General features: G+C 41.3%; 9 protein-coding genes, 2 long non-coding RNA genes, 1 other non-coding gene and 2 pseudogenes across 47 annotated transcripts in view; 5 read left to right on the forward strand and 9 right to left on the reverse strand.

Annotated features, from left to right (window-relative positions):
• Nucleotides 1-35,307: 35,307 nt before the first annotated feature.
• On the reverse strand, nt 35,308-70,711 carry LOC106144715 (uncharacterized). Of its 13 annotated transcripts, none has more exons than XR_013426650.1 (6): nt 70,578-70,711; nt 43,876-44,885; nt 38,958-39,013; nt 38,104-38,301; nt 36,253-36,340; nt 35,308-35,820 (listed from the first exon to the last, which is right to left on the reverse strand). XR_013426650.1 is itself a non-coding variant. In XM_078023122.1 (4 exons), the coding sequence occupies exons 2-3, from the start codon at nt 44,879-44,881 to the stop codon at nt 38,997-38,999; spliced, it is 1,023 nt and encodes a 340-aa protein (XP_077879248.1). In that variant the 5' UTR covers nt 44,882-44,885; nt 70,578-70,711; the 3' UTR covers nt 35,308-35,820; nt 38,958-38,996. The 13 variants fall into 13 exon arrangements, 3 of the variants coding, with proteins under 3 accessions (XP_077879248.1, XP_077879247.1, XP_077879249.1); XR_013426648.1 differs by having other exon boundaries at nt 38,958-39,051; XR_013426647.1 differs by having other exon boundaries at nt 38,958-41,535.
• Zmynd11 (zinc finger MYND-type containing 11) lies at nt 70,579-136,873 on the forward strand. Of its 7 annotated transcripts, none has more exons than XM_078023119.1 (15): nt 70,579-70,716; nt 92,391-92,550; nt 99,843-99,887; nt 102,470-102,631; nt 119,282-119,359; nt 119,880-119,972; nt 122,018-122,105; nt 122,623-122,714; nt 123,702-123,779; nt 124,530-124,648; nt 129,473-129,680; nt 130,059-130,127; nt 131,014-131,286; nt 131,525-131,710; nt 134,586-136,873. In XM_078023119.1, exons 2-15 carry the CDS (start codon nt 92,395-92,397, stop codon nt 134,706-134,708), a joined length of 1,770 nt encoding a protein of 589 aa, XP_077879245.1. In that variant the 5' UTR covers nt 70,579-70,716; nt 92,391-92,394; the 3' UTR covers nt 134,709-136,873. The 7 variants fall into 7 exon arrangements, with proteins under 7 accessions (XP_077879245.1, XP_077879241.1, XP_077879242.1 ...); XM_078023115.1 differs by having other exon boundaries at nt 70,584-70,712; XM_078023116.1 differs by having other exon boundaries at nt 70,584-70,712; nt 122,659-122,714.
• On the reverse strand, nt 86,542-87,125 carry LOC120887548 (large ribosomal subunit protein eL15 pseudogene; annotated as a pseudogene).
• A 21,272-nt stretch (nt 136,874-158,145) lies between the features above and the next one.
• Nucleotides 158,146-520,078, reverse strand: Dip2c (disco interacting protein 2 homolog C). 7 transcript variants are annotated; one of them, XM_078023125.1, is made up of 39 exons: nt 519,652-520,078; nt 325,651-325,722; nt 323,990-324,154; nt 314,931-315,041; nt 296,136-296,261; nt 290,857-291,066; nt 282,279-282,413; nt 280,259-280,378; nt 278,972-279,169; nt 273,235-273,326; nt 266,415-266,525; nt 260,251-260,374; nt 259,826-259,935; nt 259,549-259,651; nt 257,455-257,519; nt 254,882-254,975; nt 254,628-254,747; nt 253,348-253,462; nt 233,160-233,299; nt 230,399-230,535; nt 229,004-229,212; nt 227,719-227,833; nt 227,047-227,248; nt 224,310-224,419; nt 223,315-223,395; nt 216,153-216,276; nt 215,529-215,650; nt 214,374-214,485; nt 214,176-214,285; nt 209,614-209,744; nt 201,120-201,288; nt 198,748-198,918; nt 186,766-186,795; nt 185,268-185,329; nt 170,993-171,050; nt 169,313-169,387; nt 166,518-166,692; nt 164,656-164,779; nt 158,146-161,483 (listed from the first exon to the last, which is right to left on the reverse strand). In XM_078023125.1, the coding sequence occupies exons 1-39, from the start codon at nt 519,734-519,736 to the stop codon at nt 161,231-161,233; spliced, it is 4,866 nt and encodes a 1,621-aa protein (XP_077879251.1). In that variant the 5' UTR covers nt 519,737-520,078; the 3' UTR covers nt 158,146-161,230. The 7 variants fall into 7 exon arrangements, with proteins under 7 accessions (XP_077879251.1, XP_077879250.1, XP_077879253.1 ...); XM_078023124.1 differs by having other exon boundaries at nt 323,990-324,157; nt 519,652-519,997; XM_078023127.1 differs by lacking the exon at nt 519,652-520,078 and adding an exon at nt 519,213-519,240 and having other exon boundaries at nt 323,990-324,157.
• Nucleotides 299,443-300,759, reverse strand: LOC106144716 (platelet-derived growth factor C pseudogene; annotated as a pseudogene).
• Nucleotides 520,079-602,574: 82,496 nt separating the features above from the next.
• On the reverse strand, nt 602,575-703,891 carry Larp4b (La ribonucleoprotein 4B). Of its 3 annotated transcripts, XM_078023131.1 has the most exons (18): nt 703,752-703,891; nt 675,591-675,710; nt 673,721-673,780; nt 660,831-660,975; nt 660,445-660,585; nt 648,976-649,054; nt 647,267-647,403; nt 640,171-640,274; nt 635,994-636,104; nt 634,715-634,768; nt 634,418-634,627; nt 630,105-630,211; nt 629,367-629,618; nt 621,903-621,948; nt 618,994-619,158; nt 616,536-616,660; nt 616,331-616,439; nt 602,575-615,063 (listed from the first exon to the last, which is right to left on the reverse strand). In XM_078023131.1, exons 2-18 carry the CDS (start codon nt 675,669-675,671, stop codon nt 614,776-614,778), a joined length of 2,214 nt encoding a protein of 737 aa, XP_077879257.1. In that variant the 5' UTR covers nt 675,672-675,710; nt 703,752-703,891; the 3' UTR covers nt 602,575-614,775. The 3 variants fall into 3 exon arrangements, with proteins under 3 accessions (XP_077879257.1, XP_077879258.1, XP_077879259.1); XM_078023132.1 differs by lacking the exon at nt 673,721-673,780; XM_078023133.1 differs by lacking the exons at nt 660,445-660,585; nt 660,831-660,975; nt 673,721-673,780; nt 675,591-675,710; nt 703,752-703,891 and adding an exon at nt 650,031-650,061.
• Nucleotides 703,892-740,322: 36,431 nt separating this feature from the next.
• LOC110597684 (uncharacterized) lies at nt 740,323-783,360 on the forward strand. 4 transcript variants are annotated; one of them, XR_013426653.1, is made up of 5 exons: nt 740,323-740,917; nt 756,378-756,499; nt 758,548-758,622; nt 778,815-778,886; nt 781,000-783,360. It is a non-coding gene; the product is annotated as an uncharacterized LOC110597684 (long non-coding RNA). The 4 variants fall into 4 exon arrangements; XR_013426652.1 differs by having other exon boundaries at nt 740,325-740,917; nt 756,370-756,499; XR_002483434.3 differs by lacking the exons at nt 778,815-778,886; nt 781,000-783,360 and adding exons at nt 764,724-764,831; nt 766,133-766,615 and having other exon boundaries at nt 740,328-740,917; nt 756,370-756,499.
• Nucleotides 755,718-759,097, reverse strand: LOC144367317 (uncharacterized). Its single transcript, XR_013426655.1, has 2 exons — nt 758,917-759,097; nt 755,718-756,512 (listed from the first exon to the last, which is right to left on the reverse strand). It is a non-coding gene; the product is annotated as an uncharacterized LOC144367317 (long non-coding RNA).
• A 3,382-nt stretch (nt 783,361-786,742) lies between the features above and the next one.
• Gtpbp4 (GTP binding protein 4) lies at nt 786,743-812,674 on the forward strand. Its single transcript, XM_005320336.5, has 17 exons — nt 786,743-786,880; nt 789,239-789,409; nt 792,709-792,812; nt 792,896-793,032; nt 794,288-794,388; nt 795,667-795,759; nt 796,671-796,862; nt 797,293-797,358; nt 799,670-799,759; nt 800,902-801,012; nt 802,740-802,817; nt 803,204-803,255; nt 803,862-803,962; nt 805,429-805,626; nt 808,156-808,221; nt 810,663-810,806; nt 811,846-812,674. Exons 1-17 carry the CDS (start codon nt 786,743-786,745, stop codon nt 811,996-811,998), a joined length of 1,995 nt encoding a protein of 664 aa, XP_005320393.2. The 3' UTR covers nt 811,999-812,674.
• Nucleotides 812,675-821,627: 8,953 nt separating this feature from the next.
• On the reverse strand, nt 821,628-826,073 carry Idi2 (isopentenyl-diphosphate delta isomerase 2). The gene is given in 5 exon segments (XM_005320403.5): nt 821,628-822,097; nt 823,454-823,600; nt 825,029-825,067; nt 825,070-825,120; nt 825,932-826,073. Coding segments are annotated over 5 exon segments (687 nt in total). The 3' UTR covers nt 821,628-821,789.
• Nucleotides 826,074-830,700: 4,627 nt separating this feature from the next.
• Nucleotides 830,701-830,803, forward strand: LOC120887782 (U6 spliceosomal RNA). The gene has a single exon (XR_005731107.2). It is a non-coding gene; the product is annotated as a U6 spliceosomal RNA (small nuclear RNA).
• A 39,841-nt stretch (nt 830,804-870,644) lies between these two features.
• Idi1 (isopentenyl-diphosphate delta isomerase 1) lies at nt 870,645-877,959 on the reverse strand. Its single transcript, XM_013356366.4, has 5 exons — nt 877,473-877,959; nt 875,526-875,698; nt 874,590-874,682; nt 873,905-874,035; nt 870,645-871,835 (listed from the first exon to the last, which is right to left on the reverse strand). The coding sequence occupies exons 1-5, from the start codon at nt 877,601-877,603 to the stop codon at nt 871,518-871,520; spliced, it is 846 nt and encodes a 281-aa protein (XP_013211820.2). The 5' UTR covers nt 877,604-877,959; the 3' UTR covers nt 870,645-871,517.
• Nucleotides 877,960-913,223: 35,264 nt separating this feature from the next.
• On the forward strand, nt 913,224-983,298 carry Wdr37 (WD repeat domain 37). 4 transcript variants are annotated; one of them, XM_021723064.3, is made up of 15 exons: nt 913,224-913,373; nt 913,463-913,525; nt 928,528-928,705; nt 933,573-933,669; nt 936,605-936,700; nt 937,017-937,081; nt 940,565-940,700; nt 942,908-942,979; nt 945,168-945,212; nt 947,388-947,464; nt 957,610-957,850; nt 958,972-959,113; nt 976,609-976,743; nt 977,278-977,392; nt 980,372-983,298. In XM_021723064.3, the coding sequence occupies exons 3-15, from the start codon at nt 928,568-928,570 to the stop codon at nt 980,501-980,503; spliced, it is 1,491 nt and encodes a 496-aa protein (XP_021578739.1). In that variant the 5' UTR covers nt 913,224-913,373; nt 913,463-913,525; nt 928,528-928,567; the 3' UTR covers nt 980,504-983,298. The 4 variants fall into 4 exon arrangements, with proteins under 4 accessions (XP_021578739.1, XP_040132581.1, XP_005320391.1 ...); XM_040276647.2 differs by having other exon boundaries at nt 913,259-913,346; XM_005320334.4 differs by lacking the exons at nt 913,224-913,373; nt 913,463-913,525 and adding an exon at nt 913,955-914,095.
• Nucleotides 983,299-1,055,478: 72,180 nt separating this feature from the next.
• Nucleotides 1,055,479-1,153,433, reverse strand: part of Adarb2 (adenosine deaminase RNA specific B2 (inactive)) — a 479,503-nt gene continuing 381,548 nt past the window's right edge. For 2 of the 4 annotated variants that reach the window (XM_078023135.1, XM_005320333.4), the window contains 7 exons: nt 1,128,204-1,128,318; nt 1,104,303-1,104,471; nt 1,100,999-1,101,150; nt 1,091,930-1,092,098; nt 1,077,534-1,077,715; nt 1,063,057-1,063,235; nt 1,055,479-1,061,038 (listed from right to left, as the gene is read on the reverse strand). In XM_078023135.1, coding sequence (XP_077879261.1) covers nt 1,060,862-1,061,038; nt 1,063,057-1,063,235; nt 1,077,534-1,077,715; nt 1,091,930-1,092,098; nt 1,100,999-1,101,150; nt 1,104,303-1,104,471; nt 1,128,204-1,128,318 — 1,143 coding nt within the window. In that variant the 3' untranslated portion in view covers nt 1,055,479-1,060,861. Of the gene's footprint in view, nt 1,061,039-1,063,056; nt 1,063,236-1,074,904; nt 1,075,822-1,077,533; nt 1,077,716-1,091,929; nt 1,092,099-1,100,998; nt 1,101,151-1,104,302; nt 1,104,472-1,128,203; nt 1,128,319-1,153,433 lie in introns of those variants that run through there. The other 2 variants (XM_040278723.2, XM_040278724.2) reach the window with 2 other exon arrangements.

Genomic DNA, 1,153,433 nt, shown 5'->3' on the forward strand with positions numbered 1-1,153,433 from the left:
CTCTCCAAGAGTCACAGAAGGATTGCAGGGTGTGTTGCTGGTAACCAGCAGTCTCTGTAGTGTTACACCAGCATTGCATCACGAAATCCCATCTCCAGGAGTGGGGCGCCGGGCAGGGGGGGGGGGGTAGGGCACTAACTCCTCACCAGACATCTGCCTCAGAAAGACCATTCCACAGAGGCAACATCTGAAGCAAAGCACTAATGAGCTCAGTCTGCGGAGCATCCCACCCTTGAGACCTCCAAGTTTTCCCTAAGAAAGGTGGAAGGTCACCACCAGCCCCATCCTGTGACTCTCTCAACATAAAGGAGGTTGGTCTGGGTGGTAATAAGAACTCTTCCCAGCTCTGCACATTCCACCCAGCATTTTCTAAAAGCCCGTCTCAACAGAGCCTCTCTGACATTAGTCAGACTTACACAGTGAATTCCTGAAAGTAAATCTTACAGCATCACGACAAAAGCTATTAAGATTTAGGGTTAGACTCTTATCCCTTAGTTGATGGTTTCCTAAGTCAGAGATATTAATTTTTAAGTAGTTTTCAGGGAAATGCATGATTCAGGGGTTGGGGGTGTAGCTCAGTATGAGAGTGCTCCCCCACCATGTGTGAGGTCCTGGGTTCCATCCCTAACCCCCCACCACACACACACACACACACACACACACACACACACACACACAAAGCACGATTCCAAAAAAAATGATCATATTGTATTACAAAATAGAAGGCCCAAGACAAAAGCCCAGTGAATTTATTTTTAGTCTAACCACAAGAGAGAATCTTCTGGAAAATTAATATTACCAACTCTCTTTAATATGCTTGTTAGTCATCGTTAAATCATTTATAAGCAAAATAGGTTTATGCGGTGTAATTTTTCAAAGACAGCACAGGAAAAATGTTGGACCAAGAGCCAGCAGGCCTGGGTGAGCCTTCCATTTCTTCTGCGAGCTGAGAATTGAACAAGACATCTTTTATGGGAAACTCTGAAGAGTTAGGACGGGGGGGGGGGGGGGGGGGGGGGGGGGAGGCCCAGACTGTGAGGACCTGCCTTCCCACCAGGTATGCGATCTCAGAGGACCTGAAACTCACCACCAGGATATCGGTGCCATCATTAATATCCCCTCGCCCAAACTGCTGCTGTTATTTTTGGATCATGGACTCTGGGAAATTCTGCCAACTACATTCCCCAGACTTTCTCATGTGGATCTAATCCAAAATAATTTCATATGTCTGAAGAAAATAAAACGCTCTTTTGAGCAGGGAGACGCGAAGCTCAAGGCCAACACTTTCAACACCCATTGCACTCGGTCACACTCATTAGCCACTCCATTGAGCCCTGCTTAATTTTCTCGGCATCAAAGAAATGACTTCAGTGTATAAATCGTACCTAAAATAGTATTTTCACTCTTTTATATTAATGATCTGTCGTGCATTTGTAAGTTGTGACAGGTTAATGTATATTATTCCTAAGTGGATAAGAACAATGTTATACGAAATCCTTAGTTTTTGTATAAACACCTTTTGAGCAATGTATAAACTTAGCACTGCTAATGCAATGTTCTATGCTAAATGTTTTGTAATTATTAGTTATGCCACTAAATTATAGCTTACAATGCACTGAGAGACTATGGAGACTTTAATTTCCATATTTTCTAGCATTTTCACTAAATTTTTTATTATAATGTGAAAAATGTGAACAAAGTTTTGGAATTGAAGCAAATAATTTGATCAATTATTATTAGTTGGTTTTTAGGCTAGGAAAAAAAATAGTGTCACTGGAAGAAAAAAAAACTTCTATTTATGTAAAAAATGACTGCAGAATCTGTTTGGTTCCCAAGTTATGTGACCCTACCAGGAAGGCAAAATAAGATATTATAAGATCTAAATGTTTCCTCGAGTCCATGCTTCTGCATATCAACAGAAACAGCTTAGCCAATTTATCTAAAGACTCTTACTTTTTAAAAATAATTCATCACACACCAAAATTCCCCAAATTTTATTTGAAGCCTCTGAATTATGTCTAAGTTGTCCCAAATTTCTATCCATATGTCCAGGCCCATGGCATCAGGATGATTGTACTTTTTGTTGTTTTGGTTTTGTAGGATGTGAAAGTTCATTGTTATTTGCAATTAAAGCAAAAGAAAGATGAGAAAATATGGACCACTTGGACCAGGGAAGTGTTCCTGCTCAACCCTATGTACACATGCTTTAACACAAACCTCATCCAGAATGAGGACAGATTTCTTCATCCATTTTCAAATAGCTTCTTCAAAAACATGAGCCAGAGTTTCATTAACCAAATTCAACAATGTTCCCTTTATCAAAGCACAAAGGCATGTCTGTAGATACTTAATGGTCTGTTGCAGATGAACTTGAGAAAGCAAGCTTCTATGTGCAAATGTCATTCATTAAGTGTGTAATAAAGCAGCAATGTTTGTTAAAATAGAAGGACTCTGATGGTCGTTGTACCTAGCTTGGACTCAGCCTCTTTTCTCTGAAACATCCTGATCATCTCTAGTCCTAAAAGATGATGAAATTTCAACAGGAAAACCCACATTTCTAAATGTCAGGGACATTTAAAAGTCGGCCACAGTTCCAGCATGGTGGTGCGTGCCTGTAATCCCAGCAGCTCAGGAGGCTGAGACAGGAGGATCATGAGTTCAAAACTAGCCTCAGCAATAAGCGAGGCACTAAGCAGCTCAGTGAGATCCTGTCTCTAAATAAAATGCAAAATCAGGCTGGGAATGTGGCTCAGTGGTTGAGTACCCCTGAGTTCAATTCCTGGTACCCCCCACCCCCAAAAAAAGTTGGCCAGAGGCAAGGACTGAGCTCCCTAATAATGACCGTATCCAGTATGTCCTGAGTTCAGGATCACCAGGCTTCCACAGTGTTCCATGCAATAAGGGGAGCAGGTGCAGGCCTGGCTATCTAACAGCACTTTAGGATTCTGACCTCTATTGTGAGCTACTGACTCTTCCCATACCTGCTTTGGCTCTTCCTAGACTCACCTGAGAGGGTTTCCCTTGGCATCTTCCATAGCTCATTGGACAGATTTTAGTGGCTTTCGTGATGCAAGACAGAAGCAAGATCCAACAAGCCAATTTTCAGTTCCCCACTTTCCAGGAAGCCCTCAGGTGTAGTAAGTTAGTTTCCTCCTCCTTCCATACATTTCAATGTCTGTAGCTTCTTCCAAAGAGTTGAGATAAATCATAGGAACTTTCCAAAGTCCCTCTGAGGCTCTTTCCCCACAATTTAATAAGTCCAGCTTGTGGTGAACGTGTCCTGCTCTGGAATTCCAAGTCATTTTGTTGTTGTTGTTGTTGTTTAAATAAATGCTTCCCCGTGCCAGGACCACATATTTGTCTTTAATATTTCATTTCTAAACTAGATCGTAGCCCCCCCAAAGACACAAATCACATATTGTGTCTTTTAAAATGGCATCTAACACCATTGATCCATGAAGTCCATTCACACGTAAGAAATAGAGCCAGAAAAAAAATTAAAACGATAGCTGGGGTGTGCTGTTTGGGTTGTAGGGTTTCCAGCTGGCCACGTGTGCACTGTAAACAGAGGTTTCATGCCGCTGCGCTTTATCAGCCACTGTGGTCCCTTGCCCAGGCATTTCATACCGATAGCAAAGTAACCAGCCTGTCCTCAGACTCGAACTGTGTAGACTAACTTCCAGCGAAGTGGATTTCAAGGATTACTTTTAGTTACCTGGAGGGGGAGGACTTCTCAGGAGACATTGCCCAGGCTGTTCCCACCAGAAGAGGGTCTGAAACTCCCTCTTTTTCATCCAGAGGACCTACCCTGCCGAGGCCACATCCTCTATGTACAAGATAGACATTTGGAGAAGAACCCAGGATGCACAGGAATAAACACCCTCTTAGGAAAGAGACACAGCAGGTGATGGAGGCTCTATGCAGTGCTGGCCACAGAGTCACAAGGCCATGATGAACAATCTATGCACTGAAGGGAACCTCCACCCCTGCAAGGGACAGTTCAGAGGCAGGGACTGCATAGTCTGATCTACACAGAAAAAGGAGTCTTAATATTCAGTCTCAATCTACCTCCTCACACTGCTCTTCTAGATTCACACCTTCAACATGATGCACAAATGATTTTTTTTTTCCTGAACAGTTTCACTGAAAATCTCCTTTGAATTTCTGCTTTCATAATTCGCAGCTTCTTTTTTTTTTTTTTTAAGAGAGAGTGAGACTAGAGAGGAGAGAGAGAGAGAGAGAGAGAGAGAGAGAGAATTTCCAACATTTATTTTTTTTTTTAGTTCTCGGCGGACACAACATCTTTGTTGGTATGTGGTGCTGAGGATCGAACCCGGGCCGCACGCATGCCAGGCGAGCGCGCTACCGCTTGAGCCACATCCCCAGCCCAATTCGCAGCTTCTTAATCTTAAAATGACAGCAGGGCATCCCCGATGAATTACTACGACATAGACATACCGATGATGTGTCATTTTACATTAAAATACAAAGTAGGAACATATTTTTACATGGTAAGTAACTTTTAAAAATTATAATATGCCCATGTAAATATAAATAAATTGTTTGCAAGCAGGTCCAGGGAATTGAAAAAAAATTAAAATGAGAAAGTGTTGTTCCATTTTTTCAATATTCTAGAAAAACATTTTCAAAGCAACTTAACTTACAGAGTTATTCAAACTATCTAGTTCTCCAAGTTTCCATATCATTGCTACTTTTTAAAAGGCTGTTTTGAGGTTAACGCTCATGTTTTTAGATCACACACTGTTTCTAGACAACCTTGGCAATGCTCTGGTGTCTTATTTCTTTTCTCCAGAACTGTCTTCCAGACACATGGGACACACATGAAATCTCATCCCTGGCACTCAGCCTTTTTCCTGTAACTTGACACTAATGTGCCCACTGCAACCATTCTCTCCAGAAAGCTTCACCCAATAGGAAACAAATTTATTGTTGCATCAGTAAAAATATTTTCCTTTCTGTGCTTTGAAAAAAAAATAAATCTTAGCAATTAATCTCTGGACCACATCTTTTGGAAAAGGAAGCTCTTTTAAACTAAGAGCTATGTGAAGATATAAATAGCTACAATGCTTTTACTTTAGGTGACAGATACCTCAAAATGATTATTCTATCTGCAATACACAAAGTGGTCCTTTTATACTACTGCTCTTTCAATCCTGTGCATTTAATACTTAGAGTATCAATGCCTGACATACAATAGGTACGGAATATACCTATTACCCTCAAATTTTAGTCTCAAAAATTTACAAAGATCATCACTCTTTTATGGCTTAGTGTCTTTCTCAGAATAAGTTTGCTGTGTCTAAGTGCTCTAAATAAGTGACTTTGTGTGCACAAATTATATACAAAACACTCATCTCTTCATTCATTTACTCACCGAGACAGGAATTTTCCATTCACCAGGCACATCCAAAGATGAATAAGGTACAGGCTATGCCCTCGAGGGTATTACGGACTCAACATAGAGAAAGACATATAAACAAATTAGTTTTAACTTGTTAATTGAGGTTGTGTTGCGAGCACTAAGTACCTACCAGGATGCATCAGTTCATTTTGTACAACTTCTATGTGTCTGTTGTCTTCCTGGATGCTCAGAAGTCTAGATCAATGAGATTGTATTACAAATAGAATCAATTAATTTGCAAATTAATTTATCAGAAACATTGGAAGCCATCTTATGAGGAATCCCTTAGTTTAGGGTATTTCATGTAATATATTGATTTTAGTCACTGGAAACTTCTAAGAGCAAATGTTGTACAACACCCTCTAAGACCAGCCAACTGGACCCACTGGCACCATTTTATCTCTTCCAGATGTCCTACAGCCAAGAAAACAAGAGCCAGTATTTGAGTTCTCAATGTTACTCTGTCACAGTAAAAACACAACAATTCATCTGGTTACACTGGCAACAATGTGTCCCTCTCCTTTCAGGGAAGAAAACTGGCAACAGGAGGGGGGATGTAACTTCAAAATGCCATAATTTTTTAAAGTTGGATTTGGACACAATATTTTTATTTTATTTACTTATTTTTACGTGGTGCTGAGGACTGAACCCAGTTCCTCACACATGCTAGGCAAGCACTCTACCACTGAGCTACAACTACAGCCCCAAATGCCTTGATTTTTTGAAGAATCATTAACACTGGTTTATAAAACAGGCATAGTATCAACAGGACCTGCTGCACTTGTCGGAATCTGAGATAATTTAGAAGACAGAAAGCATGTAGGCTAGCAGCCATTCATCAATTTAACAGGTATTTATTGGGTATCAACTCTGTACCTAGCACTGTGGCAGGTGCTAGAGATACAGCCAAGGAAGGAAGGAAGCTTGGTCTCTAGCTGGACGGCAGCCTCCCACCACAGCATTCTGCACAGGAGTCCTGATAGCAGGGGACAGATGGAGATCTTGCAGAGAAATAACCACAAGCTCAAAGGAAGTGTTGGGTATGTGGCAAATGTGAAAGAAAGTTTTAGATAGCACAGTTTAATACGGCTAAAGTTCATGAGTCTTTAATATATATTCAGATATGATGCTTATATATCTGCTCTTAAGTTTAAAGTAATCTGCATTGCGCCACTCAAGCCATTAATTAATTCATTACAGTAGATACACTCACCGGTCACCTATGGCCAGTGGACACCTTAATACATTTTTAATATCCTCAGACTATTTTGAACACTTGAAAGAATAAGAAAATGAGAACCTGGAGAAGTAGAATCTGACTCTCTCCCAGCTAAAGATTGTTACTTCAACGTAACAAAAGAAAGAGGGCAGAGGAATAGAATTGACTGTTAGCAAATATAAAGTCATTAGTTTTAAGCTTCAAGGAACTTGAAAAATGTACTATTTATAGTCACATTTCCTATATTGGCCAAACTGGCTTAACCAGTTTTCCCCCTATTCACATAGGCCCAAATCAGAAATGTTCTGTTGCTGACACCAATAAGAGTACTTGAGTGCTATCCAAAAGTTCACCACCACCAAGTACATAAATGAGGCCTGAGAAGGCAGAAGAAGGCAAAAGAGACTCTGTCGTTTTGCAGTAATGAAGAAGGGTGGGGATGTGGCCCTGGTTTAGCACTTGTCTAGCATGCATAAGGAAAACAAAAGGGCAGGGGGAGAAGAAAAGAAAAATCTCCAGTACACACACACACAAAAAAAAAAAAAAAAATCAAGAAATATGGCCAGTGTTATACATAAAAAAATAGGGTAAAATGCTAAAACAATAGGAAATAGAGTATTTTTAGGAAATGCAAGGGAAAAAAAAAACAAGCCAACTAAAGTAAAAACAAAAATGTAGCAAGACTGACCATGTGTTAGTAATTGTTCGGGCTCGATAATGAAAACAGAGCAGTGATCACTCCACCCCTTTCTTTGAATTTTATGTTTGAAATTTTCCATATTGAAAAAAGTAGAGAAAAATAAATCAGAAAAAAAATTCAAACTACTTTTCTTGAAGACTGTCTTTAAACGACTAAACAAAAAATATATAATAAAGTGGTTAGAATGCATTAAAACAGATGTAGGATGGTGTAATGTTCCTGAGAAAAATTAATACAATACAAAATACTGAATTAATGTTGGAGTGGGGGAAAGACCACCGATTAACCATGAAAAAGGTTGTGACTTAATGAAATGGAGAAGTTCAGTGATTTTTCTTTCTTAAAAGTTGTAAACAAAATAAATAAGAAACTTTATTGGGGAAAGGTAGTATATTGATTTAAACACACACACACACACACACACACACACACACACACACACTCCATTCTCCAAAAGCAGAAAGGGGCTTCATTTAGATTGTTAATGAGAAAAGTATTCAGTGATACTTGTTAAAGTATAGTAAGGAAAATTTTCTCAGGGACACTGTGCCAGGGGATCTTGCTGAGAAGGAGAGATTGAACTCCATATGTAGATCAGGCAAGGGGAAATTGTTAGCAGAAATGTAGAACAGAGGTCAATGATGGAAAATTAGGAGGAAACAGCAGGGGTGAGGGGCATTCTGGCTAAACCACCCTAATAGGTCTCTTGCTGAAGACAGTCCAGGGTGATGGGACATCACCTGGGGGTGGTAGGGAATAAGGAGCCTGAGCAGGTATGGAGGGGGCTATTTGCTTCTTGACAATATGACTTGGCAGGGCTCTTGGCCAAACCTGGATCTTACAAGGAAGTGTGCAGATAATCCTCTAGAAGATTCAGGAGCCAACCCAAACTCCAGACAAGGAAAGCATCTTTGTGAAGGTTAAGGATTTGCTGGGTGCAGTGGTATATGCCTAGAATTCCAGCATCTTGGAAGGCTAAGGCAGAAGGTTCTTGAGTTCAAAGCCAGCCTCAGTAAAAGCTAGGCACTAAGCAACTCCGAGAGACCCTGTATCTAAGTAAAATACAAAAATAAGGCTGGGGATGTGGCTCAGTGGTCGAGGGCCCCTGAGTTCAATACCCAGTACCACCCCCCCACACACACCAAAAATAGATTAAAGACTTGAGGAAGTCTATTTATGTACCAACACCAATCTAGTTTTGCTGCTTTTTTTGGTGGTGCTGGGGATGAAACCCAGGGGCCTCATGTGAATGACCATTGAGCTATAGCCCAGCCCCAGTTATCTTTTAAATTACTGGGTGCTAGAAAAAAATAAAGGCTTCTAAAAAGCAAGTATATAGCAGTACAGTGAGAAAAGGGAGAGTTTTATTAAAACAATGCTATATTGAGTACAATTTAAAGACCTTAGTAAAATTATGTGTAGTAGAAATCTTCAGGAAATTGAATTAAACTAAAAACAAAGGTGACCTTTTAAAGAATAAACCAGGCCTAATACTTATATTTTCTTTGGTAGAATCACAATATCAGTGGAGTAAGGAAAACCTAGGACATGTTATTCACTATTTAGTTTAAACTAAAGTACTATAGACACTAGGTCAGGAAATTGGGTTCGAATGTTGAATCTCTGGGGATATAAACTCTGCTGCTCAGTGAAAGACCCTGAACTGAATGAGAGTGAATTGTTAAAGAAAAATAAAATCAAAGATTTGTGCCATTAAGAAAGAAAAAATCCCAAAACTACCTCTTTTACTCTCAGAAGCTCCCCTCTGAAGGTAAAAGCACAACAGCCCACCCATACTCCTTTCCCTGGACAAGGGCTGTTGGGGCTACTGTGCCTCTGTTCCTGACCACTCCCGCTTGACTCTACCTCTGACCTGATATCCGGTTCTCTAACCAGAATCTTCTATGCCTAGAACTAATCGTTTCAAGGCCCTAAAGCTATGTTTGCATAGAACAGAAGATTTACTCAAATCCTCTGACAAACTTCTTTGAACATCCTTCATTTAAAGGAAAGAAAAAAAGCAGGGTGTGGTGGCACCTACCTGTAATCCCAGGAAGGCAGGAGTATGACAAGTTTGAGGCCAGCCTGGGCAACTTAGTGAGACCTTGTCTCAAAATTTTAAAAAGAACTGGGGATGTAAAGTGTTCCTGGATTCAATCCCCAGTACCAGAAGAAGAAAAAACTTTAATAAAAAAGGAAGAAAAGCAATTTAGTGATCGTCACAAGGAGATCTGAAGGAAAACATAATTTACAAGTGCTCCCAAGCCTTATGAATGCTACTAACAGTATGCACCAAGTGTCTGCATGTGTGTGTGTGTGTGTGTGTGTGTGTGTGTGTGTGTGCCTATAATCCCAGCCACTCAGGAAGCTGAGGCAGGAGGATCGCAAGTTCAAGGGCAGATCCAGCAACTTAGCAAGACCCTGTCTCAATATAAAAAATGATAATAATAAAAAGGGCTGGGGGGTGTAGTTCAGTGGTAAAATATCCCTGATGCCAGAGAGAGAGAGAGAGAGAGAGAGAGAGAGAGGAAAGAAGAGGTTTATTTAGCTCAGTTTTGCTGCTGAAAGTCCAACATCAGGTGGCCCCCGTGGACTGGCCTCTGGTGACAACATTATGGTAGATGGCATCAAATGGTAGGAATGTGAGCAAATGAAACCACATGGTGAGACAGGAAGCCAGGCAGAGCTAAGGGCCAGACTTGTTCTTTCTTAATAGCCCATTCTTGAGGGAGCTCACCCAGGAGAGCCCCACTGACCCCTCTGAGGGCAGTGCCCCCTTCCTCCCACCCGGCCCCACCCCTTAAAGGCTCCACTGCTGCTCAACATCGTCACACTGGGGGCCTTGCTTCCAGCACATGAGCCCTTGGGAGACATGCTAAAGCCATCCAGACCAGGAGGGACAAATGCCTTTGAAAGAAGAGGAATTTGTTACTACAACCCCCAGGAAAGGGGGCTTTCCAGGCCAACCAGGACCACATGGGACACACCAGGGGTCAGAGGAGAAAAAAAGCACCCTCAGGATAGGTCAGAGGGTTTGTGATATGATTATTTTTGTACCTTAGCAAAAGCTGGATTACAGGGAGATGTAAATGACTTTGACCATTTGGCTTTGTGAGTAATAGATGCCAAATAGACAGATACAACAGAATCTTAAAAAAAGAAAAAGAAAGAAAAGAAAACTCTCTCTTTTGCACACGTCCATGTGTGTGTGTGTGCGTGCGCACACACACACACACACACACACACACACACACACAGTCTCAGTCTATTTCATGATGCTATAACAGAAAACCTGAGACTGGGTAAGTTATAAAGAATAGATTGTAACCCTCACCCCTAAAATCCATATGTTGAAAACCTATCTCCCCACGTGACTGTATCAGAGGTATGACCTTTGTAAGGGTGGGCTCTGATACAATAGGATCAGAGACACCCAGAGCCGTCCCCAACCCCATAAGGTGAGGATGCAGCAAGAAGACAGCTATCTGTAATCTAGTAAGAGGCCTTAGGAACCAAGCTGGCCAGCACCAGACCTTGGGCCTCTTGGCCTCTGGCCCTGTGAGAAAATAAATATCTGTCATTTGAGCTACTTAGTCTCTGAAGTTTTGTTGTGGCAGCCTGAGTAGATTAATAACAATAGGCAAGTTATTACAAAATAACTAAATTCTACAAAATAACTAAATTTTACTCATGTTTTATAGTTTTCCTCAAGCTAGTCTTTGATCAATACTGGCATCAATCAATTGAACTTTCCACACTTTCTGGTTGAAAAAGCCACATTCGTAGCAGAAGAGGAAAAAGAAGCAGCAAGAAGGGGAAATAACTGCCTGTCGGCAAGTTGCCTCCCTAAATGCTAACTTTGTTGTTTTTAATAATTTTTTAATTGTCGATGGACACAATACCTTTGTTTTATTTGTTCATTTTTATGTGGTGCTGAGGGTGGAACCCAGTGCCTCACGCATGCCAGGTGAGCGCTCTACCACTGAGCCACAACCCCAGCCCAAAATGCTAACTTTGTGTTATTCAGAGATCTTAGATATATTAGGAAAACAATTCATGTTTTACTAAGATTAAGGTGAATCTGGATGAAAAAGGCATCTTTGACTTAGCCCTCTACTGTTCTCCCAAGATATAGGGCTGCAGAGATAAACTTTCCTGGGGAACACACGCCTTGGATTCAGAGACACTTTGTGTGTGATCTTGTAAAACCCACTTACACATTCTGAACTTTACTTCTTCTGTGTAAAACAAGGGAAACCATGTCTAACCCACAATTCAGCCAAAAAAACAACAAAAAAAAAAATGGCTGGGTCATCTTCACAGAAAGGATTTAATTCAGAGGAGCTATGATGTTTAAACTATTTAGCAATAAAAGTTGGCTGCAGAGCAAGGCCTTATTGCCTCGAGCACTACATGCCTAAACCCTGCCCTCCACACAAAAATCCAGCATCTGCTGCCTGTTTAATTCAAAAAGAGGCTCTCATTGGAACTGACCTCTTAGTCCAGCTTGTTCTCAAATAGGCAGGGTTTCCAGACACTTTTATGGAATGGGTGACATCTGAATCTAGCTCTTCAAATTTTATTTACAGAGATTACATTTTGAATCTTTTCATTTTTAAAGTCTTTCTCCCAATTAATCTCATTTTCATGAATATGGTAAAATTTTATTTCTGTGGCCAAAAATAAGTCAGCATTGGTAGGAAAGAAAAACCGATCCCAGCTTCACACCTAAGTTTGCGGATATGAAGGTGCTAAGAAGTTATTGCTTTCTAAATTGTAAAGGAAAAAAGAAATCAGGGGCTGGGGTTGTGGCTCAGTGGTACAGCACTTGCCTTGCACATGTGAGGTACTGGGTTTGATCCTCAGCACTGCATAAAAATAAATAAATAGTGGGCTAGGGTTGTGGCTCAGCGGTAGAGTGCTCATCTAGCATGTGCAAGGCCCTGGATTCGATCCTCAGCACCACATAAATAAATAGAATAAAGCTATTGTGTCCAACTGCAACTAAAAAATAAATATTAAAAATAAATAATTAAAGATATTGTACCAACTACAACTAAAAAAAAAATCATAGAATCTTGTCTTGTATTGACTGAAATGTGTTAGGAGACCAACAATCCCATAATTATGCAAAGGAGTTCCTAAGCATAGTCAAATATATATTGTATCTCTCCTACACTACTGCAGAGCTCATCTGCTACTGTCACAATGCAACCCAAAATGTCAAGGCCATAGATTAACTCACCAATGAGGAGTAATTTAATACCTACCAAAGCCAATTAAATCTTGAAATAAAATATCTTGTTAAAAAAATTAAGATGCGCTCTTTTTCAGATTTTGACAAACCTTGTATAGAATAATACGGAAGACTTCTGATATTCACTTACAAAGTTTTAGAATGAAATGCTACACACATTAATATGGAAGGGATGATTACTGACCTTAAATACTCAGGGTCAGAAAAGAAATGGATCTTTATATTGGAAGATATTTCTCCTTCACTATCATTGAATTTCAAAGACAAGTATATACAGTACTAGGTGAATAAATCCATAATGCTAGTTAAATGAGTTCACGCTAACTTCCCATAAGTAGCCCTTCATGTGGCTTCTTAAATTGACTTTAGTTTGTGTACATAAAACTTGTATCCGCTGCTGTTATGTCAACAAAGCTCGCTAAGAAGTCTCTTTTAACCAATTAAGTATTTAATGGGGAAATTAAAGAATGCCAAGTAACCACACAGGAGCCCTGAAGATAAAATTGTCAATTTTTTCAATTAAAGACAAAAAAAAAAAAAACAGTAATGGACAATAGAACCCATCCACCCACAAAGGAGATTTGACAAGACAGAACCCACAGAAGCGGCAGGATACACAGAGATGGCATGCACCTGGCAGAGGGGCGCTTCTGCTCAATCCCTTCCTGCTCAGGGAAAAGCCTTCAAAGCGCAGCTGGGATTATTATTTCAGTGGACAGAGCATTGACAGGCTAAATCCTTTGTGAGCCGGTGGCCCCACGTGGGGCTGTTCTAGCATACCAGCCCTCATTCGTTGCCAGGGGACTGCACTGTGGGTTTCACTGCAGAGTTCCTGGAGAAAGTCCCCCCGGGGCAGGAGTTTCCTTCTGGGAGGAGCAATCACAACAAGAAGTCCATTTTGCCTTTGCCACTTTCCCTCCCAGAGGGTTTCCTCTGACCATTTTAAGCCCCTCCCCACAATGCCTGCATCTAGAGCTGGCAGCTGAATGGCTTTGGTGAGAGAAAAGGTTACTTGACATTGTTTGGAACACACATAAGCCTTGGAGATAACAAATCCTAAATATTATCATTATTATTATTATTACTATTATTATTATTATTTTGGTACAGAGGACTGAACTCAGGGGTAGTTGACCACTGAGCCACATCCCCAGCCCTATTTTGTATTTTATTTAGAGACAGGGTCTCACTGAGTTGCTTAGCACATCGCTTTTGCTGAGGCTGGCTTTGAGCTTGCAATCCTGCCTCAGCCTCCTGAGCTGCTGGGATTACAGGTGTGTGCCACCATGCCCTACTCAAAATCTCAATCTTGACAAGGCAAGGTCTTCTTTGGAGCGCAGCAAGCCTACCGCCAGTGCTGTTCCCTCATCACTGTATTTAGAATATGGAAAATGACAGAATGCTAAGGCTTATGTCTTCTTGCAATGTTTTAATAAGCTATCTTTTAATAGGGAAGAAACTCAGAATATGATACCGCCAGTTACTGGTAACCTGCTTCCTCACAGGTTGAAGTTTGAACATTAGAGAAGCACGTGGAGACAAACATATAAAGCAGGGTTTATTTTAAAAAGGGTGACATAGACTTCTCTGGGAAGGAGAAGTGGCCACAACTGGTATCCTGGTATCCCAAGAAGTAAGGGCATTCTGGCTTTTTATAGGCTTCCTTTGTTCTCTTGCACCCCCCCTCCCTAGCCCCGGAGGTGGGATGGCCAACAGGTAGAAACAGGTGGGCTGGAGGGGCTAGGGTGAATTTATTAGCAATTCCCCATCTGGTCAGGAGTTGCTTCATTAACGAGTCTTTAGGATGGTCAGTATAGGTTGGGTTTGGGGGACATTAACCTTTCAGTCTCCTACAGGCACAGTTCCCAACTTTTGGACCCAAACCAGTTTGTTCTGTTTTATTCAATTTGGCCCAATTAATCTATCTCTGCTGACTACTGGTTTTATAATTCTGGCTTCAATAAGACAAAGACTGAATTTCATTGGTGACATTGACAATGCCTAGCAACATGTTAGGTCTTCAAAAAAGATAAAAAGAGAAGGCCATGCTACAGCAAAGAGAAACAGTAGGGGGAATCTGTAACTCACGAAGAATTGATTCTAAGATTCATGAATAAATAAAGGGAGATTTGCTAAACAAAATATTTTTATTTATAATAAATATCAGTGATGTCATGATATATCAATCCTATTTCGATATACAATGATGATCATTACAGCACTTTTAACTCAAAAATAGATAATATTTTTGTCTTACAGAATATATATTCCCTTTGTAACCGAAAACTCCATCCAATGTCAATCAATGCCAATTTTATAATGAGGACATGGTTTTGAGAAAAAGGAAGATTTATTGCTTTACTAGCAAAGGAGAAATACAGGGGACTCCTGTCCTAAAGGCTGTGACTCTCCAGATCTGGAGGGACAGGGGGGTTGTAAAGGAATTCTTCAAGATTTATATTCCAGGTGTGCTCAGGTAGGGGGTCCCAGGGAGTCCTGTTGGCATGTTAAGATTCACTTGTTAATTTAGGAGATATTCACTTCCCAGATCCTCAACAGGGGCAATTAACTAGGGGAAGAAAAGATGACACTGTCTCCCTAATCTTGTTAGGAAGGAGGAGAAGGGAGGAGAGAGAGACAGAGAGAGAGAGAGAGAGAGAGAGAGAGAGAGAGAGAGAGAGAGAGAGAGAGAGAGAACGATATTTTTTTTAAAGAGCAATGAGGGCTATATTCTGAAAGTGAAGGGACCACTGTTACACCTTGAATAAAACTTTTTTTTTTAAGTACTGGGGATTGAACCCAGGGGCAATTTACTATTGAGCTACATCTCCAGCCCTTTTTTTTTTTTTTTTTTTTTGAAACAGGGTCTGGCTAAATTGCTGAGGCTGGCCTCAAACTTGCAATCCTCCTGCCTCACCTCCAGAGTTGCTGGGGTTACAGGCATGACCACCATTTTCACCATGCCCAGCTTACATTTTAAATTAAATTACTCCATCAATTGCAATGGCCACATGAAAGTACTCAAGAGCCACATGTGACTAGTGCAGACACAACATATCCATCATCTCAGAGGGTTTTCTTTGGCACTGTTTCTTTCGGGAGACACCAGCAGAAACAGAGGAAATAGGTAGATGAGGCGTGGAGCTGGGGGTGGAGGCATGGAGGGGAACCCAGTGATTCTCTTCTACAGTGTGCAGCTGAGCTTTATTTTTATCAATTCCATCTCATAATTTGGGAAGAGGGAGATGAATCAATTAATTTTTTTCAGAATTTGAAAGCAGTGCTGCCTGTCCTCTGCTCAAACTCAGTTGAAGGACTGAATCATGCTGTTCAGCGTTCACTGCTAGATACACTACAAAGACTCCAACAGGCTTGACATTCAGTTGTGGCAATTAATTCTAAAGGATGAAGCCAGAGCAAACCTAGCTTCACTAAATTGGGGGAAGTTTAATTTTACAATTTTGTGGGCTCTTAAATATCTGTGGACTCACTTCTCAAAAGGCATCAACATGGGTTGGGGATATAGCTCAGTTCGTAGAGTGCTTGCGTCGCATGCACAAGGCCCTGGGTTTAATCCCCAGCACCACACACACACACACACACACACACACACACACACACAACACACAAAAGTTACCAATAAACTTCATAACTTTCAAAGATATCTTTATGAAAGATAAAGGTGTTTTTTTTAAACTGCTACTATACATGTTCAAATAGGCAAACATTTTTGAAAAGGAAGAGGAAACAAAAGATGTGTTAATTGAAACCTTTAGGACTTGAAGAGAAGACCAAGAAACATGTGTGCACGAAAACATCTAGAACAGAGAAAGGGGGGCCAGCATTATAAAGAAATTGATTGGAAAATTTCTTTTTAGAGCAAAATAGGAGAATTTACTTTTGAAACAGGAAGTGGAGCTCCCACAAGAGAGGGGTCCTGAGTGGGTTGCCCTTGTAACCGACAGCTCGGTCCTTGTCCCCAATGCCAATCAATGCCAATTTAATAATGAGGACACAGTTTTGAGAAAAAAGGAAAAGGAAGTTTTATTGCTTTGCCAGCAAAGGAGAAGCACGGGGGACTCCTGTCTCAAAGGCTGTGACTCAGGAGGGACAGCAGGGGTTTTAAAGGAACTCTTCAAGGGTTACATCCCTTGACCTCCTATTAGGATTCACTGGTTAATTTGGGAGACATTCACTTCCCTGATCCTCAGCAGGCATCTCCTTCCTGTCTGTAGTGGGTATATTCAGGGGCAGTCTACTAGGGGAAGAAAAGATGACACTGTCTCCCCAACCTTGTTAGGGATGGGGAGAGGGGAGAAGAGAGAAAAAGAAGATAAAAAAATCTTCAAGCAATGAGGGCTACATTCAGAAAGTGAAGGGACCACTCTTACATTTTCCCTCCGTCAACTTCTACCTTCCGTTTCTATGGAAAAGTGGGCGACGACATCTCCAAGCTACTTTGAGCTAAGAGAGGGCGAAGTTCGGGGAAAGTGACCCAAAGTCCTTGTTTTCTGTCCAGTGGGGCATGGACAGTGAAGGGAATTCAGCATCACAGCAGTCCAGAGCTCCATGGTGGCAGCTGGCAGGTGACTGGACAAGTATCCATACGCAAGGTTTATGCGAGGACAACAATAAACAAGACAGCAAAGTATTACTTTTTTTTGGTAAATAAATAATATGAAAACAATCAGTATTTCAACCAGTCTCTGGAATGCAGGTCAGCCTTGTGTCTCTGGAGTCCCCTGCGATGTTAAATCTTAGGCACTGTCCTAAGTACCCTTCCTTTACAGCCTCCAGCTTTACTTACTTTTGGTCGGGCTGACACAAGTGTACATCTTAAGCTACATTTAAAAAAAAAAAAAACATTATTTTTCCTTTTAAATGTCCCTGTAGAATTGTGCTCAGGCTAGACTCTCCTGCCAGGTGTTCAAGACCAACTTGGTCAAAACTGACCTTGTTCCTATCTATTCTTAAGAGTCAGCTGAGATTCGTCAGAGATCACTCTTGGGGACATGTGTGAAGCCTTCTGGCTCCTTTAGGTTTCCTCTGTCAGTGGTGTCATGTGCCAGGATGGTCAGTTCGGGGTCTTGATGACCACACCTGTGGCTTCTCTTGGAAGCTTCAGGCATTTCGCATTCCAGTAACCCTCCTTTTTACAGAATATGCACCACTGGTTGGCTTTCTGTTCTCTAGGGTCCTCCTGATCTCCCTTATTGGCAGATCAGGTGATTCACTGGGTTTCAGAGCCCTTAGAGGGGTCCCATCATTCTCTGGGTGCTGGCTGATCTTAGAGGGCAAGAGTCAAATATTGGCTGATTTTTCCTTTGCCTTTTACTTCCTTGACTTTGGTCTCCAAATTTTGGTTGTGAACACCAGTAAGTCAGTTTCACCAGTCTTAGAGAGGAAGTAACAGGTTATAGCTTTAATATCTGTAATATTACAGTTCCCCCCTTTCTTTTAATTGGGTTAGTATTAGTACTGCAAGTCAGCATCATATGCTATTTGTCCTATAGGTGATGACTTATTCTCCCCAATTAATCTGAGTTGATTTTTTTTTTCTTTTTCTATTAGAAGCAGAACACTCTGCAAAACACAAACAGGCAACACTTATGAAGTTTACAAGGAAAATATTGAACCTTTACTTAGTTACACATTATATCCCCTGTTTGAGATCACAGTAATCTTTACCAAAAAAAAAAAAAAAATCAATCTTTTGAACACAATTTTAAATGAGCTGACGTCTAGCCTCTTTTTGAGCCATTCTAACATGGAAAAAGGTGGGAGACAGAGCCTTATCTCAGATAAGATGAGGTTCTTCACAAATAACATAATACATTTTTACACCTCAAATATGTATCAAAGAAAAGATTAGAGAGCTTTTAAGTCTTTTTGTGGGACAGTGGTAAAATGTTTTCATGTTTTACAATATCTACTTTTAAACCGATCAGGCACTCATTATCTTCTAAAAATACATTTAAATTTCTACCCCAGTGTAAAAAGTAATGTAAAATTTTATATACATCTTATTGATAACAGGCCCTGTTACAGAACATTAAATGACATTAATAAACCTCCAATTAAATTTGTTATTTCTTTAAGTTTAAAATTACCATTTAGGATAATTTTAATTTGGAGGATATTAGCTTGGTAAACTGCTTTTCCTAGCTTTATATTTTAAAACTTGTATATTAGAAGAACATGAGTATACTTAATATGCAAAGAACTAGCAGTCACCATCACCATAAATTTTTCATGGTAAAATTTAGAATTTATTGATCATTATAGGTTTGCAGAGTTTAGCAGTACTGGCAAAAATCAAAGAATAGCTTTAAATCTCTTATACATTTAGGGAACAGTGTTAATGATCAGAACTAGACTTAGTTAAAGAAGACAGATTTATATCAGTTTCTCAAATGGCAGTGTGGCCCTTTTATGCCAGATGCAATATGTTAAAGACAGCACTTATTGGTTAAGCCTATATGAACTTTCATTTTATAAACTTTTGCAGAACATTTAGATAAGACTCAAACAAACATATTTAGTTTCAGATGTGTACATATCTCTAGTCGCATATATTCAGGTTATTCATGAAAAAAATCAGGCCTGGCCAAAATTGTAAGTTATCTGTTTCTCTAACAAAGAAAAATCCTAAAAGTAAAGGACTTTAATATTTTATAGCACTCAAGCCTTGCACCAATTGTTACTCATCAGTGTGAGGTTGTTGTTGTTGTTGTTGTTGTTGTTGTTTTATAACAGGCAGGATAGACAGAGTAGGAGATCTGGAAAAGCTGACTCAGTTCACATTTTCAACAACTGTCCAGAAGAGAATGAAGCCCAAGAGTACCTATTAATGTCTCTCTTAAGGGGTTATCCCCTCCTCTCTGGGGGCAAGTTATTTCCTTCTAAAATAAAATCTTGGTTAAGAAAACATTGATCTTGAGGCTGGAGATATAGCTCAGTTGGCAAAGTGCTTGCCTCACATGCACAAGGCCCTGGGTTTAATCCCCAGCACCACAAAAAGAAAAAAAGAAAACATTGACCACTTTTTTCAGGGTCCCTCTGGCTTGAAAGGCCTTATTCATTTCTAGGAGACCTCCAGCAGAGCAGCTTCTGCTTTCTTTTCCTGGAAGGCACTTGCAAAGGAAGTTGTAACTTTGGGCATGAGCTTGTTATCTGTACATTTAATTCATATAACCAATTTTATCCCAAGAGAGGTATCAGACAGTCTGGCATATTAAAAAAAAAAAAAGAAAGAAAGAAAGAAAGAAAAAAACTGCCTCTTAAATCTTTTTCCCTTCCAGTTTGTGCTCAAGAGGTTGGAACACAAGTTACTGTTGTTTGACCAGTCTCCCTTATCATCATCATAATGCCATTAACTTTAAGTGAATTCCCACTGTCAATTGTACCCAGAGATTCTGTCTTTATATATATATCTAGGGCATTCTGTCCAATGAAGCTCACATGGACCACACAATATCTAGGGACTTCTCTCTGCAGAAATCAGCAGGGCCAAGACGTGGGTGCTTAAATTCATTGAGACTCAAGGAGGCCCTTGTATTTTAGCTTTTGGGGCAACAGGTAGGGCTGCATCCAGAAGTGTCCTCTGGCCAGATATGACACCCTGTCAGATCATAAAAACAGGAGATTATTTTTCCCCATGTTATTATTTTATTTAATAATACTAGAACCCCTTGCCCCATCCCTTGTGATTAGCAGATTTGTTTTTGTTTTGTTTTACCCTCCATTAAGGTAGGCTAGTTAATCATCAGACAATAAGTGTAATGGGCTCCAGATAAGATTTTTTTTTTTTTCCAAATGTAAAGACAACCCTGTGAGGTTAAGAATTCCAGGACATTTCTTTGTCCCCACAGTGGCCAGGAAAATGGAAGTGGGGGTGGAGCAAAATGGAGGTTGCAAAAAATTCACAGTATAGGACTAAAAGCATACAGCCAAATAGAAAGTCATGGGCCGAGCCAATAGCTTTCGCACCTTTCGCAACATCGGTAAGCGTAGATTCCAACAATTAGTTCCTATGCTTTTAATATCTGTCCAGCATGGACTCTGATCAGTGCCTTTATCCCAAAGCCTTAAGTCCCCAGAATATTATACTCAAGTGGAAAAGCTTTCCACCAGTTTCCCCCTCACATGATGGGGAGTTTTATTTTTCTTTTCACTCAAAACTAATTTTAAGTTTTTAAAAATTTTTATCCTCTGCCATCATCCATGGATTTCATTCTTTGAACTCATGAGACAAGAACCCAGAAAGAAAATCAGTGAGATCTACAGCCTGCATTTTATTTGTCTGCAGAAGTAGCAAACAGAGCCCTCTTCTCAAACTCCAATGTTATTCCCAAGGGCAAAGAGTGGCTAAAAAGCAGAGTAGAGGCCAGGTTCTTTTCTCTATAGACCAGACCCATTTCTCTATAGACCAGGCAGCTTTTTTGAGGTTTTGCAGTTGCCTGAGGCCAGACTGAGAAGTGGTGCTCAGACTGTCAGCACAGGGTTGAAAGGGAAAAAAAATTATTTTTTCAATTGTCCTTTAGTGTCCTGCTATGCTCACGCATTTGAGGCAGTGCCTTTTACATCCAACTCCGTTTTTTACTATTAAGACTCCTTATTATGTAATGGCCTACATGCCTGTACTACAAAAAGCTTATTTTATCACTGACCAACTCCCAACTGCAAGATTGTACAGTAATTCAAAAAACCATTCAAAGACCAGAGTATTACAGTAAACTGTCATCTTTTTCTTAGACATGTTTACATCCATAGGTGGGTGACCTATTGTTTCTTTCCCAAGAAACAACCTATAGGATCAACACACTATTGCCCATGTCTTAAAGGGCCAGAAACGGATACAAACAAGAAAACATAATGACAAACAGAGGATCCCCAAACCATGGCCAACAGATGGGAACATTCAAAACAGACTAGGGGGAAAATCTCCCTAATTTCCCAACTCCCACTTAACCCTGACTTCTACAGCAGTGGTGCCACAGATACCCCCACGGGGTGGGGTGGAGGGACCAGATGCTCCCACTGAAAAGAAAGTGAGGAACCAGGAGACGGGCAACTGAGAAATGAAAGATAGAGACCAGGCAGAGGTACACACAAGATGTGCCATTATTTGTCAGAGCTGACAAATAAAGGCACATCTCTCCAGTCTCAGGGTCCAGATTAGTATATTGTAATAAAGCCTTGGTCGGGCAATTTAAAAGTGCTGAAGGGTTTTCATTTTTATCTTGGATGACTTCCTGGAGCTTTTTAAATTGAGAGCCTTATGGGATTGCCTTTCTGAGTCCTGTCATGAGGCAAGTAATGAATTAATTTTTACTAGTTACTCCTCCAGGTGAATTATAATCCCAATTGAGGTCCCGACCATGGACCGCTTTAGTGCCATTTGGATGAACAGGGGAGGTTTGATGTACCTCAACAGCATAATTTCTATCTTACTCCCAAACTCACCTGCACTTCTCTGGCAGGAGGGTGTTAGACAAGATCATATGGACATCATGGAAGATCAAATCATATGACTGGGTCAGATATTGAAACTCTTTGATATATGTGGTGGGATTGAAGTATAGGACCCAAGCAGCTTTTCTATCTGTGAAAGATCTGACAAAGAGAAAGGCATATGAACCTGAATTACACCATCTACCCCAGCCACCTGGCGTAGAGGACACAGAGATGCGGGTTGGACAGTGTCAGCCTGTGAGCTTATGGTGGGAGGAGGTAAGAGCAGAGAGGATGAGGGGACAGTTACTGTGGCAGCTTCATCAGAAAGAGAATTGTGGTATGGCAGGGGCTCATCTGCTGGATTGAAGGAGGAGGAATCCTGGGTAGGATCTTCTGTCCCTTTGGAAGCAGGCATGGGGGAGGTGAGAGCTAAGAGGAGTTGTGCAGGACAGCAAGAGTTGCAGAGAGAGAGAGGGTTTAGAAAGTAGAGAGGAGAAGGCCTGAATGTATGATATCTCTTTCCATTTTCCCAAACGCTCAAAATACTTGAAAGACCCCTGATAATATTGAGATCTAGAGTGCTATGCCGTTAAGTGGCATTTAGAGTCCAAAGGGTATTAGGCCAGATCTGATTGCACAAATGGATAAGTTGGGGGGGTGGGGCCGGTAGGTTCAGGGTGAGAGAGAGACCCTCGGTTAGCAGGAGGCAGCCTAGGGGACTATGGAAGGGAATGGATGAGGAGCCCATGGTGAGACGTAAGAGGTGAGTTTAGAGGTGGAGAGTCCTCCAGTCTCTAGTATTACCCAGTAGAGAGGACAGTTACACTCAGGGGGTTGTCACCATTGCTGGGTAAGCATTGAGGGCAGGCTCCTTAGAGGCACTTGGGCCCCTGGCCAGGACTACATAAGGGTAGAAGCCGTAGAGATTAACCCAAGGACAAGAGGTCTCACCAGGAACAACTCCCAGTCACTCTCAGTGGTTTTTCTTAAACCCCAGGATCCAAATAAAAGACCACCTATAGACCCAGTCAACAGTAGGGATCAGCTGTAGCTGTGAAAGCTGTGGCTGGGGGCATCCCCAACCACATGGTAACTTTGGGAGTGCCTGAGGATTAACAGTCACTTCCTGGGACCCCATAGGTCATTTAGCTCTACTGGAGACAGGAGTCTTAACTGAAATGTCTGGTGATGGGTGCAGAGAAGGCCTTTGGCAGAATGGAGGGCCTGGTCCCTCGATGGAATTTGGATCGGGGTCTGAAGATGCTCAGTGACCCTCAAAGAGGATAGCGGGCACACCAGGGAACCCCATCTCGGGTTTTGGCACCAATAAAAGGAAAGCTAGGAACCAAGAGATGGGAAACTGAAAAATGAAAGATAGAGACCAGGCAGAGATACACAGGACAGTTTATTTGTCAGAGCTGACAAATAGAGGCCATCTCTCCATAGACGGAGAGAGACAATACAGGCTTGGGTTCTGTGACTTTTCTAGGGCAGGCTCAGGGATTAGAGCTGGGCAGATCCTAATGCCAAGGTTAAGGGTGGGGTTGGTATGACAGAGTGGTGAGCCTTTCTCAGAAAGGCCGTTGGGCAGAAAAGCAAAACATTTTCTTAAGTTGGAGGCTGTCACTTAAGATGGCCATCCAGATGCTAAGGAAGGAACTTACACCCATAAAGGGGAACCAGAAGTGTAGAATCAAGGGTCTCGGTGCGCACACCAGGAGAGCTTACCAGATGGCCAAGAGGTCGTGACCTGACTGCATTCAGTTTCCTTTTTCTCAAAGTAGACCAAGATGGAGCAATCTTTACAGTGCAGGGAAGGAAGGCAGGAGTTCTTTGAAGCAAAGGGTCTTCAGCACGTACTGGGAGTCCCTCAGTCCCTCCCTTTACATACAGGAATAGCCCCTCTGGTTTGGTTCTACCCGAGGCCCACTTGCTCGTCTCCTGGCTTTCCAGTAACTTTCCCCAGGACACCCCGGTAGCGTGTTAGGATTCACTGGTTAATTTGGGAGACATTCACTTCCCAGATCCTCAGCAGGCATCTCAGTCCTCTAGTTGGTGTGTTCAGGGGCAGTTAACAGGAGGAAGAAAAGATAACCTTTTTAGGGAGAGGAGAGGGGAGAAAAGAGGGGAAAAAACATTAAAAAAATAAACCTTAGAGCAATGAGGGCTACATTCAGAGATGAAGGGGTTACTGTTACACCCTGATACAGAGTCTTTAATGATTTTATGAAGAATGATTTAGATATGAGTCACAGAGTGCATTTATTATCCTATTGCTAGATAAGCTAGGGGGGATGTATTTTCATTATAAAAGTAGTCCTTGGATTTTAGAAAAGTACTCAAATCTTTTTGAATAGAAAATATCCCTGAAAGTTTCTGTGTGGATGCAGTGTCTACAAATATATCACATATGTGAATGAAAGTGAGGTCAAAGTCCAGCTAGAATGGATTTCTGCACTTACTGATACAGGTCCTTGACACCTGTGCAGCTTCATCCCTAGAAAAGTGTCAAGGGCAAAGAAAGGAATCAACCACAGTTGCTGGCTGGCTTTAGGAAGTCAGAGACCAAAATAACCAAGTGAATAGGTAGATAGCACCCATGGAGACCTGGAGGAAAATGAATAATATTACAAGAAAGAAATGAAAGAAAAAAACATTTTCTTGGAGAAAAAGAAAAAAAAAGAAGTAAAGTTGAAATTGGATTTCTGCCTTCTTCTCCTTTAATAAAAATAGAAAAGATCTGACACATTTAATTCCCTCTGGGAATTAACCATTTCTTACATGTAAATATATTGCTGATTTCCTTGGTTTAAATGGTATAATCGGTACAATACATATTAAATAAGCATGCATACACACACACACACACACACACACACACACACACACTGCTCTTTGTTTAAGAAAACCACAACCCTCCCCCATCTCTGGCAATCAACACCTGGCAACAGGAGAAGCGTTTTAGAGTAATTCTTTACTAGAATTGGTACTTTGAATTTTTTAACTATACCAGCTATTCATTTTCCCCAATAATCTCTCTTCCTATGTGATTCAACATTATTTTCTTCTCCTGGGACAGGGCGACAGGTCTCTAGACAAGGAAGTGCAACTCCCCTTGCACAGAACTGGGGATTCACTGGCCACACCTGGTGGAGCCGGCTCCTTCCTGATGGGCTCAGGACCTGGGACCCTGGCAGCTCTCCCTCCAGGAGCTGGAGGACACCCACCTTTCCCTGCCCGTGAATGTAAACAAGAAATGGCCGCACCTTCGTCCAAGCAATAGAGAGAGAATCAGAGAGTGCAGCTGCTGGGCAAAGGCTACAGGCAAATATTTTGCTCTTGAATAAAACATGGAGAGCAAAATTCAGGGACGGCTGATTTCCCTGAACTTTCTGTGATGGATAATTTGTGTAAACCAGTTGGTCTGATATTTCTGGAGATGTGAGAGGAGCAGGGCAACATTGACGTGTCCTTATGTGATTCTCTTGTTCCAAAAGAGAGGAAGAAGGAAGGACTGGTAGAGAGGGGATAAGAAGCAAAACAAGAAACACAGGTTCAAGGATTCTATGCCCATGTGGGAGTGTGTCTGGAGAGGGAGCGCTGAGCCCCGCAGGTGGATGGGGCAGATGAAGGGCAGTTCTGTAACGGGGTGATCTTGCCACCTAAGAAACTCCTTTGGCCACATGGCCTGCCAGGAGGTATATTCATTCAAAATCAAAACAGGCATAGCTAATCCACTCTCCAGCTACCGCACAGCCGGCTGCAATGGCTCTGTGGCTATTATCCCCTCCAGCCAGGCATAAAAACACAGGCAGAGTACACACGGAGTTTTGTTTAATGGTTACAATTGGAGCCCATGTAACCAAGACCCACAGGGAATCAAAAGAGAGAATTCTTTACGGTATGCAGAGCTAGTGCCTTCTGGCAGAGAGGACTCCTAATGTGCCATCATTGTATACATACTGTATTCCGTTGCCTTTGGTGAGTCCATTACTGAATCTATTCCCAGGGTTAAGCAGATCCTGCTGACCTGGCCCTGATTAGTGATTTCTTTCCCATCAAGGACTACAACTTTACCCAAATATAGTAATATACACGACGAGCACATTTGTTGTCTCCTTCTAAAAGACAAGTTTTGATGAGAATGTGTCTTAGCAGAGAAAAGCTTTCCGGTTCTCCTTCTGCAGAGGTATTGTACCTTTGCAGGAAATGACTGCCACGTTTGAGGTGACAGGTGACTTCTGCACCTGCAATCAGGACCCCCGTTGGAAAGGGAGCCCTCACTAGCTACATGGGATCTAAGCTGTTCGCTCTCATGAAAAGATCACCAGCTATCAAAATCTCACAAAAGAGAAAAGAGAAGCTTCTGATGAGGACGAGGAAGTATTAGGCAATTAACAATCAATCACAGCTATCTTTTAAAGGAGAGCAACTTCTTTCATCTCTTCTCACGAAGGCATAGAGAATTTCTTTCTCCCAATAGTCAGTTTAAATGTGGGAATTTGTTTCTTCTGCATATCACTATGTTGTCGATCATTTAGAAAACGTTTCTGGGGAAAAAAAAAAAGATAGTTCTATATTCCATAACCTCTGGCACTTAGCAACGGTATCTTTCTCTATAGAAATGGTGTAAGGGAAATGTGCTTCTCAACTGAAACAGGGTTTTGTGTGCATTTACAGGGAAAGTGTTCTATACCTTTCTGAAATAGTAAAATGTACTGCATAAACCATATATTTGGACACCTCCTCAGGCATGTTATTCCAACCTGGTTCTAACTATTCTAAGTTATTAGAATTCTTACTTCACCAAAAAATATTTCTTATTTTATACCCTATATAGGATTATGAATCTTTGTACATTGAAATTTAAATTTTTATATTCCTTTATGCTAATACTACTTTTACAAGGCTGCTAAGACCAATTACTATTCTTTTTCCAATAAAAATCATTGAAATTATACATTCTCTGGGGAAAGAAGCAAGTAATAAAATATTTCACTGATTTTACTGATTACATTAAAAAAGAGATTTTTAAAGTACTCTTTCAATGCTTCCTGTGAAACAATTATATTGATTTTTAAACTTTAGCACTTATTTTTTTAAAAATGACTAATAACTTTCCTTGGTAAAAATGAATAGAGTTGGCTGGTTGGAGTGGTACATGACTGTAATCCCAGTAGCTGGGGAGGCTAAAACTGGAGGATCTTGAATTCAAAGCCAGCCTCAACAAAAGTGAGGCACTAAGCAACTCAGTGAGACCCTGTCTCTAAATAAAATACAAAATAGGGCTGGGGATGTGGCTCAGTGGTCAAGTGCCCCTGAGTTCAGTCCCTGGTACCAGAAGAAGAAGAAGGAGGAGGAGGAGGAGGAGGAAGAGGAGGAAGAGGAGGAGGAGGAGAAAAGGAGGAGGAGAAAGAAGAGGAGGAGGAGGAAGAAGAGGAGGAAGAGGAGGAAGGGAGGATGGGGGAGGAGAAGAAGAGGAGGAAAAGGAGGAGGAGGAGGAGGAGATTTCTTCTCTGATGTGGATTTTATTTTGTGAGATGATCTCTTCCAAAGAGGACAAGGTGCTGATGCCCTTGAGAATGACCTCTTTGCCAAGAGCCAGGAGAGGCTGTGTTGGAGGTCTTTCTCACTCATGCTGGGAATCGAGGGTGGAGGGAAGGCTGTAGGCAGAAGGCCAGAGGACACCACGGCTATGGAATGGGATACTTGCCATGCTCTTGGTTGGGTCCCCTCAGGTTTGGGCATTATGAGGCTTTTAACAAAGTGCAACATCTTATAACAAGAAAAAGATAAGCAGGAAGAGAGTCTGAAGGAAAGTATTCTTCTCCTCTCTCTGGTTTATAGGAAGGTGCATCCTGGAATTCTTGTCCATGTAAATGTGATGATGTCCTTACTTTAGTGTTAATGGGAAACCTGGCAAATGAGCAGGGCATCTGTGCAGGCCTCCTGGGGGAGTATCCAGAGGCGGGCTCTGGTCCCCTGCCACACTGGGCACAGCAAGGGTCACATCCATACTAGCTTTGGCCCTCTCACACCCTCCACTGTGGTTGGGATATGATCTGAGTGTGTTCCCCCCGAGGATTCATGTGCTAGAAGCTTGGTCCCCAGGGTGGCAATGTGGAGAGACGGTGGCATCTTTAAGGGGTGGGGTATGGTGGGAGGTAATTAGGTTACTGAGGACATCACTCTTGGAAGAGACCAGTGTAAAACTCCATGGGCTATCATAGAGTGAGCAATCCTGACTCTCGGGCTGTCTTGCTGAATGTTCTCTTCTGTCAGCACTTCTATCACGGTGACGCCATTTACCATGTGATCCTTACCAGAGGCCAAACAGATGGGGCCATCTGATCTTGTGCTTAAAGTCTTCAAACTGTGTGAGCTAGGTAAACCTATTTTGTTTATATAAATTACCCAGCACCAGGTAATTCATTATAGCAACCGAAAATGAACTAACATTTTCTCTTCCATATTTCCTGCCCACCCACCTGAACAAGCCTCTCACAAACTGCTCCTCCTTGGTGTCCCACATGTTGTACTAAAAGAAAACCACTAGGGAGAGAATGAAAGAGCTAAAAAAAAAAAAAAAAAAGAATCACCTATTAAATTTCAGTCTTGTTTTTATAAAATTACAAACTAATACACACATTCTAAATAATTTATACAATTTATCTTTAAAAACTTTTAATACTCTTGAATTTTCTAGAATCTAATTATAGAAAGGTTTCCTTCTTTCCTATTAGTCTTTCTCCAAACTAATAACTTACTTTGTAGGTTGACACATGAAAGGGTAGAAATTGTTGTTAACTAACATCATAAACAATATGCAGGTGTGTATTTAAAGGGCAGGGTGGGGTACAAAAATTTCTTTCCCATATATTATGCCAAGCACTTTTACTTGTGGAAAACCTGCTTACTATGAAATTGTAGCAACTGAAAGTCTTATCAAGTGTCCACCTCAAATCACTCTTCTAGCTCCCTCCAAGTGTCTCTCCAGCTGTTCAATAACTGAATTGTTCCAAGATGTTGCCACTTGTATCCAAAACATCATGAGTAGAAAAATGTTCAGTAAAAATTTCAACAAATAGAAAAAAAAAACAGAAATCCAATAGGATTTCAGAATCTGCTTCAAACACTGGTAAAAATAATAAATTAAAGTGAATAAACTAAGAATACATATTGTGTTTTTTTTCCCTATCTGCAGTGATGTGTTGAGACAAAGAAACTGCATGACATCAGTCTTTGAAACACAAGGCCATTACTTCTTTAGAATGTCACTGCAAAGAAGTGAAAGAATAATTTTGTAAGAAAGTAAACCTTGCAAGTTGAGAGAAAATTCATTTCTAACTTAATTGACTCTAATGATGAAATGCAACCTTACTAAATTGATTTTGTTGTATTTCATTGTGCTTAAATACAACATTAGGTTCCAAAGTCTCTGACATAGGAATAACAGGATGCTAGAAAAATCCTTCATGCCCTGTAGCTACCAATTGGCTAAAACATGAGCATGCTTCCAGTCTTTCTGTGGGCGCAGTGTGAAGATGATGTAAATGACCAGCATTCCCCCCTATTCACCAACATGTCGCTTGAAGGCCACCATTGTCCTTTTGAGGGCTATTAACACACTGAAAAGAACCTGTGATTGCTGGGGCTTCACCACAGGATCTGAATTAATGAACCACCGGGGTTTGGAGTTGCTAAAGTGGTCAGTACATATTCCTGTGCACTTATGTTACTCGTTATGCTTACTTTATTTATATTTCAATGTTCATTGAGACATAAGAGGAATTTACCACATGTATTGAGAATCTGAGTAAGAAATCTAGAAGGGAGAGTACCAGGATTAAGAGAGCTCGAGGACCATCTCCCACCCAAGCCAGACACATCTTTAACGTAGCAGAAATGTGGCTCTGGTGTCTTGCAAAGACCTCCCGGGGCTTTCACACAGGATGGCCAAAGCCCTGGGGAGAACCAAGAAATACTGGATACTCCTGCCCCCTATTCTCTCACCCTCAAGAGGTCAAAGAAACTAGTCATCCCTGCTGGGTGTCATTTTGTACAGGAGTAAAGCAGGATTTGGGGGGAAAGTCACTTACCATGTGCTTTTTTTTCTACATTTTTAAATTGAACTCATGTGCTTTTAATTAATTTAAATAGTGCAAAAATTGCACTTGGTGCTCATGTGGTTGTGTCTGGGGTCTGGGCCTTTAAAACATCAAGTGTCAAGTAAGCTGATGTTTAACCTTTGGCTTAGCTTTGTGAGTGTTGCCTTTGTTTTAATGACATGGAGACATGGAAATTAATGCAAAGGAGTCCCCTTTTCTCTCCATTTTCCCTATGCCCCATTAAGGTGGGTCTTACCAAAGCAATCCCTAACTAGTTTAGTGGGAAATGAAATCTATGGGTATTAATAAAATGTCACTTTGTCTATCATCTTTTCAAATAAGGAAGTTTTTATTAAGTACTGACTAGGTACCCAGGAACTCTAAGATCTACTGTTCATTTGGCACCTCGTGTGCGCCAGGTACGTGACACAGCTACATATCACAGAAAAGGCATGTTCTTACCCCAGTACACACGACAGAGTGACAGGCTAGGCCCTGACCTACACTTGAATTATAATCACCCAGGTGGGTGAGCAAATTCAAACTCAGATGTTACGTTCTTTGTTTGTTTGTTTTTTGGATTGAATCCAGGGGCACTAACCCCTGAGCCACATCCCCAGCCCTATTCTGTATTTAATTTAGAGATAGGGTCTCACTGAGTTGCTTAGGGCCTCGATAAGTTGCTGAAGCTGGCCTTGAACTCGTGATCCTTCTGTCTCAGCCTCCTAAGCCACTGTAATTACAGGTGTGCGCAGATGTTACATGCCTGAGGTCTGTCTGTACACACTGGTGTTCTCAGCACCTTTGGGTCCTCTCTGTGCTTCATGACATTCAAGACTAAAGCCCAGTTTTTGCCTCTAAAGATATTTATTATAAATTTGCAAACATATAAAAATGCACATTATATCAGTGCTGATATTTAAATGTTATACTACATACACATTGCATATTATTCAACAAATAGACGTTGTCATTGCTGCCTTAATTGTGAACAGAAAGAGAAGCTATTTTCCATCACGCAAAGTAATGGAGGAGAACAGACACATAAATACCAAAAAATTAGATTTTAGAAGTAACGGTGAAATAAATCGAATGTTACTTTATCAGACTATGGTTTATCTGCACAATAAAAAAAAATTGTGACTTAAAAGAATTGGGAATAGCATCCTGAGTCTCCTTTACTGAAACCTTCCCCTATGACCTCATCTCCCTGTCGACAAAGACCATTCTCAAATAAATGAAAGTTTTTAATCCTAAATCTCTCTTCTGAAGTAAGGAAAGAAGTTAGTAATCTACCCACAGTCTGGCCTCACCTCACTCCAGTAGAGAAACTATTCAAGGGAAGGTCACCAGTAAGCCCACAGTTCCCGGCTGCTTTCACCTACTTGACCTCTCAGCAATTGGCAGCATAAGAGGTCCTGCTGCCCACGAAGACATTTTCCTGCTTCACAAGCCAACTTCTTGTTCTCCTTGCATGACTCTTTTCTGTCTCTAGATCTAACAGAGAACTGTCGTGTCGGCCCCCTATCTGTATGTGGAAACTACTGCTTTCCCTCCAGCTTCAGCTTTGGTCCTGCTGCATGGGTGGATATTTCCAGACCTGATGATGTTATAAAAGGCCCACTTTCCTTCCATCCTTCCATGAGTCAGAAAGCTGAGTTCTAGACCAACAAATGCCTGGAGACCTTTTTCACCTCTGTTAAGCATGACATTTTGGCTCTTAGCATCTTGGACATCTGCAGTGATCTAGCTAGCAAAGTTTAAAGTGTGTATGAACATAGAGAGAAGAAGAAAAATATTCTTATGAGCTAAAGGAAAGAGAGATAGGGAGAGAGAAGGTAACAATAAACCTACAGTTCCAAAATACTTCATAAAATCCAAGTATCAAACAAAGGCACGCATCACTATTATCTGTGAGATTAGAAACAGAACCCTTACATCGACTTTTAAGAATAAATTTTAATTATGTAAAATTGTGGATGTATAACCGACGTGATTCTGCAATCTGCATTTGGGGTAAAATTGGGAGTTCATAACCCACTTCAATCTAATGTATGAAATATGATATGTCAAGAGCTTTGTAATGTTGTGAACAACCAGTAAAAAAAAATAAAAAATTTAAAAAAAAAGAATAAATTTTAAAAACTGAGTTTAATAGGTATAGGAATGACTTTAATGCACTCCTTCAGCTTGATTATGAATGATGTGTGTATACTAAATTGTTTCTGACTTTACCTTTCATTTTAGAATTAGTTTTTTTGCTGCCTTTTCCTCTCAAATTTGACGAGTCTCTATATGTATGACATCATGAAAGCACTTAACTCTATAGACCCAAATCTGAACCAAACTCTCCAGCATGAATATGGGGTATGTCACACAGTCCCACACAAAGATGATAGCGCTTTTATGAAACTAGTACTACCAAAAGCATGTCAGTTCAAATTGCAACTTAAAAACTTGTCATTCAGGCTAAATTATTGATGCAAGTACTTTGATAAAAGAACTGTCATTAAAAGAACATCGTAGTTGTAAGTCTCCCAGCTGAACATACTTTGGAATTCTCTATCATCAACTGAATCTCATGGAGGTAGAATCTGAGCAATCAGATCTCTTCAAGGAAAAATAAGTGAAAAGAACCAAGATGGACACAATTTTGAACTCTCTGGTCCAAATCAAAAGATGATAAAAGGGAAGGGATTTTTTCACTCTGAGTGACTCTAAATACTATTTTAGGGTTTGTGTGTGTGTGTATGTGTGTATGTTGTTTTGTTTTTTGCTTGTGTGGGTTTTTTCTTAAGTATTTATTTTTTTAGTTTTAAGTGGACTCAATAACTTTATTTTACATTTATGTGGTGCTGAGGATCAAACTCAGTGCCTCAAGCATGCTCGGCAAGCACTCTTTTTTTTTTTTATTGGTTGTTCAAAACATTACAAAGCTCATGACATATCATCTTTCATACATTTGATTCAAGTGGGTTATGAACTCCCATTTTTACCCCAAATACAAGTTGCAGAATCACATCGGTTACACATCCACATTTTTACATAATGCCATATTAGTGACTGTTGTATTCTGCCACCTTTCCTATCCCCTACTATCCCACCTCCCCTCCCCTCCCATCTTCCCTGTCTACCCCATCTGCTGTTATTCAATCCTCTCCCTTGTTTTTCCCCCCTTTCCCCTCACAAAATCTTATATGTAATTTTGTGTAACAATGAGGGTCTCCTTCCATTTCCATAAAGTTTCCCTTCTCTCTCCCTTTCTCTCCCCCCACTCATTTCTGTTTAATGTTAATCTTTTCCTCATGCTCTTTCTCCCTGTTCTGTTCTTAGTTGCTCTCTTTATATCAAAGAAGGCATTTGGCATTTGTTTTTTAAGGATTGGCTAGCTTCACTTAGCATAATCTGCTCTAATGCCATCCATTTCCCTGCAAATTCCATGATTTTGTCGTTTTTTAGTGCTGCATAATACTCCATTGTGTATAAATGCCACTTTTTTTTATCCATTCATCTATTGAAGAGCATCTAGGTTGATTCCAGAGTCTAGCCATTGTGAATTGTGCTGCTATGATCATTGATGTGGCAGTATCCCTATAGTATGCTCTTTTAAGATTCTCAGGGAATAGACCAAGAAGGGCGATAGCTGGGTCAAATGGTGGTTCCATTCCCAGCGTTCCCAGGAATCTCCATACTGCTTTCCATATTGGCCGCACCAATTTGCAGTCCCACCAGCAATGTACAAGTGTACCCTTTTCCCCACATCCTCACCAGCACTTATTGTTGTTTGACTTCATAATGGCTGCCAATCTCACTGGAGTGAGATGGTATATTAGGGTGGTTTTGATTTGCATTTCTCTGACTGCTAGAGATGGTGAGCATTTTTTCATGTTCTTATTGATTGATTGTATGTCCTCCTCTGAGAAGTGTCTGTTCAGGTCCTTGGCCCATTTGTTGATAGGGTTATTTGTTATCTTATTGTTTATTTTTTTTAGTTCTTTGTATATTCTGGATTAGGGCTCTATCTGAAGTGTGAGGAGTAAAAATTTGTTCCCAGGATGTAGGTTCCCTATTTACCTCTCTTATTGTTTCTCTTGCTGAGAAAAAACTTTTTAGTTTAAGTAAGTCCCATTTGTTTATTCTTGTATTTAACTCTTGGGCTATGGGTGTCCTATTAAGGAATTTGGAGCCCGACCCCACAATATGTAGATCGGAGCCAACTTTTTCTTCTATCAGGTGCAGAGTCTCTGATTTGATATCAAGCTCTTTGATCCATTTTGAATTAACTTTTGTGCATGGCGAGAGAAAGGGGTTCAGCTTCATTTTGTTGCATATGGATTTCCAGTTTTCCCAGCACCATTTGTTGAAGATGCTATCCTTCCTCCATTGCATGCTTTTAGCCCCTTTATCAAATATAAGAAAGTTGTAATTTTGTGGATTGGTCTCTGTGTCCTCTATTCTGTACCATCGGCAAGCACTCTTAACAGAGCCACAACCCCAGCCCTGCTTCTGTGGTTTAGGGTTTTTCGCGTATCTAAAAGCCTTTTTACTGATGTGCATCTTTTTGGAAAAATTCTAAATTTTCATTTTGATGGATAGACATTTTAATATGAGGCAAGGAGGTTTGAGTGTGTGTATGGTATTAAAAAGTTTATTCTTTAAAATAAATGAGGAATAGATGTATTCTAAGATGATAGACTTAACTAGAAAGTAGTAACAAAAAGCTGTCTTCAGATCTTGTCAGTAGATAATCCTGGGTTCATGTCTAAGCGAGGCTACTTGCCAGCTCGAGTCCAGGCAAGACGTTGTATCTCTTAGCATCTCCATTTTCCCTTGAGTGTAATGTGAGCAATAGAGTTTTGCAGTCTTCGGGGCTAGGTGAGCTGGTGCAGTGTAGGGCAATCGCTCATTAGTCCTAGCGCTCCGAAGACTGGAGTTTTATGAATACGGCCCTTACTATGTGCGGGGTTTAACTGTTAAGGGTAAATGTACAGAAGAAATGAACTTTGTAACTACAGATCCTCACCACCGTAAAAGAGTTTCTTGCCTTGCTGAGCCGTCTGAGTTCAGCATCACTACAATTTTCAACATAGAATATTGAACTGACTTCTAAAAGTTGAGTTTGAGGGGAAATTGTCAATCAAACCCTGAAGCTGTAAAAGCACTTTATTTAGCATCTCTGGAATAGCATGTGCATATATCGCTCTGAATGAGTGTAAGGAAGGAGGCTGGGAGCGGGAGCAGGATCCACCTGCCGGGCAGATGTGCTAGGAATTCCTGTGTAGGAAGACATCAAGGACAGGGGCTGTGCTACCTATGGGAAATAGAAAGAAGAACACACATAAACAGTAGAGTGCGTCCAGGAAACAAGGGTGGATGACCTCCTGATGCACACCAGGGGGCTCTGGACACAGCCTCATGATCCCGTCACTGCAGATGCCAGCAGCCCAGGGGTACAGTGAGAGAGGTCTCCTTCTCAGGCAGCATCACCACATGGGCATGACTCCTGTGCCCTTGGTGCTGCCCTGACTCCATTTTGGCAAGTTCTTTTGATGTTGCTGTGTAGTGATGGTCTCTGGAGTTTCACAGGACTTTTAGGAAGTGCACAGCAAACATTCTCTTTTCCTGGACTCCCACTTATTCCACTGGATCACCATTTTCCTGAAAAACAATTTATGTCTGGCTTCACTTTTACTTTTATTTTTCAAAAATCCCACTCAGGAAATCCCAACACTAACGCTGTTAAGTAGAACCATGTAAAAATGCCAATATTTAATTTCTTTGATGTATAGAAATGGCTCCAATTTGGTATTACTCTGAACAGTGGAGTTGTTCCTCACTTGACAGACTAAATGTATTCACAGAAATTTTAATTGGAAATAAGTTTTCTGTTAACTGCATTACGCAGTGTTTTTGAGGACACTGAACTGAATGAATACAAACTTAAAGTTATAGAGCAATCTCCTAAAAATCAATATCTCACTTTAATAACAACCATTTTATAGAAGTATAAGATGATTCAGCCTTGTAAGAAGATAACCTTGTAAGAAGATAAAATTATAAAACAGAGAAAGTAAATCACACATAGCTTACCAGAGATTAATCTATTCAGCATTTTATGTTTTCTCTGATCTTTTTCTGGTAAACACGCATGTTCATTTTTATATGGTGTGATCATTTTCTGTAATATATATCATAATTTTTCACTTAACACAGGGAAATAACCTTTGTAAGCAACTTCTGTAAATGGTTACATAAATCCTAGCCTATGGATAAATCATAATTTATTTAGCCATGCTTCTATTGTGTATGAGGGCATAAAACACCTTGATCACATAATATGCTACTTACATAGAGGATTTTAAGATGTGATAAACACATAATAACAAAACACCTCTAAAAGGAACTCTCAGTTAAGTATTAAACAGAAATAAACACATTTGCATTTAAAACAGCAATTAGCACAAAACCAGTTTTACAATCAGCATTCAGAACATTGGTAAATGTGTAAGAAATGACATAATTATCCTTCTGCCTTGTAATCTATATTCAGTTACCTCTATCATCAGCTGTCCTGTTAAAAAATACAATTACTAATTTTAAAAAAATGTGCTGAGTTTCACTTTTTCTTTCACCTTCTTTGTTCATATTCTAGATACATGTTCAAAATAAATATCAGAAGGGAAATGAATACAAATAAGAAACACAAATCAACCCTGACTAGCACCGTGTGACCGTTTAACAAGGGCTGTCCCAGAGGGAAGGAGGGTGGAAGTGGACCATGGAAGGATACCATGCAGAGGCAGAAAGACACGCATCAGGTTTTACCTTGAGGACACAGGACTTCCTGTGCTTTAAATTCTTAGAGCAGTCGAATTGAAAGAAAAAAAAGGAAGTAGAGCTCTCAAAGCTTTCTCTGACTTCATCTAAGAAATGTACACAAGCAAAAGGAACCAAAGTGTAAATGAAGAGAGGATGATCAAGTGATTTAGGGAATGTTTTTGGACTGTAATAGTTTTGTAAGTAGCATAGTTTACTTCTGAATTTAGTTTTCATTTAATTTTACCTCTAGTTGTGGTTGTTGTTGTTTTGTTTGTTTTTGTTTTTAATTTGGTACCAGAGATTGAACCCATGGGCACTTAACCATTGAGCCACATCTCTGGTGCTTTATTTATATTTTATTTTGAGACAGGGCCTCCCTAAGTTGCCTAGGGCCTTGCTAAATTGCTGAGGCTGGCTTTGACCTTTTGCGAGAGTCTCCTGCCTCAGCCTCCGGAGCCACCAGGATTGCAGGCACGCACTGCCACACCTAGTTTTACCCCTAGATTTTTATATCCCCACATCTCATCTGGGAGATCTAAAAGGTTTTATTTATTTTCCTTCAGATCTTTAAGGAATTTGTCACCTGGCAATTTAGGGAGATAATATCCTTCAAATAATAGAAGGTAGAAACACAAATGCATATTTTACATGTTATTCTTTCTTGAAGACAATTTTGGAAAAAAAAAAAACTATGGATTTGGAATTAGCATACATGTTCCTGTTCCCTTGGGTTTTAAAAAAAGGTCTCTTCCAGCTCCACTGCTCCACATGGGATTCATCAGTGGTAATAGTGCAGCGTCTGCTTAAGTTTTGACCTCCTAAAAAGTGACAAAATGTTATAAAGGCATCCATGACATGAGGTTTAAGATGTAGGAAAAGAAGTCACAAAGTTTACTACATGCCTAAAGCATGGGAATATTAGACTCAGGGAGGGGCAAGAAGCCTGTAGGAGCCTGGGGGCGGGGGTAGGTGTGAACCAGGGTTGTCTTGCTATGTTGTGGTCATCTCTGCCTGGGCCAGGTGTCAGCCTCTGATCTTTTCTTCCTGTGGAAAGACCCCTCTGAGCTGTGAGGCCCTTAACTCCTCCCAACATTCATCCCCAAGAATCATCCAAACGTGAACCTCTGATCCAGAGCACAGGTGGTGGGCTGCTTTCTGAGTGCAGACCTCCAAGGGCAAGGACTGGTTGGACACACTGCCGGCTGACTTCAGGAGAATCTAAGAGTCTTCCATGACACTCTGGGAAGCCAAATGGAAGGCATCTGTTGCTTTCTCTATCTCTGGAGGAGTCTTAAGTCTGCTTTCCTCTGCCTTAAGTGTCTAAATGAAGAAGAGAAGAACTTTTTAGGATGCAGCCGAGATTGTCTACATGCCTCTGCATGTTGTAAATCCAAGAATGAGACTCTCAAAGGGCACTGGCTTCCACACTGGTGGCAGGCTTAGGCACAGGGGATCACCAGTCTTACTGCTTATGGCCTCTGGGCGATGAGAGTTTTAAACTCAACCAACCAGAAACCAAGAAAGAAAGAAGAAAAGGCATCCAGAGGTAGAGAGCACAGAACCAGAAAGAATATTCAATAGAAGAGCTTCTACAGAGGACCTGAGAAGAGGCTGGGTGGGAACAGAGCAAGGAAACAACAGGAGTTTGGGAGCACTGTGTAACGTTTTCGTGCTAATGGGAAACTTAAAGGCAATTAGTAACCCTTCTAAGTTTCCAGAAGAGGGGACTGATGCCAGAGAAGTTGCTACTTGCCAAAAGTTATGTAACTGGCCAGAGGCAATGCTTGTGAAGCAGCTGCTGAAACAGCAGCTTTGACTAAGGAGTCGATGCAGGCTGAAATCGTTCAAGGTTTTTCTGTTCCAGACCATGGCAACTAGCCTGGAGCTAGGGGATGAGGAACCTGGCAGTAATCCCCAGGATCCCCTTCTGGGCCCCCTATCAGACAGGAGGGATCAGAGAGGAGGTGGAAAAGTACCTGTGATTAGCCACCATCATCCTGTGTCTTCAGGTGTCCTCAGCTTGTTGTCCTGTCTTCTCAAATGCAGGAGGGGGTAAAAAGGGAGCCCCTTCTATCAGGCAGTTGACAATCATTAGCTCATTTATTATCTCTGGCTAACATTTTACTGATTAAGCAGTTACTATGATCATGCTGTATCATAAGAATCATGCCTGCATTTTTTCTCATTTCAGTCCTATGAAATAGGATAATGGTAATATTCCCATTTTACAGATGAGGAAAATATCTGGGGAAGTACCTAACCATTGGTGATAACACACTTCGTATTTCTCCTTCTCTTTCTAGTACCGTGTTGAACCCAGGGGCACTTACTTAATCACTAAGCCATATCCCTGGCTCTTTATTTATATTTTATTTTGAGACAGAGACTCACTAAGTTGCATAGGGCCTTACTAAATTGGGAGTTCATAACCCACTTGAATCAAATGTATGAAATATGATATGTCAAGAGCTTTGTAATGTTTTGAACAACTAATAATCTTAAAAAAAGAAAAAATAAAATAAATTGCTGAGGCTGGCTTAGAACTTCTAATCCTCCTGCCTCAGCCTCCCAATCCAACTAGGACTATAGATGTGCACCACCTTGCCTGGCACATAGTACTTCTTTCCTCCATTTTCCATCTTGGGTTGTAAAATTCAGTGTTGTACTAGGCCAGACCTACTTCTAAATATGTTGAAAATGGCTGGGCACACGTGAAATCCCAGAAACACCGGTGGCAGGGGGATTGCAAGCTTAAGGCAAGCCTGGACAATTTAGTGAGACCCTGTCTCAAAATAAAACACAAAAAGGGCTGAGGATGTGGTTCTGTGGTAAAACACTTGCCTAACACAAATGAGGCCCTGGGGTCAATCCCCAGTGCTGAAAAAAAGTTAAAAACAGAGAGAAAGTAACCAAGCATTACTTGCAACCACACTGTCTTGCACAGTCTTTTCTGGAGTGTTGAAAGATGAACATTAACTTTCCCTTGGTACTTTGTCATGCCCTCCATGCCACCAATGCTTTATGCTGCCTAGAGACATCACATATATGTTCATATGATTGAAATAAAAACATCACCCAGTTGTACATATTTCTTCTGGCTATGGGCAGAGAGGACATTCCACGGCTCCTCTCAGGGCTGGGGACACCTGCCTTACAAGATCCTTTACTCTATAGCCCTAAGCTATTAACCTAAGTATAACGTGATCCAATTAAAATGTAGCTTTAATTAAGATGCATTAAGAAAAACTGCAATACCTGAGTGACAGAGTCTTTGGTATTATATTATTTAACAACAAAATGCTTAAAAATCTTTACAGTGCTTTGATTTCACAAGAAACCACCAATTTTATCTGCAGCACTTTTTTGCCTAACAATGTGTATATCAGGTACCTGGGTGTATCATGGAGCACAAATTCCCCCAGTCTATAAATGCACACATAAATATGATATTACAAATTATCTTGTGCTTTAGAAAAAAATACAGGGAGGATCTAATTTATATTAGGGCTCATGAAGTCTCTTTGTTAAAGTGACATTTGGATGCCCAAAGGTCGAGTAGGAAAAAGTGGGGAGGATTTTTCAGGAGGGAACAACCCTTGAGATGTCCTAGGATAGAACAAAGGTCAGTAGGGCAGGGATGATGTTAAAGTCAGGAGGCTGAAGGACGATGTTAAAGTCAGATGGCATTGTGACTTGGGGAATAGGGTTTAGATTTTATTCTAAATGCAGCAGAAAATTGTTGAAAGACTTTTAAGTCGAGTGGCAAATTGAACACTCTTGTCTATAAGTTTTTGGTGGTCTTTCCAGTGATACCATTAAGGTAGATTTTTAAACTTGGACTTTCTTGCATCAAAGATATGAATATTCTTAAGTCTCTGGGTATTTCATGGGAGTTCAATACTGCATAAGTGTGTTTGTTTCTCTGGCCCTCACTGGCTCCCCCATTGAAAAAGAATCCTGTGATTTGAAGCAGTCCGTGTTATTTGGTCATTTTATTACTAGTGAAAGTGAATGTTAGAGCTGGGGATATGGCTCAGTTGGCAGACTGCTTGCCTAGCATGCACAAGGCTTGATCCCTGGCACCACACACACACGCAAAAGTGAATGTCAGTGTTGATTAATCATCTTGTTCTCTTTGGTAGATTATGCATGGTGTTTGTCTTTCAGGGGAAGGGGAGTTATTGGTGTTTATCTTCTTGATGTGACATGACTTTTTGAAGACCAGCATTATAGTTTTTTAAATCTTGCATAAATTGTCTTCTGCTTTGTCTTTTACTTGTAGAATTTTCCTCAGCTCTAAAGGACCATTTGTTGCTAAGCAAAACATTCCTGTTAGTTGAAGATGCAGTTACTATTACTTTAAATGAGGAACAATGCTGTTTCTGATCCCATAAATGTTTAACAAGTCTCCGGAAATGGACCTGTTTGCTTCCCTAGTTTGCCTTTGTGATCACAGCGCACTGCAGCGCGTTCTGCTCCTCATTTCTCTGCAATGTGCTCTTCCTCTGCATCCCTGGAGCTTTTCATAGCTGTGCTCCATGGTACTCTTACATTCTCGAACAAAACACACATGTTAATTCAGCCTTTAATGCAAAACCAAAACATAAAACTAAACATAGTAGTAAAGACAAAATAAATAAAAACAATTCATTTCAAGGGCGGCAGTGCAGGTTTATTACTGCCACATACGTGCGATTATCAGACCAGGAACACTCTGAGGAGTCAACAAGACTCCAAGGGAGTCCCAAGAAACATTAACTGAGCCTTATGTGAAGAGAGTAGGAGGGAGAGTATTAGAAAGAACTTCCAGGTAGATTTTAGAATAGGACTACACTTGTTTTTTACATGTAGGATTTATAATATTTTATAGTCAAATTTATCAGTTGTGTGTGTGTGTGTGTGTGTGTGTGTGTGTGTGTGTGTGATTTCCCCCAAACCTGGTTACTCTAAGGTTTTGGATATTCTTCTCTGCTTGCAATCTTGCAAAAATTCAGGTATATTTTCTTCTAATTTTTGAAAAAAATTTCAGTTTTTGTATTATTTGGTTCATTTGGACTTTGTAAAAAAAAAAGTGCAGTTGGATAAGGTTATATTTGTTTTTTAAAGAGATAAATCCTCCACTCCAATTTTTTGAACAGTAGTGCATGCCTTCTCTAGTTACATGACATTTCTGAAGCAGAATGTGGAGGGGAGTGATCTTCTCAGGTACTAAGCACAGCGCGTGGCAAAGGCCAGGAAGACTCTGGGATGCCCTTTCTCAGCAGGTGCTGTCCCTGCACCATTCTTCCTTTTTCCTCAACACCTTAGAGCCCTTTGACCCCTCTTCACAATCTGGTGGATAAATTCATGGTCTGTCTTATGTTGCATGGAAATAACCACTTGAGTGGCCAGGAGTCCTCAAATCTCCAGCCATTGGCCCCCAGACCCACACACATATATTCACTCAACTGAGGGATAGCAGAGGAAAAAGTAACTGTTGGGAAAGGGGCAAAAGAGCCCAGAGTTAAATTGAACACAACACTGATAGGAAATCCAGGGACAAGTTATCTAACTTATATTACGTAAAATGAGATGGTATCTGTGTATAAAATCTGATGCCTACAAAATATAACTGGAGAGGAAAATGTGGAATTACACAGTCATCTCTTTACTAAAAGGTAAGCTTCCTTTTACACATAAGTGTCATATTTGGGTTGCAACAGTTGTCTCTTCACCTTCTGACTATAGCCCTCATTGCTCTAAGGTTTATTTAAAAAAAAAAAAAAGCTTTTTTCTCTCTCTTCCCTCTCCCCCTATCTAACAAGATTAGGGAGACAGTGTTCTTTTCTTCCCCTAGTTAATTGCCCTTGAACATACCCACTACAGGAAGGAGATGCCTGCTGAGGATCTCCCAAACTAACAAGTGAATCTTAACATGCCAGCAAGGTGCCCTGGGACCCCCTTATCAGAGCACACCTGGGATGTAACCCTTTAAGAATTCCTTTAAAACTCCCTATCCCTCCTGATCAGGAGAGTCACAACCTTTGGGACAGGAGTCCCCTGTGTTTCTCCTTTGCTGGCAAAGCAATAAGCCTTCCTTTATCTTTTCCTCAAAACTGTGTCCTCATTATTAAATAGTCATTGATTGGCATTGGTGACAGGGACGGAGCTGTTGGTTATAGGGTGGTCTCTGAGAAACAGAGAACCACGAAGAACTTTATCTTATAGATAAAGTAACAGACTTTACTTTTAAAAGGTGATTCACTATACAAGGTGATCATTAAAATTCTTTGTTTAGGAAACAGGTATGACTAGAATTTTTTTTTTTCTGGCAGTCAATCTCTCGATTGAAATTTTAATGGCAAACATTTATACTTTAAATGAATTTAAATTATTTTGGGAAGTTCTTTCAAATAGCAAAACAACAGTCAGAGATGTATGTATCGGAACCAGGGCTAAGAGTTTGAAAGAGTGCCTATTTGACAGGTATACATTAGAGATCTATTCAACACCACCCATTTCTAAGTTCTTCAAGACCAGCTATGAAAGCAGATTGATAAACTGGGTAAGAAACCCCAAATTTCTAGGACAGTCTCTCTCCAGTGATTTCAGGTACTTATGTTCAGAGAGAATAAGAATAAATTTTCCCTCCTCAACTCTTAGCGGAGAAAGGTCATTAGGGACATAGATGAAATCTATATATGCACTTATCTGAGGCTGTTTTGCAACAAGCCACCCATAACTTAAGGTCTCTTCCCTGGTTAGGTCACTACAGTAAGTGAGTCGTCTTCTCACAAATTTGTGGTGCTCTTGCCAAATCGATAACGGGTGGTCCCGTTTCTTTTGGAAATCCTATTTCTGTGTATGGAAAGAGGAACTTGGACATCCTCGCGATAGACATTGGAGCTGCCTTACCAGTTCTGCCAACACGGGAGTTGGTGCTTCTCCAGCCTTTGCAATCCGCCCCCGCAGACCGCGGAGCAGGTCCGTGCCACTCACACGCGGCGCTGGCCGGGAGCGGCCCAGCCGAACAATGCTGCCCTCGTGTCTGAGCGCTCGGTGCGCACCGCTCAGGGCTCGAGCGCGCCTGCACGTACGTAGCTTTCACGTGTGTATTGATATGGAGTTCGTGTGTGGATACATGAGAATATGCTGAAACTAATTTTGGATAGAGGCGCCGAAGACAGGACGAGGGAAGGTAGGAGCGGGCGTGCACCGGCCCCGGCCTTGGGCGGGAGGCGGACGCGAGCCGGGCCGGCCGCGCGCAAGTCCAGCGCCCGCCACTAGAGCCCCCCGCGCGCGGCCGGCCCAGCCCAGGCCCTCTCGCCCGGCCCGGCCGCCGGAGACTCCGCCAGACACAATAAACTCGGAGCGGGAGCGGGAGCGGGGCCGCGGGCGGGCGGGCCTGGGCCCCGCAGCGACGAGTGGCCGCCGGCTCCGCTGCGCCATGTGAGCGGCGGCCGCGCAGGGACGCCAACTTTCCCGGGCGCCCGCCCGGCCCCGCGCCGCCCGCAGGCCCCGCGCCGCTCGGCCCGGCCCCGCCGCGGCCCCCCGGGCCCCGCAGGCCTGCGGCTCGGCGAGGAGACGCAGTAAGTGCGCGCGCGGACCTCGCCCTCGGCCCTCCCGCGCTCTCGCCGGCCGCGGCGCCTTCCCGGCCCCGCGCGCCCGGGCGCCGGCTGGGCAGGGCCGTCAACATGGCGCCCCTCGAGCCCCGAGCCCTCCGCGCCGACCCGGCGGCGGGGCCGGGCGGGGGGAGCCGGGAGGAGGGCGGAGGCCGGCGGGGAGGAGGAGGCGGCGGCCTGCGCGTCCCCCCCGCCCCCCGCGCCCGTCGCCGGCTCAGGCCCGAGAGGCGCCGGGCGGCGGGAAGAAGGCGGCACCGAGGGGAGGGCCGGGCGCGGCGGCGGCGGCGGAGCCGGAGCATAATGGTGGGGAAGCGCGGCGGCGGCGGCGGGGTGGTGGGGTGGTGGGGTGGCGGGGCGACGGGCGGGCGGAGGCGGCCGTGGCGCGGCGGCCGGCGCGGGAGCCTGCAGGGCCGCGGCCTCTGGGCGCTGGCGGACGCTCGCCCGGGGTGGGCCCGCCGGCCGGGGACTCTGCGGCTCGGGGCCTGCGGGGCCGGCGCGTCCCGCCCGCCGGAGGCGCACTGGCCGAGGCGGCGGCGGAGGCCCGGGAGGAGCGCGCGGGGCCTGCGCGGGCCGGGAAGCCGCGGCGTCGCGTGAGCGCCGCCCCCGGGGCCCCGCGCCGCTCTCCCGGCCAGGCCTCCCGGGCCCTGCGCAATGGCCGTCGGTGGGGAACGCGAGCGGGGCCGGAGGAAAGCGGCGCGTCGTGTGCGAGCCGGGCGGCAGCGAGGCAGGGCCGTGCCGAGGCCCGCGCAGGCTCCGCCAGCCCTCGGCGGCCGCGGCGACCCGGGAGGGAGGCCGCAAGCGCCTCAACAGGTCCTCCCGGGCCTCGGGCACTGTGCTTGGGCTTCGCCGCCCTCCTCGCGCCCAGAGCCCTGGAGGGAATCTGCGATGGACTCGGCTAGGATGGGGAGGCCACCGGGGACGCGGGACCCGAACTTTCACTTGCACAGCTCCCTCACCCTCTTTCTGGGCCGAGCCCAGGGGTGCCTGCCGTGTGCCCGCGGTACCCAGCGTCGTTGGCGGTATGCCTGTGGGACCCGGTGTCGCTCCAAGGGTGTCTGCAGTACCGGGTGTCTTTTAATGTGTGCTCATAGTACTCATCGCCCTGAGCAGTGCCCTGTGCGGTGTGCACACGCTATCCGGTGTCGTGTGAGATAGATGCCCTAGTGCCTGGTATCATATACTGTGTGGACACAGTATGTTTGCACGCAGTGTCCAGTGTCATAGACAGTGTGCACAGTATCCGGTGTGTTCCACAGGGTATGCACATTAAGTGGCTTCCTATAGAGTGTGCACAGTATCTATCCCGGGTCGTGTGTAGCTTACACAGTATCCTTGTCATTACAGTGTGCAGTATAGTAACCCATGTCCGTGTGTACGCAGTACCTGGTGACATGCTTCTGTACATAGGACATGGTGTACTGCAGGAGTACCCAGGTAGCCCATTCAGGAAAGGCACCCCTAGGCAATAGGGAGGACAGAGGTTTATGTTTTTTAGGGACTACCTCACTCCCAAGGGCTTAGGTCTCAGGTCCTCTCTGCTCATCTGGAAGTTCTGCTTCCTGCAGTAAGCTGTGTTGCTCGGAGGCAGTAGTAGTAAAAATAATTTAATTGGTTGAAAGTCAGAAAGTAAATATTTACTTTGTTTAAAATTGAGAAATGGCTTAGTAATTATGGATGCTTACCCTTTTGAGATTTGGAGGTCATTGATTCTAATTAATGATGGGAAGTTATCAGAAAGATAGTATTTGGTTGTATTTGAGTTTAAAAGTTTGTTTTCTGGTAGGCAAGATCACCTCTTGTAATTTTTCAAGTAGGAGATAAAACATGGATTTCTGCACAGGCTATTACTTTCCTTGTCTTTGACTAACCGATGGTTGGTTACATTGTATCAGTATTTTGTTTGACTTTTCTAATCTTCAGGCTAGAGAATGGAAGATCATGGGTATAATTGTCATAGAATGCCAGTATTTTTCTTGCTTAACTGTGATTAGAAGGATTTCCATATTTTACATGTTACCTTTTTCTGTATTGTTCATGTGAAAACTGAACCCCCTTTTTACATTTTCTAAGTTGAGCAATTTATTTTTGCCTTTAACATTTAGAAGGTGTTTAAACAAACATACATAAGTATGTGCTTCCAACTTTACAAAGAAAAATCAATTAAGGTGTAAAACTGGAGCTCTTTAGTTCATGCTGAATCTTCCTAGAGTATCATTATGTTGGACCTCAGAGAGGATGTCATTTTGCATGTTTCAGCAAGTGACATATGTTTATTTGAACTCTTACCCTTTTGTAACCCTTCCTCCTTTTTTCTTTAGGGTGGTTCATATGGTGTATAATAGAGGCATTTATATTCTCCAGGCTTACTTTAATGGAGAAATTATTGGAGCTAAGAATTTAAAATTTTTAACAAAAGTATAATATGCTTCTCTAACAGTGCTTACTTAAAGCCCCAACCCTCTGGCATCAGATTTTCATTACTTTAGTTGGCCCTCAATTGAATTCTACATGGAGAACATTTAAGCAAAGAGGATGTATCTTGAAAAAAACTTAAGGAGAAAATGGACAGTGATAATTAATCTTACAATGGCTAAATACTTTTCACTGTTTAAAAACCTTCACTTGGATTAAACATTGAATTTTTTCCTGGGGTGATTAATTTGGGGGCTTTGTTTTGCTTTGGCTTGGTAATTAGAGAAGTAGCATATAGCAAAATGTATGAGAGCACAGACTGTGAGGCCCAGTAGCTTGTGTTTGAATCTCACCTCTGTCATTCTCTAGGAAAGTGATCTTAGGCAAATTACAACTTGCTAGATTTACCTGTATGGAAAGGAGAGATGACAGAAATTGCACTAACCTCACAGGGTTGTGGAGGGGTTTTGATGAGTTCTTACAACTCTTGAAACAATGAGTGGCTCTTAATAAGAATGACAAGGATAGGTTAACACTAGTTGAGTCCCTTATTATTATGCATTATTTTCGTGTTGATTTAAGAAATACAGGTCCTCACCAATAGTTTTCAGTTCCTGAGCTAGACTGTCTTGTGTTCCTAGTGAAATTCTAAGCTTGAGTGATCTAGGTTGGACAAAACTTGGTATCTTCTGTCTTCTTGAGCTCTTTTTAAAAGTATTTACTGTTTTCTTTCTTTTACTTATTTTTTAGTTGTAGATAGACAGAATACCTTATTTTACTTTTTTTTTATCTTTTTCTTTTTTTGCAGTGCTGAGGATTGAACCCAGTGCCTCATCCATGCTAGGCAAGTGTTCTACCACTGAGCCACAATCCCAGCCCTACTCTGTTTTCTTTATTCTGGTACAAGTAAGACTATGTAGATTGCATACCCCATCTGTAGTTTTAAAAAGCTTTCAGTATGTAAGTTGTCCCCTGGAACTGGTAGTTTTGGCATTCAGATCAAGTACCATGTACTTTTGAATATGAGAACTCAGGTGCCCACAGTACTGGTTTCAGTGAAATTCACAGATACTCTGAAACCTCATTTGTCAGGGAATTTAATTTTTGTTTCCACAATAGAAGTTATATGCAGAGTTTTCTATGTTTTAGTTTTTTATTTTGTTGCTGCTTTTCTTCTCTTAGTGTGGCTTTCTCTGTCTTTCATTCAAGTCATACAGAGATCAGAGGAAGAATAAAACAGTCTGCCATATACAGAAGAAGTGCTCACAGTGGCTTTTAAGTCAGTTTTCATTCAAGGCAATAGTAGTTAAGTTAGTGTGGAAAGAATGCTTGGCAGTGTGGTGTGCTCACCTACACCTCTCTGTTCAACTATTGTAGCCTGGGAGCTCTGCTTTTTTCCCCTTCTTTTGGGGCCGTGGGGAAGGTACTGGGGATTGAACTCAGGGGCGCTCAACCACTGAGCCACATTCCCCAGCCCTAATTTGTATTTTTTTTTTTTTTTTTTTTAGGGACAGATCTCACCAAGTTGCTTAGCACCTCACTTTTTGCTGAGGCTGGCTTTGAACTCATGATCCTCCTGCCTCAGTCTCCTGAGCTGCTGGGATTATAGGCATGCGCCACCATGCCTAGCCTGCTTCCCCCCGCCCCCTTTAGGTAGAAAGTTGGAGAATAAATGTTTATTATACTCATCAGAACTTGTTTATCTGAAACAAGTTTAACCATTTTTCTTGTATCATTACTTCTTATTCTTTCTTAAGTAATAAAAATAACTAATTACACCAAGTCAGAGTTCTTATTTTAACTGTTGATTTTAAAATTAATATTTTTATTTTTTCATGTCTGTCATCTGTCCCAAGCTGCTTCAAGTTATTTCTTTTATATTTGCTTGAAGCAGATAAGATGAATAGAAAAATCTACTTGCCACCTCTTCATTTGCTTATTTGGGGAACTAATTCCTCACCTATATTTTCTCCTAGGAATTTGGAGCTTTATTTCTACCATCATTTTTCACATAGTAACTTTCAGTTGTCTTCTTGTGGTGCCAGCTGTCAGATTTCAGAACCTGTATAGCTCTGTTTTGGTGCAGTGACTCTGTGTGGGTGTGAGGGACCTGGAGGGTTCCTCAGCTTGCCAGTCTTCTGCCTTCCTTGGTCTTGATTTTCCAGATGTGTTGGTGTCCACCATTTTGTAGTGTAATGAGAACCATGATGCTAGAGTGTGTCTGCCATGTCTCAGCCTGTGTGCAGCTATCCACCTGCACCTGCGTGTGCACACTAAAGAAAAGTGGACAGATTAGGTGTTTTGAGAGAGAATGTGATCTATATAGGAAAGATTTGATAAGAGGTAAATGAGTGGAAAGAAGATAATGGGAGAGAGATAAGAATCTAAACCTAAATAGCCCAATAGAACAGTGTTTTTGGATAATCATAGCTTTGCCATAGTTTCAAAACATGGAGAAATGAGTTACAGCTTTAAGGAGGAATGGGGGGAGGGAGGGAGAGATAGACATGTTACTGGTTTTTCCACTTAGAAAATTCTTTTAAAGTTTCTCTTACAAAATGCTATACAAGATTTAATACCAAAAGTACATAAAAATGCAAAAAATAGTCTATAAAATACAATATTTGTTTGAAAAATTGAAAAAAAAATTGTTTAGTCCGTTATATATTTGAGTAGGGATATTATATAAATATTAGAAACTTAAATTAATTCAACAGATAATTTAGACATTTAATCTTTCATTTTATTTGTTTATTTATTCTGATACTGGGAACACTTTAGCTAAGTTGTTGAGGGTCTCCTGAAGTTAACTGAGACTGGCCTTGAACTTGTGATCCTCATCCTCCCTAGTTGTGATTACAGGTATGTGCCACCGTGCTTGACTTAGGTTTCTTTAAAGGAAATTTAGCATATAGGAAAATATTTTCATAATAAAAGGCAGGATAAGATCTTTTAGCATGTGTTCAGTACATTAGTAGTAGAAATATCTTACGTGAATGAGTGATTTATAAGTAACACTATCAAGTCATTGTAAAGTTGTAGTTGTTTTGGGTGTGTGGAGCTCATAAGTGTCACAGTGTTTGCTTTCTAACTGGCTAAAATTTGACTGACTTTATATAAGGCATTAAAAACTGGAAATACCAAAGGTAATGAAGTACTGTTTATCAGAATTTCTAAGGGACCACATAGACTCTTTTATCTATTTGATCTTCAGAAATGAGAGGGACAAGTGGACAGATCAGATTATTTTGCGTGTGAGTTGCTGGAGACTTGCACATTGTTTTATTTTTTTTATTAACAGGATAATATTTTATTAAATTAGTTTTGTTTTAGATAAATACTTTGCAGTTCAAATTACTCCATTGTTAATCTGTTTCATAAGATCATGCTAACATATTGTATTTTGTTGCAAGTAGAATATGTGCAATTTTAGTATTTTTACTTCACTTATTAATACATTGCTATTTATTGAAACTTTGCCAGATGCTTGCTAGGTGCTGAGGAGAAAAAGAGAAGAGGGTTCTGTCTTTGTAGAGTTTAGTTTTGAGTGACAGTTCCCTGAAGCCCGTGCAGGAAAGTACAGCAGTGAAGGCAGCCCGGTGCTGCAGAACTCTGTACAAGTTAATATACATAGTATTTACAATTACTTGTGAAGTCTTACTGCTGAGGATTTCAAATTTGCTTTAATTTGTTGCTTTGCAATTGACTGTATTAACCATCTGTAGTTTTTAAAAGCAACTCTGTTCTGATGAGTGCTTTTTTACACTACTCTGCTGAAAGTAGATCTGTAATAAATGTCAAGCCTGTTATGTTCTCCAGATAGGTGAAAGGTAGACCCATTTAAAAGTTTTAGTGTATATTGTTTTTACTTGGGTCTACTTGTATATTAAGTAAAATTGAAGTATAATTTAAAAAATGAAATATCTTTCCTAATTTAAGCATTACCTATGTGACCAGATTTATAAAAATATAATAAATATTTTATAAGTATTTATTAAATGTGTGTTATATATAATTATTAATAGTGGGTGCTGAGGATAGAATCAGGGTCTTGTACATGCTAAGCAAACACTTTACCACTGAGCTACATCTGAGGCGTTTATGCAGATATTTTTAAATGGATTTCTATTGAGAGCTTGTCACATAGTATTAACTCTCATATCTGGGATTAAAAATCCTACTTAAAAAACCAGGAAGATACTGTAATCTACTGCAGGAGAATTGGACTTGCATTTTAATCTGCTGTGTGTTCTAGGGTGCTCTGCAGGTCTACTCTGTAAGCAACTTGAGGAAATTGAGTTGCCTTGGCTGCCCCGACTTGTCCAGCATTTTTTGTGCTAAGGCAGTTCAAATATTCCATTCAGTCCCCACAAAAGCATCATTATGGAAGCATTATCATAATAATTTCATAGTAAGAAAACAGACTTCAGAGAGTTAAGTTGCTGCTGCCAGAGTCACATGACATAATCAAATTGGCTGAAATTCAAGTGTATGAGTACCAAACCTATCGTCAATTATTCCACTGTCTCCCTAAAAGCCATAAACTTCTTGAATCTTTGAACTGATATGCCTGTATCTTCCCAATGTACTTTATAAATCTACAAAACTATGTAAGATTAACAAAATGTAAAGCTGTGATCACTTTACTTGCAAAAGCAGGAAGTGGAAAGAAATATTAGAAAGCTGACACTCAGAACATTTCATAAATTTCTGATTAATTCCAGTTTCACAGTTAAAGACAGTTTGTAATCTTTCTGTTGCTATGGCAGTTCACATTATGAAGATAACTTGGCTCAGGCTTAGGGGCAGCAAGTCAGGAGTACTTATAATCTCCATTTCGATGTGAATGTAAGAAAATGTTTAGAAGAAACTCCAACACTGCAGAATTCTTGCTGTCTTGGAAAGGCAGAGTCATTGTCTGGAGAAATCTATTAACAGTCCTTCTGCTGGGTGAGTTCAATTTGGATTGAAATAGCTAGTTTCTGGAAAGCTGGACTAAGTGGTAAGGCTTTAGATTTCTACAAGGTATGTACTGTCATTCAAAATAGAATAGCAGAGTTTCATGTGAAGCCTCTGTGCAGAGGAGGAGGGGCTCAGTTAAGGTGTAGTTTCCACAGATGCAGGTCATCTGAGCAATCATGGGTGGTGATGTTGCAGTGGCGTATTAAACATGGTCTTCTCATTTATTAGCTAGGGTAAGGGCTTTTCAAAGAATCTCTGAGTGAAGGCTAGTCATGGGAAAGCTTTTTAAACTTGAAAGTTATTATGAATCGTTTAGTATTTATTTATTTATTTATTTATTTTTTAATCTCAAAGCAGCCATCTGAGAAATGCTATTTAGGAGAGCAAGTCCTTAATTTTCTATTGAATTTTGACATGGAGGATTCCCCAATTAATATAAAATATATCTATTTTAACTGCCCAGTTTTTACAGCAGAAAAAATGAGAATAAATTTTTTGGGGAACGTAGTATTAATCATTAGAGATATCTTTTTAAAAAATGTATAGAGCTAGAAAGTCTAAAGTAATTTTTAATTGTTTTAATTAATCCTAAATTAATTTAAAAATTTAGCACTTTTCTTATGTGTTTAGAAACATCAAATTTATCTGGGTATGGTGGTGCATGCCTGTAATCTCAATGACTTAGGAGGCTGAGTCAGGAGAATTGCAAGTTCAAAGCCAGCCTCAGAAGTTTAGCGAGGCCCTAAGAAACTTAGGGAGACCTTGTCTTCAAATTAATTAATTAAATAAAGAGCTGGGGCTTTAGCTCAGTGGTTCAGTGCCCCTGAGTTCAACCCTTGGTATATTAAAAAAAAAAAAAAAAAAAAAACGGAAAGGAAAGGAAAAGTATCCATCAAATTTAATATCATATACGATAAAAATAACTGGTGTTTTGAAATTCCTATACATTTTACCAGTCTGCACATATGTATACAAATACAAATGCACAGATATACATACAAATATAATCTTAAAAAGTCTCTCACTTCTGATCAATATTCAGATGAGAAACTGCCATGTAAATCATTTGAAAGTTAAATTTTATTTTCTTAGTTTTGCTCAGTGCAACTGGTTTTAGGCTGAGTTATTTCCAGGTAAATTGAAAGTTAATCAGCTGTCCAATATAGACTTTCTCTTGGCTTATTTGTATATTTTTTCCTTGGCTCACTTGTTGATGAAAATGTACGCCTTGTTTATGGTAGTATTAGAACTATACTAGTATGTATTATACTTCCATTTGTTCTTTTAATAAACTCTTTGAGATTTTAGATGACAGTGCTATAAAACTCACATTACGAATCAAGAATGATTTAGCATACTTGTTCTCTGTCGTGGTTGAACATCTGAAGTCAGCCTGTCTGTATATTAACACATGTACAGAAACTTTAAATCAGAATCTCTTAATTTCCACATTTTTAAAAAACATTTCAAGTTAAAAATTTTTATTAAGTAGAGAATGGTATATGTAACTTTAAAAACTTTTATTTTGGAAAAACTTACAGAAAATCATATCATGGGTCCTTTAGTTTTAAACATCAGAAATTTTCTCTGAAGAGCCCAACCTCCTAGGGCTGTAGCTCAGTGGTGGAGAGTGTTTAGCATGTAGGAGGCCCTGGGTGCAGTCCCAGTGGTGGTAATAGTCAGATCCATGATGTTTCCTAAAGGAAGAGAATAATCAGAATGAACTAAAAAATAAATACATCCCTTAAAAAAGCCTAAAGTCATTTCAGGTTTCTGCTGCATGCTATTATATTGCTACTGTACTGGATCTAGGAAAGTGTTATCAAAGGTTTGATGTTCCCAATGATCTTGGAAACAGCTGGAGCTACAGGTTCCTGCACGTGGTGAGGTAGATGCAGGCAGGAGGTCAGCTGCCATCCAGTTGGAGTGTTCCAATGATTTGACTAGCATTGGTGTTCCTCATAATCTTGATAGGGTGCAGAAAAACAAGATGTCCCTAGACAATGGGGCAAACCCTCTCGGGGTCACCTCTGCCATTGACAATGAGACCACAGGAAAAAGCTTCTCAGCTCCCGCTGGCTCTCTGGCTGGCACCGTCCGCATCCTGGGTCTTTGTGTGGATGGACTTCAGGTGATTTAGTGCCATTTCTGCGTCTGAATGGCTGCAGGAGGACTTTAAGGCTCTGAGCCCAGTGCCACAGGAGCATGGTGTACCTTTTGCTGTAGGAAAAGGTTCATCCCTGAGCCCAGAGCCAGCTGCTCCAGCCACGCCTTAGGGGGCTGCTTTCCTTCCCCAGGGATTACATTTTTCACACAGGCATTTGGGGGCTTCCCAGGGTTTCCCAGGACCCAGGCAAGGCCTAGTAATTTACACAGATTTTTCAGATTCATAATCTCCTGACAGTTCTACAAATGGCAAGGTACATGGCAGATGACTTTTAAAGGAGGAGGGATGTGGAGTTTTCAGGAGTGACCGGCACTGCTGATGCTGTGGTCAGCGGGGTCTGAGCCAGCTGGTTCGCTCTTCACTCTTTGGGGACTGGGGACTGTATGCAGCCTGGTGGCTGGGTCCCTGCTGGCATAAGTGTTCCTGCTGCCCCAGCTACACCTTGAATATCCATAATTTTCAATTTTAGATTGTCAGATACATTCAACAATTATCTTCTTAATTGCTGCTGTTAGACTTGGATTTTAAAGAGATGATTATTTAAAAATTGGAACTTGAACGGTGGAAAGTTCTAGATGGGTAATACTGTTGGAGTTAGTGTTTGTTCTTAAGCAGAAGCAGCATTTCCTAGAATGGTCCTGCATGTCATAAATAATGGGAAGGGAAGACAATCTGAAGTCTGAGTCACAGAATGTAATTAATTTGGAAAAATTGGAATTCTACTTAAAAAAAGGCTAACTGACAACTGGCCACTCCAATCTCTGATCTCTGTCTCATCAGTTCAGTGAGATCACAGGCTCCTTTTGGATTCTCTGTCTTGCCCCATGGCCTGGAACGTGCTACCAGGCAGTAGCCAGAGATGAATGGAAGGCTCTGCACATTGGTTTTCCTTCCCTCAGGGATTATGGTTCTTTCAGAACATTTTAGAATCCATTCTGGTCTCACTTTCTAGTTATCTCCCACTAGTCCCTGAATTTAGCTTATTTCATCCGATCATCTTGTTTATTCTTAAGCTATTTTTTGAATGCACAATTAACACTGGTATATTAAATAATTGCTTAGTATTCAATATAAAGTTTGTGGGCACTTGAGGTTCCCGTCAAGATTCATCTTCTCCATTTTATTGCCATCATCCCACAGATTTGATCTTTCAGTTTAATTTGTACATCGTTTAAATTTTGCCTCAACTAGTTCTTACTCTGTTATTGCCTCTATTATAATTTAAGTTTTACCTTTGTAATTATCTTTCCATCTCCTTGATCTGACTTTAAAATACCTAGGAAAGTGCTACAGGTCAAATAGTTGGGTCACATTAAATGTAGAGTGAGCCAAAAGAATTAGCTCCTTGTCTTTGCAGTGCCTATACAGTGAGGGCAAAATGCGGGGTCTTGTTGAATTTAACCTCAGCAGTATCCTTGTTCACAGCTTGGTAGAAAAATAACTGTGGAGCCAGTCAGTACCACCACAGGTCCTGGAAACCAGCATGTGTGGTCAGCTGGTCCAGGCATGCTCTCTTAGGTCCCTCTTCTGCTTCTACAATGGCTTCCTTCACACCTTTCTCTCCATCTTTCATTTTTGGGGCCAGCTCCAGTCACTTTTCAGGAGGAGAGAAGCTGTCATGGGGCAGCAGCATACCTTACCCCTGACTGCATGCACACCTGTACCCCATCCCCTACACCTGTTATTCTTGTCACCTGTATTCCAGAGCATTCCCCCGGGCTCTCTGCTGTTTGACTCTTGTCCTCTTCTCTGCCCATTTCTCGAGTTTTCTTTTCTCCCCTCAGACTCTTTCCTCTCTAAACACTCATCAAAAGAATGATCTTTGACTATTTTCTGTACTTCACTCATTTCTCAATGCCTACCACCATGAGGTTGTTGAAACTGCTCTGGGTAGTTACCTGGGAGCTCCACCCCTCTCCCTTCTCATTGACCCTTCCCTGAAACACTCCTTTTGAGTTCATTCCTGTAGTTCTGCTCTACTTTGCTTTGTAACCTTTTGGCTGCTTCTGTGTTTGCATAGAAGAATCCTATTCTGTACCTGGAATTAAATGTCGAGGGCCTCCGTGGTCTGCCCTGGCACTCTGTTCTTTATTCCTTGTGCCTTCAGAATCTCGTTCTGTTATGAGTTTCAGCTACCACCAACATGATAATTATTATAGCAGCTAAGAAGTGAAACCTTCACTCAGATGGGCAATGAGCATGACACACACTTCATATCTCATGTTACTGGAAGTCCAGAGATAGGATGGAATCCAGGTAATACTGTCACAGCTCAGAGGTCCACACATTCATTCTGCCACACTCAGCATCAGCTTTAGTCTAAGGCTAGTTCCCTCAGGGTTGCATGTGGCCACATCTGTTTTGGGCATCACATCTAGAGCCAGTGACATTCAGAGGAGAAGGATCATTTTTAGAAGATAGGAAACCCATCCAAAAAGTATCCCTAGTACTCCCTCCTTGAATTCTGTGGCAGTTGCTGGATCAGGAAAAAGAGACAATGGGATTCTCAGGATTGGTACAGGCTAAATTTGTGAACTCAGTAGCTATTGAGGTCTTATCACTTTCCTCTTCAGTAACTTCTGTGTTGTCTTTAAAGTCTCACATCCTTTACAGTGGCTTATGAAATTCCAGTAATCTGGTCCCCGTGCAGCTTGTCAACTTTGGGGCTGCAGTCTTTATTGCTGGCCTATGTTGTGTGCCAGAGGCCTCTGATTCACTGTCAGTTCTTCAGGGAAGCCTGTATTAATCCCTCAAGTAAGATAACAGAGCCTAAGCTGTTCCCTAGCATCATTAGCTCCTGTAGCCTCTACTGAAAACAAACAGAATTGATATTTAATACAAATAAATGTTGGCCAATTGAGTAAGTAGACTGGGTATTCTATCATAGAATAATTAAGAGAACTGATGGTACGGAGCTCCAAAAATGGCCTTATGAGTTAATTATGGATAAAACAAGTATTATATATGCTCAAATGGCATATGTATTATTTCAGTAGGTTAGTATTTTTATAAAATGTTGGTATTTATAGAGTTTACATTTGGAAGAACAGCATAGTAAAATATAAGTATATGTATTCAGTTAGCTCACTATTTTTCATATTTGTATATTCTGGGTATGTCTTAGTATATATGAAAATTAATTTTATACTTTTTAAGTCTAATCTATGCTTTAACATTAGATTACTTGGGCAGTTATTCTATTGTGAGAGGAGAAAGTTTGCAACAGTCTAATGAGTTATTTTTACTTTGCTTTCTCTTCTTCTCCTGGGATATCTTGGCTCTCCTTATTACCTTGCTATTCTTTATCAAAAATAATGAAGGAGAGAGTTTGAGAAGTGAAGTCCAGACTGTAGGAACTTGTTGCCAGGATTTATCTCCAGTTAGCCAAAAAGTGTGACAGATATGAGCTAGCCCAGTACCATCCTGGCAGGTTTTAGAGATTCTTCATGTTTTGGGCAGTGGCCATTTTTAATGCTGATGAGATGGGATTATTTTAGAAAATAAATTTCCTTCATAAATCATGATTAATAATTTTATATTCTAGTTTCCTGGAAACTGATTCTTTCTCCTCATCCCCAGCCCCTTGCGTTCTCTCCAGGACCTCAGAACCCTCTCAACAGAGCACCCTGGGCAGTCATACAAAATGAACTAGAAATGTGACATGAGACCAGTCCTATTTGACATTACTTTTCAAAATTATAGGAAACATATCTCAATCAAAGTAAAACTCAGAGTACTGCAGGAGCATTTATTGCAGTAACAGTAGCTTTTGGTGATTTAGCTATAGAAAGTGTGAGATTTGTTGGCACATTTTGGCAACGTCTGTTGTTCCCTATGTCCACTGTTGCTAACACATCAGAATCTGTGTGGTAATTGTAAGATTTCAAATTGTATTTCATATTCAGTAAAATATTTTTAACATTTCCAAAAAGCTTTGAGATTTACATTAATTAAAAAATGCCAAAACTCCGGCTGGGGTTGTGGCTCAGTGGTAGAGTGCTTGCATTGCAGGTGCGAGGCACTGGGTTTGATTCAAGTGCCTCAGACATGCTAGGCAAGCACCACATACATACATACATACATAAATAAATAAAGGTCCAGCAACAACTAAAATATATAAATATATATGTGTATATATATATATATATATATATATATTTTTTTTTTTTTTTAAATGCCAAATCTAAACTGGGATGAGACTGGGCATTCTCGAAGTTGAACTTCAGCCTAAACAGGCCATGGTCTGGACATACTTGCAGTGGGTGCAGCAGCCTGGAGCTCTTGCTGCTGGTTCTCACCCCCTATATGTTTCTGCTCTGCTTGATTTAGAAATGGTATAATTTCCTAGTTCTTTGTTGTTGTTGTTGTTGTTACTCATTCATTATATATAGCAAAATGTAACATTGTTCTTCATTATAGTCTTATCTTTTATGTGGAGTGGTAAATAATTGGTTTTAAAAAGTATGGTAATCATGGTATCAAATCTAAATGATGATAAAGTTCAATTGCAAACTTTTTCTTTGCTCTGACTTCATAAATTAAATAAAAAAGATTTAAAAGTAAATATATTAGAAAAAAAGAGTACATGTTGATGACTCGGAGGTTTGTAATAGTATATTATTAATTTTAGTTGAATTATCTTTCTGCCTTTCAAATTCATCTGAACATTTATCAAACAAGATATATGATATGTAGTAGTGTAAGCTCTTTGCATCCGAACAGATTGACTTCCTGTTGTCTCTTTGCCTTTGAATTCACATAGCATGATGCTAGTACCTTCGCCAAGGAGTGCATGTTCCACCATTTTGGAAGTATGGGATTGTTACTTGGCATTTTCTTTAGACTTCAGATTTACTGTTATGTAATGTATAAGTCATGACAGCCTCTTATTGAAAAAAATATTTCAGGAAAAATAAAGCACTCTAGTTAATTTAGCATAGACTAGTGTAGCTACATGATGAATGGCCAATTAAATTTCAATAAAATAATTATATACTATCTTTTAGATTTTTAAATTTATAGAAGATAGTGGTCATGTCGTTTTTAACTAACTCACTAGGAAATAGTATTATGAGCAGATTACAGGATCACCGTGATCCTTCTTCTGCTACGTGGGTAGTTATCTAGAGTTGTCTATGTCTCACTGGAAGAATCACAAAAACTTTTCATTTTCTTCATTTATTCTTTAGAATGGTTGTCAGAATATTTATTTTATAATGTTATGAATATGAATATTTAATGCATTAAAAAGTAAGATTGTTACTTTATTATGATTACGAATCTTATTATTCACATAGTTATATTCTACAAAGTTACCATAAACACTTACTGGGTGTAGAGGTCAGGGATGCTGCTCATCATCCTGTTTCTCACAGGAGGGCTCCCAAGCCAAGAACCATCAGCCTCGGAAAGCTCCAGGGTAGAGAGAGAGCCCTGTGTAAGAACAAATAGGCTGAACTCTTGCATGTGGGGACTCTGGGGTGTTAATTATGGTCACTGCCTACTGCCTACGATTAAGCAGATATGGGCATTTCCAACGTATGTTATATTCCCAACCACATGATTTTAAGAAATGTTTATTTAATGCTTAAAGAAAGCACTTATTTGGAAAGTTTATTTTTTGACAGCATACTTTTAAATCAGGATGTCAGGAATTATTGTATTTTAGTGCTTTATTTACATAACTGTATAGGTTATTGATGGCAAGTCTTTTTCCTCTGTTCATGTGATTAATTTCTTAGTATAAATATACTTTCTTAGCATAAACATGCTTTAACTTAAATATCTAATCATAGTATACCATATACTTTAGCTTAAAAGCTACTAATTGAGTACAAACAAGGCAAAACAACTATATTCCTAATCTTCAGATAATATGAAACCCAAAGTTTTGGAAGTAGATTAGTGAATTATATTCTTCTAAGAGGTAACATGTATGTGGAGTAGAGAATTTCCAGTTGTTTGATCTGAGTTTCTGTAAACATCCAGATCATGAGTCAGAATACTTATTTAATAAAAGCAAAAAAAAAAAAAAAAAGTTTGAGGAGCCAACTTGAAAATACAAACAGACTCCCTCCTGCTGATCTAGCTGGGCACAGGCCTCCTCACAAGCCTTGAAAGCCAGCCAAGGTCTGCTCTGATTTCTCTGATATTTCTGATGGCAGCAGAATGAGTTTTGGAAAGAGTCAAGTTTATTTTTAAACTGAATTTTGTAATTTACAGTTGTGCATTGTTATTTTTTGTTCTTAAATCACTATGAACATTTGATACCTAGATCTTGGGAATTTACAGAATATAATTTAGATTTTCAATATATAGCAAAATGTTAATCTGATTACAACAGAAGATTCATATAATTCTACTTTTGTATGTTTGAAAATTTTCTGTGCAGTTATTTTTAAAAGTTAGTAATAGTGGTATCAGTAGTGAAAACAGACAGCAGCTCCTTTCCTAGAGGTGGCAGAAAGTGTCACAGAAGGGAATAGGAAACACGCTTAAAAATCAGCAGCAATCACTTGAAACTACTTTATAAGTAGATAATTTTAACAGGAGCTATAAAATAATCCTTTGCTGACTCCTTACTTGAGCAGGGTGACATGTAAATTGGCTCTGGTGACTTCCCTGTGTGACATTCAGTGGTTTCTAGTATGTTCACAAGGTGTCACAATCATTTCTTTCTTTTTTTAAAAAAAAATATATTTTTTAGTTGTCAATGGAACTTTATTTTATTTATATGTGGTACTTAGAATCCAACTCAGTGCTTCACACATTCGAGGCAAGCACTCTACCACTGAGCTACAACCCCAGCCCTGTTGCAATCATTTCTGTCATCTAAGTTCAAGAACATTCCACTGCCTCCCAAAGAAAACCCCAGATCCAGTAACATCCCCTCTTTGTTCCTTCTCATCCTAGCCCCTGGCAGCTACCAGTCTGCTTCCTGTCTCTCTGGATTTGCTTGTTCTGGACATTTTGTTTAAGTGGAATCATACAGTATGTGGCCTTTGGTGTTAGTCTGCTTTGACTTAGCATAATGTTGAAAGACTCATCCATGTTGCAGCATGTGTGAATCCTCACTTCTGTTGGTCACTGAATAACATTCCACTGTAGGAATATTATTCCAGTGGATATGCACATTTTGTTTATCCATGGTGGGTTAATGAATATATTTGGGTTATTCCTACTTTTGGCCATTAGGAATATTACTGCTGCAAATATGTATCTTGCATGTTTTTGTGGGATGTATCTTTTAGTTCTGGGAATATGCATAAGAGTGGAATTTCTGGACATATGAGTCCATGTTTTCTTTCCAAGGAATTCACAAGCTGTTTTTGAAAGCAGTTGTACCATTTTCCAATCTCATCAGCAGTGAATGATGATACCAGTTTCTTTTTGTCTTTGTCAATATTTGTCAGTGTCTTTTTATTTTATTTTTTAAAGTAGCTATCCTAGTGGTTGTCAAGTGGTATCTCATGGTTTTATTTGTATTTCCCTACTGACTAAGGATTTTGAGAATCTTTTTAACTCTTATTGGCCATTTGTATATCACTTTTGGAAAAAAATCTGTTCAAATACTTTATTTTAATTGAGTTGTCTTTTTTATTGAGTTGTAAGAATTTTATATATTTCACATAGAAGTCCTCTTTGAGATATGTGATTTGCAAGTATTTTTGATTATTCTCTGTCCTTTCACTCTCTTGATGGTGTCCTTTGAAGAATAAAAAGCTTTTAACTTTAATGAAGTCCAGCTTATTTTTCTTTGGTTGCATGTTGATGTGACCTCTTATTTGCGTTTTATAGCTGGTTCATACTCCATTGTGTGGAGGCCCTGCACTATATTCAAGCAGTTCCTCATTTATTTACTATTACAAATAGTACTACAAAAAATAACTTTGTATACATGTTTACCAGTGAGATTGTTGGGTCAGAGTAAATGCATATGTAATCTTGGTGGTCATTGCCATTCCACTCCAACAATGGTGACATTTTCGGTTCCCACCAGTACCATATGTGAGGAATGCCTGTTTCTCGAAGCCTAGTGACAGCATTGCTAGGCTTCTGGAGTTTTCCTAGACAGAAGCATACAAATGGTGTATTAGGGGCTGGGGTTGGGGCTGGGGCTCAGTATCTACTATGCAGAATGCTTGCCTCACATATGTGGGGCACTGGGTTTGATCCTCAGCACTGCAGAAAAAAAATAAATAAGCAAAGTTTTTAAAAAAGAATTTTATTAAATAAAAAGGAAAAAATGCTGTATTAATTGTAGTTTAAAGATTGCCCTTCTCTAATTATCAGAGAAATTAAGCATCTTTGCTTAAGTTTATAGGTCTTTTGTAGTACTTTTTTACCCCCTCATATGTTTTGCTCATTTTTTTCTCTACTGAGTTTTGGGCTTTTTCTGAAAACTTAGAGGTTCTTTATATATATTAGGGATATTAGCCTTTAACTTGTTATTTAAACTGCAAAATTTCTTATGTGTTTACCTACTTGTCACTTACATTTTTACCTTGTTTATAATATATTTTAGACATGCAAAGGTTTTAATCTTGCATGCTTATTTATTTTTGTGTTTTTGTTAGACTTTCCCCTTTTACTTTGCTTCTGGGTATTGAGTCAGAAAAAATATTTTCCCTGCTCCCTGACTTTAAAGGCATTTCCCTATGCCTGCTTCTTCATAATTTAACTTTCCTGACTCTGGATTGTATTTTTCATTCATTCTTTTAAATTTTCTGGATACATAATCATATTGCCTATGTCATTTGCAAGAGAGGTAGTTTTATCTCCCCCCACCCCAATTCTTAATTATCTCCCTTCTCTTATTGTAGTACTTCTAGGGCAGTATTTAGAATGAACATAGTGAGGATTCTTAGTCTTTTCCTTATATTGGTAAATTTTTCTACATTTCCTTAGTAAGTTATCTGATAATCTTAAGGCTGTATATAAAAGCTGTACCCCTCCGTTCTTACTTATTAGTTTTTACATGCATATGTTGAATTTTTAGGTACTTCTTCAGCATTTTCAGAGGTGATCATGCTTTTATTAGTTCTTCATTAATTACGTTAATATTCTTCCTAACATTGAACTGTGATTGCTTTCCTGGAATAAAGCATCTTTAAAATTTTTAATGTGCTGTTTGTATTTGCCAAAATCTAATTTAAGATTTTTACATGGACATTAGCAGTTTGTTATGTGTAAGTTTGTGCGTTTCTGGCATAGCAATGTTTTTGTTGAATTTAATATCTCTGCCATGCAGTATTTGCTTCCTGGAGACCCCCTTCTGATGCTTATCATTCTCTGTTCTCTGGGCTTTTCTTGAGGTCTGCTAGAATGCTTTTGTCTGGGAATTCCCTTTGCCTCCTTCCTGTGTTGGGTCCTGAGTCCTGGACGACAGGTCTTTTTTTTGGAGTATCTGCATGAGCATATCTTTAGTGAGCCTGCACTGATTGATCATTTGGATGGATTAGAAATTTAGGTGAAACAGTTTTTCCTCCAAGTTCAGGAGATGTCCATCATTCTGTGGCTTCTACAATGCTGCTAGGATGCGGGTTACTATTTCACCCACGTCCTTGGTACCATGGATGCCACCATGGAAGCTTGGAAGCTTTTTTTTTTAACCCAGTCTTGGCCTTCTGGCTTCTGTGCTCTAGCTTTCCTTCTGCATGTGCTGGCCTCTGATGGGCCCTTTCCACTCGCACGTGCTTGTTGTTCAGTCTCATTACTTTTCTTGAGTCATTTCTGAATGACAGTCTCCTTTCCATTTTCTTTTTGAAACTCTTCTATTCACAGAGTGAACTGCGCTCCTTCCCCTGTCTCTTGTGTCTCTGGTCTTGTTCTACTTCATGGGAGATTGCCTCAACTTTATATTCAAGCCTTTAGCTGAATGCTTTATTTGTCATATTTAAATTTTTCCTGAATACTCATGTTTATATTATGTACTTTATGGTTTATAGATATAATTCCGTGTCTTAACTCTTGCATGATATTCATCTGGAAATTTTTATTGTTCCTGTATTTTCTGATTTGAATTCCTGCCTACCCCTTTTTCTGTTTGCTTGATAAGGCCTCTTTCTCTCTTGTTTATTTATTTATTATTATTTTTTTTAGTTGTTGATAGATCTTTATTTATTTATATGTAGTGCTGAGAATCAAACCCAGTGCCTCACTCATGCCAGGCACGTGTGCTATTGTTGAGCCCCAGCCCCAGCCCATCTTTCTCTTTTATTAAGTAGCATTTTCTGAATGTCTAGTGGTCCTTGGCTATCTGTTCTATTTAAAGGTGAGACACTAGGAAGCCAATTAGAAGTCCTCTGTGTGGGCCACACTGCCAAGATGTCAGGTGGCCAGTTGGCTTTTCTGCCACGTTCCTTCAGACATCAGCATCTGAACATCTGAAGGTCCTTTCTCTAGAATCCGTAAATTTTCCAGAAAGCTGTCATTTAGATTGTTAGGCCTCTTGTGTGTGCCTGGGATCAGGCATCTGGTATTCACCTATTTTATCTACCTAAGTCCGGGTTACCTCTCCCAACCCATTGCAGTCTACAAGCCCTCAATTGGTGTCTGTGAAATTATGCTGAAATCCAAGGTGCTCACTGTGAGCTGCAAGGTTTGATCTCAGCCCTGTTCTCCTCGTTTTACTGTAGTTCTCCCCATTCACTATATTCCAGCCACTGTTCTTTCTGCACCTCAGGCACCTTCCTGGTCATGGCCTACACATGCTCTCCCCATTCTGCGGCTAGCTCTTTCTCATCAATGAGCACTACCTCAAACAACATCTGTTGTTCAGGGTGCTCTAAAATCTGAAACTCATGGGCACCAGGGTGACACCACAGGTGGACGATTCCATACTAACTTCCTGGGAGGAGTTGCAGTCAAGACACGGCTGCACAGGACCAGACAGCAAGGTCAGTGGCTGCTGGAGGGCTGAGCACCCAGGCTTTATAAGATGGTGCCACAAAGATGCCCGCCTGTCACCGCAGAAGTGTCAAAGCCCACAGATGTTCACCACCAAGAGTGAATCTTTTTTTTTTTTTTTTGGTACTCAGAATTGAACTCGGGTGCTTAACCCCTGAACCACATCTCCAGCCCTTTTTAATATTTAGAGTATTTTATTTAGATCTCACTGAGTTGCAAGTGCCTTGCTAAGTTGCTGAAGCTGACTTTGAACTCAGGATCCTCCTATCTCATCCTCTTGAGTTGCTGGAGTTACAGGCATACACCACCACACTCGGCTCCAAGAGTGAATCTTAAAGTAAACTGTGGATCTCAAAGTAAACTTAAGTAAACTCGGGGGCAAGGCGAGTCCAGAGTGGGTCCATGGATTTTAACTAGGTAACCATGATGTGGGAATGTCGATTGTGGCAAGGATTGTGCCTCTGTGGGGACAAGGAATATGTGGAAAATTCATCTCTTCTGCTTGATCTTGCTGTGAATCTAAAACTACCCTAAAAAAGGTGTGTTCGTAATAATAATTTCTAAAACGCAATTTGAGGTAAGTTAAAAATAAATTATAAAAAAAGAGGAAAATACAACTGATTATTTCTCTGATTCGAGTGTGAAGGACTTGTAATCAGAGAAGCAATTGTGATTATTTGGATTTCAGCATCATTTAATATACATTAAAACCCAAGATATTTTAAGAAAATAACCTTAATATACCGAGAATACATAATGGTAAAATGGTATGAGTATACAGTCAAATAATAATTTAAAGTCACAAGCTTTTGAGGAAAGTTTTGTTGCTGAGCCATCGTGAAATATTAAAACAGTAGGATTTATTTTTAGATTTTATGTAACATTTGCACCCAGTGCCACAAGACATCCGAATATGTTTGGTGTAGGAGAAAGACTATTCCAGCCTCTTCCCTGCTGTGTCAGCTCTCTCTTTTCCCAGATATAGCATTTATTGTCCCCTCACATTCCAAGAGTGTTGTGCACATACCTGCCGAGCAGAGCATTGATTTTGCTTATTTTCAGGTTTCCCCTGCTTGCTCTCTTCTCTCCTGCTGGAGGAAGTGGGGTGGTGTGAGTGAGGACTGCAATGCACCTGGGCTGTGGGGCCAATGGACCCCAGTGGCCCCAGGACTTCTTAGGTTCACTTGAAGTCTTGTTTAGTTTCTTGTTTTTTTCTCAACAATCCTTTTGAGACTCACCTCCTCAGGAGTGACTTCTCCTGAAAGATGTGTGGGGCAGAGCCAAGGTCGGGAGTCGTATTAATGATTTCTACGAGTCTTCTGATCTTTCTTTTTGATGTCTCAATCTTTGATAAAACATAAATGAAGGCTCACTCTGGGGTCTTGTTATTTACATAAATATACATGGAAAACTTGAATTTAATAACTTCATATTGAAAGTTTACATATTTAAAACTGTACTATGCACCTTGAAAAATAGTAGGTGTAAAAATAAATGAGACATGTCTTTTTTTAGTTAAATTAAAGAATTCTTTTGAGGAAATTATAATTATTTGTACAAGCAAAAAATATGTAAGAGACATATAAACAAATTACTATTAGCATACAAAAGACAGTTGAGTTTGATTCCAGAAGGAAAGATTGGTCAGGGTAGACTGCATTTGAACCCTAAAGCAGCAGAGAAATAATAAAGAGGCAGGGGAGAACATTTCAGGCAGAGAGAGAATTGCTTGACCAAAGGCTTAGAAGGGTGAAGTTTGGGGCATTTTGGGAATTGTGAACCATGCAGCTCCTTAGTAATGTAACAATTGTTCAGGTACAAACAGATTGAAAAGTCTCCTTTGCTGTATCAGCAAGACCCTTAAATGACTAGTTCTCTGTATTTAGGATCTAAGAGACTCATTTCTTAAGATTTTTTTTTTCTCATTATTGATGAACACCAAATTGTATCCAGCCATATCATTACTCTTGAAAGAATTTTGTTGGATTGCTTTGCTGTGTCCCCAGGGAGTAGAAGAGGGCCTGGTAGGAACAGGTAGGCTTGAGGTGTATGCTAAGTGAATGAGCACGTTTGGATTTCCCAGAAGACTCTGATTGGTCCTCCTGTAGAGACCTGTCTCAGTGGCCACTTAGCTCTACCACTCTTGTGGTCTGCCACTCGCCTTGTTGCATTCGCTTTCTTGAGTTTTCCGTGTTCTACTTGAATCCTTGTAACTAGTGATTGTCCCCTTAGGGTGTACCTTGAATCCAGGGTCTGTCTGCTGTCTACCACTTGGTTCATCTCCGGAATCTTCTACTTTAACCTTATGTCTGTTTTCCTGAGGTGTAGCATTATTTCATCCTTTAATCTTGACTTTAATGATTTCTAGAAATGTGACATCACCTTTATAGTTTCTGCTACTTAGTCCCCACTACTTTCTTTTTTTGGTTCTGGGGATTGATCCAAGGGTTGCTTAACCACTGAGCCACATCCCTAGCCCTTTTTATATTTTGAGCCTCACTAAGTTGCTGAGGCTGGCTTTGAACTTGCCATCCTACTGGCTCAACCTCCCTAGCTGCTGCCATTATAGGTGTGCACCACCACGTCCAACTTCCCACTGTGTTCTTATGATTGTTACAAATATAAATTTATAAGTAAATACTTATTATTATTTAAAAATGTTTGTTTTGCTGTTATGTTTTCTATAGCTCTGAGTGAACTATTCTTTATTTTATTTTGGTATTTTAAAATTCATTCATGTATCTTGAAAGAATAATTTGTAAGTTAAATATAAAATTACCTATACCTGTATATAATATTGTTTAGTGTTTGTTCTACATATTATAGTATGCTTCCTTAATTTACCATAATTACACTTGAATAAATATGATACTATTTCACACCAAATACAAGAAATTTATAGTATGATTTTCTTTAGTCCCTCTCCTCTGTTTGTGCTATGGTTGTTATATGTTTTACTTCTACATATGTTATAAACTTAAAGACACCTATCAATTACTTTTCTTTATTTTAAACAATCATCTTTTAAAGAAACTGAGAAAATAAATAAATTAAGACATTAAGTTAAGAAAATAAATTGACTTTCATATTTTCTCACGTATTTACCATTTTCAGAGTTTTTTATTTAAATTTCTGCTCAAATTTTGCAGAGAAATAATTAATAAAGTAATTAGAGGTAAAAAAAAAAAAAGATTATTTTAAAGCTGGAAGTAGTGTGTTCCTTGTCTGAGCACATGCTGGACCGATCATTTGTATGTCAAGAGTTAAAAATTTCACGTACATGTCAAAATTTTTCTGCCAGTTTTAAGTTATTTTTGGCAAGGATCAATATTTATACATTAAATTTTTTTTAAAGTTGTAGATTGACACAATACCTCTATCTCTATCTCTCTATCTATCTATTCTATCTATCATGAATGCTCCAAATATATTCACTGATGGGTCAAATAATGGTACAGCAGCAATAGTTACACCTGATCAAACTTTTACATTTTTAGTACCCAAACAATCAGCTCAAAAGGTAGAGCTTAATGCAGTATTACAAACTTTTGTGATGTTTAAAGATTCTGTATTTAATTTATTTTCTGATAGTATATAGTTAATGCTATAATATCCCTTGAAGATGCTGGGGGAGAGGCTTGTGGAAGCCGGTGGTGGCAGTTGGGCTCTGAGGGTTTTTTTCCTGAGGAGCTGTTTTGTTTGGCGTTTGTAGTTCTAAAAATAAAATTAGTTTCTTTTGACAAGTGGCTCCTGAATTGTGCCCAGCCAGACTTCGGCAATCTATTTATTTTAATGTGGTGCTAGGGATTGAACCCAGGGCCTCACATGTGCTAGGCAAGTGTTCTACCACATAGCCACAACCCAGCCCTTACATTTTAAAATACTTCATTATGCCTTGCACAGTGCATTACACAAAGTGGGCACTTATTAAGTTTATAAGAATAATTGAAATTTTGTTATTTTTATCTGAACAGTGTGAAATTTTATTTGTGCAGTCTGTCAGAGCTGTTATATTACTATAGTTTACCATTGGATGTCACTTTCTAATTTATACGAATAAGTTAGAATTATTTATTATTCCTTGCCATTATGCTTTTCCAGCTCTGGAAGTTGGCTCTCCTGTATAAGCACACTTAATCTGAAACATTCCTATATATTTTAAGTCCCTAAAACAGACATTCGTAAATTGTAATTTTTATTATCATTTATTATATGTGTGAGTTCATACAGAACCAACTGATTTGTCCTTAGTTTTCTTTAAAACTTGCACACGGGCATTATTTTTTAATTAATCTCTCTGTGGAGCAAAGTTAGGAACTATCAGAAGTCAAGGTGGGAAGAAACAGGGCATGCAGAGACACCTTTGGGTGTGTTAAGTGTGAGCAGGCCTCCTTCTGGGAGCTGCACGATTCCACACTCACCAGAAGTGAGTCTTGTCAAGATAAGCTTCTGTGCAGCCGCAGGTTTTATTCAGGTTTGTCAGAGAAAGAGTGGGACATATGGCTGTGAGTAGAAATGTCGAGGGAGGGAAAAAGGTGATACCCATGACTCTGAGCCAGTTGTGGGGCAGAAGAGAGTGCCAAGAACAAGTTCACACCCTCATCCTCTTCCTTTAGAGAATAGGCCAGGTCAGGTCAAGGTGGTGGCCTCCAGTCCCAGCTGTGATATTCACCTTGGGCCTGTAGACTGTAAATAGCGTCATCACCGTGTAACTTAGAGGCTTATGTCTCGGTGGGTATCCAATGTAGGGCTCACCCTGGTGCAGAAGGAAGCGGCTGCAGCACCGTGGCAGACCCTGGCTCAGGGCTGAGGTCACCTTTGTAGTGGTGCCCATCGGGTATGCAGGCGGTGATCCCAGCCTTCCCAGAGACAGCTGGAGAGTTATCTGGAGGTGTGGTCACTCTTTTCTTCAATTTACCCAGAATATTAAAAGTTGAATAAAGTAGCAATGTTGTTTCCTAATGAATGCAACAAATACCATCCAACTAACATCTAATCCTAGGAATTTGTTCATTTCTAACAATTTAGAATTATCTAGTATGTTATCCCCCAGCCTGTCAAATCCCACCCCAAAGTAACTTATCTTTTATTTTCTGTTGTGTTTTTTTTAAAATGTTGTTCTCATATACATAAATTTGGCATTTTTAAAGCCACAACTATAATAAACTAAAGTACCATTTAGGACATCTAAATCCCATTTTATATTAGTCAAATTTCACATCGTGTAGTATTTAAAAATGAAATCTTATCAGATAATGTCTGTTTTAGAATAAAACTTAAGGTTTCTTTGTTTATTTTTGATAAGCTGGTACAAGGTGGCCACTTGTCCTTGGAAAGAGTATCTTTTAGCGTTTTTGATTTTAGAATGTCATTCTTCACGAAGTAGTGAAGTAATACACAGTGATGTGGATAGTAGAAAATAAACAGTCGGTCATGCTACAGCTTACATTATTATCATCAATAGTCAGCATCTCCTGACTATTGTGTTGGTGGTAATTCAATTTGTAATCCATGTTTTTTGCCTTATGTTTTGTATATTACTACAGCTAAAGAAGTAAACAGGTCATGGCACGTTTAACAAAAAGACGACAGGCGGATACAAAAGCCATCCAGCATCTTTGGGCAGCTATTGAGATTATAAGGAACCAGAAGCAAATTGCCAACATTGACCGAATTACTAAGTAAGTAAGTTTAAACAAAAATATCCCTGTAAAATTTCATATAAGACTTTGGGGGAAATGTCTAAAAATTCCTGATCTAGTCTGCTAGTCAACACATATTGCAAAGGATTGAAGTCACTTTTTGCCTTGTAGAAATCTACAGTTACAGAAACATGTACAAGAACTTGTATTTAGAAGTTTTGTTAAATATTAGACAAGTAAAATACCAATAAGTTCTATTTTCAAGTTTTTATTTATAAACTATTTTAATTGTTAGAAACTAAGTCTTGTTTAAAAGGCTTTTTAGTCAGTCACTTGCTTTATACATGAAGCTAACAGTATCCTGCCGTTCATTAGTCATTTCAATATAGGATGAGCATGGTATGTGTGGTAAAAGGCAACTTTTAGTTCGTAACCTACTAACAGAATCTGTAACAATGCCATTCTGTATTTTAGAAGATATATTGAATAAATGTCCCATTTAAAAAAAATACATTCTTTTTTTCCCCTTCGTTTCTAATGCCATTTATCTTGGTAGCCAAAGATTCAGGATTTAAAAAAAAAAAAAATCCAAACTACTTGATGAATACTGTTTACCTATTCTATACTAATTATAGGGAGTCTTCAATTTGGAACTTGATTTTGCTTTCTTACATTTGTTTCTCTGGACACTTTTTGAAAGAATAATGCCAAATTTATATATTTTTTAAACATTTGGATGAGTTTTTTGCTAATTGGTAGAATTTCTTAATATTTTTCCCTCCCACATTTGTTAAATACTGTCTATGAAAATGGAAAACAGCTAACTTATAAAGCTAACTTCCATAAATGCTTTATTTGTTTTTACCTTTATTAATAAGTAACAAAAATTGAGTTCCATGTATATTTGTTCCTTCCTGGTGTTCTGCGAAGATTATAGGCTGTGCAGGAGGGAGGGAGGCTGGGGAATGGGTGGAGTGGGGAGGCTGGGAGCTGCTCTCATTGTGTACCTTCGGGGGAGTGTCTTAGGTTGGCCATCAACTCCTGGCTCCTGTCCTGCAGTAGAGGAGAGAATAGGAAACACTGTGGAAAATGAGAACAACACAAGTAATACTTACTTTAATTATTAAGTTTTTAAAGAAGCAAATAATATGAGGCATGGGAACTAATACAGAACAGATTACAGGAAGGTGATGTTAGTATAAAACAGTTTTTTTAAAGATCTTGAGCTGTGGATGTAGCCAGGTAGTTGAGTACTTGCCTAACATGCTTAAGACGCCCCATTACTGCCAAAGAAAACAGTATTTTCTTCTAGGTGAGATATTTTAAAAACCATAGTTTATGTATATCAAAATTGCTTACAGAAGAATTTTGAGATATATTATTCTTTGGATTACATTTGACCTTAAAATCATGTAAGCTTGGCAGAGCTATTTTGGTTTCTCAGACCGCCACTTCTCTCTCTTCTGCATCTCTATCTTAGAAGCACTCCGAGTCCCCAGCATGAGTGTCCCTGGTCTAGAATTGTCTGCTGAGTGGGTGTGAGAGAACTGGCCCCTCAGTAGTGGGAGTTAGTGTTACATAGCATAAGCCCAGTGTCAAACTGTAGTAAAGGATTGATAAATAAGATCACACTCATTTTGCATTATGGATTGTTGATAAAGCAACCGTTTTTCTCCATTAATTTAGGCCCAAATGGCTTTGAATCACATTTTTCTTCATGTCTTAAGGTTTATATTTCGTAAAGCAAATATGAATAAATGTATTTACCTACCAAATGGCCATGATTTTGTTGGTTCATCTGAAGATAGAAAGAAAAGAAGGAAGGGAGGGAGGGAGGCAGAGAGGGACAGCTTACATATGTGAGTGGGTCTGATGCCATATTTCTTTTTATTATGGCAGCTCACTGTAGAGCATCCTGTGCTTCTTGCATAACATCAGTCTTGTTTGCAATTATATCCTTGCTGTTCAGTCAGCTCCCATGAGGAGCTGCCCAGGGAGTCACCTCACCTAGTGCCCTTGCTTCTCGGCCAGTGTTCATTCCCCTTGCCTGCACTAGCTCAGAAAGCAGTATTGGACTGTGCCAGGAAATAGATCTTTGGCTCTAAAGCCTAATGTTACTATTCTGCACTCTTTTTTCCCCCCCATATTTTTTTTTTAGTTGTGGATGGACACAATACCTTTATTTATTTATCTTTATGTGGTGGTGAGGATGGAACCCAGGGCCTCACCTGTCCTACGCAAGTGCTCTACCACTGAGCCACAGCCCAGCCCCCATATTATGCACTCTTAAAGGTAACACTTTTCAAGCCTTAGTTTTATTTTAAATTAAATTGCACTGCTTAATACAGTCAAGGCTGAACTCAGCAGTGTCTTTTAAACTTTAAAAATATCTTAAGCCACCACAGGCTGTAAAGAGTCCTGTAGTGGTTAGATCTCCTCCACTGTTTGACTGATGAGTGACTCCATCATAGAACAAAGGTCTTCTAGGCGACTGGCCCTTGGGGCAGGCACATCCTCCTTGTGGCTTACTTGGATGTGCTGGTTGGAGTCTTCTTGTCTTTGTTCTTTTAATCTGTAAATTTCTCCTTCATCTTTTTGTGGATATTTTCCTTTTGGCATTTACTTATGAAGGAACAGGGTTGTTTGTCCTGGTTTCTCAGGGTCTAGTGTTGCTGATGTCCTTGCTGTGGTCTAACTGAGTTATTGCTCAGTCTGTATTTGGAATATACTGAGTTGCCTTCAGGCTTGAAGGTGGGGTCTGACAGCTCCAGTGTGATGGTGGGTCCTATTAGAAGGCACGCAATGAGGTACAGCACTCACCTAGCACGTGTGAGGCACTGGGCTTGATCCTCAGCACCCTGTAAACATAAATAAATAAAATAAAGGTATTGTGTCTGACTACAACTAAAAAAAAAAAAATTAATAAATAAAGAAGGACATGATGTTGACTGCTTCTCATTTCCTGATTGTCGCCATTGCTGTTAGATCTGATAATCACTAAAGCTTAAAAATTTGTAATAGTCTTTCTTTTTTAAACTGGAATATGCTTCTGTAAAGAGTACAAGCTTCCCATCATCTGCTCTTTGGTTTCCCTGTGGCATAGTTTATATAGGAAAAGTAGTGTTCGAAATAGCACCCTCTACTGGAAATAATTAATTTTTAAAGTAGCATATGGAATTCATGCATTTAAATAAATTGAATATATTTCAATCCAAATTTTACATCACCCTTATTTTACACACACACACACACACACACATACACACACACACACACACACACCTCATTGCTTAGTTTTTATTGTTTGGGGCTTCTCTTAGCATGTTAGATTTTTGTTTCCCTGTTCATTGTATTTCTAATTTTCTCTTGAATTACTTTCATCTTTTTAATTTGAGATTTTTAGAGTTTCCCTTCTTGTGTCTGCTGTTTATCTGTGGTGTTATCTGCTGTGTGTTCACTTATGCATGCCTCCTAGTTTGTACCTCATTTCTGAAGTGATTTTCTTCAGATGTTTAACTCATTTCGAGACTTTGCAGTGTCTCTATAGCTTTCAGATCTTGTTCTGTTTTCCACGTCTTTTCTGGAGCAGCAGATCATGGTTTCTTGGGTCTTTTTTAAAATACTTTTTCTATTTATTTATTTTGGTACTGGGAATTGAACTCAGGGGCACTCGACCACTGAGCCACATGCCCAGCCGTATTTTGTATTTTAGTTAGAGACAGGGTTTCACTGAGTTGCTTAGCACTTTGCTTTTGCTGAGGCTGCCTTTGAACTCACAATCCTCCTGTTTCAGCCTCCCAAACTGCTGAGATTACAGGTATGCTCACTTCTGTCAGCATCTTTGCTGTGTGCTTTGCTTGTACAGATGTGATTCTGCTCTGACAGCCAGTATTTTCCCTTGGTTGTTTTGATGTAAAATCAGTTTTCTTAAACTTGCAACAGGGAAGGTGGTTCTAAGTACTTTCCCTAGGCTTATGTCTCTAAAGCTCCATTTTATGCCATTTTTATAAATTGCCAAAAATGTGTACTCTTACTTCCTGAAGTTTCCTGGGGTTTTCTCTATTTTTTAATTCCTATTTTTTTCCCCCTGGAACTATGTTTTCTTATGTTGAAGTTCACAAGAGTCTTGTGATTTTTCTTCAAAAGAAAAAAAAAAAACACCGTTTTCTTTCAAAAAAAGAGCTATGGCAATAAAACAAAACAAAATACCTTCCAGTAGAGGCAAATCTAAGGAACATTTTTAATATCTGTAATTCTAGATACATTGGAATCCACAGTAATATATTCCTCTCTTCTAACATAGTAAGTTGTGTCGCAGTTTTAGAAAGGAATTCTGTAAGTAGAATTTATGGCATTTTAAAGCATTTGAGCTCCAGATACTCACCACAAACAAACAAAAACAAACTGAAGGATGTTTGGGGATATTTCATCATCATGAATGTGAAATGAATGAGTCATTTTATCATAAAGCAAAAATATAGTAGTCTGGTCAGGGTTGTCTGAAGATAAGCAAATGAATATCTTCTTTTTAATTCACATATCTATAAATGTTAAATTTTAGATGGCACATGGATTCATTAATTTTTTTTTTTAATTTTTTTTTTATTGGTTGTTCACAACATTACAAAGCTCTTGACATATCATATTTCATACATTAGATTGAAGTGGGTTATGAACTCCCGATTTTACCCCAAATGCAGATTGCAGAATCACGTTGGTAGGATTCATTAATTTTATATAATTTGGATAGTTATAATAAAGCTTTGAATTACTTCCTTACTTAATATGCATGTTAAATATTTATGAAGTATTTGTATGTTTCGATGACATTAGCCCTTGTTTTACAGCTCTTAGCTCAGGAAGCAAGGATGAAGAACCATGTGACAGCAAAGCCAGTGGCATGAGTGACGCTTGAGATTTTAGTCGCATGTGATGCAGCCCATTGTCAGGTTATTCCTTTAAACACCAGTAATGTTTTTATAGTCCAGTAAAAATAAGTTGTAGGCACCACCTCCTTTTCCCCTGTAATGCAGTTTATGCGCATCTACTTTGAATAATTATAATATGGTCTTCAAGGTTCGTAATTATTCTAAGTAGTTGCTATAAGACAGTTTAAAGACTTGCTTGTGAAAGAAGTTTGGATCTTGTGCTAGTTTCTACAGGTGTTATTGAGTAGGTAGTATGTTTGGAGGAGATAAATTTGTTTTTAATTGACTACTGGAATTAGCAATTGAAGCAGTGGCTCTGTCGGTTTCCTTCCTGTCTTGAGTGAATTCAATTCTGTTTCTAGGAGTGGTACTTTGTGACTGGTATCATCGGACTAACATTGGATTGCAAGACTAGTCCCATTACTAGTTCAAATTAGGGCATCCGTTATTTACATGTCTTGAGTAAAACCAATACAGTTAGGGTCAAACCCCAGTTAGAAAGTGGGACCGCTGATCTTTGGGGGCATGCTTGGCATTGCTGTTTCTGAGTTCTAGAGGCCTCCTGTCGTTACAGACAGGTCTGTATAGACCCAGACTGGAAGTCCTCGTGGGCAGGCTGCCCTGGAGACCAGGTACACAATTTCATTACATGCTAGAGTTTAGTGTTAGGAAGCCCAATTCCCAGGAATTGTTTACTCAAGTTAAATTTTTCTGTGTCTCTGTAAATTTCTGTTCACTTTTTAAAATTGCTGGAGAGGAGGAGAAAAGCCATTATATCAAGACCTTTTTTAGAAACAGAAGTTAGTTAAAAAAACTACTGAGTAGTACAGTTACGCCTTTGTGTACCCCTGAGGACCCTCACAGGACCCATCCTGCACTCCCTCTTCAGTTTGTATTGATTTGTTCTCCCATTTTGTGGAAGTAGACGGGCAGGTGTTATTATGCCATTCACATGCTAAGAGCCTTAAAGAGAAGCAACTGATTCTACAGAACTATACCCCAGTGATTTTTTCAAGTATGCAGATTCTTTGGCATTGGTCTTGCCTTGGATTTTCAGGGTTGTTTGACATTTCTTTGCAGTTCCGTGAAGTAGACGTAGAGGAAGCACATAGGATTGTAAATAACCATTAAGTAAATGATGCAGTACCAGAGTTTTTTGTTCTTGTTGTTTGGGAGGGGAACTGGGGATTGAACTCAGGGGCACTCGACCACTGAGCCACATCCCTAGCCCTATTTCGTATTTTATTTAGAGACAGGGTTGCTTAGCGCCTCGTTTTTGCTCAGGCTGGCTTTGAACTCATGATCCTCCTGCCTCAGCTTTCTGAGCCGCTGGGATTACAGGCATGTACCACCATGCCCAGTGGTACCAGATTTTGAGAGTTACTGTGTGCTAGAGCATCTTAATCTGTTCTGTTACAGACCTTCTTGAGAGAGTCACAAAGAGTCCAGAATCCTTTGGGCAGGCAGAGTAGAGTCTCAGTTTAGACTGTTTGGATCAAGGGAAGAGCCTGTAGGATTTGAAGGGAAAGTGGTTGGAAAGAGAGTACGGCTACACTAGGAGGACCTTTAATGCTAGCACTTAGATTTTTAACTGGTAGCTGGAGGGGAAAAGCAGATGCTTTCTAAAATAAAGAAATGGTTAAAGTAAAACCCACCCATGTTTTTCCCTTTCCAGCTAGTCCGGTCCTCTTCAGTGTCTCTCGAGTCTGCTCTTCTCTGCCTCGTTGTTTCCCAGTGCTTCTGCCCACCCTACCTTGCTTTCCGTCTGCCCGTCATTGTTGTCAGGGTTTTCCAAGACGTTGTTGCATCAGGTTGCTTCATTCTTGCAAACCTTTTTCTTTGCTCCTGTGTCCCCTTGCAGAGCATCTCTGGTCAGTGGGCTCTGTTGTTGCAGAACATTTTCCCCTGCCCATGTCACTGTGTCTGCCTGCCTCTCTGCATCATCTGCTGCTCTCCAGAGCACTGGGCACTTGGTAGGTCCACTCTTTCCCTCCTCTGCCTGCAATGCCCTTTCCAGACTTCCTTTTTGATTGTCATCTCATAAATCTCACAGTTTATCAGTGTTCTAAATTTTAGGTATAATTGTTCTTCTTAAAATCCTCTTGGTTTTTCCCATTGTACATGGAGTCTAATACCCAAGCAGGGCATGTGTACAAAGCTCTTCACAATTACAGTCGTTAAGACTTCTTTCTCCTTTTCACACCCAGCCTCTCCCAACTCAGTGGCCCGTCTGGTGAGGCCTTTCCCAATCACCTGAGCAGGCTATGGATTTTTCATTATGTGATTTTTCTTTACTTATGGACAAAGTCACACCCATTCTTTCAAGATTCATCTCAAATCTCCTTTCAGATTTTGATACAGTCCTCTGTATCATTAACCCCATTCCCTTTTCTATTTGCTATCATAGTAATATGTTTAAAATTCAATTTTATTATTTTTAAAAAGTATCTTATGATTTCTGAAAAACATTTCTGCTTATTTTCTGATTATAAGCACCTTAGGGATAGAGAATGTATCTTTCCTGTGTTATCTTCATGTGTCAGTGTGAAAAATAGTAGCTGGGACATAAATAATAATATTCAGACTGGGGATGAAGATCAGTAATAGAAGGTTTGCCTAGAATTATCCAGGCCCTTTGTTTTTCCCCCAGAGAGAGAGAGGGAGAGAAAATCATAATCATGATCATAATAAATATTTAACTGTAAAAGTTGTTTCAAGGAGGGTTATAATAATTTATAATATTAAATGAGCCCTATTTCCTCATTTTGTGACAGAGACAATATTTTATATGATTTCTCATTTAATTTTCACTGCAGTACTATAGTGTATGTTACCATTATGTTCTCTACATTTTCTTTTTATGACAGTCTCACTGTGTTGCCACGTTGGCTTTGAACTCAGGATCCTCCTGCTCCGACCTCCTGAGTAGCTGGCGTAGCAGGTGTGCACTACTGTGCCCTCCTTCCCACATTTTCTTTTACTAACTTTATTGTTTTGCTTTTTGCAGTTAACTCTTTAATCCATTTTTGGCTCTCGTTATGTGGTAAAGATCTAACTTTATTTTTCTCTCTGTAGTGAATCTACTTCTTTAGAGTCTAAACTCGAGAGTCAAAAACTCTTGTAGGAGATATTTTAGGAGACCTTGTAGCCTGTGATATCACTGAATGATTTATGAGCAGTACCATGTTTTGCCCGCCCTCTGCCTGGCAACCCCTCCCACCATGACATGGTCTTTATGAAAAGGATCTCTTGTGTTTGGGTTTATCCCCAGCACTGAGCGCCAGTGACTGGCACGTGCTACTCACTAACAGTCTTCAGCAGTATATTGGGTGAGTGCAGTCTCTTCCTGTGGCCAGTTTGTCTTTCCAACAGAAAACTTAAAATCTTTAAGGAACTACACTAGTTCTCGTATCAGCTCTGCTGTTGACTAGCTTTGCTTTCTTGAGGAAGTTGTTTTTTCTTCCTTCCTCTGTAATTAATGCCTTGTGTAATTACCACCTCAGTCAAGACACAGGAAGTTTTCATGACTCACAAATGTTCCCTGCCCTCTTTCATGGTTAGTTCATCCTGTCCCTAGCTCTAGGCAATCACGAATTTGCTTTCTATGACAGTAGAGGTTGAGCATCCCCAATCCAAAAACTGAAAATCAAAAATGTGCTGAAAATCTCAAGCTCCACATCTTCTTGCTAATTTCCCCGATTACTAGAGATGTAGAGCCTGTTCTCATATTCTCACTGACCCTTTATGTCTCCTTTTATGAAGTATCTCTTCAATCCTTTGCCCACTTTTACTACATGCCACAGCATTACTACTGAAGTATTGTGGAGTGTGTCGTACATTCTGAATACCAGTCACTGACAGACCCTGTACGCACAGTTCCAGAGTGAGATGACAGAGGGAAAGAGAGAGTTGGCATTGATGGAAATACTGGCTAAGGTTTTTCTCTAATTGTTGAAAAATGCTAACATTCAGATCCAGGAAGCTCACAGTAGAACAAATTAAGAAGATATCCACATTTAGCCATTTGGTAGTGAAAACTATAGAACTCACCAGAGGGAAAGTGAAGACAGTAAGTATAGCCAGAGATTTTTTTAAGACGCCATCAGGGAACCCTGAAGTACTAGACTTTCCGCCACTTTCTCAAGCAGCTCTGGAATCCAAGCCAGAGCTGGGGATAATGGCCTCAAGGGGTTCAGAAGAAGCTAACTCTTGGCCTGGAAGGACTTGCCTTTCTACAAGCTTGAGATAATTTAGACAAATGAAATGAGTAGGGAGCAAAGGTGAATAAATGTGGGCAAAATGAAAGCATTAGCTATGCAAAGCAAAACTGATGTTTGATTTATGGAAAAAATGAGACCAGAGCAACCGAAACACCACCTGCAGAGTCTAGAAGCAGTACCAGTAATCATCAGCCACAGATGGGTGGTCATGTTCCTAGACAGCCACTGTCTGCAGTAAAAACAAAGCCTCTCACATCACTCTGATAATTGAAGCAATAATATTAAAGGGATCAAATACAAAGAGTACATTAGTGTGACTCTTTCTGTAAAGAAAAGCAGGCAGCACGAACAGCATGTTCTTACAGATGTGTGCACAGAGGATGCCCATGGGGAAGACGGGAGCTTCTGTTCCTTTAGCTGCTGTCCCCATCTTCCCCGGGAGTCTTACCTGTGCCAGGATGTGGAGCTGAAGGTGGCATCCTGAGTGCCTGGGAATAATGGCACTCGTAGTTGTCCTGCTATAGCAGTGCCAGTGCACTCTGCTAGGTGGCGTTTGTGGCCAGAAAACTAGTGTTACCAGGGGGACTTTTATATAGAATTGAAAAAGAAGGCCTAGTTACTTTGCTTTTCATTATTTTTTTCCAGTAAAATGTGGTAACCTTTTTATAATTGAGATTAAAAAATAGACGTTTTAAAAATGTATATGATTTGAAAGCTGGGGACATAGCTCATTTGGTAGAGTGCTTGCCTCACATGCACAAGGCTCTGGGTTCAGAGCTCTGAGGGCTGGGGAGCACCACCAAAAAAAAAAAATGTATATAGTTTGAAGACATTATATTCTGATTTTTAATTACATGATTTTGAAAGAAAGTCTACACAACAATATTAGTAGGTTATACATCAAAATGTTTGCTAATCATTGAGATTTTGTCCCAGAGTTCTATTGAAATAGTGTAGTAATAATACTAACCCTAATAATACACTAAGCACTGTAGAAAGTAAAGTTAGATTTGGTTTAAGGCTAATAGTTGTATATCAAAAGATAAAGTTTATAATGTTTTAAGTAATCAATTTTAATGTAAAAATTTGAAATATCCTATTTCATTATAAGACCTCGATTGATTCATGTTTCCAACTGCAGGGAAATAGAGGAAAAGGAGGAAAGAGAATGTCTGTAGCTGGCTGAGGACGAAGGGCACTGTTAGCAGTTCCGCCCACAGAACATAGACCAGGCTGCGTAGCACAGGGTCTCCCTTTGGTGAAGAAGAAGCAGAAGGTGCACAGCTTTTAGTTTGCATGTGTGTGTGCATTATATTCATGTATGTGTATCAAACAAATGTGTATTTTATTAGAGCTTCATTTGTCCCCCAAAATGTGGGGAACAATTGCAAAAAGGATATAGACTAGAGTTAGACATTATGAGAAGGATGAGAAAAAGTGAAATGAGGTATAGAGCTAATAGAGGCAAGTTCCTAGGGAGTCTTAGAACTTGTTAAGGATCAGTACAAATTTGGCTTTCATTTGTCTTGGAGTTGATACAAAGGTTAAGCTGGGACGTTAATAATGTCCTCAAAGTAAATTAGTTCCTGAAGTAAGCTATGGTTATTTCTGGTAATACTAAAACCAGAAAGAAATTTATCCCTGGGATTTTCAGAGTTAAGCACTTTCTAATTGCTGAAAAGCTCTTGTCAGAGGGCAGAGTATATTTCTGTCTTGAGTGGTTAGTTGAGATTTCAGAGGCAATTTCAATTGGATTGTTACTGTAGTAGAAAGTATGAAGAGTATCCCCACACAGGACTCTGTATTGCTTGTGCTTTTTCCAACTGCACAGGAAATTGACCATAAAACTTACAATATATTTCAATTTCAGATATGAATCAACTACATTTTTTTTGAACCTATGGTGATTTTTGTATCATTACACAGATAAATCATTTTCATTAGTTGTATCATTATTTTAGAATTGTAAGTTTTTAAAAAGTTGGTTAAATTTTGGGATGAGCCTAATTTAATAATGTAAAAAGATTTGAGCAAGCTGTAAAGTGTATGGTTCATCCTTATGAAGTTGAGACTTTGAATTGAAAACATTCCCTTTTTATAACAAAGGAGTCTATGTGTATCAAGGAAAATAAATGAAAAAGTCCTGTTATGTAAGTACTATCTTTAAATATATATACACACACACACACACACATATGCATGCTGTCAATGGACCTTTATTTTATTTATTTATATGAGGTGCTGAGAATCGAACCCAGTGTCTCACACATGCTAAGCAAGCACTGTACTACTGAGCCACACCCCTAGCCCATGGAAGTATTATCTCAGTCTTTATCTAGTCTTAAAATAACTAAATATTTTACTTAACCAATATTTTAATTAAGTCACTGCATAAATGATATCAAAATATAATTTTTTATAGTGAGACATTTGGAGTAATCAGAAAGTTAAGAAAAAGTGTTTGTAACACCTTTATTATTAGTGAAAACTATGGAAAAGAAGGGTTTCTGTTAATCCCCATAAAATTGATACATTGTATCTGTATTCAGTGAACACTGGAAATTATTTTTAGTTACTTCCAAAATGAGGGAAATTGACTCAGCTGTTATGATGAAGCAGAAATTATAAGGCAGGTACTAGAAAATCTACTAAAAATTTCACCTGTCTTTGTTTTTTTTTTCCCTAATGAGTCACTATGAAGATGTGCAATGAGTCAGCAGTTACAGGCATAGTAGAGAGTGGGACAGAGTTTGGAAGAAGGCTGGGAGCACTCTAGAACCTTCAACACAAGATGGCTTATCTAGTGCGTGCCCTTAGGTCTCTCATGTGCCTGTCCACTACGATTATCCATTGGCAATACAATTAAAGGCAGGTAGACTCCAGGGTAGTTTCTGATGTACCATCAGTTTATGCTCACTATTCAGGCATGATTTAAAACTGTGCTTTCAGTACCTGTGTGGACCTCTCTCTTTCTAGATTAGCCCTGAGTATATAGCACTTTGGAATATCCCAGAGGCCTTGGGATTTTACCAAGGCTCTCTTTCTTGATTCACTTGAATGACAGATTTTATCTTTCACCCTATAAGGTTATGAAAACTTTGCTTGGCTTTGAAGCGTTTCAGTTGATTCTTCCAGAATTGCTTCAAATGAAATGAATAATTTTTAATATTTTGTTTAGTTTTTCTAATTTTAAAGGAAGGATTAATCTTATAAACCTAATCAACTATATCTGTTAGCAGTACACACTTTCTCTCCCCCACCCTATGCTTGTATAATATGGATATGCATAAGTATATATATAGAATTTTAAATACCTTTTAATATTATACCATGAGCATTTTCTCACACCATTATGTGGTTTTTCAAAAAAAAAAAATTTTAGTTGTAGTTAGACACAATACCTTTATTTTATTTATTTATTTTTATGTGGTGCTGAGGATTCCCAACCCAGCCCCAACCATTATGTGTTTTGAAATATTAATTTTATAAGCTGCATAGTATTCTATTAGGAGGGCATAAGGTAACTTATGATTGTGAATCCTTTGACTCTATAAAATTTCATGATGTAAGAAATATTTTTCTCTATGTTCCTGTGCCTCATCTCAAATTTTTCCTTAGAAGTGGAATTACTATTGAAGGGTAGGATTATTTGTAAAGTTCTTGATACCTAATGCCAAAATGCTTCCTGAAAATACTTAAGCAGTGATTAATTGAGGGTGGCCATCTCGATGTGCCTTTACTAGCACTGAGATTAATGATTTTTAAGCATCTTGCTGTTGTAACAGGGGAAATCATTTTCTAATTGTTTTAGTTTTGTATTTTAGGGCTGTAAGCTTGTTGTTATATTTGTCATAAATGTTTTTCCATTTTATTATTTGCTTTTAATTTGCAGAATGGAAGTTAGTGATAATTGCTACAGAGGCTAGAAGAAAGTGGGTTTCTGATGTGTATTTCATGAAGAAATCCCACATTTCTTACTAGTCATGTTTTGTATCTTCTCATAATTTCCATAGCTTTTATATGTAGAACATCTTTTAACATCAAAAGATTTTAATCAGTGTTTGCTTAAATTTCCATCTTGAATGTTACAAATTTTTGATCATCTGTTTTCAGCCCCAGCCAGTCAGCCACTGGGGCCAATTGGGCACCATGAGGCACTGAAATATGGGGCAGTGCCTAGCAGTGCAGAAGAGAGTGGAAATGAACTTGCTGCATTACCATCAAAATCGTCAAATCCTCTTACACCTGTCAACTCTATGAATAGCGCAAAGCTGTTTGTAAGGGACTTGAGGACATTCTAGGCATTTCTTACGTGTTTTAATTAACAGAACATACCACTGTTTTGTGGCAGTTCGGTCCACAGGATGCAGCCATGTTTGTTCTTTTATTAGTGTGCTCATTTCCCAATGCATTCATTTCAAATGAGATGCCAGAAGTTTCTGGGATTGAATTGTTACCAGAAGGTTGAAAGATAATTACTTTCAGGAAATTATGACTCAAGAGAGCTCATACTTTTGCAAAAATGTTAAGTAAGCAGGGCTGTTACCATTAATTCTATATATATGTTGTCTTGGAACATGTAGAATTACCTCAGGGAGATGAAGCAACTTGGAGTTTTATAGCCTGTTGCATGGATGCACCTTGGTGCTTGGCAACAATTGGAAGTCATATCTCAAGATCAAGAGGAGCACTTTGGGGCTCCAGAGAACAGGAGGAATATCACAGGAATGGAAATGGGTAGGATGAAGAAAAAGAAGAAAGTTTATTGAAAAAGTTCAGAAAAATTGAATCTAATTCTGAAATATTAGACATGCACTCACCATTTTGTAACTTTGCTATTAAATAAAATTAAAATGGAAAACTAGAAAGCCTCTGTGAATATATCTTGAACCCAGACTACTACTTTTGCTTCTTTATTGGAAGAAGGCAAGGCCCTGGGATGGATTAAGCAATTCTGAAGAAAGTGAGAGATTTTAAGAACAGAGTGCCTTTCACCTGGACTGTTAACCACAGTACCTTCCCCTGGAACAAACCTAAGTACTTGGTGAACTGAGAAAATTAATGGTGGATTGGGACACTGTGCTATCTGAAGGACCATTCTCTACCTTCACAGTTTGTTTATAATGAATTTTCCAGCCTTAAATCTTGTCAAATATACTTGGACTGTAATGCTCCAAAGAATTACATCACTCCTCTATTTACTTAATAGTTATAGTGTTCTTGCTCAATCTACGCTTTTTATCTACTTTTAAAGAAAAATAGGTGAGAATTGAACTTATCTTTAAAAGAACATAATCAGTTTTTAAAAACTGATAGGAGAATGATCAAGAAAAAAAGCGAGCAATTCACCAAGTTTGGGCACTACTTTAGATTCGGATAGGCTCCAGGGTGGTGTCTGATGTACTACTAGTTTTCAGATCATCTTGATCTGATCCTACATTGGCATGATCTGAAGCTGGGCTTTCAGTGCCTGTGTGGACCTACTCTTCTCCAGATGAGCCCAGAGCTAATGTCAATGTATTTCTTGACATTTACCTCTATTATAAATAGTGAACACATGGTCCTTAGCTTTCAGATGACACTTCCAACACATACTAGATTGCTTATACTTATTGTGAAATCAGACTTCTTTAATATTAAACTTCAGTACAGAAAAATTAGAGAATCCATGAATGACAGCTTGTCTATTTATGCTGATATGCCTAAACCCAGCTTTCCATTCAGAAAACAGAACCGGTGACCAACAGCTGTTACAGTCATTGTGAGGAAGATGCACTCTTCTTGGCACCGTTGCTGCTATTGTGTTTTAGGGCAGAACTGATCTTCAGCTGTACACTCTCTTGATCCTGATCCCTGTGAAAGGGGCTCCCTAATTTTAGCCTGTTGTCATTGTGGACATCTTTTGTAATCCTTGTAAAGCCAAAGATAGGGCCAGATGTCCAGAATACATTGCTTTAACCAACTTCAGTTGTTTTTGAACTAAGAAAGTTGAGCCCAGTGTGCCATTACTGAGAAAAAGTAAAACTTCCTCATTGTGTTGGGTCCAGGCCCTAAAGCTGTTTGAGCATGTCACGGCATAGAAAAACCAGTCTGCTGCACAACTCCATGGATGGAAATGTATTGAGGAATAATGAAAGACAATAGCATTCTTTCTAACTTAGCAAACTAGGAACCGAGAGAAGTGTCCTCAATAAAAGATGTTCCCAAATCCCACAGCAAGCAACATATTAGTGCTTACATTTAGCAACTTATGCTAATAGATTATATTCACCAATAGCCATCTTCAGATACTACTACTTACTACCTACCTATGGTGTGTATGTTCCTAAATGACTCAATAAGAAAAGTTCAATAGATTTTGCAAACATAACTAATGAGCATTTAACAGAGTTGCTCAACATATACTACCAATCAAAAATTCTTATGTAACGTAAAATTCCTTTCTTCCTCTTTTAAAGAATTTCTTTGACATTATACCACAGAGCATATACTGACATATAACTGCCTAATAAGATAAAGTAAGATGAAGTTAATCTTATTTGAAACAAGATAAACCATCATATTGTCTTCAAACATTATTGCACTTTAACTTCCATAGTTTGAAAAAGCATTTATGAAATAATCTGCATACTAGTTTTAACAGACAAATAACACCTTTAAGCAGACACGAATGTCCTAAATTGTTCATTAGGTATGAACTTTACAAACATCATACTTACATTAGCGGTAATGGTGTAGCTGGAGAGTATTGCATCTTCTCCAAGCTGCACCCGCGAGAACCACCAATAGGAAGGAACTTGTGGCCTGCACATGTTAGGCTGTGCTTCTCCCTGTGCTTGTGGACTAGTTTGGTGATTCACTGAGTGTCGGGATTTGTTCTAATAGCTTTGTGGAATGGATCAATGAGGATAACCTTGAAGAATTTCTATGTGGAATCTTCACCAACCCAGTAAGAATTCAGGACTCTCAGAGACCCACAGTAGTGTCCAGCTCAATCCTCAGCAACAGACTGAAGACTTCGGGCAAACTTTAGCTAGTTAACGCCATGATGGACAGGCTTGCTATAGGTGGCACCCTTAGGAAGTGGGCGTTTGCGGCCACCACGGTACAGACGATCCTGTATATGACATAAACTTGCTTAGCCCTGTATCCCAGTCTGCGCACTTTATCCAGCCGAGTGGGGTGGGGAGCCTTGTGGAGCACAGCAAGCTGGCAGTACTGCTGGCAGTGGACCCTCAGAAGAAAGTGTATATATCCAGCTGCTTATTCCTTCATAGCTCCTGGGTGTACTTGTATGCGCCCATCTTGGCTTACCTAATGGCTGCTGCTGGACCCAAAATTCCTGTTTCAAAGATAAATTGGAGTTTTCAATGCCAACATGATGGCACAAGTGGAAAAATTCCTTACCTGACCTCCTGTGATTAGTTGTAGTCCAAACACAGGTGTGCTATAAATATGGTCTCAAACTTCAGGTGAACATGAAACATAAAGGAATTTCTTGTTTATACTTTGGTCCCATTTTTGTGATATCTCATACGTATGCAGATATTTCCAAATCTGAAAAAAAAAAATCTCAAATTTAGCACCCTTTGGCCCCAAGAATTTCAGATAGGGATAATGCATCCGTGTAAGTTCTTTATATATCAGGAATATATAGGACTTAAGATAGGTCTTTTATGATATTATTATAAATATATTTCTTAGCTTGTTATTTGTATTTTAACTTTGGTTATTGTGTTTTTTCCTAATGGCTGATTTTGTGTGAACTTTTTACTCTTGTTATATCATTTCTCTTTTCTATTTCATACTTATAAGGTTTTTCTCATACCACTGTGAGAAAACAGTCTCCACTGTTTTCCTTCTAATATTTGGTTTTGTTTTTGATATTTAAATCTGATCTATCCAGAATGTATGTATGGGTACAGACTGAGGTAGGGCTCCATCTTTCATGCCCCAAGTTGGGTAGCCTGTTGTCCCAATACCATGCATTGTAAACTTTCTGCCACCTTTATTATAATAAAATTCCCACTTATTCCTTTTCTTTTCTTCTTTTTTAAAATATTCATTTCTTAGTTATAGGTTGACACAATATCTTTATTTTATTTTTATGTGGTGCTGAGGATCAAACCAAGTACCTCATGCATGGTAGGAGAGAACTCTACCTCTGTGCCACAACCCCAGCCCTTCTTTTTCTTTTTATCAGTGATATTTCAGAATTTCATTCATACAGATTTTTGTCACTTCTTCTATTTACTACTAATAATTTTGTTTTTCTTATTGCTGTTTTAAGTAATTAAAATCCAGTGGTTTTTTTGTTTTGGTACCGAGAATTGAACTCAGGGGGCACTTGACAACTGAGCCATATCCCCATCCCTATTTTCTATTTTATTTAGAGACAAGGTCTCACTGAGTTGCTCAGCACCTCACTTTTGGTGACACTGGCTTTGAACTTACAATCCTCCTGCCTCAGCCTCCACAGCCACTGGGATTATAGGCATGTGCCACTGAGCCCGGCAAAGTCTGGTAGTCTTTTCAGTCTTTTACCTTAAGACTGGGTGAAGCTCAGTGCTTAGCATACATGAGGACTGGGTTCAATCCATAGCACCAAAATAAATAGATAAATCTCTTCGCTAGTCTTGATATACAAATACTTTTAATTTTACTATCTTAATTTGTACCCAAAAAGAATGACTTTAAAAATAGCATATGAACTTTTTCTAAGGTTTTCTAAATATATGATTTACCTATTTCAGCTATGTTGGTTATTACTATTGCAAAGTGTTGAAATGATAGCAATAGATATATTTGAATATTCCTGATAATAAAGGAAAGATTTACTCCTGTTTTTAGAGGCTGGGTGTTGAATTTTATTAAATCACTTTTTAAAAATTTTTAATATTTATTTATTTTTTAGTTCTCGGTGGACACAACATCTTTGTTGGTATGTGGTGCTGAGGATCGAACCCGGGCCGCACGCATGCCAGGCGAGCGCGCTACCGCTTGAGCCACATCCCCAGCCCGAAATCACTTTTTAATATGTATCAATTTTTATGATTTTTCATTTTTGATCTATTAATGAGGTGAATTATATCATTAGATTTCTTATTATTAAATCATCCCTGAATTCCTAGAATTTCACACTTGGCTATGGTATATTCTTTTGATATTTTAATATATTAATATTTATTAATATATTTGACATTAGACTGAGTATTTGAATATTTGACCTGGGAATTTTTACATCAGTGTTCCTGTGGGACACTGGGTTTGTTAACACCCTATGCTGGAGTCCTTGCTTTCCTTCGTTGTCGCGCACTGGGAGAGTTGGAGTCACATTGGCGTTATCCCTGGAAGTTTGACAGAGGTACCTCATGAATGAACACTGGTGTGCCAATCTTTCGTTTATTTCTTTGGAAATTGGCCTTTTTAAAGGCTGTTGGTTAAGTTTTAGTCACTTAAATCTTCTTAGAAAAACCATAGTTTCATCTTCTATTTTTGCATAGAACCACACAGAGTCATCACTTAGGCCTGTGTCCCTGCAGCCACTTCTTGGTGTAGGTGTTTGCACTGTGGACCTTCACTGCTGATGGGATTAGTTGGTGATGCTCTTTTATGTTTCCCAAAGAAGGAATTCCCAGCTTTATGTTTGTTACTTCTGCGACTTTTATTCTTTATCTAGCTCTACTTTAGCCTTTTAGTCATTTTTTTTCAGTCTTTTGCAATTTTTAGGTAATTGTTTTTGGCTCAATGGTTGTTTATGAGAATTCCACAATTTTGGTATTAATATCTGTTTTCATTTCACCGTAATATAGGCCTGTATCATTTTTGGAGTCTGTAAGGTCATCTTTGTGGTCAGTTTTTATGTGGTTCCTTGTACCTATTGAAGGTATTTTATTTTTGTTTTTTTTTTTTTGTTTTTTGTTTTTTTGCTTTTAGAATAAATCAGCTGGGTCTGTTTTAGTTAGGTGTTCTATATCCATGTGTAATTTTTGCCTGAGCGTGTGTGTGAGAATGAACTGAGAGAAGTGAATTAAAGTCTCATAATTCTCTATTTCTGTCAGTTATTTTCTTTACTACTTACAGTTTTTGCATTATAACTATCTACACCCTGTTTATCTTTTTTAAAAAGGTGAAATGAGAGTAGGAAAGACAGTGGAATGTGATGGTCCTCATTACCCTAAGAACATGTATGAAGACACGAAGACCAGGGAAATGAAAAATTGTGCTCTATATGTATAATATGAATTGTAATGTATTTTGCTGTCACATACAACAAGTTAGAATATTAAAAAAAAAGAAAGAAAAAAAAAGATTTCTTGCCCTAGATTTCAGATCCCACATATTGCAGCCTGGATCCCTGCTTCATTTGGATCACGTTGTTATTATCTGCCTTTGCTCATTTGTTTTCAGTGTGAGTTATTCTTCATTCTTTTAAATCATGGCTTATAGACGCTTTATTTTATTGAAAAGGCAAAAGTAGTTTGGGGCACCCCTCACATTTAACAGTGCTTTCTGTTTTATTGTTCTTTTGTTGCTTTCCTGTTTCTCAACATGATGTATTTTGTATGAGTTTCTTCAGATAATGTAGAAGTATTTGTGTTCCAAGGGTTACTTTTACTAATCTAAATAGTGTGCTTCAGGGGCTAGGGATGTAGCTCAGTGGCAGAGTGCTTGCTCCTCAGGCATAAGGCACTAGGTTCAATCCTTAGCACTGCATAAAAGTAAATAATAAAGGCATGCTGTCCATCTACAACTACCCCCAAAAAATCAAAATAAATTCATAAATAAATAATATACTTTGTTCCTAAAATATTTTTTAAATCTGAAGACTGTTGGTTAGGAAAGGTGAGATATGCATAAGCCCACACACCTTCCTTGTGGTCTCCTGTGCTGTCACCACCTGAGAGCCTCCACCATCAAGCTCAGTGTTCAGTGTTCTCTTCTGCTCTCTAACCGCAATCCCCATGTTTCTTTTACTCTTAGTTCTTCATTTAACTGGATTGACAGAAAATATAGGCAGTTTTAAAAAGTGAGCTGTCTCCTAAACAGAAAAGAGTTATCTTCCATGTTCTAAAAATCAAATACTCTTTGTTAATTCTTTTGCTGGGATTTTCTGGTTTGGTTTTTTTGTTTGCTGTTGTTAAAATTCATCCTCTGAATTTAGAAGGTACTTCAATGCATCTTCAAAATGCATTATCATTGCTTTGATACTTGAATGACAGGCTAATTAGATCTAAACTCTCGTGTCCTATCTTATTTCCTTGAGGACCTGGGAGGCCTTACTCCCCTCTGTTCTAGCCTGGAATACTTCCCTAGAGAAGTCCAAGGCCAGTGTGATTTGTCTCATAATATGTGTTTTTATCTGGATATACAAAGGGTTCTTTGAAGTCCAGTCATTTATTGTAAAAAAAGACGGTTAAGTTTGTTTGTGGAGGAATAGAAAATGGCAAAAATTCAAGTGTATATAGAACACTTTGTAACTTTAAGAAACAAGATAAAAAACTTAAAAAAAAAACTAAATAAATAAGGTTGGGGATTTACTCAGTGGTAGAGTGCTTGCCTAGCATGTACAAGACCCTGTATTTGATTGCCATTCCCACACCAAAAAATCAAATCAAAACAAACAAAAATACCCTATATAGTTAGGTATAAATACTGTTCTGGTATAAAGCAGATAAGACAAATGTTAGCAAAAGTTAAGTGGTGGTGAATATAGGGAAACCTGTACTATTTTATGTGGTCCAGGGTATGTTTGAAATTCTATTTTAAAAATTACATAAATCTGTAAATCAGGGAATGCCTGTGTGCTTCAGTGACTCAGTCCAATATGTATTTATTTGGTTCAGAAGCTTTTTTTTTTTTTTTGGTACTGGGATTGAACTCGGGCACTTGACCACTGAGCTGTATCCTCAGGTCTGTTTTAGACACAAGGTCTCATTGAGTTGCTTAGCACTTTGCTTTTGCTGAAGCTGGCTTTGAACTCGAAACCTTCCTGTTTCAGCCTCCTGAGCTGCTGGGATTACAGGCTTGAGCCACAGTGCCCAGCTGAGAAGCACATATATCCACAACCACTTATGTAATTCCTCACTTTCTCTATTGTTATTTTCTGAGTTTTTAGCAAAAGTATTTATAGAATGCTTTTATAATTCTAGCCTTATGTAATTCTAGCTTTAGAACATGCAGAGTAGGGGTCAGTAGTAGTTGCTGCAGAGGCTAGAGCTAAATGGGCCATTTTCCTGAAGTCTAGTCAGTGATTTATAGTTGCTAGTTTAGGACTGTTGACGAAATATTTCTCTAAACAAACAGAAAGGAATTTAGGTTTAAAATACCATAATAATTGATAGCATTATGTATTTGGGTCTCTGTTTTTCTCCTTCTTTCCTTCCTTCCTTCCTTCCTTCTTTCTTTCTTTCTTTCTTTCTTTCTTTTTTTCTTTCTTTCTTTCTTTCTTTTGGACTCTAATAAATACAAGTCAGAAGAGAAACAGATTACCCTTATTTCCTTATTTTTACTCATTTTTAGTTTTGAGTATTAAGGGATTGCTCAATTTGCTTTTCCTCTGTGTTCAGGTATATGTCTCGAGTTCACGGTATGCATCCAAAAGAGACCACCCGCCAGCTGAGCTTAGCTGTGAAAGATGGTCTTATTGTGGAGACTCTCACAGTGGGCTGCAAAGGTTCAAAAGCTGGCATTGAACAAGAAGGATATTGGTTACCAGGAGATGAGATTGTAAGTATATTTTATTTGATAAATTTAGAGTTGCAGACTTTTAGTTTTTGAACATTAGTTAGATATGATCTATAGAAATTCATTTTCAGAAATTCAACAGTTTTCATTTTAACACTTTTTTCAACATTAAGGCATCTATGTTAATAGAAGAGATACTTATTCTCTAGGAGAATGCACTTTTACAAACAGCCTGCTTTTTCTGTCTATATTACTCTAATCTGAAGAGAAGTACAGCCCTTTTAATATACACCCAATTAATGGCACCCTGATGTGTTTTCTTTGGTAAATATCAGTAAAAATGTTTTAATGCAGGATAATATTGATGCTGTCTAGACAGAGTGAACGTGACCAGTTGTCTTCTTAGGGAAGCACTTTCCCTTCAGTTTGGATGGCATCAGGCCCTGCAGCCACACGTCAGTAGGAGTTTTGTTGTAAAATACAAAGGTTTCCAAAGGTTAGAGTCGCCTGGCCGCCACTGACTTCATTAACTGACTACTGCAGGATTTGTGCATTGGAATAGAAGTCAAGCAGGAAAGACTGAAAGTTAATTCTCTTTATACTTTTGGCTAGTTTTAATTTTGACTCCCTTTTAAGCAATGGCATTTTACTATTTCTTTTCAGTCTGCAACTTTATACTGAGAGGCACAGATAGGTACAGAGATATATTTTTTCTCATGTGAAGATTGGTTTCATGTGCAATATTTTGTGTTCTACTGAAAGACATTTCTAATCAATTAATAATTTTTATGAAGGAATATCATTTAAATGATAGGTTTCAAATATCACAGATGTAAATTTTATTAGTTTTTGAGAATAGATTGAATGTTTTATCATGAATTCTCTAAAAATCACAAAAATGACATAAAATCTTAAACATCGGTTCATTGTGGAAACATTCTCTAGAAACTTTGAATTTCTTTCCTTTCCTGGCTCTACAGAGAAGAGGGGCCAACAGACACATTAATCTGCCGAGTCTGAGAATTGGGAAGCTGCTTCCAGAAGCCACTGATATATCATGGGCTTAGGAAAGGCTCCAGACTTAACACGGGTTTCATCAACTTAATTAGTGCTTCAAAGCCTCAGGAAAGAAAGCTCATGTTTTTCTCAAAAAGAAAACATAGAAGACAAAAGCCTTTGCTTGTACTGGTGTCATTTGGTTTGTGTCCTGGAAGTTTCTTGAAAAGTAGAGTAAATTTATATGAGAGCAAATTTTCTGTTGCATTTCCCTACAGAAAAAATATAGCTGTGCTGCTAATCAAGAAACTTTGGGTGCCAAGTGATAACAAAAACAACAACTGGCAGCTCATCACCTACTCTAAATATCCAGATAACGGAGAATATCTTGTCCTGAAGTACTCAGAAATTTACTGATCCAGGAATGCAACCTGTTGATTCCTTAGAGTCGTACAGTAATAAGTCCAGCTTCATTTGTAGGATTTTGGCTTGAGGGTTTATGTAGATTTTTTTTTTCATAGATGCGAGTTTATTTTTCTTTACTGTTTCATAAGATTTGTGCTGTTCCATATACTTTTTTTGTCCTCAACTTGAAGTTTCTTTGTTCAGTTTAATTCAACAAGCACATAATTAGCCTATTATATGTTCACAGCATGCAGTTCTATATTCTGTTCATTTTTACATGTTCTTGTTGCATTTATTTACCTCATCCTTTCTTTTTCTTTTTTCTAGATGAAATTTTACTTGTATATCAAACTACTAGTGTAGAGCTTTAATTCCAATTAGTTCTTACAAACATTTTATACTAACTATGCAAGTATGATATAAGTACAACTGAGTATATCAAAATTGTCTTTAGATCACAAAATAGGTAAATATTTACAGTTTAGGGATAATGTAATGTGTTTGTACACACACACACACACACACACACATACACATAGGAAGAGATAAGGTCATACATAGTAAAATAAACAGGTGTCTCAATTCTATCTTAAGTACTTAATTATGTGATCTTGAAGAACTTTCCAAATCTCATTGATTCTTCAGCTATAATATGGGCATATTGATCTCTATTTCATTTGATTAAGGATTAAACAAAATTATCTACCTAAACCATAGATAGATTAAATATGCAAAGCAGGTTTTTGATGAGTAAATAAACATTCTTAGGTATAGTAGATTAGCAAGGTGACTATAGTTAATAATATTGTATATTTTGAAATAGCTAGAAGATAAACCTTTAAATGCTTTCACCACAAAGAACTAAGTATTTGAAGTAATAGATATGTTAGTTAACCTGATTTGATTATTCTATAATGTATATGTTTCAAAACATCACATTATACCCTGTAAATGTCTAGTTATTATCAATTAAAAGCAAAATAAAAATTTAAAATGCTTAAAACAAGAAAATACCTATTTATAGTATAGGAAAAGCACACATATTTCTTAGAGACTTTCCTTCACAAAGCCCCTGATCTTCATTTAAGCACCTATAACTATAAAATATTGAGACTCATTACAAGTGTGTTCCATTATCTTGGCCAGTGTGCCACATGCCCACCTTGGGGCTGTCTGCAAGCTGCAGTTGTCATGCCCTAATGACACTCTAGCAGGATACACACTTATTAACTGCATCACCTGGGCACAGTAGGAGCATCTCACACTGGCCAGCTTTGTGTATCTGTGTCAACTGTGAGGCCTGCGTGTGCAGAATGGACCTGTGAGCCGCACTCCCCAGGACTCACCTTTCATATCATGGATGCAATAAATTTGGATATTTGACAGAGCTCTAGCAAAACATTAGAATGTATTATTCTAATAAAAATGAGTATACAACAAGAACATCTTGTGGAAAGGTCACCTTTTGTCATTTGCACAAAGATATTCTGTGGCCAGGGACTATTCTGCATGCCAGCATTTGAATATGGGCCCCCTTCCTTTGTAATTTCGCCACCTGGAGTGGACTATGAATCACTTTGATTCCTTGAACAGTGTGAGTTTCTAAGTTGAAATATGCATGTTATTGTTCATCTTGTCGTTCTGACTCAGAATTAAGAAAAGAAGTAGTCAAGTAGATATCTGTGGCCTTGAAGGGAGGGTATATGGTGTTGCTTGTTTTTGAACACTTTTTTTTTAATAGTCTTTTCTCTGCATTTCTGTCATTTTAAAAATAGGTAATAATGTCCCTCTTCTTTTTCTTCTATTTCCTCTAAAAACAGTATTTGTGGAATCAGAGGTGGGGCAGAAGGTTGTTTCTCTTGGTGGGTCCCCCAAGTGACATTTCCTGAGAGGCATGTCAGCAGAGATGGCGCTGCTTGTCATTACTCTTCCCTTCATGCTGAGAAGGTGAAGGTAGACCAGAGAATTGTCTCCTCTCCACCACTGGCTATAGTTGATAGAGCTTGAAACTTAAGAGCTTGTTGGTATCACATTTTTATTCCCCCATTACCACCTTTTTCTTTTTTTAATGCTTATTTTTACAAACTTGAAGCAATCAAAAAACATGCATTTCTTGAACATTGTTATTTTCATTTTTTAAGTCCTGCAAGCATAAAATAAAAGCTTAACCTAATATATGGGGCTATAGTTATAAATAATCTGTCTTTGAGGAAACCTGTCAGGCAGATGCCCCCATGTTACTGAAATTCCTTCTACCAGACTGAAACAATTGTTTAAACATTTTGTGATTCTGATCTCAATCACTGTAGCTCCCTATGTCAGAGGAATTCATTTGAAGAAACTGTGGCAAAATTAGGCAAGAAATAGTGTCCTCATGATGATATTTTTTATATGTCCAGATTATAGAGTGAAAAGTATTAAAAATGAGGCTTCTTTCAACTTTAAATGGTTTACTTAAACATTAACCTTAAAAAGCAAAAGTATGTGCATGACCTAGTTTTTTAAATGCCAAATTAACTGAACCTGAGAAATACTCCTATAAAATTTTTATGGTCATCTCAAACTTTTGATGTGTCATTAACATTTACTCTGAGGGTCCAGATAATTCATTTAAAGATGGCTTTCATAGCTTTTGAAATTATATTAGTAAAAGGCCATTAGTCCAGAGCATGAAAGGAACTTTGTGTTGTCTGACCATTCAACATTTTGTTATATGGAGACTTTTTTCCTTTTATTAATTTCAAAGAAATGCTCCATGTCTTCATAGGCTCATAGATTGCTTCATTGTCTGCCCGCTCTAAAGAAATACACCTGGATGGCTGCATTTGAGCTATATTTCTTCATCGTATTTTATCCCCTTTATTCTTACAACTTTAGAAGTTTATTTCTTGGGTGGAATTTTACCATGTTCTGGGCTGAGTTAAGTTTGGTGTTTACTAGCTTTTTGTAATAAATATAAATTAGTCTCTTCTGAGTTGATCTCAATCTATAAGGTGCTCACCAAACACGAGAAGGTCTTACCAAAGTATTTAATATAGGAAAGCAATTAACCTTGAGCTGTGGATCATTTGCAGGTCAAGCATGTCAAATATGCATTGTGAAACTGAGGCAGTTAACATTATTTGGTGACTTCCAACTTTGCTCAAGGTCCCTGGCATGAAGTTACACAATTATTTGGCAGGTGATTTTAATGTGACATTAAATAACTTGGTCACCCATGTTAAGGATGAATTGAAAATGTTATTTTAAAAATCTGTTATATAAAACGACTTCTCCCTCTATGTACCTACCACTCGGGGTCTCATTTCCTTCATAGTTCATGTCAATCATGTTCATTTAGGAACCACAGCTTTTGTTTTAGTAAAGTCCTTCTCCCTGTCCACCTTGCTGCCATGATCGCAGCATGCTCCCAGGCTCGGACCTGTGTCTGTCCACTCTTCTTGGCGAGTGTGAGATGTTAGTGCTGCCCAGAGCAGCATCACGCCCCTCTGTTGGGCAGGTCTCAGGGGTGGGTTTTGAAATGAAGAGGTGCCATTTTGTATTTTTTGTCTTTTCTCATTTACTGAAGTTTTTTTTGATACTTTTAAGAAAGTGTAATTAGTGAAAACACATATTGGTTTAAAAAGAAACAAACATGCTCTCTTGTTCTTGACTCCTAGTGGAGGAGCAGGTACATGCTCACTTCCTGTCATTTGCTTCTGCCAACTCAAACCATCAATCTAAAAGAAGTCTTGGTGTATGTTTCTCTTGAAATTTAGAGAAGCTCTCATCTTTTAGATAAGAGATATGATGGAATTTATGGCCTTATACTTCAGAAATAGCAGTTATGAAACCATAACAAGCAATAGCTCCTTGATTTGTTCTTGAAAATATCAAGGCAGACCTACCATCAAACCGGTCTTCACTCTCTAGACCCTCCTTAAAAATAAATGTGAGGTGAGAATTTCATAAGTGGGCAAGTAAGAATTTTTAAAAAGCTGATTAGATTTTTGCTTTTTTCTTTTTTCAGTGATCTTTGTCATCAATTAATGAGTCTTATGGGTATTTTTTTTTTTTGGGGGGGAGGTACTGGGGATTGAACTCAGGGCCTCACATATGATAGGCAAGCACTTTACCACTTAGCTACATTTTTATTTTTATTTCTGTGCCTTTTTATTTTTTATTTCTGAGACAGAATCTGGCTAAGTTGCTGAGGCTGGCTTGAACTTTCCATTCTCCTGCCTTAGCCTCCTAGTAGCTGGGATCACAGGTGTGAGTCACCACACCTGGCTCAATCATATATTTTAAATTACTTAAGTATAAAATGTGATGCCTTTGGATACTACTTTTTAAAATGTGAAATATATATTATTCTCTTTTTATTATATTCTATGCTATACATTCTTTCCAAGTGTCCATTCCCAATATCAGATATAAAAATACAATTATTTACTAATTATTAAGTAAAGCACTGGTGATTATTAATTAATTAAAAACAAATTATATACTAAAGGTCTATGTGAAATTAAACTATAATATACTCAGAAATTATTCTTGCTTTGGTAAAGAATTTCTATTTTACTCAGAAGAACATTTTGGGGTCATGCTATCCTGTGTCTTCTTTCCTACTTGTATGGATTGTGTGCATGTGTGTGAGTTCTTTCTCTTTTTATTTTCTTCTTTTGTCTGAATTCTATTTCACTAAGGAATGTTATAAGATTTTTATTTTAAAGATAAATCATATTTAAACTACTAGAAATATTTAACCATTCAATTCTGCTCTTCAAATGAGTACTTCATTGGCTAATAGAATTTAACTAAATGTAGAATTGCAGAGAATAAATTTTACATCATATCTACATTAAATACATCTTGGTACTGAAATGTTCATCTGCTCATTGGGTGGATCTAGGAAGCCACCTGGAGAGGTGAGCAGCCTCAGGATGCTGAAGTGCTGGATGGGAGCTCAGAGACTCACTCAACCCTTCCCCACATCCCCCCTTGCTACGTGAGGGAACAACTGTCTTTCCAGGCTTCAGTTTTATCTCTAAACTAGAGTTAATAATATTTCTTGTTCTACTTAACTTAGAGAAATGTTGTGAAGATCAGATGTGATGGTGCATGTTAAAGTGCTGGGGAAAGGAGTGCACCCACATGTGGTCATGAGCATGGTTCATGTTTGGCTGGTCAGTTCCTGTTTTGTGCACTAAATAGGCTGTAGCACTGGTCACAGTTCCTGAGCCTCCTGTCATGCCAGGCACTCTTCTACAAATATATTCACAGGAACTCATTTGATCTGTATGAGAACCCTATAAACTAGGTACTACATGATACACAGAGAAGCTAAGCATTCTGCCCAAGATTACACAGCCATGAATGGCGGGGCAACTAGTCTGACTCCAGAGTCTTAACCCAAATGCTGTATGGATGACTGAGACTTTGAGAGCAGTAGGTGCTGCTGGATGGTGGCCATTTCCCTGCTAGGTTCTGAGGGTGGCATGTCACAGGGTGGTGAGGCGCTAGGTGCACCACTCACTGTCATCACTCCAGTTTCCAAAACATCCAGTGTGAACTGGTTTCAGATGAGACATATTCATGATATTGTGCAAATGTGTGACAACTCTGAATTGAATTTATTTGTTAATAATTTTTTAATATCATAGGTTTCAGGGCACATGAATTCCTAAAGAGTGATTTTCTCTGTCCATTTGTGACTCTCATGTTAGTGTGGGAAGTTTCTTCTGTTGACTCCTCAGTGTGCATGCTGCTGTCTTTTCTCAAGTAATTACACGTCGGTAGAGTTATCAGTCAATGTCATCTGAAAAACAGTATAAACCATAAGCAAATAATAAACAGTTTGACTATGTGTGAAATCCCTTTATCCCTGTATATTACCTGATATTGAGCAAAATTGTAGTAGAGAGACCAAGATTATTTTGTTTTTATTTTGAAAGGCCTACAGTATGCAGCCTTTCTCCAGGACAGCAACCTCATACAAGGTGAACTAAATTTTGCACTATGTTGTTTTATTTTGATTCTGCCTTTTTTTTTTTTTTTTTTGGTAATACATTTCTATCTTACTTCAGGCTTGCTTAGTTAACTCTTGATAGACTTGTTAAAATTGTACTATCTTTACACTGCTTCTAGCTTTGAATTTTGTGCTAGTAGGTTTGCTTTGTGAAAGCTTTCTTGTTCTGAAGTAGCATTTCACATATGCTATTAAAGCAGGCTTTCTAGAGTAGCTGGTGACATCTGGTGGAATCCATTAAAAATGCAAACTAAGACTGTTGGCACATGTGAGCAAGAGTTAGTCAAAAGCACTACGTAAATGGTTTACCTTTATCAAAAGGCCAACTGCAGGCAACTTGGCTTGCAGTAAATGTGCCCTTAGCATTTATATCTTGAACCTGGATTCAGAATCTAATAACTTTTGAAGTCAGTTTTGCATGATTATTCTGAACAGTTATTGCCATGATTTAAAGAGTGACTAGCACTGCCTTCCCCCACCCATAATTTCTTTTGTATCAGATAACAGAATTAGTTATGTGCCATTATATAAATATATATATATATATATATATATATATATATATATATCTAAATGGCTCTGCTCTTCATGCAAATTATACTTTCATTTCTATAATTGTTATGAAACACTAAGACTAGTGTTAAGTACCCCATCAAAACAGATCCATTTTCATTTTCTTTCCTAGGTGATGGGGGGGAAGAGTAGGGTGGGAAGAAGCAGGAGGGGATATGGAGAGGTTAGAGCTGAGCCTTCCTTCCCTTAGTTCTCCTAGTAACTATCATCTTGACCATCACATAAAGATGAATTGGTGTAAAAAATTCAAATGATGGACGAGGGCAGTTTCCAAAATCCTTTAAGATGTTTGTAAACAGTTATGATGAAAATATTCTGAAATACTTTGTTCTAAATGTAGGAAGAGTTCTGGTAATTAAAAATATAACAAGGTATTTTATCTCTACTAAAACCTAATTTATTTTAGAAGATTTTGAAACAAAATTTGAAGAAGCTAAAATGGAAGGTACTTATGAGCTATCGGAAACAGATGCACCAGTGAGTGTTCATTGCCAAGCACCACATACATATGTCGTGCCTGCATGGTGCCACTGGATCAAACTTTGTGGGGTAATTTTTTTCTACCATACACAATCAGAATTTTATATAAAAATCAAAATTTTATGATTATAGTCCAACTGAATTACTCCTCAAAGTGAGTGTGCAAAGTATAAATATCTGCAGCAAGTAGCTAGAGTGAAGACCTCCAATTTCTTAATGGAAAGCAAACCAAAGCTTATATTCCTGCAGGATTTACTACTGTGGCTCTGGATGTGGACTAGAATACATAAGTTTTGGAACATTAGTGATTCTCCATCCTTTTGAAGGAATAGTGACTGGCACTCAGATACGGTCAAGCAGTATATTTGGACCTAGTTGCTTAAGAAGTCACTGTTTCCTGAGTGCAACATAGAAGCCCATTTATTGGGGGAATATTGACATCGGAGGAGATGAAAAAGCTGCACCACTTTGGAAATAGTGTAGATAATGATTTATGAAACGAAAAATGATGGCAGAGACCACACGTGGAGTGAGGGTCCCCACTGGAAGTGGCCGTGGGTGTGCCGTGGGCTTCTCTCTAACACATTTGGTGATTATGTCTATAAAAGAAGGTTGAGGATTAGGTCCATCACTCTTAATTATAGTAGAAACTAAGAGTGGTGTTTATAAAGCATGGACCCTAATGCAGGAGAACCTCTCACAGTTGTCTTGCTACACTGCCGTGGTCCTGGCTGTGTGAGGAGCCGCAGTTGAGGAGCACTTTGTGCTGCAGCCCTGTTCTCTTACAGCCAGGAGGCTGCAGCAGGAAATTAGCCTGCTTCCTTTTTTTTTTTTTTTTTTTTTTTTTTTTTTTTTTTTTTTTTTTTTTTTTACTGTGGTAATCTTATGGACAATGTGATTAAACCTTTAGTTTCACATTTTCATTCTATTTTTCCAAATTCAACAGACCCTGACAATTTGGCAACCTATCAGAACGTGGATATTCTGATTAATGGTTATTTTCAGTAAAATATCCAAAACCATGGATGAGAAGATAAGAATAGTGAGCATCACCATTTGTTACTCTTCTCTCTGTTCATAGAGTGTACCAGGAACTTATTATACAATTTTTAAATAGCAGAACTGAACAAGGTTTGTTTGTTTGAAATACTAAGCTACAAGTTGGATGGGGGTACTCAGCTTACTAAAGAAATTATTTCTTAGATTATATTTAAGACTGAAAGATACTGTTAGATCTGGGATTGGCTTTGGACTTACTTCATTTTGGATTGGTTTATTATCAGATCACCTTAAGGTATTTCTGAATATTAATACTGTTTAGGAAAGAATTTAAATTTTAAAGAAGTAAGTTTCTAGGTATTTTCCCTCTTGTTTTAACATAGTAAATGTCTAAAATTGTTTAAAATGCCTAACTTCTGATGGACTTCAGTTTCAATTTTGTTCTTAGTCATTGCAGATATTGACAAAATGTCATACGAAATTATTTTGTATTTTTTGTAGGACTGGGAAACAGAAAATCATGACTGGTATTGTTTTGAATGCCATTTGCCTGGAGAGGTGTTGATATGTGACCTGTGTTTTCGTGTGTATCATTCCAAGTGTTTGTCTGATGAGTTCAGGCTTAGAGACAGCAGTAGTCACTGGCAGTGCCCAGTTTGCAGGGTGAGTACCTATGAGCTTTCATGTGCTGGTCAGAGGGTTGAAATTCATTAATAATAGCTTCACAAAGATGCCCCAGGTGGTCTTGCCAGGTGAATGGTGAAGTACTGGGGGGTGGGGGTTATTTGCTGAAATGATGGTAAATGAACACGAGCACTCATAATGACATCACAGAACACATACCATTCAGGGTGTGGGTTATAGAAAGTTGTAATCACAAAATTGTACTTTCTTCCCTTTCTTTACACCTTCCTCTAGATTATGTGACTACTTTAATGGATTGCCTTTCAAAATAAGAAATAGCATACTGAGATCTGTTTAATACCTACTTTATAATATACTGTACAATTTATGTTATTTATAGAACACATGAGCAAAAGGCACACTGTTGGAAGCATTCTTTATCTCCTTTCCATTTGATATTCATGTAATACTGCCTTTATTTTTGTCATCATGAGTTAGCTTATTTTTTGCTTATTTTATTTGGAGGGTGGAGGGATGAAACAGTTGTATATAAAGAATTCTTACTACTTAAAGCAAAGTGAATTGCCCGGTAGGTAAAATAGGTGCTTTGCACAATTATATTAATTTATTTTCCTCACTGAAGAATATACATGCCGTGACTGTTGGTTGCAGAATGTAGTATGTCTGTATTTGAGTGATGCATAAGAACTAAACATAGCATTACATATGGCACTGAGTAATGAGTACAGTTATTTGATTGCAACTTCTATTGTTTTGTATTTTTTTAATGAAAATACCTATTTGTAACTGTGCAAATTTCCCAGATTACCCATGCGCTCAGTTTGCAAATGTGTCTTATAATACTTGAGTAACTTAAATGTTCATTTAATCTTCCAAAGACTTGTTTGCACTATTTCCCCTGCCTTGACATCAGTTAAAAACTTCCTATCAGCATAGTGAGCAAAATACAGAGTCCAGTCTGGTTTTGTCTTCCCTCAATGTGGCTTTGTATTCCCAGTGTCTCTTTAATCTAACCAATACTCTACATATTTGATAGGCAGACAAAAAAGACAGTTGGAATAGCATTAAAAAAACATTTAAACTGGCATGGTGGTGCATGTCTGTAATCCCAGAAGTTTGGGAGGCTGAGACAGGAGGATCAATGGTGAGGCCCTGAGCAACTCACTGAGACCCTGTCTCTAAGTAAAATACAAAATAGGGCTGGCTGTGTGCTCAGTGGTTGAGTGCCCCTGAGTTCAATCCCTAATACCGCCCCCCAAAAAACACACACATATAAACATTAAATACCAGATAAGTGATAATGACAAATCTCTAAATGATAAAGTGATGGCAAGTCTCTAAGTCTGAATATATCAGTATCAGTTTTCAAGTTTTAAACCTTTTCCTTGAGGTCTACAAAAACATGATGACTTCAGGAAATCAGTGTGAGCAGTGGTCTAAGTAGTCTAGATTCTGAGCAGAGGAGCCGCACTAGAACTCATGTCTTCTCATGGATTTGGGTCATGTGTTTTAAAGGCAAACATGTCTCCTGTTTTCAGATAAACATTTACACTAGGAAGGTAAAAAAAAAAATTAATGGGACCTTAAGAATAAGAGCACCAAAGGACTGAAAATATAAGAGAGAATAAAAAGGGGGCAATGTCCTTGGTCAGTTTGGAGGTCATACTATGGATGTGGGGATTAGGAAATACAGGTATAGATAAATCTGCATCTTTAAGGTGGGAGCCTTTTCTTATTAGTTACTATTTTCTTACTTATTTCTTAATAGTTACTATTGTCATAGTAAAGAATTTAAATAAAAATTCGGGGAAATTTGAGAAGAGGTTACCTTTCATTGTAGATATTTTACATTTCTTATATTAAGCATGGAAATTGAACAATTATGCCTTTAAAGAAAATTTATAACATTTTCATCAGAATTCACTATTGAAGTTGTCTGATTCCATTTTCTTTCTTTCTTTCTGTTTTTCACACTGGGGATTGAATCCCCAGTGTAAAAAATCCAGATGCTTTTTATTTTTTGAGACAGGATCTTACTAAGTTGCTTAGGCTGGCCTTCAACTTGGATCCTCCTACCTCTGCCTCCTAAGTTGCTGGATCACAGGTGTGCACTACCACACCTGCCTGATTCCATTTTCTATACATACATATATATATATATATATATATATATTTTTTTTTCCTCTCTTTTCTGATTAGATAACATTCCCCCCACCCTCACCCCAATGTTAGTGGTTCACACAGAAAAGTGATCACTGTATCCTCCTTGGCTTTCCTTTGCCTTTGTCAGTCAAGCTGTCTTCACAATATAAGGATGTAATTATGGTTAATGAAATGATGCTATAATTCAATACAGAATCTGAATTTTGCTTTCATTTTAGTCTGTGAGCTACTCTTTGTAAGATTCAGCGTCTCCTTTGACATTGTGCTTTATAACTTCCAAAGAAGTGGTTATTTCTATGTTGTTTCTTGCGTTAGATTCACTTTATTGTTTTAATAGTTATGTTTAGGAAAATCATAAGTGCTAAGAATTTGTTTCCTGGGAGAAATAATGAAATTTTAATGCAACTTAAAAGTCTTTAATGTGAAGTTTTGGCTTGATTTGATTTTTAAAACAAAATGCCAAGACTTCAATTAAGCCATCTTTACTAATCTAACACAAGAATGAGTAACCATATTAAATTCTCTTGGACCAAGAGAACTTGGAATACAGACTAAAACTTAAGATCTGTAAATCCAAATTAGAATGACTTTCTACTTGTTTTTTTTTTTTTCTTAAGTAGTGTTTGGAAAGAATATAGATTAATTAGACTAATAAAAAATTTTGAAGATAAGATGCTAGAACCAAATTTCAACACAGGTAAAAATAGTAAATGAAGCCATTCATTACCACCAAAAAAATTAAAGTTAAAATAAGCACTTTGTTAATATTTCTGTGGTGATTAGAAGACCACTTTTCTCATGGAACCTCTGGTCCCTTGCAGTGTTGGAATCGTCACTGAGAATAGGTTCTGCCCCAACTACCAGATGTGTGGCCAGACTTAGCCCAGGCAGCTTTATCTTATATATCTTATTATTTTAATTGAGAAAATACCTATTATTCCTCTCTAAAAATTTCAGAAATTTTTTTATCAGTTTTCATAATAAATCTCAAGAATTTCACAACTCTGAGGGTATTTCTTTGAAATATCTGCCTTTCTAAAAATTACACTTTAATTTGCAGACATAGCCAATTGTTATTGAAAAGCAGCCCATGACTATCTTTTCTAGTTTGGCTTTGAGAAAAGTTTGTGAAATGTCCAGTTTTATATTCTTGTTACTGAGAATTCATTAATAAGAAAAAAATTATTTTCAAAATATTTGCTGTTAAAACATTCGAGTAATGCTTAGGAGGGAAATACGAAAACTGTAATTCCCAGAGACCCACTGGGTGGGAGGTGCATGTCCCTGGGGTGGCCCTGCATGGCACATCCCACGTCCCCCTTTCGTGTGGCTGCACATGCAGCGCTGGCTGTGGCTTGTTCTCTATAGCCTCCCACACGTCTTGTAAATTTACAAGGCATATACTAATTTATTTTACCAGTTTTTCACTAATGCACTGTGTCATTTCCATCCTTCTGAAGGAGAAGTCTTTTGTCATAGGTGACATTTATGTTGCTATGTCAAAAAAGAATCATGCCCCATTTCCGACTTCTGAAAAGGAAACTCTTCTATGTTACTTATTGCTGTATAAAATTGAGGTTTATATTTTGTATTATTTTGAATTTAATTTTCCTGACCTGGCCATGAATTTTCCGGGAAGAACTCAGAAAACTACATCCTTTAGTTTAAACTGCTCTGAAGATTCTATTTATAGAAAGAAAATACCTCTTACACACAGTGTACTCCATTGCATTTTTTTTTTAAAAGTCAACTTACAAATTTTATTGGCTAATAGATAACTGCCACACATTCTTCTTACCACCATCCTACTATTCCTGAATTTAATTTGCAAAGGGAAGCAGAGACCAAAGAGGATTTCTTAGGTACTCAACAAAATTTAAAGAAGTGGGAAAAATATACTTATAGTTACTGAAAATAAAACTTGCCTCAGTTAAGAGAAGATTTTTCTTTGTACATATTTTAAAATAGCTTTATTTTCCATTTAGGAACTGTGGAAAATACCTATTTATATTGTTTGGAAGGGTACCCCATTTTGTAATAGGTAGTCTTCCAGATTATTTTCAAATGGTCTTCTCATTTCCTGTGAATCGACGCTATCTGGCAGAGCCTTCTATTCAGCTTTCTGACATTGAGAATTTGTAGATTGCCCGATTAGTTTCCACAATGCAGCCATTTAACACCATCTCGTCCAAAATGATGTGTACTTTATCCAAATTAAACATTATCACTTGGCTGAAGTACTTGCCTAAAACTTCGTCTAAAAAATTATGGATGAATTCATAAATAGCCATCTCATTCTCAGTGTCATTAACTCCAACCACAATGAAGAGAGCTGCATATTGCCGATATATCAGCTTAAAATCCTTATATTCAATATGAAAGAGCACTGTTCATTGGATCGAGAGAGACAGCTCTTTATGACTTCTGTTTCCAGAAGTGTACGCTTATTAATCTCCACATGCTCAGAGTACTTAGAAAGTCGGGTCTGGCCTTGTTTATTCACCATAAGGAAAAATTTTATCATTTTTTTTTTCCTGGCCAGTGTTTTTCCAAATACAGTTTAAAAGTTATAGTAAAAGATGGCTGTTATTGGAACCTGTGCGGCTTGGGGGATGATGGTCCTGCGACAGGTCTTCCTAGAGTCCCCCTCCCCCTCTCCCACTGAAGCTTGTTCCCCAACCCTCACTAGCTACCTGGTATGGGCTTCCTCGGGGCAGCCATTTCGGCTTTTTCCTCCATTGCATTTTATAAAAAGAAAATTTACATACATCTATATATTTGATAACTTTTGGGAAGATAAGTTCATTGAAGTAGGAGTCTTAAATTTAAAGGATATAGGGCTAGGGATATAGCACAGTTGGTTAGAGTGCTTGACTCACATGCACAAGGCCCTGGGTTCAATCCCCAGCACCACAAAAACAAAAACAAATTTAAAGGATACGCACGTTTAGATTTTTGACAAAAATCACCAATTAGACCTTCTGAAGATTTTGCTCATGTACACCATAGCACATGAAAATATTTTTCTACTTTTTGTTGCCAGTTTTAGGGGTAAAGGGGATGTCTCATTTTAATTTTGCTTCATTTTCACAAACAGTTTTCCAATCACAAAGTCAATCTGTTCCTTGAGGCCCTTGGAGGCAGCCTGTGTGCGTGTGTCTGTGGGTGCGCAGTGTGCTCTGCAGGCTGGCTGACCCCGAGGCCTGCAAGTGGCATGTGCGGCCTATCTGGTGACTGCTGGACATGTGAATGCACAGGAAGGGGTCTGTCAGAAGCAGCCCACAGCACCTGCTGGGTGGCACCACATTGCCTTTTAGAGCTGTGCGGTCCAGGTCGTCTATGGTGGTGGAATGGTCTCTGCTGTTCACCACGCGCCACTGACCACACAGGTCTGTTGAGCCCCTGGATGAGACTGAGAACTGAATTTGTCATGAGGTTTGTGACTTCTGTAGAGACAGTAGTCTTAGAACATTCATATTCTAAATGCCTCAGCTTTCCAGAAGAAGCATCTTTTGGTATAACCATTGCCTTATGATAGCGATTGGCGTTTGTCATCCCTCGAGCCATAGTCATTACTTGGAAGAACTCTGCAAGAACTGCTCCTTGCTGCCCTCCCCTCCCAGTGTGCGCAGCCGATTCTGCAGTAGGCTCTGTCTGCACAGATCAAGGGCTCTGATAGCTGAGGAGCGGGGCACTTGCCCCAGGTGTAATACCTCAGAAAAGTCAGAAGATTAACTTAAAGGGGAAGAAACCATAAACCAAATAAGTGTAGATTTTTCAGACATCACAATTGGTACTGTCCCCGTGAGCAATGGAGATGGTCTGAAAGCTAGCCTCCCTTCCCCTCACTTCTAAAAAAAAGTAGAAAATATTTTTCTACTTTTTGTTGCCAGTTTTAGGGGTAAAAGAGACATCTCATTTTAATTTTGCTTCAAAATTAAACAGTTTTCCCATCACAAAGTCACTGCAGCAGGCTCTATGTTATGTTCCTTATATACATACGTGTTGTTTTCATAACTTAGGGAATTAAAAATTTATGTTACTGCCTCTGTTTAAAGTCAGGTGATTTTTATATGTGTACAAATTTGTCTTTAGAAAGTAGAATTTAGGGCACTAATTTGGGGGCTATGTGCTTTCAGCCCCTAAATCCCACAGGGATTGAATGTATAACATTTTTATATTTACACTCTTTTTTCTGTTTTTTTCTTCATATTCTTTTTTATCACCTAACAAATTCCAGACCAATGTACATCCCATTTATGACATACGTTAGTGTGACTTTTAAATGAAAGAATTAATTCAAGTCACAAAAGATAAAGTAACTTATTTAAGATAATGGATAGGAACATTCCAGTATGTTTTTAAAACTTGAAATACTCATCCCTTCATAAATGTTTCAGATGGCATTTTTCTCTGTTTAAGGACCACAAATTTAAAATATATGTTAATGTATAGATTGTTTAGTGGATTAACTTAACCTACTAATACAGAAGCATAAGAAAATATAGATGAGGAAGAATGAATGTGGAAGAATTTTATTTGTAAATTGAATATATATGTATATAATATGTATTATATTTTTCCCCCCTTTTTTTTTTAACACATCTAATAGATCCTAAAAACTCTCCTAAATTTGCAGCACTGACTCTGACTCCTGCTCCTGCCTGCTGGTGTCTGCTGAGGCCCAAGGGGAGCTGCCTGCTGGTGCTTCCCCATCAGCGGTAGTGCCTGAAACTCCCCACCCCCACAGCCTTTTTTTTTTTTTTTGGAAACATTTAAAATGAAAATGCAGATTTTGTAGGAACTTTATACTTTAAAAATAGAAATACAGAAAGAAATATTTAGAAAACATTTAAAAATAACTTTTTTGTTATTGCAGGACTAGGGAATTGAACCCAGGAATTTGTACATACTAGGCAAGTGCTCTGCCAAGGAGCTCCATCCCCAGCCCTAACGAATTGCACCCTAAATCTCCTGTGCCTTTTGTCTTGTACCTGGGGCATAGTATGTCCCTAGGGCAGATAAAGCGCTCACTCTGGGGGTCAGAGGAGTTCCACAGGTGGACAGCTGGAGCTGACTGTGAGCACTAGCCTGGCTCAGAGCAAGCTGGAGAGGCCTTTGCACAGCTACCCTTTGCCGTTGAGGAAGCTGAAGGAGAATCATGAGGAGAGTTATCTCTGGAAACTAGAGATAGGAATTCACTTCTGCATTTGAGTCTATAAGCAGTACAGGTTTTTCTAATTCCAAATATAATGTCCATATAATCATCAGAATGAAATGGGACCAAATGCTAAATGAAAATATTCCAAGCATAAATTTCTTGCATATCTACTCTGAAACTAGTGAGTCTTTCTTCCTGAATGTGGAAAATTAATAATCTCACCCCAGAAGAAAGCACATTTACTTTTAAGACACATAAACATATCTTAAAATGTAAGAAAGTGATTCAATTTTTAAGTAAAATAGGAAGATTTTTTTAATGTAGATAATCATTGAAAATAATGAATATTAATTGTTTTTATACCTTTTAAAGACAACTGTGTCATATTGTCTTTGTACAAACAAAAGAAGAAAATTAATTTTAACAAGGTCATGTGTGAACCAGGTGCTTTCACAAGCAGGTTTGCTGTTCATCACAGGTATAGCCAGAGAAAAGAGCAGTGGGAACTAAAGGCAGGTGATTTTAAAAAATTGGACCCAAGACATAATATAATCCACAGGCTTGTACAGTTTTGTCTACTTGAATCTACCTGGACCCACCCAGACAGGAAGAAGAGTTCATACACATTGTCTATTATGCTTCCGTGACAAACCAAACAGTGTTCTGGTCAGAGAGACTGGGGACGGGTGTAGAATGCTGGGAAATGGTGTGCTTGGTCCTCATGGGTGTCTTCTCGTGGCCTGGTGTCAAGTGGGAGTCAGTTGCATTGTAGCAGCTTCTGTGACCCTGTGGGCATAACAGATTTAGAAATACCATGGACTTTGTGACCTGTAGAATGAATTAGCTTGAGACGTGTTTTGATAGTTGTTAAATCACTCCAGATGGGATGCTTCAGAGCTTCAGAATCGTACTCAACTCTTACCTTGAAGGACTGGGAGAGAGTGCTGGAGCTGCTTCCTGTAGGAAGGCATTTCTGGCTCAGGGCAGATGGATAGGAAGCCCCTTCAGTGTTCGCAGTGCAGTGCTTTCAAGGGATGAAAAGATGGTCGGTACCTGTGGCTTGCCGCGGGGCACAGGGTGTGCAGGGTGGGAGGGAAGGACTCGACTGCAGTGGGTCCTTAGAGGCTCGTCAGCCGCCACGGCAAAGAATACGCGGTACTTGTGCCTTGATAAATCAGACATTTGAAATATTTTCAGAAAACAGTGGAAAGCTCACTGAGGAATATATTCTGTCTTTCTTTTTCAATCTTGTTCTTTCTTTGAAGACTAGTGTCATGTAAAGTGGGAAAGAATGAGTATTTACAAATTCTCTGCTCCGTAAAATTTTGACGTTCTTTTCATATACCTGGCCCTACAGCAAGCCACCATGGGGCTTGCAGTTACCCTAAAAGGATATTGCTATTGAATGATAAAATTCTCTCTACGTGTGAATGCCCCTCTCTGTAGTAGTCAATTAGCAACTTCTGTGGCTCTGTGGGTGTAGTTGATCTAGAAAATCCATGGATTTTGTGACCTGGAGAATGAATTAGCTTTGAGATGTTTTAGTAGTTGTCAAATCACTCCAGATGGGATGCTTCAAAGCTTCTGACCTCTTGATGGCAGTTGAAGCTTACTGACTTCCATTAGAGAGCCAAGAGCTGACTTGTAGAAATTGATATAGATGCAGCTACAGTAGCACTAGGTGCTATCTTTGTCCACTTGGGCCAACAGGTCTTGGGATACTCTGCATTAATAATTCTGCAGGACCAGCTTCTTAACCTGGAAGTGGCTCTTTGTGATCTGGGTGGAGTCTTTATTTGCCAATATACTCCACGAACCCATCTGCAGATATTCTTAGTAGTTTGAATTATCTTCCCGGTTCCAGCTTTTACCCTTAAGAAGGCATATTTGTAATAATTTTGAGGAAGTTTTTAAACTTAAATTCTTTTATATCAAATTTTAAAAACCTACAAATTGTTGTCAGAAATTCAAGTGCAAATAAGTATTGCTGGATGAGCTACAGGAGATTGAGGCCAGAGCACTGGAACCCACTGCAGTTCAACCAGAGGCACCTATAAACCGAGGTGTTAGGTCAGACTTTCTGTTAATTCTGTAGCAGGCCCAAAGCCCAGCTGTCCTCATCTTGTAGATGAGACTTGACTTCAGTGTGTCAGTATTGAGGGAGAAAAAGATTGAACGTAGGTATATTTTTAGGAAATAGTTGTGAAAAATGATTTTCATGATTGGCTACTGTGTCCCTGTGGCGTGGGGAGAGGGCAGGCATGGGCCATTCATCACCACTAGTCCAGCTTTACTTTCAAAATCTAGATTATTGGGTTTTACTAATTCTTTGTGATTTCTTTGTTGCTAGTGGGTATAGAGAATACTTGAGAGCTTCTTGATATCCATAGCAACATAGACAATTTATGTGCAGATCAAATTCATTTTGATTCTTTTGTGTTCGGTGGTTACAGTTATAGAGGACATCTGGGGAGCTTTTTAATTTCTAAAACAGTATAAGCAATTTATATGCAGATTGGTGTTTATCAAAGTAAGATCCAGAGGCCACCTGTACCACCAGATCAATGTGTTTAAAACGTGGCCTCCAGAGGCCTAACCCAATCTCGGGGGAGGAGGCTCAGGAAGGAATCTCCTTTCCCAGTGAGGACCACTGGTGGGTGTAGCCCACTTACACCGAAGTGAACTGTTGAATTTAACAAGGAGGGCTGAGGGTATAGCTCAGTAGTAGAGACCCTGAGCTTGGTCCACAATACCACAAAAAGACCAAAAAGGAGAAAATAAATAAGGCAGCCATGGATTATTTAAATGTTTTCTGGCAATGAAGTGGCTCACACATTAGAAGTAAACACAGTTATTCATGCTAGTCAGGATATACTAACGTACTAACAGGTTTAACTGTAACCTTTGCATTTTGGGAGCATCTTCCCTGTGTGTGTGTGTGGTGTTGGGGATGGAAACTAAGTGTGTGCTGGCATGTTCTGTCACCTGAGCCATGTGCTTAGCCCATCTTCCTATTCTCTCTCTTTTTTAATTAGTTGTAGATGATCACAGTACCTTAATTTATTTATTTTTATGTAGTGCTGAGGATCGAGCCCAGTGCCTCGCATATGGTAGGCAAGTGCCGGACCACTGAGCCCCAAGCCAGCCCTCTTGCCCCAGTTCAACCACATGGAGTAGCTTTTCTTGGAAGGAGTGAATCTGGTTACTAATGACTTCTGACAGTTCAACTGCTCATAATGTGTACTGTGAGCCAGAAGCCATACCAGGCCACCACAGAACACTGAAGTTGAAGTTGACCATTATCGACTCTGTTCTCACAAAGCAATCTAGTCCAGGGCCAGCCTGTGTTTTTGTGTAGTCCATGAGCCAAGAATGGGTTTTACATTTTTTAATTGTTGAAGAAGATAATTTTGTGATGTGAAAATAATAATAAAAAAATCAAATTTCAGTATTCAAAAGTTTTGTTAGAACACAGCCATACTTGGGTACAGACACGTCACTTGAAACTACTTTTCACTAAAACAGCAGAGTGAAATAATAGAGACCTAGACTAACTGGAGGCTGCAAGGACTACAGTATTTGTCATGTGTCCCTTTACTTCAAGTGTGCTGGTCTTTGGTCAGTTTGTATGGACATGACATTCTGGATATTGAGTATCCCTCACAAAGTTCAAAACCCTGTGTTGTTTAATCACAGACATGGGGACTTGGGCATAGTGAACTCCAGTAATACTAACATATTACCTAACAAAGACATCTGGAGTTCTCATTTTTCACTTTTGGATACTCAGTGTACTAAAATTACAAATATTTCTACAAGTCAGGTCTCTGCCAAAATATGTTTCTATGACTGGAAAGCTGGGTCTTCAGGAAGAGTTGAAAATTTCAGCCCAATGAAATCATTTAGTCTTGAATATTCCTCCAAATAATGATCTTTGAGCATCTTGACCAGTAGTCAGCTATGGATCAGTCTTGACAGGATTAGTGGTTGCTCATAGTGTCTTTTTAGTGCAGAACTCCCTAGGCATCAAGGGTGGCAAGTGACTCGGTGCATGCTTGCCTGTCATTTCTCCCCAGGACCATCTGATTGGACATAGCCCGGCAATAATTTGTCACTGAATTAAGAAGTCCTTGCTCAAGAAGCTGTCCAAGATTTCCTATTGTTTTTTCCCCTAAAAGTAAAGGAGGGTTCCCCCCTCTCCCTAAGCCGCCTGTAACTCATTTTCTCATTTTAGTGGAGTTGTAGGCACACAGGTCAGCTTCAGTTGTTGATTATTGTCATTTTAAAATAGTCAAACAACTTTGCCACATCATAGACGGCTTGTTTCTTACTTGTGGATCTTGTCCAGAATCACTCCGGAGGACTACCAGGTGATCAGAGCAGGTACCGGTTCCTGGTGTGCTGTTATGGTGGAGTCTGACCGGCCACTCTACAGGAGGCCTTCCATGAGGAATCCCAAGGCCCACAGAGAAGCACAGTGCTTCACAACCTGAGGAAGAGCTGGGCCCAAGGCAGTCTGCACCTGTTGGGGGGCACTGTGTTTTGTCTTTCTGTCCCTGCTGTCAGCTTAGTTAGATGACAAAGTAGCATTTACCTGCAGAGCTACTCCTGTGGTCTCCATTGCTGTAGTCACTTTCTCTCAAGGCATTCTGGGTGCCTGGATTGGCTGATAGGCACCAACTGTAGGGCAGTGCTACCATGGCCTCCCAAGAAATCCCCAGAATTTTACCCTACAGCCGTGAGATGGAGGGTGAAATGTTCTCGGATTTCTTTTGTGCAGTACTGAATCTCTCAGTTATATAACTCAAGCATCAGAAAGAAACCCCATGTTTATCCAATGTGAAAGCATCTTACAGCAAGCCTTTTGTTCCTACAAATTATTGGTAGTGATTTTGTGTCTGTTTGAGTCCTTGCTTTCGTTTGCTTCAGTCCATCAAAGAAACTCTTCAGCCTGATTCTGGGAAGGGATCCTGCCAGCTTCTGGCCAATCACCGGGCGCTGTGATCAGGGCCACTGAGCACCCGCCATCTGAAGTGTATATGTGTGTTTAGGTTCTTGAGAATGCCTGGAACAGAATCCCTTATTTATCTCCAGAAAAGATGTCTTGGGCCACAAGTAAAAAAAAAAAAAAAAAATTTAAAAGCAAAGAATATGGAAGTTTCTAACAAAATAATCTTCTTTTAATATTTATTTTTAATATTTATTTTTTAGTTGTAGTTGGACACAGTACCTTTATTTTATGTATTTTTATGTGGTGCTGAGGATCAAACCCAGGGCCTCGCATGTGCTAGGCGAGGGCTGTACTACTGAGCCCCAGCCCCAGCCCTGGTCACTCCTATACAGCCAAAATCATTGAAGTTTCAACCATAACTGAGAAGAACTAATAAATCCTTCAAGCATAGCTACCCTAGAATTCTGACATGTGATGGCAATACAGAAGTAGACTGAGGACATTCTAACCTGGCAAGTGAGGACTTAAGAGCAAACTTCAGATAACCGTTCCAAGGTCACTTTAAAAGAGAGCTTTTGAAGACATACCCCCCTGTACTACTCAGTGTAGCATCTGTGGTTAGAATCTCAACTCCTGTCTTGCGTGTGTCTGTACTCAAGCAGTCTCAAGTCTTGGAGAGCTAGGGTGCTGGTTCTCAGTGACAACTGCATGTCAGAAACACCTGAGGGGCTTTTGGAACTGAATATCTGGGCCCCACTCCTCAGCTAATTGTACCAGAACTGCTGGGAGTGGCACCTGGGCGTTGCTGGGATTTTTCCTTTGAGGAAGTTTTCATTGTATTGACACGCATCCTCGGGTCCTACTTGATGGTAGACCAGGGCACATACCAGTGCCACCCAAATCCCACCAAGCTCATCCCCACTTCCCAGCAGCTATTGTGTGATTATTTTCCATCGTAGGTGTGTTTTGCCTGTTCTAGGATTTTATATAAAAGGAAATTGGGTTTTTTTAGAGACTTCCCGGTTGGTTATAATGTGATCAACTGAAGTAGGATATCTCAATCTGAGGAGCACTTTGTTCAATGAGGAATAAGAGATTCTTGGAATAGTCTATAAGGGCAGTATTTTGAAAGTATCGTAGACAGTTTTCATCAGATAACGCTAAGAAGGAGGGGGTGGCTTCTGTCCATTTGGCCTTGTTTTGTTTCACACTTTGCTGAAATATTCATTTTTTCCAGGCTCAGATCCACCCTCTTAATTCCACCAAAAAAAATTATTCTAGCAGCCTGGCTCTAAGTAAATTTAAACACAATTCAAAATTGGATTTTTATCCTCTATTATACTATGTAGTTTTGTGAAATTAGGTCCTTAGCATGAACTCTGTGCATTCATAGTCTTCCCCAAAACAAAGAAATGTTGCTGCACATGGTTACACTAAATTAACAATTCATTTAAAAATGTTTAAACAAACAAAATAAAGTTTGTGAGATCATGCAACCTCCACAATTTTGCAAAATCTTTCTCAGGACAGCAGGAACTGTAGATCTGCATTTAAACTGAGTAACCACAGGAGCAAGTTGGTGCACAAGTGACCCAAACCTAACCAAAGTATGGTTTCCCACTCCCTTGCAGCGTGTTTCAATAGTATAAGTGTTTCAAAGAAAGAACAGTTTTTTAGGTCCTTGCAGCTATAGTGGTACTGATTCCAATTCTAGCAATGCATGATTTTTGCCCATAGAGAAACCCTGCATTGCTTTGTTTTATGAGGCTTTAAAACCACAGTGCTCAGATACCAGCTCTAGGGTAAATCGTGTCACAGGCTTCTGCTTAGAACACAGAAAGAAAAACATGTTTCTGTGCACATAGCAGCCTTGAGACAGAAGCTGGGGTTTTGAGCTGGCCAGGTTGAGGCCATTCAGTAGTGCACAGGCACCCTTTCCACGGCCACTTCTTCCATGAGACAGCTCGGAGCCAGGCCTGGAATTGCTCCAGTTTAGCTGGAGTTATAGGAAGGTCCAAAGAAGAGGGTGTTTCTGACCTGCTTAATTGACAGAAGAGTGGGCACAGTATTTAGTGAACATTAAAACTATTTCAGCAGTGTTGATTATATATATTTCTTGTGAATAATATATTACCAGTTAATAGAACTGTAACCCCAGTGATACTATTTATTACAAGACTCATAAAATCGTAACTTAGTGACAAGGTAGATATCTGAATTTCAGTAGTGCACCCAAAATGTTTTAGAGTTGACATAGCAGGAAGGATTTGTTTGTATTCCTCCTTATTTGTAAAGGAATATAGACTTTTCTAATTGCTTGTAAAAAGCAGCCATGTCTGATCATCTTACCTTTTCTCTTCCCCATATCTGACAACATATCAAACAGCTTGCTTAGTCTAGAGAGGATGTGTGGAAGGACATTTGCCCAAAGGTGTTTGCCCAAAAGCACTAATGAAAAGGCTTCTGTGCCCCCAGGAATGCCTCCTGCACTCCCCTGAGGTACAAGAAGCAGCTCCTGGGAGGCGCCACTGATAGTCTACAAATGCTTGTGTGAATGAGAAACAGGGAATCCTACTGAAAGCCAGAGCATCTTCCACGTCCTGACCCCCCCCCCCACACACACACACAAAATCATAAGTACATAAGTATGTGAGGGTAATATGTGTAATTATTAGCTCTGTTTAACCATTCCAAAGTGCATACATATTTCAAATCAGGTTGTACACAGAAAGTCTAAACAATTTTTTTTTTTAAACTAAGGGAAAAAAAGAATTGTGGGTTGGGGATGTAGCTCAGTGGTAGAGAGTTTGCCCAGTATATGTGAGGCCCTGGGTTCAATTTCTGGTTCCAAACAAACACTAATGCAGGCCACCGCAAAAACAAAACTATCTAGAGTTTGATGTTTGTTTTCAAGCTCTATATGTCTGTAAGCGGTACATATGGCCAGATACCAAATTCTGTGTTCATAAATTGAGTTCATCCTTTCTTTCCCCTTAGTATGGCTAGTTTACTCACTTGAAATTCAGTTTAGTTCATTTATCCTTTTTTTAGGTCGGGGGGCGGGAGGGAAGACTGAGAGAATTCCCAAGCTGCATCAACCATTTTCCCCCAAAGACTGTAAACCTGGGGTCCAGGAAATTTCATTGCTTTTTGAACTCCATAGCTATGCCATTGGTATTCTGTCTGGACCACACATCAGAGCCATATGAGGAAATGGCAAACAGAAACAGGTCACAAGTCCCAACTCCAGCAATTCCAGCCCAGGTGCCCAGGAGTGATGTCCAGCTGTATTTAAAAAAAAAAAAAAAAAGCATTGTGTCTGCCCTACACATTCCTGCAGAATCCAAATGAGAAGCTCGAGTGGAAGGAAGCTAGCACCTGTACCACAAAACACCTGACATCATGTTTCTTGAAAATAAGATTGTTTTCCACCTTATTCAGATATTTTAATGTTATGTATATGTATAATCAGTTGAATTAAGCTTTAGCTGGAAGCCCTGTTACATGAGAAATATTTGTTCTTTCCTCTGCTGTATTTAGCAAATTAAAATGACTTCCTGTGTACAAAGTTCTTTCAGCAGGAATTGTATCACTAGACAGAGAATCATAATCTAGTAGCCTGAGAAAGTTACAGCATCCACAGAAACACGGCCAGACCAACTAGGTTCCTTGGCAGTGGGATCTATTTACCTTCAGAGGTTCAGCATTTCTTCTTTGCCTTCAATTTGTCATGTCCAGACCTTGACTCTGTACATAGAAACACTTGTCTTGTCTCCCAACTAAGTATGACACGAAAGGCAGATTCCTATTTGTTTTGTTTTCAAATTTTCTGAGAGTGGAAGAACCTAATTAGCTTGTGGGCCAGACTAATAGGAGCAAGAGTTGCTCCTGAACAGACCTGTAACATTTTAAATAGATACGTTAGCGCACAGTTACACTATGTATGATTCATGTGACACAGATTTTAAAAATAACCCTTTTAACAAAGAATAATGTTGTATTGAAATTTTTTATTCAGTATTGCTAATTTAAGATGTTCCCATAAAGGACTTTAGTCTCATTTTTTTGGTTAAAAAAAAAAAGATCCTCCATTATATCTGTTATTTCTTTTTATCTGAAAATTAGAGTTTCAAAATAACAAGAAAAGAAAATATTTATCATTTCTCAGATATTATGCCAAGCCCAACATAGTATTTTTCAAACACACAAATTTTTCAAAAACATCAAATGCTATTTCTGCTATGCATATATTAGACATTGCTCTTTATCAAATATTGGAAGTAATTCATTTTTTAATAAAATCTTTGCATACTCTAATCCTTTATATATTTTTATACAGATATGGGCATATGAACCATTAGACCTTATATTTGGCATCTTCTTTCTTTAACAGAGCATTAAGAAGAAGAATACAAACAAGCAGGAGATGGGCACGTACCTGAGGTTCATTGTGTCCCGAATGAAGGAGAGGGTGAGTTCTTTCAGGGAGTCTTTCATGATCCCCACCAGATATACTTTGCTCTGGTTCATTCTTTCAGAGTTAATGGCTGGGAAATAACTAATGTGAATATAGCAATATGAAGTGTGAAAACCAATGCTATCACATTTCTTCTCTGCAGTAAACAGTTCTGCATTAGGCTGGTTAGGCTTTTTTCTTTTTTCTTTGTTTTTTAACACAAGCATCTTATTAGCAACATGAGATCAATTTTAAATTTTCATTTTCCACAATTCACATTTTCATTGACAACTACTGTTTAAAATGGAATTTTTTTTTTTTTTTTTTGTGTGTGTGTGTGTGTGTGTGTGTGTGTGTGTGGTGTACTGGGGATGGAACCCAGGACCTTGTGCATGCTAGGCAGTGCTCTACTAAGCTGCACACAACCCACAATTTCTCTTTAAAGGCAGAAAAAATATATTGAGTTTTAGGAATTGAAGTTTTGCCTGTCTCTCTTTAACCACATTTAAAATTAATGTATCTAACAACCTTTTAGGCTATAGATCTTAATAAGAAGGGGAAAGACAATAAACACCCGATGTACAGAAGGCTGGTGCACTCAGCTGTCGATGTTCCCACCATACAGGAGGTAAACTGGTTCCTTTTACTTGTGCTTTGATACATTTTCTTTTCTTTTCCTTTTTTTTTAAATTTTATTTTTCATACTTATAGATGAACAGAATGCCTTTATTTTATTTACTTTTTATGTGGTGCTAAGGATCGAACCCAGTGCCTCACACATGCTAGGCAAGCACTGAGCTACAGCCCCAGCCCACAATATATTTCCTTAACTGTCACATTAAAGAACAACTTAGCAGTGAAACCAGGATTCTGGTTGCTTCCTTTCCACTTCTCACCAGAGCAAGAAAAGGTGTAACCACCAGATAAAGCATGATTACCCGTCAGTTTCTTGTAACTTACCCTAATGTACACTGTCATCTTTTAAAAGGACAGATCCTAAATGACTTATGGCTTTTTGGTACTTGTTGATTGAAGTAAATGTATTTTCATCTGGACAATTTAATATTTCATCTGTGAAGTATTCATTGCTGGACATGGTTTTCTAGGGTTACCCTGTGCTATGGGGTTTCTTTCAGGCAGGACTTAGAACATAGCACTGATCTAGAATCCTTGGGAAATAATAAAATAAACAAAATAAAAATTATGCTTAGAAAACTGAAGATACTCTTAAAGTACTTAATTTTACCTACTATAGCTGAGGGCTTTTAATGAGTTTATTAATATTCAATTTTAAATTACAGTAGAGTCCCAATAGAACTATAGTCAGTTTCTAGTCAGGATTGCTGAATTACTAACTTTGTACTTTGTACTTCCTGTGTCAGGTTGGAAAATCTAAAATCTTATCATTGTCCATAATAGCTAATACCCTAGAGAGATCAGAGGAATAACTTAAAATCATCTCACATTTTGTGATCCTCTTAGTAGCTGAGAACAACTGTGGCTATGTTAGGTCAACATAAGATTAAAGTTGCCTCTTCATATTACAAAAAAAGTAATTTAAATTTCACCTCTGGCTTCCAGGAGACAGCCTGAAAGCTGTGGAGACAGCCACAGGCATAGCCCACCTCCTGCACACCTTCCCGCTCCTGCCTCTGCTCCTGCAGCTTCCCTTCAGCTAACACCCTAAGATCCAGTTCAGTTGCCACCTCCTCTGTGAGGGTTTCTCACCTTGTCCCAGTTGGTTCAGCTAGACCCAGTTTAAGGCTGGCTGGACCAGTGTGTCTTGCCCTTGTGCTGACTATGAGTGGCAGTATTGTCAGGAAAATCATTAAGATGAGTTTTTCATGATTTAATCAGTTTACAATCCAGACCAAATTATGATCATGATTAAGAACAAAACTCAAAACAAGGTGCTTTGGGAGGGCTTTGGGAAAGTTGTTCCCAGCCACAGTGTGTATTGGATCATCTGGGTGGGCTCCTGGACAATACCAATCCCTGAGTTTACGCTAGCCCACTGCAATCAGAAATTCAGGGTGGAACGCAAACATTAATATTTGCAAATGATCCATGAGGCATAGATGTAGATAGGTGGTGGACACTCCTAAGTAGAAGAAGCCGGGGAGCCCTCATGGAGGGGCCCACAGGGAACAGGGTCTTTGCACAGGGAGGAAGCTGCATTGCAAAGCCAGGGTGGAAAAGGAGCCTGGGTCTTAAGACCTTCAGAGGCCATGGCATTCCAAGCCATCTTCATGCCCATTTTCCTAGTGTCGGATGAGAATGTGCTACCTAGTTCTAGGTGATTGGGCCATATCCCTCTTCAAAAGTATGGCCCTCAGATTTCCTCTGAAATTCCTCTCTGAAAGAGCATTTGGTGTACTTATAAAGCTTAGCAGCAGTTTGTATCATTATTATAAAATGAGAGATTCAAATTATAAATTCACTTTGGCAAATTAATGTAGAGGACATGGTGACTGCAGGGGTCTCTGATCAGCCACACTCCTCATTCTGTAACAGTGAGAGTCCACAGTCTCCATTTCCTTTACACATCTTTCCTTTAATACAGCAGTGGTCCTGACACCAGCCTGAAGAGTTCTGCTGTGTCCCATTCTCTAATCTTATCACTGTGATCCAGACAATGTTTCCTCTAGTAATGTCTTGTCTTGCTCTCTACAGAAGGTGAATGAAGGGAAATACCGAAGTTATGAGGAATTCAAAGCTGATGCTCAGTTGCTTCTCCACAACACAGTGATTTTCTATGGAGGTTGAATATCTTTTTTTCTTTTGTGTGCATTTAATTAAAAAAAAATGTCATTTACATTCCCTAATGAGAAATGTCTTTTATAAAATGTTACATTCAAAAAGTATTTTTATGATGTATACATAGGAAATGGTAGAATTTAAATTTATGAATATATGGTGATGTAGCTTATAGAATTGGCTCGCCAAAGCCAAACTATAGCACACTAAATGATAAAAATCTATTGTTCTTTATAATTTTTTATGTGTTTGTTTGTCTTAGCTGAGAGGTTTTTTTGCAAGCACTTTGAGTAAATCTGTTGTTTCCCTATTAATATCCCATTTTTGAAAGGTAAGAGTTCACTCTATGCCTAGAAAATTTGTAGTTGTGTTGAATATAAAATAAAAGCTGCCTATTGAATTTTATTTTGCTGCGTCAATCTTACTTAAAATACATATTTTGGCTTGAAATGGCATATGTCCACTTCTGAGAAGTTCAAAGGACTTGGTGACTATCCTAATCTTGCCAGTTGTGTTTCTAGATGATGATCGTAGGTCATGCGTGTCTTTAATTACAGCAGACAGTGAGCAAGCGGACATCGCGAGGATGCTCTACAAAGACACATGTCACGAGGTATTCTTTATGCCTGATCATGGGGCTTGCTGCAATCTAAGCACATTTCAGGGTTCCACTGTTCTTATTCACATTTCCTTACCCATTTCCCTTACATGTAAACTTATTTTCTTCTTTGGCATACATGGGAAATAATGCAAATAGGAAAAAAAAAATTCTGGCAAAACTGTTCAAATAGAAATTCTGGGAGTTAGATTTGACCACTAAGTAACTTTCAGATACCCTTAAGCTGTTGTGAATATTAGTGAGATAACGCAGGTAAATGTGTTCTATTAGGCCAGCTACAAATGTTACCTCTTTGAATTAAGAGTTCATATTTACATCCCTACTGTACATCAAATGATATGCATATTTAAGGAAGTATTTTTGAGTGTGTGGCCTTTCTTATTTGAAACACTTACCTCTAACCATATTACCTCTGCAAAAGTTCATCAATTCATATAAGAAGTTTTATTTCTTGATTTCAAATTTGATGTTTGTTTTTTATTCATTCAAACAATGTTTATTGACTGCCTTCTGTGTGCCAGGCAATATGGTAGGAGGAATAAAATGGTGACTAGGGCTAAGGCTTCCTACTCAGGGAGCAGCTATCTTCTAAAGACAGAGACTGGAACAAGAAACTGAGAAAACACATTCGGTCACAAGTTGTAAAAGAAAGGCTACAAAAGCAGCCAGGGACCAACAGGAGGGGCATCCTGGGAAGACCCCTCTGAGGAAATGCCCTTGATGAGAGTTGGGCACAACTCTGGGTCAGACCCCGCCTGCCTCTCAGGGTCTTTCTTTCCCCTTTATGTGCCTGCCATCTAAGACCACGGGGCTGGTTCTAGCAGGAAAGTGACAGGGTCTTCTACTATTACCTACTGCAGATTTAAAAACCTGATCAATGATTACATAAAGAACAAAGTTGATGTCTGTTTATGTATATAAATGGGAATGTTTGTGGGAGTACATTTTATGTAAACTGAAATAGCTGCTCTTCTTTTTCAGCTGGATGAACTACAACTTTGCAAGAACTGCTTCTATTTATCCAATGCTCGTCCCGACAATTGGTTCTGCTACCCTTGCGTATGTGAAATTTTGTCATTTTACTTAAGTGTGTAACATGATTCTCTAAGGAAGTGTATTTCTGGTTTGCTTAAAGAATATAATCCTTTATGAATATTTTTGTTTCATACTACATATGGCTTTCATGAGTGTGAACTGAAATATGGGGTAAATAATGGATCATTCTTTATTTTTCAATTTAAAATGAGGTACTTAGTAAGACTAGACATCCTGTTCCTCAGCAGATGGTAAAGTGGAGGATGCGAGGTCGGCTTGGGATTGTGTAAATCCAGCAAGCATTTGCCCAAGAGCCTCAAGCGTTCAGGGTCAGCTCCCCAGTGACACTGGCTTCTGAGGCTGCCTTAGCAGCCACTCTTCTAAGACACTACTGTGCAAACCTGTCACTGTGCAGCTTATGAAAATGGAGATTTCTGGTTTGGTAGATCTGCACAGGGCCTGAAATCCTCCCATTTCTAATAAATTCCCAGGTGATGCTGATGCTGCCGACCCCAGGCTACTCTCTTTGAAGCAGAGTTAGGGCATTCTGTTTGCCGCTCTTGTTCCCATCGTCCTTGGCTGTTCCTGCTCTTTCTGAGAAATAAGGTTTATATCGCCACTCTTATGCAATCCAAATTTTGGGTTTTTCTTAAAGGTAAAAAAGATATACTTTAAAAATAATGGATCATACTAAGTAGTTAAATATTAATATGTACTTACATTTAAGCCTAAAATGTTTTACCTTAGTAATATTTTTTTTTCCTCAATTTTCAGATACCTAATCATGAGTTGGTTTGGGCTAAAATGAAAGGTTTTGGGTTTTGGCCAGCCAAAGTCATGCAAAAAGAGGACAATCAAGTTGACGTTCGCTTCTTTGGCCACCACCACCAGAGGTAATATGGGAACCATGTGCCCTGATTAAGCTGTGCTTCTGAGGCTGGTGGCTTCTCTGTGAGGGATAGTGTGAAGCTTTTCCTTAAATGGAATAAATAAAATCAGTACTTGACTGTGCAGCTAGTAATAAGTTCTCTAAATTATATTTGCAGATAATTTTCAGATGCTCTTTGCTAAATAGGGCATTCTCAATAGTTGATGCCATTGATCTTTAGAAGCATATTAGCAATAAGATTAATAGTGCAGTAGGGTGGAAGAGTCCTTAGATTTTCTAATTCACAATTTTGTGAAGATATTACTATTTCAGCTATCTTCAAGACCCTGTTAAACCTCAGACAACAGTAGTCAGTTTGGGATTAGAGCTTGTGGATCTTACACCTTGGGAACGTGTATAAATGTGTTAAGTGTGCCTGTGGGTGGTGTGTATATATCTGCACAATATTCCTTCTGGGAGATGAGTATGGCAAAACTTAAATTTATATATTTATAATGTAAACGCACATAGACCCCAAGAGTAGAAATCATCTTATTAGCATAAAATTATTTTGCCTAGTCAAAGTATCATATACAAAGTATGCTGAACTATTGTCCGATGAAATTACAATACCTCCTTCTTTGTGAACTAGGGCATTAGTACTATTGAACATTGACACTTAGGAAGTCTAAAATATTGACATATTAATGTTGTCATTAGTAGTGACTCACATTTTAGAGTGTCTCTGGTGACTATCCCAGGACTCAAGAGATTGATGAGTCCTAATGAAGCCACAAAAAGATTCAAGAATTCACATCAAGCTGGGCATGGTGGTGCACACCTGTAATCTTAGAGGCTGAGGCAGGAGGATTGTGAGTTCAAAGCCAGCCTTAGCAAAAGTGAGGCCCTAAGCAACTCAGTCAGACTCTGTCTCTAGATAAAATACAAAATAGGAAGGGGATGTGGCTCAGTGATTGAGTGCCCCTGAATTCAATCCCTAGCATCCTCCCCCCACCAGAAGAATTCACATCAAGTTTTTTGGTTCATAAAACTCAAATATATTAAAATAAGGGGGAAAGTGAAAAAAAGCAGCTACATTATCTAAAAGAATTTAAATCAATAGCCCCTTAGTGTGTCCTGTCATGCCAGGTGAGTGAGGTTTCTGTGTACTGGTCATTGTTGTCAGAGAATCTACAAAATGAAAGGCCTTATTCTCCCCATCATGAGTTTTTACTTACTTTTCCTTTAATTTAAATAGAAGTTAGGTGACAAAAACTTGCAATACTTTAAATTTCTTTGTTCTTTCATAGATAGATACACACTCAGCTGACACTGCGACAATAAAACAATACAATACACATGGACATTTTGGTCTTTGATGAGTAGATAGTAGTTTTACCATGTTAATACAGCCTGTTGGTTGATTTCGAGTTCTCACCAACACAGGGAAGCAGCGCATGCTCACAAGTGGCTGGGCAGTGCCCCCTGGGTTTGTGTCCTGGCTTCACCAACCTCTACCCTCCCAGGACATACCCATCGGCTCTGAGGATTGGTAACATGCAGACCTCTACAGCACCCACCTCAGAAGAGTTTCTGTAAGGGTAGAAGAAAGTGTAATATGTAAGGACATGGGCATAGCATCTGGCATGGAATGAATACCCCCCAAGGGCAGCTCTTACGACACAAATACATGAGGGAGAGGGGTGACTTGCTTTAGTTTTTTAAAAAATTCATTCAGTACGACACAGATGACTTATAAAAATTAAAACTTCACAGTTAATTGTTAAAGCTATATTACTAGGTAAGAACGATATGATAATCAGAATTTTTTTACCTATATATTTTTCTTTTCTTTATTTTTATTTTTTACCAATTTACAAGTAGCTTTATAATATCTTTCAATATAAATGACATTTTCTTAATAACCTGAGTTAATTTACATGTACTATCCAGAGAATATCTCAAAAGAACATCTGAGCTAGTGTACTCAGACCTTTTGTATAAGGTTGTCAGCTGAAGAGAGAATTAAAGCACTGAAATGCATTGCCATTGGCTTTTTCCCCTAAGCTTCTTATTTCCTGCAAAATTTTGCCTAAACAGTTCTGCATTGATGAGACTCTAAAGTTTTTACTTTTAGAAAATAAAAATTCTACAATTTCACTGTATAAACAGTTTCCTTGCTTTTCCTGGATACAATATGACCAATAAAGTATTTGAAGTCAGTGATTGGTAAGGTCATATATTAAAAATTCTATCAGAATGTTTGATTTATTGAAAACAAACGTGAAATTGTAATCATGAATTTTTACTTGCTTAAGTAATACCACGCACCAAAAAGATAGGAGTCAGAAAGAGCCACCTGTTGTAAGTTCTGATGCTGCTACTTCCTGGAGTGGGCATGTCGTTAAGCCTCCAACATGAAAGTTGCCTGCCATTGCACTCACACACAAGTTGCTTTGGTGGGATTTTTGTCGAATTTGCATATTTTTGTCTGCCAGAGAGAAAAAAGCACCTGGTAAGATCTCACTGCCTAAAGAAACCTGAGTCCTTTGCCACAAGTAGCTGAAGGCTGGGAAGGCCGGGGCCAGGAAGTAAGGAACAGGCAAGGAAGTAGAACATTTCAGGTTCTTTTAACTTCAGATCATTGGACCATTTCATTCTGCATATAGGTTCAGAGCATTCAGGATTGACACATACATAGACAGCACCATTACACCTCTTTTTTGTGATACTTAAAAACCATTATTCTTTGTAAAACTGAAGTCTGTCGATAGTAATGGGATTGAATGAAAGAGAGTAGAAGTGTATTATGAACTGCGCTGAGACTTAAGAGCAGATGTGAATCAGTTTTATTATATTCAACAGATGGTTTAATTTAAGAGGAAAAAATACCCTCATAAGTTACAAGTTCATTCCAGGGGGAGCACCACTTATTAACAGAATTCTGTCTCAAAAGCAACCCATGGCCAGGCATGTTGGTGCATCCCTGTAATCTCAGCGACTCAGGAGGCTGAGGCAGGAGAATAGCAAGTTCAAGGTCAACCTCAGAAACTTAGTTAGGCCCCAAGGACTTAGCACAACTCTGTCTCAAAAATATAACATAAAAAAGGGCTGGGGATGTGGCTCAGTGGTTAAGAAACCCTGAGTTCAATCCCTAGTACCAAAAAAAAAAAAAAAAAAAAAAGTGCACCTTAAAAAAGTGAACAAAAACACTTTTGCTAATTGCCTATTATATAATAGGAGCTAAAAAAAAATATTCATTAAATAAAAGTGAATTTAATACTAATTCAAAATCCAATGGCAAGGAGCTCTTCCACAAACATAATTGTGTTCTGCATTAAAGGTTAGAGTTTTTCAAAATGTAGTATGCTTTAAAGTTTTTAACAAACCACACAACAGATGAAGCACTGTTGATATAGTATTTATAAAGTATTATAAATATAAAGTTTATAGTATTTATAAAGAACATTGTGGAAATGCAACAATTTTAACTATTGCTAGTGTCTAACAGTATAGCTTATTACTATTTTTAAAGTGCTCTTAAATTACAAAGCACATAGCTTAGCTTGTATGCACACATTAGAAGTCTTTATTTATGGCCAAGGCACCTGTGGCCATCACTCTCCAAGAGATTCCTGCAGAATGGCCTTTATTTCTGGAACTCCATCATTAGAGGCCTAGGATGAAACTCGTGACACCCTTTACATTTCTGGAAGGAGAACACTGAGAAGAGCAAGGCTCTGTGTGTTTGCAGGGCCAAGTCCCAGCTTGTATCTGCCTAGGAAATACCTGGTGGGCAACAAGGTGTCCACAGGCTTCCTGTCTCCTGTGCCATGTCTGGGACCTCTCCCTCATCGTGCAAGGTGGAGCTCAAGTCAGAGGTTTTGATTTTTCACAAGCAGGTGGCAACCTCTTCCCCTCCTTTACCTTGTGCTGCATTGTATCATTTCTTGCTCTCTCTGGCTAGATTGTAGCCTCCTTAAGGACAGAGACAGTATATGAAGTGTCATTGCAGTCATCAGGAGACCCCAGACCTCACTGGACTCCTGCCACTAGTTAATGGTTAATCTCTGGCTGTCCATACCAACATTGTCAAGCTGTTTTACTCCTGGGGCCTGCCCCTGGTGCACAGTGTACCTCTTGAATTGATACCACATTCTACATGGGTAGTAATTCAAGTCCAGGCAAGAGATTAATAGCCAGGTACTTTTTCTTGAGTTTGAGCATTCTTCCCAAAAGAATCAAATATAGTTTTCCATTCTTTAGTTTACCATCTATATTACACATCATTCAGAGGCACTTCAAATTGTGTTCATGACTAAGTACATTGTTGGTAAGCAATATACACATTTCTCCATTTTTTAATTGATTAACAGCATAAATAACTGAGTAATAATTTTTAGATACCCTCATCTTATATGGAATCACATGTATATCTCATGAAAATTTCTGTGCATTTTCAGATGATTCTGTAGTGCTAATTTGAAAACAGCTGCTTGGGTCCTACTAGCTTACAGTATTAAAAACAGAAAGAGGCAACTTTTTAAGAGGATTTGTGAAGAAGGTACATGTAAACCATGACAAGCTAAGCTGATCATGGTTTACATGTACGGGGCCAACGGAGTGGTTTGTGAACCACTCCAATTCTGATGACTTTGAATGTGTAAAAAAAGAATGCCACCTCCCTCCTTCCTGCGTGGTAAGGGCCTGTCAAGCCCCGACCCACAGCCTCAGCAGCCGGTGCTTTATAGCGGGCAGGACACCCCCACCCCACACCATCCCTGCCTCCTCACATGGCCCCACATTGTGGGCGTTCCTAACCATACCTGCCTTCAAATGCTATTTGAAGGGCCTGGATTCCTTCTGAAAACATCCAAGACATCACGGTCAACGTGCATCGGCTGCATGTTAAGCGCAGCATGGGCTGGAAAAAGGCCTGTGATGAGCTGGAGCTGCACCAGCGTTTCCTTCGTGAAGGAAGGTTCTGGAAGTCTAAGAACGAGGACCGGGGTGAGGAAGAGGCAGAATCCAGCATCTCCTCTACCAGTAATGAGCAGGTGGGTCTGGCCTGGGTGAGCGCTGTGTGTTTGTTCTTCTATGTAGGGGCGGGTCTGTGCTTGCTTCACTATAGTAAACGGATTTTGACATTTTTCTTTCCTTTTCACATGAACATTTATAAAGTGCTGTACACGAGAGAACAGAAACCAGTTCAAATAAACAAGTAGATGTAAACATGGTGACCTTGAGCTGATCGAGGAGCAAAGGTAGAGGCTCGTTCTCGAGGGCACCTTGGCCCTCTGCAGCCTTCAGCAGGTGGAAGAGCAGAGGCAGAAAGGGGGGTGTGCTGTTGCCCTGTAGGGGTCCTCTACAGGCTTCTGCAGCAGAGGTATTTTGATGTCTTGATTAATGTGCTGTTACTTTTATACTGCCCACAGCTGAAGGTCACTCAAGAACCAAGAGCAAAGAAAGGGCGCCGTAATCAAAGTGTGGAGCCCAAAAAGGAAGTAAGTGGCCAGCCTTGCAATTGTCCAGGCAATTGAAAGGGAGATTTCCAAAGTGTGGTGGTCAGGACAGTCACTTCTAGTGGCTGGTCGTAAACTCCATGGTCACCAAATAATATCCATCAAGCTCAAGCCCACGCTTCTGACTCCCTCCCTGTCTTCTGCCACTGTCCTGGCACACTCCAGCTCAGAGCCCGGTTCTCCTAGAGCAGCCTGGGTGGGTTTGCTAAGTGGGAAGGGCACATTGGTGCCTGTCCTGGGAACCTGGCGGGTTTTCAGAACACTATTGAAGACAAAGCACTTACCCAGGAAGTCACTTATGGCAACAGTTAAAAATTGAACTATAACAAAGCTATTCATATTTTAAAGCTATGTAAGTCTGGGTACATTCCACCCATATATTCAGTGAGAAGTGGTTTAGGATTTTAAGAAATTTATTAATCTTGTCCAAAGAAGTGATTGTAAGTTGGTGATGATTTTATATCCTATCTAACAAAATTTTTTGTTTATTTTAAAAGCAAAATGCACAGGGGTGGGGATGTGGCTCAGTCGGTAGAGTGCTTTCCTTGAATGCACAAGATCCTTGGTTCAATCCCCAGCACCGCAAAAAAATAAAATAAAAGCAAAATGCACAGTGTTAACATATAATACAATTTTAAATGATATTTATTTTAGAATTATTATAGCTATTAACTGCATTTTTTTCATTAATTGGTTGGTTTGGGGGGATTTATTTTAAACTGGAAAAATACACTCAACAGGAGCTCCTCTTATTACATGTTTTTAATAGCAGCTTATTAGCTATGAATTTTTATCTTCCTAGAGTTGTTCTTGAACTAGTGAATTATATTGCCCTATTTTGCCTCTGAACACTTTTTTCACCCTTTAGGAACCAGAGCCTGAGACAGAAGCAGTAAGTTCTAGCCAAGAAATTCCCACGATGCCTCAGCCAATTGAGAGAGTATCGGTGTCAACTCAGACCAAGAAGTTAAGTGCCTCTTCCCCAAGGATGCTGCATCGAAGTACCCAGACCACCAGTGATGGCATCTGCCAGAGCATGTGCCATGACAAATACACCAAAATTTTCAATGACTTTAAAGACCGGATGAAGTCGGACCACAAGCGAGAGACCGAGAGAGTTGTCCGAGAAGCTCTGGAAAAGGTAAAGCTGTTTGTTGTCAGGCTGAGACCAGGCGTTTCCCACAGAGGCTGTTAAAACTGGTAGCAAACCAGCATTCTTTACAGTATTTTAATTAATAATAGTAACTTTCTCACCAAAATCATTTACACACCTTAGTGAAATCAAGGGAAAAGGCACGTATTTCAGTGGAAACTGCGGGTTGAGTTATTGAGTGTGTAAGATTGAGGTAAAGCAGCAGGGGTTGACTCTTTTCTTTCAGCTGCGTTCTGAAATGGAAGAAGAAAAAAGACAAGCTGTAAATAAAGCTGTAGCCAACATGCAGGGTGAGATGGACAGAAAATGTAAGCAAGTAAAGGAAAAGTGTAAAGAAGAATTTGTAGAAGAAATCAAGAAACTAGCAACACAGCACAAACAACTAATTTCTCAGACCAAGAAGAAGCAGTGGGTAAATATCACTTTTTTTTTTTTTTAAAGAACCTTCTCTCTGAAAATGTGCTGCCCATTTGACAAACACACTCAGAAATGATATGTGGCATATGCAAATACGTGGTGCATATTACTGAAAGAATATCAACTATGAAATTGTTGACTTTAACATTTTTATTAAAAGTCCTATAATCTCATCTACAGACCCCTGCTCAGGGTCATTTTGTGAAACATGTTAGTATGTAACATGTTGAGTATAATTAATTTATGTATCTTCTGGCATCTATGCAAGTATTTTGTTTGGGCAAATGGCCTGGCCCTGACTTTTTTTACCTGGTGACTTCTAAGACACAGTATCCAAATTGTGAATATAAGTATCACAGCAATAGAGATTTTCGGATTCCCCTGTCCCTGCCATTTATGCATTAGAGTTTTTTAAAGAAATTACTTTCTTTTTATAGTAAAGCATTTCACTGGTCTCTAACTACACTCCCTTAAACCTGACTGGAGGTGTCAGTCTTGTCCTTGCTGCAGTGGAAGCTCCGGAAGGCACCAGGACCATGTGCTCTTCCTATACCTCCACAACACTGAGTGGGGAGAAGTGCTCTTAGTGTGTTTTCAATTTTAATGACTTCATGTGTGGTGTTTTATGACAGTTTACTTTTAATTCTTCATCTTATCCAGCCTGCATTATTCTTTATAAATAAACTTTCCATTAAAGAATTAAACATTTTAAAAGTTGTGACAAGGATTTGGCAAGAGGAAATGGCATATAATTTAGATGAATATGCAGAGATAACTTATTAGGAAAGACTGGTGAACAATGGAGTAAATATCACCAGATGGAGAATTAAGGTGTGCCCAAGGTAATAACAGAACAAGGCCCAGAGACCAGGTCTGTGATAGTATGTCTTCATGCAGGCAGAAAGCAGGAAAGCAGTCTCTAGATGCCCATGAAAAGAAATCCCCATGAGTCCACAGAAGACCAGAGGAATGGGAAGAGGAGGCTGTAGTAAGGAATTATGATACTACCATTATTATTATTATTTTAAGCATTTTGCCATTTGTAAAACAGCTGACATTGATATTTTTTTAACATCTTTATTTTTATTTTTTTTAATGTGGTGCTGAGGTTTGAACCCAGTGTCCTGCATATGCCAGGCAAGCGCGCTACTGCTTGAGCCACATCCCCAGCCCCTGACGTTGATATTAATACTTTTTTTTCTTACCATGAGGCATCAAGGCTTAGGACAGCACAGTGATTTTAAAACTAAGTAGAGCTGGAGCTCATCTTCGTGAGCTGGAACTCCAAATCCCAATCTTTCCTGCTCATCAAATTGTATTTTACATTATTGTGCAAGTAGAACAGGATCACAGGACAGAAAGTGTATGGAGTGCCAGATACACAGCACGGGTGCTGAGATGAGTGCATGAGTCATGGTGGTGTCTGAGGGCATCCACAGAGAAGCAGAAATGCACAAGCACATGAGTTACTAGGACACCTGGGAGACAGGAGAAGGGATGGTGCTGTTTAAAGGGTTATGTGAAGGCAAGCTAACCAAATACAGACTGACGTCACATGGCCAGTTATTGGCACAGGCCCATATTCTAATCCCAAACCATGTGATTCATCCCAGCGGTTTCTGAAATTAAGTGTGCTCTACCTTTCTAACAGCATCTTGATGAAATTGCAGCTGCTGACATAACAAGGTCACAAAGTGTCTCAAAATATTAGCCAGGTGACTCGGGAGGCTGAGGCAGGAGGATCTCAAGTTTGAGTTTAACCTCAGCAGTGTAGCAGGACCCTGTCTTAAAGTAAAAAAAGGGTGGGGAGATAGCTCTGTGGTAAAGTGCTTCTAGGTTCAATCCCCAGTATTGAAAAAAATAAATGTACACTCAAGAACAAAGTTAGAGGGTGGAAATTTTACAACCAAATGTGAGCTCTTCTCCCAGAACCCCCAAGCCTGCTTCTTACGGTGTGTGTACCTGTATGAATCTCTCCGAAGTCTTTGCATGTCTCCGCTGACCCACCAGCAAGGTTTGCATCCAAAGCTGGCCTCTCATCTTCCAGGTCATTCCTGTTCCTTCTCAACAGGGTGACTATCTGTGATATTACTCCAGCCTGAAACCTGAGCTTTTACTCTCACATGGTTTCTTCCACAGTCCAGCCTCAGTGCTGTGAGCGTGTGGGTGTGCTCCGCTGTTGGGGAACAGGGCTGTGCACTGTAGGATGTCAAGCAGCATCTGGGCCTCTCGATCCAGATGCCTCTCCCCTGGAGCTATGACAGCTGATAGGGTCTCCAGGGCTAGGGATGAGCCTGGGGTCAGCTCTTGCCTGGCATGCTGGAGGCCCTGGGTTTGATCAGACATGACACCAAAAAGAAAAGAAAACAATACTCCAGACACTGTCAAGTAGGAATTGTCAAGTAAGATGAAGACTGAGACTTGACCACGAGATTCAAGGTCAGTGTGATCTTGATGATAGTAAACTGAATGGCCTGGAAGGTTGCAAGACAGCATTGGAAATAAAGGGAAACCGGAAGTCAGGCAATTGTTTCACAGAGTTTGGGAGGAGCAAAATAATAGGTTGTAGCTAGAAAGGTATGCGAAGGCAGAAGCTTTTAAAGGAAAAGATAATAGCCCCTGTGTGCTGGCGGAAGGGCCCTGTAGACAGGAACAAAAGCTGATGCTTTGCAGGTGAGCAGGAGTTTGCATCATCCCCTAGGTTTCCTTCCCCTGGTTGGTGAAAAGGACACATTCCAGTTCCAGCATCCTGGTAATGCTGTTTAAGTTTGAGCCAGAAAGAGCTTTAAACCAGCTGTAAAGGCCTGCATTCTGGGCCCATTTCTTACCCGGCCACGAATCTCACGCATCGCCTTGCTTCCCGTCTGCAGTGCTACAACTGTGAAGAGGAGGCCATGTACCACTGTTGCTGGAACACGTCCTACTGCTCCATCAAGTGTCAGCAGGAACACTGGCACGCAGAACACAAGCGCACCTGTCGCCGGAAAAGATGAAGCCGGCCCTTCCCAGAGCGCCCCGACGGCCACTCCTCAGACACAGCGGTTTTTGTTTCCAAGAAGCCAAAATTGTTTAGAATTTGCTTCCCATTTTGCACCAGCCTTTAAACACTTTTCGTGAAGAAATTTTGCACAGTAGTTTAAATTTTTTGTTAATGCTCCTCCGGAGTTTTTCAGGGGGTTAAAGTAACATCAGTGGAGGGTATTATTTTAACTGAATTTTAATTGAGAATATGTTGCATTTTCAGCAAATTTTAAAACATTTTTAGGTTTTACAGAGATTTTAACCTTTAAACAACAGATCTTTAAAAAACAACAGGTGAATACAAGTGAGTTTAACAAAGAAACATTTAGAATAGATCTGAATGTAAGAACTACAGAACTGTTTCAGAAATAAAACATACTACCTTGATGTGACGTTTATTTCTTAACCTTGTTGAGCTGGTTTTGTTCAGCTTGATTTACTGTTCAAAGGCATTATCTGTTGGTTATGCCAGTGGGTATGTGATTAAATTTAGGGAACAGGGTTGACACAGCAGGGCTAGTCCTGCGTATTTTTTCTTAAATATTTCCCAATTGTGTTTTTCATTATTTCTTTTCAATATATAACTTTTATAACAAATTATTAGCTTTGATCTTGTAGTTTAAAATTGCAGGGAACTGGGGTAATCTTTTACTGAGCTGGATCTTAGAGAAAATGAATATTTAAATTTTAAAGTTTGCACATTTCATCTTTGTCCTAACATGAGTGCTTGTAACAAACAAAAATAAAAAGCCAAAAACTACCTTTATCCATATGTGAAATTATAGACGAGGCATACAAATTCCTTCCTACTTCCCTCCCCTCCCCAGTGCCGTCCTAACTGCCTATTATCTGGTGTCACCTCGTGTCTGTAAGTTAACAAGGGAGAGAAAGCACTTAGTTTCACAGAAGCCTAAGTCATGTTTGTGGTAGTGGGTCTCTGCCTACTAATGAACTCATCACTGTATACAGAATGAAGAATAATGCATGTTAATTTTCTTGTATTAAAGATGCCGTGATTTGTAAAAAGTCTGTATTTTGCGGAATGTCTGGATTAAGAAGCATTACCAATAGGAATGGATCGATAGTTGAATAATGATTTTTTTTATACATAGATATATAAAATACAGCCAGGAAATCTTAAATTACTTTTCTTTAAAAAAAAAACTCACAATTTATGTTCTTTTCCAAGACTGATTTTAGACCAAGTCAAATTCCCGTTTATCATTTAGCTATTTTTTGAGGTTAGAGAAATAATTTGTAAATATTTATTTAGACCTTTGATATTTATTAAAGCAATTACTCACAATGGAAGTGGAAGAATCTGGAGAAAAGCCTTTGAAAAAGTTTCCTCCAGGTTTGTCAGGGTCACTCTAAAGATGGAAACGTCAGCGGGCCTTCTGTGAAACAGCCATCCAGTCTCCATGCCGTTGCGGATGGTGGTGACACAAGGTAATCAACGAACTACTGCCACATGGTGCACAGGATTCGTACAGACCACTCAGTAGCCCCACTGCGCGCGATGGACTTACATTACGCAGTAACTCGGCGTCCTGGTTCCCTCCCCGTTGCTGTGTAATTGGTCGGTGTTGCCACGGCGCGGACAGAGATGGCATAACCAAGCACGCTTACCCTTCTTTGGTTGGTTTTCAAGTTTTGAGACTTCGATCCACCCCTATGAGAGCAAGTTATTGTGGAAATATTTTTGGTGTAAGATCATTCCAGAGTATGTAATATTTAACTGATAGCTGCATGAACGTGAGATTCGTGTTACTTTGGCTTTTTTGTCTCTGTTGACACGGTTGCACATTTTCCAGTTACTACAGTGTGAAAACTGTGTGTTTAAAAAAAAAAAAACAAAAAACAAAAAAATTAAAAAAAGATTGTGGCCTGGTTTTGTAAAAGTTTTAGGTAAAATTACAATTGATTGTTTTAGGAATCATTATTAAAAATTTTCTGCAAATCATAAAGCTATATCAAGGTGTTGAGCTTAGCCACTATGCACATTGTAATTATCCATTGTGGCTGTCCAGTTCTATGATGCATTCTGGCATTTTGTAAGCTGCTCTGACTAGCAATATATAGATTCATTTAATGTGTTAACATTGGTTAATAAATGTATTTAAAAAAAAACACACAACTGGCTTAATAAGTTGATTTAGTCCAGACCCCAAGACTAAACACAGCTCACTTTCTGTGAGTGGTCGTGGCTGACTGTATAACTCTGTATTAAGTTGACTGTTGGACACTTGATTGGATTTTCCCTGACCAGTTCTCACAAGGGCAGGAGAGGCTGATCAGTGTGTGTTGGTGACAGCGGTGCCTGCGTGTCAGCCAAGCCTCTCTCTGCCCTCTCTGTTCCCTGGTGTGGTCAGCAGGCATGAATTTGCAGTAGGAGTCCTCCGTTCAGGTATCAGTGGATGTCCTTTTTGTGTACCACAGCTGGGCTCAGCTGGCTCAGGCCTGAATATTGCAGTCCCATTTGCAGCAGGATCTGAATGTTTCCAACAGTGATACTAGGATATTCTTGTCACCCTCATTTTGCTGTCTTTTTTTTCTTCTCCTCAATCCATGGTCCTCATTTGGAAATCTCTGTGTGATACCAACTCTGATTCTGGGCCTTAGCATAATAATTGTGTTCAAAACAGCTTTTCCAGGAAAAAAAGACTCCAACAAGCAATGGCCCATATCTGCATGGGAATCACTAAACAGTGTTTGACCCCAGGCTGGGGGAAGAGGGCTCCAGGAAGACGTGGACTGGTGGGAGTGGAGAGGGGCAGACCAGACTGGACAGGTGAGGCTGGTGGCTAGAGACGAGAGAGTGGCCAGCCACTTTCCCATATTTAGTATGAAAAACAACTGGAAATAGGATTCTTGTATGAAGCAGTCTTGTAATAAGAAAGAAAATCTTGCAACTAGTACAGCAAAGCAGTGACCTCTCAACAGGACTGGGCAGCAGGTAAATCGCCACTGTTTAATGACTGGCCAGACCTGCTGGATTGGTAAGTGACAGAGCTGTCTCCAACTCAGGCTAGTCTCACTGCAAACTCATTATTTTCTTAAAATCCTTGATGTTAGATTATTTGAAACATTTGCAATTTGCCAATGTCATTGAGTTCAACATTTCTAGAGTTAATTTTACCATCTTTCCCTCACGTCACCTCTGCAGCCAGTTTGAATGATGCCAGCTTCATTGCGGGGCACATCACATTCTGGTCACCTGACTAGACCACTGTGCTGTGAGTTGCTCCAGACTCTAATTCAGGGTTCACCAACTTGACATCAGGACCACAGTGCGAGGGGTGGGGAGGCTAAAGCATCGCCAGGTCCACCCCCATCATTTGCATTGCAAACAGGTTCCAAAGTGCTGCCATCCTAGAGGGAAAAAAGCAAAGGACACTTTCCTGAAAAGAGGTACGTGTGTATATGTGCACAAGAAAATTGCACAATGCTGTAGGTTCCTGAGGCCCAGAATGATCTCGACCCTCAGGTTAAGAATCCTTGGTCAGTGGAATTGGTGAAGCAAAAATATGGGTAGGAAAAAGAGTCACCATAATCTACATCAGTCCGCTCAAGCGTCCTGCACACAGATTCCCCCATCTCCACCCAACCCCCAGCAGACCTTGCTAGAATGCAGCATCTGAATCTGTGGCGTCACCCACAGGCTTCCAGGTGATATTGATTGTGCTGACCAGAGACCACAAGTGAGAGGCAAGGCCCTAAAGGGGTGTAAGTTTACAGAAGTACTAAATCACCGAGTTATACACCCCTTGAAGCAATGCTGTTAAATGAGAATATACAGTGTGAGGCATGTATATTCTCATATGTATGTAATTTTCTAATTTCCATATTAAAAAAGTGAAAAGAAACGGGGTATTATCTTAACCTTATATATCTGAAAATCATTCCCACACGTAATTAAAGCTATTAACGGCAACTTACATTGTTTTATACTAAATTTTCCAAATTTAGCACATCTCTATTCAGAGTAGCCTCGCTCCCTCCCCTGTGGCCAGTGGCAACCCACGAACAGCATCCTAAGAAGCCATGTCCCAGGCAAGTCCCTGCCCTGTCAGCGGCTTAGCTGTGACAGGTGCTTACACTGCAAACACTTGTTAGAACAGCTCCGTGTCATCTAGAAGCTGAAGAGAAACATTCCATCCAGCTCTTGCCTGAACATGAGCCCAGGAAGGCTGTCTTCTCTGTCTCGCACTTGAAGTCATACAGTCAACACATCCTGGACCCATTTTAATTAGGCAGCCCTGGAGAAGGGTCCGAGGTGTCCTCACGAGTCTACGGGACAGTTTGAAGACTCTTGTGTAGTCTTGAGTCCTTAACCTCATACAGGGGAGAAAAGAGAGTCTGTGGGAAGTTCTGTGCTGTGGCAGCCTGGATGAACCCAAAGGGCGCAGACAGGCAGAGCCTCTTCTCCCTGTGCTGGCCTGAGAGGCCAGAAGGCTGAGAGGAGCCAGGAGAAGCAGCCCCATTCAGGGCAAGCTGAAATGCTTTTATGCTAGTTGATCAGAGGCTGTCTTTTGTGGTAGAGTTTTTTTTTTTAATATTTTTTTTAGCCATTGATGGGCCTTTATTTTATTTATTATATGTGGTGCTGAGAATCGAACCAGGGCCTCACACATGCTAGGCAAGCACTCTGCCACTGAGCCACGACCCCAGCCCCCATGGTAGAGTTTTGCTTTTCTGTTTTCAGGAGGAGAAGGGTGATTAGAACACCCTTCTTGCATTTGCTGTTTTTCAAGTACCTTTAGCTCAAAATGATGCTCATGCAAAAGCAGCACATCATGGGGCAGCATATTCCACACTTCAAGGACACTATGCTGAGTGAAGTAAGCCCGTCAGAGAAGGCCACCTGCTGTATGAGTCCGCTTCTTGGGGTCTAACAGCCAAACTCTGGAGTCTGTGGGATCCGTGTGGGCATGAGCTCCAGGAAGGGGAAGAGGAGAGTTGCTGGGGGGCATGGGGTCTCAACGGGCAAGACAAGAGAGTCCCAGGGGCTGACTGTACAGCGTCCCACAGTTGACTGCACATTGCTGCCCACTTCAGAGTGCAGATCGCATACTGAATGTCCTCACCACAATAAAATAGAAATTTCAATCAAAGGCAGAGAAGCTATAGGGAGGGAATGCAAACGCTCTAAAATTATTAAACGCACAATAGGAGCTGCTTCACACCCCCGGGAATGCTGAGCAGTTGGCAGTTTATCTGCAGGGTCTGCATCCCATCACCCCCAGGGATGCCTGCAACCACCAAGGGTCCTGAACCCTGCATATATTTTCTCCTAGACATTCACCTCAATGATAAGGGTTAATTTACATATTAGGCACCTGTAAGAGATTAATCATAACTAATAAAATAGAACGTTCATGATAACATACCGTAAAAAGATTATATGAATGTGGTCTCTAAAAATATGTTACTGAGGGGTTCTCCCCCTTCTTGTGATGATATGCTGCCCACGAGGCGGGATGCATGTCAGGTGGAGCATCCAGCCATGAGGGAGCCAGTCCACTGCAGCGGTTGAACCTGTGGAAGTGACGCTGATAAGCACTGACAAGATATGGAGAAACTAGGATCTTCACATACTCCTGGAAAGAAGGTCAAATGGCGTGGCCACTTGGGAAGACAATTTGAAGTTCATCAGTTAAATAGTGTCCCCATGCCATCCCACCAGTCCACTTCTAGATATGCCCCTCAGAGAAATCAGGATGTGTCTCCACATTGACCTGCATTCACACTCGTACCAGCACTACTCCTCAGAGTCACAGAGAGAAACATCCAGAAGCCCACCATGGATGACGGCATAAATAAAATGTGGCACATACATAATAGACAAGGGAATACTGTGTAGACTTTTAAAGGAAGGAAAGTTGATGCATAAGTCATGGAGGATAATCTGAGAAAGCATTCTGCTAAGGGAAAGAAGCCCATCATAGAAGACCACGTGTGAGTCTGACTCCACTACAAGAAATTTCCAGAGTAAGTGACTCTGGCAAACTGAAGCGGATCAGCGGTTGCCTGGGGCTGGGCACTGAGGCAGGGTGCAGGTGGTATGGGGAGTGACTGCTAGTGAACGCAGGGTTTCTGTGTGAAGAATGTTCTAGAAGAGCTGGATTGTAGTCATGGGTGCATACCTGTCAATACACTAAAAACCATCTCATTGTATAATTTAAACGGGTATTTTTTTTGTTTGTGTGAGTCACATTTCCGTAAAGATGAATAAGATTGGATAGGTAATGGACCCCAATTAAGGCTTTTTTAAAATTAATGTAAAAGCCATTCCATGAGGTTAATCCGTAAAAACATTCAAGCTCCTTTGTCCATGGCAGCAAGAATAGGGAGGCAGGAGAGATCTGAGCAAAGGCTACAGACTCAAGGGCTCACCAATAGCCTTGACACTTTTCCAAGACCTGATTAGCATAGATATTGATCAGGGCCCCTACCCAGCAGCAATGTCAACCCCTTGATCAGGCGACCTAAGCAGCAAACCTATGGGGTCCCTCTCACCTCACAGGAGCTCTCTTCTCACGTGAATCAATCCTACACTTTCAAGCTCACTCTTCCTTATTGTGGATCTCATTCTCTGAATTGCCAGGCAAGAACCTGGCAGGCAGGCAGTGGAAGTGGCTGGTGTCTGCAGCAGAGGCTGAAATCCAGATTCAAATATATTTATAAGCAAAAAAGCATTATTAATCATGAGTATTAAACCATTTTCAGCCTTTTTGCAAGATACTTGTGCTGTGGGACTCAATGAAAACAGAAAGTAAATTCAGGCTAACCCAGTTCCAGTCACGGCCCCACGGTCACATCATAGTGGACATTGGATGGATGCTTAGTATTATGAACAGAACTTGGTGAATTTATTGATCTGATTCATTCCACTTAATATCCTGCAAATATCCAATTGCTTTTTGTTTAAAAATAATGAAGATAAGTGACAACCAATGTCAGAACTTTGTCATGGTCTTTGAATAAAACATTTAGACTGAGTGAAACTGGAAACAGAAGGGGGAAGAGGAGGGAAGAAGAGAGACAGGAAAGGGGGGGAGGAAGAGGAAGGAGGGGAGGAAGAGGAGGAGGGGGAGGAAGGGAAGAGGGGAGGAGGAGAAGGACAGACTTGCAGTAGACTTGGCAGAAGCATTCTTATTTAAACTACTGCATGTGGGGAAAAATTCAGTTTGAACCCAAGGATGAAGGCACACATCTGAATATGGTGCCGGCTGCCTTGAGCTGGAGCTGAGCCTCCGGAGCACCCAGGAAGCTACTGGAAGGTGGAAGAGCTAGGGAGGCTCCAGGGCAGTGGTATGTTTGGAGGCCAGCTCTCCTGGAGCTGCCTGTGCACTGTTCATCCCAGACTCTTAAAACAGTCCACACTGAAGCCAGCTGATCTGAAGCCCCAGGCGCCGTTCGGGGAAGCACACACAGCCCAACCCTGAACCTGTCCAAACTGCTGCTTCTTTGTGGGGGGGGGGGTCAGTTACTAGGGATTGAACTCAGGGACACTCAATCACTGAGCCACATCCCAGCTCATTATTGCTGAGGCTGGCTTTGAACTCAAGATCCTCCTGCCTCAGCCTCCTGAGCCCCTGGGATTACAGGTGTGCGCCACTATGCCCCACCCAAACTACTGCTTCTTGAGCACCAGCCTCGGTTCCACAGTAAGCTTTCCTCTACAACCGAGTCTCCCCTCTGCCCATAGAGTCATTATGACCTGTTCTTACTTGGCATCCACGGCAGGCTGTCACCATACACGAGTCTCCTTGGTCTCCCAGAAAGAGACCAGTCCCAGTCATGTGTTACAGGCCTTTGAATTTTACATCATACAGGGGCAAAAACAGGAGTGAACCAAACTCCATCTCTAACAAAAGGAATCTACAACCTTATCACCTTCAGCACCCCTCTTTCCTCTCAAAAGAACTGTTAGAGGAGAGGCTGAGAGGTGAGACTTTTTTCAAAGTAAACAAGTTTAATCAGAATCGGAGTCTTTCCTGGTCTTGTAGATGAAGTGGTACCACCTGAGGATAGTGCCTGCCGGGTGGCAGAGAACTACCTGCCTGACAGGCTGCCACTCTTAAAGACCCAGAAAGTCTCAATGCAGGAGTGAAAAAACAACAAGTGAAAAGGAATAAGTAAAAACTGAGCTGGAGAAATAATGTAGGCTAAAAACAGCAAGGGCTCGAACATGACTCAAACTCCAAAAGTCATGAAAGACTCGTCAGTTCAACCACAGAAAAAAAAAGAAACTTCACCACAGCAAAACAGCAAACTTTAAAGATGGAACAAAGTGTGAAAACACATTGTCAACATATCACAAAGGACTCATCTCCCTAATCAACAGAGCTTCCAACCACCAAGAAGGAAAGGCCTCTCAAGGGACAATTTCAGAAGGAGCACATAACGGCTTTCATACAAATGTAAAACAAATCTATATCAAAGATTTAATGTGCCATTTGACCCAGCTATTCCACTCCTCATTTATACCCAAAGGACTTAAAAACAGCATACTACAGGGACACAGCCACATCAATGTTTATAGCAGCACAATTCACAATAGCTAAAATGTGGAGTCAACCTAGATGTCCTTCAATAGATGAATGGATAAAAAAAAAATGTGGCATATATACAGCTGAAAGATCGAACAAGGCTTGTCGTCAGAGAAAATGCCCGTTTATTGAGGAACAGTTCTGCATATTTATAGAGCTGGGGGCGTTTGACAGTTATGACAATTTAACGGTTTAACAGTTTGACAGTTGGCACAGGGCGCTTTCTGATTGGTGGGTAAGGATCATGTGAGTCAGCAGGGCTCACCATTGGGTGGCTCTTCTGGTGGGGAGGATGGGGAAGTTAGTCTTTGGAGCCAGGGCGATTCCCAATATTCCCCCCTCTTTGTTATTCAATGAGAGTGGGCGTCGTGGACTCGTTCTGGCTGCCTCCTGCTGAGATGGGGCAGCATGGGAGAAAGAGAGGGGGGAAGTAAGGAGTCCCCACAGGAGGGCAGAGAGGTCCAGTATAACTCCAGGAACCAGATCAATGAAAGTTCCTTGCCACCACAGATCCATGATGATGTCAGTCCATTTGGCATAAGTCTCGACTGGAGGTATCATCAGTAGCCAGGGGTTGGTAATTCCTGAGGAGAAGCTGGTTAAAAGCTTGATTAGAAATTTTAATAAAGAACCAGACAGGGCTGGGGATGTGGCTCAAGCGGTAACACGCTTGCTTGGCATGTGCGCGGCACTGGGTTCGATCCTCAGCACCACATACAAATAAAGATGTTGTATCTGCCGAAAACTAAAATAAATAAATAAATATTTAAAAATTCTCTCTCTCTCTTAAAAAAAAAACAGACAGAGGGTTTGAGAAGCCAGGTCATCCTGCAGCCAACTTTGTTTGGCATGCCCTGCAGACAACTTATTCATCCTGTCCTGCACCTAACACCCCAATTCTACTCTTCATTCCTAGTCCACTCTAGCTCCCTCCCCTCTCTATTAAGGCTGCTCTTCAAACTCTCTCCTACCTGGGTGTCTCTGAAACCAGCTTGCTTCTCTCTTTACCTTTCTCAAAATATCCCAGCTTTCCAAACCAACTTGCTTCTTTCACTTCTATCACTGTTCCCAGCTTTCCCTAGTCGTGTCTCTCTTCACACCAAGAAAGCATGAGCTTTGTAATAAAGAAGGCAGCTTCTCCCATGCTCTGAACAAAAGCGGCCAAGGGAGGACAGTGGCCCATTGTTAACCAGATTTCCCTTTGAGAGCAGTCTCTCCAGGTCTTATGTGAAACACCTCAACTTTAAATACTGATTCTTGAAATTCTTACAAAACTGGGAAGGCAAACAAAACACACATGTTCCTCCTTAGGCCCAGAAGGCAATGGTAAAGTGCTCTCTTATGATAAAGGTAGTTCACACTTATTCAGGGGTCCCCATGCTCTGGACACCTAAGTGGTTTGTCAGAAGGACAACACACAATGGTCCCACTACCGGCCAGATCCAAGCAAGTTGGGGCGGGGGGTCTGTAAGGAGGAGAAGGGGTTCTGGCTGGAGGGTCCCTTAGGGTCATTTGCCTTGAATGTAGGACAAAGAGAGGACCCAAGAGGGGCCAGAAATGAGGGGGAACATTGACAAGAGTACTTAATGACAGGTGATGATCGTTGGCTCTTCTGATGAAGGTGTAGGAGTGCGGGGCTTAAGCCTGGAAATGTGAATCCACGGGGTAAGTTAGTTTTTAGACAGCTTGAGTTTGGCCGCCAAGGGAGTGCACATAATCACCTGAGCAGGACCCTCCCATTTTGGTTTTAGAGGGGGCTTTTTCCCCAGTGGGCAATAGTAAACAAGGTGACCAGGTGTTAAGGAGGTAGAGTTTTGAGAGAGACTAGGGTCAGGAAGGAGTCAGTCTTGATAGCACCAGAGTTCAGAGCATAGATGGAAGAGGAGGGGCAGGGCATAGGTTTTGGAGATGGGTAGGGGTTCTGAAGGCAATCCTGGAGGAACGAAGGGAAGCCATACATGACTTCGAAAGGTGAGAGAATAGAAGGCTTCTTTGGCAAGGCCCTAATAAGCAACAAAGCCAAGGGGAGCACCTTTACCCAGTCCAGGTTTAATCCATGGTGAGCTTGGTGAGGGTCTCTTTAAGGGACCAATTGGTCCTTTCAACCTTTCCAGAAGTCTGGCGGAGGTAAGGGCAATGGAAATGCCAAGGGAGTGATAATGAGTTATCTGCAAGGTGAATTCTGGGCCATTGTCTGATTGGATAGAAATGGGCATCCCAAAACGAGGGATTATGTGAGTAAGCAACAGATCAACTACTGTAGAGGCCCGCTTGTTAGAAATGGGAAAGGCTTCAACCCATCCCGAAAAATTATCTACCAATACAAGAAGATATTTTATGTTTTTTACTCAAGACATGTTGTTGAAATCAATCTGCCAGTCTGCAGCTGGGGTATGACTGTGGGCCTGATGAGAGGGGAAAGGTTTAGGTTTTAATGGAGTATTGGTATTGGTTCTCTGGCAGATCTGACAAGCAGAAGTGATCTGTTGTGGGAGGGTCTTATCGAGTGGTTCTTTGAAAAAGGAGTGAAAGAAAGTAGTGAGACTCTGTGGACTAGAATGGAATAGAGAGTGAAGAAACTGGAAGAGTTGTTGGGGATCTTTGGGCCGATCCCCGGTGGTAAAGAGGAGTAGCAGAGAGGAGGTAACGCTCTGTAGGGCGGCTGATGGAGCCGAGTTCCCCATAGTAGTAAGGGAGGAGTCAGTTTGGTGGGCCTTGCAATGGATTATTCCTGTTGAGAAGGCAGCCTGGAGGCTTGTAGTAGGCCAGAAATAAGTGTGGAGTTAATGACTGCCGTCCCTCTGGTGGTAGCCCCCTTTCTTTCCAAATGGCTGCGTGGGAGATCAGGATATGGAAGATGTATTTGGAATCTGTATATAGTGAGAGGGTTTTTCCCTCCGCGAGCTCACATGCCCTTGTGGCAGCTACGAGTTCAGCTTGTTGGTTGGTGGTATTGGGTGGGAGAGGTTTTTGCCTCTATGATGGATGAGAGGGAAAGGACAGCATCCCCCGCCACTTTAACCCCTTTGTGTATAAAGGAGCTACCATCTGAGAACCAGACGAGGCCCAAAGAGGGCAGGGGTCCCTCAGAAATGGTGGTAGGGCAGGGTAAAATTGTCTCTAATACCTCCAGGCATTTGTGGACAGGATCTTGTGAGGGAGAAGATGGGAGGAGGGAGGCAGGGTTAATGGAGAGCAGAGCTGAAAAGAGAGGGAGGGATTTTCAAGGAATGAGACAAGGAGGGACAGAACCCTGGAAGGAGAAAGTGACTGTAGCCCCTTGTAAGTGAGGAAATCCTTTAGATGGTGAGGAGATGAGATGGTTAGTGGGGAGCCAAAGGTAAGCTTGTGTGCTTCTTTCTGGAGGTGATGGGCTGCTGCTAGGGCTCTGAGGCATGGGGGCCAGCCCCTGATGGTGGGGTCGAACTGCTTGGATAGGTAGGCCACTGGTGCAAACGTGGGGCTATATTCCTGACCCAGACGCCCAGACTTTGTCCCTGTTTTTCATATACATAGAGGGTGAAGTGTTGGGAGAGGTCGGAGAGATGCAGGGTGGGTGCCAGGAGAAGGGCCTTTTTAAGGATTGAAAAGGGCTTCCCTTCTGCTGAGGGTAGGGGTTCATCTTGGGGGCCCTTGACCAGATTATAACAGCCTGGTGAGGAGGGAGAAATTAGGAATCCAGGCCCTGAAGTACCCAGCCACACCCAAGAAGGAGAGTATGTCATCTTTGGTCTTTGGGGTAGGTATAGACACAATAAGCTGTTTCCTGTATACTGTAATGGCCTTTTCCCCTTGAGATATAGAGAACCCTAGATATGTGACCTCTTTACATGCTATTTGGGCCTTTTGTGGAGAGGCCCAATATCCCTTTAAGGCCAAGAAATTAAGTAGGAGAACTGTGTCATCTGTTGAGCGCCCTTTGGACGGGCTAGAAGAATTTGTAGAGGTTTGCAAGAGGTGCACAGAGCAGGATTGGATCGGAGCAAGAAGAAAGCTTGGACATAAGCAATCTCTACCTATTTTTTGAACGCTCACAGTAATTGTAGAGATCCCTTAGAATGGAGGGATCCAGGGACCCAAAAAGGGGCCATCTGCTTTGGTTGTCTAAGGGATAAGTGGGCCAGGCCTGGGTGCTATTTTTGATCCAAGAGGTATTGTAGGGGAGAGTCGACCGGGAGAGAGGACACATTACCCATTAAGGAGGAGGGAAGAGGGCCCAGAGAAGGAGGAAACTGATTTATTGGCAAAAGGGGTGTCCCGGTAGATCCAAAAATCAGGAGTGCCTAAGTGGCAGGTTTGAGCTACAGAGATTGGTCATCACCGAATCCTGACAGTCGAGGCTCTCGTCCTGGACAGAGCCGGAGCCGTGGGAGACCTTGGCCAGGACTTTTCAGGACCCCTCCTGGAGAGGCCAGATACTCCCAGGGCCAGAAAGAGGGGAGAGAGAGAGGCAGGACAAGAGAGAGGAAGGGGAAGGTAAGCGTCTCTCTAGCGGCTGAGTGTTAAAGGTGAGAGGACTAGGACTTTCAAATCTGCCCAAGGAAGTAGTTCCTGAGGGCCACCGTAGCCTTAAAGGCTATGGTGGGGTGCTTTCCTCCCTGCAGGTGGGCAAAGAGATTTGCCAGATGATAATCAATATATTGCAAGAGGGTGGACTTGGGGCACAGCGGGTGAAAAGATTGGAGGTCGGAGGCCAAGATTTGTCCAAAGAGGAAGATTTGTCCAAAATCCCTGAGGAAGGAGAGTCCAGGTTAGTTGTCAAGAATGTCTGGTGATGGGATCTGTCCAGGTAAAGGCAAAAATATCTTGTGATTCGGGGGCAAGGGGAATGGAGAAGAGAGTATCCTTTAAATCTATGACCGAGAAGTGGGTGGCAGTGTGAGGGATCTGAGACAGCAGAGTGTATGGGTTGGGAACCAAAGGATGTATGGGCCTAACAGAGGTGTTGATGAGTCGTAGGTCCTGAACTAAGCGATAGGACTCGTTGGGCATTTTTACTGCTAGTATGGGAATATTGTAAGGGGAATAAGCAGGACGGAGGTACCCCTTGCTAAGAAGGTCCTGGGTTGTAGGCCCAGAAGAGCTTTTGTGAACAGGGGGTATTGAGCCTGATTGGAGAAGGTGTTGGGATCTTTAACTGGTGGGCAGGAAACGGTGGAGGGGGTGTAGGTATCCCATACAATCGAGTCGACCAGTTTCGTAGGTAAGAGGTCCTTTTTAGTATGATGTTTCATGTCAGCCTCACAAGTGGAGCAGAATGGCCAGTCTTCTGCCAAAAGGGCGAGAAAAGATGAACGGGCCGATGCTGGGGTCTGACTGATGCCAGGAGCCCGGACTGATTGTTGTATTGAATTTAGAGAGAATATCTCAGCCGAGCAAAGGAACTGGACATTGGGGCATAATTAGGAACGTCTGAGAGAATGGGAAGTTGTCTGTGGAACAGAGTAATAGGGGAGTCTTTCTTGGATAGATGGTCTTTCCTCCTACCCGACAATAGGAGAGGTGGATGTCACTGTTTGCCCCCAGAATTCTGAGAAGGTAGCCCCGGAGTCAAGGAGAAAATCAACCTTGCACCTATTCACCTGAATCTGCACCCTGGGTTCCTGTCTATTGATCGTTATGGCCGAGGACAAGGACCCAGGGCTCCGTCAATCTTCAATTGCCATGCCCAGAAGGTCGGAGGGTTCCCTGGCCATAGGCCTCCTACGGGATCCAGGACAGTCAGAGCCCCAATGACCTTGTTGTTGACATTTAGGGCATGGGGTACGTGGAGTGCATGGTGTGGGACATACCCTGGCCCAATGTCCCTCTTTGCCACACTTGAAGCAGGCGCCCGAGGGGGTTTTCGGTGATGGGCAGCAACCCGAGGAAGCACCCCGCAGGGCCTGGGTGAGCATCTGAAATTTATTGTGTTTGGCCTTGTGCTTGCAGCGGTAGATTTCCTCATCCCGGTTGTGAAAAACCTTAAAGGCTACCACCTCACTTAGTCTGGGGGTGGCAGGGCCTTGTTCAAGCTTTCTTAGTTTGGCCTGGATGTCGGGGGTGTCATAAGGACATGAAGGCCTTCTGGGGTTTCGGGATCTAGGTTAGTATACTGCTGAAGGGCTTTCCTAAGCCGATCCAGAATTTCCGATGGGATCTCCTCTCGCTTTTGAATAATCTCTTGTAATTTTTGGAAATTGACAGCCTTACATGCGGCTTTTTTGAGCCCAGCAATAATACATGCGGAGAATCGGTCCCTACTCTGTATGCCAGCTTGTGTATTATAACCCCAGTCGGGAGTTTGATCTGGGGCAGCAAGTGGCCTCGGGGATGATTGGGATTAACTCAGTGAGTTTCATCCACATGGGCTCTGGCAAGTTCCCAGACTCTGGTACGTTCCTCAGGAAGGAGAGTGTTAGCCAATAACATATATATATATATATATATATATATATATATATATATCATGGTGAGTGAGGCTGGACGGAGCCAACGGGGGAGGTCGGTAGGGAAGGGGTTCATCTGCCGGATAGGACGGGGTGAGAACGAAGAAGAGAAAAAGCCTCAACATAGGGGATCTCCTTCCACTATTTTGATCGCTCGCAGAAGTTAAACAGATCTCTGAGAATTGTGACCGGGTTCCAGAAAGTCCACCGTGACCGTGAAGGTCATGGTGGGGTGCATTCTCTCCTCCAGATTGGGAGTCAGAGGTTTGCCAGACTGTTGAGAGCCACAGCCCAGTTAGAATGATGCATGGCATTTTCCAGAGGGAATGTTTGAAAGGTGATGGCCAGCGAACCATTGAGATGATGATTTGAGTTGAGCTATATATAGTTGCTGTGATGCTGGATTGATTGTATTGTATATTTGACCTTTACTGGCAATAGGGAGGCTCTTGCTGCCTCGGCGCCCGCTACTTTAGAGTTCCCATGAGTTCTCACTCGAGGGTTTGGAGAGATTGGACAGAGCCGGTGGAGGGAGTGTGGTCCCGTGTGGAGTGTGCAATGCTGGTGACAGTTGGGGAATAAAGAGTTGCTGTTTGAATCTACAAGGCTTTGTGGCGGCTCGGTTATTTGTGCCCAGCCAGACTGCGGCGGCACCAGAGGATCACCATCAAAGCCCTGCATAGCCATCTAAAGGTGGATACCTGATAGGGGAACTCACCTACTGAAGAGCCCGTGTTGTGAGAGTAGCAGCGCTCGAAAGAGTGGACGAGGACGGCAAGCCTTGAGAGAGGGGCATTCCCTCTCCCGGGTTTCGACACCAATGAAAGAACGAACAAGGCTTGTTGTCGGAGAAAATGTCTGTTTATTGAGGAACAGCTCTGCATATTTATAGATCCTGGTCGGTTTGACAGTTTAACGGTTTAACAGTTTGACATTTGGCACTAGGCGCTTTCTGATTGGTGGGTAAGGATCATGTGAGTCAGCAGGGCTCACCAATGGGCAGCTCTTCTGGGGGGGGGAATGGGGAAGTTAGTCTTTGAAGCTGGGCTGACTCCCAACATACACAATAGAATATTACTCAGCATTAAAAGAGAGTAAAATCATGGCATTTGCAGGTAAATGGATAGAGTTGGAGAATATAATGCTAAGTGAAGTTAACCAATCCCAAAAAACCAAAGGCCAAATGTTTTCTTTGATATGAGGATGCTGATTTATAATGGCGATGGGTGGGGGGAGCATGGGAGGAATGGAGGAACTCTAGATAGGGCAAAGAGGAGGGAGGGAAAGGAAGGGGGCAAGGGGCTAGGAATGATGGTGGAATGAGTTAGATATCATTACCCTAAGTTCATGTATGAAGACACGAATGGTGTGAAAATATTTTGTGTACAATCAGTGTCTTGAAAAATTGTGCTCCATATGTGTAATATGAAATGAACTGCATTCTGCCATCATGTATCACAAATTAGAATAAATAATTTAATTTAAAAAAGATTTTATGTAGCTTAGTAAAGAGGAGGCCAGTAAGATGTACTAACAGGCAAAGGAGAATCCAGAATACCATATACATAGAGAATGAAGAATTCTAAAATGAGCCAGGTGTGCTGTTACGCACCTGTAATCTACTGGGGAAACTGAGGCAGGAGGATTGAGGGCAGCCTCAGCCACTTAGGGAGACCCTGTTTTAAAATAAAATTGAGAAATTGGGCAAAGGTGTAGTTAGCGTGTGCAAGGCCCTGAGTTTAATTCCTACTGCCATTAAAGAAAGAAAAATTCTGAAATGAATTAACAAATTGATTTGTTTCAACAGGCCTCTTCACAGGGTGGCCATCATACTTATTCACAGGATGTGATTTGCCATTCTATGGATAGGATAATTTGTATTATTATTAGTTTTCTATAATTTATAGAGCTTTGAGGGAGCTCAGAGACAACAAGAAGCAGAGATGAGCTGGCGATGAGCTACACTGAGCAGCCAGTCACCTTTATTTGCCCATTTAAAAATTATTCAGGGGCTGGGGAGACGGCTGAGGGGTTGGCACCAGCCTAGCATGCAGGAGGCCCTGGGTTTAATCCACAGCAGTCAAAAGAAAAGAAAACTCACAATATTTCCTGACAAGTTTAACAACCCCACAGTTCAAGAGATACAGACAAGGCACAGAAAAAGAAATACAAATGACTTTAAAAATATTTTTTAAATGATTAACCTTACTTACATTAAGAGAAATGCAAAAATATCAAAGTTCACTTCCTGCTGGTGAAGCATTGCAGGTCCAGGTGAACAATGAAGCCGCTCTGGGGTATTTTCTGAAAATATCTGTCAACATGGTAGATGTGCCCCTTCTTTGTTTTCTTTTTGGACTAGGGATTGAACCCAGGGGTGACTAACTACGGAGCCACATGCCCAGAACTTTGTGTTTTTTATTTTGAGACAGGGTCTTGCTTAGTTTCTGAGGTTGGCTTTGAACCTGCAATCCTCCTGCTCAGCCTCCCAAGCACTGGGATTAGAGGTGTGTGCCACAGTGCCTGGCTGGTCACTCTGTGATTGCCATTTCTGGAAATACACCTATCAGATCTGCTTGCCCACTTGTGAAATGATCCATGCATTGTCACGACAAAAGCAGATGGTTGACAAGACTGTGCCATTAATGGGGACTGTGTCACCCAGACAATATTATACTGTGTTCATTTGTTTTTGTAATAAAAGATATCTAAGGTAAATCTTAAAGAAACCCAGGTGCAGAATGGAGTGCACTGTATGCTGCCTTTTGGGCTAGAAGGAAGGAGTACATATTCCTAATTGGCTTGTAGTCACATAAGCCCTGCCGGCTGTACCAGGAAGCAGTACCATCGGCTACTACAGGCTTATGGAGGGTGGAGACAAGGTTTGAAGTATAACTTCACAGTGGAGACTCTATATGGTTCCCATAGCTGGACCATGTGATTGGATGACCTATTCAAAACATTGTATTTTATAAACAGTGATGATTGATCTCTCCTATTAGACCTGGCAGTAAATGCTAAGATGCTGACAACCAGGAGACAATGGGATTTCTCTGTTTTCTGCTGTCTTAAAGGTATCCTTCCTAACCAAGAGGCCTCGGCACCTTGCCACAGATCACGGCTGTCCATTTCCTGTGGATACGCCCTTTATTTCTATACCTGGATTATCTTTGGGTGACTCTGTGCTTCATTGAACCCCACTCTCATTTCCAGTCAGGAGCTTTGAACATAGTGTGAATTCCCCACGCACCTTCACACTGACTTCTTGTCCCGATTCTTTGAACACCAAGAAGCCACTGAAGCCCAGGGAGGAGTTGAGGATTTGTAGAATAGACAGCTGAAGAATAGCCTAGAAAAACAGGCACCTCCAGAGCGGGACAAGGGCAGTGATGGGGATGATCCTTCTGTAAAAATGTTTCCCACGAGTGGCCCTTTTTACATAAACAAAATATGTAACATACTAACGAAGGAGCACTTGATGTGACCTTTAAAGAGATCAAATGGAGAGTTTAAGGAGCCACATCACAGAGGATGATGGGTCTTTTAAATTGCTTCTTGCCAAGCTTTTATTTACTTTTCTTTAAATACTGATGGAGTTAGAAAGTAGCAGCATATCTATCTGCCTTTGCCGATAGAACCCTAATTTGAAGCTCAGAACAATTCTGCACCATCGTGTTAAAACAGAGTCCTAACATTGGGGGGATTGCTCCTTGTCCTGTATAATGGAGTCTGTGTGCTCCCAGGTGAAGACACAGGCTGCTCACTGAGGGAGGGGACCAGCTGGTAGGCAGCGGCCCAGATCCCCACCAGCCCGACAGGGACTCCACCCGCTCACCTTCACCAAACCATCCAGAGCAGTTCTTCGATTATTCTCTGATTTACTCTGAGAAACAAGCCTTTCCTTCCTCGCTGCACAGTCCTCGTTCCCCAGGGCTGCCTACCTCCAGGGTCAGAGTCCTCCACAGTGGTGACCTGATGCTCTTCAACCCAAACTCTCAAGATTGAGGGATCCTTGAAATAAAAGAGCTAATTGAACTCAATGGAAGGAAAGGACCAGTTCCTGGGACAAGTTCCTTCCACTCCCAGCAGCAGGGCCAGAAAGCAATTGGAAATACATCCATGGGCCTAGAGGTAGGAGTGTTTTATAATGAAAATGTGGGCAAGACAGCTAGAGGTCGGAGGGGACCCTGTGCAGTGCTTCTACACTGGCTCCAGTGTGTGTGGTGGGAGGGAACAGGAAGTGGGGAAAGCTTTGGGGCAGAAGGGTAGACCACAGGGACAAGTGCTCCCCCTTCCCACCCATTGGAGCTTATCAGGAGGAGCAGGCCCGGAAGGCTACCTGGGTTGATGTAGAGGTTCTAACACTCAGGAACGGTGGTGGGTGTTGGTTTGGCCCAGGGCTGTGGCAGATCAACCTTCCTATCTCCCCTCCCCACATCCTCCAGCTCTTTTAATTACATTTAGGACATCCTACATTTTTCTTTTACCAACATAAAATATATTTAAATGGGTGTTGGCAGCCTGACAATCACATTTGGTTAATGAGTTAAAGAAGAGTATGTTGGGTAGGGGGAGATCATCACCATCTGCTCTCTCCCCATCATCTTAAAGGCAGAAAAGAATCCTGCCGTGTGGCCGAACCAAGGCCAGAGTCTGAGGAAGGAGCTTGGGTCCTGGGTTCTGCTAGACTCGAGGACCCTTGGGATCCTTGACCACTTTATCCCCAGCAACCACCAGTGGTTGAGGTTCAAATATTTGCCTGAGTAAATTAATGAGACAGACTGGAGAAATTAAATTCTTTTTTCTTTTTCCTTTTTTAGGGATGCTACCAAAAAAAATCTAGCTGCTATCTAGTTTTCCAGGTCTGTGAGCTAAGAATAGCTTTTCTGCTTTAAAATGGTTTCAAAAACCAATAGAGGGCTAGGGCTGTAGCTCATGTCCACTTACGGCATCAGAATCAAGTAGCTGCAAGAGAAACCATGTGGCCCACAGAGTCCAAAATATTTTCTAGTTGGTCCTGTGCAGAAAATTTCTCTTCCCTGTCTTCTAGGGTTAGCAATGAGTTGGCTGATGTCATCTGGCAGTAGTCCCTGCTCCTTTCCTTGTGGGAACTGCCCAGTAATGGCCAATGGTTTAACCTTAACCCAAAGAAAACCCATTAATCAACCACCTCCTTCACGTCGCTATTCCCACCTCTCAGACACAGGGCTGAAGACTTACAATATGGACATAGACTGCCACCTGTCTTAGGTTGGTGAAGCCTTCAAAGCAGACTGCAGTTCTGGGAACCACCTGCAACTTACCTGTCAGCAGGTGGCAACAAGTGTGCAAGAGCAGGCACTTTATGTGGGGGAATTCATGTTGTGCACTCGTCAGAGGTCACTTATGCCTTGGGGTTCTCAGTCTTCTGAAGTCACCTGCCCCTTGCAGGGAAACCTGCGTCCTCGGTGAAAAGCTTGTCTGACAACCATCAGAGCAGGCTGAATCTGAAGAGCAGATCCCTGAAGATACTTGACTGTAAACCTGATCAGAGAGGCACAGTCACGGGCCAGGACTTGCCAAGGGCCACAAGACAAGAATGAATAGAAATTATTATTAGAAATAATTTCTAAAAAACTTTAGTCACTTAACTCGGATCTGGCCTCTATTCACCATAATTAAATGATGCTCTAATTATTATTCAAGGAAATTTAATTATAATAAAAAATGTCCTGGTGAGATCATGGGTGATGTGGTTCTTGCTTGGCTAGAGTTTGCAATCAAAATGATGAGGTGAGAGTGAAAGTTGTACCCAAGGAAAAGCATTTGATGTTTCTCAGATGTACACCTAATTTCCAAAGTTCATTGTCATTGAATTTTACAATTTAGGACCGCTCTCCAGTGAGCCCATCTCTTGAAGTGGCCGCCATGTTGAGAAGAATGAAGTTCAGTGGCCCAAGGGTACAGTGGTGTCATTGGCCAGAGCTTTTATAAACTTCTTGGGGAGGTGGCTAAGGTGCAGGTCACAGATGGCACTGGGTAGGGGGAATTCACTTTTGCTTTGTCTATAAGTCACTGAATCAAACTGTCCTGTGGCCACATCAGGCCATTCTGACAAGCTGTTGCCAGAAAATAAAGGAGCCACAGGTTGATTGTCGAGGCACGTCTTTTCCCTCCAAAATCTTGAGAAGATCCTACATCAGCCAGATCAAGTAAACGTCCACATCTTATTTTCTACATGAATGAGAAAATGTCCCTTTGCTTGGCTTTGAGGTGAACCACTGGCAAGTACTACAGTGGCTCTTGAGGGTTGGGTCCCTGCAATCAGGCAGGTGCTGGGTTCTGGTGCAGAAGCAAGCTTAGCTTCATACGGAGGGCACATCACTTTCACCTCCGGGATTCTGTTTTCAAATTCTTGAAGAATCAGGAAACTGTGTGAATCCAGATTGTCCCCTTAGCCTTTGGGCTGATAGGCTAAGAAGGTTTCTCCCTTGCCAACTCTGTCCTACCCCACAACATGCAACAGATGGGACTGGCCCCAGTCACCTTCAAGTCCACTAGAACCGGCTCTTTTCTGAATCTTTCCATACTCTTGCTCTTACTTTATACTTTCAACTTATATTATTTTTATCATTTTATGGATCCTTCTAACATGCAATTGTCTTGTGCACAGATTATCTGTTCCCTAGCCACATCATTTATTTCCAATCCCTTCCCCCTTTGTCTTTTATCCCTTTTCTGATATTTCCAATTATGTCCTAACCCTCAGGGACACACCAGACCCAACACTGGGTTGTTATAATGAATATCTTTGGCAACCAGGCCAAAGGTTTCACTGGCATCTTTCAGATCATGAAAATAGCGTCCATCCTGTGTGCAATTGGCCCACTCCCTGCCCCGCCCCGGCACAACCGATGGGTGGCCTCTGGCCCCCTACCCCCAGCCCCTTGAGCAGGGGCAGTTCCTCTGGCTGAGGGCCTTCGCACCAGGCCCGAGGAAGCCCCTGCAGAAACAGATTCCTTCATTCAGCAGCTGTTTCTGTCAAGCCAGGCACTGTGTGGCTCCGGACCCAAGCCTGTCCCTTCCTTGCCCCAAGGGCAGCCAGGCAGCTGGAGTCAGCACCACGCCAGAAAACAGCCTGGCAAGGAGGAGTGAGAGGCCAAACTGGCTCCTCCCCAGCGGTGCGAGCGGCTGGGGAAGGAGCGAGGACAGTGTGTGGGTGGGGGGTGCAGAACTGAAACGGCACTAGATTCCTCAAGCACACCCCGTGAGCTGGCACACTGCTGACCACCCAGACGGGCAACATTGTCAGAAATGACAGGCCACCCTGGCCTTGGGGCAGGTCCAAACATCAACTTAGACACTGAAAACCACCACCAGGCAACAGAGCATCCATCTGCCCAGCCAGATGAGCCTGGGACACCCTTGACCCCAGGGAAATGACGATGATGTCAGAAGTCCCCACGGCAGGAAGAGAACCCAGGGATCAGAGGAAGAGTCACGCCGGATACAGCCATGACTTTCTGGAATCTGATAGAAATAAACGTGTACTATGTTAGCAGGAAGAGGGAACCATGAGCTCTACTTAAAAACGCCATCTGTCAGAACCGAGTGCCACAGCGATGCAGCCAGGAAATACTTCCTCTTGCCTGGGAACTAGGCAGCCCCGCTGCGTCTGTTCAGGGGGACTGACTGCCCAATCTCAGCACACAAGAGGCCCCAGGGGATTGCTAGGACAGAGTGATAATCACCCAGCCAACCAAACTGCTAGTGGGTCCCAAGAACAGAGCCTTGTGCTAGAGGCTGTGAAGGATGCATAGCATGATATCACATAGAAAATGTCACTGTCACACACGGGCACGTGCATGTACACGGACACACAGTCTAACATGGGCTCCGTGGGTACCATTCTCTTGGTTGGTTGTATTTGGTCACTGTCAGGATTCCCATGGAGACACGGCAGTGAGAGAGCACCCCTCCTTGCAATCCCCTGTTGAACACCAAGCAGCCAGGCAGGTCTCACACCATCTGCCATCATACACTCAAGAGCACTGCCACCCGGTCAGCATGGCACTGTCCTGCAGGAAACTGGGAGGTGTCAAGTGAGTTCTAACACTAACGCAGGTACTTAGACTAAACCTGGTGTAGACATGAGCTCTGATTTTCAGGTAGATAAACATTTACCTTTTTACAACCAGGAGACTAAGGGCGAACCAGCCACTGCCTTCTAAAAGATAAAGTGGTCAGGAATTCTCAAATCCTGGTCAAGAGATACAACAGTTGGTTGTCGAGTGAAGACCATTTGGGTTGCAGTAGTCAACTAGTGCTGTCTCCCGACACACACGGGGCCCCCTGTGACACAGCTGATAGAAGGTATTTGCACACAGGACTCATGTTTACCATCTGTCCCAAAAAAGTTACCAATAATCTGTACACTTGCAGCAAAATGTGAACAAATATATTCAGATATATTTAAAAGAATTAAAAAAACATTTCACAAAACATTTGTTGCCATAGGAATTATTTTTAGCAATAAATACCCACATCAAAATTTAAACATTGTTCCAAGTATGATTATCTGTACTAAGTTATGCAACAAATTATGTAAACAGAGTCGGATACATTTCCCTGTAGGAGTCACCTTCTTCCTGGGTTTGGAGCTGAGACATTTTTTCCAGGGTACCAATTAAGAAACTGCTATTTTTCAGAGCAACAAAAATAAAAGCTTTTATTTGTTCATTTGAATATAAAACAGGCGTTATCACAGATGTACAAAGCGTACTGGTGGTTGAACATACAAGAAGGTTGCTGTCCTTTGCACATAAAAATTTTGTTTGAAACTGTGATTGGTCGAGTACATGAATTTCTCTAACCAGTCACCACACTCTGAAATAACGCTGCTAACATTCAACTGATGAAAGGGACCATTTCCCTTGGGTAAAGTGTCAAGCAGGATTAAATATATATAATAAACAAGCACCATGAGGAATCTGCTCCTGTTTGATTCGGTCTGTGTTTAAACGTTCACTGTGTACCCTCTTTTTGTGCAAGTTGATTACACGGTTTTGGCTGACTTCAAAAGCACAAGGTCACAAGACAAACATTTTTTTTTTTTTACATTCTCATGAATGATTTATCTACAGTACAATTTCTAATACAGAACGATCCTTCTTTATTGCTGAAACTGGTGGTACTTAAGTGTCTCCTTTCCTTTCTCTTGCACAAACTTCGATTCCAGTCCACCAACTCTTTGAACCTAAGCCTAACATCAGAGATGACAGGATGCAGAAAAGACCTGCTATTAACTGCTTTGCAACTGCACTGCAGTGTTTGCCCTCCTTGGATGGAAAGTTGATATGGTGAAAGTTAAAATGATCTTGGAAGTGACATCTAAATTTGCTTTGCTTCCTGACATCAGCTTGCAAGTTTTCCTGCACACTACAATTGTGTTTCGTAACCAGCATCCTGACTGAAACCTTAAACCCATTCCCCTTAACATCTTTGTGTAAGCAAATGTCTGTTTCTGTATGTGGCGGGTGTTTCCCCCCAGGAAGCAGAAGGCTAGGAATGTGCATCTGAAGCATGTGGAGAGACTCGTATGGCAATGAACAAACGGTATTTTAAAATCCAAATGATTGGTGTAGATGGAAGGGTGCTCCATATATGCAGGCAAAACATTTTTTAAAAAAGTGCCACTTACTTAGAACCTTTTTAAGCAATCAGCCTTGGATCTCAGAAGTCAAACAAAACTCTCTTTTAGCAAAGGGCTTACTGCTGGCTGCAGATAATGATGGCAAAGACAATGCCTACGATTAAAAAAAATCTAAATTTGCCCAGCAACAATCTTAGTCATGCATATCTAGTACCGAAAGCCACTGCAGCATCATATTGGGGCAATTATAAAATAAATCCATCTTGAATTGCTGATGCGTCCTTCTTGGATACAGACAGGCCAATTCAACTTAGAATGCACGGAGGAGCTCTGCAGACAGGCGTGTGAGGCAGCAACAGCAGAGACAGAAACCAGGGATGTTCTCCTCCACGGTGGCACAGGGATGATTTCTTGCTTCAGCCAGAGCTCTGTTATGAGTCCCCAGGGGGCTTGCTCAGGGCCGAGCTAGGAAACTCAAAGAGACCACAGACTTGGCTGGGTCTTCAGATAAGGGGACATCACCTATGTGTCTCTCCCCTTAAGCCATTCTGGACATTCTCACACAGTGGCCATCTAGGGGTGGGGGTGAGGGGGTCAATGCAACCCAGGACAAATGACCACAGGATAGCATTTCTTTCCATACCAACGACCAAAAAAGGTGACACTAACGAAAAGGCTGAAAAACATTGTGCAACGGATTCTGGCAGCTAAGAGAACAGTGCAACTGGCCAGCTAGAGCCCCTGTGGTTGGCACACGCTGGCCAAAATGCACTCACTGTCGTCCCCACAGCAAAGGAAAAAAGTAGTACACGTTTAGCGTGAGAGTCCTTCACCGTCTCGGAGATGGCAACGGTCCCGCTCGCTGGTCCTGATCTTAGGAGGAACCGAGACAGGGCTGCTGGCCATCTGTGACTGCTTGCGACAGCGGTGGACGTGGACACAGCGGAGGGCGCTCCATGCAAGCTGACGAGTTCTGCATTTAAACTTTAAAATCTCCTTTTTTCATTAGTGAATTTATATTTCATATATATATATTTGTTGTGATACTATCCACGCAAGATAATACAACACTTTTTTATATTAGCAAACATTACAAGACTTTAATATTCTTGAATGTTTTTCTCTTTTATACTTCTAAAGAGATCAAAATAAATTAAACATTTTGTACATAATTACATATTGAGGAAGTTAACTTATTTTTATCTTTTTAGTTTAGTACAAAGATATTTGCAAGATAATTGCCGAAATACACCTTATTTATAATTTCTTCTCATTCTATGCTAACTTCAAAGGCCATAAGTTGGCCTTTGTTTCTTCAGCACATTTCTGACAAAGAAAGCTGCTAAAATCTAATTGGAAGGTGCTATCTGGAAGGTTTTCTCGTACCTCAATGAACGTTCCAGAAGGGTGAGATCTAGCAATGGCTTAACTTAGTAACAGATCCATGTCAGTAAGATTCCATGACACATTAAAAAACAGAGAAAACAATTCTTTGTCACACTACATAAATTGTTTAAAAGAACCCATCTGGAGGGCAGGATATTTTTTTAATTGCTATTTCGGCTTAACAAAATACCACATTTACGAAGAAAGCACTTATTATCCAATAATTAAAAAAAAAAAGAAAGTAAAAGTTTTTGAAATGAGCTTTTCCAACAAACTGAAGGCAAATCCAAAGTCCTTCTGAGCAAAATTCAGCGATAAATTCACATTTCATCTCCATGCCAGGGTGACTGCTGCAACAAGTCCTCCTCCCCCTCCCGTCCCGCCACGCCAGGCTGCATTCTGGCGCATGTGGCCCTCGTGTCTGCACGCTTCAGTGGACACCGAGAAAAATGTTCACACCCCCTAGGACAGTCCGTGGAAGCAGAGCGGCGAGGCTACATGTTGTAGGCCACGTAGATGGGGTCCAGCTGGTCTGCTAAGAACCCGTCCCGCAGGTGCATGCGCTGCTTCTCCCCGCGGGAGTTGATGGGGATGACCCCGATGTCCACCACGACCACCACGCCCACGATCAGGTAGTGCTCCTCCAGGACTACGTTGGTCACCAGCGGAACCAGGTCCAGGGCCTCCTGCTCTGACCCGTCCAGCTCGACCACCACCACCAGCAAGTTCGTCCAGGTGAACACGGCACTGGAAGACAAAGGGAAGCAGCGTCATTGGTGATATCTTTGTCTAATGGCCAGGCATTCTTTTCCAGAAGTTCCATCTGGTTTTGCTCAGGTCTGCCTGAGCCCTTGGACTGAGACATCTCCTCCGGCTGGCTCGTCCCTCCAGGTCTATCCTCCTGTTGCTCATTAGACATTTCACCCTCCCCACCCCCGCAACAAAGCATCCATACTTTCCACTAGCCATCTCCCCTGGTGGCTTTGGAGAGAGTTCCCTGGTCATTGTGCACCTACCTCTATGGCACAGGGGTCACCTCCACCTCCTCAGAGGAGCCTGTCTTCCAGTTCTGCCTCCCCCTGGTGACAGTAGGACCAGACCCCATCACGGAGTGCACTAGGCCACTTGGATCTGCCCTCAGGGCAAATCTGCATCTTGGTTCCCGGCCCGGGCGCTGCTGCTGAGTTCTGCCCACCAGCTGTTCCCTGACTCTGACACATGCGCCCAGGCGGGGCTCCTGTGCAATCTGGTCCATGTGTGAGAGCCACCAGCAGAGGCTCAGGGAGGACTGGGGTATTGGGATTTGTCCTGACAGCCTGTGGCTACTGTTGGGACAGGGATGTGCCTGAGCTGGCCCCAGAGCACAAGGACACATGGAGAAGAGCGACTGGCCCCAAGTTCACATGACACTTTCCAGATGACCTGGCTGACCCCTGCAGACACAGGCGATCTGTCTGGAGAATGAGTGAGATGACAGCAATGCAGCAATAGCTAAAGCACTGAGCGGGGTAGCTAGTCACCTTTCTGTGGCATGGAGCCGTTCCAGCTGGTGGGAGCATAAACCCTTACATTTTAAGCCACATTAACCTGGTGAAGTTGGCTTTTAGAACTGGTTGTTTAAGGGTCTGATGTTCACGGGCCTATGTATAAGTTCTGCTTGGCGGTGGAGGTGGAGGGTCCTGGGCAGTGGGAGCAACATGGAGAAAAGGACCAAGCCCCAGGTTTCCTGGGGTATGGGGGGGGGGCAGGAAGGACTGGACCAGGCTCCAAAAGGTTCTTGGATAGAGGGCTTCTTGGAGAAGGCTCCCTTCTGTTCCATACATCTCACCCAGCTTGGGGCAGGATGTATCTTGAGAAACTCACTGTTGTTTAAGCGTAAGAGTCAGTGTGCTAGAAAACAGCACATTTTGTTGAGTGTGGCCAATGCAGATGCCCACATGAAAGGGACAATCAGTGAGCTCAACCTGTCTCACTGTGGCTACTGTATCCCTAGGAGGACAATCAGGCTGAGAACCTTTTCCAAGAAGGACCAGAATCTAATTCTCTTAATTTGGCTGTGATATTAAAATATTGTTCCACATAGGCCTGCATTGTGAACGTGACACCAAAAATTATATCCACCTCTCAGGCACTTTGGGTTTCATTTTGTGATATTTGAAGTTGATGGCATGGTCTTGATGTCCCAGCAATAGGCCCAGCTTTGCACATTTGGTGGAGTAGGTCAAGAGTGAACAATGCGTTGCTGTCCCTGGGTGTTTGCCAGGAAGCCATGGGGGGGAGCGAGAAGACCTGCTTCCGTGGGAGCTTTCCTGGGAGGTGCTCTTTTCACACTGGTGAGGAATGAGCTCGCCGGGTTGGCTTAAACTCGGCAACATGGAAACGGACCTGCTCTATGACATGGGTTTCTCGCTGTGAGGCAACCAGTGGGTGAGCTGGGAGGAGAAGCACTGGAAAGGCCTGGGGGACAGGGAGGACTGGGGGCAGAAGGGACGGGGAAGTTTATGCCTGAAGAGTTTCCAACACGTTCAAAGTCCATCCAAATGAAACCACTCATTTCTTTTTCTTTTGTCCTGACCCTCTGTGTGCACAGAGGAGTAGGAGGTCCTGTCTTGACCAGGTGAGTAACAATCGTAGGTCAGTGGCCCCACAGCAAGGAAGAGGGATGCTTAGAATAACATCCGAAGTCCTGGGCCAGAAACCCACAGGAGCACCACGGAGGCCCCTGGACATGCCTTTAAGCTGGAACCAACCCAGAAATGCTTAAGGGAGATGATAAAAGCCAATTAAAACTATTTTCTTAGAACTGTAGAAATAGAGAGCTGGAACTGGTATTTCAGTTACTAAGGTAGACAATGAAGTACGGCCTGGGCTGGTATCTGGGCTGAAGTCCTTTTAGGTTTCTAGTATTTCCTTGGTCTATGTCCTCTCCCCACACTGGGTAAAGAGGCAACCCTGAACTCTTGAGGAGTTTCTTGGGACCGAGTAGGGACAAAGCCAATGTGGACCATAGGTCAGTTTCCAGGAATGCAAACCCCACTGTGAGCATGTGCCAAGTACTCAATATGCCAACTCAGCCTGCTCCTGCAGATCAATTAGCTCACAGAGGAACCAACAACCTCAGAAGCAACAGGGAGACATGTGGGAATTCTAGCCTGTGCTCCCCTTGCTGGGTCTCATCAGGCAATTTGCCAGGTGAGGACATGGTGCCTTGAGTTAGCACCTCATGGATAACTGAGTCACTTCTTGTTCATGAATTGATACCACTGGCTTAACGCACAGGCCTCTCCCAAACACTGCCGCAGCATGAGCACGTGGCTGTAAACCGCCTGCTGTTTCTACAAAGCACCCTGAACACACACAGCACTTTACCCAGGACGTGCCAATGAGGAGGAGGTGGCACTTCCGGGAGGATGAGAACTCAGATCCTCGCTGGGCCCCACTGCACGGGAGCAAGGTGGGGGACTCCTGTCTTCAGCGTTGGTTTAATTTAAGCCACTTTCCCTTTGTCAACAGCTCTAGTGCAGCGTGGTCACAGGTCCCTCTTAAGTTTTCCATGGAGCACGCTGCTGCTCAGGGTTCCCAAGTCAACAGCACAGAGCCTTTCCTGAACGTGTGTGTGTGCACTTTAAGTTTTTCCTGTACCTTTCTTTCATAAATTAAAAAAAAAAAAAAAAACAAGTAACCACTTGGCTTTCTGAAGAACATCAAGAGGCTTTTGTGACATGAACATCTCTCATTTTCAAGTAACACAGGTTGTCCATCTCTGTGGGACAAGCACTGTGCTGCTGACCCCAAGGACAAAGGCTCATCATGACCTTGGTGTGGGTGGCCCCTGCTGGTCTCCTGGAAGCTGCCACCTTCCACTGCTCCACAGATGTGGCCCTGGGGTGCATACGAACGCTGGGTCCCCCCCACTTACCATTCTGTGACACTTTTATGGGCTCTGATGACGGAGGTCTCGATGTCGATGGGGTGGTACCGCATTCCCCGCAGCTCCATGGCTTCGTCCAGGGCTCCCACCACGTACAGGGCGTCGTGGCGCTCTGGAAAGGAAATGGCGGGTGAGCCTCGGCACAAATTTCCTTTTAAAGCTAAGAACTTTCCTCGAAGTGCGACAGATGCAAAAAAAGGGGGACACTTATCTAGAGATGACCAGCTCTGCTCTACCAGAAAGCTCTGCAGAGATGGCTGCTGTAGGCCGAGGTGCCCTTGGGAAGTCCCTCTCCCCCAAGGCTACGCACAGCCACTGGGGTCCTCTGTTGCCCACCCTGACCTGAGTCTACCCAAGGGGAGAAGCTGGCCTCCTCCTGGATCAGTTTCCATACAGGATCAAGTATACAGCTGCATCCTCATTCTAAAGGACCAAGGTCAGCACTAGTCACCACTTGACCTGCTGAGCTGGACCCACGTGCCGAGTATGCAAGGGGTTCACCTGCCCAGGACACACGGGGGATGGCACAGCCACTGTCCACCAGGTTCCCTTCGACTCTGAGAGTTCACTGTGCTAACATGCTAAGTGGGGAAAGAAAGTGTGGCTCTGGGTGATGGTCATAAAGGAAGACTTGCTTAGCTCAGGTGGCCACAAACTTTAGTTCCCTCCTCTACACAAACCCTAAGAGTGAGGGCAATGAAAACACGGCCTCCTCTTCCCTCACAAACAGAAACACCTTTCATTTTAGGCTGGGTGGTAAGCCTACCAGGGCAAACTAGAAAGAAATGATTGACATAAAACATACACAACAGCACCAGAACGGACCTTCTCTAATCTAAGCCAGAGAAGCAAAGAGGGGGCAGTCTCCTGCTCAGGGTGGAGCTCCATCTCCCCTGCTGAGGTGAGGTGTCGCATCACTTCTAGAGATCAAGGAGGTGAGAACAGCAGCATGTCCTACTGTCCCTGGGGGTCAGCAGGACGGAGCCTCCTTGGGAGTATAAATTGCTGACACCTTGGACCTCTGAATTCAGCTCTTGGCAATATCCCCACATGATGCACTCAAATAAACTAGCCTGCGAGTGCCCACGATGTGAATGTCAGGCCAGAACATTCTGATGCAGCCCCCGGGGGCCAGGGCAGGACAGGTTTGTCAGGAGACTTGGGAGGCTGCACTGATGTCATCTGCCTGGGATTTTGGTAAGGTAGCATCTCACCAAGAATCTGGCTACTATCCTTGTCCAAGTCTCTAACTCCTGCCTCTATTTTTAGCAGAACTAAGAAGGCGAGATCGGTCTCTAGACTCAGCAAAGAACGGAAGAAGCAAACACTTTCTGTTGTGGCTTCCGTGCTAGGGAGGAACCCAGGCCCTCACACAGGCTGGCAGGGGCTCTCCTCTGGGCTCCACCCACTCCTGAGAGCTTACAGTGTGGCCTGACACAACACCCCCGTTTCCAGCCCTGTGCTCTGTAGTGCAGGAAGCCTCAGGGCAGAGCCCAGGCAGGGCACCTGTTGGGTCCCAGTTTGCTTCAGGGGAGCCCTACGGAGTGGGCAGCCCTTAGAACTGACAAGAGGCAGAAGCTGCAGCTGGGACTTTGGGGCACTTTGATGGCCCAAGCCTAGCACCTGGCTCTTCTCTGGCTTTAAATCTGCTCTTGGTTCTCAGGGCACAGGGTGGGGCCCAGTTCAGCTTGCTGGACTCCTCTGCACTTGACCTCCCTCCCTCCCTCCCGGCTCTTCCAGGCTGGCTGCAGCCAGTCACCCACCCTCCTGGCTCTGGCTGTCCCAAACCTCAGACCTGTTTCTGTGTGGGGGAACCCGGCCCCCACCCAACTCAAGGGGCCCAGGCTGACCTCCATTTGCATCCGTGAGCTCAGTCCTCCGCAGGAACCCCAGGTAGCCTGTTCGTGCCCAGATGGTCTGGGTGTCTCCAAAGCTCAGCCGAGAGTTGAAGTGATCAGACTGGAGGGATTCATCTCCATAGATGGTGAAATAACCGCTGGCGTTGTGGGCGCTGTGCACCCAGATCTGCGAACAGAGTGACAGGGCCACTGTGCGTGAGCCACCTTGAAACTGTGCGGGAGGAGGGGCCGAAACTACTTTATGGTTTTGTAAGTTATATTTAGCAATACTAAAGTTTCCTCGGGCTGAAAAAATCAGATGTTCATCTCACCTAGATTTCTGGGGAGACACAGATGCCCACAGAGATGCAATGGAGACCCTGGTTGTACCAAGTTTATGGCCAGCTAGCAACCAACCAGTCCATCAGAAATTCCATTAAAGGTTAACTGATAATTTTGAAAATAGCATTTAAAGATGATGTATCAAATGAACAATGCTGCACTAGTTTCCCTGTACTTTTCTAAATGTAATGGTTGTTTTTATAAAGAGTGATGAGGAACACCTCTGAGCGTTTGGCTCCTTTCACCTGATGGGCATACTTTTAGAAACACATTGTAATAAAACAATGCAATACCACGCTCCAGGGGGGAAAGGTAGGAAAGGGCAAAAGACCGCACACAGCTGGGTGCAGGGGAACATGCCCATAATCCCAGCAGCTCAGGAGGCTGAGGCAGAAGGATCTCGAGTTCAAAGCCATCCTGAGCAGCTTAGCAAAGCCCTGTCAACCCTGGGGACCCTCTCTAGGAGAGCCTGTCTTTAAATAAGATACAAAATGGTGCTGGGGATGTGGCTCAGTGGTTGAGTGAGTGCCCCTGAGTTCAATCTCTGATACCCAAACCAAAAACAAACAGGAAACAAAAGCACTTCTGCTGGCTCCAGAGACGGCCAGCAAAGGCTCCAAGGGATGATAGCTCTGACGGTGCAGAGACAGAAGCAGCAGCAGTGTGCCAGCAAACTGCAAAGGCCTCCCATGACACAGCGTCAGGGTCCCTCACACCATGCAGGGCTTGAGGCAGACATTCTGGGATTGGCTGCTTCATTATTTTATTTACTCTGAAAAATAGAGAAGCTCTTCAGAGTCAAAAACTTTGTCTGATTCACCACTGCATCCCTAGTGTCCATTACAGTGCTGGTCATAGCAGATAATAAGAACCTTCTGGAAAATGAAAAGTAAAACAAAAAGAAGGAACACCATCTGATGAAGCCAGGGGTAAACATGTGCTGTTCCCTAGTACCACACAAAATTCCCCCATGGAATACTATACATCCTTAAAAAGGGAATCCTGCCGTTTGTAACACAGATGAATGTGGAGGACACCAAGCTAAGTGGAGTTAAGTCAGAGAAGAAATACAACATGTGATCTCACTTATATATAGCACCTGAAAAGGTGATCTCATAGGTGCAGAGTAAAGGGCAGTTGCTGGGGGCTGCAGGTGTGTGGGGAAATGTAAACTGCTTTGACTGTGATAGTCACTTTACAGTATAGTATAGAACATCAAAGTTCACAAATCACACACTGCATGCCTGACAGCCTGTGGATTATACCTTGGTGGGGCTGGAAAACAGGAGATACTCTCCTGCAGATTTCACTAGCCCTGGTCACAGTCCTGCCTTGGCCATAGCACAGGGCACTCAGGCCGCCCCAGAGGCTGGTAGGGAGGGCAGCACCCTGGGGACCCTCTCCAGGAGGCCTGAGAAGGCACAATCTCCTTTCTAGATCCCCCTCTAGGAACATGTTTAAAGGAAACTCCTAGTAAGAGCTGCCCGGAACACCACCATCTCAGTTCTCAGTGATTGAAAGACTCTGATGACCCCAGATGAAAGATGAAAAGGAAGGTGGGCCGAGAACTGGTCAGGACCTGTTCACCAGTCATGTCTACCCATGGCAGGGCAGGGGGGGGAGAGTGTTCCTAGGTATGCCACTCCATCCTAGGGCTGGGGACACAGCTGGGGCAGGGAGGGGGGCTGGTGGGACTGCAGCAGAGACGTCCCTGGCTGGCAACAGGGCACTGGCAGGTTTGGCCCTAGGCAGGACTGCAGGTGTGGAGGGGACGCGCTGGTCCGGGCATGGAGGCTGGGACATGGTCCTCTTTCCCTCTCCCTCCTCAGTGGAGAGAGAGGACCAATGTGGGACACCTGGCGCCCCGCATCCCTAGGGACTACTTGAGACCAGGGGTCAAGAATCCAGCTGGAGACTGGCAGCACAGGGAGGGGCTGCTTTCTAGCCACATCCAGCCAGCACAGTGGGGACAAAGCCGCAGAGGGCTGAGGGCCACTCAGGGAGGGATTCCTTCTGGACACAGTGACTGAGCTCTCTGATCTGGAGTGACATGTGACTGCCATTCCTCTGCTCCCTGGGTGCCACCTCTCACTGCTGTGATTCTGAGACTCCTCGGGGCTGTTCCCTGTCATTGGAGGGTCCTCAGCAATGCATGCCACTGCCCCCACCCCGGGGAAAACAAATTCAAGAACCAAGAAGGGAGGAGACACCGCGGCATCCCGTAAGCTCTTTGCAGAGACTCAGTGGCTATTCCTAAGGGAATCCCGGTTTCCAACTCGGTCCTTTCTGGAGTCCCCTAGGCAATACCACTATCTAGCACCACTCCCCGGCCAGTCCTTGTGCAGATAGAGCACGTGCTGTGGTCCAGGGCCAGCGGGGCAGGTCCTCTGAGGCAGAAAGAGCAGACCCATGACAACACAGGCTTGTCTTGGGGACAGGCCTGTGGAGGCAGCTCCGGAACTCACCTCCCCAAGGTGTGAGTCCCCCAGCGGTCCTTTAGTCTCCGGGTTGGCAATTATGATCCGAACCCCAGGAAGAATCTGTTTGGGAGAGGAGGAAAACTGTTGACAATAGCTAGAGAGGCAGAGGGACAGACGAGCCCGCTGCCTCTTGAAGGCTCATTCAGAAAGCACCAGGGCATTATGTGAAGGGCATGTGCCACGATATTACGCTTTCAGTGTCACGGTGCTACCACCACGTGTCTGTCAAGGGACCTTAGAAAGGAGTCTTGATCGTCAGTGAAGCTGAAATGAACCAAATCTGCTGAAAATCATGCAAAGAATTTTGAACCAAAACATGGTGAGGGATGTACACCCTTCAGGGCGGCCTGACACAGAGGGCTTTTCTGTTCTCTGGGGATTTCTTTATATTGACTTTAACATCAGAGCACACAGGCAATGCCTGTGGTCGGCCCTAACCTTGGGTGGGGGCACAGCATGAGGTTGTCGGGATGAGTGTGACGTGGCTCTTGCCAGCAGCACAGGAGCAGGCTGCTTCTCGGGTAGCTGGAAGTCAAAAGCTCTGGACCCTCCTGGAGAGCCTGGGGTTCTGACCAGAAAGTCGGTGCTGACACCATCTCTTCCCACTGCCCCCCAACTCGGGCCGCAGGGAGCCCCTGCGGACCACCTTCTATCACAGGGAAGGCTGGCGTCAAGCCTCTCTGCTCAGGGGACGCAGGGCTCAGCAGAGCTCCGAGCTCTCCGAGAGCAGTCTGCAGAACCTAAGGTCCACTCTTGCAATCTCAAGTGCAGCCTGCCTCCTCCAGCAACTCTCAGGTCACATCGTGGAGGCAGGGCAAGCCACCTCGGTGAAAACATGGGACCCTGCAAGCCATCAGGCTGCACACAAAGTTTGACAGCCCTGTCTCTGAAGCTGTGTCTGCCACTGGGCAAGGACAGTGCGGAGCCCCCGCCATCGTTAGGACTGGCTTCGCAAGGTCTACCTTGAGTCACATAGACACAGATTCTGAAAGGTCCAGAGCAACACAAGATGCTTTCAGAATTATGCCAGTGAAGAAGGGTTCTGTCCATTGGGGCCAAAGAGAAAGCAGGTCTTCACTTAGGTAGAAATGTATACCGTGCTCTTTGGGTCTCTGAACGATCTGACTCCTGTGGCAGAACCTTCACAGCTGTCCCTGATACCCATTCTCCACCTCCTCCCACAGTTGTAGATACTTTGATTTACCCTGATTGAATTCAGATTTCAACACCATAGTTTACAACCTTCCTTTGAGCTAGGTCTGATCATGTGACTAAATTCTTGTCAATAGTGTGTAAGCCTAACACAGCTGCGGAACCTTTCTTGTGGACTGTACCATTCTGTTTACGTATTCTGTTTTTCCTCCTGCTATCTGGAACACAGGAACGATGACTGGAGCTGGAGCAGCCATTTCAGATACACTTTTGGGAACAGAGGTCATGCCTAGACAGAAGGCACAGGCCTCCTGGTCACTTCACAGAGCAATAGATGCCTATTTCCCAAATTTTACAAGGGGTGGGTGGGGAACTTGTTTAATACATTATAATCTTGATGCTCTATACTCATGGCTGTAAGTCCTGGTACATTGTTTTTAAGAAAATTTTTGGAAAAGAAATATTCTGGAAAGCACACTCACAGAGGTGTGGCCTTCCTCTCTCAGTACTCACTTTTCCGGATTCCATCAAGGGCAAGCTGTGAGGAGATCCTCTTTCCACTAGCCGGACTCTGCAAAGGGAAACAGACAACATTACTCAGTCAGTGGGATTTCTGTACCACTGGCACCTTCTGCCGCCCAGGTTAAAGGGCGTTGATTCTGAGCATTAACCAACAGCAACGGCAGGACTCCTGACAGGACAGACGGCCCCACAGCAGAGACCTGTGCTGTCAGGAATGTGGTGAGGACATCAGCAAAAGCCTCAGAAAGAGACCAGGGCACAGTTCCGGATGTGGGAAGTCTGCACTTAACCCAGGTTCAACGTGGCATACGCACTGAGAGGGGAAGAGTCAGGGTTAAGTGGCATTCTTAAAGAGCTGCCAATCACAAAGGGCAGCGACACCTGGTCCTGGAGCACTCACGCTCTGCCCAGATGCGGGCCACACACGCTGGCCAGGTGGGACCCATGGGCCACAGCAGCCCGAGGCACCTCCTTACCCAAGTCTGCCTTGGCCAATTGGGCAGAGAGCAAAACTCTTTAAATTAAAACATATTGAGGCTGGTTTGTGGCTTAGTGGTGGAGTGCTCGCCTAGAACGGTGAGGCACTGGGTTCCATCCTCATGAGTGGGCACTGAGCCGATGCAGGGTGGGCACCCTCGAAGCCCACCGCCAGCATGCTCCCAGGAGGCTACCGTGAACAACCAGCTCTGACAGAAGTCGGCCATGCCAGGGCACGAGATCAGAAGCTGGCACTTTCCAAAAGAAGTAATCAGCGGTGCACTCCAACGGAGGTGGCTCTGCCCTGCTCATCTGGAGGTCTGTGCTGCTGCCCTGCATTGTGCGGTCATTCAAGTGACCGAGCCAGGGTCCCATGGCTAGCTGGCTAACTGTGGATTCAGACCCTGGCGACTTGGTGGAGATAGCAATTGAGAATGGGGGCCAAACCAGCTGGGGAAAATTGGCAGCCGGCAGGGGGTGAGGGTGAGCAGAGACAGCCAGAGGGAAGGATGAGAGCGTGAGGCCACCTCACCTCAGCATCTGGGGCTGCTGCTGTCCAAGGTGGGCGGCAGGACATACAGACCATGCAAAGGCCACATGACGAGATCAGGGAGTGGCCCTGAGCTTAAAATGTTTGAGGGCTGTTTTGGACGTGCCGTCTGTTTCTGTCACCCACTCTGCAGCACTGTATTCAGGTCCGCAGAACCCCTGCTAGGCCTGGGGTCAGAGGCACCCAGCAGCTCTGACAGCTGTGTCATTCCTGGGATGACTTCAGTCAGGGCACCACAGTCTCACCTAGGAAGCCCGGCTATTTGAGATAAGAACATGACAAGAGAATAGTCCTGGACTCTGTCAATGTCCAGGACTACAGGCCTTGGCCTCCTGGCTCTCTGCCCATCTCGGGGAGGGCAGGCAGGGAGCAAGGCGAAGGCTCTCCCTGCAGGCACACGGGCCAGGCCTGCCCTCTGCCCCTTTCGGATTTCTCTCTCCTGCCCTTCCCCTGGGTGACCCTCAGCCTCCCAGGAGACAGAGATGGAATCCCAGCTGAGCCTTCGTCTGAAACGTGGGCTACACGGAGGGTCCCTGGTGCATAACTTCCTCTCTGTTCAGAACTGGAAGGTGCTTGCTTCTCTTCTATCACAGCAGGGGCAGGGCAGAGCGCTGGGATCTCTCAGGCTGCCCTGAGTGAAAAGCCCGAGGTCTCATCAGGCAAGGCCCCCCAAGGATCCCTCTAACGACACAAGCAACAAAAACACCCACAACCCAAGCATTTGCTGCCTCCCAAGTGAAGGAAAAGACACCTCTGAGAGCTGGAGCTGGGGCTGCAGCCCACACAGCCAAGGGCTGGTTTCCTCAAGGCCTACAGAACCCGCAGGGAGAAAGATGGCCAGGGAAGCACCATGGACACAAGTGCTCTGCAGGGCGAAAGTGTGAGCCCCAGGAAGACCCAGGTCACCCTGCTTGACACAACCTCCTCGGCCCGGGATACAGCTCCTAGGCGGTCAGCTGTTGCGCAAGCTGAATAAGCTGGGTACCCCGGATGACCAGGGGGCTGCACCCACAGTGTGAGAGCTACAAATGACACAAGGTGGTGGTGGCTCACATCTGCTCAGTTAGGACCAGTCCACCAGATGACACCAAGTCAGCCAGCTGACCCTGCAGAGCAGGCTGGCCGGAGTGAGGCTGGGAGGGAGAGAGGCATCTTGTCCTCACGGAGAGACCACACTGAGACAGAACTCTAGTGGAGGCCATCTCCCGTGGAGTGGCACACGCCTCCCTGGTAAAGCTGCCCAGTCTGTTTCGGACAGTCTAGGAGCCCATTCAACAGGTGTGGGAGCTGGACTTTGCTCCCACTTCTCTTGCTGCCTCCCATGTCCATGTCTGTAGCTGGACAGGCCCCAGGAGGTGAGCGCAACCCGTCGTGGCTGGGCGTCCTCTGAAGAGTACACTGGCTGAGCCGAGTGCTTTTCACATGGAGACTGCAAAGCAACTCAGCTGGTGTCTGCATCAAGTCCGAAGCCTGGACCTGTGCCCCATCATCCTTCATTGAGTCAAGTATAATCCTGGGCTGGGAAATGTGTTCCCTGTCCTCAGCTGTTAAGCAGACTTGAAGTTTAACCTTTCATTACAGAAGGAGAGCACTGAGGGAGGTTGGCCATCAATTATGGGCTCTCATGCTCTCTCCTGGAACTGGAAATGAGCTGACCCCAGGTCACCATGCTGTATTCCACTGAAAGGGACACCTTGGAGCCCAGAGCCAGCGGCTGGTGGCACAGCCTTGGGTGTGACAGGACACGAGGGCTCTGAGAGAACTTTTGGTACCCTTCACCCTTGTCATCACTGCCTTTGCCTGAGCAAAGCCACAGGGTTATATCCCCTCCAGTCCTACCCAGTCATGTGAAGAAACACTCTTCCTCTAGGATTTTCACCAAAGGGGCAAGGAGCCATGTCGGAGCCCACGCAGAGGGATGCACACAGCCACCCTCCCCTGGGACCCTGCGCTCGCCGATCCCCACATGACTAGTTGTGTCCATCAAAACACTGGTTCTGAAGACATCTTAGTAACAATGACAAAGCAAAGCCACATGATGTGCCCAGCAAAGGAGGGTAGAGACAGGACACGGTTTCTCCTGCCGGAGATGCAACCACTTCAGAATTACCAAAGGTGGGGCCGCTCAATGCTGCGTGGCACGAACGTGGTGTGGGGAGCACCCTGATGCAGACGGTCAGGAGAGTCAGGGGAGCCACCCTCCACGCTGCCAGCACCGCCACCCCTGTCCTCTGAAGTAGAAGATGAACATCCTCTGCACCCTCTACCTCGAAAACCAGCACGACTCGAGCAGCCACAGGGGAGGGGGCAGGACAGACCCAGACCAGCTAGTCGTGTAAAATGGAGCTGCTGTCTCACCACTGCTGGCATTTAAGGACAGGCTGCTGGAAAAACCAACCAAAACTTTTCATCAAAATTTTAAATCATATATTCCAAAAATAATGTGGAGCAGCTAAAATACTGAATATAATAAGATTGTTTGAACAAGTTTTTTAAAAAATTCCCCTGAATGAAAAGGGAAATCCAACACTCAAAAACTCTTGGTTAATTAATATCAGTGCTATGACTAAACTTCATCCTCAGCTTCCTGGAAGCTGAAGCAGTACAAGAGGAGCAGAATCAGGCAAGTTTTAGTGTCAAAGTTTGGATCATAACATATTATTTTCTTTGCAACAAGCAATGCACATAAGAAAGGATCATTGAAATCACAAAGAAAAAAAATCTGCAAATTTAGCACTAAGACATTGCATTCACACTCCCCCAAAACCACTCACAAGATAACAAAATACACCCAAAGCACTATTATTTCTACAGGAAGGTTCTCCCAGGAATCAGGACAACCTACACATTCCAGCATCGGATGACCTACAGTGGACATTGCTAGACCAACAGGGAGCGGTTTCTAGCATGAAAGTCCAGGTGCCAACCACCTGCAAGTGAAGGAGACGAACAGTTCATCAGAGAGAAGCACCTATGTAGACTCTGCCCGCCTTCTACACCGCCTCCTCTCTAAATCCAGACTCTTCTGTCAGACTACTCCCCCACCAATTTTTTTTAAAGACTCAATATGCTTTATTTTTCAGGGCAAGTTCATATTTAAGAAAAACTAAATGGAGAGTAGGAGTTCCCATGTTCCCCTACTATAAACCCCAATCTTAAAACACATTTTTTTTTTTTTTTTGGTACTAGAGACTGAACCCAGGGGGCACTTAACTACCAAGCCACATCCCTAGCCCTTTTAAATATTTGATTTAGAGAAAGGGTCTCATTAAGTTGCTTAGGGTCTTGCTAAGTTGCTGAGGCTGGCTTTGAACTCTCAATCCTCCTGTTTCAGCCTCCTGAGCCACGAGGATGACAGGCATGCTCCACTGTACCCAGCACACCTGACTTTAGATGTAGTTAACGAACCAACATTGAGATATCATTAACTTGCCATTTATTTCCACTCCCTTAGTCCTCCCTAATGTCTCTTTCTTGCAACAGGACCTCTTCAGGATCCCCGAGACATTCTTCTCCTTGGGCTGTGCAGGCCTCTCAGAATTACCCTGTTCTGACCAGGACAGTCTAGAGGATGTGTGAGAAGCTTCTCAGGATGCCCTTCATTTTGGATTTGTCTGATATTTTTCTGGTGATTAAATATGTTACAAGGTATTTTGGAGAATGCTCAGAGGTAAGTGCCCTTCACATCAAAGGTCTTCTCACTGATGGTGATGTTGACCTTGTTCCCTTGACTGAGGTCATCTTTGCAAGCTTCACCAAGTGCACTCCCCACTGGCCTCTTCAGAAGGCATCACAGTGTACAGGGTGACTCACCCTGACTTTTGAGATGAGAGACAAGGAACCTCATGAAAGGAATATCTTCTGCCCCTTGGGACCAAGCCCATGTCTGCAGGGAAGGTAAGTGGGCTCATGTCCCACAGGGCCATAGGATTCACCCAAGTGGTATAAATGCACAGAAGCCAATCAATTCACAGAGAAGTCTGCACACAGCACCGCAGAGAGGAGCAGGGGCAAGCGTGGAGAGCCTGGGAGGGTCTTCTGGATTTTGCTTCTAGGCCCCTCCTGGCACTGGTACACCCCAGGCTCCAGGCTCCAGGTTCCAGGTTCCAGGCTCCAGCTCCATCTCCGCCATCAATCACTGGTAGCTACAAGTCCTACCCTTCTTCTTGTTACTTCTCACCCAGGAGGTCTTAACTAACATGAGCCAAGTTTTCCTTTTTTAGTAGGAATAAAAATACTTAAAAAATAATTCTGGATTTTATACATGTATGAGCATTGTTTCCAGAAAATTCTGCTTAAAATTCCAATTATAGAAAATAAGCAGTAATGAAAATAGTAAAAAGACCACTTGTAATATCTCCTCCCCAGATTCCTCTATCACTCCTGTTCCACTCCCTTTGCTTTATCCTTTGTACTAGTTCTTTCTCTCCCCATCATTCTCTCCCTTCCTCCCCTCCCCGCCTCATACACACTTCTTTTCCATCTGAGGACAAGTCAAAATCGTCATGACCGCTTTACTCTTAAGCATCCAGTGTGTGTCTCCTCCTAGGGATCTTCTCTAACATCATCACAGAGCAGGTGTTGGCTACAGGTACTAACACTGATCTGCTGTGTGACCCACAGTCTCGGTGCCAGTTCCAACAGCATTCCTTACAGTTCCCCCTGTAGTGTGGGGCTCATCCTGCGTCACTGCACTTAGCTATCCTTTGTCCTTTTAGTACTGGGGATTGAAACCAGAGGCACTTAATCACTAAGCCACATTCCCGGCCCTTTTTATTTTTTACTTTGAGATGGGGATTTAAGTTGTTTTAGTTGACTTACTAAGTTGCTGAGGCTGGTTTTGAATTTGCTATCCTCCTGCCTCAGCTTCCCAAGACATTGGGATTACAGGCGTGCGCAACCGGATTGTTTCTTAAACTTGCATTAATCAGGGGTATTTCCCAAGTTATTTTTGTCCTGGATTACACTGACATTCTACAGGAATACTGTCCCTTCCTTTAAATAATATAATTCAAAATTATTTAACCCAAAGAGGATCAATGATCTAAATGCAACAGTTAAAACTATAAACTACTAAGAGAAAACATTGGGGGTAGGTGGGGATCATGGCTCAGTGGTAGAGCGTTTGCTTCACATGTGGGTTCAATTCTCAGCACTGCATATAAATAAATGAATAAAATAAAGGTCTATCAAGAGAAAACATTGAGGATATGTTTCCTGACACTGGATTTGCCCATTATTTCTTGGATGAGATACCAAAAGCATAGATGGCAAAAAGAAAAAAAAGGGTAAACTGTGCTACATCAAAACTTAAAAAGCTCTGTGCATCAAGGGACACCATTGGATCAATCAGATGCAAAAGAGAGCCATGAAACACATGGAAAGATTTGCAAATCATTCATATGATAAGGGGCTAATTCATAGCTAGAATATCAAGGAATTGCTACAACTCAACAACAACAAACAGTTAAAAACTGGGCAAAGGACTTAAATAGTCACTTCTCGAAAGAAAGTATATGAATGCTTAATAGCAAGAGAAGATGCTCAAAATCATAATCACTAATGAAAAGCAAATAAAAACCACAAGGCCCAACCACACCCCCATGAAGATGGCCACTATCATTAAGCCAGGAAATAAATGTGACACGTACAAGACACTGGCACACTGTGCACCGCAGATAGGAACACACAGGGCCAGAGCTACTGTGGAAAGCAGGACAGGGACCCCTCAAGTGGTAAGGATGGGACATCCACATAACCCCTCCATCTCCAAATGGAAAGAAATTCTACCTCTGTCACAACACGAGTGGACCCTGAGGGCATTACACTACACAAAACACAAAGACTCCTCATCCAAGGCAGAGTGATCAAATACATAGGGACAGAAAGGAGGATGTTTGGGGAGGACCAGGAATGAGGGGGATTAATGTTTAATGGGGACACTTTTGATTTGGGATGGGAAGAGTTCTGGACATGGACCAGGGTGATGGCTGCACAATGATGCAAATGCACTTAATGCCACCGAACTGTGCACTTGAAAACAGTCAAGACAGCACTTTTATCTGCATTTTACCACAATTGAAACATTGAAAAACATTTCAAAAATCATTTGAATATCCTTTTGGGGCAGAAACACAAATGGCCAACAAATATATGAAGAAAATGTTCCACACCATTAGCCTTTAGGGAAACACCAATCAAAACTGAGATTTCATCTCACTCCAGTTAGAATGGCCACCATCAAGAACATGAATAATGATTAATGCTGGAGAAGATGAGGAGAAAAAGGTGCACTTTCCCACTGCTGGTGGGACTGTAAATTAGTACAACCACTTTGGAAGTCGGCGAGGAGGTTCCTCAAGACGAGGCATAGAGCCCGGTACGACACAGATCCACCACTGCTCAGTATTTATCCTAAAGAATAAAAGTCAGCCTACCGTAGTTGACATATACGCACACCCACATTGACAACAGCAGAGTTTAAACAGACCAACTCTGGAACCAGCTGAAGTGTCCATCAATAGGTGAATGAATAAAGAAAATGGGCATATGTACACACTAGAGTTTTATTCATTCACAGAATAGAATGAAATATGTCATTGGTAGGAAAATGGACATAACTTTAGATCATTATGTTAAGCTAAATAAGCCAAACTCAGGAATTCAAGGGTCATATGTTTTCTCTCCTATGTGGAAGCTAAAGAGGAAAAGGGAAAAGAAAGGTTGATGATCTCATGGAAATAGAAGGGAAATAGGTAGAGGAAAGGGACTGGGGGAGGGTGGCGGGAACACTGAGAAATGATATTGGCCAAGCTGTACTGTTGTATTGTGTGCATGTACGAACACGTGACAACAGATCCCACCACCATGGACCACTATAATGCTCCAATAAAGAATATGGGGGAAAAATGAAATAAAATATCTTCTGGGGTTCCTCATGGTTTGGGTTCTTAGTGAGAAAGCTACGGGGGACCGTCCCCTCACGGGGACCTCCCAGGAGCCTGATGAGGTCCATCATATCCCTCTGAATTTTGTTTCTAAGCGTGTTGATCCTTTTTTAGCAGAAAATATCAGCATACAATTTTGAAAGCACATGCCCCTCCACAGAGGCTGGCTTGCTTTCTCCTTTGGCTTACAGATCTGCAGAATGGCAGGCAGGAAGGGGCTGAAGTGAGGGACAAGCAACCTGCAGAAATGAATAAAGCAGGTGAGGGCTGAGGCAAAGCACCATTCATGATGTCTGTCACTCTATCACCACCTGCTGACACAGGAAGGGCACAGAAGAGACACAGCCCTGAGCAGTGTTCGTGCTCACCTCTGAGCAGAAAAGCAGCTTCTCCACCAAAAGGGCATAAAAGGAGCGTCTGCTTATTTAAACAAAAGAGGAGCCATCGTGCTGTCCCTAAAGCCAAAGAACATCATCAAGTGATCCCAGGAGGTGCTTGTTGTTACTGGGAGAGAGATGGTACTGCTGCCACCAAGAAGGGCCAGGGGGTTTGGCCTCTCATATTTTAATAACCTCTACCATGTCATGTTTGCAGATGGACAAGGGGGAACACCAGGGCGTGGGAGGAGGGGCCCCCTCAGCCTGGTGGAGGGTGGGGGAGGCGGAGGGTGGGGACAAGCTGCAGCCTCAGGGGCTCCCAGAAGGGGCAGGGACTGGACATCCACTTCTGCAATCCCCTCACTCAAAAGCCAAAGAAACACTTAAGAAAGACTTAAGGTCACAGAACAAGACAGAAGAAGAAATTCGAATGAGATTTAAAGACTAAAAGTAGTCAAGATTTTAGGGTGTGACTTTGGATGGGAATTTTTAAAAAGCAAAGATTAAAGAATTACAGCAAAACGCTGGCCTCTGCTGGCTCCTGGCCAAGATTCTGGGGCAGGCCTAGGAGGCTGCCTCTGGGCCCAGGCTGGTGTCCCGGGAGGAGGGCATGGATGCACTCTCACATGATCTGGTGCTGCATGGTGCCTACAGCTGCCCTCTTTCTCATGTACCCAGGAGACTTTGAGGACTGTGATTTTAATCAGGCCCAGGGGAGAACGGAAGCAACCCCACAAAGACTGACTCTCCTCAGAGGAAATTCACATCCAACAACCACAGCAGACACTGCACACAATGGACGCTGTTCTTTCACTTTTCAGTTGTCTCTGTTAAAAGGTCACCTGACTTTCAAGAATACTTCACAAGTACTGTTCTATCAATCACAAGAACCACGCCACACTCACGATTCTGTGGTATTGTGCTGGGCCCAAACAACCAATTAGAAAGCTGCTTTCGTGCTGGATGACAGCCAAAGCCGAAATCAAGGAGGAAAATGTGTGTGGATAATAAAGATGAAAGGCAAATGCAGCAGGCCCTGCATGTCAGCAGGTCTACATCAGTGGACATAGGCAATCGCAGACTGAAAATGGTTTTGGAAACTGCATGGGATATTCTCTCATTATTCCTTAGACAATATAGCACAACAATGACTTAAACAGGATGTGCACTGTGTTAGGTATTATAAGTAATCTAGAGATGCTATACAGTATTTGGGGGATGTGCAAATGTGCCACCATGTTATAGAAGGGACTGGAGTATATGCAGGGGACCCTGGAATCTAATGCTCTCAGAGACTAAGACACAAGTACAAACGAGTGAGTCCACATGATTCATATGAGCATGGGAGTACATGACCATGTAAGACATCACGTATGAGGCTCACTTGTCAGGCACTGTCCCAAGCACTGGAGTATGTTAAATTTGAATCCTCACAACAATTCTAAGAGTACGTACCACTACCACCATTTTACAGTTAGAAAGTGGTAGAACTGGGCCCAGAAGTCAGGGCTTTAGCCTGACCTAACCTCACTGCACCCATCATGTCAGATTTAGCACAGCCAGAGACTAGGTGAGGCTCAGCTCTGGTCCATGAAGGACTGTGGCAGCAGGTTGAGGCCGGCACAAACGAACAGCAGCAGGACTCCCATGCCCACTGTTCATCCCAGGACAGTGCGATGCAGTCAGAGGCTGGAGACGGGAGTATTCAGCAGTGAATTGTGAGCTCCATGTAAGGACCCATTCCCATCTGCTAGGGCCAGAGGCCACAACGAACTAAGTGATGGGCCAGCTGCTGACCCTGGCACGATCCCAGGGAATCCTCATATACACTCACATGCCCTCCACCATGCAGACCTGTGCAATTTTACACACCTGCACACACACAACTACACACAACACTCAATCACAGACACTCATGCATGGGTTCACTCACATTTGAAAACCCTCAATGTGAAAACCCTCATGCATTTTCAAAACATTAACTTACATGTCAACACATGTATACACATGCCTGAAACACACAAACACACCTGCAGCACATCACCTGCTCACATTTGTGACACACAACACCCTTGCAAACTCACATGCACATTTGCCCACATACTGTACTTACAACATACTTATGCACAAACATAACACGAGGCGCACACACTAGCACACACATTCATAACACACTCCAACTCACAGGCAACACATTCATGCTCGTACGCTTGCATATGTATCACATACGTGTATACACAACACACACACATGCATATATGCCACCCCTACACACCAGGACTGACCTAGCAGAGGGCCCCTGATTTGCCCTTCTGTCTCAATCTGTCCTTGCTCCTCCCATGCTGCTGCTGATGAAATCAGGTCCATAGATCTACATTTATTCTCTGCCTGCTTTCTTCAGGATCAGGATCTTGATCCACAGGTAACCACTGGCTGGGAATTAACATAGTATCTGTTTATAGATACTACGTTAATTATGGCTTTGGGTTTCAAGTACTGAGGAAGCTAAGGAAGTTTTCATTGTAGGTCTTTATACTAACATTGCTTTCGTAAGATTAGACAAACTGTTAAAACTATTTCTTTAAATATGTGAAAAAAGGGGTTGGGGATTTAGCCCCGTGGCAGAGCGCTTGCCTAGCATGCGCAAGGCCCTGGGTTCGGTCCTCAGCCCTGTAAAAAACAATTACTAAAAAAGTATAAAAAAATACAAAAAAGGATTAAATATGTGAAAAAAATAGTTTTCTTTCCTTTCTAAAGCTTAAGAGCTAATGAGTGATTGACTGTGAATTCACTTTATATATATGTATAAAATATTTTTAAAACTAACAAGACTAGCATTTGCTTTCAGATTGCTTCAAAACATTTCATTATGGGCTGGGGATGTGGCTCAAGCGGTAGCGCGCTCGCCTGGCATGCGTGCGGCCCAGGTTTGATTCTCAGCACCACATACAAAGAAAGATGTTGTGTCCGCCAATAACTAAAAAATAAATATTAAAATTCTAAAAAAAAAACCAAAACAAACAAAAAAACATTTAATTATTTTCCCCCTTGTATGTGTGGGGAATACCTTTATTCAAGATACAGGGATTGTCTCCATGGAAACCTATAACAAATGCAGATTGCCCAGTGCCCACCTTAGGGGCTCCAAGAATAAAATGGGTATTAAAGGGGCTAGGGATGTGGCTCAAGTGGTAGCATGCTTGCCTGGCATGCATGAGGCACTGGGTTCGATCCTTAGCACCACATTAAAAAAAATGAGTATTAAAAATAAAGGTGTAAAATCAAGTAGAAATGGCTAACACACCTATGTGATCACTTGCTTCCACCAGGCAGACCTCCTTGTGACTCTCCCCAGCCTTCAGGGAGCCGCCCCACAAGGGCTGATAAGTTAACCTGCCCCAGGTCAATTACATGGTAACTGGGCGGGTGCCTAGGACTCCCATGTGAATGTACCATTAAAGCAATAGGAAAAGTAATTAATCCTTGAGACAGAGCCTAATACAGCTGAAGTGAGAAAGCCACCACTCCATTCTCACAGGAATAGTCACAGGAAAGAAACAGTCTCCTTACAGCCCTCCTGGTTCATGTCTTCCAGCTGCTGGTCTTGCTACAGGCAAGTGTGTTACCCTGAGGGCAGCACCTGGAACACTGGCGATGGAGAGGTGAGGCCTCTGTGGGGAAAAATGCCACCTGGCCACCCAACCACCACCCTCCATCTGACAGCTTCCCAAGCTCCCCTGACAGACAAGTGTGTGGAGGCTCCAAGTCTAGGAAACCCCACTGTGATCACACCAAAGAACAGAGATGGACCCAGGCTGAAGGTTGCTAAGGACAGGCCGAGCAGACACATGGGTCTGTGTACACCACCTTGTGAGGAGCAGGCTACGGGGCCACTCTGGGGGAGTAAACAGCCTTGTCCACTATCACAGGTAGTGTGCTGCCCACCTGGGGTGTGATATGCTCACCGGCTGAGCTCTGAGCTCCAGTCTCAGAGCACTCTGTTTCAATATGCCTACAGATTACTTCACAAATTAGGGCAAAACTTCACTTGGAAGGATCATTGACCTGGCCAGGATTAAAGAAGGAAGGAAGCCCATCCGAGGACGAGACTGCCTGCTCTTTCTAGCACAGCAAACTGATCTGAGGCTCAGTGTTTCTTCTTTATCATCATAACTGCACTGGCTCTCACTTCCCTTTCCTGAGTCATACCCCTTCTCAACGGATTGGCTGCACTGAAGAGAGTCAAAAAGTAGCTTCAAAAAAACCACTGGTCAAAGAAGCTCCCGGGATGCTGTGACCTTTTACAAAAGGGAAAAATCTTTAACTCCAGCCTCCGACCTTCTCTGATTTCCAAGGTACTCTTAACACAAAGTTTAGCAGTTTTTTTTGCATAGTGCATTATAATTTGTTCTCTATGAATTTTGAGGGCCAGGCCAGACAGAAACGCATGACATGACTGAAGCGAGTCTCTGATGGAACAGTCTTCACTTTTTGAGGAAGTTATACAAATATAAAATTACTTTCAAATACTTTTTATAGGAGGTACAATAGGTTTGTTGTAAAGCCCAGAAGTCATCACTTGGAAAACTACACTCCCGGAACAACGTTTTCATTGTCCTAAGTCTCTGAATTTTGAAAATGTTCTGGACTGAGCATTGCTGAGATGCAGCCAAGGGTTCGGGGGCAGCCTCTTCCTTTGGGCCTTGGTCTCCAGTGCCTTCTGAGGGGCTGCAAGCACAGGGCCCCTCACCTGCTGATTCCCTAACTGCACAGCACATAGGTTTTTTGAACAGGCGGTTCACGCAGATCCACTGGGGCCAGGTGGGCAACTCTAAGTGACACAGGTAAACATATGGTGCTTCTCACTTGGGGCACGATTGACAATGTCACTTGTCCTGTGCACTGTAGGAGGTTTGGCAGCACCCCTGGCCTCCACCCACTAGATGGCAGTGGTACTGTCCACGGAATCACCCAATCAAAGATGACATCAGGTGTGTCCAGACATCCACTGGGGGCATGAGAGCCCTGCTGAGAATTGCTGATGAGCCCAGGCAGCGTTCCCTGCCCAGGGGCCAACGGGGGTCTGCAGGGCCCTCCTGGCCCAAAGAGTTCTGAGGCCTATGGGCCTGCCCTGCCCATCCCAACACATTCACAAACATGGGAACTGGAAGCTCCCAACACCAAAGAGCACTGCCCAGTCCCCACCTCCTGACCAGATGTCAACATTTACTGTGGCAAGCGACACAGTAGGTATTGGATGGGTGTTGATGGGTGAGCAAATGAGAAATGCAGGGTGAGCAGCTCAGTGTCTGGCACATGGCAACGAAGTCACTGAGAGCTGGCCACACACTATGAAAGACAATGATGTGTGTCAAAGTCTGCCCATCACATAATGCCTGGACACCTGCAGAATCATCAAACCAAATTATCCACTTCAGTGCGTTTTAACAGGTCCCCTCTCTTGGGGCATCTCTAATGGTCTTCTCTTCTTGCTTCACCCCTCATCCCCAGGCTTCCTATCTACACAATATCACCTTTCAGGCTTGCTTAGGCGGTCGCTCAACAAGCTGCACAGAAAAGGCAACTTGACTTCCACTGGAACTTTCCATGGACACTCCTTCACAAGTGCGCAGAATGCTGATATGTTTGAGGTACAAAATGCAGCCTGAAATGGTCAAGGACAGAACACACTGCCTGCCTCCTGGTGAGCTGGCAGTGGCAGTGACTGTGGCTGCTCTGCCAGTACCTCCAAGTGCTACCTGCAGTGCTTGAGCCAACTTGCCCAAGTCTCTCACTTTATCCATAAGATAATCACACCGAGAATGAGGTGAACCATGCGGCTGCTCCTCCTAGGTGGGCACCTGTGAGCCAGGCAGCCAACTAGAAAAAAAGAAAAACCCACCAGGGTACCATACCTGTCATGTCTCAGGGCTCTCATGTCAACATAGACAGTGGTTGGGTCAGGTCCTGAGGTCCCCTGCAAGCAATGACACAGTGTGGTTAACTCAAGGTTGTGTGGAAGAAAATTGGGTCTATGGCTCTCCTAGCTGGTAAGCATTTCTTGGGTAAAACCTTAAACTGAGGACAAAAACTAATGGTGCTAAACACACCTCTCCAACACAACTGTTAACTTTTAGTTTGATAACCTCAATTATTAAAGCAATATCTTATTTGGATAAAACTGGACTTTCACATCATTCGACTATCAATCATTCTTTTATATATATATATATAAAGACATGGACCGCATATTTTGCCCACTGAAAGAAATCTGAAAATGCTAAGAAAATGGCTGGCCAGCAAGAGCAGCCTGTCAAGGATATGAAGCTTCGTCTTCTGGGAAGATTTAATACACGCATCCAGAAAGGGGTATTTTTAGTGTTTGAGATACTGCAGCAGACGTGTGACGTGAATTGACAGATTGAGGAGAAGGACATGAGAGATAATTATTTTGTTCCTGTTAGTTCCACCTGTGCCTTAGTTCTCCAGACTTGGGAGGCTATTTTTGTCTGTGTCATAAATCAGGAAGGTGGCATGTTCATCCCTGTCAGCTGGGCAGGACCTTACGGTCAGAGCCGACTGTGTATAACAAGGCAGCCCAGGACTCTTCTTGCACCGGAAATCCCTTCAAAAGATACGCTGGGTTGACTTCTGGCCAGCAATCGTGCTACTGGGTGGCAGTATTAAGGCTACAAGTGGAACCAATCATTTCTTGGGGGAGGCAATGCAATACCTCAGTTGACAAAAAAAAAAAAAAAAAAAAGAACCCACAGCTAATTTGTCCAAAAAAGGGGATCCTTAAGAATTTATTTGAAGAATTAACACTAAAATTCTTCAGGTGAGAACCTTGACTTTTGTACCAAAGACATGTTTAAATATAAGAATAAAAACCAGACGACAACGTTAAAATGTGCTATGCTACTTGATAATGCTGGGATCTTACTACCAAGGTAGGAAAAAGAACAGCACATGCACATTAGCCCAGAGATGCCCCTGCAGGGATGGTGCAATGCAGAAGAGGGCATTCTTGCTGACCTAGGACCGCTCAGTGACTCTGGGTTACAGACTAGCATTGAGTGAAGGACTGATCTGATATTCTATAGTGCCAACACGTGACCATAGATGGCCAATCAAACAAACAGCAAATCAAAAAATGGGTCACTAAGAAAATGATGGAAAATGGAGATGAATCCAAACTGGCAAAGAAACCACTGATTATGCACAATGGAAGAACAGCACGTGCCACACAGAGGAAGAGACCTGTGCAGCGACATCACCCTGGGGGGCACGGGGTCTAGAGACCCTCAGTCAATCTCACTCAACTTCCAGTCTGTCTCACGGCTGGAAGCGGGCAAGGCAGGAGGTGTGTGGGTGGGTGGTAGGCGCTGCATGGTGAACAGAAAAGTCCCCTACCTGCTCGGCCAGGGTCCACAGCCTGTGGGGCTACAGCAGCAGGAGGGGGAAACAGGAAGAGAGGAGAGGACACCAGACCAACAGAAACCAAAACAATCAACACAGACACACAAACAACACAACCCAACAATAAAAATGGGATGAAAAAGAGGGTTGGGAGGGGAGATGCAGAAAGCAGAGAACAAAGTAAAAAGAAGATCAAAAACAATGTCAAATATGGAAATCACTGAAATTAATCACTGTATCATTAAAGGCTAAAAAAAAAATTTAAAGATGTCAACATATCCACAGAGCAGCAGAGTACTAGATGATTACTTGGACACATGGACGAGAGTCATTTTTGGTAAATGAGGAAGATGCGTCATTACAGGGCAGTTTGATTTTCTGGTGTTTTCTGAGATTTCTCTGAGGGATGTGGAGTATGCATTTTAAAGCTGTTGACTTTCTTCATGGAAACATTATCAAACTTCTGATTATGATAATTAAGTCTATAAATTTTTATATCTAAAATTGTGGAAGCTATCCCTACTCATCTATAAAATTTGGTAAAAGGAAAGTAGCCATGCTGGGCGCAGTGGCGCATCCCATAATCCCAGGGGCTCAAGAGGCTGGAGCAGGAGGATCAACAGTTCAAAGCCAGTCTCAGTGAAAGTGAGGTGCTAAGCAACTCAGTGAGACCCTGTCTCTAATAGGACAGTGGATGTGGCTCAGTGTTCCTGAGTTCAATCCCCGGGTCCGAAAAAAAAAACAAAAAACAGTAACAACACATTTGAATTGGGAAGGGCCAAACTGCTGGGCTCTCACACAGTCCAGCTCAGCAGCCCCGAGGAATCATCTCAAGTGTCCGACACCACAGTGCTGCTCCCTGGAGATGCACTCACTCCTCTTTTCCTCTCATCTCCATGGTTTGGGCACCTGCTTGCTGCTACATCCTCTCCACATCATGGTGGGAAGATTCCAGACAGCAGCTCAGGCCTGCTACTGGGATGCAACATGACCTTCCCTGGGCCACTTGGGTATCTTCTAACATTCCCAGGAAAGCAGAGAAGGCAGGTTTTCACAGTCACCTGCAGGAACACCCATGGTCCTTGGGTTCGATCACCCAGCTGCCCGCACACCCTACAACTACCAGGCAGACACCAGATCCTGGCAATCTTGTCTTGGGTTGTGGTTTGTTAATAATACCAGCTAAAAATTTACCTCTCAGAGCAGAGCGGAGTCTGTAAAAACAAGACTTAAAAAAAAAAATTCTTATTCCATTTTTCTGCCACTAGTTCCTTTGTGGTAGTTATAGCTCCTGCTCTCGGCATCATTAAAAAAACAGGCAGGACGTGAAGAAAATAATTGGGTTAACTGTGTACACAGTCTGAAGGTGCAGGGGACTTTCACTGGGTATATTCAAGCCAAATGCAATGATTTAAATTTCCTTCATGACTCCTTGAAACCTAGATATTAATTGGGGGAAAAAAAACAGTGTTCCACTCTAAATTATTCTAATTCACAAATTTTTATAAAATGGCTTAAGGAAACACTTCATAAAAAAGCCTGTGTTACTGGGCCCTCATTTTGCTTCTTATATACAGGTAGAAAACAATGACTACAGCCCTCGAGGTCTGAGTTAACAAAGAGGTTAAAGTACGGATGTTTCTCAGTTTCAAAAACCCAACAATTCAAAGTCCAGTTCCTAGACTTTCTAATTCCTAGACACATTAAGGAGTACAAACTCAATGAGATCTTCACATTGCTACAGAACTCAGGCCATTACTTCCTTAAGTGAGGAGATTCTTACTAATAAATATAATTGTCCCTGAATATTTAAAAATCATCAAATAGTTGCAAAAAAAAAAAAGCTATCCATTCCAACTAAAGTTTATTCCAAAGCAAAGAAAGCATTTTTGAAATCACAAGTTATGTTAATTAGAAGAGGATGAACCTTAAAATTCAACTGTATGATAAAAATGTTATACATACTAAAGTTATTTTCTCACCGATATAAAAGTGTCATATCCATTAAGTATTGTTTATGAATAAACAAACCTTACCTTTCTTGCAGTTCTAGGGATCAAATCTAGGGCCTTGCATGTCTAAGCAAGCATTCTACCACAGGGCTACACACCCAAGCCCTTAAATGAACTGTATGTAAATCTCAGCTGAACGTATATAGACTCATATCCCAAATATCAGCAAAGAAAACCCTCGACATGGGTGCTTATTGGAACACTTCAGCTGATCGGTGATTTTATTATTCAGTAATTCAGTCATTAGTACAATTAAATACAAACACCAGGAATGAAACAAGTGGAAACTCATGGGGCAAACAGTCCCAAGGCTGGTACGGTGCTCGCCTGCCACCTTATGTCTGAGGAGACAAAAAAAAAAAAAAGCCTCTATCATGTCCCCCAGGACCAGCAGCACTCTCCAGATTGAGATGGAAAATGCTACAAAATCTGGCCACTGCTCTATACTCCAATTTCCAAGAGCACTTCTCTATCCACACGAAAAGATGACAGGCTTGGAGGAGCTTCCGAGGTGTGCTGAGGGACCATTCCTAGGACAGCCATAGCAAGTCCCTGCCAAGCCCCCTGAAGAGGACCAGGACAAGAAGCCTTGGCACAGTCCCGTCACCCCTCCCTTGCCGCACAACTCCAGCACTACCTGCCTTTCCTGCGACAGGGAAGGTGCACAGCACGAGATCCTGACCATCTTCCTGTCTCGGCAGCTGGCAGAGGGGCACTCCAGGGGTGCTCATAAAGTAGGCAAGAGCGCAATCACACACCAGCTTGCTGATTCTCTTGGTTTGATATTGGGGCGTCCATGTGGCTGTGTTCTGGTGAGGGTCTTCTGGGACCTGCACACGTCTTCCCCGAGCATGTGCACAGACAGAGGCTTGCTTCCTCCTGTTCCTCCTATGAGGACGCTAGCCCTACAAGATGAGAGCCTCACTTACTGCTACTGCCCAATAAGCCATCTCCAAACATGGTCACACCAGAGGCGAGGGGCTTCAACATACAACATACTAACTTGGGGGGTGTGAGAAGGTTCAGTCCAACCCAGGGCAGTTGGGAACAGTGTTCTTGAAATATCAGATCAACTTGGTTAGCATTTTCCGAATCTTTTATATGTTTATCACATTTTCCTGCTGTATTTTATCAATTGCAGAGCAAGGGATGTTAAAATTTCCGATGATTCAATTTGTCACCTTCCTCTTTGGTCACTTTGGCTTTGTGTATGCTGGGACTGAGTTTTGAGCTGCACATGCTTTAGGGTTTTGCCTTATTAATAAATCAGCCCTCTGACCCATGTCAAGTGCACACTTTCTTAGGCGAGGCTTTGGGTCTGGCACATCTATTCAGGGAGACAGTGAGGTCTTCTTATCCCAGCTTTGCCTTCACTGGCAACCTAGCAACTTAGATGTGACGGTCAAGCATGTTCCTTATAACACCATGTGGGCAAGGCAAGTCATTTTTATTCAGTCTGAAAATCTCTGCCTTTTACCTGGAGTTTAGTTCATTTACACAATTTCCTCCCATTTTATAGGGGTGTGACACACAGGTTTCCACCTTGACTGTTTTCAAGTGTACAGTCCAGGGGCACTCAATACATTCAAAATATCATGGCCAGTCTTTTCAGGCTGCCTTAAAAATACAACTTACAAATGACAAACACCAACTGCTCACAGTTGGAGGCTGAGAAGCCCAGGGTCAAGGTGCCCACAGCCTCTGAGGCGATGACTCACTTTGTTTCCAAATGTACCTTCTAGCTGTGTCCTCAGGCAGTGGAAGGGTTGACAAGCTCCCTCAGGCCTCTCATATAAGGGTAATAATCCCATCGACATGGCTCCACCCTCATGATCTAACCAGGGACTAAAGTTCAACATGAATTTGGTGTGTGGGGGGACACACACAAAACTTCCAGACCACAGCAATCACTATCATCTAGTTCATTTACTTTTATCATAGTTGATACAAAGGGCTGTTTTTATTGTTCCTTTCCTTCTTTCTGCTTTTATTCATGACCAGAAATTTTTGGAATAGCATTCTCTCTTCTAATGACCTTCTTTGTGCTAGTTTTTTAGTCATTGATGTAGAAATTTGTACCACTTCCTGTATCCGCCTTCACAGTGCACTCCACCAACAGTAAGACTCTTACAACAGTTGTCCATTTACCTCCCGTCTTGCCCCTTGAAGCCTTATTACTCCTACATAGATCAATGGCTCCATTTTTACTTTTTGCTTTGAATGGTTAATCATTTTCAAGGAATGTTAAGAAAATTTGTATATTCACATATGGATAGATCTTTAAAAATGCCAGGTTTTTTAATTGATTCATTATAGTTGTATGTAATGCTGGAATTTGTTGTTATATATTTGTATGTGCACACAATGTACTAGTATAAAAGTTTCTTTTATATTGATCTCCTCTTTTATTTTTAATTCCCCTTACATATTTGGGCTTTGTTTCACTGTCTTTTTAGTCCTAAGAAAAATTTTTTTTTTTTTAGATTTTTTTTAAAGAGACAGTGAGAGAGAGAGAGAATTTTTTATTATTTTTTAGTTTTCGGCAGACACAACATCTTTGTATGTGGTGCTGAGGATCGAACCCAGGCCGCACGCATGCCAGGCGAGCACACTACTGCTTGAGCCACATCCCCAGCCCCCTAAGGAATTTCTTAGCATTTCTTGTGATGCATATTTACTGATAAATTCCCTCAGATTTGCTGCCAACAAAAATGTATTTTTAGCTTCCATTCTGAAGGACATTTTACTGCATAATCACTCTTTTTAGCACCTTGAATATATCATTCCACTGGCATCTACAACTTCTGGTGAAAGCATGGTGTCATTTTTTTGTCACTTCCTTCTGGGGACAGTGTCTATTTTTGCAGGTGCTTTAGGCTGCTCCTCTCTCTGCATCTTCACAGTGATATGGCTAAGTTGGGCCTTCCTTTTTATTTTTTTCTGCTTGGAGTTCTTCAGTCTGTGGACTGACCTCTCACAGTCTTAGCCATTGTCTTCAAATCATGCTTCTAACCCCTTTTCTCTCACCTCCTCCTTCGGGACTCCTATTGCACGTGTGATAGACTACTTGATGTTTTCTCACCGATCTCAGCCATTCTGTTCCATTTCATCTATTTCTTTTATTGTTTCAGTTCAGAAAATTCCTACTGATGGGACTCCAAGGACACTAAATGACTCTTTCCTCTGCTGTATCCACATGAACCACGGAGAATTTATTTCTAATGTTACAATGGTGTTCCTAGGATTTTCATTCAGTTCTTTCTTTTAAAAAAACAAATTTCCATCTTTGCAGTATCTCCTATTGCTTTTTGCCTGTCATATCCCTTTTCAACTAGCTTCTTTTTTTAAGTATAGTTTGATCAACTTCATTTACAATGATAATGACATCCATTTCTTTTAACAGTGACATAGGGTTACTTTCTATATTCTTCCTTTTTGTTTTTTAGTTATACATGACAGTAGAAAGTATTTTGGCAGAATATACACAAAGTATAACTTATTCTGTGGGGGTCCCACTCTTGTGGTTGTACACGGTGTGTAGTTACCTGGTTGTGTATACAAATACAAGGCTAGGAAAGTTATGACCCATTAATTCTACTATCTTTCCTATTCCCCTTCCCTCTCCCTTCCCTTTGTCTAGTCCAATCTATTTCTATTATCCTCCTCCCCATGTCCCTTCTTTTGGGTTAGCATCTACAAATCAGAGAATATTTAGCCTTTGGTTTTTTGGGATTGGCTTATTTCACTTCACATAACATCCTCCAGTTCCATTCATTTACCAAATGCCATAATTTCATTCTTATTTACAGCTGAGTAATAGTCCATTGTGTAATATACTACATTTAATTTTTTGTTTTAATTAGTTATACATGACAATAGAATGCATTTATGCACTTTAATAAATTAAATATAAAATACATCTAAATACATAGATGGGATATAATTTCTCATTTTTCTGACATTTTTAAATCGGTTGCTCAAAATATTACAATGATCTTGACATATCATATATCATACATTTGATTCAAATGGAGTATGAATTCTTATTTTTCCCATGTGTACAGACTGCAGGATCACATTGGTTATACATCCACGTTTATACATATTGCCATACTAGTGTCTGTTGTATTCTTCTGCCTTTCCTATCTCCCCCCCTCCCATCATCTCTCTCTACCCCATCTACTGTAACTCCTTTCTCTTTTTCCCCCCTTTCCCCTCACATCCTCTTATATGTAATTCTGTATAACAATGAGGGTCTCCTTCCACCTTCCGTGCAATTCCCCTTCTCTCCCCCATTCCCTCCCACCTCTTGTCCCTGCTTAATGGTAATCTTCTTCTCATGCACTTCCTCCCTGCTCTGTTTTGAGTCACCCTCTTTATATCAAAGACATTCGGCATTTGTTTTTTAGGGATTGGCTAACTTCACTTAGCATAATCTGCTCTAATGCCATCCATTTCCCTGCAAATGCCATGATTTTGTTATTTTTTTTAGTGCTGAGTAAAAATGTCACTTTTTTTTTTTTATCCATTCATCTATTGACGGGCTTTTAGGTTGGTTCCACAATCTAGCTATTGTGAATTGTGCTGCTATGAACATTGATGTACCTGTATCCCTGTAGTATGCTCTTTTTAGGTCTTTGGGGAATAGTCTGAGAAGGGGAATAGCTGGGTCGAATGGTGGTTCCATTCCCAGCTTTCCAAGGAATCTCCATACTGCTTTCCAAACTGGTCGCCCCAATTTGCAGTCCCACCAGCAATGTACAAGTGTACCCTTTTTTCCCCACATCCTCACCAGCACTTGTTTGACTTTATAATGACTGCCATTCTTACTGGAGTGAGATGGTATCTTAGAGGGTTTTAATTTGCATTTCTTTGATTGCTAGAGATGGTGAGCATTTTTTCATGTATTTGTTGATTGACTGTATATTCTTCTCTGAGAAGTGTCTGTTCAGATCCTTGGCCCATTTGTTGATTGGGTTATTTGTTTTCTTATTAATTTTTTTAGTTCTTTGTTTGGATATTAGGGCTCTATCTGAAGCGTGAGGGGTCAGGGAAATGCTGGGTCTAAACCGATTTCTCTGGTAGGACCTGAAGGCAGGGAAAATCCTGCTCACTGTGGATCTGGCAGCCCAAGGCATCCACTGGCGCGATGGCCACTGAACCCACCCGCAGGGATCGGTGCATGGGCTGGCCTGCTCTGCAGCATTTGGCTGGGGCACAGTCGTGCCTGCTTTCCACACACCGTCTGTTCTACTTTGAGCTCAGCAGCTGTGAAAAGGCCACATGGACGGCAGGACCAGATCCTTACTCTCTGACCCTTCAGTAAAGGGGACCCAGTGAGGGCTCCTGCTTATTTGACGCATGAGCCACAGAACACTAGGAAAGCGCTCAGACTGTGACGCCAAGGAGCCATTTCTGTTGGTGCCGCTGAACTCAATGAATGTCCAGCTTGGTTGTGGTTTCTTGACTCAAGGCACAGACTACACCCAGGAATTTCTATGATTGTGATAAGCAACCATCTACTCCTGTGACACAAAACCAAAGTGTTGAAGCTTGTGATGTTACCTCAGATATTTCGTCATTGTGTCCTGGGACCTTAAACTGTTCCCATGGTTATTCCCACATTCCTAAAGGTACCATTGGAAGAGGCCATTGAGCACCTGGTACATCCAACACTAACTGTCCAGTGCGGTGACCTCCAGCTCCTTACTCACACCAGACATCCACAAGAGTTGATGGATGAACATTCAATACCCTTCTCTCCCTTTCAGAGAGTCTGTTCATGGAAGGGAACTGGAGGAGGAGTCAACATCACCTAGAAAACCCTCAATTGGAAACCTCAGCTTGTTTCCATCTTGGACAGTGAGTGTGTTCATGCAAGTAAAAGTGAGGCTGCATTACGGTGGCTTTTTTGAGGGGAAGGGTGGGAGATGTGTCAGAATGGGAATGTGGGTTGACGCTGGGCAGCTGAAGGTGCCGTCTGTCATTCCTTTTTTTGTCAACAGGCATCTCAATTCTTGCTATATTGGGAACTCCCCCACTTTTTGAGGCCTGCTGAACACAGAGCCCCTCAACAGAACTCAAGGTCCCAGAGGCTGGGGCTCTCTTCCCAGCTGTCCTGGAAGCTGAGGTGGGGAGATAAGAGAACCCTGCCATGGCCAGAAGAAACCACTAGCCTCTGGCTCCCGGCATCGAAGGGGTCTTAACAGATGGAAGTGCAGGGGAGGCTGGGCCAGGATAGGGTGCAAGAGCTGGCTTAGGGCACAGCTGCCCTTCAAAGGCCACTGTGACATGCACAAGCCACTCTTGCTGCCCAGCCCCAACACTGGCCCTCCAGCCCCCTTGTGAATGGAGAGCTGCCTAGTGATGTTCTAGTACATTCCTTGAAACTTAAATTGCTGGAGGTGGTTTCTGTTGCTTATAAATTAGAATGCCGGCTGATACACTGAGTAATTGAGAATACAGTTTCCATGATCTCAAATATTAGTTTCCATTATCTGGGACAACATGTATCAGTAGGAGAGGATGTAAAAATGTCAGCCGAATGTGACTAATTCCCTAGAGCACACAAACCCCTGACAATATCTTATTTATTTTTACTTTCCTTATCTAAGAGCGATGGGGTGGGAGGAAATAAGTGAGCTGAAAATTCACATTAATGAAAGTCTTAGAACTATTTGAGAATTGCTTAAGATTTATTCATTTTAACAATGACAACTTCTATCACCCGAGTATTTGTATTTTCCTTTGTGCAAGTTTTGAGACTGATGATTGACTAGAACTACTATTATTGATTTAATCACATGAAGCCATTTTAATGAAATGTCCATCTCAAATAACCATTGTTTTTCTATGCAATAAGTATCAAAGCTCCTATATAAGTTTTTTACTTAATAAAGAAACAACTGCTGAGTGCAGTGGTGCAGTCCTGTAATCCCATTAACTGGGGAGGCTGAGGTGGAAGGACCCCAAGTTTGAGGTTAACCTCAGCAACCTTGAAAAGACCCTCAAGTTGGCAAGACCCTGTCTCAAAATAAAAAGCATAAAGAACTGGAGATGTGGCTCAGCAGTAGAGTGTCCCTGGTTTAATCCTCAGTACCAAAAAAAAAAAAAAGGAAGAAAAAAGAAACAGGTCTCTTTTAGAAAATAGAAAACCTCCCTTCCCTTCCTCTGCTGGAAGGAGAATGGAAATTTTTCTGTCACGTATCTAACGCAATCAAAGACCTTCCAGCTTTTATTTTTAAAGAGGAATTGTGGCTGTGAGAAATGTCTTTTCAAACAGAGGTTAATAAACATGTGACACGATTTCAGAGTACTATGAAAATTTTCTGTTGAAGCCAATTAAACACAGCTCCAACATCCAATTTCATCATAAATTCAACAAATGAAATGAAGTCATTTTTACAGCTCAACATGCTGGGGAATGAATGACATTCCTAAGGAATGCAAATGGCACCAACTTCTCCATTTCTTTCCGTTTTTACTTCACAGCTTTGTTGGGAAAGTTCACTCAAGGGCCTTCATTATTCTTGTGTTAAAATGAAATGACTCAACTTTCCCCCGATGGATGTTGGAAGCTCTAATAAGATTCTCTCTGACTTAAAGAGTCCAATGCATTTGTTAGAGACTGCACTGCAGGGTTTTTTGTGTGAACGTCTTTTTGTTTAAGGAGCAGGACTTCCTCTTTGAGCTGAAAATGCTCAGGAAGCTTGAAGAACAGCAAATCCTTGGTTTTCACTTGCAAAGAAGAGTTACATACGATGCTGTGGCTTTTATGTGGTGGCAGTTCACACCATGAGCTCATTTTGCAGAAAATTCAGTAGTGCCATGTGCTTGTCACTCAGGAGACTGGGCTCTAATCAAATAAGTACTCATTTAATGTGTGATGTGACTCATGTTCAAATGCACAGGACTGATGGCTAAAACAATCAACTTTCAATATCTTTATGAGACTTACATCAAGAAGTAACTACATGACGTGAGAGTACCCTCAGTGGAACTGGGTTCTCCAGGACAGAAGACACCCATGTTGGAAGTTCTAAGACATGGCAGAGGTGAAGCCAGTGGAAGGGATGCTGGGATTCAGAAGAGGGAAACCCTTGCAGCCAGAGGAATCTGGAAAGATTTGGAGGGGACCCGAAGGAGAAGTGGCTCTCTCCATCTGAGGACAGCGCAAAGTCCATTTCAGGCAGAGGACAGCATGAATCTGGGTGTTAGGAAGCAAAGGCACCAACAACTGTGGTAGAGAAAGGAGTTGGGCCTCAGTTGTACAACTGGGAGACACTGGGGGCTGGGCAGTGCAAGAACCAGAGAGCCGCTGGAGAGGACTGTGTTTACCAACCCCTCACTCATCCCTGAAGAGCTGGAAGATGTCATCAATCAGGTGGGTTCTGAAAAGTGCTTATCAGTGTCTGATCAGCATTGGCAAAATTGATCCCCACCCCCACCCCCAGGTGTAAATGTTACACATTAAATGCTTATTAAGGCCTTTAAGTTCTGAAAAAACAAAAACCAACAAACAAAAAAACCCATGAGCTGTGTACCAGCCTTCCCCAGAGACCAAGAAATCCTTCTCAAACTGATACCAACAGAACACCGACCCCAAAAGACATACTTTGTAAGCCCTTGAATGTGTGGACGGGCTCCATTTGTCTGCACCATTGCTTAGCTAACTACCTACCCCAGAGGTAATATCTCCTCCCTAGTTCTAACCAGGGGCTCTACTGAAAGCTTCATCACATGTAAGCTCTATTGGGGAGCATAGTGAATGTTGCAGAAAAGGCTGTGCTGTCACAAACAGCGGATCAACTGCAAACAAACATTCCCCTGCACTCAGCTCGCACACACTGGCAATTCTGTGCAAGGGGAAAACTAAATTTTTCAATGTCCTTAAATTAGGCATAAGCTGGAATTTTAGAGAGCATCCTGGCTTTTTGTGTTTCTAAGTTTACACGTTAAGTGATTCCTGTAATTATCTCCGGGTACTTGGATTATATGAATGTTATTCATTAGCTAATTTGTATTTTTGGATTTTGTTTTCTAAAATAAATACTCCCAAGAAAAGAAACTCAATTTATATAAAACTCAAACATTTCTGGTTATTTTCCCTACTGCACATTTACTATGGTCAGGTTCTACAGTAACAGCTACAGGAGCAAGAGAAGGTAAGGTACTTCTACTCTCCGGACCTTGGGTTATGTCTCCTTTGCCTTTTTGACAGTATCATGTTTTTAAATTCTGCAACAATTAAAAGAAAACAAACGTTTCCAGGACCAGTCTTGCCTCAAGGCTTTTGGACTTCCTGCAATTCCATCCCTCTGCAGTGTCCGAGAGCTTCCTGCACTACCCCTCCAATGTGACTCCCTGTGTTCAAGTCACTTTTCATCCCTTTACCTTCTCACTGCACAATAACCTCTGTAGACTGAGGTATCTCATAGGAAGAGCTCAAAAAGGAAGGAAATAGCCAAGATGGTCAAGAAATGGACCAATAAAGAAAGAAAATTGGAGGGCTCACCACAATGACTACAAAGCCACCTGCTAGGAGCTGCCTCCCTATGACCTATGTCACAGGAAAGCAGCTTTGCTATTCCTTATTCTGCAATGTTGCCATAGCAGCAAGATCCTCAACGTGCTGAGCACCACGAAACTCTCCCTGAAGAAATTCCTGTCTGTATGCCTGAGACTAAGTCAATGACAGCAGAGGTCTGAGTGAAGTGTTACCCTACCACAAAAGGTAAAGTGCTGCAGGACAGAGTAAGTGTTTTGAATGCTGGTTATGAACAATGGATACAAATGCAACTCCAATTAGAAAAGAAAAAAACAAGTGTGTACTGAGCACAGGCACTTGACTGAAAGCTCCTGTGTAGGTTAAGTATCAGCTGAGGACTGTACATGGAGGCTGAGCTGCCCATTATTCAAAGCTACTCTCTCAACTCAGGCACTTGTTGGTGTCAATGACACTCACCTGCAAACAAATCGCCAGGTTCACTCTACATCCAAACGAGGTGCTGACAGCCCGCGGGTGGAGGCCCAGGTCCTTGAACAGCTTAGAGAAGGACTGCGTGAGGGCGATCCGAGGCCGTTCTTCTGCCACCACCACACAGGTCCTCACTCGGGACAAGTCCAGTCCTCGTGCCTACAAATAAGGACAGTGACGCTAATGTGGCCTTTGACTTAGCTGCTTGTACGTTGGTGTCCCTAGGTGTCTCTACTCAAAGCCTCAGGAGCAAGGGGTGAATCAACTCAGCTCCACATTGCCAGGGCTGTCCGAACCCATGCTGTTGATTAAACTGGTCCAGGATGCCCTTGTAAAAAAAATCGACACAGATTTTCTAATTCTCAAAGACGCTACCGCCATATTATAAATGTTAGGAAGAGGCAAAGCAAGAATCGTGGTGAGGAAAAGCAGCTTCCTTGGTGAGGTGGCTGGGGAGTGAGCAACAGCAGGCCTCTGCTCTCTGTGAGCTGGGATTCACAAGGACACTGCAGAGAAGTGAGGACCCCCATCTTCAAAACAGCAACACAAAACCGGAAGGTTCAGACAACGTCCCCACCAGGTGAACAAGGTCACTGATCAGCGCTCCCGAGTGGCTCGTTCTCATGCACATAGTTCAGCTCACTCAATTTCTGCAGCAAATTCACACAGCTGAGTAAGACACCCAGCTCATGGGAGGGATGTTAGTGATGGATTTGCATCTGAAAGTGGTGCATGTTGGCAACTTGGAGAGGACGCCAGGGGTGTCAGAGGGGGACTACCAAACCCAGCGGCTCCATCCTGCCATACTCCTCAAGGTGCTCTCATCCTGGCACAGAGGTAACCAGCAAGGGTCCCCATACAGGAGGAAACATTTCTAGACAACTGTGTATGTGCACGCACGTGCGCGCGCTTGAGTGCCTGCATGTGCAGGGCTGGAATCGAGCCAGGTTCTTGTGCATGCTAGGCACATGCTTCACCACCCAGCTACATGGCCAGCACTTAAGTTTGACAGTGAAGTAGGATATATGATCATGTACCTAGTTACACAGGAAAATTGAAATCTGGGCGATACCAGTCACATGTTTGTACACGTAAAGGTCAGAGGCAGTGCACCACCAGGTTTGTGACAGTCTGGAGCTAGAGATTAGGAATTTGGCTCCAAGCTTATGAAGGATAGGAATGTGGGAAGGTGCTCAACTTCCCTGAACCAGAGTTTCTCATCTTTAAAATGGAGACAACAATGGTTCCTTACTTAGTATCATTCAATTATAATATTTGATTTCAATAACTTATAGATATACCCAACAAGGTCAGTCTGTGAAAACGTACTCAATCATTTCACAATGCAACACAGGTGGATATGAGAAATAATGTCTTACAACTTTTCCCTGTGTGTATAACCTCAAATAGACATTCATATAGCTTAATATCAAAGCTGTTTTAGATTTTGTTTTCCTGCTGAAACTAATTGATGCCTGAATAAGAAAACAATGCAGGAGATACAGATGCACTGCTTTGTTGTTTGTATGTACTCTGTGTATGTGTGTGTATATGTGTGTGTGTGAGAATACCAATATTATCCAAGGACCTACACATGGTGGGTTGGCTTATAATCAAAACAGGTCATCTCAGTACCCCCCCTCAGTTATCTGGAACTATTTAATTTTCCACAAAAATGTCTATTAAAATATTTTTCACTAAGACAGGGAAATATTACTATTCTTACATAATGTTAGTAATAAAAAAAATCTCAACTCTATTCATGCAACTGTAAAATGTATTTTGAGTAGGGACCAGTCCTTCAAAACAGTCTTCCAAGGCAAACAAAAGTGAGTAGCAGCCAGGTGCAGTGGCATACGCCTGTAATCCCAGGGCTCGGGAGTTTGAGGTAGGAAGATCAGAAGGACCGTGAGTTCAAAGCCAGCTTCAGCAACAGCAAGGTGCCAAGCAACTCAGTGAGACCCTGTCTCTAAATAAAATATCAAATATGTCTGTGGATGTGGCTTAGTGGTCAAGTGCCCCTGAGTTCAGTTCCCAGGAAACCAGCCCCCTCCCCCAGTGAATTCAAGCCTTTCTAGTTAAACACCAGTATCAGATAACAACCTTAACTCACACAACAACAACAAAAAAACAAATTTAGGATATTTCAAGTAGACATGGAAATTAAAACATCAACATTTTACACTCTTGCTTATAATTTATGACAGTGGGAAACTATTCATGGCAACCAGTAAGCCTGAGTTGGCAAATTACACCTTGGCTCTTTGAAGGACTGTCCTAACCCATCTGCCAGAGTCCCCTCTGGGGACAAGCGGGCTCTTGTGCACTCTTGAGCTCAGGCGGGGCATGCAACAGCTTACCTTGAGGGATTCTGTCTGGGAGCCCAGCCCCTTGGTGCAAAGCTCCATCACCGAGTATGAGCAGAATGTGTCCCGCACCTTGTACTGACTCACAGCTAGCAGCCACAGTGCAGGATTGGTCTCCAGCTCTGAGGGTGGGATCAGAATGGACTGGTGCCCAGAGTACACACTGTAGAGACAGGACAGGCCATCAGGATAGTGCTCAGCAAGGTGGGAAAGTTAGGGCAACATTCACCTCAGAAAAGGGAGGACTTTGAACAAGCCCCTTGTGTCATTTGGAGGACAGGGACAGTAAAACCAACTCCATAAAAGGAAATCATGGTTTTGAAGACATTCCAGGAAGCACGGAAGGCCCACAGGAATTATAATGCAGGTATTACCACTGGGAACGCTATTCAAAACATCTAAAAAGCTGAAAGACTGTTGGGTTTCTCTCAATGTTGCTGAATTAACAAAGTGGACCTCTTCTATAGGGGACAAAGGCACCATGTTCTGGTAGAAATTTTGGAAAGTTCAAAGCAGGAGCTCTTGAACCACAGATGTGGCTTGTATTTTGTTAATACAGCTCGTTGGGGAACAAGGCTGCAGCCTGTTATGTCTAAATATTGGCTCCAGCAGCTTTAGGCTGACTGGTTGGAGTAGAGAACACAGGAGCTAAAATTTTGATAAATGCCCATTTAAGAAAACCTATGCCTTCCCCAGTTTAGAATACTGAGAATTCCAGAGTCAAAGAGAATTAAGACAATTCAAGGAAGATAGTTGCTGAAACTTTTAGGTATAGATTTTTACTTTTAAATGATTCAAACAAATCATACAACAGAAAAACTAAGGAAAATACAACGATTCTTTAATTTTATCTCCATATTAGAGGAATGAGGAAAATAATGGATGTCACACAAAATAAAATATTCTAAATAAACCAACTTTTAAAATTTAAATAAAAGAATTTCTGGCTATATAAAATTCATATGTGAAATAGCACATTAGGCCACATTCCCTGCTATAATACTAAAGCTATTTCTTCTTTAGTGCAGCCAATCTCATTTTATGATTTCCAAAATTGTTAGCAGGAATCCACTCTGTTCAAGGATGTAAGGAAGATGGCCCACACAATCTCCTTCAAGGAGGACCCTGCATATGGAAAGCTATTCTTCAGGGAATGTGACAAAGGACATCCTGGGGCAAGTTTCCATGTCTTTCTTTATTTCTCTACTCCCAAGTTTCATTTATTTTTGTCAAAAGGGAATATTGCAAACTGACCCTTTTGTGTGGCCTTCCAAAGGGCATTGATCATCTGAGAGCCAGGAGGTTAGGCATGTACGGGAAGGAACACCAAACCTCAAGTTATCTCTCAGCTGTAAATAGGCTATTTTGTCCTAATTTTCAGTATTGTGGTTAAAAAAAAAATCCCAAACATAAATTTACCATTTTAGCTATTTCTAAGTGTGCACTTCAGTGGTGGGTGTGCATGTGGACACACAATAACTTCCCACCATAAAACAGCGGATCTGGCACACGCTGCAATGTGAATAAACCTTGGAAACATGATGCAGAGTGAAATAAGCTGGATAGAAGACCCAAATATTGCACAGTTCCACTCCTATGAAGTATCTAGAACACGCCAACTCAGAAAGTTGACTGAAGAATGCTGGGAGGAGGGAGGAAGAGGGACAGATTCAATTTGGAGTAAAGAAAGCAAATTGAAAACACTGGTTATGGTTGCATATCATTGTGAACCTAATTGACACACTAAAGTGTGTACCTTTCATTGGCACCAGCAACACACCTAAGGGATGAGTGCCATCTCTCCCCCCAGACCTGGGCCCTGTTGTGAGACGGAGGTCCTGAGACCCTGGCAAAGTAGCTTCATCTTAGTGTCTGCCTGGAGCTGGGCAGCACAGAGGAGGACTTCCCACCTGCACTGGGTTCACTGGAATTGATGTCCCACCTCTTGGAGGCCTCCATCTTTGTCTTGTTCACTGTTGCTTTGGGGCACAGTACTCCAGAATTAGCCTACAAACTATGTATGACTTTGAGAAATGACTTCTCTCTTAATTTTGACTATCATTTCAATGTTGTTCCCAAATTTTACTTTATACATGTCATTATAAGGAGACCCAAAAGGAAGATGATGAAACACAAATGACTTCCTTCTTTCTGGAGAACATGTCTCAGGATTAACGATTTGCTTAATCAGGACTGTTGGTACACAAGAGGCTGAACACTCAGAGTGAATTCCAGGCTGGATAATTTCAGGCATATTTGCAAAAATCCAATACAGTTTCATTTGCCTCTTCACCCTCATAAAAGGGAAGTCAAAGTACGGAAAAATTGATAAATACTGACAAAGCAAAACCTGACTCATGAGCTTTTCACTTGGCCTGTACCTTGCCCAATCCAACTAATGCTGATTGTTGCACTTATTAGCCAGTATTGATTTTTTTGGCACTGGTGATAAATATCCCTATGGACAAGACTAACATGTTTAATAGCAGGTTGCTTATTCTGATAACATTATTTTCTAAGAGTTTCTGGAAACTCAGCTAGTTTAATTTAGATCTTAATTCCAGAATAAATAAAACACTTAAACTTTCTGGTATGTAACAAAAACTTACAGAGAAGCAAATCAATGATTCCAGATTATTCAATTAACTCAGATGAAAACAGCCACGCTTCTCTCCAGCGGGCTCATGGGCTGGGCCTCCTGAAGGCAGGCTTGCTGCTGGAAGGCCCCTGGATCTCGCATGCTTTTCAATTATTCCACTGTCACACCTTTCCATTTTAAAACCACCAGCTTCATTTAGGCATACTTCCCATTCCATAGAACTCACCACATTAAGAGTAGAATAATAATCTTTAACAAATTTGCAGTTATAAAATTATCACCAGTGCTGGTGTAAATCATTCTCATCATTCTAAAGGTAGTCCCTGTGTGTTTGCCATCAATACAGCCAAACCTAGCCCTGGTCTCTGTAAATTTGCCTTTTCTGATTTCATATAATCAAAGAGCATTGAGTCTGACTTCATTCACTTAGCATCATGCTTTTAAGCCCCCTTCCCCCCAATACTCTGCATTAGTATTCCACCGTACAGATGACGAATCTTGTTGGTCCATTTTTCTGCTTGCGGACACATGTACCCAGCCCCTTCCAACTTCCTGGTTTGGACCAAGGCTTTGGGGAACAGTTGTGTATCAAGTCTTTCTGCAGACACACAATTTCCTATCTCAAAGAGAAGCCTAGACTAGGTCTGCGGGGTCATATGGTAAACTCACATGTAACTTTTAACTCAAACTGTGATTTCCCTATTCTTATCAACAATGTGTGACAATTCCCGTTTTTCCACACACATGGTTATGACTGCTTTGTGGCATGAGTTTGCAGTTAGAAATGCTCAACTTTTGATTATACCTGTTCTAGTGCATGTGAAGTACCTCACATGGTTTCACCTTTTATTGCCTTAATGCTAGACATCTACTCATGAGCTTGTTGGCCATTCATATGTGGGTTTTTAGTGTTTTTTTTTTTCTTCTTCTTTTGAGAGTGAAGGAGTACTGGGGATTGAATCCAGGAGCACTTAGCCACATCCCCAGTCCAATTTTCGTGTTTTAACTAGAGACAGGGTCTTGTTGAGGTGCTTAGGGCCTTGCTAAATTGCTGAGGCTGGCCTTGAGCTTGCGATCCTCCTGAGCTGCTGGGATTGTAGGTGTGTACCCAGCTTATATGTATCCTTTTGGTGAAATACCTATTGAAACATCTTGCCCATGTTTAAATCGTTGCTTTTATTCTTGAATTTTACAGTGCTGGTTAAAGAACTTTACCAGATGATTTGCAAATACTTTTTCCATGGCTTGCCTTTTAATTTTCTTCATGTCTTTTGATATTGCTAAAGTTTTTGAGTCTAATTTATCAATATTTTCTATGTATTAAGCCTTTGCTGTCACATGTAAGATATTTCTGCCAATCTCAAATTAGTAAGATTTAATCCTGTGTTTCCTTCTAAAATTTTTGCTTACACCTCATTGGAGTTAATTTATGTGTATGATGTATGATAAAGATTTAAATTATCTACCTATGTCCAATATTCCTAGCATCATTTGTTAAAAAGATTATCTTTTCTGCCAGGTGCAGTGGTGCATGCCTGTAATCCTAGCAGCTCAGGACGCTGCTGCAGGAGGATCAAAACTTCCAAGCCAGCCTCAGCAACTAAGCAAAGCCCTAAGCAACTCCTTGAGTCCCTGTCTCTAAATAAAATATAAAAAGGACTGGGGATATGGCTCAGTGGTTAAGGTACCAGGGTTTGAACCCAGGGGCCCTTATCTCTTCCCTAGTGAATCACTTTGGTACCTTTAAAGGGGGGGGGGACTTATAAGGGTTTATTTTTAGACTCTCAATTTTGTTTCAATGACATGTATCCATCCATCCAAGTCTATTTGATGCTAGTACCAAATTGTCTTGGTGACTGTAGCTTCCCAGTAATTTTTGAAATCAGGAAATGGTATTCTGGTAGTCCGAGTTCTCCAATTTTGTTATTCTGTTTCAAAATTATTCCAACAATTCTACAGAAGGGGTCCTTTTATCCCTTTTAGGATCATCTTGTCTATTTCTATAAAAAAGCATGCTGAGGTTTTGATAGGGATTATTCTGAACCTATGAATGCATCTGGGAAGAATTGCCCTTTTAGTATTGAACCTTCCAGGGCATGAATATGAACTCTCTGATGTGCTTTACAACACACATCTGATCTTAGAAAACATTTTGCAATAACTCATTATATAAACAATCTTCTATTTTGTGATTAAAGATGGTTTTAGGATGGAAATAGTTTTACTTTCATATACCCACAAAATTACAGAAAATTTCCTAGTCAAAATAACTTTAAATTTCTGAATCATTCAATGGTGAATCAAAAAATCAATGTCCATTCCACCAAAAAATGCTTCTGGGGGCATTTCCAACCAATATGTATATTTTCCTCCATAAACCAAACCATCAAAATTTGAACACTGATATGCTTCTCTTATCCAAGTTCAAACCCTGTTCAAGCTTCTCCAGTTGTCCCAATTACAGCTCTTACAGTGAAAGGGTCCATTTCAGGCTCTCACATACTTAAGCTGTCGTCTTTCAGATTCTTTTCCCCATATGATTTTTCAGGGTTTCCTCTGCTCTGGGACACCAAGGTTTGTGACGATTTCAGGCACTCCTGTTGAGTGTCCCCCAACTGTGTGTGATATTTCCATGTCACTAGATACGAATGAGCAAGAGTGACGCCTTGTCCTCTCCTGGCCTGTGGAGTGGCTCAGACACTTCCTCACCACTACCAGTGGCTTTGGCTCTGGTCACTAGTGCATAGCTTCTCCAACCTCAAGTTTCTTACCCCTTTATTTTGTGCATCGCTACCACAGACATTCTTGCTCCTTATCATGCATTCAATTTCCTCATCTCTTTAAATAGTTAATTTCCTATTTTATTCAAAATATTCTAAATTGTTGTGATCTTTATTTTGATGCAAAAGTTGTTCCCAATTTGCCCAGTGGGAACTTTCAAACTAACATTCTATCCTTGTGACATAGCCCCATCATTCTTTGAGCCTTTCCTTGCTTTCTAGCTTAAAATGACATTTCAAGGTCATTTTGTACATACTCTTTCTGAAGTTTGAAATCAGCCACTTCTTGAAGAAGCCCTAGTCTACTTTAGAAGAAAACAGTATTTAATAGTTAAGATACTTGATGTGTTCATTGCTCCTGGGGAATGGCTGCTTCCAGGTCTTGTCATGGACAGGGCCGTGGAACACACGCACATATATTCATATATACAGAGCACTGCTGCATTTCTAACCTTAGCAGTATCTGCTGAAAAGCATGTGTTTACATCAGGCCTAACTGAAAGCCAGCTTCAGAGACGACTGTATTTTCTGTTCTGAATTTATAACCCCCTTTGCCAACATGGAGGAATCTGGCTTTCATTATCCTTATCACTTATTTTTAATCCCCTTGCATGAAGCCAGTCTGCCCCCATGCTGCTGCTGACCTCCATTATTCCTCTCCTGCCTGGCTCCCCACCCCATGCCAGCTGCCTCTCGGTGTGCATGCTCTCTTCCTCCTCCTCCTGGGTGCTGTCACCCTCCCTTCCCTGCCTGCTGTGGACCTTCATGGCCTGCAGAATGAGGCCTCCCCAAATTCATACCTCAGTGTTTTAGTGATCATCCATCTGAAACCCAAGGCTTTTCTTTTTTAAAAGAAGGTCCTTTAGGATTTCAGAAAACATAGAAACCTATAGCAGTTACACACTTATTTTCATTGTTGCAGGGCCAATCAGAACACTGCTTCTGGGACTTTTGAATGAATTTACTGGAAAGACGATTATTCAACCAAGATTCAGTGCAACCTGCACAACCCCTTAAAGACTCTCAGTTCTTATGTCTCACAGGAAGAGCTTTCCTTCATACAAGGAGACTGGCTTCATACAAGGGGATTAAAAATAAGTATACATGATAAGGATAATGAAAGCCAGATTCCTCCATGTTGGCAAAGGGGGTTATAAATTCAGAACAAAAAATACAGTCGTCTCTGAAGCTGGCCTACAGTTAGGCCTGATGTAAACACCTGCTTTTCAGCAGATACTGCTAAGGTAGAAATGCAGCAGTGCTCTGTATGTATGAATATATGTGCATGTGTTCCACAGCCCTATCCATGACAAGACCTAGAAGCAGCCATTCCCCAGGAGCAATGAATACATCAAGCAAGTATCTTAACTATTAAATACCATTTTCTTCTAAAATCAACTAGGGCTTCTTCAAGAAGCAGTTGATATCAAACTTCAGAAAGCATATACAAGCACCTTCTCAAAAAGTTTAATTGTACTAATCAGAATGCCACTGTTTTCCAAAATTATAGGATTAGATTTTAATCCAATACTATTAAATATGAATGCATTAAAAATAATGTCTTAGGAGAGTGTTTAAAGGTAGGTGTGGTGATGCTTGACTAGAATCCCAACTATGATGGGGGCTGAGGCAGGACTACAATGATGAGCCAGCATAGACATCTTGGCAAGACCCTCTCACTAATCCCTGAGTTCACACATAAAGCCTTGGTTTCAATCCCCAGCACCACAAAAAAAAGATTATTAAAAAAATGTCCACTATACACCATTATGAAAAGAAAATCATACTATATATAGCATCTCAATTTTATAAATATGCTAATTGTAAGCATAGCATATTTGTAAAATTAAAGATTTATGGGTGAAACTTTACATAGTTTGCGTTTGCTTTAAAATACCCCATTAAGGGGCTGGCGTTGTGGCTCAGTGGTAGAATGCTCGCCTAGCATGCATGAGGCACTGGATTCAATCCTCAGCACCACATAAAAACAAGATAATGTGTCCATCTAAAACTAAACATATAAATATTTTAAATAAAAATACCCCATTAAAATCAGGCGTATTGGTGCACGCCTATAATCCTGGAGGCTTGGGAGGCCGAAACAGGAGGATCAGGAGCTCAAAGCCAGCCTCAGCAATGACAGTGCTAAACAACTCAGTGAGGTCCTGTCTCTAAATAAAATACAAAATAGGGTTGGGATAGTCACACCCCAGCATCAAGGCCACAGGGAAGACTTCTCCTTGGGTTCTACACCCCCTAAGAAAAATGCCTATTAAAAAAGAAAAAGTAGATATGAAAAAAATCTGATACAATGTAGAAACGTGAAGCTGGATCATGGGTGCTGGTGGATCATTCTAGTACACTTTATACGTTCATATATATTTGAAAACATGAACTTGCTAAGTGTACTACATTAGAAAACAAGCTACAGAAGGCTACATGCAAAAATGTATTTACAGTTACCACTGTTATTAGGTGGTATGATTGTAGATAGCTGTGTATATAATTTCTAAAATTTCTACAATAAACACACATGTATAATCAGGGAAAAAAATCCCGATACTTAGCCGTTTGTATACCCACCAGGAGCTCATTCTATACATGTTTATGAGATCTTGCTCTAAGCCAGGGCTGATTTGGCAGCAGCCCCAGATGTGGACTCAGCCCTCGGGCATGTCCCACCCCAAGCCCTCCTCTAAGGAAAAGCCAGGAGGAGGAGGAGGAGAAAGGAGGTGAGAGCCTGTAATGTCCCCTGCTTCAACAAGAACTTGAGCAGGCGCAACTGCCAACTGGAGGGTGTAAGAACCAAGCCCTGAGAGTCCCCCTGGGAAGCGTGTAAAGGTCTGTGACGGCCATCTTCTCAAAGGCCTTGCTGGCCGCTGTCTCTGGGCTTCTTCAGAACTCGACTGGCCTCCTGGAGGAAGTGGAAAGCCACTCGGTGCTACTCTGTCCCTGAGGTGATGGTGGGCTTTTCAAGGACAGGCAGTGGGCCTCGGCAGTCTCCGGAGGTGCAGTGCTCAGGGCTGCCTGCAGGGCCAGAGACCTAGAAGGAAAGGTACATGGCTTCTTCTTAAAAATTTACCTTGAAGATATTAAAGAGGAATCTCACCTGCAGAGGCACCAAAGGACAAATCCAAGTCCACAGTAGGGGTCCAAGCAGATGGCCACTTCTCTAGAAGGGTAAAGCTCACACTGCAGCTTAATAGAACGGCAGAAGGCACTGGTGGCTGCGTGAGACATCTGTAAGACAGGGAGGAGTGGTCAACACGGGGCCCAGGACCCCAGCGCCCAGAACACAGGGCAGCACAGCCGCACTGAACACGTGCTACCTAATACTAGATGCCCCAGAGACCGCAGGACAGGGACAGCTGCTTGCACAGACTGGCTGCTGCTGCACACTCAACCTTCTTCCTATTTTCAGCAAATAAACCACACTCCAAACTCCCTCACTGGGTGTAGTGGTGCGCTCCTGTAATCCCAGTGGCTTGGGAGGCTGAAGCAGGAGAATCATGAACTTTCAAAGCCAGCCTTAGCGACTGCAAAGCGCTAAGGCTGGCTTTGAAGTTGAGTTGAGTCCCATTTACCAAAATTCCCCAGGTACTCAGGCACTAAGCAATTCAGTGAGACCCTGTCTCAAAGTACAAAATAGGGCTGGGGATACGGCTCAGTGGTTGAGTGCCCCAAGTTCAATACCTGGTACGGCGGTGGTGGGTAGGAACTCCCTGATTCTCCAGGATCCAATAACTAAACTGAAATAACGTTGTTTTGCATTTAAGCAGAGGGTTTACACTCAGGGATTCTTGTGATGCCTGAAAGTGGACAGTGAAGGCATCACGTTCACACCCACCTTTACAGGCATGACTGTACCTCATTCCTGTGACACTCCACTCATTCCTGCAATGTACAGGTGGCCTATGGTGTATCTTTGATGGACCCCCATCTTCATGTCTAGGAAACAGGGGCTCAGAGAAGTGAAAGAGTTTACTAAGTTCACATCCTTGAGAGCTAGAACTAGATCCCTGGTGTTCTCACAGTGACCTTTCCGCTGCATGACCATCCTACAGTCAGCAGCCAAGCCCAGTCACACCCCAGCATCAAGGCCACAGGGAAGACTTCTCCTTGGGTTCCTAGGAATGGACCCACTATGGTAAGTAATGTGAATTATTTTGAAACACTGCAAAATGTACCAAATAAAGTCAATATTCCCACAGGGGCTTTCCAGCCAAACCAACCCGAGAGGAGAGGGAAAGAAATGCAGCACAGAAAACTGCTCTAAGTGCAAGGTTTTAAGATGTGTCACCTGGAGTTAACCTACAAAGGGGACCAGTGCAGAGCCCTGTGATAATTAGGGAGTCCAGCCCCATGCCTGCGTCCCATCCATTCACCAAGCCAGGAGGAGACAAGAGGAAGCAGGGTGGGACTGCTGCCACTACTAAGTGTCAGATCACCACCAGAAATTCTGACAAGAACAGGGGTCCGTTAGGGACATTTCACTGAATTCACACAGGGTAAGGCAGAATTACTCTGGCTTGTAAAACTTCAGTTCTTCGAAGTTTGCACTTAGAGCCCAATATTTGTTTAAAAGAGAAATGAGGTTGGATTTTCAAAATGAGCCTCTAACCTCCTGCTCACCCAGATGAAGAGGGAGTTGAGTCCCATTTACCAAAATTCCCCAGGTACTCAAGATTAGCCACTGAAGAAACTCTATGAAACTGCTGCTGAAATCGAGTTCTTTGGTTTGGCTGGGCAAACACTGACACTGAATGCTCCTTCTCCATCAGGCATGGGTTAGGAGCTGGGGAACAAGGCAGCACCTACCCTCAGAGGATCAGGATGCAATGGGAAACTCCAACGCAGGGCTAACTCCAAGATCAGTGTCTGGGCAAATGTCTACAGCATAGGGACAGTTGGAGAAAGGTGCTCACATGGCCCCAGCTGGGAGCTCTCCAGCCTGCTGAGTCTCAAGGACAACCCCCCCCCCACACACACAGTAACAAGAATGGCACGGGTTAAGACAAGGGCCACAAACAATTGACTGCTCTACCTCCAAATTCATGCCAATGCTGGACCCTACCCACACGATCAACCAAGGAACATGACTCGGGAAGCTTTTCTAGAACCTAAATGAAGAAAACTGCCAGTTCCTATTAAGACTCACACTTGGATACAGCATTAGTTTTCCAAAATTCCAAATCAACAAACGTAGATGATCTAAGGTGGATGTGAAAGTAGAAAGTGTTTCACTGACCAGATTTTATGCCATTTTTTCTTTTTTTTTTGCAAACAAGTAGAGTGTAACCATATGTGAAGCTTCTTTTTTTTTTTAACTATTAAAGTCATTTATTGCTAATCTGTCTTTGGTGGGAGATTAGGACACAGGACACTTGTGAAAGTGCACTAACGTGGAGGTCACACTTTTGCAGTGGAATATGGTGCTGATGGGTAGGAATGAGGTCAACTCAACCCTGATTTACTTGGGACGTGCTGTGTGATGTTTCTTGGGCAGAGTTGCCTTTCAGTGCAGTTTTGATTTGGCTGAGGTTAAAATGAGTGTCTGGAAATAGGTGTTTAAGCCACTGAAAAGATGATGAGTCCTTGGGCAGTCATCGACCAGGAGCTCTGGAAAGCCGTTTTGTGGAAGTGGAGGACCACAGAGAGTCCCAATATTCTTTTGGGAAACCCATGAGCCATCTATTTGAGGTCTCCTGTAGGTTCTCTATACTACCTTCTTACTGATCTCGAGCAAGTGTACATCTAGGTCTATTAAGAGCCTTCAGAGCACAAAGCCAATTACTAAACTTATAATCTTCAATGTACAAACCTACTCCTAGGTTTCATTCAAAATTCAATATTCTCCAACACTCATCAGAGAGTATCAAACACCCGACTTAACGGATATACTTGTCATTTTTATTTGTGGGACTGGGGACTACATCACTGAGCTACATCCCAGCCCCCTTTTTTTAATATTTATTTTTTAGTTTTCGGTGGACACAACATCTTTATTTTATTTTATGTGGTGCTGAGGCTCGAACCCAGCCCCCCCCCCCCGACCCCAGCATGCCAGGCCAGTGCGCTACCGCTTGGTAAAAAATTTCATTTTGAGACAAGGGCTAAGTTTGCCTAGGCTGGCCTCAAACTCACAATACTGGGCTGGGGCTCAGTGGTAGAGCGCTTGAGTACCACGTGTGAGGCTGGGGCTCAGTGGTAGAGCGCTTGAGTACCACGTGTGAGGCCCTGGGTTCAAGCCTCAGCAACACAAAAAAAAATAAATAAATAAAATGAAGGTATTGTATTTATCTAAAAATATAAAAACAAAAAAAGCAAACAAAAAATACCTCTCAATCCTCCTGCCTCAGCTTTCATAGAAGCTAAGATTCACAGGTGTGAGCCACTGTGCCCACTGTCTTTTATGATATGTATCAATGCCCAATAACACTTTTTGTCCCAAAACTGAAATTAAGAAAAAGTTCTTTCTAGGAACAATGGTCACTTGTGTAATCCACAAGACCACGAGGTACGAGGGACTCCGTCTGGAGCAGGCCATGTGCTGCACATTCCAACTCAATTCTGTGCCCCTCAGTACCCATAGGTCTCTCTTATTGACATCACAGTACATTTCACTTCAGGTCTCATCAAATTAAATGGTTGAAAGTTTAGAAAAAGCTCTTGTAGGTTTCAGAGGAAGTCTCACTAGAAAATCTCTGGATTTTCTAGAGTGTATAACTTTAAGTGGAATCACCAGGAATAGAATCACCAGGAAGTAAAACAGATCACATTATCTGTTTCATGCTGATAATAAAAAAAAAAAAAATCAAGATTTAATATTATAACTACTGCTCTGTACATCACAAAAACAGTCAAAAGTATTTTTTAAAAATATGTCTTTAGTTGTTGATGAACCTTTTAATCATTTATTGATATGTGGTGCTGAGAATCAAACCCAGTGCCTCACACTTGCTAGGTAAGTGCTCCACCACTGAGCCACAGCCCCAGTCCCCAAAGTAACCAATTTATCTTGGTTTGAAAAATATTTCTTTGAAAAAACCTTTTGCAAATTTTATTCAACACTGTAGTTAATTTAGCATACCACCTCAAATGTATACTGACTTAGCTAGGTCGAGCCTGAGAACAAAGTGCAGTCAATAAAGCAAACTCACCAGTCTGACCAGAGGCAGATACTACAGAACAGGCTTCCCGAGCCACAGGGAACCTAATGGTGCAATTTTGCATAGTACCTTGGCATCCTCTGAGCCATGAGGGTCCTAATTCTGAATGACATAATGGAAGTCACATTCTTGGATGACAAAAGGATCAATGTAGCTTCACTGAGCAGGAATCTGACAGGTTATAATGGAGTGCAAGTTTAAAAAGCAAGAAACAGCAGCGTGCAGAGATGAAAACCAGGAGGGTGGACAACCAGCAAAATGTGCAGTATTCTATCATGGGCAAGTGAGACAGTGATAATATAAAAATTCACTGAACACTTGGGAAGAACTGGTCAGCCTTGAGGACTGTTGAAGGGGTCAGACACATTACAACTTAAACAGAAGCATATTGGCGCACCTGTTTCTGCAGAGTGCTTGCACTCACAAGAACACAAGCTGACCGTGAACACAGGCCCGTTAGCTGCACACCACCAGCTCAGGTGGAGCAGATTCCACTTCTCACCTTTACGCCAGCTAGCATCCCGGTCGTGGACACACTGAAGTCAAGGTAGGCCAGCGTGTCAGGGTTGGAGGGTTTGTAGATCTGAGCAGGCCGCTTCTTTGGCAAATCATCTAGAGAACAAACAAAGCCATCAGGATATTTGTCCTAATGAGAGGCCATGTAAGCAAATACACTCATCCTGCTGGCTCAGGTACTGACCCGTGTCCAGTATGAGGGGCCATGTCCTGACATCTACAGCTGCCGCTGCCTCCCTGGACCGTAGCAGCTTACAGATCAGTTGTGTTGTCATCAGACAGGCAGAGCGACTCACCTGAGGACCAGAGTGTGGAGAGGGAGTGAGTGAACGCCCACGGCTTGCTCTGCTTGTTAAAGCCACGCAGCTGAAGGGGTAGTGAGTGCCCAGGAGCACCACTTCCCCCTGGAGAGCTGGCTGAGATGCAGGAGAGCGGAACCTGACCATGCACACATGCAGGCAGGGCAGGGGGCTCAGGTCCCCACACCTGCTGCCCCTAGAGCTGAAATACTCTGGTCACAAAGAGGCAGATATGTCAACACCCTCTAACAGGAAGAATGGCCAGTGCAAGTACTCTACCACAACTACAAAGAATGTTCACGCAGGACCCAGGTCACTGGCATCCTCTGTGCCCAAACTAATTTTGCTCCTCATAGCTCCTCCTCCAGTAGGGAGAAAAACATATCCTAAGTTTTTTATTTCCTTTTTTCTTTGGTAGTATCAGAGATGGAACCCAGGCCCTCATTCTTCTTAGGTAAGGACTCTACCACTAGGCTACATCCCTAGCCCTTTTTTAAAATTCTGAGACAGGGTCTTGCTAAGTTGCCCAGGCTGAGCTCAAATTTGCAATTTTCCCATTTTAGCCTCCTGAGCAGCAGGGATTTGGGGTGTTCACCACCATTCCCGGCTCCTAAATGTCCCCAGATATAAAAATCAATCAATCAATCAATGTCCTCAGAAAGGAATAGAAAAATTCTAAATTTTGAGGAAAGAGCAAAAACAATCCACTGCAATTTCATTTGGCTAGTTTGCTCAGTGGCTTCGGTGGGGACTCCCCCACTGATGGTAGAGGAGCCCTCTCCAGGAGCTACCTTCTTCAGGGCATCTTTAACTCTGATGCACTGGGGTAGCTGCTGCCTGGTAGTCTCACTTCCATGCCTCGTTTAAATCTTGCTTCTAGAACTAGGTCACAGCCTTCTGGAAGGCGGAGTGTATCCTGGCTTGATACACTCTCACACCCACAGCCGTCATGCCCTAGAAGACTCTAGGGTCTGGGACCCTCAAGTGCCACACTCAGGTCTGGCAGGTGAAGCGCCCAAAAGCTTCCATGTGTAGGTTACCTCCACAATCATCTTGACAGTCGGCAGGGTCGTGGCGATGTTCTGCGGGTGCGGAGGTCGGACAGTTATCGGCACACAGCCCGCGTACAGGCAACCGTAAAATGCTGCAATGAGGTCTATGCCTACACGGGGAGGAAAATGAACTTGAAGCAAAACACGCTGTTCAACCACCTCCATCCCTGCCAGCACAAGCTCTGGTCTCAAGACAGTTAAGAGAACAAAACCTTGAACTTGTCCTTGTGGGTGGGGTGGTCACTTCCTTTGGCCTGTTCTTTTAGACAGGAAATAAAAGAGCAGGCTTGCAGTTTAATTTCTGCTATTTTTCCACAGAAATACTCAACCATATGAAATTTAAGAAAGGCTTCACTATGGGTTAAGTGAACTTCAGTTGTCTAATAAAACAAATTTAGATAAAAAATTAGCATCTCCTTATTGAGCCTCTAACCACAGGGTAACAGGTAGCCTCATCCCTGAGCAAATAGGGAGAACTAGGCACAAAGGGGGCGGCTGAAATCCCACTGCAGTACCGACAACTTCAGCAACAATCCCACAGCTCTACTTGGCTGCCAACAGGGTGGCCAAGTGGTCTCATATGGGGCTGCCGCCCTTGCCCTGCCCCCTCACCTGGTGGGTAGACCAAAGCCACGTGGTCCCCATCCTGCAGGTGCCCCCGTTCCATCAGCATCACGGCTATCTTCTCAGCACGCTTATGAAGCTGGACACAGGTCAACGAGTTTGCTATGGTACCCTGCATAGCGCAAGAGCAGGCGGTTAAGCCACGGCGCTGTGACAGCTTTCCCGAGGGCTTGCAATCGCACATTTAGAATTGTGAATTTGGTGGTTTGCAGTGTATTCAGAGTTGAATGAGCATCATCATAAGTCAATCCCCTTCTCTTCCAATGAGGTACAGAAGCAAAGAGCCACCTGCATATATTTTACCACCTTAGTATCTGAGTTAAAAAAGACCCAAGTTTAAAAAAACTCCAGTAATTTTGTGAATTAACCATAATTGTTACTGGCAATAAGAATGACCAGTAAAAAAACGCAGGATTCTTATGTCGAGAAAACAATTTATAATGTTTAAGACAGACCACATTAAAAAAATCAAGGAAGTCTGAAAGAAAAAAAAATGCTTAAAAACACCTGAAGGGAAAAAAAAAAGCAAATGTATTTTCATGAAGAGAAGTACCAATAAATATTGAGGTCTGTGATATTCATTGTTTATACTGCAAAGAAAGTGTGAGTGCACTGCAGATTATGAACACTGTACCGAAGATTTCCTGAGGCTACATTTCACAATTACAGTCCAGTTGCTTCATTCTTGAGGTGAAGAGATCACTGTCCACAGCTGCTTTATGGTCAAATGCTGTCTTTACATGATTAATAGGATAAAGGGCTTTCCCTTCAGCAGCGGGCGATTCTGGCCTGCAGTCCAGGGACAAGATAGACTCTGGAAGCCAGAAAATATCCATGGACAATCTCTGCTAAACACTTATGTAAGTCGGTGGCTTGAAGGAGGAGTGCAGGGGCCAGCAGAGGTGACAGGAAAGCAGGGAAGACTTCAGAGGCTCTTGGGGACTGAACCTGAACAATTCAAAGACTACATGTGGAGGTCCAAAGCAAGCTGGTGGACCTGTGACCAGTGCTTTTAGGCCTCTGAAGGTTCAGGGTCAGGAAAACATAGCACAGACCCCATCCCAGATACCTATGCTAGGGACACAGACAGGTGGAGGGTGGGCAGGGCCTGAGGAAGCAAGCAAGGGATTATTTTATGACATATTAAAAATACACATGCAGAACCTGATACAGTCATCAGCATAAGCTCTGGGCAGCCAAGGGATCACCTCTGATGACCTCTGCACAGAGTCACATCATCAGTCTGAGGACCTCTGCAACAACCCACCAAAACACCTCAAACTTTTATACGTAAAGAACGTAAGCTGGGTGCAGTGGTGCACACCTGTAATCCCAGGGGCTCAGAAGGCTGAGGGATGGGTTTCTTTACTGGAGAGGGTCAGCTCAGGCCTCTCTGACCTGAACCTTATTATACACTCATTTTTTGATTATTTTCTATCAGAGGAAGGTTAAAAAAAATAGATAGGTAAAGTAGAAGAGTCAGAAAGCACAATGCAGCAGATAGGCCAAAAGCCAAATGACGGAGGAGGCTACGAGTCCAGGAAATCTAGCCAATGGGACAGAACCTGGAGCCATTGAGATCAGATGTTCAGGTTTTCCTGTGGACACACGGACACCATAGCTGTCTACATGAACCAACACATGTCCCTCGACTTGAACGTCCAGCAAACTCTGGATGTTTCATAGCTTTCAAAGGAACTATGGCACAGATGCATAGCACAGCTGATGGTGAGGGACCCCACCCAAGTCCACCCTAGACACTAAAGAGTGGTGGTCTCACAAGGAAAGTCAGTGACCACCCAGAATCGTTGAAAAGGGATGATCCTTGGTGGGTGGCAGTGTGTCTTAGCAGAGCGCTGGCGGTACTGGCTCCCCTTTACCACTAAGGGGACCTTCCTGCTGTCAGGACTTTCTCCCCATCCCAGCGCCCACGTTGTGGCCCATCCACACTTCTGGTTTGCACAACGTCTGTACCTAATCCCATGCCCACCTTCGGGGGAATGACAGGAGATCCCTGGTTTGGCTAGGACGCACATGCTTCATGTACTAAAATCTAACCCCACTGTCAAGCAGCCAGATGGTGGAAGCTGAGTGTTGAATGGCAGTTTTTGATTAGTGTTTAGGATCAGATAAGGTTATTAGCATGGGGCTCCTGTGATTGAATCCTGGTGGCTTTATTATGAGACAAAGTGAGGAGACACATGCGCGCACAATGTGTGCTTCCTCTCATGCCACACGAAGCTCTGCACTGCTTCAGGACTTGGTCAGCACAAAGGTTATTAGGAGTAGCTCTTCAAGCTTGCACCTCCATAACTGTTCATCAACACCAAGCACCTGTCTCGGGGATTTCATTATAGAACTGAAAATTGGAAGAGTACAATCCCCATCAATAACTACCTTTTTGGTCAAACGACAAAGCCCATGATTTACCCAATTTCTTGGGTCCTGAGATTTAAGAAACTTAGAAGACTCACAACAAGCAGCCAGAGAAGTGTATTTCAAAATGTGTTCTGATTCTAGTTCATGAAAATTCCTATCCATGGATACTCATAAAATGTGAAATTCAATTTGAATGCTATCTGTGATTTTTGACAATCTCCCCAAACACAATTTTTTTTCAACGCTATTTGTCATTTTATGCTGTTCATACAAAATGAATGGTAAAGCTTCCAGGTACTCTGATGATGGTACAGGGAAGCAACATCCTTTGTGGGAAATAGGATCTGAAATCGGCAGGTGAGGTGATTTGAAATTAAAATTATCTTCAATCTTCTCAAGGAGGTGCTAGCCTGGAAAGAGCCACCCTGCCCCATGGTAAGTCTCATATAATCAGTTTTCTTCCACAGCTAGGGCTGGGCTGTCACCAAATGACCACTGGACAGGTGCCTCTGCTGCATACAAAGGACGTGCTGAATGAGTGGCATCCCCAAAATACTGGGGTCACTCTGCAGGTGAGTAATCACATTGGTGATGTGCAAGGAGAGGCAGATTGCCCTGCATCCTTCCTCTAGCATGACAGGAGGGACTCACAAAAAAGGGTGGCAGCCTGGACGGCAATAATGAAGTAGTTGTGCTAGCGCACACTGGTAATCCCAGAGGCTTGAGGGGCTGAGGCAGGAGGATCACAAGTTCAAAGCCAGCCTCAGCAACTCAGTGAGACCCTGTCTCTAAATAAAATATAAAAGGGCTGGGGATGTGGCTCAGTGGTTGTGTCCCTAGATTAAATTCTTGGTACCAAAAGAAAAAAGAGAAACAAAAACAAAGTGGTTCTGACGTTCTCTTTTCTCCTCCTCTTCAGTTTGCAAGGCTGATATGATACAATTTCACCACATTGGAGACCACACTGTGGTACACTCACACCTGGACACTGCTTAGGCTCTCTGACATCCTAATAAGGACATTTCAGCTCAGGAGACATGCCACTGGATTAAGAGATACATTTCATTCTCCCAATTGTTTGATTTAAGAATAACAAAAATTGTCCTATATGGGTGGCCCCACAGAGCAACAGACATTCAACTTCAGGAAACGGCCACCATTTCCTGGTGTCTTCATCAACATTCATGGGAAAACCTGGGGTTTCCATATTGAAATCCAATGCCTGAGATTTCTAGGTGAGATCATATATGAATACACACCAATGTAACTTCACATCATGTACAACCACAAGAATAGGAAGTTATACTCTATGTATGTAAAAATACACTGTCAAGTATAATTAAAAAGAATTTAAAAAATATTTACCATTAAAAAAGATCAAATGAGAAGTGGTCAAAACCAGTTAACAGAAATACCATCCAGGACTGAGGCACTCGCCACACTGGATTCATACTCTGGAGAAGTAACTCATTATGGAATCACTTGCACCTGTCTACTCTTATGCTTTGATAGTGTTTTAGAAAACAATTATGCATGTGGCTTGTGTTTTATTTAGACATTATACATTGTTAGACATTGTTGAACTTGAACATTGATTTGAGCAGAAATTACAACCACCATCACATGCTGGGCTATGGTCCAGGTTGAGACCTATTGAGAATGCTCATGGGGTGGCAGGCAATGGTAAACTAACACAGATGCTTGGATCTGACCCTCTCACGAAATGAAGATGATGCTGTGACCCTTCAGAAAAGCCCAGGACAGAACATGAACGAAGCCTTAGCAAACAGGAGATTTCCGCTAACAGGAGGAGGCATTCTTGGACCACGGTTTCCGCATGCTTAGCTAAAGCAAATTTAATTCCGGCTTTGGTATCTATAACTTACTCCATCTGATTTTCTGTTGTTTTTACTGAAACCCTTTTAAAGCACAGGAGTCATTTCCAGTAAACAATTTTCCAAGAGATCCAGTGTCTGGCTATGGCAAATGACTGTAATAATAGAGTCCAGGGCACGGGCATCCACAATGCCAGATGGCCTGGACGTCAAGCCTGTGCTCTGGAATTGATCACTCAGGTGAGCAGACTGAGGGATCTTCTCCCACAGTTGACAAGGCAAGACCAGCCCTGTGTTCCTCACACTTCCATCAGCATGCCTTCCTCAGTATTGCATCTGTGTACACAGGGTCCACCTCTTCTTGAGCTACTGTGTACAGTTCAGCTGTTTAGATACAGGCATTTACCCATCTGACACATGGGAGCAAAGTATTGGGCAATTCTGGGAAAGAGTTTGAAAAGGGAGTCAGAGCTGACCCAGTCATACAGCCTAGGGAGCACACAGGCACCAGGGCAATGCTGAGGGAACTCAGGGAAGGGAGGCGGTACTTGCAGGCAGCCACTGGAGAAGGTGACTAGTGTAGGGCACAGGAGGCCAGCCTGAGTTAACATTGTAGATTTTAGTCTACAGGTGATACTGGGAGTCCCCGGAGAGATGCTCAGATTACAGAAAAAGAAAAGCAATCAAGAGCAACTCACAGGAGAAACAGCAGATGCAGGGCAGAGGAAGTAATTCAAGGGAAATGAGGACAGTGTCACAAATGCCCAAGAAGGCTAGCAAACAGCTTTGTACAGAAAGGGGAGTCTTGTCTCTACTTATAGGCTGAGGATGGTTCTAGTGTGCAAATAGATGCAAAGTGGCAAGAGGGCATTTCAGATATGTGGATTCATGGTACTGGGCAGGAGGAGCTCATGGGCTATCAGCACAGGGAGCTCCTTAGAGAGGAGGGGAAGACGGGCATCCCCATTGCCAATGACTCTTCCTGGAAAAAGTCTTGAGCAGATACAGAGTGATTCAGCCCCATGTGGCAATTCAATATGATAAGCACCACTCTGAGTTGAGGGCAAGGGGCCTTCAGATGAGATAAATCACATAATCAGAATGGTCTGATAACTGGAAACCAAAGCAGAGATTCAGGGAACAATCAGCTATGTTGTCAGCATTTCCCTTCATGTGCCATTAATCTACTGCTCCAAATGGCAGGAGGAGCCTTTGTGTGTACTCAGATTCTGATAATCAGCAACTCTGAAGAACCGTAGCTTTGTAAAGAGCTGTCAGTGCCTATGTCTGCCCAGAAGACCTACATTTTGTATCTATTTTTCAAACTATTTTCACAGCAACAAGAAAAAGTAACAAATGTATCAAGACTTTTGCATTAAACTTTTACTGTTAATATTTGCTTGCATATTTCAGGCATTACTCCTAAGTACTACTATGGGATGATACTTAATAAATTTGAGTTTCTAATGAGAAATAGAAACTTTATATTTAAAAAGTAGAAATGACTTTATTTCTAGGATTCTGTAATTAATACCTCTAAAAAATAGCTTGGTAATTAAAATTAAAACTCCCCTAGGTCTGCAATTGTTCTCAGTAGATATTATCAATCACTTGTTTTCAGGTAGGAAATATTGCAAAAAGGGCTGCTAAAATATCTACATAGAATGTATAGGTAAAATCATATTAAAAGCATCCTTAAATGGAGAGCATCAGACAAACAAAAGGAATTCCCAAAAGATTCAGGTAAAGAATTAAGTTGGGAATATTATAAAGCAGCAAGAGGTTTCTTAATAATACCCCTAAAGCTCAAAGGGAAAAAAAAGAATCTCAGTCCAATTAGAAGGGCAATCATTAAGAATACAAGCAACAGCCAGGGACAGTGGCACACATCTGTAATCCCAGAGACTTGGGATTACACTAAGTTCAAGGCCACTCTGGCAACATGGTAAGACCCTATTTCAAAATAAAAAATAAAAAGGACTGGAGATATAGTTCAGTGGTAGAGTGCTCCTGGGTTTAATCCCAGTACTGGGGCAGGCAGGGTAAGAAAGGAAAGAATACTAATAAATCGTAATTACTGGTGAGGATGTAGGGAGAAAGACATCCATACACTGTTGGTGGACTGCAAATTAGCACATCCACTCTGGAAAGCAATTTGGAGATTCCTCAAAAGACTAGGTATGGAACCACCCTATGGCCCAACCATCCAACTCCTTGGTATTCATCCCAAATAACCAAACTCAACATATTATAGAGATACAGATATAACCATGTTTATAGCAGCACAATTCACAATAGCTCAGTTTTGTTATCAGCCTAGGAGCCCATTAACGGACAAACAGATAAAGAAAATGTGGTGTATGAAGACAATGGAGTTTCACTTAGCCACAAAGCAACATCATGGCCTGTGCTGGTAAATGGGTGAAACTGCAAAACATCTGCTAAATGAAATAAGTCAAACTCAGAAAGTCAAAGGTTAAATTTCTCTTCTATGTGGAAGCCAGGCAAAAGTAAGGAATACAAGGTGGGATTTCATGGAGGTAGAAAGGAGAAGAGGGGAATAGAGGAAGGGGCTGGTAGAAGGTAAAACAAACTGCAGAATGAAATTGACCAAGTCATGTTCCATGCACATGTGAATACATCACAATGAATTCCACTTTTATGTACACCTATGATACACTGATTAAAAAAAAAAATAGAAGGAAGACCAGTAGAGGGAGGGGAGAAGGGGAGATACTGGGGGTTGAACTGCAGCAAATTATGTCATGTGCATTCATGAATGTGTCAAAATGAGCCCACTATTGTGTATAATGGTAACACACTAATAATAAATAAAAAAACACACACACAGAAGCAAGAGTGCTTCCCAGGCCCGGGGAACCAGTTTAGATCCAACAAGAACAGCCATCAGGAAACGCGAGTTCGGTGTGCCTCACCCGACAGTTGAGCAGCGTGTACAGCACGTGGTCTGGGGTGGTCTGGGCTCTCCACTGCAAGACCTCCGAGAGGAACAGGAACTGCAACAGGAAACGCATTGGTGCCGGGTCAGGCCACTGAGATCTGCGCTGGGCAATCTCCAAATTAAGTTTAAGTAAATGTGCGAATGCTTTCTAGTGCCTTCAAATAGTGCGTTTCCCCATGGAGACTGTAAGGAAAATTTGACGTACGACCAAAGGACAAGCAAGTGCTTACTATGCTTTCCGGCAGTGATTTAGAATTCGCCGCTCCTGACTTGGACTGACAGCTCAAGGGCTGGGGTGGTGTCCTTGGTTGGGGAAGCTCTTGGGGGAGTCTGTGCAAGGATGGGAACTTTCAGTGGCACTGGCAGCGGTAGAGCAAGGCCTTTCTCCTGGGGCTGCCAGAGGGTGCAGTGCTGATTTCTATGGGTTACGATGAGAAAAATCAGACCTATCCTATTAAAAAGGGTGGGTGGGTCTATGGTGTGTTCAGAATGGCAGTTCCCTAGTGTCATGAAACTGCACTGCAAACTCAAACTATATGCTCCAGACTACTAAGTCTGCAGTAAAAAGGGTGGCCCAATTTCAGGCTGGGATAACTCTAATCCCTTTTAATAATAGAAACATACCTTGTGGATGGGGCATGATGATCAAGTGTTTCATTCCTCCTCCCCCCAAAAAAAAACGTTGAGGATGGACCTCTTTTTATTCATGTGGTGCTGAGAATTGAACCCAGTGCCTTACACATGCCAGGCAAGTGTTCCACCACTGAGCCACAACCTCAGCCCAATCAAACGCCATTAGCCAATTTTTAAAAATGCCATATCCCCCAGTGAATAGATTTTTCCTTATAAAAGTTCATGGGCATGTCTTGCCAAGGGAGTAGACATGGACCTGGCACGGGGCAGCTGCAGGGACAGTTGCCTCTCACTCTGTGGAAGGAACACAAGAGAGGTGTGGGCCTCGGCTCTTACCTTCCGGGCCTGGTCGTTGTCTTCTATCTGACCCAGGTCTCTGCCACTGGCTTGGGCGATCCTCTTCCCAGACACGAGGTTTCCCACCATCACAGAGGCGGGGCCAATTTCTGGAAAGAGACAGAGCCTTGAGACAAAGATCAAATTTCCCTAAAACAGGACTTCCCCTTTTGGTAAAGAATTTACTCTAGGAGAAGCCTTCCAAAGGCCTGACTGTTGAATACATCTTAGGACAGGTTTAAAAGAGATCAGTACAATGACAATGATGGGAAATGCAAACAAGCTTTGATTAGGGATGGCACAGAAATGACATATGTTGACAGTGGCAATTGCAAAAATTGATATATAGAGTGGGGCTGTGGCTCAGTGGAGTGTTTGCCTGGCATGCTGAGACCCTAGGTTTGATGCCCAGACTATGCCAAAATACATACCCACACACAAATAGCAGAGAATCACAGTTTTTAAATTCCATAAGTAGTTAAAGACTTCCAGATCATGTCTACACTTATTTTCTGGTGTCACTACACATCATGAGGGTTGACCAGAAGCAAAATATTATGTTCTAAATAAATACTTTGTGAATTTGAGAGTAATCCTGTTGAGGAGGTGGGATACGGAAGCTCGTATCTGTATATTCTATTGGGGGTAAGGTTTCAGGGTCTCTCTTAGTCCTTTCATGAGCTATGAATGAAGAGACTGCTGTTGGTGACTGCATTACTGGTGCCCTCTTCCTGATTTACGAGAAGTTTGCAGGAGCCTGGATGACGGATGCTGCCTCATCGAGAACTGTCCTTAACTACTTACGGAATTTAAAAACTGTGATTCTCTGCTATCCGTGTGTGGGCATAATTCAGAGAATTCATCTCTGAATTCTGCCATGTGGTACTTGTGGGCAGACTACATGTCTTTTCTTAGTTCTTATTAAAGTAACTGTGAAAAATGAGTAGTCTTCATGTTTAACCAAACAAAAAGTCTGGTACAGTGCTGCTCGCTGGAATGGGGCGGAGCTACCACTGGGCCACAAGCCCAGGAGCCAAAGGCTCCTGCAGGTGATCCAGCACCCTGGAGCCTGCAGCCCTCAGCCTCTCACTCTCCATCGTTAGTACAGCCCTTACTCTTGACAACCAAGGGCTGAGCAAGATGATTCCTCTAAGAAGCCAGCTTGCAAATGGGCTAAATTGGTTTAAAGTCTTCTCCTTATATATGTATACTTTAAGAATTCAAACTAGAAAGAGAAACCCGTTTTGAGGGACCTAGGGCTTTCATGGCGCCTCACTCTGTGCTTCTCTGTTACTGAGTGAAGCACACTCACCAAGGTTTACTTCTGCTTGTACTCTCTGAGGGTGAAGTCTGGGACCTTAGGGATCTCTTTTCCCCCAGACTTAGGAATTCCTTTCTCCAATTACTGCTGCATCTGATTTAGAAAATCTTTTTTAGCAAGAATAGATGAATTCTCCCCAGGTAAGTGAGGGGGTAATACATGGAACACTCCTACAGTGACTAAGCCACACCAGTTGAAAACACAAAGTTGAGATGCTACTCCCCACAACGTGTGCATGGAAGGTCCAAGTTGATTCCTGCCCTATTCAGAGTTTCAGAATCCACCTTTAGTCTCTAGTGTTGAATTCCTACCATACAACCCCTGACAAATTCATGCAGGGGCCAAGGCAGACGTTTCATCTTGAAGCAACAAGACACAGGGTCCTGAACAGAGTCCAAGCCTTTGGTGATGGGAACTCTGGGCACCTGCTCAGACAGTGTCCTCTAGCTATATCTGGAAGGACCTCCCCAGGGAATGCAGCTGAAGAACTGTCCGATTCTGATGTCTTATGACACGGTTGCTGGCTCAGGATGGATTAAAGGTTTCTAAAGCTTTTTGCTCAGTTTCATAATTACAAACACTATTCTTACCTGAGTAAGAATTCATCCAGTAGAAAAGGCAACTGGGTGGTCTACAAACCTAAGTTTTAGGAGCTTCATTCCAAGAATCAACAGACCCCTTACACAGTTGTTTCAAATGTTTACTCCAGAGAGCCTCAGAAATCATCTAGCCCAACTCTCTCCCTTGCATGTAATGGAGATGAAGACCTTGGGATAATGTGAGAATCAAGTCAGACGATAGATAATGTGTTCCCAAACTGCAGAGCACTAGGCAGATTTTTTTTTTTAATTTGACCAATCATTTTTCTCTTTCAGCTTTTTTTTTTTTTTTAAGAGAGAGAGGAGAGAGAATTTTTAATATTTATTTTTTAGTTCTCAGCGGACACAACATCTTTGTTGGTATGTGGTGCTGAGGATCGAACCTGGGCTGCACGCATGCCAGGCGAGCGCGCTACCGCGCTACCGCTTGAGCCACATCCCCAGCCCCACTAGGCAGATTTGTATGTGACAACATCACAAGGAACAGTGCACATGTTTCAGATTGTTTCCCCAGGTGTTATATGCTTGGATCCCTCAGTCACAGAAACACATAAGGCTATATTATTCTTATTCTACCAATAAGGAGATTTTACCAGCAGAATCCTAAGGGGGTCTGTGCCTCGCCAGAGGCCACCCTGCTGGTGGTGCTGCAAAACCTCATTTGCATCAAGTGCTGATGTCCCCTGCAAAGGCCAAGGCACCTCTTCCCCTCACACTCTGACCACAGGTCCCAAAGGTGGTTATGCCCCAGGAGTGTGTAGCCATGTGAAGGGCAGGAAGGCAGGGGCTCTTCTGAGCTTGATGCTGCAAGGCATACCTGGTTGCTTCTGTCGAGGTTTAGGCAAATTTGTGACACAAGTGTGGGGGCACATAAGGACGTTGCAGGGGTGAAGGGAGCCCTCCAGGAAGAGCTGCTTCGTTTCTGACAAATGGATTCCACCCAGTGGGGTTTTGGGAAGGGTATTTGCTGGCACCAAAGCTAGGCAGTAAACTCCAACTTGATGTATACTGTCGATTGCCTAGAAAATTTAAGAAGTAATCATATTATAATAGTAAATAGAAACAAACATTTTGTAACTGGCGTTACTTATTTAGTAAACAATTATGCACCTGAAATACTGTAACATGCAAAAGTATGTACAGTGGGAACCCTGTTCTATGGGTGTACAATCGCCAGCACAGGAGACACTGCTGAACTCCCTGAGCTGGAATGATTTTACACAGGACCACAAATAAGAAAGAAGGAATCTGGAGAAAAGGATATCCTCAACAAAAAATCCCAACCCAAGACGGACACATGACCTCCCAACATGAACGGTTGGAAACAGCCTTAGAAAACCTGACCCTGCCCCTTGAGCAGGGCTTTTTGATCAAGGGGACATGCTGTGGGGCCTAGCCCTGATTCGCAAGGGGCAGCCCTAACCCTAACAGCGAGTCAGGGAAGCTGAAACTTGGACAGAGTAGAGAGCTTCAAGGCAAGGCACACGACCTGGAGCACCCTGCTCATCCACTGGAAGCTGTCCTCCTCCGTGGAGTCCGGCCTCTGCTCCGCTACAATCACTATCCTTTCATCGTGAAGGACGGTAACAGAGAACACAGCTATCCTGTGGGGACAGAGGAGCACACGTGATGAGCACAGGCAGCAACACTCCCAAGACCTCCTGCTGTAGTAAGGCATGTACAACTGCAGCTAATCAAGCAGCCCGACAGCTCCTGGGGCCCCACCAGAGGCAAACCAAGTCCGGCTCCCTCACGGGCACCAACCAATGCAAGTCCAGCTGTGGAGGCTGAGAGCCTGGGGGCCCTGCAGGTGAATCACCCACAATGCCCCTGGAGGCCCCTTGCTATGGCTGCAGGTGTTGGGGACAAGGCTGTTCTTTCCGTGTGGACAAGAGGAGTCAGTGCAGGATTGCTGCAATTGCTGCAGAGACCTGTACCATGCCTGCCTTGAGTTTGCACCTAAGTTTTCTGTTTGGAACTGACTGCTTCCTGATAAATCCGTCTGCCTCACAGGGTCAGCACAGAATTGTGACCACTCCAAATCTCTAGGAAACCGCTCTCACAAATAGGTTCTAGTTTTAAAGATAATCCCAAGGTGGTGAGGCTGGGCCAAGTATCTCCTTTCTCCTAGTCCTATCAGCTTGCCAAAATGAAGTAAGATTCCAAGGAATTTCTGAGTTCCCTCAAATTAGCAAACAAACAAACAAACAAACAAAAACCCCAAACCAAAAAACCCTAGGGAGCTACAGAATTTACTAAGCCTCTTGGACGTGTCCAGCAAGGGAGGGAGGGAAGTAGGAGACCTGAGTAGCTCATGAGTGTCCACTTTTTTTTTAATATACTTTGTTTTTATGTGGTGCTGAGGATTGAACCCATGGCCTCACATGTGCAAGGCAAGTGCTCTACCACTGAGCCACAGCCCCAGCACAGAGTGTCCACTCTTCCATGATAAGGATGACCGTGATCTTTAGGTCTCTGGGGCCTGCTCTAGGATGAACTTTGAGCCCTGCATTTTGTGCAGTTATCTATTAAAAGTCTTCCCAATGGATACTTTTACTTAGTTTAGAGGTTAACAAAAATATACTCACAGGGCTCAGGAAACTTATACAAAATCGTGGACATCCAAAATTAGGGGAAATCTCAGCACCAAGTCCAGCTGTGATTTTACAGAAGAGGAAATGGGATTCAAAATAAGGGATGTATGTGACTTACAAACCCTTCACAACTGTGTGCAAAGTGCGGTCTACAGAAATAAGCAGATGAGGGCAACCGACCTTCCTCTGTAGACAAACTTCATGGGCTCCACGGCCAAGGCTGTCGCCACGATGTCATCGGCATTGTGCCTGCGCCCACTGACCACCATCAGGCCATCCATCTTCCCCACCACAAAGACGAGCCCTCCAGGACCAACGAAGCCCAGCAGGCCCGTCCGTATGAACGGGTACTCACTGATGGGCGCGCCCGAGCTCATCATGGGGAACACCTGGGGAAACACAGGCTCCAATCAGCCCACCTCTCCTTGAAGTGACAACCTGCTGTCCATCTCCAACCCGCAACCTGCGCAGAGGTCAGAGTAGCAGATGTCAGCAGTCTTCAAACACGCACACACACTTCTCTCATCCTCTGGGCCACGTGCAGGGCCTCAGGCCAGCTCCACTCACAGGCTCCAAGTCTCAGAAGAGGTCACAGCCAGAAATTACACAACGCTAACAGATGCCAGCTAGTTCTTGTTTAGACCACTATAGCGCAATAGTGGTAAGTGGGAATCAAGGTGCAACCCAAGTTAGTGAGAAAGTGACGGATCTTGTTCATTAAGATATTAGTTTTCCTTGTTGAGAACCACGCTGAGAATATAAATAAAGCAAAAAAATGAGCTTAACTCTACATCTCTTTTCCTTCCACCCTATAGATAAGCCACATATGAAAGGAGAGGGAGTTTTTATTTGGACTCTACCTAGCTCCAGTTATGTCCAAAGTTCTAGATGTTTAAGAATGTATTCCCACCCAAGTGGTTTCTGCTTTCCTGCACATAACTTCACATCTTGCACTACTCCTACCACGGGGCATCTGCCCTCTAACGTCTGCAAACACGCGCAAATCCCCGCCATGGTACACAGGTCTATACCCCCCTCCCATGGTGCACATGTCCACACCCCACATTCTCCCACCACACAGTGCACATGTCCATACATACTCCTCCAACACAGTGTACATGTCCACACACCCCCCCACCACAGTGCACGTGTCCATACAACCCATTTGCTCAAGTTCACAAATTCACACCATCCAAGAGGAGCAGAGGCTGAGAGGCTGTGTGAGATGGTCAGCTGGCCATCTCAGGTGAGGCCACTCATGCCCAAGCTCTTCCATCATCCACTCGTCAGTGGGCATGTTTGTATTTTAGGTGTGGGTGAAAATAGTGACAAAGGGTCATTTTTAAGAGATGGTACTTATTCTTTTTTGAAAAATGACTGAGATCAAAATAATACTGATAAGCCAAATTCATCGAAAATAATAAAATGGTTAAAAGACAATGCAACTATGTTTAGTACCTTTTTTCAGAAGTTTACTGTCTCACATTTCTTTTCTGTTTCTATGCCCCTGACAATAGCTATCTGAAGAGGGACCCACAAACAGGTGTCATGACAGAGGACTTTCCATCAGCCTACCTCAAAGGTGTTCTTGGTCATGCCGGAGAGGCCATAATACGAAGTGCCTGTTGCCACTGCGCACACGCACAGCTCCCCGATTTCATCTGTTCTGCACAGCTGAGGAATCCCATCTGGCTTCACTGAACACATGATGGCTGAGAGCAAACGGAAAACATGGAGGGTCAGAGCCAGGGGAAGGGGAGGGCAGATGGATGAATGCAGGAGTCCAGACAAGGACACAAAAAAACAGAGAATGAAACACCAGGTACTCATCTTCCGCAAAGAATCATGATGTTTCAGGTCACTGTGGTGACATCAATCATTGCAATTGCTTTAATTGTAACGTGTGAATTGTGTTCAGTTTAGATGTGTGGGTGGAGCTCAAGATGAGCGCTGGGGAACTCGGCTATACACACCAGCAGTGAAATGGGTGCCACTTGCAAAACACAACTCGGACTCTGCAACCTACTTGCAGATGCTCAAGGCATCTGTAAGTGCAAAGTAGAATTTAAGCCTCTAACCTCCTGTGGAAATTGTAACCTTGATTTCACATTCCCTGTCCAGGTGAATCCTCTGGAGACCCTCACCGGAGGGCCCCAGCTGTTTTTAATGATGCTTTCCTCACTCTCCTGTAGCACACACATTCTGACCTGAGCCCATCAGCACCTGCCCCACCACTGCCACGGATCACAAGTCTGACCAGGGCGCCAAGAATCTGGCCTTTCAGAAAAGGTGTGTGTAGCAAGAGACAGTGGGCTGCTTAGAGGCTGGACTCCCAGGAAGCCCCAAGTTGGGGTTACGGCATCAGATCCAGGGGAACCATGGAAAGTTAAACTCACAGGAAGGGAAATTCTCATTAAAGCTACGTCAAGGGCTGTGGCTCAGAGAGAGAGCTCTTGCCTAGTGTGTGTGAGGCACTGGGTTCAATCCTCAGCACCACACAAAAAGATAAAGGCACACTATCCACCTACAATTAAAAAAAAAAAAAGGCTACATTGAAGTCTTCTTCACTCATCAGCTTGGTAAAGATGAAGTGAGGGTACACTGGGAAAGGGAGTAGAGAAGAGGTCCTGATACTTTCCACTGACAGCATGACAAGCCCTCAGTCTTTCTGAAGGACAAATAATAGTATTAAATTACGGGGCAGGCTCTTTGAAAAAACCTCACTTCCAGAAAGTCTCCTTTAACTGCTCCCCATACCCCCACAAGTGGAAGCTCAGATGGGGTGTGAAACTCCCCCAAAGTGGGGGCCATAAATTGATTATTGTGTTTTTAGACAATTTAACACCATGCTGCCTGAAAAAGGACAAGCTCTTTGAACTTCAAGGCACAGAACATGAAGATGTGTACAAGACATCATCATTATACACGGAAAGCCACAGCCCTGAGACAGACCACACGCAAATGTATGTCCGTCCGTTCATTTCTGTAGTCCTGGAGTCTTTCTGAAAGGAAATCTGGATGCTTGTGGATGCCTCTGGTGGACAGAGAGGTGGTTTTCAATTTTGAAACCCAATCTTTTGATGCTTCCACACTGGAAATCTATTTCTCTTTTTAAAAAAATCTAGTTTTTAATAAAGGAAGAAATGGAGCCAGGGAGGCCTGGCTAATGCTGAGAAGCATGAATGGGCCAGGGACATGCACAGTTTGGAGGAATGAGAAGGAATAAGAAGTTGCCATGACGCTTGGGAGTCTTCAGGGGTGAAAAAGGCAACAGAAAGGGGTTTATAGTAACCTTTGGGCTATCGGACACTGAGGACTGGCAATGCCAGGGCTGGCTTTCCTTCTCTTAGCTCCACACATGGCAAGTAAGATGGAAAGAGGAATTGTGGAGAAAGCCCAGCCCAGCCCAGGGGAGGGAGCCTGAGGAGCTCCCCCCGGGGACCCTCCCTGCAGGCTGCACAGCTTCTGCCCAGCAGATGCTGCCTGAGACCTAGATCCAGCCAAGACCCTGTGAAAACAGTGTGCAACACGTGCAGACATGATGTGACGTCCCACTATGTGGAGGTGCATGCAGAGGGAACACATCCAAACTCTGGGTAGGGACTCCTACCGAGGACTGAGGAGGCTACATGATGATACATGTGGTCCTTGGAGACACAACCAGATAAGAGCTTTCTGCAAATCAGGAGGAGGACTGGGGTCCTGCGTGAGGCTCCGTGGAGGTGCCCAAGCACACCACATGGGAGTGAGATGCAGGCGAGGTACGACAAGGCAGGGACCCTAAGCCAAGTGGCCATCTATGTGGTTGTAGAAATGGTTTCTCTGGCTTCATGAAAGGGCTTTACTGCTAAAAACAGGCTTCAGGGATTACAGACTCATGTTCCTCACTTCTAAACATCTACTCAAAGTCTTTGGAAAAATGATCTTGGTGTTCGGCTTTGGTTAAAACGTTAAGATGGTGGATTGGAAGCTGCTTTCTGGGGTAGAGAAGGGGATGCTGTCCTGGCACCAGTCTGAGCTATAGAGCTGCTCTGTGATGCCTTCCCAGGGAAGATGATCCCAGGGTCTCAGTGTGCAGAGATGCCCTTCATTCCACAGCTTCTCAGATATTTTGGGTTTTCTATCCTCAGGAGAGGGAACATTGCTTCAAGTGTTTGAGGCTCAATGAAGACTTTCAAAAGCTGCAAGCTCAGTGTTCATCCTGAGAGCTTTGCACAGAGGGCCATGATGTGGTATGGGAAGAGGAAGACGATGTGCGTCAGTAAATACATGCTAACTGACCAGCCTCAAGGCCAAGGCTGGGGCTGCTGACATCACAACCCATGCCCACACTCACCTCCAGGCATGACAAGCCCAACGTCCTGCACTGTAAGCACAGACAGCTTCTCCTCCGAGTCCACCCGGATGACACCGTAGGTCAGCCCATGCATGGAGAGCACACCCCGGCCTGGAGGCTGGTTGCTGTCATCTGTGGGCCTGAAAGCACAGGTGCATCTCAGTGTGCGTCAGCAGATCCATCCTTCTGTTTAGAGACATGCATGTCCTGGTGCACACACAGATGGGCAGCCGCCTGTGGACGGGAAGCCCTCCTGGAGGTAGAGCTGACTACTGGAGATGCCTCTGACCAGGAGCGCCTGCCTGCTGCTGTGCACCGTGATTCTACCTCTCACTTCCTTGGTGTTTTACCACTGCCTCAGAAACACAAAGACGGCTCCTGATTTCCTGCCCTGACCTGGGCACAAACACCACAGTGGACAGAGCCATTTCCACTTCTAGGCCAGGCCTGCTCTCCAGTCTTACCAATGGCTAAAGGAGCGAGCACCACTCCCAGGAAGCACATCAGCGAACCACACGGGAGTGATCCTGACTCTCCCGCCTCAGGGCGGGTGCAGACTGTCCAGGCATCTGCTCAACTTTACACAGAAGAAGCTAAAGTGAGATAATGCCATGCCATCCTGGCTGCCAAGTTCTAAGGAAGACTGTCTAAATGACAAACATGTTATACAATACCTCGTGGGGCAAGGTCTGGGGCTGAGAGTTCTGAAAAGATGAGCACATTCTCCATCGCCTCCCCTGGGCCCACCGGCTGCTGTGCAGTAGCTGTCCCCCACTGTCCCCACCCCCGGGTTTTTGCCCAGAATCCTGCCTCCACCCAGGGATACTCTTCCCACCAACATCCACAGGACCCTGTTCCCAGAGGTTGGAGTTACTTCTCAATTACCCCATAAAAATATCTAGTCCTCCTGTTTTGCACAGCAGGGGCCATCTGTGTGAGTAGCCTCCTCCCTCAGAACCTGACCCTCCTGAGACAGTAGGCACTCTTGGGTGTTCAGGCTGTATCCCATCCCTGAAATAGTACCTAGCAATTAACTGTCTGCTGACTAAACTAGTGAACAAACACATTATGAATTTTTACTTCTAATAAAAGATTCAATGTATAGCTAAGTGAGGCCACAATTTGGGTAAACAGCACAATTGTTTCCATAATTTTTCCACACACAAGTCTTTAATGTTTAAGGTTTCAAAGTGGACTATAAATGCGAGTTTATATTTTAACATTAAAATAGTGCAAAGATTTAAAATGAACCTACACACAAAAATTGGGCAACATTAGAGTTGAGATTTGAAAAAGGAATCTCATTTGAATCAAGTGGTGTATCTGAAAACATAATTATTCTACCCTAAGAATTAAAGTAGAACCATATATAAACTCTGCCTAAATTATAAAAAACCACATGAAACAAAACAAATAGCTCAAAACATGGGAAAGTATATCATCCTCCGGGCCCCTTTAAAGAGTCCAGCAGATTAAAATCTTGGAATGAACAACAGAGGAGTTCTCACAGATCTACCACCATCTCCTCCCTCCACTATGGTCCACTACAAAGATTAAATGTCAAAGCCAGAAATTACAAGCCCCCAGGCCTGCTGGGGGCTCAACTACTTCTCCACAAAAGAGAGCCCCTGGCACCTATGACGTGATCTTGTTCAGAAACGGTCTGTTCAGATGCAGGCAAGTCAAGGTGAGGCCCCACTGGCTTACAGTGGACCAGATCCAGGGCTTGGCATCCTGAGAAGAGAGGCAGACTCGGAGAGAGGAGGGAAAGGCCTCTAGGTAGAGAAACGCCCAGGGATGCTGGCAGCCTTCAGCAGCTGGAGGAAGGCCAGGAGCAGATTCCCACTTAGCCTCTAAAGGAGGAGTCCTGCGGACACCTCAAGTTTGAACTTCAGTCTCTAAGACAAAGGAGTAAGTTTCCATTGTTTAAAGCCAGCCACTGTGTGGATCTTTGTTATGACGGCCCTAGGAAACTAATGTGCTCTACTAATAACTGATAAAGACATACTTAAGAGCCACACAAAAAAGATCCTGAACGAGCCATGACCATCTCAAGGACAGGAAGATTCAAAACATGGGTACGTGGGGGACAGGAAGGTCCCAAACCAGAAGCCAGGAGGACAACATTCTTCTAAGATTTAATAATGTGTCATTTGTTGTCTTGGTTACAAGATCCTCTTTCTACATTTTGTAATAGTCGAGAAGCAAGACCTGTAATTAAATATCTTAAGATTATAAACTATTTACTATAGGAAATTTTCTATTACATTTACAAAATGGTAGTTATGAGAATAAAGTCACACATGATGTAAATGAATGACACTAACCTTGCATTAATTTAATCTACCAACTTACATTTGTATTTAGGAGTTTTTTGCTAGTTAGAGAAAACTCAAACCCTAGGGTTCTTTTCCTTGTAGATTTGCAAAATACATGAAAGAGGGGCACAGCGATCCCTGGACGTGGTAAACAGCCTCATTACCTCCTCAGGCCACCCCAAAGTTGTCTGAATTCCTGGAGCTGCCTAAGAGACCTGGCTTTGGCTATAGGACTCCTCCTCCCCAATGACAAAGCTTGGGATTCACCTGCCACAACTGTTCTGACCTTTTACATGTGTGGACTTATTTAAATCTAACCAAACAAGAGATAAGATTTCAGATTAAAAACTTGAAGCACAGAACACAGAGATATCATTTTAGTTGCCCAAATAACTGTTGGGGCTCGGTGGGACCCAATCCCAGAGCAGAGCCCATGCCTAGACCTGAACACTTCCTGTCTCCTTCCTGGACATTTTCCCTGCCCACAACCCAGCACACCGGCCACACTGGTCCACTACAGTTTCTTAATGAAAAATTAAGAGCATACTGTTATGATGAACAAGGCTAACATTACAGCAAAAAAGGAAAAGTCCCTGTTCATGCTCCACCTGCCTGCCCTCCAAGGCTGCACCCTGCCCCATCACCCATCGACACCTTTACTACAAAGGAACAGACTAACACAGTTACAGGGAAATGATGTCCACTATACATACATTTCCAAAGAAAGACAGGATCAAAACACGTTTATTCTTCTACAACGTGCTGTTTGCAAATACACCTGCAGTTTTTTTCATGTTTGTGCACATATATGCACACGTAGGGCATGTGCACCTTCCAATGAGTTAATCTTACAGTATTCAGTAATATGAATATTATGACCATTTGTTTCATTTTGTCTAATTTTTATATAGTAGGAAATATTTCTGGAAGACACATCTAGAAAAATAGAAGAATCAGAGTTACACATTTTAAGAAAACCTAAAGGGCTTCCAAAAATAATATGCCACTTTGCCTTCCCACCAACGGAATACAACTATGTCTTTCGTTTATTAGATGTGTACACAGCACTGGCTGTATGCTGCTTTAAGTACTTAGAGATCTTCATGGCAACGCCCCACAGAGATAAGGACAGGTTCTGTGCTATCCGAGGCCATAGCTCTGAGACAGAAGCAGGTCAACCCCAGGTGGGTAAAGAACCTGCTTCTAACATGGCACCCAGCTGCCCCTCAGAAATACCAGCTTCTGTACTCTTGCCGAAGCTGATAAACTGAAATTTACCCCAATCTGGTGAGTAAAAGGTCATTTCTCCTTGTTGTTCCTGTCTGTGTACTCTCAATTATGAATAGACTCAAGACTGTCTTGTTGTAGTTTTCCTAAGAAATAACTCCAGGATAAACTAGGCAGAATGAAAAAAATCCCAATGAGCAGAATCCACAGGGACTCAAGAACAGTGACAATAATAATCAACAGGATCAAATTAATTAACAATAGTCAATAACAGTAAATACCGATCAATAACAATAATTAAATAATGGATAATAAAGATAGATTCGTGAACATCCAGATGAGGTGCCAAGATGAAGCGCAGCACTCGTGAGCATGCAGCACTGTCTCTCTCACAAAGAATACAAATTAAAAGAATCATCAACACAGTAAATTCCAGGAACAAAAGGAGACAGTTTCCACACTTAAAGATACAAAGGAGGGAAAACAGATTTCTATACAATGCTGCCTTGATATGAAAAATAGAGATGAAAAGAAACTGAAATCAGCTAAGTAGCAGCGACCCAACAGTGTGCACCAGTTCAAACACCCAACAACAAAACCTTACTACCACATAACATGGCCAACCTCGATAAAACATGAGAAGCATTTAGCTAATCTTGCTGTGTTCACACCTGAAGAGCAAGCTACTGTAAATTTCAAGGAATACACCTGCAATTTGCTATTCCTGACAGCAAGTGGAGCCCAGCTGGGCTTTAACACAAAATAGACGGAGTCAAGTCATGAGCAAGCAGTTGTCCCGAATCCCACCACCGGAGTTAAACAGCACTGCAACCGCACTGGTGAGGCCTCCCCAGGTTGGTCATTCATGGAATCCTTTTCCAAGTGGAAAACAAAGGTCTTTCATTTCTCCCGTCTTGTGTAGGTGATCTCTAATTCGGTCATTCTCAGCTTAGAAACAATGGTACATTTGGAGAGCAAGATGGGTAACTAACTGCACATAAACTAGGCTATTGTAAAATATCCACACAGTAATGCTGGCAGTAGCAACAGCAGCTAGCATTTGAAATCTTACTAAGCACCCAACCTACTTCCAAGCCCCTGATGTGGAGGAGTCCACGCAATGCTCACACAGGCCTGGGACAGGGCAAGGCTTTGATCCTCATTTCACAGGTACAGAATCCAAATCCTGAAGGCCGCACAGAGCATGTGCCAAAAGCCAGCATGCAAAGAGCCAGACGGAAACCCAGGCCAACAGCTTCCAACATGATCCAGGCTGATCAGGAGACAATGGCAGCAGGGATGGCCCCCTCCCTGGAACTGAGGGTCTTCCCACAGATATGTTCCACATGCTGGCATCAAAGTAGCTCACTGAACACTGCTTCCCTGGGAAGACACCTGGACTCCACAAGAACATATCACTGGAGACCCACAGGGCAGTTGATTGGCAGGCAGGGTCTTCCATTCTTAGCCTGAGGCCAGAGCCTTGAAGGAGGCTTTTTCTCTTTGTGGTACTAAGATTAAACCCAGGGGTGCTTTATCACAGAGCCACATCCCAAACTCTTTTACTTTTTGGGGACAGGGGCCTCACAAAGTTACTGAAGCCCCTTGCCCCAGCCTCCTGAGTTGCTGGTGTTACAGGCATGTGACACCATGCCCAGCTGCTGTATTCTGTGTTACCATCTATGACTGAAGACTTTTCTTTCAGAGGAAGGCAAATTAGCTCTGGCTACTGTGCCTGCCTGGCCTAACATGCAGAGACAACACACGGAGCAGAATACCAATGGACTTCCTCCTTCCCTGGGCAGGTCTTTTCAAACTCAGTAAAATACCCCTAATAAATTAACAGTGCCAGAAAAAAAAATCCCTAAACTCAATAAAAATGCAAATATACCCTTCTTCAATGTTCAGTTTAATATGGACTTTAAAAAATACAAGATAACTAAAGACATGAGTATTGATAAAAATATAAGATAAAACAGCATATCTTAATATTCTAAGTTGTGAGCTCTAACAATTTTCTTTTTAATTTTTTTCTGTTATACATAGACACAATATCTTTATTTTTATGAGGTACTCTGAGGTTCGAATCCAGGGCCTCACATATGTGAGGCAAGAGCTCTACCACAGAGCCACAACCCCAGCCCCCCCTTCTCTTTGATAAGAGATACATGCCATTTACAGAAACTATTTTAAGGACTATATAAAATGAGAAGTGTTTCTTCAATGTAACTCATCTACCCAGTTTAAATTTCTGTGGTCAAAAACATTGATCACATCATACCAAATGTTTTCATACTGTTTTCTTCATTTGCCTCATCTACCTTTCCAATGTCTTCACAATAAGCTATGGGCTCAAACCAGAAGGAACAACTTCAGCCCATGAAGATGTATATGAGGCATCCTTCAGCCACCTCCTGAATCTGCCAAAACAAACCTAAGAGAAATTTAATCAAATACGATGCAAAATAGAATACACTCTTAATTGCAAGTGGTCAAGACAACTTGAACAGGATAATACAGCCACTCTGCTCTTCAATGTTACTTAAGACATGTTCTCATTTAGATGACTTAAATCTCTATCTTGTTAGAAGTTTCTAAACTATCTAAATTTGTAGACAGAATTACACACAAAAAAATGTTTTCCAATTTATCTTGCTGTGTTAAAAAAATGAGATCTCACATTTCTAAGTACGACTTTTTGAGCCATCAAAAACGTCTTTGGAAGCCTCATTCATGGACTGGTGTTAACTGTTCATTTCCCCGCCAGGTCATTGGTTCTGCCCCAGAAAGAGGCACACAATTCCAGTATGAGATGTGCACTGGACAGCAGAGTACCTTATTTTGGATGAATTTGATCTTGGTTTTTTTCCCAGCTGTATGACTTCTGTTAAGAATCTTTCACGAAATAGAAAACAAACGTGGAGACAAGGGGGTCTGTCACCGTGACCTTGAATGGTTTTGATTACCATTTTGTATGCCCACTGCTTTTTACTGCTATAGCAGTAAGATCCTTTAATGGCTCCTGCAGTCAAAAAGGTCAAAAGTAACACATGCTGTACATATACACATACGTGTGTATTTAGTTCAATAAATGATTGGTGTAGCTTTGAGAAATCTCTGTCATCAGCACTCTAGATGCAGAAGTGATCTCTTGCTTTCCATTTGTCAACTTGCTCTTCGTGAACTTGGGCATCATGAACATACATTTTGCCAATATTTTTCTATTCTATAAATAGTCTTACGAATAGGAACAAGAAGTATTACAGGATGGTGACAGCACTGTAGAGAAGAAATCATCTTACACACCCAAGTGTCTGTTTTCTGTTGCTGAACTCAACACCACAGACGGAGTACTTTATAGGAAAGGAAGAGTGTTCAGCTTCAGTCCTGAGGTGACAAGCCCAAGTGAAGGCCTCCCTGCGGCATCATAATGTGGTGGAAGGTGTCACTGGTGAGAGCACAGCACTGGCCACTAATGCCACCACGGGGGCCCATCCTCATGACCTTGTGCAACCCTAACTACCTCCCAAAGGCCCACCTCCAAATACGGTTTGTAGATGACTTGGAGGATGAAGTGCCCAGCTCATCCTGACTGCCAGGGACACACCCAAGCAGGAAGCCAGAGTGGTCTGTACCAGATCTGAGGGTTTCCTGCCACTTCCTGGCTGACGTGTGAAGGTGGGCATGCCAGCAAGAAGACACGAGAAGTCAGGCCCACTCCCCGCTCTTGCTCCTTCCTGTTCCCCAAACTCATGTTCTTAAGAAGGCGAAGCCATAAGACCATCAGTTCTTCTGTATGGAGACTGATGCCTGAGGGCAAGGCCGGCAGGGTTAGGCCCAATAGCCATCAGCTCCTGGCAGTCTTGGAGCACAGCTGGAGGGTACAGAGCCCGGAAGCCCCCTGCCTGCCTGGTCCCCCACCTTGGCTTACCAGGGTCCTGCTTCCCTCTCTTAGAAGCACCTCTGCCTCCTGCTCATTCACCAAGGGGGCTACTAGAGGTGCCACTGATTCCATGAGCCTCAGAACCTTCCAACACACTCTTTGTGTGAGAGGCCATTCCGTGTTGCATATGAGAGAAATGATATTAAGATACTTAACACCTCATTAAGCCTGAAATTCTTAAAGGGTCTGGCCCTACACAGTCCAGGAAGGTCACCTCTGGGCATAGTCCTGCTGACATCTAGAGCCCAACCCTTACCTGACCAAGCAGCTTTCCTGCAACTACCCCGGGTTGCTGAGCAAACATTTATAGAGGAGAACCACAAAGCGATACAGGTTCCAAAAGGGCCCAAAGTCCAAAAATAATGAGCAAATGCATTACAATTTTACCATCACTGATATCCATAGATAATCATTAAGTAACTCTTTAATTAAATGGTCTAAAAACCAGAAAAGAAATCAATGGTGTGGCACTGTTAATGCAAGTTCGAGTTTTCCTTTATTGCCAGGGCACAGTGAACTGTCCTGGGAGGGTTAGGAAGCACAGGACACAATCCACGCTGCTCGGATGGCGACAGAGGAAATGCCAATCCTTGGACCCCCTAAAATGGATGATGTGTCCTCCCAGGCCTTTATCTATAGGACAGCAACTCAACATAACACCCAAACACTTGTTTTCCCTTTGAAAACGATAAGACTAACTAAAAGGTAAAGGTTGTAACAGCTCCCACACTAGACTTTATAATGACATTAAACATCCTTTGATCAGCATGCCCAAATCTACAAGGACTGTCCTAGAATCCCAATGAAAACGGCTTTATAAAATGAAACACAGCTTGTTTAACTTAATAATCTGGCTTCTGACCTCTGATGTGTGAAAAACTCATTTCTAGGGAAGTAAGCCATCAAGACAGAATACAATGCAAGTTTATGGCCACTGGCTCTTTCCAAAAAACGAGAATCTGTACTGCCCTTTCTGTGGTAGACAATAACACGTGAAATACCATATGGGATCTTTCCTATCTAGACAACCCAGAGGGAAGACTGTGCACAAAGACACGGGTGTTGAGCAGCACATTCATTGAACATATGAAAAAATGAGTTTGATGTGAGAAAGAACCCACAGAGCAGCACTCATTCTCCCTGGAAGACATGTGACACAAAGATAGCGTCGTTGTCACCTATATTCACCTCCTGGCAAAAGATTGTCCAAGCACAGCAGCTAATTATAAAGATCACGGATTCATATGATCCTAGCACTAAACAGCTTGAAGATGCATCAGAAAAAACAATCAGTAAACAGACAGCAACCTCCCCCAACACCAGGAACACAATCCAGGCACCAAGAGCGCAACCGACAGGGAGATCCAATTGTCAGTGATACTCAAATCGTAACTTTTTATCCTCTTCTGTCCCCTCAATTTGTTCTCAAATCTGAAGGATGATGCCACTCAGGAGACTGGCACATCTGAGAAGTATATCAACCACCAACACCAGAGGGGTGCTCTGGGTGTGGCCACCACGCCAGCAGTGAGCCCCTCCTGACACCTCTCATCCTGAGACCTCTGGGCCGCAGGTCATGGGGGATACTGATGCAAATGCCTGTGGGCACTGAGCCAGGTGAGATGCTAGAGACAGAAAGGCCCTGCTCCCTGTCAATTCCTGCCCTTCCCCAGCTTCACATGCTTTGCCTACCCTGTTCTGGGATGTCTGGGAGAAGGCCTATCTCTACACCAGCTCCCCACTCCAGAGCATCCATGGGGACATAGCTCAGGCCGCTGCCTAAGGCCTCCACTGCCAACTCCCTCTCTTGCCACACTTGTGCTGCATGAGCCTTGGGTAGGTGGTTGACAGTTACTCATAGGGCACAGAGCCGTTGTGCTGGAGCCCCTTCTTGGTAGACTGGTTTATATGAGCATACCAGCAGCGCCCATGTCATCAGCCCAAATAAAAAGAAGCACCACAAAAAAACAAAGAGCTGGAATTATGTGTGGCTTCACATATATGAACTGCAAGCTATGCAGCCATCAAATGTGCTGAAAAAGGTTCCGCCCCCCCTCCAACAGTCTCCATTGCCAATGAGCAATGTAGTATTGTCAGAGATAAGGGTATGGGAGGGTATGTTGAACTGACATTTTTAAATTTTACTTATTCAAAAACATCAGGAGCCGAATATTTACTAGGTAGAAGCAGACAATAAATGATGAACAATTATACTAAGAAATTCCACAGTGCGTGAAAAGTTGGCAATGCTGTTGGAAAAGCAGGCAGAGGAAGAACCAAACAGGAAGATCGCTCTGCATTTTACATGGTGTGGTAGGCAGTTCCAGGCACGAGAAACCAAGGCTGCGTGAGCCAGGAAGAGGGGACGGAGGAAAGGGCCCGGGACAGTAGGGCAGATCACACAGGGCCTCATCCTCAGACCTCATAGCTCAAGAAAGGAGCCAGAGAGAACTCTGGCCAGACTGGAGGGCAGGGAGGAGGTAGGAGATTCGTCAGGAGTTGTGGGAACCCAGGGAAGAGGCTGAGGCAGCCATGGGGAGAGGGCAGATGGTGGGTTTAGATGCGCCCTGAAGACTGGGGTGGGGAGGCAGGGCATGCCAAGGCAGGAGGAATAGGAAAGTGTCTACGTTCCCAGCCTGGCCAACAAGGACAGAGTAACCACCTTGCTCTCAAGGCTGGGGAAGGGGGGATGCAGAATTTTAAAATTTCTGTTAGTAAAAGTGCCTTCACACATTGCTTCTGTTGAAAGTGTTAAAATAAGAGCAAATAACGGTGACTGATACTTAAATTAGAAATCAGATCCTGTGAGCCGCCTACTCTCATTACCCAAGTGAAAGGCAAACTGAATTGTCAACATGAGCTCCAAGATGTGACAAAGATTTGGAGTCTGACCCTCACTTTCCTTGGACCCCGAAAGGCTACGAAGCTAAAGAAGAGTGGTTGTGGAGGGGAAGGGGTGTCACATACATAGCCTGCTGACTCAGATGCCAGGCTGCACCTCCCGACCAGGACTCCAAACAGCCTGTGGCCTAGGTGGCACTGGTAACAGTGGGCACGGCTATTAGGATCCTCATTTGTAGTTGCAGAAATCAGGTGTTGGGGTACCTGGGATGACAAGTTCAAATGGACACAAAGCCCAACAGGTCTCCATCTGCCTTTTCTATTGAATCGGGCATCTGAACATCAAAATGAAGACTCAACTTTTAAACCTATGAAGTAGTGGACAAACTCTAAGGAAGTAACCACAGAACAGTCGCCTGTTGGTCAACAGTTGCCAAGAAGTACCACATTATAGCTGAATTCTGTCCAGTGATCCTTTCCTCAAAAGATGCTGGGAGGATACAGGATGATCTCAACTCATATCAGACGTCACATGGAAAAACCACCTTGAGTTCTGGCATAGCACAGCAGTGCTAGCCACCATGCAGGCTGTTAGCACTGTGGGATCCTGGATGTCTCAGGGCCAGGCCTCAGGGACTCACTCTCTGCTTTCACTCATTTCAACCAAGCACAGGTGCTCTTCTTCCCAAGCCCCTGGGCAGACGTGTTCCTCTGCAAATCACAGGTCAGCTCTGGGACAGGAGCCCATGCGTTTGGTGGCGGAGGAGCTGAGAAATAAATGGTTCCAGGAGCAAAAAAGTAATGTCTAATATTCCTGATAGTTTGCTTCATTTCAGGGGATTTTAGTCTAAATTTAAGAAATGTTTCAATTGGTTTATAGCAATTTATGGTTTTAATATCCAAACCGTAGGTAAATTGAGTGGCCCTTGTGAATGTTTTAGGCAAATAAAGCAACACTTAAGAACCTGTGCTTTCACATACATTACAGGCTGAGCACGGTAATGCGTAAAACACTTGGGACCTGAAGCATTATGTTTTGTTTTTTTTTGCCTTCAGATTTTGGAATATTTATAAATACATAGATATATTTTGAAGAGGGAACCCCAGTCTAACTACCAAATTAAATTTACAGTTCATATACGTTGTACAAATATAACCTGAGGGTAATCTTATACAATATTTTAATGATTTTGTCCTTAAAACTTAAGTACAAGAATCATTATAAAGGGCTGGGGATGTGGCTCAAGCGGTAGCACGCTCGCCTGGCATTCATGCGACCCGGGTTCGATCCTCAGCACCACATACCAACAAAGATGTTGTGTCCGCTGAGAACTAAAAAAAATAAATATTAAAAATTTCTCTCTCTCTCTCTCTGCCCCCCCCACTCTCTCTTAAAAAAAAAAAAAAAAAAAAAAAGAATCATTATAAATCAAAGCCACCACCGGCTCAATCACAGACATGCCCGGGCTGGTTCACATCAACATTGTTCCCTATTGAATGTATGTGCCACCAATAATCCACCAGTCTTATGTTTATTCTCATATGAGTACTTAATAGTGGGAAATAGAGCGTACAATTGTAACAGTGAAAAAGCAACATGCTCATCATCCTTAGAGTCCTCGAACACCTGGCACCACCTGCCAGCAGCAGTGAACTGTGGCAGCCTCCGCTCTCCGACCTTGACATCGAGTTTTGATCAAGATGTTACTATCACTGTATTTTAAGGGAGAAGAAACATCAGACACAGTAGGACCAGGAAGCAGGCCTTCTAGAGGGGAGGGGATTCGACTGGAGGCTTCTTAAAATATTTCCTCCACAGCCATCTTCCTGGTTCACAGGTTGTCTTGGAGTTCGATTTTATAAATTGACACAATTTCTTTTTCTATTATGAATGCACGCTCCTTCGAGACTGTTTCTGCAGTGTTAAAGTCATCGTCATTGGTGCCATATCACAATCACCTGGATTCACAACCATATAGACTGTGTTAGTCAACAAATGAGCAACTGAAGTCTCATTATTTATGAGGGGCCTCTGATAGCCACTTCCAACTCAGACTCTGAAGGTCTGTATATAGTGTATGTGGGGAAATCAGACACCAGTCTTTCCTAGTTGACACGAATTCTTCAATGTCACCACCTTGTTTACCATCACTGCATAGAGCCACAAGTCAGAGACTGTGCCAGGTGCAGACAATGACTATATGCCCCGCCACCAGGCCCCATGGGCTCAACTCCCTTTGGCCACCTTCCCCATTCATGCCTTTACTCATTCTGTGGCTCCAGAGTGATTTTATCATCTTCATCTGAGGACACCTTGGTCACATGGCTCGACTAACGAAGTCACATTTGAGAAGCATGTGGCAAGGATGTTTTTCTTTGATGAGAATTTCAGCTGGAGGATGAGCAGAATGACTATCAAGGAAGAGCAAGGTCTGTGTAGCCGTCCGCTGGCCTAGTTTCTCTGTAATGTGCACAAAGCAGCTGGTACCAAATGTTTATGAAACCAAGAATGATGTCCCTGATGATCTGTGCCCTTTGGTGAGCTTTCTAGTGACCTGGGAAGAAACTCCCATATAGCAGCCGTGGTGCCAGCTTTCACCCATCGCAGCAAGCTCACCCTTAGGTGTGCCTCGGTGTATCTCTGCAGTTCTGTCCCTGGCATCCCCCACCTGTGGTGGCTGTCATCAGCTGGAGTGTCTTTCGGGGGAAAATGCCCAAATAGCAATGCTTCGTCAGCATATTATAGACTTGTCCTAGCTTTAGATTTTCACTTGCCACAGCTTTGGCAAACTGGTTAATGGACTCCCAACTATGTCACGAGCAGCAGACTCGTCACCAGAAACCATGAGAAGTTAAACGTCATTGCTTCTTGTGACAGTGTGTCCCAGGCTGGCCTCAAGTGTCCCTCCTACGTAGGCCTCCTGGGCAGCTGGGACCACCAGTGCACCAGCCACCAAGCCTAGCTTTGCCAGTCTTTTCTATTTCTGCCTTCAGCCTGTTGAATATTCTCGGCTTCCTTCCGTTTTCCGTTTGTTATGAAAGATCCTAGTTGCTTCTTCCCAGATCAGCATGGCATCAAGAAGCATGCATACACCGCGAGGCTGACGGGCCTGCTTTTGCTTCATGAATAAGATCTTCGTTTTCCACACCCGTTTTCTACTTTTAACTATCACTTTCAGCATAAAGCTCCAAAGCTTCTTCAGCTCATGCATGGTGACCACTCCACCTCCCTCTCCCTAAGGCCTCTTGCACTTCCAAAAGCTTATTCTGCTGGGGCTATACATAAACACACAGGCTCTTTTTTTTTTTTTCCTTATTACTACCTGTAGGAACAACTGTGGGTTTATTTTTTTTTAAACTATGTACTTTCTACAGTCTTTTCACCATAACAGAGATAAGCAACAACACACAGGGCATGATGAACATAGGGCTTGGCCTCCTGTGGAGAACCTGCCATTGTCAGGCCTGGCCTGCACTCATGCCATCTGCGAGCGTGCTTGGGTGGTGGGACCCAGGAGTGCACAGAAGAGAGACACGGAAGCTCAAAGAGGCTGGGTCTCCTTTCCTGTGGGTGCTGAGTAAGCCGCATGTATGCACCAGTGTTTGACCGTCACCTGCCACGGAAGATCAGACATGGAATTTTCCACCTGCAAATGTCAGTGTTCAGAAGTTTTCAAATTCCAGAACATCTTGAATTTCATGTTTTTGGACTAGGGATGCTCAACTAGTGTAAGAATATTGCCCCCAAATTGCCATATTGTAGTTAAACTCATGAAGTCAAATAAGGAAGCAATAACCTTAGCTTAGCATTAAAATTGGTGTCTTCTGTATATTTTCAGGGCCTTCCTTATTTATATGAGTTAAATCAGAAGGGACACTATCACTGTTTCTCCAGTGTGTCCATGAGACACACAGGGCCAAGCTAGTGAATGTGGACACAGAAGCCTACGATCATGAGCTATGTGAGAAGTGGATACAGCACTCTCCACAGCAAATGGTTCAAGCAATGTTATGCTACACCCCGGTGATGTGTTCTAGACTGTGTGAACATCTGTCACTTTCCTTTTGATGTGCAAGACTATGAAGAGCCATGAGGGTAGAATACCAAGGAGAAAGAATATAGCAGAGTATGCATTTGATTTCCCTGTGAGGAAAAGTATCTTGATTAAAAAGAAAAGGTTCAGATCAATCACTGAAGGAGGATCATCAAATCAAAGTTTGAAAACCAGAGTAGATAACAAGGATGATAGGACAGGTCTGGAAAAAGATTCTTCATGTTACTGCCTCACCTTTTTAAGTTGTAGATGGACTTGATACCTTTATTTTTTTGTGGTGCTCAGGATCAAACCCAGTGCCTCACACATGCCAGGCAAGCTCTCTATACCTCAGAGCCCCAGCCCCTCACCTTTTGACTGCGAGTTTCATTCTTCACTGAAGGAGTTACCTACCATCAAAACGTTTTCCCTACCAATTGATGGTGTTTGAGGAAAGAAGCACGCCCTTCCCAGCTCACCCAGGATGTGAAGGGTGCTAGACGAGGCCTGTTGGGGTCAGGTAGCTCCCTTAACCTCCAGCAGGAGCTCCCACTCAGGACTCTGGCCCAGCTTTCTAACTGGGCTGCTGTAGGCAATCTGTAGACAAAAGTGGCTGTGTCCTCAGGAAACCTCTCAAAAACAGGCACACGCAGTTTGTCAACTGACTTAAGGAAGCACACTCTCCCTTCCTATCCAGTGAGGTTCACAGGGTAGGTTCTACTACTACCTAGAATGATCTTTTCATTCACCTGGTGGAGTGCCGAAGTGGTCGTCCCTCCCTGGGTCCCACACAAGCTTCCTGGCTTTCTTGTTCCATCCCCTCTGCCTGGCAGATAACTGTTTCTGTGAAGGTTTAAAAAAAAAAAAAAAAAAAACCCTAGCAGAGCCAGAAAGAGGATAGCTAAGGGCAGCAGGGCCTGAGGCCCCCAGAGGACAGAGACGGCCTGCTGTGGTAAGCAGCACTAAGTGGGCCTAGAAAGAGAGGTGGTCCTCCCCGGAGTGAAAAGACTCTTGATACCCTGTGAGTTCTCACTTTAGGATTTCTTAACCCTGAAATAGGACAAGCTTCCTTCTTTATTAAACACCATTGAAAACAGGATTTGCCTAAGAAAATGTGCCTCTTGTTGCTCTGTGTTGTGGGCGGTTATGGAAAGACTGCAGGGGGCACAGGGTGGGGGCACGGGGCAGCATCCCAGTCACCTGTCAGATTCCCAAACCTCCCAGGAAAACAGAGGGACACTGATCAGATGTCCTTCAGGGAAAGGCTCCAGGACTTTGGGGTGGCCCTGCCTAGGGATGTGGTCCTTGCAAGTAGTAAAAGGGGCCAAGACCAGGACAGAAAGGCCCTCAGGCAGACAGCACAGAACATCTGTGTAGGGGGAAACCTTGGCCATGAGGCAGAGGCAGGGAGAGGGGGAGGTGCGAGAAGTCCCCATGGAGAACACAGGAGTGTCCTCCATGCGAGGCCATTTCTCTATTCCCACTCTACTGTAGTCACTGGATGAAGTGCCATTTCGCCGAGAAAAATGTAAGGCAAAATCCTTTATAAAGATTTTCTCACTTGGATTTTCAATGGAGGCGAATGAGTTCCAGTATATAGGCAGAGATTGATTTTTCAAAAACATTTATCAGTTGGGACAGATATATGTTCTAAAACAGTTGGACCTGTTATTCCATAATCACTTCACATAGCCTGAACACAAGGATTCTATCTGCTCTTCTATTTCCAGATATGATGGGGTGATGTGGCTGTGGGAGCAGATGATCACCTGTTTCCTGGCAGGAAGACACCTGCTATAGCATCCACTCTTGGTCTTATTATATTTCTGTATCACTTTCACATTATTTTCTCTTTTCCATGGGTATTTAGAGTCCACAGAAATGATAACAACTGTTTCCTGTAGCTCCCTGTGGTGATGGGCACCAAGCGCCCAGGAAGCACCAGCTGGCACCAGACATCTGCAGCCTGGCATGTTGAGAAGACCAGCAGTAACCACAGCTATGAGTGTGAGTGACAGCCCAAGAAGAGACCCAGCTCTTGGAGCCATCCAACACAGCAAGGGCAGAAGGCTTATTCAGAACCAGCAGAGGAAAAAAACACAAGTTGTGAAGCTTATGAAAGGTTTGTGCTAAAACCAGCTCAAGATCAAAAACCGATAGTTTGATTCTCCCAGTCACAAGCCTTTTCTGTTTTAATCCATTATCTTTGAAGATAGTTGAACTTCAGAAAAAAAAAAAAGGTGAATTTGTAGAAAGTAGGTGAGCATTTTGCCAACAAGGTAACCAGGCAAAAACTCAGCCAAGGTGATATCATCATGTATTTCATTTTCTTCCTGGTTGGCATTACTTAAAACACAAGATCTAAATTAGAGCAAATCCTATTTCATGTTTCTGTAGTTATGTGAAAAATGCATCCTAATGTTATATATAACTAGAAAGAGAAGCTTGTAGATGCACATAATAGATTGATAATTACCAGAGACTAGGGTGGGAGGACTCGGCAGATGTTGGTCAATGTATATTAAATTTGAGTTAAGTAGGAAGAAAATGTTCAGGAGATCCACTGAACAACACTGACTACATTTACGAGAGATGAGTTTATACTTGAAATTGGCTAAGAGAATAGATTGTAAATGTTCTACCAGAAAAAAAAAAGTATATCACATAGTATAAATATATTCATTAACTCAATTTACTGGTTCCATAATGTATTAAACATGTTTTACACCTTAAATATATGTAATTTTCATTGATATTTAAAATATAAAAATGTTTTCCAAGTATTTTAAATTATATTTAAAGGAAGAATAACTAGATTGAAATGAGTTTCAATTGGGAATATTTGAAATTCAAGATATTTGATTTTATATAAATTTTCTTTGGAAAGTTTGATGATTTCTGCAATTTTGTGATTTTTAATTAAATATTTTTAGCTGTAGATGAACACAATATATTTTTTACATGGTGCCAAGAATCGAACCCAGTGCCTCACACATGCCAAGCAAGTGCTCTACCACTAAACCACAACCCCAGCCCCAATTTTGTGAGTTTTTGACATCTAACAGTTCACTTCTCATAGATCACAATTCACCCAGCTTATGATGGAAGTGTATAATTGAATGTTCTTTGGAAGAATCTCACCAAGGAGGTCGACAGCAGTTTAAGATACAACAAATACCACACAAAAAATAAATAAAACACATGGTAGTGAAAACAAATGGTGTCCTTTAGAGACTGATGAATCTGGATTTTTTTGGTGACTGTGGGAGCTGTCCTGGATGCAGATGCCTTTAAGTCCTGATGCACCGGGTTCTGAACAATTACTGCGCCCCACAATAACTTGGGCTTTAACTCCACTCTGATAACGAGGTGTGACACCAGGAGTAGGCGTTACCCAGTGGGCTTGAGTTACAGCACCTGTTCCTTTGCCCTTTTGGGGATACAGTGTTCCACGGAACCTCCCCTTGTGTTTCCCCTATATAAGAATTCCAGTGGTGCTTTCTCTTTCCACGGACCCTTAAGGTTGGAGAGCCATCACAGATTTTTAAAGGTACTTCTGTGTTTGCGTGCTTTCTTAAGTTACTGGAATAGTCAGATTTTGTGAACCCAGCATTAGGTCACCAGCTAGGATAGATGGCGATAGGTGACGATCTTTTATAACATTTAGCACCCATACGAGCTCACTTCCCTGACCACTGTTCATGAAGAGCAACTCTACCACTGCCAGCTGTGACTGGAGGCCACAGGGCTTGGTTGTGTCTGCCCAACCTGCTCTGCTTCTGGGCTTTTCTACCATCATGTGGGAACAACTGGCAAGAGCTCCGGGACACAAGAGTGAGCACCAGACAGTGGTCAGTGTGCAGGAAGCCAGAGGATGAGCAGATGCACGCCCGGGGTCTGCCAAGAGAAGCTATGCTGTTCAAAAGCACCGGCTAAAGGACCATCTGTGAAGGTCACCTGTTCACACTTCCGTCGCTCATAGACACAGCTAGTCACCACACTTAGAGTAGGTTCAACTCTATAAGAAACGGTCTGGAAGTTGTTCAATCCACGCTGCTTATTCCTGAAGGAGCCTCACGCTTTACGAAATCACAAAACTATAATTCCCAGCCCACTTATGATTTTATGGACCCAAATTACACAAGCAGATTCTCTTTGATACTCATCATTTTGTCCATTGGCTTTATGCTCAAGTGCCACTAACTGTGGGGAAAAGTCTCTCAGGCTATACAAGCTACACTTAGAAAACACCCGTGGCTTAATTTGTATACTACTGGTCCTAAATTTCTAATCTCGTTCAAGAAATATTTTGAGACTTTTAAGGACAAGATTAAAAATTCTTTGCTCATCCCTTTTTTCCTTTGCCAAGCAACTCTTACCAGCACTGAGAGTACATTTTTAGAAAAAGCAAATCATTTAGTCATAACTCTGTGTTGTTGCCGTTTAGCAGAACTGGGGGATCTTAAACACTTAGACATGAAGAAAATTTAGAGATTAACAAATTCAATTCACTCATTTTACAGAAGAAACTGAGGCCTCGGACGCAGGGCTTCCTCTGGGGTTGTGTGGCCAACCACCAACCAGACTGGGTTCAAATCCTGAGCCTTGGCCCCCCTCAAATGTGTTGAAGCTCCTCCTTTATCTGTGCTGAAGTCACATTTTAAAGATAATCTTGGGAGAACATAATCATGATAGTAAATCTGCTTCACTGTATAACCCTAATCATTTTTTATACTCAAAGGTCAAATACAAGCTGCAGGAAGTTTTTCACAGAGTACCTACAGTACGATCCTCCTAAAAAGTGAAGATTGGATTCTGGCTAATGGTACTGTGTTGCATTACGTACTTAAATGATGTGAAAGATTAAATTTCTGATTCAACCAAAATTAAAATCAGTTTTCAAATTTTCAGTGACACAATCTAGTTAATATTTCACTAACACCCAAAAGCATTAGAAGTTTTCTTATTTAAGGACACGCTTCCTGTGAATACTTTTGGAAAGTCCAAACTTTCAGTCACACAGAACTCACATATTTTATATGTTGAATTTTTGGGTTATCCAGTCATAATAGAGAGCACATTTGTGCTACATTACATAGAACCTAACTGGAGATGAAACTCAAACACTGAAAACTCATGTTACAATTTTCAAATATCTATGAGATGCAGGCCTTTCTTAGATAACTAAGTGCTAAAGGGATGATTATCAGTCAACTCCAATTAATGAGGATGATCAAATAGCCTGACCAATACCCATTTTTGGGACTATTTACTGTGTTGAACACTTCTCACCTCATTCTGAAAGAATACATTTTATATCCCCGTTAACCACTTCCCTCCCACCACCACACTGCTCTAAAGCTTGGCTGACCAGCGTTCTTTGAAGTGCAGCATCCCAGAGGGCAGACAGGGAAGACAACGTTAGAAATCGGCAGGTGAAGGGCTACATGCGGCTGCAAGCATTTCACCTCAGCCCATGCACACGCCATCCCATCTCCCAATTAAGCCTGAGACTCTCACATGCCAACAAAAATCTGAGTGACCTGCAAGGACAAGATAGTACCGCTCCACATACTCAAAGAGCTCTACTTAACTCAGGAATTACAACAAAACTGGAGACAGTGAGAAATGTTTTTCTAACTCGAGAATCTAGAGGACTCACAAAAATCCATGCCAGCATGAGAGAGAGATGAACCCATCCTGAAGAGGGTAGATCTAGTTTTTATTCTCACACTGAGCACTGACTCATGATTCCCAGGTCTCTATGGGCTGCTTAATTAAGATGGCTCTCTACACTGCCCATGGTAACTGAGGTGACCCAGTACCTCCGGATGGCCACGGTGAGGGCCTCTGGTGAGCTGGCACACGGACAGATGACCTCCTGACGAAGGCCTTTACTCTGGAAGACATTGAGAAACGCATCACAAGAAGAAATAGACCCTGGAGGGGGGAAAAGGGACAAGGGTCAGACAGCTGCAGCACTGGGGCCAAATTTAAAACATTCTAGAATATAAAACAGTTTTGAAGTGATTTTGTGCACATGGATTTGGATCATGGAGAAACAGTTCAAGTTATTCCTTATGTTATAAGGAAAATATTCTCAAAATTCGAAATCCAGATTTTTAAAAAAAGCAACTTCTATGCTTAAGACATTTTTGCTTATTTTAGCAACTTTTCTGAAACTGATTCCTCCATGGTCAGTACAAAAGTTTTGAAAAATGCATGAATCTAAAGTAAATGATGCAAACTCTCTATATTAACTTGGATATGACTCAAGTATAATTAATATATCAACTGAACTATTTTCAAATTCAGAATTTCTTTGCTTTATATAAGATGTATTTTCTGAGCATTATAGATTAAGATCAATTACTTATTCAATAAGCTCATGTTTACTGAATTATTTCATAAATGAAAGGCAAAACAAAGTTGCCCGTTTATAAGCCCAGGCTGGTATATCAGGCTTTAAGAAAGCATAGGCTGCTGTAACTTACAAATACTTAAAGGTGCACAGCTCAGTTCACCTCCATTCTTTCAACTGGCTGCTGGCTTTAGGTACTGTTTTCACAAAAGAAGCTAACAAGGTTTAGTTTCTTGAGTAAAGTATTTCTCTAAGTATATTAGTATTATTCTATGACAGTGCTAATTTATTTCATCTGGGAATTTGTTACAGGATTTGATAATAAAGTTTTATTAAAAATGACAAATTTACCAATCAATGTAACTACTATCCACCATAAAATAAGCAGTATTTCTTTAGCCCTTATGACATGCCAAGGGACTATTCTTAGGTATTACTTCATTTAATTCTCATGAAACTTTATGATTTAGGTAAAATTTTATAGCTGAATTAAAAAAGGAAGTTTCGCTATGAAAGCAGGATGTGCCATGAACCTCAGGACTGTGCTCCTGCAAACACCTTGCCCTTGCCCATTTACTGGACCGCTCTTAACAGCATGGAGTAACACTGGCTCGTTGTTTTAAGACAATTTCTTAGACACACTAAAGATTAAAAAAAGGAATCAATGTGCCAAGGAGGACACCTAGGAAACAAGGATCTTGACCACATGCCCATCTTTCAAGACACAATGGACTCTTCACTTACAGGGATTTGCTCCGTCGGCCACTATGAGCATGCGGAGAGAGGAAAGGTTGACATCTCTTTGATCTCTGTGGGCCACCAGTGCCCAGTGCATGTCCCTCGACTTCACACATGCCACTTTTGCTACAAAGAAAGGCAGAGGTTATGGCGTGTCACTATCAGGCCATTTGATATTCAAAAAGAGGTAATGGAGAGATATGGGGATGGTGAATCATCTCAGTCACCAAGACCCCCAAAGAGGCACAGGGGAGACCAACCTTTGTACTGGCAGACCTTCTGGATCCAGGAGAGGGGGTTTACCTTCATCAGCGAGTATGGGATGCTGATCACGTGCATCATGTTCATGACGCTCTGAAATCAAGAACAGACGCACCCAAGGGGTCAGTGAGGAGGGGTTACCAGAGGCAAAGGCTGCTTCTCTGCAGGAGGTAGCACCTCTACTAAATCAAGGCAGCAGCCAAAGGGACAGACTCAGGAGCTTCACCTGAGGCACTTGAGGTGACAAGCACAAGAGAGCTTTGGTTGGGCATGGTGGGAGCCAGCTGACACTGGCTTGACACTACTGGGCAAGGTTTGACACTACTGGGCATGTGCTCTCCCAAAGCTTAGCTCAGTCTTCCCACTACTGCTCTTCTTAAATTACTCCTGAAAGTCAAAGAATTTAAGGGCAAACCTGTAAGAAAATATTTTGCTAAAACAACACAAAAACACATTTCTCCAAAGATGATACATCAATGGCTGATAAAGTTACACATATTCTGCCACTATTGCTGGCAATGTATGTTGGTAGGGCCACTGTGGGAAATGGTGTAAAAATTTCTCCAGGAGGTAAAGACAGAACTAGCACGTTGCACGGCATCCACCATGACTGGGTACACGTCCAAAGGAAATGAAGTCAGCGTGTTGCCGAGATGCCTGCCCTTATGTGTGCACGGCAATGCTACTTGTAATAGCCAGGATATAGAGCTGACCTAGGTGTCCATCGACTTATGAACAGATGAAGAAAATGTGGTGCATGTTTGCAAGGGAAAATTATTCATCTCTAAGAATGAAATCCTGTCATTTGATGGCAACATGGATGTAAATATGTTAAGTGAAATAAGTTAGGCACAAGAAATTCTGCATGTTCTCAATCATGTGTGGAAGCCAATATCCTATCTCAAAGCAGAGACCAGAACAGCAATTTCCAGAGGCTGGGGAAGATATAGGGGAAGGAGGGGGATAGAGGTGATTACTAGGTACAGGGTGCAGCTGGCTTAGAGGAGTAACTTCTCACTCTGTAGCACAGGAGGATAACCAGCAACAACCGAATACTTGAAAATAACATACAGAGAAGTTTAATGTTGCCCATAGAAAGAAATGACATACGTCTGAGTGACAGATATGCCAATTACCCTGAGATGACCTTTACACATGGAATTACATGTACTGAAGGGCCACATACTCACAGGGACCGCACACACAAGGCTAGTCCTTTCTGGCTGACTGGCGTGTTGGGGGCAGAGGACCTGGTCAGAAAACTGCCTGGCTGTGGACCTGCTGACTGTCAACTACCGCAGGCAGGAATCCGGGACAGCAATAGCAAGCAGGGACACACAATCAACCAGGGAGCCACTTGAGTAGAGGAGGTGACACTATTACAGAGAGATGGAAAGCAGGACCATCCAGGGAAACCATAACCAGAAACGTGTGACCCATTGCCTCAGCAGCATCCTCTAAGCTTTACCTACATCCATGGGCTGTTGTACTGACTCCTTCAGCAAACTTTTGTTGCCCAGGGGCACGTGACACTTGCCCAAGTCACAGCTACAGAAGGGAGGGCTGTGCCCCCAGCCAGGATCTGATGCTGAAGCCCATGCTCTTCCCTCTACACAAACCGCACCCAGTGTGGCAGCATTCACAACTGTGTTTCTGCATCTCAGCACCTAAGGATATGCAGATGCTAGAAATGAACTGTTCTACAGCAGAGGCCAGGGGGCTGGCCTGGAGTTGCAAACAGTTGGCCTATGAGGGACCTACATGTTCTTTGTCAATTCTGGCTTATGAAGAAATAACAAACTTTTTTCTGTATTCAAATGTCCATTGTTCATGTAAAAATGACTAGATTTTCTACTTTAGGAAAGATGGAACCTTTCAGCATAAGAAACTCTTTTAAGAAAAACAAGTGAAAGTTACCAGAGGAAATAGACATGGAGAGATTCTAAGCAGGGACATACCATATATTTTAAGTGCCAAGAACACTTTATATAAAGCTACTTCTCTTATAAGAGGTGCCCTCACTAGTGCTGCCATCAGTCACCAAGTGGCACTAACAATGAAACAAACATCCTTGCAACTTGTGCTGGGTTTTCCTCTTCAAGGGGAGGTTGTGAAAGCCGTCCCCCTGTAAAATAATGGATCAGCAGATCCCTAAACATCCATAAACACCAAGTAGAGAAAGAACACACACGGAGAACATGCTGGGTGGATAAAGTGCGTGGAAAAGCCTCCTAAACATGAATAGGACATTGATAACATTACTGTGGAACCTCAAAAGCCCCAAGTAAGGGAAAAGAGATGGTGAACTCCAGATGGGCCCTCAAAGGCCACCCTGGAGTGGTAACCTCAAGGTGGGTCCAGGACTCGAGCATGTAGCTGCTGAGCCCGGCCGGATTTCTTGTGCTGTTGTGAGCAACCTCAGGGGAGAAAAAGACTCTTAATGACGATAATTTTCTTCTTCATAGTGGGGAAAGAAAGGACCCTTCAAACTCTGCCCATAACAAACCAGCCTGAGCTCTGACATGGGGCACACCGACAGGACAGGCAGCGAGGACAGGGGGTTTCCACTTACCGTCAGGATGCCGTGCCAGAGCCCCACGTCCTTCTTAAAATCTAGCACGTTCACAATGGTTTCAGCTGTACAAAAAAAAAAAAAAAAAGAAGTCACAAGGGTTATGACAGAGCTACACCAACAGAGCTGCTAAGAAAACCCAATATCAACTTAGGGGGAGATAAAGGACCTTACAAGATTCAGTTTAGTACAGCTCTGAAGAAATTCTGCAGCTCTCATCCAGACCACGGAGAACACTGGCTGGGCCTGGAGCGTTTCCAGGGCAATATTCTGATACACAAGTGAGCAGCAATCCACACTGTCACTGGATGACTCTCCACTTATGCATTTCTGCCCTCCCTGTTTTCTTTTTGAAAGATTTCTTCCCCCTTCTCTCATGTGCGCTTCCCCAGGAAGACAAGCATGCCCCCAGTCACGTGCTCTGTTTTGGAAGAGGGAGTTTTGGGCAATGGACAGGCCTACTCTGCTCTACCAGAGTCTTCCCAGGTCAGGGTGGGATGGTGAAGGAGGTGAGATCAGCAAAGACAGGGATGGAGAAGGAGTCAAGGATTATTGGTGGGGGGTGCTTAAAAAAAAAAGCAGAAAAAACAGTGCTAAGAACACACAGGGGCAAACAGTTACCACCATGGAATCCAGCTGCAAAGCTACAGCAAGCCATGCATGACTTGGAGCTTTTTTTCTTTTTCTTTTTTTTTCCTCCTCACTTTCCTTTTCTCCTCCAAATCACACTCATCAACCCAGGTGAACAAGAGCTGCCTGCAGATGTCCTGGGCCACCTCTCACTGCCCTGGGTGTTCAACAACACCTCTATTACTCCTCCTTGTACGCTCACCAAGTGTGCAAGGTCACCTCTCCCGCTTCCCTTTCAGAGGCTGAAATAAGAAGACCAGGCAGAGGGGCTTCCAAAATAAACATGCTCAAAGGGACATCCTAGATTCCTTTTCATAAGAAAACTTCTGTAGAGAAATGTATACATATTATGATATTACACATAAATACTCCATATTTTATTATATACTATGGAAATATTACATATATCCCTGGCTCCCCAAATGCCCAAGGGTGAAGCCCTGGACCTTGAAGACATCAGGCCCAGGGCACAGCTCATGAGATGGTGAAGTGGGCAGTGGCAACCAGTCCTGCAGACCAAACAAGCAGGACCTCCCCATGAGACAAATGAATTGTTTTAAAAAGAGTAATTATCAGAAGGAAGTGGAGACAAAGCCAATGGTAGAAAAAAGAGAAGCATTTTAGTCTAATGAAAGAGGTTTCACAAGGGCATCTTCAATGTCAGCGTGTGGACATCCGTGGAAGCCACACCCTGTATGGGAACCCAGGTGGTAAGCCAGATGGCTTGAGGGACCTGCTTGAATGCTTCCTTCTATGTCCCACCTGGAGTTGTTACCAAGGTTGCTCCTACTCACTGCGGCCTCTCATGATGATGCCACTCAGAGCAAGGAAAATACACTACAGACCAACCACTCCCACTGCTGAATTCCACACCTGAGCAGCTCAAAAACCACCCTCAGAGGTGCTTGTGCCAAAACACGGGCACTTAAAACACACTCCACTTCTAAGAACACATGAGCAGCCAGAGATGGAATCCATGGTGTTAACTGATATAGGCTGCAGCACGTCCCCCAAATCCACAGGGGAAAGCCCACCTATGTGACTATGTTTGGAGCTGAAGTCTGTAATCAATGCTAAGTGAGGTCACAGGGTGGGCTCCGATTGACAGTCTCATAGGAAAAGCATGAGAATCCCTCTTCAGAGATGCACACAGAGAAAAGGCCATGTGGAGACACGTGGAGAGGGTTTCAAGTACAAACCTGGGAGATGCCCCTCTAGGAATCAACCCTGCCAGCACTGACCTTGGACTTTCAGCCTTAGAGCCACTCTTTCTACTGTGTAAGCTGGACATGCACAGCCCTTTGTTATGGCAGTGAAGCTAACCCACTAACAATTCATTAAGTCAGGCCAGGCATAAGCAACGCTACTCTCTTAGTAGGAGCAACATGGGCTGGCTCCTCTCAGACATCCCTGGTCAATAGGGCATCCCACAGAAGAGCCAAGGTCCCGGAGCCTCATCCACACCTTCTGTGTAGCCGCATGCCTGTGTGAGCGCCTGGCAGTGTGTCAGCAGCGCGATCCTCGTCACCGTCACGCCTAGCACACTTCCATCCTTACACGTCTTGTACTGGAATGAGACAGAAAATGCATGGACACGAGGTGCCAAGAGGCAAAGTCCTGATCTGCATGCATCAGCTTCCCCAGGTATCAGGGGTGTAGGGTGTCTGCTGCTGGCGCTGGAAGTGCACATCTGTTCCCAAAGCACAAACCCAGGCCCGCCAGGGGACAGTGTTCCACTTACCTCAATGTAAGCGGTGTCGTTATTTGCGTCTTTAATGTGTGGGAACCAATCTCGAGGAGGTTTAGAGAGGTGTTTTGACTCTGTGACAAACCACAGCAGCTTTGGCCAACCTTGCAAATAAATGACAAATTCTTTTTAAGTAAGAAGTACCCAGGAAATCGGTCTGGAGACTCTCTCCCCACTCATGTGGCATACTTTCAAACACCACTCCAGGCTAGATGGAATCTCTGACATTTTGGTATGTCATCAAATCTCGGACATCAACAAAAGAGAACCCAGGCCACCGCCAGTCAGATGGCATCATCCACGGGCCAATGAGCTCTTGTGTGCCTGGATCCCGTGGGGCTTTTTTCCTCAAGTGAAGAGCCCATCGCGACATGAAGGACTCAGGGGAAGAAGGGACTCTCAAAGCCTCCTCAGCGTACCTTTAAACTGGGGGATCTCTCCCGTAGGGCTTTTTGGCAGTCCTTTGTGACAGGCATCACTCGTCAAGGCTACAGTAACTCCACAGCTTCCAAGCAAGAAGCCTATCTGCTGGCTGCCTGCATCCTGAGAGGGTGACAGAGAACAGAATCTAAAACACAGCTCTAGTCCCAGTAAAAGCACAGTCTGACCCTACATTTAGGGGAAGGTGAACTGACTTCCCCAAGTTGCTTCTTCCTTCCTGAACAATTAGCTAGTAATTTAGATGGGCTTGGGAGTCCAGAAAGTGGGTCCAATCCCAGCCCCAACACTTGCAAAGCAAATTAGCTTAGTTGGACTGTTTTCTCATCTGTAAAATGGGGATAAACAAGCAAACTCATATAGGTTTGCCTCTGGGGGCAAATGAGAGGAAATGTGCAGTGCTCAGTACATGGGTGGCCCCTGGTGGGTCTCTTTGAGAGACTGTCACAATTGACCCCTCTAATTTCTAAGACTGATTGGCAACACTTGATCATTATGGAAGAGAGAAAGGGCCCTGATTATTACACTAATGCCAAGTACCTAATTTTTAAATACTTAAAAACAGAAGATGCAGATGATACATCTGGTGGGGGTACACTTGTCAGAGTCACCTTCAGCAGAGGAATGAAGAGCTGGGTCACCTTTCCCACCCCAAGAAGTAACCAACAAACTAAAATGGCACAGTGCCAGGGCTTCAACTCTGCCGACAGGAAGGCCCAGGAAGGCCTAGGAAGCCGCCGCGTTGCCAGCACTGACTCTGGAACGTCACATCTGAGCACACACTGCAGATGGGACCCTCCCCAGCTCCAGCCACCGCAGGAACCGCCACCCTGTGTGAGTTTTATTGCCCATTACTTCCAGCTGCCCCACAGAAAGATAAATGTGCAGCCGAGTCACTTCAATTCAATTTTCTTACTCCCACCAGTCACACTGGCTGTTGCTTTGCAATTGTTTGATTCAGAAAATAAAACCCAAGCTCCAAAGGAACCAGCATTTCCCAGCAATAAAAATGTCCTAGTGCAGTGAATGAATCATGGCTGCATCGCCCAGATGGCTCCGTGTGGGCCCCCAGCAGGAGCCTAAGCACAGCCTGCTGGCCATGGGTGCAGCAGAGGGCCTGGCTCCAATTGCACCCATGCTTCCCCCCACCAACAAGAAACCTGGGGACAAAGCGCTGTGTTTTCACCTGGGTAAATAAAGCAGCATTACAATTTCAAAGCTGTAGTTTGTCAGAAGTTTAATCAATACTATTTAAAAAAAATTTTTTTTCTTTAATTATAGATGGAAATAATCTCTTTATTTTTATATGGTGCTAAGAATTGAACCCAGTGCCTCATGCATGCGAGGCAAGTGCTCTACCACTGAGCCGCAACCCCAGCCCTGATCAATACTATTCTTATTGTTGATTTAAATCTGCAGAGAGCTCACGTCTCTTTAGGGTATCTTCAAGGAGCAAAGACCAACAAACACAATGTGTGCACTCTAAACCCTGGAAGGGAAGGGAATTCTGGGCCTTAGTAGAGGGGAACAGTCCCCATCTTGGGGACATTCCCAGGGCACTCTTCCCTTTGGCAATGCTTTTTCAAGGGGACCCATAATCGGGCATGGCAATGTGAAGGGGAGTGGCTGGGTCAGTCATCCACAGTGGCATGCAGTGACCAATTAGACACTGGCAGGCGGCCGTAACACTCAGGCCTCCTCGCCAAGAGTCCTCCTCCCTGGCACTCTGTCCTCTTAATATCCACACATGATTTAATCCCGTAAGTGATAAAGCCATGTACAAAAAGGGACCTAAGACTAAGTGAGGGAGCCCAGGTGGGATGGGAGGAGGCTGCTGCAGTCAGTGTGGAGTACAAACCTCACGCCTGCTCCTCTTCAAACTCCTTCCAGAAAACCCTCTCCGGGCCCGTCAGACAGGCCTTCAGAAGACCTCTGCACCCAGCTCCCAGCACTCCTCTCAGGTAGCACTTACCAGGCCTGTCCCCACCCCAGACATACACCTGGAGCCAGCCCCTCTACACACCCACAGCATGTGCCAGGGGACCCTGAGCACACTGGCATCAGAAAAAGGGCCTGGCTGTCTCAGCACAGACCCTGAGGACAAGCCACCCAGCTGCCCTCCAGCCAGCAGCCACAGATTCTCACAATGCATCAGGTCCCCATGCTGTCTCTGGAAGGGTGCTACCTGCCCTCCTGACAGATCCAAGGCTACCCAGGGAAACAGCGAGACATCCTTGGAATAATGTGAATGAAACGAATCCCCCTAGGGATGCGCACCAGGGCTCCGACATCACATCCCACATATTTCTCCCCAGCACACCTGTTTTCCACAGGCAGTTTCTTTCTGGCATACAGGCTGATGCACTGCCACACTCAGAGGGGAGGAGGGTGGGCGCTGGTGCTACCACTATCTCCCTAATGTTGCCAGCAGAGGCAGGTGATCAGCCTCTACCACAAAATCTCCTTGATGACTTGTTTTCTCTGAAGAAAAGCTACAAACCCAAGTTCACTATTCTTGTTTTCCGTGCTTTGCCAAATGTAAAGGGTTGACTGATGCTACTTTCTAGAAAGTTCTTCCTTGCACATGATTGGCCTGGCAACAATTCCTTAAGCAATCACATTAGGCTGGTTTGGATATGTCACTGGATCCAACCCAAGCCTCATTCAGAAAGCACCAATCACCCACAAAAGGGTCTCTGACCAACACAGGCAACACAAGCTCATGAAGTCACCCCACATGAGTTCATTTTGGATGTGTAGCACTCAAACTGGTAGTGTTCATCTAGTCTTCTCCTTTGCCTACTCAAATTGCCAACTTCACAGTTTGTCAGCTCTGAGGAGACGGCATAAGATAATGGTAAGATCAATGGAGAAATGAGCCTTAAGTGATTTTACAGGGTCAATACAAAACACTAAAATTTATGATTATGGTAATATAACCAAGTGGAGTAAATAAACTGGTAAGAGAAGTTTTCTTACAATACTATGATACATTCATCAATTAATTTTTTTGAGGGAGATGCTAGGGGTTGAACCCAGGGTCACTTTACCATGGAGATATATCCTGGAATTTTTTTGAGACAGGGTCTTCCCAAGTTGCCTAGGCTGGCCTTGAACTTGCAATTCTGCTTCAGCCTTCTGAGTCACTGGGATCATGGGTGCCACCTCACTTGGTGATTAATGTATTTTGGCCACTCATTTAAAACTGCACTTATGGAAATTTAGAACAGACGAAATTCCATGTGCTCAGAATCAACAGTTACCAAAGTTTAGCTAATCTGTTTTCACCAATTATCCCCAGTAAACACACATGCACCCATACACATATGGTTGCACAAATCTCCACACACACAAGTAGACACATGCAGATGAGTACACTCATCCATTTATATTTGCACTCACATCTGTGCCTACACAAAAGACAAACATGCACACACACATAGGCCAAATATATACTTGCTGGCTCACATGAACATCCATCCACACACCCCCAGGAGTATGTGAACATAAACCCCACATGCCAGCAGTCCTGCTCACCACACTTAGCTGGGGAGGGGGTGTCTCCCTGGAGCGCTCTCCCCACCCAGAGGAGGCCTTTACCCCATTCCCACAGCTTCTCAGCCCCAGTCTCTTGCCCCCAACATCCTAGAGCTCTCTACCCATTTCCTCTATCAAAACACCATCTGGACCGCTCACAGAAAATTGTCAACACACACAAGATGTGGCCTCCTGTCAGTGGATCCACTTTGACATGACATTTAGAAACTTTAACCACCGCAAGTGATGAGCAATGCGCAGGAGCACAGGGAGCAACACCTGCAGGTGCCGGACAGGGACAGACACCCTCGGAAGACAGAACAGCTCAGTAGGAGTGACCGATTCCCTATGCTAGTCAGACCCTGGCAATCGCCACCACTCTGGCCCAGAAGACCTTTCCTGCCCTGTTGTCCTTAGTATGTGCACAGTTCAATCCCTCCATCTATGTTAGTCTGGTCCTAAGATCAAGGCCACGAAGTGGGGCCTGTCACTCTGCATCCCAGGAAATGAGTGAGCTACAGGGCAGGTGGCACTTCCCTGGCTTCCCATCCAGTGAGAGATCCCAGCACCTGCTGTACCCCTACCCCCACTGCCCTCTGACCACAGAGTGCCTTCAGATGTCTCACGGCCCCAGGCCAATCCCACCCCGAGCACAGTAAGACCAATGACCTCTCCTTCAGTGCACAGGGCTGTCCCAGTTAAGTGGACTGGCAGGTCTCCCTGTGACAGAAGAAAGCTGTCCCCTTCTCTCACTTATCACTGCTCCATAGCCACACACCTGGGCATTGGTATACCCTTAGAGAGTTGTATGCATTTCTACCAAATTGGACTCATAAGATACTTCGTATTTCCTAGTATTTTAAAATGTGCTATAGGAAAAAGTTCATGGCCGCCCCCTGGGATTCTGTGCACCACTGCTGCAGAGGCCTTTTGAATTCTGCCTTGTTTCCAGATCACAGTGCGTCACCCCTGCCATTGAGGGGCAGCACACTTACTCCTCAGGAAGTCGTCTACCCCCTGTCCTCAGAGGTTTGGCCCCTGAGAACCCAACCTGGTCTAGAAAACACCAAGCTACACACTTAAAAAGACAAATCTAATGAATGATAGTGGTTAACTGTTGGGCATCTAGTTACTGAGCCTCAGACCCAGTCCCATTAGCCCACGAGTTCCTCCACATTATACTCTAGTATTGCTTAGAAACGCAAAGAATTTTGAGCCTTGAGCACTAACCCTGCGCAGGCTCCTTGACTTCCAGAGAGCCTCTGCTTACTGGAATACACACCAACTGAACCCCAGCATCTTGGATTCCAGGATTACGGTAGTGATGGGGCTGCAAGAGTCACTAGGAGCTCATGGTCATCCCACTCAGTAAAGCCCCAATTCTAACTCTTCTGCTCACAGGCTGTGAACATCCTCGGACTGGGAAGATGAGGAAGCACTTGTGGAGTGTCTAGTGCACATCTGGGGTCCTGGTGTTAATTATGCAGGAATAAGGCTCTCCTTAAGGTGGCAATGGCAACCTCGACACCCCTGCTGGAGGGGGCACTGAGGTCAGGGTAGTGGGTCCTCCCCTGCAGCCCTGCCTCACAATGGCATGTACTTGGTGAACTCTTAGCCTTGTAATAGGAAATTAAAATGGCAATCTCCTCCTTGTCCGTTTTCATGAGGAGCCCCATGCTCTCCCTCTTCCCATTCAAGGAGCAGTGTGACACACAACCACAGAACCTGCACAGGACCTGGAGAGTTACCCATGATGTGTTCCAAGAGCAGCAGAATGTTTTCTTATATCCTAAATCAACAAATTTCAAAGTTAGAGGAGTCACAAAGACAGGCAGGGGTTTCTTTGGAAACAGCCTGGGCTACAAGTGCTCTGCCTTTGGGATCTGAAAGCATCACCCCAGTTTGTTCATGACAGATGCGTAAATGAAGCCTAAGTAACTGAGGGCAGCCTCCAAGGGCACGGCTTCCCACTTTGGGAATCTTCCCTTCACTCCTTTTGTAGTTGCTGCAGTCGTGCTCTGCTGAACAACACACCACCACACCACCCTACAGACTGAGAGACTAAGATTGGCCAGTAGTATACGAATAGTAGTTCACACTGGACAAAGCACTGAAGATACCAAATAAGCCCGTTTTAATTATAGAACAAGATCCTATAAATCACAGGTAAACCTGAGGCTTGATCATGTCAAGAAGTCTGAACAAAACCCTCTGCCATCTACAACAAAATGGAATTAAGAAGCTATAATTTACCTGGCTCCCTGGTGCACAGGACACCTATCCACCTGCCAAGTGTGCATGATACTGAGGAATGGCACTCCCTTTCTGTGGACTGACATTCCTCAGGTCAGCTGAGCGCTCTGGGAAGCAGCATGCCCTGTTAGCCCAGTGTGGGAGAGCATAACTGCTCCCTCTCAGAGATAACTGATGAAGACCTGTTCAGAGCCTCAGGAAACAGAACATGTCAGCGCATCTTGATCCACACCCAGTGGAGCTGAAAGGCCATCTTAGAAACTATGGCCTACATGTTCTCACCCAACAGAACACCTGACTGTAACAGAGCCTGTCACTTCCCCGAGTGCACTGTGATCAATGATGAGTTCCTTACCTTTCTCGTGAGTGGCACTTCGATGGGCACAGGAACAACTTCTGCCAACAGGCAGCCATAGAAGGCCACCATGAATGCAGCTGGGTCATTGTTTGGGAACACCAGTGCCACCTATGGGGATGGGTCAGGAAGGAATTACAACATTAGCGGAGTCTCTTGCTTTCTGACACCACCACAGGATTTACCCCGCCCAGGCAGCAGGATTTAAATCCTAAATAAGACTGTCTGCTGGAATAAAAACTAAGTGGTGTATATAAAGAAGCATCTTAGTGAAGCCATGTAACATGTTAAAAAAAAAACCTGTTTAAGTAAAGGACAAGCATCAGCAACGGTCATCTATAATATAATCAATCACCAGGAATTTGCTCGTTTTCTATATCCACATAATTCTTCACACAGAAGGAATGACACTGTCACACTATTTTACTATTTCCACTGAGCTTTTTAAGTAGTTCCTTGAATTTTGATGCAACCCTCCCTATTGTAACTCAATGGTTGTATTACTCTTTAGTAAGCTGCTGAGCAGACACTCTGGGAGCCAAGCCCAGAGAAGACTCAATTCAGATCCCATATTGCATTAGCTCAGGAAACTTATGCATAATTTTGGCCCAGGTTTTAGTTCTTATCTGAAAAAAGAAAACTACAAAAAATGTGTCCTCACGTCATAGTAAAAGTCAAATGAGCAAAAACTACATGGAGCGATGACTGTGACACCTGGCATACCCTGTGCACGCTAATGTCCCTTATCTTTTTATCAGTGTTTCAATATGTTCCCTAAAATTTGAATGAATAGACAGTAGTAACTTTTTCTCTTCCATTTTTTTTTTTACTGGTGCATTATACTTATACATACTGATGTGATTTCTTGTTATATATTCATACATGCACACAATATAACAGTAGAATGTGTCCAATATCACTCCCCAGCATGTCTTCACTCTCCCCCTACCACCCACCCCTCGGTCCTTTTTCTCTACTGATCTCCCTTTGATGGATCCCGATTACAATAAGTTATACTCCACATATATATAATATGCTAAAACACATTCTACTGTCCTGTGTATCTAAAAAAGGAAGAAAAAAATAAATGCAGAGGATGTGGAGAAAAAGGAACACTTTTACACTGTTGGTGGGACTAATAAATTAGTACAACCACTATGGAAATCAGTGTGTAGACTCCTCAAGATCAGGTATGGAACCACCACATGACCCAGGTATCCCACTTCTTGGTATTTACCCTGAAGACATAAAATCACTACGGTGATATATGCATACCTCTGTTTATAGTAACACAATTCACACCAAACAATGAAATCAGTAGGGGATCATCAATGAATGAATGAATAGAGAAAATGTGGTATATATATACACAATGGAGTTTTATTCAGCCATGAAAAATGAAATATGGAATTTGTAGTAAAATGGATGGAAGCAGAGACCATCCTTAAGCAAAGTTAAGTCAACCTCAGAGGTTAAGGGTCCTATGCATTCTCTGGTATACTGAAGCTAGAGAGGAAAAAGGGTAGTTAATACATTTATATTTGATGCAAAGACTTATTTTTATTGATGCAGACATTTAATGTTTTGTTCGAACTTTTCCTTTATATGATCGTCTTTTATTCAATAAATATTTCCTCCAATTTTGACAACTCTTAAGTTAATCTAGACTTCATTTTAGTACAGAATTCTGAAAGATGCATCCTTAGGTATTATTGTGATAGTGAAAGAGCATAGAATGTACTTGCAAATTCACTAGTCAATAACACGGGACCACCACTGCATAAGCAGACCGCCATGGATCCAAACACTGTTACCTGGCACATGCCTTATTTACAGTTCAGCTAATTCAAGTAAGCCTCAACTTGCTCTCTTATTACCCCAATAATTTATTTTAAGTAATCCTTCCTATTCTCAGATCTTAGAAAACTTCCTATCTATGATAGGTTTCTGAACAATCCTATTTCCAAACCCACTAGATTCTGAAATACTCTGCTTCTATTTAAACGTGCTTCCCACCTGCTGCTGTAGCATTAGCATTACTTTTCTTTATGGACAGTCAAGTTGGGCACATGTGTTAACATAAGTACACGAATCCTGTGGTTGGACATACATGCATCAGTTTTGCAATATCTCATTCTGAAATTCCAAAGTTCTCCTTAAAGCACCTTATTAATTTTAGTATTAACAGTTAGACATGACACGCTAATTTGTCTCAATATCTAAGGAAGCAGGATGGCATAAATGGACTGATGGCAGATGAGAAGGGAGCAGGCTGGGCCTTCAAGGTGGACACGCTAGCAAGTTGGCAATACAGAATCGTTGGTAGAAGCAAAAGTTTAGGATTACATGATGATTCTGTATGGCCTTCTTACAGTTTAGTAAAGTCAGCTAGACAAGAAATTCAGAAAAGGAATGGAAGAATTTATTTGTATGTTTTCGCACATGAAGCACAAGCAACAATTTTTATAACCAGTGTGAGGTTGCATTAGCCACAAGGGCTCTCCTTCATTTAATGAGCTGAGTGTTGACAGCATGTTTTCCAGATCATAGTCTGACAAGGATGCAACATGTAATCAGAAGTCTGCAGGATTTCCAGGTCGCTGCTGCTGCACAACTTGTTCCTGTGAAGCAGACGTAATGGCTAGAGGAAGCCAACCACACCGTGGCATAGCCTGGCCTGGCCAGTTCCACTCAGGACAGCTCGTTTGCAAAGAACTAGTTAAATACGGGCTGGTTATTCTTCCCAGAATATCACCTCTGAAGGTGAAAGTCTTCAAGGGCAGATGATGGGGGGAAAAAAACCCCACAGAGGTAGGCAACATTCCCAGAGCCAGAGTGTGGATCACTCCTTTCCAAGGAGAACTCCAGGACTGGCTCTGGTCCCAGTCACCAGCGCATGGGCTCAGATTAAGACTCACTGCATCAAGGATTTCAACTTGCCACTGGGTCATTGCTGAAGTTCATGCTGATAGTGGTGCACTGCAGAATTTTGCAGAACTGTACTCAAATGTGATGAAAGGTTGTAAAGCAAATAAAAGTAAAATATAAAGTTGTACATTATTGCATGGTCTCAAAGAAAATGAGTACAGAAAGATCAAATACCTGAAAGGCTCTTTTTTTAAAAAAGCAATTTGTCTTGAGGAGTAGAGCTTCATGTGCGAGGACATACAAATAAATTCTTCCATTCCTTTTCTGACTTTCTCATCTAGCTGACTTTACTTTTCAGAATAATATTGCAAAACTCATGTGTGTATGTTGAAAAGTTTCCATTAAGTTTTCCTTTAGTACATCAATCAGTCACAAGTCAAGTTGTACTGGTAACTCCATAGCCATCCCAGTGTAAGACTGCACAAGTAGATGCATAATTTTATCAACAGTTCACTTTGTTAATTCTCAGTGCATTCCTCTGATGTGTGTCTACAGGCAATCATCCATGGCACAACAGGCAGCAAGCCATCAGGAGCCAAGAGCTCACACTACTGGCTGTGCCAAGGCCTTTCATGGTGCACCCCCACAATACTGTCTGAATGCAAGGTGTTCTTCACCTGCACACCAGACCTTCCCTCCTGGCTCCTCCTTATGCTGTTTACAGTACCTCAACGAAGGTAAAGGCTTACTTTTTCTCCCAGAGAAGTATTTTCAGATTCCATTCATTTCCCTAAGTAAAAACAATCTCTCTTCCTCAAAGAATTTGGCTCTTACTACCTTTCTGGGGAACCCTCATTGCTTTTTTTTTTTTTTCTTTTTTTTTTTTTTGGAGTAGGGGAGGCAGGGTCTCACCATGCTGCTCAGGCTGGCCTTGAACTTCTAATCCTCCCATGTGAGCCTCCAGAGTAGCTAGGAATATAAGTGCAAGCCACAGTGCCTGGCTACTTTCCCATGTACGTAAAAGCTAATTATCAATGTGTAACTACGGCATAAGAGTGCAAGCTTCTTGATGTCAGACCTTACCTGTGATGCATCTTTAGATTTTCAGCATTTCTCACATTATCCTCAAACATTTAGTTTGCACATTATAAATGCCTTTTACTGAAGTCCAAGAAGGTATTCTCCACACTGCATTAGAATAGTCATCCACAGGAAAAGTGGGTAATTTTTATAGTAAAGACTGAATGCTCTTTACTCTGCAATATTTTATTGAAAACCGATTTTTGAAGCAGATAAACTATCCTATTGATTAGAACAGAAAGTTATCATCAATTATCTAACATATACACTTAATAGTATTACACACAGATGAATATTTAGACACTGGTTACATGTACCAGTGGTTGAACTCAGGGGCACTTAGTCACTGAGCCTCGTGTCCAGCCCTTTTTAATCATTTTTTAGAGACAGGGTCTCACTGAGTTGCTTAGTGCTTAAGTTGCTGAGATTGACTTTGAACTTGCAATCCTCCTGCTTCAGCCTCCTGAGCCACTGAGATTAAAGACATGCACTACTGTGCCCAGCTGGACAGTCTAAGTAGCTCCCTCAAGCTAATCCAACTTGGCTACCCCTGAAAAAACAAATTGTTTACACATTTCATCAAAACTGCACCCATTTATCCATAACATCTCACCTGAACACAGGTACTTATTAATATATACTTTCCATATAGAAACTTCAAGAATCTGGAGGCCAGACTACAAAAGATTTTCTTAAAAAAATGACTCAGACCATGAACCAAATTAGAGATAAAGGAGCCATCACAAGTGACTTTTCTTCATTGTGAAAAAACATACACAGTAGAAAATTTCACTTCAGCCACACTCATAGTTCAGTGGCACCGAGTATAATCTCACCATCAAAGGACCCTCAATGTGTTCCAAGCTGAACCTCTCCCCTGGTTGAACAGTAACTTCCTTCATCCTCCTCTGGCCCTGGGCAATCACCATAGTGCACTCTGACTCTATCCACATATCAAGCTCACATCAGTGAAATTCCCAGTATCTGTCCTTTGGTGTCCAGCTTGTTTTACTTGGTGTCCTTTCACACAGCACATGGAAAGGAACTTTCTTCCTTTCAAAACTTAATAAGTAACATTCCATGGAACGCACCTGCCACATGGTGCTTGGCCACTCCTCAGTCTATAGCACATGTGCTGCCCTGCCTCTTGGGCTTTGTGATAATGCTATGAACATAGGTATACAAATACCTGTTGAACTTTTCATCATATACACAGAGGTGAAATTGCCGGGTCAAATGGCAATTTGATGTAACTTTTTGAGAGACTATAGGTGGATCGTCTGTCACAGGGGCTTCCCCATCCACAATTTCTCCTAGCAATGCGTCAGGGTCCTAATTTCTCCATGTCCTTGTGAACATTTATCTTCTGTATTTTGATAAGACTCACTTTCTTGATACAAAGTGATGTTTCACTGTGGTTTTGATTTACAATTCCCTGATGATTAGTGATGTTGAGCATCTTTTCATGTGTTTGTAAATAGACCATTTTAAAGTCTTAAGAGAAATGCCCATTCAAGTCCTTTATTTATGTTTCAATTGTGATAGTTTTTTCTTTTACTGTCATTGAGTTATAGGGATTCTTTATATTCCAAATATGAATCTGCTATTAAACACATGATTTACATTTTCTTCCTTTTGTAAATTGCCTTTTAATTCCTTCGAGTGCCTATGTTTTTATTTTGATGAAGACCAATTTTTTTCTTTTGATGATCTGCTTTTGATGTCAGAGCCAAGAAATCACTGCCAACATCATGAACCTCCCCCCAACCCCAAGAGTTGTGTAGTTTTAGCTCTGATTTTAGGAGGAGTTTGGTCTACTTTCAGGATTATTTTTTCCTCTTTGACATGGTGTTAGTAAGGGTCCAATTCCATTCTCTTGAAGGTGGATATCTGGTTTTCCCAGTCCTGTTTGTTGGGAGGACTGTCCCTTTCCTACCAAGTATGCTAGCACGCTGTTGAAATCTCTGGACCACATACATGAGGGTTGATTTCCAATTTCTCTGTTCCATTCCTTTGGTACATATGTCTGTCAGTATGCCAGTGAACACTGCTGAAATTATTCCAGCCTTGTAAATTTTATAATGGAGAAGTTTAACATCTAAAATTTATTTTTAAAAGCTAGGGGCTAAATTTGTTCCATAAAAACACTAGGAAGAACCACAGTCCACAGTAGTCTGCTTCAACCATGGTTCAAAAACCCCATGAAGGCCAGGTCTACATCTCCTACTGGGTTTTGTGCTCTAGATGATGATTTACATATTGTTCTTTTGGTGACCTTTGGGTAAGGTATGCATCTAGGCACTGAAGGCACATGGCAGAATATGGAAAAAAGGCTGTATATTTGAGGACAAGGAAACTGGGTTTTTCTACATCCAATTTGAGATGTAAGGCTTAGGTAAGATTATCAACTGCTCAGGCTCAACATTAAAATGGAAATACTAAAACCCATCCTCATCAATTTACCTGGCTGATGTAAGAATAAAATAAAAATTTGCTCTCTGATGGAAGGGCAACAGCCTATTTTAAGAAATTTAAAACTGGGAAAAGAACCCTAGTGTTGGTTTACTTCCAAGACTGCCTGTCACACTCACAGTAAAACATATCTTTTTAAGGTAAGAGCACTGGCTCTGCCGCTTAGGAGCTAGATGCATTCATGATTTACTCTAAGCCCAATGTTCTTGATGCATAAAAATAAGAGAAAATCTACGACCTCGCTGAGTTGTGGAGATTAGTGGCACGCTGAACATAATTGGTCTGAGTTCACAGGGAATCTGAGAAAGCCTCCCACAACAGGACCGGGAGCAGAGGCTGCACAACAGGGTTCTAAGACAGAGGTGTCTTTCCCAAGGGGACACTTTGCAGCTGCACTTACCCTATCTCCAGGCCGCACCATGGGCTCTTGCTTTGTACCTAGTTTATGCAGAATGTTGTAAGCGACCTTCATACTTCTTGTCCACAGTTTGCCTATGAACACAAAGCAAGAGAGACACAGTAACTGTACTATCACATACACACACTTTCAGTTATGTACAAATGGGCATGAGGATCCAAGGAGCATCCTCCAAGGAAAGGCTGGTACACGAATCCCTTTGGCTTCCCATCTCCACACACAACAACAAGGGAGAACGGGTGGGCAAGGCTAGAATCTCAGAGGCTTTGGTACACAAAGCTCAGGGGAAAGGGGAAAAACATCCAAGAACTCGACCTGAGCCCATCTCTGCCGTGTTTTTGAAGAGGGAAGTGCTGCTTGGGTGTGCTGTCACCAGGCTTTCCTAGGGAGCACCAGGCGCCTGGGGAAGGGGCCAGCTTGCTGGTGCAGCCTAGATGAAGGCTGCCCAATGCCGTTTTCATGTTAAGGCTCCAATGTATTTTCCATTTTGATTCCAGGAATGAGGAGTAAGTTCCCAACATCTCTGACTCATTCAATCACTGAAGCCTGAACACTGGGATGTTGTCCCAAGACCAAGTTCCTTCATCTGTAACGCGTGTAGCAAGACCACAGAAAAACAGTCACCAAAGAAGTTGTGAAGAAGGGTTCCAGGGAGTGGAGGGCAGCAGGGCCACCGCAATGGCACCACTGCCACTGTCTAAAGTTGTGCATGAGGACATATTCTTCCCTTGGTGCGGGAGGTTAGACTCGAAGCCTTGAGCATGTGAGCACACGCTGGGCCACTGGTGACACTCCCCCAGACATGGATCTTATTAACGGCCTCTGTCATGTGATCATAATCAACATAAAGAGCACAAAAACAGCCCCGAGGGTCAAAATCTGATCCCTTCTCCTACAGAGTCCTAAATTTCTGAATTTCGAATCTTCTTAACCTCAGGGTTTTAGGGTGTGGGAATTTGAGGCAGATGAATCCACAAGTATAAATAAAAGTAACACTAAATAGTTTTAAGTTATTTAAAATATTTTGGAAGGGAGTACTAGGGATTAAACTCAGGGCTACTCAACCACTGAGCCACATCCCTGGCCCTATTTTGTATTTTATTTAGAGACAGGGTCTCACTGAGTTGCTAATGCCTTTGCTGAGGCTGGCTTTGAACTTGCAATCCTCCTGCCTCAGCCTCCCAAGCTTACAGGGGTGTGCCACTGCATCTGGCTATTTAAAACTTTTAAAATCAAGAAAAAAAGAATCACTAAGTAGAATTAAATATATACAATTAAAAAAAAAAAACAACCTTTTTGACCGGTTTTTTAAACTTTAAATCCTTTAGGGAAAAAAAAAAAAAACCAAAAACAGGAAGACATTTCAAATTCCTGCCTCATCTCTCCATGAGACATCTTCTTGATATTATCCTGTGATGGTGAATAGTCCAAGATGAGAAAAAAATGACTTACGATCTAAAAGGAATTGAATACCTAAAGGCCTTTTACAATCTGGCCCCATAGATTCTTCTGCTCAAGGCTTTTTAGGAGCAGTCAAGGTGTTAGATGTTCCGTTCATGTAATATGGTAATAAGCAAATTACTTGGTTTCAATGCAGTCACTGTTTTAATCCTTCTCCTACTGCAATGTATAAACTAAATCAAAAAGCTTTTTGGTTTACAACACATTTTATATTTTAAAAAATCCTGAACTTGTTTTATTTCATATTTCATGTTGAACTGCAGTGACCCAAATTAATGTTCCTACTATTTTCTGATCACAGGTTTCACCAACTTGCCTCCCCCTTAGCAACTAGAGAGCAAAGACTGTTTCCTCTTTTCTTCAATTCATAGGGCAGTTCCTGGATCACGGTATGTACTCAACAAACGTTTCTTAATTTTATTAGTGCCATAAGAACACTTTAATAAAGCTCAAAGTTAGAGTACTTATCTTAGTAAAAATCTAGAGATTTTAGTAAAAATTTAGAGCACTTAATTAATGGATATAAAATTTATTCAGGTCCTCCTCATCTCAACACTGTAGTTCGAGACTGGTTGCTTTAAAATCATTTGGTGTTTTATTGGGAAATTTTCTTCTCCCTATCAATACCTCTCAGCCCCCCAGAAGTAACTTACGGAGTACAGTTTTCCCCTAAATACTTCAATGTGAACATCACTATAGTTTAACAGAATCTGCCATAAACAAAAAAGGAGTTGTGAATCCACTATAATCAGTAGCACCATTACAGTTCACTCACTTTTCAGCTTCATTCTCGATTGATAAATCTTAAGGTTGATATCATAAATTCATATAAAATCAAGTTTTTAGGAAAGAGTTACTAAAGGGCAAAAAAAATCCAAAACTTTTGGCAAAATTCTTAAAATATACCTCAATAGTTACACTTTGTGTTTCTCACAGAAAAGGGAGAATAAGTTGCTGATGTAAACTAGAGATGCCGCAGCTCTTGGCAAGGAGCTGCACAAGTACTCAAGTGCTCTTTATTACATATTAATTTTAACTTCACTCACACGTGGAAGAGGAACAGGCAACTGCCCAGAGACTGACTACTGAGGAGGGAGGTGGCACAGTAAGCACACCCCATAGCTACCCGGAGCATAGCGGCCCTAGAACTTGAGACATGCACTATTAACAATTCCAAACACGGACAAGGTTGCAGAAAGACTGCACTGTGCTTTTCTAGCTCAGGCATCTAAATTCCGGGAAACACCTAATAAACTCATAAAGCAAGAAAGAGACGAACATGAGCATTTACTTTGTATATAAGCAAAATTAATTTACAGATATTAAACTAAAACCATCATGGGGATAGAAGGGGATACTAGAATGTTCTCTGCCAGGTCAGACCAACAGGGGAAGAAAGTGTATGGAGGAGTACTTTATTGTTTGAATTTTCTATTAAACAACCCTGGTTTCCTATGATAAGCAAGAAGCTAAATTTGGGGGCTGAAGGGACCACAAGACTTTAAATAGTTCTTCAATTATACAAAACGTGACTTTTTCTGAATCTTTTTAGCAATATGCAATCATAACATCTGTCTGTTCCAGAGTTTCTACACAGATAACACTTTTCAATACTCACAACATTAGCCAACCCTTCCAAGCCTGATAAATTACAATCTTACATTTGGAAATTCTTTACTTTCCTCTATTAAACAAGAAAGAATTGAACTTGACCCACAGTATATGACCAACAGCAGGTTAAAACACAACAGACTAATTTAAAAGAGTTCAAATGTTTTGGTTATGATGCTTGGACAAATTTCAGATGTAACATTAAATCTCTCTCATCTCTCTAATTCATCTTAACCTTACACTCCTAATCTAGATTCTGAGCCTCTGGAGAACTGGTATTCACCTTTGGCCTCCCAAGCCTGAGGACCTTGCCATGCATGGTAGGTGCTGGTGTCAGTGAGGACACATGATTCTTACAGGACCACATCGGCCCCAGGATTTCCCAGAGGCCATAAGCCTCAGTGTGCTCAGCTATTATGAAGCAGGGAGTGCAAACACAACTAGCTCAAGACCAAATTTGGCTGGACAAGAGACTCACAGAAAATTCTATGTTTTTGACTAATAAACTTATCTCCAAGAGCATGATTTTAAAAAAAGGATAAGTCAAGATTATACTCAACCATGGGTGATATCTATCCATTTAAAACTGCCCAACAAAGTCATGAGAACAAAGAGGCTATGAAGCACATGCTCCCAAATCAAAATCTACTTAGGTCCATGAAATGCACAGGTCCACAGCTCACACCTCCAGGACCCCACTCTCAAAAAGCTGGACTCTACTTAGATTTTGTAACATCTGGCCTTGATGACTGGTGTAAAAATCTTTTTTTCTAACAATCAAAAGTATTGTGTTAAAAAAACAGAACCAAAAGCTAAAAACAGGTCATCTAATCTCACACACACAGCCACACTATGAACTGTCTGGTCTACTAGTTATTGAATTTGCTTTTTGGCAAACAAGCAGCTAGTATAACATGCCTGACAATCTTCTTTCTCCATGGTGCCTTAGCTGTGGAACTAAGAGAAGGACATCTCTCTGGAACAGCTAACAACTTGCAAGAAGTTTACAGACTGCATGTATCCTACTGAAGAATTATGGGAAGCTTGTTTCTCTGGCATTCTGAGAAAGTAATATGGATACAGACTTTCCTTCTTCAGAGAGATTTATGTCAAAGCAGTGCCAATCATAATTCCACCAGATTAATACTGAATGTTAAAAATTTGGAAAGTCCCAAAATCCTTAAAGTCTGAAATCTCCAAAAAGTCAAAATCCTGAAAGACTAAAATCTGAAAATGATGAAATTCTGAAAGCCTTAATCTGGAAACCACTACTCTCAGTGCGGCAGGGGGAGGAGGCCAATCTGGTAAAAGGCAAATTCTGTGGAGAGGAACAGAGGGAAAGTGAATTGTTCTCAGATCTGGGATACTTTCTCCTCTGTTGCCTTGGAGGTCAGAACTGCAGGACAGGCTTCGGGTGTAGTTCAGTCACACGGCACTTGCCCCACATGTGCAAGGCCCTGGAATTGCTCCCAGGACTGCCAAATGAAACATGACAACACACAGAACCCCACGCTCGCCAGACTTTTTGACTGAAGAACTCAAGACAAGCAGCCCCCTCAGGCTCCTCAAGAGCTTTCAGCATTCCCACTGTTTAAAATGGTCAGTATTTTTACATTTTTCTATCCTATGCACTGCAACACTTCCAATAGTAGAGGGAAAAATTACATTAAGACTTGGAGAAAGTCCTAACTTATGTGTTTACCACATTATCAGTGAAAGTGCATTATCATAGCACTGGCTTTCTGTGTAAACACCATGTACATAAAAATGCTGAAGTTTTCTCAAAGAGACAGATGTCCTTTCTGTACGTTTCCATCTGTGAAAGATTAAATTTCTCCAGCTCTCAGCTCCCTGGGTAATTCTCAGTGCAGTAGCCACCCATGGAGGTTTCTGACTATTCTTCTGACTTAGTGGCCCAACCCAGTATTTCAGATAATCACTGTTATAAAGCTGGGTGCACACAATGACCTACCATGGTGACATGTATTTGTATGTTGTGCTTTGTGACCTATTTCTTTGTGAATACGGTTCATCCTCTTCTGTGTTGCGAGTAAACCTGGATGTTTTTGCTTGCAAAAAGATGTATATTGTCCATCTTCTTATGTAAAGTAGCCTATGAAATATTCCATCAGTGTTTTAATGTTTCTCAAATTATTCCTTTTTTTTAAAAAAATGTAAACAAATGTCTTTTAGAAACAACTTTAAAACTTTTTTCCAGAATCCTGTGTTTGAGATTTTGCTCTTTTCACGTTTTAGATGTCAAAGATTTTGATCTTTTAATGTGGGATTATGGCATTCAGGATTGTATCTTTTAGAGTTATGACCCAAACCCATATCAAAGAAGGTACATATTCTCCATCTATCCTTGTGAAAAGTATTCATGAAAATCATGTGTATATCCGAGAAGTAAAATCTAACAATTTATTAGCATTATGATCACTGCTTTATGCACATGGATTTTAACTAAAAAAACAAAAATGCAAATGATCTGCCTACAAGTTCTAGTAGGTTCCATCTATTTCCACACCAGAGCCACGTAAGGCAGCACAGACACTCAGTAGCCATCCTAACCACGGATCCCTCCACTGCACTCAGGAGCAGTCCTGTACAGGGGAACTATGCAAGAGACAGGTGCACCCAGGATTACCGTAAGTGAGGATGTACAAGGGCTTTCCATTCGTGTCCATGGTGGTCAGGCAGGGAGCCTTTGGTGAGATGGTCCCCCATCGCTGCAAAGCAGCTTCCAGGGAAGGCGGCCAGTTCGTGACGACCCCTAGCTGCTCCCCTCGCATCGCCAGCATCTGGGCTCCCTCAGGCTTTGGTTGGTTTGGATCAGGTTGTTGAACTAAATATATTTCAACAGAAAGGGTTTTCAAGAACAATGCATCTGTGTTAGTATGACTGCTTTTTACTCTTTAAAAAGCCAAGTAGTTAATATTTAAGGTGTAAATTTGTTAGAAACGTACTTATCTAGATTCAGGGTCATGATCTACATACTACCCTCATGAAGTTATCAAATATTTAATTCTTATAATTTCCAAGGCAAACAGATGGGTGGAGAACTTGGGCAGACCCAAGCACATCTAGAAACTGACAAAAGGCAAAACACTATATTGTTCCAGCCCAAAGTTCATGATTAAAACCTCTCTGCTTAAAATTTAAATTTTCAGCACACAGTGATTTCGGACTCCCAACAGTTCCAATCTTGGAAAGTTATATTTTACCCTTAAACACTCAGGTGTAAATATGAATTTTCTTCGACTACTTTGATTATCAAGAACATGGAGCAAGTATTTTCTTGAGTAAAACTAAACAAACACATCACAACTAGAACATGGTCTTCCCCATGGTCCAGACATGGGAGGACCAAATGACTTCCCAGCTTCTGGTCAAGGTTTCTCCCTCCTCTTGTATGATTGACCACTACCACCTGCTGGCCAAAAAAATCAGCCACATATTTCCAATTTAACAAGAAAACAAGGAGTTCAGGTTTGATTCAACAAGATCTTCTGTTAGGCTGTCTGTGAGGAGGCTCAAAACATTCTGTGGCCAGGACACCAGCCCCCAAGGACAGAGAAGCAGGAGAGGAGGAAGCAGAGCCTGCTGCCTGGCGTCCTCCACAAGCCTCGCACAAGCTCACGGAGAGCTGCTCTGCTGAGATCTAAAGGTTCTGGGAAGTTAGTTCTGCATTTCTATCATCTCAGAGTCCTTAAATAGAGGCCTGGCTCATTCTATGAGCCAATATTCTGCTGAGGGTGTCAACCCAACTCAGCGCACCTGCTGATACAGAACCTACACTCTCTCCTAGATCATTTGGTGATTGCCAAGATTATCACTCATTAAAAAATAAAACAGCTTTGTTGAAAAAAAAATCATTGTTTATGGAACCAGAGGAACACTTGGAAGGAACCAAAAGGGAAAGGGTTTTTCGTACCTTCTAACAACTCTTCAAAGTCATCAACAAAGAATTCTCGCAAAGGCGGTCGCTTAGGCCGTTTGAGGGTATTGACAAGCTGCTGAATTTTTGCTGATACCCGGCTACTTACTGGTACTCCTGAAAAACAGGAATCACGGGGTAGATGATCCGAGCATCACAGATGTAACAAGCAAATTTGGGAATAACAGGGGCTGGGGATGTGCCTCAAGCGGTAGTGTGCTTGCCTGGCATACCCAGGGCAGTGGATTCGATCCTCAGCACCACATAAAAATAAAATAAAGATGTTGTGTCCACCAAAAACTAAAAAATAAATAAATAAATATTAAAAAATTTTTAAAAATTGGGAATAACAGGATGGAACCTGAGTAAAGTTGTCTATCAAATAAAATATTAGGAAGTAGTCTTAAAACACTGCATGGCACTTTAAGAATTGGGACATTAAGGGCTGGGGCTGTAGCTCAGTGGTAGAGCGCCGACCTTGCACATATGAGGCACTGGGTTCAATCCTCAGCACCATATAAAAATAAATATATTGTGTCCAACTACAACTAAATTAAAAAAGAATTGGGACATTAAATACTTCAGTTTTAAAGATACGGGACAACGTACAATCCACAATTCTTAACGTGAAAATAACATTTTTTCCCATTAAATAGTTCCACTTAATTAATGGTTCTGATGAATCAAAGGTCATTTCAAAAGGCCAGTGGATCCCAAGCATAGTTTAGAACACATACGGAAAAACTGTTCCTGGAGCACCCAGAGCTTCTGATTCATTAGGTTGTGGCATGGCCAGAACCTAATGAATCATTTGTTCTAACAAATGAGGAGGGTGGTGTCACAGCACAAGAAACCAGGGACTACCCAATGTATGCTTCAGGACTTACCTGGGTGAACAAAAGCAAAGGTGACAGGATTATTAAAATGATGCCAAGATCAACAATGACCTATTTAATAAAAGTTTTGATCGGAGAACTAAAGCAAACTGAAAAGCATTCAAGGAGAGATGGGGTTGTGACTCAGTGGTAGAGCTCTTGCCTAGCATGTGTGAGGCACTGGGCTCAATCCTCAGTACCACATAAAAAAGGTATTGTGTCCATCTGTAACTAAAAAAAAGCATTCAATGAAAACTAGCCATAATGGAAACTGAAGTGATTTCCACTGTATGAACTGGACAGCTCAACTAGTGGCTTTCTGGCTTTCACTATGCAGAGGAGGGCACACCACGGGGGCCTTGGCCGTTCTATGTAATTATGAATCACACTCGTATCACAAGGTCATGAACAGAGTGAGAGTATGGCTCATCAATACTAGGCTGATCATCTTTAAAAAACAAAGAATAATAATTTTACTGCCATATTCTAACTTTTATGACCAGGGCATCACTGAGACTTAAGAGGAGGATCATAGCAAAAATGCCATGTCCATAGTAAAGGTATTGTGTCCAAGTGTCCATAATAAAGGTGTTGTGTCCAAGTCCTACTTTGGGTTGGATAATAGTCACTTTCACTAGAACATACAAGATTACAAATACAAGGGGTCAAGGTGAACCCTCTGTATTTTATTCAATCATTCATAATCTTTGTCCAGATTGGAGAAAAAGAGCTTCTTTCAAGATCTAAAGCACCATTCTACCAACAGCTGTCAAATCTTTAAACATTTAATTTCATCTTTCCCTTCTAAGTAACTGTTCACGGTCTTAGCACTTGAACTTTGATTTCTTAATTGCTGAAACAACAATGGTTTTTCATTAGCAATAATATCAGCATCTCATAAAATTTCTTTTTCTTCTCATGACAAGCTTCTGTAACATTTCTCCTGGACAATGTGGGGATGATCTGTATTTCCTATGGCCCCATAATGAAGGAAGCTCTATGGCAGGTTCATAAAGAATGATGATTAGAGTCAATGAACTGACTATAAATCTAGACACAGCATATCCAGTCCTGGGCACAGAAAGGCAAAGCATGGCCCAGCAGGAGCTAGCGAAGGAAAGAAAGAAGTCTTAAAGACCTACCGTCCCCAGTCTCCATGAGCTCGGCGTTGCCGTACTTTGGTGCTGTTCGGGATGTGGTGGAGCCCTGCGGCCTCTCCACCTGTATGGAGTGTTCTGAGGTGTATGTGGTTACGTCAGGAGGTGCAGAATGATTTTCTGTAAAGAAGCACATTGTGAGATGATCTTGACAGTTGTTGGAAAGGCTACGCAACAGGGCTTCAAAAATGCTACATCCTAGAAAAGTCTGGATGAGGTGTGTTTCTTTGCACATCACCATACAGAAGGGTGACTCTGAACGGTAGCCACAAACCCCTGCACCAAGACCGTCTTTAAGGTAGTTTATACTGTTCCAAAGGCAACAAAAAGTTAGGGCAACCTTTAGGCGATTTCACAAGGAGCCACGTTATTAATGAGTCTCTGAAACATTTTAAGATATTGGACAAGACAGTATGAAAAAGGTGTTTGTTGAGTGGTTTTTGTGACAACAGAGGCAGTAATGAGATCAAACTTTGGTACCAGAGGTTCTGTCATTCAAATGCCAGCTTCGCAAATTCCTAGAGATCTTGCTAAGCAGCTTAACCTGTCTCAGTTTCCTTATCCATCACATGGGAACAATAATGGCCACAACTTTGGCGGACAGTGGAGTATATTCAACAAGTTCACGCATGAAGAGCTCTTAGGATGTTCCTTGGTAAAGGCATCAAGAAACAACCAGTAATTTATTATTTTAGTATGGATAATACTGAGTTGTCATACAAAAAAATGTTTATGATCTAATGTGTATTAAGTGGTGTGTTATACTCAATGAAATGAGCAGAAGCTTTTCCTTTTCAGCATTCATTGATGGTAAAGAAGTTAAGGGCTGAATGACAGAACAATGTTCACATTTACTAAATAAAGCATCAAGGAGGGCATGCCTAATAGAGACTATCAATGCATTTCATAATCTTGTTTTAGTAAAGAGTATTACATTACTAATTTTGATTCACTAATCCTTATTAGAAACTTCTGGAGATCTCCTTTGTAACATTCAGAATGTCAGGAGCACATTATCTTTTGTGGCTGAAAGTGGCACTCCTCTGGAACAGGCTCCCTTTCCTGCCCACTCCAGTCATACACTTGGAGACTGTTTTATATAGTTAAACCACAAAAGCCCAAAACTGTGAAGCAGAAAACCATGGCACTAAACAGACCGTAACAAGGACGCTCACAGTCTGAGAACTGAGCCCAGAGGCTGGGGTTGTTTTGCTGAACCTCTGCTGGGAACTTGTGCATCATACAACTTTTTGAGGCTCCGTGCGTGCCTATGAAGGCCAAATATTGTTTTGGGCATCACAAATTTCAGCAAGTAGGCAAATATGCAAATACAGAATCTGTGAATAACGAAGACAGACTGTAGAAGTCAGCTTGCATATACTGAATGACAGCTGGGAAAAATTCGTCTGTGCTCCTGGGGTGGTTTCAAACCTTACAACCCAAGGCGATCAGCTCATCTCCACTTGCATATAAATCCCCCAGTAGCTCTTGGGGACATGAGCCCAAAGGCTGAGGTATCTGGCACCAGGTATGTAACCGAGTTCCCAGGCTAAGGTGTCTATTTTCTGTTCTTTGATAGGCAGATGACACCTACTAACACAGCAAGAATTAATAAGTATGCACAAGCATCCAAACTTGGTCATCAGGCATGCAGACATGTGCTGGGCACAGATGCCCTGTGCCATACAAAGCCCTGAGCGCAGCCCGTAACTTGCAGCTTTCACACGGTCTGGATCCTGGAATGTCTGAGGGTGTGATAGGTGTCATCAGCCTCTGAAACAGACCCTTCACCACATCAATTACTGCCAGTTAGGGGTGGAACTATGTCCCCAGATCCACAGGTTGAAGCCCCGCCTCTCAGCGGGGCTCAGAATATGTGTATTTGGAGACAGGAACGTTAAACCGGTCAGTCCCCTGTTAAGCAAAATAAGGCTGTGAGGGTAGACCCCAACCTATTGTGACTGGGGTCCTTATAAAGATCAGGACACATAGAGGATGTGTGAGGACATGGGGATGGCAGTCACCAACCAGCCAAGAGGTAGCCTTGGAGAAACTAATCCTGCCTGTGCTTAAGTGTCAGAACTATGAATGCACACATGCCCACTATTTAAGCCACCAGAGTGTAGGCTCTGCTACAACAGGTACATGTGGGGGAGATTAACAGGAGTGGACCTGTGAGTGCCAAACAGGGAGGTGTGGAAGGGCAGGGCGCCCCACCTGGAGGCCATGAGGATGGGGGAAGGAAAGGCTCATTCAGATTGCTCAAGCTGCCTCAACACTCAGGACCACCTTTATCCTCTTCACCATTCCCCATCTGAACGCCTACCAAACAGGCTTCAGTTCACGCTTCAAGATGAACTAGTCTCCAGAACTCCATCTCCTCACAGCCAAGCAGTATTCTCACTTCAAGTGAGAACACACAGATGCTACTGTAGGATGAATAAAAATTGAAACCAGGCTCCTAACATGAGAGTGGCTAGAGTACGAGCTCACTGCACCTCCAGCTGATTCCAGGGACTCTGCACGTCAGCAGGCTGCACCGTCAGGGACTTGGTCAGGCTCTGCACCAGGCACTGTGCCCACTTTGAAGGTGGGGAAAATGATTCCTGTACATCTGGTGACTTAAAAAATAGCAACAGGGACAGCTGGGAGACTCAAAGTGCTTTCCAAATTAATTTATGTGTCATCTCGTGTCTCTTTCCCTTCAAACTCCTCCCATAAGTCCTCACCGCGGGATGACAAACCCGGCAGCTGGCCAGGAAGCTGCCACTGTGGTGCCACTCTGTGCCTGCTGTGCCAGAGGGCAACACTCCTGCACCAAGTGGAGAACCGCCTTCCGAGGACTACCTAAAAGAATGTTGCACACAGAGAGGCTCTAGCAGTGCTTGCTGAGAAGAAACAGTGGGCTCAGGCTGGAAGGGTAGGTTCAAGGTCTCAAGAGCTCATCAGCTCCAGCACAAGGCCAAGGAAATCCGCACGCATTTTGAATTAAGGACTCTCATGAGGAGTTCATTTCTTCTGAGAAAAACTGCCCACTGTTCTTCAGATCTGTTTCATGGGCTTTTAAAACTAAGAGGAAAAACGGCAGCCATTCTTCAAGCCCCACATCAGCTGTCACCTTCACTGTGAATCCACCCCTACAACCATTTCAAAAACCTTTACCTCCACTTCCCCCTAATAGCCTGCAGACTTTCCCACTGAGAGGATCGGCCTCAGTTACTCTAACTTATTACTCTGAGCAGCTGACGTGGGTTCCTTCACAATCTAGAACGTAAGATATAAGCAACATGAAGGTTAGAGGATCTATCATTCAACCATTTAATCACAGTATCTGCAAGTTACTTTGACCATGAGTACCAGGATCGCTCCCTGCCCCTTAGGGGTCCTCAGTCTATTACTCACACCAAAACAGTCTACTACTGTCTGCCCAGCTGTTTCCTGGCCATGACCCATTTCTGAGTGTTGGCTGGTCCTGCCTGAACTTGCCTGGGTGATTCTTTGACTTCCCCAACTTGACTCCTTCCTAACCATGTGCTCCTGTAGGTCTCTGCTCACTCCAGCTCCCTAGTGGGTACAGTTAGAGAAGGTGTTTCTCAGGTGCTGAAGCTACAGAACACCCTGCCCATATCTGGCAAGCTCAATAAGTGTTGGAGGAAGAGTTCAATGAATGAAGCATGAATGAATCAATTCACAAACACTGACAAGCAGTGGTAAAGTGCTACACTTCTAACACAGGCTAAAAACAAACATCAATTCTAACTATGACAGAGTCCCAAGTGGCCAAGGGTGACAGATCCCACTTGTAGGCCATGTTAATTAATTTTTGGTCTCCAAATGACTTTTAAAAGATGAAAAGTTGAAAATCCTGTTTTAACGTGTAGAAAGCAATGTGCCCGTGTTCCACTAATTGACAAGGGATAATGAATAAAGCTCTCAAAGGAACCTAACTTTGCATAAAGAACATCCGATCCCTAGGTGGATTAAAGCCACCACCAGTGTTCAGTGAGAGCCAGAATAAATATGCTCCCATTTCCTGACAGGTGGCAGACTGCTTCTACTTGGGGATACAGAACCAGGCAGCTAGGTAAGCATGTGCAGGTGAGAGATGCAAGGAGACAGGATTTGTCTGTTCCTCCTCGTAGGCTGCTCAACTGTCCCAACTCCAAGGCTGCCCCATGGGAGGCTACAAAACCACAGAGGGATGCAGGCCCAAGCTGTTCAAGAGACTTGCTGGAGCACAGAGGAGCTGAGTCTAGTTTCTCAAGTGTAAATCCCTTCTCTGCCAAACAACTTCCTCAGACATAATCTAGACAAAAGACAGTTCATGCTAGGAGGAATTTGGAACAGTACAGAAAGGAGGGCGCCATGCCATGTAGTGTCAGAGCACCCAACTCTGTCCTCCTTTGGCCACTGGACACCCGGACGCTCACTGCATCAACGCTGTCTTCCATTTCCAAATAATCAGAAGGTGAGACTTCCTCCTTAGTCTCTCTAGAGTCAGAACTTCTGATGGTTCTAAGGGAATGCTGGTGTAACTGGCCTCAACCTGATGACACGCGACAATACACATAAGGATCAATCCAAGCATGTAAGCTAGGACTCAAAACACCTATCACACCCGAGGAAACATCTCGCTGCTTTTAATAATCATCCAAAGACAGGACAACCCTGGTTTTCCCTCATGTTCTCATATTCATTTTCCCACTATGTGTTGAACTGGTAATGGTGACTCAACAGCTGCCCTTCAGATGTGCATACAAGTCCTCTATAGATTATGACAAGAGACAGAAAAGGCTTTTGTGGTTCTATATGCAAACATTTCTCAGTCATGGTTCTGAGTCCAGGTTGACTTTCACAGAATCACATTTTTCCTCAGATTTTGACTGGTTTTTCTTCAAGTTTACATCGTGAAGACCCCATAAAGCCGAGATCTGCAACGGAAGCTTCTATGATGCACTTGGCGTCGTGGCCAAGGAAAGGAACACCACAGTATCCTGAGCTCCCACATCATGTGGTAATTACTGCAAGACCTCCCTTCACGCAGTAAGGCGGAGGGTTCCTCTGGGCCTTTCTGCCCTTCGTGTGGGTCTTTTTCTCTTAAGAGCTCTAAGAAAGAATCTGTGAAACTCATGAACACAAAGGTGCAAATGACTTGTTTCTACCTTGAGTTAAATGCATTTAAATATTGAGGGAAAAAAAACAGATATAAACCAATGTGTTCCTATTATGTACATTCACATGTAAGTGAGCAGATCAAGGAGGTATTCCTGCAAAAGGGAGCACCAATCTCCTGCAGAATGGATTGTGAAGTGGATAAAGGACTAGGATACTTTGGGGCCCTCAAATTTTTATTTGGATTTTTATAGATTCCAATGAAATAAAATCAATTTTGAAAGATGAGAATCAAAATCATTTTGGGGGAAGACAGGCCCATACCTGTTTTAACTACACTGTTGGGGCAACAAGGTATGAACAGCTCGAAAGGGATAGCAACACGGGGCTAAAAAGGACAGAAGGAAGCCTGCGAGACCCATGCTGTGACCAGATCCACAGACATAAGACATGCAACTGAGGAGCAGTGGCTCAGAATCAAAGGCAGGCATGGTTCTAAACTTCACAGTTGGAAGAGTCTCCATTCTGTCTGGTGCTAAGCTCATTCAAGATCGACTTCTCTCCCTCAACCTTTTTTTTTTTTTTTAATAGAGGGATTAAAAACACTAAAATAAGGGTTGGCAAACTACAGAGAGTGGTTTGCCTGCCACGTGTTTGTATAAATAAAGTTTTATTAGCACACAGCCATGCTTGTTTGCATCTTGTCTACAACTGTGTGCTCAACAACAGAGCTGCAGAGTTGCCACAGGTCCATGTGGACCACAGAACCTAAAATAGTCACTCTTCAGCCCTTTATAGGCAAAACTTGCTAACCTGCTCTAAAGTTACAAAGTTCTAGCTTCAAGTTCCCCAGCTAAGAGGGGTGGGCACAGCAGGGAGGTCCCAGGCCTAGGCAGACAGGTTGGGCCAACATCGTCAACCTAAAGGTGCAGGTGATCATTTAGGACATGTTTGAAAAGTATCAAAAACACTTAGGAGGATTATGCATAACAAATGAGGGCAATTTATCCCAACAGTGGCTATTCTAGCAGAATCTAGAATTAAAATGCACAACTGCAAGGTCCTGATAATTATGTACCCAAGAAGCAAGCAAATCTCCAGAGTGAACATGATTGCCTGTTGATTTCCTATCTTCTTAGCAAGAATCGATGCAAGAAATCTGTTGAAAATGTAGTGGTTACTACAAACAGCAAATACCAAAAGTAACACTGATGTCTACTCAACTCCAAAGCACTCTGGAAATGGCAGTTACTTTATGAATATCTGGCTAATGAAAATATATCCCTACAACATGCTGTGACAATGTCAGCAGATGAGCACATCAAAGGATTAGAGGCTAATAATATGTTTGGAGCTGAAAAATGAGAAGAGCCATATAAGTCCAATATCCTAAATATAAATTTATTCTAAATAGGTAACATGCATCTCCTTTTGTTCTGTTGCTTCTAGAAATGTACTATGTGTCTCTTCAATTCCTCCATCTCTATTTTGCTAAATAATTCCTATAATCTGACCATATTTTAACAAATGTGTTAAAAATGAACATATTTTTACAAATATACCTCTTTAAGTTTAAAACATTCCACTAAATCTACTGCTTACTGTACGCTATGCTCCACTGTTGATATTGGTAAGATATTTTAGAACGTGAGACCCTTCATTTCTAATCATATTAAAGTTTTTGATAAATACATTCTGGGAACATGAAGAGTCATCCAGGTTCTCACAATAGAGCTGGCCTGCAATGCAGAGACGTGCACAGGGAAGGTGTGACCTTCCTGCACTGCCCTTGTTCAGTTTCAGACCTCAGCATCCTCAGGTGGAGCTGGGCTTGTCGAGGTTCTGCAGTAAGAGTAACAGGCACACCTTGCAAGATGCACAGCAAGCAAAGCAGGAGAAAAAGAGAAAAAGCAACCTGTAATAGGATTTTTGTATCCTTGCCTGAATCAGCTTGGCTATGTCATGGGAGATGTCCCTGTGTAATTGTTGGCATAATGAAATTTGTGGAATTATCTACAAAAGAAATTCTTCTACAACAACAAAGTAGAAGAATGGCCTACTGTGGAGGGAAACCACATGGTTTTCAACCCCTTAGCCTTTCTACTACTTGGAGGAAAGAAGTCTCTGCAGTATCTAGCTTAAGTTCTTCACCTGGGGATCAGCAAACATGCCTGGGGTCAGTTCTGCCCTGAGTTCTTCCAAACACCCCCACACTCACTCAAGCTATTGTCTCGAGCATAGGCTTTTGATGATCTCAACCAAAGGTCAAATCCTGCCACTCCTGACTTCCCTTTTGTTTTGTGACAGGAATAAAGTATTCTAAGTCTCATTAGGTTTATTTTGTCATTGCTTTCTTTCCAAAAATACTTCATACTTACAGAACATTCCCAGATATTCTAGGAACTTTAGCTTTGTGCCAAATGAGAAATTACTGAAATGTCACACACTGAGGAGTTATATTTAGGTTACACTGAGCCTTGATGAACATGAGTAATGCAACCTTTTATAGTCTGGATAAATTTAATTCTCCATGCTATAATTTCCTTCAGAATTCCAAGTGTAAACTCACACAAGGAAAGCCAAATGCAGTGATTACGTTGTTCAGAAACATGTGTTTCTTCTGGTAAGATACTGAGCACCTCCTTGAAAAGTGAACAAAATTGGAAAATATGAATCCTTTCATGTACAGAGATCATGTGGACCTTCCTGCCCAGATGTCAGGTCAAGCTGACAAAGTCTCCACCACCACCCTGGGTCCCAACATGCACGAGAAATTGTATTATCTAAAAAAAATTAAGGGGGACACAATTCTATTAAATGTTTAACTTACTGTGATTTAAAACGGGTTTTAGTGCACATAAACCAGTGTCTGTTGCCAGAAATGTGTTAAAACTGAAATAATATCACTTTGCTTTCAGGTAATACTTAGAAACTTGTGAAAATGTCCTCATTTTTTCTCTTTTTACTCGTAACTCTTCTGTGATACACAAGAAATAAATTATTTTTTCCAGTTCTCCCGCCCCACCTTCCCCCGCCACCCAATGCACTAAAAATCTAAAGCAGGGAAAAGTGACATTAAGACCACAGTGGTGTCCCCAGGAGAATTGGGAGCAGACCCCACTTCTCAGCATTTGACAAATTGTCTCATTATGGATGTGAAAAGGCCAAGGCTTTTAAACTTCAACTTTCCCTCATGACCAAGAAGGCATTCCTTTATAGATGGCTCTTGAAATTCCAGCTGTGGGAGAGACTGGTGTGGTGAAGTTCCAGACAGCAGTACAAACCAAAGCTCTCCAAGCGTCAGAGGGGCTCCATGCTATTTCCACCAAATGGATTCTGCACCCAGGATACATACAAAAGAGAACAAGGGACTCTGCTACTTAGTGCCTGCTCAGGTAATAGAGCAAACCAGTACTAGGAAAGGCGGCGAGCCAGCCAGGAGGGCACTCACCTATGTGCGTCTGTGCCATGACGTCCGCCAACCTGTGGGCGGCCCCGCTGCCCCCACTCTGTGTGGAGGAGGAAGAGGTGGTGGACGTGGTGGAGCCATGGATGGCTTGGCTGATCCAGTGCTCCATGTTGATGCTGCCCTGGCTGGAGGTGGGGGTCCCCTGGGAATCACCCTGCACCGAGCCTTCGTCTTCCGAGCCAGAAGAGGTATCTACATGGAACAGGAGATGTGGTTGCTATATGCAGGAGCACAGAAGCCCCTCACTCTCAACCCCCTCCCAACACTGCCAGCTCCACCTCACCTCACCTCACTCAACTGTTCAACAATATTTTGCTTCAAACACCCTGAAGAACTGATTCCACCTTGCAGATAACATCTTTCCCCCCTTAGAATTTTTCATGCCAAATAAGTTGAGATTGCTTTAAAACATTTATTTTGATGTTATAGTATTAGATGAAAGATACTCACCAATTTTCCCCACACAACCCTTTTGGAAAGAAATCAATTTCTTTGCACGCATCCGCCAAGTGCCAAAGATGGAGTCACACTTTCTTAAGAACTTCTGGAGCCTGTGCTACTTTCGTGTGTTTCAGAGTGTAATGGTTTTAGCCCTTGGTAATCTTGAAATGCTCTAAGTTACATGTTTTAAGGCTCAGCATGAACTTAAGACACTCATGTGCCTCCTCCAAGATTGGGGTAATAATGAAGAAATGGTGTTGAAAGAAGAATGCCCCTTACATAGTTGGCCCCACCTCACCTTCACCAACCTGCATGCTCCTGAGGTTCTGCCCCTTCCTCTGGTGCATGCCATAAACTTTCATCACCTTACAATTTTATACACAAACTAAATCTATTTACTTATACAGTATTCATTTCTCATGAAATCTCATTAGTTGCTTATTTTACTGTGAAAAACTGGGTAACAGGGGTTGAGATCAAATACAATGTTTTTCATTGAAATTAATGGCAAATTTTCCATTTAATAACTTCCCATTTAGCAAGTACAAGCAAGAATGAATCATATGCAATATGTGTTACTTAAGCTTCACTGTAGGATTCACACTCAGGATCCTTCCTACCCACTCGCGACTTAGATGCCAGGAAGCAAGAAGCCACATGAACACTTCCACAATATTCAGCAGGAATAATAGCAATGACAACTAATGCCACGACATGGTGTTTAAACACACGACTCTTCACACATGACCCATGAGTCACATGACCTATTCTATCTAGAAATTTTAAAAAATTGTTAGAAATTTGTTAGGAAAGTGACAATAAGAAGAAAACCCTCTCCTATTCACATATAACTTAGTTTATATAAAAATATAATCTATATAAAATTCATATATTTTACATATTCATACTCAGCTTTTAAGAAATGCACATATTGGGGTTGTGGCTCAGTGGTAGAGTGCTTGCTTAGCATGTATGAGGCACTGGATTCGATTCTCAGCATCTCATAAAGGCCCACTGACAACTAAAAAATGTAAAAAAAGAAAAAGAAAAAAGAAATGTATCCTTATCCCCATGCGGAAAATGGCCATTTTCTCAGGAAGCCTTTCAGGCCCCTTTCCAGCCAATCTTTCACTTCTCAATATCCCCAAACTTTTCACTAAGAAACTGGATAACATTTTCCATGCTATGTACACAAAAATTCTCCACAAAGTATTAGCAAACAAACAAAAAGCAACACATAAGACGGAAAAAACATGACTAAGTGGTTACTAGAACCAAACATTAGCAACAGGAATTAAGGTGGACTTAACATTCAAAAATGATTGTTACACAGCACATAAACACGGAAAAACCATATCTGAAGACAGAAAAGGTGTCTGATAAAATCTATCACCAACTGAAGATTAAGTTTCTCCACCAACTAAATTTCCTCAATGTATCACATGACATTTATGAAGAATCCACAGCTAACACTGTAATTAAAGGTAGAAGATGAAATGCACTTTCCCAGAGACCAAGAACAAGCCAAGGACAGCCTTCTTATCACTTCTGTTCAACATTATCTGGAAGATTCTAGCTAATGAAATAACAAATAATAAGGACATCCAAATTGGGAAGGAAGAACTATCTTTTTCACAGATGACCTGATCCTGTATGTAGAAAATGACAAGAAATCCAGCAAAATTTTCCCAAACGGAAAGTGAGTTTATCAGGGCTGGAGTTGTGGCCCAGTGGATGAGAGCTTGTCTAGCAAGTGTGAGGCACTGGGTTTGATCCTCAGCACCACATAAAAATAAAGGTATTATATCCACCTACAACTAAAAAAAAAAAAAAAGAATTTAAAGTGAGTTTATCAGGATCATAGGATATAAGAGATTAAAATACACAAATACTAACTGAATAATTGTAAAATTTCATTTGTAACAACATTAGAAAACAAAATACTGAGCAAACATCTAGCAAAAATGTATAAGACTTATAGACCAGACACTATGAAATATCACCAAGAGAAATAAGACCCAAATAAATGGAAATTTAGGGCTGGGATTGTAGCTCAGTGGCAGAGTGCTTGCTTAGCTCATGTGAGGCACTGGGTTTGATCCTTAGTACCACACAAAAATAAACAATTAATTAAATGGAAATTTAATATGCAGATACTCATGTCATGGACTGGAAAACAATCATGTCCAGGAAGCAATTCTCCAATTGATCCACAAGTCCAAGGAAATCCTTAATAAAGTCCCAGAAGGCTTTTTTGTTTAGTTTGGTAGAAACTGAGTGCTTATTCTAAAGTTTATTTAGAAACATGAAGACCTAAAATAGCTAACATAATTTTGAAAAAGGAAAATTAAAAATGATGGACTTCACAACCTGATTTTAAAACTTAAAAAATTGCATTAAGTAAGACAGTGGTATTGATTGCTCAAGGATAGGCATATGTCTATTATCAGGGGAACAAAACTGAATTCAGAAATAAAGTCTCACGTTTGTGGCCAATTTTTGATAAAGGTCCTGAAACAATAAGAAATAGTCTCTTCAAATGCTGCAGGGTCAACTGTACATTCACTAAGACCAAAATGTCCACCTGAAAGACAACATCAACAACCAAAAAAGAAACGCAGATCCTTACATCATAGTACACAAAAATTAACTCAAAACAAATCGCAGACCTATATGAAAGGCCTGAAACTAAAACTTCGAGAGTTTCCAAAAACACAATCCACGAAATAAAAATTGATGAATTAGACTTCATAAAAATAAACTCTCGCTTTTCAAAATACTATCCTTTTCCATGGCTAACACAACAAGTCGCCACTAACACACACTGACTTATAAAACACATTTATTATATTACAGTTCGGCAAGTCAAAGCCTAAAAATCAAGGTTTTGGCAGAAGTGTGTTCTTTCTGGAGGCTTCAGGGGAAAATCTAAGCATTCCATCTCAACATGTTTAAATTCAACATCTAGAAAATCCCTTTTGTGGTGTCAGGTAACAAACCCAGGGACTAGGATAAAAAGTCTTTGGTGGAGAAGGCACACTATGCTGTCTACCACCAGACACCATTAAGAAATGAAGAGAAACCACAGTTTGCAAGTTGTACACATGTAAAAACGAATTATATTGTTTATATGAAGAACTAAAACCCTAGCAACCTGATAAGCCCATCATATTTAATTTTAATGGGCAAAAATCTGAACAGATAGTTCAATGAATGTTTACAAATAATTACTAAGCACATTAGAAGAGACTTACTCTCCTTAGTTGTCAATGAAATGAAAATTAAAACCACAAAGACATACTCTTTCCACTACATCCTCTAGAATGGCTGTTGTAAAAATAGAGACAAAGTCAACCACTGGTGATGGCATGGAGCACCTGGAATGCTCATGTGCTGGTGGGAATGCACAATTGTACAGCCACTTTGTAATCAATGGGGCATCTCTCTCAAAAACTAATCAAAAATATTTAATAAAACAGTAATTCCACTCCAGGAATACACTCAAAATGCAATTATGTAGACTGTGTAGCCCATAACACCGTATCATTAACAACAGAAAGCAGAAAGCAGACGAACAGAGACGTGAAAAGCATTGGGATCAAAATCACAGAAACAGATCAGAAAGTAGGTTCAATCCTTTCTTTTTCTGATAGACACCAGGATGATTTGTTTGATTTTGGTGTTTGAAGATCGTGAGATACCGTTTCTAATTATTTGGGGTAGAGTAAAACAGAGAACTTGGGTAGTTACATAGAATATGGGATAAAATAAAAGCAGTATTGTAAAACCATTATAGTTTGCAAAAGTTTCAAGTTTGTCCTCTAAAGGTTAACGTGTTGGAAGACAGCACTCAGTTTGTCAGGAAGTGGTGGAACCTTGAAATTGGTCCTAGTGCAAGATTCTTAGGTTGTGTGTTATGTCCCCCAGAGGAACCAATGGAGCTCAGAGGATCCTTAGTTCCTGGGACAGTAAGTAGTTATAAAAAGAGCAAGGCTGGCCCTGATTCCCTCTGGCTTCCCGTCTCTATGTGGTCTTTTCCTCTTGAACCTGCCATGATGCCATCTTTGCTGCAAAAAACATCTATACTGCAACAAAGCCAAAGGCCCAAACTAGAGCCAAGCACATGTAGGGACCATGCTCTTGAACATCCAGAACTGTGAGCTAAAGTACCCAGCCTCAGGTATTTTACAGCAACAGAAACCAAACTAATCAAGTAGCAGAAACAAGTTATTACCTACAGCCATTTCAATTAGGGGTTATCAGGCTCCTGGATCGGATCTGGCCCACTGCCTTTGTAAATAAAGTTTTGATTGATATACCACATCAAACAACTGACATTCCGTTAATGGATGCTTTCACACTACCATGGCAACTTTCACAGAAACCTTTTGGCCTACAGATGCTAAGACACTATGTGGCACTTCACAAAGTTTGATGACACTCGATTCAGGTACCTACCTATAGTTATCCAATGTTCTTCATTTCTTCAACAATACAACAGAGTATATTTAGAACACCTTATGTATGTACCAATCTAAGCTGAAGAAAAATCTGAGTTCTATTAGAACTCTACAGGTACCAATTCTTTTCTTTTCCATATGAAGAATTAAATGGATACAATTTAAGTACATATTAAAGAGTCTATGAAAAGTGCAGAAGACTTTTCTAAAGTAACTCAAACTGCTTTTGGACTTCTGGTTCATAAACTCCTGAATTATAGTATCATTTATTGGAAGCCAAAAAGGCAGGCTGAGGGAAAAGCAGTTAATTTTGAGATATACTTAATACTTTTAAGCAGCAGAGAGAAACTAGTTGCTCACCTGGAGGCGTGTAGGCATCCATCGAGGTCTGTACAACCAGGGACCTGCGTTTGGAAGGCATAGGCACCGCCATCTTCCTTTCTTTGTGTTTAGCAAGAGCTGCCTGAACAGCTTCTGTGTGAACGTCTGAAACCAAGAGAAAGCCAATCACTGCACTGTCAGCCCAGGATCCCGAAGGCCAGTGCCTTCCTCCTTCCCAAGGCATAGTCTCATCTTACTGAAGTTCACCCATAGGAAGGGAAGGAAAGCAGTTAGACCTACCAGCCTGAAAGCCTCAATAAAAGTTTTTAAAATTCATTCAGACTTTAATTGTACATTTTATTATCATAGAATTGGCATAAATGATTAAACATTGGCTATAAAGTGTTCTCTGATTTTTTTCTTAAGGTGAGCAGACCTGGATCTTTGGATATTTCTCAAGGTCATGTATTGGAGCCTTATAATTCATACCAATGTATTGTTCAGGGACATACATAAGGTTGCAGCTTGTTAGTAATAAAGCCTACACTTACTGAGTATGCATTCAGTGATGGGCCAGGCACTGTACTAGGCTTTTAATGGATATTAACCTATTTTCTCAATTCACCATGTATTTATTGAATGCCTATTCTGAGGTAGAGTCCCAAAGGGTTAGGAATCCAGTAGTGATGTGACAGATGTCGGCAATATATCTCATGTAGCACCGTGACAAAAATAACAATTAGGATAGAGAATTAATATATGTAACAAATGTGCCAAGTGGCTACTTTTCTCTGAAGAGTGGGGCCAGAGGAGAGCTCCCTCCAGAAGAACACCCCCCCACCCCGGTGTATGAAATTGGACTGAAAATGAATAGCCATTAGCCGTCAACATGAATGTCTTTCCCAAGGCACTGGGGAAAACTACCGAAGAGGAGTTGACTGAGGTCGGGCTTGAGGAAGATGTCTGAAAGGAGCTGTGTTGTCTGAGGGTCCTCGATGTCATTGGAAAGGTTGGAGCATAACGGTGTTTAAACTGAGCATGAGTGTGGCGCTGGCTGGGGTTGAGGGAAGGAGGATGCAGGCATTATGGCCCATGGCCATGGCCAAAATCTGGAGTTATTCAAGTAAGGTAGGGAAAGCATAGGAGGCAGGCATGAATCTACTTCCATTTTGATGGAACCATTCCCGTGGCTGTGGAGGAGACTGAAGGAGATGCTCGAAGACCAGTTGGAAGTCACTGTCCACATAACGAAGACAACCCTCAGAGTATTCTAAGCAGTTCTGAGGAGGTGGTACCCTGATTACTCCCATTTCATAAACAAGCAATCAGAGGTGTTCTGAGTCAGAAATCTCCCTATTATGAAACTGGTGAGTGGCAGGGCTAGGAATCCACTCCAGGTGTGAATACCTCCAGGGCCTCTAATACCATTATGCTCTAACCCTTCCAGTGACATCTCTGGGACCTACAGACCAACCTCAATCAACCCAGTTCTCTACCAGAGGACTATTTCCATTTTTGTGTGGCTGGGCCAGGGAAGCCTAAGAGTCACGTTCAGCCTCTAGCTCTTTCTGTAAAGAGTGGCTCAGGGGGCACAGCAACACTGCTCGTCCCTGTACAGTCCACAGGTGCTTTCATACCGTGGAAGCAGAGACCACAATTACCCACAGAGCTGAAAGCATTTGCTATCTGGTCCCTCACAGGAAACACATGGCTCCCTGGGTTTGAAAGCACTCTGCGTGCCCTACACAACCAAACCATCACGTTGTCTTATCCCCTTTAGCTTGTGTGTGCTCTAGTCTTTTCACTTCAAGGAGATTCACAGTACTTTAAGACAGGTTTTTTTGATCACTGCTTTCCTAGGTTTCTGATCAAAGACTAGTAACTGAATGACATGGATCTGTGGGCTCAAAACTGAAGAGCTGATCTATTGTGAGAAAATATTAGTTTTCCATGAATCAAACACTGTCAATTTTACATGTTCTTTTTAAACTAATATTTTTTTTGATGAATCAATACATTTTTAATTCAAATAGTCACCACATAACCTAGGCATAATATTAAGCATTTTACAAGCAGAGTGTTTTACTGATTTTCTTTTCAATTGCAAAAGGGTACAATAAGTGAATTGGTTAAAGGATATACTTCTGTACATAAAAATATCCATGTATTTATACAAGCGTATGGAACAGAGTTTAAAGGTATTGAAATCATAGCATCACAATAAATAGGATGTGTTCCTACTCCACAGCCCACTTTATCAAGAAGCTGTCAGTCTCTTTTATCAAGGTGCTTTCTGTTCTTCTGAGCTGGGTTCGTATTTACTCCCAAACAGGTTAAATTAGTAAGAACTGGAGTTGAATGTCTACTTTTCATATGTTATTTTTTTTTTGCATATCCAATAAACAGGGTGGAAGATATGGTAATTTATTTCCAAAATGTCATTGTGACTTCCCAATCCTATTGGTTTCATACTTCTGTATTTTTAAATGCAGATCAATCTAAGCTCTAGCACCATTCAAGAAGGAAATACATGTATTTTTTTTTGTCAGAGCAACAATATTTTATATCATCCTTATTCCTCTGGCTATAACAATTCTGTTTAGAAAAAATTTACCAAGCTAAAAATAGTTGATCTAGGTTGTCATAAAAAAGAATATTAAATAACTTTGGTAAAAATAGATATATTTAACAAGATTAGAAAAGGCAACAGTTATAATGTCAAAAAGAGAATATAAAAATGTACACAATAAAACAAATAAACCAACTTAAAGTGAAGATAAGGCCACTCTTCTGTTCAGGTTTGCCTCTTTCAAACCATGAATGTAGTTCTCTTCTTCTAAATGGCGGAGATTTTAATAAGAAACATGAAAAATCCAGTCTTTTCTATCAGCATGACACCAGTTTAATTCATAGCAACATAGTTCCTCTTTAAAACCCAAGTTTATAGAACATGAAACGTTCTGGTTTATATATGCAAGTATAAGGGGAAAACATTCCGGATTTTCTGTGATATTGGGCCCAGAACATGGAGCTTTAGAGTTAAGCAGAGCAACAGAATCAGGTGCTCACTTGCAGTTTTTTCTTGTCCTGACATTAACCTAAGCCATATCATGACATAGGGAATACAGACTGCAGCAAGTGGAAAAAGAACGTGGTAACTAGCTAGTGATCTACAATATTTAATTTTTTTTCCCATGATTGAAGACCTTTTCTCCTGTCCTTTGGGCTCCTCTCAAAAGCAATGTTGCACAACTCATAATTCCATTTGGTCTCCTCTTTAGAACCCACTGTAAATCCTGCAGATGGAAGATCCTTGAAGCTAACAACTGGGATTAAGGATGCAGGTAATGCATTAGTTCTCTCACGGAATCAGCCGCTGGCTGTACCTGACAGCTCTGTGAAAGGGCAGCTGGTGGTGATGTGGTTATCCTCCTGTGTTCCCTCTGCACACACAGTCACACTCCTCGTGATGCTCCAGGGCCACGTCAGTGAGTGATTTATGCAATCCCCTGACACCAATCTTTGGTCTCAATTGAAGGACCTCGTGATATTTTTTAGTGACTTTGCTTGGGACACAGTGACATTCATTGCAGTTGTGGAGACAACAGGCACAGTTTCTACCACAGCGTTTAACCAGGAGACAACCTCCTCTTTTAGAAGGTTCAGATCCACCACTCTAGATTTTCTTCCAAAAACAAAAGCTTTGCCAAGAAGTTGCCATGTTGGCCTGTATAGATCTTCTAAGTCCAGCTGCCATCTATCTGGTTCAAGATAGTGAATAAGATCCTCCAAAGTACTAAAGGCGGTTACAGCATTATTAAGCAGGTCCAGTGGCAAAGCTGAAGGGGGTAACACTGAAGGACTCACAGCTTCTGTGAGTTGTGGCATAACAATGTTGTAGTGGATGCAGAATCCGGGTTCAGAAGAAAAATACTCAGATACAAATCTTATTCTGATTTGATTTCCTTTGGAAATCTGTTTTCCTGGTACAGGACCAGAATCACACCAGCACCATAATACAGTTCCATCACTGGGTTCCTCAACTTCTACAAAATCATACTTGCAAATGTCATCTTCTGGGTCTTCCGGCCCAAATCTTTCATCAAATTTAAGTTGTATCCACACATTTTCCTCTGCTACCAATCTCCATACCAAGACCATATTTCTTGGGTAAGTATGAGGAAACCTTGGGCTGTGAATACTCCCATTTGTAGACACAGTAATAATTCTCTCATGATGGGGATTTTGTACTCCGTTCTGTTCCTTGTTGCTGGAGAACTGGAATTTACTACTCAGGTTGGACTCAGCCTGAGTCCCGTGAATCTGGCCGGCCAGGGCAGATGTCAGCAGGAGAAGCCTGAAGAGGAGCATTTGGCTGAGTAGGGCGAGAGCTCACTCATGGTGGGCACTTGGGAAACGGCGACTTCGGAGTCTTTCAGCACCTCCAGGGGAAGGCTGCTCTGGGGTGGAAGCACGGAGCCTGCTCTGGCAGCAGAGAATCGCAGGGTAGTTTCCACATAATCCCATCCAAAACTTTTTCCTAGAGCCCTCTTCTGTGTCTCCAGTTTTTGAAAAGGATCAAAGCAAAACCTGGACCTGAACCAGTTTCCCAAGGTTTAAACAAATCCTGAGCTGTGCCGAAGTGGTGGGGGTGGGGGTGAAGGCAAGGGAGGAAAGAGGGGGTGGGGACGCGGGGGAGGGGGTGGGGACGCGGGGGAGGGCCCCCCCCCCCCCCCCCCCGGCAAGAAGTCATCAGCAAGTTGCTGGGAGCACCTGTCAGTTGGGGGGCCTGGACAGAGGCAAAAACTCAAGGGTCGCGCCAAGTCAGTCTGGAAGCCAGTTCCCCGCAGCCAGCAGTTTCTGATCAATAACCAATATTTTCAAACTTAGAGAAAAATCTACAAGAATAAAGAATTCCCTTTTAAGCTTACACCCAGCTTCACCCAGTGTCCACATGTCACCCCACTGCTTTCTCCGGCCCCCTCCACCCTCTCCAGGCGTTGTTCTCTGAACCACTGCTACTAAGCCATGCAGTTCCTAAAAACAAAGAAATCCCCTTACGTTACAAAAACTTTCCTCAAAATCTGGAAATTTAACAATCTCCTTCTATTATCTAATCCAAAACCCACATTCAATTAATGTCAATTACCCCAGTAATTTCCTTGATGGTTACTTGGTCTTCCTAGTTTGTGATCTAACCCAGGATGAGATGGATTGCATTTGTCACATTATCCCTCCTTAATCCTAAGTTTCTCAAATTTTCTAGAAATTGGAAGTTTTGAATAGTACAGGTCAGTTGTTTTGTAGCCCATCCTTCAATATGGTATTTGGTTTCTTTCCAATGTCCTTGTAATCAGATTTGGATGAGGCATCTCATCAGGGACATGGCAGACAACTGTCCTCTACAGGTGACAAACTTTGATCACTGGTAAAGGTGGTGTCTACCAAGTTCTTCCAGGGTAAAGATGCTACTTTTCCACTGTAATTAAGAAGTAATTTGGAAGGAGATACTTGGACACCATGAAATTTTTAAATAATCTTTGGTTTAACTTCTCTACCTCTCTGGACAAAGGCAAGAGGATACATAAGCAAAATAAAACGGACCGCAACTTGGAAGAAATGTTTATATGCTTCTTGCTGCAAAAATTTGTCTTTAGGCACTCCTACTTTCAGGGCTTCCTCAAAAGGCTTGGTGTGTACTTATATATCATAAATAATGTTATTAACAAACTATGATACTTTTCTACTCCAAATCTTTCAAGATCCATGAGAGGTGAAAGCTGAGCAATGCATAAACTAATGCAGTAATTAGACAAAATCTTTTAAAACAGGCAAGTGTATATTCTATTTTTACCATAAAACAGTACCACAATATACATTGAAATCATCTATAAATAGCATCTTAAAGATTCTATCAGATTCTATATTGAATAATAACGTAAAGGAAAATGACAGAATAACCCATCCACAAATGGCATTCTAGGGTCTGATTCCTGCAGACCCTCAGGCAGCAAAACAGCCAATTAAGACGAGGTGAAGACGTGGGTAACAACTGCCCCAAAGCTGAAGATCAGCCTCTTGGCTCCAACCTTCATCGACAGAACTGTGTCTAATTCAGCATTTACTTCCATGTGCTAAGCTGATGTAGGGCTTAACAATCCCAGTTCAACCCAAAATATCCATGCCAAATAAGAACGTTAGCCTACCAACGCTTTAAAAGTGATTAGATGACAGAATAATCTCTGTGAAAAGATGTTTTGAAACATGATCACTGGCGGGGGAAGGAGCCCAACCCCGGCATCTGGTGACACTTCTGATCCTTCCAAGCTTTGCTCCTTCCTCCTTTTGCTCTCCTTAAATCTGGGTGCACTTCCAGCTCCCAAATTGCAAGAAAACAGAATTGTTACTGGTGAAGCTTCAACAAAGTCCAGCTTATAAGATGCAGGTCTAATAGCCAGAGGGCCAATCCTGCAGAGGGGTCCAGGGCAGAGGAAGACGTGCTACAGTGTAAAGGGACACCATGAGGTCTATTTTCTGCAGGCACTAACACCAGTGGATGACGGGAAGGCACCAGCCAGTTGGAGTACCCAGGACGCAGGAAAGGGGCAGTATGGGACAAGCAACAAATGAGATTGGATATTAAAGAAAAAGTTTATGGTTCGTTGTTCCAAAACCAGATGAATCCTAAAAGAGCTCCTAAGATCAAGAACTTTACAGAAAGCACAGCAAAATGAGTAAATAGGTTGCTATAAATCTTCCCTTTGTTTTCATAAAATGAGTCTATGAATGAAATTCAGCAGCTGTGATGCATCAGAAACCCATTAAAGGACTTAATTAGTGTCCCACAAAATCTTAATTATAAATGTTCTGTACAGGTTTTTCCCATCCAAGTCAATTACAACCAGATGAGGGGCCGAGGAAGGAGAAGGGAGGAACAGAACTCAGTTTTGAGCAGCAGCCTAGCCAGATGATGGGAGCTGACTGCAGGGTCCTCTGTGTCCATGAGGCGTTTGCAAGATTTGTGGGCACACTAGATGTAAGTGTTGTGTACTCCTGTGCCTGTCTGAAACACAAACCTAAAGAGAACTTGCCTCAGGGAAATAATCTGGCTCCAGAGCTGTACATTTAGTCTTCTAAACAGACTTATTTTCTAGCATTTCTAAGCATCAACACAGGGGAATAGTAGTGGACAAAGATGTTTCAGCCTGTGAACAGGCTAGGATCAGGAGCTTACACTCCCCACAGAAATGGAAAATGATTTTCATTCAGGATCCCAGGGTGGTGTTAATATATTACCAAAGCACAGAAAAACAGCAAACATGCACCCCAGGAAACAGGACAGGAAAAAGGGAAGTGGGCAGAACGGCTGGACCACGGACTGTTAGGAGACCTTAGCAAGGGTGAAGGCCTGAGGGCCCGGAGATGAAGCCTTTGGCAATGTGGTAATATAGTGCTCTGGGATGATGTGCTGCCCTCCGGGGGCAAGGAGGGAGTCTCTGGGGAGCATCCTGCAAAGCTGTGCGGGTACCTGCTGGCTGCCATATGGTATAGGGCCTAGACAAGCTGGGCACACAGCAGGCCCAAGTGAAGCTGCAGCTCCTGAAACACTTCCATCAACAGCTGAACACAACATGTAAAGGGCTCAGATCCACAGCTTCCAGAGAAGGCAGTGAAGGATGATGAACTTGGAGCTGAGAGGCGATCAATTTGAGGTAGCTCACTTGGTGATACGAGGTGAATTCTCCTTGTCTGTCCGTCTTTGCTCTACCAATTTATGGTTTACTCATGTTGGGCCTTTAATTCTAATAAACCAAAAGCATTATTCTATGAAGAGAAATGATTTAAGATGAGCTTCATGCAGCACTAAATAAGCAGATCACTATCATCTTTGAATAATTTGTTGAGAATTTCTTATGTTTATGGAATAATTTGTTGAGAACTTATGTTTATAACATTAGATAAATTGTGCTAATAGGTATTTTCTGAGAATTTTTAAAAAATCCTAAAAATGGCAATAAACCACTTAGCATGTCATACAGTGCTGGAGAAAAAAAAATGACTTTTTCTTCAAAGAGAATATAAAAGCTTAATTCCACAGCCCAAGCATTAAGCAGCCACTCCTTAAATGTCTTCATTTTCTGCAAACACCTGTTCCTAAAATAATCACTGCAGGCATCTAGTTTAGAAATTCAGTCTTCCCTCCGCCATCTAGGTTCAAAAAGAAATCTTACCCCATTCTTTGACTTTGGAAAATTTTACCACCTACTGCCCCTCGAAGTCCCTTTATTTACAAGGACTGAGATTCTGCATTACTGATAGGAAACTAAGATTTAGCACTCGATGTGTCCATCTTTCTAGGAAGCAATGGGCTGCTGGACTGTCTTGCTGTGGAAACAGAATCCTGGCTCTGCCAACCCACATCAACACTAAATTTTTAGTTCTTCTAAGTCACACTTTCCTAGTTTGTAAAACAGGAGCATTTAGATTTGCTGTAATAATTACATGAGATAAAGGGCACTGGCAACCTGCTGGGTACCTGTCACACAGCAGGCGCTCAATACTGGTAGTTGCTCTCATTAATATTTTGAGGCAATGGCTTCTAATGAGTGTGCAAAACTGAAGAATCCCAAAGGGGTTATACTGTTGACTGATTCCATGTTTTTCTCACGCACTCACTGTGAATTCTTAGAACGGCACTATCCTGGAGCAACATAACCTGCGGTCACCCAGGTAAATTAACACAGGTTTTCCTGAAGAGCCACAGACAACAGACCATAAGGAGAACTAGGAAGAGGGTGGGCAATGACATGGGACCCTTGGCGTATGCCACATAGGAGCTAGCCAATAAGACCCGGTCATGGCAGCCTCTGCTGTAGTGCCCTGAAGGCACCACCCATCCACCTCCCAGTGTTCTTCCCTCTTCAGGTTTCAACTCATCAGAAACCTAAATGAGGGTCAATGAAGTTGTTAGAAAATCCACTTTTCCTTTTGCACCTCTACTTTTAAAACAGAATGCAGCTTGTTTCACTCTGCAAGAAACTAGTATTCCAAAGTATGAGTAATGGAGTATTTGAGACAAAAACAATTTAGAAGATCTTTGACCTTGGAGAAAAAGGTGTGGTCTAAACCATTGCCTCTTACACTGGCTGCCACTATTGCTATTATAAATAGTCTAGAATAATACACATATCTGAGTCAAAAGTTGATACCTCTCTCTCCGTAAGTTATAGTCACAATCCATTTCCAGGAGCTGTTGAGTTCACGACTCTATACAGATAATTAGAATATATATCTAAACAGAACAGGTGGCAAACTTCAGTCAATTAACAGAAGAGATTGTTTCTCCAATGAAGGAACTTAGCTTCCTTATAGTAAAGCATTTAAACCACCAAGTTCTAGAGCCGGAGCACATGGGTTCAAATTCCAGATCCTCTATGCGACCTTGGGCAAGTTACTTAATCTCTCTGAGCCTCAGTTCTCTCAGGTGTAAGTTAGGAAATAAAAGTACTTTACCTAGGGGAAGCTATGAGGATTAAATGAGTTAATACATTGACGAGTTTAAAGGAAGATCCTGGCAGGTGGTAATTTAAATACTGCACTGGTTAGACTTGAATGTGCTAATTAATGTAACTCAAGTCCAAGAGAATGTTAAAAAAAAAAAAAAAAGACGCCTTCATCTGCAGTTTCCCATAGTGTTAAACATTTTGCATTACTATAATGCATTTGTTGCAGTAAAGTGATATCGATGTTATTAAATAATGTCCATAGAATACACTGGAGTCATGTTTGGAGTTTTTCTCTCAATAGGTTTCAATAAACATATAAGGGCTTGCGCCCTCACCATACCACCACATGGACTCGCCTCCCTGCCCCAAACACACTGTGCTCTGCCCACTCATCCTCCCCTCCCCTGAGGCCAGTCATTCACCGATTTTTTTCCCTGTTTCCATGACCCTGCCTTTCTAGAATGTTGTACACCAGGAAACACCCTGTATGGACCTTCTCAGGTCTGCTTCCTTCTGTCACTAATATGACCTTGGGTCTCCTCTGGACCCTCTTACTGGGTAATAGCTCAGTTCTTGTTACCACTATTGTTCAACTGCTGGAATAAACCACTTTATCCATTTACCTATTAAAGGACATCTTGGTTGCCACCAATTTCAAAAAATTAATGTGCCCATGTTTTCAATTCCTTTGAGTAGCAAGGAGCAAGATTGCTGGTTTGGTTTTATAAGGAACTGACCACCTGTCCTCCCCTAAGCACCCATTCCATTTTGAACTCCCCTACCAGAAAACTGAGGGTCCCAGTTGCTGCTACTCTTCGCCAGCATTTGTGTCAGCTTCTGTCATGTTAATGGCATCTTATAATGTTAATCTGCATTTCCCTGAGGAGAGCAGAGCATCTTTTCCTGTGTTTACTTGCCATCTCTACTTTTGTAAGAAGGAATTTGCTCACAACTTTTGTCCACTTTTTGATTTCTGATTTTTTTTGTTTTGGTGTTTGGTACTAAAGGAATTTGGAATCGAAAACAATACCATTTACATTAGTTCCTTGATAACACAAAAGCAAAATTTTTTTTTCTTCTAATAAATGCAGAATAATTTTTTATCCTGTCTTTTCTTGATTCTTTTATTTTCTACATAGACAATCCTGTCATCTGTGAACTGAATTTATCTTTTTGTTCTTACTATATTAGCTAGAACACCCTAAAGGATAGAGCGGTAACCACCTTTCTTTGCTCCTAATCTTAGAGGGAAACCATGTAGCTTCTCAACACTATGGTGCTAGCTGTGGGATTTTTGTAAATGTTCAAGTTGAGGAAGTTCATTTCTACTCCTAGTTTGCTGAGGGTGTTCCTATAAATGGGTCTTAGCTGTAGAGAAAGGATTTAACAAAATCTATTGACATGATCATATAATTTTTCTGGCCTGTTGATATGAATTCCATTGATTTACAAATACTAAACCAGTCTTGCATTTGTGAAATAAATCCCACTTAGTGGTGTGTAGATATTTCTATACACTGTTGTGTTCATTCTTCCAATACATAGAGGGTGTCTGACATTACGATATGTGTTGGTCTGTTGTTTTCTGTCCAGTTTTGACGTTAGGACAATGGTGGACTTGCAGAATTAGCTTGAAGCTATTCCTTTTCTTCTGTCTTCTGAAGGGGATCACAGAACAGTGGCAAGAGCCTGCTGCAAGCCCATCTGAGTATGTGCTTTCCGTCTGGGAAGGCTGTTAACTCAGTTTAATAAAGTCCTTTCATACAATCTAGTTTTCCCCATTATGAGCTTTGGCAAATTGTCTCTCTTAAAGAACGGGTCCTTTTCACCTGGGCTTGTCATATTTGTGGGCAGAGTTGTACTGTTTATTGCATTTTTAGGGTATGCGGAATCAGTAGCAATGTCCAATATTTCACTGGTGGGATTAATTTTTATCTTTTTCCCCTCTGAGTTAACTAGAAGCTTATCAATACTACTGAGCTTTCAAAATAAAAACTTAAAAAGAAGCCAAGATTTTGTTATTTTTGATCTAACTATTGCTGTAATTTGTATTATATCTTTACTTCTGGATACTTTAGATACGATTTGCTCTTCCTTGTTCCCCTCAGGCCAAAGCTTAGATCATCATCAATTTGGGTTTTTCTTTTCTAATGACAGTATTCAATGCTATACACTCTTAAGACTGTTTTAGCTCCATTTCACAATTTTTGACCATTTGCATTTTCACTTTTAGTTCAAAATGTTTTTCAACTTTTAAAAGACTTCTTTGATCTCTGTATTACTTCAAAGTGTATTGTTGGATCCAATTCTGTTGCAGCTTTCCATTTGCGTTTCTATTACTAATTTCAAGATTAATTCCTTGGTGGTCTGAGAATATACTGTGTGACTTTTTATGACAGAATGTTGTCTTCATGAACGTTCTGTGAGAGCTTAAGAATGCACATTCTGCTGTTGATGAAGGACTCTGTATGCCAATTACAGCTAGTTGATTGATGGTGCTGTTGTTCCAGTCATCTATGTCCCGATTTCTCCTGCTGGATTTGACCATTTCTGATACAGGGATGTGGAAATCGCCCGTGCTAACGGGCCTGTGATATGTTTTATGGGTTGCCTTATGTACTTTGTGCTTTGTTGGTGGGTGCACACACATCAAGGATTATTACACCTTCTTAGAAAAATGACCCCTTTATTATGATTTGCTCTTTATCTGAGAACTTTTCCTTGTTCTCAAAGTCAGTTAGCTACTTTGATCAGTGTGACCATGATAACTTTATCGCTGTGCTTCCATCCGTGACTAAATACTAAGAGATTTCTTTAGGTAACATAGTTCAGTATTTTTTTAATTCAGTCTTTTTAATCCACTTAAAATCTTAACTGAAGTGTTTAGAACATTGAATTTTAAGCCTACTGGCCTTTGAACCAATGTTTTTATAACTTTACTGTTTATCATTTTTTCCTTAGATTTTTTTGCCTTCTCCTCCATCTCTTTTTAGTTTTAATTGAGCACTTTATATGGTCCCATTTTTCTCCTCTTACCACATAATTCACTTTAAACATTAAGTGGGGGCTTGTGAATTGGCAATGTTGTTTGTAAATAATCCAAGTCCACTTCCAAATTATACAATACCAGCTCATAACTGGCGTGAGCACTTGACAAGGCCACTCCCAATTCTTCATCCTGTCCCTTGTAACACTGCTACCCTCTGTTACCCCACCATGCTACAGTCACACAATATATTACTTTTACTCTAGTCCAAACAATGTTAGGACAATTATGAATAAAAATGAGCAGAGATTTCCTCCGCATTTACCCTTCTCTAATGCTCCTCCCACAGATCTGCATTTCCAGCCTACCCACGCCATGTCTACTAAAGGTCCACAGGTGTTTGTTCTGACACGGCGTTTCCTTCCTAGATCTTGCTTCATTCTGGTTACATTATCCATCTGCAATTTTGAGGCAATAATTTGCCCTATGGCCTTATTTCTTTGGTCGATCAGGGACTCTTATCGTGGGGCTAGTAAAGGAGAACAGAATTTTACATTTCATTTTAACCGATTTAGATTTAACAGGTTCCACGTGGGTTCTAGCAACACGAGGAGACAGCTAGTCCCACTGGTGGGGCCTCACACCAGCATTGGGGATATTAAACTGACTGTATATCTAATTTAGCTCCACTGTGTGCATTCTCCTCTTCCAGCCCATCGTATTTAATGTAAATAGCGATTTCTATCACAATCAAAAATGTCCTCAGGAGTCTCATAGTAAATGAAAGTTGAGGACAAAGTTAAACCTTCAGATGTACTATAGGACAGCAAGGACAGGGTTTTCTGAATTTGCGTCTCACCTACATTCAGTGCATAGAACGCTAGATTGTATTAAAATTACTAATATATTTGTTGAGTGAATGATTACAAGTACACTAGCCTATTCCCAGCAAGTAAATCAAACCTTATCACTTAAAAAAAAAAAAAAAAAATCAACCTAAGGCATGGGTGGGTTCAGATGCAGAAGTTTATACTTCACATTCTCTCAACTTTAAAGACAAAAAAAAAAAAAAAAATCTCATGACAATGATTCTCAAACTCCTTGACCCAAAGAACATGTTGAACTTCTAAACATTGTGATAAACCTTCAAAACTTTTGCTAATGTGATTAACAGTATGTGCGTTTGGGGGGGCAGGGGGCGGGAGAGAAAACCAAGTAGCTTTTTAAAACAAAACTATCAACGCAGAATCTCTGCCTGTTAGAACAGGAACAGCACCATGTCCTGTAGCCTCTGCCCAAGTCCTTCACACACTCATGAAAGAGTAAGAATAAAAACTACTTGATCCTATGGACACCCTGAAAGGCCTCAAGAACCCCCAACCCAAGACCCCTGGTACTTTGTTCAAGGCTCCCCGCTGCCTCAAAACTCGAGGGTCCCTCATGTGCCACTGCCAAGGAGAGTGACATGGAGACCACAGCGCCTAACCATTACAGAGGCAGCTGCTATCTATGTATGGGTATGAAACTAAACATTTTAAAATCTATATCTGAAGTCATCAAAACACAAGATTCTAGCCATATCAGGAAACAGTATATGTTGCCTTTTAGTTTTAATATTCTTCCTGTTCACAGCTGGTCGTTGCAATGGATGCAAACGTACCTAAAGGTTTAAGTTTTGCGATTACCAGGGGTAAGTATTAGATGTTGCTAACAATTAAGCTTTAGACTTTGTATAAAGTATTTTAGTGTCTAATATAAAGTGATATTTCTAGATGCCTGGTAAATGCCTATTGATTCATTAGCTTTCCAAATCAGATTCAAGCTCTGCCCAAAAAATTAACTTAAAAAGGAGAGAGGATCTATTATAAGAACTCTAGTAAGAGTATATGGCAATGTAAGGTCATGGTTTAGAAATGAAATGGAATGATTATCTGGAGAGACTAAATTGAGGACTACGTGGATGACTATAGTGACTGCTCATTAAATCAGATATCTAATAGATAACAGAACTGCTCCTTGGCTAACAATTTGATCAAGGCACCTGAAGTAGCTCTACTGCAAGGTAAGTGGCCAAAGCCTTCTGGAGAAGCTAAGTCTCCTGAAGAACCACAAACCTTTTCCTGGAGAATGACTTAAATGTCCCACAATGGCTTGAAAGAAAATAAACCAGAAATTTGTGAAATGCAATAGATTAAAATAAACTCCTTTATCACAACTTATTTTTAAGATCTACTTATGAGCCTATACTCCATGAGAGTAGATTAAGGTATGTCAGTAAATTAAGAAAACTCAACTATATTTAGGGCAGATTCCATGAGAGGGGCAGAGACTTGGTGGTGGTGGAGAACCGGAGCCCCAAGAGTCATAAGCCCCTGGAAAGCTTGCATAGATGCAGCCATTCCGCATGAAAGTCTGTCATCATCAAAAAGTGAAGAGAATTATTCTTAAAAACTGGATTAAAATATGGTATAAAGCATTTTCCACTGTCTCAGAACACTTCAAGGAATGTCTATGTGATTTTTCACAGACTCCTCGACGTAAGTGACTAGCCGAGGCAAAGTCCATCATCTTTCAATGACCAATAAGAGTTAACTTCTAAAGAGATACATGGGTTCTGAACAGACCACAATCTGGGCAGGAGTTTGAGACATCTACACATTATCCTTGATTGCCGCCCTCACGCTCCAACAGGTTAAAACTCAGCTTTCAGGTCCCACTGCTCCTGGGTTATCCCTTACCCAAGATACTTGGACCAGAAGTATTCCCAATTTAAATTTTTCTAGATTTGGGGTATGTGCATACATGAGATACCTTGAGAACAGACTCCAAATTCTAAATAAAATCATTTATTTCTTATGTACTTTATATTTATAGCTGGAAAGTAATTTTATATAATATTTTTAATGTATTTATGTTTTGATTAATATATGAGGTCAGGTGTGAAGTTTTTCCATTTGCGACATCACGTTGGAACCCAAGTAGTTTCAGATTTGAAGTGTTTCACAATTTTTGATTAGGGATACTCAACCTGCCTCTTCTAAATACCTCAAATCTCTCTGGTTCTGACCTTTCTCCTAAACTTGTATCAAGCCCACGCATTCAGGGTGTCTTCTGCCTCTAATCCATGCTCCACAATGTTATTGAAGTAATTTTCAAACTAAATTTGCTCCCATTGTACCTTTACCTCAAATCTCCAACTGGTATTCCATTATCTTCTACATCAAGTCCAAATTCCCAAAGCACAAGACACAAAATACTGTGTAATCCAGCTCCTCCTAATTTCTTGCTCTTTCCAAATGGGTTACATTTTCTCATTAACCTTCCTTCCAAAAATAGAAGCCAGGCTCTGTTACAGGTGCTTGGTATATATGAATTAAAAAAATAAAGAACACTGCCTTTGCAGATCTTACATCCTTATTGGAGAAGTAGATGATAAATGGATGACTGACAGTTGATAGATGAATGATAAATAAGGAGATGGATGACCAATAGGTTATAGGTGGGTAGATGATATAGACAGAAATAGTAATCTACTTGTCATTCATCCATCTAATAGATTCAGAGAACGTTACACAGATTATTGAAATGGAGACAATCAGGACAGGAAAGGGATAGGGACTGTGTAAGAGGTGGCATGTTTTGTAACTGTTGGATAAAGAATGCCTCATTCAAAACAGCAACATTTGAGAAAAGACCTGATGAAGGCCAGGACACACCATCTTGTCTTATGAGGGAAGAACTTTCCAGGGAGGGGGAACTGCCAGTGTAAAGGGCCTATGGCAGATAGGTGCTCCCTGGAGGTCCACCAGGAAACCAGTGTGGCAGCAGAGAACAAGTCAGAAAAGATGATTATCTCCTGGGGGCACAGTGATGCCAGGCCACATCCACCAGGTCTTCATGTAGATTTTGGCTCCCAGGAGCTGCTTGATCACACAATCAACACCTTTTGATACAACACTGTTTTAAAAATCCAGGCTGCTGCTGGGTTGAGAGAAGACTGCAGGGGCCAAGGCTGGACACTTCGCCTTGCCCATCATGCTGCTAGTAACAATTGTTACACTGCACCTGCAACTAGTCATCCTTAGGCTCCTTGGTCTGTGCACTTTGGGGACTGTGTGTTAGCTTTCTCTGCAGCTCTCAATCTCCTAGCACTATACCTGGCACAGAGCAGACCCCTGGATCAAGAGTGTCTCCTCAAGACCCTCCTGGGACAACCAGGCTCCTTGGAGTTCCAGGTACCTGTCCTGGCCACTAGAGGGGTCTAAGCTCATCTTTGAACTTAGTCCTGGAGCCAAAGGAGGGCCAATAGCAGCACCTGAGGATAAGGCTGGGCATTCAAGACCAACAAATCCACCCAGTGTGCAGGGCTGATCAATGACCATACAGAGAGAATAGAAATAAAAGTGTTGGGACAAAGTTTGGAATCCTGGGTTAGCTGACATCTGGAGTGACATCCGCCTCATTAGATGCCTCACCCTCAAAAGGGGAGACGCTTGAAGCTCTCATGCCTCAGGCTGTGTTTCTAATTGGAAAAAGACTAACACTAATTGCAGCATTTGTTCAAGGCTATTTCCCCACCTCACAATGCTGCTAATGAAAAATTAACAGTGATTTTATCATAGGACACTAGGGGGGCTGGACCAGATGGGTGGCTTCCTTTCTGAAGGGCTGTGCCCACAGCATCCTTCTGAGCTGATGAAGTCAGCTCTTCAAGCTGTCTCCATCTCCTAAGCCACTGCCCTCTGCTGTGTGCACCCCTTCCTCCATCCTCCTGCCCTCCCAAGTAGGATCATGTGCATGGCTGGCAGGAAATGCACTGGAGGCTGAGGTATCACTTCTCATAGCCTAACTAGGAGAATTTCTAAGACCAGACGCATCAAAAGGCCACAAGAACATCAGGGCTTATCACCCCCCATCATCTCCAGCATCATGCAGAAAGATCCATAATGCAGCAAACAGACCGCTCTAATTATATTTCTATCCATTTTTTTTTTTTTTTTACAAAGACACTTAACAAAGTTAGAGATTAGAAACTAATGTCATTTTCCATGGGGTGAGAAGTTGTATGAGAGGCCAAAGGAAACCAGATTTGCATCCTCAATCATTGTTGCCTCTCTGAACTTGGTTTTCTCCTCTATGAATCGAGGCAAAAGTGGTTTCTAGACACCTGTCCACATGCATGTCTGTGTGTATGCAGATAAAACAACAGCAAGGTGAGTAGTCGGGGTAGTTCACGGAAGCCCTTTACATAAAGCCTGCCTCTTCCTATTACTTGAATGGGACCTGACACACCTAAATGGATAAGATCTCAGTGTCAATACACATGGGGTGTAAAATAGCCTTAAAATAAGAGGTTAAGTTTCGGCATAAAATCCCCCCTTCATTCTAGCCCCACACATGGTCCCTGACATTAAAGGCTTGAGAACTCCCGAAAGGTCAGGAAGAACAGTTCGAGGCAGGGAGTAGCACGTCCTGCAGCTTCAGAAGCCCATTCTTATTTGCACAGGTGCTCCCTGCAGGTTCCATAAGGCCTGCTTTCCCTTCTGCCCTTCCTGTGGAAACCAGAGCCAGCAAACCAGGCAGAGAGCACTGAGGCAACCTGCCTTGTAAGCCTCATTGAGCACCACCCTGGAGCTGCACAGGACCCACCCAACCACTGTGTGGACTGAGTCACTTCACCATTCTCGGCGGCAATGTCCACCTGTGCCACATGAAACAGTAACTTCATCACCGGCTTGTTATGAGACTGCCTGCGAAAAGCTCTTTGAAAAATTTAAAGTGATATGTAAATGTCTTAGGTCTGGTCACCACCAGTCAATTACAAGGATTTGCAACCCATGTTGTAGAACAATGACAAAACTTCCAAGTAATTCCCTTATAAAAGTTATAGTTAGGCGAACAGAAAAAAACAATTTTAATTTGCATATTAGGTGAAAATCTCTCTCAAAAGTAAACGTATCAGGGCTGGGGCTCAGCAGTAGAGTGCTCACCTAGCACATGCTAGGCCATGGGTTTGATCTTCAGCATCATATAAAAATAAGGGTACTGTGTTCAACTACAACTAAAAATTAATTTTTTTCAAAAAAGTTAATATTTATCACAGTCTAAGTTTCTTCTTGTTCAACTAATGAAAAAATTAAATCTAGCGCTGCCCAGATGTGGCCTGCAGTAGGAATGAATTACAAGACAGCATTCAGACAAGATGATACTATAGAACAGACAAAAAACAGGGCAGGTCCATATTCCTTGAACCTGTGCCTCACAGATAATGAGTGTGCACCTGCTCATCCACAGTGACAGATCAAAGTACCATTAGTCTCCTGCCCCCATGCAATGCCTTACCTGACCGATAGCGCTCATCTCGTGACCCTGAGGACCTTCGGCGGTGGTATCTAGAGGCAGAAGAAGGAGTGACAGGAGCCCGGCGCTCTTGAGGCAAAGCTTGGTCCACCCCTAGATTTAAGGGAAAACAGCAAAGTGAGGGTAGGGCTGTGCTCAGCAGCTGCAGGCAGCAAACACCATGGAGCCAATCCCTTGGTGGAATAAACCTAGGCTTCGCCATGCACACAGCGCAGCTGGAGCGGCCCATGGACCAGTTGGGGGTGGGTGTTCATCACAGCGTATGAGCAGGAGGTAAGCATTCTGGGCTGTGGCAGGGGAAAGTGCTCCAAAACGCAGAAGGCGAGCCCTGCCCAGAGGCCCAGCATTGAAGAATGCCAGCCAGTGCCCCTTCAGTCACCACCACCCCAACTACATCATGGGAAGAACAATGAAGCCCAAGACAGAAAAGGTATGATTTTTTTTTGGGGGGGGGTATAGTATACAAGTCATAAATCCCTGAAAAAAGTCCAAAGTCACATTTTATCATTAATGTTCACCTTTAAATAAATCTTTCAAGGGGCTGGAGATGTAGCTGAGCAGCAGAGCAATTGTCAGAGACCCTGGGAGCAACTGTTAGTATCAAAAAAGAATTTTACAGGATTTCTTTAAACAATGCTATTCAGGTCACTAGAAGGTACCTATAGGTAGCAAACAGCTTTGTTCACTCCAAAGTAATCACTCTCTGGAAACTTCACACTCTGGAAACTTCATTTGATACTAGGGGTTTTAACAAGGTATATTCGAGTACAGTTGTGATGAATTACCAAGAATATCACCTTCATCAGATAACGACAATTCAAAAGATACTGGTCAAAAAGCTGACCCAAATCTGCCAATCACAGTTCTACTGTGATAACCTAACAGGGGCAGGAATAATCCAGATAAAAAAAGTTGTGTGAGAAGAATTTAATCATTACAGTTCAGGAATAAGACTTCCTACACTGAGCATTTGTTACCAACTGTTGCTTCTTCAGAGATAGACCAATAACACTTAAGAACTCCAGCACTGAATTGTTGAAAAAAAAAAAAAAAGTTTAGACCCTGATTTCCAGTGACAGGCTCCCACGAAAGTTAAATGTTGATTCTGTGGATTAACATTTCTCTCACTCTGGTGATTTCCATGCCAGTTTTTCTTGCATGTTTTTAGGTCCCCCGTGATAGGACAACTATGTCAGAATCAAAAAAACAGCAGTTCCCACTCTAACACCACTTTGTTAGGCTCTATAAAACTTTAACTAGCAAGCACATCAAGTCATTAACATTCTGCAGTAAATGAACATTTCAGTTATTGTCTACAAATGATCTTTTCAGACATTTAAAACTTTTTTTTTTAAAATAAAATAGGTAAAGTTTATGAAATCAGAGTCCTGTCTAAAGACACGTTGCTAGGTATTTACACTGATTCATACACATATAGATTATAATTCTCAAGATTATATACAGACTGAAAACCACAAGGTTGAGTGTTAGGAATATTTTATGTGGTTATAGTATTTGTACCTTTTTGTTGTCTCGTCCTCCAACACATCCTATCTACTGCTGATCCTTTAAAAGCACTCCCCACACCCCGGCCCTATCTGATGCTTACAACCTGGCGATGGCTTTTCAGCTAGGTGTTCCCGGGAGAGCCCTCCTAGAGCCCCTCCCGCTCTACCCTTGGTCATGCAGGTGTGCCTTCATCCTGGACTTGTGTTATTGTGTTGGTCATTCGTTCCTTACGTGTCTTCTCACCTCTCCCTCATATTTTAAAGGGGCACCTCAAGTAGCTTCTGCAGAAGGGATGAAGGACACATGGAGGCCCTACATGTGCCCAGTGTGCATCTCTTTACCTTCACGTGATCGGGTCGGTTGCTCAGATGTGGAATTCTAGGCAAGAGTTACTTTAGTTCATTGCCTTTTGTTGCCATCAGTGTTGAAAAACCAAAATGCCACCCCTGTGCTCTAATCCTCACCTGGACCTCTTTGTCGACTTCTCTAATTTCCCCTCTCCTCCCACTGAAGGGGCTGCATGACAGCCCTTCTTCCTCATGGCTGGGCACCACCAGATCTTCCACTGGGTTGTTTTGTTTGCCTGAAGAGACTCACTGCCTGGCTAGTGAGTGAACTCAGGCACATGCACCACCCCAGACATCCCTAAACTGAGGACCTTGCTGGTTTCAATGCCCAAGCCGTTGTGGCTCCCATTCTCCTGTCCTGTGGACTTAGACTTCATCTGTTTGCTGACAGGTATCTCAGTGCAGCTTGGGAGGAAGCAGAGGCAAGTGCAACACTCCAACCACTGGGTTTGAGATGCACCAGTCAACAGTTTTTTGGTGTTTTCTTTTTAATGTGTAACTTTCAGTCTCAGTAACTCAAACATACCTTCTGGAATTACTCTCACCTCCCCAGCTTACCAGAACGTGCAGTATAGAGTTGTGGGCCACTATTGGGCTCATTCATGAACCTTATGAAGCTGTCCTCAAACATACTTTTGTATGTAAGTGTTAGGAATACTAAGCTTCATAGGCTGAAATGTAGCATTTACAACAGTTTTGTTTTTAAAAGGGTGGATAAAACTAAATGTAACAGTTATAACAGGTTGACAGCAACGACAGTGAAACAAACTAGAATATTAGTTCTATTAACTTTAATCTGGGCTTATTCCCAGCGAGATTTGAGGTGGCTTAGAAGTATGGTCTGAGGGCTGGGGATATAGCTCAGCTGGCAGAGTGCTTACCTCACATGCACAAGGCCCTGGATTCAATCCCCAGCACCATAAAAAATAAAAAAATAAAAAGTATGCTCTGACAAGAGGAGGCCACCAGCTACAATGTGCTCACCATAAGAGTCCAACTTGTGACCACAGTAGGGCCCACGGTCACTGCAAGGTTGTTCTCCTTGTCTGTCTACTAATGGGAACTGAGCAACACTACTGCTGGAACAGATGTCTCCATACAGTATAAATAATTCATAGAACAGCCCAGTGTGCACCCAGCATGGGTCTGGCACTCCCAGCTATGTCCATCTTGAACCAGGTTCACACACTGCCCAGGAGAGCCACAGGAAAAAAGCCTCAATAGCCAGTGTGATCAAGGGCATAAGAGGCCGATTTGGTCCCTGGGAAGGAAGTCGTCCTGAGGACCTCGGGGTTACTGTCCCAAGAGATCCAGATAGGAGGACAAAAATGTTATTTCTGCTTAGGGAAAAGCACCACAGGGGTCAACAGAGGTATCAGGGTATCTCCCACAACTATCAGGCATTCACATGTCGGTGTGTCCGACACCAAGTCACCTCCACATCCTAAGAGTGTCAGGGAGAGACTCTGAGCTCTGGATCTGTCAGGCTCCTGTCCCTGTGACCTCAGCAAGTTCCTCCTCCTTTCCAAGGCTCGGTCCCCCATCTTTAGACAGAAATAGTAGTAATGGATAACACTGGTAGCACCGGTTTAAGACTTAATCCCTTAGGTTCTTAGCATAAAAGCCATGAGTCAGGGACCATTAGTTGCCATTTTACTGAGAAGAGAAAAAAAAAACACAAAACAGGCACAGAAGCAAGGTGTGAACTCTGGCAGTATACACCAGCCTGTCAGTCACGATTGCCTTTCCTTTGTGACTGGAGTATCGCCTGGGTGCTCCCAGATGCCGCTGTCTGGATGCCCTGGAGTTGTGCAGCACTGGGTGCTGGGCTCCAGGTACCACCCCCAGCACCAGAGTGGGTGTTCACGCTCCTCCAGCCATACCTTAAAACCCTGGGGAGGCACATATGAGTATTTCCTTAACACTGTGGTGAAAGAACACGATGATCCTGTTGGCCCTAATGTTAGGGGACAAGTGGGACAGCCATCAGTCTAAAACGATGCTTGAGATCAGAAGTCAACAGGGCAGTACTGGTGACCCTCGATTATGCTGGATGTAAACGTATTGCAGGGATGGGGGATTAGAAATTCTAAATTTGGACAGTAAGAAAGACTAAAATCTTGGTTTTTAATGTGTATTTAAGTGAAGTCATGAAAGTTGCACGGAGAAACCCTTTAAAAATCAACACGGGATTTAGCATAAGACAATCTGGATCTAAATTCTGATCTTACTCTAGTTGCCTAAGCTTGGGCAAGTCTCTGTGCCTCTAAGCCATACATTCCGTGCATGCTGAAGGGAGGGTGCAGACATCATCTGGGAGGGACAGTCAGCTCCTGAGGCCCCCCAGGGATTCCCGTCTCTTCCCCAGCATTGAGAGCAAGCTTGGGTTCAGGGGGCGGGGGGAAATCCTCTGAGCTCCATAGAAACACATCACAGGCTGCTGTGCACATGAAACCCCCTTTAGATAATTTTCAAAATTGCTGCAGATTTTTCTATAGCTCATATCTGCCCAGAAACAGTTTCTGAATAGAGTCCCTTCTCTTCTAGCACCTAGCTATACTTCCTGGTTTACATCACAGCACTTATTTCTACAATAAGTTCAGTCAAGGAATTTACCAGAAAGTAGTAATTGCCATACATGTGGGTAATAAATTTACTACTTCTGCATTGACGTGGATGAGAACACCATAAACAAGAGTGGAATCTCATCCTAAGCAGTGTCTACACAAACCACAGAAACCCAGTTCTTACACTGTCACTGTTACTTTTGTCTTTTACAAACATAGGTCTTCGCCATAAAACTAAGTCTAATTAATAATCATTTTCCTAATATTTTAACTTGATTAGGAACTCATGGGAAAGATTTAAAACTTTTAGTGGTTTGACATTGTGTCCAACTCCACCACCCTGGCCTTTGATCTATGCTCAGATAAGCTCAGCTCATCACCAGGATTCTGCATAGGCCTCAGTTGTTTTTTTTTTTCCCCCTTCCCCCAAACCCCTATCAGACAGTTCTGAGGTTGGCACCATCCTCATGGTTAGGTGGACAAACCCAATGGGGCTCCAACTCCAGAAACATGGCATAACAGTGGGCTTGGCTGTGGTTCCTCTTAACTATTCAGACCTGTGACAAGGAACCCGATTCATTCAATGCAACACCAGAAATTTCACCTGATCAGACCACCAGCTGTGAGAGACAGGACAGGTCTTAGACAATGTACAGTGGCAAACTGCAAGACTGATCCTAAGGACAGCTGGCCCAGAACACGGGTGACATACCCTCGGCTGATGCGAGTTCATCTCCTCTACCCTTCAAGCTGGAAGGACCCATGCTAAGCCGGAGGGGCAACACCAACTTGACTCACAATCCCCTGTGTGGGATTATCCTTGTACCTCCATCATCCCCATCTACCATGGGCCCAGGCACAGCTGGACCCTTCAGGGGAGGAATTTGACTGGCACAGGTTTGGGCATCTCTCGGCCCAGCTTAGGAGGAAGTCAGCTGGCTCAACAGACATGGATTCCGTGCCTGGGGAAAAGATGCATCTCAGACACACCATGGAATTCTTCAGGGAGGATGAAAACACCAATCCAATTGCTTGACACCCAGTACCTGCTACTGGGCAAGCACAGTAGCCATCTAGAGGGAAAGCAAAACAGGCCAATGACAGGACCAGCCCAGGCAGCTCTGTTTTCTAGGGAGAATAAACAGCACTTTACTGAGGATTACATCCTCAAATGCATTTCTTTTTTAACTTTTTATGTGACCAAAGCACAAAATTCACAAGTGCTAAACACTGCTAACTGGGGAACTTCCTCTCTCACTATCCAGAGAGGCGACAACTGCATTTCAAACAGCTTCCTCATAATGTCCTAGGAGAAGAGGCCAAGGTGAGTTACTGCAGCCACAGAACTCCCAAAAAACAGCTTATCACAAGGGTTCTCAAGTCAGTTTGAAAAAAATCGGCAAAATACAATTCATCTACTTAGAATGTGCTGAGGTCCAAAATCATACTATCCTTTGACAGTCCTGTTGCTGTCAATGTTAATGTTTTCATTTAAATTTCTCTGTATCCGAAATAAAACTACAACTGTCATCACAGATGATATCTGAAGCAGGGGGTTTAAGGTGCAACACATCTGAGTGCTGAACCCTGGGGCACTGACCTCAGCTGGACCAATCTCTGAATGTCTTCTTGTCAAGTGCAAGGAAAATACTGCCAGGCTTGCCGTCTGTGTCCTACATGACATGGATGCAATGGGCAGAACTGCTACCTGAAGAGTCTGGAGAAACCAGCTGCTGACCCACTGTCCTCCAACCACATGCAAATTACATGACTGGCCGGCAGGCACCTGCCAACTGGCAAGGGAAGTAGACGGCATCTCCGGCCATCTCATTCACCTAATACTTGCTGAACATTGACTGTGGAGGTAAGTAGGGGCCCTTGAGTAGTTTATATCCTATTGTGGTAGGGGTGGGGGCAAATATGACACATTTCAGTAAGAATCATTCAACTACAATTTGGGGGAGTATTTCAAAAGTAGGATGCTGAGAAGACTAGGATTTGCGATCGACCTGACAGGAGGGACCAGGGGAACAATCCTCGAGAAAGTGACATCTGAGTTGAGCAGGGTGCAGGCAAAGGGCACAAGCATGTTCAGAATTCCTAACATGGGATGCAGTGTGTTCATCTGGGGAAGATGCTGCAGAAGCTGAGAAAATGCAGGGTGGCAGGATGCACAATACAGAGACCAATACAGTGCAACCCAAGTTCCAAGGAGGGCTATCTGGGGTCTCCAGGATAAACACATAGGAACTCAGACTAATAACACACAGCACCTGCTGAGGGAGGCTGAAAGGAAAACAGCAAGACAATGACTGACTGGCTCATAGTAGCCAAATTCACCAAGACCTCAAGCTCCCTTTTTCTATACCTAAGCAAGAAGCCACCTGTTGAAGAGTCATCAGGCTGCACTTGGTGAAATACCTTGGATACAGAAAAATGGATCCATGCTGAGACGCATTTCACGGACAGCCATGCAATGAATGCCACCAAGCTGATACACTGAGAGAAAGGAGGACTGCGTTTGGGCAAGGAAAGCTTACTATTATCATGGTAACACTGAAATCTTACTTCTTTCCATCACCATGATGGGTGCCCTTAAAAGTAGTGAGGACTCATTATACACATCTACACTATGTTACTAAGACATCCTGAAGGCTGCTAGATGGTGGATTCCATTTTCTACCTTTATAAGTTTAATTGCATTTAGAGACTGATAAAAGATAAGATTTTGAAGACACTGCAGTGACAAACTCCAACAGGGCAAGCACCAAATGGGCAAATTTCCCTAAGTAGTATCTTAGAAATGTTAGAAATGATTTCCAAACTCTTCTTTCCAACCCTCTTTTCCTTGATAACACAATTCAATTTCTTTATGGCTTCCAGCACACAGTGACATCTAGGTCTGCACTCAGTCTTTCACTCACCCAGGACAGTCTTTTCCAGCACCTGTGTCACCACCAGATCTCCAATAGCACTTAAGCCCACACCCTGAACAGCAGCAGGAAACACAGAAGACAATGCTGCATCTGGAACTGTCTCCCTGGAAGAAGACCATGCTTGGCAGTGCCTTGCTCCAGCCCTCCATTTTGGGGGAATGCTGTTATAGTTCATAATTGTGTGTCCCAAAGGACATCTTAAGAAATATTCCTGAAATGCTTTTTTAAATAAATCGTAATATTTTCTTTGGTAAGTAGAAATGGGAGGGGGCTGGGGTTGTAGTTCAGTGGTAGAGTGTTTGCCTAGCACATGTGAGGCACATAAAGGTATAAGAAGGGGTGTTAAAACAGAGGTTCTTATAGGAGGTATACAGATGCTTAGGAGTAACTGAAACAAGGTAATTTTCATACAGATCCTATACAGAAACAATTATTTCCCCAATAGGGCCAAAGAATTCTCTGCTTCAGAAACATCGGTTTTACTGCTCCCAGGGAACAAAGTCCTGGAGGAGGAATAATTGCTCACCCAAGGGCAACCTTCTCAAAAGCAGCAGTAAATACTCCAGAGTAGCTGGGATCCAAGCCTCTGTCCTGAGACAGGACATCTGAGCTGAACTGGGCAGGGCTGGACAGAAGGCTTCTCTTTGTGAATGGGAGTGAAAGGCCAGAGCTCAACACCAAGTTCTATTTTTACCACATTTTAATCAGACATTTTGAAATAGACCTCACAGAACATCCAGGGTACCCTACTCATCAATCCTGCATCTGTCCCCCAGGAGAACTGAAGGGTCAGCAAGGTCACTGGGAGGTCAAGCCAAAGCCAAGACAGTTGGGATGTCCTCATTTGACATTATAAGAAGGGGTGTTAAAACAGAGGTTCTAATAGGAGTTATACAGATGCTTAGGAGTAATTGAAACAAGGTATTTTTCATACAGATAATGGAGGCCCACCTATGATAGTGATGTCAGTCTCCTTACTATCTGTACATGTTCAAGCAATCCACTGAAGTATAACCCAGAACCTCAATCTAAAACTTCAACCTACCAACACTTTATCCTATTAAAAGGGCTGGGGCTCAGCAGTACAGTGCTCGCCTAGCTGGGTTAGATCCTCAGCATCACATAACAAAGTTATTGTGTCCAACTACAAATAAAAAAGAATGTTTTCTTTTTAAGTGCATTTACGTCAACTTAGGCCTCAAGAATTTCTTATAGGCAATACCAAAATTATTGACATTTTGGGGGATCCTTATCTCCAAGAACACTCAGATTTACTGGTTTTTCTATTTAAAAAACCTATGATTTTGTTCTTTAGAGATAGGAATATGGTAGTTACAGAGCCCAAAGTCGCTGCCTTGGAGCATCTCTTGGAGCCCAAGGTTTCCTCATTCTTCCCTGGATTTTGGGCTAAGAGACAAAAGCTAGAAAGCCAACATTTTCAAGCATTTCCTAATTTTTCATGCATCCTCCCTGAGTGCTGCGTACAGGGTGCGGTGCTCCACTAAGGCCCAGGGCTGCAGACAGGGGGCACTCTCCTTGAGCAGAAAATGCAAAGGGCCTCCAGAGGCGCTCAGGGAAGGAGCGCCCTGGGCCTGTCCTACACCAGGGCGCAGGCGTGGGGCCCTGGACCCTTCCACGCGCCCCTGCGCTGGGGTTTCTGCCCTCAGCATCGCAGCGCTCACCGAAACGAAAGTAAAACAGAGGCCGGTTCCCCGCGGCGCTGGCCGCCCGCTCCCGGGCCGCGGCTTCTCGGACGTCGCACACACCGATGTGCGCGGGGCGGAACGTTCTCCTCGTGGCGCCTTCACTGTGCTGCAGTCTACACCGAACCACGGCAGCTCCATTCGCTGCTGTAACAAGTTGAAAAAAAACTAATTAATTCAGACTTTAGTTTTTTTTAAATTTGTTACAGCGCTGAGCAGAGCTGCCGACCCCATGCAGAACAGCACACAGACCACCAAGGGACCGCCAGGTGCGGGCGCCCCAGCACCTGCCAGGCTCCAGAACTGTCCTCTGGCAAAGCGAGGAACTGCTTCTGTTTCACTTTTGTTTGGAAGGACAAAGCAGCAAAATCCAGCTGTGTCCAAAGCCCACAGTAGGCCCACCAGCCTTCCTCCAGGATGGGTAACATACCCATAGAAAGACATCGGCAAGTGGCGTGGTCTTTAAGACAGCCATCAGCAAGGAGTCCTAAGGAGGAAAGGGAAAAAAAACTCCAGGACACCAACACTCCCTCCAAGCTCTGGCCCAGGGGCCTCAGCCATCTACAGGCTTCTCCCAGATTAAAATAATAATAATACTCCTTTACTTCCTGAACCAGACCACAGAAAACCCAGTCCTTCAGCTAATGCCACAGAACCAGGCTGCTTCTCCATCCACTTCCTCAAAAATCAGAGAGGAAACACACAGTTTCAAAACAAAACTCTAAGCACAGCAGAAACTCAACACACAAGTTACTTTAAACATAAGGCTTCTGGAACTCTCCTTACCATGCTAACTCCACCACTCCAGGTAGAGCCAGCAGAGAACAGCCCTGAGGTCCATGCAAGTGTGGACATGGGTATTCTTAGACCTCTTAAAATTGTTTCCATGGTATAAACTGAATAGTTGTTTTCACCTTTAAAACGCATGCTCTCATCCTTTTTCCTTGAGGGAAAAGAATTGCTTGCATTAGCTCTCAGTCATTTCCTAAAGCCCAGTGAATATCCAGGGATCTCACAATGAACTGAACTTACACAGAACTGAGGTGTTCACACTCCAGCCTAACACTGTTTCCTTCTACCTCCAACTTCCACAAGCCAGCTCAAATGCAAAGAGGTTCTCAGATCCACACACTTAAAAATGCCAGAAGGCAACAGACTTGGAAGTCTTCAAGAAGCAGTAACAGTTTACAATCTATCTCAAAATACAAGCAACCTTAATTTCATAATTCTAGGCAGGATATCATTTCCTAGATTCCTCACCTAATGATATCCACAAAAATCCTGTATTAATTCAAACAATCAATAAGAATAATTAACTCATAAACCAAAAATTTCGGTTAAAACACTACTGCTCTTACATTTTCACGATTACAGTATTTCAAAATAATGTATTATTGATCTCCATCTACAGAGGAAAGACCTATTAAATTTATTAGGCACGCTTATAGAAAAACCCTACGTGCCTTCTATATCCATATGAGTAATTACACAAGGAGTTGGATGTGGCCAGTGCTCATATCAAATGAACGACCTTCATGCAGATTTGGAACTAAGGATGGATTTACTTTTCATCTTGCATGTTGCAGCTAACTTTAAATACTAAATAATGTATTTATGCTACTTAATGAAGGGTTACGTACTCGGAGGCTGAGGAAGGTAGGCGCCAATTAATTTTGACCTCTTCTTTTCATATCCCTTTTGTGTGATGTCACCTGAAAGAGAAGGAAAAAGAACAGTTTCAATGAATACAGTTGTTCATTTGTGAAGTCTAATATTCCCAGTTATAACTCTCATTTGCCTTACAATTAGAATTTAAAAAAGGAAACTCTGATGTCATTCACCTTGACTTCTCCCCCCTGCCCTTAAAAAAAAAAAAAAAAAAAAAAAAAAACCACACACAGCTCTCCTGTTACATAAAACTCATTGGCTCAACATACACTTGCCACGGCTCCTCCTGGCTTGATTTCAGCTCCGAGAGTCCAGAATTAAATCTGCAATCTCATGAGCAAGTGCAGAAGTCCACCCTATTTGCACAAACCCTCATGAACTCAATCAACAGTGGACAGCAATGGTCTGGGCTGGTAATAGCCAGCCAACACCATTGCTAATCATCATCTCCCTCCACTAATAAGATTTATTTCCAATCAGGCGTGTCAGTCACAAGGACTTTAACTGCCACGGTATTTTTGAAAAATAAATAGTATGAAAGGAAGCTTTAGATTAAAAAAAGAACATGGGGCCTAACAAAATTCAGAATATACGAGAAAGGTGCAGATTGTTCAAATAATGCCACACGTTAAAGCTGAAGATTTGCATAAAGAAGACAGCGAGGTCAATACTGTGTTAAAATTTTCCCAGCTGATAAGCCACTGAGTATATGGAACAAAAACCACCTTTGTAAACATGTGATGCTTTTTTCTAATTATAATCCCCAGTGCACACTGAACACTGATTTTTGCCCTTCATTTTGGAATCTATTACATTTTTTCTAATATTCTGATCAAACCATTCTTTAAAGAGTAAAAATTTTAGGTTTCAATAAAAACATGGCAAATAAATAGTTACTACAATGCCATGCACAGATGTAACTTTGCTCATTCTGGCAATGTACACCAACTACAGGACATGGCCCTGTACACCGGAGGACTAACTCATAGCTCACTGTACGTGTTCACTACATCCCCAGCAAAACACAGGGCCAGTACTTAAACCTGAAACCGGAAAGAAACGGAAATATGAGCAATATGCAATCCTTTGTTAAGCATTTACAATGTTGAATGTTATCTAGACATTATGAAGGGATTTGTTCAAAAATTAATCAAGCCAGCTGTCATGTTTGTGGTGCACTTTACACTGCAGTCATTTCATCACCAAGACTGTCGTTTGGGTTTGGAAGTGCCCCATTGAATCTTTAAAAACGATGTCCCACTCTCACCATCGCCTCATATGTATTTATATGCTCTGGAATATTTCTGAGTTATGAGTAAAACAAGGGACGGGAATTAGCTGTGTTAGAGTAGTGGCGGTGGCAAGGTTTACTTTCCCACTTTACCCTGTTTCTCTCTGCAGGTGACTACACCTGTAACACCACAGGAAGTACAGGGACTGGGCTTTAAGAAATATGACAAAAACAGTCTGTAGAAGAAATAAAGCCCCTGAAAACCACAGGTTCCATCAAGTCTCCATGGGAGTCCAGGCCCATCAATCAGAAGGACCTGGTCCATTGGTGGCCAGCCCCACCTCTGGCTGCTCCAGTTCAACACCTTGGAATGTAGAATGAAGGAATCTGACTTTCGGGGAATTGATTATGGCAGGTTCTGGGTGCCACCCGACTCAGCTGTGGCCCTCAACAAGAGGCTACCCACTCCTGCTCATAAGGCTGCTTTACCTTTAGATGGCAAAACAGTACTCAGCCCCCTTGGGAAACCCTGAGAAAGCAACAGCCCTGAGCCTCTGCAGAAGCTGAACACTCACTGCCCTTCTTTCCCCTAATCACTCTCTGAAAATAGAGCCACCAGTGGTTAGTTTTCATGTTACTTGTGATGCTGGTTAATCCATTTTGTCTCCTGCCCAGGATTTAGAAACAACCAAGACCATGGGTTGATTCCTCAGGTACAGGGAACACCCATATAAAAATGAAGGACCGGAATAGGTAAGGAAACAAGGACCCCGGGGCTTCATCTCCTAGCTGCTTTGAGCAATTCCACAGTCGAGTCCAAGCCCTGGTAAGTCACAGTCTCACACCACATTTTGATGTGCACCCAAGCTTCAGCTCAAATTTCATTAATTTCTCAGTTGAACATTCAAGTAGAAGGGATCTTCCTAAATTTTAGTACAGGCCAACTTCAAAGGAAACTAACTTCGAACTTGGGATTAGGTCTTACTTTGGAAAGCCCGATTACTAAGAATTTAAGCCTAAGGAAAAGTAAGCACATTTCCCCTGCAGCCCAGGACTCCCCAGGAGATGCTCAAGTGGGGCTAACCTGTGTCCTCGGGTTCCCCTCCTCAGACTCAGGTAGAAATCCCAGATTGAGAAAGGGCTAAACAAAAAGATGATTGACAAGTATTTTATGTGGTTTGATCAATACTTTGTGCCCACTGAGGGATCAGCATATAGAAGATTTCTAGACATTACAGAATCCCGGGAATCTTCCTCTCTCCACTTAGGAGCAGGTTAGGAGAGAAACTTCAGAATGACTTCCATATGCCATGCACTTTACCCAAATCAGTCTGCAAACTAAGTCACACAGGCCAAGTCCAGGTTCTGGCCTGTCCCCTTGTGCTATGGCAGCAGAGTGCAATACCTGCAAATGGGCCGGTGTCAGCTACAAAGCCCAAACTCCCTCTAGTTTGGTGCTTTACAGAAAAGCCCCTGCCCAAAATGTCCTAAATAATGTTTTATCCCTTAAAACAAATTTTGCAGGTAGGACACAAAGGCACAGTAGTACTTCTCTCCTGCCCAGGAATGCAGATGTTAGGCAAAAAATATGTAACTTCAAAACTCTTTTCCATTAAAACCTAGAATGTTCCACTCTAGCCAAAGCCAGTATATTTGGTGCTGCTCCTGCATGCTTGCCCTGGACACCCTGCCCAGTTCTGTTGAAGGCTGGGTGTTCTATGTAGGGGAAAGGGCAGAGGAGAAAACTCATTCTTTTATTGAAAAGTGACAGACAATGGTGGAACCCTTGGATCTCCCCTGGATTCAACCCACAGTACTACAAAAAAAAAATAGATGACAGGTATCTAGCCAGATGACAGTACATAACAGATGACAAATACATGGCAATAGATAATGCATAATAGGTATACATGATAAAGAATGGGTTGATAATAGATGATTGACAGATAGGAAAGACAGGACGAATAGATGACTTCCTCAAAAGCTAGCTGGTCGACTTTACATAGATATCTGCCTTTCAGACAGTTCCTTGGTTTCTGACCAGGGCTTGTGCAAGGCAACCAATGCCCTGTATACACTATAGAGACACAGTGAGCTTTGCAAGCACCTGGGCTCCTCTTAATTCTCCATCAGCTCAGGCTGAACTACCAGGGCTTCTCTTTCTCTCTGCACAGCTGATCTGTACCAAGTGCAGTCTTCAGGATGAATCCACATAAACTAAAGGCACAAAAGCAACCAGAGGGGAGTTCACCTCAAGCTTTTCTGCAATGCTGTGTTTCACATCTGTTATTCCACACAGCAAACCTTGAGGTTTAAGGGTCAATTGATGTTCTTTTCACAGTGAAGCCCAAGGAACATCACTCAAGGATATTTTCAATGTCAATTCCAATCAATAGAAAAAGACTTTTCAGTTCTGAAAAAATTAGCTAAATCTAAATTTGTATTTCAAGACTTTTGCTCCTTCAAAAGCAGTTGCTAATGTCAAAGACTTGAACCACAGAATCATTTGCTTGAATATTTTCCACAGCAAGTTCCAAATAGCATATTTTCCATGCTTCAATACTGAAGATACCCTTTTATTTAACTCCTTTCTCATAGTAGGAATAAGAAGGTACAACAGAAAAGTCAGTGCAGAAGTTTCAACTTCAGGGATGGAAAAATAGAAGCGATCTTATGAAGCACTTACTACTTCCCCAAACATTCTACTTATATTATTCTCTAAGAAGTTCCAGAAGGCCCCAAGTTCCAGCACAGACATTGAGATTTATATTCGTAACAAAAAAGAGATTTATAGACAGGTCATAAACTGAAAATGAGTAAAGCAAAATCTTCAGGATAAGGTTGAGCCACACTTGGGAAACTCATCCTCCCCCTGGTCCCCTAAAAAAGGAAGAATCCCTTTTACTTATTCCATCGTTCAGTGTCAGGAAAGTGAAGTGAAAGCTGGCCCAGCAAATGCACACGACAAGAGGCCCTCTCAGCTTCAGTTCTCCAACCCAACCTCAGGCCCGAGGTGTCAGACTTGGACTCGACTGTAATTTGTGCAAGGCCAACCAACCCATGCATGTCCGGCTCACAGTGTGGAACCCTGGAGAGCCACATGGTCCTCAAGGGAGAAGACCTGTGTGCCACACAGCTACTGCCTCGGCTGGGATTCGTTCTGAGTAAACAGACCAGTCTGACTGCGATCATTTCCATTCCTGGTGTCAGGAGTTAGTTTCATTATTTAAGGCTGTAACGAATGCTTTATATAACAAAGCCGTCACTTCCATGTTTGGAATTTCATGGCTGGAAGGAACCTTCCTAATGCTGCTCTCCCCAGTCAACTGCTTTATAAGGCTTAGGGAACACCTTTGAGGTATTCTCCCACTCCTGCAGATGCAGGAGCCTGGGATTTTAGCCCTATGATAAGTTTTCTTTTCTCTAAAAACAAAGTATGGTGCCCCTGGCAGCTTTTGCATGCACCATGCACCTGCCAGGGAGAGGAGAGTGAGACAGACCTAGAGTCTCCTCTAACAGGGGTCCTGGACTGGTCAAGTAACCCATCTGTCTCATATTTCCTCATTGATAAAGTACAGGTAACACCACCCATTCATCTCCTATAGTTGAAAAAAGCAAACAACAGAATGTAAAAAAATCTCAGTAAAGCACAGAATAAAAAAAAAAAAATGTTTTGAAAAACCCAAGTACTTCTCCAGTACCTGTTAAGATGTTCAAACTCATGACTTTCCCACTGGATAAGAGGTATGAAAATAGAACTATGAGGTACAGTAGCAGGTACTTGGTGAGCATCACACCACTAGAAGGGACTATAGGAGAGGCTCCTTCAGGGCTGGCAAGACCAAAGAAAAGAAAAGCATTAGAGATCTTGATCAAAATCAGAATCTTGATCCCTTCAGAACACTTTGTAGGACAGGGTGCTCTCAGTGGTAGATCTCCTGCCCAGCATGATCAAGGACCTGGTTCAATCCCTAGCACTGCAAAGGAAAGAATGCATTTATTTTTCTTAGATACCTCTTTTACCACCAGTTCCCTGCCCCGCACAACAGCTACAGGGCATGACGATGACCACTGTACTTTCCTACTGCCAGCCCAATCACTTGCAAAACAGGCACATGGCCATGTAGGTGTGGCCATTTAAGACACATCCAGTGCTTCTCACTGCTTTTAGGATCAACACACTCCTCCCAGGCCACAAACCCTGCAGCCTCAGAGCAATTCACACTTCACCATGTTGTCTTTATTATCCATACCCCTGTGATTATCACCCAGGCTCATGCCTCACTCTAAAGGTAAAATGTACAAATTCACATTCCATAGAGGGATTTTAAAAAGGCAATCAGGACACACTCAACACCTACACTGAGATTACAAAAATCATCAAAGCTTATTCAAATACTTGGCAGGAAGTAGAAAAATTAAACTACAGAACAACATAATCAGGGATTTTTAAGTGTACATTAATGGTCATAAGATTCCTTGAAACCTTTAGTTAATGGTATAGACAGAATGGAAATATGTATTTTAAGTGTGCTACTCTGAAAATCTTCAGCCAGTCAGGTCCCAGACCATTTGCAGTTTTATTGTTCTGCTCTTCTGTATTTTTATACAACCCCCATAGTTTCTCTCTTCAGGATGTCAAGAACTCCAATGGTAAGAGGGAGCAAAGAAAATAGCCTGCTTGGTTTCTATTCTAAAACAAAAGAATAAGAACAAGAGAAAAACACCCGCAGAAGTTCACGAGTGTGCAGCAGACTCGAAAATAACCTTCTGCTGTTCAAGGCAATTAAATCTTAGTACCGAAAGTCCCTCAAGAGCTTAAAGATAGAAATTCCAGCACCACCACTCAAAGTTTCAAAGTCTTGTTACAATGCATCATAAATGCTGTCCCATGCACTGGGGTTGAGGTGATTTCCTACCCTACTGCATCAACACCAACCATGTAGGTCCTTGATGAGATTAGTACGAGAGGGTCCACATAAGACCCCTGTGTGACACCCCAGTGGCCCTCCTAGTCAGTCCAGATTTTAAAATGCTGGTTTCAAGAAAAATTGCTGTAACAACTTGCTAATATTTTTGTAAATGAGCAGCTGCCTCAGTACTTTCAGGAATTTAAGTATCTTCCCTTTAATCAAAAAGAAAAAAAATTTCCGCTCTGTAGGAAGATAGATGTTAAGACCAAGTATAAAATAAAGCTACTTCCATTGCTCAAGATGTAGGTTTCCAGTATGAAGACCTCCCATCTCACCAGTGACTTAGTTTTATTGCATATTGGGCTGTTTTGGAGCGGGAAGGCAGGGGTGATGAAAAGCATCCTTCAGTATTTCTAGCTAGACATTCAGAAACCCATGTGGAGAACAGGACAGGTCAGCCCAGCCCTTCCTCATTGGCATCTCTTGCGGCTCTGTGTCTATGACTTTGATATTCTTCTGATGCCTGAAGATGCCAAACTATCAGTTATTCTCCATCTGCATATCCTTTTTCATGAAATATCTGGACATATTTGTTGCCCGTTTTCTAGTTGGGTTCTTAGTAACTTTTCTGTTTTCAGAGTGTTTTGCAGACAAGTGAGTGAATGCCAGGCCTTGCACAAGCTAGACAAGTACTCCACTACTGAGCCACATCTCCAGCCCCAGTGTTCTTGGTATTTTGCAGATACAAATGTTTTGTCAATTTTATGGGCTGCAAATATCTTTTTCCAGTCTTCAGTTCCTTTTTCATCTTCTTTCAGTGAGCAAAAGTTAATTTTGATGAAGTCCAATTTGTGAACTTTTTTTTTTTGAACCATGCTTTTGGTTTCAAATGTAGGAACTTTGCACCTGTTCCAAGTCTTCGGAATTTTCTCCCAACTTGAGTCAGGTCCCAGGGTGACCACGTACTAAGCCTTTTGGTCTGGTCAGATCACAGCCTTCCTGGCTCTCAGTTTCCCCATCTGCACAATGAGAGGGCCACACCCAGGTCTGTGGTCTCCCTATGCCCTGCACTGAAAGCAGGTGGGCAGAGGGGACCAGACAGGGAAAGCTGGCCCAGGGCTACCAGAAGGTGAGGTGTGGAGAGGCACAGAGGGGTCAGGGAGGGAGGGAGAACAGCCCAGTCCAGAGGCCACTGCTAAGACGGGCTAGGAGCAGCATGAGGAGGGAAACGGCCACAGACTGCAAGAGGCCAAATGAAACTGTTTACAGCGGGGATTCCCTCAGGTTCCTCAGAGAATGGGGAAGAAAATAGAAGACAACAGCTGCAGGAAATGGGAAAATTTTAATATAGCCTAAATAAGCAGAAAATATAACAAGTTTTCTGAGTGTGGAGTTTTGAATGTCCACAGTGAGCTGGGGACTCTCGGGTCCACAAAGTGGGGCCTTGCTAACTTTCCAGCACTCAAGATTACAGACTCCTGTCCCCTGGGCCCAGGCAGCCAGAGCTTCCCATGTGCTCCTCAGTCACAGACCTGCTCATCATGAACCAGGCCCTGTCTGTGGGGATAGAACATTCCCCCTGCCGGCCTGAGTGGTGAAGGTGGCCTGTCCAGCTTGAGCCCTGGGAGCCCCAGAGCAGGGCACCAGGAGGTGACGCCAGTGTGGATGGGCAGGCGGTGGCGGTCAAAATGAGGCTGCCCGCTCAGCATCCTGCCTGTGGGACCTCCCCTGCCCAGCCTCCCTCCCACATCAGGGCACAGAGCTCACAAGCAGATGAGCATCTGGGGGACATGGTTGTATCTTATCCTGGTGAAGACCTGGGAAGGATCCACTCAACAGAGTGAATTCTGATCTTTACAAACTCAATTCTCAACTCCCTCTGAGGCAGAGGACGGGCAGAAGTCATTTCTCTGGAGCACCAACAAGGTGCTTGACTGAGATTTGAAAGTACTTTTACATTGCAAGTCGGTTTTTCACATGAATACATAGGTTCATTTTTCTTACATTTAGACCATATCACTAGTTGGATCAACCAGATTGTGAGAAAATATTTACATACATATTTTTTCATTATTAAAAAAAAAAGACCTTTCTAGTACAATGAATGTAAGGGCAGAACTGGAGGAGTAGAAAGCAGGAGCCCTTCTCTCCCCCACTAAAAACTATTTTTAACTACTGGTCTGTTTTTTGGTGGTGGTGGGGAGCCTCCCATGCCCCCAAATAAATTAATCTTCCACTAAGGGGAAAGATCTGCCGTCCCACTGTGGCAGCTGCTCCTCTTCTGACTTCAGGATACAGATCATGGGCATCAGGGAAAGCCCCCTGCACAGGGAGGCAGGGGACCCACTCCTGCTGCAGCAAAGGGCTCGACCGTCTCTCCCAAATGTTTATCCTCACTGAGCATCACCTAGCAGGTAGAACCCTCCTGCACTGTCACTTACCTGCATCCAGGTAAGCCCAATTTGTGGCCCAGCAGGCATTCACTGTTCCTCTCATGTTTCACACTTAGAATCCCAAGAAGCTGCCTAGGGGGACACACTTGAGCAGTCCAGACACGAAGCACCGATGAGATTTTTTTTTTTTCCCCTTTTGCTTGGGATGGCGACAGGTACTGGGGATTGAACTCAGGGACACTCGACCACTGAGCCACATCCCCAGCCCTATTTTGTGTTTTATTTAGAGACAGGGTCTCACCAAGTTTTTTGGTGCCTTGCTTTTGCCGAGGCTGGCTTTGAAACTCACGATCCTTCTGCCTCAGCCTGCCGAGCCAGTGGGGTTCCAGGCATTCGCCACTGCGCCCAACTACGGACAGGATTTCTTGAGGCAATGTTACATGCGAAGGTGGAAAGTAAAACCACCTCACTTCTCCCTCCCAGCCCCCATCAACTCCCTCACCAGGACAGTACAACCAGGCCTGGACTGTGTGTCTACTGCAGGATGTAGGCCACCCACTGTCCTCTCATTTCTACCTGTTCCCAGGACGCCATCCCCAGCAGGCTTGTCAGAAATGCACTTCCTATCCACGGATGACTGCTGACTTGCACTTTATTTGAAACTCAATTTCTGACTATTTTGTATCAACTAAATAAAATTCCCTGGTGACAAAAATCAATACATCTCAAGATTTACAGATCTCACCCCTCCCCATCTCTACCCTGAGCATTTCTTCTTCCCTCAGCTTCTACTGGGTTCAGGATATGCCAAGGCCTCAGTCTTCCCTCAGTGGCAGCCTAACCCCAAGATTTCTGCTGTGCAACCAAGCTAAGCAATCTATAATCCTATCAGCTGATGGCTTGTTATGGTTTAGAATGTTGTGTCCCCGAAGTTCCCGTGATCATGTAGGAATACTCAGACAACATGATTGGACTGAACTGTGACCTCAACATTCCATCCTGGTTTGAAAGAACTCTCTACCCAGCGGTCACAGAGCCGGTAGAGTGTGGGTAGAATAGATGGACCCCTGGGACTTGCTCTGAAAAGTGCACCTCCCACACCCCTCCTCAGCTTCCTGAACCTGCCACAGCTGAGCAGCTTTCCTGCTTGAATGGGTTGCCTCAGCTTCAACCCAGGGTGATGGAGTAGCCATCGATGGACTGAGACCTCTGAAACAGTGAGCCCCAGATAAACTTTTCCCAAATTGTTTCTGTGAAGTATTGTGGTTACAGGGACAGAAAAGCTCTCTAAAATAGTTCAAAAACAAAACTGGAGAACTGTCTGAAAGCTGGCCTCTCTCTCTACTGTGTTCCTCATTTGCACGCTTTTCTTAATGTTTATGCCACAAAGAACCACTGACTATTGAAAGCGATGTCCTCTGCCCTGGGATTATTCTGTATTACGTTTTCCCATACGACACCAATTTTGAAAACTTTAATCATTGTTTCCTCTAGGCAGTTTCTACTCGACTTTGGTTTCTTTTAACTGCACTCACTGAAAATAGACAGCTCCTCGGAACTGCTGCAGCCGATCCTACTGAGGCTGCTCCTGATGCTCACACACAGAGGCTGTAGGCACCAATCCCGCCCCCTCAGGGCATTCACACATCTGCCTTCCTCTGTGAATCACTGAGCTTTACATGACATTTCTGCAGGACATTTGGAAGGTCCAGGTACCATTCTTCAACTGCTGAAGTTATCTGAAAGCACTGACATGGTGACTTCTCAAGCTGACATAGGAGGTGTACTTCAAGGAGCCCCACCTGTCATGATTGGAAGGAATGGAGGGGGCCCTAGCCTCCTAGGGCAAACAGGGCCATGAGATCAAGTTTAGGCCCAGGGAATGAAACTGAACAACTGCTGACCACATACAGATCTATATTAAGCTGGGCTTGCTTCTCTACATGCTGGTGACACCATGGGTCACATGCACTAATGTCCCCTCACAAACCACTTCCCATGTATCAGGTTCCTGGGTAAGAGTAGGACCTCCGAGGTAGCCAAGGAAACAGCAGAGCAAGGAGACACAGGACAAGCCGTCACTCATTTCTTCCCCTTGAAGCACACAGCCATCATGGCACTCTTCTTCACAGATCAGATGTTAGCAGAAGATCACTCCTCTCTCTGGCCTTCAGGAAATCCAAGTATGCCAAGGAAATAAGACTTCTACTACCAAAGCAAAAATAAAACTATCAATTGGTCCTTTTTTGAGAAACGTCCCTGTGTTCACACTTGACAATTTCCAAATGCCATGGAAACGATTCTGAACTTTTCTATTAATGCATTTGAATATTAATACTTTTGATGTGCCAGGCAATTGATAGAGTAACAATACTCTGAACATAACATACATAATTCCTATTACTAAATGTTTGCTGAAGAGATTCAATAGCAATTCTACCTTCTGAAGCATTTTAAAGTAGAAATAAGTAATGTTGAAGTTAATGATTCCAATGATTTTCTTAAATTACCTCATATAGGCAAGTGACAAGAAATTTAAATGGAGACAAAGATCCTATTAGAAAGATAAGACTGACTGCATATTATCTCCCTCTCACAGGTTCTAAGATAAAAAAGAATGTTAAGATTTTTAACCATCCTTCAAATTGTGTTTCTGAAAATTCTGCTTTTGCTCAGTCCTGAAAGAGCTTGTAGTTAATTTAAGAAGCTTGGAAAGGGACAGCAGTAGCACACCAGAAGAGGTATATAATAAACTTATTATAGATAATTTCATATAATTGCTACTATTTTTGTGAGACCAGTGAGCTGCAGGAATTCCTCCAGCAAATACTGAGGTTTCCTGTACACAAAGGCACTGGCAAGGCCCAAAATAACTAAGCGTTGGGAATAAAACAGATGGACAGTTCCTGGTATAAAACACACTTGATAGAAATCTTGATGAATTCACTACCTAATTGAATAATAACCATGACAGTATCAACTTCAACTTGTGGAAACATCTTTTCCAAAAATTCTCCCAGTCTATCAGGTGGCAGTGATTAACAGGCTGCATTCAGAAGGCAAATATTATGACAATGTATACATTATGATGCTTACTGGTGTATCATTGAAGTAGGAGTCTCAAGCATGAATCTCTGCCTCACTGTTGAGCCTTAATATAATCAACAATCTCTGCTATCCATGAGCACTAGTGTGCTTAAAGGTAACATTCACATGTTGGCTCAGTAGGATGTATCTGACCATGTAGGCCAGCTGTAGAGGGAAGACGAGATCACAATTAGAAAATTAAATGAAAATTAGTAGTCAAAGCCTAAACAACAGTGTAAAAAAGCTAAAGATGTGCTCATGTTGCAAAGCTACTTGCATAACAAACCAGTTCACGTAAGTAAAGGGTCCATTAGAAAGAAGCGCAAGCTAAATTATATTTAATTCAATACCTGAGCACGGCACCCTATAATACACAGTATTCATTCACTCGAGAACTTTTATTAAATGCCCACTGCACTTCAGGCACTGAAGCTGGTACTCATCTGTATTAAAATACAAAATACAAAACCTCCACATCCTCAAGGCCTCTGGTATTCAAATTCCCAAATCAGATATCCATATTAATTTGAAATTGATAATTTGACAATAATTTAACACCAATAATTTGATATCATGGGGCTGGGATTGTGGCTCAGTGGTATAGCACTCGCCTAGCACGGGCAGGACCCGGGTTCAATCCTCAGCACCACATAAAAATAAAAGCATTGTGTTGTGTCCGTCTACACCTAAAAAATAAATATTAAAAAATAATTTGACATTATTAATAATTTGACAACATTAAGACTTTGACACATCAACCATGCTCCTAATAAGCTCTATTATTGATTGGTCAAGGCATAGAAGAATATTTTGAAGCAAATGCAGGAAACAAACATGAATGTTAGTCTTAATTATTAGCCAAAATGAGATTTAACTATAGAAAACCACCATAAACTCTCAAAGTAAAAAATATTGTCAGGAGAAGAAAAATATCAAAGTTTGGAAGCCACCAAATTGGACAAGTATACAGCATGAAAGGTTTTTATCTGCATGGTAAAAAAGATCACGAATTCATGAATACTGACTCAAATGATAAAATACATCAAAGGCAAATAAAAGGAGATGAGTTTTAAAAAAAAAAGTTAAAATGGGGAGAATAAGTCACACCTAGTGGGTGTGGTGGCACGTGCCTGTAATCCCAGCAGCTCTTAAGGCTAAGGCAGGAGGACTCAGAGTTCAAAGTCAGCCTTGGCAACTTAGCAAGACACCATTTCTAAATAAAAAAAAGGGCGGGGGTGGGGGGCTGGGGATGTAGCTAAATACCCCTCGATTCAATCCCCAGTATCAAAAAGAAGAAAGTCATACCTTCACACCTAAACCTTACATAAAGGGTCCCAAGGAATCTACAAAAATCTTGGGATCCAATAAATGAGTTTATCTAGGTTGCAGCATATGAAGTCAAATCACATTTCTGCAGACCAGCAATGATTATTTAGAATCAAATTTTAAGGACTGTCATTTAAAATAGCTAGACAAAAATTTTTTCAGTACAAATCTAATATGCAAATGATCTATATGGTAGCAAATATAAAATGCTTATGAAAGATGTGAGACACACTGTGCACAGGAATAGAAAGACAATTCAACATAGATGTAAAGTTTTCCAAATTCATTTACAGATTTAAACAACTGCAATAAAACTTCCAGCAGGATTTTTTTGTCAATAGAGACAAGCTATTTCTTAAACATAAATGAAAAGGCAAAGGAACTAGAAGAGCCCCAAACTGCTTGATACAGGGGCTGGGGTTGTGGCTCCATGGTGGAGCACTTGCCTGGCACACAGGAGGCCCTGGGTTCAATTCTCAGTACCACATAATTAAAGGTCCATTGACAAATATATATAAATTCATTGACAACTACAGTAGGACAGAGGAAGACTACAGTAGGAGCAATCACACAACCCAACTTGAACTGTACTAAAAAGCTACAGTAACCCAAACAATGCAGTATCAGTGAAGCAACAGATGATGAAACAGGACAGAGCAAGACAGGCCCAAACAAACAGCAGATTTTTGACTAAGGAACACCGTGAATTAAACAGAGAAAGGAGTCTATCAACATGAGTATCAGTAAGAGAAAGAAATCCTCACATCTTCATATTCTAGAAAGGAGAAGAAACTACTCACAGCCCTAAAAGTGATAGGTATTCATGGCTTATACACAGACCAGAGAGAAGACAGCCTTCAGAATACAAGTACTGGGCTAGGGATGTGGTTCAGTGGTACAGCATCTGCCTGGCATGTTTGAGGCCCCAAGTTCAACCCCCAGCACCACAAATTTAAAAAAACTGAATATATTTTCTGACTCTTAACTAATTTTTATTGTAACTATAGGTTAGCATTTGATCAAACTCCACAAAGAAAATAAGATCTATGTCTTTAACCTACTTTTTAATTATTCCAAGAATGAGTCTTGTATTTCTGAATCTTACCCTTACTGTATTTGCCATGCCTATCTCTAGTAAACTGCATAGCCCATATCAGACTTTTTGTCTATACTAGTTACTGAGACTTTTCCTAATCTTCCAACCAATTCCAATCAAAAGGCACATTCCCATAGCATGGCTTCATTCAAGAATTAAGTTTCCACTTTCTCATCACAGTTAACTACAAGTCAATCATTTTCAACTTTCAGATAGATAAAATTTATTCAATTTTGTGAGTCAAGACGGTTATGTAAAAGTACCCTCATCTTCATCTCATGGATACATGCAGACTGCTCCCCCCATCACCTTCAACCCAACTGCCCGCCTGTCCAGAGCAAGACAGGGCAACAGGGAATATTGCCCCCAAGATCCCCTTGGGCTAAAGGCTAGTAATGTGTAAGTCACTATCTAATCGCTGTTGAGCAACATCTTGGAACATGGAATGAATCAAGACTGCACTAGAAGAGACGAAGGAAAGCAGTTATCCCAGAGGGACATCCTGCAGACATTGGCCCTGTGCACTACAGGAGGATCCCTCTCAGGCCAGCATAATACCTCCTACCTCCAACCAGGAGAGCAAACATAGCCCTCCCCAGGCATTCCACCCCCTTGTTACAACTTCAGATTTCCTCTGAAGTTCTGGGAAGGGACAGACAGCACATGATTGCTGCACTGCCAACTACATCACTAGCATCTCTAAGTAAGTAGGGGGCAATTGGAAATAAAATCCTCAAGTCCAGGAGACCCAGCCAAGGTAGAGTACACCCTGAAAACTAATTCAATTGTGAGCAATGAGATTCCCCCCCCCCCCCGTATTTGTGTGGTTGTCACTTTGCCACTAAGTGCGTAACCAAAAGTGACAGCTAGCCTGCCTCTCACATTGGTATAAAAACAGGCAAATTAATTCCTGAATCAGCATGTCTTATATTTTATACTGCACCTCTCATTGTACAGCAAGACCCTGTTGTCCCCAATAGCACCTGCTCCAAGTAGTACTGGGAAAGAACAGGTGAGCCCCTCAAATTTCCATTTCCAAAAATTTTAAGACACTCAAGTTTTTTTGGTAACCTCATGTGAATGCTGGATGCTAGACTTCATAATCATCCATTCATGCATCCAGCAATCATGCAGTGAGCCCAATTTGTGAGGCCCCATGGGATTATTCCCGTCCTCCTGGGGATCATGTCCCATTTTCATCCTAGAATGGCACCAAGGGTGAAAAAACCACAACACAACAGAACTAATGACATTTAGTCATGTTTTAAGGAGCAATTCCAAACTTAAAGTAGTTAGTGTCAAGATATGGAATTAACAGTGCTTCATAAATTCCTCAAGTCCCTTTCAAAGCACAGTCAACAAGCATGTGCCATCTCAGGGACCCAAGACACTGTGAAGTAAAATGGGGAGAAAGGAAGGTGTCCCTGCTATCATAGCAGCCTGGGTCCAGGAGTTCACCGAGGTTCTCAGCTTTCTCAACCCTTGAACTCCTGACCCCAGGCTCTTCCTAAGCTGACAGCAAATCCCCCAAAGGGAAGAGAACGCAAAACCCAGGGTGGCTGAGCTCCAGGTGGAGCACAGTAACAACCTTGACATGTGCCAAGGGCTGCTCTGCCTCCTCTTCCCCAACTGTGAGAAGCTCTTTTAGAGAATCACAAGGACTGGTGGGCTTTGAAAGTAATGGAGCTAAGAAATCCAGAGCAGCAGGTGACAGTGAGCACACTAGCAAAAGAAGTTAGGAACACAGGGGATGTGCCCAAGAGGATGGGACACCTGAGTCACGCCACCCTGGCAGGAGCCACTTTCTCAGATGTCCTTACATGGTGAAGGACACCACATATTTCATCGCACTCCCCACGTGGTACCTTGGAAGGACACTTCCATAAATTCCTGCTCACTACAACATGGCTGAAGACAACCCCACACGACACTAGCCTGCAGTGAAACCTCCTGTGTCCCAAGCCTAGGGTGTGGACATTGAGCTCATGTGACCCACTGTCAGATTGGCAAAAAGCACCCGGACTCAGCAAAACCTCCAGAGGAGCGTGAGACTACAACAAACGATTTCCTGCTCCATGAAAGGGCATAGCAGAGTTTTAGAAAGCTTGTGACTAAAATTAGAAGGAGCTTTCTAAAAACCTGGGGAGAAGCCAAGCATGGATACATGTGGTGTGTGCATGTATATGTGAACCCTCAAGTCTGATCCAGGGAATCATTTCTTATCAACCTCTTGCTAATTTACATGAAATCACTTATGAAATGATTACCAAGGTTAAAGATCTTGCAAGAAACACTCATTACAAATATACTATCCCACGGGAAAATACCAGGCTGACACTTCAGCAGTCGGGCTACGGCGCCCAGGAGCCAATAACATCATAAAGGGAAAAAAGTGACAAGCTTATTCACACTTTAGACCTTAAAGCTACTTCATTAGCCCAGCCCTGTAATCACTGTGTGAAGCACAGAACATGGGAAATCGTTATGTTTTAAGAGATGAACAGGAAAAGCAATCGCTGAGCCTGGCTGGCTATTCAGCACCCTCTCACTAACTGTGCTGGCTTGGGGCAGGCTGGGAGGGAACCCAGTGACCAGATTCAGCTCAATCCCTGGGACAGGCAAATTCACGTACATTTAAAAATTCCGTTGAGACACACACACACACTTTTGAAGATATCTTATCAGAAGTGACTTAGGAAGAAGTCTAAGACAACCATGGTGACATTAAATGCTGGACTGACTTGCAAGCAAAGATCAGCATTTGTTTGCTGAGGATTTTCTTATTCTGACTCCGGAGTCTAAATCCAGTTCCAGCAGGTTGTGGCAGTGAGGACAACATTGACGTGAAGACACCCATGTTTAAATTGTGAGAACTGGGGGAAGGAGAAAATAGAGAAAGTACTTATGAAGAATCATCTGTGAAAGATGCTAAATGTGCCAGCAGTGAGCTGTGCGATGGAGGCAAAGACAAGAGGACAGGGCAGGGTTATGAATGAGGACTATAGTTGTGAACTCTGGTTCTACTCCCTGGATGGCCGAGGAAAACCCTTCCTTGAGCCTGGATTCTCTTCCTGGGAACAGACAGCAGCACTAAGGGACGCACTAGGAGGCAACTATAACTGTCCATTCTAAAAGGGAATCTGTCTTACCAAAACAGACTTGGTGGCCAAAGCTAAGAGTTTAGGACTCTACTGTCCTGGACAGCCCCACCCACCTGCTTTCTGACTGCAGAGGCCTGGGACACACTGCCCACCATCCAGAAACTCCAGTGAGAAACTCTAATTTAACACCACTAAAACACATGAGCCAGCCTGGATGTAGTTCAACGGCAGACCACGTGCTTAGCATGCAAGAGGCCCTCAATTTGATCCCCAACACATGCACAAAAGAAACCATCAAGATTTTTTGCTTGATTTATTCTATTTATTCTAAGGCAAATACTTTTAAGGCACTCTTATTCTGAGATTATGTTGAACCTCTTGGAACCTGAGCTCAAAACACACTAATGGCAAAGGCCTTATATTGTTGGGTGCTGTATAGAATTTTCCCAGAAGCTCAAGGTCTTCTGCTTGAAGAGACCTACACTTCAAGTAGCACAAACTGCCAGTCAGAGCCATCTATGGTATTTTCTTTGATCGTCCCAACCATTCTATATGGAACGTGCTAGTACCCATTATATAGAAGAGGGAGGATTGCAACTTGTCACAGGAAGTGGGAGGGCTCAAATGCATATTAACTTGACCTCAACCCAGGGTTCTCAGCCGTTGTAATCAGACTTCCCAGAAGAACCAGATTTATACCAAGTTTTTCAGTTTTAATCATTTGCAAAAAGGTAAAGGAACACCACCTCAAGCAAATACATTCACTTTAACTCGGGGGTGGGGGGGGTGGGGTTAGGGGAAGATGCTTGACTATTGTCTTTTTTTTGGGGGGGGGGCGGTGTGTAACACTAAAGGCTAAAGAAAAAGTCACCAGGCACCCATTATGTGCCCTCCAGGGAGCACTTCAGATATGTTAGCCTCTTCTTTCCAGCAGTGCCACCCAGGGGGTACTTACCGCTATTCCCATCTTGTAGAAAAGGAAACCAAGACCCAAAGACATTGAGGACAAATCTTACTGCTTAGTAATACCCAAAAGCTAAGAATGTGCGTGAATACTGAATGCCAGCGATTACCTCAATAATACTTCACTTAAACACCTTCACATTGACACCAGCACCCACCTACTGAAGGTCAGCATCTTCCGTGTGACAACTCTGCCAGGTCAGTATTAACCTTCCTCACAAGAAACTAAGGCTCAGAGCATGTGGTGTGTGGCCGACTTACAGGCCAGTGGTGTCAGGTTTGACCTGAGGTGGTTCCGGCCCCCAGTTCTTCCTAGATTGGGCAGACTCCACAAGCTCAGCTCTTTGGTGGTACGGAGGATGGTGGACAGTTACTTAAGCATCCTTGAAGAGATGCTCAGCAAGAAATGGTTCTTTAAGACAGCAACATACTTGAAATTGACTACATCCCTGGGTAGCCTTGGTTAGTACCTATTAATACCTCTGTTATTCAATCCGCAAACACGTAATGAAGACTGCACTGGGGCTCCATGGAATACGCCACCCATCCACACACCTCCAACTCTGCTTCCACATCCCAGCCTGGCCCATCAGTCCTCACACCTGACGTAGGCAAATCCCCACCTGGAATATTCTTCTGTCCTTTAACTTATTGCTTAAATGAATGTGGACAAAAATTATGAGTAACAGGATTAACTACTGGGCAATGGGGAGATAGTGTAACAGGCACTGGGGTCAGGACCCCTCTTCCAAGGTTCAGTGTTTCAAGTGTTGACCTTGACCTTGAAACACTGAACCTGGTCCCTCTCTGCTCCTATCTCTTCTGGTAGAATCCATACTCAAGTGACCTCACCTCAGACCCTGGGGCTGATGTCCTTCAGACCTCCATACTCTAACCACCACATCTAAGTCCTCAAGATCTGCCATGGCAGGTGTCTGTACAGTTGGTAGATGGCCCTGTTTTGCCAGGTGAACTGTAACCCCAGAGAGACCTTCATGAGTCCTACATTCCTGTCCATAGAACAAAGTACATTTCTTCCCATTGGCTCTGCATATCAGTGCCCTGTTCACTGAGATATGTATCTGGAAACCCAGCACTGTCTCAGGAAGCTCTAGACCCCACTGCACAGCCTGGGTCTGTGGCCTGCCTGAGCCTGTGGGCACAGCGGCCACAGGAATTTTTTCTCTAAGGCCAGTAGAACCTTGGAGTTGAGATTACCCCCTAAACTCCACGCTGAAGCCCATCCACCCAACTGACACAGGCTGAGCTGAAGCACAGATAAGGAATCAGACAGCCATGGCAGTCAAGAAGGGAAGGTCTGCAGAAATCAGCTCACTGTTCCAAAAATAATTTTAGCCATTAGAATATCTGACAAAGACAGGAATGAGACCAAGAGGACAATGTGTCAGTCCTACAGTGCCAGGAGCCACAGCAAAAGTATTATGATACATGGCACCTTTGTTTTAGGTGACTGCCAGCTAGCCATTGAGATGATATGATTATGTTAAGATTTACATTCATATGGAAATTGGACTCCTGCTGTTCACCTCGGCCTGTTACGGGACTCATGTTACGGGACTCCCGGAGAGTTCCCATTGGTTGGGGAAGGATAGTAGGAGGGTATTTCCGGGGGAGGTGGGGGGGGCCGGTTCCGGTAGACACACAGACGCGGGACGCGCACAGGTCACTGGCGGCCTTTGTAAAATAAAACTTTGTTTCTGCTCCAGCGGCTTGTGATTCTGTGCCCAGCCGGGTTGCGGCACTACAGGATTAAGAGGGACAAGTTTCTGGGAGTAGGGTTGAAAGGGTAAAGTTTCTAAGCTGGAAAGCTTGAATTAAAATGTAAAAGATTAGGTATTATTAAGTTCCTCTGTTACACCCAGATTCCTGAGATAGTTAAGACAACGCCTTACTGGCCATTTAGCCTAGGGCCCTGTGCAGTTTGTCACAGGGCCCGAACCAATCAATTTGAATGTGTATCCCGCTTAGGAGTGACCAATCACCCCCGCCCAACCTGTTCCCACCAATGAATGTGCCAATCACGTCTCAGAGTTGTTGTTCAATTTTCCCCGCGCCTCATGATGATTTGTTCTGATGTATGCAAAGCCCACCGCCCTCTCCAGAAAGTGTACTTAAGCTCTGCTTGACCTCTGCTCTGGGCTCCGGGCTGCTCTCCCTTCTTGAGTGAGCACGGGGGCCCCAACGCGCTGGAATGGATCCCCAATAAATCCCCTTTTGTCAATTGCATGGAGCCAGTCTCTTGTGTGGTCTCTTTCTCTGACGCTCAGCCGGACCCTTACAGGGTAATTAAGGATCGTACTGAGTTTACAAGGAACTTCTAGTCCAGAAGTCATATCATATACACAGCCTCCATTAACTTGTATCACCCTTGGTAACTTGGCTCCAGTCTCTAATCCACCACTTTCATCATACACCACAGGGCCAAGGCCCAGAATACTTAGAAGTCAAAGCGAAGGCTATTGCAAGAAACAGAAAAGGACTGATTGATGTATAGTCCATAGCTTCATTTTCTCCAGAATATCATGTGGTACAAGCTGAATTCTCAGAATTCATTGAGAAATAGCCACATGTTGGTATGGTTAGAACACTTATTCCTCTTGCTGCTGCAGAGTTTTGTGTAGCAAACACAATAGTTTATCATTTATTAATATCATGGCCAGTTTGGGTTGTTCGTAAATAAAGCTGCTAAAGACATTTGTATGTAAGTTTTTGTAGACATGAGTTTGCAAGTTGATCGTTAAGTATCTAGGAGCAGGACTGCTGGATCTGATGGTGAGAACAGTTTACCTTTGTAAGGAAGAATGCAGGATTCAAGGGGAAGCACAACTTAGGTGGCAAAGCCCAGCAAAGGGAACTGCAAGCATGTGGTCAAGGTCAGCACCAACCATGATGCTGGTGGTGTGTAGCCCGATGAGGGCACTTTACCTCCAGTCTTGCTCCCCAAACCCACAATGGAGCCAAATCATGAGTGAAATAGCAGCTGATTTAAACGGAGTCGTTCGAGGAAATGTCTGACCTGTACCCCAAACAGGTCACCAAAACAAATTGAGAAACTATCACAGCCCAGAGCAGCCTAAAAAAACACGATGACTCAGTGTCATGTAGGATTCTCAGACACAAAAGGCACGTTAGGAAAAAAACTAGAATCAGAACTAAGTAATTTGTAGTGAATAACATAAATTTTGATTCATTGGTTGACAAATCTTACTAACAGTATGTTAACAATAGGGGGCAGTGGGTGTAAAGGGTCTGAAACCTGCAGTGTCTTCACAACCTTTCTGAAAACCTGAAACTTTTCTAAGATTTTTAAAATACAGAAGTGTATATTTAAAAAAACAACAAAAAAACTGTTTTTGACCTAAAAATATTCTTAGATTCAGTTGTAAGAAGATAACAGAAAGCAGTATAAACATAGTTTACAATGTCTATTGTTATATAGAAACAGGCCCAGAAACAAGAACCTTTAAAAGTTAGAGGAACCATAATCACAGCTTTGTGTGGGTCACAGGACTTCCTGGAAAGCTCAAGTAAGTCTAGAGAAATTCCACATGTTGATCCCAGAAGCAGGGCCAACTTAGGGCCAGGTAGCATGTTCCTGGAGGTTCCTGGTGCCACCCTCGCACACAGTCCTGCAGACTTAACATCATCATGGCCAGGGAAGATTAAAGATCTGAGTGACAGACATGTCATGTCACTGGGATGCCAGTCCAAATCTAGCAATACCGGAGGGCTACATCATAGCCTGAACCGTCCCAGCTGGGCCAAGGCCTCCCTAAACTGATAAACTTCCCATGCAGAGCATTAAGGCTGCACCTACACTCACTTGACTCCACGGCCTCCTGCTATCTTTCCCAGAGCTGTATGGCAGGCTAGCCTGGTCTCTGCCTGTGTGTCCTCCTGGATTTAAGGTCCAGGACTTATAGTGACCTGGCCTGGCCACCCCTCTCCCCGGCCCCTGGGATCTGGCAGCCTCCACTGTTCACATGGCTCAAGTCCAGCTTGTGGTCATGATCCAGAGCGCAGCTGCTCCTATCTGTTGGACCTGCCAGTCACTCAGAGACACAACTGGCCACTGCCAAGTGGGCTTGCCATGCATGTTTTCTTAAATTTAAAGGGAAATTCAATCATGTTCTGATGGACCTTAAGGGAGTCTGATGGACCTAGAATTTGCATGCAAAAGGCACCAATTGAGTGCCATTTACACTATCAATTCCCCCTCAGGGCTGAAGACCTTACAGACAGGCCTTAGGGAGTCCACCAAGCATGCAGGCCTCCCTCCAGAAGCACTCAGCCTTTGCCTTTTGAGGAGTCTCCAAGCCTCATTTGACTTGGGGACACTGGCCTACTGAAAAAGATTTCAATCCAGCTCCCCAAGAAAAGCAGAAAGAAGGCTGCGGATGCAGAGCTTAACAAAGGGGATGGGGTAGTCTGTTCCCTGGAGAGTTGAAGGACACTTTCACCTGGCACTTCAGGGCAAACCACAGTTCTTGGGAGAGGCTACACTTGCTTGTGACATTTCACCTGTGGCTGCCTAGCCGTGTGCAAAGTGCTCTCGTAGGAGCACATAATACTGACCACAGCTTGGAGTTGCAGAAGCTGAGCCTGTAAGCTGTGTGCACTTCCCAGTGACCCTAGCCCCGCACAAACCGGGTCATGCTTCATCAGGAGTTAACATGGCTAGGAGACTGCACCACCTGCTAGGACAGCAAACGTTCTCAGTATCACTCTTGCCTCCCCATATATGCACACAAAGTTGTATAAACACATTCCTTTTAGTACCAAGAACCACAGAGTTACAAGTAGACTGCCTTGGCCCAGCCCCACCTCCTGTTCTATAAGAGAATCCTCAGAAAATACATCCCCCAGCCTGAAGCCACCAGGAGTCCACAGCAGACCTGGGCTTGAGACCTCAAACACAGCCTTTTGTTCTTATATAGAAGATAATTTACATTGAATTCTAGCCAAGTGCCTTGCCTCCATAAGTCCCTTTAGTGCAAACTTAACTACCACCAACTTTTATAGCCACTACTTTAAGATATCAGGAGTGGTGATGCACACCCTTAGCAACTTGGGAGGCTAAGGCAAGAGGATCACAAGTTCAAGGCCAGCCTCAGCAACTCAGTCACACCCTCTCTCAAATACAAAGGGCTGGATGTAGCTCAATGATAAAGCGTACCTGGATTAAATCCCTGGTACCAAAAAAAAAAAAAAAAAAATCAGACTGACTCATCTTTGTGTCAATTGTGTCAATCAAAATAGATGCTCCAGGTTTTACTGATTCCAACATCACACAAAGGCAGCCATGGACCTGCAGTCCATTCAGAATCAGCTCTGCAGAGTGTCCACCGCTGCAGCCACCAATTCTCTCCTCAACACTTTCAACAAGCCTGCTGCGCTACTGCTAATAGTCAGTGAAGTCTACAGTTTTCTATGAAAACATTACAACCTTTTTGCCATCACCTCTCCAGGGTGGGTATTTAAAAATTAGCATTTCTTTTTTACGGCCCTGCCATTCCCAAAGAGCAATGAAGCTTCTCCTTGGGCCTAATACAAATGACACCTATCCTTGCAAAGGACTCACATGTACTTTGCCCACAAGTATTCACGAGAACTCAGTTGACCCACAGCTCCGGGTTTCTGAGGTCATCTTGATTTGGTGCCTGGGCCATCTTTTGAGACATAATGAGAGGGAACTTTCCAAGCAAGGTATGTCTGAGGGTGGACGTCACTTGTCCCACCAACCGCAGCGCGTCTACAGCCAGGATTCGGGGGGTCTCCCATGCATAGCCTTGCTCCCCTCTCCTCCACTTCCCACAGCCTGAGCCGACTCCACTCAGCACAGCTCTGGCAGCCAGCCTTCCACTCAGTTCGCTGCCACACAGTACCCCCGTTCCTTGTCCCCTCCATGGCAACTCTTCCCAGCCAGCCCTGCTCCCTCAAGACCTGGATCCAGTTACTCTGCACCAACTGAGATCGTTCCTGAGAATGTCCACATCTTCAACACCATGCTCCACCTTCTTCCCAAGTCACCTGAACCACGGCAGATCAGTCTCCACTGCCTCTACAGCAAAGCCCTGCTGTATTCTCCTGTCACTCACCCACAACAGCAACACATGGACTGGGAACTGGGGCCCTAGGGTTAGAGCTCCTGGCCCCAGGCACACCCCTTCCACCCTTAACACATGGATCATCTTGTGCCTTTCTCCTCTTCTTACCAAGTTAATGCCCCCAAGCCTGAACTTCCTAATGAGGACAATCCTAGCAGTACTTACTCAAGAGGGGACTACTTAGCACAGCATCTGGCACGAAATAAGCTCTCAGTAAGTGAGCATGATTACCATGCTGTTACTGCTATGGCGTGTTTATTCTCAATTCCTTGTGAGCTGTTAAGCTCTTTGTAGAGGAAGCCAGGCGCAGGGGTTAGTGGAGGGCTTCGTAGACGGCCCATCTTTCATCCACCTGGTGGGCAAATGAAGGAATGATTGTCAGTTACAGGTTATGCCTAACAAGATTGTGCTTAAAATTAATTCCATTTGTTTAGCCAACACAGGAAGGAACATCTCTGATGTTTTTTCTGCTGCCATTCCAATTTCTAGGTGTCTGGAAGGGCCACTCACACATATCCTACATAACTTCATACTACTCTACAAGTTCTACCAGTGCACAGGGCAGAGGTATGCCAAATACGCACACGCTCAGGTTTTGCTCATTTGTGATGCTCTAAGTTAATCTGGTGCCACCGTTTGTGCTGCAATTGCCATCTAAGAGAAAAAGGAAAAGGCTAGTAGAAGGAGGAGACTGAACACCACCACCAAGGCTGCATTGACTTAGAGTAGAATTACATGTCTGAGTAACACGTTCTCTAACATTCATGCTGGACAGGCACTCAGACTCAAATGTCCCACCCTCAGGTTAACTGCCTGGTGCCTATAGCCATGCAGGAACAGGTCACAAAGGAGCACTGTACCTCTGAAATATCTCATCCCAAGCTGGCCTGGGCACCCTTTTACTTCAACTTCCCTAGCCAGAAACCCCAATACCCAACTGCCCACCTGATCCAGTTCCTTCCAGAGATCACCGAAAACCCAAGTCTGACAAGCCAAGGATAATTCATGGTATTTCACATCAAGGACACTCAAAACGCTTGACCATAAAACCAGGTGTCAAGGAATGTTCTCTGACCACGTAGGTTTACTAACAGCAGCCACAGACACTCATTACCAAGAGCCGGTCAAGGTGACTGAAGGAAAACTTGTACTCAGCACTTTGCACAAGCTAGGTGACTCCATGCACATTAATGCCTTCAGAGTCAAGTGGTGTCTTCCAAGTGTGAAGATGTCTTTCAGTGAAACCAAGTTTGTTCAAGATCTGCAGCCAGGACATGAGGTACCTGGGATTCAACCAGGTCCTTCGCTGAACTTTGTCAAGCTCATGCCCACATGCTATGGCTCCTCTCACAGCATAGCACCGTGTACCCACCATGCGCCAATACAAATTATAAGTAGCCAGTTCAACCTCAACACAGCCTGTTCCCCTACTTGCTGTGTGATCCCATGCATTTAAGTTTGCAGACATGGCCTCACTGTGCATGTGTCTGGGCCACAGGAAAGCATGACCTCTGTCCTATACAGATGAGGGGCACTGAACAGGCAGAGGGAATGCCCAGACCTGCCCACTCTCTATCAAAGCCCTGCTGGGGCTTTGTGAGACAACTGCAGGCCCCATCTCCAAGCCTGTAGTGAGTACTTGCCAATGGCCACCCTACCTCACCATCTTTCCACTCCTTCCCTGGGCTGCACTAGTGGTAGGGCTCCACTACTTGGGGAGAGACTTTATTCACTAGCCACATGAACAGATAAATGACATTCTTCAAGATCATGTAGGTCCAGCAGGGCCTGGGCAAGCAGCCTTATGTGCCTGGTCAACCCAATTCCAATCTCATTCATTACACATGCTCTGGATGCACTCACTGGTAGGATCTGAGAAATCCTCCCGTGGCTCAGGGTTAAAGGTTCTCCTACCTGGGACTCTGGACAGACTTCCTGCATCAGATTCATTTCCTGACTGACATGCTGCATGGAACAAGTAAAAATCAAGTAATCCACCAAGAGATGAGCCTATTTATTAGTGGCATTCAGCCCTAACAGATCAGGCTAATTAATAGTCTGCCTGCATTATTTCAGAGCCTCCAGGGGTCAAAGGTAGTAGGATGAGGCAGACATTTTGAGAGGAGGAAGCTGAGAGGCAGTATGTAGACCAGCTAGGGTGGGGTTTGGGGCTCCAGCAGGAGCCTCTAATTGTGGCAGACTGATGTGACATTATACACCTGGGAGAAGAGGTGACGAACTCCACCACTCCATCCTCATCTTAGAGAACCACCGAGTGTGGAGGGAGCCTCAGCACACTAGGCCACTTGCTCCCCAAGACAGGTCTACTGGGGCACCTTCTCCTCTCACCTTGAACAGCTGGAGTGGAATGCTTGGTTTCGAAGTACTAGAAGAAGGCAACCAGCAGGGCCTTTGTCCACCACTAAGAAGGGACCCACAATGTCCCAGACACCATGTCTCAAGGCCACGTCATCACTTCAACATTCAGGAACATCTTACAGACTGATCTGCATCAGTCCCTTTCTCGGGGGGATCTTTGAAACATGGACTGATGGTAATCGCCAAATCCTCTCTTGGGTTCCAGTTGCGACACTCACCACTTTATGTGCAGGGGCTTTGTCCAACAGCAGCATGATTCTTTCAGGGACCTCATTGTGATTATCCCAGCTCAGAAGAGTAAAAGGGGAAGCTAGGTCAAATTTAGACCCACACCTGGTAACTCCCAAGACCTCTGGCCCTGTGTTCTGGGTCTCACAAGGACTGGTTTAGTTCTACTTTTTGAAAAGTTCCCATTTTCTTTCTTCCCAAGTGTCCTATGAAACCCAAGCACACATGTACTTAACTTCAGGTGCCCTACCATGTGGGGAAACAGCGCCACACCTTTCAGGTTCCAGGGAGGCTGGGACACAGCCCAGCTAAAACACCACAGCAAAGCTGGCGGGTGCCTGGTATTGTCGACAGTAAAGCTTGGTGACCTGCAAAGGCCTGGGAGAAGTGGGAGAAGGCACCAGAAGGAAGCAAACGTATCTCCAGAGCCTACCCAGAGCCTGAGGGATTGAACCCAGGGGCGCTCTAACCTGCCTGTGGCTCCTGGATTCACATCAAGCATTACTGCCTACCTGCTCTCACACTGTCCAGTGAAACCCTTTGTGAATATACATCTAACTCAACCCACTGGCTGCAATAGGGTGAGAAACTGATATGACTCCATTTTTTAAAATAGCTTCTACCTCAAGGCCTATCCAGAGGGTGGGGGCATGACCCTTGTCCTTGGAAAAATCCAGAGCACTCCTAGGCACATACCCACCCTGCTAAGTTGTTTATCTACAAATAACAGGAGAGATCTGAGGAGCCAAGTGTCCCTGACAGGATAGATGAGGACCCATAGCAACCACCAGTCAGTAAGAGACAGGGAAAATACCTGGAATGCCAGATGACCCTCCCAATAGTTTACGTGGTTGATAACATATTGGGAAACCATGTAGTTTAGCACGTACACCCTTCGTGGCTTAAACCAATCAATTCAAACGAATCCCCCTCTTGTACTAACCAATCACCCTTACCCAACTTGTTCCCGCCAGTGAATGTGTTAATCATGTTTTAGAGTTGTTTTATGATTTTCCGGAGGTGTTAAATTATTTGCTGTGTGATGTTGTGACACAGTATCCCCCAAAACCTATAAAATCTCACTGAACAAAGGAGTGGGACTCACTCATCAGGACCGCTGCGTCGGGAATGGTTGTGAGTCCAGACTCTAGCTTGCAATAAAGACTCTTGTGTGATTGCATCGGATTCGGCTCCTGGAGGTCTATTGGAGTCCCACAAATCTGGGATTACACAGGTAATCCTGAGCCGAGGCAGTGACCAGGATGGTCTCCAGCCATGCAGAACATTTCTTCCTGCTTTCTTTATCTCCATCAAAACATAAGTTTTTTTTTTCTTGAATACTAACTAAACCTCGTTAAATCCATTAGCCTTTCCGACAACTTAACCTGCTCAATTAATTTGAGACTCACTGAAATCCTTACTACTACTTGGAACACACTTTCTCAAATCCAGTGTTTGCAGACCTAAGCGCCTATGCTCCTGTCCACATTCTCAGAGCAAGCTGCTCATTGGCCACCAGGGGCAGTAAAGAGCAACAGGCGCCTTATTTCATCAGTGACTCAATCACAGGCTGCCCTGCTTCCATATGCTGCTTTGTGCCCACAGAACACTCTCCTGGATGGAACTGTGTGATCCCCCTCATCAGCATCTCAGCTGTAATCTCTAGCCGCTGCTTGGACAATTTTAAGTGGTGTAGCCAATGAGGGACTGGCAGATTTATTGGAAAAGTTATAACATATCCTCATTTTTAAAAGAAAAATTGTTATTCACTTAACATTGAATTCAACATTAATATGATATCAATAAAATGTAGAGCAATAATACGTTAATGATGCTTTATCTAGCGGAACTATTTAAACAGAAAAGTAAAAACAATTTAAAAAAAAAACCCACCTCTCTCAGACTCCTAATGTGTATTTCATGAAGACTTCAAACTATGGATTCTTTAGAGAACTGCAGGCAGTAGAAAGCTGAATTATCCTGCCCAGTCTCTTATGAGCTAAGTTACCTTCTCTCTGGTCTTTATTAATTCAAAAAAATTATAAAGATACTTTTTTAATAAAATGCAATACAAGTTTTTTAAGACTGTAAGAATGGCTGTTAAATCTACGACTGGCTGGGTGCAATGGTGCACACCTATAATTGTTAAGACTAACAAACAATCTGGTTTTAATCTCTGTGCCACAACATTTTTAGCAAAGTTTTTAAGACTGTTTTGGTGGCATGTTTCTGCTGTTGCCCTTGAGAACAGAAGTCTCCATTTATGCTGAATTCAGGAGGGACAGACACCTTGCAGGGTCTTCATTGTAGGTCACACGGTGAAGCAAGATCAGTCTTCACCGTAGCCTGGAGCAGGCTGTGCGCTAGCCTACACTATGCCTTTCACCTGGCCTGAAAGAAGGTTACTAAATCTAACTGAGGAGGAAAGGAAAGGCACATGAACAGCCTTCACACCTTCAATGCTCACCATTCATGCAAATATTTACACTGTCACAGAAAGAAAAAAAATCTGTTAACTTATTTTAACTGGTAGATTCATTTGCACAATAATTTTACAAGTCAATTGAAGATCCTAATGATCCCCACACAAATGCATCGGGGATTGAACTCAGGGGTGCTCTACCCTGAGCATTATATCTCCAGGCCTTCTTTTAGAGACAGGGTCTCACCAACCTTCCCAGGCTGGCCTCAAACTTCCTTGGTCCCCCAGGTCTCTGGGGCTACAGTTGTGCACTAATGCACGCAGCTCAAAACTTTCAAGAAAAAATTTTATTAAAATTTGCAGACATTGATAGTAAAGACAAGACTCCTCTCATCTATCCAGCCTACCCTGGTCACTGCAGCCAACAATGCTGTGTGGTTCCCAACCATAGAAACAAGGATTTGAAAGCGTACAAACTCAAAATACACAAATTCAGACACTGGACATTCAGAAAGCCTAACTTTCAACACTATTGCAAAAAAAGGAAAATGAACCAGTTCCCCGATGATGCCTATTCTCTACAGCAGGGACAAGGATACTATATGTAACAGAGCTGGCAGGAGGTTCTGTGAGCCTTAGCCCCCACTACAGACACTTGCCAATACTGATGAGCTACACAGTTCCCTCAAGTTTTACCCCAAACATCTTCTCTGGAAGTATTTATAGGAAGTTGGTGGCAACGCCTGCAGCCTCCTCTGAGTGCTTCCCGATTTCCATTGCACATGTGAACTGCAAGGTATGGTTGGTACCCAGCCCCAAGTCCAACTTTAAAAACTGAATGTGGTCATGCCGATTTGATGGCATTTCATGACACAGCATGGAGCAAGTACTGCATTGTGGCCTATCAGGAACAGTTTTTAGTCTCCTTCCCATCTTAATTCGGTCCATCTTCACAGCAGCCCCGCAGGGCTGTCATTGAACACCTACCAGAGTGCCCTCAAGTTCAGAAGCAGCCAAGTTCACATGTCCATGCAGGGCCTCACCACCTGGCCAAGCCCCTCCAGACTACTGCTGCCTTAGCAACTCTGGGAGGCAGGAAGAGCTTGAGCCTTTCATTTCTGCTTTCATTGGCAGGGCTCGTGACCAGTACTTCCTGATGTTAGCACTTCCTTATCTTCTTTGCTCCCACCATGGAGGTGTTCTTGCTGCACTTGGCCCTGGGCCCTGCTCCCAAGAGCCTGCATCAGGGTTGGGAGGACCCCCCACACACAGCTAAACACTGCCAGGCGTGATCATTTATCCCATGCTCCTGACACATGGGAGTCAACTCAAGATTTTAAACCCATGTTGCTGAGGATATTTCTAGACAAGATCCCAAGTGCTCATGATGACCTCATTTTTGTAGCTAAGCAACCTCAGCAATTGCAAAGAGCAAATGGCTTTTCATACCATCTTTCTATACAAACTAAATACTATTTTTTCACATCCATGTTTTTACCAGTTCCCACCTAATGAGCATGCAAATAAGATAACAGATTGTTCCTTAGTTTTAACATTTAGTATTATCACTCTTAATTATTCTAAAAGATACGTGTGCTTGTGGGTCAATGGGTGGCTGGGAGAGATGAGTGGTTTTCAACCAGAGGTCCAAGGAGGATAATCCAAGGAGGATAACCAAGAAGTGGGGCTCCCTTGGAGGGGCACATGTCTGCAGAGGCATCTCAAAGAGTCCAAGAGGCAGGGCAAGCTGGGCTCTAGACCTTCCAGTGCCATAGATTTAGGTTTTATTTATTTATGTTTACGCATCATTCTAGTTTAATTTGAAAGGAAACAGGAGAATCTTAAATCTATTTTTTTTTTTTTTGGGGCACAGGACTCTATCATGTCAAAGCACCAGGCATTACTCAATACTTGTCCCTTATTCCTAGTTAAATCAGCTTCTCATTCCCAAGTTTATTATTCATCATGCTCCAAAACAGTATTTCAGCTTCAAGGATGTCAAAATACCAGTTTGTGAGCAGTGCTGTACCCGATACTACAGGCACACAGAACAGGAGAAAATGGACATCACTGAGCCACATAATCACATTCCTCCTCTGGACTCATGTTGTGACAATTTTATAGGACATCCCTAGCCTTCTGCTTAAGTAAGACAAGTTCAATGTACTTCAAAAGAATTAAGAAAACTCAGAATTTATAGTTTCTAGATTATATTCATTTAACGTCTCAATAGACAAGAAAGGAAAAAGTTCTATTGTGTACAAACACCTGAGAAGGACAATTTCTTCAACAGGGCAATGAATATGGCTCTTTAATGTATTAAATATGGCTTCCTTCCATGGGCAGGGGCCATTGAAGATGTCCTTAGAGCACTGCTTGGCCTTATTTCCAGGAGTCTGTCTCTGGGGCCAATGGATTTTATTTTCATTTGGCGGAAAATAATTGGGTGACCGTGGGGATATTAAGAGAAGGCCACACAAGTTCAGTGGGATAGTCAGATACTGTGGATGACGGATCCACGGAATCACTCTAATGCTGGGCTGTCTGTGCTACCTCCCTCGTCCTGTTCTCCACCCCTGTCTCACAAGTGCCCACCATACCAAGCTCAGCCCCTTTTCCCCGGGACACTTTTCTTCATTTGCAGGACACATCAAATCAAATACCGCCCTCTGAGAAAAACCTATCAGGACCATCACCAACACCAGTAGAGCAATGATATCTCTGTGATGACAAAACATGTCCTCATCTCAGAAGTGCTAAAGTGGAAAAAAGAGCAAGGGAGGGCAGGGAAGCCTGGGAATCCAAGGATTCTTCCCCTTCTCAGGTGCTTCCTTCCCACAACTCTCCACGGCCCGCCCGTGATCCACACCTGCACTGTCCCTGGTGTTTAAAAGCTCCACCGGACAGGGGTCATCTCTTCCATTTCCACTGGGCCTCAGAATAGGTGTGGGAAACAGTTACGAAAATAATTCCTCATAAAACCCAGCCTGGAAGAAAAAGCAGAATGTGGATGCCTTCTAAGTGAATCCGTGAGCAGTTACACTAAATATCATTAGAGTCCAGACAATCGGGGTTTCAGGAGCACAGCAACGCTCCTCTTTGATGCACAGCTCACCAACACACCTTCACCGCACTGGACTTGGCCTAGTATAGAAGGTCAACAAGCCAGAATGTTCTATTTCACTTAACCAGCATTGGATAGAAAGCCAAAGCCATGATCTGGGCAGAAGCAGGCTGCTCCAACATGTACCCAGGAGGATACCTGGAATGAAGCAGGCAGACACGGCTAGCTCCCACTGGCACGTGTTGGTGGTGGGCAAGGGGCTGAAGGACTGCTACGTATAAACCAACACAAGCGTTCACCATGCCAACTTCAAACACCATTGGGCTCACCAACCAGGCTCAAGCACTGTCATTATGGATATGCTGGGTGGCAGGCCACAGAGGGCTGAATGCCCCTTGTTGGCTCTGCTGTCAAGTTTGGTCTCTGTCACCTATCATGTCAGTTTCTACTAGTGTCCCTTACTCCTGCCCCTCCCTGACTAATGAATTCTTCACAATGAGCAGAGGTTGACTCTCTAGCAGGAATGACTCCACACTGAAACTTGACTCATGGTGCTCTACCCTCAGTCCTCAAGGTGTTTGCAGCACTGATGTGACCTGGTGACAGCATCATTTAACTCAGTTTGTTGGATGCATGCGTTAAATAAGTGAGGTAGGAACATATAGGCAGGATATTCTTATGGACTCAATATTTGTGCCCTGGCCCCCAACCTGGTTTGTTGAAATCCCAACCTACTGCATGACGGTATCAGACAGTGAAACATCTGGGAGGTGAATGGGTCATGAGGGTACAGTCTCCATGAATAGGCTCAGTGCCCTTACAGGAAGCAGGCCAGGGAGTTCTGTGGCTTCCTTCAGACTTCTAGCTTCCAGAACCGAGTAACAAATTACTGCCATTTACAGCCTAGCAATTGATGGTACTTGTTACAGCAGCCTGAGACAATGACTTTGCCTGTCCCATGAAAGGCTGTGCTTCACCATTTCAGAAATATACATCCAAGAGAACTATTTTGGTTTAAAATCTCCATATGTTGCAGTGATAAAAGGTCCACTCAGCTCCAACAACCTGTTCTTCCTCTCCCTATCAAGCAAGCAGCTACCAGTATTAAACAGGGATTCATTTTACACCAACCCACTAAGTTTTTGAAAATACTTTCATTACTTTGCCTACATCAACCATGATTTTATTGGAATACCTGAACTATATACGAAGGCCCAGGTTCTACACGTGGAACTAGTTATGAACTTCCCAAGCCGCCCATCCAGTAGCTATTTCCATACTGCTTTGCTAATATGCTAATGTTCCTTTAATATTTATTCTCTTCCTGGAGTCAAAAAACTTCCTCAGTCATTCAGGAGCCACTCCCCTTGCCATAGCAACAGGTTCAGGAAGTCAGAACTTGATAGTCTCCTGGTCACGTGGTCTGGCCCAATACACTGGCTGGCACCAAGCCCAACCCCTGGGTCCTTGGAGAAGACCTAGAGGACTGCCTGCAGCTGGGCTTGTGACCACATGCTGTCCTCCTTGGACAAGGTGAACACTGGAAGGAGAAACTACAAAGAGCCCCAGGGGCCAGGTGTAGCATTGAGCCTGCATCGACACTGAACTTGAAGCAGTGTTACTGACTCAATCACTAGTTCATCCAGTGTTTCCTGAGGCTGTAGCCATGAATGCAGAGGTGTTGGAAATTCAAGGTCTTCCACACGCTGCTGCTTCATGCCTCCACAGAGGCCAGTAAGAGAAGGTGGTCGGCCACACAATGGCTCAGAGCAACAAGGTACCTTCTAATGTTTAAGTCTTCCCCCAAACCCTGCTCCAATGTTTCCATGTGTAGCACAGAAAACTCAAGAATTCTGAGTGATGCTTCTTCCCAGAATCCAAATGTGCCAAAAACATGAGGGTACACCAGCTGGCCTCCCAGTCAGGTTCTGAATTAATGCACAACAATAAAATGAAAAGATCATGCAATCAAACTTGAGAAGCCATGGGAAGTTTCAGCAGACCAACGATTTTCAGCAGATTACTAGATCGAATAACGTAAGCACGGCATTCACATGGGACCTTCAAGTAGCAAAGCTCAACACATCACATCACGCTGGGTATTTGGGCTGACCATGCTGGAAATCCCACTGAGAAATTTAAAATGGACACATCAGCAGTATTTTCCAGAGTAAAATACCAAAAGTGATTTTTTTTAAGCTAGAGTTTTAAAAACCTGTAAGCATTATGTTTTTCTAAAAGGTATGCATATTTGCAGAAAAACTAGGGATTTAAGAAAAATATCAAAATACATCTAAGTGATTTCTACATTCCTAAATGTTTCCATAACCACAAGAACTATCAGGTTAAGATGTGCATCCCAACTTAAATAGTTTGTACTCTACACAAAGTGGTAGGTCCTTTCCAGGAAATGTCACTCTTTCAGACTAACAAATGTGCACCTAAGAGGTGCTTCTGTTATCTCACGCCCTCCACCATCTGTACTCTGCCACCAGACAAGCTCCTCCTCTGGCACCTTCTCCCTGTCATCTTTGACTTGTGATGTCTCTCCACTGCTATCAGCAATTAGCTTCTCAATCTTCTCTTATGGTGCAAATAAGTTGAAAACCAGCAATCAGAAAGTCTTGAGCTATTTAAGGTTTTGCCTTTTTGTAGAACATAGAATATTAATTCTATTCCTATGGCTTGTTAATACATCCCCATTAAAATGTGTGACGTTTAATCAGCATTTACTCACAGGGTGTATTAGCTTCTCACTGCTGATAATATACCTGACAAACTTGTAGGAGGAGGAAAGATAATGATCTTGCTCATGAGTTCAGAGGTTTTGGTTCATAGTCAATAGCTGCATTGCTTTTGACCCGAGATGAAGGAGAACATTAGGGAGGAAGAGCATGGGGGAGAAAAGCTGCCCAGCTTAAGGCAGCTGGGAAGAGGATGGGGAGGTCCCAGCAAAAAGAGCTATCCTTTCAAAGAACCTACTATGTCCAACCCTCTCTCACTGCCTACATATTTCACCACCTCCCAAGAGGGCACTCAGCCCTCAAAGAATTCATTCGTTCATAAGGTCAGAGCCCTCAAGATCCAATCACTTCCCCCAAAGGCCCACCTCGGAACATCAATTTGTGGGGGATGAGTCTTCAACATGTGAGCCTTTGGGGGACCACTTCAGATCCAAATCCCCACATGGTACACACTTTTCACATTGTGCACCAAAATTCACCATCACAAATTTTTAAGTCCCCTTATCTCTTAGTGGTATGACAATATTAACTCTGAATGGATATTACAAGATCCAGGAATGTGTTTAATAATCAAGCTAAGTATTTCTGCAAAGTGTAGATTTGAATGTGAATGTTGGAACTTCAGCATTTTCACAAAGCTATTTGGGGAACAAGTAAATAAATAGCCACATGTTTTCCAGTTAACAAAATATCAGCACTTAAAGCCAATGACTGTTTCTAGGCACTGCAGTGCCAGGTTTAATCACATACATACTGATGGGGCCCATGCACCCACTGATGGGAGCAACTGGGGGGCTACTGTCACTTAAGGAAATGCTTGTTGCACATGAAGACTTTACAAATGATGGCCTTTGTTCCTAAGGTGCCCTGAAAATGGGCGCCTCCTGACTCCTCAAGTTATGACTGACCCCACACAGCATTCCTTCCTGTGGTATGAGTTCCTGAGGCCGCAGCACTTAAGAACTCTTTGAAGGAAATCGGGTTAAAAAACTCCCTGCTGCCCTGAGCAAAGGGGTGCGAGATCTGCCTCATCCCTGCCACACCGGACCTCATTCTTGATCTCAGCTCTGTTTGCTCGCCTTGTGATCCTGGAAGTCACCTCACTTGTAAGATAAGAAGCAGGATAACATGATCTTGGCAGTGCTGCCAACTCTCCAGCTGATACTGTGATTAACTTCTCAGTGAGTTGGTTAATGTTCAGGTGGGAAATTTGAGTCATCTAGATATATACTTAACCAGGAAATACTAGATGCGGTCCCCTCAACACTATGGCCATTTAGATATATACTTAACCAGGAAATACTAGTGTGGTCCCCTCAACACTATGGCCAGCACTATGATTTTCCCCCTCTTTTTTAAGCACAGCTTTACGTTCAGAAAAATTTAAAGCATAAAGCTTGTCTTTATACCCCCCTCGGCTCTACAATGCACAACTCCCCTCTATCAACATCTCATGCCAGAATGGTACGTTTGTTGCAGGGGATGAATCTGCACCTCACATCACCACCATCCAAAGTCTGCAGTGGACACCATGGTTCACTGCTGCACACTCTGCAGGTGTGGACAAACGTGATGACATGTATCCAGGATACTATCAACAAGAATGGTTTCACTGCCCTCAAAATGCTCTGCTCCACCTATTGGACCCTCTACCCTCCAGTAATCACCGTCTCCGTGCATTTACCTTCTTCAGAATGTCAAAGAGCCATACACCACAGGAGCACAGTTTGGTCAATGACGGACTGCGTGCATAACAGCCCTATATGATTTTGTCACCAGTGACATCGCAGCTATCTTAGTTTCTGTGAGTGCGGTCCCCTCAACATATTTATGGGCTGTGTCCCCACTGCTAAGTGACACAACTAGTTGGAATCATGCAGCACACATCCTTCTCGGATTGGCTTCTTGGTAATATGCTAATCTCCTCCACGTCCTCTCATGTCTTGACAGCTCCTTTCTCTTTAGAGCTGAATAATATTTCATTTTCTGCTTATACCAGTCTGTTTACACAATCATTTTCTAAAAGTTATCTCAATTGCTTCCAAGTTTTGGCAATCGTGAATAAAGCCACTATAAAGATTCCTGTGCAGGTTTCTGTATGGACAGAAGTTTTTATGCATTTGGGTAAATACTAAGGAGCACCTTCGCTGGATCACATGGTGCAAGTGTGTCTAGTTTTGTGAGAAACCAAACTGTCTTCCATGTTGTTTTACATTCCCATCAGCTATGGACAGAGGTTCCTGCTGCTGCAGATCCTCACCTGCATTTGGTGTTGTCTGGGGTTTCTGCCCTTCTCACAGGTGTGCAGTGACTGTTACCAGGGTGCATTTGCCCAAGAACAGCAGTGGGGCATCTTCTCACATGCTTGTTTGCCCTGGGTACCTTCCTGGGTGAGGTGTCTGCCCAAGTTTTCCATTCTTTTAAAAAAAATCAGATTAGTCGTTTTCTTGTTCTCAAAGAGTTTTTAGTATGGGTGCTGCTGAAGTTGAGCAAGAGTTAAGAGTTCTGGGTATAATTCAGGTAATGGCCTTTTATCAGGTAAGTTCTGAGCCAATCTTTTCTCCCCATCTATGGTTTGCCCTCTCATTCTGAGGCAGTGTCTTAGTTTTTATTAACATCGTTATATATAATATGGGTTCTCCAGCTCAGTTTTCCAGTCTTTGCTCTTATCTACACTTTTCCCAATTCAATTCTCACCTTTCATGGTTTTCCCGCCCCTCAAGTCTGTAACAAATTTTTAATGAAGTAATTCAAAGCAGGAGGTTTACAACCCTGAAGAAACTTGTTGAGGCAGGAGGCAGAATTAGCATGTTGGTGGCACCATTGTATTAGAACAGGAGACCTCTTAGTGCCCAGGAGGTTACACCTCACATGAGGGCCTATCTTGGCCTTGGGCAATGCCCAGCCTGTATTTCACCAGGACTTTCTATTGTATCTGGCAGAATGTTTACAGGCAAGTCTCAGTAACAAATCCACTAAGTGGAGTTTTCATTAAGCCTTTGATTAAGCCAAAGGGCAACCTCTAGAATGAAAAAGGGAGCCACTTTAAACTATTTGCATGGTTGTTTTTATCTTATAGAAAGGACCCTGCTGGCTTAAGGAACTTTTAGCCTAGACTTCAAGATTCTCCATTCAATAAACCTTAATAATCTTTGGAACATAAAGAGTAGGACCTGGGGTATTTTCATACCACTTAGGAGCTGCTGCTTCCAGTGGGGGATCAATGTCTTCAACTAAAAGGGCTTGAGGCCTCCCCATCAGACTCCAGGATGGCTGTCCCTGAGGCTCATCCCCTCTCCTATCCAGTCCTCAAATCAAGCTGGAGTTCTCTCAACTGCAGCCTACTTCTCTGGCCCAGGTCCTAAATCCCACGCTAAGTACTTGGTAAGGTAGGATTGTAGACAGCCCCAAGACCTGGTGCCAGCAGAGCAAGGCTCCCTGCAGGGGCTGCAGACACTAGGGTACACTGTGAAACCCAGCATGAGGGAGCGGGCAGTTCAGGACAGTCCTTGCTAGGTCTTGAAAGGGCTGAAAGTGTGAGAACAAACTACTTCAGTCATCAAGAGAAACCACAACAATTCAGACATATGTCTGGAAGCAGAAGTTACAGACAAGCATGTAACAGAAGATATACCAAAACCATAAACAAAGATTTCAAATCTGAGTCACTAGTGGAAGATCTCTGCAACACACTATCCTCAAATTCTTCATGGAGAGTCAAACATTTAAATTCTTGCAAACAAACTTAAGTACTCTGAAGTGCCATTTTTAGAACTCTGAAGAGTTCTGAAAATGATGTTTTATACTCTTTCATATCCATTTGTATTTTAAATAATCACCTTTGTTTAGAAACTTGATAATTTGAACGTGTCCAACAATGGTTAATTAGAATTCAAGCATTTGTCAATTCATTTTTTAAACATTAACTAGGCAAAATTTAAGGTCCTTCAGTATTTTCAAAGCATAATATTGTTTGTATTTATTCCAGGGAATAAGCACCAATCTGTTTAAGTCATCTCAAACAGTCTAGACAAAGTTTAAGACAGACCTGTCTCAAGGAATATTATCAGCATTTTATAAAAATTTCCATCAAAACCTACAAGTAACTTTGAACACACAAAACTCTTAGAATTTGACTGACTCAACTATTTCAGAAGGAGGACACACTTATGAAGGGCAACAGGAAAGCCTTATGGTGTACACACCAATTATGAAACAGAACATGAGTTTGCATTGCTTCTTACAGTGAGTGCAAACGCTGAGGAAAAGCTCAACTCTAAGTGACAGAGAGGGAACATTCTGCAGACAACCTTGGCCATATCACAGAATAGAAATTTGCCCGCCTGAAAATGAAGATCCACATCTTGCTTGCCTATGGCTGAATGTGACACTGCAAGTTTTTGTACACATTGAAAGAGGAAAATTTACTAATGCCAAGCACCTGTCAGTATACCTAAACAACTGCACATTGAACCCCCACTATGACCAGCCACCAGGTATTTTAGACAAGGGACACAGCCTTAAGCTTTACTTGTCCAGATTTGTGATTTTCCACAGTGACAGAAGCCTGGAGGATGGTAAACCCAGCACCCCAGCCCACTTTGTATTCTGACCCATCAACTCTGTACCCAGGAACCTGCCTGAGAAGACCCTAGTGAACTGCTGTCCAGAGCCTGAGGAGGGGTGGTCACAAGAGCAGTCACAATCCCCTTTCCCATGCCCTCCATTTCATTCCCTGGGATCTCAATTATCCTTCAGTGCCTATACTAAGTGGGGCTCCTACTTTCAAGCCTGTATCCTGTGTACACGGAACTTACAGGCATGATGAACAGAGAAGGGAACACATAGCTATACCACCAAGTTTACCTGAATCAACTAAGACTTTACTGTCAAATACTGAGAAAACCTGTTGGAGAGTAAGGGAGCTGTTGTAAAGCTGTTTTTATGCTAAGTATTTTGTAAGTTTGCATTTTTAACTTTTATTATAGTGCTTGAACCCAGGACTTCACACATGCTAGGCAAGCACTCTTCCACTGAGCCACATCCAGGGCCCCACTATGTTTACACACAATGCAAAAAGCTTGCCATTTCCCTTTAACACAATGTCAACCACCCACCAACGGCCCCAAACCAACATTCAACAGCTGTACTGTCAGTCATTTTTCCATCACATACCCAGTTCTACCCACTTAAAACACACACACACACACACACACACACACACACACACAGAGCCATGAAATTAGCTAGTACAAATTAAGAAAAACTAGGTTTACAACATTTTTTAGAGATAACATTGTGTTCTTTGAAAAGACTGCTCCACACAATGGCTTTCAAGTACAAGTGCATTCTCTCATCTCAGGAACCCTTATACTTGCACAGCTTTGCCTTGTTCTACATCAAAAGCTTCCCCAAAACCTTATATTTATGTGTTTCATCAAAACCTAACCTCAAAATGAAACCCATGTTCACTCTTAACATTTCCTCCCTCCTCATTCCTCAAGCTGCAGGGGCACCATCTATTCCCAGGGGTGAGTACCATGCTCTGAGATATGGATTCATCCCACCAGTCCATCACTCCGGGACACTGAAATGACAGGAAAGCTGGTCTCAGAGTCAGAGTCCTGGCTCCATCCTGGGCCAGCTGAGAGCTTGCTCTTGGTGTGGAGAAGTAACTCATTTGACCTGTCCCCCAAAATATATTTAAGATACCTTCATACCTCAGAATTTATTAGTAGGTAGCACATGGGAGACTGACTTGGGTACATGTCTCTTTGACAATCAGGGTGACTGATGGACAGGAGCTGTGAACCACCATGCAGCTCAGTGGTACTGCTGCTTGGTTGCTCCCAATTTCCATTTCCTTTGTGCACCTTCAGCCATGCCAGTGCAGGCTGGATGCTCTTACGCATTTGTGGCCTTCACATGATTCACAACTTGGCTCATAACATGGCTGTACCATGGCAGGAGCTTCAGAACCACCTGTGGCCATCTAAATTCTAACAATCTGTCCATTCCCCCTAACAAAGTCACCTCTGGAAGAGCCAGCCCTGACCTTGTAACTTGTCTTCTTTCAGGGTTCCTGGTTACTGCCTTGCTGTACATGTATTGCTGATTGTCTAGCATCACCCAAAAATCTCAACCTTATTTCTTACCATTGCTTTCTGTAAAATGGCTTTCTGTAGTTCTGTTATGAGTTTTGAGAGCCAAGAACTAACAGAATGAAAGCAAAAGGATTGGTTTCACTTGTTTTCCTGTTCATATCCCTAAAAACTCCAAAAGCATTATTAAGTATTTGTTGGAAGTAACATCTACAAAGTTAGAATTTGATTATAAGTATTCTATAGACTAAACTAGGTGCAGTGGTGCCCACCTGTAATCCCAGCAGCTCGGGAGAGTCAGGCAGGAGGATCACCAAGTTCAAAGCCAGCCTCAGCCACTTAGTGAGGCCCTGAGCAACTTTTACAGGACCCTGTCTCAAAAGTAAAAAAAAAGAACAGAACTGAGGATGTAACTTGGTGGTAGAGTGCCCCTGTGTTAAGTCTTTGATGTAAAAAATATATAGACATATATTCTATGAACTATGGAATGACTTTAGACAAACATATCTACAAAAAGCAATGGTTAAACCATACTGAGAACTGCATACTACCCAACACTTCCAAAATTGGTGTGTTGGTGAACAGACAAAACGGTACCAGATGAATCAACATGACCAGCCTGGAACCACAGTACTCAATCAACTACTCAATCTTGTGTTCACTGTGCGACCTGCATGGGATGCTGCTAGTTATTAACCAAAATCTATTGTCCTTATCTTCCAAAACACATTGCTACACTCTACAGATCTGAAGCTCTCTGGTGCAAGGAAGATCAACTCTACAAACTGACCCTCTCTGTGGTAGTTTACTATGCCCATCCTGCAGATAAGATGCATGAGACATGGGAGCAGAGAGAGGGAACGCACACCTGACCCAGTGCCTTTGTTCCTTCTCTCAATGTGCACACTGAGCAAGGACTGAGTAGGTGCTTCTATAGTGCTGCCCAGTTAAAGCTCTTGACGTCTTTTAATCCCAACTTACAGATTTTGAGTTTTTACATCTTAGGAAGTAGAGATTTCAGTTTGGCAGAAGGGAGAAGAAAGCATTACTAGTACTCTGAATCTGTCCATTCTCCGTGGAAAGCCACTAGTACACTGCTTATGTGTTTGCTGGTTTCCTTTGTCCTTCTGACACAAGTTATTCATCAAAATAGACAGTCTGTCTTATTAATTCCTAGATATAAAAGAGCTGAAAGCACACACCAGAAGATAGCAATGATAAATGTGTACTAGGACAGGAGGGTACTGAACAGCACTTGGAATATAGCCTGAGACAACTCGATTAATTGTTAAAGTCTTCATGGTAATTACTTTAAGTTTTCCCATATTTTCCTATTAAGGAAGAAAGAGCTTAGCCACATTTCTTTACCTACAAATACCCTAATTGAGCACTGTGCAGCTGGTGGGTGTTCTCTTGATGCCTTCTCCAACCACACAACCTTACTAACCATGTGACTACCTTTCAGGCCTTCCGATTCATACAGCCATTGCCAGCTGAGTCTGGGTACCTTTGCTCAGCCGAGTGACACCCAGAACACTTGACTTGCTATGATTTCTTATTCCACAGTGTAACTCTGCTTCCCATGAGATATGACATGTGACAACAAACTAAAAGGTGTTAGAAACTAATGCGCTTCTCAGAAATCAAGCAGAATCTGAGGACAGCTTTGCTCATTGCTTGTTTGCTATGGGCTTGGTTCAAAATAGCTTTTCAGGCTCCTGAGGACAAAATTCAGCTGGTTAAGAGTCTGGCTTTATTTACAGATGAATCACCAAGTACCCATTTCACAACTGCTGTTCTAATCGGAACTAGAGGCCTAATAGGGAAAATGACAGAGAGGGCAGGGAGTGACCCCCAAGCTTGGAGGAGGCTGACCACTGTGCTCAAGGGCATGGGAGAAACAGAGCATCAGTTTTAGTAACAGCCATGCTTTCACAAACTATTTAAATAAATAGCCGTAAGCACAAACACAAAGAAAGCTGCCATCACACGTGAACAAGTAACAGCCTTCATCTTCTGGAGACCCTCAGTCCACAGAAGCTGCCATTTCCACAGAGCCCACTCCAGCAGAATGAGGCAAAGCAGCTTGGGAAAGCCAGAGGACAGCAGAAAGGCTGCTCATACTAGGTAAGTCTAGACCAAAGGGACCTTGATGGCTAGGTCTACAAGTCTTGGTCTGTGGTTGGGTGGGGTGGGGGGTGGCGGGGGAATCAGGATGCAACCAGATACTATACCCTCTGCATAACTTTAGAAGTGCTTGGACTGACAAGCTCCAAAGGTCTCAAAGGGAGCTGTGTATCCATGAACAGGCAAGTATTGCAAAGAGGCCAACATGCTACAATTCCTGGTAACTCAAGAAAAGAAGGCAAGGTCTAAGCATATGGGTTCCTTGCCAGAATCCCTCTGTAATGCCATGTTGTATTTAAAAATGTAGGAAGTTCCATAGTTTATTTCACAGTGAACACAGACTCCCAAATGTTTCACCAAGGACTCACAGTCCCGAACACAAATGCACCTGCTGTAGTGACCATGGGTCATTCTTAGTAGCATAAGGATTCCTTATGTTGGTGACAGCCTTTCTTAAACCAGGAGCCTTGAAGCCACTTGGTGTATCTTTCATCCTGAAAAGGAGTCTCCTTCCAAATACTAGTCCAAGGGCCATTCCACTGTCCCTGGCAGGAAGTGCCTGCGTCAGGAACCCGATGATCACTGTCAGATGGATGTAAGTCTAAGTTGCAAGCATTCCCCAACAGCCCTCCTTACCTACCCTGACTAACCCTCTGGAGGGTTCCTCCAGCTCCAGCATCCTCAGTGATATTCAGCCCTTTCTCAAGAGGATTGCCTTCTAATTTCCCTCCCCCCTCTCATAGCAGGAAGCTCAAAATAACCCCTCGAGGTAGTCCCCGCAGAGATATACATAAACCGGAAACTTCAATTCTACTGGAGGAACCTGCCACTGTGCTTTCTTATTGGCAAATGAGTAAAAAATCATCTTCTATGTGTGGCAATGAAAATGGGTTGTTCTTCAAGTTGAAAGACCTGTCTGTCCTCTCTGAATTGATATTTTTAAACTCAAGACAGTTTTGGGGGAAAACTATACACATTTTACACACAAAAAGAGAAAAACCAAGTTTAATCATGTGAACTTCACTAGGTCCATCTTAGTCCACTTAGATTTTTCTGAACCTCAATTACTGTCGATTGAATGCCAGTACGAAAGGAGGACTCAGAACTGACTCCTTCACTAAAGTGTTATGGAAATGCAGCACAGTCTCCTGGCTGTAAAAGAAAGGGAGGAATTAAAATGGGTGGTAAAATTAAACATGTGTTCAATTCTAATGTTAAAGTCATCACCAAAATTTTCAGAGGCAATTTACTTTCCTAAGCATCCAGCTGCCAGATTAACTGCAAATAGGAAGTTTCCAGATTCCACAGGCCAAGCCTTTTGGAACAAGCAGATGTTCACAGGGGCTTAGATTTCAAGGCCTCCAAACCCATCAACTCTGATGGGCTGTACACAACAGCCTGTTTAAGGCAAATTAAAGGAAGGTGTCTCGCTCCCAAGGGCTGATGTGTTCAAATCCTTCAAAATATTTCCTTTAAATGGCTTAGCCTCCTAAAATAGTGCATTTGGTACTAATTTAACATGGATCCCCTTCTACATGGGTACATAATAGAATCATGGAATCACAAAATGCTATGTTACTAAAATCCAAAGAATGTTTGATAAACATTAAAACCTCTAGTCTTTAACCCTTCTATTGATAGGTCACTGGAAAAGCAGCAACCACCCACTGGCTACATGAAAAGATAGGACAGTCCAGAGACCAGGGCCCAAGCAGGGTGTGGAGGCTTGCTGCTACACTGAGCCTCCTCCCCTGAGCAGCTGAACAGAGGAGAAACAGAACCAATCACTAGACAGGAGCTGGCAATACTATAAATGCTAGAGTCAGTCATCAAGACTGCGTGCTCCTGCCAAATCCAAATTCTAATAGGTTATAGGACCTCCATTCCTTGGGGGCATTTAACTCATTGAAACCAATATGCAGGACTCCTCGAAACAGACACCTCACAAGGAGCACTTGGTTCTGACACTTCATAGAGACAGGGTGTCTGCTTTCATGCATGCCTGTTTCCTTATATGTTCTACCTCGACAGTCGCTGTTCACACCCATCCGCATGAGACATCTGCACACAGGTGATGTGATTCAGCCAGCTCCCACCTTGCTAGCTCATCTCCAGCAGATCCCTTTACCTCTGCCCATTTACTTTACCATTTTTAACTAGAAAATGAAACATCACAGCCTGATGAGGTGGTGCCCCACAACCCTGCCCAGTCCCACTCACATTCTGCACTCCCTGGAGGATATTTGAAGGGCACAGGTTTGTGCAAGCACTTGCTGCATTAACTCAAGAGGCGGCATCCTGCACCACACTGGCTATGGGGACCCACTTCGAGTCAAGGTGTAAGGACATAGAAATACACGGTGCCTTAAGGTCACCATCTCTCTTCCACTCAGGTGAATATCCATGCTAAGGCAAAGCACATTTTCAGCAGGATGCTCTTAGTTTCCCAGGGCTGGCTTAACAAATTCCACAGACCAAGAGGATCTCACTCAAGAAAAGCATCCCCTCCAGTTCTGGAGCCCAAAGAACAACATCATAATGTGGGCAGCTCCTTCTGGAGGCTCCAGGGGCTTCTTCTCGTCTCCTTCCAGTTTCTGGCAGCATCACTCCAGCCTCCGCCTCAAAATTCCCTGTCCTCTTACAAGGAGGGTAACCTGTTGAGAGCCACAGCCAAAGGGGCCCCAGCAAACTTCCAGCTGCCAGCAAGCTTCAGACTGCCCCAGCAACATCTAGCTGATTGGCTCCTCTGCGGTGATGTTCATTGGGCTGTTTCCCTGCCCTTCAGACTGCCAGCTGATGATTGGCTCACAGCGGCCCCATTGGCTCCTCCACGGAGCTGCTCATTGGGTGACTTCTTTGGCTCTGCCCACGCAACCCAGCCAATCAGCCTCAGGAGCAGGAGGATTGTGGGAGGTGGGGAGGCTGGTGTGGGGGAGAGAGGCTTGTGGAAGCCGGTGGTGGCAGTTGGGCTCTGAGGGTTTTTCCCTGGAGCTGTTTTGTTTGGCGTTTGTAGTTCTAAAAATAAAGTTAGTTTCTTTTTGACAAGTGGCTCCTGATTTGTGCCAAGCCAGACTTCGGCATTTGGTGGCTCGCACGGGGAGCAACTGAGGGTAAGTAAACTGCTCGCCCCTGAGGGCAGGGCGAGAGGATGGGGAGCCATTCTAAGATTCCTCTTTTGTTTTGCTTCATTTTTGTTTTAACTTGCCTGTCCCTGGAGATGAGTGAGAGGGAAGAAAAACCACTCACATCTGGGGAAAAACTATTTGCGTTTGAGGAACAGATAGGGAGAAAGGACGGATACATATGTCAGGAGGATAGAAAGGCTGTTATAATGATTTTGTGTGGTTCCCTTTTTATTGGATTCTGTCTCGGTTTTGTTTGGCGTCATCTTGTTGGGTTGTATTATAGTAGAAATACGGGATCAGCAATTAGTAAAAAACAAACCGAAAGAGTGTTAAGTAAATTGTTAGAGGAAGGAAGCTTCCCAGTAAAACCAAGAGCAATCAGGGCATACGTTGATGTAATACAAGAATATAGCCCATGGCTTTTTAAGGAGGAGTTGTTAGATATATCACAATGGAACCATCATGGTGAAGATTTAAAAAGAATAGAAAAGAACAACCCAGGGACTCTGCCAGTTGGCACATTGTCATTGTGGACCTTGGTATCTAGTTTGCTTAGTCCAAAGCCTTCAGTTCAGACAGAGGTAGAGGAAGAAGAAGACATATTGATTCAAGTAGAAGAGGAAGTCTCTCAAGTTAGTCAGACAGAGGAAAAGATTCAAGTAAAAGCTCGAGCTAGTCAGAAAGAGGAAAAGATTCAAGTAAAAGAGAAGGTCTTTCGAGATAGTGAGACAGAGGAAGGAAGTTTAGAGCAGAAAAATCTATCAGGGGAAAAGTTAAAACAGGTGACTGCTAATAAGACCCTTTTATTAGAGAGCGTAAGTGTTCAACCAACAGCGCCACCTCTACAGGAGACTGCTACTAACAGCACTCTATCACCAGAGGGCATAAGTGTCCAATCAACAGCACCACCTCCATATGCTAAGAGACTCCCAACCCCCGCAGTTGATAGTTTGGATCCTGAGACAGGATCTCAAGTATGCCCTGTATTTGAGGTAGGAGGGCAGCGAACTTACCAGGGTTTAAATTTCAAATCAGTGAAGGAGCTAAAAGAGGCTGTGTGGGGGAGAGAGGCTTGTGGAAGCCGGTGGTGGCAGTTGGGCTCTGAGGGTTTTTCCCTGGAGCTGTTTTGTTTGGCGTTTGTAGTTCTAAAAATAAAGTTAGTTTCTTTTTGACAAGTGGCTCCTGATTTGTGCCAAGCCAGACTTCGGCAGTAACCATTCGTCAATCATTTTTAGGTTACATCCACAAACACCCTTCATCTCACTAAGGCCAGTCAGGGTACCTGGGCTAAGACTGGACAAGTTCTGGGAAGATGAGATTTCATGGCAGGAGCTGAAACACTACAGAAATTCAGAATTCCATCATGCTAATCTTAGAGCTCTGTGGAGGTAGAAGCCATCGGGAGAGAGGGTGCGGAAACAGACAGCCATGTGTTATTTTTGGAAATCAAATCTATGAGTCAGTTTTAACTGATTAAACCTTCCTTTCGGCAAATAACTTCATGGACGGAAAAGAGAATGTGAGATTTATGGAGGAAAGGTGACAATCTAAAACCATTTCTTGCTCTCAAGGTATCATGGTTGCTTTACCATCTTGAAATATTTAAAAAGATGCCATTTGAAGTCAGTTTGTGTCAGTTTTTCTTTTGCTTTCCCCACAATGTATCACGCATACACTGTACAAATCACTCATTCTATAACCAGCGAATATGAGCCAAGGCCATCAGTATCTAGTTATCAACGCTGTCCAGTTGACCATCAGCATCTCACACAGTAGACTCAGACCTTCATCAGATGCCCACTAGGGCCTCCGAGAATTCACCAGGCTTATAGTCAAGTCTGATTCTCCTACCTCAGGTAACTGGAGGAAAATGTGGGGTGAGCCCGACCACCTCGACTACATCAGATCAGAACCATCTGCAGGGAGCAGAAGCGTAGGAGCCGCAGGGCCCATGAGGCTACTCTGGCCTCATCGTTGACAACTCCTGTTTCTGGAGGCTATCTGCCTCCACTCCAGCAGATGCACTGCCTCCACACCCATTATTAATAGGAATTTTGCCCAAGTACAAACTTGGTGTCCTTTCAATTAACACATCTTTTCTCCTAAGCAGGTCCCTAATGCCCAAACTAAATTACAGGAGCAAAGTCACATCACCCCGCTGTAAGCAGTCTGTGTCCCCAGCTCACTGATTGCTTATGGCACCCCTATGGCATGGTGTCACCCCTGCTGTTTCACCCTAGAATGAGAAACTGAGGGAAAGTTGAAGACACTGATGCAGGCAAGTAACTTGACAGGCTCAGGAGAGCCAACAGAACTAGGTGCGAATCCTCTCTCTGGCTACCAGTGACACAGGTTCCTCAATAATGCAGCAGCCATCGCTCATCTGAACTGATCTTAAGCTTTTAAGCTTTGTATGCTTCCAGTCCGTTCATCCCCTGGGGATAACAAGCACCCCCTAAGGACTTAGATGGGCTCCAACCCTGACTCTCTCCCACCTCACCCCTGCACAGGCGCCAAGGGAAGCAGGGCGACTACTCGGGAAGCTTAAAGGTGATGGGACCACCTGCCTATATTCAGATTTGAGACAATATTCTCACCTTCTGCCTCCTCCAAGTCAAACTTAAGTTCCTCGCTTGGGGAGGGTTCTTAACTGGGGAGTTAAGTCTAACAGATTTCTGATTGCCCAAAAAAGGGATATTTAAGCACTGTGAGGTTGGTTTTTACACAATTAGCAAAATCATTACTATTAATACTGAAATTCTACAATATTAATGAGGACTGAAATGTGATTTTGCAAAATCTGCTAATTATAGATACATAAATTTGTATAACACTGATAATTTAAGTCTATGAGATTAAGAAAAGCATATATTTTTGAACCTGCTATATTATTTCAGTTGTGAATTACTTGTTCATGTCATTTTACACCTTTATCTACTGTGGTCTCACTGCATTTCTTTTTTTTTATTTTTTATTTTTTTTAGAGAGAGAGAGAAAGAATTTTAATATTTATTTTTTAGTTTTCGGCGGATACAACATCTTTCTTTGTATGAGGTGCTGGAGCTCGAACCCGGGGCCGCATGCATGCCAGGCGAGCCCACTACTGCTTGAGCCACATCCCCAGCCCCTCACTGCATTTCTTACCACCTCTTCTCTGAACTCTTCATGTTGGCCATGTTAACTTTTTCTTCTTTGGTGTATCTCATCATTTAAAATTTCTTTTTTTACTTGCATATGTCAGTAGAGCTTTTCAAAAGTATGTGTGTCATAAATCTAGCTCATCTTTTATTAAGCTACTGTCCACAGGCATATCATTTAGAAGTCCCTGCTGTCAAAAGCCTAATGTTTTGTCTTTTTATCCTTTTACCTAACTAATCAAATAAGTTTTAAAAATTATATTCAGTAAACTTAAGTCTAGAAGAAATCACATTCATACAATAAAATTTTTTCAAGTGAAATATCATTTTGAAAACCAGCAACATCATAACAAGATAAAGCAGAGCTATAATATGCAAGCCCAAGCCCATGTGATCTCAAAGCTAAACAATATAAAACATACTAAAGTGTAAAAGTCGTAACTATTAAAACACCACCTCGACAGGAATTTCAGAAAAAAGCAAGATGCTAACGAGTGCCATTGGCATACGAGCCACTTTCCTGCCCGATTTTCACATGGCTTCTCCAGGCTGGCATTTACCAAAGACCATGCACCAATAAAAGTAGGATCCAGTCAACCTTCCTGCTGCAACTCAGGAAAAGGGGAAAAAAATACACACAAGCTGCTTCATATTTATTAGAATAGGTATAGAATTATAAGACAGTTTGCATATTCATTTACTGATTTTTGAAAACTCCAAATTCCTTAACATTCAGAGTTAATCACCAAATCTTAAGTGCCCGGCAAATTCCAGGGAAACCAGGCTCAGTTTTCACAGCATGGCTTCAGCCTCACATGACGAGCTGCCACTGGTTGGAGGGCATGTGCCTTGACCACATCAAGAAAACTTCCCTGTCAGGTGGCTCCTGAGTTCCAGGGAGCATCTCAGACCACAGTCTCCCACCATCTTCAACAGGTCCTTTGTGCACAAGTCACAGGACAACAAAACCTAAGTATTTCAACCAAAACTGTTTCCTTTATGTCCTCTCTATTCTGCCCTGTTATTGGGGGTGGGGGTGGGAGGGAGAGGCCTATTACATAAGTAAACTTTGATGGATAACCAGGGCAGGGGGGCCCGGTGGGGCAGGGTACACAGGGCTTCAGTTGGGGAAGCTGGAAAATGTTCTGGAGAGTGGGTGGTGATGGCCACATCATGACGGGAACATACTTAGTACTTGTACACTTAGTTACAGTGGCTGGGCGCGATGGCACATGCCTGTAATCCCAGGAACTTCAGGGGCTAAGACAGGAGGATCACAAGTTTAGACCAGTCTTGGCAACTCACCTAGAACTTGTCTCCAAAAAAAAGGATTGAATATAGTTCATTGGTAAAGGACTTCTGGGTTTAATACTTTAGCTTCCCCACACACACACACAAAAAAAGTTACAATGGAAATCTCATGTCACATGTTTTTTACCTCACAAGCATCTTCAAGAAGTAATCTATACTACAGTCACCAGTTTCTTGCATCCTGTAGGTGCATTTGCTTTGGAAAATCTCAAGTTCCATTTTGAAAAATGAGTATCCTGTAGTTTCTAAAACACAGGGAAAATGTTTCAGGATATTTAGGTGGAGGAAAGCAGCTAGAAAGCAAAAAGTCTGTTAGATAGGGGCAGAAGCCATAGCACATGAAGAACTTGACTGCTAAAAATCAAGGAAGGGAGGTGGGCCAACAGGCAACCAACACTCATGCAGCACTAGGGTAAGTGCGTTAAGGACACACTGAACTGTATACACAATCACCTGATATTCATGTGCCCTGAATCAGGCCATCATCAAAAAAAGTAATAAAGCTTTCTAAAGACAATCTAATGGTGGAGGTGGGAGTCTTTGCTCTATCCCCTTCAGCACTAGAATGATTTTCTAAAAAATAAGCATTTAAGATAGAACCACACTCCAACAGAAAAAAAAATCAGATCCTTGCCCACTGGCACTGGTCAGCAGAGACCTCATCAAGAACAGGGCAAATGATGTGAGCCATTTTTACCATGCTTGATAAATGCCAGGTGACAATACTGGCAGCAAGGCTACTACATATGGCTTTAGCAATGACAGTTACTGGCTGCACAGATACAGTGGAACACCTGTGAGATTGTGGTCATCGCCAGCCTTCTCAAAGGTTATGACTCTGATTGTTCTGCTTATTGCTCAAGCTGCTGTAAATAAAGCATTCATTGCAAGGTTCTCCAGTGCCACATTTCCCACTTCCTGTCCACTGCTGCCTCCAGGGTCACACATGTTTCTTTATGAAAAAAACTGTTCAGATGCTATCACTTCACTCACAAGCATACACAAAGAACCACAGGGACACAGGTAACCCTGTGAAAAGCTTTGTAGGAGAGCTCAAAGCGACTAAATGTGCCAAACTCTTGTTGCCATGGAGATGAAGATAATGCACCAGGACTATGTTTCTAGCCACACTAGTAAAGACCATCTGGTTAAGAGAAATCCGCTTTTAACACAGTGTTCAGCTCACAGTTACACATAAGTTTTCCCTGTGAATCATTACATACAACAGAAGTTACTAGCATGAGATTCAACATGTGGTATAGTGTGGCACACTAACACGTTCAAATCATATGTTAGGATCCTATGAAGATGGAATATGACATGAATCAGTAACATTTTAGACACAGTATCTTCCATATTCTAAATATGAAGAGCAGCAAGTCCTTTTTTAATCAAAACATAACAAACCAAAATCCCTCCAAAAAAGGTGCAATTCACTATTCTTCATATACTTGCAAACACATCACTCAGAACTATCATTTCCAGCACAACATCACTATCCAAAAGAAACCCAGTAGCCAGAAAGAGTCACTATCTAACTCCTCTGCGCCCAAGCCCCTGGCAACTGCTAATCTACTACCAATAGATTCGCCTGCTCTGGATATTATCATGTGAATCACAGTATGTAATCCTTTGTGTCTCCCATCTTATTTCATGTGCTTTCAAGTTTCATCTATGCTGTCTCATGTATTCCTTTTCATGGCTGAACAATAGCTCACATTGTAGATATGACATTGTTTATCCATTCACTGGCTTATAGACATTGGGTTGTCTGTGCCTTTGGACTATGAAGAATCACTGCTATGAAAATTCTTGCATGCTTTTTATACAGTTACATTATTAATTTGGGGGCATATGCCTAACGATGTAATTTCCAGGTAACATGATAAGCTTCACCTTTTAAGGAACTACCAAACTTATCCAAAGCATTTGCACCAGTCCAAGCATAAAGACTTCGATTTTTCTGTATTACATTTCTCATTTTCTGATGTTTTGATTTTAGCCATCCTATTTAGCATCCAACCCCTGCCCATCTCCTTAGCCTATTTTAATGTGTATTCTTTCATTGAAGTTATCTGTGAATATCAGTACAAAGCTTTGATAGTTCTAGTGAGTTAAGCCAAGGGTGGACTTGCATACCCCATCTTGCAGAGAAAAACGAATAAAGCAGATAAAGTTCTCTAAGTGTAAGTACATCTTCTACTCTCAAAGTTCTTTTTAAAACTCCTCAAAGCCCCACCCTGGGTTCTGAGCCAGTGCTCTACATTGTAACAGGTGGTGAATGTAAAAGTGAGCCATATCAGTTTTGCCATCTAGGATTTTCCAAATCATGTTCAATAAAAATTTTTTATTTGGCGAGGAATAGTGCTACTCACAAGTCATTTCGGATTTTTCCAGAATATTCAGTATTCTAAGTTGTGCACAGAAAAAAATCCAAGTACCACCTCCAACCATTTTTCCAACAACAGATAAGAAACTTAAAATTAGTAAATATCATTCTAAACCAACCACTGGTCTTAAATTTTGAGGGTTTCAGGAACCCTTTATACTATTAAGAATTACTCAAGATTTTCAAAAAAACCTTTCACACGGGTCACATCCATACTTACTTTAGGAAAATGAAGAGTTTGATTCATTTTGGGATAATACTCAAAAACATGTTCATACTTTCCAAAATAAAGGGGGCAATGTTTTCCATTGAACGTTCTAATCTTGTTTCATACCAGGCAGCTGGACTCTCCTGCCGCTTCTACATCTCGTCTGTTATACAGCAGTTTTGGTTGAATGTATGAAGAATATCTTGTATCACACTGATGGAGTAGACAATGAACCAGAATTTTGAATCATTTTCAGATGACTTGGTTATTTTTGGCTGCCCTGCCAAATGTGACATGTGGCACTTCCTTAAGGGTCGTTTGAATGTGGCCTCTGAAATCATCACCCACAAAACTTTCACATTGAATCTACACCGACTGGTTTGTCTTGAGCTTTGGCTCTTTGCTCAGAGGATCTTAAAATTGCACACTGGTCATTTAGAAAACACTGGTTTACCGAGTTATGTGCAGTTTCCAAATGTTGACAAATTCCACCATATAACATCAAAAAAGTCAACTGTTCACATCACCACCAATCGCATCAGCAGCAGTGGTGGATACAAGATCTCTGAAATTTTAATATTCACTTCAAAGCTCACATGTTCATCACTGGGGAAAATAATGTTAGTTTTTCTCCTTGAAGTCAGTTTATTCATTCTTCAGAAAACACATGCCAAGAAAGCCTGACTCGCCAGTTTTAAAAGTCATTCTCTTCAATATTAAAAGTGGGTCAAAAAGTTCAGCAATAACAAATGCTCCTTCCCTCGAGAAAGCCATCAGACCTCAATACCTACAGAGATCTGCAGCATCACCTCATACATACCTCCATTTCTCACTCAAAATATTTGAGAGCAAGTGTTAGGATTTAATAAAACTCAACTTTCACTGCTTCATCAGGAGGATTACTCAGAGAAACTGGCTTTCTTCCCCTTCAAGTATGTGAAGGAAGGTGTCAATCATGCAGCCATCAACTCAACAATGTAAAACGTTCAGTTCTGAGTTCTTTACTTTTATATCTAGACTTGCCAGACTACCAAGGCCTGGCTCTTGAACAGGAAAAAAAGGCTCACCTCTGCCTCCTGCAATATACGTGTGACCTTCCAGAGGAAAGCTAATGGAATGACCCATTACTCAGCAAAAAGGTCATTTACAAGGATGGGAACTGGAGTTCTAAGAATTGCCTCTGGATAGTGGATAGAACATCCTACCTTATGCGTTAATCATTCCCGTTCCCTATCCAAGCGGATGGTACTGGAGGTCTCGCCTGCCAACAATGACTAGTTTTACTTTCAAGTTCCATACCTGAAACTGATTCAGACAACTTGAGTTCAAATTCATATTGACATGGATTCACTGGGTCCAATAGATCCAAACATAAAACCTTGAAATTGCAGTGGCTTCAACAAAACTGAAATCTATCTCCTGTAGAAGAAATGTCACCAAGTTCTCAGGAACCTCAGTGGCTCCCAGCTCACCATGCCACCGTCCCCAGCATGGGCCCCTTACCCTGTAGGTCCAAGATGGCAACCACAGGGGAAAAGCCAGGACCCAACTCCCAGAACTAGTTGCCATTTATACTAGCAATGTCTGTCTCAGGACTGTGAAGCAGCACAGGGAAGTGGAGGGCTACTCTGTAGCTAGTCGGCAAGGTGTATTAAAGAGAAAATAATGGGGGTGCTGAGGAAAATCTTGGCCCTAAAAATTGAATGTTTAATGTTGGTAAAATGTAAATTATGCTATTGGTCCTAATAACTCATGAGAAAAAAAACAGAGGCATTAACATTTTTGCTATTTTGTAAATAAAACATCAGATCCAGAGAACTGAAGATTATCATAAGCTCCTAGAAGTAGAGCCCAGTAACAAAGTCAAAATATACCTATCATCCAATCATATGAGACACCCATGTATGCCCCACCATGAGCAGGGACTTTAACGCCTGCCTTTTCCCTATTGCCTCTGCCTGCTCCTCTCAGCCATATCCAGCACCCCTGAACCAGACCCATCACCCATCTCCCTGCTGCCGCCTACAGCTAGGGATCCCGCCTTCAGTCCCACCTGCAGAGAGCTCGTCCTTCCTTGACCCTCCAACCCTCTCATTCTGGGAGCATTTTTCTGAGTATCAGCACTCCTACTGTGGAACAACCTGTTTGTAGAGTACTTTATAACTTGGAATTCAGTGTTTTCACACGTGCTGTCTCACTGGACACTAATCAGGACCAACTTGAGGAAGGCAAGGATGTGAAGCAGGCCCTCCAGCCTGCTCCCACCCCAAAGGTTAAATGACTCAGAAGCTCCCACCACAGAGGCCCACAGAGGTCGGGCAGAGAGCGCCCCCCACAGCAGAGCTCAGCATCCTTTCCAAAGGGGCAGCCCTGGAGACAGGAGCCTGAAGGAAGCCACAGCCTGGGACCCATCCAGGTGCCGAGGCCCATTCATGTGCCCCAAACAGGAGGACTCAGCCTCCCACATACTCAGAAGAGAGTGAAACTAGGGCATGAAGAGGGCTTTGGGGAGGGAGATGACAGTGGCTGTCCTCCAAAAATCCCTCAGACCGTGGAGCTACTGCACTTGTACAGACTCACTGTCTGAGCCCGATTTATGGATGACATTTTAATTAAAATGTTATACCTAACTTTAAAGAAAAGTAGCAATTTAGAACCATTGTGTACATTTAAAGCACAGTACAAATATAGCACACTTCCGAGACCAAGGAACAGCGCTGGCAGGAAGAAACAGAAGGGCTGAGCTCCTTTCCAAAAAGAAGAGGAGGAAAAGCCATTTAAGATTAAAACCCAGGTCCTTCCAGCTCTGACGGCCCAATCCTCACCTGCGTGGAATGGGAGTAAATAGCCATTCTCTTTAGTTTTCTAGTTAGAAAACAAGAGCCATCCAGTTTTATTTTCTTCACAGGAAACTCATCCAAAATTCACTTTTATCAAGTCAGCTGCTCTGTACATAAATATCAGACTGTTCCCATTATTGCCTTTGCCTATCCCCAGGGCCTTTTCAGACCTGCTTCCCCCTTGTCATCTTCCCCCTCATGAGATGAGCACAGCACAGTCGTCTATTCACACACTACGGCCTCAGGGGAGGCACAGCCCATAGGTGGAGCTAAGGGTTTTCACCCCCTAAGGACCAAATATCACCCCGATAGAGATACATGCTGTACACTAAGATGCAGACCCCAGTTTTTAAAGACTGACTCTCCGTACCATTAGGTACAGAGACGGTATACGAAAAGACAACCACAAGCAACCACCTTCAACACCACCCAGCCCCTTGAGAACAGACATCCCAACAATGCCAGGTGCCTCTCCTGGAGAGCAGCCCACTGTGGCCTTTAAACACCACAGCACTCAGGTCTAGAAGGCCCCAGGGCCTTGAGGAGGGGAGTCCTGGATTGCGCCTGGGCCAGGCAGAAGGAACAAGTCCAAGGACTTCCTTCAGTTTTCATTCTGTGCCTGCATCTTGCCCTGAAACACACAGCAGGTCCAGCCATTTGCCCGTAAAAATCCCCAGGTAGTGCAAACCACCTGTCCACGCCACAGCCAACTCAGTCTACCACAAGCACCAACAGGAACACATATTGCTCAATAAGGAGTCCACAGCATCTAACTTAATATGGAGTAACTGCAGCCACCCACACTGCATGGCTAAGTTATAAAATTAAGAGTCCAGTTAAAAGTCCAGTTCCTGGTTTGCACTAATCATGTCTCGGAGTGCTCATGTATCTGGCTAACAGTCACCTACTGCAGAGGTGAGCACAAACATGGCTTTCCCTCAGTGGAGAAAGTTCTGCAGACATGCAGTTCCAGACCTCCTGCCTACCTCTACACTGATGCCACTCAGGCTTGGCTTCGGACTGTCAGATTCACAATCACTTCTCTCCAAACTCAGCACAGAACTAAAGAGTAATGACTAATTTGGGGGATTCACTATCCATGCTTTCTATGTGAGATTTAAAAGCATCATGAAGTTCCAGTAGAAAAATAAATTCCCACAATCTGTCATCAAGATAGTAGAAATTTAGCTAGGATTTTAATAGGAAAAGAACACACGGGCCTATTTTAAGAACAGTACTAGCTGGCTTTATAGAAACTACGTAGTAATGTCCCTGCCAAGTAAAAGGTTGTTTATGCTTTATGCTTTAGAAAAAGAAGGAAAGATTTCTTCCCTATTCAGACATTAAGTATGTAAGTGTAACATATTCAGTATATTTAGTATTCAAAAGCAAATAGTCCTGGTTGATCTGCTTAATAGTATCACCTGTGAAGGAGGCGACCCAAATCAACCCAGGTTTCAACAGGTCTGTTGGACAAACGACTTGGGAAAGGCCCATTGTGGAGGCTCACATAGGTCTAGGTTTTATCCCCTAGAGGGTCAAGTTCTGTGTGGGCCAGGGCAGTGGTGTGATCCTCCACCACAAGCCAGCCCCCATCTGCTGTTTCACCAGAAGAACTGACTACCTTTCCCCTCCAGCAGAGACCCAGACTCCTGTCCAGGCACAGCCCCCGCACAAGCCCTTCTCTGAGCTCCACTCCTTACCTGGAGCAGAGGCACATCAAGAGCCTGGTTAGGAGCTGTCTGAGGTATCTGGATCCTCACCCACTCCCTAGCTGGGGGCCACCACTACCTTTGCCCTCAGGCCTGCACCTGGGTTTGCTCTCAGGAGCCCAAGAGCAGTGGCACACTGAGGTGGAACACTTGGGAGAAACCCCAGTACAGGAATCACTAACACAACAGGACTTCATATCCTCGTGACAGAAACTCCATGTAGTGCTGCTACTCGGCTTCCCCCCTACATGACAAACCTAAAGCATTCATCTCAACTGTAAAATTCTTCACATACCTTTGCAAATGCTGGGCCACAGAAGTTTGAGTTCAAAAGATGTGGAACAGTTGTTTTATAAATCATGCAAAATTTTAAGGCATTTCTCTTTATTAGCCCATTTGTTCATCAAGCATCTCAAGTATACACATTAAACAAGGTGTAATTAAGACAGTCTCTTCTAGAAACTAAACTACAGACTACATAAACAACTGACAATGTTGAAAGAACCTCAAAGGGTTGATTATGAGCTATAAGGTGAAAAGGAAGTATCGTTTCCACCTAAAGTGGATCAGAAGTATAACATGTTTTTACAGTGATACCAACTCAGTTTGCTTGATCAGGTATTCAATTACAACTTCCCCCACATTGTTTATATAAAACTCCACTGTTACCAGAGGCTGTAAGTTGCCATAAAATGGAGATCTCTCATGCAATCTTCAATTGCAGGCAGTGAGACCATGTGTTCCCCAGAATTCTCCAAAAACAGGAAGAGAATTAAGGTCATGTGTTCCCTTCTCCCATTTCCACGGTGGGCAACAAAGGAAATGCCACATTGCAGTCAGAGTTCCAGAACCCAGAGTACCTACTGCCCAGCAGACTCTTCACCCCACAAGAGAACAAGACTTTGAGAGGAATCCCCAAGACACCGGGTGATAGATAGTGCTCCCTTCTCTACAGAACCTTCACTTCCAGAATGCACGAGCATGCAGGAGCCAGACCTGCTGGGGCCATTCCTGAAAGCTGGGCATAGGTAGGTGCCAAAAAGACCACATGCAGCACCAATACCACTAACCTCGGGGTCAGGAGGCAAGAGGAGGGGAGCCAAGGTCCCACCATCCCCCCTTCAAGGGCACAACACCCATGACCTAGGAGCCACACACAGGGCCCCACCGCCTCCTAAAGCTGAGGCCTAAACAAGTTAACACATTTATTTTGAACTCTAAAAAGCAAAGGAAAGAGTCTGCCCATTTTCTTTTAACCCCCTGTATGTAGTACTGTGTGTGGCCTGACACAACCTACACGAGGAGGAAAAACCACCCCATCTTCGAGTCTCAGCCTTCTTTTGATGATCTCCCAGGAGTTCTCACTCTTCTCAAAACCTGCAGACAATGTGTAGAGCAGGGGACTCGCACCTCTGCTCCATCCCACTCTGAGAGGGTCTTAGATGACATTTTTAAGGAAATCCCTTTGAAGTCAGGTTCATGGCAGTTCTTCCTTCTAGTCAAATGGGATTTAAACTCCAAAGCTCAGGACTTGGAGATCAATTAATTCCATTATCTTGTAATGTCTTTTGTATGTGATGTTACTGACCTTTAGAACTGTGTTTGAGTAACGTGGGCACTCATGGTTTTGCCTGGTAGAGCACAGAAGAGCAGCTGCTACTAACAGCTCTTTCTACAAATTGGGTGTCGTTCTAAGTGCTTCACACACATTAGTGCACATTAACTCATTGCAGCCATCTCTCCACTGAGGGGCTTAGTAACCCACCAAGGTTGAGCTATAGGCTGGTGCCATCTGATCACTAGCATTTCACCACATAACTGATCCAAGTTAGCCCTTAGTCAACACATTGAATTCCATCCGCTGCCAAGGGCTGCCACGTGCAATTTGCAAAACGCATAAGCCGTCAAAGATTATGACTTTTTAAAAAGTCATTCAGAACACTCATTTAAATAATAGCACAGGTGTCTCGACTCTCCAGGTTTACAGATCGGTGGTGTCTGCAGGAACCCCTGGGCTCACAGATGGGAGAAAACGTCTGGAGAGGTCCCTGCAGATGGGGCTCTCCAACCCAGGGAAGCCAAACCACAGGAATCAATACACAACGTCTCTCACCTGCTCACCAAGAGCAGGGGCTACTACATGCTTGTGGTAGCATGAGGTCCACGCATTCCACTCACAGCTTCCTGCTCACTGGTGACAGCACCATGCACCACTGGGCGAAAGTCGAGATCCAAAAGGATCTTGCCTACTTTATCAGGGGAGGAAATGAAGTCAGTCTGGCCCAAGCTCCTCTCCACAGGACTACAGTGTCCACAAGGCCCCATCTCCTGCCCTTCCCTGATGAGATTTTCAGTGTCTCACAGGGCTTTGCCAATTCCAAGTGACACCCAACTACTCCGTAGGTGACCGTAGTCAGCCTCTTCATTAGCACTGTCTTTGCCCACCTTTGTTCATCTTCTCCAAGTTCTGGATAATGATTGGTAGCTACTATCGCCAGAACTGTCAGGTGTTGTATGTTATCCACTTGTACATTTTTAAAAATACTGTGTGTTTTTCCTTCTCTAGATTTCTGCTCCATTATAGGATTCTTTACTATGCCCCCCACCCACCCACCCACCACACACACTGTTCTTAAAAACAGTCCTATAATCCCTGCTTTCAGGGCCACAAGCCAGCTAGGACAGGGTCTCTTCATATTTAAATTGGCAAACAAAGGAATTGAGATGACAGAGAGCATTCTGTGCTCAACAGCAATTAGCATAGTAGCCTAGATTTTAAATTCAGATTTAATAACCAGATTTTCATGTGTACAGCACATGCCAGAGAATGCTCAGAGCACTTCACTGAATCTTCATGATACCCCAGAGACAGGAACTGATGGTGACTCCATTGTACAGAAGAGGGTACTGAGGCCCAGGTGTCGCAGTACCCAAGAGCCGAGGTTGCACCCAGGCAGCCTGGCTTCAGGTCTACACCCCCAATTAAATGACATGTCTAAAAAAAGAACCACTTTGCAGCAATTTGCATTTTAGAAGTGGGTTTTTTTGTCTGGTTGGTTATACTTAAGATTTACTTAGGATCCATCTTGCAGGATTCCGAGTAAATGTCCCCAAACTGGATAAGCAGCACTTCAGGAAATTCCTTGATAACCCATCTCTACTAATGCTGCTACTCTAGCTGCTTGCCTTTTTCTCTGAATTCTCACGTTGGCTCCCTACAACAGTCCTGCCTCCCTAGGGTAACCTACTGCCTGGAAACAGATCCACAGGAGGCTGAGGCATGTGACAGGAAATGGAGAAAACACGTCATATAACCAAGGCACCTCACACCATACAGATCCCGGGAGAGCCCAGGACACATCTCCCGACAAAGCCTCTGAAAAGAAATCAGCGCTCGCTGAGGAGATGGAGCAGCTTCCCCTCTTCTTAAAGCCTGAGGACTGCAGAACTCAATTCCTGGGCTGGGGCTGAGGACAGTAGGTCCCTTTCACCAGGATTTCTCAAGTAGTCTGGTAAAAACAGACCAGCAGGTGCAAGGTGATGTGATCAAGGTAAACACCTTCCTTAGACAGCAATCCACAGGGAAGAAAAAATGCAAATTCACAGGAGTCCTCCTGGCATCTCTATTATACACCTGACAGATTTCTGCAGATCATTTTCATCCCAGCCATTTCCTGAGCAGTCTTTAGGACCACAACAGAATAGCAATCAGGACAGACCAAAAACCCTCAAGTAGTCTGGTAGAACAGACCAGGACACATCTCCCAACAAAGCCTTTGAAAGGAAATCAGCGCTCGCTGAGGAAATGGAGCAGCTTCCTCTCTCCTTAAAGCCCGAGGACTGCAGAGCTCAATTCCTGGGCTGGGGCTTCCCCGTCTTGACCAGCTTTCCATCTTGTCCCCTGGAGTCTGCCAGATGAAGAGGCTTGTGGGTCCCTTCTCAGGCTCCCTACCTTGGCAGGGTACGTGCTGGCACCCCCAAGTCAGACCACATTTCCCAGCCTCCCTATGCAGGTCTGACCGTGGGACTACGCCCGGGCTTGTGGGGGATGAAGCAGGGATAGCTTGTGCCACATCATGGGACCCATCTCAAGCCCTCCTTGCTTTCCCAGTTACAGCCATTCCCGGAGAGAATAACCTGCTTGAAGAGCACCAGCCACAAGTGGAAGACACTGAGCATGCAAAGCAGACAACAGGTGGCAGCCAGAGGGCAATGCACCTGGATTATGGCTGTGCCATCTATTGCAAGGGCTTCAGTCACCCACAGATGAACATGATCCCAGATAAGAGGCTGCAAGCAAAGAGTAAGGCAATCAAGAGAACACTCTGGAAGACTACTGTGTTTTGCTCAGATACACAGAAACATTACAGGGTGGGAGGTACCCCAGTGTAAGCTTCAGTATCAGAAATTCTAATTCATCTGGAATTAAACCTGAACATAAGACATCAAAATGCCTCAGAACAGTCAAGAGGGTGAGCCACCCTGACTACACAAAGGGTTTCCACCCCTCCAGTCCAGCCTCATCTAAGCATTTCACCTCCCACCACCAGGTCAGGGTTTCCCAACATTACATTCTAACAAAACATCTCCCTACTTCCCCTCCCTCCTTTCACAGGAAGTTTTGCTCCAAGGGCAGGTGACACCAGGGTGGCCTGGGAGCTTTTATCAAATGTAGGATGCCAGGCCCACCCCAGACCCACAGATTCAGAAAATACACTTCAGAACCCAAGCCACACCCATCAGTATTTTAAAGTTGTGGTCCTTCAGATGTGTTACCTTCCCAAAAAGGTACCCAAGTGACCATGCAGGAGAAGGTGACAAGGGTACAGGGTTTGGGGATGGGGAGGCCCAGGCAGGAGTAGCAAGTGCACTCTGGGGCAAGAAACACTGTCACACAGTCCAAGACGAGGGGACACTTGGCTCTTCCCCTGGCATTATTGATGTGGGCCCCTTATGAGCTGCCTGAAGTCAGCCCAGGATGCAGAATAAGCAATCCAAGGCCCAAAACTCTAACTCAGTGCCCTTGGGTTCAATCCCCACTCTAGTACTGTGCCCCAAAATAACTGATACCATTAGAAAACATCTAAGACCTTATCTCATTTAAAAGGAATAATTAGTGAATTTATTCTTTTACTCAAAGCCTCTATTGACTCCTTACTATGTGGCAGAGTCTCTGCAGTTAAGGCTAGGGCCTTGGACTCTAAGGCCTAAGCCTGCAGAAGGCTAGGGTGCAACACTCGGACCCTCAATGAAGTCAGTACTATAACAAAAGCATGGCCTTATGCAGCAAGAATGAGGGAGACCTCAACACCTCCTAGGCCTCAGCAAGGAGCCTACAGGAGAGGCACTGCACCATGGGCGTGGGCTTCTGTGCACAGATGTTGTCAAGTCTGGGTTGAGTCTTCCCTGATAAGTTAGCCTAGCACTCTCACAGATGCCAACAGAAGACAGAACTCTCAACTCAGACACGAAGGACTTGCCTAGCAGGGCACACAAGCTTTCTGATGGTATGCATTGGATCCCTAGACCCTCAAGTCCCACAGGGCAAGGTCCCACTCACCCGGGGAAAGCCACACAGTGAACCAGCAAGGCTACAGACTCTTCTCTCCATCTCCTTGTCACTATCTCTTAGGCACCCCTGACCTGTTCATGCACTATGGCCACTGTCTCCACCAAGCTCCCACCATCTGTGATCCTTCCCAGGTGCCTGTAGGACCTGTTCTCAGACTTCTCTAGTCTGCTCATGGTTCCAGTGAGTATCCTTGAATGTCCAACATCAAGGAGCAATTCTGCCTGCCCCATGACACCTGCTCTGTTCTTTGCACTTGGCTGTTGTTGGGACTACATTTGAACCCCAGCACAGTTCTTCAGAAGATGTGCACAAATCCATGACTTCCCTCCCCTGCAAATTTCTCAGGAATGTCAGGAGCCCTCTTAACTAAGGGGGGGGGGGGTGTTACCTCTTTCATCTTTGTAAGCCCCAATACCTAGCACAGAACCTACACGGAATTAAGCCCTTTTTTTTTTTTTTTTTTTTTTTTTTTGTGATTCTGTAGATCAAACCCAGGGCTTTGTGCATACAAGGCAAACACTACCAACTGAGCTGTATTCCCAGCCCAGAATTAAGCCCTTTGTAATGATCAAAACAAACTATTACTGCTAGGACATTATTCTTTACAGAATAAGAGCAGCACCTCTGTTCTATAATAGGTTGTACATCAATGTTTAAAAAAAAAAAAAAGAGTGGCTTGATTCAAACATAACGCAACTGTGACCCAAAGAAAAGTAATTTGTCCAGGCCAAAGTGAGACAGAAACCCAAGGACCTTCTGTGCCCGCTCCTGTCCAGCTCTTGGGGCCATCACCAGTGACAAGCTGCCAGGAAACCTGCTGTGCCTGCTCCGGTCAAGCTCTGTGGATCAGCACCGATTAAGATGTACTGATTATTAATTAGGCTCCTGATTCTGCTGTTCTCACAGCCAGATAAAAACTGGTGCTGCCAACAACAGCTGGATGAGCAGTTACTGTCTCCCACTGTGCTACTTCCAGCGGTCTCATGCTCCAGTTTAGCAAAGTGGCTCCGCACAAAACCTGTCATGATTCTTTAGCTAAAACCACAGTATCTCAAAAGGAACAGGAAGGTGCTGGGGAGCCTGGACTTGCTCACACATGTGCTTTGTGTGCACGTTACCTGGGCAGGACCGAGAGGGGGCAATTCAAACCCCAAGAAATAAGATTGGGCTCTCCCATTTTCTCTTGTCCAAGAGACGAGAGCTTTAGACAACACCACTGGTTGTGGCTCCTATGCCATTCGGGAGCAACAAGAATTCCCCTCAGCAAACTGAGAAGACTGTGCACCTGGAATGGAGCCAAAGAACCAATGCATATGACATTGAGGTATCATAACCTGTGCTTTTCTAAGATCTCTTAGCAAACTCAGGGCTATCCAGTGCCATGCCCCACACGCTCAACAAGGACGGCAACAGAGCTAGAGCTGTCACCTCCCCCTTTGGGTTACAACTTCCAATATTAGCACCAAGTGGTGCAGACTGAAGGCCAGAAGGACGGGACACCCAAGGCCTCGCTCCAGGCCAGTGCACTTGCAATTTCACCAGCCAAAAGCTGTCTCCAAGGATGGAGGACAAAGGACACATCCAGCTAGTACGAGTCTGTGCAGAGAAACCTCCCAGTGTCCAGTATCAGCCTGCAAATCGGTGTTAGTGTATCCCACACAGAACAGCAGGCAGAGAGCAGTCCAAGACTACCACGTGGGAAAAGAAAAATGATTTCACAAGCCAGAGGCAGCTTTTGGCCCTACTTCCCTCTCCATCTCCGATCCTTTTGATTTACCCAATTCCCTCCACACTCATTTCATACACCTACTTTGAGAATAATTATCTTCAAAAATTCAACATTCTCTGCATTTTCACCATTTGAATGGCTTTTCCTTCTCCCACAAAGCTAATTTTAAAAGTGCTTTTCCCAATCTGGATCAGAAACATTGTTCTAATATTGTTTTTCATTAAAACTCTGGGATGCTTTAAACCTAAAAACTAGTTAACAATTAACCAACTGCTCAGCGTCCTCTTGAAGGACAGGTGAGAGAGGCCACAGGCACAGGAAGCACTCCGTGAAATTAAAACCTCAGAACACCTCAGGCCTATGAACTAGTCCACCCATAAAGGCAGGCAGCTTGGCCACACCATAAGGGCTTCCCCAGAATATTTCTGAAAGTCAATTCGCACAGTGAACGTTTGCAAGACAGAAAACCTCGTGACTCAAGATGACCTGTTGCGACGGAGGACACGGGTTGACACCCACCACGGTGCTGGACAACTTCAGGAGACCTCACACCTCTAGTGGCACTCAAGTTTCTTGCAACTTAAGTTCACTACACAACGGCGCTTGGAGACTTTCCTCCAAGGGTTGCCACTGCCCTTCAACACCCCATCCGCACACCTGCGTCCAACAAGCCTTTTTGACAAGCGCAACACCCCTTGGAGGACAGGGGCATTCCTCCGTGTCATCACACCCATTCGATTTCACCTAGTTTTTTCAGTTGTCAACGATCTTTATCAGACACACAATACAATGGAAAGCAAGAAGCCACTGAATGGCCCTCACATTCGTGGCCTCACTCGCCATCTCTGGCTGGTGGATCAGGGCACAGGTGAGACTATTTGAACTGGAAAGGGAAAAGCACCTTAACCACTTGGCCAGAAGCCCTCCAGCAGCCCAGGCTCCTGCTGCTCATAGCAGCCAGATGCCCAAATTTCACGGCCATCAATGTGCAGGCTGGTCCCCACCTCCCCTGAGCAGCAACTCTGAACAACCCGTCAGCCACCACACATCTCACCAGGACATTTCAGAGGTGGTTCAGACTCGGCCTGCCCCAGAACAGGCGCCGCAGAACTGTCACTTCAACTGCTGGTCACTTAAGACAATCCTTTCCCTCCTCAGAGATATCAACCCTTGCACATCTCACTGCCCCACCTCAGGGCATCTGGGGATACTGCCAGGATCCCTAGAACAGCCCCTCAATAGTCAGCCACCCCATACAATCTTTTTATCAGAAGAAACTTCAGACAATACCCCAAGTAACTGCCTGAAGAACATATGCTCATCTCTTTGGACCACCACCAAGAAAGGTAACTGGGCAACTTGCCCCAGGAGTTGCCTATGCCAGGTCCCACCACAGCCCCCACCTCCCTAGTCAGTGCCACATCAGTTACAGCTCAAGCCTGTATCCACTCCTGCACCTCCTCGCTGCTCACACCACGGGCCTCATCATCTTGCTCACTCAAAACCCTTTCATGTTTAACTCAACTTCAAGATCATGCCTATGGTTCATCACACAGTCTGGGAGCCAGACCTGAAGCAGCCCCCGAGCCACATAGTTCCTGTGGCGACATTCCCGTTGTTATGAGATCCCTCTTAAGTGGTGTTCAGGGCTGTTCAGTATCAACAGAATATGCAGGAAAGACGGTGCACGCCACTCCAATGCTGGTCCTAGAGGACAGCCAGTCCTCTAAGAGAGCTCTAAGGACAGTCAACTGCCAGGCAGGACACATCTAGCAGCCCTTAGAAAGGTTCAGGTGGCAAGGCACTCAGACCTCCCATTCACGCCCATATGCAGATACACAGTGGAAGGGGACCCCAGCTCCAGCTGATCCTTTAGAGGACCACACTCCTGGCCAGCATCTTAACTCATGTTGATCCAAAATCGCCTAGCAACACTGCCCCCAGTTTGTGACTTATAGAAACAAAGATAATAAGTATGTTTTATGTTGCTAAGTTCAGGGGTCATCTACTGTGTACCAACAAGTGGACACAGGCTACCAGGCTGTGTGCCGTCTGCATCCGTTTACCTTCTAGCCGTTCCTGGAAACTCTTACCCATACTGTAGAACCTTAAAAGGCGCTGGACCCTCTTTGGGGTCCTTAAGAGCTCAAAATGCTTTTTAAAGCACTACACAGGACCCAGGACCTGATGAAGGGAACACATGCAGATGTACACATGAACGCTCCATTGTTGATTGTCTGGGCACCTACCTCTGGGCTTTCCTTCATCCCTCCGCACTTGCAGTCACCAGTGAACACCACTGCTGCTCTCTAGTCCCCAACTCGGGGGGACATAGCTACCCCAAGCACCAACAATCTTCCAAGCCCGAGGCACCCCCATCCCGGGAAGATTCATCACCCCACTAATGCCAGCACTGGCTTAGGTCCCAGCTTTGTGCCTCACAGACCATGACGAGTGCTAGTCCCTTCACCACCCTTCAGGATAGTAGCAGCAGGATAGTAGTAGCAGGGTCTGCGCCTCTCCTAGCACCCAAAGAGGGGCAATAAGTATTTGATCAAGACATGTAATTTCTATGAAGCACAATTCTGGAGTCCAAATTGCAGAGTTTATAGTTAAACATTTCCTTTGTACATATCCTTATGTGGCACTTCCAAAGGCTCAGAGGAAGAGTGGCCAGAGCGCCAACAGGCTCAAGCCCAGATCTCCAGCAGCACTGGAGCTAACAGGAGCACAGCAGACAATGGCGAGTATAGTGACGTAAGCTTTGTTTAGACACTTGCCTTTTGTAGTTCAATTTAAAAAAAAAAAAAAAAAAAAGAAAGAAAGAAAAGCTCACTTTCTATTTCTGTAGTAGCCACAACCTTTCCTTCCAGCTTCCCAGCCAAGTGTTAAGGGTCCCAGACAGGATGCCTCAGTCTGTGGCCCTACAAAGCGGAGACAAACTGGGGGAGGGGCACAACGACAGACTCCACACATGTCCAAGGATGAAGAGGCTGGACCTTTCCAGTGACATTGCTCACATGCATCACTGTACATTTCTCCTCCATGATAGGAGTCATCACACACCACAGCATATGTTGACAGACCAAAATTAAAAATGCTAAAGTATTAGAACCAATAGCCACCACCCTTAGGTTAGACAGTATCCCACTCAATTTGAAAAAAGAAAAAAAAAAAGTAAAGATAATGTTATTTGTTTCCAGCTGCACTCTTTCCAAAACGTTACCTAGAGTCAAACCCAGACAACATTTGAGAGGTGCATGCAGAGGCTCGAGGCCAGAATTACTCCCTCTGGTCTTCCACGCAAAGGGACAGGCTCCTCGAGGCCACAAACTTCACTCAAATCCCACCCAGGACCTGCTCCTTGGTTCTTAACTAGGAATGAGAAGACCTGTGTTGTCTGTAAGTCATTTGAATTATACTTCCCAGAATTTTAGACATTAGATTTGAGAAGGGAATTCTAACTATTCAGGTACGTGCCAAGGGAGGATCAGCTGTATGAAACTACCAAAGACATGCTTGATGTGCATGCGTTTGGGCGATCCCTGGTCTGCTTAATTTAAACCAGCTTCCCTGCAGTGGGAAATCCAATTTCTGTTGAGGGAACTTCAGGCTTCTCTTCCCAGGGAAGAAGAGACACTGCGTGGGCAGGCTGTGAAAAGGAAGGGGGGTCAGTCAGAAGGCTCTAAATTTAGACCCACAGCGCCAAGATCAAGGAAGAATAGGACCCACATCTTCTGGGCCAAGTAATGTCTGTTTCAGAAGGAAATCCGGGACTTGGCAGGGTAGTGAAGGTGCTAGGGAACCTCCTCCTCTATTAAGGCTATACACCTACACGGGCTATCTGCTCAGCAGACCTCCTTGAGGCCCCCATCTGCATTCACCAACTGAGGCCCCACCAATAGGCATGACACCTACCCAAATCATCCAGGTGCCCAGTCAGGCGTGGACCTGCCTGAAAGTAGGGGACTCCTACCATATTGTAGGACAAACTAGCCATCTGAAAATGTAATGAACATCTGCTAGTAAGTTAATCCATCTGTCAGTGCTGAATGAATGACCATGGGAAGTGACATGCTAATTTGGTGAGGTAAATTAGTTTTTCAATGTTGTTTTCAACAGAAATTCATTTTCTGGGTATTTAGAAAAGGAGATAAATCAATGTTTTCTGAAATTAGTTTTCATATGAAGATTGACATTTTTTTCTTTACACTTAAATGCAACAAGTTCAGTGTTTGGCTTTTTACAGAAACACTCAAGTGTTCCCTTGAGACACCCTTTGCAAAGAATTGATAAAGGCACTATTTCACCTTTAAAGTCTTATGTATCACTCAATTATTCCAAAATCAGCCTTTCTGTACATTTAGACATGTGCCCATTAAAAGTCCTCAATTGATAACTGGGTCATGATTTTAAGCACCACAGAACCAAAGTCTGAAGACTTAACTCAAACACAGCTCTGAAGGACCAAGTAAGTTTTCTTGCAAGTGATCTGTTCACTCATGTATCAATTTTCACTGAACACTATGATCAGTCCCTCTACGGGGTAAAGACCAGAAACCGTTCCAGATCCTGGGAAGCTCTCACATCAGAAGGAAGGTGCTGGATGGGAACAATCAATCAGGCCCATAGCTAAGGGGAGTCCAAGTTGGGTGGGTCCTGAAAGACTTCCTCAAGCACTTAGTCTTCAGTAAACTGAGTCCAGATTTAAAGACAAATGTCCAAGAGTCAAATCTGGAGGCAGAGGAAATAGCAGGGGCAGAGGGGAAGGAACGGCGGGCCAGCAGACCAGGGCCCAGAAGGGCTGCCATGAACCAGCACGGACTCCTCCATCACCTCTTCATCACAGGAAGGGACGCCTGCAAGTGTATTCCAACCTAGGTGTCCAGTGAAAAAGAAGTGGCATTGTACACCAATATGCACCAGGGAGCTTTATTCAGTCATAAGGAATGACATGTCATTTGCAGGAAAATGGATAGAACTTGAGAACATTAAGTCAAATAAGCCAAAGTCAAGGGTTGCATTTTTTGTTTTTTTCTAACATGAAAACTAGAGGAAAAAGGAAAAGATGTGGGGCAGCTCATAAAAATTGAAGGCAGATCAATAATGCAGAAGGGACCAAGGGAAGAGGTTCGATAACCACTTCTGAGGAATGACAACCAGGTTGTATTGTTACATATGGGTATGAACAATTAAATCCCACTATCATGCAGTTGCAGCGCACAAGTAGAATTAGAAAGTATATCCTGTAAGGTAACAATATTTCACAAATGGGCCATTTCCTAACATACTTACCAATACCATGAGCTATTAAGTATTTCTTGATGTAGAGTTCAGTGGCATTTCTCTGTGAAGAATGTGCAGAGCCAAGTGACACTGCAGTGCCAAAGTAGAGTCCTACATTATCTACTCTTGAGTATTTTAAGTTGAGGAAACACTGGAATAATGGGAAATGGCAGTGAATCCTCTATAGTGATGCTGGTCTAATCAGTGAGGTAATGCACAGAGCTCTGAAGCAGATGGGACCCTATAACCTCTGCGCTTCAACTTCCTCCTCTGTAGAGGGGACAGGTAAGCAGTGGGACCAAGATGGCGATTTCTCAAGAGTTTGAAAGATGTTCCAGATTTCAACAATGCAGTGGGAATTATGTATTTGCCTCTAGGAACTTAGACAAACTACGTGATGTTTCTTCTCTGGGCTAGAATTTTAATCTAGCTGATGGCTATTTCATGAGACTCACAAGTGTGTACAGTGATACATCTCAGATGACTAAGTCCCAAATAAGAGTAGGGCTTGGGCTGTTAACTCTGAACCAGACCCTAGAGATGGTCTAACTGGGAGAAAAGCCGGGTCCTAGACAGACTGGTCTTTGGGAGGAAACTTTGTGGTAAAAAAACAGAGAAGGAAAATAGTAAACACCACAAAAATCTTTAGCTCAGCATCAACCACAGCAGTTTTTGTTTGTTTTAATTCAGGAAGGAATATATTAGCCTAAAATCTAAGATACTGCCCCAGAAGCTCAAAGCCTTCCAAAACAGCTGGGCTCACTTGCAAGCTTCTTCACATTGAGTAACTACATACAGTAAGGTTCTTGGTAGTGACTCAGCAGGCACAAAGCCACGATGCCCCTTTTGCAGTTTGGGAAAAACATGGATTGCCCTATTGTCACATCCCACTGCACATGCCTCCAAACTGTTGACCAAGACATCTAGCTGGGGAGGCTGAGGCAGGAAGACTCCAAGTTTGAGGCCAGCCTTGACAACTTAGTGCAACCCATCTCAAAAAAAATAAGGGATAGGGATGAAGCTCGCTGGTGGATACTTGCCTAACATGTGCCAGGCCCTGGGTTCCACTCCCAGTGCTGAAAAAAGTAAACAACAACAACAACAAAAAAAAATTCTTTCTGGTAAGTGGGTCCACCTGCCTACTTCATCCTGTTCAGCTCAGGTAACTAAACAGTTACAGCCCTCATACCTCCATGCAGCCCTTCCCACCAAGGTAAGGCAGGGACAGATCTGTGTGGTCCTGCCCCCTGTAATTAGAGGGTAGGGTCTCATCATTGGGGTGTACCATGCTGGAAGACTGCTATGTTAGGATATCCACGATGTAACTGGGGACTGCCAAGTCTGCCTTTGCTAAAAGCAGCAACTCTCAGGTCTGCAGGCATCCTGTGGGGAACTGAAAGCAGGATAAAGCTTGGATCACTGCCTTCAGATTCCTGCTCAGCACTCTACATAGGCATGTCAGTCATTTGAGGAATGCCCACCCTTAGAACTAGCAATATAAGGTTTATCAGCCCTATATTTACCTAGCTTATCTTGTGCCCCTTCAGACCGAGTTGAGATTTTCAGGGACATTCAACTGTCAGTTTTTACACCATCAGACCTTGGACTGGTGCCTACAAGTCTCCAGACATCACCCCCTTCCAGGATCACAGGTCTGAAAAATATCCTAAGTAACAGTGGAAATTTTCCTCTCAAGCCGCAAGAGCTTCTCTGGGGTCACTGTAGAAACCAGAACTGACAGGATGATCAACCAGATCAGTTTTGATCAGGAACACTCAGTTATGCACACTTCTGGCCCCCAGCCCCATTTCTTCTTCTATCTGAGCCTATGGCTCGTGTCAATGGACTCCCTTTGAAATTAAGGGCAACTTCATAGATATCTCTGCATCTGTATTTCCTCCTACCCAGAGGGAGGAGGGCCTGCCCGCCCCTCACCTGCCTGCCAGGAACTACAGAACCCGAGGCTGCGTCCCTGGTTAAACACTAGCTCGATCTACATGCCTCTTCTGCCTTTGTCCCATTGTCCTTCTTATAAAAGCTTCCTGCATGCCCCAAACCCTAGGATGAAGATTTCATACAGGAAGTTGCATCTTCTTCGAAACCAACTTTGAATAAACCTGTCTTCTGCCAATGTGTCCACCAAGGTTTTAGTGGGGTGACGTGCGGTGAAGACACTCTCCAGTAACAACTGCACCTGGAATAGGGGGGCCAAGATGCTAGAGCTCACTCTGCCCCCCCCCCCCGATATGTCCCTCTTGAGTGGAATTTCCTGCTTTCCACCATTACCAATTCTGTCTAGAGGTAAGATGGTGGAACCTGGCTAGCAGGAACCCCTGGAGCCAGGCATCTGGCCTAAGATTCCAGTAACCAACGAGGAGGGAGTAGCTGCTCATTTAGCTGCCCGCTGTTAATGTCAGAGGATGTGCCTCTTCCACCCTTGCCTAGAACTTCCCTCCCTGTTCTCTATCTCTCTCAGCCTTCCCTGGCACCGATGTCTTTTTGCCCCAGACCCAGCTCCCAACTTTCACTAGGAATCCAAGATGACAATTTTAGAAACCATAGACTACAGATAAGGGGAATGAAAGCAAGTGTTGATGAAACATTAGCCTTGTAAATGACACAAGCTCCGTCTTGCGGTTACAATCTATGGGAGAAGACAACTATCATCACAAAGCAAGAACCACCACAGAAAAGCAGGAATCAAGAGCAGAGCAAGGTGCTGTGAAGACAATCTTCAGTGGCCCAAAGAACAAGAACCTTTCTTGACATGAGTCAGGTAAGTACAGATTTTTAAAAACCCACTTCACTGTTGAGTCCCTGAAGATTTAAGTTCTCGAGCCACTCACAGGACCAGCACGCAAGCTTCAATGTACTTAACCTCACTGGCAATAAACACATCAATCAGTCTCACTGGAGAGACCCCACTGTTTTGATACAACGCCGGCTTATCTTTGTTTGCTGAAACTCAATTAACACTGAAAACCCACCAACTTCTAAAGTGATCAGCTAATTTTGAAAACATTAATTATACCAGTTACCTGTCAACAATTTTAAAAAATGTCACTTTCTGGTGTTTTTCACATTTTCTTCAAGGAGAGCCTCAATAGACAGGAGACAATCGTCCTATATGGTCTCACAAAGTTGGCCTGAGAATCAGTCCTGGTCTTTGCACACATCTCACCCTACCCGACCAGACCTGCACTTCAGGGCTTTTAAGACCTCAATTGTGAGGCTTCTGGCCTTGAGCCTTAGGGGACACCTGTCAGCTTCATTGTTTTTGTTTCTCAAGCTCCTTCCTATAGTCCTGCTACAGAAGCCCATGGAGCACCGACTTTTCAGCTTGTTGTCTACCTGGTAACACGCCACAGCGTTACATACTCCTGGTGCCCAACCTCCAAAGAGCTCTTTTCTGCCTGTTGCATGGTTTTCTTGAAGGTCACCTCCCTCAGGAGGGACTCGGTCTCAATCATTTCCACTCCCTCTGCAGTGTGGATATGGAACACGTCCCACTCCAGAGTGGAGAGGCTCCTCAACATCAGGGCTTTGACTACTATGGCACTCACTTAGGAAGTTAGTGGGGTTTTTCTTGCCTAGACAGCAAATTTCTCTTACAGAGACCATCTAAGACCACCACCTCCATGTCACCAGTGTGGAAGTCCCATCACAGCTCAGCAGCCACTGCAATCTCCATCTGTGGAAGCATCTCTCTTCAGTCTGCTGTACCCCAGGAACCAGGGGGTGCTTCCTGCTGCTGCCTGCAGACCAACCTTACCCGCCAGGTCAAGGGCGTTCTGATTGCTGCCATTAATGGACTATAGGCCAAGAACAGGACAATCAAGAGCATGACCATCCTGAAGTAATTTGTAAACCCAGAGTGTTCAGAGGGGCACTTGGCAAAAAAAACAACTGCTCCAGCATGGCATCTACTGTGTCTCCTGTGACTCAAGGGCTATTTATTGCTTTCCCATGGTTTTTGACAATTATTTCAATAGTTAAGGTCCCTATTTACAAAAGCGGGGTCAGGTGCCGTTTTCTGGTGTTTAGACCAGACCAAGGCTCCTGTAAAGAACCTTCTCTGCTTGCTGTCATCCCAATAAGACAAAACCAAAGCAACTCCTTCCTCCAGAAGATGAAGCTCACTTGAGGGCACCAGGAGTGTGCTGACAAGGCTGCTGTGTTTCTGTATGTGTATTTCAAGAATAAGTTTTCCCATATTTTTATTGGTACATTATACAATAGTTGAATTTATTGTTACATGTTCATAAATGTACACAAGAACTATTAAAGTATTTTCTTGGGCTGGGGTTTTGGCTCAGTGATAAAGTGCTTGCCTGGCACATGTGAAGCAGTGGGTTTGATTCTCAGCACCACATAGTAAAGGTATCGATGTCTATTTCCTCATCTCTGAAAACCACATCCTCTTCCCTGCAAGAGAATTTGGAGGAGAAATGATTGGGAGATAGCCTTAGCCTAATCCATGAGTTAATCCCTGATGAGATTGATTAGATTGGTAGGGTACAGATGGAGGAAAAGGGAATTGAGGTGTGGCTTTGGTGTACGTATTTGTATCTCACAAATGGAGTCTGCCTCCCCATCACCATAATGCAAGCCACTTCCCTCTGCCATACTCTCCCACCATGAGGTTCAGCCTCACCTTGAGCCCTGAGGAATGGAGCCGTCCTTCTATGGAACTGAGCCCTCAAATTCTTCCTCCTCTGTAATTGTGCTGGTCAGTCCTTTAGTCACAGCAGCAAAAAGCTGACTAATAATATCCAACTTTGATTCTTTCCCCTCTAAATATGTATACACATATTTATAGCCATGGTTTTAAAATTAGCATTCCCAAAGGGTTTCTAAATTAAAACATCTTCCATTTTGAACATTTACATTTCTCATTGTCAAACACTTCTAACAGGGATTGTTGGACCAGTTTTGAATATTTCCTCATCACTGAAAACCATATCCTCTTCCCTCAACTAGTTTTTCGTGTTCTCAAACAATCCACTCTAAAATATTCCAGAAACTGAGTAACAAATTTGAAGATAAACAACCCAGAGCTTTCTAACAAGGCAGATTTAACAGTGATTAAGATAAGGCCATTTAAATGATTAAAACTGAAGCAAGCTTGACTGCTTAAGGATTAAATTCAGCTAAATATTCACAATGAACACCAATTTGCTTGTGACCTTAAAAGTCCACCACCCTGCAGATGGCTCTTTGGGAGACTTTCCTCACCTGAGCCACCTACTGTAGCCTCCTGGCTTCTGTGTGCCTCATTGATGGAGTACTGCCCAACTGTCCACATATCTAGAGACATAACCAGTATTTAAATGCCCATTTAATTCCAGGTCAGATGCCTTAGTGTAATTCAGGTACATGTCACTATGGATAGCATGCTGGTGACAGTCACACATGACTTCCTGTACAACTTCACAGACTTTGCAAGTTTGTGCCATTTTAAGATCTGTGTGAGGTGTTTTTTGACCAGTCACAGAAAAACAATTTAGTATTCAAAGACTGAGCACAGTACCTGTTTTCATATTCATTCCTTAACTGTAGATTTTCCAATATTAAAACACACGTTCCTACCAATAGCAGTTGTATTTCATCATCCATCCCACATACAAAATTAATTGTTCAAACTGGGATCTATCTCCATGATAAGTGATTACACGTCAGGTAAAAGTTGATTTTCTAAAAATTAAAAGCCTACTGACATAAGTCAATAGGCCAGATCCAGTCCACCTCATTTTTTTTTTTTTTTTTTTTTTAGCCCACAAGCAAAGAATGGCTCTGTTTTCAAAGGATAAAAGTATTTCCAGGTATGTGAAAAGTACTGAAATCCAAATCTAAGTGAATAAACAAGGAAAAGTCATTCAAAATAGTTTGCCTTAATCCTTGATGAACTCAATTCTAGCAGAGCCAATGAGGTTGTTCACTCAAGGAACTGAAGAATTAGCCACTATCAGTGGTCTGAATGGACCAACTATGAGAGATAATTTTTCCAAATTTAAGAAGAACTAATTTGGTCCAACCTGAAGTGGAATCCAAAATATACAACCGATGTCCACAAGAAGTGTAGAACAAAGATTTCAGTGAACAAATCCACAAAGCTCAGGAAAACATCAAGTGTTCAAAGGTCCACAACATCCACTGTATTGTTTACTAGAAGGTATTGTGTGGAAAACATTTAATCCCTTCCTGTTATTAAAGTATAATAATGACAAGAACATCACTGGTTTTTGTGGAACCAATCGTCTTCAAGTTCCTCGGTCCTCGGTCCATCTTGGACTATCAGCTTCATCTCCACAACCAAATTCCACCAGGCTGGGCTCCTGCATCCCAGAAAGTGGCCTGAAACCATCAAAGTACTACAGATACCACTTTAGGGCTCACCTCAATCATCTCTCCTCTCTTGGCTCACAGTCGTTCACTGCCTGTGTCCAAAGTCTTAACCGTTGTTCCATACACCTTCAGTGTTTTAGTTCTTTTGGGCACAAAGGTAAGTCTGGCTCATACCCTATCTTGGCTGCAGGCTCAAATCTCAAGGAACCAATTAAGACAGTATGTCTCAGTGATTCCGAGCATCAATTATAAAAACCAGAGTGCTCGTGCCCGTTTCCCAGTCTGCCACTTGGCCTCAGTCTTCATTTCTTAATAAAATGGGAGTTACATAATGCTTTCAAAAATCTGGAGGCAGGTGCTATTGTAAGTCCAAAGCACTTCAAATATAGTGTCTGGTGTATAATAGCTGCCAGTTAAATAGCCTTTACTTGGACCAAACATGCTTTGGCCACATCTACCCATCTACTTTTATTTAAAAAAAAAAAAAAAAAAAAACCTAGAAAATGGCAAGTATTTTTCCAATCTTGCTTCCTAAAAAACTCAACCAAACAATGGAAGGATTTCTGTCCACCCCCAACACTATCCACTGTGTCCTATTTAAGCAAAAGTGCATTACAACTCAGTTTAATTTCCAACTGTAAACCTTGGCAGGACCAAATTTAGATTTTCCAAGGATGAATAGAAGAGAAGAATGCTGTTTTAGTCTCCTTTCCTGCCATCAACTTCCCTCCTGTCTGAAGAAAACTACAAGCTGTCACCTGCCTCACATATGACATCAGTCCCCAGAAGAAGCATCAACTAGGGAACTCAGGACTAAAGCACTCACCTGGGCAACTAAGGGTCCTCAAGCCAGGTGCCCAAACCCACCCCAGTCTGTATCAGGACCTGGGAGCCACAGACAGGCCAGGGTCAGGCCCACTGTCAGACCAAGGGGACATGTCTCCGTGTAAAGCATGCTAGTGTTCACACAGGTCTCTAGGTGCGGTACACAGACTGCCCATCCAGAAGTTGTAGTCAGTGTAGGAAATGGGTCACACCTCAAAACAAGACAGGTCCCGAGTTCCAAAGCAGCATTACAGATCTCTCCCCATACATGCCAAATCGGAATCCTGACTCAAAAATATGCATTTGCCACAACAGAATGTTAGTCTTCAGCTCTGGCCCAGGAGAGATCTCTTTTCCATCCCAGTTCTTCTTTTTTAAAAAACATATATAAAGGATTAGTAAGTTTTTCCAATTTTAAAAGGCATTTTCCACAGACTACTAACCTAACTATGCCTAGAATTTAAAACCACAGAATTCACATGTGCTAAAGCAATAAGGTACAAACCTGCTTTTTCCATTTGCCACGTGCAACTCCACTTCAAGTGGCATCAGCTACACTCTGGTTTCCATCTCAAGGAGAGTAGCTCACAGCTCAAGAATAGAAGCATGCATACCAACAGTCATTAAAACTGAGCAGACAATGGCCAAGAAAGCGTAAACAGAGGAACTGTATGTTCTCCAACACGGCATGCTGCTTACGAGTGTCATGGTGAATGATTTAATAATCGTCATAATGATTCCATAAAACACTGCATCTAGATGAAAAAACTATGCATCATTATGACCCCACGCCCGGAAAACAGAGTACTCACAGGACAAGGCTGGTGCCATGCTTTAGTTTCTCCCCCCACAGGCTCTCTGGCCTCCTTGGTAAAGGACTCCATGCTCCTGCCCAGGGAGACCAGTCTCCAGTTGCATTTGGGACTTTATGACAAATGGGAAAGATTCCAAACTACTTTGGAAAACCAACACTTAGGTCCAAGTTAAACACACTTTAAGAAAAACTAAAAATCAACGCATTTGGGACTTTGAAATTAAAATCCTTAAAGGGGAAAAGGTTTACATCTTGGTTTTTCTGAAGTGCTCTAATAAAAACTTTGATATGTTAAAAATCCTAGCAGTGAATAGCATTTATTCAATGCCTCGTCAGAAAACTTACGAATGTGCTCTCGTTTACAGGTAAATGCGTGTTTCTTTACGAAGCTGTGCTCAGTATCCATTCACACAGAACGTGAGCCATTAGCCAGCAGGAGGCTAGCCCTTCGCTGTTATCGTTGCCTTCTTTTAAATAGCAAAACCCAAAATAAGTATTGTGGGCGCTCCGGCATAGTTGCTATTTTTACAGTTCATTTAGACTCCGTAACTTACACATTCAGAAAGCAGGAAACAGAGCTGGTAAGGAGGAGCGGGGAGGTTGGCTCCTCTCCTGCCCTTCCCAGTTGTGCACTCCCCAGGCATCAGCACATGGAGGGCATGTGCCCGTCTTCAAAGCATTTCTGGCTCAGGGTCCTTGAATACCTCACCATAGAGGCAACATCTCTAAAGACACCAGCAGCACCCTGAGTAACTCAAACAGGTAGCAGTGCCCTATCAGGTGATGGAAACATCCTACACCTAAAGTCATGCCTATTCAACAGAGGATCCTAATCTATGTGTTGATGAGAGCCACATTAGAGACTGCTTTGATATGACAGGCAATATGCTACCCAAACTGAGACCCGTGCTGGCCCCAACACAAACTCTGGATCAAGTCTCAGGTAAATACTCCATAAGCCATCAAAGGATGACATTCATCTCAGAACTGATGTGTAGTTGTTTAAGTCTTTGATGGCTTATTTCCATGTACTTAGAATTACTTTCCCTTCGGAGGAATAGGTCAATTCAACAGTTAACACATACCATGCTGCCTCAAGTCTGGACTGGCGTCACCTGAGAGACTTTAGAAATGCTCATTTGGTCCCCTTCCTCTGGCTCAAGGACAGTCATCTGTTTTAACCATCCCCAGGTGAATATGATGCCCTCTGATAATGCCGGTAGAGGGAAGAAACTCCATTAACTGGGCTATTGATTCTCTCAAACACTAAGTCATCCGTTTCTGGCCAATCATTTTCTACTTGGCATACAAATCTTCATAAATCAATATTAAATGGAGGATAAAGCTTTTGATAGAAGTTTGGGACGTGGGGCTCTGGTCCTAGCTGATCCAGCCCTCAGTAATCTGCTTTATCAAGCTTCCAGAGTTACTCAAGAACAATGTTAGGAGGATGGACGGTCATTACTGTTCCACATGATGTTGGAGTCGTGATGGTTCTCTGCCCTCTACGTTGTTACATGAAACGTCAACCCCGGAGCTACATTTATCCTGGGGGGATGTGGGGGATGCGATGTGGGCACAAGCACAGCAAAAAATCAAGTTACATCTAGGCAGGAAGCAAGCCATGGCCCATGACAATCCAGGGAGCCACTGGGAGGTAGAGCAGTCAACCCAGTCCATACTCCTTAAACAACTTCCACAGTGTGTAATAGGGACTTTTATTTCTCTCCCTATGAGAACTCAAAGGAGTAAGGAAAAGTAATCTATGAAATCATAGCTGCAGTTCTACACTGGGGAAGAGGATAATTTTCAACATGTTTCCTAGATTCAAGATGGGATCAAAGTTAGACCCATCATACCAGACACTGGATGAGAAGGGTTAAAATTAATTCTTTTAGGAAGAGGAAAAAAAGTTCTTCAATCTGGTTCAAGAGTTATGGAGCTACTAGCTTTTCTGCAATTGTATGTCAACCTTGAGCTATCAGACTTCTCTAGAAAATTAATGAAACCAAAGCCCAGGGCCTAGGGTGAGTTGTACTTTGCCTTACACAAGAATCGGCGGCAGTAGCATCACCTGTGTCTGCCAACATGCCAGGTCATACAGAAAGGGAAGAGCCATCCAAAAATGAAGTGAGGTGTGTCCACAGAACTGGCTTTCACAGTGTGAAAAATGGTCTAGCTCAAAATCACATGCAAAACAAACCAGAGCTTGATGTGGCCTCTCAAAGTCTTTGGTTGTGATTAACAGCTAAATGAGATTAGTTCGTTTCACTATTTAAAAAAAAAAAAAAAAACACTATATAGTCACTTCAACTTATTTACTGTTGTAAAATAGAGGGGACTACTTCATCACAACTGTAAGCTTCGGCCATCATCATCCAACACACATCCTCTGCTTCACACAAGAGCTATCCTCAGGGTTCCTGTCTGACAGCCTGTCAGGAAGCCTGGACTGGGAGATAGGGACCCTTGCCCTGCCCCTGAACACAGGGTGTGGCAGGGTAGGAGTCAACAGAAATAAGCAAACCAAGCTCGGCCTAGTCTGCTTTAGCACTGTTTTTCTAGACTTAATTTTAGAGCAATCTGGCTTCATCTTTTTAGATCCAGAAGTCTAAACATTTTGGCAGCTGCAGACATACAGTTTCTGGATCCAGGTCCCTCCTGTACTTCCTGCATCTGACCCTCATTTCAGCATCAGAATAGCTCGTGCCTGTATTGTTTCTATCGCCCCTCAGTGCCAACGGACTCGGTACACTCTGGCCTGTGGTGTACCTAAGCCCAGAACTGCAGACTCCTGGAGACGCCTACTGCACCAGAGGAGCCCACACAGCTTGACTTGGCTCTGCATGGCTCCCTCATTCAGACCAATCTACTGTCAGCATCAACACCTATCATTTACAAAGATTATGATTGACAGGAAGGGGAGGAAAAAGACATTCTGCGTATATCTAATCTTCACAAAAAAAAAAAAAGCACACAACATTGTTATACACAAAAATAGTCAGAATAAAAATAAACAGTTTGGAAAAGGCCAAGTCCCCAGCATGACACTATCAAGGCCTGAAAAGGCCACTCTGACTCCAAGACATCGGCAGTAACGACCACCCTAACGTCCAGTGTGCACCTGACCCTCAGGCCAACCTGAATTACTACCACTCCCCAAAGTCAGCCTATGTCTCCCTACTTCTGCCATCTTTTCTCCACGGTCTCAGCAAGCACCTTCTTCTACCTACCGTCATCTTGCTGCCTTGAGTAACCTCTTGATGGAGAGGCCTCTGACACACAGAGGCAGCGCTTCCCCACTACACACGTGAGGCCTGCGCTCTCCTCGCTGTGTGGGGTCCCACGTGTCTATTGAGTCACCCAGCCTAGGGGAGTCTTGAGACTAGGACCAGTCTATGTAAAGTCATATGCTCCAAGTACCAGGACACTTCCCTGCACACACCAAGGTCAATTATCTATTGGATTCACATCAGCAAAACATTTCCTTTCAAAGAAAAACAGGAATTTAGTAATGAAATTGCCCTGGCCATTTGAAATGTTTATGACATCATAATAAAAACACCTATCCTTGTTTACCTTCGATAAGAGGCTCCTGTTTCCTCGCTACCAAGACTTCCATGAAATACAGGCCTGGTACATGCTTCAGTTCTCCACAAGGTGCAGCCTGGCCACAGGGGACCAGCACCAGCCCAGCTAACACTCAGGAGCGTCCCACCCACTGGAGAAGCTAAAAGCAGCTGGTCACTTCTAGTGACAGGGATGTTAATGCCATACAGAGAAGCCACTCAACAAAGGTAAACATCACAAAATAAAGAGAACCTGAAGGGAGGAGTGCTTCTCTTTCTGATCTAACAAATGAGAGCTGTCACAACCACCTCCTCAGTGTGACAGATATACACACATCCATCTCACAGCAGTCACCCAGCAACAAGAACGCATCAGCATCATCCTCCCTGAACCTCCAATGGTTTGTCATCACAGCTGGAAGGGCAAGCTCCACAGCCTACCAACTGCCCATTGCTCCTGTCTGTCCCTCTTCCCACTTTTCCGTTCCACTGTCCTTTGCTCTTCCCGTCTGCTTTTCCATTCCCCTCCCCTCGCTGTTCTTCAACTTTCCTGGGATCTACTGAATTATTTTCAGGCCACTGGTAGGATTTGTTGTGTTTTCATTGTATTTACTCTTAAGATGAGCAAGCCTCAGACCATCTGGGTGACCACTGTGAGATCAGCCACTGCCTGTGCATTCCACATCCATGTGTGAACCAAGCCACATGGCCTTGACCAAGGTATAAAGGGGACACATAGGGAAGCACCCAGGGAAGGCCAATGATGTCCTGGACAGCTGTAGAAAAAGGCTTCCTACTATTTCAATGCAGAAGACTGGCCTGAGAACCAAGCCTTCTCACAGCCCTGGGTGCACACAGATGGCTAGTTTCAGCAAGACAGTTAACGTTAACCTGAATTGAGTTCATTATGTAACTTATAAATTGCTTTAGATCTGTAGTTAAAGAACTGTATGCATTCTGGAATATGTTCTTGGTTTTTTAATTTGCTAATCTAAGAAACAATTATTGAGATCAACCAAGACTGTTTTCCTTTTTGAACGAATCCTTCTGGGACACATCCAAGAAACAGCCTTCCACCATGGTCACCCTGGTGACAATAGTGGGGACTCATCAGAATATAGGCAGTCACAGCCCATGACCTCTCGCCCACATACAACAGGGTTTCAGGGACAAAAGGAGTCAACCTACCCCTGGTAGGAAGTACAGCAGGTTTTATGCCCTAAATATTCTGTGCACACTAAACATCTGTTTCCTCTAGTTCATCTGCTTTTATACTACAGTTAGCTGTGTACCTTTCATAAAAGGTCCTCAACCCCTGGGCAAGGGATTGCATCTTTTCACTTTTGGGTTCACATTCTGCTAGCACAGGGCTTTGGAAAGAGGAAAGCATAATGAAGATGCTTTCTCATTTCTTCTACACCCTTCCAACAACAAAAAGTACCAGCTTCTTACTTGGCCTTTCAAGACAACGAAGTTCCCCTATTCATCATTTTTTTCAAGTGCTTATTTACGAAGAATGAGTTTAAATGGATACAGTATACATACTCCAACATAAAGTGTCCCTGCAGACCATGCTTTACAATAGATTGAATTTACAAACTGCCAAGGTCAAAATTTCCAGTAATACTCAAGACAAACTGAAACGGAACTTTAGTATAACCTCTACTTAGCTGTCATAATATGCATGTTTTCCATCAAAATCCAAGATGTCTACAGGCCAGATTTAAATGCACACACTACATGACAGACTCCTGTGAGAGTAAAAGCTCCTTCAGGGACTACCAGAAAAACCTATAAAGGCCCACCTCCCTCCAACACCACAGTGGGAGTTGAGAATCTGTTTTCTACACTGTTCAACTAAATGAGTAGCTGAAAGGACTTAAAATTAGAGACATGAGACATCTTGACTTTCTAAATAACATAGCGTAAAACCCCAGTAATGAATAAGGCAATGAATGTTTCTAGTTAACACAATCATCCCATAAATGGAAGGTAATTTGAAGCACATACATTTTAATAACATAAGTCTTGAAGTTATTACTGTTATCAAAAGGACCATCTGATGGGAAAAACCAAAGACATGTAACTCATATTCAAGGAAATGCAATCATTCATTCCAACTTTTAACAGCCACATTTTAAAGTAAAATCTACTTGCTCCCAACATGAACCAACAACACAATGGTGAAAAAGAATGATAATGAGAAAAACTTCAATACTAATCAAAGACTAAAACCTAATTAAATTTCACTACTCTGTATTATGTATTTGGGGAGTTCAAAACCCAATTGAGTCGAATGTATGAAAGATGATATGTCTTGAGCTCTGTAATGTTTTGAACAACCAATAAAAAAAAAAAAAAAAAAGAATTTCACTACTCTAGGTGACGGCAGCTTCCCATTAATGATTAAGTACATCAGCGTCTAGGAGGCACTTGTTTTGGAAGAAACATCCCAAGTATCTCTAGAGAACTATAAAGTGCTTTCCCACATCACAAAACTTGCAGCTGAAATGCCAAGAATAAAAAACTACACTTTATTCATGGAAGTAGTGTTCTTAAATTCCCACCAAAGCAAGGCTGCCGGCAGACAGCACCACAAGACTAACCCTACCAAGTGCCTTCAGACAACTGCCTTCAATTTTTGATTCATTATGAGTGGCCTCCTGACAGTAATCTCTCAGTGGGGACATTTCATTCCACCTTCCACTCAAACCAAGGGTCTTGCAGAGGAGTCCAAGAAAATAGCACAGCACATTGAGGTAATCGTTAATGCTTTTCCTATACAACGTCATGCTATAATGCATTTTGTTAAATAAACTAAGATTAAACCTTTATGAGTGAAGAGATTATTCCATTTAGCAATAAGCCTTTTATACACAAATAGCTGTAACATGCTAACAATCAAAGATTTTGCACAATTCACAGGTTGTCAAAATGAACCCTACCACTGTTTTCCACAACTAAATCCCAAATAGTTAACTTTTCATAAGTGAAATGTAGTTCCCTATTCCGTTACTTTCTGCACATAAATACAAAGGAAGTTCAGTGGAATATGCTTAGACAGTATTTCAAATAGCAACAGTGTTGACAGTCTACTCCTCAGGTAACAACCTCACATGACATGAGAAAAACTGAAGTAAACCCAAGTATCCTGACCCAAACACAACCTTGTTAACTGAGAAACAGGAAGGAAAAGAAAGGCACGAGTGACCACATCCAGAGCATCCAGACAGGCTCAATCCAGGAAAGGACAGCAAACTTTTGTTTTACTTTTTTAATACCTTTGATTATGTTTAATTGGTGCTCAGAATCAAACCCAGTGCCTCACGTGCTAGGCAAGTGCTCTACCACTGAGCCGTAACTCCAGCCCCTGTTTTGTCTTGATGGAAAAACCAACACATTAAAGTTTAAAAAAAAAGAAAAGAAAATTTTGTCCCAATATTAACCTTAAGTTCACACACAAAACAGTCACATTCATGGAGGTTCATACACAGGCTCTGAAACATCAGTGTGATAGTATATACTTGGGGGGAACCCTCAAAGCTACAGATATCTTAGACTTTCTGTGATAGTTTATTCAGAAGCATCCTCGCTGGATTACGTCAACATCCAAAGTTCTCTATTACAGATTGGATGTGCTGGTCTGTTCAGGATTCTGTACCAGAATGCCTGAGTGTTTTCAATCATGGAAGCTAGCAAGCCCCGGATCAACATGCCTGCACATCCAGGGTCCTTGAGGGCTAGTGACCACTTCCTTGTGACAGGTACACTTCCCAGCTCTTCATCTGTTACTCCGGGTCTTAGGTGTCAATGAATTTTGGAGTGACGTATTCAGACTTCAGCTTTAGCTTAGTATTTGTCACAAAAGGGAGCCATAAAGTTCACTAAGTTCTGCATGCTATTTCTGTGTGTTCATCAGTCTGAACAAGCTCCACAGATGAAAGAGACTGTAGAGAACCAGGCTGAAGCTGAGTGTTCCTATTAGTGTTCAGTTTATTGCACGTGGCTCGAAGGAGAAGTTCAGAATGAAAGGGACATGCTTTCATTCTGTAATGTGTTTAGCTTTATCTTGTGAAGACCACATGCAAACCAAAACTCTAAGACACAATGATGCAAACTAATTAGAAATTCATAGGATTCCTTAAAATAACACTAAATTTGAGTCTAATAAGCACAAACACTTGATGAGCAAAGCCCTTTGGGATTGCTTTTATGAAAAGGCAAATTCTCATCTGAAGGTCATATTAACTGATGTTTTTAAATATCAGCAATAATCAGCACTACAACTGATATTTTCTTTGTGCTGGTCAAGGCAGTCATGTTTGAAAAAAAAGAAAAATTTAGTGTTGTATTTTACCAGGAGCACAGTAGAGGGGATGGAGCCAGAAACAAAGCATTTCTACCACTATTCCAGGTCAATCCCTGCCCTACTCCACCAAAAAAAAAAAAAAAAAAAAAAAAAAAAAAAAAAAAAACACCACCCACACACCCCACACAAGTCTGGCTATTTAAAACAGTGAATATTCCTTAAGGAAAAATGAACATTTCTGAAGTGAAAGTCTCTTATCCTCTAGGCACGTTAGATCCTTCACAAAATAGTGATCATCAAAAACCAAAACATAACACATACCTTGAAATCTGAGATGAGGCGGCAGAAAAGTTCAAGTATGAACAGCAAAACTATTTCCAGAGGAATAATGCAGAGGCCAAGATGTGTGAAGGGCTCACCAGCACCTCCCATAGACTAGGCCAAGAGATGCTTCTCCAGGATGGCAGGCTCCCTCCAATCTCACAAGGAAAAGCGTGGCTTCCAGTAGACTGTGTCCATGGAGAACTCAATTTAAGGTCACCTCCAGAAGGGAGACAGGTGAACACAACCTGGTTTGACCCACTCCTCTATTCCAACAATCTCCCAGTCAGCATATCCTGCCTTTTTACTTCCCTCCCCTAACTCGGTGTTATTTTTGGAAGCTGGTTGTACCCATTTCTACCACTGCTCCTGAGGCCTGAGCCTGCTGCCATAAAGTGTGAGGGCTTCAGAATTCACATTGCCCCCCAAAATTAGTATAGATTGTAAGCATGATGGTATAGGGTTGTGAACCAAGATTCTTCATCACTGTTAATCCTAATCCAGGTTTGTCTGCATCTAAAAGAATGTTAAGCACCCAGTGTTCATAGATGAGCTCTTTTTCTGGAACTTCCAAACTGCTACACAAGGATCATGAGCCCCAATAATGTAAAATAAAAGCTGATACAAATTCTCCGCCTTTGATGTCACATATTGGTATTAAGCATTTTTAATAATAATTAACTCTAGCAATTGCCTGTATTAAAATGTGACATTTAGAAAGTGGTTTGAGACACAAAAATGTGCATGACAAGCCTGGAGTAGACCTCAAGATGGCCATGAAGACCTACAAGTCTCTACCCTCTTAGCCTCAGTCTTCTCATCTATCATTTCTTCAATGGCAACACCCTCAGAGCCTAGTAAGAACCTGGATAAATGTTCATTTTGATTCTTTTTCCTCAGTTTAATAAAACCCGAGGCTCTTGAGAATGAAAAGATATTTTAGTATCAATGCCAGAAACAGACCAGTCTCCAGTTGATGTCCACATTCTGTTTACTTGTATTTATTAAATTCATTATCTGATACTTGACCCTTTCCCCCCACTGTTGTTTAGTTTCCAACATTGCTCATGTTTAAGTTTGAATGCTGTAGCAACTTGAGTGTGCCCAAAAGCAGAAGAAAAATTTTATAGATGAACAAATATCAATAAGGATGTGTTCTATAGCATTTAATAATCCACTTACAGTGTAAACTTGAGCCACTTTTTGACAGTATAGGTATATAACAGCCTCCAGTGACAGATGACGAGATTTAGAACAGTTTATCACCATGCTTTACTGATCAGCAATACTTTAGATTAAAAAAAAAAGTCAGAACTTTCACTAGGGATACAAAAGTAAATTTGAAAAATGAATCACTATAGAATCATTTCCTAGGTGGCTGTGATGGCTGGAACACACATTGCTCATCTGACTTCAAGTTCTTAGCGTGCAGGGGTAGCAGGGTTTTCCGGGGTCAAGAGCCCCATGTTCAACTTTGTACACAGATAACACTACAGCACAGAGTAAGAATTCAACGTTTATCAAAGGGACAAGTGACCAGATGGAGTTTGAGGCTCTGACAGTCCTGTTGCTTTTCTAAAGTAGATAACAAATCCCCTGCCTTCAATGTAGTTAAATCTACATACCGATTTTCTTTTGAAAATGAAAAGAACCCCCAAAGGCAGCAAAGTCTGAGAAGTTTATAGCCACATGAAAGACTGAACTTGGCTGAGACTAAGTTCAGAGATTTTTGTTTTTAGCACTGAGGAAAAAATTGGTAGAGTTTTAAAAAGTTGTAAGCGCTTCTTTCTCCAAGGTAGAACCTGAAATTTACCTTTCAGATGGACCAGAATATTCTAACTATAATCCATCAGAAGTGAAATTGTTAAGATGAAGAACCAAAAGTAACTTAAAATCCAAAGCTAACTACAGGACAAGTAATCATAGGCCTGAGGTAGCTTACTCTCAAATCCCAGTTTTGGAAAATGTTTTTACGCCAAGCTCTCAACTCCTCTTTTCATTTAAAAGCACTCTCCTCGGTCTACATTTCTTCCCTAATCCTTCAAACTATACCTGGAAATGGACTTGCGCACCATTTTCAATTACAACGGCTGGCAATACTGCATTTTCTTCCAACTGTACACACTAGCAATATTCGTGGGATTTTCCAGGGGCCGACAGGAGAGCCAACACTTTCCTGACCAATGGCAACCTCCCATTGATTAAGTGGCCATGGAAGGTAGCCAGTACGTGAATATAACGCCAGTTTCCCTTCCTTCCATGAATCCCTCACCACTGTTGCTTCAGTTCCCTCGCTTATCTGGGGTTAAAACCCACACCAGCGCCATCACGATCAAGTGAACACATGGTCACGAAATGACAGTTCCCACCTCACTGCAAAATCCAGTAACTTGCCAAATGTCATGAAGCCAGGTGGCATGTGGCTGGATTCCTGCTGTCACTAGGAAGGGTGTGCACATCCATCCATGCAGTGTAGATATAGGGGTGCAGAGTAGAGATACTCACGAAACGGTACCCACAGCCGGTGATGTACGCACACATGTACACGGACAGACCTTCACACGGCTCAGACATTTCTACAATGTCCCACCTGGAGAGCTGTCAGCACCACCCTCCAGCACTCCAGAGGGCGGCTTTCAGTTCTACAAAGTGAATCCCCCATGCCTGCAACTAGAACAACGTTTAAGCTTTTTTTTTTTTAACCTTTATTTTTATGTGGTGTCAAGGATGGAACCCAGTGCCTCACACGTGCTAGGCAAGTGCTCTACCACTGAGCGACAATCCCTATACTTTCTCTAGATGCTTTTCACACTTTGAAGCTGCAAAAGGCAAGGCAAGAATAACAACGGACACCACCTCCCCTAGGGAGCAATTTCAGATTTGCACCAAAAGCCTCAAAAAAAACCTGCCTACTTCAGTCCAATTATTATACTCATTTTTATCATGAGCAAATCGCCTAGCAACAACAAAACACCTATTCTTTAAGCAGGATGTTCCAGGCAGGCTGGAGAAGTGCAGGGATGGCGAGTACCTCACAGGCTGAAGACTGAACGTACACAAAACCATTCATATCCTTGGCTTCATAAAATTGTAATCTAACTTCAGAGGTCCTGTTTTAGAGATTTCTTCATGGAAGCAACCCCTTAGCCTTTCACCCACCATCTTCTCAGCTACCACCTGACTTCAGATGAAGAAGTCAATCACCCACTAACCCAAGGTAAGCAACTTCATTTAAAAAAATGCATCCTTGTGCCATTGATACAATCAGGTGCATTAATTAGCAGTCAGTTTAACTGCAAAGTTAGGTACAAGCAGCATATTTTCAACAGTAACAGCGGGTGTGGCCTCTTTAGTCACATTTCACTGAAAGTACACAAACATGAAGGTGTTACCCTTGGTAGTAAAAGTATTAGCACAATGTCTATCTGGGAATAACATGGAATAAATAATCCCAAGGAGGCAGGTTAGCACCCACAAGAGATAAAAGGCAATGTTTTCATCTTAGGGCACTTTGCAAATTTAGTGACATTCCCTAAAGTTGCAAACTCTTCTAGGACATTTTAAATAATCAGATTCCAATATATATACAACTTAAGTTGGGAAGGTGTATGCAGCTCAGAGGTAGAAAGCACATGCTATGGAGAAGCAGGGCCGGGGCAGAAGCCAGCTTTGCCACTGCAGAGCTGCATGGTGTTGGACAAATTCACTGGTTTCTCTCTAATCTCCATTTTTTTATGGAAGCATAATGGGGTAACATCTATTTCAGGGCTCTGTTCTTAATATTGAGCTTTAATGAATGCACAATGCATAGTTCACTGCTGACCCCTGCCCCCAGTCAGTCCTCAATCGATGGAGGCATTTTCTACTATCAAAGAAATTAGTTGAAAAAACAACAAAATTGAAAAGTAATGTCACAAACCAAAACCAGACCCTTCAGGAACCACCACAGCCAGATGCTCCTTCCATGAGGACCACCTGACATACCCTCTGACAAATCAGAACAGCTTAGAACGAGAAGCACAGATATAAAGACCAGAGTGCCAGCAATTTGCTGCCATCTTTGTTATAACATTAAAATTGCTAACCTCTGGCCCTCAGCATCTGTCCTGAAAAGAAAAGAGTAGGAAAGGGGGGACTAAACCCTCTGCAAAGGTCTACCGCTGCAGATTCACGGGTGCTGGGATGGTTTTGAAATCCTATTAACTTCACACCCACCTCTCACCAAGAATCAGCCATTCATCAGGAAAAAGATACATGAACCCTGCTCTACTCAATATTCTACTCAAGAGGGCTATTATTCTCATAAAGCAACAGGAAAGTTATGATGATCTTTAACACACTGTTCTGTGTGTCCTTTAGAAATGTTTTAATCAGGAACATCTTTACCTAGCATCTGACTCTTCAGAAAAATCAGTTGGCAGCTTCCAGTTCTCAGTCTGCAACCTGACCCTTACTCAAGCATACTCCCTTTCCAGTAGGACAAGCCAGGGTCAAGTTTGGCTTTGCCTCATAGAACACAAAAAAACAAGGACAAAACAAATTGACTCTTGACACCAAAGAATTACCAAGTTATTTTGGAGAGTTTCTCCCAGTCTTGATAAAACAATCACTATATCCAATGCCACTTGCCTTCAAATCACCAGCTAGCTAAAGGCAGGTTGCTCTGACCTGGGCCTTTCTGAACTCCACTACCTTCACTTAGAGTAATTGAGGGACAGTCATCCTTGAAAAACACAAAACACACTTTAGAATACACAAATGGAAGCTTTTGCCAAGATTTCCCACCCCCCTTCCAAGAAATGCTGCTTAGGGGTTAAAAGAATATAAAGAGCTTTTATACAATCCCCCACTTGAGAGGAACAGGAGGGAGGACCAAGAAAGGAGTAAGGGAATGTGGGAGAGGTGATGGGCCCCACGCTGGGCTCAGAATAGAGTCAGGCACATGTCCTCAGATGGTCTCTGCTGTAAGATATGGAGGGCCGCCTAGCTAATGACAGTGACCAGCCCAGGAGGCACGTGGTGCCTCCTCCATCTGCACAGAGACCTCCTCTGCTCTGCAGAGGCAGCAGCAGAGACATCTCCCTCCAGGTCTGCAAGTCCACAATCACAGCTTTGGAGTCTTGATCCTTACCAGAATCAAGAATTCAAATGGACAAAAAGCCAGGGTAGCAGGACATGGGGGCTGTGGAAAAGAGAGGTCAGCCCAGCCCCACAGACCCCAAGGGTCAATGGTGTTGTGGTCAGTGGAAGAGTCACTCCTATGTTGTGGCTCAAAGGTCTCAACCAGCCTGTCAGAGGGGCTCCCACGTGTGTGTACACACAGATGTCCACAAGCTCACCGATTGCACACGTGTGCATACACTCACCACGCCCTCAGCACACACAGGACAAACCACGCCCTCAGCACAATTGTATATACACCCCTCGGTCTAGAGGTGAACAACTCCACTGCAAGTGTTGCTTTCTTTATTGTTTATCGTGTCACGTCAACGAGCCTTGCACTGGAGGAGGGTACCTTTGACGCAGAACTGATCACAAGTCAGGTTTCCTCTGGCCATTGTCATCTCTTATAAACCACCTCCCTCCTTAGTGGCAAGCTGGGCAGAGACTGGAAATACTTTCCCTGAGCTTTCCTTCCGCAAGTTCAATTCAGCTACATCAAGGTCTCACCTTCCCCTGGAGGGACAGGAGGTAGCAGGGAAGAGGACAGCCCAGCTATCCTAAAGAAGAGCCAACAGCTCGACATTTCTGGGGGTGAAAGGTTGAACTCAAAGGGGAGCTCCACTCCTGCATGGCGCGCAGGTCACCAAACCCCTAGCAGTCTGGCCCAGCAGCAGCACCTGTGAGGGTCGAGCAAGACTCACCCTGGAGGAGCTGCCAGAGTACAGCCACTAAAACTCAACTTTAAATACAATCCAGTACCCTGATATGGGTGCCCTGCAGTTCCTGTGTCTTAGAGACTTTTTACCACCTAAAATAGGGCCATATTCTGAGCTAACAGTGGGTGACCACTCAGATTCAGCAGTCCTGTGAGACGGGTGTTGATACACACAACTTCCAGCTGAGACAAGACATGCCGAGAGTGGAGGACTTATGGTCCAGGGTGGCAGGAGTGGGGGTGTTGAACCCCATTCCACCTCACAGTGATACCCTTACTAGGAAACAGGTGACTCCTTCCTGCTCCTGTCCTTGGCTTTGTACCACCTCCTGACAACTGAACATTGTTGCTTTGTAGTTTGCAAGTAGTCTAACAAAAAAAAAAAAATCAGGTAATGTAGAATTCTGAAAGATTTAACATGTTATGAAATGGTTAATTAAAAAGAAAATCAAGCTATGAAATCCATATTGAAATCAAAATTATTATCACAAAGGAAGTTTTTATTTGAAGTGGAAAATATATCCTCTCTTAAGACTATTATCCAGAAACTCGTTCTCCTAAGTTAATGCTGATCCCACGTGCTGAATTATAAACAATCATCTCAGACTTGAACATGAAACCGTTAGCTGAAACCACAGCTAGTGCAATGCAAGTTCTACTGCAATAATGAAAGGGAAACTTGAGCCAATTTTAATTGGGGCTCAACACTAATTTGCCTGGAAGTTTCCTGGTAGTTTTTCTCCCACATACAATATACAGAAAAACACATCCTATCTTAAATACAAGCTATTGGAGCTTTGTAATAAAGGACTGGCAATAGGAGTTTACAGAAAGTCTTGGATGTGAATCTCTTTGAGAATGACTTTTCTGAATAACTTGCTAATATTCAGAAAGTGTAGAAATGAAACCTGATGAAGAAGGTTAAAAAACAATAACAAGTATCTTAAGATTTCCTTGAAAATATCAGAAAGGAATTCCATTGGTTTTGTACCACTTTACAGAAAACTTACCAGTTTTACTTTGTAGGTTATAGTAGTATCTCAAATCAGGTTTTACCAAGTGGCTCTATAGGTTCCAGTTCCATTACGGTATCTCTAGATTTAAAGTATGAGCCACAGCCAACTACTCAGTTTTGCCAGTATATACCCAACACTGACCAAAGAAAAAAGCATTGGGCAAATGTGTTTTAGGGTAGGGAGCTCTCTGCACATCAAGTGTTTCTTAAGAAATGTTTCACCTGAATTTCCCGGTGTATGAGTGCCTGATGTACTTCTCCATTTCTACAAGGCATGGTAAGCCTACTTCATTCTATTGTTAGAAAGCCATGTGTAGAAGAAACCAGAGCACAGTCGATCTGACCAGACTCTGGCATACGCATTCCATGAGGGACTCAACACAACATTCATGGACTCGCAGCAGCCTAGCTCTCCATCAGCTGGACCAGTTCCTAAGCTTGTCCTAAAAGCACTAGTCCCTTTTTTCATTCTACTCCAATTGGGGGGGGGGGGGGTTAATCCCAAGTCTACCATTCATGTTCTATTTCCATTCTGCATGGGCAAACGGGCTCAGAAGGAACCAGCCAGCTCACCTGAGCTCCATGTTAAATGACAGGGGTGCTCTAACCCTATGCATTCCTGCTTCATCACCAAATCTGAGCAACAGCTCTCCACAGTATAGGATGCACTGTTCCTGCCTTTACATTTTATTGCAGATTTTCAAGAACTGCAAGTCTTGTTGTCTCTAAGTGATCACCTTATAAATTCTAATTCTGGCACACTCAGGAAATGGCAATAATCTCCACTGTCTTTCACTTTCGAAGAGATTGTAATTCCAATCAGAATTGATATACCACAAGTTAGGACTTGTTTTGCTCCGATTTTCAGGAGTTTCAAAGGGATTTGTTTTAATTGAAAAGTTTTCCTGCTACTGCTTTATCACAGCTTAGTTAAAAAGTACCAAAAAAAAATTACTAGTCTCATAAAAGTAGTGAAACCGTAAAGCAAATTAAATAGGTGTTTACTACCAATCTGGAACAAATGGGCACTCTACATAGGCAGAAGACTATTTGCTAGAATGCCTTGAGCCTCTTTAACGTGTCTTGGGGCCACTGCAATCTCAACCAAAAAAACTGCATTTCCTGAATGAGCTACTTGAAACCTGAGAACCCCGCACCAAGTGTCAGAAGCCTACAAGCAGCACCTGGGAGCTACAAGGGATGCCTGTGAGGGGAGGCTCTGCTCTGGCACCTTGTGGAGAGCACATTCAGTCTGAGGCTTCCCCCAACACTTCTGTCCAAAGTCCCACATCCAGGGGGAAGGTCAGGTCCTCCTAGCTTCATGGTTTGACATACTGCTAAAGCAATGAGTCCTGTGTCTCCCCCACCCAGACCCCCCTGCCGCTGTGCTCTGGGGAGGGAGATTGTTTATCCTTCACAGTTCTCACAAATCCTTTAGCTTTCCTAACCAGACAGGCTGTCACCACCGCCTCCCATCCACCAGAGCAAGACAACCCCCAAGCCTCTGCGATTTACTGGGCAGGAAGAGAAACACCTACAACATTCACAAAGCAGTCTCACCTCGGTATTTCCCACCCTTTGTAATACTTAGAATTGGATGAGCAGCAGAGTGTGTGAGCTCAGACCAGGGTGCACTTCCAGAGAAGGACAATTTCCCCAAACGTACCTCCTGTGGTTTGTGTAACAGGCACTTTTATTTGAAAAGCACAGGCTGACCCAGTGCCCTTCACTGCGCCACTTAGCTACAAGTGGCCCATCCCACCCATTGTTCTTAGCAGCCTTTAAACCCCATCGACTACTAGCCACCTGGCAAACACTGCCCCTGCACCTGTGCATTGTTCCAAGTGTACTGTTAGAGTCTGTACATTTCTTACCTGAGTACTTCCTATTCCATCTCCTTCACACCTAAGCCTGGCAGTCTATTAAATATATTTTATGACCAATTCAAACAGGAGAAACACATGTTATCTCTGAATCAAAGTCAGAATGCTTATGTAATAAACATCAAGTATGTGCAGGGCCAAGCATATGGTTTAATTCTTGACACAAGCTTTTATATTTTCACTGCATTCAAAGCTCCTTCTAACCATCTCAGATTCCCACAGAACTCCAACTGTTTCTCTGCTTCCCACTCAAAGCCTGTAGCCCCTTACTTGTAACTATAAAGTAATTACTGTAACCAATGGAAGGGCTGGACACTCACAGAAGGAACAGCCTTGTCTAAAAGTTATCAGACACAAAAGCAGATAGAAAAAAGCAGAAAGCAGAGGACTAAATCCTTTAATCAGTCTCTTCTACCCAACATCAGCACCAGTCTTCAGAGCTCAGGAAATAGCAAGCTAGAAGGCAGTTTCCAAATATTTATGCTTCCACTTCAGGAGTAGTTTTCTAAAATCTAAAACTCCCAAAGAGAGCACATGCCAAAATGTATTCAACCCATTAATGAGGATCAACAGATGGTATTTGCAATTCAAAAACTATATAAGGAATTTATAAACCTCTAGAAAAAAAATAATAGTGGCACTGGGTTGCTAGGTGAGATGTATTATAGGTTAATGTCCTGTAGTGTCCTAGAATCAAGGTTTTCTTCTCTATGAGCATAAATTATTTGTATTTCTACCAGACAAAAATCTACAAGTTGACTTAACTTCACAAAATCTGGGCCTTTAGTCAAACAGGTGTCAAAGTCCATTTCCCTAGGTAAATTACAAAACCTTGTTCAAAAGCACTCTGTCCCGACTTGGAAAGGCCAGCTACCCTCCAACCCATTTTTAAACAACACGCTGCAGCAAGAAACATGCCCCATAGATACTTAACTTTTAGTCTTGAAAGTAGAAACATGTACTTTGAGTGACAGAGGGGGCCTGTGGAACCACTGTTAAAACAACTGTATTCCCTGGCTTGGATTCAGGGTGGACATAGAACTGACAGCTAGGACCCCCAATACACCATGAAGTACAGCTTCTCCCTTGAACATGATTTATGTTCAAGCACATCTCCTTAAAAAGGATAACCTCATTTAGCCATTTAGCCATGATCCCAAAGCCACCATGGATAAGGAAGCCCACACACCAATGAGGCCATGTAGCAGGACAAGTGGCGGACAGTGAGCAAAGCAGCCTCTGTCTTATTCCAATCTATCCAGGCTGGGGCCCCTGATGTTTCCAAGCAGAAACACATCCTTAATGTCCCTGTATAGATTCCTGATCACACAATCTAATCATAAAATAAGGGCTTTCTGCCACCCGGTTCTGGGCTGGTTTTATTGCCTATTTGGGATCAGGGCTCAAACTCCAGCTGCTTCTACCCACCCAGGTGCAACCCTCTGTGCTATTAAGACAAAAATAACCAAGTAATGTTTGAATCTTGGTAACTTTGCTAAACATGGTACAGTTACAAAGAGGAGAAATGGAAAGGGCTGGTGAAGGACAGTTGTGACTAAGGGCTCTGGAGTTTCAAGGAGACTGTACATCCACAAGTCCAGAGCAAGAACCATTGTCTCACTTCCACGTGACCCTGCTCATAACTGCCTCCCCATCAGAAGGCCATGTACCCAGGGTCCTGCTCCCACACACATGCTGGAACCCAAGTATTGGCAAACAGCAGTCCTGGTCACAAAACTGGGCTGATGAAGACGTACCAGATGAGGGAAAAGGCGCCACTAATGGGCACAAGCCCTGGGCATGGGCCACCAAATCACCTCTGCCTACAGGACTGGAGAGGCCAGATAGGGAAGGGGAGCGAGATCAAGGCCAGAGCCCACTGCCGGCAGCTCCCACTGCTTCACAAGGGCAGGCAGAAGCCTTGGCTTTCACTTTCCCTCCCAGGGATTGAGCCGGGCAGATTCCCTCTGCTCAGGAGCCCATGCTCTATGTTGGTGGAAGGAACTTTAATAACTGTCCCCGATTTTCTTATTGCCTACATTAAGAGCTTTCAGCAGCCACTATTGGTCCTCAGGCATGGGACTATGCTTGGCTTTTTCCTTTAAAGCACCTCATCTCTTAGGGAGAAAAGATCGATAGAGAAATCAAATGAAGACCATAAGATACATCCATCAATTTAAACATTAAAATTTAATAATCCACTTTAAATTGAAGACGAGTTAAGTTGCATTCCCAGGCCTCTGAAAGCACTTGCAGCCTGGAGAGGGAGGAGCGGACACAAAAGGCCCTCCTGTAATTGCCCGGGCTGAATGATGGCTCAGTTGTCCAAGTGGAAGCACAGAGTCTGAATCAAGCGCGGCCCTCCCTTGCAGCTGTCCTCTCCCCAAAGAGGGCGGGTCATGTGTCAGTTCTGGGGGAGATGGAGCCAGAGCTGCAGCAGGTCTCTGCAGGTCACCTAGCAACCAGGCAAGGCACTCACAGGAGGCGCCAGCCCCTTCTCACCCACACTCACTGCACAGTGCCAAGCCAGGGAAATGAGAAAACACTGTCACCCAGAAAAGGTAGTGCATCTCACCTGCAGGCTACGGCAAGGAGTGAGAGGAGCCAGGACACAGCCTTCAGTCTCATTTGCACTGTGGAGGGAGCAGAGCGCTCCACTCTCCATTCTCATCTCCTAGAGGCTTTGCACAGTTCTGTCTGGTACTAAGTGACAAAAAAAACAAATGACGGCTGAATGGGATTCCAAACATGATTTATGTTCAAGCACATCTCCTTAAAAAGGATAATCAATTAATTGATGCCTCAGATGCTGGGATGGAGACCTTCAAACCTCTCTCCACACCCAGTCAGGTGACAATATGACAATATATCCTTGGTTGGGCTGGTGACTGCATTTGCGCCAGGGCACCAGGAGATGGGGGGAGGACAGAACAAGCTGCAGGAAAGATCCAAAGCCTTCAGGGTGGCACTCAAGAGCCTGGTGACTCTAGATGACCAATCAACCCAGCCGAAGGAGTCACTTTACAACAGCTACCCCTTGAAGCACACAGGGGGTTTATTATCACCCAATACATCAAAAACTACCACTCAGGTCCAGGGCTAGGAACAGCACCTACCTACAGCGGGTTGTGATGTCCACACGGAAACCCACCATAACAAGTAGTGAGTGTGGCACAGAACCATGCCCTACAAGATGTCACCATCTGCCACAACAGGGCTCTCAGCTCCCTTCACAGCTCTCCATACCACCATTCCTGTTAAGAATCTCTTTCCCTCAAGTATTGGGGCTGCAGACAGACCTTGGCAGCTCACCTCGACACAGCACAGCCCGGGCTAGCTGCTACAGGACAAGGGAAATGGGGGCCTTCAGAAAGCCAATTCTGCTGGTAAGCAGGCCTGTGGCTCCAGCCCTGGTAAAGGCCTCAGGAGCTTGAGGTGGGGAAGTAGAAGAGAACCACCTTCTGACTTCAGATGGTGATGGTGTAGGCACTCCTCACAGCCTGAAGACAACTCTAGCGTAAAAAAGATTCCCACCTAGATGTCAAAAGAACCAAATGGCACACAGCCAGAACACAGTGCGATCTGTACTGTCTTAGAGGAACCGTTTCTGAAAGATTGTAGGTAAATTATGTTCAGTAAATGGAATCTGAATGCCCCTCAAGTGCTTTTACTTTTAATAATCCCAGATAATTCTATAAAGCCAAGAATCACAGTCGTGATCCAGGAAATCATGGCTCAGGTAACGTGATCATGCACATCCCAGACTGACAGCTGACTGCAGTTGAGTCAGTTTTTTTTTTAAAAAAAAAAAAAAAAAAAAGGTCTAGTGTAATTTATAGACAAGGCCTGGATGAGCCAGAACAACTAAGCCAGCAATTCCCCAGCACCAGAGCTCATCCAGACATCTCTCCAAGGTTCGACATGGGAAGAATATCATTCCAAACTGAGGAATACAGCATAAGTTTGTTAGATCTCAATTTTAACACTAGCTGGAAATGACCAGAAATAAAAAACTTCTAGCCCTCAAAAAGTGAATTTTATTTATACTTAAATGCTTTTGGTCACAATTTTAAAGTGTGAAGATGGTGGGGGGCGGGGGGTAAGAGGAGGTCATTGTTTTGTAGCAAAGGTAATTTGTTCAGCCCAGAAACAGTCTCTCCAGGTGTCCTCTTCAAATCTCCTTAACTTCAAAGAGATTGGGCCTTCAAGGCAGAGTCAGGTGAGGAGATTAAAAAACAAGGACATTTCAGAAATGCCCCTTGCTACTGCTCAAACAGGTGCATTACTATACATCTCTCCCAGAAGTTAAGGCCCACAGTCATGTAGCATTACAGAGCTCAATTTTGTATTCAATTCTTTCTAAGATTCTAGCTAAGTGATTCTAAAATTTTATCTGGGAGAGAAAGAAATTGTGCTAAAGCCTCAACATGTTAAAAATTCCACAAAAACCAAGAACAGCAATCTATGCTATTAGAGTCAACTCTAATATCCCTTTCAGGTTGACCTAAACTAGCATGAGATTCAGTTCAAGAATGCCACAGACACACGATGCCCAGAGTAAGTGATTCAGCCATTCAGCCATCTCAAGAGATCACACTCCCTATACTGAGCCTGCCACGGGGGTCTGCTGGAGGGCTTCCCTGGGGACCTGAGACCCTAACATCCCTCAGCTACTTCAACCAAGCCACACAGGACTCAGTTTGTTTGGGCACAGTTCACCAGACTATCAAACAGATGACCTCAGCCCATCTCCATGATATCACTCACAGGTGACCCAGGAGCTCTGCACTAAAAAGCTGCAGCTCATTTCCTTTAATGGCTCTTAAAGATTTTAGAATCCAGAAATCATATTTTGGCATGGATTTTCATATTTACACAGTCTTTGGTAAAGAGATTTTTATAAGAAGACCTCCTGTGAAAGACTGTTTCACAGGCCCTGGCCAAACAACTATAGGCCACGCAAGTGGGACATTTGTATTTACCCCACTTGACTCCCAGCAACACCATTCCAAGGAACATTCTGGATCTCAAAAGAATAAGGTCTCCTCCATCAACAGGTAAGTGTTGGTCCTGTTTCACAAACTATAAAATGCCAACTTTAAGCAGACAGGAAAACTGCCACTTGGAATGTACAGTGGTTGTGAGCATGAGTTCCCAGCCCAGGTGGCCCAGGTCTCTGCTAACAGTGGGTCCCAAACTCCCTGTGCTTTAAGGTCCTAACAATAGGATTAAGAGGAAATGCCTTATGGGACTGCACAGGGACAACACACAGGATGGCGTGTCAATGCTAACTTACCTGTGTGCTCACAAATCCTATTACAGTAGCCCTACATGAAATCTTTCAAGATTCTATCAAAAATCCAAAACCACAAAAACAATTTCATAAAAATCATCAATCCCAAGTATCTCTAGGATGTTGAGCAATAGGAGCTAGTTGTAATATGTAGGAGACCCAGCCTCAGGAGAAACCTGCACCCTCATGCCTCTTGTAAGCCCCATTCACATATGGTGAAGATGGACTAAGAACCAGGACTCAATTTTGAGAATTTAAACCCACAGAAAGTGTCAGATTGGTGCTGCTCAGACCTTAAGGTGGAATCAAGTCACCAGCAAACCTGTGAAATAAAGGTTCTATCTCTGAGGGTCTTAAGCAGGACCCAAGGCTCTGCATTTCTAACAGGCTTCTGGTGATGCCGGCCTTGGGCAAGGAAAGTAGCTGAATGAAAAGTCAGGCAGAACTCAAACTGAACTCTGTTGCAGGAAGCAGCTGCCCACACCTCAGGACCTCCAGAGAAATCCATGCCAAAATCCCTCAGGATGGGCCCAGTTACAGAGGCAAGGAAATCCTACTGGAAAACAAATCCAAGCTGGGGTAGGAAGGGGGGTGGTGGGCTATAGCCAAACAACCTGCTCCACTGCCGAGGAAGTGGTCAACATGCCGATCATTAAATGGGCTGTCCTCAGGCTTCAAATACCTTGAGCTTAAGTACTGAGGACTTGACCTCCTTATCAAGTGGGCCAGCACCCAGACTGCCCCAAGAGTCTGTGTGGTCCCTCCTAGCCCTGGGCTCCTGACCAGATCTGCTGCTTGTTCAGACCTAGCAGTAGCTAACGCTCCAGATCACAGCATCACCTGCGTCCTTTAAAGACGCCACAGTAGCTTTCAATTCTCACTGCACCACATCAAAAGATGAAGATAAAAACCAACGTGAAACTGTTAAGGACACTTGCTCTCCCCCAGAAAAAGCACTTCAGGATAACCTTCCCTGGAACCATTGCTGCTTGTTTTTTTTGTTTGTTTTTGTTTTTGTTTTTTAAATGGACCCCTATTTTACCCATCTGTCCATATGCGGTGCTAAGAATCGAACCCAGGGCCACACACATGCAAAGCAAGCGCTCTACCATTGAGCCACAACCCCAGCCCAGGCACTAAAGTGATTTTCCTCAAGCTTTTATTATGCTATTTTACTATTCAACTACAACTCTGAAGAATTCCAATTCCAGTTTTATACCAAGTGTCTTTTCAATGGATTTTATATATTTTGGCAGATTTGGGGGGTGGGGAGCAGGCGTTGCTTGGCAGCCCTTCCTATACCAAATGCCCAAACCAACCCAACTCCTTCCCGAACAGTATCTAACACCACATTCAGGGCATCTACATTACAGACCAGAGCTAGTGACTAATTTTCTATAAACTTCAGTATTGAAATTGTGAGCCTATTGTGTTTTTATTGTTTTTTTTTTTTTTAAAAAAACTGGCAGTTTAAAGCCAAAAAGCCAAGTTCATTTCATGGTTTGGGTCCTAAAACATAAAGGCTGCAAACTAGAGAGATCATTGAGCCAGCCCATCAATCATGAGGTCAGAACAAGGTTACCAACCACTTAATGGTGCAAAGTCAGAGTTTGAAACACTACCTCGACTCAAGCACAATCAATTGACTCAAAACACGGGTTCTTAAACACGGCCCACTCTGCTGCTCAGTCCTGGAAAGGCTCAAGATTAATACCCACACTTTATCTGTTCCCAGTGGCCACCTGGTGGGTGACACAGGGCTCTCCATCTCCTTTCAACCCAAAAAGCTCACCAAGAGCTCTGCCACTAGCATTTTTGAGGTATGGTGCTCCTTTAAAACCTGATCTCACCAACACCCATGCCAGCTTTAACTCATTCATATTTCAACTATTCGTGAATATTCACACCCTGACCATGCTCAAGAGCAGCCCTCTGGCCTTTCCAGATCTAGAGGCTACAATCCATTCCTATTATAATGTGCAGCCCCCTGCAAGTTAGGCGGGTTTCTATTTTCCATTTCTTTGCCTTCAGAATATTCAAAGAAATCCAGAAACCACTTTAAATCAAAGAGAAGCAAATACCTTGCAATTATTTTAACTATTAGAGAAATAACCCCACTGTAAAAGATATGCACCCACTGATAAACATTTTGGTTTGTTTAAGGATTCTCCATCTCCATGAAACAGTGAAGAATGATACTATGATACACTGAACTCACACAAGGTAGGAACATAACTGATTCCTGTAACAAACATACTGTTGCATACCTATTCAAGAGCTGCCCCTTTCAAATGGGCCACTAAGAAGAATCACACATTTATCCCCATGAATTCACAATACTGAACCGTGATTTCTGCAACTGTTCTCCATGTGGTATTTCCTTCTGTCTTAAATGGGGTGAAAAAAATTCCTAAGATTCTTTGAGCCGAGACTCCAAATACCTCTGTAACACAGCTACCAGCCTCCGCTTTCCCAGCACAAATATCATGATCCCCAAACCAGTGCTTGAATGAGTGTGTGGCTAATGTCACATTCTCATTTTGGAAGGATTAAGTGTAAGTAGTCAACAGTGAGATGACAATTTCTGGTGAATTAAACATATTTAGATATAAATAAATGGTGGTTTCTTGATACTGGGGATTGAATCTGGGTGCTTAACCACTGAGCCATATCCCAAATCCTTTTTTATTGAGACAGGTTCATCAGTAAGTAGCTGAGGCTGGCCCTGAACTTGTGATCCTCCGGCCTAAGCCCTCCAAGTTGATGGGATTACTGGTGTGCGTTCCCCCATACCTGACAACGTGACGGGCTTTTTCATGTAATCAATAAACTGGGCAAAGGAACAGCAGAAGAGCATGAATTGATCCTCCACATTCTCTCCCCTGTGAGCTCCCTCTACTGAACTGGACCCTCAAAACTACTTACAAATGGAGCAAATTCACTGTGTTGGTGGATAGGGGACTTTGTCAGGACCACTCCTCAGGACTGCAGAACTACACCTTGAACAGGACCTTGAACACATGCGGAGCATGCGGGCGGCTCCCCACCACCCTAACACTTGGGCAGGGAGGATGTGGAAAGCCAATCCCCCTCCAACGGCTCAACTGGACTGGTTCCTTGGAGGGAGGCCTTTTAGAAGCTCCCCTACTCTTAGAGCCTAGTGCTTATTGCCACCTTTAATACACACACACACACACACACACACACACACACCCTGCATGACTGCATGAGGGAGCAGGAGAAACCCTCTGCAGAGCAGGGTCCAGGAGCAGCCAACTTGCAGCTATTCTTCATGGCACTTCACAATTTTACCCTTAGTCTGTTTCTACTCCGTCCATCAGGACACAAGAAAATTGTGCACAAATGGTGAAGCTCAACTTAAGATACAGTTTTTACCATTTTTGTGAGAAATCAACACTGCAAACATTGATTATATTAATTTTGTCACTAAAGACAATGTAATTAGGTCCATTTATCACCAATGATGTATTTCTGTTATATGACTTGTAAGCCAATCTCCTTTACTCTTGCATCTTTTAAAACCATTTTCACAGCTGTATTTTTCCTTTAGAGGACCAGGAGACAGTTATCTATTTGAAGGACAAGTAACACTGTTTATAGAAATTAAGTATCAATTTTCCCCAAGAAGCTTCAATTCATCAGGTTGATCCTGGGCTAGCAAAGGCATTCCGGGCCCAAGACTTCCTTATCTATTTTGTGAGTTAGACAACAGCAGTAAGTCCTCAAACTAGGAACATATACATAGGCTATGCCAAGGCAAAGAATTTTCAAATAAAATCTCCAGGTATAAACACAAAGCTTCATATTCTGCATGCTCCAACTCCCTCTAAGGGCTTCAGGATGGCACAGGAAACTTTCCTGGAAATCCACCCCTGCTCACAGTCATATGTTACAGGCAACTCAAGGGGACCATCAGCAAGTCACACTGACACAGGCATTGTGCGCAAGCTAGACTGAGGGGGGAACTACATCCGGCAACCTGGTGACTGGGAAAGTGCACAGATGGGATGGTCACCCCCCTTCAGTAAACCCTTCTTCATTGCAGGATGATGTGCAAGTCTGAAAGCACGGCTGGAGAACTCCAGCCAAACTTTTCCATCTCAAGTGAGGAACACCATGGTAGTGTAAGGAGGAAAATGTGGCTATTTGGAGGCATTAAATAAATGCAGTTTATTTCTGTTCTAAGTTGGTCATTTCACCTTCTGATTTTGGTATAATATGGTGAATCAGCAGAAATACTAATAAAAATGAATTTTACAAATTTAAGACCTAAAGAGGCTTATAGATGAATATGTCCTACGTTTGCATGTATTTGAATATAAGCAAAAGATTTGCTGTATTAACAGAACGTGACAGTCTTTATATGGCCAAAATCAGTCCATGTTGGCTCAGTAACAGAAAATGCTACCACACTAACATTCTTATCTACAAGAAAATTCTAAGGAAAATAAACCCAAAAGGACACACATCCCCAAACAATTCAAATGCCCATAGATATCAAAGTGGATGCGCTATGGTGGGTATGTATAAGAGACTACTGTACAGAACTGAAAACACAATAAATTGGACTAGGATATCAAATAATATAAAATAAGCCATATACATTAAGGGAAAAGACTAGACAGAATTTACACATTATAGATGTTTCTTTGTAATTTTTAAATTGCTGAGTGATGCCCTTTTCAGTCATTGTTTAGGAATGCACCCAAGGAAAAAGCAAAACAATGACTACACACGTTAAGTTCTTTGTAAAGAGGAACGAGATTTTTTTCCCCAGCTGTTGCTTTGGCCAGCTGTCATTTTATTAAGTGATCCAAGTAAATAGCTCCAAGTTAGATAGAATCACAACTTGAAAATATACTAGCTGTTCTTGTATATGTATACACATGTACATGTAGTCTACAAATCACGTAAAACATCAAAGATCGAGTTCTGAAACTGAATTGCAGTTCTGGTTAACTAAACCTTTTTCAGGGAATCCGTTTCCTGGGCCCCTCTCCTCTTGTGTACCAGTCACATGTGCACTCACCTAAGTCTCATCTAGTCAAGAGCTCAGCTCCACACAAATGACTCTTGAATTTCTATCTTTGAAGCCTAAAGACTTATATCCAGGATGCCCAAGAATACGCTTACCCCAGAGAGTTCAGATTTACGTCTGTTTTCAGACTAGGATTTTAATTAGTCATCCCCACCCCCCGCCCCTGACAGAATAAAAGATTCCCACTGCCTTTGCACCTCATCCTTTACTAATGCTCCTCAAAGGTCCACATGTAAAAGCCCCAAGATGGCACTACCCTGAAGGATGGGGGGCCTTGTGGAGGTGTTCAGGTCATTGGGAGCTTGGGGTCCAAGCAGATACTGGGGACTCCATCTCCCCTTCCCTTTATGAAGGCCCATAATGCAAGTAAGCAGTGTGCTCCACCATTGCCAAGCAGCAGCCCCAGAGGCCAAAACCAGCAGGTCCATGTGGTCTTGAACTGGAATCTCCAGAACCTTGAGACAAAACAAGCCTAATTATCTCAGGCATTTCATCTGAGAATGGAAGCTGAGGAAGCAGCCATCCTCCAGCACCTCCCACTCAGAACACACCTGCTGGGGGCAGCACACCCATCCTCTACCACCAGACTGCCAAGCTGTGTTGCTCTGCTTATGCGCCACCTACTGTCTGAGGATTCTGCTTGGGACCACCACCTCCCTATAAGGCCTCCCAACTACCATGCTTCTCAAGCAAAGCCAGGAGCCCCTCTGTGCTTCCCTCATCACTTGGGGCAAGAACTAGCTTTACCCTGGATGCCCTGGGCAAGGTCCCCAAACTCTACCCCAATTCCCTTGTCTTGTTCCCCCAGATTTGAGGGATTTAAAGAGAGAAGGATTACGTATAGGGCTTAAGGTGCTGCCTATGCACAAGGGCTTAACAATACCTACAACATTATTCATTATAGGACCAATTCGCTGCATTCCAGTTGCCTTCAACTGGATCCATACCTGACGATGTGGTCTATAAGAGGATTTCATCATCCATCTCCAGTGCCAACTGCCCTGAGGTCTCACTGAACATTTTCTAAATGACAGTTAATTGAAATAAGCACATAACAGAGCCCACTTTCTGATGCAGAGTTAAAATGTCTCCAAAATTGTGAATCCTCTGTAGCAGTCCAACACACTTTGTTAATGACTCAAATCACAGAACTGGCCTCAGGAATCACTGCTAACCAATTTAAAGTTTGCTCATTGTTTTTCTTCATTCTATTCATTATCCCAATTTAACGTTATGTAATTTCTTCAGTCTGTAAAGAATCTTATGACAGTTGAACACATGTAATCATAGTTTCCTGCTTCATTTTGTAAGGCAATTTGCCAGAAATAGAAGGAGCATTGAGACCATGCACTGTACCTTTATGTGCAACACTCCTATCCTCAACAAGAGGCCTTCTGGGGCCATGGTTATAGCTCAGGAGTAGAGCACTTGCCTAGCCAACTATAAGGCACTGGTTTATTCCTCAGCACATGACAATAAAGGTATTTTAAAATACAGTAACATTTTTAAGTGCCCTTTAAGTTCTATAAATTCTTGCATAGAAAATATGCAAAGAAGGAATAAAAATCTAATAGATATTGTACAACCCATGTGAAACTTACCATTTCATACTCAAATGAATCTTCCACAGCCTAAGTACGAATAACTTAGAGCTGAAGGGAACTGGGGGGCAAGAGGTATTATTCCTATGCTCTTACTACATGCACTTGGAGGCTAGCAAAGCATGCACAAGGCCATAGATAGCTCAACCTGGCACTTGAGGACGCAGACAGGGGCCCAAGGAAAAGGTATGAATACCTCTGTGAATGGCCCTGGTCCTACCAATGACCAAGCTGCTGACCTCTGTGTGCAGGAACCTATAGGAGAAAAACATGGAGGACTCTTCTGGGGGAATACTATGACCCTTTCTCAAGCCACATCTCATGCAGGTTGCAGTTCCCCGGGTTTCCCCGAGACACAGGTTAACTGGGATATGGCGGGATCCCATGCAGGTTGCAACAAGGAGGCCCATGATGACTCCACTACCAGAAAAGGAAAGAGAACCAGAGGCCAAGCTAAAATCGCCCAGACTCCTCCTCCAAGGAAATTTTGACTCCTGTGCAGTTCCGATGTTAACATTTGTAGTTGTCCATGCCAAGTGCCAGCACATACATAGGAATAAGCCTGTGGGCCTCAGCTTTTTCTATAAAGGCTCTTCAGCCATGCTGGAAAGCAGCTCACAGTAGCCCCTGCATTCTAGGGCATGGAAGCAAACAGGGAAAATGGCAACTGCCAATGCTTGGGTACGGCTACAGGAGCTGCTTGACATCCTGCCCCGACATTCAACATAGCTTTTTTTTTTTTTTAAGAGAATTTTTTAATATTTTTTATTTTTCGGCGGACACAACATCTTTATTTTTGTATGGGGTGCCGAGGATTGAACCCAGCACTGCACGCATGACAGGTGAGCACGCTACCGCTTAAGCCACATCCCCAGCCCTCAACATAGCTCTTAAGGAGAAGGTCCTAAGGAGTAGACATTTGTTTCTGGCACCCTCACACTTATTAGGTGATGAGGATCATCATGAACAGCAATCCTGAAATATTAGCAGGACCCCGACTTAATGAGTGAGATGGTCAGCAGGATTCACAGGGGGGGTCCCTTGAGCACAGACCCCTGGGGTAAAAGCTGGGCATCCTCAGTCCCTTCACCTTGTAGTTCCATACATTGCTCCTTCACCTCTGCAAACTAGTTCCTTATCTGACCTTCCTGCTTCCTGGAACAAAGCAAGGAGGGCCCTTTGATCCCAACACTAGGAACTCCTAGAGTAAAGCCTTTCGTTCTTATTGGCGGAACAACAGTTTGTTGTTTTTTAAATCAGTGAACAGGCTAATGACTAATAACTGAGTTAATATTACTCAAAAGACAAAGTAACAGTCTTAAAAGCCTAGAAATAGTCTTTAAACAAGCTGTGACTTCCAATCGCATACGGCACGAACACTGCACTGCTCACAGGGCAAGAACCTTTGCAGTGAACTCCTCAGGACTTCTAACAAAACTTGGTATGTGATAGGGCTATGAATAGTGAGCCCTTTAGAAATAGATCAATTGTATAACCAAGTCCAATAAGAGGCCTGTGAGGCCTGCAGTCCTACATCTGGCCCCTGAGAGGGTGCAAGTCCAAGGCTCAGTCCTGGCCCTTGCATTCAGTCCACCATGAATGACACCTCTCATGCCACAAGGCAGTGCTGGGGTTCATACAGACAGTGAAGGAGATAGAGACCCCTCCTTTGACTCCAGTCTCAGGCTGAGCCTGAGCTCCAAGGATCATGACTGTCCCAAGCAGCAATATAAACCAGCCAGTGGCTGAACCACCACATTTGCTCAAGGCCAACCCGGTGCCCTTTTTAACTGCACCCATCACTGTAGGCTATGAGCTCTGGGCCTAGGGCACATTACAGCCAGGAACCAACTACAGGAGCTTCCTGCAGCTACTAAAAGTGCTTAATGTGCTCCCACAGCCAGCCAGCCACCTCAACTGCTGCTGAGTCACCAAGCTGAAAGACATCACAACAGAAGACCAAGTGGCTGCTGCTTTCATGTTGCCTTACAGCTGGGCAGACCTTAGGGACCCCTGTCATTAAGTTCCCTTCTTTTTTAGGTGAAAAAGAAGTGACTCAAAGAGGTTTTAGATAATGCAGACTCCACACTAGAGTCACCAGGAAAGCTTCAACAAAGCCCCGGACATAAGCTCTTTCTAGGTCTGAGTAAGCTGGTGCCCTGCAGGTGACAGACCAAGGCCCACACAGCCCTGCCCCGATTCCTTCTGTACACTGGCAGGAAGCTCCCAGTCAGCCAGCAAACACATTAGAGGATGGCTGGGGACACTGCAAAGTCCAACAACAGGCTGTAGTCCTGTGAAGTCCCCACTGTTCCTTAAAGGCTACAAATCGATAATCTAGAACCATGTGTTATCGCACTGCACATGCGCGGCAAAAACAGTGTTTTAAGGTGTTGAGAAAAGTCAGTGAATGCTTTTGCCAAGACGGATTTGAGGACTTGAAGATAATGTTGGAAGAAGATCACATTACTTCATATGGCCTCAAGAGCCTGCTTGTCAATCACTGGGCCACCCTGATGGGTTCACAAGCCAGAGTGTATTCCAACACCAGCTCTTGCTAGCCCAAGAGACAGATCTCCAGAGAAGGCTCAAGGAGTCCCCAGGGTGGAGGAGCATCTCTGTGTGAGATTCCAGTGTGTATCAAAGGCATAGACAGGAGTTTATTTAGGAAAGTAGATACACATATGCAAGGGAGAACAGGAACCATCTCAGGAGATATGACCTTGGGGTAAAGCAAGGGACGTGTATTCACAGAAGAATGTAGCCATCTCCAGAGGGAGAGGCAGCAACCTGCCTATGAGGGGGCATTAGTATTTGGTGCCACGGGCTAGCCTAGAGGTGGAGCTACACCAACTGCCTGTGCACTTCCCTATTTCTATAAGGGAACCAGCCAAAGGCAAATCAGGAATTGCAATCAAGCCTACAATCATTCTAGGATGCTTTCTGCATCTCAATGGCTCATGTTTGTTTCCTTTAAGACTCAGTTATCATGCCCTGTGCTTGTGACCTGTTATCCCAATAGCCAAGGAGGCTGAGGCTGGAGATCACAAGTTCAAAGCCAGCCTGAGCTTCTTCAGCAGTTTAGCAAGATATTGTCCCCTAATTATTAAAAAGGGCTGGGGATATGGCTCAGTGGTTAAGCATCACTGGGTGGTTCAATCCCCAGTACAAAAAATAATAATAATAATTAAAACTAAGTTATCACTATCTTAAACTTCCATCTTGAGATTCCGGTATCTTTAGATTCTCATCTGGTACCACAAAAGTCTCCTGAACTCTTTGAGAGACAAAAATGGCAATTCCTCTCTCCAGCAAGTGTGGGCCCAGGGACCCCAAGCTTAGTGGCTCCTGAGCAGCCCATCATTTTCGAGGGGGGCTGATTTTGATACAAGAGATTTTAAAATGCATTGAGCCAAATTAAACTGGATCTTCATTTTTAAAACTGTCTTAAAAAGAAATCCTGCGTAACTTAGAGTCATCTGACTAGGGGTCCTATTACAGAAAACTTCACTTTCATTGGTTTCTACTTTCTTCATGAAGGAAAACTTTTAAAAAACTGTCTCAAATTAAAAAATGTTAAACTAAACCACAAACTTGTTTTGTAGGTCCAAAACAGATCAACATTGACAACTGCATGTAATTCAACCACAATGAAAATGACAATGCACTTTTGTGAAACTAAAACGTGAAGTTTGACATCAGAACTAATCTCTCCAGACTGATAGTCCCTTACTGAAACAATCTATTCACCCAGGATTTGAGAAACTCAAGAGAACAACCTTCATATCACACCAAGATCTGAAAGAAATAATTTAACACTCCCTGGGATCCTGGTTAGGACAGGCAGGACATGAGCTTAACTCTTTACTATTTGTGCTATGATCAGAAGTTTCAGCAATCACTTTTGACATCAACTCAACATCAGTTTAATGATTATTCCAATTACAGAGGGAAGAGCTTACTTTTAAGCAGAGGAAGAGTGGAAGTCATTAGGACAGAAATGGCAAAGACATGGAACTTCCAGAGCCTGGGGTTGTGGTCCTCGGTTTCCCTATCCTTTAAAGGGACAGCCACCCTTTCCCCTACCACTGCAGAGCATTTTGTAAAAGACAAGTTACAGGGGCCACAAAGCTGAAAGGGCACAAGTAGTCCTATTAAAAATTGATCATTTAACAGGCAATGACAAAAAGTTGGTACTATAATTTCCTCCTATGAGCCTATCATCTGTTTACCTATTTAATGTATTTATCCAGCTATTACAAATACTGAACTTTAGGAGATAAAGACAAATGAGCTTCTCCTTGAAAGGTTAAACCTGATGGCAAGAGAGCCAACATGAGGGGTTCATTAGAGGTAACCTGCTTCTTGTACACCTGCGGATGTCAGTAAATAGTTGGTAGCTTCAACTTCTGCATCTGGATCAGCCACTTGCTTAGACTCTTACCACAGTGATCATTTACAGCCCATAAGAACCACCATCGACAGGCTCATAAATTAACAGGTAGTGACAAACCATGTGGAGACACATATGTAGAGACACAAACATGCAGAAGTGAGACCTGCACAGTTGTTATGTATCAACTTGACAGGGCCACAGGGTGCCCAGGTAATAGGTAGCATTATTTCTAGGTATCTGTGAGGGCATTTCTATCAGATTGGCACTGCAATCCACAGACTGGGTAAAGCAGATCATCCTCACCACAGCAAGAAGCCACTCAGTCCTAAAGTGGACGGAGAAGGAAGGTGGAGCTGGCACTATGCTGGCTGCTGCTCTGAAACACTCGCCTTCTCCTGCCTCAGTGACACTGGTCCCCAAGCCTTCCTACCTAGACTGGAATCCACAGTTGGCTCTGGTTCTCAGGCCTTCACATTGCAGCATCCTGGGTCTCTGGCCTGCAGATGGTAGGCAGTAGGACCTACCAGCCTTTATAATTGCTTGAGCCAATACTCAATCCTGTTTTGTTTCTCTGAAGAGCTTCAACTGCAGTGCTTAGATTATTCTATGTATATGAATCATCACCTTCTCAAGTGGTCTTCAACCTTCCCCCTTGTCCCCAGGTCCTGGAACCCTGAGAACCCCAGTCCTCACAGCTCAATTCTAAACACAATGGAGACACTTGGTAATCAAGGCCAATGAAGTCAAGTGTCCACAAGGGGCCACAAACCCTGAAAACAGCCACCAAGGCCAGCAACATGAGTTAAGGGTACTAAGTATTTTTACTAGATAATCCATGTTGCCTGCCTCGAGAATGAAGGTTTTCTACAATTTGAATGAATGTTTCATGACTTGTTCATAATACATGAGGAATCAAAACTAGGCCTAATAGTGATTATATAAGTCCTTAAACGTCCTTGAACTATTTCTGTCCCTTCATATTTTTATAGCAAAAAAGCCTAAGGTTAGAAGAGTATAAATACTATTCCTGACAACAGCTGGGACAACATAAGGCCAGAACTTATACCCATAAGGTACCAATTGACCCCAATTTCTTTCCTTTCTAGAAGGAAAATTATGGAAGAAAATAGGAGTAAGGAAGGGCAGCCTGCCCCACGCTCCCAATGCCTTGTCTCTGCAGGAGGTGGCACCGCTCCTGCCACAACCCCCAGGTACACATGTGCTTCTCCATTACTATACCACCCTGTATAGGGACACACTTCCACCCAACAGGGCTCACTCAGTGGTGTTCAGCTTCAAGTCGCCATTTGATGTCCCCTTTGAAAGCTCCTAGAACCTACACCAGGTCAAGGATGCAGGACTTAGACCCGAGAACCCAAGCTGTAAAGGATAACCAGTTTAGAAAGTAAAGGGTCCTCACTGTTCATAAAGGGGGATGGAGGGCAATGAGGACTATCAGAGCCCTTTCCATTGAAAGGGCAAATGCTTAGAGCAGCTGCTGCTCCCAGAGTTCAGCTATGCACACACCTTCCCACCATGAAAGACCAAGTTGAGCACACACCTTGTTTCAAGCAAAAAGTAAGTCATACTATAGACATTCCCTTTCTCAATCTAGATAGCCACCCTCACAACTATGAGGCACATTTCCTGAAGGAACCAAATCATTCAAGCACCCTGGTGACAGAGTCAGCAGAGACCTTCTTCCTTTCCTGTCTAGCACCTCCATGGCTCTGCCAGAGGCTCCTCCACACATCCTTTCAAAGCTGACCGTTCTTCATATCCAAAGTAATTACGAACATGGGAGTGTACAAGGACATCCACACCCTGTCTAGCTTTAATAAAAACCTTAAAAAAAAACTTCATTTGAAAACTAAATATGAAGGCATAGGAAGCAGCAAAATACCTGGACTAAGGTCATATAACATGTCTAACACCATTAGCACCCCTGCAGATTATAGTAAAACATCACTAGCAAAGACCCATGAATATTTGGTTTTCTGTTAGAAGCAGGGAAAATACACTGAACCCTCAAAGTCCACCTTACAGTTCTGCATAGGAGCCTCATTGGCATGAAGAGGGTTTCCTGTGCATAATTCCTTTATCACTGCTTTGTGAACCGAGTGGCAAAGACTGAAAACCAGGACTCAGCAATGAAATAGTCAGCTCTTCACAAGACAGGCCCCACACCCCATAGCCACTCTCCTGGTGTGTGAACCAAGTTCCATGAGCCAGAATCCCAGACTGCCTCCCCAGAGGACAGTGGAACCAATAACATTTCCTTTTATTTCCTTATATTCCTTTACTGGGGGGTGAAGGCAGGGTGAAGGGGGAACAGTAGCCTCCTGTCCTTTAATCGTAACAGAAGTGACTCTTCACTGGCTAGATGTGGTCAACCATGTACAGAAAAATGTGCCAAGAATATGACATCCCTTGTAAACACAACCCCCAGGAAAAACAAAGGTTAAAGACCCTCACCTCATTTGATTACTTATGATATTTAGAAATCAAACTGGCTTTGTAATCACAAGTCCAATTCAGAACTGCCGAATTTTTTTTTTAAAGTCAGGATAAAATAAGAACCAAGTCCTTATGAAATTTGAATCTTGTCAGACTTCACAATTAAAGGAAGTAATAGTGCCCAGCCGGCCACGCCCCAAGAGCCAACCAGCCAGCCGTCAGTGGGTCAGTGAATGAGCTCAGTGTAATTAAGGATCATGGTCAAGTATTAAAAGGACAAGATCTTAGATGGAAACTTCCAGATAATCTAATCCCTTGTTTGGCACATGACAACCACAGGATCAGAGAGCCCAGAGTTCCCTGTGAATTGGAGGCAAACCCACAACTGGGGTCTAAAGATCCCAACACCATTCACATTTCTCACATCACGTGGATGTTCCTCTCACAAACACTATATTCTCATTCATCCACTTTATTATAAAAGGTCATGTTATGCTTCAAGCATTCAGTGTTTCTGGGAAAGTATTTGTATGAACACATAAACCGATGTCAAGGAACACTTGAAATGTGGTTTCAAAGCCTACAGAAAACTTGTTTAAGCAGGAAATTGAATCCGAGTATTCTGTCCGTGTCTTCACCCAGGAAGAAAAGCCAATGCCCAGCACCCAGAGCAGAGAGGAAGCAGCTCCTCAGGGATCTCAACCACCCAAAAGTCCTCGCCCACTTATCGAGATCTGCATGACTATTTCTATGTGTTTTGGTTCCACTGATACTAGGTTGGAGAGCTTTCAAATTTAAAACTATTTTGCCCATCTTTAAAATCTAATCATAGGACTCTAATAGGATGAAAGCCTTTTTATTGTTATAATCTCTAAACTTCCCCAAAGTTTTCCTTGGATAATTTATCAAGTTCCAATCAGTTAATTATACCCTTAATTTTTAGTAACAATTTTAAAATGCAAAGTTGAGGCAAGAATAGATGGATAGACTTCCAAAATTCTAAGTTATTAGATTTGTAGATGTAAACAAGTTTCTGTGGTTTTTAAGAGGAAGAGGTTGTTGGATTGGGGATTGTGTTTGTGGGTTTTTCTAGCTTAAGTAAATTTTTCCATGTGATACCACTTCCTATATGAATCCAGCACCAGCTTCCTCACCAGGTTTCTGCTCGAGCCGGAAACACACCAGGAAGGCCAGCCCATTACCCATTACACTAAAGACAACCAGAATGCCCAGGGCAGATTCTTTTAGATTTCTTCAAAGATTTAACAGGGCATGCCACATGCCCTTACACCAGCATGTGCCAGCAGGGTTTCTCAGAGCCAGCTGGAGGGCCACCAAGACTGCTCCCCACTCTGCCATTCACAGCCAGTGCACCAGCTCAGCCTCATGCCAACAATGGTGGTCACCTCATACAGGAAGGCTGAAGACTGCACGGAAGAACCTGGGTTAGGAGGAGCGGTTGCCAGGCAGTCTGTCATCTAGGCTGCACTAAGCTCAAGGCCACCTCAAGTCAGTTCCTGCAACTTCTATGGAACAAGCTCAGCTCAGACTTGCATTTGTCCCAATGCCTAGGGAGACAAGCTGAGCAAGAAATCTGCGATAAGGATGGTTCAGTGAGAGTAACACGTGGGACAACAAATTGGAGCCATGGCGACAAGGAGAAATCTGGAATTCGTCAACTGAACATGGACAATAGGTAGTCACAGGACAGACAAAACCCAGACCATACACTACAATCAGCAGGCATAATGTGTCAAGGGCTGTAGGGTGTCAAGATCAACTTTGGCACTGATGGTGTAGATAAATGACACCAATTTTACCACTTGTCATACAACAACACTTTGATGCTCATGGTTCATTAAGGTACAGCTTAAATAGGAACAGGCACAGCCAATACTGAAGGTGGGCTGCAGATTGACTGTATAATAATCAGAACACTGCTGTTAGGTAACGCGTAAAAGGGTATTAAACACTTAGTTTCAGCTGAGGATAACATGAGTTTTTAAGGCATATGCTTCCTCTGTAGGCCAGGAAAGTGCTGCTAATGAGAATGGCCTGAGGCCTGGAGATGAGAAATCGGAAGTGACTCAGAACACAAAAGACTCCTGGTAGCCATGACTGTGTGCATGTTCTCCAGCATTCCAAAAGCTCTTTATAACTCAAATCTTACACCTCAGTCTTGTGACTAGCAGTGATGTAAGAAACACTGCCAAGCACCCATCAGCACAAAGGAAACGCCCTTTTAAGTCAGTCACAATTGCAAGAGAATCCAGGTCTTTGGACTTCTTGTCAAAGCCCTTTCTACAACAAGACTGGATAAACTGAACTAATGTTTTTCCAGGCTCTTTAAAAAAAAAAAAAAAAAAAACATTACTACCTTACGTACATGACAGCATGACGCGATTCTACAAATGTACTATCAATAAGAAATTATATCCCATTTATGTATGATATATTAAAGTGCATAAGTGCATTCTACTGTCATGTATAATTAAAACAAAAGTTTTAAAAAACTGACTCTCGGGCCCAGGTGTGGCTTTTCTGAAAGACAGCAACCAGTCTTCTCAGAATTTATGGCATATTACGTGTAAACATAAGGAAGTGTGAACTGCTGGGAGACCCATTCAATCTTGGAGTGTTCTGATGTATGCTGGAATGGATTTACCTAACCCTCAGTCCAACACTGCTCACTGTTAAAAACCAGAAAATGCCCTACCACGGTTGCCACCTGGCTTAGCCGACTATGTGGGTTTTCAATTATAGCACATTGATTGCTGCATTAAAAGGTCTAACTACAGTCATTGTAAACACCCCAAAGATCAGCAAGTCTCCAGCAATAAGCAAAAAGTACAAGTACATTAAGGTTTACAACAGTAGTTTAAAAATACTCTCATGCTTCAAAACCCACTATTCTCTATTTAAATAGAAGGCACATGAGGAAAAACAGATTTTTTTGTACTCCTACATAGGGGCCACCATTTTTCAAAACTACGACAGTTCATGGCCCCAGATGGATGGATGTGGATGCTGTGGATTCGCTTGCTCCATGTTGATTCCACCTGAAATGAAGTTTAGAAACCTTTTCCCTGCCATGGAACAAGGTTCCCTTTGTGGTCAATCACAGTCTTGAATGCGGTCATGACATAATTCTCTGCCTACCCTGGCCGTCTCTGAAGAAAGCATGTCAATCCCTAAATCCAGTCCAAACTTGTTAAGGGAAGGCTCAATTCAGAAATGTCATTGCCACATGGGAGAGTTACTGTTCTGGCCATGAGGTCTGCAGCATCTGAGTGGTTAGGTAGTAGGCATTTTCCTTTGTACGGAGTAAACAGGCTGGAAGGAACGGTGTGAGGCGCAGAGGTGGCCGACCAGATGCTACATCAATCAAGGTCTTACCTTGTGACTGCCTGTTCCCAGGAGGGGTCCGAGCTACAGAGAGAGAAACACAATCCAAGTTTGACAAGCATCTTGTTCTGATCAATCAGTGCATGAAATCGTTCCAGCTGATTGCTGGAAGTGGAGAGTGGGTACTGGGAGCTGCGTCTGGACTTGTCCCAAGTAAATGGGTCATCTATCCGCTAAGCCACATAGGAAATTCTTTAAAGAGGGTGGGAGACTTCTTGACCATTGCTGTTTTACAGGATTATAGGGACTAAGGCAAAGTTCAATGTTATGTAAGGAGGGCAAGGAGTTCATTCCTACAGTCCTAAGGTTGTAAGCTCGAGTCTTTGTACTAAATTCCTCTACAAATTCTAGAAAACTTTCTGCTTCTTGCACCAAGTACTGACTCATATAAGGTTCTTCGTGTAGCAAACAAAAAAATATGGTTCTGAGGGGCATGATGAAACACACCTGTAATCCCAGCAACTCGGTAGTCTGAGGCAGGAGGATCCCAAGTTCAAGGTCAGCCACAGCAGTTTAGCAAGTCCCTAAGCAACTTAGTGAGGCCCTATCTCAAAAACCAAAAAGCCGAAAATGTGGCTTAGTTAAGTATCCTTAGGGGGCTGGGGATGTGGCTCAAGCGGTAGCGCGCTCGCCTAGCATGCGTGCGGCCCGGGTTCGATCCCCAGCAGCACCACATACCAACAATGATGTTGTGTCCGCCGAGAATTAAGAAAAAATAAATGTTAAAATTAAAAAAAAAAAAAGTATCCTTAGGTTCAATCCCAGTACAAAAATATACATTAATTCTGCAATAGTAACAATTATGATAGCCATAGTACCATAAAACAGCAACTGCTATGGGCCTAAGTATCTGACTCCCAGATTCATGTTTGAGTATTCTAATGTGGCATTAAGAGGCCAGGCCTTTGGGAGGCTCCAACTGTAAGGATGGGATCAGTTGCCCTGATAAAGGAATTGAGGGACCCCCCCTTTTGCTCCTCTGCCATGTGATGTAGCAGCAAGAAGGTGACATAGGGTTTGAGGGCCTGTTGCTCATCTAAGTGTGCTGGCCCCTTGATTTGGGCTTCTCAGTTTCTACAACTACAATCAATAAGTTTATAAAGTACCCAATTCAAAGTATTCTGTTAAGCATCCCCTAGTGGGTTACGACGGTAACATATCATTAGTCACTACTTCTCAGTGGCCAGAATCCTCTGATGAGGCACCACCATGTACCAAGTCAAACTCCCTGGAGGTGAAGAGGAGGTCCAAGAATCAGAGCCATTGACACTTGCCTACAGAAGGGAAGCTAGGCAGGGGCAGCAAACTAGGGGGTGGACAGGAGGGAGGCAGGCAGTAGGGCTAGATGGCAGTGTGCCACCTATCCAAGCCTCATTTCCCACTTCTAAATGACTATGGTCATGAAAATACTATTGTATGGGCTATTGGGAGAAGCAACAGTAAGAGAGATACTTCACCATAACTCAGCAGCCCTGTTTATAGACACAAAAACGAAACTAGCCCCAGGAACTCCACAGTAATTTTCTGGCATTTTGTATTTGTTTCCTACACATGGAGTCTGTCAATATGCAATCTTATACAAACTATCACAAAACAGGATCCAATTATGCAGTTTTACCTTTTTACATAGACATAAGAGTACAGAATCCATCCCCTTTACTATGTGAACATAGAGTCAATTGTAATTTCCATCTGATGTTCATAAATTTTTAAGCCCAACCTAAAATGCATAGAAGACTATTCCTTCCACCCGCCAAGGTCCAAACATTTCAGGTAAGATTAACAAGACTGAAACACACAGTTGACTTTAAAGAGCTAGACAACAAACAACAGGCCTGCAGGAAACACTACTTCGGTCCCATTTTCACTTTCATCCTAGTTTAAGTGTCTACCGTTTCCTAGAAACCATCTCATTATAATTTAGGGCATAAGAAAAGCTGGTACAATTTATTTTTAAAAGACTCAGGTAAAGAATAGAAACACTTAATTTCCCATTGTTTTTGTATCAAACTGCCTCAAATGCAATGGTTTAAGACAATAGACATGTATTCTCTTGGCACCAGATGCCAGAAGAATGGATCCCTGGAGCCAAGGTGTTGGAAGACTGTGTCCCTTCCTGGAGGCTTCCTCTTTCCACTTGAAAGGCTTTGGGGCCCTTGGCCTGCAGCCTGCATCACCCCAGCCTGCTTCAACCCCAACCTCCTCCTCAGCCCAAGAAGTCTGGTGGACGCATCCCTCCTGGGGGGGGGGGGGGGCAGGATCTTCTCCCATCTGGAGATCCTCAATTACATCTGCAGAGCCTGCTTCACCACGTAAGGGGATATGTGAACGGGTTCTGGGGTCAGGACACTGTCACTCTAGGGTCATTCTGCTGACCACAAACGTTAACTTAAAATTATATCAGGAATGTCTAGGCAAGGTTCCTTTTAAATCTTTAAATTTAAGACTCATGTTGGCTTTAACATATAATTGTCAATGGATGTAATAACAAACAGATGCCAAGCAATGACTTAAAATTCCAAAGTGTTGAGTACCTAAGTATACTTCAGAGCTTAGTTTGATACAAACTATATACACATTTAAAAATCAGATATAATACGTTCCAGTTTAAGTACTGTGTTTAAGTACCTTGTTACAAGTCATTTAAGTATTTTTTATGACTAAGGAAAAAAAAACATCTAGGACCCCGTGCTATCAAGGATTTGTTTTACTGTCAATTCTGCAATATAATTTGTTGACAAATAATTGCTTTAATTAAACTTCTTACCATGAAACAGAATTAAAAAAAAAAAAAAAAAGAACTGCCTTGACCAAGTAAGTTGCATCTAGAAACTCCTGTTTGGATTTCCATAAGAGGAAGAAATGGCTTCAATAATAAGACATTTTTTCCTCCTCTTTCTGGGAAAAAAAAAAAATCTGGGCGAATCTGCCTATGATAAGCATGATTTTCTCCAGGTCAAACAAAGAACCATAGAATTTGGAGAAAATAAATGAATTTTTATTTGGTGACCACATCATGCATACTGGGTTTCCTGTCAAATTGTTCATCCAATATTTCTCATATACAAGTCTGTTTAAAACAATTTTTTTTTTTTTTTAGTTTAAGGATACTGGAAAAGGCCCATTTCCCAAAAAATTCAATGTATAGGTAAATCAAAAAGCACGGACAGTGAAATTTCATATAGAAGATTTAAGCACGGAAGGGAGATTTCCAAACATCTGGGGTTTTTTGTTGTTTGTTTTTTAAACGGAAGAGTCATACTTGAGGGACCAGTGGTCCGACATTCCTAGCTATGACAATGCATTAATGGCACTGTAATTCCCTGCCTCTGGTTCGAATTGCTAATTCCAGCCACATTAGCTATCAGAGCCCAGCCAGAACATTTTAGATCTAAGTGATGTTTTCCTTTTAAGACTAAGAAATTAGGGCAGCACAATTCAATTTCTGAACTCTCTCAATTACTGGGTTGAGAGAGAATGTTAGGAAGTTGTAGTAACTCAAACCTTAATTTCACTATATATTCCCAAATTCCCTGAAGCATTCTTTCAATGTGTCTAAGTCTAAAATTTAGGTTCTTTACAATAAGCATCACAAATAAAATCAATTGATGTCCTGCTCTTAGCATTGGCCTAGACACATAAAATTATTTATACAAGATTGTTCTCCAGGCCAATGCTCATCCATGAAATTTCATTGGCCCATTTGGGATCCGAGTATGAAATCTTATCAAGTCAGGTCTCTAATTCACCACCTACGATCATTTTTTAAAGCCTGCACATATTTTACTTCATTTTCAACCTCTGACTTGAATACCACCACTCAAAACCACTAAATAATTCACCAATACTTGCATATCATTCATCCAGCCACAAGAACAATGGTAAGTGATATAGGTGCTTCATTAGGGATTTCTATAATTGTATTAAGCAGCTTAGAATTCAATGTAAGGCCAATAAAGGTGAAAACATCCTCCACGGGAGAAAAAACTTGAGAAACTAGAAAAAAAAAATACAAGGCTGTCAATCGTCTTTCCAGTCCTATCAGGGCACTCATTTCCGAATCACCATTCCTGCAGACTCAGCTCTCTGGGCCCATCTCAGATGGTTCCATTTGCAGAACTTCCACCCTGAACTTCCAGTCCCCATGGCATAGCTCAGGCTCCAGCCCAGCTTTACGCCACAATTATGACTCACCCTGACGTCTTCCTAAGGAAACCCCTCGAGACTGCCTTGGCTCAGCATTCGACGTCGAGAACCAGGAGTACATGTTGAGAGTGTGAAACCAAGTGCGTGCTCTTCATTCTTCCGATTCCCAGGATTCTGAATTGTGAGTACTGTGTCAATATGGACAGATATCCTCAACACGGAGGGCCTAATGTGGCATATCAGCCACAACAGAGCCACACTTCTCAACTAGTAGTCTCAATTGCTCCACAAGAGACCCTCCAGGCCCCAGCCCACTCCATCCATGACTCTAGAGGGGTAGGGAGGGACCAGCCAAAGCTGCTGCTGCTCAAGGCCAGGACACTCACCTCCCACAATTATCTGTCATCGGGAAGACTATTTCCCTGTTCCAAGGGCCGCTTTCTAATGATTCTGTAACACCAGAAGACTAGACCATCCCAAGATGGGCAAGACACACATTTGCAGTTGACTCCTTCAGACGTCACCTTTGACGTCCAGCTGGGCATGTACAGCTGGCAGAACTCCAGCAAGGCGATTCTGGTAAGGCCCAGACAGAATCAGAAAAAGCACTTTCCGAACAACTGTTTGACAGGCAATGGGATACCAGCATAAACCTCAGTCCCCTGCAGTCTCACCAGAATTACTACACCACTCTACAACACGTGTGGTTGTACCCTGAAGTTACACATTATACTCAGGAAAATTATACTCAGGAAAATATAAGAATTCTGTTCTATAGTCCTTTACCATGTCCAGAAATGGTGTCAAGGATAAACAACCACCTACTAGCTGTTAAGTGAAGGCTTGAAATCCACCAAGATTATCAAAGCTCAGAAAGTCTTTCATTTGTTCTGCGAAGTCCCAGGACTCAAAAACACAGTAAGATCTGATCTGCCTCTTGTAATGCAATTCAAATGTAAGAGTTAATACTATATACCCATAGCTCTTCAACCCAGGAACATTCCACTGCTAACTTACTTGACTATTTAACCCTTAAAGAATTCGCTGAGCCATAGAAACAGGATTACTTCCAGGACACCCAAAACTGGCCCTTGCCTGTACCTTCCAGAAACTGCTGGTGCTTCTAGAAACCTCCAAGTTTTTAAATCATATTCAAAGTTTTGTTTTTAGAAACAGCCATATACTTCTGACGATGGCACAAAAGTCTGTTGATGACCATAGTCCCATTCCCCATTATAAATAGAAACAAAGAACCTCTTTGGAATCACATTTCACAATCCTGAAAAATGGATAAGAATCTAAAATTAGATTCTTAGCATCTAGCAGTTTGGACAGTTGAGACTGGCATGCATGGCTTAATAAACCTTTCTATGACACGAGTCTGAAACAATGACACCACCCCATGGGGTGGGTAATGCAAGGAGTCAGGCTCCCAGCTCATGAACTCCAATGGGGGAAAACCCAAGCCCTCAGATGCAGTCTCACATTTTCACTAGAAAAATACATGAATGTTCATCAGCAAGTCTGGTATCTTTGCTGTAACTCCATCCTGTGACCCAAGAAAGTAAGTATCCCCCTGCATAGATCACCTTGAATACAGTGCTTATATGCCATTTCAGCCATTCAGAAGAGACTTTCTAAATTTCTCTCCAACCTATTGCAGTCTTGGTATACGAATCTTTCACTCTATAAGTTCAGCAAATAACCTTGTATAAAAGTTTCATATGGTTCATTAATAATGCACCGGATGTACCATTTACTCCATCAGCACATTAGAATCATAGCTGATTAAGTCTACCCAATCCCATGTCACAAGTATAATTTTGTCATTCTTTACCAGTCATACGGACAGTATTATCACAAAAGTCCAAAGCAAGAACATTAGGCTTTTATAATTCACTCCAAATTTAATGCAAAGTTGCTAAAAATACTGACAAATATGGTTACACAATACTTAATCTAAATCCAAATTCAAGTCACTATTCAAGCACTATTACTTTGGGTCTTATTGTCATAGAGCTTACTTTTACAAAGTTCCAGGTAAGATAATTTTTCTGGTAAGGGAATAGGGAAAAACTGGAGGTGGTTGTTCCCCATCAGGAAGTTTTCCCTTGCTAAATACTATTGTGGCAAGACAGTACAATTGATTTTTATGTTCACTTACAATTTAGGAAATATGCTGATCTTACATATTAGATACAGTCCATAGTCACTTTTAAAGATCAAGATCAAGAATATTTCCTTAATTTATTCCAGCATCCACAGTGTCTTCAGAGGTGTTTAAGATTTCACAATCAAGAGCATTAGGCTTTTATAACTCAGGAGTGGGGATACATGCCTGTAGTCCCAGAGACTTGGGAGGCTGAGGCAAGAGGATTACAAAAACATCAGGACAGCCTCAGCAACTTGAGACCCCGTCTCAAAACTTAATAAAAAGTGGGGTGTGGGGAGGGGGGAGCTGGGGATGCAGCTCAGTGATAAAGCAGCCCTGGATTCAATCCCCAGTACAAAAAAAAAAAAAAAACCTACATAAGTGGTCCTTTTATCATTGAAGAAAGGGGATCAGTGCACCCCTGTTAGTTTCTCTTCTCACTGATTTCATCTACAGTTGAATGTCTAGCAGTAGTTTGTGTTCCTTTACTACTTAAGGATAAAACTGGTCGTCTCAAGAGCACTGACAACACCAGAGCAACCAGGTGAAAAGCGCAGAAGGGCATAAAGGTGCCAAGGGGGCGTTCCTCTCAGGCAGAGAGGTACTGGGTTTTTAAACCAACCCAGACAACCCGGCTGTGGGTGAAAGCCAGAAGTCACACTGCGCGTCCAACAGCGCCTCTGCTTTATTTGTACAGTGGAAAGCAGTGTGTAGTGTTCAGAGGAACTTGGCATTCCTGTGACAGCTTTGAGGACACTTGGCCTGAGCCAATCATTAGCTATGATTGAAAGTCCCAAATAGAAGACTGAATTGATTGAGACATGTACAGAAAGGGCTCTGGGCTACAAGCTTTTTCCCTTCTAGCCAATGAATGAGAAGACCCTCGGTTTCACCTGTTTTCTCCAGGCCCTTAGAATCTGAGGTGACTAAGGGGCTATGTACACTTCCCAACTCGGGCAAATCATAATGTCCATCATACTCATCCTCATGCTCTTGAGGAAACAGGTCTAAAATACCCTACTGCCAAAAGCCCGCCCTCACCAGCAATTCCTTCAGCAAAAAACAACTCAGCATTTCCTTCCACTCTAAACACCTTACACTACTTTCTCAAAAATATGCTACAGGGTCAGGAATTCCCATTTGTTATACATGGCCATTGCCAGCTCCTAAAGAGTGGCCCGTGAACATACAACAAATATTAGCTGTCTGTTCCAATATCCACAGGTCAAAAGACAAGCACCTCTAGATCTAACAGGAGAAGTGGCCCACATACCTGTAACTTTTGCTGGGCATTAAGCTGGCATCCAAATCCTTTGTTCAAGTGAGTCTTCAAGTTTTAAACTGGACTTTGTTTTTAAGAGGATCCTCTACACTTAACGAGCCAATTCACCTATGAATTTCCCACAAAATGCCAAATATCCATTCAAACATAACATGGAAAAGCATTCTGTGCATGTGCATGGCGCTGGGTGGGGACTAAGCCCAAGGCCTCAGGTATGCCAGGCATGCGGTCTACCACTAAGCTACATCCCCGCCGCTGGAAAGCGTTTTTTGTTAAATCTGATAAAATATTAAGTTTTACTACATCTTTTCCAGAGGATATGAAAACATCATTCTCCAAGAATGGGGAAAGGGCTGTTATTATATAAGTTTAAAAGCTTCAAGTATGAAGACCTTAAACACCTCAGGGAGAGGGTTCACAAGATCCCGATTTCCACACACCTGCTGCTTATGGCACTGAACAGTCAAAACTGCAAGAAACAAATACTGATGCTCCACAGAACCAAGTGTTCTTTTTCAAAGTCAGGTGGTGTCAGGTGTCACATGAGACTCAAGATTAATAACCGAGGTTATTTGCTTACTTGCTAGATTGGCACTAACAATTTTTAGACTACTAGCTGGCCCTTTCTCAGTGGCAGTGGGTTATGGCCACATACTCGCCTGGTGTTAAACATTCCACACATCTGAGATGGCTGACAGACAGATGCATGGCCTGCAGCTTAGTTACAAGCAGAACCGTGTGCTGTCTCATCCAAGTAGCCTCAGCTTGTCTTACAGATGAAACCACTATGAACAAATTTAACAAGGAAATGTGAAGCATCCAAGAAAATTTGTTCCCTAACAACTTAAAGAAGAACTGACATTTACCTGCTCTCTCAAGTCAGTAATAGGACGGTCTGGACAGAATTACTTAAATGTTCATCAGTCTGCCAGGAACTCACTAAATACATTATAGTCTCCAAGATCTGAAGAATCAACTTTTGGGGATAGGTCCTAAAAATCTGTTGTCCTAGGCCACTCTAGAACATTAAGTTGACTAGCTCTGGGTCTTATGCAGTCTCAGGGGCCAACTGAGAGACAATGGACCTTATACTGTTTGAGCCTCAAAGTTCTGCTTAGGATGAACCAGGAAGAGACTCGGCCGCAGAATACCCAGTCTCTGAAGAAGGCGCATCTCAATGAAGGAACGGATGGACAACCAGCAACTTGAGTTTCCTTAACTATAAGGGGACTCATCTCAGACACCAGCTCCTGAGGGTTCCCTCCTGCCCCCAACTCCAAGGAGAGGAAAGGCGGGATATGCTCTCACCTCACGTGGGGAGATCAGTTGAGAACTCCACCTGGTGGGAGCCAACAACCCCCTCTTCCTCCGCACAGGTACCCAGATCAGGCAGTGCTGGACTCCCACCTTCTCCTGCCAGATGCAGGGCTAAAGGCAGGCGCCTGGACCCCCAGCCTTCTACAGCAGCTGTGCCATTCCTGCGGAAACATTTGCCACTCACCCCGGAAAACAACCAGAGGGCGTACTTCCTCGGATTCAGTTTCCACAAGTATAAAATGTCAGTTCAGATAGATAATGTGGTGTTATTTTCTATAAATAATAAGCACATCCTGGCATGTGAGGCGAGACGGGAATGCTTGGAAAGTGCTGCCAGGTCCAGGAAGCACTGCGGCAGCCGAGGGAAGGACACCAGCCCGCCGAGGAATCCGAGGCGGAGGAAATTCAAGGCACCCGAGATTGGTTCCACTAGTTTCATTCTTGGCAAAGCCTGACCAGGCGAACAACTGTACTACTTCCCGCCCTGGATCTCAATTCCTTGCCTCCCAATAATTATCACCATGGCTAGTTCGTGATAATTGGTAATTACAGCAAATGCACAATTTGCTACTTAATTATGATGACAGATTCCTAATAAAAAAATGAACCAAGGAAATGGGGATCAATAAGCTCTCCCAAGATCGGGGAAGAGGGACTCTGACAGCCTTTCCCTCAGGTCCCAGTCTAGGCTAGAAGGGGAGATGGTGCCGAGCTCAACATGGGCCTGGGAGCCCACTGCACATTACCAGAGGCATGGCATCCAACCTCCTTTCCCCCTCCTGAACCAAAATGCTACCCAGGCTAGCCCTGCCTCCCTCCAGCTCAAGACAGGGTCTCCTAGTCCACAGATGGTCCAGAAACCGGCATCATCTAAAAACCTGCATTCCAGGTCATTGAGTCACCCATAGCACTTTGTCACCAAGAACCATGAAAGACAATTCAACCAGCATTCATAGAATCCCTTTTCAAAATGGATACACAACTGAATTCCAGTTAGCAGCACATTCTTTCTCTACACACATGGACAGCAATTCAGGTTCCACTCCTGGCTAGGAGTCAGAGCCAAGTCACATTATGTTCACAGTTCACAACCCAACAGGGAGCCCTGGAGTTGTCCCTAGCAACACATGTGACAGAGCTTGTGCTTTCCCTGCAGACTCCTACTTGGCTGAGGGGCACAAAAGCTGCCCCCATCTCCACATAGCCTGGGCACATGACCTCCAAACTCCAAGACTGGCCCCATCACCACAGGAATCCACCTTGACCATCATGTGACCGAGTTGCAGGCAGAGCCACAAGACAGGGGCCAGCTCCACAAAGACCTTCACCAAATAGAAGTGTCCTTGGTGAGAGACTTCAAGGACTACCCCCAGCTCTTCTGCCAACGCATCTCCTCCAGTGGAGCTGTCCAGCAGAGCTTCCTGCCATGATGACAAGCCCTGGCCTGCTCTTTCCCACACAGAAGCCAACAGCCAGCTGCAGCTACAGAGCACTTGAGATGTGACTACTCTGAAGGACTAAAGACAGACCTTTTCCAATGCATTGAATATGTAGTTTTATTATAATTAAATATTAGCCCAAGACTACTGGCTCACAGTCTTCACAGACCGTAGGTTATAAGTGTGGAAAGAAAGATGCCCAGGACCTCCTCATGGTCAAAGTAACCCAACACTTGGTCAGGCTGAGAACAGTGCAATGAGAACATAGCCTCTGACAGACCTCGCTTGGCTCTGACCCCTAGCTTCCAGTGTGACCTCAAGATCATCTCATTTCCTCTGCACAAAGGAATATTGCTAATGCCCACACAGACAGGTATCCATAAGAGACTACCCTACTAAATCATCTGTACCAAGTGCCTGGTGCCCACACAACCAACTGCTCATCCTCTGCAATATATGTAAAGAATTACCTGTCCCCAGACACAGAAGAGGAAATGATTAAGGAGACAATTCCTATGACACATCCTCTGCTTCTAAATGAAATATAAATGGAAATTTTATTGTGAAACAGCGTAGGATCTGAGCGGCCCCTAGACAGGCTCCTTCGTGTCACTTTCTGTAAATATTCAGGGGACAAAAATAGAAGGCTGTGAACTCCATCTGGGTTTTGCTTTCAGGAGAAATCATTTACCCAGCTGCTAAACAGCAGTCATCAAATGGTTCATGCCTTCTATTTAACCACCAACTACCATTGCAGCTACTTTTGCAAGGCCTGAGAACTTGCAGATATTCTAGGAGTCATAATGAAAACCAGGTTAGTTACTATGAATTAAATTTATAAGTAAAAACCATCAAACTTTCACCACTGAGGAACCATTTATAGTCGTATCTCTAAAATTACAGAAGAGCTAAAGATGTTTTATCACCAAGTTTCAATTCCCTAGATTTATCCTATCAAGTTTATGCTTATAAGAGGTTAATTTATTAGGATACTAGGAGACAGTTTTGCTCACTTCATCAGAGCTTTTGACTCATCCAATACAGTGTCACCAGATTCTAAGGATGATACATCCCTGCTTCATCCATGCACAGCACACAAACCCATTTGGAAGAGAGCCATTTGCAACAAGTTCCTTGGCTTCAGTGTTTAAAATCTACATCTTCTGCGTCAGATTACACTCCCCTCCAAACAGAAATTGTGACTCATGCCAAGTCACCCAAAAGGACTCCTGAGAAATAAAATGCTGCTTAGGCATCAAATGTCACTAGCCCTTTCCAAATTAATTATTTTTGTCAGCAAGTAGGTGGCATTGATTCAGCCTAGTCATGTTTTATGACAATAAAGGTTCAGGGTGGAGGGAAAGCAACTAGGTTGAACTCTTTCATCTGTAGCATCGTTTTCTTTCAGCTTTCTCCTGACAATTCTTGAGAATTGGAACAGTCGCCCACCTCAGTGGAACAGCTCAGGCTTGCACCTCCCCAAATTCCCAGTTCACTCCATTCAACTACAGGGATTCTCTTTACTCTTTTGCATTATCTGGACCACAATGATAGAAAACAAAGTTAATTTAGACTGCAATAATAGCTCCTGTTGACTAAGATGAAAACTGATTTGTAGATATGTTCATGGGACCGGTTTTGTAGACAATTATTCAAGCAACAGTATCTTCAGTCAAGTGCAAATTAATTTGCTTCCCTCAAAAGATCTGTTTTTAGTATGAATTTAATTCTATTGTCTTACAAAAATCCTCATACAGGGCTGGGGATGTGGCTCAAGCGGTAGCGCGCTCGCCTGGCATGCGTGCGGCCAGGGTTCGATCCTCAGCACCACATACATACAAAGATGTTGTGTCTGCCGAGAACTAAAAAATATTAAAAATTCTCTCTCTCCTCTCTCTCTAAAAAATAAATAAACAAATTACATACCACTATTTAAAAAAAAAAATCCTCATACAGCTACATTTAAGTATGTAAGGGTTTCTACTTTTCCCAATTGTACAACTCTTCAAAATGCTCCTTGCCAATCCCACTGAACAAAAGGCAGCATAGCAACTAGAATCTGACCCCGGAAACTCAGGCTAAGACAAAGAACCATTCCCCCCTCACATTCCCCAGGACCACAGGCACTTCAGGTCACTGCTAGGACTGATGCCATGGTATACACTGATGCTAACACTGGAGGAGGAGCACCTGAGCCCAAGGGTTGGAGGCCACCTAGCACCATGGCAAGGCCCTATCTCTAAAACAAAGCACCATCTACCACACAGTAGGCACTCAGCGTCTGAGAACTTCCTTAGAAGTGACGGTTCACTGCAGGAACAAGTCAGCATCCTCATTTAACCTTTTCAAAACACTCAGGCTCAGGCAGAGATTCTAATGGGGACTGCCTAGGAATCTGAACCTTAACATGATTCTAATGGGTGTGAAGGCTCGAGAACCACAGCTGTCATACAAAGGCAGTCACAGCCTCGGGCCCAATAGGTTTTCTCCTTTTCAGTCTGGAAGGACAGGATTCAGGTGTTAGACCACATGGTGGGGTGGAGAGGTAGAAAGAGATCAGATACCAGCAAAGCCCCACCTGACCCCGATTCCTAAAAGAAGCAGTGTTTATGGCTCACCTATTGCAGGGCCAAGCCGAACACCTTCATCCCAGAAGAGGGACTGCGACTCCACCTGGAAGTGCTCAGCCAATTGCTGAAGGATGGGCAACTCTGAACCCAGAAAGGATCTATGCACGGGCCCAGAGCAGCTCACTGCCCTCCCCAGACTGTACCAACCAGTACCAGAGCTCAAGACGGAGGGTGGGCAGAAACAGGAAAGCATGAGGAGGACAGGTAGGACCCCTCCCCAACTGAATAGCTGCCTACAAGCCCTGGGGCAAGAAAAAATCTTTTCCTCGAGAGGCAAAAAAAAGAAAGAATCCTGCTAAAGAACCTGCTATGAGATGAAGAATGGCCGCCACGGGAATAAAGACATCACTTTGTCCTAAACTCGGGGACACCCTCTCTGACCACCAGCAAGCACCAAGGAACAAGCAACAGCTGGGGGGCAGGGGGTTGGAGAGACTCCTCTGAGGAAGCGGAAGGGTCAGAGTCAATCAGGAATTCAGTACAGCCTTAGAAAGCCAGCCTAGGCACAAGGCAGAGGGATTTGAAGCCAGGGATGCTGGAGGTCACTATGACACCAAAATCCAAACCCAACTCACTTCCTGACCAGGTGGACTCCATCTCTGCATTAATGGAGTGGGGCCATTTCCACAGGTCCTCTATTTGAGCTTCACGATCCTACACTCATCAGGTCTTCACTCAAAATAATTAAAACCCACCATAACTAGACAAGCCAACAGAACCAGTTAGATGGCTCAGGCGCAAGAATTACCAGGTGGGGAAGTTAAAGTCATGATCCACAGGTTAAAGGCTTTAATGGAAAAGGTAGCTAACGTGCACAAAGTAAGGGATTTCAGAAGAAAACAGTCAAATGTAAAATGCAAAACAAAAATCATAGCAATAGGGGCTGGGATGTGGCTCAAGCGGTAGCGCGCTCGCCTAGCATGCGTGCGGCCCGGGTTCGATCCTCAGCAGCACCACATACCAACAAAGATGTTGTGTCGCCGAGAATTAAGAAAAAATAAATAAATGTTAAAATTCTCTCTCTCTCTCTGTCCCTCTCTCTCACTCTCTCTTTAAAAAAAAAAAATCATAGCAATAAAGAATGCCTTCAATACGTTCACCACTACAGGCCAGTTAAGTGGGAGACAGATTGATAACCACCTAAAGTGAAACAAAGTGGGATGGAGGGCAGTTATGGGAATGTGAAGGAGAGGACCAGAAAACAGCATCCAAGAGCTACAGGATAACCAGTAATCCTATGGAAATAAGTATTTAAAAAGTCAAAAATCTTCCAAGCTTAGAAAGATTTTAAAAGCTCAGAATTCCAAGAAACCTGACCTATTACCAAACAGTGATTCTCAACAACATTCCTCTCCAGGAAAATTAAAGATTTTTCAAGCTGTACTCACCCAGTTTCTTTTGAAGTAAATCCCCATCTTAGCAAACCCACATCATTTACACGTATGGGGGAAGGTGGGGCAGCAATGAAAACAGTCTTAATTCATTGGAATCCATCCATTTCAAGACAGTTAAGGGTATGTACTTATGAGTCACTAAGAAAATCTTAGTATTTGGGGTAAAAATGGGAGTTCATAACCCAATTGAGTCAAATGTATGAAAGATGATATATCACTAGCTTTGTAATGTTTTGAACAACCAATAAAAAATATATAAATAAAAAACATTATATAAAATATCTACAGTGTCAATTATTCTTTAAAAAATAAATCTCTTTATGTAAAAAAAAAAAAAGAAAAGAAAGAAAATCTTAGTACTTACTGTCCCCAGAGAAACCTAGCGAACACCTTACAACCACCAAGATACCAGATTGTGCTCATTATGAGGGCTCCATTGGCTACACAAGGTCAGGCTTTACCTCAATGAAGTTGACCAAGAAATGAAAATTATAACAGGTTTAGTTTATCTGAAATTAGAATTGATAACTCAATAACAGCTAGTTTTACCATACCTGACCACTAGTATCCAGTAGCGTTCACTCAAATACACATTTCAAGGTGTCCCTCTTAAGGCAACGGGGCACTCTATCACTGAACTACATCTCCATCCCTTTGTTTTTATTTGAAGGCAGATCTTCCTTGACCTGGAACCTTCTCCCACACCTCAGCCTTCTGAGTCTCTGGGATTACGGACAAATGCAACCACACCCAGCTTCCAGCAGGTTCCTTGATGGCTTAATTCAACACACAACCTCAGCCCTTCTCCCTGTTTGACTGCTTCTTCTGCATTCACTGGTCCCATCCTTGAATGGTTCTCTCCACAGCATTTCCTCCTAGGTTCTTACCATACCCAAGCACGTCCTCTGGATGTTACTTACCTGAGCCCCATCGTAATTTGTTTCCTCTAAACCCATTCTCCCGCCCCAGCAACACTGCCGTCTTCTACCAACAGCTGTTCTTGCTTAGATAAGCTTTGGCCCCTCAAACTCAGCATGTCCAGGCAACCACATAGCCTATCCATTTCTGCTCCTCCCACGGCCCTTCTCATCTAAGGTCTTTGCACCTTAGACTTCTGGCTTTTTCTTTCCCCCTCCTCCTATGCAGCTGCCACTATTTTGCCTCATTTTATTCCACACATCCTCACGATTACTGTTTCAGTCATCTGACCTGCCCAAGAATCCCCCCAGCTGGAAAGCCAAGCCTCCCACCCTCAGCGTGCGCCTGCACCCCAGCCAACTATGAACAGCCAGGCTGAGGAGCGTGGGCTCTGGACCCCCAGCTGCTCCACCTTAAGGAAGTGATGTGTGCTCTCAGGTGTCTCAATTGTAGAGCTGGCAAGGAAGTCTCTTGGCTCATGGGGTTATTGTAGAGATTAAGTTAGAGGATGCGTAACCCATACTATGCACATGCTGAGAAACTAAGGGCACATCTAGGTCACTTATGAAGTCCTTCAGTGACCACCCCCCTTGCCATCAAGTTTGTGTACCTGAATGCTGACACTCACATTCCTCCTTCACATCTCTCCTCCATCCCACTCCCAACTTTCCAGTGCAATGGCCTTCTGCTAAGTGATCCAAGCCTCCTCATCCTTGGCTTTGGGGTTTAACACCCCTTTTCTCCACTGAAGCACCTTCATCTCTATCCTCCAAAAAGGTAGCTCAAAACCACCCTTTCAGGGCAGCCTGCCTCACCACCAGCCCTCCAAACTGAGCTCACCTGCTCATTGTTAGCACACTATTACCACATTTGAAGAAGCTATTTAAGAACATTATAACTTTTAGTCCGCGGCCAGTACAGACGATATGAAGATCTGGATTTGATGGAAATCGTAAGGGATTTTTAGTTAAAGACAGACTCTAATTACCATTAAACCAGCTCCAGGATGGCTTCTTGAATCCCCAGCCTCTAGCTACCCATTAAAGTAGCAAGGTTTACTGAAGAGGCCAGCGAGAAAGAGAACACGCCAGGGAGTGAACTTTTATTGGGGAACAAAGAATTCTGGGGAAAATCCCATCCAATGAAGATTAAGGGGGGGCAATGTCCCAAGGTCAGGTGAGACAATTGGATCTTCAAGGGCAGAGGTCAGGCACGCCTCCACACTGACAAGCCCTCAGACCCAAGAAGGGTGGGGAAAGCTCTTAAAACAGTGTCTGAACGCCTCTCACCCAGTCGGGGAGGTAACTCAATCATGTGCAAGGATGGCCTCCCACAATAACTTATGAGATCTTTGCGTGTAAGTTCCAGGAGAAAAAGGAACCATCTACCTTACCAGCCTAGATGGACATTGTGCTGGATTCTGAGTCTAAGATTCCAAGTTTAAAAAGAAAAAAAAAAAATTATATACGAAACTCTTGAGTTAAAAAAAAAAAAAAAAATCAAGTGAAACAAATGCCCTCAATGGATCGATTATAATTAAGTTGTAAACTTGCCAGACAGTAAAGTTTCATGCATTTTTAAGTAGATATTTTCTAATGTATATGTTCAGTATTCAAATATAGAACCCAAGTCTTTTCCCGAAGAAGCAGGAGTTCCCCACACTAGAATCAGAGGAAAACAGTCCTGGCAGACCCTGAAGCTTGTAACGGCAGATGAACACTTGCCCAACAAAATCTGAAGGACGTACTACTGCTGTGGCCTCCTCCCAGATCCCTCACCCCATCACACCCCAGCCCTGGCTGAATTAGCTGACCTACCCACATTTCTCAAATGCGCAGCTGCTGCTCGTATTTCACAGAGCACTGACACTCTGGCCAAGCATGCAGGCTCCTGCTCAACGTTAAAAATACCCACCCAGCCTCCATGACACAGGTGACAATGGTTTTCAGCACAATACACTTGACTCCAAAGCCATAAGTTATATTTATAGCCATGACTACAAATCACCTTTAAACCATCATTGCGGGCGTGCTTGTTTTCATAGAACTAAGGCTATCACTCAGGTACAGACTAAAACCATGGAATAATGAATTATTTTTGGAACAAACCTCTCAGATAGTTATCAGCAGTGTGATCACAACACCCAGCGGTTCTGAGAATTCTACATACAAACCCATTAAAAGAAACGGCCCTAAAGCACTTCGCAGAACCCAGAGCCTCCAGCCACGTACTGCTCCCAGGACCACCTTTCTCTTCCTGAAGGTCTGACTTGGCTTTTCACTTTTTCCAGAAGGTAAAAATCTGGAATATGTACACAAAACAGACACCAGAAGTACTTTCAGTTTTTCTTCCGATTTGGAGTTCAATAAGGTCACTTCAACCTCAACCACGGTGGCACAGTGGCTTTTCTTTCATGAGAGGCACTTAGACCAGAACTCAGCTTCCTTGGCTATGTGGCAGACAAAACCTTCTGGAATAATCCACACCTTCAGTTATATAAGAAAAAACATGGTGAACTCCCCTTGCTTACATAAAGCTATGTTGTCACAAAGTCTCGCTGTGCCGTTTACATAACCTCCGTGTGAATCGCTAGGCAAATTTTACTTAAACAGTCGCCTTGACATGTTAGTCTTACTGTTGTTCCTGCAGGAAGTTACAAACTTAGAGACTTAACACAAACTCAAACTGACCCTTCTAGAGGTCAGAATGCTGAAGAGATCTCTCCAGAGGAGGACTGGTTTCCTCCAGAGTCTCCAAAGAGGACTCCTCTGGCGGCCTTGCCCAGGTACCAGGCCCCCATCTCCTTCACTCCACAGTGCCCCCGCCCTCAAAACCAACACCAGCAGATCACCTTCACTGGAAAGCACACTTATAGCCTCCGTTGTTGGCATGGCTCACTCTACCTGATGCTCTTCAGCTATGCCTCTTCCACAACACTCAGACCAAGAGATATGCAAAAGCCAAAAGGCTGAGCTCTGGCCCTGAATGAACCTTTATTTCCTCTCTCAATCCCTTGGCATGAGGTCCCCATGGCTTTTACTTTCGCTGGATTTCACCTGTGCAAGGGGATGCAAAACAACTGTAGTGGTCCAGCTCCATCCCTGCCCACCTAATGACCCTAACAAGGAACACACTTGCCTATGGGTTGTTTATAACAAGGAACACACCTGCCTTCGGGTTGTTTAACAAGTGGCGAGCATACACTGTGTGCGGGTCCACGTGCTCTGAGATTTGGTCTAATCAACAGCTACCAGAGCGTGGTAGGCTCGCTCAACCCCGCCCAGCTGCTCCAGGTGGGCCCGAGGTCCGCCTGCCCGCCTTCCCCAGGCTCTGCAGCAGATGACGCAGGGCTACAGCCACACTTTGGATGTCAGCAACCACCTGCTCAATAACGGGACTCCTGTCTTTCAGACAGAAATGATGGATGAGCTACACCAAGAGCAATGTCATCACTAAAATGATGACTGCACTTTGGTTGGCATTGTGGACCCCACTCCGCCAGCCTGAGTACTGCTGCTTTAAATAAATCACCTTCATGACGCCCAATTAAAGACATTTGCTTGCACAACCTGGGTGGAACTCCACTAAAAATATTTTGGTCAAGATTACATACCAGTGTTCATTTTCAGGGCCACACATGAGGATTCTACAGTTGATCTTCCTGGACCGAATGTATTTTCTAGTATGGACTGTTACAACCTCAAACATTTTATTGTGTTCTATTAAATTTTGATGGCTTTTTCCTCCTCTCTGTTTTATGGGAGTCTTTTTGGCTCTTGAAACTATACTGATACTTCAACCTACAGCTGCAAACTTATAAAATTAGTTTTTTCAGCTAGCTGGTTCTGATGGTTGGTCCTGGGGAGGCCCAAGTACCAGGAGATGGAGAATCTTAAAATTCAAGATGCCCATGTTCACGTGGGGAGATGCACAGGCCTAACAGTCACTGGGGTCACGGATGGATTTCAACCCTGGAGCAGGGCTCTCTGACACAACAAGTCACTGATGAGCTGTTTATGAAATAACATATACACACTCTCACCCACATATGCCGTTTGTTGGGGTAGCTGCCAGACAGTCACAAACTGGAAGAGGATGAATAGGATAAGCAAATAAGGTCATGGATCTGCTTCAGTTCTGACCCCTTGGGTGAGCAGAAGACCCCTGTGAGACCCTGGCAGGTTCCTTAGGCTTACTGACATACCTTGGCCTCAATGATCAGTTCTCTCTTGGAGTAGGTAAGGACACCTTTTGCATAGGTATGACAAGGTACAGACAATGCAGGGAGGCTCACACCAGGGTGCTGAGCCAGGTAAACAACACTAGGCTGACATATTCCCCAAAGGATATCCTTAGTTATGATTTGATATGCATGACTTAAGATTCTGCTCAGATCTTGTAAAAGGAAAATTCCTCATAGCAAGACCCTACCTCAAAAAAAAAAAAAAAAAAAAAAAAAGGTTGGGGGAATTCCTTAGATCAATTAAAACCAGTAAGATTTCCTGGAGCAGAGAAAAGCAAACTGAACGCAGAGCAAAACAAAAATACTGCCTGTGAGAAGCAGACTGGTGCTGAAAATTCCAACCAACAGCCAGATCTGACAGCATTGATCTGTCTCAAGAACTGAGACAAGTGAATTGGCTACAGCTTAGTCAATCAACCCATCAACTAGTTACAACTTAACTAAATAATTGGTTACAGAGTCTCCTGCAGCCAGCCAAAGCTCAGTTACTGGACTGAACCCTATATTTGGTAAGTCTGTTGCACTCAGTGCCCATGCCCAGTCCAACACAGTTGCCCACAGATTTTATTTAACAGGTCTAAGAACAAACAAAAAGTTTTGTTGTGGTGGTGGGTTTTTTTATGCCCAAACAACATAGTCGGGCTGCTTTGAAAAGGATCTACCTTCTTCTGTATAGTTCAATTTTCTTTCTGTCCAGATATTTCAGCACTGCATGTCCTCCCACCTTCCACGCTACACTGAAGATCCCATATTCAGATTTCCACACACCTTCAGTGGGGCGGGTGAAGCGGCTGCTGCTGACTCTGCTCCTGACTCTGCTGCTCAGACCAAGCATGTAGATTCCTGAACATCTCTGCTCTTCTTCCCTGCTCCTCCTTCACCCAAAAGGAAGAGAGTACCCTCTCCATCAGCCAATGATGACACCATCACTGGCCCAAGAGCAACCCTGTGTATGAGGTGCACTGAACTCAGCACTCAATGCTGACCTGGACTTCACCAAATTAAGATAAAGCTCATGCATGGGCTGGGGATGTGGCTCAAGTGGTAGAGCGCTCGCCTGGCATGCATGCAGCCCGGTTCGATCCTCAGCACCACATACAAAGAAAGATGTTGTGTCTGCCGAAAACTGAAAAATAAATATTAAAAAAAAAAAAAGATAAAGCTCATGCTCTAAATGCCAGTGGCCCAGTGAGTAGCTCAGAACTCAGGGTGGAATGCTAAGCTCGGTTTAGTTCATTTATAGAAGCATTTATCAAGAAATGGAAGCATTAAACACTGGGTATAGTGAGAGGCAGGGACAGCGACTTAGACCTTGGGAAGCTTACATGTTCTCCTTTCAATTCCAGATGTAATTTTCTAAAAGTACTTAATATAGTTAAGTCCAGCCCAATGATCATCCCCACTCGGCTGTGGCCCTCAACAATTGTGTCCATCTACAACTCAAAAATATTATTTAAAAAAATACTTCCCAAGTTTCCATTTTGTGTAATTCCAAGATAATATTTTGAAAGAAAAGAAAAAAGTCTCTAGGGGAAAGAAGACAAAATAGTCATGTTCAGATCCCCACTGCCCAGATCCCCACTGCTGCCACTCACATGCACCTGTGCTCTTGACCATGCCCTGGAGGAGAAAGAACCTCGAGCTGTCTTCTCCTGCAGGCAGGGCAGGCCCAGCTCTTGCACCTGACCAGCCTCCACAAGAGGCCAGTGCTGCTGAGCTGAGAGGTGAGGTCACTGAGGACCGGGGCTGTCCACAAACGTTCAAATAAACAAACAAATGAAATGATGGGCATCATCACAAGTCCTGCGGTCCTGATTGGGAAAGGCCTCAGAGATGAAATTTCTTTTCATCTCTATCACCCAAGCTGAAAAAGAAAAAATCCAAACCAGGTGGGATAATCCGACCACAGATGGGAGCGTGTCTACTTCCTCTTCAGGACCCTACTGCTGGAGCCCTCAACAGCTGCTGTGGATGGAGCCCAATCTCAGGAAAAGGTGCTAGGTGGCTTAAACCAGGGGGAAAACTCAGACACTCTCTGGAAGCAGCGGAGGCCAATTGCTATAGCAGCCATGCAGGGGCCGCCATGGGAAACTGGAATTGGGTGCCCTTCGTAAGGCACTCAAATCAGAAAGCTTTAAGTCCCTTACTAATCAAGCAAAACAATGGATTGACCCCCACATTTGAAATCCGGGTCTTATCTGCTGCCTGCGCTAAGGGGCAGGGTGAGACATCTTCATGAGGAAGCACCTTTCTCCCATTACTTCTTGACCTCATAGCGTTTATCCCAAAGAAGTTGTTGAGGTACCTTTCATCATGCAGCCCTTAATATCCATTCCTTGGGCTGCTTTCATCAGGTCCCCAGCACACTGTTTACTATGTGGTAGGCACTAATGCAACCTTGGTTTGCTGGCTGGTGGGATCTGAGCCCACTTGTTGGACATCGGGCATTGTTACCATTTAGGATCATTTACCTTCCTGGCCTCAAGCATTATCTTCCCAGTATCCTCAACTTCACAGCAAGGTCTCTAAAATGGTGCCACCTTGCAGATACTACCCCTATGCTTTGCAGATACAATCAGATGCCTATTTGTGAATTACAGTGTTTTACACCAAGTAAATAAACTGTATTCTCAGATAGGTCTGAACCTGGTCTAATGCTACAATGGTTCTCAAACTTCAGTCTGCACCAGAATGACCCGGAAGGTGTGGTAAACAGGCCATTGGCAGCACTCCTGGAGGAATTCAGAGGGCTGAGTGGGGCCCAGCACTCTGCATCTCTGACAAGCTCCCAGGTGACAGTAATGCTGCTCAGCTCTGGCACATGGCAAGAGCCCACTATCTACAGTAATCCATCCCTTGGCAGCAGGACATCAAGGACTGGATACCAGGGTTTAACTCAGCCCACTTTGCCCTTGCAGGTGGTACCCTTTGTAGTTCCATCACCTTGACCAAAACAGATACTTTATGATTCAGAAATCTGTTACACACCATGTGGTCATTAAAAATATTTTTTTGAATGAACATTTGTTAACATGGAAGTTTTTACCATTACTGTTGAAAAACTCAGCAAGTAATAAAGCAGTATTTCAGAGTACAGGAGTATTGGTGGAAAGTGTAGATTTGGGGTGGATTTGGGGGCAGGAAAGAGGGTCAGATGGGTGGATGCATGTTGGAGAAATTATTTGCTTTTAACTTGTTTTTGGAAGGTTTTAGAAACGTATATTTTCTGAAAGCTTCTTGACAATATTGATTTTTTGACGATGCTTATTTTTCATTGAGCCCACAGTCAGTGTTATACAATGGGAAAGCACAGCTTTTGAGTCAAAAACCCTAGCCATGCCTTCACATGTAGTCAGATGGAGACAGTGTCTGCCCTGTCCATCCCCAAGGACCATGAAGAGCAAATAAAATCATGTATGTGCACAGCTGTCTTGAAAATTCCAAAGCATAACACAGTGTAAGGACTGAGAGGTATTGATTGGGCTACTCAGCTCCATTTGGAAACTCAGCTTTTCTTCCACTTAGCATGTACCACAGTCAACAGCACGCAGAACCAGAGTATTAAATTTTAATATAATTGAATTTTTATAGTTTATGAATACAAAGGGAGACGGCACCCTGAGTGACTTGGATTCAACCCCAACTAAACCCAGGCACTCCACTACCAACAGCAGCAAGCACCCAAGCCAGGCCTGCCAACATGGCCCTGTGGTCCTGACATGCCAGCCTCTTACCAGGATATCTCTAAGGTCAGTCACCAAAGCAGGAGAGCAAGCGGAACTCCTCTGCCTTGATAAAGGCCATTTGTAAACCCCATGCCTAGGATTGCGTGGCTGAGTAACTTCCTCACTCAGGGCTTGCTGAACCATGTGTGGAGGACGATGGGCACAGCACAAACGCTCACCAAGTGGGCACCGCTGAGAGCACCACTGTGTGCCCACCATGTGCCCACATGGAGACACACACACATTGCAATGAGAATACAGCAAGGAAACTCAGGTGAGCACTGGGTCCCCAGAGCAAATAAAGCCCTAAGCACAGGCCAGCTTCCTGAAAATTCCCTGGGCAGTCACAGGCCCAGGAAGCACCCCCCAACCCCCACCCACCTGTGGTTTCTAAAGACACACAACACAGGAATCGAGAAATCACTCCCTCTTTCAAAGAGGCCCAAGGAAGACACCTTGGGATGCATTTTTTGCCTGCTAGTCATCAGTATTTTAGATTCAGGTGCCTGATGTCAACTATGAAAATAAAAACATGTCCACTTCAATTACCCTCATTTCTCTATTTGGTCACTATTTATGCTAACAGTTACCAAACAGCTTGAATTCAAGTGTATCCGGCAGGTCACAAACCCTTTGTTATCTATCCACCAAACAGCCTCAGGGAACTGCAGGGTGAGGACTCTAGGCAGCAGGCCTCCCTCTGCCAATTCTAGGCAAATCCACATTGAGTTCCATGACAATGACTAAGAGCTAGTCACACACTAGCTTCAGTGTAGGGAAAAAAAAAATCATGTAAAAATTTAAATACATCCTAAAAAATAGGCAGCTGGTGGCAGCTGACTCCTAAATCAAGCATTGTTCAGAGGACTTTCTTTGTTAGCATGGCTCTGATAACAGGCTCAAGCTTTCTGCCTCAGCCTGAGGCAGAGGAGGAGGAGGGCTAGGATACCTGGAGACTGTCCTGAGGCCTCATTTGCCAGCATCAGGCAGGCCATACTAACATTGTCAAATATCACTCAGCACAGCTTCCCAGTGCTGGGGAGGGACTGCGCACGGTGAACAAGGATGAGAGAGCTTAGAGAAGAACAGAAACAATGACAACCAAGCATGCAAAAGACATTCAGCCACCAAGGCTCTGTGCACACTGCCATCTCCATCAGGCTGCAGAGGTTACTAGCTCCTAACATACCCAAATAAATACAGAAACCACCTTTTACAATTGTATTGGAACCTTTGATTACTTACAGATAGGTAATATAAATGAGCAAAAAAAAGAAAAGGATATTACATTAGAAGGTAATAGAATAAAATAGTGAAGATGACCATTAAAGTCTCTTGAAAAAGGGCTTCCAAGACCTTATTTCCCAAATTGTAGGTCCAAAGAGATTTGTATGCTGTAAAACAGAAGAACTACATATGCTGATACACACACACACACACACACACACACACACACACACACACACACACATTAAAAAAAAAAGACCCTCCAAAAATAAAAAAAATCATTTAGAAATAGTTTTTAAAAATTAAAGTATGGGCTGGGGTTGTGGCTCAGAGGCAGAGCTCTTGCCTAACACATGTGAGGCACTGGGTTTGATCCTCAGCACCACATAAAAATAAATAAATAATTAAAGTTATATCCATGTACAACTAAAAAAAATTTTTTAAAAATTAAAGTATACTCAAGCTATGAATAAATGAAGTAATGAACAAATACAAGAAGCCACTATTTCCATGGGACGCTCCTTCCAATGTTCAATTATACTTGCCCCTCTATCATGTCAAAGTAGGTGTTCATGACTGCTCACGCCTGCCAAGTGCAAAGGGTGTGCGGGTATCGTTTTAAGTGCTCTGCAGTGGTCTCCACAACCACTCCAACCTCAGATACAATCACACACCCTTTCTACAGATATGAAAATGGACACAGGATGCAGTTGAGGGACTCAGACACACACACACCCACTGCTGGAGAGGAAGTGGAAACCTGAGGCCTCCTGTGGCTAAATCTGCTCTGAGTGGCCACGTGTGCACTAGGGCACCTCACAGAGGGAAGCGCAGGGCCTTCACCTGTGCCTGAAGGATGAGGCTCACATCCACCAGGTGGAAACAGGCCTCTCACTCCTGGGAAAGCAGCTACGGCTCGGGCAGTGCACGGCCCTCAGATGGGCCTCATTCCTGGATCACAGCTTGAAGGTCATCCAAATTTGAGTCACTGTGGCAGCTGCTGAGAATAGACCAGCGGTTCCTGAAGCTGGGTGATCATGGGAATGGAGTGGGTGACTGTCCGTGTAAAGAAGCCCCCAGGCCAAGACGCAGGATGCTTTCTGTCAAGCTAACCATGCCTTAGCTTCTCACATGGTTCTCCAGTCTGGCCCCTTCTCCCTAGACTTGGACTGAGTGGGTCCCAGTTGGCAGCCCACCAAAAGAGCCCTATACAGCAAGGAGAAGTGGCAGGGGCCCCGTCTGGGGACTTCTCCCTGCAGCAGGTCCTCCTCCAAGTGAGGACGGCCCTCAGGGGCTGAAGATGAATTGCTTCCCTGGCCACAGAAGAACAAGGGGCACTTCCCTTCTCCGTGCGCCTTCCAGCACTGATGGTCATGGTTAGGGACAGGCCGAGCCCATAGCTACTCCAAGACACAAAACGGGAGGTCCATGAAGCTGGAGGGCTGTCCCCTTCCAGAACATTGCCCATGGCTCTGCTTTTTAGGCCTATTTTTTCTTTTTGTTTAGATAATTGAAGATGTTTGTTGACAAATAAAGAAATTCACTATGGAGCTTAAAAAAAAAAGTTTTCTTTCTAATGAAAGATTTTTAAATTCTTCCATACACTTTTTAAAATATATCCCTACTTAATGGTGTAATTATATCCCTACTTAATGTTAAGTATTTTAACTAAATGAAAGGTTAATTATACAGACTCTGGTAATTATAAAAGGTAAAATAACATATAAAATGTCATCATGAATAATTAATAAGACCTTTTTGATTTGGTTCAGACCAGGAGGGCAGTGCTGCTCCATCTCTGAGCTCTCCTGTTACTCTAGGGTATGGGGACTATTTTATTAAATATACGGCAGCCAAAGGCAGGAGTTCATAATAATTTAACTCTGCCTTAAAAAAAAAAAAAACAGGTAAAATTTTCAGTTAGTTTCATACTTAAGCATACACCCAAAACCGAGGCACTGGTGCCAAAACATACTTTGTGTACAGAATAGAGATAATATTATTTGTGTGGAATGCACTGATTCCCACTACACTGCAGGCCAGGGGCCCGCATTTCAGTGGAAAAGTGGAAGCTACTGGGGAGGGGGCGGGTGCGTCTGGGTCTTGTCCTCAGGATCTGCTCAGTCCTGCTAGAGGAGCAAACCAGAAAATACACCAGGGGCCACAGAATCCAGGGCCCTTGGGCCTTGTCCACAGGCCAGCTGCTCTCAGACACCCAGAAACCTGTCCCTGCACAGGCAGTCACAGGGCCCAGGAACATTAGGGTGTGCTGCAGGGGACGCCACCAACAGCCTCGCCCCCACCACAGGAGAGCTCCAACTCAGGCTTCACAGGGAAGTTCTGGTAAACCCTGGGGAAGGAGGCAGGAGTGACTAAAAGGAAAAGCAGCAGAGGACCCGGCTTATCTCCTGTCCATATCTGTTCTTCCCCAACCCTTGAGGGATTCAGATAATAATGTTAACTCAGCTCTGTTGATTCAAATAATTCCAAAAAAATAATTTAAATTACTCCAAATATTATTAATTTAATTATAATGACTAAAACTAATTCAAATAATTCACGTGAACAATAAAAATTATTTTAAATACTTAACTAACATAACTAGGGCTGGGGAGGCAGCTCAGTGGTAGAGTGCTTACCAGACAAGGCCTTGGATTCAATCCCCAGTATCACACAAAAAAAAAAAAGAAGAAAAGAAAAAAAACTAAAATAATTTTTAAAGAATCATATGGTTGATACTCTCTATTTATTGCTTTTTCCATCTTTTAAGAGAAAGTAAGATTACTTCTATCAAAGTACAGTAAGTATATTCTGGAGTCTCCTATTTTCCCAGACTTTTATCAGTCCTTTGGGGCATTTACAATTTTGTAGCAATCTTCATTGTAATTAAATCTGCATAAGATTATATCATCTTCAGGGACTCAACTGTACGGTGACATATGATCACATTTGAAATCCAACTGCAAATACCAACACTATTAAAATGTGTCTCTGTGACAGCTAATAACTACAGAGGAGGGTTAGTATTGAGTTCCTCTGGACGTCAAAGCGCTTAACACATTTTATAAGAGCATTCCTTAACAGGCAAACCCTCAGAGGAAACTCTATAAAGATTTCTTTAAACTATATTTATATTGACACGAATCTTTACCAAACATTCCTTCAATGCTAAACCCAGCTAACCCTTTAAAAATATCTATATTTTAAGAAAAGATTAATGCTTTCATAGATGTATTCAAGGATGCATTCCTGGGTAGTATATATACAGTAGAGCCCAGAACCTTGACATTTTCCTAGTACATAAATAATATGAACTTCAATGAAGGCATTTTAATATTTATACACAGATCCATGAATAAAATCAAAGCACCATTTTCACTTTAATACTCTATTTAGAATGTAATTTTTCATTAAATAAACCACTGATGTTGGTAAGCAATATACCAATAAACTTCTGTAAACTTTAGAAACTGTGAGGTATGACTAAAGGTTACTTATTGTCTTTGAAGAACCTGTATTAGGGGACCAAATGGAGTCTGAGCATATAAACAACATGATCATTTAATTAATAGGTAGTGATTCATAAAAGATTATGTGATCTTCCAAACAACACAGAATCCTCTCTCAGAAAAGTCAGGTGTGAATCATAAAAACACTTGGCCTTTCCTTTTCTATGATTTCCAGTGGCACGGGGTGAAGTGAGACAGGGGAAGAGGGAGAAGGAGATGAAAGGCTGTCTAATCATCTCAGCACCACACAGATGATCAGCCCTGGGCAGCCACAGGCCCAGGGTCTGACTTCAGATGCGGAGAGGCCTCTCGGCCTGGGATTGTCTGCAGCATTTCCCAGCACTGCTCAAACCCACAAGGGTCCCATTGCAGCCGCTGAGCTAGAAATTACTCTGTACAGAAGCAACTAATGGGGACAGACATGAAATACTGATTCAGTGGAGATGTTTTGTAAATGATTTTCTTTATTAGGAAACCTTTAATAAAATATTTTATTCTAAAACACCTTGGATTTCCGTAGCTTCTGCAGTCCTCCATATTGCTTCAAAGTCGAACTGCATGGACTACTTCACTGTCCTTTATTCCCCTCATCCCTCAGTGGAACCCTGTTTTCTCTCCTTCTTGCACACTAAGATCAACACCTCATGGCAGGTTGCTTCTTGGATGGGCTTCTCCAGAACCCTCTTCTCAGAAACCAGGAAGAGATTTTCCCACATGCCACCTGAGAAGCCTGAGAGGGAAACTGGTCATCTGGCAATTTCTAGGCAACTTCATCTTCCATGCAGGGGTTTGGAAAGGATGTGCACTCCTCTATTCAAGGAATCAAACCGCTCCCAAGACAGGAGCCTATGGAGTGCGACAGAAGCCATTCCTTCACAGCATGAGATCTCTGCCTCAGATCTCTGCCTCATATTCCCCCTACTACCCGCCAGTGCTGTTACTCAAAATGACTGAAAAGTGAAAATCTGGGCAGTTTACAAGCTAAGCAAGGCTGACTTTGCATCTGAACACTGATCCCCTGATGAAAAACACTGACCTTGGAGGGAACGTTCTCGACTTCTACCTAAACACTTGTGTGGAGAAGAGCTCCTCACACCTGCTGCACATCAGAACCCCAAGAGGAGCTTTCAAACTGCCCATTCTGAACCCAGCATTAGAAGTGACCCGCACAGGTCCCCAGTGATCCTGGGAACCTAAGGCTGTGACTCGTGGGTCTTGCTTGGGCTCGGCTATTTAAAATCAGCTCCACCTCTGTTCTCAGCTTGACAAGAGTAAAGACAAATTCTTTATTTCTTCCCCAATAGCATGAGGCTCTTTTTATTAAGAACTAAAGCTGTAGCAGGCAACAGAGATAATATTCAACTCATTCAACCCAGGCATAATGGCGCACACCTGTAATCCCTGCCACTCGGCAGACTGAGGTGGGAGGATTGCAACTTTAAGGCCCACCTCAGCAACTTGGTGAGACCCTGTCTCAAAAAATATAAAGGGCTGAGGATGTGGCTCAGTGTGCATCTCTGGGTTCAATCCCCAGTACCACAAAATAAAATTTTAAATTTTTAAAAATAAGATCTTCCTTGCCTGTTTTTATGCTCTGTCAGTTGAATATCACCCAGTGGTTTCTACCATGCCCATAAAACTAGGACGTGGCCCCAGAACAAGCCTTAATGTCAAGAGGTCATGCATTCTAAAACCATCTTTCTTAATAAACACCAAATTCATGGAATGATCAAAACACATGGTTTGTCATCTCCAGCTAGCAGGGAGTCCCATTTTTCTACACACCAGGGTGAACATGCAGGTGTCGGTGTATAGTTGGGAAGGACCCAGGGGAATGAGCTGCTGCCACCCACTCCCACTGCCTCTGCCTATCCCCTGCTGTGTCTTGAATGGTGACAGTTGAACCTGCAGCCCGGGGTGCAGAGGTGCCCCATGGTGCTTACTGATGCTCCCTGGGAGCCTAATGAGCCACCTGGAAAAGGAGGAAAGCTGTACTCAGCAGATGGCACCAGAGGTAATGAACGTGTACTGGGGGAAGGGTTGGTGGAGTATACACCCCAAGTCACCAAGTACTGTCCCAAGCCTCTGACAAGACTGGGTGCTTTCAGCATGACATGGTGGTAAACTGCCCCAGGCCTCTGAAGTGAAGGCCAGAGCCACAGGGGAGCTGTCCAGCTGGCTGGGCACCACAAGGCACCATCCCCACTAGTACTGTAAACAGGAAACAGCGTGGGGCACTACCATTCACACTGTGGGCAAGTGAGTCCTGACCACCCCAGTTCTGATGAACCTAGAGGAACCAAGGAATGGGGGAGGAGGACAGGGAGAAATCGCCTTTAGCCAGAGGCTCAAAGGAGGCCTCATTGGGGCCTTGGACAGAAAATCATCAAGACCAACTCAAACCTCCCACAATGATACCTAAGTAAATGGTCATAGGCAGTGCTTCCCTGGAAATCTTATAATCATTTCTCCAACCAATTTTCCTATTTTTTAAAGACAATCCATGTTGAACAGGTGTTTTGTTGCAATCTATGCCCTTAACTATATATAAAATAATTTATTAGGAGGAAAGGCAAGTGGACGAGATCACTATGGTGAGACAAGAGAAGGCCATGCACACCTCAACTCATCACATCTGAATCCAGAGAGGAGCAGTTAGATACAAACTTCCTGTTTGATTTTCAGGTGTACTTTTATTTTCCCTCATTTTTCATTATGAAAATGTTCAATCATACTAAAAACTTTAAAAAAAAAAAAACACTACAATGAACACCCAAATTTTCTCCATTTAGATCCAACAACTGTTCACGTGTACTTACATTACCTTCCCTCTCCTGGATCTCCCTGTGTATATATAAATGCACCCCCTTGGGCTGGGGATGTGGCTCAAGCGGTAGCATGCGTGGCATGCGTGCGGCCCGGGTTCGATCCTCAGCACCACATACAAACAAAGATGTTGTGTCCGCTGAAAACTAAAAAATAAATATTAAAAAATTCTCTCTGTCTCTCTTTAAAAAAATAATAAATAAATAAATAAAAATAAATGCACCCCAGATGAGGAAAGACAGGTCCCTGCATCAGGTGAACAAAAGCAGAGAATCAAATCTCAGAAAATTTTTTCTAATAAAATAAAAACAGAACTGCTGTGGGGAGAAAAAAAAAATCTCCCTTAAAATTATCTGTAAGCCAAATTCTAAATGCATTCTTATTTCAGAACTGGATGGAAGTAACTCTTTAAAAATACATATGAGCAGTGACTAGGCAACCAAGATGGAAAGCTTTCAATACATGTTTGATGAATAAATGAATTTTTTATATGTATGAAAAGAGCATGCTCTACTTAGGAAAACTATTTAATTTGACATCCCGAATAGATCACTGCATTCTTCATATTGACAGCAGGGTTTGCTTCAGTTAACTCAAGAAAAGGTAAATAATTCTAATGGAGAACCAAAGGCTTTACAAACAGTAAAATTATGCTGCCAATTCAACCACACATGACAATCTCACCTAAATATTTAAATTCCTGAAGCACTGTATTCACAAAGCAAGACATTAACACAAATAAATAGATCACCTTGGGCAACATCACCTAGAACTTGACAAAGTTTGACTGTGAATTACAAGAAAAGGGCCACCTTGGATCAAGAAATTCCTTCCTCTCTCCCTTTACATCCTGTTTTGGTAATAAAATTCACACAGGGACATTCCTGTTTCAGGGTTACAGGCATCTGGACAATTCTAGACTTTTTTCCTATCCATACAGACTATCAGAAAGCTGGAGAACTCCAGGGTACACATATTTAAAACCACAGATGCACTTGGCTGGTGGGAAGTGGTGGGAGCCGACATATCATGTGCTGCTCTGCAGGACCTGATCTTATCCCTGGGCTATTTTGCAAAATGACCTTGATACAGACGCCAGAGCCACCAGGAGGAAACAAACAAGACCTCCAGTGCCTCCTGGCTTCTTAGGGGGTCTCTGAAGGCTAAAGGATAAAGTCCATGTGTCTTATTCTGAACTCTGCTCCGTGAGTTCAGTTTAATGTGTATCTTGGCCGCCACCTGCTTCCGTGACAAAGGTCCCATGCGACTAAAAATACTCACATCTGCCTATCTCATTTATGTTATAAAAATAAATAATTCCTCCAATGTGGCTAAAGTCACAGGAGTCTCAAATGTTTGCTACCAAATTTAGAAATGCTCATTCCTCAAGCTCACCCTGATGCAAAGCAGTGCTGGAAAAGTCTAACGCATAAAACCGCTGACGTGCAGAAAAACTCATCGGCGCCCAGCGGCTGCTGTCTTCATGCCTGCTGCCGTTCACCACAAGAAAGTGAGCAGCAACAGGCCTGACCTCCCTGCTGTCTTTTAAAGGAAAGACGGTGATTACATGTGTGTCAAGGGTCCACCGTGGAACCAGAACACAAGTGACCAGTGGGACCTGTCAGCACAGTAGGATGCTGTCTGGCTTCCTGTGAGCAGCATATGAGCAGCTGCTACAGGAACCACCCCATAAAGTCATTTTGGATGCACCTTCCGGCAGGTGTACAAAGCTCCCATCCAATGTCATCAGATGCAGCATGGTGAGCCCACCTTGGTGTGTCTGACTTCAGTATTGACAACTGAACGTTTTCACTGCACTTAACACTCCACAGCAAGCTTTTAAGTCTGCTGACCCAATGTACCTGTTTTACAGATTAAGTCAAGGCCCTGATAAATATAGACCCTTGTCCAAGGTCAGACACAAATAAGAGGCAACACCGGACTGTTTGGGGCATCAGGAAGGCAACTGGCAGCATACCCACGGACATTGCTCTAGCCTACTTTCAGTAGTCTAGAAAACAAGCCCTCGGCTTGGCTTATGTCCATCACTCTCGCTAACTGGATGGCATTCCCTAAGTGCCCTGCAGCTCTTTCTGTCATGTGACCCCTGCCTGTGAGTGTACACAGGCCACTCCATGACCCTGCAAGGAGCACTGGAAGGGTGCCCACCCCTCCAGGGGCACAGCAGGTGAACATTCCTACAGCTGGCAGAGCACCCAGCAGACATGAAGCACGAGGAGCCGGTGAGCCCTGAGACACACGCTATGGCCTGCTGCTCTAGGTTCAGAGGCTTCCTTCTGCACCCGAGTGCCCTTTGATGGAGAAATCCATCCACACAGATGCAATAAAGCCAACAGCCAAATTCTAGAAAATCAAAGCTCAGCAACATTCCCACCGCCTGACCTCAGGCAGCGCTATACCTGGAAAGCCCAGGGACGGCATGAGCAAGCACATGGAACTGGGGAAGAGACACCCCAGGGTACAGTTCTGCCCCAAAAGCTTCTGAAGCCAATCTTGGCTGTTAGTGTCACACACCTCAATGCACTAAGATCACAGGCAGAGGCAGCCTTCCTCTGGCCTCTGAGGACCAGGAGCAGCAATACACACCACATTCCAAATTGGCACAAGGTGAGGGGGCAGAGACAGGGAAGCAAAACCAGGATGGCCAGGCAAGGCAGCCCCTGCTGCAGGCACCACAGGAACAGCCCCGACCCTGAAGGGGAGGCCATGAGAACAGGGAGTAGCCCCCGACTCAAAGTGCTAACTGGGCTATACACACGCATACACCAGGACACACATGTGCAAATGCAGAAGTCCCAGTTCATACAGAGTACTACTTCATGATCATTTTTCCCTTCTATGGCTTTATTTATGAGCTACATCCATGTGGCATATTGAGACTCTACAGATATGGTTTTTCTGCTTCTCTTCCTATCAAAAAAGTGGGAAAATAGGTCCAAGGTCATTGTTAACAGCATTAACAAATTACTGTTAATAGCCCTAAAATCTATCCTACTCTTAGAGGCTCCCAAGGTAACAACTCATGTCCTAGGTTACAAGGAAGACTATACACCCACCTGCAGTACTGGTGCCGTGCAACTTCCCAGTCACCGCTGGGGATAATTCACAGGACAAGCCACTAATGTTGGTTCTGTGTTCCTCGTGTTGGCAGAGCTGCTCTGTAACCTTCACTAAGTCATTCACCTGTTCCTACACCTCCCCATCAGGGAGAGCCCTAAGCTCACGCAGACCTGCAACTGCAAAGACTGGGTGCCAGACACACTCTGCCGTTGCTCCTGAGTCTGGACCACCATTGCCATTTCAGCACACAGCCTACTGTGCTGGAAAGACACCAACCATGTTTTTGGCATGCCAACCAGCTTTCTGGAATAACCAGCTTTCAGGAGCAAAATCAGAATAATCTGGAGGGTATGCTGATGTGGGGGCTCTTCTCCTCTAGAATCTCCGACTCCTTAGGTCTGGGGTGCAGAGGGAGGGTTTGCATTCCTAGCAGGTGCCCAAGAGAAGGTGCTGCTGCTGGTCCTGGCATCACTGAACAGAACACATCTACAGAGCCAATGTCCAAACACCATGCCTCTGTGAAATACGAACAATAACTAAGCAGCTGAAACTGACTAGATTTTAAGTCCTGATATGTTGGCCAACACAACTGTCCATAAAGATCATTCTGACTTCAGAGCTTGTCCTTTGTAATTCTATTCAGAATAACATTATGCCTGACATGTCAAAGCTCAAGGGTCTGCACCAATGTCAGAGTCCTGCAGACACATGCCTCGTGTCCACAACCACACCCACACCACACAGGGCACCCTTGTTCTTTTGCTGCCTGGACATGAGAACCATTTGGTCCTCTACTCTTTTGTAAACCGGGGCTGGTGTTCATGAGAAGCTTAAGGAAGGAAGGCCATTAACACAGGTTCCCCAGGGGAAGAAAGTTTTTTTTAAAAGATGTTAATCAAACTCCAGCTCCTGACATAAGCCCTGGCACCATTTCACGTGTGTTATTTTATGCACCACAAGGTAATGTCATGCACTCAAAGAATCTTCAACCTGACTTCAGAGAACTGTCGAGTTAACAAAACACAATCATAGAAAATTAGCATTGGAAGGGGATTTGGGCTTCACCTACTCTTTCATTAAACTCATTTTATTCAAAACATATGCATTAGATGACAATGATGCATAGGAAATTGCAGCCACCCAATGACAATCCATTCAGTAAACCTAAGAAAGTAATCTCGGCTGGTTTGTAAGGTTACTCATACCAAAACTTCCTACTGTTTTTCCTTTGGGTTCTAAAATAATTTCAATTTGATGGATTTTTTAAAATTAAATCCTACTGAATGCTTTTAAATTGGGTTAACATATAAGAAGGAGAATGTTTCATTTCGAGGTAGAAAATTACAGAATTGGGAACAGTGGTAGAAAAGTAGAAGGGATATATTTATGGAAAGAGTACAATGACAATAAGACAAGATGGAACTACCCATACATCTCTCTTTTCTTCACTATCTCAATCCTGTGATTCCAATTCTGCTCACTCAGTGCAGAAAAAAAAAATCACACCATACAAAAAATGGATATGGGAAGCTATGGCTGTTTTAAAAAACAATTTAAAAGATCAGGATTCTGTAAGCTCTTCATTATTTAAAAAGAGAAAAGATGGGATTACACATAAACATGCCAAAGCTGTCTTCAAAAAGCCCAGGACCCCCTTAGGAGAACAATGACCCTGCTGTTTCCAGAAACAAAGACAGGACCCTTCAAGATAAAAGAAGTTCCTCCAGAGCAGCCAAGCAATTGCCGGAAGAAATTCCTAACAAAATTGGACACCTGCATCAACTATAGTAAGTCAATTGTCCCCTGGTCTCTAAGAGGAGTGAAATTTTGTTGAAAAGTCTAAAACCAGCCAGGTGTGGTGGAACACATCTGTAATCCCAACAACTCAGGAGGCTGAAACAAGAGGATCGCAAATTCAAGGTTACCCTGAGCAACTTAGACCCTACCTCAAAATAAAAAATTTAAAAGGGCTATGAGGAACACTTGCCTAGCGCTCATGAGGCCATGGGTTCAATACCCAACACACACACACACACACACACACACACACACACACACGCACAATCAACTGCTTCATGATTTTTAAGAAGTATTTTAGGTAAGGAAATGACCCTATTCGTAATATTAACTCTACATGTGAGTAAGGATGTGTGTCCTGTGCAAGGCCAGTGAGGGCCGGCTCCTGGCTTCTGCCAACAACACAATCCATCACAGACCAGCAGGATGCCTGCCCAATGCTCTCCTTGCTTCAGAGGCTTAAGGTGGAGAGTCCAGTTAAAGCAGCAATCATGTGCAACCCTGGGATAAGCTCTCCCACCTCTCAACAATACATACAGAAGCAAGAAAACAAACAGTTCACAAAGCCTCAGACATATGGTCCCGCTCAGAAAACCCACAGGATCATGCAATCATGGTGGCTACAAAACAAGAATGAAAACTGTAATGGAAGGCTAGCAAAAATTATTTTTAAATAGTGAAACTAAAGTGGAGAAAGAGAAACTAAAAATAAGAACTAAATAAGCGCTCCTACAGGGCCATCCTGTTCTAGACAAAACTCTAAAAAGGACCACACCAAGATGAAGCTGAACATGATTTTTATTATAAAAATGAGGGTGGGGCAGAAGCTTGAAACATGAAAGAAAATACACATTTCCTGCCACAAAACAAAACTCAACATGGCCCAGAGGTCTCCTCCACAACACCATTCACAGGTGATGATGTGACACCCAGTGGTCTGAAGGAAAGGCTGGCATGGACCTAGCTGAGCCGTCCCTCGTGCCTGAGACTCAGTGAAGTCCCCTTCCTGAGAAATCTGCCAAAGGACAAACTGAAAAACATGGAAACCACAGGTAAGAGCTGGTGCTGCAGGGAGCACAGTGCCCTAGGGAAGGGGTTTACCACAGTGTAGCTCTGAAGTGTCTCCCAAGCCCCTTGTGTTAATTGCTTGATCCCAGCTGGTAGCACGTTGGGAGGTGGTGGAACCGGTAAGAAGTGGGACCAGTGAGGTCTTCAAGTCACTGGGGGCGTGCCCTTGAAGGGTATAGGGGGACCCCACCCCAGCTCCCCCTCTCAAAGTCCAAGCTGAAGGGAAGTAGCTTGGCTCTACCATGGATCCCACTGCCGCCTGGCAACAGGCCCCAAGTAATGGTGGCCTGAAACCTCCAAAACTGTGAGCCAAAATAAACCTTTTTGCTTTTTAGGTTGGTTATCTCACGTATTTATTATAGTGACAAAAAGCTAACACATACTATATAAAGTGATTTCTAAATCTTCCTTTCCCTAGTGCAAACCCCAGACACAGGGGTTAGGAGATCATAGTATAAGATGGACTCGACCAGAGACAGCACTTGGCCTCCCTTGAGCAGAGCTCTGTTCCCTGCTGTCTGCTCCATTCCCAAGACCAACAAATATTTATTTATAAATATTCATGTTATTTGCTATTTATAAATTGTCATACTTTAAAAATATAAAAAGACCAAAATTATTATAAAAATATTAAAGCTACTAAGACTTAAACAAAAAAGTCTAAATTTTCCTCAATGAACACATTTATTTTTAATAATAAAAGTGCTTTTAAAGTTATTGTAATTCTATATCTATCACATGATCATAATCATACAATAAAAATGAGCAGCAGAACTAGGAGAAGAAAATCCGTTGTGTATTGATAATATCTATCTCTGAATGCAGGTGAGTTGAGGGTGGTTCTTCCTTCTATTTCCCTATATTTAACAAACATGCCATTTATATAAAAACCAGAATGAACTTAACAGTTTAAGAAACACAGTCCAATAATGGCACACAAGCCTTCTGTCTCTCACCCGTCTGTCTGTTATTATTGTTTAAATCAACTGGGGTTTCCCATCCAAAATAAATAGCACATAGTATAAATGTTTTTTAAATTACATGCTGACTCAAATACTCTTCTGGAAAGGTGGCATGTGAAAGTTTAATAAACACTTGTTTCATTCTGAGAATACACCAGGCTGGCACAGTGCAAGCAAGGCGCAGGGACACTCAGCAACCCTGGCCTGTGTGGGAAATAAGCCTGCACACCTCCTCCCCTCATCCACCGGCCCCGGCTGGAGTTTTCTAAGGCCTCAGGATCACTCAGCCCTAGCTTCTCACAGCTTCCCATGCCCACCTGCGGCTCTAACAGAGCAGGTGTCCTGCACCTCTTCTTGCCTCGCTCCAGGTCTTGCTTCTGTCCAGGACTGTCCAGCATCAGTGTGCACCGCTCCACCCGTCACCTCTCTGCCACTCTGTTACTGAACCCCTGCCACTGTCTACCACAACCTGAGAAATGTGCTGCACCTGGGGAAGCCCAGGGGAAAGAGCGGTGACAGGCGGGTAGGAGGCCACTCCAGCCCTACCCTCAGGGGCACAGGGCCTGCCCCATAAAGACATCACAGAACTGTCTTGAGCACGGGTGGATGTTCTATCACAGAAGAATCGTATACAATTTCATCTTCACTTTGCTGTAAGATTAATTTTATAATACTTGGTTACAACACACTTTAATGTTATAGCCATTAGTAAAATAACAACTAATGATGCATTAATTTATCACATTAAGCCAAGCAACCGAAAAACAAAACAAAACATGCCAGCAGAATTTTATAGGATTGTAGTTTTGGTTAGACTGTCAAGTTATTTTAAATTCAAGATTAAAGTAATTAAATCTTTGATTCTCAAAGTGAAGGAGATGGGACATTCAAAGGGGACAAATTTGAAGTCTTTTTTGTTTTTGTCCTTCCTACCCTGGCAGACCCACTCAAGTGAGCCCTTTTTTTTTTCTTTTTTAATATTTATGTTTTTGGTTGTAGTTGGACACAATACCTTTATTTTATTTATTTATTTTTATGTGGTGCTGAGGATCAAACCCAGGGCCTCACACGTACTAGGCGAGTGCTCAACCACTGAGCCCCAGCCCCAGCCCCAGGTGAGCCCTTTGATCACTGAAATATGCCCTGTGTAAAACAACTGCATTGATGCTTTTGAGAAATGATGTTTCCTCTTTTCTAAATAAAAATGAGTGAAAGTTACAGGACAAAGAAGGAAAGTGAAAGGACAAAGAGGGAAAGCAAGCAAATGTAGCATGTTATAGCAACTTAGGAACTTTTAATTTAAATATGCACACTTGTAAAAATTAATTATTTTATTATTTTCACATAAGTTCATTTCTGATGATAAAATAGTCATTCTTATTAGAAAAAGGCAAAAACAAATAAATAAAAAATAATGGAATTCCATTAAAGCAGAGAACCAACTTTTCCTTTTCTCACATTAATCCACTAATTCTGAGATCTGGAATTTATCATGTTATACCAAATGCCACGAATTAAAAAGGAATCACAAGTCGGAACGCAGTGTTAGTAAAATTCTCAATGAATAATTAACTCAAATATCATGTTCAGGGTGCTATCAAATAAAACTAATTTATTTTTCATTTAACCCAAAATCCCAAATCACTTGCCAAATGATCCTCTATGTGTTTTAGGTATGGGAAAGGTTCTTTCAGACCGAAACCACTAAACATTCTGAGGTAAAAAGGAGCAGTGCCCTCCTTGCACCACACAAGCCCCAGGTCCCTATGGGCCACTGCCCCTCACCCACACACGTGTTCTGTTGCTTCGTAGCACACTGTGCAAGCACTAACTAGAAAAGAAAACCCAGGTGGTGTTTGTGATCCAAAGTTCATGTCAATTCAAGCTATCTAGCAAGGCTTGCATCCTCTTAGCAGGAGGAGTAGTTTTGAGTCTGCCCCTCTGTATCTGGGAGATGTGGCAACAGAGTGCTGGGAGGGAAAGTAACCACACCTCCCGTGTCCCAGCCTAGAGAAACAAAGCCCATAGCTGGCAACTTCTCTGTATGTCGTAGGCACTACTGTTATCATCCTACAAGAGGCTAGGGACCCAGCAGACACTTCTACCTTGGGCCTCCCCACCCTCCACTGTCACAGCTGGTCACCAGAGGGAACTGCTCCAGTGGGCTCATTACAGTCCTTTCCTGAAAACATGGGCTAAGTGCCAACAGAGTGCATCAGACTCTCTGGATTAGTGTGGAACTTCCAGGTAGCACCTTCCATCTGCCAGGTGGGCTGGACCCCGAAGTGATGTCCCACACAGGCTGTAGTGGGATAGGCAGCCCCAAGGTCTCCCAGCCCCAGAGCCTGAACACATTTGTGCCAGGACAAACCCGACATCCTTTTGCTAGTTTCCCTGCATAATTTAGGATGAGTTGTCTTCTATAATTTGCAACCAGAATCCCAGCCAGCTCACACTTGGAATCCAGATGTCCCAGGACCCACTGTCCTGCAAACAGGACTCAGCCCCACGTCTTTGCTCCCACTCATGCAAGATCTACATGCAACATAACGCAAATGCCCCCCTTAAATTTCTGGGGCCACATAGTAAGCTGCAGGTATCCTCATGAGCAAATCTAAAGGCATATAGCTTCTAGTTCCAACTATTCTTCTCAAGAGTCCAGAGACACTCTCTGTGCCTCTCATCCCAGCCCCACCCTGGCCCCTTTCTCCAACATAGTGGAAGCCCAGTCTTCCTGCCCTAGTGCCTGCCTGCCCTTCCAGCTCTGCATGGCCTCAGACCTCCTTCCCACATTCCAGCCACATCTCTGCAGTTCCCTCTCTCCTGGCCAGTTCTTGCCATACTCCATACTCAGTAAGGTCCAGTAGGAACTCGGGTGGCCCTCCACCTCCACTGCCTGGGTCCTGGACTACAGAGCCCCACACACACCTACACTCCTGTCATCACCAGCATGGAACCACTGTTACACTTCCCCATGGTGTTCTGTTCTTGTTGTCTACCCATTAAGGTGGATGCCTAACCACCAGGGACCATCCACCTAGGCCCTCCATCATCTACCTAGATCCAAGGCATGCACTACAAAATATGGAATAACCAAATGATTGAAAAAACGAACACAGTGAGTTTAAAATAGCAGAAAACAGTACAATATCCATGTGACGATTACAATTTTATGATAAGTATCTACACAGAGGGTACTATGCAAAAAAAGGTCAGTTTTTCTTTGACTCTTATTTCAATGCCTTTCAATAAAATATATTCCTAAAAAATATCTTCACCAAAAAGTATATATTTTATAAAACCTTAAGCCTCCGAGAGCAACTTTGAACGCATATCAAAGTGAGTTCATGTCCCCAAATTCTTCCTTATCCTAAATCTGGGGGTTTTCCAAATACTGTCTCTGGCACACAAAAACAATTCCTCTGCCCGGGCAGCACGTGCGTGTGAGCTGCCAGTTCCCACTTCCAGGTAATCTGTCACCATCGGCAACCATAGAATGAAAGGGAGTGTGTTAAGGGGAGCTTGAAAGAAACTATACAAAAGCAATAGCCCACGACCGAAATACCCAATTGACACTAATTCCAACCTAGGGGAGGCCGGCATCCTTGAGTAGCGGCATGGTCAACAGAATCAGCCACTCAAACACTTAAGCAGCATCCTCCTCTGTGAGTTGGCACGTTGCGCATCTCCTGTGGAGAAGGCAGCCACTGGCTGTGCGTCAAAACACACTTTTGTCTTCATCCTGACAAGATCCTGACCAGCTCCCAGACCCTCTGAGGCAGAGGCCCAACACCACCCTCGCCCTCCCCTCTCCTCCACTTGGAGTGGCCCTCAGAGTCCCTCGCTGAGCACACAGAGCGGCTGACTCAGCCTGGGTCTGCAGGGATAGGGCCACCTCATCTATCCCACCACCTTGTCCTATTTGTGACCAGAAAACAAACTGCCATTGTCAAGACAGGTTTGGACCTACATGTGACCACAGCCAAGGGAAACCCACAGTTCAATCATGTGCTTTGCAAAAGTTCAATCATGTGCTTTGCAAAACACAATAGTGTAAAGGTGACACATGAGTCCCCTTTCCACCCATTCCCAACCCTTATCTCACTTCTCATGTCTAAGCCTGTTTTTAAAAAAAACAACAACAACTGCTTCTAAGACATTTTTTACACTCACACTCTTATTTATTTATTTATTTATTTAATAAAAGTACAGATATAGGGCAGGAGATGCTCTTTTGCCCATTTCCTCACATGCTCAGGCACTTTCCCATGCTGGACCAGAGGGAACCAGCGCATTCTTTAACAGCTCTTCTGGGGTCCATGCACAGTGCTGTGGCTCCTGTCACCACTGAGCTGGCCGCAATTTGCCAGGTGACCCAATCCTTAACAGAAGATTGATGGCTCCATGTCACTTAACCAGTAATGCTTAGTACAAGGCCATCAGAGCCTGGAGGCTGTCCTCACCAAGCCAGTGCACTCCCAGAGAACCACCTATCCCTGAAAGCTGGGATGGGGTGAAGGCTTGTGTCTGCACTGACTTATGGGGCAGGGAGATACCCCCTACCCAGTGCTACATTCAGAATTGTCACAGGGAAAAAAAAAAAAAAACTCACAGGAGCCAAAACATTCTTTCCATAGCTATCGGTCACTTTTCCTAGCAAATGTCCTTCCTTGCTCACTGGAACTGCCTTCCTGTCACTCTGCATCTCTGGACAGCAGGCAAAGTGGAGCAAAAGGGAAAGGTTGACCTCTCCCTCCATGACAAAGTGGCCTTCGGCTCCTAGCTTGTAAAATGACTGGAGATTGATTTATGGACCAATAAAAATGTTGGAGAGGAAGGGCTTTTCAGCTATATTCACAGTCAATCAAACATTTATATTTTGTATCCAGGCAATTTTTCCCCCCTAATACAGATGATTAACTCTCTCCTCCTGTTCCGGGTGAGTTGAATATACAAAAACTGTTGCCACAGTACTTTAATTCCACTCTCTTGGGAAGTCATCCATTGGTGAGTTGGGAATTGGGCTTTGGCATCTCCGTTCATCACTAAATATTTCCAGACTCAGGATGTACCATCAAAAATCCGTGTTTCCTCGTATTCCAAAACCACTCATTTATGGTTAGAAGACAACATCTGGATGACTAGAGTCCCAAATTTTCCCAAGGGAAAAAAAAATGTTCTTAAGATCTGACATGCCAATACCACATTAGCTACTAAGCAGTGTGCACTAACCATGTCATTGCACGGACAAACTGAATGAATATGTTTTAATACACTCTTTGGTATACCATTGCAATTTCTCCAATTTTATCCCAGACAGCTTGGCCAGGATTGTGCCGGCAATTTAGTAGATTTGTTGATTGACAGGTCAGGGTGGGAGGCCAGGACACATAAACAATGACAGAGGAAAGCCCGGGTTGCCCATGCAGGAAGTGAGCAAGGAGTGCCACGTGGCTGTGCAGCTCAAGCACCAGACTCCCTTCCCAACTCTGAGGAGCACAGTGCAACTCTGAGCCTCCACTTACCTGGGCCTCCCTCATTAATTTAACAAACGGGGGAAAGGCCCTCGCTATCTGAGAGGCTCAGGGGAGTCCCTCCCTAGACGCTGACACAGCTCTGAACACTGCCATCCAGGCAACCCAAGCTCACACATGCCCTACTAGCCCATTCCCAGGAGCTGGAACTGGAGTGCATTTTCCTACAGACCGGACGTCATAAAGGGTAACGCCCTGGCAGAGGACTCAGAAGCACAAACACTGTCAGAGGCAGGGGGAATCAGGCTCTCTGGTGGTTGTTTGTAGAGAAAAACACAATAGTAACAGTCCATGTGACTGGGCTAGTGTCCATCAGCCATAAACAGGAGCCTGCCAAAAATACACTGATTGGGTACACTCAGGAAAGAACTACCAGTATTCTAAGAGCAATTAACAACCTAAAAAGCCTTAATGATTAAAACAAATAAATAAATAAAAGGTCTTCAATGTACTCAGCAACGCTTTATTAATAAAACCTCAAAGCTGTGACACATACACACCAGACCCTGGAACCCCATGCCTGGTCCCTGCATACACAGCCTACATTTCACAGCACAGTGAGGTACTACAGGGAAGACAGACATTCTCAAACATTCTATTTTGGCTGTACACAGTTTTCCAGGGAACTTGCTTCAAGAAACTTTCAACACCTGGGTCTCCCTACTAAATAGTGAATTAACAGTCCCGAGCCAATAGAAAAGTGAGGGAAGGCTTAAAATTCCCAAGTGCCATCTCGGTCAAGGTAAAGGAAACAAACTACATTTTACAATTATTTTATCTGGAGGAGGAAAAACCAAGGGTTCAATGCCCAACTCTCAACTGAAGAAGGCTGCTCAGATTCCTATAGCCTCAACCACACCCCTCTCCTGATTCCTTCTTCACCCCAGGCCCCTGAAAGCCAGCAACAAGGCGGTGTGCAAGGACAGCTGCACTGGAACAGACGGAAGGCAACCACAAAATCCTGCGACATCCAAAATCAGCAAGTGTGTTCTAAGTGCCTAGAACTGCCTTGGGCACCATGTAAGATACAACAGAAGAGCCACAGTCCCTGACTTCCAGGGCTTCCAAGTCTTGCATCAAGATCTAAATTGCATAATGAAAAGTACCAAGGGCATGCTGTGACCTGAAGTGCCTCAATCAGAGAACTGCACGAGGAAGTGGGCCTTTGGGGACAAGCAGGAATTTAACAGACAAAGCACATGCATTCCCCAATTCTTTGGGTTTGAAGGAATGGGGTTGTCCATACATTTTAGGTGCTTAAGTCTGATTTTTTAGCTTGCTAGAATAATAATTATAAATTATAAGATTCTTCAATCTCTATAAAAATTTCCGGGTTTTCAGGAATGTCAAGACAATGTATTTCTTCGGACGAGAAAAAGCCTTCCACCAGGACCTGCAGAGTATGCTATGGTCTCCTGACCACCAGGACTCATGAACTGTTCTCAGCAAGGCAGGCAGCTCAAAACAGACACTAAATTGTTCATTAACTTTAATCCTTATGCCATGAAGCCCTTTCTTTACAAAGGACTTCGGAAAGAAGGAAGCCAGAAATAGCTGAGAAGAGTCACTCCAACTCTCCTAAATAGAAAGAACGTTGTTGTTTGCTAATGGTGTCTGGATTAACAGATGCCCTACAAAGGGGTCTCTTTGGACTAGGATCTGGACAAAGGGAAACCCCAGGGTGCCTTTTCCAAACACCTAATACAGACCCATCCACTCACTCTGCCCCTCAAAAGGCTCCAACCAAGTCCAATTAGGACCTGATCTTCCAGCAGTACTCAGAGAAGGGGTGAGGATGGGATGTATAGCTGTAATTCACTGAGAATCTGACATATTCCAGACATGAAGCAATTGTTTACATAAAATATCTTATTTATTTCTATATAGACTACAACAACAACTACATAGAATACTGCCAAATGAAGAGGGACCACCAAATGATCCTTTGGAAGTACAGAAATGGCCTTAAAATAAGAGAAAAATAACCTTCTCACCTTCTACTCTCTCTCTCTGTCCTATTTCTCACAGTAAACCAAAGAAATATCCAGAGCCTGTGTGTCGTACAGACTGCTATGTTATTCACCTATTCTGCACTATCCTATAGCACACAACACACCCTACCTGAGGACGCCCTAACTTCGTGATGTTTGACTGTACAGTGGTGTGAAAGCAATACTCAGTAAGAAGAAACCATACTTCAAGTTTTGGGTTTTGGCATTTCCCTGAGCTAGCGATGCTGGGCAGTGGCAGCAAGCTACAAGTCCCAGAAGCCACAGAATCAGTAGAGTAGATGACTGCCACTCCACAGGAGCACTGTGCTGCTGAGCCGTGCCATTCAACGGGTCAGGTGGGCTGGAAGACAGCCCATCACAACAGGTTTTCAGGAAGAGACTCCATCGCAAGTCAAAGAGCATCTGCCCAACACCACCCGTGCATGCTACGCTGGGTTACGTGACCCCACAGTATGCACTCTACTCCACACTGCGCTGTCCCAGAACACTGTAGACCAGGGCACTCTTCATCCTGCTCCAGGCCGCACAGCCCCAGGCTGCGCCAATCAGAGCACACTGCTACATCGCCAGTGGTGCATTTACGATGTCTCTTTTCTAAGCTCCTATCGAGTACAGTATTCAAATACGATATTTTATTATGCTCTGTAGGAATGCACTTTTCACTATAATCAATGTCATGGCCTATCTTTATATAATTTGCTCTATATAATTCTATATTTTTCTCCTATAGACTTTTTTACAAGTCTTTTGCAGTATTTGGTTTCCTAGTGAAGAATGAGGTCCCCAAGTAAGATCCCAGGAAGCCAGTAAGGGTACAGGCTCACTGTCATGCACACCCGCTGGACCCCCTGAGTTAAGGATTGAAAGTGAGACCCACAGTTGTCAGGAGATGGCAGGCAGTAAGGACAGAGTAAATTCCAGAACTGATACCCTCTGGCACAAGCTGAGGGGAGACCACAATTCCAGCCCCAACAGAAAGAGATGATTTATCTTAAACAACATGGGACTTTGCTTTGAAAAGAAAAAGTTAAAAAACTCATGGTGGTTACTAATAACTATTATTTTTAAAAAATAATGCTGGGGATTGATTTTCACAGGGAAGGTGGCTGGAACCCCCACTGCTCATCAAGTACTTTCAGTGCTACAGATCTTTACAGAGAGAAAATGCATCTGAGAGTGGCTATCCCAGCTCTGGATAAAACCAAAAGGAAAGTGGGAAGCAACAAAGACACCGGCATTGTTCAATGGGCATAGTGTTGGCCACCCTTCTCTACATATGTGAATCAAAACACAGGTTTGTGATTACAAATATTAATCATTAACCAGACCTCCTGGTAAACGTTACCGTGGACCCACTGTCATTCTGTACAGCGAATTATATCATATGTCTAAGAAATCATTCACAATGCTCATAAACAAGGGAGCATTAATATTATTTTATTACATATGTATAATACCTTTGCACGCATTTAAAATACATTTAACATTATTGCCTTATGTGCATATATGATTACACAACTGTGTAACACTAAACCATGTAAAACCAGAAGAATGAGAAGTTATACTCCATTTATGTATGTGTCAAAATGCATTCCACTGTCACGTATAACTAATTTGAAGAAAAAAAATAAAATACATTTACTCTCCATTCTGTATGTACACACATATTTTACATAACCTCAGGCATGTTTAACTAATGGCTAAAATATTTACAATTCTTACTCATTTTTGAAAGGTCAACTGGAGAGTCATGGTCAGACTGCCTATTAACATACCCCTCCCAGGGAAGACTTTACCAATCAAATAGGCACACTCACATACAAAAACATACATATACATACATGCAATACATTAATACATACACATACATGTACACATTCACACATATTCACATGCACATAAATATACAAACATATACATTAAAATATACACACCTATATGCAGATATATATGCATATCCCCCACATGCACATAAATATGCATGTATACAAATTCATACATACACACATATGCACATAAATACACAAACACATGCAATGCAGAAGTACACACATATATCCACATTCATACACACATCATACATAAACATGCATAACACATGCATGCACACAAAGCACACATATACAGGTGTATGCATGCACACACATTCACATGTAAGCACATGCATATACACATTCACACAAAAAAACACATATATACAAGTCACATTTAACCAAACATATAACATACATTCACATAATGCAGACACGTATATACATAGAAACATGCACGTGTACACAATATATATACATATATATATGCACACACATATACATACACAAACCACAGACACATGCAAACACAAGATATATACACACATAAACACATATCCCTCAGAGGAGGCCAATCATTCCATTCTTTAAAAAGTATTATGTCCACCAAATGCTCCTTTGAAACTTAATAAACCTACTTAATTGCACATTTTTCTTTCAAATAATGAGGTCTCTCACACATGCACACATTACTACTCAAACACACGTGCATCATATAAAGACATGCAAGTTTGAAAAGCCTCCTCTCTAATGGTGTTCTCAAACTTGAATTGAACAAATTCTGCTAATTATAGTCAGAGTCAGCAAAGGCATACATTTGACCTCAAATGAATATACTCATTCTTTTAGTTACCACGGTAACAACAATACTGTAAAAGGGGCTGTGTAATATGGTGCCACTTATTCAATCCAACTTCCTGGGATCTGACCCACTTCGAGCGTTTTTTCTGTCTGAGTGATTTCCTCTGACTAAAATCATGAGATAATTCCTTCCCTTCCTGCTTTTTCTTTCCATGTCCTTTTCTCTACTCTTTCATCATCTTGGAAACTAAATCATAGTTGTCAAAACTGAAGGCAAGGAAACAGCCTCAGGAGATGAGGCCCCCGCAGAGTGAACCACGGGGAAGAGGAAGATTCTTTTTGGAAATGTATAAAATAAACGGTCCAGAGTCCTGGGTTTCCTCTCATGATAGAAACTCAGAGAAGTAACTGGAGCACATCCCTCAGCCTCCTTTGTGTCTGTGTGTACAAAGTGGAGATTCTACTCCTTTGTTTCTGTCTCATGAAGTTGCAGTGAATAAAACAAAGATTAGTAGACTAGAGAAAAGAGAAAGCAGGGTAACTTTTAAATGTGTATCTGTTTTTCAAGGATACAATGAGAAAGTGTTCCAAGTACACCAAAACTTGTTTGTAAGAGAGCTGTAAGGACTGTATATTCTTTAGACTTAAAAAGAAAACAAATAACGTCCTTAGAGTAGCATGACTCGGGTGTCCTTCCTTCCAACAGCGAGGAGACCATAGCCACTGCTGGGCGGCCACACAGTGTGGCCCAGGGCTCCTGCAGCCTGATTTCTAGGAATCTAATTTTAAACATCTTCACAGCTAACATATCACAAAATTATAGTGTGCCAAATGCTGTAACACAAGTGCTAAAAAACACCTAACCAAAAATAAAAGTAGCATTTCAGGCAAAAATCCCAGAATCAGAAGAACACAAGTTATACACCTAAAGTTCTTTCAAAAGCTTGCTATTTCCTTTCTTCAACTGCTCTCACCACCAACTCCTCCATAATAATAAAGATGATGATCACAGTCAGTTAAATGATTTGGCAAAGGGTCCATTGTTTTCTCTCCCAAGAGGACCTGATTTCTACAGCTACTTCCCCACATGGAGCCTTGCTCAAACTCTCAGGGGCTCATTTATCATTAACAGAAATCTAAGAGACCCTCATGCCTTTGGAAACAGATTCCCTATCTTCCTCCACTCTCCTGTTTTTCATCTGAATCACATGTGCATGAGTCTGAGGCTGGCTTTGTAAGTTCTGACTGACAACTTACATTTGCTATTATCAATAGAAAGAGGGAAAACACACACACACACACACTCTCTCACACACATACACACACAGACACACACACACACACACACACACAAAACTGAAAGCAGAAGTTTCAATATTACTTATCAAAGCAGAAGCATCATGATGTGCAGCAAACTTGGAAAATGCAAACACAATGAGAGTAAGATATCTGCTGTTCACCATTAGACTTTTTTTTGCTCAGTGCTGTAATTATGATTTACTATTCAGATATTCAGTCAAAATAATCACGCACACACCCATTCACACACATTTCTGTACAAGGGTATGCACAAGCACACACTTTATATATGAGGCAAAATGAATCAGCTTAGGAATTGACACTCCAAACTCAAACTCTGAGAGCTCTCCTGAGGCATCATCCTCCTTAGAGACCCCACGGGCTGATCAATAGGGCTGCACTCACTTCCAAGGAACACCGTGGGGGTCATAATGCTGGCTAAAGCTCTTGTGCAGACTTCAACAAAGACACCCTAAAAATTAGTCATCAACAGCAAACCAAAATCAAAGTACATAGTGTTCTGAAAAGCACAAAACATACTCCAGATTTGAGGGTTCTTCAGATTTTTCTTAGGGCTGCACAAAGTGGATTACTTTGTGAATTTAGAATAACAACCAATTCATGAATAAAGATAGGAAAAAATTATGTCCACTCTTAGGGAGCTGGCTCTACTGGTTATTCCCTCCTTTCATGCCTTCCAGTCTCCCTCTGCCTGGGTTCCTTCCTCCAGCAAAACCACTCACTACACTAAGTGGCCTTCAGTCCATGCTCCCACCCAGAGTGAAGTGACAGACTCGGAAAGTACCACTGACACCAGCTCCCTGCACCGTCCACCATCTTCAGAAGAAGCTGCTCTTCTCGGGGACTGGTGGCCTCCCAGCCTTCACACCCAATGTCACTCTGAGGCCTCTCTCTCCTGGTGCTTAGCAGCACTGGACACTTTCTTCTGGAACACATCTCTTCACTGGACTTTTACATATTGTACCCTTCGGTTCTCTGAGCTGCAGGCAGGACCTTTTCTCATCTGGCTCTTCCTAAATTCTTATATCTGAACTTTCCTTTGGCCTCTCTATCCGCAGAACTCACCCACCTGGCTAAACTGCACTTCTATGTATAAGACTCTCAACATAACCCAGGCTATATTTTCCTCCAAGCATCACTCCATGTTTCCAAACTCACAATTCACAGCATTGCTCACAAGAATCTCAAAGCCGCATCCAATATGAAGTCTGTCATCTTGCTCTTCTCCTGATTTCCAACAAAGACCACCAACTCAGCTACATAGATTCAAAACTTCAGTTCTCTCTTCCTCCTCCTTCACCTGTCTCCCCCTACCTGGTCACCAAGTCCCTCAATGCAACTGTTCCCTTCTCTTCCTTCCTTTCATCAAGGCTAGTGACAGACTCTAAGACTGCCTCCCTTCCTCTCCTTCTCCAGAGCAGCCATCCATCTGAAGTGGAGCCAAAACCATCTCATGATACTCTCTAAAAGCCTTTAGTGGCTCCCTAATATTCTGACAGTTAAGAATTTCCACATCTGGCTCCCGTCTAACTTCCTGGCCTCCAATATTCACATACACACTTAATCTCCCAAAGATCACAAGCATCACAGCTGCATTCATACCTAGGCCCCCAGCTCCTTGTAAAAGTGCTGCATGGAATGTCTATGTACTTTCTGAATCTTTAAGTAAATGAATACACATTCTTAAAAAGCAACTTTCCTCCTGATAAAACTTTTGACATTGTCAGAAAAGATGACCTTTTGCAAAACATGAGCCCAGAGCCATCAAAGTGAGAGATACTCAGGTGGGCTGCAAGTTGCCTTACCCATACTGCACTCAGCAGCTGCCTGAGGAGCAGAGGTGTCATCCCTGGCTCAGCTGCCCCTGGAAACCACAGCTGAACTCTCACAGCGGTGGTCCTGCAAGCTGCTGCTCTCACCAGCTGAGCTGTATGTTAATGATGAAATAGTCGTGTTTACTCCTCAAAATGTTTGTGGCAGTTATGCTTGTTATATATTACTTAATCCAATAAAATCTGACTCCAAAAAGGGAGCAACTGAGTCTCTGAAAATTAAGTATAATGCTTTTCAAAGACTTGATATAGGAAAAGGTTTTGTTGTGGGTTTTTTTTTTAATTGCCTTCAAATTCGGTGTGGGCAAAATGATTACAAAATATTTACACCTAAGACTAAACAGATTGTTTCTCAAGCAATTGCTTATTTTCTCGTAGAAAAATCTAAACTGTAGTAACAGACATATGTTATAGATGTGGTATAGGCAAGAAAGATGCTGCAGCCCACCAGTTTGCAGAACCATACTCAGAAACGTCTTAGTCCCAACATCAGAGCTTAAGTGATAGACATTTCACCACTCAGAGATTGGGTATATATGCATAATGTTTAAGATTCCAACTCTGGCCTCTTAGATTAATGGAACATAATGATTCTGATCCATCAGTCAAAAGGGTTTCTATTCTCTGGGAAAAAATTTTAAATATTCTAGAGCCTCATGTGATAGACAGTGAACAAGAGTAAGCAATGATGCTTCTGATGAGCTTCTCTCCTCTCTTCTGGAGGGGAGAAAACTCTGGGCATACCCTTATCCAGCATGAGCTGAGTTTTTATTGTGATTCTGTGTCCAGTTTTTGAAGCTAGACTGAGTAAACTCCAGAAAACTTGGATATGGTACAAGAAAACAAGTACACTGACTACAATGAGTAGGGAGACCTAAAAAGAAAGGCTTCAGGAGACCAGAATTCATTTGGGAAAGGAGACACCAAAGGGGACTTACTCAGGGATTTAAAGGCTATTATGCAGGGACAGTGTCTGCCTTTCTCTAACCCTCCAAGTGATCAACAGCAGGGATAGAGTCCCTAAGGCAGAAAACACTTCCCTAACTAAAAGGGTCTTAGGGTGGGTCTGAAGCATCTTTATGAAGGGAGATCTCAGAATCTCAGAAAGAGTCCTTTCATTGTTTCTCATGGGACTTAGAGAAATCCAGTTCTGCATCCTGGGCGGGGAGAACATTCTATCCCCCTCCAAGCACCGGAGGGTGGAACCATTTAATACTTATGCAGCTGAGAGACACAAATACATCAAGATCCATGCATCAAAAAGGCCTGTTGCTTCTGAAAAACAAAGCTGTATACAAATGGAGGCCAGGGAAGTTTGTATACAAATGTACAGGCCAAGTGACAGTTTGGAAGCCTGTCTACTCAAAGTTGAAGATGCGTGTTCAGCTGGGCACGGTGGCGCACGCCTGTAATCCCAATGGCTAGGGAGGCTAATACAGGAGGATCACGAGTTCAAAGTCAGACTCAGACAATTCACAATAGCTAATCTGTGGAACCAACCTAGATGCCCTTCAGTAGATGAATGGATAAAGAAAATGTGGTATATATACACAATGGAATTACTCAGCATTAAAAGAGAATAAAATCACGGCATTTGCAGGTAAACGCAGGTAAACGGATGAAGTTGGAGATTATAATGCTAAATGAAGTAAGCCAATCCCAAAAATCAAAATGCCGAATGTTTTCTCTGATATAAGGATGCTGATTCATAATGGGGATGGTGGGGTAGCATGGAAGGAATAGAAGAACTCTAGACAGGGCAAAGGTTAGGGAGGGGAAAAGAAGGGGAATTGGGGTAAGAAAGGCAGCAGAATGAGATGGACATCATTACTCTAAGTTACATGTATGAAGACATGAAAGGTGTGACTCTACATTGTATACAACCAGAGATATGAAAAATCATGCTATATATATGTGTAATATGAATTGAAATGCATTCTGCTGTCATCTGTAACAAATTAGAATAATTTTTTTTTAAAAAAAGCCTCCGCAAAAAGCCAGGTACTAAACAACTCAGTAAGACCCTGTCTCTAAATAAAATACAAAACAGGGCTAGGGCTAGGGCTCAGTAGCCAAGTACTCCTGATGGGTGTTCAGCTATGTCTCACCATTACCACAACCAGATTTTCAAAAGTTAAAACTAGTACTCAGGAAATGCAAGCCTGCACGTCTCTTAATGCCATCTACAGCAGCAGTATCCAGCAGGGGCAGTGCAATGGGGAGCCAGCAGTGCTAACGGCATCTAGGGGTAGAACGCCGGTGATGTTAGACATCTCAGGTTGGACAGGACAACCCCAGCTGCAAAGGATGCTCAGGTCCACAACGTAAAGAGTGCTAAGGTCAGAAACCCAGATGTAAAGGATTGAGCCTTGTGCTTTCAACAAACTCATCTTTTTTTAATATATATTTTTATTTTTTAGTTTTTCGGTGGACACAGCATCTTTATTTTATTTTTATGTGGTGCTAAGGATCGAACCCAGCGCCCCGCACATGCCAGGCAAGCGCGTTACCACTTGAGCCACATCCCAGCCCAACAAACTCATCTTAATGCACAAAGCTATGTCTGCCTTTTAATAAAGTATGGTGCCTTGCAACAATAATCCTGTACAACCTACAAGATGTGGACCTACTGGTTTTAATTTGTTCTGCGAGGAAAAGAAGCGATGGAAAGAAGGAAAGATTTTGGCACAGCCACTCAAATTCTAGGAGTTTTTAAAAAGAAATTATCAGGTCCACGATGCCGGAATCAGGAGTCCTGGGATGGGCTCTGGCTCCATGTCCGTCACCAGTGAAAACAAAGCAGGACATTTAACCTCAAACCTCCATTTCTTTTTTCTTTTGTGACACTGGGAATTGAACCCAGGGGTGCTCTACACTAAGCTATAGCACCAGCCCTTTTTATTTTTATTTTGAGATGGAGTCTTGATAAGTTGCTGAGGCTGCCCTTGAACTTGTTACTGGTACTGTATTAGCATTGTAAAATTATAAATGATTTTTTTAAATTTATGTGCCTGATTGTTATACTGTTATTCTTGAAATAAAAGAAAATTTGCATTTTAACATATTTTTGATGTTTTAAAATTTTAATGCAGTCAAGCATTTTTAAATGCACATAAAAATATATAGGGAATTTTTTTTAAAAAATCTTGTGGCAGAAAGAATGACAACTCTTAATTTAACACATTAAAATGCATAATGGATAGCAAAAAGAAAATTAGAGAGTTCTCAACAATTCCTGAAGTCATAAAACTCAAAAAAGTACATAAAAACCTTTATAAGTATAGAGAACTAACAAGACAACGTCTCTTCAATTATGACTACCAAATCCCACAATCACCTCTCCAGCACCAGTACTCTTTACCCTGGGGCTAATGAAGAACAGAAAAAATTCTGTAGGGGTTCATCTTGAAAAACAAAATACAAACTTTGAAGATTTAGGCTTCCTGAATACAAAAGAAAATATGCCTGTTAGTTTTTGCACCAGTAAGTTCTATCAATCTTTGGGTTATTTTGTTTTTGTTTTTGTTTGTTTTGTTTACTTTGGATGACTCCTGAAACATACAAATGCAATTTGTGTTTTACATTACATATTTGTGACCTGCATTTCATTATTAATTTCATTCAGTAACTAAACTCAGGATTAGCAGTACTGTACACTGTTCTGGGTGGCACTTATTTAGCTGAGAAAAAGTGGAGCATGGAGTAATCTAAGAATTTTAACTCTATGATCCCAGTAATAATGTCATTTGGTATGAAAGGTGATATTTTTAATAATTCCAGAAAACCTCACACAAAACACTAACTGACCTCTAAGCATGTTTAGTATGTTTCCTGAGTTGCAGATTTTCAGGAGAAAAAAAAAAAAAAACAGCATACGTTGCTGTTGGGAGCATCCAAGTTTTTTCTCTAAAGAAGTCTTACAGAATCTATGTTGTCTCCCCCATGTGACAGGACAGAGTCAACTGGGACACCATCCTTCTTCATTTCTCTTGTGTGAAATGCTGATTCATAGAAACCACAGTGCCAGGTTCTTCAATTGGGGAAACCCCGAGTAAGAACCTCACATCACTTTCCCTTTCTAGTAGTTTTCAAAAAACAAAACCCTATCCATCAAGTGAAGCAGATAAAATACATGAACACAAAATAAAACAAAGAGCTTATCTCCCATTGGATCTCAGGCTAGGAACACTCCATAAATCTTACATTGAATTCATTCATCCCTGAACACAATCTGCTGACACAACGTAAATAATCAGGTGGAAATCACTCAAAGAAGCATTTTCTCTCCCTCCACAGATGAGCAAAGTCTTTGCCTTAGCATTTATATGGTGCTTTACCTTTTAAGTATCCGCAATTACCAAGCAGTGTGGCAGAACAGCTGGAAAGGGGGATCATGACTCCTCTTCACTCTAACTCAGGCTGTCATGGAGAAAGAGAGCAGCAAGGCGAGTCCTATCTCCTCCACGGTGCTGGGATGCCAGGAGGTCTACTTACTTCAAATAATCTAAGTCCACATAATATACATAATTTCATTTTTCTTCAAACTGACCCTCTACTAACTTCTTTATCACCCGATGGGAAAGCTAAAGACAGCAAAGGACTTCATATCCAACCCCCCAAATGCTTACTACATCTATGCAAACTGAGCAAGATCCTATCTCAAAATAAAAAAAATAAAAATAAAAAGGGACTGGGGGATGTGGCTCAGAGGTTAAGTGTCCCTAGATACCAAAAACAAAACAAAAAAACAAACAAAAAAAGAGAGGGGAGGGCGGTGTTTGGCTTGTTCGAGTTCACAGAGCTAAAAAGCTGAGCGTGGTGGCATACCCCTGTCATCCCAGAACTTGGGAGGCTGAGGCACTGGGCCACCTAGAAACCCTGTCTCTAAAAAAAAACAAAAAAAGTTCCCAGAGCTGGAGAGCAGCAGAAGCAAGACAAAGCCATGGTGTTCCTGCCTCCTGCTCTGTTCTACGCTTATACATTGATAGGAACATGATCGACTCAACACAAATCGAGAAGCCATCACCTCCCGAAGCCTGGCCAGCTGCCTTAAAATCACTGGGAGACTGAGACCCTGGAGGCCTGAGCTTAGGCTAGGGAGACGGCACCAGTACATTTGTTCCTTGGGTGATTGCAGTACGTGGCCAGGTTTTCACACCACAAGTAAAAAAGGACTGGTGTTTAAACAGAGATAATGAAGTCAGGGCCGCAGGCAGGGTATGGCCCACAGATACTGAGCATTCAAGAACAGCAAGGGCAGCAAATGAACAAGCTCACTCTAACAACAGGTCACTGCCGGGATGTACCATGGACTGCAGAGCATGTGTTCTAGGAAGAGCCAGCTGGGGTCTGGACAGCCAGGTACAGGGCCTGGTGGAAGGTGCTTTGTTCAGGTGTGGAGTCACCCATTGCCTAGCTCCCCAGGAACTACCCCCAGGACAACCCCCAGCAGGCATGTCAACCATGGGAAGTAGCAGCCCACTCTCTGCAGTCAGAGCCTCAGGAAAGCATCTAGGAGGAAAGCCCAAGGAGAAGGAGCACAGATGGGCCCTGTCATGGAAGAAGGCAAGGAAAGGTCTTCGTTTGAATAAAAAGCAATTTTAATCACCAACTATTGTTTATTTTAGTTTATATTGCCAATATTTTCTTTATTATTTCAAAGGCCATAAATCATAATTTTAATTACTGGAATGCAAAAGTTCTTTGTTTAAAAAAAAAAACATAAAACATGGAAATGTGTCAAGTATTATCTCCAAAAGATAACCACTAATGATAGCATACAGACTCTCCTTTATGTATATTCCAATGTGGTTTTCTACAAAAAGGGGAGTACATGAGCGTATGCGTATGTGGTGTTCTGATATGCAAGTGTTTCAGTAAGAACGCTGATTATTAGCAAAGCTGTACATTTGACAAAAAAGTCTTTTGTTGTGTAGCAGATGACTGATGGTTTCCAGTGGGGTCCATTTTAACCAGTTTCAGCAGATACATACATTTAGAAAGGAAGCAACCTCCAGCAACAGGAACTAAGAACCCTCTGGGAAGGTGAGAACTAAGAAACCTCAGGGAAAGACCTTGAAATATGGGCAGACTCTACCAGAGGAAGAGAGGGAGGAGTGGCTCTCCAGGTACAGAGGGAGGAAGAAGAGCTGTGGTCCTGACAGGTGGGTAGGTGGGGCCTCAAGTAGGAAGGCACTAACATCAAAGGCAGCATTACCCCCTGCAGATCACTCCAGGCTGGGTCCTACCCCACAGCCTAGCCTTCACACACCACCCGCTGTGCCTTGCCAAGCACCTGCTCATCTGAAACAGACCTAGGCTGCAGAAGGAGGACTGCATCCTCCAGTAATATAGGACATCAGCACCAACACTACCATAAGGGAGCTGTTGTTTTGACTTTGGAAAGGTAGAATTTAAAACCCAAGATATAATGCTTTGTAACCAAAAGACAGACAGTCAAAATGAGATATTCTTTAATCTTAAGACATAGTAAGTATTTGTTTCAGGCCTAGATAATTAAAGATGCAGGCATTCCAAAAAGTAACAGAAATTACGTATTGCTCCACATCCTACCAGCACAATAGGTTCAGCAACTAGGCGGGGGAGAAGAGGGAAGGTCCAAAGGGCAGTACTGGAAATGGCAGGCAGGGGATCCCTGTCCCCGAGAGGGTGCCCCAAAAGCCCATTCCTTAAGCAGGAACCCCGGTCTCCCTGGCTGACTCAGTTTTCTCCACGTAAGGCTCAGCTTGTCTCTAAAATTCAGTACACTGTTCTGTTCACTTAATCCACTCCTGTGGCTCCCAGGCCAATCAAAGGGTGACCTCTCCACAGGGTTCTAAGCGCATCCCTTCTGGAAGAACATCAAGCTTCTTTCTGAATCCAAAGTGGGGCTTGCTGCTAGAGGAAGAAGGAAAGGATAGGTTCCTGAAAACAGACAAGGAGAAAGCACACCAAAGCTCTATGGTGTGTCTAAGGACAACATGAAATACAAGACTCCCGCCACCACCAATGCTGAACTTGGAAGTGAGGGCCAGAGCAATCTGTGGACTGGAAGAGCTTCCTGAGGTGGGGCACTGGCCAAACACATCTGCTGAATCCCGGCTGGTCAGGAGGACTCACTGGCTTGGAAGGATCTGGAAGGCATGCCTCCCTGAGGAGAGGTCACACTCCCGCTTCTCTCTCCCAGACTGACAACATAAAACACACAACTCCTGTATAAAATACCAAACAACACACGGATAAAACACATCTAACCCACTGAATACAACACACACAAATCACAACAATGCACTCTTATAACACACATGTTCACAGTACATACAAAACACACAACTCACAAAACATACCTCAATAGGTGAGTAACCCTCATATAGCATTCAGCACACATAAGACAAAATATTGATAACATTGAAGCTATTTCAGTTTTTGTGAAACTTAAAAACTTGGTTTAGTTTTTATCCCCCCTGTATTTGTAGTCTTGTAAGGAAGCAGTGTCTGCCTTGGGACAGCTGCTGGACCAGTCCAACACATAAGGAGCCCGGTGCTGCTGCTGCACGTCCCCGGGCTTCCATTAATTTGCTCAGAATGTGGGAAGGTTAAATACAGTTACCCCTAAGATTCCACTCCCAATATTCAAGAGAGTTGAATTTTCTACTCCAAATTAAAGTTGAAAATTACCTAACAACTCTTACACAACAACTCTTTTGGACAGGACATACATGAAAACAAACAAAAAAAATAAAAAAGCAGTGCCCATCATTTGCATGTCCTGTGAAAAACAGGAAAGGACGCACCCAGTCCAGATGGCACCACTCAATAGTCTCAACACCCTGGACTCTTGGCCCCCCTCCAGGATGCCTCAGCTGGAAGCTGGAGAGGCCTGGAGAAGCCCAGGACACCTCACTGGAAGCGGGGAGCCTGCAGCCACCATTATCTCTGGCACAAGCTGGCCTTTGCCACTCTGAAAAGACCTCAATTCCCCCAACAACTGGCTCCCCAGCACCTGGTCCCTCAGATCCCCTAATCTCCCATTCCCAGCCCACTCCCCACCCAGTCCAACAGAACCCAGCTGGTCCTTCCTCTGAACTCAAGAGCACTCCTTGCCAAGACCATTCAGTTGGCACCTAATTCCACACTGACTCATGGCAGGTTCTACTCAATTGTTTTTTCTATCGATACTGAACATCCCACATGCTGTCTTAGCTCCTTCTGGATTATAAAACAGGCTGTCACTATCACCATAGTGCCTAAAATTCAGCTTCACTCAAAAAAAAAAAAAACTGCTAAGGAAACAAAAGCTTAAAGAGGAGAGATAATTCAAAAGCTCTCATATGGTAAAAGCAATCTCTGATCATGGCAGCTGTCATGGAATGTAAGTGTATTAAGTGTGCACTCACATGCAGACACACACAATTCCACCCTAACAGATATCAACATTCAGCCACTTAAGTTGACTGTATTTGGTATTAAAAATAGTGAGCAATAATATAACAATAAAGCTACCCAATCTAAATCTTCAGAGAGAATTTTCATTGCCAAAGCAATTACTTTTTAGCAATTATCTCCTGCAGGAAACTGCAGATATTCTAAGTATAAAATAGAAAACTGTATAAGTAGTTTTCAAAGTATGACAAAAGTCAGTTCTTTAACAAAAAGGTCATACAATATCCAAACAGATACCATATCCTAATTTTAAATTGCTATTCTGATTAAATCATCTCTGTTCTCTGTCCTATGTGCCATAGTTGATTAGAATCAATTTTACATTTCATGTCCACTTTGGTGTGAGGTGGTCCCAAAGGCCAGGAACCTCTGTCATTGGTAGTAACAAAATGATCAGCATTCAAATGTCAGGGAAAAGTACCTGTAAGGTAACATGTGATTTCTTATTTATAGAAATAAGAGAGCCTGAAGCCACCAATATCCCTAGCATGAGAGATAATGTGCCATTCACACACACACACACACACACACACACACACATACATATATATATATAGAATACATATATGTGTATAGGTTTTGCCATCACTTTAGAATACAATCTACTAACTTTAAAACTCAAAACCACACATTATTCTAATACCTCTAAATTTTCAAACCTGCTAGGATCCTTCCCAATTATCATCCACTGCCTATCACCATACTTAAACTTAGCTATAAGTCAAAAATCAGCACCAACTCTATTATACTTAATCAAATTAGAAAACAAAACAAAACCCAAAATTTATTTCTCAGATTCAAATAACAGCTTCAACTGTCACCTCTCTAAATAAATAGGATTAATAAAACTATATTTCCTATCCTTCCTTCTATTCACCATCCTAGCCTTCCGACTTATTATTTCATTACCATGAGTAATCTCAGTAACAATAAAAATACTAACAAAAAGTTGACCAATTACAATCATAATCGACTTCTGAAACTATATAATGCAGATACACTTATAGAATCCTCACAAATTAAACCTTGCTCATCACCAATGAACATAACTCAATACTCTAAATTCTTAAATTCAATAACAATTTTCACCTCATCAAATGATTATAAATAAAATAATCAATACCTCCATTAAACACCCAACAACAAAGCACCTGAGATCATAGCATCATTCACATATGTCTATCCAATGTTGCAAACAGGCTCACTGAGCTTAAGCACACGTAGACTTGAGGTAGTAACTCAGAGGACAAAGATCAAAGTAAAGACAAGGGCTTAAACTTTTCAGAGTCCACAATGCAGATGATGTTTAGGATCATATATAGTCATCTCACTCAAAACAAAAACTCCTTTCCATGAGTATCAAAGATTCACAGAAGATTCCCCCTTACACACACACACACACAAACATACACACAAAGTATACTAAGGACAAACGAGTTAGAAAGAGTACAAAGAATGAAGAGCAAGGATAGGTGAAAAACGGGAGAAACGTGACGTAAGAAGGAATTTAGAATTTAGAATGTAGTAAATGAAATTAAATGTCTTACTCTGATTATCATCTCATAGAAACTAACAGTCTGGGTTACTAGTAACATTAACTTTTACCTGAACCTACAGTGAATATTCTAGAACAACTCTATATTATGAAGACAAGCTAAAAAATAAAATTAGCTCATAATGCATTGTAATGATTCAGCCATATATAATCAAATTAATATAATCCACTAAAAGTCAAATTGCGTCTTTCCGTAAAATTGGTTTACTATACAGATACGGAGTAGTTTTAGATTTAGAATATTTAAACTGGCCAAACCTTGTTTCCCTGAATTCAAAGCAAAGCTAGGACAAGACCAAGTGTTTTTCAGAGCTTATAAGACAGGTGCAATCATAAATATGCAAAATGATCTGAAGACAGAATTCATTCTCTGTTTTATGTTTAAATTAGTTGTGTGTTTTCCAATATGGGGGTGGCATTCACGCTACTCTTTACAAGAAAATCTAAGGTAAACACACAGTACGGAAAACTCATTTTGGAACTAACTTATTTATTTAATAGAATAGGAAATGGTTTTAAGGATTCCTGATAGGAATCTTTATTAAAGCTGAGCTATGTACTTTCTGACAGAAATGGGAAGTTGCCATTGTCCAACACCATGCTCCATCAGCCAACATAAAAAAATGCATATTAACAGGTACACATACACAAGGGCACGCACATACACACACATAGGTACACACACATGCACATGCACACAGGTACACATATGCACATGCACACACACATAGGTACACATACACATGTGTGCATGTATGCACTTAGGTACACGTGTGCACACATGCACATAGGTACACGTGTGTGCACACATAGGTACACATACGCATTGCACACACATAGGTATACATACACACATGCACACACACATAGGTACACGTGTGCACACATGCACATAGGTACACATATGCATTGCACACACATAGGTACACATACGCATTGCACACACATAGGTACACATACACACATGCACACACACACAGGTACATGTATACACATGCACATGCACACACATAGGTACACATATGCACATTCACACACATAGGTACGCATACACACATACACACAAGTACACATACACACATGCACATACACAAGGCACATATACACACATGCACACACACATAGGTACACATACACATGTGCACATGCACGCACATAGGTACACATGTGTGCACACACATAGGTACACATATACACATGCACTTGCACACACATAGGTACACATGTGTGCACACACACAGGTACATATATGCACATTCACACACAGGTACACACACATTCACCTGTGCACATGCACATAGGTACACATACACATGCACACACAGGTATACACACATGTATGTGCATACACATGTGTGCATACACATAGTTACACATACACGCATGCACACAATATACCCATATAATTATCATCTCAGATATATGGACTCAAAATTCTGGTGCAAACAAATAATAAGGAAGAGGGCAGGGGTAAATTAGTCAGAATAAAGACAAATGTTGTAGAACATTTCTCAAGACAATATCCCCAAATGACCACACACCACACAAACCTTACCCACTTGAAATGCAATCATCTCTGCCAACATTTACATCAATTCGTTTTCATTTACAAAAAGGAAGATACAATAAATATATGCTAACAATACTCTCTAATCATTTGATTATTTTCACAATTATGAGTAATCACTAAAAAGCTTCCTCACAGGGATCTAAAAATAAAAATAAGATGACAAGAAAACCATAATTCTGACAACTTTATTAAGCAAATTATGGTAATGAAAGCAAAGTATCTTTTTGAGGCTACACTTTCCTAAAATACCCTTCATATAATTTTGTACCATATAAGTTAACTGGTAGTTAACTTAAATTGCTATACCAGGTAGAGAAAATACAGCATTTAGGGTAAATGAAAGTAACTATGTTTTTTTAAAAAATCACAGTATATATCATGAAACTTGGTATCTTTTTTAACATTCTGTTTCCTCCTTCAGATGTGCTTAATTTGCTTCATGAAGTTAGGCAGCATGCAGGGAAAACTGAAAGCTGTGATCTATAGGGAACTTCCATAAGACCCAAGACCAAGCAACCCAGTGACTTAGACATTAAGCTCAGCCACATGACCTTGAGCTAATGTCATTCTGGCTCTCTGAACATGTCTCCTTGTTTGCAAAACAAACACCATGCTTGGGTTGTGAGTGCAAAAAAAAAAAAAAAAAGGTAATATATGCAAGACACTTGATACAACTCTTAGGACATAGTGAGTGCTCAATAAGCAATAAAAAGAAATACCAGTGTCTTCCACCCTGCCCAGAGACAACAGACTACACACACCAGTGTGATTTAAAAGACCCTGTTAAGCACCATCCATCCACTCCTACAGAGACTCCAGTCCTCTGAGAGGCCACAGATGAGCATAGCCCACGTCCATTAACAATGGCCCCAACCCTGCAAGAGCAGGAGATCACTATTGAACAGAAGAGGCACTTAACGTGAAATAAAAGCACTCTGCCTAAAACAACTAAAAATTGATTGTCTCATAAGTGATCAGTGGCTGCTTAAAAATGATCACAATCACTCTGCTTAGGAGCAGGGAAGCTTCAAGAGAGGTCACTCTTCCTGGAGGGGCGCTAAAGAGGTTATTCCTGGAACCTCCTTTAACATTTCTTTTTCCAAGAATCAGCACAACAAAGGTTAGCAGAATTGTCTCTTGACCAAAAAGATTAAGATTTCTGATAAAAGTGTATTATATCCAGGCTCCTAATTCTAAAGGATGATATACAGAAAAGTCAACCCAAAGGGGTTGCATTTTCTTACATTCATCTTCCAGGAAAATATACAAAATTTTCAGACACATAACAACATTTTTAGACACACAGGAAATGTACAGAATCGTACATTGGATACCCTTTTATCTACACCCTAGATCACAGGTTAGATTTTAAAATGTAAAGTTGTTCAGGTTGCCAACTAAGAAAAGGTGCAGCATATACACCTCTACTCCATGACCAATGGGATGGAAACACGAGTCTCTCTCTCCCTGACTTGAAGCAGCTGCCCTAGAGCTCTGGTCACTTGCCTCAAAGATTCCCAATCCCAATGTTAAGAGTAAGAAAGCCTCTTTGGAGTTGAATGGTTTATATTTGAATTGAAAATGTTTCAAGAAACCACAAATCCATCAGTTTGGTGAATTCTGATGCATTTGAAACTCCATCTCCTCATTTGTACAAAAGATCCAATGATGCCTCTTTGAAAAGTTTTTTGTTTTGTTTTGTTTTGTATTGTTTTTCAGTACTGGCATCAAACCCAGAGCCTTGTGCATGTTAGCCAAGTACTCTACCACTGAGCTACACCCCCAGCTAATCTCTTTGGAAAGCATTTTAGAAAGACTAAAAAAAAAAAAAAAAAAAAAAAAAAAAAAAAAGATCAACATGAAAGTAACTGGAAACTGGAAACTACAAGGCACTGTGCAATCATGAGGTTTATTCTACATCCCTGTTTCAAGGAATGTCAAGTGTTCTAAACATATCCTTCATCCCACATTGTTCCTCCAAAGTGAATCACAATGATCAAACTGTCAGTTTGAGCTCCACTGATTTGGTGAGCCCAGTGCAATTCCTTTCCCTGGATGAGCACCCCACCAGTCAACTTCATCAGTGATTGGATGGGACCATATGCCCACAATCCTTCCCCAAAAGTTTTCTATATTCATAGGAGACAGGATTACTGCATGACTCTTACAGAAAGTTCCAAGCAAGGAAATTGAAGACCACCTTCTGCCCATGTCTAGGGCCAGAATTTAAGGGAAATACTAGGGAAGAAATAGAAAATGAGACATGTAATGGAAATTTGAATATATCCAAACTATTGCTGGATAGTTCCAGCAACCCATTAGACATTTTCTCTTCCTATTAACAAGGAAGAATTCTAAAATACCAACAGGCATTACAAGTCCCTTATCTGTATGGAATTAAAATAAATCAATACCATCTACAATGGAACAAAAGAAAAACTAATTCCACTCCTTTTTCAGGATAATTTGTATAAAAGTAACCGAGAATATCTTAGTCTGAACTCTAATAATCAACAGCAAAATAACCCCAAGCACAATTTCTCATTTGGCCCATGTCAATGTTATGGTCCACTGGTAAAGGCCCAGTCACTTCCAAATAAGACTGGTCATCTTAGCTACAAGCAAAACAAAATATCAAAAATACCAGTGCTAAATGATGGGAGGGGAAGGGGGGATAGGAAGGGCAGCAGAATAGAATAGACATTATGATTGTTGTATGTATATAGGTGACTCTATGACCAGTGTGATTCTGCAATTTGTACGATCAGAAAAATGAGAAATTATATCCCAATTGATTCAAATGTATGAATTGCCAAGATCATTGTAATGTCATGTGTAGCTAATAAAAAAAAAGTTAAAAAAAAAAATACCAGAGCTGGCACCAAGTTGTATATTTCCAGAATTTCCCTATATAATACAACAGGGTCACAGTAACTGTGGGCTCCAAAAGGTACATTAGTAACAAAGTGTCAACCCTGCATAGTTGATACTAGTGCATACATTTTAATGGCTTAAGTTCAATCTAACTGCCCCTTGTTTACATAGATCCTTAAAGATTTCTTTGTTACTAAATGCCTGCTTATAAGCATCCATTATGTTCTCCAGAGTAAATAAGTTCCCCTTTTAAATTCTGATAACTGTAAGGCTCCAGGCTGAAGAACTGAAGAAGGTGCAACTCCACCTTGTTACTTTGTTCCTTTTTTCTTTTCTGTGGTGCTGGGGACCCCACCCTGAGGCTAGCTAGGCAAGCACTCTACCACAGAGCTGCATTCCCAGCCCACTTTTGTAGCATATAAGTCAGTTGTTCCTAAGTCAGAATTTCTACAATACCATTAAGTTTGCAGGGGGTAGGGGTTTCAAAGTCTATTTCCAGGCTTTTGTTTAAAAAAAAAAAAATCTTATAAGAGTAAGTAATATTTACAAAAAAAATCTAAAAAGGGCTCAAAGCACGTGACTGGTCAAGGGATTATAAAATATAAAACCCCAAGACCTAGCCCAGGTGTCCAAAGGAGGGACAGAGACGCAGACCCATGCTGTCACAACAGGCCCCTGCCTATATTATGCACAGGCCACAAGCTGAAAGAGAATCAGGCTCCAAATCTCAGGAGCTAGGCTGGCTTCCATGAACTGCCCCAGGGATCACAAGTGGTCCCACCTGTGTGGTCCACCTGCTGACCAGGATGTTCTTGCATCTCCAGTTCCCAGCAAAAAGCTGGCCCAGAGGGCATCAGCTCAGAGTCTCTTACACACTGACCACTGAGACACTGCACCTCCAGACGAAAGGATGCCCCAAAGCTATGGCAAAGTAAATTTCTGCTTTCCATCTTCAATGTGCCAGGGAAGGAGGGGAAAAACCCCACAGATATTCAGTCAGCAAAGCAGAAGGCTTTGGGAATATAGTCAGTGAAGGTTCATAGAATGCTCTAGAACCTGAGACAGGCTGCCTCCCCAAACACCCCTGAGCTAAAACCCATGCAGATGTTCAGGAAGAATCCTGAACTTTCCTCCTGAAGTTTTTCTTAAATAGATATTGACCTAAAGAGGCCAGAAATCTTGTCTTAAAAAGGAAAAAAAAAAAAAGAAAGGCTCTGAAATTAACCTAGCCCATAACAAGTACTCAGGCAACATCGTGAGGGGCACTCACAGCAGAACAAGAAACGCTTGCCCACTTCCATGCCTTCTCCTTGGATAGCTATTCTTTCCTGCTTGTTTTCTCCTGAAGTCCCCTCTCAATAGTCACTGTAACCTCAAATCACCTGGATAAACTGACAGGAAGAGAAAAGCTCAGAATAGGGAGTGCAGGGAGCTCAGTCCTAAGTGATGGCACTGTGGAGAGAAATGCAGGGACTATTTACCCAGGGCTGTGACATTAACTCACTTGATCTTCATTTCAACCTTGGAGGTAGCTTATCTAAAACCCAGTTGACAGTAGAGGAAAATGAAGCTGGGAGAGACTCACTAGCCACCCAAGATGACACGTGAGTGGCAGAACCACAGAGCACTGGGCCCCAGACACAGCCACCAGGAAGAGGACCCTCAGCAGACAGAAGCACAGCCCCCCCCCCCAGAACTATCCAACCCCTGGCATAAACTCCTCAAACTAAGAATCAGAAAAGGACCCAAAAAGATTTGAGGAGAAGGTCATCCAGAAGCTAAAAGAGGTTTTGGGGTTTGTTTTGTTTTGTTTTGTTTTGTTTTGTTTTGTTTGTGTGTGTGTGTGTGTGTGTGTGTGTGTGCTTAAAGTCCCACTGCACTAAAAATCCAACCTCGTCATACAAATGGCCCTTAAGCGAATATCTCCCTTCTATAGTGTTTAGCCAACTCAAAGAGTCTTCCTATTCCTCTCCCCCGACAATGCCAGGCTTTGCAACTGTTCTTAGAGGTACCTAATGTTCTACATGAGGTTTAATAAGCTGCATTTTGTTAGCACATGGGCTATTTCAATAGGGATATAACTAACCATACTGTTTTGTATTATTTTGCTCATTGAGAAAGACCCAGAATCTTCTAAGGAGATCTGGTAAAGCCATTTACTTTTCCATTTTCATAGGAGGATTAAACCAGCCCACAAAACCTATTTTGTCTCTCTTGATACTTCCTTAGAAAGATCATCAGGGTAAATCCTGCCATTTTCATCTGTATAGGGAAGTGAATTTCAGTTTGGTAAGAAAGGGAACAAGGAATAAAATAAGTCTGCAAAATAGAGGCTCATTTTTTTCCTAGAGTGACAAAGTCCAGAAAGGTGGCTCTATGTCAGCACAATGGAGTAGCCAAAAACTAATCCCCCATTGTTTGTGAAGTCCTGGTGCTCCGGACAATATAAGTATACTGTTGAAGGAAACTGGGCACATGGACCTCCCCTGTCCCTGAAGCCCTATTCATAGGACCTCTACTCCAGTGTTCCTGCAACAGTTTCTTACATATCCAGCCACGCATGGTGGCACACACTGTGTCCTTAGCTACTTGGGAGACAGAGGCAAGAAGATTGCAAGTTTGAAGCCAGCCAGGAAAACTTAGCAAAACACTATGTCTTAACCATTTTTTTTTTTTTAAGGGCTAGAGATGTAGCTCAGCACTTGCCTAACTGGTATGAGGACCTGAGTTCAATCACCAGTGGGGGGGGGGGGGGGGGGATTTGTGTCCAGAAAAGAAGTTGCTGCCTTAAAGCCTTCCTCCTCAACAAGGCTCAGGACCTGAGGCTGATGCGCTGAAAATGGCCCTTGTTTATCAACTGTGCCTCTGAACCACCCCACAAATACTCACAGAGAAGCTACAAGAAGTTGAGAATACAACAGTAACCCAAAGACACAAGGTTTCTGCTCATAGAACAGAGTGTCGCCATGCACTGAGTAAGCTCTAACTGCACTGAGCAGGTATTTGTAAATGATTGTTAAATGAATAAAGGACATGATACAGACATCCACTCTGATATTTGCTGACTTCCTGATTGTGGGCTTCAAAAAAAAACAGCGCTTCAAACAGCCCTGTTTCTAGAGCAATTGGTGCTCTTTGCAGAGACAAGTCTCTAAGAGGACAAGGTTCAGGATCCCACGCTGTCCATCTAGCAACATACTTAATACCCTCAGCTGAGGCCTGAGGGGCCTCCCCTACTGATGATTCCCCCTCTGATTTTGCAACATCAATTAACCCAAGAGGAGTTATAACTTTCTCAAAATCAAGTAAATTTTCATTGTAATTTATCATAATTTTAGGAAAGGGGGTAGATAAATCTAGGTGCAAGGCCTTCAACTAAGACCTTCTTTAAATCATGTTGAAAATGCTAGCCAACTACCTACATCTGCATTAGCATGGAGAAGGGGAAAAGACCCTTGGTCAAACACCAATAAGGAATAGTCAAGCACACTTTGATATACTGATCCAATGACTAAAAAAGATAACAATGCAGCATGAGGCCACATGATTGCAAAACTGTAGGTACATCATGATTGAAACTAAGAAGGAGTGAAAGGTCTACCCATAAAAATTTATTTTATAAATTTATATTACATTATTTATCAAATAAGTGGGAAGTTAATCAAATATGATTTGATTAGCCAGATAATTCACTTTAGAAAATAAAGGTCTACTGTGCACATAGGCAAATGAGTGAGGAAGGAACTCCCTACCTGATGCTGATGGAATCAGTGTGGGTGTCACCTACAGTTCTCAGTATTTTAATTTAGGAGACAGAAACCATTTTCCAAACTAATAATCAAAAAATGATTTAAACCCAACAGTTCAGAAGAGGATCTATTCAGGCCACCATCAATCAGAATCCCTCCATACCTCTCTTGGATAGTTTCTTTTTCTTTTCTCCTTTCTGTTATTCTGTACCTACTATCTATACTGTAGAAAGCACTTTGACAAAGAACTATCTTAATTCATACTTCACATAGCACAGAGAGCCCGCTTACCATCCAAGAGATCAAAAGGCAAGGAAACTAAATTGCAATAGCACCCCAAAACACAAAGTATTCTTTGTTGTAAGTTTACGTTTTACTTCTCAGTACCTTAGAAGTTTCCTACTTTGCTTCAATGTCTTGTTAACTCCCCAACTAGATACTAAGAAAAGAAAAAAAGACATGGAGTGTGTGTATGCTCAGAAAAGTCTGAACACTCATTCCTCTGGTATGCTGACTCCAGTGTTCCTACCCCACACCAGCTGGGATTCCCAATTAGAGTCCTCTCCTTAAGAGCACTATTTATTATCATCATGAACAAATGGATGCAATTATTTCTTTTGAGATGTGACAAGTTTTTGACCTTCTGCAGAAAAAGAACAGAGCAAAGGCAACAATGGGGGTAATCTTTGTAACACACACACACACACACACAACACACAACACAACACATCACAAAAGAAGGAAGATTAATGCCAGCAACCTTGAAAGCAAGTGTACAGAAAAGGAAAGTAGAATGTGGAAAGGGCACTGAGCCAACAAAAAGTGCCCAGAAACTGATTCCATCACTCTAAGGTGCCTTCCACATGAAAGAAAGGAAGAAAGAGAAAGAAAGTTGGGTCAGGCTCCTTTTCCCAAGATAAATGTCAATTTGCAAAACTGCAACCAGGAGTTTGCTTTTTTCTTTTCTTTTCTTTTCTTTTTCTTTTTTCTTTTCTTTTTTTTAAGGTGCCAGAGTAATTATGAGAACTAGAAATGTTCTTAATAATATGACTTGGATTTCAACTGGTGAGTCAGTTGATACATATGACATCAAAACTGAGATTATTCAATACATTATCTTTGCAATTCAGAAGAATGCTACAACTCATCCTATAAATCACTGTTTTAAAAGAAAAAAAAAAAAGCCAGTTCTAAAAAAAGAGACAACCCATTTGAAAAAGACTGGGAGGAGGAAGGCAAAAAGTGACTCATAACATCCAAGCTTGTAGCCTCCAAACCATAACAAGAATATAAAACTAGTGAGTCCAGTATGAAACAAAATAGAGACATTGTTAAGCTTTAGCCTCATAAAGTTCAGATCTAAGCAGCATGACTATAGCACTGCAGCTATTTTACTAGGATTTGGAACAAGGTCCCAAGTACCTGTATGCCAGGGAAAGCCAGTGGTTTGTGTTTTCTTTCCAAGGTTCCTGGCTAAATTTGACATGTAGAAACATTCATCAAGAAAAGAACATTCAAATTCAACTATTTCCATAAGTCAGAAGAACTTTTTTTTTAAAAGAGAGAGTGAGAGAGGAGGGGGAGAGAGAGAGAGAGAGAGAGAGAGAATTTTTAATATTTATTTTTTAGTTCTCGGCGGACACAACATCTTTGTTGGTATGTGGTGCTGAGGATCGAACCCGGGCCGCACGCATGCCAGGCGAGCGCACTACCGCTTGAGCCACATCGCCAGCCCAAGTCAGAAGAACTTTTAAAATTCAAGTCCACCCTCTTAAAATCCTACACCGAGCAATGTGGCCATTTTTAAAAAATATTTTTAATATAGGTAACAATGTTTTAAATTTGCATACCAAATATTCCATTTCATTCACCACAATATTTAGTTATCAACCTGAGGCCTGATTGTAGTGGAGTAGCTTGACGGAGCTTCATTGCTATTTTCCTGAATCTACCGACCCCTTATTAAAATAACTATCCATGAGATTCTAAGAGAAAACAAGCTTCCACAAATTTGTTATCCAGGGTAAACTATTTCTTTTTTTTTTTTTTTTTTTTTTTTTTTTTTAGTATTTATTTTTTTTAGTTTTCAGCGGACACAACATCTTTGTTGGTATGTGGTGCTGAGGATCAAACCCCGGCCGCACGCATGCCAGGCGAGCACGCTACCGCTTGAGCCATATCCCCAGCCCTAAACTATTTCTTTTTAATGAAGGTTCTCAAAGTTTGGATGACATTAGAGTCACGTGAGTCTGGGAGACTTTCAAAGGTAGTGGTAAGGTATACACTGGGGCACAGATGTGTGTAATCATGAAGCAGCAATGGGAGCTCTGGGGAAAACACTGGGCTGAGGAGAGCAGGGGACAGAACTGGAGTCCTAGAGTAAGTGTGCCTGTTATCTTGCACCTAATAGTCCTGAAAATGCCACCCCCCAAATCTGCAAACCTTCCCAGTGGTTACCTCTTTAAGGTTTTGCTCTCCAGTGACAAGCGCTGTGCAAGCTGCATGGGAACTGCTCATGTGCATGAAAAACAAAATGTTAATCCCTTGACCAACACACAGAAGAACTGACATTTAAGTGAGTGAGCTTTTGTGTTTTTTCCTCAAGCAGTTTCACACATACTGAGAAAATGTTAAGCTGGGCTCTATTGTGGATCCTAGCTAATAGCTGAAGTGATCTGGGGTGTTAATTAGCAAGACAGAGCATGAACTGAGCATCTCCCATCAGCAGAAGTAAGACTTGAGCAGGGATGTGACACATCAACAATTAAAAAGTCACCAAGCCAAGTATGAGGGTGCACACCTAAAATCCCAGCTACTCCAAGAGGCCAATGTAGTAGGGTTTCAAGTTCAAGGCCAACCTGGGCATCTTAACAAGATCCTCAAAATAAAATAAGGTATGGGGATGTGGTTCAGTATTAGAGCACTTGCCTCGCATGCACTGGGTTCAACCACTATCAAAATACACACACACACACGTGTAAAACATGACTTGTAGTTTTTAAAATACCTCCCTTCTACAAAAACCCACACTTTCCCCAGGTAATATCACAAGGCAGCTTCCCTGAGGTCTATCAAAATAGAATCCAACACCTTTTGGAAGAGTGAGACACGGGGCTTTCCATGATCACCAGAGTCTAGTGAAGTACATGCACAGCTCAAGAAACAGTGTTACATTTTAATCAACAGCTGAATATCTTTATTTATTTTTTTTTAAAAAAGATGTGAGTCTGTTTTGGTTGGGAAGTTTTCTGCTTCCTCTCCCATTTGCTTGATGTTTCTATGTAGAGTTTTTCCTCAAGCCAAATATGTTTATTCACATATTAATGAAATTATGTTTTAGGCCCCTTAGAGCCAAAAGAAAAGTGCACAATTCTGAAAGATGTAGGTAAGAGAAAGGAAGAAAAAATAATCCAGGAAAAAGAGTGTGAGAAAGGAACCACCCCTTCCCACCTGGCACCAGCCGCAGCCAGCTCTCAGGCATGGCTTCTTCCCCGGCTCAAATTCAGACCCAAGTATGTGAGCAGACCAACAATCCCTGGCCCCACACCAACGAAGATCTCCAGACATGTGGATCTGAGGCAGCTCATGCCCAGAGGAGGGGCTGCCCACCACATCTCCCCACAGAAAGCTCTTGTATTTTGCTGACAAGGTTTTCTGCAGCATGATGGAAGCCTGGCTTTTCCCAGTGACAAGACAGCAGGAAGCACTAATAATTCAGCATTAAAAGTCATTTCAAGTTTTTGCTTTGCAAGTGGTTATGTTATTGTGGAATTTTTAATTATTATTATTCAGTTTGACAATGTAAAGAGACACGGAGATTTGGGATCCTTCAGTTTTTCAGTTTCTATTGAATAACAGAAAACAACTGACTGTTGGAGGGGTGTGACAGACAGTGGCAAGAAAAAAGAAGGTGATGAGCAGAGCAGGAAAATAAAAATTTGGGTTCTGCAGCCAAGAAGTCAATCTGTAACCCTTTACCAAATAAACAATGATCCAATAAAACAAAAACAACAAAAGTGTATATAACAGAACCCTGTGGACAGTGCAATTCAAAACTGGACCAGTGTCTGGAAATGTAGCTAAAACACGACTCATTAAAGGCTGGCAGCCCACAGAGGAACTTTTAAAAGAATATTCAACTCATTCTATTCATTCTGTTATATGCTTAAAATGGAATCTCACCCCCCATCCTCCTCTAAAGTACTGGAAATTCCACATAAGTTTCTACAACATATTCTGATATTTTAATAAAATGATGACAACAAACTTAAAGAATTCTCTCCACATGAATTTTGATTGCAGATAAAACGTGACTGCAATACATTGAAATAATTCAGCATGAAAAGTCATTTTAAGTTTCACTTTGCAAGTGGTATGTTGGTGAATTTTTGTTTGTTTGCTTGTTTGACAATGTAAAGAAACACTGAGATTTCTGATCCTTCAGTTCTTGGGTTTCTATTAAGCAATACCAGAAAACAAGTTGATCCATCTCATTTAAGCCAGTAAAACAATCCTATGTGGTTATAAGACATAAAATTTCAAATGACCTTTAAGCACAACTCCATAAAGTCAACATGGACAAAGCTACACTTTATAATAAAGTTAAAGATGACACAGCTAATGGATGGGGATGAGGAAGGGGGTCAGACAGGCAGGGAGTGACCTAGGTTGCAAAGCACCAATCAATCCTTTGATGATTTTTTTTTTTTTTTTTTTTTTTTTACACTTCAATGTTTAGGTCAGATCTCAGCAAGGTTTACATAGAAGAAACAATAATGGGCTTCCTGCCTACAAACACACACACCCCTCTCTCTGCTCAGTTACTCAGTAAGAAACTCATTAAGCCCTTTTTAAAAGACCTGTACAGACACAAGGTGTTCATGGGAAATCAGGCTGAGCACATCTCAGTCTAAAGTGGTTTTGCCATCCGCTAGGCAGCAAAAACTTATCCCTCACCCTTCAGGAGCAACTGCTGATGTCAGGTAAGTATCACCAACTAGAAAAACTTCTACTCTCAATGCACTCTGGGGAGAATGGCCAGGACAAGCAATCCCAGGCATCATCACGGAGAAAATGTAGACCAACTTCCCAACTGGCAGAGAGAGGTGGGCCCTGAAGATAGGGTTCATCCTGTTGGGTCCAGATGGCTTTGCACTCTGCTAGCACACATGAATAGTGACACTTCATATTAATACAACGCAGACATTGCAGAAGTGCTTGCTTTGAGATAATGTGTGAATGGTAGGGTGCTATAAGTAAGACAACAATAATGCAGAAGAGAAAACAGAGCTAACCAGGAGCTGGCAAACCAAGGAATTAAGTCTATCTGAAGACTGACAAAATCAAATAACTAGGGCAAATGTTTTCTCACAGATACTTTATCCCTTCCAACAATCTGTCCACACTGCACACTTTATCTGCCAGTTTAAATATAAGATTTAACTTAATCCAGCACTGCATTTCCTGCCTTTGGGTCCTCTTCAGAACTAACCAAGCCCTCATCATCTTTAACTGGTCAGAACAGTGACGACTAAGCACACATAGACACATGGTCTAGGAAACGTGCTCTGTTTCCTTCTATGGGACTGTTTCACACTACAGGGCACTGAAACACCTTGCAGAGCATTAAATTGGAAATAGGAAAACAGGGGGGAAATCCAGTCTATGGAAATCGGTAAAGGCAGGCGACACCACACCAAAGTCCCAGGTTTGTTCCCTTCTTCACCCTAAAAGTGTTAAAAAGGAAAACATAAGGTCAACATCAGCTCCTCCCTACTGATGAAAACTGGCACGAATGAATTTACTTTCTGGCAGACGGCCCTTAAAAACCGTTACAAAAAAAAAAAAAGAAGAAGGAGGAGAAGGAAAAAAAAAAAGAAAAAAAGTTCAACACTCTATACTGCTCCCAATATAAATTTGAGACCAGCCGGCCTATCCCACCCCACCACATTGTATCAGTGGCTCTTAGAAGTGGGTGATATATACTAGGTATGTATGTGTGTATGTCCATGTATGTTTGTGTGTGTGTGTGTGTGTGTGTATATATATATATACATACATACACACATACACATACAAATATATATGTTTGTATATGTGTGTATAAACATTATATATATATAAACATTTTGGAACTTTAGTGTTTCTTTTTAAGAACCAGCAAAACCCGATCTAAAACTTATGACAGTCGAGCACATGATCTCCACCATTAAGAGCAAATAAGAAACCGTATATAACACTCCATGAAATCACTGTAGCAAATCTGTCACAAATTCTAAATATGATACGATGGGAATGAGGCATAAAACCTGGCCCGAGGGAGGAGGTTTTACGATCCTACCCAGCCTTCACATCACAACACGCTCGAACAATAGTAGTACTATCTTCCTCCAGCTATGACAGGACTGTGTGAAAGCCAGGATGCCTGGAACACCCCAAAGATCAAATCCGAAAGTCCAATGACAAGTTTCGCATTAAAATAAGGCCAGCGGGCGTTATCAGGCCGTCCCCGACAATCGAACGTGGTCGCCGCGCACCTCGCTGCTGCATCAAGGACGCGGCGGCTCTCCATTAGGGCAGAGCGCACATCCACGGGAAGGCCGTTCCTCGCCGGCCCTAAAGGTTGCTCCATCTTGCGTCCTAACGCTGCGCCCCAGGCCCCGCCGCAGCGCGCAGGGGGATCGCGGCACGACATCGCCAGCACAGCCGGGAGGGCGGGGGCCGCGGTGCACACGCACCCGGCCCGGGAACACACCTCGCCCGCCCCGGCCCCCGGGACCAAGCCACGGGCCAGTCGCCTCCCCAGGGCCGGGTCACCGCGCCCCCGCCCCCAGGCCCCGCGCGCCCCCCGCCCACCGGCGTCCCTTGGCCGCCCGGGCCCTCCCCCGGGGTGACAGCCCGGCCCGGCCCGCGGCCGTTGCGCGGGGCGCGGGCGTCTGGGCCGGGGTAGGAGGAGCGGGGCGGGGGCCTGGTTACCTTCCGACAGCTCCAGCTCCAGCTCGGCCAGGCGGGCCCTCACCTCCAGGGGCAGAGCCATGCCTTCCAGGCTGCGGTCCGCCATGCTCGCCGCAGACGCCCCCGCCCTGCCGGCCTCCTCTTTGTTCGCAGGCGGAGGTCTCGGCGGCCGCTCCTCGAGCCCAGTGGAACCGCACCGAGGAGGAGGCGGCGGGCGCGGGCGCGGGCGCGGGAGGCCGGGCGGCGGCGGGCGCGCAGGGATTTCTCCTCCTCCCCTCGGCACCTCCTCAGCGCGGCCCCGCCACGGCGGCCTCGCGCCCGCTCCGCGCGCCCCCACGCGGGCCCCGGCCCGCTCTGCCCGCGCTGCGCGGGCCCCGGGATCTGCGGCCGCCGCGGTCACCGCCGCTGCGAGCTGCTCGGCGGCCGCCCTGCCCGGCGGGAGCGCCGCTGCGCGCGCACGTGACAACAGGGGGCGCGCGGGGGCGGGGCGCGCGCCGGGGCCGCGGGGGCGCGCCGGTACTGGAGCGCGCGGTCGCGCTGGCTCGGCGCGCGCTTCCGGGGGCGCGCTCCGTGGGGCGCCGGGGGCCCGCGGCGGTCCCTCCAGCAGGCTGCGCGCGGGCGGCTGGGCGCGGGGTGGCCCGCGAGGCTGGGCTCTCCCAGTCCAACCCCCGGGCCTTTGCTCCCCAGGGCTCACGGCAGAGGTTACCTCCAGGAGCCTCAGCTTCCCTGCTTGGTAAAAGTTAAAGTGTTCTGGATCTTTGAAGGCTGATGTTTTTTTGAAATGAATACTTTCAAAGGGGGAGGTGAAAAGACAGCATGAGCCGTGGGACAGTACTAACTAGGTTGGAAGTTTCTATTTCTGAATCTAGAACCGACAGCATATGACCTTGAGCTAGTTAGTCCTTTTGCCTGGCTCCACTTTCCCATCTGTGAAAGGGGTTGGAAGAGAGGGTGGGTGACCTCATCTCTGAATTCGATGTCAGGCCTAAACATTGTTGGTGGGCGCTCTAGCAGGCCCCTGACTATCCTAATTCTACAGACCTTCCGCAGGCTGGCCTGGATTTCCTGTCTTCCTTGGCAGGTCTTCTACTGACCCATTCCGTGGCCTTAACTGCGCTACAATTCCAGCTCTTCACGTCCACCCGCTGTGTGTTCCTTGTTGGCTATCAGCTCTCACAGTATCAGTGACATCTATGTATGACTGATAACAAATCTGTCTCTAGTTCTGACCAGTGTGGAAGGCCATCTCCAGCTATCCACTGAATAACCTCACCGAACTGCTTCTACACACACATGCTCACCCCACACTCCACAAACCCAAAACTAAGCCAGCCACTTCCCCTGACGGTTAGTTTCTGCCTGTTTCTAATAACAGCCACTACTTTCTTGATTATCCAGTCTGGAGTGACTGTGACTTCTCCATTTTCCTTGTCTTCACACATTCTCAGCTTCCCAGTCCTCTCAAGTCTCACAAAATCTTGATCATCTGACCTCCTTCTCATTCCTACACTCTTCCCAGTCTGGCTATATCCTCCTGCCTGGAACTTTCTGAAGACCTCTAGATGGTGTCCCCACCAATATCCATTGGATACCGTGGCAGGTGTTGCCTCTCTGAGGCACAGTTGCCTCCAGTTCCCTTTCAAAAGTAGGCAATACTGCATTAGCTACTGAATCCAAATCCCACTTCTTAGCTTGAAACTGGAGGTCCCCAAAGCTGCTTCAACCTGCAGCCCAGCCTTACCTTCTCCAAACACTGGTTTCTAAAGACCTAACAATCTTCAGCACCTTTGTTCATAGTGCGTTTCCATCCTGGAGTTTCTGCCTCACTTCTCTACCCACACCCTCACACAGCCATCCCCAGTGTCAATTCCATAAAGATCTCTTTCCTCCTTTATTTACTGTGTTCCTACCACTTATTGCTCTAGTCACATTTGACCTCTTATTTGTCTTCCTCATTAGCATGTGCGGAAGCTCCTTGAGGATGAGCCTTTGCACACCCACTGATTTGAGAATAGTCAATATCTGTCATAGAGATCTGTATTTTCAGTTTGGAACTGTGAGAAAAAAGTAAGCAACTAGAAGTCAGAGCCAACCAGGATTCCAATTCCTGTCTCCAAAGCAAAAGCCCTGGGTTCATTTCATTATGCAAAGTGCTACTGTATTTTCCAAACAATAGATGCTATCAAGTCAGTTTAGGGTAGAATGATGTCAAAATAAAAGTACATATATTATCTTTGTGATGGATGGATAGATCTTGGCCATTTACACCTGATGCTGGTACCAAGAAGGTATGCATTTTGCATTAAATACCTTGGTTATGTAGTTGGATTTTGACTGATAGTTCATTACAGTGGATCATTGTGTAACTAAAAAATACACATGCAGGCTGGGATTGTGGCTCTGTGGTAGAGCGCTCATCTAGCACGTGCAAGGCCCTGGGTTCAATCCTCAGGACCACATAAAAATAAATAAACAAAGGTATTGTGTCCAACTACTTCTAAAAAATAAATATAAAAATAAAATTAAATTTAAAAATGCACATGGTAGGGCATGTGCTCTTGACTTTAGATGGCATTCCCAATAAGCTGATAGACATTTTCATCAGGAAATTTACCATTTCCTCAAAACTCATGGTGTCTAAAATCAAGCTCATCTTACCCACCTGTCCTTCCCATTGTTCATAATTTAATATTTCCCATTTCAGTAGTTATTCTTACTGTGACTCATACCTGTTATCAACTTTCAATAATTTCTACCTACAACATTTCTCTCATACATTGTTCTCCTCCCCTCTGATCCCACCTCTGCTGTGCAAATTGGTCTTCCACTATGGTGGCCAGATCACTCTTCCTAAAGTACCACTTCAAATTGGTTCCAGTCCCCTTTTTCTCCAATTTGGAACAAGTCTCTGCCTACAAGATAAAGAACTCGTCAATTTGACATTGAATTTTCACGGGCCCTAGAACAACATTTTTTTCCAAATTTTCTCTCCTGTCTTCCATGCACCTGTGATCAACTGCAGAATTGTCTATTGTTTTGAGAGTCCCACCTACTTGTGTCTGTTTTGCTGACATCTTATCTTTTCCTGTCCCCCCCAACCCATCATTCCTTCAACTAGAGTCATCAGATCTTATTTAGTCAAGCCAGGCACAATGCACAGATCTATAAAGTCAGCTACTTGGGAGGCTAAGGCAGGAGAATCACTTGAGCTGGTCTGACCACAATTACAAGATCCTGCTTTGAAGAAGGAGAAGGAGGAGGAGAAGGAAGGAAGGAAATTCTCCTAGTCAAGTCCCAGAACAAATACCACTTACTTCTTCCATGAAGCTATTCCTAATCTCCTGGTTAGAAAGTTTGTCTCCCACCTCTGGAATTACACACCTCTTTATCTGCCTTTCTGCCTAGGATTAGTCATTTATAGGTGTGTTTCATCTGACCACTGGCTTATCTGTGATTCTCCCACTGGGTTGAATGACATAACAAGCAGCATATTGTTTCCCAAAGTGCAGTCCTGCACTGGAACAAGGAGAAAAAAAGTGTATTTCTCACCCAGCTCCCCTCCTGACCAGCCTCGAAGAATGATGATCTCGGGGCGGTCCTGCTATCCCTATGTGTTGGTAAGCACAGAAACCTGTTCACGTGTGTACCAAAGCAGGCCTAAGATGTCCAACACAAGTTTATTCGGGTGACTGGAATAGGTGAAGAGGGCTACTGGCTTCAAAAATTGCCAAATTTCCACCTGGGATCAGAGTTACATTTTGGAACTGTGACCCGTTCTCTTTAGAAAACTACTGGAAAAACTCATGACGGTTACTTGGGAAGGGGATATATGATTATCATCATTTATTGATTTTATGGCATGATTTAATTCATTAAATAAGCCAGCCTCTAGAAAATTAAACCCAGGAGATCTGAGGCACAGTTCAGAACATTTAGGTTCCCAGGAAGAAAGAGGGCAGGAGGAGGAAGGGGCTCCCCAGTCAGGATCCCAGCCACTGTGAAGCAGGCAGGGTAGACAGTGAAGGACAAAGGTGTTGACCAGACATTAAAACATGACATTGTAAGCTACCTTTGCTACCCTGAGGTTTTGCCTGCACAAGTCCTGAAAAAGGGTGTTTTAAATTCCACAGAGGGACAACTACATATATCTAATGAAGCAGTTAATTAAACATCATACCAGCTAGTATTTGAGCTTGTATTTCCATATCTTGCTTTATTGTCTGCTGATGGGGCAACATTTGTCATTTGTTCCCACTACTTACCTATTTTCCAGGACCTCACCTCTGTTTTTTTTTTTGCTTTCCTCACTGAATTCCAAGCCAATTAGTGAAAATTACTTACTTGTAACAGGGTTCTAGACTTCAGAATATCTGGTTGGGGTGGGAGGGAGTAGTAAAGGAATGTGCTAAATCAGAGTCTGCTAAAGGTATCAGTGCCAAGCAGAGAGGGTTTATTTATTCATGAGATAACTAACAGGAAGGAAATACAAAGCTCTTAGTAATTGCTCCCCTTGCAGAAGTGTATCTCCATGCTGCACCTTTACTTCCTAAGCCTTACTGCTTTAAGAGGTGATTATTTTGCTCCTTATCAGATTAACGTAGAATTTGCTCATGCTGTGCTATCCTGCACATGTCCCAATTTTGTGAATGTTTTTACCTCTTCCAAAGTCACTGGGAAGGCTTGGTTACAAACTACTGTGGTTGGAGTTTTCCAGGTACTTGTGTCATAAATCTTCTGGGAAGGGTGGCACACAACCCCACTGTGACAAAATCCTCTAAGCTGTAGTTTCCATACAGAACTATGCCAGGTGACCTCAGTTTTTCTAACTACCTTATCAGAAACAGAGCTTGGGCAGACTCTTGGGTTTTAAAAAAGGACACACATGAATAATTATCTGACAAAGAAAGTTTAGGTTTAATTAGTTAGCATTTAGAAAGCAGCTTGAGCCTTTAAATGAAACTAGTCTATGCATTAAGAGATCATTAACATTGTGACCACCTTGTTTTTTGCGTCATTATAGAATTTATTAAACCACACAAATGTGACTCAGATCAGAAAACTATATGAGTATTTCCATTTCTGCTTTCATTACTGTCTTCCTCTAAAATTAACAACCATCCAACCTACCTGCTAAAGAGCAAGTACCTGAGCAAAAGAGAAGAAACCAAGATCTCACAGTACTCTTTCTTTTCGACACCATTGATGGAAGTACCAAGAACTCAACTGTGGGTCAAAGATATCTTCACGGAAAAACAAGAGGTAAAATTTATGTTGGGTGAATCACCCATTTGCTGTATGTGTTCTTAGGAATAAATATACAATTATCAATAATGTAATTATTTCTGATAATTCAGATAATTTTAGTGACTTCTTAATCACTTGTACTAATGGTGTCAGGAATAGCACAAAGTAACAAATTAGACAAAAATGATTCATATTTGGTCTTAGATTGTGTGATATTTTGCAATATATTTCCTTTGCCAATTCTGGTTGATTAATGTCTGGTGTAATTAAGCTATTGTTAAAACTAATTGTCATTTGCAGAATTCATATAACTAATGGCTGAGAAAAGTGACACAAAAGCTTTTGAAATAGAAGGGAAAGTAGTTGGGGAATAAAATTTTTCCATCAAAAATCCATAAAGGGGAGAGAAAAGGGAAATATTAGGGGACAATATTGACCAAATTATAGTGTTCTATCATGTGCAAGTACAACTATATAACAATGAACCCCATTAATATGCATAGTTATAATGCACATATATGTGTGTGTAAATTATATATATATATATATTTCACAAAGTAATGGACAGGGGGGTGCAGCTCAGTGGCAGAGCAGTTACCCAACTTGTATGAAGCCCTTGGTTAAATCCCAGAACTTGAAAGTAAAAATGTTAAAAAAAAAAAAAAGGTCATAAAAGAAAACTCATTGACCTCATCCCTTTAGAATTGAAAAATCAACATACATGAAGTCACGTGCATTCCTAAATGGATTCTCCTACACCAAGTAAAACCCCACCCTAATGTCTACAAATTGTACACAAAGCAGAATCTTGTGGTCCTTTATAATCAGTCTACACTATCCCAGACATACATTCAACAAAAGTAAGCAAAGGTAGATATGGTGATACTTTGAGTGCCGTGTGAGGATGCTTTAATCTGAGAAAGTCTCGATGGCTCCAGAACACATCTTAAGTCTTCCCAACCACCCAGCCCAGTTATGACTTTATTCTTTGAGAATGGGGTTAGGCAGGGAACATGAGATGATGGGCAGTCACAGAATATCCAAATTCCACTAAGGGTAGTGGTTCTGCTTCAGTAGCTGTGCGTGCGTCAGGTCCTTGCCACCCTCAGACATGTCAATGAAACAAGTGATGTCTCAGGTCGGGTTCCCAAGGAGCTGGGCCTGACTGAGGGATTCATGTGCCTTATTGAGGTTCTGCTCTCACAGAAAGAACCTGGGAGAGAGTGGCAGGAAAAGCCAGGGATGTGTGCTTTACACACACCACACACACCTGATGAACACTTGGTTTGTATGCAATCAACCGACTAGTATCCAAAATATCTGATTCAAAAATTTCTCCCATCTAACTCCTCCTCCGCCTTCAAAGTGCATGGTGTGGGCTCTCACTGACCAGCTGCAGATTCAGCTGCTCTTGTCTTTTCCTGTCGCAGATGTTGCCCAGCTGTTTTCTCTCTTGCACTTAGACCTTGGGTGTTGGCCTGGGAGACCTTGGACAGAAGCAGGCTCCTGTGAGATTTGCCTGGCTCTCAGTTCTTCCTCAGCTCCCCATCCTGCCTCTGGCTTGGAGCCCCCAGATTTGCCATCCTCCATTTGTGGTATGCAAAGGAGAGGGGCAGCCCTAGCTCCCAGCCTTTTACACAACCCCAAACTCAAGGACACAGTCTCCTTGAGAATTTTAACTGAGATGGATAAAAACACACCAGGCATACTGTTCACAGTGTCTCAGTCAAAATGCTTGTACCAGGCCACCTCCAAGCATTCCAACACATCGGGGACCAGTGCGCAGGAGACAGCTTGTCCCACAGCAGCTGGCCCCAGCCTTGTAGCCCAGGGGCCAAAGGTCATCCATCTGATTGGCACAACCCTGGGAGAATCCTCATTTTCAGAGTAAGCAGTCTCACTCAGGGCTTCGAAAGATTTCTCAATGGTTTTAAACCTCAGGAAGAAAAGAATATGCATATAAATCACAGCAGAACAAAGCAGAATTTAATAAGTGCCATATGAATAACGTGTTTCCAAGGAAGATAAAGAATGAGGAAGTTAATATAGAAAAATCCATTAATTTGGGAGCTATTTTCTTTGATCTCGAATCAACATTTCTAACTGTGGAAGTTTGGTTCAACTGAAACGCACTCTAGACCTTTTCAGTCAGAGGCGCTGCTTTCTCCCTCTGATCACTGGCCACAAAATTTAAGAAAAAGTACTCTTTTTTCGGGGGGAAAGTACTGGGGATTGAACTCAGGGGCACCCAACCACTGGGTCACATCCCCAGCCCTAGTGTGTATTTTATTTAGAGACAGGTTCTTTCTGAGTTGCTTAGCATCTCGCTTTTGCAGAGACTGGCTTTGAACTTATGATCCTCCTGCCTCAGCCTCCCAAGCCCCTGAGATTATAGGTGTGTGCCATCGTGCCTGTCTAAGAAACAGTACTCTTAAGCACAAGAAAGAGAGAAAGGGAAAGGCCAAAACAGAGAAAGAAAAACGATGAACAGAGCGAGGGTAATAGAAAGAGGTGGGGAAGGAGCAAAGGAGGGGAGAAGAGATGCACACTAGACCACTTGGCTCTTCAAATAATATATATTCAAAGACAAAGAACAGGGACAAAAAATGGATAAAGAGACAATGCAAGAAAACACAAACAGGGAGAAATAGAGCCAAACTGGTGATTTTAAAGATATCTCAGTGAAAAGTAGATATTAGATTCCCAAGGCTATCACGGTGCCACAAACTGGGTGGCTTTAAATAACATAAATATGTGACCTTGTTCTGAGGCTGGAGCTCTGAAATCAAGGTGTCAACAGGGACAGGTTCTCTAGCAGTTGTAAAAAACAATCATTCCTTGCTGGGCGTGGTGGTGCACCCCTGTAATTCAGCTTCTCAGGAGACTGAGGCAGGAGGATTCAAGGCCAGCCTCAGCAACTGAGTGAGAGCCTGTTTCAAAATAAAAAATAGAAAGGGCTGGGGGTTAGCTCAGTGGTAGAGCTTCCCTGGGTTCAATCTGCTGGGGTGAGGGTGGGGTGAAAACACAGACGCCTTCCTTGGCTCTTGTAACTTTGGCAATCCTCTGCGGTCCTTGGCACCTCTTAGCTCGTAGACCCATCCCTCCAATCTCCAACTCCCTGTCCATGGCCATCATTATCCTTTCTTTTCTCTATCTACATCTGTCTCCCCATTTCCCCTTTTTATAAGAAAATCAGTCATATTGGATTAGGGCCCACCATAATGACTTTAACTTGGTTAAATCTGCAAGTACCTTATTCCCAAGTAAAGTAAAGCATCCCAGTTCAGTGGTGCATGCCTATAATCCCAGCAACTCAGGAGGCTGAGGCAGGAGGATTCCAAGTTTGAGGCCAGCCTCAGCAACTAAATGAGGCCTAAGCAACTTAGTGAGATCCTGTCTCCAAATAAAAAGAGTAAAAAGGGGTGAGGATATAACTCAGTGGTAAAGTGTCCATGGGTTCAATACCTACCACCCCAAATCACAAAAGTTTCAATGTATAATAGATGTAAATACGGGGAAAAGACACATTTAGATGGATACTTTATATGATGAACACCAAGAAAAAAAAAAGAAATTATAAAAGGCTAGTTATTAAAGACCAAACAAAACAAACCAACCAAGACTGTGAAGCTCAATTGAAGCAGAGAAAAAATTATTAGCAACGTGTTCTATACAACTTTTGAGTTTTTGAATAACGCACACAAAAAGAAACTAAAACAAGTATTGGACAAATCATATTGTTATACTGTCTGCATGAACAAATATGTAACAAAGAATCCCATGATATATATAATTATATGATATATAATTATAATGCACCAATAAAATATGGGAAATTTAGTAATAAAAAAAGAAATGGAAACAAAAGCAATAAACAGATGATTATGAAAGAGAAATGGAGAATGTTGGGGCTGGGGTTGTAGCTCAGTGGTAGAATGCTAGCCTAGCACATGTGAGGCACTGGGTTCAATCCTCAGCACCACATAAAAATAAGTGAATAAAATAAAGGCATTGTGTCCATCTACAACTAAAAATATTAAAAAAAAAAAAAGAAATGGAGAATGTTTGTGAGTCAATTGATAAGCTCCCCTCTTTTGCCACCTAAGATAATTTCATTTGAAAGTCTCTAGTTGTAAGTCCAATTAGTAGGTGAACTCTTATTGGGAGACAGAGTCTCTGGTTCTATAATGTTCTAGAAAACCAAATCACCATTTTTTTATTATAATACAACTTTTATCAGTGAGGGTGTCATAGATGGTCAGGCAAGTGGGCCTCCTAGCACTGGTCAACAGAGTCACTGTCACAGGCACCACGGCACTGGAGCAGGCCTCTTCTTACAAGCAGTATACCCTAGTGGCTGGAAGAAGGTGTGTTCTCTGCACACAGTCATCCTAAAGAAGAAGAGAGAAGATGGCATGGGGCCCATGCCTGCCAATTGCTTCTGCACTCACCTCTCAGGTAAGATACAGGTGTACACAGATGTGTGTATATTTGTAAATAAGGACATAAAATGCTGCACTAACAGAAGTCACTCCACATGGAAAACAACCTGAGGTTTGGGGAGATGTCTTCTGTGCCAAAGTAAAAAATAATTAAGAATTAGAATTGAGAGATTAACTGATTTGATTAGCCTTAGACAGAAAATTATAGTGGAAACCTATTATAAGAAGAGGCGAATTGTGATTGGTTTCAAAAAAAAAAAAAGAATGAAATAGGAAGAATAAGGCAATTCGAAAAAAACAAACTGAAAGGATGTGCAATCAAAGTGCAGCAAATCCTGAGCTCTGCTTTTAATGTGATATAGATGTAGTTTAGTTTAGGTTTGCTATTTGTTTTCCTTTTTTTTTTTTTTGTCCCTTTTTTCTTCCTTCCTGAGTTGTTTTGGCTTTAATCAAATGTTTAGGGATTTTTTTTAAATTCTATTTTAATTCCTCTGCTTTTTCCTATACTGCATTGTTTTTGTGTATTGTTGTTGTCTTGGTCTGGTTTTTTGTTTGTTTGTTTGTTTGTTTTGTTTTGTTTGTTTCTAAAAACACAATAAGGTAGACTGGGAAAGTTATAAAGAAAAGAGTCTTATTTGGGCTGGGGTTCTGGAGGTGCTAAGTTCAAGGGTTGCATCTGCCTTCTTGCTGGCAGACTCCCTAGGTGATACAGGGCACCACATGGTAAGAGACAGGGGCACCTACGTGTATCTATTCTGGCCGCTCTCTTCTTATAAAGCCACCAGGATTCAATCTTGGTAGCTCCACCCTGCTGGCCTTATCTAATCCTAATGACCTCAAAGGCCCCACCACAGTTGGGTTAAATTGCCACCCTCTTAATATCTCACAATGGGGACAAAATTCCAACTTGACAGTCAGAGGTGACAAACCACATTCAAGCCACACTTGTCATTCACTTATTCCTGTAGGTTTGAATTTCTATCTAGGGTCAAGAAGACCCTCCTTGAAAATTCTTAAATAATTATAAGGGAAATGAAATGTCTTTTTTTCATCTTCAATTTTGAATGATATTCTTGCTGGATTCTTTATTTTAGGTTGATAGTTTTCCCTCAACATTTTAAAATCATGTTCAGTTTTATTCTGACTTCCATTGTTTCTGAAAAGAAATTGACCATGATTTGTATCATATCATCACATGTCTATAATTGTTATTTTTCTCTGTGTGCTTTCAAGATTTTCTCTTTATTTTTGGTTTCAACAATTTGACCATGATATACCTTGGTGCTGGTTTCTTGGTATTTATCCTCCTTAGGGTTTTCTGGACTTTTGAAATATATAGGTTTGTGTTATGAAAAGCATGTAGAACTGATTTAAGTCTTTAAAGGTTTTTGGACCATTCTAACTTTCTGTTTCTTCTTCAGTCAGAATTGGTATACCTCTTAAAACTTTGTCCATTTCATCTATATTTTCAAATTCATTGTCAAAGTTGTTAATAATATTATTTTTTCCCCTAATATATTTTTTGTGTGTGTCAACTCTAGTGATAATCTCTTTTTCATCCCACTTATGATGTGTGTGTAGTCCTATTCTCTTTTTCATCCCAGTTATGGTGTGTGTGTACTCCTATTTTTGGAGGTTTTTGTCAATATTGTTATTGTTATTGAAGAACAAACTGGTGCCTAACTCAGTCCTCCCTATTGTTTGTTTGTTTTGTTAACTGTTCACAAAACCAAATTGTTTATTTATGTTGTTCATTATTTTATATTTTTAATTATTTTTTTTGGTTTGAGAATTTCTATCAATCACTGAGAAAAGTATATTAAAATGTACCTCTATAATTATGGATTTGTGTAATTCTCCTTATAGTGGAAAATCTGATTTGAATGTTTCAATTGAGAATCAAGCTGTGCATAAATATTAATCATTTATAGATGATTTATAAATTTTCTCCCCCTCCCCACAGTACAGGTATTGTTTCATTTATTTATAAAAAAATTTCTGCCCTTTATTAAACAAAACTTCAGAAAATACACCTAAAGGTAACTTCCATTTTTATTTTTGTGTATACTGATTCTTATTCATGATGTCTCTGCCATGCCACCACCTCCACCATCACTTTTGGTATCTTGTAATCTTTGACTCTCTGTTTGTCATTGCCCTTGGAAATTATTTTTGTTAGTTACCCAAGGTCTAGAATGGAAATGTTCTCCTTAAGGGCATTCATATTTCCTTCTAAGAATATTGTAAGTACTAATAGTTGCAATCATTTGAAACCAATTTCATAGCTTGATTTTTCATAACCTTTGAGTTGTTGATCATATGTATCTGAGTACAAGTTTATTTGAGAGCAGGTGCCGGGCACCAAATCAAATTCTCTGGAATGTTCTCATTGTTCTCCTATTCATTCTAAGGTAGCTTTCTTTAAAATTCCCTTTGGTTGGGGTAGAGAGTTGGATTTGTTCAACCTTAAACTGAGTGTGATTCTCTTTGGGGTTTCCAGCTTAACATCAGTAATATCTGCTTTAAGACCTTGGATAATGGGCCTGACTTCTGTTCCTCTTGTCTTGAAGGGATGTAGAACCAAAAATCCAAGTGTCCGTGCAGCAAATGCCCTCAGGACATGATTTTCTTTGGTCATTGTATATACATATGCTTAGAAATATCATTAGAGACTTTCATATAATAATTAGGAGTTCCTAATGACTTTCCAAATTTCAATACTTTAAAGTTATTTTTAAAAATATGTAATACTATGTTACATAACATTTTTCATTGTTTTTTGCTGGAGAGTTAATCTGACTAATCCAGTCTGCTGTTTCCGGAAACCAGAAGCTCCTTCTTAACATCAAACTATTTTTATATATTGCTTTTATTCAAATAAAATTTAAAGAAAAAGAAATTGAAAAAAAATGTGAAGACTATAGGGAAAAGCCATGAGATATATACAGAATAGAAAAAGTGACTAATTAGTTAAGATCTCACAGAAGGGAAGAACTTTTGGCTGAGTCTTAAATTATTAGAAGAAGTATTCAAAGGAAAAAAATATGAGCACTTCAAGAGTAAGGGGTGTAAACAAAGCCTTAGAAGGGACGAGAAACATGGCATGTCCATGCTGAGGGACTGTAGCCATGTAGTCTACAGGACAGCTGCAGGACTCCAACATGGATGGTCCTTCTTACTTCATTCCCCACCTGTGTCCTGCTAACATCAGGCACTGAGCTGACTCTTGACTTTATCTCCCAATTTCATCCCTATTCCTGCTCACCAGGTATGATAGGAGGACTCGGTTTCCCAGCCCCAGCCAGGGATATTGTCAATGAGTTTCACTCATGCTCTGGCTGTTAGATTGATACTCTTGGCTGGCTTTAAAACTAACCTTAAGGCCCTGGTACCAACTATTTGGGATCATTATGGTTCCTCTGCAATTAAGTGTTGATCACTAAGACACAGAAGGAAGAGAAGCTGATCTGGAAGAGAACATAAGTTGAATTTGAAGCATGCGGAGTTTAAAATACTAAAAGTTTCATTAGGCTGTTAGCTATATTAATCCAGAACACATCTGTATGCTTAGAACTAGAAATAAAAATTAAAGAGTCATTAGTCTACATGAGATAACTAATACCCCGGGGAAAGGTGATGTTGCTCCCCTTTATCACACAGAATGAGAAGAAGAGAGGTGCAAGAATGCAGCCTACAAGTCCCCAGCATCTCACAATTGGCCAGAAAAAGGGGAAGGAGAAAGACTCAGTCAATTCCAATTCTAATTTACTCCTTTAGTTTGCTCTGGACCACAGATGTGAATGCAGTTCCTAAAAATGCCTAATTAATTATCAGAAGAATATCTCGGGCTCTGCAAGAATCCAGCTCAACAATGATTAAAATATTTTATTCTCCTTGAATAAGTGCCCAAAGAGAAGGGAAAAGCATGGTCTCCAGATCTTCCTTGGTTTTTATTGCTGTATTTTTAAACAGTTCATGGACCCAGGATAACAGGACTTCAGATGGCATGGTCACTGAATTCCTGCACAGCACTCTTCACAGTGAATGTGGAAAAGTGAACACTGTTCCACAATCAGAAGCTTTGAAGCTGGAAGGACGTTTGGAGAGTTTCTGAATGAACCAATTAGATGGTTTTTAAAAAGAAATATGAGAATCATTAGGTCAAGTGATTTGATCAACATTCTATCTGCAATGTTAAAATGCAGAGCTTCAACAAGAATTTGTCTTCTCCATTCCAGGCCATTGACAAAGTAACTGCTGCTCATAACAGAAAACTCAACAACAGTCAACAACACAACTCTAGACACAGTTTCTCTGTCTGACCCAACAGGAAGCTGAATGGTAGACAGAGGGAGCTTCCAGCTTCCATCAAGGACCAGATCTCCCCATCCTCCATGTATGCACCCTTAATTGAAGGTTGCATTTGTGGCTGGAGAAAGAGGAGGAGTGTAAAGGAGACAGGAAACATCTTCTTATGAGGCTTTGACTTTTTCTTTTTTTTTTTAATATTTATTTATTTTTTAGTTATTGGCGGACACAACATCTTTGTTTATATGTGGTGCTGGAGGATCGAACCTAGGCCGCACGCATGCCAGGTGAGCGCGCTACCACTTGAGCCACATCCCCAGCCCCTGACTTTTTCTTATAAAGAAAAGCCTCACTCAGGATTGTCCACCATTAACTGGTTGGCCAGAACTGTCACGTTGCCACTTATAGCTTTGGGGATTCTATGCAAGAGAAGAGCAAGAGACAAAGTCCTCAAAATGCTTTTCTTGTGCTATTACTGTCAAACCAAAACGCTTAACAGTTTTGCTTTTCTTCATTTTTAACCCCAGAACTAAATATCTGTCTTGTAATATTATAATATTGACATTCACCATTATGTCTGAAGAATTTTACATGCAATTTAGCCACTGGTGATAAATCTCACCTCTAAGACCACCATCCAGAACAAGAAAGAGATTATTCTGACAATAGAGAGCACAAAACAAAGCAAACTCAGTTTCTCCTACACTCTCACTCATAATACACTCCTAACACCAGAGTGTGGGATTTCCCTCCCATACCAAGCAAGCAATGCTGCAGCCCCCTGGCCTGCCTACTTCGGATGCCAATTATAAGCATCCGGTTGTTTTACCTATGCTTTGGAACAAACTTGGGTTGGATTAATTTGCTTGAATGGCTCACAGAACTCAGAAATATGTTTACTGGTATATCATCAAAGGCATTCAAAGGACGCAGACAGAGAAATGCATAGAGCTAGGTACACAGGAAGTGGCAAGGAGCTACTGAGAAACTCCCAGAATCCAGTCCTTTGGGTTTTTATGGAAGCTGTATTACTTAAGCATGACGGATTAAATCATGGGCCATGGGTGAGCTTAACATCCAGTTGCTCTCTATCCTTGAAGGGTGGCAGGTGGCACTCAACCCTCTTACCCTGTCTTGGTTGTCCTGCAACCAGCCCCCATCCTGAAGCTACACAGGGGCTGCTGGTCATCAGTCAACTCAGAATAAAAATGACACTCTAACTTTGAAAATTCCAAGGATATTGTAAGTTACATGCTAAGAAACTTGAAGAAGACCAAATACATATTTCACAATGTCACAATTATGAATCCCCCTTTTCCCCTTCCTAATCTCAATCCCAAACCTCCTCCCTCAGATTTTTAGTGATGGTTGCTGTTCTTGTCTGTGACATTTTATAACAAGTATCTGCCTCCCTAGAACATGCAGTTTAGTTTTGCCTGTTTTTAAATTTGATGTAAAAAAAAAAACAAAACACTGGTTATTCTTTGGGGACTTGCTATTCCCCCTCCATGTCATATAGATAGGATGCATCTATGCTGCCGTCTGTACCTGGCATTCATTCATCTTCATTGCTGAATAGAATCCCATTGAACTGATATACTTCAGTTTATTTATCCTTTCTATTATTGATGGTCATTTGGGTTGCTTCCAATTTGGGGTTATTACGGATGATGTTGCTTCAAACACGCGCATGCTATCTTTAGCCACAAATACTCACATCTCTGAGGTACAGTCCTAGGAGGACTGCTGAGTAGCGAAGCATGATGGTCTTCAGCTTTGCTGGGTAAAGACAAACTGCTCCAAAATGATCACACCATTTATAATCCTTCACCATAGGACAGTTTCCCGTGTTCTATATCCTTGTCAGCATTCGGCAGCATCCAACTTGAGGTTTTGCAGGAATAATGGCAAGGTCGTTATATCTTTAGATTGTTTCTGTGGTTTTATTTTGCATTTCTGTGACTGCTGATGAAATTAAGACCTTGCCACATCTGACTAGCTCTTTTGGTCTGTGTTCCTTCAAGTCTTGTGGATCATTTTCTATTGGCCATTACGGCCAATAGAGACCTTTATACATCTTAAGAACAGGTCTTTTTTCAACTCTCTTTTCCAGCAGTCTGATTTATCCATTCACTCTTTTTATGGTGTGCTTTGATGAATGGAGTTCTCAATTTTAATATATTAAATTAAGCAATCCTTTCTTTTCATGATTGGTGCTTACTGTGCCTCATTTCAGAAATCTTTCCCTCCCCTAAGGCCAGGGAGGTATCTTTGCTAGCCCCTCCACCAACCATCCACTTTCATATCCAGGTCTTTACTTTTTCTGATTTTGGTATCAAGGACTAAGTCCCTACTGATGACCCTCCCACTCCATCCCCCGCAGAAAACAGCTGTATCTAGAAAACCTCAAAATCAAGAAATATTTACTGAAGGAACTGTTGAGTGAACAAAAGAGACAGACCCCAGTGGAGGAGGGAGAGGGAGGCCATGTACGCAAGTTCCTGTTTCCAGGTCTCCTAGTCTACACAGCAAGCACAGTGATGGGTGGGGAAAGAGCCCATGGGGAGTGACTCGCATGGGAAACCAGAAAGGGAAAGCCAGAGTGTGTCTGAGTGCTGAAGAGCTGGAGGGACCCCCTGAGAGAAAAATCCAGATAAGGGATCCCCAAATTCTGCCTTCCCTCTAACTGCTGACCCTGGAACCCCACATTTCGCAATGGACCCAGTCACCCCACATTATGCAATGGGCTCAGTCACCCCATGGAAGACAGAAGATCTGCACAGATGGAAGACAGAAGATCTGCCACTCAAGAGTTCAAACCCAGCTGAAAAAAAATACCTGCTGAACAGAGAGATCCCTGCAAGGAGGAAAATAACATGATCCAGAATACCATGCTTCATTTTCATAACTACCAGGATGCAGTTCAAAATCACCCAACATACGAAAAAGAACCAAGAAAACAAAACATATTCTCTAGGAAAAGGATTATCAAGTTTGACTTCAAGTTTGGTTTCCCATGTTAAAACTCACAGTTGATTCTTTAGTTTGCATTTTAATTTTTGTATGTATTGTTAGGAAGGGGGTCTTTTCTTTTTTTTCAATACTATTTACTTTTTTAGATATTTATTTTATTTATTTATATGTGGTACTGAGAATCGAACCCAGTGCCTCACACATGCTAGACAAGTGCTCTGCCACTGAGCTACAACCCCAGTCCTCTTTTTTATTTTTTAATTAAAAAAATTTTTTTAGTTGTTGATAGAACTTTATTTATTTTATGTGGTGCTGAGAATTGAACCCAGTGCCTCACACATGCTAGGAAAGTGCTCTACCTCTGAGCCACCACCCCAGACCCCTCTTTTCTGTTTTTTTCTTCCTTCCTTCCATCCTTAGTCTATTTCCTTCATCTTCATCAATTATCTCAATTGTGTATTGAAAAAAAATTTATCAGTTGCCCCTTCAACCTGAAGCACGGCCTCAAAGGGCCACATATTATATGCACATGACTCTGTATCTAGGTTTTCCATCCTAATCAGTTGACCCACTTGTCAACCAACAGAGAGCATTGTAATTATGTAGCTTTACACTATGAATTGATGGTGGTGGGGATTGAACCTGGGCCTTTGTATACTAAGTAGGTTCTCTTTCACTGAACTACACTGCCAGCCCCTGGATTGATATTTGATATATCAGCCTCCCTGCCTTATTCAAGGATATCACGGCTATGCATAGCACTTTGCAATTCCATTTACATTCTAGAGCTGGCTTATTAAGTTCCACTAAGCAGACACACAAATTGTTAGAAGTGTAAACTAAAGCTACTTGGAATTTCCCAGTCTACTTGGGAAGCATCCATGGCTGTTCCTTATAAGTGTAATTGAACCTTCTTGGAATCACTTAGTCAGTTTGGGAATCATCTATAAAATAGTGCTGAGTCCACTAATTCACAAACAATACTTAGCTTTCCATCCCTTAAGATTCTTGCAATGTCTCACAATACACTTTTATAATTTTCCCTGTAGAGAATAATATTTTGTAATATTTACTCCTGGCCATCTGCCATTTTTTGGATATTATTTAAATGGCATATTTTTAAATATTTTTATTTGTATCTTTCTTAAATACAAAAATGCAATTCTAGTATATTCACCTTGTAGCCAGCAAAAAAAGCTCACTTGACTAATTCTTTGTTTTTTCTATAAATTGTTTTTTTTCCCCATGTGTACAACAATCTATGGTAATACTAGCTTTATTTATTCCTTTAAAATCTTTTTAGCCTTATTTCCTTTTTATTATTTATTGCACTGGCTGGGACCTCTAATACAAAGCTGGATAAAATGGTGTTAGCTGATACCTTGTCTTGTTTCATCTCTAAGAAAAATCCCAGACATCTCACCTTTGAGGATGATACTTGCCATTAGGGTCCTGTAGCCATCTTTTTGGAAGAAGATGTTCCTGTATGTTCTGAGTTTGCTAAGTGGGGTTTGTATTTTAATAAAAATTATGAATGTATGCTTGACTTTTTCAAATGCTCTTTATAAAGTTGCTAAGGTGGTCATATTATTTTTCTCACTTAATGTGATAAATTATATTCTGTGATTTTTCTAATGCTAAACTTATTCTTAGACAACATCCAATGTGGTAACGATACACTTGTTCTTCTACTACTGACTTAAATTTGCTAATCCATTGCTTAGGATTTCTGCATCCATGTTCATGAAAAAGATCGTAATTTTCCTTTCTTGCAATGCCTTTGTATGGTTTTCTGATCAAGGTTGTGCTAATATACAAGAAACTGGGATGTTTCTTCTCTTTCTGCTTTCTGAGATCATTCATGCAAGATCTGGGCTAGTTATTCCTGAAAGACTTCCAGAGCTCACAAGATCGTCACAGCCTGGCTGGCATGGCCTCTGGCCAGCGTTTTCGGCTGCCTCCTTCCTTCTTCTCTGCTTGGCTGGGTCTAAGGCATCTCTCTGGGGAGTTCCCAGGGCCTGGCAAGATGAGGAGCCCAGTGTTGGTGTGGCTGAGTCTCTCCCAAGGCCTCCCACACTGCCCCCACCTCAGGTCTTCTTGCCCCAGGTGGCGCTGGTGTGCAGTGAGCACTGACCTTGATCAGAGGCCCCTGTGTGGTTCTGGCATCCTCAAACCTTTCTTTCTCATCTAACAATTGACCTTGGATTTACCCTTGCCTTTTCAGATCTTTAATGTTTTCATGGTATTTTTCTCTCTCCAAATACAGTCTTTTTCATTTCGTTTTATTTCAGCAGGAAGGTTTAGCTTAGCTTAGCAACATTACAAACATGAGAAGCATAAACCACCCATGTTCATCTTGTCAAATCCACTCTCTGAGATACACCTTTGTCTACTAAAACCAAACCTGCTGTCCAGAAATACGCTACAGGGAGGTTCAACTTCACAATAAATCCACATGTTCTAATCCAGTGACCATAGTTGTAAAACACAAGAATAAAATAATATTTTATTTTTTAAAATCAATAGTCTTAGTGTCCTTATTTAAATGGAAAAAAAGGAACATTAAAATTTTTATTTCTAACCTAGAAAAACATAACAAATAACTTCAAAGTATACATCTAAAGTAATAGACTAGGAGCTGGGTGTGGAGGTTCACTCCTAAAATCATCCCAGCTACTGGACATTAGAATGAGTCTTGGTCTCAAAAAAAAAAAAAGAAATTAATAGAGGGCTGGGATTGTGGCTCAGTGGTAGAGCGCTCGCCTAGCATGGGCGGGACCCGGGTTCGATCCTCAGCACCACACAAAAATAAAGGCATTGTGTTGTGTCTATCTACACTTAAAAAATAAATATTAAAAAAATTAATAGAAGAGGTCAAGAACATTGCTGAATAAATCAGAAGCATCAATAAAATCTATGATAGGGGGCCAGGGTTGTGGCTCAGTGATACGGTGCTTGCCTAGCATGCATGAGGCTCTGGGTTCGATCCCTGGCACTGCATAAAAATAAAATAAAGTTATTATATATAAAAAAATCTATGATAGTATGTATGCATACATGCTTGTAGAAAGAGAAATTCCCAACAATGCCTGCTTTTCATCAATATGCCAATAAATTTTATCTCTTTTCAATTTCTGGGGGCATAGTGTCTGTAATATTTGTAACTTTATTTATTAAGAAAAACAATATGACAATGGCTGTTTATTTTATCTCACTGTGGGAACCCCATGTATATTTAGCAAATTAGAAATTGTTCTTTTTTTCACTATAAAATAATATAGATTTTCTTCATTCTAGAACCAAAGTCATTACTTTAAAAAAATGGAGTCAGGAAAAAGAATTCTCTAAATAATATGTAGTGGATTTTGCACATCAAAATTCCACTTCTATTACTTGCTGGTTTAGAGTAAATGGACATAAATATTCTCTCAAGTGTCACCTACTCATATAGAGACAATTCAAGGGGAGATTACTTTGCCATGCTGACATTCATAGAAAACAATATAACATTTGGTGAATGCCCATCATAAATAAGTTCAAAGAAAGAGTCACCCAGAAAAAGATAATTGGTAAATATTAAACATTTAAGTATTTTGAAAAAGAGTCTTCCAGGTGGTGAACTGTTCACTCTGCTAAAGCTCAGGTTGGTTAGTTCTTTTTTGAGTAGAAAATAAATGTTGATGATTAGCACACATCGATGTGCTTGGCCCTGGGCAGGACTAATCCCTGGCATCCCGGTTTCCCTGGGGTGCCCAGCAAGAACCCAGCACAGGAGTGGTTACCTGAGTTTCATCCTCAGAAGAGAAACAGCAAGCAAAGAATTGAAGAACACTCAGTCCAAGGGACAAGCTCCAAAGCCCTGGGGGACCTGTGGTTCCATTAGTCAAAAGTCCTGAAACAAGGTTAATTTCAGGCTCAACTTTCCAGAATGTAGTGCTTCATTTTTTCTTTTTTTTTTTCCTTTTCTTATGATGCTAGGGATTGAACCCAGGTCTTCACACATGCTAGGCAAAAGCTGTATCACTGAGCTATAGCCTTACCCCTTTTTATTTTATTTTGAGATGGGATCTTGCTAAATTTCCCAGGCTGGCCTCAGATTTAGGATCCTCCTACCTCAGCCTAGCTAGATGTTTCATAATTTGGATAAAATGATTCTCTTTTTAAGCATCTGGATAGCATCCCCCTTCCTAAGCAACCGCTGATCTGCTTTCTGTGGTTAATTTGCATTTTCTAGAGTTTTATATAAATGAAATTATACACCTAGGGTGTTTTCAGGTTATTCCCATAGACAGCAAAGAACAGAAGGATCAGGAACTAGGAAAGAAATTCTGAAATTTACCTTTCATCACCAACTATATGTAGTTCCATCTTCCCTTGCCTGAGTAGAAATGCAGGTCTATGTGGAGAAACCACCACATTGCTCAGACCATGGGAGCCAGTGGACAGAGATGTCTTTCTGTCCCTCTCTAGGATCAGCAGTCCTGGAAAAGATTCATCTGCACCCAGAAATTTCACAGAGGCTTGAACTAATGATCTGAACTTTCACTTAAGGACCACAATCCTGTCAACACCAAAGATAGGAGAAAGAGCTTTTTAAAGTGTGATCAGAAAGAAAGTTAAATAAACTATTCTCACTGAGAATAGTTTAAGTGGTGAAATGGCATTTTGTCTAAACACGGACTAGGTGCTGGGTTCAATCACCAGCACCAAAAAAAAAAAAAGAGAGAGAGAGAGAAAGAGAGAGAGAGAGAGAGAGAGAGAGAGAGAGAGAGAGAGAGAGAGAATTAAAATACAATTAATTTCAGTTAAACTTTCTGCTTTAGACTAACTTTACATTGACCGTTAGAGGTCAGACATCCAGTCTAAAGTAATTTTAGGTGTGACTTGTAACAGCATGAGCAAATAATAATTACTCAATAAATTTTGATGAAAGAAAATAGAACTATTTTTGTTCATCAACAAAGACTGCTTTGTAGGTAATATGGCAGACATTTGTCCAAATAATTCACTTCTTCTTTTCTTTTCTTTCTCTCTTTCTTTTCCCCAAAGTGCTAGGGAGGGAACACCAGCCCTCAGGCATACGAGGCAAGTGAGCTCCCTCTGAACTACACCCCAGCAAACCTCACCCTAGATGATTTTTAAAGCACTTCTCACATATAGAACATTTCTATTGAAAATCTAATGTGACAGAAGTTTAGTGTCATCAATTGTTCAAATATGTAATTAATAAAATACACGAATTAAATGTTCCTACTTCTGATTGCTGTCTTATATTTTCCAAAATAAAATTTAAGAAGGAATTTTGTCAAAAACAACATTTTAAATATTGTCTTCCCCCAGGAACCCCCCATGTTACAAGGAACAGTACCAGCAGATGCCATATTCCAATTGGCAAGGTACCCATGTGCAGTAGATATTACTAGTTACATTTTAATGGATAGCAGGGGTAGACATAGATCACAGTAAAACTTTCAGTTTAACATTTATATAATTTTGTAAATTGTTTACATTTTTACAAGGTACTGCTTTCATAATAAAATATACAGGTATTTATATTTGGGGGATAACCAAGTATACTCTTCTCAGCATACGCCAGCATTTAAACATGCCAAAACCAAGATAAATAAAAAATATTGTGCATATTTGTCTCAGTCATTAAAGATTGTTATGTATAATGTGATTTTTTTTTTTTTGGTGTGATATTAGGGACTGACACAGGAGTACTTTACCATTGAGCCACATCCTCAGCTCTTTTTATTTTTTATTTTGAGACAGGATCTTGCTAAATTGCCCAAACTGGACTTGAACTTGTGATCCTCCTGCCTTGCCTTGGCCTTCCAAATAGCTGGGATGACAGGTGTGCTCCACCACAGTGGGTCATAACACGTGAGTTTTAATGGTGAGATAGCAATTCACTTCTCTTGGTGTCAGTGTTTTGCTAGGACAGTAATACCCTCTTATCTGAGGTTTTGCTTTCTATGGTTTCAGTTACCTGGCCAACTGTGGTCCAAAATTATTAAGCGGAAAATTCCAGAAATAAACAATTCCCAAGTTTTAAATTACATGCCATTCTGCTTAGCGTGATGAAAGCTGGCATGGTCCTGCTCCATCCCTCTTGGGACTTTGTCCAGTGTATCATATGCTACCTGCCTGTTAGTCACTTAGTAGCCACCTTGGTTATCTGATTAACCGCTGCAGTATCAAGAACCTTATTTTATTTAAAATGGCGCCAGAACACAGAAGTAATGATGCCAGGAGTTCAGGTATGCCAAAGAGAAGCTTTCTTTAAGTAAAAACATGAAGATTCTCAGTAAGAAACAGGGAAAAATCATATGCTGACATCACTAAGATCTATGGTGAGACTGGATCTTATATCTGTGAAATTATGAAGAAGGAAAAATTAAACGTATGCTAGTTTTGCTGGAGCTCAAAATGCAAAAGTTGTGGCCACAGTGTGAGATAGATGCCCGGGTAAAATGGGAAAGTTATTCTATTTTAAGTTTCTATATTCCTCCTTCATTCAGGCACCCACTGGGAATTGGAACTTATCCTGTAGGGACCAGCCGAGACAACTATGTAAATACATCCTTGTGACCATCCTTTTTGCATATTTCTGATTATTCTCTGAAACTTGAATTCTACAAAAAGAAACTGATGCTTCATAAAACTGAAAAGCATGTAAGTGGTGGAGACTCGTGACTTAGGAATGCAACACTGTCATCAGCTAGGGTTCATGTCTGTCTTCCATCTCTGTCTTCATCTGAAATCCAGGAGAAAAATATGCTTCTTTGCTCATGCGCTTGTCTGTGAATGCCCAATCCCGTCTCAGTGGCAGTGATTTGGTATGAAACCATCACCTAGTGGTACCTGATGCACAGGTAAAGCAATGCTGCCCGTGTCAGGTGCTCCCTGGGATAGCGGAGAAGTTGATGCCATCAGAACTGCAGGGGCTGAGTGTGGCCCAGGCTTCCCTGGAGGGAGACTGGCAAAAACTGCCTGGGCCAGGTGCATACCTGCATGGAAAAGAGGAGAGGAGGAAGCTGTGGTCCAGACACTTGGCTGAGGTGACCATTGACACAATGGCTCACCAAAAATCTTCTATTTTTTTTAATTTTTAATTTTATTTATTCTAATTACTTATATATGACAGCAGAATGCAATTCAATTCATATTACACAAACAGAGCACAACTTTTCATGTCTCTGGTTGAACACAAAGTAGAGTCACACCATTCGTGTTTTCATGCATGTACTTAGGGTAATGATGTCCATCTCATTCCACTGTCTTTTCTACTCCCATGGCCCCCCTTCCCCTTCTTCCCCTTTGCCCTGTTTAAAGTTCATCTATTCCTCCCATGCTCTATTCATATTCATCTATTCATCCCCATTATGAATCAGCCTCCTTATATCAGAGAAGACATTTGGCATTTGTTTTTTGGGGGATTGGCTAACTTCACTTAGCATTATATTCTCCAAATTCATCCATTTACCTGCAAATGCCATGATTTGATTATCTTTTAATGCTGAGTAAAATTATATTGTGTATATATATATATATATATATATATATATATATATATATATATATATATACCACAATTTCTTTATCCTTTCATCTTTTGAAGAGTATCTAGGTTGGATCCACAGTTTAGCTATTGTGAATTGTGCTACTATAAACACTGATGTGACTGTGTCCCTATAATATGCTGTTTTTAAGTCCTTGGGTATAAACTGAGGAGTGGGATAGCTGGGTCAAATGGTGGTTCCATTCCAAGTTTTTCAAGGAATCTTCATACTGCTTTCCATATTGGCTGCACCAATTTGCAGTCCCACCAGCAATGTAAAAATGTGCCTTTTTCCCCCACATCATCACCAACACTTATTGTTATTTGTATTCTTAATAGCTACCATTCTGACTGGAGTGAGATGAAATCTTAGAGTAGTTTTGATTTCCATTTCTCTAATTGCTAACGATGATGAACATTTTTTCATATATTTGTTGATTGATTGTATATTATCTCCTGAGAAGTGTCTGTTCAGTTCCTTGGCCCATTTATTGATTGGGCTATTTGTTTTTTTGGTGTTTAACTTTTTGAGTTCTTTATATATCCTAGAGATTAGTGCTCTATCTGAAGTGCATGTGGTAAAAATTTGCTCCCATTCTGTAGGCTCTCTATTCACTTCACTGATTCTTTCTTGTGCTGAGAAGAAGCTTTTGAGTTTGAATCCATTCCATTTATTGATTCTTGATGTTATTTCTTGCACTTTAGGAATCTTGTTAAGGAAGTCAGGGACTAATCTGGAATGATGGAGATTAGGGTCTACTTTTTCTTCTATTAGGTGCAGGGTTCTGGTTTAATTCCTAGGTCCTTGATCCACTTTGAGTTGAATTTTGTGCCTGGTGAGAGATAGGGGGTTTAATTTCATTTTGTTGCATATGGATTTCCAGTTTTCCCAGTATCATTTGTTGAAGAGACTATCTTTTCTCCAATATATGTTTTTGGAAATTTTGTCTGATATAAGATAACTGTACTTATGTGAGTTTTTCTCTGTGTCCTCTAGAAAATCTCCTATTTTTATTTTACTTTATCTGAAATGCTCTTGACCACTGTAAATTTGGCAATTATTCCCATTGCCCATTCCTTTTCTTTAATCTGCTACTATTAATTCATTGTTATTAATGCAACGTTTATTTCAGCTTCATAATAATCACTTGTAAGATGATCCTGAACATAAAAACTAAGGCACAAAGAAACTGGGAAACCACCAAGACTCATGGGTTTTATTCATTTGGCAAACATTTAGTGGACTCCTACTGTACAGAGGGGTTGTGTCAAACCTTGTTTTCTAGTGAATAAAACAAAGGCATTTCCCTTGCAGAGCTTAAGTTCTAGTGGTGAGAGGCAGCAAACAAATGGACCTGTGCATAAACAGCACATGAGGATATAAGGCTCTGTTAAGATGGTTCTCTGCCTCACAGGACACATGGGCGTGTAGCCTGTCAGGTGGAATTACTTGCTTTGGAGCAAAGATTACACAGCCTGTTTGCAACAGACTAGGAACCAGAATCCAGGACTTCTACTTCCCAGCTAGTGTGTCATCTATTCATCATCACCTGAATTCATTCTCATGCTCAGCAAACTTTCATTGAGCTTCTGCTATTTGATGGATGATGTTGTGCTCACTCCAGGGATGCAGTGATGGGGAGGACAGCACCCCACCGTTTTTGAACCTCATCACCCACTGCACTCACCTGGATCTCCTGTTCTGTACCATGAATGTATCCAGTGACAAAACCAACCTACACAAGTGACTGCCAGTAAACTGAGCTGGACCCAGACCTGTCACTCTGGACAAAGCTCAGAGGCACAGGATCTTCTCAAATTCACAAAGGTGACTCTTAGTTAAAACATCCCAACTTGCTGTGCATGGCAGGACACACTTACAGTGTGAGACTGAGACAGGAGGTCATTGGAGCCCAGAATCTCAACAGAACAAAAACAAAACAAACAAATAATCTAAAACACCCATCTTGCATCAGTTTAGGAGATCTGGTACAATTTGTGCTGAGTATTTATGTTACTTTAAAATTCTAAGCCAATCAAACTTTATAGATGAAATTTTATCTTAATTTAAGCTTTCTATAAAAATCCTTGAGGTAAGTAAAAAAAAATTACCCTTTAGCTTATTTGTTTTTTAAATCTGGGTTTTGGGAGCTTAAAGAGAAATATGCTGGTACATTTTTCCCTATATTTAGAAATCTACCGTATCCTTCAAAAGACTAGAAATCATCTCCAGCTCTGTTTGGGGAGATCAGTTCAGGGTGGAGTGATGGTGGTAGTAAGCATATCAGAGGGAGAGATTATGGATAGAATTGTATAAAAGTTTCAACTGTATTTGTGTCAGTGAAATAAGCATTTTTTTATTTTTTTATTTTTTTGGTGGTACTGAGGATTGAACTCAGGAGTGCTTAACCACTGAGCCACATCCCAGCCCTTTTTATTTTTATTTTGAGGCAGGATCTCACTAAGTTGCTTAGGGCCTTGCTGAATTGCCTAGGCTGGCTTCAAATTTGGGATCCCCCTGCCTCAGCTGGGATTCCAGGGGTGCACCACTGTGCTGAGCTGAAATAAACTTTGCTCATGCATCCCCTTAATCCGTTTCTCTACATCCAGTGCCAACCCTGGTCACACTGTGCCATCTTCTCACCTTTCTCCTGTCACCCTTGGCAGTCACCTCTCCTCTTATTCTGGATCTCAGGTGTTTAATACCTTTGGGCTGGCCCTGTGGGTCTCAGGGCCTTCGGCAGATCATCCCTTCCTGGAGCTATGAAGCAAACCTGTCTGACAGGACTCCAGATTCAGAAGTCCCATATCAATTAGCTGCCACTTGGGAATATATTCTAGTTTCTCCCTTGGTACATGTGTGCCTGTTAATGTCACAGTCTAGATGATCCATTATTCCAAAGAAAGCATCCTAGCTGAGACTGGCAAAAGGGAGGACAAGGGTCACTCACCAGCGGGATCTCCAGAGCGCCTGTCCTGTCTTCCACTGAGCCCAGCCTGCGCCCCCTGGTGGTCTCTCCTGAACTCCCAGTTGCCTCACTTCCTGAGCCTTTCATTTCCCTGACTTTGCTGTGACCTTCACCTTTTCCCCTTACCCCCCTCCTGCTGAAGCAGTGAAAAAACACTGTGTCTGATCTTGTAGTCAAAATGGCATATTTTAACTTATAATGAATCGAAAAAGGAACGCCATGTGTGGGAACAGCCTGCCAGGCCAACACGAATGTAAGCATGCAAATTCAATCGTGAGAGTTCCAGGGAAACCGATGACGTAGCTCCCTCAGCTCCCCACGCGCTGCCAAGACAGAAGGCTTTCGGGAGCCCGGAAGACACTAGCCCAGACTTTGTGTCTGGGGACACTGGGAGCCGGAAAGACTCCCAGCTGCAGTGGTGCAGACACCAACCTGCCTCCTGGGGGAGCATACCTATGAATCCACCATTCTGCCTGCAGGAGTCGCCACACTGAGATGAGTCTCTCTCCTGTCCTGTGAGGATGACTGTCCTCTGACTCAGAGAACGTTCTCCTATATTCATTCACTCATCTGCCCCCACGTTCATTGACTAAGTATTTACTGTCTGAACTGTGTATGGCACAGATGCTAGAGATGCAAACCAAGCAAGACTTGGTTTGGTGCTCAGTCACTTTGGCTTGTGAGGCAAGCCCTGAAGTGGACAGTCACCCACAGAAGCTGCGGAGGGCCACAACAGCCCCTCTGGAGCTCCCTCTTTCCTGGCTGTCCTCACGCTCCTGGTTCCCAGCACCTCTCAGACCAACTTGTATCACATGAGCCGGCGATGATTGACATTCATGGTGATCCTGAAGCACAACACACACGCTTTGGCAATCTTAAAGACAAGTGTACTTTCTAGTTTTAAGATGCTAGTCTGAGCATGCCCGGACCTTTATTCTTCCTAGATCAGATCTACAGAAATGATAAGGAAGTTATTTTAAAAATCCTGGCTGTACTTAAGAATGCAAAGGGGCTCAGATGCTGTGTGGGCTCCATGTGGACAGATGGGATGGGAGACGGGGCTGTTGCTGGGACCCCGAGGGCCCTCTGCCACGGGGGCACAAAGAGACGGGAGCCAGAGCAGAGGTTCCCCCTCTCACACAGGCCCCAGAGAGTTGGGTAAACCATTACCCTTGAAGGAAGTCCACATCCAATAATCACCAAACACCTAAAGAGAGCAGACACCATCAGAGAAGGCGAAGGCAGCCAGAGGAAGCTTCCACCCAGGGCAGGGGAGTGCAGGGAGAAGTGGAGCTGGCAGCTTTCAAAAATATGTAATGAAAACTCAGGCACAGAAAAGCTAAAACGTTGATCTCAAAAAAGCAGAGACTAGAATAGTGGTTACCAGAGCCTGGGAAGGTGCCGGGAAAGGAAGAGTGGGGAGAGAACAGACAGTGAGCAGAAGGGCTCAGCTGGATAGAGGACAGCCTCTAACGTCCTCCTGTACAGTCCACAGCAGGTCACTGAACACTTCAGAACACCTAGCCGAGAGGACTTTAATGTTCTCATCACAAAGAAATGATAAATGTTTGAGGTGATAGATATTCCAATTACACTGACGTGATCATCATACAGTGAATTCACGGATTGCAGTTTCACACTGTACCCCATAAATATGCATAATTACTTTGTGTCAATTAAAATCAATTAAAAAGATAATTAATGTCCTCAGAGGGACAAAGATGGATATCTGATTTCATGTTCAGCTATGAAACAAAAACAGAAAGAGGGCTGGGGGGACAGCTCAGTGGTAGAGCAATTGCCTGGTACACAAGAGGCCCTGGGTTTGATCCTCAGCACCAAAAAACAAAAACCACAGGTGGGACTGAAACATTTACCTGTTAAGGGGGAAAATCTTCATAAATAGGGGGAAAAAATGGATTCCGTCTAGGATGAAAAAAACCCCAGAGCCATTAGTGAACTAGAAGATCAAATCAAGTAATCACAACCTTGAACATATCATATAGAGCCAAAAATGATTTGACACATCAATATTGTATATTTTCCTCTGTTTGAATATGATAAATTTCAAATTCTCAAGGAAAGCGCATCCTTTTTTTAAATGCTACACACTTCAGTTGAGCAGAACATTTAACAAGAGCAGGTTTTCCAGCCTTTTTTTTTTTTTTTTTGCTATAAAATGGACCCTTAAGTGACAGCCCTATGCACATGGCTACTACCAGCCCACTTGATACCTATATGTAAATTAGAAAAAAAAATCTGAAAAAAAAATAGATATATACACACATTGCTGCATACCAAGGACTCAAAAACTAACCCAGAGCTGCTGAGTGACTTAAAACAACATTAAATCTACTTGTTCATGATTCTGTGATCAGTAAATTGGGCTGATCCGAGTTGCTGAGCAGTTCTGGGACACCCATTCCAGACACCTGGGGCACAGATATGTCTGGAGGGTTCCACGGCCTCATTCAATATTGGAAATGAGCCTGGCTATCTGGCGGCCACATGCTTCAGAAGGCTACTGTGGGCTCCTTCCACGGGCCTGTAGCAAGTTTGACATTGTCTCATTGGCTGTGTCCCTGAAGACAGAGAGGACCCACCAGGGCACACAGGGATATAAGGAGGGTGACACACTCAGGACCATCACTACACAGTCATGCCTTTTCCAGAAGATGCTGTTTCCATCACACAGAGAAGGGCTGTTGTATACTACTCTGATTACAAAGAGATTTTCTGGAAAGTCGCTGTAAAATAGTTCCTGGTCTGGGATATCTACCTTGTGAAAGGGCCAAGGCTCTGGGTTCTGCTGCCATCCCTGTTGGTCCAGCCCTTCTCCAAGAGAGGATGTGAATGCATGACCAATATGATTCTGCAACATGTAAAACTCAGAAAAATGAGAAATGAGTCCCATCTATGTATATCAAAGTGCATAGATGCATTCTACTGTCATGTATAACTAATTAAAACAAATTAAAAGAGCCACTCTTGTTCTCTTTGCTGTCCCATGAAGGGTCCAAAGGAAATTGAGTTTCTATGAACAGTTTAAAAATAAAACTCTAAGCCAGGTACAAGACTGTACGTGATCATTTCTGACCACTTTGCACACCAACCAACAAAAAACACTCCTGATGCCCACCAGCCTGCAGGGCCTGTGCTGTAGAGGGCATGAGGGCCTGTCCACTTCCTGGGAAGCTTCCCTTTTGTGTAGCTTCAGACTGAACACATGAACCGATTATGGAACCATAGCACATATCGCCACAGGGACCCTGAGGAGGGGCCTATTGGGCCTGCAACATGGTATCCACCCAGCAGGTCAAGGATTCCCAACACCTTGAGCAAGTGACTGTCATGTTCTTTTTAAGGATCGTGCCATATATGGGGGAGTTTTAGAATCTTTCCTTCAGAAAAAGCATCGCTGATGCTCCCTCTTCCACCCCGTACTGGCAATCACCCTCCTTGCTGCTGCTGATGTCCCCACCAGGGCACACTCCACCGGAACATGCCTGATGATCACGGCTCTACTTGATCCTGAGAAACCTGGCAGATGAACTGTGTTCAGAGCTGCATTTCAATTCTCCTCTTCTCTGAGGTGAAGTCAAATAAAACTCCTGAGTAAAATATTGTTTCTTTATTATTAGGTAGACTGGGGGCTGCCTTCTACCTCTCTCTCACTCAATAGCGCCAAACAAAAACCACACTCGGTTGAGATTTATCAAACACCTGCATTAATGTGCTGTTAAGACTAAAATTACTCCTTGGGAAATGTCTTAAAAGCTTGATGAGAAGCAGTTATGTGATTTAACTGAGACAATTTAGAAAGATTATTATGCCTCGTTCTTCAAATAATTTTCCATTGGAAAAATATAGAGATTTACTGAGGGCTCTTTTATAGACAATCATATTTCTTTATCTGTTATATGAAATCCTCTGGACCTTTCTTGCACCTGCCTTCCTTTTTTGAGTATCAGTTTGTAATGAAGGCTTTTTACTAACTTATTCTCTCGTCAGACAGATTTAAGGGTAATTGTATAAGAGAGAGAGAGAGAAAAAATGAAGGCCTCATAGCAGAAGAAACAAGGACAATCTACCAAATGCTGCTTTAGTTTCGTGAGTCCAAATAAAATCCAGTAAGCCCAGTCTGAACTACATGTAATGAAATATAAAGCTAATAGGCCCATAATCAGGCATTGTGAAAATTTAGAGGTATTCAAAAGTCTTCTTCCAGTTTAAGACCTAAGTGCTTGTTGGGCGCAGTGGCAAATGCCTGTAATCCCAGCGACTCAAGAGGCCAAGGCAGGAGAGTCACAAGTTCCAGGCCAGCTTGAACAATTAGAGAGACCCTGTCTTAAAATAAAAAATAAAAAGGGCTGGGATATGGCTTAGTGGTAAAATGCACCTGAGTTCAACTCCCAGTACCAAGCACACAAACGAACAAAAAGCCCCAAGTGCTAAAAGACTTTAGAGCTTATGTTACACAATACTTTATTTCACACAATATTAAAGTAAGAATTATCCATAAGCTTTTCAAGGAAAAAGTATTTTTTCTAAAAGAAAGTATTATCTGTTACGAGTAAGTTTAAACAACACGAAACACACCAAAAATAAAATGTGGGTTGGGGATATAGCTCAGGGGTAGAGCATTTGTCTACATGCACAAGGCTCTGGGAGGGAACCCCAGCACAGCAAAGAGAAAAGAAAAAGAAAAGAAAATGTTGATTACCTGTAACTAACATGTAGCCATCCGACCTTCCTGATGTGTTTTTCCCCCCAGGGTTATATATACATAAGTCTTAATATTTTAGTTGTATTAGTTAATTTAAAAAACTGACTTACATGGTAAGTTTAAGTTTCTTTAAACTTCTGATGAATCTTTAGGTACATAAATACACATTTTTGTGCATTGATGCTGAAGTTGGAACATGAGTGGTTCTGACTAAAGGGCAAGATTTATTTATTTTTTTAAATCTGTTGTTAACAATTTTCTTTTAAATCCCTTTTTTTTTTCTCTTTACTCCTCACCTTGATTCAAACAGCAACTACCAGACTTCTGCTTCCAAATTGCAGAAAGGAGGCCAGATTTTGCCTTTTTGTCTAAATACCTAAAAAAAAGAAAATCAAAATGGGGAAACAAAGGTTTGCTGATACTAGCTCGGGCAGCACAGGACAGTGAAGCTGAGAAGCGGAAGCAAGAGGAGACACCAGGACTCCCAGCTTCCTGCCTGAAGGGGACCAGGTGGTCTCCGTGGTCTCCTGGAGCTGTGGAGATGAGGTTGGAGTCTGTAGAAGCCACAGCGGCTGACATGTGGAGAGAACCAAAGAGGAAAGGGCTCCTAAGTTTTGCTTACTCAAGACGGATTTTGAGGCTCTATTCCGATTGTAAATTAGGGGATGGACACTATAGATGCTCCGGCCAACCATTGTGCAAATCCTATCTCACTTAGTGGGAAGGATGCTTGAGTTGACGTCTGCTTCTAATTGTCACCATGTACTTGGTGGAGCCATAAAAAATAGCTCTTTTTTAGGCCAAAAACTCAAAATATCAGCGATTTCCTCTGGATCGACTTGATAGTCTGGTGTCCGTAGGTAAGTCACCTGCTTCTTTAGGTTTCTGCTTTCTCATCTGTGTTAATAGCATGGACATGATTTTCTTCAGTAGCCCTCAACCTGACTGCTCATTAGGAGATCTTGGAGGGTTCAAATGATGGGCCCCGTCCTCAGAGATCTTAACGTGATCAGTTTGGTCAGGCCTGCGTACTTTCAAAGCTCCTCAGCATTTGCCATATGCCATCAGGACTGGAAACCTGCAGAAAAATCACCAATAAGGTTCCCTCCTCCCTCTCTCACATTATTTGATTTTTCAGTGGTGATGGTTAATTTTTGCTGTCAGATCGACTGGATTGACAGACACCTAGAAAACTGGTAAAGCATTCTTGTTAGCGGGTCTGTGAGGGTCTTCCCAGAGACAATGGGCATGTGGCTCCACTGAACTGAAGGGGGAGACCCACTCTGAATGTGGGTGGCACTGTCCAGTAGGCTGGGGGACCACCAAGATGGAACACCAAGCTGAAGGAGGAGGAAGCTCTTCCAGGTGTCCAAGCTCAATTCTTCTTCAGTGGATGTGTTTGCTGCTGCCACTGACTGCAGACATCAGGCTCCAGCCTGCCAGACTCTGAATGCAGACACACTGAGCAGCTCTCCAGGGAGCAAGCCTGAGACCAGACCCTCCCCGCCGGCCTGTCCCTCTTCAGAGGCTCCAGGTTCCCAGACTTAGCAGCGGCAGGTTTCTCAGCTCTGCAGCCTGCAGTCCGCTATTCAGCCTGATCCTGTAAGGCAAGCTGGTAAATCCCCTCTTCTAATTACATATACATCCCTTGCCTCTGGAGAACCCGGAGTTGTACAATGGTACGTTTCTGTCTCTTCAGGGACAGATGCTATAGGCAATTATATAATCACAAGAATATAGATTTTGCAATATTTACATTTTGTTTTAATTGTATTTGTTTGTGTGATAAGAAAAGTGTACCAGAGGTGACTCTTGGATGTGACGAATGACAGAGATCATACTGCTTTTCTAGGGCTCTGTGGATGCTGATACAAGAGATTAGGAAAGATAGAGAAATGTGGTAGCTGGCTTTCAAAGACTGTTGTAAACACCTGAGATAACCAGCTCTTTATAGAGAAAAGATTTATTTTGTCTAATGGTTTTGGGGGTTTTGGTCCATTGGCATGTGTGGTAAGTCACCACATAGTGCAAGAGTATATGGCCCTTTCACCTCATGGTCAAGAATGAAAGAAAGAGAAAGTAGGTGGAGTCCCAATATCCTCCTCAAGGGCAAGTCTGCTGTAACTGGAAGGCCACCCAATGGGCCCCACCAATGAAAGTTCCCACCACCTCCCAGAAGAACCAGCAAGTGGAGCCCAAGCCTTCACCACATGGGTCACTGGGGAACCCACCCAAACCAAGGCAAGAAGCAAGGGGGTGGGGTCAGGTGGTAGCCAAAGGGCCTGGGTGATGGGCTCCTCACCTGCACACTAGGGGGAACCAGGGCACCTCTTCCTGCCAACACTGAAACACAGACACCACTTGGGCACCAGGCCCTCCTTGTGCCCATTTTACCACTCAACCTTCAAGGCTGCTGCTCTCAGGGCCTGGTTTCATCTAATTTCACAGCTGTAGGGCGTTAGGGGCCTACTGTGCGCTCCCTCATGGAGTGTGTTCACCTATAGACGGCTCAGCCCCGGGCATTCTGAGAACTCCGTATCAGAATAGTCAGAAGCCAGTTTCTATTTTTAAACATGCCTCACTTGGGATAAAATTAACTTTGTAATTTCACTGACAGTCTTGCCTTCCTTGACTACCTAGGAAGTACTCTCAGATTTTATATTTTTCATCAGCTTAAATATTTGTTAAGCTTCCAGTGAAAATGAAGATAAAATTGCTTTAGCTTCATTAAATAGCACAAATACTTCAGGGCATAAATAAAACCCAAGCACTGTGAAATAAACTACTGCACGAAAAAGAATACGAAAGGACCATCCATCGATATACGATCCTACTTCTGGGTAAAACCTGACATCAGGCCAGTGTGAAGGCTGCCAGGCTTTTTTAAAAAAGGTCCTTTACAACCTAACGTATGTATTATTTGGCCGAGGTAAGGCAGAATCTAAGTGTGTATATGAGCGGGGTGTGTGTGAGTGTGCACATGTGCTAGAATTGAGGCCAGGTTCTTGCGTGTGCTGGGCAAGTACACTACCACTAAGCTAACACCTCAGCACTTTACCACTGATCTAAGTTCCCAGCCCATTTTATTTTTTATTTGTTTATTTTCTTAAATTTTAATTTATTGTTATTATTATCATCATCATCATCATTTTTTAGTACCAGCGATTGAACTCAGGGGCACATGACCACTGAGCCACATCCCCAGCCCTATTTTGTATTTTATTTAGAGGCAGCATCTCACTGAGTTTCTTAGCACCTTGCTTTTGCTGAGGCTGGCTTTGAACTTGCTATCCTCTTGCCTCAGCCTCCCGAGTCACTGGGATTATAGGCATGTACCACCAGCACACCAGTCCCAGCTTTTTTTTTTTTAATTGTTGTTTTACAGTCCTGGAGATTGAACCCAAGATCTTTCGACCTCTGGCCTACATCCCCAGTCCTTTTTAAATCTGACTTTGAGACAGTCCAGACTGGCCTCCAACCTTTGTGATCCTCCTGCCTTAGCCTCCTGAGCAGCTGGGATTCAGGTGACCCCACACTGCTGAGCTCATTTGGATCTTCATTCAGTGTTCTAGTCATGATCCTCAACTGTCCTTCCCACAGGCCCTAGGAGTTAGGATCAAATTTATGTCTCACATCAAGATTATTAGTGCATTAAAACACAAGTTTCTGAACATTCTTTCCTCCTCATTATTTTCTCCATTAACACTAGACTGAATGGATGTAAATGGAATTCATTTGGGATTTGAGATTAATTTAACTTTAATGTTTAATATTTAAATAGTAACACATTTATAGGAGCTTAATACTATTTATCTGTCCATTAATAAAAATTCTAAGTACATCAACTAATTTTCTACTATAATACCTATATGTTTCACACATGCCTCAAAACCCCAGAAAAGTGTTTTTTATTTAAAACTTCACATCCTGAACATGTTCTTCCTGTAATTTGTATCCTTTGACTTATCTTAATAGTAGAAGACCTTGTCACATTTTAAATGATTAAAAAAAAATACAGCAGAGAGAGAGGAAAAGAGTCATTGTGCCTACAGACAATTCTATTTGACTCTGATGAGTGCCCCAGACTTTGTAGTAGGTAAAATTGAGATCCAAAGCAGAACTACCCTTTGGGGTTGTTGCACGACTCTAATAAATACAAACCTAAACTTCCCCAATCTCAAAATTTTGACCAGACTTTTACCATGAAACACTTTATGTATCTTAGACCCTTAAAAATAGGAGGGAGTTAACTTCTAACTTAAGAAAAACATCTACACATCAAGGAAAGAAAATTTCAGACCAATATCCCTGATGAACACTGATGCAAAAATTCTCAATAAAATTCTGCCAAGTTGCATACAAAAATATATTTTTTTAAAAAAATAGATCAAGTGGAGTTCATTCCAGTGATACAAGGTTGGTTCAACATACAGAAACCAATAAATATAATTCATCACATCAATAGACTTAAAGAGAAGAATCATATGATTATATCAATTGATGCAGAGAAAACATTTGATAAAATACAGCAACAACATTTCATGTTCAAAACACTAGAAAAACTAGGGATAGTAGGAACATACCTCAACATTGTAAAAGCTGTCTATGCTAAACCCAAGACCAACATCATTCTAAATGAAGAAAAATTGGAAGAATTCTCTCTAAAAACTGTAACAAGACAGGAATGCCCTCTTTTACTACTTCTATTTTACAAAGTCCTTGAAACTCTAGCCAGAGCAATTAGCCAGACAAAAGAAATTAAAGGGATATGGATAGGAAAAGAAAAACTCAAACTATCATTATTTGCTGACAACAACTCCACCTGAAACTTCTACAATTAATCAATAAATTCAGCAAAGTAGCAGGATATAAAATCAATACCCATAAATCATTTCTATACATCAGTGATGAATCCTCGAAAGAGAAATTAGGAAAACTACCCCATTCAAAACAGCCTCAAAAAAATAAGTAAAATACTTGGTAATCAACTTAACAAAAGAGGTGAAAGACCTCTACAATGAAAACTACAGAACCCTAAAGAATGAAATTGAAGAAGACCTTAGAAGATGGAAAAATCTCCCAGGCTCTTAGATAGGCAAAATTAATATTGTCAAAATTGCCTACCCAAAGTGCAATACAGATTCAATGTGATTCCAATTAAAATCCCAATGTCATTCCTTATAAAAATAGAAAAAGCAATCATGAAATTTGGAAAAATAAGAGACCCAGAATAGCCAAAGCAATCTTTAGCAAGAAGAGTGAAGCAGGAGGCATCACAATACTAGCCCTTAAATTATATTATGAAGCTGTAGTAACAAAAACAGCATGGTACCGGCACCAAAATAGACATGTAGACCAATGGTACAGAATAGAAGACACAGAGACAAACCTATATAAATATAGTTATCTCATACTAGACAAAGGTACCAAAAACATACAGTGGAGAAAAGAAAGCCTCTTCAACAAATGGTGCCAGGAGAACTGGAAATCCATATGCAGCAAAATGAAAATAAACCCTTATCTCTCACCATGCACAAAACTCAACTCATAGTGGATCAAGGACCTAGGAATTAGTTCAGAGACCCTGAGCCTAATAGAGGAAAAAGTAGGCCCAAATCTTCATCATGTCAGATTAGGCCATGACTTCCTTAACAAGATTTCTAAAGCACAAGAAATAAAATCAAGAATTAATAAATAGGATGGACTCAAACTAAAAAGCTTCTTCTCAGCAAATGAGGTGAATAGAGAGTCTACATCGTGAGAGCAAATTTTTGCCACACACATGTTGGATAGAGCAATAATCTCCAGGATATATAAAGAACTCAAAAAACTTAACAACAACAACAACAACAACAAAAATTACCCAATCAATAAATGAGCTAAGGAGCTGAACAGGCACTTCTCAGAAAAAGATATACACTTGATCAACAAATATATAAAAAAATGTTCAAATATCTAATAATTAGAGAAATACAAATCAAAACTATTCTAAGATTTCATCTCATGCCAGTCAGAATGGGAGCTATCAAGAATACAGACAAGGGGCTGGGGATGTGGCTCAAGCGGTAACACGCTCGCCTGGCATGCGCGGGGCACTGGGTTCGATCCTCAGCACCACGTAAAAATAAAATAAAGATGTTGTGTCCACTGAAAACTGAAAAATAAATATTAAAAAATTCTCTCTCTCTCTCTCTCTCTCTCTCTCTCTCTAAAAAAAAAAAAAGAATACAGACAACAATAAATGTTGGCGAGGGTATGGGGGGAAAGGCACACTTGCTCATACATTGCTGGTGGCACCGCAAATTGGTGCAACCAATCTGGAAAGCAGTGTAGAGATTCCTTAGAAAACTTGAAATGGAACCATCATTTGACCCAGCTATCCCACACCTCGATCTATACTCAAAGGACTTAAAATCAGCATACTATAGTAAAGCAGCCACATCAATATTCATAGCAGCTCAATTCACAATAGCTAAACTGGAAGAAACATAGATGCCCTTCAATAGATGAATGGATAAAGAAACTGTGGTATACATACACAATGGAATATTATTCAGCATTCAAAGAGAATAAAATTATGGCATTTGCAGGTAAATGAATGGAGTTGGAGAGTATCATACTAAGTGAAGTAAACCAACCCCCCCAAAACAAAGGTCGAATGTTCTCTATGATAAGTGGACGCTGATCCATAATGGGGAGCAGGGAGACATGAGAAAAATGGAGGAACTTTGATTGGGCAAAGGGGAGAGAGGATAGGGAAGGTACATTGGGGGTAGGAAAGATGGTGGAATGAGATGGACATCATTACCCTAGGGTACCTGTATGACTATATATATGGTGTATGACTATATATATACTACATCTTGAACAACCATAGCAATGTAAATGTTGTACTGCAATTGTGTACAATGAGTCAAAAATGCATTCTGCTGTCATATATACCAAGTTAAAATAAATAAATAAAAATTTTAAAAAAGAAAAACATCTAATAAAACTTATTCTCTTTATTTTTAAAGAAAATATTAAAATATACATAAAAGTCTTTTCTATCTTGTTTGGACACTAAATTCCATTATCATAGTATTATTTTATAAAGCTTTTATTCCCTAGTTATAAACTATAGTGAATATTTGTCTATTAAAACACAGTTGTCTAGGGGCTGGGGTTGTGGCTCAGTGGTAGAGCGTTCACCTAGCATATGTGAGGCCCTGGGTTTGATCCTCATCACCACATAAAAATAAATAAAATAAAGGTATTGTGTCCAGCTATAACTAAAAAATAAATATTTAAAGTTGTCTATTAAAGTTGAATTCCAGAATGACTTTTTTTTTTTTTTTGTATTGAGGATTGAACCTGGGATGCCTTACCACTGACTTACATCCCCAGCCCTTTTTACTTTTTGAGACAGGTTCTCACTGAGTTGCTGAAGCTAGCCTGAAATTTGTGATCCTGCTGCCTCAGCCTCCTGAGTTTCTGGCACTGTGGTGAATACCAACCACACCTGGCCAGAATAACATTCTGATGTGTCAAGTTCTACAGAAGTTCGGGACAGCACACTCCGAGGCTCCCACAGGGGAGATTCATTACATATCTATTAATGTACCAATTTTGAGATAAAAATGGAAGAGCAGGTACATCCTCAATAGTAGAGTAACTGTGAAATTAGTTATGGGATATTCACACCATGGGATATGATACTACAGGTCATCTAAATTATATCCATGAAGAATTTTTGTCAACATAAAAAATGTTCAAGATATGTGAAATCTTGTTTACAATATAAGTTCAACTAGAGAAGAATTTGGAATTAGAAAAAATGTTCATGAAAGATATAGTCATGAACAATTTTACCCATAAATGTTATTTTTGCCATGTTCAAGTCATTTGGTACCATTTGATACATAACTATTGGCCACAGACGCATATGAAGGGGCTTGTTTTCTACAAGTTCACTAAACTTTTTTTAATACCTTTATTTTATTTATTTATCTTTATGTGGTGCTGAGGATTGAATCCAGTGCCTCACATATATTAGGCAAGTGCTCTGCTACTGAGCTATTTCCCAGCCCTTCACTAAAGCCTTTGATGTTGATGAATGTTGTTGTTGTTCTTGTGGATATCAAACCCAGGGCCTCACACCTGCTGAGCACATGCTAAGCCCTGAGCCACACTTTCAGCCCTAATCACTTCCACCAGACTGTATTCAAGGTCAGTACTATGCAGTAGGGGACAATATGGCAAAATAAGGTTTTCCCAGATGCACAAATTTGATACTTTATTTCTCCTATCTAACATGTATTTTTTCACATTTTAAATTCTCTGAAATAGGCCGCAGGTGTAGCTCAGTGGAAGACAGCCTGCTTAAAATGCCTGAGGCCCTGGTTCAATCCCCAACACCATACAACCAAACACAAACAAAAGTCTGAAATATAGTAAGTCTTAAAATGACATTTGTCAAAGCTCAATTGGCAGCATTTCCCCTTTCTGTGAGATTTGCGTAACAATGGTGTTCTGTGAGGTTGAAGTGTCATGGAGTCCCTGAGATATAGCCATGATTCTCTGTTCCCTTTCTTATATCCTTGGAGCAGCACTTAACAGAAATGAGAACTTCAGTTTGTGGTCTGCTTGATTTTTTAGCATAAAAAAAGCAAACATCTTTCTTCATAACCTAAAATCTTCTTTTCCACCTTCATATCTTACATCATTTTTCTTCCAGTAGAGTAAGAGAACTGGTTCTGTGGCTTGTGGTATTGCATGTGCACGAGTGCTAGAGTGCATGGCAAGGTGACCGAGGGAAGAACTTGGCAGGGCTCTGAGTTGCCTCTAGGCACTGGGTTCCATGTTGTCTTCTGATGACCAATTTATCACTTCCATTAGGACAGCTCTTCCCCACCATGTTTCCCCCACTCTGCTGTGATGAGCCGCACACTTCTCCCAGTCTTCCTCTGGAAGTCATCAAGCCTCAGAGCTCATCAGGGACAATCTGCTTCTCTCTCATAGGTAGGTATTGGTGAGCACTCCCAGAATCCTCTGTATCCCTGTTCTCCTCAGCTTCTGAGGGCAAAATGAGAGATCATTCCAGGGACCCCCTTCTGGCCTGGACCACCACCTTTAACACTTACAGCTAACGGTTATTTTTCTTGTTTTGTAATTTTTTGGCAAGCGGTGTGGGAAGCAGGCTGGCCCTGCTCTGAGTTACTCCACTTAGTAAAGCAGTAATTCGCCATGAGTGACTCCACTTTGAGCATACAGTGTAAGGTAGAATTAGTCTATGCCTTATTTGTACAAGGAAATAACCACCATCTGCTAAGCACAACCACAAGGCACACACTTTCAAGTTACTCCACTTTCACTGGTTACAACTCACTGAAATCACTCCTGGTTCCCTTGGTGTTATGACAGGGGTGATCCTTTCATGACATATTTTCATGCCAACCTATCAAACTAACTCAGGAGCACCTGAACACGTGGGCATCTCAAATCATATCAGAAACACCAGACCCAGCATCTTATCAACCTCACCAGATGTGATCTCTCACCTAATACACTAAAAGGAGGAGTCTCCCCCTGCCCAAGACTGAACACAGCTGCACACTGACCCTGTCACCTGGTCAGTCGTCACTAGCCTTGCCCAGGAAAATCGCCGCAGAGATGCACCTCTGATTCTCTGCCCCCAAGGCCTTGACAACTCCGCCAAACTGGTTTATTAAAACCCTTATCTGAGGCAGGAGGATTTCAAGTTTGAGGCCAGCCTCAGCAACTCAGCAGGACCTTGTCTCAAAATAAGAAGTGTTAAGGGCTGGGAAGGTAGAATCAGGGGCAGGGGCCACTGGGCTCAATCCCCAGAACCAAACCAATAGACCCTTATCTGACAGTGACCCTTTCACTCTTCTTGCATTCTATCTGCTCTCCGCCTGGGCTCTTGGCACGGCTTCCGGTAAGACCTCTTAGTCTCTCTGTAACCTCTGCCTATCCTTGTGTGAAGTGTGGTGTGTGACCCTAGTGGGAGAGATTTAGAATCAGGATTGGAAGAGAAGAAAAGAACGTGAGATTATCCCCGTCAAGACACCAAGTAAGCCAGGAGTGGTTTCAGTGCATTGTAACCAATGGAAAGTGGAGTAGCTTCTGAACTTCCTGTCGTTCCCTATATTCTGACAATGTGGAGAGACAGGGATTTGGTCTATGTTAATGGCATGGCTGGCTCATGACAGATGTTTTTCCGTCATTGCTTTCCTCTTCTGGGGAGGCAGGGGGGGGATTCCGCCATCCCACCATATTCACAATGTTAGCTGCACTCCTGCTGCTTCTAACACCATGTTGGACACAGGCCGCTTCATTCTGCAAATATTTGTTCATGGTTTTAAAGAAACCACCTCCTGCTCCAGCAGGCGCCTTTCTATTTTTGGATCTGACTCATTAACTCCTGGTCACATGATAACTATATCCAAATTGTGTCCCTTGATCTTGAAATGCAAGTCTATCTGCTCCTGTCTTTGCCAACCATTATATTGACTTGAAAATCTTTGGAGTCTCTGGAAGATGTCTACCTGGCCTTAAAGGTTCTACTATGCCACATCTGTTTAGGATGGGACCTACAAGAAGTAGGGACCATCTGAATTAAACATCAAACTCCCAGAGCCCAATCTAGAGATTCCTGGAATCCCACCTCTTTTTAGCATATTTACAAACTGTTGTCACATAGGTTGTCCTTTCTTGATTTTTGAACATTCCCTCTGTTAAACTAGTCAACTCTATCAATGAATTTCTTCAAGACATTTAAAAAGTAAAAAATGAGCCAGGCATGGTGGCACACACCTTGTAATCCCAGCGGGTTGGGAGACTGAGGCAGGAGGATCGTGAGTTCAAAGCCAGCCTCAGCAAAAGCGAGGCACTAAGCAAGTCAGTGAGACCCTGTCTCTAAATAAAATACAAAATAGGGCTGGGGATGTGGCTCAGTGGTTAAATGCCCCTGAGTTCAATTCCCAGTACCAAAAAAAAAAAAAAGTAAAAAAGTAAAACAATCACCAGTTTTGTCTAGAAGGTGGTTCCAGTCAACATGTTTACTGACTTCATTTGCAGTTTGGAGATTTAAAAGATTTCTTAGAAAATGCAAATCAGGCATGACCACAATTATTAAAGGATATATGCTCCCAGGCATGCAAACCAATTGATATTCATGGTGGCATAGAAAAAAATCACTAGAGCTATCCGCTTCAAAATAAATCAAGTGAATGTTACCTCATAGGCACACAGTATTGTGATAAATGATACTATAGAAGCACAGAATGGGATCTCTACTATGAGAACTTCCCTTCTCAACCAGTGTGTGAAAACAACCAAGGAATGTCAGGTCTCCAGATGCATGAGAGGCACCTCACACAAGGGAGGGGTCAGGTCAGTGTAGGGCTAAGTAACCTAGAGGACTTCAGGAGAAATGGGTCTCACTACCTGTTGAGAGAGAGAACTCAAAGTGCAGGCAGAGGCTGGTCCATCCAGGGCAGTCAGCCCAAATGGATGGAGGCAGGAAGGAATTCTTCTAGGGCATCTGAGGGCTGTGGTGGTGGGGCTTGACCAGGGGGTCTCGAGCCAAACAGGGGTTTCAGTTGACATGTAAGACAAAATAGGAGGTGCCTCAAATAAGAAAGGATTTTTGGCTTTAATATTTTTGTATTCTAATTTGTTATATGACAGCAGAAGGCATTACAATTCAGATTACTCATATAGAGCACAATCTTTCATATCTCTGGTTATATACAAAGTATATTCACACCATTCGTGTCTTTATACATGTACTTAGGAAAATGATATCCAACTCGTTCCACCATCTTTTTTACCCCCATGCCCCCTCCCTTCCCCTCTCCTTTGCCCTATCTAAAGTTCTTCTATTCCTCCCATGCTCCCCCTCCCAACACCATTATGAATCAGCCTCCTTATATCAGAGAAAATATTCGCCATTTGGTATTTTGGGATTGGCTTGCTTCACTTAGCATTATATTCTCCAACTCCATCCTTTTACAAGCAAATGCCGTGATTTTATTCTCTTTTAATGCTGAATAATATTCCATTGTGTATATACCACAGTTTCTTTATCCATTCATCTATTGAAGGACATCTAGGTTGGTTCCACAGTTTAGCCATTGTGAATTGTGCTGCTGTAAACATTGATGTGGCTGTGGCCTGTAGTAGGTTGTTTTTAAATCCTTTGGATATAGACAGAGAGTGGGATAGCTGGGTCGAATAGTGGCTCCATTCCAAGTCTTCTAAGGAATGTATATTGCTTTCCAGATTGGTTGCACCAATTTGCAGTCCCACCAGCAGTGTTTGAGTGTGCCTTTTTACCCCACATCCTCGCCAACACCTATTTGTTGTTTGTATTCTTAATAGCTGCCATCCTGACTGGTGTGAGATAAAATCTTAGTTTTGATTTCCCATTTCTCTAATTGCTAGAGATGTTAAACATTTTTTCATATATTTGTCGATTGGTTTTTTAAAAAATATTTATTTAGTTGTAGATGAACATACAGTATCTTTATTTATTTTTATGTGGTGCTGAGGATTGAACCCAGTGCCTCACACATATGAGGCAAGCACTTTACCACTGAGCTACAGCCCCAGTCCCTTGTTGATTGATTGTATATCATCCTCTGAGAGTTGTCTGTTCAGTTCCTTGGCCCATTTATTGATTGGGCTGTTTGGGTTTTTTGGTGTATAACTTTTTGAGTTCTTTATATATCCTAGAGATTAGTGCTCTATCTGATGTGTGGGTGGTAAATATTTGCTCCCATTCTGTAGGCTCTCTGTTCACCTCACAAATTGTTTCTTTTGCTGAGAAGAAGATTTTGAGTTTGAATCCACCTCATTTGCTGATTCTTGATTTTAATTCTTGCTCTATAGGAGTCTTATTAAGGAAGTTAGGACCTAATCCAACATGATGGAGATTTGGGCCTACTTTTTCTTTTAATAGGTGCAGGGTCTCTGGTTTAATTCCTAGATCCACTTTTAGTTGAGTTTTATACATGGTGAGAGAGGTTTAATTTCATTTTGTTGTGTATGGGTTTCCAGTTCCCCCAACACCATTTGTTGAAGAGGCTATCTTTTCTCCAATGCATGTTTTTTGGTGACTTTGTCTAATATGAGATAATTGTAATTATGTGGGTTAGTCTCTGTGTCCTCTACTCTGTACATCTTGGGGATCCAAGATGGCAAACCAGAGGGTGGCTCCATGACCTGGAACTCAAGAAGTGAGAATACTGCTTCTCTGCGAGCGATATTCCTGCTTCTGCACAGGAATCACAGCCACTGTGCTAGTGCAGGGACTCAGGCCTCAGCATCAGAGTAGGTCTCCCAATTACTCACCCATGGAGGAGCCTGAGCAGGACTATTGGGATCAGCAGCAGTGCAAAACTTTCAGCCACCCACCCGAGCAGAAATCCCCAATGCAGCTCCCATATAGGACACCTGGCAGCTACCCACACACAGGATCTCCAGCTGCCAGTCCTGTGTGGACCCCCATCTACTCCCCTGGCCGCCTCCATCTTGGGACTCTGCAGCAAAGGAGATAGTCCCCTATGCGCCACAGCCTGCCTGCACGAGGAGCTTCACACAGGCTCGGAAGACAGCCACAGCCACACACCGCAGGCCACAGACCCAGTCTCTGAACTCTTCGTCCAACGCCATTGCCTGCCCCCCCCACCCGACCCGACACCCATCACTGAAAGCAAACGCTTCCATCCTGGGTCGCCTTTATCACCATCTTCAGTGGGGGCAACTCCCAGTTTGGATGGCCAGGTACCCAGTTTCAAACTCCCCCCTCTCCCCAGCAGCTAACCCCACACAGTGAGTACCCAACACAAAACAGCTCTCAGCGGGGTAACTGGACAGTGTGCCCAAAGTGCCACACACAAGAGCCCTGGAGAGAGAGGTCCCTTATTGGGAAGCAGTAAGGGAGAGTGTGGGTGTGATACAGTTTAGACACACAGACCAGGAACTGGGAGATCTTCAGGAGACATAAGGAGATAAGACCAGGTGCTCACATTCCAGGAGCAGGCCCAACAAGAGATCCCTAAGGTGCAGTCTAAGGTGCTACACCCGACTTCCAGGTGCCCTCCACCTAGGATCAACACTCCCTCCCTGGTTACTTTCACCATCCTGAGGACAGAGACCCCAGGTAACAAGAGACAGTCATCTGGATGAGAAAGGAGGCAGGAAAGATATTGATCTCCAACCCAAACAATCCTTGTTTCTTCCTTCCAGATTTTTTTTCCTTTTTTCTTTCTTCTCCCTCTCTATTCTCCCTCCCTCACACCCCAACATATGTGAAACCAAGTACTTTGCATGAATTAGGATAGTAAGGACTGAGACAACTGAATATTATAGCTTTTTTTTTTTTTTTTTTTTTTTTTTTTTTTTACAAAAACAGCAAGCAAAGAAGAGCAAGATGTCTGGACAATGTCTCTGCACAGAAAACTGAAATGAGGGGAAAATGGAAGCAGAGGACCAGTGAGGAGGGGTTTGCAGTAGGAATCCAGTCATGAGACAGGAGGAACAGAAAAAAGGGAGACTTTGCAAAAGGCGTTTCCAAGGCCAGATGATGGGGCTGGTTGAAGGAGGCAGTGCAGGAAGTGGGGAGAAGAAATCCAGGTTGTGGACTTCTGCCTACTTTCCTAGAAGGCTCAGAGTAGGGCTGTTGGGCTGGAGGGGACAGCATGCCATGGCACCCCCACACCACTCCAAGGGTGTGCCGCTTCCCTGTCTCTCCTGCTGTCTAATCTTCTGGTTTTCTGGTCTAGTCCTCTGTGTTGCCAACCATCTCACCTCCACTGCAGACCCCTGAGTGTTCAGGGCTTTCTCAGGTGAGGACCTTGGCATTCTGCATTGCTCACTCTTTACTCTAGATGCGGACTACAACGTGGATCTGTCTTCTCACTCTTTAGGAAGATGCAGATTCCTTTATCCAACCCCCTCCTGGATGTCCGCCGGATTGTTCTATCAGCAACTCAAGCTCAAGGTCACCTTCCCAAGATACCCACTTAAGTTGGATCCCCGAATGTTTTCTCTGCTCTTCTGTCTTCTGCTCTGTGTCCCAAGACACTAGCCCATGTGGAGCAGGCTGTTGTCCTGGTCTCCGGGCATCACAGAAGGTGGGAGAGAGGGAGGTGGTGGAGGCTCTTCTGGGGTCCCTTTTGTCCTCCAGAGGGACAGGGATTCTGTCCACATTCCCTTCTCCTCCCCACCCCCTTCAAGTCTGCCTTCTTATGCCCCCAAGCAGCTATTCCTTGAGGCTTTAAATTCGGCCTTCACCTTACCCAGGTGGAGAGTGCCACTGGTCTCCTTGAAGGGCCTGGAGAGCACTCCCTTCTTCCTTCAGGGACACTTGCCCCTCACCATCCACAGGTGACATGCACAGTGGCTGAACCCCGCCATCAAACCCACATTCCTCAACATGCAGTTGAGGTCACCCTAAGGTCCAGTACTGGTATTGTCTACCCCTCCTTTCTTCTCCTCTCTACCTTCTTACTCAGTAATAACACTCACTCCCCAGCCACCTGCACCCCAGCCATTAACAGAACATACTACCATGCTTCATTCAGCCTCCAAACCTGAAATGGCCTTGAATTCCAAAATCCAAATTAAGATTCTGGAACCTTTCCTCTCATCATGACTTCTTTCTACCTCAAAGCTGCTCAAACTTAGAGCTGGAAATAACTGCAGCCAGCTGCGGTTCTCTAAGCAGCAGCTTTGTCGAGCTATGTCTCCCCTGCCTGGAACCCTCTCAGTCCAGGAGGGAAACATGGCGGATGGAGGACTCCCAGTGAGGTTTTCTTAACCAGCCTCCACTTAAACAGCTCTTCAGCTGAGCTATGTTCTTCTGCCCCGCATGAGAATCCTGGCTGACACTCTCACAATGAGCTCCGGAGAACAGGATCTCTGCTCACCAGCTCAGTGAACAATGACAGAGAATTGGTCCTATTGGCTCCCAAACTTACTTCTGTCAGTTGATTTGCTATTGTGTTTAATCTCATTTAACTAAATAGTCTCCATAAGCAGAAGAATTCTAAGTATAAAAGAGTTGATTCATTCTACAAATATTCATTAATTGTCTGTGGTACACTGAGCACTCTTCAGTTATTAGGATCAACAATAATTAATAGGAAAGCCCTGACCTCTTGGAGCCTGTGTTCTAGGTTGGAAACATTCTGGGTTGAATTGTGTCTTTCCCCTCAACCCCGTTCATGTGTTGGAACCCTTACTCTCAGTGCTGCAGAATGTGACCTTTTTTGGGAAAAGAGTTGTTGTAGATAGAATTAATTGAGTTTAGATGAGGTCATACTGGAGTATCATGGACTCCTAACCCAATGTGAGTGGTGTCTTTATAAAAAGAAGATATTTGTAAACAGACACATAGGGAGAATGTCATGGAAAGATGAAGGCTGAGACTGGAGTAATGCTTCCATATGCAAAGAAACATCAGACATTGCCCACAAAACTAGAAGTTAGGTGAACGGTCTAGAACAGGTTCTCCTCACAGCCTCAGAAGGAACCAACCCCGCCAACACCTTGATCTTGAACTTCCAGCCTCTGGGACTGTGAGACTAAAAATTTCTCTTGTTTGAGCCCTGAAGACTCTGATATTTTGTTACAGCAACCATAGTAGACTAATACAGGACCATGGGCACTTAAACAATGATAGAACACCCAGTGCTGATGTCCGTGGAGCTGAGAGAGGGAGAAGTAAGGAAGATTGGGAGTGGGGATAGGGACATGGAGTGGGTGGGGTTGGATTGCTATCCTAGGGTAGGAGGAAGGCCTCTGACAAAATGGAAAAGAAATGAAGATAGAGATCCTGTATAGATATCGGGGACTTGATTCCAGACTCAAGGACCAGAAGTGTAAAGGAGGGAAGTGAGAGTTATTGGGTGGAAAAGGCAGTGGTGTAGCTGGAGAAATTGGGGAAGGGGCTGGAAGGGAGGCTGGGTGGTTGGTCCAGGAGGGCCTTGGCCTGCTGTGGCTGAGTGAGATGCAGAGTCCCTGGGAGGTGGTAAGGGACAGGGACTGAGTTGCATTTTGAAAGGAGCCTGTGGTTGCTGTGTGGGGAGCAAGGGAGGAAGCTAGAGCCCAGAGCGGGGACTCCAATACAGTGAGGTGAGGGAGCACCCAGGGAGACATGGACCCTGAGTTCCCAGTCAAGGTCAAGCCAATGGGACCCACCAGCAGGTCAGCTGTAGTATCAGAGAGAAATGAATCAGGGCTCCACCTCAAAAGCCAGAATTGTCATTTGCTAGGAAAATGGGAGTTATGATTCTTCAAAACTAAGTTAAATGCTTTGGGAAAGAAACTGGATGAAACCATGAGACTAGAGCAAATAGCTGTTAAATTGCTAGTGAATTAGCCCAGCAAACTAAAGTGAGGCCAGGGCCAGCCACTGCCTGTAAATAAAGTATTCCTATAAATAAAGTTTTATAGGTTAAATAAAGTTTTATTGGAACAGAACATATCATTAATTTATATTTCATTTCTGGCTGGTTTTTGCAGGACAATGGCAGTGTTCTACAGTGAATAGGTGTGACAGAGACCATACATCCTGCAAAACCAAAAATTTTTATTATCTGGACCTTCCTGGAAAAAAAAATTATCCACTTCTGAATTAGACAATTCTAAGAAATTTCAGATTCTGCCTTCAGATAACCTCACCACGGCTTTATGTTATTGTCCCGTTTAGAGACATTGTAAATTGCATCTGATATGAATCAGGATTCTCAGCTTTAACCAGCAGTGGTCTCAGTAGTGATGAGCGTGAGGACTTGCACTGGTCCAGTGGCTCCTTGGTGATGGCCTTTCATGGACCTGTAGAGGACTGGAGCCTCCCCAGGTGGCTAAGCCGATGGCATAGGATTTGGCCACTTCGTGCAGGACTTCCCAGGGAAGTGACCTGTGGAGCCACCCTGTCTGGAGCTAGTTTTTTAGAAGTGTGGGGTGAGGTCAAAGCCTGGAGGATGGTCTCAGTTTTCTTCCTTGGCAAGTTGAGCTCTCATCTTTCCCAGCCCAGGACAGATTCCCACCTCACCCCCACTCGGCTCTCCAGGGTAAGTGCACAGGTTCAGTCTCTGAGCTGCAGCCTTACGTCTGTGGATTCTGACTACAGTTGACACCTTCCTTCTCTGGATCTCTTCACCCAACCCTCTATCCTTGGAAAAATACTCATTAGGGACTTCTGGGTCGGAGGTTGTTTCTGCAGGGTTTTGGAGTCATTAAGGAAGGCCCCAGATAAGGTCAAATGTTCACCCAGAACCCCTCCCAGAGGGCTGGATGCCCACTCTGCCTCATCCTCCACTGTGTACCTGCTGCCCCGGTGGTATCTCCTCCACCCCTGTCCCTGCCCCTGCTCTGTTCTGTGCTTTTTGTCTCTGGAGCTGGACCTTCAGCTTGGACCATCTCACAAGTTTACTGCGGCAGGTCTGAGTTCCTAGAGAGCGGGCTCATGTCATTCACTTGAGCATCCTCAGTGTCTGACACTAAGCACATGCTCTGCAAGGTGGGTTGGGGCAAACTGGCCCTAAAAGCAGCCCCTGTTTCTTGCTTTCTGGGGCCAGTGGAAAAGTTCAGTTATACTTACATATGTGCCCAGAAGGGAGGTGAAGGGTGCTTAGTGGGCGGAAGGAGAGGACACGAGAAATGAGAGGAAAAGAGGTAGATATTCGAGAAAGAAGAGCAAGTGTCTCCGGAATCTCTGTCAAGATCCAAAAGCATGAGGCTCCAAAGTAAGGACAATTAAACCATCACCCAAAGGGCTTACATGAGATGAACAAAGTTATCCACCATGATCACAGAATAGGACCCACATCTACAGCAGCCACAAAAATGCGCGTAAGCTGAGCTGATATGAAATGACAGAAATGTCGAGGCTCCTACGGTGACCGTAGGAAGCTCACGGTGCCTTCCTCCTTCAGGTGTTCAGCATCGTACGTCCAGGGCCACTGTACCAAGGCTCCCGTGAGAAATACTCAAGGCAAGTAAGGGTACCCCAGACTGCAGGGCAGAAGGCCTGTCTGCCCCCCACTTGCCTCCTGGTCATCTGGGCTTCTGTTTCGGGGTTCCCCGTGATGTCCTCTGTGGTCTGGGTATAGCTAATAGCTGGACTTCAGTGAGGCTCCCGGATGCAGGTGTCGACACAGGGGACTAACTGTTAAATGTCCTGTTTCCTGGGAAGGAGCCACTGCCTAGATGCAGCAGAGGTAGTGAGAGCTTCCAAGAATCTGATATATCAAGTCAATTTTGAAATACCAGACTTTAAAGCCATCCTGGAAAAATTTAATCACTTTTTTAAAGAAAGAATAGACGTTTGTCCTGGGGCAGAAAGAGTGAGTAATAAGAAAATAATTTATATTGGATTCTAAATTTACTAGGAAGCATCCAAAGCAAGGCCCATGCATGGCCCAGTTCAATAACTGTCAAATAACTGTGCAATCAAAGTCCTGATGTGCCCGGGGGCTGGATGCCAGACTCACATGGAGTTGTAGCCCAAGTTCACAATCCTCAGTAGAAAATGGCTGCTTTTAAGCAATTTTAAGGCTTTTATCTAGCATTGCCCTGACTGACACTACAGGATTCACCACGAATGCGCCAGTCAGTCTGTAGGGTCAGAGCTGAGGAGAAAACAGGTTTCATGGGGGAGGGGGCTCGCTCAGGCAGAACAGTCGGTGGATGGGTGTAATATTTGGGAAATCATCTTTTGAAACTGTATCAGTCACCAACTAGTAAATGGGAGTGTCCCCCAGTGCTCTAGGAAGTTGTCTGGACTATGTCCTTGCTCATAGACATGCTGTTACAAATGAGCTTGGGTCATTAGTGGTGAATGTGAGCACTGGGATGTGGCCCTGGAGGGCATGAGGAAGGGTGCTCAGAACCCACGTGTCCAGGTGCCGGGGAGGCCGATGCTGCTGGCTCCGCTCGGGAAGGCCCACTCTGCTGCAGAGCTCCTGGGTCACAGCTCAACTCTCCAGAGAAGTCGCTCCTGGGCACACTCTCATCACAGCTTCAGAGCTGGCCTAGCGCCATGAGGACAGGTGATTGGCACTTGAGGTGCAGAATCACACCCAAGAGTGGGAATAGGGGGTGGATGGCAGAGGTGCGGTGTCAGGGTGGCAAATGAGGAAGTGTGAGACTGGATCTGGGACCTGCAACTGTCCTGAGCCTAGAGATGCAAGAGGGCAGGAAGAGACAGAGGCAGCGAGAGAGGAAATGGGGAGAGGGGACAGAGAAACAGAGAGGGACACAGACACTGAGGGAAGAAGCACGAGCACTGTCCCTGTGAGCAAGGGCTCGCCCCGGGAGCCAGCTGGGCTTCAGCAGAGGGAGGGGCTCCAAGCCGATTCCCTGTGCTGCTTTTCTGAAATTTCCATGATTTTCTGCCACTTCTTCCCAGGGCTGAGACCTGGTGAAAAGCTGGGGGAAAGGAGTAGCTGTGGTCTAGGCCCAGGGCAGGGGTGTGCCGATTGTGACTGTAAACATGCAACAGGCCAGGTGCCCAGGCTCACCCAGGTCCCACCTGAGACCACCTGGAGGCTCCAAGACCTTCCTGGACCATTACAGCTGTGAGTCAGAGGAAAAAGAACAAAAAAGAGTCACAGAGGAGAGGGGAAGGGATGTGGGGGAGAGGAGGATGCCAGGTGGGGAGACCTGAGCCCAGGACCTGGCATTGAGGACCCCAGTGATGCACTAGGCTCTTTAGAGAGAACTGATACCACCATTAAGCAGAGAAAGAGGAGAAAAATGGAAAGACAGCAATTTCTCCCACACTGAGAACCCTAACAGCACCTAGACCCAAACAGAGTGAACATCTCCAGAGTTTAGGTCCCTAAGTGGCTATCTCTGAAATAGTCACAGATCAACTGAAGAGACCTGTTGAGGGGAGTGGTGCTAAGGGGAAGATCTTTCCAAAAAGATATTTGAATTTTGTATTCAGAATTTGAATACAATTGAATTATATGTTTTAAGTGAATAACTTCTAATTAAGTTCTTTAAAAAGGACTTGAAATACATCAGAGTTTTCATTTTGCCACTAAAGCCAGGTGTGGTAGCGCTTGCCTGTAATTCCAGCAACTCAGGAGGCTAAGGCAGGAGGACTGAAGTTTGAGGTCAGCCTCGGCAACTCAAAATAACACATAAAAAAGGACTAGAGAGGGGCCGTGGTTGTGGCTCAGTGTTAGAGTGCTTGCCTAACATTCGTGAGGCACTGGGTTCGATCCCTGGCACCACATAAAAATATTGTGTTCATCTACAACTAAAATATATATATATATATATATATATATATATATATATATTTTTTTTTAAAGGACTTGAGAAGGGGTTGGGGTTGTGGCTCAGAGAGTACTTGCCTAGCACATGTGAGGCACTGGGTTTAGTTCTCAGCACTGCAAAAATAAATAAACAATAAAATAAAGGTCCATTGACAACTAAAAATCATTAAAAAGAAGAAGAAAAAAAAGGATTGGGATGTAACTCAGTGGCAAAGTACCCCTGAGATCAATCCCAGTTCCAAAAAAAAAAAAAAAAAATGCTGTGACACTTTGGATCATTAACTGATATAACAAATAACTATGGGGTCATTTTGAGGCAGGTGTGATATTAGGAATTTAGACTATGTATTTACTATTCCATGTAGGTCTCTTGTATACCAGGCACAGATCTAGGATCTTGAGAAGGTGTCCATGAGGCAGTGACATTTTGAGAATAAGGTTCTACTAATGACTTGTTCAGGAAATAATTTGGATACCTGAAACAGGAAGAACATACCTATGTTACATTATGAGGTATAAACAAAGTGGCAGAAGAGTATACAATGTAACCTATCTTTGTAAAATTAAAAACCACTGCATGTAAACACACAGGGAAAGTCTAGAAGGGTTCACTTCAAACAGATCAGCTCTGCCCGTCACTTGCAGATGGAAGGACATGAGGGAACTGGACCAGCTCATTTGTCACTTCACATACTTTAGTATTATTTGGATTTTTTTTACAAGTATGATCTATTACTTTCCTTTCCATGGTTATTCTTTTATATTTGTTTTTTGTTGTGACAAAACATACATGAGACAAAGAAACCTCACCAGAGGTTTCTTACCTACAACTTGGTCTTGAATTTCTCAGCTTCCAGAACTGTGAGTGATGCATTTCCATTGTCTATAAAATATTCAGTCTCAAGCATTTTTGTTATAGCAGCATGAACAGGGAAAGACCTATTATACCACCAGACACCCTAATTTATTCAACCATTCACTAATGAAATAAATTCAGAATGCTTAAACCATTTTTCTATAACAAACAATGTTTCCAGGAGCATCTTGAACACCTGTCAGCTCATCTAAGTTTCTGAGGTTTCCTAAAAAAATGTCATAGCTGGGTCAAGCATTGTGCATTTAAAAAATCTTGACAGATTAAGCCTCTTGCCTTCTTATTCAGTTGTCTGTTTCCCCAACAATGCTGCATTAAAAAAACCACAAGAACTTAGAGGTTTTGTAATACACATCTGCGCTTGTGTGTAAAGGGCAACTGATGGCGGGCCACTCTGCTGGACTTGGCTGGGCTTGTCCTTGTGTGTGCAGATTGGCGGAGTCAGGTGGCAGGGGCCAGGCTGGCGTAAGGGTAACCCTGCTCTGCTCCATGTGCACCTTCTCCACCAGCAGACAGGCCTGGGCAGGTTCTCCCAGGTGCAGAGAAGGGGCAAGCCAGTCAAACACTTGCAGCATCTGTACTTGAACTTTGAACATCTCATGAGCAAGTCACAGGGTTGGGGCCTGGAGTCAGAAAGAAAGAATGCCACCAGGTTATGAGGTGAAGGGTGTTGATTTAGGGAGAGATGAAGAATTGGAGATATTTATGCCATCCCAACACTGTGAGCTAACTGACTGTCTCCCTATAACAGTGTCCTCTGTATGCTTTGCATATAACCCTTGCTGCTCTGCCACTGTAACTGTTTTATTTTTTAATATTTTTTTAGTTGTCAATGGACCTTTATTTTATTCATTTATATGCGGTGCTGAGAATCGAATCCAGTGCCTCACAAATGCTAGACAAGCGCTCTACCTCTGAGCCACAAACCCAGCCCTGCAACTAATTTTTTTAAATTAAATTATTTATTTATTCTAATTTGTGATACATGATGGCAGAATGCAATTCATTTCATATTACACATCTAGAGCACAATTTTTCAAGTCACTGATTGTACCCAAAGTATTTTCACACCATTAGTGTCTTCATACATGTACTTAGGGTAATGATGTCTAACTCATTCCACCATCATTTCTACCTCCATGCCCCCTCCCTTCCCTCCCTCCTCTTTGCCCTATCTAGAGTTCCTCCATTCCTCCCATGCTCTCCGCCTCCCATTATGAGTCAACATCCTCATATCAAAGAGAACATTTGGCCTGTGGTTTTGGGAGATTGGCTTACGTCACTTAGTAATATACTCTCCAACTCTATCCATTTACCCCTGCAACTGATTTTTAAAATGGACAAGTTTCTTTCTCTTCCTCTCTCCCCCTCTCTAATCCTAGGCAGAGTTATCTGTCCCTGAGTACACACCCACCATAGGAAGGAAGTAATCCAGACTTAGGGAATAGTAGCAGAAGACCTCAGAAACATCTATCTCCCAAATTAACAAATGAATTACAACTCCAACAGAGAACACAAAATGTAGCCTTTGAGTCACCTCTTTAAAAGCCTTCCTCCCCTCCCCTCCCGTTCCTGCTGATGGGCAGAATTTGGGACAGGAGTCCCTGTGTTTCTTCTTTGCTAGCAAATTAATAAGTCTTCTTTTTCCTTTTTCTCAAAACTGTGTCCTTGTTATTGATTGGCATCAGGAACCAGAACCAAGCTTTTGGCAACACCTCCAATAGTAGGTAAGAACTCACTACAGGGGCTGGGGATGTGGCTCAAGTGGTAGCACGCTCGCCTGGCATGCGTGCGGCCCAGGTTCAATCCTCAGCACCACATACAAATAAAGATGTTGTGTCCACCGAGAACTGAAAAAATAAATATTAAAAAAAAAAAAAAGAATTCACTACAGACTTTTCAACATCAGATATAAACAATTTAAAAATTTTTGCTAATCTTATAGGAAAAAATCAAATGAATCATTGCTTTGATTTTCATTTCTCAGATTGTGAGGTTTATCTACTTTTCATTCATATATTGGCAATACTTTGTGAGTTGTTTATACTTTGTTTCATATTTGTTGTGTGAATTGTTTCTTCATATACTTTAAAAAAATCCCTATTGATTTAAAAAAACACTATTTTATTCATAAAGGTAAAACGGAGGATAAAACAATTTCAAGTAATTTGAGCAAACAAAATCTTCAATTTTTACTCAACTATCTGAATATTCTAAGGGAATTTTGGTATGAATTATCTATATCATTTCTTCAATTCTCCATCTTGCCATTTCAACCAAGAAAAGTCAAATTATTCCCTTTCTCCCTCTGGTAAAAAATTTTAAAATAAAATTTTGCTCCAACCTTCTCCTTAACAAAACCAAACACTAGAAATTAATTCCACCTCTTCTATTTTCAGCAAGTGTTTCTAACACAGTCTTTCCTATTGTTTTTACCTGAAAACCTGTTCCAAGGCTTTGTATTGACACATGTTCTTTTTGGCCATTTTGACTGAACTCACTAATCAAGTAGAAAAGGAAAAAACTGATTTTTGATTCAGTTCTACCCTCCATGGTCTCCTCCCAACCGTGTGTCTCGCTATCTGGGAGGGCAGGACACAGCCCAGGGAGGGAGCCCCATGGGGCCCCAGGTGCAGCTGTGGAATTTTCAGTGAAGAGTAAAAAGATGGGATATTCCAGTCAGAAGGGAAATGAAAAATTTTAAAACACACCATTTTTTTAACCCCTTTGAAATGGAAAATAAAATGAAAACAGTTTAAAAAATTTTTTTAAGCAAAATGATGGCATAAATGGTAGGTTGAATTTTTAAAACTCAGTAACACACCTATGTACTAGCAACCATGACTAATTAGAAAACATGGAGGGAGGGACAGAGGGGAACAGACACACTACCATTCTTGACAGGATCTAAAAATATAAAATGCCTGAAATTTTAATGAAAAAGATGAATAGCATATGTGACAGAAACTCACAGCCCTTTTTATGAGATAAGAAAGGCCTTCTGTTCTTAGTGAATAATAAGATCCTACTGGACCAATGGTCACACAGGAAACAACTATAAAATTGAGACATAACACAGAAAGCAGCGTCCTAAAGATACCCAGGAGTAAAGCCAAGGCACAGCCTCAGGCGGGGAGGACCCTGTGTGGCCCGGTGGCTTTTAGGCAGGGGGCTCCACCGTGCCTGGTGGTAAAACACCAGTCTTTATGGCTTAGAGGATGAGAAAGAGAATCTAGGGAGCTGTGTGTGTGAGAGAGAGAGAGACAGACATACAGACAGAGTGACAGACAGAATCCCAGAAGGACAGCCTGGGCCCCTGAACTACACACAAGTGGGACAGACTTGAAGACAATCTGCTCAGGAGAGGAGAGACTGAGGCTGCGGCCCAGCCAACATCGCTGACTGCCCAATCCTAGAAAGGACCCTCCACAGAAGATGTGAGCTGGATCTGAGTCTCCACAGCGTGACCTCTGTGATGTCCAGGAAGTCCAGACTACCTCCCATTCATACAGACTACAAGCTCAGGGAAACAGAGCCAGCCTCCAGAGCAGACCTGGTGATCCGTGAAAGCCTGAGGTGAGACACATGTGGAAACTAACAGTTTTAAAGTGGCTAGGACAACAATTGGTTTTTGTTTGTTTGTTTTGATTTGTTTTGTTGGTACGAGAATTGAACCTAGAAGCAATCAACCACAGAGCCACATTCCCAGCCCTTTGCAAATAAATTTTTATTTTTGAGACAGGGTCTCACTAAGTTGCTCAGGGCCTCACTAAATTGCTAAGGCTAGCCTTGAACTTGGATCCTCCTGCCTCAGCCCTCTAAGTCGCTGGGGTTACACCACAAAAATAAAAGTCACTGGGGTGCCACCACACCCGGATTATTACAACTATTATTAAGGAACTGAAATAAAACATATCCTCAGAGAATAGAAATGATTAAAAAAGGAATCCAAAGTTTCTAAAACAAAAAAATATTTAGCATTTGAAATGAAAGATTCCTGGGATAACAGCCAGCCAAGGAGCACACGTAATCCCCAGTGACTTGACAGAGACAGAAGGATCACAAGTTCAAGGCTAGCCTCAGCAATTTAGTGTGGCCCTAAGAAACTTAACAAAACCCTGTCTCAAAATAAAAAATAAATAGGACTAGGGATAGGGCTCAGTGGTTGAGCAACCCTGGGTTCAATCCCTCATACCAAAAAAAAGAAACAACAGCAAAAAAAAAAAAAAACACAAAACAAAACAAAATCATGGGATGGATTTAATGGCAAAAATAGAAAGAGCCAAAGCAAAGAGTAAACAAACTAAAAGAGTGATGAAAAGGTAACAAAAAGTCTAAGGATTAAAGGAAAAAAGCTCAGAGCCTCAGGGATCTGACAGGTAAAATTGAACACCATGTCATGTGTACTAATTAATTCAAGGAGAAGTGGGGAAAGAATGGGACAGGAAATTTGAAGGAACAGTGGCTAAAATTTTGCTAAAATCTTATGAAAGCTTACATTTACAGATCCAAAGACAATCTGTATTTATAGTCCAGATAATCAATAAATACTAAGTTGGGCAAAAAACAAAGAAGGCCACATTAAAGAACATCATCAACTGTCAAGCTGCTAGAGACAGAATCAAGCTGGAAAACAACAAAAGAAACTGAGCATATGGCACCCGGGGAACAAGTTAGTTACTGGCTTCTGTTTCATCACATACAAACGAGACCAGAGGAAAGAAGAATATCTTTAAAGTGTCAAAAGGAAAAAAGGCTGTCAGCCAGGTGTGGTGGCACACGCCTTTAATCCCAGCAGCTTGGGAGGCTGAGGCAGGAGGATCTTGAGTTCAAAGCCAGACTCAGCAAAAGTGAGGCACCAAGTAACTCAGTGAGACCTTGTCTCTAAATAAAATACAAAAAAAAAAAAAAGGCTGGGGATCCCCAGTACCAATAAATAAATATAAAATTTTAAAGGGCTGTCAACCCAGAATTCTATAAATTCTATAAACTATAAATTCTATAATGTGAAAGTGGTATCCTTTAGGAATCAGAGCAAAAGAAGACATTTTCATACAAAAGAGAAGGATTTGTCTCAACAAATCTATACTTGCAAGAAATGCTAAAGGAAGTTCTTCAGAATGAAAGGTGTTGATATTGTTATGGGCCAAACTATATGGGCAATGACCAGACAGACTCCATTTGCCCTGAGACTCCACGTCATATAAGAAATGCTTCTCCCAGGGAAGGTGCCCATCAACAGTTGCTTAGTACAGCATGTTTAGCAACACAACATGGCAAGTCTCATACAATGTAAAAGTGTTCTCTCTTTGGTTCCCCTTTTTCTTGGACACTGTACCCTCTCAGAGATTGATTGTCTAGATATGAGTAACCATTCTTTAACCTGTACTCAACTAGGGATGTTTTGGCCCACTCCCCTTTCTGCTTATGATTTTACATCTCATGACGTTTGTTTATGGTTTTGAATCAGCAAAAGCCACTTATGCTTTATTATGGTTTTAGACTATAAAAGGCGTACTCAACCCTGGGAGGGGGTTGGTCCAAAGGTGTATGTAGTCTAGCAGCCTGCCCCTTGGCCAGCCAGCAGGTGGATCCAGACCGTCAACTGGTGAATAAACATTCTGTCTCCTGCTTTAAGATCAACTCAGTGATTTATGACAATCTCGCCTTAACAATATCAGAAGAAAACCCAGATCCTCATAAATTAATGAAGAACATAAAAATGGTAAATATATGGCTAAATACCAAAGACATTTTTTGTTTTGCTTTAATTTTTGTAGACTGAACATGAGTATTTAAAGCAAATGCTGTATTGCCTTGTAGAGTTCATAATATGTGTGGATACAGTATGTCCAACAGCTACAGCATAGAGCATGCAGAGTAGGAGAAATGTAGACCCATATAACTGTGAAGTTTCTGTATCAGTGTGGAATATTCATGCAGCAAATGTAATTGAATGGTGAGGAGTTAATGGGGGAGGATACAGATTCCCATTCTTCTGAAGTCAGTGCCTCCACTGTTTCTTTCCCACTAAATGCAGCCATTAAAAACACCTGATACAATGCCTGGAGCAGCAATTGACATCTCTGCAAAATAAATAGCATCAGGCACATCGGGAAGGGTGAGCAGAATTTTAAATATGGCTGAGTTTACCATTGTTTCCTCTTGCAGCACCCAGCCTCAGCTCAACACAGCTTAAGACCCAGAATAGTGTGTGAAAAGCACCATGGAAATTGTGGAGAAGGAGGAACCCAGGAAAATGCATTCATTAAGTTGCTTATGAACATCTGGGCTCACCTCTGATCTATGTAGGCATGAGTCGAACCACAAACATATATGCAATGCCTGAGAATTTTTGAAAGATATAGAATCTTATAATATTCAAATTGTCCAGGATACAATCCAAAATCACTCAACAATAAAAGAACCAGCAAGAATCTCCAGCTACATGGGAAAAGACATCAACAGAAAGTGAAGCTGAGATGACACAGGGATTGAAAGACCTTAAGTCAACTGTCATAAAGAAGAAGGGGAATGCCCTTGAAATGCATGGAAAGATAAAACATCCTGGCAAACACTGAAGGTATAAATGAAAATTGTTGAGCAGACACCATGCATAGGCTTGGGGCAGAGAAATTGGAACCCTTGTGAACTATTAGTGAGGACATAATATGGAACAACTGCTGTAGAAAACACAAAACTCAAAACACTACAATTAAAATTACCACATAATTCAGCAATTTCATTTGTGGATATATACTCAATAATTGAAAGTGGGGTCTCAAAGAAATATTAATATTCCCATGTTTACTGCAGTATTATTCACAATAAATAGCCTCTTCTGAGAATTGATTGTAAATAAAAATTTGATACCAAAATCTTTGTAACAAAATCAAAACTTTTTTCAAAAATTTTCTGAAAAATTATGTTTTTGTAAAAATTGTATATTTAATCCATGAAAATATTTTTGTGTTCCAGACATTTACTTAGCTTTCTGATATTCAGCTTTGTCCATAACTTTGAGACTTGTACGATGTCAAGACTTCTAAAGTTATAATGGATAGAACAACGGGAGAGAAAAGAGCCAGATATAGACCCAGACATATTTATAAATTTAAATTTTTATAATTTATAAATCTGAGTATCTGTTGATGATTAGAATGAAATATGAAATGTTCTGAGTAATAAGAAAAAAATATAAATCTGATTTAATGGGCATATTAAAGAATATTCTACAAGGAAAGAAAAGATTACTTAATATGAGCTCTTTGTCTTCCTTTAGAATTCCTGAACAAACCTACTCTCAAAGGCTGGTCAAGACAATGTAAATGCAAGAATAAATAGCTCTGTTGTTAATAAAAAGACATCAATGCACAACCACAAGGGTCAAAAGCTACACGGTAAAAATGACTTAACCAAGTGGACTAAATAATTTTATCAGTGACTGATCCCAAGGAGATGGAATATGTGATTTGCCAGACAGATAATCTCAGCGAAATTCAAGAAAATACAAAGAAGCAACTAAAAAATTTATCAGAAAAAAAGTAAAGATTGAAATAACAATAGTAAAAAAAAAAAAGAAAGAAAATCTGGAAATTGAAAAATACAATGAATGAAATTTAAAAAATGAAATAGAGAGCCATAAACAGTGTAATAGGTCAGGTAGAAGAATGAATGAGATGAAAATAAGCACTCAGAGGGGAGAAGGGAAACGACATAAAAAAGAATGAAGCAGCCTTACAGGACTTACAGAACAATATAAAAAGAGCAGTTCCTTGGGTTTCTGGCATTCCAGAGGGAGCACAGAAAGGAAAGGAGTAGGGTCTACTGAGGGTCTCCAGGCCATTGACAGAATGCCCCGGAGGAGATGGTGGAACCCCAATCCCTTCCCCCCTCTTTTTTTCTTCCTGGCCATGAGATAAGCAGTTTTGCTGTTCCACACACTCATGAGGCTCTGCATGGGCCTAAAGTAACAGGGTCAACGGATCACAGATAAAAACCTGAAACTGTGAGCCAAAATGAACCAACCTTTCTCTCTTTCTCTTCCTTTCTTTTCTCCTCTTTCTTTGTTCTTGGGATTGAACCTAGACCCTCAGACATGCTCAGTAAGCATTCTACCATTGAATATACAACCCAGCCCCACCTTTTTTCTTTATAACAAAAACTTTATAAAGGTTTTCTTTTTTCTTTGATTAGCTCATGTATCTCTCATAGTAAAAAAAAAAAAACAGAAAACTGAATAACACATGGAGCAACTGGAACTCTCATATATAGTTGGTGGGAAAATAAAGCAATAGTCGCTTTGGAAATCAGCTTGAGAGTGTCTTATAAATATGGAGTTTTCACATGACCTAGAAATTCCAATCTTAAGGTTTTACCCAAGAGACGTAAGAATGTCCATATACAAAAAGTAAGGCTCTTAGTAGCTTTATTCATAATAGTCCCAAATTGAAATTAATGCTGATCTATATCAACTTATGAGTAGAAATAAAATTGTGGTACATCCATACAATAGGATAGTACTTAGCAATAAAAAGGAAAGAGCTATCGAGACATCCAACAACCTGAGGTCTCAAAACTAATATTTAAACACAAGAAGCCAGACATGGCAGCTTATATACTCTATGAGTCCACTGACATGAAAACTCTAGAACAGTCAAATACCTGTCATGACAGAAAACGGGTTAGCGGTTGCCCCAGGACAAGGTGGGAAGTCTTATCCAGGAGAGGCACAGGGAACTTTCTGGGCGAATCGAAGTGGTCTGTAGCTTGACTGTGGCAGTAGTTACATGTATGAGTAACTTGTCAGATTTCATGGAAAGCTACAATTAAGTGCGTTCATTATATTTTATGTAAATTAGATCTGAAAGATGTTGATTTGAAAATGGGTGAAGCTGTAACAATTCTGTTTAAGAAAGCTAAAATCCTTAACTGACATAAGAAACTGTACATAAGAAACTGTACCAGAAAAGATGACTGGGGAGCAGTCGAAGTGCAGAGAGAAAGATATACCTCAACATGGATACATAACCAAATATTCCAAAATAAATGCAAACACACCTTCAACTGGTAGGTGGATTTATACCTCAGAGTATTGGCCAACATGTACAAAAACACCACAAAAAATTCAACTGGACATAGTCTCCCAACAGTATCACGTGAAATGAGGATAAATGGATATCCACAAAGATAGGCTTTGCAGTATTATCTAAATTATAGAAAAACTAGTATAACCAAGTGGTTGAAAGGTAGGAGAATGATTAAGTTATAGTATATCAATTTGATGGCATAGTTAATCATTACACAGAATAATCAGGAAGAACCAGAAAGTTAAACATGAAAAATGATATATACTCCGTGACTAAAACTTCAAGGAAAATGTGTCGAGTATAAACTAACACAAAATCCAAAGCACTGGGTGGGTTTTAAATAATGGGGTTTCCCTTTCCTTACCTTCTAGAGGTTTCCCTAAAGGTATCAACCGTTTAGGTTGTTAACAAGATCTCACAAGGGTTCAAGGTTACAGGTGCACCATAGGGGAGGGGACGGCACTGGGTCTCTGCTGCACTGGAGTCCTGGCAGTGCACACGCCCAGGTGACTGCTCTGCCCCTCATGCTCTGCCTCCCTGGCCCTTTCTGCTCTGCTCTGCAGACCGCGTGTCTCAGACCCACACCTGCTGGTTTCCACCCAAGGTCAGCAAATGCAAGGCTGGTGGGGGCAGGAGCAGGGAGAAGCCAGGATCCCCCCTCCCTGTTTGGCAACCCCTGGAGGGACTGGTTCCTTCCAGACCTCATCTCTGCCAGGCAAGTCTCAGCTCCCAGTCTGACCAGGAGCCCTTTCCACATGACGCTGCCCTCCTGAGCCCAGTCCTGGGGTGGTGGTGGCTTCTTCCCTGTGCCCTGGTTGGCTTTGGGCCCAACCATTCCCACGTGTCCATAACTAGTACCCCACTGTAACTAGTGCAATCCTCTCTTGTTGAGTGGCCTGGAATGAGGTCCGGCTCCTGACAGATCCAAGGAACTGGGGATGGCAGCTATGGAGGCCAAGGTCTCTTGTTCTGCTCATCAATCAAAACTGTCAGTCATTAAAATGTTATTCCTGAAGAGCAAGAATTCAGGCAGTTTTAAAACTTACCTTTATTTGCTATTTTCTTGCAACAATTTGCAATTTAAGTTTTCTGGAGCAGTCATACATTTTTCTTAAACTTTGGAATAAAAAGAAACACCCCAACCAATCATTCCCCTCCCTTGTGAAGGGCATCTTTCCTCCAGTGAAAACATTGGTAACAGCAGGCTACTGTCACAATGCTGCATAACAAAGCGCTCCAGCCTCCAGTGACTTGAAACAATTACTTGTTCACAGGGGCAAGGTGCATGATGGCCTTATTCTGGAGTCCAGGTTTTCAGGGAAAAGGGAGGCTCTTCTCATGCATCTCCTGAGAAGATGAGTGGGAACAGCTTCACCACTTGAGCAAATCACATGGCCACACCAACCATATTGGGGCAGAAATTTTTCTTTAGGACATTTCTGAGAGAAGAGGACTATTTGCTGAAAAATATCCAACATAGATTATCAGGAGACAGATCCAGGAGGTGGAATCCTTCACAGGACAATTGACAAAGTTTCTTCAGGTCAATAGCAAAAAAAAAAAAAAACAAAAAACAAAAAACAAAATGAAACTGTGGAAGGGGGCAGTTAGCTGTAGATCAAGATACTCAAAGGACTTAAAATCAGCCTACTACAGGGACACAGCCACATCAATGTTTATAGCAGTTCAATTCACAATAGCTAAGCTATGGAACCAACCTAGGTGCCCGTCAACAGATGAATGGATAAAGAAAATGTGGCATGTATATACATTGGAGTATTACTCAGCCATAAAGAAGAATGACTTTATGACATTCGTCATAAATGGGTGTATCTGGAAACTATTGTACTAAGTGAAATAAGTTCTAAGGAGAACAACCTCTCAGACTCCTGCAGGGACACAGGTTTAAAGCCAGAGCTAGCAAGAGGTGAGGGTGGCTGGACAAGGAAGGTACCAGGAGGGGTGATGAGAAGAGTGGATAGACGTGCGGAAGATGGAACTGTCCCCATTGCTGTGCCCACCTAGGCAGGAAGGACCCATTGGATTTCTGTGTGGCTGAAAAGTATGTGTGTACCTGTGCATCTGTGCTTTGGGTCACTGTTGTTCAGTGGACAAAAACCCACTGGCCCTCTCTTAATTTCAGAGGAATTGCTTTTCCCTTCACATCAAGTTGTTCATTTTTACCCCCAAGTTCTTTGTTTTTTAAATTTTTTATTGTTTGTTTTTTGCAGTTGCAGATGGACAGCATGCCTTTATTTTATTTATTTTTATGTGGTGCTAAGGATCAAACCCAGAGCCTCACATGCTAGGCAAGTGCTCTGCCACTGAGCCACAACCCCAGCCCAGTTCTTTGTTTCTGAAAGTAGAACAGGGCTTGCTGTCTGGTTTGAAACACCAGGTATTAAGGATGAATTTTAAAAAATAGATGGAACTATCCCTTAGAAACAGAACAGTACATGTTGCCCAAGTAGTTGTGGCTGCAGGAGGCAAGACCCATGTGGCAGGTCATGGGGGTTATTTTACCTTAAGAAGGCAGAGCGTGGGGCTCTTGGTCTAATTAGGAAGGGAGGTTGGGTGCGGGAGGAGGAGGAGGGCCAGTCCCTGCCTGAGACTGCACTCCCTATACTTGACTGGACTTATGACTCACTGGAGACCTTGTTAAAGGGCAGGTTCTTATTTATTAGCTTGTAGAGGGCGGTGATCCTGCATTTCCAATAATGCCTGGATGATGGCCATGATCTATGATATCTATTGGCCATTGAGCAGCAAAACCCTAACCTGGGACTCTGCATTTCCCAGATGCTAAACTTATGCTTAGAAATGAGACTGGGGAGTTCCGGTGATATTTGCTGAAGGAGGCTGAAACTTTGCATAATTTTTTATGATGATTGATTTATTTCCCTTATCACGCTTTCATGCCCTGGGGCAAACCCTGGGGCACTTGCCCTAATTCCAACTCTGATAGGAAGTTAGGAGTGGAGTTTATGAACACTGAAGCTCTCTCTGAAATGTCTCCAGCCACAAAACTGGATGGGACATGTGTGTGCCTGGCACTGTGCCAAGGATGAGCAGGATGCACCTCATCAGCTCACTTCCTGCCCTGACCACAGGCCTGTCCACATCACCGCACTAACCTGCCAGGCAGGAGCAGTTGCTCCTCTGTGTTGAAAATTAACAATAAGAAACAAGTTTCACAGACAGTCAGCTGTTTAGTCCTTTTCATCTCAATTCACAAAAGAACTAATAGAAACCAAGCCATGACCATCGCCTGGAAGAAGTGTTCTGCCCAGTTCCTCTAAGTCACTGCTGAAGGTCATCCACAGTCAGTCAGGGAAACTGGGTCAGTAGAAAGAGTGGCAGGCTCCTTGTCTCTGGTTTGACCATGTAATTAGAATCTCATCTTCCACAGAATTCTAGTGTCTATGGTAAATCTCATCCTACTTCGAAGCATTTGTTCTCAAATAAATGGCATGACTTCAAAATACGTGTGAAAAATCCCATTTTCCAATTGACTTTTCATTTCATAAATTGTAGTAGAAATACTCTCCAAATAGATTCAGCTGAAAACTTTGTCAATAGACTATCACAAGACATGTAGGAGGCTGCAATTCCAGGATCTTCTTTCGATCCTTGGCGGTCATCCATTGCAGCTTTCCATTAGATAATGGGCATTAGTGGATTCCTAAGGTCAAACGCAATTCGCTAGGGATTGCCAACGACCCATGGAGCCAGGATGCAATACTAGATTCTGCCAGTAGGTGCTGCTGTCCAACATCTGATAGGAGTGACAGGGTTTAAAGTTTTTAAGTGTATAGTGTTAGGCTCCAGTTTTCTAGAAGTTCAGCAAAATGTGTGTACCTCGAAGGGATGTTAACATATTAAACACTTATTTTTCCTGCTGTCTAGGAATCTGTGGGTTTGGAAAGTTTCCAGATCTTAGTCCTCACGTTTATACCATTTATTCACCCATCCAGTATATCATGGAGTGCCTTCCATGCTGCAGACACTGTGTGAAGTTCTTAGGTATATGGTGGTATATAAAAGCAGACCTGGCCTCTTTCTTCATGGTTGGGTTTCTGTCTCGTGGTAGTCTTCAAATATGTCCTCGTATGAACTTGCTCTTGGTTCTTATGTCCTTGTGTGGTCCCCTCATCGGGAGCCTGGGAAGGTCCTGGTTCACAACAGAATGTGATTACAATGAAGCCTCCTGGCTTCCTAGATAGGTTAGAAAGACCTCCACAGCTTTTACCTTGCTGTCTAGGGGAATGCAGCTGCCGCACACCATATATTGACCATCCCAGGGCAGCCATGCTGCTAGGGAGCCCAAGCTAGTTTTATGGAGAGAAAGTGTGGAGAATGGAGGATCCTGACCCATCCAGCTCTTTGGAAGCCCAGCCCAAGAGCAGTGGCAGCAAACTGATGAGGAGCAAAATGAAGGAAACTCACAAAGGTACATTCTTCCAGCTATCCAGCCAACTTTGGCAGTCCAAGCTACCCCAGATTAAATGAGCATTTCCATTTTGCCCTGCCTAAATTTCTGATTCACAAAATCTTGATCTAATAATCAATTGTAGTTCATGCTACTAAGTTTGGGGGTTGAATGTAATTCAGCAAGAGATAATTGAAGATAATTGAAGATTTATATTTAGTTTTAGGTGACACAATATCTTTATTTTACATTTATGTGGTGCTGAGGATCCAACCCAGTGCCTCATGCATGCTAGGCGAGCGCTGTACCACTGAGCCACAACCTCAGGCCCTCAATATATATATATATATATATATATATATATATATATATATTTAGTTGTTAATGGACCTTTATTTTATTTATTTACTTACGGTGTTGAGAATTGAACCCAGGGCCTCACACATGCTAGGCAAGCACTCTACCACTAAGCTACAACCCTAGCCCAATTGAAAAAAGTTTGATGGTGGAAACAAATAAAAACTGAGTAGCCACACAAACAGATATACAAGGACAGTCAAGCTAATTATGTAAGAGAGAACATTTATGCTTCTTGCTGTCTAAGAATTTTTGATTTGGACAAATTCCCAAATCTTGGCAGATGATAATGTGCCAGATTGCAGGTGGGCACATAAGGCAGAGGCATGTCCCTCATCAGATAAATCAGGGAGGGCTTCTTGAGAGAAGAGATGCCCGACATGAGATATGCATCCAGCAAAGAGGGGCTAATGGGCTTTAAGACCCCTGCTATTGGAGGGGTCACTGAGTTCAGGGACTGTAGCAAGGGAGGAGGAAGGAGGCTATGCCTGGAGAGGCAGGTAGGAGGGCAAAGGGCTTCTGCTTACCTGAGAAGCATAGGGAAGTGTGAGGGAGCGTTAAATAGGGAAGAGCACTGGCACTTTGGAAACAGGCTCATTTTGAAGTCTAATTCCATTTCTGCTGTTGCTTCTAGAGAGGTGCTGCCTATGTGGGGAGATGTGAAAGGGCATGGGAGAATCTTTAACCCAAAAACTTTCTGAGAAGCTTCCCACAGCCACCCTAATGCCCAGGGTTAAGCCCTGTTATCCAGCATGAGGGCGGCCACTGTTGAGACAGGAAGTATGCTGCGTGGAGAGTTGGTGAGCTGGGGGTGGATTCCTACAGCATCCTGAGCGGAGCAATGTGACCCTGGGAGCCACCTGTAAATGGGGCTGGCCATGCTGATTCCACCGGCCCTTCCTGAATGTTCCATGAGATAACATTTGAAAAACATTTTAGGTGTCTGCTTGGCACAGAGAAATCTTCCGATAGATGACAGACAAATCATGAATGTCAAAAGGGATGGGCAGTCAGGAAGGAAACAAGAATACCCAAATCAGAAGACAGACGGTCAGCAGGAAGGCCAAGAGCTGGGCAGGGTGCGGAGGGGGCAGTTGGTGAGACACTGCTCTACACAAATAGCCTGCTAGCTCCCACTTTCCAGTCCTGGCCTCTCTGTCCAGGTCTAAAGGGCAGCCTGGCCTTACTTCCTGATTAGCCTCAGGTGATCACTCATGTCAGGAAGGTCTCTAACACTACAAGGTGACCCTATTCATCAACCTGCCGGGTGACTTTTCCTAGAGGAGACACTGCAGGTGCAGAAATCTGACCCTAGCAGCTCAGCCTCTAGCTCTGCATCCACATGGGTGAGGTCAGCAGTAGAGGGGAGGGTCTGGAGCAAATGGCCCATTCATTAAACTCTCACCAGGAGCCAGAATTTTTAAATGCAAACAGTGTCTTTGATTCTCTACTTCTTAGTATAGCTCATCTATTTCAAAGGGCAACATGCATACTTCACTTCTCTGAGTGCATGTGGCCTGTGCTCCCCCCATCCCGCCCCACCCCCCTTAGATGACCTGAGTTGCTTCTTTCCCTGCAAAGCTGGGTTTTCCAGAAGTGGTCCAGGAAAACAAGCCCTCCCAGGGATTTTAAGCAAGGTCAAGTTAGAGAACCTGTGACCTAGATCCAGCTTTTCTGTCTCTAATTGTGAGGCAATAGAGGTCAATCCAGGAAGTCAGAAAGTCTCATCTGTCCTCTGAGAAATCAGAGCAAACAAACTCCACTGAGCTTTACCCTGATCCTTCTTGGGCGAGGCGCAAGCAGACCTGGCCTCGGGGAAGGCAGCTCACATCTCTTAGATTATTTATATGTTAGATCTGTCCAGCCAATCTAAGTCATCTAAGCTCCTCTTCAAGGCCTGGCCAGCAGCCAGGGATGCACTCAGACCCACTCTGTGCACCCACCCATCACTGCAGTGGTGGTTAGGAGCCAGGAAAATCTTTCCTGTTTTGGAAAGGCCATGTGGGGCCTCTGCTGTGGAACCGGGCTGCCCAATAGCCACGTGCTGCAAATCTGGGACATAAGAGAAAGTTTCCTTGGGAAACCCTTCATTCCAAGAGCTCCTTCCACTAACTTTTGGTGCTCTTGCTTCTTCTTGCAGCACCCTGCCCCTGTGTTTTCCAAGTCCAAGGCAAGGTTGGTGTGTGGTCAGGGTTATTTTCAACCATACTCTCTTCTGGTTGCCAGGATGGAAAAAGGACAGGGTGGGTCCTGCCCTGAAGGCTGCAGAAGTGGCCGAAGGTGTTAACTGGACACTTTGTATTGCTGACCTCCTGCCTGGCCTTTCTCTATGGCCACTTCTGTCCTGGGGGCCACAGGGGGTATCTCCTTCAGGGGACTGCTTCCACCAAGGAATACCCCAGATTCCTCTTTCAGGGGACAATGGGGGAATGCTTTTCTTGGTCCCAGGGAATTCCTTCAGGCCTGAGCACTAGCTGCCCACATGGTCACACTGCTGGACGAGTGCCTTCCTACCCCAACCTCTTGCCTGCTGTCCCTGGGAGCACCTTGTAAATAATCTATTGCACTCAAATTCTGATGTGAGCTCTGCTTGGCACGGGAACCCCAAATAGGGTCCAGAGACAAGCAAGTTATTTTAGTCTCTCCCTGGCTGCTGGGGGCAAGTGCCTGGATTGGACAGCAAGCAGGGCTGACCAACATGGGGACAAGGAGACATGCAGTTATTTCTGGCAGCTTTGGGAGCTCAAGGGTTTACCAAGGACTGATCTGGGTGGAAGCCTAGCAGATAGGAATGGCTTCATGTTAGGGAGACTCTTTGGGAAGAGAGACTCAAGGATCTGGTGTCTGGACACTGTCTTGGAGGAAATGACAGAGAAGAAAGGAACATGCGAAACACAAGCACATTTTGTGCCTGGTCGAAGACTGACAATTTAATCTGAGGTGGCATCTTCTAAGCCGAATTGTCTCAGAAAGGGCCCCTGCATCCTGAGGGAAGAGCAGGTGAGCCTCAGCCCTTGGTGGAAGGGAAGATCCACAGGGACCCCTGGCCTTGTATGAGGGGGCTGTATCTGTTCCCAGCTGAGCAAGAGTGAGTGATCCTCCCACATAAGGGGCAGGGACGGCTGTCTGTACTCAGATGTGCTGTGCATTTGTTCTCTCCAGAGCCCCAGCTCTGGCAGGTACAGCCCTAGCCGAACATCAGGTCCCAGGGTTGGTGGCAAAGGACCTTTCCAAGCCCCAGGGCAGAGAGGAGGGATGAGTCACTCCTTCCCACTTGGTGAGGACAGAACATAACCAAGTGCCTCCCTTCACCACTGAGTCAGTGCTCAGAAATGCCATTTTTAGAAGTCTGAGGCACAGTGCCAGTGAATCAGAATTTCCAGCCCTGAAAGCGACTTTACAGTAGCCTGGATTCCAGGAGGCGGAGCCTGGGGGGATGGAGCTGGCACAAGGAGACCAAGGCCTCCTACGCAGGCCCCAGTCCACAGCCCTGCAAGGAGGGTCAGCCCTGTTGCTCTGGAACTAGAGCCTGCCACACTCCTGGTGGAATAGAGGGGCTGTGGGGCCAGGGGCCAGGCTGGCAGTGGGAGGGGCTGCGGGGACAGGGGCCAGGCCCGCAGTGGGAGGGTGTGTGGGGTCAGGACACAGGTCTACAGTGGGAGGATCTGTGGGGACAGGACACAGGTCTACAATGGGAAGGTCTATGGGGACAGGGTCAGGTCTACAATGGGACATCCCCTCAAACAATCACCAGGTCTCCTGTGCCAAAGAACAACAGACCTCTCAGAAGTTTAACAGAAAGGAGCATGTTTTAGTTTCCAGGGATGTCCAGAGAACAATGGGTAGGAGGTGTGGTGTGTCTCGGGAGGGCTAGACCCAGGAATGAGGCCAAACTGCTCAGTCTGTCTTTCTCTCAGCACCTTTACCTTTCTCACTCTCTCTCTTGCTGTTTCTGTTTGGCTCTCTTCCTGTGTCCCTGTTTCTCGTCGTCTCTGGTGAGCACATAATCAAATATGGTCATTTTGGCCCAGCCTGAGGGGTGGGAATGGGGGCAGTCCTCAGAGAAAGTGAAGGTAGATTAAACAGGTACATAGTGGCTGTACCCCTGAGAAGGTGGCACTGGAGGAGGCCGAGGTGGGGTAGACAGATTCTGAACACCGGCTGAGGCTGAAGGCAAAGGGTGAGGGATGTGGTTGCTTGGCCCAAAGCTGGTCCTTCCTGAGTGAGGCCCAGTCAGTCCTCTCTAGAATCCAGGATTCCCCTTCTGGGCTCCAGGCAACATGATTCACCCTCACAAAGTGGGGACAAATGCTCACTGAGCTCCTCTGAGATCCCTGTCTTTTAGCTTTTATGTATGATTTCCTCAAATTCGTTCCAAAGGTCCAATAAGTAGGTTCCATTTCCTCACTTTTCAGAGATCCTCAGTGACTTGTGGAGGTCACATGCTGTTGACAGTGTGAGAGTCTGGTCCTTGGCCAAACTCTTGGAGGGGGTGGTCTGCATGCACTATGCAACCTGTGGTCTCCTGGGACCTACAGGAAGCCACCAGCTGCTGTGGCTCCATCCAGACCATGAACTTCACCAACCTCTCTACAGATGGAGAAGTAGCCACTGATTCTGAGCCTCACTCCGGCCTAGGACATCTTGGCCAAGGAACTGCCCCAGCACCTGAGTCATGCATGGGGCCTGGTGTCACAGTGCAGATCTGGGTCTCCTTCCCCACTCAGAGCCCCTCTTCAGTTTGTACCTGAGCAGACAGGAGGCGTGCTTTGTCACAAACCATCCATGGGCTGCATGTGGGCCTCTGCACATGGAGCCTAGGGGATAGGAACAGCTGGTGTCTGGGAATGACCAGTGACATTCCTCAGGTTAACTGCCCTGACACAGTGTGAATTCCTATCACACTCTGCCACGTCCCACACAGCACCTGAGATAGGTGTGACCTGCCAAGATACCAATCAACCTGCTGACTGCAGGATGTCACCAAGCAAGACTCTGCCCTCGAAACCTTACCCCTGCCTTTGATGTACCTACTTAAATAAACCATGGGAGCCATCTTTTCCTTGTGTAGCTCCAGCTCCTGTGTGGCCTAAACCTATCAGGGCTCCACTTTTGAAAATATATTTCTGACTCTTTGTCTTTTGTTCTTCACTAATTATTCTAGACTTTAATTTCTCAGGTGGCTTACGCCCTCCTCGGCAGGAAGAAGCCCCCAAGGAGATGCTGCCTCAAGTGACTTAGGGGCTCAGGACACGCAGAGGGGACAACCGTCCACTGGCACTAACTGCTGCCTTTAACCACCATGCCAGTGGACAGAGCCTCTGCTGGGCGTGATCCCCCCACAGACTTGGTTGTTAATATGGCCCTGGTATCAAAGGGTATGGATGCCTACGGTAGTTCCAGGTAAATTATAAGGTCAAGAGTTTTACTCTGCAGGTGAGTTAGGTCCAATTACCTGCTGCCCAAGGATCCACCCACACTTATGCCAGGAGCCTGCAGAGGGGACAGGGCAGCACCAAAAGAAAACAACATAGAAAATTACAGGTGTGGTCAAGGATGTGGTGAAACTGGAAGTTTTGTGGTGTTCTGCTGGTGGGGGTGCAAAAATGGTACAGCTACTGTGGAGAACAGTACGGTGAGTCCTCAAAAAAAAAAAATTAAACAGAATTACCCTATGATGTAGTGATTCCATATCTAGGCATACACTCCTTAAAATTGAAAGCAGAATCTCAAAGAGACTTAAAAATCCATGTTCATAGCAGCATTATTCACAAGAGCCAAGAGGCGGAAGCAACCCAAGTGCCCACTGATGGATGAGTATACAAAATGGGACTCATAATAATTATAACAATAATCATAACATTATTATAAGTCCTACTTTGTTTTGAATAATGTTATTCAGCCTTAAAAAATAGGAAATTCTGACGTATGCATGGTGTAGATGAACCTTGATGATATCTAAGTGAAATAAGGCAGTTGCAGAAGGACAGATACTATGCATTCTCCTTACACGAGGCACCTAGATTAGTCCTCTTCAGAGACAGAGGTGGAATGGTGGTAACCAGGAGCTGGAGAGGAGGATGGAGTTAGTGGTTAATAGGGTCAGGGTCTCTGTGTGGGAAGATGAAAAGGTCCTGGAGATGGAGGTGACAGTGGCACAAATGAGCGTACTTCTCAACAGAGTATGCACTTCAAGAAGGTTCAGACAGCAAGTCTTTGTGTTTTTTACCACAGTGAAATCAGGCAGAATGATTAATCATAGCCCCAAGGAAACACACCTGATGCCTCCAAACACCCAGAGCCTGGGATGGAGCCACACGGAGTGAAAAACCAGCCTCCACCTCAGAGCAAATCCTGTCCAAGGAAGGGACATCACCTTTGTCCTTGGAAAGACCCACAGAGCACTCCTAGGCACATTCCCACCCTGCTAAGTTATCTACAAATAACAGGAGAGATCTGCTGCAGTCAGGTGTCCCTGACTCAGTCAGGCTAGGTGGGGACCCATAGTAACCCCCTAGCAGCCACCAATCAGCATGAGACAGGGAAATACCTGGGATGCCAGATGACCCTCCCAGTAGTTTATGGTAGTTGATAACCATAAATGGTATGGTAGTTGGGAAACCATGTAATTCAGCATGAATATCCCTCTTGGCTTAAACCAATCAGTTCAAATGAATCCGCCTCTTGTACTAACCAATCATCCCTACCCAATTTGTTCCCGCCAGTGAATGTGCTAATCATGTTTTAGAGTTGTTATTTGATTTTCCCCAGGTGTGTGATGATTTGCTAAGAGATGCTATGATGTATGTGGGGGTCCCTGCCTTCTCCAAAGAATGTATAAAACTGCAGCAAACCCTGGGCTTGGGGCCTCTCAGCATCACCAGTTGCTGTGTGCGCACGGAGGACCAAGCTAGCTCGAAATAAACACCTCTTTGCTGTTTACATCGATCTTGGTCTCTGGTGGTCTTTTGGGGGTCCCGAATTCGAGCATAACAGGAGGAGGAGCCACGTGCAGCCAGAAGCATCTGGCTTCACCTGGGCAGGGTTAGATGTTAGGACAGCAGCATGGCCTCAGCCCGGGCTGCCCACACCCATACAACAGAGGATACAAGGAGCTGGAGAAGGCTTGGGCAGGCCCCAAGTTGGGCAGGCACAGTTCCAGACCACAGTACTAAACACCAGCTGAAGGCAGAGTGGGGTCTCTCACCTGTGGTCAGTCTGGGTGGTGACCTTGTGTGCCCTTCTCCCTGTCCAGTCCATTATTTGCTGAGTCCTAGGCAGTGGTGGGGGTGGGGCTCAGCCAGCAATTGGCACACCCCGTCCACCCAGAAACGACTCCTGGCTGGCCAGTGAGAGCAGGCAGCACTGACACCGTCACCTGGATAACATGGCCTGGAACAGACAATGCTGTTGAGCGGGTGGGCATGTCCCTTGGACTGCTGAGCTTTCAGAACATGCCAGGGAGATCTGAGTGGCACTTGGGAGTGCTTTAGGGCTCAGTGTGAGAAACAGGAGAAAGACCACGCTGTGGTGGGTTTTGATATTGACTGCGTATTTCACACAACTCACTCGGCCTGTTTCCTCTTGCTTTCATGTGGCTGCCATTATTCTGCCATTGGACAGCCTTGCTCAGACTTGGGGAAATTAGACCTGCTCCTGGCAGGGTGTGGTGGTGCCTGTGTCTGGAGTCCTGCTACTCAGGAGGCTGGTGTGGGAGGATCACTTGAGACCATGAGGTCAAGATGAGCTAGAGCAGCACAATAAAAAAGGGAGGAAAGAAAGGGGGTAGAAAGGAAAAAGAAAGGAAAGAAATAGGAAAAACATTGCTTCTTTCCACAAGAGGGTGGGGGATTCCTGAAGGGGAGGGCAGCCTGGGGAGAGGACTTGCCTTCTGTCCATCTTGGGTACATGCCAGGATGGGGGTGCTGACCTGTGAGCCACCTAGGGCAACACAGCCACTGTCTGGTGCAAACCTTGCCCAGGGCCTGGGCTCTTCCTGACCAGCAGTCAGTCACTTGGCCTCAATCCATGGAGACTGTCACTTCAGTGGCCAAAGCATCCTTACATTCTTCTGTGGAGCAGGCAGGTAAGATTCTCAGTTCTGGGTCAGCCTATCACTGACTTCTGTGACCAGAATCTCAGAATCTACTATTGAAGATGAAAGGACCCATACAGGCACCGAGATCCTGTGTCCCTTGGGCCACCCCATCTGTGTGATAAAAATCAGGACTAAGCTGGTCAAGGAGTGGCCTGAGAGATGTCATCTTCCTCTACACCTCTCAAAGTCCCCTGAGTACCTGGGATCAGTCCTAGTGCTCACAGAGCACTAGCCTGTGGAGGGGGCCTCGCCCCAAGATCGCCTGGGGTGTGACCCTCCTGTGCCCCAGGCAAAGATGCCTTCTGCACTTGGATGAGAAGCTCCTGTTGTGAGGGCTTCTGGCTCCCTTCCTGGTTGGCTCCTCTGGGTGCAGTTCTGAGCCCTTCCTGAATCCTGGAGGCTCCTGGAGACCCATTTCTAAGAGAGGCTGATGGAGGTTTTCCTTGCTGCCCTTCTGCTGCAGCAAACCTGGGGCGCTCCTGCCCCTCTGCCCTTTCCATGTGGCACTGTTGGGAGTCAACTCTGAATAGTTTCAAGGGCGAGTTATTTACTTCCTGAACCACAGACCTGTGTCTTCCTCCCCAGAACTCACAGGTACATTTGAAGATCACATTTGAAGAGCAGTGGAGAGCAACTTAATTATGACAACACACAAAGCAATCTCCTTCCCCGACACCCTCCCCCCATTTTATTGCTGATCTCTTTTCTCCTCATTCTATATTATTTACTCAGCTGATTAGCTTTAATGAGCACCTGGAGAGTAATTTGGCAAAACATTTGAGGATTTCATGGCCCAGTAAATGGGGAAAAGATTCTTTTAGGCTTGAAAGAGATTGCTTCAGGTGGCTGCCCTCCAGGAAACACACCTGATGCCTCCAAATACCCAGAGCCCGGATGGAGCCACAGGGAGGAGCCACGTGCAGGCAGGAGGTGGAAAGCCAGCTCACGGGTCAGGTGCATTGGCATCTGTGGGGTGCAGGAGGAAGGCACTGAGCTTTGGGTGGCTGAGGCTGGCTCTAGGATTTCTTTTAAAAATTCTCTCAATAAGTACATGCCAAAGATTTTATTAGAAAGTCCTCAGAATTTTGTTACAAAGTTGTATGTGGGTGGGAAGCTGAGCAGTGGGACAAACGGGAGGAAAAGGAAGACATGAGGTTTGTGCCTTCCAGGCCAAAGGCCAGACCTATAGTGTGTTGGAGTTCTGGCACTGCCTGCCCCATGTGTAGATTGATTCCCAAGTTACAAGGGCCATTCTAACTTATGGTCCCTCCAGAAGTCCCTGGGGATGTAGGGGGAGATGCTGGAAGGAGGGGTCCATGGCCAACAGAGGCCTGGGGAGGACAGAGGGGCTGATGTAAGCAGGGATAGGCTTACGTGATGGGGACAGGAATGCAGCCTTTGAGCCTGAAGTCTGAGCCACCTCAATCTGGGATCCCCGTCAAAGGTGAAGCCACAGAGATGGTGAGTCTCCCTCCTTTGCCAGGCCCTTATTGCCATCAGCTCCTCCTGCCCCTTTCACAGTTCCTGGAGTGGGGCTGCCTGCCCGCCCCTGGGGATGCTCTCTCCAGCAAGCTGCTCAGCTCTCAGCAGGAGGAGGTCACATCCAGGCCTCGGAACCCGGTTCTAACAGCAGTGGACTCTGAGTCAAAGGGACCCGTTTCAGAAGCTCGTGGAGCGCGGCTGAAACCACTGGCTTTGAAAAGTTCACATCACCTCAGTGTCCCCACATGTCCCTGTGCGTGTGTGTATGCCTTAACAATCGTTCAGGTCACACTCTTAGGAAACAGTCTGCAGGGAGCATCCCTGATGTGGAACCTCAGAGAGACATGAATCAGTAGCCAGCTCTCAGGCCACACATGTCAGGGCTGATGGCTGTTCTTACCTCAAGCACTGCTGGCCTCCGCTAACAGCTCACAGCAGATCCACGGCTCATGGGTCATCCTGGAGGATGAGGCCTGTCCACTGTGGGCAGAGGACAGCGTCCAGTATGTGATGATCTGAGAAAGCCTTAGAAGCATCACTCCCCAGAAGGGGTCCGTGGCAGGCTGGCCATTCTCTTTATATCCCCAACCCGTCTGCGGTGAGACTTGACACTGTGGGTTGCTACCCAGCATCCAGGGAGTGATTCTCACCTGGTTGAAGAGTTGTTCCCTGTGTGGGACTGTCGTTGGCTCACAAAGCCATGAGAGATGTCCATCAACCCTTCAGCCTGTGTTACCAAGCCACAGGCAAACCTGGAAAAGCTTCCGAGGCTGGGATCAGCCTGCTCCAGCTGATCAGCTGATCAGCTTCAGGAACAGCCAGGGCTCTCATCGGCTGCCTGAAGGGCCAGGGTATGTGCAAGTGTGTCTGTGTGCTGGCATCAAAACAGATTTGGTTGGATCACACCTGCTCACCCTAGACAACGATGTGTTAAACAACGATACAACTGAATTATTGTTTTTATGGAGCCATGGTTCTCAAGTCTATCAAGAAATCTGGGGATGAGGCTTCCAGGTGATTCTGATGCAGGCTGAAGGCTGAGAGCCACAGGTGGAGGCAGACTGCCAAACATTAGTCCTATTTGGAAAAGGGAAATAGCTTTGTCCCTGAGGGATGGGGTGCAGGGACAGCTGAGGGCACTGAGCCCTGATGCTGCTGCTAGCTGGGGTCTCCCTTCTCCTGAGGGCCTGCTCTTCACTTGTTTACCCTAACATGGTGTCACAGGTTGCTTACCAGTGAATGGACTGGCCAAGGGCCTACCCTCAGTGAGGTCAGCAGCAGCTGGGAAGGGTCCTATGTGGTCCTACATGGTTTTGAGCACAGCTGGGTGTAGGGATTCGGTGTTTGGGATTGGGGTCTTTGATAAACTTCGTGATTGTGGCCTGCTTGGTGACTAGGGAGTTTCTGTGCAAAGCCACAGGATGCCTGGCTGCTGTAGCAATGTCCTTCGTGAGGAAACTGTTGGAGCCTTATCAGTTTCAACCTTCATCTCAGGCACACAGCTCCTGGGAATATAGAGACTTGTAGGTATTCTGACCGTGGAAATGTACAGGAAAGCATTCCTCTGGTGAGCAAACTCCCAGGGGGTAACAGGCACTCAGTTTCCCACGCTTGGAATGCCCTGTCGCTTCTCCTTGAAGGTAGTAAGATAACATATAGGTGCAGTATCTAGTTACTATGGTAATGTCCTTAGAGAAAAGGGGGCTCAATCAGCCCGGACTTTGAGCTCAATTATCTAACAACTGGGATTAAAGGCATATAGTATTTAGTAATACTATAGTCATAGTCCTATGAGCTATGTAATTTTTAAGATAAATAAACATGGCTGCTTAGAGAGGCAGGGTTTTTTTTTTTTTTTTCCTATCTCTGCATCCTTCTGTTTTCCTTATAGCTGGGCAGGAGGGTGTGCCCCTAGAATGGGGTGTGGCTGTGGCATATCAGGGCTTGGCCACCTTCTGGCATGACATGGATAAAAAAATAGAAATGTTTTTTCTTAGTGCTGGGGATTGACCGCTGGACCTTATGTATGCCAAGCACATGTTGTACCACTAAGCTACACCCCTAGCTCTAGGACACCCTAGAAATATTCTTTTTTTTTATTTTTATTTTTTAGTTATAGGTGGACACAATACTTTTTTTTAAAGAGTGAGAGAGGAGAGAGAGAGAGAGAGAGAGAGAGAGAGAGAATTTTTAATATTTTTTTTTTTTTAGTTCTCGGCGGACACAACATCTTTGTTGGTATGTGGTGCTGAGGATCGAACCCGGGCCGCATGCATGCCAGGCAAGCGCGCTACCGCTTGAGCCACATCCCCAGCCCTGGACACAATACTTTTATTGTATTTATTTATTTTTGTGTGATGCTGAGGATCGAACCCAGTGCCTCGCACGTGCCAGATGAGCATTCTACCACTGAGCCACAACCCCAGCCCCCTTGAAATATTCTTAAACATTGTTTGGAAACCTCTCTGGTATCTCTGTTCATGCTGACAGCAGCATCAAAGACCAAACTCCGAGTCACAGCTGTGTCAAATCAAACCAAGGTTGCTGGGCGATGACAGTCCACTGGTGTCACCTGTTTCTAGTATCAAGACATGCAAAGAAATGAATATGATAAGATGGAGCTTAGAACCAGAGAGCAGTGGCAGATCATGAAGTAGATGTTCAAACGTGGAACCAAAGCCATGGTTTCCTGTCCAGTGTCTGAGTAAATGAGTCAGAGGGAGAACGGTCCAAGCCACCTGATTCAGACTTTAAACCACGCTTCTGGGTGTTTTCAAATAGCCACTCACACTTCCCCTTGCTGATCAGCCCCTAAAAGCCATGTGGCTGGCCTAGCACATGGGCCTCAACCCAGCAGAGCAACTCCTACAGCTATCTGTGTACACAGCTGAATGTTAGTCCTCGGACTTTTCCTTTCTGAGGGGTTTATTTGCTCCTCAGTATTCTATAAAATGCACATTTTTAAGGCTGGAAAGCAAAGTGGTAGTGGGCAATGGGCCATAGGAAGTGGTAAATTTGGGCTATGAATCAGCTGAGGGTTGAAGGAAGACAAATTCAATATACAGAAACCTCTATTTTTTTACATAATTTTTTTATTAAAAATTTTTTTAGTTGTTTATTGACCTCTATGTATTTACTTACATGTGGTGCTAATAATCAAGCCCAGTGCCTCACACATGCTAGGCAAGCACTACCAACTGAGCCACAACCCCAGCCCCCATAATTGTTTTTAATCTACATTTTTTTTCCAGTACTGGGATTTAAACCCAGGGTTACCTAACCACTAAGCCAACCACATCCTATTTTATTTAATTGTTATTTTGAGACAAGATCTCGCTAAGTTGCTTAGGTCCTTGCTAGTTAGCTGAGGCTGGCTTTAAACTTGGGATCCTCCTGCCTCAGCATCCCCAAGTCACTGGGGTTAGACATGAACCACCATGCCTAGCTAAACCTCTGTATTTCTGTATGCTAGCAGTGAACAGTAAGAAGTTTAAAAAATACCACTTACCAATTGCATCAAAATGACATCCTTACAGATTAATTTTTTAAAAGGTTGTGTATGCCCTGTGTGTTAGAACTTCAAAACATTACCAAGTGAAATTAAGACCAAAATGGGGGATCAGAGGACCTAATATAGAAAAGTCACTACAACCCCAATATCAGCCACAGCAGGCTTTCTCCTAGATGACACACTGGCTCTAAAACTTATGGACACACAATGGATTGAGAATGGCCAAAATAACTTTGAGAACAGAGAACAAAGCTGGAAGACCTCCCGATTTCAAGACCTATTATAGAGCCACAGTCAGCAAGATGGTACCCAATGGGCGAACAGGCCAATAGAACACAATGGCTGAGGAACATCCATTGCAGATGTGACCAGATTTCCCACAAATGTGCCCAAGAAAATCAATGAGAAAATAGATATTTGTCAAATGGTATTGAATGCATTTTTTTCTTACATTAGAGAACTATATGGAAAAAAATAACAAACTAAAATTGGATCATAGATTTAAATGTAACACTAGACTTATAAAATATCTAGGAAAAAATGATAGAAAATCTTGGTGATCTTGGGTTTGGCAGAGTTTATCAGAATTAAGTCCTCCTCTGCACTCCCTGCCCCCCTGTACTGGGATCAAACCCAGGGCCTTGCACATGCTAGGCAAGCATTCTGTCACTAAATTAATTATACCTTCAGCCCTCTTCATTTTAAGACAGGTTTCTCACTAAACTGCCCTGGCTGGCCTTGAACTTTCGATCCTCCTGCCTCAGTCCCTGGAGTAGCTGGGATTATAGGTGTGCCATTGTACCTGAAAGAATTGAGAACGTTTTTCTGAGAAGGCAGCTACAAAAACAGAAAATAAAGTGACAGAGAAATAGTTTCAAGGCATATATGTGTCTAAGGATGCGTCTAAGACACAAGGAAATGAGTACTATTGTGTGGGCCCTGTGATCTCCACTGTTCCTCAGGGCCCTAGGAATCTGAGGACCAAGTTTTAAATGGGTGGGCCTAATGAGTCACCTGGCATTGCAGGCCATTTTACATCTGCAGCAAACTCACAATCATTTGGGGAGCAGAAGTCAGAAAGAACAACTCAGTTGTGACCCACTGGGATAAATTAAGGGTTCTGATGGCTGAAATCCAAGGCACCTCCCAAGGGCCCCATGGAATTTCCTCAAAAATAGCACAATTGCTGACAGAAAGGAACATTCCATAGAAAATACGGTAGAGCTGTGTTCAAAGTCAGTTCCAATTTTTTTCGCCTTTTAAGCAAAACCAAAAACAAGATTGTCTTGCTTCCTCCATTGCTCCCAACAAAGGACAAGCAGGGAATGCTTCAGGGTGAGGGCTTGGCGCCCCCTGGTGGTCCCATTGGCTCTGAACTTCACAATCATTGAGTGGACCTTTAGAAGTCAAGACCAGCCAGGAGGGGGCGGCCGGGGTGGGGGGTGGGGTGGGGAGTGGTCCCCCCACCCAGCTGAAGGTGCTGCCTGCAGAAACTTGGCCAATACATCCTATCCTCACTCATCCTGGTGAGTTGGGGGACACACTAGCTATTCAAAATAAAACGCTCTGAATGGCCAAAGACAATACTTCAGAGTTCTTGTTTTCTTTTACATAATAAGTCAGTCAAGTTACCATGCTCCAAAACACATAAATAGGGCAAGTCACAATTCACACCCTTTGCAGCCTGAACAAGAAGCTGGGATCCGAGACTGGCCGCCACGCTTCAAGTCCAATATGCCACAAGTCAGTGACAAGAACCACAGGTCTCAATGGGTGCCTAATATTCTTTTTTCAGATCTTAGAAGAAACCCAGGAGGAAGAGCTCCCCACATGGTGGAGAAGGTCAAACCCAGGCTGCTGCTGGCCACTGAGGGTATGGAGCCCCTGAAGTGCAAACTACACAACAGACTTCAAAGACCTGTAGGGGCAACAAGAAAGAATGTCAAACATTTTACATTGATCATACATTGAAACCATATTTTGAACACACTGAGTTAAATATTTCAGAATTAACTTCACCTGTTTCTTTTTAATGCTTTAGTTACTAGGATGTTTACAATTCCCCATGAGGCTCGTGCTGTATTTCCATGGGCAGTGGTTCATTAGATCCCATGGAGCTCCACTAAAAGCTTTGGGTTTATTGAAAAATTGGCTGAGGAGAGGCAGATGGAGTCAAGGAGGGAGGAAGACAGCTGGGTGTTTTGGCCTTCCCCTACCTGGCTTGATAACCGACCTGCCCCTACAGCCCTGACCAGAGGCAGAGGGGCTCTGTCCATTCAGGTACGGCTGAACTTCCCTAGAACTTCCTCAGAACAATGAAGTGTACTGGGCATTCAATCACCCAAGACCTGCCCCACTGTGCAGGGTTTGGTTTGCTGCTTTGTTGATTGACTCAGTAATGGGGCTGCTTGGAGGGATGCTGAAGCAGCAGAAATGGCGGTCTGGACACTGCTCTGTGACAGTTGCCTACCTCACAGGCCCTTCAGCAGCTTCTGCATCCTGATGAACGCTGCCTGCCACTGGGGACAGGCCCACCTGCTAAGGGACAGGAAGAGGCTGACCTTCTTTTTTTGTGGCAGTGAAAAAGTATTTCTGGGATTGCAAGCAGTAGTCCTCAGGGACACCTCCAGGGCCTTCAGAAGCCATGAACTAGACAGCATGTATTTTTACACAGGTGGGGAGAGGCAGAGCGGGACTTCAAGGAGCCAGAACCTCACACTCCTTAGCCACGATAATTCTCTTTCTTTGGAGAAAACACTGGGCATATTTAAAACTGCTCTCATCAAAGGCACCTTGAAATTCTGGGAGGTTATGGCTTCCTCTGGATTAAATTTATGCCAATTTTCAGCTGTAGTTTATAATGCTCCTCCGAGCTCTGGGCTCAGGCACTGTTTCTCTTACTCAACAAGCATCTCAAAAGTTAAAGAGAGAATGTTGCTTCCTCCAGCCCAGGATTGTTACTGCCCCAACTTCCTCATCTCAGCAAGTGTGAGCATCATGGATACAGCCAGTATCCTTCTCCTGCTCCATCTACCTGGCTGCTGCTGCTCTCCAGGGACACATCTGTAGGGCTCTCTCCGTCACTTTTTAAAAAAATATTTATTTCTTAGTTTTAGGTGGACACAATATTTTTATTTTATTTTTATGTGGTGCTGAGAATCAAACCCAGTGCCTCACGCATGCTAGGCAAGCGCCCTACCACTTGAGCCACATCCCCAGCCCATCTCCGTCACTCTTAACCCTCTTCTACTTTATTTCCCATAAGGTATCAAGAATGATCTTAAAACATAAATTGCTTAATTCAGCATTTATTCAGAAATTATTATTACAGACTTTTTACATGGTTCCCGGCACTGAAGAAACAGCACTAACAAAATATATATGGAAAAACCCCTGCCCTGAGGAAGTGTGCATCCTAGCAGGGGCTAGCACACAGTAAACAAGATAAGCAATCTATTAGACGGTGATCAACAGACAAAAGATGGCAGGAAAGGAACGCCTTGTAAGGACAGGTGGAACTTGGATAGGATTGTGAGGGAAGGTGGCATTGCAGACTACCCAGACACGAGAAGTTGCTACCAGATCGCCAGAAGAGTGAAGGCACAGGTGAGGGCACTCAGGTTTTACTGAATGAGCTGCGTGCGTCTGGGTGGTTTTGATGGGGGTAGAGGGCAGGGATGTCTAAAGACTATGACAGTGGAGAAAAGACTGAGAAGAATCATGGTAGTAAACAGGCAGAGCACTGAAAAATGATTTTTCTTGAAACAGTGTCAGTTACGGAAGAGTTCAGTCAAGGATAAGCCTGAGGCTGGCGACTCAGCTGTGATAGAGATGCACAGTGCTGCAGCAGACTTGGCTGTAGACATGGGAGACATAGGCTGCCTGTGGATATCGTGTAGACTGGGATTGACAGGAGAGGCCAGTGGCTAACATATGCTTACCGCTGTCACTACAGGGTTACAGATGGACACAAGACACCTGACTCATACTAGGGAGGCTCCAAATGCAGGGAGGAGAGGACACCTGCCTGACCAGGTCTGTGGAGTTCTGTCAAAAGCAAGTAAACAACTTTGATATTTTAAATGGTTCTAAGTGCTACAAAGTGAGATAGGAATGTGGCAAAGGGTACCTGCCAATCTCAGGGTAAGTATCATTTTGAAAGTAGGCCAGGTGTGGTGGCACATGCCTGTAGTCTCAACGACTTGGAAGGCCAACCTGGGCAACTCAGGAAGACTGTTTCAAAATAAAAAAGGGCTGGGGATGTAGCTTGGTAAGGCTCTGAGTTCCATTCCCAGTAATAATAATTTTAGAAAAGCAGAAATATGAAGTTAGGGAGTATCCCAAGCTAAGGAGATGGCAGGCCTGAGGTCTGAGAATGAGCAAGTCGGCTGTTTGAGGAAGAGGAATCAGGCGTGAGTGGTCAGCACAGGCAAGCAACTGCTCATTTTGGAGAGTCAGAGACTATGCTAAATGGTTGAACTCTATACCATAGGGACAGCTGGAGGATTTGAAGCAAGGGCAGGGAAGAGCATGGCTCGTACCACTAGAGGGGCTTCCAAGAGATGGCTGTGCTGAATATGATGTCAGGAACCACATGTAATGACATAATGGAGGCAGAGTTGCCAGGACTCAATATATTGAGAGAGAACATGGGAACTCATGATGGCTTGCGTTTTGGCCTGAGTTATTAGCAGAAATACCAGTTGAGATGGGTCATATCAAGTAAGCAGTTAGACCCGCAAACCTGGAATTAAGGGCAGGTTAGGGATGGAGGTTACTAAAGTGTCCAGTCTGGACACATGGGTTGCTCCTTCTTTCTTAACAGTCCTGATTTTGCTCAGGGACCCACCTCTTTATGTTGCATATGCCTCAGGGGGGTGCACAGGTTTCCAGAGGCCCAAGGTAGCCCTAACTGGCCTGAAAGCCAGTGTCCTTTGACAGTGATGGGCCCCAACTGTGGTCTAGAAGATGTGAAATTATTGACAACTTTTCCTTATTCCTAAAAGCCACCCAGAAACTTCTTCCCTGCTAACATTACAATGTTTGCCTATAATACCTCAAACTGCCAGAGCACCTGTGCTGCCTTCAGGACACTGTCCTGAAGCTGGTAGAACAGGAACATGGGAAGATGGCAGGCTCGACTCTGCTGACCCCCTCCTTTTCCTGTAATAACTTCTGGTTGAAAATTAAGAATCAGCCCAAGAAGGCAAGAAAAAGATAAGAAATGGAGAGCAAATGAAGAATAAACAGTAAAATGGCAAATACAGCTCTAACATATCAATAATAAATGGTTAAAATAAAGATTATGAGGTAAAAGATCACTACAATAAAAACTATAAAACACTGAGGAAAAGAAATTAAAGACACAAGAAAGAAGACCTTCCATGTTTAAGGATAGGCAGAATTAATATTACTAAACCCCCCAATAGGCAAAACAGTTCTAAGTTAAAATGCTGGAGGTATCACAATACCTGACTAGGTATGGAAATACCGTATGAGCCAGCTGTACCTCAGTATTTATACTCAAGAATCAAAGTGATCATATGATATGATACATGCACACCCACATTTACAGAAACAAAATTCTACAATAGCCACATTATGGAACCAGCCTACACGTCCATCAATGGATGAATGGATTAAAGAAAATATGGTATATATACAAAATGGAGCTTTATTCAATCATAAAGAAAAATGGAATTATGCCATTTGTAGGAACAGATGAAACTTGAGAACATTATGTTAAGCAAACTAAGCTAAACTCAGATTTTTTTTCTCTCATATGTGGATGGTAGAGAGGAAAAAGGAAATGGTAGGCAAGATGGATCTCTTGGAAATTAAAAGCATATCAGTAGAACAGAAGGAGAAAGGAGGAAAAGGGGAAATACAGGGGAATGATACTGACCACATTGTTATATTGTGTGTAAGTACAAATATGTACCAATAAATCTCACCATTGTGTACAATTATAATGCACCAATAAAAACATGAGGGGAAAAAAACCCTCAAAAATATGATGTAGGTAGATTGAAAGGAAAAGGATAGGAAACAGTACATCATGCAAACATTAATGAAGAACAAAAAACAGAAATGGGTGTATTAATTTACAACAAAGTAAAACTTCAGAGCAAACACAATTTCTTGAGTCTAGGAGTGAGGTTACTTAATGATTAGAGGGTTGTTCCAACAAGACGACACTGTGACCCTTACACTTGCTTCACCAAACAACAGAGCTTCAAAATATATGAAGCAAAATTCATTGAGTTAAAAAAAGAAATAGCAAAACACAGAAATGTTATATCTATTATTTTAGTTGGGAATTCAACAACACTTCCACTTTCAGGAATGAACAGAATGACTAGATATAAAGCCAGTGAGGAGACATATATAACTGAATAATACGATAAACCACAAGGGTGCAAGTGACATAGAACATTCACCAAGATAACCAGATCCAGAGTCATAAACCTGGAAACATTAAGGAGAACTAAAAGCTTTGTGTTCTCTGGCCATACATAAGAAATCAGTAACAGAAATAAAACAGAAAATCTCAATACTTGGAAGTTAAACAACACACTTCTTAATAATTCAAAGGAAACTTAAGAGAATATACAGGACTACGGTGCAGTTGGGAGGGAAATTTAGATACTAAAATGCTTAGAAAATAAGGTCTTGAACCAATAATCTAAGTTTTTTTTCAAGAAACTAGGAAAGGAAAAGCAAGATAAACCCAAAGCAGCAGAACAAAGGAGGAAAAGGGATTAGCAGCTTCCAGTGGTACTGATCCAACTTGGGTGTCAGGCCTGGGGTTTTGGTGGAGACTGCTTGCTTTTCCTCCAATGACTCCACTGCTCAAGAGCCAAGGCCCTCTCATGCTCTGCTTCTTGGCCACTAATTCTCAACAGATGCTACTGTTCTGAATGATGACCCTAACAAGACTCAGGTATTCAGCAGCATCCTAAGTCTCCTATTTGTAAAGAAGTGAGCCAGGAAAAAGATGTAACTTAGCTTCACTAATGTTAGGATCATGAGGAATTCAGAACTCATGGTGTGATTTCCTCTGGTCACAGAGCAGGAGGGTGCTCTGGCGACCCACATCACCTGCTGCTAGGCCAGTCATCAGGCTCTGAACTTTTCTGATAAGAAACTGCCTTCCAATGCATTATACTGTAGTCATTTTCTTTGTCCCAAAGTACTGTTCCTACACTTGGGGTACACATGAGGAGTAGGTTTGAGGATAGTCGGCCAGTAGCCTAACTGTAGGCTCTCCTCTCAACAGTCTTAGAAGTAAGGATTGCCAGTGTGTAGGACTCAACAGCTAAATTTAAACAGCTCATATTCCTACTTGGAAGAGGGAAAAGAGGAAGAAAAAAGGGCAGCAGACAGGAGGCAAAGAGGGTGCAGCAAAGAGAATGGGTAGAGAAGAGGGAGGAATTTAAGGATGTGTGCTTAAGGCCCCCTTGATATATCTGCCATATTCCCTCTGCTGGTTACCGGCTTCTCTCCATGGTTCACAATGCAATTTCCTAGACTAAGACATGGTAAACCCAATCCTTCTCTGCCAGGACACATGGTAGGTCACAGAGAAATTATGAATTAGGTAACTCATTGGTACAGGTCAGTATCAAGTCTGTGTGAAGACACTTTGTTGGTGGCTGTGACCATGGAGGCCCCAGGCAGATCTAGCTAGTTCTTCATTCCTCAGACTCTCAAAACATGTCCAATCATAGAAATCATCTGGGAGCCTTAAAGAAATTTCTAGGCCTGAAATCTTAGTTCAGCAGGCCAGGGAGAGCCAGATTTTTTTATTTATTTTTATTTTTTAAAATAAGCATCCTGAGCCATGCATAAAGGCAAAGCTCTCTTAGGATTGGGGTAGTTAGGAAGTACCACTGTGGCCCAAGGTCAATCCATTCTGAATTGACTAATTTTGTTTGTAAATATCCCACGTTTTGTTAAAAAGAAACTCCTGCATTGGACCTAAACACTTATATGTTAATTCAGTACACATGTTCAATAAACTAAGTTTTTTTTTTTTTTTTTTTTAACCTATGCAAGGAAACCCTGGTATTCAACTAAACTGAGTATCTCGGGGCCCATGCCCATGCAAAGGGGGAACTAGTTCCTTGGGCTGCATCTGTCTGCAGGAGGCTCTCTGTTCAGTCCTGGACCCTGTGGTCATTCTTTTTCTACTGCTGATAGCCTTTTCTCACTTAATTCAATATACTGTTAAAACTTGTCCTTTTTAGGGTCAAGCAGAACATACTCTCCTGTGACTCATTCATCATTCCTTTACTCAAACAGCAGACTACTCAAGTGATCTGAACCTGACCAACGTCCTCATAGAGCCACCAGCTCTGCAAGAATGGGGCTTGGCCTATCCAGCTGAGTGTTACTTTTGAGCACGGGCTCTAGTGTGCCTCCCACCAGCTCCTGAGAGCACAAGCTCTTTAACCACTGGGAAGTGAATGAAATCTCTGTTACATCATCTGGACACTCCTGCTGTGCCCTTCCCTCTTGCCCATGGCTCTAAAGTAAACCCGGAATACAGTGCATTCAGGAAAACACACACATACATTTTACTCTAAGCAGACCAACAGTTTACTTGGATCAGAAATGGCTTGTACCCAATCAGGAAACACATGGCAATGTGTTAGTGGTACTCCTTCAATTATCAGTTTTATCCAACAATTTAGAGAAATATAGAATTTCAACATTAAAATCAGGATATATCAAGGAATGGCTGCATTCAAGTTCACAGTTCTTTTTTGAGGAAAAAAGGATGCTAACATTTAAGGTTTAGTTCTTGCACAACTTCCACAACCATGAAAAGAACACGTCTTAAGTTCTGCTGCTTGACCAGACCAAACGTAGTAGTCAACCTACAGAGGTACAATTATCATTTTAAGCCACTGAGTTTTGGGGTAGTTTGTTACATGGCAATAGCAAATCACAACCTCAGCCTATTTGTTCCTAAAATTCCAAGGCCAGCGCTGTGCACCAAGAACATATAATTAATAAACACTGCAGTTAACATTGTTATTGAGCATATACTGTGCTATAGACTGCACTAAAAACAGGAGATGTGATGGTGATTCAGATGGAAACAATTCTTGTCTTCACGGAGCACATTTTATTTCAACTCTGATGAATTCTGTTAAAAAAAAAATCTTAGTAATACAGAATGATGGGTGAATTAAACACTATGGTGTCAGTCCAAAGAGAGAGAAAAAAACAGAAAGACCAGATAAAGATCCAGGTATATGTGGGTGGTTTCTCTGAAGTAACAAAAGTGGCATTACAAACCTGTGGAGAAATAATGAACTAATTAATGATACTGGAAAAAGAAACTTCCCATTTAGCAAAAACTAAAACTGGATTCCTACCTCTGACTACATAGACACTCAGAAAATCAAAATTCCAGCTGGATTAAAGACAAAAGTATGGAAAATATTACTTTTGTGACTTCTTAAACGAGACCAAGACTCTCAAACCACAAAGGAGATTGATAAATTTTACTACATAATAATAAAAAACTGTAAAAAAAAAAAAACTACTCTAAATAAAGTTAAGACAACTGGTACACTGACAAAATATTTTTTATATATATGTACATGTAAAACAACGGATTCAGAGCCAAAACAGATAATCATTATTTCAATAAGAAAAGATAACCTGGTAGAAAAATAGGGAAAAGATATGAAAAGGCAACTTGCAGCAAAGGAAAATCAGTCAGTTAACAATTAAACAGACCAAGGTCTAGTAGGTTTGTTTCACCTACCTTAGCCTCAGATGCATGTTGGCACCACCAGTATTTATGGCAGGAGTCCATAACTTTGTTTTCTGAGACCACTCACTTGTGATCTGGAGACCACACCAACTCAAAAGCAATTCCAAATAACTCTGGGGACTTGTTATGAGAGGTGTCACCATTTTAACAAAAGAAATAGGAGATCCTTACCCAGGGATATTCACTTTTTGTATTAAACCTTGGGCTTAATGATGGCCTCTTCATGAATACTCGATTTTAATGCATACTCTGTACACTTTTAATACATAAGAGGGAAACCTGTGCGCTGTGGATCAACTCACATGACAGGCTTGGAAGCCTTTACAACTCCAACTAAGTTTGGGCACCTGTGTATTTCTCATGTACACTGATAGGAACAGACCAAAAAAAAAAAAAAAAAAACCCAAAAACAAAACAAAACAAAAAATCATTTTTTAAAAAGATGCATTCTTGAAGTTTTAATTAAAAAAATCAAAAGAAAAACTGAACAGTGCCTAAATCTTTATTTTTCATAACCTACATTTTTTTTCCAAATTAGACAGTTTTACACTGAATGACACAAAAGGAAACTTAAATTACCAATAGTTTACATGTAAGCTTGATTCCAGTCTTAATGAAAAGAAGTAGAACAAAAAGAAAACCCTCAAGAAAGCTTCCACATTACACTTCTGTGACTTGGCAGCTGTTAGTACTCCTTGAATCTTCGATTGTCTGCTGCTTTCCGTGTTAACAGGCTACAAAGCACACAAAACCCACGACTATAGCTCACTGAAGGGGACACAAAGACAGGTATGCACCATCAGTCACCTGTTGTAATACATCATACCAGTTTTTAAATGTAAACTGCAAAAATCCTGACTAATACAGCAACATAAGACATTTTTTGCCACCCACTAGTGGCAACCAGTGATGCAATGACAGGAGGGACTGATCAGAGACATCATGACACCAATTCTTAGAGAGCGACCACTCAAAATTCATGTCTGGTGACACGGGCCAGATTCTTACTCCTATATTTCCAAATGATTAGTATCACACAATTTTACAAGTTAAAATGTCATTTGTGACTGCAGTATTTGATTCTATAACTCAAGATACTGCTGAGAAAGGAAGGAGTAAATAAAAAGTATGAAAACCACATATCATTAGCTGTATGTGACATAGCAACAGTCTGCATGCGCCCTCACAGCTTCCTATAGTGATAACTCCCATTTTCTAGCTGAATGGAAAATCTTAAGGTACTATCAGAAAGGTTGTTTTGTTTTTTTGTCTCGTTTGTTTTGACATGTAGCTATTTGGCATATCACCTTTGCTTAATTAAACAGAGTGCTATAAAAATGACATCTGAGCATAGTTTTAGCTCTTGATGCCAGACGGTCCCTGGCTAAGCAGAAATCAACAGTGCACTGACCTCCTCTAAATGGCAGAACCTACCAGAACAGCACCCTCACTGTCATGACTACCTACGCCAACACATGCCCACCTGCTCTCTGTCCTGTGTGCAGCTGCTGACCTTTATACTTTCAGCTCATAAACAAACTTGGAAACTATATAGCTGGCTACCTACACACACGGCGCTGCAATGCTTGCGCCTTGGGGAAAGGACTGCCCATTATTAAAAACCAGGATTCACCCTGTGGGCATTGTGACTTGGGGATGAGGTGGCTTTCAATTCCCTGGCACCTCTTCCAGCAAATATGTGACATGAAGGACCCTAGGTCTCAGAGCTTGCCTTTCCAGCTTTTACAGTATCTGTTAGCTTGGGTTTAAGAAATCAATTATTTCTGACTTTTTTCCTTCTTGGTCAGTGATCTGACAACTATAAAGAAATTAATCCCCATGTTCCTTTAATGGGCAATTGAAGCCTATTAGCATTGTGTTTATTTCTATATATTTGAATAATGACAACTGCTCTGAAAGAAATGGTCAAATACATCAAGCATGTTTTGTTTTTTTTTTTTCCTGGCAGGATAAACCACACTTAGCAGTGTACTTTTTAATTAGATTTTTTTTTAACTTTCACTTGCATATCCTGCTAGTTTCTGCTTTCTATACTTCAAAACCCTTCACATTAGATATGATTAGCATGTACTTATATACTTTTTAAGAATATGAAAACATCTGAAGGCTTTTAAAAGACTTTCCACTTCCCTTTTGCAGCAAAGAGGCAGAATCAGTTCAACATACCAATATAAGAGGGGGGGGAAAAAAACCTCAACAAATTAAAATAATGTTCAAACCACAACATTTAGTTTATCTACATCCAGCTCAACAGCAACATTTATAATATATCAATAATTTTTATCAGATTTTTCTCTGTAGGGTACCTTTTTAATATGTTCTGATTATTTACAACTGTACAAGCAAAGCACACTCCAAGTGCACATATTTAATACAGTATCGACTATTTGCATTTACAGGATTTTTCAACAATCTGAAAAAAGATCAACTGTTGAAGATCTTTAAGGTATATTACAAAAACTACCGCTAGTTCTTGTACTACAGTATGCTTACTCAGCAAAGCTAACAACAAGAGATCCACACCGGTAACTGAGTAACTCTGATCCACTCCTGCCAACCCAGGGGCCGGTCTCCATGAGCTCTAAGCTGTCTTATACAAAAGTTAAGGCAAAGTCATTTTCAAGTTTAAATAAAATTCAAGTCTTTAAATATTGGATGGAAATAATTTTTTTTTTTTTTAAAAAAAACCCTCAGTCTTGTTAAATAACATTTTGTGGAATAAACTGTATGGTTACATTTAGCAGGAAATATTTTAATGTCTGCTGCTTAGAATACTTAAAGAAAAATTTTAGGCATTTTAAAACAAAATAATTTATATTTAACTTTATTATAAACTTGCTAACTTTAGTGCATCCTTGTTCATCAGAAGTGCAACACTTCTAGAAGTGAATCAATGAAACCCTCATCTTGGAGGTAAAAAGAGCAGGAATTTCTGTCCTCCACCAGCCAAAGAGGGGGAAAAACCACAAACACCATTCTTTCACGGTTACATACTTTTAAATCCATGTGCCGATGCAGAGGTACAGGAAGACATCCACATGGAGCTGACTAAAGATGTGGACTCTTCAATGAGAGTGCTTAGGGGGACATGGACAGAAATGTGCACAGAGCAGGCTCAAGGCCAGGAGCCAGGCAGCCAGCTCACAGGGATCAAAACAACATCATGGTACAACTTGTGGTAATGTGTCAGTGGGCAACAAAGTTTATATTTTCATTTAGGTTCTATTCACAATGTGCTTTGAATTTATTTTACATAATAGCCACTTGAAACTGGAGTGAGAAGCTGGTTACTTGCTTGCAGTACTTCAAAATTCTAAGGTGTTAAATCTTTCTAGGGTGCTCTCTGCAGGTTCATTCTGCCCACTAGGTCAAAAAAAAAGAACTTTTTTTTTTTTTTAAAATCAAAAATCTAGAATCACCTGTTAATGGTCTAGATGAAAACACAGCTCCATGCCAGTGTGTTGGCGCCCTGACACTGCTAGCCCCTTCCTCTGTGAGGCTGGGTCTGCCTCTGTCAGCGCCATCAGCCCTCATCCATCTGCTGGGACACCTAAAGATATGCACTTGCAGACCAGTTATTAAAAAAAAAAAAAAAAAAAGTAGCATAGTTCCCTTAATTTAGAAAAACTTACTATATATAGCTTGCATTCAGAGCCATGTGGAGGCTTAATAAAAAATATCAATTTGTTAGGATAAATGCATTTTTCTACCCTGAAAAAAATCAGACTTATGCATCACCTCCAGTTAAGCACCAACCTAAAATAAGGTTTATATTAATTAAATCCTGAAAAATAGATTTTTTTCAAGAGTGGGAGAATCCGACTCACAGAAGAAAAATAACTTGCAGGCATCCCATGGGCCTCACAGACACTGCAAGCTCCTAACCAGCGACTCATTCTTATACTGAGTGGGAAGAGTTTTGTTTGTGGTTAATACAGCTCTTTGCGACCCCTCCCAGGCATACAGTTTTCACTGAGGAGACTTTGGGGGAGTGTTCTGTTCTCTGTTGAGACGCTTCCCGACAGCTGGGGGTGAGGGTCGGCGCCCCGGCTGTCTCCTCTGGTCTTTGGGGGCTCCAGGAGTGGACTTGGGGGCAGAAGGCTCCCTGTATCTCTCCATGGGCTCAGCGAGCTTCTTTTCCTCCTTCCCACAACCAACAGTGTTTGGCTTTTGTTCTTTTGGGGGTTGCAACGGGGAGGAAGGAGGCTCTTTACTCGTTCTCTGACAAATCTCTGCATAACTGGGTTTTCGCAATTCCTGGAAATAGACAAGTGTGAAATTACATGTACAAAATGGCATCTCCAAGGATGACATGGGAAATCAAGTTAAAGTAAAAAGAAAGTTTCAATTATAAGTAAATTTTCATCTTTACAAGTGCTTTTACTTTTATAAAATGGGTAAAATTAGAAAAGGTATAGCAATGAAGTGTGAACCAAATGTGCCCAAAGTCTGTCCACTGTGCAGCCTTTAAGTGTTCCTGGGCAATGTGGAAGCCTAAGAAGAGGCCTAAGGGGGAAAAAAATGATGTTTCAAGAAAAAGACACCAACACTACTTCCTTCAGCACACAGAGGCAGAACTTTCCAAGGTGCTCACAAGGGGGAGCCCAGCTGTCATACACCCAGCAGCCCTCACAACTTTTTTTTTAAAAACACATTTCAAATTAGAGGGCAGGAAATATAAGCTTAAGAACAAGGAAGATAAAAGCGAAAACATTAACTTCCAAATCTAAACAGCTCACCTAAGCCCAAACTGAGAATGACTAAAATCAGAAGTAAGAAAGGCTATTCTCATCAAAAATAAATCTACCAGACAGGAAGGAAGAGCAACTGGAATCCAGAATGAAGATCTGCTAGACCCATAGGGTAAAAGCTTATCCATTTTTTTCTTTCTAGTTACTCTGCCGCCCCTCTTTTTTGGTACTAGAACGCAGGGGAGCTTTATCACTGAGCTACATCCACAGTCCTTTTAATTTTTAAGGCACCAAGTTGCTTGGCTTGGCCTTGAACTTGCAATTCTTCTGCTTCAGGTACACAAGTAGCTGGAATTACAGGTGTGTGCAGCTAAACTTAGAATATTCTTCTGTTTTTTATCACAGAGTAAATGCTAAACTGATCAAAATTTCTATAGAAGAACAGGGGTTGGGGAGTATTATTTCTACTCAAGAAACCTCTATCAATCCACACTGTATTCTGTACAGAAAACAATTCACACAGATACACATAAAAAAACCCATCACATTAGGTTGGATTAAAGTGAGCTGACGGCTATGGCTCAGTGGCAGAGCACTTTCCTAGCACTGGGTTCATTCCTTAGCACCACATAGAAAAATAAACAAGTGAAATAAAGGCAGGCTGTCCATCTACAACTATAAATTTAAAAAAAAAATGTGCCTACATTACAAAGGAAAATTTAAATTAAAAAACAAACAACAACAAAAATCGAGCAGGAGGGCAGTGCTGTGACTTTTTGTCACACTAGAGTCTCTGTGACTGTTGGGGGAAAAAGACAAGAGCAAATACTTACAGTGGCAGCTCCGTTCACTTGCACTGATTTACATGCAGTTGTAGTAAGGGAAGAAGGGAGTCTGTCCACGCTGTGGGTTTCCCTCTGCTTTTCTACCACCTTGGGATCCCTGTAAAAAATGTCAGCCAGTATGTGAATTTGATGTGACATTACAGGTCACTCAAATTAGTAAACCGCACACTGTCAGTAGAACATTAATACTCACTCGGGTAAATGGGCTGGGGAAGGGGTTCGTTCATATGTTGCTGATACAGCACAGGAAGCTGGCACTGAGGGCTCTCTAGGGACCACTACAGGAATAGTGTTCGTACTTGCATCTGCATTGAGGCTCTGAAAATCACCAGAATAACAGTTTAAGACAGGCTAAAGCAGCATTCATCAGATCTTTGGTAAAAGGAGGTAAAGATCTATGAATTAATACAAGCACAGAAAGCCCAAATGCGCCTGCAGAGCCTGGTTCCTGTTTTCCTGTCAGAGATACAAGCAGAGCTGAATGCTGGAATACAGTTGTGTGTTCATCCTATCCCAGGAACAGAATGAGAATAACGATCCCCCCCCCCCCATCCTCCGGGGCTGAAACACAGTCAAATCACAGCGTAAGGACAGAGTAGATGGTTCTCTCCAGCAAAACTGTCAAAAAAGGTTCCAAGTTTTTCCTCTGCCTATAGAGCACTCATCCCTCTTTCTCAGCAAATGCAGAAACTGGTCTAGTGTCCTGGACTCTGCATTCCCATGATAATTATCTGGAAGCTTATTTTCTCGACTGAATAGCTATTAAACACCTCTTACTCATTTGACACTTGAGGACTCACCTCAGCCTGGCATCTAACAAGCTCTCAAAGTCTGCTAAGTGTAGAGCTCCTAACACAGATAAATATGACTCATTCTTGTAGCTTATAAAAATGCATTTGAGTACTTTGTGGTAAGTGGTAGGTACTCACAGGAGTCCTCACTTGAGTTCACAAACAACCTGGGGAAGCAGATGTGTTAATGTTCCCAGTTTAATAGGTAAGGAAACTGAGGCCTAGAACATTCAAATTAATTTGTCTAAGGCCACAAAGCAAAGAACTAAGAAAATCCAGATTTTCTTACTCCAGTTAGCAATTCCTGTGCAGCAACTATTTCATACAAATTCAATCTTATTCATGTTGTACATAATGACATACTTGTTAGGTAATTTAAGAAAGGCAACAGGACAAACAATTGGCAGAACTGAGGAAAGCTAAGGCTTCCTTTTTGTAAAGGATACTTAAATTCAAGATATGTTCAGCTTTGATGTCACTCAACAAAGACATACTACTGAGCTTGGAAAGAGCCAGAGTGACGCTCACAAGTCCCACATCAATAAAGGAGGGGTTGAACTGTCTAACCTCTGAAGTCCTTCTCTGCAGCTCTAAAATCTGAGTATCCAAGTAAATGCAAGAAGCTGTTAGAGATGTCCCCTAAGCAGGAATAATACAGACCATATCCCCTGGACATGCAATCAGGCTCCTATTTTCGTCAGGTAGTGATTTTTTTTTTTCCCTCAAGAGAAATGTTACAGAGAAACTCAAAACTCACAAAGCAGTAGCTACTGTTTCTGAAGCCAGGGTGGAGCCTGCCTGTTCTCTCTTACCCATCCTCTGGGGGAGCAGGCCATGTTTGAAAACCAGTGGTTAGGGCTATTAAATTGCACCAATTCTCTAACACCATTGTTTACTATAAGATCTAGAACTCTGTAATACACACAACCTCCAGGGTTAAAAACAGGAGAAATTATCACTTACCAATATGCAAAGGACTAAGCAATTTCACCTTAGTCTCAAGATACTGCAGCAAAATCCAGTTTATACTCTGCCCTAGTAAATGAGGAACATTCATGTCCACTACAGTGGTTCTTAATGTGGGATGTGGAATGGTTCCTGCCCCCAAATCCAGAGGCCATGGAAATTCTGCTGTCAGGTGACAGCAGAAAAGGTGGTGGTAGTGGATTACACTGGACAAAGATACATGGGCGATTCTGATTTGGTGAGAACTGTGGCCACTCCTTGTGGGGCACACACCCAATTAACAGATGGGGAGAAAGCGGTTTCTTTGTAACTTTCACAGCCTTAAAACACTGATTCTGCAGTAGGACAAATCCCTACATTAGAATGTAGTAGGAGCGCCAGGAGGGAAGCTCTTTTGACCTAGGTAGCTGAGGCTGATCCTTGGGGTGCTAATTCCTGGCACCTTGTATGGTGGTCTATAGTGTCACCCAAATCTACTACATTATAGCAAAGTTACTCCAACCTTCTTGCTACTTGTCCCATGGAGATTATTAGAAACTGTTACTTCTAGTAAATTCAGATTTTTCTATTTCATCCTGTTGTCCTGTGAAATAAAGGGGATCAAAATGACAATAAGGAAAATGCAACCTAGGTTTCCAGTGACAGTCTGCATAGCACACCATGCACAGGTTCTACCTCTGACATCAGCAGATGGCAGAGTCACACATACCCTGGCCCTGGGTGCAACACTGACAACACCATGTGTACTTTGCAAATCACTCAACCTCTCCAAACCTCACACGAGGATTTAAATAAATAAATAAATAGAAATAATAGTGTAAAGAGCTTGGCAAAGTTCCAGGCACAATCAGTGCTCAGTGTATGTCAGTAACTGTTTGACTTGTAACGTCTTACTCTTTCTTTTGATGGTCCTATGATCAAGCTAGATAGCCTGTTTTCAAACAAGTCCTCTGTCTTCAAATTGCCAGCAGCTCCAGGTAATGGAGGAAAGTTGGACAGTCCCAGTTCAAAGCTTGGTGATGGAGGCTTTGGTGGTGTTGGAGACTGAGTCTGGCTGCTCTGAAACAGAACAACACCCCACAAAGTCACATGAGTGTGAAGAAAGAACACAAAAGAGTAAGACAAAGAATATTTGGATTAAATATCTGTCTGAAAAAAGTCTGCAAACAATGAACAATAATTCCTGGAGTGTACCAAACTTGTAAGGGCCAACATTTCCCAGAAACAACAGGATTATTCCCTATGAGAGCAGAATCCAGAAGAAATGTCAGAACTCGAGTAAAAGCAGATTAAAGGATGAACATAGATCTAAGCTAAAAGAATACAACTATTTTGGGCAATCCTTAAGTGGTAGAAGTGCCCACTTTTACCTGATTATGTTCTCTCAGAACCAGACTTATACTTAATTGGTTTTTCTTTTTTAAAATAATACTTTAGTTGTAGATTAGCACAATACCTCTATTTATTTTAATGTGTTCTGAGGATCAAATCCAGTGCCTCATTTGCATTAGGCGAGCACCCTACAACTGAGCCACAACTCCAGCCCCTTAGATTTCTACTTATTAACCACTTGCATGCTCCCTACGATCTAGTAAAATGAACACAGTGCTCAAAATAATCCAGCAAAGTTCTAAGTTACACACACAGACACTGAGACCTCAAAGCAAGTTTTTTTTTTTTGAACCAGGGATCAAACCCAGGAGCACTTTACAACATCTCTAGCCCTTTTTGTTTTTATATTGAGAGAGTCTCACTAAATTGCTTAGGGCCTTGCTAAGGTGTTGAGACTGGCCTTGAACTTTTGATTCTCCTGCCTCACCTCCCAAGCTGCTAGGACCACAGGTGATGTGCCACTGTGCCTGGCATTCAAACCAGTTTTAGAGGTTCAAAAACACCTATTCAAAGAAAAAGCATTTTGAATCTTCACAAAAAAGTTACTAAATCTTAATTTTTAGGGGCAAGAGAAGACAGTATGTTGGAGTTACAAAAGTGATTAGGACTTGACTTTGAAGGCAGAGTTTAGGATTTGAATGCCTATGGCTGAGGTAAAACTGCTGTTCCTGGTTGGGCTCAAATGTTCACATATTTGTACCTGTCTGTAAATTAAAGTATGCAGTTACAATTGGTGTATTCTCTACAATAAATGTAACACATGAGTTATATTCCTGAACTTGTAAGTGGTTAACAAATATGAACACATAAATCAGGAAAACAAATGAACCAGAAGTGGAATGAAAATGCTTCAGAGCAAGAGTGTAGAATATTTCATAATGGACAGGCAGATGACACTCTTGTTAGTCTAACTGGCCATAGACATTCACTAATTACAAATGTAACTAACCACCATGAACTGCATTGCCAAAGGATTAGCCAAAAACTAGACTGACCTTATTACCGGGAGAATTTCTGAGTTCTATAAGAGAATGTATCTTTTGTGATGATAAAGCACACACACAATGGCTAAGGGGGCTGAACCAAGAATTTTCTCAAGGTTTTTTTCTAGTTCTCCAAGTGTGGAATTCTGTTATCTGCAAGTCCACTGGATATCTTCCTTAAATGACTTTATATACAATGGTTTTGCTACAATATTCTCCTATCACTGGGGTTGAAAAGTCCCAGCTTCCACTTTGAATCCCAGAACAAATATATTCCACAGGACAGACTCTGTCTAATCCATTTAAGCAAATTGACCACATCTCATATACTTAGCACACATAAGAACTTATACTTAATTGGGGATCTGTCCTGTCAATTATAGCAGAAGGCAATGATGTTTTACATATACTGTGTAGATGAGAAAATGTTTTGAATGAAAAGAACTGATGAACAAATTTCTATACTGAATCTTATTTTACTTGTTTAAGGGCTCTAATTACAGCAGTACCTCCTTACTGATGATTTTCCAGTTTCCATTACCTGTGGTCCAAAATATTAAAGAAAATTTCAGAAAAAAAAATCCGTAAGTTTTAAACTGTGTCATATTGAGTAACATGATGAAATCTTGCACTGTCCTGCTATGACCTGCTTGGGACACGAACCATTACTTTGCCAAGTGTATTCATACTGTATATGCAACCTCCTCCTTAGTCACTTAGTAGCCATCTTTATTATCCCAGATGGACTGTGGTATTACGGTGCTTATGTTCAAAGGACACTTATTTTACTTAATGGCTCCAAAGTTTTAGACAGTGATGGTGCCAATTTGGTTAAGCCACAAAATGCTTCTCTTAAAAATAAAATTGCATGCTGTGGTTGCTAAGATCAACAGTAAGAGTAAATCTGCTATCTATGAAATTGAGAAGAAAAAAGAAATTCACACTAATTTTGTTATTGCACCACAAACTGCAAAATTACAACCACAATGTGTGTTAAGAGCTTAGTTAAGATAGAAATGGCACTAAATTATAGGTTTCATTATTATTCAAAGGTTCAGGCATCCATTGGAGGATCAGGGAGGGAGCTACTTTGTTCTAAATTCTACAATTAATTTATTCACACTGGGAAAATGCCTGACACACATGTATAGACCACAGTATGTTTAAGAATCAGCCTTTGGTTGCACCTACTCCACAGTGTGCATATCTATATACTACGGAATAACAAAACAGTTAGCAATCTATTTTTTAAAACTCCACAATTTTTTAGGCCACCAAAAACACTGGTTATTCCTTGTAGATATCACCTTAAAAGAAAAACTTTTCTGAAAGGTTCCTTCTCATTTGAAGCCTTAACTCATTTGATTACCTGACATGTTTATTTAATATTAATGTCTTGTGAAAATGACATATGCTTGATATACTCACTGTAAACTTCTCCTCTCTTTTCTTCCGATAGCCGAAGGAATTTTTCCTAGAGGAATGGAAAGCAAAAAAGGCTATTTTTTCCCCATTTGGAAAATTTACTGAGCATGTATTTATACTTACATATTCAAAGAATGCATCAACCAGACTTAATTACTTTGTAATCTTTCAAAGATGAATTTTGACTCTAAAAGCCCCACTTTTAAAAGGATAAAGAAAATAACAACAAGTGTGTAGTAAAGGATTAAAATTGATATCTGGAAAGCTAAACATTAAAAGGTATAAAAATATGTTTTAAAATAATTTACCTAGTGTCTGCTTAAAATTTTTATTAAGATACAAATCTACTCAGCTGGAATGACAAGATGTATATATAATGTCTGACATTCTAAATGTAGAAGAAATTCATCAAATGCATATTTGCTTATCATCGAAATTTCAAACACCCCAGATAACCTGTCCCACTCTCCCTCCCTCATACCTCTCTTCTGCTTCAATGACTTCCTTTACCACAAAAAACACACAAGGCTATCTAAATCCCAAGAGTTTTCTCTCCCTACCTGTGTGTTGTATGAAGAGCGTTCTAGATTCCTAGCATTCAAAATTAGATTCCTGCATGCAGCAAGGCTATGCTAGGCAGCACTGCAGCTTATAAATGCATAAACAAACATTTATTAAGTAGTAACATCATGTAAGGTCTTGAGATCACTAAGATGGCTAAGACATTCCCACTGCCCTGGAAAGATTTGTGGTTTAACAAGACACAAATGAATTTCAGTGTATGATTTTATTTTTATTCATTTATCTTTTTAATCTTTTCAACTGATTACAAATTCTTTCCCAAAGATCTTAAAAATAACCTTACTTCCTTTATTTACAGAAAACCAAAAAGTGGTCTTACCTAAGATGGCATTATTAATTAGAAGGATAAGCTTGAAACCTCACTTTCTGTATCAAATAGGGACACTCTATGGACCCTGTGGGGGATAGCCCATTTTGGAGAAGTACAACAAACATTTTAGGATTCTGGATCAAAGCCAGGCCATCTTTAGTAGAAAATATACTCTCTCCTTCTACAAAAACCTAATCCAGAATAGTTTCTGGCTATCTTCTGGGCCCTAGTAGACATTAAACTCCTGAATATGGAACTAGTGACCACTGACTTGAGCCATCCATCATGGATAGTGCATGGATGCAGCAATCCACCATCCTGCAGGAACAGGTAGTACGGCCCTCAACCAACAGTCCTTCCTTGCCCTCAATCCACACCCCGACCTCCAAAGGAGCTACAGATCTGGATGGATGAGAGATGCAAGTAACAGGAATGAGATAATCTCAAAAGAGGGGTGTTGAGTGAACAGTGTGAGCAGTTGCTGCTGAAAAGACAGGACTGCAGGAACCCATGTGGGGACAGCCCTTTCCCATGGGTGGCTAGCTCATCACCACTATGGTGTCTGACCACAGTAGCTCCTTCATACTGGAACAGAAGCAGTGTCCTGGAGGTCAATCTGACTGCACTGGGATCCGTTAGCAGCATAATCAGTGGCCCTCACAAAATGCTCTCCTTGCCTTCACAGCACTTCACTAATACACTAGAAACCTACTGACATACTGGGACCATGTGACAATAGTCCAAGCTGAAATCTGCTGGCTAATCGCCCATCACTCAGAATGTGAATAGCTGAGTGAAGACAGAGCTACAGGCCTGAGATGGGTTCTAATTCACAACCACAAAGTGTGACCCAGTGTGGCTCTATAACCAGAGGTGTGGTTGCAGCATCATGGAGAATCACTGTTATACCAGAATTGGTGCTTCTCATTCCCACAACTTTGAATGCTGGTGGTTTGCATGTCTTAGACCCCAAACACGAAAGCTTCTATCACGTGAAACATCATGGTTCCAGAGACAAAACCTTAGACAGCCACCTGGCATTGAACCTGGCTGGGGTGACAAAAACTATGGGTAGCTGCTGTGCATGAAGGTAGGAAGAGCATGACTGGACCCACGGGGGGCTCTTTGAAAGCCTCTTAGTGCTTCAGTACAACAGAAAATGTTAGTGAAAAAACAAACCAACCCACCAAGGAGGCATAAGGGTGCCATGACCACCGTGGATCAGGTCCTTCAGGAAGGAAAGCCTGGATCACCCTGCTGAAGGGCCAATGGGCACTCAACTCTCTCTCTGAAGAAAGCACATAATGCAAAAAGAAAGAAGGAAATCACATGCTTCACCTCTACTTCATAGCCCACTCCTGAAACAAGGACTACGGAGGCTCTTTGTACCTTCACTGGCTTAAAAAACAAAAACAAACAAACAAACAAAAAAAAATGGACTGTAGGAACTATGCTGCCGTCCCTGGCTATTATACTCTAATGATGTGTGCTAGCTAAGCTCTGTTCTCTCCCCTGCATCACTGATGGCAGCTATATCCTTAGGCTATATCCTTATTACTTAGGTGGGAGCATGACTGAGAAGACGGTTGGAATCTCCTTTTGTACAAAATCTGCATTTGCAGGCAAAGGCACAGGCTTCAGAGAGTTGCCACACTAAAGTTCAAATATGGTTGGAGGAAACAAATGGTGACAGTGTCTAAGAAGTATAGGGTGTTAGTTACCTACCTTTTTAAACTACTTTGTGATGTGGCTGGGATTATGTAAATCCCCTTGTCCTTTTGCCAAGAAGCTTCTTGTTAAGCTTTTATTAATACAGAGTACTAGAGAGGCACAGGGAGGTTGGAGAGGGCACAAGAACTTGTCTTTCCAGTTTGTACTCTTACACATGCCCATGACTAATGGACCCTGAGAGGTACCAGCATTGAGCTAGCTAGGCAGAGCCCTGTCCCTAGAAGTCTGTGCCTAGCTCTGCAGGCTCCTTCCTTCCAAGCTTCCAAGGTCTAACAACCCCAAACTCCACCCTAAGGTTGGTAGCTCCAGCTAGCATCACTAACTCAGTATTATTCAATATTCCCCTTTCGTCTTTTCAGTCTTTAAAACCTGATGAACCAAATGTGTATCAAAACAGCTGCTGTTGTTTATGTTCCTGACTTATACTCAGTCCAATGCCAGTTCTACTAAACCATGTTGCCTGTGGCCACTCTTACAATCTCACCACTAGCTTCACAGATGCTGATTTAATCAGTACAGGTTGGAGTTAAAGAGGAATCCAGAAGCAGCTAATCCTATCTGCTTCTGGATTCCTCTTTAACTCCAAACTGCACCAAAAGCACATACAGGCACAACTCATTTTATTGTGTTAACCTCTTATTCTTTTTCAGACACTGTTTTTTTTTTTTTAAATAGCAGAAGGTTTTGTGACAATCCAGGGTGAAGCAGAAGTATCAGTATAATTTCCTACAATATCATGTGCTTACTTTGTGTCTCATTTTGTTAACTCTGAAATACTACATCTGTTATGGTGACGTGACTCTTGAGGTTATTATTGCAATTGCTCTGAGTGCCAAGATCTGCAACCACATCTCTAGCCACACTGGGTCACACTTTGTGGTTGTGAATTAGAACCCATCTCAGGCCTGTAGCTCTGTCTTCACTCAGCTATTCACATTCTGAGTGATGGGCGATTAGCCTGCAGATTTCAGCTTGGACTATTGTCACATGGTCCCAGTATATCAGAAGGTTTCTAGTGTATTAGTGAAGTGCTGTGAAGGCAAGGAGAGCATTTTGTGAGGGACACTGATCATACATACTGCTGACAGGATCCCAGTGCAGTCAATGGTACAGCATTTGCCTATATAATTGATAAATGTGTCCTGGTGGCTCCACCAATCATTATTCCTCAGGCCTCCTGACTACCAAGAATACTGAAATTAATATTGAAATTAACCCTACTATGGCCTTCAAATATTTAAGTGAAAGAACGAGTCACACATCTATTGCTTTTAATCAAAAGCTAGAAACAAAAAAGCATAGCAAGGAAAGCCTATCAAAAAGCTACAACTGGCTGAAAGCGAAGGTATGAATGCAAAAGAAAAAAATGCTTGAAGGAAATAAAAGTACACGTGCATCATAATTGGACAAAAGAGCCTTATGGCTGATATGGAAAAGTTTTAGTGGTCTGGGGAGAAGATCAAACAATGTTCCTTTAATAAAAACCCTAATCCAGAGATGAACTCTAGGTAGGCTGAGAGGGGTGAGAAAGCTGAAGAAAAGTTTGAAGCTAGCAAAGGATGGCTCAGGAAGCTTGAAGAAAGAAATCTTCTCCATAACATCACAGTGCAGGTGAAGCAGCAAGTGCTGATGGAAAAGCTGCAGCAGGTGAGCCAGGAGATAAGCTAGGATGGCTGACAAAGGTGGCTGCACTCAGTGATGGGTTTTCAGGATAGATAAAACAGCCTTCTACTGGAAAATGCTGCCATCTAGATAGAGAAAAGTCAATGTCTGGTTTTAAAGGATAGGCTGATTCTGTGTAGGGGATGGGCAGCTGATAACTTCAACTTGAAGCCAGTGTTCATTTACCATTCTGAAAATCTCAGAGCCCTAAGAAATTACAGTAACTCTACTCTAATTGTGCTCTATAAATGCTACAACAAAACCTGTAAACAACATGGCTTAATGAATATTTTAAGTCCACCAGTGAGATCTACTGCTTGGGGTGGGGGAAGACTCCTTTCAAAATATTATTAATTCATTGGCAATGCAGATTAATGTAGTTTTCAAGCCTACTAACACAACATTCATTATGCAGTCCACAGATCAAGGAGCAATTTCAACTTTTAAGGTCTCTAAGACATACATTTCATAAGGGAACAGATACCACAGGTTATGATTCCTCTGATGATATGGGAAAAGTAAACTAAAAACCTGGAAAGGAATCTAGATGCCATGAAGAACCTTTGTGATTCATAGGATGGGACCAAGATATCAACATTTACAAAGTTTGGAAAAAGCTGTTTCCAACTTTCATTGTTGACTTTAAAATGCTCAAGAGTTCAGTGAAGGACATAACTAGAAGATTTAGTGGAAATAGCAAGAAAACTAAATTAGAAATGTAGCCGGAATTGCTGTAATCTCATGACCTAACTTTAATGAACAGTGGTAGGTACTATGGATGAGCATAAAAGGTGGTTTCTTAAAATGGAACCTAATCCTAGTAAAGGTCTTCTGAATATTGTTAAGAAGAAAAAGATTTATATTATTACATAAACTAGGTAATAAAGCAATAGCAGGGTTTGAAAGGATTAACTTCAAATATGAAAGACATTCTCTTGTTGTTGTAAAACAGCATAAACAAAGAGTCAATCAAGAGGCTGGAGCTCAGCAGTGGTGACTTGCCTTACACAGGTGAGGCACTGGGTTCAACCCTCAGCATCACATAAAACTAAATAAAGATACTGTGCTCATCTACAACTTTATACACACACACAATTTACTTATATATACTATATATTATTTACTTTATATATATATATATATTTTGTGCCATATATATATAAAAATAAAGTCAATCAACATGGCAAGAGTTTTAGTTTTGTTAGTTTAAGAAACTGCAACACGGGCTAGGGTTGTGGCTCAGTGGTAGAGTACTTGCCTAGCACGTGTGAGGCACTGGGTTTGGTCCTCAGCACATTAAAAAAAAAAAAAAGAATAAATAAAGTCATTATGTCCATCTACAACTAAAAATATTAAAAATAAAAACAAAAACTGCAAGAACCACCCCAGCTTTTAGCAACCCTAATCACTTACCCTAGTCATCAATATGGAGGCAAGATCCTCCACCAGCAAAAAGATTGGAATTTTAATTAAAGGCTCAGATGATTATTATTAGCATTTTTAAGCAAAACAGTGTTTGTTTAATTTTTTTCAGTTGTAGTTGGACAAATATTTTATTTTATTTATTTTTATGTGGTTGATCGAATCCAGGGCCTCACATGTGCTAGGCAAGCGTTCTACCGCTGAGCCACAACCCCAGGCCCCAAAACAGTATTTTTAAATTAAGGTATATACATTTCTTTTTTTTAAGACAGATGGTACTGTACTCTTACTATACTACTAGAGCATGGGGTAAATATAACTTTTATATGTACTAGAAAACCAATAAAATGTTTGTGACTCAGTTCGTTGCAATTTTTGCTTTACTGCAGTAGCATGTAACCAAACCTGCAATATCTTGGAGCTGTGCCTTTACTGTACCAGGAAGAAATAGGAACCAACACTTTTAGAGCTTCTGTATGTCAGTCATTGTACTATAAACTTTGTTTAGGGAAACCATAGAAACATCTTCACTTAAAACTTTTCAAGGTAGATTAAAAGAAAAAGCTCAGGGTTGGGGTTGTAGCTCAGTGGTAGAGCACTTGCCTTGCATGTGTGAGGCCCTGGGTTCTATCCTCACAACCACATATAAATAAATAAATAAAATAAAGGTATTGTGTTCACCTACAACTAAAAAATATTTTTAAAAAAGAAAAAGAAAGGCTCAGGAAGGATGAATTGTTTGCTCATCATTCATCAGAAAAGAATCATGATAGTCCCTATCAAATTAGCAACTAAGGAGATGAATTGCCCTAGTTAATACTATATAGGAGGCAAACTCCAGGCTCCACCTTCACCTTTTCTAACCTCACCTCTCCATAGAGGGAAGTATGTATATGTAAAAAGAATGAGAGAGAGAGAGAGAAAGAAAGATATCAAGCTATATCATGCAAACAGGGAGAAGGAAGGTGTTTCATTCATGATTCATGGTAAGAGTCCCAGGTAATGAAAAGACACTGAGGTACCAAGAGCATGAGACTATTTGTCCCAGTATGAAAATGTATAATAGACAGACATCACTTCACCATGACAGCTTCTCTTGATAGTTAAATTTAGTAGGAATAGAATTTAAATGCTGGTTTGCTTAAATATCAAACTCTAGTATGTGTCAACTCTAAGCCACTGCTAGGTGGAAAGGGAACAATCAAGAAGCCCATGGGACAAAGACAACAACCACAGTGAGACTGTAGGCATACAGTTGGAGTCTGAGAACTGCAGAGCTCTAAACTCCCTACAAGTGATGACTGCAACCTAGAAGAGTTCAATTCCATCTGCAGTTCTCATGGAATAAAATTTCATACTACACATATACACACACAAACCATTTAAATCCTCTGCTCTAAAAGTTAACAATTATCACAGCAAGTATACAAACCTTTAATATTTATAGTTTTCAGTTTAATTTTCTGAGATATAGAAAATAATTATAAAACATCTATATTTAAGAAATTTTAAAATATTAATATTTTAAGATATAATAAAAAGGACAAAACCCAGGTGTGCTCTATATCACCAGTCCCCTTAAAGTTTAAAAAAAAAAAAACCATTTTAAGACAGTGTCTTGCTACACTGCCCAGGCTGACCTTGAACTTGTGATCCTCCTCCATCAGCCTCTGAAGTAGCTGGGACAGGAAGTACCAGTGGTATGCCACCAAGCCTCACTGACACACAGTATCTTTTCAGCATCATATGTAACGACTTACCTTCCTCTCCCTAAACCAGGAGAGGATTCAAGACTACTTGGCTCCACACGCCCAGTTCCAATCTCTCTCTTGGCATAAGCTGAAGGATTTTGTATTCGAGTTCTAGTTTGCCCTGTTTGTCTTGTCTGTGGGCTCCGAACACCATTAATTAACCGATCTGCGGTGAAGTTAAATATTGATGGACTTTCCAGTAGTCCGGGTCCTCTCTCTGCACTAGGAATTGCATGGCGCAGATGAGATTTACTAGGATTCCTGTAAATGGAATGTTTGTACATGCTGAGTTATAAAACAAGGCATTATTTAACAAGCATTTAAAGCCAAACAGCTAAGCTAAAATCTGTTCTCTACTTAACAAATATAAAAAATGTTATTTGGAACAGTTAATGTACAACACACACACACACACCCACACACACACACACAGTATAATGTAATCATGTGCCAAGGCCCTGCTCTGCTCTAAGTCCAGGACAAAGTTAAAAAGCAGGCACACATGGCACAGTTATTTCAAAGGCCTTCTCTGAAGACAATCTATTCCTTTATGCAGGCAACCAATTTTGGTGTTTAAGTTTTGCAGACTGTAGCTGAATATTTTCATTAGTTTTATTTCTGATGAGCATTTCTAGTGGTCAAATTTACCCCTTAACATATAAGGCAAATATACCTTTCTTACTTAAAAAAAAAAAAAAATCAGTTAACATGAAGCTCATAAGCGTCTGAATCATGCGTGGAACTTGCCTGCTTCTAGGAGGATACTGTCTAAGTGAAGTCAGAGGAGATGCTGCAGGTTTGAAGGTCGGAGACGTAAACCCATTTATAAATCCAGTATTTGGAAATGGAGTTACCTAAATTAATTAACAAACAAAAAAAGTAAACATGTCATGAAATTAACTTCAATTTGATTTATATTATCATATCTTGGGGCAACCGAGGTCACTTCTTCCTGTTGTCAGAGATGGTAAGTAAGCTCCATATTATACCTAAAAATAATTGTGGACTAAGAAAAGCATCTTGCAAGACTATTACCAAAGGCTGATATTTATTGAGTGCTCACAACAATTAGACTGGTGCTAAGAACTTTTTCTGCATCATCTCAGTTTATGTTTATGAGAATTTAATGAGGAAGACAATTCACACATGTAAAACTGACACTAGGTGAGGACAGAACCTTACCCAAGATCACTTGGAGTCTTAGACACAGACATTATCTGAAAACATCCAAATGCTTGACCTAAGGGTTAATAATTATAATACTACCTCCAATCCCAGCAAGAAGTAAACAATTCTTTCCTCCCCAAAATCTTATAATCAAATTTCTCAATCTTAGGAGCATTCATATACTTACTCTAATTTTGCTTACTTCATTATCACAGCCCTTGAGAGTACAATTTTTTAACCTTTACCTCCATGCAAGTCTTGCTCTGAAGAACAGCATATTTTCAGATCCTTAATAATTATTCCTCAAGTCACAGTTTAAGGTAACACCCGACATATTAATATACTGATGTAAAACTCAGAAGACAATTATAAAGACTGTAGTCATAGAGCCTTTTACAGATAAAATCTTAAATATAATCCTAAAAGGTTAAAAATATTAATCACAGATTTTTAAACATAACCCAATTATTCAAATATCTGATTTGAATACACAAAAATAAAACTTACTGTTGAAATAGTTCTTCAAAAGAAAAAAGAAAAACTGATAAAAAGAGATCACTAACTTTCTGGCTTCTGGACCCACAGCCTCAAATAGTCTGTATGAATGACATTCTTTCAAAGGCATTAGCTGTTTGGAGCTTGCCAGTCCCCACTCTAATTTTTCTTTATTTTCCTTTATTTAGGTACCAGGGGTTGCTTATTAGCCAAATGCAATGTCTCCAGCCCTTTTAATTTACTTATTTTAAAAATCTGACAAAGGGTCTAAGTTGCTTGAAGCCTTACTAAATTACTGAGGCTGGCCTTGAACTCACAATCCTCTTGCCTCAACCTTCCAAACTGCTAGGATTACAAGTATGCGCCATTGCACCTGGCTCCCATTCTTAAAAAATTTCACTGAACTGACTGAAATATGTATAGCCCCTTCCATGTTTGATAAAAAGGGAAACAGAAAAGAAAAAGAACAAATGATTTTCTCTAGAGCTAACTGAAGTTGTAAGAGAAAAAGGGTATTACAGATAGTTTATCACTTACTGATTTAAAGAAAAATGCAACAAGAGAAATACTTAAAACTTATAAAGTAGAATCACTACTTGAAAAATTCTTCAATCAATAAAATTGACTATTTAAAAAACTATTTAAAAACATATCATTCCAGCTGGGTGTGGTGGCACACAGGAAAAAAATGATTGGATTGAGTCTTAACCACCAGTCAATTAATCCCTAATGGGATTAACTGAGTGGTGACTTGAGACAGATAGGGTATGGCTGGAGGAAGTGGTTAACTGGGAGTGGGGCTATGTAGTATATATTTTGTATCCAGAGCTGGAGTCTCTCTCCTCTTCCTGATATGAGCTGCTTCCCTCTGCCACTCTCCTGCCAGGATATTCAGCCTCGCCTCCAGGAGTATTGTGAGCCCTCAAAGAAACTTTTCCTCCTCACAGTTGCTTTAGTCACAGCATTGAAAAAGCTGACTAAAACAGCCAGCCTCAGCAAAAGTGAGGCACTAAGCAACTCAGTGACACCCTATCTCTAAATAAAATACAAAACAGGGCTGGGGATGTGGCTCAGTGGTCAAGTACCCCTGAGTTTAATCCCTCGTACCCACCACCCAAAAATAAAACAAAAAACAGATATCATTCCAGAATAGGTAGATTTTGGAGATTTTAAATCATAGGGAGACCAGTAAAGACTAATTATTTCACATATGTAATTTTACACATGGAACTCTGGTATTTCGAGTAATTTTGCTTAGGAGCCTAAAATAAAACAGATTAACAAAAAAATTTAATAGTTTTAATTTAATAAAATAATTTTGTTTCATAACTTGCTGAGAATAAACAGGCACCATCTCTTTTCTTTTGCTCCAGTGTCACAATGTTTCAGAGCAAGTAAAAGAGTACTGGTAAAAGGACTGAGCTCACGTACTGTGCACAATCCATATTGCCATCTTTAAAAAAGCAGCCCGAGTGGAAAACACCAGTCAAGACCATAAATGACCTAGGATTTCCAAGAAGGTTCAGTCCAGATGCAGATGAATATAACTAAAGAAAGGGAATGACTACAGGAAGAACTGAGTCTGACAAGCATGGTGTTGGCCACATTTGGGGAGGACTTAGGGAGAGTCTAAGCAGTGTAGTTCCTCTAAGGTTCTTTTTTGATATATTTTTTTGGGGGGTAGAGGGAGAACAACTATATATCTATTTTATAGATGCAGCCATATTTTTAAAAGTAGTGCATCTTTTTCCCATTAGGATTTGTTCAAAAAAGAAGTAACTTTGAATTTTAGCCACTTGCATAAACATTCTTTTGCTGCAGAAGTTCTAGAATTTGGGGGGCTAACAGGTCAACCCCTTTAAGACCCTCTTCTCATAAATCAACTATCCTTGTATATCCTTTACAGGTTGTAAAAGCTATTTTCTAAATGGAGTATGATTTCATTTCCCTTGCTTAGAACCATAGATGACTTCCCAGAAGGTCAAAGTCCACACATGCTTCAGGACACTATGTAAGAACACTATAGTTTGGCATAACTTACCAGCCTTGCTTCCCAGATTCCTGAGCCCAGACTATACTTTTGCTCAGAAACAATCTGGTCCATAGTTATTTGCATGCTTTTGTGCATGTTTTTTGTTCTTGAAGCTTCCTTATCTTTGATCCCTTTTCAAAACTCATGCCCAACAGAGAGGCTCAATTTAGGTGACAATATAATATCCTATAAAGTTCTTAACTGATGGTATTTTATATGTGACCTTTTTTTGCAATTATCACCTCCTTGGAAAATCTGTCTTTTCAAGACTGAGGTTTTTCCCCATAGATCTTCATCTTTCACTGTATCAGCAATTAAAGTTGAAACAAGAGTTCTCTCAAGTTCCCTTCTTTCACATGTACTCAGTTTTTCTGCCAGTAAGTGGCTCCCAGCCATCTGACCTTGAGTACTACCCAGTCTCTCCCTGACCCGGTCCACAGCCATATCCTAGATACAAACTCTTTTCAAAGTTACTAACTCAACTTTTATGTATTCTGTCGCTCTACCTCTCTCATTCCAACTAAATGAATCTGTATCCCTACCCCATGCAAACCTTCAATATAGGAACTTACCTTCTTTTTCTTACCCAGACCTCAACTTCAAGCACATTTATCACAGATTGCTGATTTTCCTGCATCCCATGCAATTAAATTCAAGCTAATTTCCAACTAGGAACAGCTGATCTTTCTAGCCATCTCTAGTTAAACTGTAACGGCCAAAGAAAAATGACTAGATCCATTACAAACTTATGAATTCTAACCACAGATCTTACCACAAGCCAGTATCTGTAAAAATTAATCATGTCAACTAACTCTGAGGCAGGTGTAAGAAGTAAAGTAAAGCTCTGCAAGGGCTGGGGATATGGTAGCGTGCTCGCCTGGCATGTGTGAGGCACTGGGTTCGATTCTCAGCACCACATAAAAATAAAGACATTGTGTCCACCTAAAACTAAAAAAAAAATAAAAAAAAAAAAACTCTGCAAGAAAGCATATATTCCACTTGTTCCAGACTAGTAGAAACTCACTTAAATACCTATCTCCTGAACAGCTCCCCCCTTGCCATTTCCCTCTATGCTCAGAGGGACATGAGTTATACCAGAGTTTTCACTGTATTCTACATTTTACAGGAGAAGAAATGCAGACTGGGTAAGGATCACAGTCACAGTGTTTCAAAGTTTTTGTGCAGATAGTTCTGACTATATCATCAAATAAATTTAAAATTTACAGCATAGCCTGAAGATCTGCTTTATTACAACAAACTGCATATATATCTGATTTCTGTATTAGATAAGGCATTTAAACTTTCAAAGTACCCAGTGGAGTGTCTATGTACAATATAAATGTCTGTTAAAAAAAAAAAGACTTACCAAGGGTGGATCAAGATAGCTATGTGTTGTTGACCATGTCTGGGGGGTAATCAGGCTGTACAGAGGAAATTGTTGCTGGGGACTGTATACTGGAGGTAAATAAAATGATGTTGTATAACGCTGCTGTGTATAAAGGTTCATGTCCAGAGGTCTAAATCCATTCTTTGGCAAAAACGTGTTTATAGCTATTGCCTTTGCTTTTATCCGTGCCTGTTTGAAAATATTTAAGTTTCTATTACAATGCTTAAGAACAATGATTAGAAAACAAAGAAAATGTAATCAACTGGTCTTGCTTACCTTAATTGGCTTTCCTTGAAAAGTTTTTACTTCTTCTCGCAGGTATTTATAAGCCTAAGGGCAAAATCATCCAATTAGTCTTATAAATAACATGAACTAATAGTTAATTCAATAGCTTAAAAAAAGGATTCTATGATAATAAACAGGAGCAATAATAATGATTCTTTATCCTCTTTGGGTCACAAATCCTTTAAAATAACCTCAGCAAGTATGGAACCACTACACAAAATTCTCATAAACAAGATATATACCAATTTTACAAGAATTGAAACCATTAAAGTCTATCAAAGACCTAGGAGGAAATAAAGAATACTAAATACAAAGTTCCTAATATTAATCCCATTTGAAATCAGAAACATGAAATTCAGGAAATGAAATTCTAAACAGAGGGAAAAAAGATGAAAACTAGGGTTAGGATTGTGGCTCAGAGGTACAGCACTCGCCTAGCATGTGTGAGGCACTGGGTTTAATCCTCAGCATCATATAAAGTAAAATAAAGACATCGTGTCCATCTATAACTAAAAAATAAATATTAAAAAGATGAAAACTAAAATATTAGAAAGTCATTATTTATGTATAGCTGTCCCTTCTCCAAATTAGATCTATATCAAGTCCCTTACATAAGTCCAAAGGATCCACATATTCCCATTCAAGCTCATCCAACATGTTCTCCAAGCAGGTCAGCAGCACTCTGTTCTGTAAGCATAGTGCTTCCAATTTCCCATTCCTCTTTCTCTCCTTCTATCCAGTTAAAACCTATCTTTAGCTTTCTGCATTTTCTCTTTTGGACTTCCAGTAGAGGCTGCAATATTTAATACTGAACTCTGGAAAATTTGTTTCCCTCAAACAAGAGTCTCCTTTAAGAGCAAAGAAATATAAGTCCCTTAATTCAGCATGTCTCCTTCAAGGTGCTAACACTCCACAAGTGCCTACGAAAGCACTTTATTTATAGCACAGGTAAGCCCACTGAAAGACTATGGTTAGGTTCAAATCTCTCCAAACAGTAAAACCTTTCTTTACCTAGATGCAACTAATTTTCCTAAGCTGCTGATCTTACAATATTGTTAGACCATAATGTCACATGCTTTCTATATTGCTATATAATCTATCCACAGAACATCCAGTTTAGGTTTATACAACTCGATTTTGTCTGCACTTTATATCCAAACTTAACACTATGATATAATAACCTCAATGCCCAAATTTACTCTCACTTTGTACTAATATTAAATTACTGGTAAACTATGTACTTCACAGGGAGATCAAAGAGAGAACTTACCTGCTGTGCATCAGCTTCTGTTTCAAATGTAATAAACCAATTATCATTATAGGCAAATTCACAGTTTATAAATTTCGGTAAGTTATCTCCTTTAAATAGTGCTTCTACTTCCTACAGGAAGAGAGGTTAGATATTAATTCTCAACTATGCCACTTTTTGTCTCACTAAAAAAAGCATTCTCTTAAGCACAGTTCAACATGAGATGAGGCCTGGTAAATCTCTTTTCAAAAAAGGATAATGGGTTCAGTGCAGCTTCCAGAATTAGGACCACAATGACACAGGAACATAGTTACACAATTTACTGACAGCTTTCTTGCTTCCAAGATATCATTATGCTAAATTAATTTGAAAGATAAGATACCATTTTAACTACCAGGCTAATAATAATAAGTACATTATTTTGAAAAAAGTTAATTTAAAATCTAAAAAATATTAGCTCAATTTTTGCTGCTGGCCAAGATATGACATGATATAAACAATTACAAATGAAATTGGGTTTTCCAGCATTGGCCATCAGGTATTCTAGGAGAAGAGTCCCTGAGAGAGGGGACATGAACAAGGTGACCCTTAGAATGTTGAGCTCATGCCTAAATTCCAGAGCTCCATGGAGGACTCTCTCCAGGTCCTCAGCTTGAGCTTAAAATACCACCTGTGATGATCAGAAGGAATAACCCCAGACTGAGCTCATGGGCAGGGAAAAATTTGCCTTCTCACCAGTCAGAGTGGAAAACTGTCCCAAATTCACAGAAAATCAGTACTCAGAAAAGCACTGCCTCAGCAGTGGGGAAAGATGAACCCCAGAGAAAAGACTGCTCTGATTCCATCTTACTAATATTCCTAAAGGATCAAATTGGTTCAAAGTAATCGAGATGGGGTTTTGCTATTTTGCCCAGGTTGGCAGATCACTCAAGCAATTCTGCCTAAGATCCCGAGTAGTTGGGACAACAGGAACATGCCATCATCAAGTAATTTAACTGCATCTCAGAACCAAAATCAACAATATTTATCAGAACACAAAAATATTCAGTACCCAGTAAAGTAAAAATCAAAATGCTTGGCATTCATTAAAAAGCTAATAAGCATGTAAAGAAATAGAAAAATATGGCCTAAAATCAAACAGATCAAATTAAATCTAGAAGTGACACATATGACAGAATTAGTAGACAAAAGCAATAAAACAGTTACTGATTATATATTTTATATGCTCCAAAACCTGGGCTGAGAATGCTAAATGGAAATATGGAGGAATTTTTAAAAGACCCGAATTAGAGATGAAAAAAACAATGTCTGAAATGAAAAGTCCAATAAAGAGGATTAACAGCTACTGAGATACTTTCTGAAGGAAAAAAAAGGGAAAAGAGAGAACACATGAAAAATAATGCCTCAATAAGTACAAGAAACCTGAAAGCTTTTCCAAGGTTACCTGCTATCAAATTGTTTAAAATCAGTGATAAAATCTACAAGTCACACAGAGAAAGATGATTTATCACACAGGAATGAAGATTAAAAAAAAGGAAGACTCATTGAGAAGCACTAGAAATGGCAAATATTAGATAAATAAAAAACATTTTTTTATTATTTTTAATCTCCTTAAAAGAAAACTAAATTGTTCAAAGCAAACATAACAATGTATTGTGGGGCTTATGGCCACACAGAATTAAAGTGCAAAACAAGAGTACAGGGCTAAAGGTGCAAAATCAGAAGAATATTATTTTAAAAAGAAATTAGTATTACATTAATCTAAGGGTACACTCTAGGAAGTTTAATGCTGATAAACCATAAAGCAAGCACTGAAAAACACGTATATCAGACTGGGGTTGTGGCTCAGTGCTAGAGCGCTCGCCTAGCACATGGGAAGCCCTGGGTTTGATCCTCAGCACCACATATAAATAAATAAAAAAGGTATTGTGTCCAACTACAGCTAAAACAATAACAAAAAAAAATACAAACACAACAATAACACGTATATCTAGTAAGCCAAAAAGGGGTTGGAGGATGGAAGAAAGAAAACAAAGAACAGCAGATGCAAAAAGGAAATAGTAAAATGACAATTTTAAACCCAGCAGCATCATTAATCATTTAAATATAAATGGGATACACTCATAATTAAAAGGCAAAAATTTTTCAGATTGGGTAAGAAAAGCAAAACTCCACTATGCAATGCTTACCAGAAACTCATTTTAAATGTAAAAGATACAAATGGAGATGACATACCATAATAATAATAAATGAAAACTGCAATGGCTACATTCATACCACACAAAGTAGACTCCGGAGAAAAATAAAAAGGTAAAATAGGGTCATTTCATTAAAAAATTACTAGCCAGTAAACCCTTCACAAAGTAAAGAAATTAATCAAATGACTATAAAAATTGTTTCCTAGAATTGTACACCTATTTTGATATGTAACACCTGATAAATAATTTTTGGCTAAAAGAGAAAACTAATACATTAATGCAGAAGTCATACTTGACTAACATAAGTTAGTATTACTACTTTTAAACTCAACCAATAGTCCTTTAGTACCACTAGGTTGTCAATACTGTATTGGAGTGGTTCATTCTTCTGCCTCTGTGAGATTTCTCTCTAAACTATTTTATAAAAATTGGATAAACAGAAGGGTGGGAAGGGGAGGGAGGGGGCATGGGGTTAGAAATGATGTTAGGAATGTGATGAACATCATTATCCAAAATACATGAAGGCATGAAATGGAATGAATATACTTTGTATACAACCAGAGATATGAAAAACTGTGCTCTATGTGTGTAATATGAATTGTAATGCATTCCATTGTCATATATATATAACGAAACACTGGATCAAGATTTCAAATGTTCTAATCAGTGAGAAGCATCTGGTTACATTTAAGGAATAGACAACTTTCTAGAAACTACCACCCCATACTTCTAAGCATCAAGAGATGGACTCTGCATCATACAATCCTTAGAAACTTATTTCCTATTCAAATTGTTTTGGACTACTTACTTTCCTTCTTTATTTCTCAACTTTATAATTTTCACAAGGTTTCTTCCAAGCCTTCTCTCTTAATTTTGCTCAAACTTTGACAACAGATTTATTTAAGTGAGTACAGTTTTGAATACAAATGATACCAAGATCAATGTCTACAGCTAACTGTAGAAAATTCTATTCAGTTACAATTTATGTAAGCATTTCAAGTCTTGAAGAACAGGATCTATGTTTTAAATATTTTTTGAGCTAACAAAGGTATCTAGATGATGATAATGATAATAATAATAATATGATAGTCCTTCATATTCAAAACTTTACAACATACAACTAGTTTAAGTATCTTGGTGAAACAGAAAGTAAACTTTCTCTAAGAAAAAAACCTTTTTAAAAAGTAATATGATTTCTTACCCTACACCTACAACCTTTTTGGAATCCTTGTCTTTGCAATTTATTTTTCTTTCTGCTGTGCTAGGGAATCAAACCCAGAGCCTCATGCATGCTAGGAAAGCATTCTATCACTGAGCTCTATCCCTAGCACCAGTGCAGCTTAGTTAACCATTTGGAGAAGTAACAGATTTTATAGCAATGCAAATCAGTCGATTTCAATATTTTAAAACTATTAAATATTATGATTTATTCCTTAAAATTACTGCCCCAAGCCACTGCTTCTCTAATGATGATCTTCACATTCCATTTTCATGAACAAAGATGACTTTGCCTTTTTACTCTGAAGACATCTGCACTGATGGTGGAAATTCACTGGCAAATAAAAAAGTGGGCATAGTAGCCTGGATTCAGCAGCAACATCAATGGTGCTCAGGGATCTCTTCACAACTCCCTCTTTATAAAATATTTATTTAAAATAGTTATTTATCATAAAAGTGCCCTGTATCTTAATTTGGGGTTTATCATTATTTCTTATTAAATATTTAAACTCATTTTAACTTATAAATATTGAAATATACAAACCCTATCTTTTTAATGTAAAGTGTGTAAAGGAGCTGAGATTAAAAGAATTGAGGATTGTTCCTTCTACGAGGAAAGCACATCATAACTATCAGAGTGTATAAATCCTAGGAAAAGTGTTAACTGTTTACTATCTATTCTTAAATATAAGCCCTCCTAAACACATAGACAAAAAATAATCAAAACCACCAAAAACCTTCAGGAAAATGTCCAAGTACTCATGAGAGGAATAGTCACTTACTTCCACAGGGGTAGATTCAGAGATTTCACGCAGGATTACTATGCAACGATTTTGATTTGGCCTTACTTTTTCTCCCTTCTCATCCACTTGTACTAAAGGTAAAGCTGTAAAGGGGTGGGAGGAAAAACCCATAAATATTAAAACATGCCACTTAATTGGAAAATATCACACCATATTACTAAACACATTGAAGAAACCTGTATACAATGGAAAACCACAAGTTTTGTTAGTTTATCTATTTTTTATATTTATTTTTTAGTTGTAGTTGACATAATACCTTTACTTTATTTATTTATTTGTATGTGGTGCTGAGGATGGAACCCAGGGCCTCATGTGCTAGGCGAGTGCTCTAGCCACAACAAAACTGGGCTATCAAAAAGTTTTAAATCAACCTTGTATTTAAATTTTTCAAAATGAAGAAACATGGAAATTTTAAGTCCTACAAGTGGTTTAATGTATCTAACACTATGAAAGAAAGAGCAGCAGCTAAAATATTAGTAGATTAAAACACAGGATTAATGGTTTCCTCCTTTCTATAAGTCCCTAAAATATTGTCTGATTGTAACTTTTTATTTTGCAATATTCTAAATCTTACAGAAAGCTCTCACACATCCTTCACTCAATTCTCCCTAATGTTAACATCTTGCAATAACTCTAGTAGTGTCTCAGCAAAAATGGTGTTAGCTTCCCTGCCCCCTTCCATGCTGTGACCAAAACATTGACTAGAGCAACTTGGAGAAGGAAGTTTATTTGAGGCTCATGGCTGCAGAGAGTTCAGTCCACAGATGGCCAACTCTACTGCTCTATTTGCTTCCAAAGGTGAGGAAGCAAATGGGAAGGGGAAGGGAAGGGCCCATCGAAGGAAAGCTGTTCAGCTCATGATCAGGTCAGGAAGCAAACAGAAATGTGTATGTGTGCCCCACTTCCTCCAGTTGTAACTCACTTGCCTACAGTCCGTTCAAACTGATTAGGTTACAGCTCTTACAAATCAATCATTTCACCTCTGAATATTCCTGCATCAACAGGAGCTTCTGGAGGACACCTCATATCCAAACCATAACAGATACCAATGTTGGTGCAATACTCCCAAGGAACAGGCTTAATTCAGATTTCACCAGTTTTTATGTGCACCCTTTTTGGTCAAGTTTGTGTTTTCGTGTCACTTCTATGAAATTATTTTGTATCAATTCCAATTACAGCACATTATGGTCACAATCTAGACTCAGGGATATCTACCACCATCAAGACACAAATCACCAATAATTCTGACTCCCAAACTAAACAGACAGTATGAAAAAAATATTTCAGGCCAGTATTCCTCATGAACACTTCAAGAACTGGCAATTTGAATCCAACAATATATAAAAATGTAATGAATCATAAAAATGGGGTTTTCTCAGTAAGGCAATTTTTGCTTATCAATTAAAAAAAATCAAGCAATCGAAATCACCATTCATGAGTTAAAAAAAATACAACCATCACAGAGATGTAGGGAAAGTAATGAACAAAATCCAGCATTCATTTATGAGAAAAAATTTTCAGCCATCTAGAAACAGAGGAAACTTCCTCAATCAGATAAATGTCACTTGTGAGGAACCTAGAAATAGCCTTACACTTAAGGCAAGAAGCCTGAAATGACTCCCCCACACACCATAAACAGGAGCAAAGCAAGAATGTCTTTCTCCCTACTTCTATTCAATACTGTACTAGATCTTCTAGCCAATGCAATAATGCAAGAAACAGAAATGAAGAGCACCCAGACTGGACATAAAGAGGCATTCACAGACAAGTTTACCTATAGAGAAAATCTAATACAATTTTCATAAAAACTTGAATTTAGTTAGTTTACAAAATTTATATATAAGTGAATTGTAGTTCTATATACTTGCATCAAACTAGAAACTAAAAATATCATAATAAAAAATGTGAAGTAATTATAAATTTGATAAAAGATTCATGATCTATATATTAAAAATTGTAAAACATTGCTAGGAACAATTTAAAAGACCTAAATAAAGGAAGAGATATTTGTGTTCATAAAGTGGAAAAGTCAATATTGGTAATACATCAATTCTCCTCAAGCAAATTTTGACAATCAATTGTAATTCCAGTACAAACCCATCAAGCCTTTCTGAAAAATTACAATGATGATTCTAAAATTCAAAAGCACAAGGCGATGTAGTAGGAAAAGAAGTCATTTCAACAAATGGTGCTGGAACAGTTGCACATTAGATCAATGCTTCACACAATGTACAAAACCTAACTTAAACACACATACAAACACAAATCCAAATCTTAAACCTAAAACTATAAAGCTTATGGAAAACTTTTGTAACCTGGAACTAGGCAAAGATAACATAAGTATACCACCGAAAGGAAGAACTTAAAAGACAAAACACAGACACACACGTATTTCAAAAGACAAGAACAAAAAAGTGACAGACTGAAAGAATACATATAATTCACATTTAAACATCCATATGCAAAAAAAAAAAATTTTTTTCATGTAAATATAGACTTTAATCTTATCACAAAAATTAGCTCAAAATGGATCACAGACCTAAATGTAAAGTGTAAAATCCTAGAAGAAAACATAGGTGAGATCTAGATAAACTGGGGTTGGCAATGACCTTTTTGACACACCACCAGACATTATCCAAAAAAGAACTACCCAATAAGCAGAACTATAGTAAAATTTAAAACACTTTCTCTGTGAAGTATGTCAAGAAAACGAGAAGCCAAGTCACAGACTGGGAGCAAAGATTTGCAAAAACCACATCAGATAAAGGACTGTTAAAATAAAGAACTCAAAGCTTAAAAATAAAAAAGGGGGCTGAGGTTGTGGCTCAGTGGTAGAGCGCTCGCCTAGCACACATGAGGTGCTAGATTCAATCCTCAGCACCAGGGCTGGGGATGTGGCTCAAGCAGTAGCATGCTCGCCTGGCATGCTGCGGCCCGGGTTTGATCCTCAGCACCACATACCAACAAAGATGTTGTGTCTGCCGAGAACTAAAATATAAATAAATAAATATTAAAAATTCTCTCTCTCTCCTCTCTCATAAAAAAAAAAAATCCTCAGCACCATGTAAAAAAAAAATAAATAAAGTGAAGGTATTGTGTCCAACTACAACTAACTTAACTAAATAAATAAAAATTAAAAATCAAAAAGGAACAATACCATTAAAATGGGCAAAACACCTGAAAAGACACTTCACCAGATAGATGGCTAATAATCATGAGAGAATATATTCTCAAGAAAAAGTAATTTGGGTGGGTTATTATAAAACTAAATATTCTAACCACATGAATCTACACAAATACCTGTACACAAGCATTTATAGAAGCTTTATTCATAAATGTTAAAACCTGGAAGCAACCAAGATGTACTTTGGTAGATGAATGGATAAACTGTGGTACACTCAGACAATAAAATAATATTCAGCACTAAAAAGAAATGAGCTATCAATCCCTGGAGGAAATTTGTATATTATCAAGTGAAAGAAACCCATCATACAGTATATAAAACACTGTATGATTCCAACCCTAAAATATTCTAAAAAGGGTAAAATTGTGGAGATAGTAAAAAGATTAATGATTGACACGGGTTCAGGAGGAAGAAAATGAATAAGCAAAGCATAGAGGATTTTTAAAGCAGTGAAACTGTTCTGTATGATACTATAATGGTGAATAATTATTATTATATATTTGTCCAAACCATAAAATATATCATCAAGAATGAACCCTAATGTAAATTATTGACTCTGGGTGGTAATGGTATGGTAATATAAGTTCATCAGCTGTAATACATGCTATCACTTTGGTGGGAGATGTTATTTGTTATTTATACTGTACCTTCTTTTGCTGTGACAGTAAAACTGTTCTGAAAAATAAAGTATATTTTAAAAAAAACACTGGGCAGGGGATAGAGCTGGTAGAGTGCTTGCCATACATACACAAGGGCTTAGGTTCAATCTCCAGCACCACAAAAACAAACAAAACAAAAAAACCCAAAACAATGAAACAACAACAGCAACAAAACCCCACTAAATAGTAAAGGAAAAAAACCAGTAAGGAAATAGAAATTAATACCATAGTGAGATACCACTAAACATCTAAAATTAAAATGAGCGTATTCAAGTGTTGGTTAGGATATGTAGCAACTGCAGCTTCTATCTCTTCTGGTGATATCCAACTGTAAAATGGTCCAACCACCTTGGAAAACAAGTGGGTGGGTCCACAAAGTTAATTATAACTCTAACACACAATGCAGACATTTTACTCCCAGATATTGACCCAAGAGTAAGGGAAGCACATGTTAATACAGTTCTACACAAGTGTTCAGAGCAACTGTACTTATACTAGTCAAAATGTGGCAATAACCTAAATATCTTACAATGAGTGGGTGAATAAACCAATTGTCAATTCCAGTTCAATGGAATACTGATCAGCAATAAAAAGCAATGACCTACTGATATACTCAACTACAAAACAATTATGCTGAGTAAATAAAGCCAGCCATTGCTCCTCAAAAAAAAAAAAAAAAAATTACATAATAGATTCTATTAAAATCCAAACTAATTTGGGGCTTGGGCTGAGTGATAGAATGCTCGTTTGGCACACATGAGGCACTGGGTTCGCACCTCAGCACCACATAAAACACAAAATAAAGGTATTGTGTCCACCTACATATAAAAAACACATATTAAAAAAAATGCAAACAAATCAATAGAATGCAACCAGAGCACCTAGTGAGGGAATGGAGGGAACCTCTGGTGAGTCATGGAGATACAATAGTGATAATTTCATGAGTATACAAATGTCAAAACTTATCAAATGTACACTTAAACATGTGTAGTTTATGGTAAATTCTACCTCAAAAAACGACAATAAAATAAATACTAATGAAACCCTCAGTGCCTCTCCCTTCCCTAATTCATGTGCCTCTATAACATTTTACCGTGAATTAGAAATTTCATTCTTATTCAGGATTTTATACTATTATCATGTGCAACTGATTCCATAGAAAAAGAGCTCTGTTTTACACATACCCAATATCTATACACTTGATATCATGTAAATATTTGGAAATATGCTTTTAAATCACATTATGGATTTAAAATTTTATTCTTCTTGAAAACATGTAGTTCCAACTCACTTTTTGGTTCTAACACATACCACAGGAACAGAACACAATGTTGTTTCTTCTGATGACAAGTACTTTGGTGCTTTTTTTCAAGTTGACAATTTTAACCAAAATGGGTTTGTAAAACAAAACATTTGAAGCAGATACACTGTGATATGTACTGTGTGTATTATGACACAGAAATAGTTTAGAAATTAGTTTTATCTAAATAACAACAATGTTATATTACTCAAATTCAAATGAAATAATTTTAAAGTGTCCACTGTATATCTGACTCTGCTAAATATTTTGAGGATAACAATAAGATGAAAAAAGGCTTCTGAGGGCTTATTTATGTCACCCTCTTTAGAACTACAATGGATGTAATATTCTAACTATATTCTGATCACAAAGATATGTGCACATTTCTTTCTGTTCAAAAACTGAATGAAAAAGAACATTAGATAATAAAGTGCTAAACTGAAATGGATAAAAAGTAACATTACAACTGAAAAATTACCTTCAAAGGGGCAACAGAGTTTGCACTGTATACTCAAGAGGAATAATTAAATATGGGATACCTAAGAATAATCAAAAGACTTAACAGAGTACAGACAAGTACAAGAAAGTTATTGGCCTTGTAAAGTAGATTAAAAATTGGATTTCTATTCTAAATGGCAAAAGTGGGAAGTAAAACATCACCACGGTGACATTCAGAACTCACAGTTAATGGTAATAATGTTAGCCAATTTCTTCATTTTTTATAAAGCAACAGAAAAACAGAAAACAAAACTTTTACTTGTGACTAGAAAATAAAATTACTAGTTCAAAGGTTAAGATGTTCATCTTTTTACAATACTGTAAAGTCAAACTCACACAAGAAAAAAATATGTGCACTGACTGTATCTTCAGTACACAGGGACAGAGACAAGGTGGAAACAATTGCCTCTACAGAAGTGTAAGTAATGAAAAGGCATGATGATAGTGAGAGAAACAAAGCTTTAATTCAGGCATAGCAATGTGCAATCATTCAAAGATATGTATGCAGTGGTGGGAGAGGAATTGTGCACAGTTCACACTGTGAAGGACACCCATCAAGTTGAGTCTAATGAGGGAAACTACAGGAACCATTCACCTGGTATTTGTAGCTACAGTATAAAATGTGAATTTCCATAATTAATCCAGTTCAAAAGGAGCTCAAAATATCACACACTTAATAATGAAGGAATCTGCCTTTAGGCAGGAGGAATCACCAGGGCTCCAGAAACTCAGGGAACATAGGGGAAGTGGTGTTCTCTTATGATTTCAGCAATACATTCATTCAAAACTGATTGAGTATACATTTTGAATATGCACACTCCAAGTCACTTATGCCTACATAAAGGCTGTTTTTCTTCTTTTAAAAAATAAAACAGGTTATAGAAGCTTTAAATGTGCAAAGCAAACTAGAACACAATCTACAATTTCGTACAACAAGCCAACATTGAATATAATATCTACATTTCCTGAAATTCCTATAATTAACTGATGTAATGTTTATACATTTGATGCTGCCAAATTTGGGGGGGGGGGACTTCATTCAGAATATACTTTAAGGAAAAATGCTACAATGTTTCATCAAAACTTAAACAAGGAACTTATGGAAGTGAAATTTGAAAGAAACTCTTTTTGTGGCCAAAATGCTAATTAAAATGTATTTTATTTTAAGTACTTTGTTTTCATGAATGCAACAGCTGTCTTTATAATCTCCATTTAAAAAATTCATTTTCTCCTTCAGATGATAAATAAGCAGACTGAGATTTTGTTATGAATTCAGTGTTTCCATTATTGGGACCAGTAAGAAAGGAATGAAAGGCTAAGGAATATTTGATTTCCCAAAAAGTACCATTTGGTGACTGGTAGATGTAAAGAGTCCCCGATCAGACAAACGGTGTAAAAACAAGTGTAATTCATTTCAAATTGTCATTTACTTACATCTTAGCACTTCAACAATTAAATCCACATCAGTACTGAGTTTTTTGATATGGTCAAGGTTAGCTACCGTTGTAATTGGCACATACTGATCACTATCCATCTGCGATATGAGATACATGTCACTAGCAAGATTCTCCCTGTTGAAAGAAAACAATCTCTTTTAATTGATATTCCTTTAAAAAGAAGTTTCATCTAGTGCAATATCAGTTTCACAAGATGTACAAATGTGGCATGGTACGACTTTGGGGTTGGATGTGGGCCTCCCATCTGTTATTTGCTCTTTCTCTGTCCATAGGTTTATTTTTTCCAAGACACTTGGAGAGATAGAGCAAAAGATAGAGCAGATAATTATTCTTGAAATGTAGTTATGGCTTATCTTTGTTCTAAATAGTTTTTGAGTAATTTATTAAAAATACACACAGAAGTTTTTCTTCTTCTTCTTATGCTAAGGAAATCTAGCTGAATGAACAAGGAAAATATACATATAAAGGCCAAGATAAAGTCAGTACCCAAAATGCATGCTATAAAATCTGGATACTTGCTAGAGAAGCTGCAAATCCAGCTCTGGCTTCCTAGCAGCCAGAATTAAAAGGAAGAAAACAGGATCAGTATAACTTCATGCACAGGGTCAAAAGGTAAGCCACAAATAATCTGCAGTTCAGGTTAAGATGAACAACTTCCTAGTATTTTGGTCACAGCTAAATGTTTCCTGTGAATTCGCAGGAAACAGACAATGTGTGATATAATGAGCAAGGCCCTCAAAAACACCTCATAACTGAAGCACAATAATGGATTTCATAGGACTCTTCTTACAATGTCCCTTGTGAGGGAAATACTCTTCTATCCCTCATCTCACCTAGCCATTGCACAGATGTGGGTGATTCTAGATTCATGAAGGCTAGATAAAGGTTTGTGAGTAAAAGAGACATAGGTTTTTCAAATTTTACTCCATCTTTTGTTCTTAAATTATGCCACTATACAATATACTCAATGCTCCTAATTTGTGATAAAATGGAAGTGAAAGGAAAGCCCAGCACAGTCCCTCCCTCCCTCAATCTCACATAATCCTGCTATCTTTTAGTGCCCCTTTATCAGACAACTCCATGGGTTCCTCAGGGCTTGAGAGAACACTTGAAAAATCAAACTGAAAGAAAGTTTTTACACATGGCCAATCAGTTATCTCATACTCAAATCCTTTACATCTAGTTTTGGCCGTTTGAGCTTTAAAGATGCTACTATGTTTCACTATGAAAGGTATTATTTGGAGGGGGAACCCACAAAAGTAAACATATGAGTGCTATGTAAATAACAATTTGTTATTGCAATGTCTGGCACAGTCTAAGTGACAACATAGGAAATTTGCTCTCAGACTTCACTGAGGCTCAAGATTCTAAGACTACCTGAGACTTTGATGCAGTGGCATGGGGGCAAGGAGGGAGCAGGTAGGAAGTCAAGGAATCTTTATTTCAAATAGCTAAGAAGATGAATTTGAGGCTCCAACTCTGGAGACCACTGACCTGAGGATTATGATCAATTACCTAACATGCCAAAAGTCTATTTACTCATTATTCTAGATATCTAATTCACACACACAGAGTATTCACACATATCTTTTAGTATATACATGGTCTTCTATGTAAAATCACATTTATAGATAATAAATAATACATACCAGCAGGGATATTCAGTACTAGAAAAACTAGTCTTACCTAGATAAGCAGAATTCCAATGTTTTTTTAAGTACTTCCCGGGGATCTTCCTGGCTTTCTGGTTGAGACTCATTTCCTCCTATATAAAAGTAATAATCAATTCAGGAAAAATAGCTTAAAATTTTCCAACCTGATAATTTAGTATGGCAGTTCTAGTACTTTCAATATACTTATTTACACACTTGTACCCATGCATGAAATAAAGAAGACTTCTATTATTTTACCTATTAGAAAAGGGTAAATCATGTAAACAAAACAGTCTCCCTCTCTCTTCCCTCTAAATCTAAAACATCACAATTTAAGGATTAAATAGCTTCTACACTAGAGCATTAAATTCACCTTTAAATTTCCAGATAGGCAAAGCAATAAGTGAGAAACTGTCACGTTCTTGTCAGATGATACTAAACAAATCAGACACTCAAAGGACATAAAAGTTCATTCTAAATCCCAGACAAGTTGCTTATGAGAAGGTGTCAGCCAGTATGACAGGTGACTTAAGTGTGTATGGTCATAGACCACACCAGGCAATAGATCATGGCCTTCTACTGAAGCGAACCCAGGTTTAGGCCAAGACACTCCACCACCACCTGCAACACTCTGGACACAGGTTGTTTCAATAATGTTGAAATGAAAAGAACTGGAGTGCTAAAACACTAAGATTTTTCATATGCTGCCATATAAATCAGCCTGGTTAATTTATGTGTCAATCATATATGTGATTATGTTCCAACCATATATGTGCAAGAATAACATAAGAGACATTGGTAATTTGAAAGATTTATGTTAAAGAGCATGAAAAAGAAAAAACAAAGCAGGGGCATTTAGAACAAACGGACAGAAAGTTCAGGTCACTATTATATAATGAGGTTTAACAAAATCCACTCTCAATAGCAAAAAGAAAACAAAACTGCTAAAACAACCAAAAGCAAAATAAAGGAAACCACAAGACATGAAAATGAAAACTAAAAATAACCTATCATTCCCTCATTCAGAGGCTTCTCCTAGTCATTCCATCTAAATTCACATCCCATCCTCCATATTTAAGAGATACTTACTAAGTATCTCCTGCATACTGGGATCTGTTGCAGGAACTGTGAATTCAGTCCAAATAAGGCAAGGCCTCTGCTTGTGTAAGGCCAACATTCCAGAGGGAGAGACAGACAATAGGTAGTTAAATAAATAACTACCCAACATAATGTGAGATAGAAACCCACAAACAAACCAGGATAAGAGGCCAGAGCTGCATGATGCTGATCTAGATGGGAAGTGACATCCGATCTGATGGGAAGGATGTGGAATGTGCCAGGCAGTGGAAAGTGAGTTCTAAACTGGGCAGGTACAGGGACCTTAGAGGGGTAGAGTCAACAGATAGTAAGGAGGCAAAGGTATAGTAAGGAGGCAAAGGTAACTGAGAAGCAGAGTGAGAGAACCTGGTAAGTGAGGTCACAAAGTGGACCTATGAATCAGATCAAGAAGGATGTCAGAATTTAATAGGACACCAATTCAGAGCTGACATTTTTTAAAATTAATTATTTTACCATCTCTCCTGCCCCATGCTCCCTCCTACCCCTGTGTGCCCTTTGCCCAATCACAAATCCTCTACTTTTCCCATGCCACACCCCACCCCCAATTGAGGATCAGCATCCATTTATCAGAGAGAGAACATTTGGCCTTTGGTTTTTTGGGATTGGCTTACTTCACTTAGCATGATATTCTCCAACTCCATCCATTTACCTGCAAATGCTATGATTTTATTCTCTTTTAATGCTGATAAATACTCCATTGTGTATATGTACCACAGTTTCTTATCCATTCATCTACTAAAGGGCATGTAGGTTGCTTCTATAGTTTTTGTGAATTGAACTGCTATAAATATTGATGTGGCTGCATTACTATTACTATTTGTTGTTTTTAAGTCCTTTGGGTATAGACTGAGGAGTGGGATAGCTGGGTCAAATGGTGGTCAGAAATGACATTTTGGAAAGACCTCTTCAGTTTGATGGCGCATGTTGACTGTGAAAGGTATAAGAGGGAAAAGGGGGACCAGTTGGGAGGCTAACACAATAATTAAGGAGACAACACCATTTAGGACTCAAAATACAGATAGTACTTAGGTCAAGAGTGGAATTGAGAAGAGTACCAACATCTACACCCAGGGCACTCCAACCTCCAGTAGAAAGTAAGAGGAGGAAGGCCAAAGGACACAGAGGAGCTGCCCAAAAGTCAAGAATAGTATCAGCAGAACAGCAAGTTGAGAGCTGAGAGGAGAGAAAAAAATCGTTTCATATGAAGGATCTGCAGCTATAAAAAAAGACATGGTAATGTTAGGTAAGTATATAATGAGAATTAACTACTGGATCTGACCATACGAGGATCACTACAGAGCTTGACAAATGCAATTTGGGGGCTGAAAAGACAACTGTCTGCCTGAAGGGACTGCCTAGGAGATAAGGATGTGGGGGCAGCCAGCAGAGAAAACTGTTTTGAAGCATCCTGCTGGGGGAAGATGGGCTGTCTAGGGTGGTTCCACTTCAGATAAGTGATGAAATTGCATTACAATGATAGGAAATGATCCAGCAATAAAGAAATCCATGACTCTGTAGACAAAACAAAGGATCGAGGTTTGTGATAATGTAGAAAAGGAGGGCTCACTTGAGAGATTGCAAGGTTGGGTGGTGTCAGCAGACACCAGATCATCTGCTTCCAGAGACTGGATTTATTTTCCTTTTAAAAACAACAATGATAACAACAAAACAAATAAAATTTTCCAGACAGGGGACATCAGGCAACAAAGGACATGAAACCCTGAGCACCAAGAATATGTGCATTAACCTTCTGGTGACCTTAACCCGCTACCTTGAGAGAAGAACTAGACCAAACAGAACATGAAAGATGAGAACTATAATATCTGATATTAAAAATACTTGAAATTAAGAGATCAGACATTATAGAAGACTAGTAAACTTGAAGACTCAGCAATAGGAACTTCTCAAAATAAATGCAATTTTTATAATTGACAGAGGGGGCGATATAAGAAATAAATTATGGGATAATTTCAAATAGCTTAATTTAACAAGAGACAATGTTACAAAATGCTCAAAGCCACTGATAAAGAGAAAAACCTGTATGTACATGGGAACAAAGAATACCAGAGATGGTAACTACATATGTAAACATGTAAGCTTTTTATCTTAATACTATTTAAGATCTCTTTAGCAAATTACTATCTTTTAAACAAAAATAAAACAAATAAAAAACAAATATTTTTAAAAAATTAAAAACCAGTTTATAATAAATATAATTGTAACATGGAACAGTGATAAAAGCACCAAGGCAAGGTGGTTCCTGCGTTCCATGTAAAGTGGTACACACGGGCCTGAAGGGAGACTCTGTATAAACACCAACCAAAGAACCACTCAAGCAACAAACTGAAGTAAAAGAAACCTAATCCAGCCAGTCGAGATAATCCCTCAATTGCAATCCCATGGATTTAGGAGGCTGAGGCAGGAGGATTTCAAACTCAAATCCAGCCTCAGCAACTTGGCAAGATCCAAAAATAAAAAGGGGCTGGGGAAGTGGTTTAGTAGTTAAGTACCTCGGAGTTCAATTCCTGGTTTAACAAACAACAACAAAAGCAGCAGCCTATCTAATGGAAAGGGGAAATGAAGAACAAAGAATATGTGAGACAAAAAGAGAACATGCCTGGAGCCCAGGGTATGGGTTCTAATGTCATTCTCCCATACAAAGAACTAGGGATCCTTGGAGAAATTGCTGATTGTAGTAAGAAAAGAAAAAACAAAAAAACCCAAAAAGTCCTACATTGACAGGAATAGTCAAATGGAGCCAACTAAGAGTTTCCCAAAGGCCAAAGCCATAACAACTTGAGCAATAAAATACTACTGGATAATTACCCAAGTACAGAATAAGCATTTCTGAGTCCATACTGATACAAGTAAATAGATGCATAAATAAATAAAGAAGAAACAAATCACCCATGTACAGAATTTCAAACAATTTATTTAGACTCTGCTTTTATAGAAGAAGACCATAAATTCCTTAAGTTTTCTCTATGCAGAGGAACTTCCATCCTAACAGTAGAATACAGAAAGAAAGAAACCAAAGGGTAGCTTTACAGTTCAGAAATGACAAATGCTACTTCAGTCAGGTGATCAAGACATGTCCCTTTGACAGTGTGTACCCTTGATATGATATAATGAAAATAGTGCTTTACCTCTGTGGTCCTCCTCCCTAGTCCAAATACAAACATTATGATAAGAAAAACATCAGAAAAATTCCAACAGAAGAGTATTCTACAAGACACTTGACAGTACTCAAACCTTCAAGACTGCCAAAAACATGGAAAGTTTGAGAACTCAGGCCAAGAGAAGCCTAAGGAAGTGTTCTAACTAAATATAAATGGTATCCTAGGATTCTGATACAGAAAAAAGCCATCGGGGTAATAGGTATCGCTCTTGTTTTAGTATTGGTGACAAATATATTAATGTAAGATGTTGACAGAAAAAACTAGATTTGAAGTAGTCTGTCCTGGGGCTCATGCTAATTAAGATGAACAGAATGCTGTGTCTTAATTTAAAATGGTTCCTTTTCCCCTTTCTCCTGCCAGAAAAACTAGATCCCCTCCCCTCCCTAAGTATCTGGATGACTCCAGGAAGTAAAAATTTATAAAAATTATGGGACCTCATTCTGACCGAGCCTCTAAGTGGTCTTTAACTCAGTCTTGTCCACCCCGTGGCTCTAGCAACTCATTGGTTATAATTCAGGTTTTCCTATTTTGGCTCAGGTTCCTGCAGAGAGGTTTCTGCTCAGTAAATTGTTGATTCTCTATTCACCTCTCTGTCTTTTTCAACTTTGTAGGCAGTTGGTTTACCCTGTGATCACACATTTCTTCTAATAAGAGATTTTTTTTTTTCTCTCCTTTCTTAGCTTCTTCACTTGTTAGGACAGAACAGTAACTTTCAAGAACACAAAGTTCAAACATGCTTGCATATGCCTGTGTTTTTGGTGCTGTCTATTTGTTCATTTTATTATTGGGTTATTTTACTGAATTTTATCAGTTTATGTTTTGGATAAAAACCCTTATCAAATCTGTGATTTACAAATACATTCTCCTAATCTATAATGATATAGGTGAGTCACCATACTCATTTTTTCCCTGATAGTATCTTCTGAAAAGCAGAAACTAAACAATGTTTTACAAAGTTTAATTAATCATTTTTTTTCCTTCATGGGTCTTTGTTTTAGTGTTGTACCTAAGAAACCTTTGCTTAACCCATGGTCACAAAGGTTTTCCTTTATTTTTTAGGTTTTGTTTGTTAGGTCTGTTATCCATTTCATGTTAATTTTTGTATACCATGTGCGATATGGTTGAAAGTTATCTCTATTTTTGCATATGGATACACAAACTATTCTAGCACCATTTGTTGAAAAGATTACACTTTTCCCACTGTGTCTACACCTCTGTTGAGGAAGTAATGGGATAAAAACAAGATACACTGACAGATACACTGAACAGAACAAAGAGCCCAAATAATTTTTAAGGATGTTAAGACCATTCAATGGGGAAAGGACAGTTTCTTCAATAAATGGTGCCAGGAAAAGTAGGTATCCACATGCAAAAAAGTGAGGAGTAACTCTAAAGTAACGTAATTTCAGAGGCAACCCACAGAATGGAAAAAAAAATATTTGCAAATTATTTATCTGATAAGGAATTAATGTCTAGCATATATTGAGACCTCCTAAAATTCTACAGCAACAAAAAAACAACAGGCAAAGATTTATGAAAATGGAAACCTCATACACCACTGGTGGAAATTTAAAATAGTGCAGCCTCTATGGAAAAGAATATGGTAGTTCTTCAAAATATTAAACATAGAATTATGATATGATCAACAAATTCCACTTCTGGTTATCAACAATAATTGAGGATACCAGGATATCAGCTATGACCCCCTTCTCGTTCCCAGAAGAAATCTATGTTACCTCTTTTTAAGTAAACCTTGCTTTATAAAAAAACAAAACAAAAAAATAATTGAACCAGGATCTCCAAGAGGTATTTGTACACCTATAAAAGTAGCAGCATTTTTCACAATAGCTACAAGATGGAAGCAACTCCAGGTGGAAAAACAGATAAGCCAAATGTGGTATTTACATAAAATAGCAATTATTGAATAAGGAAAAAATTCGAACCCATGCTATAATATGGACGACCCCCAAGGACATTACGCTAAGAATGAAACATTCCAGTCATGAAAAGATAAATGCTATATGAATCCACTTATATGGAGGGCCCTCGATTAGATAGCAAGTGGAATGATGAATGTTGGGCTGAAGAGTTTAACAGGCTCAGAATTTCAGTTTTCTATGATAAAAAGAGTTACAGAGTTGAATGCTGGTAATGGATGCAAAATGGAATTCATGTATTTAATATTACTTAATGAGAAACTTAAAACTGGTTAAGAGGCTGAGAGAAGTTCAGTGGTAGAGCACATGCTGGATTAGACAGCCAGCACTACAAAATCAAAAGTCTTAAGATGGTGAATTTCATGTTGTATACGTTTTATCAATATAAAAAATTATGGGAAGGGCTGGGGTTGTGGCTCAGCAGTAGAGTGTTTGCCCCTCATATGTGAGGCACTGAGTTCGAGCCTCAGCACCACTTAAGATATTGTGTTCATCTAGAACTAAAACAATATTTTTTTAAAAAAAATTAAGAAAATAAAAGCTAATGGAGAGTGAAACACTATGCTAACATTAATAAAAAACAAACAGCAGTAACTAACTTTAGAAACAAACAGACTTCAAAGCCAGGAAAGGTTCTTTAATACAATGTACAAAGATAAAGAGATCAATTCTCCAAGAGTCATAACAATGCTTAACATGTATGTGCCCAACAAAGCCTCAAAATACATGAGGCAAAAGCTAACATACAGCCAGGTGCAGTGGCACATGTCTGTAATTTCATTGACTCAGGAGGTGGATGCAGGAGGATTGCAAGTTTGAGGCCAACCTCAGCAACTCAGCAAGACCCTAACTCAAAATAAAAATAAAAAGGGCCAGAGATGTGACTTTGGAATTAAGCACCACTGGTTCCCCCCCAAAAAACTAAACTGGTACAGACACCTTGGAAGACAGATTGATGGTTTCCTACAAAACAAACCAGACAATACAGCAATCACATTCCTTGACATTCACCCAAAAAAGCTGAATTCTTAACATATATACAAAAACTTGCACACTGTTACAGCAGCATTATTTTTAAGTGCCAAAACATGGAAGCAATCAAGATGTCCTTCAGCAGGTGAATGGATAAACTCATCTGCCAGACAATGGAATGATTCAGCACTAAAAAGAAATGAGCCATATAAAGATATGGAGAAACCTAAAATGTATAATATTACATGAAAGATAATTTGAAAAGGCTACAAAATGGTATGATTCCAACTCTATGACATTATGGAAAAGACAAAATTATGAAAACAGTAAAGAAAACCAGTGGTTGCCATAGGTTAGGGAGAAGGAGGAATTTTTTTAAATTTGGGGGCATTGAAACTACTCTGTATGTTACCAAATGTGTATATAAATCATGAATTTATTGGAATGTAAAACACCAAGAGCTACTTTAAACTATAGATTTTGGATGATAATGATGTACTGATAACAGGTCCCTCATTTGTAACAAATGTGCCACTTTGGTGGGCAATGTTGATAATGGGGAAGGCTATGAAAGTATAGGGGCAAAGGTGTATGCGAACTCTCTGTACCTTCTGTTCAATATTGCTGTGAACCTAAAATTAAACTTTTTCAAAAAGGTCTGTTAAAAAAAATGCTTGATATCATCAGTCATCAAATATGAATTAAAACCACAATAAGACCTATCATGTTACCTTTCAAATTGGCTAAAATCAAAAGTACTGATGAGGATGTAGACTAACTGGAGATCTGATCCACTACTGGGGATGGAGGGGAATACAAAATGGTACCGCTACTATGGAAAACAGCTTCACTATTTCTTAAAAAGATAAACTTGATCCCAGAGGTCCATCCATTCTATTCCATATGGAAAACAGCTTCACTATTTCTTAAAAAGATAAACTTGATCCCAGAGGTCCATCCATTCTATTCCATATGGAAAACAGCTTCACTATTTCTTAAAAAGATAAACTTGATCCCAGAGGTCCATCCATTCCATTCCATCCCAAAATATTTACTAAGGAAAATATATGTCTCTACCCAAGTCTTGCTTATAAATTTTATAGTAGCTTTATTTGTAAAGGCATAAATTGGAAATAAGCCAAATATTTGTCAAGAGGTAGGCAGAAAAACTGAGGTACATCCTTATTTTGGAATACTACTTGGCAATAAAAGGAATAATCTATTCATGTCTGTTGCAATATGTACAGATCTCAAAACTAATAAGCTAAGTATGTCAGACAAAAAAAGAGCATACTGTTAAATACCATTTATATAAAGTTCTAGAAAATACAAATTAACCTATACTGGCAGAAAGCAGATCAGTGGTTGCATGAGAAAAGGAAAGGGCACAGGAAGGTTTTCCTGGTGATGGATATGTCCATGATCTACACTGCAGTGATAGTTTTATAACTTTCCAAACCAGACAGAGAAAATAATGAGCAAAGAGTCATCAAACCAGTTTTATACTATACTGAATATTTCCTTAACTCACCTTAATCTAAAGAACATAAAACTTATAGAAAAGCTGAGGAATACCTAAAATATATGGTGTTTATTGTACCCTGATTATATGTTACGCTGTACATTAAAAAAATGAAAAGAAAAAAAAAGGGAAGAGGAGGAGGGAAGAAGAGGAGTTAGTGTGAAACCACTGCCTAGCAACAGGGCTTTACTAGATGACACAACAGCACTGTGGAGCAATGTTGAGGCTCACTGGAAATATGTGACCATAAACTTAAAAACAAGACTATTCTACACTGCTGCATATCTTTTTTCAGCCACATTTATCTATCTGCTCAGGTATAGACACACAGTAGGTACAGAATTAAAGGTAAACGAATTCAAGGCACTTGTTAAACAATTATGAAGGGAATTCAAGTTATACACAATGAAGTAATTGAAAGATAGTTTGGGTAACAAACAGAATGAGGAGGGACATGAGGATGCAGGGGGAAGTCATGGACGATTACACAGGTCAACAGAGTCATTCAACAAAGGCACTACAGGGACTGGTGATACTATAGTGAAGACAGGCAAATACTTTATAGCAAACACACAGGTGTTTATTAAGTATCCTTCATATACAACACAGACTCAGTAGTAAGGAGTGCAACAAACAAGAACAGAAAGGAAGGTCTGTTTTCTAAGTGAGACTTTGGTAGAATAACCAGAATGACTTAAAAACAACATTCAGTAAGCATTCTCTGAGCTATTTCTACTAGTCAATCTACAGGAGTCATTTCTCCCACTTCATTTGCCCTTTCCAAATGTTAATAGTGATAGTGTTGGAGCTGGGGCTGTGGCTCAGTGGTAGAACACTCGCCTAGCATGTGTGAGGTACAAGGTTTGATCCTCAGCACCACATAAAGATAAAATAAAGGTATTGTATCCATCTACAACTAAAAAAATATTCTAAAATAATGATAATAACGAGTGTAGCTTAACTATAGGTCTGTGCGTTTTGTTTTGTTTTTTAATGATTGATTTTTAGATTAAGCCAGAAATAAATTTGGAGGTGAACAATCAGTTTCCCATTACCTCAAACTATTTTTATGTTGGCCCATCCCAGACCCCAAAAGAAAACTAATACCTTCTCCTTGGTTCTTCTTTTGAAAACAGCTTTAAATACCTTTTGCAAAGAACCAACTTCTTTTGAAATTAAACTTTACAGGAATATTTTTTAACATTTATAACTTCATTTTTGGTAATGTTATCTATCTTTCATCTTGTATAATTTCTGACTCAAGTCCAAGGTTTGGATTATTTAGATATAAACCTCATGTTTAAATTACTTTTAATCCTTTTTATTTTCTATCATCAGGATTTCTTTTCCTTTGATTATTATACATTTTTATTTTCTTTTGAAATCTGTTTTAAATGACTAGAATTCCCTTCTTTTGCCATTAAAGAGTTCACTCAACTTCAAAGTAACTCCAATTTATCCCCGTGTTTTGCTATTTCCAGATCATTAAACAGTATTGGGTTAACAAGGAGGAACTAATCAAATTAAATTTGTTACACACTGGTACTACCCCAATCAGATTTAGAAAACTATATGCTTGGTGTGGTAGTGCACACCTGTAATCCCAGTGGCCTGGGAGGCTGAGGCAGGAGGACTACAAGTTTGAGGCCAGCCTCAGCAACTTAATGAGTCCTTAAACAAGACCCTAAATAAAAAAGGGCTGGGGGTGTAGCTCAGTGGCTAAGTGCCCCTGGGTTCAAAATTTGGTTCAATTTTTGTACCAAACCAAACAAAAAGTTGGTAATTCGAGTTAAATTCACGCATCCTATAATTGCAGTTTATCTCAATTATATTTAAAGGAAAGCAACGTGGTTTTATTTTTGTTTTCCTTTTTAAATACTTGATTCATGTGATCAAATTATTTAATACAGTAAGCTAAACTGAAGTTTTAAAAAGAAGAACAGTGTTATAGGACAGTATTTTCCTGCTTGAGACACTGCTGATTTTGCCATATTTTGAGTCTTAAGTCATAGTGCATCACTATGTCTCATACCATGGCCCTGCCTGTATTCCCAAGTCACCATGATAACCAAATGCTTCCTCATATTTTCAAATGCAAGTGGGCATCTTACAATCACATTTCTAGTGTCATTTGGCAGACTGTGTAACTAAGTCCAGAAATCTGCATTCCCTACTTACTCTATTTTCTTTCCATTTTTATGGCCCTTACTCTAATGCTAATGTCTTCATAACCCTAAACAGGAATAACACAACTTCCTATTTCATTGATTCTTAGGTTTTTCTTTCCTCAAAGCCACTGTTTCACATTTCTGTAAAATTTATATTTCCCAAATATCTTGCTTTATGTCACTCATTCATCAATAATGGGGATAAAGTTCATATCCACCTGGTTTCTAAGAATCTTGAATGTGACCTCAACTGTCCTCATCTACCACTATATTTCCTCTTTATGCCCTTCTCTCTATCCAACTTGTTTCACTCTCAATTCTAGCATTAAAGGTTCATCTCTACACTTTACTGATGCTTCACCTATGAAAAATCTTCTACTTCTAAATAAATGCCACTCGCCTCAGATGCTACTCGGGTCTTACATGCTCCATGATGCTTCCCCCACAGGGTCTTTCATCTCTGCATCCATGTTGAGACTGAATTGAAAGGAGAATTAAAAGGAGGCAACAAAAGGTACATTTTTAGGGAAATATTTAATAAGCTAAGTGATAAATAATTAAAAAGCCCACATTCTATATGAAAAAAAATTCATAAAATAGTTTCACCTGTTTCACTATTTTCAGGCAGAGATTCATATTCTGAGTGATCCAGAGCCAAAGTGTTCATGTCTGTTTGGTCTGACTCCTGTAAGTCCGGTAATGCTGCATTCTCATGACTTTTGTCACCATCACCACTGGCATCCAATCCTATAATTGCAATTTTATCCCAAAAGGCAGTGTTAGAAGAATAATGTTCCCTTAATACAAAACTTACACTTGCAGATACTCAAAATCTTAAATTGGATTATAAAAGATCTCCAGGCTCCAAGTACTATTACAAATCAGGAAACAAAGGAAAAAAAATCAACAGCTTCTCAAAGAGATTAAATAGTAACAGAGGCAAAGATTTGACAATAAGGCTGTTCCTGGTCAAGGCCAGGCTCACAACTTACCCTGCTGGCCGCAGTCAGGATGGCTGGGCACCTCCTCCCACGCAGCACTCACACCTACAGCAGCACTACTTGCCTCCAAATGTAACATATGAGTCCCCCATACTTTCGCATTCGGGTTTAGCTCTGAAACCTTAGTTGTTGGTACCTAGGAAAAAAAAAATTATATATACATTTGTATCCAAATTTCAACTAAGTGCTACTGAAGGGTTAAAACTGCATCTACAGTAAGAGAATTTAGGGTTAAAAAGCAGAGCCTATCTCTTTACACATACCTCAGTTTAATCAGTTTCCAAAAGTCACAAAGAAGAAGTGCTCAGAACATTTAATTCGCCCCCAGGTTCTTAAGTTTCTCCTAGGCATAAGGCTTCTAGATGCTGAAAATGACAGGTATAGTCCCTGCCTTCATGAAGAGTTCAGTGTCTCACAAACAGTGTAATTATAAATAACTGGCGATTTCCTAGACTATCTAAGATGAATCACAATTTACAAATTTGAATACAATGTAGAGGGGTAAAATTTTAATTATAAAGCTTCAAACAGTCACATAAGCCAAAGATATACAAAATGGAAATTCCTCCTAAGAACAGGACTGTCAGCTACTGGAGGATGAGAGAAAGCTAAAATATCCACCAAGCAAGACAACAAAATCTCTCACATTTTCAGCAGAGCTACAATACTATTTCCATTCCTAAAAGGACTTCCATCTCACCTTCAGAGCTTTCTCAGAACACAGTTTCCCAATCCTATTGGAATGGGAACTCCAGGTGATCCCCATGCTGCTCACCCAAAGTTCTTACATGAGCCCTCACTCCACTAGGGCTTACAACTCTCCACAAACAGGTGTGCAACGTGGGGCTAGTTAGTGATTTACTCTCTAACTTAACTTCACCTGAGAAATGAGCTTTGCAGTTCCCACCTTCTAGGATTACTGAATCAGGGCATTTAAAGAACCCAGCATGGTGCCTGGCACACACCAGGCACACTGACTAACAATTACTACAATAAAGAGTGTTCAGTAGCTTAGACTAGCTATGGTAGTCCTCTGCTCAAACACTGGAGTCATCCCTTCAAAGACTGCCTGGCTCATTCATAGTAACAGGTGAAGTTTTTACTGCAGCCCAACTCCCTTGTGGGATCACCATTTCTTTGAGCTAATTTTTCATCACGAAGACCTCCTTGCTCTTTCTAAATACACTCGCACTTTGTCTCCTCCTGTCCTGTCTGTCTAGAATATCATTCCCAGATACTCCCTAAAATACTTAAGAGCCACTCCCCCCACACACTGGATAGTCCCCACTTTCATGGTTTTTCTACTAGTCTAGCTTACTTCTGCTTAAAGACCTTAATGACTCTCCAAGGTCTAAAGAAAAAACAAACATCCCAGAGGCAATTGCTCCCCAAATTTTAACTTCAATTTTACCATTACAATCCCTTGACAAACCTAGATAAATTGTCTGCCTTTTCAAACACACCACCAGCCTTCACACCATGGTGCAGGGAGGTAGAGCTACCTAAGAAGGGATGGGGTCCTGGTCTCATGTGTTCTTCAGGCTAATACTCCAGCTGAGAGCAGCCTTGCTGTGCCAAGCCAGGGTGCAGTGCTGATGGTACTACTTTCTGTGCTCCATGGCATGCAAAAAGGTGGGAAAGCACTATATTAAGCTATCAAGGAACCACACAGATTAGAAAATTTAAAGACATAATAAATTCACATTGGTTCAGGTGATGAGGCTGGCAGTGAAAACCATACAACATTTTCTGAAACTGAGAGTACCAGGCTTTTGGATAAAATGCCAGATATTCATTCACGCTTTGGAAGCAACTTATTGACTGCTTTTCTAGGCACTGGGTAGTAATTAAAACATCATGCCCACAAAACTAGAGGCTTAAATGAGTACCTATCTGGAATTCTTTTACTTTTTTAAGTAGGAAAAATATAGGGCTCTCCTTCTCCTTCAAGAATATTATAATCAAGAAACACTGATTCTACAATTTCCCTTTTTACCTCTAACCTTCCAGTTCATCTTTGCTTCTACCTCTGTACAAGATTAGTCTGTCTCTCCTCTCTCATCCCCTCACCCATCAAACAAGTAAATGCTCACTAGCTTGGTCGTGACAAGCACAGTGCTAAGACATCAGGCTACAACAAAGAACACATGACCTGCCTCCTGCCTCACAGAGTTAAGGGAGGGGAGCAGAAGACACTCCATACTTCACCACACCAAGCTTTCACAAGTATTTGCATCTTTTTGACCTGTTTTGTTTTTAAATTATTTCTCTATTCTATTTTCTACTTTACTACTTGTGTAAATGGCCTCTTCTAATTAGGCCCAGTTTTCTTTCCAACATCCAATTACACACAATCAAGTTTTCCTACCTCAGTTTCATTCCTCCCACTTAGGACTCCTTTTATCTCATGTACACAATGCACATTCTTTAAATTCTTAACACCAAATTACATTAACCTTTTCCAGTTTCAGCACCTTTGCAAGCAAAGGTCCTATATAACCAATGTTTTGTAGTTCATTATTGCAGATGATTAATTGTGGTGGCTGTGAAGTGGCCATGAGCAGCACTTAGAGAGCTATTACAGCACATGTGGTCTCCTTGGTGTCTAGGCTTGGAGTGTACTGTCTACACACTCTTGGTGGCAGCGACCATGGTTTGCTCACCTTGTATCATTAATACCTAGTAGAGTCAGAGCTTAGCAGGGAGGTGCTTGAGAAATATGCTCAATGAATCAATACCCAATGAAGTGACAACACAGAAAATGATAATTTCCACTATTTGACAACATGTACAAAGTTTTATGCTTTAAATGAACAGGACCCTACCTTTAAGAAGTTATTACCTCTTAAGTGGTAAATTAGCTTAAATCAAGAATCAGGGGCTGGGATTGTGGCTCAGCGGTAGAGAGCTCACCTAGCACGAGCAAGGCCCTGGGTTCGATCCTCAGTACCACATAAAAATAAATAAATAAAATGAAGATATTAAAAAAAAAAAAAAAGAATCAGAAGCTTAGCACAATTTTAGGCAGTTAACCAATATTCAATAAATACTGTGATAAGAAAACCAAGGCAGAGCAACATTAAATAACTTGCCAACAAAAATAATGGCAATTAGAAAATTGAGTTCTAGTGTAACTCATTAATGTACACAATTAGTGAGCTAACTTTTTCTTTAAACACTGTGTTCTAATATCAGCAAAACAAAACACTAATCAATGTTAATTTGACTCCTAATAATGCACATACGGAATTTTTTATTAATGATATTTTTTAAAAAATCCAAAGGTGCATTTCTTTAAAATATGCTTATTTGCTTTGTAGTCATATACAATTCTAAATAATTATCAAGAACTCTAGTTTCATCTGCTTGGCTATACAAGTCTTATTTTTACACTGAAAATTTATGAGCAAGCAATGGTTATTAAAATCAGAAGCAGACTGACCTTAACAGCCACCCTCTGAAGTGATTTTACACCAATAGCTAATGCTACTTCTCTGAAGAGAATCACCAATTTCTGATACTCTAAACAAACAAAAACTCATCTGCTCCTCAAAATGAAATATCCATTTTAAAAAATATTATTAATTCATAATAATAGAATAGAGAAATAATTAAAAAACAAAACAAAGAGCTATTATAGCACACTTGATCTCCCAGAATTTCTAGAAAAATACTCAAATTAGCTGCCCACAGAATCATTTGCAAAGCTTCTTACAAACCAGTGGGATCAGTCCCATCTCTGAGATCTGAGAAAGAGCTACATAGTGATTCTGACTAAAAGAAAACAATCAAGATTTTAAAGCCAGTTAAAAGTAGCAAAATTTACCTGCTTTAGATACATACAACACAAAAGTAGCAGAAATTCATAAGTTTGTATTTTATGGAAAGGAGACAGAATGGTCCATCTGACAAGTTACTGAGTAGGAACTAGAGTGACTAATACCAGAGGTGTCATTTAGATGGCGAACATAAAATAGGTGAGATAATAGGGGAAATAAAACCCCAAGTCAAATCTGTACTGTTCTTGGAAGTCGCACTAAATGAAGTTTAGTAATTCAGAACAATTCACTGACTTCAAAGCCATTGAAGTGTCCACCTTTGGTTGTTTATTTGTAAGATGGAGAAACAGCTGCTATGTAAGATTTAGTATTAAAAAGATATCTGTAACAGCACTTTGGAAATAACCTGAAAAAGTAAGGCAACACCATTAAATGTGGTAATGCTTCAACATATAAAACTGGGCATATCTCATGATTTAAATAAAGTTAATTTAAAATAGAAGGCATGTACCTCAGTTAAAGCCATGCAAATATAGACAGCAACAGGAATCCTTTGCATACTGCATGCAACTACTAAACACTGAGCAATTAGTAGCCAACTGCTAATTGTATGTACTTACGTGAAAGTGTCTATGTTTTTTATTTATTATTATTATTTTGTACCAGGGATTTAACCCAGGGGTGTTTAAGCACTTAGCCACATCTTCAGCCCTTTTTATTTTTTATTTTGAGACAGGGTTTTATTAAGTTACTTAGAACTCTGGTAAGTTGCTGAGGTTGACTTTGAACTTGTGATCCTCTTAGCCTTGAGAGCCACTGAGATTACAGGCATGCACCACCACACCCAGCCATGTATATTATTTTAAAGGCTTAATTTTACACTTTTTCCTCCACAACTATTTAAGGAGAAAAATGGATGAACTTGAAAGTGACTCTGGTAACACTTTTAAATATGGGTGTAGAAGGATAAAAAAAAGGGTTAATGAGCAATTCCTTAAAATTATATGATGGGATTTCTACTTGTTTATTTCCATACTACAGATATTATTATTTGAATTGTACCTACTGCCTTAATATTATCAATGGGTTTTCTTGTCTGATGCCACAAAAATCACTAAAATAACAAACTACTGGTTCAATAAATGAGATTTTGTATTCCAAGCAGTCAGTCCTTTGTGTCCATGGATACATGTGGTTCAAAATTATTTGGGAAAACAACGGCATGTATAACAACATGTACAGCTTTTTGTCATTACTTTCATTGACAATACAGCACAAATATTTCCATAGCATTCACTTTGTATTAGGAATTGTTAAGTAATCCAGAGACAACTTCAAGTATGGGAGGATATGCGTAGATTACATGCAAATACTATACCGTTTTACATAAGAGACTTGATCATCCATGGACTTTGGTATCTGCCAGGCTCATGGAACTAATCCCCCATGGATATTGAGGAACGAGTATATGTCCTTTCAATTGCAACATTTTGATATGTCCGATTTATGTACAAGACTATTTTTCTATTATTGAATAATGTTTGCATTTATTACAGACTTTTTAGAAAGATACTCAAATTAGCTGCCCAAAGAATCATTTGCAAAGCTTCTTCCAAACCAATGGGATCAGCCCCATCTCAGGAACCTAAGAAAGAGCTACATACAGAGATTCTGACTGAAGGAAAATAGTCAAGATTTTAAAGCCAGTTAAAAGTACCAAAATTTACCTACTTTAGATATATATAACACAAAAGTAGCAGAAAGCACATATTTTTAAATAAGTTTATATTCTGCAAGTGTGAGTAGCATTGTCAGGGGTTGAAACACACCAAGTGAACATATACTCTCATAAGGGGCCCTATTGCACTGAGGCAAGGAAGAAAGAACAGCAGCAACATCCACAGAAAAGAGTGTACACAAAGCTGATTTGGGGTAAATAATGGAGCATGCTTCAATGCAAATGAGTTCACACACAAACTGTGGTTTAAATACCGCAAGAGACTTCATATTCTTCTATTCGGAAATGGTTAAATTGATGCTACAGTTATTCACAGCACTGTATAAGAATTCAAATAACCACTCACTATTTAGAATAAAGCTTCATTAATATTAAGCTAAAAGCCATCAAAAAGTAAAGACTATCATATCACAGCAAAATAACACTGATAAAATATACTTACTAACTGTCCACCTCTACTTGGCCATCCCCAAACAACACTGTCCATTGACACTGGTAGTCGATAAGGGGTCTGTTCCAATGAAAATGAAGTATCTTCTAAGTCCTGTGGCTTACTGTGTAGATCCTCACTAAATACCTGTTCATCTTCTGATGCATCTTTTGCAAATGTATTAGTCAAGAGATAGCCCACTTGATATCCACCATATCCATTTGCCAGTCTTTCAGAAAATATCTGACCTGTTAGCTCTTCCACTGGGTAATAGGAAAATTCATTTAAATAATGGGAGTATAAATCTTCTGGAAAACTCTGCCAATTCACTTTTGGGGGATTTTCAGATATATTTAAGGTATCTTCTGTGAGTGATAAAACATTATCACTACTTGGTACTACTATTTCTTTGCTTCCAAACGGGACAGCATGCATTACTTGGGGTACTATAGGAATAGCTGTGTATCTGTCTACTTGGGTGGGATCAGCATTAACCAAAAAGGAATGTCCATCAGAAGTGTTGCTTAATTCTATATTTTTTAAAGTTACCTTAGAATTTTCCATAAAATGCATCTCACCATTTAAAGGAGATTCTTTAAGCATGGACCTAGCATTTCTTTGTTTGAAATCATTTGCATATCCAATTGTCCCACATGGACCTAAGCAGTCAATAATGTTAGGGTCAATACTGTTTTTCTGCAAACAAAGTAGTCTCTCACTCTTTTTTTCACACGTTAGTTTTGGCTTATTCAACTTAGATGAATTATTACCAAAAGAATCAGAAACTTCTTCAGTTGGTTCAGAATAAATCTTCTTCTGTTTTGGGCTTTCACCACTATTTATAATAGAGTTCTTCTCTACTACATTTGTCTTCTGTGTGTCTGAATTTGAACTTTGGCTTAAAGTTGGTATAACATTAAGAACTATATCATTGTATTCATTCACTCTATAGGTTTCATTGATTTTTTCTACTTGATTAATTTCTAGGTCAGAATTTCCTGTTTTACTAGAACACATACAAGCTAGTGCATCCTCAGTGACTATTGCCTTGTACTTTATTTCCCAGTCAAGGGTTGTTTTAGAATCTGTCTTGACATTTTCTATGTCCTCTTCACTTGTTTCTCTACAAATAGTTTCTTTTGACTCTTTTTTGGCATTTTCTAAACTGTGAGGATCACTTAGTTGGTCATTTAACACACTGACCAAATTCTTCACACATATTTTATCTTCTGTTTTATGACGAAGGCCTCTTTCCCTTTCTTCTTTACCAATGCAGGTGAAAACAGATGCAGAGGACATAAAGATACCCTGAAGAGATCTAGAGTTATCATGAGACTCACTGTTTGTAGGAACTCCTTGTGAAATTCTAAGTTTCAATTTGTCTATCATCTGGATTGTCCCCTCTACATCTGATTCACACCCTATGTCAGTTAAGTCACATGTTTGTGTCCGAACTTTGTCTGCCTTGCTACTTGCACACAGATCTGACTGATACCAAGATTTCAATGCAAAGATGCTCTCCTTGCCATGACTTTCAGTCTCCAAAAAATGAATTCTATTCTCATCATAAGAGGAACTATTTTCTGATTGCAATGACAGTGCTCCTCTGTTTACCAGTCGGGGACTTCCACTTCCTAAGATGCTCTTCCCTGGGTGTTTCTCCTTCATCAACAATGGCCCAGGGAGAGGAACAGGATCCAGCCTGTCATCAAGTCTACTCAGAGCCACTTCTCCAAAATTAGCATGAACTAGGAGACACTCATTTCCAAAGCCTTCCAAGGTGATAAACCTTTTGGGACTTAAATTAATTCCATCTGGATCAAAAGAAAGAAAGCTATCTGGTCTGCTGGCATTGGAGTGGAAATAATCATTGTCTTTTAGTGGTTCTGTGGACTGATTTTCTCCTTCATTTTTAGAGTTTAAACTTTGATCAACAATAACTGTGACAGCTTCAGATTCATCGTTCTCTTCAACATAGGAACTGTTATTAACTAAATTAATAGATGAATCATGTATCTGACTTCCTATTCCTGAAAAATGGCTCTTTCTTTCTTCAGAGATGTCACACATACATTTTAGTGAGTCACTGTCTATGTTAATATTTAATTCATGGAGTTGGCCAGTATTATGTAAGGTACTACTTTCTGTATAATCTTTAGGAGGCTTGGTGTAAGATTTTGCCCTTAAAGACTCAACTTGAAGGCTATCAACGTTTGCTTCACAAGGTGGATCACTGTCGACCAAAAGCTCAACACTAGGTTTAGTTACCTTACTAAATATTTCCTTCGCTTCATTTAGACCCGGCATATCCTGTGGTGACAATTCTTGCTGCTGCAGCTGTAACTTTCCTGCCCCTTGTATGGCATTCGAGACTGAACATTCTTTCCTGTTATCTAGAGGCCAATCCACTCTATGAATCCCCTCAGAAGTAACAGCTGAATGACATTCTTCTCCTGCAGCTGCTCCATACATGAGAGTGCACAGTTCCTCTTCCATGTGCAGGCAGTCAGGGTCTACAACACAAATGCTATAAAACTCCTTTCCTGAATTCTCACACTGTTTGTCATCAATACAAATAGGGTTTTCACCTTGCCTTACTCTACTGGACACACTTAAAGAGTTATTATTCTCTTTAAAACCACTGATTTGAACATTTACCAATCTTTCTTTCTCTATAAAAGAGTTCTCACAAGTGCCTATGTAACAGCACAGATGGTCACTTGGAGAAATTTCCTCCTGGAGACCTTGGTCAGAACATACTGGCACACATGAGAGGGGCTGGCCATCTTCAGAACAGCCCTGTCTGTCAGTACCCATGCACAGCAGGTCAGGGATACTCTCAGAATTCTGCTCAGTAACAACAATATCTGAATTCTTATCTCTCTCATCTAAATTGTCATATCTAGTTAAGAACTTATATATGGAAGAGGAAATAGAATTCAGTGACTGATTTGGTCTCTGATTTCCTTTGTACCCAGATCTTGTAAAAGTTCTAGTCCACATGTTAATGCCGGCAGCTGCTCTGCTGGCTCCATTTTCAACATTGTGAAGCTCCTCACCCTCAAGGGTATCAAATAATGAAGATAAAGTTTTACTTATCTTGTTCTCCGGTTCCTTCTCCACCACAGATTTCTGTAGCAGGCCAATTTTCTCATTGTCATCGTCACTACTTAATTCTTTGCTGAAGCAACAACCCATGTTCAAAAGTTCAAAAACTCACATTACAATGCTTGTCCCTTTCTGAGCCTCTACAAATGCATCTCACACAAACTTGGTTTCTGAGAAGCCAACACCCAGACACCAAAAATAACTCCTTGCACAGCAGTCACATGTTCCTGCCACTCAAATCCAAATCCTAATGACAAGAGAACCCTGCCTGACAACTATCATACTCCATGTGCTGAAATACAAATAGTCCTTGGAAGCCAAAGGTTCAGAACAGCAGAGAGAAAAAAAACACACACAGAGCTACATTAGTTTTTCTTATTTTCATAAACTAAATTATGAAACAACTAAAATTATTATCTCAGCCAAAGGAAAAATTTTTTCAGACTTCTGGTTTTTCTGGAGTGTTCTAATATTTTCTGAATAACTTTTCATGGATTAATTGTCAACCAAAGAAGTAAGTCTGTAAATTCCCCAAAAGAAAACAATTTCTAGAACTTTGTTTCTCTGAATTCATAGCGAATTACAGTTGTATCTAATTTTCCAGCTTCAAGAAATGTTTGTGAGTATAAAGAAATTACTGCTAATAATATCAGATATGGGAATGAACAGTTTTGGTTAGAGATAATAATGAACTATTATGGCAAAATGACAAATTATCTAGGATCTGCTTAAGAATACTCCAGAAAATCTGGGTGTGGTGGTACACACCTATAATCCCAGCTATATGATAGGCTGAGGCAGGAGCATCACAAGCTCCAGTAAATAGAAACATAAAATTCTAAATGATTATGGGTGTAAGGCAGAGGAAAAACCAAACAAGAGTAGCTCAACAGAAGGGTTCATAATTTTTCATGAAAGAAACATTAGGGCTTATTATATTATTCACTCCATTCTGCAGATGCCTGAAAATCATAACTAAGAAAAAAAAAAAGCAAGAGAAAAAAGAAAAAGAAGAAATTAATCTAGTACCCATAGCAGGAAATATCTCAAAAGCACTATGCGCTACTGACAAGTTTAACCTGCAAGATAAATAATGTGCTAAAAAGAGGTAGTTATTGTCCATATATAAGAAATAGGCACTGGATATTTTCATGGAAATTCGAACTTTCTGATAGCTAGCCTACTCTCATTCAAGATACAGGCTGTACTAATTAATCTGAATTACTAGTTATAAATATTCATTCAGAAACTATGTGCTCAACAGTGAGGTTTTGGGTTGAGACTAGAGATCATTTGTAAGGCACTTGCCTAGCACACATGAAGTCCTGAATTCGACCCCTAGCACTACCAAAGAGAAAAGAAAAAAAGTGAAATGGTTTTTAATTTAATTTATGAATAAATGGAAAGACTCAAGTTTTCTGATCTTACTACCTTTAAAGGAGTTTTAAAAGACTATTCTGGTATAGATCACATTTTACAGAACATAAGTTTTGTATGCAGAAGAGTTTGATTTTCGATTTAAGCTTTTAAGTTTCACATTATGATTAGAAAAGATGTGGCTTATTTGTTTTTCTTCCCAGCATATAATTTAACACTAACACTTCTACCTCATATTACTTGTACTTTAAACATCATCACACACTTACATTCCTCTCTCAAACTTGCCATTCATTTATGGTAAAATGCAAAAAGATCATCAAGATGGAAAATGACTCTGAGGCCAAAGTAGTTACTCCAAGGAAAATCAGGCAACCTTGCTGCAAGGTGTATTGTTTGAGCAGCAGCATTTCGAATCTAGAATCCTTGAATAGACTTCAGCAGCAGCACAAAACCTTTGATAATGGTCTTCGCTACAGATGGAGTTTGTAGCCTTAACAGGTAAGACTAAAGGCATTTAACCAAATGACTTGTTGCCAAATACCCACTGTCAGATACTGTTTCTTCCTTATGAAGGAGATCCTTCATGGAGACCCACTGCCAGAATGGCTGCCTCCTCATCTCAAACAGCCTCAAAGCCCTTTTGATCCATCTCTTGCTCTCCCTATCCATCCTCTCATCATGGAAGCAAATATCTTAGGTAGAACATTCCTGTCTACACTATATCACCACATCCTGAATCTGTTTTGCCTGTACTGCCCTTTGGAACTGCTCTTGCTAAGGTTACAACTGAAGACCCACTTTGCTTCAATCTATCTAATCAATAGGTCCTTATTTCATGTCACTTCATTTAGCCACTATCTCACTCCATTTCAATCAAACATTGCCATCTGTTTTTCTTCACATCTCTCTGACCATTCCCTTCCTAGTCTCCTTCCAATTTCTGAAATACTCACAGGGTTCCAGAGTTTTTATCATTTTCCCATTCTGTAAATAAAGGGAAATTTAATGCAAATTTAGTATTTTAACTCTATTAGTACAATATGCTTCAAGGACAGTAGCCCTTTATTACATCAAAGTCAGAACATTCAAAATGACCCTCCTTTATTCAACTAGGGACAAAACAGAAGAACATTTCTCCTGTAGACACAACTACCCCTCAATGCTTCCTATCTCCATGGCTATACTCATTCTGTATCTAACGTTCACACAAAAATTGGTAATAAACTTTCCTGGTGTAATACAGCTACAATAGATATATGTGTATCCCATGCTAATCTGTAAACAATGTCCCCATAGAACTAACTGTTTTACCCATCTTAATCAACTGCACTCAGTGTTGTTGAATAAATTAATACTCAAATTTCGCTCAAAGTACTGCCTATCTGCCTACTAGAAAAAGCACACCAAGCCACTATGGAAGCCAACAGGATACAGAAAAGGCAAAGACAGAAAACACACTTGCAATTGACCAGGAATAAGGGAGGAATGGGGGGATTAACTATAAATGGGCATGGTGGGGGGTAATGAAAATATTCTAAAACTACATTACAGCCATGGTTGCACAACTCAGTAAATATGAATATCAAACTGCATACTTCCAATCCAACAGGAATAATAAAATGATGAAATACACGAGTTCAGGGTAGTGTTTTTAAATTCTATTTTAGAAATTCTACCTTATTCAAATTAGATCAAGGACTGAAGATGTAACTCAGTGGTAGAGCACTTGCTTGACATGCATACATGCATGAGGCCCTAGTTTTGATCCCTAGCTCTATACACACACACACACACACACACACACACACACACACACACACACACACACACACAGATTACCAACCCAACTTCTCCTTTAATTTCTATGTAAACTGCTTATTTGAGCAAATAAATGAGGATTACTATAAATATTTCAAGAATTGAATTTGGAATACTCCAGATGCACATCACATATGCAAAAAAAAAAAATCAGGATTTAAAAACAATGGAATTCCATTTCCTCATTCTTTTATTATTTACTATTTAACTTCTGTGCTCTAAAGAGATTATCAAAATGTAAGGCTAATCATATACTAACAGTGAACCATTAAAAACATGATGAATGTTTGAGAATAAATATGGCACACTGCTTGTTTGTTAACTGTACATTACACAGAGAACAGAAAAGGACACGTAATATTGACATTTACTGTGGGGGGATATAGTGATGAACCAGGTCCCCATTATCTTTTTGAGAAACATTTAACATTTAATTTATGTGTGTGTATAAACACACACATACACATATATGCACGTGGGTGTGTATACATACATATATGTTTTTAAACAAAAAACTTTTGTTGTGAGGAGCTATCTGTGAGCCTCCACTGTGATTAAACAATCTGTGATAATCTTAGAAATTAATAACCTGACTCTAAACAATCTGATAATCTTGGAAATTAATTACCTGACTCAAAGCTGGGATGGAACTTGTTTGAGAAGTGGTTTGAGATATAGGACCATTCATCTGTAAAATTGAAAACAAAAGATACCATCACTGCAATATAAAGACAAGAGTTTCAAACTACGGTAATTAAGCAAAAACAAAGCTCCTGGGAAATATATTTTCATAATATAAAATCATAAATTTTGGGGCTGGGGTTGTGGCTCAGCAGTAGAGCGCTCACCTAGCATATGTGAGGCACTGGGTTCCACCCTCAGCATCACATAAAAGTAAACAAAGGTATTGTGTCCAAGTACAACTAATATATATATATATATATATATATATATATATATATTTTAAAAAATCATAAATTCATAAGATTCAGATTATAGGAGTCTTAAAATTGATTTTTAAAATTCTCATAGCACATTATAAGTAAAATTACTTGTAAGTTTCAAAAGGGAAAAATTAAGTGACTTTTCCTAGAATCAATTCAGAAACATGAAATATTATTTCCTAAAATGATAAAATGAAGGTACTCAAGCTGGGCACAGTGGTGCATGCCTGTAATCCCAGAGGCCTGGGACACTGAGGCAAGAAAATAGATAAGTTCAAAGTCAGCCTCAGCAACTTAGCAAGGTCCTAGGCACTTCAGCAAGATCCTGTCTCTAAACGGACTAGGAATGTGGCTCAGTGGGTAAACGTCCCTAGATTCAATCCCTAGTATCCCCCCAAAAGAGAAAGTACTCAAAATTTATAATCCTAATTAACTCTTTACTGCAATGGCTATAATAGCTTTACTTTATTACATTGGCTATGATGTTAGTCTAGGATTTACAATTGCATTTTCTTGTTTTGAAATATGAAAATTTTAAATGAGTGTGGCACATGTTTGTAATCGAGAGGATGAAACAGGAGGATCCCAAGTTCAAGGCCAGCCTTAGCAAGGCTCTATGAAACTTACACCCTGTCTCAAAATAAAATATAAAAAGAGATGGGGATATAGCTCAGTGGTAAAGCTCCCTTAGGTTCAATCCACAGAATGTACTAACTAAATAAGTAACAAAACTTCAAGTATTTATAGTTACAACTAACCTTTTGTTCTATCACCTGGTTCTTACAGTTTTCCCTATTAAGCTACCCAGACATTTTTTCAGACTGATGAGGTTCTGGATACAGGATCCCAATCATTGCATCTTCGAATGTGAAGAAAACAGCAGATTCAGGCCATAAAAACTGGAATATTCATTCTGGGGTTGTGACTCAGGGGTAGAGTACTTGCCTAGCACATGTGAGGCACTGGGTTCTATCCCCAGTACCACATAAAAAAATAAACTTATCATATTCATCTACAACTAAATATATACATATATAGATTACACAAACAACTAGAATATTCACCTCATTCTTTTTCTCCTAAAGTGGGTCATAAAACCCGATAATCTTCTCCTGAAAATAAGTATTAAGACCCTCATTTCAGAGGGGGTCCTGCTCTACACTCAGAGGACAGGAATGTCACACAAGAAAAATGAGAACAAAGTGCCCTTGTTAAGTTCTCCCCAGTTTATTACTATTAGATCATAACCACTTCTGTCTATGCTTTTCCATAACTCTCTACTTCTATATGACACTTGTGAAAATTACATAGCATTCCTTATCTTTATTTCTGAAGGCTATGTGTCACATAAAACTTATTACTAAATAAATATATGTTTTCCTCTTATTCATCTCAGCCTCAGATGGGTGAGAAGTCTTTTCCCCTCTGTTAAGACTATACCACCTATATGGAGACCCTAAGGTACCCAAGTGCTGTTATTTTGATTTGCTTCTGAAGTTCAAGGTAAAGAAAGAGAAATGGCTGCCCCCGGCCCTCCCGGCCCACAACACCCACCAGATGAGAGCTGTCCTTGCCCTCCTGGACTCGCTGCGCCTGCGGTTCAGCCACAACTTTAGTGTCCTGATCAGAAGTCATGGGCTCCACTGGGATAAGTTTAATGCCAACCTCAGGATGCTGCAAAATGACAAAGAAAGTGAACAAGTCATTTGAGGGGCACAGTATGATTGATTCTTAAATGAAATTACTAAAAAGTTAAATCCAGGACATGTTTATCCCTCTGAACTATAAGTAGCTTAAAGAAAACTAACCATAATTAACACCTTACTCACCAAGAAGTAATAATACTTATTTTAAGTAAGATTCTTCTTCATACCAATTTGGTGATAATGATAACACAGAAAAATCCCTTTATGCCCAGAAATTCATGTTTTTTAAAAAACAGAAAATTAAGGAATTTAATATTCAAAAATATATGAGAAATTTGCAAACTCAATTGTAAAAAGCAATAACCTAATTTGAAAATGGCCAAAGAGCCCAAATAGACATTTTCCCAAAGACATAAAAATGACCAATAAATAAAAAAGTACTCAACATCACTAATCAACAAGGAAAAGCAAATCAATACCACAAGAGGTCACCCACACCTGCTAGAATGGCAACGGCCCAAATGACAAGAAATAGAAAGGCTGTTCAGGGCATAGAGAACAGGGTATCTTAGCACACTGTTGACAAGAATTTAAGTTGGTGTAGTCACTATTGAAAAGAAATAAGGAGATTCCTCAAAAATTTAAAAAAACAAACAAACAACATAATACATCTAGCAATTCCATTCCTTGGTCTATATCTGAAATAAATGAAACCACCACCTCATGAAGATATGCATTCCCACATCCACTGAAGCATTATTCACAATAGCCATGATATGGCAACAACTTGTATCTATCAATGGATGAATGGATAAAGAAATTGCAGTGTGTACACACACAGGAATGTTATTCAGTCTTTAAAAAAGGGAAAAACCTTGTCATATGCTACAACATAGATGAACCTAGAAAAGAGTATGCTAAGTGAAACATGACAGGCACAGAAAGACAAATATTGCACAATCTTACTTTATGTGCAAACTAATTTACCCAGAAATAAAAAATAAAATGGTTGTTAGCAGGGAATGAGGCATGGAATAGGTTAAAGGGCATAATCTACAGATATGTAGGATGAAAAAGCTTATGATCTAATACCCGCAAGGACTATAGTTACAATATTGAATTACACTATACACTAGAAATTTGCTAAGAAAGATTTCAGGTGCTCTTAGTACCCATACATAAACAGGTAAAAATGTGATTTTAATTGGTTGACTATAGTAACCATTTCACTATGTTTATCAAAATGTGCTGTATACCTTAAACATGTTTTTAAAAAAACCTCCAAAAATTACACAATCAATAAATTCCAGAATAAAAACATAGTTTTTGATGAGTCCCTAACTTATACATGTTGTTCTTAACTGGTCCCATTAATTTTATTTTATTCAAGAATAACTATTGTCAGGACAAACAATAATTCAAAATGAACCAAAATATAATCCTCAATCATAAGAAACTAAAAACAATTTGAATGCAATGGAATAAATATTATAGTTTTGGGAAAGCATTTGCCTAACTCAATGGCTGAACATTGAACTTCATGTATAATACCTCAATTAACTTGAGAAATGACTTAAAAGGAAGTAACTTTCATAAATTTACATAATAAGGACTCCTAGGAATCCAAGAAAAGGATTTCTTCTTTTCACTATAAGCTACATTGATTCACAAACAAAGAATCTGATTTAACCCAGGTATATTTTCAGGCACTTTTGAAAACAGAGTCATCAGAAGGCCAGAAAAATAAACTTTAAGTCAAAACTATTTCTCACTACATAATCATACAGGTTTTTTCATTTCTTTAATGCTGCCTCCTATTCTCAATAGCCTACATGAGATAAATTCTCAAAACCCTTGTTAATTTAAACACATCTGATCAAAGCCAATCTCATCCAATTGCCAAAATGGTATCATAAATCACAAAAACCACAAAACATTTAAATGCTGTAAAACAGATCTGAAAACATAAACTAGCAGAGAAGAAATGCTTAAAAATACATTATTTCATGGAGATCACTGTTTTCCAAAATGTGGAATGAATGACAAGTTAGATTTCAACAGTTATGCATTTCATTTTAATGTGCATCCTTTTCTTATGTGTCTGTGGCATTGATTAACTTCTTGTTAAATTAAGCAAAAAAATTAGTCCATTTGAAATACCACTATGAACACTGCTGGAATACAGCAAAACTCTTCAAAGTAGAATATGTGACTAAACTTCAGAAAACAGATTTAGGAACATCTGGTTCTGACACATTCCAGGTCACTGTTCTCAGTCCTTAGATACACTGAAGAATCACACAAGGAAATTGTAATTTTCTACTTTTGTAGCTCAAATGTGAGTGTTTTTTTAAAGTTACGCAGATGATTCTGAAACACCTGAACAAAGACATACTTCCAAGAAATGGTGACGTAGCACACAGGGAGGGTGACTCTGTGATATTGCTTCGAAACAAATGGATCTAGTTTTGTAAAAAACCTACGTATCACTAAACACCAATTATCACAGAAGCATCAAATCCAGAAAATAAAGATGCAAATTAATAACTAGAGAAGTCCTAGATGGTATAAATGCTTCTATCCCTATTAACTCCAAGATTTTTAGATTCTCAAAGAAATGATGTTTGTTCTTAAGGATGCACCTATGCTTAAAAATAAGATATGGCATCCAAAAGGAAAATTTGACTAGAAGAATCCTTTACATGCTACCTACGTTTTACAGACAACTGGAAATTATGCACTTCTTGATGGGAATACCACCATCACCATATCATGCTCCTTAAATCTTTTTTTTTTTTCCTCCCCTCTCCTTTTGTGGTGCTAGGGATCACACACACATGGCCTTGGGCATGCTACATAAGCATTCTAATTCCCTAGACTGAATTACAAATATCATCATCACATATTTACAGTACATGAGGGGACAGAGGAACATGGAGGCTGAAGACACACAATGAGCCAGCAACACAACAGCTTTATTTAGATAAGTGGATCAAACCAATTTTTTTAAAAAGATAAAAAATTTGCAGAATATTTGATGATACTAAAGAATGACTTTTTTAAAAAATGTGATAATAATGTGGTTATGTTTAATATATACATAAGGAGAGAGATCTCTCTTTAAAGATGTATATTGAGAGCTGAGGCTGAGTGGTAGAGTGCTTGCCTCACACGTGCAAGACCCTGGGTTTGATCCTCAGCACCACATAAAAATAAATGAATAAAATAAAGGTATTGTGCCCAACTATAATTAAAAAATATTTTTGAAAAATAAATAAATAAAGATGTATACTGAAATATTAACAGGGGGAAAAAACGTGATGTCTGCAATGTTACTCAAAAATATGTGCAACAGAGACCAAAAAAAAAGTCCATAATTGTTTATCTTAAAAAGGAGTACAGGGCTGGGGATATGGCTCAAGTGGTAGTGTGCTCGCCTGGCATGCATGCAGCCTGGGTTCAATCCTCAGCACCACATACAAACAAAGATGTTGTGTTCGCCAAGAACTAAAAAAATAAATATTAAAAATTTCTCTCTCTCTCAAAAAAAAAATTTTAAAAAAAGGAGTACAGAGGTTCATTCATTACACTACTCTATCTAGGCTTCTGCACATTTGAAATATTATATAAGAGGTTTTAAAAAGTAATAATGGCATAATCTTACAATGAAACAGTGACTCTGATTTGACTACTCTGCAACTGTTTCGTAAGAAAGTAATTAAATTTTTCAAAAAAGTTCTACAACTGTGAAGTTTAACAGAATAATTACTGATAGTTACCTGAAGTAAACACTAAAAATTACAAACTATTTTAAGACTTTATTATTAAATGTCTAAATCTAGAATGAAACAAAACTTGAGTATGATAATGCAAGTATTGATAATAGTCTAAATAAAGAACAAAATCACATTCCACTACTGGTTTAGGAGACCAACATTGTTTGATACTTAAACTATATTGTCTTCTACCCCATGTTCAAAAAGCAGATCTTTAGATTGTAAAGAGAAATAACTGCCAGGTGCAGTGGCACATGCCTGTAATCCTCGCAGCTTGAGAGTTCAAAGCAACTTAATGAGGCCCTAAGCAACTCAGTGAGAACCTCTCTCTAAATAAAATATAAGAAAGGACTGGGGATATGGGTCAGTGGTTAAGCATGCCTGGGTTGAATCTCAGGGAGGGAGGGAGGGAAGGAAGGAATACTGAAGAGGGGAAGAATGTGACAACCAAAAGCAAATATTTCCTGAAACAGAACCTCAGAGTCTGAGGCATCTTCACACTCCTCAATGTCTCACATCCTTCACAAAACTTTAATTGAGTTACACAGGAGCTACTCTCTTGATTTAATCTCTTTATATAAAAAGCAAAATGAGGGCAAATCCAAGTATTCTAAACTTCATATGTGACCTAGCAGTACATTTTTAATCTCATCCATCAAAGCTACAGCCTAAAAAGGAAGTTTTCTCAATCCTGTTCACCACTTGGGAGAGGTTAAATCTCCTAGGTCTTATCAGTTTCTGAAGTATTCTTTTCATACATACAAGAATGGTATTTCTTAAATATTTTTATGTTCTTTTTGGACACTCAAGGCAATCCTTCAGAACATAAATGACCTCAAACTTACTTATAATCAGATTATATAACTATTCAGAACTGCAATTTTAAGACTATTTGCATACGAAATTCTAAAAATTCAACAATTACTAATATTCATTCATTAAGCTTGTTCTTTGAGGTAAATGTGGGCATAATTATTTTGAAATTGTCTTATAAACTGTCTATATGCAAGAACACACATCTACATGCCACACAGAACAAACTAAATAGAAATATATTATTAGGCACACAGATTTTCACATAAGAGATACAAATATAAAATTAAAGAAGTTAAATAAGACCCAGAGAATATTTTTAAACTACAGTATAAAAACAGTGTTTCCTACAACATCCTCTTCCTATTTCATGATCCAATCTAGGGTCTTACACTGTATTTAGAAGCCAAAATTTCTGTTTAGTCCCCTCCAAACTGACCCAGTTCCTTTTCATTAGTTCTGGCCGATTATTTTATAGAATATTCTTCTATTGAAGATGAACGTGGGACATCTTATTGTGAAAGGAAGGAAGACTACTATGGTAATGTCACTAGAACACTGGAGCTATTAAGAGAGGAGGAAGGGAAGGACTCCTGATGGCCAAAGATGGGATATGTGAAGATCAAAATAAATGGAATACAAGTACAATATATAAAAGTACATGAGAGCTAAAATTACCAGCACCATCACACTGCTCACATCTTTGGAAGTTGTTAAAATACCAACTGAGGGTCTAGGGTTGTATATCACTGTTATATCAGTGGTATAACAAAAAAATACAAGAATGGCAGCAGGTTGATGGTGTCTAGAACCAGACGCCTAGCATGTGTGAGGCACTGGGTTCAATCCTCAGCATCACATAAAAAAATAAACAAAGGTATTATGTTCATCAACAACTAAAAAACATTTTAGGAAAAAAAAAAAAGGTACCAACTGGTTATTCTAAAGGTTCTTAAGAATCTCATTCATTCTGTCTGCCCTTCTAGATAAATCAAATTTCAGAAAAACCAAAGAGCTGATTAAGTCAAGAACTATAGAAAAACGAGAAGATGAAAATATTCTAACATCTAAAGAAACAATGAAGGCAATGATCATCATGTCTGTTAAAATGATCAAATGAAGAACTAGGAACTTCACAAATGGCTGAATCAGACACTGACTAAAACTACTTTCTAGTCTTACCACTAAAACTGGAACTCCTATATACTTCTTGATGTGATGAAATACCACCATCTATTCTTGACTAAAAAGAAACTATATTTAATCATACCTTTGGATCTGACTCCCAATTTAAAGAGGATCCTGAGGAAATAGACGTTCAATAACACAAAGTACAAAGTCATCAGCTAAATCCAAAATGTGGGACAAGACAGATGATCTCATTTCTATAGCAAATAAAATACATTTATAAAGAGAGATTTTTATTGCTATAAATTATAAAAGCTTTAACCAAAATAATCAAATGTAATTTGACTACTGAGTTTGGACCTTGAATCAAATTAAATTTAAAATGGCACTTAGATGTAGTAAAAACTGAACAATGACTAGGTAATAAAGGGCATTACAGAATAATTACTAATTTTATTGAGTTCAATCAAGGTGATATTGCTATGTTTATTTTAAAGACCTTGACTATAAGGGATAAAAAGATTTGTTGATGAAATATACATATATATCTGGCACTTGCTTTTAATACATACAAATGATTTTAAGCCCAAAGGGAGAAAACAAACAAAAAAATACAAGAATGGCAGCAGGTTGATGGTGTCTAGAACCAGATGGCAGGTATACAGGCAATGTGAGGATCACCACAGCATACTCTTTACTTTTGTGTAAAAAAATTGTCTGTAATGGAAGTAAAAAGCAAATATAACTTGGATATATTGTCAATACATACCTCAAACTTCTTAAGCTATTTCTATTTAAAACCTACAATAATGAAATACAAAATGTATAAACCATTTTATGGACAAAGTTCACAGCAGTTTTAGGCCAAAAACAAAACAAAACAAAAAAGACAAAATAACCATGGAAAAGCAAAAAGTGCAATATATTATAATTATTTAACAAAAAACTGCATAAAGCAAAAAGCATGATGTAAAACTATCAACAGTAAAAATGTACCTATATTTTTTAAAAATTCACATGACTTTGCAAGTGAAAATTAAAGAAACTAGAATAAACCAAAAAACTAACAATGTATCATTGTTAAGACCTAATAAGTTACAGGTAGTTTCAATTTTTAATAACTTACTTTTATTATATATCTTAATAAAAGATCCAGCTTACTAATTCCATGTTTATCAAGATTAATAAATATGTCATTTGGTAAGCAACTTCCCTGTAAAATTCACCAGTCTTGTTCTCTAAGCATATGGTTTTCAAAGCGTGAGCTGGACATTGTCAAGGATGTCAAAGACCCTTTCAGTGGGGATAGGACATCAAACTATTCTCAAAATAATGCCAAGATGTTATTTGTTTTTTTATCTCATTTTCTCCTAAAAAAAAAAACAAACTACAGTGACCTTTTGGTGTAGTATCAAAGAACATTCAGGCCTGTAGGAAAATACTCCTCACTTTTCCAACTATCATTTGAAGCCAGATTTCTGTCACATACTTCAACCAAAATAACATATCACCATGTGTCATGGTATTTCATTTGTGAGTGATGTCTTATTAGGATGAAGATGAGAATCCAGCATATTTTGTTGTCGCTTATTTAAGAGATTTACAAAAAGAGTAAAATGCCATTTTTCCTACTAAATTATTTTGTTTTGGAAAAACTGCTACTTTTCATAAAATATTGTTTATGTTACATTTAACAGGTCTGACATTATTATCATTGAAGAAAATACACTTTGAAAATTACTGAATCTTAATTTCTAATATGGCCAATATTGACAGAGATAAACCACATAATCTAAAACCCTCAGGAGTCTTCAGTAATAAAACTGTACACAAGTTCTCAGAAGAAAAGTTTGAGAACTCTGCTCTAAGACAAATTTCACAACTTGCTTCTGATGGACAGATGGCTGTGTTCATGGACAAACATATTTTCACAATGACAACAAAATGCAGATTGACCTCAGATTCAATACAATCCCTACCAAATTCAACCTGCTTTTTTTTCAGTTACCAATGGATCTTTATTTTATTATTTAAATGTGGTGCTGAGGGTCGAACCCAGTGCCTCCCACATGCCAGTCAAGCTCCACCATGGAGCCACAACCCCAGCCTTCAACCTGCTTTTTTGCTGCAGAAACCTTTTGCAAAAATTGATGGGCTCATCTTAAAATTCCTTTCAAAATGTAAGGGACTCTGAATAGCTAAAATCATTTTGTTTTTTAAACCTTCTAGTAATGGGGATTGAATTGAATCCAGGGGCACTCTACTACGGAGCCATCTCTAGTCCTTTCTTTTCATTATCTTGAGACAGAGTCTCAGTAAGCTGTCCAGACTCATGAAATTGAAATCTTTGTGCCTCAGCTTCCTAAGTAGCTAGGATTATACCCAAATATACAACAGTCTTATTATGGTGTTGTCTAAGCAGTCCATGTCTCTATCTGCATTCACAAATGAGGGAAGGGTCAAGTTTGCTAATATTTCTTCTAACTCTAAATGTCTATGACAAAAAGCAAAAGTTAAGGATGGAACATGAGCAAAGGAGATACAAGATGCTACTACAAACATGTATTTTTTCTAAAAACTCCAAAATAACCATTAGGATCATTCCCAAGGGGGAAGAAAAAAATTCAACTAAGTAAAAGCTTTACCTAAATAAGAAAAATAGGCTAAGAATTTTAAAGATGTACTAAGTACTATGATCAAATAAAAGTCTAAATTTGTTACTTTCAATATCTAAACATATTATGTAGAAAGAGGTTAACTATTAGGCTTTAATCTCTATAACTAAATAAATTCACTACAAAAAAAATAGACAAGTCATTAAAAGCACAATCATGTATTTTAGGATTAGAAGAATGGATTTTTTTTTTCAGAGTTTATTAAAGGACAGCAGAAAAGACTTCTCCGGGAGGAAGAAGGGGACCCAAGAGATGGAATCCGTGGAAGAGCGGTTGTTTCCCCTTTTTATAGTTCTTTCAGTGATGGAATATAGGTGGGAAGGCCCGAGGGGTGGGACACAGGTGGGCCAAAGAAGTAATCTGGACAGGAAGGACTTCTGAGTCACCATCTTCAAGTTTGCTGGGGGCTGTTCATTAACACTTCTTTGGAATGGGCTCTGGCCTTGGGCTTTTTCTGGACTTCATTAACATTCCAAGAGTTGTCCAACTTTTCCCTGAATTCATTATAAACAAGGCCTCCATTTTGGATCTTATCCTATATTAGACCCAATTTACCTAACTACACTGACTACCTAACTTTAAATCTGGCTTCATTCCCCCCTCCAATTTTGGGAACTCCTTACTGCTGTAAGGAAAGGGGGTGAAGATCGTTCTGGCTTCTTTAGGTTGAAAGGGGATGATGTTGGGCAAGCAGTTTGGAGTCCCCCTTTAAAAATCAGGTCTATTGAATGGTCCATGATAGAAGTCCAATTGAGAAGTAATAGGCTGGAAGGCCATTTGAGTGATGGGTGGTCTTGGTGTAGAATCTCGGTTGGGGACTTCCAATATGTTACCGCTGTTGACCAGTGCCGAGTCCTTGCTTTCCCAATGTTGAAGTATAACACTAGAGAAGTACGCTGAGGTTAAGGTCAGAGTGGAAAATAGAAGTTTATTAAAGGACAGCAGAAAAGACTTCTCCAGGAGGAAGAAAGGGACCCAAGAGATGGAATCCCGAAAGGACATTTCTTAATAATAGAATTTGTTTTAAAAGTTCAATATGCCCATCTCTAAACAGAGATATAATAATTGGAATTAATTCCTCATTCATCTTGCATTGCTGGTAAGATTATATTGCTTATCTCATAGCTGCCAGCACCACTCTATAATATCTAAAATGCAAATTCTTGTTTCAAAACCAAATAATTTGGGAGTACCTCAGTGCAAATTATTGTTTCTTCTGCATATCTTGTACAGATTATATACTCAAATGAATTTATAGGCTTGAAAGTTGGAAACATTTACAGTGCAAAATTTCCTACTTTCCAGAAAACTGTTAACTCTCTGTATCTGTCATAGTTCTTTCCATCGAGTAAATATATCAAAGATACTGACAGATGAAAGAAATCTAACCTTAAATGAATGCAACCTCAGTAAAACAGTTGTTTAATTATACACTTAAATTGGCACCCAACACTGGAATATTCCTAAACAGATGCTGCCAATAAACTTCAAGATCAATTTTTTTTTAATTTCCTTTTATATGTATATACCTGTGCTTCTACTGAAAAGGCTAGTAGTGGGAAAATGTAATTTACTTTTTATAGTTGGAGTTGGTTCTGCTCATGGGGAAGGTGTAAAATCAAACACAAGACTTAAAAATTTTATTTGTTGGCAAGATTTTATTGAAAGAGTTATCTATATGACATATACAAAAATTAATTTTAAAAATCTTCCACTAATAGATTTTAATTTAGAACTTACATAATAATTCCACACACATAAAAAAAGAAAAAAGTCCCCTCCACCTTTAAGACCTTTTTCTCCTATAATCCCAGCAGGTTTGGGAAACTGAGGCAGAAAGATTGCAAATTTGAGGCCAGTCTTGGCAATCTACTAAGGCCCTGAACAACTTAGTGAGACCCTGTCTTAAAAAGCGGGGAGGATGGGCTGGGGATATGGCTCAAGTGGTAGTGCGCTCTCGCCTGGCATGCTTGCGGCCTGGGTTCGATCCTCAGCACCACATACAAATAAAGATGTTGTGTCTGTGGAAAACTAAAAAAATAAATATAAAAAAAAGGGGGGGGGTGTGCACCTGAGGATGTGGCTCAGTTCTAAAACACTTCTGAGTTCAATCTCCAGTACCTCCCCACCTCCCAACCCCCTCAAAAAAGACCTGGTTCTTTGACACATTTTAGAGAGGACAATGTTTTTAAAGAATCACATTAGTTAAGATTCTTATTAAAAGACAACACAAAACATAAAGCTCAGGTCATCTCATTAACCCTCTGGCTAAAGGTATTTTACCATTAAGCCTCTTACAAATACCAAATCACCATTCCAATAAATAAAACACTTTTTTGCAGCATTGAGGATAGAACTCAGGGGCACTCTACCATTCAGCCACATCCCTAAACCTTCTTATTTTTTGAGACAGGGTCTAGCTAAACTGCCCAGGCAGGCCTTGAATTTGCAGTCCTCCTTCCTCAAACTCCCCAGTCATTGGGTTAAAGGTATGCACCACCACCACACCCAGTGATAAATAACACTGATGTGAACCAAGGGCAACAATATGAATTAGGGGTGGGGATCCTCTCCTCTCACTCTGCAAGTGGCTATAATGGAATTTCAATGGCCCTTGAACAACATTATTTTACACAACCCCCAAGCTGCAGTATAAAGGGAATTAGCCCTGCCAAGATGCAGCCTTTCTGCCTTTCTGTTCTTCCTTGCTGTGCCTTTATCTTTTGAGTGTTTCCACAAGTTCTTCACACACTGTCACAAGAAGGAAAAGCAGACAACTACATCAGGATTATCTTCCCAAAATGCAGACTTAACAATATACATAGTTCCTTGATCAGAAAGGAAACTTGCTGCCAGGAAGGGCTAAACCCCAAACCTAGAGCCTCTGCAGGTACAATGCAGCACATTTACGTCAGTTAACCTAAAGTGGAAGGAGTAAAGTATAAGTAAAAACTTTATAGAAATGTTAAATTCCATAGTTTGAAAAGACAGTTAATCCTTTGAGTTCAGTGTTTGGAATATATTCTGACCTTCATTTTTCTGTTTTATCAGCATTTTTCTTCATTAAGAACTACTTTCTACGTTAAGCGTGTCAATCCCAGATGTAGATTAAATTTGCTGTTCCTAACCTAACAGAATGCCTAGCTAGAAACTCAAATCTTATCTGCCTTATTTAGTGTCCCCTCATTTTTTGGACACCTTTATTATTTATTTTTTATGTGGTGCTGAGGATCAAACCCAATGCCTCACATGTGGTAGGCAAGTACTCTACCACTGAGCCACAACCCCAGCCAAGTGTCCCCTCATTTTCAAATCCATTCTCAAGTCTTTGTTAGACGGGTCTGTTCATTTGCACAAATACTCTTCCAACCAAAATTCTGTGCCTCTTTACTAATTTTGCCACACACCGACTGTTGATGTGATGACAAGCAAAATGTAGAATCCAGAGAAGGAAAAGAACAACTTACTGTTGACATCTCATATATAGAACAGAGCTGCCTGATTCAATATATTTTCTATTTTATTTTTACCTTAGAGAACTGCATATATAGGGCTGGGGATATAGCTCAGTTAGTAGAGTGCTTGCCTCACATGCACAAGGCCCTGGGTTCAATCCCCGGCACCACACACACACACACCCCAAAAAAGAGAGAGAGAGAGAGAGAGAGAGAGAGAGAGAGAGAGAGAGAGAGAGAGAGAGAACTGCATATATATAGTTCTCCTTCTTTTACTGTGTAACTTTGGTAACTAGATTTTGACCGTGATCGTTTTGCAATTATTGATACTCTCCATAAAAATCTTCATCTACTTATTTGAAAACAAAAGTTCCAATGGACAAGGCAGTAATATAAGAATACAACTGTTTCAAGGAAAAGTCAGAATCAGTGACATTACATGGAAGAGACCCAGAGGACCACTCTGGAAAGAGACTAAAGAGTGTACTGTCTCACTCCAATAAATAGAAAAAGTATTGACCTCAACCTATGAATACATTGTGCATTTCTTTAAGGACTGTAGATCATATTCTGCTGTGATTTCCAATTTATAATCACATAGCAATAGTCTTTCAACTGAAAATATAGAAAACAAGCCAGGAATGGTGGCACATTCCTGCAATCCTAAATCTGAGGGAGGAAAGTAAGTTCAAGGCAGGAGGATCTCAAGTTGAGACCAGCCTCAGCAACTTAAGGAGATCCTGTCTCAAAATAAAAAGGGGCTGGAAGTGTAGTTCAGTGGTACCCCTATACAACAGAAAAAGAATTTTTTAAATGTACAGAATATAAAGAGGAAGATGGGGATAGTAAAGAGCAAATTTAGAATTCAACATTTTAAAGAATGACAATGTCAGAGCTGGAAAACAGCTCTAAGCTGCTTTAACCCTGTGCTGCTCAAACTGGGGCATGCTTATTCCTAGGAATGGAATCAGAACAGAACCAAAAACTAAGGTTTCTGACTATTCTGTGTGCAGGGGTGGGGGTGGGGATACATTCCAATTTCTACAATAAAAACTGGAATTTTGGAACAACATATAAAATACATTAGCAAAAAAATTTTGTACACTTGAGTCTGACAGGTTATTTCTACTTCTTCATTCTATAAAATCAATTTTCCATCTTTTTTTATTGGTGCACTGTAATTAAAGCGTGAGATTGATATATTTGTATATGCACATTAAATAATTGTCTATTTCACTGCGTAGTACCTCCTCTTTCCCTTCCACCAATCCCCATCTCCTCTAACAGTCTTCCATTTTCATAACCCCCCTACTTTTTTCCTACCTTCCACATATAAGAAAATACATAAGACCCCTGACTTTCTGAGTTGGGTTTATTTCACTTAACATGATGTTCTCCAATTCCATCTATTTATCTTCAAATGACAAAATTTTGTTCTTCTTTATGCCTATGTAAAACTCTGTTGTGTGTATATATATATATATATATCACATTTTCTTTCTCCATTTATCCATCAACAGGCACCTATGATAGTTTCATAACTTAGCCACCATGAATTGTGCTGTTCTAAATATGGATATGCATGTAGTATGCTGACTTTAGTTCTTCTAGATAAATACCAAAGAGTGATATGGCTAGGTCACATGATTCTACTCCTAGTCTTTTTAGGAAACCGGGTACTAATTTCCAGTGACTGTACTAGTTTACAATCCAACCAACGTGTATAAGTGCTCCTAAAAGACAAATTTCTTTAAGTACTACATTCATGCAGTTTTGCAGCATGTTAAATTAAAAGAAAACTCTGCTTTGTGGAAAAGGTACTTCTGATCTGTATTATTCAAACAACTATTAAATCAAACAAAGTGAGAACATCTTGAATGTATAATGAAGGGCAATGAAATGCAGCAGGCCATGAAGAAATTTCAAAGGGTCTACAAAGCTCTAAAGCAGTAAATAGTTGCTGACAACAAAGCATATGGCAGTGAAGACATGCTTGTAATCCCAGCACCTAGAGACTGAGGCAGAAGGACTACAAGTTGAAGGCCAGCCTCAGAACTTAGTGAGATACCGTCTCAAAATATAAAATAAAAAGGGCTAGGGTAGGGCTGGGGATGGGGCTCAAGTGGTAGCGTGCTCGCCTGGCATGCGTGCAGCTCGGGTTCGATCCTTGGCACCACATACAAAGAAAGATGTTGTGTCTGCCGAAAACTAAAAAAAAAAAAAATATATTAAAAAGGTGGGGTGCTAAGGTAAAGCAACCCTGGGTTAATACTAATACCCAGTACCAAAAAAACCCAAAACAAAACAAAAAATAACCCAGCAACCTCTCTTTCTCTAGTCCTTACCATAGGCCCTAAACCCAGCTTTTACTATAGTCTCTCAAGTCTTGTTATTTGAACATGCAAATCACTTTTCTTAAAAATGAAAAGCTATTTAGCTGAACCAAGCAGTGGTAATTATAAAGACTAGTACATGCATAATTAACCATTTTAACTTATGTATGTTCCTTCACATGGACCTATTTCCTAGATTCACTCTATTAGATGTTCTTATTTCTAACATAAATCACATCAACAATGCATTCCCTAATAAAATGGCCTATTGCTTCTAGAATAATTCTCCTACAATTTTTCACCATCTTATCCATATACCTAATTCAACAAGTTTTCTTAGTGATTTTTGAGACTGCAAAGTTTTCAAATGAGTAACTTTGTTGCAGTTTTTTAAATTTTTAATATTTTTTATTTGTTCTAATTAATTATACATAAAAGTACAATTCACTGCAATGCAAAAAAATTATGAACATAATGCACTCCTCTAATGTGATGTAAGAAATAATAAAAATAAATAAATTTTAACCCCAAAAAAGTACAATTCATTTTGATACATCATACATAAATGGAGTATAACTTCTCATTTGTCTGGCTGTACATGGTTGTAGAGTTACACAGGTCATGAAATCATATCCGCACATAGTGTAATAATGTCCAATTCATTCTACTATCATTCCTACCCCCGTGCTCCCACCCCTCCCTTCACTCCCCTTTCTATTCCTAAATGCCTGTATTCTCCCCCTACATTGTGAATTAGCATTCGCATATCAGAGAAAACCTCCAGCCTTTGGTTCTCTAGAATTGGCTAATTTCGCTTAACATATAATATTCTCCAGTTCCATCCATTTACCAGCAAATGCCATTTCATTCTTCTTTACGGCTGAGCAATATTCCATTGAGTATCTATACCACGTCACATTGTTTTCTTTTTAAGTTAACTGTCATGTCAAACTTTTATCATTTCTTTGTCATAAGAACATTTACAACCCTTTCTTCTAGTCATTTTGTTTTACAGAATACAATATTAGTTTGTAATAATTATGGCAATTGCACTAGTGAGTACAACCAATAGGAACAATTTGGGAGCAAATTGAACTGGTTTTAGTAAGCACAGAATTTAACTGGTTAGGAAAAGAAGACATGAATTAAAGAGGAGCCTACTAGCCACAGCCCTCAGTATTCCACAAGTGTCCCAGATTTCATACTAACAAAGGGTACCTTATGGTGAAGGAGGTTCTCCTACTTTGTCTCCTTGGAGTTATGCCCTCATGCTCTCACCTTCCCATGGTTTCCGTTCATAACCAAATGCTGAATTTCAATTCAACTATCTATTAGAAGCAAATGTCCAGAAAACATTTTATAAACCTCTAGTCTCCTATAAATCAATTGTTTAAAGAAAGCCACTCTGATACTTCACTTATCATTTAAAACAAATAAAAACTACCTACCAATCATTCTCTCAAGAAAACATATACCATCTACCTAGTTGCCCAGGCCAGGAAACTATGAAAACATTTTTAACCTCTTCTCAAATTAACTTCATCTCCACATTCCTACTGCCACTAAACTGTTAAGAAAACCACCATCTCTGAACTCAATTACTATCCCAACTTCTTAAACAGACTTCTGTCTTTCTGTCTTTCAGGACCCCATTGTTTCACAAAATGACCTTCTTAGAGCACGTGAATCATCTCATGATCTCAGATGAAACTCTCCAGTAGATGGAACCGAAGACAAAATGGAAATAAACATGGCTACTGAGATGTTACTCCCCATTCTCCCCACAAAGTCTGGGTTGGTTATTCTATGTGCTCTTATACTCCTTAATACCCTGGAAGATAGCACAATCAAATTATCAGTATCCCATCAACTCAAAAGTTCTATCACCATGAGAGCAGGATAAAACTTGTTCACCACAGTACTCCTAATACAGTACCAAAGAGAATAGAATCTCACTTAGTACATGTTTAATAATTTCTCCTTTTATGGCACTAAACCTATGGGATAAAAATGCCTACCAATTACAATAAACAGAGAATGAGATGTTTTCAACTAAAGTGTCCCCCACTACACACTGCAAAGGATGGGTTAATGTGAGGAAAGGCAATATATGTATTAGGGTAAAATTACTTCGAGTAAATTTTCATTTTTATTGTAGATAATGTAGATTTAGTGTTTGTATAAATGTGTGTTCATATGAGTGCACCTGAGATCAAAACATACAGAAAAGTTGAATAGAAAGGGATACTGACATTAAAATTTAATTATTAAAACAAATCATTGAAGAACTTCCTAAGTGACTAGCACAGACTAAAATGATTATTTGTGGGTTTTTTTGGGGGGGTTAAAATATATTTTTTAATTGTTGATAGACCTTTATTTATTTTATATATGTGGTGCTAAGAATCAAGCCCAGTGCCTTACACATGCCAGTCAAGTGCACTACTGCTGAGCCTAAACCCTAGCCCTAGCCCTAGCCCCAGCCCCAGCCCCAGCCCCAGCCCCAGCCCCAGCCCCACTGAAATGATTATTTGTGTTAGAAGAACATCAAAAAGTTCTTCTGGGACAGGGGGCTGTGGCTCAGCAGTAGAGCACTTGCCCGGCATGTGTGAGGCACTGGGTTCAATCCTCAGCACCACAGAGAAATAAATAAATAAAGGCATGGTGTCCATCTACAACTAAAAAAATACATTAAAAAAAAAAGTCCTTCTGAAAATTTGCTGAAAGCTATGAATCCTCTCATTGGAAAAACATACTAAAGGGCTGGGGATGTGGCTCAAGCGGTAGCGCGCTCGCCTAGCATGCGTGCGGCCCGGGTTCGATCCTCAGCAGCACCACATACCAACAAAGATGTTGTGTCCGCCGAGAACTAAGAAAAAATAAATAAATGTTAAAATTCTCTCTCTCTCTGTCCCCCTCTCTCTCTCACTCTCTCTTTAAAAAAAAAAAAAAAAAAAAAAAAAAAAAAAAAAAAAAAAAAAAAAAAAAAAGAAAAACATACTAAAAATTTTAAAAATAAATGCAGAGTTCAAGAACTCCTTAAAAGTCCCTCTATGAAAACCAAGCTTGAATCCTGTGAGTATGGCTCCTCACTTGCCAAATAATGACATCAGGCATACATATCTCACCTTGGTTTCCTTATTACTGGTATTGATGATGTTTGAGGGCATACAGCATCACTATTACTAGAGTCAACAGCCAGACCTGGGAAAGTTCTGAAACACCAAATATCTCAGAAACTTAGAGCTACTAACTCTAAACACAGAATCAAACTATGATCTTCAAATATTAGACATTATAATTGCAGACATTTTCAACTTTTCTAACATAAACTGTATAATTTTAAAGTGATGAATACTCCCTAACATTGTTATTTACAATAGTGATACAACTTTTTTAAAAAAAAAGTGAAGTTCCAAAATTATGAATTCAAAAACGTATCTTACTTCAGTTTAATATTCCAAAATATATGTATCCTAGACAGCACCATCTCTATTTTTATAAACCAAATTACAACTCATCATAAGATCACACATCCATTTCACTGAACAATATGCCTAACATAATAAAAGTCACAAGTAAACTATGAAAATCAGCCATTTAAAATTCCAATCAGTCTGCTGGGAACATAATTCAATGGTAGTACTTGTCTAGCATGCGGGAGAACTGGGTTCAATCCCTAAAACAACCAATTTTTTCAAAAGCTTGGTAAAATTCCAATCAGCACCAATAATTCTGAATAACTATTCAGCAAAGTAAACAAACCTGTCTCGCTAATGTAGTGTGGGATGCCTCCAACTTCAATGACAATATTAACTTTCTGGTTAGAGTCTACATCTCTGTTGCTTAACTATGATGTGTGATTTAAGCCCTCAAATATGCACTATCATGTCACCTAGATCCAAGGTGCAACACAGGTATCAACCCTTTCTAAGAGTTGAGTATTATTTGCAATGGGCTTGGAGGCAAGAAGCTAGAAAAATGCCATTTTCTGCTACACCTATATTGCATGATATAAGGCACACTCTCCAGACTTCAGATTTCCAAAAAGTAAAACAGGTGTTCTGAACAATGAAAGAAAGAGCTTTCAGTTCTCTGAATTATGAGCCAAATAAGAGTGTTGAGAGTGGGAGCAGCTGCAATTTGCATTAATTTCTCACTCTGAAGGAAAGCTGTCTTGTGTTGAACTTGAGATCCTGACACACACAGAAGTTGCTTGAGGATGGTAAATCAAAAGCCAGGGAGCTCATTGCAAATTACTTTCTAACTTGAGTTCCTCTTTAGAAAAAGGTTATGGGTAAGAAGGCAAAAAACTCACATTAGACCCCTGAGCCTAAGCACAAACCCACATTAGCAACTGTGGGTACTAAAATGGACCAACTGTCTGAATACTTTAGGAAGAAAATAATTTAATTGATATGAATTTCTCTTAGGCTATTTCTCAAAGATGAACTCTAAGTTGCAGTGTATCTATCACACAAACTAAAGAGTGTTAATCAGAACACTCATTAGCACTTTCCTATCTGGATTAAGGTTAATGGATTATCTAAAATGACAAAAATTCTTAATTTTCCACAATAAAAGTAGGCAGACACTGCAAAATGACAATTCAGTCAATCATCAACAGCATATACAAGGATGGTCACATAAATTATAATAGAGCTGAAAAATTCCTATTGCCTAGTGATGCTGTAGCTATTGAAACATCATGGCATAATTAATGTTCTAATGTAATGCATAATCATATTTGTGGTTATATTGGTAAAAACCTACTGCACTGCAAGGTGTATAGAAATATAGCACACACAAATCTATACAGTAGATAATACTTGACAGTGATGAGAAATGACCATTACTGGTTTATGTATGTTCCATAATATACTTTTTATTGGTAGAGTATACTATTTTTTTAAATTTCATTATAAAATGTACTCTGTTACACTAGCAGCAATGTCATATACTTCAAGTTCTAAGTTTCCCAACTGCATCAAGAAGTCACATGAAGGGCTGGGGTTGTAGCTCAGTGGTAGAGCACTTCCCTCACATGTGTAGTTCAGTAGTAAAGTACTTGTCTAGCATATGCAAAGGCCCAAGTTTAATCCCCAATATCGCAAAAAAGGAGCAGCAGCAGCATCTATGTATGTACACTAACTGATCTACACCATTTAGGTTTTTACTTATTCCATGATATTCACATAACAATATAGCCCAAAGGCACATTTCTCAAAAACCTATTCCCATCCTAAGCAATGCATGAATGTACATTATTTCAAACTTTTAAAAAGTATAAATAGCTGTTTGAAGAATCTGCTTTAAAAAATTACATTTTGGGGGGCTGGGGATGTGGCTCAAGCAGTAGCATGCGTGCAACCCCAGTTCGATCCTTAGCACCACATACAAAGATGTTGTGTCCGCTGAAAACTAACAAATAAATATTAAAATTCTTTCTCTATCTTTTTAAAAAATTACATTTTTTTAAATTATTGTTTAAAATTCTGTGACAAAGTTAATGTTTTCACTTGAAAGTATTCTCACAGAAAGATCTGTAACTGAGAATGCAATGAGATACTGAATTTTGAAGACCAGTTACAGACCTACCCTGCCACCAACCAGCCAGCTATATTTCTAAGTTTACCAGTGTGGGCTTCAATTTCTGAGTCTGTAGAGCTCTAAAACTCTGAGAATGCAAATACAATATCACACTGTTTTCCTGGCAGTTATTTTCAGAAACTAGTTATCAAACCTCAGTTGACATAATGTAAATAAAAACTTGAAATCTCTGAAGTGCTATACTACTTCAAAGTGCTATTTCATTCACACCAAACATTTTATGAATAGTCAAAAAGAATGAAAGGTCTCCCCTTTCAATGTTGTAACTCCGGACTGTCAGCAATGACACTGACAAAACAAAATAATTCATATACTTGGATTAAAGCTTACTAAATGCTTTCATTATTATCAAACATTTCGTAAATATATTCCTTACAATAAACTTTATCTAACCACATCTCCACACACCAAATCAGAAGTTAAATGAGCCAGCATTTATTTGTCACCCTCACCCCTTCGTGCAAAAAATTATCTAGCGTACAATTTGTGGGCATATAATGACTCTATCTTGAGCTGTAACCTCACACGATTTTTATGAAAAACTTATACCCAGTTATAGTTTAAAAATTACCACATCAACAAATAAATACTTTCAATATTCTGAACTTGGAGGCTGGGGATTTTGCAAGATCTGGGTTCTATCTCCAGCACCACCAAAAAACAAGAAAATAGAGCCTCCTTAGGCTTGACTAAAGCCTATCAGAACTTACATTTCTAATCACACAGCAGTTCACTCTTAACTGAAATGACTTTTAAATTCCATGTGCCTAAATGCTACTGCAGCTTATTGGTTTTGGCAATTCTGTTTTCTACTTCTGGTCCCTGCATGCTTAGGTTTAATTCACCTGCACTATGGGATAATGATTACAGAAGAAAAAAATCAAGTTCATCAAGGTATACTAAAAAATGGGAAGAGCCGCAAAAAAACTTGAGGATACAAGCATATGCAACAACTACTGGTGCCACAGCTTAAAGTATTTTCACCCCTGGGTCGTCCTGATGGTCTTCTCCCTCCCTAGATGGCTAAAGTTGTGAAGAGACAAATACTGCTGATTCATCAGTTGCTCATTTACACAGTGGCCTGTACTCCAAGTGAACTGCTAAAGGGCAACCTGAACCAGCAACTAGACTGATAACAAGCAGCACTAGATATTAACCATAGAAGAATACAGAACTTATTTCAGGCCAGGTGGTTTTATCCAAGACTTTCAAACCAAGCATTCACATAAACCATACTCAAGAAACACACAACAACTAACATACTATGAATTCTGTTTGAATGTTTTTGCCTCCTAAAAACACAAAATGCCTTTACCTTTGGAAGTTCTAGAGTTTTAAGAGGTCATTTTTTTTTTCCCACAGAGACTTTAAGTTTTTCATGTAATCACAGTCAAATGGTTAAGGCAACGGACTATTTCCCCATGTAGGTTTGAATTCGGTTTTTGGCTTTTCCTTTTTTTTTTTTTTTGTTTTTGTTTTTGTTTTTTTTTTAAAGATAGAGTGAGAGAGAGGAGAGAGAGAATTTTTAATATTTATTTTTTAGTTCTCGGTGGACATAACATCTTTGTTGGTATGTGGTGCTGAGGATCCAACCCGGGCCGCATGAATGCCAGGCGAGCGCACTACCGCTTGAGCCACATCCCCAGCCCCCTGGCTTTTCCTTTTTAAAAGGTAATCTACTGGCACCTTACAAGGTTGAGAGTCTGGTTTTGCTTCTCAGGAAGAAGTGCCACAATTCCCCAAAGTGACTAAACTTTCCCTTTTTAAGGACCCACTTAAAATAAATAAATAAATAAATAAACTCAGAATGTGTTGAAGGCTTCCTATAGACTATAGAGAAGTACTATTTTTGCATGAATACACACAAATAAAAACAGGCACACTGAGAGCAAGCTTTCAAATGAACTGGTAAGGCAGAAAATACATAGATAAAAATCTCATCAACACAATCAAAAAAGAATGTTAAGAAAAGTATGGTGTCTTAGCATTTAAAAGAATTTCATATTTTTTGAAAAGGAAATGTTTAACCTGTTCACACAGAACAATCAGTGAAGGAACCTGTAAATTCATATCAAATCAGTCACTGTTTTTAATCCCTACATTTTGAGTATTGACAATAAAAACAAAGCTTTTTGAAATATGAAAACAAAACGTTCCCATTTTTCAGATGTTCCTAAAAAGGAAATCCAATAATTAGTTTGCCTTAATAAAATCTGAAATAACAAATATAACTTAAACAACTGACACAGGCAAGCAGATTTAAGGCATATTTTAAAGTCTTTTTTTAAACATGCATGGCTTTGTGAAATACAAATTAAAGGTGTTCTAAGTAAACTATTCCTTCATTTAGACAGGGATGGATGGGCCTTTTCAACTATGACAACAGGAAGTATAAACTGCAAGAGGGCTTTCCACCTTGCTGCCAAGAATACTGTCCATAAACCAGAACAATCATTTTAAAACAGCACTCTGACCATATAATTCCCCATTTAAAACCCTCCAACTGCTTCTACTGTTCAAGATAAAGAGCAAAAGTCTCAACCTACCTGGGACCTAAGATCCACACCTACTTTTCTGAGCCACCTTCTCCCTTAAGCCACATCTCTGCTCCTTCCCATCTCAGTCATTGCACATGTTATTCTCTTTGCTGAGAAGACTATTCTGCCATCCCACCCTACTTCTTTCAATCTCAGTACTTCTTGGGGAAGCCTCTCTGACCCCTCCAGGTCTACATCTATGACCTTTCTTAGCACACTATACTTTTGTATATGATTATGTGAAATTCTACCTGCCTCAGGGGACAGTAAACTCCAAAGGAGGTGGGGATTACTCCTTTTGTTCACTATTAAAACTCTGGGATTTACTGATAAATTATTCAGAGGATTGGACATAGTTCAGTAGTAGAAAGCTTGCCTAACATGCATGAGGTCCTTGGTCCCCAGTACCCCCACACCCCCACACACGAGTAAATAATAAATAATTTAGTGCATATTTTGTGTCAGATACAATTTTAAGTTCTGGTCTCATATCATTGAAAGAAATGGACAAAATCTCCCATAATTCATGGAATTTACAGTCAAGTTCAAGAGCACAAACTACCCCTAAGTAATTTATAAGGCGTGTTATAATTCAATAAGTACTGTGAAGAAAAATAAAGCATGGAAGAAAAACAAGGAGAGTCTGGTGCAAGATATGCCATAATAAATGTGACAGTTACAGGGATCTACCTGAGGAACCTTGGAATTGAGAGCCATCAGCATCCAAATGCTAGTCTACATGACTAAATAGATCACTGCATTAAAAATGTTTCCATGGGGCTGGGGATGTGGCTCAAGCGGTAGCGCGCTCGCCTGGCATGCGTGCGGCCCGGGTTCGATCCTTAGCACCACATACCAACAAAGATGTTGTGTCCGCCGAGAACTGAAAAATAAATATTGAAAATTCTCTCTCTCTCTCTCTTTAAAAAAATAAAAATAAAAAAATAAAGATTTTCAAAAATTTTATTTAAAAAAATGTTTCCAATATTATAACTGCTTTGATTTTGGCTAATTTGTTTTAATTTTAAAGCAAAACAAAAAGGGCAAGATTGGAAGACTGAGAATGTAAAATTTGGAGGTCCTATAGTTAAATTACTGTACCAAAACCACTTATGCACTAGATGCAGCTATGAAAAGTCAGTTAAAATTTTTTAAATAGGAGAAAGTTTCTTTAATCCAGAGGCACTTTATTAGTAAGCTACATCCCCAGCCCTTTTTATTTATTTACTTATTTTTATTTTGAAATAGGGTCTCACTAAGTTGCTTAGGGACTCCCTAAATTGCTGAGGCTGGCCTTGAACTTGCAATCCTCCTGCCTCAGCTTCCTAAGTCACTGGGATTACAAATCTATGCCAATAATGTTTTGAACAACCAATAAAAAATAAAAAAAAATCTATGCCAAGCCTTGGCTCTAATGTATCTTTTTTAGGTGAAGATTTTCACACTTGTTTACATACTTAAGCAAACACATGATCCGGAAACAATTTCTCTAAAAACTAAGGTGGAAATTGTCATTAGGCATGCTTTTATCCCTCTAGTAGAACTAAGTTTACTAAACATCTATAGTATACCAGGCTCTGAACTGGGTAATGAGGTATGTACAAAGGATCTTGCTCACAAGGAGCTTATATTAATTACTTGCTGAATAAGACAAAGTATACATAAAGTGCTATGAAAATAGAGAAGCCCTGAGTCTAACCTCAGAAATTGAGGCAAAAACTCCTGAAATACTTTCTTAAAAATAAGTTAAAGAACTAAGTAATTTTTAAAAAAAAATTTAAAAGAGGGACATTCAATTTCAGGCAAAGGCAGCTATGTTTGCAACACCTCAGTTGAGGGGGAGGGGAGAAGAAAGGGCAGAGAAGAGAGTCCAGCCTGAAAGGTGGGGCAGTAAATGAAAGAAGACAGAGGTGGCACAGTCACACAGTGGGAGGCATGCTATGCTTAGGAGCACCTGGGACAGTCTGATGAGGTTCTGTAAAGGGCCAAGCAATAAATATATAACTTTATAGTAATCTGACTACAGTATAACAAAATTAGTATACGCAAATAATAAATTATTTTGATCAGGCAAATAAATACCATCCTATCTTATAAGTTTGATTTCACAAACACTTTCAGAAGTGTTATAGGTGTTATATCAGTAAGTATTAAATGCCCCCTAAAAAATTATCATGCTTTCAAATTTAGGTTATGAAATATTGTCAATATTACTGTGCACTCTATGGCCACATCACACTAGCTGAGGCTGACAACAAAGAAAGAACAAGACTATGAAAGATGTAAAATCAGCAACATCACTCAACTGCAAATCCTTCATGATTAAAATAGGAGTCATGAATACAATAGACACTAGTATGGCCCTATGTATAAATGTGGCTGTATAACCAATGTGATCCTGCAACCTGTTCACATGGAAAAATAAGATTACGTACTGCATTTGAATCAAATGTATGATATATCAAGATCGTTGTAATGTTTTGAGCAACTAATAAAAAATTTAAAAAAAAAAAGAAGTCATGACAGATTCACAGAAAAAACAGTATAAGGACAGTTTATAAGGTATTGAGAGGTAAAAGCTATGGGGGAAGGAGGACAAGGAAGAGAAAGGAAGGAAACAGCTGAGCTAATATTTTTCCCTGTTCCTACAGGAGATATTTACACGTGGGAAAACAGCATTAGAACATCAGGGGAAAAAAAATCCAAGACAGAATTTATCCTCCTTCTCTTCACAAGGGAACCAACCCAATGCCTTTCTACCTTACAATTCCATGTCCTGATTTTAAAAAATAATAATAATAATTTTTCATTCAATACAACTTCAGAAGTACAGCAACTTCAAACATATCAACAAGCCTAAAGCAAAAAGTTTAAACTGAACTAATGTAAAGTAAAATTAAGATTTGATGAGTTTAACCCTCTTAGAAGGTAGTGTTTTATGTACTGTGTACTACAAAATTTACTCTTATAGAAAAAGAAGAACTCTTTCATATGAAAAAAGTCCCCCCAAAAATTAAAAGCAAACCCCTGGAGCAGTGTCCATTTTTAACACTGTCTTTCCCACCAATATAATTCCAGTGTTGACATTTTCTTCTACCCAATATAAAAAGGTTGTTCTGATAGTTTTATAGGAGAAATTACAGAAGTATACCTTAAGATTTTCTTACATTTATCAATCGGAAAGAACATCCTTAAAACTGAGAGAAATCTGCAAGAGTATAGCAAGGGTTATAAAACATTTTAAAATTTACTCTAGCTTAAGAACATATGGAATTTGTTCCAACACAGCATTTTTTCAACCGCAAGAAACCATCAAAAAGATAACACCTTACTAAAACTGAAGACCTAGATTATAATACTAGTTCATAGTTTCGTAGAAAAGTATGAGTGCCAACATGACACTTTTAAAACAGTGAAAGAAAGCAGCTCATCAGCCATTTCTTGATCACTACAAAAATTTGTAAATATTGTTGCAATCTACACCAGAGAGTGCAGCTACTCTGGTAACTAAGGGCAATTTATTGTAATTACCATTAACAATTTGATATCCCAATTTGTACTTAGTATTTGGATAAAGATGATTTCATAAAAACAGGTGACTAAGTAAAGTGTTTCAAGTTTAAATATACATTTGTCAAAATTTGCTTATATTTATGGTAATCACATTAAATTCAATTAATTCTCTAAATCTTATTTTTTCCAAGGGCAATTCCCAGGAACATTAAGTAAAATAAATTTTCTCCCTGAATTTGTTGCCACTTAATTTCAGCTACTCATCTAGAGAACATGGCAAAATGAATGCTAAGAAAATTCTATAGTTATATTATCATCTATTTTCTCTCTGGTTCCTACTCAAATGTAGTGTAACTCCTTTGTCCAAATTTACATTCTGCCTTTAGAACCTGTCTTCTCTGCTCAGATACCCCTGATCAAGGAAAACAAACAAACAAATTCTGCTAATAAAGTTAACAGTTACACAGTAAACACTAAAACAGCAGTTCAATAATAAAAATGGCCAAAACAGCCAATATCTACATGTTTGTGATACAATAGTCCTGTAAGGGTATTATCATCCCTCTTTAACAGAAAATCAAAGCACCAAGAAAATAATTTCTAATAAATAAGAAGCCATGTCATTTTTTTATTCCTGTAAACAGTCACATTAATATTTGAGAATACAATTTATTTCCCCTTCTTCAAAACAAGTATGTAAATTAAATTTATGGTTGACTAAATAATGTGTTAATTTGATGCCTTTCAAGAAAGTATTTCACTTTAACAACTCAAGCAAACCTCCTTAAGTCATTTCTTGTATAGTTTGATTACAAAACTGCCTTTCAGTACATTAAACACAGAGGAAAAAGCCACAACCATTTCAACTTCTGTAAATTACCCTGACTGTAAATTAGGGGAGCCAGGCAGGTTGGGGAAGTATGGAAATCGCATACTGTCTGACCACCCCCAAAAGTGAACATCACTCCTCTCTCCCTTTGTGGCCTTTGCAAACTACAACTCAGCACAAATTCAGTATTTAACACAACCGAAAATAGCTAAATATCCTGCCCCCACCAAAAAAAAAAACCCAAATGAGAAAATGACTTTAATATTTACTTATACATTCACTTCAAGTTGCTATTATCTCTATCAAACCCCTTGCACTTTATGTTCATACTTACAAACTAACTCTACTACACAGTCAAGGGAAATCCATTTATTCAGTTACAGAAAACCTCAAACTTTGAATTTATGATGAAGTCCAGATATTTTGCTGCCAGTGAAAGGGTCTCAAATGAAAGACAGGCAGAGATAATTTTCGCAGGTTCCATCTCAGCCAAAATTCAAAACCGTTTTACATGAAAACGAGGGAGAAGGCCAGATTACATTCACTAAAAGTTACAATAAGCAATGACCTGAAGTCGAAATTGCTCTCGACGTTCCAACCGTACACCACCGAGAAGGAGGTGGCTAAGAAGTTCCTGACCAGTTCCTGTGTAGACTGTAGGTCCCAGTCCTGTGACGAACGCTGGGAATCTACCCGTTTGACTTTCATTTTTTAATTCCTTCAGGATGTACCCCTGCTCGGATCTATCAAGCGGGAAAAGTAGCATTCCAAACACTCGAGCGACAAGATCCCAACTTCCTGGTTCTAAAGGAATGCGATTCCTTAATGACCCATCCCTGACGGAGCAGCAGCGAGGCCGCCTGGGCCGAGCTCCGGCGGGACGGAGGGGGCGAGGCCCCGCGCCGCACTGCGGGTCCCGGCGCCGGCCCGGCCCGGGGGCGCTCGCGGCCTACGACCCCAGCCCATTCTCCTCGGGCTGCACGGGCGAACCCGCCGGGCCTAAGGCATTCGGCCTCGGGGGCGCCCCTGGACCCGCCCTGCCGCGCCAAAACCCTGCCGGCCAGGCCGTGCTGGTCCCGTTCGGCCCCGGCCCGCAAGTCCTCTCCGCCCCACAAGTCCTCCCCGCCCCACCTGACCCCAGCACGGGCCCCACTGGTCACCCCCGGCCCCAGTCTTGCCCGACCCTCCAATCCCAGGCCCCAGCCGCAGTCGTCCCCGACCGGAGCCTGGCCCCGGCCCTGCCCAGGTCCTCCACGACCTGGCCCGGCCCTGCCCTGCCCGCCGCGGGCCGCGTCCCTCCGGGAAGATGGCGGCCCGGTGACAGACGGGCGCGGGCGCGGGTCCGAGCACCGGCCAAAGAGGGAGGCAGCCCAGCCGATGGCCAAGGAAGGCCGGCTCACCTGTCAGCGCCGCCCGCCCCGCCCGACCGGCCGCCCGCGGGCTCCTCGCCGCAGCCCCGGTGCCCGGCGACCGCGCAACACGCGGGGACGGCCGAGGAGGGAGACGGCAGGAAGAGGCGGCGCGGTCGGGCCGGGCCGAAGGCAGGAAAGAAATGCGGGCGCTAGCTGGCTGCGGCGGGGATGGATTCTTCCCCTTTCGGGCCCGAAAATGTCTCAACCTCGAGACTCCGGATCCCCAACGCTCCTTCCCGTTCGCATGAGAACACACAGCTCCCACTTCCGGGGACCTGCGGAAGTCCCGCCCCCGCGCGTCCCCGCGCCCTGCTCCGGCGCACTCACCCGCCGGGCCAGCCGACTGGTGATCGGTGCCCGGGAGAGTCTCACGTCATGGCGACGCGACGCGGTGATTGGATGCGCGCGGCACCCGGGCCGCCCTTCCGCCTCCCTTGGCCTCTCCGCGCGCACCCCTCTCGCGGCATCTGTGATTGGCGCATGCGCGCACGCCGTCCGCCCGCCCCGCGGCGCGCACACCTCCCTACCCTACCGCTCCCCGCCCCGCGCCCGCGGCACTCTCGGCGCACGCACGCTGCCCGATCCGCCCCACGCCGCCGCACGCCTCTCGCCACGCCCCGCGGCCCTGCCTGCAGGCTGTGGGCTGGGAGGTTGTTTCTGTTCAGGTCTTGGGAGCGACGTGACCCTGGTGCTGCGGTCGCTGCGTATACCTCTCATAGGCAGCAGAGAACACTCAGGTCGAGGACGCTATCGTAACCGCGACGCTTGCCTCTGTTCCCTGCCCCGATACCTCGACCCCTGCCCTTGCCCCGGTGCCACCCACCGACAGAGGGACGCCTGCGTCCCCCACCACCACTGCGACTGGTTCCTGTGTCGCTTCCCCAGGGCCTGGACTCCATTCTTGCCTGCGTGCCTCAGGACGGAAACCCCTTCCCAACCCTGCCCATCGGGACCGCGACCCCTATCCTGGACCCTCGCGCCTTTGGCGATGGCGACCTTGGCCCTGAGTCCCCTCCCCGCCCCCAGCGAGGCCCTGGGTCTGGAAGACTGGCTTTTGCAAGTGAGGAATGTGGATGAAGGGTTGGATCAGAGAAACTAAAGGTGTTTTCAGTAGCTCCTGAGCGGGGTCCACGAAAACTCCGTGCGATTTCAACGAGAATGGAAAGACTCTTCCAAAACAAGAATGTCTTACCCTCCCTTATCAATTTTAGGGGGGAAACCACAAAGCATTTCCTTTAAGCTTATTCCCTGGTTTTCTGTATCCTTGCTGTTGATGATATATATCATACATGAATTATTTCGAATTTTGTGGTCTCCCTCCCCCGTCCCCATTAAAAAGGCGTTGGGCTAAGGGAATGTGACTTAATACTAGAGTGCTTGCCTAGCCATGGGTTCCCCCCTCAAGCACTGGGGTGGGGGGGGCGGTAGACTATTCTGGATTTAAGCTTTGGGTTCTGCCCCTAGCATGGTGGAGGGTTTGGGTATGTCTATTCGTGGTCTTATTTACCTGTGCTGCTTGTTCCTTCCTATCCATAATGTTCAAATTCTGACAGTTCTACATTTTGGAAGAAAGCCTCCTGGACTCCTCCAGGATGTGTAATGTGTAATGCCATCCTTATCAATGTCTTCTCCTTTGTAATACCTGTCACATCCGAAAAAAATCGTAAATTAAATATTCATAGCTATATTTTTACAGATAATAATCACCTAAGATTGAGTTTTCCTCTAATATTGAAAGCATATATGATAATTCAGGAGAAAAAAATGAATTAAAACATTTCTCCCTCTCCCTAGTATGTTTGCCTTCTGTTACTATCCATCATTCATAGTGCCAACAAGCATTTCCTTAAAAATTTTGTCACCACCTTTTCATTAAAGGCCTTCACTGGTTCCTTGTTTGTTTGTTTGTTTTTTGTTTTGTTTTGTTTTGTTTTCCCTACAGGTAAAACCAACTCTCTTTCATGGAAAGAAGGCCCTTCACAAAACAAGTCCTAGCCTGTCTTCCATCCACCTAGTCACTTACCTTTCCTACTCTGTGGGGTTAGACATCATAACTTTCCGATCACCTTCATGTATCAAACATGTTTTAGGACATTGGGTGAGTTGCTAGGGCTACTCTGGAATGTAGCACAAGCTTTGCACTGTAGACTATACAGTTTACTGAAAGGCAAATCAAAATTTTGTTTTTATAGGACTTTGTGATAAGTCCTATAAAAACAAAACACAGGGATGGTGATGTGGCTCAGTAGTAGAGTGCTTGCCTCACATGCTCCAGAGCCCTGGGTTCAATCCCCAGTACTGCATTTGAGAGGAAAGAATTTCTTTTTTAAATGTATGATGCTTTCATGAGCCCCTAGATTCTAAAGAATGCAATTTCCCTTGCCACAAGTATTCCCTTGATTATTCTTCAAATAACTGCTCAAATGTCAACCATTTAAATCTCTGTCTATGGTTGATTTGCCTTCTGTGTCCTCTTTGTGCTTCGTTCATAGCTCTATTAAAGCTTTATTATATTACACTCTAATTTTCAATTGACATGACTGTCACTCCAATAAAATGATCAGTTTCCCAGGGCCAGATGCAGCTCAGTGATCTCTGTAACACTATAGGTACCTGTTGAATGAATGAATGTTGATTTAACCAATGAGAAAAGCAAAACATCATTCCCTTTTAAAGGTCAGTGTTTCAGTTGCTGAGAACGTTTTTTCATTCTCCCTGTATATTCTGTGAAAAATAAACATGTTTCATTCTGTATATTCTCATGTAGCACACTTATTTAGCCATAGTACTCAAAAGTTTATTTCTAATGATTTAGAACTACTCATTTGCCCATTAATAAGCACCTAGTCTGCTTTAGGAATTCTGCTAAGAGCCCGGGAGGGGAGAAAGCAGGCAAACCTAAGGGGAGGTTTAAGCCAGCATAGGGAAGGAACCAGAAAGTGATAAAAGCCCAAGGCCAAAGAGAAAGGATGGAGGTGCTGCCCACAAGCCTTCTAAAGGGAAGAAACACCAGATGGGAAATAGGTGACAGGCCAGTGAGCCAAGATTTATTAGGAGGCAAGGAGGTGTGCTTAAAAACTTTTGCTGTAAAGTTATCTCCTGCCACTAAGTAATCAGAAGAGAAACACATAAGGAACTGGCTTGGTCAAATTTGGGGAAAGTATCAAAATAATGGCAGCAATACATTAGAATACTTTGAATTCAAAATATACATGTACAGATAATAAGAAATACAAAGAAATGGGTAAGTAAGGGCTGGGGTTGTGGCTCAATGGTAGAGTGCTCACGTAGTATGCAAGAAGCACAGGGTTCAATCCTCAGCACTACATAAAAAACTAAAACCTAAAACTAAAAAACAAATAAATATTTAAATTTAAAAAAAGAAATAGGTAAGTAAAAAAAGATGAGGAAGGAAAAGGGAAAGCTCTACAGTAGAATGCTGATTAATAAATTAAGAAGGAATTATTTCAAAAATTACCATTTTGCAACTATAATAGAACACTATAGACAAGAATCATCAATGAATGCTAAAATCACTGAGTGAAAGCACAGTGAGAAACATGTTCTATTAAACATTTCAAAGTCTATTGCTTATGTATTTCAAACAGAAAAGAGTATTTTTACAGCAGATAAATACGCAGACCCCATCTGAATCAAGTGATCAAAGTTAGCACCAGTAGTAATGGCATCCTGACTGACTTCATGTGCTGCTCCCTTTGTGACTACCTCAGTTAAGTGGCATTCCTGCCAAAAATGCAATCATAAGGACAATGGAACAAAGTTAAATCAGGGGCATTCTACAAAACAATTGACTCCTACTCTTCAAAAATGTCAAAGTCATAAAGTACAATGAAATATTGATGGTCATTTCCAAATTAAAGGTTAAGGAGAAAACCCGATTCAGTGTAATGTGTAATCCTAGAGTAGATTCTGGATCAGTAAAAGTTGCTATAATGATATTATTGGTATTTTAATATGGATTCTATACAAGTCTTATAATCAAGGTTAAATTTCCTGAACTGAATATTGTTTTATGGTTATGCAAGAGAATGTCTTTGATCTTAGGAAATAACAATCTGAATTATTTAGGAATGAAAAGTCAAGATACCTACAAGTTTCTCTCAAATAGTTTTATGAAAAACACACAAAGGCTGTGTGTGTGTGTGTGTAGAGAATGATAAAAATCTTGGTAAATCTAGGTGTAGTATATGTATGTGGTTGTAACTGTAAATTTAAAATTCTTCAAAATAAAATTATATTTAAGATATAAAACTGAAGTATTGATGAACAGACAGGCAAGTATGTTGAAAATTATTGAAGCTGAATGTGATCGATACATGGGGGCTCATAAAGCTCTTCTTCCTGCTTTGCATATTTTTAATTCCCCACAATAATCAAAACATGTGGATGAATACATTAATTTATTATAGATATTCCATGATAATGCATTGCTCAAAACACAAAGAGGACTGTTTCCCAGGATACTCATACCTCCTTGCTTACAACCTAGGACACTGGGAACCGATATGGTAGAACTGTGTGAACAAGTACACCAGACCCCGGGGAGGGTGACTTTGGAAGGAAGTAGCAAGAAACCAGAGATGCAGGGTTGCATGGACATGGAACTTTGGGGAAAAGGATCATATCTAGAGAGATTTTCTGTGAAACTGCTTCCCTCGGTGTGCTTATAAAACCACAGGGATAGCCGGTTTACAGAAACCCACAGAAAAGACCTCGGCTCCTTAGTCAAGCCTTCTGACATTGGATTTGTGGGGTTTTTGAAGGTTAAAACCATTCTGGTCTAGAATGGATGGGGCTGCAGCTTATATTCATCCTGTTTCTTGTGGGTACCTGCTGAAATACTTGGCCTATGTATTTAGGCATAAAATCATCATGTATTCCTGAGAAAAGATAGCATTTCTACCTTGATTGCCTGCCCGACAGTGGCTCTCACGGAGAAAAAGAATGAGCCTATGAGATCAAGAGATTTTGGAGAGATTTCCCAGTCTGGGATTGGAGGTTTCATAAGCATATTATAAGATAAGATTCTGCAATCTGTATAGGGGGTAAAAATGGGAGTTCATAACCCACTTGAATCAAAGTGTGAAATATGATATATCAAGAACTATGTAATGTTTTGAACAATCAACAATAAAAAAAAAATAAGTTCATTTCACTGAAGTAGGGTGTAAGCTCCTGGAGACCTGGCAAAGTGGACACTATTTTTAGTCCAACACCAGTGAACACTCAACTTCTTTTTTGTTGGTGGGTGGGGAGTAGCTGAGATTGAACCCATGGGCACTTAACAACATGCCCAGCCCTTTTTAAAATTTTTTATTTTGGGACAGGGTCTTGCTAAGTTGCTGAGGCTGGCTTCAAACTTGCAATTCTCCTGCTTCAGCCTCCCAAGTCCCTGGGATTACAAGTGTGTACCACCATGCTGGTTAAAACACTCAACTTCTTAAGAAACAAAAGGAATATTCTAATGGGAAAAAACAACACTTGGTGCAGAAGTTTCATGAAATATCAGTGATGGTTGCACGACATTATGAATGTACTTTATCCCACTGAATTATACACTTAAAATGTTAAACTGGTAAGTTTCATATTATGTATATTTTAAACACACTTTTAAAAAAGTTTTATGAAGCTGAGCATGGTGGCACATGTCTGTCATCCCAGCAACTCGGGAGGCTAAAGCAGAAGGATCACAAGTTCAAAACTGGTCTCAGAATCTTTTATTTTTTTAATATTTTTTAGTTGTTGATAGACCTTTTATTTTACTTATATGTGGTGCTGAGAATCAAACCCAGTGCCTCCAGCATGCTAGGCAAGTGTGCTACCACTGAGCCCCAGCCCCAGCCCCTAGTCTCAGCATCTTAACAAGACCCTCAGCAACCTAGTGGGACCCTTCTCAAAATAAAAAATAAAAAGAACTGAGGATGTAGGTCAGTGGTAAAGCACCCCTGGATTCAATCCCCAGTACCCGCCTCCCAAAAACACTTCACAATACTTTTACTTTGTGCAATTTTCTCTGATATCTTCTTTCTGTTTTATTTTTGTTCATTCTAGATGCAACCATTTAAGTGAATCTATGAATCACCACTGGTTACAACGTGCTGTTGGTGAAATGCTGAACTAAAGAATGAGAACAAAGTTAATTCTTTTGATTTTCACACAGCTCATTGGACTCTGTGCTTCTCCAAAGAATTTGGAACAGCATAATTAAAACAAGTGAGCAAAGCCAAGCTAATAATTCCCTATGTGTGTATAATTCACTGCTTTTGTAGGCCAAGTTTGAAACAGTATTTGGAAATTGTGGCTTAATTCGGTTAGTAAATTATGTTTCAATGTACAAATCTTTTCTTCATTAATTTGAAATTTTTGAGTATGTGATTAAGTTAATTTATATTGTTAAATTTATTGCTAAGGATTTCAAATTCAAATGCCTTTAGGAACCTGACAGTGAACATCAATCAGCATGTGAACTGGCTAGAGTGAGGTAATAGGGAGTGATGAGTCTATGGCAAATGTGAGTGCCAACCTGAAGGCACTCACATTTGCTTATAAATCAAATGGCCAAGGTGCAGTGGCACATACCTGGGATACCACTTACCCAGGAGGCTGAGGCAGGAGAATCACAAACTCAAGGCTAGCCTAGGCAATTTAGAAAGACCTGTCTCAAATAAATTTTTTTTAAAAGGGTCCAGTAATATAGCTCAGTGTTAAAGCACTTGCCTAGTATGTACAAGGCCATGAGCTCAATCTCCAGCATTGTGAAAAAAAAGGTCCAAACTGGCAGATTGACAAATGGACTTATTTGAGTCACAGTTCCGAGTTTGAGATCTTGGTTATAAACAGTATTTTTATGAAGTTTGTTCATAAAAACCCCGAAGGAGACACAGATGACAGTATCAAGGAGTAAGTATGGGGCAGAAGGAGAGATTTTTTAAGATGAGCAAACTTGAGTGTGCAAAATGGAAGACTTCAAATGCAAAACTGTAATGACTCTACTTATGGATCTGATAATCTAACTTGAATAAATCACATTAATAGGGCAACCCCTGATGGGTCCCTTTCACTCTGCAGGAGTTTTGTTTCTATGCACACTTGAATAAATCCTACTCTTACACTTAAAAAAAATAAGTTAATATTGATAAAGATGTTATTTGAAATTTCTACCAATATGACAGGATTTTTACTAGCAATCCAAGTGATGTAATTATATAATGATGTAAGTAATTATGAATATCATTTATCACTTTGAATTTGCAAGATAGTTTTCATATGCAGTATCTTATATCCTTAAAATAACACTGGAAAGTAAGTTGTCATAATTTTATAAACAAGGAAAGCGAAACTCAGAATAAAATAATCTACTCAGGATTCCTTTGCAAGTAAATAGAAAGCTAAACTAGCATGCTAGATTCTGGCATTTTCCTATTATACTATCATGTGTTCTATATTCTCTGTCAGCAGAATGGAAATTCCATCAAAATATGGAAATTTCACATTTCACTCAGTGGAAATTTTTTGCTATATACCTTGCTTAACATAGCAAATGGAAGACAAATGGCTTTCTATATAAAGAAGTAATCAGGCTTAATATATTGCTCTCTGATAGATCAGTCAGACTGTGATATCTTTGCTCAGAGCAGAATAGCTTCAATTCTACTGGAAGATAAAAAATGTGTCTCATGGGTTCAGCTCTGGTTATGTAACCTTTTGCTAAATGAAGATGTGAGTTATTTGAAACCTAATAGAAATCAGAATTCCTTCAGTCTTGAGATCTCAATCCTATCACTATATCCTAGTGTGTTTGCTTTAATTCAGGCAGTGTGTCTCATGTTGATATGCACCCCCTCCCCACCCGCAGAACTATTCAGTACACACGAGGAAGGTTCATTCTGATCTCAGACACTATGTTCTTTGTTAAGGGCTACACAACAGCATACTTAATATTTTTGTAAATATAAAAGGAAATACTACATGTGATACAGCTGAGCTCTCAAAGATGTTAGAATTGGAGGAGGCATCTAGAGCTCATGGGTTCAAGAAATCTTCTCTCTACATTGTCCTGAGTAGCTGAGACTTTATAGGCATGCACCACTGTACCTAGCTATAAGATCTTGTGTGTGTGTGTGTGTGTGTGTGTGTGTGTGTGTGTGTCTTTAAGCAGATTTGTAAAGGAGAAATTGGGCAGGACTGATGTTCGAGACCCCCGGGAAAGCAGCACCATCTGAAGAGTAATAACATTTGCTTCCTGGCTTTCTCATTGGCATCCCTGAAGGCACCAAGACATTGGATCCATGATTTCACCTCTAGCTCCTGGCACACTATACTTTGGAACATGTGCCATCCCTCTCAAGAGAAGTGGATGATGTGAGGTACTACAAGAGGTAGACTGATCGGCATTCTTGGTAAGCAGGAGGGCATCCTGACTCAGTGGAAGAGAGGTACAAGGTGAGGGGTGATGGTGGAAGAGTAGACGTGACTGACTTTGAGGTCTTGGAAAATTAAGGGAGAATGTTAACAGCTGATCCCCAAATCTTACTAGTGTATGATTGATGTGAATTAGGAAGAGATAAACCAGAGACAATGAATTCTAAGATCAAACTTTTCCACCTAAGAAACTGATGTGACTCCATTTTAAAAATAAATAAATAACAGCAGCTTTTACCTCAAGGCCTGTCCTAAGGAAGGGGGCGTGACCCTTGTCTTTGGAAAAACCCACAGAGCACTCCTAAGCACATACCCACCCCACTGAATTGTTTGTCTGTAAATAACAGGAGAGGTCTGCCATGCCAGGTGTCCCTGACTCAGTTAGGCTAGGTGAGGACCCATAGCAATCCCCCTAGCAACCTCCAATCAGCATGAGACAGGGAAAATACTAGGAATGCCAGATGACCCCCAAGTAGTTTGTGGTGGTTGATAACATGTTGTGAAACCATGTCGTTTAGCATGTACACCCCTCGTGGCCTAAACCAATCAGTTTAAATGAATCCCCCTCTTGTACTAACTAATCACCCCTACTCAACTTGTTCCCACCATTGAATGTGCTAATCAATGTTAAGAGTTGTTGTTTGATTTTCCCGTGGTATGAAATGATTTGCTGTGTGATGTTGTGACGCATAGGGTATCCCCCCAAAACCTATAAAATCTCACTGAACAAAGGCCTGGGACTCACTCCTGGGACCGCTGCATCGAGAACGGTTGTGAGTCCAGGCTCGAGCTTGCAATAAAGACTCTTGTGTGATTGCATAGGATTCGGCTCCTGGAGGTCTATTGGGTCCCACAAATCTGACATAACACACCAACATGATTAAATTTCTTTAACATCTCAATAAAGTAGTCTGAGTTAATTATTCACTCACATATCACTATGTAGCTATGGACTAAGATTTCAATATTCATCTGTTACCCACTCCTCGAGAGTAGCTATGTAGTGAATTGGTAGTTACCTAAATTTTAAGTAGGGAGATTGAAATATTTTTATTAAGTTCAACTACTATGAACTGTTGGCTCATCAAACCTTTTATATTGGGGAGGTGTTTGTTGGTTTTCATTACAAGGTGAACTTGAAAATCTTTGTCAAACATCATCATTTCGAGGTTCTAAATATTAGAAAAGCTGGTGGTGGGGCATGCATGGATCTACCACTGGCAGACTTGGGTTTGAATCTCAGCCCACATTCTTGCCCTCTGCCCCATTACCATTGCATTACATGTCTCTGTTTCTTCATTTGCAGAGAGAAAGCAACACCAACTTTTCTGGCTACTGCAAAAGTAGAAGGCAGTTCCATGTACAAGTGCCGGTCATTCCATAAATATTAGGGAAAAGTGGATTTCCTCTCCTCCCAAAACCCTTCTGGTTTTGATCTTTCCTTTGGATACATATTTTTTGACCCCACTCTTATTTGGTATGACCCTGTCCTGCCCTGGGATGCACTTTACCCTCCAGATACCACTGACTGGATTCTGGCTTGGAGTTATTTATTTATTTTTTTTCTCATCTTGAAGTTCCTTGCCCCAGGTTTCAGTTTCTGTTTCTGGTATTCTTTGATTTCTGATTAAATTCAGTCGGTAACCTGTTTGTTAAGTCAGTATCTGAAGGTTAATTCCCTGACAGTTTTAACCCCAGGGGGTATGTTATATAATCTAAATCATATGTAAAACTGGAGGTCAGTAAATTGCTGATAGTATTTAACAAAGTTTGGAATTCAATAAGTGTCTGATGATTCTTATGCTTGTGGATTTTAAATATTTCCAATTTTTTATCCATTAAAATATAAGTGTATATTATAACCTATTTTATAATTCATATTTTATCACATTATTATGTAACATATTTTAAAGACATTTTATCATTACTGTTAGGGACTGACTGTGTTCCTCCAAAATTCATATGTTGACACCCTAATCCCCTGGGTTAATCAGCTGTCCATTACTCTAACAAATATCTGAGATCACTTCCGCTGAGGGAAGTTTTACTTTGGCTAAGAGTCTCCAAGGTTTCAGTCCATAACTGATGAGCCCTGTTGCTCTGGGCCTGTGTTGAGGTGGCACTAGTACACAGTGGAGCAAACTGTTCACCTCAAGGCCAAGATGAGAAAAAAAGGAAGGAAGGGAGGAAGAGGCCAGTGTCCACCCCACCATTCCCTTGGAGGGCACGTCCCCAGTGACCTAAACCCTTCCACTAGGCCCCACCTCTCAAAGGTTCCACAACTTTCCATTAGCACCAAGCTGAGGACCAGGCCTTTAGCACTTTGGGGGAGGCACTCCAGATCCAAGCTATAGTACCCCAGTGTGAGTGTATTCTGAGTAAGGAGATAATTAAAATTGAATGAGGTCATAAGTCTAGGCTCTGGTCTGCTGGGACAGTGTCTTTATAAGAAGAGATACCTGAGTGTTTTCGCCCCAGCAAAAAGGCTCTGTCTGCACTGCAGGAAAAACCCTTGTAAGGAACCAGCCCCAAAGACACCCCATCTTGGACTTCCAGCCTCCAGAACTGTGAGAAAACAAATGTCTGTTGTTTGACACACCTAATCTGTGGTATTTTGTGGTAGAATAGGCTAAGACACTCTCCAACAGTATATCCTTTGACCTTTTTAACATCTGAGTAGAGGTTAACTTCCAGCCAGGAAAAATCCAATTATGAAAGAATGGAAAAAGTGGGACGAGTCTCTCTATAGATATTAATTGCTTTCTTGGTACTTTTCCAAATGTATTTGTTCTTGATCAACACCACACAAAGAATAACAAAAATCAACTAGTAAAAATAAAAGCAATCTTTTTAATTATAATATTCTTTCTGAAAATTTCTCAAGATCTTTACATTTTTTCTTTTTGTTTTCTTTCTTTTTCTTTTTTTAAGTTTTAGATGGACACAATACCTTTATTTTATTTATTTATTTTTATGTGGTGCTGGGGATGGAACCCAATGCCTCACACATGCTAGGCAAGCACTCTACCACTGAGCCACAACCTCAGCCCACATCCTTTCTTATAATAGTGCTTTTTTTCTGGCTTGTGTGTCTTATATCAATTCTTAATTACAAAAGTTTATTTAACAATGGAAATATAAAGATTTTTAAGTTGTCAAATTAGGGAATAGTTGTTCTTTTTAGAAGTAAATATACAATTGTCCACAAGGATGCAGGAAGACGTATTAGTTAGGGTTTTCTTGAAAGACAAAGCCAATAGGATCTGTAGATAAAGGTTTATTAGGGGATTAATTCTTGCTCTAATGCAGCTGAGAAGTGCCAGGGCAGGTGATTTGCAAGCTGGCGCTCCTGGGATGCCTCTCTGCTTGAGGCCTAAAGCCTGAGAGCCCAGGGAGGAGGCCCTGAGTGGGAGACCTAGTCCAAAGGCCAGAGTTCAGACTTCTAACTTCTGTGACAGGAGAGTATGTCCCAGCTGTTGGGAGACAGATCAATTCACCTTCTGTGTTTGTTCTCTCTGGCTAATAGTGCCTGCCCATACTAAGAATGGCTCATTCCGGCCCAGTCCTCATCCAACCCACCTGTTGACTTCCTATGGAAGCACTCTCACAGACACACACAGAATAACACTTCACTAGATTTCTGGGTGATCCTTAATCCAGTCAAGTTGACATTAAAAAATTAGCCATCATAATGGCACTGGGATCAATTCTCAGCACCACATAAAAATATATATATATATATATATATATATATATATATATATATATATATATATATATAAAATAAAGGTATTGTGTCCATCTAAAACTAAAAAAAAAAAAAGTGAGCAAATTACTTTCCTGATAACATCTGTGGCAACGAATATGGTAGTTTCTCCAGTTATTAATGAATTATATTAACTTAGGGAAATAAAATTTCCTTGAAAGTGCATCCTCTCATTAAGTGTGGCAGCATGATGAAGGGCAGTAAGTGCAGAGAATGGGGCCCAGGATCCCATTTCTATTTTTTTTAATTTTTATTTTATTTATCTTTTTGTGGTGCTGAGGATCAAACCCAGCACCTCCCATGTGTTAGGCCAGAGCTCTACCGCTGAGCCACAATCCCAGCACTCCACCCCCCGCCCCCCCCCCACCCCCCACCCCCCAGCGGAATCCCATTTCTATTAACTTTTGGTACATTATTTAATATTTTTGGAACTTGTTCCCCCTGTTTGCTAAATCAAAAGATTTAGTTAGAAACTATACCATGGCTAAACAGAGCAGATACATTAGATTAAAAAAAAGAAAACTTAAAAAAAAAAAAATTGGGGATGGGAGGCGGGAAACAATCAATGATGTTATTTGGGTCCCAGATAAAAGGATACAAGAACCACCACAACTTTAACTCTGAGACACCTTTATCTGCTGTACACCAGTAGCAAACCTGCTTTAGCCTGAAAAGGAAGCCAGAACCATCATTCCTTCATCAAAACCAGCACGTTTGCCAATTCTTGCTAACAAACAAAGGAAAGTTTTGTTCTGCTTCTTTCGGGCATGGAGAAAATATGGCACTGTTGCATTAGAAATACAAACAGCAAAATGCTATGGTTTTCCAGGCAGTGGTTTGGTCAGGGACTGACCCACATCTTCTAATGAATGAAGGGTATCAAATTGCCCCAATTATGGATGTCTTTCACAGTGCTAGGAATACGGGAAGATGTCACTTAACCTTTCAGAGAACAAAATGTTTAGCAGGGCATGATGGTGCCCACCTGTAATCCCAGTGACTTTGGAGGCTGAGGCAGGAGGATTGCAAGCTAGAGGCCAGCCTGGGTGACTTACAGAGATCCAGTCTCAAAGTAAAAAGGGCTGGGGATGTGGCTCAACTATAGAGAGCTTGCCTGGCAGTCAGGAACCCCTGGGAGCAATCCCAGTACTGCAAAAGAAAAACAAACAAGCCTTTGGTCCTGGAAGGACTAGAAGTCATGGATTTTGTTGGTTGACTAATGAATAGTGGCATCTTCTTTAAGTGTAAAAAGTTCTCCAAACCACGAAGTTAATTGTGTGACTTTCAAAAAAATTAATAAAGCAAGCAAAAGAGGCTTGAAATATGCCATGGCAAACTGCTGACTGTGAAGGTGGAGAGGGAAGTCCTTCTGTTGTGCAGTTGGGAACATAGCACACAGTGTTTCCACACTCAATTTTGCACTCCTGGGACCTACCGAGTATAATCATGCCTCCAGATATACTGGTGTGCTACCTTGCTTTCTAAAATTAAGCTTTTAATTTTGAGATGATTATAATACACATGCATTTGTAGGGAATATCACAAAGAAATCCTGTGTTCCCTATACCTGTATTCCGCCAATGGACCACTAGAGTATATACCACGTGAGCCCACAGTGAGAAAGTGCTTCCGTACTCCAAGGAGAGCTCTCAGGAGGAACCAGTCCTTGGGTACCTGGCCAAGGGCCAGCCTCCAGATCCAATAATCCACCCAGTCAATAAGGAACATCTCACAGGGGGCCTCCTGTTGCCTCCTTAGATCCACCTACCTTCCTCCCACACCCCTTCTTTTATTCTGGCAACCACTCAAGGCCTCTGTTTCTATAATTTTGTCATTTCAAGAATGTTCTCTAAATAGAACATTATGGTATGTGACCTTTTGCCCCTGGCTTCTTTCATGCAGTATAATTCTCTGGAGATCAATTTATGCTGTGGTGTGTGTATAGTTTCTTTTTTTTTTATTGCAGAGTAGTATTACATAATATGAACTTTCCATTGTTTGGTTAATCATTCACTCTTTGAAGTCCAACTGGGTAGTCTCCAGTTTGGGGCTATTATCAGTAAAACTGCTATGAACATTTGTGCACAGGTTTTTGTGTGAGCATGAGTCCTCATTCTCTGGATAAATACCCAGGAGTGCAATTGTTGGGTTGTTAGTATGTTTATTTTTTTAAAAAAATTACTAAACTGTTTTCCAGAGTGGCTGTATCATTTTATGTTTCCACCAGCAATGTATGAGTGATCTGGTTTCTCCCCTCCTTCACCAACATTTGGTAGTGTCCCTGTTATTTTAGCTGTTCCTACATACATGTACACAGGTACACACACACACATACTGGGGAGAGACTCCAAGACTGTGGGTAAACTAGGCAAGTGCTCACAACGAACTATACCCCTAGCCCCATTTCAGTCATTCTTATGGCTATGCAGTGTCGTCTCACTGTGGTTTTCATCTGCAGTTCCCTACTGGCTCTCTATGTTCAGTATCATTATGTTGAGCATATTCAATGCTTTTTTGTGGACTGTATGTGGTGAAATGTTTGCCTTTGGTGAAATGTTTCTTCATGTCTTTTGCCTGTTTTCTAACTGGACAGGCTTTTTTTTTTTAATAACCATTGAATTTTGAGGATTCTTTAATATATTGAGATATTAGTCTTTGTGGGATGTGTAGCTTATGGATATTTTCTCTCAGTTTGTAGCTTGTATTTTTGTATTTTCACATAGTCTACAGAGCCAAATTTTTATTTTCAATGATGTCAAATTTATCAAATTTTCCTTTGATGCCAGGTGTGGCAGTACATGCCTGTAATCCCGGTAGCTTATGAGGCTGAGGCAAGAGGATAGCAAGTGCAAAGCCAGCCCAGCAATTTAGCAAAGCCCAAAGCAACTTGTCTCAAAATAAAACATAAAAAGAGCTGGGGATGTGGTTCTGTGGCTAAGCACCCCAGTACCAATTTTTTTTTTATTTTTAAGTATTGTGATAATAGTGTGAAGTCTATGAACTCTTGTTTAGCTCTAGATTCTGAAATTTTTTGTTTATTTTTGCTAAAAGGTTATTAAGTTTTGCATTTCCATTGAAATATATAATCCATCTTGATATCAGGTTTGCTGATTCTACCACTTTATTCATCTTCTTCAAAATTGTTTTGTCTACTCTAGTTCCTTTGTCTCTCTATACAGATTTTAGAATGATCTTCTCTGTATCTACAAAATATCTTGCTGGCATTTTGATAAGAATTGTATTATCTCTGTATATTAGTTTGGGAATGCTGACAATTTATTATGGTGAATCTTCCAATCCATACCACTCTACACCTCTCTACTTAGATCTGTATTTATTTCTTTGCTTGGCATTTTATAGTTATTACTATATAAATCCTGTACATGTCTTGTTAGATTTACACTTATTTAATTTTTTTAATATTTATTTTTTAGTTTTAGGTGGACACAATATCTTTATTTTATCTCCACATGGTGTTGATGATCGAACCCAGTGCCTCACGCATGCCAGGCGAGTGTGCTACCACTTGAGCCACATCACTACCCCTTATTTAATTTTTTGAGTGATTATAGGTGATACTTTATCGTTAAGTTTGGTGCTTATGGATTTATTACTACCATTTAGAAATACAATGAATTTTTGTATGTTTTCAATATCATGTGGTCCTACTGAACTCATTTATTAGTTCTAGAAGGTTTTTTGTAGATTCCTTGGAGTTTTCTGTATAGACAATCATGTCATCTGCAAACAGGACCTCCTTCATCATTCCTTCTTCATTGCATATATATATATAATTTCCTTTTCTTGCCTTCTTGCAATGGCTAGGACTTTCAATGCTATATTGAAAAGAGTGATGATAGCAGCCACCCTTTTTTATTCCTAATTTGAGGGAGAAAGCATTCAGTCTTTCATCCTGAAGTATATTGTTAGCTATGAGCATTTTGTAGATATTCTTTATTAAGTTCAGAAAGTTCCCCTTTATTTTTGTTTTTCTGAGAGCTTGTAACTTTTTTTAAAAAATCATGAATGGTTGCTGATTTTGTCCAATAATTTTTCTTTTAAAAATTGATATGATCATTTGATTTTTTTCTTTGGCAAGTAATGTGGTAGATAACATTGATTGATATTTGACTATTAAGCTAACCTTATATTCCTGAAATAAATTTAATTATGTACGTTTTCATATATTTGCTATTTTGATATTGATTTTTGCACCTATATTCATGATGGATGTTGGTCTATAGGTTTCCTTCTTTCCCAATGTTTTTGTCTAGATCTGGTGTCAGGGTAACACTGGCTTCATGAAATTAATTAACAACTATTCCCTCCTCTTATATTTCCTGGAAGATGTTGTAGAATTGGAGTTAATCCTTTAACTGTTGATAAAACACTGCAGTGAAAATCTTTGGGTCTGGGTATTTTACCACTCAGATCAACTACTTTTATTATACATATTTTGAATAGTTTGTGTTTATTTTACCTCATATGCACCATTCTTTTTCAATCAATAGAGTAATACAAATAAAAGCACTTGCATAAAAATAATTTGAGGCGTCCTGAGGTCCAGTCTGGCACCTTTAGTGGGATTGGTTAAACTCTTGGTTGTCTGTGTCCTTCTCCTAATGCATGTGTATTTGCTCAACTCTAGGGCCAGGCTCCAATCTCAGCTTCCTACTGAAATAAGTCTTGCCCAGAAACCTGGTGTGTCTGGCTAAACATTTGGCAGTTTTGTCCAGGCTTTCTCCTGTCCCTGCTTCTTCTCTATCTTTGTTCCAGGAACAGCACTGCTGCTTCCTGCAATGTTGAGTCATACATTGTGTTCTTCTGCTGCAGAATTCCACCTTCTCCTTGCCCTCTTCCAGGAAGTAAATTTCTGTTTAATTAAAGTCTGAATACTACCCTTTGGACTGTGGATACCCCCTGAGGGATCAACCCTGTCCTCTGGGCCAACTCCATCCTCTGAGAGTCTGGCTTCCTCCTGTTCACTTCCTCACAGCCAGGGCTTTATGGCTCCAATCTGTAAAAGCAACAGAGTTGACATACATTTTGACTCAGTAGAAGTCATCGAATTCTGTAAATACCATCAATATGGTCCTTAGTCTGTTCTTTGAATTTTAGCCATCTAAAATACCTTAATCTCTTCATTAGATTTTTCACCTGTGACACGGAAAATTTCTTAAATATTTAATATCATCCATAGTGTATTTATTTATTCATTTTTATTGGCACAGATCAGTTATTCAGTCGAAGGTTGCATTGTGACACATTCACACATATAAAAACACAATTTGAAGGCTGGGGATATAGCATAGTTGGTAGAGTGCTTGCCTTATATCCACAAGGCCCTAGGGATGTTTAATCCCCAGAAACACACACACACACACACACACACACACACACACACACAATTTGATCAATTTCATTCCTCAATGCCTTTGCATCTCACAATTTCAGAGTTCTTAGTCCATAGATGGTTGATTCCATTACGGAGCCCAAGGTGAGGCAGAACATCATGGTGGAAAGGTGTGACAGAGGAAAGCAGCTCAGGTAATGGCAATAAGGAAGGAGAGCGAAAGAAAGAGAGAAAGAGTCAGTTTTTAAGTAAGAAGTTTTCTATGTTTTGGCAAACTTTTATAAAGCTAATCAACAGGGATATAAAAATGGAACTGCTGATGAAGAAGGTCTTAAAGTACGATCATTTCTTATTTCAAGTTTCTCCCTGGAAGTCACATAGTTCTGACAAGATATATTAATTGGCCACCACTCTTTCCACATTTAAGAAAGTTAAAGGATGTTTACTTACAAAATCCCTGGGAAGCGGATAGGAAGAACTTAACTAAAACTCAGGGTGTTTCTAACTGTACGCTTTTTGCCGGAGTCTGAAATGAAGTTTTCCTCACTTTGTTCTAGGCGGATTGCTGTATTATTTTCTGGTGTTCTTGATACTAAGAAATGGTAAAGAATCATTCTTATTTCCTGTCATTACTTTCTTTGAAAAAAAAAAAGCCCCTTACAGTTCTCAATTTCAAAACAACCATCTTCCTATTCTATTGCCTGATGCCTACAACAGCCCTCAATTATGCATTCTATAATTTCTTTTCTAACTTTCAAATAAAATACATGAATTCAGTCCATCTGGCCAATCAACACATGGAAAGGCAAAAATTGCAGGGTCAAAACCAACCAATCGGGCTGGGGATGTGGCTCAAGTGGTAGCGCGCTCGCCTGGCATGTGTGCGGCCCGGGTTGGATCTTCAGCACCACATACAAACAAAGATGTTGTGTCCGCCAAAGACTAAAAAATAAATATTAAAATTCTCTCTCTCTCTTAAAAAAACAAAAAAACAAAAAAAAAAAACAATTCTTCAAAGCCCAGCAAATGCTAGAGACTTGGTCTCTATGCTATTTCTTCAAGTTTTTTGCTCCTTTGGAGAAGAGTAGATTCCACTTGCAAAACTTTAGGTTGTTTGTATTATAGATTCAGGGACTGTGAATCAGAAAATCCAGTACTTTAACATAAATGAGTCACATTTGGAAATGAGATAAAGTGTTTTCTATCTTATATGAGATAAAAGTTGTAAATGCCTTAGTGGATCTTAAAATATTGATGAGGTCACATATTCCTTCCAAAGTCTGAGGGAGGTGGTGGTAACTTTAGAAAAATGTCTATATTGTTAGTTAAGATGACACAGATGAGCCTACATCTCCTTTCATGAACTGTAATCTGAATTCTTGCCTTAGAGCTTGGGCCATGACCTCTTAACCTACATTTCAAAAGGGCACATTAGATACCCACTCAGTGATAACTGAACAGAGTGATCAGCTGTACTAATTGTCCCTTTCCACTTAACATGGAAAAATCTCAGGAATATTTTCCATTTTCCATATTTGTTATTTTTTTGTACTTAGATTCTAGTTCAAGTGAACAGAGATTTATTCTCTGCACTGACTCATGGCAACTTAGTCCAGGTTGGGTCCTCCCAGAGAGGGAAGGCTGGTTCTGTGACTTGCTCTGAATTTCATTCAAGTGTGGTCTTCCAGGCACCTGTGTGGTCTAGCACCATCTCCTTTCCCATTCTCACTCTCCGCCATACACCACAGGCCTTCTTTTACTGTTACAGGGCTTTGGTACATGCCGTAGTCTCTACCTGAAACATACCTCCTGTCGTGTTTTACCCAGAAGAATCTGAGGAGCCAGCACTTGTTGTTGCATGAAAAAGGGGATAAATAAGGGCTGAGGATGAGAATTACAGGGCAGAGGTTGGGGAAGTGAGGGATAGCTAGGGGAATGCAGGTGGCGGGCTAACATGGATGGAGGTCAGGACTCCATTTTCGATGTGCCTGGTTTGAGATAACCACAAGACATTCAGGTACAGATGTCGTCTCCTGTGTGACGTTCAGAGGCCAAGTCAGGACTGAATGTAAAAAATTCCAGCATCTTCAGTATATGAATGGTTCTGGAATCACCAAAACTGATGTGTCTGCTTAGAAAAGTATAAGGAGAAAGCCAGAAAGGACTCAGGGCAAAACCCTGAAGTACGCCTAGATTAAATTCACTAATATTCATTAGATACTCCTTTATGAATCTGTAATAATAATAAAAAAATTATTCAAACTCTGAATCATCAAAGTCAACCAAAAAATGACATTTTCTACATTACAATATAATTATTATTTTGATTTTAAAATATAGTTCTTTTTAAAAACTGAATTGAGATCCTCTTCACCAAATACCTAATATTGGAAACAGGGGCATCTGTTAGAATAATCAAAAGCCTTTGGGATTCATGGTGCTGGAGCAATGTGCCCAGGCTGAGTGGCAGCCCGTGGTGTGGTGGTGAAAATTTCTGAGCCAATGTACTCACCTGACAGTGACTCTGGACTCTGGTCATCAAGGGGCTCCACTGTTGCTGAGGATCTCAGCCACTTCGTACTTGTGGCACTCACTCAGCCAAGACCTGGTTCAAGGTGGACTTAATATTTGCTATGCATTGTAACATGCAAAAGATTAATTCTGAATAATCATAGGAATAAACACCAGACAAAGATTCTTTGCTTGGTCAAACTTTAGTCAGCCTTTTAAATCTTCTGGAAGGCCCATCTGTGCACTTCCTTATAAAGTCCAGTTTGGGCAAAGAGCCCTGCCAAGTCCATTTAGTGAGAACTGATCCCCCTTCTGCTGCCCCATCCTGGATATCTGATCCCCTCAATATCTAATCAAGCTCCTCATCCTCCACCATCCCCCAGGAGATATCTAATCACCCTGGCCTGTCTTCTCCAAGAACCCTGTTAGGTCTATTTAGCTAGAATCCCCTTTACCCTGGATCATAGTAATTTTCAATCCACTGACCACCACTCTAATTTTTGACTACAAATCCCTTCTTCTCACACTGTATTCAGAATTGAGCCTGGCCTCTCTCCCTCATTGCTACCCATGGTAATGGTCTCTGGGCCTATCAGGATGGTCCTGAATAAAGTCTGCTTTTCCCATACCTTAACAAGTATAATGATGCAATTTTTTCTTTTTCTTTTCTTTTTTTTTCTTACCACATTCTATGTGTGAACCTGTAGTTTTATGTTGTTGCTTTCATATTTCAACTTTGAATAGCTCACATTCTTTCATTAATGACAAAATTACGTGGTCACACAAGCAAGCTGTCCTAGTACAGCATGATGTACCTACTAAAACACAAACATGGCAGCTGAAAAGAGAAACATGCAATTACGATAGAGAACAACAATGACAGAGCAGGGTTCTCTGTCACGTTCTTCGAGGTCAAAGAGGTCCACTGAGGATGAAGGAGAAACATCTATCCCTAATCAGACCAGCATAACATGACTGGATTTGGAGACTGCAGCATCTCTTTTTACAAAAGTATCTCACTAGATGAGTTAGAAATCAGTGCTACCCCCAATTTGGTCCTACTGGTCCATGCATGGAAAGGTGCCACTCTCCTATCTTTTATGCTAATTCACAGGCAGTCTCCAGATCATTATCCCAAATTAAAGAGTGGGGCCTTGAACCCTTCCAGTCTTGCCAGTGTGGTGAATAAATGCAGTATGTCAAGGGGATCTGTGGTTTCGGAGAAAAGCACCCACAGAAAACCTTGGGGTACCTCTTTCTTTTCCTGTCCCCCTTATGCTGGCTAAATTTACCCCTTCAACCAGGTGCACTGCCAGCTTTCATGAAGGTGACCACATTAGAAAGGTCCAGTCACATCTATAAGGGAGCAGCTGCTGCGGGGAGGATGGGTCCAGGAGAATGAAACTGAAGCCCAGCTTTGGAGTATCCCCATAGCAACGCAGACACGCCACAGAGGCAAGTGCCCTGAGGGCAGAAGAGCATTTGCTCAAGTTCAGATTGCATAAAGGAAAGACAAGGGCATCCTTTCCCAGTTCCTCCGTCCTCTCTGAACCATGTAGCTTCTGTCCTCAAAACCTGGGGCTGGTGACATTTACAGAATATTGTGCTCAGGCCCAGTAGTGTGGCATGACATGGAGTGTCCTGTCCTGTTAGTCTGGCTGACCCAGCCTCAGAAGCTTTGCCAGCTTTTTGCCTTGATTGGGGGTTGATGAAGCTGCTTCTCTTGCTGAACCTCAGTTTACTTATTACAACTGGGGATCACAATGCCGCCTTGGAAGGTTGTTTAGCATTAAGCAACGAACCCATGTGGTCACTCAGTCAGCAGTAACTTCTGTTTATTCATATTAAAGATTTATTAAAGATATTTTTAAAAGACACAGGATTAGCCCTCACTTGTATTTGGTGAGTCAGCTGGGAGTGGAAATACCATTTGTAAGGTCATTACCAAAACCATTCAGGGCTTAGCTTGGGGATAGAACTTCTTTGTAATTTGAGGACCCTGAGCGATATATCTGAGCAGATGTCTCTGAAATATCCCCGCCATCAAAGACAGAAACTGACAGTGATGAACTCCCTGAGAAAGCCTCAGATAATAATTGAGGTCCCTTCTGTTTATATCAGAGTGAACTCAATACCACCAAGACAGTTCTGCACAGAACTTGGTGTGCTTCTGCCTAGAGCCATGTTTACTCCTGGAGGAGAGGGACTGCCAGCTGCTGAAAATATTGCTAGTTTGTATTTTTACCACATCCTCCTAGGTTTCTCCCAGTGCAGGCACATTTCATCTAATTATAGCATAATAGTAAACTCTAGCACTTAGAATACTCAGCCTGAGCAGATGCATGTATATTTTTGCTATCAGTGGAAACTGCTTGAAGGAAATATGTGATGTTTGCTTACTGGGTTTTGCAGCTGTAGACAAACAAGACAGCTATCTAAATGTTCTGAACTTAGCTCCAGTGTGAACCATCTCCTACCTCCTCTCAGCATGCACACAGCCCTCTATCCATGATAAGAATAACTTCAAAGGGGCTGGGGTTGTAGCTCAGTGGTAGAGCGCTTGTCTGGCATGTGTGAGACATTGGGTTCCATCCTGAGCACCACATAAAAATAAAAACAAAGATATATATATATATATATATATATATATATATATATATATATATATATATATATATATATTTATTTATTTAAAAAAAGAATGGCTCCAAAGAGGACTTTGCAACTACAGCAGGCTGTGTAAATAAGTGTGATATAAACATTTATACCTGCTAGCCATGACTATTTCTCCTAGAATTCCACCGAATAGTTAGGCCAAAGAGAAAGAATGCAGAGTTGATGGACTCATTCATGATCCAGAAGCATTTCCTTCTTTCACACACAAAGCCCTAGTGTTAGCTTTTCTCAAAAACACATGTGTTTATAGCTTCTTCTTTGCCTGTAGATGATCTGTGGGCCCAGTGGAAAACCAGTCTCAAAACTGACCAGAATGAAGAAAAGGGCAGATTTGACTGGAAGGAGGAATAATCAGAGTGTAAGAAAGAGTTCTAGGCAACTTAATACATAAGCCAGAACTTATAAAATTCAAGGAACCAAATGAATACAGAATAGACTCCAGCATATAATTGATTTGAAGGAATCTTCTAGAAAACACACTAAAATTACACAGAGACAGAATGACAAGGATTTCGGCTTCTGTCTTGAAGTCTTGTAATTCTAACCTATTCTTGTGAAAACAGCAGAGGCAACATATTCGAATTCCTCTGAAAAATATCCAGTGCCTAACGAGATAACCAGGGATTCCTAAACAAGAGCCAGGAAAGAGGGGATTTGACTCCAGTGCTGAAGGTATTTGCTGATCTGAAAGATGAGCTGTGAAGATGGAATTGCACGTGATCTATGAGCGAGGAGAATAAAGAGCTGAGACCAGTCCCGCATGGGCAGAGCCATGCGGGACTGGTCTAACCTACAAGTCATGAGAGCCAGGAGCAAGTCAGCTCAAGGATGCTGGCATTCTAACAGGACTCTGTGCAGGTGGCCCAGAGGTCTTTTGCCCTGAAGCTGGCTGGCTCTAACCCTCCAAAACACAAGCTCATTGTTGATGTGTGTATGGTCACTCTCAGCTCCAAAGGCAGAGGTAACCCAGAGCCTCAAAACAAAAACATCTGGCCTCTTATGGTCCCAACCCCTGATTACCTGGACAAAAGGGTTCTTGCTTAATGAAACTTACGTGGGGACAAGGGAAGATAGGGCTATAAATAACAACTAAGAAAGAAATACACAAAAATTACAATTCGAGGTAGTGATTTGGGAATTACACTATGGTCACGAGGCACAGTGGTGAAGGCAGTGGGGACTCATTTAGACTAGATAGTCAGAGAAGGGAGCCATGGAGAGCTCAAGGTCTAGATGGGAGAGGGAGTCTGGGGCTACAGAACACAATTGAGACAGAAGTGGTCCTGGCCAAGTGGTCTTGCAGCTCTTGACACCACAGAGGGCATTTACACTGCTTGGCGTATGTCTTCCCCAAGTTCCCCCAGCAATGTGTCCCATCCCATATGCTTCCCTCCCAGAGTGACTTTGGCACTTTTCTCAACAAATAGCTGAATCTACTTCCTTTTCTCTTCTCTTTCTTAGGGCTCCAACCACAGCAAAGGGAACACAGTGACTTCTGGACTTAGGGTCCCAAACCCTAGCCCCTCATATCAGCCTACTCCCGCTGCACCCTGTCATCCTGTATCCCCTGCCTCTGACCCTGCCTGGGTCCCTGCACTCCTCCCAGGACTGCAGCTAGTGATGAATCTGCAGCACGGGTGCCAGGAAAACTATGGGGTTGACGATCCCTGAGTAAACTGCCAGAATCTTCTTCCTGGTCCTCAGTCTCTCAGGGGGTTAGAGACACTTATTTCTTTCCTAAAATGCTCCCTTTTCCCTTGGTTTTGATGCTGACCAAGCAATGTTGGTAACTGGTAAACTTCCAAAATTGTACTTCTCAGGTGATATTTTTGTTCCTAAGATTCTCTGAGAACTGTGACTCAGGTCATTCTCTTTTCAGTCAAATATTTTACTGCCCAAGCAATGTGTTTCTTTACCTGTTGCCTGGGCCTGATAGTTTGTTTTGTTTTCTAACCCCATGGATTTAAAAGATCTTTTCCAGGCTGCCTGACTTCAAAATCGGAAGAGCTTAATACTCTGCTTTAAGTTGTAGCAGGAAATGAACAAAGTAAATACTACCCTGCTAACTGGAATCACTTGAAACTGCACTGTTAATTTTTTTAAAAAACATAATCCTTTGAAAACCCTGGCCTGATGGAAAATGTGTGAGGCTTCTTGGAACCCATGGGCCTCAATTTCTCCCTCTTTAATCCCACCTGACGTAGACTGCTCCTGGCCTGCTGAGAATTCTCTCCTTCCCTACCCTGGTCCCTGAAACATGTGTCTTCCACTTTGTATATACTGGTGCCTGCCAAGCAGCCATGGGAGGGAGTGTGGCACACACACACCCCTCTGTGGGAGAGAAGGCTCCAGGCCAGGTTTCTGGTCTACCCACCAAACTGACGCCTTCTTTGTACAACTGCTCTGGGAGCTGACTCAGACTACCTCTCTGCTCTGGAACTGTTAATGACCCCATGAACCTTGAGAGATTAAATCAAATTATACATGCGCCAACCCCTGAAGCTAGATGTAAATGGCAGCTTGGAGCTTGATTTGCACCACAAACTACAAACTACAGAGTTCTGTTACCAGAGTGCTTATTGGGCTCCCAGTCTATGTGCCCAAGGCTACACCTACATCCAAGAGACCTGAGCAGAGTCTCACTGGGGAAAAGCTTAACTTATAATTTTGTTCAGCCTAAACTCAGGGTGGCGAGAAAATTTTACATGCACTCTCCATTTGGGAAGTAAGCAAGGGGAAAAAGAAATGGGGCTCTAATGTAGACACATATTGGAAGAAAAGTGTGATATTTTCAAAATCCTGATGTCTACATTTCTGATCTAGTCCATAGCCTAAAATGTGGTCTGTTTTGCCCCTTTCCGTTCTGTCATTCTGTAAAAGAAATAAACTCTAAATTAAGCCTAAACCCAAACTTACAACCCTCCTCACTATTCATAAACATTTTTGACAATGGGAGAGTAGATGTTGGCCTTTCAGGGAGTCTGGAACAGCCCCTGGCCCTTCTCCTAACTATCTTCTAATGCTGCCCTCTCCCTTCCCCTTGGTTCAGACCCTCTTGATTCTTGGCAGCTATTGTTGCATTTTGACTAGGGTGTTTCCCCCCTTTTCTTGATATAATTTGTACTGGATTCTTCTGATTATAAAAATAATGCATAAGTGTTTGTTGCCATTAATGTGAAAAATATAGATATACTCAAAGTGGAAAATAGAAATTTTCCATATCCTCATCCCCAAGAAATATGTACTATTTGGTTGGTATAAGTCCTTCTAATGATATGGGTGTTTCTAAAGGGGCATTCCAATGTAGAGATAATGCTTCATAAAATGGATTTTCCTCTTTCTGTATGAAAATTACCATTCCATGTCAGTAAATAGTCTGCAAAGTCTGCAGAGTAGGCCAAATTCTGCATGGACCATAATTCAATAAAACAATCTATTTTCTAAGACATTGGCATTTCTTCAGAACACTTAGCCATTATAAATAATGCTATAATGAGTGTCCTTATAAATATACCTTTGTACATACTCATAATTACTTACACAAGGAACATTCCTGGGAGTCAAATGACCAGGTTATAAGTTATGCAGCAAACGAAATCATTGATGTGTCTCCATTCAGTATGCTTTGGGAAAGTTGCACTTATTAAGATCTAACCAATTTTTAAAGTACCCTTTTCCTTGAGCTTCCTTCCTAAAATATGAAGCGTGATCATGCTGTGTAATCTTTGTAGCCTGAAAAGGAAGAAAAGTATCTCAAAGTTTTAATTGGCAATTTTATGATTACTGTGGATGATGAATGTTTTTAGATACTTATCTGAATTGCTTATTCATGTATTTTGCCCGTTTTCCTATTGTGCTGGAGTTATTTGTATGTGGAAAATATTAACACTACAGAAAAAAAATTACATAGAGGATGGAGCCCTTATTCAAAGTCCAGAAAATAGGAGACGTTGCAGTGTTGAAAAAGGAGGAAAGGAAAGTCTCATTATGGACCCAATAGATCTGTGATACCCATGATTATCCTGCTGGGGAAGATGCCTTTCTAATTCTGAAACTCAGGTAAGAAATCTGGATTGGAGATAAAAATTATAAGTAACTCATATATAGATAGTCCTGAAACTGTGGTGTTATGGTTTGGATGTGGCGTTCCTCTGAAAGCTTATGAGTGAGAGAAGGCATAGAGGTGGAATGATTGGGTTATGAGAGACTTAACCCATTCTGTTAATTAATCCCCTGACAAGGATTAACTGAGTGGTAACAGAAGGCAGGTAGGGTGTGACTGGAAGACTCCAATGGGTCATTGGGGGTGTGACATTGGGATATATATTTTGTATTTGCTGAGTGAAGTCTCTCTCTGCTTCCTGGTGTGATGCCTTGAGCCACTTTCTTCCACCACACTCTTCCGCCATGATGTCCATCCTCCTCTTGAGCCCCCAAGGAATGGAGCTGGCTATCTATGGACTGAGACTTCTGAAACTGTGAGCCCCCAAATAAATTTTACTCCTTTAAAATTGTTCTTGTAAGGTCTTTCAGCGAAAAAGCTGACTAAAACCATATGGATCACCAAGAGTGTGAAGTGACAATGAATAGCTGGCCACAAGGTGCTAGGACTGTGGATATGTAGAGGGGTGCAGGAAGAGAAAGTGGATTGACAGTAATTGTCTGGTGGAGCTACCAGAGATCCCCTGGGACCAGCCCAGGATGGAGTAGGAAGAGAGGCTTGTCAGGACTGAGCTGTCAATAGCATTAGAAAGAGCCAGAGGATTTGGCAAGAGGATGTCCTGGTGAAGTTGTTCAATGATGCTTCAGTGGAGCATAAAGGATGGCAGCTTTCAGTGGGAGGAGGGGAGAGGGTTAGAAAGGATCATTGGGAATCCCAGACATGCTCCCCAGTGTAGATGGAACATTCTAACCATCCTGTGATCCCTTGCCTGGGTACAGTGAACCTGAGGAGAGCACCTGCTGGCATTTTGGTTGCATGGCCTTTGCTCCATGGCTGAGGTAAAGACTCTACTGTTTCCACTCACCAGGCTGAGCTTTGGTTTCCCTGGGTCCCTATACTAAGCCTTGTGCTTACAATTGCCTTTCTTTAAAAAAAAAAAAAAAATTTTTTTTTTGGAACCAGGGATTGAACCCAGGGTGTTTAACCACTGAGCTACATTCCCAGGCCTTTTAAATATATTTTATTTAGGGACAGGTATTACTGAGTTGTTTAGGGCCTCACTAAGATGCTGAGGTTGGCTTAGAACTCCCGATCCTCCTGCTTCAGCCTCCCTAGCTGCTGGGATTACAGGTGTGCGCCACCCTGGCTTACAATTGCCTTTCTGAGCGATGAATGCCCAAAATGTCTCTGAAAAATTAAGTTGAGACAGAGTCTAGATTTCAGAAAAGCAGAATCAGAGATGTATCTGCATGGAAGTCAACTTTTACTCAGTTTTGAAGTAAGTACACCAATTCTGAGGAGTATGATGATAGATGAAGATGAATTAAACATGAAACATGAAACAGTGGTTGCCTAACAACAGTTTTCAGTGGACTTTTATAACTAAATCAAATCCACTTATACATAGCCCAGCACTTAGTTCTTCCTTTGCCTCCTTTCCAACCCCTGTAACATTGCTGGTATTCATCTCATCATCCATAAGCTCTAATTTTCTGTTATATATCACTGTTATTATTATTACTATTTTGAACCAACTGTTACCTATTAAGAGTCAGGGAAAAAATAAAAATTTTATCTTACCTCTATTTTTCCTTGAGAAATCTTCTTCCTCTATGTAGATCTGAATTTCTAACTTATGTCATTATCCTTCTGTCTGAAGAATTTCTCTTGACATTTTTTTTTTCAAGGCAGATGTCCTAGCAACACACATCCTCATTTTTTGTTTGTCTGAGAAAGTCTTTATTTAACTTCTCCTCTTAAAGGGTAGTTTCTCTAGACACAGATTTCTAGATTCATGGTTATTATTTTTTCTTTTTTACTGTGAGCCTCCAGCAAGCATCAGTTATCATTTCATGTTCCTCCCCAGTGCTGCTCCAGGGCAGACTCAGCTTTCCTGTGTCCTCCTGCTTCTCCAGTTTTGGGGGTGGCAGTTTGCCCTGTGACTTCAGTTCTCTCGTGGTTCTAAGAAGAATTGTTGAATTTCAGTCTGTTCATCTTTTTTTCTTGCGGTAAGTGAAAGTGATAACTGGGTTCTTTTATAGATCAAACCGGAAATCTAAACATACCTTATTAATTCTATGAAATTAACCATATCTACTAAATAATTTACTGCTTGATCCCTTTGCTGATGGTGATATTTTGCATTCTTAATCTTTGTCATTTGAAACAGTCTTATTTGGAAATAATCAATTGAATATTTCCACTAACGAGTGTCCAATGTTCCATGGCCACTGCTTGAAGCATGGATTCCTAGCTATCAACCCCCATCATCCATTTTCACTTAACATTCCTATTTTGGGGCTGTATAAATGGGCACCTGTGGAAAAGCTGCATTTCCAAGCCTCTCATGCAACCAAGGGTGGCCATGTGGCTGAACTTGGGCCAATGGTATCTAAGTGGGACAGGTGGAGTTCAGGCAATGACCCTCCACCCACTCTTCTGGCTCTCTCCATCTCTGCATCCCATTTGAGTCCAGGCTACTTGTTGACTTGAGTTCACTTGCTCTTTCTATCTCTGGATGTCTGACAAGTCAAGCCCCACCTCCTCTCCCAATTGGATCACTACAGTTCCCTGAAGCTGAATGTGCACATAGTTTTAAATGGGAGAAGAGAGAGAGAGAGAGAGAGAGAGAGAAGCAAGTCACATCCCCAGAGCACGATTCCTTGAGAGATCCTGACTTCACAAGCAACGATGGACTTCTTTATTGTCCAATTTTTCTTCTTTTTCTTTTTCACCATGTTACCACTTATCAATGTACCTGTGCATTCCACATCTATGGATGTAGATTAAATACACATACTCACACAAATATATATATATATATATATATATATATATATATATATATATATACACACACACACACACACATATAATTTCTCTGTACAAACATGAACAAACTCCTTGTCATTATCCATAAAAACAATAATGTAGTATATCAGCTATTTATATGGCATTTGCATCTGTTTATATGGCATTTGCAATAAGCATGGAAGTGGTGTCTGAAACTCAAGGCGATAACTAAATAGCTCCGTGGCTAACAAAGAACCTCCTATTGAACAGGGTGTCTCTCAGCTCTGCTGGGCCATCACCGCTGCCATAGGTTTAAACACATATGAACTCTGGCCTCCTCCCTCCTGCCTTCCCTGTCGAGCTTGGGTCAGGAGGGCTTCCTTCTACCTGAAGGACTGCAACTTGTTTTAATGTGGACTCCTGGCTACGGGCTCCCTGGGGGTTATTTAAATAAGCCTTTGATTATCAAGTAAAACCTTGAGAACAGATTTATTCACCAAATCATTCTGCTTTTATTTAGTGAATGGATCCTTTTCTTCCTCTCTGCTGCAAACAGAAGTCATATGGAGTATGGTTTTAGATATTAGGTGTCATAAGTAAACTAAGACAGTTGAACACATACAGAATGGTGTGCCCAGGTTCTATGCAAATATTACTCCATTTTATATAAAAGATCTGAGCATGGATTTTGGTAGTTGGGAAAGGTCCTGGAACCCCTTCCCCCACGCAGAAATCAGAGGGATGACTATATTACCATGAGTTGAGAGCAATCAGGTTAGTTTTTTAAATGATAGTTTCAATAATAATAATTTTATATTATTTTTGTCATGGAATAAGGCACAACCCAAGAAATCTATCCTTGGATTAGGGCCAAGGATAGAAAGGAAGATCCTGAATCCAGGAGGTAAAATATTGTCTTGGCCAATAATTACTTTGGGCTAACTTAAAACTGGAAGTCACTGACACTAATCAGTGGCTTGGTTCAATAGACAGGCAGAAATTAAAACCCAAGTCAAGGTTAAAGACCACAGGACACAAAATTCAGGGTTCAAGGTCCAAGCCCAGGGTGAATCCTGGTTTCCAGGTTCCGTGGGGGTGGCACTATTAACACCACTAAGTAACAAAACTGTTTTTGATGAAAAGATGACAGTTGCCATGATATGTTGACTGTGGCAGTGGCTGAGACTGCTGGGGAGAGTGAGACTTCATTAGGCAATGGCTTTGGCGTGGAAGCAGAGGTTGGCCAGAGCCAGCAGCTCAGGAAAGTACAGCTCTTAAAACAAATGGAAAGGATAAGTCACCACTGCGGGAGAGAGGGCTTATTGGGTTATGAAACACTGACACACAGTGTAGACACCTTGGCAAAGAAAAATGGCAGCAAGCTTGGGCCTCCACCCCTTGTCCTCTGCTTTCCATGCTGAGCCTCTGAGATGGCTGCATTGTCGGTTAGCTTGAAAGCAGAGGAAGGGGCCAGGTTGGGTTGAGTGGGCATTTGCTGTTACTGCTTCACATGCATTTGTTCTTATTCTCTATGCACTGGTTTCCCTTGGAGAATGGTTTCTCCCCGCTGTGTGTTGTCTGGGTGGGTAGGTCCAGTGGAGAGAGGCAGTGTCAAATCAAGAAGCCCAGGCTTGGCTATTGGCTTCTCTTGCTGTCATACCTGTCCATCAGAGGATCTCAAGGACAGAGGATTGGCGGTGCTTATTCATTTCTATGGCAGAATCAAAGACCCAGTTCTCATCTTGTCTTTAAGCCCACAGGATCTGAGGCTGCTTCTCTCTGAAGTCATGTCCTACCATTCTCCATCCTCATTACCCTTCTCCATCCACACTGACTTCTTCAATGACCAATGAGCTACGTGGTGCTCCTCCTCTTTTCATGATTCTATACTTCCGAGGTAATCAATAATTTCAAATAGCATAAAATCTAGTAAGAGAGAACAAAATTCAGAAGTTGTAAGAGAATTAGCAAATTACAGATATTTGTACATAAGCAAAAGTAAACTAAAGAGAAATATGTCATATTGATCATTGCTACACTAACCAGTTGTTGAATAGTCAAATAATTGATGAGACTTTGTTTATTTACCAAGTTGCTGAGCAAACATCTGTTAATCAGTATCTACTAGATGCCAAGGCCTAAAGATGTATTAAAAAAAAAAAGATATGGCAAAATTGCTGCATGGAGGTGATTGTGTCTTTGGCTGAGAAGTTATGTCAATTAATAAATGTAATAGAGGTGGAATTTTAGTTCAGTTTCTTTCTCAGAATCGTGACTAATGGAAATAGAACTTTAGACTCCTCCCCACAGTAGTATGCTTTGCTACTTAGAAGAGAATGGCTTCTAGGAACAATGGCATTGCTCTGTAGCCCAGTGACTTGAGAAGATGAGGCAGGAGGAAAATCTGAGCCCTGGAACTCAAGGTCAGCCTCGGCAACAGAGTGAAACCTTGCCTCAAAAACAAATAAATAAGAAAAGAAAGGAAGGGAGGAAGGAAGTAAGGAAGGAAGGAAGGAAGATTGATTCAGCAGAGAAAGGTTTCACAGTGGTCTCATTCATTACTTTAATTTATTCCTCAGTTTGGAGTATGTGTTAGTCAGCTCTTTGTCCCTGTGACCAAAATACATGATTAAAAAAAAAAAAACAAAAAACTTAGAGGAGGAAAAGTTTATTTTGGCTCAGTTTCAGGGATTCACCCCATGGTGGCTGACTCCATTACTCTGGACCCAAGGTGAGGCAGAACATCATGGTGGAAGTGTGTGATAGAGGAAAATTGCTCCATTCATGGAGGATAGGAAGCAAGGGATAGAGGATATACAGGGATAATAAACCCTCCAGGACATGTCCCCATTGATTCACCTTCTCCATCTACGTATAGTTATACCTAGTTAGACCATTCAAATTAGGGTGGACTATTAGGTTATAGATCTCATAATCCAGTAGTTTCACCTCTAAATATTCCTGCATTAACACAGGAGATTTTGGTGGACACCTCATATGCAAACCATAAAATTATGCCCCTAGCTCCCTGGAACTAGGATGAATTGATTATGTTATATATGTGTCTACCTCACAATGGCAAAATGCATTTAGTCCATCTCCAAGAGTCCCCATAAACTTAACAGTTCCAGCATTGCCCAAAAAGTCCAAGTCCAAAGTCTCATCTGAGACTCAAAGCAGACTCTTGATTGCAAATCCTTGTAATATCAAAAGAAATTTCCATATATTCAATATATATTGGCACAGAATAAACATCACCATTTCAAAAGAGAGGAACAGAGGTATAGAAAGAAGGGATGGAACCAGAATAAGGCTGAGGTCCAGCCAAACAGGTCCCATAACTCCACATATAGCATCTGGGACACATGGTAATGGATGTGCTCTCCAGAGGGCTTGGGCAGTCCTGCTCTTTTGCCCTTATCCAGTTGCAGTGCACACGGGCTCTCTTTTAGGTGGACTGTCTCCGCAGTCAGCAGCTTTCCTCAGTGGACAGTCGTTATTGCTGGAATCTCTTAATTCCTGGGGTCTCCATTCCAGCTTCACCTTCTTCTTCACAGTTTCACATAACATCTTCTCAGGGCAGATAACAGGGACTATAATCCTGCTGCACTTTACTTGGCCTCTCAGGCCTTCCTTTGAAATCTTAGCAGAAGACTCCATGACTCCTCCCTAACTCCAACATCCTCTATTCCTGCAGAACCAGCTATAAATGGATAATGCTAACATCTGCTGCCAGTTTGTACAGTAGCTAAGGGCCCTGGGATCAGAGCTGCAGTGGCCATTAGTACCTGGGTTGCTGTGTATGATGAAACAACTCCTAGGCCCCTCTGTGAAAGCAGTGTGCTCCCATGATTTATTTTTAAAGAAATTTTCCTTTCTACACCCTTGAGCCTATGGTGAGTGTGGTCTTGCAAATTCCCAAGATGCCCTCAACCTTTATCTTTCCTATTGTCTCTGGGCAAAGTACTAGGCATTTCTTTAGCAGCTGTTATCTCTAAGGACCACACCTTCCTGGGCCCTAGTTTTATGTGTACTTCTCTAGTCAAACTGCAAATTTTAAAAATCCTTCAGCTTTGCTTTCTGCCACTGATCCTCACAGTAAACCTTATTAAAAATTGCCAGCAAAATCTACACCACTGCCTGAATGCTATGCTGCCTTAAAATGTCCTCTGCCCTATTAATTAGTCCTTCACATTTAGAGTCATCCTCACACAAAATTTCACAACGTGGAAATTTAAACGGGCAAAATTTAGTCAAGCTATTTTGACAAAATGTAACATGAAAAGCCTCTAGAATTTTTATAGACTCCCAATAGAGTCCTTATTTCCTTCTGAAACCTCATGGACAGGTTTTACTGTCTGTAGTGGTCTTCTGAGCTTCCACCAGAGTCAACCATTAAGCTCCACTTAAAACATTGCATCTTTTCCACAACACACCTCCACATTTTTCCAAAACCCTCCCATAAAACAGCTACAAAGGCTTTGGAACTATAAGGTCAGGTTAGTCACAGCAATGCCCCCACTGCTGGCAGCAATTTTTGTGTAGGTCAGATTTTCATCACTATAACAAAAATACCTGACAAGAATAATTTAGAGGAGGAAAAGTTTATTTTTCCTCAATTTCAGAGGTTTAGTCAATGGTTGGCCAACTCCATTGTTCTGAGCCTAACGCAAGGCAGAAAATCATAGCAAAAAGGTGTGATGCAGGAAACCCGCTTCATTCATGGAGGCCAGGTAGCAGGGGGGGTGGGGCTGCAGGGAAGAGGAACCACCCAGGGAACCACCTGCTCCAGTCATCCCCACCTGCCTATAGTTACACCCAGTCAATCCTGGAACTAGGATGAATTGATTAGGTTATATATCTCCCAATCCAATAATTTCACCTCTAAATATTTCTGCATTAAAGTGGAGCTTTTTGGGGGGATATCTCATCCAAACCATAACAGAGCATAGCATTGTTTTAAAAAGCAACAAGGAACTGAAGTGCTATAATGAATTGAAACATAATTTTTTCTTTGTTCCTATCTGGAATCTCTCTAAAATTACAACAGAAGGAAAGAAAGTGGAGAAGGAGAGAAAAAAGGGAAAGTTAGAAAGAAGAATGTGGAATGGCCTTTGAAGATAAAGTAAATGAAGAGAGGCTGAGAGCAAGAATGCTCTAAAAACTAGAAAGAAAATGGATGAATGGTAACTGGTTCATTATGCTAAGGAAAGCTGAACCCTGGAAGGAACCCAGTGCAGAACCACCAGTCAGCTCAGTAATGGCCTGATGTGATAAGTAGACAGCCCCAAATCATCAAACTCTTGACAAAAGTCATCTAATGCTGAATTCAGGCACCAGAACAAACAGAAAACCATTCAGAGGAAATAGATATTACTCAGGAAGAAGAAAACCTCAAGGAATAAAAACACTACAATTTACATCCATTGATAGAGAAAAGTATATATTGCACCACAAAACAAGAACAGAATACCTTAAAAAGGAACATACTGAAGGGGGGGGCTTTAAAAATTCTTTGATCACATAAATGTCAAACTCAATGGAAAGGTTGGAAAGTAAAAGTTCTAAAAAAAAAAACTCTCAGAAAACATCAAGCATGGTGGCTCATTACTGTAATCCAAGCAACTCAGGAGGTTGAGGCACAGGGATTGAAAGTCCAAGGACAGTCTCAGCAACTTTGTGAGATCCTGTATTTTAAAAAACATTTATTAAATTAAAAAAGGCCGGGGATGGTGGTGCACACCTGTAATTCCAGTGGCTTGGGAGGCTAAGGCAGGAGGATCACAAGTTCAAAGCCATTCTTAGCAATTTAGGAGACCCTGTCTCAAAATAAAACAAATAAAGCTGGGAATGTGGCTCAGTGGGTTCAATCCCTGGTGTACCACCTCCTCCCCCAAAAAATCTCTTAAAAATTAAAACCAAAAGCCAAAGAGATGAAAAATAAAGGTATAAAAATGCATTAGTAGTTCAGTTAATAGGTAAAACATTTAATAGAAACAGAGGTTCCAGCTTGAACAAAGGATTAGCAAGATCCATAACAAGTGATATCTTGAAATTTCAGAACTCTGGGGATTAAGCAATAATCCTAAGAACTTCTGGAGGGGAAAAGTTCAGCATCAGACAGAACTAAAAACCAGAATGCCATTGAAGTACTCAAAAGCAGCCCAGGGCTTTAGAAGATAACAGAGCAATACCAGATGCTCTGCCAGCAAATCATTTTCCATCTAAATTGTCTGACAAGGTTGAAGGGTCTCAATGTATTTATCTCTCACGTACTCTTTCATGGAGGATGTGTTCTTATTGAACAAGGGAATAAACAAAGGAAAAAATAAAAAAAACACTGTGTTCAGGAAAAAAAGAATCTAACACAGGAGAGAAGTAAAATTTTCTACCTAGTATTAGTAAGGTGGGCCCAGAAAAACTCAGTCCAGCTTAGAGCATGAAGACAAGAGGATTCCAGGAGATCTACGCCAAGGAGATCAAATAGTCCCAAAACCTTGGCACAGGTTGGGAGTTTATGTTTATGGTAGAGTTTAGGGATGAGTCCCTAATAGGTTCACAGGAAGTTAAACAACAGGAAGGAAATGACATTCATTCACTTTTGGAGCTAATAGTTATACAAGAAAGGAAATGGAATCATAGTTAACCACATAGATTGTGTTTACACAGATACAAGAAAACACCAAATATTTCGGATCTAGCATGTCGAGAATATATTGGTGAGGTGTACATGCCTGTGTGTGGGGGCCTGTGTGTGCTTGTGTGTGTGTGTGTGTGTGTGTGTGTGTGTGTGTGTGTGTGTATTTGGTTGTGAACAGCAGCAGTGAAGAGATAAACCCCATCATACAAGATGAAATCTGTGGATAATGTCTAAAACAAAAATACCAAGAGGTAGCATTGTATGCATTTATTAAGAAAGATAGAAATATCCATCTTCCTCACAAAAAGCTGCTAAAAACATTTGAAGAAGTTGTCTCTGAGGAGCAGAAAGGGATGAGTGAGGACAGAGCAACCTGTACACGTGTGTTTGATTAATTTGAAATCCTTGAATTATGTCAGACCCTCTTCACTTATAAATATGTGGTCTACATTAGAAGTATTTATGTGTTAGCAGATTCAGTATTTTTCATAATAAGCTTAGAACAGATTGTGCATGTGAGACTCAGGGGATAAAGCAACAACCATTTGGCCCAGATATCTCTCTCCTCTGTTTGTACCCAAGGGCTTAAAATTGGCATACTACAGTGATGCAGCCACATCAATCTTTATAGCAGCTCAGATAACAATAGTCAAACTATGGAACCAACTTAGATGCCCATTAATAGATGGATGGATAAAGAAAATGTGGTATATATACACAATGGGATATTACTCAGCCTTAAGGATGAATGAAAATATGGCATTTGCCAGTAAACGGATGGAGCTGGAGAATATTATGCTAAGCAAAACAGGTAATCCCCCAAAACCAAAATCTGAATGTTTTCTCTGATATGCAGATGCTAATTCACAATAAGGGCAGGGGGGCAGGGAAGAATAGAAGGTACTTTGAATTAGGTAGAGGGGAGTGAAGGGAAAGGAGGGGGTATAGGGGTGGGAAGGGTAGTAGAATGAGTGAGACATTATTAACCTGTGGTGTACATATGTGATTACATAACTGGTGTGATTCTATATCATGTACAATCAGATGAATGAGAAGTTATACTCCATTTGTGTATGATGTATCAAATGGCATTCTACTGTCATGTATAACTAATAAGAGCAAATTTAAAAAATTTAAAAATATTTAAAAAGTTCTTTTTGGTATTAAAAATTATATATTACTGCTGAGAAAACACAAAAACTTAATAAGAGTAAGAAATGCAATTTTGTGTTGGCATTTGGGGGCAACTAGAGTGTGGGTTTGGAAAAACCGAAATTCTGTGTTCATTGATACTACTTACACAACTCAGGCAGGAGGTTCAGCCACTGCTGTGTAGGACTTGATGCTGATGTAGCGATTGTCCTCAAGACTGCATTGAAATGATAAAGAGAAATTTCTGAGTGTTTACTATGTATTAGGTGCTGTGCTAACATGTTTTTTTTTTTTGTAGATATTATCTTAGATAATCCCTACCAGACCCTATAGATGAAAGATTATTAGTATAGATACAAGATGCTTTTCTTCCAGTTTAGGAAATAGAATGGGAAGCTAAGTGACTTGCCCAGAGGGGCCAAAGGGTCTATTCTAAACCTTCCTGACTTGGGGCATCTGGGTTCTTGACATAGTCCTGCCAGGCTGCTGTCTGTGGCACCAGGTACAGCTGCTGGGCCACTCCTTGCCCTGGTCTATTGTGTGCCCAGCTCTTCTCCTTTGTATTCATCTCCCTCTGTCCCTTTCCGTCCCCCTGCCCTGCCCTCATCTCCTTTAATGTTTAGCTATGGCTTTGCTCTGTGGGCCCACAGGTGGGCAGGCAGGCTGTTGTACTCACTCGAGAGGCCTGGGCCTTACCCCTGACAAGATGGGTCAGATTCTGTCCCAAATAAGAACAAGATAACCATCTTTTGGGAGGCTTCTGGGACATTCTGTGTAAGTGCTTTTGCTTCGTCTACATTTCTCTTCTCAACAGCATTTTTGTGAAATGCTCTGAGTCAGATGCTGTTCTTTCCATAGCTCTCTCTGGTGAAAATACCCATTTCATCAGCTGGAATCAGCTTGGTCTCCATTATGAATGGTAAGGATTGTTAACACAGCTCCCTGGGAATAATGAGGATAATAACACTTACATTTTACTTTCTTTGTACATCAGCTCAAATATCATGCAAACACTTTGTTTTGAACAGTCTTGCAAATTAAGCATTCATTTCTACTCATTTTAAATCCTGCATCTTTTTAAAGTATAGTGCTTATAACCTGAAATTTATTTTTCCCTTGATAAGCATTTTCTTATTTTCTGGATTGTGTTACGCCTCCATGTAAACGTATCTGGCTCAGGAAATATTCAAGCAGTGGCTTCTAGAAATGGAAAGAAAATTGGATTTAATACCCACTAAAATTCCTTCTCTCTGAGACCTATAATCCTTATGGCATGAAAACCTCATTAAGTTGAAACCTGGTAATTTGTAATAATCCTACTGGGCTCAAGTTGTAGTATAGTTTTGAGCTAATAAAAAGTCTTTCTAAGCAAGAAATGCTGCTAAAGAGTAAATTGAGGTCAACTATTAGAGGTATGCCATACAAATAATTTGTATTAAAATAGTTCTTGGAGATAGCTTCCAAGGAATGTTTTTCTACTTAGCAACCCTGTATTCACATATTTTTCGTACTAAATGTGCTTGACTTTTCACTAATTCCATTGGGCTTTCCTCTAATTTGCCTAAATTGATAGGGTTTACCCTTTGTAGGCATCTTAACTATAGATGTAGAAAAATGATTTTAATGAGGCTACTTCTAATCAAATGAACACAAAGACAAGTTACTGAGGATGGAGACTGTGACTTCATAGTCAGCTGCTTTAGATCTGATTGTCCCAAAAGTTTGGCCTCTGAAAATTTCACTTGCTTTGTTGATCATTTCAAATCTGAAACCCTCTGGAGCCACAAGAAAGAACTTGGCTTATGGAATGAAGTGATGGAAACAATGGGTAAAAATTGCATCTTGGAATTTGTGGTAGTAGCAGAAGTGAGTTCCTTTCTATGTCACCAGGGAACATGCATACCAAAGAAAGTTCTAGAGAGATGATGTAGTTCCATTTTAATTGCAAATTCAGTGTGTGTGAACACAATATGATGTGTCTGGGGAGAAAACTGATATTATCTTCAACTTTATTGTATATGTCCCAGAAAAATGGCTATCCCATGATCCATAAGATCTTTTGCCCAGGTCAGACCAAATCATGGGCACTGTGTCTAGGTCTTGATACCATATTTTAAGACAGACTTGGATAAACAGTAGGTTTAAATAAGAATAAACAACAATAAAAAAAACCCAGGAAACTATGTTTTATGAGCAATAATTGAAAGAAATAGGAATAATTCCTGGTTTGGAAAGGACTTCAGGAAAACATTTTCAAATATTTAGAAGGAGATTAAGAAAATGATTCCACTTTTACTAGATAGGGCAGTTGCAACTTGTATTTGGTATTCCTACATCCACCTTTGTTGTCTTCTATTATGGTTTAGATATGAGGTGTCTCCAAAAGCTCCTGGGTTAATAATGTCAGAATGTGGGAGGTTGCTTATTGGCGCTCTAATCTAATCAGTCCATCTTCATTTGAATGGACCAACTGGGCAGTAATTGTTGCAGGTGGAGCATGGCTGGAGAAGGTAGGTTACGGGGATGTGTCCTGGAGGGGTGCATCTTACCTATTATAGCCCTTTTCCCACTTCCTGCCTTCTGTGAGCCGAGCACTTCTCCTCCAACCATGTCTTTGTACCATGATGTTCTGCCTTACTTTGGGCCCAGAACAATGGAGTCAGCCCCTCATAAACTGAATCTCTGAAACTGTGAGCCAAAATAAACTTTTCCTTCTCTAAGTCATTCTTGTCAGGCATTGTATTCAGAGCAATAAAGAGTTAACCCATTTTCCCTTCCACTCAAGCCCATTTCAGATGAGGATCAGACAATGAATTCTATTGTTGGGAGGTATTGTTGCGGGGAGAATTCTTCATAAAAAAGGGTTTTTCCTAACTTTTAGAAAAGCTTGGAAGAAATTGAACAAATAGGGAGCTGGAGTTGTGGTTCAGCAGTAGAGCACTCGCCTACCACATGCGAGGTGCTAGGTTTGATCCTCAGCACCACATAAAAATAAATAAATAAAATAAACTTATTGTGTCCAACTACAACTAAAAAATGATTTTTTAAAAAAAGAAGTTGAACAAATGGTCAAGAGAGGGGTGACCTTTTTAAGAATAGGGAGGAAAAAAGTTATCCTGAGGGAAGGGAATGGATGTATGGTGGCCTGGCCCAAAGCCACAAACACTTTGGTTCTTGTTCTATGGAGTGTCCTGAGGAGGTTGTCTGTAGCCTCCACACCACAAGAGCCTCAAATGGGACATGAAGTTCAAGCAGCTATGAGCACTCCAGGATCAAGACCATGGACTGATTGGTATAGGATTCAAGAACATTCCCTGAATATTTGGCTCTACTTTAAGCTGCTGGGACCCTTCTGGCCGTGGGGTTGTGGGCAAGTGGCTGAGAATCGGATTCTGACTGAGAGAATTACCATTAATAGTTGAGGAAGCTCAGATATGAATACAAACTGATTCAAAGAAATGACAATTTTTTTGCAGAAAACATTTAAATAGCAAGGACACAGAGAGGATCAATAAGAAGGTTCTAGATGGAGGATTTTAGTTAATGCAAGAAATTTCTAACCATTGACCCTGTCCCGCAAGGATGGACCTGCTTTGAGAAACCATAGCTTCCGTCACAGGGCGGAAAATTGATGCCCACATTTCAGCAGGTATGGCAGAAAAAATCCTACCATAGGTGGTACAAACCGGATTTAGTGATGTTTCCATCCTTTCCAATGCTGGGTTCTGTGACTGTATGGATCAACAGAATCCCTGGCTCACAAGAGGGTGAGGGATTCCAAATCTAAGCAGCTGGTACATATTTGCCCAGGAGCCCTCTGAAAGCAGTCATTAGGAATTCTGTATCATAACACTTTGCACTGAATAACAACTCAAGTGTTTATTTTACTCTGGTTCTTAGAATGGGTGACTAAACTCATTTTCAAAGAGGGAAACGACAGCTGCGTCAGCTTTGATTGTTCTCAAAGTTGGGGTGTTCTTTTCTTCTTTCTTGATGTCTAAGGAATGTGTTTTCTTTCATTTTTTTTTTTTTATGGTAACTGAGAGAGTCGACTGAGCATCAACAAAGAAGAAATTTGGAGTATGTACTGGAAGTTCCACTGGAAGGATTAGGGACAGAGGAAAGAGAAGATGGGGACTGAAAAGAAAGAGTGGAAATGTAACCAGTGGCACTCCCAAGCCAAGCCCAAGTTTTATGACAGGAAATGTTGGGGCTCCAAGTATTGCACTTGGCTCCATTGTCCTGTGACCATTCCACTGTGTGTCAGATGGATTGTCAGCATTGGCACAAACCAATTAAAGCAGCATTAGCACACACACACCCTCACCAAGCTACCGGAGCAAAGTCTTCCACCCAGTTCCTTTGGCAGGTATTCAAACCCAGACACAGCTTTCCACGAGCATTACTTGTGCAGAAATGTCAGAGCAGAAATTTTGTTCTTTAATTTTAATTGTTTTTCATTTTAGTGAAAGCTACAAGAAGTCCATTTAGTTCAAATATGAAAAAGGGTGAAAAACAACTTTTCTTTCCTATTTCTGAATCCACATAAAAATGATTTTTTTGTTACTTAAGTGATTTGTTATAAAGAACTATAGAATGCCACAGATACTAAATACATAGAAGAGGAAGATGTAAAGGAGAAAGAAATTATTCTGATATGGTGTTTTTTTAGGTGTAGAATATGTCAACTGCTTATGTTCTATAATTTGTAGAATTTGGGGAATTAAGAAGTAGAGGTGACCAAAACTATTTTATAACAATACTGGGTGAATGATTTTTCTCAGTCAGTAAGAATTTCTGATTTTGACTGCATGTCATTCCATCATCTGACTGTACTTCCACATGGAGAAAACAGGTGGGCCAATCTGTCTTGGGCATGGGAGAGATGCTTCTGCTGGACTAACTCTCCTGCTAGTAATGATGGAAAACTCTGTATGAAATATTAACAACTGCAGTTTGAAGCCATCCGAGATCACATAAAGTCATACAGAAATTGGAAAGACGCGGATCCTTAAAATAAGGGAAGTAAATTAAGTGATACAGTTTGGATAAATTTCCCCCAGAAGGCCTCTGTGTTGAAGATTTGGTCCCCAGCCTGGGACACTCTTGAAAGGTGGAAACTTTAAAAGGAGAGAGCTTGTGGGAGGAAGTCTGATCACTGAAGGAATGTCCATGAAGGGGATATTGGGCCCTCGGGCCCTTCCTGTCTGTCTTGATTTTTAGGCCATCATGCTATAAGCAGTTTCCTCTGCCTCACACTCCTGCTATTATGTACTGATGGCTTTGCCACAGGCCCAAAGCGATAGAGCCAAGCCACTATACACTGAAACTTCTGAAATCATGAGCCAAAACAAACCTTTCTTCCTTATAAATTGATGATCTCAGGTATTTTGTCACAGTGACAGACAGCTGACTAACACTCTGAGTAAACTTGGTTTAGCCACATTCATCTGACCTTTCCCCTGAGGGTATTCCCCTGTTCCTCTAGGGCATGTGAGGATAGAGTTTAAACTCAAAGTGGCAATTTTACTGAGATGAAAAGAAAGATTTAAAGTTTGAAGCTGCCAGAAGGGCTAGAAATTGAAGAGAAAAATAAGGAAGGGACCCACAAATAGGATCTCTTAAAATTGTGCAAAGACACATCTTGCATTCCTGGCTGGCTCCTGAACTATGAGTAACTACTGTTCAGCTTTGTGACCAAGGAGAGACAGTTTGGAGTTCAAAGTCCATGGATTTAGAAGGGCTTCGTCAAGCACTGTTGTGATCCCAGAAGGGACACTGTTTAGGGTACTGATCATATGTCAAGAATAAAGGGTGTTCTGTCTTATATGAAAGTCAGTCAGCTGCAGTTGCAAGAGAAAATACAGGACAGGCCCAGGAAAAGAAATTTATTATACTTACAGGTTCTGGAGACAGAACTATGCCATGTAGGGCCAAAACTATGTATGCATAGCTATGTCCTTTTTAAAGATAATATTTTATTTTTGGTGCTGGGGATTTAACCTAGGGCTTTGCATTTGCTAAGCATGTGCTCTACCACTGAGATATACCCCCAGCCCCAGTTGTATCTCCTGTGATGCTTGGGCAAGTCCTCCCTTGATGACTGGGCAGAGGGAGGGCAAAGTCTGATTCCATTAGAACTCAAAGTCCAGGTACTTTCTTTCACGGCCCCTTGCACTGCAGGAACACAGACCCATGCCCTGGCCTTGGCCAGACACTTTGGACTCAGAATTTGAGACAAGAGTTTGCAATTTAAAACACTGGACCAGGGTCATCCTACAGCATGGACTGAGGGTTGGGTGGTGTGCTGTGTTCAGTGTGTTCAAGTGTCAAGTGTTGCTGGCCTTCTGGTTCATTCAGGGTTATATATCCAGCCTCTTGACCCACAGCCCACTTCTGTGCTCAGGAACTCTCTTGTGTGCTTTTCTCAGCTACAGTTGTTTTCATTGTCTGCCACTGAGAACTGACCTCCACACGTTTGAAGATTGCAAATTTAAACAAATTCAGGACAGCAGCAGGAGAAGCTATTCTATCTCCTACCTCCTGTGGAGTAAGGATGGCTAATGTAATGAGTCCTTTCAAGTCCCTCATTTATTTCCTGGACTTGAGGCCGTGGTTTGATCCCAGGTGAGAGGCTTCAGACCCCCTTGGCCTTATCTTAGATTCTGAAGGTTTGTTGGTATCTTGAGAAGCAGATTTATCAACCTTCCAAAGACTCTGGTCTTTGACCTAGAGGCTTGGTAGGACAAAAGAAGGGTTTGTGGGTTCATCTATTTGAATCTTTAAACTGGATACTCTGAGATAGGTCAGAAATTGTTACAATGTGTTTGAGTTGCCTAAACTCATGACTTGTTTTTTTTATTCTCTTTTTGCAGGCCCAATACATTCCCAGCATGGGTTCCTTGTATTCCCTTTTTTTTCTGGCCTGACAAAGATCCTTTACTTGGCCAAACTTTTGTCAAGCTTCTGAATCTTCTGCTAGACCCATCTGTGCACTTCCTTATAAAGTCCACTGTCTTGGCAAAGACCCCTGCTAGGTCACTTTAGGGAGAACACCCCCATCCTTGGTATCTGATCATACCCAATATCTGATCAGGTTCCTCCTCCACCATCCCAAGGAAGATGTCTGGTCACCCTAGCCTGTCTTCTGCAAGAATCCTGTCAGGTCAGTTTAGCTAAATGCCCTTCACTCCCAGTCTTTGTAGCTTTTCATCCACTGACCCCCCAGTCCTCTTCTTGACTGTAAATCCTACCATGCCCACACTGTATTCAAAGCCATGCCCGATCTCTCTTCCCCACCATAGCACCCCATTGCAGTGGTCCCTAACCCAATTACAAGGGTCCTGAACGGCCTGCCTCTCTGTGCACAAGAGTCATTGTGTAGCTTCTTTAACAGGTCTCAAATTCTTATTTTACCTTTGTGTTTTAAAAAAATATTTCATATATTTTTCATTTTATTATAAAGCATATTTTTTATAAGTTGCTTAATACTCCTTTGGAATGGGATAGGAGAGAAAGAAAGAAAGGAAGGAAAGAAGGAAGGAAGGAAGGAAGGAAGGAAGATTATATAATGCTGATTGCATTTAATGAGTGTTATTGGAGTCAGACCTTCTGGGTTCAAACTCTTGAAAGTTACTCTTTCTGCGTGTCAAATTGTTTGTAAAATGAGAACAATAGTAGGATCGATATGAAGATTAAATGAGATAAACATTGTTGATGTTAATCAAAGGGTTGATTGAAGATTAAATGAGAGAATAGAGGTAAAATCTGTATAGTTCTTGGTGGGACAGAGTTTCATAGATGGTAGATGGCTGTAGAAAATATAAATAAAGGTTAGTGAGCCAGTCAGGCCTGGATTTACCTCTGAGTTCAGCCACTCATTAGCTGGTAACTAGTAAAATTGTTCAGTGAATTCCAGTTCCTCATCTGATAAGCAGGAATAAAACTTATTGCATGGGATTTTGTGTAAATTCAATTATATAAGATCAGAAAAATGTTCAGTGAGGTATGGGTGTTCAGTCATATTTCCTTTCTCTTCCCTCCTACCACTACAAATAATATTTGGGTTCATTCTGAGACCTAAGTCCTGAAAAAATGTACACTATAAAGTAACAGATGACCCGGAAAAGTGCAAAGTTCATGTCACAGTGGTACTAAATGATTCCTGGGTCCCAACAAACCGAGGGACATGTTTGGACACCAATGTGAGACAAGAAGAGAACCACAGAGCAGAATTGATGCCTTCTGGACTGACAGGATCCCGGCAGCCCAGAGTTACAAGGGATCATTCCACGTGGTGCATTAGACACTCAGGAGTTGAGATGGGGAAGGGGTTTCTGGGAATGTGAGCCGCCCAGCATCCACCAGCAGCTATCTAGTTCTAGAGAACTGGTTTCTTCACAGGGAAGGCAGTCAGAGGCCAGACCCCTGGGGGCAAGGCTGGACAGAGGCTGTTGGTCACAGGATTCCAGCCAAGCAGGCTACAGGTCAGGCTAGATGCCAACCCTGGCTGGAGCCAGAGCATTGGATAAGAAAAACGGCAGAGGCCAGTGGACCAGGAAAGGGGTCTTGGCGCTGAGCCCGGGATTCAGGGTGCACTTCTGTTCTCCTGGTGGCTCCTGTGTCCCCACCTCACCTCACTCTCCTCTGTACACTCACTCCTGTGGTTATCTTTTCTGGTCTCAGCTCTAAGTGTCCTCAGTGTATGGTTGGTCCCCACATTTTTATCTTCCTCCCAGACCTTCATTCAGTGAATCTGACTTGAGGTTTCCACCTGGATGCTGAACTTGCTACTCCTTATCGTGTCCAAAAGTGAGCTCCAGATGCTGTTCTTCAAGCCACTTCCCACCCTTCATCTCAGTTAATTGCACAACTTTCTTCCAGGTGTTTGGGCTAAAATCACAGAGCATCCTTTACTCCTCTTTTTTTCCATTACCCCTTGCTGTCCTCAGCCAGACCTCTAACTGCACCCTGGCTTTCAGCATCTCTCCCACATTTGCTGCCTGCCTCCTGCTCTGAGCCACCCAAAGGAAGACCGCATACCCACTGCAGGCTCATTGGTTGGCTGAGACAAGGCCCCAAGTGTGCCCCTGGCTCTGCTCGGCCAGAAGTCCTCTCCTGTTCCACTCCTCCCTTAACTGCCTAATTCCTCATTTGAGGTGATTAATGGGCTTGGTCATATTTTCTGGGTTAAATCCTTCTCAATTTCCTGTGTGAAGATTCTGGAAGGATGGGTAGCTAACAGCTTGTTAAACACTAAGAATAAAATGAAGGTCTTTTCCATAAAGCCATCTAGCATAATCACTTACTGTCAAAGAAATTTATATAAGCTTCTAGAAGAGAGTCACAATTAACATGACACCAGGATTTGGAGATAATTATTAAAGATTCTTATATTTTTAAAGTGTTTATAAAAAAATATTGACAGGTTTTTCTTTAAAAGCTTCTATTAAATGTGCTCATTTTCAATTATTGCATTATAATTCTCGTCCTATTTTTAATTTTCTCTATTTTTAAAGTTTTGCAGGAGACAGGATTGTATTGCCCAGGTTGGCCTGAAACTCTTGGGTTCAGGGGATCCTCCTGCTTGGGCCTCCTGAGAAGCTGGGACTATATTCCAGCTCTTATTCTGTCTTTTAAAATATGAATTTTAGGGGCTGGGGCTGGGGCTGGGGCTCAGCGTGCACTTGCCTGGCATGTGTGAGGCACTGGGTTGGATTCTCAGCACCACATATAAATAAATAAATAAAAATAAAGATTTATCAACAATTTTTTAAAAATGTGAATTTTAGAGAGCTGCGGTAAATGTGGAGACATTTCACTGAGAGTGGCCATTCCATAATGCCATGGGTGTTTATCTCCCCGGCACCATTTTTTTTCCGTTAGCTCATGTTAAAGCCCCTGGCTGTCTTCCTCTGCTGTCTCTGACCTCCATGTGGAGCAGGTCTGACTGTAATGACTGACCTGAGGCAGGTCTTTCTTTACTCTGATGCCATTTTCTCAGGAATCTTTGTTAGACCAGGACGCAAAAAAAAGACCACTGACTCCAATTCAAATCAAATTAAAGCAAGCTTATTATTTCGACTGGCCGGGCTACCTCTCCCTCCCAAAACAGTGGGAACAAGACAGCACCCAGCTTTCCTTCAGCCTAGCTTTATAGCCCACAAAGTTACACAAAGGGGGGTTACAGATAACAGAACTCTTGACAAGCATCACACTAATGGTAGTTTACATTTTTTGCTGGCCCCAACATCAGAATTTATGAGGACCATTAGAGCCTCAGAGAGGGTCGTTGTCTGGCCAGGGAAGGCCAATGTTTATGAGGTGTCACTAAAGTTTCAGAGAGGGCTGCTATCTGGTCAGAGATCCAGGCATGGGTGAGTTCAAGGCTCGGGCAGGCATTCCAAGCAGGTTCAGAATTTGCAGTAATTTGTAGTAAAACTGAAATTATCTTTTCATGGCTTTGTGGCGAGATGCCCAATTTTAAGAAAAGATCAGGTTGGACCGTCATGATTCTGCAATCTGCATTTGGGGTAAAAATTCGGAGTTCATAACCCACTTCAATCTAATGTATGAAATATGATATGTCAAGAGCTTTGTAATGTTGTGAACAACCAATAAAAAAAGAAAAGAAAAGATCAGGTTGGGTCTATCATCTTCACTTGAGGAGTGAGAGTCTGAGCAGGGCGTTGTCAATATGGGGGACATTATTTAATCAGGAATCATTTCTGAGCAGTGGTCACTTGACCTATGGGACCCATTGTCGTTAATGGGCCAGATTGTGATTGCTGGTTAGCTGAAATGCTGAACACCAACCATATCCACATCTGCCAAGTGGCTCCGCAAGTTCTTTGCAGGGTGTCCCCTTTGAAGGTGAGCATGACTGTACTCAATGAACTGGGTTTATTCTACCCCTCGGTTCCCTGCATCAAAACAGCAAATTGCTGATGTAGCCAATGCCTGGCCCTCGCGAGACTGGTAATCTGATGGCTGCTCACTTAAGACCACAGTCCTATCAAGACAAGACTATTTTCTAGTGTAGGGAAGCTTCCGTCTAGTGACTTCTAGACAGCTACCAGGGTGATAGACAAATACCTAAAACTTCCAGCTCACTTGGTAGTCACAACCTGCATCCAAGGTTATTCATTCGTTCACTCATTCATTCATTTGCAATTCTTAAGGGAACAAATAGTGGAGTTAGATGGATTGGGTCTAAATTCAGCCTCTGCTTCTGATGAGCTATGTGATATTATGCAGGTAATAGAAATGCCTTGTGCCTCAATTTTCTTATTTGTAAAATGAGGTTAATAGTGTCAGTTATATTTCTGTTACTGTGACAAAATACCTGGGAGAAATCAAGTTAAATGAGAAAAGATTTATTTTAGCTCATACCTTCAGAGGTTTTAGTCCATGGTCCCTGATTAAATTGCTCTTAGGCCTGTAATGAGGCAGAATATCACGGTGGGGAGCACATGGTAGGACAAAGCTGCCCACCTCAGGGCAGCCAGGAAGCAGAGAGAGAAGAGTCTGAGGACAACTAGACCCTTCAAAGGCACCCACCACTGACCTACTTCCTCCAACATATCTTCACTTCCTGAAGTTTCTATTGCCTCTGAATAGGGCATTAAACCATAAATCCATCAAAGAATTAACCCACTTTTGTGGTCAGAGCCCTCATGACCCAATCACCTCCCAGGGCCCCACCTCTAAACATGGCTGCACTGGGGAACAAGCCTTCAACCCACAAGCTTTTGAGGAACACTTCAATTCAAGCCATAACCTAATAGTACCTGACATAAGGTCATTATGAGAATTAAATTTTAAATCATTTGTAAAGTAATTAAAATAGTGCACATATACAGTAATAATTGCTGAATAAATATAGTTAAATACATTCACTCATTCCCCTGGTCCTACTGATTGATCTCAGATTCTGGGCCAGGAAATGTGCCGGATGCTGATGATACAAATTGGATGGGCAGCCAAGCCAACAGCCACTCTGGCTGTCTGATGCAGCACGACTCCTGGATGCCCCTCTTAGGATGAACATCTTCAAGGTGGTCAACCCTTCTCCCCAAGAGTATGGGTGGTAAGGTGCCTATTGTTAGTAGACTTTAGTCCCGAATTCTCCTCTCAACATATATCTCCTGACATGTGTTCAAAATTGGTGTAAAAGCCAAGAGAGTGGGGGATGGCACTGAAGCAAACCGTTATTTTTCTGCAACATAAATTATTAATGCTGTTTCATTCTTAAGGTTTTACTTAAATACTGAAACATATTAGACATACACATACAAATTGTCTCTTGCCTCAGGAGGCCCTGCACGACCTCTGCCAGCATGAAGGCCATTGTAGATATAGACCCTTGACCTTGGACCAGCTCTGCAAACACAGTTTATAACTGTTTATAACAGTTTATAACTGTTAAAGTTATAAACCTGTTTATAACTTTAAAAAATATATTAGTATTTATACTAATCTTTTTTTTTTTTTCTTTTTGGTGGTGGTGCTAGGGATTGAACACAGGGCCTTCTACATGCAAGACAAACACTCTACCAACGGAGCTGTATCCGCAACCCTATATTAAATAAGCAAAAGCAAAGCCATATAAATATCATAGGGTTTGCTCTATATTTGTCTTTGCTAGAATAAACCAATAGACTAATTAGTTTAGATAAAAAAGATGAAAAATAGATAAAATAAGATAAAAATAGATGAAAAGTACTTTGATTCTGCTATTGGCCTCACCATCAATTTGACCTAGAGGCTAAATGAATGCCAGCAGTCTCAGGCAACTGTTTATTACTGCACCACAAACTGGCCTCTGCCAATTGTCTTGACCTGTGCTTCCACTCTGGGAAGAGATGCATGCAACCCTAGGGAAGAGCCCTGCCCCTTGGCTTGGCCGCTGTCCTGCAGTGTGTCTTTGAAGTCATGCTTCCTTATTTGGGCAGGGTACTGCCAGTCCCCCAGGCTGGCCTCAGACTTCCTTTCTGGGTTAATGAGAAAACAGCTGAGATGATGATACAAGGAAAGTAAAGAGGAGAGGCGTGGCAGACATCAGTGTTGGTTCTATTTGGCCCTTCAGCCTGGTGTTATCTGCATGTTTCTGTGAGGGTGTTTTGGATGAGATTAACATTTAAATTGGAAGGCTGAGTAAATCAGACTGCCCTCCATAACAAGGGTGGATCTTATTCAATCAGTTGAAGGCCTGAAGTAGAACAAAAGACTCGATTTCCCTTAGCAAAAGGGAATTCAGCCTGTAGAAGGCCTTCAGATTTGAACTGCAAATTTTGGACTTGCAGGCCCCCAGAAACTCATGAACTGATTCCCTAAAATCGTTCGATCAACCAATCAATCTCTCTCTCTCTCTCTCTCTCTCTCTCTCTCTCTCTCACACACACACACACACACACACACACACACACATACACCCTATCAGGTCTGTTTCTCTGAAGAATATCGACCAATATAGATTTTGGTACCAAGAAGTGAGTATTTCTGTAACAAATACCTTAAAATGAGGAAGTGACTTGGAAAAGGGAAAATGGTGAGAGTGTGGAAAAGTTTTGAGCTGCATAATAATAAAACCCCTGATTACCTTGAAAACACTATTAGTAGGAATATGGGTGTCACAGGTCTGTTCAGGTCTTGGACAGAAATAAGGAGCATGCTACTGGAATATGGAGGAAACGAACTCCTTGTTCTAAAGTGGAAAGAGTCTGAACCAATTGTGTCCTAGAGTTGGGTAGAAAGTAAGACTTGTGGGTCATGAACTTGGATGTTTAGCAGAGATTTCCAAGCAAAGTGTTGAAGGTGTGAACTTGTTTCTCCTTGCTGATCATCATAAAATGTGAGAGAGGAGAGACGTGTTAGATTGAATCGTTAAAGCATCAGAATTTGAAGATTGAGATAATTTTTCACCTATCTGTGTTCCAAAAAAAATAAGAAAGCTTGTTCTTAATAGTTCTATTCAGAACTAAGGGGGCGACTGAACAGCCACTTGATAAAAGTTCAGTATGAGCATGAGCCACAAATAAGGAGGCTGGCCCACTGGGATTAAAGAAAAGAGAGAAAGCGAAACAGAAAGAAGAAGGACTGTCAGCCTCCTAGGTTCTAGGAGATGTGACAAGGACATGATCTGACGGCAGACGTGCCTCATCCTGTAAGAAAAGATTCCCTGAAGGGGGTCCAGTGGCAGAGCACATGCCCAGAGGGACATTGGGGAGAGGGCTGTGAGCCCAGAGAAGAGGCCTCAGAAGAAACCACACCCACCAAAACCTGGATCTTCACTTCCAGCCTCCAGAACTATGAGAAAATAATTTTTTAAAATTTATTTTTAAATTTTAGTTTGTTATATGAGAAAATAGATTTTTGTTGTTTAAGCTGCCAGTCTATGGTACTTTGTTGTTTTGGTCAGCTTTTTGTCACTGTGATCAAAAGACGTGAGAAGAACAACATAGAGGAGGAAATTTTTATTTTTGTTTGTGGTTTTACAGGTTTAGTCCATGTTTGGCCAAGTCACAGCTCTGGGCTCAGGTGAGGCCCAATGGAAGAAAGTTGTTCCCCTCATGGCAGTGTCAGGAAGCATAGAGAAAGCTCTGCTCACCCCAAAGGCACACCTTAGATACCTATCTCCTCCAACTACACCCTATCTGCCTACAGTTTCCACCCACTTAATCCATAGCAGTGGATTAATCCACTGATTAGGTTACACCTCTTGTAATCTAATCATTTCACCTCACATTGTCTCACAGGAGCTTTGGGAGGACACCACATATCCAAACCATAACATTTAACCCGAGTAGACTAATATAGTGCATTATACTTGACGGGGAAATACATCTTCAGTGTTGTGAATAGTTCAGAGCAGGACAGATGTTTAACAAAGGTACTAGAGGTCAGCATGTGCTCAGAAGGACAGGGTGTCCTTGAGAACATGGAATTTGTTGATCATATGGCCAGTGAACAACCACAGGCCAGGGAGGGTTGGAGGTAGTTCATTCAGAGTTAGGAGCCCTAAACCACCAGGCAAGGATTTATTCTTCAAGCTCGATGTTCAAGTGAAGCAGTAGGTCTGGGGTCAGGTCTGAAATCTTTATTTACTACAAGTTCATCAGGTTACACCGGTGCTCCTGGGAAGGAAACTGTGTACTGCATCTAAGAACCGATGATCCCGTCCAACCTCACTCCGGACTTTCTGTATCCTGGAAAGGCTGAGAACTGGAGACTTCCAGGGAAGGTAAGTTAGTTTCCTGCTTCAGGAGGGAAGCAAAATAAAAATAAAAATGCTCTTGCTTTCCAGTGGGGATGATGTTAGCCATAATGACAATGATGACAACAGTCCTTGATATCACCACCCTCCCACCTGCTGTGCGGACGTCACTGTGAAGCGCAAGTGAAGTCATCCATGCAAAACTCACTGCTTAAAGTTCTAAACAGTGCAGACATGTTGCAGTGTTTCTATAAAATGATGTAAAGTGGACTGGGAGTTGATGCTATCAGGTGTTTAAAAGTTAAAGATTGTGAACTGTTTTGTATCATATTTACCCTTGAAACAGGAGTCCCTGCCTAAGTGACACTGGAGAGCCACTTGGCTAATGGTTAGATGCATCCCTCTCCTGGGATTGAGTCTGTCAGTGTTGCTAGCACTCTGATTTCTCACAGTGCTGACTGAATGAAGGCAACGAGGAGCTGAAGTCACCAGGACTCTTGGTGAGGTTCTGAAATTCCTGCCATCTTTAGGTTAGGCTGAGCAAAGACCTGAGGCACCAAAGAGGCAAGAGCCAGGCCCAGGTGTTTGCAAGAGGCAGGAGACACCCACTTATGGACTCTGTTCTTTGGGATACAAGGATTTGAAACCACTAGTGGGGAAGAGAACCCTGTAGGAACCCTGTTTCCCAGCTAGTGGATGATCCCACACACAAGATCTGTCATCACTAGAAGTAACGGCAGTGCCTGAGCAGTGACCACAAATATCCAGGCACATGGACAAAAGAGCCAGAGTGAGCCGGACACATGGTACATGCTGTAATCCCAGTTAGTCCAGAGGCTGAGGCAGGAGGACTGCAAAGAGCAAGGCTAGCCTTGGCAATTTAAGGAGACCCTGTCTCAGAATAGAAAATAAAAAAGGCAGCAAGGGAAGAGAAGTGGAAAGACAGGAAGTTCTGGCGATTTCAATGAAGAAAACTGCATTTATGAATGTTAAAATGAGCCCCACTATTATGACTACAATGCACTAAATTTTTTTTTCATTAGAATAAAAAAATAAGAAAGGGCTGGAGATATGGTTCAGTAACAGAGTGCCCCTGAGTTCATTCTCCTACATCACAAAAAAGAAAAGAGAGAGAAAAGGGAGAAAGAGATAGGCTTTATTTGGGAATGATTTTTGTGTTGCTAGTTTTACTGTGATTTCACAAAAAAAGTGTGAAAATTTCATCAGTATGTTTTCTGTTCCATAACAGCCTTTTCTTGCAACTCTCTGGATAGTTGCTGCTTGCCCTGGGCATGAGGGTGACACTTCCCATGGCTGGTGATTAGCATGTTGACTTTGGACTTGAGATCTGACACAGGTGTACTAAATAAGGAAGAAGGAGCTTAGACAGAAGGGCGAGAAGGGATGCTGGTGTCCTCTCATGAAACCTGTTTGCTCATCATTGCCAAAGAGATGCTCACTAGTTCCTGCTGTTTTCTTGATAACTACTGACTGGGAGAAGCAAAATTTGAGAGTGGTTCATTTAAAAATAGCTTGTTTTTATAGTTCCTGGGCAAGGACATACGGAAATGAGTTTGACAAGTTAAATGTTAAGATTCTAATACTATATACAACACTTTAAGTACATTACATGACCTTGCAAAGGACAGGTCTAATCTTTTTAAGAGAGGCACTTTTCCTGCATTGACCTTCCTCCTGCCCTGCTATCTTCCAGGGAAAGAAATGCTGTCTCCCACCCAGCATCTGAAGTCACAGAACATCTGGTAGTGTTTGATTTATTTTGTGGTTGAAGATAGATTTTTTTTTTAAGTCTCTAGTTGTGTTGGGTAGATTCTAATGAATGTGCCAGAATATATCATCTCTGGGTTGTTAACTCTGATAGAGGGAACAGGTGTAACATTTAATGTACATTAAGATAGTGTGAACATTTCATAGTTGGGAAATTGATAAATCGAGACACTCTCATTCACATTCTTTATACAGTTAAAACAAACCACCACCAACAGGCTGGAGAGTAAAACCCCTGATCAAGGGAAGGACCACTAATACATTTCACATTTTTGATTCCTGTACAGGAAACCATAGGAAGCTCTGCTTACCAGATGGAAACTGGACAAGAAAGAGAAATGACCAGAATTGTCAAGGAGATGGTGAGTAAGATATTAAAAAAAAAAAAAAAACTAACAGTAATTGGTTTTAGGTGTTGACATATTTGAGTGATTTTTGTTTTTTTTCTCAATTCTTTTCTCTATTTCTACAATAAACACGAGTGTTTCATATTCAGAAAAATGTTATTATCAAATTATCTATTAGATCCTTCAAGCACACAGTTCCTCAATGCCTAATTGTATCCCTGGTGCCCCACAGAGGTCCTGGAATACAGTTGGTGCAACATAAGAGTTTGCTACATGAATGAAGCATGATTAATTTCTAGGAGGACTCACTCGTTTTCACATCCCAGCCAATGCACAGGCAGGAAGGGGATCTGCGCAGACAGCAGGAGCGGCTGGCTGGCGTTTGGCAGGCTGGTACACAGCTCCCGATGACATGGGGTTCCCAGCTTTGTTCAAGCTCTTGGAGTCCACGCCCGTGTGTAAGGTTGGCCCCATGAGTCAGAGCTCCAGCTTCAGTTACACTCAAGGCCAATTAGCTAATGAGCTAAGAGAGGGATAAGAGAGGACACGAGGAGAGAAATTCAGCTTGGGTTTTGAAAAGATGCCAACAGCAGGCAGCATTTTTCAGTGATTCCTTCTTGTACATTGTGTCACTGACAGTGGAGTGGTTTCTGGTTGGGACCTGCAGGAGGAAACCTTCTGAGGACTGTGCCTCTGCTTGAATCTAGGGAAAGAGACACCTGGCACCTGTCCCTCCGCACTCTTCAGTTGTCATTACCCAGATTTCTCCCTGAGCAGGTACATGCCTCCAGGAGCATTCTGTGTCTCTGAGATGGTCGATCGTGATGCTGTGAATCAAAACATATAGAGAAACAGGAGGGCCACAGGTCCTCTCACTGACCTCGACATGAGTAGTAAATGTGGGACCAGCCCTCAGGGGTGCATCCAGGGCAGTCTCTTGGACTGCTTCCTGGTCTGTGCTCCTTTGTGAACACAAGCACAATACCTCCTTGCAATGCTGCACACAGTGACTGCAGCCAGGACCCAGGTAACACAGCCCCTGGGAGCCTGTTAGTGCAAACCCCTGCCTCTGCTCATCCCTTTCAAGTGACACCAGGTGTTAGGCTGTGTTCCACAGACTCTAAAGATAAACAAAGCTGGAAAGGGACTGGGCTCTGCCTCCCACTGCTTCCCAGGAGTTCACACACACACACACACACACACACACTCACATGAAGTGCAAACTATATTGCCTTCAAGTAGGAATTCTGGAAGAATGTACAAAACAAAAATAAATGCACACACAGTAAGTTTGCAGCCGTCTGCAGAGCTCCTAATCTGGAATTCAAGGGCATCTGTGAAGTCCCTTTTCCCACAGATGATGACTCATTCACAGGCTCTGAGGATTAAGATGTGGACATCTTGAGGGTGGGGGGTACTTATTCTTAACGACCATGGTATGAATTATTAAATCCAATTTTAAGAAATTTAAAAGAAATTTGGGGTACACAGAAGCAAACCACTCATTCAAGGCTCTAGAACTAATTAAGTCAGGGGAGTGAAACCAAATTCAATCCTTTGGCTCCAGAAGGGCTCTGGTCAGGAAGTTAGACTAGTTAAATGAATGACAGGGATAACAAAGAACAGACCCCAGGAGTTTCATTTGCTTTCCATATGTTGAGTAATTCCTGGGCAGAAATACTGTAAGAAGTTAAATAGCCCCAGGAGGCAGAAGACAGTGTAAGGGTCCGGCGAACGTCGGAGGAAGAGACCACCAAGAGACCGACTCATGCAACAGCAAAAGGGGGTTTATTGAAGTTCCAGTGTGCTGGGGCCCCGTGCCCACTCAAGAAGGGAGAGCGGCCAAGAGCCCCGAGCAGGGGTTGAGCAGTGCTTAAGTACACTTTTTTAGGGAGGACAGGGACTTTACATACATCACAGTCTCCTTTAACAAATCACCATACACCGTGGGAAAATCAAACAACAATTCTCAAACATGATTAGTACATTCATTGGCGGGTACAGGTCGGGCAGGAGTGATAGGTCAATCCTAAGGAGGGTATACATTCAAACTGATTGGTTTGGGCTCTGAATGCCTACGTGCCAAACTGCACAGGGTCCAGGTTATTTAACAACTAAATGGTCAGGGGGAATTGATATACCTAGCCTAGTTATCTCATTAGATCAGAAGCCAGCTTGTCACAAGTTATGAAGGATTCATTTCTGTTTTCTGTAAAAATATCAGGATGTCTGTATGACCTGGCCATTAGTTGATGTTGTAAAGCTGATTGGAATGCCTGCCTGTGCCCTGAACTCACCCAGGTCCGGTTTTCCCTGACCATATAACAACCCTTTCCTAAACCTTAGTGATGTCTCATAAATTCTGGCCTTCCTTGGCCAGATAACAACCCTCTCTGAGTCTCTAAGATCTCCATAAATTCTGATGCCGGGGCCAGCAAAATGTAAACTTGTGTTATGCTCTTCAGAGTGTTGTTATCTGTAACCCCCCTTCGTGTAATTTTTGGGGCTATAAAACTGGGAAACAAAGAAGCCTCGGGGCTGTCCTTGGCTCCCACGATTTTGAGGGGCAAGGCAGCCCGGCCGGTCGGAATAATAAGCTTGCTTTAATTTGATTTTAATTGGAGTCAGTGGTCTTTTCTTGCATCGTGGTCTAACAGAATATCTACTGGGCAGTCCTGGGAATTGTCCTAACAGCTACAGGAATTTCAGGTTTAGAGTGTAGCATAGGAGCTTAACAATACCTGGTCCTTTACATTTTAACTCAGACTTTGCAGCTTAGAAACTTTACCCTTTCAACAGGAGAAGAGTAACTCACAAGTTTTCAAGCTTGTCTTTAATGTCTCAGTCCCCCTTTCTGCCTCTTTTTCTTCTCTTTCATCCTTAAGTTTCCAGTGTCCTATGATAACAATGCTAATTCTTTGATAAAACGTATTCATAGCAGGCATGTTGGTTGTACAATGAGAAACACTGTCTCCTGAGTGCACGGGTGGTGGGAGGTGATGGCCAAGGGTTATATCTAAAGGTGAACTTCCTTCAGCAGGTTTGGGTGTGATTTCTGGGAGTGGTTGCAGGACTTGTGACTGACATATTGGGATCCCCAGCTCTCCCCCACACCCTTGTACATAATTCTTTCCTCTAAGTGAACATACTGGCCCACTCCAGCAAGAGTGTGGCCTGCGGGGTCTTTTCCCGAAGTTTCTGCTCCCAAATCTTGTCAAGGCCCTAGGCATAAGGTGGGGAGACCCCGGTAGGGAGACCCTCATGGGGAGGAACTGCATTTGTAACTTTACCTCTTAGAGGTAGATGACTGAGCAATACGGGTGGAGGCCATTGGAAAAGAGAGCTATGTAGGAGTTATCTAATGAGAATGCTTACCATTTATACCTGATACCTGGCACAGTAATCGCTGAGTACTGTTGGTGTAAATATGGGAGTTTTTACCATGTTCTGTTTTCATGGTTGTATTATTCATTCATTTACTTTCTTCTGAAGATCAACATTTTTTAATTGTTACAAAGCACAAAGCATGATGCTATGAATGAGCTACTTCTTTGTCTTCAAGAAGCCAAAACATATAGCAGGGAAGAGGCTGCACACCAATTACTATAGTGTGTGATCAATGCTAGGAGAGCTCATCTGAGGTCCCTAGCTCCTGAAGGATAGGGCAGAGAGATAGCACACCTGTCTACGTTGGCTGGAGAGGGGGAAGTGTGGATAGATGAGTCAGAATTCCCACTGACAGGGGACTTCCCCCATAGATTCTGAGCAGAGGAAACAGGGTGTGGGAAGTGCAGGTAACAAATTGCACCAGGACAGGTGGCCCATATAGAGTGACAGAGGCAAACAGGAGTAGGTGCCTTGTCACATCTGAGTTATGTGCCAAGACTAACTTGCTGGGGGTGGGAGTGACGTGAGGTGGGGAGGCAAGGAGTGAGGCACCCAGATTTGTCCTGAGAGAGAAAGAAGCCAGGCAGAAACCCAATTAGAAGCTTATATTAGCCCTGGTCAGCAATAATGGGTATATTGGAACATCATTGTCCATAGAAATGTAACTCGAGCATTGTAATTTTGCTATCTGTTGAGCACTTAAATAAAAAGGCACAGCATACATTAATTTTAATAATGTATTTTATTAATCAGACATAACCAAAATATTATCTTTTCAACATGCAACCAATATTAAAATGATGAATGGGACATTTTGCACTAACGTTTCAATATCAGTATGTTTCTGTGCTCCCTGCTCACCAATCGCACCATACAAATGCCAAGTGCTCAGCAGCCGCCAACCCCCACCCCCGCCCCCTGTGGTCAGCTGTCCAGTCCAGCGTGAGATGGAGGCAATGGGTCTGCAGAGTGGACAGGGACACGGAACACGGGACACATTTTGTACCCATGAAAGTCCTTTGTGATTAGTATGGCTGTATGTATAGGATGATGGACCTAAAGAGTTAGGAGGAATGTTGACTGTGTTCCTGTGCAGCCAGTGGTGAGCCAAGCTCCTTTTACAGGGGTAGCATCCCAGCCTGGGCTGCACATTGGACTCCTCTAAGGAGTTTTTTAAAAAAAGCTTTGATCCCATCCCAGAAATTTAACCAGTTGTGCTGGGGTGCAGCCTGGGCTTGGGGATCCGAAATGCAGGCTATCCTGAGAAACTTTGGTCACAGCCCCCACCCTGGGGGCAGTCTTGGAGATGGTCCTAATCTTTCCAACCAGAACCTTCTTTTGTGAGCCCCCTCCATCCTTCACCCATGACTTTTCTACTCAATTCATGGTGTTTTCTCTTGTATTCTTGTGTTTAGGTTTATAATTCACTCCCTTGACACATTTTTCATTTTCTGTTCAAAAATCTACAGCACAATTATTTTTACTATACAGTTTTAAATGGGCATCAGTTAGGTGAGTATTAACAGTCATGCTCTATATTATTTTTAATATTTGGGCACTAATAAGTATCATAAGATCAGACATGGGGAATGCAGAGTTCCATGGCTAAGGGTCTTCACTCTGTGGCCCAAATACGATCTTATGATCTTGCTGGGGGAATTTTAAATAGTGCAGAAAAATCTTAGTAATGAGCACATGTTAGGAAGTTATTGAGCACTGAGTTGATTCAGTTGGGCTAAGAGCCCTGTGGTTTCCCAGGGACTGTTTACTGACTGGCTTTGCTACTAAGTCAACAGGCAGGAAAGGTCAGGGACACTCTGGCCGAGGTAGGAATTTCTGTTCTGCCCTCACTGGCTTCCCTGTGGTGAAAAGCCATTTGCGCTGTTGGGCATGGTTTCCTTTGACTTCCTGGGAGTAGCTCTGCCTGGCACTGCCTTCCCTCTTTCCAGTCACCAGGTCTTCCGCCACCATGAGAGGTGTGTCCCGCAGCTGTGCTTCTGCTAATAAGCACCTCTCAGCAGAGGGGAGAGAGCAGAGCAACATTCCAGGAACCTGTGAGCAGCTGGGCAGCCCTGCAGTGTTCTGGGGTGCTGTTCAGGGCCAAGCAGACGCCAGGAAGTTTCCTCCTTCTGACCACAGGGCACGTGCTAGCCTGGAGCTGTACATGGGGTTAAGGGACAGCCTGGGAAGAGCGACCTTGCGAATCCTAAACCAGTCCAATTGCTTGGGACTGCTCAGAACCCCCACATCCAGTGCCTCTTAGGAAGTTGTTGGTTCTACAGTCTGATTTTCTCAGCAGTGAGCGCCGAATGAAACCGCAAAAATATGTAGTAAATGCAAGACGGGATATTTCAAGGGTTTCTTGGGTGGTAGAGCTTTTAATAACCAGGTTATCAGATGCAGATTAAAGGCTGCTGTGATGAAGAGTAGCCTGTTTTTCTTGGGTCCAAGGGGCATGCAGCATTTATCAGATGGTATGTTCTAGAACAGCCCAGTTGGAATCCTAAACACTGTTGGCTTGTTTTAGGTGGCTGGTGGAGGTCATCACAATCGTGGGGGAAAAAGAAAGACACCCCAGTGGAATTTGGCACTGTAGATAACCAGCTTGGCAACCAGCTAGGTCCAAACAGATCTTTCCATTCTTTCTAGGTCCTGAAGATAGGTCTCTTCCTCATTCATTTACATTTTCTCAATTAGATCTGAAAACAATTTTTTCTTTTTAATTGAAGATGTATGGGACACATTCCCTTGGTGATACTTCTGGTGGTTCCGAAAGACCCTGGCCTAGTGTTGCCCTAACCTAGCAGAGTCCAAGCATCGGAAAATGCCAGGAAGTGGTAAGAGATCCACAGCCATAGTGGCCACAACCAAACCTGGGAGGTGTTGGGAAAACATAATGGCAGCCGCACCCCAGAGAAAAACCCCAGCATGGCGTCTAATGACTCTCCTTCTCTTCTTTGATTCTTTCACTGGTGCGAAACGATGGCGCCAGTGTTCAAACCCTGCGCGTGGGAAGCCTTAGCCCCAATTAGAATTAACTTCTTGGGCCCCGGAACTGACACATGGAAGAGCTTGCCAATAAACCAGGCGACCTGTTATCTACCTCAGCCCCTGCTACCTCCCTTAGACCTATATAAACCACACAGCCATTTTTAGTAAAGTGAGACCTCTTTGGTAATCTGTGTTGTGTGGTGTGGCGTTTTCCAGTCTTAAGGAGGAATTTCCTCTTCCTGTCACTTTCAGCAGGTGACAGGGATGTCTCAGGAAGCACCCATTGGTGCTCCACTGCTACCTCCCTCAGTGGATGAGCTGCCTTTGTCACCTGGGGCACACGTGGCTGTGCAACCAGAACTCTGTCCTCTCAATGGTTGGTGAGAATGTAAATGCTGTTTTTCTAGGAAGAATACATTGCACTCTGTCCTACCACAGGGCAGGTCAAGGAGAGATGGGCTAGCAGCCAACCTGGTATTGGTTGAGAAGAATTCATAATTACTCAATTACTAAGAACTCCATAAAAACCATTCTGGGCTCCAAAGGGATCACAGTGAGGAAAAAACAAAAAAATCCACCTCAGACAATGCCTTCTATTCATTTCCCTTTTGTGTTTGACCCTTCCATTTTGCTCAGTCAACAAATAGAAACATGTATATATGTATATGTGCATAAAAACTACTCATATAATTGGTTGTTAATATGTTTGTTTCTCCAGATCATGAGTCATGTCTTCCCTGTTTTTTCTTTATAGAGATAACTATTGACTGACAATCTGACTAAATTAGCAAATCCATTGGTATATTAGTTTTTTGTTGCTGCTCTAACTAATTATCACAAACTTGGTTTAAAATAAAATATATTTATGGGGAACATGGGAAGAATGGAGGAACTTTGGATTTGGAAGGGTCATGGGGGTAGGAAAGATGGTGGAATGAGATGGACATCATTACTTTAGGTACATGTATGATTGCACGAATGGTGCATCTTTATATCGCGTACAAACAGAGAATTGAAATGTTGTGTCCCATTTGTGTATAATGAGTTGAAATGCTTTTTGCTGTCATGTAAAACTAAGTAGAACAAGTAAAAATGAAATAAAATGTATTTATTACCTATGGTTATTTATACTGGAATTCTGAACTAGGTCTCTCCAGGAGCTGAAGTCAAGATGTTAGCAGGCTGCATTTCTTCTGGAGGGTGAAGAAAGAGTCTGTTTCCTTGCCTTTTCCCACCTCTGGAGAGGTGGAGCATGAACTTTGGCTTGCAGCACCCATCTTCAAAGCCAGCAGTGGCAGGCTGGTCCTTCCCACACTGTGTTGCTGTGATACTGAATCTTCTGCCTCCCTCTCCCTGAGTACAAGGATTACATTGGTCCACCTGGAGAGTGCAGGATGGTCTCCTTACCTTAAGTGCAACTGGATAGGGACTTTTATTTCATCTGCAGCCTTAATCCCCCTTGCCATAATAAGGTAACAAATTCACAGGTTCTGGGGATTCATAATGAATGAACATCTTGGGAGGGCATTATTCTCGTTGCCACTCTGATCAACAATGCTGGTACATTGTAGGCATGCAATGCATTTCTTAAATGATATGAGTAAATAAATAAAACTTTATTTCTAAGGCCCTCAGTGCTTGGCCCTTTTTATGCTCAAACTTTATTGAATCTGTCTATATTGTCTTATTAAGAGTTGTGTCACCCCATAATCCCAGTGGCTCAGGAGGCTGAGGCAGGAGGATCACAGGTTCAAAGTCAGCCTCAGAAATTTAGCAAGGTCCTAAGCAACTTGGTGAGACCCTGTCTCTCAATAAAATACAAAAAAGGGCTGGGAATGTGGCTCAGTGGTTAGGCACCCCTGGTTCAATCCCTAGTACCAAAAAAGAAAAAAAAAAAGTTGTGTCACTGTCTACCTGCATTTAAAGCATCATTTTCCATACTCTCTAAATTAAAGCAATGTAACAGTTACTGGCATTTCTAGATATATGGCTTCCTGTGTAGTAGAGATTTCAGTTTACTGGCATTCTTTGCAGCAGCCTGGCAGCATGACAAAACATCACATAGTTTGTCTTAGCCTAAATCGCAGCAGGCAGAAGGAAGACCATGCCTGCGGGGCCAGAAGGGAGAGACGTCCAGAAGGGAGAGGTGCCAGAGGGCTTCTGTCTACTTCCATCTGCATCTGAAGGCGTTCCTAGCTTGGGAGCTGAGGCTGAGCCTGGTCTGTTAATGACTTTCATAGGTGGGACAACCAGCATGGTGGCACCTGTCAGGTGCAGTGGCCAGGGAGTGCTGTTTCTGATTTAGATCCAATCTAGAAGGTTCTCTGGCTGCTGAACTGAGCAGACTATGACATGGGTTGCCACAGTATGAGCAGAAGGCAGGTCATGGACTTCAAGTGTCTAGGGTAGAAAAAAATAACTGGAAGCTGCACAAGTGGAAGAAGGTGGTTTTGTTTTTGTTTTGTTTTCTGAAATGATGAATTAAAGGCAGGTATTCTGCAGAGCTGCTTTAGGATTTCCTTTTCAAAAGGCTGCAGTTAATGTGCACTAGCAGAGTTTCATTTCCATGTCACAGGAAGAGCCCAGGTAAAAGTTTCTGGTTTTGGAAAAGAACAACAAATGATACTTGGAGTAGGGCTAGAAAACAGGGATAATGCAAGGGAAAAAGCAAAGAGAAATTAAAATTGAGCAGTGCGTGAGTTCTATGAGTTGATGCTGATGGAGCATTTTTTATGCACCAGGAACCATACAGGTACTTTATTTAATTATAGCTGATTTAATTACTGTAATCCTAACAGCAACACGATGATTAAATGAGAAATACAATATAAACATAAGGAGAGGGATGCTCAGAGAGGTTAGATCACTTACCACAAGCCACACAGCCGCGTTGCCACAAAATAATGTGAAATGACCAAGTACACCGCCATTGTCCTAGATGGCCATGGAAGGCTTGGGGGTTTACACAAAGATGAGGTGGCTTTGTTTATTTGTTTTGGGGAGGTGTCAAATCAGAAGGGTAGTGTCTACGAACCTCTTGAAATTATTTGCAAAAATGTATGGAAATAGGGCTGTGGCTCAATGGCAGAGTACTTGCCTCACACATGTGAGGCACTTGTTTCAATCCTTAGCACCACATAAAAATAAATAAATAAAATAAAGATATTGTGTCCAATTACAACTAAAAAAATGTTTTAAAAATGTATAGAAATAAGCCCATATTCATTATTGTGGGACAGTGTCTAGCTTTAATGAGATTCTCAAAAGAGAAAGAAAGAGTTGGGTACAGTGCCATATGCTTATTGTCCAGGTATTTGGGAGACTGGTACAGTGCCATGTGCTTATTGCCCCAGCTATTTGGCAGGAGTTCGAGGTTAGCCTGAGCAACACCTGACTCAGAAAAGGTGAGGAGGAGTATTAAAAGCTAAAGAAAGAGATCAAAGTAGACACAGCATCAGTTTGTGTACTGAGAAAGGAGGAGAGACTCTCAAGAGATCATGACACACCATTTCTGTACTAGCTCTTGGCTCGTCTGAAGAGCACACCCGCTAAGAACCAGTTATTGAGAGTATCCGATATTCTGTATCTAGAGCTCATCTCTACCGAGGCAGAGAAAAGCAGCTGGGAACAGAGATGCAGTCGCTGGTTGCTGCCTGGTAAATTTTGGTGTTAAGGACACTTGACCACTCTTGCTGAGGCTTTGTTTTGAGCACTCTTTACTGTGGCCATGGTGACAAGTCAAATGCGCTATTGAGAGCTGCTCTGTTATGTTGACATCATAAGCACTGAATTTCCTCATTGAGCTGGCGGTTGTCACCAACAGTGATGCTGTTGTCAGGTCCAGGAGGATGCATAGCACTGATAGTCACAGAGGAGCCCCGAGAGTGAGACCCCGAGTACAAATGTCCATGTACCTGGTCATCAGTATTCTCACCATGGGCCCTTTCTCCCGGATGGCACAAGAAGGGTCCTGGCTTTAAGAACTTCATAGTCCAGTGACCAGGTTAAGTAAAGCTGATCACAGTCTAACCCAGAGGGCTTTCATAGAAACAGGTCCATAGGCTCAGGAGTGCAGGGCCATGACCACCTATTCTCACTGGAGACCTTAGCTGACTTCCTGGGCCCAAGGCAGGGGTGGAGATTAATTGGACAGTCAGGAAGTACTTATGCCTTTCTTGCTCCAGGCAAGCTGGATCACATTACTACAGCTAAGAACTGGCCTCAGTAAGGCCTCATGCAGAGGGCACTTAAAAATCTGAGCATACAATTTCCCTCCTCTCTCCCTTTCCCTCCCCCCTCTCAAAAAAAAAAAATCTGAGCATAGTCTGCTTTTAGTTGACTTCAAACATTAACACATCTCCCCATGTTCTGCCAGGTACACATTGGCTTTCATTAGCTAAAGTTTAAATCAAATGGTATTGTTCATGGCATACCATAGTTAAGAGCTTCCAGAAGTTATACGGACCAGGTTTTAACAGCTTCATGCTCACAAATTCACACTATCTTCCACTATCTCAAGGAAGGAACCATATTGTGGAATTTAAAAAATACAACCTTCTAGGATTTGCGTCTTATTATTCATGTTTAAGTGTGACAAAATATTTCCAATCCCTTAAATCTGATCTACTACTGGGAGTTAGATGAAGTTCAAATTCAAGAAGGGAGAACATTCCAAATACTCCTTTTGTTGTTGGGACAAACCCAGGCATCTGATAGCCATTGGGGCTATAAAAGCCCTCAAAACACCAAAGGATGAACCTACCATCCAATAAACATCCAATAAACTCTCAATGTTTCCAAGATCAGACACTGGGGATAAAGGAAAAAAGATAGTTAAAAAGTGAGACTATGGGCAAGGAGTCTGATTCTGCATGGCCAATCGGAGGTACACCCTTGCGAGAAGGGTCTGGGAGAGCTGGTTTGGCAGTATTTGGCAAACATCCCATTCATTCACCAAGAAAAGCATCAGAGGCAAACTGGAGGGAGCAACCTGGTCAAGGTCCCTGAGGGCTGAGTGACTCATCGCTCTGCTTTGTAACCACCAGCACTGTTCCCACCCAAAGCACAGCCCTTCCAAGGACTTCAGTGTGTCTGGAAGTGGTTTTTCTCTGCATTGATTTCTGCAGTTTCCCTCTTTCCCTTCCTAAAATGGCACCTGCTCTTATAGAGGCTGGGGGTTCTGTTATCTCAGCCTCCCGCTGCCTATGAGACCTCAAGTAGTTCACATTTTTCTTATCCATAAATTGTCAATAATAAAATCTTTCTTGAAATAGTCTGTGAATAATTTATGTGAATCAAAATGCCCAGCACATATGCTATTGTCTATAAATAATCGCTATTATCCGTATGTTTCTTGTCTCAGAACCTTGGAATGATGCTGGGTCACCAGTTAGACTTCCCATAGCCATTAAGTTAGAACTGTAACCTGTTCTGTTTACAAAAGTACAAAAAGATATAATTTACCACAGCTGTAAAATACCATATTAATATGTACCTCGGGGTTGTTGTGAAGATTGAGTTAATGCACACACAATGCTTGGAACACAACTTGGCATGTAGTCAACAAATGCTCGCTAGTATTGTTGCTGCTGTCATGTAAATACTTGACTCTCTTACCCTGTCATTAAAGGGTTTGGGAACAGGTATGATATGTCACAATAAATGAGAAAATAGCAATGAGAGGTGGGGCAAGGCCAGGAGTCCAGAGACACAGGATTCAGCAATTTTCTTTGACTAGGAATGTGAGCTTGACCCTCTTGGTTCTCTGGGCCAGTTTCCCTTCTCATTCCAGTAAATGGCCTTGGCCACACCTGGTCTATACAGTACATAGGACTATCTGCATTAGATGAAACCATCACATGGACTCTTTGACATTTAAACTGAAAGTACATACAAATTATTTTCATGATTTTATAGGTTCCCAGCAATCAGAAAGAATAGTAAATTTATTACTTAGAAATGGTTTACAGAATAGCTGCCAGTTTATGTGCTTGTTTAATATAATCTTCCCAGCTTAATTGAGTTATTAGCATGCACCTGTGGTGTCCCACATGCATACTCTGAGGGCAGGAATAATGGCCTGTTTTACTTATTGATGTCTTCAAATTGCTCATAACAGTGCCTATCACATAGCTGGAATTTAATAAATATGTATTGAATTCAAATTATAATGTACTAAATACACAAAGGATGTTCTAGAATTTCACATACTTTTTTTTTCTCCCAGCCACTGAAGCACAGGCCCTGTGTAGATTTTCACATGCAAAGCTTTAGGTTTGAGGAAATGAGAGAAATGCTGTTTTCTTATCTTTAAAGGGACAATTTTGAGGGACATCCACTGGGTGGCAAATAGTCTGGATGCAGACAGACACAGCTGTTGGGGTGGTGGTAGTACCAGAATCAGGGTAGTGTGATCACGCACAAGTCAGATAATGGACAGAAAACCAGGAGAGGTGGCCTGTGGTCAGGAGAATTTAGGCTCACCATTTAATTTTCAGAACTCACTTTCATATCTGCAGAACAGGATTCTCAAAGGTTAGGTCTCTCATGCATGTGAGTGGCCTGCTGCTGCCATCTGCTTAATAGCGAGGAACCAACCTTATGAACTTAGGTCTATGGGAAAATGTAGGGCATGTGAATAGTGTTGAATTTATTTTTTGATTAAAGTCCTGTATGACTGGGAAATACCAATTACTCAAGATATATTGTTAAATTGAAATATGGACTCCATGTAAAGAATTTCTGCCTGAGACTTTGAAATAACAAGTGCTTCCACTCTTCAGAACCCCTAAGCTGACCAGGAAACTAGTTTTGAACTTATTTTCTGGCCCAGCCAAGGGTGAACCACCTGCCTCAAGGCACCACCTGCTGCCTCTTCCTACAATGACAGGCAGGACCTTGGTTGTGCCTGTTCAAGTTCCATGTCTTCCATGTCTATTGGCACTTTATGTGTCTTCAGCACTTTTAATTCCTTGAAATAATTACCATTATCCTTAAGCTGACATTTTATAGGATGAGATACTAACTATTGATATGATAAAAAAATAATAATTTTAATTGAAACCCATTTTCAAAAATTCCTAGGTTCTTTTGGGACCCTAAGCTCCATTCCATGTTGTCAAATGTCAGCATTTAGGCAATAAAGATCAGATAGAGGGCTGGGGATGTGGCTCAAGCGGTAGCACGCTCGCCTGGCATGCGTGCGGCCCTGCGGCCCGGGTTCGATCCTCAGCACCACATACCAACACAGATGTTGTGTCCGCCGAGAACTAAAAAATAAATATTAAAAAAATTAAAAAATTCTCTCTCTCTCTCTCTCTCTCTCTCTCTCTCTCTCTCTCTCTCTCTCCTCTCTCACTCTCTCTTAAAAAAAATACAAAAAAAGATCAGATAGGACCCCACCTTAAAGGAAAAAATCCATTTTATTTTTGTTCTGAGGATTGAACCCAGGGGCACTTTACCACTAAACTGTATCCCCAATCCATTTATTTATTTATTTACTTATTTACTTTGAGATAGAGTCTTACTAAGTTGCTAAGGTTCTCATTAAAAGCTGGTCTTGAACTTGTTATTCTCCTGCCTCAGCCTCCCTAGATGCTGGAATCACAGGTGTGTACCACTTCACTGGACTATTTTCCATTATTTTTGTAAGGAATACAGAGTATGTGCACAAATAATAGCATATAAAAGAGAATGTTTAATAGTTTGTATTAAGACATTTTATTTGGTCCAATGGAATAAGAGAAAATGTTTGGTCTTTACATAAACAGAAATAATTAATTGGAAAATCAGAACAAAGGGGGAAAATCCGTTTCAACTCTGCCTTTTGTATAGGTAAGAGATGGGTGGATGGATAGATAGATTTATATAGAGACATAATGGATTTTTCATGCCTACAGATTTCAGCAACCATCTATACATTTAGCAATCTGGAATAAACTAGTATAAATGCTGGACTATACTCAGAGATATAGTGCTTACCAGATGGTGAAGTTCTAAGGGAAATCACGCTTTATAACTGGGTGCTGGGCTCCACTCTCACTCTACCCTGCAAGGACTACCTATCATCCTTGTTCTGGCTTCTGTGACCTATTGTAATAGGACCAATAACAACATGATTTTAACTTACTATATTTTGTCAAAATTAGCATTATACAAGTCTCAGGTCAGAGTACATTATCTGATTCATAATGTGCTATTCTAATTATTTCACATTAATTTCAGAGCTCATAGTTGTTTTGATTTAAAATGATACAGGAGACAAGCACAAAGTCCAGCTCTTTCATTTGGAGCATATCATTTATAGTATTAAGTCTTATAAGGAAATCCTGGACAGACACCATGATCTATCACAGTTGATTTAGAGGAAGCAAAACATCAGTTGTTGAGGACAGAGCTCAGTGTTAGAGCACTTGCCTAGCACACACAAGGTCCTGGATTCATTCCCTAACACCATGAAAAAGAAAAAAAAGAAAAGTGAAGCAGCAGCAAAATATCTTTGTTCAAAATAGAATAGTTTCTGACTGATAAACAAATCATTTTTCATTTAGGAGTAATGCTTTCAAAAAAATTGAGGATCAATCCCAGCAGGCAGCCTAAGAAACTTAGCAAAGCCCTAAGCAACTTAGCAAGACCCTGTCTCTAAATAAAATATTAAAAGGGCTGGACATGTGGCTGAATGGTTAAGCACCCCTGGGTTCAATCCCTGGTTAAAAAAAAAAAATTGAGGATCAGAAAAAAATGAGCTGGGCAAATCCCAAGAAACCCCCTCTGAACTATATTGTGCTCAAGGTGTGTCTTCACCAGCAGTGGGTAGGGGTCTCTTTTGGGGAGATGTCCACTCAAATAGACAGTATTGATGAAGGCTGTATGGCCTCATTCTTCCAAAGAATTGCCCAACTGTCTGTCATGGATTCTCAGCCCCCAGCTGGCAGAAGCTGCAGGAACCAAAACATTGCCATTGATTAAAGAATAAAATAAAAATGGTTTGTGCCATGTGTTCTCATGCCCACTTTGTTAAGTACACATCTCACTTTTCCCCATGCCTTTCATGAATAAGCGGACATTCATTGCTCAGGCTGGTCTTTGCTCATCAGCGGGTGGTTCAAGCCTGCATCAGAACCTGGTCTCAGGAGGTCTTCAGTCTAGTGTAGTGGTAGAAGTGAAGCTCAGGAGTCCATCCTGAGCTTGGCTCTGTCTGGCTTGGAAACTTGGAAGTTTCTGGGCATAACGTTCTTATCTGCAAGCCAGAGATAAGAACAGTGCCCACTTGGGGGTTATTGACCCTCCTCCCACAGCTACTGTGAGGATGAAATGGACAACACAGGAACTTCCTGCTGCTCAGGGCTCAGTACATATGGACTGTTGTTTTTCTGATATGTTTTGTATGCAGTATCAAAAAACAACTAAGACATCGAAGAGATCATCTTATCTGCCTCATGGGCATCAAAATGCTTTACCCATTGACAAAGTAAAAACAAAACAAAACGAAACAAAAAACAAATAAACCTTAAAGGAACACAACCATCCATTGGCCCCAATCAGTTTTCCTAACACTCCTCATCCTATGACTTGTCATTCTTATTGAACAAACAATTCCCCTTATTTGGTATGCCCCCTTTCTGCCTATTGGAATTGTAACCATATTGCAAGATGCCCATGGAATCCTGCCTTCTCTATGAAGCCTTCTTTTTTTTATTTTGTTTTGTTTTTATTTGTTTTAATTAGATACACATGACAGTACAATGATCTTGACATATCATACATTTGAATCAGATGGGGTATAATTTCTCATTTTTCTGAGTGTACAGATTGCAGAATCACATTGGTCATGCAGTCACGTATATACATACAGCAATAATAATGTCTATTTTATTCTGCTGTCCTTCCTTTCTCCCCTTCCCCTTCCCTTCCCTCCCATCTCTATGAAGCCTTCTTGATTCCAACAGCCCCTGCCAGTCTCCCCTACCTGTCAGCTGGACAGATTGCCTATACCAGCCTTTCTCAACATTCTTTTGCTGCTATGCATGAGATGATTATATTCATAAGTGCTGTATATTTACATACTTCTGGGAGTGTACAGAAATGCTGTTTTGTAGACAGGTGTGGCAGTCCATGCCTATAATCCCAGCTACTCAGGAGGTTTTTTTTTTTTTTAAAGAGAGAGTGAGAGAGGGGGGAGAGAGAGAGAGAGAGAGAGAGAGAGAGAGAGAGAGAGAGAGAGAGAGAGAGAGAGAATTTTTTTTAAAGAGAGAGTGAGAGAGGAGAGAGAGAGAATTTTTTTTAATATTTATTTTTCAGTTCTCGGCGGACACAACATCTTTGTTGGTATGTGGTGCTGAGGATCGAACCCGGGTCGCACGCATACCAGGCGAGCGCGCTACCGCTTGAGCCACATCCCCAGCCCCGAGAGAGAGAATTTTTTAATATTTATTTTTTTAGTTCTCAGCGGACACAATATTTTTGTTGGTATGTGGTGCTGAGGATCGAACCCGGGCCGCACGCATGCCAAGCAAGCGTGCTACTGCTTGAGCCACATCCTCAGCCCTACTCAGGAGGTTGAGGCAGAAAGATTACAAGTTTGATGCCAGCCTGGATAATTTAGTGAGATACTGTCTTAAAATAATTTTTTAAAAGGCTAGGGGTATAGTGTAGTTGTAGAGTGTTGCCCAGCAAGCACAAGACCCTGGGTTCAATTCCTGGCACTGGAGAAAAAAAAGTATTTTTCAGCCTAAATTAACTAGGTATGGGGTATAGTAATTCTTGGAGCACTGCCTTTTTTCTTCTAGTCAAGAGATCTCCTTGAATGGCCTTATAGGGAGTCTTCAGTCTGTGCTACTTCATTAAAAAAGAAAAATGAATTTGTTGACAAACTGGTAACTTTGTAATTTGTAACAAATGGCTTATAACAAGTCTCACAAGGACAATTATATGCCCATAACATGGAGCTTGAAAACCACTGATCTATGTTTCTAATCTGAGCAGTTCTCATGGGCTTGTGTTATAACAGCTTTAAAAGTTAATTTTCAGTTGATTTTTGGGGACTTAAAAATGTGCTTTCCCATGAGCAATTAAATCAAAATTGGCAAAGTTCTCAGGACACCACACACGAATATTCTCCTGGACTAGGGTGTGAAATGCATCTCTGATATCAAAGAAAACATTAGGCACTTGGTTGTTTGGGATTGGATAACTTCACTTAGCATTATCTTCTCTAACTCTATCCATTTACCTGCAAATGCCATGATTTTATTCTCTTTTATTGCTGAGTAATATTCCATTGTGTATAGGAATAGATGAACTCTAGATAGGGCAGAGGGGTTAGAGGGGAAGAGAGGGGGCATGGGGTTAGAAATGATGGTGGAACATGATGATCATTATTATCCAAAGTACATGTATGAACACACAAATTGGTGTGAATACACTTTGTATACAACCAGAGAAATAAAAAAATGTGCTCTATATGTGTAGTAAGAATTGTAATTCATTCCGCTGTCATATATAAGTAAAAAATAAATAAATAAAATAAACTTAAGTCTTCGGGGGGGAAAAAAAATAAAGAAATGCACCTCTGAGCAGTGGAACATTGGCACAGCTCCAGGGAACTATCGTGGAGTGTGTTGTCTTATTGATTAGGCAGCAAGAAGAGAGAAGTGTGTGCACATTGTGCTAGAGGGAGGGGATGGATTCAGGAGGGTACAATAGATCAAGGCAAGAAGGAGGTTCAGGAGGGAGAAAAGCAGAGTAAGGAGAGGAGGGCATACTTGAGCTTTGGTTATTTATAAATATATATGGTATTGGTTTAAATTGTTACCTGTTCCATTCCTGACTCCCTGGTTAAGAGGAAGATAGGGTGTGAAGTACTGTTATATTCCACTAAGGTATTTCATACAATACAAGCTTTGTTTACAACAGCTGCCAGTGGGTGTCAAATGATCAATGATAATGAGTGGCATCTCATTATGTTCCTTGTTAATCCTGGGAAATTACCCTAATGTCTTTCAGCATATTTAAAGAAGACCTAATGTCATCCTGTGTGTAGGCCATGTTTTTGTTTGTGTTATTACTCTTTGAGTAACTATTTTTTAAGTATGACAGTTACTCTTAAAGCATGGCCCATCTTACTTGGACTTCCTATTTGTGATTTGTTCATTAACTGATGACAGATGGTATTGGTGTACTGCCGTGATAAACAGTACCGACTATTTGAGAACAAAGCTAAAATGATTCTTGAGACTTCCATGTGTTTGTACATCAGGTTCCTGTGGCTTCCATAACAAAAGTACCAAACACTTGATGGCACGAGCAGCAGATTCCCACCGTCCACACTTGAAGAGGCTAGGCATCTAAAATCAAAGGCCAGCTCTCCAAGGGCTCCAGAGGACAGTCCCTTCTGCTTTTTTCAGTTTCTCATGTCCACCTATAATCCTTCACATTCCTTAGGTTTTGTTCCTGTCACTCGAGCCCCAGGGCTGTCTCTGTCTGTGCCTGTGTTCTTCATATGGTTTTCCCTCTGTGTGTCCACCAAAAATTCCTTCCTAAATAATCTTTGGATAGTTTTGGAGAGTGTTTAAAAATATTTTTGGCACCTTCAATTGTATTCAGCATGAGACTGATCTGGGTTTCTAGCTGGCCCTGTGAAAGCAATGGAACTTCTTCATTTTAAAATTTGCTATTGTGTGGCACAGGAAAGAGGTGAAATTGCCTACATCTCTTAACCCAATGGTAAACCTGCACCTAGCATGTGTGCTGGTCAAAACTACTCTAGGTCTTCTACTTTTTCAACCTATAACTTTTTATATTTTATTTAAAAAAATAATTTAGACTCCATTATATTTGCTCATGGAAATTTGGGTCAAAAGGGAGAAAAAGAGCACGTTGTGGAGGCTGAAATACTGGAAGCACCATTTGAGACAGCCAAGGATAGCAGGTAGCAATTTATCTTTGTCTAAATATATAAAATCATCAAGTGTTATATGTCAGTTTTCTAGATTTACAGTTTAAAATTATTAAAATTCTGTACAATTCCACTTTCTCCACCTATCACTCATTCCAGTTCTTTTCCATTTTGAATATATTTCAACTATTTTTACTGATATTGGCATGGGCTCTGCCATCAAAATTTTGAACATGAGAAAAACATTAAAATAAATCAAAGCTGATTTGAATGAGTCCCAATGGAAAGTGAGCACTGAAGACTTAAATCAATAGACATAAGAAAAAAGGAAATAGGATATTCTAAAACGCCACATAGGAATTATTCACTAGTGTTCCCTCATTGTGTTTGCTTAACAGTTTGGAAATTTTGTCACTTTTCAGAGATACTGATGTATTTCTGAAGTTTATCAATGAGTGAACATTTGTAAAGAAGATTTGTATCTTTATTAGCCAGTATGGTTGTGAACCTGCAATAATGAATAATCAAAGGGTTTGTTGGCTATCCCTTAATATAAAGGTTATATGTTCTAATTTTATAGTTGAAAAAAGTATTTTGATATTATTTTTTAAATTTTAAATTTATTTATTTATTCTAATTTGTTATACATGATAGCAGAATGCTATCAATTCATAGTAGACATATTGAGCATAATTTTTCATTTTTCTCAAAGTAGAGTCACACCATTTGTGGATATTTATTTTTTATCTTACACAATTTTTGAATTATCCATTTGACATAGATTTATAGAGAGAGCATCTGCTTTAGATGCCAATATGGTAGATAGTTTGAAGATAACTATTACTTCTCCCTTCATTTTATATCCTGTGACTAATTTTGGACAATGAATTCAGGCTGACCCATTTCATTATCAAACTCTTTCCCTTTTCTTTAGTGTGGCAAATGTCAACATTTACTCACTGGTTTCTTCAATGACCATCCTGAACAGAGCCCCTGCAGACCTAAGGTGGGTATCTCAGTCAACTTAGGCTTCTATAACAAAATACCATAGGCTGGATGCTTAAACATAGATTTGTTTTTCTCACAATTTTGAGATGGTAGTTCAAGGACAGGGTGCTAGCATGGTTGAGTTCTGGTGAGGGCTCTCTTCCCGGCTTGTAGATGGCTGTCTTCTCTGCATCCACACATGACCTGCCCTTGGTTCATGTGCAAGGAGGAGTGAGGAGAGCAAGTTCTGTTTTTCTTCTAATAAAAGCATTAAACTCATCATGAGAGTCTCACCCTTATGACCTCTTCCAAACCTAATCACTTTCCAAAGATTCTTCCATCTCCAAATGTCATCACATTGGGTGAAAGGGCTTCAATGTGTATTTAGGGAGGATACAATTTACTCCATAGCAGTGGGCAGGAAGCTTTAGAAAGAAATAACATGATGCTTAGATTTGGAATTTTTTGTATCACAGAATAACTTAAACCATGCAGACTGATACATCCTGAATATTAATATTCTTTTAACATTAATAAATATTCTTTTAATAAATATTTTTTAAATTCAAAAGCAATTGAAGTGAAGGCCCTTAGCTTACTAGTAGTCTAAAAGTTGGTGGCAGGGTTGGGATTAGAACTTTAAACCTTGTATCCTTGGGAAACTGAAATTTCTGGAATATCATGCTTTCCTCAGACCTTCATAATCAATTTTTAAATTATTTTAAATTGATATTATCACATCATCAAGTCATTTGTTCCAGGATTTACCCTAGGGATAGACAGCACAACTAGCTGCTTACCCAGCTTCCATAAATACCAACAATTCCAACATCTGTTGCAACATAAAACTTGGTTTTCTTATCTTGAGTTTCTTTTGGGGATGGTGCAGAATGCTAATCTAAAGAAACTCTGCCTATAGAAGTTAGGAATCATTTAGAAATCAATCAATCAAACATGAAGACACAGATTCCAAGCCTTTTATTATCACAAATCTTCTCTAAGAAAGAGGTTGCAAGATATTTAGTAAACTTAAAGGTCCTTTAGGTTATTGCAAAATGGAAAGAATGGCATCAATGTGTTAGTATAATAGAGCGATTCATATGTTGGTGCTATAATTAACAAATAGAAACACCTCTTATCAACAACTTCTGGCATGAGCAACGGCAGAAGTTCATCAACACAGGAAGCAATGGTCCCACCTGAGTGTAATGTAAGAACGAAAACAGAGCATTTGCACAAAAGAAACTCTGCCTATGTATACATATGGTGCTTTAGCCAAACACCTATTTACAAATTATTTACACATATGACTCCACATGTAATCTACCATGCACTGCCATTTGAATACCAAAAATTAATAACATCAAAGGTCAAGAACAAAGTGACTCCTTGAAAACAGCAAAACAGAAAGAGCAGCTTTGGAGTTCAGTGGCCCGGAATCAGTCAGTCCCCAGAGTGGTGCTGAGCACGCCACTCAGCCTCTCCAAAGTCAGCGTTCTAACCTGCAGAACAGGGACGACCATTCCTCCCTCGCTGACCTATTGTGAGACACCAAGTAGTATCTGGCATGTAGAAAGATTTCCCTGTGTTGCAATTAAAGAGGTTCAATGAGAATTTAATGTGCAAACGGAAATTCAGGAGATATTATTGTAACTAAGTACTTTATAGGAACATAGATAATACATGATAATATATAAATAAAAGTAATCTTTTGCACATTTACCAGGCATGTGACAAACACTTTACCTTTCTTAGTTTCCCGCCACACCAGCATTATTCTGTAGGCATTACAGGTGAAGAAATAGAGGTTTAGTGGGATGAAAAATTTGTCCGGGGTCACGTGGGGTCCAAACATGGAGTCCACATTATTAAATCATTATATAAATCTGAAAAGAATGTTTGGTTGCTACTTTTGAGGGTGGTCCTAATGTATCCTAATGTGGAACTGCCTTCTACAAATGAGGGTACTTCCTGTGACTTTTGAATTCAAACCTGTTCTGTTGCTACACTTAAGATTCCACAAGACTCTCAGAACTGGGTTGACAGACACTATAAATCTAGTGTTGTTATGAATAAAATCCACTTGCTAAGTAATGCCACTCTGATAAAATTTCCTTGCCTTGAGTTTTCAGTATCAAAGGAGATTGGAGATGAGGAAACCCTTGACCTCTGCATCCTTCAGTGAGTTCTCTTGGTACCAATCATTTTGACACAGATAGACATTTGCACATGGCAGATCTGCATTGCGTGGGCTCCCCTGACCCTGCATCCAGGACTTGAGGCATCATCAATTTATGCCAGGGGGCCACAGGTCAAGAGTCAGAAGCAACACCGATGGGTGTTTGTGAGGTGTCGTCCTGCTTGCCTCCAGGGCCCTTCAGCTGCAGGGCCCTTCAGTGTGTCTTCACATTGCAGGACTGGCAGTTAGCTTACTGAGTGAAGACTCATCCATGTAGACACTGTCTCACAGATCTCAAGTGTGCAGCCTCCAAACCCCAGGTCCTCAGCCTCTCTCATCACTTCTGGGGACCAGAATCCAAGGAGCCCTAGGCCTGAGGCACCTTCCTGGGAGTGGTCCCTGGCTGTACTTAGTTTGGAGGGCTGGTGTTTTTCTCTCTGTGGTCTGATTTTTCTGACCTAATTTAGGGCTTTGCAATGGCTGCTGTGACAGCACTGTGAGTTCTGTAAGAGGACTGAGGAGCACTCAGATTCTGAGTGTTCTAGACCTGGCTGCACTAGGAATTCACTCAATCTAGCTGTCAATCAGTGGAGTCCCACAGTCACCAGGAGTGCTCAGGGCAATGCTGCTTGCTGTGAGGTACAGCAGAAGAGACACAGTCCCTGCCCTTGAAGAGTCAGCTCCTTCTTTTAGAAATTTGATATACTTGGGGAACATCTAGATATTTCAGAGCAGCATGTGCTTTGTGCTGAACGAGTGGCCAGAATCAGGGAAATGGCCTACAGACTCCATGGAGCACTCCTAACATTTTCCACGACAGCACAGCTACCTATGGCTAATCCTTCCACAAAGGTTCCTTTTAGGCAGGAAGTTTAGTCCCATTTCCCTGGCACAGAGTCTACTGCAAGATGTACTTTTCATCAATCAGAATTACAGCAACAAGAAAGTAAAACAGAGGAGACCAATCCCACAAAATAAGCTCTGAAAAACAAGACTTTTTTACCAGGGAGTGCTTGGTAGGCAGATGCCTGGCAGCACCCCTTGAGGGTATAGCTGAGTATAGCTGAGCCTTCCCCCATCACAAGTCACCTCTCTGAGTTCTGCTACCTCCACATCTCCATGGTGTGACACAGCTGTGGGAATTGGACTTCTGCTGAAGGTGGCTTTCAACACTTCTCAAACAAAGGACCTTGATAGCTTGGTTCTTCAGAGAAGGGAACCAGCAGTGTTCATAGTGAAACCTGTCCTGTTCTCAGTAATCAGAGACACAAACACACCTGCCTCAGGAAGTCACAGGCGGAGAGAGAAATCACGAGCTGACAGGGAGGAATGGTGATTCTCCTTAATACACAGGTGATGTAAGATGCTTGGTACCCCACCATTGGGTTATATCTCTGGCCCATGACGAGTTTGATGTTTGTGCATTCACAGGCATCCTCTGCGGCTGACAACTTGATAGAAGTTAGCTCCTCATAAATGGTCTTGTTTCCCATTCCTTCTTTTCTAGTCACATGGATAGACATGCAATAAGAAGGTGTTTTATGTCTCTTTGTTTTATGTGCTAATTCTTATTTCTTGAAAAACAAATAACACAGGTTCTGCATAGCCAAATTTTACTCAACTCGACCCATTTGCTGCAGGGGAGTATGCTAATCACTGAAATTACCAGTTTTGCAAAGGAGAGTTTAATCACGAGGCACTAAGCACAAGAAGGTAAGTCTTAAATCCACCTCACAGAGGACAGAGTTGGAGGATATTCATGGGATAAAGAAGCAAGGTAATTTAAGGCATGGGGGAAGATGACTCAAGGTGAAGTAATTGTCGGTCAGCACATGTGTGCAATCAATATTTGTGACTCTTCACAGGACGTATGTTCAGAAAACGGTCACACTACATGATCCTCTGGCAGAGTTTTAGGCCTCCTGGTATCAAAAAGTCACCCACTGGAGACTTGCAGAGGCCCAAGAGCAGAGTCAGGGTTTCAACAGAAGTGGCCTTCAAGTCCCTGAAAAGTAACCTAGGCAACCGTTATCATCATAACCCACACATCAGAGGTATTATCCACAGCAAAGTTAGTGGGAGATAAGTGATATATTGCTCAGCTGTGTGACCTCCAAGATTACTGATTTTTTGGAAGTCAACTAAAAGCAAGTAACTGAAAGTAATGGAAGCTACAGGGTTCATGCAGCTTTCCCTGGGTTTCATAAGCACATGAAGGAATGATTTTCTTGGCATCTGTGGAAACTAAGAATTCCTGATAGAAATGTGGCATTTAATAACTCTGACCCAAATAAAGTTTTTGAGTTAAATTTTATTAGTGAGTCATCACATGAGTGCCTCTCCTTTTGTGCCTTGTGCTTTGCATACTTATCTTGCACAGCTGTCATAAACAACCCTTAGGAGAGGGGCCTTTTGTGAAAGAGGAAACCAGAGCTCTAAGGAATGAAGTGACCTGCTCTAGCTCACACCACTTGCAAACTGGAGCTGCAGCCAAAAGTAGGGCCCTCTCACTCTTCACCACAGCTCAGGCTATTTAAAAATAATAAGTTGTTCAGGAAGACAATTTCAAGTTCTCAGGAAAATAGCAAAAAATAGCAATATGTATTCATTTTTCATTCATATAAAAATCCTCTCACACTTATTTTCTGACTTGAATATTAATATACTTTCTTTTCATCAGTTACTTTATTTTATTTATTATTTTTTTTGGGGGGGGGGTATCAGGGATTGAACTCAATCAAGGACACTTGACCACTGAGTCACATCTCCAGCCCTATTTTGTATTTTATTTAGAGACAGAGATTCACTGAGTTGCTTAGTGGAATTATAGGCGTAGGCAACCACATCCAGCTAGTTACTTTTTTTTTTTTTTTTTGAGAGAGAGAGAGAGAGAGAGAGAATTTTAACATTTACTTTTTAGTTTTCGGCGGACACAACATCTTTGTTTGTATGTGGTGCTGAGGATCGAACCTGGGCCGCACGCATGCCAGGCGAGTGCGCTACCGCTTGAGCCACATCCCCAGCCCAGCTAGTTATTTTCTTTTAAGGGGTGATTCTTCTATATGAACAAGTAGTCTTCAAGTGTACTGCATAAAACCAAGAAAATCACATATATTGGTATCTTATATTGTTATCATGTAAAAACTTCTGTCCCCTGTACCTACTATTTATACAGATGTTTGTATTTAACTGAAAAGACATGGGGCCTTAGCTGGGTCTAGTCCTGTTTGCAACTTAAGTCTGTGTGACTTTGGATAAGAGGCAAATATCTAATCTTAATACCACTTAGAAGACTGTTGGGAGAATTTTTGAAATACTAAAAAGTAAAGCACTTTGTAAACATTAAAGCACCTCACAAATCTAAGATATATTTAATTATTGCCTGGAGTTAAGAGCTAAAGGATTGATTGGTCTTATCTAAACATCAGAATAAAAGAAAAAGGGGCTGGTTTTAGGAAAAGTGGAAAAGATCAAGGGAATATGGGGAACCTGGAAAAAAGCAATGAGTAATTAGTTTTGCTAATCTGAGAAATGGTGGACAAGACTGTCCAATGATTTAGAAAATGAGTGTAGCCAGTGAATTGTTTTTCTTTTTTAAATCTTGACTCCATTCTTTTTTTATTACTATTATTTTTTAGTTGTAGTTGGACACAATACCTTTATTTTATTCATTTTTATGTGGTGCTGAGGATCAAAGCCAGGGCCTTGCACATGCTAGGCAAGCTCTCTACGGCTGAACCATAACCCCAGCCCCAGTCAGTGAATTTTTTAAACATTATTTTTATTTGTTCTAATTAGTGAGTCAGTGAATTTTAATGGTCTTGGAGGCTTCCTTTAGAAATGCCACAAAGACATAAGAGGCAAGCTTATATAACTTGCTGATGACACAAAAATGAGTAGTATACTGGGCTGGGGTTGTGGCTCAGTGGTAGAGTGCTTGCCTTGCATGCATGAGGCACTGTGTTGATCCTCAGCACCATCTAAAAATAAACAAATAAAATAAAGGTATTCTGTCCATCTACAACTACAAAAAAAAAAAAGCACTGGATTAATTTTTTTAAAAAAGAGCAGTATAGTTAAATAAGAAAACTGTGATTCAAGACGATTTCCCAAATTGAAATGTCAGGAATTTATGAGAGACATTATCATGTAAGAACAAGAGAACTTGTTCAAAGAGTCCAGCAGTGAGGGGGAATGACTGATTAAGAAGCAGTATGGTAAGCAGGTAAGCTGCTTAGATTCAAACCCAACTCTAGTGCCCATTAGATGTACAACCATGTGCTGGTTACCAGCCTTGTGGTGCCCTGGATTCTTCACCCACCTCATATGGCTGTTGTAGGAGTTAAATGAGTTAATCTGAGATCAAGTGCTTTGAACAGTGCTTGATTCAAGATTAGCCCTGTTTAAGGGATGTAGCCCTGGCTTACCTGGGACTCATCCTTCCACAAATGGAAATTACCATGGTAAGTGTCCAAGTGCCTCTTCCTTATCTACTTTCTCCTCAATGGGCCTCAAGAGGCCCGTGCCTCTCAACTGTCCCCTTGGTTCTCCTGTGCACTATTGCTTCTCACCAGGTATCAAGTTTCTCCTCTCTTCCCCTGTTCTTGGCCCGTTCTTTCCATTTCCTGACCTCAGCTTTGCCCCTGCATGCCTTATCCACTATCCGGTGTTCCTTGGTCTGCCCAGCTCCTGGCTCTGTGCCCAATCTCGCGTAGTCTCAGTGGGAGTCGGCCTGTGGGCTGCCCTCTCTAACAGCACAGTGGGTTTATTTATAAAAAGCATATAGTGGTGAGTTTTGATTTTCAGATATGCTGACTTTGACATATTTGGAATCATAAAAGTAGGAATTTCACAACTGATTGAACACATTAGTCTGCAATTGTGACAGAATCAGGCTGGAAAAATCGTTTCCTGGAGACATCCGCGTGGAGGCTATCCGAGAAGGTAACCGCTCAGAAAAAGAGATTCTGGAGAGGAAGAGCTCAGGGTGGAGGACGAGCTGGAGGAGTACCCACCGTTAGCGGGAGGCAGTCGGACGGTGGTCAGCAAGGGCTTTAGACCTTAGAGGAGAGCAGCATAACACAAGCAGAGGAATAGAGGAGTCTTTGAAGGAGATGCAAAGAAGGGAAATAGATGCCCAAGAAAAGGCCACTAACAGATGGGTCAGAGAACGTGGACGGTTCTGTCTCCACCGGGAGTAGACGTAACACGCCAGGACTCGGATGAAAACAGGTGGCCGAGCTGGACCGGCAGGGAGAGGGCAGGAAGAAGGCCGGCGGGCCAGTCGGCCGCAGGCGCCCATTCCCCGGCGGGCCCCGGGTACTGGTTAGGTACTTGGCGCCCCTGGCCCGGGCCTGGGCAGGGCCTCTGCAGCGCACCTGGCCGGGCAGCACGCGCTGACAGCAGGACACCACGCGCCGCCGCTTCCCACCACTGAGTCAGGCAGCCCCGACGGCACCCAAAGCGGGGCTCAGGTTGAGGCCCTCCTTACCAAGCAAGGAGCTAACTTTCCTGACCCCTCAAACCCGACGGTGCTGTCCCCCGCCGCCCCAGTTCAACTGGCGCCCATCCCTCGGCGGCGTACCTCCGGGCCGCGAGGGGGTGCTGTGAGATGCGAGCGTGCCGTGGGGGACGCGGGCGGCACCCGGCAGAGACTCCGGAAGTGACGCTACTACCGAGCCGGCGGCGGAAATGCAATGCGCAGCCAGTGGCAGAAGTCCCGCCCACCCTTGACAGCGGAAGTCCGGTCCATCTGGCGGAGTCTCCTCGTGCAACCCGCCGCCAGCATGGCGCACTACAACTTCAAGAAGATTACGGTGGTGCCGTCAGCCAAGGTAGGCGCCGAGGGAGAGGCTCCCCATCTCTTGCCCTTTTCCTTGGATAGGTTGTGCGGAGGGCCAAGTCTGTAGCCTTGGGGCCGGGAGAGGGGCGTGTTGTCCCCTCTCGTCCCCCGGTGTTGGGCCTCGCTTCCAGGAAGGCCTCGTCCTCTGGCCTTCAGGGACCCCCAGACAGCAGCCTCACTGCCTGAGTCCGAGCCCTCCGCCCCCAGGCCAGGGGTTCCCCGGAGACCAGGGTCCCTGCGAGAGCAGGTGATCGCGGAGGGACTGCCCAGGGGGTGGGTGGTGGCGAGCGGTGAGGAGACGCCCCAGTCGTGGGCCTCCCGCGCAGGAGGCCGTGGTTCATTGCTGTCATGGTTTACGACTTCTTAGTTTTAGATCTTTCTCCTCCCGTCGGACTTGGGAAACGCAGTTGTTTCAGTCGCAGCAGGGTAAACGTTTCTATAGCGTTATTCGGGAGTAGCAAGAGGCAGCCCCCAAAGGGTTGAATATTGAGAATGTTCAGTCAGGTTTTTCCGTGGACCTGCGGTGTGGGTTGTGATGGCGAAAGCCCTTATCAGGAAACACGTGTTTGTCGGGCAATCCGCGGGGCACTGCACTGAGCCAATGCAGAGATGAGTTGCTCTCGTTGAACGTGGTGCACTGTGAATATAGACAGTGTTCTTCCTTTTATTCAAGCGCCAAAGGTGGAATGAGATTGCCTTGAAAAGCTTCTCCAAAAGCTAGTATTTTTCGTTCCTAGCATAATATTAGTAGTCATTAAAAAGTTTTTTTTTGTAGATGGACAGGATGACTTTATTTTTATGTGTTGCTGAGGGTCGAACCCAGTGCCTCACACGCGCTGAGCAAGCACTGTACCACTGAGCCACAACCCCAGCCCGAATTAGTAAATTTTTACCTCTTCCCTATAATCATTCTGGTACAGCTCTCTCTAGATTGTACTATCTGGAAAAAAAATCGTTTGTAGGAGTCATGTTTTGTTTGTATTTTTTGGCTCTTATGATATTTTCTCATCCATCTGTCAAGTTTGTTTAAGTAATTTGCAGAGTTTTATCTGAAATACAGCTCTTCGGATAATATGAACTTTGTTCATATAAAGACTCATAGAGACCTTTAAAATATATTAATACAATTTCTATCTTCTATTGTCTTGAGTGATATCTGTATTTATAGAGAACAGATAAATTTGCTTATGTCTAAAAGATGACAGCAATTTTCCTTTGGTGATTGGAAGTGAAAAAGGAATCACAGTAGAAAAGTATGGGGACACAGTTCATTGTAGTATCTATTGAGTGAGTGATGTTTGTGCCAGGGATTGTGGGTACAAAATACATAAGATATCATTGTGGAAGTTATCTAGAGGTGTAAAAGAAGCACTTACAACCACACTAGAAATAACAGAATTGTTATAATAAAGAAATATAGTATATACAGTTGTATATAGTATATACAGTTGGCTTCTTGGATATCTGTGGGTTCCACATCTGGATTAACCAGCTGAAGATAGAAAATACTTTGCTAAAAAAATGCATATGTACTGAACACATACAATCGGAGAGTTGGGAAACTTCAGGTAGTTAGTGCCTTTTGAACTAACCCTTTATGGGTTCTTTTGGGGAGAATAGAGATCCCATGTGTAGTAACAAAAGATGTGAACATTCGTGCCTTTCATAAAATTGAAAGACTGTATTGCGATCACTGTTTGTTTTCTCTGTCACTGGATCCTGAGTTGCTAGAAGGAAGGATCAATGTCTTGTTCATTATTTTATCTTCAGCACTTAAGTATTTCTGTCATTCCAGGATAAAAAATGATCCGTGTTGTTGAATTAATGAAAGTGTTGAGGAGAAATCAAGTAGTTTTTTTTATGGCTGTGTATATGGTTGAAGAAGTAGGGCGATAGATTCCTTATTAAAGAGAAGCAGAAGCTAGTTGCACTGGGGGATGCATTGCAAACATTTTTTTATATCCTCTAATGGTCACTTACGTGCTTATGGGAAATTACAAACAGTAGGTTTAATTTACCCACTATTTTAGGTCCTTTTAAAAGTCAAAGCTATGCATATGGAAATTGTAAGATTTTTTTTCTTTGTTTTTCAGATTTATGTTTTAATTGTCTGACTGTAGTTTCAAATATTTTTAGGTATGGGGCAAAATTTATTTCAGCAGTTATTCAGTGTTCCTTAAGGGCCAGGAACCATACGGATGAACAAAGTTGTATATTAAAAATTTAGGTTAGAAAAAATACTTGTAATTTAAAATATGTAGTACAGTTAGGTATTAGTGTTTTAAGAAGATTTCGAACAAGTGGATGAAAGGTAGATGTTGAATTGTGTCTTTATTTTCTTTGATTGCAGGACTTTATCGACCTGACATTATCGAAGACTCAACGAAAGACTCCAACAGTGATTCATAAACATTACCAAATTCATCGCATTAGACATTTTTATATGAGAAAAGTCAAATTTACTCAGCAGAATTACCATGACAGACTCTCACAGATTGTAACAGATTTTCCCAAATTGGATGTAAGTGATTCTAGGAGTTGTGTATGGTCATATAAATGTGGGCCTTCAGAGAATCACCATTTAGCCAGTTTGATATAGTCATTTGACAGAAAAAGAAACAAAAATTGATATGCTAGCATTAAAGCTGGGAATAGGATCTGTTTTTTGTTTTGTTTTTTATTTTTAGTGTTTTTCCTCAACCAGATTCCATCCAGTGAGGCCCAAAGCTATCTTCCCTGACTTTCTTTGAAACCTATAGGCTTGCAGGGACCAACCCAAACTAGATGAAAGCTGTGGTTATAAACTCTAAAGCTCAGGATTCTCTGAAGGGCTCACTAGGACACACTGGCATGTCTGGGCTTTGTCTCCTCCCACTGGCTGGGGCTTTTTCCTCTTGGCCCGATGAAGGTCAATGGGCTGAGGTCCACCACTGTGATCTTGTTACTTTATCAGCGGATGATGGTCAGTTCAGCACTGATAATTTTCTTCACTATCAAGAAGAGATGGCAGAGGGAGTTGTGATTCCTGCATTAAGCTAAAGAAGCTGAGTGATTGCCTTACTCCTCAGCATACTGCAGTTTACTAAGTATATTTCTATACTTAGCTATAGAAATATGAGTAGAAACTGCTTGACAGAACCTAATAGCAAAATTTGTGAATGACTGTGTAGAATCACAAGAGTTGCAAGGTTATTTGAGGTTGTGAAGGATCTAGGTATCAGAATAGTCTTAAAGCCTAAATTGGTCATTGCTGCAAAGTGGTCCTGGAATATAGGTGAGACAGAGACAAAAGATGGGTTTATGTGAAATTTTTTTCTTTCATATTTAAAAAATGATAATGACATTTTCTAAATATACAAAAGTGTTTAAAATACAAAGTAAAAAATTTCTGTAAAAGATAGGCACTTACTTTCTCTCTCTAGAACTTGACACAGGTGCTCAGTGGATATTGAATGATTTACTGGGGGAGGTCAAGTACTGGAGATTACCCAAGGATGAAAAAAGAGATTAAGAATGATATTATTGAGGCTGGGGCTGTAGCTCAGCAGGCAGAGTGCTTGCCTAGCACATGTGAGGCATGGGTTCGATCCTCAGCACCACATAAAAACAAATAAAATAAAGGCATGCTGTCCATCTACAACTACAAAAAATTTGAAGAAAAAAAATGAGATTATTACCAGGCATAGTGGCACTTGCCTGTAATCCCAGCGGTCTGGGAGGCTGAGGCAACTTACGAGGCCCTAAAAGCAACTCAGTGAGACCCTGTCTCTAAATAAAATTGGGAATGTGGCTCAGTGGTTAAGTGTCCCTGGGTTCAATGCCCAGTATCCAAAAAAAAAAAAAAAAAGATTATTCTAAACTAACTTGATATTAAGAAGCACCTGATTTAGCAAACAATTTATTTTTATTTTAATGTAATTACCATCACATTCATTTGATTCTTTGTAACAGTTCTTGTCTTTTCTTCCTCTTCACTTTTTTTTATACATTAGAGATGGAAGAGTTCAACTACATGAACATTGTATTACTGCTACCTAGTAACAGTCTAACTCTCTACTCTGAAATTGTTCTCAGATAATTGACAATAGTCACTCATTGGACACTTACTGTGTCAGGTACAGTTCTGAGCACTAGGAATACAGCAGTAATAAAGTCCTGTCTTCATTTCAGTGGGTGAAAGAGTGGTAAACCAAAGGTACATAGTATGTCAGATAAAAGAAATGTAGCCAGGTCAGGGGAGTAAGAAGTGTCTGCAGGGAGGTGGAGCAGTCACCAGAAGTGAGCGAGCCCTGTAGGCCAAGAAACAACAAATGCAAAGGCTGTGAAGTGGAGGAGACCCCGGGGGGTGGGATAGGGTTTGTGAGGGAGAACTGGAACAGGAAAGGGAGGGGCCTGGCAGTGTGAGTGGGTCTTCGAATTCTATCCTTAAAAAAGAATTTGGAGGGTTTTGGGGATACCTAGCCTGTAGGGGGATCAGGGACCATTAGGTGGTCAGTGCAGTGATTAGGATGTGTGATTTAAAAATCATGGCAACTTAGATAATTGGGATAGTGGAAAGGTGTTGAGAAGTGATTAGCTTCAGGATTTTTCAGAGGCAGAACTAAAAGGATATGCTCATAGATTAGATACAGGGTTGAGAGAAAGAAATGGGAAGACTTCAGGGTTCTCCACCTTGGATGACAAGTCTTGCTGTTCAGCATACTGAGGAAGACTAAGAGGTCCAGTCTGTACATGCTATCTTGAGATGTGTGTGAGATATCTGAGTAGAAATGCCAAAGCCATATAGAAACAAATTTATTTATTTATATGTACGTACTGGGGATTGAACTCAGAGGCGCTTTACCACTGAGGTACATCCCTAGTCCTTTTATATTTTTTAATTTTGAGATAGGGTGTCACTAAGCCTCGACCTTGGTATCCTCTTGCCTCAGCCTCATGAGTTGAACCCAAGGGTGCTTTCTGAGCACCCCATTCCGGCATTTGCCAAGAAGGGAACAACAAAATGGAGCAAGAGGCAGAAGGATTGTGGGATTGAGGAATTTTTAGTTTTTTAAAAAGATATGGTCCTAGCTGCTCAGGAGGCTGAGATAGGAGGTTGTTGAGTTCAAAACCAGCCTCACCAAAAGCGAGGTGCTAAGCAACTCAGTGAGACCCTGCCTCTATTTAAAATACAAAATAGGACTGGGAATATGGCTCAGGGTCAAGTGCCCTTGCATTCAATCCCTGCACACCCTCCACCCCCCCCCCCCAAAAAAAAATAAAGATTTGGCAGCTAGCAGCACACCTGACCAGTAAATAGTCAGGTGGAGGGAAGAATTTCTGGAGCTTAAGTTCCTGAGTAGCAGGAGAGGGTAGGATCTGGTGCATATGGGGAGGGCTGTCCTTGGCTAGAAGGAAGGTTAGGGTGTAGATGATGCTGCCTCTCTTCTGATTGCTTCTGCTTCCATTTTTTCCCCCTTCTTGGCACTGGGAATGGAACACTCCGCTATCTCCTCACACATGCTAGGTGAACACTCTACCACTGAGCTATATATCCTCAGCCTTTTTTGAGATAGGGTCTCACTAAGTTGGCTTTAAACTTATAATCTTCCTGCCTCAACCCTCCAAGTATCTGGGAGTACAGGCACACATCACCATGTCCAGCTTCTTCTGCTCTTAGAAGACTAAATTGAAAGGGTCATTGGCTAGGAGAGGGGTCTGGAGAGAAGCTTTGGGTTTAAATAGAGAGGAAAAGGAAATTATTCTTCACATGTTGTTTAAATGTAAGGATGTGAAACTATTGAACCAACACAACTGGTCTTTTTTGTTTGTTTGTTTTAGGATATCCATCCATTTTATGCTGATTTGATGAATATTCTGTATGACAAAGATCATTACAAGTTGGCTCTAGGACAGATTAATATTGCCAAAAATTTAGTGGACAAGTAAGGTATTTTCTTAAAATAGTGTCTTTTAAGTTATTGTCAAAAGTGTTAGAAACAGGCTTACATATTTTTTATTTTTAAAGTGTTGCTAAAGATTATGTACGGCTTATGAAGTACGGCGATTCTCTCTACCGCTGTAAGCAGCTGAAGCGTGCTGCCCTTGGGCGAATGTGCACCATTATCAAGCGGCAGAGGCAAAGTTTGGAATATCTGGAACAAGGTACTTGTTTTACATGAGCACAGTTTTTAAAATGTTTATTTTTTAGTTGTGGTTGGACACAATACCTTTATTTTATTTATTTTTATGTGGTGCTGAGGATTGAGCCCAGGGCCTTGCGAGCCCTCTATTGCTGAGCCACAACCCCAGCCCCTCCCCCCCTTTAAGTTGTTAATAGACCTTTATTTTATTTATTTATATATGGTGCTGAAAATTGAACCCAGTGCAGCACATGCCAGGCAAGTGTGTTACCACTGAGCTTCAGCCTCAGTCCACAAATGTTTTTTAATGTGTTTTGTTGAGGTGATTGATACTTGTTGAGGACTTATTCTTAAGGTGTTTGTTTTAGAGATGATGGGATCAAATGATTTTTTTTAGCATAATCTATAAGAAATTCTAGTAGGCTAGTTATTATTGAAAAAGTGCATAGTAATTATAATGTCTACAAACTATAATTACTATTAAACAAAAATACATGTTTTTAATACTGAATAGGTAAGACATAGGCATGAATCTTGGGAAAATACTGAAGAATATATGAAAGAAAAGTAACAGTTTTGTTTATTATTGACAGTTTTATCTTTAAAAATGCTTTTATTTAACAGAACAGTTTCTGAATTTTGGAAAAATTTTGTCGAAAGAGTAACTTACTACCTCCCATACATGTATTTTTACACTACAGTCATTTTGACTTGTTTGGTTTTGTTCTCCTTTCCATTGCATTTTCTATATCATTTTTGACCAGTTTTATGATACTTGAGTACTTTGAAAATTTTTTCCTACATGACTTTTGGCTCTGCAGGATACCCCAATGGGTGCCACTCAAGTGTGTGGTGTTGCAGATGAGGCAATTAAATGGAAATAGTTCATGGGATAGCCAGGAGGTTACAGTGTGTGTGCTTCCAAACATGCTGCTGTCCCAGTAACCTCACTTAACAAAAATCATCTGGACGCTTCTCCAATTGTGTTTTTGGCCTCCTCACCTTTGACTTATTGAATCAAAATAGTAGGTTGGTAGGCCTAGAAATTTTTGATTCATCTACATTTGGGAAATACTATTGTATATGCACATATATGCTTTTACTCTGCAATTTTTCCTTTTGTTCATTTACTTATATTTTCTCCATCACGTTTGGGTAATAAAAGTTGAGTGAGATTAATGTAACTATGAGCTTGTAGTGTAGCTAAATTGAAAAGAATATTTCAAGGAAATCTTAAATTTTGGGTCTCTTAATCTTTCAATTTAAACTTTTCATAGTGCGTCAGCATTTATCCCGCTTGCCAACCATTGACCCAAATACAAGGACTCTGCTTTTGTGTGGGTACCCAAATGTTGGGAAATCCAGCTTCATTAATAAGGTAGGTGTTTTTTTTTTTTTATTATAAAGCAGATTATTTGACTATACTAGGACGAAGTGATACTGTATTCTCATTTGGTGGAATTTAGGATGCTCATGGTAATGTTTCTGGGTGACCTGTTAGTGCTTTAGTGAACACTACCCTAGTCTTCAGGAGGTCCTGAAACCAGGTTCCCCTCAGGGAAGTTTAATTTGTTGTCTGAACCTATACTTATATTGCTATTATAACAAAACAAAACATTATTTTAAGTTCTTGTATGTGCCTCACAATTTCTGAGGAATTTTAGAAATTTGAGTGTTTTATCAGCTTATCCTGGGAATGGTTGTGCCAGAAGACTATCTGTGGCAGGTGACACTGAGCTGGACTCTCCTGGTCTGCAGCTACTCTGTTGGTGGTTTGTCACTTTGACAATCAGTGTCATCTTTTATATAAACTATGAAGTCCATTGTAGTGGTCAGTTGTTGAGTGTCTCAACCTGAGTGAATTTATTAAGATCCAAGTGTAATATTTAAGTAATTGAGTAATTTGGTACTTCAGAACAATTTAGCTGATCTTGAGGAAGCTAAAAGGAATGGAAACAGCATTTAAAATGTTAGTTTAAAACTAGCAACTGTTGAGGTATCAAAAAAAAATTGCTAAAATATTAGGGCTTACATGGTACCAAGAATAATTTTTTGCTCTGAAGCAGATCAGTGGTTTTATTTTGACAAGTTACCCTGGCATGATAACAAGCAAAGCTCTCCATGATCTTGATTGAAGTGTCAAATGCTTGTCAGCATGCGCTGAACCTTTCTATGACCAGCCAGGACTCTGGGGGCTAGTGTGGCATCTGCTAGCTACATCTGGCTCTTTTAAATTGTATAAACTATTTAAAATGAAAAATTCAGTTTCTCAGTCACAGGCACCATATATTAATACCATTAGTACCACACTGCTGGTGGGGCCCCATTTGGAAAGTGCAGGCATAGAGAGTTTCTGTCAACAGAGAGCACTCTTGGGTGGTACAGGTAGTGGGAGAATGAGAGGAGGTATTTTCCTCCTAGGCTGGGCCTTCTTTGCCTCCTGAGACAGGTCCAGTGGTGTGAGGGATGAAGAATCAGTGCATTTACCAAAGTTAATAGCTCTTGACCTATGCAGTTTAATCATGTGAAGTTTTTCTGGGTTTTTCCCTACTAAAAATCAGTCTTAATAATGTATAGGTATTGTGCTTACATTATTTGAGAAGAAATGAGTTATGGAACTTTGTGATTGTGGAAGTTTTCATTATTTTTTTTCAAGGTGACGAGAGCAGATGTGGATGTTCAGCCCTATGCATTTACCACCAAGTCTCTGTTTGTTGGGCACATGGATTATAAGTATCTGCGTTGGCAGGTAAGTGTCTTATCTGTACATATACAATAGACCTTTTCGTTTTTGGATTAATGTTTTGGGTTGATGTTCCTAAAGAACTACAGTGTTTGTCTGTATTCCATAGTGCACTTATTTATTTATCTCCTGTATGAGCACTGTCCTGTAGGGAGGATTCTGAGGATTAGGAAAGATATACTTTTCTGACATCATGAAAAATGGGGATGTATTAGGACAGTTCATATTTTATATATAATTCAGAGGAGGCAACCAGCTGCCAGTGTGTGTTTCTGCATTAGTGATTTTATTTCATTATTATTATTTGGTACCAGGGATTGAACCCAGGGATGCCTAACCCACTGAGCCACATCCCCAAACCTTTTTGTATTTTATTTAGAGACAGGGTCTCACTGAGTTGCTGAGGCTGGCTTTGAACTTGGGGTCCTCCTGCCTTAGTCTTCTGAGCTGCTGGGATTTAATGGTGTGCACCATTAAACCCGGCTTCATTTCATTAGTGATTGTTGCCAATGAAATGAAATTCTCTTTGTATCATACCTAACTCTGCCACTAGAAATGGCATCAGCTATTTAAAAACATGAAACAATTTATTTTCACAAATGAATTTGACTTTATAAATAACAAAATAATTCTTACAACCTGGGAGAGTTTGCTAGTTATTCCAGTTTTTACATTATGGTCATTAATGAAAAGGAATAGTTTCTCTCAAGGTATTTGGTTAGCTCTTTAGCTCTGCAAGGTCTCCCCCACTTCTTTTGTTTTAATGTGTTAAGAATGTGTTTTTTTCTTATTGCTTTAGGTCATCATTTACTTGTTTTGTTAGGTCTAGTTTAGGTATGTGAAAACAACTTCTGGGTTGTACTGGACAAGAAGTTTATGAGTAAGTGTATGTAGGAGTAATGAAGTCTGGTTATTAGGTTGTAGATACTCCAGGGATTTTGGATCATCCTTTGGAGGATCGGAACACCATCGAAATGCAGGCTATCACGGCCCTGGCGCACCTTCGAGCTGCGGTTCTGTATGTGATGGACTTGTCTGAACAGTGTGGACACGGGCTGAAAGAGCAATTAGAACTTTTCCAGAATATCAGACCTCTCTTTATCAATAAGGTATTTACAATCACATTTTAATTTACACAGTACTTCTGCCTTATCTGTGGGGAATGTATTACAAGTTGCCCTCCCCCCACCCCCCGCAGTGCCTAAGATCACAGATAGTACTGAACAGTGTGTGCTATTTGAACAAAAGCACCATGATGCCACAATAGTTGATCTGATAACTGAGATTACAAAAAGTTACTGACTGGTTGGTAGCATACACAGAATGAAGACACTGGTCAAAGGGATGATTTACATCCTGGGTGGGATGGAGCTGGGTGGTATAATATTTCATTGTACTATTCAGAATGGGATACAGTATAAAATTATGAATTGTTTATTTCTAAAATTTTCCATTTTAATATTTTACAGATGGGGAACTATAGTATTCCTCAATATGAAAGAGATAATTTTTTGTTTGTTTTTGTTTTTTGCTTTCTAGCCTCTTATAATTGTAGCAAACAAATGTGATGTGAAACGAATAGCTGAACTTTCTGAAGATGATCAGGTAAATCACCTTAATTAATCACTTTTATTCACTATTCTGAGTTCTCTTATCAGCCTAAGTTTTGAAGGAATTTAGCCTTAATAGGCCAGATACTATCCTCTGTAGTCAGTAGCATAACCATTAGGAAAACCTAAAACACAGGTTCTATGGAACCATCTGTGTGTTTGATGGGTTGATACATTGAACCTTTGAAAAATGTCGTTACTTTGGAAAGGATTATTCTTTTGAATTGGTGGCTTATAAGAAGTAAGGTGTGGAGGTGTGTTTATCTCTTCCAGGCCTCAGAATATCAGGTATACCAGGGCAGCATTTCCAGAATAAAGTTCTTATTAGGATGTATATACATAGGTGTTGATAGAAGGGATTCTGGGGTGAAATGAGTTTCAGAAACAAGTGATTAAGTGTAGGACAACAAGAATCTCTAAGCTCTTATAAAGTGGGGCTTTCCGGAATTGTGAGTGTCTGCTAACATATTCTCCAGGAGGCACGCAATGTAACGAAGTGTGATTTTTCAAATAAATTTGACTCTGTAGCTCTTTTTAATAGGCAGCTTTTTGGATGAACAAATGCTTTGAGAGACATGTACTACTATAGTGGTTTTCACACTGGTCCTTGGAGCAGCAGCACTGTTATCACTTCTGCCTGCTAACTTGTCAGAAATGTAGATTCCTGGGTATACCTGGCTACTGAGTCAGAAAGCCTAGGGTATGGCAGCAATCTGAGTCCAGCAGGCCTTCCAGGTGACTGGAATGCACTAGAGTTGTGAGAGCCACTGCACATGAGTGAGAAATGCTGTCTGGCCACGTCCTGTGGAGTATGCTTCATTGACCCAAATTGAAGAAAAAGGTCCTGAGGTCAGATGAGTGTTGTTTCCCGTTCAATGTCTTCTTCTACTTGGATGTCTTATAGTTGATAAGGATTAGCTTTTCTTAAATAGCCATGCTGGTTTTCTCAGGACAGCAGTGAATTCTTTAAATTATTTATTAATTATATGAATACTGATGTCAGAGAATTATTTGTCTTTGAAAGAACTTTTATGTCTACTAGGTGATTTTAGTTTTTCAGTCTTAAAGGCATTGGAGGAGAAGAAGAGTTGGGGGGCAGTAGGTAACATCAGAAAGGTTTAAGAAGTATTTTGTGGTCAAATGCTTAGACTTCGGGTTAGACAACCTCAGGCCCCAGCTTTACTACTTAACCAGCTGTGCGAGGGGAAAAAAAAATGAGGTCACTCTTCCTGGAGTAGAAGTAATGCCTGGGACTATTGGCTACTTGTCAACTGTGGTGGGGAAGTCAGGTCATCTTTACAATCCCCAGCTTGTCCAGAGAAGGTAATATCCAGTTACTTACCAGCTGTGTGGTAGAGAAGTGGGATGACATTTTGGAGTTTGCTTATCTATTAAATGGAAGTAATGCCACATCATTGATTGTTGAGAAGTTTTCATGAAATCAGGAAGCAAATGCATAACAGGCACTGTTACAATATTGCTGTTTGGTTAAGCGAACATTATTTTACATTGATGTTGTTACATAATAGTTACACATATGACAACTATCACATGCATAGGTAGGCTCAGTGACCAGCCTTTTTATGGTCATAAGTTGCCAAGTGGCAGAATTGGTGCTCAAACCCTTGTTTTCTCTGAAACCACAGCCTCAGTTGCTGTACTAATGGAAGTAGACCGGTTCTTGAGCAGCTTCACTGTCATGTGTGTGTCTTTTGCCTCTGAACTGTGGTTATGTACTCAGATGTAAATGTGGCATTTGCTGGAGGGTGTGCAAATCAAGCCCCTTCTTATAGAGTCTTAATGATTCTGTAAGAATGTATTTGTAAACATTTTTTTTTCCTAAGGAATTCCTTTGGGCTGTGGAAGCAGATTTTTTAAAAAAGAAAGAAATACCATTGAGCTGGGTGCTATTGTGCCTATCTGTAATCCTAGCTACTTGGGAAACTGCAGGAAGATCACAAATTGAAGGCCAGCTTGAGTAATTTAGCAAGGCTCTATCGAAAAATAGAAAATGAAAAAATGCCAGTACTTATTATATTAGCAAAGTGACAAGAACTTTTCTAAAGAAATAATTCTAAACTATCACCATCATAACAAATTTTCACCAAAATTCAGCCATAATTTTCCATGGTTATTAATCCTAGACAAAAATGTACATTTTTAGATGCTTGTTCTTTGTGGGTAAAATTACATCATAGACATTGAGCAGTTAGCATTTAAGACCCTCATTTGCATGACAATACAGTTAGTTCCTTAGGGAACTGAAAATTAATATTGCATGTCTCATTTTTCCTTTGTGTTCACAGAAAATATTTGTAGACTTGCAAGCCGAAGGATTCCCTGTAATAGAGACCAGTACCCTGACTGAGGAAGGTGTTATTAAAGTTAAAACAGAGGTCAGTACTTGAGTAAGTCAGGTATCAATCTTTTTATTGCCCATCTTTTGTTTTAGAAAAGTCAGTGGGGGGCTGGGATTGTGGTTCAGTGGTAGAGCATGTGCGAGGTGCTGGGTTTGAACCTCAGAACCACATAAAAATAAATAAAATAAAGGTATTGTGTCCAGCTACAACTAGAAATATATATGTGTGCGTGTGTATGTACGTATGTGTGTTTGTGACACATGAAAAGTCATTGGATGGGGAACGATTTTTTAAGGAGTTATTAACACTGAGGAGTGGTATATTATAAGATGGATCATCCATATGGACACAGAACACTCATGCTGTTCCCCATTCAGGTGAATGATGGGATTTGAAGAGAGAACGGTTGCCCCTCAATATAAAGTGGTATGGTATTTTCATATCACCTGAGTACATCCACCCATGTACTTTGAATTATTTTTAGATTACTTACAATACCTAGTATATTATAAATGATATGTAAGTAGTTGCTATATTATATTAGAAAATAATGATGAAGAAAAACCAGTCTGTACATGTTTAGTTGAGAGCAAGTTTTTCTTCACATGCTTTTGCTTTATAGTTGGTTGAATTGGTAGATGTGGAATCTGTATATGGAAGGTCATGTACTTTACAGTTCTCACTGTAGGACGTATTAAAATGGCTGCTTTATCTTTTGACCTTCCTCTGTGGCCATAGTAAAAAGTCCTTTATAGAATATTTTTAACCATAGAATGAAAGAAGTAGTCTTAAAAGCAAGAACATCTTGGGAGAGGCAGTCTTCTGTTCAGTTTCACATGCTATCTTATTTTCTATATTAGCATGTTATATTTTACTTGGAATGGATTAGTTATTCATGTTGGTTGAGTCCTGGGCAAGATTGCTCATGGTGGAAGTGGGGCCTTGTATGGGACATGGGAGGGCTTCTTCAGGATTCTGGCTCAGGTTGGCCCTCTTCTTTGTAGAGAGCGTGACCTGCACCAGCATAGTTAACTATTGAGAGAAAATGCTTAGAAGTTCCAATCTAATCTATCTAATCTATCAGTGAATGGGAGTTTGATTCTTGATTTTTTTCCTTCAGTGTAAGGCATAGGGCTCCTATGTCTTTATGACTCTGCTTTGTTTTCATACCTTGTTAGGCTTGTGACAGGCTTTTGGCACACCGAGTGGAAACAAAAATGAAAGGAAACAAAGTGAATGATGTGCTGAACAGGTTGCATTTAGCTGTGCCTAACAAGAGAGATGATAAGGTAAGGTGGCCTTTTGAGGGAACCTTTGAGATATTGTGATGTTGGTGCTGGCCACAGCCTTTCCCCAAGGTGGTTGATCTAGTTACACACAAGCACAAATGGACTTCATAATTAAGCTTGTTTCTCATTCATAATAAAGTTACTCGTATACATGGTAAAGAATTGGGGAGGCAAAGAAAGTAAAGTGCCATGTAAAACCAGCTTCTCAGATGCAGTTACTTTTAACTTATCAGTCTTGTTTTTCCTTCTAGGAATGTGGTTTTGTTTGTTTTGGTACCAGGGAGTGAACTCAGGGGCACTCGACCACTGAGTCACATCCTCAGCCATATTTTGTATTTTATTTAGAGACAGAGACTCACTGAGTTGCTTTGTGCCTTGCTTTTGCTGAGGCTGGCTTTGAACTCTTGATCCTCCTGGGTCAGCCTCCTGAACCACTGGGGTTACAGGTGTGTGCCACTGCGCCTGGCTCAGGAACGTTTTTGATAGAGGATTTAAAAAAAAAAAATTTTTTTTAAGCAGATGGACATGTTTTCTTTTTAAATTTTTACTTTCTTGCCACTATAAACACTGCATAAACCTTTATACATGGAATTAGAGTGTTTTGGAAATCTATTAATTTCAAGGTGTGGAATTGAAAAATGCTACCATCAAAAATGCTTGTCTAGTTTATATCGCACTAACAGTTGGGATATCATGTTGGGTATTAATTGGTCATCTTAAGAATATAAAGATGGTTTTCTTATTGTTAAATGTTTCTTCAATGATGAATGCAGTTGAGCTTTTTTTCTTTTTGTTTGTTTTCATTATTGACTGCATCAGGTTATCATCTTCAGGTTGATTTGTAATCATCTTCATGGTGATTTTTTTAAAAAATCCAATTCTTCTCATAAGTTCTATGAATATTTTTTCCCTCTCTGTTACACACTTTTCATGTTCTGGTGTTTTTGTTTTTTAACCTCAGGGAATTACATGTTTTTCAACTATTAACATATAATGTTTCCTTTATGGCTGCTGCATTTTCTGTCATACATAGGAAGGCCTGCCATCTAAAAAACTCATTTTCTTTCATATTCCCATGTATGTTTGTTTGTTTAATTCACCTCTTTTTTGGCTACATTTCTTCACTGTCTTGGATTTTTTTGTTCCAAGTCGGATGCAAGTACTACTTACCTACCTAGCTCTGTTTTCAGTTAATAGTCATTTATCTCAGAACTGATTATTTATATTTTTCTGTTGAATTCATAACACATACTTGGATTTATGCGTTAAGTTTCTTATTCATTAATTCATTTGTTATTTCTTCTGCTTTACTTTCTTACATAATTTTTCTTAATAACTTTGATTTTTTTTTTCCCTAAATAAACATTAGGACCAGTTTGTGGAATCGTCCTGGCCTCCTTGCTCAAACTGACCTTGAAACCCATGCCCCACCCCCCGAATGTTTTTTTCTCCAAATTTTTAATTGATACATCATAGTTGTACATAATGGTGGGATTTGTTGTTACCTTTTAGTACATGCACACAATGTAACAATATAATTTGGCCAATATTACTCCCTAGTGCTTACCCTCCTCCTTCTCTACCTTTATGGTTTATTTGAATTGATATGTGTATGGTTTTTATAGTTTCTCTAGAGAGAGAATTTGCTGCTTGTTTTTCTTTTTTTAAGGTTTCTTTCTCATTCAGCAAGATGCTTCACATAAATATTTTCAATAATGTCTTCTCAGGAGAGGCCCCCTTTCATCCCAGAAGGAGTAGTGGCACGCAAGAGGAGAATGGAAATTGGGGAGCCCAAGAAGAAAAGGGTATGTTGCTATAACTCGGGCTAGTTTTATGGAGAGGGAGCAGAATATGCACAGTGACAGGCTTATGGCCTTGAACATGTGGAATATTAAAGTCTTGAAGGAGGCTTGGAGAATGGGACACAAGCTGAGCAAACCCAGGTCCCCACCCTATTAGATTCCAGGACACAGCAGTGAATTTTGAACAAAAAATCTCTGCTCTCTTGCAGCTCTTTAGTTGATGGTAGATTGCAGCAAACAAACTATATAAGACATGTAATCATCATAGTGTCCAGCTGTAGCTTTCCTACCTGAAATAGAAGTTGAACCCCAGAGGTACTGAAAGATGTAGAGGATATTGCAACAAGGTGATTTTGGGCTTACTGGGTAAATTTTTTTTTCCATTGCAGGAACGGGATCTTGAGCTGGAAATGGGAGATGATTATATTTTGGATCTTCAAAGTAAGGACTAGAATGTAATAGTTACTTTAAATGCTGATTATATATGAGGTATTTGAGGAAAAAAAGACAAGACTTAAAAGAGTAGAAGTCTCCAAGCATATTTGTCAGGTTTTTTTTTCCTTTTTATTTTTCAATTTAATTTATTGAAAACTAAATTATATACTTAGAGGGCTCTGAGATTTCTTCTTTCCAGGTCATATTCTGTTTTCAGATGAGACAGTATTTTTCTAGCTTGAACAATTGTTGGTCAGGGTTGATCTTTTTTTTTTTTTTTTTTTTTTAAAGAGAGAGAATTTTTTTTTTAAATATTTATGTTTTAGTTTTCGGTGGACACAACATCTTTATTTTATTTTTTTTTACGCGGTGCTGAGGATTAAACCCAGCACCCCATGCATGCCAGGCAAGTGCGCTACTGCTTGAGCCACATCTGCAGCCCAGTCAGAGTTGATCTTGTTAGTAGTGACTTACACAGTATTCAACAAATGTTCTGTTATATTTATGAAGTGATGAGACTTGGTATAAGTAATAACTTGTTTGGGGCATAATGTACTTTAAGATATTAGAAACTACCATAAACTTAACTTTTTTTTTTTTTTTTAACTTTAGAATACTGGGATTTAATGAATTCATCTGAAAAATATGATAAGATACCAGAGATCTGGGAAGGCCATAATGTAGCTGATTATATTGATCCTGCCATCATGAAGGTCTGTCACTTTTAAAATTATTGATATTTCCTTTTTAGTGTGACTGTTGGAAGATATAAGCACATTTTGCTGATTTTTGTTCTTTTCGTTCTCTTTATGTATATCACTCTGCCCCTGCCCTTCACCACCCGTCCTTTCTCTCTAAGGCATCACCACCCCTCCATCCCTGATGGCATTGCCTCCTCTTCCCTCCCTGGTCCTGGAGACGTCCTGAGCTCTTCTCCCTGTGCTGTAATGGGCCGTCAGTCTGGCTAATATTGGTGCAGTACTGTGAATCCTGTTACTGACCTGCATTCTGTCAGGCTTTGGGGCTGTATTTCTCCTGCCTATATTTCTTTCTGTCCAGCAGGAGGCGTCACATTATCAAGAAAATTGCAATTCCATGAAGTGAACTCTTCTGATCTCCTGTTTTCTGTCCCTGTCTTAGCTATCCTTCTAATCTGAGAGAGACTCTGATTTAACTATGGAGAATGCTCAGCCTCTTTTTGATCTGTGGTTCTTTAGAGTTTTGCTCCTGTCTTTTTGAAAAACAAAAGCTTTGTTTATCCTTTTGTCTTCCTTTAGTTCATATCTTATTTTTCTCAGACTCTTTGGGAAAAATACTTTATAAAATCTTCGCTTTCTGTATTTTTCTACTACTCAATTCCTTTTTTCATTTATTTTTTCTGTTTCATTTTCTGTAAGCTCTTCACGTCCTCCATCTCAGACTCATTTCCACTATGGAAGTTGAGCTGGTTAAAGTGCCCAAAGAATGAACCTGAATGTCAGCCTCCTTCACTCCATTCCTACTGTTCACTTACTTGTTACCCTTATCTTCTATCATCTAATTTTCATCCTTTCTTCCTCTTCCATTATCTCCCTGTTTTTCCAGCCTCTTCCCCTTTCCATGCTGTGTTCTCATTCCCATATATGAGCAATCATGTGATGCCCTTAAGTTTTCCCTCTGTGTCTTGTGTGTTCATCTTCTCTTGTGTCATTTCCAGTTTCCAAGACAGGTTGGCCAATCTGGCCTGTCCCATCCTTTCCCAGCCTCTTTCCTTTTCCCCTGTTAAGCTTCTGTTCAGATTAGTTTGTTAGAGTAAAATACACATGCATGTATTTTTTAAATTTTTATTTTTTCTTAACAACTTCATAGATTATATTTAGAATGATATGAGAATGGATAAATTGGATATTGTACAAGTTTATTACCTGTCTCTGCTGGGAATGTTGGGGAATGAGGGAAGTGGTCTCTGCACATTTTTAGACTTGAAGTTGTCTTTTGGAGAAAGGGCAGTGGCATAGAATGGTGCTGGATGTGAACCCTGAGTGTCCATGTAGTGTCCGTTTTGTTCACAGAACCTATTTTCTGTGAGATAAGTTATGGACATGATCAGGGCTCAATTGTGACTGGATCATATTACCACACCTACTTAGGAGTTTTTTGTTGTTGATTTTGTTTAATTGTGACTACTCTATTTTTGAAGAAATTGGAAGAGTTAGAAAAAGAAGAAGAGCTAAGAACAGCTGCGGGAGAGTATGATAGTGAATCTGAAAGTGAAGATGAGGAAATGATGGAAATCAGACAGCTAGCAAAACAAATTAGAGAAAAAAAGAAGCTGAAAATCCTACAATCAAAGGAAAAGGATACACAGGGACCCAGGATGCCTCGAACTGCTAAGAAGGCAAGTTTTGTGTCATTCCTAAAAGGGACAACCTATATTTTGTGTGTTGGATTCTTGTGTAAGTCATTACTAAAGACAAGGTTTCAACTCATTTGTGACTATAAAATTATACCTACTTTGATGTGTTGGTGTATATTGACTTGCAAGGCGGTTTGTCTTGATCTATTATATTTTGATTACTGTGCCCTTTCATTTTTAAATTCAGCACAATTGTAAATACAATCATTTTGTAGTAGTTGTACCAAATTAAAATTGTAACTTACAGTTTTAAAGCCATCAATTAACTTTTTTTTTTTTTTTTTAATTTTCTGTATTTGTAAGGACTCTTATTACCTTTTACAACTTACAGAAACCTAACTCAAATCTTACTTAAACTCAAAAGGTGATTTCTGGCTCCTGTAACTGGTTAGGATGGGCAGAGTTGTACTTTAGACATGAATGGGTCAGGCAATGTCAAAATCCTTCCCATTTCTCAGCTCTGCCTCTGGCCTCCCAGGCCGTGGGCACACCCAAGCATTACGGCCATGGCAGGGTTCTATAATCACCCTCCTGGACCATAGGAAGTGAGGTAAGGGAGCAACAACTCCCACAGAAAGAAGACAACTGGCAGGCAGCTAAAATATAATAGGAGAGGAAGAAAAACAATTTGACATTATAAAAACTTCTCAGAAGATATTCATGCTTTAAAATGTGATAAATGAATGGTTCTTGACATAACTAGGATATTTTAATTTTTCCTGGTGGTACTCATTGATCTCTGGGAGGAAAGATGTTGGCATACTGAATCTGTCTCAGTGTGTATTACCATCCACTTCACTATCTCATCTATACCATGACAGTCCTTCTCTTATCCCCTGGGTTTGTTGTTGTTGTTAAATAAATTTTATGTTTTAGTTGCAGTTGTACACAACACCTTTATTTCATTTGTTTATTTTTATGTGGTGCTGAGGATCGAAACCAGGGTCTTGCACGTGCAAGGCGAGCACTCTGCCGCTGAGCTACAACCCCAGCCCTCCCCTGGGTTTTTATGAAGAATGAAAGGATAGTATGCCTTATATCTTAACAGAGAAATAGCTCAGTAAATGTTATTTTTCATGGGATTTAATTGAAGTGTCCAAAAACATGCAAGTAATCCTGAGTAAAAAATACACCTTCTAACAGAAATGTATTACAGGTCATTGTAAAAGGTATGATCTGTAGATATAGAGAAAAAACAAGCTCAGTTTGTCTTATCCGATTGTACAACCACAACATAGATCACTTATGTGATTTCCAGAATATGTGGGGGGGGGCGGGGAGGGAGAGGTTCCATTCAGTCAACAAGCAAGCAGTCAATTCTGCAGCATATAGCAGTGGGGCATGCTCTAATTGAAGTCACTTCTGATACTGTCTACTTGGAGATAGCATCAAAATCCATAGGTTGAAGACTCAGTCTCATGGATTGCCCCTGCTTCAGACACTAGTTCAAGTCCAGGCCTCTGCAACTTTTGACTTGGCAGCTGTAAATTGGGGTTCCCAAGATTCTGTCTTTGGTTAATTTGCAATGTGCGTCACTGAACTCAGGAAAACACTACACTTACCAAGTACACACATTGACCTACTTATTATAAAGTACATTTTAAAGGACACAGATGAAGAGACAAGTAGGATGAGATCTGGAAATGTCCCAAGCACAGGAGTCTCTTTGTTGTGGGCTGTACCATCCTCCCCTGCACTTGAATGGGTTCTTGTCCACACTACTGCAGGCTTCCACATGTTCAACCTTCTAGAAGGTTTTCAAACCCTGGCCTTCTGGATTTTCATGGGGTAGACTAAACAGGGAAGCCCAGCAAGGCTATTTTTTAGATTCTTCTTGGTCTTGTGTTGTAGCATTCCTTCTTTCCAGGGATCTTTATGATCATCTTTCAAATGAGGTAGATAATTTTTCTTTTTTCTTTTTTTAAATTTTGTTTGGAACTGGGGGTTGAACTCAGGCATGCTCTTGAGCCACTTCCTCAGACCTTATTTATATTTTATTTAGAGACAGGGTCTTGTTGAGTTGCATAGGGCCTCACTAAGTTGCTGAGGTTGGTTTTGAACTCCAATCCTCCTGCCTCAGCCTCCTAAACCACTGGGATTATAGGTATGTGCTACCACACCTGGCTGAGGTACATGATTTCTTGATGACCAACTTCAAGACAGAAAGGCAGGGGAAGACTGGAGTTTATTTTTAGTTTGACCTGCCTTGAGAAAGAGGAATAGCTTCCTTCAGAGGAAAAAGGAACCAGAGAAAGGAGGGCAAAAGATCAGACAGTTTGCTTCCTGCGACCTGAAATACCCTGGTTATAGCAAAGACTGTCCTTCACCTCTGTTGCTCTATAGCTGCTTCATCTTACTGTTCTAGTTGTTTAGGAATAACAAGGAGTGTAGGAATTAAGAACCAGTAATGTGTACCATAGTAGTAGATGTGTGTTTTCCTTTGATTTTTTTTTTTTAATTAAACATTTCATCAGACCAGTTTTACTTAAAAACTTTTTTTTTTTTTAACAGGTTCAGCGGACAGTTTTGGAAAATGAGATGCGTAGTCTTGGTGTTGACATGGATGATAAAGACAATGTAAGTGTGCAGAGATGATTTTATGTGTACTCTTGCCCTGCTTAATCACTTGGATGAGTTCCAATAAATCCGTCATTATGTGATTGGTCAGCAGTGCATCAGTGTGTATGTCTATACATAGAGGTTGTAGCATGTTGCTTCTAGGGCCAGTGAACAAAATTAAGTCAAGCACAAGAGAAAATGATGCGATAAAGATATGCAGTACACATGAACTGTGTGAGGTTGCTGCCAGCATAGCAGCATGCCATTCCACAGCAAATTTTTTTTAATAAGTAGGAGTGCCCTCTAAAAAAATGATAAAATTAGTAAAATATGAAGCCAGTAACATGTCTTTTATTATTTTCAAGTGTTATGTACTGTATATAATTGTATGTGCTACACTTATGTGACTGGCAGCATAATAGGTTGTTTACACCAGCATGACCACAAATCTAAGTAACATGTAGTGGACTGACATTGTGGCAACTGTGTTATCACTAAGCAACATCCCCATTCTTTTGACAGTCTCACTAAGTTGCTTAGGGGCTCACTTACCTACTGAGGCTGCCCTCAAAATTGCAATCCTCCTGCCTTAACCTCACAGCTCCCTGGATTATAGGCATGTGCCACCACACCTGGCTTCCATTATAATTTGTGGGACCACTCTTTTATGTGATCCATCATTGACTAAAGTGTTGTTATGTTGCATGTGACTGTATTCATGGGGCTAGCTTCAACTTTGTTTAAATAAAGAAAACCAAGATCTTGGAAACTTGTGAAACACAAAGTTGATGCTAGAATTACAGGGAGAAGAAATAAGAACATTCTGTGTTTCTGGTGAGCAGATTTATTGCTGTAGGGTCTGGTTTGAGGTGATGGATTAGCAATTAAAGAGATAGCCACACTGTTCCAGTTCCCTCTTGGGGAATTCTTTGGGACTTATTTCATTGTTCATGGTACAGAAAGATGACATTCTCAGAACTCGGCTCTTACCGCTGATAATTCAAGTAGAATTTAAGATCTCACATGTTCCCTTGTCCTTAATTAAAACTCATCCTTGAGGATGGGTAAGGTTTGCCTGTTTGTTACATAAAATTCAGTTTTAATTAACATCAGGTAAGTCAGATGAACCGAATGCTTTTGCTTATCTACCTTTTTCATGTTGTTGGGAAATTTGGAAAATATTAAACTAAAAAGAAAAACAGTCCTTACCTAGTAGTTATATCATACAAAAATAAAGTAGGTTTTCTATTTTTTCTAATATACCTTTATTTTGTTTACTTTTTTTTTTTTTTTAATGTGGTGCTGGGAATCGAACTCAGTGCATCAGACACTGAATCCCAGCCCCATAAAGTAGGCTTCAGTGTAGGGTTTTTCAGTCTTTCTTTTTAAAATATATATTTTTGATTGCAATCCACATATTCTACGTCTCACTGTGGTATATCCCCCCACACACACAATTTTAGAGTCAGTTTCTCACATTTTAAGTTGAGTAACAATGTATTTTTATTTTAGCTCTTTTGGATTATTTTGAGTTCAAAAATTCATTTGTTGTCACCTCAGAATTTATCTTCCTGGGATCTCAAAGACTAGAAAGCATCTTATATATCTGTTAATAATTCTGATTTTTTTTTTCTGTGATGAATTATGCTGGAGCTTATACATCTTCATATAAAAGATCCTTTTCATGTTCCTAGATTGTTTTCTCAAAAAAGATTCCAAGAAGTGGAATTACCAAACTAAAAAGAGAACATTGAGTTCCATTTTTCCAAAAGTAGTAGGATAATTTAGATTCAAAAACCAGTGTGTGAGTGCTATTAGCTTCACATGTGCTTGCTTGGAGAATATTTCTAATATTTGTCTATAGCTTCTGACATTTGGTTGCTTCTTCAGTGCCAGGCTTAATGCTTACATGCCTTTCCAGGTAGTTTCACTATACTTACCTTATAGACCAGGTAATTGTGGGTGAACAAGGTTAAGGGACTTGTCTAAAGTCCCATGCCCAGCATGAGGCAGAGCCGTGACTTGAGTAAGGTCTGACTGCAGAACACATCCTCTTAGGCAGACTACATGCCTTTGCTTGAACCTCAGGGTTGAACATTTCGTGTGTTGGTTGTCAGTTTGTTTCAGATGGATAACCCCAGAGTGATGGGGTAAGAGAGAGGTAATTTTTTAATGTATGAAATAATCCCTTGTGTTGCTAAATCTGAGGTTCAGTTTTGAAGGGGAGGTTCTGAGTTAACTTTTTAAATGGAAATAAAATCAGCTTTGTAGCATCAAGCAGCTTATATTAAGAATATTTCACCAGTAATTATGTGAAATTAATTATGTATATCTTAAAAGATCTTTAGCTTAAAACTCCTTACTGTCCATTCCTTTTGTTAGACTAATTTTGATTATCACTGGCCCTGAAAGCAAGGCTGGGATCTAGAGCACCAAAGTTTGTTTTCTGTGCATTTCAGGCCCACTATGCAGTCCAGGCAAGAAAATCTCGGAGTGTTACTAGGAAGAGAAAGCGGGAAGAATCTGTTCCTCCCTCTTCTGTAGCCCGGAGTAGGAGCTGCTCTCGACCTCCACGTGATGTTTCTGGTCTTCGGGATGTCAAGGTTAGTCTCGATGATATGTAATAATGAGAAAATGAGAGCCTCATATGTAATAGTAAAAAAAAAAAAAAAAAAAAAAATAAGAGTATTTGTTACTTGAGGGCTCAGGGAAAACACCAACAGTTATTTGGAGGAGCAGGAGTTACAGGCAGGAATTTAGCTGTGCACTCCATTCCTTAGTTTATTGACAACCTTTATAGATGAGCTTAAGCCATGGAACAAACAATTGGATGCCCCTGGCAGTCACCCTTAGTGGACCATTCTTTAATTCTTTCCTTTTCTTTCCCTTTCGCCTCCTTCCCTTTCCTTTTCCTTTTCCTTTCCTTCAGAAGCATGATCTCATAATATACCAGCAGTCCGAGCTTAGGTCCCAGTTACTCAGAGCAGTGCTAGGAAATTAGCATCAGGGGCCTCAATCCCAACAAGCCCACATGAGGAACCAACCTGGAGGGAACTGTTTTGGATGATCATGAAATGATCCGTTTCTTTTCATTTTATTATGGAAATGTTTTCTGTTCAAATTGATAACTTGGGTCACTATCATCATTTCTAGTTTCTTGACAAAGGCACATTGAATGTCCACAATCTCTTTGATGAAATGTCTTTTTGAAAAACACAAAAGTGTTTGTTTCATATCTTGAGAATTCAGATACAGGAGAAAGTCTATATGTATACTGGTAAGCAGTTTACATTAGGGAAGCCTGAATTTTTCATTCCATCGTGCTGTTTCCATCTGAAGATTTGGGTGTTAATATTGGCATAGCCCCCTTGTCAGTCAGATATGAATCCTGAGCCCCATTTTCAGTGTTGTTTATAAGGACTTAGAACAGATATACCTTGTGCCCCAGTTCTTCCAGGTACAAAACTGATACTAGATGTGGTTTTCATAAGTATTTATTGAGTTGCTACAGATACTGTGGTGAACCTGAGTGGATGAGACTTATTAGGATCTCTTTATAGAGAAAACCTGTTTCTTCTTTTAGCACCTGGTGGAGACTTATTTGGGTTTGATTAGTTAACTTTTTTGTCTTCATCTCTATAGATGGTGAAGAAAGCCAAGACTATGATGAAGAATGCTCAGAAGAAGATGAATCGCTTGGGGAAGAAAGGGGAGGCAGATAGACATGTGTTTGATATGAAGCCCAAGCACTTACTCTCTGGAAAGAGGAAAGCTGGTAAAAAGGACAGGAGATAGCATCCTTTTCAGTTGACATGGTTTGCCTAGAGTGTTACTGTTTAATTCTTGGTTTGGTTTCATGAAATTAGAATCATGATCTAGTAACTGAAAAGACAGTGGAAGTAACTAAAGTTCTTCTTTCTTTCCTGAAAACTGGATAACCATATATAGGTGTGGGAAATTTTAATCACTTCATGATACTATAATTTTGAATAGATGTGTTTCTGCATTTAACGGAGTGTTTGCTTCAGAGTCACCATATAAGCTTCAGATGTCAAGTTTTCAACAACAAAATCACAAAGAAACAAAGTATGGCCTAATAAAGTAAAAACTTGATAAAGCCATCCCTTGTAGCTGACTTAATAGATAACGGACTTTCAACAAACTATTAGGGAAGATTTGCAGAAGTAGAAGTATTGGTGTTACTTGGTTGTTTTGATGGAGAAAACACTTTTGCAAGAGGGAGATTTGGATCATCACACCTGAAGAGCCCTTTTTGTGAAGAAGCACTCTACTTGTTGGGCGAAGACAGAGGCTACCAGCCCTCCCCTGCAGGATAGGAGGCATATCCACTTATGAGTGTGTTAGAACTCTATGTTTAAAATTCTCTCTTATTTTCTAGTCTTTTTGTACAATATATCATTGTAATTTTTCTTCAACTATTTTATCCAGAATAAACCTTCAGAAGAAAATAGTTTTGATTTTCTTTGCTATTTATTACAAGTCCCTATAGATTTGGTCAAAGGAAAAAAGGTATGACCTTTTCTGTTTTTAAAGCAAAAATACATTTTGAGGAGTAAAGTGCCTAAGGTTATAGCAATCCAGTGTGACATGTTCAAGAAAATAACAAAAATGCCACCATATCATCACCAAGCTACCTCTTTAGACCCTATTTTCACTTAATATTAAATGGGGAAAATAGAGAGGTATGTGTAAGCTCAAAACCCTCTAAACTGTAAAATGTAACAAGCATGCTAGAATATTAAAGGGAAAATACCACATTTTGGCTACAAAACACTATCATTACTACTAACTTTGTATGCGGTTAAGGAATAGATACTGCCTGGCTCAGCAAGTCATGACTCCTAGTACCCTTTCAAGTACCCCTGTGTATCTTCTATGTTTTCTTTTTTTTTTTGTAATATAATTCAGATTTTTCTGCATATTTATGTTTATATTGTTGTATTATATGTTGGGAGCATAATAATGACTGCTAGGAAAGGTTATATTAAGAAATAATCAGATTCAAGTGACATCTATGTTCTGATTGCCAGTAGCTGCTTCTGATGATGAATGGATGAGTTGCCATTATTGTAAACCCCCATTAGCTAAACTATAAGGAAATTAAAGGGCCACTGCTTTCTTTACTTGTTTTTTCCCCATTTGGGACCAGACATCTAAGGATTAGTACTTTCAGAAGCTAAGGATAAGGAATTTCAAAAGCAACTGCATGAGACTGCCTGCCCCATGCCACCCACCACAGTCTGGAGTTCCAGGAGAGCTATCACCCCTGGGGTTCTTATTCACCAAAGCATGGCTCCACAGCCCAATATTAGGGTATATATATAGGCCACCAAACTGGGATAGTGCCACTTATATCAAGGGACAACAATAATGACCTGGTAAGATGTCATCAAGGTCCCTGTGGGCCTGGCTGTGTACCAAAGGTTTCTCTACTAGGGTTGCTAACAGATATCCTCTTACTGAGGTAACAGAGAGTCTTCTTACATGGGTTGCCTATCTCTTGTTTCTCCTACTAATAGCTAGCTTCTTAGGATTACCCTCTCACTAGTCATATAATCTAATACCTCCATATTCTCACATTCTACCTTATAAGCATCTCAGCCAACCCCCCACCATCAGAAACTGTGAACCTTTATGCAAACCTATTGACTATATGATAGAAGATAACCGAACTCATCATTTCTGATTATACTGACAAAACTGAATGTAAAAATAGAAGCTAACTGATATATGGCTGCACAGGGGTACATTCAGTGCTGTAATATTGATGTCTCCTTTAAAAGTGGGTTTTTGGTAACCTGTAGGGACACTGTAAGACAATAGGGCAGAAGCTATAATATCTCACATCTACACTATAAGAGAGGAAGACACATGGACATCATGAGAAAACAAGGGAGGAAAGTGCCCCAAATGAAGCAAGATTCTACAACAAGAGAATCCATAGATAGTAAGTAGGTGAAATGTCAGAGAAGGAGTTCAGAATAAACAAAATTAAAATGATTGGGGAATTAAAGAACAAACTGAGTAGATATAGGCACTTCAACAAAGAGATAAGAGAACAAATTCAGGTGACCATCAATTACACAGAGGTAAGAGAGCAATTGCAGATTGCAAGAGATTGCTTCAAGAAAGAGATTATGGGGAAAAAAAGCCCCAGAAACCCTCAAAACAAATAATAAGCCAATTAAAAAACTCAATAGAGGCTGGGGTGTATGGCTCAGCAGTAGAGTGCTCATCTCGCTCTTGTGAGGTGCTGGGTTCAATACTCCACAAAATGATAGCATCACCAACAGACTAGGTCACTTGGAAGATGGGACCTCAGATAAGACAAAATATACAATCTTGAAAATAAAGTTGACCTCACAGTGAAGATGGTAAGAAACCATGAGCAGAACATCCAAGAATTATGGGATACCATCAAAAGACCAAATTTAAAATTTATTGGGATAGAAGAAGATTCAGAAATTTAAATCGAGGGAATGTATAATCTCTTCAAGGAAATAATATCAGAAAATTTTCCAAGCATGAAGAATGAATTGGAAAATCAAATACAAGAGGCCTATGATTACAACAGATTTACACCAAGACACATTATAATGAAAATGCCTAACATACAGAATAAGGATAGAATTTTAAAGGCTGTAAGAGATAAAAATCAGATTATGTTAAAGGGAAGACCAATTTAGATCTCAGCAGATTTTTCAACTCAGGCTCTCAAAGCCAGGAGATCCTGGAACAACATATACCAAACTCTTAAAGAAAATGGATGCCAACCAAGAATCTTACATCCAGCAAAATTAAGCTTCAGATTTGATAATGAAATAAATACCTTCCATGATAAACAAAAGCTAAAAGAATTTATAGCAAGAAAGCCTGCACTACAGAACATTTTTGACAAAACTATTCCACAAGGAGGAAATGAAAAACAACAATGAAATTCCGCAAAGGGAAGAACTACAATAAAGGAAAATCCAACCTTAATAAAGAGAAACCAAGTCAAGCTAAATACCAAAAATAAACAAAAATGACCGGTAATACAAATCATGTCTCAGTAATAACCCTAAATGTTAGTGGCCTAAACTCACCAACCAAAAGTCATAGGCTGGTAGATTGGATTTTTTAAAAAGACCCAACAATATGCTGCCTTCAAGAGATTCATAGGAAAAGATGCCCACAGACTGAAGGTGAAAGGTTGGAATTTATTTATCTATTTGTTTATTTATAACATTTAAATGGTCTACAAAAGCAAGCAGGGGTTTCCATTTTCATATTAAATAAAGTAAACTTCAAGCCAAAGTGAATCAAAAGGGATAAAGACAGAGTTCATACTGCTTAAGGGAACCATACATCAAAAAGACAGAACAGTTATAAATGTATATGCCCCAAACAATGGAGCATCTATGTTCATCAGTCAAACTCTTCTCAAGTTCAAGAGTCAGATAGACCACAATAATTCTGGGTGACTTTAACAGACCTCTTTCACCACTAGATAGATCTTCCAAACAAAAGCTAAACAAAAAAACTATAGAACTCAACAATACAATCAATAACTTAGACTTAACTGACATATATAGAGTATATTATCCATCAATGAGCAAATATACTTTCTTAGCAGCACATGGATCCTTCTCTAAAATAGACCATATATTATGCCACAAAGCAAATCTTAGTAAATACAAAAAAGTTGAGATATTACCCTACATTCTATCAGGCCACAATGGAATGAAATTAGAAATCAATGATAAAATAAGAAATAAAATCCACTCCAATACCTGGAGACTAAATAATATGCTATTGAATGAACAATGGGTTGCAAAAGACATCAAGGAGGAAATTAAAAGATTTTTAGAGGACTGGGGATGTGGCTCAAGTGGTAGCGTGAGGCACTGGGTTTGATCCTCAGCACCACATAAAAAATAAATAAGTGAAATAAAGGTATGCTGTCCATCTACAACTAATAAATAAATATAAAAAATTATTCAGGTAAATGAGAACACTGATATAACATCGAAATCTCTGGGACTCTAAGAGGAAAGTTCATTGCATGCAGTTCATTCCTTCAAAGAAGGAAATATTACATCTCAATGCTCTAGAAAAAGAAGAACAAATCAACCCCCAAAGCAGTAGGGGACAGGGAATAATTAAAATCAGAGCTGAAATCAATGAATTTGAAAAAAAAGGAGCAATTGAAAAAATTGATAAAACAAAAAGTTGGTTCTTTCAAAACAAATAAAATTGATAAACCATTAGCCATGCTAACAAAGAGAAGGAGAGAAAAAACTCAGATTACTAATTTCCTTGAAGAAAAAGAAAATATTACGACGTATACTACAGAAATACAGAAGACAATTAGAAATTATTTTGAAAATTTGTACTCCAATAAAATAGAAAATATTGAAGGCATTGACAAATTTCTAGAGGAATATGATATGCCCAAATCAGGATGATATACACGATTTAAACAGATCAATATCAAGCAAGGAAATAGAGGGTGCCATCAGAAGCCTATCAACCAAGAAAAGCCCAGGACCAGATGGATACACAACTGAGTTCTACAAGATCTTCAAAGAACTAACACCAGTACTTCTCAAACTATTTCATGAGATATAAGAGGGAATACTTCCAAACACATTCTATGAGGCCAATATCACCCTGACTCCAAAACCAGACAAGGACACATTAAAGAAAGAAAACTTCAGACCAATATCTCTAATGAATATAGATGCAAAAATTCTCAATAAAATTCTGGTAAATCGAATACAAAAACATATCAAAAAAATAGTACACCGGGACCAAGTGGGGTTATCCCAGGGATGCAAAGTTAGTTCAACATACGGAAATCAATAAATGTAATTCATCACATCAATAGACCCAAAGATAAAAATCATATGATCATCTCAATAGATCCTGAGAAAGCATTTGATAAAATACAGCATTCCTTCATGTTCAAAATGCTAGAAAAACTAGGGATAACAGGAACATATCTCAACATCGTAAAGGCTATCTATGCTAAGCCCCAGGCCAACATCACTCTAAATGGAGAAAAATTGAAAGCATTCCCTCTAAAAACTGGAACAAGCCAGGGATGCCCTCTGGGCAACTTGGTGACACCCTGTCTCAAGAATATATCACAGTAGGGGCTGGGATTGTGGAGTGCTTGCCTAGCACGTGCAAGAACCTGGGTTCAATATTCAGCACCACATAAAAATAAAGGGGGGCTGGGGTTGTGGCTCAGCGGTAGAGCGCTCGCCTCACATGTGTGAGACCCTGTGTTCGATCCTCAGCACCACATAAAAAAATAAATAAGTGAAATAAAGGTATTGTTTCCAATTACAACTAACTAAATAAATATTTTAAAAAATAAAATAAATAAATAAAGGTATTGTGTTCAAATACAACTAAAAAATATTTTAAAAAGAATATCACAGTGAATTTCATCTTTATGTATAATTATAATGCACTAATTTAAAGAAATAGAAGAAAAATCACTAGAAGAAAGGAAAGGGAACAGGAGGAGGGAAGAGAGAAGGGAAAGGAAAAGTAGTAGGGACTGAATTGGAGTAAATTATATTCTGTTCTTGTCTAATTATGTCACGATGAACCCTAATATTATGTATAACTAAAACGAGGTAATAAAAAAGAAAATAAGAAGGACTGGGGATGTAGCTCAGTGGTGGAGTGCTTACCTAGTACACACAAAACCCTGGATTCAATCCTCAGTAAAATGAATGAAACCAGTTGGTTCTTTGAAGAGGTTAATGAAAAGTTCATTTAGCTACATTGAGAAAGACTTAGATTATTAAAATCAAATGAAGATGGGAACATCGCTTCTGATTCTATAGAAATAAAAATGAGTATAATGGAATACTATAAACAAGTGTATCCAACAAGTTGGTTAACAGATGAAATGGAAAAATTTTTAGAAAGGCAAAACTGAAGACAATCATTAGGAAATAGTAAATTTTAATAAACCTGTAATTCACAAGGAGATTTAATCAGTAATCCCAACATTTTAAAAACTGAGGAACTACCTCAATAAAGGTCAGATATGGGAAAATCCCCAGCTAAATCGTAATGTTGATAGATGGAAAATTTTACATGTAAGATCAGAAGAAAGGTAAGAAAGCCCGCTCCTCCCTTTCTGGTTTAATATGCTACATAGGCATAGCAATTAGACAAAAAGCAAATAGAGATCAAAAGTTGGAGGATGAAGTAAAATCTCTTTTCATAGATTCTAAAGATCACACACACACATACACACACACGCACACACAGAGTTAAAACTAATGATTTCTGTAAAGTTGTAGGATACAAAGTCAATATTTGAAATTCAGCATTATTTTTATATACTAATAATGACCAATTCAAAAAGGAAATTAAGAAAACAATCCTATTTATATTAGCATCAAAAAGAATGTATACTTAGGAATAATCCAAGAAGGAAAAATACTGAAAACTACAAAACATGAATAAAGATAAATCAAATACAAAAACAGGAGGCAAGAGAGGCAGGGAGGAGGGAAGCCATCCACTGTTCCCAGATTGGAAGTCTGTAAACCTGGGGAAATCTACAGATTCAGTGCAACCTCTATCAAAATCCCATGAGATCTTTTTTCTTTTATTGCACAAATATGAAAAAAAAAATCCTGAAATTTATATGGTATCTCATGGGACCCCCAAACAGACAAAACAATCTTGAAACAGAAGAACAGTGTTGGAGAACTCACATGTTGTGATTCTTAAAAAATACTACAAAGCAATGGTAATAGACATTGTGGTACTGTCCTAAAGGCAGATGTATAGACCAAGGGAACAAAATATAGAACTCCAAAATAAAACCTTCCACACACAGTCAGATGTCCTCAACAAGGAGACCAAGAATAGACAGGAGACGGAGAGTCTCTCCAAGTTTTGGAAAAACCTGATATGTACAGGCAGAAGAATGAAGTTGGACTCTTCCTCATAGGACAACACAAAAATACAACTGAAGCTGAGTGTGGTGGTACACACCTGAAATCCCAGCTATTTGGGGGATTAAGGCAGGAGGATAGCAATCCCAAGGCCAGCTTGGGAAATTTAGTGAAGTCCTGCATTAATAAAATATAAAAAACAGTTGGGCATAGTGATGCATGCCTATAATGTCAGCTACTCAGGAAGCTGAGCTGGAGAATGGCAAGTTTGAAACCAGCCCAAGCAACTTAGGGAGAATTTGTTTCAAAATAAAATAAAAAGGTCTGGATATGCACCTCAGTGGTAGAGGCCCAGTGTTCAATCCCCGGTACCATGGGGGTATGGGGAAAAAAAAAACACTCTAAAAGGGTTAAAGACTTAAATGTAAGACTTAAAACTTCTAGGAGAACACATGGGTGGAATTCTTCATTACACTGGATTTGGCAATGATTTATTGAATATGATACCAAAAGCAACGTCAACTAAAGCAAATTAGACAAATAGGACTACATCAGTATTTAAAAATTTTGTACTAAAGGACATTATGAACAGAGTGAAAAGACACTACAGAATGGGAGAAAATATTTGCAAAACTCACATATGATAAGGGATTTATATCCATAATACATAAAGAACTAAGATTCAACAACAACAAACCAAGTATAGACAAAGGACTTGAACAGACATTTCTCAAAAAAAATCCACAAATTGTCAAATAAGTATATGAAAATATGTTCAGCATCACCTAGTCTTGGGGAAATGCAAATTAAAAAAAAAACCGTGAGATACTACACCTCTACCCATTAAGGGGGCTAAATCAAAAACAACAAAAATTTTAAAAGTGTTAAGATGTTGGCCAGAACCTATGACTGTGGAAATAGACTTTTTTCCCTTAGTATTGGTGATTGAAGCCCATAGGTGCTCTACCATTGAGCTACATCCCCAGTCCTTTTTATATTTGTTTTGAGATAGGGTCTTGCTAAATTGTGCAGGTTGGCCTTGAACTTGCCATCCTCCTTCCTCAGCTGCCCAACAGGCTGTGATCATAGGTGTGTACCACCATCCCCAAAGGGAACAGACTTAAAAAAAATAGACAAGTGGGCTGGGAATGTGGCTCAGGAAGTAGCATGCTCGTCTGGCATGCGTGCAGCCCGGGGTTCGATCCTCAGCACCACATACCAACAAAGAAGTTGTGTCCGCCGAGAACTAAAAAATAAATATTAAAAATTCTCTCTCTTTAAAAAAAAAAATTAGACAAGTGCTGCCGGGTGTGGTGGTGCATGCTTGCAATCCCAGCAGCTTGGGAGGCTGAGGCAGGAGAATTATAAGTTCAAATTCAGCCTTAGCAACTTAGTGAGGCCCTAAGCAACTTAGTAAGGCCCTAAGCAACTCAGTGAGACCCTGTATCTAAATAAAGTACACAAAGCGGTTGGGATGTAACTCAGTGGTTAAGTTGTTTGTATGTGGTCCTGAGGATCGATCCCCGGCCGCAAGCACGCCAGATGAGCGCGCTACCGCTTGAGCCACATCCCCAGGTACAAAAAAAAAAAAAAAAAAAAAATAGACCATTGCTTTCCAAACACAGGGATAAATTTAATAAAATGTGAGAATGACAGTTTTTCCAAGAATGGTGCTCTGGCTTCCCTCCACAAGTAAAGTGTAACAGCTAACAGCAGGCAGGCCTTTTGGGTATATTTCAAGTCAATGAAAATTCTAAGTTACTCCAAGAAAGGAAACTACTTTAAAACATTATTTCACGCTTGTCTGAAGGATCCCTAATTCATTCATTTAATGAATATGTACTATGACCACTGTGCATTTCATAGAAATACTTAATGTGGGTAAGTGAATATGGTAGTTCTTAGAAGACAGTTAATCTAGTTCTTGCAAGTTAAAGCAGGACAGCTTAAGTGTAATTTAGGCATTTCAGTTCTTGCCAAATTTTATTACTGACTATTAATAGCTGGATTTGGCTTCCTGTGCTTCTTTCAATAAGAGGCCTGGAGAGGGCTGGGGATGTGGCTCAAGCGGTAGCGCGCTCATCTGGCGTGCATGCGGCCGGGGTTCGATCCTCAGGACCACATACAAACAACGATGTTGTGTCCGCCAATAACTAAAAAATAAATATTAAAAAAATTCTCTCTCTCTCTCTCTCTCTCTCTCTCTCTCCCCCCCCATCACTCTCTCTTTAAAAAAAAAAAAAAAAAGAGGCCTGGAGACCCATCCAAGGGCTGTCCAAAGATGGTTATGTGATATTTAGCTACTACAATGCTGATTTCAGATCTCTACTTGTGGGATTTTCTCTTCTTCTTTTTTCCTCCATTTTTAAAATGAACTTTAAAATTTTTTAGAAATTGCATCTGGGGAAAACAATAAATTCCCTCCCTGCAATTAGGCAGATGAAAGACAGAAATAAAGCAAAGGGGGAAATGAAGACAACATGACAAAGCAGATTAAATGATCAAAAGTAGTGATTTATAGATGATTAGCAATCGAGTCCCCTTTTTTCCCTTTTTTGGTTGAGGTGCGTAATCCCATTTAAACCAGAGTCTCCCACTTGCAAGCATAGCCTTTGCTATCTGGCCTTTCCTGGCAGACACTTTCCTCCCTGTTTTTCACACTCTGTGTATCTTATGAAGCTCCACAAACTGGGTCACTTCATCCAAGTGAGGCCACCACTTATACAGAAACCTCTCTGCAATGATTCTCAGCCAGGGTGTGACCCTCGCTTCGCCCCTGGCTGCCTTTTCCATGAGCTCTTCCAATTCCTCCTGGGCCAGGTAGCAGCAGCTGTCAACTTCATCGGGATCTGGGTGGATGGTCACATTCTTCTTCACTAAGAGAAAGTAGCAGATCTCATGTTCTCCCCAAATTTGATCTGATTTTGCTTTGTAATAATATCTTGTCATAAACACTATGTCCTCTGTAGAAAGCTGTGGCAGAAATTGATGCAATATTAATAACATTAGCATAAAATACAGTGTACAGGAAAAAGGAGAAAATAAACACATTTTTTACCTCAGAGGAGATAAACAAATTCTGTTGGTAATTGATTATTATCCAAACCTTAATTTTAAATGATTTTTTTTCTTTAAGGGGAGATTGCAAACTTTATTGGCACTAACACAAAAATAAAATTGATTCAAGAAATAGCAGATCACTTTGAAAATGCACAATTTTTATGCAGATGTATGCATTATGCATTTTATGCAGATTTATGGATGCATACTACCTTTTAAAATTGCCTTGGAGACCTAGGAATGGCTATAAAACAGCTGACACAGATGGGAAAAGGTTGTAGACTCCCTGAAAAGTCAGTTATCCTTAGCAGATGTGATCTTTCTTAGGTTTTTTCCTTAATGTCATGATGATGGACAAATACCAGGTCCAGATTTGGGACATATATGGCATGAATATTCTTTCCTTCCAAAAAATGATGATGATGTAATCAGTGGCACTTTGGTGTGTCAAGGATTTCTGCTGAACACTCTACAGGTGTGGTCTTGTTTATAACCATTGGTTGTCTCAGTAGACATTGGTTTGATTGCTCTGGAACAGCTGGAGAGCTGTTGCTCAGGCCTATTCCTGTCCCCTGCTGTCATGAGATATGCCCTTCTCATTTGAAACTATGTCATCTGTGATGGGTATGTCTAAGTCCAGGGGCCTAAGACTCCCTGTGTATTCACTTGGAAACTGTTCCTAAGGAGCAATGGTCCTTGTATCTACCGTGTTAACACAGTACCAGAAGTGCAAAGACTGCTAGTGGTCTACACTGTTAATGAACTTCAGAGGTTCAGTCCATGATCAGCCAACTCTATTGCCCTGGCCAAGATGAGCTGTAGCATCATGGCTAAAAGCATGGCGAAGGAAAGCTGCTCACCCTGTGGTAGCCAGGGAGCAGAGAGAACTAACTAAAGTTTTGTGGACTCAAATCTGAATAATAATCTGACTTTGGTTTCCTTGGTGTAACAAATGTATCTCCGTCCTATTTTGAAGGATCAACTCCTTCAAAAAAGCCAATGAAAACTGGCCATCCTCTCTCACCTACTGGCTTTACAGATAAAGTTAACAAATGGGTAATGGACAGTCACGGCTGATCCTGGACATTCCTTTTAGCGTACACTGCAATTTCTTCTTCAATTTTTTAATAGAAAACCAGATTCCTGAACCATCCCAACCCTGCCCAGAACAAACCAATGTGCTATGACCCTGTCCTCTGCAATAGCACCATTGCCAGGCAAGGGCACAGATCCAGTTCCTGGGACAGCACAGTTGTTACTGGGCAGATATTCGTACCTCTCCTGGGGAATTCCCAGCTCAGCCTGCAGGCGTCTCAGGGCTGCCCTCTTCACTCCCAAGGCGTCCTTTTCTTCCAGTTCTGCAGGGTTGTATAATGGGTGACTACAACAGGAGTCAGTAAAATGCCCTGGAAAAAACATACAAGGGAAACATCCCTCTTACTTTATTCAAATATATTAAATACAAATACAGACTCCTTGGGTAAAATTGTCATTATCTGTCATCATCAGCCTGGCAGGTGGGAAGTGCAGGTTTGCTATGGTGCTCAGGGCAGAGCCTGTGTCCCTGCTGCCAAGGGGTGAGGGTTTGGGTGAGGTGCCTCTGGGTGACTACTTGTGGAGCTGTTCCTAAGACTCAGCCTTGGCTGCCTGCTGCAGGTGCTCACCCACATGCCCTGTTGCACTTTCCAAGTCAGTCTCAGGACCAGAAGCAGTTCTTGGGCAGATTTATGTCCCACAATGGATCTGAAATCCCATTTGAGAGAAGAAGAGATGAGCGCATGTGTGTATGGCATCAGTGGATTTAGAGTCTCGCTGGGGAAGTAAAGGGCATATGTGGGAGTGTTGGGCTTGGGACACACCACCTCGAAATATGATGGCAGGAACAGGAGATTGGGAAATGCCACACCAAAATTGCTGCTTTGGACTCCAAACTGAGAAAACCTGGAAAAGAGCAAGTGGAGGAAGGGGCTTGCTCTGAACTTGCCCTATCTGACCAGAGACTATGAAAACAACATTATACATCTTCTCCCTGGGAAGTCAGTAAGATGCCATGCAAAGATCCACCAGCAGAAATTGGAGGGGCTCCCCACCCAGATAGCTTTTTCACAGGTGGCACCTATTCTGACAGTTCCTCCTTGAGATTTTCTATTACCTGGGAAACTTTTATATTTGCATCACAAGGTAATCTTTATTCCCCATATTATTTCTTCCTTTACTCTTCCATAACTTGTCGCACTTCCCTCCAGAAGTCCCTGCCCCTATTCTTTTCTGTAGCTCAGGATAATTTATGAATGTCATCATCTGCTATCCTCGCTTCTAAAGGGATATTCTTACATTTGTCATGATCTTAGGAAGTATAGAAAAATTCAGTCTTAAGACTTGGATGGTAGGATGATATTTCTATCATTATCTTCTTTTTTAAATATTTGTTTTTTAGCTTTAGGTGGACACAATATCTTTATTTTATTTTTGTGTGGTGCTGAGGATCGAACCCAGTGCCTTACACATGCCAGGCAAGTGTGCTACCACTTGAGCCATATCCCCAGCCCTCATTATCTTCTTAATTTTATGTTTAAATATTATTTATTTTAGTTCCCCAATACCTTAGACGGATAAGTTCTTCTGGATTTAAATAGCTTTATACTGCCAGAAAAAAAAAATCCCAACTAGAAAAAACCCAGGCCACTGAAGAAATACCAGACTGGTAAGTATGAGTCTGCAGTTTCCCCCTAAAATGTCATCTGGCTGTGCAGATAATTCATGTCTCGGAATCTGCCAGGTCAGATTACATGGAAAGTTTCTGTTAAGTCATAGGTTCAACTGAGTGGACTTACCAGGAAAAGTCAGCTTGATGTCTGATCGCGTCTGAATCGGACTTTCTTCTCTGTATTGAACAAAACCACACTGAAGGCTCTGTGCAGCAGCCCTGGGAGGACAAGCCCAAGACTGTGAGTGAACACGGGGAGTCCTTGCAATAGTCATCGGTTCTGTCCTCAGTCTGCGTCTTGTCTGAAAAATCTGTATTTGACCTTTGAGTCCCTACTCAAGGACATGCAGTTGTCTAAATTGACATTTTGAAACATTTAGGTAATTCAACTTGTTTGACAAAGTGAAACTCAAAGTAAAAGTTTAGGCTTGTCAGAGAAGACCAGAGCTGGATGGTAGTTCAATCAGGAAAACCAGATTTTATTCACAACTATTGCAGTAGGGGAAAAGAGACCTTAGAGTAGCTCTGGTATCAACTCTGAAATCAGCACTGGCAGGAGGGAATTTGTCCCTAAGGAGCAAAATGGAGGAAGGCCGAAGGAAAATTTCTAGGAGGGTATGTCTGGGGCAAGAGGCATTCCAATTAGGTCTACAGGATTAATGTGGTTCTTTCCCAAGACCTGGGTGATCAGACATCACCTGAGGATGGTGTGGCATGAGGACCTGAGCAGATACAGAGGGTGGGAGTCTCTCTGAACCAAGTTAGCAGGATTCTTGCTTGAGCTGGGTTTTACAAGGGGAGCGCACAGTTGTCTGGGAGGCTCGGACTCTGCTGACACTTAGGCTGAGCAGAGACTCTTTGTCAAGGTGGGTGCCTCAGAATCTTTTCCCAAAAAGAGAAGCGGTGAAAGGACAAGGTGCCCATATGGCCTCCTTATGCAAAAAGCCCAGATTCGCCTGCCTCTCCATCTCTCTCAGGTGGGAAAAATGAGAAAATCTTGCAAAATTAACAAAAAAACATGTGGCGCCACCTTTCTTGATGTTCTCGTTCAGATGGCAGCTCCTCTTGGTATCCTCCCCAAGGACCTTGTCATCTTCATCAACCACAACAAGCATTTCCTTTAGGCGTTGTAGTTGATGTTCACTGAGCCAATCGGGATGGACTTCAGACATAGCTGCGAGCTGGAGCCAGCCTGAAATGGGTGCATGACATTTCCTCTTGTGCAGAGGATCATATCTAATTTTTGCTATTTGTTACCAAACACCTCAGGATTTATCATACAGTATTGAAGTAGAACTATTGTTAGATATAAGAGGGGTATGGTGTTTATAATTTAGTGTCTTTCTGAATAGGAAATCTTGGAAAGAAATATATATACAAATATCATACATATAGATATGTAACATGTTATATATGATATACATTATATATATTTGTCATGTATATAAATCATATATAATATATATATTATATATATCATGCATATATAATATATGTGTGATTATTATGTATACATAATATATATGTATATGTATGATATGTGTGTGTGTATATGTGTGTGTGTGTATATAAAAGATATTCCCTAGGGGTCCTTCAATGAAGATTCAAACAACAAACAAACCCCCACAAAAGAAATAAGTGCAAGTTCAGATAACATTATTTGTAGTGTTTTTTGGGAAAAGGAATCAGGATTGGAACAGATGTGGCGATTTCGCCACCTTTTAGAAAAGCTGCATTGACCTGAGTCTCATGCATCCTCTTCAGAGCCAGATAGATCCCCACATAACAACTTCCCCAGATCATATTTTCAGTACCATTTATTTTCACCAAAATCTTTTCATTATCCCTTCCTACTTTTTAATGAATTGCAATTGCCTCTGTCCCTTGTCATTATTCTATTATTATTTTCAGCAATCCATTCATCCTCTTAGTAAAAAGGCTGCTTGACTAGACATGTGGACTGGGGACAGAACACAAATATAGAGAGAACAAGTGCTGAATAGGTACAAAATTTGATCAATAGGCAAAAGAATCCCCTTGAGAAAAAGTATACGCACTAACCGTTCGTGGAAGTTTGAGACTCCTGGGTGTCAGGTGTGGAGCTGAGCACTCAGATTGAACCAGGGTCTTTTATACCTTTGAGGTGTGTGGAAAGATGCCATGAAGATGATCTCAAAGATTTGTATTCCAAACATGAAACCATACCCTGACCTTTCTCTGCTTCTGTCTGTCCATCAGACTTCTGCGTATTCATGATACACACCTTCTTTTGAAAATTTTTATTCAACCTGTAAACCAATGTTCCAGGTGTCACTCATTTGTTTAACAGGCCAGATCATACCATCTCCACTGCCTTGGAATGTAACAAACCATTTCCGTTGTTCAATGACTTGCTTTGTAAATCAGATGATCATAGAAAATAATTTTGATTCAACTTCACCTTTTTTAGTGTATTTTTTTAAAGAAATCTTTTTAGTTGTCGATAGACCTTTATTTTATTGATTTATATGTGGTCTTGAGAATCGAACCCAGTGCCTCACACATACTAGGCAAGTGCTCTGCCACTGAGCCACAACTCTAGCCCATTGCATTTGGTTTTTAAATTTAGGAGAAGTTATGTTCTGTTGCATGGTATGTTGATGTTTGCGTAAGGTGGCATTTCAAATAGATATGGAAAAGGTAATTATTTAAGTATTGATGGGATATCTGGCTTGCTTTTTTAAAGGAATAAAGTTACTTTCTTACTTCTCCATATGAATTTAAAATGTGTGCTTAGTTTGCTCTTCTTTTTTCTAGTTTCTTTTTTTTTATTTATTTTTTAGTTTTCGGCAGACACAACATCTTTGTTTGTATGTGGTGCTGAGGATCGAACCCGGGCCGCACACATGCCAGGCGAGCGCGCTACCGCTTGAGCCACATCTCCAGCCCCTAGTTTCTTAATGTGTAAACTTTTGTTATTGATTTGACTTCTTCTTCTTTCCTTTCTTCTTTTCTTTCTTTTTTTGATATAGGCATTTGTAGCTATAACTTTCTCCTAAACACCATGTACCAGTTATGTTGTGGGCATTTTTCTTCCTGCTTGGTTAAGGGCTGGGGATACAGGTCAGTGATAAAGTACTTGCATAGCATGTGTGAGGTCCTAGGTTAGATCCCCAGCACTAAATAAATGAACAAATAAATATTTGGTTGATTTCTGTTGAGAGCCACAGCCAAAGGGGCCCCAGCAAACTTCCAGCTGCCAGCAAGCTTCAGACTGCCAGCTGATGATTGGCTCACAGTGGCCCCAGCAACATCTAGCTGATTGGCTCCTCTGCGGTGATGTTCATTGGGCTGTTTCCCTGCCCTTCAGACTGCCAGCTGATGATTGGCTCACAGCAGCCCCAGCAACATCTAGCTGATTGGCTCGTCCACGGAGCTGCTCATTGGGGGACTTCTTTGGCTCCGCCCACGCGACCCAGCCAATCGGCCTCAAGAGTAGGAGGATTGTGGGAGGTGGTGAGGTTGGTGTGAGGAGAGGCTTGTGGAAGCCGGTGGTGGCAGTTGGGCTCTGAGGGTTTTTCCCTGGAGCTGTTTTGTTTGGCTGTTTGTAGTTCTAAAAATAAAGTTAGTTTCTTTTTGACAAGTGGCTCCTGATTTGTGCCAAGCCAGACTTCGGCAGATTTCCTTTGTGATTTTCTTTGAATTGTGAATTATTTGGTAGTGTGCATTTAATTTTCAAATATTCCTGGATTTTCCAAATGTCCTTCTTTTGTTGATTTTTAATTTTATTTCACTGCAGTCAGAGAATATATTTTGTATGGTTTAGATCATTTTAAATTTATTGAGATTTGTACATGGCCAACTATACCCTAGGGAGTATACTATATGTGCTTGAGAGGAATATGTATTTTGTTGTCTCTGGTTGGAGTGCTTCATAGATGTCAATCAGGCCAACTGATCATAGACTATATTCTTGCTGATTTTCAGTTTAGTTATTGTGTCCATTATTGATCATAGATACTGAAGTCTCTATTATTGATGAATTGTATATTTTTCCCTTCAATTCTGTTAGTTTTTGCTATACACAATTTTGAAGCTCTTTCATACATAAGTATATGCTTGGAATTCTTAATTCTTCCTGATCAATTAGCCCTTCTCTCAATATAAAATTTCTTTCTTTGCTTCTAGTAATGTATTTTGTCCCAAGTCTGTTTTATTCATTATTAATATATGACTCTACTTTTTTTTTCTGGGTACTGGTCTCATGGTGTATCTTTTTCCAGTCTTTTATTTTCAATCTATTTGTGTTTTTGAAACTACGGTGTGTTTCTTGTAGAGAGAATATAATTGAATTTTTAATCCAGTTTCTAATGACAATTTCTGACTTGATTTGAATATTTAATCCATTCACACTGAATATCATTATTCTTTTTTCATATTAGCATGTTTTATTAATTCACCTTAGTGTCATTATTGAACTAGATGAATTTACACCTGCCTTTAAAATTTTTTTTTTCTTTACTTGTAGATGAACACAATACCTTTATTTTATTTATTTATTTTTATGTGGTGTTGAGGATTGAACCCAGGGCCTCATACATGCAAGGCAAGCGCTGTGCCACTGAGCCACAATCCCAGCCCACAACTGCCATTTTTTAATTTGTGGGGTTTTTTTTGTCTGTAAGTTTTGTTTTCGATCCATTTATCTTCCTTTACAACCTCCTTTATAGTAAATATGTATTTTCTACTGTATCATTTTCTTCTTGTGTTTATATTTTGTGAGAAATTTTCTTAGTGGTGCCTTAGGCATTACAACATGAATCTGAACTTTTCACATTTTACTTTAGAGTAAAACTAGCTTAATTCTAGCAAAATATAGACCTAAGCCACAAGACAGCTCCACTCTCCCCTCTGTTGTGCTGCTATTAGGCCTATATATGTACTAAACTCAGCAGTACAGCACTGTAATATTCTCTTAAATCCACTTCAATCAGCCATTCCACTAAAATTACTTTTAATGTGCTCTGTGAGTTTATTCCAGCGGACCTAGAATTCACCTAAGCTGATTGGCTGCAGTTCTAACTTGTCATTTTTGTAAAAGGCATAACATGAATTTATAGTCTTGATTTGTGTCCATGGGTCTAAGAAATCTTAGGGTGGTTTCTCCCACTTTGTCAGCATTGCTTACTGATAACAGCGAGATAGATCATTTGTATATAGTCCCAGTGGGACTCAGAGGGTTGAGCTGTTGGGACTGGTTATGTGATAGAAATGGCTCCCAAGGCTCTGGACCACTTGCTGTGAGGAAATCGGATTTAGTGACAAAGCTGCAGTTGTTAAAAGACTGTCACTTTGTTTTTAGTGTCTTGAAAATTGTTGTCACTATAGTTTTCTTTTTTTTATTCCAAAGCTATTAAGTGCAATTTTTGTAATATTTATTTATCTATTGGTACTAGGGTTGAAAACCAGGGGTGCCACTGAGCTACATCCCCAGCCTTTCTAATTTTTATTTTGAGACAGGGTCTCACTAAATTGTGAAGTTGGCTTTTAACATGCAATTCTCTTGCCTCAGTTCCCCACTCGCTGGGATTACAGGCATGTGCCCTTGTGTCCGGCTATAATTTTCTTTAGATCCAATTTTCTTCATTTTGCACATACTATTGGGAAAAGGGCAATACAAAAAAAGATGATGAAGGAAGGAAAGGTCCAGGAGCGGGAGAGAAACAGAGAGGAAGCTATACGAGAGCCGGATAGTGTGGGTATCCATAGCACCACTCATCCACTTTCCAATCTCTTCCTTGTCAACTTTTATTCACACGCTTGCCTTGGCAGCAAATACACCAGAATTAAAACAATACAGGGAAGATGGGCACGGTCCCTGTGCAAGGTTGACATGTAAATTCACCAAGTGTTCCGTAGTTTTTTTGTCTCATGTGTGGAAGCTAGACCAAAATAAGGGGGGAAAGTGGTGGTGGGGCATCCCATGAAAATGGAAGAGAGATCAGGGGAGTGGAGGAAGGGGAGTGAGGAGTAGGGAGGAGCAGTGGGAAAAGGGAGGAACACCAGAATGATATCCACCAAACTATCATGAGTGTGTATGAATATACCACAGTGAACTTCACCTTTATGTATATCTATAAAGCAGAGTATACATTTAAAAAATTCTAATTTAAAAAGAACTATGAGAAAATAGAAGAAAGACCAGCAGAGGAAAGGCAACAGGGGAGAGAGGAAGGGAGGGAAAGGCAAAGCACTGGGGACAGAATTGGAGCAAATTATATTCAAAGCCTGTATAATTATGTCAAAATGAACCCCACTGTTATATATAACTCTAATGCAGTAATAAAAAAAGTGAAAGAAAAAAATTTTTAATTCATTCCCTTTTCTCTTTCCTTTTGCTTCTTACTTTGTGTTTTCATTGATTAAATAAAACTTACTCAGACTGCTTAGCTTGGTATCTGAAATGGCTTGCCTTGAAGTGCACTTTGAATCTACCTCCTCATCAAGGTGATCTCTACTGACGTCACATAGTAATGTCATATACTTTATCATTTGGTTTATGACCATGGCGGTGCTGCAGGGCAAGTTGGAAAAGGATGGTTTATCCAACAGATTATATTGGGTGAACTGGATATTCATAAGAAAAAATGTATCTTGACATATACCTTATACCATACTCAAAATTGATTGTAAATGGATTGTAGTTCTAAATATGAAAGGTAAATCCATAAAAGCTTTTAGAGGAAAACAGAACATCTTTATGACTCTGGAGTAGGAAAAAAATTAAGAGGATTTAAAGAACATAACTTACAAAGGACAAAATTGATAAACTGGGTCATATTAAGATTAAGAAATTATTTTTCTAAGAGATACTATTAAATAGAATGAGAGGAACCCCCAAGAATGGGAAAAGATTCTTGCAATGCTTATATCCAAAATGGCTGTGTTATTCAGAATATAGAACAACTCTGACAAATCAAGAAGAAAAGACAACACAATAAAACAGAAATTGGCAAAATCTCAAACTACCACATCACAAAACAAACAAACAAAAGCAGTATCTGAGTGGCAATAAACATGAAAAAAGAGTCAATTCATTAGTAATGGTGAGAGGCAAAATGAAATATAACATGGCGCCACCACATTCCCACAAAAATGACGAAATGAAAAAAAGAAACAACACCAAGTTTGAAACAATCTCGGGGGCCAAACATACCTGTATTATTGTACCTGTATTACAAACATAATACAGAGTGGGAAAAAATCCAGATTCAGAAAAAATGTATTCCATTTATATGCAGCTCCGGATCAGGCAAAACTAGGCTATACTGTTTGGGAATCCATAGTCTGCAAAATTATAAAGAAAAACAAAGATGTGTTAACCATAGAAATCAAGGAGGGGGCTGTTGAGAGCCACAGCCAAAGGGGCCCCAGCAAACTTCCAGCTGTTAAATATGCTAGCAAACTTCTAACTGTGATATATTTAACAATGATTGGCTCACAGCGCCCCAGCAACATCTAGCTGATTGGCTCCTCTGTGGTGATGTTCATTGGGCTGTTTCCCTGCCTTTCAGACCTCAGAACTGCTCATTGGGGGACTTCTTTGGCTCCACCCATGCAACCCAGCCAATCGGCCTCAAGAGCAGGAGGATTGTGGGAGGTGGAGAGGCTGGGGTGGGGGTGAGAGGCTTGTGGGAAGCCGGTGGTGGCAGTTGGGCTCTGAGGGTTTTTTCCTTGAGGAGCTGTTTTGTTTGGCGTGTGTAGTTCTAAAAATAAAGTTATTTTCTTTTGACAAGTGGCCCCTGAATTGTGCCCAGCCAGACTGCAGCATTTGGTGGCTCGCACCGGGGAGCAACTGAGGGTAAGTAAACTGCTCACCCCTGAGGGCAGGGCGAGAGGATGGGTAGCCATTCTAAGATTCCTCTTTTGTTTTGCTTCATTTTTGTTTTAAGTTGCCTGTCCCTGGAGATGAGTGAGACGGAAGAAAAACCGCTCACATCTGAGGAAAAACTATTTGCGTCTGAGGAACATATAGGGAGAAAGGACGGATGGACATGTCAGGAGGATAGAAAGGCTATAATGAATTTTTGTTGTTCCATTTTTATTTCATTCTGTCTAGGTTTTGTTTGGCGTCATCTTGTTGGGTTGTATTATAGTAGAAATACGGGATCAGAAATTAGTAAAAAAAAAACTGAAAGACTGTTAAGTAAATTGTTAGAGGAAGGAGGCATCTCAGTAAAATCAAGAGCAGTCAGGGCATACGTTGATACAATACAAAAATGTAGCCCATGGCTTTTTAAGGAGAAGTTGTTAAATATATCACAGTGGGACCATCATGGTGAAGATTTAAAAAGAATATAAAAGAAAATCCCAGGAACTCTGCCAGTTGGCACATTGACATTGTGGGCGTTGGTATCTGGTTTGCTTAGTCCAAAGCCTTCAGTTCAGACAATGGTAGAGGAAGGAGAAGACATATTGATTCAAGTAAAAGAGAAGGTCTCTCAAGTTAGCCAGACAGAGGAAAAGATTCAAGTAAAAGAGAAGGTCTCTCGAACTAGTCAGACAGAGGAAGAAAGTGTAAAGCAGAAAAAGCCATCAGGGGAAAAGTTACAGCAGGAGACTGCTACTAACACCTTTCTGTCAGAGGGCGTAAGTGTCCAACCAACAGCACCACCTCTACAGGAGACTGCTACTAACACCATTCTATCACCAGAGGGCATAAGTGTCCAACAGCACCACCTCCATATGCTAGGAGGCTCCCAACCCCCGCAGTTGATAGTTGGGATCCTGAGACAGGATCTCAAGTATTAACATGCCCTGTATTTGAGGTAGGAGGGCAGCGAATTTACCATGCTTTATAATTTCAAAACAGTGAAGCAGCTTAAAGAGGCTGTAACAACCTATGGTCCTCAAGCACCCTTCACTGTAAGCTTGGTCGAATCCAATACCAACTTAAACATGACGCCAGCAGATTGGGCTAATATGTGTAAAGCTGTGCTAAATGGAGGACAATACCTGTTGTGGAAGGTTGCCAATGAGGAATTTTGCAAGGAGACGGCTAGGCGAAATGCAGCAGTTGGTTATCCTCAGAGAAATCTAGATATGTTGTTAGGAAAGGGACCTTATGAGGATCAGCAGCAACAAATTACATATGATCCTGGTGTATATTTACAAATTGCTGTAGATGCAGTTAAGGCATGGAAGACTTTACAAGGACATGGAGGTTTACAAGGTCAATTATCTAAGATAATACAAGGAGCTAATGAACCTTATGCTGAATTTGTAGATAGGCTTATTCAAACAGCTACCAGAGTTTTGGGGAATACAGAACAAGCAATGCCATTAATAAAACAACTGGCTTATGACCAAGCGAATCATTGGTGCAGAGATATGATTAGACCATGGAAACATGAAGATTTAAACACATATATTAAATTATGTAGAGACATTAATGAACAAGAGAAAGTTGTGGCAGCTGCAGTAAAACAGGCTTTAGATTCCAGGCCAAGAACATGCTACAATTGTCAACAAACAGGACATTTTAAAAGGAATTGCCCCATAGGAGGAGGGTTTAACAAAACTAGGTATCAAAGGAGTAGAATACCGGGTATTTGCCCACGATGCCGTAGAGGGAGACATTGGGCTAATGAATGCCATTCTCAAACCACCATAGAGGGTACTCCATTACATTGGGCTAATGAGTGCCGTTCTCAAACCACCATAGAGGGTACTCCATTATCAAAAAACAAACAAGGACCAAGTGTTTATCCAGATATCGTGGAGAAAGGCATTGGGCTCCATTGCCAAAAAATGGATAGGGGGGCCCAATGCTCCGGGGCCCAAAACCACAAATATACAGAGCACTGGAGGAACCCAGCAACCCCATCAAATCCCTCATCAGACAAACCAGAGGGAGCGCAGGGTTGGACATCTGTGCCTCTGCCAGATCAGTACTAACTCCAGAGATGGGAGTTCAAATCATTTCCACAGGGGTAAAAGGACCTCTTCCCAAAGGAACAGTAGGCTTATTATTGGGACGCAGCTCTTCTACTCTAAAAGGACTTATGGTAAGTCGTGGGGTAATTGATCCCGATTATGAAGGTGAAATAAAAATTATAGCTAGTTCTCCAAAGGGTATATCAGTAATTTCACCAGGAGATAGAATAGCACAGTTACTAATAATACCAAGCCTATATGATAAATTTTCCAGTCGTACTGTAGAAAAAGGTTCCAAGGGATTAGGCTCCACAGGTGTAGATTGGGCTATGCTTTCTTTAAATTTAGATTCTCGACCCATGCTAAAACTAAATATTCAAGGACATGAATTTAATGGGTTACTGGATACAGGTGCAGACCTTAGCATCATGTCTCATCAAGAATGGCCAAAACATTGGCCATTACAACAAGCCACTCAAATGCTTCAAGGCCTAGGAGTGTCGACTAATCCCCATAGAAGTGCAATGCTATTAGATTGGAAGGATCCTGAAGGATGTGAAGGAACTATACAGCCATATGTATTGGATCATCTTCCTGTAAATTTATGGGGACGAGATGTCCTAGATCAATTAGGTTTGACATTAACAAATAACATCAACCAAAATGCACCCACTATTATGGCTAGACAAGGTTTTAGGAAAGGAAAAAGATTAGAAAAACAAGAACAAGGTATAGCAGCACCAATACAAATAGATCAAGGAACAGACAGACATGGGTTGGATTTTCAGAAAGGGCCACTGAGACAATAAAAATTACTTGGAAATCAGAAAGACCAGTATGTGTTCCTCAGTGGCCCCTGACTAAAGAAAAGATACAAGCAGCCCATGATCTGGTCAAACAACAATTAGTGGAAGGACATATACAACCTTCTGTATCTCCCCATAATACTCCCATTTTTGTCATCAAAAAGAAATCTGGTAAATGGAGATTATTGCAAGGTTTAAGAGCCATTGATAATGAGATGGTTATTATGGAACCTGCTCAATCGGGGATCCTCAATTGTCTGCTTTGCAAAAAACTTGGTATGTTTTAGTTATAGATATTAAAGATTGTTTTTTTTTCAATTCCAATTCATCCTGAGGATAGTCCACGTTTTGCATTTACTATCCCTGCACTGAATCATGAAGGTCCTGATAAGAGATATGAATGGAAAGTACTTCCTCAAGGGATGGCTAACAGCCCAACTATGTGTCAAATTTATGTTAACAAAGTAATCCAGCCACTTAGAAATCAAAATCCTGAACTACAAATATTTCACTATATGGATGATGTATTATTAGCACACAAAGCTAAAAACACATTGCTAGAATGTTATGCCACACTTACAAACTTATTAAAAAATTATAATCTAGAGATAGCAATAGATAAAGTACAATTAAATTTTCCAATTAATTATTTAGGAGTTCTATTATCCTCAACCATGGTCTGTCCACCAAAAATTCAAATACGAGTAGATCAACTCAAATCACTTAACGACTTTCAAAAGTTATTAGGAGACATAAATTGGATAAGGCCTTATCTAGGTATACCAACAGGAGAATTAGGACCTTTATTTGATATCCTAAAAGGTCCATCAGATCCAAATTCACCCCGAATGTTAACGCCTGAAGCAAGAAAGGCATTAAAAAGCATTAAAACATATATGGAAAATATGCATTTGGATAGAATTGATATAAGTTTGCCTTTATTATTTATTGTACTACCAACAAAAAATATTTCTACAGGAGTATTTTGGCAAGAAGGTCCATTATTATGGATACATTTATCTTATTCTCCTAACACTATTCTTACTAGGTATCCTGAGGCTGTAGGACAATTAATACTCAAAGGAATAAAAGCAGCAAAGGGAGTGTTTGGAATTTCTCCCAATAAAATTATTACTCCATATACTATGAATCAAATTGATGAGTTAGTTAATTATTGTCTTTTTGGTCATCACATCCTGTAATTTTTCCAAAAATGACAAGAAAACCTATCATGAATGCTCCAAATATATTCACTGATGGGTCAAATAATGGTACAGCAGCAATAGTTATACCTGATCAAACTTTTACATTTTTAGTACCCAAACAATCAGCTCAAAAGGTAGAGCTTAATGCAGTATTACAAGCTTTTATGATGTTTAAATATTCTGTATTTAATTTATTTTCCGATAGTATATAGTTAATGCTATAGTATCCCTTGAAGATGCTGGTAGGATTTCCCCTTCCTCTACTGTTTTCTCTTTGCTTTCCACTATACAAAGTCTAATCTGGGACAGAAAAGATCCATTCTTTATAGAACATATCAGGGCACATACAGGATTGCCTGGAGCCCAATGATTTAGCAGATAAAACTACACATGACACATATTTTCTCTACACTAGAAGAAGCTATAAATTTTCATAAAAGGTTCCATGTCAATGCTAATACTTTACAAAAGCATTTTAAAATAACTAAGGAACAAGCTAGACAAATAATAAAACAATGTCAAAATTGTGTGAACTTTTTGCCACATGTTAGTCTTAGAATCAATCCTAGAGGACTGATACCTAACCGTATTTGGCAGATGGACGTCACACACTTGCCAGAATTTGGAAAATTAAAATATTTGCATGTTGCAGTTGATACTTCTGGATTTTTGATGGGCTCCCTTCATGCCAGAGAAAAAAACTAAAGATATTATAGCTCATTGCTTACAAAATTTTGCCACTGTGGGCGTTCCAAAACAGTTAAAAACAGATAATGCCCCTGGTTATATTTCTACCTCTTTTAAACAATTTTGCTCATCATTTGGCATTACTCATATAACAGGAATCCCATACAATGCACAGGGACAAGGCATAGTTGAAAGAGCTCATCAAACTATTAAAATGTACTTATTAAAGCAAAAAGATGGAATTGGGAAGGGATATATATTCCCCAAAGATAAACTTAAAATAACCCTTTTTACTCTAAACTTTTAAAATTTGGATTCATCAGGACTTAGTACTGCAGAAAGGCAGATGTGTCCAAAAAATGTACATAAGCCCAAGGTACTTTGGAAAGATATTCTAACAGGACAATGGAAAGGTCCTGACCCAGTAATTGTCTGGAGTCGGGGGTCTGTTTGTGTGTTTCCACAGGAAGAACAGCAGCCGATTTGGATTCCAGAGAGATTAACTAAAGCGATTTCTACAGACCAAAAAGAAGATGATTTGGCTCAAATCCATAACAGCTGATATCCAAAACTCCAATTTGGCTATTCTTACATCTGCAACAGAACCAGAATGCTTTTTTCAATATCTATTTTATTATTGCCCTTTTCTACATCATGAAGTTCTATTTTGTTTTTTGAGCTCATACAGACCTAGGTTAATATTTTGCTGATCAGTTCTTCTTTTTTTTTTTTTTTGACTATAGAGGTTTTAAACATTGCAATGGAGATTTCACCTGTAAAAAGTTATAAGGCCTTTACTATTATGTTATGTGTTGTATGTATTATATTATGTGTGCACACTTGTGTTTTGTGTTATATGTTTGAATGTACGTATGTCCATATATCATATATGATGATTACTCATGAAAAAATGGATCCAAATATATTTTTTTTATTCACATGATTTAAATGGTTTAATTTAAATTGGGTAAACAACTGTTGAGGATTGTTTTAATATGTGAACAAAAAAGGAGGTTAACAGATCTGTTTGTTTACTTTTGCCTTTCCTTTTCATTATATTTAATAATTCTCTTCAAGATAATGTAAATTCTTAAGAAAATTGTTTTCTTTTAGTGCCTTCTGGAATGTTACATAATTTTTTCTTTAGCCATTATTGCCAGAATTCCTATCTTCATCCCAGTGTTGGTGAAGACAAAGATAAAACCAATCTACAGCTTCTGCAATAGCCATCACTGAACTGCTTGCAGAACTTGCCTGGAGTATGTATCACTTGTATGCATTGTGAACTCACCTCTATGCATTGTGAACTATTTGTTGGTGCAGCAACTTGTGGTAGTGTTGGGGTATTTTTACTGATGATGTCATTGGTGGTACAATTTTTCCAAAAGGAGCCGTCAATTGGCTTGGTGTATCTTCCTCCTTTCTGCTTCTCATGATTGTTCAGCTAAAATTTGGGGGCCAACAGAGGTGAGGCAAAGAACCTCACCCCCCCCCCCGCTGGTACCTCTACACAGGTGTGACTGTATACTGGACCAGTAGTCAATGACAGGTAAGATCCAATTACAATGGTACCAACATAAGACAGGAGGCTGACGCCCTGAGGTCAGCTCATCCGATGACGGGTAGGGACCATATGTAGTATTGGACAACCTAAGGCAGGCACGGTCCCTAAGCCACATGCTTGTTGTTTAAACAGAGAGGGGGAGATGTTGAGAGCCACAGCCAAAGGGGCCCCAGCAAACTTCCAGCTGTTAAATATGCTAGCAAACTTCCAACTGTGATATATTTAACAATGATTGGCTCACAGCGGCCCCAGCAACATCTAGCTGATTGGCTCCTCTGTGGTGATGCTCATTGGGCTGTTTCCCTGCCTTTCAGACCTCGGAGCTGCTCATTGGGGGACTTCTTTGGCTCCACCCATGCAACCCAGCAATCGGCCTCAAGAGCAGGAGGATTGTGGGAGGTGGAGAGGCTGGTGTGGGGGTGAGAGGCTTGTGGGAAGCCGGTGGTGGCAGTTGGGCTCTGAGGGTTTTTTCTTGAGGAGCTGTTTTGTTTGGCATGTGTAGTTCTAAATATAAAGTTATTTTCTTTTGACAAGTGGCTCCTGAATTGTGCCCAGCCAGACTGCGACAGGGGGCCACCTGTGTGTGTGTACTTGATAATTATCTGTTAAATCCAACAGCTGTATCTTATGTACTTTTCCATGTTTATATAAAATATGTGGATAAAGGCATAAATTTATTATTTAATAATAATTTATTTTGTAAAAAATAGAAAAGAATAAATTTGGGTACACAGCACACATTGACAGTCAGTTCCTTGGCCTCCCAATCTACCTTCTGGCCTCTTATACTGACAGGGGTCCAATAGTCCTGCTAGCTAGAGTGCAGAGTCCACTCTGACTTATTTCCATATTGGTTCTCATAATCACTCAGTTTTAAGGCCCTCATTTTATATTTAAGATTGAAACCAAGTATTCTATAATTAAACTAACCCCTATCTAAATCCACATTCCCAGCCCTTTCAGCAGAAAGTCAGGTTTGGGCTGATTGTCAGGACTGTCCTTTTTGGGTTCGGACTAGGGTTCTTCTGTTTCTCTAATTTACTACCAAATCCTCAGATTTTCCTTGAAATCATAAAAGTGCAAAGGAGTTTATTACACTTCTTTCCCACATGTACAGCTTAGGTAACCCTTCCTTCCAGGCAACTCCTCTCAGTGACTCAAAGGGAACGTTCTTTAGAATGGCTGACTTGAGGCATTTTATCAAGGAAATCAAGGAAAAGACATTATTGGGCCTGTGAAGGTACAAACCTGGGTGGAGAGAGTAAGAGAATCTACCATATCACATTCTAAGGGACACACAAAATATGAGATTTACTTTGCAGCAGAATAAGCATTTCAGTAAAATATACAAAAGGAGAAGGAAAATAGACATGAGGTACCCATGCACGTCTTCCTCAGCCTTTGGCTGGGATTCCGTGAAGACTTCATTAAATAATCTCAGAGGTATCTGCTGAATGACAGAGACAACATGTTCAAAGGATGGAGCTAGTACAAAGTCAGTTTGTCCTCTCAGTGCCACTGCAGGTGTTGGTTTCAGCTGGCATCACTTAATACCTCATTGATAACTGTCACTGTCATTGGATTCGTCATGTCATGGGTGTTGAATACAGAAACTTCCAAAGTTTCAGTTGTGTCCATGCCAGAGTACCATTGTGATTCTCTCACTGTAGCAGATGATGCAGTTCCCATCACTCTAAAGCTAGTGACAACCAACATTTCCCTATAAGAAGCCCAGTGCTGAGGACAATACCCTGAAATTTCACTACAGAGAAGAAAAAATAATACACACAGAAAAAATTTAAATTGCCCACACTAGAGTATCCTAACTATCTATATAACACAGTTGTCTGTTTATAAAGCAACCTGGAATGTAAAGCTGTCCTTCCCTTACAAAATAAACACAGGAAAAAAATGAGGATTAGTTCTCTCCCTATATGAATGGTACTAACATCAATTAATAATGAAAAATGATTTTGTATCTAAATTCATTTAATTTGAACAACAAACCCCAGAGTTCTACCATGACTCAGTTTCGAGTCAAGGAAAGTCAAGTGCTGAGTTTGGGAATATGTACAAGATCATCCAGATAATAGTTGTAGAGTTGTGCTCTGTGTCATGTTTTATTTTTATTATTATTATTTTTATTTGTTCTACTTAGCAGTACATGACAGCAAAATGCATTTCAATTCATCACACACAAATGGAGTGCAACATTTCAATTCTCTGGTTATACACAGTATAGAGATGCACCATTCATGCAATCATATATGTTACTAGGATAATGATGTCCATCTCATAACACCATCTTTCTTTCCCCCATAACCCGCCCCACCCTCCTGTTTCCCCAGTTCAAAGTTTCCCATGACTCCCCTGCCACCATAGTCAGCATCTACTAAACAGAGAAAACATTCAGTTTCTGGGGACCGGCTTACTTCACTTAGCATAATATTCTCCAACTCCATCCATTTACCTGCAAATGCCATAATTTTATTCTCTTTTAATGCTGAGTAATATTCCATTTGTTATGGGCCAGGGTATATGAACAATGCCCAAATAGACTCTATTTTACCCTGAGATTCCATATCATGTAAGAAATGCTTGTCCCATGGGAAAGCCTGGCTCTGTACCTATTAATAGTTACCTAGCATAGCATACCTAGCCATTCACAAAATAGCAATTCTTATACAATGTAAATTTTTTCTCTTTGGTTTCCATTTTTCTTGGGCAATGTACCTTGTCAGAGATTGATTGTCTAAACGTTAGTAACCATTCTCTAACTTGTACTGAACTAGGGTCATTTTGATCCAGTTCCCTTCTGCTTGCTTGCTGCTATACCAACCTGGAAAATCCTGTGGGAAATACCAATGTACCCATTGCATTGTCTCGCTAACTGCCCAATTCAGCTTCTGTACCTGCTTGCTTGCAGCTACGTCAACCCAGATGTGGTTTTTGCATTTAAATAACCTAAAATGCTCAGGCTCAGGGCTGTTCCTTGCAGAGAAAGTTATGGGTACTGTGGGGGAGCAGTCGCCAGCCAGCCAGCCAGCCAGCTAAATAAAGACTCTTCAATTTGAACAAAACTGGGACTTGGTGTGTTTTCTGAGAGACCTGCCCCACAACACGTTGTGTATATATACCACAGTTTGTTTATCCATTTATCTATTGCTGGGCATCTAGGTTGGTTGCACAGTTTAGCTACTATGAATTCAGCTGCTATAACATTGGTGTGGCTATGTCACTATAGGAAGCCGATTTTAAATCCTTTGGGTATAGACCAAGGAACGGGTTAGCTGGGTCAAATGGTGATTCCATTCCAAGTTTTCGGTGGAATTTCCGCTCTGCTTTCCAAAGTGGTTACACCAATTTGCAGTCCCACCAGCAATGTAGGAGTATAACTTTCCCCCTATATTCTCTCCAAGACTTATTATTGCTTGTATTCTTGATAAATGCCATTCTGACTGGATTTAGATAAAATCTTAGAGTAGTTTTGATTTGGATTACTCTAATTTCTAAAGATATTGAACACGTTTTGATATATTTGTTGTTCACTTGTTTATCTTCTTCTGAGAAGTGCCCATTTGTTGATTGGGTTGTTTCTTTTTTTGGTATTAAGTTTTTTGAGTTCTTTATATATCCTAGAATTAGTGCTCCATCTGATGTGCATGTGGTAAAAAATTGCTCCCATATTGTAGGCTCTCTCTTCACCTCAATGATTGTTTATTTTGCTGAGAAGAAGCTTTTCAGTTTGAATCCATCCCATTTATTGATTCTTGATTTTATTTCTTGCATTTTAGGAGTCTTGTTAAGGAAGTTGGGGCCTAAACCAACTTGATGAAGATTTAGGCTTACTTTTTATTCTATTGAGTGCAGGGTCTCTGGTCTAATTCCTAGGTCTTTGATCCACTTTGAGTTTTGTGCATCGTCAGAGATAGAGGTTTAATTTCATTTTGCTACATATGAATTTTCAATTTTCCCAGCACCATTTGTTGAAGACGTTATCCTTTCTCCAATGTATATTTTTGGCACCCTTGTCTAATATAACTGTATTTATATGGGTTAGTCTCCATGTCCTCTATTCTGTACCATTGGTCTACATGTCTATTTTGGTGCCAATACCATGCTGTTTTTGTTACTATATCTCTGTAGTATAGTTTAAGTTCTGTTATTGTGATGCCTCCTTCTTCACTTTTTTTTTTATAAGGATTGCTTTGGCTATTCTGGATCTCTTATTTTTCCAAATGAATTTCATGATTTCTTTTTCTAGTTCTATGAAGAATGTCATTGGGATTTTAATAGGAATTGCATTAAATCTGTATAACAGTTTTGGTAGTATGGTCATTTTGACAATTTTAACTCTGCCTATCCAAGAGCACAGGAGGTCTTTCCATCTTCTAAGTTCTTTTTCAATTTCCTTCTTTAGTGTTCTGTAGTTTTCATTGTAGAGGTCTTTCACCTCTTTTTGTTAGATTAATTATCAAGTATTTTATGTTCTTTGAGGCTATTTTTAAATATTTATTTTTTAGTTGTAGTTGGGCACAATATCTTTATTATGTGGTGCTGAGGATAGAACCCAGGGCCTCGCCTGTGCTAGGCGAGCACTGTACCACTGAGCCACAATTGCAGCCCTTGAAGCTATTTTTTTCTTTAATTTTTATTGTTGGTTGTTAAAAACATTACCTAGTTCTTGACATATCATATTTCACACTTTGATTCAAGTGGGTTATGAACTCCCATTTTTACCCCGTATACAGATTGCAGCATCACATCCGTTACACATCCACTGTTTTACAAATTGCTATACTAGTGTCTGTTGTATTCTGCTGCCTTTCCTATCTTCTACTATCCCCCCTCCCCTCCCCTCCCCTCCCATCTTCTCTCTCTACCCCATCTACTGTAATTCATTTCTCCCCCTTGTTTTTTCCCCCTTTCCCCTCACTTCCTCTTGTATGTAATTTTTGTATAACCATGAGGGTCTTCTTCCATTTCCATGCAATTTCCCTTCTCTTTCCTTTTCCCTCCTGCCTTTCACCCCTGTTTAATGTTAATCTTTTTCTCATGCTCTTTCTCCCCACTCTGTTCTTAGTTACTCTCCTTATATCAAAGAAAACATTTGGCATTTGTTTTTTAGGGATTGGCTGGCTTCACTTAGCATAATCTGTTCTAATGCCATCCATTTCCCTGCAAATTCTATGATTTTGTCATTTTTTAATGCAGAGTAATACTCCATTGTGTATAAATGCCACATTTTTTTTTATCCTTTCGTCTATTCAAGGGCATCTAGATTGGTTCCACAGTCTTGCTAATGTGAATTGTGCTGGTATGAACATCGTAGCAGTGTCCCTGTAGCATGCTCTTTTAAGGTTTTTAGGGAATAGATCAAGAAGGGGAATAGCTGGGTCAAATGGTGGTTCCATTCCTAGCTTTCCAAGAAATCTCCATACTGCTTTCCAAATTGACTGCACCAATTTGCAGTCCCACCAGCAATGTACAAGTGTACCCTTTTCCCCACATCCTCGCCAGCACTTGTTGTTGTTTGACTTCATAATGGCTGCCAATCCTACTGGAGTGAGATGGTATCTTAGGGTGGTTTTGATTTGCATTTTTCTGACTGCTAGAGATAGTGAGCATTTTTTCATGTACTTATTGATTGATTTTATGTCCTCCTCTGAGAAGTGTCTGTTCAGGTCCTTGGCCCATTTGTTGATTGGGTTATTCATTTTCTTATTGTTTAATTTTTTGAGTTCTTTGTATACTCTGGATATTAGGGCTCTATCTGAAGTGTGAGGAGTAAAGATTTGTTCCCAGGATGTAGGCTCCCTATTTACCTCTCTTATTGTTTCTTTTGCTGAGAAAAAAATTTTAGTTTGAGTAAGTGCCATTTGTTGATTCTAGTTATTAACTCTTGTGCTATGGGTGTCCTATTGAGGAATTTGGAGCCCGACCCCACAGTATGTAGATCGTAGCCAACTTTTTCTTGTATCAGACGCCGTGTCTCTAATTTGATATCAAGATCCTTGATCCATTTTGAGTTAACTTTTGTGCATGGCGAGAGAAAGGGATTCAGTTTCATTTTGTTGCATATGGATTTCTAGTTTTCCCAGCACCGTTTGTTGAAGATGCTATCCTTCCTCCATTTCATGCTTTTAGCCCCTTTATCAAATATAAGATAGTTGTAGTTTTGTGGATTGGTTTCTGTGTCCTCTATTTTGTACCATTGATCCACCCGCCTGTTTTGGTACCAGTACCATGCTGTTTTTGTTACTATTGCTCTGTAGTATAGTTTGAGGTCTAGTATCGCTATACCGTCTGATTCACACTTCCTGCTTAGTATTGTTTTTGCTATTCTGGGTCTTTTATTTTTCCATATGAATTTCATAATTGTTTTCTCTATTTCTACAAGAAATGCCATTGGGATTTTGATTGGCATTGCATTAAACCTATAGAGAACTTTTGGTAATATCGCCATTTTGATGATGTTAGTTCTGCCTATCCATGAACAGGGTATATTTTTCCATCTTCTAAGATCTTCTATTTCTCTCTTTAGGGTTCTGTAGTTTTCATTGTATAAGTCTTTCACCTCTTTTATTAGGTTGATTCCCAAGTATTTTATTTTTTTTGAGGATATTGTGAATGGAGTGGTTGTCCTCATTTCCATTTCAGAGGATTTGTCACTGATATACAGGAATGCCTTTGATTTATGTGTGTTGATTTTATATCCTGCCACTTTGCTGAATTCATTTATTAGCTCTAATAGTTTCTTTGTAGACCCTTTTGGGTCTGCTAGGTATAGAATCATGTCATCTGCAAATAGTGATAATTTAAGTTCTTCTTTTTCTATTTTTATGCCTTTAATTTCTTTCGTCTGTCTAATTGCTCTGGCCAGTGTTTCGAGAACTATGTTGAACAGAAGTGGTGAGAGAGGGCATCCCTGTTTTGTTCCAGATTTTAGAGGGAATGCCTTCAATTTTTCTCCATTCAGAATGATGCTAGCCTGAGGCTTAGCATAGATTACTTTTACAATATTGAGGTATGTTCTGTTATCCCTAGTTTTTCTAGAGTTTTGAACATAAAGGGATACTGTACTTTGTCGAATGCTTTTTCTGCATCTATCGAGATGATCATATGGTTCTTATTTTTAAGTCTATTGATGTGGTGAATAACATTTATTGATTTCCGTATATTGAACCAGCCTTGCATCTTGAAGCTATTTTGAATAGGGTAATTTCCCTAATTTCTCTTTCAGTGGATTCATCACTTGTGTTGCAAAGAACTCAAACGCAGGTCAGCATGAGCAAGAAAGAAGAAGAAGAAGAAGCTCCCTTTATTGAATACAGCAGTCTTTATATAGTATTGTGAACAAAGAAGGCACCATTCCAACAGCAATCACTCAGGTCTATAAGCTTGCAAAACATTATGTGCAGAAGTAGCTTACTAATCAGAAGTAACTTGCTGATCATGTCTTAATCTACTCTTGGGCTGGAGCATTCTGAGCTCTGCTCCTTAAGAATAGATGAACATTCTTGTTTGCAAGTAATGTTCTTTTCTCAGAGTCCTTCCAGCTCACTTGGCAGAACATCCTGTTTGCAGGCAAGCTCCACCAAGGACCAAAAAGCATCTTGTTTGCAAGCACACAAGCAGTCATCCTATCTGATTCTCTATATCCTTGGCAGAACATCCTATTTGCAGACAACCTCCACCAAAGACTGCAAAGAGTCTTGTTTGCAAGCATGCGAGCAGTCACGTCTGATTCTCTACATCTCTCTCCTTTTGTTTTGTAAATGAGCCAAAGCAGAAGCGATTAGAGAGGTTTCATGTTTCAGGTGCCTTAGCCTTTTCCAACGTTGGAAGACTATATACAAAACAAAACATAAAATAAAAATTATTACGGTGTTATCAAAAGAAGTTGACAACAAGGTAGAGAAATTACTTAAAGGATTCAAATTAGCAACACTTGAAGACAATCCTTGTAAAATGTCAGATCCTGTCAAATCAGGTAACTTCTTAATAAAGGTGTCCATAATAGTTTTTGGATTGATAGGAAGACTAACTGAAGGTAAATGTGTGCACACCAAAACTGCATACCGAGAGTCGGAAACAATATTAAAAGGAACATTGGAAAAATGTAATAAAGCTAAAATAATAGCTCATAATTCAGCAGGTTGAACAGAGGAAAACTCATGAGGATACACTTTAGAAGCTATGGGAGTTAAATATCCTGCTGAAGTTTTGTTTGTGTCAGTAAATACAGTACTACTGGAAAGAGGAATTGAAGAAATAGGGTTTACTAATATCATAGAATATTTTCTAAAAAATTTAAAGACTTTAGATTTAGGATATTAAGTAGGTAAAGCTCCAGAATAAGTGGCTAAAGCAATTTGTCAATTTTTATTTAATTGTAGATTATAAGAAATTTGTTGATGAGTTATTTGAGTAATAATTTGGTTTGGCTCTCTACTACTCAATTGTAACAGTAGAGATCTATCTTTAATTATTAAAAAGGCTAGATTATCTATATATGTAGTTAATCATTTGTTATACTTATTAGATAAAAAAAATCTATTTTATTATATGATCATTTTGAGTTAGTACTTTAGACGGGGAATGAGGATTATGAAAGAGAATTAGTTGTATGGATTTTTAAAAATCTATATAAGATAAATATCCATTTAAACATTGTTCAACTTAGGTTAATTCTTGTAATGTTTGTTTAGTTAAAGTTTTAGAATATAGTTTTTAGAAATACTGAATATAGTTCAGTATCACCTTCTAGAGTAGCAAATAAATGTTGTAACTGATAAGTAGGGATCCCTATAGATGAACGAATCCAATTGATATCCCCTAGTAATTTTTGAAAATCATTAAGAGTTTATAAATTATCCTTTTTTATTTGAACCTTTTGAGGCTTAATTTTTTGTTTATCTAATATAAATCCTAAATATGAATAAGGAAAATTAATTTGTAACTTTTTTTGGAGCTATTTGTAATCCAAATTTTGATAAAGCCTTTAGAACTGCTTCATAAAAACAATCATGTTCATTGTTTGTAGGGACTGCTATAAAAGATCATCCATATAATGATATAAAATGTAATGAGGGAATTGTTGTCAAACTGGTTCTAAGGATTGGGCAACAAATTCCTGACATAAGGTAGTGTAAGGGTCCGGCGAACATTGGAGGAAGAGACCACCAAGAGACCAACTCATGCAACAGCAAAAGGGGGTTTATTGAAGTTCCAGCATGCTGGGGCTCCGTGCCCACTCAAGAAGGGAGAGCGGCCAAGAGCCCCGAGCAGGGGTTGAGCAGTGCTTAAGTACACTTTTTTAGGGAGGGCAGGGACTTTACATACATCACAGTCTCCTTTAACAAATCACCATACACCTCGGGAAAATCTCAAACAATTCTCAAACATGATTAGTACATTCATTGGCGGGATCAGGTTGGGCAGGAGTGATAGGTCAATCCTAAAGAGGGTATATATTCAAACTGATTGGTTTGGGCCCTGAGATGCCTACGTGCCAAGCTGCACAGGGTCCTAGGTTATTAAACAACTAAATGGTCAGAGGGAATATATACTGGGCAGTCCTGGGAATTGTCCTAACAGCTGCAGGAATTTCAGGTTTTGAGTGTAGCATAGGAACTTAAACAATACCTGGTCCTTTACATTTTAACTCAGGCTTTGCAGCTTAGAAACTTTACCCTTTCAGTAGGACTATTAAATCATACCTTGAAGTAACACAGTCCATTGATAACATTTAACAGGTTGATGATGATTATATTTAGGTACTATAAAAGCAAATTTTTTCTTATCCTGAGGTTGGAGAGGGATAGTAAAAAAACAATCTTTTAAATCAATAACAGAAATTGACCATTTGTTTGGAATCATTGTAGGAGAGGTAAGTCCTAATTGTAATCTCCCCATAGATTTAATACATTTATTAATTTCCCTTAAATCTGTCAATAGTCACCATTTTCCTGACTTCTTCTTAACAACAAATTCAGGAGAGTTCCAAGGTGATGTGGAATATTCAATATGTCCAGCCTGTCATTGTTTAGTAGCCAATTGTTTTAATGCCTCCAGCTTTTCTTTATTTAAAGGCCACTGGTCAATCCATTTAAGAGTACTGGTTAACTGTGTTAATGGAATTACTTAAGGGGACTGAACAGTGGTTATAAGTTTTTTGAAGGATTGTGAATATGTGCTCCAAGTTGAGAAAAAATATCTTGGCCCCAAATATTAATTGGAACATTAATTATGAAAAAAATTGTTAGAAACCTGATATTTTCTAAGGTATGACATAATAGAGGGCCAGAACTGACCCACACATCTGCCACTGCCCCTAATCCATTTAATGTTATTTGGCATTTTTGTTTAGGCCATTCTTGTGGCCATTGTTTTATGAAAATAACTGAGACTTAAGCCCAAGTATCTAATAATCCTTCAAAATATTTTTCTTGAATATTAAGAGTTAAATAGAGTCTCTGATCAGTAATTAAAGTTTACCAAAATATATACTTCCTTGTGCTACCAAATCCTCCAGTTCTTGATTGATTTTTAGAAAGAAATTTTTTTAAAAAAGGTAACAACAAAATCTGGGCAATGCGTTCTCCACTAATCAATGAAAGGGTTTGGGTAGAATATGTCATGATGAAAATTTCACCTGTAAAATCAGGATCAACAATTCCAGGAATTACATGGATGCCTCCTAAGGCAGAGCTACTAAGTATGACCATTAATCCAAAACTCTTATAGAGAGAAGAGGTCCATAAATACCAGTCTTTATTTTGTAAGTACCACCTCTGGGAGACATTAAGACATTTTCACTAATAGGTAAGTCAGCAGCAGCACTTTGTTGGGTAGCTGCATAAAGATTATCAACATTAACTTAGTATTATCCTGGGATTGTTTGGTGGGTGACCCAACTCGGGGGTTATTGTTGCTGGGAAACAAGTGAGAGGTGGTCCCTGGTATTGTTTATGGGCCCCAGGGATGACACCCATTGTCTGGTTTACATTGTCGGCAAACTTTAGGAGATATCTTTTTCGTCTTGGGAGATATACTATTATTACTATTATTACCTTTTTTGCGACAAACTTTTTGAAAATGACCTGCTTTTCACCAATTAAAGCAAGCTCCTGATTTAATGGGTTTAAGGGCTCCAGCCATTGCTGTAGCAAATATAGAAGCTTGATTTTTAATTCCTCCCACTCCAGCACAAGCTCTCACATTTTCACCCAATGAGGCGTTTTGTCCTTTTAATGGCCCCCAAGTACGTTTACATTCAGGTTTTGTATTTTCAAATGCTAATGTTTCCAATAATATCTTTGCTATTTGATCTTGACCCACCGCCCTCATTACTGCAGCACGCAGTCTCGCAAGAAAATCAGTATAAGTTTCAGTAGCCCCTTGTATGGTTTTAGTAAAGGAAGGTTGTGCTTGACCAGTGGGTACTACACGTCTCCAAGCTCTCAAGAAAACCTGTCGAACTTGTTGAATATCTTGATCTGTATATTGAGCCTGTTCTCTTAAGGCACGGTAATTACCTTCCGCCATTATCTTATCCTCCATAGGTCCAGGGGGATTTTGAGTCTCATTCTCTTGAGCTTGTTTCCGTGCCTCATCTTCCCATCAACTTCTCAATTGCAACCACTGAGATCCTTCTAAAACTGTTTTTGCTAATGCCTCCCAGTCCAAGGGAATAAGTAATTTAGAAGTTCCTAAATTTTCTAACATACCTAGCACAAAGGGAGACTGAAGGCCATATTGAGAGACCACAGCTTTTAAATCCTTTATAAACTTGTATTCCATTGCAGTATACTGAACATCAATCATTTGGGGATTATGAGGGTTTTGTTGTCTAGTAATAGGAAACAAATGTGGTAGATTAATAAAACCGCCAGGGGGAGCTGGAAGATCATCATCATCATATATCATAATAAGAGGAAATGAAAAGAGCTGATGTTCTCTACTCACATCAACTTTAGACTTTGTAATTGGAAAAAGAGAAGCATTAGAAGGAGCAGTAGTGTTTAAGAGAGGACCTTCGCTTTTTAAATTTCGTTTGTTCTACAAAGGCCTCCATTATTTTTTTCACTATCTGAACTTTCTAAATCCCTTTCATCGTCCAAATCTGATTTAGGAGAATCACCTACAGTATCACAGATATCTTTCCTGAGCTCTGTTTCATTGATTTTAGTATCAGATTTTGACATATCAACTTTGACTTCATGATGAGAACCCTTTTTACTATTACTCTCTAATAATTGTAATGTTTGAGTAATAGTGCCACACAGTGTCCAAATCTTTAAAGAAATAACATTTCCTGCCTGATGCTGCTTATGGAGCTCTTTTTGAGTGAGTTTCCATTTCCCTAAATTTAACTGGACGTTGGTTTGGTACTGGAACCAGTAACAATGACATTCTATAATTTTAAATAACTCCCTAAGTCTCTTATGAGATGTTTTTACATCTATGTAATGCAATAATCCTTGTAGTAACTCTACATATTGTTCCTTTAAGGATTGGGAGTTTCCCATGTTAATTCCAAAAGTCCCCCTTTCATTTTCTCAACCCGGGGTGCTTACCCTTTCGGTGCTGAATACTGCCGACTACGCCAATTGTTGCAAAGAACTCAAATGCAGGTCAGCATGAACAAGAAGAAAAAGAAGAAGCTCCCTTTATTGAATACAGCAGTCTTTATATAGTATTGTGAACAAAGAAGGCACCATTCCAACAGCAATCACTCAGGTCTATAAGCTTGCAAAACATTATGTGCAGAAGTAGCTTACTAATCAGAAGTAACTTGCTGATCATGTCTTAATCTACTCTTGGGCTGGAGCATTCTGAGCTCTGCTCCTTAAGAACAGATGAACATTCTTGTTTGCAAGTAATGTTCTTTTCTCAGAGTCCTTCCAGCCCACTTGGCAGAACATCCTGTTTGCAGGCAAGCTCCACCAAGGACCAAAAAGCATCTTGTTTGCAAGCACACAAGCAGTCATCCTATCTGATTCTCTACATCCTTGGCAGAACATCCTGTTTGCAGACAACCTCCACCAAAGACTACAAAGAGTCTTGTTTGCAAGCATGCAAGCAGTCACGTCTGATTCTCTACACTTATGTATAGAAATGCATTTGATTTTTGGGTATTGATTTTATATCCTGCTACTTTGCTGAATTCATTTATTATTTCTAGAAGTTTTCTGGTGGAATTTTTTGGATCTTCTAAATATAGAATCATGTCATTGGCAAATATTGATAGTTGGAGTTCTTCTTTTCTATGCATATCCCTTTAATTTATTTTGTCTGATTGCTCTGGCTAGAATTTCAAGGACTATATTGAATAGAAGTAGTGAAAGAAGGCATCCCTGTCTTGTTCCAGTTTTTAGAGAGAATGCTTCCAATTTTTCTCCATTTAGAATGATTTTGGCTTTGGGTTTAGCATAGACAGCTTTTACAATGTTGATGTATGTCCTACTATCCCTAGTTTTTCTAGTGTTTTGAACATGAAGGGGTGCTGTATTTTATTGAATGCTTTTTCAGCATCTATTGAGATAATCATATGATTTTTGTCTTTAAATCTATTGATGTGACGTATTACATTACATTGATTTCTGTATGTTGAACCAACCTTGCATTCCTGGGATGAACCCCACTTGATTGTGGTGCATTAGCTTTTGAATATATTTTTATATGCAATTTGCCAGGATTTTATTGAGAATTTTTGTGTCTATGTGCATCAGGGATATTGGTCTGAAGTTTTATTGCCTTTTTGTCTTTGACTGGTTTTGGTATCAGGGTGATGCTAGCCTCATATAATGACTTTGGAAGGGTTCCCTCCTTTTCTATTTCATGGAATAATTTGAGGAGTATTGGTTCTTTTTTGAAGGTCTTGTAGAACTTGGCTAAAAATCTGTATGGTTCTGGGTTTTACTTGGTTAGTAGGCTTTTGATGTCATCTTCTATTTCCTTGCTTGAAATTGATCTCTTTAAATTGTGTATGTCCTCCTGATTTGGTTTGGTAGATTTTATGTTTCTAGGAATTTGTTGGTGTCATTGAGATTTTCTATTTTATTGGAGTATAAATTTTCAAAATAGTGTCTAATGATCTTCTGTATTTCAATAGTGTCTGTCATGATAATTTCTTTTTTTATCATTAATTTTATTGAGTTTTCTCTCTCCTTCTCTTCATTAGTTGGCCAAGGACTTATCAGTTTTATTTATTTTTTGAAGAATCAACTTTTTGTTTTGTCAATTTTTTGAATTGATTCTTCTGTTTCAATTTCATTGATTTCAACATTGATTTTAATTATTTCCTGTCTTCTACTACTTTTTGGTTTTGATTTGTTCTTCTTTTTTTCTAAGGCTTTGAGATGTAACATTAGGTCATTGTTGACTTTTTACTCTTTTAATTAATGAGCTCAATGCAATGAACTTTCTTTTTAACACTGCCTTCATAGTGTCCCAGAGATTTTAATATGTTGTATCAGTGTTATCATTTATCTCAAATAAATTTTTTATCTCCTTCCTGATATCTTCTGCTATCCATTGCTCATTGAATATCATATTATTTAGTCTCAGGTTTTGGAGTAGCTTCTATTTTTTTATTTTATCATCAATTTCTAATTTCATTACATTATGATCTGGTAGAATAAAGGGTAGTATCTCTATTTTAAAAATATTTGCTGAGATAATGCCTTATGGCATAATATATGGTCTATTTTAGAGAAGGATCCATGTGCTGCTGAGAAGAAGGTATATTTGCTCGATGATGGATGAAATACTCTATATGTGTCTGTTAAGTCTAAATCATTGATTGTATTATTGAGTTCTATAGTTCTTTGTTTAGTTTTTGTTTGGAAGACCTATCCAGTGGTGAGAGAGGTATATTAAAGTCACCCATTATTATTGTGTTGTAATCTACTTGCTTCTTGAAATTCAGAAGGGTTTGTTTGATATACATAGAGTCTCCATTGCTTGGGGCATAGATATTTATGATTATTATGTCTTGTTGATGTATGGTTCCCTTAAGCAATATGAAATGTCCTTTAATATATATATATATATATATATATATATATATATATTTGTAGATGAATGCAATATCTTTATTTATTTATTTTTATGTGGTGCTGAACATCAAACCCAGTGCTTCGCATATGCACGTGAGGCGGTCTACCACTGAGCTACAGCCCCAATCCTGAAATTTTCTTCTTTATCTCTTCTAACTTTGGTTTGAAGTCCACTTTATCTGATATTAGGATGGAAACCCCTGCTTGTTTACATGGCTCATGTGAGTGATATATTTTTTTCCCATCCGTTTATCTTCAGTCTGTGGATGTCTTTTCCTATGGGTCTCTTAAAGACAGCATATTGTTGGATCTTTTTTTTTTTTATCCAATCTGCCAGGCTATATCTTTTAATTGATGAGTTGAGGCCATTAACATTCAGGGTTATTATGGAGACATGGTTTATATTCCTAGTCATTTGGGTTTTGAGTTGGTTTCTCCTTTGATTAGATTTTTCTTTAGTGTAGTTCCTCCATTTGCTGATTTTTCATTATTGTTTTCATTTCTTCCTCATGAAATATTTTGCTGAGAATATTCCATAGTGTAGGCTTTCTTGTTCTAATTTTTAAAAAGTTTTTGGTTATCATGGAAGGTTTTTATTTTGTCATCAAACCTGAAGCTTCATTTCACTGACTATAAGATTCTTGGTTGGCATCATTTTCTTTCAAGAGTTTGGTGTATGTTCTTCCAGGATCTCCTAGCATTGATGGTCTGGGTTGAGAAATCTGCTGAGATTCGAACTCATTTCCCCCTATATGTAATCTGAAACTTTTATCTTGCAGCTTTTAAAATTCTATCCCTATTGTGTATGCTAGGCATTTTCATTATAGTGTGCCTTAGTGCAGATCTGTTGTGATTTTGTACATTTTGTTTGTGATTTTGCCTCTTATATTTGATTTGCTAATTCATTATGTTTTGGAAATTTTCTGAAATTATTTCATTGAAGAAATTGTGCATTCCTTTGGTTTGTATCTCTGTGCCTTCCTATATCCTGATAATTCTTAGATTTGGTATTTTCATGTTGTTCCATAATTTCTGGAGGTTCTGTTCATGGTTTATCACCATTTGCACCATCTTGTGTGGCCAACTTTATTTTCAAGATGATATATTTAGTCTTCATTGCCTAAGAGTCTGTCTTCCAAGTGCTAGTCTGTTGTTGATGCTTTCTATTGAATTTTTATTTGATTTATTGCTTCCTTCATTTCAAGGATTTCTGGTTTTTTTTCCAGAGTTTCTCTCTCTTTTTTCTTTCTTTCTTTCTTTCTTTCTTTCTTTCTTTCTTTCTTTCTTTCTTTCTTTCTTTCTTTCTTTCTTTCTTTCTTTTTTTGGTGCTGGAGATTGAACCCAGGGCCTTGTGCATGCAAGGCAAGCACTTTACCAATTGGGCCATATCCCTAGCCCCCTCTAGCTCTCTCTTGAAGTTATCTTTTGCTACCTGTATTTGCTATCTTTTCTCTTTGTTGGAGTGATCAATTTTTGCCTGTATTTGCTCTCTTAATTCATTCTTTGCTTTGTAGACCATTTTAATTATGTAAATTCTGAACTCCTTCTCTGACATTTAAGCTATTGTGCTGTCAATAGAATCTATTATTGTATCAGCATGGTTTGTTTCAGGCACTTTCTTGTTTCTTCATATTGTCTGTATGTCTTCCTCTCTAGTGGTGTGAATTCAAGGTATTACAGTTTCTACTTTATAATCTTGTAGCATCCTTGCAGGAACCTGGGTGATGATCTTGTAGGCCCTGGCTGTTGTCACTAGATGAAATCTGGTGGGGAAAACCACCACATGCTTTGGTAGATGGGACAAAGCTCCCACTATGTGGCAGGCCAGGGTCATGGTCACCTGCTCCTACTCCTTCTGCACAGGCGGACAGAAGGGGTCACGGTTGTCTGCTCCCATGTGTCATGTTTTAAAAATGAATTTGCAGCTTGCTTAGGATGATCATCTTTGCTTATGTTCCCTGCTCAGCTATGAATGCTGTTTTTTTTTTGTAGATGGACATAATACCTTTATTTTGTTTATTTAGTTTGTTTATGTGGTGCAGGGATCGAACCCAGAACCTCACGCATGCTAGGCATGTGTTCTGACACTAAGATACAGCCCTAGCCCCCTATGAATGCTTTTCATAAAAGAAAATTGGCTTGGGCTTCTTGTGGCTAAGGTAGGTTGGAGATCTATTGGCAGCATAACTTAGAAGTCCACATCTTAACACAAAGCAGTATTGTCCAGGTATTTCTAAATTTCACATTTAGCAGAAAATAGATACCGTTTCATATATCCAGGAGGAGTTCAATAAAGGAATTGCTGTACATGTTTTCCTTCTCCTGGAGAAAATGGCAGGATGGCCTGATTCTCACAACCAGTCTCCACTTCACAGTCTTGGGGTCACTTGGCAGTGCTCCCTCCACACACAAGTTCTCCTACTCTTCAGCTAGGGAAAAAAGAATAGCATTTAAGAAATTTTTAAAATTTTGTTCTAATTAGTTTTACATGATAATAGAATGCATTTTGACATATTGTATACAAATAGAGCACAAGTTATTCCTCTGGCTGTACATGGAGCAGAGTCACACTGGTAGTGTAATCATACATGTATATAGGGTAATAATGTCTGCCTCATTCTACCCTCCTTCCCATCTCCACAGCCCCACCTCTCCCTCACTACCCTCTGCAAAATCCAAAGTTCCTTCATTCATTTCTGACATACCCCCCCCTACTATGGGTCAGCATCCACTTACCTGAGAAAACATTCAGCCTTTGTTTTTTGGGGATTGGCTTATTTCACTTAGCATGATATTCTCTAGTTCCATCCATTTACCTACAAATGCCATAATTTCTTTCTTCTTTAAGGCTGAGTAATATTCCATTGTGCATATGTACCACAATTTCTTTATCCATTCATCTATTGATAGGCATCTAGTTTGGTTTCATAGTTTAGCTATTGCAAATTGATGTGGCTGTACCATTGTAGTATACTGATTTTAAGTCCTTTGGGTATATACTAAGGAGTGGGATAACTGGGTCAAATGGTGGTTCCATTCAAAGTTTCCTGAGGAATCTCCATACTGCTTTTCATAGTGGTTGCACCAATTTGCAGTCCAGCAATGTATGAGTGTACTTTTTTCCCAACATCCTTGCCAACACTTATTTTTGCTTATATTCTTAATAATTGCCATTCTGACTGGGGTGAGATGAAATCTTAGTTTTGATTTCTGTTATAGCTGGAGATGATGAACATTTTTTCAAATGTTTTTTAAATACATAATTTTATTCACATCTTAAGTGTGAACAACTGTTGAGAGCCACAGCCAAAGAAGTCACCCAATGAGCAGCTCCGTGGAGGAGCCAATCAGCTAGATGTTGCTGGGGCCGCTGTGAGCCAATCATCAGCTGGCAGTCTGAAGGGCAGGGAAACAGCCCAATGAACATCACCTCAGAGGAGCCAATCAGCTAGATGTTGCTGGGGCAGTCTGAAGCTTGCTGGCAGCTGGAAGTTTGCAGTACTAACTCCAGAGATGGGAGTTCAAATCATTCCCACAGGGGTAAAAGGACCTCTTCCCAAAGGAACAGTAGGCTTATTATTGGGACGCAGCTCTTCTACTCTAAAAGGACTTTTGATAAGTCCTGGGGTAATTGATTCCAATTATGAAGGTGAAATAAAAATTATAGCCAGTTCTCCAAAGGGTATATCAGTAATTTCACTAGGAGATAGAATAGCACAGTTACTAATAATACCAAGCCTACATGATAAATTTTCCAGTCATGTTGTAGAAAGAGGTTCCAAGGGATTAGGCTCCACAGGTGTAGATTGGGCTATGCTTTCTTTAAATTTAGATTCTCGACCCATGCTAAAACTAAATATTCAAGGACATGAATTTAATGGGCTACTGGATACAGGTGCAGATCTTAGCATCATCTCTCGTCAAGAATGGCCAAAACATTGGCTATTACAACAAGCCACTCAATCGCTTCGAGGCCTAGGAGTGGCGACTAATCCCGATAGAAGTGCAATGCTATTAGATTGGAAGGATCCTGAAGGATGTGAAGGAACTATACAGCCATATGTATTGGATCATCTTCCCGTAAATTTATGGGGACGAGATGTCTTAGATCAATTAGGTTTGACATTAACAAATAATATCAATCAAAATGCACCCACTATTATGGCTAGACAAGGTTTTAGGAAAGGAAAAAGATTAGAAAGACAAGAACAATGTATAGCAGCACCAATACAAATAGATCAAGGAACAGACAGACATGGGTTGGATTTTCACAAAGGGCCACTGAGACAATAAAAATTACATGGAAATCAGAAAGACCAGTATGGGTTCCTCAGTGGCCCTTGACTAAAGAAAAGACACAAGTAGCCCATGATCTGGTCAAACAACAATTAGCGGAAGGACATATACAACCTTCTGTATCTCCCCATAATACTCCCATTTTTGTCATCAAAAAGAAATCTGGTAAATGGAGATTACTGCAAGATTTAAGAGCCATTAACAATGAAATGGTCATTATGGGACCTGCTCAATCGGGGATTCCTCAATTGTCTGCTTTGCCAAAAACCTGGTATGTTTTAGTTATAGATATTAAAGATTGTTTTTTTTCAATTCCAATTCATCCTGAGGATAGTCCACGTTTTGCATTTACTATCCCTGCACTAAATCATGAAGGTCCTGATCAGAGATATGAATGGAAAGTACTCCCTCAAGGGATGGCTAACAGCCCAACTATGTGTCAAATTTATGTTAACAAAGTAATCCAGCCACTTAGAAATCAAAATCCTGAACTACAAATATTTCATTATATGGATGATGTATTATTAGCACACAAAGCTAAAAACACATTGCTAGAATGTTATGCCACACTTACAAACTTATTAAAAAATTATAATCTAGAGATAGCAATAGATAAAGTACAATTAAATTTTCCAATTAATTATTTAGGAGTTCTATTATCCTCAACCATGGTCCGTCCACCAAAAATTCAAATACGAGTAGATCAACTCAAATCACTTAATGACTTTCAAAAGTTATTAGGAGACATAAACTGGATAAGGCCTTATCTAGGTATTCCAACAGGAGAATTGGGACCTTTATTTGATATCCTAAAAGGTCCATCAGATCCAAATTCACCCCGAATGTTAACGCCTGAAGCAAGAAAGGCATTAAAAATCATTGAAACATATATGGAAAATATGCATTTGGATAGAATTGATATAAGTTTGCCTTTATTATTTATTGTACTACCAACAAAAAATATTCCTACAGGAGTATTTTGGCAAGAAGGTCCATTATTATGGATACATTTATCTTATTCTCCTAACACTATTCTTACTAGATATCCTGAGGCTGTAGGACAATTAATACTCAAAGGAATAAAAACAGCAAAGGCAGTGTTTGGAATTTCTCCCCATAAAATTATTACTCCATATACTATGAATCAAATTGATGAATTAGCTAATGAGTTAAATACTTGGGCAATAATAATGTGCAAATCTAATGTTTCATTTGATAACCACTTACCATCTAATCCTTTATTGTCTTTTTGGTCATTGCATCCTGTAATTTTTCCAAAAATGACAAGAAAAACACCTATCATGAATGCTCCAAATATATTCACTGATGGGTCAAATAATGGTACAGCAGCAATAGTTACACCTGATCAAACTTTTACATTTTTAGTACCCAAACAATCAGCTCAAAAGGTAGAGCTTAATGCAGTATTACAAACTTTTGTGATGTTTAAAGATTCTGTATTTAATTTATTTTCTGATAGTCAGTATATAGTTAATGCTATAGTATCCCTTGAAGATGCTGGTAGAATTTCCCCTTCTTCTACTGTTTTCTCTTTGTTTTCCACTATACAAAGTTTAATCTGGGACAGAAAAGATCCATTCTTTATAGGACATATCAGGGCACATACAGGATTGCCTGGAGCCCTTAGTTTAGGCAATGATTTAGCAGATAAAACTACACGTGACATACATATTTTCTCTGTACTAGAAGAAGCTATAAATTTTCATGAAAGATTCCATGTCAATGCTAATACTTTACAAAAGCGTTTTAAAATAACTAAGGAACAAGCTAGACAAATAATAAAACAATGTCAAAATTGTGTGACCTTTTTACCACAAGTTAATCTTGGAGTCAATCCTAGAGGATTGATGCCTAACCATATTTGGCAGATGGACGTCACACACTTGCCAGAATTTGGAAAATTAAAATATTTGCATGTTACAGTTGATACTTCTTCTGGATTTTTGATGGGCTCCCTTCATGCCGGCGAAAAAACTAAAGATGTTATAGCTCATTGCTTACAAAATTTTGCCACTGTGGGCGTTCCAAAACAGTTAAAAACAGATAATGCCCCTGGTTATACGTCTACTTCTTTTAAACAATTTTGCTCATCATTTGGCATTACTCATATAACAGGAATCCCATACAATCCACAGGGACAAGGCATAGTTGAAAGAGCTCATCAAACTATTAAAATGTACTTATTAAAGCAAAAAGATGGAATTGGGAAGGGGTATATATTCCCCAAAGATAAACTTAAAATAACCCTTTTTACTCTAAACTTTTTAAATTTGGATTCATCAGGACTTAGTGCTGCAGAAAGGCATATGTGTCCAAAAAATGTACATAAGCCCAAGGTACTTTGGAAAGATATTCTAACAGGTCAATGGAAAGGTCCTGACCCAGTAATTGTCTGGAATCGGGGGTCTGTTTGTGTGTTTCCACAGGAAGAACAGCAGCCGATTTGGATTCCAGAGAGATTAACCAAGGTTCTGACCCAGAACAGCAGCCGATTTGGATTTCAGAGAGATTAACCAAGGTTCTGACCCAGTGATTGTCTGGAGTCGGGGGGCCTGTTTGTGTGTTTCCACAGGGAGAACAGCAGCTGATTTGGATTCCGGAGAGATTAACTAAAATCCTGACCCAGTGATTGTCTGGAGTCGGGGGTCTGTTTTTGTGTTTCCACAGGGAGAACAGCAGCCGATTTGGATTCCAGAGAGATTAACTAAAGCGATTTCTACAGACCAAAAAGAAGATGATTTAGCTCAAATCCATAATAGCTGATATCCAAAACTCCAATTTGGCTATCCTTACATCTGCAACAGAACCAGGATGCTTTTTTCAATATCTATTTTATTATTGCCCTTTCCCATATCATGAAGTTCTATTTTATTTTTTTGAGCTCATACAGACCTAGGTTAATGTTTTGCTGATCAGTTCTATTTTTTTTTTGACTATAGAGTTTTTAAACATTGCAATAGAGATTTTACCTATAAAAAGTTATAAGGCCTTTACTATTATGTTATGTGTTGTATGTATTATATTATGTGTGCACACTTGTGTTTTGTGTTATATGTTTGAATGTACGTATGTCCAATGTACGTATTTCCATATATCATATATGATGAGCGCTCATGAAAAGATGGATCCAAATATTTTTTTTTATTCACGTGATTTAAATGGTTTAATTTAAATTGGGTAAATAACTGTTAAGAATTGTTTTAATATGTAAACAAAAAAGGAGGTTAACAGATCTGTTTATTTACTCTCACCTTTCGTTTTCATTATATTTAATAATTCTCTTCACTATAATGTAAATTGTTAAGAAAATTGTTTTCTTTTAGTGCCTTCTGAAATGTTACCTAATTTTTTCTTTAGCCATTATTGCCAGAATTTCTATCTTCAGATGAAGATAATATAAATTGTTAAGAAAATTGTTTTCTTTTAGTGTCTTCTGGAATGTTACCTAATTTTTTCTTTAGCCATTATTGCCAGAATTTCTATCTTCATCCCAGTGCCGATGAAGATAATATAAATTGTTAAGAAAATTGTTTTCTTTTAGTGTCTTCTGGAATGTTACCTAATTTTTTCTTTAGTCATTATTGCCAGAATTCCTATCTTCATCCCTGTGCCGGTGAAGACAAAGAAAAAACTAATCTACAGTTTCTGCAATAGCCATCACTGAACTGCTTACAGAACTTGCACTGAACTGCTTACAGAACTATGTGTCACTTGTATGCATTGTGAACTATCTGTTGGTGCAGCGACTTGTGGTAGTGTTGGGGTATTTTTGCTGATGATATCATCGGTGGTACAATTTTCCCAAAAGGAGCCGTCAATTGACTTGGTATATCTTCCTCCCTTCTGCTTGTCATGATCATTCAGCTAAAATTTGGGGGTCAACAGAGGTGAGGCAAAGAACCTCACCACCCCCCCCCCCGCTGAGACCTCTCCACAGGTGTGGCTGTATACTGGACCGGTAGTCAATGACGGGTAAGATCCAATTACAATGGTACCAACCTAAGACAGGAGGCTGACGCCCTGAGGTCAGCTCATCCGAAGACGGGTAAGGACCATATGTATTGGACAACCTAAGGCAGGCACGGTCCCTAAGCCACATGCTTGTTGTTTAAACAGAGAGGGGGAGATGTTGAGAGCCACAGCCAAAGGGGCCCCAGCAAACTTCCAGCTGCCAGCAAGCTTCAGACTGCCCCAGCAACATCTAGCTGATTGGCTCCTCTGCGGTGATGTTCATTGGGCTGTTTCCCTGCCCTTCAGACTGCCAGCTGATGATTGGCTCACAGCGGCCCCAGCAACATCTAGCTGATTGGCTCCTCCACGGAGCTGCTCATTGGGTGACTTCTTTGGCTCTGCCCACGCAACCCAGCCAATCGGCCTCAAGAGAGGAGGATTGTGGGAGGTTGAGAGGCTGGTGTGGGGGGGAGAGGCTTGTGGAAGCCGGTGGTGGCAGTTGGGCTCTGAGGGTTTTTCCCTGGAGCTGTTTTGTTTGGCGTTTGTAGTTCTAAAAATAAAGTTAGTTTCTTTTTGACAAGTGGCTCCTGATTTGTGCCAAGCCAGACTTCGGCAAACAACTGTGGTTGCAAGAGTGTTTTTTTTTTCAGACAAGTCTTAAAATGTAAAAGATTACTGAATTGACAATTTCTGGTGGATTTTTCACAGGCAGTTTCTCACAGCAGAATTAATTGAAGCACATTGGGCAATGGTCACTACAACCACATATCACTTTCAATATAGACCTGAAGAATGTATTTTCTTTTGTAAATATTCTCTTCCATTTCCAGATGGCACCCAGACCCGGCTCAGCAAAACCAGCAAGCGACTTGGAGATCTCCAGCAACAGAGGACATGGATTCTTTGCTTTTCACAACAACCAAACTCTCCTGTCTGCTCCAAAGACTCCTTTCCTGTTCTCTTCTTCCTGGCATGTGTGAAGCACAGGGTTTGATTCTCAGCACCGCATATATAAATAAAGATCCATTGACAACATGATAAAAATATTTAGTTATTTTCCTGTCTTACATTATTTCTTAGCACCTTTATTATGAACCTCTCGGGCTGCCACTGTGAGATCTAGGCGAGACTTCACTCCTCTCCACACTCCTCTGCCCTCACCGCAGCACCCGCAGACTGATCTGGAACCAGCTTGGCCCATTCCCCTTCATCATATGTTTGTTGATCAGTTGTATTTCTTTTTCTGTGAAGTATCTGTTCAGTTCCTTAGCCCATTTATTGATTGGGTTATTTGTTTTTTCAGTGTTAAGTTTTTTGAGTTTTTTATATATCTGGGAGATTAGTGCTCTATCTGAGGTGCATGTGGCAAAGATTTTTTTCCCAGTCTCTCTTCAGACTTTTCACATCATTGATTGTTTCGTTTGCTGAGAAGAAGCTTTTCAGTTTGAATCCATCCCATTTATTGATTCTTAATTTTACTTCTTGCACTTTAAGAGTCTTGTTAAGGAAGTCAGGCCTGAAGCCTACATGGTGAAGACTTGGGCCTATTTTTTCTTCTATTAGGCTCAGGGTATCTGATTTGATTTTTTTATATTTATTATTTTTTAGTTGTAGTTGGACACAATATCTTTATTTTATTTTATTTATGTGGTGCTGAAGATTGAACCCAGGGCTCACATATGCTAGGCAAGTACTCTACCGCTGAGCCACAATCCCAGCCCCCCCTGAGTTGATTTTTGTGCAAGATGAGAGATAGAGATTTAATTTCATTTTGCTACATATGGATTTCCAGTTTGCCAGCACCCATTTATTGAAGAGGCTATCAAAAAGTAACAATGTTAATCCTTCAACCATCCTGAGACTTGAGCTCTCCAGTATGAGATTCATACTTGGTTTTATTTCACCCCAGATGCTCAAGCCCCATTTTCCAGTGCTGCAAATGACTTCATGATGCTCTTGCAAGTCACCTGAATCACACCTGTGTTGATAGGGCCTGTCTCAGACTTTGCTTCAACTCAGTAAGGGCCTATGTTGAGAGCCACAGCTGAGTCGGGATGGTGCCTGTCATTTTGCCAGAAGGAGAAGTTGAGAGGTGATGCCAGCGAGTCATTAAGATGATGGTAATTAAGTTAAGCTGTGTATAATTGCTGTGACTGGATGATGCTGGATTGAAACAGGCAGTGTATTCAGTTGTATATAAACCCCTGCTATCCGGCAATAGGGCAGCTCCTGCTGCCTCTGGTGCCCGCTACTTTTGAGTTCTCCCGGAGTTCCTGTTGAGTTCTCCCAGAGCTCCGTTGAGGGCTGGGAAAGTTCCCGAGGAGTGTGCGGTGGAGTGCCGGTGAGAGTTCAGGCAATAAAGTAGTTCCTGTTTGAACCTACAAGTGCCTTGTGGTGGCTCAGTTATTTGTGTCCAGCCAGACTGCGGCGGGCCTGTCTCTAAATAAAATATTAAAAAAGTGCTATTGCTTAGTGGTTAAGCATCCGTGAAGTATAAACAAAGGATATTGCTCAGTGGTAAGCACCCTTCAATTCCTTGGGTTCCAAAAAAAATATATATCTCTATCTCTATCTATCTATATCTATATATCTATATATCTTTATATATCTTTATCTATCTATCTATCTATCTATCTATTCTATATCTATCTATCTATCTATCTATCTATCTATCTATCTATCTATCTAAATCAGACTGAGGTGGTGCTGACACATCAGCATTGATTCAGCCTGTGTCCCAGAGCTCTCGGGAGTGTCCTTTGAAATCTAGGTCTGCTTGGCTCACTAAATATCATCCTGTTCATCTCAAAATTGTCAATCATGTCTTTGATTTCTGTGATGATATTCAGCTTTATATTTTAAAGTTTGTGGCTAATCATTATCTGTGCTCTAAGGGTTTACTACAACTAGCTCTTATTTCTTTGGTATCAGTCACATTCCCTTGGCTCATATATCTTATTATTCCTATTTATTCCTATTGAGACTTGATATTAAATAAGAACAAGTCCAGAGGGGTAATTTGGAGTCTGTGATGATGTTATTCTCACAGATGATGATGTTAAATCAGAGATGATTTATTTTAGACCATTCTAGTCTGGCTCTAAATTCCTATGATAACCAGCCTATTTTCAGTTCATCTGAGGATCCAAAACTTGGAGGGTCCAATAAAAGTGATCTTTCTCAGCAGGCCACTATGCCTGGTCTTTCTCTCCCTTTCTTAACCATCTGCCAAAAACCCTGTTCAACTTCTCAGCTTTTCTGCTCCTTTACTTGAATTGGGCAATGACCCATGGAAATAGGTAGCCCAGATTTCCTTCCTTGGGATTTTGGCCCCATACTTTTCTCAAGAGCCATTCAGTCTTTGACATATGTTCTAGGTGGTTGGGTTGTGTGCCATTGCTTGGCCTGTCTCTACCAGTAGTGAAGCATGAAAAGCAAACAGTCTTTGATATGAGAGGTAAGACTGTTGTTAGAACAGCAGCTATTGTGAAAGAGATTATGCCTTTCTTTTAAGCATATTTAAAAGTGTATGTTTATTTAATTTAATTTGTTTTTTGGTACTGGGGATTGAACTCAAGGGCACTCAACCATTGAGCCACATCCCCAGCCCTATTTTGTATTTTATTTTGAGACAGGGTCTCAGTGAGTTGTCTAGTGCTTTGCTTTTGCTGAGGCTGGCTTTGAATTCGCTATCCTCCTGTCTCAGCCTCCCAAGCTGCTGGGATTACAGGCGTGTACCACTGTGCCCTGCTCAAAAGAGCATGTTTATAAAATTTCATTCATGCAGACATTTATTCAACCAATAGTTATTAGGCTCCACATTATTCAATAATTTAGATTTATGGGTTCTGGAAGGATTACATGTGGTAACATTTAAGCGAAGAGTTTAAGATAAAGTCAAATTCAGCCAGATGCACACAAAGGGAATGCACATTCCAGATGGAAGGGAAAGAATGAAGACGTTGAGATGCAAAAGGTCAAGACAAGTAGAAGACTTCACTCACACAGCCAAGAGACAGAGTCCTCACAGCCAGCATTGGACTTGCTACCTTGCGTGGGCATCTTTCCGTTTCAGATGCAACATGTGATCCTTTATTCTGCACAAACACAATGCATCCTATGTGCACAACATATGACACCTAGTCAGCCTCATTGCTCTATCTGCTCCTTGTGGGGAGTGGACAAAGTTACTATAGCATGAGACTGTCCCTACCAATATCCTGTGTCAGCTCTAGGAGGAGCTGTGGGGGTTTGACGCCCCCTATTGTAACTACGCTTGCTGTCTCAGAATTCTGTGTGTGAGTGAAGTCTTCTACTTGTCTTCATGTTTTCCTGGTGATTCCAATACTGAGATGTAGTGAGTGGAGATACTCAGGTTTCTACCACCAGGAGGTGAGAGGCCACAGATGCCATCTCTATGACTTTAATTCTATGTTTTTGCACTTACATTGAGCTATCATTTACATAGAGTAAGATGCACAATTTTCACTTCAATAAATTCTAAATATTCATTCATCCGTTTAACTGACATCCATCCAAGACAGAGAATCTTTCTGAAAAAATCTCAAAAGACTCCCTCTGTTCCCTTTCAGGCTCTACTTCCCTAAAAGTAACCTCTATTCAGCCTACAACATCTTCACTTGGCTTTGCCTGTTTTTTGAACTTTGTTTCACTGGAATCACACAATATGATTCTGGCATTTTGGTCCTAGATTGTTTTCTGTAAGATTTATTCATATTGTGTATAGCAATTGTACAAAAGATTGCTATTCTGCATGGGCTTCTGGAGCTAGCAGGCTGCACATGCACTAAAGGGCTCTATGTAAGAACAAATCCTCCTCATACTGCATCATATTTGTAAGGTAGTATGAGAACCTTGGATACTCTAGCTTCTCAAGTAAGAATGAATATGTCAATCATTTCCTGGCTCGGAACAGTATCCGTGGTTCTGCAAACTGAGGGCCAACATCTGCACACTGAGGACCAAAGTTCTAGATGCTATTAGAAAAATGGAAATCAAACAAGCCATAAGAACCATCCAGATATGTCCCTTGTTAGCTACAATTCATACTAATTTTTTATAGTAGCACATTTGCACTCTCACCAGTTTAAATGCAGCATTTACTTTACATCCTGTCACTACTTGGTAATGTCAGTCCTTTAAATTCTGGTTTTAATTTGTAGCTACCCAATGATTAATGATGTTAAGTTCATTTTTATGTTTAATGCCCAGTTGAATGTTTTTAAAACTTCTTTACACTTTAGATTCACAGCAAAATTGTGCTTAAAGTCCGGGGCATTGCCATATCCCTCCCACTTCTGCTCCTGCACAGCCAACCCCATTACCAACACCCTCCACTGTGGTACATTCTTACAGCTAATGAGCCTGCACTGACATATTACTACTGTCCAGAGCCCCAGTTCATATCAAAGTTCACTGTTGGTATTGGACATTCAATGGGTCTGGACAATTATGCAGTGACATGTATTCACCACACACGCCTCACCTATTTATCTGTCTCTTCCCTCTCCCCTCTTGCTAACCACTCATTATTCCTGTTTTTCCTTTCCTTTTCCTTTTGTTTGGAATCAGACAGTATGCAGTCTTTTCCTTGACGTTTTTTCACTTGGCGCTGTGCATCTATTTTTGTAGCTTAATAGCTCATTTCTTTATAGCACTGAATAATTAATATTCCATTATCTGAATATACCATTTATTCTTTCACCTTTATGAAAATAAAAAGAATTCTGAGCTAAGATTTACATTTGGGATTCTAAAACATGTCACTGATAAGGTAAAAAATGTGTGACAATTGTAAAGCATAAAATTATTTGTGATGATATTTAAATGCACACAAATATATGATCAAATCCATTCTGTACAATGCATAAGTACATGGTTAGGGCTGCAAAAGCATCCAGTTTTGGGTCAAGGAAGAGATATAGCTGAAATGAAAAAAAAAATTTAAAAAGGCAAAACCAAACCCACCTGTCAAGGGATTCAGCATACCTCAACCCACAAGGGAGACTCCACTATGGTAAGGTCCAACATATGGGACTGACCCACCTGAGGAAATGTTTTATTCCTCATAAAGCATCCTCAAGGGAATGTACGGAAGGACAAATGTCACCTGAAAACTACCCTAGGCATGCTCTGTTGGCATAATTACAGCCATCTTCCTTTCCTCACCCCCACTTTATGAATGCTGTTCTTATTCTCAAGAAATAGAAACTCGCCCGAGATAAAAACTTACTGGTCTCTCCTTGAGAGAGAAAAGATATGACCATGTCTGTTCCCAAAGAACAGAGACTTGCTGCAAAGTCAGGTGATGCTTGCTATGCCAGTCACAAGGGCTAAGCCCGCCCCTAACGCGCAGCCATGATTCTAGACTATAAAACGTAATGCTCAAGGGGGAGATGTTGTTGCTCTCCCTGTCCTGCCACTCTCCCTCTTTCTGCAGAGCAACTTTTCAGGGGCCTAACAATAAATCTGCTTGCGCCCCTGTCCTTGGAATGTGGCAGTCCTGCACCTGTTTTCTTTCATGCCCCAGTTGTTTGCTAACATGCCTGAGCTTCCAGAAAGGCACTGTAAGAAAATAACTTCCCTTCCTTCCTCCCTTATTCTCTGGACAATATGAGTATGGAAGACAATCTCATAAACCACCTCTGCTTTGTCCGAATGGGAGCTGGCAATGGTTTGTCTACAATCAAATAATTGAATATTCTGGAGACTAAGAATTTTAGTTTATGAAAAAAATTTAAAATCTGTTAGCTTTCAAGTTTAGAACGAACATAACTAAATTCTTGCCTTTAGGGTCAGAAGTAGGTATATTCCAGGAGGATATTATTCTTATAAAAAGGCAGTGGTTCAAAGGAGTTAAGTCATTTATGCTTATATGTGCTGCAGTGGCACACTAGTTATGTAACAGTAATATCTGACACTTGCTAGTACTTACAAAGCACCAGGTAGCAATTTAAGACTGCATTGTCCAATTTAGTAGCTACTCCTTATATGCAGCTATAAAGTAATCACATGTGAGGAGTCTAAAACTTCCTAAAAAATAAAACTAAAGAACTATTTGAAATTTATGGCATTTATCATATTTAAGATACTACAGACAGGGGCTGAGGATGTGGCTCAAGCGGTAGCTCACTTGCCTGGCATGTGTGCGGCCTAGGTTCAATCCTCAGCACCACATACAAATAAAGATGTTGTGTCTGGCGAAAACTAATTATTAAAAAATTCTCTCCCTCATTAAAAAAAATAAAAGATACTATAGACGGGGCTGCAGTTGTAGCTCAGTGGTGGAATGCTTACCTAGCATGTGTGAGGCACTGGGTTCAATCCTTAGCACCACATAAAATAAATAAAGGCATTGTGTCCATCTATAACTAAAAATATTAAAAAAAAAAAAAAGATACTATAGATGGAGTTGGATGCAGTGGCACAGGCCGGTAATCCCAGTGGCTCAAGGAGGCAAAGGCAGGAGGATGGCGAATTCAAAGCCAGCCTCAACAACTTATTTAGGCCCTAAGCAACTTAGCAAAACTGACAAATAAAAAATAAAGAGGCCAGGGGATTTTACTCAATGGTTAAGCAATGCCTGTGTTCAATCCCTGGTACCAAAAAAAAAAAAAAAAGAGGTCTAACCTATTATTTTATTAATATTTGACAAACTAGACAACCGTATTAAAATGTGGTTACTTTATTGTGTTTGCTGCTCAATAAAATACTTGTTACATAGTCTTAAGTTATAGGTTAATTGTTCAGGATTAACAAGAAATTGAATTATAAAACATTTAGCTTTGTTAAGAAATATTTTTTTTATTATACAACATTTAAAGATAATAAAACTATTTTTAAGACTTCAAATTTGAGAAATCTATGGCAAGTTTTAAAAAGTGCTTGAATCAAGGTACATTTTTAACATACACCCATTGCATGATCTGAATCTATGCAGATTTTTCACGCTATTCTTCCCCTACTAAAGATATAGAACCGTGGTTCTTACCAAGGTGCAACTTTGCCCTCTAGTGGATATTGGCAGTATCTGGTGTAATTCTGGTATGACATTTAGTGTGTAGAGCCCAGAGATGCTGCTTAATGCTACAACAAAGAACTATCAAGAACAAATGTCCATAGTGCCTATAGTTTTCTTAACCCTATAATGTATGACTCAATTCCCAACAGAGAGTAAGAAATTTGCACTGTAAAAACTTTGCAAAGTTGTAAATACTTTTTAAAAGAAAATTTATTAAAAAAAATCATTACTCAAAGTTAACAGATGACTGTTAAGTATCAAAATGATACTTTCAGAAAGGTTGAATCACAAAAGCAACTTAGAATGACAGAAATTAGGATATACAGTTGGCCCTCTACATCTGTGTTACATATCCAAGGATTCAATCAAGTGTAGATTAAAAATATTTGGGAAAAAAATCACATGTGTATTAAACGTTTCTTTGTCATTGAACAACTATTTATGTAGCATTTACATTAGTAAATAATCCAGAGATGTTTTAAAGTGTAAAGGAAGATGTGTGTAGATCATAGGCAAATTAAGGGTTTTGGTATGAAGGGAGTCCCAAAACAAAACCTGTGTGGATACCCAGAGGTGGCTGTGCACAGGTTTCCCTTAAACCTGCTCTGACAGTTTAATCTGTTAATAAGGAATATTTTAAAGGATCTAAGCAAACAGTTTTCTTTGCTCATTTTTCTGGAGTGTGATACAAATTCATTTATATATAAAGCACCAGGCCAACAGCAAGCAGAGTGTTCTGAAAATATTTTTAAAAATATAAAAAAAAATGAAGAACTTTACTATTTCTTCAATTTGTTATAACCATGTATTTGGACAGTTCACGTTTTATTTGCTCTCTCATTTTACAATTCTCTCATAAATGTTTTTTACAAATAACAGTGCATGTAGATCGGGTGTGTAACAAAATTATATGCCAACTGAATTTTTTCCCCCCACACAAACTCTGGATGTAATGTATCCAAATATCATAAAAGTTGTCCTAATGGGGAATCCAATTTTAAAATAATAAAACCATCCTAAGTTTACTAGGTAAGGAAATTTTTCAATAATCATTCATTTACACATTCACAGTCTATGAATTTTCTCATGGTCAACAAACTGATTCAAATGATTCAGGTTATCCCACCATTTAAAGAGAAATGTGTCCACAATAATTTGAAACCATGGAGTAACCTTAATTTCACCAGTGGTTGCTTTTTTCATAAGTTCTTTTAGTTCTTCCTTGGACACATAAAAGTAGCTTTTAATTTCATTGGGATCTGGATTCAAAGTTACATTCTTCTTCATAAACAAAATATAATCAATTTCATGTTCACCCCAGATACCATCAGATTGTGCCTTGTAGTGAATTCGTGTTAGATAATTCATTTCTTCTGGAGGAACCTAGGATGTAAAAAGAAATATTAAAACCTCAACAAGAAGTAATCCAAAATTAACTCCCCACATTTCATCAATATCTTGAACAGCAGTACAGTTGTAGCATTAGAACTTTTAAAGTATTATTCTCTTATTGAGGATAAATGGAAAAATTATTACATTGTTTCATGTTTTAAATTTTTTTTCATAGATCCAAACATAGTTGAATTTTTTTTTCCAAAAAATTTTAGAAACATCACAATTCATTCCAATGTTATGTGTAACACACCAATTGGGAGGCTAAGACAGGAAGAGCACACCAGCTTTAGACCCTGTCTCAAAAAATTAAAAGGGCTGGGGATGGAGCTCAGTGGTAAAGCACCCCTGCATTCAATCCCAGTACCCCCCTGCCCTAAAAATGGTTGGGGCTCAGTGGTAGAGTACCAGCCTTGCACATGTGAGGCACTGGGTTCGATCCTCAGCACCACATAAAAATAAACAAATCAAGGTATTGTAAAAAAAAAAAAAAAAAAAAAAAAAAAAGAGGAAGTCCAGTAGAGAAAAGGAAGAGGATGAGGGAGAGGGAAGGGGAGGGAATTGTACTAGACATTCTAATACAGAAAAATGTTATTTGCATCTATGAATATGTCAAAATGAGCCTCACTATTACGTATAACCACAATGCACTAAAAATAAAATTACTTAAAAAAAACAGTAGTTAAACTAGAAATATAACATTCATGTTTTAGAATTACTTTTGGAGAAAAAATTTACCATTTTAACTAGATGAGATACTCATACTCTTTATTTACCTAGGTGTTGTTAAGTAGAATGGGGTCTAAATTAACTAAAATATATTCCACGCTTGTATAATTACATCAAAATGGATCCTACTGTCAAGTATAACTAAAAAGAACCAGTAAAAATAAACAAATTCATTGGACAACAGCAGGGGTAAAAAGGGTTTTTTCATTGCTTTTGTTTTTGGAACTAGGGATTGAACCTGGGCTCTATACCACTGAGCTACATCCCCAGTCCCTTTTTTGAAAAATTGAGACAGTCCTGCTAAGTTGCCATGGTTGGCCTTGAACTTGTGATCCTCTTGCCTTTATACATCCTGAATAGCTGGAATTATAGGTGTGTACCACCATGCCTGCCAACTGAATTATTTCAATTTGCACAACCAGATTTGTAGTTTAAGATTCTACAATTTCCACAAGAAAATCGCCACTACGGGGGGAGGGGTACTGGGATTGAACCCAGGGGTGCTTTACCACTGAGCTCCATCCCCAGCCCCTTTAACTTTTTGAGACAGGGTCTCGCTAAGTTGCTTAGGGCCTTGCTAAATCTCTAAGGCTGGTGTGTTCTTCCTGACTTAGCCTCCCAAGTTGCTAGGATTGCAGGCATGTGCCACCATACCTGGCTCCATCATTTTTTTTTTTTTAATATTTATTTTTTAGTTGTAGTTGGACACAACACCTTTATTTCACTTATTATTATTTTTTTTATGAGGTGCTGAGGATCGAACCCAGGGTCTCGCACGTGGAGTAGAACTGCTGAGCCACAACCCCAGCCCCTCCATCATTGTTTTGACCAATTAGTCAATTTTATAGACCGATTAATAAATCAATTGATTTCAGTACTAAGTGAAATTCTGAGAAGTGATGTTAAGAAATCAAAATTTAAATAATGTTCTTTATTCAAGGTGCCTTCTGAGGATAATTATAATTCAAGTTACACCGCACAGCCCTCACACTTGAATTTAAAAATTGTGTTGGGTTGGAAGAGTAGTTCAGTGGTAGAGCACTTGCCTAGTATGTGCAAGGTCCAAGGTCCCAGGCCCAGTCCCCAGTGATGCCAAAAGAATTTTTTTTTTTTTTTTTTAGTTGCAGGTGGACACAATATCCCCATTTTATTCCTTCATTTTTGTATGTGGTGCTGAGGATCAAACCCAGTGCCTCACGCATGTAAGGCAAGTACTCAGCCACTGAGCTACAACCCCAGCCCCCCAAAGAATTTTTAACATATATTTTTAAAAAATGTCTTACTATACACTTATTTTTCAGCTTATATAACTGCTCAATAAAGTTGGTTACCTCTTCCAAAGGAATTCCTAATTCAGCTTTCAAACGCCTCTGTGCTGCTCGCCTTACACCAATGGCACCATTTTCTTCCAGCTCCCTTGGATTACTTAACGGATGACTACAACAAGTGTTGGTAAAACAACCTGGAAAATGTTAATACAGGTATAAATTAACTTTTCTTCAAGGTAGGTCTGAAAGATCAAGACAAAGATTTATGAATTAACAGGTAAATAAGTTAAAAGATCTTTTAGGGTTTTAAAATCAGTTATAATGGGCTATCAGCAATTGTTTTGTAAAATGGACATCTGTAGGTAAGATTTTTATTAATGCCTCCTTAACTGAAAAGATCAAAATGTGTAGAAGACTCAAAGTTTTAGAAAACATATGTACAGGGCTGGGGATATACCTCATTTGGTAGAGTGCCTGCACAAAGCCCTGGGTTCAATCCTCAGCACCACAAAAACAAAACGAAACATTATATACATACATACACACACACACACACACCTATCCCTTGATTACATATTCTTTATTGCTGTTTAATTAGGCTGCACACATTCTGTAAGTTTATTTTATGTAAATATTAAATTATGTCATTCCCAGGATTTTCCTTTTTGACATCGCTCCAGGAAGTTTGGTGATAAAGAATAAAATATAGAGTTCCCAAAAATCTACATTGTACATTAAGTATACTAACCTGGAAAGGTAATTTTAGCATCTGATCTCTGCTGTATCAGAAGCTTATTTTCACTATTAAATAAGAACAAACTAAAAGCACGATGTAATAATCCTGAAAGCAAAAGAAATACTGTTAGTCAAAAAATACCAATTATTTGCCCAATTATCTCCTTGCAATTCAGAATACTACTAGCAACTTGCTACCATTTTTGCGTTTTTTCCCATAATCTTCTACCTTTGAATAATCTTTGTGCTATGATGGAGAAGAGTTCTGGCATATCAGCAAGGAAGTTAGCTGCCAAGTGAAAGAAATAGTGATCTTGGCAGCTTTGCTACAGGCCAAATGTTTTTTCAGAGAGATTCAGCTTAGGCCATTAGTCTGTACCTCTTTACAATACCTGCCTCTCTCTATTCATTAGAAAGAAAGGTTTAAAGGCTCCACAGGTATAAATTAGTCTATTCCCAGTTTTACACGAAACCAGTATAGGCATAGTAAAAGATATGAAGTGGAAATAGCTATTAACCAAGGAAGGCAGAAAGGCAGATTTTTATTACATCATATAACTGGAATCAAACATAAGATACAGGATTAAGGGCTGGGGATGTGGCTCAAGCGGTAGCGCGCTCGCCTGCCATGCGTGCGGCCCGGGTTCGATCCTCAGCACCACATACCAACAAAGACATTGTGTCCGCCGAGAACTAAAAAAAAATAAATATTAAAAAAATTCTCCTCTCTCTCTCTCTCCTCTCTTTAAAAAAAAAAAAAAAAAAGATACAGGATTAAGAATTACAACTCCTAGGGCTAGGAATATATCTCAGTGGTGCAGCACTCCCCTGGCCCTTCCCCTCCACCACTTAAGAAAGAATGAATCTCCTTTACCAGAGTACTTTTCTCAGCTAACCTGAAATGCCTAGATTAAATCACTTTATAACTAAGAATATTTTAAAATAATACCTTTGTCAATGTTTTCATTCAAGTGGCAATTCTTCTTGGTGTCAGCCCCAATTTTATTATCATTTTCATCAATAAGAATACACATCTCTGCAAGGAGTTGGACTTGTTTCTCATCTAGATGATTGGTCTTTATTTCAGGCATTGTTACAAATTGTCTGATATGTCCTAAAACACTAATATTAAGAGAAAGAAAGTCCATTATATCATAGTTTTCTGAATGTCACAGAACCCTAGTGAAGGAGCAGTTCTAGATCTGAGCCCAATAATGAATTCAGCCATTTCACGGATTATCAATTATGACTCCAATCTGCAGTCTCGACACTCTTCATACCCACTGGGCTCCTGCAGGAATGATGCTGGCCCACTGGTCAGCCCTATTTTGACCATCATTTTTCCTACCAACAATCACAGCTGATCACTTACCACAATCACTCTCTTAACTGCCAACTCAATGTCCTACTCCAATTCTTCTTCCTTTTTTTTTTTTTTTTTTGTGCTGGGGATTAAACCCAGGGCCTTGTGCATGAGAAACAAGCACTCTACCAACTAAGCTATATCCCAGCCTTCTACTCCAATTCTTGACTTGAGATTCTGAAGCACTTCATAGACAGTCTTTCTTCCTTTGTATGTCCCTCTTCCTAAGGAGTCTTGTTCATCTATGATGCAGCCCCAACCTATTTTTTTTTTTTTACAATGACTTCTGGATTCCCTGTTTCCAGAGTCAAATATTTTTGCCATTCTCTGCCTCTACAAAGCTGCCCAAGAATGCTGCATAACAATGTTTGCTGAATTCACTTTTCAATGCTAAACATTCCAAAACTTTTAACCAATGTCCCAGTGAGATTTAATTCAGTCTTTTTCAACCTGAGCTCCTAATTAGTAAAATAATTTGTGTGACTGTTTCAATAATTCTTCCACAGCTAATTTCATTCTAAATAGGCGAAATTTACTAATATTCAATGGATGTCATTGCAGTGCGTGGCACTTTTTTCTATAATGGGCCAGACATTATCAACTCTGTTTTTGTAGACTAAGCAATGCAAGAACTATGTAATGCCCCAAACACACATAATGTGTACACTGAGTGGTTGTGTTCCAATCAATCCATTTATGGACATTGATATCTGAATTGCACTTAAATTTCGTGTTCCAAAAATATTTTCTTTTGATTCTTTTTCATTTAAAAATGAGAACATTTGAGCTCATGGGACATAACAAAAACTGGCAGCAGGCCAGATTTTGCCCTTAGGCAATCCAGACTCATTTAGGGTACTGTAAATCACCCGCATATGATTTAAACTTAGAACTGTTAAAATGAGACCAGGATGCTCCCACTGAACAACTCTTCTCTCCTTAAACCAGTTATTAAAGCGCTTTCTATACTTTCCTGCAAAGTCTAAAATGCCTAAAGCTAGAAGAACTTGTTCCATAATTTCTGATACACACACTCTCTCTCTTTTAAAACAGGCACACGGACACCAAGGAACAAAACCTGCAAGCCCGCCCTCCAACTGGAGGAGTAAGGCTGGACTGACCTCCTCCTGCCAGGGCAGACAAGTGAAGGCGCCCACGCTGCAGTAACCCAGGGGTTCAGGCCGGTTCCGCAGGGGAAGCCGGACTTCCCGTACCAGCCCCGGCATTTCTCTAACCATCTCCCCCGCAGCACAGGGAGCCCAGGCGGAGTCCGCAGCCGCGGCGCGGGGGCCACCTGACCCTGCCCAGTCCCTCCGGGTCCACGCGCCCACCGTCGCCCCCGTCGACGTCTACTCCCACGGCGGGCAGTGCTGCCTGCCTCAGAACCCACCCGCCTGCAGCGGGGCACCCGGGGCCCAGGGAGAGTGGGCGCCGCTGCTGCCGCGGTGACCCAAGTTCCGCGTCTCGCAGAGTCCCTACGCCCCGTCCTGTGCTCCCAGTCCACCCCACAACCTTCCACCCATCCCCACGTACCTCAGGCCAGAGATGCGAGCCGGCCCAGGAGCGCGCCCCTTTTGAGCCCGGAGAGCAGCGCTCGCCGCTCCCTGGCTCCGCCCCCGAGCCGCGGGCCCAACCACTTGCACCAGCGCCCTCCCACACCACATGCTCTGGCCAATCGCAGCTCGCGCCGGCCTGACGTCACGGCCGCGCTAGGCTGTCGAGCGGTGGTGCCACTTCTCCTGACCGCGGTTCCCGGAGACGCGCCGGAGCCTTCGGGGAGCGTGGGGACCCCTTCTCGGAGAGCCTGAGGTCATATGGACCCTGGAGGGAGGCTGAGGTGGTCACTGGACCCTGCGACGCCGCTGAGGAGAAGCCCCGCAAGCGGGCAGGCGCCTCGCTGCCACACGCCCGCCGACTGCCTGCCAATCGTGCCCCAGATCAAGCCCATCGGCGGGAGGCGGGGAAAGGGCGTGGCCGGGGCGCTGCTGGGGTACTTGCTGACGTCAGGTGCCTCGGAGCTGGCCACCGAGTCCTGCCCGCGCCGGCTCCTACCTGGAGAGGATGCGCGGAGCGTGGGCGTCCCCAGTGGGCGTGCGGCATGCAATCCGCAGTGTTGTAAGACGCTTGCGGAGGGCGGCACGGGACTTCCGCCCGGCTAGGTTGATGGAAGTCAGGGAAAACCCAGGAGTCACCATTCAGGGTCCGTTGAGAAGACTCACTTCCCGCCCCACAAGTGACCAGTTTGGAATCGTTGAAGAATTTTTCTCCACTGTTTTACATGATATTTCCTAGATACTCTGCAACTCGAGAACAATTGTTTAGCAAAGCTGAGGGACAGGTTGGGGAACGTTCTACACTAGGTAGGATTAATTTGGCCCTAATTAAGCCCTAAGGTGGCAATCATTTTCTCATGCGAATAAATTTAAGATTACATGTGAAATTGTTTGTAAATTTTAAAACAATCCTGAAATGTACACGAAGTTGAAATAAAACTTATTTACTGTTCTGAGAAATTAAAAATATTGAATTTGTCACCTAATCACGTGTGTTTCACCAGTTCTCAAATTTTTTGGTCTCTGGACACTTTTACACTTAAAATTATCGAGAACCCCCCAAAGCTTTTCCTTACTATTGTTTGTACATGTTTATATTAAAATTAAAATTGGTACATTAAAATATTCACTTAGGAGTAATAACAATATTGCGATTTAACAAGTGACATTTTATCATAAAAAGCATTTTTATGCAATTTTTTTTCCAAACAAAAAAATTCAGAGACTTATTGTACATTTTTTGCAAATCTTAATTTCTGGTCTAGTAGAAGACAGCTGTATATGTTGTATAAGTTGAAATACATAAAGTCTGGCCTCAGAAAGATACATAATTTGAAAATTGAGAAGTATTTTAATAGCTTTCTCAAATGATCATGGTAACTTTTTTGATACTACAGCAAAACAGGTATGTTAGTTAAAGGTTATTTGCTATTTGGATTCTGAATTATAATGAACATTTCATATTGTAGAATTAAAATTCTTTTTTTTTTCTTTTGTGGTACTGGCGATTGAATACAGAGCCTTTCACATGCTAGGTAAGTGCTCTGCCACTGAACCATATCCCCAGCCCCCCCCCCTTTTTTTTTTTTTAAGACAGGGTTTGGCCAGGTTTCTCAGGCTCAGCCCATAGAGTAAAGGAGATTAACAGGCAAGTGACACCATGTGTGGCTAAAATACATTGATTTTGATTGTACCCTTGAATGCATATTTTCTTATGTGTTATTTTGTAATATCATACATTGGTCATTTGCAAAATATAGATTTAACTGAATTAAATAGATCTTCCAAACATTGACCTAGTTTTTATTATTATTATTATTATTATTATTATTATTATTATTATTATTATTATTTGTGGGGAGGAGGTGTACTGGGGATTGAATGCAGGGGCTCTTGACCACTGAGCCACATCCCCAGCCCTATTTTGTATTTTATTTAGAGACCTGGTCTCACTGAATTGCTTAGCACCTTGCTTTTATTGAGGCTGGCTTTGAAGTCACTATTATCCTGTCTCAGCCTCCTGAGTGGCTGGGATTATAGGCATGCCCCACCATGCCCAGCCATAGTTTATTATTTAATACCAGGTAATCATATTATCACCAGCAATTTCATCAGAAAAGCCTTTAAGTATGGAAAGCTGTCAAGAGCTTGGTGGCAGATACCAGTTCTTTTGTGCAAAAATTCAAATTTTATTATTGGTAGCACACACTATAATTTTCCTTGAGGTGGTAGGCTTACTTCATTTATTTTCAAGAAAATGTCTGCCAGATACTTTGGTTTGAATACATTTAATCTCTAGTTCTTTCCAATAAAAATGGTATTTTGGGGAGGGGGCCAAAAAAACAACCAGCTATTTAAGCTTAGAACTCAAAAAATTTTTATGAGAGTTTTCCTGAGGACAACAATCATAATTTAGTGTGTAGCATAAAAGCTTTATACATACTTCCCATTTTGTTATACTGTATTAAAAAAAATGAGTATCCCCAGTGGCTTGGTAGGCTGAGGCAGGAGGATTCTGAGTTCAAATCCAGGCTCAGAACCTTAGCAAGTCTCAAAGCAACTCAGTGAGATCCTGTTTCTAAATAAAATACAAAAAATAAAATAAAAAAGGCTCAGGATGTGGCTCAGTGGTTAAGTGCCCTTGTGTTCAATCCCGGATTAAAAAAAAAATATATATATACACACACACACACACACACACATACACATACAAGGACTGAAAACATTAAAATTAGTATTTTTCTACTGCTTTTTTTTTTATCAAGGAAGGACAATTGTTAAGTAAAACTGACGTTTTATATTTCACCTTCGATGAAAATGTCAACACTGTATAAAGGGTAAATAACATTTTAATGTTGTTATGAAAATAGTATTGACATCAGAGACCTCCTGAAAGATTCTTGAAAATTCCCTGAAATCTCTGGCCACTTTTTGAGAACAAGAGCTCTAAAGCTACTACTTTGAAAAATTCCAGAAAGCACACACACAAGCACACAATTCTGTGACCTTCATAAAGAAGATGTCATCTCATTTCCTGCAGTCTCTGGAAAATTTCACCATACCCTCATGAGAAATTGAGAGTGAAGAAGGCAGCTGATGTTTTAGTATTACTGTGAAATTATTTAAACTTCATAAAGTCCTTAGGAGCTTTCAGAACAGCCACAAGTTACTAGGCCACCTTTTGAGAACTGCAGGACTAGTGGAAAGTCCACTGAATCAGAAGACCTCAGTTCATATCTTGATAAAATTCATATTGAAAGTCAATCCCCAGGATAGTGATATTGAGAGGTGGGGCTTTCTGGGATGTGATGAAGTCTTGAGGGCTTTGCCCTCCTGAATATATTAGTGCACTGTAAGGGACGGAGACATTTGTACTTAAGCCTTTTTTCCTTTCTTTTTTTCACTTGGTACTGGCGATTGAACCTAAAAATGCTTCACCACTGAGCTACATCAGCCCTTTGAAAAATTTTTGAGACAGGTTCTTGCTAAGATGCCGAGAGTCTCACTAAATTACTGAAGCTGGCCTCAAGCTTGGGAATCATCCTTCCTCAGCCTCCCTAGTTGCTGGGATTATAGGCATGTGCTTCTATGCCAGGTGAGCCTCTTGTTCTTATTTTGCTCTTCTCTCCCTTCCACCACATGAGAACACAATGTTCATTCCCTCTGGAGGGTGCAGCAACATGGTGCCATCTTAGAATAAGAAACTGGGTCCCTCACTGGATGTTGAACTGTTGGAGCCTGGATCTTGGATTTCCCAGTCTTTGTCACTTTAATGAACAAATTTCTATTTATAAATTTTTTTTTTGCAGGTATTTCTTTTTTTTTTAAATTTTTTTTTATTGGTTGTTCACATTACAAAGCTCTTGACATATCATATTTCATACATTAGATTGAAGTGAGTTATGAACTCCCAGTTTTACCCCAAATGCAGATTGCAGAATCACGTCGGTTACACATCCACAATTTTACATAATGCCCAATTAGTAATTGTTGTATTCTGCTACCTTTCCTATCCCCTACTATCCCCCCTCCCCTCCCCTCCCATCTTCTCTCTCTACCCCATCTACTATAATTCATTTCTCTCCTTGTTTATTTTCCCATTCCCCTCACAACCTCTTATATGTAATTTTGTATAGCAATGAGGGTCTCCCTTCATTTCCATGCAATTTCCCTTTACTCTTCCTTTCCCTCCCATCTCATGACTCTGTTTAATGTTAGTCTTTTCTTCCTGCTCTTCCTCCTTGCTCTGTTCATAGTTGCTCTCATTATATCAAAGAAGACATTTGGTATTTGTTTTTTAGGGATTGACTAGCTTCACTAAGCATAATCTGCTCTAGTGCCATCCATTTCCCTGCAAATTCTATGATTTTGTCATTTTTTATTGTTGCATAGTACTCCATTGTGTATAGATGCCACATTTTTTTTATCCATTCATCTATTGAAGGGCATCTGGGTTGGTTCCACAGTCTAGCTATTGTGAATTGTGCTGCTATGAACATCGATGTGGCAGCATCCCTGTAGCATGCTCTTTTAAGGTCTTCAGGGAATAGCCCGAGAAGGGCAATAGCAGGGTCAAATGGTGGTTCCATTCCCATCTTTCCCAGGAATCTCCAAACTGCTTTCCAAATTGGCTGCACCAATTTGCAGTCCCACCAGCAATGTACAAGAGTACCCTTTTCTCCACATCCTCGCCAGCACTTGTTGTTGTTTGACTTCATAGTGGCTGCCAATCTTACTGGAGTGAGATGGTATCTTAGGGTGGTTTTGATTTGCATTTCTCTGACTGCTAGAGATAGTGAGCATTTTTTCATGTACTTGTTGATTGATTGTATGTCCTCCTCTGAGAAGTGTCTGTTCAGATCCTTGGCCCACTTGTTGATTGGGTTATTTGTTATCTTATTGTCTAATTTTTTGAGTTCTTTGTATACTCTGGATATTAGGGCTCTATCTGAAGTGTGAGGAGTAAAAATTTGTTCCCAGGATGTAGGCTCCCTATTTACCTCTCTTATTGTTTCTCTTGCTGAGAAAAAACTTTTTAGTTTAAGTAAGTCCCATTTGTTGATTCTTGTTATTAACTCTTGTGCTATGGGTGTCCTATTAAGGAATTTGGAGCCCGACCCCACAATATGTAGATCGGAGCCAACTTTTTCTTCTATCAGACGCAGAGTCTCTGATTTGATATCAAGCTCCTTGATCCATTTAGAGTTAACTTTTGTGCATGGCGAGAGGAAGGGATTCAGTTTCATTTTTTTGCATATGGATTTCCAGTTTTCCCAACACCATTTGTTGAAGATGCTATCCTTCCTCCATTGCATGCTTTTAGCCCCTTTATCAAATATAAGATAGTTGTAACTTTGTGGATTAGTCTCTGTGTCCTCTATTCTATACCATTTGTCTACTCGCCTGTTTTGGTACCAGTACCATGCTGTTTTTGTCACTATTGCTCTGTAATATAGTTTGAAATCTGGTATCGCTATACCGCCTGATTCACACTTCCTGCTTAAAATTGCTTTTGCTATTCTGGGTCTTTTATTTTTCCATATGAATTTCATGATTGCTTTATCTATTTCTACAAGAAATGCCATTGGGATTTTGATTGGCATTGCATTAAACCTATAGAGAACTTTTGGTAATATCGCCATTTTGATAATGTTAGTTCTGCCTATCCATGAACAGGGTATATTTTTCCATCTTCTAAGATCTTCTTCTACTTCTCTTTTTAGGGTTCTGTAGTTTTCATTGTATAAATCTTTCACCTCTTTTGTTAGGTTGATTCCCAAGTATTTTATTTTTTTGGAGGATATTGTGAATGGAGTGTTTTTCCTCATTTCCGTTTCAGAAGTTTTGTCGCTGATATACAGAAATGCCTTTGATTTATGCGTGTTGATTTTATATCCTGCCACTTTGCTGAATTCATTTATTAGTTCTAGTAGTTTCTTTGTAGACCCTTTTGGGTCTTCTAAGTATAGAATCATGTCATCTGCAAATAGTGATAATTTAAGTTCTTCTTTTCCTATTTTTATGCCTTTAATTTCTTTCGTCTGTCTAATTGCTCTGGCCAGTGTTTCGAGAACTATATTGAATAGAAGTGGTGATAGAGGGCATCCCTGTCTTGTTCCAGATTTTAGAGGGAATGCCTTCAACTTTTGTCCATTCAGAATGATGCTAGCCTGAGGCTTAGCATAGATAGCTTTTACAATGTCAAGGTACGTTCCTGTTATCCCTAGTTTTTCAAGTGTTTTGAACATAAAGTGATGCTGTACTTTGTCGAATGCTTTCTCTGCATCTATTGAGATGATCATATGGTTCTTATCTTTAAGTCTATTGATGTGGTGAATAACATTTATTGATTTCCGTATATGGAACCATCCCTGCATCCCAGGGATGAATCCTACTTGATCATGGTGCACAATTTTTTTGATGTGTTTTTGTATTCGATTCGCCAGAATTTTATTGAGGATTTTTGCATCCAGGTTCATTAGAGATATTGGTCTGTAGTTTTCTTTCTTTGAGGTGTCTTTGGTTTCGGAATCAGGGTGATGTTGGCCTCATAGAATGAATTTGGAAGAGCTCCCTCTTTTTCTATTTCCTGAAATAACTTGAAAAGTATTGGTATTAATTCTTCTTTAAAGGTTTTGTAAAACTCCGCTGTATACCCATCCGGTCCTGGGCTTTTCTTGGTTGGTAGTCTTTTGATGGCTTCTTCAATTTCATCCATTGATATTGGTCTGTTCAAATTGTGTGTATCCTCCTGACTCAGTCTGGGCAAATCATATAACTTAAGAAATTTATCGATGTCTTCACTATCTTCTATTTTATTGGAATATAGGTTTTCAAAATAATTTCTAATTGTCTTCTGTATTTCTGTAGCATCTGTTGTGATGTTGCCTTTTTCATCCCGTATGTTAGTAATTTGAGTTCTCTCTCTTCTTCTCTTTATTAGCATGGCTAAAGGTCTGTCGATCTTATTTATTTTTTCAAAGAACCAACTTTTAGTTTTGTTAATTTTTTCAATAGTTTCTTTTGTTTCAATTTCATTAATTTCCGCTCTGATTTTAATTATTTCTTGCCTTCTGCTACATTTGCTGTTGTTTTGCTCTTCCTTTTCTAGGGCTTTGAGATGAAGTGTGAGCTCATTTATTTGTTGGTTTTTTCTTTTTTTGAGGAATGACCACCAGGCGATGAATTTTCCCCTTAAAACTGCTTTCATTGTGTCCCATAGATTCCGATATGTTGTGTCTGTATTCTCATTTATCTCTAAGAATTTTTTGATTTCCTCCTTTATGTCTTCTGTAACCCATTGATCATTCAGTAACATATTGTTCATTTTCCATGTGATGTAGGATTTTTCCTTCCTTCTTTTATCATTGATTTCCAGTTTCATTCCATTATGATCAGATAAAATGCATGGTATTATCTCCACCCCTTTATATTTACTGAGGGTTGCCCTGTGGCATAATATATGGTCTATTTTTGAGAAGGATCCATGTGCTGCTGAGAAAAAAGTATATCCATTTGATGATGGTTGATATATTCTATATATGTCAGTTAAGTCTAGGTTATTGATTGTGGTATTGAGTTCTATAGTTTCCTTATTCAACTTTTGTTTGGAGGATCTGTCCAATGGTGAGAGAGGTGTGTTGAAGTCACCCATAATTATTGTGTTGTGGTCTATTTGATTCTTGAACTTGAGGAGAATTTGTTTTATGAATGTCGCAGCACCATTATTTGGTGCATAAATATTGATAATTGTTATGTCTTGTTGGTGAATGGTTCCTTTCAACAGTATATAATGTCCTTCTTTATCCCTTTTGATTAACTTAGTCTTGAAGTCGATTTTATTCGATATGAGGATGGCTACCCCTGCTTGCTTACGAGGACCGTGTGCGTGGTATATTTTTTCCCATCCTTTCACCTTCAGCCTGTGTATGTCTTTTCCAATCAGATGTGTCTCCTGGAGGCAGCATATTGTTGGATTTGTTTTTTTAATCCATGATATCAGCCTATGTCGCTTTATTGGAGAGTTTAAGCCATTAACATTCAGAGTTACTATTGATATATGGTTTGTACTTCCATCCATGTTTGATTATTTATCCTTTTTTTAAAAAAAAATTTAGTTTGTTTTTCCATGATTATTTTTCCCCTCGCCCTCTGTCTTTACCGAGGCACTTCCCTCTGATGGTTTTGGTTATTGTTTTTCATTTCTTCCTCGTGTAGTGTTTTGCTCAAAATGCTTTTCAATGCTGGTTTTCTGGCTGCAAATTCTTTTAACTTTTGTTTATCATGAAAGATTTTTATTTCGTTGTCATACCTGAAGCTTAATTTTGCTGGATACAGAATTCTTGGTTGGCATCCATTGTCTTTCAGTGTTTGAAATACATTGTTCCATGACCTTCTTGCTTTCAGTGTCTGTGATGAAAAATCCGTTGTTAACCTTATTGGTTTACCCCTAAATGTAATCTGTCTCCTTTCTCTTGTAGCTTTTAATATTTTCTCTTTGTTCTGTATATTGGATATCTTCATAACAATGTGTCTTGGCGTTGGTCTACAGTGATTTTGTGTGCTCGGTGTCCTGTATGCATCTTCAATTTGTATATCTGTTTCCTTTTTTATTTCTGGAAAGTTTTCTGTAATTATTTCATTCAGCAGGTTACTCATTCCCTTGGTTTGAATCTCTGTACCTTCTTCTATCCCGATGACTCGTAAGTTTGGTTTTTTTATGTTATCCCATAACTCTTGGATGTTTTTCTCATGATTTTTTACCAGCCTTTCTGAGTTGGCTAGACTCTTTTCAAGATGAAATATTTTGTCTTCATTATCTGACGTTCTGGCTTCTACTTGCTCCACTCTGTTAGTGATACTCTCAATTGAGTTTTTAATTTGGTTTATAGTTTCCTTCATTTCTAAGATTATGGTTTGATTCTTTTTTATAATCTCTATCTCCTGATAAAGGTGCTTAACTTCTTCTTTTATCTGTTTGTGTAATACATTCTCAATGTGTTCTTTCGCTGCTTGAATTTGCTGTCTCGTATCCTCTTTAAGGTTCCATTCCATTTGTCTAAGGTGTTCCTTGAGTTCTTTATATGACCATTTTTCTGATGACTCTAGGTCCTCCTGAATATTTAGGCTGTCCTGCATTGTTTGTACTCCTTTTCTTCCTTGCTTTTTGAAGCTGCTCATGTTACTTCTTGTTCTGTTTGACTGCTGAGTTACTGTTTACTCCTATAAATTTATTTGATGCTTGGGAGGAAAGGTATTAGAAGGGAAGGGAAAAAGTCACTAAAGAGAATGAGAGTAAGCAGGTAGAATTCAAGGAAGGGGGGGTAAGATAATTGAAAAGAAATGAAAAGACAAAAGAAGAAAAAAATAGGAAATAAAAAAAATTTTAAATAATAAGAAGAAATTAAAATTAAAATTGGAGGAAAAAAATGTAAAAAAAAATTAATAAAACAAGAAAGAAAAATGAAAATGAAAAAAACCCAAAATCAAAATTAAAAAAAAAAGAAAAAATAAAACTAATAAATGCAGTCTTAGAGTTTGATTAACTTCTCTTCCAGTAGGTGGCGCTGTGACCACCAGGCCAAGTTTCTCCTATCAATACGCGGAAACCAATCACTGTGCAGCAGCTCCTCCTCCCAGACTGGGCGAGTCTCCAATCCTGGGTGCCTAGGGCGTCCTCTTGTGTCTAGTCACTTCCCCACTTTTCCTCTAGCCAGGCCCCTCTCACGGGTGCCGCTCACCACAATACTGGGTACACGCCAGGTCTGCTGCTCCCGGGAGCCCTGTTGTCATGAATGACTGGGCACACTCTTCCAGTTTGCCAATCCCTCAGACCCTAAGTTTGTAGAGCTTGGGGCTGAGAATCCTCAGCGAATTTTACTGCCCCTCCGGTAGCCACACCCCCGGTAGCTGGTGCAAGAGACCTCAGCTGTCAGCACTGGTTGGAGCCGTAGTCCCGCGCCGCGGGTCCCGCGCCACCTCTAATTCCCTCGGTCTGGCTACCGTGCTCACGGGAGAGGTGGGAGGGGCCCTTACAGGAGAGCTGAGATTGGCCCTTAAGGTTTCCCCGATGTGTGGAGAGGGAAGGCTAGGGAATTACACACCTGTAGCCGCAGGTTTCAATGAAGTAATCTCCTCCGCCGCAGTCTGATGACGTCAGTTGTCTGCCATGGTGGTATCTCTTGCAAATGGCGACAGTTCGTTTCCCTTTGCCGGGTGACCAATCCAACGGGTGGGTCCTTACTGTCTCTCCCAAGCCCCGTTTCAAACCTGTGGCCACTACCTATGAAGGCTCGGTTGGCATTTACCTCCGTAGGATCAGAAGGCTGACCAGTTGTTTCAGCCGGATGGATTAGTGCTGAGTCACAGCTGTTTGTCTGCGGGAAGCAGGCGAACGGGAGCTTGAATTCAGCCGATCCGGGTTCAGTGTGTGTTCTGAGAGGCCCAGACTGCTCGTCCCAGATCCACGTCAGCTCAGCATTGCCTAGTGATCCTGAGCAAACAGAATTAGGCTGTTTACGACTCCCTATGCCTGCACAGCTGAAGAGGTCAGAGACTTGATCTCTCCATGCCCGCCGCCATGTTGGAATCTATAAATATTTTATGATATTTTATTACAGAAGGATGGACAGACTGAAACACTGGACTTTGCTGCTCATTGCTGAGTGATCTTAGACCAAAACTCCCAGCTTCCATTTCCTTCATCTGTAGTAGAGAAGAGGTGAAATGAACTTCAAGTTGTCTTTCAGCCTTAAATTTGCCTGTATAAGACACTGTGCGAGGACATTATAATATTTTATTTATCCTTACAATAACCCTGTGAGGTAATCATTATACCCATTTTATGTATGATGAAACTGAAGTTCAGAGATTACATGCTATACTCCCTCCTTTTAAAATAACTTTTTGTCTGCTGTTTGTTTCAGTACTACAATATGTGGATAATTACTTAATGCCCATACATTGATACTGTTGTTGAAGATATCATCCAACCATATATGGGGGCTCTTCTGATGTCCTCAACCTGTGCAATTAGGATCTTCAAAAGCACTGAGTGTTTAATACCTTCTACTAGATGGTTCTTACTTAGGTTTTCCTGGACAATTTTAGGCAGGATTTCCAGAAACATTGCCCCAAATTATACAATGCTTGCTTTAAGAGAACCAGGTCGCGTGTCTTACCAGAAAGATTTCTGTTTCTAAAACCATGACTTGTTTTTGCCATGTGGACATAGAATATTTTAATCTATAGTGATGCTTTCTATTTGTTCACAGAGAATGCTGGAGAAAAGGACAAAAGGTATTGTAAAGGTATAAGGGAGGTAAAACTCATGGTAGCCCAGGAACATATACTTTCTCAGGATTCAAAATCTGAAGCTTGAGGGCTGGGACTGTGGCTCAGCGGTGGGAGCACTCGCCCAGCATGCGTGAGGCCCTGGATTCCATCCTCAGCACCACATTAAAAATAAATAAATAAACAAATAAAATAAAGATATTGTGTCCAATTACAACTAAAAAATAATTTTAAAAAATCTGAAGCTTGAAATGGAAGATAGTTCTAGATTCTCTAACATGTTAGGAACTCAGTAGGAATTAACTACTGCAAAACTGTTCTACAATTTTCTTGTACTTTATATTCTCTCTCTTATCATGGATTTTCTTATAGGTTATAAGGTCCTTTCAACTTTAGTTTCAATTACTAAATGGCCTTTGTCTTAGTTAATTAACTTTTCTGTAGGTGGAAATCTGGAGAGTCTTGCACTCTTTGTGAATTAGCTTTTGTTATAATTGCATACTTTTTGTTCATTTGTTCTTTGGTCAGAATCCCATTTGAGTCAATCATTGATGACAAAGAGAGATGAGTATAAGGTTCAAGATATGGCCAGCTTTTTAAACAGTAGCTGTGGTTGGAACACTCAGCCCTCCAGAGCTGTGTTTGTAAATGATGCAACAGATGTAAGTAATCACAGGGATTTGGAAATTAACCTATATATAAGGATCCAGTTGTACAGGATTGCATGTATGTTTAACCCTTGGCATTATTTTTAAGGACTTTCAACCATGTATATTATTGTATTATATGTGGTTTTGCTTAGAAGCTTTGCACACTTATGTGAAGGGAAGAAACAAAGTAAAGCAATAACCCAATAAAATGGCTTCAGTTTTATAAAAATCTTATAAAAGGGGCTGGGGATAAAGCTCAGTTGGTAGAGTGCTTGCCTCACATGCACAAGGCCCTGGGTTTAATACCCAGCACCATCACACACACACAAAATCTTATAAAAGAATTGCCAATCTGTGGAAATGATTTTTCTTTAATCTTAAGTATTTAATTAGTAGTACTGTAAAATACCAAGGCACTAAGCTGGAGAGAGAATAGCATGACCCATTATTATGTTCTAATACCCAATATTCTTGGAAGATTTGGGATCCTAGAGGAAGAGGGGAACTTTGAGCAAATATAGCATGAGTATCATTAGGTTGAAAGAGAATGTCTTTGAAATGTTTACTTAAAACCTGGTGTTTATGAGTTGGTACAGCGGTGTAGTCACAGCACTTGAGAGGGGGAGGCAGGAGGCTCACTTGGGCCCAGGAGTTTGAAACCAGCCTGAGCAACATAGACTCCAGCTCAAAAATGAAACAAGCCAGACACAGTGGTGAGTGGCACATGCTTGTAATCCCAGCAGCTTGGGAGGCTGAGACAGGAGGATCATGAGTTCAAAGCCAGCCTCATCAACAGTGAGGTGCTAAGCAACTCAGTGAGACTCTGTCTCTAAAGAAAATACAAAATAGGGCTGGGGATGTGGCTCAGTGGTTTAATGCCCCTGAGTTCAATCCCTAGTACCCAAAACAACAACAAAAATTAAACAAAACAATTATAGTATTTAAAGCTTGGAAATATTTGTAATGTGTGAACTCATATACACTCATATACCATATAATAAAATATTACATAAATGTATATCAGATATCATCACTCTATGGTTTTAATATGTCTCCCAAATTAAATGTGTTGGAAACTCAATGCCCAATTCAATGATGTTGGGAGGTAAGGCCTAATGAAAGGGGTTAGGCCGTGAGGGCTCCACTCTCATCAATGATGAATGCCTCTATAAAAAGTGCCTGGGGAGTGAGTTCTTTCTCTTCTATTCTTTTGCCATGTGAGGATATGAGGTTTCTCCTTTCCAGAGGATGTGGTATTCTCAGAAGCAGATAGACCTGGTCCTAACCTGCTTGGATCATGGACCTGCCCCTCTTGAACTCTAAGAAATAAATTTGTTCTAGTTATAAATTACAATCTGTAGTATACACTCTAATGTTATCAGTCATTCTACCTTGTTAACTGGATTTTTCTGAAAGGAAGTCTTTGCCTCATCAACTATTCAGTGATCTTAAAATTAGTTTACACCTGCAAGAATGGATAGATATTTTATTTTCATGCTTTATTTACCAGATTTTGGAATAAGTGCTTTTATAACCTTGAAGGTATATTAGTTTTCTATCACTATATGGCAAATTATCACAAGCTCTGACTCTCTGATTAGGGTCTCATTAGGCTGAAGACAGGGTATTGTGGAGGGTTAACTGGGAAAGATCTGCTTCCAAACTCATTTGAGTCATTGAGTCAAGATCCCCATTTTCTTGCTATTAGCTAGGATTCTCTTTTTTTCCCTTTTTTTAAAAAAAAATTCGTGCATGATAGTGGCATATGGTGGGAGTCATTGTTATAGAATCAAATAACAACATAATTTGGCTAATAACACTCCCCAATATTTCCCCTTTTCCTTCTGCTTTCCCTTACCCCTTTCCCTCCCCCGATCCCTTTCCTCTAGCTGATATCAGTGATGGTGATGAGAATCAATCAGTGATGAGTTCCATTTCCCCAGATGTTGAAGATTAAACACCTGAGAAATGGCCAAGCCAAGAATAGAAAGTGAAAACAAAATGAAAGAGAAAAGAAATGGAGATAGACCTCAGTGGATCAACAATACTTTATAAGCAGTGGAGGGGCACATTTTCAATAGAGAAAATGGCAACTGGTTACAATAGTGATATGAATTTTATAGGGTTTAGTTAGACTGAATCATAACAGAATGTGTCAGTTGGGAAGCCAGGGGAATAATTGTCAAAGTCCAGAGCCCATTGTTATTGGGAAATGGTGAAAGCCCAGAGCTGATTGTTTTCTTTCCCTTCTTGGATCCATTGTTCTCCTTTACTCCCTGGAGGTTGTTTTTTCATATTCCTCATTCCACACGCTGAAAGGGGATAATGAATAGGGGCATTGATATCATGTCTGGCTGCTTTCTGCTGAGAAGGGGTGCAATGAAGGATCCTCCTCTTCCAGGCTTCTGGGAGAGAATACAAAGATCCTAGTGGTTGAGGCTGAAAAGAGTTGTATGGAAGGAGTCTCAAGGTCATCATAGACAAAGTCCCCTTTTTGTGGTTTCAGAGAACCAGATTGTGAGTGCAGGAGCAGAATGACTTTAACATGTTCCTGGGAGGCAGTTTGAGCTACATGGGTCACCTTTCTAAGAAGCTGTTTCTGTTCTAAAATTAAGAGTACAGGGAAGAAAGATGATTATGAAAAAGATGAATATTAAGGGAGATATAAGTGGGAGTAACCAGGAGGTCCATCATTTTAGAGCTCCCAATATGGACTACTAGAAATCAGCTAGTTCTCATCTCTGCTGTTCCAGGTGGTCCTGAAGGTGTTTAACCTTGTCTCTTACAATCTTGATTAGTTTCAAAGAAAAAGCATTCTTCCCTGACTGATTTTTGCAAGACAACAGATTTCAGGGAGTCAAATTGATTTTGTAAAGTCAGTACTAAGTCAGTAACCTGTTGGATGTCTTTGATAACCTGTTTTGATAACTTTTTATAATAATGAATTGAGGTTCCCAATCCTGCTGATCCTGTGCCAATCCCAGCAGATATCTCTAGCCCTATGAGTAAGAGAATAAACTGAATGACTCTCTCATGTCATTATTGGGATAGGCAGACTTTGGTTGTTAGGTAAAATGTCAAATTAAGGATTAGGAAAAACTAAGGTACAGAGGTCAGTATATTTTTTAGTAGGCAGGGGTAAATATGAGCCTTACAATGCAAAACAGCCTGAATTTGGGGGGCACCAGGACTGTGGGGCTGATGCAAGTGCACATGTTAAAAGAACTATTGTCTCTTCTGTAATTGCTCATGAATGGCTAAATTTTGGTTATAACTGTTTTTGCTAAGTGTTTAAGACCGAGGTGGTCAAATTGACTTTGTTTCTATCTATTGTTAAGAGTCAGCTGAGGGCTGGGGATGTGGCTCAAGTAGTAGTGCGCTCGCCTGGCATGCATGCGGCCTGGGTTCGATCCTCAGCACCACATACAAATAAAGATGTTGTGTCCGCCGAAAACTAAAAAGTATATTAAAAAAAAAATCTCTCTATCTCTCTTGCTCTCTCTTTAAAAAAAAAAAAAGGAGTCAGCTGAGTGCCATCAGAGGGTCACTGTTGGGAATTTGTTAGCAGCCTCTTTGTTCCTTTAATGCCATCTGCAAGGATGGGTCAGGGTTTCCTTGATTATATGACTTTCCTAGAAGTCAGGGATGTCTCTTTCTCGAATGACCCTCCTCTTTGCAGCATATGCACTGGTCAGCTTTCTGTTTTCCAGGGTCTCACTTATCTCCCTGATTGGGATGTCATATGGCCCATATTCGCAAAGTCCTTAGAGAAGTCCCCTTGTTCTCTAAGTCCTGGATTCAAGCTGACCTCAGAGGGCAAGAGCTAAATATTGGCTATTTTTTTTCTTGGCCCTTTTATTTGTTAACTTTAGTCTCCAAGTTTGGGTCTTAAACATTCAGCAAGCAAATTTTATTAGTTTTAAAGTAAGAGTACTTTTTTTTACCTTTAATGTAGATGATGGGCTATTATCTCAAATTAATTTAGGTGTTATATTAGAAGTTGTATGTTTGTAAGGCACTAACACATAACAGTTAATAGCTAATTTTTATAAGGAAAATATAAGATGAAATTAACAAGGGTAAAAACAAGGGCAATAGTTTGTATAATAGGCATGAACTAAGAAACATAATTTTTATAATCCCAAAACTTTATTTTAAACTTAGTTTGAAGAGCACCAGTTTGTTAAAATGTTCTTTTAAACCTTATACTTTAAGACTTGTATACTTGGAATATATGAACACATTTAGGAAAATTCAGAATCTGTAGTGTAGTGTAATAATCTAAAATAATAGCTATTTAACCAGAGTTGTACAAACCCAAATTTCTTAAATATATTTTTATTTGTAGATGTATACAATATCTTTATTTTATTTTATTTATTTATATGTAGTGCTAAGGATCAAACCCAGTGCCTCACATGTGCTAGGCAAACACTCTACCACTGAGCCACAACCCTAGTCTCCCCAAATTTCTTTAATATTAGTTTTTTTTTAAATAATAAAATTTAACAGACATAAGAAATTATCTTGATAGATAAATGCAGGGAGCCACTTTGAATGACTCTCGCCTTCCTTCCTGAAGCGAGAGGCTTTGACCATCACTACATTTTGTAGTGATCTGGGCGTTGTCTCGTTTAGGAAGTTGAGGACATGTCTTCAGATGTAGGCGACGCCCCTTGGGTTGAATTACACTCATTTGTCCTTTGTAACACTGTCCCTTCTGGCCTTTTTTGGATGGAACTTTCTAAGAACAAGGTTCCCCTCAATAAAAGCCCACTTCCGAACATGCTTGCTCTTTCTCGATAGCCTCTCATTACTTTCTTTTGCTTTCCCATTTGGGGACCCTGAAGCTGAGAGAAGAGAAGCCATCCTGAAGCTTATTTAAAGTTAAAGTGTGTTTTATTTGGTGTCCCTGGAAATTCTCACAAGCGACCTTAATTTCAGCTGCCCTCGTGGGTTGGGGGCAGGAGATAAGAGCAGATGAATATTTTAAGAAATCCTTGTTTCTTCAACCTACAGAGGATTAAACTTTGGTTTATATCAGTACATTAATATTTGACCTTAGGAAAAAGACTTTCTTATAAAATTTTTGAATTTTTCAATTACTCCTCTTAATAAGATGAAATATTTTATTCTATTTATGGTACTTTAATTGAAATATAGCTGAAACTTTTTTGGACTCTTTGCATATAGAATTGTACCTGTTAGAAATTTAATTCTTAGTTAAAACCCTGAAACAAAGCAATATTAAACTCTTTTTTAATTTGCCAATTTAATGTTTAAGTATATTACCTTATGGAATTTAAGAAGTCAAGAGTACTTGATTTTATATTTAGCAGTTGGTATTTTTTAGTAATTTAACTTTGTAAATTAATCAGACATCTCCTCTAACAAACATATTTGTGATTAATTCCTGTTGATGTTGATATTTATTCTAATTTACTCATTTTTAACTGTAAAAACAAAGGTATCAGACAAGTGTAGTTAACAGTACTTGCTATTTCTTTTTTGAAGAAAAACTGCTAGAAACAATGCATATTATATTATAGATATTTTATAGAAACTAACACTCTGTTAATTGTCTGACCACCTAGAAAAACTTGTGAGCTAATAATTTAAAAACATCTTTACTCTCATTTGTTTACCTAATTTAAATTGAACTTTTAAAGTTATGTGAAAGGGTATTTGGATCCATTTCTCTTTTAAATTTTAATTTATAAGCACTCATTTATCTATATGCCAATTTTGATACCATGTACGTGATATATGTACACAAGCACATATGTAGACCCAATAAAACAAAACACAAGTGTGCACATATACATAAACCAGACAGGAAACAGAGATCTTGTAGCTGTTTGTAGGTAAATCTCCATAGGTAGGAGGCAAAGCTACAGATGTTTATTAAAGCCTTTATTAGATTTAAACTGTTAGAAATTGAAATAGAGCTTATGAGATTTTCAAATTATATACAGAGACCTGGGCAGTTGGAAATGCTAGGTGTAAAGTGATCTGTAATTACTTTAGCAAAGGAGCACACATAACATTTTTATCAGATCACGGTATGCTTTTGGCTCAGATTAGAGTCAGTTCAGATACTGGAAGAATGAGAGTGTTCTGAAATCCTCAGGTAAGGCAGAAGAAGTGGGTGTGGGGTTTGAAGAGAGGTGTTGATGAGGGGGCAGAAGGACCCTGGGGTCTGTAAGGAGGGGGTTCATCTTCTATTTCTGGGGCAGTGAATGAGGAAAAAAGTTGAGTCAGTGAGGATTAGTTGTAGAGCAGAGCAGGGCTGGCATAATGAGGGCTTTGAGCAAAGGTAAAAGAAAGCTTGCAGGTAAGGAACTTCAGACCCTTTACTGTTTCAATGGAGGAAATTGCCTAAATCCTGAAAAAATTTTGGATGAACTGTTCTGGGTTTGGGCCATCGATGCAGTTTTTCTAATTTATATTGTGGCCAAATCTGAGTACTAGACCTAACGAGGTATCTAATTTTAAGATTCTCAAAATTATTTATGAGACAACTTAAGGGAGTCCCGTGAGACGGAAGCTCTTATGTTGGATAGGTTTCACCCATGTGGGTGGTTGAGATCAAAATGTCTTTTAATGTTTCCCAACACTGGACAGAGTTCCACCAGAGAATTCTACAGTCTCAGTGGTGAGGGATCCCCTCAAGGTCCAGATTAGCTGAAAGGTGGAGAGCCTTGGGCAGGGTATCTGTTCAGGAGTCCACAAAGAATCTTACCTCTCTGAAGAATGAGGATGTTGATGTTTCATGCAGAAGCAAATGACAAAATGTAGCCTCTGATCTGGAGGTCTAAGTACGTTAAAAAAGGGAGGAATTAGAACAGGATTAGAAGCAGGATGCCGCCAACATGAATAAAGGACTTGATTCAGGTTCTAGCTCTGTCTATGCAGCATAAGACAGCAAAAAACCTAGCCCAAGAATGGGGTCAGTTTTAGGTTACGTACCAGCCACCATTTAGCCAAGAGTGCCAATCAATCAACAGTCACTTTCCAGGTCTTATTGACCATTTACATGAATATTATTAACCTTTGAATATAAGAGAGATAGATGAGAGAGAGAGAGAGATAGGAGGGAAATATGAAAAAATGGTAGAGGTTTATTAGGACAGGGAGTTGTAAAGAACCCAAACCCCTCCCAGGTTTTGGTACCAAATGAAAGCAAAATGAAAGAGAAAAAGAAATGGAGACAGACCTCGACAAATCAGTGATGCTTTATAAGCAGCAGAGGGGAAAATTTTCAAGACAGAAAATGGCAACTGGGCACAATGGGATCTCAGTTTTATAGGGTTTAGTTAGACTGAACCATAGCAGAATGTGTCAGTTGGGCAGTCAGGGGAAGAGTTGTGAAAGTCAAGAGCCAATTGTTGCTGAGAAACAGGAAAAGTCCAAAGCCGATTGTTTTCTTTGCCTCCCTGTGATCTATTTGCCTCCTTTTCTCCCTGGGCATTGTTTTTCCATATCCTTTAGGAAGCAAGTTTTATTTAAAGGATAGAACAGAGACAGACTTCTCCTAGGAGGATGAAGGGGATCCAGAGCTGGTATCCTCAGGAGGGGGTGAATCTTGTCTTGTTATAGTTTCCAAGATTCTTATTTCTTATTCCCTGTTCTTCTATCCCACCTATGCAGCAAAAAGGTGGGAAGGGGACAGTCCAGGTTTACCCCTCCCCATTTTACATTGAGCCACCAGGGATTACTAATGAACAGTTCCCTGCTGGGAGGAAAAATCTCCCCCATCCTCAGGCAGGTGTCTTTGACCACAGGTGAGGGGGATTGGTCCTAAAGGTATTAATATTTCATTCCCTTTGAATCAGCTTCCATGTTCCCAACCCAAATCAGCATGCATCTTCCTGACCTGACCTGATCATCTATCTATACTTACTGCCTGACCTTTGTTCTTGCCTCACTATCCCCTCTAATTTTAAGGAATCCTTACTGCTATAAGGAAAAATGGACAACAAACACTATGGCTGCTTTGAGCTGAAAGGGGGTGACCTGAGGCAAACAATTTGGATTTCCCTCTTAGAAACTGGGTTGGTCCACGGGGCCTCAGTAAAAATCTGGTTTGGAAGCAATAGGCTGTAAGGTCATTTGAGTGGCAGGTGAGCTATGAGAGAAACAAGAAGATATGAGTACAGGAATAAGATTAATGCAACAGTAAATGCAGCAGCATAGGAACATGCTGGCAGAGATCAACAATGTTTCCACCAGATGATACCTAAGAAGTTGTTCCCATGACAAGGCTGGCAAGGAGATGGCCTCTATCTGGGAATGTACATCTTTAAGGATGTTAGTTACATTGCCAGAGTTATCAGGAATGTAAACAGTTTTCAGTTATAATAATGGCACAAGCACCACCTTGAGTTGCAGAGAGACCATCTAAAGCCATCCAGTTTTGTAAAATGGCTTTTCTCATGAGTGTTAAGGGGAGAAATACTGCCCTCTAGAGGGCAGTTTGAATATAATTGGTTAGGGTTTCCATGTGCCACTTTACATCTTATGTAGAAAGACAGAGGGATTCTTTAAGACTATTTGAATTACGACTGCACTTTTTGCCCATCCAATTTTGCCACCAGTTGCCCATAGCTCAGGGTTTATATCGCATTCTAATAGAGGTAGACATAATGGTCCTAGTGGTCCTAAATTCATCATGATGGAAGTCTGGAAATTTGAAAGTAAATCCCTCCCCAATAAAGGGGTAGGTGCACTCTGGGAATCTCAGGAATGCATGAGAAAACACCATACCATCCCACTCACAACTCAGTGGGGAAGTAAATGTTCTGATAATAGGCCATTCAGACACCCCTTGCACTATTATAAGTATTAGAGGAAAGAGGTCCAGGATAAGAGGTGACTGCCAGTACCCAAGAGGAAACTGACCTCTTGGTTCCTTATGGAGAAACATACCTGGGGCACAAGCATAGTGATAGGTGTTACCAGAAATGACCCTGTGACCCTGGGTCCTGTGGCTCACCAGGAGGAATTTGCCCCTGAGGCAATTACCCCAATGATTGCCTTGACATTTAGAACAGGGCTCTGGAGGTGACTATTTGGCCTGCAATGTCCCTCTCTTCCACAATGGAAACAAGTTGCTTCTAAGGACTGAGGCACATTCCAATTTTCTCTTTTCTTATCTGGGAAGCTTACTCCCCTATGGCCATGATCAGCATCTCAGCCTTTTTTCCTGTATCTATGCTCCCTTTCTTTCTTTTCCTCCTGATCGTTATTATAAAAGACAGAAGTTGCAAGCCAGAGGATTTATCTGAGGGTTGATAGGGCCATGTGCCAATTTTTGTAATTTCCTTCAAATGTCTGGGGCCAACTGAATGATAAATTTATATTTTAAAAGTAGGAGCCCTCTGTGGACTCAGGATCCACAATGGTGTGTATGGTGTGTGTGTATGTGTGAGGGGGGTGGGTGTGGGTGTGTGAATGTGTGCGTGTTTTCATTTCCTCCCTGAGTTTCTCTATAAAAATAGGACCTTCCCGAGGGCCTTATATGATCTCTGATACCTTGGAATTATTAATAGGTTTTTGTTTGGTTTTCTTGAGAGCCTCAAGGATTAATTTCTGGAATTGTCTAATTTTCTAGGCATCCTGTTCATCATTTGGATCCCAGTCAGGATCGTTTCCGGGAAGTAAATGTGCTCCAGATGGATAATTAGGTTTGCTTCTAGTTTGTGCTGCTGGGACATGAGTAAGATGTAGGTCATCCCCAGCTGATTTTAGGGTGGTGTCCTTCTTGTTGGAGGTAAAGTTTGGTTAAGTAACAGCATAATATCTTTCCAGGGGAGATCAAACACTTGACATAAGTTCTGAAAAACCTCCATATATTTAACTGGATCCTCTGAAAACCTCCCTAAATCTGTCTTTATCTGTTTTAAGTCTTCAAGGGAGAAAGGGGTATGTAATTTAATTGGCCCAGATTTTCTCCCTGGCATCTTCTGAAGAGGTAATACATTCGGCCTGCCTGTTGGGGCAGATGGAGGAGGGCCAGGGTTATGGAGGACAGGAGGACTGCTGGTGGATATCAGCAGGAGGTGGAAGTTTTGGGGGTCCTCCTTGTTCCTTTCCTTTAGTGGGTGATTCCTTAAGGCCTTCTCTTTGATGGCAGTGATTACAGCTCAGTCTAATTTACACTGTTGGCAAAGTTTGGAGTTTTCTCTTAGAGAAAAGAAAGCCTGAATGTAGGGAACTTCATACCATTATTTCCCTCCCCTTCTGAAAAATGCATTAACCTGTGAAGTAGTATTAAAATTTATACTTCTCTCTAGTGGCCAGGATTCTCCATCAGGGAGTTTGAACTGAGGCCAGGCCTGGCAGCAGAAGAAAATGAGCTGCTTTTCCTTGAACGTCTGTGGGTCGAACTTATCCCAGTTTCCCAGTATGCAGGCTAGTGGGGAACCTGGCATAACTGCTGAGAATATCGCTCCCATACGAATGAGGAAAAAAACAAAAACAAAAACAAAACAAACAAACAAACAAACAAAAACAGAACTCAGGCACAAACACCAGAGAAAACTGCTCATTTCCCCAGAGGTATCTCTCCGAGAGCTTGATGGACCAGAAAACCCATCTCTCACCACCTGATCTTGCCAACTGTATTTCTGGCATCATTGGCAAAATGCTAAAAGAGTCTCTGCTTTGCCCCATGCGAGACACCCAGGAGAATTCAGACTTAGGGGCATGACTGACCTTCTCCTGCCACAACTTCCAAATGTGATGGCCCATGAAAAAAAGGCCTCTGCTGGGGAGCATTTCTTTGCTCTGTGGGCTCAAGGAATCTCCTGAGGGTAAGGAGGACATCTAGTGATCTTAGACAATTAATGCCCTTTTCTTAGAATTCTTGGAAGGGATGGATTAAAATACCTCCCTTCTGTAGTCAAAAAAACCACTGTGGAGCATGTTGGAGCACAGAAAACACAATGGAGAGAATCCCTACAGGCTAATAAAGGCTTACAATGTGAATAAAGGGAACCCAGGCATTTCCTTAGGACATTCATGTCCCTCTCTCAATCCTAGAGTCTAAATAGCTGGAATCTGATCTGCAAAGGGAGGGAAGCACTTGGGAGGAGCAAGCATGAGAGAGTGCATCATGGCCCATTCGGAGGCATATGTTATTGTCCCTTTTGCTCAATGCCACTTATCAACCAATCTCCATAGGATACCCTATTGGGATGTTAGGGAGAGAAGTCAGGAGAAGGAACCTTTGAGGTTCACCTGAGAGTGACCCATGCTAGAACCTTGCAGTTGTTCCAACCCTTTGTGTGTCTCCATGCATCCAATGGCAGACTGGATTAGAGACACTGTGTACTCATGCCAAATGTTCTCTGAGCCTGGATAGGATAGTGGGAAATGCCTTCAGCAGAAGCCAACATGCCTGACCCACAGGACAGGTGATTTGGAACTGCCTTAGGCTGGGAATCCTCTCACTGTCTTGTAGAATGGTGGCTTGCACTAACTGCATTTAATCAGCTGACTTATGCCCATTATTGTCCTTCAGAAAGAAAGACACAGACAGATGCACCTCAGAAAGATATATGGTGCATATGTGCCATAGTCTGGCTGGGCAAATAACCGAGGGGTGACAAGCAACTTGTGAAGGTTGAAACAGCAGGAGCCGCTTTATTATGGGACAGCAGAGATATATATACCCAACTAATTACACATAGCTTAACTTAATTAACATCATCTAGATACAGCAGTCAGTCATTAAGGAATCCTCATCATCTTAATGGCTTGCTGGCATTACTTTACAAACCACTTCTCCTGGCAATCTGCCAGGCGCCATCTTGACTTGGTTGTGGCCCTCAACACATATGCATGAGCTTAACCTGCTGGTGAACTTGATGGAACCTCCAAATATGATATTGATGAAAAGAATCAATCAGGGCTGACTTCCATTTCCCCATATGTTTAAGACTGACTATCTGAGAAACACCAAGGCAAGTTTTATTTAAAGGGTAGTGCCATGATCCAGCACAAGGTGTGAACATGGGTGATGAGTGGGTTAGAAATAAAGAAAATAAAGGAAATAAGACAAACAAGTAAATGTAAAGGAAAGTGGTACATGGTGGACCACCAGAGCTCCTGGTGGGAGCAAGATTGGATGACTACAAGGAGGCACTGCCCATTATTATATAGGTTTCTATTTCAAAAGGATTTACTGTGAGAACGCTTTTTCAAGATAAATAAAAATAAGTTGTGAGCAAAAAGAGGCTTAATTAGGGCTTATCAGCTTGTGCCAACATCTCTAATACCTCTGGGTAGCTGGCATCTCGGGGCTATTGAGCATGCTCATACCTCTTCTAGGTCCTGGATGCTGATGTTTGAAATCAAGGCTATTTGAACCAATAGATTCTATGAGACACAGAATTTTCCCTTTGACCAGAGCATTGCCAGTCTCAATCTGTGTGGTCTTAAATCTGTGCAATTCCACTGAGAGTTCTTAGAAGGGCTGGCCTCTGCCTTGTGTTGGTTCAAAGAAACCTGTAAGTCATTTGCTGCTCCCAACAGGATAGAACAGAGACAGACTTCTGGAAGAAGGGGATCCAGAGCTGGTATCCTCAGGAGGAGATGAATCTTGTCTTGTTATAGTTTTCAGGTTTCTTACTTCTTATGCCCTGCTCTTCTATCCCACCTATGCAGCAAAAAGGTGGGAAGGGGGCAATCCAGGGGTACCTCTCCCCATTTTACATTGTCTTCCCAGAGAAGCAGGAAGGGAGCCACTCAGGGAATGCGAATGAACAATTCCCTGCTGGGAGGAACAATCCTCTGGGTAGGTGTTTTTGGCCACAGGTGAAGAGAATGTGTCCTGAAGGTATTAACAGTTCATTCTCTTTGAATCAGCTTCCATCTTCCCAACCTGACCCGATCATCATCTACACTAATTGCTGACCTTTTGTTCTGGCTTCATAACGCTGATCTCCCTTTGAATTTCATGAGACCCTGCCCCTTTATTTTCCTTTTTCCTCTGTAGCTTCCACATGTGAGACAAAACATGACTCTCAACTTTCTGAGTTTGGCTTATTTTGCTTAATATAATGTTCTCAAGTTCCATTCATTTTCTTGCAAAAGACATAATTTCATTTTCCTTTATGGATGAATAAAACTCCATTGTGTGTATATGCCACATTTTCCTTAATCATTCATTCATTGATGGACAACTACTTTGGTTCCATAGTTTGGCTATTGTGAATTGTGCTCCTGCAAAGATGGGCATGCATATATCACTAGGGTATGCTGACTTTAATTCTTTGATAAATACTGAGTAATGGTATGGCAGTGTTATATGACATTTCCATTCCTAGTCTTCTGAGGAACCTTCAGACTTATTTCCATAATGCTGGTACTAATTTAATCTGAATTTTATTAATTTGGATCTTCTCTTTTTCCTTTGGTTAGTTTGACTAGGGGTTTTTCAATCTTGTCTATCTTTTCAAAAAACCAGTTCTTCATATTTCATTGATCTTTTGCTTTTTAAAATTTCCTATTTTGTTGAATTCAGCTCTGATCTTAATTATTTCCTTCCTTCTACTGGCCTTGAGATGCATCATTAGGTTTTTTTATATGGATGGAATCTTTCTATTTTTCTCATGTATGTACTTACCACTGTAAATTTCTCTCATAGAACTGTCTTCATAGTGTCCCAGAGGTTCTGGTATGTTGTATCACTGTTCTCATTTGATTCTTTTTTTTTTTTAAGAGAGAGTGAGAGAGAGAGACTTTTTTTAATATTTATTTTTTAGTTTTCGGCAGACACAACATCTTTGTTTGTATGTGGTGCTGAGGATCGAACCCGGGCCGCACGCATGCCAGGTGAGCGCCCTACTGCTTGATCCACATCCCCAGCCCCTCATTTGATTCTAAGAATTTTAAATTTCTTCTATTACTCATTTATCATTTAAAAGTTTATTGTTCAGTCTTCATGAGTTTGTATAGTTTCTGAAGTTTTTTTTAGTGTTTATTCCTAATTTAATTTCGTTACTATCAGATAAATGCAAGAAATTATACTGATTTTTTAAAAATTTCTACGAATTGCTTTGTGGCCTAAAATATGATATATTTCTTAAAATTTATTTATTTATTATAATTTGTTATATATGATAACAGAATGCATTTCAATTCATAATACACATATAGAGTATAATTTTTCATTTCTCTGGTTCTAACAATGGTGAGTCACACCATTCATGTCTTCATACATGTACTTAGGGTAATGATGTCCATTTCATTCCACCATCTTTTCTACCCACGTGTCTCCTCCTTTCTCTTCCTTCCCCTTTGCCCTATCTAAGGTTCCTCCATTCCTCCCATGCGTTCCCCCACCCCCATTATGTATCATCACCCACATATCAGAAAAAACATTTAGCCTTTGGTTTTTTGGGATGGCTTGCTTCACTTAGCATGATATTCTCCAACTCCATCCATTTACCTGCAAGTGCCATAATTTTATTCTCTTTTCATGCTGATTAATATTTCATTGTGTATATATGCTACAGTTTCTTTATCCATTCATCTGTTGAAGGGCATCTAGGTTGGTTCCACAGTTTAGCTATTGTGAATTGTGCTGCTATAAACATTGATGTGGCCATGTCACCATAGTATGCTAATTTTAAATCCTTTGGGTATATGCTGCAGAGTGGGATAGATGGGTCAAATGGTGGTTCCATTCCAAGTTTTCCAAGGAATCTTCATACTGCTTTCCAGATTGGTTGCCCCAATTTGCAATCCCACCAGCAATGTATGAGTGTGCCTTTTCCCCCACATCCTCACCACCATTTATTGTTGTTTGTATTCTTAATAGCTGCCATTCTGACTGAAGTGAGATGAAATCTTAGTTTTCATTTCCATTTTTCTAATTGCTAGAGATATTGAATATTTTTACATATATTTGTTGATCAATTGTATATCCTCTTCTGAAAAGTATCTGTTCAGTTCCTTGGCCCATTTATTGATTGGGTTATTTGGGGTTTTTTTTGGTCTTAAGTTTTTTTGGTTCTTTATATATTTTAGGGATTAGTGCTCTATTTGATGTGCATGTGATAAAAATTTGCTCCCACTCTGTAGGCTTTCTCTCCACCTCACTGATTGTTTCTTTTGCTGAGAAACTTTCAATTTGAATTTATCCCATTCATTGATTCTTGATTTTATTTCTTGTGCGATAGGAGTCTTGTTAAGGAAGTTGGGGCCTAATCTGGCCTGAGGAAGATTTAGACCTACTTTTTCTTCTATTAGGTGTAGGGTCTCTGGTCTAATTCCTAGGTCCTTGATCCATTTTGATTTGAGTTTTATGCACGGTGAGAGATAGGGGCTTAATTTCATTTTGCTGCATGTGGATTTTCAGTTTTCCCAGCATCATTTGTTGAAGAGGCTATTTTTTCTCCAATATATGTTTTTGGTGCCTTTGTATAGTATGAGATAACTGTATTTATGTGAGTTTGTCTCTGTGTCCTCTATTCTGTACCATTAGTGTACAAGTCTATTTTGGTGCCAATACCATGCTGTATTTGTTACTATTGCTCTGTAGTATAGTTTAAGTTCTGGTATTGTGATGCTTCCTGCTTCAGTTTTCTTGCTAAGAATTGCTTTGGCTATTCTGGGTCTCTTATTTTTCCAAATCAATTTCAAGATTGAATTTTCTATTTCTATGAGGAATGTCATTGGGATTCTGATTGGAATTGCATTAAATCTGTATAGTGCTTTTGGTAGTATGGTCATTTTGACAATATTAACTCTGTCTATCCAAGAACAAGGGAGATCTTTCCATCTTCTAAGGTCTTCTTTAATTTGTTTCTTTAGCATTTTGTAGTTTTCATTGTAGAGGTCTTTCACCTCTTTTATTGATTTCCTAGGGGTTTTTTTGAAGCTATTGTAAATGGGGTAGTTTTCCTAGTTTCTTTTTTAGAGGACTTGTCACTGATGTACAGAAATGCCTTTGATTTATGTTGATTTTATATCCTACTACTCTGCTGAATTCATTTATTAGTGAAATATATTTTTAGGAAGGTTCCATTAACAACGGAGAAGGAAGTGTATTGTCTATTGTTGGATAAAATATTCTATAGAGGTCTGTTAAGTCCATTCGATTTAGAATACTTTTTAGGTCCAAAGAGTTTATTGAGTTTATGCCTGGATGACATATTGGTGAGAGAGCTGTATGGAAATTGCCTAGTGTTATTAAGTCTTTAATTTGGGTAGTATCTTTTTTTATGTACTTTGGTATACAAAATTTGAGGCATAAGTATTTATTGTTGTTATATCTTCTTGTTGGTTTTTTCCATTTATCAGTATGAAGTGACCTTATTTGTTTCTTCTGATTAGTTTTGGCTTGAAGTCTGCTTTGTCAGATATGAGAGTAGCAACTCTTGCTTATTTTTAGGCTTACTTAATATGGTATATCAATTTCCATCTTTTACCTTTCATCCTGTGGCTGTAAGCTGAGTATCTTGCAAGCAATATATGTTTTTTAATCCATTTTGCCAGCTGAGTCTTTTAATTGTTGAGATCATTACATTCAATGTTATAGAGAAATGTCCATTAATTCCTACCATTTGGTTAATTTCTAATGTTTAATTTTGTCCTGTTTCTCACTTAGCTAGTCTTCAAATGAGACTTGTCCATTTATGAACTCTGTAGTTTGTTTTTGATTTTGTCTTTGTGTTATTTTTCTGTTGTTTTGGCTTAGTAATCATGACTTCTTTTAGTTTCTACTCATTTTGGAAAGTTTTTTTTTAAATTTCTTTTTCAGTGCTTGTAACACATCATTCCAAGCCATGCTAGATTGTTAGAATTTGTGCTGAGATATTGGAAGTGATTCTGATCGGCTTGCCTCTGAATGTAAACTGATATTTTTTCTTGAGATTTTAAAAATTCTATCCTTGTTTTGTATGTTAGGTATTTTAATTATAATGTGTCATAGAGAAGTTCTTTTGTGGTCTTTTCTATGTGATTTTCTCAATATATCCTGTATCTGGATGTCTGTCTCATTTTCAAGGTGGGTTTTCCATGCCATCACCCTGTATCTTGCAACCCTCTTCAATTACAATTTGGTCTAGCACTGTTGTCCCAGAGTTCTTGTATATCCTGGATATGGTTACTTATTTTCTTTTCTTTTGTAATATCTGAATGTTGAAGGCCAGCTACTTTTTATTCCAACTCTGAGATTCTGTCTTCAGTGTGGTTTACTTTATCAGAATTTTGATGGAACATTTATTTGATCTTTCGTTTCCAAGAGTTATATTTTTCTTTTTCAATCTATCTCCTGTTGAATTTCTTATTCATATCCTATACTGACTTCCTTAAGTCATTCAGTTGCTTTTCTGGGTTCTCTTAGAATTCATTGATCCTTTTTATAATCATTGTTTTGACTTCTATATCTGATATTTCATCCACTTTTATATCTTTGGAGTCAGTTTTGGTGAATTGTGCTTTAGGAAGCATCATGCCAGCTTGTTTTTTAAATATTTCTTGTAATCTTCTGTTGAGTTTTATACATCCCTTGGTATGGATTCTCTTTCATTCTTATTTATGCACTTTTTTAGGATATGGCCTTCTCTTGCCAAAGTATCGTAGAGTAATCTAGATACCTCATAGGTGTGGTATCCACAGCCTTTGCATTAATTCTAATTTTTGCCGTAGGAGGGCATATCCCCCATAGCCATTTCTACATGGAGTGTTGTCATTTGCTTGGGGTTTTTGATTCTTCCAAACTTTGTATTAAAGTATCACTGAAGATTGAGTATATTAATTTGAATATGTTAATTTATGTGTTCTAATATCTCAGCACAGACTCTCTCTTGCCTGGGTTTAGTTCAGCAGCAGAAAACTTTTACCCTATGAACTTGTAGTGTCACCAGATTCCCAGAGTATTTCATGGAAAATAAGTGAGATGATGTATAAGTGAAGAGTCAAGCATGATGTTTAATATATTGTAGATGCCCTTAGGATCCTACTAACTCCTTAGAGCCACCTATATTCCTTCTCATGCAGGCCTCCTACATCTTCAAACCAGCAGCAGTACATCAAGTCCTTGTCCAACTTCCAACCTGATTTCTTTTGCCATCTATTGGAGGTAACTCTGCTTTTAAAAGCTCCCTTTGGAAAAATCTCCCTGACTTAAAGTTGACTGCATCATATAAGACAACCATGGAATCATCTCCTTTATTTACTAGTTTCAGGGACTAGAAATGAACATTATTTTAGATGTCCTCTTAGAAAAGGAGGTCATTTCAGAATTATGCCTACTATGAAAGCTGATCAATAAGATTTTTGTTTTCTGTATTGTTGCCATTACTAGTCCTAAAGCTTAATCCTCCTGTATTCTATGTTTTTTGTCCTTCATTTATTGTTTATTTTTTCAACAAGGTGTTTGTTTCCTTTATGTCAGGCACTAGGGATACCAAAATAAATCTAGTGACTACTATTAAGGAGCCTTATCTAGACAAAAGATTAAACACACAATCTGATACATTTCTAAGACAAATCTCTAATTTAGAGGCATGAACAAAAATGCATCTTAGGTTGATTGACAAGATATGGTACTTGGATTGGAAGGATGGATAAGTCTAGGGTGACTCCTGGGTTCCTGGTGTGAGAAAGTGAGTGAGGCTATGCAAATAAATCATATATGGGGAGGACCAGTAGAGCCAAAATAGACAAACTGTTTAAAGGATATGAACAATTCTGATATGTTTTATTTATAGTGCCTGGACACTATAAAGTTACAGTGTGCACCTCTTATATAATATGCACAATCACTTTCCCTTTTTTGGGCAATATTCCCTCCATCTGTTCTAATAATATGATTTTTTAAGGATACTGAAATTAGCCCATTGAATATAGGGTTGGGTGAGTAAAGGCCTCAACATGGCCATCCAGTATTTCTCCCAATGGATTTCCAAAATTGTAACAATGAGAAAAGGTTCAGTGTCTCTTTGGTAGTGAAACTGAGAATGTTATCCTGTCAACTGCCACCTGATGATAATCTGCCTTGTGGAAAATGGTCTATAGTATAAGAGATTGAAGGTCGTAGGCAGAGAGAAGTAAAGCATAGAGATGGAACGAGTCCCTGGTTTCAGTTTGTCTTCTTGGTTACTTGGACTCCTTTTCTCAGTTTCATTTGAAGAATCAATGAATTTATCTTTTCCTTAATCAATTTTAAGTTCCCTTGCTGTCTTCTGCATTCACAAAAACCTTGACATATATGCAATTGTTTTTTTTTTTAAAGAGAGAGTGAGAGAGGAAAGAGAGAGACAGAGAGAATTTTTTTTTAATATTTATTTTTTGGTTCTCGGTGGACACAACATCTTTGTTGGTATGTGGTGCTGAGGATCGAACCCGGGCCGCACGCATGCCAGGCAAGCACTATTGCTTGAGCCACATCCCCAGCCCCATATATGCAATTGTTGATTCAAGTGAACACCATTTGAATATTTAATGTGCCTCAGGTACTAGTATAAATATTTTGCATGCATTAATTTGATTAATACACAAGTGTAAAAGGCAGAATGTTTATTCCTATTTTACTAGTTAGCACACAGTAGTTAAACAACTTGCTCAAGATAACACATCCAGTAAGTAGCAAAAGTCAGGATTAAAATCTGGGAGATCTAGCTCTAGTCTGAGTCTAGCCACGTGCTCAACTACCTCTTCAGGTAAAGGTATACTGTACACTGACTAAAAAGTCCCCGTCTTGGGAGACAGTTGTGGGCTGAAAGTAGAGATCTGTAACTATAAAAATACACATTATAGGAGAAGCTACAAGAGTGGATACAAGAAAGTGTGGAGTGGGAATAGAAAAGGGCAGCATGTGGATTACTGAGGAGCCAGTGTGTAAGAGGAAAGTCAGAGAGAGCACATCTGGAGAGGAATCCTACTTTTTCTTTACATGTTTCCATTCTCAGAAATGTACAATGACTCCTCAGTACCTATTTCGTTGATACTATGGGGTTCCATTGTTTTAAGGCTTCTCATGTTCTGGTCTTCTAAAATCATTTTTCCCTATTCTCTGGAACATAATCTTCACTCACACTGGTTTCACCAGTTTTCTTGCTGTCACTTTTCTACCCATCCTTTCCATCTTTTTATTTCTGTCTAAAATGTGCCACTTCTTCATCCATTTCTCGCCCAATTTGGCCTTCAAAGTTCAGTTTAAATTTCCTTTGTGCATTCTTCAACTATTTCAAACAAAAAGTACTCATTTTTCTTTTTTATACTATGAATGTACTTATAGTTAATATCATGCTCATGCTTAATGGACTTTGTTTTGTTTCATATTTAGTTTTGCCTTAAGTGACTTGTAATTTCTTTGAAGTCTGGGATCACATTTTGTGTCTTCTCACCAGTGTAAGGGTAGCTATGGGAAAATGAATGCCTATTAAATAAGTAATAGTTCCTGGTGGAAATGTTACTGGTGCCAGGATCCTTTTATTTTATTTTTTTAGGTGCCAGAGATTGAACTCAGGGGCACTTAACCACTGACTTAACCACCCAGACCTTTTTTATTTTTTGAGACAGAGACTCATTATATTGCTGAAGCTGGCTTTGAACTCACTATGCTCCTGCCTCAGTCTCCCAAGCTGCTGGGATTACAGGCACAATCCACCACCCCCAGCCAGGATTCTTTCTTAATTTGTGTGGCTACTTAGGATATTAGGTATAACAGCGAAAAGGCAGAAACCATTCCAGCTTTCAGAACTAAGATTTTGTTGTTATTTGACTTGACAATGCCAGTAAGGTACCACACAAGTAGACACTTCACACACAAAGAAACATGTAAACATTTAACAATAATATCTTCTATAGTTCCTTCCATTCTTTCCATTGTTCAATAAAATTTATAGAAGGCTGTCATTTGAACTGAGTTCCTATACTAGGCCCCAACAAATCAAACTGACATGGTGTTACTCATGCTAAGTGCCACATAAACTGGAGTTTTAAGGAACCAGGTAAACCTCCTGAACATATCAGTTTGTTCTGAAAACAGGAGGTTCACAGTAACTATTTGGAAGGGCCTAGTTAACCCTGGCTATGTTAATAAGGAAGTCTCATCTCCTTTAACCATTATTAAGAAAAGTAACCTGTAGCAAACTGATGTTAGCCAACCTACTTTTTATGTTATTGTTTCCTTCTTTCCACCTGACAAAAACCAACTCTTTTGTCATGCTCAGAGGAGCACTCATTCTTTTTAGAATGAGATGCTTCCTAATTCTAGAAGCTCTAATAAAAGCCAATTATATCCTTAAATTTGTTGCCATTTTTAAAAACCCATAAACAATTTCCAATCTCCCAATGAATAACACGAGTCCTTAAAAAGGGGACAAGAAGGAAGAATTCCTATATTTACATTTTATTTATTTCTGTGGTAATGGGGATTTAACCAGGGCCTAGCACATGCTAAGTATGTGCTCTACTATTGAGCTGCATCTCCAATGCTTTTTTTTTTTCCAATGGTCCTGTGGATTTAACCCAGGAGCCTTCTACCACTGATCTCCATCCCCATTCTTTCTTTTTTGAGACAGTGTCTTGTAAAGTTGCACAGGTTGGCCTCAAATTTATAATCCTTCTGCTTCAGACTCTTGAATAGGTGGGATTACAAGTCTGGATTTTATATTTGTCTTTTAGACAGACTTATTTTCTCTTTGATTTTATGATTTATAATATAGAGTGGTCTGACAAAATATTATGGACCTAGTATTAGGATATATATCTGTATTCCAACACTCCACTTTGAAGATTCTGTTCTGCAAAATGTTGCCATCAGATTGGGCACAATAATAGCTCCATCATTATATCTTTGTGTTTAACCTTAATACAGAAAAATGCAGGATTCTTAATGCAAAACAGAGAAAGTTTACTATGTATACATAGCCTTGTTCATGCAATTTAGATTCATACAGCTATTTTCATATAGTTAATAGTAATAAAAATTGAAGAGACTCAGGAGAAGGTTTCCCCTCAACCACTTATCCTGCTGCTTTGGGATAGTTACTAAATATCTTAAAGCACTCTTCTATAAGAGAGGCGTTAACAATACCTCATTCATTAACTGTGCATTGCTATATAATGTAAATGGGTTGCAAGTTATGTGGTATTGATAAACAAAAGGATAGCAACTGTGTGCTTAGAGACCAGTATAAAGTTATTTAAAGTATCTTCTTTTTCATTTGTATGTACCTTTTGCCAACAGAGATATGGTTTTCTAACACCATCTGGAACAGGTTTACAATATATGTTTGATTATTAATTAGGTAGAGTTTTCCAATATTTTCCCATGATTACAACTTCATTTTGAAAATATCTAAGTGTCATGATAATGAGAATAGTGCTGATTTGTTTCTTTATGCAAAAATCATGCATATTCCTTTTATTGGATACAAACCAAACATATTGCTAAAAAGTCTGAAAACCAAACATACTTGAGATTAGAATAGTTTTCCCTTTTGTCTGTCACATGGACAAGACACAACGAAGGCTCTACTCGAAAACTAGAATGAGGAAAGATGGCAAGTACTTGGTGGGTGAAACTTAACACAGAGGATGTGATAATATTTTTTCAACGTGAGACTGGCAGCATTTACCCATCAGTTCTTCTTCCAGTGTCATAGATGAGGTCCAGGTGACCTAGGTCAGCAAATCAGTACTGACTGATGTCCTCATCAGTCATCCAAATGAAGAAACAGACATATACAGGGAGACTGAATTTTTACTGCCACAGAGAAGGAACACCAAGGATTGATGGTAAACTCCAGAAACAGGCATGGATAGATTCACTCTCATATTTCTCAGAATGAAACAACCTTGCCAACAACTTGGAGGTCTAACCTCTAGAATTCTAAAGAGAGAAAATTTCTGTTCAAGCCACCTATTCTGTGACTTTGTTACTGCAGCCCTATCAAAGTATACACAGTGGGGATAATGTGGACCTTGGCATCTGGATCTTAATCCTTGTGCTGCATTCTGTCTTTTTCACTTTTGAAGTCATTTCAACGTTCTCATATTTAGGTAAAATTCAGTTTAGAATAGTAGTTTCCACTTTGTGTTCTTGGGGATTAAAGAAGTTACAAATTATTTGAATTGACTGGCCCTCAAAACTTGATTCCTTTCTTTTGGTTTTGTGATACAGCATAATGTACTCAATTGTGGCTTTTGTGGAATCCTAAATATATCAAAGAAAAACATTACTATCATTAACAGTATCTTAAGTGCCATACAAACTGTGGATGTTATGTTGCAAAACAAAACCACCTAGTAGAATGTGAGTTAGTTGAATATGATAATGTAGGCTATTATGCCTAGCAGAATGTCTTGTATAATATTTGTTGCTAAATAATATTTGTGACAACCTCCAAGTTTGGAAATGATTTCTCTAAAAATCCATATATCTTAGTTCATCTTGCAGAATTGTTTCCAGTGATAAGCTTTTATATTTACTGCAGAAGTAACTTCACGTTTTACTTTACATATATCTTTGGTTATTTGAATCCTCAAGCACATTAAATTTGCTTCTTCTCCAAAAACATATCACTGTTTTTTTAATCTGAATCTCGAGTATTATTTTAAAATAATACTTTAAGTAATGCTTTCGTACTTTTGATTTAGTCCAGGTGAGCTTTAAAGACTCAGGTAGAGTTGTTTGCAGAGAAGGCTGTTTATGTAATGGTTCCAGTCTATTATGTAGTTTTCCAACCTAGATTAAAGCTTAAGTCCCACCTTTTGCAGTGAACAGCTGATTCTGTTTTCTCTTTTTTAGCCAATGGTGATCAAATATTTCAGAAGGAAACTGGGTGAGTCATCTTCTGCAGATAAGCTGAAATATTAATAGTTCTATCTCCATCAGGCTCCCCTGCAGGCAAATAACAAGACTACCACAGAGCGCTGCCAGTTAAGCGGTTAGCAGCAAATTAGCGTATAAAACGGTGTGGATTTGAAAGATTTCGAAATTGATTGTTATAAACAGTATACTTGACCTTGCATTTTAAGGGACTATTTTCCTTCTCGTCTCTAGTTCTTAGAGGACAGATGGATTTGAAACCTGCCTGACCGTGGATCCCCCCGGAACCCCTGCGCGGTGAGTAGCTCGGGTGATTTCTCCCCCACTGGAGGCGCCCGGGGTCCTAGGAGGCGGTGCCCGAGTGCCTGGGTGGCCGTGGGGCTGTAGGGCTGGGCTCGCTCGGGGCACAAGTCCCGGCGTGTCTGCGAGGTTCGAGCCCTCTGGCGTCCGAGCCCGCCCGTGTCACCAGCCGCGCCATGCTCGCCCCCATTTCTAGGTCACTCGTTCGGCCCCTGCTCGCGCCCCGCTAGGGTTAGCTAGGGTGGCGGGGCGACTGCACCGCAGAGAAGCGCACAGACCTGCGGGGAACCAGGCCTGCGGGGCGGAAGCCAGGACAAGACTTCCGGCGGTGCCACGCTTGGGCGGAGCTTCCGGTGGCTCTAGATGTGGGGCGGTGGTCAAGAGGAACTTCCGGCGGTGCCGGAAGTGCGGGCACGGAAAGTTGGGGTCGCCGGGTCGCGTCAGTGCCGAGTCGGCCGGTGTCCTGCAGGTCTGCGGGTCAGTACTGCGGGCCGTGTCGTGGGGACTTACGGGCTGAGTGCCACCCGGGCTGGCTCCGGGCGGTGGAGAGCACAGCTGCTGTGACAGGTAAGTGCCGCCATCTTCCCAGCTGTCGAGCTCCTTGTCCTTCCCGTGGTACCTGGAGGAGGAGTGGGTCGGGGGAGGGAGTCGAGGTGGACGGGAGGATGCTACAGAAGAGGATCGCCGTTCGGCAGGGGTAGGGCGGGCGTGAGACGGTGTCAGGGTCGCATGGGCCGGTTTTCGAGGTGGACGAGGGTTCGCGGCGTCCTTTTCCCTCTCGTGTCCCAGAGCGGCACCTTCATGGGCTGCCAGTGTCGCGCGGGAAGCCACTTGGAGGCTGTTCGAAGACGGTGGTCTACGATTGCAAAGAGGGAGCCTTGGCAGGGCCGCTTGGAAGGAGCTGAGAGCGGCGGGAGTGCGCGGTGCGCGGATGCTAGGGTAGTTGCCCCGCGCAGTGCTTTGATTTCTCTTCTCAAGGCTTCTCCTCTCCTCCATGTCCTCTGCCACCGCCCAGGCAGCTGTTCTCCGAATAAAACACCAGCACTTGTAATATACCTGCCTTCCAAAGTTGCATGAATAAGCCCTTCACCTTGTGAGCTGAAACATCCGAATGTTATGGGCGGATTTGAAAAATCAGTCCGGACTTAAACATTTTTGTTCAGACACCTCACCCTCTGTGAAGTTGGTCCCTTGCCATATGGTGCCCCACACCTGCCCCCCTTGCCTCCTGACCGCAAATTCCTGGTTTGGCAGTACCAATGAATAAGATGTGTCTCTTCCTCACTTCTAAGAATGTGATTTTTTTTCTTTATGCAACTTTGTAACTTTTTGTAACCCAGTAATTTTTCACTTTTTTATGAAGTGTGTTTTGTGATTATGATTGCTTAAGATTCCTTTTCCTGCTTCCTTTTTATTTGTGGTTTTTAGCTTTGTAAGCCTGTCTTTATTCTCAGTCGGGGTTGAGATGTGACCAGAGATTTGGATTCCTGCATCTCAACTGATGGCAGTAAAGCTTCATGTCCTGCTTCAAGACTGACCTGGTGACTTTTTACTTATAGGCCACATCATTTGGAGGCCCTAGAGAGATCTCAGGCTCACGGGGATCCTGGAGCCTTGAATGCAGAGGCGCGTACTCTTCTTCTCTAGTTGTGGGAGCTCTCTCCCTTGTAAGATTCTGGGTCCCCTGTGGTAATGGACATGACCTTGCCCATGAAGGAGTATCTGGTGTGGCTCATACTACATCTTGACCCTGATTAAGGGTATGGACAGGCTTATAAAGCTAAGAAACACAAAAGCGGGGGAGGCAGAAGATGCAATCATAATCACAAGATACAGTTCATAAAAGTGGAAAATTACCAGGTTATAAAAAAGTTACAAAGTTGCATTTTAAAAAATCACATTCTTAGAAGAGAGGAAGGAGAAGAGAAATGTCTCTATACATTGGTACTGCCAAACCAGGAACTTGCAGTTAGGAGGCAAGGAGGGCAGATGTGGGCACCATATGAAAGGGGGCCAACTTCACATAAGGTAAGGTGAGTGAACAAAATGGGATAAGTCTGGTCAGGATTTTCAAATCAGCCCATAATATTCCCCCTCTTCTAGAGACAATCAAATCCTTGATTATTCTTGTGTTGGGTATGAGGCTGCACATATACATCAGTTTAACAGAGGAAATGTGTTGTTCAAAAAATTTAATAAGCCAGTTTAAGACAAGAGCCAATGAGCAATCCTGTGAATATTAGGACTACAGGTCCAGCCCTGTAGTGAGGAGGGTAGTCAACCAGGGGTTCCATTCGTACCATCTCTGGAACCAGGACTTATTTTGTTTTAACTCTTGATTTTTCCTTTGTATCTTTTTTCTTATTTTGGCAAAGGAACTTTTAATGACTCCATATTTATTTGCACAGAAGCACCAAGCTTCCCTTAGGGTCATATAGAGCCTTCCTTGGGACATGAACAAGAGATCTAGGTCCCTATGATTCTGAAGTGCCACTTCAGCCGAATATTGGACTTGGTCATATAAATGGTTGATTTCCTGCTCTAAGTGGCTTAAATTGTCATTTACCTCCTGGGTAAGAGGTGAGTCCCTGTTCTCTTTTATTAAGGCTGCGGGACCCACTGCAATTGCTCCTGCTACATTTAATCCCACAAGGGCCTGGAACGAGGAGAGGAACTGCCCTTTTTATCTGGAGATAGGTGATTTGGAGCCCCTCCTGGCCTACTGTAGGTGTAGGTCTGAAGTAACACACACACTACAATGCAGATGTTGGGATAGTGCAATAAAGAGGTACATTGAGATAAACCAGTGTCACAGGCAAACCAAGTGTCATTAGGAGCAAAGTAAGATATAGTATAATTTCCAGAAATATTATAGGAGTAAATGTTCACAGGAAAGTTAGGAGGCACATCGGTATTAGGAAAACCAATACAAGTGACTTTTTCTATATATACCCCTAAAGTAAGCTTGGGTCCAGAGTTTGTATAGTAAGTAGTATTTGGCCATACTGTGGGCATCTCTGTGGAACCCAACCTACATAGTAAGGAGGCTTAGATTTTAAGCATAGCCAGCAATCATTTGCCAATTCTGGCCATGATAGGTTAATAAACTGATGAACAGTTTGCAGTAAGGGGTAAAGATTGGGTCCCTACTATTGTACAAGGGAAAAGGGTGGAAGCTTTTGAAAGAGATTAGTTGTCATTCCGTTGGAAGTGATGGTAAAATTGTACTTATGAGGAGCAGCCTGGACATTATAACAGAATCCGAGCAAGAGGAAAAACATTAATTTTTTTTTTTTTTTAGTCTTGTCTTTAGAGAATGGTCAGGTCTCTGTGAGCCATTCATTCCTCCATGGGTGATGTTTTTGCTGCTTTGACTCGGGTGTGATGAATCTACTCTGTAAGTTTATCTACCTTCAGGGCTGGGGATGTGGCTCAAGTGGTAGGTAGCGCACTTGCCTGGCATGTGTGCGGCCCGAGTTCGATCCTCAGCACCACATACAAACCAAGATGTTGTATCTGCCGATAACTAAAAAATAAATATTAGAAAAAAATTCTCTCACTCTCTCTCTCTCTCTTAAAAAAAATTAAAAAAAAAAAAAAGAAATTCTATTCTTTCCTCTCCCATTTCTTACTGTGTGTTAGCATCCACTTATGAGTGCTAAGAGACACAGCAGAGGACACAAGGCATTTGTGCCAGAAGGGAGTGGTTGAGAGGTGACACTATTGAGCCATTGAGATGATGATGGTTATGTTAAGCTGTGTATTCAATTGTATATTAGACCCCTGCTGTCTGCGTGGGCCCAGTACTTTGGAGTTCTGGCAGGATTCCTAGAGAGTTCCCATTGGTTGGGGAAGTGGAGGGATTTCTGTTTGGTGGTTCCTGGAAGGGCCAGTGGGAGGTGTGTGTGTGTGTGTGGGGTTCGGATAATAAAGGAGTTCCTGTTTAAAAAAAAAAAAAAAAGTTTATCTACCTTCATGGTTGTTGGGGTGGGGGGTGGTCAGGATGGAGTGGGGTCCTCCCCAACTGGGAGTCAGTCCTTTCTTTTTGGAACTGCTTGATGTAGACATTGTCTCCAGGCTGGAACGGATGTTGGAAATCAATGGTCTCTTGGGGTTGGTTCTCTTGCAGGAATTTTAAAGCCCCCCCCCCAACCTGCTGGAGAGACTTAAAGTAGTTTACAAGAAGTTGGTGGCTGATTTCTGCCAAATGAATGTCATTTTTCTCAAGGAAGCAAAAGATGAAATCATGTTTCCCATACATGATTTCAAAAGGAGAAAGATTTCCCTTATAGGGGGTGCATCGGCCTGCAAGAGAGTGACAGGCAAAAGCATAGGCCACCTAGCACCGGTCTGTAAGGCAGATTTATGAGGGTACACTTTAGGGTCTGGTTTATGCACTCTACTTGCCTAGAACTTTGGGATTGCAAGCACATGGAGTTTCCAGTTTATATTTAGAGCCTGTGATATTCCTTGTGATATGGCTGCAGTGAATGCTGCAGCCATTATTGGTTATCTGACCTATGACAATTGGCAGTTCATAGTAAGGTATGATTTCATTGACAAGAAATTTTATAACAGTCCAAGCAGTTTCATTTTTGGTAAGACATGCTTCTGGCCAACCTGAGAAACTATCCATAAAAACTAAGAGATATTTATAACCATTCAAAGGAGGCCTTACCTGAGTGAAATTGACTTCCAGGTGGTCTCCAGGTAGTTCTTTTTTGCAGATCCCAGGGTGGGTTCGTCTTCCTTGTTTGGTATTTACCTGTTAGCAGGTTGGACATTGTACAGAGATGTCTTGGGCTGTTTGTTTTAGTCCTGGAATATAATAGGCCTTAGAAAGTCAGTTAACTTGTTCTTTCCCCAGTGGGTTGCAGCATGTCAATCTTGGAATCAGGAAAAGTTCCAGTTTGGTTCCCCCTTTGCTTTAGCCATCTCTAAAGAGATAATGTGGAGATAATGTGGTGGGAATGAAGGCTGGTTTTAGGATATAAAGACAGGGTTACCTTGGTGGCTGGTTTGGAGACTTAGGCCATCTGTTCTGCTGTTTTGTCTACAAAATAGTTTTCCTAATAACCGGTGAATCTCCTCTTTGGTAACCCTGGCAGTGTATGAAAGCCCTCTATTTAGGTAACCACATTGCCTCATATATATAATATTTCATCTTTATTTTATTTTTTTATGAACTTTCTTTCAGCAGTTAGTAACCCCCACCTCTATAAATGGCTCTGTGCACATGTGAAGTAGCAAAGGCATATTTGCTGTCTGTTTAAATATTTACTTTCTTACTTTTAGCCCACCTTAAAACCTGTATCAGGGCAATTAGTTCCTCTGTTGAGGTTCCTGCTTGGAGTGCCTGAGCCCAACTGACTTCAGTTTCTGTGGTGACTGCAGCTCCGGCCCTTCAAGTTCCATTTATGACTTGGCTGCTGCCCTCTGTGAATAGAAAGGTTTCTGCCTCAGTCATAGGAACATCAGTCAAATCAGGCCTTCCTGAGCTCAACTGGTCAAGCATTTTTCCATGGTTGTGGAGGGGCTCATGTGAGTCATCTTCTGGCATCAATGAGGTGGGGTTCAGGGCCGGAGCTGGTGCAGAGGTGAGCTGAGAATGATCAAGCAACAGACTCTGGTATTGAATAATAATACTGTTGGTCATCCATTTATCTACTGCACCATTTAGGAGGATCTCTACAAAGTGTTGGGTTGTCACTGTGAGGGATTGTGCTAAGTTACCTTATCAGCCTCCTTAACTAAAAGGGCAGGGGCTGCTATGATACGTAAACAGGCAGGCAATCCGGACACTACCAGGTCTAATTTTTTATCTCTTCCTTAAATATCATTTTATAAACTTTATATATCTTGTTTTCTGAGTCTGTATGAGCATTGGTTAACATAATATAATATTATTTTTAAAACATGAATCAAAGAAAGACTGAGAGCTCTTAAGTTTTTCTTTTGTGTGGAAAAGTGGCAAAATGTTTTTGTTTTACTATTATTAACCTTTAAACTGATCAGAAATTGGTTATCTTTTAGAATCAATATTTACATTAAAATTTTTTTTTTTAGTTGTAGGTAGATACAATACCTTTTATTTTATTTTTATGTAGTGCTGAGGATCAAACCCAGTGTGTCACGTATGCTAGGTGAGGGCTGTATCACTGAGCCATACCCCAGCCCCAACATTTACATTTTTATCTCAGTGTAAAAGGTAACATAAGGTTTAGGTTTGGTTACAGAACTCTAAATGATAAATAAATGCCCAGTAAAATTTATTATCATTATAAGTCTGAAATAATTATTATGGGCAACTTCAGTTTGGAGAATACCAGCTTAATAAAATGTTCTTTTAAACTTTTTACTTTAAAGACTTGTATACCTGGAAGGTACGAACACAAAGTATACAAAAGAAGAGTAACAACACCACAATTATGTTGATGTTTTATATTAACCAAGTTTAGCTTTTAAAGAAAATTTAGATTGTATGATGTAATACAGTACTCTAACAGTTGTGGTTTGCAAGAGTTATACAAACCCTATTTTTTTAACTAGTTGCTCTTGGGGCTGAGGCTGTAGCTCAGTGGTAAAGTGCTTGCCATACCCACCTGCTTACAGTTTTTACCCAGTATAGTAGTCCTTTCCAGTTATTAATCCATCAAATGGAGTAATCCAGTCATCAGGTTACAGCTTTTATAATCTAGTCATTTAACTTCTAACTGTGTCTCATACACGAGATACTTCATATCCAAACCATAACATTTCTCTTTGTAAAGATCAAAATCAGGTAACATATTCAATATATAATTGTGGAGAGTAGACATTTTCATTTCCAAGTGAAGGAATAAGGACATAGAAAGAAGGGATGGGATCAAAATAAGATCAAAATCCATCTGGGTAAATATTAGATCCTGTGGCACATGGTGATGAGATGTGATTTCCAAAAAACTTTCGCAATCCTGTCCCTTTGGTCTTGCTGTTTGCAGTCCACATGGCCTCTCTTTATCTCTCAGGATTGCTCTTGTCCACAAACAGCAGCTTTCCTCAACATACATTTCATTTTACTATCATCTCTTTATCCCTGGGATGTCTATTTTAGTTTTGGCTTATTCTAGCAACTTCAAGCATCAACATTTCAGGGTATGCCTGCTACACTCGTCTGGTCTTTCAGGCCTTTGAAATCTCAGTGCAAGACTCCATATTATGTGTCAGTTTTGATCCGAAACACACGGAGACATGACAACATACCTGTGTACATACATATACAAAACAAACAAGGGCCTTTTAGCTTTTTTTTAAAAAACCTATTAGATTGAGAGCTAACCCTTGTAAATTGACCTCTGAATGAAGCAGAGTATTAAAAACCTTTATAGTTTATAGTTCAATAAAATGGGTCTTATCAGAAAAACACATTAACCTAGGTGTGCTGGATCAAAATTATGAGCTCAAAAAAATATAGAATTCAAAATAAAAAGCAAGGTATGCACTAAGGAGCACAGTCAGACAACAGTGTCAGGGACAGATGGAAATGGATATGAACACATAGAACAAATAAAAGAACAAAAACAAGGGACAGACCCTCTCTCCAGTCCCAGACCCCAGACTGTCGTTGTCACTGTCTATTTACCAGGATCTCTGGGCTAATGATCTGGCATCTCCTCAGAGAGGAGGGTCTAATTAAGTGATAAAAAGCAGTACTGTGTCCTCTTCTGGAGCTTCTGGGATTACAGGCATAAGCCACACCAGACTCTGGAATTCAGGTGTGAACCACACCAGAAAGTCATTGCTTATGATTCCTTTTTCTGCTTCCTCTTTATTTTTGGTTTTTAGCTTTATAAACTAAACTCTCCTTACCCTCAGTCAGGGTTGAGATGTGGCAAGAGATTTAGATCTCTGCATCTTGGCTGCTGACAGTAAAGCTTCATGTCCTGCTGGGGCTGGGGATGTGGCTCAAGCTGTAGCTCGCTCGCTTGGCATGCGTGTGGCCGGGGTTCGATCCTCAGCACCACATACAAAGATGTTGTGTCTGCCGAGAACTAAAAAATAAATATTAAAAAATTCTCTCTCTCTCTCTTTCACTCTCACTGTCTCTTTAAAAAAAAATAAAAGACTGACCCTGTGATTTGTTACTAACACACCACAACATTATGGTCATCGAGGTTTTTACTCTACAACATTCCTTATGCTTGGCGAGGTTGGTTGATGCTGATGTCATGGTCTTCTAATTGTTTGGAAATTTCATTTAAGCTCAGATGGATCTTCCTTAAATTCAGTATTTAGGCTTATGAGTTAATGGCCATCAGAGCATTCCAGGAATTATTTACCTCTAAATAAAAAAGATAGCTCAAGATAATTCTTATATTCCGCTAGGATATTTTCTCCTCTTCTTAGAAAGAACCCCGCTTTACCACACTACCCTCCTTGCTGTTTTGGCTACTTTCCTGTTCAAATTCGAGTGTTTTTGAATTCCATTTGAAATGTGGTCTACATACTCGAACACTGTATGTATATATGTATGTGTTTATTGTGGTACTAGGGGTTAAACCTAGGGGTGTTCTACCACAGAGCTACATGCCCTTTTTTTCTTTAAAAAAAAGGTCTCACTAAGTTACCAAGGCTGGCTAGGAGCTTGTGATCCTCCTGTTTCAGCCTCTGGGATCACTGGGACTAAGGGTGTGTACTAGGCTAGTTGAACAGAGTATTTAAATATGACTGAAGTGGAATAAATGGAGTGGCACTTTTAGTCCCTTGCTTTGGACACTGCTCTTCTATTAATGCTGCTCATAGGAGACAGGGCAGCAGACATTGGCCACAGATAACAAAAGTATGACTTTGGGGAAAGGAAATTGTAAGTCTTCATTTCCTGTCTTCTAAAATGTTTTTTTTTAAATCAACCTAGTTTTGTTTTTGCTAAGCAAGCATTCTTGCAAAGTGCTGGATGCAGGAGGTCTTTGGAATATTTATTTCTTCTCCTTTCAATCTCTTTTAGCACTTGTTTTTGGGTAGCTATATAAGATGATTCACTTACTTTGTGCATGTCCTGACCTAAAATCTGTACTTCATTCCTTTTCCCAGAGGTGATACTAAGAGTTTTCTTAATATTCCTATCATGATTTTTCTAGAAAAAGATTTTGCACTGTTTTAACCCAAATAAGGAGATTTTTAACTCCTTGTTTTGAGTTAATTCTTTTAGCTATTGAAATCTTTAAAAAATTTTAGTGACGTTTATCCAATCTACTGATGTCTGCCAGCTCAGCATTATCCATAGAATTGAGAGGCATGCATTCACAAAACATCTTAACACTGATGACAGATTTCTGAGGTTGCTTTCCATTCCCTCCCAATATTATGTTTGGTGTTCCAGCTCTCTAGTAATTCACCTATAAGTGCTATTACAGTAAAATATTACTAAAATTTTTGAACTTGTTGAAATTTAGTCACATTTTATATTTTTTAATGTCACATGCATGTAATGTCCATTAACCATTGCTTTGCACAGGAATAACATTTGTGAAATTAACCATTTGTTTTTCTCTTCTTGAAAGAAAAATGTTTAAAATTCCCCTGAATATGAAGTAGAAAGTATTGTTTTGTGTTTTTTTAAAATTTCATAAAAAGGCACAAATTAGTAATTTGTTGTAGCTTTTGAAAACCATTTTGGCTGTCTACTGTCTTCAAATTATGTGTACTTAGAAGACTCTGATAATTTAGTAGTGGCAGTTTAATTGGTATCTGGACTACTAAAAAAAGGAGCCATTTGAAAGGAGCAGAAGGCTGAGTGTTTATTTGCCGGAGTTCGGCTGCAGCAAAATAACTGGGGGGTGAAGAACAACTTGTGTAGATTGATACAGCAGGAGTGGGAGCCGTTTATTGTAGGACAGGAGGGGTATTTATACATTCCACACAGCTTGTCTTAATTAACATAAACTTGATACAGCAGTCAACCAATAAGGAATCGCCACACTTAATGGCTCGCTGGTGTTACTTCACAAACCACTCCCTCTGGCATTTTGCCAGGCACCATCTTGACTTGTTTACAGACCCTAACATTTCTCTGGCAAAATGCCAGGCGCCATCCAGACTCTAACATTCATTGATGATATTTAATATTACAGGATTTACAAAGGTGGGAATTCTGCTTGCTAACTAATACTGTTATGCTTATGAATTTCATTAATTTATTAAATATTTGGCCTGTGTCTGCTCTGTGCATAGTGCTGCTGCATCAAAGCTGTGTGTCTGTTGTTTTTGTCTTGCTTACAAACAATAGCGGGGATGATGTGTGGCAGCATATAAGAACAAATGAGACCATAAATCAAGAGTTAAGAAGGAGAGTTTATATTAAAGTATGTTTATTTGAATGACAGGATAGAGAGGTTGGATTTTCAGAGGGATTATTTATAGTTTTTTTTTTTTTTTTAATGGTGTTTGTAAAATCCAGGAGGGGCTGGGGTGTAGCCCAGTGGTAGAGCACTTGCCTAGCATGTGGGAGGCCCTGGGTTTGACCCCCAGCACAGCATAATAAAAAACAAAAAACCAGGAGGATATTTTATTTCCATAGTCTTTTACTTAATGTGGTGGTTTATCCTATAATATTGGGCAAATGTGAATTTTCTTATTAGGTCATTGAAGTTATACATAGTAGTTGGGTTCATCTTGACAAAATCCTGCATGTGTGGAATTTGGTTTCAGTTCACAATCCCCCTTCTCCTTCCTCAACTCCACTAGACTTCCTTTTGCTCATTTATTTATTTATTTTTGATTGGTTCTTTTTACATATACATGAAATTACCTGTAGTATATTTACATATGCACATAACATGGTTTTTAAAAGAATTCCTTCTGCATTTCTTTCCCCCCACTCTGCCTCTTGATCTTTTTCTTTTATATTACTGATCTTTATTATATCTTGATGATATTCTATTCTTCCCTCCTCCTTTATTTTACTCTAGCTTTTATATATAAAAGAAAACATTTGACCTTTGAGTTTCTGGCTGTGGCTTATTAATGTGAATACTTTTGAGGGAGAATAATTTTCTTTTGGAATTTTAGTTTCTGTTTTAGTTTGTATTTAGGCACAACAGTGTGTAAGAGTTAAGAGTTAAAGTAGATTGTATTTTTACTTTTTTTTTTGAGAGAGAGAGAGAGAGAGAGAGAATGAATGAATTTTTTACTATTTATTTTTCAGTTTTTGGCAGACACAACATCTCTATTTTATTTTTACGTGGTGCTGAGGATGGAACCCAGCGCCCCGCACATGCCAGGTGAGCGCGTTAACTCTTGAGCCACATCCCCAGCCCATACTTACTTGTTTTTCTCTTTCCTGGGGATCAGACCACATCCTCATGAATGCTAAGCTTAGTGCTGTGCCATTTACCTAACCCCCTGGCCCGAAGTACCTTATTTTTAGTGTGGGAAAATTTTCTTTTTTTTTATAGTTCTAAGATTAATTTACTAAATTATGTAGTATATCAGATATTATCAGATGGTTAATTAGGTTTGGGAATTCTATTTGACAGGGAATTATGAGAATTAGTGACTTTTTATTTCAATCTCCTAAGAGACCTTTGTAATAGTTTTTCAACTGCAGGTAGATCTGCTAATCCATTCACTTACCTTCAGTATCTCATTAATTTTTTTTCTTTCACTTCCTTGATTGTCTAGTTCAGATTCTGTGGTAAATTTGCATTCATTTTAAAAACATCTGCAACTTCCTTGCCTCTCTCTTTTTATGATACCAATCTAAAAAAACTCCTAAACTTCTTATGACATCAGATATTTAAAAATTTTTATTCTAATACACATGGCTTGAGGTAAAAGCAGTAGTACCTGTATCCTTTAGATTATAGTTCTTGGGTCAGGGACTTTTTCTGATGAATTTGGTGTAAAAGGAAGTGATGATAGGACCAGTGCAGACAGCTGGAAAAAAGATGGAGGGTGTGAATGTAGAGACAAAAGTAAAATAAAATAAAAATTAGGAAAATTTGTAGGCAAAAATTGTGACAAAGAGAAGGATTAAAAGAAAAAAAATTTTAAGAGGTTACAAAATCACAGAACTAATTTTGGAGAATTGGTAGGTGAACAGTAGCTGAAGAAATTATAGAAAGAGGCAAAATTTTAATTAGCCAAATAATCTTTAAACATTAACCACAGTATATGGCAAAGACATTATGACCCCATCTTTGACATATGATTTCACGGAATTTAGAAAGTTGCTAAAAGACTAAATTGTGAAAAAAATCTCCTTTTAGTACCAGGTTTTGGGCAAATAATTGTAATGCATGTATTTGGTTGGAAGTTATCCAGTGGAAACAGATTGCCACCATATTGACTTGTATGGAATGGTTGGTGGAAATGTAAGTGCAATTTCAAGAAATCTTTAGAAACTAAATGTACCCCACAACTCAACAGACTGGCTCCTAGGCTCTTTTTCCAAAGGATATGAAAACTTAAATTCATGCAAAAAACCTATATGTTATTGTTTATAGCAACTTTGTAATAGTAAAAAAGTGGAAAGAATTAAAAATTTTTACAATAGCTGAATGGTTAACAAACTTACAGTTAAACATATATTCTGTGGATACTACCTAGCAATGTAAAGAAGATAATCACAAATTGGATGGATTGTGAGCATTAAGCCAAGTGGAAAAAATATCTCAAAAGGCCACTTAACTCTGTGATTTCATTTACATAACATTTTCAAAATGACAAAATTCTGCGGAGGGTATAGAGATTAGTAGTTGTCAGGAGTTAAGGATGTTGCTCTGAGGGGTGTTGATGACTGATCAGTAGCATGAGTGTGCTCTTTATAGAGATGGGAAAGTTTTGCATCTTGATTATGGTAGGATTTACAGAAATTTATGTAACAAACTGATACCTCTACAGAATTAACAGATAAACAAATTGATCATCAAATTATACTATTTAAGATGTAACCATTGGGGAAATATGGAACACTTCTTGGTACCATCTTTGTAACTTCTGCAAATCTGCAAATATTCCAAAGTATAAAGTTAAGAAAAGGTAATCCTGATAGTAAAATGGTAACTTCAAAACTAACACAAAAGTTTTGGTGAAGAGCTATTGAAAGCTTTATATGAGTGAGTTAAAACTTTAAAAGACTTTTAAATAAGTAATAGGCAAACTGTTTTCTATATTTCTCACAATATTTTTGGGTTAGGATTGGCTGTAAAAATTTTAATAACATGATATATTGGTGAGAGTTCTAAATAGCATATGATAAAAGGCAAACAACGTACATTCATATAGTACTGTTTAGAAGAATGAATTATAATCTTCCTTATATGCTAAGGTTATTTTTATTGATTTCTACTATTTTAATGATAGTACTCTAAAAATAATCTAAATGGATTGAGTTTACAATGTGTTCTCCTGTGTAAAGAAATATTTTTATACTTGATAAATTAGGATTGTAATTAGAATGCTTAATAAACCAAATAGGAAAGATTCTCATTGATCATGTTATTAATTTCAAAGATATTAAAATTTTCTGTGAATATATCCTATTTTTGTTATAATATTTCTTTATGTTTGAACAAACTTTTCCCCTTCAAAACAATTGAGTTTGTTTAAAAGGAAAAGAGAGTTGGTGATCTTAAAATAGTATAATTTGCATAAATCATTTGTAATAAAGTTTGGAGGTGTTATAATTGCTAAGTGAAAGCCATTTAGAAACAAAGGGATAACATTCTAGGAATTTCTAACAAGAGTCTGGTAGTGTCTGAGGAGTCAGGAAGAAGGCTGGATACTAGAATAAGTCTTGCCTTCGGGTTCAAACCTTGTTGCACTCACAGTTTTAGCTGTCTGCTTAGAATATGGATGTTTATATACTCCTTAGGATTATTTTAAAGATGTTTTCCTATCAAGTTGTTATATGCGTTTAATATAACAAACATTCCTCTAATGTTTGGACTTAGGCCAGCTTCCCTTTCTGAATCAAGATACTTTTGGGCATGTTGGTTTTTTCGAGGTCATGGATGTATCCTGTTTTGCCTTACTCAGTGCTGGGGGGAAAGGCAGTGCTGCTTTCTCAGCATTTACATGAAGTGGTGTGGTGTTGGCTTGTCTTTAGAGGAAGAGGGATCAGTTATAGCAAAAAATAAGTAGGTCATGTTCAAAACAGGTTAATCTATAGTAGAAAAGGGTGTAAAGTGTAAACATACTATTTGAAATATTGTTAATATGGTGATATAATTGTTGATAGGAGGAATGAGTAATAGAATAGAAGAAGACAAGTAGAAAGTGTGGAAATGGTAAATTACAATGTTCAAATTATTTAGAGATTTGAATAAATCACATGTGACTAGTTCACACTGAGATGTACTATGAATATAAAATACACATTGAACTTTGAAGAAGTAATAATAAAAACAACATAAAATAACCCTCCTCTTCATTTTTCTTGTGGTGCTGGGAATAGAACCCAGGGCCTATGTGTGCTACGCAAGCACTCAACCACTGAGTTCTGTTTTTAACTCCATTGATGTTTTTTATATCGACAGTAAGATATTTTAGATATGTTGAGTTAAAATAAATCATTAAAAGTAAATTCACATGTGTTTACTTTTTGGAATGTGGCTATTTGAAAATTAAAAGTTATGTATATAGCTTATATTTCTCTTGGTCTGAATTACTCCAGAATGTACTGTAGGTTAGAATATGCAATTACAGTTGGTTATCTTTGTGGGGCAGTAGACTTAAGTCTGGAGGAAGTTGCATTAAGGGAGAGTTGTTTTTATTTTAAACCCTTTGCCATCTGATTTTTTTTTAAGTGTTGATGAAATTTGATTTGAAAGTACCTCTTTAACAAGGACTGTTGTCTCTACCTTAAAGTATCTTAATCTGTTGTGGTGTAAATGATATACAAATATTAATCATTGTAAGGAATTTTGTAATTAAAACTAGTAATTATCTTATTCACTGTTTTTTATTTCAGTTTTTTCTTTATCAGAAATAAAGTACTCATTTTTTCTGCTGTTGTTTAGCTTATTGCAGGAGTGACCAGGATACTACTTTTTAGAAGTAATGCCCACAGAAAGCGGAAGTTGTTCAACTGCTCGCCAAGCAAAACAAAAGCGCAAATCACATAGCCTTTCCATACGAAGAACTAACAGCTCGGAACAGGAGAGGACAGGACTACCAAGAGAAATGCTGGAAGGACAGGCAAGTTAACATTGATCAGTACCTTATTTTAAAGATGTTGATCATGTTTCTAATGTTATAAATATAGCCAAATACATACAGGCTTCTAAAAAATGATTTGGGTTATCAAAACTTTATCAAAATTCTCCCCAAATGAATCCACTAAAATTACTGTCAAACACAATAGCATACACAGAGATAGAATTAGATTTCTGGGTTAATGTATTGATAATACTTAACAAAAAGAAGTAAGTGTGATAGTACGAATTAGTTTTTATTCTCTGTGCAGGTTAATTGACAGTATAGTTTTGCATTTTCTTATCTGGAGAAAAGATCATAGTTTTAGCAATTTTTGTTCTCTGAGGAGGTTTTGGAATTAGGTCTTTTTTTTTTTTAACATTTGAAAAAATACTTTTGGTTGTAGATGGACACAATACCTTTATTTTATTTGTTTGTTTTTTTTGTGGTGCTGAGGATCAAATCCAGTGCCTCACACGTGCTAGGCAAGTGCCCTATCACTGAACTATAGCCCTAGCACTGGAATTAGTTCTTTTAGTAACTTAATTTGACTTTACTTTTATCTCTGCTATAGTGAGTATACTGTCCTTGATTAAATGCATTAATACCATATTGATAAATTTTGCTTATATATCTAGTTTCTTTATAGATGATGCAAATGTTTTGAGTTTTTAAAGATTGTTATTGTGAAGTCTAAGGTATGTTAATTATATGAAAATAAATTATTAGAGATATATGTTTATATGTGTGTGTATATAAATAGTAATTTTATAACTATTCTTTCACAACTATAATTAATTCATTAGACACACTGCTGCAGGAAAATAAGACATCTGAGAAATTGGTTCTTGTGAATATTGGGTCTTGTTAAAACCTTGCTGATAACTTTATGATTGGGATTTCTAGGCTACTGCCTCCAAAAGGGCAGTAGTGTCTATACAGAACCCAATGTAATTACTGCCATAAAGTAAATCATCAGTGCAAATTTAGTTTTTGTGTGGTTATCCGTCAGTATTCTTGGGGGATTGGTTCCAGGACCCCCCAAGAATGCCAAAATCCATGGTTCTTATTTACAGTTGTACAATATTTGCATATAATCTTCTGTATACTTTAATAAATCATCTCTAGATGACTTATACAATGTAGATGCTATGTAAATAGTCGTTACACTGTGTTGTTTAGAAAATAATGACAAGAAAAAAAAGGAGTCTGTATATATTCTATATACATGCAGTTTTTTTTTTTTTTTCCATTCAGATGGTTTTTATCTGTAGTTATTTGAATCCAGGGGTCTAGAAATTGCAAATGTGGAGGGTCAACTATGCCAAGTTCTATTTTCCATAAAAAATGATTATATTTTAATGTAATGATGGGAATAAAAATCATAAAAATAACTATGGTATTCTTATTGTATAACTTTGCTAGAACTACTGTAACAGAGTACCACAAACTAGGTGGTTTAAACAACAGAAATTTATTTTCTCACAATCCTGGAGACTGAAATCTTAGGTCAAGGTGTAGAGAGGATTGGTTTCTCTTGTAGCCTCTATCCTTGGCTTATAGATAACCACCTTTTTCTTGTGACCTTGTGTGGTCTTTCCTCACTACATGTCCAAACTCCTTTTTCTAATAAGGACACCAGTCATAATGGATTGGGGCCACTTTTGTGACTGCATTTTAACTTAGTTACTTCTATAAAAACTCTTATTTTTTATTTTTTTTTTTTTTAAGACTCCACCTTGAAATATTGTCATTTTCTGAGGTCCTTAGGCTTGGATCTTTGGCATATGAATTTTGGGGGACATAATTCAGCCATTTAAGAGAGTGAAACCAGAGCTATGTAGGAGAATTTCTGTGATGGTGGGAATGTTCTGTGTATTTTATAAGGGAGTAACAATGCTAACTGTGACAGTTGGGTACTTGAAAAGTGGCTGGTGTGATTTAGAACCTGAAATTTTACTTTTTAAAAAATTTTAATGATTTTACATTGACGTTTACAGTGAAATTGAGCTGGTGGCTACTATATTGGACAGTGCAGGTAAACAGTCTAAGATAGTTTTAAAATTATTATTTTTTTTTGGTTTACTTACACTTTAAGCAGTGAGAATTCTACAACTCCTTGCTAGTATATTCTAGTTATTTTCCACACAGGGTAAATATAAATGCATTCTTTCCTGGCCTTTTTGTGTTCTTGTCCTCCATTGTGATGTAATACAAGGAAATAATTGCATATCACAGTAACGCTTATGAAGGTAATTCAGAATTCTGCAAGCTGAACAACCTAGTCCTCTATTGCTCTATGGCCTTCTTCGTGTCTCTCACCTAGACACTACTTATTTGTTGAATAAGTGCCAGTAATTTGGAGTGGGACCAACCAGCATGTTCTGTTAGTGGCCAGTGTAAGGTGCTCTACCTTCCTTTTGCAGCAGGAGGGTAGAGAGTGATGTGTTTGGTGCATGCAGTAGGCATGGTAGGTAAAAGTAGAATGATTAGAACATAGAGCTGTTGATTGCCTGTAAATTGAATTGTAGGTGTAATCACTGTCTAGGCAACTTATGAAATAATGCCCTTTCAGTTGTTGGAGAGCAGAATAAAAAAAAAGTGAAGATTAGTCTGAATGAGATATTAGATTTGTAAATCAGAAGTATTTTAAAAGGCAATGATTAGTGTGCCTTCTAATCTGTGGGAGTCTTGTCATTACAGAGGTCTGCTGAGTCTCTGTCTTTATTTACCTGTATGCCACATTGCCTGTGGCTTGCAGAGCTACTTTTTGCATATGTGTACTACTTTTTCAGGTGTATGTCAGTGTTGATACGATAAAGTGCACATTCATTTAAAAGCTTTACTTAATCATAGTAGCTTTCCTGTCTTGAATTTTCTCAGTTGGGGCCAAAAGTGGAACACCTATTTCAGGGATAGTCATATTAAATGGCATAAAAAAGGAGAACTGATAAAATGGGGTTAATGATTTGTTTACCAAAATGCATCTCAGCTTTGTTTTCTCTACCAATTGCTTTTATATTAAGAGGTATTTGATATTCAAGGAATTTGTGCATAATAAAGGTTTTAAAACATTATTGGTATAGGTGAGTAGAAATTGGTGTGTGTAAAATAGATATGGCCTTGAATGGGAGTCAGAATGGCTTCTCTAAGGTAACATTTGGGAGGGACTGTTCCAGCAGAGGAAGTGAGTGGAATACACAGAGACCTTGAGGCAGGTCAAATAAATATTAAATGCACTTCTCAGCTCAGTACAAGCTCATGTTTTGTATTTTGTGGTTATTGAGATTTCTTTTTTGATGGCTTAGTTTACATTTCCATTGTAATTTTAAGTTTTTTTGTTGTTGTTGTTTATTTCATGTTCTTTATCTACATTTTAGAGGGATGTTGAGATTACCAGTTCTGCCAGATTCAAATTTTAAATTAGTGGTTTTACATGTACATATTTTTAAGTGGTTTACAAAATTTGTATGAGAAATATATGATTAAAACAAAGCTCATATTGCTAAAATGTTATCATTTTCCCTAAAATTTATTTTCCTAAAGTGTTAACCTGAGCCAGACACGTGGTACATGTCCATAATCCCAACAAGGAATCCCAGAGGCTTAGGCAGGAGAATCTTGAGTTCAGAGCCAGCTGCAGCAACTTAGGCTAAGCAATTCAGTGCAACCCTGTCTCTTAATAAAAGTATAAAAAAGGATTGGGGATGTGGCTTAGTGTTTAAGCGCCTCTGGGTTCAATCCCTGGTACAAAACAAAACCAAACAAAAAGTTAACCCAAGAAGGAATTTTATTAAACAGCATATCTTTTGTAAAGATTTGTAACTCACGTATTTGCTAAAATCTGTGCTATACATAGATTTGGGAAGTTACTTTGAAAATCATACTGATAGCAGTTAAATATTGGAACATTATTTTAGAAATATTTCTTGAGAATTTTTGGAGGGGAATTATTCTTGAATGCTGGGGTGAGTGGAGGAGCCTTGTAGACCCTACCCTGGAGACTAGAGTGTAGACGATATCTAACAATTTTCTACTTATTAGCAATGTTCAAGAAAAGTAAATGCTTTGTGTACTTAACTTGGTGTCTACGATGCTACTCACTCATTTGACCCTACTCAAAATTCAGCTGAGATGTTGCTTCTTCCCATTGCCTTCCCTTGACTTTTAGACAGAGACTGGAGTTGTGAGAGAAGATATGCAAAGGCATGAAGAATGTGGCCCAACTGGGAACTTAAAAGTTAATGTTTTCACTTAACTAATAGACATTTTGCTCTTATAGGTGAGATTTTCCTTTTTTCCCTCTTCGTAACAATCCTGTAGGAATTAAGTAGTTATAGGACATACCTAGTTGATTTTGCTTGAAATACAATGGATGTTAATGAGATGATAAAGCACATATTAAAATACATTGATAATAGCATATGATAGAGCTTAAAGGCTATTTGTAATATAATTTCACCTATGGGTATTGTCTTCTCTACAAATTTGGAAAATTTTTGAATAGGTAGGCTTTTATCTTATAAAAGAAAAATTATGTTATTTTGAAGAAGCAATTATTTTAAAATATCATATTACCCTAGCCATTTATACAATTTGATTATTGTTTTCTCTGTGGAAATTTGAAGCTTTTTTGTTGTTGTTGTGCTGGGGATTGAACCTGGTGCCTCGTGCATGCTAAACATGCACGTTAAAACTGAGCAACACTTCAAAATTTGTAAACATGTTATGTTTAAGAAATAGAATACAATATTATATAAAATAAGAGTTTAGGATAAAAGATATTTACTTTGAAAAAAGTATGTTTGTACTTGGTATTACAGTTTCTCATTCATTCATTCATTTATTTTAAAATCTTTCTCTTCTACAGGATTCTAAACTACCTTCCTCAGTTCGCACCACACTTCTGGAACTGTTTGGTCAAATAGAAAGAGAATTTGAAAACCTTTATATTGAAAACTTAGAATGTGAGTATCTCATCTTAAAAAACTTTAAAAAATATATTTTTCTAGTATAGATGACATAATACTTTTTTAAATTTTTATTTTATTTTTTTTAGTTGTAGTTGGACACAATACCTTTATTTAATTTATTTATGTGGTGCTGAGGATTGAACCCAGCACCTCTCACGTGCTAGGTTAGCACTCTATTGCTGAGCCACAACCTCACTCCACCTTTATTTTAGACATTTATTTTTATGTGTTGCTGAGGATTGAACTCAGTGCCTCGCACGTGCTAGGCAAGTGCTCTACCACGGAGCTACAATCCCAGCCCCTTAATACACTTTTATAACTTTGTACCTGTGTGTAGAAATCTTGAGAGTAAAATTTGTGGATAGGTGTTCATCACTGTATTAATTTTCTATTCTACTATAACAAACAGTGGCTTAAAATAACACAAATTTATTGTCTTAGAGACATATAGGTTTGACATGATTCTCACTAATGTCAAGATCTTGGCAGAGCTGTGTTCCCTTCTGGAGGCTCTAGGGATGAATATTTCCTATTTGTTGGTATGTGACAGGATTCAGTTCCCTTGCCAAATTACTTGGCTCACAGGACCTCCTCTCTCCCTTAGTGATGGAATCTCTTGTTGTCTGTCTGACCCAGCCTTCTGTATGTCCTCCATTCATAAAGAAGTTTTCAGATTGAGCCCTCTAGCCTGTTTTTCAGCCTACTCTATCAATCTAAGTTGTGATTTCATAAGAAATAAAAGCATTTTATTTTTCCTCACCAAGTAAACTTAAATTGAGATGACTTTGATGCATGTTTTTATTATACCATCATTTATAAATTTCCTGAAATGCATATAGTACCTAACCTATTAAACATAAATCAAATACATTTTTAATTAGCTTGACTTTATTTTTTCATTTTTAGTTTGGAAGTAATATCTACATATACATACAAAATATCAATAAAAAGAGAAAAAAGATATCTACCATTTTCCTTGACCTTATTGAACTTTTTAAAGGAAACTGTTTTGCAGTTTTCACTTTTAATTCTTCTGTGATTATTTCTATAAACATATGTAATTTACTTCTAGTTTTAGATCTGCACAGTGAAGGCTGATTGCATTACTGTTTCATTATGAAATGTTAGGAACTAAACTTCATAGAGTTTCTGTTTATAAATTTTTATTATGCCAGTATAACTATTATTCATTCTTTCATGTTTTTCTACAAGTTGATTCCAAAAATGAAATATTAACACGCTGCATTTGTATTATTAAACTGTTGTTCACTTTATAACTAAATAAACTGATTAGATAAGTAGTAAGAATATAATCCTGTGTCACTCAGACTTTGCTGTTGGAAAATATATAATGTTTTAATACTGGATTTTTTTTTTTAATTCACGTTGAAAATTTGTAGAGGGAAAAGTGATTCCAAGTAGGTGCCACCTATGGCATCTTAATTCTAAGAGTTTTTTTTTTGTCTGTCTGATTTTTAGATAGTGTTTTAGCACTCAACTCAAATTATTGAGTTTCCATTGTGATCTAAGGCCTTATGTATTTATAAATTCATGTAGTTTGTTCAAGGAACTATAGGATTATGCTGGGCATGGTGACACCTGCTATAATTCTAGCTACTGGGAGGCTGAGGCAGAGGAGCGCAAGTTCAAGGCCAGCCTGGGCAACTTACTGAGACCTTGTCTCAAAATAAAATAGAAAAAGGGACTGGTTAGCTCAGTGTTATAGTACTTGCCTAGCATGCTCAATGCCATGGGTTCGCTCCCCAAACCATAAAACAAACTATATGATTACAAATTACTGAGACTGAAAGGCACTTTGAGTTTGCATTGTGTAGCACTTATATTTTTGGTGGCTCCTTACTATCCTTAAGATAAAGTTTAAGTTGTTCCCACTGGGTGTGGTATAGAGCCTTCAGCCCTTAGCTTAGTTTTGACCTTATCTCTTGCTAACATTTGACCAGACCAGTCTCCTCATAGAGTCCTAGGAGGCTGCATTGTGTTGTGGCAAGGATGTAGGTTATTGAGATGGGTGGACCAGGTGTGTCACATTAGTAGCTTTGTGTCCTTAAACTTGTTGCTTTCCTGGCCCAGTCTCTTCTCTGCTCCCCAGTATGAATAAATGTGTAGACATGCAGGTCTGCTCCTGAGGATCCATATTTCTTTCTTTTTTCTTTGCTTACCCTGTTCTTTATTCCTGGAGTCCTGCCTTTTAATTGTCCTAACACCCCATTATGCTGTAATTCCTAGTTCATCAGGAATTTTAATATTTCTTATATGTGATTGTTACTTGGAGATTATGTGGTGTTATATACCATCAATTACATTGTTAATTGTGTTTTTTCCTCATTTGCTGTGTCTTCAGGAAGACTATTTCATTAAATTTCAGACAGTATCAGAATAATATTTTTAAGTATACAGAATAAAGCACAAAGGAATTATGTTAAAAAACAATGTTGAAAAGCAGGTACTCTGCTGGGAGACCCTTAAGAGTCATGTCTTCATGGGGTAGCAAGAGTGTAGGAGATTTATTTTGTTTTTGGTACCAGGGATTCAACAGGGGTGCTTAATCACTGAGCAACATTCCAAGTCTTTTTTATTTTTTGAGACAGGGTCTCTCACTAAGTTGCTTAGGGACTTGCTAAGTTGCTGAGACTGACCTTGAACTTGTGATTCTTCTGCCTCAGTCTGCCAATTTGCTGGAATTAAGATGTCCACCACCACACCTCCTGAACTTTTTATTTTTTTTTTTGGACTGGTATCTGGAATGATGTCTTGAGTTTTTGGAAATTTGTGATCTTGCTTTTTTAGTATTTCTTTTTATTTAGACAACAATAACATGTAAGGTTTTTATGTGTACAAGTTTTAGAAGTGGTGAACATTTAAACATAAAAAAATTTTACATTTTTGAAAAATTTCTTTTCATTCTTAGTGCGTAGAGAAATTGATACTCTTAATGAACGTTTAGCTGCTGAAGGACAAGCGATTGATGGAGCAGAACTGAGTAAGGGCCAGCTCAAAACAAAAGGTAAGGTGAATGCTCCTGAAGTATTCTCTTATAGATCATTTACCAAGGAAATTTGGGATTTAGTGAAGGATACTTACTCACTTGCTTTTTGCTCTCAGCAAAACTTTAGAAAAATATGTAATTCAGGTGTGGTCTAGAGGAATAAATCAGGGTGCTTGGGTCCTTGTTCCATCTCCTCTCTGAGATCCATGTCATTGTGGGCAAACAGGCCCTTCTGCTTTCACTTTCTTTCTGTTTAAGACAAAGATCCACTTTGCAATGCTGTGGTCCTTGGGTAGTTTGATTGTATTTGATTGTTGATTCTCTGTCTCCACAGCCAGTCACAGTACCAGTCAGCTTTCTCAGAAACTAAAGACCACTTACAAGGCTTCAACCAGCAAGGTATGCAGGGCTCTGGCTCTCGAACCAGTCATGTGGTGTTTAAGGTGTGCAGATGTGTACTTTAAATTGCATATTTTCCAATTAGAAATGTGTAATAGAAAAAGATAAATGTCTGGTTTCTAGGAAAACTTAATCTTTAAAAGAATATCATGTTAAGAAACTAAAGAAAGTAGACACATAGACACTAAGTTACTCTAATACTTACTGAGATCAATATGTTATGTATTAGTAAATATATTGTCTGTAGAGGAAAAATATATTTTCTGTTTTTAATTGGCTTGTCATAAAGGCTCTGAGTTGGAAAAAGCAAATAAATAGATATAAGATAATTAAAATTATGTTTGGGCTAAAGTTACCATTATCTTTTAAAAAATCTTGTAAGAGAAAGATGAGGAAGTAAAGGTCTATCTCTGAGGCAAATAAAGGGCATAAGTTCAGGGAATTTAGCTTTTAAAGTATTTGTGCTGATGTTGAAATGGTAAGGATTTAATTGTTTGGAAGTCAGTCTATGATGAAGCAAAGTTTTGAGGTAATTTTGTGTGCATCTCTAGTTTCAAGTATTTTGAGTGTGTAAGATAAATTACCTACTCATGGTGAATGTACATTCCTTTGGCTAACCCTGAGGGGAAAAGTTGAAATTTGCTATGATTGCATAGTTACTGTTAGCTTTTTATTTTTCCAATTTGTTCTCTGAACTTAAAGTTGTATGGCATGACAGCTACAGTGACATTACTTATAATGAATAGGGAAAAATCAGTGTTTCTATTATTCTTATTTAGAAGTTTTTGGTAATTATTGTTTAAAAGGGAATAGTGTTGCTGACATTTTCTACTCTTTGCTTTGATAGCACCTAGAATGTAAGTTGCTAATTTTTGTTTTTTTGTTTTTGTTTTTTTTTGGGGGGTCTTATATTATCTAGCTCACATTGTTTTGAAATTTTTAATAAATTTAACTTTTTCTTCAAAATAAAGTGTGAAATTATGTTTTTCCTCATTTGATCTCTTGTTGCATTATCTTGAATGACTTTGCTTATTCTGGTGCTTAACAGTTGTATGTATACAATGTGCAATCTTAGAATTCTAAAACTTTCTGATTGTTTCTGAAGTAGAGGAAGAAATAATTATAAAAAGTTATTCTTTACCATGAGCAATAAAAAATAAGGTTTGGACAAAGGTAAGGATATGTACAATAATACTCTGCTTTAAAAAATATATTGGAGATATTTAGAGACTTAGTCATTTAAGGACTAGAAATTCATCTGAATTTATAAGAAACATTATACTAATGATTTTTAATAGCATTTGCACACTGTGTGTACTCATCTTAAGAAATAACATTATCTGAAAATTGAAGAAATAATTTAGTAACAGAATATATTCTGATTTGTACTACAGCATGGATTCTTGGTATTAAAGCTAAGCATGAATGCAACAAGAAAAATGCTACAATCTAGATTCATTACTTTCCTTCCTTCTGACTCAGAGCCATGAAAGGCAAGTAGCATGTTTGGTGAGATAGTGGGAACACAAGTGTATTAAGTAAACCCAGAAGAGGTTTTTCCCCTTCCTGGGTGGCTAATGGTGTATTTCTAATGCTACATTGGGAGGGAGGTAAGATAGTTTAACCTGCAAAGTTCTTTAAAGAAACTTATGAAATTGTTAACCAGTATTTTTATAAAGTATCTTTCATTGTAGAAATTAAAAAAAAAACCCTTTCTGATTTTTTCAAAAATGCTTTAGATTGCATCTTAGTTGAAATGATTTAGGATAATAGGCCTAAGCATCATTTAGTTGCTATTCTGCTGCTTTACTATAAAGTTTGAATGTTCCTTCTAAGTAATTCAGTCTGTTTTGTTGCCTCTTTTTGATTGTGACTAAGTCAATGTTTTAAAGAAAGAGTTAAAGTTAATAGATCGTCAAAATATAGTGGGCATTTTGGAAGATACACATGAGATGATGTTACAATATTCATAAACAGCACATTATCTTCTGCTTGCAAAACAACACGAAGAATATAGTTGGACTCTCATGGTGATAGTGATAACCCCTCTAATCTTACTGTAGGAAGGGGATAAGTGAAAAATGTGGTTTCTTATAAAACTATTATTTATATTAGAAATGGTGAGAGACTTGGAAAATGAAATTTACTACAAGTTACTATGGGGAAAGTTGTATGTGGTCTTTAACTTCACTCTCTACTAAAATATTGTGATATTTGGTATTTAAAGAACATTTTCTGTAAGCAAAAACACTTTATTATATTGTGGAGAGATCATTTTGCTGAATTGAATAGGTAACAACTCTCGGAAAGAAATGAAGTTAAGCAAGTCTTTTTATATTATCTGTCAAATTTAAACTAACTCAGATGGAATCTGTGTATATTATTGGTAAAAATGTCAGATTCTTCCTCAAGTATTTTGCTTTAGTCTTTTACTGTATCCGGGAAATACTCTGAATGGCACATACCTGAATTGATGTAACAGTGGATTGTGCATTTTTATGTTTATTTAAGAGTAAATTCAAACACAATTTTTAGGGCTTTGCCAAACTAGTGTTGAAGTTGTATGATGCCATCAATTTTTGACTTTCACTTGGTTTTATGGTTTCATTTTTCTGAATAATCGACAATATTCTGATTTATTTAAAAGCTAAGAAGGTTTTCTTTTATCTAAGAGCACTTTAAAAACCAAATTTCAAAGACATCTTTTTTAGTTTCTTCCTTACTCATTTTATTTTTCCTTATAAGAGGAAATGAGAATTGTTTGTTGTATGTCATTATATGAGATAATATCTTCCTATGTGTGTACCTCATTGTCTGTATTATTTTCATGTTTGACTCCCATTAGACTGTGCGCTTCCAAAAGGCCAGGAGTTCATGTGTTGTTCAGCTCTGTTCCTCCATTTAGTACAGTGCCTGGCTTTGAGCAAGTGCTCAATAAACAGTTTAAAACAAACCTGCTCATCTGTTAAAAGTGTCGTCTTTTGTTCCTTTCCCAGCACGGGCTCTTTTTCCCTTCTGATAAAATATGATTGGTGTAAATGATCAAAAACAGAAAAAAATTAAAGATTTTCATGGAGCACAATAATATTAATAGTTCAGGTATTCTTCCTTTTTCATGTCTGGTTGGCTAGCTAGCTCTTTGTTTTTTTTAAAAGAATTTGGAAATTTTGTCTGATGTTTCATATTTGTGGAAGGGTGACTTAAAATGTCTACCTACGCCTTTCTTCTGTAGTAAGAATTATTTATCTGACTCCAGTGAAGTGGGGGAAGTCTTCCTTCTCTGTGATACCCAGCTGAACGAGCCTGACTTACTATGCAAGGTGTTTCAGTTCTGTCCATGCTTTTGTTGTGTTCCTTTAGTGTTTACAATATGTGATTAAGTGATTTATGCTTTTTTCAAGAGATTATTTTTGGTTTTCCTTTGTAACAGAAAAATTCACTTCAGTAAATGTTTAAAAATGCTCCTTCCCCTCTTAATTTTAGATTGTCTCCAGCTTTAAGACTACCACATCAAGGGCTGTCTGTCAGCTTGTAAAGGAGTATATCGGCCACAGGGATGGTATCTGGGATGTCAGTGTTGCAAGGACACAGCCAGTGGTACTTGGGACTGCCTCTGCTGGTGAGTTGCACCCTGATCCATTTGGCTTATCGAGATGTGACTTTGCTTGCAAATTGACTGAGGTAGGTGACTGTCAGGAATCAGTGGCCTTTTTGTGTTCAATGAGTATGTTGACAGCCAATGGTGGACTTGAATTTCTGAGGAAGGAAATACTTGAATTTAACTTAGTGTCATGTTAAGGAATCAATATTCACTTATGGCTGCTACATAAGTGGGATTTTAAAAATGTTAGGTATTTTTTGGTTGACTTTGTTCCTGTTATTCATAGCCAGATATATTTCTGATTTGTAGATAGATTTGACATTTCTTTTTTTTTTTTTTTCCACTAGTGAAGTAGAGCTCAGGGAAATGCACATTATCTAGGGAGCTTAGCTGGCAGTGGAGACTGGTGTCCCTCAGGGTTTGCCTGCATGAATCATGGGGTAGGGTGTTAGAAAGAGACTTCTTTCTTCTCACTATAGCAAGAGACTTTATGGAAAGCTAAGGTGGTATAGGTATAACATAATAGCCCTTCAGATAAAAATTGCCAAAATTTAAAATGTTACTCAGTTTTTTGAAAATGATTTTCCAGCATGTGAGAATTTAATACTCACTAGACTTCACTTTTTTTTTAGTTTTATTGATTTTTTTAGATTTGTTGAATGCATTATAATTTTTATTACACATATAGAGTACAATTTTTCATCTTTGTATATAGAGTATGTTGACGCCAATTCATGCCTTTATACATGTACACTTTTTTGCGCTACAATTCTTATTACACATATATACCACAATTTTTCATAACTCTTTGTATATAAAATAGGTTGACACCCAATTTGTGTCTTCATATATGTACTTTGGATAATGATGTCCATCACATTCCACCGTCCTTGCTAATCCCCTGCCCCCTCCCTTTTCCTCCCACTCCTCTTCCCTATCTAGAATTCATCTAGTCCTCCCATGCTCCCCCTCCCTACCCCACTATGAGTCAACCTCCTTATATGTTTTTTTGGGAATGGCTAACTTTACTTAGCATTATCTTCTCCAACTCCATCCGTTTACCTGCAAATGCCATGATTTTATTCTCTTTTAGTGCTGAGTAAAATTCCATTGTGTATATATGCCACATTTTTTTTTTTTTTTTATCCATTCATCCACTAGGGCATCTAGGTTGGCTCCACAGTTTAGCTATTGTGAATTGTGCTGCTATAAACATTGATGTGGCTCTGTCCCTGTAGTATGCTGTTAAGTCCTTTGGGTATAGTCTGGGGAGAGGGATAGCTAGGTCAAATGGTGGTTCCATTCCCAGATTTCCAGGGAATCTCCATACTTCTTTCCATATTGGTGGTACCAATTTGCAGTCCTACCAGCAGTGTATGAGTGTACCTTTTTCCCCACATTCTCGCCAACACTTATTGTTGTTTGTCTTCATAATAGCTGCCATTCTGACTGGAGTGAGATGATATCTTAGAGTAGATTTGATTTGCATTTCTCTGACTTTACTTTTTAAAGGTAAAATAGAACATGATATATCATAAAGATATATGAACATGATATATCATGAACATGATATATCAGTGAAGAAAAGTTCTGTCTCTTTGAAACGATGTTCATACATGAGCATTTCAGGTTGCTTTCGATATTACAAATAAAACATGAAAAGATTCTAATGTTTCTGAAATTTTATTTGGAGAATTGGCATTTATCAGATTTTTCTTAAAAAAATTTTCCCCACTCTTAATGCATCTAAGATAAAAGATCCAAAGGAATATTTTTTTGTGTGTCAAATAAACTAACTAGACTTGGATACTGTTTGAATTTTAATATTGAAAGATATTTTGAAAAATTTCAATATCTCCATAAAATAATGAAACCACATAGGACTGGAAATGTGTCTCAGTGTTAGAGTGCTTGCCTAGCATGCTCACGGCTCTGGGTTCTTTACCAGCTCTGTAAAGAAAAGGAAAACTAATGAAACTATGCAGTCAGTGTAGATTAGGAAATTGAGTCCATGATTGTTCATTTACCAACTCTATAGCTTTAAACAAGTCACAACCTTTCCAATCTTCTTGGAAACTTTTTTTTTTTTTTTTTTTAAGATCCATTGAAACAGTAGTAGTAGTGTAACTTTTATTTTTTGTGTATCTTATGTTTTTTTTTTTTTTTTTCAAAGACTGTAAAATTGATGATGGCTATGTTATGACACTTTTATTTTGATCTTGCAGATCACACAGCTTTGCTATGGAGCATAGAGACAGGGAAATGCCTTGTCAAATATACAGGCCACGTGGGTTCAGGTAAACATTTACCTAAATGAGCAGTGTTACTTTTGGATTTGTTTTTTTAAATCTTTCATGATAAAGTCAACTATATTCATAGAAAGTTATGTATTTGACAGAAAGTTTTACTATTTTGGTTGTCAGGGACATTGTGTTATATTGAGACTGAAAAATTTTGTGCCTTTAGCTTGGTTGGACTTAATTAAGGGAAAAGATTAGCTCCCTAAACAAAGCACATGTCGTATATTAGTCTACATTTTATCTGATATTGTGTATAAACCATATGTAGGAAATTTTGCAATTGATTTAATATATGCATTTTTACAAAATATGTATCTGTTTTAGAAGTTTACTTTTAATGATATTTTGGATATATTCAGGCTAAATAAATGATACACCTTATTATTGTGCTTCATGTCTGTAGTTAATGCTATCTATAATAGCTCTTTTCTGCCTTTTCAGTTTTACCTGGGTATGAACCAGCGTCCCAACCAAATTTTATTTCTCACTTTTCTCCAAAATGCCCTTTGAGTTTCTTTCTAACTTAGAATGCCCTCATCGATAGCCTCCATCAGAGGCAGGCTGCCACTCACTCACTACCTCTGCCAGCTGACACTGTACCCTTAATCTTTGTAGAGACTACAGAGCCAGAGTTATCATTGTCTTTAGCTTGTACAAAGTTACACACTTGGGTTTGTTTGGGTGCCTTTCTGTCCACTTCAGTGGCCCCTTCCAGGCCAGGGCTCTAAGTGAGCTGCCCTCATCTCTTCCCTTCGTAGGATCTTTTATTTTTCAGCTCTTCCTCTTGTCACCTGTGTCTTCTGTCTCTTGCCATGGGCCTTTCCTTCTAAACATATAGACAGGCTCATACCTTTCCCATAGTGAACATCTTCTCTCCATGCTGCTTCCTTACCTGTTTTCCTTTCCACCTTCTATCCCACATACTACATCTGTGGCACTGTTGCATGGCCTGCAGTTTTCTTACACAATGCCTGGGATATATATAATAGGTTCTCAAAATATAACACAACTCTGGTAAAAGAATAAGTATCGTTTTCTGTTTCTGTGTCTTCAACTCAAATTCATTCCTTAAATATATTTGTTTATTTCTAGCAAATACATTGCTTAAATTTATTACTTAAAAGTTATATACACTTTTTAACATCTCTTTCCCCCAGTTATCTGTATTTTAATGTTGAGATTAAAAATATCTTCTAGCATTTTTCATTTGGTTTCTTAGAAAAGTAATTCTAATGGCATAGCGACAAAATTTCATTGGAAGAGATAACTGATTGAGGTGTGGTACTCCCACTACATTCTGTGTAAGGGACTGTACTTTCCTTATGAGATGTGGAAGTGAGGGTTTGACCTTCCCAGAGCAACTTGAGTTCAGCTCATTTTTGATTGACTAGCGATGGTTTCAGTCAGTTGTAAGACCTAGGATTTATTTGAGGAGAGAATCCTAAGTGGGTGGGCGGACTCAGGATTGCTTTAGGAGCTGAGCAGTGCTATTAAGTTGACTGTGGCCTCAGTGTGCTGGGTTATTGTCCTTGTGCTTGCTGTCTTGTTAACCACCCATTGAGATATCTCATTTGCAGTCAAGGAAGAAAGCAAGGGGAGTGCGGTGCTGAGATTCTTTTTTGGCTTCAACTACTTTTTTAAGAAAATGAGAGCTTCCTCAGAAAACCTTCATTGAACTACCCTTTTTATGTTGTTGAACTCTTGAATGAAAAAAGTAGAGGTTATCATCACAGTTTAACCCAGTTCTTTTCCTGGATTGGAGGAGTTCACTTATGGTCTCCATTTGTCTTGAATTGATTGGGATTCTGTATGCTGGGAAGGAGAACAGGGTGGGGCCTGTCATTTGGGGACCAGTAGGCAGCATCTGCACACTGGAGTTTGCCTTTGCCTGTTGTCACAATGATGTTTTCTTTTTTCACCCTGATTTATTTTTAGCTCTAAACAACTCCCTGTTTGTAAAAAGAAATAGATTATTGATGTTCTTTTTTTGGTGTTTCCTATATTTAGCAAATCTGGTAGTTCTAATACATTTATTTATAATTTAATTGAGTGAGAGGATTTAATATTGAACTATCATAGTGCCTTTAATTTTTAATTTTAGCTTTGCAAATATATATGTAGCTAATAAGTACTGATGAATTGTTTTGTTACTTTAAACTGTGTTTATAATATTTTTATTTTGCAGTAAATTCTATAAAATTTCATCCCTCAGAGCAGTTGGCTCTAACTGGTATGTTGTTTTTTTTTCCTCTTTAATTGAACAAAATTATTGATAATAGTAAAACAACTATAAATATTCTTTTATTGGTAGCATCTGAATTATCCATGGCTTTTATGAAAGTTAGGCATTTTATGAGTTAAATGAGAAATGAATAAAAAGTAGCACTTTTAAAAACCAGTAGTGGATCACAGATTGGAATTACTTGAATTTATTGTGAGATTAAAATTAGTTTGTATTTTTTTTTTCCTTTTCTCCTCCTCTCTTTCCTCCTCCTCCTCTCTTTTTGGCAGAACTGGAGATTGACTTCTAAGCATACTCTACCACTGAGCTATATTCCCCAATTTTTTATTTTTATTTGCACATTTTGAGGTAGGATCTTGTTCAATTGCCCAGGCTGGCCTTGAACTTGGGATTCTCCTGCCTCAGCCCCTGCAATAGCTGGAATTATAGGTGTATACTACTGTGCTGTGCTTCAATTTGTAATCTTCTTAAAGCCTTTTTTATAAAGCATTTTATTATTGCCTTTGATAATTTACAGTAAATTGTAATATATGTATTTTGAAACCCTGTGATTACTGCTCTATTTCCTAATCCTATATGTATCCAAAGTAAAGAAATGAGAAAAAATAATAATGAGATAGCAATTTTCTAGACTCAGCACATTTTCATTCCTTTCTAGACAATTTACTTATACTGTGGTAACTTGGATTTCTCATTTCAAATAGTGGTTTAAAAATTATAATTACATTTGTTGCTTTTGGAAAGTAGCATTATTTTCTGAGGATTTTTCCTAAAAGAATTGCAAGAAACCTGCAGATATTTTGGGGTTACTGTAGATAATCTTGAAGGGTATATGTAGGCTTTTGATAGATTAGAGGTCTGCAAATCTTCCATAAAGGGCCAATTAGTAAATATTTTTATCTTTTAACCAGAGGGTCTTTGTTGAAACTCCTCAATCCTCCTGTTGTATGAAAACAGCAGAGACAATGCACTGTTGAAGGGATGACCTTTTACTTACCGAAATGACTACCTGGATTTGGCACAAAGGCCAGATTTTTCTGATCCCAAGATTCAACCCAAAAGTTGAGATGACTGGGTGCTTCATGCAGGTGGAATTGTTTAAGCAGGGAGCCCATATATGAATACTTTTAATGTGTGAGATGCAGCAAGTCATTCAGTCTGGTGAGAGGAATATGGTGGGAAGGTTAATCGGAGAACAATTTTCACAGGCCTAGACCATCATAGCTAATTTATGCCTTAATAAGTATTTGAAGACTAAAGTAGGCAAGGAATTTATATTGGTGGGTTGTTGTATGATTGGAAAAAAGGGTAAGGCAGCAAGGAGTCTAGTGTGTTGGCTATGTCTAGATGTAATACACCAAAGGATTAGAAAGGAGGGGTGAAACCAAGAGATGCTTAAAAAAGGTACTGATGGAAACATGGAGATAATTAAAGTAATGGGGATAGAGAAGAGCATTAGACTGCAATTCTATATATTATTGATTTGAAGAAAAATTGGGCAGTAAGTTGATTTCTGCCATAAAAATATGCTACTGTCATCATATGTAGTAGCTTCTTTAGGAAGCTCTGCAGCAGTGAGGAGAAGATGAAGGCCCAAATGGTTTTTTGAGGGGTGAGACGACACCATTCTGGTAAATCTGAGAGCCTGTTCTAGGTCTTGTAGTTCTACCCTTTGTTTTCACTCTTGAGTCAAAGCATTTCTTTCCAAACTTTGGGGAAAAGAGAAGAATAGGGAGGCAGCACAAATAAGTAACAGTAACAGGTACCTAGCAAATTGTAAAGTCCTATAAATGATGAATGCATTAAAACGTCTTAGGTTGCTAAAACATCTTAGAACCTATTTTAGTCACAAGCTATAGTGTAATAAAATTCCTATTAGATAGAAAATAAAATCTACATATTTGTAAATTTTCTCTGAACCTCCAAAACTTTCTACCCTAAAATGAAAGGGGAAGTATTTTTATAAGTAATCATAATCCTGATTTTGTACATTTACTCCTTTTAATAGAATTGTGTAGTCTGTGAATTAACTATATATTTATTGCACCAAATAATCACTAAATTAGAAAAATCTGACTGAGGTTTTTTAGCCAGAGCATAGCAAAGAGCACATTTTATGTAAGATGTGTACATTGGGTAATTTTCCCCAATTTCTCTCTTCAGCTTCTGGAGATCAGACTGCTCACATTTGGAGATATGTGGTACAGCTGCCGACACCTCAGCCTGTTGCCGACACTAGTGTAAGCTCATTTACTTACCCATAAAACTCAATATGGTCCTACTAATGTACAATTCTGGACACTTGCAAATTTCAGAATACATTTATAGTATCTGGTGTGAACTGAATGCTTGTATCTCTCTGCAAATTCATATGTCGAAGCCCTCATCTCCAATGAGGCTGTATTAGCAGTTGGGATCTCTAAGGAGTAATTAAGGGTTGAATGAAGTCATGAGCATGGAGCCCTAACCTGAGGGCATTAGTATCTTTCAAAGAAGGTCACCATAGAGCATGTGTGTGCTTGCATAGTGTGCTCTTACACTCTCCCTTGCTCTGTCATTTTTTTTCCCTCCATCATTTGAGGAGAGAGAAGTCATCTGAAAGCCAGGAAGAAATCCCTTACTAGAAACCAAATTGGCAGGAACCTTGATCTTAGACTTCTGACTTCCAGAACTGTGTGAAAATAAATTTCTGTTGTTTGTATGTCACACAGCCTTATGGCAATTCATTATGACAGTTGGAATTAACTAAGATTTGGCAAAGAAGTGGTGTGTTGATGTAAGAAATACCTAAGTGACTAATATTAAAATATTAGTTAATAGGTAGAGGTTGGAGGCATTTTGAGGTACCTGCTAGAAGTCTAGATTTCTGAGAAGGGATTGTTGGCAGAAATAGGGATGTTAAAGATAATTCCATTGAGGGCTCGGGAAGAAAAGAGGAAAGCTGGAAAGGACGCTTCTATCCCTTCCTCTTAAAAAATATATATATACATCACCATGCACACAATGTTAAAGGCCCTTCTGGTGAGGTCTCAGGAGGAAATGAGGAACAGGTTATTGGGAGCTAGAGGAAAGATCAGTCTTGTTACAAAGTGCTAAAGAATTTGGCTGAATTGTGGCCAGGAGTTTTGTGGAAGGTAGATTTTCCAGTTTGGATATTTAGCTGAAAGGATTTGTATGGAAAGGATGAAAGGTATGACCTGGTTTCTTCTGTGTGCTTAGAGTAAAACATGAGAGGTAGAGAGAAAAATTGAACTATTTTGCAAAAAAAAAGAACTAGAACTTGGAAGATTTGGAATATTCTCAGCTTATCCCTATGCAAAAATCAAGAAAGTTTGTTCTGAAGAGACAATTAAGGTCATGGCTGAACAACTGTTTGATAAAGAAGTAAGGTAGATATGAACTGCAAATTTAGTCAGCCACCTCAGCAATAGTTAGGAATAGAGAAGAGATTATACTAGTAGAGACACTGCCATCTGGGAGTAAAGGAAATAGAGAAAATGAGATAAAATCAGTGAAGGCTCTCAAAACTGTTGAGATTCTACAACCCCCATGAAATAGAGCTGTCTGGCTGTAAACTGCTCCTCATCCTTCAAGACAAGGGAGGAAAGACCTGAAAGTGATTTGGAGATTGATAGGGTCACTACTTTCGTACCATAGGCCCAGGGGACAGGGTTAATATCTTCTCAAAGGGTGAGACTTCTTTGGTTTCTGGGGGCCAGGATGACACTGCCCAGTGCTGTAGATGGGGCTGCCCAGATGAGGCCCAAGGAGACTGGGGTGATGATGCCATCTTGGTGGTTTTGGAGGATAGACCATTGAGCTAACAAGGATTGTTTGGGGGGTCTTAAGATCCGTGGAAATTTGCCTTATTCAGTTCTGGACTTGTTGGGAACCTGTTGTCCCTTTTGGAATGGGAATGTTTATCCTATGCCTGTCTACCATTTTATTTTGTAAAAATAAACTTGTTTGGTATAGTTCATAGCTGGAAAGAAATTTTTCCTCCAGAAGAATTTTATCTGCAGACTCACCCATACCTAATTTAGATGCTACTTCATTAAGACTTTAGACTTTAGTGCTAATGCTGGAATTAACATTAGAGCTAAGATTTGGGGGACTTTTGGGATGGAATGAATGTATTTTGCCATGTAAGAATGTCATGAAGTAGGGGCTGAGGTTGTGGCTCAGTGGCAGAGCACTTGCCTAGCATGTGTGAGGCACTGTGTTTGATCCTCAGCACCACATATAAATAAGTAAAAAATAAAGGTCCATCAACAACAAAAAAATATTAAAAAAAAGAATGTTATGAAATTTGGAGGACTGGGGTAGAATGTTATGGATTGAGGTTTGTATTGCCCCCAAATTCCCAATGGCTATATTTGGAGGAAGGGCCTTTAATTAGGAAGTAGGTAAGGTTGAATGAGGTTATAAGGCTGGGGCCCTGATCCATTAGGGTTAGTGTCCTGAGAGGAAAAGACAACTAGAGCACTTTTCTCATGATGTGTGGACTCAGCAAGGAGCAGAATGTGCCAACCAGGAAGAGAAACTGCTCTGGTTGGTACCGTCGTCATGTTCTGCTCTCCAGGACTGTTTAAGAAAATAAACTGTTTGAGCCACTCAGTTTGTTTTTGTTATGTTCTGGCATATTTTATTTTGTTATGGCAGTTCAAGCCAAGACAAGACCTAAAAAGAAGTATCTTCATAAGATATGCTTACTTTAGCCTTACTTTCCACAAATATTAAACATTTATTATTCTTTTAAATGTTATGTTTAGGTTATAATTCTTAGTGTATTATATATGTAAAAATAGACACCTTGTTAATCTTTTGTGGATTTTATTACCACATCAATTAATGACTTATGTGGCATCATCATTTTTATGTGGGTAAAATTTTAATGTAGGTAACAAAAGGTATTACACTTTGAGAAGAAATAATCCACCTGTCCTTAAATTACTTTTGTACCACTTCATTCTGAGTCAGTAGATATATGATCACATGATGGTTTTAATTATTCTTTGAATGAAAATTATCCTTCCTAGTTTCTATTGCACTGTAAATTTTAGCCATGTTGTCATCACAATGGTTGGTCTCTCTCTTTGCTGCATAAGCAGGTTGAAATGGTGACAGCACATGATTTTATGTAGTCAATGCAAGTCTGTGAGGTTTCAGTTTGTGTTGGGCTGTGATTGTTGTGAGGATGTCAGTAATCTAGTTTTTATATTTCTGTCTTTGAATATTAATTTACTTTTCTGCTTTGTAAACATTCTAAACATCATTGTATTTGGAGGCAGGTTAAGCAATTAATTCCGGCAATAAATGAGCTTGTTTCAGTTGAAAGGTCTTAACAATTCATTTTTAATTGAGTATGTAGTGGTCCCCCTTAGTTCATAGTTTTGCTATCTGAGGTTGTAGTTACCTGTGGTTAGCTACAATCTGAAAATATTAAATGGAGAAATCCATACATAAATAAACTTTAAATTTTAAATATTTTAAAAAAATACCATTGTTGTTATTCTATTTTGTTATTAGTTTTTGCTAATTAAACTTTATCAAAGGTATCTATGTTTACAAAAACACAGTATTTATACAGTTCAGTACAGTCTGTTAAAGAATCTGCAGAACCTCTTGGAACATATCACCCTCAGATATGGTGGGACAGTTATATATTTAACAGTTTTTTTCTTCCTTGTGGAATTCCCAACTCTTATGTGGCATACTTACATTGTGCATTAGGGGGAAAAAAATTAAGCACTGTTGAGGGACAAAGGCAAAGAAATGAGGGTGAGGATTAATGTTCAGAAAACTCACAAACTAAATATCATCAGGATTGTTTTCCAAATAAAATTTGGAAAAACACCAATATTGGTAGAGGAAAACTTTTGTACAGTACTTAAAAAGCATTTAATAGTTTACTTGGAATACTAAAATAACTTTGTTTTCTCTTCATTATTTTGCTTGCATTTAACATGACAGCTTTTTCCCTGGATAACTGCTACCTCCATATTTGGGGCTAATGTTGGAGTGGGAGGAGCTCAGTTTGAATTAAAGATGAGCCTGCGTTACAGATATTTGGATGGCTTCAGTTAGCTCCTGCCTCACCTCCTTGGTAGTAGGCAGTATCCTTCTGTAGTTATTGCTGGATGAAGATGCTTCTTAATTGAAATTAGCTTGTTTTCTTAAACTTTTGCTGGCCAGTCTTGACTCAGATTTGCTTAGCAATTCTAAACATAGATTTTAAGACAGACTCTAATCTGTTAAAAATCTGTGTTTGTCTTGAATCAATACAGTTTTCCCACAGATGTTATCTTCAAAATTTGCATCAGTGAGTTTTATTTGTAAGTTATCCACAGTGTTAATTTATTTAAGAAATATTTGGGTATGTAGAATAAAGAGATTTTAGATTACCAAGTAGATAGGTGTTACACATTTGTTTTGTGACATTCAGTCATTAAGTAGTAGGGTTAATTTTTTCCAACCCAAAGTGGGAATTGAAAGGAGTTAACTAAGTGGCTTCGAGTGTGGTCTTTGCTATGTTAAAACACAGATTCAGTGACTCTTTGATTTTGAGGACTTAGTAGATACTTTATCAGTATTACATTGGCAATTTCTGGACATTTTCTTAAAATATTGCTGTCAGTAAAACCATTAAACACATTAATTAGTTCTAAGATGGTTAAAAAAACCACACATATATGTATATGTATGTATGTAATTTCTACTCTTTCTAGCCCCTGCGCTTTGTCAAATGAAGGTTAAAAGAGCTTATAATTATTCTTAATACTGTACAGTACCTTTTAGTATCTTGTGTAGTGGAAGAATTACTTGTGTAAGTTGTTAACTTTGTTTCACCTTTTAAAACAGGGATTCTGATAACCAGGAACTCCAGGGCTCCCTTCCAAGCTCCCACATGTCCACTCTGCATGTTCAGTCCCTCAGTTGAACTTTTAAGTGCCTCACACTAAATGTGACCCAAACCTCTAACATATGATATGATCTTGCTCCCAAACCCCCTCAGATGTTTCCTGTGTGAGGAAGTAGTTCTATTGTATACCTAGTTGTTTATTTCCTTCCATCAAAAAATACTTAAGTAGCCTCTTGCGTTCACTGTTCTAGGTCAGGGTTCTAGCGGTTAACAAAACTCAGAAAATTTGGAATTCTATTAGACTTCTCTTATCCTCACCCTCCTTCACTTCTAAACAGTCCACAGAGTCTTACTGATTACAGTTCGTAAAGCCACATTTCTCTGTTCCTGGGATACTGCTTCTGTAGAATGTCCACTAGCACCTGCTATGTCCCCACCCAGGGACAATGCAGGTACAGATGAATAGGACTGCTCAGGAGCAGCTGTAGGAGTTGGGGAAGCCTTACAGCTTAGAGGCCATTACCTTCTGAATGGTTCCACAGGCAGCATCAGGGACAAGAGTCAGCCATACACCAGACTGAGAGCTGGATGTTCCCAGTAGGAATTTAAGATGATGTGGACTTCCTCCTCCACGCTTGGATACAACTTATCTACCTGGTGTCATTTTTATCTTAAGCAGCATGCCCTAGGAGTGAGGCACTCATTTCCTGCTGAAGGAAAAAGGTTTTGTCAGCCCTTTACTCTTCCAATTTTACAAGCCCTTATCTTTTTCCAGCCTGATCACGTGGTTGTGGCTTACCTAGTCTCTCTGCCTGAGGTGTGGCTGCCCATGACACTTCCTTTTGGTAGTCCATAAGGAATGATCTCTCTAGAATGCACATGCTGTCACTTCAGTGCCTTCCCCTTGCCTTCAAGGTGAAGTCCTTTCAAAATCCCTTCTGTTTTGATGGCCCTTTGCCAGCCTTTCTAACCTTTTATTCTATCACTCCTTCCCTCTGCACTCTCAACTAAACTCAGTGGCTCTCGCTGCCCTGCACTTAACACATTCTCTCCTTTTCCTAGTGTGCCTCCTTCTAACCTACATGAACTCCTTATCCTGAACATGTTGCTCAGATGTGGCTTCCTTAAAGGGTTAGATCACACTTGTGCATTCTCAACACATCTTTCTCTTTTTCTTTATGGTGTTTAGCGTAATCTAAAATGGGTACTGTGTTGTATGATCATTTATGCTGAACTCTCTCACAAGATCATGAATCCTCTCTTCCTGGAGAAATCCCACCTCTGGCTAAATCTACTTTTTTTTTTGGTCCCTTTCTTGACTTGAGCAGTGAGCACCCTGTGGACAATCTGGGTTGATTTTGTGGCCCTGCACTGCTACCATTCCTTTTCCCAGCCCCTACTCTGCAACTGAAACTTTTGCTTCTTGGTTCTCTGAGAAGATGGAACCAGTTGGAAAGAACTTCTGTACCTACCTCCCTCTGCTTATGTGTCATGGCACCAGCTGACCTGCAGTCAGGGGTCATGACCTTGCCTCCATCATTAGGGTCCTTCCTCTTCCTTTTCATCTTCTTGCTTGGATGTTGCTCCAGCGATGATTCCCTCTGCCCTGTGTCATCAGAAGTTTCCTTTCTTGGGTCCTTCTCAGTAGCACATCTATCCCACAGCTTACCCAGAACCACCACTCCATTAGCCTTCTCATGCTGACCTCAGAAGTGTTACCTGTGCTCCTTTCCCTCCTGAGGCATTGTTCTCTTGGGCCAGCTTTGTGCCCCTGACACTTTGTTGAGCCTTGTCTTTGACATCCCTCCCTGTTGTCCACCCAGTGGACGTTTACAGGCTGCTTCTTTGCCTCCTTCATTTTATTTCTTATCTGTGATCCTCTCTCCACTTCATACTTTATTTCTCTAATTTTTTCCCTTCTTTTTGACCCTTGCTGTCTGGCTGTCTTCCTCTCCACACCTCTTTTTCATTTTGGATGCTTTGCCTGCTCACCTTTGTGTAGGGGTCTCCTTTCTCCTAACACTCCATGGCTCACCTGCTGTCCTCCCACACTAGTGCCAGGTGATCTCATTTAGCACCCATGGCTTTACCAACTATTTGTTGCTGCTGATCCCAACAGTGTGTACTGTGTGTAGTTCTCTTTTTAAATCCAGAATTCTGTAGTCATCTGACTCTTCACTCCATCTCTCCTTGGATGTCCCATAGCACTGCAAACCTACTGAAATTGGGTTCTGGATGTTGTCCCCAGTCTGTTCCTTTCGTTGTGCTACCCATCTCAGAAATGTCACCATCTACCCAGTGGTTTAGATAATACACCTTTTTTTTTCTCCTCCTTGGGACTTGGGATTGGACTCAGGGTATTTCACCAGTGAGCCATATTTCAACCTTTTTCACTTTTTATTTTGAGACAGGGTCTTAGTAAGCTGCTGTAGTCCTCACTAAGTTGCTGAGGCTGGCCTTGAACTTGGATCCTCCTCCTGCCTTAGCTCCTGAGTCACTGGGATTACAGGTGTGCACCGTGGCACCCAGCTGGACTGAACACTTTTAAATTGTCTGCAAACTCTTGTGTTTTTTCATAGTGCATATCAATCTATCAGCAAATCCTGAAGCTCTACCCAGAGGATATTCATCTCATTTCTGTCACCACTGTTCTAGCCCAGGCTGCCTTCTCTTACCTGCACCTTTGTACTCTTTGAATTTCTCCCTGTTGTTTCCAGGGCGGCCATAACCAAGTACTACAGGCTGTGCAGATTCAACAACAAATTTATGTCATCACAGTCCTGGAGCCTGCACGTTAAAGGTCTTCTGCGGCCTCTCTCCTTGGCTTTCAGAGAGCCAGCCGCTTTCTCACTGTGTGCTTCCTGTGTGTCTGTGCTCTACTCTCCTCTTAACAATGCCAGTCATGGTGGATAAGAGCTCTCCGTGATGGTCTTGCTCAAAGGCCCTCTTTCTGAGTACAATCACATTCTGAGGTCCTGGGGGTCAGGGTTTCAGCATGTGAATCAGCCCACTATAGTAGCTGCCTGCCCTCTTCTCACTTTCCCCTTGTTCACACAGCATAGATCAGATTCTGTCTCATCTCTGCTTAAAACTGTGATGATTTTCCATAATACACAGAATAAAACCAAAGTCTTTTCATGGTCCTACACCAGGTTTTATACCACTTTACCTATGTCTGCTTACTCCCCCACCCCCCATACTGACACCCTCATTTTTTTTTGTAGCACAGACAGGACTTTACACTGTTTGCTTTGCAGTTCCTTTCAGTATTGGTATGGCTTACTTCCTTTCTTCCTTCACAATCTGACTCAAGTGTTGCCTTGTCAGAGTCTTTTGTCAATAATTCTGAGTGAATTAGCAGCCCTTGACCTCTTATTTTTCTTCATAGCACATATCACTACTTGACTGTGTATATGTACATAACAAATACTCTCATACTAGTACACATACATATGACATATTTCCTTGCATATTTATGCACATGTGACATATATTCTTATACTAGTGTGTGTATATACATGTGACAAAAATTGTTTTTGCTTTCAGTGTGAACTTTATTTTTCCTTTTTTGTTGGTGCATTATAGTTGTACATAATGGTGGCATTTATTGTTACATATCAGTACATGCACACAATATAGCAATATAATTTGGCCAGTGTCTCTACCCTTTGCTTCTCCCCTCTATCCCTTCTTCCCACCCCTTGACTCCTTTCTCTATTCTCCCTTTGCTTTTCATGTGACACACCCCCCTTTCTTTCCCTTTTTCCTCTATAGCTTCCACGTATGAGAGAAAACACACAACCCTTGATGTTCTGACTTTGACTTATTTCACTTTACATGATGGTCTTAAGTTCCATCCATTTTCCTGCAAATGACATAATATTATTTTTCTTTGTGGTTGAATAAAACTTCATGTGTGTGTGTGTGTGTGTTCTTGAGCACTAATTATGTATTTGCACTAATTATGTACACACACACACACACACACACACACTCACCCCTTTTCTTTATCCACTCATCTATTGATGGACACCTAGGGTGGTTCCATAGTTTGGCTATTGTGATTTATGCTATAAACATGGGTATGTATGTATCACTATAGTATGATGACTTTAATTCTTTAGGATAAATAAATACTGAGGAGTTGGTATAGCTGGGTCATATGGTGGTTCTATGACTAGTCTTTTGACTACTGATTTCCACTGTGGTTGTACTTATTTACAGTCCCACCAACAGTATAAAAGTGTTCCTTTTTCTCCACTTCCTCTCCAGCATTTATTATTTTTGTATTCTTGATGGCTGCCATTCTGACTAGAGTGAGGTGAATTTCAGTGTAGTTTTGATTTGCGTTTCCCTAATTGTTAATGATGTTAAACTTTTTTTCCATATAATTATTGGCCATTTGTGTTTTTTCTTTTGTGAAGTGTCTAATTTACTTGCCCATGTATTAATTGTTATTTGTTCTTTTTGGTGTTTTTTGAGTTCTTTATACATTCTAGGTATTAATCCTCTGTCAGAAGATAAGATTTTCTTTCATTCTGTAAAATGTAGGTTCTCTTTTCACATTCTTGTTCCCTCTGCTGTGTAGAAGAAGGTTTTTAGTTTTTAAAATTTGATCCTATCTTACTTATTAAACTCTTGTCATTATTTCCTAAGCTTTAGGGGCACTCTTGAGGTAGTTAGTTGTTGCCTGTGCCTATATGCTGGAATGTTGGCCCTCCATCATATTACTGTGTGTGTGTGTGTGTGTGTGTGTGTGTGTGTGTGTGTGTGTGTGTCCACACGCACGCACGCGTGCGCATGTGTTTCTTCCTTGTCAGAATAGAAGTTCTGTGAGGGCAAGGACTTTGTCAGTCTTGTTTATTCCAACGTTCTTACCACCTAGCATGAATGTAGTCTTACATAGGATAGATGGCATTTGTCCCCTTCTCTGCCATGTAAACAGTGCCCGGTCTGTTTGTAAGCACCTGATGAATATTTGCTGAACGAATAAGCATTTTCTTCAAGCTTAGACTGACTGTTTTATCTCTAGCATTTGACAAATTCTTCACTGATCCTATTGGAAAATAAAGTGAATTCCCATATTAGTGTACAGTAGAATTCTATAATTTTTTTAGAATTATAAGCTTGTATTAACTCCTCAGAATTGAAATGCATTTTTGATGTTAGTGATGTTTAATAGTATTTGTTTAGTTTTGTATTACATTTCTACTAATAAGTGGCAAAAAGTTAAAATGTAAAGAATCATTTTATTTGTCATTTTCTTGGTCAGTAGAAATGGATTGTATTTCATTTGATGTCATAGTGGTCAGTAGTGTTTTTTTTTAATATTTGGCTTTCAGTTTCAGCCAATCATAAAATTGATAAAATATTCATTGAGCACTAATTATGAATTAGATTCTATGTTTGTATTGGTCATAATAAGACCTAGGATAGATAAGACCAATCTGATTGTGTAACTGTGACAGAAAAAAAAAACTCAAGATTCCTAAGAAATCTTTCTTTTGTGATTTTTACCTTTAGCAACAAATATCTGGAGAAGACGAAATAGAGTGCTCTGATAAAGATGAGCCTGATATTGATGGAGACGTGTCTAGTGACTGCCCTACTATTCGGGTTCCGCTGACATCTCTTAAAAGCCACCAGGGAGTGGTCATAGCTGCTGACTGGCTAGTTGGAGGGAAGCAGGCAGTGACAGCCTCGTGGGACAGAACAGCAAACCTGTACGATGTTGAGACGTCTGAACTTGTTCATTCTCTGACAGGTACCTTAATAGAACATGTTAACTTGCTAGTTGGTTCTTTCAGTTTGTGTTTGCATATTTATGTTTGTTGTACAAATGACTTTTTGGCCAGAATTGTTTTTAGTCTTCTTGGCTCTTCCATTATAAATTTTGGAGATCATTTCTAATTAAATTTATTGATAGCTAAATTTATTTTATCTTTAGGATATGAATTGTAGCATAGAGTATCTCAGTATTTGAAGTATAGTTGTATTGGTTTTCTATTTCTCTGTGATAATTTCTATTTCTATAGACATAGTGACTTAAAACAACAGGAATCCACTCTCATGGCTTCCTGGTCTGTGTTTCTGGGTGGATCGTTTCTGCTCCTCTGCTCAGGGACTTGCAGACCAAAGTGAGGGTGTTGTGGGGGCAGGACCTCACTGGGACATGTGATCCTCTTCTGAGTCCCCCATTATTTTGCTGTCAGCTGGAGACTGCTTTGAGCAGCTGGAGGCTGCTCTGGGTCCCTCTTAAGGCCTTGCCTCACGTTGCAGTTTGCTTTCTTCCAGGCCACTAGGAACGCTGAATTCTCCCACCTCTGAGAGGGCCTGGTTAGATGAAGCCACCTAGGACAAGCTTTCTTTTGATTAACTCAAAGTCAACCCTTTTAGGGACCTTAATTACATCAGGAAGTTTTGTTTGACTATAATGTATCTTAATTACCAGGAGATACTTCATTTAAAGATTTTGCCCAAATGCAAGGTAAGGGCATTGTTATAGTACATGTCTTTTACTGAGGGACAGAATATTAGGCCAGTAGAAATTATTCTAGAAGTGAAGGATTAAGATTTAAGCTTTTGTACTCAGCCCAGTAGTGATTTCTCTGACATCTTGTTAGGATCAGAAAAATGAGTTGTATGTACATCTATGTATGCTCCTTTAAAGTGGCTGCCTGAAGTGAACCCAGCTTCTTTGAGAAAGCTGGTCCCACCCTGACTGCACACGTTACTAAGTGATTTCTTTAGGTTTTTTTTTCCATTGGCTGTTAGCAGTGGTGTTTATAAAGACGTATTTTTAAGTTTTTGTATTTTCAAAAAGTTTCACTCTAATTGCGAATCTGCAGGTGGATGATCTCGCACTTTTGTCATCTTTGATTGTAGGGCATGACCAGGAGTTAACTCACTGTTGTACACACCCCACTCAGCGGCTAGTGGTGACCTCCTCCCGTGACACGACCTTCCGTCTCTGGGATTTCAGGGACCCTTCCATTCACTCTGTGAATGTTTTCCAAGGACACACGGAGTGAGTTCAGAGATCTTAACTGTTTATAAAAAAAGATTTATGAGTTACCATTAAAACTTAATTCTAATGAAATTTTTCAGTAATTGCACCTCTACTCTTTTTCAAATGTCTATGCTTTTCCTAAATATTTAGCTGCATTTTCAAGGAATTTTTAGGGGATTAAGAAAGACTTTAATATTCTGTCAAGAAATAGGATGGGAATGGAATGAGGTGGTGAGGAGACAGAGGGAGAAGGAAGAACCAGGAAGCACTCTAGGCTTTGTTCATGGGTAATGGGAAGGACAGTCTCATCCTCCATTGAGAGGGTCTGACTGCAGCTCCTGCTGGACCCTCCCAGGTTGTCTTAGTGCAGCTTTCCTTAGTCTAGTCTGGTTCTGTTATTACTTGTGTTTTTCAGGTATGTTCTGGTAAAAGACATATTCTGTCTCATACACACACACACACACACACACACACACACACACACACACAGAGAGACTAGCATGTATCTCTCTCTACTTGGATTTCTCTCAGACATCTTGAGTATGAGGATGTCTTAACTCTTTCTTTCCACAAACCCATTCTTCCAGTTTGATCCTTCTCAGTAAGCAAGGAGACCATCTGTCCAGTTCCTTGTGACATAAACCGTGAAATATTTCTTGATGATTCTCTTTTAAAAAATCTCTCTTTCGCCATTCTTCCATGTTACCCCTCTCCTGGTCCATTAGTAAGAACCCTATCCATTGAGAAAGGGGAAGAAATGTGGAATGAATGTAACAAAATCATGCTACGTGCATGTATAAATATACCATAGTGAATTTTGTGTGTGTGTGTGTGTGTGTGTGTGTGTGTAGAAAGCTCCAGTCAATAAATGAGTGAAAGGAAGGTCAGTAGAGTAGAGGGGAGGAGAAGTGGGGAATGAAATCAAATTCCATGCTTATATGATTTTGTGAAAATGAACCTATTTACATATAACTAAACTGCTCTGATTAAAAAAAATGAGTCCTGTCCAGGCACACTTCCCCAGTATTCTTCTCCACTGCTCCCCCTTGTACTACTGCCCCCCTTTACAATGTCACTGTCTCCAACATGGATGACCGTGCTTGTTCTGTTTGATACTCTGCCATTTTTTAAATGAATGAATACTTGTTCATTTGGCTACTAAAAAATATGAAAAGTCTGTTTTATATATTTAGTGTTAAATATTAAGTTGTAGTTTCTTGTTTAAAATGATAATAAAATATTTGAAAGGAAAATAGGACAAAGCTTTTAAAGAAGCTTGAGATAGAAAACAAGGATGTGTAGGAATTGTTTATAATTGTGGATTGTATTGTAAAAGTGTATTGAGGTCTTTTCATATGACTTGGTCTGTTCTAGGAGCTGCTTTTGTTTTGAATTATTTAATCCTAATGTGAGATGGGTTTTTATTCTAGTACCTCAGGTAACGGTAGCCAATAGAAATTATCTTCCTGTTCTCAGTGACTGACACAACATAGTGTTGTCACTTTATCACACTGCAGAGTAAACCTAGCCCAGCCTGACCCCCCCGAGAGCTCCAATGTGGGACTCCATCTCATGTGGACCTCAGTCCTATCTGCCATACTCAGGGTTGGGGATGAGGCCACAGCAACTGCTTCCGAACCAAATGAGCCTGGATTTGATGTGCAGTACCTGCAGAGGGGATCCACGTACAAAGGTTGCACCTGGCAGTCCTGCACACTGGTGTGGGGGTAGGAGTGGGGGCCCTTCCTGCTGTAGTGCTGTTCTTCCCTGGAGCATACAGTGAAGGCAAACCAAGGTTCAGAGGACAGGAGTGAGAATTCCTACCAGTCTTAACTCGCAAGCCTGCAGATTCTTTCTAACCTTTTTATTTTTAAAAGTTTTAAGCCTACACTAAAGTTGAAAGAATAAGAAGTAAATGCCCATTAACCCTTCCCCTGAATTCACCTAGTCACCTATTGTTTGTGTGTGTGCGTGTGTGTGTGTATGTGTATATATTTATATATATATATATTTTTTTTGGACTGGGGATTGAACCTGGGGCACTTAACCACTTAGCCATCCCCACCCCTTTTTTCTATTTTAGTTAGAGACAGGGTCTCACTGAGTTGCTCATGGCTTCGGTTAGTTGCTGAGTCTGGCCTTGAACTTGCAATCCACCTGTGTTAGCCTCCTGAGCCATTGGGCTCACAGGCATTCGCCACTGTACCCAGCCATCTATTGTTTTTATTCCATATTTTTTTCCTTTCTATCTTGTGCACACATGCACAAACTATATATTTATAAAATGCACACTTATTTTCTTTGGCTGAGCCCTCCAAGCATGTATCTTTTGAAGAATTAAGATGTTGTCCTATGCAGAATATTATCAATTTAAGAAAATTAACTGAAATTCTCTGATACCATCTAATGTCTGGATTATTTTCATATTGATCCAGCTTTCCCTTAAATGTCTTTGATACTTTATTTAAGATGTAGGATTTAATAAGGATTCACTCACTGCAGTTAGATATAATGTTCTTTGGCCACTTATTCTATGGCAATTGTCCACACAAATTTTTTGTTATATTTATGACTTTTTAATTATTTTTGTGAAGAATACAAGGCAACCATCTCTCCTCAACTTTCCCTGCCTTTTGGTATGAGGGATTGAATCCAAGGGCACTTAACCACTTAGTTACATCCTCATCCCTTTTTATTTTTTATTTTGAGACAGGGTCTTGTACAAATTGTATGCATTCTGGTCACTTCTGGCCAATGGTCACTCTGCTACCTTGTCGAGGGCGATGGTGGTGGTGGTGGTTGTGGTGTAGAGACACAGTATCAAATCAACACATGGATACCTGGAGCTTAGTGAGAAAGCTGGCTGATGAGAAACTGCAGTTCACTTTCAGCAAGCTCGTTTTTTTTTTTTTTTTTTTTTTTTAATGCATACAGCTGTTACAGGGTTCAGGTAGGGCATGCCTGCCAATCACACATAAACATCTTAATATCTATAAGCCAATCATCTTATGCCTAATGTAACCGCACTATGAGGAAGCACTAAATGTTGCTGTTGTGGTGGAAGGCAGTCTGGAAGGGTCTTTGTCCCTAAGAGAGGGGCTTATGAGTTGGGGATTTCATGCCCTGAAGCACCTGACTCTCAGACTCTTGACCTGGTAGTCTGGTAGCTTGGCAACACTAACCACAAGTACTGAGGATGTGGTTTCACAGATGGCTCGCTAGAGCAGAGCATTCCACCCTGCAGGTGTTCCTGTCAGGCCTGTACAAGCGTAGGTTTTCCTAGCACTCTGAGCTGCTCGTAGCTACTAGCTGTGAACCAAAAGTTATTCCAACAGGGTCTTGCTAAATTGCTGAGGCTAACCTTGAACTTGTGATTCTCCTGCCTCAGCCTCCCAGATTGCTGGGGTTATAGGCGTATGCCACTGGGCCCATTGCAATCAACACTCTTGTACAATGCCCCTCGTTCTGCATTTTTCTCTTGATTTCCTTTTTTCCTCATAGTGCCTCTCAGCCCTAGTCATGTGCTTTTTGTGTCCCATCAGAACAGATGTCCTGCTCTTGGGTGCTGAGTTGGATCCCTTGTTTAAGATGGTGTCTGCCACAGTTCTCCATTGGAAGGCATGTTTTCCTGTTTAAAGTTAGTGAAGTGACACTTTGAGATAGGAGAATATCTTATTTCCAGCAGCCTTCTTTCCTGCTGGGTCTAAAACCCGTGATGATCTTTGCCTCTTGGTACAGGGAGTATTGCAAAAAGGTTATGTTTCTAATTCTGCCCCTCTTCATGCACTCATTAGTTCGCACTTTATTTTTTGAGTGTTAACTTAGATTGTGGTCTTTCCCCCCCTCCCCATTTCTATAGCCATAATGCTTTATTGTCATTTTACTATTGGCTCTTAGTGTACTCGTTTATGGGTGTCGATTTTTCATGTGACTGTCTGGTCTCTGAAGATTGTTGTCTTAGTACATTGAGATGCCCTGACTAAAAAGTGCCAACAGTTGTTCTCTGAATTGATTCTGCTAACCTGTACTCTAGACCAAGCAGAATTCTTCAGTGTTTTGAGAGTTGAGGGACAAAGAGAGTTTTATGTGTAAAGAACAAGGTAATTGTACTCTCCTGTGATGGAACAGATGTGAGCATAGGGGGACCAGCCATTGTGCCTCTACTGTGCTTGCTACCTGCAAAAACGGGACTCAAAGAAGACTGGAGCAATGTGACCAGAGAGAGGTGCAGAAAGGCCAGGGTTTGGTAAGTCCTTGTTATACCTGGCCAAGTGAGTTGAAAACATCTCACAGATTGGATTTGGTGACCCTCCAAGGCCTGGCTAGCATCGTCCTTGCTCTAGAGAGAGAAACTGAGGCATAAGGCAGTCAGGTGATCTGCTGAGGACTGCTAGAGTCTTCAGTGGAGTTTGACTCTAGGGGAGTGATTCTGAAATACAATCACTTTACATCCTTTACATTTCCTCAAGATATTATTTAAAGGCCTGTTTCACTACATTCTGTGTTCAGTACTTTATTTGATTGAAAATTTTACTTTTGTGCAAAAAGAGATGAGAATATATTTGTATTACTGGGAATTGATGGAAGTGCATGTTTTAGCTTTAATGGGTATTTAACAATAGGTTGTTTCTCATTTGTGTCCTGATTCTGAAGAATAGGGAATATATCTGTGATATTTAAATATTAATTGTGCTATATTTTTACAGTTGATTGATAAATAATGCATTTTTCTTTAGAGAGATATGTGTAATGTAACTGAAGGAGTTATAAATACGATATCTAGGGTTTTTTTTTTCTTTTAATGTAATCAGTAGGCTTAGAGTTAACATGGAATGTAATTCATGTGAACCCTTTCTCCTACCCACCCCTTCTAAGATGTAAGTTAATGGTTAGATTCAGTTTAGCCCTGAGGATAAATGAAAGTTTTAATGAAAACAGAATATAGATATAAGTGTCACTCTATATTTTATAGATTATTTGCATTTTTTTCTTATTTAAACATGAACTAGCATGTCTTATTTATGTATAGATCCAAAAACACGTTTCAGAAAGGTTTTTCTTTGGTACTAATTTCCCTTCTGTGTCAGAATAAGGGAAGTTTTAACTTTTTAGGGCTTTCTGAATTGGCAGTATGTGAGAGGAGTTAGGAGGCTCAGTTTTCTCTTCTGTCTCCAGGGCCTGAGTGTACTTGGTCTGATGTGCCTTCTAGCCTTCCTCATGCAGGCTTAGGACTTGGTCAGCAGATGGAGCTATAGACATCTTTGAATACAATATGTCGGCAGCAAGCCTCTAGAAATACCTCAAATTTAGAAAGACAGAAAATGATGCCTTTTACAAGGTTTTATCTTAGGAATCTTAATAGAAACTTTTGATTTTGTCTCTGTTATGAATTCTATAGGTTTAAGCCTGTAGGACAAAGCCTATAGAATACATTATCTAAGAATGTTTACAGATGTGTATCCATGCCAGGGCATGCTTTTATTAAACACAAACATGAGGATTCAATTCCTCGTTAAAAGTGGAATAGTCAATAATGTCTGCAGTGTGTCTTCTGTTTTATGGCTTACCTGTGAAGTTCTAATTGTGACTTAAGAAAACAAGTCCTGGATCTCCTGCCTCTTCCCAGCATCCTAAATATTCTGACAGGTCCTCTGCAGTGGTCCACAGCATCCTCATTGAGAGCCATGAGTCCCCATTGTGTTCCTGTTTTATCACACCCCCCCCCCCCCCCCGCACGGCCTAAGGGGAGTAGATCTTCTGCCTGCATGTCTAGCATCTAGCATAGTGTCTGTCTCCTTAATGAGTAAGTGGAAATTTTTTCCTAGAAGTTCATTATTAGACCTAAAGCATTGCCTTCTGGTCTATGTAACTCTTTGGCTTTCTGGGTGATTTTCTTGAGTCCTTTAACTTAGTTCTTGTCCTGAATAACTTAAAACTCAGACCTACAGTAAGAAGTGTGCTGTCCTTGTTGGTATAGCCCTGAAGCGGGTATTTAAAGTGTATTTTAGTGAATCATTGCCTAAAAAGAGGTAGTATTTCTTAAATATAAGTGGCTACAAAAGCCTTTTTTATTTAATTCACATTAACATGACGTGGAGCTCTCATTTGAAAATTTTATCTTAGGGGAACTCAGTATAAATTCTCTAGCAAAATATATTGGAATCTAATATCTTTTATTATGTGAATAATTGACTTGACTTAATTTGAATTTCTGTACATTGGATTTTCTTAAGACGTAACTGAATAGGCTTCAGGATGATTAGCTCAGTTTTGTAATCTAATTTCTTTAGAAACTATGAGAGAGATTTTTTCCTTTTTCATTTTCTCTGTTATCCCTATACTTTTACGTGGCTTCTCTGCCTTTTTGAAAAAAATAGAGCTTGAGATGCAGTATTTCAGTGTAAGATAAAAAACTATAGCCAAATGGGTCCCCTTGAAATTTGTACTATCATTATCTTTGCTGGATAGTGATAGGGCTCCTTGATGTACGCTCTGCTTAAAGCTTTTATCATAAATTTTTAGAAAGGACTAAAGCTTTTTTCTTTTTTGATGTATTTCATTTATTTTCACTCTGTTCGTGACATCTCTTCATTTAATAGGAATTCTGCCATAATAGTGTTTACTTGGTCTGGCTACTTGTGTAGCTGTTATTATTTGACTAGGTGTTATTAGCCCATTATGTACCAATTTATATAACATTGTCTTATAGCAGAAATGCAAAATTGTAGTTTGTATTATTCTTGCAAATAATAGAAATATTTCAGAATTTTAGAATATCTCAGGAATTTCACCTATTGACAGTTTATCTCTCATATATTTCTATCTTAATCATCAAGAGCTCAAACTTACAATTCAGTGCTTTTACCTGAATTGAGCTAGGTCCTTATATGTTGATGTGTTTTCTCACTGACCGTGTAATTCAGTAAGCTCAGCCGCTGCTCCACATGCTAGCTCTTTCTCCTCTCCTGTGTCTTGCACACTTGGACTAATTTGGACTCCACACACAGATCCTGCAGTGTGGCTCTCACTGTGTGGATTATGGATAGTACACATGTTTTCAAGAGTCTCTTAGCATTAAAAAAAAATTATTTTTAGGTTAAATTCCCTAGCTGTCCTTTGAAAGGAATATGAGAGATGCCCATCTGGATTGTTCTTAACAGAAGGATCCTACCTTCATATCTCTCTGATCCAACTTGGCATTGTTGCCTTCAGTAGGAAATTGGTAGGTTTTTACCCCCTCCTCTCCCTATACCTTAACCCTGCTCCCCATTTTACTTTGTTTTGTTTTGTTTCAGTTACTATAAAAAGGAAATGACAGTTGATGTAGTCACTGGTCATTAAGCTTCCTCCATGGGTGGCAGATGACTCCGGTTTATACCCGGCTGACAATATTTATTTACAAATATGAATAAACTTTGGCATTGAAAAAATCTGAAATTAGCTCAACATGGATAAAATATTAGAGAATGCAAAGGTTTTTGTTTCCTTCTTTTTTGTTTTCTTTCCACGATTATGACTTTGTCCTCAGAATGTGAACTTTGATGCTTTCTTCTAAAGAAAACAAAACACACATTCAATAGAATAAAACAAAAAAAAAAATCAGCTCGAAAATGATAATGATTGTTTTGAACATATAACGTTTTTATATGCTTTTATTGCCAGATACCTAGGGGAGATATTTGGTTCTAAATACTAAATTCTAGGTTATATGCTCACCAATGTAAAAAATACATTAAATTTTATGTCATAATATTAACAATTTTCTTTATGCTTTAAAAGAGAAAAAACTTGGAAAATGACATTTTTTTTTTTTTTTTTTTTACTTAGATGCTATAACCAAATTTTGTGCTTTGTCAGTCAGGATACAGGAATTCCTTGTGTATAGGCTATATGGAGGTGGGCAACTTTTCCTTGGATGGTGCTGGGGTAGAGATTTTGGAAGACTGCATTAGATTTATAATTCTGTTTTAGTTTTTGTGATGTGTTTTAAGCCCCTCCTTTGTGAGGAGGGGAGAGGAGGAAAAACAGGTATTTCCTGAGCTTTGCCTTCTGGAGACAGAAGGGTAACTCCAGAAGTGCCTCCCAGGATGGAAATGGTTATTTGAGAAATAAAATAATGGCCTGAAAACCACATCTTCTGCCCTTGAATTAAAACGTCATCCCAGTTTCACATTCCTTTACCTGAAGCATGGTGGTTTATCTTCTTTTTAATTTAGGTGGGCAAAAGTAATTTTTTTTTTTTTACTGGGGTGTGAACCTGGGGTACATACCCTCAGGTGAATCTGAGCTACCCAGCCCCCACCCTTTGTTTTAAATTTTGAGACAAGGTCTCTCTAAGTTGCTGAAGCTGGTTTTGGACTTGTGATCCTCCTCTCAGCCTCCTGAGTTGCTGGGATTATGGGTGTGTGCCACTGTGTCCAGCAAAAGTAATTTTCTTTTGAGGAAGTTTATAGACATATATATATTCCTAGCCATAGCTGGTCAATATCTAAGGGTATCATAAAATCAAGGCTGAGGATAACTAAGGATTAATAGACTAATGACATAAACTCCTAATGTGCTGCCCTATTTCTTTTGTTTTTCTTTTCAGCTTAACTATTAGCCCAGATAAGTTGCATAGATTCATAGAGCATATAAGGGCAGTAGCTGGCAGAAACGGAATGTTTCAGTGTTGCGTTCAAGTGTGTTTAGGGTGTTTCTTTTGTATCAATTAGTGAATAGTTTGTGACTACAGAAACAACTGAGGGGCTGTTAGAGTGTGCCATGGAAGCATGCAGTGCACAAGTCTTCGTGCACAGATGTTTCTTAGTGTGAAGGGACACTGTTCTGCAAGTATCATTGATTTCACTGACACCTCTTTTTGGTCAGCTTCTGCAGAGCTACCCACTTCTTGGTTTACTATTCTGTAGTTTGAATAGACAGTAATTTACGGAGTGTGTATGTGTGTGTGTGTGTGTGTGTGTGTGTGTGTGTGTGTGTATTTATTTATTTATTTATACACACACACACACACACACACACACACACACACACTTAGTTGTGGATGGACACAACACCTTTATTTTGTTTGTTTATTTTTTTTGTGGTGCCGAGGATCAAAGCTAGTGCCTCACATGTGCAAGGCAAGTGCTCTACCTCTGAGCCACAGCCATAGCCCTGCTAGATATATTTCAAAGTGCTTCCAATTTATAACATAGTTTTCAAAAGTAAAGAGATTTAATATTTACCTGTCCACTCCTGCTTTTAAAACTCCTTGTTAAAGAAGGACTGTTCAGGAACTAATAAAAACAAAGCCTTCAAGAAAATTTGTGCATTTAAATTATTCTCCCTGACAGCTTTGTTTGTTGCAGGCTATTCATCCCTTTCATTGAGATGACCTAAAAATCAGCAGCCATTTTATTGACACAGACTAGAAACTTTCTGAGATACAGAATGGATTCACTGAGACAGATGATAGATGTCTCTCCATCAGATTCCATGCGTAGGCAGAAATCCACTGTGTATTGTATAGAACCAGCAGAGTGGGAAAAAGCAACCTACTGGAGGGGTAGCTTATTTTTGAAAAACATGGTAATAATAGTGGTGTGTGTTTTAGTCTAGTATGGCCAATGCTGGATGGGCATTCCATGCTTAGCTGAGGTGAGGCTGTCACCTGGTCGCATCTGCAGCTGCTTTTACAACTTGTCACACTCAGCTGCTGCCTGAATTCTCTGCTTTGCATCTGAGCTGCAGGGTTCTGACACTCGTTAATAGAGTAACACTTCATTTAACTGCCATCTTCCGGGAGTGAGATGTTCCGCATAACTGAGTTCTCCAGTAATCCCCCAAGAACCAAAACTTAAAAAAAAAAAGACTTTAACTCTTCTAAGCTCTGTGTATGTTGGTGTGTGCAAAGAAAGGAGAATATGGATGCTTTCAGGAATCTTGTGTATGTTGTTATATTGTTTGCCAACACTAAATCTTCCCCAAAGACTGTACATTAAGTTTTGTGTTTGCTTTGTGTTTTGTTTTTGTTTTGGCTTCTCTAGAAGTCAGATGTTGAATTTAGACCCTAATTTCATGTTAGGGTCTAATGGTGTTTCTCTGTTGATCTTTAATTTTTCTAAGTAATTGCTCTTTGTATTTTTTATATTTATTTTTTTTAGTTTTAGGTGGACATAATATCTTTATTTTATTTTTATGTGGTTCTGAGGATCAAACCCAGTGCCTCATGCATGCTAGGCGAGCACTCTACCACTGAGCCACAACCCCAGCCTGCTTTTGGTATTTTTAAGGTGATATAAAAATAAAAGTTAACCCTGAATAAAAGCCTAAAGAACGTTCTTATAAAGAAAGAACATGAGTGTATGCAAATTAGGAATTTCCTTATATATTCTGCAAGGTCATATTGCAAGATAATCCAAGAGCATACGTTTGTAAACATCGGTGTATAAGCCCCTGCACATGCATGTAGTTGTAAAAAATGGTATGTGTCCTTAACTAGCCTTGACTTCTGGGAGGACAACACCAGCACATGAAACAGAGCAAATAAAGAAAATACAGAGTTCAGTGCTGTGTTTCTTAGTCCAGAGAACACAGAACTTAGTTGAGTGCTTTAGTTAGAGTGCATAGAGCTGGTGCTGTGTGATTTAGTTCAGAGAACACAGAGCTTAGCTGATTGTGGTTACTTAGACTAGAGAACACAGAGCTGAGTCTTGTGTTACATAGTCCGGAAAACATGGAGCTTAGCTGAGTGCTGCCTTAGAGTAGAGAGCACAGAGTTGAGTGCTGTGTTACTTAGTACAGGCACCAGAGTTTGGCATTTCTTTGATGAGCACTTCCTTTCATATAATGGTCAAGAGGTTTTTATTGTGTCCACAGTTTCAGTGGACACAATCATACAACCTTGTTTTTAGGCATCCACAATAGCAAGTATAAACAATTTCATAAAGACAACTTAACTTGGTTAACAACAAAAAAGATTTTTTCAAAATGGTGTTTGTATGATTTGAAAAAGAAGGCATCATATGTTGTAGGGTGTTAATTAGAATTCTAGTTTTTCCAGTAACAATTGCTGAAGGAGACTTAAAAAATGAACCCGTTGAGTCCCAGGTTTTTAATTCTACATAGGATAATGAGTTAAGGTACTGTTTTTGCACCAATGCCTTTTATAATAAGTGAGTTGGTTTAATATATATCACATCTAGCTGGGCCCAATGGCGCATGCCTGTAATCCCAGCAGCTCAGGAGGCTGAGGCAGGAGGATTGCGAGGTCAAAGCCAGCCTCAGCAAAAGCAAGGCACTAAGCAACTCAGTGAGACCCTGTCTCTAAATAAAATACAAAATAGGACTGGGGATGTGGCTCAGTGGGATTTTCCCAAGCGACTCAAATGAAATGGAGCAGTAGTCCTGAGGACACTGACAAAATTTGCTGGGTGTGACTGTGGTGATTGTCTACAACTATTAAGTTGACCTTGGAATCTGATCTAAATATGAGCCTGGCTCAGAAACTTTTTGGTTAAGTGGTACCATGACTCCCTTTCCCTTCCTGTCTTTGCTGGTGGGCACCTGTCTAATGCAGAAGATGACAGAGAAGAAAGTTGGCAGAATTTAGAGGGTTGATTGACCTTGATGAATCATATGTTACAGTAGTTTAGAAAGGAGTATATTGGCCACCACTTGATGAACTTAAGCAGTAAAAACCATTTTCCCATCCAGTCAAACCCTCCCCCATTACTATAACAATCTGAAGCTGATGGTTTGTGAATGGAGGTGTATTTCTTTTTCCAGGTTGAGGGGTAGTTTTTCTGGTAGTTTTTGTTAGCGGTCTGATTTTCTGTGGGGTCTGAAGCACATTGGGGCCACTGACCTACCTGTGACCTCCCCAGAGTAGTAAAGTACAGAGGTCTTTTGATTGTTCTATATGACTGTACTCCTCAAATGTCTAGTCCCAGATGGCCAGACATATACAAAGCATGATTTCTATACATCCTAGGAGAAAAGCAGTAAGCTGTCCCTTGGGTGACTCTAAGAAAATGCCTTATGTTGGAAGACTGTGATAACAACTTATTCTGAACCTTTAGGTGACATTTAACTTTCACTGTGCCTGCTTCACCTAAATGTGGAAACTATGGGTGCCTTCTGGTGCCAATCTACTATTCCCTTCTTATCCTCCTTCAGTGAATAGCAGAATCAGGTGTATCCTGCTTTAATAAACAGTGTTCCTTAGCACAGTTTTCTCAGTAGCATCTGTTTCTCTGTCAGTGGAGGTTTAGTTACGGCTTATTTATCATGTTCACACAGAAGTATATATGTAACTGTACACAATACATATCATGACAGGCCTTCTCATGGTGGACAGAGTTTATTCCCTGCTTGGTTCTCAAGCTGTGAGGCCTCTTGGACACATGTTATCCAGTGTTGGACAAGTAGAGTTGCCCCATTTTCAAGTTTGAGAAACATTTCAGGTCAATGTCTTTATTTTGCCAATGAAGAAACCACCTTTCCCAGACCCTGGGACAAGTCACTGTCTAGAGACAAGGGCCCTAACCCTTACTCTCTGTTCTGTGTGATTTCACTTATTGGCTAGTTGATTAAAAACAGGATGAACATTGCTGTCTTCTTTGCTATAATAGAGGGCTCATTGGCAGCAATTTTACCATCTTCTCTGATGCATGTTTTCTAACAGAAGGGACCAGTCCCACAGTAGGTGCTTAGTAAATATTTGTTGAGCAAACAGTTCTGTAGGACATATTTATCATTGATTTAGATTAGGAATTTCTTATTTTTCCTGAGAAAGAAGAATTAGAGTGGTGTAACCAAATGAGGATATTGAGGTAGTGCCACACATTAGGTGAATTCATGATTTTTCCAGGGAACAGTTTAATTTTAAATTCATGTTTGACCTTTCCTTTGATTGTGGTTTTTTTTTTTCTCAGCATCTTTTTTTTTTTTTCCTCATTTCCCCTAAGAGGAGTTAACCACCAAGGAATATTCATAAAGGTATTTCATTTGGACATGACTTCAATAGTTAGGCATCTGGATTCTTATCATACAGGTGTTGTGTGGGTTCTTTCAACTCTGATAAGCACACGTGACAGAAAAGGAACCAAGATTTTAGGAATGTCTGCTTAGTGAGGCTGTCTGGCTACTTCAGGGTGAGGACTTGTTTTGTCTGTTGGATGTTTGGTTTTATATAAGTTTGGAAAAGGATAGTGAGGAAAGAATTTGGCAGTCTGAGTACTGTGAAATAAGGAATGCAGTTGTGCCTCGTTCTTCCTTGCATTGTGCAGTGCTCTGTGCAGGTGCTTTAGCTGGCTCTGGGTTGGCCCATCGGAGCATGCTTTGGTTTCCAGTTCCACACAGTGCTGTTTGAAGGTCAGCATCTACTGGAGGAGCTAGGTGTGGTACCTGCACTTGTATTTCAGTACTGGAATATATTTGTAACAGTTGACTGGCCAAAGTGATAATGTCCCAATGATATCTTCATAGGTAGTCTTTTTAAAGATGACGTCTGTGTACCTTGAACGACAGGTCTGTGCCTCAAGGAAAGGCTCATATGCTTGTTTCTAGTTAGGGAGTGCTTGCTCTCTATGAACACACTAGTCTGCTCTTTAGTTATCAAAAGATTATTTTGTAGGAATATACATCTAAAAAATAAGAAATGGAAATTCTATAGTCAATTTTTGACATGGTGCCAGAAAAACACTGCATTAGCATTTCATGGTCCAGCATTTTCCACATCATATATTTTTTTCGTAGCCGTGAAATTTCGGCAGATTGTTATGCAAAGCAGTTTTGTGTCTCTGTGTGACTAGGAAGACAGCTGTTAGTCCTAATGAGGAGTGCTAGCATTACAGTATTTCCATTGATTGAGACCCACGGAGGGAGCAGAATGTTCCAGATCGGGCAGTGGTGTGTGGTGAGAAGGTACCATACTGTCAGCTGGAAGTACATGCTCTGCTGCTTTCCACGACAAGATAAATGAGTTTTGCTGGAGTTTGGCAGAGTCTGAAGCTTTTCCAGTGAGCAGTTGTAGCTCACCAGCCTCCCTGTGGGACCCATGGTCTAAGGGTGCCTTTAAAACTACTGCCTCTGTGCCAATTTTTTTATTCTTTTGATGTCCCTACAATACCTGTCAAGATTGTGATTTATTTAAAACCTAATGTCTTTTAGCATTTCAGTAACATAAGGTTAGATGATCTTTTGTTGAGGCTTCCCCCCCATTGATTTAGTAGAGTGTTAGCTGAAATTTAACTTGGCCCGAACTTCCTGAAGACTGTAAGTCCAAAGAGAAGTCAGTGGGCATCTTTACCTTCCTCTTCTCAAACGTCTACTAGTAGTTGGAACTCTTGAAACCTTACTGTAACCTTTGCATTCAAGGAACAGTAAGACCTAATTTATAGTCATGTCCATACATTGTTGTTTTTTTAAATAAAGAATTCAGATGGGTTCATTTTTAAAGATTTACTGTCTCTGCCCACTTCTTCCTTTGTTGTTTATTGCTGTGTGCAGGATGGTATTTTCATTTATGTCCCTGTACATGTAGTACAGTGGGTTTGCTGGTTGTCACATGTGGGGAGGTGGTGCACGATGGTACTTGCTGAATGGAGGCAGGGAGGCTGCCAAGCCCTGCAGAGCACAGGAGGCCCCCCAGAGAAGGCTCCCACCCAGTGTCAGTTCCAAGATGGGGAATTAGCAAATTCAGGCTGTAGAATGTGTGCTGTGACAAAGACTGTCTGGAGAAGACAGATAGTTGGTGAAAATGTCATCACCATCATATTTTCTGATTGTGTTCATGGGGCTCAGCGTTATGTCGTAGTTTTTTTTCAGGCATTGCTGAGACTCCTGGATTCCTAGTAGCTACTTTGATGGATTTTTAAAAACCTTGTATTAATGCAGCAGAGCTTAATTAGAACTTCACTTATGTCCATAATCTTATGTCTGAAATTAAGAGGGTTTTCATGAATAGGGCATAGTGACTGGATAGTGCTCATATTATCAGGTGTCTGAATAGAACACACTATCACATCTCAACAGTAGAGCTTCAGTGACAGGAACAACTGGCATTTATATTGGACTTACTAAGTTCTAAGCAGTTGATAGATGTAAATTTGGGATGTAGAAATCAAGCTTTTACCCATGCAAATTAATGATTTGTGAAGATAAGAGGACATCTTGTTTCATGGATAGGTAGAAATTTATACACTTGTTCTAGATGCTTCAGTGAGTACTGAAATGTGTTTTAAGGCTTTGTGCAGAGTGAGTGACCCCAGTTAGTGGTAAAGCTAAGGCCTGTGTCTCTGTGAGACGCTCTTGCCCCCACATCTTTGTGTCTAGGGATTCTGGCCTGAAATTGGGCAGTATCTTCTGGGGTGGATGAGTCCTGGGGTGATTTATTATTAACATATTGAATAAAATGGACACCTGGCACTGCACTAGGCAAGAAGCAAGTCCTTTTGAGACCTGTTGAAGAGATGCATGGTAAAAATGGGAACTCATCTGCTTATAATGGAAATGATCCAGTTATGCCTTTTCAGTGTTCTTCCATTACAGTGGATCATGTTTTCACACATAAGCAAATTATCTTGGTCCAAAGTTGACTGGAAAAGTAAGATTTTTATCATATTTTCTTATTGATCTTTGCCAGTGAGCAGAGAGATGATTGAATTTTCAGCCTTTCTTCTTCAAATGTTATTATATTATTTTAGTCCTTAACTATTTTCTAACAGGTGAGGGTGACTTTCCTTTGAGAGGAAGGTTAACATTACTGGTTAGCATCACTGATTGAGACAGCCTCAGCCAGTAGAGAGAGAGAGTTTACTTTGAAGATTTTGATTGAGTTTCTTCAAAGATGCGATCAGATGATGACATTACCTCTTGTTCCTGTGTGTGTGTGTGTGTGTGTGTGTGTGTGTGTGTGTATGTATGTGTGTATGTGAGAGACAGAGCAAGAGAGAGTAGGGGAGTCTTCATGGTCTTTTCATATTGTTAATTCAACTTCATGTGTTAGAACATAAATACTTAGCACTATATTAGACACAGTGTTTTTTTTTACGTTTCAAGAGCAGAGTTTATGAAATAGCTTAGCACTAAATTAAAATTTTTTTGTCTTCTCTTTTTTTTGTAGCTTCCTTAGGAATCATATATTTCTCTTCAGCATATGATTCTTTCATTTCTTTGTCTTGCCTTTTCAGGTCTTCCTCTGTTCTCATGAAACCCGGTCCCTTCCCCCAGTCATGTATTTTATATTTGATTTAAAAAGAAAATTATTGTTTTTTGGTTATATAAACATTTCAAAGAAAGCAGTTCTGATGTTTTTTCTTCTCAAACTTAAAAAAATTGTGATCAAATATATAAATATACATAACATTTTTATCATTTTTAAGTGTATAGTTCATTGGCATTAAATAAATTCACATTGTTGAGGGATCATTACCGCTATTTCCAAACTTTACATCATTCTAAAGAGAAATTCGAGGCTTATTAAACTCCCCATTCCCACCTTCCTCCAAGAACTGGATGATCTCCTTTCTAATTTCTGTTTCTATTAATTTGCCTCTTCCAGAAACTTCATATAAGTGGGATTTTTATGTGTTTTAAACTTTTGTCCATGTTTTAGTTTCTTTTTATGGCTGAATATTGTGTAAATGCATATACCACTTTTTGTTTTTTTTTTTAATCTCTGCTGTTGGGCATTTGAGTTACTTCACCCTTTTTGGATATCGTAGGCAATGCTTCTGTGAACATTGTTTGAGTACTTGCTTTAAATTATTTTGGGTATATACCCAGAAATAGAATTGCTGGGTTTTAATTCTTTGTTTAGTGATTTGATGAACTACTATGCTGTCCATGGAGGCTCTCCGTTTCACATCCCCACTGGAGAAGTGCACAAGGGTTCTGATTTCTTTATATTTATAACTGCTTATTACCTGCTTTTTGGTTCTGTATTTTGGATAATAGCCATCCTAATGTGTAATGATAGCTCATTGTGTTTTCGATTTGCATTTCCCTGATGATTGGTGATAGTAAGCATCTTTTCATGTGTGTTTTGACCATTTGTATATTTTTAAGAAACTATCTATTGAAATCTTTTGCCATTTTTTGAATTGTTGTTGAGTTGTCTTGAGTGTTTTTCTGTAATTTCTATATTAAATTGAGATTGGTAGTTGGATATTTTTTTTTTTTTAAGAAATTCTCTGGCAGACCCAAATATGTAGAAATTTTGAAAGGTTCTGTTTAATCCATGTTTTTCTAGTAACTTCTCTTTGTTCCATTGCTTTGATATGGTAGAATAAACTGTATTTTTCTATTATACTAAGGAAAAAATATGTAAGTTATGTAGCACACTTATGGGGAGAGTTAGGAGCAGGTTATAGAGTAGAATACCATTGTAAGCCTGCATGTCTCTGTTCTTTTCTCTGCCCCTCTTGCCATCTCTAGAAGCAGGGCTGTGTGTTTATTGTATTGTGTGGGAAGATGTGCATCCTGTTTCTATTCTACTGAGGGTCTGATCCTCTACCCTTTACTTGTAGTACTGTAACCTCTGCCGTGTTCACTGTGGGAGACAACGTTGTTTCAGGCAGTGATGACCGTACAGTGAAAGTCTGGGATTTAAAAAACATGAGATCTCCAATTGCAACTATTCGCACAGACTCTGCCATTAACAGGTAAGGATTGATTGTAATTTAATGCCTTATTTACATAGATTTAGGATTTAGTTGATATGGCCTTGGGAAAAATGATTCTGATAGCTGGGAATGTATTTTATTGATCCTTTAATGCAAATTCATAAATTCCATATGAACTTAACTTTCTTAGCATGAAGTCAGATTGATATAATAAGATTTATAATAATAAGAATGGGTCATTTATGGCCAGATGTTGTAGGGCTTTTGTTTACTTACTAAAAGAGAAGGGAGTTAATCTTGGTTTTGGGTGGGTTTCTGTCTACTGTGGATTACAGTGTGCCTGTGTTGTGCATATGTGTATGGGGTCTGTGTATAGTCTTGCAGCTATGTGTAAGTACCTTGGTCTCTATTCTAATGCCATAGGTAGGTAGTGCCTATGGTTTGCTAATCTAGTTTGTCTGAAATGTGAATAATGTGCAATATCCTACTACATCATTATGTGTAAATTCAAAAATTTATGTTTTAACTATTTTAACACAATTCTTTTTTTTTTTTCTGTCTCTTCTTTTGCAGGATCAATGTATGTGTTGGCCAAAAAATCATAGCCCTCCCCCATGACAATCGACAAGTGCGATTGTTTGATATGTCAGGAGTGCGACTAGCACGGCTTCCCCGGAGCAGTCGACAGGTAACAGTTAAGATGTTTATAAATCACATTAGAGGAGAATATGGAATTTCACACCTTAAATCATTATTGTCTAGCAGTAGAACTACAATGGGAACCACATATATAATTTTAAATTTTCTAATAGTCACATTAAAGAAAGGTGAGAAAAAAGATGTTAACATATTTTCATTAATCAATTATACCCTAAATAATATAATTGCAACATGCAATCATTGTAAAAACATTAGAGCTGTTTTACATTTGTGTTTTCTTACTAAGTTTTTGGATGCTAAATTTTATTGGAAGTACGCAATCTGTTTCAAGTTTATAAAATTTGAAGTTGAAAAAATAGTAAGCATACTCAAGTTGTTCTAAACCTACTTTAGTGTTTCCCATTACCCTGAGTTTAAATTTTTAGGTTTAAAATTAGATAAGATCAAATGTTCAGTTCATTGGTTTTGGTAACCACATCTGGCAAGCTCATCAGCATGCATTAGTGGTTGCCATATTGAAAGGCACAGTCTTATATATTTTTCAGTTGAATTTGTACAGAATGGAAATGTTTGAAATGATAAGTAGTTACTGTAGTCAGGCAGGAGCAATGTTAGTTATCTACTGAAGGAGCTTTTTGAGATGGGATCCCTACCTCTACCTCCAAATAGAAAAACTCCTTTCACTGGCAGGTTGTCATGAGAAGAAGAAATCCCATTTTAAATTTTACTTTCTTATAAATTAAGGGATTGCTCTTCACTGATTTCAGATGTGCATAGGGGAATGAGATGGATGGTATCAAAACACCTCCATAGTTGTTTGCAGTGCATGGTGTAAGTCAAGATTTTGAGATACTAGCTCAGTCCAATGAAATCAGAATATTCTAAAACAACACCTAGGAGCCTGCATTTAGATAATAACCTGGTTGGTTCTAGGTTCTTTGGGGCCTAAGTCTTAGCTGTGGATAACTTTGGTTAGTGCCTCTTGAATAGTTGGTATGTAGTAGAAATAAGTGTTAATAAATAAAAACTCCCTGGCTTGTGAAGGCAGCATTTATTCAAGCTTTTGTGTTTAATTGAGCCCCCACAACACAATCACTGTTTTGTTTTCTTTTGATCTTTTCTGAAGGTCATTGTGATATCTGTGTGAAGAAAAAGCCAGTTGGTTCTGTTTAAGAATTCATTCCTTGAATGACGGGAAGGTGTCTCAGTGTTAGAGCACTTATGTAGGGTGTGCAAGGCACTGGGTTCAATCCGCAGTGCTGCAAAAAGAAATAAACAAACCATCTGTTCCTCAGTCCCACCAGTCCACGTGCCTGTGCTTGTGTGTGCACTCATCTCTGAGCGTTGCTGCCAGTTTGTACAGCATTCCCCATTGTTGCTGCCTTTTGGCTGCTCCTTATTGTTGATACCAGTCTCATTTCATTCTAAAATCTCACAGAACAGTTCTTAAGCCCCAGAACATCTCTGCACTAGAGGTACACTTTGAAAACTATAGTCTTAAGAGTGATTATGGAGATAGATTATGAAGTGGGAATTTGCCACTAATATAACAACACCATTTCTGTTAGTGACATGCAGTTTCTGAAAACTGTCCTTACTGCAACTCAGCCATACTCCCCTTTCCCAGTGGAATATCAGTGTACTATTTGAAAGTAATTATTGAGCTTTTTATTCTTCGAGTGTGCATCATAGAAAAATTCTTTATGAAATTAAAGTAACTAACAAAAAGTAATTAACAAACGCTTCTAAACTCCCCAACTCCTCAGGAAGCTGAATTGCTTATCCAGGGTAATGTTGTCACTTGCCAACAACATGATTTCAGTGTCTCTACAATGAACATTTTGCATTTATCTTCAAATAGTTCTTGTTTAAAGGCTTGGTTTCTTGCCAGTTAACAGATTTTTTTTGGAGGGGGGGTTATTAACAAAGAAATAATAGAAGATAGCTATTGAAACCCTTTGCTATATGGTCCTTTTTTCCCCACACTTTTTTTTTGGGGGGGGGGGTGGACTATTTTATTTCTCTCTTCAATGTGAATGTTTTGCAGAGGAATATTTTGTACCATTGAGTGTTTCTTCTACTTAATCTCTTATAGTTTTACTTAATAGTAATTTTTGTATTTTATTGATGATATAATAATAACAATTAGAGCTATCATGTTAATTTAGAAAGTATGCATGATTCCTAAGGTATTGCTTTCAGACATTCTCATATTGGGCAGTATCTCAAGTATTTGCATCTATACACATATTCACTAAATTATTAATTATTTTGCAGTAATTTCCCCAATATTCCAGTATTTAACTGGAATTCCTGAAGATGGTAGGAATCTCCCTGAAAGGCCATTTATTTGTCTTTATTTGTCACTAAGTGTATTTTTCTAGCTTCTTTATTATCTGAATCAATTATTTGTTAAAATGGTAGGTACTTGAAGTAATTTCACTTAACACATACACACATACACATAAGCCTCATTTATTCATTTAAAAATTTCAAGTTGATCATTTGATTATTTATTTGTTCTGACTATAATCTTTTATTTTCTTAAAGTATCATAAAGTGTTTCTGATGTGAGTCTCACTTCCTTCATTCATCATGGCTTTACCAGTCTGTCACTTGAAAGCTTCTTGCCAATGTGAAAAATTTTTTCTTACTTGGCTAATCCTGTGAGCTATCCCCTCGTCCATCTTTTTTTTTTTTTTTTTTTGGTACCAGGATTGAACCCGTGGGCACTTAACTACTGAGCTACATTCTCCAGACGTGTTTTTTATATTTTATTTAGAGAGGGGTCTTGCTAAGTTGCTTAGGGCCTCATTAAGTTGCTGAGCTGGCTTTGAACTTGTGATCCTCCTATCTTAGTCTCCCGAGTTGCTGAGATTTCAGGCGTGTGCCACTGCACTCAGCTCCTTGTTTTGTTTCAGTAATTTTGAGTGGTGTAGTTGTGAATTTGGATGAATTGTATGCATCTTGTTTCAAGAATAACACACTAACTTTGGTTTGTTAATAGGGCCACAGAAGAATGGTATGCTGCTCAGCATGGAGTGAAGACCACCCCATTTGCAACCTGTTCACCTGTGGGTTTGATAGGCAAGCCATCGGTTGGAACATCAACATTCCTGCATTGTTACAAGAAAAATAAGGTCAACTTATTAGTTTGGTGGTTTGCCATGGACCTTTGATTCATGCAGGCTTTTCTGCATATTAATCAGCCATTTTTTTGTGAGAGTTTCACCCTGAGAAGGGTGCTTTGTATATGTTCTTTTCACATTGTGCCCAGCTTGCATGAAATGTACAGAAAAATGTGTGATCATATTTTTTATTTTTGTCTCGTGTGTATATATTGGCATCCTCTGGTCAGTAGAAGTGAAGCTCACCTCCCATGCAGTACATAAAATGCTTGTAAGTTGTTGACATTTGACAGATGAACAGTAGGGCATTACATTTGTGTGAATTAAATGTGAACCTATGTACTTAGTGTGAGGCATAAACAGTCTGTTACATTTTCTGGAATAATTATACATATCTACCTTGTACTGGGAGGAGTACAGAGCTGCATTTGCATTGGCTAATGAGTGGTGGGAATGATCAAAGATGGCATATCTACTTCTGTGTGAAGTTTTGGCATGTCCTATTGTGTAATTCAATTTCAATTTTAATTTTTATTACAGTTCTGTAAAAATAGCCTGGATTTGCAACATTCAGAGAGTTTCTTTTGAAAAGAAAAAGTTTCTGCTCTTTTTATAGAAAATCATTTCAATCGCCTGAGGTCTCATACTAGCAAATTCTAAAATATAATGATTCTAATCACTGATTTTAGATATTAAGCAAAATTTAAAGCACTTTAGTTTATAGCTGTAGTTATAAACAGTTTTTAGAAGTTTCAAATGACTTATCCATTGAATGTGACTTGACCTTTTATAAGAAGGCCCTGCTACCTGAAAACAGAATCTTATTTATTTTCTACATCATTGATTTGCATATATCTAAATGGGTTCACTTCCTTGGTGGTATTTGAGAGCCAACAATGCAAATAAATGAGTACTACCTCAAAAATAAATATTTGGAAAACTTTGGAGTCTTAATGTTGCCTAGCTAAAGCACTTTTTGATTCATAGCTGGAATACTGAATTAAATTTAGAAGGCAAGAAAGACAATCCTACCAAATGTATCCTGAAGGTAAAAGGTTTTTCAGTTAGGCTAATAGGATGATAACCATAACAAATAGTTCAAAGGTAACAAGATGCTTTTGTCTTGAGTAGCTGGGATACCTCTCAGTGCCAATCCTACTACTGCACGAGTGAGCCTGTTATCCTTGCCTTCTTAAAAATTACTGTTCATCTGATATTTGTTAAGTTTATGTTTCTTATTGAGTTACAGTTTTAATAAAGAGACATCTCAGTTACTGCCCCTCACATTTTTAATCCTTTACATACAGCCCTTTGGAGGCTAATCACTTGGAGGGCACAGGAAGATAGTATTTAAAACTCTCATGGAGATAGTTCTCTCCCCCAATTTCTTGTGTTTCCCCCTGTTTTGTGGTAATGTAGGAGGACACCTGAACTGGCAATGGATAGGTAGCCATTTGGCAAGATATAGTACATAGGATGCTCAGGTGTCCTTTGGTGGAGCTTACTAACAGTGAGGAACACCTCATTGTTGGCACCTTTTACTTGGGTCCTACAGGAGCTGATCTTAGGAACTTCATAGCTGAATCATTTAGAGTAATTCTGAAATGACTAACAGCTAGGAAGGAATGACCCAAGAATAACCAGTAATTAAGGGGCAAACTACAAACGTTTTAGAATGATTTGAGTTTTTAAGCCAAACTGTTTAAAGTCCAACATGTTCTGATCACAAGTCTGACGACAGTGTTTTTGAGAACTGAAGTCAGGCTGTTCATTGTGGTTGGTTAGAATTTCAAGTTCCACCTTGTGCTGTCCTGAGTGTATTCTGCTTGATGGAGTACTGCAACAAAATATTCACTGTGGCCTAATTTTACCTTACAGTGAGAGATCCCCTCTCACATCTGCTTATGCAAGGGCATTGATGAGCTGCACAGGCTGTGTTCTTGGGTTTCTTATATTTTAGTTTGCAAATCTAGATTTCTAAGAATGATAGTTAGAAACCATGAAAAATGTACACAAATAACTAAATCAAATTTAAGATGCAGTCTTTGCTAGACGAAAAAGATTTGAAGCTTTTAAAAATATATATGTATAATGTCCACCTAGTTCTATGGAGACTAGTGACCTTCACTGCCAGTAGCTGCTCACCTCTTGTTAAGTGGAGGAACCAGCCTCTAACATCAGAAATGAGGCTCCTCACTCATTTTCATGAGGGCAGAAGACCCTAATGGTGCTTGAGCAGAGTTCTCAGGAGCAGGATGTGACTTACTGTTAACTACTGTGTCATCTTCTAACGTGATCTCATCCTACTGCTGCTGTGGCCACAAGTGTTATTTTCAAGGAGTGGGGGGTGGTTAATATGTGCGTGTGTGTGTGTGTGCGCGTGCTCATGTGGCTGAAATTAAGTTGTGTTATCAGCCACATGGGATCTCATTTGAAATAGTGTTTGGAAATAGGAACACTATTATGTGCTGATGTGTCCAGGATTTCATTTAATAATGGAAGGAAAATATGTGTGTTGATACAAAAAATCATAAGAGATTTGTTGTTGGATAAAGCAACATTCTTTTTCTCAATCACTGCACATAAGTTTCTGTAGAGTCAAAAGTTTGTACATATTTTGGAATCTGAAGATTATGTAAATCATTTGTTACTTAAGTCTGTGAAAACAAGTTTCTTTGGAGGAAAAAGTATGCATTTGTAAGTGTTCTGTGGAATCATTTATTTTTATTGTATCAATGTAATTGTTTTTAAATGTTCAGTGTCTACATTGCAATATGAAATTCATTAAAACATCCATGTTCCATAATTACTATTATAAAGTTTTTTTATTTGGGAGTCTCTTTACTATTTTTACTTTTTTTCATGTTTTCCTTTGTGAAATATCATTATTATATAAAAATTACAGTTGCCTGGCATTTAAGCAAGTTATTTGTAATATTGCCCATTTGAAAAATTTTTAGACTTAAAAACCCAATTGAGTTATATTTCCTATCCATTTCTTATTAAATGATGCATAATTATGCTTGTTTGTTCCCATTACCACCCCAGACTCTTCTGGAAAAATTAACAGTGTGACCTAATATAAGTTTTAAGTGACATTTCTCAGAGTATCAAAATGCTTTTATTGTTCATATTACAATAAGCTTGTGTGAGAGTTAAAATTGCAGTTTCAGAAAGTTGGACACCATTTTGGAAGAATGCAAATCAGGATTTGGTCATGTTTACTTGTACATTGTTATATTCTAATTCAAGTGAATGAGGCATTGTGGATGTTATAGAAACCTCAGAAAGTGTTGAAGTACGACTAGATATTTCTTGCTTGTTAGTGAGTTCTGGGTTCTTTTTCTTATTGGCAGATTTCACTGCCTAAATCACATAGGCAAAAGTGAGAAATTTCTCCCGTTTAACTTCTTTTTTATTCCTCACATAGCATGTGATTGTCCAAGTTTCGTTTACACTTTCAGTCAAAAATTCATGTTATATTAATATAAGGAATAAAACAGAGAAGACTTGTATTGCTATAATTTCATCAAAATGCTGCAAAAACATTTCTCCCTTACTATCCATAAATTTTGTTTTCTAATGATTTTGAATTTTTAAAAAAATTATTTTAAAAATTGTAAACATTTTATTTATTATGTGCAACAAGTGATATATAGTCCATATTATGGTAAGAAAAAAGCTGAAAGTGAACACAGATGAAATTTATAATTTTAAATTAATTTGTTAAAATACCTTTTGAATTAAGCAGCATGTGGTCAAAATGAAAACAGACTCAGCAGATCATTGGAGTTGTAAGAACTTGTGTGAAAGATGTGATAAACTTTGGGGGAGGATCCATTTATGATTTGTGAACTGAGATTGAGAATCATGAGGGAGCTGCATTATATAGTTTGGTGAAGGAAATGACAGTTAAACAGAAGCCTAAAAGTTGTTGGGTGTATGCAGGGAATAATAAGAATAATTCCAGGCAAAGGGAAAGCTGCATACAAAAATGGTGAGAAAGAACTTAGCATGTTGCAGGTACTGAAATAATTAAGTGCAGCCAGAGCATAGTGTGAAGGGTGGAGGGTCCAGGATGAGGCTGGGGTGATGGACAGGTACCATCTCATTCAGAGGCCTTTGGGAAGATGGTGGATTTTATTCTGTGTGAACTGTACAAGGTGAAGATCAGATATGGAGGCCATGGAGGCATCCAGGTGAAAGCTTTGGCTATTCTGGGTCTTTTATTCTTCCAAATGAATTTTAGGACTTTTCTCTAGTTCTGTGAAGAATGTCATTGGTATTTTGATGGGAACTGCCTTGAATCTGTATTTTGCTCTTGGTAATATGGACATTTTGACAATATTAATTCTGCCGATCAATCAGTGAACGTGGAAGATCTTTCCATCTTGTGTCTTCTTCAATTTCTTTCTGCAGTGTTCTATATATAGTTTTTCATTGTAGAGGTCCTTGCCTTGGTTTGATTTATTGTTTTATTTATTATTTTTTGAGGCTATCAGGAATGAGATTGTTTTCCTGATTTTTTAAATCAGTTTCATTTTTGGTGTCTAGGTAAAACTATTGATTTTTGTAGGTTGATTTTGTAACCTTTTATTTTTCTGAATTAGTTTATTAGTTCCAGTGGTCTTCTGGTGGAATGTTTTGGATCTTGTAAGTACAGGATCATATCATCTGCCAACAGTGGTAATTTGACTTTTCCTTTCCTATTCTTATCACTTTAATTTCCTTCTCTTGCTTAATTGCTCTGGCTAGAATTTTTAGTACAGTTCTGAATAGGACTGGTGAGAGCAGATATTCTTGTCTTGTTCTGGATTTTAAAGGAAATGCTTTCAGTTTTGCCCCACTCACTCTGATGTTGGTTTGGGGTTTGTCATATATAGCCATTATGATATTGCGGTAAGTTCCTTCTATCTCTGGTTTCTTCAGTGTTTTTTGTCATGAATGGGTGCTGAATTTTGTCAAAGGCTTTCTCAGCATCTGTTGAGATGACTGTAATTTTTGTCCTTAATTGTACTTACGTAGTGAAGTATATTTATGATTTGTACATATCAAACTATCTTTACAACCTTGGAATAAAATCAACATGGTTATGATATACAGTCTTCTTAATATGTTGAATACAATTTGCTAGTATTACAGATTTTTTGCATCTAAGTTCATGAGGGATATTGGTCTCTAGTTTTCTTTCCTTGATATGTCCTTATCAGGCTTTGGTCTGAAAGTGGTTCTGGCTTCATAGAATGAATCTGGAAATATTCCATCCCTTTATATTTCATGGAATAATTTGAGGAGCATTGGCATTAGTTCTCCTTTAAGGTCTGGTAGAATTGAACTGAGAATCCATCTGGTCATAGGCTTTTCTTTGTTCGAAGACTTTTTATTACTGCTTCTACCTCATTGCTAGTTTTTAGTCTATCAAGATTTTCTATGTTCTCTTGATTCAATTTTAGCAGGTCATGTGTGTCTATAAATTCCAGGTTTTAAAGTCCCAAACAATACTTGCATTTCTGTAGTGACTGTCTCGATTTCTCTTTTTTCAACTCTAATTTTATTAATTTGGGTCTTCTCTTTTTGTTTGCTTAGTTTCACTTCTCTTTTTGTTTGCTTAGTTTGCTCAGTGACCTTTTGGTATTTTAAAAAATTCTTTATTGATTTAATTTATTTCATTCTACTGAATTATTTCCTTCCTTCTACTGGTTTTAGAATTGGTTTGTTTTTGCTTTTCAGGGCCTTTATATGTGTATCATTTGATTGCTTTATTATCTGATTTTCCTATGTTGGCAGTCAAAACTGTAAACTTTCCTATTAAAACTGTTTTCATAATGTCCTAGAAGTTCTGATATATTGTATCACTATTCTTGTTTTTTTTTAAATGTTTTTTTGCATGCAATATCTTTATTTTGTTTATTTATTTCCATGTAGTGCTGAGGATCAAACCCAGTGCCTCACATGTGCGAGGCAAGCGCTCTGCCACTGAGCCACAACCCCAACCCTTGTTTGATTCTAAATTGTTAAATTTCTGCTCTGACTTATTCTATTGTACATTCATTATGGAAAGTTTATTGTTCAATCTCCATGTAGTTACATAAATTTTGTTAGGGGTTATTGATTTAATTTTTTGGTGTTGATTTCTGATTTCATTCCATTATCTTGATAGGGTTATCATAAGATGCAAGGGATGATATAATTAAAGTATTTTCTGAGTTGCTTTGTGATCTAAAATATGGTCTATTTTTGGAGAATGTTCTATGTGCAACTAAGAAGAGAGAGAATTTGGCTGTTGTGGAATATTCTATAGATGTCTGTTAAGTTCATTTGATTTATAATATTTTTATTGGTCCAAATAATCTTTACTGAGTTCAAGTCTCAGTGACCTTTTGGTGAGAGACTGGTGTGGAAATCAACCAGTGTATTGTACTAGGGTCTATCTATGTCTTTTGAGTAGTGTATGTTTTACATAATTCAGTGCACCAATGTCTGGGGCATAAACATTTACTATTGTTACATCTTCTTGTAGGATTGTTCCCTTTGCCAGTATGAAGTGACCTTCTTTGTCTCTTCTGATTTATTTTGGCTTGAAGTCTTCTTTATTGGATATGACAAAAATTTAATTCCTGCTTGTTTGGGGGAATCCCTTGTTTGGGGCTCCCTTGCTAAGGTATCAGTTTCAAGCCTTTCATTTCAGCCTGTGGCTTTTTCCCTTTGAGTCTCTTATAAGCAACACGTGGTTGGCTCTTGTTTGCTAATCCATTCTGCCAGTCTGTGTCTTAATAGGAGGATTGAAACCACTTCCATTCAGTGCTATTACAGAGTCGTTTATTAAATCCTGCCATTTTGATTAATTTCTAATATTTAATTTGGTCCTGTTTCTCTTTTGTTAGCTACACTTCAAATAAGATGTGTCCTCTTGAGAACCTTGGGGTTTCTTTTCTATTTCTTCTGTGTGTAGTATTTCTTCAAGTATTTTCTATAGTGCTGGCTTAGTAATCATTAATCCTTTTAGTTTCTGCTTATCTTGGAAGGTTTTTTTTTTCTTTTTAAATTTGTTCTAATTAGTTATACATGACAGTAGAATGCATTTTGGCATATTTACACAAATGGAGCACGACTTCTTCCTCTGGCTGAACATGGTGCAGAGTCACACTGGTAGTGTAATCATACTTGTATATAGGGTAATAATGTTCTCATTCCACTGCCTTTTCCATCCCATACCCTCTCCCCTCCCCTCACTCCCTTCTGCACAATCCAAAGTTCTTTCATCCCCCCCCCATTATGGATTAACATCTGCTTATCAAAGAAAACATTTGGCTTCTGTTTTTTTGGGTTTGGCTTATTTCAGTTAGCATGATATTCTCTAGCTCCTTCCATTTATCTGCAAATGACCTCCATTTCACTCTTATTTAAGGCTGAGTAATATTCCATTTTGCATATTTACTGCATTTTCTTTATCCATTCATCTGTTGAAGGGCACCTAGTTAGTTCCATAGTTCAGCTATTGTGAGTTGATATGACTGTTTCATTGTAGTATACTGATTTTAAGTCCTTTGGGTATAAACTGAGGTGTGGGATAACTGGATCAAATGGTGGTTCCATTCCAAGTTTTCTGAAGAATCTCCATACTGCTTTCCAGAGTGGTTGCACCAATTTGCAGTCTCTCCAGCAATGTATGAGTGTGCCTTTTTTCCCACATCCTTGCCAACATTTATTGTTACTTATATTCTTAATAATTGCCATTCTGACTGGAGTGAGATGAGATCTTAGAGTAGTTTTGATTTGCATTTTTCTTATTGCTAGAGATGATGAATGTTTTTTCTTATGCTTGTTGAACAGTTGTATTTCTTCTGTGAAGTGTCTGTTCAATTTGTTAGCCCACTTATTGATTGGGCTATTTGGTTTCTTTGCTGTTAAATTTTTCGAGTTTTTTATATATCCTGGAGATTAGTGCTCTATCTGAGCTGCATGTGGTAAAGATTTTCTGCCATTCTGTGGGCTCTCTTTCCTCATGTCATTGACTGTTTGCTGAGAAGAAGCTTTTTAGTTTGAGTCCATCCTATTTATTGATTCTTGATTTTACTTCTTGTGCTTTTAGTCTTGGAAGGTTGTTTTAATTTCTTATTTGATTCTGAAGGATAGCTTTGCTGGATTATAGCAACCTTGATTGACAGTTTTTTCTTTTAGGACTTGGAATACATTGTTCCACACCCTCCTGGATTTTAAGAGTTTGTGCTGAGAAATCAGAATCAATTCTAATTAGCTTGCTTTTGTATATGACCTGAACTTTTCCCTTATGGCTTTTAAAATTCTATCCTTGTTCTGTATGTTAGGAATTTTAATTATATTGTATCATGGAGAGGTTATTTTTTGGGATTCTGAATGCATCCCATCTGGATGTCCATCTCATTCTCAATTGTTGAAAACTTTTCTGTTATTTCCCTGAAGAAGTTTGCCATGCCATTAGCCTTCATCTCACAACCCTCTTCACTTCTGATGATTCTTAAGTTTGGTCTCTTCATGTTGTCCCAGAGTTCTTGTATACTTTGGTCATGGTTACTTTTTTCCTTTTCTTTAATATTCAAGGTTGACCACTTTGTCTTCCAGTTCTTAGATTCTGTCTTCAACATAATCTACTTTATTAGACTTTCAACTGAACATTTTGTTTTGTCTTTCATTTCCAAGATTTCTATTTTTTTTTCCAGTATCTCCGTATTGAATTTTTCATCTATATCCTGTATTCACTTCCCTAATTGATTTCATTTTTTTATGTATTCACTTGGATTTCATTGGTCATTTTTATAATCATCCTTTTGAATTATTTATCTGGTATTTCATGTTACCTTGTTTTTTCATATTTCTTGTATTCTGTGTTGGGTCTTTGTTTGTTGTTGTTGTTGTTGTTACTGTTTTTTGTTTTGGTACCAGGGATTGAACCCAGGGGCACTTTAGCACTGAGCCACATCCTTAGCTGTTTTTAATATTTATTTAGGGACATGGTCTCATTGAGTTGCTTAGGGCCTCATTAAGTTACTGAGGTTGATGTTGGACTCTGTCTTTCTGCCTCCCCCCTCTCCCCCAGCCACTGTTCTGTTGGATTTTATGCATTTTAGGGATGAATTCTTCCACTCTTATGTGGGCCTTTTCAGGTAACTGCCTTCTCTTACCAGTGTTCCGGGATATCAGGTTGTCATGAATTTGTCAATATATTTTCAAATAAGTTTTTTAGTATAGTTTGCCTGCTGATTCTTTGGTGCTGATTAGCATATATTATGCCAGAGCTTGAGGATTCCACTTTGTCCTTAGGTATCAAAAGAATGATATCTTTCTTGTAGATCTGGCAACTGTGTTGTATATCATCGGTGTGTGAGCTACACCCCTTGTGGTTGCTCCGACTTAATATTCTGTATTCTAACAGGGTATGGGAGTGATCTAAATTGAGACTCCCTGCAGTTGTGTCTGAAGGCTCTGTGTTAATTCTGGGTTTTTTTTTTTTTTTTTTCTGTAGGAAAGGATTCCATGAGTGGGACCTGAGGCCCTTCCCCTCTTCCTCCTATTTGGGGCTTGGTAATTAGTTTAGGGTGTTTGTCTCTTTTTTGAATTAAAGGATTGTTGGAGTTTGAGTGTGGTTAGCTTGTGTGTGGAACAAAGGGTCCTGTCTCTTAGCTGGGCTTGCTCTGCAACAGAATCTCTAGTCTGTGAAATGTGTCCCCCTGGATTCCCGGCACCTCATAGAAAGGGGAAAAAAAACAAGAGCAGAACAATATGTAGCATTAATATAAAACAAACAGTCAGTGTCTACTATGACATCTACAACACTAGTTACCACAAAAACAGGAATGGTGGGGTCAGCAGTTATCAACAGTCAGAATAGTCAATAACTGTGGTCTAGGTCTGACATTCAGGTCAACAACAGGTGTCGGCTATGTCATCCACAGCACCAATAATGGCACCAACATGAATGGCAGCGGCAGGAGTTACATTAACCAAATAGTTCTAAAAAAGAAGCTTAAAAATACAATTTATTAAGAGAAAAGAAATTGTGATGGAAGATGAAAGTTTAGAATGTTCAAAATGTGAACAAACCAGAAGAGATCTAGGAAGTGATGGCTGTAAAGGAGGAGAAAAGAGATAGTTGAGGGAGAAGAAGAGAGTGTGTCTATGAGAGGGAGATGAAAGGAGAGCGAGAGAAATGAGAAAAACCAAACCAAACCACGTCAAAATAACCCTAACCCTCAAAAGACAAGACTAGTAAGTAATGATCATTTTTAAAATGAGAAAAAAATAGGTATCTGTGTATCCATAGAGCAATCAGGTTGGCAAGAACACGCACACACACAGATTTTAAGTTGTAGATAGATACAAGATCTTTATTTTATTTTTATGTGGTGCTGAGGATGGAACCCAGGGCCTTGCAGGTGCTAGGCGAGCGCTCTACTGTTGAGCCACAATTCCAGCCCACACACAGATTCTTTTTTTTTTTTTTTAAAGAGAATTTTTTTAATATTTATTTTTTAGTTGTTGGCGGACACAACATCGTTGTTTGTATGTGGTGCTGAGGATCGAACCCCGGCCCCTCGCACGCCAGACGAGCGCGCTACCTCTTGAGCCACATCCCCAGCCCCTACACACAGATTCTTAATGAAAGAATTGTCTTCATGGAGGTGGTGAGAACCGTTGACATGGACAGAGGATCGCTGCCTGTGGCTGACCTTTTCTCTGTTTCTTCTGGGGCTGGGAACCCCTTAGAACAAGGGCTGGGGGTTGTTGAGCCTTTTCTCCTTTTGTGTTGCTCACTGAGCTGCCAGCCTGAGTTGCTTAAAACTAAAGCTGGTGGCAATAGGTCTCATGCCTTCTCGCCCGTAGGAGGTAGGATGGAATGGAAAGTCCTGTTGATTACAGTTTCAACCAGACAGTCCATGCACTTCTAGGGTGGGGCTGCTAGAGATTCTGTGAGGGGAGTTCTGGTGCTGGGGCTTTGGTCCAATCAGGCTGTAGGGACTTTGATGGATAGTATCTAGTCTGGACTGGTTAGGTTACCACATCCCTAGGTCCAGGCAGATGTGGACCTCTGCTGGGAGTCAGGATCCTCCCAAGAAATCAGAGGGCAGAGGAACCAACTCTCTGCACACTTCACGCTCTCTGTTGCCCATGAATAAGGCCTTCCCAGGGTTAGTTGCTGAAGATGTCACACCTGCCTGTCAAGTGTCCTGACCTCCTTCAGCTGGTGGTCTGAGCTGTAACTCAAAGGGAAAGCAAGTTGCACTCCCCACCAGATCTCTGACTGGAGTCCCCCTGAATACGGTCTTCTTCCTGTATTAATCACCTTCTACTAGATGTGCTCTAGACCACGTCGGTATTTGTGAGGACAGCATGGCAATGTTTGCTGTGATTTCCCGGGCTGCAGCAGCAGCAGCAGCAGCAGCAAGCTGGCTCTGTTCAGATTTCTGCTTGCCAATTGAGAAACACAGCACTTTCCAACAGCAGCACACGGAGCTGCCTCTGGCTCAGTTGACTGCAGACTGCTTTTATGCTCTCCGGGTCTTTCAGTGCCCAGTTTGTCCTCTTGTTTCTCTTTCTGTGCTTCCCTTACTTCTGTGGTAAACTCTTTCTGCTGTGGCTGCTCCAACTGGCTTGACTCTGATGTACTCTTTCTTGTTTTTTGTTTTTTTGTTCAATATCCCTGATTTTCTGAGTCACTGAGAGACTGTCCATCTAATATTGAATTTCAGGAGATTCCCTCTTGATACACCCACCTTACTGAGAAGCAATACTCCTGTTCATTGATTCCTGAGCCAGGGAGCAAAACTTCCTATATCTGCCATCTTGAATTTCCCCCATAGGCATTTTGCAACCACCACTTCACAAACAACACTATCACTTTCTCACACTTTGAGCACTTTCTTTCTCTCACCCATATAGTTACTGTAGGAAGAGAGTCACTTTCCATTATGTGATCCTTCTTCCATGTATGTTTGACTGGTTGAGGGGACAGTACACCTAAACTGCCCCCTAATCAGGACTCTCCCTTGAAAATTTTACAGTAGGAACAGAAAGCTGATCTCTGCAAGAATTGTGCATTTTTTTTTAGTCAGAGTGGAAATTATGTGAGTTCTTCAAATTGCTAAAAGAAAACTATTAGAATTAAATACTCAGCAAAACAACTACCTTTCAAGAATGAGTGTGAAATAGACATACTGGAATAAATAAAAAGCTAGTGGCACTTTTTAAAGGAGATAATGTAAAAAGAAAAAAGTTATGACAAATAGTTTCATAATTCTCAAAATACCAACAAACACTTGTGTAAAATTAATATATGATTAGAGTTAGTGATTTATTTTTCTTTTATTATTTGACTATGCTATTGAAATAGTGATTAACTTTTTAGTCTTTCTTGAAGTGGTTATATATATGTGGTAAAATGTCAGATACAACCACTTAAACACATTGGAAAGATAAAACGTAGTCACCATAAGGGCATTGGACAATGTGATAAAAGGGAGGAGGGATGGAAGTGACTTTATTTCTAGTGTTTTTATTTTAGAACCATGAAAATATATTACCCAGTATCTGAAAAGTCTCCATTTTATACTTGTAACAAAATTATGTAAGATATCTGGGTTAGGGAATCTAAAAATAACAATAAGAGAAGACTTGAAATCATCCACAGAAATATTTTAAAGCTTAAAAAAATAAAATATTAATAAAATTAGGGATCACATTGTTAGGAAGAGACAATACTGTACAGATGTCAGTTCTTCCCATTTTGACAAGTAGACTCAATGCGATTTCAATTTGAATCACCACAATTTTTTGAATCTGATAATATGGTTCCTAAATTTATTTGAAAGCAAAAGCCAGGGTGAGCAAGATGTTCAAGAAAAGAGGAGAACAAGGGGATGGAAAGAAAAAAGATTTACTTTAAGACTGGTAAAGTAGTAATTAAGAAAGTGAACATTGGGAAAGAGAGGAAAATTGACCCATGGAATAGGAACAGAAATCAAAACAGATTTATATATATATACATATATATATGTATATATATATAATACATACATATATATATATGTATATATATATATAAATTAAAATTTGAAATTTTCAGCATGTATAATCATAGATCAGTGGGAAGAAAGTGAACGTAATGGTTAATTATTTTAGGTGTCAACTTGACTGAGCTAACGGGTGTGCAGAGAACAGCTAAAATGTTATTTCTGGGTGTGTCTCTGAGAGTTTCTATAAGAGATTAACTTTTGAATCAGTAGACTGAGTAGAGAAGATCTTCCCTCACCAGTCTTGGTTGGCATTATCCAATCCATTGAGAGCCCAGATAACATTAAAAGATGGAAGAAGAGTGAATTCTCTCCTTGAACTGGTGCATCCATGCATTGATCTTCTACCCTTGGACATCAGAAATTCTAGTTTTCAGGCCCTCACATTTGGATAAAGACTTAGACTGTTGGTTCCCCTGGTTCTTAATCCTTCAAGTTTGGACTGAAATTACATCATCAGCTTTCCTGGACCTCCAGTTTTCCAAAGGTAGGTTGTGGGACTTCTTTGCTTCCATAATTGCATGAGCCAATTCCTTAAAATAGGTCTCTTTCTAGATAGCTCTGTATATCTTACTGGTTCTGTTTTTCTGGAGACTCTTGACTGATAGAGTGGCCTATTTAATTATTATATCCATTCACAATGAAATTAATTTGGATCTTTACCTCACACTAAAATAAATTCCAGCATTACCTATTAGATATATTAAAAGAAAAAAATTAAAATTAAAAAATAACACTTTTATAACTTTTGGTTTATTAGACAATTAAGCAATTATAAAAAATGCATTAGCCATATTAACCTTGATAAAAAAGATTGGTTGATTCAACTGTATTAAAAGTAAAAGATTTCATTCATTATAAGACACCATAGAAAGGATGAAGTGAAAAACCCAAATCGCAGTTGCAACATATATAACTCACAAAGGATTATTATTCAGAATAGTAAATAAAGCAAAATTCTATATGTGTACAGGAGAATCAGGAATTGGGCATCAGATAAAAATAGGTATGTCACTAAAGAGGAAATTTGGATAGTTAATAAATAAAATATAGAAATCAGGAACATGAACACGAAGGCCAAGATGAGAGAGAGGGCATTGCATAGTGACATTATTATTGCTAGGGCATAGAGACTACTAAAACTTTTGAATATTGTTGGTTGGGGTATCGAATAATACAACGACTTTGGGAAACTATGCTCTTGTGAGCCTGGATATTCATGTCTCCCTGTCTGCAGTTACTAGGGGTGGATTTAGAACCACACCTAGAAACTGCAATGTAGTGTTTGGAGAATCATCTTAAGTATCTTAGTTAAAATGGAGTTCTCATTCAAAGGGTTCAATCCCAGAATGACTGACTCAGAATTTCTGGGGATGAGACACAAACCTGCGTTTTAAACAAGCTCCTGAGCTCCTGCATGTAATTCTGCTGTTCAGTTTGAAAACTAGTGTCCTGAAGGAACTTTTTCCCATGTGCAAGGTTATACCACCAAACAGAAGCAACCCAAATATCAATGGGGGTCAGACAAATTGTCATGTCTACACAATGAATATTACACAGCAATAAAAAGCAAGGAGCTGGGCTGGGGTTGTGGCTCAGTGTAGAGCGCTGGTCTGGCATGTGTGAGTCACTGGGTTCAACCCTCAGCACCACATAAAAATAAATTAAAATTAGTTGTAGATGGACACAATACCTTTATTTTATTTATTTATGTGGTGCTGAGGTGAGGGTCGAACCCAGTGCCTCACACATGCTAGGCAAATGCTCTACCACTGAGCCACAGCCCCAACCCTAAAAAAATATTTTTTTAAAAATGAGTAACTCACACAGCTATATAATATTATGAAAAAATAAGCCTTCAAAGATTATACACAAATTAAACCATTTCTATAAGACACAAAAGCCAAACAAAGCTACCACCTAATGCTCCTATCCATTGATCATCTATCCATCCATCTATCTCATATCTACCTATATTTATATATTATCTATCCATCCATTATCTGTAATCTGTCTTATCTATCCATTCATCTATTATCTGTCTGTTTATCATCTATCTCTGTTTTCATATATCTTGGGACAAGGGAATAAAAACATAAAAATCTAGCCTAAGAGTGGAGGGCTGGATGGGCAGGGAGAGGAGATGGGATCAACGAAGAGCTCAGAACTGGCAACGTTCTGTCTTTAATTTGGATGGTGAGAACACGCAACTCGGCACTTCAATTTTCATATTTAATAACAAATGTCTTTATCATTTTCCTTTAATGTCTAATATTTTATAATTAGGGAATAATCTAAAAATCCTAAAGAGAAAGTGTGTGGATGCCAAAGATGGATAAAACAAATGCTGGTAAAATGGAGTAATTATACTAATATGTTCTATAGCATTGGTTTTGAACTTACTGTGTATTCACATTTGATTCACTTCAGGTTTTAGCTATTTTTTTTTCATTTACAAACATGTGATTTTATGGTTATTAAATGTTGGCTTTTTGCACATTCCATAGGAGGGAACACAAAGTCAATTTTGTTCCAAGAAAATGTTCTTGGAAAAATGGTCACTGAGGAAATTGTAAAAAAGGCAGTGTGCTACAGGGTGTCAAAATTGGGCTGTTTTCAAATACATTTTAGAAATCCTAGTTTTCAAGTAGGAAATGTAATAAGGATTTCATTTACCAGGTGCGATCATAAAACAATAAAAGTAGTTTTCTTATGTTGCTCATAAACTGGGGCTGAAGATAATTTCAAATCCAGGAGACAGTCCAAAAATCATATTGAGCAATGGCCACGTATTGGAATAAGAATTTTTATTCTCACAGCCTGTGTTTTGAGAAAATAGCATTATTTGAATAGGTGGAAAGTAGAATATTAGCTAAAAATATCATTTTCTACAATACATAGGCATTACAGATATCTTCTAGTTTCTGAAGTTTTTCTTAATAAATAACGTAAAATGTTCTACTGGTAAACTTAAGTTAATTGTAGAATAGTGGACATGAAACATACTGACAGGGACTGGGGATGTGGCTCAAGCAGTAGCATGCTTGTCTGGCATGCGTGTGGCCTGGGTTCGATCCTCAGTACCACATACAAAGATGTTGTGTCTGCCGAGAACTAAAAAATAAATATTAAAAAATTCTCTCTCTCTCTCTCTCTCTCTCTTTAAAAAAAAAAAGAAACATACTGACATATTTAAAGTGTAAAACTTTGTAAGTTTTCAAGAATGTGCACACATATCATCACTAAAATCAAGGTAATGCTCAAATGATCATGCCCCTTTGTGTTCCTTACATATTGCCCCCTCTGGCCCTACTCCCTCCCTGGGGAACCAGTGGTATACTCTCTGTCAATGAAGATCAATTCACATTTTCTGGAATTTTATATAAAAGCAATTATACTATATATACTTACATACTTATTTGGGGCTTCTTTCAGAAAAACGAGTTTTAGATTCATCCATTTTATTGCATATACTAACATATCCCTTTTGTTTTTTTGTAGAGCAGGTTTTTGCTGTATGGATATAATACTTTTGTTTATCTATTTTTACCTGTTCATGGACATTCATGTTGCTTCCAGTTTTTGGCCCCTTCAAATAAAACTAGTCTTCATATTTAAATATATACTTTCATCTTTCTGGAATAAATTTCCACTAATTTATATAATATAAATATATACAATTGGTGTATATATTTATGTTTGTGGTACTGGGGACTGAACTTGAGGATGCTCTACCACTGAGCTACACCTCTAGGCTTTTTGATTTTATTTTGCCCATGTGGCCTTGAACTCGTGATGCTCCTGAACGGCTGGGATTACAGGTATGCTCCACTGTGTCTGGTCCAGTGGGCATATTTTTAACTTTAAAGGTTTGCCCAAGTGGTTGTGCTGGAGGCTTCCAGTGTCTGTCCTGACCTGTAAAGAGCTTAGAAGTTGTCACTCCTACACACACACACTGAAAAAAAAAAACAAAAACCTAAGGCGTGGCTTTTCTTAGATTCATTAGAGAATTGAGGTCCCAGGGCAAAATGCTACCCCAAACAGAGAGGCTGATGGAGAGAACAACAGCTTGTGTAGCATAAGTGCTAGAGCCAGAAGTGCAAAGGGACACTTGGGTGGCAATGCCGATGAGCTGATGGAGGCTGGGGGTGGGGGCAGCCTGGGAGTTCAAGGTCCTAGAGGCTCAGTCTTAGGCTCCCACAGTCTCATGGGCTTGGCTTCCAGGAGTACCACCGAATTCCCACAGCGAAAGTGGGAGAAAAATGACCTCTGTTTGGCGAGGGCTAGGGGAAGTGACCACTGACGGGAAGCAGAGCTTGCTTCACCACAGAGGACGGCTCTGCAAGGGAGAAGCTTTCTCTGGAGTCTCATCTGCCTTAGGGAAAGGAAAGCCACTCAGCTGCAGCCCTGTCGGCCTCCCCGTGGGCTGGACAGGAGGTGTCCCCCAAGGCTCCAGTTCATGGGGGAATATTTAGAGGTAAAATGATTAGATTATGAGAGCTGTAACTAATCAGATCATCAGAGTTTGAACAACTGGGTGGCAACTGCAGGCAGGTGGAGTGTGACTGGAGGAGGCGGGTCACTGGGGCATGCCCTGAAAGGATGTCTTCCCTATGCCCCACCCCCCGCCCACCCCCTGCTTCCTGACCCTGTCATGTTCAGAGTGGCCCCTCCCCCATGATGTGCTGCCTCATTTGGGGCCCAGAGCAACGCATTTGGCATCTGTCGACTGAGACCTTTGGAACTATAAGCCCCCAGTACACTTTTCCTCCTCTAGGTTGTTCTGGTCAGATATTTTGGTCACACTAATGCAACAGCTGACTCCAACACTGTCTCACAGAGGGTGAAACACTCAGAGAGTCACTTAGTGGCTCAGGCCCACCAAGAGCATCCCCTGAGACCCAGTTATGGGATTTGAACCCCACCCTGCTTTACCATCAGGAGTAAATCTCCTGCACAAGGATGGCAGATTAGAGCTGGATGAGCCACAGGCACAGGCTCTGTTGAAGAAGGAGCTTCAAAGGAAACCCAAGACAATAGTGTAGACGAAGACACTAGAGGAAATCAAAGCCTCTGATTACTACAGCAACATCTGTCAGTGAAAAATGGAGGAGATGGGTCAATGCGGCATGCCCTGGAAGGGTGCATTGTCTCTATGCCCCCCTGGCCAGGATAAACAACACCCCAAACAAAAGACCTGTTTACCTCAGTTCCCTTCAAACAATACATCATGTCCCATATTCAGTCAAAATTACATGGTGTGCTGAAAGGCAAAACAGCAACAACAAAACAAAAAACCCAAACTACTATGAAGAGATATGGGCAGCATCAGGTCAGACTTGGATGAGGCAGAGATGTTGGAATTTAAAAACAGGTATGATTAATTAGCCTAAGGATTCTAGTGAAAAAAGTGAATAACAGGCAAAAACTGATGGGTAATGTGGTCAGAGAGCTGGAAACCAAGAATAAGAAGAAATACTAGAAACCAACAAGCCTGTAACAAATGAAGAATGACTTTGATGGGCTGTTCAATAGACCACATGGCCCGGGAAGGAATCAGCGAGCTTCAAGATAGATCAATAGACATCATCCACTCTGAAATGCAAATAAGAAAAAGAATGGTCTAAGAGGCTCAACATTCAAGAACTGTGAGACCATGACAAAAGCTCTCATATGCACATTTGGGAATATCTTCTTTCAAAGAAGAAGGAGGAGACCCTTGAAGTTATGATAGCTTAGAATTTTCCAAAATTAATGACTGAAACCAAATAACAAAGGAAACTCAGGGAACATCAGGTGGATAAATACCCCAAATTCTTAGGCATATCATCTTCCTGCTGCAGAAAACCAAAGACAAAAAGGAAATCTTGAAAGATTTTAGAGGAAAAAACCCATCTTTCCCATAGAGGAATAATCATACTTACATCAGATTTCTTGTCGGAAACTATGAAAGCAAGAAGAGAACGGAGGGAAATTTAAAAATTTGAAAGACCATCATCAGTCTAGAATTTTGTATACAGAGAAATTATCCTGTGGATGTGAAGAAGAAATATTTTCTCAGACAAAAACCACGGCGCCTCATCCCAATCCCCTTTTCTTTCTCCTTTTGGGACAAGTTTTCACTAAATTGCTTAGGGCCTCTCTAAGTTGTGTCTGTATGTGTACATGCATTTCTTATAGCCAAGATACTGTTAAGTTTTGCTTTAAAGTTCAACATAGTGCCTTTTGCTTTTTAATTGCAGTATGAAGACTATTTACATGTAGAGAAATTATTCATAAGGTTATATTTAAATCTACTGTCTTGCTTTTGGTTTTGAATTTGCTCTCTACCTAGATAGGTCAATGCCATCATTTAAAAAAGAAGTTCTAGGCTTTTATTGTTACTATTAGCTTCAATCCATTTTTCCTTGATTTTTAAAAAGCACCTGTCAGAAATGAAAGGACTTCAGAGTATTTTAAACCAGGGAAGATAATGTTGTCATCCTTTCTTCTTTGTGTACCTCCCAATAGTCAGTTAACATATCTCCTACTCAGGAAAGGCAACACAGTGTTGTGGTTATAGGTGACACAGAAGGCCTGTGTTTGAATTGTCCAGGAATTTTCAAAATTCGTATATGGTGAACTCATTTAATGTTGATATGGATGTGAAGCAGTTTATGTTTTCTGTTACTTTTCTGGCTTGTGGTCAGATTCCATATTTCAAAGATTTTCAAACATGCCAGGAAGGAGGAATCCAGCAAAATTTCATCCAACTAATTAATACTCATGGGATATAAAATTCCTAAAAAATTGTGCATCTCTTCTGAAGATTAGATAAACCAGTTGGGTCACCTGGAAAGAGGGCTCAAGGCTGTCAGTAAAGGGCATACGGCTGGAACAGCTCTCCCAGGTGGCAGGTAGTACAATCATCCCAGCAGATTTATAAGGAAAGAGGTTTGGTAGAATCCCAGGGACTACTCCCAAGGATGCCTTCAGACAAAGTACACTATTTTTTTTTAAATTTTTAAGTTAATTTTTAAATGTAACCAATATTTATGGAACGGAAGGTTTGAAATTCATATTTTTGCCTTTTCTTGAAAATATTGGAATTCCAGACAAAACAGGGCCAGCATATCCACCCACCCTATCTGATTAGTTGGAGCGGAAGCAGGACTTCCCTGTGTGGGCAGCTGGGCTGTGACTCAGGTCGGCTTGGCTTCCTGCACCCACTCTGCTCAGTCTCGTTACCTGCCTGCTCCTGTAGGGCTCTGAGCTTGCCTTCTGTGAAGCACATGCTGATTCTGTGTTCTAGAGTTTACCTCCAGAGCCTACTTCTTATGCTGAGCCCCACACTTGGATATCTCAGATGTCTTGGATGACAAGTGCTCATTATGTCAAAAGTCATTTTCCCACAGCTTTTTATTATGAAAAATTTCAAGCCTACAGGAAAACGGAAAGATTTTTACAATAAAAATCCATATTTCTGCTACTTAGCTGTTATGACTAACATTCAACGTGCTTGGTGCTAAGGGGTCAGTGGTGGGGCGCATGGGGTGCTGAGTTTAATTCCTGTCATACGCACACACAATCACATCAATATGTCTTTAAATTTAGAAGCATTAAATCTCCACGAAGTGACCTGGCCACATTTCTGCCTGCCTTTCAAGAGCTACGCTATCTTAACCTCTTGGCCACAATAAACGGCTGTGAAGGCCCAGCTAAAGGCAGCTGCAAGGCAGTGAGTGGGTTACTATGGCAGTTATCAGTGTTTTCAAATATCATAGGGTGGAAATTGCTTCCCTCAGCAGTGTCCATTTCTAATCTGCACATTAGCCCTTTCTGCAGATCAGTGCCTGGTGGGAAAACTGATCTATTGTTAGATTGAGTGGCTCCGGCAGCCTCTCTTTGTGGAAGAGGGAGAGATAAGGAAAGAGGAAATATTTCCACAATCTCTGCCATTCTGAAACCATTGATCCTCCCTGACAGGAGGGACATTCTAACTGGTCTCAGGAGCCTGTGTGCAGTGGAGAGGCTGGGCCTGGACCGGTGGGCAGTGCTGCAGGGCACACCCAGGTATGACTGATTTTCTGCTTTGTCCTCAAATTCCCCTCCCCATCAATCCTTGGATATCCACGTCCTCCTGATTTCCTCTCTAACATACATGCACACACGTGGACAACATACACGCATACGCAAGTACACACACATGCAAATGCCAGACACATGCACAAAGAGGGTACTCACAAACAAGCACACACATGCCCACACCACACTTATACATTCATGCACACACACATAACACATGGCACAATGCACATGTAGGTGTGCACAAGCACACACATGAACGTACACCCACACAAACCCATGCATACATACATGGGAACATGCACAAACAAGCACACTCATGCACAATCATACACACATATGCACATAACACTGCATAGGCACACACATGACAGGCACCCTGCTGATTAGATATGAAGTGTCCCCAAAGCTCCTGTTAATGCAGGAATATTCAGAAGTGAAACAATTAGATTTTGAGAGCTTTAACCTAATCAGTCCATCTGAGTTTGGGTAGTAACTGTAGGCAGGTGGGGTGTGACAGGAGGGGCTGGGTCACTGGGGCATGTCCTGGAAGCTACATCTTCTTTGTGAGATAGGCATGGTGGTGCCTATGGTCTTTGTGAGATAGGCATGGTGGTGCAGGCCTGTAATCCCAGCTACTTAGGAGGCTGAGGCAGGAGGATAGCAAATTTGAGGCCAGCCTGGGTAACTTAGTGAGACTCTGTCTCAAGTAATTAAGTAAGTAAATAGATAAGGCTGGGAATGTAGCTCAGTGGTAGAGCACCCCTCCGTTTAATCTCAAGTATTGGCCAAAATCAACAAAACAAAACAAGAAAAAAAAAAGGAAAAAAAATGGTCTTCGTGAGTGAAAGAAGAAGGAGCTGGGGAGGAGACCTTGGAACCCCCAGGGTGTCCCGGGAGGAGCGTCTGGAGATGAAGGGTACAAGAGAGAGGAAGTACAAGATGATTAAATGATGAGTTGGCCTAGCCACAGGAGACTGTGGGTGAAGAGTTTTGTGACCTCAGAAGACACTTTCCATGAGGAGCATCAGAGCGATGAGGGTCTGTCATAAGAACACCATAGCATGTCTGAATTATGCAGAGTGGCCACTGTCCCTCTGGGACAGTCTGTGGAGCTTCTGTCTGAGAAGTCCCTTCGTGAGGCAAACCTGCTGGGAACCCACAGTGTGTGAGGTTCCAGCATCCATCTGTGACATGGAGGGAAATGGCCACGTCTCCATGCCATCAGAATTTGGTCAAGTACTCCAAGCCTCATGAGCTGCGGGCAGGGAGGGAAGAGTGAATACCATCTCTGTGGACATTTCTACCACGCCACTGAGTAGAGATATTCCAGAAAGTATGGCCCCACGGGTTGTTTGCAAATGACACTGCTTGTCAGAAGTTTCCAGGACTGAGCTGTATTTCAGATTATGAAATGTTTCTGCTGTTTCGGTTCAGGAGTTTTAGGAAAATAAAAGATGGGTTTAGTTTGAAAAGGTTCAGCAGGTGGTTTCTGAGTTGCAAATTGAATGATGTGTCAAAAAAAAAATCACTTTCTGGGTTCTTTAATCATCCCGCTTTGTTCATAGCTTCATTAGAAATGAGGAAAGAAACCTGAAGAAGGGCATTCCCCAGAGAAGGACAGGGTGTAACTGTTATGCACACCAGCCCTTCAACTAGACATGGACCCCAGTGTTCTTCTCCCCTAATACCCTCTTGCCAGGAACACGTGACTTTCTCAGGAGGAGTTTCCTCTCTGTTCTTGATTCAGCAGGGTTGTCACTAGATAGTGAGAGCTGTTATGTGAAGGGTAGAAACATCTTCAAAGGAGTGAGTGGTGTGTTGTTCAGCTTTAAGGAAGTTGTGAGAACAGAGTGTAGGACTTTACCAGGAATGAATTCTACCATTATTGATTGCTTAGTATGTACTCGGGTGCATCAGTCAAATTTCATACCTGTCATTTATGCATTTCTGTGGATTTGTATATATATATATACTTGCAGATACAAAAGGAAAAGGAGCTGATTGCATTCCAGCAGTCTTCTGGATGGGGGCAGGCAGCTCCCATCTGAGACTACACCCCACGGCAGTCCACACCCTCCATCTGGGGACATTGTGATTCTCAGGAGTGACAAATGTCACGGCACCTCCTGCTGCTTGTCTGACCCAGAAACTCAATAACTGAATGATTGTGACACCCCCAGAAAGAGAACTCTCAACTGTCACTGTTGGTTAAGACCACTGGCCCTCACCACCTCATGACTGTTCAAGGCGCACTTTCGCCAGCCAGGCCCAAGCCTGGGGTGTTCACATGCTCACACTGGAGGCGGGACTTTCCAGGTCTCAGAGGGGATCCAGGTGCTGGACAGTCAGAAGGACACACTGTGGACAGTGCCAAGGTGAACCACAGAATGACAATTTTCTCCTCAAAAAATCTAAAGCCCCATGAGAAATAAAGGCAGACTGTTTTCCCAATATTCATTTCCTAAATTATAACTTGATAAAGGGCTTCACTCTACTCATGGCCAACACACACACACACACACACACACACACACACACACACACACATACACGAAATTTCACAGTTTCTTCATTGGGCAACTGCAGTCCCACATATGAGCAGTTGAACTTATACAACCATCTGGCTTCTGTCCCATTTTGAAACTTCAGAAAGTTGGCTTTGGCAATGGATGAATCACCAATTCCCTGCCACCCAAATCCAATTTCTCCAAACCTCAGAACACAGGCATTTGTGCTGATGGGAAATGGCATGAGGGAACTCAATGTGTTGCTTGAGATGATTGATTAGAAAATTGAACAAATTTCACATATATAATAGTCGTGGCACATCTAGTACTGTAAATGTTACAGAATAAATCATAAAGTCCAGAAAGTTTAATGTATTTCTAAAAAAATCATATTAATGATTAAGAATGCCAGTGTTAAAGGGATAACTGACCTTATTCTTCCCCTGAAGTTATTTCTATTCTTGCAAACCAGAGACCAACTAGGAAAGAAAAGGAACTTTGGTTCCTCGGTGGTCTTCCCAGCTTTCAACTTAGGCATGATAAAATGTAGTTTAAACTCAGCCAAAAACACCTATAGAAGACACAGCATTTTTAATCATCATTTCCCTTCTGCTTATTCAGGGTAAAAAGGAAACTGCTTTGTTTGTGAAAATACGCACATATTTAGGTATAGAAAATAATGTTGGCATCTGTCTATATTTTTCCCACGTTTTTATTGGTGCACTATTGATATATAAACTGATGGTATTTGTTGTTGCATATTTGTACGTGCACAAAATATAACAACACAATTCAGCCAATATCACTCCCTAGCACTTCCCCCTCCCTCCCCACCTCCCATCCCTTGCTCCCTTTCCCCTATTGATCGCCCTTTGACTTTAATGAGATCCACCTCACCTTTTCCTTTCCCATCTCTAGCTTCTGCATAGGAGAGAAAACATATGACCCTTGACCTTCTGAGTTTGACTTTTCGCTTAACACGATGATCTCTAGTTCCATCCGTTTTCCTGCAAATGACATAATTTCATTTTTCTTTATGGCTGAATAAAATTCCATGTGCATATATGCCACATTTTCTGTATCCATTCATCCACCGATGATTTAGTCCGTATCTAGTGAAGGAGGGAGTGATGCAGAATTGCGCTCTATTCTCAAGTTCTGTGTAAAGAGACTCCCAGTCCAGCTATGAAGTAATCCACTTTACTCACGTAGGTGCCTGGGGTGGAAAAGGCCGGCTCAGTGGCCATCACGTCCATGTTCTCTGCCCGGTCCAGCCACCTGTCCCCTGGCCTTCCCTTTTGTTCACTCTCCCTGTCCTCTGGGAGACAGAGCTGGACTGGGCAGAGGGAAGGGCACAGTCTCATTGGGAATAACATGTCTGCCTTTCTCTCTCCACATCTCTGTTGGTCTTCTGTTTGTGAATCTTTATTCTTTTATTTCTGTGGCTGAACATTCAGTTGCTGAAAAATTGTTGCCATTCTCCTCTTCTCTCAATCATTTCCCCCAAGCTTTTCTCCTGTGTTTTCCGACATTCTTTTTCTTCTTGCTCCTCTTTCACTCCTTGTGTTCTCACATTTTGTCCCACATATGGTTCTGGGTATTTTACCAACTCAGTGTTAATGGAGGTGGGCCAGGTGATGCTAAATCCTGTGCAGAATAAACAGAAATTCACCTCAGTTTGGACTGATGGAATTCTACTTCTGCGAATCTTCAAAGATGCCAATCAACAGATGGTGAAATGAAATACACCGTAAAATTTTCAGTTAAGACCAAAACGTTGGGCAACCTTATTACCATTAGTTAAAAAGTCAGTATTTTAACCTTTTCTATATATTTAAACCTTTTGTACTTCCATATCAGGTGGTAGTTTAAGGAGTCCCCAACAAATAGGTAAATCTATAATTTTGTGAAGGCCCATGCCTTAGTTTTCCATTGCTATTAATGTAACAAATTAGCAGGTTCTTGGTGGCTTAAAACAACACTATTTTACAGTTTTGTGGGTTGGGAGTCCAATAGGGGTAACACTGGGCTAAAATCAAGTGCTGGCAGTGTTGAGTTCCTTTTTGAAGGATCTGGAGAAACTCTGATTCCTGCCCTTTCCACTTTCTGGGGCCAGCAACATCCTGTGGACCAGGGTTTTTGTCACCATATTCCTCATTGTTATTTGCAGTCTAGCTTTCCTCCTATTTATTCCTCTCACTATTCCATTTAAGGACCCTTGAGATTATATTGGACCCTCCTGGATGATGCTGGATAATCTCCCTGATTAGCATTCTAACCCCTGTGACGTTCATCCCTCCTTGCCATGTGTCATAGTAAACCTGCAGGATATGGGGGTTAGGATGTGAAAATTTTTGAGGGACTGTTATTTTGAACATTGAAGCTGGTATAAATTTTACATTGACCTTTCTAAATAATTTTCTTTCCAAGGCCACGGTAGGAACTACATTAATTGTGTAATGGCTGCAATTATCGGTGTCATTTAAACTTCTTGTGTGTTATGACATGTTAGCCTCCATCAGCCTTTGTAATAAGCTTCTTGTTTTACACTCTTTAATCTTCAACAAGTTTCTAAAACGATATTTGCCAGCCTTAGTTATGTTTCATTTTTCCCTCAAACGAGACAAAAGTTGTTTAACAGGAACAAGTTGTTCTCCGGGTCTCAATGTCTCCAGACTGAGATTTTTGGACTTTTTGCTAATATGTCAGAAACACTAGGGTCACAAAATATAATCTCTGTTTGCAAAAAAATTTGCAATACATGTGGGGAGGTATCGCTCCAAATATTGAGAGATTTTACAAGACTGCTTATAATTTCATTTGACTTTCTCTTAACTGAAATATCAGTTTTCAAGGGAGTATAGCTCATTTCTCTACCACGCGGCCTGCGCAATGGTTTCATTAATGAGGTTCCAGGCATTAAGTTAGTTAGAAGAGATCGAAATAAAACACAAGACTCAATTACCTTAATTCTATTGCTAGGTCCGAGACGGCTCCCCTCTCTGGTTCGCTCCTCTAGCCGCCCAGCAGGGCAGCAGGGATTACTCAGGGCTAGCAGGAGAGAGAGAGCGAACACGCCAGGGACTAGCGTTTTATTGGGGAACAAGAGATTCAGGGGAGAATTCCATCCAATGAAGGTTGAGGGGGGGCTGCACTCCAAGGTCAGGGTCAGTGATTGGGTCCCCAGGGTCAGTGATTGGGTCCCTGGGGTCAGTGGTCAGGCACACCCCCACACGGATGGGCTCTCTCATCAGGAAAGGGTCGGGAAAGCTTTGACACAGCCAAAGCGCCTCAGGCCCTTAACGGGAGTCACCCAATCACGTGTTAGAATGGCTTCCCACACATTTCAAAATAATTCATCTGAAAATGGGAGTCTAAATAAGGACTTGCATTTTTAGGCAGGGGCTCAGCAATCATCAGAAGCCTGCAACTTCAGGAAGAGGAAATGGATGGAGACTGGGTGGAGTGAGGAGTCCTTTCTTACTGTGTTCAAATATTTGCTGCAATATTCAGTAAATGGGGAAGGGTCACAAACACCCGATTGGATTCTTTTGTTGTTTGGACGTTTCATAGCTTTCTAATTCTTCCTGAGGCACTTTATTGGATTCCTGATGTCACCCCAACACTGTGTGACATTTGGGTAGCAGACCAGATGTCTGTTGGGAAGAAAGAGCCCAAGGAAATAATCCGTCGCTTGTAGTTTTAAACATTACAAATGAACAGAATGTCTCCAGAGCCCTCCAGCCCCTGCGTACCTGGTGAACATAGGCTCTTATTTCCGCTTCTTTCTATCAAGCTTCCCAAGCTGAATGCCTCCTTGTCCAGCAGAAACCTCCTCAATTCTAACATCCCTCCTCCCTACCCAGCCACATCCTGTCGTTTTTCTGGGCTCTTGTTTTCAATCCACTTTGGTTTTCCTGAAGATGCCTTGGGTACCTGTCATTTTGGATCACTCCTGTCTTCTCTCGATCTCTGATTAAGACAGATGTGGAGCTTGCCCTGTCCATTTTGCATTCCCCTCCATTTTCCTCTGAGCTCATCTGTTTGGGTCTCTAGCTGCTCCTGGGGGTGGGGAGTTCCAGGATACAGAGTCCTTCTCTGAGAGCTCACCAGGGGGCAGAGAGCGCCGTCAGACCGCCAGAGCCTCATGGCTCCACATTTGCTTTCTTAGGAGTAGGTTAAAATATGTTAGTGTATAATTTATGTGCCTGTAGGCACTGTAAGGTAATATAATTGGCCTGTCAGGGTAGTGGTGTTGTTTGCTTTGAAATATGCCCATCAACAATCTCTCTTAAAATTGTGAGGAATGTGCTGGGACTTTTGATGCCCTGATTTAAAGAAGCCCCCCCCCCCCCAGGCTTACCTGGACCTCATTTATTAACTTTTTTTACATCACATTTAGAAGCACAGAACAAATTCGTCAAACGGCGGCTTGGTTTTTGTTTTTTGAGTCCTGAAAGATATTTTTGCTGCTGCATCTGATGATTTTTCCCCTATAAATATGACATCATTTTTGTGATGTGCTGTGTAACAAAGGCCTGTTGCAAGCAGGGATGTGGCCCCCTTTGAGGAGATGGATTCACAAAGCTTTAATGTTGTGATCAGTTTATTTGTGTGTATGTGTGAGCTCCTGCATGTTCTCCTGCTGTAAGGGAGAGAGTGCCAGTTTCTCAGTACAGACCGCTGTCCATATGGGAAGCCTTCTGGAGAAAAAGTCCCCTTCTGTTGTCTGTTGATACACATATCTAAGTAAGCAACCCTGAGCCTTAGGCAGAGATCCTGAGAGATTATCCTCTGCTTGAACTTTTTTTCCTCTTCTCATTTCTTTCTTGGGAATGGGGGACATGTGTGCATCCCAAAGGGAGGCTGGTGGGCAGCAGCCCAGCAGCCCTGTCTTCACATGGCTGCCTGGGTGGGAACTCCCCAGTGAAGGTACATGTCAAGTCCTAACTGTTAGGTGTGTATTTGAAAAATGCTTCTGGAAGGGAAATGTTGAGAATGGAGAATCAAAGAAGGAGAGGTAACTTGGAAGAATCAGAAAAGCACTGCTCTTGGGAGGATAAGGAGTTCAGTCTCCCAGATATTTGATTTCAAATCTCTGTGGGACATGGCCGGTGGTTCCTTTCCCAATCTTCTGTGACAGCAGAGGTGCCCCTTGGTGACTCCCCCAGGCACAGAACCAAAGATCTACAGCACCTGTACAGGCAGCGCTTGCTCTAATGTGGCCTGTGCGGGGGTAGAAGTTCCATTTTCTTTTAAGTTTTTGCGAAAGGACAGTCACATGTGGAAGAAGAGGCTCATGTTAACTCCTTTCTTGGTGCTTCACCAACAAAAGAGGGTTTGGGTGCTTCTTTGGACAATCATTAAAAGAATATGTTGATTAAAGTACATGAAAAAGTAATATGCAGGTTGAAAGACTTCAGTGATGTTTAAGAGTAATAAAAAAAAATCCCAATTCAACCCACTAGCCAAAATAAACTTTCAGAAAGATATCCCAAACTTTCCTCTTTTGGGCTCAAAGTAAGCGTTTGCGTTTTGCAGGCAGTTGGATCAAGGAGCAGGCGTGCGCACCAGCTAGGGCCGCGGGGTGCTCAGCCCACACAGCAGTTCTGGTCCTTTAAACCTCCCCGGCAAGCACACAGAACAGCCTGTCTTGCAGCCCAAGCCCCCAAGTTCTCACTTTATAATTCCCCACAGAGCTTGATTTTCTAAACATCTAGTTGCCAAGAGCCGCCGCTGAACCCGAGAATAAAGCCTCATCTGCGCCTCCAGCGGGCTCAGGGCTGTGTGTTTAGTAACGACCCAATTAAAATCCACGGAGCAGAGTGCCGGATGCCACTAGCCAGACAAACACACGGCCTTTCTTTGGATCAAAGCAGCCCAGCCCGTGGAGGCGGAAGCCCAGCGAGCCTTCAGCTCCGCAGGCAAGAAAGCGTTCGCAGGAGGCTCGCTGTGGAGGAGAGGCGAGCACCTCTGCTTGCTTTTTGCGCTGCATTCCAGGTGCAGCGGCCGCTATTCCTGCCGCAGCGAGTGCCCTGGGCATCCTCCCTGGTAGGCAGAGCCAGATGATCTTCAACAGGCCTGAGAACACAGGCGAGAGCGCTGCACACCCTCAGAGCCAGTGTGCACGCTTAGCCCTTGGAGAGAGGGAACACAGAGAATCCTCAAGAAAACGTTCAAGATTCCCCCCCTTTCCACGGCTCTGTCCACTGTATGCATTGATGCAGCTGAGGGTAAATTGCATGCAGTAAAGCCCGCATATATGTAGTGTGGAACTCAATGATTTCTAAAATATGGGATTGCCTGGGAGTCACCATCAGATCACCACCAAACCACAGCCTTTCTAATTGTCCCCTCATGGTCTGAGTCATGAAGATGGAGCTCAATTTCCAAAGAGTTGTGTGATTCTATTTTTCATTAGTGTCCTGAATGAAATTAGGTAGAAATGAGGGGTATTAATTTTTTGAGGTTTAATGGAGAGATCCCAAGTCAAAGTGATTGAAAGAAGATAGAAATTTATTTCTCTTTCAAATGATAAAATATATTTTAATTAGTTGGGATTAATTTCAGTGGTGAATGATGGGAAACCCCCAATATAGCAGCTTAATCCCTTGCTGTTCAAAGTGTGGTCTACCTTTCTGCAGCCTCAGCTCCCTGGGGACTTTTTAGAGATGTCTGATCCTAGTCCCAACCTGGGGCTCTTTGATGAGAACCTGAATTTTAATGAGACCTTCAGGTGACTGATTTAAAAGTGGGAGTTTATTCTTCTCTCATATTTAAGTTTGGAAGCCATCTACCAAGGCTTAGTGTGAACTCTATAAGTAAGCAAGGCAGATTTTTTTTTTTTTAAATTTTAAATCTAACTTCTGTTTTCAAGGTCATCTCGTAGTTCAGGATGGCTCTGTCTACTCCATACATTACAGGTATGCTGTTCCTGGAAGTTGCTTACCACCTGGGCTGACAGCCTGTCTGCTAGCACTTTGGCAGATGGTTATATTTATGTGCACGGGCGACTCTCTTACCTCTTTTGGTTTCTTTTCCTTTCTTTCTCCAACTCTTGACCATTTTTTCTTTGAAAGCAGTTCTCAATAAATTCTTAGCACCATAACCCTTGGCTCAGGGCCCGTTTCTGGGAGAATCAGAGCAAGACGGACAGTGAGACCAATGTTGCCACCCACATTCTTCGCCAATGAGGTCAAAGGCAGTTTTCCAAAGGTGCCTCCTGAATTGGGAGCAGCTATAGGAGCCTTTGGCCTGTGGCTGTTTGGGCTACTTGCTCCAAGAACAATTAAATCCAGTTAGGTTGCTGATGAGAGAGAAGACCTTCAAACCTCAAACCACATTTTTAAGGATGAAGAGACTGATTTTCCAAAAAGTGGGGAGGTATGGGAGTTTGGCTAGCATGCTACTGGAGCTGCCCCAATAAAAATCAATTTGCTATTACACTTGGTTGGCTTGTTACAAAAAATAAAGAAATAAAAGGAAATAAGAAAAAACATGCAGCGACTTCGAGGTAGAGCCGGAAATTCAGTGAGCACTCACCACATGTTTGCAGAGGAAGCTGTATGAAGGTTTGCATGTATGAAAATGTCTCCTTGGCTTTGATGGCACTGTGAGCTCCTGCAGCTTCTGATTTCTTAAATGAGGAAGTACTGGTGCCTTCATTCTGTGCAGCTGTTTCAAAGACAACTAACTGGACAACCAAGAGCCTCAGTTTGAAGCCTGGTAGTATGTGGGCTCCAATGAATTCTTGGGGGGTGAGCAGAAAGATGAGTCTTGTTTTGTTTTTCTCTGAGAATATTTTGATTATTAGGGGATAATGTATGAGTGTTAGTCAACTTTTTTGTCACTGTTCTCAAAGTAACTGACAAGAACAATTTAGAGAAGGAAAGATTTATTTTGTCCTGAAGTTTCAAAGGTTCAGTCCATGGCTGGCCAGCTCCAAGGCAGAGACATCATGGTGGAAGGTGTGTCAATGGAAAGGTGCTCAGTTCACGACAGCTGGGAAGCAGAGAGATGGGGGCAGGGAAGGGTAGAGCCAGGGAACAGATACAGTCTCCAAGACCACATCTTCAGTGGCCTACCTCTTCCAGCCACACCCATCTGCCTACAGTTTCCACCCAATGGTCCATTCAGATTATTAATACATCAAATGGACTATTCCACTGATGAGGTCACTGTTCTCACCATCCAATCTTTTTGCCTGTGAACACTGATGCATTGCCTGACACATGAGCCTTTTGGAGGACATTCCCAGACCCAAATCATAATAGTATGCTTGTGGGGGAATAGGGGTGATATTTTTCATGACATTCTGCTACTGAGCAGACAGAAAAGGTGTAATAGGAAATAAACATGTTATGGAGAGTTTGGCTTTTCCAAGGGCTTGAGGACCCTGTGGTCCATTTCTTTGATGAATGATGATGGAATTACATGTCAAGAAATGGAAATGAGCAAAACCAAAACCCCTATTGAGACATCTGGGTTTTAATGTGCCTTGGCTTGTATTGTAGCTATTTGGAATGAACCTATATTCATTTTTCTAACAATTTTTAAAGAATTGATATGAAAGAGGGAATGTGTATGTACTGAGGGAGGGAAGCTCTGTGTTGGCTTCAACTCACATGCAAGTTGTTCAGTTTCTTTGCATATCACTGACATTTTGTTCCAAAGTGATTTTGCAGCTTCTGAATTTTCTAAAAGGAAAACACTCCCATAATTTTGATGACTGCTATTTCTCTCATATACCATATGTGACTAGAAAAGCCCTCTCAAATCTAACACAGCTCTGTCTGGAAGACCTTCCCCCTGTGGTGGAGACCTTCATAGGTTAATGATATTACTTTCTGTTCTTGAACAGGCTGTGTGTTTGATCGTTGGGGTTTCCAGATGTAAACAACAGATGCCGACTGGTGAATCATCAGAAGGAATATGTTAGCAGGATATCAGGGTCTCACAGGGTCTTCCAACATGTTGGCCGATAGGAAAGAGCTCAGGCACTTTCAGAGACTAAGAAGGAGGATGTTGAACCCATATTGCTCAGCAGAAATCACTTAGTTGGGTATTTCCTAAGCTCAAGATTATAAGTTTCAGGAGTGAGGTTTCACAGGTTGATTCACGTGCCCACCTCTCTTCTGAGGGAGAGGGAGGGTCCATCCAGATTCTCTGGCTTCTATGACAAGAAATGGTCCCATCAAGTCAATAAAAGATGGGAGGAAGGAAGTTCCCTAAGACATCAGAATGCAATTAGGAAGGGGGATGGGTACTGAGGAGATTTGAATGGCAGTTATTTTCTGGATGACTAGAGGTGATCTAACTGAACCAACTTGGGAGACTGCATCATTGCAAGGCTTGCATATGTTGTGTTAATAATCGCCGTGGTTGGTATGAGTTTGTGGATGGCACTTTCTCATCTATCAGCCTTGACCAATGGTAGGCATTTATGACATGTGATGACATAAGGGTGGCGTCTGGCTCCTTTGTCCACATGCATTTTCTACCCTTGGCCTGGTTAGCAAATTATTCCCATAGTGTATTAAGTTGAATCACTGGGAAAGTATCCATGTACTCTTTTATAATGTGTTTGATAATATCACACATATGCATGATCCTTTTAAGACCTTCCCTAGGAGTTACATATGACTGTGCTAATGAATATAGAATTTCATCAATAACTGTGAGTAGGATCATTGTTGGCTCTTCTTATCCAACGTGACCAGTCTTGCAAAGGCAAAATGTTCTTAGATAGAAATTATATATATATATATATATATATATATATTTTTTTTTTTTTCTCTATATATGACAAAGTTTGAGATAGACATATGTTTTCTGGGTCTCCATTTAGGGTCCCAAACTAATTCTTAGAAGTAGATGTGATCCATACCAATCAAATCCTGGTGCTGTGTTCCTCAGGGGCATGTTGAACCATGTCACATCAACACATAGTGGTTCCCTCAACATGTTCCTTGATGTTGGCCAGAGGCCCCAAATGTCATCTATTTCTTTGTCTTCTACATGGAAGGTTTCCAGGAACTGTGAATCTGTGGTTACAATATCAAGAAACTTTCAGAACCACTAATGGGAGAACCATAGATTCTCAGTGGATAGTTGGCAGAACCTCATGTTAAGGAAAATGTCCACGCACCTTGTGTTAGCTTTTCAATGCCATGACCAAAATACCTGACAAGGACAATTTAGAGGAGGAAAGATTTATTTTGGCTCACAGTTTCAGAGAATTCAGTCCATGGTTGGCCAGCTCCATTTCCTTGGGCCCGAGGTGAGGCAGAACATCATAATATGGTAGAGGAAAGCTGCTCAGCTCATGGCAGCCAGAAAGGAGAGAGAGAGAGAGAGAGAGAGGGTGTGGGAGGCTGGGGAAAATGTAAATCCTTCCAGGACATGTCTCCAGTGACTTGCTTCTTCTCACCTCCACTGATGAGATCGGAGCCTTACAATCCAATCGTTAACTGAAGGCTCCACCTCTGAACATTGCCACAATGGGGCCCATACTTTGCACACATGAACTCTTGGGGGCAGGGATTGCAGATCCAAACCATAAATGCCTCAAGTTCTTTGCTGCTCTGGAGAGCCAAAAGGCATATGAGTGGAGGTCAAGTGCTCAAACTCCATAGCTGTGGCAGGTCAAACAAGTTACTTAAGCTCGAAAGGCTTAGTTTTCTCATTTATTATGTAAGGCCCCCAATATCTACTTCCTACAATTGTAAGGTCTAAAAGCAAAGAAAATTGGGTAGCAAGATCCCAGTATGAGGTCAATTTATTGATACTTTTTAGTTTAAGGTAAATATCGCTCATGTGTGGAATTCATGGTCATTCACTCTAATTACCATGTTCTGAACCACACATGCACTCAGCTGGCAGACATCGAATGGTAAAAGTTGAAGTTCAGCTCTGATTTCCAACCACCACAATAAACTGCCTCCTGGGTTACTTTTTAAAAAAAAATTATTATTATTACCAGTGGATCACTCAAAGTTCGAGAATTGTGTACATGGAATAATTCAGACATAGTGAAGGGCATCCCATCCTCTTTCTCCCTGGCACCTCCAAATACCATTACCTTTTCTGGTTGGTGGCTCATGACCCTTCAAGGCAGCTTCCTGTGAACTGGGTCTTGACTAAGCCACTGAGTCATGTTCTCCAGTTGTGGACTGACCATTGTGCATGAGACGATGAGGGAAGTATGGCATCTGGGACACCATGAAACACCTCGCCTGGAGCTTTGGTCCCATGTGGGAACAGCAATGGTGTTTTTAACCAGGAAAACAAAACCTTGTCAAGCTCCTTAGGTAAACCCCATGGAATCAAAAGTGGGTGGACATCAGCATGACAGCAGTAAGGGTGGCAAGAGACAGGTTGTCCATGGGAGGGCAGCTCCCCTGTAATCATCCTTTCACATGAAAGGGGCTTAAAAAGATCCCTGAGTAGGAGAGAAGAAATAAAGAAAATCACTTTTCATCTTAAAAAGGGAAATGACTGCATTCATATTCTTTCTTATTGTATTATATTAGAATATTAAGCAAATCTCTCTCACATTTTAAGTAAGTTGGCATCAATATTTTGAAAATAATTATTTTTCATAATTATAAGTGCAAAATGCCTTAGTTATAAAAATGCCATTGGCAAGCCCCTCACTCAAAATCACTAATAACAGCTGAGTATCATCAGTTTGGTATCTTCAATAGAAACCCACTTTTCCACTTGACAACAGAGCACACTCTCCTTTACCTGGGATGTTCTGATAGCATGAAATAGTATTTCAGCTTTGACATGCATCATGACTTATTTATTTATCATAATTAAACTGCCGCAGTCTGGCTGGGCACAATTCAGGAGCCACTTGTCAAAAGAAACAAACTTTATTTTTAGAATACACACACCGCACCACACAGGTCCTCAGGAAAACCCTCAGAGCCCAACTGCCACCACCAGCTTCCCACAAGCCTCTCAACCTCCCCCACTCCTCCTGCTCTTGAGGCCGATTGGCTGTGTCATGTGGGCGGAGCCAAAAAAGTCCCCCAATGAGTAGCTCTGTGGTCTGAAAGGGCGGGGAAACAGCCCAATGAGCATCACTGCAGAGGAACCTGTCAGCTGGCAGCTAGAAGTTTGCTGGGGCCTCTGTGAGCCAATCATCAGCTGGCAGCTGGAAGTTTCTTGGCAGCTGGAAGTTTGCTGGGGCCTCTTCAGCTGTGGCTCTCAACATTAAACATTTATTTTTAAATTATCACTTACCTCCCATGTGATCTTATTTCTCTTTAAGCTCACAAAAGAATTACTCTATAGTCTCTGTCTATTGGCAGATGTCTCCTGAGTCAGATTGGCTCTGCTATTTTCAAGATAGAAATTTCTCCAATAATCATTGGGCTATACAAAATATAAGTAGGCCTCATTTTATACACAAGACACTTTCATAAAATAACATTTATATTTGATATTGCAGAAGATATAACTGTGCCTTAGATGTACTCACATACCGTAGGATCAATGGTATGAAATTTTTACTGAAAAGTTTTCTTTGATAAGAAAAGCAGAGTGCCTGCAAGGTAGGAGAACCGGCAACCCACGGGCAGGCCAGGCCCAGCAATCTGCGGAGAGACAGAGCTGACACACGCGCCTGCAGGGAACGGGGTCCTGCGACCCACCAGCGGCCTTCTGTGGGGCAGGCCCGTCCCCTCCCCCAGTGCCTGCAAGGTAGGCGGGACTGTGACCACCGGCAGAGCAGGCCCAGCGGCTGGTTTCGGGCCAGAGCCGGCCCCACCCCGAGTGCCTGCAAGGTAGGAGAACCGGCGACCCACGGGCAGGCCAGGCCCAGCAATCTGCGGAGAGACAGAGCTGACACACGCGCCTGCAGGGAACGGGGTCCTGTGACCCACCAGCAGCCTTCTGTGGGGCAGGCCTGTCCCCTCCCCCAGTGCCTGCAAGGTAGGCGGGACTGTGACCACCAGCAGATCAGGCCTAGCGGCCTGCTGAGGGGCAGGACCGTCCCCTCCCCCAGTGCCTGCAAGGTAGGCGGGACTGTGACCAGCGGCAGATCAGGCCCAGCGGCTTGTTGCGGGCTGGAGCCGGCCCCACCCCCAGTGCCTGCAAGGTAGGCGTACCGGGGACCCATCGGGAGGTTAGGCCCAGCAACCTACGGAGAGACAGAGGTGCCCCTCGCGCCTGCTGGGTAGGCGGACCTTTGACCGGCCAGCAGAGCAGACCTAGGGCCCGCCAGCGTGGTAGACAGATCGCACCAATTGGTGGAGGATCACAGCCACCATCTGTCCTGCAAGGGAGACTTTTCAACTATACAAGAGCAATATAAATAAATAGAGGGAAAATTTCAAAAACACAAAGGTTTCACCAAGCAGAAAGAAACGCCAGCAGTATGAAAAGACAAGGAAAGAAAGGACCACAGGCAATGCAGGTCAACTCAACTCTAGAAGAGGTAATAGCTGCAACAGATGGAATGTCAGACAGAGAGGTCAGGATATACATGCTTCAGATGATCTGGAGTCTCAAGGAAGACATGAGACAGCAAAATCAGACAATGAAAGATCACATTGACAAGGAACTTCATAAACAAATCCAGGAAGTAAAAGATCAATTTCACAGGGAGATAGAGGAAATAAAAAACAAACAAATAGAAATCCTAGAAATGCAGGAAGCAATAAACCAACTTAAAAACTCAATTGAGAAAACTACCAGCAGAGTGGATCACTTAGTAGATAGAACATCAGACAATGAAGACAGAGTATTTCAACTTGAAAAGAGCATAGACAGCTCAGCAAGTCTGCTAAGAAACCATGAGCAGAACATCCAAGAAATATGGGATAATATCAAAAGACCAAACTTAAGAGTCATTGGGATACAGGAAGGCACAGAGCTCCAAACCAAAGGAATAGACAATTTATTCAGTGAAATAATACGAGAAAACTTCCCAGACTTGAAGAATGAGACAGAACCCCAAATCCTAGAAGCCTACAGGACGCCGAATGTGCAAAATCATAAGAGATCCACACCTAGACACATTATAATGAGGATGTCCAACATACAGAATAAGGAGAGAATTTTAAAAGCTACAAGAGAAAGGAAGCAGATTACATTTAGGGGTAAACCAATCAGGATAACAGCTGATCTCTCAACACAGACTCTAAAAGCTAGAAGATCCTGGAATAACATATTTCAAACGCTAAAAGAAAATGGGTTCCAACCAAGAATCGTGTATCCGGCGAAATTAAGCTTCAGGATGGAAGATGAAATTAAAACATTCCATGATAAACAAAAGTTAAAAGAATTTGCAGCTAGAAAACCATCTCTTCAAAAAATCCTTGGCAAAACACTACAGGAAGAGGAAATGGAAAACAACAATGAAAACCAACAGTGGGAGGTAGGACAGTAAAGGGGGGAAAAATCAAAGAGAAAAACAAATCAGGTTTAACAGCATTAATAAACAAATATGGCTGGAAGAACAAACCATATCTCAATAATAACCCTAAATGTTAATGGCTTAAACTCACCAATTAAGAGACACAGGCTAGTTGAATGGATCACAAAACAAGATCCAACAATATGCTGCCTACAGGAGACGCATTTGATAGGAAAGGATATACATAGACTGAAGGTGAAAGGTTGGGAAAAATCATATCACTCATATGGACTGCGGAAACAAGCAGGAGTGTCCATACTCATATCAAATAAAATAGATTTCAAACCAAAGTTAATCAAAAGGGATAAAGAAGGACACTACATACTGCTCAAGGGAACCATACACCAACAAGACATAACAATCATAAATATATATGCCCCGAACAACGGTGCTGCTGCGTTCATCAAGCAAACTCTTCTCAAGTTCAAGAGTCTAATAGACCACCATACAATAATCATGGGAGACTTCAACACACCTCTCTCACCACTGGACAGATCTTCCAAACAAAAGTTGAATAAGGAAACTATAGAACTCAATAACACAATTAACAATCTAGACTTAATTGACATATATAGAATATACCACCCAACATCAAGCAGCTACACTTTTTTCTCAGCAGCACATGGATCCTTCTCAAAAATAGATCATATATTATGTCACAGGGCAACTCTTAGACAATATAAAGGAGCGGAGATAATACCATGCATCTTATCTGATCATAATGGAATGAAACTAAAAATCAACCATAAAAGAAGCAAGGAAAAATCATGCATCACTTGGAGAATGAACAATAGGTTACTGAATAATCAATGGGTTTTAGAAGACATCAAGGAGGAAATTAAAAAATTCTTAGAGTTTAATGAAAACACAGACACAACATATCGGAATCTATGGGACACATTGAAAGCAGTTCTAAGAGGAAAATTCATTGCTTGGAGTTCATTCCTTAAAAAAAGAAAAAACCAACAAATAAATGATCTCATACTTCATCTCAAAATTCTAGAAAAAGAAGAGCAAAACAACAGCAAAAGAAGTAGAAGGCAAGAAATAATTAAAATCAGAGCTGAAATTAATGAAATCGAAACAAAAGAAACAATTGAAAAAATTGACAAAACGAAAAGTTGGTTCTTTGAAAAGATAAATAAAATTGACAGACCCTTAGCCATGCTAGCGAAGAGAAGAAGAGAGAGAACTCAAATTACTAGCATAAGGGATGAAAAAGGCAAGATCACGACAGACACTTCAGAAATACAGAAGATAATCAGAAATTATTTTGAATCCTTATACTCCAATAAAATAGAAGATAGTGAAGGCATCGATAAATTTCTTAAGTCATATAATCTGCCCAGATTGAGTCAGGAGGATATAGACAACCTAAACAGACCAATATCAATTGAGGAAATAGAAGAAACCATCAAAAGATTACCATCTAAGAAAAGCCCAGGACCGGATGGGTTTACAGCAGAGTTTTACAAAACCTTTAAAGAGGAACTAATACCAATACTTTTCAAGCTATTTCAGGAAATAGAAAAAGAGGGAGAACTTCCAAATTCATTCTACGAGGCCAACATCACCCTGATTCCGAAACCAGACAAAGACACTTCAAAGAAAGAAAACTACAGACCAATATCTCTAATGAACCTAGATGCAAAAATCCTCAATAAAATTCTGGCAAATCGGATACAAAAACATATCAAAAAAATTGTGCACCATGATCAAGTAGGATTCATCCCTGGTATGCAAGGTTGGTTCAATATACGGAAATCAATAAATGTTATTCACCACATCAATAGACTTAAAAATAAGAACCATATGATCATCTCGATAGATGCAGAAAAAGCATTCGACAAAGTACAGCATCCGTTTATGTTCAAAACTCTCGAAAAACTAGGGATAACAGGAACATACCTCAACATTGTAAAAGCAATTTATGCTAAGCCTCAGGCTAGCATCATTCTGAATGGAGAAAAATTGAAGGCATTCCCTCTAAAATCTGGAACAAGACAGGGATGCCCTCTCTCACCACTCCTGTTCAACATAGTTCTCGAAACACTGGCCAGAGCAATTAGACAGACGAAAGAAATTAAAGGCATAAAAATAGGAAAAGAAGAACTTAAGTTATCACTATTTGCAGATGACATGATTCTATACCTAGCAGACCCAATATGGTCTACAAAGAAACTGTTAGAGCTAATAAATGAATTCAGCAAAGTGGCAGGTTATAAAATCAACATGCATAAATCAAAGGCATTCCTGTATATCAGCGACAAATCCTCTGAAATGGACACGAGGACAACCACCCCATTCACAATATCCTCAAAAAGAATAAAATACTTGGGAATCAACCTAACAAAAGAGGTGAAAGACTTATATAATGAAAACTACAGAACCCTAAAGAGAGAAATTGAAGAAGACCTTAGAAGATGGAAAAATATACCCTGTTCATGGATAGGCAGAACTAACATCATCAAAATGGCGATATTACCAAAAGTTCTCTATAGGTTTAATGCAATGCCAATCAAAATCCCAACGGCATTTCTTGTAGAAATGGAGAAAGCAATCATGAAATTCATATGGAAGAATAAAAGACCCAGAATAGCAAAAACAATACTAAGCAGGAAGTGTGAATCAGGTGGTATAGCGATTCCAGATTTCAAACTATACTACAGAGCAATAGTAACAAAAACAGCATGGTACTGGTACCAAAACAGGCGGGTGGACCAATGGTACAGAATAGAGGACACAGAAACCAACCCACAAAACTACAACTTTCTTATATTTGATAAAGGGGCTAAAAGCATGCAATGGAGGAAGGATAGCATCTTCAACAAATGGTGCTGGGAAAATTGGAAATCCATATGCAACAAAATGAAATTGAATCCCTTTCTCTCGCCATGCACAAAAGTTAACTCAAAATGGATCAAGGAGCTTGATATCAAATCAGAGACACGGCATCTGATAGAAGAGAAAGTTGGCTACAACCTACATGCTGTGGGGTTGGGCTCCAAATTCCTCAATAGGACACCCATAGCACAAGAGTTAACATCTAGAATCAACAAATGGGACTTACTCAAACTAAAAAGTTTTTTCTCAGCAAAAGAAACAATAAGAGAGGTAAATAGGGAGCCTACATCATGGGAACAAATCTTTACTCCTCACACTTCAGATAGAGCCCTAATATCCAGAGTATATAAAGAACTCAGAAAATTAGACAATAAGATAACAAATAATCCCATCAACAAATGGGCCAAGGACTTGAACAGACACTTCTCAGAGGAGGACATACAATCAATCAACAAGTACATGAAAAAATGCTCACCATCTCTAGCAGTCAGAGAAATGCAAATCAAAACCACCCTAAGATACCATCTCACTCCAGTAAGATTGGCAGCCATTACGAAGTCAAACAACAATAAGTGCTGGCGAGGATGTGGGGAAAAGGGTACACTTGTACATTGTTGGTGGGACTGCAAATTGGTTCGGCCAATTTGGAAAGCAGTATGGAGATTTCTTGGAAAGCTGGGAATGGAACCACCATTTGACCCAGCTATCCCCCTTCTGGGTCTATTCCCTAAAGACCTAAAAAGAGCATGCTACAGGGACACTGCTACATCCATGTTCATAGCAGCACAATTCACAATAGGAAGACTGTGGAACCAACCTAGATGCCCTTCAATAGACGAATGGATAAAAAAAATGTGGCATTTATACACAATGGAGTATTACTCTGCATTAAGAAATGACAAAATCATAGAATTTGGAGGGAAATGGATGGCATTAGAGCAGATTATGCTAAGCGAAGCTAGCCAAGCCCTAAAAAACAAATGCCAAATGTCTTCTTTGATATAAGGAGAGTAATTAAGAACAGACTAGGGAAGAAGAGCACAAGAAGAAGACCATCATTAAACAGGGTTGAGAGGTGGGAGGGAAAGGGAGAGAGAAGGGAAATAGCATGGAAATGGAACGAGACCCTCAGGTTTATACAAAATTACATACAAGAGGAAGTGAGGGGAAAGGGAAAAATAATACAAGGGGGAGGAATGAATTGCAGTAGTGGGGGTAGAGAGAGAAGAGGGGAGGGGAGGGGAGGGGAGGGGGGATAGTAGAGGATAGGAAAGGCAGCAGAATACAACAGACACTAGGATGGCAATATGTAAAGCAATGGAAGTGAAACTGATGTGATTCTGCAAGCTGTATAAGGGGCAATATGGGAGTGCATAACCCACTTGAATCAAAATGTGAAATATGATATATCAAGAACTATGTAATGGAGGGGTAAGACAAGATAATACAAATGGAAGAAATGATTTACAGTAGAAGGGGTAGAGAGAGAAAAGGGGAGGGGAGGGGAGGGGAGGGGGGATAGTAGAGAATAGGACTGACAGCAGAATACATCAGACACTAGAAAGGCAATATGTCAATCAATGGAAGGGTAACTGATGTGATACAGCAATCTGTATACGGGGTAAAGTTGGGAGTTCATAACCCGCTTGAATCAAACTGTGAAATATGATGTATTAAGAACTGTGTAAGGTTTTGAACGACCAACAATAAAAAAATAAATAAATTAAAAAAAAAAACTAAAAAAAAAAGAAAAAAAAAAGAAAAAAAATAAATAAAATAAATAGGTATTATTTCAAAAAAAAAAAAGAAAAGCATTCACCTGCTTATTAAATAATGATAAAGTTCAACTGGAGTTTAGCTCTAAACTTTTGTACTTTTAGATACTGGGTCACTTAGAATTTCCTGTGCTGGGTTTTCTGAAGAGGGAGTACATAGGTACATTATTCTCTTGGTGTTGGGGACATCTGTGTTGTTAGGCATGTAGATCCTCTGTTAAGAATTTGATAACCTTGATGAGGTGGTTGTGTTGATAATAACAATCTAATGTCTGTAGATACCTTGCCTGGTTACCATGAACCAGGAAGTTACAATCAATATTCTCAGCCTTCTTATTCATTATTTTTTTCCCCCAAGAAGAAAAGATTAAAAAAAAAAATCCTTTTCAACTGGCTGGGAAGCAGGCTTTATGTCCAGTTCTTCTCCAGGCTGGAGTGGAAGTAGCTGCTGAGTGAGGGAATGTGCTGAGCCTTGCTGCTGGGCAGAGGCTTGAGACACTCAGACTCTGGTTGCTGGAACAGAGGGTGAGAAAGATTTCATCAGTTCTGAACTGCACCGATGACAGTGCCAGGGCAGGTCAGCAGGGAGGGGTCATGCATAGGGAGGCCTATCTGACAAGACTGTTAACAGAAACAGCGACAGAAGGGAAGCTTCGTCTGAATTCAGCTGTGTCCACAGTTATGCAGTGGGAAGTCCAAAGAGAAGGACTCTGCTTTTCTCATTGATAAGTGGAGATCTGGGGCAGGCAGCATGTTGTTGGGGCTCCCTAAGCCACATTCCCTAAGACTGCACCTTAGGGAAACATGATCCCCCGTATTTTCATCTCCCCTGGAGATCTCAGAAGAGAATACAGGCAGGAACCTGGCAGCAAGCTATCTGAATGACTGGCGCAGTGTGATTATTGGGCCCTGAAGACAGTGACACTGCTGGCTGGCCAAGGGAACAGAGCCAGACCCACTTCTCCTAGTGAGCTGAAGACTCCCAGGGACACAAAAAGTGCCCTGCTCATGCCTGAGAGGTTTGATCTGTTGGGAAGGGGACACATCAGTGCCAGCCCCGCTGCAATATGAGGGGCACTTGGGTTCCCAGGCCAGTCACAAAATTTTAGAGCCACTCAGGTCTGCATGGTAGGAGGGTGGGGTGGTCAACCCTGACCGGCAGTGCCTCTCTCCAGGAAAACCCTGAGAGCACACAAAACTGCTGCCTGAGCCAGGGAGGAACCTGGCTACCAGCCAGGCAGGACATAGTTCCTTGGTGACCCATTAGCTCACAGGCCCACAAGAGAACACCCAGAACTGCTTTGGTTCAGAACAGATGAGGAAGAAGGGGGGCCAAAACCGGATGTGAAGGCTACAGCACTGAGTTCCACAGAACTCAGTGTTTTGAAGCAAAAGCCTGAGCGAGCTGTGAGAAAAAACAAATACACAGTCCACAAGGCAGGACTGGGCCCAACAGACACCACCTCCAAGCTCCGAGGCGGTCAGGATATGCAGCCAGGGCTTGGATGTTATGCCTTTGAACCTGGCTGATTTCAATTCTGAAGCCCCCGAGAGAAGTCTCTACATGTTAATATTTGACAAGGAAAGCTTTCAGTCTTTTTCATGTGTATTTTTTTTTTTGGTTTCACCTGTATTGTCTTCTATGTTGGTTTGTTTGGCTTCCCACCACTACTTGTTATTTCATACTTTTATATAATTTTAAGTACTTAAAAAGTTTTTAAATTAGATTTTTTTCCTACTCTGATTTGTATTCCCTCCTTCCTTTTTCTTTCTTTCTCATCTTGTTTTTATCTTCTATCCCTCTTCTCCTGCTTTATTTCTCTTCTTTTCCTTTCTATCCACTTTCCCTCTATTTTCTATATAGTTTAATATTGTTTTTACTTTATCTGTTCCCTAATTTTCAGTCTAATCTATATAATCATGTACCCTTTCTTTGCTTTGGTTAATGGAGTGGTAGAGAACATTTTCAGTAACGTTTCATTGTATGTTGGTATATGACTTGCTTTCAAGCTCTAGCTGTTATGGATGGTTATGAGCTCCTCTCAGAGTGGAGCTTGGGATTGGACACAGCTCTCCTTAGATGCTGAGTGGGCACTTTGAGACTGAGAGAAACTCTCTGCCTGGGGCACATTGTAAAGAGAAAGCAGCTCACTAAAAAGACCCTAGCATAACAGTGGTAGAGATACCCATTCCAAAAGAAGAGCAAATTTCAACATTTAAACAGGTAATGTGAGAAAACAAGGCAATAAAAGTGCGTTCAGAACTTTAAAACTCCCCGACAGCTAAACCCAGAGATATAGAAGCAGAGGAAATGCTGAACAAAGCATTCAAAAAGTGACCAGGTATGGTGGCATACTACTACAATCTCAGCGACTTGGGAAATTGAGGCAGGAGGATCTCAAGTTCAAGGCTAGTCTCAATAACTTAGTGAGACCCTGAGCCACTTAGCAACACCTTGTATCAAAATAAAAAATAAGAAAGGGACTTGGGCTATAACTCAGTGGTAAAGCAAAACTGGGCTCAATTTCTAGCAAACTCCCCCCTCAAAAAAAATAATAGATACATAAATAGAAAAATAAAACATATATTGTTAAAATGATCAATGAATTAAAAGAAGGTTTAAGGAATGACTAAGGGAGAAAATGCAGGCTATGAAAGGGCATTTCAACAAAGAGAGGCTCTGAAAAAGAACCATTGAGGACTTGGAAATGAAAAACTCAATCAAATAAAAAAACTCAGAGGAAAGTCTCACCAAAGATGGATTAAGCAGAAGAAAGAAGATCAAGGTGGAAGATAAGATGCAGGAATTAAAACCTTCAGACAGTAATAAAAACAAAGTAAGCTATGAACAGAATATACAAAAACTCTGGGACAATGTTAAAAAGCCAAACTTAAGAATCATAAGCTTCGAGGAAGAGAGGGGATACAGAAAAATGACATGGAAAATTTAAACTAAAATAAAATCAGAAAATTTCTCTGATCTTGAGAAAGAGATGGTCATGGACGTACTAGAAGTATTCACATCTCCAAATAGACAGGACCAGAAAGAACTTATTCATAACATAGTGTAGTTAGAGGCTGGGGCTGTAGCTCAGTGGCAGAACTCTTGCCTCAGCACCACATAAAATAAACAAATAAAATAAAGGTATTGTGTTCAACTACAACTAAAAAAAAAACATATTGTAGTTAAAATGCCAAAAATTCAGGACAAATAAAGAATTTTAAAAGTTTGCAGCTTCTTAATTTTGGCCTTTTGACTTTGACTTTAACAAATCACTTAAAAAGTCAAACCCATCAGAATAACAATAAATTTCTTAGAAGAAACTAAAGGTCAGGAGGGCATGGAATAATATATTTCAAGCCATGAAAGACATCAATTGCCAACTTACATTACTATATCTCACAAATGTGAAAATCAAAGGAAAAAAAAAACTTTAAAGCTAAGCTTTAAAGTTCATGATTACTAAGCCAGCACTGCAGAAGATGTTTAAGGAAATCCTACACACAACAGGGAAAGATTAAAAACATGGGAAAAGATGAACCACTTTAGAAAAATAACTAACTAAATAAGAATTAGGACAGTTCAAACATTAGAAATATAACACAGTGACAGACATTAACACATACTTCTTTTAATAACACTGAATGTAAATGATCTTAGTTCTTAATTTTTAAAAGACACAGTCTGGCAGATTGAATTATAAAAAAGATCCAATTGTATGTTATCTCCAAGAAACACACCTCACCTGCAAAGGCATTTGTAGACCCAAAGTAAAGGATAGAAAATGGAATCTGAAAGCAAGCTACTCACATATCAGACAAAGCAGACTTTAAGCCAGTATTAGCTAAAAGAGACAAAGAAGGTCATTACATATTTGTAATGGGAACAATTCAACAAGATGATATAATCACTGTTAAGTATTTATGCTACAAATATTGGGGCTCTTGTTTTTATAAAAAAACATTGCTAGATATAAAGGAATTGGTAGACCCCTAATACAATAAATATGGGGAAATTTGATATCTCTCTCTCACTAATAGGTCATCCTTTAGTAAATCAAGTACATATCAGATTTAAACTTTACTTTAGACCAATTGGATTTAACAGACTTCTACAACATATTTTATCTGACAAAAAATGAATATACATTCTTTTCAGCTGCTCATGGAACTTTCTCCAAAATTGATCACATATTAAGCCATGGAATGGGTCTTAGCAAAATATAACAAAACAAAACAAAAAACTGATTTTTTTTCTCATTTTTTGGATAGTTATGGAATGAAATTAGAAATCAACAACAAGAAGAAACAGAAACTACATAAATATAAAGAGATTAGCAATACACTTTTGAATAATAAGTGGGTAATTACTTCAAAATTAAGGGGGAAGTTATAAAATACCTAGCATCAAATAAAGATAGAAACATAACATGCCAGAATCTCTGGGAGAGAGCAAAGGCAATGCTAAGTGGGAAATTTATAGTTGTGCATATATGGTTTTTAAAAACATCTCAAATAAACAAAGTAAGATCTCAAATAAACAACCTAAAGATATGTCTTAAGGTCTTAGAAAAATAAGAACACATCAATCTTAAAAGTAACATAAGAAAGTAAATAATCAAGATTAGAGTTGAAATTAACAAAATAGAAACTAAAAAAGAATACAAAGGGCCAATGAAACAAAAAATTCTTCTAAAAAATGAGAGTTTATAACATTGATAAATTCTTAGCCAAACTATGAGAGAGAGAGAGAGAGAGAGAGAGAGAGAGAGAGAGAGAGAGAGAGAGAGAAAGAAGAAGAAGAAGAAGAAGGAGGAGGAGGAGGAGGAGGAGGAGGAGGAGGAGGAGGAGGAGGAGGAGGAGGGGAGGGAAGACTCAAACTAATAAATCAGAAATTAAAAGGGGATAATCAACAGATAAAACTGAAATTCAGAGGATCATTAGGGGATTTTTTGACAATTTATCTTTTAACAATTTGAAAAATCTAGAAGAAATGAACAAATTTCTAGACTCATGTGACCTACAAAGATGGAACCAAGAGGAGTCAGAAAATCCTAAACAGACAAATCACAAAAAATGTTTTGAAGAAGTAATGAAAAGACTCTCAATAAAAAAAGCCCAGGACCTGATAGATTCATAGCTGAATTTTAGCATCTTTAAAGAAAAACCAGTACCAACATTCCTTGAATTAGTTCATGAAATTGAAAGGAAGGGAACACTTCCAAACTCATTCTATGAAGACTGTATCACCCAGATACTAAAACTGGATAAAGATACTTCAAGGAAAGAAAACTATACACCAATATAACTGAGGAGCATAGATGCAAAAATCATGAATAAAATTCAGCAAGTTGAATTAAACTGTACATTAAAACAATCAAATTTAGTTTCTTCCTAGGATACAAGTATACTTCAATATACACAAATTGATAAATGTAATACATCACATAAATAGTACCAATGACAAAAATCACATGATCCTCTCGATAGATGAAGAAATGGCCTTTGGCAAAATTCAGCATGCCTGCCTTCATGATAAAATTCTTGAAGAAATTATGGATAGAATGACCTTACCTCAACATAATAAAGGCTACATATGACAAACCCAAAGCCATCATCAAAATGAATGGGGAAAAATGAATGTATTCCACTAATGTTAGTGGCATGATAAAGGTGTCCTCTCTCACCACTCTTATTCAACACAGTACTTTAAATTTTAGCCAGAGCAATTAGAGAAAGAAATAAAAGGGATGCAAATAACAGACTATATGATGCTATATTTAGAAGACCCTAAAAGTTCTACTAGAAGACTTCTAGAGCTGAAAAACAAATTTAGCAAAGTAGTGGGATATAAGACCAACATAAAAAATCAATAGTTTTTCTAAACACTAATAATAAACTTGCTGAGGAAGAAACCAGAAAAATAATTCCATTCACAATAGCTTAAACAAAACAAAATGAGACAAAACAAAATAAAATACCTAGGAATAAACTTAACCAATGAGGTGAAAGACCTCTATAATGAAAATTATAGAACTCTGAAGAAAGAAACTAAAGAATACACTAGAAGATAAATCTCCCATATTCATAGATAGGCAGAAATAATATTGGTAAAAGTGGCCATATTACCAAGACTCAAAGTAATCTCCACAAAAATACTGATGACATTCTTCACAGGTCTAGAGACTAACAATCCTAAAACTCATATGAAGGAACAAAAGACTCAGAATACAAAAAGCAATCCTGAGAGACAAAAGCAATGTTGGAGGCATCACAATACCTGATCTCAAGTTACGCTGTGGAGTCATAGTAACTAAAAGAGCAGAATACTGGCATAAAAAGAGTCACATAGACCAGCAGAACAGAATAGAAGACACAGAGAAAAGGCTATTTAACCAGAGTTGTCTGATCCTTGACAAAGGTGCCAAAAACTTATATTGGAAAAAAGACAGCTTCTTTAACAAATGGTGCTGGGAAAACTGGATGTTCATATGAAGAAGTACAAAGCTAGATTCCTATCTCTTTTGAAATGGATCAAAGGTCTAAGTATATGACCAGAACTTTACAACTCTTAGAAGAATTCAACATAGCATAGGCAAATTCTTCCTGAATAGGACCATATAGCTCAGGAAATAATACCAAGAATCAATAAAAGGGATATATAGAATTAAAAAGCTTCTGCATAGCAAAGGATACAACAGAATGAAGAGACAGTTGACAGAATGTGAGAAAATCTTTGCCCTCTACTCCTCTGAAAGGACTAATATCCATAATATATAAAGAACTAAAAAAAAAAAACCCTCAGCATTAAAAAATCAAACAACCCAATCAACAAATAGGGAAAATGAACCCAACAGAATTCTCAAAAGAAGAAGTACAGATGACCAACAAATATATGAAAAAATTTTTAACCTCTTTAGCCATCAGGGAAAAGCTGATTAAAATTATACTGAGAGTACATCTTACTTCAGCTTGAATGGGAATCATTTAGAATACAATAACAATAAATGATGGTGAGGACACAGAGAAAAAGGAATTCTCATACACTCTTGGTGGAATGTAAATTAGTGCGGTCACAGTGAAAATCAGTACAGAGGTTCCTAAAAAAACTGAAAATAGATCTACCATATGAACTGCTATACTACTCCTTGATATTCATCCCAAAGAACTAAAATCAACATATTTTAGAGATACATGCATACCCTTGTTTATGAATCAGCATGAGAGTCCGTCAGCAGATGAACTGATATAGAAAATGTGGTATATATGTGTCATGGAGTTTTATTTAGCCCCAAAGAAAGAAGAACAAAATTATGTAATTAGCAGGAAAATGAATGGAACCAGAGACCATAATTTTGAGTGAAATAAGTCAAGACTCAAAGAAAAATCCTGGGTGTTTTCACTATAAGTGTAAAATAGAAGGAAAAAAAAGACTCCATTTAATGAGAAGGGAGATCAGTAGGGTAGAGGAAGGGGCTGAGGGGAAGGGAGGTGGGAGGGGTGGAGGAATTATTGGGGAACGAAGCTCATCAATTTGTGGTTTTTTGTGTGTGCATGAATATGCAGCAATGAAATCCACTATTCTGTATAATTAATACACACCAATAAAAATCCTTTAATTTGAGGAGCCTACTATAAATTTTGATTCTGTAGACAAAGGGTATGCCCATTGATTTGAAAATTTGAAAATTACATAGTAAATCCCTGAGAAAAATATCTTCCCTGCTTTCAGGTAAATCACTATCTAGAGATGAGACAAATGTATGTAAATTTATATCCAATTGAAATAAAATTATACCCTTCTGAAATAAGGGCTTCTTAATCCACACCACTATCAATAAAGAGTTATTGGGTACTGATAAATGAATGAATAACTATTATTTATTAATGACTATTACCTTTCAGATGTTTTGTACACCTTTTTTTTTCCAGTCTCCTAAACACCCTGCAGGAGAGGCGCTAATATTCTTATTAAATTAGTAAGAGGTATTATTTGATGTGGTCAGAGAAGTGTAGCATACTTACAGAGAGTAATAGTTTTAAATGCTTCCATTTGCAGCACAATATAAGCAAACTCTGGACCCCAAGGGCTCATGATTAGGTGCCAAGTTAGGTTTGCAGAATAGGTGTGGCTGGCATGGTCTTGGCAGAGATACCAGCGTGCACAAGCTCTGTACCAGCATCCCTTGAGGGTTGTATAGGGTGCACAGTGAACCTGTGTGCCTGGGCGGTTTGCTCCGGGCTTTCCAGTGTAGCTTTCTTGGATCTCATAATGGACCCCTGGGGTAGTGGAGTTGAAGAATTTTTGATAGACAGCATTGATAAAGCTTCCTTTCCTTTGGCTTTATGCATTTATTTTAAAAATAGGATTTGAGGGCCTTCTCTTTGCCAGGCTTATCAAAACATGATATCCTGCCTCAGAGGGTCCAGGGCAGTGGGGAAAGGAAAGGTGTGTTAATTTGAACCTGAGTGAGTCACTGTGGGAAGCAGAGGTGGGGTCTGGGTTCTTGACACCCCAGTGGGCGGCAGGGCAGTCCTTCAGCACCCCAGGTCTGTTTCCACTGGGGGACTTGCCTGTCCCCTGATGTCCAGTCTCCTGTCTATGTTGACCTGGTGTCCACTGGGCTATATTCCCAGCATGCCTTAGTGAGGCTGAATGAGTGCCTGAGCCCCCAAAAAGAACATGGTACACTTCCCACCTTCCCTTCCCTGCCACCTCCAGAGACGTCTTCACGCTTTTCCAGGGAGAGTAATAAACCCCTCTCTATGGTTGGTAGAAGCAGCTGAAACCATGTCCCAACACAGAAACATGATAAACTTGGCTGAATGTAATTTTGGTAGGACTTCTTGTCCCTCTTTCAAATCCTCGGTATCTGATGAGGCCTGGATGAGCTGAGATCTTCTCTGTGAGAGGTGGGTTTTGAGCCTATCTTATGGGTCATGCTCTTCTCCTTGGCTCGTCCAGCCCAGTGATGGGTGGCCCATCCCAAAAGCCCTGTGTATAGCTCAAAGTGTGTCCAAACTTATATTTTGGGTTTGGAGAATTGTATCTACAGGGATTCACTGGTTTACAAAGGAGGCCGTCACCTCTGTCTTTCACGTAAAGACTTTTGTGTCCATGTGAACCGTGCAGTTTCCAGCAGTTTCCAGAAGAGAGCAGCATAGTTTGGATCTTGCTGCTTTATCTCCAGGTGTGAGCAGCTGGCCTCACTGGGGGGCCAAACAGAAGCAGGAGAAAGGACCCTCTGATCTGGTGTTTCTCCTTGGTTCTCCAGTGAACAAAGTCACCAGTTCCTCAAAGTGCAGGGACCCTGGGCTCTCTCATTTCTCCTTCTCATCAAAATGCATCAATGGAAACATTAATTAAGCCCTGAGCGTGTCTGCACTATGCTCAGTAGGGTCCTTACAAACCTTCATGAGGCAGGGTCCACAAGAGCCCTTTTTTTATGGAGGAGAAAACATCGAAACACAAAGAACACGCTTGTGCCCACACAGCTGGTGGTGAGAGTTGGTCAGTGTTAATGCTACACCCCTGACCCGGAGTCCACCCAGCTATGGAAGGGCATGCTCTGTGGACGTTGCTGGGAAGTATAACAATAAATTTAATACAACACCTGCTGCTAGCTAATTGTTGTGTAGCTCGTTACATTTTACAATTTCTGGATAGTAGTCCATTGGATCATGATATCAACCCCATTTTAGAGAAGAGAAAAGGAGGCTCACAGAGAGGTGAACAACTTTGGGCAAAATCTTGTCACTGAGGGGCTGGGGATGTGGCTCAAGCGGTAGCGCGCTCGCCTGGTATGTGTGCGACCCGGGTTCGATCCTCAGCACCACATACCAACAAAGATGTTGTGTCCACCAAGAACTAAAAATAAATATTAAAAATTCTCTCTCTCTCTCTCTCCTCTCTCACTCTCTCTTAAAAAAAAAAAAAGATAAAATCTTGTCACTGAAAAGTGACAGAATTGGGTGTGGACATAGAGCTCTGGGCTGTTGGTATATTCTCCTGTTCTGTGTGGAGAGGGCTAGTTCAGCCAGCATGTCCAGACAGCTGCCGCTCAAACTAGTCGAGGGAAGGGTTTGGCAAAACTGACAAGGTTCATGGCTGAGGCACTGTGGGCATATGTGGGGCTGAAAAGCGTGGGAGAGACAGTCCAAGGATCCAAGGGAGTAATGAGGCTAGGAGGAAGCCAGCAAGAAGGGGTGGAGACGGACATCCTGATCACCTGCTCCTGCACCTGGGTCTTTCAGCAGCTCTTTTTTCAGATATTTATTTTTTAGGTGTAGATGGTCACAACACAATACCTTTATTTTTATGTGGTGCTGAGGATCGAACCCGGGCCCGGCTCGTGCTAGGTGAGCGCTCTACCGCTGAGCCACAATCCCAGGCTCTCAGCACCTCTTGTTGGCTAAATCCAGGACACACACACATGCACACACACACGCACACACACACACAGAGCAACATGTGCACACACCTCACCCAGAACACTCACGTTGTACCTACAGGCAGCGCAGCACTTGTATACATGTACAAAGTCACACACACACACACACACACACACACACACACACACACACACCCCACATTCTTCAAAAACACTCACCCATAGGTACAATTAGAAGGTTTCCTAGTGGGTTCAGGGAGGGACTGAAACAACACAGATTCAATGTGGAAATTCTGTAAAATCCTCCTCCTCTATGGCGGAGGCTTCTCTCCTGTCCTCCCCTCTCCTCTCGCACCCCAGGGTCTCTTCCTTCTCTCACTAGAGCCAAGCAGCCCCTCAGCCTTCCCCAGTCATTGACTGCCCCCTCAGCCACAGGGAATCTTGCCTTAGATCTTCTCTTTGCCAGGAAGAAGAGAGCATGAGAAATACTTTGAACTCTGAGGGGCAGCAATAATGGTCAATTGCTTATCTTTTTCTACTTTGTCTCCTCTTGAAACTTCTCATCATGGAAATTTCTAAACACGCGTTGTCGAACAGGTTTGGTCCCCAGCACCTGTCATCTTGCATTGGTCTCTGTCCTCACCCTCTTCCTGCCCTTTCCCTGCTCTGATTCTTCTGAGCAGACTTCTCGGGTCACGTTGGTGTTTGGTTTTAAATGGTAAGTGTGAGAGGTACTGGGGCTGTGGCTACTAGGTCTACTCAAGAGTGCTTAGAGCCTTCAGGAAACCAATCTCTCTGTGTGCAGAGGTTGTAATATTCAGAAAGGGGGGAAATTAAATGGGGGTGTAAGTGTGAAGAGGTGGCACATCTTTAAGACGATTCTTGTATCAGAGTGTTCCCGGCATCTCATGTGGTGATGTTGCTTGTGTTGATCTTGGTTATTCTATAAAGTCTCAGGGTCTTCTCAGGTGCTGGTGTTTTTTATATACACAATTAAGCCCAGCAACAAGCCCTTTGGAACACTAATTTATCTGGTCTGTCCTATGAAGCTATGAAGCTTCTCTTCTCTCCATCCTAGATGAGAAATCGGTTCTGCAGATGAATGGACAGGGACAGTTTTCCTCCTCTGCCTTCCTGTACTCTGCACACCACACTGGACTGTTCTCTGGACTGGGACACTTGCTACCTGAGGGCAGAATTGCCTGTCCATCTCTAACCCTATGTTTCCCTATATCTCATATGTAATAGGTGCTTAATACATGTTCAATCAAACTCTCAAACTATGAAACTACATAAGGTGCCTACTTTTTTGCTTCATGAGATTGTAGAAGAAATTCCACTTATGTTGCTTGAGTGAGGAAAATGAGCTTCTGGGACCATCTGGTGATTAATTTCAACGTTCAGAATGTCCTGGCTCTGACTATCCACATCTCCCATTCTGGTCTCCTCTCCACTCCTGTGAGAGCCTCTGGGTTTTTTTTTTTTTTTCTTTTTTGGCCAGGACTTTCAGGGAATTTCTGAAACCCAGCCTGACACTTTGCTTTATTTTGAAAAATGATGCAGTGTGGAGTCAGCTGTTGCATGAGGCCAGGTTGTTTTATGTGCCGGGCAGGAGGAGAGGGGAGCCATTCAGGGACTCAATGTCCCTAGGCCCTAAACTTGTGGTCCCTGACAGAGGGTCAGGTTGACAGAAAGCAGCCCGGGGGCCCTGGGCTTGTTATGGAGACAGTTCTGTCTCCAGTGGCTCTTAAATACTGACATCTTTTCAAGCTGTATGTTTAATTCTTCCTTGTTCAGAGAGCACAATGCACAAGTATCGCCAAACGACTGGTTGTGCCTCAGATGGCTCGGTTAACAAAATCCTGTTGCTTAGGAGAGTATGTGCCGACACGATTTGGGTCACAGCACACCAGAGGACATCCATGAGGTCAGCTCACAGAGCATCGCTGATACTTGCTGACTGCTAACTTGGTGGCCAGGCACAGACTCAAGCACTTTCCCCATCTCTGTGTGTAGGCACTTCTACATGACCTCATTGTGGTCAGTGAAGAATAAATTGAAGCATGGACTGATTAAGTAGTCACTAAGGCCTGACAAGTTACAGGTGGGGGACAAGTTACAGGTGTATACACAGGTGGCCAGACTCTGCACCTGTTCTTGTGAACAGCCCACGTGCCTCAGGATAGTTATTTAATGTGTGATTAGTGTCATGTCTTAGATATCAGTAAAATAGTATTAAAAGGACAAACAGCTCCTGAATTGACAATAAAGGCTTCCTCCTTCCCTGACCCTTGAGAGGTGCAGGGTGTCATCAGCAGTCCTGGGGCAGTGGATGGAAACAGTGTCAATGTGCTGTCCCTGCCTTGGGCTTTTCATGGGTAATGCCTGGTTAGAAGGAGGACCGTGATAGTCGGAGTCTTCCAGAAGTCTCAGAAGGCTCTGTAGGACTTCACCTGTGTGGTCACACAGATCTCCACCCACCACATTGTTTGTTAAAAGGCCTACCCCATCCATTGGAGGGACTTGTGTGGCAGAGACAGAGACGGGGACAGGGTGGTTCAGCTCCCCTGGGAGAGGTGACCTTGGAGACCAGCCACCATGCAGGTTTGCTATTATGAGCAGGACACAAATCTGCCAGTGTGTATGTAATGTGGACACCCAGAAACTGAATGGCTGGGTTGTTAGACATTTGCAGTCAAACCTGGCTTCGTGGGCACGTGGCCTGTGCCGTCACGTGAGGTGCCTGCTGTTACTATCTTTAATTTCTGAATATTTTCCCAATAAGGGGCCCTGCTTTTGGGAGCCCTTATTGGGAAAATATTCAGAAATTTTCATTATGCATTGGGAAAACTAGGCGGCTGGTCTTGTGAATTATGCCAAACTATCGTTCAGAGTGGCTGACTGGTTTACTTTCCATCAGCCGTGTATGACAGTTCCTCACATTTGACATCCTCGCTAACACTTGGTATTAGACCTTCACATATTTGCCAATCTGATGATTGCATATGAGATTTCACTGTGGCTTTGAATTTGTATTTCCCCCATCACCGGTAAGGTTTCATGTCTTCATTGGCCATGTCCCTGGTTGTGAAAATAGTGTTCTCTTTTACGTGGTTTTCTGGGTCCTATGAGGTAGTCTTTTCGTCTCCTGGATTCATAGGAACTCCTCTGTCAGTTATATAGGTTGTAAATATCTTTTGCACTCTAGAGATTTAAAAAATTCTAAGGTAGTCAAATTTAATCCATCTTTTAGAGGTTTTATGTTTCTGTGTTTTATTTAAGAAATCCTTTCCTTCTCCAAGGTTGATGAGGTAGATTTCTATTTAAACTTGTGAAGGTTTTCACACTTCCCTTCAATACAGCTGTGATCCTTTGGATCTTGAATGTCTTCCAAAGGCCCTGGTGTCAAAGACATCCTCAGGCTGGCTCTATTGGTAGGTGGAGGAACCTTCAGGGGGAGGAGTCTATGGGAGGTCATTGGCAGTGCCCTCCCAAGGGGCCTGCGTAGCCCTGGCCAGGTCCTAACTGTCTCTTGCCTCCTAGCCATGCCGTGGGTGGTTTTTCTCCACTACATGAATCACTGTGATGTGCTGCTTTGTCACAGCCCCAACAGCAACAGGGTCATCTGGTTACAGACGAGACCCTCCAAAACGGAGGCAAAATAGGCCAGTCCTCTTTCTAAGTTGGTTGTCTCAGTATTTGTCATAGTAACAGAAAACTGACTAACATGACAGGAATTCACTTTTGTATATGGTGGGAAATTGGATGGAGTAGCATTTTTTTTTCTATATGAATATTTAATTGTCCCAGCGTCAATGATCTATATAGTTCAACCACTGTCATTTATCAAGTGTCCAAATATCCCACTCCATGTCTGAGTTTCCTATTCTGTTTCATTGCCAATCCCTCTGTCAATATCTTAATTAATCGAGCTTTATAATAAATCACGATTTCTAATAACGCATGCCCAGAGTTAAAGAAAAAGAAAAGTCTAACAGGATTTTTGATTTGCACTCTATTGAATCTAGAAATCAATTTGGAGAGTAGTGAAATTTTAAAATAATAAGTGTTCCAATATGTTAACTTGGGACATCCATTTGTTTTTTTAGAGCTTTTTATTTTTAATGTTTCTCAATGAAGTTTTATACTGTCCTTCATAAAGATATCCAGCTTTTATTGTCAGAGTTACTCTTTTTTAAAAAATTATTTATTTAGTTGTCGGTGAACATACAGTATCTTTATTTATTTTAATGTGGTGCTGAGGATCGAACCCAGTGCCTCTCACATGTGAGGCAAGCACTTTACCACTGAGCTACAGCCCCAGTCCCTAGAGTTACTCTTAAGTGCTTCCTATTTTTGATGCATATATAAATGGTATTTTGAGAGTTAAAAAGTTCTCACAGAGAAACAAAATCAATTTTTTTTATTGATTTTGAATTGGCAAATATGCTGAAGTCTTGTTTTTGTTTTCATACAGTATTTATTTGGGAGTAATTTTAGACTTACAGAATTTGAGAATATAATATACAGAGGGAATTTTGTGTATCTGTCACCTAGTTTTCAGTGGTGTTAACATCCTTCATGACCAGGGTACATTTACCAACAACATTAATAGATTGACAATAGCACATTAGTAATAACCAAGCTCTGTACTTGATTTTGGTTTTGCACATTTTCCATCTGTGTTTTCCTGTCCTAGTGCCTTATCCAAGATTCCACATTGCATTTAGTTGTCATGTTTCCGAAGTCTCCTCCAGTCTCCGACAGTTTCTCTTTTTATTTTTCATAACCTTGACAGTTTTGAAGAGTATTGCTCTTCTATTTTGTATGAAGTCAATCACTTTGGATTTCTTTGATATTTTTCTCACGTCTGCATTGGGGTTATGGATTTTTGAGAGTACTGTGTGCTTGCTACAGGGGTGCGTCCTACTGACATGACTTACCACTGATGATACCAACCTTGGTTAATGTGATATCAACCAGGTCTCTCCACTGAAAGATTACTAATTTTCCTTTTCATATTCTGTTCTTTGTAAATAATTCAGTAAGTCTAGCCCATTCTCAGGAAGGGAAGTAGGGGACGGATTCAGCTCCACCTTCTAGAGGAGGGGATTGTCTCCTTATTGTATTGGAAATCTTTTCTAAGGAAGAGCTCTCTCTTCTCCTCTCACCCTTTATTTAATCAATCACTTACTTATATCAGTATTGGATGTGTGTATTTATATTGTACTTTGAGTCATGATATGATACTACATTATTTTTGGTGCTTCTCAAATTGTTCCAGCATTGGCCATTGGAAACTCCTTCAGGCTGGCTTCTCTATCCCTGGACATACCCCCAACATTAAGTGCATGTGTGTTTTAATGCTTTCTATCTTCTGGTATAGTAAGGTATTCTAGGGTCGTCTTCATTTTTCCTTGTGACTGCTTTTGAATCAGTCAATTAACCAAAGAATCATTGGTAAATGCCATTTTCCCTTTACTGAAGAATGATATTTAGAAACCAAAATCCAGGTGCTTGTGTGCTTATTGTTAAAGAAAAACCAGTTTCCCCCCTGCTATACCCTCACACTCAGTGCCGACATTTCTGTGACCAGATGTGCAGTCCTTTTCCTCCACACCAAGCAGTTCTCCAGCGGACATCAACTGGGTTTGTTTAATTCAGTTCTGATACTATCCAGCTGGATATAATTCCTGGAAATATTGAGTTGGATCATTTGCTAGGAAGGCTTATAGAATTTAGGGAATTATGTTACCTAAGCTTACTGGTTTATTATAAAGATATTACAAAGGATACAGCCAGAGAAGAGGTAGCAGGGTGAGGTCTGAAAGGAGCCTGAGTCCAGGAGCTTCTGTGCCTGTGGAGCTGAGGCACACCCCATGCTAGCACTCGGATGCATTCACCAACCCGGAAATTCACCAAATCTCATTGCCCAAGAGTTTTAGTAGAGCTTGACCTCCAGCCACCTACCCCACTTTCCTGGAGGTTGGAAGTACCAATCCCCTGATTCTGTAATCCCTTGGTGCTTCTGGGGACCAGCTCCAGCCTAAGGCTATGGAAGGATTTAACTCCATGTCATGTCATTAGTACAGACCCACCTGTGATTGAAAGGGGTTAATATAAATAATTATGGGTACTCCAATCACTTAGAAAATTCTGAGAGTCTTAGAGACTTTGTACAAGAACCAAATATTATAACAAAAGGCATTCTACCACCTTTAACACTCAGGAAATTATAAGAAATTTAGAATCTCTATGTCAGGAATGCGGACACAGACCCATAAGATATATATGTATGATTCTATATACATATCTATCATCTATTAATTAAATGTGAATTTAAATAGATGTCTCGACTCCAATGCATTACTACAGGGTATATTCCAAGGTTATTCTCTTGTTTGTTTGTAACTTTTTTCTCTGGTATTAAGAGATCCAGCTCCAATACATACCATTTATTTACTTATTTGTTCAACTCTAGTACAGATGTAAAGTATATTCAGGATTATAAACTCTCATTGTTTTGAACAAATATAAAGACTAGAGTTTAATGTTTATGTACATTTATTTTTCTCTTTCACATTCAGTAAAAATACCAAAGTTTAGTATTTAGTATTAGTATTTAGTCAGTGTCTATTTCTTACCTGCTTTCTATAATGAGTTTGCATACCTTTAGAATTCTGCTGGATTTATTTATCAGATTCTATCTCCATTTTGGAATTTTATTTTAAATTTGCATTTATCTATCTATTTATTTATTAAATATATATTTTTTAGTTGTTGATGGATTTTATTGTCTTTATTTTTATGTGGTGTTGAGAATCGAACCCAGTGCCTCATGCATGCTAGGTGAGCACACTACCACTGAGCCACAACCCCAGCCCCTAAATTTGCATTTATTGAGGTTCACTTTTCATGTTATAAAGTTCTATGGGTTTCTACAAATGCATAGAGTCATACGTCCAACACCCCAGTAATAACAGTTCCATCATCCTAAAAATTCCCAAGTTTATAGTCTCCATCTCCCAGTAATCACTCTTCTGTATTTTTCCCTCATGATTTTGCCTTTTCCAGTTTGTCATGTCATTGGAATTACACAAAACACAAGCTTTGGGTGTGACATCTTTCACTTAGGAAAGTACAGTTAAGATTTATCTTTTTTTTTTTTTTTTTGGTCTCTGATACACAGGTCTGGCATAGTTCCAAGTGCTTCTTATATTAATATCATTTAATCCTCATTGACAATTTTCATTTAATCCTATGAAGGAGGATTAATTATAGCCATTATCTTAATATCATAGATAAGAAAACTGACAAAGAAAGGTTAGGTAAGTATCTCATTGTGTAAATGTAAATGTTGTTTATCCATTTATCTGTTGAAGGGCATCTTGGTTGTTTCCAGACTTTGGTAATTTTGAATAAAGATGATATAAATATTTGTATGTTTTTGTGCTTTCATTTTTTTCTCAGTTCACATAGAGTTCTGGATAGTATAACTCTATGTTTAACTTTAAAAGAAACTTTCAAAAAATCTTCTAAGGTGACTGTATTATCTTGCATTTGTATCAGTGATGAATGAGAATTTATGTTGTTTTTCACTCTGTAGCATTTGGTGTTATTTTCCCCCTTTGAACTGTAGTCATTGTAATAGTTACGTAGCAGTATCTCATTCTGGTTTCAATTTGCATATTGGTCTAATGACAAATGATGTTGATCATCATTTCATATGCCTATTTGCTATTTATATATTTTCTTTGGCAAATTTTTTATTCAGATATCTTGTCCATTTTTATTACATTTTATCCAGGATTTGGAACAAAATAAATATGTCTGCTCTTATCACTTCTATTCAACATTGTACTCTAGGTTCTTAGAAATTAGCCAAGAAAAATAAGTAAAGAACATTCATATTGGAAAGGTAGACATAAAATGATTTCTGTTTACAGAGATGTGACCATATAGATAGAAAATATAGACACATTTTAAAAAAATCATATAATTTTTTTTTGGCATCAGGAGCCCAGGGTTGCTTAACCACTAACCCCCATCTCCAGCTCATTTTATTTTTTAATCTGAGACAGGGTGTCACTATTTGCTTAGGGCCTCACTAAGTTGCTGAGGCTAGCTTTGTACCTCTCAGCCCCCCAAGTCACTGGAATCACAGGCATGTGATAGAAAATATTCAGGAAGCTAAACAAAGAAACTGTTACAGCAAGTTCAGGATACAAGATAAGTATGCAAAATTTTATTGTATTTATATAAACTTGCATTGGACTATCAAAAAATTAAATTAAGAAAACAATTCCATTTGTAGTAGCTTCAAAAATACTGCTACAGAACAAATTTAATAAAATAAATGTAAGACATTGAAAACTATAAAGTATTGCTGACAGAAGCTAAAGAACAACCAAATAAAAGACATACCATGTTCATGGGTTGGAGAAACTAGTATTGTTAAGAAGGCAACACTACTACAAATTGATGAATAAATTCAATGCAATCTGTACCAATATCCTAGCTGGCCTGTTTGCAAAATTTGGTGAGCCAATTTTAAAGTTTCTATGCAATTACAAGGGATCCAGAAAAGTAAAAATATTTTCAAAAAACAAAAACAGAATTGGAGTACTCAGACTTTCTGTTCTCAAAGGTTACTAAAATGCTACAGTAATAAAAATAGTGATACTGGTGTAAGAATTGAGAGAGACATCAATATAATACAACTGAAAGAACAGAAATAATTTCTTACATTTACAGTCCATTGATTTTTAACAAAGATGTCAAGGCACTTCAGTGGGGAATGAAGATGGACCCCATCCTCATTTCATAAACAAAAGGTGATCTTAAAATGATTATAAATATAAAAGATAATACTGTGAAACTCTTTGAAAGAGACATAAACATAGAAGTAAATATTCTTGACCTTAGGTTAGGCAATAATTCTTTAGATATGACAGAAAAAGCAGAAGAAAGAAAGAATAAAAACAAATTGGATTTTGCCAAAGTTAAATATTTTCATGCTTCAAAGGACATTATCAAGAAAGTGAAATAGCAATGCACAAATTGGTTTTGTCATATATCTAGTAGAGGAGTAGTATCCAGTATATATAAAGAAATCTTGTAAATCAATAATGAAAGAACAAATAACAAAAAAATGGTCAAAAGATGTGAATAGATAGTTTTATAAAAAAGAATAGAAGAAGCAAATAAACACACAAAATGCTCAATATAATTAGTCATTAGGGAACTGCAAATCAAAACACGAGACACCATTTTATACCCAGTAGATGTTGACAGGGACGTAGAGAAAGTGGAATGCTCATGCCTTGCTGATGGAAGTTTAAAATAATGCAACCACTTTGGAAAACTTTGCAGTTTCTTGAAATGCTAAGAATAGGATCACCATTGGACCTGGAAGTTCCACTCCTAGGTGTATGCCTGAGAGAAAGGAAAACACATGACCTTATAAAAGCTTGCAAAAGAACGTTTTTATAGCATTATTTGTGATTTTCAAAAAGTGGGAATAGCCAGTCCATCAACTGATGGATGAGAGAATAAAATATGTTATATACATCCAAAAGGAAGGTTATTGAGAAATAAAAAGGAATGAAGTACTGATACATTCTACAACATGGATGGATTCTAGAGTGTTCTGACATACTTAGTAGTACCACACACAAAGATCATATATTGTAAGATCCCGAGTATATGAAATGTCTAGAACAGGCAAAGCAAACACAAGGTAGATCTGAGGTGACTGGGGCCTGGGGAAATTTGGCACTAGAGAGGGACAGCTGATAATACAGCATTTCTCCTTGGATAATAATATGTTCTGGGTTTGGAGAGTGTGAGGGTTCGTGTCTGTGTGCTTCCCCTGCCACAAGCCGGGATTTTAAGCCTTGCGTTTGCCACTTCACACACATTGACTTTCTGAGTTTGGGAGATTTAATATAAGGATAGCAAGTTGTAGACTAGAATTGGGGAAAGGAGAGAGCAGGGTGGCTGTCACTTCCCTGATTAGGCTGAGGTTCCCCAAGGGGAGAGACTATATGTGCTATAAACGTGAATTGAGTCCCTCCTTTGTGCCCTGTCTTTTGTCTGGGCAGGCATTTGTTGCAGATTCTTGGTACTAATTTTGGATTTAACAGCCTTGAATCATGAGCAGTCCTCTCCTGCGACAGCTGCAGACCAGGTGGTCTTCTCTGTGGAAAAGTCGCAGGCTCTAGGACAATGGAGCTATGTCTATTTTATTGTTCTCCTTGCATAGCTTTCTCCTTCAGTGCTCAATAAAAGTTCTTTGATGACAATGAAGAGGGTAGTTTTGCACTTCTTAGAACGTGGAGAAGTGCCACTTCACCACGCCGCTGATAAAGATCAGGAATGGGGCTGGGGATGTGGCTCAAGCGGTAGCGCGCTCACGCTCACCTGGCATGCATGCGGCCCAGGTTCGATCCCCAGCACCACATACAAACAAAGATGTTGTGTCTGCCAAATAAATATTAAAAAAAATTCTCTCTCTCTCACTCTCTCTCTCTCTCCCTCTCTCACTCTATCTTTAAAAAAAAAAAAAAAAAAGATCAGGAATGATGCAGCTACTGGCATTGGCCTCGCTTGCTCGGCCAGGGCAGCCAACCTGCTTAGGATGGGTTATGTCATGATGGAATCTTTGTCTTTAATTTTATTGCAACTTGAACTTTTATTAGTTTTTGCTCTTCCCACTAATGCAGGACTCCAACTCCTTTTCAAATTTCCTGGTGTACTCAGGTTCTCTAGCTACATTCTTATATTTGGGTCCCAGGATAATGTCTTCCCATGATTAAGTGCCACCATTCCACATTTTGGCCTGCAGCTTAGTCAAAGCAGGAATAATATAACCTGGACACTAGGCAGGGTTTTCCTAACATCCAATGATGATGGGGCAATCAGTGAGCTGCCTCTCAGGTGAAATGTTTCCTCAGCGTCACTAGTCCCTCCCTTACCTGATGGCGGCAGCAGCAGCAGCAGCAGAGGCAGCAAGCACATGTCAAATATTTGTGCCTTCTCTATTCACTCGTGTTTGATATAGTCATCATTTAAATAACTACTCTCATTATCATTGCTATTTGTTGAGAGCTGACTTTGCCCTTTATATGCACTATCTTATTGGATCTTCATAATAATCCTTCAATGTAGGTATTTTTATTCTAAAGCTGCATGGTGAACGTGAGTCCCTCTGGTGCTAGGTGAGACTAGCCTCCACTCACTAGAAGAAAATCAACTCAGGGGAAAGTCAGGGCTGGGTCTAGATCAGGAGCAACGGAAACCACTGTGGTGAATTCTGAACAAAACGTGAACCAACCCAGCGGAGCGCGCAGGCAGACTGGGTCTCAGCCTGGGGATTCCTCTCTGCTCTTTTGATTGGCAGCTGGCTAGGGCTTGATGATAGACCATTCCAGCCATTAAACAGCCCCTTCTTCCTATGAGCTTTCAGCTTAGTGCTCTTCCCTTTGAAATGCAAACTAGTTCTTCATAAGGCGTAGAAAATACCAGGAACTCTGTCTTTGATATTCCTGTGAAGAAGCTTAATGGCTGCGTTAAATTTAGGCAATAAGGAGCCAAGCCCTTCCCTTCAAAGGAGGCTCCAGCCAGAAAGAATGGAGAGTTTGTGTCTTTGTGAGGAGGTTAAGACATCAGAGGCCACAGGAGGCTGGCTGTAGGCTACCTTATCCTGCACTTAGAATGGGATCTTGTTACAATGGTAAGCTTTATTCTTTGGCCCTTGCCCTGCACATTAATTTGGGAACTGCAGCCTCTTCAAAGTCCTTGTGCTCTGGGTGGGGGTGGGGTTCTCCTTGCCACGGGGACAAATGCTCTCAGAACAAAGGCACAGAGGAAAGCACCAAGCCGGCTTCAGCCGGATGCTGGGGGAGATCAGGGGCAAGCACTGCACCCTCTTAAGGCAAGAGCGTTGGTCTTTGGTTCTCATTAAATTCTCTCTGCCTGGCATAGCTTCTCGAGGTTCCTCAATGGTTCCAAGTTCTAGGAAGATTTCTAGAGGACTGGGTCAGAGGGTGGACTAGAGCTCCCATGGTGCAGTTTGTCCTGCAGTGGGAATGGACAGCTGTTGTCTCCTGACTCCATCACTCATTCCAGGCTCTGCACCTCCTTGGCCAACACCCGTCTCTGCTGTCGATGCCACAAAGTGGGCCAGCGCCTGTTGACACCGGGCTGACCTGCCTGATGGAGTGAACAGAGGCTCATCCCTGAGGGGTCTGAGCCCCTAGTCACCATGTTCCCATCAAGTTCTGGTTGCTCTATGTGTCAATTTCAGCTAAAATTTGTCATAGTATTGTCAAGGGATGCCCCAATAAAAGTCTGAGTGGCAAAAAAAAGATACAGTTCCTTGACCCTGTCATGTGCTTCATGGTGATTAGGATCAATTCTTGTTGCCAGTACAGTCACCTCATTTGCTCCTCTGGCTCACAGGCACAAAGAGCCCTTGGTGACCCAATAGCAGCAGTTACTTTCAGAGTAGTGTGACTCTTACTGTGTCCAGTGGCTGATGCGTCTCCCTGAAGTTGCAGGTTGAGAAGTACAGATTCTCTAAGTGTGTAAAGGGATTATGGGAATGGATCCACTCCTATTTCCATCAGTTGGTCTCCAGAATTATATTTAATAGCCACTGGGGATACATACCACATAATGGCCATTAGTTTATAGTCTGTAATAAACTCAGGATGACAGTATCTCACTTTTGTGGAGAGTGACTCCAAGGTGCCTCAGCTTCATCTTCAAGAATCCCTTTCACTGGCAATTTTCAAGAATATAAGTAACAATAAATGTTGGTGAGGATGTGGGGGAAAAGGTACACTCATACATTGCTGGTGGGACTGCAAATTGGTGCAGCCACTGTGGAAAGCAGAATGGTGATTCCTCAGAAAACTTGGAATGGAACCACCATCTGACTCAGTTATTCCACTCTGTGGCATATACTCAAAGGATTTAAAATTAGCATACTATGGTGATATGGCCACATGAATGTTTATAGCAGCTCAATTCACATTAGCTAAGCTATGGAACCAACATATGTGCCCTTCAAAAGATGAATGGATAAAGAAAATGTGGTATATATAGACAATGGAATATTACTCAACCACAAAGAAGAATGAAATATGGCATTTACTAGTAAATAGACGGAACTGGAGACTATCATACTTAGGGAAATAAACCAATCCCCCCAAATCAAAGGCCAAATGTCCTCTCTGATATGCAGATGTTGACTCACAATAGGTTGGTGAGGGAGGAAGGAGTGGAGGTTCACTGCATTGGATAGGTGAGAACGGTGGCGGCCGGGAAAGAGGGGTAATGGGAATAGAGGAGACAATAGAATGAATTGGACACAACTGTCCTATGTTCATATATGATGAATACATGACCAGTGTAACACCATATCACGTACAACCACAAGAATGGGATGTTATACTCCATGTCTGTATGATATGTCAAAATATGTTCCATTGTCATGTCTAATTAAAAAGAACAACAAAAAAGATCCATTTCACTGCTTTGTATGGTCTGTCATATGCACACTGTCACGCCCTCTTTGATGTAAACTGGGTCTCTTGGTCTGAGGTGACCCCCATATTGGTCAGGTCATGGACTCGGTGTACCGGGGTAGGGTTTTGGCTAAGGTGCTACACTCAGGAAAGACAAACTTATATTTCCAGATGAACCATTGCCATTTCCAGGGAAGAAGTGTCCTGATGTAAACAATTTGCCACCAAATGACTCATTGGTTTTCTTTAAGAATGGTGTACAACCAAGGGAAGGTCAATGGGCTCTTTTTTTTTTTTGGCAGATGTGAGGCTACAGCATCAGCAGGAACTGGACCAGGTTGGATGAGAGCAAGTCCATGCTGAGTGGTCCAAACATAGCCTCCATCCCCATGGCTACTTTGTCCATGAGATCCTTGGCCATGCCCTGGGATATCCGAGGTCACAGGTTGGCTGAAGTCTGCTGTGAGTCATCCTGTCTGCGAGGCAAGCTCTCTGGTGAGCATCAGCATCAAATACATACAGTCACACTTTGTGCCCACTCCTGTAGGCCTGTCCACTGGCCTCTTCTCCAGACCTTCTTGTGCTTGAACTTCCAATCCTTCTCCTTCTGGGCCCCTGTCCAACCCTGTGAGCCATTTGGCATTATTTATGAATCTCGTGTATTCTTACCTTGGGTCAATTTTCTCTCTAAATGTGTGAATGACCAGGTTTGCTGCCTGAAGTCAACTCACCAGTTTTCTATGCTGCCCTGAGTGGTGCCATGGAGCTGAGAAGTCTAGTTGTGGTTTGCTTCCATGTACCAAGTCACCTCATCTGGGAATCAAGCATAGGTCTTTCCCTCCTTGATCAACTGGTCACTGGGAACCTCCAAGGAGGCCACAGGGGGACAGTATTGGAGAGACATCTGCAACAGCAGTGGTGTCATAGAAGAATAGCTCACCTGTGTGTGCGGTTCCCTGAACCCTCTGGAAAAGCTTATATAGATGTTGAATGACCACTTCATTTTGTGATGTTCAGTTGATGTTTCTATATCTGAGAGCTACCTCAGATCTGGAGACTGAGGGAGAAATCATGTCTTTCCTTTGAGTGGGTGATCTTAGTCTTCTGCTCATTCATACTTCATCTTGTTTATGTTATTGATATTGAATGATATTCTCATTGATGACCATCTATTCTCCTGTGAACACCACATTCTGTGAGCCACCAGGATAAATCCTTGTAGTCTAGTGCTCATGGATGCCCATCTCAATAGTTATACTGTTCTTTGTTTTGATAATCTACTACTGCCAACTGGATTCCAGATTTTCTTTTCCAGGATTCTACCATTTCCATTTTTTTTCTAGATAGTGGTTCTCAAACTTTACTGCATGTAAGAATTACCTGAATAACTTTTAAAAATCTAGAAGGCTGAGGACTGGGGTTGTAGCTCAGTGGAAGAGCACTTGCCTAGCATGTGTGAGGCACTGGGTTCGATTCTCAACATCACATACAAATAAATAAAAATCCATAAACAACTAAAAATATTTAAAAAATATTTTAATAAAACTAGAAGGCTAAGTTGTATCTACCCTATTGTTTCTCCACCGTGGGTAATTTTACTCTCCAGGGTATATTTGACAATGTCTGGAGACATCTTTAAGTGTCACAACAAAGGAGGGAGATGCTACAATATCTCCTGGGTTAGAGTCAGGGTTGTTGCTCAGTATCTTTCAGTACCCATTACTATCAGTAGTGCTGAGCTTGAGAAACCCTGAACTATACCTCAAAGCCAGAAAATCTGAGAGTGGAGGCCAAGTTATCTGCATACACAGCAAATTTGGTGACAACTGTTTCAGGAGGCAACTCTGAAACAATATTCTCTGCTGTTACCCCTGACCTCTAGAGACAGCCACAGACAACATACCTTATTGCCTTGGTAAATGCCATGTCTCCAGGACGCGGGGAAGGAACAAGTCAGTACAGCTTTATGCAGGGATTCCTTCCAACATCCCTGCTTCTTGAGTCTTTATATCAAATCTTGGTGACTTTGGACCATTTCCTCCATAGTCTTCTATGTTAGTCTTGGTATCTTTGCTTCATTTAATGAAAATGTTTTTCCTAATCTTCCAAGACAACTCTTCCACTCATTAGAATCATCTCTTGGGTGGTCCCTGTCAGTGCATGTGGTGGTTGATTTTATGTGTTATCTGAGTTGGGCCATGATATTCAATTTTTTTGGTCAAACACCCATCTAGGTGTTATATGAGTTTTTCCTCCCTACTTAGGGTAATACCAATATTTAAATCAGTAGGATGAATAAAGTAGATTATTTTGCATAATGTGGATGGGTCTCATCTAATTAGCTGAAGACCTTTGGGGAAAAACAGACTGAATTTCCCTAAGAACAGGGAATTCTACCTCCAGATGGTCTTCAGATTCAATGTTCTGCCTGGATTTCCAGTCTACTGGTCTACCCTGCAGATTCTGGCCTTACTGCCTCCCTAATCATGTTAGTCAATTTCTCTCTTGGCTCACATCCCATTGGCTATTTCTCTGGAGAATTCTGAATAATACACAAGGTGCCTGCAACACAGAAGAGCGCCCTCTTGTGGAAAACTCTTCTTTATCCAACTCCACATTCCACTTGGTTGTGCAGGATTCTCAGGATTCCCAGGCATTCACTCCCAGTTCCTGCTGGCACATACTTGCTGGGTCCTATAGTTCCTCCGGCATATGATCCCTTTCCTTCCTTATTGGGTTCTTCTGTATGAAATTTCAACCTTGGTTATTTATCCAGTGCCTTGAGAGGTAGTAGTGTTTTGTAAGGCACACAATTATTTGAGGTTTCCACCTCGTCTTTAAGCAAATAGACCATTTCTTCAGACCCTGATGGGTCAGGGTAAACTGAGGTCCCAAAGCTCTTAAGTGAATCTTTTTGATACACCATCTCATGTCCTAGGATCTCATCTCTTCCTGATTTGGTACAGGAGTGTTGCCTCAATTAAATTTAACCTCCTTTGAATTTCAGCATGTTAATTTCTGTGCCTGGTTCCAGCTCTGTCTATCTAGCTGCTGGAGATGAGTATTGAAATGACTACCTAAAAAGCTTTCTGATGGTTGCACTTTGCTTTAAATTGATTATTGATTATCCTACTCTATTGTCGTCTCTCTTCAAAGTACCAATAGTACCTAGAAATAATCACTGAATCCAGCAGTCTTCAAAGTATTGCTTGAGTGCCAGAGATTTTGCACCAAGAAGTGCATCTTATTCCCCTATTATTTTGTTCAGTTCACATCTGGCCATATATTCACAGCAGCACTGGGAAACATCAATAATCCTGCCACTAGTCAGGGAGTCCTTTTAAGCCAGCTTGCCAGAGAGTGATCCAACTGTAGAATCCCATCTGTGTAATATATTTCCTAGGGCCATTCTTGATAGCAACTAGAGTGCATCATACTTTCCAGTGAGCATGAAGGTTCAGTAGGGAAGGAAGGGTATTTCATACATGTGATAGTTAATTTTATGTGCGAATCTTACTGCCCAGACATTTGGTTACACATTATTCATTTAAAGTGCTTTTGGTTGAGGCTGACATTTTAAATGATAGACTTTAAGTAAAGCAGATTGCCCTCCATGAAGTGAGAGGGCCTCATTCAGTCAGTTTAAGGCCTGAAAAAACCAAAGTACCCAAAGAAAAGTGACTTCTGTTGCATACAACCATTGGACTCAAACTGCACCTCTTCTCTGGGTCTCCAGCCAGCTGCCTTGTCCTGTAGTTTGAATGGAGCAAGTCTCCATCATTGTGTGAGATCATTTCATTAAGTAAATCTCTCTCCTTTTATATAATATCTACCCATCCTGCTGGGTCTATCTCTCTAGACACCCCTGATTAATACAATGCATAGGAACAGCATGAGCCAGGTCACGGGAGCCAGGTCACGGGAATGTTCAACCCTATTAGCAAGTGGGCATTGCTAGGGCATGAAGCACAAGGTGTGGGGAACTCTTGGGGTTTGCTCCTTGGGGATGACATACTTTATATTCTAAAAGACAATGCATATCTCTTTCCATGTCTAATACCTCCAGGAAAGGGGACAGAGCATCCAGCTTTTGAAATGTAATGGTGACCAAAGCCTCATGCTGAAGGAGCCACCCAGGGCAGGCAGTCACCTGACAAAGTGTTCTTTGCTTCTGTACGTTTGAACTTTCCTGGGTGGCTGGATGCCCTCTTTCCTGCCAAACATCGGTCCTTGATATTGCAGAGTACCTTCAAATTTATTTTTAATTCTGTCACTTCAGGTGACCAAAATTGAAAATAATGAAGCCTGTTGTGTCATGAACTATGTGGAGAGCAGATAAATCATATTCCCAACCTCAAACTGCCATTAGTCATAAAGTAGTCAATTACTCTACAATCATTAAACCCATGGCCCCATTTTTGACAATGTCCCAACTGATTAGAGGCTCCTGGTTTGTCCTGCAGGTCTTTGAAAGGACTGAGACCTGACCCTCTGTTGATTCCTGCTGAGTACCTGGAGACCCTTGTGGTCTGGGACCTCTGATTGAGCCTTAACAAGGTTCTGGAGGCCTGTCACTAATCACATGTCATGGAGCCCATTTGCACCACAAATGGGAACTGATGGTCATGATCCAAGAAGCCTGAGACCTAATGGGCAGGCTCTGGGGACATGCTCACTTCCATGGAGGTTGTCAGTTGACTGCTGGGGCATGATGTGGCCACATTAGCCAGTTTCAGGGCTCTGATTACAAGGGACATTCATCCACGTAGTATAATTTAAGAGGCCTAAGAGAAAAGTGATGTTGTTCAACAGGCTTCTATATTTGTGTTTGTGGAATGGAATGTGCAGAGACAGGTGTGAGCAGGTACTTTTTAAAGGAGAGGACTTTCCAGAGCAGGGACTTGATTTGTTTATGCAATTTTAAGATGCAATTAGATTGTGTGTGTGTGTGTGTGTGTGTGTGAGAGAGAGAGAGAGAGAGAGAGAGAGAGAGAGAGAGAGAGAGAGAGATGCGGGGGCGGGGGGAATGATCACTTGAAATGTGCAGGGCAGGTTCAAGAACAACCCTCTTCAGGTTGGAATGTGTTTGTTTACAAATGGGGTCAGTGGACTCTTCCCCCTGTCATATTATCTGGATTTAAAAGACAATTAGAGTTACATGAGTTTGCATTTGTGCTGGGTGCCTGAAGAAGATTCCCCTTCTCTTTCTCAAGTCCTGATTTCATACCCTACATTGTTCCCCTCCCATCAGTAGAAATGCTTATCTAACTACTTACTGAACACCAACTAAATGCTAGGTACTATGGACACATCAGTAAACAGACAAATAAACGAATAAGACAAAACTGGCAGTCCCCAATTGCTGCCCTAGTGGAGTTTGCTTTCTGGCAGAAACTCTCAGAAGGCTCACATTATAATGTGCACTGTGCCCAGGGCGAGGTGATTCCAGGGTGGCAGCAGAAAGCAATGGCTGTGCTGAGGTCAGCTCTGGACTTTCCCTCTGTGCTGCACCTGAGGGTGCTGGTTGATCCTGTAGAATACCCTGAGCACCCCGCCTTCCACTGAGCATCAGGAGCCCTTCATGTGACAGTCTTCCTCCTCAGCTAAGGCCTCTAGCTCATCTTTTCTAGTTAAGTCTCCTAGCCAACCATCTATGCTCACCATCTCCATTGCCTGCTAATAGTTTCCTCTTACCTCCCTGTGTCAGAAGACTGCTTCTAATCTTCTAATGACATTTCCCCTTTAATGTTCACAAACATACTCATTGTTGTTAATGATCTTTTCAAAGTCTTCATATTCTTCTTCTTTAAAAAATATTTTTACATGATTGATCATTTTTTTTTCCTACAAAAATTGCATTACCTCGTTCTTGGGAACTACCTATCACCTTCCGTGGATCCACGTCCTTCTTCCATGCCCCAATACTTTCTAACGTTGGGAAGCTGTATTGCTCTCATCATTACAATTGCAGTGTCTTTGAATGGAGACGTCCTTGGAAGCAACTCACTCACCTGAGACATCCGCCAACTATGCTCAATATCTGAGGGAAAGCAGCTGATATGTGTACGACATCTTTCAGTGTAACAGAAATATAATCTTTACTATCACTCTGATTACTCCATGTTATATTCAAAGTTCCTGAAAGAGTACTGTTACCTACCCCAGGTCACAGACCTTACTGAACTATAGAGCCAGGACTGGAAGTGCAACCTTCTGCTTTTGAAAGGCATCCCATTTTGATGACTTCTACTGAGCCCACTTCCTCACAGAGCCAAATCATCTGTCTTTGAAGAGTTTATTAGCTTGTTTTCCCAAAGCTGAGTGCAGGACATTAGTGAAAATTCCCTTTTAGCAAACCTGAGTTTGAGCGATTAGGGGGACTTTGACTACTGAAGTTCTTAGTGAACTCAATTTTAGGGTCAGTCAAGTAATTTACAATTCTGAATTACAGGGGATTGAATGAGGCTACTTTGGGGGTAAGTCAGCATTTGTAGCCATCATTATTATCCTTGGTCTTGTTCTGGCTTTGTCTTTGTCATTAAAAAGACTCTTTGGGGATCTGGCCCTTTAAGAGCAGTGGCTTTTGGAAATACTCAGAAGAGTGTATTTCTGTCATCAAGTGAAACCTGACTAAGGGAACTTGATTTAATAGCTCCACAGTGGACAGGGGTGTGATCAATCATAAGGCTTTAAAACCACGGCTGCGGCCACTTTGTCCTTCAACCTTCATGCACACCTATCAAATTTTAAGAATCAGAGTTGACTCCAGTTACTTTCCTTGGGAACACGCACTTCCATGAAAGCTTTTACTAAGACAATATATCATAAACTTCATATTTCATGCTTTAAAAAAAATTCTCAACAAGAAAGAAAAATGCCCCAAGAAATGAGGCTGTCCTCCAGGCTTGGTAGGTAGGGACCTGCCGGCTTGCCCGGTGACTTGGGTATATATGTAGAACCATTAATTTGAAAGAGGTTACCAGGCATCAGACCACTCATTTCCAAGAATGGTGGATGCTTTTCCCTTAGGTGGGGGTCCTCTGTGAGTGACAGCAGGCATTGGGTACCAACCCTGAGAGTCAATTCTGGGAGACCATAAAAGATTAGTTTGGAGACTTTTCTCTCCTTTGGTTAATAAATAATACTTGCCACCAGATACTCAGATTCTCAAAGCTTGATAATTCAGACCAGATGACTTCTGAAGCAGATCACAACTCAGATGCCTTGATATTCGCCTTGGAGAAGCTTCATTTCTCCTTTATTTCCTACTAAAGCCCTGATCCCTAGTTATCCCCTCTATTAGGAGTAACTTACTCTCAGACTTAGAAACCAAGAAGCTCTTTAGAACATTAATAATCAACAAAGAGCAACTTCCCTCTTCTGAGGATGAAGGGGAATGTGTCAGATCCCCACACCCTTATCTCTACCGTCTGCCTGAGACCTCGTGTGTTCTTACTTGAGCTGAACATCATTGTGATTGATGGGAAATAACCACAGACTTAAAAAATGGAGGAAATCCTCATTCTGGAATGAAGGGAAAGTGCGGTAGAATTTCAGACACTTTGATAGATGAGAGAAATATTTTCAAACAAGAAGGCTTAACTGTGATCACTCATACTATAGTGCACAAGATCTGTGTATAAATCTTGTAATTTTGCACATTTCTAGATTGACATAAGAGAATCAAAGTTCCTTCAGCCAGCAAACCCTCTACCATTGTAGATATGCTTGTGTCCAAACTTATGTCACTGGAAAGGAGCAAGATGCGTTATTGGGCAAATGCTCAACTGAATTATGGAATGTTTAGTGCATACAGCATAGAGATCAACATCCTCAAGTGATGTTTGAGTTTTTTTTTCTCTTATCCATCTGGCTTAGTATTTACAGGGAAATCATCTGTAACACCTATACTTCATATGTTATGGTAAATTTGGGTGGAGAATCAGGACATATTAAATATTCATAGTGTGTTAACTTTTCAAAACATTGTAATATGTTGATTTGCATCAATTCTCCTTGGCAATCTTGTAAAGTAGTAGGGTAAGTCTTATTTTCCACACTTGACATGGAGAAAACTGAGGTGTAAAGTTGTGTGTGAAACGATTCATTTTACACCATTAATGAGATGCTGATTCAAGGCTTAAAGATATATCTTTTCATTCTGAATTCTGTGATAATTTAGTTATTTTACATTAAATCCATAAGGGTAATATCTGAGCTGGTAATTGTCATTCCTGCATAGTCTGCTGTTATAAAAAGAAAAAGTCCTAAGAGAAAATTTGCCTTTCTTTAGAGTGGGCCAACATTTATTGCATTCTAGCTAAATCTATACAATCTGGGGTTTCAGATACTCCTGGAACTCTGCTTAATGAAAAAGGCCCAACAACCCAGGAAAGAACAATTTTACTTGATATTTTTATTCACTTAACAGAAACATTCACTTATCAGATATCACTGAAATGCAATTTACAGAACTTAGAGGCAAATTAACATATGTAAATTCATATTTTAAGGTTTTGGATTTTTTACAAATCTTACAAATGTACATCCATTGGTACAATATTGCCATTCAATCATGCTTTGTATGTACAACCTTCAATTAAGAATGACTCTTAAGTTCATTTTGCTTAAAAAAATGCTGAAAATTAATTGGGCACTGCCGGGAAAGGTTTCTTAAATTGATGCATATACTGCAGAGTGATAGAAATCTAGTGTCTGTGTGAAAAGAGGCACTAGAATCCAGGTAATTTTATATTCATTTTGAAAGTTTACTTCATCTCTCCAAATCTGAGTTTGAAATGATGAGCTGGGAAATACGATTTTTCTTTCACCAGGGTTTGGTACAGTGTACCTTTCCCTGCAGGATGATTTTGTTTGGTCTAAATTTCTAGAGTTGTGGCCATCCCAGTCCCTTTTGGTGGGAGGACAGATTGAATGGACATGTTCCCAGGAGTCTAAAAAGATGGTGGCAAACCCCTGTAGTCAAGGTGTTACGAGAGCATCCTCACCTGAGCATCAACCTGCTTGCATGCATCAGCTCCGGGGCAGATGTGCCTGGGATTTGGGGACCCCAGGGAACCAGAACAAAGGAAGCAGAAATTTATGAGTAGGGAAGACGGTAAGAAGGGGAAAAGAAGGAGCGGGAGAGAATAGGCAGAGCTGCAGCGAAGGTCACCTTGTTCTCTGTTTTCCCAGAATTGAGGAGTGGGAGAAACTTTGTCGCAACAAAGCTTCCTTGGTTCTCTGTGTCCCTTCAGGTGGCCTTTATCTATCATCTCTTTGTTTCTGCTTACCTCACCATATTTTATCTTATCTGATTCAAAGTTGGTGAGAGAAGTTCGACAAGAGTCACTGACCTCCCAGCGCTCCCAGAAACGACTGTCCCGACTGTCCCGCAGTGGGGCTGTGATGCGTCAGGACCCGGACAGCGCAAGTCCCCCCACACCAAGGCTGCTCCCTCCGTTCCACGCCACGCCCTCCTGTCCCGCCCCTCAGGCGTCAAATACCAGCAAGACCTCAGAGGGGTGGATTTGTCCCAGATAAAACTGCCCCAGGGTGCTATATTATTTCCTGTGTAACCTCTGCAAAACTCAAAATGTGCAGGAGAGTAAGTTTCCCAGTCCTGGACTAGAGTCTGGATTCTGCAGACTCTATTAGAGAAGGACAATAGAGAAACCAGCAAAAAGGTATGTCAGATTTTGCTGAGTGCCACGTGAGACTTCTGCCAAAAGAAGTGGTAAGAGTTGTCAAATGGTAGTATATAAAAAGAAAGACTTTTTCTACCTTCCCTTTGGTTGCTGTTAGAAAGTGGTATTTATTGTACTTTGGGCCAATTATGTTACTTTATTAGAATGGCTTCTTAAAAAACGAGTATATAAGCTTCCCTAAATTAAAAATGTTTACTATATTTAAGTTTAAATTGTCTTTTTTTTTAAAACAAGATACTATAGGTTCATCTTGAAATTTATAATCTAAAAATAGGATCTCATCAAAATACTCTAACTATTCTACTCTGGGCATTGATATACTATGTATTTACTATTTATGGCTCTCCAGATATGTAAATGCTAAACCAAAAAAAAAAAAAAAAAAACAAGCATTCAACTTTATTGATAAGAATAGTTCCCTGTGAAAAGGAAATCATGTGGAAAAATATGAGCTAAGAGTTTGTTGGAAAAGTAACTTAGCTTGATGTTTCTGAGGACATCACAAAAATCAGTAGTGGAATGGAAGATATATACAGGTTTAAAGAGAATCACAGAAATAAAAAGGAAACAATAGTTATAGGCTTGCAAATCCTTTTGTTGACAAAAACCAAAACCAAGGAAATCCTAAATTCAATAACTTGATATTATACATTGTTGTGAACCTTGTGGACAAGAAGAGTGTGCACAGCCACTCGGCCTTTCCCAGAGCTCAGGCCTGTGAAAAGCTTGCAAATGATCAGACACTGACTTTTTGACTCAGAACCAGGCAGGAAACCTTAGATGCTTCTCTCCCCAGTAGGAAAGCATGCTTTGCGTGTGTCTTGAGGCAGGTACAGATGATGCTGATTTTATTTGGACTTTAGTAGTGGTGCTAAATGGGTATGAATACAGCAGACAGAAAACTTTAGAACCAAGGATTTTGAGCTTTTCTGTGGCATGAGGCACACAAAAAAATAAGGGGATGATAGTTTTGAGGCAAATCAGATGGACAGAGGGTCAAAGTGACAGAAGCCTGGGGGTCTCTGTCCTTTATCCTTTTTGTTTTGCTTGGTTTTATATATATATATTTTCCCCTCAGGGTGACCAAGTTACTCCTCCCCTATTTGTGCTTGATTCTCCTTACAGAACCCTGTGAGCTACTCCACTCAGCAGTCGCCATGCAGCCTGACCCTAGCTTAAAATTTGCGATGGGGTGTTCCAAACACCAGAGGAGTGAAATCCCTAGGTGTCTAGCACTGGCTCTTTGGTCTCAGAGCTGACATGACCCACCCCTTCCAGGTACACTGGATGCTGTGTCAGGATCCTGTGACTGGCCACCGCTCAGATAGGTCAGGCTTCTGTGGGTCAGGAGCAGCATACATGTGACATAATCTGGTCGTTGTATGCGGTCCTAACTTGGATTGCTTCAGAGCGTGAAGGATTCAATTCTCCACTTTCCCTCCTTAACTCCCCTCTGTTCTTCCCATTCCTTGAAGATCATCTTTTCCTAAGCCCTGGCTTCCCTACCTGTTGCTCACCTTGCTGGTCTCAACAGTTTCTTTCTCCTTTCTCCTTATGGGGCCTGGGATTCTTTCTTCCTTTGTCCCAGATTTCCCTCCCCATTTCACATTCACAGATAACTCCTTACAAAAAACACTGATTCCTAAGCTTACTTTCTGTGCATTAAAAATTCAACTTGGGCTGGGGTTGTGACTCAGTGGTAGAGTGCTTGCCTAGCACTGGTGAGACACTGGGTTTGATCCTCAGCACATTTAAAAAAAAAAAAGAACAAATAAAATAAAGTTATTAAAAAATTCTTCTCTTGCTATAAACTTTGGCAGAGCCTCCATCTTTCCTTCCAAGGAGTCTCCTGTTGACTTAATAAGTGGCTATGCTAATGCTAAGATGAGGAGAATGGAGTCACTGGCCAGCTTTCCTCAGTAGATGCTTGCGTTTTAGTAAAGTTTGGGTAATTTCTGGAGAGCAGTGCCCTGATCAAAATGAATCATGGCTACATAGCTACAGTTCAGGAGTTCCCACATTCTTTGCTTCAGATCATACAGGTGGCACCATGAGCCCATTTGTAGGATGCCCTATGCTGCCTCTTTCCTGTCATGGAGAAGACCCTGCTGTTAATGCTAATCTCCTTCTTGTACAAGAACACTGTCTGGAGCATGTTGATATAATGTGTGTATGCTTTCTTCAAACAACAACTCAGAATATGAGGAATTTGAGGTTCGGCTCACAGATTTCAACCAGGAACTAAAGGGGTCTCCACTTTTGGAAAAAGGCTCCAGATGTCAGATGGTTGAGAGACAGTGTCTAAGTCATAAACCAGCCCTTAGGGCTTTTTGGTTCTCTAGGTATCATCCTAGTGATGCGTCAGGTGATCAGAAATTTTAAACTGGTCCTTTGATCTCAGCCTGTACACTGAATAAAGATTTCATTTTATTTTCTAATTTTTTTGTGAAAGATTAACACGAATTATCTATTTGCAAAATCATGTTCATAACTTTCAAAACTTTATCTTGAAGTAGTTGTCTACTACCGACTCCATTTTCTTTTCTAAAAGGACTTGAGCCATAAATTTGGTCTCATATTAAATCCCACGAAGAGTTTCTATTTTCATACTAATATCTCTACTTCTTATTTTCTTGTATCAAATAGCTACAACTCAGTTTGTTTCATTTTTGCCTCATTGCTATGATATTTGTACTATGTGCTAGAGTATATACAGTGTGATGTAATGCTTGCACTCTTAGGGAGTGGGTGGCTGGAATTCTAACTAGGAAGCTCATACTCCAGAGGTAGCTACTTCTATGCTTTGTTACTTAGCACAATGCATTTCAGATAGGAATGTTTTAACTGGAGAAATTAGAAACTTGTTAACTAGCATGATGAATATTAGAAATGAGTTCTCCATGGTAAGATAATAATAACTCAAGGAACGTGGGTTGACTACTGACATGTTCGAGAAGGGCCTTGCCCTCGCATGGACGCAGCACCTCTCCTCGTAGCAAATGATGCTAAATGGTCCTGTGTATAGTCATGAACCTGGATGCCTGTCCTAAATGTGATAGAACTTGGCTTCTTGCATTTTGGCAGCTGTCATAAGTTGATATTTTTTGTTATGCAAGAAGGTGATTGGAGGACCTGAAAGAATAGAGAGGTTGTAGCTTTTCAAGCTTAAAGATTATTTTGACTTTTTTCTTTTTTTGGACTTTGTTTCGGATTTGATCCAAGACTCAGTTTCCTTGTTACCTGGTAGGGAAATTATAGGGTGGTGGCCGACAATGATACAACTCAAACTTCAATGCCTATTGTTACCTGCCAAAAGATACCAAGAGCTGTGATTGACAGAGCAGGCATAGCTTGGTTTGCAGCACTCAGTAAGACTGTGGAAATGGATTTCTTGCATCGCAGTGGCAGAGCACTGGTGCCTAGGGTTACTATTCCTCTGCATGGCAAGAATGGTTTTCATTTCTCTGGTCTTATTTTAGTTGTTCTCTGATATTGTGCAACTCAAATCCTTTTGGGAAAGAAGTGGAGAGATCTAAATGAATAATGAAAATAATTGAGCATTCCTATTGGTTTCTTTGGGCTGGGGGTGCCCATGGCTTTTCTCTTTACTCTTGGCTTATCTTGAAGTGTCACATCAACGTGTGCTAATGAGACCCAAACACATCATTATACAGGCTCATAGAAGGGAAGGGAAGCTTAGGGGTTGGTGTAGGAGGCTGTTTCTAACTAGTCACGCTTTAGTACCACTTTTCAAGGCTGCATCTAAGCTCCTCACACCCAACTAGAGGTTTTTCCCCTTTGATACCACCAAGAAGTGATGAAGCCAAGCAAGGGCACTTTAACCTCCAGGTATGATGGACAGGACCGTGGAGGCTAGCAGCCTGGGGAGAAGCAACAGGTCCCGAATTCAAACCTAGTAGCTCCTCCACACATTGTACACTTGTGTGATTTCTGGAACACTGAGGGAAAATGAATGCTGAGAACTGATGGACACACCACAGGGCTCCACACGTGGCTGCCTCCTCTCCAGGTTTCTCACTCCAGTCCAGTAGCAAAAGAGTCAGAGAGTGACTCAGAGAGTTAGTAGGAACTGGTCTTGCTCCGGAGGTTTCCTCACCCAGGTGCCCAGACCGGCTTTCTGAAAAGCCTTAAACAGCTGTTGTTTAACAGACTGGTAGGTGTGAGCCCCCAGCTTGGCCTCACAGTACATGGATGGCGTGTCTCCATGGCTTGGTGTCCATGTGCTCAGCTGCGGACAGAAGGAGAAAAAAGAAATTAACCACCAGCACAAATAGGAGCCTCTACCAAAGGAATTTTTAGCCCAACACCAGCTCTTGGGCTCAGTGTTTTCTTTTTCTTTCTCTCTTCCTTTAAAACAAAAACCCAAAATATTATAAAAAGCAACTGTGGTGCTAGTGACCCATTCCTATCAGGGAATTCTCTGGAAAACTCAGTTATGAAGAAAACTTCATCAGAAGTGTGAATGATTTAACAAATATGTAACATATAATTTGCCTGTTATTAAAAATCTAGACTCTGTGGCTCAATGGTAGACTGCTTGCCTGGAAAGAATGAGGCCCTGGGTTCAATTCCCAGCACAAGAAAAAAAAAAATCTCAACACTGTTTTTTCTTTCTGGAGGAGGATTAGGGGCTCAAAATGGGGCAGTGGCCATGAATGACTATGGGAATAAACATCATGGCAGGCAGAAAAGAGGAAGGGCTTTGAGTTATTTTGTTATTTGACCAAAGGACGAAAAAAATATAATGAGTTCCCTATCAGCCTTCTAATTTGTAACAGGCAAAGCTTTGGAGCCCACATAAGGCAGGAGTCAAATATGGCTTCAATTCCCCCATTGAGGGGAAGAAGGAGGGCAGGTGGATGATGGGGAACCCCAAATCACACTACAGCATCTTCTGGGGGAGAGTTTGTAGATCAGCATGCCCATTCACTGGCCGATGTCTTTTTGAGCATGAGGAAAAGAAGAGGCCTAGTTTGTTTAATAAGATAAAATCAGCGCTTCTCTAGAAGTGAGACATGGGAAAGTGGCCCAGCAGCAGGATGCAAGGGCTGAGACCCTGGGTCAGAGCTGTAGGATGTCTGGCCACAGACCCATGTCCATGTGCAATGGCTATGGCAGAGGCAGAAGCCATTGCTAAGCTCAGAGCTAAATATGCAAATTTCAGTGCTCTCTAAATTGATAAAAAAAAAAGAAAAAGAAAATAAAAGAAACCCCCAAACCCCAAAATTAACAACAACAACAACAACAACAACAACAACAACAACAATAATTAAGTCTTTGTGCTTCTCTGCTGTTCCTTTACTGGTTGCTACATTGGCTGCAACACTGTTTAACATGGTTACTTCTATTTGGATTCATTGCCTGAGTACAAAGTATAGAAAATTAAACCAAACATTTTCTTTCTTTCTTTCTTTCTTTCTTTCTTTCTTTCTTTCTTTCCTTCTTTCTTTCCTTCTTTCTTTCTTTCTTTCTTTCTTTCTTTCTTTCTTTCTTTCTTTCTTTCTTTCTTTCTTTCCTTCCTTCCTTCCTTCCTTCCTTCCTTCCTTCCTTCCTTCCTTCCTTCCTTCCTTCTTTCTTTCTTTCTTTCTTTCTTTCTTTCTTTCTTTCTTTCTTTCTTTCTTGTTATTCTTTCTGTCTTTCTTTCTTCCTTCCTTCCTTTCTTTTTTCCCCCCTGCTTTGGATACAATCTACTATGCTTTGGAAGCACATGAAAACCTACATCTCCATTAAAACTTCAGAAATACAGTTATTTCCTTATTTCTAGAGGAGGAAGCAGGTTCTGAAATGGGTAGGCTTCAGGGCTGGGGAGAAATCCTGACCCTGAAATTCACTACTTGTGAAATTTTGAGGAAAATTATTTCACTTTCGTAGCTTCCTTATATCTGAATATATTAGGAATAACACCAATGATAGTATTGACTTCAAAATGCTTCCTTGTGCTTTTCTTACGACACCCTGGGTACAGCGGGTGCAGGGCCTGGCCACACTGTGTTCTGCAGTAAGCTTTCCTATGTGACCTCCCAAGCTCCCACGCTGCTAGTCTGGGGACCACACTTGGGTGGTGAAGTCTCAAGTCTACGGGGACATGCTGAGTGGCCTGGGCAGTGGGGAGGAGGAAACACTACGGGAGCTGTTTTTTTTTTTTTGTCCTACATCAACCTCATCACAGACCAAGTCACAGTCCCTGGCCACCAGCCTCATCCTATTGCAGCCAGCTTTACCCCAGAGAGGACAGGTGCGACCTACCCTACCATACAGCCGTGCCCAGCGGGCAGAGAACACGTGCTTGCAGAGCCTGGATGAGCCCCCGCAGCTCCTCCTGCCAGTGGTGGCATTAATAATCTCCAGGTCCGAGTTGCCCACGACCCAGTTCACACTGAAGTGGGGCGACTTCCCTGGCTGCCGGGCCTCTGCATAACTCACTCCTGTCAAGAGAGAGAGAGGAAGCAGGTAAGCATTAACATCCTGGCCCCGCACGGGCCTCCCTCAAGAGCGCATCCTGGGCGGTGACCCTAGTGCAGAGTCACACATGTCATTCCGCTTTCCATCTTCAAAACGAAGGCAGTTCACGTTGAGGTGATTGTACTTGTAAGACTGGAGGGTGGAAATCAAGCATGGCCCTGAGGACAGTTTCATGCTCAAAAGTCACTGCTGGTTTCCGTTTTTAACCTTTCAATTTAAAGGATTTTTATGGGCAGTTTTGTAATAATTAAAACTCAGCCCAGTTTTTTTTCCCCTTCTCTAAATGTTTGTTGAGTGAATTAATGAACAAACAGAACCACGTATAAACAAGTTAAGAAAGTGCATTTATTTGGCACTCACTGCATGCCCAGCCCTCTTCAAGGTAAAACACTGGGTGGTAAATAATACCAGGCAGATCCTTAGGCTTATAGTTTAATTGATGAGAAAAAAAAACCCACTAATATAAACAAGAGAGATATATGAGTATGGGAAAACAAACAATGCAGAAATAGCACTGACTACAAAATTTGCAAGCCTCACTGCAAAAATAAAAATGAGAGGCCCCTTGTCTGAAAGTCATCAAGAGTTTTAAGACCACAGCAAAATATGAATCCAAATGTAGGTTCTACTAAGCTCAGATTCCTGGGGTGAGTCATGCGTCCATGAAACTGGTGCTGCCAAGAAGCATCCAGATTTTCCAGGGAAGTCCTTGTTTTAAGGTGAATTTCACCTTGTCAGACTGTCCACTGTGTCTTTGAATTGGAGTCCACACAACCTGGTGGTCGCAGCCTCCTACAGCAGAGTGGAGGGAGAAAGCAGAGCCCTCTCACTTTGCAGTCTGGGGCCAGCCGCACTTCTCAGCTCCTAACCTCAGCCCAGTATCAACTCCTGCCCAGCCACGCTGCAGTGCTCCCCCTGCTGATCAGGACTTCCTGAAGATGCTGGGTGAGGTGTCTGGTGAGCATGTGCCTGGGTTTCCTCTTCCAGGGACGCCATCCTGAGGATCCCAACCGTCTAATATTGTGGTGCTGCTTTGCTTCCCATATGTTGTCTTTCTTCTTGCCTCCTGAAGGTTATGTTTGCCAACCTGTGACCTTGGGGAGGTCCCTATGCTGCAGTAGTTTGGAGGCAAGATGCCCCAGATGACCATGGCCAGATGGTTTCCACGTGCTGGACTTCCTTGTGGCAACCCTGTGCGTAATAGATTTGACCCTCATCATTTCTAGAGGCTGTGCCATATGGTCCAGTCTCTGCTGAGTCTCATGGTCCAACCATAAAAATTAGTAGAGAAGGAATTTAGTCTCTGTTCACTCCAAGAAAATTCTGGGATGTTTGGTTTGTAACCCAGAAACCCTGGTCACGTGCCCCCTATCAGTGCCTCTTGAATCTCTCACCACACCCAGGGCCCCTTCAGCGTCTCCATGATACCTTCCCCAAACTCAGCCCAGCTGGACTTCTCGGCCCCCTTGTCCATTTTCACCTTATGAAGGTCGGTCCTGACGATCTAGCCCTGCTCATGTCTCCATGTGCCTTGGGTCCTACTTTTCAGCAGGATGAATGAGGGAAAGGGATGCAGCAGAGCCTCTCAGGTACAGACCCTGCATTCTGGAGAGATGGGAGCCTGCAGAGAAGCCAAGAGCTTTTGGCAGGTACACTGAGTTTAGGCCACTGGGATGGCTGTTCAGAAGTCCCAGCCATGTGTTGCTGATGTTGGTGGAGAAGCCCAGGTGTTGGGATAGCAGCCCAGGTGCCAAGCACTGGCTGGATGAGCACAGTGCAAGTCCTGCAGCAGACTCCCCTTGTGGGAACTGTTCCCGGGCCGAGTGGAAGCTCAGCACACAGTGCCTTTGCGGACACAGGCTTCATTTAAATTCTGGGGAAGAGCCCATCAACTCAGAGCTGCAAAGCCACAGACTCCAGGATCCTTCTTTGTCCCCAGCTTAACCCTGGGGCCAGGGGCTTCTTGGATAAAACAGAGGCCAGTTTCTGAGTACACTGACATCTGAGTTTTCTGTCTGCCACTTACACAGCCTGGACTTCAGACTGAAAGTCACCCTATGACCTTCCTCTGGTCATGCATGGCCAGTGTTGGGTGTTTAGGCTAATTCTATTTGTGTCAGCTTTTTCCTAGAAGTGATTCTTTGTGGCAGCTGCCCACCCTTGAGAGCTGGGCAGAGGGGACAATCTGGCCCATTGGCAGCCATGGGCTGTCCTACTGGGCAGGGACCACCTTGGCAGGAGGAGGCAGCTGCTGAGGTCAGGGATGACTGGGTACCAAGAGAGACGGTCATTGCCCCAGATTTATGTAGCCAGGCTCAGCAGCATGGCTGCCTCCTTGTCCTCCTTCTCCTCTCCCCTCCCCTCCCATCCCTCTAGTCTCTACAATGGTCAGGGCTGACCACTGAGGCTCAGAGCTTGGTTTTCTCCAAGGTGCTAAACTCTGACCTCAGAGGAGGCTGCCTCCTTGTCCTCCTTCTCCTCTCCCCTCCCCTCCCATCCCTCTAGTCTCTACAATGGTCAGGGCTGACCACTGAGGCTCAGAGCTTGGTTTTCTCCAAGGTGCTAAACTCTGACCTCAGAGGAAACCCTGGAGTGCCTGATGTCATCATGGGACATGCCTGGCTCCTGGCAGGGCGCGTCGCCTCCTGTCCTCTTCTCTGTGTGTCAAAGTGTTGCTGGCTCTCAGCGCACAGACACCTGCTTTGGAGAGGGCCCAGCTGCAGCCTCACTGGGCTCTGCTCCCAACATCTTTGGCTGCCAGCCTCACGGGGGCCCAGATAGCACTGGGAAGGCAGCCATGAGGGTGCTCATGTCAACTATGCATGCGCTCTGCTCCACGTTGGTGGGTGGTGGGGGGGGACAAAAGGGAAGGAAGGAAGGAACACAGGACGTGCTGCGAGGGAAGGTGTGGTTGATGGGCCCCTGGGATTCCACTTGCAGACAAGGCTCGTGCCTCAGGAATCTGGAGACTTGAGTCCAGGCTCATCTTCTCTCTGGGACCCTTTTTCTTTTTCTTCCTTTGCTTTCTGACAGGGTAACTTTGTTTCACAAGGTGATTTGAAGATCAAACAGGACAGACAAGAGCACTTTTAAGGCATCAAGTATTATGGGCATTGTTATTTCCATCTGGAGGAAGATTTAAAGGTCACCTCTAGTTTGTTTAGTGCTTTCAAAGTCACACAGATCAAAAAATGTTCCCAGTTACTCCATTCTCTGGAACAATTAGGTAATAACCCCATTCACTTAGATACACCTAATTATTTTGGGGAATGGAGAACTCATTGACCAAAGGCCAGGATGTCTTTTCTGTTAAACATTTTTTTTTTCATATGTGTTTGTTCAACATATGGCCTTAATACCTCTGTAGGAGACCTACTTGTCTACTTATACTTTGAGCCTCTAGTTTAAGGATTATCTCCCTTCTGTCCTTTGTTTGCAACAACAACAACACAAAAGACTTTCCAAAGCAACCTGGAAGAATGACAATCTCGCCATCCACCTTTAAAAATAAATCCACCATAAAGATAAAGCGCTTGGAATGTTTACTAAATATTCATGCCAGCAGTACAATTTTTGACATCACTGTAATTAACCATGGCTGCTGATTATACCCAAGGAGATGAAGCCACTGTGCCAGACTCACTTGAATCTAATATGTAAATTTACCAACATACAACAGAACAAACAATTACCTCACAGAACATTCATGTCAGTCTGACGTGATGTTCTCTTTCTGCAGGCAAACCCTGCACAGATACGAATCTCCTGGTCACTGTGATGGAGCTAGGGATAGTAGTTGTATTGCCCAAACATTGACCAGCACCAGGCTACTTCTTTACTCCAGAGGGATGAGTCCTCCTGGAAACAGGTGTGAAAGCTCTGGGGTGGCTGTCTTTTCCTACCTGTCATGAAATGCCTCTTGCCAATCTGTGCTACTTTGATTTGTTTTTCTACTTTCCTGTTTCAGGATGATTCTCTCCATTTCTCCCTTGATCTTGTATCACATCAACATATGTAATTCCTCAGCTGAGCTGATCTTCTGGATATATATTAACAGGATTCAGTAGGTGGCCCCTATTTTACTTGTTTGTTTCATCCTGGAGGAGATTCTTGGTTTCACATATAGGAATGACCTCACTGTTTCTATATTGATTTTATCATTTTATATTGACTCTCTGGGTGCTGTTTCGTAATTTCTGCCTGTCAGCATGTACCCAGGATCCTCCATGGAGCGTTTTCAAGAGTTCATTCATCCATTTTCTCACACTGTATTTATCGAGCCTTTTCAGGCCCAGGAGCATTGGGATTTTGAAACTTAGGGCCCAGACTGTCTAACTCAGTGTTGAATCGTATATGATATCTAGATGGTACTGGACAGGATGAGAACCTGTTTGCTCAAAGCTAGAAATGAAAGTCTGGTTTGTATTTATGGGTTTAATTTTTTTTTTCCTCTCTATGGTTAGGCACTTTGAAAAGGAAAGAAGAGTGTAAATTCTTGGGCTATACTTCCTGAAGTAGACATCAGACATGAAATGATTTAAGACTAAACTGGAGTCCCAAGGACATAGTAAATGACAGTCCCAGGTGTACCTGACTAAGACCTGCTCCACATGTTCCTCAAGACAACACATTAGCACATGCCTGGAAATCTAATGCACTCAGGAAGTATAATAGCACCTCCTGTCCCCACTTCACAGCATGAAGCCCCTCAGAAGGTTCTTCAGCCACCCCCCTCCAGAGATAGACAGCAATGGGTCAGAGTGTGACAGCTGACCTGGTACCCCGAGTCCTGGTTCAGATTTTAGAGGAGTGCTTTTGTGGTCTGAGCCCAGAAAACCTGAACACTGTGCCAATGGTGTGCCAAGAAGAAAAGAATGTCCTCATCGTGAACCCATGACAGACCAACACTCAGACACCGCCATGTGATAAATGGCGTTGGCTTAAGTCTGTGGACTTCATTACACACCCATGCTGGGGCCTCCTGTTCTTCTCTGCAGATCGTCCTAAATAAGGTTCTGGGCACTTGTTCCCTGACATCCAGAAATCAAACCAAATCAAAATAAAACTAAATAGGAGCCCTGGAAAATTTGCCTTTAGTAAATTTTGTCTTTAATGAATTGCTTTATATCACAAGAACAATACTGCATATTTTAATTTGGTTTCCATCTGTAGGGAAAATTATACTTTAACTGTGTAGCACTGTATTCAGCTTCCTTATCTGCTGTTAAACAAATGGCTATAAATGTGGTGGCTTAAAATGTCAGAGCTTTACCCTCTCGCAGTTCTGACGATCTTGAGTCTGCAGTCCAGGTGTCAGCAGGACCCTGCTCCTTTCTCTGGAGGCTTTGGGGGCGATCCCTCTTGACTTTTCCAGCTTTTGTTGGCTACAGCCATTCCTTGGCTTATGGCCACATCACTCCAATCTTGGCTTCTGCCTTTGCCTGGCCTCTCCCTGCGCTTTCTTATATGAGACTGCACGTAGGACTCCACTGAGATAGTTCACATCTCCTCATCTCATGAACCTTAATTTAATCACACCTGCAGGGACCCCTTTTCCAAATGAGGCAATTTTTGGGTCCTAGGGATGAGGACTGGGTATCTCTGGGGGTCACTATTCAGCCTAGAACAAGTACTAACTCTGAAAGTTGGAACTCGGTCTATGAATCAAGTGCAAACTCTTCCTGGAGGAGGAGCCCTGCCCTCTGGGCCCTGCTCTCTGGCAGAGTGGCAGGTTTGCTGGGAGAGAACAAGTATCTCTCAGACTGCCTCCAGCCAGACTCCCTCTTCTTGAGGTTGGTGGCCTGGGCAGAGGAGAGTTCTGGGGCCGCTCTTGAGCAGAACAAGGGAGGAACAGAGCCACAGCAATGCTGCTCTCTGAATGTTGAAGGCTGAGGCTGCCTCCATCCGGCAGGATCCTGCACTTAGATGCTTGTGCAGAAAGGGCAAGAAAGGGGGAAGAAAGAAAGGTGTTCCTGAAAACCTGTGTCACCTAGGGGAGGAACAGGATCTAGCACTGTTTTTTCTCCAGTAATTACTTCCAAACAGTCTTGGAAATAACTCCTCCTCCTAATCAGTTTCTCTATCAGAATAGTCTCTAAAGGAAACGTGCTAAAGGAAGTTTGCTCAACCTGATACCTAACCTAGAGGTGTGTTGACACTCATTGATTTGTAAATATGTCCCACAACCTAGTTGTTTTTTGTGATTTTTTTCCTAGAGTGATATCTTATTTCATGGTAGATCTGCATGAGAATAAGCTGGTCTCTACTAGCCTTGTCACAGAGATCCTGTCAGGTTCACTAACGGATGGAGATGGGCCCAATGAGGTTGAGTGCCCTGTCATTTTAGTGACACAATCATGTAAATAGGCTGGGCTCTGGAAATAAACCAAGGTCAAGTATCATGTCTATGACTTACTGGCAGAATGACCTGGGATCAGTTAACAACATGCCACTCTTCCTTCTCTTCCCGCCAGCTGCTCTTAGATTATTACTGCTGTCACTGGGACCACTGCTGTTACTCTGGCCATTATTTAAGAGCAAAGAGAGTGAATCCACAACTGATCCATGAAAATGAATTTAGTATGGCTCACATAGCTATATAAAGATGCCTTACTTTAAAAAATCCTTATTTACTTTTGGCTGAAAAAGACATTATATAAGTGAGACATTACAGCATGTCTTTAAATAGCAAGTGAGCCTACTATATTTAAAATGTAATTCACTTTTCCAAAATTAAATTTACACAAGACATTTCAGGGATGTAATTTTTACATGAAGCGAGGCAAGTCTATAATACAAAGTAGCATTACATTTAATTTTGTGAAATGAATGGACTAGCATGCTTCCAGGCATGTGTGGAATCATAAAGTTGCAGGAATAGAAGAGACCTCCTGAATTTTATATGCTGTCAGATACCCTGGGGGTGCTCACCCTCTTCCCGCCCTCGCCCAGACACATGTAACGGAAGTAGAATTAGTAAACTGATCATAAATTTATGGATTTGGGGTAACCAAGTACTAACCTGTATTAATTAATTTTATTCATTATCATTAACACGAACATCATCATAATTGCCAGTAATTTTATAGTTACTGTCTTGTCTTAATAGAGCGTATTCAATGGAAAATATATGAAATGTGCTGCAGAGTTAGGACTGGGGGCGGATAGTCAGTCTTCTCTGTGATAAGAGGGCATTGACAAGGTCTCTGGGTATTTGAAGAAACAGTCTTTTACAGTCTGTTGCTCGCTGCCTTTATCCACTAGTTAATGATAACCGAATGGTCAAAGGCATGTGATTGAAGGGTGTGTATCACAAGTCACCATGGTGGCTACACCCCATGAAGGCTGTGTGGGACAGTGAGTGTCACTGGGCTGGTGAGGCTGGGCATCTTCTCCTCTCAGGAGAGCTTTTGGCTCTGCTGATATTCAGGTATGGTGTTACTAGAGCCAGTGGGATTGTGACCTTATTCAAGAGGCTAAAGGACTATGGTTTTCATTCCACATAATTTGAAGTGCCTAGGCCCACATCAAAAGATGTGAAATTTCATGGAAGGAGAATAAGTTTGCATTTATTTATTTTTTTAACCAGATAATAACATTCTTGGTCCCTGTAAGGATTGTAATTATTTCAAAAGATGTGGAACAAAGGAGCTTCATCAGAATATGGTCATTTGTGGTTTGAATTTGTTTTTTTCTTGCCACTGTAGTATCCAAGATGTAGTCATAAGCCAAGTTTCAGAGCAAATGAAAATGTGAACGATTTTCCTTGCTTTTTATTCTGCATTATCTATTATTCAAGGTCATTTTTCTTACGCTCAAGTAGCAAGGAGGTGGAGTTGGAGTCTCTCAATTTTTGTCTTCCTGGCAATGTTATTTTTCCCCCTTATTTTTGAAGGATACTCTTACCAGAAGCAAGATTTGAAATTGAGGCTAATTTTCTATTAGCACTTTTAAAGATGACATTTCCTCCCCCCCCCCCCCGCTTTTTTTTGGTTTTCCAAGAATCAGCTATCAGTCTGATATAGCTCCTTTGAAGGTAATCTGCCTTTTACTTTCTGACTACTTTTGAAATTTTGTTTTTGTCCTTGATTGTTTTCTTTAGGCAAATGTTACTGCTGAGATGAGGATTTAAAGTCTTCCTCTTGGAGTAGGAGTGCATCTAGATCTGCAGTTTCCTGTTCTTCATTTGTTGTGGAAAGTTCCTTGCCATGATTTCTCTAAACCTCGATTCAGCTTCATCCTTTCTCTTTCCTTCTGGAAATCCTATTACCTGTGTATCCGGTTTTCTCACTCTGCCATTCACCTCTCTTTTGTGTGTTTCCCTCTGTATGGTTAATTGTGTGTGTCAACCTGGCTAGGCTGTGGTGTTCAGTTGCTTAGAAAACTACCAGTCTAGAGAGTACTGTAAAGATATTTTAGAGGTGATGACCATTGAATTCTGTAGACACCAAGTAAAGCAAATTGCCCTCCACAATGTGGGTGGGCCTTATCCAATCAGTTGAAGGTCTTAAGAGTAGAGATTGAGGTCTCCTAAGGAAAAAGGAATTCTGTATTCAGATGGCTTCTGGACTCCATGCTGCAGATCCCACTCCTAACGAGATTCCAGCCAGCTGGTCTGCCTTGTGCATGTTAGCCTTGCCAGTCCCTAGAGTTTTATGAGCCAAATCCTTAAAGTATCTTCTCCGTCTATCTATTTATCTATCTATTGTCTATCTTTCATCTATACCCCTTTAGTTCTGTTTCTCTAGAGAACCCTAATATACTTTCTTTTCTGCACTGCCAGGTTGCATTCTAGAAGTTTTCTTTGGAACTAAGTTCCAATTTCCTAGTTGCCTCTTTTTGTTTTATTTATTTATTTTTTTCTACAATACACTTACATTTGCTTCTTGTTTGTTTGTCTTCCATACTGAGATGCCATTACCCAGTTTGGATTCTGATCATTTAATTCATTTCTTGATTTCCAGTGTAGGATTGTGCTTGGCACATTATAAGTAATCAATATGTATTTGTTGAATGACTAAAAGGATGCCTGGATTATGTTGATAAGCTTGTTGATGTTTGGATGAATTAAATGTATCAATGTATTTTCCTCAATTAGTTATAATAGGACAAAACAGCCTGCTCAAAAGTTCTTTTAAAGATCACACATTTTATACAAAGCTTTAATGAAAAACTTGTTGCTTATCCATCATTTACCTATATTTGTTGGAATGTAAAAATAGCATTACAAATTACCTACCACCTGGAAAAAAAACATATTTGCTATCACCTCAGTGAATTATTTTGCAAAATACTATTGATCATTAATTTCAGAAATTTCTCCTGAATTAAAAGAGGCCTGACATTTATATAAGATTCTTCAATTTAGTGTGATAATATTTTAAAAATCTGAACTCACACAAAGATATGAATATAAGTAGCATCAGAGAGGCATCTAAAATGCAAAAAATAGAATGGTTTTGGGTAAAAATTTTCAAGTTATAGTTGGTGAACATTTTTGTAAGTAACAAACTTCTGATTAATTAAGTTGCTATGCAACATGAATGTCTGAAGGATCTTCTGATAGACGTGCCAACTATCCAGTTTTATTATTTCAGGAAAATGTGTATTATGAAGAAAGAAGGCTGATGATCTATTTCATCACCAGTAGTGTAATGTCCATCACATGAACGTAGGCCAAGAGTCTTTAATAACTCATGGTTCTAGCAATCAATTCTCTGGAATTATCTCTCAAGTTTCAAGTTCATTGCCAAGATCTTGTTGCATACTTTTAAAAAAATCATACAGGTTTATCTTTGTTGTGAACAAAGGAAGTTCAGGATTGAAAAATATATCCGTTAAATAAGCCATTGACTTGAACAAAGAATTTATCCATCCTCTCCAGATTTTTCTCTTTGATGTGATTTATTTTTTCTTAATGAAGAAAAGTAAAATTTAGACTTGAGTTTAAGAGTTCACAAAAGCATATATCCTGAGCTTGGTAGAGCAAGGTGTCAAATTCAATTTGTTTCATGTCATATTTTTTCTAAAAAGATGAGTATTCAAGTTCAGAGTTTTATTAATTATTATGCTTATCATTTTATTTTCGCTGAGTTCATGAGAAAGATCAATGGCAACCTCCCTTTGGGTACCTGCTCTTGAGTGACAGGGCACCTTCTGCTGAGGAATTCTGGATCTTGACAGCTTTTCAATGGGCTTCTGGTCCTGAAGTTTGCCATAGATTAGCTGGGAGTGTGCAGAAGTCCTCAAGTATGTCTTGCAAGAATATTAATATTCACCTTATGACTGTATCAATAAGGGTTTCTTTTTCAGCTTGGCTGCTTCTTTCTAAACCAAAACTGAGTAAGCCATATCTAAATTGTAGGCCTTCATTTTACTAATACATGAACTTCATCTTCTCAGCAGTTCTGCAAACTGACCTTGAGGAAGCTTCGAGCAAATTTCATTGGCTTGTTTGAGTGTGCTTTTTATTATGTCTTTACGCAAGACCTCTCTCCTTTTTTTTGCAAGACATTCTGATGATTTCCTTTCAAAATTTGCATGATTGGTTTTTAAATACCCATCAAGACCAATGCAGTCACTGTTTGGAGGTTGGGTGCAGGTGAGATACCAAGGTTTAGGCTCATTCGAGTTTCTACAATAGTGAAAATCATGTTCTAAATAAACACCTAAGCACAGACTAAAGCATTTAGTCAGAATGGCCTGGCTGTGATGGGACAGATGTCACCTGAATGAGAGGGTAAAAAAGGGGTCTCAGAAGCTTTGATGTATGTCACACCACCCAACCATGTCAGACTACTCTGTATTTCTCTTTGTTGTCTTTTAAAAATTCATTGATTTCACATTTAAAGAAAAAAAAGATAATTCCCATTTTATTTATGTTGATATGTTCCTGGATGAATATATCATTTAAAAAGAGCATATCATGGAGGCTGGATGCCCAGAAAGTAATGTGCTGGTACCCAAAGGAGGCATAGAAGCTATTTCCTTGACAGTGACAACCTGGTAACAATGATTGTATTTGTATTTTTGATTTCCTTGTTCTATGAAATTTAAATAATTCTTTATTAGTAAATAAACACAGAAGAATGTGGACAACCCAAAAAGCCAAAATCATGAAAAAAGAACTTGTAACTCATCCAAATAGATGCAAACTCAAATTTAACTTGGAAATCAATCTAGGAACTACACTACATTTTGGGGGGCACCCAATATGAGAACGTTTTCAACTAGTTCCAAACCAATCACGCTGGATCTTGTTCAGAGCTGCTTTGGCCATTCAACCACAGTAAGAAGTTGATTTCAAGAAAAGATGGCAGAGAGAAAGAAAGGAAAAATGAAAGCAAATAAGAGGATGAATCTGAGCCCAAAGTAATATTTTATCAGAATTGCTGAAATTATTGACTGTTTAGACTCTACAGAGTCAGAGTTGGAGGCAAATCGTTCAGTTCCTTGCTTGCAACAGGCGGGTCCTTTGTATTATCTCAGAGACCATGAGAACAGTGGGCAGAGAAGAAAGTTCAAGAAGCTTCAGTGGGCTGGCTTGCCTATCCCACACCAATTTGCCATTAGTTACATGTTGCCACCTCTTCAGTGTAACAGTCTTGCTTTGCACTGTTAATTTTTATGTGATTAAAAAAATAATGGGCATTTTGGGCTGGGGTTGTGGCTTAGTGGTAGAGCGCTTGCTTCACATGTGTGAGGTTCTATCTGGGTTCAATCCTCAGCACCACATAAAAATAAATAAATATTGTGTTTATCTACAACTAAAAAAATAAAAAAATAGATATCTAAGAAATTATACTATTTTGCCATGGAATGCAGTGTGGTGCATTGAAATAATTTAGGATTTATAATCAATCAGGTCTGAATTCAAATCTTGTTTCCTGTTGATAGAACATCTTCAGCAAGTTATTGAATTTATCTGAATTTCTTTTGACATACGAAAAATGTAGATAATACCATTTGATGTTGGTTGGAATGAAGATCAAATGAGAAAATATATGTCATGAACTTGGTATATTGCAAAGGCAATACCTATTCAAGAACTCCCTTCTCTAAATGATACAAGCCATCTTTAGAAAGAGACTTCAGAACTTTATAATAATTGCCCCATTCAGATCAGGCCTCTCAATGTTCACCTCCTCTCAGCTGCAAGGAAACTACCTATAGGCTGTTCCTTGCCCCAAAGCTGTTATGATTTGGGCCATGGAACTCTGCAGCCCTGGACACAGCTATCAGTTGGATCAAAATGCAGAGTTTTTTTTTTAGCTTTGACCTTTGAGGTGAACTGAGACTCTGCCCACCAGGCACATCAGAGACCACTTAGTGACTAAGACTCAACAACACCTCTGTGGAGGTTGAAGGAGATAGGTGATCCACTGAGGGCAGAAGTAGGGATAGGGGACAAAGAATAAATAGCAGCAGAGCAGGTGCACTGAAGGTAAGGTCCCCCTAGCCTGGAGGTGCCATCTTGCTTTATTAATATTAACTTATCCCGAGGATGGTAGTAAAGGAATCACCCCTTCCACAATAGCTCAGCTCCATGTCCTAGTAAAGAAAGGTAAAACCTTAATGAGTTAACATCTATTTAACATTTCTGGATCAAATATAGCCACCTCTTTCAAATAGCTTGTTGAATTTCGCTAATTTTCACTACAAGTTCTCCTTCACAAGATTCTGGGAGATCTTGTGGATGTGACAACAGGGGAAACCAGTCCCAACATGATTTTGTTTTGAATCCAATGCCACGAAAGTCTCTCCACTGCTAATGAAAAGGTGGTGGGATTTCAGACTATTAGGAATAGGGTCTCATAAATTTAAAAATTTTAATACATGAAGGTGCAATGATCTCTTAGGGATATATAGAGGTGAAACCTCTCCTCTTCTTCCTTCTGTATTTTAACTTCAAAGTCTGTGATCTTATCTCCCACAAAAATACATAGAAGGTGTTCAGTCTTTGAATGGTCGAGATTGTAGAAAAAATGAAGAAATGGATTCACTTTTGTGATAGGAGACATCTTTTCTTAAGTACCTGCCTAGCGTAGTTATGTGTTGTGCATGAATTATTTCTTTTAAATCCCACCACTGCTCCCAAGAGGCCCTACTTTGCCTCTGGTTTTGTAATGTAGAAAAAATTTGGAATCTTGGGAATAAATCTTAGGCCCAAGTACTCCATCTCCAACACTAAAATTAGCTTTTTTAATCTTATGTTTTCTCTTTCTGTTGATCTAGTCTTAAACGAAAGCAGCAAAGCTCAGGGGTGTTGGTCCCTAGGATCTTGGAGCAGAGGCTGTTCCTCCCTTGGGTACAGGTATCTCCGCCTCTTCCTCAGTGTGTCTGATTTTGCCACCGGCAGTCTCTGAAGAGAGCTCTCCTCCTCAGCCAGGGGGGTGACCCAAGGGCCTAGTGTTTTCCTCCATGACCCCACAATGAGGCTTACAGAGCATTATTAAAATCCACACATTCCTTCCATTCGTTTCCACAAACCGGGACGTTTGCTTAATGTGGAAGACCAGTGGGCACAGTGGGTAAATGGGTAAAGTCTCAAGGGTAAAAAAGCCCTTAAGACTTCCTATTGGTTTCTTTTGAGTGCACACAGAACCTGACAGGTTCCCCAATGTTTTCATGGCTGTGTGACCCATGACCCCTGTGGCCAGCTGTATGCCAAGGCAGGATGAAGTGCCAGGGATCTCTAAGGATGCCCGTACTCTGTGGGAGGTAGGTAGGAGCTGTGGCCTGGCTCAGAGCTCATGGAGTCACCTTGCTGCCCACTCCGTCCTGCCCCTGAGAGCACAGGGACCCTGGGTCCTGCAGACCTACTTCTGGCCTTGGGGTCTGGCTGCCATCTTCCTTCTCCTGCCCCTCCTCCCCCACCTGCATGTCCCTCTGCAATGCTGCCTGTAGAAGGGTCCCGGGGGGTGGTGATGCTGGGGCCTCTTAGGCAGGTCATTAGTGGGGTCTATGTTTACTGGCTCCTTTATACACTGCAGTGAAAATGTCACAGTGACCTGAGATGTGCTGGGTCCCATTGTGAATTTGGCTAAAATACTGCCTATTCCTGTATTCAGAGAGCCATACTGTTTTGCCTCCTTTTCTTTTTTAAGTCTTTAGATCATTGAAATTTTGCTCATTATCTTCAACAGTTACTCATCAGAATTAATACAGTTGCCTCTGACTTGGCAGTGGTACCGTGGGGGGCTGTCTGCAGCTGGCCCATTGATAGGGAAGAGACTGTGGATTCCCCGATGGTGTTTACTTACCACTGAGGAGAGGCCGGTTGTGTCGGTATGACGTGGGCAGCTGGCCGATGTCCTCCATCCTGTGGCTCATGACCCGAGAGAGGTGTCCCGTGTGGTGCAGGCTTCCCACGATGATGCTGTGGAGGTACACAGGCTCGATGAAGTGACAGAGGAGAGCTCCTTGTAGTCCCAGGACGTTCCACCTGGAATGAAAATCAAGGGTGGAGTGGGTGGGATTCTCTCACCTGCCGGAGGGCACAGGGACAGCAGCCCTCTGCCCACCCGGGGCACCGTGGGAGCAGCCTGTTGTGCAGCGTGGGCTTCTTTCTGCCCTTCAGCAAACTGGTCCTCGAGGTGTCACTCTTCCCATCATGCAGATGCTGGAAGGGCCTGCCTGGGAGCTGCCCAGACACAGTAGAGCCATCAGGCTGGCCTTGGCCTGTGGCCACTAATGATTCTGAGTGGCTCCAACGCAGTGGGACTGAGCTAGCAGCGCCTCTGCATGTTAATAAACTCAGCTTCCTTCTCTAGAAAATGAGCTGTTAGACATAGAAGAAGCTATATGTTCTCTTGGGGACTTAAAATTAGATTCTTTAAAAAAGACACTCTGTCCCCAAAGCGAATCTGAATTTTTTCTTTATATTAGCTGGGAAATATCAGAAATTCAATTCGTTTATTTCAGTTTAGGGAAAAATACTGTCTTCCCCTCCCTTTGTCCTTAGCAGTCAGAATGACCTACTGTGTTGAAATTAAATGACATTAAATCAATGACCTTGTTTTGGTCTGGGGATGATTGTGATTTTAGAAGTCCAGATCAGAGAGAAAAAGACAAGGCCATTTTCTTTGAAATAAATATAGCTCCATGCAAACGGAGCTTCTTCAACCAAGGATGCCAGGAGCACCGGAAGGATTTTCCCCCTTGAATTCTGGTGGCAAGAGTTTCCTCGTATCTGTTATTGGAGGCAACATTTTGTGGTTTTCGCTCCAAATAATGTGTTTAAAATCCAACCTCCATCGGTGGCAAGCATTATGCAGCTAATTTCTTACATCATTGTTCTCTTCATTAATTAACATTTCTCCACTGTTCCAGCAATTATTGTGGGGCCTCCATGCCGTACATCTCTTTTCATGATTAATAAGGAGTCATTATATTTCCCTTCCCGAAGCAGTCAATTAACACAGAATTCTTTCCATTAATTACTGAATGTCTCTCTACCTGGAGAGCAATCTGCTCTGAGAACCTGTGACACCAATTGCTTTAAAAAGTTCTCTTTAAATTTTATTCCAAAAACACAAGCAATTTAGCTGGCGATATTAATTTGCCTCAGAAGCATCGCGGTGAATGAGAAACATCTTTTAATCTCATGCAAGAAAAGGCAGCCATCTGGCTGGCGAGAATTTCAGGGAGCAACTCTTACACTCTCCCTCTGTAAATGCAGGTCATTAAAGTAATGTGTTCATCTACATAAAACTCCAATGGAATATAAAAGGTAATATTTATATACAAACAATTTAGTCCTACAATTTAAACAGTCATTGGTTTTATGAAACATTTACTTTAGTCTATCAGATTTGCATAACTTCATTTAAAAAATATTGTGGTCATTTTTATAAGTCACATCATTCTCTCAGAAAGTAAGGGAAGGGCTGTCCTTGGACACGCGGGCTCCGATCAAAGGGCAAATGTCAAAAGGTTTCAAGGGAAAGGACATTTCAGAAAGAAGCGCAGGTACTTATTACTGATATTTAAGGACCCCTCCATTTGGCAATAATGTTCATGCCTCCACCTGTATTTCTACCACTATGCTCTGACATGCCAAATGTGGTTCTTCTATCTTTTCCTTGCTTTTCCCTGACGATTTACAGAATATCTGCAAAATCCAGGAGAGGTTTGTGGTGCCTGAGCTTTTCCTTGAAAGAATAACACTAATGGTTTTGAGTATTGACCCAGGGCTGTGGCTCATTCTCTTAAATATGAGATGAGAAGAAAGACCAAAAACCGAGGAGAAATACAGCAAAGTCGCTGTCTTTTAGTATCTCTTTTTCAGATTTGAAGATGGTGGAAAGTGTGCCCGTAGAGGTTATTGTAAGAACAAAGGATGCTGCAAAGGAAAGTGTGCCAATAAGAGGTCACCGTTACAGCAAAGGATGCTGGGAAAGTATGCCAAGGAAAGGTTACCATCAGAGCAAGACTCTGGGTTACAGACATTCTAAATAGGGCCTATTAATTCTCAGACTGTGAGTGCAATTTAAAAATTTCTCCCCAATTAATAGCAGGGAAATGTATAATTCTCCACTGATAACAAAGCACTCCTTAGAATAGCAAAGTATTAAAAAATAAAATTAGCATCGCCAGAAGAGACATCATGGTTTTTGAGACTGTTGAAGAATTTGGCTTTGAACCAAACTTCTGGAACAGATCTGAGTGGTTCTGATTCTATAGGATCGTCTAAAGACAAACAACTTCTATAACTGGTTTCCTCCAATAACCTTTACAATAAAGAGAAAACCAACCTCCTCCTTGCCTGGCTATAGGAATTCAAACTTATTCAACTAACACAATCAATAAAACCAAATGTCTTTCTGAATATAAACTGGAGAATTCTCAGCATTCAGGATTGAATGGAAAAATACCTCTCCTTTTGTTCAAATAGCTGATATTACCACAATGTTGACAGAGAAAAAAATCCCATGTCTAGTTTTCAATATAGATAATCCCTAAATAAATATATTTTTCTCTGTTTGTCAATCATTGAAATACCACAGATAAGTGGGGAGAGATCTGGGGAAAGACAGCCTCTCTTTAGCCAAGAGATGCAATCTCCTTGCAGAGTTCAAACCATGGCCTCCCAATATCAATGGGAACATGACAAGATTCCTTATAGGATAGGCCCCATGGGAGACTGTCTCCACATGGGTGGCTTTGGAGATAGGCAGAGAATAGCAATCAGTTTGTCTTCCTGTCTGCTGTTTTCACCACCTCTATGTGGCCCCAAGGAAAGAAGCTGCTCTCCAAAACTGCAGTGAAGTGGGTGGTAACATTTTCAGGTACCAATACAAACACACACTTCCTACGCTCTCTTCATTGTGGATGGATCTACCCAGTGGAGAAAGCTCCCCATGTCTGTTGGAAGGCTGTGGAGTCCAGGAGGGGTGCCGAGGACCCAGTGTTCACAGTCTTCAGGGACATGCAAGTGCCCTTCAGTCGAGCTGAACCCCAGATCATCTGGAGGCCTTGACAATCCCCGGGTGTCTGCGTCCCCATGCACATTCTGGCATAACTGATTGGGATCAGCCTGGGCATCTGCCCTTATTAGGGCTCCCTCCATGATTCTTATGTGAATCAGGGTAGAGGACTTCTGAGCAGAGTAGTTTATGTAGATTTTTGGAGTCCAAAGAGGAGGTCAAATCCAAGTCCATAGTTTGGCCAGCCAGGCCATTCTGGAATACCTCCTGCTGCCTTGAGCAATAGCCAATTCAAGATGAGCCAGCTGCATGCCTTACCTGGGAACTCGGCAGGAGTGCACGTTTCCCAGCCCCACCCCAAACCTGCACTGGCTCCCCTGAAGTGGTCTGCTCAGGCACAGGTTCCACCTGCCCTCCTGGCCTCTCATGTGCGTCCTCTCCTGTGTGGCTGCCTCCTTTTCCTAAAGGCATCCTGCCTGGCCTCTCCCCACTCATATTAGGACACACTCTTGCTCCAGAAGCCCCTGCTCGGAGTATGTAGAGTTGGTATCCATGCTGTGTGTAAGCCATCTTTGGGGATGTCCTGGATGGAGTGGTATCTCTTGTTCACTAGGCTGCTAGTTTTGTTTTGCAGAGCTGGGCTTCCCAGTTCCTTTTGTCTGCACGTGTCTAGACAGAGTTCCTGGGGATGGGCTGCCGGCTGTGTTTTGGGTGGGAATCATCAGCCACTCTGTCCACTTTGTGAGGTTGCTGCAGCAGAGACAGGTGGCAGCTACAGCAGAGTTCTTGATATGTTGCTGTTGCTCTCATATTTCTTAAGTTTGATTGAATCAATCACTCCTTTCATTATTAGAGATTTTACGAAGTTTCATTTCAGAGCTGTCATAAAAATCATCAAGCCATCTATGTGAAAAAGGTAAAAAGACTTTTAAACCAAACTGAGTATTTGGGTTGGGTGTTTACAAGTGCAATCATTGCAAAGGGACCTATATTTTGAGATGAGGAGAATGAACAATGCTCTCATTTAACTTTGGTAGACTTGATAAGGTACCTGCTGATAAATCAAGAAGGAAGGATGTCAGAATATTTTCCCCAGGTGGGCAAGGTGCAGGGAGAAGGAGGGAGAAATGGGCTTGAGAGGATACTGAGCAGCAGATCTTTATGCTCGGAAGGGGAGTTTTCTCTTCACAGCTGGAATTTAAGTCTAGAGATCAGTGCCTCATTCTCCAGAGAGCAGCTATCATTTTTTTACAGTTCATTTTTATGGAGAAAGTTTTAATCTGTTCATTTAAAGACACGTTGTGATCAATAATCAAGCTCAGGCACTTAAAATTAGAAACCATAACTAAAGGAGCATTAGTTCCAGAAGATTTAGATTTTTATATGCCACTCCAACTTTTGCTTCTTAGAGACAAAGGCAGAAAACACCTCTCTGGTTTTCCTCACTCTTTAAGGATGCTATGTGGTGAGAATATAGTAAACTGAATTCTTAGAGCCGGACAAACAGGCTACATCTGCAGAATGTGGGATGTGACAACCATACTTGTCGTCATCTGTCCCTTGCTCCATACAGGGGCAGGGTTTGTTGGCCATGTGCTACTCAACTGTAATCTATAGTTTTAAAGGTCAGTTTTCACTGATGAGGTGAAACGATGACTTTCTATGGTTTCATTCAGTCTTCAATATTAATGATATTATTGGTGGGTTTTTAGGAGTAGATTTTACTGTGATTTTTTTTTCTGGTTCCATGATTTTCCAGAGAGATAAACTAAATGAGTAGTTCCTCTTACCTTGCTGTATTAGTTTCCTAAGACTTGTAGCAGCTAACCCAAAGCAGAGTGACTTGAAACAATGGGACTGCATCTCTCACGGTTCTGGGGGCCCAAATCCCAAAGTCGAGGTGTCAAGCAGGGACTTGCTTCCTCTGGAGACTCGGCCAGATGGAGGGACCCTCCTTCACCTTTTCCAGCTGCGGGCGGCTGCAGCGATCCATGGTGTTCCTTGCCTTATGACTGGTGCTCCCTGATCTCTGCCTCTGCTCTCAAGTGGCCTTCTCCTCTGGGTGTGTGTCCCCAGACCTCCTCTGCCTCCCTCTTAGGAGGATACATGTAGTCTCACTTGGAGGCTCTGGTAGGGTAGGCACCTCCACCTACCCTCATGAACTTAATCCTGCCACCTGAGGCTGCACTCACGGGCCTGGACCTCTCTCCTGGGGGCACCATCCAGCTCTATCCTCGTAACTCCACTTTGAAGAGTACATTCCAAGTGTGAACTCTGAGATTTGGAGAAAGGCTTCCCTACAAAGGTTATTTTTGGAAACAGTTCACACAGTAGAATCCTCTGGAAATATCCCGGACCTCCAGGAAGGGGAGCCATCTCGCAGACGGCGTGACAATTAGGCACAGTGTCACGCATGCATTGAAGTGTTCGTTATTTTTAAAAAGAGCCATGGTTGTGGTGGCGAGCCATGGCTGGGAAGCAAACTAGTGTCCATGGACACTCCAACAGGGAAAAATGTCAGTGAAAAAAAGTTAGTGGGACATAGCAACAGTTGACTGCTGTTTTCTGTGACTGTTGGGATATTCGCTGCTATTTCTTCTTCTCCCTTCTTTTTCTGGGTCTTTTTAATGAAGAAAACCTTCAAATAGAAGATCTCATTTAAGTCTGCACCGTCTTTTCATCAGTATGATTTCTTGATACTTTCTGGATTGATTGTCCTGGTTTTCTTTTATCTGGGGGCATTTTATTAGGTTGCATGTGCAAATACCTCATGGCCCCCCTCACGGTTCTCTGGAATGTCCACAAAGGCTCGGGCAGTGCCCTGGAGCAGGCTTTCCTGGTGCTCATCCCTGATGAATCCTAACACCCAGGGTTGCTGATGCATTTAGGATGATCTGTGGCCACAGAGGCTTAGTTTTGTTTTCTGTGCAAAGTCAGTTTGCTCATGAGGGTGGGAGGAGTGTGTGGGTAATTCTCCCCATTTGGTACATTTGAACTAGTTTTTTTTTTTTTTTATCTTTAATGTAGTATTTTTCTCCAAGATTTCAACTCAAACATCTAAAAAGGAAATTTCGATTTCGCTTTCAAAGGACTTTCAGGGTCCATGAATTTTCTTGGTAATTCTGATGACTCTGATGGAGAACAAAGGAATCTGATTTTGTTTCATGCTATGTTCAATATCAAAATTATTATCATAATTATTATTTTGGTACCAGGGATTGAACTCAGGGGCCCTCAACCACTGAACCACATCCTCAGCCGTATTTTGTAATTTACTTAGAGACAGGGTCTCACTGAGTTGCTTAGCGCCTCACTTTTGCTGGGGCTGGCTTTGAACTTGTGATCTTCCTGCCTCAGCCTCCCGAGCCACTGGGATTAGAGGCATGTGCCACCGCGCCCGGCTCAAAATCATTTTTGAAGAAAAAATAATCAGGCTGCACATCCCCTCTGCAGACTTCAGGGCCTTCTTGCCTCCCACCCAGGGGAAAGCCAAGAGCTCTCTCCCTCTCCTGCTTACTCTGCTGCTTCTGATCTGCCCGCTTCTGGGCTTCCAGCTGTAGGTGTCCCTCAGGCAGAAGACCTCCAACCACTATCCTGGTTCTGAAGGACGGGGTGACCTCACTCAGGCCAGACACACCTGCATGCCTCAGAAAGGGGACTGTGTTTGTAATGAAGCCTTCAAGAAATCAGAAGCCCAGCTGTGTATTAGGTCCCACCCAGCTTGCTTGTGATCAGTCTGTGTGACAACTTGGGGATCCATGTGTGCAGGGGACCAGGGGCTTGAGAAATGCTAGAAACCTGAGGCTCCCAGCTCATTGCCGAAGAGGGCAGCCCTCCCAGGCCAGCACATGTGTATTTCTGAGCCTGTGTTCCCATGTCAGGGAAGTGAAGTTAACAATGATGACTTTGATCAACATGTGCTCTGCCTACACTCGAGACTCACCTTCAATATCACCAGGTCCCTTTAAAGAAAATTCAAACCCTGTACAGAGCTGGGCCCTCTTGTGCTGATGGTGCCCTGGATCTGGGTGCTGCGCCCTTACCCCTATCCCCAGCTACAGAAAGCTCTATCCTCCAAGCTCTGTGATGTCCACTGTCCTCAGTGTCATTGTCACGAGTTGTGTTGGCTGTGATGTGGGCACGTCAAGCGCAGCAGCCTATCCCAGTCTTTCATGTCCTTTCCTCTGTGGGGAGGAACTTCTCGCCTATTCTGATCAGCCTCAGGGATCAGGGAAGCTTGCCCTTTGTTAGGGAACTCTGGGCCTCACTAGGGAAGGAGGCTCCAGACCTCCAGATTTTTGTCTTAGAAATAACCTTTCCTGTTCCAAAATTGCCAATCAAGTTGTGCAGGTTCACTTCTGTCCACTGCTTCCTACTGGGCACAGTGAGTGGCAACACCTGTGGGCTCTTTGAGATCCTTTATAACTCAAAGTGGTTACATGGTTATCAGCTCAGAGCGGAAACACCCAGTCTGGAGGTGTGAGTGGTGGTCCTTGTTTCCTAGGAGCACTGGCAGGGGGAGGGTTTGGGGAAGGCAAGGAGTGCACAGAGGACTAAAAAAGTTTTTTTAGTACCAGGGTTGAACTCAGGGGTGCTTAACCCTGAGCCACATCCCTAGTCTTCTTAATATTTTATTTAGAGACGAGGTCTTGAGAAATTGCTTAGGGCCTTGCTAAGTTGCTGAGGTTGGTTTTGAACTTGAGATCTTCCTGTCTCAGCCTCCGGAGCTGATCACAGGCGTGTGCCACCGTGCCTGGTGCAGAGAAGATTTTTACCAGGTGAAGGCAGTTCTTTCTCCTCTGGAGCCAACGAGCACCTAAGGAAGGACCAGGGCTGTCATGGTGCCGAGGTGGGATGGAGGCTCCGCCCTGTGAACAGGCTGGGGTGTCCAGCTGCAGCTTAATCATGGATCCCTTAGGGACCAGGACAGTGTTTCCAGTGGAGCAAGGAGAACATGGCTTGGTGACAGCTCCAGGAGCTTTATGAATGGTGGGGAAAACTGCACCTGGGTAGAAGGACCTCGGCAAGAGCCTTCACCCCAGCACCCCAGCATGTGGGCTGCTTCTCTTATGATGGGGAGAGATGTTTTCATTAAATGATTCCTAGAGAAGTTAAGGCCTCATGAGAGAGTCGTGACTCTGGTCATGAAGCATTGATTGGCTCCCAGGGAGGGTCTTGTCCTAGACGGGGCCTTGGGATTGATGGGTGGCACCAGTGGAAGAATTAGTCACTTTCCCTTAACACTAACTCTCTTCACAGGGGCCTCCTACAGACAGGAGTTCTAGAGAAAGTCCAAAGTTACACAGAGGACAAAGGAAGGCACACTCTGGACCATGAGATGATATGTATGGAGATGTGAGAGAGGTTTCCTTTGTGATGCTTTATGGCACGTTATAAACCCCTGAAAAATGTCAAGCTTTCTATAACACGTTTTCGTACTTTCCTGCAGACTGTACCATTGACTTTGTAAAATGAAATAAAGTGTTATTCATGAAGCTCCATATTCAGAAGGGTGCCTGTGGTCACTTAAGCATATTATTACCTCTGTATCACCCTGTGCTTTATGTTTTGTTGTGTAGGTGGGAAACAACTAGCTGTGCTGTTTATTTAGATCTGTGGAAACAATAGGCTCCAACTCATTTTTCATTGATATTGAAAGGAATTTGCAAAGAGAACCACAGATATGTGTAGTGGATGTACTTATCCTACCTTAATTAAAATTACAATTTTATTCATTTGTCTCCTCCTCCTCCTCCTCCTCCTCCTCCTCCTTCTTCTTTTTTTTTGATACTGGGGTTTGAACTCAGGGGTGCTTGACCACTGAGCCACATCCCCAGCCCTACTTTGTATTTTATTTAGAGTCAGGGTCTCACTGAGTTGCTTAGTGCCTCAGTTTTGCTGAGGCTGGCCTTGAATTTGTGATGCTCCTGCCTTAGCCTCCCAAGTTACTGGGATAACAGGTGTGTGCCACTGTACCTGGCTCATTTGTTTTTTTCTTTCTTTCATGTTGTAACATGAAAGTCATGAAATTTAGATAAAAAAGTCAGTGGATTATTTCTTTCATGGCCTCTCATGTAAAACTGCATCTATCAATAGAGACATTTCTAAATTTCTAACTGGGACCATGGTGCATACCTGTAATCCCAGTGACTTGGGAAGCCGAGGCAAGAAGGTCATAAGTTCAAGGCCAGCCTTAGAAACTTAGCAAGACCCTGTCTCAAAATAATAATAATAATAATAATAATAATAATAATAATAATAAGGACTAGGGATGTGGCTCAGTGGTTAAGTGCCTCTTAGTTCAGTTCCTGGTACCAAAAAATAAAAAAGAAATAAAAACCCCCAAAACAACAACAAAATAAATAAATAAACAAACTAATTAATTAATCAATAGAACAAAATACAAGAAATTTCTAGCTTACTAAATATATGAGACTGGGTTTCAGCATCATTTGGGATCAGACTCTTATTTTCTTTCCAAGAAAATAGTAGGTTTAGTCGCTTACAGACACGTTGCTAAAAAAATCTCTGGGCAGCACAAATAGCAGTTCAGCCTTGGTGGGAGTTAAATGTTTTAAATTTTAGCTCCCCATTGCACTCTCTCAGGTGCCTATTCATGGTTCACATCTGGGCTGTTCTGATGGAGGGGTAAGTCTTATTCATTCATCCAGTCAATATTTGCTGATGACTGACCCCATTATGCCTTTGCACCATGTGAGGGGTGTTAAGAGTCCAGTGTGCATGACTTGACAGGATAGAAAGGCTCTCAGAGTCAGAACCTGTCCTTCCCTCGGCCTTGGACCCCCTGTGGTGACTAGAACACCCTCCCCACGTGGCTTTCAGCCCTGTTCACCCACTAACGGATGCACTGGTTCTGAGGGCTGGTGCAGCCAGTGTCAAGGGCCAACATAGGCATTAGTATGGCATTGCTGACCATGACAGGCTCCCTTTCAGCTCTGCAAAGCAGTTCAGGCAGAGGCTGGAGAGGGCGCCAACACCCTACTACCTGTGTGGGACTTGGTCTCTCATGGATCCATTCTCTAATCTTCCTTTTCAACCACCTGTCTGTTTCTCCCATAAATACTCATGGTGCCTAATCTATGCAGGCACCAACTGTGCCAGATATGGAATATGTCATGTAGAATAAGACAAGCTCCCTGCCCACAGGAAGCTTGGAGTTTGACGGGAGGGTTAAATTCTAAGGGGGAATGAGGCCCGCGAGGACAGACAACACACTGACAACACACAGCCTCAAATACATTATTTCTAGGCTCTGAGTCCATGTCCTGGCTCTCACCAAACTGATATGCAGTGGTATCAGTGTTATGCTGATAAAGATCGGCTCTCAAAATAAACAAACAAACAAATAAATAATAGGGCTAGGGCTGTGGCTCAGTGGCAAACCGCTTGCCTAGCACGCGTGAGGCACTGGGTTTGATCCCCAGCACCACGTAAAAAACTAAATAAACAAATAAAGGTATTATGTTCAACTACAACTAAAAATATTTAAAAATAATAAAGTTGTAGCCTTTGCTAATTTACACAGTGTGGACAATTCCAAGCCGCCATTTCAAGGGTGCTGAGTGCAGACTTGGGAAGAAGGAAAGACTTTGGGCAGAAGAGAAGCATATTGCTTATTTGTGTTCCCCCATACAGATATAATAGGGGTAAATAATTTCAAGGGCATAAATAATAGTAAGATAATTAGGCCAGGTGAGTTTTGAGTATTTATTACTTTGGTCTTAGTATAATCACTTAGTTGTAAATTTGTGTAATTTCATTTTTAATAATGACTGCCGTTTCAAAATTGCGTGGAAATTCAATAATCCCCTCTCAGGCCTAGCTGGTTCTAGGATGCCTCTGTTCCAGGCTCAGTCATCATGTATTGTGGTCTTTAGAGCCAGTGTGCCTTCCCCACCGTTCCATAGACTGTGTGACTCCTGTGTCTTTGTGTCCTCAGAGCCTCACTCTCCCAAAGAGCATCGAGGGCTATTAATTCATTGAGTTAGAAGGCTTCATCTGTATTTGTGTATGAAGGTCCTTTATTTTTGAACATTATTTAAGCCTGAGGTTGAATTTTTGTTTTTGTACAGGACAGAAAGCAGATGAGCACATCCATTATCAGATGGTCTCTTTGCAAAGCCTTTGTACAAATAATGCATGTTACAGATGCTTATGGTCTTGAATCATTAGCATAACATATGTTCCCACTCAAAAATGGCAAATGTGCCTCTGTTCAAAATAGCTCATGCCTTAGCGTTCTCATCCTTGTCTTATGCTCAGGTTCTGACTATGGCGGGAGCACGAGTACGTCCACGCTAAAGGATGTGTTCCGATGCCAATCACTCTGGCTCGACCCAGACCAGACTGTTGGGAGCTGGTGGCATTATTTCTGTCATCATCATGGTCACCATTGCCCTGTCTTCATCATCATTACCAACAAATACTGTTTATTGGGGGCCATCGTGTGCATCTCACTGTGACAGATACCATGCAAATCAAGTGGCTTCGAACCATCCCTTGAAGGTCACAGCTCAGCACAGAAGCAAACACTTTGGAAAACAAATTCCTGCAATTTCAGTGCGGGAGAGAGGACATGGTGATAGGGGTGGGACCTGAAGAGGGTGATGTTGCATCTGGGCAGGGAAAGAGGGTGGCCTGAGTGGGGAAGAGGCAGGGAGGCAGTAGGAGAGCCTCAGGAGGATCCAGCAGTGGAGTGTGAGTGGAGCAGAGAGGAGATGGGCTCAGCCAGGGAGGAAGATGAGGGATGGAGAGGGAGGGAGGGAGACAGACAGAGGAGCAAGGGGAGAGAGAGACGGGTGGGAGAGAAGGAGAGAGACAGAGAGAGAAGAGAGTCAAAGAGAGAGGAGAGAGGGAGAGAGAAAGAGCGAGGGAGAGAGAGAGACAGGGATAGAGAGAGGGAGAGGCAGGGATAGAGAGAGACAGAGAGAAGAGAAATGATGGAGAAGAGAGAATGCACTGTGGCCAGGCAGAAGACAAAGCAAAGCATAGAAGTAGGCAGGTGGCTGAGTGGGCTCTGGGGAGGGAGGGGCATCTTCAAGGTCTGTAGGCGCCTCCTCCTCCCTCCTTTGTGCCCTCCGTCCTGTTCCCACTATCCAGATTTGGGGATGAAGGTCTAAGTGAGTCGGAAGAGACCAGGCAGCTACTGAACCCCACTCCACGGAGCAGGTGTGGATTAACCCTATGGATTAACCCTGTGGATCCCGGGGAGGTCTCCCTTCAGCTGGCCAGAGCCTAGAGCATCACGATGTCCCAGACTTGTGCTCTCTTGCAGAATCAGTCTAGAATCTTTCCCCAGGCAGGACACTGCTTGAAAACCCCCAAAGGGGGTGCAGTGTGGACTTTCATTTTTCAAAAGATTTTATTAAAAAGAGAAAAACCTGACTTTTGAGGGGCCGCACTACCATGGATAGCCCCACCACCAGCAAATAAAGCTCGGGTTTTGTAGCCCCTGTTTAATTTACTGTCTATTGATGTTTAAGATCCCAGAGACAACAAAATTTCATTTCATTTCTGTAGCATTAATTTACTTCATTTTTCTGGGGAGTCAGAGAGTTAATTTAGAAACCCAATGCTATCTTAGGGCACAAGAGAATTTCTGTTAAAGTGAAAATTGCTGCTTTTTTTCTTTTTCTCCATGAATAGATGAAAACATTACAAAGGAGGAATACATTTTCTTCTGAAAGATGAGCTATTTGACGACTACGGGCTGTTCCCTTTGATACAGAAATCAGTGCTTTGATTTATTGTCATTAGGCCGTCTTCTTGCTCTGCGGAGCCAGGAGCAATCAAAGCCAGGGAAGTAAATGGCACTATTTTTCCTGTAGCCATTCGGTAATTTCCCACGAGAATTTGGAATCACAGTTCTTTGGGGCTGATGTTTCATCTGCCCTGTAGCCTCAGAAAGCCTCCAAGAGGCCACTAAGATGGTGGTCTATGGTAGAGCAGGGGTAGAAAGAGGAAGCCCTGGGGTCCTCCGGGACTGGCAATGCTGACTTCTTTCCTTGGCTCTGTGTTTTCTCACATTGCCTGATGTCCCCACCGGTGATTACAAGTGGAACTTAATCTCTCTAACCCTCTGGCTTTGTGCTCTATTCTCCAGAGTGAGCACATCAGTTCTTTAGTTTTTTAGTAGGTAAAGAGCCTCATTCAGTCATCGAGCTCCCAGGATGCTCTGGGGCGTCTCTCTGTTGGGGAACACCTAGGATGGCTGCACTTGGGCTGGGGATTGTGAGGGATGACCCATGCTCCCCTTCCATCCCCAGATCCTGCAGTGGTGATGGGCAGCTGAGGACCTCATGGTCTTTGCTAAGATAGTGGGCTTGGTTTTCCTTGGGCTTCATTTTCCCTGTCTCCTCCCCAGCCTCTTTCCTCCCGTGTCCTGTGAGACCAGCCTTCTCACCTCCTGACTAGTTTCAAACACGTCCACGCAGTGGGTCTTCGGGCAGTTACTGTGCCTCTCCCCCGTGACTATTTTCTAAACCAAAGTCACGAAAACGATCCTGTAGTGGGGATGGCATCCGTGGGGTGTCAGAACTGAAGTTGGGGGTGGGAGCATGGAGAAACAGACCTTGGGCATCAGAACAAGGTGTGGGGAGAGCGGGGCTGTGCCTGGCTGGCTTGGGGCCTCTCACTAACTAGCAGGCTCTCTGTGAGAGAGACAAGATGCCCTTTCTGCAAATTCCTCCTCCTCCTGTTCACCCTGCGGTTTCTCCCTCTCTGAGACTAGCATTTGGGGGCTTTGAAACTTCTAGAATGAATATATCTCTGGGTCCAGGGGGAGTGGCATCTCTTGCAGCTGGAAGTCCACATCTTTCCCTGGTTGATTGTCAGGCTTTAGTGAAAAGCAAGAGGCTGGAGGAGCAAGCGCCGGTTGCATCCCAGGCGATTCTGTGGCCCATTCGGACAATGACTAGCCTATTCAGGAATGGCAGGCCCAGTCAGGGGTGATGTTTGTCTGAAGCCACAACTTGACGTTGCCAGGTGCTTGCCCTCTCTAAGCAGCTTTACTTCAAGCACATGCAATAAAAAGAGTGAGAATGTGAGTTGCCTGTGGAAGACAGGCACTGGGCTCTAGGTTCCCCGTGGCAGAAACCATGTTTCTCTGAGCTCGCTCAGGACACCCATGTGGGTCAGGGCCTGCTGTTTTGCTGTTCTCACTGGGGACCACAAGCTGACTTTTGGAAGAGGATGGCCAGGCGGGCTCTTACCTGGCGATCTTGTCCGTGCAGGACATGGTGACCAGCTGTTCCCCCAGCAGGATGCCATCCCACGTCTGGACTGCACTGGGGCCCCGGACGGGGACTGTGCCTTCCCCAGACTCTATCTTGGTGCGCAGGTGCCCGCGGAACTTCCTGACGATGTGTTTGCTGCTGTTCACTAGGAAAGAAGAGGTGGTGGTGAGAGGTGGCAGGCACAACCGCCCAGAGCTAGGGGGGCTCTGTGGGCTGAGAGCATGGCAGGCTGCATCCAAGGGTCTTGGCAGGGACTGAGCTCAAGAGGCAGGTTTTAGAAGTAACAGAAGCAGATGGTGGTGACATGGTAAAGAGATGGGCTTCACAGTATGGAGATTTCTCAGAAAACTTAGAATGGAATGACCATTTGACCCAGTTAACTCACTTTTTTGGTACTCAAGGGACTTAAAATCAGCATACTACAGTGATGCAGCCACATCAATATTTATAGCAGCTCAACTCACAAGAGCTGAACTAGGGAATCAACTTAGGTGCCCTTCAACAGATGAATGGATAAAGAAAATGTGGTGCATATACACAATGGAATATAACTCATCCATAAAGAGGAATTAAATTATGGCATTTGCTGGTAAATGGATGGAACGGGAGACTATCCTGCTAAGTGAAATAAGCTAATCCCCTAAAACCAAAGGCTGAACATTCTTTCCTATATATGGATGCTAACACACAAAAAGGGGTGAGGGAAAGAAAAAATAGAAGTTCATTGGATTAAACAAAGGGGAATGAAGGGAAGGTAGGGGGGATGGGAATAGGAAAGACAGTAGAATGAATCAGACATAAATTTCCTGTGATCATAGATGAATACACAACTAGTATAACTCCACATCATGTTCAACCACAAAAATGAGATCCTAATTAGAATAAGTTATACTTCATGTGTGTATAATATGTCAAAATACATTCTCTTGGCTGGGCGTGGTAGCACATGCCTGTAATGTCAGCTGAGGCAGGAGGATTGAGTGTTCAATGTCAGCCTCAGCAGAAATGAGGCACTAAGCAACTCAGTGAGACCAGTCTCTAAATAAACTACAAAAATAGGGCTGGGGATGTGGCTCAGTGGTTGAGTGCCCCTGAGTTCAACCCCTAGTACCCTCCCCCACAAAAAAAATCACTCTAGTGTCATGTGTATCTAAAAAGAATAATAACAACAAAAAGAGATGGGCTTCAGAGAAATGCTGCTAGCAAGGGTCAGCTACTGTCCCGTAAGGGCAGAGGGCAAACATCTCAGAGACTAACACTGTTCTGTCTCTGCCACCACCACCCAACTCTGCTACTGAGGTGCACAGGCAGCCTTGGATAACACGTCATGAATGAGCATGGCTGCGTATGACACCTGACTTATGGGCTCTGAAATTTGAATATATGATTTGAACATCTAACTTTCACACCATGAAGTACTGTTGACCCTCCATATCCATGGGTTCTACATCTCTGGATTCAACCGAGGTTCAAAAAAATACGGGAAAAAGTCATGTCTGTACTGAACAGGCACAGGCATTTTCTCTTGTCATTGTTCCCTGAGCAACACAGTGTAACTGCCATTTACACACCATGAACATTGCATTAGGAGGGGTCAGTAATCTAGTGATGATTTAGAGGTTGTGCAAAAATTAGACACAAACACAACACCATTTAACATAAGGAACTTGAGCATCCACAGATTTTGGTATCCACAGCGGGGTCCTGGAACCAATCCTCCATGGTTACCAGGGGATGGCCGTATTATTCCTTCCACTTTTTCCAGCCATTAAAAAATTGTGAGAACGTGCTTAGCTTTGGGGCCATGTAGAAACAGGTGGTGAGCTATGTGAACTTGGGAAAGTGGATTACAGGCTACAACGTGGTTACTTCCTCTTGTGTGTTTACTTCCTCTACCTTCTTCATATCACCTTGCTCCCGGGCCCTGGGGATTAAACGAGGTGGCGTGTGTGAGGGTGGGGTGTAGCTCAGAGCACCTCAGGGTCTCCCAAGTGCCTCTAATTATGGAGGCCTCTATGGGGTAGGGACTTTTTAGGCATAGAAATGACAAGCCTCAAGGTGTCCTTATACCTCCCTCATGGGTTCTGGGTTCTTATCCTTCCAGGGCCCTCTTGACACACATCCATCTTCATATGCTATATCACATCCTGACAGTTATTTGGAGAACTAGCAAGAACAAGAGAAGCTTTACACTGTTTTTTTTTCTTTCCCTAGAAAATTCTGTATATAAGTCTGGGTTATTTTGTATGAGAGAAATGGTTAACTGCTTTGCACATTAAATATAAAATATAAAAGAGCCTAATGATTCCAACATCTACATACTTACAGTGACATGAATAGATATTAGATGCTTTCTCTAAAAAGTTTCTATTGAAGTTTCAGAAGTTGTGTAGCTGGAGTTTTCTCCTCATTTACTTGCACTGAATGGTGAATAGTAAACATAGGTTTTTTTTTTTTTTAATCTGACACACCAGAGTAATTTCCACTGCACTTCCTTATCAGTTCCAAGAACTGAAGTTCTTAAATTCACCATACCTATGGGCTATCTTTTGGGAAGACTCTCAAGAGGGGAGTCAACTTTTGAGAGGTTTCAAATCACTTTTTCATCCTGCAAACAACCAGTTACTTTGTGAGCTCCAGTTGGGATTTGTCTAGGAGTCATCTACAGAAGGAGGAACCAAGGAGAAAAGTGGAGCCTGGGGAGTCCCCTTCTGTACAGCACTAAATGGCACTGGTGATCAGACAGTGAGCATGGTGGCGGTGAGTGTGGAGGTGACAATAGTGATGATAGTGGTGACAAGGATGGTGATGATAGTGGTGATGATGGTGATTGTGATGATTGTGGTGTTGGTGATGATGATGGCAGATATGGTGATAATGATGGTGATGGTGACAATAATAATGGTGGTGATGGTGATTTTGATGATTGTGATGATGGTGATGGTGACAATAATGGTAATGATGGTGATTGTGATGATGGTGATGGTTATGAGAATGATAATGATTGTGACAGTAACAATGACCACGATGGTGGTAAAGGTAATGCTGATGGTGCAGTGAGGACGATGGTGATGGTGATGATGACAAATTGAACAGAAAATAATTCACATGACTCAAAAGTGCTTGCATGAACCTTGGTTTAATCTGAACATCTACACGATCCAGGTGGGGTTTCAGTGGACTCTCTGTGGTAGAAAGCATTGGAGATGGAGAAGCTGGCGTGCCTCTCAGTTTCTACCCTGTTGCTTCAGGGGACGTGGTTCTTGATGTCTACTTCTGTAAATCATGGTGTCTTCACAATCTCCAATACTTCAACTACAGCATCATTTCCCAGACCTCAAAAGCTGCCTGTCATACTGCAAAACCTTTCTGGCTTCTCACCGTCTTTAATGTCGTGACGGCAAGAGGCCTGGCTCGAATTAACAACTGGTTTCTGGGAGGAAACCCAAACTCTCAGGCTAGAGTCCCTCTGCCTCAAGAGCCAGGTGCACGAGCTTCCCGAGAGTGCTCATTCTGGGGGAGTCACGTCTCTGCCACCTTCTGTAGCATGCCTCCTCCCACGGGCTCATTGGTCCCAGGGTGAGCCTCAGGGTTGGTGGACTTGGGGAGACAGTTCCCCGCCTCTGTCTTGGCTAATGGTGAGAGGTAGCGGGGAGCTGAAGATGCCACTTCAAGCAGAATGAAATGTCAATCCCCCAGCTGTGGTGGATTGATGGTGTGCCCGTGCAAGTGTGAAATGTCAAGGCCTGGCCTGTCATGCACACAGAGCTACCTTCAAATGCATTGGAACATTCTAGGCCAATTCTGATGTTCCAAATCATCAGACTCGTCATTATAGTGCTTATTAGTCTAAAATTGTTATCTTTTGGAATTAATAAAGTAGATTAGTAACATATTTTAAAAATGTTTTTCTTCAAATGAATATTTTATGTTTAGGGGAGAATTTAAAGGAGGTGGCAATAAAATGACAATTTGAGACATTGACCTCCGAGTGGAGTTATCTAAAAACAAAACAAAACAAACAAAAAACATGGCATAGGGGACAGAGACAAAGCAAAACCATAAAACAACCCCCCCGCCCCCGCAAAACCCCATAAGGCTTTACATCAAATAAAAGTTAGATTTCCAAACTGTTTCCAAAAGCAATATTGCAGAAAATATATCTGTGAAGCAATCCATTACTTATTGTAATAATAAAACCTGTAATAATTGCCACGTGGTCATATAGGTGACCTTTGTCATCATTTGATGATGACGATGGTAGTGATGATGTCAAAATTATGAGACTATTGAAATCCATTATCCTGCAATGAGCAACTATTATTTACTGTGCATTTCCATAACTCAGTAGGATGTCTGAAGAAAGGAATTTAAAGAGCTGTACTTTAGATTTCCTGACTTCCTACTGGATTTTGTTTCACTCTCCTCAGCTGCTCTTCTATAATGAGTGGAACGGGCTTGGTGTGAATATACTAGGCACTTATCATACCTTGGCAGATAAATGGAAGATGTAATCCTGCTCTTTTTCATGGCATCTTGAGGGAGATAGTTTGGAAAATTTGATCTGTGAAATTCTTGGACAATGGTCATAAGAACTGAATTTATCAGGTGATTTAAAAGTTATTCTAAGAGGGAGGTGAGGGGATTGGTGATTTGGGAGGGGGACAAAATTTGCTCAGCAAAAGTGAGGTACCCTGGATCCTTCTAGTCTTACATTGAGGATCTTATTAGAACTGCTCAACTCTAGCTCAGGCCTCCGAGGCACTGAGAAATGGCATTGTCACCTGTGAGTCTGTAGGGAGTCTTGTCTCTCCTTGGTGGTAGTTGGTGCCCCCAACCCTCAAGAGAAGTGTTCAGAGTCCTGATTCTGACCTTGTAAATAAAAACAAACAAAATCCCAAATAGCACAGTTCTCCTGGTTGTGCAAAGGAATATTATCTTTAGACATTTTTCTCCACCTGGACTTATTGATTGATCCTCTAGGTGCAGGAGGAAATCACAGCACTTAGCAATTTTGAATGGCCTGAGATGGAGTAGCTATGCCTTGGGTGAGATCAGAGACCTTAGTTTGCAGAAGCTGTCTTGGGAACAACTTTTCCTTTACAGTGCATGCAACACACCAGCAAAAGCCTTTTTCACCTGCCCACCCTGTTGCATGGTGGAGTCCTGCCACAGAGCTTTGTTAGTCTTTGCAGGTACTCTGCCATTCCATCTCTCCTCAGAGACCTCTCCACTAAGCCTGCAAGAAACAAATGCCCCGTGTGGACTTGAGATGACTTAAAGGGGTTTAAATCCAAGGATTTTAAATGTGGCTGATGCTGATGCTTAGTGGACCCCACTCCATTCCTGTTGCACAGAATCTCAGCCAAAGAGTGAATGGCAGGAACCTGAATTTGTAAAGACTTCTCAAGTAACCCAGATAGATAAACCAGGTTTGGAAACAACTGAATCTAATACGTTTCTAAGCTTGCATGCAACATATTTCTCAAAATACTGTGGGCCAGTTGACATTGATATTATATTTAAAGACTCAAGAGAAGGAGACTTTGTGATCCATTCAGATGAATGTTTTGGTAGGGAAAAAAAAAAAAAAAAGGAAAAGCCGAATACAGAATTTCTCTAGCCACAGGTATCCCAGGGAAGTGGGGCTGGATGGGAAAAATTTCTTGATGGTCCCTTAAACTCAGTCCCTGAATCCTGGATTGAGGGGTTTGTCCAGCAGACTGACCTATGGGGCTCAGGAAATTTGGGAAACCTTCTGAGCTACCAGAACAGCTGTGAACCAGAGAGGCCCTTGGAGGAAGGCAGTCTCTCTGCAGTTTGTGGGTGTTGGAAACTGGCTCCTAGAAATTCCAAGAGGGATGGTGTCTCTCACAGGCCTTTTGGCATCTGGTCTTTACTTTAATGATTGTTTAAAACTTGACAGAAAACTTTCTTATTATGCTCTGTTCTGTGTCCCTTCATTCATTAAAAGGAAGGGGAACAATCTAGACCACCTGTTCAAGCTCCCAAGCTTCTCTTAGGCATAGTCAAGCCCTAGATATTTTTGATTCTGATGCTTCAAAATCTGTTGAGTGTTTGTGAGTGTGTGCACATACTCGTGCATGAATGTTTGTGCATCTGTGCTCATGCACATGAGCGAGAGAGGGAGAAGCAGGGGCGAGGGGATCGTAGCACAGTTGCAGGTCCACAGGACTCAAGGTTAGAGCTTCCTTTGCTTTGGCATGAGCTTCTTAGAGCCTGGATTAGGTACTCAGCAGAATTGTCAAAACCTGTCTGTGCTCTTCAGTCTCTGTGTCTGTGAGCATATGAAGCCACAGTGACTGCCAGGGGACAGTGTGGTTCTCAGGGCTTCATCTAGGAGTCTGGCTCCCTCTGAGCAGTGGTGTGAGGCTAAGGGTTCTACGGGTTAATCTGTAGGGTAGAAGGTGCTGGCTGCTGACTTCTCAAGGACTAGTCCTAACTGGAGTTTTCCCAGCATCTGCGTGCAAGTCTTCCTGCAGGGGGCTTGTCACCAGTGACTGCCTCCCTGGCAGGAGCCCTTCAAAGCAAAGACCCCATCACTCACATTCCCTTCTCTAGTGGTCTAACCCTCCTTTAAGGGTAGCAATGGAGCCAGCAACACGGAGAGCTGCCCAACCCTCTTATTACAAAGCAGTTCTTAGGGAGTTTCTCTAAAGTGGAAATTGTGGAATTCGTTCCTGAGAGTTTCTGCTTGCCTCAGGAGCTGTGAGTAATGCTGAACTCAAAGACTCTTCCGAGCAGAGAAATGCAGGCATTTGGTTTTTCTTGTCCTTACTGAGCGAATAGGGGAGAACAATGTGTGGCATCTGGCTAAGGGCCTGCCTTCTGCACCTGCCCCAGTGGGGACAGTCAGGAGATAGCAACCTAATTTAGAGGCATAACCCAGGCAGTAGCAGCTCCTTTTGGCCTGGCATATCTACAATAAAAATGTGAGGAAAACGCTTTAGTTTTCCTCCTAGCAGCACCTGCCACTTCTTAAAAGCACCATGAAATAAAAGACATCTGTGGCTGGAAGTGAACCCCAGGGTGCCTCCGAGAATGTATTTGTTTGTTTTTCTAAACCACTGGCATTGCAAGTTGGAATGAGGGCTGTGAGGCCACAGTTGTGTTTGATGTACAGAGACACAGGAAGCTCAATGAGCTGGAACTGTCCCCCAGGGAGACTAGGAGGTCTCAGGCGTGGAGAGGTTCTTGCCATCCTCATTCAGCCTTCTCCTGACTCTGCTGGGGACACATGGGCCACAGAAGAAGCTGAATAAATTAGAGCCAGCTGCAAATGTCTCATGAACTTTTCCTTCTACGATCTGAGGGCTTCCTATGTTGGGTCTTCATGATGCCAAACTTTTTGATAAAAAGTGGAAAGAGAATTCCTAGTAGCTGTCTATTGGGATATGGACCAAATTTCACAATTTTACTTATAGAGCAAATTGTTATCATGTACTTCCAGCATAATGGGCATTTCCCAGGGAAATAAATCAGCTCCATGTTGTTTTCCTCTCTTTCTCTTTCTGAAAGCTGCACAATAGTAAAGCCATGTCCTCTGTGGTCTCACCCAGCCTGTGCTGTGCCTGCTTCCTCTGAGAGGGGCTGGTGTCTTTGTCTCACATCGCCTCAGTCACCCCAGCCCTCTCAGCCTCCTGGGGGGCAATTCCTTTAAAGTTCTCTGATATTTAAGGGGTCACCTTTTCTGATTCTCAATTCCACTTGGTTCTCCCATTTGCTTTCCAAAGGATGTGGAAAGGTCACTTAGAATCTCATTATGGAGAATCCCACCCAACTACTCTCCAAAGGGGAAATGATGGGGCTGGAGGAGAGTCTGCAAAAAGAGAATGTGTTTCTCTGGTCCAGCTTCCAGGCTACAGGCTAAGCATATGTAGATTTTGGATACTTTCTCCCCCATTCTTTATCTTTAGTGGTGGCACTTTCCACAGGCCTACAACTCGGGCAGGTACTCAATAAATGTTTATTTTTCCTGAGTTTGGTAATTAGAATATGTAGCCTTCCATGCAAGGAAAACCAGAAGGCCAAAACCAAACCTTTGTGCATCATCCATTGAGTTTCTACTGGAAATTTCTTCTGACTACAGAATATACTTTTTATGTTTCAGTATCTTTCTTAGATCCCTCTTCAAATACACTTTTTTTGTGCATAAAATATTTTATAAATTTTATATTATTTTCATATTTTATTTAGCTGGGATAAAAATGTGATTATACTGGGGTGGTAGGAATGCATATATACATATTTAATTTCATTGCCTACATCAGGAGATTCTCCTAGGGCTGCTTCTAGAAAGAGTTTGGAAGAGTATGGCCCAGTCATAGAATTTCCGTAATAGCATTTAAGGGTGGAGATGTTGGCCCCGACATTTTCTCTAGAATGGAGATACCTGTGTCCTCACGGAGTGGAGCTGTGTCTGTCCTCCAATGCTGAAACACAGTGTCCCCACTCTTTGCAGATGAGAGGAGGGGCAAAGGGCACGGGATGCTGTCTGTCCCTCCTCCACTAATGAGAATGGAGGGGCTAGTCCTGTGAAACGTTGTAGCTAACCTGGGGCAACCCTTTGGCAGGGCATCCCTCACCCCTGACTTTGTTCCCAAAGTGGAACTTTATTCTCCTCAAAGTTGCAAACAAAGGAAAACAGAGCTGGTTTGAATTTGCTTTCCACCCCGTGTAATTCTCATTTGCCTTTTCCTTCATTCCATTTTCCAGTTTGGGATACAGGGACGGTGTGACCTACTAAAATGAAGCAGAGAACTATGGCAATTGAAAAGCTAATTTTAGGCTTCAAACTACTTTTCTGCCAATGATCTGGGCATTTCAGGCAAAGATTTTGCAGGTATGATTAGCTAGCTAATTGCAGCTGAATCCTCTTCCAGCTTCCCAGAGCAGTGGCCATCACACACGCGCTCACACACACACACACACACAGTGCCCGGGCCAAGGCAGCCTGGGACAGAGTCCAGAAACAGGGGAGCCTGGCGCTGTTTGTTTACAAAAGGCAAATATGTTGTCTCTTACGGTCTGTGGTGATTTCGTAGGGAGAGTTGAGTCTCGCGTCTCCGCAGGGGGATGTGCTCACATAGAGATGGAAGAGAATATTTTCTCGAAGCCGGTAGCCTCCCTCCTTTAAACGCACGAATATCGATCGCTCCGAGTCCTCTCGTCGCTTGCTGGGGACAAGAAGAGGATCTGGGTCATTTATTACAAACCAAACCAGAAACATTCCAGCCAGGCCAAGGAGGCTTTTGTCCTGTTTGGTAGAGTTGCTCCTATTTTTTTTTTTTTTTCTTCTCCGCACTCCACACTGTGTTTGCTCCTTGCACAGACCCTTCCGAGAGAGGCTGCGGGGAAACCACGTGAAAGCAAACAAGCTGCAGAAATCCCACCACCCTCACCGTCTTAGCATTTACATTTCAGGTTTATTTTACGCAGAGACAGCGGTCTACAGTTTATAAAGCCCTAATCCTGCGGGTTCACAAAGGCTTCTCTTGGCAATGTCTGGCAAGACTGTAGACTTGTTGGGCAACATATGTGAGCATTAAAGGCAGAAAAGGGATTTTTAAAAAGGGGGCTGGAGTTTGGTCCTCAGCAGGGCTAGGTAGAAATGGCAACCAGGACAGACTCTTCCTGGGGTGCATCTGGACAAACCTAAATTGCCTCATCTTGGAGGAATTCCGGCTTGTTACTCCTGGAAACCTCCCTGGTAGCCTTTAAACTCTAATGTGAGAGGCCACTGCCTCCGCTGAGGTGGGGAGACCCCAGCCTGGGTGCTGCACCAACGTGGCTGCATTTTTTCTCCTGGATTTTCTTCTCCCTGGTTTCTTGCATCCTCTTTTCTGCCAGTCTGGCTCTTTTCACACGTTCTGCCCCATTGGTGATGGATTCTGTGTTGCTGGGCCCTAAGATCTCACAGGCAGCAGAACAGACATTTTCTCCCCAGGAAACCTGGGAGATGCCTTACCAGCCTTTCTGCTGCTGTGCCTTTTACTCCTTGGCCACCACCCACCCTCCCTCTGCCCAAGTGAGCTCCTCCAGGGATCCTGGGGACCAACATTCCCGGTTTGCCAAGGGGCTCAAACCTCACTCCCTGTAGCTGGCTTTTCATAAGCCATTACTGGTGCCCCCATGCAGGGAAGGGATGGGAGACATTGTCTTTGAGCCCCCACCCTGCAAGCTGGCAGCACAGTGCTGGGCATGCAGCCAACTCCTGGCAGATCTTGGCCTGATTCCCTCCCACTACACCAACTGGAGGAAAGGGTACTTGGAAATATTTCCAACTGAGCAGTTGGATATTCAGGAGAAATCCTTCTCTGCATTTTGAGAAATTTCCAACTCTGTTCCCTTACGTTCAACTCTAGCTGCGCCTGGGCAGGCCTCCTGGAACCGATGGGGCAATATATCAGGCTTCTACGCACTGCTCACAGGCTCAGATAAAAATTAATTGAGTGTATTAAGGTATTGCTTTTATTTGAGTCTGTTTGGCATATACTCGGGCCTTTCTTCCCTTTGTGTGGCTGCTGCACATGCTAATGGGCATGATGAGTCACTCACAGAGCCCCCCTGAGATCCCATTATTAGTGGATTTGAGGAACACTGCTTCAAAGGCTACAGAAGGGCAGCTGGAGGATGCAGGGAAGGAACATTCTGGCAAAGAGACCCACAGCCATCAAACCCTGTGACCGAATAGCTCAGTGCAGGCATGCATCCGAGACATGCACTCTAGTCCACCTGCATCTCTGCTCCTGTTTAATGTGTCTTAGAGAGAGATGCCAGCCCAGGTGACAGTCTGCCTTTTACTGATGGCTGGAGAAGGCTGTCATGAGAACACTGAAAATTCCAACCTCCGAGCACATTTCTCGGGGTCTCAGTGGCCTCTGTTTCAGAATACCCTTATTAAAATGCACTTGGAGGTGGAGTAATGAGACAGGTTACATCTCAGAACCCATCCTTGGTTACTTTAGTCCCACTACCTGAGGGCAAGGTCTAGAGAACTGAACACATTTGGGAATGTGGGGATATAGGGTGAAATGAGGCCAGGAGAGGATGGCCTCACCCAGCAGGACAAGGGCTGGAAGGTACTGTGCACCAACATGGGACTGGCCACCTTGTCATATGTAAGAGCTGCTTGCCTGGGACTTGTCCAGTGGAAACTGGAGCCTGTCACTTGGGAAGCAAAATGATAGCCATCTGTGAGCCTAGGTTTGAGAGATAGCCTTGGCCACTCTTATAGAAACCTCGACTCTGTAAGAAATTTCCCTGGCTGAGAAATTTTTAAAATAAGACTGAGCAGGGAGAGGGTAGTGCTGCTTCCCATGGAAATCCTGCCCTGTGGGCCCCATTCAAGGTGGATACAATCTTGTCAAAATTGAGCAGAGAGGCCGCCTCCAAACTGGCACATTTCCATGGCTGAAATGAAAGTCTATCAGACAGCAGATACATTAATCCAAGTTACCTCACACAGTAAGAGAACACACCTTCAGTTCAGTCAGTGCAGCTATGGGTTTCAGAGAGAGCAATACCTCCCGTCTCCCAAGAGATAGTGAATTCATTCTTTCCCTTTGTCTTCCTTCCTTCCTTCCTTCCTTCCTTCCTTCCTTCCTTCCTTCCTTCCTTCCTTCCTTCCTGTAATGCTCATTCTGGACCTAACTGGAAGCTGGTGGTGGAAAGAGTATTGCCTTCAATTAAGGGCACATATGAATCCAGCATTGGGGGGCTCCTCTGTGCTCCTCTGTGCTCCTCTGTGCTCCTCTAGCTGTCCCTAGAGCTGGATTCTGTCTTCAAGCCATTGGCATTTAGAGTCCCAGCATGTCACTGGAGAAACACCTTCACTGAACGTGGACTGCACGTGAGATGAAGCCATGACTGTGTCTGTGGCTTTCTGGACTGTAGTGGATCCGAGCCTCATGAAGAAGATTGACTTTTGGGGACACTGTGATGAGCCCCTGCATGTTTTAAAAGAAATAATCAAATGGAATGAGCATGTCCCTGAGTGTGTCCATGTGGGGGCAGCTGTGTGGAGGTAGGTGTGTATGCAACTTGTAGGCAAACAGGTTTCCTGGGGAGTGGCATGGAGTAATGAGGAGGGGACCTGGTGTTTCAGCATCTTGCTGGTGCTCAAAGGGTGCTCAGGTCTGAATAGAAAGGGACGCTTCGTGGAGCACCCTGGGAAGGAATCTGCCAGGATGAAGGGAGCAGTGTGTTCTGAGCTGGTATGGGTCCCCCTTCTGTTCCCCTGGCTGCTCACCAGCAGTGGTGTGCCAACACACCCATCAAAGAGCAGCCAGCCCCTGGAGTCCCAGCAGCCATGGCTATGGCCCCGTACCTCAGGTGCAGCTCCAGCTGTGCATACAGGAAGTGAAGGAAGGCCCTCCTGGCCACGATCTCCGCGTGGCAGTCATTGACCACCAGGCCCTGGTCGCTGATGTGCTCGCCACTGATGCACTTGGTGCCCGAGGACAGGACGATGACCTGTGCCTGCCTGGTGTCCAAGCCTGTGGGACACAGAGAGTGGTCAGAACAGCCTGGACTTCATAGGGAGACCTGCTGCAGGTGACTTTGCCCACTGTCCCATAAGCAGCAGCCTCGACGTTTACCAGGCTGGCATGCAGAGAAGCTTTGCTATGTCATGGGGTTTGTGTAAGTGACAGAAGGTGCCTCCTGTGGGATCTCACCTCATCCCTGTGTAGCTTTCAAGCTTCATCCCCGGAAAACAGCTGGAATCACAGTGTTCACTCTGAGATGTCTATTGGCTTCTCAAGCCAAGATCAGCATGGTCACCCTTGAGTTTTTTCCCAAATGGCTGCATGTGAGCTGCTGATAATTTATCTCATGGGAAATGGGAAGCTTGAAGCTCCCCCACTTTCATGTAGGAGAGTCTTAGGGAAAGATGGGCATGACGGAGTTAGGATGGTGACCTGCCACTAAAGAAGTGACACAGGGCCAGCCCAGTCTGAAGCAGGAGGCAGCTGGGCAGCTGCTGAGACTCCAAGGGAAGAGCAAAGTGCCCACAGCCCTGTGAGCCAATCACCTTCTCTACCCTAGAAATTCTGCCACCTGCCCCACCCTCCATGTCAACAACTGCATCTTCAATCCCAGGTGAGCTAACGGGCATGTGCTATGCTTGGGAGTGGGTGAAGGCAAAGGAAGGGTCCTGAGCCCAGCCCCACCCTGCAGACCCCTCTATTTGTCATACCCAGGGTGTAGGGGGAGACAAGGTATAAGCCTGAGGCCGGCCTGCCCTTGTTCCTCCTTCCTGTAGGAGAGCATGACTGCCCCTCAGAACACAGGAGCCAGGTGAGCCACCGAGCCAGGTCCCCTGTACCTTCCACTCCACACATGCCCCTCTCTCTAAGTCCTCCAGGGCCTATCCATTTGGTTCTCAGTCCCATGCGTTGTGGAGACACCTGTCTTTCCCATTCTCTGACCTTAACATGGGTTTGCCCTTTAGTTCCGGAAAATTCTAACACTGTTGAAGTCAAGGCCCAGTGGCTTGGAACAATAGGGGGCATGTGGTGGGACAGGAAGCAGCCTGTGGCTTAAGAAAGAAGCAGACCCTGGCTGAGGGGTCACTGCACAGGCCAGCAGGGCTGGGAGGCGCTTGAAGTCCCCCTCCAGCACCACGGCTCACAGGGTGGTGGCCCTGTGTATTTCTGTGCAGGGACAGGCATCTCAGCAGCACTGAGGGAGCAGCACAGTAGACCCAGAGCTCGTGGCTGCAACAGTCACACACCCAGGTGAGTGCACTTGGTAGCTGCCTGGGGCAGGAGCTTTGTGCTGTACCCATGGTAGATGCCCAGGGTCCAGGCTTGGCTCTGACCTCATAGTTTAGGAAAAACACATCTATGTGACATTTTGTACTTCCTGAAACTTATGCCTAAAAACAGTGTTGTAAATCAATAACATCAGGAAAGAGTGAGGTTCCCACTTCTAGACCACACAGCTCCCACTTACTAGCCCTGAGAAGCCAGGGCACAGCTGATGGGCAGCAGGCAGCCGGCAGCCAGACCTCCCCTCTTCTCCTTCCCATTTCTGAGAGGCCATGGTCCCTTACCTCCTCCATGGGGTGCACAGGGGCAGGGCCAGCCTCTTGCAGCCCTGAACCATTTTCTTCCTTCCTGGTCTTTTTCAGGAATCACAGTGTAGCTGGTCCTTAGAGCTTAAGAAACCTTGAAAACCAGGCACTTTCATGATTTGGTTTCTAGAACTGTGAAAGGGCTTTCGCCTTGCTTCTGGTCATATGCAACTCACTGAGAGATCCTGATGGCTCTTTGAGAACAGCCAGGGAGAAACTCACCAAGTGCCTCAGGTTTTATTACTAGTATCTAAATGCTATATTTGAGCCATAAGAGCAGAGAGTTTGGAGCTCAGACTTATCAAGGGGCCAATTTTCTTTATCTCCCTGAGTCCCGGGTTCCCACTCACAGAACGTGGTGCTGCGGAGATGCTCCCTTCCCTACCCCTCGTAGTGGCCTCTGCATTTTCACCTTTTCCCTTGATAGGATCAACTATCAGGACAGGAGCTGATAATTTGTTTATATTAACATGAAAAAGCATGGGATCCTTCATGATTTCCTTTTCATAGGATAATGTTCATTTCAAATCGTAAACAAAGGAACCTTGCCAGTGAAATGGTTCTCTGCATTGATCGAAACCCAAAGAACCTTAAAAAACAACATTCAAACTTCGTTTTCTTTAAACTATGATATTGATGATTACTTTTGTTCAAGACCCTAGAAAACCTCAAGTCAAAGTTGATTCTTTCTCCTGCTCTAATCAATCCATGTGTGAATGTGAATTTTCTCTTCACTTAGGGTAAATTCCTTGAGGGGAGTAGCTGAAATTTCCACAGAATATTTTAAGAAGGAGCTCCCTGGGGAACTCTGGGCAATTATATAGATTGCCTGGCACAAACCAGTCTATGTTACTGACTCAAAAACAAATCTGATTTTCCAGGCACTACAACCGCATGTCGAGGGATGGTATCAGGGACACCTATTAGTTCTACCATACACTGAGCAAACCGAGCAAACCACTGTTGGCTGGGTTCTAGATTCTATGCCGTGAATAGTCAGTACAGAGTAGTGGTTTAGCAGCTGATTTCTCTGGTAAATGTGAACCATTTTTTACAAATATGATATGTAAATTGAGGGCACACAGGAGCAGACTTTTCATTTTTAATAAGAATTACTTCCTCCGATGCAAACAGTGCTGAGCATATCAGAAGTTCTTTATAGGTTCTTGTTCCTCGGACTTGAAATGTTCTCCTTTGAGAACTCAATTCTAACCCCAGAAAACATCTGCCCTCTCCTGCCCTACACACAGTTTGGATCTTCCTTTGTGACATAAGAAGAGAGACAGAAAGGAAGAAAAGGGATGGAGACCAGAGGGGAGAATGAGGAAGAGAGGCAGGGAGGTGCAGGCAAACATCTACTCCCTTGGTTGCTATCAATGGAGGGTTGGCCCGCCATATGCATTCAGTGAGCCTCCATGGTGGCTGGTGGAGCAACATACTCCTGCTTCTGGAGAGCTCTGGCAGCTGGGCTAACTGTCCATCTTCCTTCCCCACTTAACAAGGCTGCCCTGTACACTGTTGCCTCCCACCCACTAATTCATTGCTGTCCTTCTGGTTTCTCTTGGTAATCTCCATTTGTGAAAAGGACTCAGGAGTTGGGTTGGGCCATCCTTGTCCTGTGTCCCTCTTGGTGGTGGATTTGGCTTCTTGGTGATCTCACAAAGCAACTGGACATGTTAGTCACAGTTATATTGCTTTGATAAAAGTAAAGAATAGAAGTCAACCAAACTCCTGTGTTTTCTTCCCCAGGAAAAGTTTAACAGCAGATGCAATTTGGCTGTTGCCCACCCCCTAGGTTCTGGCAGCCTTGTGGCTCAGCCATTCACTGGCTTACCTCTGGCTGTGGGGCCAGAGACAGTGCTGACAATGGTTTTCAGCAAGGCTTAAAGCTTCTGAGAAGGGGGACCAGCCAGCTGCCCACTCAGGTGTCTGGGTGCTATTTTCTATGTGGACCATTTTAAAGTGTCACGTGGACAGTTGTGAAACAGTTAATGAGGAGCCACCTTGATGGAGATATCATTTTGCAGACTCCAGCTTCATTAAAGCATGTGTTCAGAGCAATGGGAAATAACATCTCTAATCATTTCTTCTCGTGTTTCAGTATTCTGAGGGGGGGACACACGTAGCCCAACTTAGAAACAGGTAACTCTTTGAGAACAGGCACTGTTGCTCTTGAGGTCCTGGCCTGGTTCTCTTCTCTTGATGCCATGGAGATTATAGCTGTAGAAAAAATAAACTGCTTTCCTTTCACTCCTCATTAATTCTCAACCCTGCTTGACTCCAGGCTCTGTCATCTTCAGTACAATTATGTGGCTCAAGAAATGCATTATTTGCTTATTCACTTTTCATTAACCCCACTTCCTCTGCGCCAGCGCCATGCTAACTGACATGGGAGATACCGGGTATTTAAGACGTGGTCCTATCCTGTGGCATCTACTTAGGGACATGATGCAGAGACAGAAATGTGTACAAAATAAGATATTGTGTGATGAATATCACTTAAGTGCTACACACAGAATGTCACTGGCATTGACACAGAGACAGACAGACAGAAAGAAGACACACAGAGATTGCTACTTAGATAGATTTTGGAAATTTGGTGTGTGGCATGTGGTGTAGGAAGAGGCACCTGAGGTGGAGTGAAGACATCATCCAAAGTTGTGGATGGAGAAAGGCACAGGTGTATTTTTGGGGACAATGAAGTCTGTTTTGGTACCAGTGGGAGATTTGTTCAGAACAGTAGTGGTGGTTCAGCTTCAAAGTCAGGTAGAAATTAATTATGGAGGTTCATGAATGCCACACTGAAGATGTTACGTCTCATGCAAAGAGCATGGGGAGTTGTTACCCGGGACTTTGAGCAGGACAGTGACATTGTAATCAGTGAGTGGATGAGTGGAGGGAGATGCCATAGTAGCAGATGAGAGAGGCTTTTGCAATGGTTTAGAGTTTGCACATTGTACAATGAGGACTTGGAAATCCAGGCCAGAAAGGGCAGGGTGGAGGCAGTCAGAGAAAAGACCCTGGGGACTGAAATAATAGAGGGAGGGAGAGGGGGGGGAGAGAGAGAGAGAGAGAGAGAGAGAGAGAGAGAGAGAGAGAGAGAGAGAGAGAGAGAAAACAAATAAACAAATGCTTAAGAATTACATGTTAAAAATAAAAACTTGAAAAATTTTTTATTAAGAATGGCCAAATTCAATGCTGACGGTCTTAATTTGGGTGAGAGGAGAAGGCAGACATTGCTCATTATTGGTCCCTCAAAGCCCATGGAGGGTGACTTGATGGCACTATCAATTTTATGAGTTGGAAAATAGAACTTGGCAGTGATAGAAAAATATAAGCAAAAAAGTATTAGGAACAAATTCTTTATTAACTAGCATTTAAGTAGGTGATTTTTTTTTCTTTCACTCTCCCATCCTACAATTCTAGTATGAAAATATGAAATTTTCATGGGGGGGGCCCACAAATATTATAAAGTGCTACGGTACATGCTTATTCCTCTGATAAAGATCATTCCTTTTGTATTGAAATAAGATGATTTTTCTGGTCTTACGAGCATTCGTCTCCATGTGTGAATTAGTGGTTTTTGGAGTAGAAGCATCTTGTTACTACACAGAAATTCATGACATTCTCCTTTCCACATATTGGTTTCCCACATGAAGACCCTTGATTCCAGGGGTGGGGAGCAAATGGTCATTGCAAGGGGACCTCAAAGCTGCACCTCCCCCATGCTTGTCGACGCCATAAATAATGCTTTGTCTAATGTGTCTAAGGCCAGGCTACCTGGAAGCAGAGGCTGAATCTGGGGTTCTTGGACATTGATTTATTGAGAGAGTCGGGAAAATAGGATAAGTAAAAGAAGAAGCTGGGCAAGAAGGAGGTTTTGAGGAAATCTAGACAGAGGCTGACCTCATTAAAAAAAAAAAAAAAAAAACAACTCTGAAATCTGAAGGACACCACAGAATGGTCCTGCCTTGAGGCAAGGTGGCTGAGAGTTCTATGCTCAGTCCCAGTCTGATGCAGTGCCATTTCCGGGGGGTGCTGGCTTCTGCAATCCAAGGGCCATTCTCAGAAGGCACTTGGGCAGCTGGGAAGCAGGCAGGAGGTAGGAAGGGGCCTGGGGTGGTACCCCAGCATGTTAAGATCCTACAAATGACACTGTTCTAGAAAAAATGTAAATTTGTCTGGAAGCATCTCTTAATATATAGTAATTATTGGCTGTCTCTTTTCTTATAAAATGGCATAAAACTAATATGAGAGTAAAGCAGAACAGCATGAGAAATGATCATGCAAACCAAACATACTGATTTCTAGAAGATATATAGAAAAAGTGATGAGAGGTCCTTCTCCACCCAAGTACCAATCCTAGCTAGTTTTGTAGCTTTCACTGAGCCTTTAAGTGGCAGATGGTTTCAAGGCTATTAACAGTGTTCTGGAGCATATTAAAGTAAGGACGACCTCAGACTGTCGCCATCTAATGCCTGCATCATGGATATTATCCACCTGAGAACACGGGGAAGGGAGTAAAAGAAGGCCCTAGGTTAGGAATATAAAAAATCCTAAATAAAATTCTGTCCATCAAACAGCAGAGGAAAACAACAGTACAATATAGGCTTATTCCAGAAATGTGAAAATGGATTACATAAAGAAATAAAATACAAAATATGATCGTAATCACAGACGCTGAAAAGGTATCTGATAAAATTCAACCATGACTTTGGATAAAAACTCAATAAAGTAAAATAAAGAGATTTTTTTTCCAACATGATTTTACACACATGCGCGAACGTGCACCCCCCCCCCCCCCCACAGCATCATGCTGGATGGGAAACTCTGGAGGGATTTCTACTACACCCAGGAAAATGCCAAGACCATCACTATAACTCCATTGTGCATCTGCTGAAGCTATTAACCAACATAACAAGGGAAAGAGATTAGAAGTATAGTGATGGGAAAGCAGCGGGTAACGGCAGCATCTTCTGAACACGCTCTGATCATATAGGTGGAAACCTCAGGAGAGCCCAGTTGAAATACTGTTAGAGAGTTCAATAAGGTGATAGAGAACAAAGTTAATATCCAGAAATCAATAGTTTTCATATGTACTCCCAAGAACCAGAGAGGAACTATAAAGGAAAAACAACCCCGTTTACAACAGCAACAAACAAAGTAATAGGAATACGTTTAACAAGCAATGAGCAAGAACTACGATGAATAAAACTTTAAATCCCTGGAAGGATGCCAATAGTACTTGAACAAACAGGAAGACATGCTACATTCTTAGGCAGGAAGATCTGACACCACGAATTCTTTCCTAATTGATGTATAAGATTAGTGTGACTTCAAAAAAAAAGTGATAGTGTTTTGGACCAAGATGCCTGGTTCAAAAGTGTAGTTTTGTTTTATTACTTAATTTTGAACCAGGAAAGCCAGTTTTAAAGTGAAACTCAGAGAATTATGGGAGAACAGGGATCCAGTGGGTCACAAGGTTCACTGGTATACGTGACGTGGACAAGTACGACAAAGAGAAGTCCAGAAATCAACCCCCACACAAGGAGGAATTTAGAACAGGACAAAGGTGGTAACACCTCAAATCACCAGAGCAAAGAGAGACCACTCAATTCATTCATTTCATATCTCAAGAGCCATTTAAAAACTAAAATCCAATCTTTATCTTATACCATCACTGGGATGAATGCCAAGGAGAGCAAGATTTAGATGTTTAAAAAAAGGAGAACCACACGTGAATCTTTGTAGCAAATTTACTCATAACTTCCTAAACTTGGAAGCAACCAAGGTGCCCTTTAGTGAGTGAATGGAAAAATTAGCTGTGGTCCATCGGGACAATGGAATACTATTCAGCACTAAAGAGAAATGAACTGTCAAGTCACAAAAAGATGTGGCGAAATTTAAATGCATATTGTTAAGCGTAAGAAGCCAATCTGAAAAGGCCATGCCCTGTATGTTTCTAACTGTATGATGTTTTTGGAAGAGTGAAACTAGAGAGATAGTGAAAAGCTCAACGGCTGCTGGGGGTCATTGGGGGAGGTATTAACAGGCCCAAACGGAGATTTTGGAGCAGCAAAACTATTACATCAGTGCATGAAATTAGAATGATGGATTATACTTTTGGCCAAACCCCTGAACAACACCAAGAGTGAACCTTAGTGGAAATTATGAACTTCGATTAAAAAAAGATCTATATCTACTAGTAGAAAACGAGGGATAATCTCTTTATAACCTTGATGGGGGGAAAAGGACTTTCTAATCATAACTTAAAATCCCAAAGCAGGAAAATTGTTAAGTGCAAATGAAAAAATATTTCTGCATAGGAAAAAAAGTATCTTAAAGGCAGTAAAAAGGCAATTGAGAAAACTAGTAAAAATTGCCATTTATATCACAGACATAGCACTATAACTAATATATAAAGGACTTATAGAAATTAAAAAAAAATTCCAGTAGAATGATGGGAAAAGGCTAACTAAATAATTTGGAAAAAGAAAATAAGTGATTCTTAAATATGGAAAAAATTCAATTTTGCTGATAAAAACAATTAAATTAAAATGCAGAGAGACACAATTCTTATCTATCAAATTGGTAAGTATCCAAGTGTTTATTAATGTACATTTGGAAAGACAATGAAAAAACTTTTATAAGTGGTGATCAGGAATGTATATTGAACACATTTGAAGGACAATGTAGCAGTATCAATTAGACTTATAAATGGAAATTTATTTTATCCATACATCTGTATATGTATGAAAATGATTTATGTAGACATATGTTTACTGCTGCAATGTTTGTAACAGCAAAATAACAATCTAAGTGTTCATCAATAGGGGATTCATTTATAGCATCTGTATATTGGAACCTTGTGGAACTATGGGTTGAGAAATTCTTCAGTTTATAGAAAAATTCCTAAGATGCGTTGTTAAGTGAAAAAAAAATCCTGATGCAGAAAATGTGGGTAATATCCTGTCCTTTGTATTAAAAAAAAGGAAGATACGAACATACAGGCATTTCCTCACACATGTATAAAAAAAACTGGAGGGGCACCTGTCAGTCTGGGATTTCATCCTGCAGGTATACCAGTGTTAGCCTGCCATGTCTGGACAGAAGCTGGTGGAAGACACAGACTCCCGGTCAGAGACAGAGGATGTTATCCAGTGCAGCAGGCAGCACCAGGAACTTCAGGTTTGATTTGCTACCCCTCCGCTTGCCTGGCCGCACAGGATGCTGCATGGACAGTGGGTTTGAGTGCAGCTGAGGGGATAATGAGCTTTGGAAACTCATGACCTGCTGGGAGGGGTCGGCAAGCATGTCTGCTTCTTTCCCAGATGGAATAGCCTCTCATCCTTCAAAGTTGCTTGCTGCAAAAGCAGCCCTAACAAGTGTTCCAGGGAAGAGTATTCAGGGCCTTAAACACTTGTCATAGCTACAAGAAAGTGTGGTGATGTTAGAGCTGGTGGCTAGTGTCCTCTCTCAATAATACCTGGGAAATATCAGTGATCAGAGTTGTGGGAAGGGGGTGAGGGGGACAGGAACAGGTGGCTTAGGAGATGGATGGAGGGAAAGTTTACTGTAGGCTTTTTGATACAGTACAATACAATAAAATGACAATTAAATAATATCAATAGTAAATTTTCCTTTTCAAAAGATTGGAGCTTACAACTATGGCAAATAATATATGGTCCAAAGAGATGGCTATAAATAAGCCTTGTGAATAAAGGGACGACATGCAACTAGAAAGAAGCGTCCCCCTGTGTGAGTGGTAATGTCTTTCCAAGATGAAAGAGGATTTGTCAGAGGACACCTTTTAGCAGCATGAGTCCCCAGTCTACAGAAAAGTTTGCTTTGACTCCAGGTGTCTTACTTTCGAAACACCCCATGGGCCCTTTGTGTGACATATGAGAACTAGTGAGATCCTAAATCTGCTGAGAGACTAGGTTTACAAGGCAGTTAGTGAATATGGGTAGTTCAACTCAGATACTTTCAAACATCTTTATGATGTATGGAGGTAATTTAAATTGGGAAACCCAGGTAAGTCACTTCTAAAAATACTTCAGTTGGGCTCATGAAGAAAAGGTTTTGCAACTTTCCCTCCATGGGTGGGTCTAGTTAGATGGGGATAAAAACAATGGCTGGATCAGGTGTGGTGGCACATGCCTATAATCCCAGCGCTTGGAAGGCTAAAACAGGAGGATTGGGGGTTCAAAGCCAGCCTCAGCAACAATGAGGCACTAAGCAACTTAGTGAGACCCTGTCTCTAATAAAAATGCAAAATTGGGTTGGGGATGTGGCTCAGTGGTTGAGTGCCCCTGAGTTCAATCTCCAGTACCAAAAAACCAAACAAACAAATAAACAAACAAAAAACCCCCCAAACAAACAAACAAACAAAAAACAATCATTGTTTTGAAAATAACCCCATCAGTGAATGGGCAAAGGAATTGAACAGACACTTCACAGAAGAAGAAATATGATCAGTCAACAAATATATTAAAAAATGTTCACTGGCAATTAAAGAAATGCAAATTAAAACTACACTGAGATTTCATCTCACTCCAGTTAGAATGGCAATTATCAAGAATACAAATAACAGTAAAAGTTGACAAGGATGTGGGGAAAAATGTTCACTCATACATTGCTGGTGGGACTGCAAATTGGAAAGCAGTATAGAGATTCCTCAGGAAACTTGGAATGAAACTACCATTTAACCCAGTTTTTCCACTTCTTGGCGTATACCCAAAGGACTTAAAATCAGCATACTTATAATGACATGGCCACATCAATGTTTATAGCAGGTGAATTTACAATAGCTAAACTATGGAACCAAGCTAGGTGCCCTTCAACAGATGAATGGATAAAGAAATGTGGTACATATACGGATGGAATAGTACTCAGCTTTAAAGATGAGTGAAATTATGGCATTTTCTGATAAATAGATGGAAATGGAGAATATCATGCTAAGTGAAATAAGCCAATCCACAAAAACCAAAGGCCACATGTTTTTGCTGATATGCAAATACTGAGTCACAACAGATGAGGTGGAGTGTGTGAGGGATGGGAATGGGAAAGACAGTAGAATGAACCAGACATAACTTTCCTATGTTCATATATGAATACATGACCAGTGAAACTCCACATCATGTACAACAAGAAGAATGGGAAGTTATACTCCATGTGTGTATGACATGTCAAAATACATGTATAACTAAAGAGAAAAAAATAATAAAATAAGGAGTTTTTGAGTACTTGCTATTTTGTGAATGCATTACATCATGCCTGCTATTATTGTCCCCATTTAAGAGGTGATAAAACTGAAGTGTGGGAGTGCTGAGTAACTCATCAGCACTGATAACTGAGGTGTAGAGGGAAGGAGCAAAAAATGACAGATCATGCAATCTTTGCTGGCGCCAATGAGCCTTTTTGTAGGGCCATATTCAGAGTGATTTATAACGGTATGCTGAACCAGCAGTGTGCACTGGATGTAGTTAGAAAGCAACCAAAACAAACTTGACTTGTTTTTTCTTGCTGATCATTCACATTTATTTTGCTCTCCTCCCCTGGTCAGCTAATATTGATTCTTATGCTTATTTTTTCTCATTGAACAAAGGATGTCTAGTTTTATTAAACATGTTTTACAAGTCAGACACTATGATAACGTTTTTATACTTATTACCTTTAATGACTAGTTATTTTTATTGTGGTAACAACATTTAAAATGAGATCTATACATGCAACAAATTACTAGGTGCACAACACAGTATTGTTAACTGAAGCACCATGTTGTACAGTGGATCTCACTTGGCAGCACTGAAACTTTATGCCCCTTGACCAGCAGCTCCCATTTCCTTCCCCTCAGTTCTTGGCAACCACTATTCTACTGTTTCTATTCACTTGACTACTTTAGATTCCATATACAAGTGGAATCCTGACCCAGCTTATTTCACTCTGTGTAATGTCCTCAAAGCTCATCTATGTTATCAAACATGGCAGAACTTCCTCCTTTTTTAAGGCTGAATAATATTTCACCATGTGTATGAACACCATTTCTTTATTCCTCCCTCTGTCCCTCTGTCACCTTGGTGGCTGTGACTTATGCTGCAGTTGGATATGGAGGCTCTTTTCTTTTCTTAGGTAAGAAAGTCCCCTTGACATTGACTGACCTCATCAACTAAAGTGACCGTTTCCATGCAGTGGTCACTTTGGACATTACATAAGCTGAAAACTCCCCCAACTTCTGTTGCTTCCTCACCCCTATTTCCAAGGGTCTGCCATCCTTAGGGACAAACTGGGGGAGGAAGGAGGTGGAAACAGCCTATTTTAGATTATTTTGTGCTCCTATTACAGAATGCCCCAGAGTGGGTAATTTGTAACAAATATAAATTTATTGTCTCACATTTGGTGGAGGGTGGAAAGTTCAAGATTGAGGGGTAGGCATTGGGGAGGGGCGTTTTGCTGCAGCAGAACATGGCAGAAGGGCAAGAGAGAGTGCAAAAGGGGGTGAACGCCCCACTCCTGTGACAACAAGCCCCGTCCCAAAAGAACAGCCTGAGTCCACTCTTAAACTCAAACCCTAGACACTTGAGCATCACTTGAAGGCCCCACCTCCCAATGTTGTCACCGTGGCAATTAAATCTTGACATGAGGTTTGGAGAGGACAAACATTCAAACCACAGCCCAACACAAAGCTCTTACTTGAATGTTGGATTTGGCAGATGCTGGACCTTTGTTGGACTAGCAAGTGTTTCAGGCTGGATTCTTCTCTTACAGGCACTTTCAGTTTTTTAGAGCATCCCTTCTTCCCCTCCCCCACTCTGGGGATTCATGCCTGTGGTTGGCTTTGATGCAGGTGAATGTAACTCTCTGGCTGGCCTCTGGCATTGACCTTTTTAGTCCCAGAACTGGTCGGTCCAGTCCTCTAATGACATCATTTTACCTCCTTCCTCTTTCTCACCAGGGAAATTACTTTTGGGAGAGAAGATGACTAGTCTGGCAGCTGTCAATCTGGCTGACATCTGATGCATAGGACTTCCAAGATGGTGGGTGCTATGGTTTGAATATTTGTGTCCCTCCGAAATTCATGTTGAAACGTCATCCCCGTAAACAAGAGGTATCAAAGGCGTGGCCTTTGGAAAACGATTAGGGCATGAGGGTTCCATCCTTCTGAGTGGATTTGTGCTGGCTTGAAGGGGTTGGAGGGAACTAGCTAGGTCTTATTTGCTCTTCCATTTCTTTGCTATGTGAAGACGTGATGTACCTCCCTTCTGGAGGACAAAGAAATGGGCACTTGTTGGAAGCAGAGACTAGGCCCTCAGCAAACACTGAACCTGCTAGCACCTTGTTCTTGGGCTTTCCAGCCTCTAGAACCATAAGAAATAACTTTTTGTTGTTTGTAGATTATCCAGTTTCAGGTATGTTATTATAGTAGTACAAGTGGACTAAGACAATTAGCAGACTCTCAGCGCACACCCCCCACCCCCCAGGTCTAGGAAGAAAGTACATCTATTTACTTAATTAGAACTAAGTAATTCTTAACCTGTTTCTACTCTTTGAATGGAAGTTTCACTATATATATATATATTTATTATTATTATTATTATTCATATCTATCTGTCTATCTATCTGATTTTGGAGGAAAACATTAACAAATTTCTAAGAATAAAACCAAACATAAAATATATCAACTTGCACCAAAGAAATAAATCCCCAAATTACATAAATCAGAGACAGAAAGGGATGATTTTTTATCATACATGTGGACTGCCTTACGGGTGTGATGTCTAATTAATTATGACTCCCTGTTTTCTAATACCATGTCCATGGAATTTAACGACTCAAGTAACAGGGTTTCCACACATCCCTTCAGGAAGTCTCTTCCACAGTTTATTAGAGCTTAGCATTAGGAAGACTTCCCCAATCTTCGGCTAAACGATGGTCTCGTGTTCCATTCTATTACTCAGGTTTTATCTGTAAGAGCTCCCAGCCTCCTCGTGGTTTGCAGTCTCTGAATATTTGCAAAGAATATCATGACCCACCTGCAATCCCTCTTCTAGTCATTATTTGATTAACATCTATGTTGTATTTTCAATCTTTTCCTGAAAGCAAATCCTTTTTCTTCCAAAGTTTTTGTTTCCATCCTCTAGATTTCCTCTAATTAGTTCAAAATCAGGTGGAGTTAACAATGCCTGCCTGAGGCGTGTCTGGTCTTTAGGTGTGGGATTGGGCCAAGGCTGAAGAAAACAGTTTTGCTTTTGATGGAATATTTTTCTTCTACTAGGGTCTTGATTGATAGTAGCCTCCAGAAATTGGCAGACAGCAGTGTCTCCTGGGCTTTTATTCTCTCAATATTGCAAATACATTGATTTTAGGGGGAAAATAAGTTATGTGTCAGTGTTTTGTGTGTTTTCTTATAAATGACAAAACATCTGTAAAGAATAACAGATAATAAGGCTCTGGTAGGCAGAAACTAATAGGCTCTAGGGCACAGGTAACCCTACTTCTGCTACTTTGGACTTTGTTCAAGTAAATTTAACTATATTCTGTTGTCTCATCTGGGAAAGGATTTTTTTTTAAAAAAATATTTGTCTTAATTATTTATAAATGACAGTAGAATGCATTTATGTACTTTGATATGTCATTCATATATGGGATATAATGTATCATTTTTCTGAGTGTACATGTTGTAGAATCACACACACACACACACACACACACACATATATAAAGTGATAACGTCTGTTTGTTCTACTATCCTTCCTATCCCCACATCCCCTCCCTTCACTTCCCTCTACCTAATCTAAGGTAACTCTATTCTTCACTAGTACCCTCTGCCCCATTGTGAATTAGCATCCACATGTTAGAGGAAAACACTTAGCCTTTGATTTCTTGGGATTGGCTTATTCCACTTAGCATGATATTCTCCAACTCCATCCATTTACTGGTAAATGCCATAATTTTGTTCTTTAAAGCTGAGTAATATTCCATTAGAAAAAATATATATCACATTTTCTTTATCCATTCATCTACTGAACAACACCTAGGTTGGTTCCATAGTTTTGCTATTGTGAATTGAGCTGCTATAAACATTAACGTGGCCCCGTCACTATAGTATGCTGATTTTAAGTCCTTTGGGTATTAAATGAGGAGTGGGACAGTTGGGTCAAATGGTGGTTCCATTCCAAATTTTATGAGGAATCTCCATACTACTTTTTATAGTGATTGTACCAATTTGCAGTCCCACCACCCATGAAAAGCTTTTTGAGGATTAAAGAAAATCATGTAAAGTTTAAAGAGTTTTAAATGTCATAATTTCTGGCTGTTAGTTTTGTATATATTTCAATTCCCCTATAATTGTGTTTATCTATCTGCAACCAGGCTTTTCCTGCCATCTCCAGATAGAATGATATTCAAAACCATATGATCTATTGTTCCTTAAACTGACCACAACCATATGTTCTTTGTATGAGAACAGGAGGGTTTGTTTTGAGAAGCTAAGAGCAGATTTGGAGATACCTGAAAAATATATAAGAACACAGCTCTGGTCTATATGCTAATGAAAAACTCAATGAAGAGTACTTACAGTGTCCAAGGCATGTTTTTAAAATCCTTTTCCATCCATCCATCCATCCATCCATCCATTCATCCATCCATCCATCCATCCATCTATCTAATGTGTATTGAACAGCTTGAGAAAGTGGGGCTGCAAATGGTGAGATCCCAAAGCCCCTTCATCAGCACATACTCACAGGTCAGGAAGGAGAGAGAAGTAACTTACTGTGATCAGAGCTCCCACAGACCTGTGGACATGTTCTGAGAGGGTGGGGTGATTGCAGAAAACAAAGCCAGTGTGGGAGGGGGAGGGTGGGATGTTTGCCCTGGGCTGAAGGGAGCATAACCCTCTGTCAGATGACAAGGGAGGAATAACCAAGAAGGGGAAGCAGCCTGTGTGAAGTCCTCAGGCTCTGGAGGGTGAGTTGTGTAGGATTCCTGCCTCTGAGGTCAGGATGTGGGGAACCCCAGGACATGCAGTACCAGCATTGCTCACCTTCTTCCCAGAGAAGAGAATGGAAGAGGACTGGGCAGCAGTCTGGCCTGCTATGTGGCCTCCACCAGCCCTAAAAGAACTAGCGCTTCTTGCCTACAAGACACCAAACAAGCTGTCGGCCTTAAACGTTTCTGATCAGAAGAATCTCTCGTTCCCAGCTGTCTGTGAACAAGCCCCATAACTGTTGAAAGAGCATCTCTTTGGGAGGGCCCTGGAAACCTGTTTTCAACAATCCTTCCAGGGTAAGCTTGTGACCAGGTGAACTTGGTGAACACAGGTATGTGAAAAAGGCAGGTGCACATTTATCCATTTTTTTCAGCTGGCTGTTGGTAGTCATTTTGTGATAGAGCAAAATGGGAACTTGAGCAGTTTAAGAGGTGACAAGTTGTGGTTTTGCACGCTGACACACAGCAGCTCTGCTTACTGACATTCAACCATATAGGCTTGCAGTGGCTTACAGTTACCTGTAGAAGATAACAGTAGCAGAAGCAGGAAACAGCAATGGGGACAGAACATTCCCCTTAGGGTTAGTGGAAGAAAATTCCCCAAGCTATCTGAGAGTCCCTGGGTTGTTGACAAGCTTGCACCCACATAAGGAATGTAAAATAACTCCAATAGAATTGCATTAACTCCCTTGCCTTGTTGTACTCCAAAATTGCTTATGTATAAAAGTCAAAGTCCGGCTGCACTTAGGGCTCAGATTTTGAGAGTTATCCTTCTGGGCAGTTGCACCCTACAAAAGTGTTTTAATACCAGTGAGGAGACGCTGTCAGTCATTGCTGATGCAAAAAAGAAAGGCCGTTTCAGGATGGGATGACGACAGAGCCAGGAAGCTGCAGACCCTGGAACCATCACGGGCCTGAACTGGGTGAGTCTGCTGCGGCTGTCCAGCCATTGTTTATGTGAAGAGTAATAAAAAGGGATTTGTTTAAGACACTGCTTTTCAGCTCTCTCTTTTCCTGTAGCCAGATGTGTTCCTAAATGACACAACTTCAAAATGCATGGGAATTCAATGTGATAAATAGCATACATTAAAAGATGTAAGGTGACCAGATGAGCTTATGAGGAGGTTATTAGTTATGTCCCCAAACATCCACATTGTAAAGGGTTTCACTGGATCTAAATAAGGTAATTTTGCATTCAGTGAATATATTCCATACCCTCATCCTACTCCCAAGAAAGAAACAGAATGACATCCACCTCTGTGCAATTAATAGATTGAAAAATCTACTCATCTCTCTGTTTGGATTGGGCCGAGCTTGCTCTTTGCCCCATTAGTAAATCATTCTTTTATATCAAAGGAGCAAATATGGAACACCTGGTTTGGTCGATGAGAAGTCCTTTCTTTTGTGCACCAACAATGACTGACAAGGTCTCCTCACTGGTGTTCAAACCAGAAATAATGAGAGCACAAAGCCACAACTCATAAATGATTCATGTTCTAAATATTTTAAGTGGCAGTGCTTTCTCTGCCTGCAAGCAAGCTGGATATTCTCATTTGTGTCCTCTGCTCTGTGCTGTTTTCAAGAAGGCAGATAAGGGATCATCCTTGAAACAGTTCAGATGGAAACTCATGCAGGATCTGGAAATCTCCACTCCCTGACTTGAGCCCTCTGTTAACCTCATAATGCTTCCTCATCTTTTCTTGACCCAGCTGGGCAAGTTACTGTGGGATCAAATCCAGTTGGTGACTTGAAACACTTTTCCTTGGTTAATGGCCCCAAAGCCCCATCCCTGAACATTGCTGCATTGGGGACCAAGCCTTTAACACACAAGCCTTCAGGGGACACTCCAGACCTAAGGATAATCCTCAGGTATTTATAATAGCGACGTGACACTGACTAAGGGACCCCATTAAGCCTTGAGATCTTGGATTTCCTGAATGTGAATTCCCCCCAAGTTCCCATGCAGAGGTGTCCGAAGCAGCCCACTTACCCTCGCCACTTCCCACAGAGCAGTTCTCTCAGCATCAGTTCATGTGGATGGAAAAACCTTAGGAATTTCAATACAGGGTCCACTAGATCAGAAAGGAGTAGAAACCGTGACCCCAGGGCCCATGTTTGAGAGTCCACAAGTACTTCAAAGGGTGACAGCTTTACCCCGTTTCATATCTGTTCATAAAGACCCGAACCCTTCTGAGTATTTTTATTTAATAAAGCACTATGATTTTTCTGAAGCTCCTGTCCTTCCTCTCTTCTTTCTTAGCTTCTTCTCTCTTTCTGTATCTCTTCCCTTCCTTTCTCCCTCTTTCCTTCCACAGCATGCTTAACCAGACCTTTAGAATGGACGCATCTTCCTATGGCGAAGGTGAATGTTTTTGCTTGTTAAAAGAAGATAACACAGTTTAACATCCTGAAACATTGCCTAGGTTCTTAGGCAAACAGCGGTAGCAGAGTCTTTTCTTAATTTTTTTTCTTTCACCAATGAACTTAGTATTTTGTTTCCACTAAACTATAAAAAAGATCTAGAATAAAGAGAATAGAATAAAGAGAGGTCAGTTTTATCACCTTGAGGTACAGTGTTGGATTTTCTTTGCTCAGTGAAGGCTTTTGGGCAATTAGATTGCAGCTAAAATCGAATGCTCAGTTATGAGTTAATGATCAGAAAAACACAGAAGTGTCTGAGGGGCTTTGATAGTAGTGTCTGATCTCCAAAGAGTGCAGCAAAAGAATTTTCTTCTTCCCTTTTTAAAATGCACTTGTGTCTAAACACTGCCTCAAGAGAAGGAATAAATTAAAGCATTTTATGAGGACTTAGCTGGTGGTCAGGGCTCTCTCTCCTCTCTAGGGTTAATTTAGCTTTGAGAGTTTTTATTGGCACCTCGTAAATTATTCTAGACTAAACTATTTGTCTCTAAATGAGCCATGAGTGGAGTTGGGGCGGGACAGATGTCCAGTCGGGGACTGACATTCTTTCCCTTTATCTTAAGGAAAGGTGTTTGGTATAAATGGGACAGCATTCAAGCGACACCAGGGTCTGCCACAGCATTGTACAATCTATCCTGCATTTTGTAGTCTGAACCTAATGGTTGCAACCAAAGATTTAAAATCAATTGCCCATCAGCACTCCGAAATGTCCCAAGATGTTGGCTTCTGTAAATCTTAATGTGCCTGCACAGATCCATGGAGATGTGTCATCTACTTCATATTTCTTTGTATCTACTTAGAAGTTACTAAGATCAATTCTTGGAAACCCAGTTGATAATTTACCATCTTTCACATGGTGTGAAGCTTCTGTTAGAGGATTTTTTTGTCTGGTACCTTTGTTTTGGCTTATCTTCCTTAGACTCGACTGACTATAAATAAAAATATTCTGCTTTTAATTTCAAGATCGAGGTGATTGCTAGTCATTCAGAGAAGAAAGTGGAAAGGAAGGTTTTGAGATATTGGGGAGTAAACTACTTTATCTGGATTCTTCTAGGCGTTGATGAAGGTGAGCAGACACAAACACTAGTCATATGATGAAAACAGGCTTCAACTGTACTTAAACTGTCATGCTTTGTCAAGTGCAATGGGAAAATAGCATTTATATATCAGCTTTATCTGGTTCTGCACAGCAACAGGATTCTTGACTCAAGCTGGAACCATGGACAGTACGGTGCAGAGCCGGACTACCTCATGTGCACAGGGTAGATCCAGGGCAAATGCACCCAGCAAACCACACTCTTTACTTCAGAACTTGCAAAAATGAATGACTGTTGTTCAATGAATTGTTCCTTTCATATATCCCTCAATAAGACCGGACTGGTTGTTGCCCAGAGTGTTTAACAATCTCAGCAATTATGCTGGACCATTTTAGTGAATTTCAACTTGACCAGCCTGTTTTTCAGAGATGTGTATTTTTTTCCAGAACACTTATAGTTCCAGAGAATTTTATGGAATGATTAAACTTCACGTTAGCAAAAATGGGGAATATTATTTGTGAAAACCAGAGCTTCTGAATTTGTTTTGCAGGCCAGACTAGAAAAACAAAGCTTTAAACCTCCTTTCCAGGAACTGATCTTAATAATGTATACTAGAAAACTCTTTTTTTCCTATTTGTCTAATAAACTTGGAAAAATAATTTTACACATAAAGAACATGTATTGTTACCCCCAGATCCTGATGTATGTGTCTAAAGGGGATCAGAGGCCACAAAGGATCAGGACTCCACAACCCACATCTTAGTTCTGCCCTTCCTCCTACTGTTAGGACTTTAGGAAAGTTACTTAGCCTCTTGTTTTTATTGTCTATAGTTCTTCAAAGTGACAGCAAAAAGCCCTATTTTTCCCACTTCCCAGGGTTGTGTCAATCAAATTGATTGACGTGTGTGAAAATGCTATCACAATGATAAATGTGCATATTAAATAAAGTCACCACCATCAATAACTCCTTCAAGAACCACTTTCTCACGGAAATACTGGACTTTCTTCACAAAGCTGTTCCTTGACTGCGGAGCCCACTATGCTGTTCAGCGTCAGTGCAAGAGTGTGAAAAACAACTGTGTTTTCTTCTCCCTTTATGGAACCGATTGAAATGAAACATCCCCAAATGGGAAAAAATCTGAAATATGGTGTGATAAGGAGATGGCTGGAGAGCTTCCCAGAGTCTCCTAGAAACTGTAAAATGGTGAGAGTTTGCAGAGGCTGAAATGAAGAGAATAGCTCCAAATATCAGCTGCCGGGAGGAGGAAGCTCCATCTCTGAGACTGAACCTAGGGAGCTTCAGGCTTGGAGTCCACGGGTCCACAAGCCAGGAGCAAGTGCAGACCCGAAAGGGGGATGTATTGAATGATGCTTTAGTAAATGGTGGCCCCCACTGGCCAAATCTCCATGCTCCTTGGAGAGGACACCTGAGAATTGAAGCTTTCTCTTAGGACGAGAAATGAAGAATCTCATGGTTAAGGAATGGAAGGAACTGCCTGAGAAAAGTGAGGAGACCTGATGGAAGGATTGTCTCACAGAGCAGAACATTCCTCATTTGGTGACAAGAGGCTTTCTCCTGCTCACCCAGCTTGAGGGGGCAGCAGCTGACCGGAGCTGGAGAGCCAGCTAGTCTTTTCATGTGGCCAGGCCTGCGGGGAAACTTGGTCAACCTGCACAAGGGCAGAGGACACTTGTGCCTGGGGTCTAGGACCATTGATAGGATATTTTATTCACAAGTGCAAATATTCAGACAAAAACCATAAGCAGGATAAAAGAGCAAGACTGAAGATAACAAAGAGAGCCATGGGTCCCAGAGGAGTCACACCAATCAGGGGACAGAAGAGAACTTAGACGTTTGCTGGCGAGTCTCCCCAGAGAAATGCATGAAGACATCACATCTACAAAACAAGAAGAGTAATCCTTGAAAAAGAAGGACCCTGAGATTAAGGAGAGTCTTGAATAAAAAAATAGACTGCAAAAATCAGGGGGTACAGTGGAAGATCTTTATGATAAATTAAGAAATCTGCAAAAAAACAAAAGACCAAAGAGATGGAAAGTAAAAAAGGGAAAAGATAGATGATTAGTTCAGATATTGAAAATTCAACAAAAATGTGCATGACGGAATGAATTCGTCAAAGAACTGATACAAGAAAAAAAATACACAAGCAGCTTAAATATGTCAGGGAAGGCAAAAGGCTCACACCCACACGTATTCTTAGGAAATTACAAAATATCCAAGTTTTAAAAAAAGACCTTTCCTTCCTTGGGCCAAGGTGGGTGCTGGTCCCTGCAAAGAGAATGTCAGTCAGATCTGTAATGTTTCTCAACATATTTATTAGATAAGAGATAATGGGAAAAAAAACACTTCGAAATACTGAGAGAAAATAATTTTGAGCTTAAAATTTCTCACATAGAGCAACTATTAAGGTAGTATGAGAACCAGTTCAAAGTATCTTGAGGTATGTGATTATTCCTCAAATTCATCTCCTATTTATTTTTTAAAAGGACTGCCCCCCTCTACTCCCAAGGGTGCACTGATACAAGGAAAAAAAAAGAAACAGAAGAGAAGAAGGATATTGAAGAAGACGGTAGGTCTATACTAGAAGCAGATGTCACAGGTCCTAGGGGCAGAGGTTCCTGAGGGAGTAGTCAGGGACAGAAGTGGGTCCCATCCACAGACACTATGATTCTATGATTCAGGGACTATGTGACTTGGCAAACAGGTAAAAGATATATATATATATTTATTTATTTATTTTTTCCCAGTAAGAAAAAAGAAAATGAAATTTTCTGGGTGGTGTGAATGTCACCACATACAATGCTATCATTGACAAAACGGAACAGTTTTGGCTTAGACCAGTGCACTGAATTTACAAAGTAATGTTCACCTTTTGAACATTTTGTACACTTTGTCTTTCTGAACAAGTGACACTGGGAGGAAGCTTTGCTGTTCCATTTTACTAAGAGGCCTGAACTGGAAAGGCTAAATAAATAACATGCCCTGTGCCACGGCTAAGACGGGGTCCTGACCGCTCTGCTCCTGCTCCAATGTTCTCCCTCATTGGAGAGGCCCCATGGGGGTCTAGAATGACAGGAAACACATGCTAGTCATCTGATTTTTAAAAAAATATTTATTTTTTAGTTGTAGATGGACAGCATGCCTTTATTTCACTTATTTATTCTTATGTGGTGCTGAGGATTGAACCCGGTGCCTTTTGTATGCGAGGCAAGCGCGCTACCGCTTGAGCCACGTCCCCAGCCCAGTCATCTTATTTTTAAAACTGACTTTGCATATCTTTGGACACGGGCAGATTGATGTTCTTTTCAATCCTGGCTTCTGCCTGTGCTGCAGGGTCATGTGTGAGTGTTGAATGACCCAAAATTGTTTTTTAGCAGGCCATTAGAACTCATGCAAAACTTTGGAAATAAAAATAGTTAATTTGAATAACCAGCTGGTTAATTACTATAGGTTAGTAATTTGACATTTCCACAAATCTGATTAATTTTTCCTGACCTTATTAAAGAGCTGACCTCCCTGGACAGGTCAGTCTTGTTTTTTAGAATCGAATTCCATCCCTGGGATCAGTTTGGGTTGGAGACTGGACAGAAAGGAGGAAATTCATGAGCTGGTTTATACCCCAGCAAGAGGGCAGATCTCTGCCTTGTGATCCTGTGTCTCTGTGTATCCCTCCATGTCTTCCCATGTTCCCCTGTGTCCTCTGGGGTCCCCTGTGTACTGTGTCCCCATGTATCACCCTGTGTCCCTCTGTGTCTTCTGCATCCTCCTATGTCCCCTCTGCCTCCCGGTCCCTGTGTCTCTCCCTGAATCTCCCCCATATCTTCTCTCTGCTCCCCCATATCCTCTGTGATCCCTGTTTTTGGTCTCTGTTTCCCTGTGTCCCCTTCCCCTGTGTTCTCTCTGTGTCCTCCTTATGTCCCTCTATGTCCCATCTGTGTTACTCTTTGTCTCCTCCATAGCCCTTTGTGTCTTTTCTGTGTCCCTTATTCCCTAATGTCCCCCTTTGTCCTACTATGTCCCCTCTTGGTTTCCTGCCTCTGCGGTGTCCTCTTATGTCCCCTCCTTTCCCTTCCTCTATTCGCCCACCAAGGACTGATGCATGGAGTCTGCATTCGGACAGGCCCATAGATGCCAAAGCCGTGGGAAACAGACACTTTGACAATTGACATCCTTCTGAAAGGTCACCTCCACCTCACTTGTCCAAGTGGGGCTCCATCTCCTTGCCCTGAAGCCAAGACCTATGGTGACACACGTGATCCGCACACGGGGAAGCATCAGCTCCTGGTCGTGGGCACGTTGGGACTGATAGGGATGGACCAACTCCTTACCTATCAGCTTCAGGTGACTTTTTTTGGTGGCCTGGTCTGGCCTCAGACTCCAGCTTTTACAAATACAGCATCATTCTTGAAAATGGGGACATGCCTAATGGGACAGATCAGCCAAGGCCTTGACAGCTTGTCTATGGGACTGACAGGAGCTCATGCAGATGGGCCCTGGCAGGCGAGTTGTGCCACCACTGCTTGTAGGGTGCTTCTGGTAAGTGCTGGCCCCTGATTTCTGGGTTCTGTATTGTCTTTCTTGCCATATCCCTGTGGGTACAGAGAATCTGCTGGCCCCCCAGTCAGGTAAACTTGAACACTCCTTTCTTTGGAGAAGAAAATCTCCACAGGGAGAGGAAGAGGTGGTTACCTTTGGTCATGACGATGCCTGCTAGTGCTTTGTGGCGGGCATGCACAGACGTTAGGCCAACCGTCAGCTCACGGAACTTCTGCGTGACCAGCTGGGACACAGAGTCGGCGAATTCCTGAAAGACACAAGCACCAGGGCTCTTTGACAGGTGAGCAGAAGCAGTGGGTGAACAACTGCTCTGTGTCCTCTCCTTCTCAGCCTCGTCCCCATGTAGGCATCCAGGGTGCCCCTCATAGAGCACCTCCTGCTATCACATGCATGTGACTGCTGTCTGTATGGCTTTGCCCAATGGCCTTAGGAAAGAGTTGATTGTAATTAACCCCCAGTGTCACCCATGGCAAAAATCCAGACTTGTGCCTGGTCAAGAGACCTCAGCATGGGTTTGGTGCTCAATTCCTTCTTCCCTCTCCTGCCCCAGAGCAGTAGGTTCCCAAGAGTCTTCCAGGTAGACATTGATTGAAAGCATCCTGATAGGGGAGGGAGGATTTGCACATGTTGGACAACTGGCCACTACTTTCTTCTCAGTATCACAGAACCAATTTTTAACTAGTGGGCACATCTCAAGGTACTCTCCAGGCTGAACAACTCTATAGCTCACGTGCCAAGGTCTTTTCTCACCTTCCTGCAAATGTCCGCACGAACACACAGACCACACATTGCACAGAGCATGTGCATATACACAAAACGTGTATACACACAAATTCATGCATGCAGTCATAATACACAATGCATGTACACGTGTGTGCACATGCAGATACTGGTACATGCATGTATGCACATAGATGGATACGCACAAACACACACACACAAATGCACATACAGAAGTGTGCACACCAAGCTGGAATCTCCCCTATTGAGCTGTCCTAAAGCCACTCCATATCTCTGTAAAAGAAGTGTATGTATGGCAACAAAGCTGCAGAGCCCAGAAAGCATGGCTTTGTGGTCATCCTTCCTCCAACCCCTCCAGGTCCTGTGATTAAAACATCACCTTTGCCTAAATGTGAGGCTCCATGACTTGTCACTAGGGACAACATGAGTGGCGTGATTGTCACAGGCCTTGGACTAGGGAAACCTGCTAGGAGTCTTGGTTCTGTAACCTCTGAGCTTGGGCAAGTCATTCAAAACCCCTGAGCCCTGTTTTTTATTTCCATCTGATAGTGTTTTTGTGAGGAGTGAATGAATTGGTTCTCCCTAAATGCTTAGCTCAGTGCTGCACACTTGGCAGGTGCTAAAAATGATGCTTGTAACTATTACTTTTATTGTGTATTTTCCCTCAGTCTTTGCTGCATTGACAAAACCATTATGTAGCCAAATCAAACCATCAGTGTATCCATAAGGTGGGTAAGCAGTTCATTTTGGGGGATGACAGGGTTTTCATATTTTCAAAAGGTACATTTTGATATTGTACAAGAAGGCATGAAAGCAGATATAAACAGATTTCTGATATAAAAAGATAAGAGAGATAGAGAGTTTTTTAAAATCCAATTTTTATGCAATAAAACATATCCATGTGAAAATAGTGCTACCACCTGCTGCAAAAATAATCTGATGCTTCTTCCCCTCCCAAGTCCTCAGTGGGCAGTAAAGGTGGGCAGCAGAGAGGGAGGGCCAGTGCTGTCTCTTCTGGATGCAGCCTCTGGGATTCCTGGGCCTTTCCCTGAACTACTGTAGCTGTGCTGGTGAGTGCTTGTTGCTTTTCAAATGCACCTTAAGTAAATATGGAAACCCTATGTAGGACAGATGCCACACAATTGTGTGTGATGCTGGGAGGAGAGGAAAGAGAGCAAGCCCTGGCTCTTTGGGCACCACTGTGTACTTGAGGTCTCCCTGGCTGCTCCTCCCACCCAGGCTATTTGGTGTGAAGCCACAGAGACATGGAATTGTAGAGGCTTGGAGGTTGCTTTAGGTTATCCTTTTATGTCCTGGAAACTGAGGTCCAGAGAGGACAGTCTATGTTCCCCACATACCCTGTGTGCTGGGTCCTGGAGCTGCTGGGAAAATCTGGACAACAGGGATTTATGCTCTCACAGCTCTGGAGGCTGAAACCCAAGATTAGGTCAGTAGGGCCCACTCCTTCCCGAAGCAACAGGGCAGGATCCCTCCTGTCTCTTCCAGCTTCTGGTGGCTCCGGGAATTCCTGGGCTTTGGGCTACATTGTCCAATTTCTGCTGGTCTTCATGTGATCTTCTTCCCTGGGTGTGTGTCTTTTCCTTTCCTATTTCTTATAAATACACTAATCAAAGCACTTAGGACCCACCTGGGTAATCCAGGATGAGCCCATCTCAAAATTCTTAACCTGGTTACACCTGCAAAGACCTATTTTCCAAATACGGTCACCGTCATCAGATCTGATGTGTCTTTTGGGGGCTGCCATTCAGCCCCCTGCAACTTGTCCTTCGACTTCATACTGTAAAAGAGAGGCCATTTTCCACAGAGGCATGAATTTGGTTAATTTCCACTTCTTGGTTTGGAGGAGCCTAATTCTTAATTTGAGTGAGAATAGGAAAGTGTTGATCTGATTTCCCTGGGTGTCCAGATCACAGCGTTGTGGTCATGGATTAATGTCCACAGGGCCAGTCAGTAGACAAGAGCCTCATAACAGTCCCTGGGCCTCATCAAGAAGGGGCCTCCCATCTAAAGACAGGGTCTGACAACAAATCAGAACTCTTCGAGTGGAGGTCATCTAACACCACCTGCACCTCTTGAGAACTTGGAGCCAAGTTTGGGCTTGGGGAGGGGTGGCCAAGGGACAGGAACTATAGAGTTCCTACCTCCAGGGGGAGTGAAGCTCTCAGAGTGAGAATCCCAAAGCCCTCAGCTATCACCTTGGCATTTGAAAATCAGCTGCTCAGCCCCGTATCCAAATGAATAACAAAGAGATAACAGTAGCCCCTATCACATGTGGCCTGTGGTGGGCGTGGGGTCCCCATCTCTACCCTTTCAGGACTGCTAGGTGTTGCTGGAGGGAGAAAATATTTCTGGGTCCAGATTCAGTAAGACAGCCCTGGCCTGGTCCCTGGAGATGGATGGAGTCCTGTGTTCTCTAAGGCTTTGGGGTTTGAGGTCTGGGCTGGGTCTGGGAAGCTGGGTGGGGCTGGTCCCTGGGCCGGAAGCACCTGTCTCTATAGTCACTTGCAGGTGGGGCTCAGGCAGGAAGGTGTAGGGGCTCCCATCTCATCAAAGGGGTCCAGAGAATCTTTGTCTAAAGCTAATGTTTGAGATGAAATTTGAAAGAAGAGAGGGATTTATTACATTTCTTTCTGCAAACTTCTACTTCTCAGGTAAAAGAATGAGTTGTGCCGTCTCTCTGAACAGCTCGGTAGCACGACAACAATTGAAAGAAATCCATCAGCTGTTTTACTGGCAGAAGCACCTGAGCTTCAACTGTGGGGAATGACTTCCTGTAGGTGGTTGGGATGCATCGTGTGGGCGGAGGGTGAGCCTATCCGTTGTCCTTTTACCCTCTGGAATCAATTTCAAATTGTTCATGTATGTTAATCTCCACTCCCCAAGATTTTAAATTTCAAGGGCAAAGTTATACCTTTTTCTTCTAAAATATCTCACTGTGCTGGGCAACTGATTCCCGTGCATTGTGTGTTCTACTGAGATATTCTAAATGGTGCTTTCAATTATTCTTCATAAAATCAAGTTTCTCCATGTCCAAGGGTGATGCGAATGCCCAACAATACTGTGTGTCTGCTGGATAGGGCTCCCTAAGGCTCTCAGAATAAGCTGTCCCCAAACCACCAAGAAATGTCAGAGAGTATGCATTAACTGGCTGTGCTCTGGAAACCTAAGGACGGCTCTGCTTCCTTTAGAGATGGGGAAATAACCAAAGAGCAATAGCAGAGACTTCCATGTGCCAAGCATGGTGCTGGGTCCTACATATGCATTGTCCCATTTAATCCTCACAAGGGAGGCACTGATATTGTCCTTTTAAATCAATGAAGCAATGGAACCAAATCACATGGCCCGAATGTGGCAGACACAGAGCTTAAACCCAACAGACTTGACTCAGACTCTTCATGCTGACATGGTGACTAGATCGCACTGAGGAAAAGTGGGACTCTCTGCAGACCCCTCAAGTGCTTCAGTACCACTGCTAACGAAACATGACTGAATGTGCACCGTCATCCTGAGAAGGGCCACGCTGCACACAGAGGCCCCATGGTCCCTGGACACCCTCCAGATCTGTATCCCAGGATGCTTTGCACCCATTCTGAACTAATTAGCCCTGAGCCACAGCCATTCTCTAATGGCATCATTTGAGGAAATGCTGAAGCAGAACAAATCACATTTCCTTTTGGATTTCAGCATTTCCACAGATGAGGGCTTTTTGGCTCACTCCACTTGGTAAAGCACATAGGCCAATGGGACTTCAGGTGGGCTGTGCTCTTCAGAGAGTGACAAGGACCTCTGGCGAGCAGAGACAGCCTCAAACTGAGCAAAACAGCGTGGTGACTTTGCTGGTGAGTGTCTCCCAACCCAGCTGTCTCCAGGGGGCCTGGGACGCAGCTGCCAGCTGTATGACCACGGTGCTGGGTGCTGCATGCTGCACACTTGGTCCTGGGAGGGACAGCTCCAGTTGGTGTGACTGCTTCCCACCAGGGTGGGTGGGGCATTTCGCCCTCCTCATATCTGTGTGCACCACTGATGCCAGACCCTGTTTCTAAATCAGTCAAGCTCACCCTCCATTTGTCTCTAAAATCCTATTCTCCGCTGAAAACGTTTCTTTGTTTCCAGCATTTGGAGGTCCTCTCAAGCTTCTGCAGCCCACTGTGGTTACAGCACTGGCAACATCCATGCAGGGGTTTATGAATATTTTGTCTCCTATGGTTTTCTAACCATTTCCAGCTTTTAATGATACAATCTCAACTTAATATTGCACTCCTGGTTGGGGACATGGCTCACCTTGGTGTTGCACTGTCTCAGCCTCGTCCTGGCACTGTGTGTGATCCCAGATGACACCAATCAGGGTGCAAAACTGGAACAGAGGGCTGAGTGTGTGAACCCGAGAAATGATCAGAGGTGAACTTTAGACAGGAAGTGGCTGTCTAAAGGGCAGAAATGTTAGGGAAAAAAATCTGGAAAATGTTTTTCATTCATATTCTCAATCTTCTCCCCGCCCCTCAACTTTAATAGTCTTTTTCTAAAGCAGATTGTGTGGCTTTAAACAACAGAAGTTTATTTTCTCACAGTTCCAAAGGCTGACACCCCCAGATCAAGGTGTTGGCAAGATGGGTCTCATTGCTGTGTGCTCCCACAGCCTCCTTTTTTTGAATGTGACAAGAGAAAGAAGAGCAAGCTTACCAGTATCTGTTTTTTCTTTTAAGGACAACAAAGACCCACTCTGATGATCTCCTTTAACTATAGCTACTTCCCTTAGAGGTCTCACCTCTAAAAACAGCATATTGACTATTAGGGCTCAGCATAGAATTTTGAATTTGGGGGGACCCAAGCATCCATTCTGTACCACTCTGCCCCTTTCTCCAAGTCATTTTCTTCTTGCATGGCAAAACACATTCATTTCATCAGTCTCACAAGTTTTAACTTATCCCAGCATTGACATTAAAGTCTCAAGCCCTAAGACTTCATCTAAAGAGCTTGTATATCAGGTATGGGTGAGACTCCAGGTATGATTTATCTGGGGACAAAATTTCCCTCTAGATGTGAACCTGTGAAAGCAAACAAGTTCTGTGCTTCCAAAATGCACTGGCGTGACAGACACAGGAGAGACACTCACATTCCAGAAGGGAGAAATGGCAAGAAAGAAGGAGGTGGTTTGTCCTAAGCAAGTCTAAGACCTAGTGGGGCCAGTACCATTCAGTCTTAAGGCTTGAGAATAATCCTTTGCCTTGATGCTGCCCTTCATGTCCCCTGGGTAACAATGATACCCTAGACAGAGAGAGAAAGAGAGGCAGAGAGAGAGGGAGGGAGGGAGAGGGAGAGAGAGAGAGAGAGAGAGAGAGAGAGAGAGAGAGAGAGAGAGAGAGAGAGAGAGCGCATTTTCTGATGTCTTTTCTTATCAGGATACTGACACTATTGGATCAGGGCCCACCCTCAGGATCTCATTTAACCTGACTACTTCCTTACTTGGTGCTAAGGTGCTGGTTGACTGACCTCCAAACCCAGGCAGGCTCCAGGAAGACATTTAAAAAAATCTCCTCCCCTATAATATTTTTCTCTTTATTATTTTGAAACATTTTTTTCCCAAGGGGTTCATGACATTTATATTAAGCATATATTTCCACTAATGTTTTAGAAAGGTGAATGTTAAGAAAAAAGGCAAAGATTTCTTTAACTTTTCTTACTTTGGGTGTGAACTAATTAAAATATAGAGAGGTTTTTAGTTGGTTGGTGAGGATTTATCTCTTTTGATATTTAGCTGGTATTCCTTCCCATGACCACCTTCACAAGTCTGGCTTATGAGCTCCCACATGATAGGTCTTCACTTCCTTATGAAGATCATGGTGAGGGGGGTAGCTCAACTCCATTAATAATCTACTTCCAAATTTATTCTTAACTATTGCTGAGCAGTGGTCTCAGAATAGGTTGGGTAGGTGTAATATCTACCTCAGGTTCTGCTCCTCTCTCCATCCTTTCAGGACCTGGTTGATTTTTTTTTTTAAGAGTTAAGGTCTTGCTTTGTTGCCCAGGCTGGCCCCAAACTCCTGGGCTCAAGTGATGCTCTCACCTCAGCCTCCAGAATAGCTGGGACTGCAGGTGCACCCCACCACGCCCAGCCCTGCTTGGTTTCTATGTGTGGGTCAGAGGTCTACAATACCTTTGTGTTTGTTCAAACACACACATATATTATTGATAAACTGAGGTCAATTAAAACAGGTTTTGGAGGGATAATTTTAGGGAATTTTTATTTATTGAACTATGACCCTTAGTTTTGCTGGTTTTTAAAAGCTGAAGGAGGAGAGAATGTAAATAATCATTATCTATCAGGAAGAAGAACATCTGTTATGTGATCCTAAGTTTTCTTCTTATAGACTTGCTGGAGTTTTTGAGGAAAAAAATGGCTTTGGAAAGGTCCAGAGAAAGCAAGCCCTGGAGGTTTTCTGCTCTGTACCCTATTTTTTAAAGAAAGCCCCGTCCCTTGCCTGCTGTCTCCACAGCGCAGCTATTTTAAGTGATTGGCTTTTAATTAAATAACATACATGATTGCAGCTGTATGTAGTTTTTCATAGTTGAATTTGGGTATGTAAATGACATTGTTCTTGATTACACGGGGTTTAGAAGTGAGACAGAAAATTGGAGTTCATATAGAGAGGCATATTCACTTGTCTAATTTCACATTGGGAGCTTGTAATGCTTTAATCACATGGGATTTAATATATACAGTCAGTGTTGGTTACTGTAAACCCAACTAATCAGATCTTGCAATAACCTGATTTTCTTCCCCACCTGGCACTTGGTTTACAGTAGAAGGAGCTAAAATGCTCAGAAACAAACTTGTGACTGATTAATTTTATAAATTCAAATTTCAAGGTGTGCTTATGGAGCTGCAAGGAGTTCATTCAATCTCATAGGATTGATAGATGTGTTAAATTCAGCCCAAACCACTTAACTTCTAGAGTATTTTCTGAGCACATGGGCCAAGTTATGTTGTATTTTTACTTCCAAGATGAATGGAAGGCACTTCCCCTTGACATTGAGGACCTAGACACCTCATTGTATATTATAAGAAATCAGTACTGTCTCTGAATAGCCTTTGACTCAGTACCAATGTCTGAGGCTCTGCAGTAGCAATGTGATGCTTGTGACCCACGTGTACTGTGTCAGTCTACTTGAACTTTGCACTTGCTTCATACAAGGTAGGCAAACAACCTTACGCTGCTCTCTCTACAAAGTTGGAAGGCCAGAAAGGCTTCTCAGATGTCTGAGATCTTGGTGTTCATTTTTCGCCAGACTCCTATAGCATTTAGAAGCTGTACTCTTTCATTGTTTTTTTTCTTTTATTTTTTTTCTTGAACCTTGGATTGAACCCAGGGGTGCTTAACCTCTGAGCCACATTCCCAACCCTTTAAAAAATTAATTTAAAAAAAATTTGAGGAAGGGTCTTGGTAAGTTGCTTGGGGCCTGGCTAAGTTGCTGAGGCTGGCTTTGAATTTGTGATCCTCCTGTCTCAGCCTCCTGAGTCGCTGGGATTACAGTTGTGCAGTACCATGCCTGGCAAGACCTGTACTCTTTCTTGATTTAGCTTGTCTGATTCTCTGCCTGTTTCCTATTTATGTCTATGTATGTAATATAAATGCTTATGATTTTATTGAACTGCATTGGTTAATGGTAATTACAGTGAATGCCACTGAAAGCTCACTACCTGCCCAACACTTTCCAAATTTTTTTAAAATTAATCCTTGAATACTGCTTCATGTTAGCACTGCCATTATCTATTTTTGTTAGTGATCATGTGGATCGATGTGCAGGTGGAGGTGGCACACGTGTCCCGTGCGGCTCATTTGTGCATCTATGTAGATATATACACAGGCCACTTCTGGGTGAGGTTGGAGGTGGGGTGTCAGTGAAGGCTCCCTGGGCTTTAAAGGAGTCATATAATCTAAATTTGCAGGAATAAGAGAAGCAGGAAAATTTAGGGGAAGCCATCATCTGAGGAAATGCAGAGGTGGGAAGCCTGCTTCTGGGATCTGGCGAGGGGTAGATCAATCTGGCCCAAGGGAGAATCTGTGCAGAGTAAATGATGAGAAAGTGATGGGACAGGCTACCAGGTCAGAGCACAGCTCCAGATGCCAGGCCATGGGGTTCATCTTTAATGAATCCCTACGGAACTTTCTCGGGTCCAGATACTCTTATAGGGGATACCCACTCCCCAAGAGAACCAAGCAGTTATTCTTCCTGCATGGAACTCAGATGTCAACTGGGCTATTTACCAAGGGACCCTGCTCCATGGTGTAACTGAGCTATGTGTGAAAGGGGCCACATGCCCTGGTATCTCATGGGGGCCTGAGTCATTGTGAAGTCTGCAGTTTGTGGTCTCCTTTGGAATATAGTGGGACAGTCACTGCCTGGGAGCGTAATACATCACTCTGTGCATGGGCACAATGCTCTTTCCAGGCTCTTTACTTTCCTAGAGCTCTGCTGGGGACTGTTGGTCATTTTATTCCACCAACAACTGCATTCTCAGGGATGCAGAAACTAAAGCGTGGGGAGCTTTGGTCATTTGGCTAGTTTGAAAGCAACTATGAGTAGTTGAGGCAGAAATGGAGTTGTGGAGGTCTGGGTGCTGAGTTGTAGCTGCCAATCTTAACACACACTATTTGCTGCACTTAAAGGTCTCAGAACACAAATCTCACAATATGCTATAAATCCTTAGAAATTAAAAGTAAAGCCTGTCTACATAACTGAGCTTTGGTACTTGAGCGAAGGGGACCCTCCATGGTCCAGCCCATCTAGTCACTGAGGGGAAGAGCAGAGAGTCTCCCAAGAGGAGATCCCCTCTAGACAACCTCAGGGTAACATGGGCTGCCATCCAGAACCCAGTCTCCCGCAGTGGACAGGGGAGCAGGGGAGGGGCTGAGAGAGGCTGGACAGAGGATGGTAGGATGGCGCTTTGCAATTTAGAAAGCCCTCCACAGGGAAACTCTAAAACCTGCTCAAAAAAGCCTGAATAATCAACAGAAGAGTCATTCGCAACATAAATTCTTTGTTAAATATGAAAAAGAGAGACATCCAGCTGTACTCATTATTGTTGGTGATTTAGCAATTTGGGAAATGCCTGCTAAAGGGTCCCCTGGTAGCACAGGGGGGCTGATGTATCTTCCACAGCCATTCTTGTTCTCCCAGCCAGAGCTTATACTGCTGGGAAAGACACCTCCCAGTAAAACCTGACAGAGCAGCTGGCTTCTAACAGGGCTGGAGAGATGTTGGTCTTGAGATGGGTAGTGGTGGTGGTGGAATCTTGAGGTGATGCCCTGAGCTACCCTTGAAGCCCAGAAGAACAGAGATCTGAGATACCAGCACGGAAGCTATTAATGCACAAATTGGCACAGGCTGGACATTTGGAATAGAAATGGTCATAGGAGAAATGATTTGGCATCTTGTTAAATGATGGTGATAATCAGGTGCTTCCGATTCCAAAGGTTAAGTGGGGAACTGGCTCCATAGTTACTGAGCTGTGCGTTACCATACTTCATCAAAGAATAAAACAAAATGCTGTGTTCGCTTGTGCTTTGTGTTGCCTGTTGGCCCTGATTATCATGGCAAATTACTGGCATTATTCAAATCAGAAAAATAAACTTTAAATAGGAACATTGCAAGACTCAAACTTTGTGCATTGCTAATACTAATATTTTGAATGGCATAAATAAATAAAATGTGCTCAAATTTGCAACAGCAGTCCTCGGGGTAAAATTGACATTCAGCCATAGTGGTAGGGATATTAAAATCAATAGATTATAAGGGAGAAAGCCTTTAGTAAATATTTTCCTGTTGAAATCCTGTCTTTGGGTTTATCATGCTGAAATATCAAAAAGGTTAGATTTGCATATGGGTGGGGTAAGACTGAATCTGGAAACCAATAGCAACACATTCTCCACTGTTTCTCCTTGAACTCTGTTTTGCAGCATATTGGGGTGATGGGGCGGGTGAGAGGGAACTTGGGCTTGCAAACAGCAGAGGAAGTGAGGGCCAAATGGCCACATGGACATGGAGCACCTCTTCAGCGCTGTTCAACACACTAGTCCCCCCTCTGGAACAATCCATGCCTTCTAGGCTGGAGAAAGGCTGCTAGAAAAATCACCCAGCCAGAGAGCCTCATAGATAATCTGAGAAAATGGAAGATGATCTTCCCTGACTTCCATCTTAGTATTCCTTTGTATTTCTGTGGGAATGGCAGTCTTTTTGACTTGGTAACAAGTCCTGTTTGCTAAAAATCACAACAAATCCTCATTAATTTTAAGATCAGGGACTGGCAAAAATCACTGTCCAATTAAATAATTCAAATGACTTGACTATTCAATTAATCTATATTTCAAATTACCCAGAGACCAATAACAACTTTGGATGAAGGCATGAGATGTGAAAACCTTTTATCATAGGCATGGTATAGAAGGAAATCCCTCAGTATGGAATTAGAAATCGGTAAGTTCTGCCACCATCTTCTCCCAACTGTGCAACCACCAAGGGACAATTAGCAACTCTGCGTCATTGGGTTCTTCACATGGTAATAATGACATCTGGGTCTGAGATTCTGAATTATGGCAGAGACCTCTGCCTATGGCATTACCATACAATGTTTCTGGATAATGCATTTTTTAAAAAGGGTGGAGAATATGCTATGTTCCCAAAAGACACAACAAAATATGTGTTTTAGAAGCACTGATAGCACCATGATTGACAGGTAACAGCATAGGATTGTATGTTGCTTTTCCAAGGTCTTTTTTTTTTTGTGTGTGTGTGACTGTCCTTATTTGAAGTATCCTGGCTGGAAATACACTGATTCTGAGGCTAGGAGCTACTATATTTTAACACAGAGCAAAATACAGTATAGATGGATCACCAGCATCTCCATCCTACTGGTTCAACCCACCAGTGACTATTCACACTTCCCACCCAGCAGTGGGCTCTGTGCTCTCTCCTTATTGACTGTGGGGAGTGTCTGGTGCAATGCGACCTGTGAACGGCATCATAAAGTGTGACCTATGGGTGTCTTGTTCACTCAGGAATCCTTAGAGAAGCCTCATGGCGAAGAGCTGAGGTTCCAGCCCCAGGCAGGCTGAGTTCCTTGATGACAGCTGGACTGACCTCTCCTTCCAGTAAATGTGAGTGGGTCCCATGTTCCCCCACTGAATGGCCCCATGTAATGCCATGTGGAACAGTTATGAGCCATCCCTGCCCCTAATGGTTTGTAAGCAAAATTCACGATGCTACTGTAAACTGCTAAGTTTTGGTGCTTCACTCCATGCCGCTGTAACCAACACTGATGTGGTTAGGCATTCCTATACTCTGAGAGCTTATACAGCCCGGGGATTTCAAACGGTCACGTTGACATCACACTGATACAGATTTAAATCCTGGATCAGCTAATTCTTAATGTTATATGATGTCATGCCTTAATTTCCTCCTCTCAGAAGCAGGAGTCGTGCCTACATCACCAGGATTATTTTAAGATTGAATGAGATAGTGGGTCTAGTTCAAAGCACTGTGTGTTCAGCATCTAGTATTCAGATATGAACTGTTGTTATTATTATTGCCTAACCTTGTGCAAATGTAAAGTTCTTAGAAAAAAATACAGAAATACTCCACACTCATTGGCATCGTTGGCGGAATCAAAGTGTTCTCAGTAGTGAGCTGTTCAAAGGCGGCATGTTGGAGTGGCTAAATGGGCAGGGATTTTGAGAAGGCACATGGTCAGCACAGCTTTCCTGAAACATTTGTGTTAAGTGGCTTACTGGAATCCTCTCTCCACCCCAGCTGGGTTAACAATGTCTGTCCATACAGTTGCCCATGTGATTCTCCCCCGACAACTGCACTCATAGTGCCATTCACTTCAGGAGAACCTGAATAATGAGCTGAATCATGCTCTGGGCTTTTGACTCCACACGCACAGACACAGATGCTGGGTATATTTTGGATTCAAAGACAAACTTCAGGGGAAATTGCATGTATATCAACTGGTTCAGTTAGTCATTTTTAGTGAAAATGTCAATCAAATTTTTGGTGAAGAAATGCTCATCAATTAAACTCCTTGCTGGCTCTTTTAATGCCTTTAAACGATTTATTTATTTTTAAAACTTGGAAGCCAATATCTCAGGCAGCAACACCTTCAAGCATCAAATAAATGCTATTTGGAGTTGTGCTGTCCCACACTGTTAGTACTTGTGCCCTGATACACTCTCTTCTGACTTAGGTACTTCTTCCTTTTGGATTTTTTAGCTCAGGTCACATTCTTATGTGACTGTTGACGTGTTCATCATCCTCATCAGACTGGAGGCCTGAGGATAAGCACGTGCAAGCACAATGTCTGGCAAATGCACGGGGCTTGTTCTGATCAAGACGTGACTGTGCCTCTGGGAGGTTTCCATGTGCGCACGCTGCCTCTGGAGCCCTCCCCTGAAGGGACGTCAGAAGGAACTGACAAGGTGTTTGTCAGAGCTGTCCCTGTGGACAAGCCGCTGTCTCCAAGCTGGCCTGAGGAGAAGCCATCGTGGAGATATTATTTCTCAAGCGTTTCTGCTTTTATTTCATCTCTCTACTTGTCCCCTGGGGAAAAGAATCAATCAAAGTTTATTGAGCAAGCACTAATGAAATACAGAGATAAATAAGACAAGGTCCTCTCTATAAAAAGGCCTATGATATGGAAGAGGAAACACAAAACAGTTTGTGATCAATGGTAGCTGATATTTCTCAGAGTTCATTGTATATCAGGTGTTATTCTGAGTTACCACCAGTGTGTGTGATTTCTGTGAATCTCCATTACGATCCTAAGATAGTTGCAATGACTGTATTATTTTATAGATGAACAAGCTGAGACTAAGAAAAATAATATACCTCATCAAGAGCACACAGGCGGTGAGTTTTGGTTCCAGGATTCACACAAGCTCACTCAGACCCTTGACGAGTGTCACCTTAGAGATGCTGTGGAGAGAACATTTGGGGAGAGGCCAGGTACTACTTACAGAGAAAATGAGCCTGTAGCCTCGTGAATGTAAGGACATTCATGTTGAGCAGAAGTGAGACACTTCAAATCTGCCTCTTGCACAAATTTGGGGTTTAGGACCACCTCCTCTGTAGAAGTTTAAGGGGGCCAGTGACCAGTGACCCTTGACTTCCTGAGACAGGCAAGCAAATTCCTACTTCAGGGCCACCTGAAGTAGGAATTTACTTGCCTGAATCTGGATCTGCAGAAGCCCTGCCCCAGTTGACTGGACCAAGGCTTCTGATGGCGAAGCTCAGAAGATTCTACATACACCAAAGTTTACAGCTATTGTGTACACATGGAGGGATCTGAAGGAGCTAGGGGGAAGCCGGTGGGGGAGGGTGGGACTATGTCCACAAAAGCCAAAGGGCAGGAAGCCAGCACAGGCCAGGGGCTGCTGAGCTGGACAGACAGGGACTTCCTGACAGGTGATTCCATTTCCTGGGTGGAGAACCAGGAGCCTTCACAGTGAGACTTTAGTATGTCTTACTCAATGCCACTTTGGTGATAGGTGACCTCACTCCCATCCTCGGTGTCTCTCAGGGCTAACCACCGGCTCCCTTCTCTGTCCATGGTCAATGCAGGCCTCACCACACACAACACTCTCTGGCAACAACAGGCCTTTTGATGGGAGATTGAGCTATCCTCACCTGTTGTGGGGATGGTAATGTGTGGTTCCATGCACTCTGGGCCCTCTGATGGATGAGAGGACTCTTGGCCAGGGAACAAGGAGGTCCTTCAGCCCCCATGACAGGCTGGGTTAGAACTGACATGGAATAGGCTGGTGGTTGGTAGCATTTTAAAATTCCAATTTTATAGGCATTAAGGTGCTTTCATTCTTGAATTGCTAGTGTGTCTTAATTCTACATAATTGGGAAGGGTAGGGAAAAATGAAGAAAATTATGTTTTAAAATTAAAGGACCTGCTTGGAGTAAAGAGGGGAGCATAGTTATGTGAGTAGCTGATGCTTTATGGGTACCAAAGTCTTTGCAATGTCAGGAGCTGACCTGTCCACACTATGTCTGACAAATAGATTCTGCCCTCTGCTTTTTTTTTTTTGTGAATGAGTTGGGCCATTGTTCAGCTCAGCAGCGTCTGCACCGGAGAGAGGAGGGCAGAGAGCAGCTGAAATTCATGGGTTACTTAAGAAGCAGTGCAGCCCAGTGTAGATTCCTCCTCTTGGCAAGAGGCAGAGGCACTGACATTGATACTTGCAGATGCTGCCAGGCCCCGGGGAAGGAGGGACACATACTTGCACCCCTGTTACATGGATGAGGTAATCAACAGAGAAGCCAGCCCACTAACTGGAGTTGGGTTAGTGATTTGTGTGGGGGAGAGGGTTAAAATTCAAATACCGATGTATAAGTCTGAGCGCCAACATCTGGCTCTTGACTAGGCTATCAGAAATGCTTTTCAAGGACTTTTTACTAAAAGAGGATTTCAGACAAGTGTAAGGTAAAAGATCCTGAGTAGATCTTGAATAAATGAAAGATGAAGGTTGTGTGTAAAGATATCTGTCCATCTCCCTTTGACCAATTGGTAATGGTTCACAATTTCCTACAATGTTAGATGATCACAAATCTGTTTATATATTTTAATAGTAGTTTCTGTTTTAACAATCAACTTTCAAATTGGAATCCTAGAAAAACATAGAAAATGAACTAAAAACCACATTGGGAAGACGTAATATTTCTGTTTTTGTTAAATTGGTGCGTTCTGATCAGCTCAGAAAGGCATTTTTTGAGTCTGGTTTTAATTAGAATCTTTAAATTCTCATTAGCGAGATCGTTTGAAGATGGTAACAGATGAGGCCCTCGGTTTGGAGTTGATTCATGGCTGTTTGCGTTCATCTGGATCGAAGAAGTCATAAACAAGAACTGTTTCAAGGCATCTAGAGGAAAAGATTCCCAGGGGAAAAGTCACTGCTCCGTAAAGAAAGTCATATTTACTTCTCCAGCTTTTGTTAACTTTAAGAGAAGTTTTGCACTTATTGGCTAAATAACAGGGAATGTTCATATTTGTCTTGCAAAACTGCAGCATGACGTCAATGTTCTACTGGCTTCCAACTGCCACCAAGGAGAGGCCCTCAGCCCTCTTTGTCTCGTTACTCTGCCCCCTAATCTGCTTTCTTTTCCCTGAAAATAGCCTCTGGAGAGAAATGAAATAGATTAAAATGGTGAAATAATTCCAAACAATGCATCTGAGGCGCCAATAAAACCCGGGCAGAGCCAGCCTTGAGCTTTCCTGGGAGTCAGCTGCTCATCTGTGAAGCATGCAGTGGGTTAGAGCCCCTGCTCATGCTAAGATAGCCACCGCCCTTGTGCTGTTTGGAGCCCTGCCCACCCCTGTTCTGTCTTTTTTTCAATTGCTCATTTACACATCTGATGCCCTCTTGGAGAGAAGTCATCTGGACTTAGTAAGGGCCAGAATAGATCGCAAAACTCTATAAGATTAGAAAAAAAAAAAGTATCTCAAAAAACATGGTGGACATAGTCCATCTCAGAGGGTGATATTTTAAATTTGTTTAATTTAAATACATGACAGGAGGATGGCTCCTTGAGGTGCATTCTGGCGAAGCACGGGGGAAACCTTCAGAGCGAATGGTGCCTGGTGTTAGGAGCCGCCAGGGGAGGGGCCGGAGGGGGAGGACCCAGGACTGTGTGGGCGGAGCCTGGCGCGTGTCTTGTGGTGGGTGGGTGCCAGACACAGAAAGCACCTCCCAGACCCTCCGTGAGTTACCCATCCTCTTTGTTACACACGGAGAATGTGATGCCCACCGGGGTGTCTTCCCTGCTCTGCCACCAGCTTCCTCTGAGATGCTGATCTCACCAACACCACTCAGAAAGAAGAGCTCTGCCGCTGCAGTGTTAGATGTTACATGAACTTGAACTTGCTTGGTTTCTGTTTGTTTCCAGCTGGCCTGCAAGTGGGGGCAGGGAAGGTGCCCTCTAAATCCTGATGACCTTTCTTTGTGATATCTGCTTTAAGGGGCCTGGCATGTCAGTTTTCCCTGTGCCTCAGTGCTGTGTTGCCGTCTGCAGGGTGTGGCTTTGTCTCTGGCAGGAAAGCTGTGTGGGACAGCCCCCCTCAGGAGTTGCCAGCTCTGGCCAAAGACACCTGGGCTCCTGAGCAGAATTGCGTTTAGAATCTCCTTTTTAAGAGCCTTTTCTCTACAATAAAAGAGGAGTTGCGTTTTCTGACCCACATGGTCTTTCAGTTTTCTGGCTTTGTCATATGCACTAATGAATGTCCTTTGGAATAGGGAGGAAGGATGGAGTCCCCTTGCTCTGATGGTTGCTGCCAAGTCTTCCAGGCTCTCTCTTGGCCCTAAAGCTGTCCTGCAAACTGCTCTGTGAAACTGTGCAAAGGGGCACAGGCCTGGAGTCCTCAAACCCTGAGATTCCCCACCACCTCCTGGTTCTGCAGAGGTGATGCTCCTGTCCCTCTCACAAAGCTGAACTCTCAAGGGCTCCTTGGAGTATGTACCTGACTGCGTGAGATAGGAGGGTGGTCTGCATCTGCTTCAGCTGGTGAAAGGGCCTGCTCCTTGTCCCTCTCTGCTGCTAGGCAACTGGGATTTGAGTACAGGCTGCCATAGGGTGTCCTGTTGGCAGATGGACACAGTGGTCTTCTTTACACACCAGGGGTCACATAGCCCAATGACTCATTCATCTCCTGTCAATCTCTTAGCCCTTGCCTTACTTCAACTGGGAGCAGGCCAGCACCCATCTTTTTCAGGCCTGCCTTCATTTTAGCCCACATTTTGTCTCTTTTAGATGAACTGAGTCCTATCCAAAGTACCCAGGCATGCCCGAGACTGGACCTAGTTCAGGGGTAATTAGTTCAATCTCAAGTTAAGGAATTTTAAGCAGCACAATGCCAACCAGAGAGGGGAGGCTCTGATCCAGCTGTAGGATTCCAGACTCTCTGCACAGCCTCACAAAGGGGTAGATAATCAGGATGGGTTGCCATGGTAACTGGGTGAGCGCTTGGGACCCATCTTCTAACAGAAATGGATCTGTAGCAGGACATGAACAACACATTCTTCTGGGTTCTGCTCGCATCTCCTCGGCCTCCATCCCCTTTGCTTTCCTCCACCATCAACCACCTCCAGGGCTTCCTTTACATCACCTTTCTGTGCCCTTCCCAAGGAGCAGGTCTGAAATGACCCAGCAACAGAGGCCCCCATGCTGACATTGGAGGCCCCGCCCGTATCTGTCGTCACTGACCCGGACTTCCCCTGGCCTTGCGCCTTTCCCTCCAGCCACCTGCAGGCCCAGGGCCTTGGTGTCTTAGTGTGCTCCTTTTCTCCACTCAGAACTGGAGCAGTTTCCTCCATCTCTGCTTCTGGTGCTTTCCTGGCCAGGCCTGCCTAGGCTTGTCCTTGTAACTTCAGCCAGTCCTGAGCTACTTCCTTCCCAAACCCAAGGGCTTTTCTGTGCTGTGCTTTAGGAAATGTGGCCAAGTTTAGTTCTCATGTTAATGTACGTAACTGGTCCTGTGTTTTCTAATCTGTTCAAAAGGGAATTCCAAATTAATTAAGCACACCTTGAGGACAAGGAACACTATGTTTTTAACTCCCTCAGAACACAGGAACAGAGTAGTAGACACAAACACGTGTTTGTTGAAGTAGATGTTTAGGGAAATTGACACAAATTACTTTATGGGATCAATAATCATTGCTGTACTGTGAGGCCTATTTATCCCCCTTATCTAGACAAAACGCTTTCTTACGAGGTCCACTAAGATTAAGATACTTTCTTCCCAAAATTGTCATATGCAGATATTACTTTTCCCCAGATATATTAGTTAGGTGTCTTGTTCACACCATATCGTGTCAAGAATAATAAGTGTCTTGAATCCATCTCAAGATCTGTCACAAGGAAATCGTGCTATGTCCTGTATCCACTCCACAGTTCACAACGCAGTGTTGGCTGGTGGTATGGTGCTTTCTAGAAGATCACTCAGGTCTCAGTCTGAGGTTCCACAGCAATTGCTCATTGCCAAGAATGTCTATAACCAGAGGGCTGCACAATAAGTCACCCAGAGACTAAGGGTCCAGTGGCCAGTTGTCACCTATTCTCCAAAGGAGAATTATGGGAAGACTGTTGATATCAGAACCCACTGATGCCTCTCTTCCATAGGTTGGGAGAAAAAAAACCTTATGTTGCTAAGATACCCAACATTCTACTCTGAAACCCTTTCAGAAAAGTGCATGTCAGAGAGAGAGAGAGAGAGAGAGAGAGAGAGAGAGAGAGAGAGAGAGAGAGAGAGAGAATATGAAAGATTGAAAGATTTTCAAGCAGTTTTAATTTTATGTGGTCTGTTTCACCCCTTTCCTTCTCTTTCTTCTTATGTGTTTAAAAATCTTTTAATAGGTTTTAGCAAGCAAATCTCTGCCTTTGTTGTGAGCATCTCAATTTTTTTTTTTCATTTTTAAGGGCATTCCTTGGAAATGCCAGACAAACTATTATACCAGTGGAGGTCTGTCCAGTTTCTGATAAAACCAAAACTAATTTATTTTTTGTTTATACTCTGCTACCTTTGACAAAGCTTCTCTGGAGATGTGTATCTTCATTCTCAACTCCTTTTGTTTGTCATTTTTTTTTTTTTGGCTTTGTTTTGCAACTGACAAGGGGAAAAAATATCTGACACCAACCTTGGAAGATGGTAATGCATTCAAGACTTTTTCCCTCTCAGATGTGATAAAAATCTTGCCTAAAACCATGTCCAACCTTTTCAGCAGAAAGTCCAGATGGCTTTGCAGCCTGTATAACAGACTTTACTCACTGATGCTTCTCAGAGTGTCAGTGGGGCAATGTCTTTCTCGCAACATAAATGCAAAACAAAAGACAGCATCTGCGGTTTGGGAAGGGTTGGGGGCATGGAGAGGGTGGATGCCTGTGTTGTCTGAGAAAAGGTGCAAACAAAGAAAAACCCGGAGCTGGCTTGGCAGGAAACCTGCCCGAAGTGAGCATTCTACTGAGTGGTTGGTGGGAGGTGCAAAGGGGGCAAAAATAGATCATCCAAGATAAGAGAGAATTTAACTTTTCTACTATTGAAGATGAACTATGGCCAAGATGATGGGTGTTTGCCATATCCCTCCATCAGAATGTTTTTGCAGTTCTATTATGAGTGATTCCGTTTCTAATGTCAACTGGAGGCTGGTGTGTGGAAATTTATCATCAGGAGAGTGTGTGTAAGAATAGAAACCCTGGAAAAATTGAGATGGCAATAGGACCTGGCAGAAGTGACATCATTTGTCACTTATTCTTATTTGTTATCAGAATGACTAATAATTCCTTATTTCTGCTGCTCACAGCAGCACATTCCAGCAGAATGAGATCATTTGCAAATAGAGCTGATGGGTCCTTCTGGCTTATCTGGAGAAGGAAGTATTAACACACTCACATTCTATTTTACAGCTGGGGAAACTGAGACTCCAAGAAGATGGCAACCTCTTCAAGCTATGTCCTATTAATGACCAGGAAGAGAGTTTTACTGACGTTTCTTTTCTCCTCTGGGTGATTTACTCAGCTTCCTCCTGAAGTAATGGCGCCAACCCCATCATGGGATGGTAGCCACTGGGTTATGCTTTCTTGCTTTCCTTTTCTCTCACTTCCAACTTCAAAGTTTTATTGAGTTCATTATCACATCTTTGATGGAATTCCAACTAACTCCTACCCTTCACTGAGTTAAGACACACCTCCATTCTGAAGCCATTCCCAGGCAGCTGTCCCCAACTCTAACAACCATGTGTACCCACAGCATAAGGTAATGACTCTCAGCCCTGGCTGCATTTTATATTCTCCTGGGGAGATTTAAAAACATTCCAGCACCAAGACCCCAACCTAGACCCATGATCACTGAATGCCTGGGGATGAGGCTGGGGACCTTTGTTTTTAAACACTGATTTCAATGTGTAGCCTGAGTGGAGAGTTGCTGGCAAGGAGGTAACGAGCTGGCCTTTTTTGGAGTAGCTTACAGTCTTTCTAGTGGGAACAGTTTGGAGGTCTCCATTGTGTGTGTTCATCTCATTTTAGTCACTTACGCTTCAACACCCCTGGAAGGCCAAGACAGTATCTTTCTGTTTGGGATCTTGCCATAATGCTTAGCACAGAGCTTGACACAGTGACATTTGTAAATGTTGACTGGCTGGTGGACAGGGGGCTGGGAGCATGAGTGTGACATGGGAGTGAGAAAAATCGGAAAAGAAAAAACAAGAAATGACCTTCAAGGTGCTATGAAATGTTGAAAAAGGCGAGACAATTTGACATAGGAAGCTACGAGGGGAGTATCTGCATTTGTCCGGAGCAGGATGTGTTGACTTGAATTGATGTGCACTTCTGGCCTCTTAGGCCATGTAGGTAATGTTCAGAGAGACCATCAAAGTTTTATTAAAAAAATGATTGGGACAATATCCCCAATATTTATATCATGAAATTTGGGAGAAGGAAAAGCAGAGTGAACAGGGAGGATGGAGTGACTATAAGCAGAGGCTTCACTGGCAGCAGAAGCCTGGGACACGGAGCCATTGGGGTCTTTGTTTTCCATGTGAGTACACTGATGGGATGTTACTGTCTCTAGCATCTTGGTTTGTTTAAGATCAGAAATATCTGAGTATGTAAAGAGGGAGTCATTAAATATTTTTGATTTTTTGAATTATCTGTCTGATATATGAAATAAGGTTCAATGGTTTTATTTATTATTTAAGAATATTATCACCAGAGAAATAATCTTCTAGTGTCACCTAATGTTGGAGAACTGGAGTTTCTTTAAAACTTAATTACAGAGCTTAGTAGTAAAACATGTGTGTGTGTGTGATGTATCAGTAAGTACGTGCTGTGGAACAAACCATCCCAAACTCAATGGTTTAATCAATGAGTATTTATAAGTTACTTAGGAGTCTTGACATTTGGTTGGGTTTGGACTGGCACAGGCTGGCCTCTGAAGGCTGGCAACTATGGTTCAGGGTCAGATTTCCTCCTTTTACATTGTATCCCTCTTGGATTGGCAACTTCTTGAAACATGTTCTTATCACGGTGATGTGCAAGAGTCTTAGTTCAGATTCTCAAATGAATTTCTATTTTTCCTCCATCTCCCTTAGGACAGTGTCTGTCAGTAACTCTCTTTTCTTACTTTGTTCCCTCAAATATTTTTGTTTGTGTATTTTTTTTGTCTTTGTTTCCTTCAATACAAAATACCTACATAAACAAACAACAATGAACAAAGTATACTGGGCTGAGTGGTGTCACCCCAAATTTAAGTCCATCTGGAACCTCAAAATGTGACCTCATTTGGAAATACAGGGGCTCCCTTTTATTTATGCTTTAGTTTTCCATGGTTTAAGTAACCCATGGTCAATCTGGTCCAAAAACATTAAACAGAAAATTTCAGACATAAATAATTCTTAAGTGTAAAGAAACTTATTATGCATAATGTTATAATTGTTCCATTGTATTGGTTCTTGTGGTTGATTGTGGTTATCTATTTCTGTGTCTATTTGTAAATTAGATAACATATGTTAGGAAAAACATGACATATGTGGGTTTGGTAGCGTATGTGGTTTAGAACGTCAAGTGGGGGTGTTGGAATGCATTCCCTGTGCATAGGCAGGGACTTCTCTAGGACCCTGTAGGGTCTTTGCAGCTGTAAATAATAAAGGATCTAGAAACAAAACCACCTGGATTCACAGTGAGTCCTAAATCCAGTGACTGGTGGCTTTGTGACAGCAAGGGGAGGGAGGCTTGGGAACTGTTTTACAAAAGAGCTAACTGGCCTCTGTGACTGGCATCTCGGTTGTTCGTTTCTTTAGTGCAGGTCTAGAACTCTTAGAGCCAGACTCAGATTTTGGGCACCCAATTATTTAAAAACTAGCTCGAACAAGCATATTTTTAGCTATTCAGTGCATTCTTGTGTACATACCTGGTGACAACTTACCATACAGTTGTCATCCATTGATAAGATGTAGCCTTGTAGTTATAAGGCCTCCAGCTGCTGGGTCCCTTTGGAACTCTCTGACCCAGACACTGTACACCAGCCTAAACAGTGAGCCCTCCCTCTGAGTCCCCTCTCCCGGGGAGTTCCCTTGACCTCCTTGCTGTAAGTTTCTCGGAACAATCTCAGCCATGAGGGACATCCCTTGCAGGCAAACCTGCCAAAGTTGTCACCCAAATTCTGCCTGTGCATGCTACTGCCATCTGGTGGCCATATCTGTTACCTATAAGAGTCTGTCACCCCAGAACCATTCTGGATACTGACACACCCTGGAGGACACCATGTGATATCAAAGGTGGTGAGGGGAGAGATGCAGCCACAAGCCAAGGACAGAAAGGACTGTCAGCCATCCAAGGAGCCAGAAAGAGTCCTGGAACAGATCCTCCCTCTGAACTTTCAGAAGACACCAACCCCACTGCAACTTCCATTTTAGTTTTGGCCTCCAAAACTGAGAGATAATAAGTTTCTTAAATTTGTTTGAAACCATCCAGTTGTGGTGCATTTATATCCCCCTTATCCTCAAGGGATACGTCCTGGGACTCCCAGTCAATGCCAGAAACCATGGATAATACCAAACTCTATGTGTGTCATCCTTTTCCTAAAGATACAGTATCTGTGATAGAGCTCTATTTATAAATTAGCCCCAGTAAGAGATTATCAACAATAATAAGTAATAAAATACAACAATTATAATAATATACTTTGATAAAAGTTATTTTAACTTATAAATTATTTCCGAAAGTTTCCTTTTAATATATTTGGACTGTTACGGTACACAGGTAACCAACACTCCGGACTGTGAAATCAATTGAGTTGGGAGGACTCCTGTGACCCACTGTGGCCACCCAGGAAACCAGCACACAAATACCCACTTCCTCTCAGCCACACCAACCCTGGGCTTGCTTCCAGAGTTGAGAGGCTGGTGGGTGCATGTTTCACTACATTCTAGAAATGCAAATAGACCCCTTGCTGTTGGTCCTCCCAAACACCCTTTCCTGGGCCATCTTCCTCTGGGAGACTGACTTCTCTCCAATTTGAGATTGCAGAAAATGGAACAGTCAGTTGGTTATGTGCCAACCAACAATTTGATCTGCGTATAGGTGAAAATCTGGCTAAAAGTCTGTACATGATTTCCCAGGGGACAATGAGACTTTATCTTGCAGACCTCACTGGAGAGCTGAGCTCCCCACACCAGACTTGTGCAGGTAGGGCTGCAGTTAGTAGGATTCTGTGCCTGTTCACTCCTCCATGTCTCCTCCTCCTCCTCCTCCTCCTCCTTCTGGCCTCTCAGGCCCTGGAAGGGGCAGGAGCCTTTTGTTTGGGACTTCTCCGCAGTGAAAGGATTCCAGTCACCTGGCCCTCTTTGCCTCTTCCTAACACTGTGTCACTAAATGAGTAAAGGCTTCCCTGTCACTCTGAATCTGGCTATTGTCCTAATTGGCTACCTTGACACCTGGCAATTCAGTGACACATTTCAATGACCACTTAGGGTGGGGCCTTGGCAACAGGGACCTGAACACCTGCCCATTTCCTTCAGTCTCGATGACTGTGTTTTTCTCACCCTATAGGGATGAGTGGTACATGTTGTGCTTGAATTTTACATTCTTTGCCTCCCACATGTCTAAAGAAGATTCTTCCTATTTTGAGTGCTTTGGGGAATATTTTTTTTCTCAGAAGAACTGTTACGGTAGCGTCTTCTCTTGTCTCTCTGCTTCTTGTCTTTCTTATATCCAAACCCTCTTAGCTTTGCCAATAGATCAACTGTTCTCAAATGTAGGCAAAATATCACACGCAGATCAAACTCATCAGAGGACTGCGGGTGCCAGTCGATGGCTCTCCACACTCTCCTCCCATCCCTGCATCCGCCTCTCACAACACCTCCTCCTCCGTGGGGTCTGTACCTAGAGGTGGTCCTGCCATCCACAGATGACTTCGCCCCACCCCACTCCCAAGACCCTGCTCTTTCGGGTGCCCTGTTCCTCTGCTCACATCAGCTCAGCTCACACCTCCCTGAGGGACCAACTCAGGCAGATGCCACCTCCTCTGCTAATTAATTTTCCCTCCTGTGCTCTCCTGCAATTTTCCAAAAAAAATTTCTTAGGTTGCCCCCCACTCCACCCCCTGTTACAATTTGTTTCTTCATTAGTGTTTACTTAGTATTATTCAGAAGAAGATTCTAGGTGCCTCCCCAGCACAGTATTGTTTCCTTTATTTCTAAATTCCCAGGGCCTTAAGAAGTGCTCCGTAGATGTTGACTGAAACAGGAGTGGCTGTGGTCGCCTCCTTCATCTATTCCCTTTGTGGCTTTGGATGATAATTGACCCTTTTTTTGAGGCGTTTTTCCTCACACATAAAATGCCTGTGATAACACCTGCTCTTACCTTGTGTAGTTACTGTACCCAAAGAGGCCATGTATAGGCACTGTGTTGGGAGGAGCTGAGCCGTCCACACATGCAAAAGTGTGTCATTGCTGCGGTGAGGTTTCTGCTGTTCTAATGGGACCGGTGTGCACAGAGCTGATCTGCTTTGAGCGTGCCTCTGTCCACCGTTTCCAGACCAATGTGTCACTC

Source organism: Ictidomys tridecemlineatus, chromosome 10 (assembly GCF_052094955.1).
Source record: "Ictidomys tridecemlineatus isolate mIctTri1 chromosome 10, mIctTri1.hap1, whole genome shotgun sequence".
NCBI classification, from domain to species: Eukaryota; Metazoa; Chordata; class Mammalia; order Rodentia; family Sciuridae; genus Ictidomys; species Ictidomys tridecemlineatus.

What these genes read in the sequence shown, in the direction of transcription:
- LOC106144715 (XM_078023121.1), bottom strand. Translation starts at nt 44,881, where the DNA reads ATGCTCCGGCTCCGCCGCCGCCGCCGCGCCCGGCCCTCCCCTCGGTGC. An exon ending in CTCCCGTGTTGGCAGAACTG is followed by an intron (nt 39,052 to 43,875) that starts GTAAGGCAGCTC and finishes ACTGCCTGATAG; the next exon opens with AAGGGGCTCCCTTTTTACCC.
- Zmynd11 (XM_078023115.1), top strand. Translation starts at nt 70,597, where the DNA reads ATGGCACGTTTAACAAAAAGACGACAGGCGGATACAAAAGCCATCCAG. An exon ending in TGTCCCGAATGAAGGAGAGG is followed by an intron (nt 119,360 to 119,879) that starts GTGAGTTCTTTC and finishes ACAACCTTTTAG; the next exon opens with GCTATAGATCTTAATAAGAA. An exon ending in CCTCTACCAGTAATGAGCAG is followed by an intron (nt 129,681 to 130,058) that starts GTGGGTCTGGCC and finishes TACTGCCCACAG; the next exon opens with CTGAAGGTCACTCAAGAACC.
- Dip2c (XM_078023124.1), bottom strand. Translation starts at nt 519,736, where the DNA reads ATGGCGGACCGCAGCCTGGAAGGCATGGCTCTGCCCCTGGAGGTGAGG. An exon ending in ACAACGACCAGGCCCGGAAG is followed by an intron (nt 223,396 to 224,309) that starts GTAAGAGCCGAG and finishes TTCCTGTTGCAG; the next exon opens with TTCCTGTTCCTCTCGGAGGT. An exon ending in GGGACTCACACCTTGGGGAG is followed by an intron (nt 166,693 to 169,312) that starts GTGAGTTCCGGA and finishes CTCTGTTCGCAG; the next exon opens with ATCTGGGTGCACAGCGCCCA.
- Larp4b (XM_078023131.1), bottom strand. Translation starts at nt 675,671, where the DNA reads ATGACTTCTGATCAGGACACTAAAGTTGTGGCTGAACCGCAGGCGCAG. An exon ending in GCCTGAAAATAGTGAAACAG is followed by an intron (nt 649,055 to 660,444) that starts GTGAAACTATTT and finishes ACTTTTATATAG; the next exon opens with GAGGAAATGAGTCTCAACCA. An exon ending in CTGAATCTACCCCTGTGGAA is followed by an intron (nt 636,105 to 640,170) that starts GTAAGTGACTAT and finishes CTCTTCCTGTAG; the next exon opens with GAAGTAGAAGCACTATTTAA.
- Gtpbp4 (XM_005320336.5), top strand. Translation starts at nt 786,743, where the DNA reads ATGCGCAGCCAGTGGCAGAAGTCCCGCCCACCCTTGACAGCGGAAGTC. An exon ending in GCCAAAAATTTAGTGGACAA is followed by an intron (nt 792,813 to 792,895) that starts GTAAGGTATTTT and finishes TTATTTTTAAAG; the next exon opens with TGTTGCTAAAGATTATGTAC. An exon ending in GACCTCTCTTTATCAATAAG is followed by an intron (nt 796,863 to 797,292) that starts GTATTTACAATC and finishes TTTGCTTTCTAG; the next exon opens with CCTCTTATAATTGTAGCAAA.
- Idi1 (XM_013356366.4), bottom strand. Translation starts at nt 877,603, where the DNA reads ATGTGGTGTGGGAGGGCGCTGGTGCAAGTGGTTGGGCCCGCGGCTCGG. An exon ending in GCTCGCATCTCTGGCCTGAG is followed by an intron (nt 875,699 to 877,472) that starts GTACGTGGGGAT and finishes TCTTAATATTAG; the next exon opens with TGTTTTAGGACATATCAGAC. An exon ending in TGCTAAAATTACCTTTCCAG is followed by an intron (nt 874,036 to 874,589) that starts GTTAGTATACTT and finishes AACATTTTCCAG; the next exon opens with GTTGTTTTACCAACACTTGT.
- Wdr37 (XM_021723064.3), top strand. Translation starts at nt 928,568, where the DNA reads ATGCCCACAGAAAGCGGAAGTTGTTCAACTGCTCGCCAAGCAAAACAA. An exon ending in TACAGGCCACGTGGGTTCAG is followed by an intron (nt 942,980 to 945,167) that starts GTAAACATTTAC and finishes TTTATTTTGCAG; the next exon opens with TAAATTCTATAAAATTTCAT. An exon ending in AGAGCAGTTGGCTCTAACTG is followed by an intron (nt 945,213 to 947,387) that starts GTATGTTGTTTT and finishes TTCTCTCTTCAG; the next exon opens with CTTCTGGAGATCAGACTGCT.